This window comes from Mauremys reevesii, linkage group 6 (assembly GCF_016161935.1).
Source record: "Mauremys reevesii isolate NIE-2019 linkage group 6, ASM1616193v1, whole genome shotgun sequence".
In the NCBI taxonomy this organism is placed as follows: Eukaryota; Metazoa; Chordata; order Testudines; family Geoemydidae; genus Mauremys; species Mauremys reevesii.
Genome location: NC_052628.1, coordinates 5851199 through 7004631, shown reverse-complemented (window position 1 = coordinate 7004631; position 1153433 = coordinate 5851199). Strand labels below are relative to the sequence as shown.

The 1153433-nt window shown below is 44.7% G+C and overlaps 1 protein-coding gene and 4 long non-coding RNA genes across 15 annotated transcripts; 2 read left to right on the top strand and 3 right to left on the bottom strand.

The window, feature by feature from the left end:
• Positions 1–37399: 37399 nt before the first annotated feature.
• LOC120407581 lies at positions 37400–45208 on the bottom strand. Its single transcript, XR_005600120.1, has 3 exons — positions 45048–45208; positions 42339–42391; positions 37400–37632 (listed from the first exon to the last, which is right to left on the bottom strand). It is a non-coding gene; the product is annotated as an uncharacterized LOC120407581 (long non-coding RNA).
• A 229621-nt stretch (positions 45209–274829) lies between these two features.
• CELF4 (CUGBP Elav-like family member 4) lies at positions 274830–1136143 on the top strand. Of its 10 annotated transcripts, none has more exons than XM_039544851.1 (13): positions 274830–275209; positions 375567–375649; positions 728134–728182; positions 971907–972032; positions 985723–985802; positions 1003843–1003986; positions 1025192–1025339; positions 1037960–1038109; positions 1054875–1054937; positions 1058021–1058101; positions 1065337–1065420; positions 1104745–1104911; positions 1134501–1136143. In XM_039544851.1, exons 1-12 carry the CDS (start codon positions 274849–274851, stop codon positions 1104870–1104872), a joined length of 1497 nt encoding a protein of 498 aa, XP_039400785.1. In that variant the 5' UTR covers positions 274830–274848; the 3' UTR covers positions 1104873–1104911; positions 1134501–1136143. The 10 variants fall into 10 exon arrangements, with proteins under 10 accessions (XP_039400785.1, XP_039400781.1, XP_039400784.1 ...); XM_039544847.1 differs by having other exon boundaries at positions 1065337–1065480; XM_039544850.1 differs by having other exon boundaries at positions 1054875–1054940.
• Positions 326506–339506, bottom strand: LOC120408188. The gene is made up of 3 exons (XR_005600493.1): positions 339326–339506; positions 327219–327400; positions 326506–326616 (listed from the first exon to the last, which is right to left on the bottom strand). It is a non-coding gene; the product is annotated as an uncharacterized LOC120408188 (long non-coding RNA).
• LOC120408189 lies at positions 875441–910082 on the bottom strand. Its single transcript, XR_005600494.1, has 3 exons — positions 909997–910082; positions 876618–876767; positions 875441–875686 (listed from the first exon to the last, which is right to left on the bottom strand). It is a non-coding gene; the product is annotated as an uncharacterized LOC120408189 (long non-coding RNA).
• LOC120408187 lies at positions 877921–914084 on the top strand. Of its 2 annotated transcripts, XR_005600492.1 has the most exons (4): positions 877921–878028; positions 906660–906897; positions 909041–909082; positions 913976–914063. It is a non-coding gene; the product is annotated as an uncharacterized LOC120408187 (long non-coding RNA). The 2 variants fall into 2 exon arrangements; XR_005600491.1 differs by lacking the exon at positions 909041–909082 and having other exon boundaries at positions 913976–914084.
• Positions 1136144–1153433: the final 17290 nt, after the last annotated feature.

The window sequence follows — 1153433 nt, the reverse complement described above, 5'->3', positions numbered from 1 at the left end:
TGCACCAGTATTTTCTGTAGCTTGTTTTCACTTTCTGGGACCCCTGTGATATCTACAGCAATGCCCTGGCACTATGGAAGTATGTATCTGAGATTTGGGGTGCAGTCATGGGGGTTTGAGAAACGTTGCAAAAACTTACATCTCATGCTAAAATCTGGAGGTTTCTGAGTACACGAGGCTGCAAGAGATAGTTGAGAGACAGTTTAAACCCAGTCCAATTTTTTTTCTCAATTTTTGATGAAATTTCAAATACAAAAATTGACAAATTGGCACAAATTTTTAATAGTCAGGGACGTGGTGGATTCAGTTTCCCTTGATGTCATCAGATCAAGATGGATACCTTTCTGGAAGCTGCTGTTTAGCCAAACACAAACACAAGTTATTGAGCTCAATACAGGGGTAATGAGATTAAACATAATGGCCTGTTATGGAGGTCAGACGAGGTGTTCTAAAGGTCCCTTCTGGCCTTAAACTCTATGAATCCATGAATATGCGACTGTGTTAGTATTTGTAAAGAATTGTGATTGAAGACTTTGAGTAAGTTAGAATCCCGCTATTGATTTCGCATCATAGACTTATACACACTAACGCTCCAGCCCCTCATTGTGCACATAGTCTGTATGAAACATGATCATGTGCCTGTCTCTCTTCCTCCTTGACCACTCGATTGTTTCATCCACCCATTCCGACTTGTCTTTAACTGAGATGGTCAGCCATAGTGGGCAGGAATGTCTTCCATTATGCATATACACAGCACCTAACACAATGGGGCTCTGGCCTGAATAGTGTTTCTAGGTGCTACTGTAGTACAAATAATAGTAATAAGTAAAATGAGTCAGATTATATTTTCTGGGGAAAACAAAGAGAGGGTTCCCTCCCCCCAATTTTTCAAATAAAAAAATGCACAGATGTTTGAAATCCAAAAATATTATGAGCTGGGTGAAACCTTGTTACGGGTTAAGTCAAACTGATGTGTGAATGTGCCCTTCATTTAAGATAGTTGTAAGAAACACATAAGGAGCACACATAACACAAGTGGACCACACTTCTAACAAGCCTAATAGAATCTGCCCAGAAACTAGCCCCGGGTTGAGGGAGGAGTTTCACTGTGTATTGTGACCAGGGGTCGTGTGTGGATGGGTGTGTGTATGAAAGAGAGAGAGCGCGCACAAACTGAGAACAGACAAGAACAGAAAGAGAATCAAAGGCAACAAGGCAAGGAAGCCAAGTGATAGTCTGTGAGCACTGTGTGACTCTTAAAAGAGCTGGAGAGAAAGCTGTTGGGTCTGAAGTTGGCTAAAGAGGCTTGAGGCTACACAGTAAGAAAATTCTTCTTTTGTGTTTGGTTCCTCCTGTGTTCGGAGAAGCAGGACTTTCTACCTTCCTTGTAAATCAGCAAGGTTGCATCAAAGAAAATACCAGACTCTGTCTATTGCTGCTTCCACTTTGCCCATACCAAGGTCCCCGAACTTTGACTAGCCACTCAGGTCAAAAAGGGGCGACAATATTCAGTCATTCAATTCATTCATTTCAGTTTTGCCAAACTGCAAATGGTTTGATTTTCAATGTATACATATAATGTTTTCGGTGTCTTCACTGGAAAATCTTAACATTTCTAATTTTCCTTGAAACATTCTGAGCAAACAGATTTTTTCCAAACATTTTGCACAAAACATACTGGCAGTCTTTCATCCTGTTCTGCCATAGTGTATTGCTATGGACACAGTCTTGTTTCCCAGTAGTTCCTGTCTTCGGGACCATCTGTCCCTGTCTTCATATCATCCACCCTCAGGGTTAAAACATCTGACTTTGAAGCCACTCAGATACCACTCTGATGGGCGAACTTATGAAAACCTAGATTGATAGTTAGACTGATAATTTGTAATGCCAGAAGGACCATTACATCATCTGGTCTGACCTCCTGTATAGTACAGGCCAGAGAATATTACTAGATGGATAGATAGATAGATAGAGGGGGTGTATGGGGATGGATGGATAGATAGATAGATAGATAGATAGATAGATAGATAGATAGATAGATAGAGGGGGTGTATGGGGATAGATAGATAGATAGATAGATAGATAGATAGATAGATAGATAGATCTCTGTAGAGCACATTGCGTTATCAGAACGAACATTTTAATTACCTTTTCCTATTCACAGGGGATAGAATTCATACCTGAGCTACCTACGGGTCACTAGGCACTCTATTTCCAGAGGCAGTTAAATCTTCTACAAGTACTGTAGGCCAGTGCACCTCTAATTGGCGAATGCATTGCGTCTGTGTCATATGCATACATTATCATCTTACAGAAATTAACTGGGGAATTTGGATTGAAGGAACTGAGTCTTTCTGTTAAGTGGAAAAAATACTGTATAATTAATATTAAAGGCAATAACAATGCACAAAGTAGGCTTCTTATCCTTGAAATTTCAGTGACTGGAAAAATTAGCCTCCTGTTTCCTTTTTTTTTTTTTTAATTATAACTTGCCGAGGCACTAGATAATACCCTTTAATCTCTTTTAATAACTACCCTATACCAGATTCCTCTAAGCATCCCTTTGCACAGCAGCCACAAATCCAAGAATGAATTGCTCTTAAGATTGACTGACTGACTCTGATCTCTGCTGATTTACTGAGCCATGGTTCATTCCTGCAGCTCGAAAGATTCAGGATAAACTGAAGGAGGGGGGAAGAAAAAGACTTTATAGACCAGCCACGTGTATTCAACCTAAATGGCTAAGCCATGTGACTTGATGATAGAACTTGAGGCAGTCAACTGAACTGAGATTCAAATTGACCTTGAAATTTCCAGATTTAGCAGAAACATGGTTTTGTACGTCCATGGAGAAGAAGAAGGGGAGCTATAGACGAGAGAACAATAAATGGACTGACTTGACAGCCTTGCTGTACAGCTGGTTGTGTTTTACCTCCCCAAGTTTCCATGGAGGGTTTGACTGGTAACAGTAATTGTCTTCACTTCCTGTCCTAAATCATCAGAACATGTTACTGAGCACTGTTAAAGGGCTGTCAAATTCCACTCCAAAGGAGTTGCTTTCTTGTAGTACTTGAAGTGATTCCTGCTGGTTAAGACTCTTACTATTCAATGGGCTATTATATATATTGTGATTTTTATTGTACATTTGCACAGCTTTATTTTGACTACCGTGCATTGGAATCTAGCGTTCCTCATTCTCCAGTATTTCCATACTGCTGACATCTCCTCTATCTAACTCTCAAATTCTAAGAATACATTTGAATGATTAAAGATGCCTTGATTCCTTGATAATAACAGAGTGGCATTAAAAGTGTTGCGTGCAGATCAAAATGTCAAATGTTGACTTTCTGACGTTAGTGCTGAGAGACAAAATGAATCACCACCTACTTCGCATACTGGTGCAATTTTGCAAATTTTTTCACATAAAACGAAAGGTCAGTTTCATTTGCAAACAGGTACACTAGTCATGACTTAGCCTTAGCCATCGACTTCAGTGGGAGGTTCCTTACCCAAGACTCAGTAAACACAGATTATACCAAGTAAGGTAAAAATATAACATAAAACCCACCCTGCAGAAAGATCATGGAACTAACATGATTGCAAACCATCACATTGTGCACTCGGCTTTTCTGTGATAGCCCTTCTCACTACTCTTTGTCTGCCTTGCCTATTTAGAGCATAAGCTCTTACAAGCAGAGACTGTCTACTATTGTGTTCGCAATGTTCCTAGAAGACTGGGTCCCCATGCTTCATTGGCCCCTGTGTGCTATCAAAAAACAAATAATAATAATAATGATTGATGACCTCAAGATTAGGCCTGATGTCTGGAAATGATATTGTACGGCCATAGCTTCCAAATGAGAGCTGAACGTTAGGGAAATGGCAACCGTCCCTAGAAAATAGCAGCTTATTACTCATGAAAGAAGGCAGAGCAGATAGGAGGGCTGCATTGGCAATGTTCCTAAGCTTCTCAAAGAAGATACGATAGGTCTGACAGCCAAAATCGAGATGAGGCCAGGTCTATAATACAGTCCCAGAAGACTCAATTGGATGGGACCTAGGTCTGAGAATAACCCAAGAACAACTACAGGACCAATTTACGACAAAAGATATTTTGCCCAAGGATAGGATATGTGTCCAGACATTGAAAAGAGGAAATGCAACTAGTCACAAATAGGCTCTGCAAGGAATATACGTTTCAAGGTAGCTATATCATAGAACCATAGAAATGCAGAGATCTCAAGATGTCATTTTGTCTCACGCCTTGTGCTGAGGCAGGACTAAGTATCCCGGAGCCATCCCTGACAGCTGTTTGTCCCTGATGGGTGATATTGTATGTAGAAAAAGGAGAAAGATTTGGAGGTGCAAGTTGCTTAGTAAATGAAGAGAGTTTTTTACAGAAGTGTAGGAGAATCTCAGTGTTCTGAGGTTTAGGATTAATTCATATTCACATGAAGGCAACCCTTTTTGCTCTGCAGTATTGGGCTGGAAATCTCCAAAAACAGACAGTTTTATTTTACATCAATCAATTCTGTCTCTTTTCCTAGCTGTAGACAGGATGTGGGAAAATATCATCAAATCATTTCAGACCTTGAACAATATTTGGTTTAAATTTACTTCAAAAATGACGAAGGTCCAGGTGTGGGTAGAGATGGGCTGTTCAAATCAATAATGTCCACCGGATAGTCCTGCATGAGGTGGTGTCATGAAATTAGTCTAAGCTGAAGTCCAATTTGACAACTAGAAGGAAATTGAATGACTCAGATAATTGAGATAGGAACATTTTGAGGATGGAGAGAGAGTGTGATCCAGTGGATAGAATTCTGGACCAGGAGACCTGGGTTCTCAGCTGGTCAGCTCTACCACTGATCAGCTGTGTGACCTTGGGCAAATTGCTGCACCTCTTTTTGCCCCTGTTCCTCTTATGTTTGTCTGTCTTGTGTATTTAGATTGACATCTTTTCAGGGACTGTCTCACACTATATCTTGGTACAGTGCTTTGTACCATGGCACCATCGTCTTGGTTTGGGGGCCCGAGAAATCACTGAAATTCAGCTAACACTAAGAGGAAAGAAGACTTAAACCTCAGCCGTGCAGAGTGAAATCGGCAAGTGCAGTACTCTCCATTGCAATGCTTGACTGCCTTATTATTAATTAACAAACAGCAGTGCTACATTTCTTCTTTCTTTTCCCTCCTTGAGATGAGTTGCAGCATCAAGTCAGCTCCTGCTGACAACACTTTTTAATTTCATGGTATAAATTGGGATTTTTACGCTTGTTAGCAATAAATAAACAAAGACTTTCTGAATGATTAAAATGGAGTTTCTGAAGGAAAGAGCAATAAATAATTAGACTTCTCTATCAGTAATTGTTATTGGTGGTTTGAGTAAAAATATATTTCTGGCCTATTGAATTTCTAACGTGCAGTGTCAGAGCATCATAATACAATGTCTTCAAGCAGATTTATTTTAGTTGATTTGTTCCCAGCCACCAGATGGAGTCTCCCATCAAGTTTGAAATACCAGTATGTGGTTGGCAATGCTCATCCATCAAACTTCTGATACTGGGTATCTGTGATCCCTATCTTTAACTATATTAATTAATTATTAATTATTAATTATTATTATTTAGTATTATTTTATTCATTGTCCGTACTGCAATAGTGCCTAGAAGCTTCAGCTGTGCCCCAGAACCCCATTGTGCTAGGGGCTGTACAAACACAGAAGAACAATCGCTTCTAAGAGCTTGCAGCATAAGTAAAAAATTCCAGCCAATTGATTGATTATGAGCCTCTGTGGTTGGCTGTAGGGGATCACTGCTGCTTCTCTCCATTCTGTTGTACGTGCTAATTGGCAATAGATTTGTAATCATATGACTGGGGTTTGGTTCCACTGTAGGGCAGAGCACACCAACTGGAACGGGAGAAGATGGTCATAGTCTGGTATAGCTGATGACTTAGTCTGATAAGCATGGAAAGTTACTTAGCGTGTTGGGAACCACTGGGTGATTGCTTGAACTCTAAAGGCCAAACACTGCTCTCAGTTGCCCGCGTGTCCATATGGAGAAACTCTGATAGATTCCCATGAAAAGAAGTAAATCTTTACACTAGAAACTGATCCAAACCACAAAAGTTGGACAAAGTTCTGAACTGCCCCAGAGTTCAGTGGATTGAGACCCAGGCTTTCAGATCAGTCCATTACTGAGAGAAGACAGCGCCCAACCTCAGATTCGCCTCTGAATTTCACTGATGTTGAAAGGTGCATGGATCTGGAGGTTTAGTTTAGGCCTCTCTCCTGTGTACCATTTGTAGGCAACCAGTGGAGTTCAGTGTTTCAGGAGACAGACAAACACTGGAGCTGGACTTTTTAGAAAGGCCACTTCTATGGTGAATGATTAAAAAAACCTGTGTAGTGATGTTAGCTACTGCTAGCTAGTTATATTGGTAATCTATGTTATTTACAACACCTTAGTACCTGAATGCCTCATACTCTTCACTGTATATATTTGTATAGCACTCCTGTGAGGTAGGGCAGTGCTATTAATCCCATTTTACAGTTGGGAAGCTGAGGGAGAAAGAAACTAACGACTTGACCAATCTGGGTAGGGGCAGTGCAGAGTTTCCCTCTCACCCCACCTCCCACAGAGACTCTGATTGGCAGAGGGAAGAAGAGGCTGGCCCCTCTCCTCCATTTTAATTCTATTATGGATGCAAGATGGCTACAAGTGCTTGGGATGGCTGCAAGCGATTGTCTATGGAAAGCCCAAGCCCCATTAGACTAGACAGGCATAACTCTGGAAGAGAGACAAGTGACGGGCAATGGGAGGACTGGGCCCCTTTGGCCAGTGAGGGTGTCACCCCAAAACAACAGCAAGGTATTAACTGTGACCTAGGTGGATGCTGAACCAATGATTACCAGAGGGATGGGCACTGGGTGGAAGCCCCTGCTTGGAAGTGGGAGTTTTGGTTGGAGCAGCAGCACTCAGGCTGGAGGAGGAGAGAGAGCCCAGCTGAGGACAGCCAGCACAGCCAGGCAGACTGACCACAGCTAGCCCAGGTCCAAGCAGCAGAACCAAGGAGCCACATCCCGAGCTTGTGGCACACCCAGAACTCACCGAGGCTGGGGACGTGGAGCAGAAAGCGGGGAAGCTGGACTGCTAGGGACTCAGTTCAGGCTAGAGAGCACTGGCTTGTCTAGCCAGGCGTGCAGTACTTGGTGCGTTGTATTACTGGGGTGTGTCTGGGGGATTGCCCCTTGCAGGACCAGGGCCTGTTGTAAGTCGCAGTAGGGCTCTGCCACTGGGGTTTCTCTGGTAATGATAGGTAGAAGTCTTGTCCTATTGCTAAGTGTGGTGTCTGTACCTTCTCTTCCCCAAAAGGGGACTGGTGTGCAGTCAGCGCTTGGAGCCCTGGGATTCAGGTTCACCAATCCATAGGGGCCCCCTCCTCACATCTATGACAGAGCAGGTGTTTGAACCTGGGCTCCCCCCAGGTTCTAGGTTAGTGCCCTACCCCCTGTACCATCCTACCTCTCTCTGTCACTGAACCTCATGCTTCAAAGGCATAAATGAATCACTTATGGGAATCAGCACGATCCTGCTCATCTTCCGCCATGCACATCATGGGAAGCATGGCACAATGGGGTAGGCGCATTATGGGAGGCTTTCATGGACCTCAGCACTCTCAGATGCTGGAAATGGGGTCCCAAAAGACACGAAGGGCCAATATTCTGAGCCAGTGTAACAGTGGCATGTGGTGACATTTTTCGGGAGACATGCAACATTTTTTTCATGACAGATAAAGAGAGATTTTTTTCTAGTGTACACATAGGAATTAATAAACCAAATACATTTGTTTTGGCAAATACTAGTAGTCACATGTGTACACCGCTTCACTGAAATGGCATTTCAGCTCTTTCCCTGTAAGTCCTCACTAATTGCAGTTTCAGTTTTACCCTTCTAGTTCTTATAATTTATGATTTTGTTGCATAGTCTTTTGCACTAAATAAATTAATGAACAAATTTCGCACTAAACTTTCCCTCTTGATGAAGGGTTCGTGCCGCTAGCTCTGTTCAATCACAGACGATTCCATTCTACACTTGCATGCCTTTTTAGTTCGCCATGCAGAAATGCATTAGATTAACTCACCGCAAGAACTTAACAATGTTTCCATATAGGTGCATTCTAATTGATCGTATCTGCATGTGGGAAGTTTCGGCAGAGGCATGGTATCAGAATGCAAAGAGCGATGTTAAACATCTATGGCGCACTTAATCTAATCATCTGCCAGAAATGTACAGAGGCATGCGTCTTATTAACAATTATTGAATCACTGTGTGATGCAGAGAGAAATGTTCCTTCTTTTTGTACAGAATTGCAAAGCCCAGTTAAAATCTTGGGTGTTCAATTCAACACTTGCATGCCGTTTTAGTGACGTTCTAGAAAATGACATCCTCCCTTTGAGGTGAGCTCGCACCTACACTGGTCACGCTGTGCAAAGGACTCCATTTTGTTTTACAAAATGGTGTCCTCCATGCACATTCGAGGGCCAGATGGAATCACCCCATGGGCTGGACATGGCCTATGGGCTGCCAGTTGGACTAGGTTTTAATTCTGGGGCCTGTAATGCATTCATTGCATACACAGAGAACATGCTCCTGGAGTGCAGCACGTCCTATTTTCTTTTGGAAGAGAGAATTTATTCTGAGTACATTTCAGAGACTTTAGGAGAGATCCCAAAGACAGCAGCATTCCTACAGAGAAAGCCACCTCAGGATAGAGGCTAATACTGTCAGACCAATCCCACACAAATGACCGTGCCTGGCTCTGCTACAGTGTACTAAACAACTGTAGAAGGTAACAAATCACCATGGTGTTTGTCAGGCCAACCCAGCTAAATCAAGTTGTCATTTATTTTTGACTTGTTCTTGCCCCAGGATCAGCAGCTGTTGCTTTCAGGTTGAGAATGGAGCAATTTGAAAGCGCAAAAGCCTATTAGAAAAAATGGCATGAAGGGTTAGTTATAGTGTTGGTGGTTGCACTTTGTCATCTGTTGTTAACCCTTTTGCCCCAGGGTGTGGGAGGCTTTCTGCATGGCTCACGGGTCACACAAACGCTCGGCTGCGAGAAAGGAGAGCCCCAAGATCAGAACGGCTATGGAGTCTTGGCCTGCCGTCCCAGGCAGCATTTTTAATGCAAGGCAATGCAGCAACAAAAGCAAAGCAGATTTGTTTCTTAAATATGGAAGTGCTAAAATGACGACTCTCAGGGAGGAAGAAATGTAGATTCATAGAAACACTTTGACATGTAGAATTGCCATAATGCATTCTTCCTTTTTGCATTCCCATAGCCACCAGGGCCCCAACCAATATCAAGACCCCATTGTGTTAGGGGCTGTGCAAACACACGGTTAGAGATAATCCCTGCTCTGAGGAGCTTATAGTCTACACAGACAAGAGGTGGGGAGGGCAAAGAGCAATGAAATGAGTTGCCCAAGGCCACACAGCAGAGTCAGAAATAGAGCCTACTGCTCTATCCACTTGACTACCCTGCTTCTCAGTATCTCATATGCTATCAAACCAGGATCCTGCTCTGGTCTCACATGATAGCAGGTGTTTCAGAAGAAGGTGAGAGTTGGGACCCAATTTTCTCTACGGTGCCCCCTTGTGGCCCATTAGGGCACAACTCACCCAGCTGCAGGTCACCACTGGTAGGAGGTCTGAGGTAACTGTGCTTCGGCCCTCCAGCCAAAGGACACTACAGTTACCCCTTCGGGGAGTTAGGGCCCCAAGGGAAATCAGGAACAAAAACAAATGGAGAAAAACACCACAGCTCAAAACCGTTTGATGACTCTTTAGTGGGACCCCATGATGCTGTTCAGGGCTTGACTCCAAACAATCCACTGATCCTGCTGGGTCGGATCATCCCTTCTAGGAGAGGCTCATCGAGCCAGCCAACTAGCTCAATCTCTGGGCAGCAATCTGGGTTCCCTCTCATCAAGAGAAGCACTGCTCTGCTCTCCTTCCTAGTCAGCCCTGACCTAGGGTAATTCTCCTTCTTTTCACACCCCTCCATGCCTGACATTTGCTGCTGGTGTGACCAGTTCAGCCCACAGGCTCTCCTTAACTCTCTCATTGCCATTGTGGGCCTATCTGCCTCATCACAAAACCATATATTGGAGAGTTATGGAATAAACATCCCAGAGTAGAAGTTTCTTCCTGACCCCTTTCAATTAGTGGTTGGCTTTTGCCATGAAGCATGTGGGTTTATATCCTTTTAAAAAAGACGTCTATCCTGTCTACTGTAACTGTGGACATTCTCATTACAGCATAAATGCTCAGTCCTAAGCAATTTGCCATAGTGACTTTTGTGGCTATGAGTTCCACTGGTTAACTTCCTAGTATGGAAGGAAGAGAAACAGGTGCTCAGCCATTTGAAGCACACCCACCTGAGAGAGGAGAGGAGGGGAGCACCCCCCCACACACACATTTGTTGCACACCTGCCGAGTTCCCACATCCTGCCAAACTCCAGGCTGAGAAGCTCCAAACTTTCCCCAGTTGGGTGGGTGGGAGTGGGCGAGGCAAGGAGGGCTGCAGGCTGTGATTGGCTGGGGGGGGGTCAGGGTGCTGAGCTTGATTGGCTGGGCTCCATCTCTTTCCTCACGAGAGTGGCGAGCGTTTACTGGGTAAAAGTCTCTCAGTGGGTTGAATTCAAACTGGCAGTGAGCAGTTTCCAAATTAAAATTTTTTGGGTGAAAACAGGACGGGTGGAAACCCTATGTAGAGCTGGTCATTGCTGGGCTGGCTGCCATCCTCAATGCTTAATAGCTAGATTGTGTCTGTGCCCTGCTTGTGTGCATTAGTGTGTGTGTGGTGCAGGGGAAGGTTCCCTGCTCTTCTTTACTCTCTGGTGTCCATGTTAGGGATGCCACCCATGTGGTTTTCACCCAGACAGTTCAGGTTTCGGCTTGTGTGTCCAGAGGCCATTTGGGGGAGCACCTGTTTCTCTTCCTCCCACACTCCCACTGTGTGTGCAAGCGGGTGGAATCTTCTTCTCTCTCCAATACTAGTGCAAATAAAGGGAGTCTCTCCCCCTATCTGGGCATCCATGCAAATGTAGGGGGATTCCTCCCTTTCACCCCAGCTGACCATGCAAAAGGGGGAGCTCCCTTTCCCTGCTCTGCAGTTCAGTGCTAATGAAGCAAACCTCCCACTCTGTGTGTGCGTGTGTTTGTGTAAATGGAGAAGTTCAAATGAGCATCTGTAAATGAAAATCCCCCTGTGTGTGTGTAAATTGTGCTTATTACCCCTAGGATATATGGGCAGATGTACCCTACCGACTGGGAGGGGAGGAGAGAAGTGAATGATGGAGGAGGGGCCATGAGGGGAAAAGGTGGAGCGGGGGGGGGCCTTGTGGGGGGAGAAGAGGGGTAGGGAGTGGGACCTCGGGGGTCTGGTTACCAACCATTAGAAAGGTGGCAATCCTAGCCCACGTGGAAAGCGCGCCATAGTCTGCTCTTGGGAGCTTCCAATGTGGGGGTTGTTAGCATACAGAAGATATGGGGGAAATGGCATCCCTCATCATTGTGTTGTATCAGGCGCTGGGCTGGTATAAACAGCATGGGCTGGTCCACACTAAGAAGCGGGGTCGAACTAGGGTACGCAAATTCAGCTACATGAATAGCGTAGCTGAATTCGAAGTACCCTAGTTCGAACTACTCACCCGTCCAGACACCGTGGAATCGAAGTCCGCGGCTCCAAGGTCGACTCCACCACTGCCGTTTGCAGTGTCCAGATGAGACACTGCTTCCGGACTATCGCTTCCGGAGTTCGCTTCCGGAGTTCGAACTATCGTGTCCAGATGAGATGCGATAGTTCGAACTCCGAGAAGTCGAACTCACCGCGTCGACCCGGCTCGTAAGTGTAGACTAGCCCCATGTGTCTATGAGGCAAGCGTGTGAGAGGACGAAGAGGAATGTTTTGCATATTGCTCATGCTTGTCAAGCTGATCTCTGTAACCGAGATGTGTATTAAGAGTGAATAAAGTGGCTCCAACTACTACACGGCTTGTTTATTCAAACATTTGTGCAAGAGCACACGTCAGAAGGGCTTACCTTAACGGCGCCAGCATGTTATTCTCCGTTAGGGGACGTGCCCTTTCCAAGAGGCTGCATGGCAGTAATCGCTAACAGTGTCAGTGTAATTACAAAATTGTCCGTGAGCAGTGGTGTGGGCCTTTCTCCAGGCCTCTCTTCTCTGCACAAACATGTCGGAATCTGCGTCTCACTCTGCAAACCTGGGACGTGGGTAGCGCCGGCTGTCCTGGTGACCAGAAGGAGAACAGGTTTCACTTTCCTTTCCCCAAGGCTCAGCTCCCCGGTGCCCTTAGCGTGACAGTCCAAGTGTCTGCCTCATCCCTTCTTTGCTCTCCTTGCAGGTGCTGTCATCTCTTTTCTCTTCTTTTTAAATCCACCCCTTACAAAGCTCCTGAGGCGGGCTGCTTTTGCTTTTAAAACACAACCAAACAAACGCATTTTGACTCATCCCTGGTATCATGAGGGCAGGAGGAGGGGGCCAAACAAGAACCCAGAACAAGCGTCATTTTGTGTCAGTGCAATTTGGAGACTGTATGAGCTGGAGTTTAGTATCAGTTGAATTCTTGGAGCTGGCATTATTATCAAGTATGAATTAGAGCCAAGAAGGCTAACGGCATGTTGGGCTGTATAAGTAGGGGCATTGCCAGCAGATCGAGGGATGTGATCATTCCCCTCTATTCGACATTGGTGAGGCCTCATTTGGAGTACTGTGTCCAGTTTTGGGCCCCACACTACAAGAAGGATGTGGAAAAATTGGAGAGAGTCCAGCGGAGGGCAACAAAAATGATTAGGGGGCTGGAGCACATGACTTATGAGGAGAGGCTGAGGGAACTGGGATTGTTTAGTCTGCAGAAGAGAAGAATGAAGGGGGATTTGATAGCTGCTTTCAACTACCTGAAAGGGGGTTCCAAAGAGGCTGGATCTAGACTGTTCTCAGTGGTACCTGATGACAGAACAAGGAGTAATGGTCTCAAGTTGCAGTGCGGGAGGTTTAGGTTGGATATTAGGAAAAGCTTTTTCACTCAGAGAGTGGTGAAGCACTGGAATGGGTTACCTAGGGAGGTGGTGGAATCTCCTTCCTTAGAGGTTTTTAAGGTCAGGCTTGACAAAACCCTGGCTGGGATGATTTAGTTGGGGATTGGTCCTGCTTTGAGCAAGGGGTTGGACTAGATGGCCTACTGAGGTCCCTTCCAACCCTGATATTCTATGATTCTATGATAGAGACCTTACAATCTCAACAAGAAAAGGGGGAGGAGAAAGGGATATACTGTGAAAGCAGAGTCACCGCTGGCAATCAACTGCCATTACTACAGTGAGCAGGGGGTTGGACTAGATGACCTCCTGAGGTCCCTTCCAACCGTGATATTCTACGATACATGCCCGTTAAGCTGCTAACTCCAGAGATGAGGGTTGATCTAAAGTTTCCCATAGCTCAGGGTTGCTGGTTCAAGCCTTTTCCACTTAAAACTTCATCATTACAAACATCTGCAATTAATAGAGCAGATAATATAAAATCCAGTCATTTTGCTATTCTTTGAAGCATTGAAACCTGTACATGAGAGGCAGGGAGTTGCAGGTCAAATGTCAAAGCAGATACCATTCCTTACTAGAGCATGTTCTATCAAGCTAAGGCAGTGCCCAACCCAAGCAGCTGCAGTGACACTCACAGCAAGGAAAATGTTGGCTTGTTAACAGCATCGCCAGAAGTGCTGGGGAAAGAAACAGAGAAACATTTCCAGATTGGGGGAGCTTCACTGCCTGTGTTGAAGCTGGATAGAAGGCAGCAGCAGAAAGAGGGCATCAGTAGACATGAACGTTGCAACTGTGGTAGCAGTGGAGGCAGACAGCAGAGGCTACAGCCCAGGGTCCTATACTGGCAGTGGCTGCAGCCATGGTAGTGGGAAAGGTAGAAGGCAGATACTGAAATCAGAGCAATCGGAGAGGCTATTGCAGCTGCATAGGCACAGGCTGTTCCCACAGCAGTAATGGAGGCTGAGTTGAGGCAGAGGCGGCTGTAATTAGAAGAACTGCAGAGGACAGTGGATTGCAGCCCTGGAGCAGGGAAAGAAGTTGCATCCATGAAGGCAGCGGAAGCAGAAGCTGCAGTGCTAGAGGCAGAAGACAGGCCATAGCCATGGGAGCAGTAACGGACGAGGCCATGAATATACATGAGGATCTCAGATATTAAAGTGATGGGGGCCATATAAGAGTCTAGACAGACACGCTGCTAAAATCTGGTACCACATCTGTGCTCATCACACTCCTTTCTACTTTTAACTTTTTCATTGCAGGGAGTCACGGGTTTTGTTTGAGGGATGAGCAAAGCTTCAGGCAGTTTTTGTTCCAAACCAACCCAATCCCTGAATATTTCTCATGCATCTCAATAGCATTTCTTTTTATTTTTCTTTCAGAGCAAGATTGCAGCTCTGTTGTGCGAAGTGCTGTGCAATAGAAGGGGTTATGGAGTTAATGTAAGGGGTATGTGGAACAGATATGCCTTGAATGATTAATAACTACTGACTCAGTTGCAGCTGAAGAAGTGAGGTTTTTTACCCACGAAAGCTTATGCCCAAATAAATCTGTTAGTCTTTAAGGTGCCACTGGACTCCTCGTTGTTTTTGCGGATACAGATGAACACGGCTACCCCCTGATACTGACTCATTCTGGCCCTCAAAAATTAAAAGAACTATTGACCTCTGTTGATCCCAGAATAGGATCCAAATATGAAAACAACAAGAAAATGGTTCACATTATGTGAGACACTTTGTCTAAGGACCCAGAGATCAGCCAACTATTGAAACTAAAATGGATGAAAAAGAGGCACATCTAGGCAAGAATCTTTCATAATATGGATAAAAGCTTTTCTCCCTCGCAACCTAGCTAGAAAGACCTCCAAGCTACCACACAAGAGTCACACCCTACTTTCCTATGCAAAGTGATCCACTGAACATTGATGGCTCAAGAAATGGGTTGGGGAATCTGCAAGCTCAAAAAACCAGCAATGTGGTTGTAAGATTGAAAGTCAAATTGGGCAAACTGTTACCCCAAGAAATCCAAGCCACATGTTTTTGCCCCAAATTATAAACTATCTATTGTTTCCTTGTAAATCTAATAAACTGTGAATAATTTGTCGTACACCCCAAATTAGAATCTGCACGTCAGTCAGATCTACATTCTTCTACATCCGGAAAATGTCTTTTGTTCCCAAGTTCTAAATAATGTGAAATGCTGATGTGCAATCAACGAATGTATGGAGTATGTCCTCCAGATTTAGAAGCCTCTAAGGATTTTGTTGATTCTCACTGTAAATAGTTGTTGCACTCTAGAAGTAAGAGAAATTGGCATAAAGAAGAAGAAATGTTAAAAAAAATATTAACCAGCATTTAACTTTGGCACATTAAGAGGAATTGCTTACAAGTGGGGCTTCCAATTGGTGGTACGGGCTAATATTGAAATGCAGGCCTTGAAATGAATCAAACCTAAAAAGCCTTCGACCACAAAAGGATTGAAAGAATTTGTCACATACTGCCGCCATCTACTGAATACCAGTGGAAGCATCAAAAAAACTGAAAAAGCTAAAGCCTAAGCACTCCCTTGGCATATGTCCAATAGGAATAAGAGGGTAGTCCGCTTTTATGAGCCCTGAAACTAGGGTATTGTAATGTATTGCAAACTCCATACTAAGCAGAGATAAGAGATAAGAGTCTTCCGGGTGACCACAAGCAATCAGGCTGACCATACCCCGACACAGCCAGTCGTGGAGACATGCACGCATGACTGTGACTAATTAAGAAAACAAGCCCAGCTATAAAGTGGGGAGAATTGAGAGGAGAAAGAGGGTAGAAAGGCCTGGGATAGAAGAAAGTCAACAGTCCCATGCTAGGCTGCCTCTAAAAAAGTGACAGGGAGACCAAAGCAAACCTGGAGTTTAAGGGCTGATAACTTAAATTGAGTCCAAGTGGTTATAGACTGGTCTAACTGTAGATGAATTGAAGGGGACCAGTTAGGAGAAAGCTGGGACTCTGCAAGGTTACACCAAGAGCAGCGGACAGTACGTAAATTGAGGTCAACGTGAGCTCAAGGGAGTTGACTGAACCCAACACAAGAAACTGCAGAATCCTAAGTGCAACTGACGTCTGGACCAGCCGCGAGGAAAGGGTTCTTCCCCCATCCCAGGGTTCAGAGGATAAGAAGAATTGGTGAGATTTCATTTAAAAGATTGTATTTCCCCTTCTATTCTTTAATATGAATAACTCTAGGTTATCTTACTGAGCCTACACTCTCTAGTGAGACCTCAAGTAACCATATTGTAGAATTTAATTCCTTTATGAATCCAAGCAAACTGAGCTAAGAGAGAGTGAAAAGAATTGTTTTAGGCAATTGCTTTTAATATTCTAAATTTGTCCCTTTTGGACCAATGTAGTCAAAGAGAAGTAACCATACTCTTCAAAGTTCCTTAAAGACAAGTGCACCCTGGGAAGGGTGATAAATATGTTAGGTGCTAAAGAATTCAGAATTGTTGATCATTAATCAAATTAAGAAGAAATTTTGTATGCAGTGTTGTTGTAGCTGTTTCAGTCCCAGGAGTTAGAGGGACAAGGTGGGTAAGGTAATATCTTTTATTGGACCAACTTTTATTGGTGAGAGAGACAAGCTTTCCACCTTACACAGGGTGACCTGAAGACGAAAGCTATATAATCTTGAAAGCGTCTCTCTCACCAACAGAAGTTGGTCCAACAGAAGAGATTACCTCACCCATAAGAAATATTGGTAATTTCCACTGTACTTTGATATAACTGCTGAGGTAAGTGTGATAAGTGCTTGCAGGAGTGGATTGTGGTGTGTGTCGTACGTACAATTGGTTGCGTCTACATTTGAGGGCTAAACTTTCAATTATCTATGAGTATGGTTCTGGATGAATTAATAAATGGTTGGTTAAGAATAGGTAAGTGTGCTGGTTTGAGAAATTCTGTTCAAGTTAAACATTGACCTGAGAAGAATCCAGCATTACACTAGCCAGCTAATGCTCCCTGGACTCGATAAAAAGGGGTTATCCTATTGGACTTCATTATGTATCGGCAAAATAATGGCCCCAAGGTAATGGACAGAACCAGGAATGGAATCCCTGATTCCAATGCAGCATACTATCCACTGGACAACATTGTCTCTCTCAGCAGGCTTCAACTCCCCTCACCCTCCTCATGTCTCCCATGTTTCACACCGGTGGTGGAGCAAAGTCATGGGTTAACCCCAGCTTGCTGGTTCTGAGATACTTTCTTTCTCTAATGCAGCATTAACAAGCCACGGTCATGCAACATAACACCTCACTCTTACAGAGCCCCTTTTCAACAGCTGATCTCAATGCACTTTACGAAGGAAGTCAGTATCCTTGTGCTCATTTTGCTGATGAGGAAACTGAGGCACAGAGCGATTAAGTCATTTGCTAAGGGCAGCAAGCGGAACCAGGAATAGAACTCAGCTCACCTGAGCCCCACTCATATTTGCTGCCATGTAATGGATAGCACATTAATCTGGAGAAACATACTACAGATTCACATAAGAAAAAAAAATGTCCTTTAAACTATTGCACATAACCCATTTTAATAGGGTAAAGTTAATGGTTATTAATTGCCCAGGTTTTCTCCTTAGAGAGTTTCATTGTCTGGGCTTTAAAATATAGAGCTTGACAAGAAAAGATGGTGGCAATACACTTGTATATCTGAAATGTAACTCGAGATCTGAGGCACGAGGAGGCCAGACTGTGCCTGGATATTCAGTGCTGTGCAAAATAATTTAGTGGCTTCGTCTACCATCTCAAGTTGGTCTTATTCACTGAGTGCTGACACTTCACCATCATTCTGCATGATTTCTGCACTGCACAGTTATGTCAAATATCACATTTCATAACATTCCTTGCAGGCAGCCATAAATGTAAGCATTTTTATCAGGTGAATGCCAGTGTACAGCAGACTCCTTACCTGCAGGAGGATTTGGGATAGTCAGGGGGGAGGTTCAAGGTTGGGTGAATCAGCCCTGGCTCACTGCAAAACAAAAGCTTATGTTTATGCTAGAGCAATGTCATTGTATCAACTCCATTTTACTCTTGCACATCTGTCTGGCCCTAAAGATGTGATCCTGGATTTTTAAAGGTAATTAGGTGTTGCTGCGCACAGTACCACAATGCCTAACTGATTTAGGAGATGTGGCTTTTCAATTGGCTTGTGAATCAGCTAGGTGTTGCAATACAATGCCTAAATACCTTTACGATTCTTAGATTAGGTGGGTGAGGTGATATCTTTTATTAGACCATAAAAAAGCAAATGCAAAAACAGAACATCCTCCCCAGAGGACTCACTATCTGTAACCCTCTTACAACTCTGTACGACTGCAGATATGCTGAACAGCTTTGCAGAAGAAGTTCAGAAAAACTGAGAAACCATCTCCTGCACCTCACATTCCAGAAGAGATCACCTCAAACAAGAAATCATCACATGCTCTCACACACTGGAAGAAAAAAAATTCAGAAAACTACCTGGATATCATGCAGGTAACCCAAAACAATATTTAGAAAAATACACCCTGAAGACAGTTACCCAACACAAAAAGTAGAAACATACTACAGAGTCACATAAGAAAAAAAAATGTCCTTTAAACTATTGCACATAACCCATTTTAATAGGGTAAAGTTAATGATTATTAATTGCTCAGGTTTTCTCCTTAGATAGTTTCATTGTCTGGGCTTTAAAATATAGAGCTTGACAAGAAAAGATGGTGGCAATACACAAAAAGTAGAAACAGCTACAACAACTTCACAATCAACAGAACACCACCTCCAGGAGAAACCATGACACCAGGACCCACCACATAGGCCATCAACAACAACCCAACATCATCCAACTATCAAGACAACCCCTAAACAGAACTGAATTATCTGTGCCCTCCAAGAGACTAAACTTCTGCACCACCACAGAACCTGATGGCCCAATAACAGATATTACCTAACCCTCCTTGTCTCCCTCATATCCTGCAACCAACACAGCTACAACAACATTTAAAAAAAAGTGGGCCTTTGTGCACTCAGTCACACCTGGTTGTACCTGGATGCACACACACACTGAGTTACTTCCTAGAGGTGTGAATCGGCAAGATGCTTAAGCACACAGTCAATGGGAGTACTTACATGCTTCCAGTTAGGCATATGTTCAAGTGCCTTGATTAATCAGGGCTACTGGCCTATTCTCATATTTCTTAGGGCTGATTTACACTGAAATTCACTTTGGCACAGCTACATCTCCCAGGGGGTGAGAAGTCCCCATCCCTGAAAGATGTAGGCCATGTCTACAGTACAAACTTATGCTGATTCAAGTTACGCTGGCATACCGCTGCCACAGTTAGTATATCACTTGTGCGTGTGTATCCTTGGCTCCTTGTGTCAGCAGTGCACGTACTCACGAGAAGTGCTTGTGTCAATACAGAGTGAGGTGCATCGTGGGTATGTATCCCAGTGCGCAACTCACCACTGTCCACTTCTTTTGGGAAGTTTTGGCAATGCAGGCATGGGGCCAAAACAAGTCATGATTGGGAGCATAGAGTCAACTTCCCAATTTGCAACTGTCTCCATCCCATAATGTTACCTGTGTCCCACAATCTTCATGCCTTTTTTTTCAAAATCCCACAAACCCACATGGCCACCATCTCTGTCAGAAGCATGGAGTCTGCACAACTCTACACTATTGTCCTGAGCATTGCAAGCACACAGTGCATGGTTTTGCAGTATCTGCAGAGCCACACGAATAACCGAATGAGTGGGGAATATGATTGTTTCTCGGAGGGCAGATTGCTGTGGAACATTGTGAGAACCGATTTGAAGTTGCTGATGGCATTTACAGAGCAGCTGCAGATGGTAGACCACCACTTCTAGGCCCAAGAAATGAGCTCTAACTGGTGGGATCACATCATAATGCAGGTTTGGGATGATGAGCAGTGGCTGCAGAACATTCAGATATGCAAGGCCACATTCCTGGATCTGTCTTCAGAGCTCACCCCTGCCAGGTATCGCAGGGACACCAAAATGAGTGCTGCACTGACAGTGGAGAAGCAAGTGGTGATCACATTGTGGAAACTTGAAATGCTGGATTTCTACAGGTCAGTTGGGAATCTATTCGGAATCAGGAAATCCATCGTGGGAACTGTTGTCCAGCAAGTGTGCTCGGTCATTAATCTCCTCCTGTTTCACAGGAGTGTGACACTCAGCGATGTCCAGGACATAGTGGATGGATCAACAGCAATGGGGTTCCTGAACTGGGTGCAGGGAGGGTGGTAACAGACAGCACGGATATCCCAGTTTTGGCACTGGAGCACCTTACCATGGATACAGCAACAGAAAGGGTTACTTTTCTATGTTTATGCAAGCGCTGTGCTTCTCTGACACCAGTGTGAGCAGGTCAGGGAAGATGCCTGATACTTGCATCTTTAAGAATGCAGAACTGTTCAGAAAGCTGTAAACAGGGACTTTCTTTCCCAACCAGCAGATTACCATTGCCAATGTTGAGATGCCAATAGCGATCCTGGCAATTTTTGAGATTCCAGTGATGATCATGGCAATTTTTAAGGCCGAGTTTGACAAAGCCCTGGCTGGGATGATTTAGTTGGGGTTGCTCCTGCTTTGAGCAGGGGGTTGGACTAGATGACCTCCTGTGGTCACTTCCAACCTTAATCTTCTATGATTCTATGGGGGATCCAGCCTATCCTTTAATCCCCTGGCTCACGATCCAAACACCAGCCACCTTGGCAGCATCAAGGAAAGATTCAACTACCAGCTCAGCAGGTGCAGAATAAGAATTGAATGTGCTTTCAGTCGTTTGAAGGGACACTGGGATTGTTTACTCAAAAGATTGGGCCTCAATGAGAAAAAATATCCCAATGGTTCTAGCTACCTGTTGTGTCCTGCATAATATCTGTGAAGCGCAAAGGGGGAAAAGTTCCCACTGGGGTGGCAGGTGGAGGTGGAGTGGCTGTCTGCTGAATTTGAATAGTTGGACACAAGAGCTAATAGAAGAGTTCAGCGCAGAGCTATATGAGTTAGGGAGGCTTTGAAAGAACATTTTAACAGTGAGCCGGAATAACGTATTGTTATAGTTTGCTTTACCTGGCACTGCTCTTTTGTGGCCCGATAAGAATTGCTTGGTGATAGCTGTATATGTTGGAATATAACATTGTCAATGCACCTATTAATTTTATTTGTGACCAATCCTATGAGGTGTGTGACACTGTGCAGTAATAGGTAACTGGTCGCTTTTAGAACTGCTGAGAACTTGGCAGCATATGTTTGGAACTAATACAGTTGAATTATGTTCCAAGGAATAGAATTTTATTTTGTAACAAAATCAGTGCAAAAAACCTCATGCAATTTTACAACAAGTACATTAAAACTTAATATATTTATAGAACAGTATTTATTAAAAGGGAAAGAACATTTGTGTCCATTTCAATTACACAAATTATTTCCATTTCTTGGAATGCTGCATTTGTTTGTTTTAAACCAATTGTTTTCAGTTTTTGATTGTTGAAAATTATTTCTTATTTTTTATTTTAAATTTTTTGACAAAAAAATAAAAGTTCTTTGAATTTTTTTTAATGCAAAAAATGTTTCCCTCAAACTTCTATGGATTTTTCCAACCAACTGTAGTTAGCAGTTTGGATGAAAAATAAGAAACACACATATATACACCCTGAATCTTCTCCCACTTTTAGACTCAACCCTTTTTTGAAATGATTTGATATTTTTCTTTTTTATTTCCCACTTTTAGTTTTTGTCAAAGATGGGATAAGAGGGGAAATATTTTGTGATATTCCTGATCAGGAGAAGTGAAAGTGTCTTAATTTTCCCAAGAAAACCTGTGAACATAAGATCTCTATCCCACTTTTAAAGGCTGGAGAAATTTGGATGGGAAATTGTAGATAAGCATCCAAGCCTTTGAATGCCTGTATAAGGAGAGGCAAAGTTCTGATTCTTTTCAGGGTCACCCAATCACTAACTCACACATACCTGTAGATACATGCATAATTCTGGACACATGCTCATAAAAATAAAAAACCTGTAGCTCAGTGTACAAGCGCACATACATGGTATGTAACAGCTGCCACTTACAGACTGTCATCACTGTTCTCATTAGAGTGCACTGGAAAAAAGTTTTCCATCCCACAAAACTTTTCAAGATTTCAAAATTTTTACCCATTCCAGACTGGAATGGAAAGTTGAAATCTCAAAATTGTTGGTGAATGGATAATCAGGGGGAAAAAATGGATTGGGGCAGTCAAAACATTTCATTGTGATGATGTTGAAATATTTTGTGTTCAACTCCTGTTTTAGTATAAATTAACTAATATTTTTTTTTAAACATAATGTCATTTTGAACCAAAATCAACAACTTTTCTTTCTAAAATATAGAAACAGGACCCTTTAGGGGCCAGGAGGCCCGGAGCTAGTGAGCCCTGATCAATTAGCCTCACCAGGCTACACTGGTATGGGGTGCTGGATTTAAGAGGGAGAAAGCTCAGCACTGGGGGTGGAAGCGGGGACAGACAGGCTGCTCCTATGTGGGTCAAGAAACCTGGCTCAGGCTAGGAACTGTCTGAAGGCCTGGCCTGCTTGGTACCTTGGGTAGGAAGGTAGATCTGACAGTAAGACAGACTGTTTCCACTGAGGCCCATATGCAAGGGAGTGAGCTGGAGGCTGAGTCCAGCAAGGCAAAGATTCTTTCATGTGGGTGTTGTTCTCAGACTTAAACTAAGGGATCTTTTACCCCAGAAGGGGTGAGAACATCAATGTGACTAGGCTAGAGAGCCAAGTCGCCTCCCTAGACCACGGGAGCCCCACTGAAGAGAGCCAGGTGGAGAGACTGCCATGATAGGTTTCACCACATCTCACACAGACATTTTGATAATTTGGAGGGGGGGTTAATTGGGAGCGTCATCGAAACCGACCCTTTCCTGTAAAGTTTTGGTTTTGCCAAATCAATATTTTCTGAGAAGAAAAACGTTTTTGTCAGAAAACCCCCAACCAGCCCTAATCCCAACCCACCGCCTTCAGCTGGTGCTCCAGTAATAGAGCTAAATGAACAATTCCATTGTTATTGATAATAGGCTGTACGTCTTCTAGTGGGCCAGCCACTAAAGGGGGACATGACACTTTGCCAATGGGTTTGCAATCACACAGGCATTGGAACAGCATTGTTTTTAAAATAATACAATGCCAGAAAACATCTTCTTGGAGAGTTGGCCATTAGAGCTGATGAGGAATTTTTCGATGAAGGGTTTCTTTATCAGAAAATGCCGATTTGTTGAAACCAGAACTTTTTGCAGAAATGCAGTGGTTTTGATAAAAGTTATATGGGGAACATTTCTCAGGTCCGAGATGGAATTTCAGGTGAAAAGGAACATGAGAAAGAGTGCCCCTCCTGCATACCCAATTGCCCAGTGGTTAGGGCACTCACTTGGGATGAAGGAGATCCAGGTTTTTTTGGATGTTTTCTACATTTTCAAATATACTGATTCCAATTACAACACAGAATTCAAAATGAACAGGGCTCACTTTATCTGCTTGATAACGATCCAAAGCAGTGTATAACAGGCAATGATCAATGATCTCTCTCCTGCCATCCATCTCCATCCTCTAACGAACACACCATTCTTACCATCCTGGCTAATAGCCATTTATGGACTTAGCCACCATGAATTTATCCAGTCCCCTTTTAAACATTGTTTAGCCTCTCTTATCTTCTCTCATATGGACCTTCTCTAAACCCCTAAATCATTTTAGTGCTCTTTTCTGATATTCTCAGTCTATTCTCTATCCCCTTTTAATGATTCCTAACATCCTGTTTGCTTTTTTCGCCTCTATCCACATTTTCATTTGTTGCCCAATTTTTGCTTTTTTTTGTGAGATCTTGTTTGTTCTCTTCACAATCTGCTTTGGTCTTAACTCTTTTCTTTAACTTAGTATGTAGTTTAGTATTTGCTGCAAAACTGTTTACACCCTTTCTCAGACCTTTCTCCAGATCATTTATGAATAAATTGAATAGGTGACCGATTTGTCACCACAAAAGCCAAAGCAGTGTAGACCGACACTTGTTCATTTTCATCATCTGAGTCAAATGCCACCAGCAGAAGGTTGATTTTCTGTTTTGGTGGTTTGGGTTCTGTAGTTTCCACATCTGAGTGTTGCTCTTTTGAGACTTATGAAAGTGTGCTCCAAACCTCGTCCCTCTCAGATTTTGGACAGCACTTCAGATTCTTAAACCTTGGGTCGAGTGCTGTAGCTATTTTTAGAAATATCACATTGGTACCTTCTTTGCATTTTGTCAAATCTGCTGTGAAATTGTCCTTACAATGAACATGTGCTGGGTCATCATCTGAGACTGCTATAACATGAAATATATGGCAGAATGTGGGTAAAACAGAACAGGAGAAATATAATTCTCCCCCAAGGAGTTCAGTCACAAATTTAATTAATGCATTATTTTTTTAATGAGTATCATCAGCATAGAAGCATGTCCTCTGGAATGGTGGCTGAAGAACAAAGGGGCAAATGAATGTTTAGCATATCTGGAACATAAATACCTTGCAACGCCGGCTACAAAATTAGCATGCAAATGACTGTTCTCACTTTCAGGTGATGTTGTAAACAAGAAGCAGGCAGCAGTATCTCCTGTAAATCTAAACATACAAACAAACTTGTCTTAGCAATTGGCTGAACAAGAAGTAGGACTGAGTGGACTTGTAGGCTCTAAAGTTTTACATTGTTTTGGTTTTGAGTGCAGTTATGTAACAAAAAAATCTACATTTGTAAGTTACATTTCACAACAAAGAGACTGTGCAACAGTACTTGTATGAGGTGAACTACAAATACTATTTCTTTTATCATTTTTACAGTGCAAATATTTGTAATAAAAATAATATAAAGTGTACACTATATACTTTGTAGTCTGTGTTGTAATAGAAATCAATATATTTGAAAATGTAGAAAAAACATCCAAAATATTTAATACATTTCATAGAATCATAGAATCTCAGGGTTGGAAGGGACCTCAGGAGGTCATCTAGTCCAACCCCATGCTCAAAGCAGGACCAAACCCAACTAAATCATCCCAGCCAGGGCTTTGTCAAGCCTGACCTTAAAAACCTCTAAGGAAGGAGATTTCACCACCTCCCTAGGTAACCCATTCCAGTTCTTCACCACCCTACTAGTGAAAAAGTTTTTCCTAATGTCCAACCTAAACCTCCCCCTCTGCAACTTGAGATCATTACTCCTTGTTCTGTCATCTTCTACCACTGAGAACAGTCTAGATCCAGCCTCTTTGGAACCCCCTTTCAGGTAGTTGAAAGCAACTATCAAATCCCCCATCATTCTTCTCTTCTGCAGACTAAATAATCCCAGTTCCCTCAGCCTCTCCTCATAAGTCATGTGCTCCAGCCCCCTAATCATTTTTGTTGCCCTCCGCTGGACTCTCTCCAATTTATCCACATCCTTCTTGTAGTGTGGGGCCCAAAACTGGACACAGTACTCCAAATGAGGCCTCACCAGTGCTGAGTAGAGGGGAATGATCACATCCCTCGATCTGCTGGAAATGCCCCTACTTATACAACCCAAAATGCCATTAGCCTTCTTGGCAACAAGGGCACACTGTTGACTCATATTCAGCTTTTCGTCCACCGTAACCCCTAGGTCCTTTTCTGCAGAACTGCTGCCCAGCCATTCGGTCCCTAGTCTGTAGCAGTGCATGGGATTCTTCCGTCCTAAGTGCAGGACTCTGCACTTGTCCTTGTTGAACCTCATCATATTTCTTTTGGCCCAATCCTCTAATTTGTCTAGGTCCCTCTGTATCCTAGCCCTACCCTCCAGCGTATCAACCACTCCTCCCAGTTTAGTGTCATTTGCAAACTTGCTAAGGGTGCAGTCCACACTATCCTCCAGATCGTTAATGAAGATATTGAATAAAACCGGCCCCAGCACCGACCCTTGGGGCACTCCACTTGATACCGGCTGCCAACTAGACATGGAACCATTGATCACTACCCGTTGAGCCCGACCATCTAGCCAGTTTTCTATCCACCTTACCGTCCATTCATCCAGCCCAGACTTCTTTAACTTGCTGGCAAGAATACTGTGGGAGACTGTATCAAAAGCTTTGCTAAAGTCCAGAAATAGCACATCCACTTCTTTCCCCTCATCCACAGAACCGGTTATCTCATCATAGAAGGCAATTAGGTTAGTCAGGCATGACTTGCCCTTGGTGAATCCATGCTGACTGTTCCTGATCACTTTCCCCTCCTTTAAGTGGTTCAGAATTGATTCCTTGAGGACCTGTTCCATGATTTTTCCAGGGACTGAGGTGAGAAAAATCAACTGGTATTCTATTGTTTAACAGTGTGACTAATCACCATAAACTTTTTAAATCATGATTAATTTTTTTGAGTTATTCATGAGTTAACTGCGATTAATCGACAGACCTAGTTTTTATTTTAATGAAAAAGTTCAATTTTGTTCTTCACTGGATCAAAAACAAATTTGGAAACTTCCATTTTTTTCATGAAATGGAATTCGCTTTAAACAGCTCTCCCTATTGACCCCAGAGCCCTTTGACTCCATTCATTCTGGAGACAAGCAGCTGTTACAATTTCCCAGAGGATCTATAGGCAGCAACTCACTCCTTGTCATGAATCACCCTAGGTGAACTGATGCAAGGGGCTCAGACACCCACATCGGCACCTCCTATTTGCAGTCCAGTGACTCTCTCTCCTCCACACCCCTAATGTTGCCCTGTGAGATATAAATATGTGACCTTATTTTGAAAGGGAAATCCTTCCTTGCTTGCAGCTCCATCACTTATGCATTATAGACTTTCTACTGAATTGCAGCATAATCTCGTAGAAATTTATTATGCATCCTGTATATAAAACAGTATGTACCCTCTACAGAGACCATCAAAAGGTAGTTAATAGAGATGTTAAATTATTATTGGTTGAAAGGCGCTGATGCCCCAGAGTAATCAGATTCCCTCTTTCTCGCGCTTGCTTCATATACTGTATGTAACATATACAATTAATAGCGCACATATATCAGTCTCTAAATATATCTCTATGAAGCCTGCTTGCATGTTAGAGAAACTGATGCATAAAACATGTGGAGTCAAGCAAAGATGTCACACTAGGGCACATTACAAGTGCTAGAAAAACAGTTGATGGATATGGTAAAGGAGGCACTGAAGAGCCCTGAAAAAAAGGTTATTTTACAGTTTCCTCCTCCCACCATTTATTTGTGCGGGAAACCAGTCGAAGAGTTGGAAGTGGCTGAGCAGGGTAAATAGTTGCATTGCAGTTTATTAATGGTCCTTTAAAGGTGTAAAAGGAGACCTGCCCCAAGCTGCCTAGACATTGGGAAGGGAAAGAGTGTGTTATTAGATTAGGCTCAAGGGTCTGATGATTAGACTAGATAAACCTCGTGGTCCATTGGACAGGGTGCTCGGCTGGAACTCAGGGAACATATATTCTCCTCTCAACTCTGTCACTGACCTGCTGTGTGACCTTGGCAAAATTACTTCATCTCTATTTTTTTCTATTCTGCTTAGATTATAAGCTCCTCCGGTCCATTACTATGTGCAACAAATAGGTCCCAAACTTGTCTGGGACTTCCACACTATTGTAATACAAGTAAATATTACTACTAATAATAATTATAACAACTCATACACATAAATAGTAACTATGGAAAGTAAAAACAAAATATCCCAGATGTAACAATGTCTGATATATTGTAGGGGCAAAATGATTCAGAGAAATCCATCCAATAGCAAATATAACATGGCAACAGGGGGAAGTGGCATAGCTGCCAGAGAAGAGAGAAAATGTCAGTGTATAAAAAGCGCTGCAAACCAGAGGAACACAACTCAGCCGCAACCACGCCCATAATCACGCACAATTCTACATGGTGCTGCGAATTCAGACTTTAGATTTCATGTATTTAGTGTTTTGTCTCCACTCTGCTTGGAGGGAAACATGACGGGGTCCATTTTTGATATGTCTCTGCCATTCTGCCGGATCCCTTTCATTCTCAGGAGACACCCACAAGAGTATGGCATTGGAGGAATCAAAGAGGAGAGTCAGGGTAATGTGCATTTTGTAAGTTGTAACATAATGTATGAAAGGAGGGTTTATGCGCATTGTGGTCTCCAGAAGCAGCCTTGGATTAGGCTTTCTTCAGGTGGAAAAACTCAGGCCAGAAGAAGCAAAACTGGTGTTAAGCAGTGGTAGGATTGGTGCAAGAGTCAACGGCAGGCCAGCTGTTTCTGTGGACAGGTCACTGGTGCCTGATCCAAGCTTTCTGAAAAGGGAAATTGTCTGTGAGAAGTTTCTTGCCCACCTGTGATCATGAGTACAGGACTCGTGTACATTAAATAAATAAACAAATTGAGACCAGACTGAGTCCCATCTAACAATGGAAGGCAAGCGCAAATGGAAAAGAAAATACATAGATGAAAATCGAGGCTTCCAACAGGAGTGGGAGAACAAGTTCTTTTCCGTTGAACGCAATAGTAAGGCCGTGTGTCTTCTTTGCCAGACGTGAATCTCTCAGTTCAAATCTTCAAACTTGCAGCGTCATTTCACTTCTAGCCATGCACATATGGATCAAGAATTCCCATGAGGATCTGAACGCCAAACTTTAAAACTGAAAACTTTGAAAAACACCGCACAGATATAGAAGCCCAGTTCTTCACCAGATTTGCCAACCAATCGCAGACTGTAGCATTAGCCTCCTATTATGTGGCCTGGCACATAGCCCATGCAAAAAAGCCCTACTCTGAAGGTGAGTTTATAAAAATATGCTTCATTGATGCGGTTTCAATCCTGTCACCAGAGAACAAGAATCTACAGAAGAAAATTTTTGGCCTGCAGCTTTCACCCCACACAACAGAACGCAGAATCTCCAACCTGAGCAGTGGCATCAAATCGCAACTGCACTCACAACTTCAGCAGTGTGAGTATTTGAGCACAACTTTGGATGAGTCGTGTGATGTACAGGATAAACATCAATTATCGGTATTTGTACAGACCGTGTCTAACGACTGTGTTGTAAGGGAAGAACTCCTTGATATCGTGCCACTAAAGGACAGAACTCGCGGACGAGATGTAAAGGAGGCATTGATGTTGTTAGTTGTGAAACATCACTTCCCTTTACCGAAGCTCGCTGCCATTGCAACAGAAGGGTCTCCGTCCATGTGGGGATCTGTGAATGGATCAGTAGGGCTTTGTACGTCTGACAAGAGCTTTCCCAAATATTGGACATTTCATTGTATTATTCATCAGGAGCAACTGGTATCTAAAAATCTCAAATTTCATCATATCATAAAACCTGTCTTGCACATTGTGAATTTCATTCACTCAAATGCACTCAATCACAGACAATTTCCAAATTGATTCAAAGAACTGGATGAAGACGACTCCCCTGCCGATTTGCCATTTCACTGTGCAGTTCAATGGCTCTCGAGTAGTAAAGTTATTTCCCGTTTTTTCAAGCTCCTGGAACCAGTGAAATTGTTTATGGAAGAGAAGCACAGAATACACCCTGAGCTTACAGATCCTGGGAGGGTTCTAGACTTGGCATTTCTTTCAGACATGCTGCTGCATTTGGATAAACTAAACGTGGACTAACAAGGAAAATTCCTGTTGCTGTCTGATCTAGTGCAAAGCATATTTGCATTCATGAACAAACTGCAGTTGTTCCACAGACAAATGCTTGAGGGACAGCTGACACACTTTCCCTCAATGTCACAACTTCCAGCCAGATCAAAAGAAGATGCAGCAGAACCCCTAAAACGGAGCACAACTAGATATGCGAGCGTGATTAAAGATCTTAAGGACAGTTTTGAGGAAAGATTCCAAGATTTGCAGTGGAAAAGACCTCAAATCAGATTTCTAATTGACCCTTTTAGTGGTGAAGCTGATTGTCTGAATCCCCCTTTAGTCACTGACGAAGCAACATCTCAGATGGAAATAGTAGAACTTTTGGAAGATGACAGATTGAAATCTGTTCAGCAGACAGAGAGGACCCTTATTTTCTATAAATCTGTACCAAAGGATAAATGCCCCAACAACAGAGGTGCAGCTCTAAAATTAATCTTGATGTTTGCCTTGACCTATCTTTGTGAGTCTGTTTTCTTGACACTCAAACATGTGAAATCCAAGCACTGATCCATTTTGACAGATAGCCACTTAAGAGAACTGCTGCATGTGAGCACAACTGAACACAAACCAAACTTCAAGGGAATTGTTGAAAGGAAAGGTTGCCAGAAGTCCGACTAGGTAAAAGGTTAAGATAAGTTGTTATTATTATCATTAACTATACATTATAAATGCATAATAAATATACATTATCAAATTATATAATGAGACTCAAAGAGCTTGGCTTGATTAGCCTAACCAAAAGAAGGCTGAGGGGAGATATGATTGCTCTCTATAAATATATCAGAGGGATAAATACCAGGGAGGGAGAGGAATTATTTAAGCCCAGTACCAATGTGGACACAAGAACAAATGGATATAAACTGGCCATCAGGAAGTTTAGACTTGAAATTAGAAGAAGATTTCTAACCATCAGAGGAATGAAGTTCTGGAACAGCCTTCCAAAGGGAGCAGTGAGGGCAAAAGACATATCTGGCTTCAAGACTAAGCTTGACAAGTTTATGGAGGGGATGGTATGATGGGATAGCCTAATTTTGGCAATTAATTGATCTTTGACTATTAGCGGTAAATATGCCCAATGGCCTATAATGGGACACTAGAAAGGGTGGGGTCTGAGTTACTACAGATAATTCTTTCCTGGGTGTCTAGCTGGTGAGTCTTGCCCACATGCTCAGGGTTTAGCTGATTGCCATATTTGGGGTCGGGAAGGATTGGCAGAGGCCCCGGGCGGGGGGGGGCGTTGTTGCCTTCCTCTGCGGCATGGGTCACTTGCTGGAGGATTCTCTGCACCTTGAAGTCTTTAAACCACAAGCTGAGGACTTCAATAGCTCAGACATAGATCAGGGGTTTGTTACAGGAGTGGGCTGGTGAGATTCTGTGGCTGTATTGTGCAGGAGGTCAGACCGGAAGATCATAATGGTCCCTTCTGACCTTAAAGTCTATGAGTCTATATACGTATATAATCATTACATAATACTGTGGCTTTTTGGCAATGTACATTGGTAAATTCTGGCTCCTTTTCAGGCTCAGGTTGGCCACCTCTACTCTATAGAGTGAGTAACACTGAACCCTGCTAACAACCAATGAGTAGGGTCATTAACCTTTTCACAAGGGCTCATTCGAATGATTTTGTCCAGGACCCCGGCACTGGTTGGAGTAATCTCTTGCAAATAGTTCCATTGACTTCAATTTAGCATCATGTCACTTTCAAAACACGCTCTGAGATTAAAGAGTTGCCAAGACTTCTGAATCATATTACAACTCTATGGGTTTTGGGTTGTTTTTTTTTTGTATATATAACATATGCTTGGTGTCTTTAAACACAATTACTTTTGTATAATAAAAGTGTTGATTTGATGATGCGACATTTTCTGCAAGTGTGTTTAACTCAGTTTATGTTTTCATAAGTTGCAATGAAACTCAATTATGTATGTGTAATAAGGCTCTTGATTGTTACACTTCTACTTTTCTGTATAATGAAGCCAGCAATTAGAATTTGGTTGCTCTATGGCTTAGGAAAACATACTTGTTTTGTAGACAAAAGACTCTTAATGAGCATGCCTTTTTTGAAAGTGTTTGAGAAAAGGTCAATAACTCAAACATATAATTAGAATTCTTTTTAAAAAAATGTTTCCAGACAATACAATATTTTTTTAGGACAAACAGTCCAGATTACATAAATGTATGCCTTAAAGTGGACACAGAAATAAATCAGAACACATTTCAGCATCAAGGTTATGCACACACAGGTTATGCTTAACTTGCACCTGTAAAATATTCATGTCTGGGTGCATGCTAAATATTGTAATGGGCCCTGAAAGGGTGTCTCCAGGAGGGGAGATTTAGGACTGATCAGAGACTGGCACTGTGGTAGACAGCTGAGTACCTCTCTCCTAGCAAATCAACCCTCTTTGCATAAGAGAGTTGATTTGCTAGGGGAGGGGTGGAACTAGTGACAGGAGTAATCTTGGAAGGTCAGAGAGGGTGGCAGAACAGAGCAGGAAAGGCAATGGGAGTTTGGCTTATCACCTGGGAGAACTGGAGTCCTGATTAGGGAAAGGTCTAAATCAGGAAGCCTCAGCTGGACGGACTGAAGAATCCTTGTTTGGGGAAGATGTAGGGTGAAATCCTGGCTCAGTGAGAAGAACAGGAGGACTTGTGGCACCTTAGAGACTAACACATTTATTTGAGCATAAGCTTTCGTGGGCTACAGCTCACTTCATCGGATGCATGCAGTGGAAAATACAGTAGGAAGATATATATATATATATAATATATATATATATACACAGAGAACATGAAACAATGGGTGTTACCATACACACTCTAGATTAACATGGCTCAGTGAGGTCAGTGATAAAACTTCCATTGATTTCAATGGGGCCAGATTACACCTGTAGGCTACATCTACACCATCAGTAAAGGGTGTGATTGCCCTGGCCGTGTACACATTCTCCTACTAGCTCTCATCAAGCCAGCACAAGCACAAATAGTAGTGGAGCTGTGGTACCTTGGGTAGCAGCACTGGTGGCACAGCTGAACCAATGCCAAGTACCTACTGACCAGTTTGAGGCAAGTTTGCACTCAACACAACTCAGCCAGAGTTCTCCTACTGCAAGCATTGCTACCATGGGTGCCCTGCCACTTATACTCATGTTCGTTCCCTGAGAGAAGGGGAATCACACTCCTAGCTTGTAGTGTAAACATATCCTTAGTTTTTAGCTGTGTTCCTCTCACTCACATCCCTGGGCCTGGAGCAATAGACTCTCAGTGTTATTCATAAAGCTGGTCAGAATATTTTCATTGAAAGAGTTTTTCTATTGGAATTTGCCATTTTGACAAATCATTTTTTTTTTTTTTACAAAATTTTATCTTGGGGGGATAAAGGAAAAATTAATTGAAACGTCCCATTTTGACATTTTCAGAATGAAAATTTTGGTTTTTTTTTTAACTTGGAAGTGACTTTGTTTTGAAAATTATTTTCTATATAAAAAAATTAAAAGACCCCAAAAGGGTTGAAATTGAAACAAAATGTTGCAGATTTATCAAAATGAAATAATGTGACCTGAAGGGTTTTTTTCATAATTTTGTTTTTTTGAACAATTTAAAATTTTGGATTTTTATTCCAAGTTGGAATGATTTATTTTTTTTAAATCTTGAAACTTTTTATGGGATGGACAGTTGGAAATTAGATTTGCTCTAGTTATTCACTATTATGTGAGTCCATTCATTGGGTTTAGGGCTCATTGAAATCTTTGCAAGAGAAGTATTTATGGTGAAAAATGGCGCTTTGTGAAAAAACATTTTTTGCCAAAAACAAAATTTCAGTGAATGCCATTGATTTTTTTCATTAAAAATGTAACTATTTTCTAACAACATTTTTATTGAAATTGTTTTTAAAGTGTTACACTTGTTTCATTAAAAAATACTTTTTCTTTCTGAAACCTGTTTTCAGTAAGTATTTTTTCAAAATAAATTTCAATAAAATCATTGGTAAAATAGATTCCCAGAACTTAATGAAAAAATGTATTTATTTAGGACCTAGTGAAATGGAAAAAACCTCACAATTTCATGTTTGAAACTTCTTTTCCCCATTTTCTGACCAGCTCTCCATTGTGTTTGTTTCTATTATTTAAGAGGAATTTATTTTTAATTATTCAATTTTATCCAAAAATATTTAAACCTAATTTTAATCTGAATAGGCAAAATGCCTCTTTTTGAAATTCCTGGGCTCATCTTTGTAATAGCGCACTATGCTGAATTTCTCTTCATAGGGGATGGTAGGATGTCACTAGAGTTGTATGACATTTTTTTGGCAAAGTCTTTTTCCAATAAAAAATGTAGATTTAGTACCACAAACACTTCTTGAATTTGTGTTAATTCTGATGAATTGTTTCAACTGGAAAAAAAAAACCTAAAAGCCAAAAAACAAAATGAAACACTTTGATTCAAAAGAACTTTTCATTTCAAAATTTCCTTCTTTTTTTTTTTTAATAAAAATGTAGAAGAAACAGTTTGAAATCAAAATGAAACATTTTGTTCGGCTCACAATGACACTTTTTTTTCAACTTTTCAATTGGCCAGAAATTTTAAAAGGATTAATTTTTTGGTTTGATTCTCCCCGCCCTTTTTTTTTTTTTTTGTAATTTCCAGTGAACTGGAAAATCTGTTATTTGCACAGCCCTAGATGTGACTTACGTATACAAATGTGAATTTTAAAACGTCTCATAGCTTCCTGAAAACTCTTTGTACTGAAAGGCTTTAAACTATAACAACTTTCATATTATATTGATGTTATTGCTTACCTTATCTATTTATTTAGATTCTATATTCACTTGCCTTACATTTTTGGTGCATTGCCGACAATCAAATTACAAATTCTAATAAGATAGAAAATACCTCCTTTAATCCATAAATCCTAAAAGACAGACCTTCTGAAGTCTTTTCTGACAAATAACACGATTAGAAAACTTGACCTATGAGGAAAAGTTACAAAAACTGGGGATCTTTAGTCTTGAGAAAAGAAGAGTGAAGGGGGATCTGATAACTGTCTTCAAATATTTTAAGGTCTGCTGTAAAAAGAAAAGGGATCAATTGTTTTCCACGTCCATGGAAGGACAAGAATTAATGGGCTTAATCTACAGCAAAGTATATTTAGGTTAGATACTAGGAAGAACTTTCTAATTATAAGGGTAGTTAAGCTGTGGAATAGGCTTCCAAGGGAGGTTGTGGAATCCCCATCACTGGAAGTTTTTAAAAACAGGTTGGCCAAACACCTGTCTGGGATGGTCTAGGTTTCCTTGGTCCTGCCTTGGTGACTTCTTGAGGTCTCTTCCAAACCTACATTTCCATGATAATGTACCTCATGTGGTCTCTCAGAATACCCCCACAGGTGGTTTACTCTTGTGAATAAAGTTACTCATGATTAAGTCTTTGCATACACAGTCTTAACTCTGCCCCAGAATGCTTATGTACTGCAACTCAGGGTGCGAACCTTAACCCCAATTCCAAACCCTTTATACTGGGCAAAGGGCCAGCACAGCATAATGGAACCTTAAAAATGTTGTATAAAGCCAAGGTGGATTCCTCCAATGCAGGCACTCCTAGGACAGACAGAAGGCCCGTCTTCTCAGCCCCCCTTGCTAGTTAGGCAGAGAGGTGTGTTGAGGACATGCCCCTGCTGCCTCCATCCCTCCTAGCATGCCATCAGAGGTGTCTCTTCATCATACAGCACCGCCGTGCTTCAGGGCGGTGCTGCAGCCCACGGAGCAGCCCCGGGAAGCTGTTGCAATTTAGATGGGCTCCTAGGTCTGTCTACATTATACAGGGTCTCTCCAACCTGGATTTGGGGGGGGACTAAAGGTGGCTTAAAACTTCCTTTGCCTCCCTGCACTGTGAGTTCTGTCCTCTGCCTTTTAGGGGTGTAGCACAGCATCTTCCCTGCAGTCACTGATTACACGATCATATACAGCTTCTCAAATACATACCATACACATAATACAGTTTCTTCTACACATGGGTACCCAAGACTGTAGAATCTAATGATCTATGTATGTCAGACCCAGGCCATGAAAGTGATCTGTATGAAAGGTACATAGTCCATAGACTTACTATGAAAGATTTACAACAGACTGTAATAGGGGGAATGTATTGATAAATACAGAGATTAGAAAGAAATTACCAGATTAATTATCAGCTACTACCATACTCTCTATGGTGCCTCAGCAATACAATTACACAGAAGCAGCTTAATACAATTAAATACTTTGTACCCAAGAAACATACATGCTTTTTATGTCATTTTATGGAAAAAAATCCATTTTCCATTTCCTTGTACTTGTACAATTAGAGATACATTGATAGTAGCATGCAAGTATAAATTCTGTACACAGATTCTCATTAAAGAGAATTCAGAACAATATATTTTTTTGAAGAAATTACATACAGTAGTTCAAAAAGGATAATATTTTATTCAGACAAGTTTGAGGGTAGAATATATATATATGTTCCTTGTTAAAATTACTCTGTTTCTGCAAAATAGTTTCTGAAATAATAAATTGCTGTTCAGAGGGGTAGCTGTCTTTAAAAAAAATCCTTTTAAATGTCCTTGGCACTTGTATACTATGCATTATTAAATTATGCACAAAAATATTACATTAAAAGAACATTATTAAGGTTGCAAAGTCAAGTACTCAAAAGCCAGAAAATACCATAATTAAGGTTGCCAGCGTGACCTTAATTGAGCCCATTTGTGTGTATATGCATTATGATATAGTCTTCAGTTACATGATCACGTATTATGCCTCCCCCACCCACATAAAATCAATGAGAGTTAGACACGTAGGCACTTTTGAAAATTCCACTAGGCATCTACCTGCATCTTTATTTTTTTAAAAATGTTTACAAATCTGACCCTAAGCACCCAAGTCCCACTGACTTTCAATGGGAGTTAGGCACCTAACCTGCTTAAGTGATTTTGTTTAAATCCTTCTAGGTCCCCAATCCTCGAAGGTATTTAGGCACATAACTCCCACTGATTTTGAACTTTTGAGGATCTGGACTTAGGTGCCTATCTGTATCTTTACTCACCTAAATATCTTTGTAAATCTGCCCCAAAGGCCCTGAATCAGCAAAGAACTTAAGCACACACTTACCTTTAAATACCATTAACATTCACTGGGACTTGAGTACATACTTGAAGTCAAATATGCGTGTAAACACTTTCCAGAATAGGGATGCTTTCCTGAGTCAGGAGTTTGCCCTAATTATCTCAATGTGTTGATAACTCTGAATACTAATGCTAAGCGGTGGAGCGGATTGAAAAATTCCCATTCTTTTTCTTTTCCCAACTGAAAATGGCTTTTCTACTAAATGGACATTTTTTTAAAAAGCCATTTTCATTCCCCAAACCTGGGTTTTCATTGAAAAACCAACCCTCCCCCTCCCACAACCCGAATATTGCATCAGCCTTTCGCACTAGTTAAAATAAATGTGTTTGAAAGTCACATCTCAGAGTTAAACCGCTGCTACTTTCTCATGCAGATAAGCCCTTAAAGTAGTTTTTGTCTGCTGCTCCGGATTCATGCATGAAAGAAGGTTGGTCTCCTGATTAATGCACCGGGTTGCACTCATGAGATCTGCGTTCAGTTCCTAACTCGACCACAGACTTCCTGTGTGGTCTTGGGCAAGTCACTTCATCTCTCTATTCCTCAGTTCTCCATCTGGGAATGGGAGTAATAATACTTGGGTGTCATGGGACGAATTGACTGGGAAGCATTCAGATGTTACAGTCAGAGGAGCCCTGTAAAAAGATACACAGGTTTACAATTTAGTTGTCCCATTAGAGTACCCTTCTTGATGGCCATCCCATGAACTGTTTTCCAACTCTTCGCACGTGTAGCCAAGTAGAAAGTGTGGGATCATCCAGTACCAGCAAACAATCCTGAATATTTAGACTGTAAGCTCTTATTTAGATGGTAAGCTCTTTGGGGCATAGATTGTCTGCTATTCTGGGTTTTGACAGCACCTACACACAATGTGGCCCCACTCTTGGTTGGTCCTGAGGCACTACTGTCATAAACACGGTTATTAATAATATGATTGCTCGGCATGACTGTCATCATCAGCTTCCTTTGCTTAAGGTATAAAAAAGAAATGAACGCCTGGGGAGAAGCTCCATTTACAGCAACATTTTACATTTTATAAGCACTTGTCCCCAAATGAATGGATAAATGACCCCCCAAAAATATGAACAAAAACTCCTAGTGCATCTGCATCTCCAGCACTGGGCTGTGTAAATTAAATAATTATACCCTCAGATAAATAAATAGTCTTCTAAATCTTATTATAACAAGTGACTGCACCATTAAGTAAAGGGCAGATGCTCCTTAAGGAATCATTTCAGGAGGGGCTGTGTCTTCTCCTATGTGTTTTATCTCTTTATCCATTAGCTGACATTACAGAGAAGGTGGTTTGTGTTTCGAGCCCTGACTTTCATTGTTAAATACTTGGCATAGCACAGAAGTGATAGGATGTATTTTTAAAAGGCTGTCTAGGGTTTTTTTAGCTTGTATCTTAGCCCTCCTGGGATATGGCTGCTCTTATGGGCCAGTTCAGCAAAGCACTTAAACATGTGCTTAACTTTAAGTGCATGCTCAAATCCTATTGAAGTCAATGGGACTGAAGCACATGTGTAAGTGCAGGGTCCTATTCAAGCCTGCAAGTTGCTGAGCATCTCCTGAGAGGTTCTGAGCACCTCAACTCCTTTTCATTTTAAGGGGAGTTAATGATGCTCAGCAGCGCACCTTGCAGAATCAAGATGGGTTGAGCTGACACAGCTCTAGAATGAAAGATCTCCATGGGAAAAAGCCCAGGGAGCTATAAGTAGCTAGGCACCCAGAAGCTGTTATTCTTTCCTCTGAAGCACCACTGACTCAATGCCCCAGCAATGAGTCAACAAAGCTTGACCCATACCCATGAAGTGAAGCTGCACCAGTTTTGCTCCATCTAAGGGTCCTGTCTGGGCGCAGAGGTGGCAAGCAGGATTAGATTGTATGTGCATTGTCACGTCTCTTAACCATGAAACTCATCTGCATAACTGACCCCAAGAGAAGCCCATCAAGAAAGGAGAGCATCGGCAGACCCGGTGGGGGGACTTGTCAAGGTTCCATGCTACCTGCCTTCAGAGTTTTATTTTTATAACTAGTATCTGGTTTTCAAGAGCGCTGAATTTATTCAGAAGAATTGTAAGGAGTGAAATCCAGTACAAAGCACTGAAAACATTTACAGTGGAAATGACCTTGGCTCACACAAGGACCAAACAGCTGCATGAGGTGTTATTTTATAATGATTTCAGACGAACATTAATGTTTAAAAGTGAATGTTAAAATGTTTAAAAGTTAGTATTTTAATGGATGTGCATGATCCTGATGATGCAGAGAAATTGGATGTGGCTTTTAAATTGCTTTGCTCGCACACCTCACATACAGAAAGCAGACAGGCAGCATAATCCTCTTTTGAGCTTTGGGTACAAAACAAATCATTATAGTTTTTCATGTATGCTAAGTTTAAACAAACACCTGTAATGCTTAGTGATTGAAGTGGCTCCATATACTATATCAGTGTCAGCTTCCCTTAAGGACTTGACGAAGTGAGCTAGTTTTGAGTGTATGGGGGAGGTCATGAATCCCCCCAATACATACTCATAGTGCATGGACTACCATGTTTTTAGTGGCATGATCCTTCCGCTATTGATATCAGTAGCAAAGCTCTCAAACTTCAGTTGTGTAAAGTCAGGGCTTAGCTGAATAACACCTCCCAGTGTGTATTTCCAGAGGGACAGGAAATTAAGAGTCTTGTTTATACAAAAATTCATGGAATCTGCAGGAGAGTGATGTGGTTTTATCAGATGATGGTGCAGAACATTGTTATCAGTAGCACTGGTTGAAAATTTTTCATCAAAAAACACTTTTGACAGAAAATGGCCTTATTCATTCCATGTAACATGTTCATGGGCTTTTTTTAAATTATTATTTTTAATTTTAAACATAAAGCCAAACAAATTGGGTTTTCATTTAATTTTTTTGTTTTTATGTTTAAAATGTCCATTTTTTTGGATTCTGCTACTGGGAAAGAAAGGGGAGGAAAATGGGTGAGAGAAAAAGAAAAAAAAAACAAATAAGTTCATATTTCAGTTTATCTCCAAACACCATGAAAAAAACATTAAAAAACCCCTAAGATTTCCCGTGGAAAACAATTGTTATTTATTACCAGCTCTAATTCTGATTATTTATGTTACTTTAGAACAGAGGCCTCTACTTAGATAGGCGGCCTATTTTGCACTAGGAACATGCAAACATAGTCTAGGAGACAGCCCCTTTTCATTCATAAATGAGCCTCGTCGCAGGCTGGCTGGCTGGCTCTTTATGGGGAATTGGTCTCAGCTTTTCCTGTAACACAGCAAGTATCTCCCAGCTGACCCTGATCAGATGGTTTCACTGCAATCATTGGACACAGCTGGGAAAGGGTCAGGAAGGCCTGCTGAGTTGGGAAGAGAGAGATCCAGGAGAGACAAGCCTGGATGTTCCCTCTCTTGGGGAAGGGCATGATAGGAGTCAGGCAGAAGGAGAACTGGGGAGAGCCCACGGGGAAGGATGTTCCCTACTGGCTTTTTCCCACTTGTTTGAGCCTCCACAGTTTCCCTACCTGGTTGATGACTCTGTTCACTGGCTAAATGCAAATTAAGCAGAGCACACATTCCTTTGTTTGCCAATTTCTGTTTGGACGGGTGTCATAAACGTACAGCTAAGGGTAACATAAAATCCCTCTTTACCCTGTAAGGGGTTAATCCCTCTTTTCCCTGTAAAGGGTTAAGAAGCTCAGGTGACCTAGCTGACACTTGACCACAAGGACCAATAAGGGAACAAGATACTTTCAAATTTGGGAGGGGCAGGCTTTGTCTGTCTGTGTGTGGGCTTTTGCCAGACACAGATCAAGGAAGCAAGCAATCCAGCTCCTACAAGGAAATGTGTTAATTTACTTTTATTTTGGCTTGTGTTTTCCTTTGCGTAAGAGGGAGGTTTATGCCTGGTTTTGCAACTTTAAGGTTTTGCCTAGAGGGGAGATCCTCTGTGTTCTTAAGTCTTTTGTTATTCTGTAAAAGCAGCAAAGAATCCTGTGGCACCTTATAGACTAACAGACATTTTAGAGCATGAGCTTTCGTGGGTGAATACCCACTTCGTCGGATGCAACAGCAAAGATTATTTATTTTTATGATTGACCCCCCCATAAGAGAGGATCACTTTTGGGTGAAACCGCTAAGTGCTAGACAAGGATAACTGAGGCGGCATCATGGTCTAATGAGTCAGATATGGTGTGGAGAGGGAGCGTGGTCCAGCACATAGGACACTGGGCCTGCCATCACCAATGATTCTGCCACTGACAAGCTGTGCCACCTCTGGCAAGTCATTTAATCTCTCTGTGCCTCTGTGTTCTTCTCCACCCTTTATCTGCCTTATCTGTTTAGACTGTTAGGTATTTGGAGTAGGGACTGTTGGTGTGTGTACAGTGCCTGGCACAATGGGCGCTGATCTCAGCTGAGGCCTATAGGTACTACGAACAGAAAAACAGTAATCATGGCTTGTTGTGTGTTTGTATTGCTCTGTGTAAACTTGGCATGCTCTAAGAGGGCTATCTAATCTACTGATAGGGATACTCTGTCACTCACCCTAGTATCTGAGCACCTGCCAAGCTGTTATTCATGTAATCAGTCCTTCCTCGTGTGAGCCGTCCCACTGAAGTAAACGGGGGGCCTCTTAAATTGCAGGATTGTGCCCCGAGTGATTTGTATGACCTGAACCTGTTCCCACTGAGGTCAATGGAAAACCTCCCATTGGCTTTGGTCAGAGCAGTATTGGTCTTGCAATAACAAAGCGCCTGCTCCTGCTCCCTTTGGACTCTGTGAAAATTCGGCCTCTCCCTGGAAATCTGGCGTGGGTGCTGCGTAACTATGGAACGTTGCCATTGTCTCAGGCACAGTATTAGGTGTGCATGAGGCAAGAGAGGGCCAACAGCTACAATGGGGTGAAGGCAACGAAGCAGTATGAGAACAAACAAAACCAGACATGCCTTAAGCAGCAACTAGAGAACTCCCCGGCCAGGAAGTTCCTATATTTATTAAGCTCCCCCTGCAACACATCCTGACTAACTGGGGGGGCCAGGAATTGTATAACCCCTCCACACAGTGGGGAAAGAAGGTTCTCTGCTAAATTATGTTTCCTCAGCCTCCTATTCCAGCCTTATACCCTATGTCATGTGGACAGATAGGTTTTAAGGCCAGAAAGGACCATTACAATCATCTGGTCCGATTTCCTGCATTACATAGGTGATAGAATTTCACCAAGTGGCTCCCTGAATCAACCTTTTGATGGAGTTAGCGTATAGTTTGTAGAAAGACAAAAGACAGATTGCGAGCAACTTAGAGGAGGAACTGGTTTCTTTGTTACTTACCTGTATAGCGCCTCATGCAATGGGATCTGATCCTTGAGTGAGGTCCCTATGCACTATCATGATAATAAATAAGAAAAATCAGTTACAACAAAAATCACTTGCCCAGATCTTCGTCTGATATAAACAGACACTGCTTCATGGACTATATGGGAGCTCCTCCAATTTACATCAGCTGAGGATCTGACTGAGTGGGAAAACAACTGTTTAGCGATTCCTGCTTTCTTCTCCTTTTATTTTGGGCTGCACTGATCAGTATCCACATTTTATCTGCTACTTTTTTATTTACCTCAGTGCTGGTAGCGTTCCCTAATTTAATGATCAAGTTGTTAAATTTTCCTGATTGGGCTGTGTCTTCCCTTGATTTAGCGACGCCTTTCTGGAGTGCAGTTGTTGCACACTTTGCTGATTGAGATGCATAATTTAATTTAATAAATGGAGCGAGTTTACTATCATTTTTGCATATTTTATTATTAGGGAAGATTCATATTTTGCAGCTCTAGCTTATTCATTCCCCTTATTTATTTATTTTTGGCAAAGCCAGCTGCGTAGACAACACTTGTTCAGCTGCAAAACTCCGCTGACCAAGCTGTGCAATTCAGGCACTGAACTTTTTAATCTTTTCCTTATTAAGGTGCATAGACTAGCAGTGGAAATTCCAGATGCTTTTACTTCAGCTGCCTGAGCTTATGTGCTAAGCTGTCGCCAAATCTGTTGAGGATATCATTTGTTTTAAGACCATTAAAGTGCATTTTCTGTAGTTTTAGCTATGATTTTAGATTCTTTGATAAAGCAAATAAAGATGCAATCAGTTGCTTTGTAAATCTCTCTATTTTGCATATAGTAAGTGGCACAAGCTCTCCATAACCAGTGGCATCAATCTTTGGAGAAACGTTTATCCTACTGTTTGAAAGAAAACCTAAGCATTTTGCTATCTGAGATTCTGAAGACACAGCAGGTTGGAAATACTCTAATTCCTGTTCAGTTTATTTTGCATAATATATTGGGGTAAGGGGAGGGGGAAACCAGCCAGAAACTGGACTAGCAAGCACAGAATGTAATAGCTATATAAACAGTGATAACAGGCAGCTCAATCAGCAAAGAATGCAGCATGATTATGTATAAAATTTTATCCACTAAAGTTCACAGCATGATCAGAAAAAGTAGGCAGCCCAATCAACAGAGCATAGAGCTCCGCTGGTGATGAATATGTTTTGAAAACTCAGCTATCCAGAGTATTCAACAGGATCAGCAAAGTTCTAAAAGGTGCACTTGGAGACTTGGTGGATACAGTTGGATAAAGGCGGTAGAATGTTACCCTGTCTGTGATGTCCTGCTTCCAACGCTATGTCCAGCACAGAACAGTCAATGGGTTCCTGTCTCAGTCATTTTGTGGATACAGTAGTAAATGCTAAGGTCGCATTCAGGGTGGAATTTTCCACCTTGCAAAATTGTTGCGGAAACTGGTTACTGCCGTTTTTCGTGCACACAAAATCCTATGTTGGGGCATACAGCTACACATGCATGAATCAGGTATCACTATTACTATTTATTATTACTACAAGCCTTTATCATCACCCGTCATATCTGAATGGCTTCCAACACATTCAAGATCTCACTAAGTGAGCCCCAGCACCCTGCTGCCTGCAACTTTATTCCTCAGCTAAGGAAATCAGGTTTTAGGTCCCAAATCAGCCAGGTGTATGCAAGCATATGCCTAATTTTAAGCCAATAGGAATATTTGCATGCTTAAAGTTAGGCACATGCTCAAGTCCCTTGCTGAATCGGGGTCTTTATTGTTTGGGAAAGCTTGGGCAGAGAGGTGAAGTCTCACAGCACCATGATCTAGAAGTGACTGGGTATGTGTCTAATGACATTTTGTTGAGGGAGCTATTTAGAGATGTGGGCCTGCTGCTAAAAATATCTGGTGAACACCCAGCTGCCCCATTTGACGGCTTCAATTGAGACCACCTTTTGGAAATGTGATTTTGTAAGGTGACACTTCTCACGCAATGAACAAGGCAACTAACTAAGGCAATGGTTCTCAAACTTGGGTCGGGACCCCATTTTAAAGGGGTCGCCAGGGCTGGCTTAGACTTGCTGGGGTCTAGGGCCAAAGCTGAAGCCTCAGGGATTCAGCCCTGGGTGGTGAGGCTCAGGTTACAGGCCCCCTGCCTGGGGTTGAAACCCTTGGGCATCGGCTTTGCCCCCCCCCCCCCCGACTTGGGGCAGTGAAGATTGGGCAGGCTCAGGCTTCAGTCTCCCCTCCTTGGATGGTGCAGTAATTCTTGTTGTCAGAAGCGGGTCATGGTACAATGAAGTTTGAGACTCCCTGAACTAAGGACTAGATTCTGTTACCTTTATTCCTGTTGGGTGGAAAAAAATACTTGCCAGCATGAATGAGGGTATCAGGATTGAACCCTGACGGAATATCAGACAAGGGCGCTAACCAAAACCCCAGCTAGAGCACCCAAAGGCAAATCTAGATCTGAATGTTGTGGTCTCTGCCCACTTCTATTAAATATCCTAAACTTGGACAATAAGCAGTGCAGTCAGATATAAATAAGAAGTGACTCAAGCTCAGAATTCAGACCAATCCTGACAGAGGCTGCCCTGCCTTTGGGATACCTGGGAGACTGGCTCACCACCAAAATGAAATGAAAGCAAAACAAATTTTCCTTGATCCTCCTCCCACTTTGTGGGCCAGCTTACCTCTATTGTATTCACTGGTTTGCATTATATTTGGCTTTTTCAGTTTTAGCAGTAATGCCAGGAACCTACAGACTTGTATCCTGGAAGACATTGGCTTCAGAAATTAGCATGATACTTTAGGCCTACAATCTTTGGCATAGATAAACTTAGGTAACCCATGAGTTTTGGGGAACTGGAAGTAGCATGTAGGAAGGAATGTTGTCCATAATGACATCAGCCAACCACAGAGACATGACCTAACACCAGCTTCTGGAAGGTTTTGGACAGAACATCCAACAGCAAGAGTCCCATGGCAACGAATTCATGTATATGACAATGGGGTGAAATCATAAATATACTACCCTATAGAAATACACCTTAATATTGGTAAGGGGAGAAAATACAAATAAGGAAGAGGTGAGAAACCTCTACTGAATATGCATTAGACATGGTAACATCAGCGTAACATATTATAAAAATGATATCCCAGCCTTTGGGCAGTAGGAGAGAGGGCCAGAATGATGGCCAATGGTGAAGATGAGGAAGATGATGGTGATGAGGAAGATAATGGCAAACATTGCGGGTTGTTCTGCAAGGGATGGTGTGACTATGAATGTTCAGACTTACTTTCTGCATTATCTCTATCTACATATGAGTTAGAGTGTGTGTAACTTTGCCAAATGTATTAATAGATTATTTATTTGTAAATATAAAAGAGTTCCTATCGTGTGAGTGTTGCAACTGTGCACATTGGGATTCCCAACTATATAATAATTTTAATAATACTGGACCTGATCTTGGAACAAGAACCTGTCAACCCTCAGAGTGATAACTGGGAATTCTTATTCATAATCTATAGATCAGGCTATAGATGAGTTAAGACTGTTTTCTGTTTGTTTACTTGCCTGTTTTAAGAAAATAAAGAGTCTTTAAGGAGATTTGGTGTGGCAGTGTGTTCTGGGAAGCTGGGGAGAAGCCCTTCTCTGTACTAGCTTCATTCTCCAGGGTGCTCGTACCAGCATTTATTATGAACAGTGCTTTTTTGCATTCACACCCGTGTGACTGTGACATAGTAAGATTGATTATAACAGGTTTTTTCTGTACTCTCGAAAACAGAAACAGTCTCGTTAGGACATCTCTTTTCATCATATTCCCGCTGTCTCTCCCACCATGTGCAATGGCCACCCTCTTGGCTGACACAGCTGGGATTGAACCAGGGACCTCTAGAACTAAGAGCATAATGTGCTACAGCATAAGTGAGAATGCCTTAGGTGAGGCTGTGATGGACTCATCACTTCTGAGCCAGGGGCATGGCAGAGGGCCTATAACACATGCCTCAACTTGGGCATACATGAAAGATTGGCAGCACTGAAAACTGAGATCTTTACTTACCTATAGACCAAGTGCCTCATGGCAGCTGCTTATGCAAAACTTTCCACCCCTTGCCTGCTAACAGGAGAGAGATTAGTTCAATGTCTGTACCCAGTGCCTCCTAGACATTTCTGCTGAGACTGTTACCAGGATGGCAAATGTGCCATATATGCCTGTCTATTAGGAAATAGACAGAGACCCCCAGCACATTTCATGTAGGCTCCTGACCAGTCAGCTGATATAGGAATGACTTTCAGAGCCCTAAAGGGTAAAAGGTCTTTATTTCCAGTCTCCAAAGCCTTCCACTCCCCTTACACCAAATAAGCTAGATGGAAGCAACTCTGAAGAGGGAAACTCTCAATGTTGCAAGTCACTGCAGCTCTGCAAGATTAGATCTTGATCTGCAAGACCAAATATTTTCCATCCAGGTTTGTGTCTGTACAGATTGTGTACTGGCCAGCTCTACCTTCCTCTCTGTGGCATGCTAAAGCTGATGGTGGCTGAAAAACGGTTGCTGGGGAGCATGTATTCTAGTACAGACTACATCATGATGGAGAAACAGAGGAAAGAAGCAGCAGAAAAGAAAGAAATTAGACATGACAGTAAGGAACAGAAAAAAATTAGCAGAGGGAATATAAAACTGTGGCTCAGCAAGTGGCGGCATGTCTGTACTTGAAAATCTGGCATGTTTGACACTCAGTGTGAAACACAATGTGTGTGCTCTCACAATATTCCTCACCTCTATCGCTCCCAAACTGATGTTGAAAACAGATGTCCCTCTAATGCAGGCAGGGTCAAAGAAGGCCAACACTCACGCTAGTAACGCCTGTTATGCATCACGGGTTACTGGGCTTGAGGCAGGAATTGCTGGGTAAAATTATATAGCTGGCACTACGCAAGAGGTCAGAGCAGAAAATCATAATGGTCCTTTCCAGCCTTAAAATCTACAGTTCTACAGATTTGCTTCTATCAAGCCAAAAGCACAATTTGCTACAATGAATTCTGAATTCAACTGACCTTGTCCACACCAGTTAAACAACCACGTTGAACACTAGCAAAGGAACAATGAGGGACTTGCTATATTTTATGGAGGATGTCAAACATGGCACCTTGTCTAAAAAAGAGACACACCGACATTTTCAAAAAACAGTTCCTAGTAACAACCTGATTTTCAAAATTCCTGAGCCTGCAGCAGCTACCACTGACTAGAAGGACTTGAAACTCTTGAAAATCAGGCCACATATTTAAATAGCTATGAACTTAGGATTCTAACTTTATACACCCGTTTTTGATTTGCTGTCAAACAGAAAGAGCACATATAGTGGGGTCCAGCAAGTGTCAGGTTGTGGGTCTGGGAACCGCAGCAAATGGGAGCTGTAGGGGTGGTGCCTGTGGACAGGGCAGCATGCAGAGCTGCCTGGCCATGCCCCCATGTAGGAGCCGGAGGAAGGACATGCCACTGCATCCGGAAGCCGCTTGAGGTAAGCGCTGCCCAGAGCATGCACCCCCAAGCCTCTCTCCGAGCCCCAACCCTGATCCCTCTCCCACACTCCAAACACTCAATCCCAGCCCAGATCACCCTTCTGCAACCCAAACCTCTCATCCCCAGCCACACCCCAGAGCCCGCACCCCCAGCCAGAACCTGCACCCCTTCCTGCACCCCAACCCCTGCCCCAGCCCTGATTCCCCTCCCACCCTCTGAACCCCTCAGTCCCAGCACAGAACTTCCTCCTACACCCCAAATGACTCATTCCCAGTCCCACCCCAGAACCCGCTCCCCCAGCCAGAGCCCTCACCCCCCTGCAGTCCCCCACGAGCCCAGAGTCCCCTCCTGCACCCTGATCTCCTCATTTCTGGCCCCACCCCAGAGCCTGTACCCCCAACCAGAGCCCTCTCCCTCACCCCACCCCCAATTTTGTGAGCATTCATGGATCGCCAAACATTTTCTATTCCCAGATGTGGCCCTTGGGCTAAAAAGTTTGCCCACCCCTGAACCAGGTGGTAGTACTGCTGAAAAGGATCTGGGTTTTATAGTGGGTCACAAATTAAATATGAGTCAACAATGTGATGAAGTTATGAAAAAGGCTAATATTCTGGGGTATATTAAGAGGAGTGTCATATGTCAGACACAGGAGGTAATTGTCCCACTCTGCTTGGCCCGGGTGAGGCCTCAGATGGAGCCCAGTATCCAATTATGGGCACCACATTTTAGGAAAGATGTGGACAAATCGTGAGACTCCATGAGGAGAGCAACAAAGATGATAAAAGATTTAGAAAACCTGACCAATGAGAAAAGGCATGTTTAGCCTTGAGAAAAGAAGAGTGAAGGGAGCCTGATAAGTCTTCACATATCTGAAGGGCTGTTATAAACAGAACAGAGCGATTGCTGTCAATGTCTACTCAAGGTAGGACAAGTAGTAATGGGCTTAATCTGCAGCAAGGAAAAAACTTCCTAACTACCGTGATGGGTTTCCCTCAGCTCCGGGGTGCCACCTGATGGGCTGGGGTACCATTGAGCCCGCCAGTTCCACCCGTCTGGGTTCCCTTACACTGCCCTGCTGAGCCAGGCCCTCAAGCCGCCTCCAGCACACACACAGGTAGGGCCACACCCGGCTGCAGAAAGAAACAGACACTGAGATCAGCTCTGTGGGGGAAGCCTCAGCTTGGGGATTGCTCAGCACTCAAGTGCATATCCCCTCTGGAGTGTAAACCCAAAATTATATTTTCTTGCACTGCACGAAAAACTGTCCAGCATAAGCTCATGAAATTCGCTCCCTCCCTCAAGGTGGAGGAAGAGATGCACAGCTCTTTCCCCCCCCCCCAGTTATGAATTGCACAAACTGGTTTAGAGAAAACAAAAACCTAGTTTATTAACTACAAAGGATAGATTTTAAGTGATAACAAATAGATCAAAGTAGATTACTGAGCAAATAAAGCAAACACACAAACTTATCTTAATACACTAAAGAAACTGGCTACAAGGACAGGTTTCAGAGTAGCAGCCGTGTTAGTCTGTATCCGCAAAAAGAACAGGAGTACTTGTGGCACCTTAAAGGCTAACAAATTTATTTTAGCATGAGCTTTCGTGAGGTGCATCCGAAGAAGTGAGCTGCAGCTCACGAAAGCTCATGCTAAAATAAATTTGTTAGTCTTTAAGGTGCCACAAGTACTCCTGTTCTTTTTGTGGCTACAAGGAGTAATTTCTTACCCTAAATGTTGTTTAATGGCAGATTGCAGAGTTTCTTGAAGACAAACTATTCTTGCTTGCAGTTTAGAACTCCAGGTTTTCCTTTCACGGGCCAGACATCTTCTAGCCTGGGTCCAGTCTTTTCTTCCCGAAATCAGTCTAAGGTGTTTTCAGCAGTCATCTTGGGTGGGGAAAAACTGACCCTCATTAACTCACTTCCTTGCCTTCAATAGGATTTACATATGTCGGGAATCCTTTGTTTCCCAGTTTGCTCCCCACTCCCTTCGTCAAAAAATATTAGTAGTCCCAGATGGAATCCAGTACCAGGTGACATGATCACATGACCCTGCAGTGTCAAAGCAGGCATAAGTCCTCAGGAAGACTTCTCAGGAAGGCGGGAGATTAGCATCTTCAAAGTCCTACTGTTCTCCCTTATGGCCAATCCAGACTGATTACATTCTGTCTGGTGGGCGTTCCCCAGATGGAAACCCAATTGTAATTGTTACATAGTCAATATTACTCACTTTCCATAAAAAAAAAAGATACATGCATATAAATAGGATAATCATAGTCAGTACATCATAACCTTTCCACTAATATCTCACATGAACCATCCTGCATCAAACATATCTTAGTTATGCCATATTCATATTATAACAATATTTTTATGAAGAATATGGGACGTCATGTCACAACTACAAGTGTAGTTAAGCTGTGGAACAGGTTTCCAAGAGAGGTTGTGGAATCCCCATCATTGGCGGTTTTTAAGTTGGGCAAACACCTATCAGGGATGGTCTAGGTTTACTTGGGCCTGCCTCAGCATGGGGGGCTGGACTTGATGACCTCTCAAGGTCCCTTCCAGCCCTACATTTTTATGATTGGTTAAGAAAGCTTAGCCACAGCCCGGATAGTGTAATAAAACTTAAGATCCCTTTGTTCCCATGAAAGCAAGTACCTTCATCTTTAGAGGTGTTTGACTTTGTATCACAGGATATTGTGATAAAACTTGGCGCTGTATAATATCAGTACAGCATATGATTAAGCACAAATTAAGAACTGGCCAACAGTGAGCTCAAAAAGCAGTTCTGAATGGTGAACCATCATCAAATGGGGGTTTGTTTCCAGTGGGGATCTAAAAGGACTGATAGTAGGCCTGACGGTATTGAACATTTTAATCAATGAGCTGGAAATAAATATCAAATCACTGCTGGTAAAATTTGTGGATGACACAAAAATTGCCAGAATGATTAATGATGAGAACAGGCAGTCACGGAAAGAGATCTGGATTGCTTGGAAAGCTAGTCACTTTCAAATGAGATGTGTTTCAATACAGCCCAATGAAAGGTCTATGAACAAAGAGTAGGATCAGGAACCTACAGCTACAGAATGAGAACTGTATCCTGGAAAGCAGTGACTCAAAAGGATTTAGGGGTCATAATAGACAATCAACTCAATATGAGATCCCTATGTGATACAGTGGTAAAAAGGAATAATGTGATCCTTGTATGTATAAACATGAGAGGTGATTTTATCTCGGCATTCACCAGTGATGAAAATGATACTAGAATGAATACTGCCTACACTTCTAGTGTCCACATTTTTTAAAAGGATGTTGAAAACTTGGAGAGGGTGCAGAAAAGAGCTACAGAAATGATTTGAGAGCAGGAGAAAATGCCTTACAGTGAGAGACTCAGAGCTCAATCTGATTTGATCATCAAAAAGAAATTGAGGGATGACTTGATTACAGTGTATAAGTACCGTCATGGGGAGAAAATACCCTGTATTAAAGGGCTCTTTAATCTAGCAGAGAATGACATAACAAGAAGCAATAGCTGGAAAGTGAAGGCAGATAACTTTAAATAGAAATAAGACACATTTTGTTTTGTTTTATTTTAAACGGTGAGGGTGATTAACCATTGGCACGAATTACGAAGGGAAGCGATGGATTCTCTATCTCTATCTCAGGAAAATATGCTTCATACAAAACACAAGTTATTGGACTCAGTACAGAGGAAACTGGGAGAAATGTAATGGCCTGTCATATAAGAAGTCAGACCAGATGTTGTAATGAATGGTCCCTTCTGGTTTTATAATGTGTATTCCAGATTATGATGGATTTCCCATAGGATTATTGGATGGAATCCTACCCTGCTTTTACTGGCAGAAGGACACTTCACAGGCTAACTTTCTTAGTTTGAGGTCCCTTTTCCCCTCCTTCTTTGCAGCCATAATGAGACACATCTAGGTGTGTGTTACCACAAGATAACTCTCATCCTGGGTCATTGAAGGCACTCCTCCTTGCCTTATTCTTCACAAATCCCCTAAGGCATGTGTTATCTCACAGCAACACATGCCTTGTCGCGTCTTAGTTCTTCACTCTGAAAAAGGAAAAACAGTATGGGAGAAAATGAAAGATATTTTCCCCATGGGTTTGTGCATGTGTGTGTGAGCGCGCTTTTTGGGGGGGAAAGCATTTGAGAGATACAGAGAATTAAGAACTGAAAGAGCACAGAGATAAAGCAAAGAAAGATGTAGGAACAGCAGCACAGCTTCGTTACATAGCAACAACACGGCTGGGATAATGGACTGTGATGAAAGAATTCCAAGAAAATTACATACACACACAAGAAAAACGATGGTAACAAAACATAGGCAGAAGAAAATAAATAAATGGTGTATAAAGAGCCAGGGTATGCAAGGAAACTAGGAAGAGGAAGTAAAAGGATTGGCAATAAATCACACAAAAGCACAACATAGTGGTGCTGTGTGTTCAAGGAGTGACTTTTTTCCCCCCTTTCATGTGTGATGTCTTAACTATTGCACTGAGGCCAGACGATGGAGCCTACAGATGTCCTACCTCATAAGTAAAAAGGAGGCCATGCAGTTAAGTACTAAATGAGAAGACTTGGAATCTGGAGGCCAATATTGGGGCTTGGGGGAGAAATGTGACTAGTGGTTTTGGGTTCCTCGTTTCTTGGCTGCCTGGTTTCTTGGTTGTCCAGCTTTAGACGTCTTAAAGGGGCCTGGTTTTCATAGGGTGGGTGTGCAACTCCCTTTTGGAGTATTTAGGTACCCGAATATCTTTGAGAATCAGAGCCCGGTTGCTTTTGAAAATATTGGCACTGGTTTTTATCTCTGACTCAGCCACCGCCTCTCTCTGAGTCGTTAGCCAAGTGACCTCACCTCTGTGTCTGAGTATCCTTGACTCTAAAAAGTAAATGATGTCATTGACTTGCCTTTGTAAAGCTCTTAGGGATGACCAACTGGTAGGTGTTATATAGTGCTTTGGAAAGGGTCATGCCTTGAGTGTAAGCAGCTAGTGGTTCAAATTTCCTCTAAACCATTGCAGGCAAAGAGACAAGAACATTGACCTTTCGAGGTCAGACTCCATGATCTGATGGCCCTGCCCGCCCTTAAAATCTATGAATGTAAGTGTGAAGTATTATTGTAGGACAATAACATTTATAAAGTGTCCTAACCAGCCGCATGCATATATACAGCTCTTTAGAATCCCTGGGTTACATGGTTCCTACCTCCAATGGTGGAGACGAGGTTTGTCCAGCCTTTGCATAGCTGCATTATGGCTTCATGGTAATTGCAGCTCCTGGAGCATTGCAGATTCTTCTCCCTGGACACAAGTGAGCAGGGAGTGGTCATGGATCAATAGGTCTTTCCTCTTTCCCCACTTGTGTGCTGCACCTCATAAAATATGTGGCACAAAGTACTTCCCTCCCTAGAGGAGCACTGGGAGCAATTGTGGGTCTAAGAGGGGACTGTGAGGCAATCCACGGGACAGAGAGTCTCCTCATCAGCCCTTTCTCAGGCATAGCCTAGCTTTTTATAGACACAGGATTCACTTAATCTACTGCTGAATACAGCCTGCTCTGGAGCACAAGGCAGCAGTGGCCCACAGCTATACACCAGTGGGGCAAAGGACTGGCCAAGAATACTGTGGGACGCCTACCACACACACTTTGATTAAAAGTGATCTAGGAGACCAAATTCATCCCTAAAAGACTGTGCCATGCCACCATGGAAGAATTTGGCCCAGGAACAATAACAATCATTCAGTGTAGACATGATGATTCAGGGTTGAAGGTCTCCTCCAATTGACCATCACACAGGAAAGTGCATGGGAATCTTTTTTTTTCTGTTGCAGCAATGTGCATGGCTGAGAAGACCCTGTTATATTCCAACTGTTATGCTTGGACCACTCAGACATTCCTCTCTAACAAGCACCATGATTCTCTAGTTACAATGGTCCTCCAGAAGAAAATGTAGCATAACACTGTGTATTCATAGAAATGTAGGACTGGAAGGGACCTTGAAAGATAATTTAGTCCCATACACCCCAAGCTGAAACAGGACCAAATAAACCTAGATCATCTCTGACAGATATTTGTCTAACCTGTTCTTTAAAAAAATCTCCAGTGAGGGGGATTCCATAACCTCACTCGGTTACCTGCTAACTGCAGACTGGAGCTTTTAAGATGTAATGTTTGTTATCCATTTGGAGACCGATGAAAAGCTCATTGAAGTCAATGAGAATCTTTTCACTGGTCTCAGTGAACTCTGGATTGGTCCCTTGCTGCAGACATATTGTCTGAATACTGGCAAAGAGGCCTGTGGCACCTTATAGACTAACAGGCGTATTGGAGCATGAGCTTTCGTGGGTGAATACCTACTTAGTCGGATATGTGTAGTGGGCTATGTAGTCTGAATATTATATGCCACATCTTCTGTATGTAGACAGCAACTGTCACGATGTCTAAATTTCAGTGCACAGTTTAGTTTTATTTTCTAGGTCTTGGTGGCATGTACAGAACTTGAAAATAATGTGTGTAGGATTCATGTGGTGCCTCCAGCAAGCATAAGTGCTACAGAGGGAATGTCATCTCGTCTGTTTCAGGCTTCTTGTGAGCTGCCATGAAAGAAAGAACTGGAAACTCAGGGGGAAAAAAAAAAAGGTTGCAATCTGGGATATTTCCTAGCATTGGTGGAAAAGATCTTGCTTTGGGCCATTGTGGACCAATAAACTGTTCATTTTTATATTGTTCTAATTAATTTAATTAAGTTAAACTTCCAAGGTGTGTTAAGAAGCAATGCCTTGGATGATTAACTGTTCCCATATCAAGGTGTTTTCACAAACACATTTACCTTGATTAGTGTACACATTATTATGTAATTAAATACCTCACACAGAGGAATTTATTAGTGCCTCCTTGTCTCCTAACAAATAAAGCAGCCCTTGAATTCTCTCTGAAAAGAAGCTTTCATAAACTAGGTGAGAAGGACAAACAGAAACTCAGAGACAAAGATAGTCATAGCATCATCATGCGCCCAGGCTCATAGTCATGTATGAAATGATGATTCTGTAGAAGCAGCAAAGAATCCAGTGGCACCTTATAGACTAACAGACATTTTGCAGCATGAGCTTTCGTGGGTGAATACCCACTTCTTCGGATGCAAGCAATGGAAATTTCCAGGGGCAGGTGTATATATATGCAAGCAAGAAGCAAGCTAGAGATAACGAGGTTCGATCAATCAGGGAGGATGAGGCCCTGATGATTCTGAGCACTCTTGACTTTGTAACATCACAAAGAATAGGAGATTCTTTCAGGGGCCTTTGACTCCTAGATAACTCTGGCTAATTAAACTCCTTTCTGCACACTTGGCTGTTAATGTCCATCCATCAGAACCTCCTGATCACCAGCTAGTCACTACAGTCTCAGAAACAATCTGGCTCAAGTACTGACTCAGCAAAGCACATAAGCACATATTTAACTTGAAGTATTCCTATTGACTTCAACAGGATTTAAGCATTTGTTCAAGTGCTTTGCTGAGTAGGGTTGGACCATGCTGCAGTGCTTTGCTGAACTGGGTCCAAAGCTAGTCCCACTGGCTTTAGCAAAGCAATGCACATGCAATTGAGAGCAGCCTTTGCCCCATCTCCATACTGTGTCTGGTATTTATTAGGCGTGACCACAGTATTTCAGCATTCTCTGCTGGGTTTGTCAGTAGATCATAAATTGCATTCACCATCTGATGAAGCAATGAGGTTTGCTTTATGCCTCATTGATCACTTTTCCAGGCATTAAAGCCTGGGATGAGCAAAACTCAGATGGTTCAGAGGTTCAGTTTGGAAACTCGACCAAACTTTATAAGAATGTATCATGAATGCCTTGTGTCTGGAATGGCTTTTGCTGGGCCATGATTTGTCATTTAGTTCCCTGTAACTAATTACTTATTCAGGGTGAGTTTGAAACACAATGGGCATGAAAGTGGTTCTAAATGGGCCTCAAATACTAATCCCTGGGTCCAATTAGGCTTGAAATTCAGCACAGTGTAATTCAAATGGACTTCAATGGGAGTTGCACCAGTTTATTCATGCAAGGTGACATTCAGTTCTGTGCAAACAGGCCACACAAGGTCCTATTAGGAAGACCTTTGAACTGTTCAGGTCTTCTGCTGGCCAATCTTCACCTCGGTAGATTTCACCCAGCCTGAATCTGACCGTATGAATCAAGAATTTCTAGTGATATTTCAGTACCCCTCATGCTTGAACAACAACAACAACCCCAACATGGGTTCTTTTCAATATGTGAGCAAGTGTGTTCGTTAATTTTTAAACTTCTCTATTTGCCCATTGTTCATCTCAAGAAGGAAAGACAACAGAATCTAGATCTACCGGGTTTAATACAGAACTCAAACAACTTTATGGAACATGGGAACAACATAGGATTTGGTAGACTGGATCAGACCAGTGTTCTTGCTGGAAGTTGCAATGTAACACTACTTTTAATCTTAGAATCCACACACAACACACAGTAACCAAGACCAGTCTCAGACCGGGTCCATTTCTCTGGTAAACCATCTCCAGTAGTAGTAAGAACCAGATGCTTCAGAGGACAATGCAAGAAACCTCTATAATCTCTATTTTGTAAAGATTGATTTAAGCCCTGAAACATAAGGTTTAATCTCTTCCAAATAAATTTTAGCATTAATTATTCTAACTCTGGACATTCTTGATATCAATAGATGTGTCCAATCCCTCTGAGTCTTACAATGTTCTCGGTCTCCCTAACATCCTGTGACAATGAGTTCCACAGTCTAGTAACACATTTTGTGAAAAGGAGTACCTTTTTACCAGGTTTGAATTTGCCACCTTTCTATTACATTCACTGTCCCTTTTCTTCTGGTGCTGGGAGAAGGGGAAAAGAGAAGCTGCTGATCTTCTCTCACATAATCTCTCTGTCCCTCAGTTCACGGTCTGCTAAAAACACTTCTTTGGTCTGTCTTGCCCAGTCTGATTTAAACTGTGTAGGGCAGGGACTCTCCTACTATGTGTCTACACAGCACCTAGCACAATAGGATCCTGACCTTAGTTCTGGCCTCTAGGTGCTACTCAAACTGTCGTGTCCTAGGCCCCTTTCCCTCTGTTATATTCCAGGGAGCACAGTGGTATATCATCAATTGCTATGTGGACTATCATTGCAGTACCAGTCTTACATGCCTTTAGGGGAAGTGAGAGAATTGATTAGGCAGGGGTATCAGTTTCTTTAATTGCCTTCCCTGTACCAGTAGGGTTCTGTGGCTCATTTCCACTCATTTCACCTCTTCCACCTTCTTCCTATTCAATTAAAACAAGACACATGGGTTTCCTGCCACTCCCTGTCCTTCCCCCACCCCCCCACAATCAATGGAGCATCAGGAGCAACTGCACTGTGAGCAGAGCCTTAGGACCTGCTGTGAATTTGCCTGCACTGTTTACCTAACCTCCAGTAACAGTTTCAGGATTTCCATTATTGCAAGAGTACCTGAACATTTCATTGAGCTAGGCACTGCATGTTATGTTCACAGCACAGACACATCAAAGTTATATAAAAACACCAAATTCTTGCTGGAAGGTTGCAATGTAACACTACTTTTAATCTTAGAATCTGTTCACATAACATACAGTAACCAAAACCAGGGAGAGACAAACAGGCTGCTCCCTAAGGCAGAGAGGCACAACTCACCCCATCTTGCTGTATGAGGACTCTTTGTACATTGACTCTGATTGCCTATTTACCTACAGAGCCCTGTGGCCTAAGAACAAGACAAGGAAAACCTCACTCTTAAAGTAATAGCTTACAATTTAGACACAGTCCTCAGTATGCCACACTATATATACACATAGTAGCATAGCCCTTGTCCTGAAGAGTTTACAGTCTAAAGAGACAAAGAGTGGGAGAGAGGAAATATTATTTATCCTCAGTTTTCAGATGGGAAACTGAGTCACACAGATATTGAGAGATTACTGAGGGCAGGTCTACACTATGGCAGGGATTGACACTCTGAGATTGAGCCACTGGCAGTCGATTTAGCGGATCTAGGAAAGACCCACCAAATTGGCTGCAGATTGCTCTCCAGTTGACCTCTGTACTTTATCCCTGATGAGAAGAGTAAGGTAAGTTGATGGGAGATTTTCTCCTGTCGACCCCCAGCGGTCGAGACCCCGCAGTAACTCGACCTAAGGTACGTCGATTCCAGCTATGTGAATAACGTAACTGGAGTTGCATAGCGTAGGTCGACTTACTGCGATAGTGTAGACATAGCCTTAGATTGTAAACTGTTTGGAACAGGAATCATCTTTTTGCTATGTTTGCACATTCCCCAGCACAATGGAGTCCTGGCCCATGACTGGAGCTTCAAGATGCAACCACAACAACCACCACCAATTAAATGCCTTGCCCAAAGTCCCACAGGAAACCCATTGGTAGAGCAAAGATTGAGCCCTGGAAATCCAAATGCCAAGCCAGAATCTTAACCACGAGACTTTCTCTTTGCAAAGATTCTGGGTTACCTAAGGCCCTATGTAAACTAGCTTGATGCTGTTTCCCCCCCCATCAACTTGTAGTGATGTATACACTTGCTTTCCCTATGTATTTACACTATTATATAGAGACATCACCTTCCCCTGTAGAGAGAATAAATTAGGTGATATTTTCTGGGATTTTGGAAAATACTCCTGAATGCCAAGTGAATCAATGTTGAAATAAGAACAAATACAGTCCTTCAAATGGGACAAGAGCTTTTCAGTACGGTGGCAGTGAGAGAGAATTATGTTTGCCTGGGGCCAGCTCCTCAGGGAGCAAAGATTGATTCTTTTATGATTGATGACTCAGTATGTGAATGCCAAGTCATCAGTTTCCTGTGTTCATGGCATTGACTGCATAAAGATAACTTTTCCCTTGTTCCTAAGCTTGGATATGGTCCTCACCTGGAGTGCAGGTACAAAATGTGAATCAGTTCCTTTAAATAAGAGACAGGTGTAAACGTGGAGTTGGAGCAAGAACCCTGCCCAGCTTTCAGGAATAGACTATATTAGAAAGAGTAAGGGGAAATGCAATGCTTAGGCCTTGGAACATCCACTAGATGCACTGAATGCAAAAAAAAATCACATCTTCAAAGGAAAGATCGCATGTCACTTGCCTATCATGGTTACATATTCTTAGTGCAAAGTAAATACATACATTTCACATTGATTTTGTTGTCTAAAGCTTTTGCCTAAGAACACTGGATGGCAATTTAATGTTCATTCCACTACAACATCATAAGCCACACAGCTCTATGATACAAAGCCGGTTAAATTGGAAAGCAAAAATATTTAGCTTTAATTCTGTTTATTTTCAAGCATCAGAAACACAATGCTCAATACAGTATAGCATTAGGGGCTTGGTTCTTCCTCCACTAAGAAAATTCCACAACTAGAAAGAGAAATTGTTATTCCACCCTCTGAAAATACCTGCCCTCATCCCTCCATCCCCCAAACCAGAACCAATAGATGGATATATGGACATCTTCTGTCTGCTAAATTTGGGACTGATCTTAAGTCCTTTCTGCATCTCCATTGGTACCATGGGCACCTAAAGCTGCTTTGTATAGTTGGATCAGTACTCCCCCAGCAGGGAGGAATACTCGCTTGGCAAATCTCTTGTCAGCTGCTCCTGCTTGTCCAGTGTACGGGACATGTCAGAGATACGGAGAGAAGGGAAGATGTGTTGGGATGCAGAGGAAGTAGAGAAGGAGTATAACGCCCCTATGGTGACCTGGGCTGGCAGAAATATTCCAATCAGCATTATATTAAAGCAGCCTGGTTGGGTGCGCTACCTTGGACTGGATGAATAGTTTGGCCTTGGTCAGCCACAAGATCAAGGGAGAGAGAGAGCATAGTGTGATAACCGGAGCTACAAATGTATCCTAATTGTGATCTCAACTGTGAAAAGGGAGTGAAAGTTCATAAGGTGTCACAGAAACCTACAACACTAAATGTTCATGGGAAAAGCCGCAAAAAGGTAGACACACCGAATTAGTCTAAACAAAAAGATCTACTCATATAACTCAAAATCAGTGTTAAGATCATGCCTGGTAAACAAGAGAAGTGGGGGACCAGAAATCAATGGACCAAGATTGATGTGTCAGATATTAGGCCTAATTGTTACAAAATAATGAGGGAGTGGGTTTTCCCACCTGCTATTCCCCTTTTGGGGACCTCAAAAAGATTTTTTGGGGGGAAAATAGACCAGCAGAAGATGCAAGGGGGAAACGTAAGTGCAACAATGGCTGACTGAAACAGCAGGAAGGGGCAAGCTTCACAATCATGACTGCCACCTCCACCATTTCCTGGGACCCTGGGATCTACTGTGACATTGTTGGGCCTTTCTTGTCCTGATACCGAGAAACGTCTTGATCAGACTGGGCCAAGAGAGGGATCCAGCTGACTTCTCCACCTCCACTGTCTACATCAGAATACTAAATGCCACCTGGGATGTGAGACTTTTTGCATGTGTCTCCCCAGCCCCAACCCCTTGGTGTACTTTTCCTTCCCCATCTTATATCTTCTCTTTCCTAACCATCACCTTTTCCCTTCTATTTAATAAGAATCTGGCTTAGCCTGCCAAGACTATGTTTCATAGCATTGCTAAGCCTGTTACCAGAGGCTGGTAAAAACAATAGCCCAACGCTGGTACAAATTTGTTAGGGCTCAGAGTGGTTGGCAAGACCAGTTGCTGTGCCTGTGTTTACTAGCAGTGAGAGCCAATACCGGAGACAGAAGCTGCTTTTTCTATCATGGGTTCTCTTTTCCCTGCCCTTTTGTATGTGTGTTTGTCATATTTTGTCTTTTAAGCAATGGGCGTGGACTTTAGCAACAACAGCAATTCCAGCCCATCTAAACGAACATTTTCTCTTGTTCCCCAAAAGGACAGTTATTGGGATCTAAAAGACTGCCAGATGGGGGAGGTTTCCTTTTATAAGCTTCCTCCAGCTAGAGGGAACAGGAAAAACAGGATGTTATTAAAAAGAAAGCACCAACACATTGCAAATGTAAAGGATTCTTTTTTTTGGTATCGTTAATATAAGCTTAAAAAATGGCTTTCTAATATGTGTTTGCAGTGGTGCTAAGCCAGCGGAGGTCTCTGTGTACCAAATCCTGAACCTTGTTGAAAACTGTTTAATGTTGCACAGTGACAGGGTCAAGTCAACACCTTTCAATCGTCAGGTGCTGTCATGGATCCACAGGATCAGTGCTACCCCCACCCCCAGCTTTGGAACAGTTTCTTGGAAGAACCCTTTTGATGTGCCAGACCCCTAATGGGTCACATTCTTCCTTCACAGTAGGCTATGCAGGCCTCACCACCTCCTGAGATTGAACCCCTGGGACTTCAGCATTCCTGCTTCACACCATGATTCTGTTCAGTCAGACAGACTCCTGGTAGAGACCTGTCCACTCTTCAGGGACTAATGCACCTCCCTGATTATTTACAGGGACACTCAAGCAGCGTCTTCAAAACAGTTGGGTTAATTAGTCGACTGGAACTTAACACAGGAAGTCAGTCGGTTAGTACAGAGAACTGAAGGTTAAAGCATAGACCAGTCTGGTCACTCCAGACCCCTAGCCAAGCTCTCATGACTCCATTTTCAGGCATCTCAGTCTGACACCCCTCAGTCAGTTCCCAGGTGAGAGCTTCCAACTTCCTCCAGAACTCACTTGTCCCTCACCTTAAAGTCCTTTGTATCCAAGCTGGGGTCTCTGCTCAGCTTCCCTGCTGAGAATGTCGATCAATGAATCATTGGAAGTTGCATTGTCTCTCTGGCTCATGTGTTGATCAGGGTCAGTTTCAGCTGGTTCCTTAATGACTCTATGCATTCCACCCAGGGACGGACGGACGCACGCACGCACACACACCTCTTAGCTGCCCCAAGAGCAAACAGTCATTTTTCCCCTACTGGATAGCAATGCACCATATATAGGAAGCTGAGGGATACATAGGATTCACAAAAAATATTAGAAAAATTCCCACTTTGTCACAAGTTCATATATTCTATCTAAATTAATACAACAGTAGTTTAGAGGCATCTTAGTCTCCCTGCCTCCTTAGTTATGCTGAATGCAATTGTGGAGCCAGCCCTTTGTAAACTGGAGTGAATAATAGATTTTTTGGTTCACCTGAAATTTTGAAAAGTCAAAATAATTCAGGGTGGGTGGAGGGATCAGTCCACACACCCCCCACCTCATTAAAATGTTCAGTGAATCAAAAACTAGGGAAAAATCATTTGGGATTGATTGAAATGTTTCATTTTGATCTTGTTTTTTGTTTTACTTTTTTTGTAAATAAAATTGAAGGACATTTTGAAGTGAAAATTTGTTTCAAACCAAAATATTTCATTTTGAAAATGTCAACATGTTTCTATTATTACTAATTATATTATATTATTATTATTATGGAACAGTTCAACAAAATTGACCCAAATTTGCAAAACATTTGGTGTTGCCAAACCTTCATTTTTCACTGAAGGAACATGTTGGCTCAAATTTCAGTCAACTCTAAATATAGCAAAAAGAGGTTTCTTGGGGAGGAGCGGGGGGTCTCTTCATTCTTAGCCAGGCCAGCTGTACAGTGAGAATGACCTTTTTGCTGATATTTTTCATCTTAGTTCAGCTATTTTTAGTCTAATTATCAGATGAATTCAAAGCTGGAACTCAAAGCATGACTCCAGCCTGCACAAAACAAAACTAAGGCAAAAGAAGATCCCCAAATCCCCAGTGCAATGAAACAAACAACCACACATATAACAATAAAGACTTTAGAAATGAGTGCTCTTCAGACTAAAGTTCTTTATCCACCTGTGAGGGTGTGTGAATGTTTGGCTCCATGTTTACTAACAATCTGTGCTTAATGTTTATCTGGTGATTCCACTTCCTTGATTAACATTTAATAATGCTGATGTCAAAAATGGTTACCTGGGAGCATTTATAATGCCAGCTTATTAATGTTACAGGAGATGCAATATTACAATCATCCTTTTAATCACATTGCATTTGTCCTACTCAAAGGCAAGGAGTTATCCCATACCTCATGCTAATATTTTTCTTCACTCAAAGATAATGCGCCATGTGCTATGAAATCTGTATAGAAATAGCTTTGGGTTATTTCTCCCTCCCTGCCCCATCCCTCCCACACTGCTTGATTTCTTTTCCTGGCTTATAAATATATGATGGCTTGTGCATTTAAGTTGCTTTCTAGATTGTTTTTAAGTGGCAAATGCTTGAGGATGAAAGGCTGAGAGGTACATAGTGTATTATCCTCCATGTCAGACTAAAAGGGGTGATACCTTTTGAAGATTCTGAAACCACTGCTAATGATTTTCCATGAACTTTTGATGTAAGGCGAGAAGAAAAAAAGATTATACTGAAGAGGGGTGATCCAGTTCAGAACACACCGCAACCAACTCTCCACAACTACACCACATCCTTGCCAAATCAACCCATTATGTAGGGTCTGAAAGTCCCCCACAAAGGATTGGAACACATGTCTTATAGTGACAGATCCACAACAAACTGCAATCAACAAACTCTCCTTAACCCACGCTGTACCCTGGCCAATTAACCCAACCCAAACTTGCCCTTCAAATTCCCAAATACTGGGAAACATGCTTTATAGTGATAGATTTAAGGAGTTCAGTTTATTTATCTTTAGCAAAAAGAAGGCTAAGGGGGGAGGGGGTGACATGATTAGTCTATAAGTACCTAATGGAGAAATATTTGATACTGGGTTCTTCAATCTATCAGACTAAGATAGAAGATCCAATGTCTGGAAGAGGAAGCTAGACAAATTCAGACTGGAAATAAGACTGCACATTTTTGACCGTAGGTTGGAGCAATTTACCAAAGATTGTGGTAGATCCTCCATCGTTGACAATGTTGGAATTAAGATTGGATGTTTTTCTGAAAGGAAATTCTCCCAGTCAAACAAGGATTATTCCTGAGAAGTTCTCTGGCCTCTGCTATACAGGAGGTCACACTAGATGATCACACTGGTCCCTTCTGGCTTTGGAATCTGAAATTGGTACATTCCTAGGGCTAGATCTTCAGCTGGTGTAAATCACTGGAGCTCTGTTACTTCAGTGGAGCTACCCTAATTTACACCACCTCAGGCTCTGTTGGAGATTTTAAAGCCATTATCATTTAGTATAATCTCTTACATAATAAAGGCCAGCAAATTCCACCCAGTGATTCGTGCAACGGAGTCAATAATTCTTCCCCTTGTACAAACATTTTGTTACCTGGTTAGGAATATTCTCATTATTTCTTATTACAACAACTCTAGTCCAAACTGGGTTAGTTGCTTTCTGGGTCAAAAGTTGCTTTTCTCACTCCTTTACCCCCGTATTGTCCACACACACACGTTCGGAGCACGGTCTTTGTTCCCTAATTGCGGCTTGTCTGAGTGGGAGCAGGGAGGTGCTCCTTGGGGCACAAACCTTGTTTTATAGCTACAGAGCTACGTAAATCAGAAATAACGTCCTAACCTATTAGTGCACTGCTAGGCTGAGACTTTGAAGGTCATCTTGTGGATTCTTCAGTTAATAGCTGTAGTTTAAGGCTGAGGTAATAGCATCATTATTATTGTTGTTATCTGACCATCCTGAAGGATCCTGAAGAACTTTACAGACATGAAGGATTATGCACAGGAATCACCCCAGTATTTAGACACATTCTCACCTAGGGTGAGCTGCAGCAGCTATTTAAGTGCACCAATTTTGGACACAAAGCAAAAAAGAAAGTCATGTGCAGTAAATAGCAGTCAGGTGCTTTAGTGATGCGGAGTGAAAAGTGAAGAGCTCCTTTAGAGGATGCCATGCACCAACCGAGGTGGCGGCATGTGAGTAGAAAGCCCCATGCACTAAGAGTTCCAAGATAAACAAAATCCCAAAAGAAGAAAATGCTTAGGATAATGGCTCTCCTATGCAGATAGATGCTCCACTGTTGTAGTTGTGTTGGTTCCAAGATATTAGAGAGACAAAGTGGTGATGTAATAGCAGCAGAAGTCGGTCCAATAAAAGATATTACCTCACCCACCTTGTCTCTCAATAGGTGCTTCCACATTCCAGAATTTCCTACTGCTTTCAGTATTTGCTAAGAGTCCTTGTCAATTTGTTGACAATTTTAATTACAACAAGGCCTGATTGTAACGACTTTACAGACTCCATTGAGTGTTTCCTTCCATTAACATCTTATCTAACTGCTGGCTGGAGTGAACTAGCATCACCTTTTACCTGCCACCATGCTTCATTCAAAATGCAGAGACCACCTCCACTTTAGCCTTGAAATATTCAAGTGGACACAGGCCTTCAAATGCTTCAGTTAACTGTCAAACAGCAAAACCAAAAGAAGAGCCACTGGTCTGCTGATCTTGAACTACTCCCATCATATAAGGCTGTTCTGGTACAGACCCTTTCTGATTTAAGTCGCGAGCTCCCTTTTAGGGATTATGATGGCATGTCTACATGGACAATTAGAGCGCAGCAAGCCAGGCTGTGAATCTACAATGAACCAACTTGCTGCACAGTAACATTCCTTATCACTGGTACAGCACACTGGTAATGCCTATGGAACTCCTTACCTGAGGAGGTTGTGAAGGCTAGGACTATAACAATGTTTAAAAGGGGACTGGATAAATTCATGGTGGCTAAGTCCATAAATGGCTATTAGCCAGGTTGGGTAAAAATGGTGTCCCTAGCCTCTGTTCGTCAGAGGATGGAGATGGACGGCAGGAGAGAGATCACTTGATCATTGCCTGTTAGGTTCACTCCCTCTGGGGCACCTGGCATTGGCCACTGTCGGTAGACAGATACTGGGCTAGATGGACCTTTAGTCTGACCCGGTACGGCCGTTCTTATGTTCTTATGTCACTTATACTATGTTCATGACCATAGCATTGTAGACCCTTCCAGTAATGCATTAAGCAACATGACTCACATCTGTCTCGTGTTTGTCCTCCCATCCACTTCCCAGGGGGAGACATGCATGTGTAGCAGAGTGTCTTGTTTTGGTGCAAGCTTTTTGTTGCTATTCACCTGTCTGCCTAGATTCACATGTAAATTATGCACTGTCTGCCAACACAACAGAAGTCCTGTTTACATACAAAGTCAACCTGAGGATGTGAAGTCCACATAAAGTAAGCACCCCAGAGAATAAACCACTGGGGACAAAGTTTGTGGTATATGTGGAAAAGGCAAAAGGACGCCTTTTTTATCCTGTACTTGAGGAAGTAATTGAGCAGTACGATTACATTTGTGAAAATAGGATCCCAACCAAGCTGGGTCAGAAGTGCTGCAAGAAGACTTTGGGTGGCATAAGACTTCTTCAGACAGGAGGGTAGCCTGTTGCATTTAATTTCTAGAAAGCGTGTTATGATTTTGTTTTATATGCAACTTTGCTGTTTCCATCATTATCCTTACTCACTATCTTGTAACTCTTAAGCTTTGATAATACTTATAGGATTGATTTCACTATAAATATATCTCAGTGCTGTGATTTTATATCGGCTCTGATCCTCAGCTGAATCAAGGTAGTGTGTGCACTGTCCCATTGGGGATAGCAAACCTGCTATTTCTGTCAGCATCCAGTGACAGGGGCTGGATATCACAGGGGAAGGCTTCCAAAGGGACTGGGATGCACCTATTGTTTACCTGCAAAGGATAGAGAGGGTTAGCATTGCCCTCAGAGGATTGTTTGGGTGGCTAACAGACTGCTGCTGGTGGTTAAGCACAAACAGTTCTTCCTCTAGCTGGAGGCAGTGGGGAACAAAGTGACTCAGTTCTGGATACTCCGAGAAGCATCACAGCCTCAAAAGCACAATCCCTCCCTGCTATTTAGAGACAGTGAAGTCTTCCCTTCTTTCTAAGTCTGACCAGCTCCATGGGCTTGTGTATGGGTGGCCATAGCCCCACCTCCTTTTCAGTTCCTGGCAGTGGATTGTATCCCAGGACTCATGGAAGGACACAGTCTCTGTTCTACCCTGAGTTCAGGGACTTACGTTCTCCCTAGCCCTTGCAATAAGATCACAAAGGGTGGGGGGAAACAAAGTGTCTTTGCTCATCCCCCATGCACCTATTCAATGGACAATCCAACTCCACTGAGTCTCTGGATATTAGGACAGCAGCATGGTCTCCTTGCAATTGAATGGGGGGTAATGTGGGGTGAGAACCTTGGAGATTTTTGGGAGGGGTGTCCCCATTGTAAGGAAATGATGCCCCAACTGTCTTTTCAGTTTGGGGACAGAATTTTAACACGGGGCTCCCATGAGGCCCTCTGAGATTCCACTGATTAAATATGATGAATTCTAGCAGGGTGAGAAATAGCCAGCCCCACACTTTAAGCAAAGTTCACCTTGCATAGTTGCACCAGCTTTTCCAGGATAGGCATTGCAATAACCACCCCTTCCATGGAGAAGCCAGAATCTGGCTCTCGGAGTTTATCAATCATAATAATTAACCTATTAAACCTAAAATAAATGCCTAGCTAACTGTGTTTAGGCCACTTCTCTGCAATTTAATTACAAAGCAAAGTTAATCAGATTTAGGAAGGCAGGAGTCTGAGCTTTTTTTCCCCTACTCTAATGATAATTTCATTTAGGTTTTTTTCACTCCTTTTTCAAAGTTAATTTAGCGCTGATAAAAAGGTACTGGGAGGACAGCATGGAGTCTGATATCCTTGATCTCTCCACAGAGCAGATCCAGCATGAGTAGGACAAACTTCCCTCACATATTTCCACCAGTGCCACCCACAATATTCTTCAATCCTGACCTAGAAGGACCAACTATACGGGCAAAGATTTTAAAGCCAGAAGGCTCCAGTATTGCCAGCTCTAGACATTCAAAAATCATGTCAGGTCCCCCAGAATCATGAGATCTTAAAAATCATGTGATTTAAAAGTATGTGGCAGCTGTTCACACCACCCTCCCCTAGGTATCTTTTCATTTCCCTTCTGGTTTTAGAACCTTTTTGTGTCACATTCTCAAGCTTTTCTCTGCAACCACAAGGGCTAGAAATGTTCCTCTTTTCTTAATGAAACTGAGAGTTTCTCCTAATCACATGCCTCCAAACCTATCCAGTATGTGATAAAGTTGATGTGATTAAAGGCTGGAGTTTTAAGAAAAAAACCCCACCCAATACCATGATAAAACCGTGAAAGTTGGCAACACTAAATCTACTTGGCTCTCCTTCCATAGCACAGGCAGTGGAATTAAACCCAGTAATCCATGCATCATGCACAGTGACTTGTGGTTGAACAAGTCCTCCATGAGTGAGGGTATCATCCAGTTATCATGGATTCTAATTCCGAGATCTCACCTTCTCTCCCCTCCCCCCCAACACACGTCATTCCAGTCCTCGAGTCATGCCAGAATGCTTCGGAAAATTGTTCCTGCACTTCATTTTAGGCCAGGGGTTCTCAAACATCGTAGCATCACGACCCCCTTCTGACAACAAAAATTACTACGACCCCTGCAGGGGGATTGAAGCCTGCGCCCGCCTGATTCCCACTGCCCAGTTTGGCGGAGCCAAAGCCTGAGCCCCACTGTCTTGGGAAGGGAAGGATTCAAAGATGATGCCCAAAGGCTTCAGCCCCAGCCAGAGGACCTGTAACCGGAGCCCCACCCCAAAGCAAGTCTACGCCAGCTCTGGCAACCCCATTAAAATGGAGTCCCAACCCACAGTTTGACAACCGCTGTTTTAGGAGATGGAACAGCATTCTGGTACTTCTGCCACTCCTGGGCCAGGCAGCTCCTTTCCCTTCTGGCTGCAGAGCATCCTCCCTGCTGGCAGGTGCTGGTGGCAGGCGGGGCTTAGTGGCAGGTCAGCAGAGAGCGCCAGGGATGCTTCAGCCAAGACTGGGTGGGGAAGTGCAGAGCCCCGAGCCAGGCAGTAAAGGGAGCCTGGTAGTGGGGATGCCTGGACAGTGAAATGTCTTGTGGGGAACAGGATTAGGGCACAAGTAGTAGGGAGGTGGGGACGGGACAGGTTCTGCAGATTCATCCCCTGCTCCCTGTGTTACCCGGGGTTCTTTCAACCCAAAGCTCTTGGTAACTTTACTCTGTGCGAGGTGGGGTCAGGAAATAAATCAGGGGAGACACGGCCATCTGACCGATCGATGGCTGGCACGAACAGGACAACGCAAGAGTGCTTTCACTCAAAGCTAAAATTTACTTAGTCTCAAGCACTTACACACATCCGCAACAAGTTAGTAAAACACCCCCAACCCTTGATAATTACCAAAGCTGAGTGTGGCTTTTGAGTGATACAGCGGCAGCCCATCTGCTGCTGGGGAACAGAAGATGCATCCAGAGGGAGAGGCCAGTCCCGAAATGAATCCCACCTGTCTCAAGCTTTTTCCCCTTATTTATACATTAGTAATTAAAGAAGCCTTGTCAAGTAAGCAGTTTCAAGCAAGAAACTCCTTTTGATTATTGATTAACCAGGTGTGGTTTTTCCAGAACTTGCAGCCTTGAGACCTCAATAGACATTCCTGGGGCATATCCTACTCTTTGAAAACGCATGTATCAGCAATTTCAACCCAATTCTTATCAGGAAGGACACAGGGTCAAGCTGCCCTTTCGGTGGCACCCAAAACCCCTCTCCCCTCCTGCCTTGGTCAAGCTGAGACTTGCTTTTAACAGCTTGCTGACTAGGCTGTCTTTAACAATAAGCCATAGTGGTTTCAGGCACTTTACTGGTTTGCCAAAGTCTCCCCGTACACCTGAGGCTTTACCCATTCCCCCCCCCCCATCATCCCCCCAGCTCTCCCCACTCCCCCCCAGGACCTCCCAATGCCCTGTATTCTGTCACTTCCTGTGTTAGAACTTCAGCACCTTCCCCAGACCTTATTCACATTGGTGCATGCCAGAGGAGAATCAGATCCTTCCGTTCCTTTCCATCCTTCCCCCCTCAGCTGGGACTGGTTGTGGGAATGCCTGCTGAGATGGCGTTTTTTCCACACCTTGGACATCTGCCTACAGGAAAGGAAAGCTCAGACCCTCCGTTCATTTCACAGAGGCTGCTGAACTCCAGTGCACTTTTTAAAGGTGATGTTTCCTGAGCACAGTGCATTTGCCTGTTGTCCCGTTCCCCCCCCGGCAGTGCCTTGAATTTGTGCAGCTTTAACAGGCTGCTTCACAACTGCTTTGATCAAACCAAATACTTTCAGCTTCCTGATTCGTGAACAAACAAGAGGCAAATAAAGCTTTCAAACACACACACACAAGCATTTCCCATTCTCCCCAGTGCATAGGGTGTGAAGGTGAGAAAACACCTCTTTCAAGCTGGCCCACATGGGGCTTTTGTTCTTCCTATTCAAGGGATCTAAACATAGAAGAAAAAAAATCTAGCGCTGGGGTGGGGGAAGGTACACTTTGGAAATCCTCTCTGAAAGGCCCTTAAAATGATATAAGAAGTTCCCATCTCAGACAAGTTGCTTTTAACACAAAGATACAACAAAGTCATTGCTGCCTTTAATCACATCAACTTTATCACATACTGGATAGGTTTGTTCAGTCTATATTGTAACACCTGGAACTTATTTAGCTAATGGATAACCTATCCACATCCACACTAAGATCCTTCACATCCAAAGCTTTCCCAGTAACAGTGGCAACGGGTGTGCATCTTTATAGCTCCTCTGAACACTGTGGATGAAAAGAAAAGGGGGGAAAAAATGAACAGCATTTTGCAGGCTGTATAGCAGAGACTTCATCTTAATGCTACATACGTGGATCCTAGATAATGCAGAAATTACAGATAAAAGAATATCCCTAAAGGTCTTTTGTAAGTAAAGCTTTTTTATTATGATATCATGGTAGGGGTCTATTTCAGACCACCAAAACAAGAAGAGGTGGATGAGCCTTTTTAAAAAAAAAAAAAAACTAACCAAATCCAAAGCATAGGACTTAGTGGTAATGGGGGACTTCAACTACCCAGACAACAGTTGGGAAAATAATTCAGCACGTCAGATTATCCAACAAATTCTTGGAATGTATTGGAGATTTTTTTTTTTATTTCAGAAGTTGGAGAAAGCTACTAGGGAGAGGCTGTTCTTAATTTGATTTTGACAAATAAGGAGGAACTGGTTGAGAATTTGAAAGTGGAAGGCAGCCTAGGTGAAAGTGACGATTAAATGGTAGAGTTCATGATTCTAAGGAATGGCAGGAGGGAAAACAGAACAATAAAGATAATGGATTTCCAGAAAGCAGACTTTAGCTAACTCATGGAGTTGGTAGGTAAGATCCCAGGGGAAGCAAGTCTAAAGGGAAGAACAGTTCGAGAGCTGGCAGTTTTTCAAAGAGACATTATTAAGGGCACAAATCCAAACTATCTCACTGCATAGGAAAGATAGAAAGTATGGCAAGAGACTACCCTGGTTTAACCAGGAGATCTTCAATGACCAGAAACTCAAAAAAAGATTCCTACAAAAAGTGGAAACTAGGTCAAATTACAAAGAATGAATATATACAAATATGTTGGGATAAAATTAGAAAGGCCAAGGAATTAAAAAAAAAAGAGATTAAACTAGCAAGAGACATAAAAGGTAACAAGAAAACATTCTACAAATGTTAGAAACAAGAGGAAGTTCAAGGACAGGGTAGGCCTGTTACTCAATGTGGGGGATGGGGGAAACAGAAAATGTAGGAATGGCAGAAGTTTTAAATGCCTCTTGTTTTTACCAAAAAAAGTTAGTAGTGATTTGACATTTAACATAGTGAATTCCAGTAAAAAATGAGGTAGGATCAGAAGCTAAAATAGGGAGGGGACAAGTTAAAAGTTATTAGGTAAGTTAGATGTCTTCAAGTCACCAGGGCCAGATGAAATACATCCTAGGATACTCAAAGAACTGACTGAGAAGATCTGAGCCGTTAGTGATTATTTTCAAAAAGTCATGGAAGATGAGAGATTCCAGAGGACTTGAAAAGAGCAAATATAGTGCCCATCAATAAAAAGGGAAATAAGGACAGCCCAGGGAATTATAGACCAGTCATTTTAACTTCAGTATCCGGAAAGATTACGGAGCAAATAATTAAGCAATGAATTGTTAAATAGCTACAAGATAATAAGGAAATAAGTAATAGTCAGCATGGATTTGTCAAGATGAAATTGTGTCAAACCAACCTATTAGCTTTCCTGAGACAGGGTGACAAGCATTGTCAATGGGGGGAAGTGGTAGATGTGGTACATCTTGGATTTAGTAAGGCTTTTGATAATGTCTCAGATTATCTTCTCATAAACAAACTAGGTAAATACAACCTAGGTGGAGCTACTATAAGGTGGGTGCATAAGTCTTTGAAAAACCATTCCCAGAGAGTAGTTATTAGTGGTTCATGTCAAGCTGGAGGACATATCCAGTGGGGTCCCGCAGGGATCAATTCTTTGTCCGGTTCTGTTCAATATCTTCATCAATAATTTAGATAATGACAGAGAGTACAATTATAAAGTCTGTGGTCAATACCAAGATTGGAAGGATTGCAAGTACTTTGGAGGATAGGATTAAAAATCAAAATGATCTGGACAAACTGGAGAAATGGTCTGAAGAAAATAGGATGAAATTCAATAAAGACAAATGCGAAGTACAATCACTTGCATGCATATAAAATGGGAAATGACTGTCTAGGAGTACTGCAGAAAGGGATCTGGGGGTCACAGTGGATCACAAGCTAAATATGAGTCAACACTTGTAACACAAAAGCAAACGTAATTCCGGGATGTATTAGCAAGAGTATTATAAGGAAGACAGGAAAAGTACAGTAATTCTTTCACTACACTAGGCACTGATTAGACCTCAGCTGGAGTATTGTGTCCAGTTCCAGGCACCACATTTCAGGAAAGATGTGGACCAACTGGAGAAAGTCAGAGAAGAGCAACAAAAATGATTAAAGGTCTCAAAAATATGACCTATGAGGGAAGATTGAAAAAAAAATTGAGTTTGTTTAGTCTGGAGATGAGATGATTGAGGAGGGACATGATAATTTTTCCCTACTCCTTGTAACAACCTTTTATGTACTTGAAAATTGTTCTCATTAACCTCTGAGGATAGGACAGGAAGCAACGGGCTTAAATTGCAGCAAGGGCAGTTTAGGTTGGACATTAGGAAAAACTTCCTAACTGTCAGGGTGGTTAAGCACTGGAATAAATTGCCTAGGGAGGTTGTGGAATCTCCATCATTGGAGATTTTAAAGAGCAGGTTAGAGAACCACCTGCCAGGGATGGTCTAGATCATACTTACTCCTGCCATGAGTGCAGGGGACTGGAGTAGATGATCTCTCAAGTGTCCTTCTTGTCCTACATTTCTGTGATTCTATATTGGAATTAGTGAAGACAGGAACATAATAGGTAAAATGAACACAAGTCTGGATATAAACAAAGGATTGGATCCTATCTTAGAGCACCTCCTCCTAATGGACCAGGTTTTGCTCTTGCTCAGCCAGCTCACTCCCTGGGGTAATTCTCTCAGAGCTCTCTCACAGAATCCAGGAGAGCTGTTTTCAGCAGGGTTAGATGTTTTAGTTTAAGCCTTCTTAACAAAACTAATCAAAACCTCAGCCTTTTCCCTCAAAAGTCTGTGCAAGCCAAGTAATCTCTTCCCCAAATCTGTCTCTCAAAGCAGTAAATTCAGAAACCCCAAATATCCTGGCTCTTACCTCAGAGCCATAGTAATAAAGCCCTTCATTCAATCTCCCTTCTGTCCACTTGGTTTCTGGTGTAATTCCTCTCTGCTGTAGCTTCCAGTAGCAATCCAATAGGAGCATGGCTCTAGGCCCCTTCTGCTTTCTGGAAGTTGTTGTAGTTAGAGTGTGTCCCTCCCTTCCCCAGGGAATTTCCTGCTACCCTATTTTATAAGAATCAGCTAATGCAGGTCCAACTCTTTTCTCAGGTGCAGGGGGTGGAGCTAATCAATCAATCAATCAATCAATCAGCCAGCCAGCTGCAGTATTTATTCCAGATTATTGTATCTATATTGTTGTAGCCATGTTGGTCCCAGGATATTACAGACACAAGGTGGGTGTGGTAATGTCGCTGATGAATAGTTTGATGAAAAATTGTTCTTGGCAACTTTTTATTTATATTTTCCTTTAAACACTAGGATTTTTGGCTGAAAATTTGATTTGGTTCCATCCAATGAAAAATCCCTTTTTTAAATGATTTTTAGCTGCAGAAATAATTTTGCCCTGAAAACTCCTGATTAAAAAAGGGAAGCATTTTGTCAAACAATTTTTTGGATCTATTCAATCAAAAATAGATACTTTGAGTGTTTTTCCAAAGGAAAATGATTTTTTAAAAAAAGACATTTACTTGGAAAATCAATTTTTAGGAGAAAATGATTCAGTCACTTTTTTTGATGAGGCTTATTATAAAAACATAGTTCTTTTAATTAAAAATGTTTTTCCAATGAGAAATAATATTATTGAAAGGGGAAAAAATCAACTTTTGGCAGGAAAAATAATCTTTTTTTGTTTGAAAAACTGATTTTCTGTGCTAAAAGAGTTTGTTGACTTTTTGATAACAAAAAATATAGTTTTGACTAAAATCTGGTTTTCTTCAAATGAAAAATCTTTTTTTCCAAGCTTTCTATTTGCACAATGATTTCTTTTAAGAAAAAAAATATTTTGATGAAATATTATTTTTCTTTGGAATAGTTTGATGAAATGGGACAAACAAATGGAATTTCCTGCAAAATAGGAATTCCTAAATTTATTTTGAAAAAGCCAAAATGACATTTTGTTTTGACGCCTAGGACTTCCAGGCACCCGGCTCCCTGTCAGCCCATCAGGTGAGCAAGCTGTCAGGAAAACAGGAGGGTTTCAAGGTTCGGTCTGAATTTCACTGAAATCAGCACGTTCCTGCAGAATGTTTTCATTGCGATGAACTGGCATTTTCTGTTGGAAAAAGGTTCCATTTGCAAATTGCCAACCATCTCCTCTCCCTATGTGCTTGTACAACATAATGAGGAGATGTTAACTGGGGCCTCTTGACCTGATCACAGTGCAAATAACTATAGCATTAGACTGTGCTGGATTTGAACCAGCCATCTAAAGGTGAAATGCTCTATAGTGCAATCATAATTTCTGGAAACCTCCATTTACCTCAGGAAGCCATTCACGGTGTTGTGCCTAAATAAAATGGTTGATATGGGATAACCCTTCCCTGAGGACTGCTCCTTGACCCATTGGGAAGATTTGTGTGTTCCAGTGACCCAAACCATCTATTCCTGGTAGGGTTGTCAAAGCCAGATAGGTCAAAGGGTAGGACACAGATGAAAAGCAGCCCACTAGCCCTCAAGGTTGGGGATTGAGTGTAATAGGCTAGCCACCTATCACCGTAAAACTTTAGGTCAGAGAGACACAACAAGGTAGCCATTCTAGCAAACAGCCATGGGTCAGCCTGCAGCAAGCCAACCTCCTGGCAACCTAATGAGCGTGGCTGGCTCTGATAGAAGCTGCCTGATTGACTCCGCCACCTGATTGGCAGGAGAAGTCATCAGGCTGCTATGTAAAGTCAGCAGCTGCACCATCCAGTGGTTGCTTAATGTATTCCTAGCCTGTAGCCACACTTGGTCCTATCCTAGCCTCTGCTGTCTCTAGCCTTGTTCTAGCCCCCATCTTCTTCCTGACTTCTGACTCCTGGCTTAGACCCTCAGCTCTGCCTTCTCACTAAAACTCCGGTTAACACTTCAGTTTGGGCTTTAGTTTCTGCCATTGGCTATGACCCTTGACTTTGCTCCTGGACTGTCCTGTCTGGAGTCATCTCTAACTGGTAGGCCAGACTTTTGCTCCAACCATTAGGCCAGACTACCCATGACTCAGTCATTGACATCAACAGCATGAAAGCCAGGCAGAGTGGAGCCTTGCTCATGCCTCAAATGATATCTGACAGAGTGGGAAGGACTCACATTCATGTATGGTGAAAAGCAGTTAACTCCCCATGTATTCTTTAGATGATCCCAACAGTAGTGTTGAAAGCAAAGTACTGTGTAGGAAATTACTCCATTTTTTTAAAATGAAAATAAGGGTCAATGAACCAGGTATGGAGGTGAAACTAAGGAAGACTTAGACCTCATTCCAGCTTCCTTAGTATATAGGCTATACCAACTTTGGAGCGGATGCTTTGCCCCTCTTCATTCCTTTTGTGCCACTCAGGCAGTGTAAAGGGAGAAGAGATACAGGCCACAACAAGCTTTCTGAGGCAACCTCTTGCAGACAGACTCCCCACCAGGCACAAAGCCAGCAGAACCAGCTCCTATTCCTTCTCCCATCAGTCCTTGGCACATGGGCTGTGGTGGAGGCAAGCTAGGCTATCCTTAGTTGATGCATTGAGACTGTTGTCAGCTGGCACAAATTAAAGTGGTTTAGGGGATGCTCTAACCTATGCCTACAGCAGCTATTGGGCAGAGAATCAGGGAACTCTAACTAGCAGCTTGATGCATTCCCTCCATCCCCTGGCGTGCCCAGTGCTGGGTGGTGTTAGGTCTATCCAATGTGTGCTAGTTTACACATCATCTCTGAGTATGGCCCAATAGTTCCTATTTCCAGACAATTCTTTTCCCTTCTCCTCCTGTTATAACCTGGGTAAGAACAGGTAGCCAAACCTACCAGCAAATATCTGCCTCTCACCGCCCCGCCCCACCCCCAGAAAATGTTGTGGTTCAGCTGCCTACATTAGGTTGGAGTGAAGACTTTCTTGATAACATTCAGCATCCTACTTGGCCATATGGAAAGAAAGCCGCCTCGAGACGACACAATGTGATAATGACTCACCGGCTGGTGCACCCCTTCATGGGATGGTTTCGTGTAGCGGGGTCTCCTCTTTAAGCACCTTCCCTGCCAACAGCTACTCCTTCTCGTGACTTGGCCCTCCACTCGGCTCACTTGCAGTCCCCTCCCTTCTGGGGTAAGCCAAGTTGTCCTTACGAGTCCAACTTCAGACTTACGAGTCCTTTGCAATCCTTGTCATTGCTGGGCCTTCCCTTTGCTCTGGGTTCTAGCCCAGAGACCCTGTAATAAACAGCTAAGGTCCATCAACTCGGACCTACCACTTCCTCCCTGGGATACTTCCTAATCTGGCCTGTCTCTGGGCCTTTCCACCAGCCTCTTCTCAGGCTCACTCTTCTGCAGATCCCAAAAGGAAATGTACCATAGTCCTAGGGAACCAAGTACCTATAAAAGTCCGGTTCCAGATCTACCTCCCACTAGGGAGGCTCTGGCATCTAGAAGTATCTGGTTCTCTTTCTGGCCCCTGCCAGGACTTCTTTCAAAGGGACAGAACAAGAGATTCCCTCCCTCTCAGTCAGCCCACGACTGAGCTGAGCTTTTCCCCTTTCAGTCCCTCCCTCTAGACTCGAGACTTCTCACAATTGAAGCAGGGCAGGGCTAACTGAGCCCACAGGCTCACATTAACTCCTTCCTGCCCAATGCAGGGTGTGTACACCCCATCACACCCATAAAGCTCATGTGATGACCACCACCTCGGATGATTCCAGGGGTAGAAACAGGCTCCTCTAGATCTAAAACACCGGTTGCTACCGCTTAAGCTAAAGAAGCAGCCACTGATACCAACCTCTGTAACATACTCACGTGCTCTTTGCGCTCAAAGGCAAGAATAATGCACACTGACCAATAGGTTACACTAGCAGATTTCACAACGTGAGGCTAGTGCATGTGAACCAGAAAGTGAAAAAAAACTACCAAGAAAAAGTGAAACTCACTCATTGCATTGTCAGTTTTAGATAAAGTAAACAAACAACAAAAATGGGGCCTGTTTTCCAAAGTCTTCATTTTCTCTTTATCTAAGATTATATTAGTTAACAGAGGGAAACTATTTACGTTTTCTAAAAAAATATATTGGGCCAGAACCTCAAAAATCAGGATAACTCAACTTAGGCCAATGAGATACCACTGACTTACCCGCCCTGAGGATTTACCATTTATATTTAACCTAACAAAAACATTGTTGCTTTATTTCCATATTCAAAGAAAAATATAATATACTGATGCAATCTTCTCTACGTTTCTCTCCTGAGAACAAACACAGTTGAAATAATGATCTTTACGATTTTCAGGGATCACAAGCCTGAGTCTAGCAGTTTGTACTGTTGTGTCCCAGGATACCCAGAGCTCCTTAGCAGACTCAGTAGTGAGGTATATAACTAGGAGCTTTATTGATCATGTCTGGCTTGCCTGAGCATTCACAAAACATTAACTAAACTCCCATAGACCTGTTCCAAAACACACTGGACTCATTGAAAAACCTTGAATGGATTTCTGGAGGGGAGTTTCTTTGGTAGCTATGAAGTCTTGCTCAGGAGCCTGGAGAAGATGTTCCCAGGAGAACATTATAGGAATAGCCTATTATTAAGGTTGCTCAACACTTCCCATTATAAGACCATGCATTCAGTTGCTTATACCGTTGCCCAACGTAAACAATTCAGGCTGAAATTTTCTGCTGCAGGCTGAAATATTTTTAGGACACTTCAGCCAAAATGGTTCTGCTGTTTCTGAGAATGAGGCAAGGCATAAATACATTGTTTTGTCCATGTTAAAAAAATTATAGAGATTTCTTTTTGAAAGCTTTAATGCTCCCATGTTTTGGAGCAGGGGCTTAAAATCTGGCAGGAGAGTGCCCTTTTGGCCAGGGATGTGTCTTTTGCTGTCCGCCTGAAAACCTGCCCAAATTTGGCCAAGTTATGAGCCTCTGAAACATCATCGTCACACACACTCAGTAGAGACTTCTTAGATTTTAGCAGCTACATTCCCTGAAGATTCTGTCCACGCTGAGCATGCGCCATCCCGGAGCTGAGCTTTACTTCTCCTGAAATTGCCACTCTGGGCTGATGCAGGGTCCGGGTCTGGGCACTTGAACTGAGAGTAGGGAGATGGTTTCCTCAGTTAGCTCTCTGCTGAGTCCAGGTGATGTAGAGAAGGAAGCTGCCTAATTCAGAAGCAGAGCGGGCAAGAGCCAGACTGGGGATGGGGAGTAGATTGGAACATGGAGAGACTGGGACTGGCTGGGCAGGAAGACTCAGACTGAACAGGAGTGGAGCAGGGGAAGGAAGGGAAGCATGAGGGAGGACAGGTCTGACAAGGAACCAGTGTGTGGGGAGAGAAATGGGACCAGTTGGGAAAAGACTCTGGGACAAAGATCTGCAGGGGGACAGTAAGATTAAATGAGGAGCCCCAGGAGGGAGGTTGGGGCTGAGTGCTAGCAGAGATGGGGAATTTAATGGTGGAGTGACTGGAGGTGGTGGGGGAATGGATGAGGAACAAGATGGGGGTGGGGAAACTGGGACTGAATGGGCAAAGAGACTGGGTCTGGGAATAGGAAGGAGAGTGGGGCTGGAACAGAGTGTCCAGAGGGGCAGATTCGGACTTGCTGGGCCAGGAGATAGGGGCTAGGATGAGAATCCTAAAAAGGAGAGGCTGTTTCTGGCTAGGTGAGGAGAATGGGACTGGGGCCAGGGATGGTGAAGCAACAAGACTGGGACAGGGTGGAGGAGAGGGGGTAGATGTAGTCGTGTTTAGGGGGAATGGGCAGAGTCTGTGCTGGCCAGAACCGAAATAGAACTCAAGATTCCTGAGTCACCCTATTCCTCTGGTGCCAGCAAATATCTGTGAAACCTACTTGCAAAGCATGTGTCTCATCCCCGCTAATGTTGGTTCAAATAAATCATGCCAACCTACTGTTGCTATCAGTTACTCTGCAAGCTAAAGTAGCAGCAATCTGTTTGGTGGATCTGTTTTTCCCACTGACCCCCCCGGCCTCATTCAATGCACAGAATAGAGCAGCCCTAGGGACAAATCAGGGCTGCACAGCGAAAGAGACTTTGGTCTGTAAGACCCCTGCTTCGTTCCTTGCAGAAGCTGGAAGGTGTGTGTGAAAGAGGCAAGGCCACAGAGTCTTGAACGAAGATGAGGGATGGCCCTCCTGATGAAGGCAATTGAATGCTGCCCTGGAGAACTGAATTCTCTCCCTGGAGTTCCTAGGTGATGCTTATCAAGACACTTTAACTAAACTGCTCACACATGGTCACTCATTTTCCATGGTTCATGTTTTTCTGGTGCCTGACTTGAGCCCTTGGGGTCTGATTTTTCAGAAGTGCTGAGCACTCACAGCTGCAACCGACATCAATGAAAGCCATGCGTTGAACATCTAAAGTGCTTTATAATCTTAAGCATTCTTTAAAATCAAGTCCGAGACGGCTTAAATTGGGCACCCAAAATTAATGGATATTCCCCAGCTGTAAAAGGGATGATACCCCTCATCCCACAGAGCTGTTGTGAGAATAAATTCATGAATGTTTGTGAAATACTCACAGAAAAACCCGGACGGAATGAATAACTCTATCTTGAGAGCAGGGTTTGACTAGTACACAGTAAATAAGACCTGGCACCACACATTGACCAATGAGGAGAACACAATATTTAATAGCTACTCACTAAGTGAGCACAGTCCATCCCGTGCACTGAATGAGGCAGGGATCCTGTGGAGAAAACAATACGTGATCATGTAATTAAATACTATATCACACAAGGAGAGGGGAACAAATTCGAGTTGCACAGGCTACCTTATTTCAGGTATTTCCTAACTTCTGTGTGCTTGACTTTTCAGCTTTCAGAATGTTCTTCTAAAAAAATGTGTGTGTGTATGATAGATGTAAATATTTTAGTCCACATGTCTTACTCTCTCTCTATATATCATATGCCAGATCCTCAGCTGGTGTAAACTAAAGTAACTCTATTGTCTTCTGTATAGCTATGTCACTCCACACCAGCTGGGGATGGTTCTATCTATATTGTCTGTCTTTTTCACTCAGACACACACTGCCATATACAGTGAATTGATATGGAGGCTGTAGCTTTCTGCTGCTATACTGGCACAACTCCACTGATAATCCCTGGCATGACTGATCCAGAACTCTTCTAGCTAAGTGGCCTGTACTCAGAGGGTTAACCTCAGTTTGAGCCATTAGTCTGCTGTCTACTATGTGACTTAATAATAAGTTCAAATTATGGAGTACAGTAAGGTCTAGTTCCATTTGCGTCAAACAGTTGACTCTAGCTATGCACAGTTCAATTACAGGATAAGAGATCCTGTAGTTAATGTTATTTTGGGAAACCAAGGAATTTTCGTGCCAAAGAATTCAGAGAGATGGATACCATGACGGACCAACTGTTTGGTACAGCTGTCTAGCTGGTCCACCACATACCCTGCAATTCAAAATCTATAGCTATGCCTATATCCCTGTCTTTACAAAGTGCTAAGCAAAAGGAAACAAAGTTGCACAGGGTTTTCAAAGGGGATGATATATTTGAAGGAGACCCTGCCTTGACACCTGATTTCGAGTGGGGCCTTCTAGAGAGCAGAGGCTCATGTTTAAAGATCCCTCTGGAGGATTTTATATGGCATTTTTCCGTTGTAGATTTCAGAGCCTGTGACAGAGCAAGGGATTTTATAGATGGGTAAAGGGACTTGCTCAATGTTATTCGAAAGGTTAGTGGCAGAATGGGGAAGAACACCCAAGTCTCTTGGCTTTTACACGATAGCCCAACACAGCCTACCAAGTCACATCACTGTGCGTACAGAGTTACAATATGTTTTCCATTCTTTCCCATGGACTAGAGAACTGTCTTAAGTATGCAACAGAGCTGTGCTGTATTGGGCTTAGAGTACAGGAGAGGCACTCAGGACTCCGGGGTTCATTTCCCAATACAGCATCCAACACTGGGAAAAGCATTTAACCTTTTATCAACTTCTGTATTCGCATACTCTAAATGATGTTATTCCACAAACATGCTGTGCAAATGAATTCATATCTGTAGAGTCCTTTGGGAACCTCTGGGTTTACTAGGCTATAGAAAGATGAAGCATTGTAATAGCTCTACCAGAGCAAAGTGAACACGGCTCAGGGATTCGAATCCAGAACTTTTAGCCTTAGAAGTGAGGTGCATTAACCACTGGATTATAGGCTTATTTTGGGCATGGTTTTCTCAGGGCTCGTCTACACTATAAGTGCTACAGCAGCACAGCTGTACAGATGTAGTGCAGACACTCTATGCAGAGAGGAGAGAGCTCTCTTGTTGGCATAATTATTCCACCTCCCCAAGCAGTGGATATCTCTCCTACCAATATAGCGCTGTCCACACTGGGGCTTAGGTCGGTGTAACTTACATCGCTCGGGGGTGGGGGAGAGGGAAGGGGCATTTCCCATCCCTGAGCGACTTAAGTTATACCGAAGTATGCACTAGTGTGTACAAGCCCTCAGTCTCTCCTGTCTGTATTAAATAATTAAATATTCTTGCACCAAAGGAGACAGATTAACTGACTCTATAGCCAGTGGTTAGGACACTCGCCTGGGAAACTCAAATTCAAGTCCCTGCTCCAATGGTTGTCCCGGGGAAGTTATGTGTTTGAGAATGGGAGGAGTAGCAGAGAGGAGACAATTTTCCTAGGAGGATGTGGTCCATCTCTAAAATGGGAACAACAGCACTTCCCTACCTGACAGGGATGCTGTGAGGTTAAACACGGTAAAAATTGTGAGGTGCTTATGTGCTACGGTAATGGGCTGAATATAGATTCTAAAGCAGGGGTTCCGAAACTGTGGTAACGTACCCCTAGGGGTATACAAGACATCTCTGGGCGGGTACATGGGAGAAATTGTATAACGGTGGATTGTATTTGTTAATTATTTTATTTATTGCATTTTCATAATAGGCTACTCAGATGAAGTTTTAAAACTTGTTAAGAATTTGTTATATAAAATAAAGTCATTAATTTACTTCAAGATGTACCAATGAGAACACCGATACACAGAGACGCTGAGTACAGAGCCCTGACCTCCAATCACCGTACTGCCCAGGCTCATTTCCCAGCGACTGCCAGTCTAACTGAGCTCAGAACGTAGGGATTTTTTTCAGTTGTATACGTAGCACTATAACTATATTTGTACGTAACAGTGAAATACGGACAGGTGGCTAAGACAGGTGGTGTACAGAAGAATACACACAGTATCATCGGTGAGAAGGGTAGGGTACATGGACAGCTGGAAGATCTGGAAGGGGTACGCAACAAGAAAAGTTTGAGAACCTCTGTTCTAAGGAGACTGTCCTCACGGAATTCAGTACATGCTGAGTTTACAAACCAAGTATGTATTTGTCTTATCTGGGGACTCATCCACCCATACCCATTTCTCAGAAACCACCAACAAAAGTGGCTCTTGTTGGCAGCCTCGGAAGCAGAGCAAAGGACTAAACAGGCCTAGGGACTAAAATACTCTGTCATCCTCCAGCTGCAGGGCTTCTGTAACAGCGCAAGGACACTGTGGGGAGGAGTGGCTGATACAGCCTCTGCTGTGCTGTTCTGGGAGCGCATAGACTGGGACAGATCCTCATCTGGCATAAATCAGTGTTGCTCCATTTGTCAGTGAGGCGATGCTGATTTACACCAGCTGAAGATCTGGCCCTGAGAATTTCAACCTGGCACCACTCGCCAGCACCAACATCTATTTTAAAACAAAAGAGTCCCGCTCCCCTCATTCCGTAATCTGTAATGCATGACTGCAGGCTGTATCCTACTCACAGTTGACCTATGGTCTGTGTCTATCCTATAGTAAATAAACTTTCTTTGTCTCCAATCCCAGGCCAGTTAATGTCAAAGAAAAACAGAATCCATTATGGTCACACTGCCCATTCAGTAGGTCTCTGCAATACACATCAAATGACCCCACCCCAAAAAATCTACTGCCTGTAATTTATTTTTGTTCCTTTTCTTAAAACAAAGGGGGGGGGGGAACAGCTGTTCACTCTCCCAAGAGCTCCATTGAAGTTATCTTCCCAAATGCATTTGATTTTCTTTTTTCAAAAATCAGTTTGAGTCTGATTGGTGTAAAGCCTGACTACCCTCCTGCCTTGTCCCTGAAGATCTCTGCTGGCGTGCTAACAAGGGGGCGAGGCACAGCTGTGCTAAGAAACTGCCAACAATTAACAAGTAATTGTTTTTAAAAAAAATCTAACTCAGCGTCGTCTTCTTTAAAACATAGACGTGGAAGATAGGAAGGTAGGAGGCCTCCTGATGCCTTTCAGGGTATGTCTACAAAGCAGCTGGGAGGTGTAATTCCTACCTTGGGTAGACAGACATGAACTCACTCTGCTTGAGCTACTATGCTAAAATTACCAGTGTGGTCACAGTGCCCGGGGCAGCGGCTTGGGATAGACAGCCAACTACGTCCCCAGGGGTTGGGGTGGGGTTGTACTTGGACAGATAGCTCGAGGCACTGCCCGTGTAGCTCCGGTTACACTGGTAATGTTACTATGCTAGATGGAGCAGCAGTAGCCCGTCTCCTACCAGACTCTTCACTCTGGTATCTGAGCAACTGAAGTTGGGTATCCGACCCAGCGTTAAAATCTTGGGGTGCAATCCTGGCCCCATTGAAACCACTGGTGAAACTCTCATTGCTTTCATTGGGGATGGCCACTTGGCAATTAGACACCCCGGGCCAGGTGACTTGGGCTTGGTCCGCGGGGCTGTTTAATTGCAGTGTGGACAAGCCAGGCCGGGATCTGGGACTCTGCAAGGTGGGAGGCTCCCAGAACTCGAGCGTCTACACTGCTATTGTGCAGTCCGAGCCCAGCGAGCCTGAGTCAGCTGGCACAGACCAGCCAGGGGTGTCTAACTGACATAAAACTCACAGGGGGAGGAGGGATAGCTCAGTGGTTTGAGCATTGCCCTGCTAAACCCAGGGTTCTGAGTTCAATCCTTGAGGGGGCCATTTAGGGATCTGGGGCAAAAATCTGCCTGGGGATTGATCCTGCTTTGAGCAGCAGATGGGACTAGATGACCTTCTGAGGTCCCTTCCAACCCTAATGTTCTTTGAATTGCAATGTAGACATACCCATTGAGACTAGGGTGACCAGATAGCAAGCATAAAAATCACAGCAGGGTAATAGGATCCTACATAGGAAAATATCAGGACATCCAGTCACCCTAATTGAGGCTCAATTTTTACCCTAGGTCTGTTGAGTGTAAGGCCAATGCTCAGTGCACTAGGTTGAAATTCTTCTGCTTATTCTCCTCTAGCCCATCAAAGAAGTGGTGAATGAGAGTGCACAAGACAGGCAATCAGTTTGGGGTGGGTGATGGGGTTTTTGAGGTTGTCAATTGTCAACAAAACTCTGTTAGATCATAAAAGATGATGATCACCTACACTGAAGCAAACAGGACATATAGGTGCCCAGCTGAGAGCTAATACCTCCCAGAACTTGATCCTTTGTTGGGGTGTCACCTCTTCACTAGTTTAGAGCCTCTGCCAGTTGTGTGAGCCTGTATTCCATGGTGCTAGAAAAGGAGGCTGGCCCAGAGTTTAAGTCACTAACCTAGGATTTGGGAGACCTGGGTCCAAGTCATTGCTCTGCTACAGACATCCTGTATGACCTTGGGCAAGTCTTTCAGTTTCTCTATGCCTTAGTTTCCCCATCTGTACAATGGGGATAATAGCAGTGCCCTACCTCTTAAGGGTGTTGTAAAGATAAATATATTAAAGACTGTGAGGTGCTCAGTGATTATGGAAATGAGGCCATATAAATATCTAAAATAGACAGATTACTTTTATTTCATTCAGCTGGCTTGTTTCTTGCCTGCCTGAACTTTTAGCTAAGATCCAGCTAGTGTCCTCTTAATAACCAATACGCTTCTATCAGGGGATTGCTTCCTGCTCAGGTCTTTTCCATCTCTTCCTGCTATCGGCCTAACTGTAATGTTCAGTGTACGTCTGTGAATGCTGATTTCCTTATCAATGGTTGGATTTGCCCAGCAAGAAGGTTTTCTCCAAGTGCTTTTCAGCAGTGCAACCCTTGCAGTCTTTACCTAAGCAGTTAATCTAGATTCCAAAACATTGGGCAGAAAAGTGGAACCCTGGCAATTCACTAGTAGACTTCTCCTGCCCCATCCCACCCCCACAAACCCTTTAGAGCAGAGGTTCTCAAACTTCACCGCGACCCGCTTCTGACAGCAAAATATACTACATGACCCCAAGAGAGGGAACCTAATCCTGAGCCTGCTTGAGCGCCACCACCCGACGTGTGGGGGCCAAAGCCTGATCCCCACCACTCTGGGCAGGGCAGGGCGGGCACAACTGAAGCCCAGGACTTTTGCCCCAGACAAAGGGCCTGTAACCTGGTCCCTGGCATCCAAGGCTTCAGCCCCAGGCAGTGGGGCTCGGGCTTTAGCTTTGGCCTAAGGCCCCAGGAAGTCTAATCCAGCCCTGGTGACCCCGTTAAAACAGGATCATGACACACTTTGGGGTCCTGACCCCTAGTTTTAGAGCTAAGTTGGCTATGGCAGCTGGAGAGCCAATCTTTCAGGTGGGAACTGCCGTATTTGAAAAGAAGTACTGTAAAGAAGGAGAAAATGCAAATTCAGGGGCTGCAGTTCTGAGGGTACATCGGATATCAGTGGCTGAATGGATTTCGGTAGCTGTGCAAAAGTTGTGCGCTCCTCGTTCAGCAGGTGGGTGAATGCAATGCTGTAATGTTTGGCTCGTGAGATCAAGACAGGAGAGCTCTCAGGCTTACATTAAGAACCTAAGGGTATAGGTGGATTAAAGACAGAACCAGATGCTGAAGAGGATTTTCAGCATTCACCTTCCAAAGTGTGCTGTGATAACAGTGTACATGACGCACCAGCAAATTGCCTCTCATATGCTTAACCCATCACTGAGTGCTACATGCTTGATAAGGAAGCTACATCAAACTCCACAAGGACTCCAGTTTATTTATAATGTTTCATCAAGGAAACCACATGAAACTCATGCAGCATCTTTCCAAGGAAGACCTGGGGCTAAAAAGACATGATCAGCATTACATACAACGCAGAAGGTTTACAAGGCAGTCTAATGGCAACAGCCGATAAAAGTGGAGTTGGATAGTGGATTGTAGTGTGAGGGGTAGAGAGGCATTTCTCCCCTCCCGCTTCATTTTTAAATTCTTTCTAAAACACTCTTGATGCCAGCAAGGAGCACACCATATGAGTGAGGGCTAGCCAGTGTGGTGCACCTCTCAGACCACTAGGTGGCAGCTGGGAGAGCGGGCAGTCACAGGGGCACCTTCTCGCTCAAATTTGGGACTGGGCCTTTAAAACTTCCTGCTTCTAAAAGAAAAAATAATAAACAAACAATGAAAAAAGAAATTGATACAAACTCCATTACAAAGGATGATGAGATGAGATTTTTTTATCAAGAAGGCAGGTGCTTCAAGAGTTATGGTCAAAATATTGAAGAACAAACCCTGTTGTTTCCTGTTGGTACGGAAAAGCAGCCACTGGTCAGGGTGATCTTCTGCCGAAGGGAAACTCAATGGGATCTTATGAATAGAGTTTGGAGTTTGCTCCAAACTTTGTGGCTAATAGTCAGCCTGAGTCAGACATTCAGTGTAATGTTGTTTCTAATATTTTTAGCACAGAATAGTAATAAGGCAGGTGCTTTTCATTAGTGTTCACAAAAGGTAAGTGACTACCAAGCCTGTTATTTCCAACAAAGTTGCCATGTGATCTGAGTTCATGTAGCACCTCAATGGCAGGACTGGATAGCAGGCTGCTGAAACCCAGGACACACATAACTGCCTCATCTATGTGTAACCCTTCTGCCAGGTGGAGCCGGCAGCAGCCAGGGCCGGGTTCAATATCTAGGGGTTCCTGTCCATTGACACAACACAGAATCGGCTCAAGCCCTCATCCAGTAACCTGGGAAATTTACACAGCACCCTTGGGAGCCTCTGAGAGGCAATACTTCCCCTCTCGCAAGCACAGAGTCTGAACATAGAAAAGAAACTTTTAATGAAAGGAGGGAAATAACCGGGCGTTAATTTGGGAAAATGCCACAAACGGGGTTCATAAAAATAAACCATGAATAAAAGATCGACCCCCAAGTAAGTTGGGCAGTGTCCTTTTCCCCTCAGGTTCTTAATTCCAGCAAACCAAAGTCCCTTTCACATGCCCATCCCTTCTCTGCACCCCACTCACAGTTGCTGTCCTTGGTCAGTGCAGACCCAGAGTTCAGAGGTGCATCTGCAGAGTTCACTTCCCACCCTGGGTGGGGTAAAGAGGTATCTAATTCACTCCACTGCTCAGGCAGTTACTCGCTGCCGCATTCTGCCAGACACCCTGCTGGCCGCTCACCAGCCGTCTGCTCACTGCTCTCGCCACACCTCTCCACCAGCTGCCCTGCTGGCTGCTCATTGCGCTGCTCCACCAGCCGCCCTGCTGGCCACTCATCGCACCTCTACGCCACACCAGCCACTCGGCACCAGCTGACTGCCAGTCACCTTGTGCTGCCACCTGCCTCTCTGTTGTGACCCCTGCACATCAGTCGCTTAGTGATTTTCAGCTCTTTGCAGGCTGGGCAGAAACACTGCCCCATCTCAGATGATTTCAGCTCTCAGCGATTTTTAGCTCTTTGCAGGCTGGGTAAAAACACAGTCCTACCACAACTGATTTCAGCTCTGATTGGGCATTTAACATAACAAAGAGGCTTCTAATAAAGCCTATTTAGTTCTATTATTTGAACAGTGGGAAGGAACAAGTTAAACCAGTCTAGGGAGAAGTCTTAGGGTGTACAGTCTGTCCCCACCCCTCATGCTTTCACAGGGCTCTGACATTCAAGTCCCTGGCTTAACGAGGTTCTTCCAGCTGAGGATGGCCCCCTCATTTGGGACAGGTTAAGCACAATCCTGCTTTCCTGTATTCCTACACTAATTACAACTTAGTAACCATATTTCACTACCCCTGCATTCAGTACTAAGGTGATTTGTACCCAGCACCAGCCAAAGTTGATCACCTAGACACTGCCGTATCTGTTGAATATGTAAGCAAAGCAGGAACAAACCATATTTACATAAACACACCCAAGTCTCTTCCCCTCCCAGCTAGCTGTCAAGGAAGCCTTTATTCAGACCCTGTTTACATATGGATAGTACAGTCTGTGCCCTACAGCTGTATGTGACCGCTGCTGTCTTGGCTGACCTTGTGGGACTGAACCTCCATAACTAAATACGAGTGGCTACAACTTGAGCTAAAGAGCCCCACCTCTGTAGCTGTCAACTCACATCCTCTGCAGGTTGGCACAGAGGGGGACCAGTCACTCTTACTCACCGGTGGGTTACAGGTACTCAGAAACTTCCTGCATCATAGCATAGTGGAGAGTTATCATGTCACCTTCTTGGTACTTTTATCTCTAACGTTGTTTCCAGGAGTGATACCCCTATGGGGACTGCACTGTACCTGAATGAGTCTTTTACACAGATCCCTTTCTCCCTCCACTGCTATCTCGTTTGTTCATTGAAGGCTTGATCCTGCCGGGTGCTGAGTGCTCTGGCCCTGATCCAGCAAAGAGCGACTACTCACGTGCTGAAAGTTAAGCCCCTGCTGAAGTGCTTTGCTGAATCAGGACCAAAGTGTGTTGATGATGCGAAATGGAGATCTGAACAGAACAGTGCTTAACTAACACAAGCAAGGGACAGAACTATTGAAATATTCTTCAGATCCCTGATCAGAATGTTGACTCAGCAGCTATTACAAAGATCTGATTGCACTCTTCTCAGCTAGGGCCATTCAGGCCCTGCCCTACCACAGCTGCTAATCTAGCTGAAGTGAATAAAATAACGGAAGCGAGTGAGGCAAATACAATCAGTGGATCTGATCCTTTTCCTACTTCTAGCACTGCACTTATGCGATTCCACTGATTTCAATTTGGTTACTACTGAGTTGCACAGGAGGAGCACCAGGCCCAAAGAGAACTGGCTTCTATTCCTCTCCCAGCCACGTACTTGATGTGTGGCCTTCGGTAACTTACTTAGCCTCCTTGTGCCTCAGCTTTCCGAGATGCAAATATTTGTGAGGCTTAGCTCATCAGGGCCAAACTCTACTCTCTCTTACAGTGGTTTCAGCGGAGTGCAGAATTTGGTCCTTGCTGACTGCAAAGTGACAGATCCTTGGACGGAAGGTGAGATAGAATCTGCAACTGCTTTAGCTTTGATCCAGCAAAATACATAGGCATAGACGTCAATGGAACTACCAATATGCTTCAAGTTAAGCATGTACTTACGTGTGTTGCTGGATGGGGAGCTTAGGTACAATATGAAGGCTGGCCTAGTGAATGTATTGTGTAGAAAGGATGTCTCTAGTTGGCATAGGAGGGGACTCAAGAAATCTACATTCAAATCCTAGTCAGCCACAGACTTTCTGTGTAACTTAGAGCAAGTTACTTAATAGAGCCTGTTCCACATGTGTAAAATTGGTACCTCTTAGGGGTGTTTCCAGGGTAAAATCCTGTAATGACTAAGGGGATATGTGCACTTTGAGCTGGGGTTGTGATTCCCAGCTCTCGGAAACATATCCCCGCTAGCTCTCATCACGATAGCTCGCTAACCACAGGGCGTAGCTGCAGCTGTGCGAGCGGCAAGCCAGACTAGTCTCCCCAAGTATGTGTCCGTGGAGGGGATCTGTCTTGGATGGGTACATAGGGTGGCCACTCCATATGCAATGTGCTAGTTGGAGGAGAGCTAGTGTGATTATGTCTCCTCGGGCTGGGAATTACATGCCCAGCTCAAAGCTCAGAGGTACCCTAAGAGGTGCTCAGGTGCACCGTGATGACAGCAACATAAGCACATAGGTAAATATCTGGTCTCTGGCTTCCTTTCGGCCCATGAGTCAATGTTATTTCCTCCCTCCCTGCACAGACACCCACCTTTTAAAGCAGAAAACTCCTGTCAACATTCCTTCATTTAGGTTTTTTTGAGTTTTTTTTTAAGTTTTTTAAATTGTAGCCTTTGTGCAAATCAAAAAAAAACCTACTCCGCATTCAATTTGTAAATTGTTTCCATTTACATCATGTTCCAAATATAATGAATGGCGCATTCTGAGTTTCAAAGACTCTGCTTTTAAATGTAATATTTTAGGTTAGTAATCAGAGTCTATTTTGAATATGTGGCGCCTACAGTACATATGAATATGCTAATCAGCTGAACTTAATAGTTCTCATTTGTATTAATGCAAATTAGGTGGCTGTTCTTTCCACCAAATATTTTCCTCGGTATTTATTGGAGAAATCGAAATCCCCCCATAATAAGGTCTAATATTTCATCTTAACACTTTAAAGGGTGTGTTTTATTTTAGCTTCATCTAATTTCATTGAACAAAATTGCATCTAACGGCAATATAAAGTTACAATTTGTTCCACATCAAATAATAAAAATCGCCATTAAATTTTACATGAATTTGACCTTTTGGTTTTTGCATTTCAATTAAACTCCTTTCATAGTGCAGTGGATATAGCCCCGTTTGTAGGTATCTGGCTGGATACTTGGCACCTCCTCCGATGTGGTATCCACCGACTTCATTGATCATTAGTCTGATCTTGCTTCTACTGAAGTTTGATGTGAGTTTTGCTGTTGACTGTAAGCAGAGCAAGTTCAGGTCCTGTATTTTTACACTTCCACATGAATGGCATCAGGCATCAGAAATGAAAACAAGTATAATTGGACAGTGCTAGAATTGCAAGACATAAACAGTCAGAATTTTAAAAGAGCTCAGCATACTGTGAATCTGAGTTACTTTAGTGCCTATCTAGGAGTCGAGCTTTTCTGAAAATCTGGCTCTTGTTGTTGGGTGCTGAGCACCCAAAAATCTGGCCTTGAACATCTTTGCAAACCTAGCCCAAGCAACCTGAGCTGGCAATTCAGGTGAGCTAGCTTTTTGAACTCCATCAGAAAGGCTAGAGCTAAGCCAGAGGACAATTCGGAAGCAGAGATGATAAAAAGACTATAAACATCTTGGGGCAGGGACTGTCTCATTGTTCTGAGTTTGTACAGCACCTAGCGCCATGGGGTCCTGGTCCATGACTGAGTCGCCTAGGTTTTGTGGTAATAATAATAATATCAACATCCAGATGGATGGCCCTGACCTCTAGTTGCTCCATGGAGGTCCCAGAGGATCACAGAAGAACCATGGGACAGATTTCCAGAAGATCTAGCCCCATGTGTTCTCTTAGAGGATGAGGCATTTCCAGCATGGGAATAATCCATGTAAAATAGGCGATAACTTGGCCCCTGGTAAGTGCCTTCTTCAGAACAAGGTTGAGCTAGCGATCCGTTGACCGTAGCACTGCCGCTAAAAGTAGGGTGACCAGATGTCCCGATTGTATAGAGACAATCCCGATTTTGGGGTCTTTTTCTTATATAGGCTTCTATTAACCCTCCCTCACCCCATCCCAATTTTTCACATTTGCTGTCTGGTCACCCTAGCTAAAAGTGGACCTGCTCTATAGCTGATAGTAGTCTCCAGGGCAGGGAAACTGGAACTTTTCTGCAGCCCTAAATGCAGTTTTAGAATAAACTGCTTAAAAAGAAGAAGAAGAGAGTTCATGCCGTTTTTTGTCAGCTTACTAAACCCTGTGCTTCCACAAAGAGCAGCCCCCAGCTCTGACCCAGAGAGCAGGCGGTTCCTGGGTATAACCAGGGGGATTGTTCTCCGGCAGAAATCTATCTCCAGCCTTCTAATGACAAATGCTTGTTTTAAAAGGGCTGGGGGCGGGACAGCTAGGAAACTGTCAGAGCAGCTCAGGATCTCCATTAGAATGCAGAGTGCTCCAGAGTAATTACAAAACAGCTGTAATGGAAAATTGGTAGTCAAACCCATTTTCCACCAACTAGAATGGTGAATGGGCTCCATTATGTTCCTAATTCTCATTAACTTAATTTGCATAGGAAACAATGAAGGAATGCCTAATGAGTTAGTCGCTCACAGCGGCTTGATACCCCTGGAGCTGGGGTTTGACCCCTAATTACAGGACAGGTGACAAAGCAGGGGGAGGTTTTTACCCTTACATGGAGGAGAGAAAAAGGTTGGCCCTGATGTTGTCACTGATGTTTCACTGGAAAGAGAGAGAGAGAAAGAGAGAGTGACTATAGGCTACTCCCTTAATGTCTCTGTGCCTTAAATCCCCATCTGTAAAAAAGGGATCATAGCACTTCCTTTCTTCATTGTCTTTGTTCAAACTGGAGGCTCTTTCAGAGAGGGTTCATCTGGTACAAGAGGGGTAGATTCTAAGAGAAGACATAACTCTCACTCCCCCGCCCCTGGGGAGGATGAGCTGTGGCTGAGTGCTACCTCCCCAAACCAGGTGAGGACAGGGGGGCTCCTTCTTATATCGGGAGGGAAGAGAAATAGTTCTGCTCCTGACACCCCTCACTACTTTAACCCCCGTCTGTGTCAATGTGTGAAGGGGTGCATGCCCTGACGCTGCTTGGGGCTGCCCCAGAGATTGGTGGCTTTGCAGGATTGAGCCAGATCTGCAAACTTCACTACCCAATGCCTGGTGTGATGCCATCAGCTGTGGTCACTCTTGCTGGGGCAGCAGTCCGCAGTAGACTATGCCTGGTTCATTATGATGATCTTGTTTCATGTCTGTACAGCGCCTAGCGTAATGGGCCCTAATCTCTGCTGGGGCTTCCGGGCAATGCTGCAATACAAATCATGTCTTTTTTTAGAATGGTTGAATGCAATGCAGGTAATTCCTTACACTGAAAATGCATCTTAATTGTGGGCTCTATTGTGCTTTTCAGGTGAAATCAGCCCTGTGCATAGAACCTGCACAGGAACTATGCTTCACTCAACACAGGATTTCACTTGTCATTACAGTTTGCTATTTGAATGACAGCTGTGTCTATAGGCTGAGATCAGGGACCTCCTGTGCTAAATGTGAAACAAACATACAGTAAGTTAAAGCCCCCGACCCAAATAGTTTACAAGCTAAATAGATAAGACAAAGACAGCATCATGATGTCCACTTCTGCAGCACAGAATGGTCAGATGGCTTCCCCAGGGTCACACAGGTAGGGTTACCATGTTTCAGGTTCATAAAAAGAGGATACTGCTGGAGAGGGGGAAAGGGAGCCTGGAGGTACAGTTTGGGGGTGCTGGAGGGGTGTGTGTACTGGGAGATATTTGGGGGTGCTGGAGGGGAAATTTGGGGGGTGCTGGAGAGGTGTATGTATACTGGGTTTTGGGGGGGGTTGGAGAGGCTTGTATACTGGGAGAGGGTATTGGGGGGTTGAGGGAGGATTTGGGGGTGCTGGAGGGTATTTGGAGATGCTGGAGGGGCCTGTGTAGTGGGATAGGGTATTTGAGGGGTATTGGAGGGGGTACCTGGAGGGTTCTGGAGGGGTCTGTATACTGGGAAGGGTTATTTGGGGGTGCTGGAGGGGTGTGTGTAGTGGGAGAGGGTATTTGGGGGGTTCTGGGGGGTGTGTGTACTGGCAGAAGTACTTGGGGTGTGTTGGAGGGGATACCTGGCATCTTTCTTGAGGTGGGATGTAGGGTCGCTCCCTGTCACTGTGGCAAGGTGGCTGGCGCAGACCCAAAACGTGGCAACAGCTGTCAGTCAGCACCCCCCTGCAGGGCTTTTCCCGTCCCCAGGAAGCCAGGACCTGGGTGGGCAGGATCTGGCAGCTGCAAGGGACCAATCAGATGCAGGAGCAAGGGAGGACCCTATCGGGGCTCTCTCAGAGATGGAATGTCTACTCCGGAATTAAAACCTGGATGTTGGCTCTTATTTGCAAAACCTGCCCCAACAGAGGGCGGAGGATCAAAAAAAGAGGCAAGGTCTGGGAAAACCTGGATGTTTGGTAACCCTGCACCCAGGAAATCTGTGGCAGAGCTAAAGAACACAGATCTCTTGCATCCAACGAAGTGTATTCACCCACGGAAGCTCATGCTGCAAAACGTCTGTTAGTCTATAAGGTGCCACAGGATTCTTTGCTGCTTTTACAGATCTCTTGGGTTCCTGATTCCAGTGCTTTCCCCCCAAAATCATCCTTCCTCTCTCTTATCTGAGATGTAAATGGTGCATGGGCCTTTTGTGACCCTCATGCTCAGGGGTGAATTTTGTTCATAAGGGAAAACCTTGGTAGAGAGCAATGCAGAGTCACCTCATTGCAAAGAGAGCTCCAGCAGGCATTGTGCTTCCAGCTCCTGCAAAAATCCTCAGTGCCCAGGAAACTCCAGCAACAGGGGCATGATTATTTGACTCAGATACAACCAAGAACAAACCCCATATTGCTACAATATTTATCCCGCAAGCTGTGTCGCTTATGACACGGACCTGAACAGAACGGCCGGTGTGAGAGTTGCAGTCTGATCCCAAACCCATCAGATACAAACACTCCCATTGATTTCAATGGGCTTTGGATCAGGCTTTTAGTCTGATAAGTGGTTGTAGCATGGATCATGTTTCTGTCTGTACAGCACTGAGTGCGCTGAGTGGACCATAGATAAGAAGGAAAATGTTGTTTCATATGACGTTAGCTTCGTATGTGTCTATGGAAAGATAACGGGTTTATCCCCTCCCTCCTGGTGGAGAAGTGCGAGCGGGGCTGGATGTGGGGCAGAGAGAGAGAAGCAGGAAGCTGGGCTGGGCAGGGCTGGATGGAGGGCGGAGAGGGTGGAGGAAGGAGGATTGGATGGAGGGCACAGAGGGAGGTGGGGAGCAGGAATGGATGTGGTATAGGGCACCTATTGATTGGGAGGCTCCATTTGCCCCACTGCGAGCCCAGTAAAAGGTTGTGGGAAGGGCCCAAGACAGATCATGGTAAGAAGTGGTCCGAGGAGGAAGCAATGGATCTGTGTAGTCAGGCCTCGTCTGTTTATTAAAGGGTCTCTGGACCAGAACGCAGAGGAGAGGGAGGGTCTGGGACTGGGTTCCTCAGCCACCCACTAAGGAAAGTGGAGCAAAAGGCACCGTAGCTACTGAACCCCCCGACCCCAGCGTCAGATCAAAGGCCCAAAGCGAGGGGGGGGGATTCTTTCTTGAACTATTGGTTTGCCCCAGAAGGGGTGGGACTATTTGTGATGTGGCTGCAGGGCCAAGTCGTAAGAATCATGCAGGGCCGGAGCAGCCGTCAGCAAGGGGCACCAAGGGAGGAGAGCCTGCTATATCATGCCCAGCCACCAGGGGACTTGGCCACAGCTGAGTGACACTCATACAGGCCACTATTAAAGCTTTAGGGGCTTTGCTGGGGAAAGACCTGAGTGGCATGAAAGGGGTTGGGCTGAGAGGATGGAGGTAGACATATCTAGCTCAAAGAGGGAGGATAATGAGAGAAGACCGCACAACATTTGGATGGACTGTTTCTTCCCACCCATACTTGATGGCTGTATCAATATCCTCCGAGGCATCCCAGGACTAATGGGGTACCTCTGTCTGAGTCCAAAGCATGCAAAGAGCTAAATCTGACCGACCGCTAGAGCCCATCAGGAGCAGGCTATGCTGCTCAGAGTGCTAACACTCCTAGCTAGCAGACTTGCTGTCACTATCACACAGCCTACTTTGAACTGATGATCCTGAGCTGAAAGGCTCTGTAGCTGCTTCCCATTATCCTGAGCCACCCAGTGACCTTTAGCAACATGAAAACTATTAATGAGCTAATAAGTTCAGTGCTATATTGACACAGAGAAAAACATCCGCTTGTGTCCATCCTAGGGTACAAGTTTTAACCCACAAAGTCAATCAAGCCCCGTAAAAGCCATTACACATTGTTGCAAATAGATATTGTCATTGTCCAGATCCTCAGCTGGTGTAAATCGGACTAACTCCATTAAAATGAATAAAGCTTTGATAAATCACTGTGCATTTGGTGTAACTTTTTAGCTTGGTCCAGTAGATAAGTCACTTAGCTGGGACTGAGGAAATCTGGATTCTCTTTCCTGCTCTTCCACTGACTAGCTATGTGACTTTGGGAAAGTCACTTCACTTCTCTTAGACAAAGCGTGGGAGGGAAAACAGTGACAGTCTTCTGGAAGCTCTCTGGGGCAAGGACTTTCTCCTGTTATGGGTTGGTACTGCACCATGTATTAAATTAATCATATCAGGGCCTCCTGGTACTTCTGCAATACAAATATAACAGCACCACCATAAAGATGGCATTTTAAAATGACATCTGTTAAGGCCAGTCTTTTCAAAAGCAGTCATCGATTGTCAGTTCCCAACCTGATAACCTTGGCCTTAATTTTCAGACACACAGAGCACTCAGAACTCCAGTAGAAGCCGATAGGTTCTGCAGGTGCTCAGAAGCACTGAAAAATCAGACCCAAGGTGTCTCATATCGGCCAACAAATATTGAGGCCCTCAAAGTCAATGGGCATTTCTTTTTTTTGAAAAAATTGGCCCAAATAAACACGGCTCCGTGTGGTTAATCATATTTGTTTAATTAAGGTAACACATCTGCGGAGTAAATAGCCTGTTCGGTCAGTAACATAACTTTGTACAAGTGCAGCGATAATTGGATAATGTAATGAAATGCATGGCGGATTTTTTTTAAAGGAAATATAATGAGATTTCATCATTTTATATGTGCAGGTAATTAGTTCTTTAGAAATAAGAGGAGAGCAAATTATCTGCAGATTTGAACTAGCAGGAATCAATTCAAATGACGCAGCTGAAGTGGTAAAAATGATCTGCTTTAAATCACTTGAAATTCAAACCAAAACCGTTCCTGGAGGAAATCAGATCAGGGACAGGAGCTGACAGGATTTGTTTTAGAAAACAGAAGCTATTAGGCCTTCAGAGAATATGGCCTTCATTTGCTTTTGCCCAAACTTCACGTAGACAAAACACCCATTGAAGTCCATGGCCCTGATTCTGCACTCACTAAAACTCCTAGCCGTACCCTGTGCCTTTCTAAATGACCTCTCTGAATCAGATTCTAGCTGCATGTGGTGACATGAATATCCTCTTGTGTGCTTAATTTGAGTGCACAGATATCTAATGTGCCTGTGTCGGTCAAGCATAGGCCTCATGCTCCCTCAGATACCTAATTGGCCATGTGCACAACCATAAAGGTGCATGCAGCTACTCGCGCCTTGCTTTGAAAGCCTACCCCTCTCTCTGCTCAGGGCGACCCAATATTTTATTGATACACTTCCACCTCTCCTCATCTTTAATATTTAAGCAGGCTCTCAAAGCAGGCAGCACACAGCTCACGGTATGCAGGTGGCCCTGCCAGCAGTATGCTGGGATAAATGCCTCCTGTGGAATTTGCATTGCTTTTGTTCTTCTCCTCTGAATTCTCACAAACAGTCCCAATTTGAAAATGCAAACAAACAAGAAGAGATCTAAACTTTCTCTGAAGGAAGCCTAACCCCCTTGAAGAAAGTTCCCCTGGGCCACTGCTGATTTGGTTTGGTTGGTTTCACTCTTATTTCTCGCTATTGTTTTCTTTCCTTTGTACTTTGATGTTTCTTTGGGGACTCAAGTTTGAAAAAAAAAAAAGAAGAACAAACACAAAGGCATTTACAATATATTTTTGCTTGGAACAGGCCTGTCAACAGAGTCAGGGGAAAACAAGGGGGATGAAGGATTAGTGAGAAAGCAGGCGAGAGGGAGGCTGGGATGCTAGCTTCCTTGAGCTAGTCTTCCCCAGGGTTTCCACTCTAGGAATGCATCTCCAAATCCATCCAGCGCTCCGGTGGAAATTCCCTGCCTGACACAGACACTCATCCGTTGTCCCATCGCCTTGAAGACCCTGCCCCTAGACAGGATAGTTCTGCCCACCACACCAGCCAGGCCCCCCAGAGGAGCAGGATTGCAAGCAGCTTGTATAACTGACTTCATTTAGGCCCATAGTGTGGTTTGAGCATAGGAGCTTCAGTGTTAAAATTTCTACTGCTTGAGCTGAAAGACTAAGGACCAGATCCTCAAAGATATTTAGACACTTAACTCCAACTGGCAACTAGACAACTAAATACCTTCGAGGAGCTGGGTCTTAGTCCTTTAGATGAAGGGCTTTCCACTCCTGGGAAGCTATATTCTGAGGTCTTCTAGCATGCAGCAAAGGGCAAAAGCAAGAATGGTCCAGCAGTTGAGGGCTACTTCAGGAAATCCAGATTCAGTTCCTTGTTCTGCATCACCTCATCAGTGGTGTAAATATTTCTAGCCCCACTGAAGTGAAAGGATTTCACTTATTGTCTTTGTGATCACATGCAACTTCTCATTTAACTATGCAAATAAGAAACTTGCTTACTGAATATGATATAAGGTGCAGCTTGGGCTGTGTGACTGTGTATTCTGATACTGTGTTCTTGCATTGCTTTACTTTGCAATTTAGGTTTGCCCTAGAATCTGCGGATCCACACTTCTGAACTGAGCTCTCGTATTGCTCTTAAATAATATTGACTGTAGCAATTGAAACAATCATCCAGGTAATTGTAAACCCCTAGCTGGTCTTTTGTGGTCCGTGAATCTGTGGACAAGACCAGTGGTAATTGTTATATCCTTGGGGCAGCCGGTGTAGGAAGCAATCACTTGAGGCCAGAGAACAGGCAGCTAACCAAAACCTCCATTTTATTTACATATATACAGAGCTCCTCAACCGGTTGAAACCGGTTGAGCTAACCCATAATAATCTAACTCAGTTGCCATAGCAACAAAACCATGACAACCAAATACACAACATATTCCTCCCCCCCTAATAAGAACATCCCCTAAATAAAACACACACTAGACTAGAGAAGGAGGGTAGACTGCCTCCATTCCCGGCTAAACCCTGGGGATTATTTTGCCCCATAACCGTGGGTTCGCCCTAGCTAAAGATCCAGCCGATGAGGAGGTCTTCTGTCTCTAGGTGGATTACGGCGAACCACTGGTGTTGTTGCACCCGAAAGCACTAGGGGCTCAGGGTCCGCAGCACGAACAGGTGAGGAGGGGGTATCAGCTCGTGCTGGGCAAAGGGGTCTCAGCCGCCGGCAGTAATGGAGAGAACAGTCAGAAACAGGTGACTCGTGATTCGATCCTCACCAGAAGAGGTGAAGTCAGACCCTCAACTGCAGATGGGTCCTGAGGACTGGCATGACCTGGCAACAGCTGATCTACATGTCGCCGCCAGGTAAGATTCTCTGCAGTCCGGACTGTGTAGGAAACAGGTCCTGTTTGAGTGATGACTGTGGCTGGAACCCATTTAGCTCTGGAAGTATAATTCCGAGCCAAAACTGGCTGTCCCGGGCTAAAGGTTCGGTCTTTTGCTCTGGGTGCCCGTCTGATGACTTGATATTGCTGCTGATGTTGCACAATTTGTCGGGGTTCAGAAGGTTTCAGCAGATCAAAGCAAGTGCGCAGCTGTCGTCCCATCATTAGAAAGGCCGGAGATGCGTGGGTCGTAGCATGAGGTGTGTTTCTGTAGGAAAGTAAAAAGGTATCCAGACGCTTTTGAATGGGTGATGTCCCTTTGCTGATTTCAAAGCGTTTTCATTGTCTGCACAAATCTTTCAGCTAATCCGTTGGTGGACGGATGATATGGTGCTGACGTGATGTGGTGTATCCCATTTGCTTTCATAAAATTTTGAAACTCCTGAGAAACGAACTGCGGTCCGTTGTCGCTCACAAGTTGTTCTGGCAGACCAAAACGACTAAAGAGTCCTCGTAGTTTTTGGATAGTACTCTCTGCAGAAGTGGACTGCATTATAGAGACTTCTGGCCATTTAGAATGGGCATCTATTGCCACCAAGAACATGCTTCCTTCAAGGGGGCAGCAAAGTCAACGTGAATACGTTGCCACGGGTTTTCAGGCCAGTCCCATGGGTGTAGGGGTGCCCACTGGGGTGCATTCCTCACACCCTGACATGACATACAAGCTTTTGCCTTCTCTTCAATAGCGCTGTCCAGTCCAGGCCACCAAAAATAGCCGTGCAATTTCCTTCATGCGCACTATTCCACAGTGACCGGAATGTAGCTGTTCTAACATCTGTGATCTCAGTGGTGGTGGAATAATGACACGTCTCCCCCACAACAAACAACCAGATTGGACCGATAACTCCGTCCGCTTGGACATGTAGGGAACAAGGTCGGATGAGACCGGAGAGGTTTGTCGAGATGTTCCATGCATCACCAGGTCCATAACGTGGGACAATACTGGGTCAACGCGAGTTGCCTTCTTTATCTGAGTAGCAGTGATGGGTGTATTCTCTACCTGTTCAAAGTAGAAGATTTCCTTGTGGGCACTATCGTGGTGTTTGACCGGCAAAGGCAACCTTGAGAGGCCATCTGCATTGCCGTGTAGAGTGGATTTCCGATATTTGATTTCATATGTGTGTGCTGAAAGTAACAATGCCCAACGTTGCATACGACTAGCAGCTAATGGGGGAATGCCTGTGTAAGGTCCAAAAATTGATGTCAGAGGTCGATGGTCTGTGAGAAGAGTAAATTTTCGCCCAAACAGGTACTGATGAAACTTCCGAATTCCAAAACAATTCCTAATGCCTCACGTTCGATTTGGGCGTAGTTAGTTTCTGCTTTGCTTAGAGTGCGTGAAGCAAAAGCAATAGGTCTCTCTTCTCCTGAAGGCATAATATGTGACACGACTGCTCCCACTCCATAAGGGAGGCATCGCAGGCCAATTGCAGTGGTAAGGATGGATCAAAGTGCGTTAGAACTTCAGAATTTAGCAATGCATCCTTAGCTTTGTTAAACGCAACATCACAGGCTTCAGTCCACTTCCAGGCCTTGTTCTGCCCAAGGAGCTCATGAAGTGGTTTTAGCAGTGTGGCTAACTGTGAGATGAACTTTCCATAATAGTTCAGGAGTCCTAGAAACGAGCGCAGCTGGCTTACATTTCGAGGTGGGGGAGCCTCCACAATAGCTTTAACTTTTGCAGGGGCCTTATGAAGACCTGCAGAATCAATGATGTGTCCCAAATATTCAACAGAGGGCTTGAAGAATTCACACTTGTCTTTGCGAACTCGTAGGTCATACTCTTCCAGTCTTTGTAGGGTAGCCTCTAAATTCTTTAAGTGATCCTCTTCATTTCTTCCAGTGACCAGGATATCATCCAGATAGCACTGAACTCCTGACAAGCCACACAAGATCTGGTCCATAGCCCTCTGGAACAGGGCGGGAGCAGATGTTATTCGAAGGGTAGCGACAGTATCGATAAAGCCCCTTATGAGTCACAATAGTCAACAGCTCTTGGGACTTTTCATCGACGTGCATCTGTAAATATGCTTGACTCAGATCAATCTTACTGAACTTTTGTCCCCAGCCAGGCCTGCGAAGAGGTCATCGATGCGGGGAAGTGGGTATTGCTCTGCACACAACACTGGGTTGACAGTGACTTTAAAATCACCGCAAATCCGGAGAGAGCCATCTTTCTTCACGATTGGAACGATAGGAGTGGCCCATGAGCTATGGGTAACTGGTATTAGGACTCCATTGGTGACCAGGCGCTCCAGGTCTGCTTCAACTTTTGACCTGATGGCATATGGCACAGTTCGGGCTTTCAGATATTTTGGTGGACTGCCAGGTTTAATGTTCAATGTCACAGTGATTCCCTTCATACTTCCCAAATCATCTCCAAAAACAGCAGAATCTTTACTTAGTATATTGGTTAGACTGGTTTCTTCTTTAGTCATCCGGTGCACTTCTGCCCAGTTCAGTTGAATCTTCCCAAGCCAAGACCTACCCATTAAGGCTGGGTAGTTACCTCTCACCACAAACAGTGGCAATTTAGCCACCTGTCCATTGAGCTCCACCTTAACATCAATAGTGCCCAGCATAGGCACAGCTTCTCCCGTATACGTCTTCAGAACAGTTTTTGTTGCCTTAAGCGGAAGATGCTGTAGCTTTTCTTTATACACAGTCTCGGAGATCAGTGAGACGGCTGCACCGGTGTCCAGTTCCATGCGTATACGTTTGCCATCCAATAACGGGGTTACCCAGTATTCATGTGAGCCCATTGCCAAAGACAAAACATGCAGTGGCACTTCCTCTTGCGATGAGGTGTCACCTTGATCATCCTGGGTCTGCTCTAGGGTATGCAGGGTTCCTCTTTTTGTCGGCCAGACCACAGGCCTCTTTTTCTTTTGTTTACAGGCACACTGAATGTGTCCCTTTTTGCCACAGTGTCGACACACCAGGTCCTTACACCAGCATTCTGATGCCTGGTGACCCGGCTTACCACAGCGGTAACATTCTTGACTCTGCACAGTTTTGTGGGTCGGTTCTTGTGACACTTTTTGCACCCTAGGGGGTGCACCGATGTATTGTGCCTCCCTTGTAGCCAGTTCCATGGAGACAGCAATATCAACAGCCTTCTGTAAGGTAAGCTGAGCCTCTGTCAGTAGGCGCTTCCGTATAGCTTCACTGTACAGGCCACACACTAACCTGTCACGCAGGGCATCATGTAACATTTCTTTAAATTCACAGTGTTCTGCTAGCTTTTTTAAAATGGCTACAAATTGTACAACTGTTTCATCTTCCTTTTGGTCTCTTTTGTGGAACCTATATCTTTCAGCAATTACCAGTGGTTTTGGGGAGAAATGAGACCCCAGGATTTCCACAATGTCACTGTAAGATTTAGTCTCAGGCTTAACAGGGTGTAGTAAGCTGCGTAGCAGAGAGTAGGTTTTAGCCCCTACAACAGTTAAGAATATTGGCACCTTCTTCGCTTCTGTAATGTCATTTGCAATACCAAAAAGCTCAAAACGCTCAGTATAAACATGCCACTGCTCTGTATTCTCATCAAAAGGCTCCAGGGACCTGGTCAGAGTAGCCATGATTTTTAGTTTCACTTTCACAGTCAGTGCAAAGAAGCAGCTTTTTTCCTTTGTTTGTTCTTTACCTTGACTTCTACTTCCTTCTGTTACTGGAGCAGCACCGGAATCCCACCCTCGTCGCCAGTGTTATATCCTTGGGGCAGCCGGTGTAGGAAGCAATCACTTGAGGCCAGAGAACAGGCAGCTAACCAAAACCTCCATTTTATTTACATATATACAGAGCTCCTCAACCGGTTGAAACCGGTTGAGCTAACCCATAATAATCTAACTCAGTTGCCATAGCAACAAAACCATGACAACCAAATACACAACAGTAATTCAGAACATAGGCGGTCTTGCTGGTTATAGGCTTGAACTATAATAAAGTTAGATCTTATTTGCTTTAGAGGTTGTGGTGACTTCTCCCTAGCTAGAAAGTCATCTCATTTAATCAGTCTAATTTGTTCTGAGTGTCCTCAGGACCAGATATTGGGCCCCATTCTCCAACTTTGTGCTACCTTGTGTCATTATTTATACCTATGCAAAGTGGATGGTGAATGCTACCAATCACTACGCTTTAGCCTCATTTTGGGCTAGATTGTGGCTCTGCCCAATACAGGGGAGACTCAGGGAGTCATGGCCTGCCAAACCACCACTTAAAGGGCTGGGGAAATAGAAGGTTCCATGAAGAAGTGGGTGGGGCATGGGTGGATGGGGCTAGGGAGTGGCTGAGTGGGAGTGGGGAGAAAAGAAGGAAACGGGAATACAGCTGGCTGGAAATTGATTGTTTTCCCCATAGAGATTTTTGACTGAAATAAAAATATATTTTTTTCTAAGAAAGCAACCATTTACTGTGAAAATTTCCATTTAATCGAAAGCCCAATTTTTCGACCAGCCCTAATAGTGAATCTCTGAGTCACAATTCCCTCCCAGGGCTCCTCCTGCAGCATTGCAGCTAGTATAATTTTTGTCTTTTGATAACACCTAGGAGTCCTGGTCCTGGTACAGGAGTCCTTCATGGTAGCCATTGTACAAACCCAGAACCGAAAGATGGTCCCTCCCCCAAAAAATTTACAATCTGCAATGCATCATTCCTTACACTGGGCACTGAGGCTCCATATAGCCCTTTCCACAGCTGCATGTGGCTACACAAAGTGTAGGTCTCCAGGCAATTAAGCCTCATGTGCATTCATCTCATTGCCCTTGGGGTTGCCATCAGTAACATTGAGAGGTTGTTTGCATGGCAACAATTGCCCATGAAAAAGCATTTTTTCCTTTTCTTTGCTTGGGCCAGAGAAGACTTGGTGATGACCCCAGTTCAGTCACAAACAAAGAAAAGAAGTAATAAACACCAAGTGATTTATTTGTGTGGACACAATGATTTGATGTTGTTCCTTGTTGACAGAATGATCTGGCCAGAATTACATTCTATTGATAAAACTGTGAAGAAATGCCATTCATCGACCACATCATGTTAGGGGTTGGGGAAAAAAGCATTTGTCCACAGAATATTATTTTTCCTGAGTTGTCAGTCGTTTCTAGGGATTTGAACAACCTCATGTTTGCAATCACACTCACTTCCACTCTATCTTCCTTTTATTCATTTAACCATTTAGTTCTTTGCCTATCAGTCTAATCTAATTTGGCCACGCATTTCTAGTATCTGGGCACCCAAGGCGGTGATTAGAGGTCTTAGAATGGTGTCACATTAACTAACAGCTGACATGATGACCTTTGCCTTATCCCAAAACATGACCTCTCTTATTAGGGGAGAAAACAATTGAGTTAACTACAAATAAAAGTCACATGCTTCTGTATTCCTGCTTTCCCCCTAAAGCTATTCCAGACCCTGCCAGAACCAGGAAGCCCTGGAGAATTTTTGGAAGAATCTGATCTTGTGAAAAGCCAGCCCAGTGAAGTTTGCCAGGATCCAAAGACGTTTGTATTAAGAAATCCCATATTTTGAATGCTTAGGCCCCTGGATCTCCAGGAAATGTAGCAGTTCCACCATTGCAATCATCAAGACCCTTGAAGATATATTAGTTGTTTTGTGAAATTATCCCAAAACTCCCCTTTCTAATGCACCAGGACCCTAGCCTGAAATAATTGTTCTGAGCTTCTGCTGCACTTGCTACCTCATTCGGAATGTGCCAGCATTCCTATTCACTTGTATGTTGCTTATGGTTACACTGCTGATGTCTAATAAAGGCTAACCTGCAAAAATATCTGCAGCACAGAGTGGTGGGGGTGGTCAAATTTCAACACTTTGGGCAATTCAGAGAAGAATTTGTAGCCAGAAATATCTGATTTATATATATATATATAGCTTCCTTGCCTCCACTTCTGCCTTGGGGGCCTGTCCATGATACTTTGGTAACATACACACGTTCACACTCACACATGATCTATCACCCTCAAGTAAGGGGCTGGGAGGGAGAGGAAAGGAGTTCTGATCTGGACCAGTCTTCACCAGAATTAGAAATTGGCTCTAGATCTAAGTAGACGGTGAAGGTTTGAAGTTTGCTTCTTATTTTTCCCCATGCTAGTGATCATTAATATGCTAGTTCCATAAAGTAACAAAAAAACCTAATATTGAATACACTGTATATACGGGTTCATTAGCCCGTTCATTTATAAGCCGACCCTCCAAAATGGATAGGTAAAAATAGCAAAAACTGCATGACCATTTCATAAGCCGACTCTATATTTTAGGGGTTGGAAAACTTTGGCTTCTGGCCCATCAGGGTAAGCAGCTGGTGGGTCTGGACGTTTTGTTTACCTGGAGTGTCTGCAGGCATAGAGCCCCTCAGCTCCCTGTGGCCGTGGTTCGCTGTTCCCAGACAATGGGAGCTGCGGGAAGGGCTCCATGCCTGCAGACACTTCAGGTAAACAAAATGACAATGTATTAGATATTAAATTCAATGATTCCATTGAGTTTAAAATCATCAAATTTTGGTGTAGACCCATTTATAAGCCGACGCCTGCTCTTTGATACATCATTTTTTTTACCGAAAATATTCGGCTTATGAATGAGTAAATACAGTAATTAAAAGAAGATGAAGTAATATTAAAGGAAAAAATGTAGTCCATAATCTAATCATTAACCTCAGTGTCCTGGCCAAATTTAAATTTGAGTGACTGCTCAATGATTTGCCTATTTATAATTTCCACTCTAGTTTTATCTGGATATTGTAGTCTTCTCTCAATAAAATACTGTGTACCATGATTTTGCAGCTGCTTGCCACCCCAAATGGGGTGCTTTGCAGTGGTGGAGGGAATTATTCTTAGTCATAGAAGGTGAAATCTTGATCCATTTGAAGTCACTGGCAGTTTTGCTATTGTTTTCACTGGGGCCAGAATTTCCCCCATAATATCTATTTTATGCTAGAGATTAGCCTGGGGCACTGAATTCAAATTCCCCTGGAGTCTGGGGGAGTTCGGGTCCAGACTGGAATCCAAATTTTGAAGCTGGTGCCTCTCTTTATAATGACTCTGTGATAAGGAGCTCAGAGGGCAGGCTAATGGTTAGTGCACAGGACTTCCTGCCCTTGCCTCTCTATAAGGGTGGTAGAGATACCCGTTCTTGACCTTAAGATGGGGATCTTCAACTTTCCAACCACTTCTGGATTTAGGCCCTTAAAGGGGTTTTGTAGGGGGACCTAGCCCCTCTGTCTCCACCAGGTCTCAGCCTGGGCCCTGTGGGAAGCGGCATCAGCAGGGACCTCCCTGCAGTGGGTCTAAGTCGCTTCCCTGGACTTCTTCCTACCTATAGAACCCTTCAGTTTGCGCTATGGCCCCTATAGTCCAAACAGTCAATAACCTTTCAACAAAAGAGTCCAAAGGAGCACGGACCTGCAAGTTCTCCATGGAGGTGATGGTTAGAGAAGGCTCTGCCTGAGGGCCTTACCCACTCTGTGGTCCCTTCTCAAGCGCCATCTTCTGCCTGGCTTCCTAGGTAGGATTGCTCTCTCCTACAGACCATCCACCACCCTTTGCCTGGGCCTCTGAGCTCCTTTTAACCCACTCCTCCAGTCAGAGCATACTCAGCAGGTCTGGAGGGGCAGGGCTACCTGGGCCCAGTATTGCCTTTTAATCTTTTCAGGCCCAGTGTGGGGCTTGTAAGTCCCATCACAGGGTCAAAATCACAGAATCTGAATATCCTGATGGTTTTGATCCAAATCTGGCCCTTCAATATTATTTATCACATAGCAAAGCATCCTAGGACACTGTACGGTCCTTAGTAACATATAATCATAAGATATTATGAATAAAAATTCCTAGTAGTGAAAACAATTGGACTGCAGTAAGTAGATTATTGAAGGAATCAGCTGATGTACCATCTCTGCAGATACCTAAGAGCATAGGGGAGTGACGTAGTAAACTGTCCTACAAGATGCAGAGTTTCAGAATGGATAAAACAAGTGGTTTAAATGCACAGAACATCACTATTCAACAATTCAGGACAGGGAATGAGGAATAATATTGTAGCCAATTAAAACTGCAGAAGGAATTTGAATGGTAGAATAAAATGACACTTGTCAGCATATGACCAAGACAAGAGAATGGAGACCCCTCTTCTTGTGAAAAGTAGAATTGGCTTTTTAATTGTTAGAAGTATCCAGGACCTTGGTTTTAAGTCTCATCTGAAGGACAGCATCCCCAAAAGAACTTTGGTCCAACATATGATGTCGGGACCTCGCTTTAAAGTGGATTGAGAGCTGAACATACTGAATGGGGGCTCAGGATGACAACTGGTTGGGACATTTCAGAAAAAAAACATGTTTTGGTCAGAAAATGTTGATTCATCAAAACCAAAATTGTTCTTGAGAAAGGGTCAATTTTGATGAATCTCCCAATTCCAGAATGTCCCAATTTTATTTTATTTTTTGGGGGGGGAGAAGCTTTTAAATTGTTGAAACATCCCATTTTTACATTTTTGAAACAAAAATTGTATGGGTTTGATTCAAAATGGCTTTTTGTTTTGAAATAGTTATTCTGAAAAGGGTTATTTTTTAAAAAGGTCAAAATTGAAATGCAAATTTTCAAAATTATCAAAATAAAACATTTCAAGTGACCCCATTTTATTTATTTATTTTTAGATTATCAGTTCATGAAAATTTGCATGATTTTGACTTTTAAGCCGTTTTAAGATGAGGAAATATGTCAAACTCTCAAAAACACTCAGAGGACATGAAACCTGACTGCTGCACTGCTCTACTCAGCAGTAGCTATTAGAAGGGAAATGGGAATCTGTTGTAATTATTGGGTCTACAAATATATCTTAATTGTGAGCCCAATTGTAAAAAAATAAGTGAAAGTTCATAAGATGTGAGAATAACCTGTAATAATAGGTGTCAATGGAAAACGGTACAAAAGACAGACAGAAAGACTGAATTAATCCCCCCCCAAAAAGGGCTACTGATATAACTCAAGTGTAACCCACACATCTCCTGGGTGTGGTGTTCTGTCCCGTCTGGTGGCACTGAGATCCCTTAGAAACAGTTAAATGAGTCTGCTCTACAGCCTAGAGAGGTAGAAGCTTATACCCTAAGCTCCAGAAGTTCCCCGGTTCGATCCTGCCTGACAATAACTGGGCTCTGTTAGTGTTACACAAGGACTGTGTTAAGATCATGCCTAGTAAAGAAGAAAAGCGAGGAACCAAAAATTGGTGAACCCAAAATCGGTGTGTCAGAAACTAGGCCTAATAGGTAGAAAAAATAATGAGGGGATGGGCTATTCTTAAAGAAAGTGACTTCCGGGGGGAAATGGCTACCGAAGTGAGCTTCACCATCATGGCTGCCACCCCTGCCATCTCCTAGGACCCCAGGCCTTCATCCTCCTGATCGTGAGAGATGTCCTGACCAGAGAAAGGGACCCAGGTGACATCCCCAATGCAACCAGCTCTGGCTGAATCCCAGACACCACCTGGGATGTCAGACTTTGTCTCTCTCTTCCCCGGCCCCCATGTGTACTTTTCTTTCCCCACCTTATGTCTGCTCCTGCGGTCTGCCTATCCCTCTCCTTTTTCCTTTTTTCTAATAAGAGTCTGGCTTAGCAGGCCAACAGTGCTGTAAACCCATGATCAGGTAGAGATAACTAAGAGCAGTGCCCTAAGCAGCCTGATGCTGGTACAAGTTTTCAAGGTCTCCGTATGGCTGATCAGACCGTGTGCTTTGCCTGTGTTTCTCCAGCTGTGAGGTTGCAAGTGTGAGTCCATGCCAGAGACAGAAGCTGAATTTTCTATCTTTGTTGTTCTTTTCTTCCCCCTTTGTGTGTGTTTGTCCTGTTTTGCCTTCTAGGAAACGGGATCAGTTTCAAACAAAAACAGTTCCAGCCCATCTCAACCCACTTCTCTTTTCCCCAAAAGGATCATTATTAACATCTTTAATGCCATCTAACAGACTGTCAAACAAGTGGAGGTAGAGAGGTTCCTTCTAAAATCTCTTTCCAGCTAATGGGAATAATGTTGATAAACTGAAAGTCTGACTTAATACTTTACATTTCAAAGGCTTTAACTCTTTTCTCTTCTTTTCTGTATCTTTAATAGAAGGTTAACATGGCGGAACTCGAGGAGCTGAGAGAGGCAGAGAGGTATGTTGATGAGGCTTTCCGGGACACTGTAGAATTGTCCCACCTCCGCTTAGACAGCTCCTGTGCTGTTGAGGAGGAAGAAGGGCCCAGGGAAGTAGAGCAGTCAATGGGAGCAGAGGGAAACCTTCCCGTAGTTGGGACCCTCCTTCCAGATGGTGCTGGGGTTGCCTCTCGCACTGAGGTTGCCTCTCTGGGGGAGGGAACTCCAGTTTCTAGGAAAAGGCAGGTGTTAGTAATGGGAGATTCGATTATTAGAAATGTAGATAGCTGGGTCTGTGATGACCGGGAGAACCGTATGGTGACTTGCCTGCCTGGTGCGAATGTTGCGGATCTCTCGAGGCATCTAGATAGACTTATGTGTAGTGCTGGGGAGGAGCCGGTGGTCGTGGTACATGTAGGTACCAATGACATAGGGAAGGGTAGGAGAGATGTCCTGGAAGCCAAATTTAGGCTGCTAGGGAAGAGACTGAAATCCAGGACGTCTATGGTGGCATTTTCAGAAATGCTCCCGGTTCCACGCGCAGGACCAGGTAGGCAGGCAGAGCTTCAGAGTCTCAATGCGTGGATGAGACGATGGTGTAGAGAGGAGGGGTTCACGTTCATTAGGAACTGGGGAAACTTCTGGGATGGGAGGAGCCTATACAGGAGAGATGGGCTACACCTAAACCAAAGTGGAACCAGACTGCTGGCACTAAACATTAAAAAGGTTGTAGAGCAGTTTTTAAACTAGGAGATGGGGGAAAGCCGACTGCTGCAGAGGAGCGGGTGGATCGGACACAGACTTCTCTTAGGGGAGAGTCTGATGATAGAGAATCTCCAGGTTATAGTCAGGAGCAGAGGAATGAGAAGTATAATGTAAGGGCCGGATCAGATAAACAGTCACATAAAAAAGAATCTGGCACATCAGAAAAAGGCAGGCTAATAAACAGGGACAAGTTTTTAAAGTGCTTGTACACAAATGCCAGAAGTCTAAATAATAAGATGGGTGAACTAGAGTGCCTTGTGATAAAGGAGGATATAGATATAATAGGCATCACAGAAACCTGGTGGACTGAGAGCAATCAATGGGACACAATCATTCCGGGGTACAAAATATATCGGAAGGACAGAACAGGCCGTGCAGGGGGAGGAGTGGCACTATATGTTAAAGAAAGTGTAGATTCAAATGAAGTAAAAATCTTAAGCGAATCCACAGGTTCCATAGAGTCTCTATGGATAGAAATTTCATGCTCTAGTAAAAATATAACAGTAGGGATCTATTATCGACCACCTGACCAGGACAGTAATAGTGATGATGAAATGCTAAGGGAAATTAGAGAGGCTATCAAAATTAAGAACCCAATAATAGTGGGGGATTTCAATTATCCCCATATTGACTGGGAACATTTCACTTCAGGACGAAATGCAGAGATAAAATTTCTCGATACTTTAAATGACTGCTTCATGGAGCAGCTGGTACAGGAACCCACAAGGGGAGAGGCGACTCTAGATTTAATCCTGAGTGGAGCGCAGGAGCTGGTCCAAGAGGTAACTATAGCAGGACCTCTTGGAAATAGTGACCATAATACAATAGCATTCAACATCCCTGTGGTGGAAAGAACATCTCAACTGCCCAACACTGTGGCTTTTAATTTCAAAAGGGGGAACTATACAAAAATGAGGGGGTTAGTTAGACAAAAGTTAAAAGGTACAGTGACTAAAGTGAAATCCCTGCAAGTTGCGTGGGCCCTTTTTAAAGACACCATAATAGAGGCCCAACTTCAATGTATACCCCAAATTAAGAAAAACAGTAAAAGAACTAAAAAGAGCCACCATGGCTTAACAACCATGTAAAAGAAGCAGTGAGAGATAAAAGACTTCCTTTAAAAGTGGAAGTCAAATCCTAGTGAGGCAAATAGAAAGGAGCACAAACACTGCCAACTTAAGTGCAAGAGTGTAATAAGAAAAGCCAAAGAGGAGTTTGAAGAACGGCTAGCCAAAAACTCCAAAGGTAATAACAAAATGTTTTTTAAGTACATCAGAAGCAGGAAGCCTGCTAAACAACCAGTGGGGCCCCTTGATGATCAAAATTCAAAAGGAGCGCTTAAAGACGATAAAGTCATTGCGGAGAAACTAAATGGATTCTTTGCTTCAGTCTTCACGGCTGAGGATGTTAGGGAGATTCCCAAACCTGAGCTGGCTTTTGTAGGTGACAAATCTGAGGAACTGTCACAGATTGAAGTGTCACTAGAGGAGGTTTTGGAATTAATTGATAAACTCAACGTTAACAAGTCACCGGGACCAGATGGCATTCACCCAAGAGTTCTGAAAGAACTCAAATGTGAAGTTGCGGAACTATTAACTAAGGTTTGTAACCTGTCCTTTAAATCGGCTTCGGTACCCAATGACTGGAAGTTAGCTAATGTAACGCCAATATTTAAAAAGGGCTCTAGGGGTGATCCCGGCAATTACAGACCGGTAAGTCTAACGTCGGTACCGGGCAAATTAGTTGAAACAATAGTAAAGAATAAAATTGTCAGACACATAGAAAAACATAAACTCTTGAGCAATAGTCAACATGGTTTCTGTAAAGGGAAATCGTGTCTTACTAATCTATTAGAGTTCTTTGAAGGGGTCAACAAACATGTGGACAAGGGGATCCGGTGGACATAGTGTACTTAGATTTCCAGAAAGCCTTTGACAAGGTCCCTCACCAAAGGCTCTTACGTAAATTAAGCTGTCATGGGATAACAGGAAAGGTCCTTTCATGGACTGAGAACTGGTTAAAGGACAGGGAACAAAGGGTAGGAATTAATGGTAAATTCTCAGAATGGAGAGGGGTAACTAGTGGTGTTCCCCAAGGGTCAGTCCTAGGACCAATCCTATTCAATTTATTCATAAATGATCTGGAGAAAGGGGTAAACAGTGAGGTGGCAAAGTTTGCAGATGATACTAAACTACTCAAGATAGTTAAGACCAAAGCAGATTGTGAAGAACTTCAAAAAGATCTCACAAAACTAAGTGATTGGGCAACAAAATGGCAAATGAAATTTAATGTGGATAAATGTAAAGTAATGCACATTGGAAAAAATAACCCCAACTATACATACAACATGATGGGGGCTAATTTAGCTACAACGAGTCAGGAAAAATATCTTGGAGTTATCGTGGATAGTTCTCTGAAGATGTCCACGCAGTGTGCAGAGGCGGTCAAAAAAGCAAACAGGATGTTAGGAATCATTAAAAAGGATAGAGAATAAGACTGAGAATATATTATTGCCCTTATATAAATCCATGGTACGCCCACATCTCGAATACTGTGTACAGATGTGGTCTCCTCACCTCAAAAAGATATTCTAGCACTAGAAAAGGTTCAGAAAGAGCAACTAAAATGATTAGGGGTTTAGAGAGGGTCCCATATGAGGAAAGATTAAAGAGGCTAGGACTCTTCAGTTTGGAAAAGAGAAGACTAAGGGGGGACATGATAGAGGTATATAAAATCATGAGTGATGTTGAGAAAGTGGATAAGGAAAAGTTATTTACTTATTCCCATAATACAAGAACTAGGGGTCACCAAATGAAATTAATAGGCAGCAGGTTTAAAACAAATAAAAGGAAGTTCTTCTTCACGCAGCGCACAGTCAACTTGTGGAACTCCTTACCTGAGGAGGTTGTGAAGGCTAGGACTATAACAATGTTTAAAAGGGGACTGGATAAATTCATGGTGGCTAAGTCCATAAATGGCTATTAGCCAGGATGGGTAAGAATGGTGTCCCTAGCCTCTGTTCGTCAGAGGATGGAGACGGATGGCAGGAGAGAGATCACTTGATCATTGCCTGTTAGATTCACTCCCTCAGGGGCACCTGGCATTGGCCACTGTCGGTAGACAGATACTGGGCTAGATGGACCTTTGGTCTGACCCGGTACGGCCTTTCTTATGTTCTTATGTTCTTATGCTTAACGGTGTGCTTGCCATGGTATCAAGCAGGCTGAGGTTTCTGTATACCAAACCTGAAACTTTGTTTAATGCTGTTTTATGTTGGACAGGGACAGGGGCTTGTTAACCCCTTTAACTCTTTGGGCCCATATATTCCATCTAAATATAACAAATGCCAAGGATGTGTCTGACAATCCAGGAATTCAAGTCAACTGAGTTCTTTTATTATCCTAGTAAATCCTTGAATCTATGCATACATTTATGCTTCTGCACTGGTCTGTAGACTATAGAACCACTGCCATGCCACTCATAGATCTGCAAAAAAAACCGCCCCTTTTTCAGTTAGTGTGCTTTTTATTAATAATTATTTGTATCTCAGTCACATGTAGAGGCCCTAACCAAAGTCAGGGCCACATGGTTCTAGGAGTAAGAATCTGCCCTTTTCCTGAAGAATTTAGAATCTAAATAGACAAGACAGAGAGACAAAGGATTATTATCCCTGTTTTACAGATGGTGAACTAAGGCACAGAGAGATTAAGTAATTTGCCTGTGGTCACGGAACTAGCTAGTGGTAGAGCTGGGCATTAAACTCAGATTTCCCGTATCTCAATTCAATGCCTTAGACAAGGGACCATCCTTCCCCCAGTGATGTGTCACACAGAAGGGGGCTCGACTGATTAAGTCCTCACAGATCCAGTAAGAGAGCAGAAAGTGATTTGATTTTGGTGGATGAGAGAGGCGTAATCTGACCCTCAGACTTCTGAGTTCCTATCTTGGCTTGGATGCTTTTATTTTTATTACAGATGCCCCCTGGGTTACGCAAACCCAACTTATGCAAATCCGCAGTTACGGAAAAAGTTCCGTAAACTAGGAATAGGAGGGTTTGGGGGTTTTTTTTGAGTAATTACTGGGTATACGTTTCCAACTTACGCAAAATTCAAGTTACGCAAGGCATTCTGGAATGGAATGCTTGCGTAAATCGGGGAGCATCTGTATTATTTGTACAGCAACACCTAAAGGTTCCAACCATATTGTGCTAGGCGCTGTACAGATATACAATAAAAGACAGTGCCTGCCCAACAGAGCTTACAACTCTACATAGACAAGGCAAACACAGCATGAGAGATGAAACTGGCAAAAGGATTTGCCTAAGGTCACATCAGTGAGAAAACTGGAAATAGAACCCCAATGTCCTGAGACCTACCCACTAGACCATGCTGTCTGCTGTTTGGTCTATACCAGGGGCAAGATCTTTTCTTCCAGCCTGTTTAATGGGACAATGCCATCCTTCCCCTCCTCCTTCCCCCCTTCTTCTTTCATTTCATATCCAATCAATATTATCTGACAACACACAGGTCAGCAACGATAGCAGTAATATCAGCAGCATGGAAATTACAAAAGAAACTATTGTTTGCCTTGAAATTAAGGGCTACTGAAATCAATAGTACATTTGAAAATTGATATCGATCACAGTATGTGTGTGTGGTGGAGGGATGCTGGGGGTTAAGTCCCCTCCCAGCTACATAATTTCTGTTTCATTTTGACAAAGCCAATGAAATCAACCTAAAAATTATACACATACAAATCTTTTTGAAGCAATTGAAAGGAAAGAAAAAAATATTGACATCTCATAATTGGATTTCCCCACTTACAACAATACCAGAGACTGTTTTTGTGATTATTTTCCAGGGTTGTTGGGTTATTGTTTTTGAAGTTTGTCTGGGTTTGCTTTATTTATGTAAAGGTTTCTACTCAACTCATATGGAGAAGAAGGGAGGAATAAAGTCTGCAAATGCCAGTCGGATCAAACAAGCCAGGAATAGTAATAGTTTTTGTTTGGCGTGTTTGAGAGCTATTGTGTGACAAATTGATTTGAAGTCATCATTTGCTTAAAAAGGCAGTAAATGAAATTTTATGAGATGGGGACAAAGTAACGACACAAAATTGCCCATCCAGAACTTCTGATGGCGATCAGTTAAATGAAATAGATTAACTGTTTTTTCCCCCTCTCCAGCAAATGTCGGCAAAAATCAGATGCAGCCAAAAATATTCTTTATCCTTGATCTTGAGTGAACCAATAGCTCATATGCTAGTGGCTAGTCATGCCAGAGTCTGATGGTTAATGACTGAGTGACTGTAAGTAGCTGAGAATACTACAAAATGCCAAACAAATAGTGTCACGGCTTTAATGCTACCTATTCTTTTATTTTAAATTTAGTGCTGGTGAAAGGTGCTGGAGTGACAGCCCTGGATACTGCAATCCTCCATCAAAAGAACAGGTATAGTCCAGGAACTTGGTTCTCCATACTGCCCCAGCATGTGCTTCATGCCCTGAAGCTATCTAAGGGTACGTCCATACTACCCGCCCGGGTCGGCGGGTAGCGATCGACTTCTCGGAGTTTGATATATCGCGTCTCATCTAGACACGATATATTGAACTCCGAACACGCTCCTGTCGACTCTGGAACTCCACCACCGCGAACGGCGGTGGCGGAGTCGATGGGGGAGCCGCGGACTTCGATCCCGCGCCGTGAGGACGGGTAAGTACTTCGAACTAAGGTACTTCGAGTTCAGCTACGCTATTCGCGTAGCTGAACTTGCGTACCTTAGTTCGAACCCCCCCCCAGTGTAGACCAGGCCTAAGGATAGTTCAGTCTCCATGTTCATTCAGTCCTTGACCTTTCCACTGGGAAGAGTGCTACACTGGGATGGTGGATTTCATGATGTGGACCATTGTTCATTAGGAACTGGACTGAAGATCGCAACTCTATCATCTACTTTCTTACATGCACAAAACAAGTCTAGCTATTTTTAGAGGCAGTGGATAGAAGCATCTGAAACAATTGGGAAGGGATGAAGGCTGTTTTCCAACTTCTTTCTTCACTCTGTTCCAAGGTAAAATGTCTGTCAAGACTGAGAGATGTTCTCAGCGATCAGTTCATAGAGTGGAAAAAAATGGGTAATATTCTTAACCACAGTAATCCCTGATTGGTTAAATACTAAGGAGCACTAAACATCAGATGATAGGTTCTTCCCAAAGGAGAATGCATTACATCCATGGTGTTCCAAGTCAGGGCATGTCTACACTTACCTCCAGAGTGATCAATCCAGCAGGGATTGATTTATCACATCTAATGAAGACGTGATAAATCGACCATCGAGCGAGAGGTGCAGGTGGAGTCGATGGGGGAGCGTCAGCAGTCAACTTACCACAGTGAAAACACCGCAGTAAGTAGATCTAAGTACTTTGACTTCAGCTACATTATTCATGTAGCTGAAGTTGCATAACTTAGATAGATCCCCCAGGGTAGACCAGGCCATAGTGTTGGCCTGATGTGGTTTGTTTGTTTTGTTTTGTTTTGTTTTGTTTTTTCCCCTAAAGTACCTTTCATGGAATGGAGTTGCTGGAACCCAGTTATTTCTCCTGCTGATTCCATCACTGCCAATTTGTTACATGACAAAAAACCCTGAAACAATGGACAATATGACTATATTTCAGGTGCCAGGCATGGCATCCAAAACTGTGTGGAGACTTATGTTCTGATTAAGAAAGAGCCTACACTCACAGGTGTTGTAGATACTATTATTTATTGATTATATAGCAGCTATCACAAGCTTTACAGCAACTTTTCCTGAACTATAAACTGCCCAAATTTGGTTCTCTGCTACATCTCAGAATTACAGATCCACAGATGGAAGGCATGGTAGAAGACTGCAAAGTTTAAAGAATATTCTTTTGAACATTTAATGTCAGCAAGATGAATCTTATCTATGCAGTGGGATAGACTGTAACGTGAGTTACAGGCTTGTTGGTCTAGAATGACACTTACCCATCTCCTACTCTCAGGCCTTCCCAACTCTCAGGCTGCTCTCCACAAGTCTTCTGCTTCCCCAGCCCTGCATTGGCTTCTATTTACCTCACAGACTCTCAAATTCCAATTCTTCATCCTTGCCTGCCAGGCTTTGCACGTATGTCATAATAGAAAGAACAGACTAGCTCCTCATCTGGTGTAAAATGTCATAGTTCCATTGAAGTAAATGGAGATCAATCAATTTACATCAGATAAAGATCTGGCCCACTAATACTAATAATAAGCTCGGAAACCTAAATTCAGACCATGGTATTAACAGAGAGGGACTGATCTGTAATTATCCTGTTTCAAACTGTATTTATATGTCATTTTAAGCCTGCTTATTTCAGCAATTCAGCATTAGGATTTTTTTTTGTATTCCTATATTCTTTTTCTACAAAGTGTTTGTGTTCACCCTTAAGTTATTTATGTATTTATTCTAGAAATCTCAGCTGAGAAGCATATGATTTTCCCTGAGGCTTCTGCTTTTTAGGCAGCATGGTCATAAATATGAAGCTGTGAATACAAGTTGCCTTCAGTCAGTCACTTGAACTGGGTTTGAAATAGGAAGTGACTTCCAAGACAACTTTTTTTTTTAATGGGGGAGTCTAAAGTTAATTCCTTAAATCCACATTTAGTCACCTATGTGCTGAATTACAGAACAGCTGATTAACCGCCAGCTCCTAATGAAGCCAGTTGGATCTGCAACTTTGAAAATCAGGCCACCGGAGGCTAATATCAGGTGCCAAGCACTGACCTAAGTGGCTGGCCCAGTCAAGGTCATTCAGCAAAGCAATGGCCCCGCTAAGATTAAAACTCTTAAACCCAGTGATTAATTCGTACCAGGGGTTGCCAGGGCTGAGATCTGGCACCTCTGGGCTTGGCAGTTCATAGCCACGGCACCTCTGGGCTTGCTGCATCACTTGTGAAAGTAAAAAAAAAACATTACTTGAGCCCCAGCATCTCTTTCATTACAAATGAAGCACTGCTTAAGCCCTAACTGCCATTTTCATACATTCTCCAGTAGAAACATTCCTGCCCTAATCAGAGGTGTAAACTCTACAAATATGCTAGTCAGTTCTGGATTTTCATACCAGTAAGATCTGATGCAACATTTGTATTCTATATATGTTGGTTTGTTATGACACATTTTACTTATCATTGTACCCAAAGAGTGGATTGGGGAAACCTAACCACTTAAGGAATCTGTCTTAATGGCATCTGAAAGAAAAAAATCAAGCAGAGTACGGCATTTGGGGTGGAAGCGAGGGTTGCCTGGATGATTAAAAGCTATGAAAATGTAATGGAACAAGATCCAACTCAATTAAAAATAATAATAATGATAAAAATAACAATTTGTGTAGGAGATGGGGAAAAAAATGTTCAGTGATGAGTGACTAGCAGAATGGAAGTACGCCCAAAGTTGTCCCATGCTAGAGCATGCCAATTTCTTGAAGATGACAGATGATAGAGTTTTCTTTTAGTGCATTCCATAGAAATGCAGTACAGCCCCTTATCCATTCTCCCAGCTGAATAATGCTCAGTAGGACATTAGTAGATTTCTCAGATATTATTCCTCTTCCCATCATTTTTCACCCTCTCCTTCTTTTCCTCTTCTCTTCTCTATCCTTTCCATCATCTGGATCACCCATCACTCCAATGTCAAAAAAACCCAACAACATATTTCCATGCCAATCTGTTGGTGGTACTGATTTTTGTGTCCATTAGAGTTAGTCGATTTTTTAATGCTGATTTTTCTATGAAAGCTTTAATCAAAATTTTGAACTTCAGCAAAAAGGAGAAAAATGTTGATGCAAATTCTGCAATGTTCCTTCTCCCCATTTTTTAGCCAGTTCTTCTCTCTATAGTTGTTGTCCTGTCACCATGGTATTTTAAGTACTGGACAACTAAGATCTGTATAGCATTGTCCATATTGGACTTCATATTAGATTTTTCTCTTCCAAGTATTAGGAATTTTTATAAAATATTTTTCTAGTTTTTATGGCTTTCATAACACATATTCCTCTCCTATGTGGTGGGAGATCTATAGGAAATAACATGTTCGGAAGCTGGCCAGGTTTGACTTAGTCTTATCTCTTTCAAGTACTCATTCCAAAGTTGGGCACGCTTGACTAAAAATGCTTCAACGCCAGTCTTCACAAGCATCACACTAGATCAGTGGTTTTCAATCTTTTCTCATTTGTGAACCCCTAAAAAAAATGACTGGAGGTGTGGACCCCTTTGGAAATCTCAGACATAGTCTGCAGACCCCCAGGGGTCTGCGGATCACCAGGTGAAAACCACTGCACTAGATCTTGGTTTTTTTTTTCAGAAATGGACAGCTCTCTCACAAAGTGGTAGATGGAGATAGTATGATTGTAGTGCACAGGAATTGGGGAAAATCCCTTTACATAGATTGGAAGCCCTCTCTGTCTCCCATTCAGAACCCTGCCACAGTAGCAGTGTGCATATATAGCTAGGCCTTTTATACTTGTACATCAATAATAAATAGGGTTACTTAGAATCCAGCTGTGCCAGTCTAGTTTCCTCATATTCTTAATGTTGTGTAGACAGCAAAGACACAACAACTGGCAATGAGGATGGAATCCTAATCCAGGAATGGAATGCACTAAACAGTGTTGTGGTACAACATGGGACTAAAAATGATCCAGTCCTGGCTGAAACGTATGACATTACAATGTGCGGATGCAGTCATGGACACAAACAATGGTGTCTAGCTTCCTTTGCTCAACAGTTAAGCATATCTCAAGATGACCCCATGTGTGGCACCAGACTGATTATTCCTGTGAAGCTCAAGTCCGACATACTCCAGTATTTACCAGAAGGCAATTTGGGAATTGTAAAAATAAAAGTCTTGGCCAGGGATTAATACACAAATAGAGGTAATGGCAAAACAATGCCAAGCTTGTCAACAAACGCAATGGTTGCCTGCCTAAACATGTTGCATCCTTGGGAGTGGCCAGCTACCCCAGGGCAGCAAATCCACATAAGCTATGCTGGACCATTTATGGGGCATAGGTTTTAGATTGCAGTAGCTACACATCACATGAGGTGGCACCGTGCTCTGGGAGTCTCCGACAAACCCATCACATACAGCCTAAGCACAGATCCCACTGCAGCTCTGTCTCTCTGCCCTTCCTCTGACATTTTTTTTTGTGTGCACCCAAATTTCTCTTTCTTTCTTTCTTTCTTTCTTTCTTTCTTTCTTTTTCCTGCCTTGGGTTGCTTGGTTGTTTCCCCCACGCCCCGCAAGATAAAGTTTTACACCTCTGTCTAACGACAAGCACTTTTGACTTATCTCTAATCTTTTCCTGGTTCAGGATTAATAGCCTAATTTGGGATCAATACGTACAGAAAGGGAAAGATATAGCGTGGGGAGGAAAAGCCAAAGGTTGGCGGAATAAAAATGAATTGATACGGATCAGTCCATATTTTATGGCTCTTAAATTGTTAAATGGCCTGAACTTTTCTGCATGAACACAACTAGTTCAGCACAGATGGTGGATGTGTTAAGACCCTTCCACCATCAGATTTTAAGTGACAATGGAACACAATTTACATCTGAAGAGTTCTAGTACTTTGTTAAAAACAATAATATCAGACATTAGAGAGACAGGTGGGTGAGGTAGTATCTTTTACTGGGCCAACTTCTGTTGGTAAGAGAGACAAGCTTTCGAGCTACACAAATCTCTTCTTCAGGACTTTCTTGAAAGCTTGTCTCTCTCATCAACAGAAGCTGGTCTAATAAAAGATATTACCTCACCCAACTTGTCTCTTTAATACCCCAGGACCAGCACAGCTACAACAACACCACCTACAACAATAGTATCAGACATGTCACATCAGCTCCTCACCATCCTCCCCTAAATGGATAAGTGGAAAAATTTATTCAGACATTCAAGCAAGTGATTCAAGCTGTAACCCCAGATGAAGAGAGCTTACAAGACAATGGTGCCAATTTTTTTATTGCCCTATAGGAATGCAACTCATGCTACCCCAAATCATGTTTATGGGGTGTAATTTAAGGTCTCACTGTGTATACAGGTAGATTGGCTTTGTATATCTATATATAGTTAGTAAACACGGTTACTTAGAATCCTGTGGTGCCAGTCTGGTTTCCCCATATCCTTAATGTTGTGTAAGGCGCAAAGACAACACAGTGATGCTGATTTTCTTTTTTTTTTAAGCATATTATAGGAATTTAGAGCTAATGCATGGAAGTGGAGGCAGTGTGGTCTAAAAGATAGTGACACACTCCGGAGATCTGGGTTCCGGTTTTGGACCGGCTGTGTGACTGTGGGCCGACCGCTCCCTCTCTGCCTCTGTTTCCCCTCCTGGTGTTGCCTATGTAGAGTTCCTCTGGGAAGGGACTGTTGTTCATTATGCATATGAACAGCACCTAGCAGAAAGGGACCCTGCTCTTGGCCTTTAGTTGCCACTGCAAAACAAATATTAATAAAAATGAAATATTTTGTTCAAAGAAGTCTATGGCAGAGCTTGGGATACAACCCAGATCTTTCGACTCCCAGTCCTGTGCAGTAACCAAAATATCATCCTTCTCCAAAGGAACAGTCAGCCATTGCTACTCTGTGCCTCTCCCAAACTCCAATAGATGATGAACTAACTCTTCATGCCTAAGTGCCAGCTACGTTCTCAGGTTCTTCATGCAGTGAACCAGCTATTGCCAAAGAAAAATGCAGGGGGAGAGAGAGAAACATATTTCTGCTGCATTATTTCCCAGTCACATAGGTAATAATAAGAACTGAAGGGAAGGGAAAGTGAAAGGTCAAGTCCCCCCCTGCCTTCACTAGCAGGACCAATTTTTGCCCCAGATCTCTAAATGGCCCCCTCAAGGATTGAACTCACAACCCTGGGTTTAGCAGGCCAATGCTCAAACCACTGAGCTATCCCTCCCCCTATATAATACATAATACAGGCAAACGAGTTTGGAAGTACTCAATAAAAGCCACTTGGATACAAACACATGAAAAAGTTGCCACACAAAGGAAGATTTTTTGCGCCCCTCTCTCTTGTCTCACCCGCAGCCTGTCTAGAGGCAGAGAGAGTGACAGTTGTAATATCCTCCCTCTGAAGTTGTCTGCCGGCCGGGGACTAATGAAAGAAATTGGGCTTGTTTCTTGGCTTCCTCAGGAGAGATCAAGGTTCCAAAAGGGAAACTGGTGATGGAGATTGTCTGAACGCTTGTGCCCTGAGCACGGATGAGTTAGTCAATGTCAAAACATGAACCTTCACTCATGAAGCATAGGTAAGCTTGTTTTGCTCCACAACAGCACACTGTGCTGGGAAAGCTCTTTCGTGTGCTTTTGATACAGGGAGGGCTGTGCTTTTGTAAACAAAAATGTCTGGAGGCAAAACTTGCCCGCCATGTGCAGAAGACATTGCCACTGTACTGGGGGAAGATGGACAATCTTGTAAATAGCACATAGGAGATGTAGGCACTAAGGGGATATGGCTTCATTTCCTGCCTCCACTACAGACTCTTTGTGTGACCTGGACCACGTCACTTAAGGTGTGAATTTCAAAAACGCTCACGACTGAGCTAACACTACTCCCACTGAAGTCAAAACTCAGTTTTCCCATTGGCAACAGTAGGAGCAGAGTAGGCCAATACTAAGAGTTTTGATCTTAATCTCTCTGTGCCTCAGTTCTCCATCTGTAAAATGAGGGAAATGATACTTCCTTTCTCCCACCCTTTGTGGGTCTTGTCTATTCAGACTGTAAGCTCTTTGGGGCACAGATTGCCTCTTGCTCTGTGTCTGTAGAGTGCCAGTCTGGACTGTGCCCTTGAGAGGCGTGTCTACACTTCATTTGTGGCACGCCTCCCAACCCAGATAGAGAGACTCACCCTAGTTTCCCTGGAGCTAGCGTGCTGACCATAGCAGGGTGGACATTGCGGTTCTGGCACAGACTCAGGCTAGTCACCCACGCTCAGATGCAGGGGGTCAGGTGAGCCGGAGGGCCTGAGCTGCAATGTCCGCAGTGCTCTTTTTAACGCACTAGCTTGAGCACAGCTGGAGCAAGTCTGTCCACACGGGCTGCGAGACTTACTCCCATCTGCAACCTAGACATACTCTATGTGCCATCATAATATATGCAATAAAATGGTGCCCCTGGCCTCTGTTTGCTGGAAGCTGGGAATGGGCGACAGGGGATGGATCACTTGATGATTCCCTGTTCTGTTCATTCCCTCTGGGGCACCTGGCTTTGGCCACTGTCGGAAGACAGGATACTGGGCTAGAGGAACCCTGGTTTGACCCAGTAGAGCTGTTCTTATGTTCTTAAAATAAATACATAACTGATAATTTGCAGAAATGAAGTCATTTGGCACCCAGAGCTCAACCCGCCCCCTTCCCGCCCAGAGAGCGGAGATATTTGATCCAGGGTTTTGGTTGGGCCCAGAGGAAAGACAGTTGTGATCCCGGCTGATTGTAAACAATTCCCACGTCGAGATTTCCATCTCATTCTATTCCCAGAAGTTGCTCAGGCTCAGCCTTTTGGATCTGGTCAGTCTCCAGTCGTGCATGGGTTATTATTCTGTAGAACATGGTCTATGTATAAAAATCACTTCCTGCATAGTGGCAGGGATGTGAAGTGTAATGAAGTGACTAGGTGGGGCTTGTGTGCACCAGTTCCTCTGCATGGACAAAATGAGAACTGCTAAGGCCAGGATACACAACCTTAACACACCTAAAACCACCTAGAAGGCTAACAGAATATTGGGCTGTATAAGTGGGGCATTGCCAGCAGATGGAGGGACATGATCATTCCCCTCTATTCGACATTGGTGAGGCCTCATTTGGAGTACTGTGCCCAGTTTTGGACCCCCACACTACAAGAAGGATGTGGAAAAATTGGAAAGAGTGCAGAGGAGGGCAACAAAAATGATGAGGGGGCTGGAGCACATGACTTATGAGGAGAGGCTGAGGGAACTGGAATTGTTTAGTCTGCAGAAGAGCAGAATAAGGGGGGATTTGATAGCTGCTTTCAACTACCTGAAAGGGGTTTCCAAAGAGGATGGATCTCGGCTTCTCTCAGTTGTACCTGATAACAGAACAATGAGTAATGGTCTCAAGTTGCAGTGGGGGAGGTTTAGGTTGGATATTAAGTAAAACTTTTTCACTAGGAGGGTGGTGAAGCACTGGAATGAGTTACCTAGGGAGGTGGTGGAATCTCCTTCCTTAGAGGCTTTTAAGGTCAGGTTTGACAAAGCCCTGTTGGGATGATTTAGTTGGGGATTGGTCCTGCTTTGAGCCGGGGGTTGGACTAGATGACCTCCTGAGATCCCTTCCAACCCTGATAGTTTATGATTCTATGATTCAGCAAACAAGGACACTCCATCAGAGAAGTAGATTGCATCATAGAATGGGCCACACAAATACCCTGAGAGAAACTGCTTTAAAACAGGACACAAAATACCCCTCCAACTGCATACGCCTAATTATCACCTACCTTCCCATACTGGAATCAAGAGAGGGTATCATTAAATAATTACAATCCATACTCGATAGGGATTACATGCTAAAATAAATCTTTCCCTAACCCCCTCTTCTGGCCTTCAAACAACTCCCAATCTCGCCAAGCTCATTATCAAAAGCAAACTCCTCACAGACCAGGACCCGCCAACTCAAAGCAGCACCGCAATTGCCATAACAACAGATGCAAAACCTGAAGACATATCTCCACTGCTACAATGATCAATACTCCCTGCAACACACCTTTCAAGAGCCTGGATCCTACACATGCCTATCAGAACATGTGGTATAGCTCATCCCGGGAAGTAAATGCCCCAATAACAACCATGTGGAAGAAACCAGACTATCACTGTGCTCGTAAATGAACTGACACAGAAAAATGATAAATGAAAAACACACCATATCACTTGCAGGTGAAAACTTTTCACAGACTGATAACTCCATATCTGACTTCTTAATCCTGGTCCTCAAAGGAAACCGGTGCAACATGTTCAACAGACACACCTAGGAACATAAATTCATAACTTTACTAGACACTAAAAATCATGGTCTTAATAAAGACACTGGATTTATGGCCTATTACAACAATCTGTAACTCACTAACTCCTGCTTATATGTCCTATGACTGCAGAGGTGTTAACTGGCCACTTCATCTTACAAGAATGGTATCTTACAATAAGTGTTAACCACTTATGCTAAACAATCCGTTTCATCTGGTATTTAGCTGTGACACTCTTAATACCTGCCCCAGACCTGAAGAAGAGCTCTGTCTAACTCGAAAGCTCATTCACTCACAGAAGTTAGTCCAATAAAAGATATTACCTCACCCACCTTGTCGTTCTAATATCTTGGGACCAACAGAGCTACAACACCACTGCCTAGATTAACTGCCTCAAACTGCTAACACAACTGCTAGGATTACGGCTACAGCTAGTCAGGAATTTTTCAGTGAAACTATTTTTGCATCGGAAAATGCAGAAATGGCTAAACCAGAACTTTTCAAAAGCTCAACTAGATGGGATTCCCGCTTCAGTTACAGGAATAGAATAGACCCAACTCACATCCTTCTAGCCATCCCAGACACTCTTGGGACCTAGCCGGGGCTCCGTTTCCCTTCCAGAAAGTGTGTCCATCTATGGAGAACTCCCTTATCTCAAATCTACACCCTGCCTCTGAGCCTTAGCCTAAAGACCATTTGCTCAGTGGCTGTTATTAAAGGACCCAGGTTTGAAGTCTTCTTTTTGCCTCAAACTGGTTTTCCCTAAACGGCCCTCCAAGGGCATGGCACTCTGATGGTGGCTCCATTGTTTGGCCGTTAGACTCATTCAGCCTTCATGGCTTGCAATCATAGGACTTGTGTCAGTGGCAGGGGCATGAACTGAAAGCAGCTGCTTCCCCAACATTGCAACACCCACCACTTCAGAAATTCTAGACATAAAACCCAGTTTGGGATGCAGGTCAATATCCACGACCCTGCACCCCTGCAATCTTCATAACCACCCTCTCTCGTGGCTGTGGAGCATCTGCTTTGATTTCAGTGGCAGACGAAGGAACTCATTGTCATCAGAAACTGATCAGCACTCTGCAGGACTGAGCTGTGGAGGACATGTCTTCTGCCAGCCCCACCAATATTAACCCTCCTGAGAAACTGACATCAGGTTAATTTCTCTCTCCGTTTATGAGCTGGTTTTGTGAGTCACCAAATGCCGTCAACCTTCATCCTCTGCATTCTCACAGGATCTGGAAGTTGAACTGAAAGCCCCATGGGACAGGGTTTGTCTCTTCTTCTGTGCTTTGTGCACGGGTGAAAGCTCTCTCATCCCTCAACTACTAATAAATAATCGTAATAATTAGTACTATTAATAATGCAAGATCTCAGAGGGTATAAACGTTGGTAAAATGGAGCATCCTCAGACTTCTGCGAGCACATAGAGGCCCCCCAAGGAAATAAAATGATCCAATCAGAGGGAAACATCTCACAGCCAGTGTAACTTTGGGAGAAACTTTATGTATCTAATCGGGTTTTGGTTCTCTCTCAGGAAACACTCATTATTGTGTATTATTGTTAGGCAGGAAGAGTGAACTCGGGGCTGATGGATGATTTTTAATTATCAAAGCCTGTGGTGACCTATGTGAGATGAGTTTGGTGGATCTCAATCAACTACTGATGGGACAGGGGTACAGAAAGAACATAATAGCACCCTGCCCCCCCCACATACACACACTTAGCACTAGTCAGCCCTCCTGTTGGCAGTCTTAGCAGAGAGACTCTGGACCGAGCAGGTCCTAAGGACTAAACTTCCCTCAGTTGCTGCCTGCATTGCACTTACTTGGGGTAAAATTCCGCCCTGTGCAAAGGGTCAGGGCAAGGACTATGCACCATCTAAGCTTGATTTCAAAGGCTTAAATGAGGCCTATGCCTTTTGCTGGCCCTTTGCACAGAGTGAACTTCATTGTCTGGGACCAGATACAAGCTTTCAGCCTTCAGGGTCAACCCAGCACCTTTCTCAAGGCACTAAAGGGAAGGAGAAGCTATACTGTGTAACCACAGAGATGAGGCCCAGTGGCTGCTGCAAGCAGTTAATACTTACGGGGCCTTTGCCCACCCCGTAGCTAGACCTGGCCTATGGACTTCTGCCAATAGGGTGAAATTCAGCTCAGTGCAGAAAAGCCACAGGAGGCCTATGCACCCCTTAAGCTCTATTTGGAGGGTGCAGTGTTAGCCCGCTGTGGGGTGGGCACTATCTTAGCCAATACTGGGGGCTTGAGCTGGGGACTTCCAGAGGGGAAACACAGGAGTTGCTCCAGCATGAGCTAAAGAACCAACTTTCTTTAGCTGGGGCTGTAACGGATTCATATCTTCTGCAGTTCAGCACACGGGAACCCTGGAACACACGCTCACCAGAAAGTTAAATCTGCCCAGCAGTGAACTTTACCACTAGGGTCCTTCACTCCCCATGCCTACCCCCCATCCTCTTCCTCTCTCCTCCACTTCCCCAGCCTGGGTAGATGGGGCTTTATTACAATATGAACTCCTGTTTGCACTGGGAAAGTGGTAACCCTGGGGCTGACTGTCAGTCTCGCAGTGGCTGGTGAGGTTTTTATGAAATTAGACATATTTGTCTTGATGTTTAGTAGAGAGCATAAAATTCAAATCTCTGTGTTTGGCATTCTGCGGGCCAGCGTTTTTAATATTCAATGACATAACTTCATTGCGGTTTTGACAACACTATATAGGAGTTGTGCTTACCATTGAAAATTAAAGCCACTGAAAGAGTTGACAACAGCAGAATTCTGAATGCTTCCAGGCTCCTGAAGTGATTGTTATTCCAGTTTGTCTAGAAGTGCTTATTGTGTTTGTAATACCGTCAGTTCCACTTAAGGGCTACTTGAAGTCAAAGCAATACAGGTAAGTACTAGAGAAACCTTTCATTCTTTCTTCCTGAACCATTTATAGCTCTGTGGCTTATTTGCATTTTTATTTTGCCTATTGTTTGATTGAGTAGATTATTTCTTGATATCTCACCAGGCTGACCATTCCTTGCTATCTACCTAGGTACTTATCTAGCTCTCAGCACCACACTATCTGAGCACCTAAGAATCATTAGAATCATAGAATATCTGGGTTGGAAGGGACCTCAGGTGGTCATCTAGTCCCACCCCCTGCTCAAAGCCCTAACTAAATCATCCCAGCCAGGGCTTTGTCAAGCCTGACCTTAAAAACCTCTAAGGAAGGAGATTCTACCACCTCTCTAGGTAACCCATTCCAATGCTTCACCACGCTTCTAGTGAAATAGTTTTTCCTAATATCCAACCTAAACTTCCCCCACTGCAACTTGAGATTAACGGATTTTTATCTTCACAAAGCCCTTTGGAGGCAGGGAACTCCTATCCCCATTTTACAGATGAGGAAATCGGTGTGTATGCACATATGAAATCTCGCTATATTGATTTCCTGAACCTATCCTCCACGGATAATGGTCATGCCACCATGCCTGAGCTGATTATGTGTATATTACACTCGGAGTCCAAACTCAGAGTTAAAAGTTAATTCAAAATATAAAAACCAAACATGTTCAGTCCCCAAATCAAGCAACACCGTAGGTCTGATTTAATATGCACAAAAAGCAAGAACCCAGAGGTCCCCCAGAACTGTAACGTCATATCTCAAAGCAAAGTTCTTTGCTGAGATCTGCCCAGCCAATCTCTGTCCTTGTTATTACTGTAGCATTGAGAGACTCCAGTAATGATTAACTGTGTTGTTAAGTGAGGAGGAGCCAGCAGGCACTTATGGTCAAAATAGAAAAAGGGTAGGAGAGGAAATAGAGGCGCAGCAATTTTTCTAAGGTCACCAGCTAAGAACTCATGTTTCCTGTTACCACGCAAGAAAGGTATCTTGGAGTCATTGTGGATAGTTCTCTGAAAACATCCACTCAATGAGCAGTGGCAGTCAAAGCGCTAACAGAACATAGGCGCCAACTCCATGAGTGCTCCAGTGATGGAGCACCCATGGAAAAAAAAATAGTGGGTGCTCAGCACCCACTGGCAGCCCCATGGGTCAGAGCCTCCCTCCCACCCAGTGCCTCCCTCCCAATGGCAGTCCTGATGATCAGCTCCTCCCCCTCCCTCCCAGCTCCTCCGGCCCGCTGTGATCAGCTGTTCTGCGGTATGCATGGGTCGCTGGAGGAGCGGGAAGGAAGAGGCGGAAGGAAGGGCGGAAAGAGGCAGGGTGGGGGTGAGGAAGTGTTATTTATTCCTTCTCATAACACAAGAACTAGGGGTCACCAAATGAAATTAATAGGCACCTGGTTTAAAATAAATAAAAGAAAATATTTCTTCACACAACACACAGCCAACCTGTGGAACTCCTTGCCAAAGGATGTTGTGAAGGTCAAGACTATAGAAGGGTTCAAAAAAGAACTAGATAAATCTAGATAAGCTAGATAATAGGTCCATCAATGGCTATTAGCCAGGATGGCCAGAGATGGTGTCCCTAGCCTCTGTTTGCCAGAAACTGGGTATAGGTGACAGAGGATGAATCACTTGATGTTTGCCCTGTTCTGTTCATTCCCTCTGAAGCACCTGTCATTGGCCACTGTCGGAAGACAGGTTATTTGGCTAGATGGATCTTTGTCCCAGTATGGCTGCTCTTATGTTTTTATGTCCAAGAGCAGAATTTTGCCACCAATTTGTAAAGAGGATTTGGTTTTAGAGCCTGATCCTGCAAACACTTGTAACCATGAGTAATTTTACTAACCACTTGAGTAACCTTATTGAAATAAATGGAACTAGCCATTAATGTAAAGTTACTTCCCTTTGTAAAAACAACGAGGAGTGTGGTGGCCTTAAGAAGTAGTTTTTTATCCATGAAAGCTTATGCCCAAATAAATCTGTTAGTCTTTAAGGTGCCACTGGACTCCTCGTTGTTTTTGTGGATACAGACTTACACGGCTACCCCTCTGATACTTGTTCCCTTTGTAAGTATTTGCAGGATCAGTACCATTGTGATCACCTCTTCACCTCTTAGACATTCTATCAGGTTGACATCCACCCCTTTGAAAAAGGCCAGAAAAAGGCCTGTGTACCAGGATTAGTTGAAACGTAATGGTGCACAGGCCTGGTGCTGGATTTCTGCTTAGATGTGAATTTCATCCTCAGTGACTATATCATATTGTATAGGTCTAAATCAAAAGGGCAGAATCTGCTCTGGTGCAGAGGTGGAAATCAGCTGCAGTGGAAAAATCCCCAGTAGTGGAACTGGGTGGAAAAGCTGACTCCTATGCCTCTCTGCTTGCAGCCCCTGGTCCAGGGGTTGGGCAGAAGGAGAAGCTGGAACTACTCCATAGAATCCACTAGGAACTTTTCTCTTACTATTGATTGTACATGGAGGGTGCTCAGAAACAACAGTGGTGGGCAGCAGTGTAAGTCTTAAGATTAGATAGATAGCTTTCTGTGCTCTGCTTATCCCCTGAAGACAAATGGTCCCTCAGGGCCCATAGCCAGGTGGCATAAAATAAAACAGTCCTTCAGATTGCTCTAACCTGCCCCAGGGCTGAGAACCACACAGCTGTATCACCTGTCTGACAGCCGCCCCACACAAAGATTCAGGCCCATACTATCTCAGTGGTGTCCTTGGACAAAGCTCTCCTTGACATCATTGAACCTTTGAAGGCTTCAGTGAGAATTTTGCCTTGAGTGAGGGCTGCAAGATGTAGCCACTTTTTGTGTGTGTGTGTGTGTTAAATAGACACAGTGAAATCAAGACCGTATGCGGCTCACAGAGATGAGATTCAAATAAGCATCACACACTGAGCAGGACAGCATGCATTTATCCCTATGAACGATGAGAGACACAAAGGATCACATGCTGAAACCAATACCTATGGGCAAAATTCTGCATTCACATCTACCTACACACGCCCTCTGCATTCATTCCAGTGTAGAGTTCACACAGGCTTCAGGCAATAAAAAATGTGCCACAACCCACCTGCAAGGCTTAGGCTAGATTGCAAGACCCTTGCTCACATTGGTTTAACTGGGGCCGCTCACCAACCTGAAGGCTGCACAATAGGAAAACAGAGGAGTTGCCATACTGGATCAAACGAGTGGTCCACCCAGTCCAGTATCCTATCACTAATAGCAACCAGATCCAGCTGCCTCAGAGGAAAAAACCTTGCAGTAATCAGTTATGATGTAACCTGCCCCCAAGGAACACACTCTCCTAGCCTCTAAGAGATGGAGGCTGGCAAATGACTATTGTAACTCTGGATATCCATATCTGGATATCCGTAAATGGCTAATTCTCCTTTGGATCTGCTAAATTATTGGCCTGAATGAGATCCTGTGGCACTAGCAATGGATTGCTGTACAGCAATCTACTACCAAGGTGTAAATAAAAACTTACACTTTTGTTGCTAGGGTTGTTGTAGCCAGGCTGGTCCCAGGATATTAAAGAGACAAGGTAGGTTAGGTAATATCCTTTATTAGTTGATCCAATAAAATATAATTACCTCACCCATCCTGTTACACATAGACCTTTGTTATTTCTAAACCATTTGACCCTACCCCTAAAAGACAAATTGCTCTCTCCTCAGTGAGGACTATCTCCATGTCAAGTTTGAGGGGGTTTCTGTTTTTTTGGGGGGGGGTGTTAGGTTTTTTTAAGGGGAGTAATTTCTGCAAAATGAAAGCCTCTGAAAGATGTCTTCAGGCACGAAAAGTACTTTCAATTCCCCACTGGCAGATATCATAACACTGGGGGGTTGAAACTTGCCACACACAAAAATCTGCTTTGGGCTGAGAGCAAGTGAATCAAATTTGAGTCACCAAAAGTGATTTCCCATTATCACTCCAGAAAGTTTAATAAGCATCTATAACTGCTGGGCCACAGTCCTAAGGGTCTTAGTTTTCACTTACACAAAATTCCCATGAAAGGCAATGGGATTCTTGCCTATGTAGAGAGTGCAATAAAGTGTTCATGACAGGGTTAACTTGAATATCCAGCATATGATGGGTGTGGAGAATCGGCTCACAGCCCAAGCACCACTTATGTCTGACTTAAGACTCCAAAATATATAAGGGTGCATAGGCCTTGCTCTGACACATCAACCTGAGTGCATTGGTAAGGCACAAAGCTCCTCCCCTTTCCCATCATGCTTTGCCAAGAGATTGGCAGCCAGGCTTTCCTTCCTCTTCTTTGTTATAAGAGTGGCTCAGATAGCATCCCACAGCTTCCTCCCATGCTCTTTCCAGTTGAGCAAGCCTGCAGTGCACTTGACTTGAAACCAACATATTAAAAGCATGGAAATTTCCCAGTTCCTTCTTCCTGGTCTTGTCATCTCCTGAAACCTAATGTGCTAGTCCTTGAGAAAAGAGGAGCTCTGAGCCATGCTCCTCTGAGACATCCAGCATTGGGACCCTAACAATCATACACAGGAAGAATAAGTTTAGCTCGTTATCAAGCATAGGCATCTGTTCCCTGACATTCTTTCCTTTTCCCCAATGACAGCTTGCCCCATCAAAAGTCCATCTTCCTCCTCCCCACACTGTGCGGCTGTGTCAGGGCCACCAAGAATCTGGCCCTGAGCAAAAAATGGTCAAAAATGTTCATATCTCAAAATTTCAGCAATTTTTTTTGTTGATATTTTGAACTTTGACCAAAAAAGGGAGGGGGGAGGATATCAGCCAAGTTTTCATGATGTTTTTACTCTATCTTTCAACTAACTTCAGGATTTGGTTCCTACTGCAGGCTTATTCATGTCAGTAACTTTTGATCCTGCAAGTCATCCCATTGGCTTCAATCGTTCCTTCAGGGATGACTCATCTGAGGCATGCAGGGGCGGACCCTATATTAGCACTAAGAAACTAATTCTGAGGTCCTTAGGTAAGAGCCCCCATTGACTTTAATGGGAGTTTTGAATGAGTAAGCGTTGAGTCAACAATGAGAGTCAATCAGAGAAATAGCCCTGTGGTGTATTGAGGGCTATGCTGGAACTGCAAGCTATCACTTTAAGATTGTTGCAGGCTACAGACCTCTTTAGTGAAACATGCCATTGGGAGCAGCAGACAGTCTGGAAAGACTTACCCTAGAACAAGGTGGGGTGAGCAGTGCCTCTTTGCCTTAGGGGGCAGCCTGTTTTGTCTCTCTCTGGTTTTAGTTACTACATGGTATTGTTCTAGAGTCTCAGGCCTGATCTACACTAGGGGTGGGGATCTATCTAAGTTTCATAACTTCAGCTACATGAATAACGTAGCTGAAGTCGACGTACTTAGATCTACTTACCGCGGTGTCTTCACTGCAGTAACTCGACGGCTGGCGCTCTCCGGTCAACTCCGCCTGCGCCTCTCGCCCTGGTGGAGTACCGGAGTCGACGGAAGAGAGGTCACTGGTCGATTTATCACGTCTAGACTAGACACAATAAATCGACCCCTGCTGGATCGATCGCAGCCTGTCGATCCAGCGGGTAATGTAGACAAGCCCTAAGAATAAGAGCAGTGTTACATTGCAACCTTTCAGCAAGATGCTTTTATCTACCATCTTTATGTAATTTGCCATGAACACAGCAAGCCCTGAGGCTTTTGGGAAGATGTGAATAGTCTCATTGATTTCAGTATGTCAAAGGGGCTACTTACATGAGTCACAATTTGCAGGATTGGGCTCATATTTTTCATTGGTGCTGGAAAAAATATCCCCACGCTAACACCAGTCTCCATGGGCTTAGTTTCCTGTACAAACTCTTGCAGGCGGACGGACATAAAGCTCACCATTCTCATACAATATTATTCAGATCATGAGGGTTTTGATGAAATTCCTGCTTTGTCCCCAGTCCATTTTATTTTTATCATGGTGATTGCTTACTAGTTTCCCTCAGATTACTTAGGAGCTCAGCATCAATAGATAGCAGTGCTAAAGGGAATAAACTTAAGTGCTTGTACATAGACCATCCATCATGGAGAGATGGGTTTGGGTATTTTTATATGATTCTCCTTGGTGGTCAGCTGAGTGTAGTTCTGTTGCTGTCAACACTGGGGGATTATAGGTGTCTCTCTGCTGCTTTCACATCGCAAAGCAGGGGGTTATTGATGGCATTTCTTTTCCTCATCTCTGAGCCTCTAAGGCTTGCAGTGCCAGGGCAGTGGTTTGTAACTTATATGGGGAAACATAAATGCATAGGAGGGCTTACTCTGTGTGACTTTGCACCCCTCTGCTGCCTCCGTTTCCCCTCCTTCCCCAGTTAATCAGACTTCACACAGTGTTTTCTCCATAGTTCTTTCCTCTTGCCAGTCTGGTTTATTAACATAAAGTTCAAAACACCACAGATCTTCCCCCTAGCTTTCATAGCTGGCTCATGCCCTTGGGGCACGAGTCTTAGTCTTGTCCCAGCTAAGGCTTTCCTCTTCTCAGGCTCCTGCTCCCTCTCACCCCAGTATTCTAGTTAAGAGCTCTGGATAGTTACTCAGCCTAGGCCTCTTCACTGGCCTTTTTCTGGCTACCGCCCTGCACTTTAATGGAGCACTCGCACCCAGGTAGAGCAGTTTGGGAACTTTTCAACCAAACTGTTTTTCATTGGAAAATGCTGATTAGTCAACCCCCCAACTTTTCCTGCAAAAGGGTCTGTTTCGATAAAACTTGTGTCAAGCAGCTTCCTCAGATCCATGGTCAAGTTTCTGAGAGAGAGCCTCTTTGGTATGGCTGATTATCATTAGAGCTTGTATAGATTGTTATAGCTGAGCTAGACAGTGGCCTCAGAGGCAGGAAACCTCAGTGAACCCAGTTCTAGTCCCTCCTCTGCTCATTCATATCATGGAATTGAATGGTAGTCTTCCATAGCCCAGCTGAGTGCTTTGGCTACTGAGGGGTGGGACTCCATCAGACCCTCCTCTTGGAGCTGTTGGATATTTTATAAATAATTAAATACTTATGGGGTCAGAGAGAAAGGTCTTGGCTTTGGCCTGGTGGGGAACAGGATTTTTTTTTTTTCAAAATTTTCCTCAGGAAAACCGTTTCCAACCCTGGAACCTCTCCTCTGACTGAATTCAGGCTGCACTCATATCCCCCAGTAATCCTGGCTCTTAGTATCATGCTCTCCATCACATGAGAGTTGTATTTATTCCTTCCACCTGCAGAGCTGGGCTAAGCCTGGCACAGATGTGGCTTGTCTCGTGTACTGTGTTCTGGGTAATACCACTAGAGGATCTAAACTGGCTCTTTATTAAAAGAACCGTTTACAGAGGTGCTGTAACTACTGCTAACATTCTAGCCATGTGCACACAGACTGATTTCCTGGTCCTCCTCCAAACTTTCTATCCTGCAACGTGTGCTTCTTCCTCTGAGTTCCATGCAGGTTGTTCCAAAGCTGATCCCAACCCCCTTCTAAATGGCCAGTTCACCCTGTAACTGCTTACAGAAAAATGCAGATTGGGAAAATCGATCTTTCCCTTATATGGGTGCACAGTTAGGGTGTGAAGGACCCCCTTTATGCAGCCTGTATAAGGACTACGCAGGATTACAGTCCATGGGGAACTCAGGGACTGCTTCCTTCCCAACGCCATTAATGGGACAGAGATGGACAAGTAGGACACAGAACTATGGATCCCCCCACCCCTAACAGAGCTGACTGACTGCATGTCAGAGGGGAATCTGCATCCCATAGGGAGGGGTCAAACCCAGAGCTAATCATAGACTCATAGAACCACACAGTCAGAAGGGACTGCGAGGTTCATAGAATCATAGAATCTCAGGGTTGGAAGGGACCTCAGGAGGTCATGTAGTCCCACCCCCCTGCTCAAAGCAGGATCAATCCCCAATCATCTAGTCTAACGCGTTGGCCACGATGCAAGATTGCTGGTGTCTAAACCATCTAGCCTCCTTTTGAGCTTCCACACCCTCCCTAGGCAGTCTGCTCCACTGTCCTACTCTTACAGTTAGGAAGTTTTTTTCCTGACTATCAAGCTTCCTCTAAAAGAAGAGGTTAGTATGAGCATGGGGGAACTGCCCTGAGTCCTAGGTTAGCGCCCGAACCACCTTTTCTCTCAGCACAACCAAACTGTGCTTGCTGTTTGTGAAACTGGAGGGCTCGTCAATTATTTTTGGTCCTCAGTTGTCAATTATTATCATTCAAAATATCCATTTAGCTCATGCTTTTGGGCATCCATACCTGGCCCTGCTTTGGGTGGTCTCTAGTCCAGAGTAAAGCAAACAATGTGACAGTATGTGTACCATGTGATGGGGATGGGAGGCATCGGCCATATGTAATAGCATCAGGTGCCAGGCAACGGCTTGAGAATTAACACTAATTCCTCTCAAAGGTTCGGCTGAGGAATTCCAAGCAAGCTCAAGAAGGGAGGGGGATGGGTGGCAGAGAGGCGAAAGGTGAGGTGTTTTGTCATTAACAATATAGCCTCACTTATCACTTACAACTGGAAGTGCAGATAGCAGTTATTACAAGATGTACCATTAGTACAAAAGCTCATTACCGTGCTGTAATCCTTGTAAGCATTTGTTACTGATACCAGTGGAGTTGGCAGCATGTTTTTTTTTTTATAACTGGCATTGAAAAGAGAGCCAGACAATCAAAGCTTGAAACATTTTCAATGAGCATCACACTTTCATCCCTGTTAAATGGGACTCTCGTAAAGTGCTTTAAGCTCAAAAAGTAGGTGTTTTCCCTCCCCCCCCAGCCCACAAAATTCTTTTATTACATCTCATAGAAAGAAGTATGTGCTAGTGAACAGCACAATTGATTTGGGTCTCTGGAGACCTTTGTTCTATTCCTGGCTCTGTTAGGTGACCCGGGACAAGTCATTTTGCCTCTCTCTGCCTCAGTTTTCCCCTCTACAAAATGGGGATAATAATCCTGGCATCCTTTGTAAAGGGCTTTGAAATCTACTGATAAAAACACTGTATAAGATCTAGGCATTAATAACAATAGAGACTGAATGGTTCTGTATTCCAAATTAGAATGATTTTACCTTTTTATCATCTATATAAATGAAAATGTAAATAATAATAAATACCTAGCTCTGTATATTTCCTGCCCAAACCTTAAAGTTTAAATTTAAACGTTGGATAAAGGACCCCGTAGATGAGTTAGTTCAAAGAGGAATTAATTCAGGGATGTTCTATTGTCTGCATTGGGTCCCTTCTTGTCAGGAACAGATGCAGCCACATCAGTAGTGGCTGTTGCAACAGGACTAGAAATGTCTCCAAAATCAGGCATTGTCATCAAGCCCCCTACAGGGACTGAATCCTAGGTGCTGCCGCATAGTTTATTCTGCTCTGCCCCCAGACCACAGGGAGCTGTCAGATAATGTCCTACCTTCCCATCACAGTTGGCTCAGTGGCTCTTTCCGCCTTATCCACCGGATACTGCAGCTCACACTCATAATTCTTATGAAACGTCCCCCTCCCCGCTATCCTTTGAATGATTCATGCTGAAGTTGGAAGGATTAAACAATATGTTATCTCATACACTGGTAATCGCTGCGGGTTAAAATCTCACCGTTTGCAAGAGAAATCTTGTTGCTTAAGTTATGCAGAGACCAGGCGCTGGAAAGCAATAGAATCTTTTTTGTAGACTTTTATCATGCCCACTCCTATAATGTATTATAAATCATTACCTTCTTAGTCAGCATCCCAGAGCCACCAGTAGTCTAAAGCATGCTTTTCTGTTCCTAAAAAATCTGTGGGTAAATTGACTGCTCAAAAAAGAGAGGGGTTGATAAGTAGCATGGATGGATGTTGCACAAGATTCCCACACACTAGGGTGACCAGATGTCCCTATTTTATAGGGACAGTCCCGATTTTTGGGTCTTTTTCTTATATAGGCTCCTATTATCCCCCACCCCCGTCCCGCTTTTTCACACGTGCTGTCTGATCACCCTACCACACACACAGCTCAGCTCTTGCACTACAGTACAAACTCCCTGTGTTCCAGTGCTGACTAGCTGTGCCCTGTCACCATGGGAGTGTTAAATTCCCTGCTATTCCAGTCTTCTTTCAGCCCCTCTCAGAAGCTTTTTCACTTGAGTTCAGACTTGCAGCACTGCATCTGATTCAAAGCCTGTTGAAGTCAACGGGAGCCTTGCCATTGACTTCAGTGAACTATGGATGAGGGCTACAGTGCTGATGCCCTGTCCAGTTTTGCCAGGGCCCCTCAATTCTGATCCACAACACTCCTTACTACTCTAGTCCTGGCTCACCAAAAAGTTCTGTCAATGACTCTCATTTCTGACTTGCAGTATCACAAGCTATTCCAGCCCTAGGAAACCTCTGCCCAGTGCTTCTGGACTCTCACCATTTCACCTTGCAATACTTGGTGTTAAAGCCCCAGCTCCTGGAGTCAGGAGAACCTCAGCTTTCATTTTAAAAGAAAATAAGTTTCTAACTCTCATGGTTATGGAGAAAAGCTTGAATGTGACCCAAGTACACTGTCAACCGGAAAGCAAAGAAAAAGAACCACATAGTTATTATTGTAAAAATATATATATAATTTTAAGAAAATCTTGGGATATTTTTTGGCCTGATGTCTGGGTTTTGAATGCTTGGAGTAGGCAATATTGTGCCAGGCTACCCCTTGCTTTTCTGGTCTTGCCACTTCAATCCAGTGCTGAGCCTGTTATGAGGTTCAAAAATCTTGGCCCAACTTTTTCAATAAACTATTTTCGCTGGTCTTTGTTGATGAAAGCCATTCCCAGGGTACAATAGACCTTGCCAAACCTACTAGAAATCTCTCAATAAATTATTCCTAGAATAGATTTTCAACAAAGGAAGCTTGGATAATCTCGGGATACAGGCTGCTTGCCTGGTCTATTAATTGTGCATGAGGTATAGCGCTCAATCAGAAATACCAATTAGCACTCTGTAGTTTGGTAGGGTCTTGCCTCATGATCAGACCCAGAAATATCAGCGTTACTTTGAGGACCCCAGTGTTTTTGAGGGAGATAATCACACTTAGGAAAGATGTTTTGCCCTCGTGATATTTTTATTAGCACAATTAGCAAAAGCACAAATTCTCCAATCCAGCAAAGTACGGAGAGAGAATACTGAATGGTCAAAACACCCAGCCTCTGAGCATCCATATACTCACACCATCCCCCGCAGAGACATTAAAAGTGGTGAGACAGGTGATCCATAAGTGGTCCTATCTCTGGCATGCCAAGAAGATCAATGGATAGCACTATTTTAGGGCTCTGTGGCTGCCATGAATATTCATAAGGATGTTCAGCCTCCTTCGTCCCTATCTAAACTTTCTCACCCTAATAAAGTTGGGGCCCTCTTTCCTTTCAGGCTAATATAACATTTACCTCAAGGTCATTATCATATACTTCAATGGGTTACCATAGCACTCTCGCGATTGAACTTCTGAGGATGTTCCTATCCTAAAAGATCCAAAACTAGCACTAATGTAGTTTGTGGTTACCTGTCAGAAGATTCGCCAGACTTGTTTCTGACAGCAGTCTGTCTTATGATACCTTATGACCAGGGCTACTCCCAGTCAGCTGCTTATGCTAAATGTGTATTAACACTTTTGGGCCTCATGCTTCAACGTTGGCTAAGCTGTTGTCTTACAGGCCTTGAACCTTGTAGGTTTCTTGACTTACTGCTTTCACTCATATCTATACCTTACTTAGCAAATACTTATACCTACAGGCGACATGTTGTTCCTCTGGTGCAAAGTCTGACTGAATCCTTATTAGGATTAATGAGGATGAGAGGGAGTTTCTTTCCACATATTTATTTTCCTGTTCCCTGCTTGTTTGCTTCAGAGAGAGCTTTACCCTGGGATGCTAAATTCAACCCTTCTGAAACCCTACTGGCTTCAAAAGAGTTGCTGACAGTTTCATTGGGGCTGAATTTGGCCTGAGGTGGCTGTCTTTGTGGCATAGGGAAATAAATAACGGGCCAGATCCTCAAGTGCACTGAAGCGAGGCTCAGCATTAACGAAGGGATAACTCTCCATGTCCTCTCTGTCCAGTGATATTTGGGATACCAGGGCACTTGCTGGGCTGCTGATTCAAGTTAGGGCAGCCTCTGGGACAGATGAGGTTAGACAGATTAGAATAGTCCTGTCTGCTCTAATTTATGCCAATCTGGCTCAGCCCATTAGGGGCCATTTTTTAATCCCAAGAGTTCCAGAAGCACAGTATTCTCTGGCCAGTCCCCAACAGGGCAGGAACCTGGGGCATAACACTACTTATGGTGGCTTTATACTCTTTAGAGGTTCCCCTGTGCCAGGCGGATCTCCATCTAGCTTGGTCAACCAGTTTTTTTGTCTCCTTTATGTCCTAAGAGACTGGGTGGGGGAGGAAGGGAGCAGGAGCCAGAGAGGAAGGATGCTCCAGTGGTAAGGGCACTAGTACAGATCTGGGTCCAATTCCATGTTCCACCAAAGTCATCCTCCGTGACCTTGGGGAATTCACTTAGCCTCCTTGTGCCTCAGTTTCCCATCTGTACTGCTCTGGCCTACCTCACAGAGGTGTTGTGAGGATAAATGCATTACAGATTGTGAGCTGCTCAAATGCTGCGGTGATGGGGGCCATCCTGTTACTAAGAGCTGTAGTCCATAGTGGGTTAGTGCCTTCTGTAATATCCTCTGGTTCTATATTCCCATCCAATGTTTCCACAGGCTTTTTTAAGAGTAGTTGCATGCAACAGCGATACTGGATTATTGTTTGTTAGGGACTGTCGTGGTGCCCTGAGGGGTCCTTTTATTTGTGCTATAGGGCATCTCGTGGATCGTTCTCATTCTGGACCATAATGCCATGACGGAAAGCTGGTTAGTTCTGTCTATCCTAAATGAACTGTGAATGAGACTCTGTATTTCACAGGGTGGCAGACGTATGGCTGAGCTGGAGAGCGCTCACGTGAGCCATCCCTTAACCGAGCCAGCCCATAAAGGAGAACCTCAGGTTAAAAAATAATAATAAAAAGTGTGTTTGCAGCCCTTCTCCTTGAGAAAGCAGCCTAGAAATGCCAGGCAACCTGATCAGTAGAGCTGAAAAGAACATGAAACTGGGCTATAAAGATCTGCTGCAGGCGCCTGGGATGGGGAACACCTAATGATTTTCCCACCACTTAATTATTATTAATTAATTATTATTTATCAAGTATTAATTATTATAACTACCATAACATCTAGGAGCCCTCACCATGGACCATAATCTCATTGTCTTAATAACATGCAATCAGACTGTTCAGATTCGCTTGTGTCCTCAAACGTCCATAGCTGGCCCTCTGCTTAGTGTGCTGGTACAGTGATATACACTGAACCTGGGAGTCAGGAGGGCCTAGCAGGAAGCACTCTGCCCTGGAGTCAGGAAATCTGCTGTGTGACATTGGGCCAGTCCTCCTACCCTTTGTCTCAGTTGTCTATATGGAGAGTAAGTGCTCAGGGCAGGGACTGTCTCTCATTGGGTGCTTGAGCCATGGGCTCTGATCTCAGCTGGCCCCTCCACGTGCTACTGTCTGCAAATAATAAGCATGTAGGTGTCATCAGTGCTACTGCAAAGTTAAGAGAAGATTGTTCCCTTTCGGCATTCCCTATTCATGCTGTTCTATTGCCACTAGATGACTATCTCGGAATACCTGTCCAATATAAGGACAGACATTGTTAGTGGTCATTTTAAGGTAGAATATCATGGACAGAGCTGCATGGAATCAGAGCTGCAAAAGAATCAGAAAGAACTGCTCCAACTGCACTACACACCAAGGAGGATCCTCCGAAATTATTTGCTGAACCCAACTGAATAAGATAAATCGGAAGGAACTGTGATCTATACACAGAGAAGGCACAAACAGTAATGTGTGAAATTCACCTAACAAAGGAGCAATTAGAAATAGTCATTCCTCACTGATTATGTAGTTCTATCTCCCCATCCCCTACTGTTTATGCTAGAAAAGAAATAGGCATATTTCTGTAGCTATCTATGTTAGGTAATTATGTGCCCCCATTCTCTGGGTATGTCACACTCTTTAATCATAGAATCATAGAATAATAGACTATCAGGGTTGGAAGAGACCTCAGGAGGTCATCTAGTCCAACCCTCTGCTCAAAGCAAGACCAATCCCCAACTAAATCAATGCGTTTATCCTCAGAACACCTCTGTGAGGTAGGGCACTGCTATATTCCCCATTGTACAGATGGTGAAAAGAGGCATAAGGGGACTCCATCACTAGCCTGGGGTCACACAGGAAGCGGGGGGAGAGGACTGAACCTCATGCTCAGATGGCCACTAGGCCATCACCTGACCATGGAAGAAAGGAGTGAGATGGCCTGATGCTATTTACCAACCAGCCATCAGCTTAGGAATGGACTTTACTGGTGCATAGACATAGGGGATCAAACCCAAAACAGAGTATGGTTGGATCAGATCCATTTCGTACAGGGACTGGTCTCTCTTATACTTCCTCAAGCTTGTCTTGCTGATAAAGTCTCACTGAACTGAAGTGCAGGGGTGGGGGTGGGGAATAGCTTTCTCTAAGAGTCTATAACCTTGAATTTCCTTGTGCGCTACCCCCCAAGGGTGGCTGCAATGAGAGCTCCAGGTTTGTGCTTCAGAAATGGCCTATGATGTATGCCAGGGAGCTTAAAGGAAAGAAAGATTATCCTGGCGATGCATTAGAATGAAAGTGTCAGACCCATGCGTTGAATATATTCTGGCACAACTATTATCCTCACTAATGATGTTTCCATGAAAACATAAAGATCAAGGAAAGAAAAAGGAATAACAACAACATCTTTCATTGTGTTGCTGCATGTCTGATAAAGTCATTAGGGAAAACAAGAAAATGGCTTTTTGATGCTGATGCTGCATAAACATGTTTTCTAGAGGAAAATGTTTTCACATTATCTTAAGAGATGGAAAAGGGGAGAGATTAAACTCCCAGGCCTCCCGTACGCCTCCTGTTTCCCCTCAACCCCCTTTACAGGGGCTGTGTGGTACTGAGAAGTGATGACAAAGGTTGAGGTCATCATCTGAAGGATGTAAACACCAAGGGGAAAAATGAATTCAGGCACCACATTCTCCAAGGGTACAAACCGACAAAGCTCCATGGAAATGAAAGGAGCGACAACAATATATACATCAGCTGTAGATCTGGTTTGTACTTGTTCAGGGTGGGCAGGAGAGGAAGGATAGTCTTGTTGTGGAATGCTGAATTGGCGCCCAAGAGATATGGGGTCAGGTCCTGCCACAGATCCCTGGCATGTCCGTTGGCAAATCACTTTAATGCTCTGTGCCACAGGTTGTCTATTTCGATGGCATGCTCTTCTATACAGGGATTGCCTCTCTCTGTGTGACGTTGCAATGCTTTCCACAATGGGCTCCTGGTCTGGCTTTAGGGATTACAGCAATGCAAATAATTAGAGCTGGTTGAAAGTTTTAGAAATTTGATATTTAAGGGGGGAGGGGATTGCTGAAAGTCAGAAGTAAACAAAAAAGGATGGGGTGTGGGGGGTGTCGAGGAAAACCAGCCCCATCACATCAACAGGATGACACAAGCCTGCAGCATCAGATAAGCTTATGTGCAATAGAAAATGCTTGCTATCTTAGCACTGTTGACCAGTTAAACTCAAAGAACTACTTTTTGGTTGAGAGAATAAGAGTGTCTGTGTATGTGTGTGTGCAAATCCGCAGAGAGTTAATCTCATTAATTTTTCACAGGGACGGAAGTTTCCTGAGCTATCTTCTCAAACGCCCATGGTCTGTGCCAAATGTACCCTCAATGCCACCTGCCTCACCAGACCTTTGAAGACACTAATTAGCTCTTCCACTTTATAGGGACTCTAGAAGCAATTTTGCTTTCCTGCTGTCCGTTTCTTTAATTCCAGCCTGCCTGTTTTTTCCCTTTCCTTTTCCTTTTTTCTCTTCAACCTCATTTCGAAGGTCTGGCAGCTCAGATCCATAATGGTCTCTCCTGCTGGATGGCATTATAATTGGGACTGCAAAGTTCTAACGGTGTCCTGGATGTGTCGTCATCAAACAGCAAAGCCCTCATTAGAGCCCAACTTGTGTGTGTGTCTTTTTTCAGTGGAACTTTTACATTAATGTCTGGTAGGCGTGTGGGAGCAAAGATCATAGGCTCTTTGTTAGTCAGCCTTTAAATAAAGGTTTTACCCACTGAAGTGAAATAGTCCACTTTGTCCCACTGTGTTTTCCATTGTAAAAGGGATGTGTCGATTTCTCTAGGCTTCAGAAGTAGTGCTTGATATGACAAGGAAGCTCTCTCCAAACTCTAATTGTCCTGAGGTTGCATTATTTATGCAGGAGAAGCATAAATGGGCTATTTTAGCATAAAGTTTTCTTCACTGAATTATCAATTTGATCCTTACACATGATAGAGCCACCTTCTCCCTGCTCACGACGGAGCTGCAGCATTTAGTCACAAGAAGTGCACTTCACTAAAAGAGGGTAGTGTAGTCTAATGGTTAGTGTGCCAGACTGGGAGGCAGAGCACCTGGTTCTATTCCAGATTCTGCTGCTGATTTGCCTGTGCAAAGCTTCTGTACCTCAATACACCTCTCAGGAAATGGTAATGGGTATATTTCCCTGCCTTACAATCGTACTGTGAGAACTAATGTTTGCACAGTGTTTTGAGATCCTTGGATAAAAGAGTCCTGTGGCACCTTATAGACTAACAGACGTATTGGAGCATGAGCTTTCATGGGTGAATACCCACTTTGTCGATGAAGTGGGTATTCACCTACGAAAGCTCATGCTCCAATACATCTGTTAGTCTATAAGGTGCCACAGGACTCTTTGCTGCTTTTACAGATCCAGACTAACACGGCTACCCCTCTGATACTTGGATAAAAGAGGCTGCATAAGTGCAAACTAAGTTACCTCTAATATTACCTTCATATTACTGAGCAAGACTGAGGAACAACCCCCTCATTGGGCCCCACAAATGATGGCACCCTCATCACTGTGATTTCCGAATAAAGATGGTAGAAAGTTTTCTGACAAAATGTTTCACCATCAGAAAACGTCAGCTCTTTAAAAGCAAAATGTTTCACAGAAATTTTGTTTCGGGGAAGGGGTGGGGGGAGATAGAACATTCCAAAATGAAACAGAATGTTTTCATTTGTCATTTCAAAATGACTTTTCATTTCATTTTCTAAAAAAATATATAAAGTAAAATGTTCAAAATCAAAACTGTTCTATCAAAATGAAAGGTTTTGTTTGACCCCAGATATTTTTTTACAGCATTTTGTTTCATGATAAATTTAGATTTTTTTTTTTCATTTTGTTTCTTTTTAGAACAGGAAAAAGTTCTGGAATTTCCTATGAAATAGGAAATCCAGTTCCCATCCAGCTCTACTAGCAAAGGCAGACCGGACAAAAATACTAGTAAATATATAATGGGGAACAATCATCTGTTTGCATGGAAATAGACAATTGTTTTGTTTTGTTTTCTTGTTTTGTGTTCCATCCCTATATTATCTGAGTGTCCAATATATAAAACAGTATAAATATTCAGCTGCTTGGTTACATGTCTGTAGTAGATGTGTAGACATCACCATTCCATGATTTAAAGGACAGCCCTATTATGTTGCGCACAGTAATTAAAATCACGCTGTATTTAGGGGCTCTCAGGCAAGACTCCTGATCTAAGTCACATCAGTCTAAATCCACAGAAGCTCCACGGAAGTCAATGGAACTACACCAATGTGAAGCGGGTGTGAGATCAGATGGTTTAGGGGTTCGAACTGGTCATCAAAGAAGATGCAAGAGAGAGTAGATGGTTCCCAAGCCCCAGTGTCAATTAAAGAAGCCTCAGAAAGGGATAGCTCTACCATGGTGCACTCAATTTGCACAGCTGCAATTGATTGCACATGGTGCAGGACAAAGGAAAATGAGGCCCTGGGTCTGTGTGAGGGCATGAGTTTCTCCCACTTTTTCCTGCAGGGCAAGATTCTGATTTCAGTTATGCTGATGTAAATCTGCCATGGAGTTACCCTGATTTACATCACTACAAATGAGATCAGATATCAAAGGAGTGAATAGAAGAAACAGAGAAAAGGGACCCAGACCTTAAGCCGGTATAGATTGGTGTAGCACCAATGGCGATACACTGATCACACCAGATAAGGCCCATTTTCTCTCTCTCTCCTGCTCATTCCCCTTTTCTATTCTTCTCTCCCTGCCATTCTTAGTCTTTCTTCACCAGTTCCATCTACACCGTTACAATTATTTGGTGCCTTCCTGCCTCTAATAATTCCAATGACGTAAACAACACCAAACATTATCACCTGTATAATGATACACCTCTACCTCGATATAACGCTGTCCTCGGGAGCCAAACAATCTTACTGCATTATAGGTGAAACCGCGTTATATCGAACTTGCTTTGATCCACCGGAGTGCGCAGTCCCCACCCCGGAGTGCTGCTTTACCACGTTATATCTGAATGTGTGTTATATCAGGTCGCATTATATCGGGTAGAGGTGTATCATTATACAGGTGATAATGTTTGGTGTTGTTTTATTTTAAGTACTGATCTGAGTGCAACTTTTAAGGGGCAGTCTTGGTGATTACACCTATGCCTGGACCCATGAAGGGAACTAACAAAAAAGAGAGAGCCAAATGTCCGCATAAAGGAGGAATAAAAATCAAGAGAGAAAATCAAATGCTGTATGTTAACACAGGGAGAAAGTCAATGAGCAAAGTGCTGAGTGTACCACTGACTAGAGTGAAAGAGATTAAAGGACAAATTCATCCCTGGCATTAGTCCAGTGGCTTCCATAGAGTTACACCAGAGATGGCTCTGGCCCTAAAAATTCACTTTCATGAAAAGAAAAGGAAGAAAAGATTCCAGGATGGGATTTTTTTTGCCACATTTGCAGTTGGGTTAAATCCCTCCCAGGAGGTTAGCTGCTGGCATTCACTGGCCATGGAGAGATGCCCATCACCATTACTGATTATCGTTGTTATTATATATTAGTTATATAAGATTTTTTCCAGTGATATCAGCACCCATCATGCCCCCAGAATGCTCAGCCCCATGGAAAATCTGGCCCTGGTTGTGGGTGCTGAGCATTTTGAAAATTCTAGCCAGAGTGCCCTAAGTGCATATGTCTAGCTATGGACTTCTGGGGCCCATTGTAATGGGGTTTATAGGCCCCACATTAAGACTGAGACAGGGGAAGGGTGGGAGCAGTACTGGGCCAGGAAAGCTCCACCCTTCAGGCACAGCCAAGCATGCTCCTGGGGAAAAACCACTATTGAGCAGCTCAGGCAAGGAGAGGAAGAGAGAATCCATTTTCTGGAGGAACACTGCTCTATAGCAAGAGGGGAAGAAGCCCCTCCGAGGAAGTCTGGCTGTGAACCTCCACCCTGCTTTTGACTTTACCTTAGTGGGAGAGAGAACTGCACACGGGGTCACCTGCATCCACCCACAGACTGTGGGGTTTTGAAGCAAAGGACTTTAACCCAACGGCAGCCATGCCCCAAACAGTGGTATCAGGTATTGTAGGAAGTGATCAAGAGATGACCCAAGTCCAGGCCATCCCAGGCTGTGACACTTTTATGCCCTGGGCTGGGACCCAATGGAGTCCCCCTAAATTACCCTACTCCTAGGCCTGGGTTTGGCAGGACAAGGGGTCACTAGTAAGGAAGCAGATCTAGCTGGGACCCCCTCCAGGAGGTCCAGCACACACTGAACTGAAAAAGAGTCTAGAGTTGGAAGCCCATATGACTAGGCCTGCTGACTAACCAAACAACCCCACTACACCCCTTTCTCAGTGACAGAGGTGCAATAAGAACACAAGAGGCAAAATCCAGACTCCACTGAAGTCAATGGAAAAAACTTCAGCGGAGCTCTGATTTCATTCAAGTTCTTACCCCCAAACAATTGACAGTCCATGGCCTGATTCTGCAAACACTTGCTGCTGGGGCTAGAGGAAGGATATCTTCCTACTGACTTCATTGTGCTTTGGATCAGGTCATAAAATGTCCTACTGATAGTACCCCCAGTGACTTCGTGAAGGCTATAGACAGAAGAAAGCACTATGTGAAAGAATGGGTTTTGCATTAGCAATAAGCAGACAAGAGCTGAGGAAGAGGTTACAGCAAAACAAGACACTGAACAAGGGGTGGTTTGTGCTTCCAGTTTGTTTCTCAACTCACCTTTTCAGCTAGCAGTTGGGAGCGGAGGATGGGATAGGGATGAATAGGCCACATGCCGCACTCAGGAGGTACCAGGAGTATTATTAATCCCCAGTTCATAACTATGAATAATTTGCCTGTTCTGGGATTGTCCCCAGATAATGAGAAGTGCTTTTGAGATTAGGAGATTAAATCCTGATTTTTATGTCGAACCCAAAGGATCCCAAAACATTAGGGAAACTGAGATACAAATGCTGGTCCCAATCCTGCATCAAGATACAGCAGTACAGACCCCTGTACTCATGAAGTGTTCCGTTCATTGCAATGGTCTGTATAGGCAGATCTCAATGTACATAGCCCCACAGAGAAAATCCTCCATGAGGCAAAGTTAAGGTTGAGAAGGTAAATATGAAAATGTCAGGAGATTCTCTGAATAGAAGCTAGACAAATCTAAACTCCCCTCCACCCCGCCTTGTTGCCATGCCAACTTTAGGACTGCATCCCATCATAGGGACTGGAGACCATCTCGCCTCCCTAGGGACCATGAGGTTTTTAGATACTTCCATCTCCTCCTCTTTGTCTTGCTTGAAAATGTATCCTCCTCATCCTGGTCAGAATTTCCCTTAAGTTAACTCAATGCAAACAATAAATTTAGTGTCTTGATATTTTAGAAAACAAAAGGACATATATTTTGCTGGGGGAAGGGGAGAGATGTGTGTGTGGGGGGGTCAGAATCCTGTAAAATAGATCAGCCAAAAATGGCACTAATATTTTGAAAAAAAAATGCAGTCCTAATAATTAATGAAGAAGAAAATATTGTACTGTGTAATATAACTGGGTGGGAGGCGGGCTGGTGAGGTAATAGGGTGATAGCTGGTGTAAATCAGTGTAGCTCCAAGGTGTTCAGATGCCATGGTGATGGGACAGTATAATAACACAGATAGATTGGATTTGATCCAAGGATGTAGCATTCTTTGAATTGCACGTTTCCCATCTCCTCACCTCTGGCTTCACTGGCATCTTTGCAGAGCTGTGTCTGTTGGGCTGCCTGCTAAAGTCTACAGATTTGACTGGCTCACTGCTCACACCTGAGCTCCGATGTGGGTTAAGTCAGGAGGGCTCTAGAGACCTTTCTATTTAGACAACCCACTTGGCAGTGGGGAAAGAGAGTGAGGTCTTCCTCTGGAGAATATCAAAACTAGGTCAGGCTGTCTGACTGAGTTAAAGGGATCATATGTTAGCACAGGTTCTTTCTTCCAGCTCTTTTCTCCTGCTCAAACCCACTACACACCAACACAAGCACCAACAACAATAATTTCAACTTCTGGCGCATCATTCATCTGAAGACTTTAATGCAATTTTCAAGCAGTAAGTAAACTTCTCAACATGCCTATTCAATACAGAGGTTAGGTCCAAGGGGACAGACTAATTTACTCACTGTGGCCCCTATATATCGCTCCAGTGATGTATAGATTCTGTACTGGAGCTGCAATGGCTATGGGGGGTTGGGGTGGGAGATAGCACTTTCTATGCTCCATCTGAGAGAAGACTTGCTGCAATCCCTTTGGAACTCAAGTCAGCTGGATTCTGGAAAGTGCTCTTTGTATTCCTGATATTGCTGCTTCTTTGCCCCAAGCAGTCAGCCAATATTTGGGGGCCTTGCAGGGTTCTTTTTGTAAGGATGAGAAATCAGCGAGAAGAGTCATTTCTATTATGAGTGTAATCTTGTTTGTTTACAACAAATGTGCACACAATCCTCTTTCCCTGAACACAGTAGGCAAAACCATCAGCAGAACATTTCCTTGTTCAGAAATCCCCAAGCCTGCCACTCCAGTGAACTCTGTGTTCAAGGCCTTGTCTACACCAGCACTTTTGTCAGTATAACTTATGTCACTTAGGGGTGTGAACCTCCCCTCCCCCTGAGTGACGTAAGTTACACCAACAGTAGTGCCGGCGAGGACAGCACTGTCTGCAGGAGAGCTTCTCCCACTGACATAGAATCATGGACATTTAGGGTTGGAAGGGACCTCAGGAGGTCATCTAGTCCCACCCCCTGCTCAAAGCAGGACCAATCCCCAACTAAATCATCCCAGCAAGGGCTTTGCCAAGCCGGGCCTCAGAAACCGCTAAGGATGGAGATTCTACCACCTCCCTAGGTGACCCATTCCAGTGCTTCACCACCCACCTGACATAGCTACTGCTGCTCGTTAGGGGTGGTGTAATTGTGTCGATGGAGAGCTCTGTCCCGTCGGCATAGCGCGGCTACACGGGAGATCTTACAGTGGCGCAGCTGCATCGATACAGCCGTGCTGCAATAAGCTTTCTCGTGTAGACGTGACTCAAGAAGCCCTTTTCTCTCTCTCTGCTTCTTCTCAGGGTGACACTCCCAGCTCCCACTTCAGGCTTTTTGCTCCAACATATACAGGTGGCAATGCAGTCTCACAGCCCTACCTCTGCAATCAGGGAAACCTCTTAGTCTACATGCCTCGGTCCTGAGCTGCCAGGTGATCTAATGCCTGGGTAGTAGCCCCACAGCCGCAAGTTATTTTTTACTACACAAAGGGGCACGATTGCTTCTTCAGAAAGAGGGGGCTTGGCACAGCAATTGGCTTTAACAAGATCTATGATTGTCGGTGGATCTAAGTCACCTGCTGGCAGCCTTTGCCAGTTTTCAGCATAGCAGTGCATATGTGGGGGCCTCTCAAGGCAGGGGGACTGCCTGGTCGGGGCAGACATTCGAGACAAGATTTTGTCCATTAGGCTCTAGCCCTTTTTGGCAACTGAAGAGCTGTGTCAACCCAGGTGGGGCAATTGGGCCTTAGTTTAGTGCATTACCTGCACAAAAGAGTGTGCATGCAACATCTACCGTCTTAGCCAGCACCACAGACCTCCAGAACAAGAAACATGAGTCTGTACAGCTTGAGTTAAAGAACAAGCTCTGTAGATGGGGCAATGAAGACTCAAATCCTCTGCGGACGGGGGAACACGTAACTGGCCAATGGGTTACACATACACTCTTCACCATGCCTACAGCATGTGCTCCTCTCTGCAGCCAGCCAGTTCGCATGGCCAGTGTGGAGAGTTGTGCTGGCTCATGTCACCCACTTCTCCCTGTCTCCAGTCCCTGTGCTCAAGGGGAAAAAAAGGACTGCAAATATCCCTGGTCCCTTGAAGCCTCCTCTACCCACCCTTTCCTGCACTCCCATGCAAGAAGCAGGCACAGATTTGTCCCTAAAGATCCACTGGCACTTTCTGGAAGAGCTGGGGTTTGCCATGTAGTTTATAGTCACCATTTCCTCACCAGTCACATGCTCTGTGCAATTTCTTGTCTGCCTGATTCCTACCCTTGCACCCCCCAAAATGGCTCCATTTCAATAGCAGAGGTGAATTAATTTTTTGCATCTGTACAGTTTGTAAAGCACTTTGGGATCATTCCCGGAGAAAGGCTCCATATAACTATATTAGCTTGTAAAGCAAACATGGAGAAATAGCCTGTTGGTCATAAACAAGCTGTCTGCAATTTGTCCTGTGCAATATATGCACTGGATCTTATTCAGAAAACAAGATATGCTTTTTGTTTTTATACTGATGGGCATCGCTCCCAGGGATTCAGTCCTAATATAAATATTGGTAATAGACATTGTATGTCACTCTTTTCAGTAATAGAGTTTGAAAAGCATATAGTGGCAGTATAAATACACATGGTATATCTGAGTACTCTATTAGTTACTGGCAGACTGGTCCCAACTGCTGCTGCTTTTATATTCTTCCACATCATCCAGCACACAGGGCATCCACCAGTTTCTACCATTTTTTTCAGTCTTGTGCTGGTCTGTTCAGGCTTCTGAGTGTCACGTTGATGGGTTTGGCATTTTTTTCTGTTGGTCGGTGTCATGTTTCTCTAGGTCATGCTCTTTATTTTTTTCCAGATGGCGTTGTCCATATTGTCATGGAAGTTGTGTCAGTGGCATCCTTAAAGCATATCCTAAATATCTTCTTCTTCTTCTTCGTACCATATTTGATGCTTTAGATTGGTTTGCTCTACTTAGAATTTCTTATGTGGCAAGAAATCCTTTCCAATGAGCTCTGAAGATCTTCCACGGGCATTTACTTTGAATTAATTGATTTTCTGATCAATCTGTTATAGATTTCCATGACTCTGCTCTACAAAGGAGAACAGACATGATGACTAAAAATTCATATCTTTGTGTCAGTGCCAGACATGCTACTTTTCCAAATCTTTTAACGTTATGTAAGCTGTTGGCAGACTTTGATATTTTTTGCTTGACATGTGGCATGGTATCACCATCCTTGCACAGCTCACTCCCTCGATAGTTTGTTTATCCATGCTTGTGGTCTCTTTGGGGACATTGGTAGCCATATATTTTGTCTTCCTCGTTAAATGAATATACTCGCTTGTTTTGCAGTATCTGCAAAATGCAAGTCTTTGCTTCTATTGAGCAATGTGTTGAACTAAGCTGGAAAAAGTCATCAGCAAAAACGAGGTAATCCAAATGTGCTCTATCATTTGCCCAGAAAATTTCTCAGTTGCCCTCTGCAGTTACTTTCCTCATGACGTAGTCAATGAGCAGGCCAAACAATAGTAGGGACATAATACACTCTTGCCTTGCTACAATTGCCACTGCAAACCATTGGCTGATGTCGTCAGCATCTCTGGGCTTGTCTACATTACCCGCAGGAAGTGTTTTCTCCAACCCCCATCGAGAACTGACAAGCCCTGAGGGGCTCTACTCATCTTTGAACTGTCAAGCTCCTGATCATGTGGACAATAGGGGCTATGGCCCAAACTGAAGGAGAGTACAAATAGGAAGTGTCTCAAGGCAGCAGATGAGGCGCTTCTGTGTCGAGGGCTCTGTCAATGCTACTCCCCAAGAGAGTCCTGGACTGGGACCCAGAGGAGAGGGAGAATCCAAGTCCCCCTATCCTTCCCAGTTGACAGCAAGGCCCCAACGCAGGCCAAGGCTGTGATGCCTTCAGTTTAAGATTAGGGGCCAGGCAGCTCTATCCCTTTTGCTTAGGAGATGTGAGACTGGAATCCAGTTGTACTAGCCACTAGGCCCCCTGGGGACTGTACCACAGGTTGGTCAAAAAAAAAAGTTCTGTCAAAATGTTTTGGGTGGAAATTTTGGTTTTCAGCTAAATGGAGGAAATACAACTAAGTGAATTTCAATTAACGGAAGAGATACAGCATGCTGGGGAAGTTGGCAGTAAGAGTATAATAAAAGAATAAATGCTAACACTATACTGATAGCTTCAACTGACTGGGGAAAGTGCCAATGGTAGAATGTTGGCATTTTCAAAGAACTGTGTAAGCGTTGAGATTGCTAATACTTGGTTTGGTTCTGTTTAAATTGTAATGCTCTTATTGGAAAGGTTTCTGGAATTTAGTAGAGTCCAAACCAACAGGGGTTTAATCTGTCTTTCTACTGTATTTATATGGGCATTATTAGCATAGTTTCTGAACATCTCAGTCCTTAATATATTTATCATAACAAAACCCCCCTGAGGGAGAGAAGGGAATTAGTCCCATTTTAGAGGAATTGAGGCACAGCGAGATGAAGTGACTTACCCAGGGTCACACAGGAAGTGCCTGGATCCCTGAATAGCACTCTAACCACATTTTTATTCCATAGAAATGTAATAGGGGTCTATAAAAAATACTCTAAACAAATTCCAAATGGAGCTGAGAATGGGTTCCTCCTCTAGATAGGACGAACCATCCCTCAGAATTCTTCCAGGTTTCTAATATTCTATTTAATGGCATAGTGGGGTCCAAAACCTATAAAACGCTCTCAGCGGCTATCAAATTCTATACAACTTTCCCATAAAGGGAGTGGAGGCTCACGTAGAAGGTTAAAGCTAGAGTGCAGTGGTCTGAAATTAAAGCTGTTGCAGGTATATAATTTAATGTGACATTAATTGGATAGTGGGGGAGCATAAATGAGAATCACAGAGTGTGTGTGCTGGAATGTTTTGTTAAAGGAGGAACCTTGCAAACGCTAACCTCGGCAACCCGAAATAAAAAAAAACAAAAAACGGTCGAGTCTCATTCCTCTGGGCAGCCGCTACTGTCAAATGAGTTGTCAAAAAGGATGAGTCTTGGCTGATGTAGATCAGCACAGCTTCAGTGATGTTACACATCGTCAATGTCGCTATACCAATTGACGCCAGCTGAGAATCTAGCCAGACTTCACCCTTAGTGGATGACTCTCAAGGTATGTCTGCACTGCACATTTAATCCAGACTCTTACCAGGGTTTTAGACCAAGCTTTCCCATCTGACATGGATTTGGAGATGCTTGAAGCCCAAGTTAGCCCACTGGAGGTGTGGCGTAAGCCTGGGGTCTGGTTTAACTTAGGATGGAACCCGTCCACCTTGTAATGAGGATGCCGACAAAATCACTCTGATGCTGATAGTCCTCCTATGTCCTTCTCACAATTCCCTCTAAAGAACAAACAAGTTCTCTCGCAATTGTCACAACTGACTAGGAAAGAATCCTAGGGAAAAAACCTGCATGATCTGCACCCATAGTTCAACTGTGCTGTAAAGACATACCCAAAGGAACTCAGCTATTGCTGTGTGAAATCCTTCGATGGTTAGCATGAGATCAGGCACTTGAAACTCTCTTCCTTGCTTACAACAAAACAGACCAATGATGCTGAGCTCCTCCTTTGCCCAAGAGGAGATGGGAGATAGGTAGCAGGGTGTGTGACTGATGTTCCCATCACAATTGCATATATCTATTTTCTAGCTGGGGAGTTTTGATCTTGGGATGGTTGCTTTGTCTGTTAACTTGGTGGTGCGTTTTATAAAAGGCTAATGGATAGAGCTCTGGGCTAGGACTCACAAGACGAGTGGGCTCTCCCACTGAGCTGCTATATGAACTTGGGCAAATCACTTCACCTAACGATGCTGCTGTTTCCCCTCACAAGCAAGCAAACCTGACAAAGACTGGAAGTTCTTTGGGGGCAGAAACGCTCTCTGACTGTGCCTTCCACAACAGAATCCTGCTGTCTTCTGGGGCCTCCATTGGGAGGAATCATGTGCCTCAAACACAAGACCGGGGGTGCCCAGGAACTGCTCAGACTGGCAGCTCACCCAGATCAGTGGAGAAGGAGGCTAGCAAAGCTCTAACTTGCAAAGGGCCCTGCCCACAATGCGGGAGAAATCCAGCCTCACCATATGGCTGTGACGCACTACCTAAGCCACAAAGAGACACAGGAAGTTGTCTGAGCAGCTACATGAATGCCTGTCTGGCTGCTACTATGAATCCTGCTTACTTGTCTGACGCGAGCCCAGCCTCCCACCCTGCTTCCTATCCTCCTTACCCCAGACCCCGATCTGTTCCCGGTTCCTGCTTTCCTGCCTCGCTCCAGGTCTCCGTTCCTATGCCCTACCTCTGATCCTGACTCCGGCTTCGACGTCTCACTCTGTTTCCAGCTCTGACCTTTGGCTGGGCTGCCGACTGTGACTCCAGCTCTGGTGCCAGGTTCCTGGCCCTAATCATTGGGCCTGACCGCCCGCAGCCTGGTGCTTACATCTGGGTACTATCATAATACAAATAATAGGGATGCCCAAAGCTTTGGAAGGATATTCTTATAGTGCAGTGTAGTAAAAATCAGACTAAAATATAAGTACATTTCTACACTATTTACATTTTCTGGGATCAGTCTCATATAATGTTGAGTTATTAATCTGATCGTGGCTAGTGTTCCATGGTGCACCATTGAATTGTATAAGGTGAAATTCTTCCATGGACTGTACACAATAGGGCTAGACTGGGTAAAAGTCAGAACAGAACTTGGCCCTATTTATATATGAGAATAAACACACACACACAGACACACACACACACACACACACACACACACAGATTTTGACTTCATCCACCCTTCTCACAATACAGATCTGTTCTAATTTTTTTTTCTCCATGCAGGGTATCACAGGCTCTGTGATTTGCTGAAAGAAAGCTGTAGAGTATGTTAATTTCTGTGGGACTTAGGCGGACTCATAACTCTTGGAGATTTATAAGAATCCAGGAAGTATCTATCTTCTGGTGATGCTTTCATTTGCGCAGTAATAAAGCTCGCCTTTCTTGTTTAATAAAAACAATGAGGAAACAAATGGGTGTGCAGGTACTGGAACTTTTGAGGAATTAATTCAAAAGCACGGAGGAATGCTTTTTATCATGCTGTAAGAACCCAAAAGGTGAAAATCACTCTTCTCTGGAGCTGTTGCCCCAGATGTTACCCCGAACGTAAGGCACGATCCTGCGAGGGTGCTGTGCAACTATTGGAAAGTACAGAATGAGTGTTCTCTTGCAGGTTGCTGAGCACTCAGCATTCCTGCAAGATGCTGAGTCATAATATAGTTGTTATGGTTAGGAAGGGCTGCATCGGCAGTGCCAGCACTGCTCCTCTCACCTCCACCTGTATCCAGACAAAGAACCTGACCATGGATGCCTCTACCCAGATCCTGGTGTGGATTTGCAGAGACTGTGGCCTGCATTTCCCACTCTCAGAGAGCCAGGCTGGGGGGACCATCCAGTGTGAAAGGTGCCTGCTGGTGGCATCTCTCAGGATGCAGGTGGGAGTGCTACAGGAGGAGGTGTATAGGCTGAGGAACATTTGTGCCCATGAGGAATTCCTCTAGAGTATTCACATGGAGACGTCCAAGGCTGAGGAAGCTGTCCAGCTAGAAAGAACTGCTTTCATGCCACTGGGGGAGGTGGATATGGCTCTGTCACAGGGAGGACACTGGCTGTTGGTTATGTCTGACAGCAGGTAGTGCTCCACCCCTACTCCCAATCCACCCACCATAGTGATGAAGAATCGTTATCCTGCCCTGGCAAACTAGGGACCCCAGTGAAGGAAGACAAGCTCTGTATTCCCAAAGCTGGGAGGATCTCAGCCACAACTCCCAGAAGGAAATGTAGGGTAGAAGTGGTTGGTGACTTTCTTCTGAGGGGGCCAGAGGAGCCCATCTGTTGGCCTGACATGGCATCCCAGGAGGTATGTTGCCTGCCAGGGGCCCATAACCAGATGTTATCAAAGGACTGTTGAGGATCATCCAGCCTTCTGATTACTACCCAATGCTCTTCATCCATGTGGGCACTAATGACACTTCAAAATCTGACCCCGAGCTGATCAGAAGTGACTACAGAGCTCTGGGAGTAAGGGTGAAGGAGTTGGGGGTGTGCTCTATGATCCTTCTCTTCAAAGGTAGGGGCCAAGGCAGAGATAGATGCATCCTGGAGATGAATGCCTGGCTGTGAGGATGGTGTTGCCAGGAGGGCTTTGGCTTCCTCGATCACTGGATGCTGTTCCAGGAAGAAGGATTGCTAAACAGAGATGGGGTCCGACTATTCAGGAAAAGGAAGAGCATATTTGGATACAAACTGGCTAACCTAGTAGGAGGGCTTTAAATTAAGTTCGAAGGGGGCAGGTGACAAAATACCACAAGTAAGTGCAAAACATGGAAACCTGGGAGAAGGGCAGAGTCTCAGGAGAGCATTGGCTGTTATAGCAGGGATAAGGGAGAGACGAGGGGTGGGGAATCAAATCAATATCTTAGATGTCAGTGAGAGAGTGCAAGAAGTGGGGAATAAGGAGGAAGAATTGAAATGCTAGTAAATAAACAAACTATTATATAGTTGGCATTATGGGTACACATGATTGGAATGTTGGTATAGAAGGGTACAGCTCTCTCGATAAGGACAGGCAGGGGAAAATGGAGGAGGTATTGCCTTCTATATTAAAAGTGCATAAACTTGGATCAAGGTTAACATGTAAATGGGAGACAGACTGGGTAAGGATAAAAGGGCTTTAAAAAGGGTGATGCTACAGACCACCTAACCGGGAAGAAGAGGTGGATGAGGCTTTTTTTAAACAACTATCAAAATCATCCAGATCACAGGACTTGGTGGTGATGGGGGACTTCAACTATCCTGACATCAGTTGGGAAAATAACACAGCAGAGCACAGATTATCCAACAAGTTCTTGGAATGTATTGGAGATGATTTTTTAGTTCAGAAGGTGGCGAAAGCTACTAGGGGAGAGCCTGTTCTTAATTTGATTTTGATAAATAAGGAGGAACTGGCTGAGAATTTGAAAGTGGAAGGCAGCTTAGGTAAAAGTGATCATGAAATGGTAAGAGTTCATGATTTTAAGGAATGGTAGGAGGGAAAATAGCACAATAAAGATAATGGATTTCCATAAGGAAGACTTTAGCAAATGCAGGAAGTTGGTAGGTAAGATCCCATGGGAAGCAAGTCTAAAGGGAAGAACAGTTCAAGAGAGTTGGCAGTTTTTCAAAGAGACATTATTAAGGCCACAAGACCAAACTATCCCACTGCGTAGGAGAGATGGAAAGTATGGCAAGAGACCACCCTGGTTTAACCAGGAGATCTTCAGTGACCTGAAAGTCAAAAAAGAGTCCTACAAAAAGTGGAAACTAGGTCAAATTACAAAGGATGAATATAAACAATTAACACAAGTATGTAGGGACAAAATTAGAAAGGCCAAGGAACAAAAAAGAGATTAAACTAGCTAGAGACTTAAACGGTAACAAGAAAATATTCTACAGATATGTTAGAAACAAAAGAAAGACCAAGGACAGAGTAGGCCTGTAACAAAATGAGGATGGGGGGAACGGACAATAACAGAAAATGTGGAAATGTCAGAAGTTTTAAATGCCAGTTTTCACTGAAAAGGTTGGTGGTGATTGGACGTCTAACATAGTGAATGCCAGTGAAAATAAGGTAAGACCAGAGGCTAAAATAGGGAAAGAACAAATTAAAAATTACTTAGACAAGTTAGATGTCTTCAAGTCACCAGGGCCGGATGAAATACATCCTGGAATCCTCAAGGAGCTGACTGAGCAGAAATCTGAGCCATTAGTGATTGCTTTCAAAAAAAGTCATGGAAGATGAGAGAAATTCCAGAGGATTCGAAAAGAGCAAATATAGTGCTTATCTATAAAAAGGGAAATAAGGACAAGCCAGGGAATTATAGACCAGTCAGCTTAACTTCGGTATCCGAAAAGATAATGGAGCAAATAATTAAGCAATGAATTTGCAAATAGCTACAAGATAATAAGGTGATAAGTAACAGTCAACATGGATTTGTCAAGAACAAATTGTGTCAAACCAATGTAATAGCTTTCTTTGACAGGGTAACAAGCCTTGTGGATAGGGCCAGGGGGAAGCTGTTGATGTGGTATACCTTGACTTTAGTAAGGCTTTTTTTACTGTCTCACATGACCAACTCATAAACAAACTATAAGTAAATACAACATAGATGGAGCTACTCTAAAGTGGGTGCACAAATGGTTGGAAAACTGTTACCAGAGATAGTTATCAATGGTTCAGTCAACCTGGAAGGGCATATTGAGAGAGGTCCTGCAGTTCTGGGTCCGATTCTGTTCAATATCTTCATCAATAATTTAGATAATGGCATAGAGAGTACACTTATAAAGTTTGCAGATGATACCATGCAGGGAGGGGTTGCACGTGCTTTGGAGGATAGGATTAAAATTCAGAATGATCCAGATAAATTGTCTGAAGAAAATAGGATCAAATTCAATAAGGACAAATGCAAAGTACTACACTTAGGAAGGAACAATCAGCTATACACGTACAAACTGGGAAATGACTGCCTAGGAAGGAGTGCAGCAGGAAAGGATCTGGGGGTCATAGTGCGTCTATATATGAGTCAACAGTGTAACATTGTTGCAAAAAAAGAAAACATCATTCTGGGCTGTATTAGCAGGAGTGTTGTAGCAAGACACAAGAAGTAATTCTGCTCTAATCCATTCTGATTAGGCCTCAAGTGGAGTATTGTTTCCAGCTCTGGGAGCCACACTTAGGATAGATGTAGACAAATTGGAGAAAGTCCAGGGAAGATTGAAAAAACTGGGTTTGTTCAGTCTGGAGAAGAGAAGACTGAGATGGGACATGATCACAGTTTTCAAGTACATAGAAGGCTGTTATAAGGAGGAGAGAAAAAAGTTATTTTCCACCTCTGAGGATAGGACTAGAAGCAATGGGCTTAAATTGCAACAAGGGCAGTTTAGGCTGGACATTAGGAAAAACTTCCTAACTGTCAGGGTGGTTAAATACTGGAATCAATTGCCCATGGACACTGTGGAAACTCCATCAATGGAGATTTTTAAGAGCAGGTTTGACAAACAAACACCTGTCAGTGATGGTCTAGATCAGTGATTCTCAAACTAGGGCCGCCACTTGTTCAGGGAAATCCCCTGGCGGGCCGGGCCGGTTTGTTTACCTGCCATGTCCGCAGGTTCGGCTGATTGCAGTTCCCATTGGCTGTGGTTCACCACTCCAGGCCAAGGGGGGCTGCAGGAAGCTTCGTTGGCCGAGGGACGTGCTGGCCACCCTTCCTGAGGATGCGGCAGGTAAACAAACCATCCTGGACTGCCAGGGGCTTTCCCTGAACAAGCAGCAGCCCTAGTTTGAGAACCACTGATCTAGATTAAATTTAGTCCTGTTCTGAGTGCGGGGGATTGGACTAGGTGACCTCATGAGGTCCCTTCCAGTTCTACGGTTATCTGCTGAGCAGCTTTCAGGATCAGGTCCCATTGCTTTACCCTGGTGTGTTAAATGTGCTTCATTATTTGTATTACTGCAGCACTGAAGGGCTTAGCTGTGCTAGATGTACACAGTCCCTGCTCTGAGAAGCTTACAATCTAAATAGGCAAGATAGACAATTCAGATTAGCAAACCACCTGTGATATATGTTAATCATGGTGTGGAATGCACTGCTTGGGGACGCTCAGATGCGCCCATGATGGGGGCAGTGTAAGATCTTCCACAGCATAGAGTACTGGAATTGGTGGGAACCTAATCCAGGTCTACTTGCTCCCGATAAACACATTTTCACCAGTTCCTTTTGCTTAGCTTCATTCCCCTGCCCCAAAATATATTTGTTTGATTGGGGACTGCTGCTGGACTGCCTTTTCCTCTAGTGAAACAAATGAAAACCCCAAAAGCAAATTTCTTGCAAATATGTCACATGACATTATTGCCGTTTAAAATTGTAATTTATGTTTTTTTCTAGAGAAAAGCGATGTTAGGGTTTTCTTTGTTTAGATTTTAAAATACACCTCTCCCCTTTCTTTAAGTGCATGTATAACTGGTCAGTGTGTGCTACAGTTCTACCCCCAGGCCTGCTCCACAGAAGATATTAGTCTGTTCCATGCCCTGGCAGCTGGCTATTCAGGTTAAGCTGTGCAAATACGTGTTTATAAGTCTCTCTGGTTCGACCCCTGGTATCAGCAAAGATGGTGGCTCTCACACACATGCAAAGTAGAGTGAGAGTGGATCTGTGCATGGATGGGAGACTTAGCTGGAAAACCAAGGGAACTATAAAAAGTGACAATGGTGGTTTAGTAGGTGTTTCTTCCCCTTCCGAGTCAGTATCAGGCTACTTCTCTAGGAGTGATGCTGTTGTGCTAAATTTCAAAGGCAACATCCTATGGTCATTAATGATTCTTTTCATCGGCAAAGGGGGATTAACCCCAGCATGCTGGCCAGATTCCAGCTTGGATCAGCACATTCTCCCTTCTGATATACACTTTGCACTTTCAGTTTGATACCATATTTCCCTTGTCCCTTTTTCAGTTTTACTCTGTGGTGTTAAACAGCTTCCCCCCTCTAGAGACATTTCAGTGATGGATGGGGTGATTCCATCATGCCTGGAGCAGAAAGGCTTTGGGATCTTTGTAAGCTAGAGTAGCTATCAGTGGCTATAGACAGGAATGACTTTACATAATAATATGCTATTTACTATGGCTGCAGTTGTGACATTTCATTGCACCCCAGGTAAGGGTCGGCCCATGTTTTCATGACCCACTAGTGATGGCGTGTTCCTGGCCCTCCACTCTGTGCCGATCCGAAGAGGAGATCAGTTGCTGCACCACCCAACTATAGAGCAGTGGCATTTTTGCAGCTTGTGCTTTTAGTTCTGAAGGTTCCCCAATTCTTTCCCTGCTCATTGGCCAAGATGGCGGCTGTCACACTTTCACGGTCCTGAGAGTACAGCAGGAACCAGGCAGTGAGTCTGGCTTCCCCCGTTTCTCTGAGTGGAAAAGCAATGTCAGCTGACCTATGCCTCAAGCTCACACAAGCCTGAGAGTTTCACCCACTTACTGGGTGTTGAGACCAATAGCCTTTCTGTAGCTAAAGCCTATCTTCTAGAAAGGCATCCAGTTTTGACCCGAAGAAAGCAGGAGCTGGAGAAGCCACCACTTCCTCGGCTAGTTTGTTCCAATGGCTAATCACCCTCACCGTAAAAAAATTGTGCCTTGGTTCTTGTTCTGCCTTTCTCTGCTAGATGGAAGGGCCCAAAAGATGCACTACTTCACCAAAGCTGCCTACGGGCTGCTTAGCAGCTGGCATCACCAGAGAATCTCTCTAGCTATCAGTTTTCAAACTTTTTTTCATTTGCAGACCCCTAGAAAATTCTGAATGGAGGTGTAGATGCCTTTGGAACTCTGAGAGATGGTCTGCAGGACCCCAGGTTAATATATGGAGATATACTTATCTCATAGAGCTGGAAAGGACCTTGAAAGGTCATCAAGTCCAGCTCCCTGCCTTCACTAGTGGGATCAAGTACTACCCCTAACAGATTTTTGCCCCAGATCCCTAAATTGCCCCCTCAAGGATTGAAATCACAACCCTGGGCTTAGCAGAACAATGCTCAAGCCACTGAGCTATCCCTCCTCCACCAATGTGCTATAGGGAAGCCCCAAAGTAGCCTATTGCAGCTGTACTCAGTATCTGCAAGACAGAGGAATTCTCTACTGGCCAGCAAAGGGGCCTTTGTGGCCCCCTTCTGCTGCTACAGTGGCATAGAGATCCTGTAGCGGGGCCTGGGATACCACCCTCCTTAAGGCTTCCATAAATGGATTTTTTCTTGCAATGACCCTGATTCAACAAACACCAATAGCCTAGCTTCTGACAGTCCTTTATTTTGGGGCTCATATGCCACAATGATGAGGATGACAGATCATAGAATCATAGACTATTAGGGTTGGCAGGGACCTCAGGTGGTCATCTAGTCCAACCCCCTGCTCAAAGAAGGACCAATCCCCAACTAAATCATCCCAGCCAGGGCTTTGTCAAGCCTGACCTTAAAAACCTCAAAGGAAGGCAATTCCACCTCCTCTCTAGGTAACCCATTCCAATGCTTCAACACCATCCTAGTGAAAAAGTTTTTCCTAATATCCAACCTAAACCTCCCCCACTTGAGACCATTATTCCTCGTTCTGTCATCTTCTACCACTGAGAACAGTCTTGATCCATCCTCTTTGGAACCCCTTTCAGGGTAGTTGAAAGCAGCTATCAAATCTCCCTTCATTCTTCTCTTCAGCAGACTAAACAATCCCAGTTCCCTCAGCCTCTCCTCATAAGTCATGTGCTCCAGCCCCCTAATCATTTTTGCTGCCGTCTGCTGGATTCTTTCCAATTTTTCCACATCCTTCTTGTAGTGTGGGGCCCAAAACTGGACACAGTACTCCAGATGAGGTCTCACCAATGCTGAATAGAGGGGAATGATCACGTCCCTCGATCTGCTGGCAATGCTCCTACTAGTACATCCCAAAATGCCATTAGCTTTCTTGGCAAGAAGGGCACACTGTTGACTCATATCCAGCTTCTCGTCCACTGTATCCCCTAGGTCCTTCTCTGTAGAACTGCTGCCCAGCCATTCGGTCCCTAGTCTGTAGCAATTCATGGGATTCTTCTGTCCAAAGTGCAGGACTCGGCACTCGTCCTTGTTGAACTTCATCAGATTTCTTTTGGCCCAATCCTCTAATTTGTCTAGGTCCATCTGTATCCTATCCCTACCTTCCAGCGTATCAACCACTCCTCCCTGTTTAGTGTCATCTGCGAACTTGCTAAGACTGCAGTCCACACCATCCTCCAGATTGTTAATGAAGATATTGAACAAAATCGGTCCCAGAACCGTCCCTTTGGACACTCCACTTGATACCAGCTGCCAACTAGACATTGAGCCACTGATCACTACCTGTTGAGCCCAGCGATCTAATCAGCTTTCTATCCACCTTATAGTCCATTTATCCAGTCCATATTTCTTTAACTTGCTGGCAAGTTTCTTGCTTGCTCGCTAGACAGAAGTTGGTTAATTAGGCCCAGTATTGAATACCAGAATGGACATGTTTCCAATAAAGGGATGGATTGGGTTCCTGGGTTCTATACTCGACTCACAGGGTGATTAAGGGTAAATGACTGAACCTCGATACTGGCCCCTATGTAAAATGGGACTCCTAATACATCCCTATCTTGGAGTGGCATAGCAAATATTAAAGGTCTTTGAAAGCTGTGGACAAAAGGTGTTCAACGCAAATGGCATGACACATACAATTAATTGGTGGCTTTCATTTTTTGCATCTTTTTTTTCCCTCTAGACTATCCGTAATGCTTACACATCATTTCCATAATAGTGCTTTTAATGATGCTTCTGAGTGGGGCACACAAAGGAATTGTTCGGCTAGGTGGAGCAAAGTGCAGTCAAGGTGGAAGTTCTATCCTCTTAAGCCTTTTGGAGCTGACACTACACTTAGCTATGGGTTAGGATATCACCTAAGTAACTGTATTACACTGAGTCTGCTTCTCCTCCTACCAATTTCACTGCTCCTGACTCTAACCTTCACTTAATAAAAATGTGTTCTAGCCACAGGCTATGGGTATTTCAGAGTCCTCGTGACTAGTAAAGCCAGGGACCTTTGCTATACAATAAAAAGGGGAGGAAATATTGTGATAAATAGCACTACCTATGATTTCTCTTCCCTCCCCAACACAACACAACTCAAATCTCTATTTTGAAAAAGAAATACCTTGTATTTTAAACCATTTGCTTCTTAAATCAAGGACACTGTTAAATATTCTTAAATAAAATACTACTTAAAATGGGTAATATTACACAAAGTGGGAGAGAGATAGCGCAGGCTCATACAGTATATCAGACAGAATTAGTTTTTCATGCTACAAGATGTAAACAAATCTATTTAATTAGAACACCTTGTTGTTATTACATCCAGAGTCATTTTTCATTAAGGCAGGGGGTGGGGGGAAACTGTCTGCAGTGTTCCACCAAAGATCTAAAACTGGGTTATTTTTAAGTTGCCTTTATTTTCTGATTTCCATGTGTATTGCTGTTGTGCCAGGAGGCCCCAAAATGCAATACGGGCTCCATTGTGCTAGGTGCTGTATATACATATAGTGAGAGACAGTCCTTATCCTGAAGACCTTACACCCTGAAGAATCAAGATAGACAGAGGCACAGGTAAGTAAAGTGGCTTGCTCAAGGTTATATAGCAGGTCAGTGGCAGAACAAGAACCAAAACCCAAGTCTCCTGACTCCCAGTCCTGTCCCCTAGCCACTAGAAAACATTGCCTCCATAGTTCTAGTGCTGTCTATAGATCGCCTATCACCTTCTTACCTGAGCATATTACAGACATTAATTTCATGAAAATATTCTGTGCTAGGGAAGTGTGGTGGGTTGCATAAACCTCACACTGGGACAGAAGGGTTAAGGAGCAGTTCTAGTCCCATGTAGTTCCATCCTTCCACACTTACAGAGCCTGCTGCAGCTAGCGGAGGAGCTTAAAGAGAGCCAGACAGCTCAAAAGGGGAGCAGACAGGATAGGAGGAGATACCTATCTTGGGAGCTCCTGAGTAAAGGTACAGCAGCAGTCTTGGCTGCAGAGGAGAGGTCTGCAAATAGTAGCTACTCCAGGACCTAGGGGTATTTTCTTAGCCCTAAGGAACCCTTCATGCGAACGTTGGGTAGATTATTTGCGAGGTTTTGACCACGTCTTGGACTAGGAGTGTAAGTGGTAGGAAGTGACCCAGGAAAGAAGCCGCAAAGTACACTGGAGTGTTTGCTACCACAGCCTCTCATAGTGCCATGGGTTGGGCCTGGTGGACTGAGCTCCCCTCCCAACTTCAACCCCTAAGAGGAGGCACAAAGCCCCTTCCCCTGGAGATAAGAGTGAGGTGGGACAGAGACATTGTAAATCCTAATGCAAGGGTGTGCAACCATAAGGCCCAGAGGTGGGCTTAGGGGGAGGGATAGCTCAGTGGTTTTAGCATTGGTCTGCTAAACACAGGGTTGTGAGTTCAATCCTTGAGGGGGCCACTTAGGGATCTGGGGCAAAAATTGGCCCTGCTAGTGAAGGCAGGGGGCTGGACTCAATGACCTTTCAAGGTCCCTTCCAGTTCTAGGAGATTGGTATATCTCCTATTATTATCTTTTATGGAGACACTGGACTCTATATATTGTGTTGGACTCTTTTCCCCCAGAACTGGGGTGCACTCAATTGCTGATCTGGCTGGGGGACCAAGTCGCTACATACTGAAAGGCACACCACCTCAGCGTCAGAGTGACGGTTGGGAAGGGTTGTCGGAGACAGGGCAGAGTTGGGACCCAGTGACCCAGCCACTAGCTGGCACCACCAGTAAGCCCAGCCTCATCACAGGAGATATTATTATCCCTGTTGAATAGAGTGAGGAAGTGACTTGCCCAGACTCACACAACAAGACTATAGCCACACCAGGAATTCAATCCAAATCTCCATACTCCCTAGTCAACTGTCTTGACCATAACACTATCCTTCCTCCATCTCCTTTAGTATCCATGAATGGTGTTCAATTAACAGTCCTGGCATGGCTTGTTAGCCACAACATGAGGAGCAGCACAAGCTTCCCCACCAATGTGCCTCAGCTTGACCTAGAAAAGCAATGTCTAGGCAATGAAAAGGGGGGATAATTCTTGATGGCCTATTTAGTTCTTGACTTCTCTCTTCCAGGATTCTAAATTCTCAGTTTGGGCTCTGCTTCTCTTTCTTGACAGCACAAGACCAGCCATTGTACAAACCGGATCATCTTGCTTGCTGATGCCTCCAAGTAAACTAAATGAGGAGTCCTTGTGTCACTTTAGAGACTAATAAATGTATTTGTGCATAAGCTTTCGTGGGCTAGAACCCACTTCATCAGATATATGAAGTAAAAGATACAGGAGCAGGTATCAATACATGAAAGGATGGGGGTTGCTTTACCAATTGTTAGGTCAGTCTAATGAGATAAAACAATTAACATCAGGATACCAAGGGAGGAAAAATAACTATTGAAGTGGTAAGAGAGTGGCCTGTTACAGACAGTTGACAAGAAGGTGGGAGTAACAGTAGGGAGAAATTAGTATTGGGGAAATTAAATTTAGGTTTTGTAATGACCCAACTACTCCCAGTCTTTACTCCAGCCTAATCTGATGGTATCTAGTGTGCAAATTAATTCCAATTCTGCAGATTCACATTGGAGTCTGTTTCTGAAGATTTTTTTTGTTGAAGAATTGCCACTTTGAGGTCTGTTATTGAGTGACCAGAAAGATTGAAGTGTTCTCCTACTGGTTTTTTAATGTTATGATTCCTGATGTCAGATTTGTGTCCATTTCTTCTTTTGCATAGAGACTGTCCAGTTTGGCCAATGTTCATGCCAAAAGGGCATTGCTGATGCATGATGGCATATATCGCTTTGGTAGAAGTGCAGGTGGATGAGCCCCAGATGATGTGGCTAATATACAATCCATTGTCTACAACCAAGCTCTAAGATACAACCGCATTTGCTCCGATCCCTCAGACAGAGACAAACATCTACAGAATCTCTATCAAGCATTCTTAAAACTGCAATACCCACCTGGTGAATTGAAGAAACAGATTGACAGAGCGAGATGGGTACCCAGAAGTCACCTACTACAGGACAGGCCCAACAAAGAAAGTAACAGACACCACTAGCCATCACCTACAGCCCCCAACTAAAACCTCTCCAGCGCATCATCAAGGCTCTACAACCTATCCTGAAGGATGATCCCTCTCTCTCACATACCTTGAGAGACAGGCCAGTCCTCGCTTACAGACAGCCTCCTAACCTGAAGCAAATACTCACCAGCAACTACACACCACACAACAAAAACACTAACCCAAGAACCAAACCCTTCTACAAACCCCGGTGCCAACTCTATCCACATATCTATTCAAGGGACATAATCATAGTACCTAAACACATCAGCCACACAGTCCAGGGCTCATTCACCTGCACATCTACCAATGTGATATATGCCATCATGTGCCAGCAATGCCCCTCTGCCATGTACATTGGCCAAACCGGACAGTCTCTATGCAAAAGAATAAATGGACACAAATCAGACATCAAGAATTATAACATTCAAAAACTAGTAGGAGAACACTTCAGTCTCTCTGGTCCCTCAATAACAGACCTCAAAGTGGCAATTCTTCAACAAAAAAACTTTAAAAACAGACTCCAACGTGAATCTGCAGAACTGGAATTAATTTGCAAACTAGATACCATCAGATTAGGCTACCACTGAAACCTGTCTCCAAGTAAACTATTACTCAGGTAAAATTAATTGAAAATCAAAGGACTATTCAACTGGCTAGATAGCATTGACACTGAGTAAAACTAGTTCGGGTTCATTCATCTCTAGCAGATATCCTGCCCTTTCTCATGAGAATGCTTGCATACAGTCTAAGTCTACAAATAGTAATAATGGGCCAGAGCTAAAGAACTTAGAAGCCTTAGTATGGTGAAATAGTGGTGGCATGTCCCACACAGGAACAGCTATTAGTACTGCTACACTTTCTCTGTAGACTAGGTTGTATCTGTTAACCTGTCTCAGCTATCCTGCATAGGTTCTAATACCCTGCTCATCATTGTAGTATCTCAGTGCCTTCCAGTAGTGCAATAAGCAACATCCCTAGCATATGTCCTGTGTGTGTGTATAGAAAGGGATCTACCCTCTTATAGGAATTTTTTTCCCATCATGCCTTTCTGTTAGCTGGCCCTTTAAATCTCACAGAGACACACGGTTGAAACCCTAAAGTGCCATATTGCACCTGACTTCTGCTCTCTTTCTTTTCTAGCTGCCGTGAATATTCTTAGCTCCTGTTGTGTTTTCTTTTCTTCTTCCTTTGCCACAGTGCACTTCCATAGGTGCCTTTAGCTCCGGGATCTTGGTGCTGATCCATCTCTGGTTTATATTTGTCAATAACAAGAATATGGACTGTAAAGTAATTCTGAGCCAAATAACAGGCAAAGCACCCTCTGTAAAACTGGCAGACCCCAGAGCACAATTCTTTTCCTGTAAGACTACGCATGAAACCTCTGTAATAAGGCAATTTGTTTAACAGAATTGCCTTGATCACTAATAGTTTTCCTAGCTGCTGTATCTTTTTATTTAAAAAAAATAGATTGAAATGAATGAATTAAGTCAAGATTTGATAGCTGGCAATAAGGAATCTTTCCAGCATCCTATTATTTAAGGGGAAAGAATGACCGTGCCATTCAAAAATAGTTTTATTTATAATGTTGTGTTTTTATGTAATGGTTCTGTTCTGTTATTGCCCAAAAAGCCTCAGTCAGGACAGGGAACCCATTGGGCCAGACTTTTGAATGTGCTTAGAACCCAGACGCTCCTGTGGGCCCCCAATCTCAGCTGAGGCATCTAGTCACTACCGTAATATGAATAATAATGACTCTGCACTGGAAATGTCTATCTGGTGTACCGATACGAGGCCTGTTTTGTATTCCTCTGGCTCTGTCATCTTCATGAGCAATGCTTAGATGCAAAACAAAGAGCTGATCATCTTATCGTAATTAAACATTAGGAATGATATTTTAAAGAATGGTGAGTGAACTTCAGTGCTCGTGAAAGTGAGGGATGAATAGCACCAGCCCAGTAAATATCCCTAGGAGGGGCTCATGCTATATCTGGACATGCTGTCAGCGGCAGGCTGGCCTTTCAAGGCTCTACCTGCAGAAGTTGTCAAGCAATAAGCAATCAGATTCTTTTCTGAACATTCATGCCCACCCCCTGCTTCTCTCTTCTGACCAGTCTTCTCTTTAGGTTGTTTCCCCTTCTTTTCCTCTAACAGTCTGTCTTCTCTTCAGGGGTCCCTTCTACTAATGGTCCTATTTAAGGGCATTTGGGAAACCTACCTCACCTCTCCAATGCCAGTGGAATCTTTTAGTCTGCTGAGTCTCACTTATGTACCCCGGGGCTTCCCAGGGATTCATTGCCCAGCTTTCAGCATGTGATCATAACATCTGGACGCTTGCCTCCACGCAGAACTGTTGACCTGGCCTGGGAGCTTCCATGCTCTGGAGTTTTGTTGTGTCTCACTGGACTGTCAATGTACGTGGGTGTATAAATAAGTGGGACGTCCCAAGGTGCTGCTATAATTTCAAGAGGCACTTTCAGCAGAGCCCAATGGAAGGATTATCTATGAATGTATAATACTTATATGGCCCTCAGCATAATAGTGCCTCATAGTCTTTGATGTATTTATCCTCACAACACCCCTCTGAGGCCAGTGAGTACTATTATCCCCATTTTACAAATGAGGAAACTGAGGCAGAGAGAGGGTCTTGGTGGAAGAGGTGCATAGAAGGGCTACTACAATAATGCCAGGAATGGAAAACCCACCTTATGAGAGGAGACTCAAAGAGCTTGGCTTGTTTAGTGAATCCTTGATAGCTCTTCTTTGAGTATGGTTTCACAACAAGTTGTGCACCCACCCAATTTATAGTAATTGCATCTAGACTACAATTCCCTAGTTTGAGTATGAGAATGACATGTGGGACTGTGTCAAAATCTTTACTAAAATCAGGATCTATCACATCTACATCTTCTCCCCTATTCACTAGGCCAGTAACCCTGTCAAAGAAGGAAACAAGGTTGGTTTGGCATGATTGTATTCACTGCTTTGCATTATATTCTGCCTTTCTTGTATTTAGCAGTAATGCAAGGAACCTACGAGCCTATATCCTGTAAGACATTAGCTTCAGCAAGTTAGCATAAAGCTGGAGGCTTATGAATTTTGGCACAGATAAATAGCCCAACAGAAACCTCAAGTATTGGGAAGCAGAAAATAGAGTGTTTAAGGTGAATTTTTGGCCACGGGAACATGAATTCAACCACAAGAGGGCCATGGCAACAAATTGACATAGATGATAATAAGTTGAGATCACTGATATACTAACTTATAGGAGCAGGACACTCCAACATTAGTAAGGAGGAAGTAGTGAGGAAATGCAAATAAGGAAGAGGGGAGAAACCCCTCTTGACTATTCATCAGACATAGTGGCATCAGCGTAACATCATATAAAAGTGGCATCCCAGCCTATGGGCAGGAGGAGAGAGATGTAGGCCTGGGGAGGTGCCAGAACGTTGGCCACTAGCGATGATGGGGAAGGTAATGGTTATGAGGAAGATGGTGGCTAACATTTCAGGTTGTTCTGCAAGGGATGACGTGAGTATATGGATGTTCAAATACATAAAAGGTTGTTACAAGGAGAAGGAAGAAAAATTGTTCTTCTTAACCTCTGAGGATAGGACAAGAAACAATGGGCTTAAGTTGCAGCAAGGGCAGTTTAAGTTGGACATTAGGAAAACTTCCTAACTGTCAGAGTGGTTAAGCACTGGAATAAATTGCCTAGGGAGGTTGTAGAATCTCCATCATTGGAGATTTCAAAGAAGAAGTTGGACAAACACCTGTCAGGGATGGTCTAGATAATACTTAGTCCTGCCTTGAGTGCAGAGGCCTGGACTAGATGACCTCTCGAGGTCCCTTCCAGTTCTATGATTCTATGTTCAGATGTATGTTCTGTAGCATCTCTACTTACCTTACTGATTTGGAGTGTTTGTCACTGGGTTCAATGTATTAAATTATTTGTAAATATAGACGTGTTCCTATAGTGTGTGTGTTGCAGCTCTGGGGTTCTCCAGTATATAATAATTTGAATAATACTGGATCCAATCTTTGGACAAGAACCTGTCAACCCTCAAAGTGATAACTGGGAATTCTTAAGTAATTAATGCAATTAATACATAATCTATAGATCAGGCTACAATATATACAATGTGAACCCTGGGCTACACTAATGTGCTACTGACTCACTAGGCTAGATTTTCCACTCGTGTGCATTGAAGAAGCTCCACTAAAGTCAATGGAACTGGGCCGATTTACATCAACTGGGAATCTGAGTATATTATTCAGGAAAAAATTATAAATATTTTTCAGCAAATGCAATTCAAGGAAGTCTGTTTTCCCAGGGGTTTTGCTTCTTTCCTTAGCCATGGCCCTGAATAATTTTTTTGTTCAAGTGGGAAATCAAAGGCCTAGATTCCAGTCCCTTACCCTTCTTTCTGTCAGAGCACACACCTCCACTGGATTTGTCTAAGGTACACCGTTCTTGTGGAACATTGGGAGCCCATCGTTAAAATCCGTCTTATTTCCAGATTTTGGTGAAAGCCTTGGGTCGATTCTTACCTAAACGAAAGTTGATTCTCCTTCTACAATGCTTGAAACATGGTGTTTGTGTTTTCCCCAATTCTCTTGGTAATCTGAGGCTGGAACATGATTGCAACCAGGAAAAAAAATGTTTAAGAATAAGAAATTAAAATCAGGTGTCTCTAGAGGCGATGAGAATTAATAGGGAAGAAGTTTGCTTAAAAGTAAACATTTCTTCTGTATCTGCAATTCATGTACTATGTGTTCTGCACAGTTTTTTTTAAAAAAAAAAGATTGTTGTTTGTATGTATTTGCACTCAAAAATTAGTACAGGATTATCTATAGCCATCTGGAAACACTATTTTCTGTTTGTCTCAAGGGTAAGGGCAGCAAACAGGTTTTCAGAAAATAAGATCTTCCTGGAATCATTGTACCTCTCTAGAATGGAATGTGACTCAAACTGTGTAAGGTTCTGAAATGTTAATAAACTCACAGATTCATAGATTTTGAGGCCCAAAAGGACCATTAGATCATCTAGTCTGACCTCCCGTATAACACAGGCCAGAGAATTTCAACCAGTTATCTCTATATTGAGCCCAATAACTTGTTTGAATAAAGCATGTAGCTATATGCTTTCTACTTCTGTGTTACAGATAGAACTGCAAGCGCAAATGCCAGCATAATGATAATAGCTGATCTGCTAAAGTTTCAAGACAATTTTTGAGATTTCAGAGGCTTGGGGAAAAGGAAGGATAATCTTGTAGTTTAGGCACTGGAGTAAGTCTCAGGAGATCTGGATTACCTTCCTAGCTCTGCCTTATGTGCACCAATGTAGATGTAACCTGTTCTGGTACTTACCCATGTATATGCACATTCATGTACCCCATACTCATTCTAAGTGTCACATATGCTGTGCTGGACACGGATACAAGCTGTATGTATGGGTATAAATGCATCTGCACTGCCACTTTTTGGTACATGTGTTTGGCGTTAGCATTTCAGGGCTGGTGTGCAAGGGTTCTGTGCATCACAGAAGACACTCTTGGAACCACCTTGCTGTGTTTTGTTAGTACTGGCCGCCACCTTCACGCATTTATCGATGTCAACTCTCACTCATCCCTCTCTCCCTCCCAACTTGGTGGAAGAAATGGAACGAGTGACTGACAATGTGTTTGTGTGTTGCAGTACGCAACCGGTGAGAATCTTGGGTGAATAGACTTGGACTTGACTCACAAGCTGAAGATTAATGACCGTGATGATGGCTGTTCCACTGCCTCACCATGACCCAGAGATGCAGGAGACTGCCAATGTTGTGACTGTATGTCCATGGGTGGATTGCCACTTCTAGACAGGAGAACCTGCACAATGAGCTGGGATCACATTGTCTTGGAAACCTGGAATTCAGACATGACAAACCCATGAAAGAAAAGCAGAAATTGGGCTTGTTTTTGGCTTACTTGACTTGTGAGTTGCTTGTTGGCTAGTTTTTGCCTTGTAGCTTGTTGCTTGTTTGGCTTCTGGCTTGTTGTTTCATTGTTTTGATTGGCTCCCAGCAAGCAGAGGTGCAGGGGGGCAAGCAGGGTCAAGGGGAAAGCAGGGACAAAGGGAGGAGTCAGTCAGGAGTGCACAGTGGGCCCACCACAGTCCCAGAGTGCACAGCGGGCGGTGGGGGGTAGGTAGCATGATATATATATATATTTAATTATGTTTAAGTGTGTGATTGGGCTGGAGGGTGCATTTATTTGAGAGGCAATGGTAACAGTTCCCAATATCTTCTTTTAAAGGCAGGCCATCAGTTGAAGAACATAACAGTTTTGAAAGTACTAGACTGGAAATGGGAAGTGACTTTCCATTCCTGTGGTGGGGAATCTGGCAATCAGTGCCAGAGAGATATGTATGTTGCTTGTCACCCTCTACATATCACTGGAGGGAGGGTTTGGTGAACTGTGGAGGAGGACCAAGCACATTTTTGCTGCCAAGAGCCTTAAGATCCAGCTGGAGTTTCTGCTGCATTGGAAATTTGCAGACACATGTTTATGAGAAGGGGAGGCAATCCAAATGGAAATGGGCTATATCCTAAGTCAGTGCACGGGACCTGCATGGAATGGGAGAAGAAAACCATTGTAAATAGCCACCAGTCCCCAAACCAGCCCCTGCAGAATCAGGAAAATTCTGGCCCCTTCATCCAATGAAGGGCAAAGAAAGGAACAGGGGAAGAGAGTCACATAGCAACTGTACTTTTTTCCATTAACTTTAAGATCAAGACCCCAAACCATTTGCCTCCCAAATGCAAAAAACCCACCCACTTTGATTTGCATAGGTTCCAGAACAGATCCACCACTCACTCCCTTTTCTCCTGGCTTCTGCAGCATGGCTTCGAATAGGGAGATCCTAGACTTCTGGGACAGGGAATGCTTGAGAAGCAAAGGCCCTTCTCCTTCCTGTACATAACCAGCCCTGATATTACCCCTTTCCCACACCTTCCGCACAGCTCCCGTTTATAAAGGTGGGCCGGTGGAGGTACCGTACTGAAAGTTTGTGATCCTGAAAGGAGCAGCAAGCAACTGTAACTTTGCAGAAGCATTAATCTAATACAAATGCCTTGTCCCCAAACCAGACCTTTCCACCCCCGCCCTTGCTGCCAGCCTGTTGGCCATCAAACACAGACTCAAGGGAAATATGATAGTTCACTGACAAGCTCTTCTGTAGTTTCTGTCGCCTATAATAAATTGCTGTGGGCTCTGTTGATGTCCAGCTTGCCAAAATAACAAGTATCGTCTTTCTTGTCCCTGGATCTGTTGGAACTCTTGGAGGGTTTTCTGTAACTCCTGTTATTCCACTATCCATCACATGAGTGCCTCCATGCTGTCCCATCCACCATGCTTTCGTGTTGTCTCTTGTCTCCAACCCTTCTCCTACACCAGAGAGTGGAAGCCCCTGGACAAGCCCCCACTTGTCACAAGGAAGGGTTCCCTCACCCAGGATTTCTTTCTGCAAGCAGTCCTCACACAGCACTCCTGGCAAGTTCAACACCTAGTGTTTTATTTACAGTGTGACTAACACAGAACAAGTTCCCCAGAGCTCAAGGTTCTGACATTCTCCCTAGTCACAAGGTGAGAGATTTCATATCCCTGAGGCGTTGGGTTTGTCTGGCCCTTCCTTCCAGCCTACCCCTCTCTTCTCTTCCTCTGCCTGTCTCTCTTCTAGCAATCCCCAGCTTAAGAGCTGAGCCACCTGGTTAATTGGTTAGTCTTTGACCAATTATCTCCCTCATTTGCCCCATGTGGAGTCACTGACCAATTTTCCAGAGTGATGGGTCAGCCTAAGGCTCCTCATTCTTTCACAAAGACCATTTGAGTGAGGGGAGGATGGCCTTAATCATAGAATATCAGGGTTGGAAGGGACCTCAGGAGGTCACCTAGTCCAACCTCCTGCTCAAAGCAGGACCAACCCCCTGACAGATTTTTGCCCCAGATCCGTAAATGGCCCCCTCAAGGACTGAACTCACAACTCTGGGTTTAGCAGGCCAATGCTCAAACCACTGAGCTATCCCTTCCCCCATTCCAGTACTGCATTTAGCCCTGGAGAAAGAGGGAGGGGATGTTAGCAGGGAAGGTGCGGATTAATTTAGCAGCCTCAGGTCCTGGTTCCTGCTGAGTCTCAGGGTCATCAAGAAGGGGCTTGCAGAGTTGACTCCTCTGGGTAGCTGTGCAGGATAACTTGCTTCTCTTCCTCTGGCTCTACCAGGGCCACCTCATCCATGTTCCCCACTCCCTCTCTGCCTTGGCCTTCATCACCAGCCTGTCAGATAAGGAGACCAGTAGGCTTGAGGAGCGGGTCGTGAGTTACCTCAGGAAAGTACTGGAAGCCCTGGAGATCATTGGGAATGGGCAACAGGGGTGGATCACTTGAGGATGACCAGTTCTGTTCATTTCCTGTGGGGCACCTGGCATTGACCATTGTTGGAAGACAGTATACTGGGCTAGATCGACCTTTGGTCTGACCCAGTATGGCTGTCTTTATGTTCTTATGCAGTCCAGATCTTTGATTCTTCCTGCAGGATTCTTCCTGCAGCTGGAGTCTTTTGCCTTCTGGTACCAGAGCTTGAGGTGCTTTATCCCTTCCCACCACTGGGCCGGAGTTCAGTGAATGTCTGCCTGTGCCATCCTCCTCAAAACTACTCAGCACAGGAACTTACACTTGATGTTGTGACAGAAGTTGTAGAGGCCAGTGTACTCCAACCACACACTGATAAGCACCCACGGCAGCCCTCAGACCATGTTCCATGTTTGTGTGTGCCTGTGAAAAGAGGGCAGTGCAAAACTGTTCTAACGGGGTCAGTGCAGCTCGCTGCTACCGGTGAAGACTGGGACCTTTTAGAGATTTGAGTAAAGGTCAGACAGGAAAGGATCAGTGTGTTGGGGGACGGGGCTGGAGGACTGTTGAACTCGGGACCTGGTACATGCCATTTAGCCCCATCCACTATACAAACTGGCATGGGTAGGGGGCCATGCCACTGCCCGAGGCATGTTGATACACACAACCCTCAGGCGTGCTAGCCTTCTTCCCCCATACACACCTTGAAACCTGTGTTTCTGGGATTTAATGTGGACAGTCAGGGGTTTGTGGCACAACCACAGGCATGGACCCATGTCCAGTCGCCCAGGTGGATGTAGCCTTGGACACCATGTGCAAGCTTGGGACAGTTGCTTAATCTGTACAGCAGTTCCCTATCTGTAAAGTGGGGATAACAATACTGTACTTCCTTCCTCTCTCACCCCTTGGCTGTCCTCCCTATTTATATTGTAAGCAATTTGGACCATCATTTCACCATGTGTTTGCACAGCATCTAGCACCATGTGAGAGTCTAGTACCATGAGCACATGCCAAGTGAACCGTGAGTAATGCCTGACCGGGGATATGGGAGGTGTTGGACTATCTGTCTGATGTGCTCCGTAAGCTGCTTGATAGGTTTGCCTTTCCCTTTGTCTCCCTTCTCCAAGAAACTTCCTCCTTCAGTGCTTTGCACGAGCAGTTGTTAGGGTTTGTATTCAGGCTGAATAGGGCAGTACAAGCACCTCTGAGGAAGAGTGAGCCCCATTGGGTACATGCCATGTCAACTGGAGTCATCACACAACTCAACCACCACATGAGAGTCTTTTGCTGGGGAAAGGATAGTATCACAGACATGGTTGGTATCTCCTGAATCATTGTATTACCCAGCCCTTTGTACCTTTTGCCTAACACAACCTAGCCGAATGCCATTTCTATACAGAGCTTAAAATCTCCTCCTGAAGAGACCATTATTGTCCCATTGGAGAGAGTCCAGCATCCAAGGAGACTGCAGTTGATAAGCTCAGTCTTTACCGCTCCACTCAAAGTGTCTGGACAGCCAGTGGGACTGACGGACGTGAGAAAGCTCCCAAAACTTGATGTTAAACCGACAGTAGCACTTGGGTCAGTGAAACTCTCAAAACCGAGAGACAGCCAAAGAAAACCAGTCAATATAGTTTGCGGATGTCTTTTATCATGGAGCTGCACAAAGTCATGACTGGAGAGAGGTGCACATTCGCTGCAGCCTAGGAATAGAGGGAGAAAGGTAAAAACAATCACACTCAGATCTCTTTACTCTTCAGTGATTGTGGGAGGCTGTCATTATATACCAAGACTTGCATTCCAGAGGGTTAGGGAGCTGGACGGGGATTTGGGGATCTATGTTCTATTCTTACCTGTGCCACTGATCTGCTATCTCACCTTGGCCAACTCATTTCCCCTTTGTTTCCCCTCCCACCCTTTATCTATTCTGCCTACTTGGATTGTAAACTTGATGGAGCAAGGACTGTCTCTCTCTGTGTGATTGTACAGCCCCTGGCACTGAAAATAATAATATCTTATTCTTCTGCAGCGCTCATATAGGATCTCTAGGTGCCAATAAGAATCTTGTAGTACAGTGTGAGATCATGGTTTTTTTTTTCAAATATTGCATAAATAGAGTCTAGCAGAATAGAATAAAATATAAAGTAAAAATAAATGGCTCAGTCAACTCATCTTTAATGCTTTGCAGCATGACATCTATTTTGTCTAATGGGATGCGACTTTCATACACCAACTGGAAATTTAAACTTGGCCACAAGTTATGATGTCCATTACAATACACTTTTATTATGTTACGCTGTATTGTTGTTGTTTCTTTAATCTATTGCTAAGACCCTAACAGTATGTCTGCGTCGATGAAAGCCATCTGTCAAAAGCACAGTGGGGACATTATTATGTAAATGTTTCTAGGTCCTCCTTTTGGGGGGAGGAATTTAATATACTGTCCTAATATTCCTGCCAGAGGGGAAAATGTTTATGAAAAATTCTTTTTTTTTCCTTGTAGGAAAAAGAGAAAGTCAAGTTGAATTTGTTGTTGGTGGTTTTTTTTTAAATCAGATCTCTCTCCCCACCCTTTGCAATAATACCTTTAAAGCTAATGATTCTTTCTAATATTATTTTTTCACAAACCAGGAGCTAGGTAGCACAGCTATCTCGTCTATATTACACTCATATTTCAATAACCTAAGTATTTTTTAGCAGGTGCCACCTTGGATTATTTCTCTATTAGATTGTGTTGTAAAATATGCAGAAAGGTCTGTAGATTTTTGGGGGGATGGAAGAGGGGAATATTTATGGCAGGCTTTAAACCACAGCCAAAATCCATACATCTAAATTTTCTTGCCTTGGAGGTTCATTGCCATTAGTTAAAAGAAGTTGTGTAGGTGCTAAAATAAAAACAGACACTGTTTAAAGGAGGTTCCTGGAGAGGCAAAACTCCTGCCCAGAGGAGCAAGGACTGCAGGATTTGTCACAATGTGATCAACAGAATCATGTGTCGCTCTCTCAAAAGGCAACTGTTCTTGATGTCATTGATCTAGTTAAGGTACTTACATGCCTCCTCCCCCTTATCATAGTATCTCAGCACCTCACCAATCTTTAATCTATTTATCCTCGCCAGACCCTTCTCAGGGAGGGCAGTGCCAATTATTATCCCTATTTTACAGGCTGGGAACCAATGCACAGAGCAATGAAGTGATTTGACCAAGGCCATTCAGAAAGCAAGGATTTGAACACTGGTCTCCTAAGTGCCCTACCCAGAAGGCCATCCTTCTGGACAATCTAGCTGCTCATTTCAGGGGAGCTGGATCAGGCTGCTAGATACCATTCACCAGCAACATTTCATCTGATCTTGCAAATCTTCACTCATTTGAATAATCCATCTTGGGGCAAGTCGAGTAACATTTGTATGTCCTACGTATGGTCATCGATTAAGTGTTATCAAGACTGAGCCCCTAGCTTAGGGTAGCTAGATTTCTGCTCCTGTCGAAGTCATGTTTGTTTTATGATTGACATCTACAGATAGCCAAAAGTGGCATTCCTGATGAAGTCATGTGGGACTGATGGTAGTGGCTGCCTACCCTCGTATTTGACTCAGCGTTAGGAAGTTATACAAATATGTGATGGGAGAGGTGCAGAGTAAATTCAAAGGGAAGTATAATAGAGGAGAAACTGGAACAGGTTCATAGGTTTGGTTTAGACCAGCACCCAAAAGTTCAGGGAGGGGAGATCTTCAATCTTCAGATTGTCAGGTGGGAAGATACTACAATATTTTGTAATTAGCAACATTGAATTTTATCTGCCATTTTGGTGCCCAGTCACCCAGTTTTGTGAGAGCCGTTGTGACTCTTTGCCCCTTATTCCATGAACAGCTCAGGTCCCAGTAAAGATCCCAGGGAACGCTGCTATTTACCTTTCTCCACTTTGAAAATTAACCATTTATTTCTACCCTTTGTTTCCTATTTTCTAATCATTTATTGATCCATGAGAGGACCTTCCTTCTTATCCAATGACAGCTGACTTTGCTTCAGAGCCTTTGGTGAGGGACCTTGTCAAAAATTTTCTAAAATCTAAGGGTAGACTATATCCACTGGATCACCCTTGTCCACATGTTTGTTGACCCCCCTCAAGGAATTCTACTAGATTTGTGAGGCATGATTTCCCTTTACAAAAGCCATGTTGACTGTTCCCCGACATATCATATTCATCTATGTGTCTGATAATTCTGTTCTTTACTATAATTTCAAATATTTTTCCTAGTACTGAGGTTGGTGTTACCAGCCTGTAATTGTCAAGATCACCTCTGAAGCCTTTTTAAAAAATCAGTGTTACATTAGCTATCATCTGGTCATCTGGTCTAGAGGCTGATTTAAGTGACAGGTAAAATGCCACAGTTCTGCAATTTCATATTTGAGTTCCTTCAGAACTCTTGGGTGAATGTCATCTGGTCCTGCTGACCTATTACTGTTTAATTTTATCAGATTGTTCCACAACTTTCTCTACTGACACCTCAATTTGGAACAGTTCCTCACATTTGTCACCTAAAAAGAATGGCTCAGGTGGGGGATTCTCCTTTATATCCTCTGCAGTGAAGCCCAATTGCAAGAATTCATCTCGCTTCGTCACAGCAGCCTGGTCTTCCTTGAGTGCTCCTTTAGCAGCTTGATCATCCAGTGGCCCCACGGATTGTTTGGGCGGCTTCCTGATTCTGATGTACTTTTAAAAATGCTGTTAGTTTTTTGTGTCTTTTGTGAGTTGCTCTTCAAATTCTTTTTTGGCCTGCCTAATTATGCTTTTACTTTTAACTTCCCACAGTTTATGCTCCTTTCTATTCTCCTCAGTAGGCTTTGACTTCCAATTTTTAAATGATGTCTATTTGCCTCTAACTGCCTCTTTTACTCTGTTGTTTAGCCATAGTGTCATTTTTGATCCTCTTACTGTTTATTATTTATGTGTTTATTATTTACATTATACATTTAGTTTGAGTCTCTATTATGTTTTTTTAACGTTTCCATGCAGCTTGCAGGCATTTCACTCTTGTTACTGTTCCTTTCAATTTCTGTTTAACTAGCTACTTCCTCAGTTTTGTGTAGTTTTCCTTTATGAAGTTAAAATGCTCTTGTGGTAGGTTTCTTTGGTATTTCACCCCCTACAAGGACATTAAATTTAATTACATTATGGTTGCTATTACTAGTGGTTTAATTATATTAACCTCTTGGACCAGATGCTATGCACCACTTAGGATGAAATCAAGAATTGCCTTTCCCCTTGTAATTTCCAAGAAGTAGTCACTTATGGTGCCTATAAATTTTATGTCTTCATCCCATCCTGAGATGACATATAAACAGTCAATATGGAGATAGTTGAAATCCCCCCTTATTATAGACTTTTCCATTTTTGTAGCCTCTCTAATCTGCCTGGGGTATTCCACAATCGCTGTCATCATCCTGGTCAGGTTTTTCACACAATGCACAGTCAAACTGTGGAATGCCTTCCCAGAGGATGTTGTGAAGGAGAAGACTGTAACAGGATTAAAAAAAAACTAGGTGGGGAGTAATAGGAGCCTATGTAAGAAAAAGACCCAGAAATCGGGACTGTCCCTATAAAATCGGGAATCTGGTCACCCTACTTGATGATAACCTGTTCTGTTCTTTCCCTCTGGGGCACCTGGCATTGGTCACTGTCGGAAGACAGAATGCTGGGCTACATGGACCTTTGGTCTGACCCAGCATGGCCATTCTTATGTTCTTATAGTCAGTAGTATATTCCTACTCTACAGTGTTATTATTCAAGCATGGAATTTCTATCGTGGAATATCTCTATCTATCTAGAGATTCTATGTTACAGTTTGATTCATTTAAGAGTTTTACTATAATTTGACTCTATGCTTTCTTTCATAATATTTCCACTCCTCCACTAGCACAACCTACTCTGTCATTCTTATATATTTTGTACCCTGGTATTACCATGTCCCAGGGATTATCCTCATTCAACCAACTTTCTGTGATGCCTATGATATCAATATCCTCATTTAATAGCAAACACTCAAATTCAGCCATCTTAGTATTTAGACTTCTAGCATTTGTATACAAGCATTTATAAAATTTGTTAATATTTAGTTGTCTGCTTTAGATTATGGTGACACCTTATGTCCCACTCAGGGTCCCATTGTGCGAGGAGCTGTACATGCACAAAGCAAGAGATATGCCCATCCCCAAAGAGTTTGCAGTCTAAATGGACAAGATGGATACTTGGGGAAGAAAGGAAGAGTGAGGTACAGAGAGATGAATGACTTGTCCACATTCATACCAGAAATCTGTGGGGTGAAGAGATGATGCAAAGAGCAGCCAGAGAAAGCCGTTTGCAGAGCATAGCAAGTCTGATTGGTCCAACAAAAGTCAGGAACTATGTTACATAGTCTTGAGAGCCATCTACTGGTACCTTTTCTATTAACTACATATTTACATATGTAAGTAAGAACACTGCTGTAACTAAGCCCAGAACTGAACCTACCTCTTCTATACCTTAGTCCAGGAACTTAGCCACAAAACCAGTGTTTCTCTCATTTAACACATCACCCTGAAACAGCCTTCAGGTGGACTTACTGCTTGTACCTGGTTTTCCACATACTGACAGCGCTTCACCAGTGCCTCACCAGTGTGATATATATATGACCGAGTGCATAAGGGCTCTAGTTTAGATTAATGAGATACCAAAGACAGAATCAGCCAATCTCTTCTCCTAGATGTTTTTCCTAGGCTCAATCAATAGCACGCCTGGCTTGAAGCATTGCATCATCAGAACAAATGTTCATTGGCTGATTGTATCATGAGTGCCTGGCACTATTTCTAGCAGCTTCCTCTGTTTTCAAACTGGCCCTGTTGGCTGTATACGGTGCCTATAACCCTACAAGGTGCTGAGCTGATGGGAGCCCTTGGCTCCCCTTGAACTTAGATAGAATCAGGGACAGCTAAATATTTTCTGGATCTGGCCCTATAACTGTCCCATGCACCTATCCTCTCTTTTCCCCCTACCCTTGGTCACCTGCTTCTTTAGGAATTTATTAGTCTTGGTAGGGGATGATCAGACATTCCTTTAATCTCCAAAGCCATATGTGACGTGGATGCCTCTGGATGGACTGGCTGTGGGGACTGAACTTTGGACTGCTGGCTAGAAAAAAATACAAAGCTTTACTGCCTGAGTTGAAATATGCCACTGCTGTTAGGACAAAGGCAATAACTGACTCATAAACTGCCACAAGGTCTATCCTCCAGTGGGGGACAGAGCCACCCCGTAAGCAGGTAAAGTAGGATTGGCAACCCCATTTTATGCCACTTGTGCTAAGCTTCAGAGAAGAAATGCATACGTCAGAGGAGAAGAGAAGGGGTGTCAGCTCTTTAGCCTGAGGCCTTTCCATTTCAACCCAAGATCCTGTTAAACCTCACAGGTAAACAGGTTGGACCTATTCAGGACTTGGGTGGGAGATTTCCAAAGATAAAAACAAAGTATTTCAGGAAGCACTGTTAGTGAATGAAAAGGTGGAGAGGGCGTTCCCTGTGAGCCATACTAAAGCATGTCAGAAAATTAATATTTTTTTCCTGAGAGTTTTGATGTTTCAATGAACACTCAGATATTGAAAATTCCAGCCCCCCAGAGAAACAAATTAATTCACAAATCCTGCCTTGGTGCCTCCTAGGGGCTGTTGTCCTGGTGCCTCATGATCCCATTCTCCTGTCGGTGGGGATCTCTGGTTGGGCTACATCCCCCAGGATGCAGCACGGTCTCCCCTCTTGGAGAGGGAGGCAATGCATCATGCGAATCTCTGACCATGGTTCATCAAGGGAAATGCAGCCTGTGGAGAAATGAGAACCTTCTGATTTGTTTTATGACAAACGTGACTCAGTTTCACCTCTCACCTTGTATGGCTACCTGTTGAGTGTGAAGAGGTAACTGAGGAGGAGTCACCTAGCATGGATGAACTATGAGGAACTAATGTCACTGAGGGTAATGAATCCAAATCCCTAGGTAGGTAAATATGCCTGGAGAAATACCGTCCCCTAGGAGGAATTACATAGACAGGTTTTGACCAGGTTCAGAGACCCAGAAAACAAAAACTGAGAGCTGTATGAAGTGATCAGCCTGAAACAGAGGCCATTGGATCCAAGAACTGTAAAAGAGACTGAGACCAAGAGGGACAGACCCTGCAGAGAGGGGTTGGAGGACTTTGAAACCTACCAGGGTCTCCCTGTGGAAAATGATAAAGCAGGAATGCATACAGGCTGGTTATTGGTTTCAGCCTGTGCATTCTCTGTAATGCTTTTGTTCTGAATAAATTGAAGGAAAAAAATGGACACCGTGTAGAATCAAGCATGTGGGTTTATTACTCACAGCGCTGGTGGAGTGTCACTTTGCTTATTAGGCTCAGAGACACTGCCAAACAATTGATTACAATGGATTATATGGAATTTTCACGGGTGGAGGGAAGTGACGGGGTGGGAGGTCCTGAGCCCCTGGAAAGGTCTAGCAGCGAGACAAGCACAGTATCCAATAGTCTAAAGATTACATAATGTCTCCGCCCATGGTTTTAGGTTAACATATGACATATTGTTAATACACAGGTGTTTTTCTTTAAACAATGTATAAAGTGTATTAGTATAAAATATATATGTTGAATTCTGATTTGGAGTTCATAGGAATGAGGTAGCCCTTCTGATTGTCCAAACAGGTACATTCCTGGGGGTTAAAGAAAAAAGACATTGAAAAGTATATGGCAATATAAATCGTGTTTCACGTTTCTCATTTGTGTTTCTAAAGGCAGACACTGGTATCTGGAGGGAGGATGTCATATCTCCTACTGACTTGCTTGAACCTCTTCCATGAACTCAAGGTTGGTATGTGGGGAGAACATGGCTATCTTTTCTTGCAGAGGAGTAGACAAAGACAGACACAGGGCCCCTTTCAATTCTTTGGTCTGTTTGCAGCTTCAGATAAGAGTGCCAATTATTGCTCCCCATCTGGCATTTTTCTGACCATGCTTATCTTAGTAAAAAGCAAGGTTGTCTCTTGTTTGTTCTGCTTCTCTTAGCTAATATTGTTCACTGTTTGCTAGGCCTCTCAGCCTCTTGACTAAACTCTGGACTTCGGGCTTGTAAAAGTTGCTGACATAGCCTGTGTCAGGATTTTACATACACAGCACATAGATTTTGGCCCTTCATAAACACTACACTTTATGAAGCTGGCTGGTCACTGGTTAACACTATCGTTCTCCTGAGAGAACAGGACAGCAGGTGCTGGTCTAGACTCAACCTTGCTAAGGTTATCACAGTGAGTTGCAGAGGCAACTGGAGCCTAAATCTCCAACCTGGAGGGAGAGGAGTTCTGGTTGCCTCACTGAGAAAGGTGACTGCTTGAGACCTGAGTGGGATGCTGGCAAAGAGGCCACAGGGGCAGTTGTCGCCGGAACTGGGACATACTCCTATCAGGAAGCCTGGCCCATAGAGGAGAATGAGCAACTGGACTACAACTCCCATGATGCATTGCAGTCCCACACCCAAATTAAATAATTTCCAGTTTCAGAGAAAATATTTCATTTTTCAGGCATTTGCTTTTCTTTTTGACAAAACAAAACAAACAAAAAACAAACTTACGACAGCAAATTCTTTTTTGTGAAAAATGTCATGTAGACGAAAACCCAATTTCCAATGGAAAATTTTGAACCAGTCCTCATCAATACCTTACCCTGTGTCCCAGCATCATGTCCTGAGACCCTGAGGTGCTTCCTTTCAGATAAGATATAAAACCAAGGCAATAATAGCACTTCCCTACCTCACAGAGGTGCTGTGAGGCGAAATACATTAAAGACTGTGAGGCTTTCAGATACTGTAGTCAGGGCCAGCTTTAGGACGTGCGGGGCCTGATTCGAAAGAGCTGCCGCTGAAATGCTTCAGCGATTGAGCTGCCGCCGAAGATAGCGGCAGCAATTCGTCAGCAGCTCAATCAGTTGCCGCTGTTTCCAGCGGCACTTTGGTGGAGGGTGTGGGGCCCCTCTTCCGGACGCTGCAGGCCCTCTTAGGCGCAGAGCCCGATTTCCAGGAATCAGGGGAATTGCCCTAAAGCCGGCCCGTGACAGGAGCTATGTAAGTACCTCAGATAGAACAAACCTGTGGTGACAATGTCCTTTGGTCTTCTCAGGATTCTGCTGTGTGTGAGGATAGCCAGACACCCCTGGGCTCCCAGTAAACCCTCTGTCATAGCAGACCTGGGTGGTGAATGATGCCTCCTATGCATCCTGTTAGACAACTTTGCTGTGTGTAAGCTATTAAAGATGCTGCAGGACAACACACAGCAGGGGGATCAGCTTTTAGTAAGGTCAGCTGTGCTCTGTGATTGGCAGGGCAGCATTTGCTGATCAATAGCTGCAAGAGATTATTGATCCTCCCACCAATCTGAACTCTTAATTACTGACATTTAAATGTCAGAAAATTTAAGATAGTTTATGTCACCTGACTTTAATTTCTTATTCCAGAAGCCTGCACTGGCAAGTTCTCATCTGGGAGGATCAAAACTTCATGCTGCTCGGCCCTGATCTCTGCTTTGCCGATGTAAATCTGGAGTAAGTCTACTGACTTCACTGCATTTTCTCTGTATTTGCACTGGTGGAATAGAGATTACAATCTGGTCCACTGTGTCCTTATACCGTGTGTCACTTAAAACTCTGGAAGAATAAAAACGAAGAGCTTTTTTTCTCCCTATTCATATTCCCTATTCATCATAAGTAAAGTCACCAGGTTTGTCTACACCAGGGGTAGGCAACCTATGGCACATGTGCCGAAGGCAGCACGCGAGCTGATTTTCAGTGGTACTTACACTGCCTGGGTCCTGGCCACCGGTCCGGGGGGTTCTGCATTTTAATTTCATTTTAAATGAAGCTTCTTAAACATTTAAAAAACCTTATTTACTTTACATACAATAATAGTTTAGCTATATATTATAGACTTATAGAAAGAGATCTTCTAAAAATGTTAAAATGTATTACTGGCACCTTAAATTAGAGTGAATAAATGAAGACCTGGCACCCCACTTCTGAAAGGTTGCCGACCCGTGGTCTACACCGTGCGGCCATGTGCACTAGAAGGGTGTGAGTTCTAAAGCATCCCAACATGTTCCACATACCTGCCCCATGCAGACCCTGCTGGCATGCACTAAAAGTTCCCTAGTGCACATTACCATAGTACTTCTGGGCTTTAGGGTTCTAAGTGAGTAAATCACTTTTGAAAATGATATTTAGGCTCTAACATGAGATGTTGCAACACTGAGCACAGCAGCACCTAAATACTTCTGAAAATTCGGGTCTAAATGACTTACCCCAGGTCACACAGGAGGTCTGTGACCAGGGGCGGCTCCAGGCACCAGCACGCCAAGCGCGTGCCTGGGGTGGCAAGCCACGGGGGGCGCTCTGCCGGTCGCCGCGAGGGCGGCAGGCAGGTTGCCTTCGGCGGCATGCCTGCGGAGGGTCTGCTGAATCCGCGGGACTGGGGTCCTCTCGCAGGCAAGCCGCTGAAGGCAGCCTGCCTGCCGTGCTTGGGGCGGCAAAATACCTAGAGCTGCCCCTGTCTGTGACAGAACTGGGAACAGATCTCAGGTGTCCTGAGTCAGAGCCTGAACCACATCTATCTTTCTTTTCTGTGTGTGTAAACTGGTGGAGTTCTTCAACGTGGCCCCACAGCAAAATCACAGCAAAAGAAGAACTGTTTCCAGGTTGCAAGAGAAAGAAACCACCACAAATTTGTTTATTAAGCTGCGAGGCAGCTCAGCAGTCTCATAATGGATTGTACTCCTCTTATACTGAGTTTAACATATCCTAGAACTACCAGAGACCCTGCTTTGAAGAGCTGAAGGCAATTAATGGGTGGAGAGGGCAGGAATACTGATTTTAATTAAAAAAAAAAGAATGTCAGTTCACAAAAATCAAATCTATTTCTGATATTTTAAATGTCCAGCTGGAAGAGGGAACCCTCAACGTGTGTGGTGGCTTAGACAGATATGGAACCAGTAAAGATATTCTTGGAAATACCATTTTTCCCCTTGTATATATGTACCTGATGCTATCTGGAGCATCCAAAAATGTGTTTGTGTATGAAGCCACCATAATAGGATTCTGTGAATTGTTCTTATCTAGGCATTATATATGCATCCAGTGGGAAAACTTTACTTAAACCAGGTACATTATCAGAAAATAACAATCTGGGGCATAAACATCCCAAGTGTGCATCTTTTTTATGAGGTTGAACAGTTCAAACAAAATGCATTTTTCCATTATTTGATTATTATATTTTTCATTATTATGATGATGTTCAGCTGCCAGTGTTGGATTTGTACATGGGCTATGTCTGTTACATTAGAGCGTTCCTCTACGCAAACAAGTATGTTCTGATAATAGTGCCCAACGGTGGAAGAAAGAAAGGGTATAAGTCAGTCACAGTGGTTCTTGGAAAGGACTGTCTCTGTTATTTACATCTCTCAGGTGAGCACTGTGGTGGTGCTGAGCTCTGGGGACAGCGAGGCCCAGTGGGGCAGCATGAACGGTGTCTTGTGGCACACAATGTCAAGAACTGAGGTGATAAAATAACTGTGAAGCTCCCACCAGTAGCAATTCCTTCTGCTAAACCCCATGGTCCTATGAGAGTAGAATTCCAAGGAAGAGGAGAAAGGGGCACCAGCCATGTGAATGTACCGAGAGCTGCAGGTTCTGGTACTGTTAAGTAACCTTTTTTTTCTCCTCTGAGGTGGCCTCCATATACTCCCTATTGTGGTGACAGGAAGATGGGCTGAGTGAGTTCTTATTAAACGAAGTGTGTAGAACTGCTCTCCCAAATCAAGCACTGGAGCTGGAAGCCAAGGTGAGAGATAGCAATTCTGTGTCCATCGTGTATAGAGAGTGGGACGCTCTCTGCATTGCTCATATGGCCCTGGATTAAGGATAGACAGACAGGAGAGCTCAACTGATGGATGTTTACAAGGAGCATGGAGTTCTCAGATTACAGAAACTGGGACCCCCTCAGTGCAGACTGGATACATCTGTGATAGCTACAGTCGAAGGAGATTGAGGGATGTGAAGTATGACAGAAGTAGAGGGGGCCATTGGACCCATCTGGCCAGGAAAATCTTGCTGTCCCGAAGGAGTTCGGCTCAGCAAATATCCACAAACCCATGGGAAGGAAAGTGTTGGCTTGTACAGAGATCAGAATCACCTTGATGAAGGATATCTTCTGGCTGAGGGTCAAGACGGATTCTCCATAGTTTATCTTTAGACCAAGGGACAGAAACAGGGCGCATATTCCCTCCATGGACTCTAAACCCTGAGATATCCATGCCCAAACCATCCAGTCTTCCAGATTTGAGTATACATGGGTTCACTAATGACTTTGAGACACAGCCACTATGTCCAAGGACTTGATAAACACGCTGGTGCTTGGATTTTGTGGTAGTTAGATGAGGTATAAAATGCTGAATAGAATAAGACACTCAGTGCTGTAGGAAGACTTTTGTCTTGTACCAGCAGAAACATGGAAGATCCAAATTCCCATACACTTCACAAACTACGCTCACGAATGATAGCAGGTGGAGACTCTGTGGCAAAGCCTCGGTCAGTACATATCTCATAGCATGTCAATGGTCTCCCTGGAATATTGCATCCATGTGCATTTATGTAGATTAACACAGATTGCTTCAAAATCCCAAAGGCATCTAAGAAGTATCTGTTGGAAATTTTGAATTAGGAGAAAATCATTGGGTTCAGAGATTCTCTGCTTTGAATGATGGATTTTTCTGTCTACAAATATTTTTCACACTTAAGTGGCAATGGATTGTGTGCCCATTTGCAATGTAATACTTAATGGAGAATAACTCAGGCAGACTCCATCAGCTGTCACACAACAGGGCTTTACAATGGCCTGATTTTCAAAGGTACCCGCACCTGTAGCTTCCATTCAAGTTGGCTGCAGTTGTGAGCATTGCATCTATGAAAATCCTGCACTAAGTACAATCACATCTAACAAAGGCCAATAGTTAGTGTATTGATGTGCATCATTTACTATCTTTTTGTTACATTTTGTTGTGTGTGTGTGTGTTCTGAAAACCATAATTGATGCATCATAATCAACCATTCCATTTCTCAGCTCTCTCTAGAGTGTGAGTCCCAGCAGGCCTTTCCCAGAGTCCAACTGGTGAATTTGTGCATTCGAGCTTCACTTCCAGCAGTTATGCCTGTAGGTAAAAAAGCTGCACAATCAAAGCAATTCTCATTCCAAGGAGTGACTACTACACAAAGGAAGGTAAGAAGGTAGGCCACTAGGAATATGTCTACACTACTGGCCAGATCGGTGGTCAGTGATCGATCCAGCAGGGATCAATTTATCATATCTAGTCTAGACACGATAAATTGACCTCAGAGCGCTCTCCTGTCAACTCCTGTACTCCATCGCCATGAGAGGCGCAGGCAGAGTCCACGGGGGAGGAGCAGCAATCGACTCACCACGGTGAAGACACCACGGTAAGTCGGTCTAAGAACGTCGACTTCAACTACAGGTTTCAGAGTAGCAGCCGTGTTAGCCTGTATCTGCAAAAAGAACAGGAGTACTTGTGGCACCTTAGAGACTAACAAATTTATTTGAGCATAAGCTTTCGTGGGCTACAGCCCAGTTCATCAGATGCATGCAGTGGAATATACAGTAGGAAGATATATATATATATATATATATACACATACACAGAGAACATGAAACAATGGTGTTACCATACACACTCTAACGAGAGTGATCAGTTAAGGTGAGCTATTACCAGCAGGAGAGAAAAAAAATTTTGTAGTAGTAACCAAAATGGTTCATTTGCAGCAGTTGACAAGAAGTTGTGAGGAACAGTGGGGGGGAATAAACATGGGGAAATAGCTTTACTTTGTATAATGACCCATCCACTCCCAGTCTTTATTTAAGCCTAATTTAATGGTGTCCATTTTGCAAATTAATTCCAATTCAGCAGTCTCTTGTTAGAGTCTCTTTTTGAAGATTTTTCTTGTAATATTGCAACTTTTAGGTCTGTAATCGGGTGACCAGGGAGATTGAAGTGTTCTCCGACTGCTTTTTGAATGTTATAATTCTTGACGTCTGATTTGTGTCCATTTATTCTTTTATGTAGAGACTGTCCGGTTTGGCCAATGTTATTCATGTAGCTGAAGTTGTGTAATTTAGATCGACCCCCCTGCCCCCGCAGTGTAGACCGGGGTAGGTTTAAAACTCCTAGAACAGTGTCATATTTGGGATGCACCGTGAAGCCAATTCATACAGACAGTTGAGCAGCACCGTATCCTCTCCACACAACAACGCAGAACACTGTACAAGCTAGGCGATAGCTGAAACCTAGTTCTTCAGGTCCCCGTGATCATCTAGTCCTGAGGCAAAGGAAAATGAAGGTCATTTATTTCTTCTTGTTGCTTTCCTTTTCGTAAGGGGAACTCTTATTCCCACACACCAATTTCAGGCACCTACCACTTTTGCCTGCCCAAAACAAGAGTTAACTTATCGTGTGGTGCTACACAGAGGTCCTGCAGTGATGGTGATACATGGTATGTATCTCTAGGCCAGGAGAGTAAAACCACCTTGAGTTTTTCCAATGAATGTTAATGAGTCAATAAAGCAGTTCTACTACCACAAGATTAGATTCTGCAACCCTTACATCTGGTGGGGTGGCATTTACTCACTCATCTCATTGATTTCAATGCCTGCCTACATGGTACTCCGCGTGAGTGAGGATTGTAGAATCTGATCCATAGACCTTGGAGCTACAGCATCCAGTGGCATTGGAACACTTTTTCAAGTGGGGGTGTTGCATGCCCCCTTACCCCTGTCTGCATCCCCCGCCGCCCCCTAGAACTGGGGACAGGAGCAGGGACCTTGCTCTGGAATGGGGGATGTAGAAGGGCAATGGGGAAGGGCAAGGTTCAGGCCACAGCTGAGGGTGGGTGCAGAGACCCGGGCGTGGGGCTGGTATCGGGGTGCAGAGACCTGGGCACAGGGCTGGCAGCTGGGGCTCCACATGCGAGGCCAGGAACAGAGCCCTAGGTGCAGGGCTGGCAGGTGGGACCTGGGTGCAGGGCCGGGAGCGGAGCCCCATGTAAATCCTGGGGGTGCTCCAGCACTCCCCACCCCCACCCCAGTTCCCACACCTATGACAGCATCTGATCTCTGGTAAAATTCCATGACGGGGAGGAGGAAGAAAAAAAAGTAAGAAAGACTCCTCCTTATTCCTGACATAATTTAAATAAAATTTATTTCACCATTATTGTTCTTATATAGCACTTTTCATCAATAGCTCTCAAAGCATTTTGCGGTCTTTAATATATTTTTCCTCACAGCACCCTGTGAAGTAACATGTAGTTGAGTTGGGGCAGTGTGGCAAATAATCAGTTGTCTTGGTTAAGGGTGGGATTTCAACTTCCTTAGGTGTTTTTGGAAGTCCCATCCTAAATGACTTTCTCAATTAAGAGACTTTAATTTTTTTCAGTCCAAAAAATAAACATATTGTTTAGAAAATACTGCCCTGAATAAAATAAACTAAAATAAAAATGAGTTTTACTGTATTTCTTCCTTTGTTTGATTTTTCTTTTCTTCCACTTATTCTTTGACAACTTCTTTATTAAAAGTCCAGAACTCAGAATTTCAGCCTGGCTAATCACCACTTAATCACTTGGCATCTGCAAAATGTATACCCCTGCTACATAGATTCTGCCCCAGACCCCATGCCATAATATGTTTCTGATTAAGCAGCAGGCATTACTGCTCCTTAGTGCTGGCAACATTGGTTTTCTGAGAGATGTCACAGAAAGGCATCCAACCTGACTGACGTTTATCTCACTTAAGTGAAGTACATTGTACAACAAAACCTTCTTAAAAAAAAACAAAAAGCAAAAAACAAAAAACTAATTTTTTGGTGGAGGGGAGATGATTTCTGTCCAACAGTCCCAATAAGGAAATTGCACTGTTTCAATTCTGTCATGAATAATAACACTTTGCACTTCCACACACAGGGCCAGATTGCTAGTGTTTATGGACCTGCAGCATTTTGACCTCTGTAATCTTGCTCAAAGCAATTCTGGATGTCATGATGCTAAAAATCATAGAATTATAGAATTGGAAGGGACCTCAAGAGGTCATCTAGTCCACTCCCCTGCACTCATGGCAGGACTAGGTATTATCTAGACCATCCCTGACAGGTGTTTGTTTAACCTGCTTTTAAAATCTCCAAGGATGGCAGCAGCTGGACAATGCTATCAGCCCCATAGACATTAGCACTTTTTCTATACTGAGGATTTTCTCCAATTCACCCATCAGTGCTATTTGGGATTTTGAGGTGCTTTACAAATATTAACTAATTAAGCCTTTGAGACAAGTAGTTACTAGTAACCATAGTTTATAGATGGGTATTGCGAGTCACAAAGAGATTATGCAACTTGTCTATAGACCTAGATGGAGAGATTAGAACACAGCCCCCCTGGATGACTATTGTGCCTTCTTTATGAGCCACTTCCTTCCTCTGTGAGTTGCAAAATCAAGTACAACACAGACTGTAGTGCAGATTTTTCATGGTCATGCTGAGATGCAGAAATTCTGCAAGCAAAGATGGATGCTTGGCATACTGATTTACAGGGCAACACCCAGAATGCTCTTCCATATGACAAGTGTGGTCATTGCCTGAGCTCTGGGAGCAAACTGAAAGTTTGGGGCATTGCTTGTGAATGCACTTAGTTATTTTCTATCTGTTTTGCAACCCCTTATTGCAGAAGGCTTTTCACGCTTTTAGCCTTCAAACTTTTATTGAGTGTGGAAGCACAGTTTATAAATAGGCTAGCTGGTTTTTTTAATGCCACTTAGATCTGGCATTACTGGAGTTTATAAACATGCTATGTTCAATTTTTATCTCTCTTTTTTTATTGGCTCAAGAAGGCAGTTTGTCTGTCAGCTACTGCTGTTTACCCAGATTGTTTTATGGTAGGTTGTGCTCAGAGACCCACTGTAGAGTAAAATAACTGTTATATAAACAATAGTGTTTTAAGCCAAATATATTTTTCCCAAAATTTGCTTATTTCATATAAAATGCAGTTTACACTTGTGGAGTGGTCCAGCATGAGGCCTGTGCACCTTTTAAAAGCCACCTACTTCCTATTTTAAGGGTGTAGGTTGGATTTTCCTGTCTATAGCTAAGGTGTAGAGGTCATATGTTTGTAAATTTCAGCCATACCAAATTAAGTGATTTCTTTCTTTGAAGAGCAGGAGACATTTGACTTAACTGTTAGCAAATAAAAAAAAAACAGCCTACAAAACTGTTCTAAGGAATTGTGTGCTAGTTGATGGAGGTAGGTATCAGATTGACAGAGCTGGATACCTAAATCTTCTCTGCACCAATAGGAAAAACAGAGTTGGAGTGACATCATGTAGTAGACGCACTGGCATTATAAACACTAATGTGTTTTAGCCTGGACATGGAGACACCAACTTCAGAGATAAGAGGAAAGTTTATCTCCCATGCCATCCTCTGCTTCAGAGACTGGTGGTTATTTCCTAATGTGGACATTTGCATGCTAGAACCTGGCCTGAAATGGTGTAACAGGGTCTGCTGCTCACCACTCAACTGTACCTCCTCATGGCTCATCTGGGGATTAGCTCCCCACTGGCCGCGCCCTGTCCTGTGGTCGCTCAGCCTGTTGCCCGAGCCCCTCACTCTGTGAGGAGCAGCACTGCCTCTCCTTCCAGCCAAGTCACAATCCTTTTCCGTGTCTGGGGTCTCATCAGAGTCTCCTCCCACAAAGTCCCAGGCAGTCTCCATATCAGCATTGACTGCACCACTCCTGCAGTGGCTGGTTGGGGAACCCAGGCCTTCCCTCTACTCCAGGTTTCAGTCCAGGGACCCTCGACCCAGCAGTTCAAGTCTATACTCCCTCACGTTTTACTGCTCCTCTCTGGGCTTCTTCCTACACTGCCTTCTTCACACGCCTACTCTCCCCCTTGTATCAGGGGGTGTGACTGCAAGCTGACCTCACTGCAGCCCCCTCTCTAGCCTCAACTCCTGGGCTTCATAGAAGCCCCTGACCAGGTGAGCTTCATTCGCAATGAGTATCGTTGCCCTTAACGATTGCTGCCTTAACCCCTTCGGTGCTGGTGTGGGATGAACACCGCATCACAGATATTTGTTTCATTTACACCACCCCGCAGCAATGACAATTTGGGCCCGACTGGTCTGGATTCCAAGTTTTTGACTCCTACGTTGGCAAGGTCACTGATTCCTTCACCAGAGCTTCCCCAATTCACATACATTATGACAAGCGCTTAAGCACGGGTTTAAATCCATCCCTCTTCAGGACAATCACCGAGCACCTGCTTGAGCGCCATTGCCCCAAGCGCAGGTAGGCACTTGTTTAAGTGCTGCCCTGAGCAGGGAGAGGGTCCTTTATTGAGTCCTAAGGGAGTGGATGGAATCCTGACCCCCTTGGAAACAAGGGCAAAACTCCCACTGACTTCATGGGGCCAGGAGTTTGCTCCATTTTTTTTTTAATAATAATTGTTCAGACCTAGGATTATTTGAGAAACAAAGTGAGTGTGGAAAGGCCCCCTCGACTCAGCCCTCTAACGCCTTAGAAATAACATGTCTATATTTACCCCATCCGTGGGCTTGTGCTAGGGATGTATTTGGCCCAGTGCTCTAATGATTAATATATATGTAGTGGAGAAGGGGAGCAAAAACCATTTTCCTTCAGAAGATGAACATACAATATTAAGGAAACTGAAAACTACATTTCTAAAATTGTTTCCATTTCAGCTTCCTCCTGACTACGGAGAATCAATACGCCAGAAGAGCATAGCCTTAAACGTTAATATTACAGAATAAAATTCATTTTTGATGGATTGATGGGCAGATTTTCTTAAGGCCAAGCCATAATGAACATAAACTTTTTCTGATACTCTCTCGCCTTTTTCCTCTCCCCCACAGAGAACTTAGTGAATAATAGGACAGCACTAGCCTGTGCACAGAACCATCTATTATTAGGCACCAAGAGGTTTTGCCAGGACTCATGCCCTCACCCCTGTATATTCACTCATAATCACAAGGGGGAATCAGAATAAGAGAAAGTGCTGTTGTTTGCTCTGCAGTCCTGGCTCCCTAGTCAATCAAGAGAGGCTTGGCTGACGCGATGCTGGCTAATAATTCCCTGGGGAATTTCGCAGCCTGAACTACACAGTCCCTAAATGTGCTGTGCTTAAAAGCAAATCCATGTACACCCTAATTTCGACATGAAGTTTTACATCATGTCACACTTGCTTTTCTTTCCGAATCAGCAATAACCAGCTAGTGCTTCACTAGTAATTCTGTTCAGACACACGGGCTGGGTTTGAAAAATAATAATTCACTCTGCCACCTCCTGCAGCTCTCCTGGCATTTGATGCTTTTATTCGCAGGAGTGGGGCATGATCCCCTTGTTCTTGTGAGCCCCAAAGTCTCATTGACTCTAATAGGAGTTATGGATGTGAAAAGCCTTCAAGATCTTCCCAGTGTCTCTGGGACTGGCTCTGAATTGTTTGCATTGGTTTTCCTCCCCCCCCCCCCGCCCCCCTTTTATAGTTAGCAAGGCCCAAATCCTGATTCCACTGATGCTGGTGACAAAACTCCCATTGAGTTCAGTGAGAGCAGGATCTGGCATACTAGGTTCGTGAGGGATGGCAGCTGATTGGTCAGCAAGATGGGCTACAATGCTATTGAAAAGGGTTGAATGGCCCACAACAGATGCTTCTGTTTTTTCTTTATTTTCTTTTCCCTGTCTTTTTTTAAATTACTTTTTCATCTTATCAATTATACATACAACACCAGGAGCCAAATTCCAATGAACCCTTGAGAAAAAAAGTCATAATGCTCCAATAAACTGCATTTGTCCAGCAAAATATTTCAAGATTTTACCTTTTTGTCTCAAATCCGAATGGGAAATTTTTCAAAATCTTGACAAGTCTCATGAGATGCGAAAACAATTTTTTGCCCAACCCTAGTTTTAACATGTCTCAGATTTATTCCACATTGGAGAGTTTTTAATACTTCTTCCAATCAGACTTACTACAACTGCTAGATTTCTTAATTCCTCAACATTTCCTTTCCTAATACCAAAGGCTCCATCGAGCAAAGTCCTTAACCTCATGCTTAATTTTAAACATGTGTAGTCCTTGAACTCAATGGTGCTGCACCGCATGGTGAAAATTGAGCATGTGCTTAAGTGTTTTGCTAAATCTGTACTGAACACCTACATCCTGCTGCATTACTTACCCTGGTGAATTCAAAAGGCAATTCTCCCCTAATACTCTCAATTTTCTCACTTTTTCTTTACCTGGTGTCCACACGTTTCCAGTCATAAAGGGATCTGGGTGGCACACAAGAAAGCTCTTTGTTGAGCCATATTTGTTTGTAGTCATACCAAGCAATACATAGATCTCAGTAGCTAAATTTCTCCCCAGGAGCATGGTATCATGCAGTTTACACCAGCATTTCTTTTTTTGTTTGTTTGCTTTAGTCGCAGCAGCAATTTTTAACAAAGCTCTTCAAGATGCATGCAAAAGAAGAAAGGGAAAAGAAAAATAGGTCCAACCACATATAAGCTTGAAAAATCTGTCCTGCACATGGGAGGGGAAGAAGAGCATGGTTCTCAGATAACCTTACAAAATCCAGGACTCATATTGCCCTTAAATAAAACCTCAAAGTCGAATCTCTTTTGACCTCATCATTTAATGGAATCTTGTTTGGTCACTAAAGAATTCAGCTGACTATCCTGAAGTCAGGCTCGATATTTTCCCTGGCATGAAGCTAATTAAAGGTCAAGGAATATTGTATGTTACACAGTTCCAGTTTGGCTAAGCCTTATGCATGATGCTTCTCTGTCTCTTTCTTGCCGACAGATACAAATCCTTTCTTAAAGCTCACTTCTTCTAGGAGGCTTCTAAAGTGCAGCCTGTTATGCATTTGAACATCAATTAATTCAAATAATTACTAAATAAAAAATGTGTTCAAGTTGCATGCATTAGCCATGCAAGTCAACATGGCCAAGTTCCTAAAAGGTATCTAGATTCCTCCAAGGGAATTAGGCACCTAAATACCTTTGAGGATATTCCCTATGTAAATATATAGGACCAGATCCTCAACTGGTGTAAAGGAACACAGTTCCATTGACTTCAGTGTAGCTGCTTCTGTTTACACCAGCTGAGGAGTTGAACTACAGTCCTCTCCTTTCTCTTTCCACTCTCCTCCTCTTCCTTCGCTGTGTTGTCCTCTCTCCATGTTTGCCAGTAGGAGGAGTTGGCAGAAAGGGAATGGTTCTGTGATTTGAGCAGAAGGAAGGGGCCCAATGAGAAGTGGGTCTCTGGCCCACAGGTGGTGGAAGGAAAGCAGCTGTGGGAGAAGTTGATAGGAGGAAGATGAGCTTGGGTTACAAACAGGAGAGACTCAAGAAAGTAGTAGTGGAATGGAGCTGGGTACATGACTCAGATTCAGAAGAAGCTTAGAGAAGGCAGCTCAGGCCCTGCAATGAGGACAAGGGGGGAGTTTCAGAGCCTGAGTCTCAGCCCCAGTGGAAACATCTACACTGCTATTTTTAGCCCTGGAAGCCTGTCTCAGTTGACTCAGCTCTCACGCTTTGGATTTTTTTTGCAGTGTGTGCCACTCACGCTCACAGAATCAGCTTCAGGCAGCTCAAGGCATGTTTTAGTAAAGACAGAAAATGGCTGAAGAGAAGGAACCAGCTGGCACACAGCACTACAGGGATGTGGAATTTTGGCTAAGTAAACCAGGCTGAACCCCTCCTCTTATGGAAAATGCTCTGGGATCGTTAATGTCCATAGATGGCCACCAAGGCCTCGGGTTTTATAGTCTCATCTGAAAAACTCAACTACAGGAAAGTGCATGGGACATACACAAACATGCAGGGCTGACACATTGGGAAAAGCTGAACCTGGGATTCCAGAGAGTCGAGATCTCTCATGCTTAAAGCTTCAGCCAGTAAGCCATGAAAACTCATCCATAGTCTGTCAGAATTTTCAGAGACTAGATTTTATTATATTTATAATTGTATTTAATTTTCTAATTCTGTTGTACAGAGAGACCTGGGAGTGAGGGGGAAGAGGATGGTGGCAGAGGGCAAAATGATTAATTACTATTAGTCTAATTTTATTTCTTTTATGATTGATTTGTTTAATGCCTATAGATGGTAATTGCATGATGGATAAAGAGAGATGACTAGCTGTGATTGGCAGGAATAAAACAGTCCTCCTGCACAGGGAAAGCAAACATTTTATTTAAGGAAATGGCAGTGAAACCCATCTTAATAAATAACTGAGCCAAGTTGACTTAAGCACTTATAATGCCACTGTCTGTGATAAGCAATGGAAACATTAATATAAAATGCTTCACCGTTAAGCGAGTACAGTCGAGTTCAGGATGATGTATTGCAGCACAGTGGGCTCTAGCATGGCATGCTTTTAAAGTGATGTTTATGATCATTATTATTTTGGTAACAATGGGGGGAAAAAGAACAGAACAGCAAAAATTGTTATCTGCTAAAAAGGAACTGCAATAGCAAGGTTTCCTGATAAGACCCTACATAAAGCTCTGGCCCCAGTGGGAGAACATCTGCGCTAAACTACAAATGCGGTAGCTACCACTGTGGTTGTTCCTAGTGCATTTCCGATCCATAGTGGACAGAGTCTCATGGGCAAATTCAGGTTAGAAATTAGAAGATTTCCAACCATTAGAGGGGTGAGGTTCTGGTACAGCTGCCTAATAGGAGCTGTGGGAGCAAACAACTTTGCTAGTTTGAAGAGAACTGGATACATTTCTGAGTGCAATTGTATGACGGTGTTGCTTGTGATAGTTGGGGGCAGGTCTCAACGGTTTATGTCTTGTGTTCCTAAAGCTCATGCTTCAGAATTTCAGCCGGCCACCAGCAGGAGTCAGGAAGGGACTTTTCTCCCAGGGTATTCTGGGAGTTATTTTTTTTTTTAAATCTCCTTCTTACGAAGCAGCAGGGATAACCATAGCTGGAGATGGGATTATGGGCGGTGATAGCCAGGGCTCTAAGGTGGCATGGACCATTCTCTCTCTCAGGTGCTTGGATGGCCGGGTCTTGCCCACATGCTCAAAGTCTAACTGATCACCATAGGTAGGGTCTGGAAGGAATTTCACCCCAGATCATATTGGCACTGACCTTGGATGGGAGGAGTTCCACTCTCCTCTGCAGTGTGTGGATGTGAGTCATTTGCCAGGATTATCTGGATCTATCTCACTGAATCCTTTCCCTGCCATTGTGGGGGCCCCAAGCACTGGTGCACCTGGGTCCCTCCTTTCTCTGCCTGTGTCACAGAACAGTCTAGTCTCATGCAGGCTGCCATATTTTGGTTCATTTCACTTGCTGGGTTTAGTGCGCGGGTGCTGGGTGGAGCTGGTGGCCCGTGATACACACAAAGTTGGACCGATGAGCTAGCAGGCCCTTCTGGCATTAAACTCTAAGATTCAGATATAAATTCCCAAGTGCTGGATCTCTGCCCAGTCTTCCTGGGCTGTAACATGGTAAATGGGGTATAACATCAGACCTCCCAACATTTCAAGTGGCTAAAGCAGGCAGCCCATCCATTCAAGTTTTGCCCTTCTGCCCCCACCCTCACCCCCCCTTCATTGATGGAGATGGAGGGGTGGATGGGCCAACTTGGATTGGGAGCTTGGAGCAGTATGCTCCTCCTCCCCCTCAATTTCAGTGCCTCTTGTCTCCTTATACTGTAACCAAAGGGAGAAGCGGGGAGAGCAACAGGCAGAGTGATTGACTGCTATGTGTTGCCAGTCATCTCCTGCAACAGCAAAGGAATTGGGTAGAGTGGCTAGAATAGCAGTAATAGGCCATGCATCATAGGAACGGGTCCTTCCGTCTCCCGTGAAGTCATGTCACAAAGTCATGCTCTGAGTAACCCAGGGAATGGGTATAATATTATGAGGAGTCACTAGACAGAGGTATCACCAAATCTTATAAGTTCTGCTTCACTGAACGTATAGGCAGCTAGATCTTGGAAGAAATGGTGTTAGCGGTGCAGATGTTATTTTTTGTTTGTTTTATGTCATTGTTTTGTAAGCTACTGGACATCACCAGTAAAGTACATTCAGTGCCTGAAATTTGTTATAGTTGTGGCCTACAGCATATGCTGATGTAAGAAAACATTACAGAGGTCCTAGGCCTCAGCAGCTGAGTCTGCATGTGGAGCACATTGCTAGACCCTGTCTCACAGGCTGGCTGGCCCTTTAAGTGGAGTTGGGTCCTCACCTGTGGTGGATTAGCTACCCCTGCCTCTCAGCTGATCCTGGTGGACTGGGGAGCAGATGGCTTGGTTCAATTATCTGACACAGCTGGGAAGGAGATGGGTGATTTTTCTAAAAGGCTGGGAGGGCTGAGTTGGGGAGGAGTGCTGCAGGAGGGAGGTTGTCCTCTGGAACTGGTCCTGAAAGGAATGGGCAGCAGGAGAGAAGAAAGTGTCTGTGGCAGGCCCTGGAGAAGTCCAACCCCCAGGCATTCAGCCTAGTGGAAGACTCAGAATAAGGATCCATCCTGAGGAGAACACATGGGGGAAAGGACTCCACGCAGGAGGCCCTGATGGTCAGTGGTTTGGGTAGGAACTGGGCCTCCAGGGAGAAAGTCCAGAGGGCCAGTACTTGGTATGAGAGTGAGGCAGAAGGGTGGTCCAGCCTTGGTGAGGAGCCCCCAGGAGCAGAGAAGCCTTTATACACAAGTGACTAAAGATCCCTGTGAGAGTTGCCAGAAACAGAGTTCTCAGTTCATTATACTTCTTTGAGAACTTTGATTTTCTAAAGGGGGTGGAACTCTGGTGTGACTTAACTAGGGGGCTGAGCTAGCACATCACTGGACCACTTTGGAGGGGGAAGATGGCCATTCTGAAGTGAAACTGAGGGAGAGTGAGTAATGCCCTGGTGGGCCACAAAGGAGTGCAGTAGAGACTGAGCCTGCCTCAGGAGGGAGGGAGCGTGCCCACAGATGACTGACCAACATAAAGGAGGGCACAACAGCCCTCAGACACCATAATTTCCAGAAACAGAGCAAATCCTGTCATTAGCGAGCCCATTCTCCTGTCAAAGGGAGTGAGCATGCAGCTATGTACTGAGCTGGGGGTAGGAGCTGCCAACAAGAAATGAAATTAATCGACCAAAAAGGCTGGATCCTGCACCTGCGGAAGTCGATGGAAGCTTTGCCACTGTCTTCCAAATCTGACCAGCTGGTTTTGGTGTCTGAGGATATTGGAGGAAGGGAGTGATTTTCAAGGGCACAAAGAGGAGTGAGGCACCCAAATCCCGTGGACTTTCAAAGAATCCTTTGAAAATCTCCTGCAGGTCCCATGTGCACTTCTCCGGGTGTATTTTCCTCGCTCTGGGGGAAAGCTCAGGAGCTCACTTTCCGTAAGCCTGCCTGTTAAACAGTAGATGTTCTGAGCTTCCCACCATTTCTCACCTCAGTTCAGTTTTCACTGGGTGGTGACTAATTAAGCTGGCAGAGGGTCTCACCAACCAGGGAATGTAAATAAAGGTCCAAACCTCAGTCCTCTAAAGGTCTTTCCTCAGGGCTTGTTTGTTAGCCACCAAACAATCGCAAAATCAAAACCAAATCAATTGGAAAATTATGGACAATATTTTCCCCAAGACTTCCACTGCTGTAGCCATTCAGAAAGGGAGAAAACACGCCCTTCCTTTTGACCAGCTTCCCCTTCCTTTTATGCTCTGCCCTGAGCAACCGCATATCCGCCAGGAACCTGTTGACCCTTTACAGGCTACAGTGCTTTTAGCTTGTCACAGAGTAAAGGAGGAAGGATTTTCAGATGGTGGGAACTGTTTAGATGTGGTATGGTGTTGGGCAGATAGAGGGAGCTGAGTTGCTGGGGAGGAAATGGGAATGTATTTCCAGACTGGTTCGGATGTGTGCACTAGTTTGCTGTCTGGCTTGGGTCTCGAGGAGGTGTGAGGAGTAGAATTAGCTTGCTAGCTTCCATGCAGACAGTCCAAACAATACGTGCCATCCAAGCCTTGTTTCAGTTCAGATCTGAAGTAAAATTGTATAGATTGTTTTGGGGAAAGAGATTAAACTGTAAATGTATATAAGTCCTTTCCTCCTGATTTGCTTATTAATTATTTTGTATTTGACTTCTACTCATTTGAATGCTGTGTTGAATGCTGATCATGCTATTATTTAACATTTACATTATGGTAACCAAAGAAGGGTGTGTAATGGTTCCAGTCCTCTTTGCCATTGTCTTTCCAGCCATGCTCTTCTTTCCATTCCAGGACTTTCAAAGAGGTGTAAACGTCCTGTTTAGATTGGATAGAGGTCTATTCAATTAACAGTGAATTAGGGCCTGCACCAAGGTAATCAAACAGCTATTAAGAGAGTTCCTCTTTGTTTATGACTGTGTCCTCTTTGCACACATGCTCCAGGACATTCAGCTTATTGTGGAGTGCTTTGCTTATTCCTCAAAATGTTTCAGTTTCACAATCAGCCAGAAAAAGCATCAGATACCAGCATTATGAGTGTCATGATCCCATTGTCACAATTCACTTTATGCCCCTCAGGTCGGTCAGGAAATTCTGCTCCCTGAGTAGCATACTTTCCAGCAATGCCATGTTGAATGATGAGATCATTCAGCGCCTACATTCACCCACAGGTTCTGGAGCAAGTGTGGAGTCTGCCTCAGAACAAAGATACAAATCTATTGCAGGGTTGTACTCACCTCACTCCTCTACAGCTGTGAGACATGGACGCTCTACTGACGCCACATCAGACAACTGGAGAGCTTCCACCTTCGCTACCTAAGACCCATATGCAACATCAAGTGGCAGGACAGGATCTCCAACACTGAAGACCTTGACAGGTACCAAATCCCTAGTAACGAAAGCATGCTCATCAGGGCTCAACTTCACTAGGTCGGACACTGGGTCAGTCCATATGTAGGCTTCCCCTATACCAAAAGCGGTGTTTTACAATCAATTGAGCATGGAAACCAACTCTAAAGGTCAACCCATCCTCAGATATGAAGACACCTTCAAGGCCAACCTCACAGCATGCGAGATAGATATTAAAACCTGGGAACTCGTTGTACTGGACACACCCAGGTGGAGAGGTCTGTGCCATGAGGCCATGCCCACTTTTAAGAAATGGTGTGTGAGGTCTTTCCAGGAGAAGAGAGCCCATCATAAGGCCAACTCCTCAAACGCTCCCCTCAACAATGACTACACTTGCAAACCCAGGATTGGACTCGCTTCCCATGTGAGAAACCATAAAAACAAATAAACCAACAACTTAGGTCAATACTAGCTGAACACTCATCCGTTGAAATGATAGGAGAATCCATCATTGTTATCCTCATCTTATTATGGCAACGTGTAAAGCCTTAATCAGGTTGGGGCTCAGTTGTACTCAATACAAACACGAGGGACCATTCTTGCCCCAGTGAATCCTAGTTGGGCACATGGGACTTCACACCCAAAGCTCATTGCACAATGAGGACCATAGTTTATTTCATGGGACATGAGGATTATCTACAGGACCAGTAAATTCCCCCCTCTGAACACTTTGGGCAAAAACTAAAAGGTACCTAGTTTGTACTCATGTAGGCCTATATTAATGTGAACTAGGCACCTTTTAATTCTCACCTGCAGTGTCTACACAAGGGAGTTACTGCACAGAATTCTAGTGTACCCTGCAATTCACACGTCCCTAATCTAAATTCTGGGGCCGTGTGGACATAGTCTTAAAGCGAAGCACCATAGGAAGATAAGAATTGCCAGACTGGGTCAGACCCATAGTCCATTTTAGCCAGTGTCTTGTCTCAGGCGGTGGCCAACACCAGAAGCTTGTGTAAGAATTCCACAGCAGAAGATGTGCAATAATCTTCTCCCCACATTAGGACTTGCCCTGATCTCTAGTAGCTAGAGATTGGCCGAAGCCTTGAAGCATTAAGTTTATTATCCCTTGAACAGTAAATGTAATGATCAATTATAATAACTGTGGATGTTCTCCTTGTGTTACCCTGGCCTCGAGCTATGTTCTTTTACCCTGTGACTCTGAGATCATTCCACAGCAGGGATAGAATGATAACAACGGCTAACCCCAGAGGAGGTAAACATGGCTGGTGGTAGTGGGAGATCTTCATTTGAGCTGGGTAACTTAGAGAAAGTGGGAATTGCATCCAAATTATTGGATCATCTTCAATCTGCAGAAAGAAGTAGGCTAAGGATTGCATGAGAACCCATGTCAGGTTGCAGTTTCCAAAGGGCCTACAGGTCTGTTGAGAATTGGCCACTTAACTCCCTTACTCTCTTCAGAGAGTTTGCCAGCCTCTAAAATCACCTTGTCTCAGACTGAGCTCCTCAGTCAGAACCCACACATAGGAGCGGGAAAATTAAAGAAAAGGCAAAGGAAGTTTTATTTTTCCCAACTCTCAGAATCAGTGTAGTTTGTTCTTGGACCTTAAGTATTAGGTTGGTTTTTATTTTGTTTGAATCAGTTAATCCAAACTTAGGGTAAGCAACCTCCCTTCAAGTTAATTCCTTAATCAACCAAATGAGTAAAACTTACAAACTGACCCTATATCTGTGGGGTCGATCAATTAAACATGTTTTGGATTATTACCTTCTTTGGAGGTGGCAGAGGGAGTGGCATGGGTTGTGGAGGATGTTCCCAGAATCCATTTTCATCAGTGGTATTTATATGACCCATCTTACCATAACATTTATCCTTACAACTTCCCCATGAAGTAGGGCAGTGCTATTATGCCCATTTTACAGATGGCAAACCGAGGCACAGAGCAATTAGTTGACTTGCCCATGTCGCTCAGGAAGTCCGAGACAAAGGAGAGCTCTGAAGATAGGTCTCCTGAGCTCCAAGTCGTACCCTAACATGCTGGGCACTGGAATATAGATACAGCACAACTTTAAACTGAGAGGCAGAAGGAGAAAAAAATTGTGTTAGAACTTTTAAATGGAAGGATGATGTGCCTCAAAATAAAGTAAAAATCTGACAACACAGAGTGCATGTTATCTGACAGTCATTATGTGTATTCCCAGCCTGCAGTAAAATGTAATTATAAATTTGAACTGAACAGATGTATTATATGGAAGTGCTTAAAAAAATTATTAGGAACAGCTTTTAAATTAGTGGTAATAAAGCGATACCTGCAGTCCCAGCTTGTTTTTCCCAAGTTCAATAGCAAAAAAAACTCTGTTTATGTTGGTTTTATTATATATATGTCCATCTGTCTATCTATATCATCTATCTCTAATTTATTTTCATGTATACCTATATATCCCTCAGTGAGTAGAAAAAAAACCTACAATTCAAAGTTCTTAAATTTGCATTCTAGATAATCACAAGGCAGGAAATCACAGTATTGTGATTACTGGCACAACTTTACTTCTGTTTGTGCATCAAAATCATGATCATATATCCCTTCTCAAATAACACAACAGAGTAATCACCAGCTGCTGGAAGTGAACCTGGCACCTCTAGAGGTAAGCATATATGCCTCTAAAACTTGAGCTAAAGGACTAATTCCCTTCAATGGGAGCTTCAATAGAATTGTAGCCTTTGTGCATGAGGCAGACAAAAGGGACATGTAACACACACTGAACTGGGAATCACAATTAGAGCTGTTGAGCGAATGGAACCATATTCTATTGGACTATGCAGTACTATGGAATTCAAAATGCTTCATGAAATTAGGTCGATTTCATTTTGGAAGAAAACTGAAAAAAAAAATATCCTTGCCACTGTCAAAATTGGACATTCTGATGACTATGGAATAAAACATTTTGAATGTTCATTTTGTAATGTCTTCGTTTTGAAACCTTTCTATTTTGGATTATAATACACAATTTTTTTTATTTTTTTTAAAGTCAGCCTAGAAAAAAAAATAAAACATTGCAACTGACACACAACAAAACAGACAGTTGAAGTATTTCTTCATGGAGAATTTTGAATTTTTTTCATTTTTGCTCTGATTCAGAATGAAGCCAAATTTTAAAATCTTGAAATCCTTTCTGAAATGAACCTCTCCCCTCTGCGTGGCTCTAGTTACAACAGCATACATTTGTTTGCTAAAACTTCACACTGATTTGTATAACACCTTATAATGATACTTGAATTGGAATTTTAAACTAATTTTATTGTCACGCTTGTTTATTTCTGCCAGTCAGTGTTACTGATCTGTCTTTGTCCAACATGAAACTACATATGCTGTATGTATCGCTCATTATTATACTTCTTATTTCTGTTATGTATAAAGTACAATTCATAAGAAAAATGTGGGGAATTATCTATGGTACTTAAGTGGCCCTCATTCCTGTAGTGTTTGAGTGCCTGACACTCTTTGTTCTTGCCACCACTTTTTGAGGTAGGGCAGCAGTAGTATCCCAGTGTTACAGAGGGGGAACTGAGGCACAGAAAGGCTAAATGACTTGCCCATGATCACTTAGGAAGTCTGCGGCAGAGCAGAGAAATTAAGTCAAGTCTTCTTAGGCTACTGCTGTAACCACTGGACAGTTCTCTAGAAGCAGAAGACCCACTGGACTTGTGGGAAGAGGACAAACTGTTCAGGGCTAGGAGTCTTGTCTCAACAAATTGACCTAGGCCAGTACTTGAGTGAAATCCAGCTACAAAACCCCAAAGTACTGCAGTGTCACAACTGGGCCAACTGTGGTGCTACAATCACTCCCGGCCTTACTCCACCAGCTGTGGCTGCCTCCTTGGAGCACGGCGACCTGTGCTGTAACCCTGGTGACAATCACCATACAATTAACTAAGGATAACAAGGCTCAGAATTTGGCTGCCTGCACCTTAAACAAGCAAACAAAATCCAAAGGCAAGCAAATCGCTGCAGCACTTGAGGGTAAGGCTCTCAGCTAGCATTTAGGTACTCCATCGCCATCCCAGGCTCACATCACACTGCCCTGAGGAGAAGCAGGCAAGCCTTCTTAACTGGTATGCTGTCCCCTGATTGGTCAGTTTCTCCTCCTGGCCCTTCTAGGCCTCTGGAGGACTAAGGGGTTTTTTTGGTTTTGTTTTGGGTTTTCTGGTCTGAGTGGGTTTTCGTTGACCAGAGAGGTGTCAGGGCAGTAACAGCTCCAGTTGGGGGCAGGTGGGGGGAGTGGCAGAGAAGGCCTGATAGACCCTATCACATGCCGAAAGGGAAGATTGAAAAACATTGGGCTTGTTTAGTCTGGAGAATAGAAGACTGAGAGGGGACATGATAACAATTTTCAAGGAAGAGGGAGAAAAATTGTTCTTCTTAACCTTTGAGGATAGGACAAGAAGCAATGGGCTTAAATTGCAGCAAAGGAGATTTAGGTTGGACATTAGAAAAAGCTTCCTAACTGTCAAGGTGGTTAAGCACTGGCATAAATTGACTAGGGAAGTTGTGGAATCTCCATCGTTGGAGATTTTTAAGAGCAGGTTGGACAAACACCTATCAGGGATGGTCTAGATAATACTTAGTCCTGCCTTGAGTGCAGAGGACTAGACTAAATGACCTCTTGAGGTCCCTTCCAGTCCTACGATTCTATGAAAATAATGTTGGTGGAACCATTTCCAGAGGGAGTAAGCCAAATCCCATGGAAGTCAATGGGAGTCTTTCAACTGACATTGGTCTATGCATTGCCCCCTTAGTAACTGAAGAGAATAAAAGTTTACTTCCCTTTCCGTGGTGCTCTGGATATGTTGTCCCTGTAAGAGAGAAAATAAAAGGTGCTTTTAAAGAGAGTCATTGTCAGAAATAAATAAGTGACATGTATTGGCATATCTAAGGAATGGCATTCAGTGGAAAAATGAGGAGATATTTATCTGATCTTTATTGCAAAGAGGGTTTATTTCCTGAGAGACTGCTTAGGAGTTAAGTGTCCATGAAACAGCCTTGGAGTAAATAAAAAGACATATTAACTGCAGCCTGGAAAGCAAAGGCTGTGTTAAGCCTGGCTGAGTTAGGGTGCTGATTTCAACATAGGGTTTGGTTTTCACTCTCTCTTAAATTGAACTTAGGGGGTGAGTTTGACGCTAATGATAGAGATATACCAGAGGCTAGGGGTAGGTGCAAACTGCACTGCTTGCTTCCTAAGGTGCACCTCTCTTCTTTAATTATTTGTAGTGCAGGTGAAAGGTGTTGAACTGGAAGCATCAGCTTCCTCACGTTTCTATTTATTTAGGGTGGAATTCACTCCACGCACCTAAAGCTCGAGTGTCCAGGTGGAACATGGGATGGTGGTGTAGGTCAGATCTAACCCTCAAATCAGGGACAGCATGAGGGATGCCCTCTCCTAACTACAGCTGGTAAACAACTGGTTGATTGGTTTTGGGTTTTTTTGGTCACTAGCAGTCCCAAAAAAACAAAAATAAGTTTGGATTTAACTGAATCTGGACATTGTGCAAAATGTTGGCAAATTTGAAAAATCGGTCGTGGGTCAAATGAAACACAATGTTTGATGTGCAACAAGACATTCTGGGGATTTCTGAGGTACATTCGCAAAATGGCCAGGAGGAGGCAGTGCTGGTTTGTAACTTTTAGCCCTCTGGTTAGGGCACTCACTCTGGCTGCCTGAAATGAAGGTTCAGTTCTCCCCTCTGCCTGCTGTGGAGAAGGGGTTTTAAATTGAGAGAATAGGGTACATTGCAGGAGAGTAGAAATGGGAGATATTGGATTTTTCAGTTCGCTCACAATTCCAAAAAATGGGGAAAAAATTATTTCAAGTCAAACTAAAATGGAAACATTTCTAAATGTTCAGTGAATCAAAAAAAGGGGGTTGTAATAAAAGATTTCATTTTGATCTTGACCCAACTCAATGTTTTGTTTGTTTTGAGTTTAGGCATTTTGACAAAAGCACAGGAGGATTAGATCCCCAAAACAGGAGTGGGAGCAGAAGCAAGCCACCTCTCTTTAGCCCAGTGGTTAGGGTACTCTTCTGAGAAGTCAGGGTTCCAGGGTGCCTGGTGCAGAGAAGAAAATTTGAACTTGGGTGGTCCATACTGCAGGAATATAGCTTAGCTACTAAGCTATACGGGATTCTCTGGGGTGGGTCTTTGTCTGAAACTCCCATGTTAAAGCTATTCTATCGTTAGGGCCCTACCAAATTCATGGCCATGAGAAAATGCATCACAGACCGTGAAATCTGGTCTCCCTCCAGGAAATCTGGTCTTTTGTGTGCTTTTACCCTATACTATACAGATTTCATAGGGGAGACCAGTGTTTCTCAAACAGGGGTCCTGACTCAAAAGGGAGTTGCAGAGGTGTGACAAGGCTATTTTAGGAGGGCCACAGTATCGCCACCCTTACTTCTGCGCTGTCTTCAGAGCTGGGCAGCCAGAGAGTGGTGGCTGTTAGCCGGGCATCCAGCTCTGAAGGCAGCGCCATGCCAGCAGCAGCGCAGAAGTAAGGGCGGCAATACCATACCATGCCATCCTTATTTCTGTGCTGCTGCCTTCAGGGCTGGGTAGCCGGAGAGTGGCAGCTACTGACTGGGGGCCCAGCTCTGCATGCAGCAGCACAGATGTAAGGGTGGCAACACCATACCGTGCCACCCTTACATCTGCGCTGCTGCTGGCAACATCTCTGCCTTCAGAGCTGGGCTCCTGGCCGTAGCTGCCCAGCTCTGAAAGCAGCGCCGCCACCAGCAGCAGCATAGAAATAAGTAACACCCCCCCCCAACACACACACAATAACCGTGTGACCCCTCCACAACTCCTTTATGGGTCAGGACCCCTATAATTATAACACCATGACATTTCAGATTTAAATAGCTGAAATCATGAAATTTATGATTTTTATAATTCTGTGACCAAGAAGTTGCCCATTATTGACCATGAATTTGGTAGGCCCTACCACTTGCACCTAAGTCTCCCACATTGTAGGTGAGTGCCCTACTTACAAAACTAGAGAGTCATCTGCATTTTTTTCCTAGCCCCTGATTCTTTGTTGCCATTCATAGTGGCAATTCATGGTGCCAGTGACTAGGCGTCTATAGCACCTCATTGCATTTGAACATCCTTAGATATATTTGCCACATCTAGACCTGATATTTCTAAAGCACCTTTCTGTCTGAAAGATTCTAAACAATCTTTATAAACTGGGGGTTTTTTGGGGGGGAGGGGAAGGGGAGCTATATACAGGAATTGTTTCACCTATCACTGAAATGTACCCACCTCTAGGGTGGGTTATAGCAGCTTTTTAACTACTCATAGCAACTTCACTCAACAATATAAAACTTGAAGTTAAACAATTGGAGTTGATATCTAGTAATTAGATACTATAAGGCCATTTGAAGCTGCAGGATTAATGTACATAGGCAGAATATAATCACCGAAACCAGACTTTGGCTGGGATCCCAGGGTTAACAACATAACCCTTGAAAAAAGATCCCTGGGACTTATGTTGACCAAAAGGGAACTATTCCACTTATTTAATGACTTGTGTATCATTAGCACTGAGATGCCCCATTTAGGATCAGGGCACTGTACAAACACCTTGTAAAATACAGTCCTTGCAACCAAAGAACTTACACCCACTCCTTGTATTAAGTTAACCTGTAACCAAGAAGTGGAGTGAATGGTGGAGGGAGGCCTGAGTCAGTCTGCGCAAATTTTCAAAAACCAGGATGGGAATGGTCAGGCCTAGTGGTCAGAGCCAGACTCAACAGTCCAGAGCAGGGGTGAAAGGAGGCCAGAGTGAGAGCAAGGCAGGAGCAGGCTAAGGCTTGGGGAGCTCTGTTGCCACTATCAGGCAGGAGAGAGTTCCAAGTCATGGGATGACCCTGAACAGACTGGGCTTCTGGTCCTACTGTGAGGTTTATATGCCTGCCCTGGTAGTCACCTGACTAGTTCCTGTCTTGGGGATTGGCTAGCGCATAGTACAGGAGTGATTCGTCACCTTACGTCTAATATGTACTCATTTCGGCAGGACTCTGCGCCACACACCTCTTGCTGCAAGAGTTGCTGGATGAGGGTCTGGTGTTAGCCCATTAAAAAGGGAGAGATTTTGACTCCAACTCAACCGAATATTTAAGCACATGATTTAATCTCCATGTAGTCAATGGGGCAGCTCACATGCTTCAAACTAGCTACAAGCTTAGATACTTGGCTGTCAGGGCCACAAAGGAAAAGTGCCTGACATCTTATAAATCTCCCTGAATCAGTAGCAACTTTTTTACTTGTGAAAGAAGATGATTTAAAATCCCAGCAAAAAAGCATCATGACTCTACCAGAGACCCCAACCTTACAGCTGCGTGGGGCTGCTGTTTTAACCAATACTGTTTCGTTCCTTTGGAATTTACTGCAGACTAGCAGTGAGAGTTCCTGATCATAATCAGTTACACGAAAAATGGTTTCTTACAAAAGAAATCACTTAAACGAAGGGAATTATAAAATCATTTTACAGTAGTCTTTGGATAATAAATTGCCGCGTCTTAAATATGAGTAGATTCTTTTATCTGAGTTTATCTTGTCGAGATGGATCAGAATGCTTTAATCAATCACTCAGCTTAGCCATAAACCGGTTCCCTCAGACATGTGTATTCTCTTAGAAATAAAGTTGTAACATTTACAAATAACAACTTATTGGGTTTCAAGGTTAGCCTGGCTCCACGTTCAATATTATCTGACATTTTATTGGCTACTGCACAAACTTTTGCCTAATGCAGTCATTTTACTTAGAAAAATTAATTGAAGGGTTGACTGTAATAAAGTAAATTTAGCGGGGGGAATAGTAGGAAGACAGAGAGAAAAATATGGTGCAGTGAAGAAATGGCTGAGGAAACAAGCTGTGGAAGGAGAGGGAGGAAAAAGGAAACACTATTAATCTAAAGGGAAGTGTCACAGGGTGAGCTGGTCTTTTAAAGGTTCAACTATGCCCTGTTTGATCAACCTTCCCAGGTGAAGGGAATAAATCCTTGGGTCACATGGTAGATGATGGCAACTCAGAGCCAGGGCAGCTGGGATGGTGAGGACACTCTGAGTCCAGAGTGTAGGCTAAAGACAGGGAGCAAGCAAAGGTGCTTTCCTTAAGCTTTGAGGCAGACAGCTGGATGTGGAGCATGGGTGCTATCATACCCCCTGGCTTGAAGGGGTTTCTATTATAGACAGGATTTACAGGGGTCACTGGCTCTCAGCACCCCCCCCCCACACACACACATTGTTCTAGCACCCCTGCCTGGGAGTGCAAGGCTGCAGGGAGCAGGCTAGAAGTCAATTTGTTGGAGGAGAGCCTCAGCAGAAGGGAATAGAAGCACTTTCTAACTCCCAGATACAGGGCCTGGGGAGTGAGCTATGCAGAGAGTAGACAGGAGACCCCCAGGTCAGGGAAAAGGACAGAGGTTATGTGGGGCGCTTGTGCTGAACTGTCTCACTGTGAAGAAATAAAATTCAGGCCCTGAAGAAAAGGGGATGCAATGTTGGGGCTACTGAGATTTCCTTGATGTGCTTGCCAGGAACTATAGGCTTGACTCCCCCCAGCTGAGCCTGGGGCTCGCTGGCTTAGCCCTCAGGCTGCTTACTGAGCTCAGCTGGGCTGGGGAAGAATTTCCTGATGCCCAGCTCACCTGACTGCAAGCAGGCAACATGTTTGCATTTAAGGTCAGGTCACCAGCAGATCTGTGTCTAGGCCTGTGGTTGCTGTCTCATCTGCCTCATTCCAGCACTGCTCCTACCTTGTTCCTGTCCTGTTCTGAATTGTTCCAGCCCTGCTCCCTTGCCTGGTTTCTGAATCCAGATCTGACTACTGGTGCTGGCTGCTGTCTTTAACCACCAGGTCAGACTGCCTATGTACCAGTTCCTGACAGCACTGGCTGGTGAGTGGGCTCATAAGGGAATACATAATAATTTAGCAAATGGGCATCAGAATAGCCAATGTTTTGACAAGGGATTAGCGATTGTGAAAGTCTCAATCTATGTGTGTCCAAGGTAAGAAACTTTAAAGGAGCCTTATTTTCAGAAACTGCTGAGCACCTGAAATAGGAGGCAATGCAAATTGCTAGCTAATTGTGGGAAATGTAGGCCTAGAACATTGATTCAAAGCTACTGACCCAACTTGGGAGCACTTAGGACACATTTGCCAATAAAGGATTCTAGAAGAAAATGAAGTACTGAGTGTTCTGAAAAGTAATGAATATGGCCAAGAGTTTCAAAAAATGGGTCCCCAAAGTTAGGCTCTTGAGCCCATATTTAGGCACCCAAGTTCCACAGGTGCCGAGTATCCTGCAGAGCTGGTCAGAAATTCCCCAGCAGAATTCTGCTTTTCTGTCAGAGACTACTGGTTTGTTGAAGTGTCTTACTGAGATGGTTTGATTTTTTTGACAAAGTTGCAAAAGAACCTTGCCTGGTTTTCTGCCAGCTTTCCCAGATGCTCAGCAACCACCTGGCAAATTGTTGGGGAGCTTGGAAGCCCAGGTTTTCCATGCTCCTAGCCCCTCTACAGCTCGCCTGACTGCATGGTCAAGCTCCTGCTCCCCATTAGCCTGCCAGGGGGACTGTTGAGGAGCTGGGTGCATGGGACCACTGGCTTCCGAGCTCTGAAGCTCCTCGATCAGCTGGGACTTGCAGATCCCAGGTTAATGGCAGTTTGGGCTTCCAGCATCCACAGCTCTGAAGCAGCCCACCTGCAGACTTCCTCTGAATTGGGGACCCCAGGGTTTCCTGGGCCTCTGGCTCCAAGGTGGAATTCCCTGGAGCCAGGGCTCAGTTTTCTTTCCCAGAGAAGTTAGACATTTTGGGGGCTTTATTCCAAAGCAGAAACAACACCAAATGTCCAAATCCTCCAAAATGAAACTTTGTGCACAGCTCTAGTCCCTGGCAGTGGGTGCTCTGAAGCCAGATTGACAGCTCCAGAAACTTAAGTCATCTCTCACAGAAAAGGTGGTGGGAGTGAAAGCTTCCTTCAAAAGGTGCTTTGCCTGACCTCCAGGAGCCAATCCCAGGCATGAGTAGAGCGGCCTCCACAGTCTATTTAATCCTTGTCCTCTTTAGTGAGACTGCCAACAAGGCAGGCGGGCAAAGGTTATGATGGACATTCTCCACTAAAATTTGAACCTGCTGATTCAGGTAGTACAAACATCTCTGGAAGATGACACTGACATTCAGTCACTGGCATCATGGACTGGCTGCAAACCAGTGACCTGTTAGTGACAGTCTTGCTCTATCATTACCAGTCCCTTGAGTCATCAGACCTTCATGCAGCATACAATTCTAGACTACATTCTGTCTTCACACAAATGTGTGGATTGGAATGAGTGTCTGCAGTGATAGCTGGATGTATCCCCGTGAGTGTAAATTTTGGCCTTTAACAAGCAGATGGTAATTAGAGATGGGTGAATAACTTTCCTTTCTTTCTTTTTCTTTTTCTTTTTCCTGACTGTTCTCAAACAAACAAATGTGTTTCAGGGTGACCACAAATGAATATTAAAAACAAACAAACAAAATAACAGTTAACTGAAAAGTTTGGGTTTTTTTTAAGAAAAAGAGTGGGAAGAAGAGGATTGAACAAAACATTTCATTTTGATTTTGAGGTTTCTTATTCTATTAATAAAATTGAAGACAATTTCAAAATAATGTGCTTTTGAACTGAAACATTTGGAAAACAATGTTATGTCTGGCGAATTTGCAAAATGCTTTGGTTGACTTGAATCTGCAGTTTTTACCAAAAAAAAGAGAGTCAATTTTCCCCCCAGCTCTAGTGGTAATATTTTTCACTTACATTCTTCCTTTTAAGGATCTCAAAGCACTTCATCAAGGCAGCTACGGTCTATTAAAGATGTGATTTTTAAAAGTTATCACCATTGACCTGGCTCCGGTCCCATTGAAATGAGGGGTAGATTTATCATTAACTTTAATGTGAGTAGAGCTAGGCCAATGATGACAGCTTTTGCCAATCCTATCCTGTGTGACTTAGTATCTATGCAATAGCTGAGCTGGGAATATAATACAGGTCTCTGGAATTCCCCCATGCCCTTGCCCACAAATCACAGATCACTACTCTCAGATACGTATACATACAAAACAAAAGATGATGTAAAGGAATGTATGAGAGAGGAAAGGAATAAAGTGAAATTAAAAGAAAGCGGCAAGAAGAAAAAGGGTTAATAAAAATCAAGATAGATAAAAGTTAACAAATCCAATGAGATGTTGCCCTGAAAAATTGCTACCTAATTTATTTAATCATTATCATTTTTTAATCTTAACTAGTAAACAAGAAAAATGAATTGCAGAACCCAGTTCTGGTGATGTTCAATTTCTATGCTGTTTGAGGTTTTGTCCCCTTTTAATTTGAGGGGTGCAGGGGACAATGGTCTTAAAGTAACACTAGTAAGCATTGCAACTTTGAAAACTCTAAGTTTATTAAAAGGAGTCTATGATGGGACTTCCTATGAGAGCAGAGACTCATAAAATATCAGGGTTGGAAGGGACCTCAGGAGGTATCTAGTCCAACCCCCCGCCCCTGCTCAAAGCAGGACCAATCCCCCAACTAAATCATCCCAGCCTGAGGATGAGTTGATGACTCAAGAGGTTCTTTCCAGTCATATGTATCAGAGAGGTAGCCATGTTAGTCTGGATCTGTAAAAGCAGCAAAGAATCCTGTGGCTCCTTATAGACTAACAGACGTTTTGGAGCATGAGCTTTCGTGGGTGAATACCCACTTCACCCTTGTATCCAACGAAGTGGGTATTCACCCACGAAAGCTCATGCTTCAAAACATCTGTTAGTCTATAAGGTGCCACAGGATTCTTTGTTGCTTTTCCAGTCATATGTTCCGCTGTGTGTGTGGTTTAGGTTATTATTGTATATTAATAGTCTTACAGTAGCACCTAGTAAAGAACCCAGATTGAGGCCTCTTTGAACTAGGCAAGAATGAAACATAGCCCCTGCCCCAAAAAACTTACAATTGAAATAGACAAGACATTCAGAGGATGAGGAGAAAGGAATATAACATACATGTAGAGTGAACAAGAATGTATGAACAATGTAGAGTGAACAATGTAGAGTGGGTAAGAATGGTGTCCCTAGCCTCTGTTTGTCAGAGGATGGAGATGGATGGCAGGAGAGAGATCACTTGATCATTGCCTGTTAGATTCACTCCCTCTGGGGCACCTGGCATTGGCCACTGTCGGTAGACAGATACTGGGCTAGATGGACCTTTGGTCTGACCCGGTACGGCCTTTCTTATGTTCTTATGTTAACAATGTGGTGACTTGTAAATGTTTTACTAGTTCCACATTTCTTTCCTAGGTGTCTAGCTGGTGGGTCTGGCCCACATGCTCAGGGTCTAACTGATCACCATATTTGGGGTCAGGAAGGAGTCTTCCCCCATGTCATATTAGCAGAGACCCTGAAGTGTGGGGCATGGGTCACTTGCTGGTTTGAACTGGAGTAAATGGTGATTCTCTGTACCTCAAAGTCTTTAAATCAAGATTTAAGGACTTCAGTAACTCAGCCAGAGGTTATGGGCTTATTGCTAGAGTGGGTAGATGAGGTTCTGGTGGTGAGACTAGGTGATCACGATTGTCCCTTCTGGCCTAAAATTGTCTGAGTCTGCCAGTTCTACATTTGTGTTTAATTTATTTTATTTTTATTTTATTTTTACTTTCTGGGTGGGAGTGTGTGTTAGATGGTGGTTAGAAAACCCAGGAAGAGAAAGGAGACATTATATGCAGTGGATTTGTTTGTGTATGTGTATTACATACACATAATATAGATGCTGCATATTAACCATGTGATAGCTCTGTAAAGTAAGAAAGGGCTTTGTCCCAGTGGTTATCATATATCTTCCATTTGAGTGGCTACACTAAAAATATAGTGATTTGTGAAAAATATTCATTGATCTCAGTGACTATTTATTCAATTGGCAATACGTACAGTTATAGGTACTACAATGGACCGAGTGGAGGAAACAGCTTTATCTTCATTCAGTGGGAACCTGCTGCTGCAGGGGTAAATACATGGGCTTTGAGTTCGAACTGTGAGGGCCAAATGTTTGCCGTTTGGTTTCATTCAGGAAATCACTGACACATCCAGGAGGGGCCAGGAAATACCAGCTGCTTCCTATGAGGCATAAATGTCCTATAAAGTGCAAGAGCCAGCTTTGCAACTTAGAGTGGAAAACACAGTTGATTCTGTGAAGCTCTTTGCACCAACTGAAGCTGCTGACTGCTGTTCCTGAGTGAAATCCTGGCCTCATTGGGTATGTCCACACAGCAAAGGAAGACCTGAAGCTGGCCGGTGCCAGCTGATGGGCTAACAGGGCTTGGGCTGCAGGGCTGTTTCGTTGCTATGTAGACTTCTGGGCTCAGGATCCTGTGTGGTGGAAGGGTCCCAGAGCTTGGGCTGCAGACCAAGCCCCGAAGTCTACACAGCAATGAAACAGCCCAAGCCCCAAGTTGGCTGTCACAGGCCAGCCACGGGTATCTAGTTGCTGTGTACACACACTCATTGCAGGCAATGGCAAAACTGTCATTGATTTCAGTAGTCAGGACTTCAGCCCAGGTGTTTGCAGCAGACAATGATGGTAATGGTTAAAAGACATTAAACAGGCATGTTTTTGCCAGCAGTGAGGTCTTGGAAACAACTGCACGTGTTGTCATTATAATCAACACGTTGGTAATGTTACACTTTTCATTTAGATTTGCAGGTGTAGCAAGAATTCAGAGCTGATTAATTTTTATTTTATTTGTATTTTTTGTAACCTATTCAATACATTTTCCATCTAAATAGATACAAGGGCAGTGAACCAAGGAAAGTTTTGGAAGTGATGTCACTGAAACTCATATATGCATAGGCAGATATACATTTTTATCTGGCCCATATTCCTATAACATATCTCTGCAAATGTCATTGCAGGATTGGTGGTGTGGGTCCTAATTCAGAAAAGCATTTAAACAATTACTTTAAGCATATGCTTAAGTCCCGCACACTTAAGTACCTTGCTGAAATGAGGCAATAGGAACTGATTCTGTAAATATTTACATATATGCTTAACTTTATGCACTGGGAGTTGTTCCAATTGACTTTAGTGGGGCTACTCATGTACACATGCATAAGTCTTTCCCGGTGAACAGGCTGTGCGTTAAAGCAACCTATATTGTTTTGTTTGATCTAATCCAATAGATCCCCCCCAGCCAAGCTAATCCATTTCTCATCCTGTCATGGCATATATATTTTTTTCTCTGATGCTTGACCAAAAGAACATGAAACTAATTCATTTCCATAACAATGATTTTCACTAAATACAAATGGTGCTTTGTTCCAGAGAGTTCAAAGCAAATACGATATTTTTTTAATGCCACAAACATTTATTCCCTCATCCTCAGAGAGACAAAAATAGGACATCCTGTCAATTAAAACACAGATTTCTCCCCTGGAATCATACGTGGCTCTCTTGTACTATCATCTGTCTATCTCCAGACTTCCCTCCAAAGATCTTAAAGCGCTGACCAACATCAGGTGGTGAGGTGTGATTACATACTGCTGATTGGCTAACAATTTGTACATGCTGTGATTTGGATTGCTCCATCTCAAGCCCAGCTCTTCCACCACTCCACTTGTTATACATTTGACACACATTTGGAGCAGGGATGCTCACATATTGTATGTTTGTGCAGGACCTAGTGCAAACTGGGCTCCAAATTTGTTGACTTTTAAGTGCCACTGCAATGTAAATGTTAAACCACAACATCCTGGTAAGGTAGGTAAGTGTTCCACCTACTTTACACCCAGCAAGTTAAAGAAGTATGGGCTGGATGAATGGACTATAACGTGGATAGAAAGCTGGCTAGATCATTGGGCTCAACAGGTAGTGATCAATGGCTCCATGTCTAGTTGGAAGCTGGTATCAAGTGGAGTGCCCCAAGCAGGGGCTCCAGGCCTCAGCATGCCAAGCACGTGCTTGGGGCGGCATGCCGCGGGGGGCACTCTGCCGGTCACCGGGAGGTGGCAGTTGGCTCCGGTGGACCTCCCGCAGGCGTGCCTGCGGAAGGTCCGCTAGTCCCGCGGCTTCAGTGGAGCATCTGCAGGCAAGAGCGCCCCCCGTGGCGTGCCGCCGTGCTTGGGGCGGCGAAATGGCTAGAGCTGCCCCTGGCCCCAAGGGTCGGACCTGGGGCTGGTTTTGTTCAATATCTTCATTAATGGTCTGGAGGATGGTGTGGACTGCACCCTTAGCAAGTTTGCATATGACACTAAACTGGGAGGAGCAGTAGATGTGCTGGAGGGTAGGGATAGGATACAGAGGGACTTAGACAAATTAGAGGATTGGACCAAAAGAAATTTGATCAGGTTCAACAAGGACAAGTGCAGAGTCCTGTACTCAGGACAGAGAAATCCCACGCACTACTACAGACTAGGGACCGAGTGGCTAGGCATCAGTTCTGCAGAAAATGACCTAGGGGTTGCAGTGGATGAGAAGCTGGATATGAGTCAACAATGTGCCCTTGTTGCCAAGAAGACTAACAGCATATTGGGCTGTATAAGTAGGAGCATTGCCATCAGCTCAAGGGACATGATCATTCCCCTCTATTCGGCATTGGTGAGGCCTCATCTGGAGTATTGTGTCCAGTTTTGGGCCCCACACTACAAGAAGGATGTGGAAAAATTGGAAAGAGTCCAGTGGAGGGCAACAAAAATGATTAGGGGGCTGGAGTACATGACTTATGAGGAGACTGGGATTGTTTAGTCTGCAGAAAAGAAGAATGAGGGGGGGGATTTGATAGCTGCTTTCAACTACCTGAAAGTGGATTCCAAAGAGGATGGATCTAGACTGTTCTCAGTGGTAGCAGATGACAGAACAAGGAGTAACGGTCTCAAGTTTCAGTGGGGGAGGTTTAGGTTGGATATTAGGAAAAACTTTTTCATTTGGAGGGTGGTGAAGCACTGGAATGGGTTACCCAGGGAGGTGGTGGAATCTCCTTCCTTGGAGGTTTTTAAGGTCAGGCTTGACAAAGCCCTGGCTGGGGTGATTATGTTGGGGATTGGTCCTGCTTTGAGCAGGAGGTTGGACTAGATGACCTCCTGAGGTCCCTTCCAACCCTGATATTCTATGATTCTACATAGAGAGAAACTGGGGTATATAGAAGTTAAGCAACGAGCCCAAGATCACCTGGGTTAGTGGCAAAAAATAAATCTCCACTCTCCTGATTCGCATTCCTCTGCTCTTGCCCTTCAGGCACAGGCCTCTATCAGACACAGGGTTCTGGGCAAGATGGATAATGGTCTGATCCCCTATGGCAGCTCTTACGTTCATCTTCCAAATCTAAGTTTCATTCTCCTGGGACAAGAGGAAAAGTGTGGATGTGATAGGATCACCAGTGTGTCCTCAGGGAATGGTTGTCCTTGTCCCAAAGACCCCAAAGAATTTCTGGAAATTTGGCAGTGTCTGCTCAAAAGTATTTCAGGGCTGCATTATGAGGAGGACACTGCCAAAGATCAGGAGTGAGTCATACAGACATATTGGTGTGGGCTCCAGATTGGACTAATAAAGAGTCATGCACGTTAAGGTGCCCCCAGTCTGTCTGAAGGAAATGCTATTGTTAGCATAAGAAATAAAAATAATATAGCACCAGGAACAGGCAAGGAAATAGAGCTGGTGGAATCTTCCCAGATTTTTAATTGGATGAAAAAAATTGTCACACATCTTATTCAAAAACTGTAAACTTGAGGGAATTTCTACCAGCTCTAGCAAGGAACTTTTTATGCATAAAGAAACAAATGGTCCCTAACAAGCTTGCAATCTCCATAAAACAAGGCACAAGTAAGAGAAGACACAGGGCAACCATTCAGCAGAGGGAGAGTACATAAGACCGACACAGAAGTAATTGCTTGAAGAGATGATTTTTGCGGAGAACAGAGAGGGGTGCTCAGCAGGTCAGGACATGGAGTTTTCATTGTATAGCTGGGCAACATTTCTGGGGCAAAACTTTTTCTCTGCAAACTGCAGATTTGGTGACACAACCATTTTATGAATTCATGTCTATTTTGCTGACTTGCTTGTTTAGGAAAAAGGCCCTGAACTATTCAAACATTTTTGTTTTGACACTTTTGAAATGAAACTTTTGACTTTTCAGCTGAACCAAATCTTTGTCTCCAATTTCCTTCCATTTTTTTTTAAGTCAACACACCACACAACCTCTTATTCACCCAGCTCGCGCTCCATGTGTAGGTGGTAACCTCATGGACTTTGCAGAGGCAAGAGGGAGAAGTCATAAGGAACAGAAAGGCAGGGAAGTAAGAGTGGAATAGGGGGAAATAAAAGCAGAGATGTAGGCAGTGGAAAGGTGTTTTTGGGATGAGGAGCTACAGGAGGTCTATGACTCCACCTGAAGGGTGGGCTGGTGTGGCCTGGAAGGGAGAGGATGAGGAAATAAGGTTTTTACTACAAGCTACTCGCATTTTTTAGCAACAAAAGTTTGACTCCGGCTGGCATAAGAAAATGAAAAAAAGTTAAAAATATGCAGGAGTATTCTTAAAAATGTTACTTTAAAAAAATGCCAATTTTTGACATTTCATCCATCTTTTATCTTTGTGGGTGTGGTTTTCAAAAAATCCCACTTTTTTTTTTTGTTTTGATGGGGAGAGGCATTTCCAACTAAAAAATTCACTGAGATAGCTAAATATGGTAAAATTTAACCGTCTTTAATTTTGAGCCTGTTTTGTGATTGCAGAGCAATAATGGGGGAACCCTCATGTTCTCTAGGGTTTTCTAGTTTTATTTTGAATATTTTGAACAGGCTCAGCAATCCCCTTCAAGACAAACAGACACAAAAGCTATAGGCCTGATTTCTCAGCTGGTCTAAATCAACATACTGATGCCGATGAAGATGTGCTGATTGACGCAGCTGAAGATCTAACCCAAGTGAAACTAGAAGCCAACCTGTCTGTGCTCCCCCACACCCCATCCTCAGTAGAATATAGAGCATAGCTCCTGTATTTTGTGGCTGAGTACTATGGTGATTGTGACAGTGCAGATTATATTGGGGAAAATAATAGGAAAGAAGGAGAGAAAGGAGATGACAACAGGCAGACAGATATGAAAACAGTGTCTCTCTACTAAGAGGCTTAATTAATGCTCAAAAAGATTTTTGAGATCCCTGGATAAAAGAGGCGGTCTGTGGCCAGAGCATTCTTTCACCTGTTTTATCATTATTACTTATTTGTATTATTGTGGCATCTAAGAACCCTAGTTTTGACCAGGGCCGCGTTATGTCAGGCGCTGTACAAATGTAGATGATCCCTGCCCAGGGCCGGCTCCAGACCCCAGCGCACCAAGAGCGCGCTTGGGGCGGCATGCCGCGGGAGGGCGGCAGGCGGCTCCGGTGGACCTCCCGCAGACATGCCTGCAGATGGTCCGCTGGTCCCGTGGCTTCGGTGGAGCATCCGCAGGCGTGCCTGCGGGAGGTCCACCGGAGCTGCGAGACTGGCGATCGCCAGAGTGCCCCCCGCGGCGTGCCGCCCTGCTTGGGGCGGCGCAATTCCTAGAGCCGCCCCTGTCCCAAAGAGCTGACCAGATAGACCAGGCAGGCACAGGTTGGGCAGAATGAACAATGTAACTGAGGCAAGTGTCTTGCTAGTTCCCTGATTTTTTTTGGTGAGGGTGAAGTGTGGTGGGAAGGGTCAGCTAAATGGGAAGCAGCCAAAAGGGACAGGGCAGTGTAGAAGAAGGTTAGAGGGACAGACATAGTGTGAATCTGGGGTGTATTAACTGAACAGCAGTTTCCTAAACATTTGAAGGAACAAAAGTTAGTTTTCATAATACTGGTGATTGTTTTCCCCCATCAAATACAATTTAAATAATAATGAAGGAGCCTTTTTTTTCCTTCCTGCAATTGTTTCTTCTTTCCGGCAACAAATATAAATGTCTCAGGGTGATAAGAAGATTGACCCCTGCGCGGTGTTTTCCTTCGTTAGAATGTTCCCCAGAATGACTTCCATGGGCGATGGGAAAGTGTAAATGAATGTTGCAGTAAGTTGGTTCCTGTAGTGGGGCCAACAACAGAGCAGGCAATCCTCTGACTGTGGAGGATGACCGTGTGTGTGAGCCATCTGGCAAAATGATTCAGTCCCCTTTGGTCTCTGTAGGGATACAGTGTGTTGGCTGATTTTTCAGGGGCCTGAATCCTACGTTTAATATGGTATCCTGAGATCAAGTGAAAAGAAAGACCCTAGCTATCCCTGAATGCCATTGAGGAAATAAAAGGAGGAAGAGGTTGGAGGTGGTATATGGAGACCTGTAGGTCCATAGTCATAATCCAACTGAAGGACAAGGTTGTACCTTTACCCACAGCAGCCTTGAGCAAGCACATGTAGCACTATGCTTCGGAGGCACCATTCCTTCCCTGCTTGCTCCAGTAGGAGGGGGATTCATTTGCTGCTGGCCTACAGCAGCTACGCTGGCCAGTGGGTGAAGATGTTGGAGGTAGGAACTCCGCCCGTTCCCTGTCCACCTGCTCTGAATGAGGTGTAAATGATCAGTCAGGGCCTTCTTATTCCAGTGCACTAGTTGCAAGCTTTAGGTAGCCCAAGCATAGGATGTAAGAGGAGTTCTTACTCCTCCTCGAATGGGCATGTAGGCTAAGTCGCTATCTAGCCCTAAGTCAAGTAATTAGAAGTCATTGCCGTATCATCCTTTTTAGGAGTTGAACTGGGGACACCAATTGGACAAAAATCACCCATCTAAAGTGGACACCTAGCCCCCTTGATGGGAGTCTCAGCAGAGGAAAAACCCAGGACCAAGAATTATAATCCTTCTCATTTTATTATTTGTATTGCAAGGGAAAAATCGTGTCTCAGGGCCATAGGGCGCTTGATGCTGTATAGAGAAGTAACAAAGAAGAGAGTCCCCGCCCCCGAGAGCTCACAGTCTAGATATCAGACAGGTGGACAAAGCAGAGGGAGAGAGGAAACAATGCCTAGAGTTCAGCAGAAAAATGGGCTTAGATAGCTGCTTGCCCAACCAATGGGGATGCAGATACCGACTCATCATCATCTGAGGCCATTTGAGCTGATGGCACGTCAGGGAAGAATCTCGTGCTGTAGATAAATAGATAAGTTCAGTTACCAGGGCTGTCAATCTGGTGCATTTCATCAACACTAAATTTACCCAAAAGAAAGAAAGGGAGGGAAAAAACCCCCACAAAATGTATTGTAGTGGGGGGTTGTTCTGTGAGAGATGGAAATGCAAGCAGCCTGAATTTAAGCCTAAAGCATATGAGATAATTTCCAGCATGAACAAACAGAAGATTTACAGCTGAGGTGCATTGTCAAAGTGACTTTACAAAAGCTTTCTCCGCCCCCCATCCCTCTCCCCCTCTCTGCAGCCTCCTTGAGATCTCATGTATCATTGTTTTGTGCACACCACTTTCCATGAGAGGAGTTTAATGGCATTATAAAAGTCACATTGTGCACAAATTGGGAACTTCAGTGCCTCAGAACTGCTCTGATGCATACACACTTTCAAAGTTTTCAAAGCAGAAATGTAGAAGGCACTTCAAGGCACAAAAACAGCCTTGGCTAAATTACTTCCTATTAGTATGTCACATATTTCTTATATACGACTGTGGTTTCATGAAGTGACAGCCGTGCTTGACAATAAAACTTTGCACTCTTTTTTATTTATATTTTTCCTGATTTTTTTTTTTATTCCTTCCTACATTATATAATGTCTGATGCTAACCCACACATATTTCTGCTACCAGTGAGACCAGTGGTGCTTGCTTTGCTTACCAATAAGCTGCGCAGTTCTCTCAACTCAACCTAAGAAATCAGATGCCTGAAATGTTAAGTAGTTATAACACTTGACAGTTATCACAGAGAGCAGAAGGAATCAAGAACAATGTAACATGCATGGAGGTTCTAACTCCCATGACCCGTTTAACGTTAAAGGTGGAGACCCCTGAGAGAAAAAAAATTTATCCAAAACCACATTTGCAGGCCTGTGTAAATTACACCTTAGATCAGTGAGTCTCAATCTTTTTCCTAACATGACCACCCCAATGCAACAGAAAAAAATTCACAACTTTTCTCCCATCTATATGGAAATAGAAGGTAGTTTTGACCCCTGAAACCTCTTTTCAATTTTCCCCGCTCCCCCCTTCATCATGATCCCAAGCTGAGAACCCATGCTTTAGTTTATTGAAAGGAAGAATCCAATTTGCTTTTCACTATCGTTTTACTTCCTGTATGTTGGCTGGACTTTGAAATTAGAATGGTCAGGTTTTACTTTGTGTTTACAGTCAGTTTCCACTTCCTGGTTCTCAGTTATGTACACAGTGCTCTATGGTTGAGTTCAAGACATTTTACGGAGGTATTTAAATTCTCAAACCCTGTGTGCTTTTAAATGCTCTCTCTCTAGCTCTGTTTCATGGAGTGGGGAAATTATTTACATTGTTAGAGAACATTTTTGTATCATACTTATATTTTGAACCTAAATTAAGGCTGAAGGGCCTATATCCTTATATGTTAGCATATAAAAAGCTAATGAGCCTATCACAAGGAAGCTATGCGTACACCATCACCCTTTCGAATAACGAGTTAAACCTAGAAATTAGCCAACTTGCAGTGGTCTAAAACTGTAAAAAAGGTACTATATTTCCAGAAAAAAAAAAGACACTTGTACAAATACTGATCTTTATCATCCTCGGAAGCTTTATTTCTCCAGGGTTTTTTTTGACAGCATATGCAATAAAGAACACAACATTTGCGACGAACATAAATTGCTAGAAGCATCCTATTATAATATGGTCGTGTCAGCTAATACAAAGTTCATGGGGGAAAAGGAATACATTCAATAACGGACATGGTGGAAAGTGTTGTTCCGAAATACCACAACTGTAAATCCTTGCTGACTTGTGTGGGTAGGTGCAGCCTGCCGTGCCTGATCCAAAGGATATAGGTCTGTTGATGCATTTCTTATATAGTCTGTCTCTTTAGCTCAATCTGTAACTCCTGACGCCTTTAGCTTTGGACATCCCTAGTTCAATTCTGGTATCAACCAAGCTGTTATAAAAGCTCTGTTTCTTTTATCCCTGAAGGCACAGATGAATCCAGCAGGACCACAATGGAACCTTTAGCTCAACCTGACCACAGCAAACGTTGTATCCAAAAGGGGAACTCCATTAGAAGGGTATAACCCATCCATAGTCTTTGAAGTCAAATCAAATTCCTCATCCTGCAAACTACACATCGCAGACCAGGGGCACCTCTGTGGCCCAGTGTTCAGTTCTGGCACATATAAGAGGAGAATCTCACCCCAGAGATTTAATTATTAAATCAAGAAAAACAGGAACATTCTCCCATGCTCTGGTTATTCTGTTTCTTTTTACTTTAGTAAATCTGTTTGTGGTGATTCCTAAACTTTCTCATCCATAATATTCAGGTTTTCATGCCATCCTTGTCACATACAATCTTCGCAACTTCCAATAACAAAGTGACTAGCAACAGTCGTTTGGTTCTTTCGTCTTCCTCCCCCTCAGGTGAAAGTTGTATAGAGGATTTATTTTTTTAATTTAAAGCACAATTTGTACACTGTGCTACATGTCTATATGAAAAAGAGTGAAGAATTGTGCCTTTGGAGATGAAGGTGGTGAGGTTTGTGATGGTCTTTAGTTCCTCCAGGAATTTGTTCCATGCTCTCGGACCGGCTCCCAAGAAAGCTGTGTCTCCTCCACCAATGAGCTTTACCCTTGTAGTGGACAATTTTACTTGCCTAAGGTGTGGAGCTGTTGACTGCAGTCCTCAACCTGAAGCTTTTGGTGATTCTTTAGGTACCTTCATCTGAAACCTTTGAGCGCCTTGAGTAGAAGGATCAAGACCTTGAACTTCACTTCATATTCTATGGGAAACTAGAGTACAGAGCGGAAGATAGGTTGGCAGGGGAATGGATGGTTTGATGGAAGTCTTTATGCAGAGGAAGTAACTGATCAAAAAGGATCTGGATTTTTGCTCTAGAAACACAGAGCTGGGTTCTGACACCCTTCCTTATGGTGCACCATCTTCCACAAAGGGGACCACTGACTCATGGAGTAAGGGACTACTCACTGTGAGTAGGGGCATCAAAATCTATGCCATGATCTCCTAGCAAAAGTGAATGGAAATAAAGCTGTCCTTAATCCATAGCACGCCATATTCCAGCACAAACAACTTCTGAATGTCATCCAGCCACATCCTTGGGCCTAGGGGAATTCAGCCCTTTGCTCTTCTAACTGCCTGGACTCTACCAATGTAGGTTTACCCTTTTAATGGTATTTCCCAGCATGCTCTTCAAGTAGCTGCTCCTTTAAATCTGGACAAGACAACTAGCTGAAGCTCTAGGGTAACCTTATTTTTGGGTTCCCTAGTGGTAGAGAGTTAGAATTATTGTAACAACCTGGATAAGTCACTCGCTCCTTTCTAGTTAGCAAGTATTTTAATCTTGTGGTTATCCTGGTTTTCCCTTTTCTCTTCTCTTATTCCTGCAGAGGTAGTACATCCTAACACAGAAATCGATGCAGGCCAGACATCCAAGTTTTACCTTTGTAAGTATTAGGTGAAGTAGCATAATCATAGTATGGAATAAGGAGTGATTTGATCAGAAAAAAGACTTATGTTGGTCATCTTAGTTATTATGGAAAAATATACCATAAACATAAAACAATAATATCAGTCTTGTTTTTATGTTCACACACACACACAAAGAAAAGGAAACAAGGTAAATTTGGGCTCGGTTTACGTAGATGGATAATAAGACTTTCAATTATTATTGCATTATTTGTAAGTACGTGGATGAAAAATCGGGTGACAATATGCAAAATATATTTTCTGCATATTATAATATTTAGTAATGTCATTTGATTTTTTATATGTTTCATTAAATTGTTTTGTGGCTTTATTATCTACCCAGATGCACAGCTCAGAAATACAATTATTCAGATTTAGAAGCAATAAAATTTGGCATGCATTTACTTGTATTCAGAATTCCTGCATGTTAAAGAGAAATTACTGCATTCTCCCCACATAGCTCTATTCTCATGCCTTTGCTGAACCATTCATTAGATGGAGCACATTATAGAAAATACACCATTTATGTTAAGGAGCCCTCTGATAACAGATGTATTTGTACAAAGCAAATATTTCAATATATCATAGCCTTTTGATCATGACTGTAATAGAGGCAAACCTATACACATTTTCTGTAATGCATATCACTGTTATATGGCTATTGAGGAAAAAAATGAGTGCTATATATTATGTGTTGTAAGGAAAGGTACCTGCAGCCATAGTTGCAGCTGTTGACAATGTTTTGAAGACATTATTGAAAGCAATACAAATTGTTCTGCTTTATAATGAATGTCTCAAATCTGCTTTTAAAAGCATGTCTCCCAGTCAAAGCACAGGGAGTTTTCTGATGGACGTCTTCAGCATGTCCTTTCAGCTGGTTCTGTGAATCAAGTTCTCAAACATGTACCCACAAAGGGGCCAATCCTGTCCCAACCCTCTGTAGTTATGACTGGTCAGTGGCAACAAGGCCCAGTGTAGGGAATGTGTATGTCCCGGGAGAGCGAAGAACATGCAGAGCTTGAACAGAGATGTAAGTGGATATATTAGCGTGGAGGACTGCACTGTGGCCAACAGATCCACACCAGGCCCTGCAGTAATGGCCACAGAATGTGGTCTGGGGGAAAAGGATCACACCTGGTGTGCAGCATCTTTGATCAAAGACCACTTGGGCAGGGATTTAGCCCCTAAATATTTGCAAGCACTCACACAAATCCTGCAAACACACAGAAGTTCCTACAGTTCACTTTTCTCCCTGCTGGCATGATCTGAGTGCATCCCACTCACTAACACATTCATCCTCGATGTATGGAGATATACCTATCTCAGAGAACTGGAAAGGACCCTGAAAGGTCATTGAGTCCAGCCCCCTGCCTTCACTACAAGTACTGATTTTGCCCCAGATCCCTAAGTGGCCTTCTCAAGGATTGAACTCACAATCCTGAGTTGAACAGCCCGATGCTCAAACCACTGAGCTATCCCTCTCCCCTCTTTACAACATCCCTGTGACATAGGGCAGTGCTACTATCCCTGTTTTACAGACAGGGATGGTGTATTTTCTATAATGTGCTCCTGAGGCACAGAGGAACTTGCCCCAATTGATCGGGGAAGTCAGTGGCAGAATTGGGGGTTGAACTCATGTGACTTGGGTACCACATTACTTCCTTAACCATAAGCCCATCTTTCCAGAAGAGTTGGCTGGGCCTAAATTCTACTCTGCTTTACACTAGTGGCATGCCACTGAATAATGCCAGTTTAAGGAAGAGCAGAATTTTGGTCTCTCCGCAACAGCATGAATTATTTAAACATGTCCTAGCAATTTCTTCAAAATGAATAATTCTTCTGCATCTGGTGTAAGTCCATTGACTTCAACAGTGTTCCTTCTTATTTACCCCAGTTTGAGGGCAGCATGTGTGGGCCTTAATATTTGAATGAACGAATGTATATGAAGTTTTGGGGTCGTCTTTTTTTTTTTTTAATAAAAAGAAAAGCTCTGAGCTCACATTCAGTAGATTCAGACTAACTTCATGTTGCAGTGTGACATTTAAACAGATTGTAGTGGAATAAGAGCTTCCAGATTTTCAATGTAAGCACTTCTCTACTGATGTATTCTGTCTTTCAGGGTCCGCAGCTGCCTTTTGAGGTAACTGTTCACCGCGTTCCATCCACCCTATTTTATTCTCCATTGGGAAAGAAATGTTAGTCATCCACCCTATCAGCTACATAAAAAATGGCTAAAATAAATACAGGGCCTAGTATATATCAGCTGGTGTTATTCCTGGTCTTAGTCAAAAGAATACCATTTCCACAAAGTTTGCTCCAACCTATGCTGTAATATTGCTTGCGTGCTGAGCAATACAGCTGGGATTTTCAAAGAGGGAGAGGGGCTTAAACACAGAGTCATGCCCCATCACTTGGAATAGAATGGGGTCTAAGAGTGCATACGGCATCTTCAGGCCTACTCACTGGTTCTTGCCCTGTGCCACGTTTGTACTCCCCCAACCCTCAAAGGGGTGGTGTGACAGTTGTAATTTAAGTGAAGACTGGCTGCCTTTCCAAAAGGCATGCATTAATTCAACCATGAGTTGTTGGGACTAGGCTGGGTGCAATTCTTTGGCCTCTGTTGTTCAAGAGGTCAGACTAGATGATCATTCTGGCCTGAAAGTGTTGGTCCAACCAGCATCATTTTCCGCATTGGAAATGACTGCTCCCCCGTTCCACTAATTGCTTCTCCACCCAAAGCCCATGGAGCCGTTGCCTCTGCTCTTCCTTTCCATGCATTTCAGAGCTTTCCCCCATGTGTTTTGCTCCTGCAGGGGTAGTAGTAGGACCCATGGATGTATCCACCCTCCCATGTGCATAGGTCTTCTATAACTGCTAGGAGGAGTCACAGATAAAAGATGCAAATGGAACCCCAAATGACCAACGGCCAAATTTTACTCTTGAGCACATGTGCAGCTACCCTTAGCTTCAGTGTGACTGCCCATGTGCATCTGATGGGAGAAAGTCTGCCCTTGGGAGGCAGAGGCAGGATGTCCTTCCTGGGGTGCTCCTACCTATCCCTTACACAGACCAATGTGAGGGAATAAGACCCCCCAGGTGTTCCCCATACCCTGCCGTGGAAGCTCCTGTCCTTGGGCTCCTGTAAAGGGAATTGACTGACTCTGGGGGCAATGACAGTATTTGGACATAGGGAGAGGGGCAAGGGGTAAATCAGGAGCTTCCTGTGTTCCTTTTTTTTATTATATTAAAAACAGCATGGATTGTATTACATAAGAATGGCCATAATGGGTCAGACCAATGGTCTAGCTCAGGGGTCAGCAACCTTTACTATCAAAAGAGCCATTTTGCCCCCTCTTCCACTCAAGAAAAATAGTCTGGAGCCGCAAAACATAACACTGCTTATAAACTTTTAAAAGTTTTAATCTTTTTTTAATTTTACCTGTTACAACAACAGAATATAACAAACAGAAGTGCAGTGTGCATGTGTAGGCCTACTTTGAAATAAATTAAACACTGAACTATGCAGGCCTTTTGAGTCCTTCATTTGTGTAAAATTAAAATAAAACGTAGCCCACTTTAATATAAAAATATATAGTTGCAGCTTAGCAGTTTTAAAAAACATAAAATTAGGAACGTTTTTGACAAGTCCATTTCAGTGTGCTCTCATCCTCTTCGGGTTTCTTTCTCGCCAGCAATCAACCAAGCACCTGAACATACAATAAAAAACTACATCAGCTCCGGGTCTGAAATAAATGTTTTTTTCTGAATAATAATAGCCTATTAAATGCTAGTGTTCTCACCTGTTTAATGTGACTTCTGTTTCTGAAGCTTGATGCTGAGCTTCCCTATGTCGGGGCTGTAAGATGTGACTTTGATCTTCACACAGGACTGTAGGCTCTCATTTGTGAGGCGGGAGCGATATTTGGACTTTATGAAGTTCATGCTCGAGAAAACTTGCTCGCATAAGTATGTTGAGCCAAAGATGGACAGGACTCCAAATGCATACTTTTTCATGTTCATATACGTGTCGGGAATGGCACTCCATGTTTCAAAAACAAGTTTGTCGGGTTTGGGGAGGTTTTCAATATCATTCCATTTGTGCTCTTTAGCGAGAGTGGCCTTCTGACGGGCGACTTCTTCGAGATCCGCTGTCAGGCTTTTGAACTTGGACACCCATAAGTCTTTATCCGCTATGTCGGCCAGTTCAATTTCAAGATCGGGCTGACTTATCCCTGTGAATGCGGATATGTTCAGCAGGGATGGGTCGATGTCCAGCAGTGTGATAGGGAAGGACAGAGTGTTTTTTTCCTTTCTGAACTCGCTGAATCTTTCTCCAAATGCAGCTTGCATTGCCATAATTGCACGGTGTAAATAATCACAATTTATGTGATTGTTCTCTTCTTTGAACTCTCTCAGGGAGGAGAAGTGAGAGAGTGTACCTCTCTGTACATCTCTGGCAAACACTGTCATCTTGCGCTCAAACGCCAGAACATCCTCCAGCAACTGCAGGTTCCCTGGAGATTTTTATTCAGCGTGTTTAAGTGACTTGTCATATCCACCATGAAATAAAACTTTTCCAGCCAATCGAGGTCTCCCAGTTTGGGATAGTTGAGGCCTTTGCTTTCCAAGAAAGTTTTCACATGTTCCAGACAAGCAGCCCCCTCCTGACAGCCACCGAACTCTGTTGTGCAGCAGGAGATCCAAATATGCGCTCTCGACTTCATCTAACCATGAACAAAACTGTCGGTTTAACCTGTTTGCAATTATTTTGTTCACTATCTTAATAACGAGGTTCATCACTTCCACACATTCAGGGGGGAATGTTTGAGCGCACAGTGCTTCTTGGTGCAAGATGCAGTGAAACATCATCAGCTCTCGATCCAGCGACTTTTGAAGTAAATTCACAAAGCCCTTCTGTGCTCCTCTCATACTGGGTGCACCATCAGTAGACACTGACACCAGGTGAGTGGTGATTTTTCCTGTGGCTTGTAGATGACTCAAATCAGCCTCTCAAATGTCCTGTCCCTTTAGCGGTATGAGTTCAATCAGTTCTTCCGCCCATCAGAGTTCACATATCTGCATAACAGTGCTGTCTGCTCAATATCGTTTACATCACTTGACTCATCACAGGCAATTGAATATGCTTGAGCTGAATTGATGTCATCAATTTGCTTACTGGTGATGTTTGTTGCCATTTTAATGGTCCTGTCCTTGACGGTCTTTGCAGAGAGAGGCATTTCTTTAATTTTCTGAATAATTTCCTGTTTGTTTTTGAATTCAGAGAATAGATGCTCTGATATTTTTATGAACGATTCTTTCATGTATTCTCCGTCTGTGAATGGCTTCCGATCTCATGAGCTGCCACAAAACTAGCAGCTGTAGTTGAGTTTGGAGAGTTGATCCACTTCTTGAAAGTATGTTTGCTTTGCTCAACTTTCCGTAGTAGTTCCGAAATCGCTCTCTTTCGCCCATCTTCAGTTGGGTACTTTTCAGAAAATGCTGAGTGCTTGTTTTGAAAATGTCTTTCAACGTTACATTTTTTGTTTGCTAATTTCTCACCACATATCAAGCACACAGGTAAGTCAGCATCGTTGGCAGTGAAGGCAAAGGAATCTGTCCATGCAGAATTAAACTCTCTATTTTCTTCTGAGATTTTTCTTTTTTGGGATGTATTCATGGTTAGCTTGAAGCCACCTGCAGGTAAAGGCAAGGGCTATAGACGTGGATGTGACGCATATTTTAATTGACAAATTATAAAAACTTTTAAAAAATTCAATGTTAAAGTATCACCTCGAACTCCAAGATAACTGTGCAACAAAATAAACAAAAATAAAATAATATATAAATAAAAATTAAATTAATAAATAACCGTTATTCTTTTTTTTTCTTTTTTTTTTCTTTTGTCAAGGCCGAAGGGAGCCACAACAAGGAGGCTGAAGAGCCGCATGCGGCTCTGGAGCCGCGGGTTGCAGACCCCTGGTCTAGCTAGGCCAGTATCTAGCCTGCTGACAGTGGCCAGTGCTGGATGCTTCAGAAAGAATGAACAGAACACATAAATTTCAGGTGATCCATCCTATCATCCAGGCCCAGCTTCTGGCAGTTGGAGGGTTAAGGATACCCAAAACATGGGGTTGCATCCCAGACCATCTTGACTAATAGCCACTGATGGACCTATTATCCGTGAATTTATTTAATTCTTTTTTAACCTAGTTACACTTTTGGTCTTCACAATATCCCCTGGCAATGAGTTCCACAGGTTGGCTGCATTGTCTGAAGTACTGCCTTATGTTTGTTTTAAACCTGCTGCCTATTAATTGCAACAGATGACCCCTAGTTCAGGTGTTCTAGCATCTACTGAAGGATGGCCTGGTAGCTGGGGCTTAATCTAGGTTTCTAGAAACCTAGGTTCATTTCCTTACTGTGCCATGGGCTCCCTGTGGGATGTTGGGAAAAAAAATGAAGAAAAAAATAAACAGGGATGAAAACTTTGCAAATACCTCCTACACAAACACACTTTTCCTCTCATTAACTCCAATTCTTTATCTGGTAAACAGTGTTACAGCAGTGTCATGGGAAGGTGGGGCTGCATACATCAGAGCATTATCCTCATTTCTTCAGGTAGGAATTCCATAGACTGTTCCACCTCGATCACTCTGCTATAGGCTCTGTCACCTGCAGCATCTGTGGAGCACAGCTGTCTTCTGTGTGGGCTAGGAATGGAGAGTCAGTCTCAACCACAAACAGGTCATAGCCTTCTCTGGCTCTTATAGACTAGAACTTTTAATTGGATCTGGAAACATATGGGAAGGCAGTGGAGAGTACACATTCCCAAGTGTGTTTTAAACTCATCAGGTCTGCTCATGTCTTGATCTAGAAGGAAGAGCCCAGATAGCTGAGGGTCAATGGTAGATTGAGGCATCTTTGTACTTTCTGGTTTGGGGGCTGTTCTGATGCTTAAATGACATAAATTATAGCAACCAGTAATTAGTTTTCAAGCACTACTGCCACTCCCAGCATGATCTGGTGCCTAGGCTTGGAAGTTGACCAGCTGAGGCCCAAAGCTGTGTGCTCAGTGGAGGAATATCCTAGTACTAAACTAATGGCCCCTATGTGCTACTGGAATTTCCTATTACTTTTTTGCAGCTGTAGATGGATTTCCCTAAAAAATAAAATACAGTTGGACTCAGAGTTCCAAATTTCTATTTTATTTCCCCCACCCTCTGGACTTTTGACATCTCTTAAAAGTTCTTCCTCGTGTGTGCAGCAAGCCAAAGTAGAGAGACAAAACAGTGACAGGGCAGCTACATTCCCCTTGTTTTATCTGCCTGCTCATGTACACAGACGTTGACTACAACTCTGTGCATCTCAGAGAGGATTGCTTTGCAGTTTCCGGAGCTACCACACTGTTATTAGCATTGAGCTTTGAAGCTTTAGAGTCCTCACAATTGCTAATGTCAAAGCACTGTGGACAGGAAACAGGGTGGCTCTGGGGATTTGGGAGCTTTGTTCTCTGAGTTCCCCGTTTGAAGCTAGTCCCTGGTAGGTAGCAACCAAACATTATTACTATTTCATAGTTGCTTGGTGCTCTACATGAACTGAGTTAGAGGTCTGAGGAGGGACATTATAGGCCTCAGATATATAAAAGATTGTTACAAAGAGGATAGAGATGAATTCTTCTCCATGTCTATCAAGAGTAGGACAAGAAGGAATCGGCTGCATTTCCAGCAATGGAGACTTAGGTTAATATTAGGAAAAAACTTTCTAACTCTATGGACTGTTAAGCACTGGAATCTCGGGAAGTTGTGGCATTCTCATCATTGGAGGTTCATAAGAACAAATTAGACAGACACCCAGGTATACCTAATCCTGCTCAGGGCCGGCTCTACTGTTTTCGCCACCCCAAGCAGCGCGCCGAATTGCCGCCGCGGACGGCGGGGGCACTCCTTGTGCTGTTAGGGTGGCATGTATGTTTCAGCTGGAAGACAGAAACTGCGCCACCACAGGCAGCTGAACATAGAAGCTGCTGCTGAATTGCCGCCGCCACGGAAACGCGCCTGCTGCCCTAACGGCACACAGACTGCCCCCGCCATCCGGTGGCAATTCGGTGCACTGCTTGGAGGCAAAAACACATGGACTGCCACCCTTTTCAGACTGCCGCCCCAAGCACCTGCTTGGAATGCTGGTGCCTGGAGCCGGCCCTGATCCTGCTTCAGCAGGGGAGTGTGGAGCTGGACTAGATGACCTCTTGAGGTCCCTTCCAGCCTTACATTCCTATGATTCTATGTCAGGACAATCGGTTGCACCAATGGGTGCTCTGTTGGCAGTCTCGTCATTTAAGACTGAGGGGCCACTGCCCAGATCTAAACTCTACTTCTTGCTCTTCTCATGTGACTTCAGGGGAAACAATCAGGGAAGGTAACAAAATCCAATGCCAGGGTACTTTTGTGCCATGAATAGAACTGGGAGAAATTTTGTTCAACTAATTCACCAAAAATGCATTTGGGGGGCACTGAAACACTTCGTGAATTTGGTGAATAATTTTGGCTGAAAAAAACCCTGAACACAAAACTTTTGGAAATGTCCTCACAGTTCATTTAGAAAGTGCCAAAATAAAGGAAATCTTTATTCAGCCATGTCCTGATTTGTGAGTGGTCAACTTGGCAGCCTTCATAATATCGTCTTAATGTAGGCTTTCCCCCCTCAAGTATAATTTCCTAAACTTATTAAAAAGTAACCTGAAATTGACAGATGTGGCATCAAATTGACACCCACTTGGGTCCTTAGCAGAGCTGGAACCTTTAGATTCACCTCAGTACAGCAGTAGTAGGTAGAGCTTATCCTTTTAGGGGATTACTGTAGGGGGATGGGATACTTTGCCAGTGGGTTTTCCATATATTTGCTGACATCAGAGCACTGGTGCGACGTATGCTCTGGTGGGCACAGACTCTTCTGCCTCTCTGCTCCCCTAAGCATAACACTTTGTGCTTCATCCCCATCTGTCCCTGTCCTGGTCCCAATCCTGCCTCTTCCCCTTCCTAAGCTCCTCACCCCAGTCTCACTCTCTTCATCTTGCAAGTCCCAGCCTCTGCTCATCCCAACTACAGTCTCCTCGCCCAACAGGTTCTGCTCTGATCCCTCCTGACTCCATGTCCTAATTCCAAGTCTCAACTCCAGTCCCAGTCTCCTTGGCCAGCATTCCCAGTCTCCAGCCTTGGCTCATAGTTATCATCTCCTTGCCCAGCCAGTCCGAGTCTCCCCACCCCACCACCCAGTCACAATTTCCCTCTCCCCTTGCCCCCTCCAGGTCCAGTCTCCCCCCATCCGAGTCTCCTTGTTCCAATCTGTTCCCACCACCCCCATAAGTTTGGCTCTTGTCCCCTCTGTATTTGAATCAGGCAGCATTCTCCTCTGTGCTGCCTGGGCCCAGGAGGCGGGTCATGGAGAGGACAGAGAGCATGTCTACACTGCAGTTAAAAACCTATGTCTGGCCCAGGCCAGCTGAGTCAGGCTAAGAGGCTTGGGCTAAGGGGCTGTTTAATTATGGTGTAGAGTTCGGGCTTGGCCTGCAGCCTGAGCTCTGGGACTTGCCCACCTCTCTGGCTCCTAGACCCCGGGCTCCAGCCCAAGCCCAAATGTCTACACCACAATTAAACAGCCCCATAGCCCAAGCCCTGCGAGCCTGAGTCAGCTGGCACAGGCCAGCTGCCAGTGTCTAATGACAATGTAGACACACCCACAGAGACAGTCCCTCAGCTTTCACTTCAGGTTTCCAGCTGCAGCATGGCCTGCAGCAGCACAGAGCTGCAATCGCAGGGAATGTCCCACTTAGCCCTGGGCTGGATGGAATCTTTGGGGAATTCAGGAGACGGTTTCCTGTGCATTCTGGCGCTGACTAAATGAACCGTTAGGGATGTGCCTTTTGCTGTCCCTGGGAAAATCTGTCCACATTTTGCCAAGTTATAAGTTTGCACATGCTCAGTAGAGACTTCTTAGATTTCCATGTCACCAATGGGCAGCCATGTAGTGCCCCGTCCAAGAAACACCGTGGAGATTAGATACCACAGGAAGTACTGCTCAAAGGATCCGGAGTGACAGTACCCTCTAGCCTTCTGATTGGCCCATGCTCACTCTTTAAAATGCGGTTGGCCCAGGCAGTTATCTGGGCAATCATGCAGACTTCTGGTTTGCTGTGATGCCAGACCTCACCTTGCTTGGTCTCTGACCCCAGTCTGACCCTGGCTCTTGCCTATTGATCCTGGCTCTAGCGATTATGCTGATCCCTGCATGCTGACTGCCACCCCATGACTGTCCTCGACTTAGTGATATCAGGGCAGCTGTGGCTGCTAGGCCAGACTGCCTACTCCCCAATCCCTTACAGAGGGGGGTGCGAACTAAAATGTTCCTAGTTCACATTAACATAGTGTGATGGAGTGAGGAGTATTAACCTGGTGGTGATGCATGGGAGTTTTACTAGTTTATTGTCTGCATTAATACTAGATGGTGGTGGGATATAAGGGTATGACTTCACTGAGGGATGATACTTGACAGCCAACATATAACTTGAGCCCAGGAGGGGATTGGGGCCAGGTGACACCTTCTGCCCAGAAAACTGGACAAAAGCTAGAGGAGGAACCGGGGGTGGGGCTAGGTGAGGCTGCTTGAGGGAGTTTCAGTTTGGATCTGGCTGTGGAAATAGAGGGAGGCCCAGAGGCTGGGTCTGGGCTCTCCCCTCCCCAAGATGGACCTGACTGAGGGGTCCTGTTTTCTGTACCTACAAGCTCTGTTTTAGACAGTGTTCCTGTCATCTAATAAACCTTCTGTTTTACTGGCTGGCTGAGAGTCATGGTGAATCACAGGAAGTGCGGGGGGGTGCAGGGCCCTGAATCCCCCACACTCCATGACACACAGACTCCTTCAAACAGGACTACATTAATGCAAACTAGGAACCTTTTAGTTTGTGCCCACACGGGGGAGTTACAGCCCTTGGGTGTGCATTGCTATTCACAGCCCTGTAGTGCAAACTGCAGGGCAGCAAAGTCATAAACTGCGTCACTCACCCACAGAGAATGGGATTTAACCCATTTTTTCTCAGTTGCTGGCTAGCACCGTAACCACTAGCACCTCTCCATCCACTAATCTACAGGTGCACTCAGACTGAGGCACCCATGCAGAGCCCAAATGCAGTCAATGGAGCTCCATGTGGATTCAGCAGTCAGCTTGCCGGTTGGACAAGGTAAGACTGGGGCCCACGGTTGCCATCTCTATCATGGGGAGGCTACTACCTCTGCACTGTAAAGACAAATATCTGCAGAGCTAGGTCTAGATTCCTGAATGTACAGCTCCAAAACGCAAGCTTCTGCTAGCTCAAGAATTAAAGGAAGGACTATGCGCTGTCACCTAAGCAAAGACCATTACGATAAATAATTAATAATAGTAAAGAATGTCTAGTCTAAGCTGCGACCAGCCAGTAGAGGGCAACATAGTCATGCGCGAATAGGTACTGCTTGATCTTGCTCCCACTGAAATCAATGGTAACATGGCTCCCAGTGACATCAGTAAGTGCAGGATTGGGCTAGTAATTTCAATTAGAATGAGACGTGTTTGAAATCCCAGAAGTTGAAATGTTTCAACCATCTTTCAGATTTCAATATTTTCGTTATTTTTAATTGACAAAACATTCAGTGTTTCCCCCCACGTTTTTGACTTTTTGAAACTTTGAACTGTTAATTTCAGAAATAGAAAAGGGATGTTTGTCCCCTCAAATGGTTAGCAAAATGTTGTTTGCTAACTACCTCTAATTGAAATCAATGCGAACACGATTGGGCCCAAATTATCCACAACAAAAATCATTAATTACTTTGTTTAATTACAATCTATGCTCCTCAAATGTAGTGCGTGAGTTTTCAAGGAGACTTAGTTGTCTGTAAAGTTTGAAGGGATAGTAACAAGCTGTTTTTTAACCAGAAAGAGACAAAGAAAGTCAAAATTTCAAATCAGGGTCATTTTCTTTAATGAATCATAGAATCATAGAATATCAGGGTTGGAAGGGACCTCAGGCGGTCATCTAGTCCAACCCCCTGCTCAAAGCATGTTACTGAAAAAATGCATTGGTGAATTTTCTTCTAATTGTATTAGAAGTTCAGAATGCTTTGAGAATAAATCTGGCATATTTTAGACCAAACAAAATTTTCAAGGCAAAATTATGCTGAAAGCGGGCTTTAAATGATTTCAGTTAAAGTTTGGTGAAACTATTGAAGATACAACTTCACTAAGAAAAATGTTTTTTTTAATCTGAACTGAAGTTAACCAACGTGTGACAACTAACAAAAGGTAAACATCTAGTGAGGAAAAGGCAGCTGGCAGTTTGAATGTGATATAGTAGGTCAAGGTAAAGACTGTGAGTAGCCTGTGCAGAATTTTATTTTTATGTTTTTATAATGTTTATGTTTATTTTTAGGCATTTTTTTCAATTTTTATCTATTTAAATTTTCACAGTTGCAGGAAATTTATGGATCAGGTCAGAAAATGGAGGGTCAGACAATTATTTAATGACTGTAGATGCTCAGTTGCAAAAAGTTGAAGCTTTATAGCTCTTAAAACACAAATTGTCAAGATCACATGTCAAAATATATAAAGTAAACACCCTTAACTCAAACTCTAATAAGTTCTCCAGCAACATTTTTCTTACTTTGCCTATCTGAAATGTAGATTATTGTGGATGGAAATATTTATTATCAGCTCATGTGTGCACAGTGAATTAGAGGTGTACTTGCATTTACAAATTCAGATTGAGTCCTTTCAGGTCTAACTAGGGGGAAACCTAGGGCTTATGTTGATCTGCCTAGAGTTGACTAGGAATTTACCTTGTTTTAGTTCTTAGCTAATGTGAGTTCAGAACACCCCTTTTCCTTCTAGTGAAGACAAGGCCTATCTCACCATAATATGCAGCCCCAGGGGATGGGAATATTGAGGAAACCAGAAGAGATAGTTGCTCTGCAACAAATGTGAAGGACATTAGCTAGTTACATGATGATCCCTTTTAGGGGGAGGGCGGTTAGAAGCTATTATTCACCAGAGTATGGGCAGGGAAAGAAAATAAAACAGCCTGTTGGAAATGATAAAATAGCCTGCTAAAGTGGAGGCCTAATTTGGAAAATATTCATAAGACTTCCTAGGCTGGGATATTTGAGACAAAAATAGCACTCTTCTCGTCAATGATGTATAAGATTGCTTTAGAGAGACAAGACAGAACATACCTAGTGAGACAGTGAGCGAAAACACTCTTAATTGTAGACGTGTTGCAATTTAGGGAGTAGCAACACTACTTGCGCTGCTGAATTGTGTATCAACACTTCCATGATCAGCACAGACCTGGCCTTTGGGGCCTGGTGAAAGTATATAGCCCCAGGTCCTCCCTGAACGGTGAGAGCTAGAAATGCCAGGGTTAATCTCAGCTTCCATTTATAAAGTAGATTTCGAGCCCTTCTTGCAAAAGTAACCTTGAAAATATACACTGACCAATGGGACTGACAATTTGTCGTCCATTTCCCCATACTCCTAAATGGTTAGGATTTCCAAAAGGGATTTGAGTCACACAAGTCCCACTAAAAGTCAATGGGATTTGTGCTTTTAAGTTCACCTAACCCCTTTTGAAAATCCTACCCAATTAGTTATTCAGAGTCTCCTCCCACATACCCCCAGAGAGAGGGAGCTGTCTGTAAATTGTCTTTGCCATGAGGCTTCTAGTTTTTGATAAGACAGCAGATCAGACTGTAAGTGTAGAAGGCAATGCCCTCTAGGCTTCTATAGACGGTACTATGGGCACCACAATCACCCCTCATTTGGCTGTTTGCAGCTAAGCCAGGTCTTCTGCTGAGCAGCCAATATGACCTCAAGCTAGAGAGACAGATAGTGATAGAGACAGCGGTCTATGGAGCTGACTGTGGCATTGGAAGCAAGTGATTTTGGCAAGCTCTGACACTGACATCTGAATTGGTCTTTGTCAAGCCATTAAACCATTCTCACTTCAGGCCCATCCAACCTCTAATGAAGTCAACAGGTATCTTTGGGAGTCAGGTTAGGCCCAGAGTTTTCCCATCTCTACAATGGCAACAATAATGGATGCCTCTGCGGGGGCAGGGTGGCGCACAGCTGTGGTGATTAACTAAATTTTGAAAATACTCAAATTCACCTTTCGTTAGCTGGAGGCTCAGCAGCTCTCAGAATCCTGCCTCATGTGTTTAATTGCCCCTTTCTTCTAGATATGAAATGAGTCAGCTGCATTCTGCTGTAACCCAGGGTCACCTTGCTAACCCTCCCCAGAATCCTTCAGCATGCTCAATGTAGGACAATGTGATCAGCTTCTGTTGTGCCTGTGGAGCAATCAGCTGGTTGGGGTCTCTGAGTCCCAACTCACTGCTCCCCAGGCTGGATCTGAGAGAGGTAGAAGTAGCCAGGGAGAGCAGATCAGGTGGTGGCAACTTAACAGCAGCAATGGGGAAAGATGAAGGGGATCAGGACTGGTCTGTTACAGAACCCCTGGGTGGGTTGCCTCAGGGGCTGGAGAGACTGGTGCTAAGCCAACCTGGTTACAGATGAGCCCCGGCTGAGGGGAATTAGGCAAATTCCCCAGAAAGAACAGAAGGTGGCTGTAGTACAGGGAATGAGAGCCAAGCTTAAGTGGTGATAAACACCAGCTGGGCAAAGCTCTGGCGACAGAGAGGGGGCAGGGCCAGGGAGCTAGCTCGCTCAGAGAGTAAGGCAAGCTCTCCAGGCAGGGAGAGACCCTGATTAAGCAGGGAAGAGCTGGAGAGACCCAGAATGGAACTTAAGAGGTTGGGTAGGATGTAGCACAGGGAAAACTATAGCACAAGGAAAGCCACAGACCTGGTTGTTCAGTTCAAGGGCTTGGGACGGAGCCCAGAGTAGAGGGTTGTATTGGGTTTCCCTACTGGCCCCAAAGAGGGCTTACAAGCCTTACAAGCTCACCAGAAGAGTTACTGAGTCCAGCGGGAGGACTACAGGCTGAGCAGAAGACAGGATAAGGCAGAGGTGGGCAAACTACGGCCCGTGGGCCACTTCCTGAGCTCCTGGCCAGGGAGGCTGGCTCCTGGCCTCTCCCCGACTGTTCCCCGTCCCCCACAGCCTCAGCTCGCTGCACCACGGGCGCACTACTCTGGGCAGCGAGGCTCTTGCAGAGCGGTGGCCTGTCCCGGTGCTCCAGGCAACACAGTAAGGAGGCAGGGAGCAGCAGGGGTTGGATAGAGGGCAGAGGAGTTCAGAGTGGTGGTCAGGGGGCAGGGATGTGGATAAAGGGCGCAGCGGTCAGAGGGCTGGGAACTGGGGGTTGAATTGGGGCAGGGGTCCCGGGGGAGCAATCAGAAAGGGGAGGTTAGAGGGGTGGTGGGGGGCCATCAGGGAACAGGGGGGTTGGATGGGGCAGGCATCCCGGGGGGGCCGTCAGGGGGCGAGAAGCAGAGGGGGTTGGATAGGGGGTGGGAACCAGGCCAGGCCAGGCCAGGCCAGGCCTGGCTGTTTGGGGAGGCACAGCCTCCCCTAACTGGCCCTCTGTACAATTTCAGAAACCCGATGTGGCCCTCAGGCCAAAACGTTTGGCCTCCCCTAGGATAAGGAGTAGCCCCAGAGAGAGGGGGAAGGATTTTGTTTGTGTTAAAATGTTTTGGGACTTTGTTTGAGTAGGGTGACCCCCGAAGGGGTGGAGCTAAGATGATGACCTGGCCGGAGGGCCGAGTCGCTGACAGGGAAAATGCCGCAGTGTTGGCGTGACCATTGTGGGGGGTGCTAGCCCAGCAAGAAAGAGCTGCCACGCCTCGCCTGGCCATGGGGGGCACCTAGCAGTGAGTGAACTCACGCTTCTTAGCGTGTGCACAACGTGTCTCAGGTGGCAAGTAACAAGGATTCATCACTGAATTTGGTCGGTTGGTTGGATCATTCGCTTCCCCAGCCTGGGCCAGGTGCTGACAAGGAGTGTGACGTGAACCCTGATCTGTGTCCCACAGTGAACTCACTGATATTGTCCAAATCACAACCCTAGCCCCCATCTTCTTCTCCCAGATTCCTCCACTCAGTCCCCTGTGTCACTGCCAGCACTCTGAAGGGACTCAAGCTACGTAGTCATACATGGACGTTTCCATGCAGGGGTCTCACCACAGAAGAAATATATTTCAAGCCCTCTCCCACAACCCTGTCAAAAATAAATCAGTGTTTTTCATTGACTGATTATTTGTATTCTTGCCTGTAGGCCCCAGCCAAGGTCCAGGCTTCATTGTGCTAGGTGCTGTACAAACACCTAGCAAGAGTGTCAGGAGTCAGGGCCTGCCACTGAGCCTGGTACCAGCTAGTTGACCTATAGCTGAGCACCCCCATTCAGCAGGCCCCCTGACTAGCTGAAAGACATCACCAGACCTGCTCTTAAGTCTGGCAGCAGCATCAGGCCAGCAGTGCTGGAACAATATTTATAGGGGGGAGGGAGTGCTGAGAGCCATTGAATCAAGCTGTAAACCCTGTATATGATGGAAACCACTTCAAGCCAGGGTGCAGCATCAGCCCCTAGTTCCAGCACTTATGCATCAGGCCTGTAGCTACACCATGCTTATGTCTGCAGCTGCGATTGCTACTCTGCTCCCAGCCTTGCTTCTGCTTTGCGGCAGTCTGCTCCAGCCCTGCTTGGTCCCTAACCCTCAGCTCTGACACCTGGCTCCTGACTTTGCTGCTCCAGCCACTAGGCTTGACTACCCACACCCTGGACCATGACAAAGAGTCCCTGTCACCAACAGCTGACACTGAATAAACGCAGAATGTAGGAATGTTTATTATCCCCATTTTATTGATGGTGAGTCGAGGCTCAGAGCAACTTGTTTGTGGTAGCTCAGGAGTTCTGCAGCAGAGCCAGGCTCTTCCGGATCCTAGGTCAGAGGCCTTAACTACACGATCATTGTTTTCCTCTTACAAACTGTACTGAGTTATGAAATGGTTAAAACGCATAGGAGACATAAGCTTCAGATGATGCTCTCCATTCCTCCCTTTTAGCTCCAGCCAGATTAATCTTGCTTTACTATGGTCATGATAACTTGCATTGATTTTATGATGTAACCAATCCATGGTTGCAAAGGCATAGAAATCCTATTGGTCAGCTAATTCAGCTTTGTGTGCCAGCCACAAGAGGGCACAGAACCACAACCGTGAAAGCAGGTCTGATTCTCCCTGGGAGGGAACAACGGCATCACACACAAGCCTGCCGCGGTGCTACAATGGCCATGTGTACAAAGGAGAATAAAGGCCCACGCCCATTACATTCGACAGCAAAACTGCTGCTGAAGTCTGCAGAGTTGGACTGAAGATGAGTTTTGCTCATTGGTCTCACTGGGAACAGGACTGAACGCTGCAACGACATGTGGCATTGACAAAATATTGTTTTTTGAATGATCTGTGGAAGTATGTTGAGCCCCTTGAGCTACACCCATTTTGTACCTGATCAACAGCCCCCTGAAGTCAAGGGGAGTCTTTCCATTAACTTCAGTGGGCTCTGGAATAGGCCGTAGGTGAACTCAAAGGACACAGCGTTCCATTGCGTTCCATATCTCTGCTTTGCAGCCAATGTTATCCCAGTCACTCAGCTATGGAAACATACCAGGCCAAATTCTTCTATGGCTGTAACTCCATGGATTTGCAGAGCATTATGCCAGCAAAGAATATGACCGACTATCACCATCATTATTCCCTTCCTCAAAGGGAAAAAAATAACTTACAAGAAATTTCCAGGACAGCTTCCCCCTACCTTCCCCACCCCCCAACACACATTTTTTTTTAGCATAGTGTAAAAATAAATAAATAATTTAACACAAACAAAACCAAGATGAACTAAGGAAGTGAAAAGACAAACAAAAAAAATTGAATTTGTATTTAAGATTGTGGCACAATTTGACTGCCAAGCCGGGATACCCTGAGTTAAGTCCAGCACTCCTTCCTTCACGCTCACCATTAGCTACTACTAGTAGTAGTAGTATCATTCATATTGGGTCAAATTTTCAAAATCATTTAAGGGCCTTAGGAACCTAAATCCCATTTTCAAAAAGAGATTTAGGGACTTAATAGTTAAGTCCAAATAATTTCCAGTGAGACTTAGACTTCTACGACTCATAGCTTCCAAGGCCAGAAGGGACCACAGTGATTGCCTAGCCTGACCTTTTCTGTAACACAGGCCATAGATCCTCCCCAAAATAATTCTTAGAGCAGAGCTTTCGGGGACGGGGGAAAATCTTGATTTACAGTGTTTGCCAGTGATGGAGAAACCACCATGATTCTTGGCAAATTGTTAATTACCTTCTCTGCTAAAAAATGATGCCTTATCTCCAGTCTGAATTTGTCTGGCTCCAACTTCCAGCCATGGGATTGTGTTATACCTGTCTCTGCTACACTGAAGAGCCCATTATCAAACATGTGTTCCCCTTGTATGTATTTATAGACTGTAATCATCACCCCTTAACCTTCTCTTTGTAAAGCTGAATAGATAGATTCAAAGAGATCATTCACTATACGGCATGTTTTCTAAGCCTTTAATTGTTCTTGTGGCTTCTCTGAACCCTCTCCAATTTATCAACATTATTTTTAAATGGTGGACACCAGAACTCAACACAGTATTCCAAGAGCAGTCATAACAGAGCCAAATACAAAGGTAAAATAACCTCTCTACTTCTACTCAAGGCTCTCCTGTTTATGTACCCAAGTTATGCCCAATTCCTAAGTCGCTTCTCAAAATGGGATCTTCCTGACACAATACAGGATTCAAGTTGCCCTAATTGTCCTGAACAGCGGGGAGAATGTCCTCACTTTTCCACTAGGAAAACCAAGAGGGTAAGAATGTAGCTTGGTTATATATGAGGATTGACCAGTGAACAAAATGTACATTGGGACTTTAGTATAGAATGCAGCTGCAAACTCAAGGAGTTGTCACAGGATGCAACAGCTGAGGAAGGCCTATTATAAAGTGATTTTTATGAAGTCTCTGCAGTAGGCCATAGAACTTTTTTTAAAAAAGAAATACAGCAAATGGGGAAATTATAATAGCAGGTTCTACATCATCAGTGATTTTTTTTTCTTTCTCATCAGCAATGAATCTGGTAGTAAAATCAGCAGAAAGGCAGTGCACAGGTCCAGTGCTGGCAAGAATAAAGTGGGCCCCAGGGAAAGTCTAAATGGACAATAACTGTAGGTTATTATATACTATGCTACAGTACAGTGGAAAGCTGGTCAGCTATTAGCAAGGTTGGAAGGACCAATCAAGAGGACAAGGATAAAGTTTAACATCTTCAAGGTACAGCTACTCGATGGCAAAACTGTGGAGCTGCGGGACGAGAACAGAGACCGAAGACATGGGCAGGGAATGGTATCCTATACCAGAAAAGGGATTCACTGCTGAGGGAGGAAGGCCACTGGAATTCTCTGAACACGTGTTTGTGAGAGGCTGAGATACTATGAGGCCATAAAAGCACCTAAATAGATAGTGTGATGGTGGATCAGAGTTTTTGCCGATGTAAATCAGCAGTAGCCCCATGGAGCTGATGGGAATGACACTGATTTGCCCCAACTGGAGATCTGGCCTATTGCTTCCCCAAAGCTTGCTATGGTAATCACAAACGAGCAGCAAACGGGGGTTGTGTGAGGTAGTTGTACCAGGGGAAGGAGGAGTACTTGCTGCTTGACGGGTAGTACATAGAGTGGTCTTTGATCCCTAATCCCTTTAGGATCCATTAAAGATTAACCAAGGGGCAGGGACAACGGGAGTTTAAAAGGCTAGCTCCAAAACAACCAGAGGAGCTAGCAAATAGGAGCCGCAAACAGGAGTGTTGGTGGGGGAGGAGAGAGAGACAGAGACAGATACACCTAAAACATTCTCTAACATAGGCCAATGACCTCTTGCCCCCCCATAAAAACCTCAAACAACAATACCAAACAAAAAAGCTGTGGGAGTAAAATCAATGCAGGCAGAAGTCCAGTAATATGGGGGCTCTTCAGATTGTTGCATTGGGTGAAGCATTTATGATTCCCTGCCTTGTGGGCAAGTGGCATCTTTGTGCATTCCGTGCAAGGAACTCCTGGCCCTCAGAGACCAAGCAGGGGCTCTGGTGATCAGAGTGGCTGAACTGGAGGAGCTAGGGGAGGCAGAGAGGTACATAGAGGAGACATACTGGGACAAAGTTGGGTGCTTCCATCCCCCATCTGACAGCCTGTGTGCTGCTGAGGAGGATGAAAGCCTCAAGGAAGGACAACATCAAACTGGAGCAGAGGGAAACAATCCCATAGTTGGGACCCTCCCTCCAAACAATGTCATAACATCCTCTCACACTGAGGATACCTCTCTGGAGGAGGAACTCCCACATATTAGGAAGAGCCAGGTTACAGTAATGAGGGGTTTGAACATTAGAAATATAGATAGCTGGGTTTGTGATGACTGGGAGAACCACGTGGTGAATTGCCTCCTGAGTGAGAAGGTTGCAGATCTCTCTCAAGACATCTAGACAGACTCATGTGCAGTGCTGGGGAGGAGCCAGTGGTCATGGTACATGTAGGTACCAATGAGATTCGGAAAGAGGTCCCAGAGGCCAAAATTAGTCTGCTAGATAAGAGATTGAAGTCCAACCTCCATGGTAGCATTCTCTGTTCCAGTTCCATGCAGAGGCCAGTTAGAGAGACTCCAGGGTCTCAAGAAGATGGTGTAAGGAAGAGGGGTTTAGGTTTATTTGGAGCGTGAAAACCTTTTGGGAAAGGAGGAGCCTAAACAGGAAGGCAAGTATCAGAGGGGTAGCCGTGTTAGTCTGGATCTGTAAAAGCAGCAAAGAGTCCTGTGGCACCTTATGGACTAACAGACGTATTGGAGCATGAGCTTTCGTGGGTGAATACCCACTTCATCATGCATCCAACGAAGTGGGTATTCACCCACAAAAGCTCATGCTCCAATACGTCTGTTAGTCCATAAGGTGCCACAGGACTCTTTGCTGCTTAAACAAGAAGGATGGACTCTACCTAAACCAAAATGGAACCAGACTGTTAGCATGCAAATTTAGAACGGTTTCAGAGGAGTTTTTAACCTAAGGGCTCATATAAAGGCAACAGGTCCAGAGAAGCACACATTTGAGACAGAGACATCCCATTGGGGAGGGTCTATTAATGGGGCTGTTGTATAGTAAAGAGGCAAAGATAGAAGTTAATAAAGTACAGGTAGGAATTGAAGAGAAACAGTCAAATGAAAGAGTCTCATCCAATTACATCACATGAGGGCAGACAACTAAAACGTGACAGATTTTGTAAGCATTGTATACAAATGCTGGAAGTTTAAACACTAAGATGGGTGAACTTGAATGCCTGGTATTAAATGAGGATATTGATATAATAGGCATAACAGAAACTTGGTGTAATGATGACAATCCAAAGGGACATTGTAATACCAGGGTACAAAGTATATAGTAATGACAGAATAGGTCGTGCTGATGGGAGAGTGGCATTACAATGTGAAAGAAAGCATAGAGTCAAATTTAGAAAAAAATCAAATTATAACATAGATCTCTATGCATAAATATGTGTATAGCACTCGGAATACACTATTGACCACCTGACCAAGATGGTGATGGGGATTTGATGGGGATTGTGAAATGCTCAAGGAGATTAGAGAGTCTAGAAAAACAGAAAACTCAGTAATAATGGGGGATTTCAGCTATCCTAATATTGACTAGGCATTGTCACCTCAGGACAGGATACAGAAGTAAAGTTTCTAGGCACCATTAATGACTGCTTCTGGGACCAGCTTGTCCTGGAACCCACAAGGTGAGAGGCACTTCTTGATTTAGTCCTAAATGGTGCATAGGATCTGGTTATAGCTAAACCAATTAGTAGTAGCGACCGTAATATAATTAATATAATTAAATTTAACATCGTTGTGGGAGGGGGGAAACACCAAAGTCCACCACAGTAGTATTTTAACTTCAGAAAGGGGAACTACACATGAAAGAGAAAGCTAATTAAACAGAATTTAAAAGGAACAGTCACAATAGTGAAATGCCTGCAAGCTGCATGGAAACTTTTTAAAAACACCATAACAGAGGCTCAAATTAAATGTATACCCCCAAATTAAAAAAAAAATAGAAAGAGGACCAAAAAAAAAATCCACCCATGGCTAATCAGAGTAAAAGAAGCAGTTAGAGGCAACAAGGCATCCTTTAAAAATTCTTAAATCAAAGCCTCCTGAGGAAAATAGAAAGTAGCATAAACTCTGGCAAGTCAAATGTAAGAGTATAATTAGGCAGGCCAAAAAAGAATTTGAAGAGCTATTATCAAAAGATCAAAAACTAACATTAAAAAAAAAGTACATCAGAAGCAGGAAACTTGCCAGATGACCAGTGGGCCACAGGATGATTGAGGTGCTAAAGGAGCACTCAAGGAAGACAAGGATATGGTGGGAAAGCTACATGAATTCTTTGCATTGATCTTCATTGCAGAGGATGTGAGGGAGAGTTCCACCCATGAGCCATTCCTTTTGGGTGACAAATCTGAGGAACTGTCCCAGAGAGAAGTGTCAATAGAGGCAGTTTTTAAACAAATTGATAAATTACCTATAAGGATTAGGCGCTTTCGCACCGCGAGGCGCAGTCTCAAGATCTATCTCTATTTCTACTTAACCCACACATAAGGCACACAATTATATAGCTAAATGCTAAAACATACGGTCTAAAAAAGAAGGTAAGTATGCGTTATAAATAATTTGTTCTCTTTCTCTGATTGGTTTATCGCTGCCTGCACGTAGTTTACGCGTTACTGTTCCAAAAAAAGCGAAAAACGTCATCAAGTCAATCGCAGCTTAGCGCTCGCCAAAAACAACAATTTTTACAGATTTTTGAACTCATGCACACACAATAAGGCGCACGGATTATAAGACGAGCCAATTTTTTTTTGAAAAAATTTAAGCTTTAGGGTGCGCCTTATAGTGCGGAAAATACGGTAAGCAGTAATAGGTCACCAGGACCAGATACTATTCACCCAAGAGTTATGAAGAAAATCAGATATGGAATTGCAGAACTATTAACTGTGGTACATAACCTATCAGTTAAATCAGCTTCTGTACCAGATGGCTGGAGAATAGCTATTGTGGCTCCAATTTAAAAAAAAAGGATCCAGATGTGATCCTGGCAATTAAAGACTAGTAGCCTAACTTTAGTACCAGGCAAATTGTTTGAAACTATAGTAAAGAACAGGATTATCAGAGACATAGATGAACATGATTTCTTGAAGAGTCAACACTGCTTTTGTAAATGGAAAATCATACCTCACCAGTCTACTAGAATTCTGTGAGAGGGAGGTCAACAAATATGTGGACAAGGATGATGCAGTGCATATAGTGTACGTGGACTTTCAGAAAGCATTTGACAAGCTCCCTCATGAAAGGCTCTGAAGCAAAGTAAGCAGTTAGGGGATAAGAGGGACGGTCCTCTTATGGGTCAGTAACTGTTAAAAGACAAAAAAACAAAGGATAGGAATAAATGGTCAGTTTGCAGAATGGAGGGAGGTAAATAGCAGTGTCCCCCTAGGTATCTGTATGGGGACCATGTTATTCAACATATTCATAAGTGAGCTGGAAAAGGGGGTAAGCTGTGAGGTGGCAAAGTCTGCAGATAATCAAGTCCAAAGCTGCAGAGTTACAAAGGGATCTCACAAAACTAGGTGACTGGGAACAAAATGGCAGATGAAATTCAATGTTGATAAATTCAAAGTAACACACATTGACAAACATAATCCCAACAATACATACAAAATGAGGAGGTCTTAATAAGCGGTTACCACTCAAGAAAAAGATCTGGGAGTCATCATGGATAGTTCTCTGAAAACATCAGCTCAACGTGCAGTGGCAGTCAAAAAAGCTAACAAATGTTAGGAACCGTTAAGAAAGGGATAGATAATAAGACAGAAAATATCACAACTCCACTATATAAACCCATGATACACCCACACCTTGAACGCTGCATTCAGTTCTGATCACCCCATCTCAGATAAGATATATTAGATTTGGAAAAGGTACAGAGAAGGGCAACAAAAATGATTAGGGATATGGAACAGCTTCCATACTAGGAGAGATTTAAAAGAATGGGAAAAGAGGCAGCTAAGAGGGGATATGATAGAGGTCTGTAAAATCCTGAATGGAGTGCAGATAGTGAATAAGGAAATGCTATTTACCCCTTCGTATATCACAAGAACCAAGAGTCACCCAATGAGATTAATAAGCAGCAGATTTAAAACAAACAAAAGTAAGTACTTCTTCACGCAATGCACAGTCAACTATGGAACTCGTTGCCAGGGGATGTTGTGAAGATGAAAACTATAACTGAATTCAAAAAATAATTAGATAATTTCATGGGGGATAGGTCCATCAGTGACTATTCAACAAGATGGTCAGGGGTAAAACCCCATACTCTGGGTGACCCTAAGCATCTGACTGCCAGATGCTGAGACTGGATGACAGGGGATGGATCACTTGATGCCTGCCCTGTTCTGCTCATTTCTTTTGAACCATCTGGCATTGGCCACTCTCAGAAGACAGCAACAAAGAGTCCTGTGGCACCTTATAGACTAACAGATATATGTTAGTCTATAAGGTGCCACAGGACTCTTTGTTGCTTTTTACAGATCCAGACTAACACGGCTACCCCTCTGATACTTGTCAGAAGACAGGATACTGGGCTAGGTGGGTCATTAAGCCAGAGTGGTCTCTTGCCATACTTCCTATCTTTCCAATGCAGTGACTTCTAATTAATATCTGTAGAGAGGTTTGAGATTCTTGGATAAATGTCCATATAAGTACCAAATCTTAGGAGGTTGAATTGTCTTTTGCCTGCTGTCAAATACAAGTAAGAAGTGGCACATGAGTGGGGGTTCGAAAGATAAGCTGGTAAAGAGACAAGATAACCAGATTAGGGCAAATAGGATATAGCTGATAATGAGAGTAATTGAGAGGCCTGAAAAGCAGACAGAGATAACAGGATTTATTGGGGATGGTAAATGTTGGTTGACAAGGTTTGGGGATACTCAGTGGGAGAGAAAAAAAAAAGCAGTCGGCAAAATAATAATCCAAGGACCTGGGAGAAGAAAGAGGAATGATTGTAAGTGAATATAACACAATAGAAAAGACAAATTACCTAGAAGTGGACTGGGAACAGGAGCAATGGATGAAATGAGATAAGGTAAAATGACAGGAGCTGAAGGTTGGGAATGAAACCGTATATATTTTCTTATCCAGGGACCTGAAGAATAAAGTCTAGATCTGTGGTGAATTCAACTCCTTTTCCTGTAAAATCTATTTTGTTGTTCCTGCTTTTATTCCTGCTAATAAATGCCAGAAATGCAACACATGCAGGCTTTACGTCTGAAGAACACGTCCAGCCTTTCAGCTATTCGGCCTGGCACCAGGGAATTCTACTTGGATCAACCATGTCCAATGGCTCCGAAAAGAGAATTACAGGTACCTCACCAATTCCAACTTAAATGCACCATGTAACTTAGGGGCTGAGAGAAGATGGCAGATGCAGTGTAAATGTGTGTGTGTATGTAGCCCACAGAAGGGAAAGCCTCATTTATCTTTATGGTGGTTGTTCAGGGTCGTCTCCCCTGGCCCCCCAGTGTGATAGTGGATCAGGAAAGACCGGCTAATATGGGACTCAATGGGAGCTTTGCTATTGACATCAACAGGTGCAGGATCAAGCCTGTGGTGAGATAGTAAATGGCCAATATTTGGGGGCTCAAAGAGATTTGGGAGGAAGGATGGTTCAATGGTTAGAGCACTGACTTGGGAGATGTGAAATCAGTTCCCCGCTCCACCACAGACTACCTGAGTGACCATGAGCCTCTCTAGGCCTCAGTTCCCCATCTGTAGAATGGGGTCACAGCACTTTCCACCCTGACAAGGGTGTCGTGAGAATAAATATATTAAAGAACTGTGGGAGGGTCCAATACTACTGTGGTGAGAGCCATGTAAGTATAGATAGACAGTGGAGGAAAAGATTTTCTACTCCCTTGTGTATGTGAGAGAGAGAGAAAGTGATGGACAGTGGATGGGGAGGGGGAGTGTTAGAGTGGATACTGGGACCATGTTCATTCTTCAAGCACAAATATACACCTGTAATCTGAGCCCTTACAGTGCATTGTGGTCCATGAATAATGAGTAGGGTATTTTGAATGGTAGAACTAATGCTGTTCTCAGGGGTGGGCAAGTTTCAGAGGCAGGACAGATATCGTGGCTGGAGAGGGACTGTGACTATAAGGGGGTGCAGGCCTAACTACACAGACGCCAGTGCAGAATGCGTTGAGAGGTGAAATACTGGGCAAATGCAAATGATCTTTGCCCCTGATTAGCCAAGGAATTGATTCCTCCTCTCTCCACAGCAGAGCAGGGGAGGCTGGGATAGTTGAGACACACAGTCAAGTTGTGCTGACCACAAATTTAAATTGGGAGACAGGGAGACCAAAAATGAGTAGAAATGTTTTCCTGATTTAAAAAAAAAAAAAAGAAATTTCCATGTAAAGGATAGTTTGTGGTCTGATTCTCCTCTCAGCTTTACACCAGCGTGTGTCTACATTAATTTCAGTGGAGTCACTCCTGATTTACACAAAGCAAGAAGAGAAGCTGGCCAATAATCACGCCTCAGAAGTGTTACAAACCTAGGCCCCAAAGTATCCACCACCAGGAAGCGAAATGTCTAAAAACAAGGGTGAAACTGACCAGGCCAGTTTAGAATAGAATCATAGAATATCAGGGTTGGAAGAGACCTCAGAAGGTCATCTAGTCCAACCCCCTGCTCAAAGCAGGACCTGTCGCCAATTAAATCATCCCAGCCGGGGCTTTGTCAAGTTTCATCATTTGTGCTCAGTGAAATGCAAAGTAAACTACTGGCACAACTCTAAGTCATCAGACTGAATCCAACGGTGGCTGCAGTGGTTTGGTGGCCTTCGGGACACAGGTCTGGTGGTCTCTGTCCAGATCCTAGTGTCCGCACTAGTAAAAGCTCTCCCCGGACTGGTACTAAATAGCATTCTTCACTGCCAGTCTCTCCACTAAAGGTGGTCTCTGCTTGTCAATGTAAATTGATGGAGACAGTTTTAGGAGGCTTGAACTACTCCTGTCATGCTGTGGGTGGCGCTAACCTGTAGCTCTCAAAGCACTAAGGAAGGTAAGTATTGTGATCCCCATTTTACAGAGCTTGAAACTGAGGCACAGAAAAGTGACCTGCTCAAGGTCATAGCCAAGAAGAGAACCCACATCCGTTAACACCGTGTGCCCAATCCGCTGGACCATGCTGCCTTTCACAAAGGAAGGACTTCAGCCCGCAGGGCTGTTCACGTGGTATATTTTACCAGCACTACAGTCACAGGAAAAAGGGTGACAGCATAAATGGTGGGAATAAAAATAAGATTTTGAAGGTTTTGCTCAGATTTAATAATCTAACGTGTTTATTAATAGGCGTGCGTGTGTGTGAGAGAGAGTCGAATACTGACAATGTCTCTTTAATTATCTAGGGAGAAGGTGTTCATTACACATACAGTAGAGGGGAACCATTCAGCAGGATGGCAATAGAAAATTTCAAGAGAAGAAAGACATGAATGGATTTTTTTATTCTTTCTTTCGTCTTCTATTATGAACCATTTCTGAAGAATCCTTTTATAGATAGATAATCACGTATGTACTTACTGGGTAACCCAGAAGGGAAGCAGGAACTGTATACACAGAAGAGAGGCACAAAATGAATGCAGCGCTGACCTAGCTCAGGGTGCAGCACCTGGGCATAGAGAAGAATTTGGTTTTATAAATTGAACTCCTTTTCATACCCAATGGGTCCCAAATGCTTTACATACAGTACAATGAGCATGGTGCTGGTAGTGCGGAGGCTGTGTAAGCAAACACAGCAGTCATTGTATGCTCAGAAATAGCTTCCATGTAGCATTATGTATTAGAATCTGCTTTAATGAGAAAGAGAGAGAATGCTGGCCTTGAGATCGACGTGAACCCTGCCTCCTTTCTGAAAGTGCCAGGGGATCCTGAACTCTCATCTGGGCTGTCACCGGAGAGGAGCACAAAGGGAATGACTCAGTGTAACAGAATCTTGTCTTTCACCCTCATTAGCAAGACACCACTGTAATCTGGCCCTGGCCTACATTCTTCCCTCCTGCTGCCTAAATAAGTCCCAGGCCTCCCTTCTGTCTAGACCAGGGATCGGCGACCTTTAGCACGCAGCCCACCAGGGTAAGCACCCTGGCGGGACAGGACGGTTTGTTTACCTGCTGTGTCCACAGGTTCAGCCAATCGTGGCTCCCACTGGCCGCAATTTATCGCTGCAGGCCAATGGGGGCTGAGGGAAATGGCACGGGCCGAGGGAACCGCAGCCAGTGGGAGCCACGATCGGCTGAACCTGCCGACATGGCAGGTAAACAAACCGTCCCGTCCCGCCAAGGAGCTTACCCTGGTGGGCCGCGGGCCAAAGATTGCCGATCTCTGGTCTGGACTGTTCCCATGCTCTACTTCCCTTATTCTTGGCTTTGGGACAATCCTATGCTCATTGGAGTCAATGGCTTTGTGTACATTGAAAGTTTTTACAAGCAAAAGTTCTGCCAGCAGAGTGCCACTGAAATAATTATTCCAGCAGAGCATGCTCACGCTCAGCTGCTTGGGCTGGGGCAGTGCGTCTGCACCTCACCAAGCTGCACCAGAAGAATCATGATGCCCTGTGTGGGTTATTTATTATCTGTATGATCGGAGTGCTTGGGCCCCGGTCCTGGCTCAAGACACCATCATAGAATCATAGAAGATTAGGGTTGGAAGAGACCTCAGGAGGTCATCTAGTCCAACCCCCTGCTGAAAGCAGGACCAACACAACCATCATGCTAGGATAGCCCCTGCCTGCCAGCTAAGTAGGCATCCCAGTGTCCTCTGCACCACGTTCAGGGGCACTACCTTCTGGGAAATTGTTGTTGTGTGTTGTGGAATGTCTGCATGCCTCTGATGGAATTGTAAGGGGCCGGGGTTTAATGCCCACAATTGCTTATGTTCTAGCCTGAAACCATCCATTCTTACACACCATTCATGAATTTACTGTGGGAGTCTTTCTACTGACTGACATAAATGTTGGATCAGCATCAGCTTCTGCTTGTCTGTACGACAGCCTTCCTTCTCTTCCTCCAGAGTCCATCTTCAATGACCACTTCTTCCGTGGATCCTTCCTCGCTTGATCTCACCTTAACCTGTCCTTGTTTGTTATGTCTGTTTTAGGCTGTCATCCTTTTAGACAGAGAACTGGTCTTACCCCATGTCTGTAACACAGCATGTTACACAGACTGGTATAAAGGATTATTAATAATAAATAACTGGCTATAATATTTTATCCATTTCTCATTCTAAGCCCTTGTGCAGCATTGCTGTGTACTGTTAAACAGATGCTCTGTGCCTCTTCAGAGGTGACTGCATTTCCATGGAGGATGAAGTGACTTTTGTATGGATAAATCAGAAAATATCAGAATGTAAAGATACTTGAGGCTGTGAAAGCTACACCATAAAGTGACCAAAAACTGTGAGTGTTGGTAGAGTTTTTAATTACATTTGGCATTTCCAAGTTTTACTGGCAAGCATCATCTGGCTGGAGTGTGATTGCACTGGCTGCACAGTGCTGGGGGAGCCGTGTAGGAAATTATAACCCCATTTCCTTCTTGCATTGATATGGTCATAAAAACAAGAAGATTTGATGAAACATTAAGAGCCTGATGTTCTCATTCAAGTCAACAGCAAGTCTCCCTTGAGTTCAATGGGAACAGAGTCACACCCTCTATTAAAAAAATGCACAGCCAGTGTTCAACCTAACTGGACCTTGGGTTGCCACCTGGGATGTAATAGATTTCCTTACAATTTGTATCACAAGTGATGCCAGAAGACAGCTTGAAGACAGCTTTCAAGACCATTATTTCCAAAATAGTTATGTTATTATCTTGTGTCTCCCAAGCCTTCCATCATAGTAGCTCAGAATATTTTACACATAACACTATATTAAGGGTGTTAATTGGGGCTGGTTGGGAATTTTCAAAAGAAAAGGGTTTGGGGTTTTTTTTGCGGGGGGCGGGGTATCTGTCCTGTCAAGAAAATGCTGACTCATCAGAACCAGAATTTTTCACAAGAAAGGACTGGTTCTGATTGCATTTTTGTTGGGAAGGGTTTGCAGGCCCAGGTTAGAATGTCTTTCTAAAAGCAGAGCAAAGCAGACCACAAAATAACCAGGTGATTAAGACTCTCACATGAGATGTGGGAAGACCCAGGTTCCAGTCTTTGGTGGTGGGCATCTTGTTACCTGGGTTCTTTCAGAACCCAAAGCAGTGGAAACTTAAGTGTTTCTCTCCAGGCAGTGTCAGGAATAAATCAATGGGAACACAGCGCTTCCATCTGATAAACGATCGATACGGGCAAGCATGCTCTTATCTAAAGCTACTATTTATGAGATATTAAGCACATACACACATATGCAATAGTTTAGGACATCCCAGATACCCACATTTTGAGATGGTTTCAAGTGATCACCAACCGGGCTTCCAGAGGCCTTCTTTCCATACAGCTGACGGGGAGTTTAAATGTCAGCTCCTTGCCTGAAGAACTGCTCCCTCAGAATGCTCCGAGGTATTTAGTTTACCTACTCGTTTATAGCTAACTCTAACAAAGCACGTAACCTATAGTGACTCTACTGAGTCACCAATTCTCCTAATTTCAACAAACTACTCATTACCTCAGAACATCTCTAGTGTTTCTAACCATAACAACACTATGTCAGGCGGCACCTAAAACAAAGGTCGCTATTCACTCACTCCCCTCCATAACTTTCGGTCCCATCCTCCCATTCTGATTAACAAACTGCAAGTATGCAGCTGTCTGACCTTGTCTCACAAAGGCCTAAGATTATTCCTAGCGATGTGATGTTTGGTTTTCAGCTGGCAGTGGCTGACTGCATACAAAATGGCTGACTTCGGTACTGTCAAGTTCTGTGGGACATGCAGAGATGTCACATTGCAGGGTAACAGTCTGTCCAATTGTATCTGTTCCGCACTGTATTAAATATTTAAATATTCATTGGGCCGGAGAGAGAGAAACAGTGTGTGTGATTGTACAGTCCTGTGGTTAGGGTTATTCTGTGGTCTTTCTCTCTCTCTGGTTCCCCCCACCTCCCCCCAAAAAATCAAAAGGTATCAGTTTGTGCCTGCTGCAGAAATGGAAAAAAATTTAATCTCAAACATTTTTGTGAGATGGGAAGACTGTTTCCTGCCCAGTTCTATTACCAATACCACTGCACTGAGTACTACTCAGTCCAGTTCACAGAGAGGGAAACTGAGGCACTGAATGCATAAGTGACCTGCCCATGGCCACCTGGTGAATCAGTGGCAGACCTGGGAATGGGAATCCAGTTCTCCTGATTCACAGCCCTGTGTTTTTGCCACATGATCTCCTTCCCTTTCGACAAAATAACAAATCCAGGTTCAGGACTTTTTTGGGGTTAGTCAGACCAAAGCAAAAAGTACCCAACCTAGGAATAATACCCAACCCAACTCACCTAGGTGCTGATTGGCAACCAATCAAAGTCAATAGAAGGACCCTCGATTGACTCCAGTGGGGTTTAGAGAGGGCCCAAGTACAACTGGCTGCTCTGTTCTGAAATAAGTGTAGGGCCTAACTAAGTTTAGGTGTTTCTGGGCCTAACTCTGAGCTGGGTTACCCAGGGGTAAACCCATTGATTATAACAGAGCTACTCCCAGGTTTAAGTAAGACAAAAATCTGTTCCTTCCAATCTAGGTTTAGAAATATGGAAAGTCAAAAGCAGCATGTGGCAAAAATATGTCCCAGACTATTAAGGCCATTCCCAGGCTATTGGGAAATAAGCGGAGACTGTTAAATTGATGAATTGGTTCATGCAGCGGCGCACTGCCCTCCCCAACCTCCCTTCCCTTATTGACTTCTGATTTTCAAAACTACAAAGTGCTATATTGCAAGAATAGCAAAATCAATGAGACACGATAACTGGGGATAATGTGGTGTATAATCTATCATTGACCGAGTCAAGCACTTTGAAAAGGGGTCGAGGGGAGCTGCACCAACTGGTTAAACTCTTTCTTTCTTTTTTTTTTAATAAAATAAAAATGTCTCGGGGAGACTTTAATAAAAAAAAACTCATTGGAAAACTTTCAACACCTGTAAACATTTGAGGGGAACTTTATGAATCAAAACAAAGGTTTGTGCCGTGAGATAAGTTCACTGAAGAGGACTGTGTGTTTTGAGGTTTGGGCTGTGTGTTTTTCCCCCGTGGTCCTAATAAAATTATAACCGGGGAAGTGACTGGCTGTGGGGTTTATTAAACAGTAGTTGTTTGGAATACAAGGGCAAATCCTCAGCTGGTGTAAGTGAGGACAGTTTACAGCTGCAGAGGATCTGCCTTCTTAGCTGCTGTAGTGTTAGCTGCAGCTGTTGTCTGCGACAAGGTTAGCTGTAAAGAGCTGTTCTCTTCAGCTTAGTGTATGCTGTAATCACAGCTGGCCTCTCTGTCCCACTCAGGAGGCACAAATGGCTGGGAACTGACCGCAGCTGCATAGAAGATTCTCCTCTCAGAGGGGAAAGGCAAGTGTGCCAGCATTGAGCCCTGCGCCTGCTCATCCTTCATCTCGGCTTATTGAGGTGAGACTGGACAGAGAGAGGCATGGTATAGGCTATGCTCTATGCACATAGAGTCCATTAAGGACCCTGTGTTCATGAGTTGGTGGCTCCTGGAAGCCTAAGCTGGCCTGAGATCGGTAACTGTCTCATGCAGGCTTTTCATATTGTGAAATTTGATTTTTAGTTTGACAGGGGAAAAAATACAAATACTCTGCCAAAGGAAATGGAGCTGCAGCTCTGAGGCAGCCCACGTAGTGGGCTGCTCCTGAACTCTGGAAGCCCTGGGGTCTGTGATGCTGAGGCAGTTTGCCTGGATGGCTACCCCAGAGCGGCACAGGTAACCTGCAGGAAAGGAGGAAGGTTTCAGAATAGGCCTGGCAGACAGGATTCCTGGGTTCTGTTGGACCTTTATTGAAATCCAACTGACTCCACAAAACAGTCTGATTCTGACAAATTGAAAAAATTGCTAAAGGGATAAAAAATGAATATTGACAGAATTTTTTTGACCAGCTCCAGTCAGACCTGAGAATCAATATGGGACTGATCCCCTGACAGTCATCCCGGCTGCACTGATCTCAGGCACAGGAGAGAAACAATCTCTTCAACTCCAAAATCAGACCCCTCTCTTGCTCCTGCAAACCCAGGCCTGATTCTTTCACATTCATGCTGAATCATACTTACATGTGCCAATTGTCCCATACAACTCAGGTCTATGCCAAGGCAGAATCACAGCATGTGCTTGTGGATAGAGCATCAGACGGGGATCCAGGAGCTCATTAGTTATGAGTCTGACACTGCAACTGACTCCATCTATGGATTTGGGGAGGATATCTGATTTCTCCATAGGCTTGACCCTTTTTGCCACTGAAATCAATAGCAGTTTTTCCAGTGATTTCAATGGGAGGACATTTAAGGCCCTGTGTCTCATTTCCCTCAGACAATGGGCTGAATTAAAGTTGTACAGGTTACCTTAATATTGGCTTTTCCTAACTTTTGAGAGCTTGATTTTACAACATTAATAATATTCTTTTAACATGGGGGGGGGGTGTCTGAGTAATTGAATGTGGTTGGGGTTTGGTTTTTTTTTAAATCATATGGCATTGCATGGTCACCCACTTGGGTCCTGGAGCCCTTAGGACTGCCTCACTGACCTCTGCCCCTTGATCCAATGGAATAACAAATACCCCTAGTAGTTTGTCATCCTCGATGCAGTCGAGCACTAGAGGGAGATGTGACACTTTGCCAGTGGGTTTCATAGATATTTGCTGACAGCAGAGGAATGGTAAGACTTAGGATTCTTCAGTTCCATACTGAGCTCTGGAGAGGAATGTGCTCTCACAGGCCCAGCCTCTCCTCAAGTAGTGACCCCTTCTGCTCTGTCCCTCCCAAACTGTCCCAGTCCTGCAACTTCCTGACGCCTGGCCCAGTGTCCTCATCTAGACGCCCTATGTTCTAATCAAGCCGCTCTCCCCTGGGCCCAGCATGCAGTTCACTGAGAATGCAGGAGAGATTCTTTCCTTGCTCTCAGCCCCTGGGCCAGGCCCTAGGCACACCTCATGGCATCCCAGATCTGTCATTGCAGGGAAAATCCTGTTCAGCCCCCGGTGGAGCATGACCAGGGACAAAATGTAATTTAGTTGCTAAAATCTAAGTCTTTACTGATCATGTGTGAACCGCAATGTTTCAATGGCTTATAAATAGGCCCAATTTGAGCAAATTTTCACAGAGGAGTCAGTAGGCACATTCCTGACACAAAGGTCACCCCCCTCTTTCTCAGAAAAAGCTGAACCATTTTTGCTGAAAGTTTCCCCCAGACTGCAGCCTGAGCGAGACACCTGGCATACAAAATGTTAGCATTTGGCAAAGCTCTAAGCAACTGGAAAAGGGCCTTATAATGGGAAGTGTTGGCCAACCTTAATAATAGGTGGTGCTCCCAGCCCTGCCTACAACAGAGAGGTAGGCTAGCTGAGGATGGAAGGGTGAAGAGCAGAACAGAATTGGTTTTGCACAGAGATATAGAAATATATCAAAGTTATCTATTAGATATATATTCACTGATGGTAAGTGGTGTCTAATTTAGTCTCTGCACTGGGGTGAAGTTTACCCTTAACTCCTTGGGGCAATGATCTGTTATATTGTCAGCACATTTTACTTCTTCCACAGCATTGCATTAGTTAATGGCACCATATACCATATATAGTCCTTCATAAGCTGATTTTTTTTGGTAAAAAAGTGAATCATCAAAGGGCGAGGGTCAGCTTATCAACGGTTTACACCAAAATTTGATGATTTTAAGCTCTATGGAATTATTGAATTGAATATCTAATACATTGTCATTTTGTTTACCTGGAGCATTCACAGGCATGGAGCCCCTGAGCGCCCAGTGGCTGCAGTTAGCTGTTCCCAGCCAATGGGGGCTGCAGGAAGTGGCGGCCAGCACGTCCTTCGGCCCGTGCCGCTTCCTGCAGTTCCCATTGGCTGAGAACGGCAAACCGCAGCCACTGTGAGCTAATGGGATCCGTGCCTGTGGACACTCAAGGTAAACAAAACATCCTGACCCACCAGCAGCTTACCCTGACAGGCCGGGAGCCAAAGTTTGCCAACCCCTTAAATATAGGGTCCGCTTATGAAAGGGTCATACAGTTCTTGCTATTTTTACTTATCCATCTTGAGGGGCCAGCTTATAAATGAACAAGCTAATGAACGAGTATATATGAGTGATTGTTCCACATGTAGAATTTGGGTTGGATATTGAGTGCCTCACTGGGAACATTTACATTCATGGTTTGGATTTGATTTGTTATAAGGAGGGGAGCCATTTCCAAATTTATTCTCTGGCTTGTGATATATAGATCAGACTAAATCATCTGATAGTTCCTTCTGGCCTTAAAATTATGACTCTGGGTCGGGGTTTGGATTTTAAACATCTGTAAAGATGGTGAGTGTTCAGGTCTGAGTGTTTGGTTTGGTCAAATAATAATAATGATGAATCATCAAGAGTAATCATGAACAGTTGGTTGTCAAACTGGGGGGATTTATTTAGTAAGGTCCCACAGAGGTCTGGCCCACAGTCAGTATTTTCATTAATGACTTGGATAATGGAGTGCAGCGTGTGCTTATGTGGATGAAACCAAGCTGGGTGGGGTTGCCAGCACTTCAGAGGGCAGCATTACAATTCAAAATGAGAATTGGTCTGAAATCAACCAAATGAAATGCAATAAAGACAAGTTCAAAGTACTGCACTTAGAAAGGAAAAACCAAATGCACCAATACACCCTGGAGAATAACGAGCTAGGCAGTAGTATTGCAGCAAAGGAGCTAGGGGTGACAGTGGATCATAAACTGAATATGAGTCAACAGTGTGATGCAGTTCCAGAAAAGACTCATATCTTCTAGGATGTAATGGCAGTGTCACATTTAAGACAAATTGGACAAACAGCTGTCATGGATGTGTGATATTCCCCTGGTGTTATCTGGACCAGTGATCTGCTAGGTAACTCCAATCCTTGACTCTGGGAGCCAGCCTTACCCTGCTCTGCTGTGAGAACCCCCACTCATGAGCCTTCCGAAGACACCCGACATGACAAGCTTTGTATTGGATACCACACATATTACAAGGATGAACATGGGGGTGCATGGTGTTCCCCCGAGGTACAGAACATCACAGGATGTTCTAGGTATACTTGGACCTGCTTCAATTGCGGGGGAGCGGAGTAAACTAGATGATTTCCTGAGGTTGCTTCCAGCCTTACATTTCTATGATTCAGTAAAAATGAATAAAAACTAAAGAACTGAAATCAATTATAGATAGCTCAGTGGTTTGAGCATTGGCCTGCTAAACCCAGGGTTGTGAGTTCAATCCTTGAGGGGGCCACTTAGGGATCTGGGGCAAAATCAGTGCTTGGTCCTGCTAGTGAAGGCAGGGGGCTGGACTTGATGACCTTCTAAAGTCCCTTCCAGTTCTAGGAGATTGGTATATCTCCAATTATTACTAGACTTCTTATGTATTTTTCTTCCCTCAGTATTACCCCTTGCCAGCATACTGTTTCAGTTTCCATACTGATAAACACAGGGAACTAGCTTTCTGTATGTCCCCTATATCAATAAGGCCCCTTTCCCACAAGAGTGTTTCCCAAATATTTAAACATACAGGAACAAGTGCTGTAAAAAGATCAGCCTGAACCAAACTCAAAAGTGCAGTTTTCCAAAGATCTGGGGATGCCGGAGCTGAGAACAGCCCAAAATTTTAAAACACTGTAATGAGACTAAGGGCACGTCTACACTTACCTCTGGAGCTATCGATTCAGCGGGGGTTGATTTATCACGTCTAGTGAAGACACGATAAATCGACCACCGAGCGCTCTCCCATCGACTCCGGTACTCTGCCCGAGCGAGAAGCACAGGCGGAGTCGCCGACTGACGACACCTCAGTAAGTAGATCTAAGCACGTCAACTTTAGCTACGCTATTCATATAGCTGAAGTTGCGTAACTTAGATCAATTTCCTCCCCCCCCCCCCCAGTGTAGACCAGGCCTAAGACTCTACTCTCTCCCAACATGCGCACACACACAGTTATAGCAGCTAGACAGTCTCCTGCCCCTGCTTAATAGGAGTGTGATATTTCCCTGACCATATGCTTGGGTGAGAATCCTCAATGGTCTATTACATTGCTCCTGTGGTCTTGACCATTTTGTAAATCCATGCATTACACCTTTTCTTTGCTTACCAGTCTCCATCTGCCTTCAAAAGACTCACCCAAAGATCATTCACATTTCTTATGTTGGAGAGGAATGGACAGGATCTCTGGGGAGTGAAAAGTAAAGATATAAGGCTTGATCCAAAGTCCATTAAAGTCAAAGGGAAGATTCTTACGAGTTTCAAAGGGCTTTGGATCAGGCCCATAAATATTAGGAGGGATTGGGCCAGAACTCATTTGTAATACTGGATAAACTAATGCAGTTGTCAGACAGTGTGGTGTTAAGTCTAATGATAGATGATCAGGGAAACAAATTTAAAAAAGCAAATGGTTTAACTTTTCTTTAACAATGCAACTAGATTTTAAAATGAAACTCAGTTTGTAGGATACATTTTTGAAGCTTGGCTGTAGCTTCTCTTTTCATCTCTGTATACAGTATTTATATACACACAAACATGCACTTTCAACACTTAGTAATCTGCCATACAACTGCACTAGAATGAGGATATATGAAGCCAATGGTGTTAACATCCATCTTTACATGATATCACAACCCACAAGCAGAAGAGCAAAGCAGAAACATGAATGGGTCTTGCAAGGTGAGCATTGAACTCATGCAAATATACCCGCTATTGAGGTTGTGCTCATTACATTGATAAAGGAATGTCAGAGGCAGACGGCCTAGTAGCTGAAGCAATGCATGGGATATTGGGAAGTCCTGAGTATTCACAGTGGCTCTTCTGCTTCACCTCTTGAGCCAACATTTTCAAAAGTGTCCACTGATCTTTGGAGGACACCTTGAGACATTTAGGGTCTAACTTTTAAAGCTATTGAATACCAAGACCATTGACATTATAACCTAATTTAAGTGGGCATCCAAAAATGGACTCATTCTCAAGCAGTGAAATGTGTCCCTTTTCCTCATCCCAGTCTCAGTCTCTCCCCCATTCACAGTCAGTGTCCTTGCCCAGCCAGTCTCAGTTCTCCCCTTTCTGGATTTAATTTCTGGTGGCCAGACCTGGACTCTGATATGTCCTTCTGCAGTCCAGAGCTCTTCTTGCTAGGATTGTTCTGCTTATCCCCAGTGTGGATTGTGCCTAGTGTGGATGGAATATTTGGGGAATGTAGCTGCTGAAATGGATTTACACAGGGAAACAAAAGGCACATCCTTGACACAAAGGCCTCTGCCCTGCCAAATGTCAGTTTCCAGCCCCAAAGCATAGAGGCACTAGAACTTTTCAAAAAGCAAGGTTGCCACATTTTTTTTAACATGAGCAAAACAACACATTTTTCCATAGCCTTATTCTCATAAATAGCTCAACAATTTTACTGCAAATTAAAGAAAAAAATCACCTGAGGCAGATACCCACCATGGAAGATTTCAAACCAAGCGGTTAAAGTATGACGAAATTATTATAAGTAACTGAAAACAGGGTCTTATAATGGGCAATAACATGCAACCTTAATAGCAGGCTCCTACTACACTAATTTCCCTACTTCACTGAGGTACTGTGAGCATTAATTTGCTAAAGATTGCACACTGATTTGGTGATGAAAAGTGCAGTAGGAATGTGAAGTATCATTGTTCTTCCAATGCAGCCTTGCCTGCTTTCATTACTGATTATGTACAGAGAAATTGTGGCAGAACATATGATGGAAAAGGAATGAGGAGATAATCTACTTGATAGCCACTTTCAAAGGGCTAAAACAACATGTTTACAGTGGATACAGCATAGATAATGGGAATACCTGGGAGATGGTTGTTAATAGAATTCACTGAGTGGAATTTAGTTTGTGTGTGTGTGTGCGCGTGTGTGTAAACAAATGCCTATGCGGATGCACACACACACACACACACACACACACACACACACACACACAGTTTTCAACCACTAATAAGAGATTAACACAGTTTTATCGCCTAAAAATCACCATTCCTAGTTTAATAAGAAAAGGCTGAGCTAAGAAATGCTCCCTTTGATTGTGATGAGCATTTTTGCTGCCTGCCTTTGGACTGAGCCCTATCCAAAGTCCGTTCAGCCACAGATATTTCTTGTTCCTCCCCTCAGCCACTCTATGCTATCCTTACTACTGCAGAAAAGCACTGATTCCCGTATTCATTCAGGGCTCCGCCTTGCAAACGCTCATGTGAGTAATCCTTCCTCACATGAATAATCTGTCTGATCTCAATGGACCACTCCCAAGAATGCAGATTACTGCCATGAGTAATGGGTTTCATGACGGGGCCCATAACCAGGTGCACGCATTCTTGCCTGACTTAAGAAGACACAAGCTCTTCTCATTTTGTTGCATGTATCAAGGGCCCAGATGCAGCTAGCATTGATTTTATTTTAATGAGAATACGGCTGGACATTCCTTACCAAGTGTAGTGAATGTATTCCCACTTAGTTTGGTAGACACTGCAGGACTGGGACCTTCCATAATAACTGGGGGTGTATAGGTTTGGTCTGAGATTTGAACTTGATTTTTTTTTAAATGATCTCACAGTTTGTTTGGAAATAGATCAGGAAAATAATCAAGTAAACAATCCGTGAATATGTGTATTGAATTATCAGCCCAGATCTCTAGCTGGGTGAAGACTTATTTTTTTTTAAATATGTGTATTTTTGAAATGATTTATCTGACATTGTTAAATTTGTCAGATAAATTATTTGACAAATACCAGTTCTATTTATAAATCCTCCCTTCATTAACCCTTAATTGCTATTCATTTATTTCTTCTCTACCTGCTTGTGTGAGTTTTTATATGGGATACAGGTGGTGGGGACTGGGATTTTACCTTTTCTTCGTCAGATGTTGTTCTATGATAACATGTTCACTTCAAGGGCCTGATCTAGTCCTCCCTCCCCACAAAGTCAATGGACTTCATGAATATTAGGATTATCCTTGGCTCCCCACCACACAATGTACTTTAAGGCTTAATGCTGGAAAAATACTTATGTGTGTCGGTACCTTTACTTATCTGAGTAATGTTATTACCATTAATGGGTCTTCTCATGTGATTAAAGTGCCATCCTGGCCCAAGAGTTTGCAGAATTGAGCCCATTGAAAGGAAAATAAAAAATGAAGTAGCATTCCCAAACAAAGGCTTGATCCTGCAAACCTTTTGCACACATGAGTAATGCTCACCCATGCGAGTGGTTCCATTGATTTTGCTTCTCCACTGACTTCAGTGGCATTGCATTATGGGTCAGATTCGGTCACCCTTCGGTTGAGCAGAGCCTTACTCTATGAGGAACCATATTGAAACAAATGGGGCTACTTGCCGAGTAAGATGCTACTGACCAGGAGAAAGGGGGGACAACTGGACCATAGATGTTTGTTTGAAAGTAGACAGTAGAAACTTTAATAATAAGTAATAATACTTGGATTTAGTTTTTATTTATTCCTGTTATTTCTATGTTCTGAGCAGGAACTGCTTTCCCCTCCCTATGAGCAATAGTAGCTTGTTATTGAAGACTGTAGTCAGACCAAACTCTCATGGACTGCAGAGGTAATTTTGCCTGGTTAAGGGCTAGAGAAGCAGGATTACCTGGGAATAGTTCTCACCTAGGCTCAGTCTATACCTACTTTTTGCCTCCCTTTAACTATAATGGTTTAAAAACCAATGCAGTTAAAGTAATACAACCCTTTATACTGTTGTATAAAGGTGCTTATGGGGGTATTGATTATTTCCAAACATTTAATATGCTATATTGCTATAAGCACCTTTTAACCGGTATATTGGCAGCAACAGCATTTTAGGATACCATAGTATCTGAACAGAAGGAGGGTTTATCACTATATATCTGCTTCTAAGCCACGACAGGTATAGACATACAAAAACTGTGTGTGAACCAGCCCTAGGTAGAAAACTGTCAAAGGGACACCCTGGCTAAGCAGTAAGATTATTCTTTCCACCAGCCTGTTGTTTATTTGTTTGTTTGTTTTAAATTGACATGCATTTGGAATAGCAGTTGTATGCACAGGGGTTTGCCACATGTAAAATGTGTTAACAGATCTGTCCCTTTTGAACAGGTCACTGTTGGAATCTGTGTCACCTTTTGAGTTCGGTGAATGTTTGTTCTTTTAACAAGGCTTAACAAGTATTAATTCAAAGGGCCTTCCTGGCTCCTTGGCATATATTTGATTTAAATCACAGTCTTTCCCCAGATCTCTTCCTTCAGGTATTCTTTTCAGTGAGCTCTTCTGTGTGGTTATACATAGCCTCAGATATGGGCCCCAGTCAGCATTTGAAGGCAAGCAGTGCTTAATTTGTAATGAAAAAGGTGCCAGGGCTCAAGCAATTTTTTTTTACATTCATAACTGATGCAGCAAGCGCAGGGGCTATGAACTGCCAAGCCCAGAGGTGCTGGGGCTATGAACTGCTGAGCCTAGAGGTGTCAGAGCTCAGTGCTGGCACAAATTAAACACGGAAGGTGAGTAATTCAACAGAAATGAAGATGGCGGGAGGAGGATTCTTAGCCCGGTCAGTTTCCCAAAGTGTTGGATGCAGCACTTGTGTACACATTGCATTTTGTTGTGAAATTCTCTAGGAAAGGAACGCAAACTTTCACTCACACACACACACACACACACACAAATAGCACTACATAATTTAAGTGAGGCACTAAAATAGGATGCCATCCGTCAGAGCTTTGGAGTTCTCTGAAAGAAAGCTCCTTCTCATGACCAGAGTGAGATATTTAAAGAGCAATAAAGAGAAGGACCTGGCACTGGCAGGGCTTTGTAATGTTACCGGGAGAAGGATGATACAAGGGAAAGGCTATCCAATGCTGCTCCCACCCTCTCCTGCACCTGCTACCCACGGAGAGGTGCTTGTGTGGACAATGCATTGGCATGTTGACCAGCTGAAGAGCTGAGTGTAGGAGCAAGCAGGATTTCAGGGGATTTTAGGAAGAAAGGAACTGATCCCTCCCTACCCCCCAAGTGAATAAGAGCTGAGGCTAAGCCCAGCTTCACTACTCATTGGCTGGCCCTGAGTTTAGTTTATTTGCAGAAAAATTCTGACCGGATCCTGCAACCTTTTTCCCAATCCCAAATCGAGGGGATCGCCCAGGAATGCAGGATCGGGCCCCTTGCTCTCACCCCCAGGGCGGGCTATGCAGCCTCGGCTCATTGAATGCATCAAAGGAACCTAAGGACTGTTTAATTTAACGTTGTTGGTTTTTCCCTCCTGCCTTTAATAAAAAAAAAAAAGTTTAACCAAAAAAAATCCCTCTACCACACTGGGAGACCAGCTCGGTCAATAGCCGTTTAGAAACGCGAATTTTTTTTAAAGGAATAGCCTTCTTACTGCTCTCCCTTCCGCTTACAATAACACGTGTTACACACACACACCCGCACACACACCCCTCCAGAGACCCTGTCTCCAGACTGGAGCTGATGCACAATGCGGTTGCCTAACTGCTGTGGTTTTCTGTGCCCCTCACTGTTGCTCCCTGAAATGATGGGGTGGCGGGGAGGGGGGAGATAATGTAAAACCATGACAGCTCCCTCCTCTGCTTCAAATTTGAGTCAAGGCAAGATGAAGATTAGATGACTGATGAATCGATTTATGGCCCCGTTCTGAGAGGAACGAATAATAGTTTTGAGTGTGTACACACACAGAGAGAGACAGAGAGAGAGAGACACACACACAGAGAGAGAGCGAGAGAGCGAGATACACACACACAGAGAGAGAAACACACAGAGACACAGAGAGAGCGAGACACAAAGAGAGAGAGAGAGAAACACACAGAGAGAGAGAGCGAGAGAGAGACACACACACACAGAGAAACACACAGAGACACAGAGAGAGCAAGAGAGACACAAAGAGAGAGAGAGAGAGAAACACACACAGAGAGAGCGAGAGACACACACAGAGAGAGCGAGAGAGAGACACACAGAGACACAGAGAGAGAGAGAGAGAGAGTGCGAGACAGAAACAGAGAGAAACACACACAAACACAGAGAGAGAGCGAGACATAAACACAGAGAGTCAGAGAGAGAGACAGACAGACAGAAACACGCACAGAGAAACACATACACAGAGAGACACACACAGAGAGAGAAAGAAACACACACAGAGAGAGAAAGAAACAGAGAGAGGGAGAGAGAAACAGAGAGAGAGAGAGAGAGAGAGAAACACACACACACACAGAGAGAGAGAAACACACATAGAGAGAGAGAGAGAGAGAGAGAGATTAGCCAAGAAGGTGCTTTTCTTTTTCGGGCCAGGTAACTTGAAGTCTGCAAAGCAGCTTTCATCTCTCCTCCTAATGTTTCCCTTTCTGTGCTGCTAGCAGCCCCCCCCCCCAAGCAAGCCTCAACAGATTTCACTGGAGTCTAAGAAAAAATGCTTTGAACGCTGGTAATACCCTTATTTAAACAAAACAAAACAAAAACCCTTCTGCTTATGGGGGTTTGGTCTTTTTTTCCCCCTCCGAACGACAGGAAATGAGATCGTATTTATTTAATAGAGTCCAATTTAATTGTCTATAATGCATTGCTCGGACAAGCATCTCTCAGCCCTGATGAGAACAAAATACGTTTAATGTTTCCATCGCAGAGCTAGAGACAGACTAGTCTGATGGCTTGGGAGCCGAACAAGGAAATCTTATCTCAGCCGTCTCTTCCCCGGCACATCCACTCCCTTACAGCCCACTCCCGGCACGGATTGTATGTAAAATCAGTATCCTCCTCCTCAACAGTCCTAACGCTTTCCCCTTCCTCTCCCGAGATCTACAGGAATACACTCCCCCCTTCCCGGCTTGGTGGCATAATTACATAACTAAAGAGCAAGCCGGGTATTATTATTTTTTTTCAGCTGCAACAAGATCAGGCAGAGTAAGAGAGAGAAATTATCCAGCCACTACAGTAAGAGCAGCCTGTGATGCTGAGGCTTCCTCCTGCTCTGAACTGCTTTTATGATCAATTTCATCATCATCATCATCATCATATTTAATAGAAGAATAAAGCCAGAACACCTGGGGTCCCCCTCCCCCCGCACCTCAAATAAAAGGCAGTTTTCCGGGTGATGATTGAGATTAAAACACGACAGCGATTGATCGAAAGGCTTTGCAAAGGAAAAGGGAGGGGGGGAATCATCATCATTGCTCCTAAAAATGCAATCGCTCCCCTTTGCTCACTTGGCACAATAGAAATTGACTCTCTCTCTCCAATAGCCATGCGCCTAATGCTATTTATAGCCAGGGGCTGGGTTGGAAGGTACCATTGAGCTTCTCCCAGGCAGGCAGACGGGGGGGAAGGTGGTGGGGGGGGGTTGGTTGGATGGGAGGAGGGGGTTTAGCCAGGGTATTGGCAAAAACAGATCCCCCCCAGTCCCTACCCTGCTCATCCACACGCGCACCACCCCCTAGTCTGGCTGGGAATTTGAACCGCTCCAGCCTGTTTAAACGGAAAGGACACAGATCCTCAATGTAAAAAAAAAAAAAAAAAAAAAAAAGGCAGCCAGCCCAGAGCCGGGGAGCGAGGCGGAGAGGGAGGAGTGTGTGTGTGAGTGTGTATGTATGTGTGTGTGAACGCGGGAGAGAGAGCGAGAGAAGAGAAGCGAGGGTGGGGGGAACAGGGAAAGAAGATTTTCTCTATGTATATAAAGATGGCCACGTTAGCAAACGGCCAAGCAGACAATAGCAGCCTGAGTAGCAATCACACCAACCCCAGCACCAACGGGCACATGAACGGATTAACCCACAGTCCCGGAAACCCGGCCACCATCCCCATGAAGGACCACGATGCCATTAAGCTCTTCATTGGGCAGATCCCCCGCAACTTGGACGAGAAGGACCTCAAGCCGCTCTTCGAGGAGTTCGGCAAGATCTACGAACTGACGGTGCTGAAGGACAGGTTCACCGGCATGCACAAAGGTGAGCTCCCCGCCAACTTTCCCGGGGAGTTTGGGGGGGCGCAGGGGCCGCCAGAAGGAAAGAGAAGCAGAGAGGGAGAAAAAGGGGGTGGCGGGGGGGGGACACACACATCGCACGCGGGTTATTTATTTTTTGTTCCTGCTTTTGCTTTTGCTTTCCGCTGCGATGCAATCACTTGAGCCCGCCGGGGTTGGCCAGAGGCAGCTGTCCACAGACCGGTGGTGCTGAAAAGACGGAGAGGGCTTATTTATTTCTCTTTCGTGGCGGCACATTTCCACACACGGAGGGGTGTATTCGACAGCGATTCCTTAGGAGAGATCCGGGATCTTAAAATAAAGGGATGGGGGAGGTTGAGTTCTTTTTTTTTAAGGGTGGGAGAGAAAAAAAAACAATAAAAGAAATCGCAGGCAGGGTCCTAGACAATTGCAAAGTAGACAGCAGCGGAGCTCATTAAAAAGGAGCATCCCGAGCAAACACAGCATGCACACACCGAGACACTTTCCTTAGCGCGGATGGTCAATTCCCCGCGCACGCTGGACGAGATCAGGAACTTTGGGGATTTTATGTGAACGGTCTGGAGCCGCCTTCATGTAGGGTTTTCTTCCGCCCTCCTCCCCCCGGTCTTAGTTGTAGCGGCCGAGTGGGGTCTGCAAATGTTTCATCCCCCGGGCTGGGATGCTCGGATGTGTAGCTGAGATTAGCAGGAGTTTAGTGCTTGCCACCCGATGGATCGCCAGGCACGAAAGTAGGACTAAACTGAGTAACTTGGAGGTAATTTACATAGAAGACCCGCTTACAAACAGGATGCGTTGGTAGCCCAAATGAACGACCTTCTTAACTCCTGATATTATTAATAATAATTATTATTATTGTTTATTAATGATTATTTAGTTTATGGAGTATTGCTTTTAAAAGAAGACGCAGCCTCGATCAAACAGAGCACAAATACGACTCTGTGGTCACTTTAGATCCAGGGCTGGAGGAAGTCAGATTTATGAAATTAGGGGGTTAAATATCAACTTCTGTTAACCCAGCAGACTCTTAGTGGACAGGGTCGCAGGGAACAATTTCATTGGGTTCATATCTATTCAGCTTGCTTGAGGAGTTGTAAATCTTAAAGTTAACGGCATGTTTAGCAGTCAGCTCTCTCCCACCCCCCGCAAAGAATGCAAATATAATCCTATATCCAAGAAAGCAGTATCTAGAGCAAAGAGATTGAGGAGTGCATATAAATTACAGGGTATTTTCCCTCTCCCCAAATAATCAGTATAACCTAGGAGCTTTTTCACCTTTCAGTCAAGCTTCCTAGAAACCACATCAAGGTTAGTGTTTGATGTTTATCGTTTAAACAAGTCGCCAATAAAAATAAGCACCAGGAAGGCGAGGTCCTAGGAGATTGTTTCCAGCAGATGAGGGGTAGTTCCAGTGGGCGGTGTGAGTGAATGATGCGGGTTTCTTTCTTAAGAAAGCGGAAACAATAATAATGAATAATACAAACTTTACCACATAGCTTCGCCTGGATGCAAAACCCAGGCTACCAGGGCATGTGGCGATGGGATCTGGCCAGAGGTTTCTTCTTGTATTTAGTCTGTAATTATTTCTAGCTCTGGGCAAACTTTAATGCCTTCCTATTTTATATAATATGTATCTCGCCCTGTGGATCAGCCATGGTCCGCAGAGATGTGTGTTTGTGAGCACACGCATAGAGAGAGCGAGCACTTCTCTTGCTGCCTGAATAATCTGGAGCAAATAGTCCTGAAATAAGCAAGCCGCCTGACTTCATTTTCCCCCAACTCCAGCTGAAGCTGCCACCTAGGATGGGGAATCGGTCAGGGTGGATCAGACCCGGCTGCTCTAGAAACCAAGCAGATTTTCAGCCTCTTCGAACTTCTGCACTTCGGAGTGTGTGTGTGTGTGTGTGTGTGTGTTGGGGTGGGGGGAATGCTGATGGTTATTGTCAGGGAGCGGGGCTGGGCGCCGAGATGCCAGCGTTTGAGAGATCGGTTTTCTGTAGTCCGTCCGAGAAGTGTTGAACTCCTTTCGGGTGACGCTGCTGATTTATTAGCTAATCCTGATCAAAATGTGCCTCTGGCTACCTGAAAAAAAATTACTTTCTTGCCACGGGTGATTAATTACTATTAAGTCAAAAAGCATGGCGGGGCTTTGAAAAATTAGGATTGGGTTTTGCTTCTAGGTTTTTGTATTTCTTTCTCACTCCCTCGCCCCCTTTTATTTTCTTCTCATCTAAGTCAGCAACATAAAGTTGACTATTAACTCAGATCCCCCTTTGTGTTCTTGGCATGGTTGAAGAATGGCATAAAGATCCTCTAACTTAGATCCAAGAGCATAGGGTGACGGTATAAAAACCCCAGACGCTTTCCACAACTGCTGCATAAGAGTGTGCATGAATTGATCTCTCACCCTTAGTAGATTTCACGCGCAGACCTAGCCATGGGGGTATCCCAGTGAAGGATGTCAAGGGTTAATGGTAGCTCTGGTTTATTCAACCGTGTGGAAAGCGATCCCTTTAATAAATAAATTGGATTATTTAAAACAAACAAACAAACAAAAAAAACCCAAGAACCCGTAGAGTAAAAACATGGAGACCAGTCATCTCAGGTGTAAATCCACTGAAATGAATGGAGTGGAGGTGTGATTCTCAGCAACAGTAAAGAGATCTCTGTAGGGTATTTCTGGATGACAGGGGAAATTGAGAAGAATAGATCTAAAGGTAAAGTCAGAGATTTGCACCCCCCCCCTCAAAAAATCCACCTCAAAAGCTTATGAGCTCCCAGGCTCTGTCACAGTGATTCAGCCTCTGACATCCAGCCCAGATACTTGAAAGAAATACATTTGTTTTGCAGGCATGTGTGTGTAAGTGTAAGGATCGCCTTATCCCTGCACAGAAAGGCTTTCATGGCATGATCTTAACCCCTACGTCCCCTCCATCCCCCAATCCCCCCTTGCCCGCCCTCCCCAATGGGGCAGGAGCACACATTCATATCCTCTGCTACTTTATTGTGTTGTTGGGAGAGGTTTGTGCGGTTGTTTCGCCAGCAGAAATCTAGGCAGCTTTGACCCACCCACACTGATATATACACACACAAAGAGAGAGAGAGAGTCAACTAATCACAGTTGAACAATTTAGCAAGCCATCCATTCATAACTTCCCCCCCCCTCTTGTCTAGTAGCAGAGTATGCTTAAAGGTTGAGTTACTGGGAGACATAAAGGTTAGTGCTCTCAGGACAGCCATATTACAATGCATTATTTGAAGTCATTTAAGACCAATTTTAGTGGTATTTAGTATAATATTTATGAATTAATGTAATCAAAATATAGAACTGTCCCAACAGACTGAAGCAGCCTTTCCTACCGATGCATACTTGTACCCAAAGCCTGGAGTGGGTTTTAATTCGAAGCACAGAGGCCTGCATAATATTCTATTTACGAAGTCAGAATAGATCTGTGTATCCCACTCTCAACTGCGATTCAGTGAAACACAGGCAGGTTAGTGCACTTAAAGAGAGAGGCTGTGGGGGCTGGTAGGTACAGCATTGTCCTGAAAGCTACAATGTCCTCTCAAATCGCCTCTGAAAAAAAAAAAAAAAGAACTCAGATAAAACCACCGTGGCAGTCACATTGTTAGGATGATGTACTCAAATGACCCAAATCTTACTCAACAAATCAGGAAAGGCAGCTAGCAAGATGCAGTACCAAAATAACAGTTTATTTCCCCTGTTTGCTATACCCTCTTCTCAAAAGCATGACTAATTTTGGAATTTCCGACACCTGGGGTAAAGGTACGTAAGGCTTATTTATATTCTCCCATGAGAGAGAGAGAGAGAGAGATTGCTCAGCATGATGTTAGTTTTTAGGATACCTCAGAAATTCAAAATAATAACAATGACTATTAAATTAAAAGGCACGATAGACAGATAGATTATAAAGATTTTGGGGAATGAGCATTTAGTCAAAAAGGAACACAACTAAATACAGGTGCTGAATAAACACTTCCATAATTGAAACATAAGGTTTGCCCGGTTGACCACAATGCACGTAGTATTTAGTGCGGTAGTAAAGCAGACAAGTTTTAGGGAGGAGAATGCACAAATAAACTGGAACAAAAGAGTGGAGGCTTTATGCCTGCTGTCTGAAGAACAATCCCTGAAAACAGGCGAAAGACAATTGGCTAGCTTGAGCTAAGAGAGGAAAACAAAACAAGCAAAAGACAGACGAACAAAAAACCTCAAACAAGCCTCTATACATTAACAACACCCCATATAGATGTATCTAGATCTAAGTACATTTTATGTCAAACAAATAGCCCAGGTTGCTAGATTTTAAGTCTTTTTTTTTCCAGTGGCCTGGACATGAATTCTGGTTTTGTAGAGCATCTGCACCCGGTCCTGTTATGGTTGTTACCGTTGCGTCAGCATTTCCAATACAACCGCCAATTTTCAGGGGTCTCTCACTTGGCTGCTAAGTTTTGCACTTAGCTGCAAACTTGTTTTCCTCTCCATTCCCTTATCAAATGAAATAATAATAATTAACATAACATGCTTAGTTTATAGTTATATAACTGGGGGTGGGGTGGGTGAGAAGAAAAAAATTTGTAGTTCAAGGTGCTTTTTTTTTTTTTGCATTTCTACAGATTAAACCTACATTTCACATATATTTATAAACTGACATTCTTCATAACACATATTACTAGGAAGAAAAAGTTTTTTAATGCACTGACTTATTTTTAAAGTGAGGCCAACAGAGTAACATATATGGGCATCATGAAAGGAAGGCCGTAAAGGCTGTAATCGCTTCCAAATACGTGAAGGATTATTGAGCGTGGTCATTGGAGGAACTGACCAGAAATGACAGTCCTGACGGTAGAAAACACTAGAAACATTGTCGCAGTGAGGACCAAGCCTGTGATCCATCTAGTCCACTCTACGGTCTCTGACAGTGGCCAGTGCCAGATGCTTCAGAGGCAGGTGCAGGGCACCCCGTGGGGGATGATTCAAACTGGATATTAGCAGAGTCAGGCAGGCAATGGAACAGTCTTGTTAGGGAAGTTGACAGAGTCACGGGGAATTTTGCCTAAGTGAAGAGGGAGTAAAGCAGCAGGAGCTGCGTCGCATTCAACAGGAATTTGGATGCAACCCTTCGAGAGGGAGGGTGGATTTAGGAACTTCTGTGTGTGTTGTAGGTGGGCTCAGGGTGAAGGGGCTGAAAGATCGAGAAAGGGCCCTTCTGGCCTTGAGAGCTGCAAATATGCAGCAACCTTTTTCAGCCAGGCGTAAGAGGGTTTTTTATCATGAGTACCGTATGCGCATGCAGGCCCGCCGCATTGACCTGGCAGACCATGACGACTCTGAAGGAGCTGTTACGGTCCCTCACGTCAATCGAGTGTGACTAACGGAGGGTTTATGCGACAGACAGTTATGGTTTCAAAGGAGAAATGATTGGGGGAGATGATATCTGCATTGGGAAAAAAAACCCCAACAATTCCAGCAACTTAAATATGTCTTGGCTGTAAAGTTACAGTAATAGTCCAGAACAGCAGAAGGCCACGAATTTCATAGTGGCTCACCTGCCAACTCCTTTGTATTCATGCCCTACAATACTTTGTCACTGTGTTTATCCAAAGCAGGTGAACATGAGCTAAGCTGAGCACAGTCCTCACAGAGAACAGGACGATGAATCTAAGCATCCTCCTCTCTTTAGTACCAAGGCCTGGCCCTCTCCTCCCACCATGGAAGTCAATAGGAGTTTTACCATCTGCTTCAGTGGGAGCAGGATTGGGCCCCAGGTTTGCATGCAGTCAGGTACCTCCGCACATGAGCCTGCGCTAGCTGTATGGGCCGCATGATTTTTAAAAGCTGTGGGTGGTGGATTTACATCGTAAACCACAATATCTCCGGTCGATGTTATCAGCTGTCCTACACTTCCAGGGCTGAGCTTGTCTCTTTTCCTCAATTCCCTTCAATGGAACAAAGTAATACTCAAAGGGAGAAGGGAAACCAACTGGAGAAACAACTCCTATTACAAGTCTCTTCCCTCCTTTCTCACTCACTGACGCCACAGGGAGTTGGGCCAGAGATAGTTGTGAAGGACTGAGCCTTATCTATTAAAAACTGCAGTGGGGATGGGGAGGGGAAGGAATCATGGCAGGTAGAAACCCCACCCTAGCTCTGTGGACTGAGCTGTGGTCTGTATAATAGGGATCTTTTTCTTCCTGAGGCCGCTGTGGCATAACTGAGATCTCATGATCTCAGGGAATTATATTCTGCACGCTCGGTGCTGCAATACTTGGTGTGAGCTGAAGTCAGGGTGTCATCGTGGGATTTGCGTTTGTTTGCTTTTGTCACTTTGAGCCCCAGCCCGGATGCAACATGCAGGTGAATGCAGCTTTTAATACGCATTCATTAGACACAACTGACATCTTCTCTAAGGAAGAGAAGGCTTATTATTGTGGCTGCTTAACATAAAGATGGATGGGAACACTAAGCCGCTCAAATAAAGTGCCTGACCATATGCAGTGGCTAAAAATAAATAATACACAGGCATCTATTCCATGGAAATGAATGGAAAGACATATAGATATAGACATTGTGTTAAGTTTGTCAAGCAGGAGCAGCCAAAAATATTGATCAAGGCAAGGGGAAAAAATTGATAATGAACTGGACTCCAACAAGATTTTAATTGACAGTGACTTCCATGAGCCAGCTTTGGACAGTGTATATAAACTGACCACAATGGAACTTTATTGCAAGGCACTCGCCTTTAATTAATTGTCACCTTTGTTAAGACTGGCTACAGATCAAAGGTTTAAAGATACTTAACAGGTTCTTAGTAACAAACCCTTAACATGCATTAGAAATATCCGACAGCTGAGCCAATGAGGCATACAGATTTCGATCTCCCTCGCCCTTATCTGTTTATTTCTCCCTCCTTTATTCGAACAGGGTCAATCATTGCTTAACATTAACCATTTCATAGGACGGGAATGTTGTTGATGCTCTTGTCACTGGGAGTCTGTTGTTGTCCGGAGAGATGAGCTGTAAAGATATAAGTTAGAGTATTTTGCAGATAGTGGATCACACCAATGTGCATTGCAGATAGACAGACAGACAGACATTTTCTCTTTTGCTTATGGCACACAATCCCTTTTTTCCTTCACTGCTGTTTAAATCTATAATTCTGTTCTTTAACTCTGGAAAACATAATGGGATATCATTTGTATAGAAGGTGCTGTACTGAATAGAATTGTCTATATAATGTTTATAGAGAGAAATATACTAGTTCATATATATACACACACATATGTCTCTCTATATATACACAATCATACATACATATTCATGAAAACACACGTTCAGTATACACATGGATAAGTATTTATATGTGTGTGTGTACAATATGCACATAGTTGCATATCTCTCTAAATATTTTACTTCTCAAATGTAACATTACAGAAAGCTTATTCTTAGGTGAAAGTGACAGGTGACTTGACTTCTGGAATCAGTATATGAAGAGTTGACTGTGATATGAAGCTGTTTGTTCATTGTGCTAATTTAATGATACGGTCACACCTAATTAATCCATGTCTTGTTTATGCGTAGCGTGTCTGGGTCTCAAAAATATTTAAAGATAACCAGGCTGAACGTGTGGCTCCTAACATGAGTTTTCTTCAGACAGAAGAAAAATGGAGCTTTGCAGACAATGTTGGTCTGATTAGAACTGACTGCATACTTGGACAGTTTCTAATACAAATATATACACATATAGTGCACACACAGAGTATGCATGCACATGTACGTAAAGGACAGACTTCTCTTTGCACATAGTTCCTCTTCGTTTCAATCTCTAAGGGTAGATTCACGTCATACAATAGGCATCACTCACTGCAAACACACAAATATCTTTGTTGGAGTCGACAGCTTCTTGCAGGTAGATGAATAAAGCAGCATCAGCCTAATAATATCCCTATAAAACAGTGCTTCCTTACCAGGATCCAGAGGGATGAAGGGTTTCAAAAGATCAAAATATATATCACAGAATGCTTGTAGAGCTCCCATGATTATGTTTCCTTTACATAACGTTCTAATTCACCATTTGATTAATTCTAAGGGGACCAGTGTTTTAGGAGGAGCGGGAAGAGCATTACTTTACTATCCTAAGATGCTTGAGGCTGAGTGAAAATCACACCTAAATTATATGTAGCAATACAGTAATGAGCTTATCAATACTTCTTTAAGGAAACTGACAGCCTTATAGGAGAGATTCCGTTCTCTGAGCAAAGGTCACAATGTAGATATTCTTCATTAATAATATCGATAGCTTGGTTGACCAATCTAACCAGAGACTGTATAAAGTAACTGCTGTAACAGTCAGGGGAGGAGGACAATGCAGAATTTACAAAATTGTCCTGTAATGTTAATAACATTGATTGATTCTAATAATATACTAAGGTACAGATGTTTTGAAGCACTTCTTTGAAACATTGCATGCGAGACAGATCCCATTCCTGGGCAGATTGAGTTGGCTTGAAACTCTTTGAAAGCTAACACAGTGAAAACTCTGCTTCACTGCCTATTAATAGCAGGGCTCATCTCTTCCCCGTTATTCAGAGAAAGGAATTTTCACCCTGTCCAAACAGAAAGTAACCCACTTCTCTGCTATCACACATCTATCTGTATCTTTCTTTCACATAAGATCTTTGCATGACTGTATCACAGTAGCAAGGGGATCAGAAACATTAGAAAGAGCAAAACCTCTTTGGGCCACCTAGTCTAGCCCTTACCAGTGAAGGATTGATCCCTAAGAGCAATTTTGCTTTGTTATCCTATGTGGTGATGCAGAAAAAAAGTGTCTGGTTATTTTCTTGTTATTTTACTTTATTTTTTTCTTATTTTTAAAATATTCTAATTTAATTATTGTGAAAAGAATCAAGGGGGAAGGAATGTTCTCTCTCTCTCTCTCTCTCTCTCTCTCTCTCTTTACAAAGCAGAAAAGGGCCTGATCCCAATCCCATTGAAATCAACAGAAAGACCCCCCCCCCATTTCAAGGGGCTTTGGATCAGGCCTCAAGTTAGAAACAATTTTGCAGGATACTGCTCATGAGACAGGAACTCCCAGTAATATGGAATCTGACTGCCTTAAGATTGTTAATCGTATAAATCTAGACACGCAGACCGGCTTGCTTCAGAATCTCCTAACTACTCCCTCTTCAGCTATATGCTGTCTTACCTAGGTTTGCTTGTTCATTCACTCAGTTATACCATTCAGCTCGAAGTGTCTCATTCCAGTCGCCGTACGGTAGTTTCAGAGTGGCTTTGCCTTGCATTATTCCTTGTTTCAGTTTAAAGGGCAAGAATTTTCCTTTTGCAGGGGTTTAATTGCTTTTGAAAGCTATTTATTTGATCACATTCAGTCTTCCATAATACATGGATCAGGGGTCTGATTTTTCACTCTCTTCTGTCACACGTGCAGTTCCTCATTTATGCAACCCCCTCCCTACATCAGAATGTTTTTGCGTTTTGTTTTTTTAAAAGAAGACGAAGAAATGTAGGTCTCATTCAATAGGCTGGCAGTAAAAAATAAAATAAAAAAAGTACTTTGGTAGGAAAGGGAAGCTAAACGCCCTTGCAAAAGTCTTTAGAAGACATTATTATTACATCGTTGTTTGTTGCAAGAGATGGTACATAACTGATTTAGAGGCCCAGCAAATAAGTATCTTACAAATGATTTCATTCCAAGTCCATCATGAGCATAAGGGATAAAAAAAACAAAACAACCCAAACCAACCAACCCATCAATACATTGCCGGGGAATTTGCACATAAAGATGTTGCTGGAGATAATGGTGATATAGTGGTGACCGTTTTTACTTTCTACTCGTGGGGATACTAAAAGTTAATGCCATATTAAACAAAACAAAGGAAAACATTGGTGTTCATTCTTTACTATTCACTACTGGCTAATACATGGCAGGGCTGCCCTCTTCAAAATGTTGCCAGTGCTTTCTGTTGTTTTCCAGCTAGGGACCGAGTATGATCTAGAGGTTATGGGCTCACAATGGGCAACCAGAACTCCTGGGTTCTAATCTTAGCTTTGAGAAAGACTCACCAGTACATCCTGAGCAGGTCGTTAAACTCCGAGGCCTGATCCAAAGCTGTGGAAAGACTTCACTGGGTTTTGGATCATAGCCTTAGCTTCTTCATCTGTCAAATGGGAAGGATCGGACTGCTGAGGGATGCTGGGGTGTGATGTGTGGCTTAATCAGGACTGGTAAATGATTGTGAGGCTCTTAGATGAAAGATGCAAAATCAGGGCAAATTATTGGGAGCAGAGGAAACGCCCACACCCGAGTTCAGGCTTTCAAACGTGGGGACGGGAGGAAGAAATGGTTCTCAAACGTTTTGTCTGAGCGTCTGTTTGGGCCTGCTGAAGCCAATGGGAGATTTGCCATTAATTTCAGCAGGAAGCAGGAGCAGGCCCTTTCTTCGTAATGTCGGTGCCTACAGAGAAGTCCTCATTCACTAACTCCGGATCTTGAATGGAATATTTTAAAAGGAATCATATAGGAGCTATGTATTGTCATTATTATTGCTCCTTAGGGAACTGTCCGGCTCCGGGCTTTGGGAAAGGGCTATGCCAGGCCTTTCTACTCTATGGGCTTGGTGCAACACCTGTTGATTTCAATGAGCTTTGGATCAGGCTTAGGCCACTGGGTCCATAGCGAGCATGGGTCAGTGGTGACAGAAAGTTGCTCCCGTCTGATGGCTCCTCAGTGGTTTAGGTTAATAATGTTGGTGCTCTCTGTCCATTGGCTAGGACATGACCCAAAGCCCATTGAAGTCAACGGGAATTCTCCCACCTGGCTTCAGTGGGCTTTGGATCAGGTGCCTAGAGAACAGAGGTCCACTTCACAAAACACTACCACCACTATGGGCATGAGAGGACAGGAAAGGAGGCCATGGAGTGTGAACTCCCATTATCCTTCCATGGCAGAGTGGTCCAGTGCAGGGGCAGGGTGGAGGGGGCTTTCGGGGGTTCGCTATGTGGATAAACAGAGCGTTCCAGTGGCCAGTCTGTCAAATCAGCCTGAAACTCATTTGAAAATCATTTCAGTGAAAAGGGGTTTTTCAGGGTATCTCCAACACTAACCAGCTGGCAACCAATAGTAGCAAATAAAACAGGCGGGTTTGGGTTTGGTTTGGTTTTGGGGTGGGATTTCTTTTATTTTTACTTTTTGTTGTTGTTACTACATCAATAGCATGTTTATCATTTCTCATCGTTTGGACAGCCCAATGCAGAGGAAGTGGGGTTGGTGGAAGGGTGGCTCTGAATCGCGGGTGGCATAAACCCGCCCGTCCTGCTTTTTCAGCCTCTGCTTGCTGGCAGTCAGGATGGTCCGCTTTTGTTGCTGATATTCTGCCGAAGGTGGGAAGGCAGGTTTTGTGTGTGTGTGTGTGCAACATGATGTTGTCTGACGGCCTGAAATCCAACTTAGTCTCCGTTTCGCAGGCCCTGGGGCAGCAGGGAAAGTCGGGGTTTAATTATTTATATATTTGCTTAGCTTTACCAGCAGCATGAAGGGGAAGAATGGCGGGTTCTTGTTTGAAAAGAGGGGCTCTGTGTTCTCTCCAGTCTGGTCTCCCCAGCAGTGACCACTCGCTCCTGACCGGTTTATAGGTGGGGGGCTGTGAAGGTGCTGATAGAATTTGGACTCAATATGACTATTCAGAAAAGGATTCATCCCTGCACCCTCCCTTCCCCCCCCCCCCATGCTCTCCCAACTTAGAGCCAGTGGCAGGATTCCTGGCAGCAAGTTTATCATTCAAACAACGAGCAACTGGCGCAGTGACCCTGCTATGCTAGAGAACGAGTTTTCATTGCTGGGCGAGCCGCTCGCTCCCTCTCAGACTCAGGCCTACGCTTTCCCTTTCCAAGTTCAGTTCCCAGGCTCTTCCTCACCAGGTTTGGGTCCAAGGCCTGGCTCTTTAAGCTTCGTCCTCAGACCCAGTCTTTGCCCCCCAAGTGCCAGCTCTCGCTCCAGGAGCTCAGTTCTCCGGCTCGCTCTGCCGAACTCCAGGCTCAATTTCCCAGGGCCCCACGCTTGCCTCTGAGACCCAGTTCTCATAGCTACCTGCTCGTTGTCCCTTCCCAGGCCTGTGCTCCCCTTTCCCAGGCTCTCATTGTCCTGACCAGATTCCTAGCTCCCCACTGCGGCTGCCCAGGTTCCCTGATCCATGCTAAGGTCTCGCCTCGTGCTCTTGTCAGCCGCTGCGCATGCTCCGTGTCCATTCCTTGGATCTCCAGTTTAACCCCCATCATTCGAGCCTTGCTTCTCTGCCCTCCACCAAACAGGCAGGGCTGGACGCGTGCTCAGTATTTGTGCAGAAGACATGCCACTCTGGCCAGGTGAAGTAAAAGCCATGGCAAGCATTAGAAAGGATCAGACTCTGTCCATCCTAGGGTGACCAGATGTCCCGATTTTATAGGGACAGTCCCAATATTTGGGGCTTTTTCTTATATATGCTCCTATTACCCCCCACCCCCGTCCCAATTTTTCACACTTGCTGTCTGGTCACTCTAGTCCATCCAAGCCAAAGAAAACAGTCTCAATGAAGGAGGGAAGGGGTGTAGAGAGAGGATCAAGGCTCTGTGTCCTCCTTTGAAGATCAAAACACAATACAATATATCAAAGGCTATATCATTTCACCATTTTTTTAGTCAAATCAACACCAGATTTCTCCCACCAGAGCAATGATCCCTCATGTATTTTCCACAGGATTATGTTTTCCCTGCAGGGCAAGAATGCTGCTTCTTACAAGCAGATTTTCCTGTAGTTCTGAAGCTTTTTCATATCTTAAATCCTTTATTTCCCCTCCTCGCCCCCCCCCCCGAAATAAACAAAGAAAATGTCTCAGAGAAGGGATGCAGCATAGTCTGAGATGATGGGGACTGGGAGCCAGGAAAGCTGCGTTCTGTTCCCAGCTAGCATCCTGTGTCATCTTGAGCACAGTCTTTAAACCAATCTGCGCCTCAATTTCTCTGTGTGTAAGAAAGAGAACCATGATGCTCAGCTTTGCACCGATCTTTGTGTGGAAAGCATCTGTCTGGGTTCAAAGTGTTTATTATTAGTAGTAGGTCTGGCTTATGTCTGTGCTGAAGGACTGGGCATTTCTTGATCTAGCAGGCCGGTGCACAGAACACCGAAGCTAAAATCACCTTTCTTACTATCCACTCTGAAAGCATCAGTGGCTGTTTCATAAGCCATGGCAGTCAATGCGCTCCGATCCTCAGCTCTGCTTGCTGTTTTCTGCCACCCTTATCTATGTTCCCTTGCTTGCCCATCCCCTGCCCCTGCCAGCATGGGTAGTTTGTAAAATTGCTGGCTGTGTGCATATGTGTGTGTATTTGTGTGGGCAGTCGCACAAACATCTCCAAGCTGCCGAGCAAGGTGTGGAGCATGTTGTAATGCAAAGGAGAATGCAAACCACAGGCAAAAAGTACAGAGAGGAGGAGAGGAAAAATACTTAGAGCCAGGGAAGGTTGTGTGTTTGGAAGGAGGGGGATTTCTCCCCCATTACTAATAAATCACTGCCCCACCTTTGTCTGGGGCAAATGAATACGTTTCCTGGTGTGTTGCTTGTTTGTTTTCGTAGAGGCCGGCTGAAAACACAGAGCAATTGAAAGGAATCCAGAAACATTTAGCAGCTTCTTTAGAGAGGGCAAAATTCAAGTTGCATGCACAAGGCAGCGCTAGTCAGAGGATGGCTATTACTTATGCTTGGCTTTACTACCAGGGAAAGTGTCGGATCATCTATTCAGATCAGGATAGTCAGCTATGCCAAAGGTTTAATCAAATATTAAACATGGTCAGTAAACTTGAACCAACGTTGGATGTGCAGCGGCACCGCTCTCTTTCAAGCAAGCACTCTGGAGGAGAAAGTTTTCTCTCGTCGCCATCCGACTGGGGTTTGCTGCGGGCAAAGGGAGCTTGTTTTAGACATGCACACATCTATCTATCTATCTCCTTGTGAGTCTGTGTGCATAAGGTATATTCCTAAATGTGAGATATATGCCCATACATACACATGCAGAAAGAAATAGTGTGTGTATATGTGTTATGCACAAACACATAGGTAGATAGAAGTGTGTGTATATATTCTATATATACACATATTTACCTACAGGTGTACGTATACACACACAAATCTACCCATATCCTGTGTGAGTGTGTATGTGTACATATGGATGGTATATATATGTTCCGACATTTATTTATTCTGATTGAAGGGGTACTCTGGGATGGAGTGCTTTGCAGGGAGTTATGGTTTATGACTTTCCGTCTCCCTTCTATTATTCATTCTCTCTGATTTTTATCTAATCTCTCTCTGATTGTCCTGGTGCTGCTTAATAGCCAAAGTGAATTTTTATTACATCATCAATATAATCTCCAGATAATCAGCATCTGTGTGCGCTGCAGTGTACCCGTTAGCTTTTCATCTGTGTTCATAAATAATAAGAATGATAATTTGGGCCTTTTTTTGTTTTGGTTTTTGGTATCAGGCTAAGAGCTCCAGATGTACTGCTTCACTCCAAACAGGTTGTTGTTGCAATTTTATAACCCACTATGTCAGATCAGCCTGACTATTTCCCAGATTAATTTTTTGGTGCCTAACGTTTAAATCACAGGTGAATTTATACGTGTATTTTCCATGCAATAGAGATCTATGTTAATTGAACTAGAGCATTACGCTGTAAATACACACATGGATCCATTCATATACAATTTGTTCATCACAAGAATGTGCTGAACTGTGTGTGTGCACACACACACACACACACACACACACACACAATCTAATCTATAGCTTTCTAGAGTACACTTGTACCTATCCCTTGTCTTTGATTTGGTAACCTCTAGTTGTGGAGACTGGGAGGCAGGATTCCTCGGTTCTATTCGTGTTTTTTTTCACTAGCTGGCTGTGTAACATTCATCAAGTCACCAAGTGGTGAGAGTTTTGCAGGTCAAGTCCTTAAAATTCTTTCTACTTCAGTTTCCACCTCTGGAGCCTGAGTTCCAAATAAATGATCAATGCAAAGTAATGCACATTGGAAAGCATAATGCCAGCTGTCCATATAAAACGAGGGGGTCTACATTAGATGCTACCTCTCAAGAAAGAGATCTTGGAGTCATCCTGGATAGTTCTGTGAAAACATCTGCTCAGTGTGCAGCAACAGTCAAAAAAGCCAACAGAATGTTAGGAACCTTTAGGGAAGGGCTAGAAAATAGGACAGCAAATATCATAATGCCACTATATAAATCCATGGTTCACCCACACCTTGAATACTGCAGGCAGTTCTGGTTGCCCCATCTCAAAAAAAGACATTAGAATTGAGAAAAGTACAGAGAAGGGCAACAAAAATGATTAGGGGTATGGAACAGCTTCCATATGAGGAGAAAATGAATAAGGAAGTGATATTCACCCATTCATGTAACACCCAGTGAAAATAGGCAGCAGGTTTGAAACAAACATAAGAAAGTATTTCTTCACACAACGCAGATTCAACCTGTGGAACTCATTGCCAGGGGATGTTGTGAAGGCCAAAAGCACAACTGTGTTAAAAAAGAATTAGATATGTTCCTGGAGGCTAGGTCCATCAATGGCTATTAGCGAAGATGGTCAAAGATGCAACCCCATGCTCTGGGGGTCCCTAAACCTCCCACTGACAGAACAATTTATAGACATATCAATCCCTGCTTTCTCCTGAGAGCACACTTATTCTTCAAAGCCCGACAGTGATAACGCATACAAGTTAAATACTGTATTTAATTGGCATCCTGGTTCTTTAAGACTGGACATTCATCCAGCACATAAACTGTAATACCTGTGACTGAACCAACGGGGCTGGGATTGGTTCTTCTGTGTTTGCCCTGCACTGAACATGAGCACAGAGCCAGAGCTCAATCAACTAAAATACAATCAAGAAATACAAATTACATACACCTGTGCACACACGGAGTACTTTCAGATCAATGTCCTATACACCAGTGTACCCAGGGGGATGGATACTTGTCTCTTTAAGATGAAATGGAGTTGTAGCACATTGGCCTCCATCCAGCAAAGCACATGCTTAATTTAGTCATGTGAGTAGCCGCTCTGAAATCAGGGGGTGTTTTGCTGGATCAGAGACCTTGAGGCCTACCTAAGGTATCTAAGGAAGATCTAAACTAGTAGAAGTTTTCTGAGATCTGGTGAGAAAGCATCAGAAACGATGCACTTTAGACTGCAAGCTATTGGGATTGTAAAGGAAGGCCTCAGCACTGGGACTGCGTGATATGGCTCATCCTACAGTCTCCACAGTGCTTCCTACCTCTTAATAGACCTTCTTTCTGGTTTCCTTAGAGAGAGTGACAGGTCAGAGCAGATCGGGCAGCGGTTTTGGTTCCTGCAAAAATGTGGCAATGAAAACAACAAAACAGTTGTCAGTCTCATCCAAAGTTTTCATTTTGTCAACCAACGCCCCTCCCCAAAGTCCATCAAAATCAGACATTTTATCTGGAAGAAAAAGCCCTGTATCATAGAGGGAAGAAACATTTTTGCATTATAAAATTTTGACCAGTTCTATTGAAGATTAAATAACCTCCCCCCATTCTCCTCCTCCTCCTTCTGCCCACAAAAATCCTTAAATAGAGACTCAGTCCTGTAATTGGGGGGAGTTAGAGGGGCTCAGCACCTTTCAGGCCTGGCCCTTGGCTCCCCGTAGCGCAGGAGAGGGACTCTCTGCATTCCACCTGAGCGAGGATGACACACTGTATAACGTCTCCCAGCTGATTTGCATGTCTTTCTGACTTGTTTGCTTTTTAATTTATTGCATGTGTATTGCCATGGTTTATTTATTTATCCCCCCAACCAACCATCCCCGAATCTACCAGCTAAATCCCCTGGGGTGGTACGAATGCAGCCTCATCCTTGACAAAAATCTACCTTGAAGAATGAAGAGCATTCCCTGTTTGTAACTGGAAGACATGAAAAAGAACGCCTCACTTATCTGAATTTGCTGTTCATCCAAGCATTGTTTATGGAGATTTACAATACCTCGCCTCTGCAAAGAGCTCCATTGCGCAGCGAGCGCTAGGGGATTTTAGGTGGCGGTATTAGCCGTGGTATTAAAAATGCATTGGAAGGCACGAGGTGGGAGATTAGTTGGATAGAAAGACCCATGAATGAAGGGTTAATTACATTCAAAGAGGCCATAGTAGGGAGCAGAAGAGGCAATAGGTTTCTTTTCTTCAAAATTTACTAAATAGCTGGAAACATGGTTTAATGAATTTTAATGGGATCATTCTGAATCCCATGCATATTGCATCTGCTGACTGTAGGAAGTCAAGGTATTGTTGAAGGGAACGATATTGCCCTACTTTAGGTTTCACAGTTTGGTTTTTTTTTTTAAATCCCACAACAAGCATTTTATTCAGAAAATATACATTTCTATACTGATTAAAAAAATGCCCTTGCAAATGGAAAATCTTTCACTGTCTGGGAGTCCACAATACCATAGATTATTCTACTGTTCCATAGCGCATGTGCTTTACATTTATTGAATCAAAAAGTGCCATCAAGATAAAGGTGCCTTTAGCATCTCTCCCTACTCAGGAGCCCTCTGTCAGGAGTTCCGCTCTCGGTTACATCGTGTAAATCCGGGGTAACTGATGTCTTCTGGGATTAGACTCATGCAAATGAGAGCAGAATCGGCCCCCTTCTGGGGGGGATGGAAAGAGAGAGATGGAAGATAGTTCGCTTTTATTGAAAACGGAGGTTGTCTGGGCCAGCATCGGGAGCTGCCGTTCATTTCCATGAGGGCTCCGGCAGGGGCATCGAGAAGACAAGCTGACTCCGGTCCAACACAGCCAACACGATTGTACTATAGGGAGAGCATCTGATGTAGCAGCTCGTCGTGAACATTGACGGGTTCAGCTTTGTAGTGCCCATTTGAGGTAAGTCAGTAGCACCCTCCCCCCTTTGACACAGAGGGAAACTGAGGCAGGAAAGTTAAAATGACTCGCTCTGGGGTGCATCAGCGTCAGGGTCAAAGCACAGATTACAACTCAGGAGCATCTGGCTTCCAGTCCTAACTATTTGTCTGTTTCAGATACAACTAGGCTGCCCATTCCCCTGGTATCTGGGCACCAACCTGTGTTCTGCACATAAGGCAGGACACCATCTCAAATAGCCACAATTTCTGTTCACTACAGGGCCAGTCCTGAACGGCTGAGACCCCTCATCTCCCATTGAGGTCCTAGTTTCTATTCCCACTGGAGTTGATGGGGATCAGCACCTTTCACGATTGAGCCCTTTACAGTCAGGGCTTGTCTACACAAAAGATACACCGCTTTAACTGGATCAGTATCATTAAAGTGATATGGAGCCCTAGTGTGCATGCAGTTTTACTGGCATACAGGTGCTTATAGTGGTCTAGCTTATTCCCATAGGGAAGGGACATGAAACTGGTATAATTGCATACTGGTCTAACTATTTTGATTTTAAAAAATCACACCCCTAACTGATATAGTTATACTGGATCAAAAACTGTCTGTAGATGAAAAGTCCCAGAGCCTCTTGAGATACGTGACCAAAAACTTCTGAAGAACAGAGCCTGCCTCATGCTGCAAAGCTGGGATCTAGATGTGGGTTCACGCTGCTTGCGAAGACCGGCAGGCTTGTTTGGATCTGGGATTTCGGTTTGGCATATTATGGAGACAGGGGCCAGCTACCAAATTCAGATTTGGATCTTCTTCCCCGGTGTTCAGGGTGCGCAGATCCATGTTGCTTTTTTCAGACTTGTCTACTTACAAGCAGGCAGCAGAGTGCTTGTTTTAATGGCACCAATATGTTACCCAGGCAGCTAAATGCCAGACAAAATGCCAAACATGTTACCCTAAATGCCAGCGTTCCGGGACCTGAAATCAAACCGAAATACTTTGTCATCAAAGTGATCCTTCACCAGGCCGTTTACTTTGTCTATATTGTCTTAATTCAGCCGGAAGGAACCCCTGTCCCTTTACGTTTTCCCCAGATAGATGCTCCTCTTAAGACATTATTAGCTTGCCAGCAGGGTGCTTCCACACTGGCCACAGCTGTTCTGAAGCTGTCAGCGTTCTCCAGTAAAGTGTTAAACAATACTTCAGATGAGATCAGGTTGTTGTTTCTCCCCCCAGCCCACCCCCCAGATGCTGCAGCAAGTGTTTTATGTTTTCTGTGTGCTAAAATTACACAAAGACAATACTTTTTTCTCCTCATGCTCATTTCTGGGGGACTGTTCTCTCCTGGGGAGGAAAAATCAGACAATTGGGCTTCTACAGAATCAGAAAGAATTGTGAGTCTTATGAGAAACTGCCTTTTCTGACAGATTGTTCTGTTCATATCAGATGAGCATCCCAACTTACTGGTGCTTAGGCAACCCCTGACCCATCTGGGGACCCTTATGGAATTTCTCCCATCACTAGTTTCTTCTATTTTACCCACTCCTCTCTACATTCCCAGTGCTGCAGCAATGTACCCTCAGGAGCTGCAAGTCAGCAGATGTGCGTTCTATTCCTAGCCCTGCCTCTGGTTCACTATGTCAGCCTGGGGCACGTCACTTCCAGAGAAAGTTTTCAGATGTGGCCACTAAATTTTTTGGTGCCTCTGTGTTTTGGATGCCTAGCTTGAGATGGGTAGGCATCTCCAGTTAGGCTCTCAAAATGAACAGACACTTTTGCAAATTTGCCTGGTTTAAAAAAAAAATCATTCTGTGCCTCAGTTTCCCTCTCTGCAAAATGGGGACAATCATACTTCCTCCTTTGTAAAGAGGCCATGGGGGTTTTTCACCTTCCTCTGCAACATAGGGCCCGGGTCACTTTCTGGAGGATTCTCTGCACCCTGAAGTCTTTAAACCACAAGTTGAGGACTTCAATAGCTCAGACATAGGTTGGGGTTTGTTACAGGAGTGGGTGGGTGAGATTATGTGGCCTGCATTGTGCAGGAGGTCGGACTAGACGATCATAATGGTTCCTTCTGACCTTAAAGTCTATGAGTGCTGAGCTCCTCTAGGTGTGCTAGGAGTTATATTACTATACCATCCAAGCACAGGGAACAGACGTGTCTTCTCAGTACTGTAGATATTGAATGAATAGATATTCCCTAGTATCCAGAACTGGTCCTGGGCTGTTGCATCAAGAGGAGGACTGGTCTAGCTTGGAGAATGACCTGTGAAATCACCAAACTCCTTTCCTATTTCAGTCTTATGCTGGGGATAACGATTGAACAACTGATGCCTGAGAATAAACTTTTCTCCTAGGATGTCTATTTGAGCACTGACCCTGTTATTAATCAGCCTGGATTTGCTATAGGAAGGACAAAGGTCAGCACAGCTTGACTCGCTGTGTCTCTCCGACACACCAGATACAATGCTGCCACATTGTGGCTTGTTCCTATCGGTTCTGCCGCACACGATGCACACACCTTATGCTTGCCTCCTGGAATGGAGCATTTTCACTGTCTCTCCAGGGAGGATGCGTCGCTTGATGACTCACACGCCTCTCATTTGCACACACCACCCAGCCTGATGTTTTTGCACACACGCCAACAAAAAGACCCTGCACCAATGACTGTAAATTACAAACAGGTTGCATGTTTCAAGAGCTTTTTTTAAGCATGTCTGTTTGGGCTTCATCCAAAGTCAAATAGAATTGTGTGTGATCGGGGCAGGCAGGATTTGACTTCGGTCAGTTTCAGATACAAAGCCGCTCATTGTAACCGTTAATGCCGCTTGGGACTCAATCCTCCAAACTCCTATTCAGGTAAGGAGTTGCTTTCAAGGGGTCTACATGTCCAACGAAATGCTCGCTGGATCAGGCCTCTGGCCTTCCTAAAAAAATCAACCTCTTGTCTCTTAATCTACTGCCATGTTCCCAATTTTTTCTCCTTCCCTTCCCCACTTCCTTCCTTCCTCTGAAAAATCCCAGAGCAGGGCAGGAAATTAAACCTCTCCATAAAGAAGCTTTGGTGTCACACTGGCTTGTCATTCATTTATTGTACAGTGGTTATTTTGTGGGGGAGGATGGAGAGGGCTGGGCAGGGAGAAGAAAGTTACTTTATTAATTTTGTAGGAATCTTTTTTTCCCCCGTTGCACACAAGGAAGTTCCATGTCAGATGAGCCTTTAAGCAACCGGCCGCGCTCACATGAAATAAACGTGTCGGGTGGGAACTGCTACCATCTGTCTGTTTATCATCAACATCATAGCTTCCACCTCGTATTAATATCCTCATTGTGCTGCCTCAGGGCTGGTTCTGGGTGCCCATTACTGGGGGGCCAGGAGGGTATTCTGCAGGGCCTGCATGTCACTATTTTAGAAAACAACCTTCCAGGGGTTCAGGGGCTAGTTAGATCCCTGGAAAATCTTGGATTTTAAGAGTTTAGAAAAGTAACATTTGGCTACTGTGTCAGTATTTTGTCATTGTCACGTCCACTGCTTAACACTGGATAACTCTGTACATATTTTGGCCTTTCTTACAATAATCGGGGGCATCTTGAAGATCATTTGACGAGGCGATGTCCCTTTTGTCCCCTTCCCTACTAGCGCTGGGCCTATGTCTGATGTTACCAACTGCTAGGTGCGCTGGAGGCTGCTCTAAATCTAGGGAGTAAATGAATGAGCTGTCCAGGAAGGCTGTCTCCAAGCCACGCAGAGCCATTCCCTCGGCTGCTCAAAGCTTTCTCGCTTTGCCAGGCCAGAGACATTCCACTACAGCCTGGATGTCTCTGTTCCCTGCTTATTTTCAGATCCTCGGTGTTCTCTGCTGGGAATCCATTTGCCTGTATGTATTGAAATATCTGACGAGTCTGACCTTTTGGGAAACTGCATCCCACTGAGCTCACGGCTACGCTACAGGGCCTGTGCTGGCGTATCTGTGTAGACACAGACTATGCTGACAGAAGGCGCTCTTCTGCTGGTACAGTAATGCCACCTCCGCAAAGGATGTTAGCTAAGCGGACAGCAGCACTTGTCTGTCAGGTGTGTCTACCCTGAGGGTTTTGTCAGCACAGCTGCATTGGGTAGGGGGTGTGATTTTTTCACATTCCTACCTGACATAGCTATGCCAGCACAATTTTGCAGTATACAGAGCCACTGTGCAGTGCGGATTAGTGTGCTTTTAAAAATCCCATGCATATTGAGGCCAGGTAATATTTCAGAGGTGAATACCCCACCAGCTCCTGACAGAGTCAACCAAGAAGACCCCGATACTCCTATATAGGGCTGTCTTGCCATTCTTGGAGCACGGCTATAGGCTCAGTTTTGGGCTGTTACACATTCATGCTCATGAGAGGTGTCACTTGACAGCCTCACTGGCCTCTGACTAGCGGACCACTGCCAGAATCAACACAAGCGCCTCACATCGTGCACTGCAATCAGGTCTGTGGTGTGGACACTTGGGCTGAGAGCCAACAAGTCACTTCACACAGGTCACCAAACAACCATCAGGTCATAACAACTTTGGGTAGGTGATGAATGGGACCGGAGTTTATCCAGTTCTTGAATAGAGGCTCTCTATCTCAGCACTAATCACATGAGCTGTCCCGTCTCGGCTGCTGCTTGGTTTCCTGTCCTGCATTGCATAAAACCACATGAAGCACCTCTCACCATGAGATCTTCTGGAGCGATTTTGATAGCTTTGGAATTATTAATGCTCTTATGAAAGAAAGACAGGAGAAAAAACCAGAAGAGAAGAAGTGTGGTTCAGTAATTAGCTCAGAGGAATGGGGACTCAGACTCCAATCCAGGAAAGCCCACAGTGGGGAGGACAGAATAAAAAAAGTCACTTTACCTGACTGGAACACCAGTGTCATTCTGCCAACCTGCCCATTCAGGCCCATGCAAATAACACAGAAAAACGACTGACGAAAGCCATGATCCTGCAAACATGCATGTGCTTGACTGTCGGCCAATTGATGTCATTTGTGTATATCGATGATTGCCCCAGCAGAGTGTGAATACACAGGGGGAAAGGTGAGACATGATACACACAGTGCTGTCACGCATACAAGATAAACATTCTCAAAATATTAGAGACTTTTTTTCCTTCTCTTTCTTTATTATAACAGGCCAGATCCTCAGCGGGTGGGACTTGGGAGTGCTCCATTGAGTGGAGCTACAGTGATTTTCATCAGCTGACAATCTAGCCAACTGCATGTAGGTGTAGCTCGTAACAACAGGAGGCACAAATGTGACTTTGAAGTTGATGATGTCCCTTCATCACCAACTCTTGTTAATTAAAGGCCAAAATATGAACCCTTTACGCCTACTGATCAGCCGCTACTCACAGGAGTAGCCCCATTGAAGTCAATTTCCATGAATAACTGCAAGTAAACTGTTCACAATCTGACCCTACCTATCCTATGGTTGCAGTGCACTTGAAGTAGACATGAAAAACAAGTTTGCTCCGGCATCATTGGTTTCAGCGTAGCGAACAATATGTGCATCATACTTACTTTATCATGAATGGCAACGTAAACGAGAGAAGGCATAATATTCGCATACAGTGGTTTTTACTGCTTGGGTTAAGACTGCATTTTTCAGAGTCAATTTTCTAGTTGGAGAATGCACCATTACACATTATGAAGAATTATTATTTAGGGGCAGTCTTAACTGGGATTTCTAAACTATTGTACATTTGACTTTCTTAGCTATAACTCTTTCTTAACAACTGTTGTTGTTGTTGTTGTTGTTTCCCAGGTGAGGAATGACTTGTTGATATGCAGCAAATAGTAATAAAGTGTGATTTCCATCCAGTTACAGATATTGGAGCAAAGTGCACGTAATGGATGTATTTTTACATTGTAGAGGTTACATCTGTGTACAAAAACAAAGCCATTTTGGCAGTTACATTACAGATTAAGGGCTGGATTTTGCACCAGCTAAATCAATGGGACTTTTGCCACTGATTTCAGTCAGAGTAGCATTGGGAGCTGAATTGCCATTGTAATGAGTAACTAAGGAATAAATATTGACATAACTAGGTCAATAATGGTGGTGTCTTTTAAGTGCTAAAACTGTGCATTATAACAATAGTGGGTTTTTTCATGCTCATTGTCACTGCAGCTGTAGCTGTAGCTGTAGCTACGGTACCATGAAAGTATAATAATTTATTCCCATTGTTTGTTACAGTAGCGCCTGCAGGTCACAACCAAGATCAGGGCCTCGTTGTGCCAGGGGCTGTACGTGCATATAATAAGAAAGAGTTCCTGCCCCAGAGAATGTACAATCTAAATAGACAAGCCATAAAAAGGATGGGAGGGGAAACAAAGCCATGAAGAGACATGCCCAAGGTCACAAGATAGCTCAGTGACAGAGATGGGACTAGAACGTAATGTTTGCTAACTCCCAGTCCAGAGCCTTAGCCAGAGGGAAATGAGGAGTTATATAACAGTTACCCTCACTCCCCCCATGCCCAAAAATGAATAGAAATCATGGAAAATCTAACTAGAAAGGCTTAAGCAAACTCCCAGGAAGGAAAGTCAGCATAATTTAGGGAAAGGGATTTGTTCTCACAAAAGGGTATTCTTGGTTAAAGCAGCAGCCAGGAATGCTGGGATATGCCTCCAAGAGACACACGCTGGCATGGACCAGAAATGGAGCCATCCCCACATGAACAGAGAGAGAGAGTTGTGCTCTGCCTCCGTGTGATACGTGAAATGTGTAAGTGGTTATGGTCCCTGGAGGCACTCGGGCATATTACTATATATAGGACTGTTCCCAGATTACAGTACATCTTCTCATGGCTGTAGCATTATCAGAGTACAGGGATTTTTAAACCAGCCCACTCCAAGCTATTTTCCTTTGTTCACTATGTAGCCAAGTGTTAATCATTGCATGGAAATGAGATAAAAATCCACGGTGGAAGTAATCAAAGGCAAAACGTGTATATAAATAGAGAGGTTTCTGGGAACTAACCACTGTGTTTTGTTTTTCAAAGCATCATAGTAAAATTATATCTACTTTGAAGAGGGTTAGTTCACCAAAACTCCGTATTTAACTGGTAGTGGATAGAAATAGGTGCTGGTCATCCAATGAACTCTATGGGGCTAACCCATTGACTTTAGTGAGGCTCTATGGTAATGCAATAAAATACCAGTGGTTAGCCCGTGTCAGCTGACTTGGCCTGCGGGGCTGGGGCTGCAGGGCTAAAAAATTGCACTGGAGACATTTGGGCCCAGGCTGGAACCCGGGCTCTGGGACCCTGCAAGGACAGAGGGTCCGAAAGCCTGGGCTCCAGCCCAAACCCAAATGTCTACAGTGCAATTTTATAGCCTCACAGCCCGAGCCCTGCAAGCTTGAGTCAGCCGATGTGGGCCAGCCACTGGTGTTTCATTGCAGTGTAAACATACCCTTAGCGACCCCAGCTTAGGGGCTGGCTGGCTAGCTCAGGAGGTACCTGGGTCAATTCCAGGTATTGGCCAAGATGGCAGCTATCACCCTTGAAGAATGGCAAACAGGAAATTGGCCCTTGCCTGTCAGCGTGTGGACAAAGAACGAGCATTTATAAATGTTTCTTTGGGGGACTGATTCTGCAAGGATGCAGAGAGCCTTCTGGGTATACTTACACCTGCCTCAGGGCGCGGAGGGGTAGGGTAGGACTAGATGACTTATTGTGGTTCCTTCCAGACTTCCATTTCTATGATTTTATTATTCTGGTAGGTACTGATTTTCATCTTCTTTTGACCTGTAGGGAAGTTGATGTGCCTGGGTTTATTCTCCCTCGTCTTTACATCTGCAATTGATTTCACACGGTACTAGTTCCAAATATTTCCCCCCTATACATTAGTTGTTTTTTAATGGCTTCCTTCCTTTTCATTATTTTTGTCCAACAGCTATTTGTTCGGTAATCTCCCCTTAGGGATTAGCACACTAATAGGCAGTCAACAGAACAAGAAAGAAAGAAACTTAAAGGATGAATACTTGGGAGAAGAGCATTAATCTTTTCATGTCCTGATTCTAGTCTGGTATATTTGCTATATATATGTCGATTCTACCTGACACATCTACAGCATCATTCAAGGAAAGATTTCGGAGTGCTTTGTAAGCATTAAGGGCACATCTACACTTACAACGCTGCAGGGCACAGCTGTATCCATCCAGCTGTGCTACTGCAGTGAGTGTAGTGAAGACGTTCTAGTCCGACAGGACAGAGCTCTCCTCTCGACATAAAAAAACCACGCCCACGAGCGGCGCAAGCTAATTCTGCATACCAGCGCTTATGTCGGTGTCATTTATATCCCTCGGAGGGGTGGGGGTGGAAGTGGGGAATGGTTATTCACACTCCTGAGCGATCTAATTTTTGCTGCCATAGGTAGTAGTGTAGATGTAACCTCAGTCTCCCAATGTTCATGTGAGTTAGAGAAGTAGGATCATCCCTATTTTGCTGATGGGCAAATGAAGGTAAGGCGAGGTTGACTTTTGCAAGGTTGTTCAATGATTCAGTGACAGAGCTGTTCTGACCATTCCACCCACCCCTTTACATCTGTGGCCCCAATCCTGAAAACACTCACTTATACATGTGTTTAGTTTTAACCACATTAATGCTTCCATTAAACTCAATGGGTCTGCTTCCGTGTTGGACTTAAGCACATGTGTAAAAGTTGGCAGGATTGAGGTCTATATTGCTATACTGTTGTTGTTTTGTCCTCCTCAATTTGGACTGGATAAAATACCATCAGATAATCATGCTCTAGTGTCTGAAAAGCAGGGGACGTGCAAATGCACAAGGGAATTCAAGAAAACAAGATGGCTGACAACAGACACCTCAGATTGTGGAGGTTTTTCCAAAAAATACACCTCTGCTGCTCTTTTGAAGAAAGTTTACTTTTACATATATGGTCCTTAGTCAGGTTTTATGCTTTTCACTCAGTTCTTTCCCAGAAAAACTATCTATCTAATTTGTCATTTAGGAGTGTATTAAAAGCTTTTGTAAAAGACGTTTTTCCTGAAAATTGCTACAACACATTTTGGTAGGAATCTGTTAAAAGCATTCTTCCGCCCTGCCCTCTCGTGACTGCGTATTAAACACTTTTTCAGACTAATTCTTCTCACTTCTACCAAGCAGACAATGGAACTACTCATATGGATACAATTAAGCACAAGGAAAAACAGCTCAATAATTGTATTTGAAAAACCTTGCATGCTGTTAATATTCTTAAATAACTAATGCCTGTGAATAAATTTACAAAAAGTTGTGCATGCCTTTAGCAGTGTTTTAAAATACCCACAAAACACAGGAGTGTATGAAAGCAAATAATTTTAAAGTCCCTAAAATGATCACACAATCTGTCTTCAGTTAGGCCCTGATTCTGAGCAATTAAAGTCAATAGGAGGGTTTTTTATTGACTTCAGTGTGCATATAATCAAGTCCTTACTTGTGTGGAAGCTCAATTAATTCAAATGGGCTGCATGGGTGTAACTCAGGGCAGAATTTGTGCTCCAATATAATTCTGATTATAATACTCCTTAGTAGACCTAGTTGGGATTTCTTTACTGAAGATTTTTTCACCAAAAAAATTCAGTTCATTGAAGCAGAAACTGTTCATGAAACAGGGTCAGTTTGGACATATCTCCTGACAAAAATGTTTTGGAAGAGAAAGTTTTGAAATTATGAAAATGTCCTGTTGTCACAGTTTCAAACTGATTTTTTGTCGAAACTACCTTTGTTTTGAATTTTTAGTACATCTAGACTAAAGAAAGGTTAAAAAAAAAGAAAGAAAAAGGTCAACATGGAAACAAAATGTTTCCAAATTATTTCAACAAAAAAGTCTTCTGTTGACCTGAGCCAAATGATTGTTTTGGTTTCTCAGTTTGTGAACATTTTTGAGATTTTTGACTTTTTGTCCTGATTCCGAAAAGGAATTTCTGTTGAAATCGCTACAGTTCTCACAGGATGGGAAAATTGTGCCCAGCCTTACATCTTGGTACAGGAAATGCCTGTCAGATGCACTACCCAGAATCCTTCTCAGGAATGTAAGTGTGTTTGTGTTTGGACACAGAAAATAAAACAAGGTGGATTATTAGCAGCAAATCTCAAGGTACCCAATTTACTATTGGTAATGATCTGGGACTCCTCCTCAGGTCTCATGGTAGCACCTTGCTATGTTAGATACATAAAGCAGAGGGTGCTAGTATTATTATTCAAAAGGCCATAGAGTTGCTAGATTTGCTCCGGAAAGGTGTATGTGGGTTGCAGGAAACTGCAGTTCAAAGGTTTAATAATACAGTATTACTAGCCCCTCCCCCCCAAGCATTCAAAAATTGTGAATCAGACTGCGCCAAAATCATGAGTTTAAAAAAAATAACTTTGGGGGGTCTTTTTTTTTGCCTTCTGGAGTTCGATCCTTTAGGGTTCATGTTTTCCAGCTTTTCTAAGCCAGCACAAGAGCTAGAAAATTACTGTTTTTCATGAAAGCTGAAATTCTCACACATTCACATGCTCCCAAGAACTGGAGCTACCCTAAACCACACCATATTACACGAGACTCCCAGTTGGATCCCAAGAGTTGGAAATACTGGTGAAGGAACAGCAAAAGGAGCCGATTATTTGTTCAATGTATGGAGGTATTCTGAAGCTGACCTCTCATGATTTCACTGCCTCTCTCCTGATTTATTTGCTCTTTATCTTAAAGCCTCAGCTCCTGGAGTCATGTGACTATGAATCTCAGCTTTTTTTTTTTTTAAGTAATTTTCTAGCCTTCACACTTGTGGAGAAAAGCTTGAGAACACTCCTCCTAAAGGCTTGAGAAAGCAGAAGGTAAATAAAAAGAACCCCAAATGTAGTTATTAAAAAACCCCTCATGAATGTGAAGCCAGACTCAGGATTTTGGTTCCCAGAATGATGATTTTTGAGCAGCTGGAGTTGGTAATAGTGCCATCTACCCCCCTACAGGTAAAGAGAAATATGACATATGCAGCTCCTTGGAGACCTTTAGCAGCTGGAGCTGTGTGAAATGTCTGCCACACAAATAAAACTGATGTATAACTCACCCTGGTTTCATGTTACCTCAGCGACTGGCAACTCAGGCCCAGGTTAGTTTTAAAGCCCATCCATTCCTTCAGCTGAGCCCAGACCCTCGTTCAAATGAAACTGTCCTGATGTTTGGTTTTACATGATGTAAAACTTGGGGTCTTGCAGAGAGCTGACAGTGATGGTTCCGTCTGAGAGCAGCTATCAAGGCTCATGTCTCCATTTTATTTGGATTTTTAGAAAAGTTCCTATTCACCGCTCGCCGGGGGAAATGTGCTGCTGTGTAGGGAGCCCCTTCAGGCTAAGTGGAGTATCGGCTTTGTCCAGGCTTCACCGCTAGGCGATTAACAACAACCAATCTTTTCAATACAGCAACAGCCAGCTATTTACTCTGCTCATGCTAACAGCCTGTCAGGAATGATCAATCCCTATCCCTGCCTTCCGGAACCCGCCTCCCTCTTGAAAGCCTGGGAAAGAAGACAGGCCACACCGCATGACCAGAAGGGCAACAAACTTTGGTCTTGCTCCGGGGCAGATTTAAAGACAAAATGCCCCATGGGGCAAATGAAGGGGTAGAGCCCAGAGCCCAGGATTTGGGGTAGGCAGTAGGAGGCAATGAAATAAATCCTGCCCTTGAATTGGTGCAGCATTTCTTACTCCCTTTTTGTTTGTTATTTCTACCTTTTGCCCCTTCAAGCTCTCACTTTTATTGTTCTATTCCCTCCTGTTCTTCTACTATTTTCTCCCTTTATGTACCACTTCCCAGCTAGGTCGCTGGACAGGAATCCTGAGTTCTAGTCCCATCTCTGCTACTAGCTTGGCTGGTGGGCTTGGGCAAGTCACGGCACTGCTCTGTGCCTCAGTTTCCCCATCTGTAAAATGGCAATAATGATCCTGGTCTCTTTTGTAAAGCACTTTGAGATCTAATCTAGCTCCACAAACACACACCGGACCTAGTCCTACAGTCATTCTGCACACGGGGTTTCCCACTGAAGCTACACAAGGTGTTGCATTTGGAAGGACTGCAGGATAGGCTAGTAGCTTGAGGGGCAGGGATAGCTCAGTGGTTTGAGCATGTTACCTGGGGTTCTTTCAACCCAAAGCTCTTGGTAACTTTTACTCTGTGTGAGGAGGTGTCAGGAAATAAATCAGGGGAGACACGGCCGTCCGACCGATCGATGGCTGGCACAAACAGGACAACGCAAGAGTGCTTTCACTTAAAGCTAAACTTTACTTAGTCTCAAGCACTTACACACATCCGCAACAAGTTAGTAAAACACCCCCAACCCTTGATAATTACCAAAACTGAGTGTGGCTTTCGAGTGATACAGCAGCAGCCCGTCTGCCGCTGGGGAACAGAAGATGCATCCAGAGGGAGAGGCCAGTCCCGAAACGAGTCCCACCTGTCTCAAGCTTTTTCCCCTTATTTATACATTAGTAATTAAAGAAGCCTTGTCAAGTAAGCAGTTTCAAGCAAGAGGTTCCTTCTGATTATTGATTAACCAGGTGTGGGTTTTTCCAGAACTTGCAGCCTTGAGACCTCAATAGACATTCCTGGGGCATATCCTACTCTTTGAAAACGCATGTATCAGCAATTTCAACCCAATTCTGATCAGGAAGGACGCGGGGTCAAGCTGCCCTTTCAGTGGCACCCAAAACCCCCCTCCCCTCCTGCCTTGGTCAAGCTGAGACTTGCTTTTAACAGCTTGCTGACTAGGCTGTCTTTAACAATAAGCCATAGTGGTTTCAGGCACTTTACTGGTTTGCCAAAGTCTCCCCGTACAAGCCTTGGCCTGTTAAACCCACAGTTGTAAGCTCAATCCCTGAGGGGCCGTTTAGGGATCTGGGGCAAAAATCTGTCTGGGGATTGGTCCTGCTTTGAGTAGGGGGTGGGACTAGATGACCTCCTGAGGTCCCTTCCAACCCTGATATTCTATGATTCTAAGTGCCCTGCATGTAATACACAGAGGCCTGATCCAAAACCCCTTGAAGACAGTGGGAATCTTTCTACTGGGTTTGGGCTCAGGCCAACACTGAGCAATTGAAAAGACATTTCTTCATCACTATCTCTATGGTCCTCTTAAAGCTACAAAAGGAGTCAGTTTCCCACCCTGTACCTGGGGTTGCTGTAATATTATGACTGTCTTATTTATGCCCATCAAAGGCACCCAGGGAAAGTTATGGGCTAGTTTAGGGTTTATATTCAAACCATTCTTCATCCCCAGTCCCCCCCACCACATTGCCTCTTCCCCATCCCCCCCCAGAATACATTTGCATCCTTTAAATGATCTTGTTTATTCTACATGTTGGAATATAGTTATCTGAATATTAATTATGGCTTTAGTGAAGTTCATCGGTTGAATGCAGGAATTGAGAATTCTTCCTCAGTTGCAGCCACCTGCTTAGATTTCTGTGTTTATCTGCTTCACTGAGTTTAAATCAGTTTCTGTAAGTGAAAGTCTGTTGCTTTGAGCAGATGTTAATGCTCAGAAATAGTGTACAGTCTGCTATTAGCATATGTACCGTAATGCTAATAAATAGAGGCATGTAGCACCCTTGAAGGTGATTCTGATTTCGATAACTCTCCCCTCCCTCCACTCAACCCGCCTCCCTTTGGAGAACCTTTGGATTACGTGATGACTGTGAGTAAGCGACCCTTCCTCACCCCGGCGCCCACCCCTGGCGAGACTTTAGGAAATGGTCTGGTCTGTTTATACTACAGTGGGATGATTAATGATATTGTATATTGTAACTAAATTGTACTGCTATTATCATCAGGTCACTGCTGACAACTAGATATATCATCTCTGGGGTTTATATACAGATAACAAATTTAACTATGTGAATAAGTGAAGGCTCTCTGGTCTGCTAACGCTAATGCAAATGTTTCCACCTACTGGACGTCAGTAATGCACCGTAGATGGGGATTTCATTACAGCGGCTGTGATTGGGTTCCCACAGCCAGAGTGGCTGGGGCATCGGTGGTATTCCTATGATCATCTTTGGTTTTGGGTACTGCTACACGACAAGAGCTAAGCTGCATGTATCAGAGGGGTAGCCGTGTTAGTCTGGATCTGTAAAAGCGGCAAAGAGTTCTGCAGCACCTTATAGACTAACAAACATATTGGAACATGAGCTTTCGTGGGTGAATACCCACTTCGTCGGATGCATGTAGTGTAGACGCTTACTACAGCGATGGAGGGGGTTTCCCATCACTGTAGGAAATCCACCTCCTTGAGAGGCGGTTGCTAAGTCAACAGAAGAGTTAGTCTGTCAGTCTAGCTGTGTCTGCAGCGAGAGAAAGGTTGACCTAACTACAGCACCCAGAATGTGAGATTTTTCAGAGCCCTGAGTGATGTAGCTAAGTCAGCCTACATTTTAGGTGTAGACCAGGCCGTTGGTTTTGTTTTCCCCCAAGGATTTGGAATAATCCATCTCTGAAAATAGACAATTGTTTAGAATAAAAGGGACACAGAGAACAGCCTTCTGCCAAATCTCAAATTAAAATGACTGGGTTTTTGATAAGGTCTGGTTACTGTATTTCTAGCCTGACCTCCCTGTATACCTTCTGCCTTTTAGGGTAGGTCATGAAGCAGATCCACCAAAAGAAAATCTGTCTTCATGTTTTGTTCAGCCCAGTCAGAGTGGGGACGGTTGAAAACCTCAGGAGAAAGCCAGGTCCTTTGAGATTCCTCGCCTCATTTCTAGAGACCAGTGCTGCAAACCTTACTCCCGCAAGTAGTCGTTCACGTGAGTCTTCCCCCCGCCTTCAACTGGAAGACTTGCACGAGTAAGGACTAGTCGTGTAAGGAAGGATTTGCAATATCAGGCCTAAAGATTAGTTGGGAAAGCTTTGGCTAAGCAATAATTCACACTGAATGGAGCCTCTGCCCTTTTTGCTACTCATCCATCTGCCAACTGACACCTGCCATGCTAGGTTTCAGCCTAGAAATTAATTACTACTGTTAATATCTAGGAGCATCTTTGGGCCAGACTCTGTCCTCATATGCACCAATATAAATCACGAGCATCTGCAGCCAACTCACTGGTATTACACCAGTGTAATCAGAATCAGGTGTGTGACTTACAAATAATGGGCGTGATTCTCCTCTCCTGCTGGTGTAAACCTGTGCTGACACAGGTCTAGGGAAGTGGAAGAGCAGGTTCAGGCTCATTAATTAATACTCACAGCAGCCTTGTGAAATACATTGGCTGCTATTAAAAGTCAATGTTTACCCACAATCCTCCCACCACAGTACAATACTGGAGATATTGCAGTATTTCCCTCATACTTAGAAAAGGAAATAACGGGTCCCAGATACTGTGATGCAATAGCTATTGGCTTTCTCGTGGCAATCACTGTAGGAACGTATTCATCCCATTTTCCACATAGGAAAAGTGAGGCAGAAAACAAGTGATTTCCCCAAGAAGAAAGTGGAAGCAATTCGGTGTCAGAACTGTGGCGTTCCCAGCATGCAGTTCAGTGATCAGACCATACCTTTGCCAGATAATTATATTAGCTCTGATACACCATGCTGCCCATCTTAAAGACACAGTTACATTAATTCTGCCAGCAGGAGATTTCACAATAGTCAGGATTTAAATCAATGGGAATTAGACACCTAAACACCCCTGAGGGCCTGGGCCCAGAGTGTGAAAGCTGCTCCAAAGCCAGGGTGGCAAACCAGTTCTAATGGTGTAAGAAACTGACCTGGCCCAGCTCAGTCCAAACTGGTTTCTCAAAAAATTAGAAAGCTTTGTAAAATCTCAGCCTTCACAGGACTCTGCCATCTGAATGCTGGGGCCTGATCTAACTGAGCTTCTTGATATCGCCTCATCACTAACCATCACACCAGCCCGCCTGATCATTTAACTTGACAGCATGCACCTTATATCCAGGATATCCATCATCAAGACAGCTCTTGAGCATCTGATCAGAAGCAACAGGCAACTGGTATCTGCGGGGCTTAAAACAAAGAGGAAAGCTGTCCTCTTTTTAAAACCAGCCCATTCAACAATTTAGGAGTCATAAAATATGGACTGATCCGTATCAATTCATTTATATTCCACCGACCTTTGGCTCTTCCTCCTCACGCTCTATCTTTCCCTTTCTGTACATATTGATCCCACACTAGGCTATTAATCCTGACCCAGGAAAAGATTAGAGATAAGTCAAAAAGTGCTTGTCGTTAGACAGAGGTGTAAAACTTTATCTTGCGGGGCGTGGGGGAAACAACCAAGCAACCCAAGGCAGGAAAGAAAGAAAGAAAGATTTAGAGACAGTGCAAATGAGATTTGGGTGCACACAAAAAAAAATGGCAGAGGAAGGGCAGAGAGACAGAGCTGCAGTGGGATCTGTGCTTAGGCTGCATGTGATGGGTTTGTCGGAGACTCCCAGAGCATGGTGCCACCTCCTGTGATGTGTAGCTTTAATGAAAGATGAGGGGGAGGAAAAAGCAGCTGAGACTCGCCGTCTCTTCCTCAGTCTTCCTTTGCAGGGACCTATGGGCCATAACTCTTCCAGGGCAAATAACAAGCGTTTCCCATCCAAATGTAAGCACATTGGCACTTAATCCTATTTTATAAAGGTTATAGTTTTACATAAATCACTCGCTCTAAATGCACTTTAGTCATCCGCCTCGCGTTAAGTTTCTCTTTAAGCCTAACCAGGCAAGGAAGATTTTTCCCACTGGCCCTTTGGACATGACCCCGCTGAGATTGAACTACCCCCGGCCCCTGCTAATATCCCGGGAGGAATTCACACTGATGCCAGAGGCTAAGCAGATTCCCTCGCTGGGGTGGGGGAATTAACTTCATCCTTCCCCCATCTCAGTCAGGTCCAACAACCACCAGCTTGATTGCCTTAAGGGGCCTTTACGTGTCTCATTCTGGCCTCCGTCGTTAATATTGTGTTGAGGGAGGTGTGATGAAGCCACACACTCTTTCCTTGACTAGCAGAATACAGCCCTTATGGGGCGTGCAAGGAGCCCCTGTAAGCCGAAGGATCAGGCACCAAAAGGGTTGTGCAGCTCTGGACGTGGTAGTTCTGGGAAATCGTAAAGCAGTGGGGCACTCCACTATGGCTGCTTTTGGTTTCTTAATTAGTCTGTCACGCATCCCCAGCGGAGAAAGCAGAGACTCCAGTGCAAACACTGAAGTCTCACATTATAACTTGGAACAAGAGAATGAATTTAAATACCACACCACCACCACAAGAGAAGGGAATAAAAGCCATGTGCTATGCAGGGAGCAGCAGAGGGTTGGATAAAGCCTGGAGCGGGATCCAAGGAGCAGGGATTTTTTATTGAGGATGGACACAGAGGCTTAGCACACAGCCACACCCTGTTAGGAGTGCACAGCAGGATGCTGTCACAGGCAAGTGAGGATAATGCGAAGTTTAAATTCCCATGAGTGGTACAACTCGGCGCTTTGCAAGCTGCCTCCTCTCCTGTTCCTGGTGCTCTTGGGCAGTCAAGGGCTACGAGAAAGCTATTCCAAAGGCCATGCTTGCTTCCTACAGGCTCAGACACCCTCCGGTGCAGGTGAATATACCAGGCGAGGTGGTGAATCTGATGAAATAAGAGTTTTTCTTCTCACTGGGGATAGAAGGGGGAGGTATAGAGCTGCAGGACATTTTTGGGACCAAACTTTTTTTTTTCCCCACCAAAAAATGCAGATTCGGGTCAACCAAATTTGTGTCGAATTCGCCAAATTGTTTGAGTTAAAAAAAAAAATCCAGACAAGCCAAAATGATGACATTTTCAAGATGAAACATTTTGACACCAAATGACTGCTTGTTTCAAGTTTTCCAATTTCATTATTTTTTTCTGGAAAAAAAAGACTTAAAAAACCCCCTTAAAACCAAAATAAAACATTTTGTTTGACCCAAAAATGTTTTTCTGTTCAGCGACAAAACCGAAACAATGGTTATTCACACAGCTGTATGGAGGGGTAATGCCAGATGGAAATAGGGTAAATCCTTTCCATGCAAGGCTTTCTAGTCGTCCCTTCCGTCTCCACGGCAGGACATGCTGTTTCTGATTGTTGTCAGGAAATACAGCACACTGAATGGAGGATGTTTTCTGCTGTTGCACTGGCACAGTGATGGGTGGTCTTGTGATGTGAGCACTGGACTGTTCACAAAGAGAGGTGACGTCTGTTCCTCCCTTCAGTGCTGGCATGCTGAGGGATGCTGGACAAGCCACATCACTTCTTTGTGCCTCAATTTCCCCTCCCACCTCTTGCCTATTTAGACTGGAAGCTGTATGGGGGAGGGACTGTCTCTGTGTTTGTAAGTACCTAGCATGATGAGGCCGAAATCTTGACTGGGTTTTCTAGGCACTACTGCAACATAAATAATAGTCTTAGTGTCCAACGGTAGGGGTGAACCAAACTCAGAACATTTTCTCCCCATTCCTTCTGACCTTGAGTGGGTCAGCTAGGGTCCAAACCACCTCGCTCTGTGTTTTTGCAAAACCCAGCCGAAAAGGTCTTCCAGACTGAACCCCAAATACCGCTGCCTCAGGCTCTGGCTGCCTGGAATGTCCAGATATGCTCTGCCCTGCTGCTTGTTTTAATTGTTGTGCTGACTCTGTGTTTCTCAGCTCTAAAATGGGAAGCAATGGGGACAAAATGCTGCAAGGGAAAAATGGCCTCTTGATATTGGCATCCTGGCAGCAAAGAGGAAAAACGAGGAGATTCCCATTCAGACTTTCCAGAATTAATAGGTTTGACATAAGCTTCTGGGGCCTATTTCAGAGCCAGTCCAAGCAGACAGAGCCCCATTGAGGTCAGCAATGTTTCAACTCTTTACATCAAGTCTGTGTTTGGCCTTGGACTTTTGGAATATTACCTGAACAGCATTGTCTGGCATCACCAATACACTCTCCACCTTGAGGGACCCAGGACAGTAACAGAACAGAGATGATGAAAGTCACTCCAGTGCAAATGGGCAGTTTAAGTGCTATGTGCCACTTAAGTCCCTGAAAATAGACACTGTGTAGGGGAAGTAGTTTTGTCTAGTGGATAGAGCACTAGGCTAGAACCCCAAAGAGTTAGGCTCAATTCCTATTGGTAGCTTGTGTGAGCTTGGGCAAGTAACTTCATCAGCTCCATGCCTCAGTTTTCCTATCTGTGAAATGGGCATAATGATACTGACCTCCTTATAAAGTGCCGTGAGATTTAGACTTTTTTCCACAAGGTGACTTTGGCACCTAAGACCTCTTAATTTAAATTAAAGTTAGGAATGTGAATACTTTTGAGGATCTAGGCCCTACTATATGAAGCACAGTGAGATTTCCTGATCAAAAGAGCTGTATAAGAGCACAGTATTATTTTTAGCCTTTATAGAGGTGTGACTTGATTTCAGTCTCTAAGGGTCTACATGGGGAACAAATATTTAATAGTGTGCTCTCAATCGAGCAGAGAAAGGTACAAAGTGATCCAATGGCTGGAAGTTGAAGCTAGACAGATTCAGACAGGAAATAAGTGGTACATTTTTGACAGTGAGGGTAATTAACCAGGAGAACAGTTTACCAAAGGTCATGGTCCATCACTGCTCTAGGAATTATTTCAGGGAATTCTCTGGCCTGTGTCATACAGAATTTTATGTGTCATAAAATTGAAGCCAAATTCAAAATGTAAAATGTAAATTTGTTTCAAGTCAAAAAATAATATTTTTAATGTATTTTTGTTGTATTTTTAAATGTATTTCTGTCTGACACAGGCCTATTATTTTTAAGAAGGTTAAAAAACTCAAAACCAGAATATTTCATCTGACTTTTTTTTTCAACTTTTTTGGTTCAGTGGAAAGTTGACCCAAAACATTTTTGCCTGTTTTTTTTGTTTGTTTTTGTGATTAATCAGGTAACTGAAAAAAAATCAGTTCTTTGCATAGCTCTACTCTGAAGTCCTAAGCTCCTAACCACCTTCCTCTCTAACATACATTGGAAAGAAACCATTGTGACAATTTGCTCCTGGGTCGAATTTGCAATGAGACGGAAAAGAAAAGAAATTTCCTTGCACAAAGAGAAGCAAAATGAATTAAAACGGTTGCTTGGCTCAAAGCCCTGATTTCAGAATCAAGACATTAGAGACAGCAATAGCCATGGCTTGTTTCCCTTGCCAATGCAGAATCGCCGAAACACTGGTTGGGTTTCTCTTTGGTGCACATTGTTTATTTTGGGATCTGTAGTAGTTGTCTGGTCAAATCAGTCGCATGTGCTCAGTGGTGTATGCAGTTACCCAGATTGTTCCAATGAGCCATCCCTCCATGCTAAGCACATCCACATCAGCAAGTCAGCTGCTTTCTTTCAGCTATGCCCGTGATTCCTAACCAGCCACCCTTTGCACACATATACACGCGCACAGAAGGGATACAGAAATACATTTACATTTTAAAGTCTCTTCCTCTAGGGTTTCTTGTTAAAGCTACGATGGAAATAAAGTTGTGCTAGGTCATGGAAGCACACAGCCTGTGCTTTCTTTAACAGAAAGAGTGAATGCTGTCTTTTTGACAGGGGAGGGATAGCTCAGTGGTTTGAGCATTAGCCTGCTAAACGCAGGGTTGTGAGCTCAATCCATGATGGGATTTAGTGATCTGGGGCAAAAATCTGTCTGGGGTTTGGTCCTGCTTTGAGCAGGGGGTTGGATTAGATGACCTTCTAAGATCCCTTCCAACCCTAATATTCTATGAAATGGAAACTTCCAGCTTGGCCTTGAAGTTATTCCAAGCACTCTAAACAGGAGTGAGACACTACCTTAAACAAATAACTGATTGAGATCTAAGAAAGAATGAACAGCAAACAGGATTTCCCCTGTCTTAATAGTGTTTCAATGCAGGTTTGGATCTAATTTTCAAACATATGCATGGTAGATTGCTCACGCAAAAAAGCATGCACAGTTGCCATGATTGTGCATGCCGGCTGGGGTTTTGTACATGCAAATGAACAAGTGATTATGTGATCAATGACAAGCCAATTCCAAGCTCACATACCCAATGTGAGTGCACGGTCATGGTAACCGCACACACCAGTTTAGGGTTACCAGAGAGCAAGTGTGAAAAATCAGGACAGGGGGTGGGAGAGTAATAGGCACCCATAGAAGGCAAAGCCTCAAATATCAGGACTGTCCCTATGAAATTGGGACATCTGGTCACCCTACACCAGTTAGGCATGCGGCTGGGCACACTTTGGGCACAGGCAGGCGCATGCAGTTTTGAAAATGCAGCACGGGAAATGCAACTCAGTATCTGAATGTTTGAGACAGGCAGGAGGCTTTTAGTGTGGCTGAAAGATAAGTCACAGCTGGCGTAGTTCTCACTGCGTCAAGCCTGCTTTGTGCCACTCCACTGGCCCAAAACAGCACTAAAGCTGGCATAACCAGTTCCCGCTTCAACACATAGCTCCATCTGGGATGGAGGTATAAAGTCACTGTGCAGCAACTGCATTGGAGGCCTGGCCAAAGCAACCCCTTCTGCTTATATCTATCCCTTTGGGCTGTTGGCAGCTGACTGGGCATATCCATGGCACGTAGACAGCCCAGGGCTGGGACTGAGGAATGCATGCTAGTATAATCTCTTTACCATCCCAGCTATGCCAACCACCGCTCAGGTGCAACCAAGGATGGGACCATTTTATTTTTTAATAACTGGTTAACTTCATTTCACTTGCTGGAGCATATCAATAAAATGACAGCTCTCACGGAGCTTTTAGGTGTATCAAAAGTAGCCGGCAGAAGACAGTGGGGTAGGGTTAAGATTGGAGATTTAATTGCACATACTGCAGGGATTTAGAAAGTAATATGCTTTTCATAATAGCGCAGGACCTGGTCTTGCAATGAGCTCTTTGAAAACAGACTCCTGGAACTACTCAGAGCCCCCAGTGACGCTGAAGTGGCTTCCCATGGATGCAGCAGCTCAGTGCAGGATTTGGGCTCAATTTCCCCACCTTGCATTTATAAAGCTACCTACTCAAGTGGTATAAATTAGTGTCACTTCGCTGAAGTCAATGGAGCTGCACAGATTCATAGCAGTTGAAGATCTGGCCATATAGTGTATTTTATTACTAGACAGACTATTAAGTGTCTGTTTACACAGACTAAAGAAGATACACTAAAAGAAAGTTAATGTTACTATGAGAACAATAGCTTTTCTACTTCCTGACTTTTATCAGTTTAAATTTATAACTTGATTACATTTAATTTCCTTGATTTTCCCCTCTAAGATAAGGAGAAAGGCTCAGATCTTCAAAGATATGTAATTTCCACTTATTTCGGTGGAAGTTAGGAGCCTAAATTCCTTTGACCATCTGGCTCAAATTGCCTCTGCTTAATAAAGTTAGTCCACTTAAAGACGAGGCAGGTTTCAAAGTTTGCATTTCATTGAGATGAAAGAGGCAGAGGAGATATAAACATCCCTTTGCTCTGGCTGTTTGGTGAGCAGCGACCTGGGCTAATGGGGCAGAAACATGCTGGCTTGAAATGCAACAACTCTCTGTACATAGTGGAAAGATCCTTCTATTTTTTAAGATTTACAATCTGAAGCAGTTTTATAAAGCTGTGAAATCCCGAACATTGTAGTGGCACCGAATCACCATGTGTGCAGGGGATCTTTGGACCAAGATATCAAAGCAGCAATTTGTATTTCATTTAGACATTGACAATCTTCGCCACACAGAGTGTCCCAGCTGTACCAGGCAGGCTAGGTCAGGCAAATGAGAAGTTCTCACACCCACTTTGGGGATATAACACATGGGATGAGGCATCATTAGATACTGCTAAGAATCTTAGCCCATGCCTACTGAGCATGCTCAGGATCATTTTTTTTACAGGCTTATGAGTTGTTTATAAATGTCTCCATAGAAAACAAGCTCCTAGGCCAGAGCAGTTATATTTTCAGCTATAACTGACAAGTGCAAGATTGGAAGCAGCATATAATCAACACCTTCCTTTGCAACTACTTAATTTCCACTAAATCTTACCTAGCTACAGCTGCCCCTTTATAGGACCTTTTTCCCAGCATGCTTTTCTGGGGATGGCCCTTTATATTCGGCAGAGAGCGCTGGCTGCAGCCCTAAGGGCCTAGTTTGCAAATGGTGGTTGCTTCCTGCATCTCTCTGTCCTAGCTGGTGAGTAATCGTAACTTCTGTAATGTTTCTTCTCCTTGAGGTGGATTCCATGTGCTAAAAGGAAGCAAGGTCCAGATCTACAAAGGTAGACTGAAATCAGTAGAAGTTAGCAGACTAAATACCTTTGTGATTCTGGGCCCAAATTGTCTCTTTCTCCTTCTTTAAAGCTTCATAGTTTGGTTTCTCTTCCATATGCATCTGAAGGGATTTTCCTGAAACGGCACCAGACCCCAGATTCACTTCTGACCTGAGATTAAGCCTGGGCAATTTCAAGTGGATAGGAGAATTGTTCAGAAAGCTGCAAACATGTAAAAAACTGAAGTCCTGTTCTCCCACAGCAGGATACAAATAACGCTCATTAGTAAAGTGTTAGAATACACTGAACCCTGAACCTGCAGACACTTACATGGACTTAATTTTAGATTGTAAGTGCTTTAGGACTGGGACTGTGTCATACTAAGTGTTTGTACAGCTCCTGGCACAGTGATCTCAACTGGGGAGTTTTTTGATCCCCATAATAAAATAGGACTCTGCATGTGTAAATGTCAGCATATGCACCTATCTTTGCAGTATTGGTGCTTCGGATAGATATATTCCTTTCTGTCCTACAGTTCTTGAGCACTGTTCTTTCATTGTAGCATGGTAATAAACCTCACTGGAAAAAAAAACAGAGCATCAGCATTTGATAGGTGGGTAGTAAGATATGCAAACATAACAGTAAATATTTATTTAGGTTTCTGAGCTACTCTGATGAATGGCTGTATTTTTCCTTTAAAAGTTCCAAGTACTTTTTAATGGCAATTAATGGGTCTGTATGGCATGATTGTTTGATTTATTGTTCTCTCCTTTGCTGCTCACAGTTGCACAGAAACTGGAAACTCTGTCATTTCTTTCCCCCTTTGCAATGTCCCAATTTTGCAACTACATAGAGCTGGTTTCCCTTGTCTGTTTCTTGGGCTGTGCAAACCAACTTGTCTCTGTTCTGTTTATTTTCTTGCATTTATTTACCACCATCACAATCTCCAACTGGGGAAAATAGGCCCTGATCCTGCAAACACTTAAATGAGTTCTTTAACTTTAAGCACATGAGGGGGATTGGTCCGGCTTTGAGCAGGGGGTGGGACTAGATGACCTCCTGAGGTCCCGTCCAACTCTGATATTCTATGATTCTGTGGTAGCCCATTGAAGTCAATGGGGCTACTCTAGAGCTGAATGTTAAGTGTGTGCCTAAGTGTTTGCAGGAGCTGGGCCTTAGGTGGCTAGCTGACTCTAGCTGCCAGAGATGACTAGCTTGGTTTGCAGTGTCAAGAGGGCTGTTCTTGGACTTCAGTATAATTTGCAGTGGTCCAATTTGTCCATGTAGGCCCTACATAAACAGAGGTGATACATTTCTTCCTTTCTTTCTTTTTTAAATGTCTTTGTGCTATGTGGATTGAAAACGAATAGATGGTTCCAGTGTAAAGTATGCGCCAGATGTTAGGTGTGTAGAACTGAGAGACTCAACGCTAATGGGATGCAGCAGCCCTGTGAACTGGAGATGGCGGAAATGGTAAAAGCCTTCCTTTGCTTTAGGGCTTGTGCTCTGTGGTCAGTTGTAGTGACTGCAGGTCATCCCACCCCCTGCTGTGGCCCTGAATACACATTTCCAGATCTGGGTAATCCTGTTCTATGCAGAGACCACTTTAAGTCCACAGAAAGGTCCCTCCAACGTGTCTTAGGTACTTCTGTGGCTCCTGTTACTGTAGTATCTGAGCACACTCTTTAAAGTATTTAGCCTCACAACACCCCTGGGAAAAGGTCAGGCTGTGCTGTTATTCCCATGGTAGAAAAGGGGGACTGAGGCAGAGAGAGGCTAAGTGACTTGGCCAAGGTTGTGGAGGAAGACTGTGACAGAGCAAGGAATTGCACCCAGGTCTCCCAAATCTCAGGCTAAAACCTTCCCCCTGTTTGAGATATAGGGATTTATAACAGAGCCCAACCCTGGGACTGTACTTTGTAGCTGTAAAGAGTGGAGCAGCCGCAAATCCGTCTGATCTCAGTGGCAGCTCAGCGAACTCAGGGCTTCACAGAATCAGGGCCGCACAAAGGGGCTGATTATGCAGCCCCAGGGGATTCTCATCTCTTTCTGAATCTGACAGGAATCCAGGGGTGAGGGTGCTCAGCACCTGGCAGGAGCGGGCCCAGATTGAGGATTGCATATGGAAAGCTGGGTTGGGGGGATTATGCCTATCAAAGGAGCAGCCTGAACAATCAATGCCAAGGGACAATCTCACACACAGGCTCTCTCCCTCGTTCACCCGCTGACAGTCCTGATTCAAAGAAACGCAAACAGATGGGAAAATACGATTACTTGCAGAGTCACCAGAAATCCAAACAATATTCCATCATGGGTGCTAGGCCAGAGCGCTAATTCATCGCGTGCACCGTGTTATTGGAAGTGGCCCGGCACGCTAGCAAGGCAATAGATCATGATAAAAAATGTAAGTGCTCCGTTATCACCGGGTTAACGTGCTTTGCTATGCAACCCTGCCGGCTGGACAGAAACATCCTTACATAATGACACACAAATCGGAAGGGGGAGGGAGGGAAGGGAACCCAGTCATTTGCTCCAAGAAGCAAAACCAAATCTTCCTAGCATTTTGTGTGTGTGTGTGTCACACACACACTTATTTATAGATATATAGATAGATATATATCTACATATGTTAACATATATATACATCTATATATGTTAACCACTACATATATAGGAAGAAACCCCAGGGAACTCAAGACTAGAAAGCAAAGATGTTAAAGAGTCATTAGCTTTTTGCTATTCTTCCCAGTTCATCTGCATGATTAGGAGTGTTGATAACCATGAAATTCACCAGATATTTGCTATTGTTTCATTTCTCAAGAGCTGACAAGGCTGTTCAGATCCGGATAATCAGGATGCACTTTGTTGATAATGTGGATGAATCAAAAGCCATCTTCCTGGCTGGCAGATGGGCTCTCGCAGGCGGAGAGGGAGAGAGAGGGGGGGACGGACAAACTGTGTGTGAGAGAGCTGGAGAGCATGGGGGGGTGGACTGAGAGAGCGCGAAACGGTGCATCATACACAGTGTGTGTGAGAGAAGGCACTGCACGGTGACAGTGAGCATCACGCACAGCCTGCGACGTGCAGAGCATGACACGGTTTGAGAGAGTGTCGTACCCAGCGCACGTGGGAGTGCGGGACCAGGTGTGAGAGAGACTCAGGCTGAAGGTGGTGCCATGGGGGGGTGAGACACACATCAGTGTGGCACCTGGGATGGATGTGGGTCAGAGGGCATAACCCTGGTGCCTGGTATATATGCGGGAGAGAGTGTGTGTCATGCTCAGCTGTGTGGTTGAGAGGGAAAAGGCCTGACTGTGCGTATGAGCATGTGAATATGGTGCCCAGAGAGAGGCAGTCATGCAAACAGAAACAAACACAGGGAGGCCCCCCTCCATCTGTTGTTCTTGCACTTCTCTCCCCTCCTCTTCCCAAGTGTCCCCTCCCACACCCCGCTAGTTGTCGGGGTGGTGGGGAGAGACCCACCTCCGCTCCGCAAGCCAGGAGTGCCATGTCATGGTTCTCTCTTGCCTTGCGGAAGGCATTTGCCTGGGTATTTTTAGCAGGTCCTTTGCGTTCTAAATGCTGCAGGCTTAGCGCTGCCGGGTACGCTCGGTATAATTTACCTTCGGTGTAACAAGAAATAGGAGCTGACTCAGGGATTAAGGCACATCAAGTCAACACAAATAAAAAGTCGGGGAGGATTAGTCAGAGATGAATGCAACACACGGGCTGGGTGTTAACTGCGAGGGAAGAAGACACCTGTTCTCTCTCCTCTGGCTAGTAGTTGGGCAGCATGCACCATATATGCCGTGGTGTTATGAGGGTGCCATTCCCTAGAGCGATGGCAGCTTCTTAAGACACCCAGCTAGAGGATTCTGCATCTCACTGCCCCCTTCACGCCAGTGATCGCTCGAGCTGTGCATTCCCCTCTCCAACCCAATGGAGAGTTGAGAGGGGGAATGGTGGTCCGTCTGGAGAGGGGGAAGCCATCCTGCCCCACTGAGTAGCAACCATAAGTTCCTCCAAGTGTAGCCCACTGGTCTATGTGTGTTGTGTCCCCCTGTGTACCTCATCCTGTGACGTGAGTCCATGACGCCACCTGGCTCGTTAGCTCAAGCGGTAGATTGGTTTTAGTGCTGGAGGCATTGAATGGGCGGGGGTATGTCTGCACTGGAATCTGAGGTGCGATGGTAGCAGGTGTAGACATACCCATGCCAGCTTTACCCACGGCTAGTGAGATTCTGCATCAAGCATGTGGAGGAAGATGCAGGAGAGGAAGCATGGTCTAGTGGTTAAGGCGCTGCGCTAACAGGGGATCTGCATTCAATTTCCAGTTCTAACTCAAACCTCTTTGACAAATCACTGTGTGTCCCTGTGTCTCAGCTCCCCAGCTATAACAAGGGGCTAATAATGCTTCCTTCCGTCACACCCTTTGTCTGCCTTGCTGGTTTAGATGATCAGCCCTTCGGGGCAGAGATGGGCTTTTAGCAGGTGTTTATGCAGCACCTCACGCAGTGGGGCTGCTGTCTTGTTTGGAGCAGCTCGGTGCTGCCGTAATACCAACGCTATGTGCACTACCAATAACAGGACAGACTTTTCAACATGGGGGTGCTCGACCCAGATGGAAGATATTTGGAGCTGTGGGTCTTGTGCTACTGTGAACATCGCGATTTTTAGGGCCTGACTTTCAGCCCCCTCCACACACACTCCTCCCGTTTGAGGAGGCTGAAGCAGGTGGCCTGATTGCGGCCGCCTTTGGGCTGTAGAGAGGCGATGACAGAAATAAAGATGGCTCAGCGTTGTTGACCTTCCACCTCTGTTCTGCCTACACTTCGGCCTTGTCAGGAGTAAATGGCCATAATGGGCCATGATACAATACATGTGATAGCCTCTGGTCAGTGTCCCAGGAATTATGTCCTCAATGAAAATGGCTCTTTTCATTTTTTTCCTTTCAACCTTCTACATCCACTGTCAAAAGGATGCAAGGATGAACTGAGAAAGAAAGCCAGTACTGCTGCCTCAATTCCTCTTTGCATCAACCCTGCTGGAGAGACCGGTGTAAGTGCTATTGTCTAATCCCCACCTGGGCTGCGATTTGGACCGGAGGAAAAATAGCTGGTGATGACTTTCTGTTAAATCATGTTCAGGTCTGACCCTGCCCCACCTCCTAGCTAATTCCATTCCGTCCCCAATGCAGGGAATCCAGGCTAACCTCCCACTCTGTTTTATGTAACGTCAATTCACTAGAATGGGTTTTTAACTTAAAAATGGGTGAAGTTGGTGCATAGGACTGGAGAGTTTTATTTATATATTTATTCATCCTTATGTATGTATTCAGTGTTTTTGGAAAGCACCAGATTCAGAGGCAGTTTGATTCAGGAGGCAGGACAGAGGCAGGATCTCTGCTTTCGATTCCCAGCCGTGCCATTGACCTGCTACACAATGTTGGTTAACACATCCCATCTCTCTGCTTCTATTGCCTCTCCCATTCTTTGTCTGTCTTGTCTATTTAAAGTGCAAGCTTTCAAGGGCAGGGACGGTCGCTCACTAAGTCTTTGTACAGTACCTGGCACAATGGGGCCTTGATATCGATGGTAGCCGGTAGATGCTCCTGTAATCCAAATAAGAAATAATCATAAATTTGAAATCAACTGGCTACACAAAAAACCAGCAGCAGAAGCAGTGGCTATATGAGCTTCTCCATGCTTCTGTTTCTTCCCAAAATATAGTTCAACCAGAGCGGTGTGCTAGGGGCCAATATGGTCTCCAAGGCACAGGAATAGGGGTCTGGAGTTTTATAGGGTCATGAGGTCCTCAGTTCTATGGCTGTCTCAGACAGTGATATACACATGTTAAACATTATGTGGGTGAGTAGTCCGGCGCAGAAGTCTCTGTAGGATGATACAAGTCACTTGTCTGATGTAGTGTAAGGTATATGGTTAGGTATTATTTAGAGTAAATTTGGGCCTGGAGTTCCCAGGCAGGATCAAGGCCCCCTTTATGCTAGGTGCAGTACAAACACATAGTGAGAGTGCCTGTCCTGATGAGATGGTTGAGAAAGAATGGTAAGTGACATGCTGGAGGTCACGCAGTGGGACAGTGGCAGAGCTGGTAATAGGACCCAGGGCTTCTGACTCTCAGCCCAGTGTTCCAGCCACTTAGGGGGTGTCTACAGAGTGAGCGGCAGCCCATGACAGTGAGTCTCAGAGCTCAGGCCCCTGGGGACTCACGTGACAGTGCTAAAAACTGGAGCTCGGGATCTGAAACCCACCACCCTCTCTAGGCTTCAGAGCCTGAGCTCCGGCCCAAGCTACGATGACTACACAGCTATTTGAGTGCTGTAGTGTGAGCCCTGTGATCTGATCCTGAGTCTGCCAATCCAAGCTTTGAAATTTACTGCCTGCCACTCAGTCTGTAGATACACTGTGTCCCACGTTGTTTAATTATACACACCCAAGCGCGCACACAAATACAAACCGTTCCCATCCACTTGCTCCTTCCTCTTGTCATTAGAGCTCTGTGAATAACCAATTTCTCACTTTGATGGCTAACCGAAAAATTGGGTGGGAGAGGGGGAATTGTTGTGGGTTAATCCAAAGTGGAATTTTTTTTGAATGTTTTGGCAAAATAAAAAAGTCAACGATATTTTATTTTGGGTTGAAAAACATGTTTTTGACCAGAAATTAAGTATTTTTAAATTTTCACCTTTTTTAAATAAAATCAAGGTAAAAGTTGAAATAGAAAGAGATTTTGAATAGAAAAATTGAAATGTTTCAGAGTGGTAGTCGTGTTAATCTGTATCAGGAAAAAGAACAGGAGGACTTGTGGCACCTTAGAGACTAACACATTTCTTTAAGCATAAGCTTTCGTGGGCTAAAACCCACTTCATCGGATGCATGCAGTGGAAAATACAGTCGGAAGATATATACACACACACAGAGAACATGAAAAAATGAGTGTTGCCATACCAACTATACCGAATGTAATCAGTTAAGGTGGGCTATTGTTTCACTTAGAAAATGTTGAAACAGAAGGTTTTGACTTTTTCAGTTTCTTGTTGTTTTTTTTTTTCCTGGCCAAAACAATTTGATGAATTTGACACAAATTTGCAAAATGGTTCAGTTGACCTGAATCTGGATTTTTTTTTGGTGAAAAACAGTTTTGTCTGAAAAACTTCACCTAGCTTTACTTGTCATGGGTGCTGGTGTTCCCAACAGTCAGCTGGGTTGAAGTGAGGGAACACAGAGATGACCTTTTTGGGTAGATTATTTGGCACAGTCCACAGTCAGTTCATTGTCTGTCCTTGTTTTGACAATATTTAACTAAGGGAAAAGTCTTCACCAATTCTACAGGCTGCATCCTCCGTTGGTATATCTCAAGGTAGCTCCATTGAAGCCAGTGAAGTTATGCCAATTTACACCTGCTGAGGGTGTGCCCTTTGTGAGTATTTCCAATGTTAAATTCCTGCTAGGAAAAGAAGGGGGGGCAGGAAAGGAGTGCATTTATTTCCTTTACTTATAGTACCATGAAGAGGAGATGGGGGGGGGTGGTGCTTGGGCATGGAATATGAAACCAATATCATGGCATCTGAAGACTAAACCAATGAAAATCTCAGTCACACAAAATGCTTGATATCTGATCTTTCATTGTAAATGTCATATGAAGAAAGGATCTCTCTGATATTTCAAGGAGCAGCAAAGTCTGTGATGACATGCCAGTATCAAGATTTGCATATTTATTATAGATAAGCTGTCAAAATATATGTTGTCAATTTCACCTTATACTCAGAATTTAATGATGCACATAAAGGACAGAAAATCTTTAATATTAATATTAATATGATTTTAGATTATAAGACTTCATTGTGGATATCAATCACCCAATCCTTAAGGACATGTCCCTCGGGTTGATATAGTTTATAGACAATGAATGTAATCCATTCTGTATGATCTATTACAGGGGGTGGAGGTTAGACGAGGGTGTGGGAAAGTAGGGGAGACCATTACTACACTTCTTCACATATTAACTTCTGCCAGAGCTTAATCCTTGGTGAACTCTGGCATCTGAGAACTTGTTTGTAAGTGGCACTGCTTAGACTCTCACTTCACTGATGGATGTACATTGTCATGTCAATGTTTGCATAAGCAGCTTGTGTTTTATCAACAAGAAATGCTGTAGCAGAACAATTTCAATCCCACCTGCTGTATAATAGCATCATGGAGGTGAGTATAGCAACCTCCATGCACTTGAAGGGTGTAAATACCGAGGAGGAGGGAAAATGTGTAGAGAGCCCCGGTGATTGATATGACTAGAAGTGTAGCAGGATGCAAATGAGCCCAGGAAAACAGCCTGGAATCAAGGAAAGTTTCCTAAACTTGAGATGTATTAGGCAGCGGAATAATATCCCCAGGGAGAGTGAGGCGAATGCTTGTAGAGTGGCTCCTTTATTACAGAACTGGGCCAAGTGCCGGAGAATGTTCTGCAGGTGCACCTCACTGACCTAGGCAAGAAACAAAGGGCTTCATTCTCCCACTGCACTGGATCTTGGCCCGTCCTTTTCATCTGTACAAAGGGCAATCAAATCAGCATTTTACACTCACTCAGCACAAGTGTAGACCATGACACAAGGCACCCAGCACTGGTAAGTCAGGTCCTAGATGGTTCTTCTCTGACTCTTACGTCTATCATAGTTAACTTCAGCTATTACAGGGGAGTTTATAGTCAGACTAGGAAGGATGGTTTTGTGGATTAAGCACTGGGCTGCGATTTAGGAGATCTGGGTGCAGTTTCCAGCTCTCCTACAATCTTTCTGTGAGACCACAGTCAAGTCGCTTAATCATTTTCAGTGCCTCAGTTACCCATCTGTTAAAATGGGCATAATGATACTTCCTTTCTGCCACCTTTGCTCTGCCCTATCTATTTAGACAGTAAACTGTTTGGAGGCGGGGACTGTCTTTTAATAGGTGTTCATACAGTACCTAGCACAAAGGGGTGCCCACCTTGGTTGGGCCCTCTAGGTGCTATCAAAATAAAAATAATTTCTTCATTGATGCCTGCTCCGACACTCACTTCCTACATGGCCTTGGGTGAGTCACTTTACTTCTTGTTGCCTGTTTTACCTCCCACCCTTTGTATTGTCCGTATAGATTGTAAACTCTTTGGGGAAGGCATTCTCTCTCACTATGTGTTTGTGCAGCGCCTAGCACGATGGGGCTGTGATCTCAGTTGGAGGCCTCCAAGTGCTACCATAATGCCACTACCACAGCAGAACAGCGTCATTGTCAGGCATGTGGGAAAACATCTAAAAGGTCTTCTCGTTACAGCTCATGGCAACAGATGTGCATGAGAGCACTTTATAATACCAGAAATAGACAGGCTGGGGAGCTCTTATAAATATATAACAAATGAAAGTCAGAGCAGGGAGAGCCCAGACTCTCAGCAATGAAATCATGAAGACTGGATCAATGTAGTTAGTTACTGCTGGAGTTTATATACATACATACTTTTCTTATCTATGAAAAAGACAAAGTCAGAACAGGCTCAATAAATCAAAAAGTGGGAAGGGGGGAGGGAAACGAAAGAACTGTACCGGCACTGCTTCAACAATCTCCCTTCACTGTGACTTTTAACAGAGCCGAATTGGTGTGGATTTTGTATTAGCGGCTCAGATGGTGGGGCGGGGGGAGGAATCGCCTTCCATCTTATTTATATCCATAAGCTGATGGATGAACACCTTGAACGTTTTTTCATTCTGGTAAGATTATGAAGCATTTCCTGGATCTCTTTGCACAATGGCAAAACACTGAATCAGGAGAATTCTTTATCTGATGCCCATGCTGTGAAATTGACCAAAAAACCCCTAACCCATTTATGAATCTTATCTATCCCCCCACCCTTGTTAACATATCTAGGGCAATTGTTCCCTTGCATACCTGTCTCTCATCTGTTTCCTGTAGTTGTCTTGGTTAGTAATATAAGCAATGAAGTAAGCCTGGCAAACTGTTCCTTCCCTTGCACGTTTGGTCCTAGTTGTATCTGTTTATCTCTTGTCTCCAATATCTGCCTCTGTCTATTAGTGTGTCCTCTTTCCCATGTTTTATCCGTTAATACCTCCTGTTCAGCTGAGGATAAACTCAGTAATAATTGCACTATAAAATGAAGAGTACACTACATGTCTCTTATTGCTCAGGGGTCTGTTAATTGGAATTTATAAAGTTCAATAAACTGTAATCCAATAAGACCTAAACTCTTATTCATTTATCTTAGAGGTAATATCCATGCTGCCAGCAGTACACTGGGAGAGCTGAGACATGAGCACTCACATGCAGAATATGTGTGTATTCTGCAGCCTCACAGTAGGTACCTGTGTTTCTGACTACCTGCGGCCATGCCAGCTTGTCAAAGCTAAGCAGCATTGGGCTGGGTCAGTGCCTGCATGGGAGACTTGTAAGGAATGCTGTGGGAAGTAGTGGTGGTGATGGAAAAGATAGCACTTTTCCCTCCATATCCCAGCGTGGCACTCGCTGGTGCAGTGCTCCTGGAAGTGCCCTTCTCTGGGTGATATGTTAAACAAGGCCATGCCAATCAATGGCCACTAAAGAAGCGATGGCACTTTGTCTCAGAGTGTTAGTCCTGAACGAATTCCATCTCATGTTTTTAGATGTTGCCTACCTAAATTCCCCTGGCTGGGTCAGTGGGATAAGACTATTCAGATCCTGGACTAAAATACTTTATTATTTGTGCTGGGTACCATTGCCGTGTTTCAACTCATGAATGCCCACAATTCAGTGACGGGTGGAGTCATCCATTTGTACTTCAGTTTTGTTCCTGTGGGATCTTTCAAGTTGAAGGCTGCTATACAGATGTTATCCGCTGTCCTTGCAGTACATTGCATTTTACAGATGGTCTATGAGTCCAAAAGTCACTGGCGTGCTGCTTGAGAAAGAAAGAAAGAAAAGCAGTGGTGGTGTACTCCTAGCTTATATTATATTTCAAGTCCTTAAAATAAACAGCCTCCAGTTGTCTGATATAGGGGCAGATTGAATGCCATGTATTTCAGTATCAAACAATTACGCATTATGTAACATGATCTTGGCTGCAATTTCACCCAATGTGTATCAGTGGTAATGCAGCTTAGACAGCAATGTATCAAGCAGACAAGCTAAATAGACAGTATGATAACCACTTATTGGATTACTGTATATGTTTGGAAATAGGAATTTTGGATCCCAATCCTTTTTTTTTCTCCAAGAAGCCCCTGAAGTTACAGGTAGATCCATGGGTATGGTATCCAGCTAACTAGCTACAATCCTTGTCCAGTTTTGAAGAGAAATATGATTATGAATGTCAAGCTGATTGTTTTATTGAAAACAAAATTGTCATGCATGTGTTTCATTTTCAAATAGTATATTTGAGGTTTAGTCAAAACAAATTTGGAAAAAAAAAGTAATTGAAAATGAAAAGTTGGTGTTTCATCTTAATTTACATGAAGGGGTAAAAATCATTTCCCAACCAGAGCTATGTGAATGCCTGGGGCATGCAGTACAACGTACCTTTGCATTTAATTTGTAGTTATTGTAGGTCCTACTTTTCTTGTTAGTTGTTTTTTTATTAGTGTGGGGGTGAACCTCGAGAGAGGCTGAAGCATGAAGTTTCAACACAGTCTTTACTCAAGTGAAAATCCAGTAGAGTCAATGGGATCAATGTCTCAGCAGAGACCGTGAGAGTACAGTACGTCTACACTGGAAAACAAAAAAACAAATAAAAACCAAGTGTGTTCTTAACTCAGGTTACCTAACTCGAGTTAAAATAGCAGTGAAGACACGACCGCTTGGCTTTTAACTTGGGTTAGCAGCTAGATTTCAAGCTTCTAGGGCAACCTGGGGTTGACTTGAGCTGCTAACCTGGGTTAAAAGCGGAGTTTCTATGTTTTCACTGCTATTTTAACTCAAGTTGGCAAAGCCGTGTTAAGAACTCAGTTTTTTTCCCCAGTGGGCCAAAAGAAATCTGACGAGGTTCAACAAGGACAAGTGCAGAGTCCTGCACTTAGGACGGAAGAATCCCATTCACTGTTACAGACTAGGGACCGAATGGCGAGGAAGCAGTTCTGCAGAAAAGGACCTAGGGGTTACAGTGGATGAGAAGCTGGATATGAGTCAGCAGTGGGCCCTTGTTGCCAAGAAGGCTAATAGCATTTTGGGCTGTATAAGTAGGGGCATTGCCAGCAGATCAAGGGACGTGATCATTCCCCTCTATTCAACATTGGTGAGGCCCATCTGGAGTATTGTGTCCAGTTTTGGGCCCCACACTACAAGAAGGATGTGGAGAAATTGGAGAGAGTCTAGCAGAGGGCAACAAAAATGATTAGGGGGCTGGCGCACATGACTTATGAGGAGAGGCTGAGGGAACTGGGATTGTTTAGTCTGCAGAAGAGAAGAGCGAGGGGGGATTTGATAGCTGCTTTCAGCTACCTGAAAGTGGGTTCCAAAGAGGGTAGATCCAGACTGTTCTCAGTGGTAGCAGATAACAGAACAAGGAGCAATGGTCTCAAGTTGCAGTGGAGGAGGTTTAGGTTGGATATTAGGAAAAACTTTTTCACTAGGAGGGTGGTGAAGCACTGGAATGGGTTACCTAGGGAGCTGGTGGAATCTCCTTCCTTAGAGGTTTTTAAGGTCAGGCTTGACAAAGCCCTGGCTGGGATGATTTAGTTGGGATTGGTCCTGCTTTGAGCAGGGGGTGGGACTAGATACCTCCTGAGGTCCCTTCCAACCCTGATATTCTATGATTCTATAATCCTGAGTGAGAATTTAAGATTTCTGACCAAGATTTGGATTAGTATTGACTGTCTAAGGGTATGTTTACACAGCAAAAACAACAACAAATAACCAGCAACATCAAAAAACTGAAAGAAAAAAAAACATGGCAGCAAGTCTCAGCGCCTGGGACAAATGATTCAGGTTCATGGTACAGAGATAAAAAGCAGCAGTGTAGACGTTCCCACTTGGGCCTCTGAAACCCAACTCAGCCGGAGAGGAAAATCTATATTGCTGTTTTTAGCCCCATAACGCAAGCCCGAGCCACTTGACCCATAGTCTGAGCCTTGCTGTTGCAGGCTTTTTTTTTTTTGGCTGTGTAGACATACCCTAAGGTGTGTAAAATGGTTTGGGAATTTTAAGAGAACGGATGGTCTTCTGATTGACACTGACTCACTTACTGGATTGAGACTCTGGAGATTTGTACAGTGTTCAGTTACTATTGTCTCAGGTCCCAAAGAAGTGGTTAATTGGTAGTTCAGTAATTAGAATGCAACTAATATCTTTTGGTTCCAGTGATACCTGCTGGTATCTTGCCGTGGGATGGTATCCAGATGCAATGTGAAAATCTAGAATCCTTTTCACAGAGTTACCCATGCAATTCTGAACCTCAGAGTGAACTTAATTTGGGCATGTTTCGGATGGGTTCTTATTTCACGTCAGCTGACTTGTCAATGTCTACTCTTTATTCAAGGTAGGTGAAGACTGCAGTATAAATGATTAAGATCCAGGATGGCAAATGCTGTAAAGTAACCAATGGTGCCATGAGATAAGGCAGTATATATGTAGCTCCTGCCCCCTGCCTCATGGGTAATGGAAAGCCAAATACCTAAGAAAACTGGACACTTTAATTAAACCACCCCAGGTTGTCCATCAAGTAGAGTATCAACTCTAGTAATATCTTCAATGCCTTCTGCTGCTGCATTGCAGTATTGGACTTCAGAACAGCCTAACCTCTCAACAAGGCCCCGATTCAGGAAAATCCTTCATGATGTTCTTGGTTTCCACTGACTGAGATTTAAGCATGTGCCTGAAGTGAAGCACGTGCTTATGTGCTGTGCTGAATAGGGATGGTTTCCTAAGCTGGAGCGGGGCTTAGTTCTGTCCTTGTTTACAATGAGGTTAGTGAGATTGCATGCGGGTAAATGAAGGCTGATTGGAACCTCTTTTGTCAAATAATGCACCACGCTTGTTTGGAAATACTTATCACCGAATGTGACAATGTCTTAAATAACACAATGCAATTAATTCGCTATTATTATTATTAATTTTATTTATTCCTTGCATAGCACCCATAGTGTGATAGGCGATTCTCAATCAGATAAGGTCAGTTGTTAACATATTTAAATCACTTAGAAGATGGGGGGGGGGAAGTGCTATGTGAGTGCTAAGTAGTAATATAATCTGACATTTCCAGGATTCCTTTCATCTGGAAGGATCTAAAATATATACCAGATAAATTCACCTAGTACTGAAATGCATCTACCTCTGGGGTGGAAAGTAGCAGCTCTTTAACAATGCATTGTGACACACTCATTAGTTTAGTGCTGGGAATAAAGATGAATGCCAGACCGGATTGAAAATGCAGTGGGAATAAATTATTATTTAATATTTGGCATCGCTGTATGAATATTAGTATTTCAGTAATACCTATAGGCTCCAGTTTCTGATTGGGGCCCCACTGTGCTAGGCCCTAGACACACATGAGATGCTGTACAAATATGAATAGATAAAAGGTATAAAGTGAGGCCTTCGGGGTTAATAAGCTACTATTGCAAAGAATGCAATGGGATCTTTGATGGCAGAGGCAATCTGGACCTCTGGGTTTTACATCTCATCTGAAAGGAGTAGAGGCCAAGATACTAAAAAAAAAAAAAAAACCAGGTACCTAAAGTTAGACTCTTAGGTCTATATTTAGGCATTTCAATATGAAGCACCCAGCAACTCCCATTAAAATCAATAGGGACGTCTCATTGCTCAGCAGTTTTGAAAATCATGCTGCTTATTTTTTCTGTTGAAGCATTGATTTCTAGTTCCGCGGTGTGTCACGGTAAGATGTGTGTCGGTTAGGGTCACATAGGGCTTTGTGTTTTAAGTAGGAGAGTTCTCTCCCTTTTTTTCCTTAGTGTGTAGTGGTTCATTTTTCTTCCCTTTTTTTCCTCTTTGAGTTGCAATCCTGTGTTGCTGGTGGAGTGGGTAGGAATTGCTTTGCTGCTCTGCTGTGAACTCTATGGAAGTCTTTTATAGCACTGTTAATGTCATTTGCTGTTTGGTCATAGTATTTAGAAACATATTCATTAGATTTTTCAATGACTGCTGTTTGATGGTCTTTCTTGTATTGTCCCTCTGGATCTTGTGTCCAGATATGTGTCTTGGGTAATGTTTAGAGATTTTTAATAGTGCAGTGGCATTTGCTGTTCACTGAAACACAAGATAAGTTGGCTATGGTCTGGTAAGTAAACTAACTATTAGTTAGGGCTGGGTGGAAAATAGTAAGTATTTTCAGTGAAAATTTTTGCAAGAAACAAAACAAAAAATTACACCATTAAATGATTTTCTTGGAATGTTGAGTTTTTCAATAAAGCAAATATGTTCATTTCAATTTGAACCAAAACCAGCAGTTGTTCAGTTTTCATATTTATTTTTTACACAAAGCTGAAACATATTGATCAAAATGTTTTTTTTTTCCACAGAGAAAAAATGTGTTGGTCAAAAAGCTTTTTTTCCCCTCCAAAAAATGATTTGTCAACGTTTTTGGATCGGTTTTACAAGAGCATTTTTCAGTGAAATCTAGGTTCAGTATGCAACAGTCCGTCATCCAGTCACCCTTTGCGTAGTTATGCGTAAACCAGCCTAAGGACTCTTTTCCCACTGAGAATGTATATCCCAAGGCTTTTGTACCGACTTAGTATCATCTTTCCATTTGAGTTGAGGATGATGATGATGTCAAAGCTGTGGCTCTGCTTTTGTGGTCTACGTCATCGCCATAGTATGTTTATTTCTGTCAGTGGGGATGAAGTCTGGTTCTCACCCTGTGTGGGCCTTCGTCTTCATGAGTAAGAATTCTACTCGGTTCTTGAAAGCTGTTGATTTCTGACTGGATGCTTGGGAAATAATCTTGGTCAGAATAGCAGAATAGGTGGGTGGTGTATTGAGAGCACAATGGTACACGTCAGAGTGCAGGTGTAGGATGTCTCTGAATATTTTGACTCGCAGGTGTTTTTGGCCTTTCTTTGCAGGACCAATGTGTTTTGCAAAATCCTTGAGAGAAATTAAAGAACACCAAAGTATTGACACTTTACTGTCTCTTTAGTGACCTAGTAGCCCCACTGAGGCAATATGGCAGGGCACCTCTGCCTTACCGGTGCTTCATATAATATGATCATGTCACATCATGATATTTTCTGAACAAAGTCTGAAATTTGGGGCTTGTTTCCAAAGACTGAGGAGAATAAACCTTGTGTGGTCCAGCTGTGTTAGAATAAAAGAGGTCATGTTCCTAATGTTATAAATACTGATTTCTGGTATGTCCAGAATTCAGATTTGGGAGTTACCTATCTGTTACATTTAGTAGCTTTTTCACATTCGTCATGTTGTCCGCCTGTTGATCTGTGTAAATTGGGCGGTGTGTCTCTCTCTGCTTTCATAGGCAACGAACCGTCACTGATGGTGGGGCTGGGGTGATGTTCTGGAACCAATAGTTCTGGTGTTTTTCTGTGTAGGTGACATTCTGCTAGGGGTTCTTGAGACCTTCTGTTCACTTGGGTGGGTGGGTGGTGTGATTGGCTTGCTGTCCAGGGTTATGTCTTTGATTCGAGTAGTGAATATTCCTACTCCTGAGTTGTTCAGATGTATCTTATCACAGAGGTGATGGTCTGGGAGGTATTTCATTGACGTGCAAACCGTGTGCCCACTGTTCAGTATGGAGCAGCTATTTTGTGAATGATCCCCTTTTATAATTGCAAGCAGTTTTTCTTCTGGTTAGGAGAGAATCTGTCTGTTATAATTTAATTGGCTGGATGCTGCACAAAGGGGAAACAGGAGAGGAAAGACATTATTCAAATTCTTTCTCCTGCCACCAACCAGGTTTAGTGGGACAGGTGTTTTAAGCTGTTGTCAGCGGGATTAAACTAGGTATTTTAATAGCTCTTTCCCATGTCATTTTCCAGTCGTCTTTTTCTCTGATTCCTTTCTGAAGCTCCCTCTAGTGTCTCTAAGTATGTATTGCATCTGCTCTCTCCTGTTCTGCTTAGTTAACGTTTGCTACAATGGAACAGCATGTAAATGGAGTTTAAACTTCATGGGGTTCAGTTACTGGAAGAAATTCCAATGGGTTGATTTCTGAGCATTCTGTGAATATACTTTCCCCTCCCAGTTCTGCACACCTGCATGAGTCGCACCCTATATATACCCAGATAATCTGCAACTCAAATCTCTTTTGTGTATCTGGAACAAATTATGCTGGCCCTTTGCCATGCAATGAAATCACACAGTTTTGCATTACACTCTCCGAAGCCTTAATTAGTGAAGAAGGCAGCTGTATTCGCTCAAAAATACAGCTATACAAACTGCTGCATGATGGTATGAAAGAAAACATGCCAATGTTTATCTCTGCACTTCCAAGGCTCACGGAGTTGACGTGCAGGTAATTTGGGCTGGAACTGGTTACCTTTGGGCTGTACATTTTCTCCCAATGATAAGAATAGGTGAAATGTTTTTTGTTTGTTTTTTTAAACCAACTGTCTGTAGTACATTCAGATGATTAGAATGAAATGTATTTATGTGGAAATGGCATGTTCTTTTCTATCCTATCTAGTTACCCCTATGGCCCTTATCACTACAGAAGTTAGTCAGAAATCATTTTATTTTCAAAGTGGGGGACAACCCAAGATTTTGTATTTGGCCAAACATTTCCTTCTAAGGTTTTTTGTTTTGTTTTGTTTTTTAATGAAAATATGAAAACCGGTTTTTGGGGGGGGCGGGAGGTTGGTCTTGGCTGGGAAACCCCCAGAATAAAAGGTTCAAAGATGAGCAAAGCAGTGAAGCTGGTACAAGACAGAAAGCGGTGGAAAGACTTAATTTGGCTGCATCGTTGCTGCTGAGCTGATGCACAGGAATAAAAAACAGTAAGTTTTGGAGGGTTGTTGAAAATTTGAAACCCAGCTCTCTTTGGTTTTGGCTGGAAAATGTTTGGTTTTCAGATGTGGAAAACTGTGGTGGGTGGAAATTGGTTTTATCATGAAAACCTAAGAAAACTTGGAGGAAAATGGACATTTTCCAGGAGGATTTTTTTTTAAAGCCACTTTTCATAAAAAAACAAACAAAAAAGTGCATCATCACTTTTTGCAATAGGACATTTCAACCCTTTCTGTGTCTGAGCAGCTCACAGACATGGATGGATTTTTATCCTCACAAAACTGCTGTGAGGAGGGAAAGTTTTATCCCCATTTTACAGACGGAGAGGTGATAAAGCAAGTTGGGTCACACAAGAAGATTGCGGCTGGGGCAGGAACTGAACCCAGTTCTGCTGCATCCCCGATCAGTGCGGGATCCATTACAGTATCCATTTAGTATGGAGGTAGCATTGCCTACTGGATTGAGCACTGGAGGGAAACCAGGAGCTCTGGGTTCTATTACCAATGTTGTCACTTCTTGCTAGGTTACCTTGGTCAAGTTACTTCCCCTCTCTATGCCTCATTTTCACCATCTGTAAAACGAAGATGATGATATTGACCTCATTTGTAAGGTGCTTTGAGATCCGCTGATGAAGAGCACTATATAAAAGTGAAGTATTTATTTACATTGTTCTTCCATCCTACCATCCCCATAAATTGCCTTCTACATGCATTTGATTAGTGTAAGAGAGGAATTGGTTAGGGTGATCCATAAATGAGAGGAAATCAAGGCAATGAAAATTTAGACTGAATATTAGTGGTGGTCTTGTGGGGGGCGAGGGGGGAAGGGGATTACCTAGTGATGAAATCTGTGCAATGCTTTCTCATGGACAGTGCCGAAAGATCAGTGGAAAGGGCTGGAGCTAGTTTAAATTTTTGAAAAGTTTGAATTTCCCCCAAATAATTAGGGGGAAACATTGACAATATTTGTAACCAACTATAGAGCTGGCTGTCATTTTGAAATTCTGTTCAGGGAAAAAATATGACTATTTTATGGAAAAACAGCATGAAATTTAGGGTGGTGGGTGAAATTTGTGAAACTTCTCTCACTTCTTTTTTCTGACCAGCTTTAGAGCAGTTGCATGTTTTCATCAATATCCTTCCTCATACACCCACTGTGAAGTAATGTTACCCATAATCAGTTTCCGGCTCTTTTAGATGGTCTCTGTCTATTCCTTTACAACGTCCTGACTCAAGCATGGACTTCCTTTTGATGGGGACCCTCCAGGTTGAGGCAGGGAGTCCTAGGGTATGTCCCTGTTGCAGTGTTAACTCGGCTGATTAGCACTCACGTTTGAGGACCTGGGTTCATAGAGTCATAGATTCCAAGGCCAGAAGGGACCATTCTGATCATCTCGTCTGACCACCTGTATAGCCCTGGCCAGAGACCTGCCCCACAATAATGCCTAGAGAAGCTCTTTTAAGAAAAAAAAAATCCAGTCTTGATTTAAAAATGGAGAACCCACTATGATCCTTGGTAAATTGTTCTAGTAGTTAATTACCCTCACTGCCAATAATTTACGCCTTATTTCCAGTCTGAATTTGTCTAGCTTCAGCATCCATTCATTGGCTCATGTTACAACTTTCTCTGCTGGATCGAAGAGCCTGTGATCAAACATTTGTTCCCCGGCTAGCTACTTATAAACTGTCATCAAATCACCCCACAGCCTTCTCTTTCTTAAACTAAATACATGGAGCTCCTTGAGTCTATCACCAGAAGGCGTGTTTTTCTAATCCTAGTCAGCGTGTGAGCAGCCAGACTGCAAAGCCCTATCTGAGTTACTGGATCCTCCCTGGTGCCATGCCCATTGGTGTGTCACTAGGACTTCTGGGGCTCTGTCCCATGTTCTCTGTGCTAAAGTCAGCTGAGCTGCTCTGTGATTCTTTCCCAGTGGATTGTGTGGGTACCTGTCTGTTCTTCTGGGCGCACAGGTGGAATTGTGGGAAAGCATTGGAGGACCCATCAGCAGCTCAGGATTTAGCCTACATCCGCACTGTAAAGCGGGTGGGTTACCAGCCTGGGAGAAAGCCTCACTCGACTTCAGTCTGTAGCCCCAGATGGATCAGCGAGCCTGAGTTAAATGCTCCATTAAACTTGGGTGAGAGCGTTTTGTGTGTGGAAGGGAGAAAAAACCTCTGACCTGGGTTTGGAGGTGTTTTAAGCCTGGCCTAGATGACCTGCCTGGAGGTGTGGGTAAGAACCCAGGCTCCTCTTTAACTTGGGTTGGAATTTCACTTTGCAGTGAGAGCACAAGTTAGATCACTCAAAAGCTGATAGTCCTCTGATATCCTTCCCACTGTTTCCCTCGAAGACAGTCCAAGCTCTCCTGTAGTTGATGTAAATAACTGGGAACGAATCCTAGAGTGTCTCAGCACAAAGAACCATGGGGTAGGCTCCCAGGTGTGTGCGGAAACACAGGAATGCGGGTAGGACTTTGCAGTGTGGCTATTCAAACCCAGGCGAGGCTAAACCAACCGCTGATCACCAGAGTTAACAACTTTAATGCTACTGCCTAGAATGTTGATTTGCTGAGAGACTCAGGGTTTAACCTACACAGTTTAAAAACCGATGTAATTAACTCACTGTACCCACCTCCTGTGCATACACGTCTATTGATTTCAATTGACTGAAGTAAGCTAGTCCAAAATAAACTCTTTAAAATCAATAGAAGTGTGTCCTTATGAGGGGATTGCACCTATTTAGATCATTGCGCAAACTCTGTGTAGACCAGCCCTGACTAGTTATGGGTGCATCTGCTCTAAGAAAAAAAGGTGTGTTCTGGCCTCATGTTAGCGAACACATGGTAATTAACACTAGGAGCTTGTCTGCATGTCCACCACTACAGGGCTGCTATAGTCCGTTAGTGATGGCACTAATGTGCCGACAGAAGAGCCTCTGCCATTGGCGTAGTTATTTTTTGGGAACTGCCAGCGAACTGAAAAAGAGAGACAAGGTGGGTGAGGTAACGTCTTTAATTGGACCAACTTCGGCTGGCAGAAGTGACGTGTTTTCGAGCTCTTTCACCAACGGAAGTTGGTCCAATAAAAGATGGACCCACTTTGTCTCTCTCATATCCTGGAACCAGCCTGGCTACAACCACACTGCAGTGAACTGAAAAATCAGTTATCCACGCTGTTCTGCTCAGAACAACTGGGTTCTATTCCTGGCTGTGCCACCAGCCTCCTGGGTGTGATCTTGGGCAAGTCACTTCTCCCCTCTGGGTCTCTATTTCTTCACTTGTAAAATAGAGACCATGATGCCGACCTCCTTTGTAAAATGGTTTGAGAGCTGCTGATGAAAAGTGCTGTATAATAAGCAGGTATTAGTGTTATGGTAGCTTGCTCTATGAGTGCCTAGACTGTATCTATTCTCTGGAGAAATACGACACCATTCTCCCGGGCTGTCAATCCAACCTCTGTCACTTGTCAGGAGCACTAAACTCCGAAGTAAAATTTAAGACTTTTTTTTCAAAAAATGTAAATGTGCAATGGTCAAAGGCAGCGAGGTGGGTGAGACAGGAGAAACATCTTCTGTGGTGAAAAGATCTTTGGATGAGCTGTACAGACCACATCTCTGCAGTTTCGTGACTGATCTAATTGCTTTGCATACAGATGAAAACCTCCAGTTCTCCAACAATAAGAATTCACAGCGAGAGAGGCCGCAAAATGCAGCTGTAATGTCTGTGTTTTTTGAGTTCTAGAAGATGGAAATTTGTAAACATCTCTAAAATTAGAGCTCAGCGTTGGAACAATGAATGCATCGTGAGGGCTAAGAAAGATATTTCTGATGTCTTTTTCTCTGGACCGTAACATAGAAAATTTATTTATATGCTTTTAAAAGGCACTTTCTTTGTTTCCACATGGTCCAATTAAACAGAACTGAACAGCTTTTTTAAGTGAAATAAAAATCACGGGGCAATGGTTTACAATCCCAAACCTGGGACTGAGGGTAGACACACATTTATCACCTTGGGCTGAGATTAAAAATATTGCCCACTTCAACCATAGGATCGTAAAGGAAATAATCGTTAACTCCCCCAGTAGCTCTTTAGGGTACTGCGAAGGAATTCTGCAAATAGATTAAATATCAAATCCATACAATCGTGATTTAGGCTTGAATCGGTGTTGTCCAATAGCCTCTTTGTGGCTGCTAGTCCCCTCTCAACCACATCAGGCCCCACGGTGCAGGGCGCATTCTGGGATAGGTTGGGGCAGATCAGGGACGGGGGAGACATGACCAGGATACTCCTGTGATCTTGCAGCCCCATGATGAGCCACTGAGGCCATTGCAGCAGAGGGGGCAAGATAGGGCAGGCCTCCGAAATTGAATAGGAGTCGTGCAAGCCACGTCCCCTGTTTCTTGATGAAAGTGTCTGTGCTGAAGCCAGGGGCCAAGTGATCAGAAAGCATCTAAACCCATGACCCAGGGGTGATGTACCAAGTTTTGGCCAGCCCAGCTCAGAGATGAAACCTAGGGCAGGTTGAAAAATCGCCAGTGGTATAGTTTTTTCCATTGGAAAATGCTGATTTGAGGGAATTGAAATGTTCCTGCCAGCTTTCCCACCTCCCCTGTTGCCCAGCTCCGTAGCCGCCCAGCTGGTAGAGATTTGGGGAGTCAAGTTAAAACACCACTGCCTGGGATGGAGTGGCTTGGAGGAGCTGGGGAATGTCTAAGCTGCTACTGAGGAGAAGGTACTCCCACTGGGACAGAGAGTGAAAGGTCACAGAGCTGGAGAGATGCTGCCTGCCCTTTGCCCTTTGCAGATGGGAAAATGTAATGTGTTATACAGGGGAGCCACTGATGGTCTGTGGAGCCTTTTAGAGCTCTAGGTGAGTAGCTAGAATCCAGCTGCAGTGAATTCGTGTCTTACCGTGCGATGACTGGTCAGAGGCCTACGTGGAGTTTGGTGGGTCTCCGTCTGGAATCTAGTGGATGAGATGTCCAGGCCACACAGCCAGCCACTCACCTTTCACCATAACAGGCTGTCAAGCACTTGCCTGTGTTCCTTTGACAGCCAAACAAAGCATGTAGGTGGGAACTTGTGCACTTTTTAGTCCTGGTCTTTCCCTCCCTCCCCCCCAATGTCCCTGCTTTGTTGCTATGGAGATGGTAATTACTCCAGGAGGTTTCTAGAATCTGATGAAGCTCCCCTTAGTCTCACCTCCCACCTGCGGAGATGCTGATATTGAGCTAAGGGTCAAGTTCTCATCTGAATGTTTTCCTCTGCAGAATGACACATTTTCCCCTTCTAAGGGGGAAGGTGGCAGCAGCACAGAAAACATTTTGTCAGATTACCTACAAAACCAGGGCTGGGAGACTTACATTCTGTTTCCTTCCTGGTACATAGGAGCTGGATGGAAACGAGAAGCCTGAGAAGTCACCTTTTAGTCAGAGGCAGAACGTTTGTTTTTTTCTGACTGGATTTTCTGGGTTTTCTCAGAGCGTCTCACTCTCATCATTTTCTTATTTGGTCCCCAGCCTCCTGCCTATATTTAAAAGCTGGGAGGCTGCGATTTTTATTGACGTTAGTCAACTCCCTAATAAGAGCCCACAGAATCTCGTTTGTGCTGGTGGAAGAAAACTCTGTGGTGCCCTGAGGAAGAAGTTGGAAGGAGAAATGTTGTTAGAACAGTTAAAATAAGAGCCTAGGACATGGGGCTCTGAGTTCACTCCCACTCCCTGCCCACTGACAGATTTAACAAACTGTGGCCACATATGTACAGACACCATGGCCCTCAGTGGGGCTTGAACCCAGGGCCTTTGGTGACAAAAGGGCAGGCCTCACCCAGGAGGAAGGCTGGTCTAGTGGACTGAGATTCAGGTGGCCAGGTTCTATGCCTCACTTAGCCACAGATTTTCTGAGTAACCTTTGATATGTCGCTTAATATACCCTATGCCTGTATCACCAGTCCACCCATCCTGCAACATACCTGCAGCCTCTCAGGGGAGGGGAACACAGAAGCAAGCAAGTGGCAAAACTTTCAGAAGGAAAAGCTCCAGTGAACATGCCTTCATCCAAACCTCCGCCTGTGCTCCGGGTTCTGGCTTGAGCAAGAGCTGAGGTCGACTGGGTTCTCTTCAGATTGGAAAGTGGCAAGTATCATTTATAAAGGCTTAGTGTTCAGTTACGTGTAAAGTGATGGAAGGTGTGGTGGATCGCTGCATTGGTGCACTTGCACCTCCGTCCCATATCTATGCAAGTTCATGTCCAGTTTGAAGCCAGCCCTGAAAAGATAAATAATAAGAACAGCATTGCCAGTGTCAGACCATGCCATGAGGTTCTGCTCTGGGCACCTTTCAGATTTTCTCAGAAGAGCACAGAGATGTAATTAGACAGGGAGTGATCTTTGAGGAAATGCTTGGCTTTCATAATAGCCAGACATTTCTCTGGCACCTTTGATCCCAAAGTGCATTACAAAACCATATGTATACACAAAGGAAATTTCTGGCCCACTACTGACATTCAGCCACCTCTGGGGTGATGGGCTATAGCTGTTTAGCAGCAAACCGCAACATTACCCAGCAGTTTGGAAAGAGCACTGAAAAGGGGTGCTGTATCCAATTGAAACCACAGGAGGAATTTAGGTAGGCAAACTCAAATTAGAATTTGGCTGGGTTATCTAGACTAATGTCCTTTATTCTTGAGAAAATATCCTTTATTATTGTAGGGGTGCCCAGATTGTCCTAAGCACTTTCTTCCCAAACACGTAATTTAAAGAGCATATAGATTTAAAGACCTAGGCAGGATGGGGTAAAGAGATCTATCGTACGTGCAAAATTTCCTTGAGATGGTGATTTCAAGATTTAAGTATGGGACTGTTTTAATTACCAAAGCAGAGGGCATAAAATAGCTATGGATGAGACGCAAAAGATCCAAGCAAGCCATGGAATTGATTAAGAGACTGCTCTCAAACAAGCCCATCATGAACGATGCAGGTAACTGATCATTTTAGCAATCAATGAAGTTTAAAAAAGTTGTACAATCCCCCCCACAACTGCCCATTTATGGGGAAGTTATTTCCCATAATCCCCTTTCAGTCCCAGTATCTAGTTCCTATTGTTTAGCATGAAACACAAAACTGCACCGCCCAGGATTGTCTTCCTTTTCGGCATCCTACATTCAGATACAGTTCAACTCTTCAAACCACGTATTTCCAAGGTGAATGCTTCCCTGATTGTATAGCCACCTTCAGCGGTATCAGTGCCAGCTAGACTTCCCAAGGTGGTGCATATATACTTAGACCCATCAATCCACCCACTTTGCACCTTGCCTATTTAATTTGATATCTGTGCAAAGAGGTGTTGAATAAAGTCCAAGATCTTTACTTGGTATCACAACCTGGTTTGAGTATATATGAGTGAGTCACCTTTAGGTCTATCTGCCCAATCCAGCAGCTTTTGGACTGTGGTACGTGAACCATTGGTGGTCAGCAGAGAACTGGCTGGTCACATGGTGTTGGCTTTTCCTCCTTGTTTTCAGCTATGAAAAGAAACTGTGAAAATACAGAAATACTTCCCCCGTGTTTCTCTTCCATGTGAGCAGTTGCTGCAGTTGCCTCAGGAAAACTAGAACACTGTGAAGGAGTTGGGGGGAGATGGTCCATACCATTCCCTTGTGGACACCTCCACGCCCATTCACAGACACCATTAAGACAGTTTTTGCTACCAAAAAGCTTCAGAAGCCCTGATGTAATCTATCCAAGTTCTTATACAATGCCCTTCATTGTAGTACCCGAGCATCAGCCAAGACTGCAAGTTCTCTTCTGTTGGACGTCTGTGTCGCACATGATTCCTCTTTGCCATGCCTCGTGGATGTGGTTACCACACTTGCTGACAGAATGATGGTGCCTCTCGGCATTTGTGGTCATGCATGATTACAAGATATTTCACCTCCCAGCTTGTCAAGTTCACGATCTATAGCCCTCACAGCCATCCTTCAGCGCAGGCTACACATTTGGCTTCGTGGGCTACTGGGGAGCACCAACTGTCCAGTGCAAGCTCTGTCTGTCACTAGCCAACCCCTTATCTCCTTCTCCTCCAGATTCGAGAAGGTGAGAGAACTCTGCGGGATCTTCCCCTCTGGCAGTGCAAATAAAATGCAGCTCAGCAAATGGTTGTCTTTGTACCACAGTGGAGAAGTGCCCAGGAGGTGTCTGATCATGAGCAATGTCATAAAAATGTGTAGGCATTGTATGCTGGGCTGGGGGAGGGTTGACTTCATAACCGTGCTGCAGGAATACATCTAATTAATACACACAGTAGTGTGTCTATGCACTGCTGACTTCTGTTGGATAGAAGCAGACATCCTCCGCAAGGATTTTGGTAGGGTAGGAAGCAGGCCCAGTGGATAGGGCAGTGACAAGACCTGTGGTCAATTCCTAGCTCAGCTCCAGACCTGCTAGGTGACTTTTAGCAAGTCGTTTAATCTAGAGCAGTGGCCAGAGCACTGGACTGGGACTCTGGGGACTTGGGATCTATTCCAGTCTGCCACAGGCCAGCTGGGTGATCTTGGGCAAGTCACTTCGCCTCTTTGTGCCTCAGTTTCCCCATCTGTAAAATGGGGAAATAGTATCTTCTTTGTAAAGTCCTTTGAGATCTACTAATGAAAAGCACTCTGTAAGTGCTCGGTATTATGACCCTGTGCCTCAGTTCCCCTTCTGTACAATGCAGGCAATAATGACCTACTTTGCAGGGGGGCTCTGAGGATAAAATCTATTAAAGATTGTGAGCTGCTCGGGTACTCTGGTAATGAAGGCCTTATATGTACATAGATGTTTCATAGTATCGCTAATGGAGAGCCTCCAAGTGGTAGAGTCCTGTGCTTTAGAAGCAGGAGGATATTAATTTGGTCCCAACTATTTGTGACTGGCTACAGTGTCCAGCAGAGCAACAGTTGTGGAGGCCTAACTTGCTAAGGGTTTGGTAGAACACTTACATAGTGCTTCTGCAAAGAAATAGCCCTCAATGGTAAGTAATAGTAGGGAACGGGAAACTGGGGCAGAAAGGTTGTGATTCACCCAAGGACACTGAAATCAGTCGGCAACAGAGCTGGGATTTGGGTTTTCAGACTGCCATTCCAGCACTATGAAAGCTCTCCCTCTCCCCAAACACGGGGCAAAGTCATTGGACTGGATCCCGTGTTAAACTCTGCTGCTTGACAAAGCGTGATCCTGGCGTTTCCACAGAGCCATGGGGCTCTGCAACAGCAGGCTGCTGTGCAGTAAATTCATTGTGTATTGTGCAGGGGACCATTAGTTAGCTTATTATTAATACATGTGTGGGCTTTAATATACCAGTGTTGTATCTGTCAGCATCTCTACCAGGTTTGCTTTTGTCCTTTGTGTTTTCCCCAAACAAGCTTATACAATTAGTTTCTTCTTGTTTCCTAAATTATTTTTGCTGCTCCTAATTATTTCACACTCCATATAAAAGAGTTATTGGGGTAGATAATGGGAGGCGAGGGATCACATTGCCAGAGCATTGCAGGCAGCGGGATGGCAAGGCAACTTTGATTTGTTTTATTTATTTATTTGCTCAGCAGTGTTAAGAAGAACTGAAGACACCTAGGGATCAGGGGAAGCTTCGATCCAGCTCTGGTGGATCATAATTTGGGGGTCTTACAAATGGAATAGAGAGCAGTTTGGCCCTGCCACCCATTTCACCCAAGAAAGAGGCGTGCTTAGACCAGCATGTAATAGAGTTCATTCCCAGATCCTCAGATGAATGCTCCTGTCTAGAAGAGCAGAGTAATACTATCCTCATTTGTGTTTCTAGCCTATAGCTCCCATTCCCACCTCTTTCTGTCCCCTCCTTTGGATGCATGGGATTAACTTCTTCTAAAACATCAGTTATGGTTTTGCACGTGTCTGGGGAGGAGACTGGACTTGTACTTTTGGAGCTGAAGATCACCCGCTCTCCTCCCCATGCCTTGTATATCTGGCTGGCTGAAGACCGTGGGGGGCATGTGTGCGAGATACCATCCTGCATTGTTACAGCAGGCTCCCATTCCCTGGCCATTGCGAAAAGAATCTGCCCTTCACGTGCTGCGTTTGGCCCAGCAGTCTCGTAGGGCCTAGATCCTTCTGAGGTCCCTGTGGGTCCAGTATGAGTTCACGGGCTCTATCCACCTACCTGGCCTGGTACTTTCATAGAATCATAGAATCTCATGGTTGGAAGGGACCTCAGGAGGTCATCTAGTCCAACCCCCTGCTCAAAGCAGGACCAAACCCAACTAAATCATCCCAGCCAGGGCTTTGTCAAGCCTGACCTTAAAAACCTCTAAGGAAGGAGATTCCACCACCTCCCTAGGGAACCCATTCCAGTGCTTCACCACCCTACTAGTGAAAAAGTTTTTCCTAATGTCCAACCTAAACCTCCCCCTCTGCAACTTGAGACCATTACTCCTTGTTCTGTCATCTTCTACCACTGAGAACAGTCTAGATCCATCCTCTTTGGAACCCCCTTTCAGGTAGTTGAAAGCAGCTATCAAATCCCCCCTCATTCTTCTCTTCTGCAGACTAAACAATCCCAGTTCCCTCAGCCTCTCCTCATAAGTCATGTGCTCCAGCCCCCTAATCATTTTTGTTGCCCTCCGCTGGACTCTCTCCAATTTGTCCACATCCTTCTTGTAGTGTGGGCCCCAAAACTGGGCACAGTGCTCCAGATGAGGCCTCACCAGTGCTGAGTAGAGGGGAATGATCACATCCTTCGATCTGCTGGAAATGCCCCTACTTATACAACCCAACATGCCATTAGCCTTCTTGGCAACAAGGGCACACTGTTGACTCCTGTGTGTGTAAACCTTCCTGTCCTGTCCATGGTAGGGTTACTCACTGGAAAAATTACTGCGGTATTACAGCAGCAGCTGGACTTGTGCCAAACTGCTAGTGTAAGCAGGACTCCGATGTATTTACTACTGTGTCATGCTCAGATGGTCGTGGTCAAGCGCTTGAGCACTGGCTGCTCGCACTGTGTTGCTGCGCTTCTGCTGGCATTTGCTGTAGTTCAGGTACTAATCTTTCTAGCATATACAAGGCCATAGAGTGTAACCAGGAGCAGGCTCCCCCTTCCCAGGTGAGGGCAGATCAGTTTGCTTGTCGCAAAGACCACTGGGGTTATAGAGGTTCTTTCTGGCTTAAGGTTCCAGCTGCTCCCAGGGGATTATTCCCATCTGTGTAAGACCCGCCTCTGTTTGTGACATTCTGACTGTCTTTCCCAGCAATGATTGGCGTGTCGTCAGGGTCGTGGCTGGTATGAATGGGCTTGTGGTTAAGTACCAGGCCAAAGAGAAGAACTGGGTTCAACTCCCGGCTCTGCCGTAGACGTCCTCAGCTGCCTTATGCAATTCATGTATCCCTCCAAGTCTCAGTTTCCCCATCTGCAAAATAGAGGCGCTGTGAGGCCGAATCAATTAATTTTCCTACGGTGCTTTGAGATCCTTGGACAGAAGGTGCTATCTCTGAGTGCAAAGTACTGTTATTCATCACAAGCAGCAAGAGCGGCTTCACCCTCATCTACAGCAAAGGTCAAAAACTTGCTGTGTTGGAGGGAGTTCAGAGAAGGGCAACCAAAATAATGAAGAGCTGGAGAAGACTGATTTTATAATGAATGGATAGGCAGAGCTGGGCCATGCAGTGACAAAAGGGTAGTTTGAGATGAACAAAGATATGGTCGCTATTTTAGTATTTGAAGGGTGTAAATACTGAGAAAGGAAAGGATTTGCTTATATTGTTCAATACGGGAGTGGGCTGAAATTAGACAAAGGAGAACTTGGGCTGAATAAAAGCTTCCTAATGGCATGGTCTGTGGAATAGCCTCCCAAGGGAAAGCTCTCTCTCTCTCTCGGGATGCTTATTACTACACTGTTCTAAGCACTGGTGAAAGGACTGCACTGAAATGGATTGCATGACCCAGCGGGCCTTTTCCATCTCCAGCTGCATTGATTCTACGATCCCCAGTAGTGAACAAACACATACTGAGCAGGGGAAAGGGAAAACCGCAGAAAATATATGAAAAAGCATCCAAAATTCCTCTAAATAGAACATTTGTCAGTTTTCCATGAGGCACCGGTGGGTCTTTAAGCTCTTCCCGGCTTTGAACAAATTGAGAATGAGTGCAGTGTGTGTGTGTATATTTGTTCTGTTTCTTTGGGGTGAGTTGGGGAAAGGAGGAGGGGCAGGGGAAGACTCCTCCATTTGGCGCATGTTCCATTACAAACTTCTTGGGAATAGATCAAATTAATGAAAGGAAAAAATGGGGCTTTGACAGTGTGTTTGGTTTTACGGGACTGTATTGTTTTATGGTGTTTTATGAGAAGCACTTATACGACTCTTTAAGTGAGAGATTATTGTGCCTTTTATAAAAACTAAGAGAAAACTCACTTCTCTGTCTTTTTCTTTCTCTTGCTAAGTAGACGCTATGGTTGTCTGCGGTCATCATTTCCCAGTAGAAATGTTACGTTCTGGAGCACTGCCTGGAATGGCGTCAGAGCATAGATTTCACAGGCAAAAGACCAAACAAACAAAAAAGCAAAAACCCAACACAACAGTTATTAGGGAGGAGATGAACTAATCGTTTCCCAAACATCACCCCAACATTGTGCTTTAAATCCTGAGGACCCCGTCAAATTCCATTCTACTATATCGCTCTGACACTAATTCTGGTCACTTCTTTAGCCCTGTAGGATCTCAAAGAGCTTTGCAAGCATTAATTGAGTATCACGACACATGCCCCTTTTTTGGTAGGTGTAATGTAACATAAATTCTTATTTTACAGATAGGTAAACTGAGGCACAGAGGGGACAAGGTCAACATTTTCAGACATTGCCATTGATTTGGGGGTGTCCTATTTAAAATGCTTAAGAGCTGATTTTAAGTGCTTCTGAGTACCTTCAACTCTAACCAAAGTCCATGGGAGCTTCATGTGCCCACTGTGTCACTTTATAGCTGCTAGTGTCCTAGACCCTTGTAACTGAGGCTAGGGAGTAATAAAGAAACAATGTTTGGTGTCTTGGCAGATGAGGTTCTTCTGTCTAGAGCAGGGCAGGGATCTGATTTTCCATTTATTCTGGTTTTTTTTTTTTTTCCATTGCCAAATGGAATAGAAAAAAATTCAAAATTTTCCATGAAATAATATTCTCCTGTCCCCCCAAAAGTGTTTTGGGTTGATGAAAACATTTAATTGTGATTAAAATCAAAACATTTCATGCTGACTTTGATTGTCTTTATTTTTTTTTAAAAGTATATAAAAACAAAAAAATTAATTTCCCAAAGTCCCTTTGAAACAGAAAATCAAAAGTTTTCATTCTGAAAATGTTGAAGGGGGACATTTTAATGCTTTATTTTGTTTTTTTCAGCACAAAACTTTACCAAAATGACACGTTTTTCAAATTTTCAGAAAAAAAAACTTTTTTTTTTTTGGCTCTCTCCCTCAAAATAAGTTTAATTGAAAAATTCCCAACCAGCTCTACTCCTGTTCATAGACAAGGGAATTCCATCCAGCCTCACCCTGCTGGGCCTCTCTGTACCATTGGATATCGGTGATCATCAAATACATTTGTCCAGCCTCCAAAAATTTGCTTGTGTGAACACACATGCCTTAAAATGGCTCAAACCAAACACCAAGGGTGGTGATGATTATGGTGGCTCTTCCACCGCCAAAGACCCACCTGTGGAGGGCCACAAGGGTCAGTCTTTCCCATGTATTGTTCGACATCTATGTGAAACTGTTGGGAGAGCTTGTGAGACCCCAGGTGTGCAAGCAGTCTGTAGTGGGCACCAAGCCTCTATAGCTCATAGATACCCACTGGAAACAGCACATCACTCTGCTCTCTCAGTTCCTACTCACAATCAGCACCTGTGGAAAGAGCTGGCTGAACTGCTGGTAGGAAGAGGGAAGTGCATTTTGGAGATGGATCTGAGGGAGAATAGGTGGATAAGCAAGTTGCTTTCAACAGCAGCAAAGTCCTGACCTACAACATGACAGCCCTGCCCTGGCCTCAAGTTCTGTCAGTGCACCTCAGTCCTGGACTGCAACACGTCTTGCTGCTTCATTCCCATACCCTCATGTAGCTCCGCCAGTGCACTTCAGTCCTGATCGACAATGCCACCTGTTATGCCAATGTTAGTTCTTTCAAATTACAGCCAGTGCCCTTTACACCCAATTGTATCTTGGTATCTAAGGTCCCCAGTTACCAGAGTATCTGAGCACCTCTCAGTCCTTCATGTATCCTCATAACAGCCATGTGAGGTTGGGCTGTGCCGTTCTCCCCCATTTTACTGGTGGGGAACAGAGACCCAGAGAGGATAAGGGACTTGCCAAGGACAGGAAGTCTGTGGTGGTGCTGAGAATTGAACACAAGTTTCCCAAGCTCTAGGTGCCATCCCTAAATATGGGACCAGCCTTCCAATGGTGTCAGTGATTTCGTGATGTGGGCAAATGTTCACTAGATCCATCCAACCCATCTATACTTCTGACCTAAGGCATCCTGGAGGGGGAAAACTGCAGCAGATTAACCCCTGAAGTACCTCTCCACCCTCCCGTTTGCCTCTAATATTTTGTTGTTAATGGATTAAACTAAAAGGGATTAGCCATTTCAATTTCTGTTCTGCTGCTTTCTGCATTTAACAAGCTCCCTGTAAGTGATGAATTATTGACTATTTAAATGGGAATCCAAACAGTCTGAAAGAGGAAGACTGCCTTATCACTAGCAATGCTAAATCTTGGGCTATAGGTCGAGATATTCTTTTCTCTTTTCAGTTAACCAGCAGGGTGCCGGTCTCCGAGCGCACACCTGCTAACCCAGCACCTCAGGCTTTTGTCTGGCTGGTGTCTAATGGTCCCAGAGGGTTAAATGTTGTTAAGCGTGTGCAATTTAACCTATATTATTGATATTGGGTTCAGACCAAAGTGTCTGCAAAGTGGCTTAAACAGAAGAGTTCATTATAGAATAAAGCACATTGGCAGGAGGCCAGTTCCACCTGCCCTTAAAATTGTTCCTATTTTTTTCTTTTTTTAAAAAATTGCGTAGATTTAAATATAAAGTCTACAGCCTTTGGGGCTCAGGGATCTTCCCAATGAAAACAGACGGGGTCTCTCCAGGTGCCCTAGGGAGAGAGGGGCTGGAGCAGCAAGGGAGGGCAGGGTCTTGGAGCATCATCAGTGCTGGATAGTCGCCTAGGAGAGGGCCAGTAGTGCAACAGGGCTGGAAGCTCCACTGGGGCTGGAGAAGTGTCAATAGCAGCTGTGGATTGCTATGGGGTAGCGGTAGGAGAGATCTGCAAGTGGGGGCACCCTCATGGCAGCCTCGCGAAGAGGAAGGAGTAACCTTCAACTCGTGCCCCATAAGTGACTCATGTTCAATCGGGATAGGTCAATCCAACATGGGGCAAGGATGGGCGAGGAGGATAAAACAGGCAGGGGCTGATTCTGCAGCATGCTAAGTTCCGTCAACTTGAGAGGAAGGAGAGTTTTGTAGAGAAGGCCCTGGACTGGGATGCAGGAAGCCTGTCTTTACCACAGACTCCCAGCAAGACCTTGGACAAATGGCCAGAAGGGACCTTCATGATCATCTAGCCTGACCTCCTGCCCATCGCAGGCCACAGAACCTCACCCACCCACTCCTGTAATAGACCCAGAATCTCTAGCTGCATTACTGAAGTCCTCAAATCATGATTGAAAGACTTCAAGTAGCAGAGTCTCAACCATTTACTCAAGTTTAAACCAGGAAGTGAACTATGCCCCATGCTGCAGAGGAAAGTGAAAAACCCCTCTGCCAATCTGATGTGGGAGATTGGGGAAGAGCACATCAGTATTTCATGTCAATGTCTTGTTTTACTTTCTGACGGCCTTGTAAAAGGAATGGTGCATATACACATGCCTGAGACGTTAGATGGTTTTATAAGCCTCATTCATTCTGAGCATTGGTTGAAGTAAGGTGTTTGGGGGCAGGAATGTGAGGAGAGAGTGTGTGTGTGTGTCAGAAGCAGAGCTATGAGACAGCTGTTTAGGTAGAAGTTTGATTAACTCTTTAGAGTATTAGTCTTTAGTAATAATAATTTAATAACACCTGCCTCTTATATAATGGGAACCATTGTCATCTATCATAGACCCTAAGTATTTGAATTCTTCCCCTCTTTCAAGTTCTTTGCGTGTGATATCCTTTATGGTCTGTCCTCCTGCCTTAGTTGTCTTATCTTCAGTCAAAAGAAATAGCCAGCATTCACTCTAAGCCCAGTCCACTCAGAGCTATGTTGCCACTGTTCAAAGCTCTTTTGCAGGATCCTGCAGTCTTCCACACACATTAGTGAATGGCATGTTCCCTGATTGCTCCCTTCATATAGTCTCACTTATCACATCCATGATAACCACAAACAAAAAGGGGCTCAGCCCTCTGACTCCCGATGAAGGCCAGTGTTTACTGGATGGTGTAGCAAGGCGGGATAGTTTTATTGGCAGGACTTTGGAATGGCTGGATTTCATGTGTGGCAAAGCCACTCTTGAGTTACAAAAATAACCCCAAACGAACACCGTGTGATCGCATATTCCACAAGCAACAAAATCTATTACAGGACAATATTTAAAAAGGTTTTATATTTTTTTTAGTTTAAAAATGTTATGGTATTTTTGCATATTAATTGGCGGACCCCATTGGGTTAGGTGCTGTACAAAAACCTAGGCCAGGTCTACCCTACAAACTTACATCAGTGTAACTATGTCTCACTGGGGTGTGGGTTTTTCACACCCCTGAGCAACATAGTCATATTGACCAGTGGCATCACAACAGGAGGGGCCAGGGCTCTCCCACTTTTTGCCAGGGTGGACCCTGTCCCTTTCCTTCCTCCTCTCCCTGAGGCACCACCCCCTTGGCGAGGCCAGTGTGGAGCCCAGCTTGGGAGCCTGGGCAGCTGTAGGCGCAGGCCCTCCACCAGCCCGCAGGGGACCCAAGCACCCCTTGGGCGATATCCCTGTCCCCTGGGCTCTCCGCCCGGCCAAGGGCAGGTGGAGGGGCCGTGACTCCGTGCTGGCTCCCGCCAGCTGCCTGCTAAAAGAAGTTGGGGAGGGGGAGGGGGAGGAATTCAGGTGCATCCATAATTATTTTCTTTTCAATTTGTTTAGCAAACTGGAAACATCAAAAAATTGTTTCAGATCAAAGGGAATGTTCTGTTTGACCCAAAATAAAATGTTTTGTTTGTTTTAGATTTTGTTTTACCTTTTTGGAAAATGAACTTGCAGTAAGATTTGAAATGAAAAGTCACTTTGAATTAAAACATCAAAATGTTTTGTTTTGATTTGTTTGGAATTTTCTTTAACCAAAACCACTTGTCAAATTCAACATGAATATGTGAAATATTTTGCTTGACCTGAAATCCACATTTTGGGACACACACAAAAAAGAGGGTTTGTCTGAAAAATTATTGCCCAACTCTATGTACAATTTAACCACATGAGACAGACAAAGGGAAGGATGAGGAAAGGGAGCCCCAGAGAGGTGAAGTGTGTTGCCTGCTCAGCAGGTTAGTGACAGAGCTAGATTAGAACCCACATCTAGTGCAGTCCCTTAGCCACTGGACCACACACAATGCTCTTGCTATGAGAAGTCTAAACCTTCAGATCTCAGAGGGAGATTAAAAATCATCATAAACATTTAGACACCTGTGAAGCTAAGGTAGAAGAGCTGTTCCGCAGGGGAAAATGTCATGATTTGGAGGGTCTGATATCTGCTGCTATTTTGCTGAAGACATTTGTGTGTGTTTTGAAGGCTGGAATGCCAAAATGTGACCCTTGGTCGACTCCATGATTTTGCACTTTGCAGACTATCCCCATCTTGCTAGCAACGGCACCAAGGAAACAACAAAAGAAGAGGACAACTGCATGTGTAGTGTTTTCTGGTGGGAAATGGCAGATTGAACTTATTCTGAGTGAATTTCTCCGCATTGCAGGAGGGGGAAAAATTCTCAGGCTTTTCAGGCAAATGCCATTTAGTACCAGGATAGATATGCTATGCACAGTTACCTTTCCTGGGCAGTGGGCATAGCAGAGTGGTAGAACATTCTTCAGTGGGATCTCCATGGAGGTTTCTGATTCTGCCAGCAGTGCTCCGCTGCTGCAAACTACAATAATGCTGCAGCATGCTTCTGAGCATGGCCATGAAGCACAGGGGAGATCGGAAAAACATGGGCACGAATAATATATGCAGCATGGGTGTGAGCCAGGGAGCAAAGCACAGGAAGAGGTGGGGTAATGTGGGAACTCGTGTGATGGGAGCAAATCTCCGGGTAAGACAGAGCAGGATGTTTGCTCCCATAATGGTGTTGGGCAGGCCTGCGTTGGAAGCAGAGTGCTGCAAGATAAGCCCACCTGGGCTTTGGGATTAACTCTTTCCTTTCATTCTCCATCACAACCATCTCATCTTCTTGCCTCACTCAAGTCTAACAATGAGCAACTGGCCACGAGAGTCAAAAGTCAGTGCTCGCCTTCCTGGAGGGAGATATGTGAGCATGCCTGCCCGATGATCGAGAGCCCTGACTGACAATTCCTGTGCCCCACAACATGGCTGCCCTTCTCCTCTGCCGCTGACTCCAGTCCACATGCTCTGGACATGTAGCATCAGGCAGGTTTTTCAATTGGAGGGTTTACTCCAGCCACCGCCAGACGTATAGCTGAAACAAGAGTGGGTGGCAGGCTGGTAGCATGGCAGAGGGCTGCGTTTCGCCATTCTCTTCCTAACGCAGAGTGGCTATAGTTTAAAAAAAGAGAGAGATGAAGAGTCTTAAAAGCAAAGTAATGTTGCCACTAAGCATGAGGGGTAATGATATGCAAACGAAGGACAGGCAATACAATTGCTGGAGTAGCCATTTGGTCAGGATGACCCTTACGTTAAGGAATTGGCCTTTAAGACTTAACCTGAAGAAAATAAATCTAATTGATGGATTGGGGGGGGGAGTGAAGCAAGGTTTGAAAATATGTTTAAATAAAGTCAAAAAGATTTGCTTTTTGTCTGTTTGTAAGCAGTGGGGGAGGGGAGGAGAGGGCAGGGTTTGTTCAGAGACATGGTGCTTGAAGGAAAGCCTGGCTTGGAGCTCTGGAAAGGAAGGAGAAAAGGGGGCAGTGTGGTGTGTTGGGCCAGATGGTATAAGACTAGTCCCGAGCCGCGGTGATTGACATCAAGTGCACTTGCTGTTCCTAAACTCTTGTCTGTCTTGGGCCTGTTTGACAGCTGAGCAAGGGGCCAGAGAGAAATTAATCTGCTGTAAATGAACCTAAATGGATTGCAGGGTGCTGTTTGTGACAAGAGTAAGTGGCGGAGGAGTTCAGCATGCAAAGGGCTGTAATTTAGGCCACACTGGGTCATTCATCTTCCCCACATAAAATGAGAGGAACCTGATCCTGCTGTCGAAACAAGGAGAGCCAGGTGGGGGAAGGGTGTTTTTAGCAATGTAACACCAGGGCAGCCGCCTTTGGAATAACTAACTAGTAAAGTGCCATTCGTGCCCCTGCCAAAGGAAAGGAAAGGGAAGAATTAAAAAAAAAAAAAAAAGTTAATGGTTGCAATTCTGGTGGTTTCAGTCCTAATTTAACCCTGGTGACCTGCTGCCTGGCTCCAAACGAGATTGAAAATGTTGCATTCAACTGATGCTGGAGCGGCAGTTAATTCTGAGGTGGATGAGACAGCATGATCTAGTGGACTGTGTTCTCGAGGGGAGTCAGGACACCTGGGTTCTGCTCCGAGCTCAGCAAGTCCACTTGGGCAAGTCGCTCCATCTCCCTGTGGCCCTTCCCATGCTTTGTCTGTTTAGGTTGGAAACTCTTTGGGCCAGAGGCTGGCTGTCACTTGTGCGTGTACTGCACCTTGTACAGAGGGAGCTCAATTTCGGTTGGGGCCCCTCGGTTACAATCTTAAAAGTAAGGTGCTTTCATGAGGTATCCAGATCTAGCTCCCTGCCTAGATGCTTACAACGATCCCCACTGCTGTTGTAGCTGAGCCAAAACATGTATACATAAATGAATTGATATCTCAGTGCTTAGATATTCTAGTGATGGATGCTATAGAAGAACCTAAATGTAGACAGAGGGGCTTGAATTAATGTCTCACTGGTGCCTATCAATAGCCAATGGCTGCTGCTGACATGGAGTGTCTCAGTGGGCTAACAGTGAAGTCTTTAAGTAAAAACAATTATTGAATGTATAATGTCTAAGTCCATTAGTCGTGTCCTAGTATTGACTGATGTTAAATTAAAAAGCATGTCCTTATTGCTCTCTCCTGTCATGGATCTGCCAGGAAAGGTCAGTCAAGAAGTATAACTGAACCGTAGACTCATGCACCCATAGCTACGGCAGCAGGAATGGGGCCACCAAGGAGGAGAACCAGGCTTTGGGGAAAGTCCAAATGCAAGTTTCATGTCTGTCCCCTAACCTGTAACCAGTGAACCACACCCCCCCATCCAGTCACTGCCAGCTAGTCTGGATCCAGTTCTGCAAACACCAGAGCTTGGTGCTGTGAGATGGGACATTGGTAAAAATTTTTCCAAAGTGCGTAAATGACCTAGGAGCCTAAGGATACGTCTACACAGCAAAAGCTCTGCTCAGGCTAGCCTGAATCCAGCTAGTGTGGGCACCAGTGCAGTGTGGGTTTCAGAACTGGCCAGCTGGACTTGAACAACCTGAACTGCGCTGTCTCCACTGCTATTGTTACCTGCACTGGTTGGATGGAATCTAGTTCAGATAAGCTACTGCTTCCACATACCCTAAGTGCCAATGGGACTTGGACTCCTCAGTGAATTAGATGCTTTTGAGATTTTTAACCAATATGTCTACCTGCCAGTAAGGCATGAAACAGAGATTTGGCTTTTTAGGGCTTTTGCACAAACTTTCCCTCTGGGTTTGATTTGTGTGAGGTTCATACTCCTGTGTGCCCCCCCCCCAATTTCCTTTGCACTTTTAGGTCCGCTCAGCCACAGAATTGAAACCGCTGTGTCTCGCGTGGTATCTTGGTGGAAAACAGATTTGGGGTCAGGAAGGAATTTTCCCCCAGGTCAGGTTGGCAGAGATGGGGGCGGGGGAGGGCCTCATCTTCCTCTGCAGCCTGGGGCACGGGTCACTAGAGTAAATGGTGGATTCTCTATAACTTGAAGTCTTTAATTCAGTATTCGAGAACTTCGGTAATTCAGCCAGAGGTTAGGGGCCTACGACAGGCGTGGGTGGGTGAGTTTTTGTGGCCTGCGATGTGCAGGAGGTCAGACTAGATGATCATGCTGGTCTCTTCTGGCCTTAGAGTCTAAGAGACCTGGGGTTTTCTGCTGAGTAAGTGCTGCTCATGCATTCTGAAAATGCTGGGGGCAGCCGCCCTCCCCCACCCCGGAAAACAAAACAGTCCTACAGCCAGGATTTCACTAGCTGTAAGTTGATTGTTTTGGCTATTTTCCTTTTCCCCGCAGCATTTTTCCATTGTCCCTTCCAGCGCATCTGCATTCCCTCTAGAGATGGGCCTGAATCAAACCCCTGCCTCCAAACAACCCTCAACTTTTGGAAAAGTTTGGCTTCCAAGCTGAACTTTGTGATTTAGATCCACCTCTGGTTCTTTTTCCTCCATCTTCCCTTGTGTGCCTGCTGCATTCCTCAGAGGAAAACGCGCCAAACTGCAAAGCTGAGACTATCGTCTTTCCATAACGTTGATGCCCTGGAGGATTGTCTACCAGGCTGCGTCCCATAACAGCTTGTCACTGTGTAGCTCCTTTCCTCCCAAAAGATCCCAAAGCACTTTATGAACTGATTTGGGAGGAAGGAAAATGTGCTGCCTATAGTAGGGGTAGGCAACCTATGGCACGCATGCCGAAGGCGGCACGTGAGCTGATTTTCAGTGGCACTCACACTGCCCAGGTTCTGGCCACCAGTCCGGGGGTCTCTGCATTTAATTTTAAATGAAGCTTCTTAAACATTTTTAAAACTTTATTTAATTTACATACAACAATAGTTTAGTTATAGAAAGAGACCTTCTAAAAACGTTAAAATGTATTACTGGCATGCGGAATCTTAAATTAGAGTTAATAACTGAAGACTCGGCACCCCACTTCTGAAAGGTTGCCAACCCCTGGTCTATAATTTGGGAACAGCCAAAACAGGCTCTGTACTGGCATGGAGTCAGAATCTAGATTAAATAACCCTGAGCGACTAACCACAGAAGAGGTGTAGAGAAAACAGATGGTTTTGTGGCTAAGCCACTGAGTTGCAACTCGAGACGATCTGGGTAGTTCCCCATCTGCAAAATGGGAATAATAGCACTGCCTTACCTCACAGGGGTGTCGTGAGGATAAGTACGCTCACGCTTGTGAGACACTCAGCTGTTACGGTAACGGAGCCATGTTAAGTACCTTACATTCTTCTCACTTTTTGTCTGCTCTCATCTATCTAGAATGTAAACGGGGTAGGGACTGTCACTTACTGTATGTGTATGGTGTGTCCATGTATAGAGGCCCTGGTCTTCATTGGAGACCCTCTAGACACACTACCATAATACAAATAAATGAAAATAATATACAGACTACCATTAGGCAATCCTTCCACTGGGCAGGTTTTGAGTTTGCAAAAGCCGAGTGGTCAGGGTTTGGCTGTGCGAAATCAGGAGTGGTTTGGTCCAGGTTCAGTGTTATCCAAAGACCAGGGTTCAGATTAAGGCTTGATACATATTACATACAGTTGTCTCTTCACCCCCCACGGTAGCCCAGCCAATAGAGTTGGTTGAAATTTTTAGTGGAGAAAATATTTCCACCTAAAAATATGGTTTTGTCAAAACCGATTTGGGCAAGAAAATGTCAATTCCATCAAAAAGAAAAAAAATCAATTTACCTGCAAGAAATGTCAAAGCAAATATATATTTTTGAGTCAACATTTTGAAACAAAACAATTTGTTTCATTTTGACATAAAAAGGCATGTAATTTTTACTCTTTGGCTTAAAATCCGCCAAATAAAATGATGGTTTATGTCAATATGAAGCAATGATTTTCATTTCAAGCAACAATTTTGAAATTTTTCATTTTGACATTTCCAATTTGAAACTTTAAAGAAAAATTTTGGTCCTGCAAAATATTCTGACTTTCTGTTCTAATTTGGAATGTCAGTATTTCTCACAGGATGAAATATCCATTTTCCAAACAGCTCTAGCAGCCAACTCGGAGTTGGAATGTGGCAGATTCTTTCAGTGTCCTGCTCTATTAGTACAGGAAGTGGAGAGCAACATATCAAATTGAAACTATATGAATTTAGGTAGGTAGGAATCTGGGACTGGACCATGGGATAGATTACTCTAAATTGATCTGTTTTGTTCATTCCCTCTGAAGCATCTGGCTCTGGCCATGGTCAGAAGACAGGATATTGGGCTAAATGGGCCATTGGTCTGATCCTGTATAGCTGTTCTTTTGTTCTTATGGATACAATTGTCAGAGATGGAATTGGAGCAGAGCCCTGTGATAAACTAACCCTTCAGCTTTCCCGATCTTCTCTTGGCACATGTCAAAAAACAATGTTGTGGGATCTTTAATGACTACACTTGGAGAAGTTAGATCCTTGGTTTTATGTCCCAATGTGGAGTAGCACATCTTGTAGCATAGTGCTCCCAGTAGTAGCTCGCCTTTTGAGTCATCAACACCTCATGGCTGTTGCTTGAATGTCGCTCATCTAAATGATTTAGTTGGGGGTTGGTCCTGCTTTGAGCAGGGAGTTGGACTAGATGACCTCCTGAGGTCCCTTCCGATCCTGATAGTCTGTGATTCTATGATACGATTCTAAATGCTGCTCTGGCCTAACCATGCTTGGCTTGTGAAAATGACCCAAACGTGGACTAAGAAGGAATGGTTGGACGTGGTTTTATGCTGCTTGCTGCTGTGGAAGTAAGAGTGACGAGACGCACTGATGGTATGTTACCCTTCCAGGTTGGGAATCGGAACTGAGTGTCGACATTGTGTGAGTGGAGTTCTTCTGAGGACATAGAATTTTGCCAGTTCTCTCAGAAGCAAAGGGGTATTTACGCAAAAACTGCTACGGCCTTAGACATGGTAATGCACGGCAGAAGCCAGGCTTTGGGAATACTTGCTGCATCACAGAGGAGAAATGGGGGGAGATGGAATTTCAAAGGAATTATCTGAAGCAGACACCCCAAAATGAGTGTGTGGTAGGGCCACCACCGAAGAGAGCTCATCTGTTGGACTGACTTGTGCATGAGGGCATTTATTGTGCCACTGTGTTGTGATATGATGTGCTTGTGTTGTAACACAATGTGCTGATGGGCCCTGGAAATTGTTTCTTGACCCTTCAGTGGCCAGCAAATTAGATATTTAGACTGTTGGATAATAGAGTGGATGAAGGTTCAAAAAGTGGATAGCCTCATCTGCTATTTTGGACATGAAGCTGCTGTAAGATTGATCCTTGAGGTCTCCACCTCTGGTTAAGTATCAGAGGGGTAGCCGTGTTAGTCTGTATCCACAAAAACAATGAGGAGTCTGGTGGCACCTTAAAGACTAACAGATTTATTTGGGCGTAAGCTTTCATGGGTAAAAGACCCTTCTTCAGATCTGGTTAAGAGTCTTTGAAAATACCAAGTACTAGTGTGCAATCCAGTGATGCCTAAAGGTAGGGGGAAATGGCCAGGGATGAAAATCCTCTCTGGCAATAGGATGGTTTAGCCATGTCTACAGGAGGAGATCTCTTCAGCAGGAGATGTCCCCATCGAGGGCCTGGGAACCTTCCTCCATCTGCAAGTTGGATGCTCTCCTCGTAACAGTAGAAACACGATCTCTTGCAACTAAATGAAATGGCAATACAAATAAAATGAATAATGTTTGGTTCCTGTCAGAAATGGCACCAGTTGTATTAAGAGATTGGCAGGCAAGGCTGTGAAAAGAGGATCAGGGAGTAATCGGTAAGTGACTGGGAGATTTAGAAAGAAGGGGAGGTGTTGAGAGACAAAGCAATACTTTTTGCTTCTAGTGCAGGAGATATCTTCATTATTTGTAATAGTGCCTTATGGCCCTAGTCATTGATCAAGGCCAGTTGTGCTAGGCGCTGTACAAAAACACAACAAAGAGAGAGTCTGTTGAATGAGGCTGGGATCCTGTGGGGGGAAGATAGTATGTGATCATGTAATTGAAGACGATTATAATTTACATACACAAAGGGCTAAAGTGAGGGTGAATTGGCAACATTTATACAGATGCTCCCCGGGTTACACAAACCCGACTTACGCAAATCCGCACTTATGGAAAAAGTTCTGTAAGCTTTTTTTTTTTTTTTTTTCATAATTGTCAGATTGTCGGGTATAAGTTCCTGACTTAAGTAAAATTTGACTTACGCAAGGCATTCCAGAATGGAACACTTGCGTAAGTCAGGGAGCGTCTGTACTGGCATTTCCTAACTTCTGAGTGTTTGACTTTGCAATCTTAACTTACTTTTATGATTTGTTTTAGATGTAATTTCCTAATTTAAAAAGGAAAAAAAACTGGAAAAGCAGAAATTCTATCATGTGGAATTTTATTGACACCGCTCCTGCCCCCAGCATGGGTCATCGGAACGGTTCAGACTAGAGCTGGTCTGAAGTTCCAGGACAGAATGTTTTTCCATCAGAGAATACCAGTTCATCAAAATCTAACACTACCTCTACATTACACACCGGTGGTGGTGGCATGTAGGGTTCGTGTATCTACACACTGCAGTGAAAAGCAGGCTGCGTCCACACTGTGGCACATAGCTACATGTGTCAGTGAAAGGGTCTGGAAGAGGGGAGACAGCAGGGGAGGTCCTCAGCAGTTCCCTTAGGCCAGAGCCTTTCACTGCAGCTAAGCAAGGCTCTGGCCAGGGGTGGGGAGGAAGTGGGGAAAGGTGGTGCCTTTCCCAGCTGCTTCCCACCTCCCAGAGACTTTCCCAGCAGCCGGAGTCTTTCCCTGCGGTGGAGAGAGGAAGCGAAACACTACACTGCTAAAAACAGCAGGGTAACTGGAGAGGGTGAATAGACACACCCTCCAGGCATGTCTTTATTCTCCTAAATTGTGCCCTACTGGCTACACTGCTTTTTATGCCTGAGTTATGGGGGCTACCCAAGTATGTACGCTATGTGCCGCCTAAAGAAGCCTGCAGTGTGGATGTATCCTCAGTGTTCTGCGGGGCCAGTTTTCTTATGACAAAGAAACCTCCATGCTTTCCTGCCAGTTTGCCCACTGAGCTTCTCAGTAGCCCACCTAAGCTTCCAAGGTGCCAGCCTAGCTGGGGTTTCCAGGATCTGGGCTCATCTCCAGCCTACCAGGTGGGACGAGGAAGCGCCTGGAAGACATGAGAGCATGGGGTCCCAGCTCTGCGGCAAACCACCGGGGGAACTGGCCCTGGGCCAGGCACTTGAGGGCTGCCAGGGTAGCTTGGAGCTGGGGCTCCATTCCCTTTCACAGAGAAGATGGCAAAGTTTGATTTGGGTTCCACATTGGAACTGATGATATGAACCTGAATAGAATCCTTAAGGGGGGGGCGTGGAAGCTCCCTGTGAATGGAGGATGGAGGGATACAAGAGGTACCAAGAGGAGCTATTAAGACTAGGGAGGGGAGGGGAGGGGCTTCCTCATAGTTTTGACTGCCATTCCCACTTCTTCTGTGGTTGGTGCCCTGCCCCCATCCTATCCCCTGGACTGAAGGATTTGTGCTGACTCCTTGCCCAGATGCCAGTGCCCTGTACCCCACCCTACCACAGCAACTCACAGACATGCTCCTACCCCTCCTTCACGCCAGGTGTCTCCACTGGGACCACTGCAAAGCAAATGTGAGCTGGGCCAGGGAGTCCCACCTGCTTCCCAATGGCCAGCCCTATCCCATGTGCTGCAGTGAACATAAGAATGGCCGTGGTGGGTCGGACCAATGGCTCCTGTATCCTGTCTTCGTACAGCAGCCAAAGCTAGGTGCCTCAGAGGGAATGAACAGCACAGGCAACCACTGAGTGATCCATCCCCTCTTGTCCACTTCCAGCTTCTGCCAGTCAGAGGCTAGGGACACTCAGAGCATCAGGTTGCATCCCTGACATCTTGCCTAATAGCCATTGATGGACCTATCCTCCAGGAACTTAGCTAGTTCTTTTTCAAACCCAGTTATTCTTTTAGCCTTCACATCTGCTGACAACAAGTTCCAAAGGTTGATTGTGTGTTGTGTGAAGAAACACTTCCTTTTTTTGTTCTAAACTGCCTGCCTATTAATTTCATTTAGTGACCCCTAGTTCTTGTGTTATGTGAGGGAGTAAATTACACTTTCACTTTCTTCACACCAGTCAAGATTTTATAGACCTCTATCATATCCCCTCTTAGTTGTCTCTTTTCCAAGCTGGAAAATCCCAATCTTTTAAATCTCTCCTTGCATGGAAGCTGTTTCATACCCCTAATCGTTTTTGTTGCCCTTCTCTGTACTGTTTCCAATTCTAATATATCTTATCTGAGATGGGGTGATCAGAACTGCATGCAGCGTTCAAGGTGTGGGTGTATCATGGGTTTATATGGTGGCATTATGATATTTTCTGTCTTATTATCTATCCCTTTGCTTATGGTTCTTAACATTCTGTTAGCTTTTTTGACTGTCACTGCACACTGAGTGAATGTTTTCAGAGAACTATCTACAATGACTCCAAGATCTTTCTTGAGTGGTAACAGCTAATTTAAAGCCCATCATTTTGTACGTATAGTCGGGATTATGTTTTTCCAATGTGCATTACTTCGCATTTACCAACATCCAATTTCATTTGCCGTTTTGTTGCCCAGTCACCCAGTTTTGTGAGATCCCTTTGTAAATCTTTGCAGTCTGCTTTGGACTTAACTATCTTCAGTAATTTTGTATCATCTGCAAATTTTTCAATATCACTGTTTACACCTGTTTCCAGATCATTTGTGAGTATGTTGGACAGCACTGGTCTCAGTACAGATCCACCAGGGAGCCACTATTTACCTCTCTCCAGTCTAAAAACGGATCATTTATTTTTACCATTTGTTTTCTGTCTTTTAAACAGTTACCGATCCATAAAAGGACCTTCCCTCTTATTCCATGACTTCTTACTTTGCTTAAGAGCCTTTGTGAGGGACATTATCAAAAGCTTTCTGAAAGTCCAAATACACTATATCCACTGGATCCCCCTTGTCCACATGTTTGTTGACCCCCTCAAAGAATTCTAATTGGTCCAGCCCCTCCTCCTCTCCCTCTCTCATTTCTGTCTCTCCGTCTCCATGAGTGTGGAACCATAGCTGGGTCCCACTCTTGCCTTGATGAGATGACATAGATCCTCCCTCCAAAAAATATTTCCGTTGTGCCCTATCCCCTGCTTAAAATGCTATGCATAACTGGCTGTTTCTCAGAATCACTATCAATATCCTTACCAAAAAGCTTTGGATTGATTAAGGTTAAATTCAGAGAAGCACCTGAACGTATTTCTATGACTCAACCTAACCATTTGAGATGCAGTTTTTGCTAGTTGCAGATCACTATCATGGCCCAGAATTCTTATCTTGTTTGTTCTAAACAGGCTAAGCTCTGCTCTCCTACTTTCTGACGTCAGCTGGGGTTCTCCAGTGAATTTCAGCCTCTGTCACTCAGCAGCTGTTTGCTATTTTTATCCTCACCAATGGAACAAAATAAAAGAAAACTGCATCATTAATGTGTGTTTGTTTATGTTTCCAAGCATTCACTAGCCAGTGATTCAGGCATTTGTTCATTTTAGAGATGGAAGGATAAGACCTGCTAGGTCATTCTGTCCGTCTCCAAGCCAGTAAAATATTGTTCCCTGTGGTAGGCTTATCATTGCTTTGTCCGGTCCAATTTTGAATGACTCAAGCAAAAGGGTTTCCACCAGACCTATTGGGAAGACTAACCACATTCCTATAGATCTCAGCCATTAAGAAATATTTGCTGGCATTCAGCCTATAGCTTTATTTATTTGCTTTCATGCCCTTCTTCCTAGTTTATGTCCCCTTGGACCACCCTGAATGACAGTGAAGGAGGAGAAAACATGACCAATCAGGATGCCTTATTAGCCATTCTGGTGCACTAGTGAGATTATCCTAACATGTCAGCCATGTCATTGAAATCACTTCCTGTCTGCTGGAATCAATCTCAGTCAGAAAAGGACTCAATGGCCAGCTGCCTGAGTATGACGATACCAGAAATGGAGTAGAAGATTGACCAGTCAGCCTTTGATGGATTGTCACTTAAGATCTCTTTCCGCTCCAGTCACTTGACGCGGTGATTGTTCAGAGGAGGGCTGTTCTTTTTAGAGAGGTGCTTTTGTATTTAAAGTCAAAATGTCTCTCTGTTTGGATGGAGGAGTGTGTTGAAGTTGCAGCAAGAGGGAATCATGAAAATCAGACATGGGTAAAGGACGATTAGGTCACTAGGTCCAGCGTCAGCCTGTGCAGGATTGCTCTCTGCCTTATAGACCCCATGGCTTGGCATAGTGCCGTTTTCAGTGTCCCTGGGAATGGAACATCCATTCCTTCCCTTATTGATTCATTGACTTTAAGGTTGGGAGGGGCCATTATGGGAATCTAGTCGGATGTCCTACATGGGTCACAAAGTTTCACCCAGTAATTCCTGCATGGAGCCCAATAACTGAAGCCTGAACAACGTAGGTTCTGAATCAGGGAGGTCATGACCCCCAGCGAGGTTGGGAATAGGTTCAGACAGTTGCCACCATGCTCCCTTTTATATGGCTAGAGGGCAGAGAGCCCTTTCTCTTCCTGTAGTAAATATGGGGTTGTAGCGGGGTAGACACCTGCTCCTGCCCTGAGGGGCTTAGAACAGTCCAGGAGAGGGCTGGGGGTGGGGCAAGAAGCCTGGGCTGACTGGGGAAAGCAGGCTCAGCTGTGGCCATGCCCCAATCAGGCCCAGCTGGCCCCTATCAGAGGCTGTGAGCCAGAAGCCCAGACAATCTCCCTCTGCTTGGAGAGGGAGAAGGGCCTGGCTGCAGGGACCTAAGCAAGACACCTAGATTGGGAGCAGGGCTGGGAAAGGGCCAGAGGAGCTGGGAGCTCCGGCCTGGAAAGCCCCAGGCCGCAGGCCTGACTGTAAGCCGAATAGGTTCAGGGTTGCAACGGGGCAGCCCATGGGGAGGCAGAGGCAGCAGGTCCAAACCCCTTTGCCTGTGATGAGTGGCTGATACTGCAGTCTGCCCCAGTGAACAGGGGCTAGATGGAGACTGGGCAGTAGCCAAGACTGAAGTGAAGTGGGGATAGTGGGAGGGAGAGACCCAGAACTGTGGGGGTACTGCCAGGGTGCAGCACCCACTAAAAGGGGCACTGGGGTCCTGGAAGGGACACGGGGGGCCAGCAGTGGCGACGAGACACCGGACTGAAGAGGGCGCTCCGGAGGCTGGATGCTAATTCCCGAGGACAACCAGCAGGAGGTGCCGCAGGGGTGAGTCTGCGCATCTCTACAGGGGTCATGATACCGGAAAATTGAGAACTATTGAACTAGGGGATATTATTTAGAAAGACATCCAGCCGTGATGTAAAGACTCCATGGGATGAGAAATTTCCTTTGTAAGACTCTTCTACTGTTATAATTGCTTATTATGGCCCTAGAGGCCCTGATCAGGAAATAGGGCTACATTGTGCTATATACCATACAAATGTACACACATCCAGCATGATCACTGCCTCCAAAAGATTAAAGACTCAACAGAGAGAGAACAGCTTACATCAAAAAACAGACACTGAAACCACCACTTCATAGAAGCTAGGCTAGGAAGCTTTGCTGATGTTCAGCCTAAATATTCATTTGTTGAATTTCACGTCATTACTCTAATTATTATTCCCTAGAACCACCCCAAACAATTCCTCTCCATATGTGGTGTTTGCACCCTTCAAAGCTTTGTAGCTGGCTAGCATCTATCCCCCTGAGTCATCATTTAGCCACGTTAGATGTGTTTAGTTCTATTGACCTTACTTATAATTGGAAAAGGTGCAGAGAAGGGCAACAAAATGATCAGGGGTATGGAACAGATTAAAAAGACTGGGACTGTTCAGTTTAGGAAAGAGACGAGGAAGGGTTGATATGAGGGAGTTTATAGAATCATGAATGGAATGGAGAAATTGAATAGGGAAGTGTTCGTTACCTCTTCATATAACACCAGAAGTGGGGGTCACCTGTTGAAATGAATAGGCAGCCGGTTTAAAACAAACAAAAGGCAGTACTTCACAACATCCACAGTCAACCGGTGGAAGCCATTGCCACGGGATGCTGCGAAGGTCAAAAGTAGAACAGGATTCAAAAAGGAATTGGATACGTTCATGAGGGATAGGTCCATCAGTGGCTATTAGGAAAGACTGTCAGGGATGCCGCCCATGCTCTCGGTGTCCCTAAATCTCCGACGACTAGAAGCTGGGACTGGGTGACGGGCTGGCTCACCCAGTAGTTGCCCTGTTCTGTTCATTCCCTCCAAAGCGTCTGGCAGGGGCCACTCTCAGAGACAGAATAGTGAGTTAAATGGGCCATTGGACTGGCCCAGTGTGGTGGTTCTTATGTAGAAATCAGTCCTTCCGGCCCGCTAACCAAGTTTATTGCTCTTCTCTACAGTCCCTTTTTCCCCCCAATGTCTTTCTGGTGCCCAGGTGCTCAGAACTGAAGGCTGCCCCTGCTCCATGATGTGATGCCTCTTTCTAGACTCCCCCACACCCTCACGACTACATTTGCAAGATCATGCTGGGCTACTGTCACCTATAGGTGTCTTTTGGCATTACTGCTTTTCAAGTTCCTTCCTCCCATTGAATTTCCAGATGTTTTATCCTTGGGTATTTCCTGTCTGTATTTCTAACCTCTCTAAGGGCTGAATCCTTTAAGGTGCTGAGAGCTGTCAGCCCCCCACCCTATAGCTTAAAGGCGCTGAATATGTTGCTGCAGTGCTCAGCCCCTTACAGGATACAGCCTGTGGTTCCTTTGCAACACTGGGGTTTGCAACACCACCCAGCTTTGTCTCATCTGCGTATCTCATTAATGTGCTATTTAATCCCTGTCCCAGATCATGAATGTTAAATAAGAGCAGATCTATTGCCCCACTAGCTACCTTTCCCACCTCGATGCATTGCCATTTATCACAGGTAGTCCTCCAGCCAGAGCATGTGCAACTCTTCTCAGCAGCCAACCCAGTTTGTTTTGTTTTGCGCTGTATCAAATGCTTGACTACAGTCTAGCTGCGTCCCATGTACTCCATTCCGTTCATTCACTAATTTCATAATTCAATAAAAAATAAGCGCCATTCAGATCTCTCCATAACATTCAAAAACCAGTAGGAGAACACTTCAGTCTCTCTGGTCACTCAATAACAGACCTAAAAGTGGCAATTCTTCAAAACAAGACAAAAACAAAAAACCAACAACTTCAAAAACAGACTCCAACGTGAAGCTGCAGATCTGGAATTAATTTGGAAACTGGATACCACCAGATTAGGCCTGAATAAAGACTAGGAGTGGTTGGGTGATTACAAAACCTAAACTTAATTTTCCCAATACTAATTTCTCCCTACTGTTACTCACACCTTTTTGTCAACTGTCTGTAATGGGCCACTCTTACTACTTCAAAAGTTATTTCTCCTCCCTTGGTATCCTACTGTTAATTGATTTATCTCGTTAGACTGACCTCACACTTGGTAAAGCAACCCCTATCCCTTCATGTAGTTATACCTGCAAACTACTGTTATCTTTGCTCTTGGTTTGGGGACTAAAATGCCAGGCTAGGAGGAAGCCAGATGTGGCAGAGAGGGATTAAAGTTTTGGTGGTGTTTAGAAAGGGCCATTTGATTTGGGCTGTTTGAAAAGGCAGCTGGAGGACCCAAGAGATGGAAAGTGCCAATTTTTTGAACTCCAAGTCACTGATAATGAGACTGCTGATGGATTATTTGAGAATTCTGGAAACCTAGGAAGCAAAATTGGAAAGAGTCCCTGAAAAGCAAGTGGGACTGATGATCAGTAATAAGGGGGAGAGGAGGGGAAAAACAGTTTGAGAAGCATCTAGGAATGTTTCAGAATCCACCGAGTGATTCATATGCCACTAACAGCCGAGAGGACTCCAAAGGCAGGACCCAGAACAGACGGTTCAGAGCCTAATTAATTTGTGCACACACTTAGAAAAGGATTTAACACATGATGAGCTGAACAGAGATGGATGAGACACAAAGGTGTAGCTGGAAGCAGGAGTACAAAAATCTGCAAGCAAAGCTCTTGCAGAGCAGTTCTTACCCCACTAGAAGCAGGAAGTACTGTTGATAGCATGGAAGACACTCTCCTTGTGAGGTTTCAGGCCAAATTTCTCAGGCTGGCAGTATAAATAATAACTTTTGCATATACATCTGGGCAATTGGATGCTTCTTCAAAGTGAAGCCAAACTGATGCTAAGGCAGTTCACTTATTACTGATCAGAGTACAACTTCATTATTAAGAGAGGAGCCGCTCATTGGGGCTACCGATAGAAGTTAGGTGTTGCTGAACCTGAGGAAGGATTTTGCATGATTGCACTTTGTCTATTAATGTGTAATTTAAAGGACAATACGTGCAATGTTAGGTGAGTTAATGATCTCATAGAAATGTTAACTTTTGTGTTTTCTGACTCTTTGATTCTTAATTTGGTGCATTAATGTAAATTTTGGCGTGTGTGTGTGTATAAATGTAAAATAATATATATACCATATATACTTGTTCATTAGCCCATTCATTTATAAGATGGTTAGGTAAAAATAGCAAAAACTGTATGACCCTTTCGTAAGCCGACCCTATATTATTTAAGGGGTTGGCAAACTTTGGCTCCTGGCTCATCAGGGTAAGCTGCTGGTGGGTCAGGACGTTTTGTTTACCTTGGAGCATCTGCAGGCATGGAGTCCCTCAGTTCCCTGTGGCCGCAGTTTGCCAGGAACAGCGAACTGTGGCCACAGGGAGCTGAGGGGGCTCCATGCCTGCAGATGCTCCAGGTAAACAAAATGACAATGTATTAGATATTCAATTCAATGATTCCATAGAGTTTAAAATCATCAAATTTTGGTGTAGACCCATTTATAAGCTGACCTCCACTCTTTGATGCGTCACTTTTTTACCAAAAATATTATTATATCGAAATGCTAGCCTTCTAAGACTCGATGGCAAATAATTTCAAGAGGAAAAAATCATCATTCCACATAACAGGGCCTTTTAAATCTGCCTTGTGAGGAATCTGACAGAGAAGATGATGTCCAAGAAGATTTATATGCCTGTATTTCCTCCAAACAGTTAGCGCTCAGTGGTTGTGGCGGGGTGGAAATAGGCAGAGGAGGTGACAGATAAAGCAATTAGATACGTTATTTCCGATCCCAGGAACACTCCGGTGATCAACGCTTGGAGGATACACTCTAGACTGAGCAAATTAGAATAGTTTTAAACACAGAGACAAAGATCCAGGATAGCTCAGAGGAAAAAAGGTCCTTTCTCTCTTTGCATTCCCAGACTGGAGGCATCATCTGAGGCATCAACTTTGATAAGTTACCTAACTGGTAAAATCTTTTTTCTCTGTGTTAGGTAATAAGGTAATAATTGGAGATATACCAATCGCCTAGAACTGGAAGGGACCTTGAAAGGTCATTGAGTCCAGCCCCCTGCCTTCACTAGCAGGACCAATTTTTGCCCCAGATCCCTAAGTGGCCCCCTCAAGGATTGAACTCACAACCCTGGGTTTAGCAGGCCAATGCTCAAACCACTGCTAGTTGAAATCTATTTATTTTTTGACAGAGGAAGGACTGGGCACTAGCCTGGATTTTGGGATTCCTGGATCAAGTCCCTGCTCCTCCACAGAATCTGAGTGTAACCTTGAGCAAGTCATTTAGTCTCTCTAGGCCTCAGTTCCCCATCTGTCCAATGGACATAATAACACTGCCCTGCCTCTCCAGTGTGCTGCGAGGAAGATAAAAGATTGCAAGGTGCCCAGATACTATGGGGCCATTTTAAGTACCTAAGGGTACGTCTTCACTACCCGCCATATCGGTGGGTAGCGATCGATTTCTCGGAGTTCGATATATCGCGTCTCATCTAGATGCAATATATCGAACTCCGAACGCATACCCGTCGACTCCGGAACTCCACCACCGCGAATGGCGGTGGCGGAGTCGACGGGGGAGCCACGGACGTTGATCCCGCACCGTGAGGACGGGTAAGTAATTCGAACTAAGGTACTTCGACTTCAGCTACGCTATTTGTGTAGCTGAAGTGGCGTACCTTAGATCGACCCCCCCCCCCAGTATAGACCAGGCCTTTGACAGATAGACTTTTCCTTATTTTCTTCTTTGTACAGCACCTGCCATGATAAGGCTCTGATTCTTGCTTGGGGCCTGTAGGAGATATCAATATATGCATCAAATAGGGACACTCAGGGATGCTTGAGTAATGTGTTTTTATTATTATTATTATTATTTATTTTATTATTTAAATAGAAACATGACAACTTTAGTGTGTGTGTGTGTATATATATACACACACACAAATAATTTATGCAGTTTTCACAAACTGATATAGGACATAAATAGGTTACATTTGTGCCCCTCCCTTTGATATGAAATCCTTGAAGAAGCAGTGCAAACAGCATATGCTTCAGGAGAAATTAATCAGCCTCAAATACAATGATGCATCACAGGAAAAGGTCTGACCTGATGGAAACTGCTTCAGCAAGTCTGCTGGTTAGTCGGCCTAGGTCGGTGCTGCTTTTAAAAGTTCTGTTAATAAGATTTTTCCCTTACCGAGGCTCCAGTTCTGATCTGAGTTAATCTGAAGTAACCCCAGAAAGGTGAAAATGGTGGTTTTGGTTTAACATTGATGTAACTGAGATCAGAATCAGACCCATAGAATCTCAGGTGTGAGGCAAGATATTATGAACTCAGTTACACCAGCATATCTTCGGAGTAATGGCACTGACTTCTATGGGGCTTCTCTGGATTTACACTGGTGTCGCTGAGATCAGAATCTGTTTTTTAGTGTCGTGATTTTCATCTGAGGATCTTAAAGCCCCTCACAGTACCAGTGTACACACGGAAGCACAGAACGATTAAGGGCCTGAGCCAAAGCCCACTGAAGTCAATGAGCGTCTTTCCACTGGCTGGGAGCCACACATTAAGTGACTTGTTCACAGGCACACAGCAAATAAGTAGAAGAGCTGTGATGCTGGGTTGTGTTCTAGCCACTAGGCAGCACTTCCTCATCCAGAAATAAAGGTGTGACAAGCATGTATATAGCATCAGGTGTATAGTTACAAGCATGTTCTGTATGAGGTTATGTACAGAGAGAGAAAATCATATAAGATGTCATCAAACATACATCAGGCAAAGAAACGGTGTGGAGTTGCTAAGTGCTTGTCCTTTGGTTTAAACAGTGGGCAAAGGAGAGAGACTGTGCCAGGATACTTGTGGCTCTTTGCCAAAATAAAGCAAGAAAGGGGGGAAAAAAGCCCTTAATTACAACTATTAATAGTTGGCCAGTATGCGTCATCTTCATCCCGCAGATATATCACTGCATTATTACTAGAGGTCCAGATAATGCATAATCCCTGGGGTGGCTGAAGAAGAACAGAGAAAATAGAAAAGAGATCCCTGCCTATATATAGCTGAACACTACTGGCTATGTGAGCAAACTAATTCAGTTCAGTCCGTGGCGAGATGTCAGGCAAAATGGATTTAGATTCTGTGGGCCAGATTCTGATTTCAGTGACACAGGCATAAATCAAGCATAATTCAGGTGGAGGGTAACTCTGGGTTTCCATGGACATCATTCAGATCAGAATCTGTGCCCATGACCGTGTTTCACCCTCAATTTCTGCAAATTCTTCAGGGAATTTATTATAGGGTTGGAGTCACCATCACTGCCACTATTATCTACATATATTCCATGCAATTATTATTTTATTGAATTCTCTGGAGGTAAAATTAAAATAGAGCTTTTCTTTTTCCATCTCCACTTCTGTTTTTGTTTCCCCTTCTCTTTAACAACCCAGTCTCCCAGGAGAACACTTGATACAACCTCATGGTTCCCAGAGACTGCAGTTCAATAGACTGAGTTAATTAACATCTGGGAGTTTCCAGATGTTTATGTACTATCCCAAAGAGCTGGCCATTGGTAGCAAATGAAAAGCCAGAAAAAGGTGATCCAAACAGAGCATCCTTCAGTTAATTCATATCTGCCTGGAAAATTCAGCATGGTCCAGAGAAACTAAATTCAAATTAGGAATAACTAAGAAAAAACCCTTCATTATCAACAAATAGTCAAATTTTTTTCAGACCCAGATATAATTCTTATGCACTGTAGTTATGTATTCTCATTGTCACCCATACAGTTAGCTGACAGAAAAAGGCACAGCCTTCAGCCTTCCTTTGTTTATAAGATGTGCTTCAAAAATACCATTAAGTGAGGCTGCTGGATGGCTCAAGTGGTGTTATAGGGTATGAAGCCTTTATCTATAAGTCAGGTACACGTCCAGCCCAGGTTGCTGAAGGCAAGTTGTTCTGTGAAGTAAGTTGTTGAGTAGAGTGGCTCCAGAACTTTTCATCAAAATGATTTTTCCGCAGAATGTAGTTTCTGCAAAATTGAAATTTTCCTATGGAAAATTTTGTTTTTGTCTTTTCTTCAATTTTTCTGTCTGGAAAAAAAATGTTTAGCTTCAGAAACATTTGTTGAACTGAACCTTAATGTTTCATTTTGAATCAGTTCAACATTAGACCACACCTGCCTATGTTTCCACAACATTTCATATGTGTTTGACTATCTAATGTTGCCGTTGTCGCCGATGGGCTGTACTCTTTGGCCAGACTACATGGGTGTATTCACATGACTGTGAGTGCATTGTGGGAGACGTAGTCTGGCCAAGAAGCAAAACCCATAGGAGAGAATGGTGGTAAGAGACACCAGAACCGCAACTCCCCTGAGGCGACACAGTGCCATTGGTAGATGTCGTGTGATGTTGAACTGATTGTTCTGACATTTCTGGTTTGACATTTTTCATAGCTTTTAATTCCATGAAAAAAATATTTTGGTATTTCATCCCAATTTGGGATGAAAACAAATGTTGAGATGTCAAAATTACCTCTAAGTGGGAAATTCCTTTTTTGCGCATCTCTACTTTTGAATCTCAGTCTAGTTCCTTAACACATTTAAAAAATGTCCTCACAATTGGCACAGATTTAGAAGCCAAGGCCTACAGACAGAGTGGGATGACTCCTTCAACTTCGAGTCAGGTTTGTGGCACATTGGCAACCAGTATGGGGAAGTTTGCATTGCTGCTGCCTGCTCTCTTTCATTGTTTGGTGGGAATGGGATAACCCTCTCTGGTGCTGTTAATCTGGCAACACTAAATTCACTTAAATATTTGTTTCTGAAAAAGGTACCACTGAGGCTGTGCCATCAGTTTCCCTAATGAGAGGCTGTCGACATAAATTATAACTCTCAGGCACGCTGCGTATTATGGAGTGTACTGAAAAGTTACTTCAACAAAAGTCTTTTTTTTGTTTTTTGTTTTGCCTGAAACATTCGTTCCCTTTCTTCCCTGGTGCCGCGCCATGTGCGAGTCACTGATTAAATTTCCTCCTTCCATTTCAAAATCTTTATGCCCTGACTGCCTTGTTTGGGGAGCCGGTGACATTTTGATGCCCTCTGTTATATACAGCATACCTGGGAGTTCTTTGCAATTCCAGCGCAGGCACATACAGCTGTGGAAGGGATTTCATTTTGGTTGCTTCCTCCTGATAACTCATCCCATCCTGGCTGGATCTCTGAAGGAAACGCTGCTTTTATAATGAAAGGAGGAGCCTTCTGCCTGAGATATCTGAATTATGGCCACAGTGTGGCCAGCATTGCAGGGCTTCATTATTCTAAGCTGTCGTCATGGCCATCACAATAAGAGGAAATATATAACTACCATTATGGGAGCTTTACACTCTATAGTTTATCTCTATAACAGTGTGCTATCATGTGCCTAATTAGACTGTATCAACTGGTCCAGTTCTGCTACCAAAGGGAGATTTTCTTATTGTGTCTGGTCAGAGAGCTCTCTGCTTATGATTTATCACTGAAATTAAATTTAGGCATTGTTTCCCATTTGATTATCAAGCTACAAGCGACTTTTAAAAACCCTTTTCAATCCATTAACCCCCCACTCTCCACCCGTGAGCCTTCACTGCCACTGTCCCCACTCCTCCCCATGCAAAAATAAATAAAATTACACACACACACGCGCGCACACACACAGAGCCACTGAAAGTTGAAAGAAGAATTGAATGGTACCAATTAGAGAGAATAAAATCATTGCTGCTCAGAGCTGCTTACCTCACTGTTGATTTGCTTCTGATGTGCACAGTCACTGATGCATGATACATGTGAACAGTCGGAATATACTAAAAGGAGCCACCCCCCCCCCCCACACACACATTAGATCAGATGATCCAGCTGGTCTTTTCCATCTCCTGATTCTAATGATCATCCTGTTTGTGGGAGGTAGTGGGGTGAGTCCTACAAGAAAATACTTAGAAAAGTACCTTTTAACTTATTCCATCCTCTAACCCAGTGGTTCTCAACCCGTGGCCCAGGGGATGCTTGCAGCCAATTAGCACACAGCTGCAACCCATGTGACATCCTCAGGGTCATACGGGTAGTATTGGATGCGGCGCACATAATATATCATGGGTCACATATGCAGCCCGCAATAGTAAGTAGGTTGAGAGTCTCTGCTCTAACGTATTCTACTTAGAACTTCTTAAAAGAGAGAAGTGACCTATTTTATTTCTTCTGGGTTAGCACCTAAGGACCCCAGTCAAAGATCAGGGCCCCGTAGTGTTAAACACCACACAAATAATACAAAGGCAATTTGTGTCCCGGGGAGCTCACAATCTAAGATTTAAACAAAGTGTGAGAGGTGAATAAACAAAGAAAGAGGAGCTGGTGGGTCTATGTGTACTTAATCCTTCCTCAGCACAGGGGGATAGACAAAATGGGCTCTTTAGGGTCCTTCCAGCCCTATATTTATGTGATTCTAAGGCAAGGTAATGGAACACAAATAGACAGTTGTTGAGGAGACTCCCTTTTCCTTCTTCCCAGCTTTGGAAGAAGCTCACGGTTTGATGAGCAAACCATCTAAAGCTTGACTGGTCAGATATCTCCAGTCAAAGAAGCTGTGTGTGCGTGTGGGCGGGGGGAGACAGGTTGTAGTTGTTTTGTAGTAACTTGCTGGGAAAGTGACCTGTGCATAATAAGCAGTTCTTGTGCCGCAGTGACTCCAGTAAGGGGGAATAATCAGGTCACATCGCATGCACAACTAGGGTATTGCAACATTGGCCTGTTGTGTAATGAGGTTTTTTACTTTCCTTTACCATTCTACCATGGCAGGCAATGGCCCTTGCAGTTGATAGGCTGTCCTACTAGATGGACCAATGATCTGATTGACTGTGGCAGCTCTGAATTTCTAATGATTTCTAAAGTGATATGATGTTTGGATTGTTCATCTGGGCCTCAGTGTGATTTCCTTCATGTGCCTGGCTTTGAGCAGGCAGGGAGTGCAAGGTGGTTATTCTCCAGTGTGAATGCAAATGGGGTGCTACGCGGGGATGCGAGTCAGGTTAAGTGCTATGTGTCATCCTCTGCAGTTGGAAATCCCAAGTCCTTGTGCTCTCCTTACTCTGGGGGTGTGGTACAAAAGGGGAGCATGAGGATTTAATCATGGTCCTCAGTGTGCTGAGGAGATCTTGGTTCCACACTCCACTCCTTGTCCGCATTGCTGCAATTGGGTAGGAATAAAATGTCAGTCCCATATCAACAGCCTCATTAGTGCGGGAGTGGGTTCCTCTCTGCTCCCCATCCTGCTCTGCGCTTTTTACCCAGCACTGATAAATGCAGTGAGGCAGAATCACCCTCCGATGAGCACACACTGGACAGTTTCCTGTTATCACGAAAGCCTGGGGAAAGGGATTCATTCTATTCTTGGGAGAGTATCCCACTAGGGAAAGGGAGTTTGCAGCTCCCTCGCTGGAAAAGGAAGAAGCTTAGCATTGTTCTGCATCCTGCTCCTAAGCTGACCCGCACTGAAGCTCTGTACTTAACGCAGGGTTGTCTTTCATTTGCAGGCTGTGCCTTCCTAACATACTGCGAAAGGGAGTCTGCCCTGAAGGCCCAGAGCGCGCTGCATGAACAGAAGACACTGCCAGGGGTGAGTCCAGATTGCTGTTTTCATCTGCACTGGGTTGTATATTGCATTCCCATTTGGGGGTAGGATGATTAATGACTGTTGTTGCTCGGATGAGTCCATATTTGCATCAAGCTAATAAAATCAAGGTGCCACAATCCAGCTTAGACGTTTCCAGACATACCAAACCCCAGCTGCTTGTTATACCCAGAAACCCGCAATGGAATATAACCCATTTGGGGCTGGATTCTGCCACCCTTTGAGAAAGGAGCTTTAGGGCTGTGCCTTCTGATTGGTACATGGACGTGTGTATGAGGTAACACCTCCACTTCCCCCCCCCTCAACAAAGCAAGTCATGACGGCAAAAAGAAACGGATTGAATTATTGAGTTATCTCAGACTGAAAACATATTCCTGATGACAAAGTGGTTTGACTCAATTGCTTTAGTATTCAAGCAGCTGTAGCAGATTGGAAAGGCAGTGAGACAAGGAGAAAAAAGAGAGAGAGAGAAGAGAAGAACATGAGATAATGAGGAAAATTATTCACATGAGCAAGATCTAAGGTTCAGACAACACAAGCAGAACTAAAAATAGAAACATCACTCTGAGGGGAAGACCTGCCCCGCAGGGACGGATTGAGACAGGTCCTTGGGTTTCTCAGGCCAGTGATAAGGGTGGGCGGTGGGAGACATGGGTGTAGTTGATGTACAGGGACAGGAAGCAACACAGTACAGATCTGATTGCAGCTGGAGGGAGCATCTCTGCCTGCTCTGTCTCATGTGGATAAAGGATCAAGGACTCAGGAGGGAGAGGGAGATGCGTCCATAAAAGTTAGGGGGGCAAAGGGTGTGTGTGGAATGAAAAGGCTGTGAGGAAAGGTTTGCCCATAAGTCTATACACGCAGAGTTTTGAACAAGGCCCTGCATGACTTTAAATCTACCCCTGTATGCAAGTTGGGAGTTGCTATCACTATACTCAAGTTACTCTCAACTGCTGAGAAATTGTTGCGTCTCCTGATATTCCCATGGTCCTATATCAGTCTCTGCTTACTTATCTTTTCATCCCCTTAAGATGCCTACGCACTTACACATTTGGTGTGATCTTTGTCATAAAGGGCATGCTTTGTTCACCAAGAATACCTTCATACCTGGTGACAGCTCCACCAAACTAGTTCTTCTAAAAAATATGAGTGGCTCTGGTTGCATTGTTGCTACTAAGGGGTGATTCCTTCCTGTTTGTTTGGTTTTTTTTAAATCCAGGCCCTCTCTGTGCCTGGGCTGCCAACTAAAGAGTGGGTGTGCACACACTAACAAAAGGCAGATACTTAGCATAGGGATGTTTCAAATAACAGCTTCTTAGTTTATATTTTATTGAGCACGTTTTAGAGGCATACGCCTGTGAAAACACAAGGATTTTCAAACCCAAATCCATAATTAAGTGGCTAAATGGGGGCTCTGATTCTCAAAAATGTTATTTAGTGGAGCCGTTCACTAGGAGTTGTTGGAGACTCAGGAATAGAAAAGCAGCCTACTTCACTCAGGCCCAGACTCATGTCATTCCCATGAGATCAAAGTCATGGCTCAGTGAGGCTGGTGTAAAACTGGAATAACTCTGCTGAAGTCCATGAGAGTTGCTGGGTGCTCGGCGTTTTGAAAATCAGGTAAAAAATGATTTGCCTAAATATGGAGTTTGAGAACCTTATTTTAGACACCCAGATTTGTAGTGGCCAAGGTATATGTCTGTCTGTTTTTATAAACAACATAGCTCTGAGGGTGAAATCCTGGCCCCATTGAAGTCAATGGCAAAGCTTGTGTTGACTGCAACAGGGGTAGGAGTTTACCCTTAAGGTTTTATATCTGACTTTTTTATCAATTCAAATTCTGACCTCATTTGCAATACTCTAACTACATTGACTTCAGAAGAGTTATTCATGTTTAACACTGGCTGTAACAGTGAGCAGAATCTGACCCAGAGGGCAATGATGACGGCTCTGTGCTGAAATAAGTGACCAGAATTTCAAATATACTGAGCCCTTTGGCTTAATGCGAATTAGTCCTCTCAGGATCAAGCCCTTCTTTCTCCCACCTGACCTGGCTGCAGACACCTTTCCATCAAGTTCCCGAACTCATCCTCTAGGCGATGTTTCTCTAGTTTGTTTCAGGGAACCAGCCTTTTTGATAAGCTCTCATGCCTGGGTATTGTTTTATGGCTCCTATGCAAGTAGCAGGGGAGTATTTATGACATATCTAACTGTGCTTGATGACATGCACCGGCAATATCAAGCATAGTTCATCACCATAAAATAAGAAGCACCCTTAGGTCAAGGGTCTAAGTCCTCTCTCACATGAGTTCACAAACAATATATATATATATAACACATCCCCTTCACCTGCTAGTTTCTGTGACACAAACAATACTACTGAGGAAGCATGAAAATAATTAACAAGCCAGGTATAGAAAGAGGAAAGTAATACATACAGTAGATCACTGAATCGAGGCTTCCCCCCAGTAAATTATACAGTACTTGCCCTTGTATTACTACTGCATGCATATTTGCTATTATAAAACACAGAACTGAGTCATTTGTAATAATATGCACATAAATGCAAATGTATGGAAATGATGAGACACCAGTATTTTGTGCATAGATCCAAGCTTCTGCCTCTCAGCTATGTATCACTGTGTTTTTAGTGGAGTGGTTACATGCACATATTTTACAGTAATTACTTTCTGGATATGCTTTGTAAGATGACAGAAATATGTTTCACATATTTTCTTGTTAGATGTGAGATATAAAGTCATCTTGTGGAATAATCAAAACACTTCTAAGCAGGTGTGTGTTGATTAATAAAGTCTTTATGGTACTACTTTTAGGGGAGAATTGTGATAAATATTTTGCAGGAAGTTGAACGTAATGTAAAATATCAAATTGCTTGTTGAATCTTCTTCAGCCGACTGCTTGGGACTGTTTGAAAGTGTCTCCTGCCTAAAGTGGAAGGACTGGGTGTGCGTGCGTGTGTGCATTAGAACACTATTGTGAGTGCCAGGCGATTCAAATTCTAACATTTACTTGTGATTGTTTATTTTACATATAATAGAATAGCTGAATGATGAAGTATATTAGTTCTTTAATAATTTATAGAAATGCTTTGATGTTGCAGTAATTACATTAAAGGTCACATATCAAAGGTAATTTGGGTGAGCAGCTGTGATGGTTTCTCAGAAGCAATCAATATTGCTGTCCGTGGTGCTGATTTCACCAAGGGGACTGCCAGATTAAAGGAGGCTTATTACCAGCCAGACAGACACAAGGGAAATCAAGAACAGATTGGAGAGATGCACTATTCTCTTTCCCCACCTATAATTAACACTGTTCACCATAATCTGTGCTAATCCTTCATGCTGGGAAAACCACTGGCATTTTTAGACATCTCAAAGGCAAATTAGGCAAGGCGGGGTGTTTTAATGGGAGGGGGATGGGAGAGAGTACAAAAAAAGTAAAAGTTGATTCCCCTTTGGGAATTCTGAGCCTGGTAAATCTCCCCATGATGAAAGTGCAATATCAGAAATGCAGTCCATAATCTAGGAGAAAGCAAAAATATGACCCCAACAATGACAGTGCAGGGGACATGAGAATTATGTCCCTGCCCGTTCGGTTTAATATTATTTATTGGCCCCACAAAGCTCCATAAGAAATGAAATCAGGGAAATAAAATTGTTTTAAGTGTAGTCATTTTGATTACAAATTATAGTGAAGCCAACTTTTCCCCCCTTTCTTTCTTTCTGAGGCTAACGTCAGAGGATAATGCTGAGAAATGTAATTAGGCTATCGAGATCGACTTTTATTTATGACACAAATAAACTGAGCTCATGTATGATAAGCACAGTCACATTTTTTCTCTGTTTCTTTGTGGTCTCTCAGACACAGGGACTGAATGGGCTGTTGGTTGCAAGGTGCTGCCTGTTTTGTATAAAATCAGAACTCACCAGCACGGCTCCAAAGAATAAAAATGAGTAGCTGGCAAACTGTTAACCTCCGAAATTTTAGCTGCCTTTCCAGACTTTGAAATCCGTCAAAAATTATTTTGTCGTCTTATTGAGAGGGGGGAAATAGTACTACAGCTGTATCATATTTCTCAGCAAGCTACAGAATTACTATTTGCTAGTGGCACCCAATATCTCTTATGCTGCCCAAACCAACATATGCCACCCTGTATTACATCTAATTGAGTGTTTCTGTAAAAGAAAAGGAGTGTAAATATGTGTTGCAATAATATCAGCAAACAGGAGGGATGTCTAGGTGCTCTGAAGCTCCTTTAAAATTGGAAGGAAACAACAGCTATTGAATCCATAGGCCTGGTTCCTCTTTCATAATTTCCTAAAATTCTCATGCGTGTTACCAATCATGCCTTGATGAAATGCATGTGCATGTTGCCAATCACGGCTCAGTGAAACTCATCATGTATAAGGAGTGAAATTCAGCCCTTAGTTACTGAAATCCTCACAACAGGGCTTATGCGAGACTCAAGTGGTGCGTAGACCTCACAAGGGCCCTGTGCACAGGGCATGAATTTCACCCAGTCTAGTAGGCTGTGCTGTAATTTTACAATATTAATTCACTTTTTAACGCTTCAGTGGGTTTCCTAGAAGCTTATTAGGAAACCATAAAGTCACATATTGCCCTGCATACTGCGTTAAGCCAAAAGCTGGATTTAGATCCCCCCCCACACCCCCTCCGAAAAGTTTTCACTACCAATGTAAATTGTAATTTGGTCAGCAGTGGCAGGCTGGAAGGAGTCCATTGATTAAAGTAGCCCTCTGAACATACAAGCTGCTCACCATGCCCTTTAGATTGTGAAAGAAAACAAATTTAATTGTTCCCCTGGGAGAAACATGCCTGTTTCCAAAGTTAAAAAATGAAGATGAAAAGGAGCAAAAACAGATTTGAGGGAAGAGACTTGCAAACACTGAGCCTGTAGAAATTCTCCTTGAAATCTTTGGGCATCCACGTCATGGTTAAAAAAGATTCTTCCCCTCCCTCCCCCAGGCTGATCAGAAAGTCAAAGGCTTTTTGGATCTTACTTCAGGGAAAGGAGAGATGTGGGGGGAGTAAAGCCACTTTCCATTTACTAAAAACCCCTGTAGTTTGGCAGTGCTGTGCTATTCACCAGATGAGATGAAACACCTGGGTCCTATCTGCTTTGTAAACATTAAAGTTCCATTTCACTAGTTAAAGATTGGCTTCTGCAGCCCCACTCCTGCAACCACAGGAATACAAAGTAAACTCACTCTCTATGTTCCAGTCCAAAGAGCTTTGGAGGAAAAGGCTACAGTGTAAGTGTTGTGTCAGAACCAGTGTGTTTGTGTGCTGCCATCTCACCTCAGACCAGCACACTCATTGCATCTGTAGCTTCCGAATAGCTCCCTTTTAGATTTGCAAAATTCGAGAAATGAGATCTTGCTTGTCTTTGAGCTTTAGAGGAAATTAATATATACAAGAATATATAACTATATATATATATATAGTTATATATTATTACATATGTGTTATATATAATACACACACATACAATTTATATATATTATATTATACACACACACATATATCTACATGAAAATTAAAATTAAATTCCAAAGATTGTATTATCTCTTTTTTTTTTAATTTGACACCTTTTCATTTGGATCTCAAAGGACAATTGCTGAGCAATTCAACAAAAGCTGTTGGACCTTCATTTGCTTTATGTGTTACTCAATGACAACTTTTCTCTTTCTGACATGTATGCCATAGGAGGATCAATCTAATTTTATGTACAACTGTAAAGATGAATGATAAGTAGAAAGGATTCAGGCAAGTACAAGCTGAATAAATTATAAAGGGCAAATGATGACAAGGCTGGGGATCCCAGGAGACAGTGATATGATAACAGAAACTAAAGGCGAATTCATGATGGATGTAGTTAGCATGTACTGAGGCTGTTAATTCTTCAGGGTAGTTTTACAACTTCTTGTGATTGGAGCAATCAAAGTATTTCATTTTAAAGAGATGCTATATATTTTCACTTGTCTGCTGTGCATATTTGTATGTATGGCCTCATTTATATGCATAACCGTAAACTCCCATAGGCTAGTCAAGCTTACCTCCCATCAAAGGGTCCCTATTCTCCAAACCATAATGCCACTGTTTATGCATAAATAAATAGATAATGTGTAACAATTTGAGGCCAAAACTGGATCTCAGCAAAAACATTTCCATTTTCTTAGCGGCACAGCAATCATCAGCTCGGGGACTCATCCAGTGAGAGGTTGGGTGCCCTCAGCTTCTGTCAAAGCCAGGCCTGGAGATTGAGTTAGGCTCTTAGATCCCTGATTAGGGTATGTGTGACACACACACACACACACGACTTTACGATAGGTCATATTTTGGGCTTAAGCTACTGAAAGAGAAGCTGATGCAACATCTAAGGTTGGAAACAAATCTGACCTCTTGGCTGCATTCCATACATGCTCTTATTTTACATCATCGTTTATTATTATTAAGGGAATTAACATGAAAATGCTTTTTTCACTCTAAAAAGTTTTCTCATTTCGATGAGCTACCTTCACCCTGGCCTATGTTTGTACCCACCAAGGCCTTGATTCTCTCCTCACTTGCACCGGTGTAAATCAGCAGTAATCTGAATGAGAGATCAGTGGAGCTACACGGTGTGAGAAAGAGGGAAATCAGCCCTGTATCTGTTGCTGTTAAAACGATGGTGAACCAGAGACCAAGACTTGCAGTGGGGACATAAAGCCTTACTAAGAATTCTACAACCAGGAGGTCTGATCCTGCAAAATGCTGAGCATCCTCAAGACCTGCTGGGCCATATCATGCGGTCCTTACACTTTAATCAGGCAAGCTCCAGTTGAAGATCATGGGAGCTGAGGTATCTTGGGGAAGTTGATATGCACCTTTCAGGGTCAGGCCTTTACTCAATAATGGGCCCATAACCCTAAGGCTGCCAATTGCAATACCCTAGAGTTTTAGCCATGACTCTTCTGTGGAGCATGCATTTTTCAAGGGAAAAGCAGGACCATCTGTATTAGTAAGCAATCATGCAATCATCTCTCACTAATAAAGAACGAGGGAGGAAAAATGCAGAGAACCTTGGATATTTTTCTCTCCCTGTGTATCTAGACAGATAGACAGGTAATTCTGAGTAGCTGGAGGCATAGAGCCAAAATTGGCGGTCATTATTTTATTCTTAGGGTGAAATTTTCAAAAGCACCTATGTGACTTAGTCCCATTTTCAAAGGTGAACGTTGGAGTTTCAGTGAGACTTAAGTTACTTTTGAAAATGGGATTTAGGTTCCTAAATCACTTACGCCTTTTGAAAATTTTACCCTTAGGGCTTGTCTACACTTGAAATCCTGCAGTGGGTGCAGCTGTAATGCTCCAGTGAAGGCATTACCTATGTCAACAGGAGTGGTTCTCCCATCGGTATAGGTATGCCCACCTCCCCAAAAGGAAGTAGCTTGGTGTATCGGACAATTTTCCCATTGACTTAGCACCGTCTACACTGAGGGTTAGGTCAATTTAACTGCATGCTCAGGTGTGGCTTTTTCACACTCCTGAGCAACATAGTTATAATTTCGTAGGCTAGCCCAGGCCTTTGTCTTTACTCTGGCAAAATCCCATTGGTGTAAACAGGTTCAAGGGAGTAACTTATTTTGTATTAAACACTCTCCCATCTGAGGCTGCAATTCAGCAAGGAGTTAAACGTGTGACTGGCTTTGAGCATTGGAGCAGTACCTTTGAAGTCAATGGAATTACTCAGGTGCTCAAAGATAGGCATGTGTTTAAATACTTTGCTGAATCGGGGCCTTTTAGTGCTAATAGATAGTGTAATCTCCCATCATAGTCCTCTGGTTCAAAACAACTTCTAATGTGACTTGGCATAACATGACCTATATAATATCTATACTTAACTTCAGAGGCTCTTTTCTTCTTTTGGTGGGGGTGGGGGAGGAGAGGTGGGGAATGACTGGACTTGGATCTGTGCTATCAGTTCATGCAAGTAGGTATCCGAAGTGACTTTGTTCTGCTGAGTAGCTGCAGTGCAAACCTTAAAGTGGCACTGCATGTACGAGCGGCTGCACTTGGCAGATTCCCAGCAATGTCAAAGCTTTCTGATTAGTTTCTGTAAGTACAAGGACAAAATTAAGCCTAACCTATTTTTCAAAGAAGAAATGTGCCTTTTTCTCTTTAATGGAAACGTGCTTGTATCTTGTTTCCCATACTTCCCCCCTCCCCCTTTAAAAGTCTAGTCTTATTAATGTATATTTTAAAAAGCATTTTTGAACTCGGGTGAATTTTTTTGCGTTGAATTCTGACCTTGGATACACACTCCAAATCAGCTCCTTGGTGGTATGGGAATGAAGTCAAATTCCTTCCTTTCCCCATTATGCATGGGAAGCTAAACCCCCATAAGCCTTTGCTGCTTCTGTCTGCTTTCCACCACTGTTAATTTGTTCTTCAGCATGCCACCTGGATGGTGGTGGTGCATATTTGTTTCCTGGCCAGGCACTGGCAAAACAAATTTTGTCCAGCTGTAACGAAGCTCTTCCAAGCTGATGCTCAGGTTGTTGCTTAACTCGCGTATTGATGTGCTGGGTTTATTTATGCCTTGCTCTGTGCATGGCTTGGTCAACTCTGCTCTGCAGCTATGAAACCATTTCTGGTAAATTGGTGTATTTTAAAACATGTTGGGATCAGCTTCTGATGTCCCTTACACTGCCCCAGTTTGTTCAATGGAATCATTCCTGACTTACATTAGTATAAGCGAGATTGGAATCAGGTAAATTCTTCGTACTTTTTTGTTGTTGTTGTTGTTAAAGTAACTTTGTTGAGTAACAATAGCCCCAAAATTTAGGGTTTAGTATGTAGATAGTATTTCACAAAAACTAATATCAGTAGAGTTTTTAAATGTTAGATTAAAAAAAACGAACAAAAAGGTCTCAATTATATCATTGTAAAACTGGCATGAGATCAGAATCAGGGCCATTGATACTTATATGTATATAGACAGACACATCTGTCTATCTAATATTCACAAACTACTCACCTTTTCTTTTAAGCCACTTCCTAACTATCCCTTCCCCACCGATCCTTTGTTGTTTGCTGTTGAGTTGTCCTCTCCAACCCCCATCCCTGCCAATGATGTCAGCCTTCTTCAACCATTTGTTACATTTCCCTGCTTCCCTTTTGCACTTTCTCCCATACTGGCCTTATAGGAGCTCCCCAACATCCACAGGGGCCACTTCAGTGTCCTCCTTCACAACTCCTCCTTAATGCTCACCTTTGGACACTGGCTAAGCACCTGGCAGTCTGTGACCATTGCTCGCCTGGCTAGCCAGCATTTTCACATCCTTTCCATATGCTCCCTTCTCCCCCGATCTGTTTGTTATATTCGCTGGTTGTCTCTTCTCTTATACTTAGATTATAATTTGTCGGGGTAGGGACCATTTTGTTGCAAGTTTGTGTAGTACCTTGCACGGTGATCCATGATTGTGATCCATAGACATTACTGTAAAATAAATAATATACAATGAGATAAATCATATATAATGAGGGAAACTGGAAAGTTCCACCCTGCAATCCAAATCTGAACATCTTCAAAGGGATCTTTCAAATCTGGAGCTTTGGTTTGGGTCCCTCTGTATTTCTGGTATTAAGCTTTAAACATTTTCCCTCAGTGCTGTGAACCCAAACACCAGAGACTAGAGCTAATGCCTTCGAAGTGAGTCTGTCCAACCTCATCCCATTGTCCCTGTTGAGTGAAGTGCAACAGTTAAACAAACTCAGATCGGGTATATTTACAATTATTTCAGTTTGGATAATCTAATGTGATGTTCATTATGCAGCTAAGAAATATGGTTTTCAATAGAGTGGGCCTAATTCTGCGCTCTGTTTATTTGATGTAAACCCAGAGACATTTCATTGCCTTAAGTCAGATTTACATCGCTGTAACTCCGGTCAGAATCAGATAGGCTTATCCTGGCAGTGTCCCTTTAAGATGCCCTGAAAAGCCACCTTCCTTCAGTAGGGCTTGCACTTTAGAGATTCAGCTAGGGGAACTGGAAAGTCATTTATTTCTTCTCCTGTACAAGGCTGTGCTGTTGAACATACTTGCTTTGGGGAATCCATTGCTGTTTGAGCATCTCTTTACTCTCCAGCACGGAAAGCCTGACTGACAACTCAAGTTACTCCCTGGGTCTTGGCCTTGCTGCTGATTCTCTGGACAGCACTCCAGTCAGACTCCCTCATAATACCCGTCTTTCCCATTCTTAGCAGCTCAGGGCCACATTCTTGCTCTCAGTGGACACTGATGTAAACCCAGAATGATCCCAGTGGATTTACACAAGTGCTGCCGAAACTGGAATTTGTCTTTTTGTTTTAAAGCTCCATAGCTTTCATTTATCTTTGTTTCTTCTCTTTCTTTGCAATATGCACTCTGTTTCCCTCCTCCCCTCCACAGACCCCCACAGAAACGCGCTGTATTGTCGGGCAATCTTCACCAACGTAATCACATTTGGGCCCAGTGTTTTTCCTACAGACCCTGGAGTGCGCAGTGCTTAGGCCTCCATTATTAGTTTACACAATAAATGAAGCCCATTAGAAGAGGATAATCAGGGCTCCGAGAAGGCCACCTCACTCGTTATCCGAGGAGGTTATGTTAAGCCTCTGTAGTTATTAATCAAACTTTCCCTTGCAGATAGCTGAAGATTAAGAGCCACATTTATCCTCTTTATTCCTCATTCTTTTGCATTGATGTGCAAACACTCTTTATTATCGTTACTTTTATTATTATTCACGGCCTGGCCAGTTGGCCACAACTGCTTCTCTGGCGTCCTTTGAAGTCTAGGCCTATCCAGAATGGTGTGGTGATAGAGTCGAGCCACTGGAGGGCTCTCCGGTTAGATTCTGGATGGAATTACTGGGTGTCCTAGAAAGTCTCTGCTGGCCATGCCTGCATTGCTATATCTTACCCAGAAGGCATCTCTCCTGAGTCGAAGCCCATTTTATTTGGTGAATGAGATTCAGAGCTAGTGTAAAATGGCTGCAACTCCCCCCACATCAGTTACACCCACTGACACCAGATCTGAATTTGGCCCCCAGGCTGGGAGGAGGCATTGCTGCTCTACCTTGTCCTGCCCTTAGGGACCTGCTCGATGACTCCTTTTGGGCACAAGATTTAGGGAATAAAAGCTCCTGGTTGTGAATAAAATCTGATCCTTGTTGGGTCCTCCCAGCAGGGCCGAAGGAGGATGACTAACAAATCGAGCTGGTTAGAAAATGGGAAGCATTTTTTTGTGAACATTTTCAAAAGAAACTGTCTCAGCCATGTCACTTGTGGAATTTGTGCATCCTCTTAAGTTGCCTCCTTGGGTAGGTTCCAAGTTCCGCCCTAGGGCAAAACATGGGGAAGGGAAAGTGTGGTAGTAAACCACTGGCCAATCCAGCCTGAGAGAAAGGATGGTCTTGTGGGCTAAGGCAGTGGCTCTCAGCCTTTTCAGACCACTGTACCCCTTTCAGGAGTCTGGTTTGTTTTGCGTACCCCCAAGTTTCACTTCATTTAAAAACTATTTGCTTACAAAATCAGACACAAAATACAAAAGTGTCCCAGCACACTATTACTGAAAAATTGGTGACTTTCTCATTTTACCATATACAGGAGCACCTCACTTAACATTGTAGTTATGTTCCTGAAAAATGCAACTTTAAGCAAAACAATGTTAAGCTAATCCAATTTACCCATAACAATTAATGTAAATGAGGGGGTTAGGTTCCAGGGAAATTTTTTTCACCAGACAAAAGACCACACACACACACACACACACACACACACACACACACACACAAACTAACTAAGTTTTAAACAAACAATTTAATACTGGTACACAGTGATGATGTTTGTGAAGCTTGGTTGAGGTGGAGGAGTCAGAGGGTGGGATATTTCCCAGGGAATGCCTTACTGCTAAATGAACTAGCAATTGACTGAGCCCTCATGGGTTAACTCTCACAACACTGTACAAGGCAGCAGGAAAGGAGAGAGGGCAGACAGACACACACCCTGTGTGAGAGAGAAAATATGCACATTTCCCTTTAAATAGCTGACCCCAAGCTTCAGTACACTGCCTTGTTAATTAAATCAGCTTGCTGAGACCTGAGACCCGCAGCTACTGCCTAGAAGCTCCCTCCCTTGGTCGTGTGTCCGCCCTGCTCTATGGAAGATGGGGTAAGGGGGCACAGGAGCAGGGGGTAGGGGGAGACATCCTGACATTAGCCTCCCTCCCCCCATACAGCAAGCAGGAGTCTCTGGGAGCAGCTCCAAGGCAGAGGGCAGGAGCAGCACATGGCAGTGGGTGGAGGGACCACTGCTGCACAGGGAATTTAGGGGAGTGGGGAGCTGATAGGGGGGCTGCTGGTCCACCCTGGTTCCAACCACCCACCAGCTGGCTGCAACGGGCTGCTCTTCCTGCAAGCAGCAGACAAAACAGGCGGCTGCCAGAGGACTTAGAAGGGAGCATTTCACAACTTTAAACGAGCATGTTCCCTAATTGGTCAGCAACTTAACGTCAAAACAATGTTAACTGGGACGACTTTAAGTGAGGAGTTCCTGTAATTATAAAATAAATCAATTGGAATATAAATATTGTACTTGCATTTCAGTGAATAGTGTATAGAGTTTGTACTGATATCACTAGTGCTTTTTATCTAGCCTGTTGTAAAAGTAAGCAAATAATTGGATGAGTTGTTGTACCCCCAGAAGAGCTCAATGTACCCCCAGGGGTATGTGTACCCAGGGTTGAAAATCACTGGGCTAAGGCACTAAACTACCACTAGGAGAGCTGGGTTCAATTCCTGCCACAGATGTCCTGTATGACGGTGGGCAAGTCATTTCATCTCTCTGTGCCTTGGTTCCCTGACTGTAAAATGGGGATATATATAATCTTCCTTCCTTGCACCCTTTGTCTGCCATGTTGATTTTGGTTGTAGTCCTTCAGGGCCAGGACTGTCTCTCACTCTGTGTTTGTACAACACCTAGAATGGACGGACCATGATCTCAGTTGAGGTTTCTAGACGATATCATGGTATAAAAAAAATAAAAATGGTTGGTGGGGTGCACCTTTCCCTGAACATAAGGTGAAGTCTCAGGGTGATGTTTGCCTTTCAGAAAGGAGCTCTGTCTCCTTTCCCTTCCCCATGACAGATCTGAAAATAAATAAGGTAAGAGTGACATTCTTAGTATTACTTTAAAAAAAAAGAGAGAAGGAGAATTTCTTGTAGACTCCTACTACACTTCCATACACTGTATTTGACATCTGTAATAAAACTCGGGTCAGATATATCTTTCAATAAAAAGAGGCATCCCACAAACAACTCTGCACCAGTACTAGGGTCATGTCAAGAATAATAAAGAGAACTATTGTCACTGCATTCAGCCTCCTGCTTTGTACTGTCCCCCCCACCCCTCCCTTTCTGCTCCTCTCCCAGACATAATGCAAGATGTTTATCGGGTTCTTCTGCATCTTGCCAAGGGGCAGGGAGCGGAGGCTGGTTAGCAGCAGTGAGGGCTTGTCAATGTCGTTCTGCTTGCTACCTTCTTCTTCAGCAGCCCCAGGTGAAGAAAAATATGGGGAGGTGGATTGCTTTGTTGGGTCACCTCTGTCCTTTCTCCCTGTTTGGCTGGACGGTTGTGGGGGGGAGGAGGGCATCTTCCAGGTGGAATCTGGCTTCTCCTAACGTTGCTCTCTCTAGAGATGCTATGTTTTTGTTTTCTGTGATTGAATTTGACAGTGATGGGGTAACATGGCATTATCCTGTACTAGGAATAATGTGAACAGGGGCTACTCTGCCAATCTGTCTCGCTCCTGACCACGTTTCTTGCCATTCCAGCCCTGTGGCCCTTTACGCAGATCTGCCAATTCAACTTGATCCTGACCTGCTACACTCCCTGCTATTCCAGTCTCGTGGCCTGGCTTACATTATTTATTATTACTGTGCATTATTTGTATTGCATTAGCATTAAGTAGCAGGGCCCCGTTGTGCTAAACACTGTAAGCACACACCGCACAAAGACAGCCGACTTAGCTCTTTTCTGCATAACGCCTCGGTGGCAGACGTGCATGCTGCTCTGCCCAGGCACCTCTGACCTGGCCTGCACGCTCTCTGCTATTCTCCGCACGCTCTTTGCGCTGCACACATCTAGCAACGCCCTGCCTTTACCCCACACGCCGGTACTCTCGTTTTGGAACTCTGCCCGCAGCAATGCCAGTGCACCTGAGTCCTGAACTTCGGCTCCCTTTGCTAATCAATACCTTTTGCTATTCTGGTCCTTGAGTGTGTCTCGAGCATAGGCTTTCAATCACACCAAGTTCTGTATTGTGTGATCTAGACAAATGGAAGCTGGGAGGGGGAGACCAGCAAACTCATTTTCACTTGTGATCCAAGGCAGGCTTTGAAGCCAGGTTACCATAGGTGAAGGGCTCATGCTCTCGCTTCCTTAACGTCTGCCAAGTAGCTTCTGCTGCTGCTTATTGAATCTTCCCTGTCCTGAGTGATTGTATTTTTTTTTTTGCTGTAGGTGAAAAATTGACATCACGTCCCGTCAGGGTTGCAGTACTTGCTCTCCTCCGTCTGAAACACGGTTATACTTGCTGGCTCACACATCCAGAATTCAGCCGCTTCCGTTTGATGCCTCACACCTGTATATATTTTTTCCCCTTTTCCTTTCAATTTCCAAAGCCTAGTGACATTTGTTGCTGTATTTCAGGTGCTGGCGCAGATCAAAGTCCTCACAGGATCAAACAATCTGCCGTGTGCAATCCATACGGTAACAAACAAGGTCTTTCACTGACAGAAACGCACTGCTCTGCTGCATTTTCAGCAGCCTATCAGGCTTGACTCAGAGGAAGCTTTTGATTCCACAAGGAAACTTTCTCTCTCGCCCTCCCCTTCAGAGAAGGCAGAGGATGCTCTCTTTGGATGCAGGGAACAGGGAGAATACTTTTTTGCTCAGTGACTTTGGAGAGAGACTTTTGTTAATACAGCCGTGCAACTGGTTTGCGCAGAAGCTGTGGACATTATTTTATAGAGGATGGGGAGGGGAAGTGTATCTAGTAGTTAGGAGCAGGAGACTAGGAGTCCAGTATCTTGCCTTCTGTTCTCAGCTGCTGCGATGGTTTGTTCTGTGAGCTTGGTCCATGTCACTTCTTATCTCGTTTCCTCCATTTCCCTATCTAGAAAATGGATCCTGAGCTGGATTGAACTGGATCCTGAGCTAGGCAGGCAGAGTAGCCTTTGTCAGCTCAGAGGGGGAATGGGCGGGGCCAGGATTTGAACCTGGGATCTGCGCCTGGCAGAACAGAGCTGGCTAAGAAACAAGTTTTTGTTTGATTTGCAACTCTTTTCTCTATTTTACTCCCTCCTTCCTTATATTTACCACGGAAGAAATTTTAAAAAGGAAAAAAAATGAGTGAGATTCCCTCCCCCAGTATTTCAAACCAAAAATGTCATTTGTTCATTATTTTGTCAAAATTTTTTTGCCAAATGCTAATTTTTTGTGTGTGCCTCTTCATGTGCATACGCACAAAGATTAGCATTAAACCCCCTATATTCATCATAAAAATTGTGACCAGCTTTCTTGTTGACAACTAAGTGCAGCCATGTTACAATTTAATAGACGAGGCCTTAAGTCTATTGTTCCTGAACCTATGCTGATTTATACTGATATACTTCAAGTGACTATTGAGATCACTTATGTTGCTTGAGTTTATCGCTGGTGTAGGTGAAATCGAAGTCAAGTACATTACTTCTAGAAGGAAAATTAGAGATAAAAATGCACCCCCAATCCCCACTCCTGCAGTGTTTGGTTATGTGTTCAAGGAACTAGAGTTTTTGGTGGAAGAGTCTTGTGAATTTCATTTCCGTATCAGCTCTAGTATTCACAGGTATTTGACACCTTGTCTTTGAAGGTGGAAAAATAAGGCTCAAAACTCATGCTATCTATCACATTGGCCATATGGTCAGCAGATTTGGGGAGACAGTACCATTTCCCATTGGCGTTGCTAACACCCATGGATCACTCTGTTGAGATCTTGTCCCCGTGCTCTCTTCTGCAAGGTTCCATGCAGAGTAAATAACTCCCCTTCTGCCTGCTAGATAATATTTATTCTCTTTCATTTTGACTAAAGGGAAGAAGAGCGGTTTTCTGCATTAATGGATCTTCAATATTTCTAGGCTCCGAGTCTCATAATCAACATTCGCTCATCTTCTGACGGGTAGCGGGGGAGGGATGCTGTCCTCAACTGATTTTAATTCCTTCAATTCATTCAGGCCCTTATTTTTCCAGGAAACTTCACTGGGGATTAAATTTATCTTCCCCAAGAAGGCCCCCTCCTCCCATTGCAAGAAGCTGAGGCAGGAACAGTCGCAAATTATGATAAAAATCATTAAAATAATTGTGCATTAGTGCCCTTGGCTCAAGGAGACCAAACTTCCACTGGGGAATAAATTGGTTAAATTAAATGAATCTTGATAGTGACTTTGGCATGGGAGACTGCATGTGGTAGGCAGGAGATTGAGGGGAGATTTGACAGCAGATGAGCCCCAAAAAGTTTATCAAGATTTAAAAAATGCTTTGTAAGCCATTCATTGGAAAACTCTTTCAGATAATAATATCAGACAGTTGTCGAGCATCAAATGGTCACAGTTAGAGCTGGTCAAAACCCAGGAAACCAGTTTTATAAGAAATCCCATTATTGTTAATGTTTCACAGGGATAGAAATGAACCTTTTTTTTCCTCATGACACTTCAATCACCTTTTTGTTGTTCTTGTTAAAATGTGTATCAAAGTTGTGTTCCAAAGCATATTTGGCCAGCTCCAATCAAAAGATGCTGTCTAAATTATGACCCAGATTCTCTGAGCCAGCTGAGCAGTGCTTGGTACCCATTCAGAGAGGCCGAATGAGATCTCACCTACACCTCTTCATGCAAAGCCTTTGTGTTTGGTAGAGGTCTCCTATCCATGTGGTGAAGCTCAATGCTGCCTAGCTGGTGAGATTTGATGACTTAATGGCATGAAGCAGTGTGGGTGCATGGATGGAAAACAAGCTTTTTCTCGAGCTTGGATCAAAACAGAATTTCAGAGAGGGAGCAGTTCCTCCTGAAACAAGGTGAAGTGTATCCTCAAGAGTTTTGTATAGTAGCTCTGTAGATTAGTCATTTAGAAAAGGCTCTTTTTAGTGCAGAAAAATCATCTTAGTCACTACCAGAAAAAAAATAAAGGATAGTTTGGGCTTTTGACAGTAGGAAAGAGAGTTGGTAAGAAGTTGACAGTGTGTGGAAGAGACAGCTTGCACCAGGCAGTCAGGGCTCACTACTCCCTGATGGAATGGGATTTTCAAAAGTGCCCCCTTCCAGGCAAACTAAATAGTGGTCAGCTTGTCAAAAGTGCTCCATCCCCAGCTGCTCCCATTGTGACAACATGCGGAGCTGTTTTGAAATCCTGGCCACTCACTTTGAGGCCTGGATGGGAGGAACAGAGCTCTTCTGAAAATCTGGCCCGTGCTGTCCCTGGGAGTGTGGCCTAGTAGATAGCATGCAGTTCTGACACTCAGAAGAGTTGGGCTCTACTCCTGGATCAGCCAATGGGTGACCTTGGGTAAGTCATTTCATTTTCTGTGCCTTAATTTCCCTATCTTTAAATGGGGATAATGGTACTTACCACCCTTTGCAAAGCTATCTAAGAGCTAGATATTGTTATTAGTGATTTAAAAAAAAATCACTATCACCATGCACAAGAAGGCTCATGCATTCTGCTTTGCCACTCCACGGTGGTCAGATGCTGCTACAGTAAACTGAGCAAACACCAATCGACTTCCACCCCTTTCTTTTTAAAACACCAAATAATATATCTAAAAAGCTAATTTGTCACAGCCAGATCTGAAGTGTAGGATATTCATGGGAACAAGCCAAAGGCCTTCACCCTGGCTTTCCAGCCTACTTTGATGCAATTCTAATCTGATTATTAAACTTGTAGCAGGCACCATGCCGGCAGAAACTGTTTTTTACTGGGGGATTTGCTTTTTGGTTGATGTATGTGTTCCCTGTCATAAATACTCACCTGAGAAGCAAAGGTTATTTGGTGGCTGCTTAGCTGCTTCACTTTATGAAATGAAACTCGGCCAGGGAGTGGGATCAGCAGCAGAAGAATACAGGGGGTTGTACAATAGGAGGATCAGTTGGCTAGGATTGAAACAGTCCTGATGTTTTCTGTCTGGTTATTTTCTCTGTTTCCCTAAGTGCTTTTAGCTCTAATAAAAGGTGTTGGCTTCACAGGCCCAGAAACGGGAAGTACTAAGTTTATTCACAGGAGAGGCATGGTCCTGGCTGGTGGCAGTAGGAGCTACTATCCACAATACCTTGGCCCTATTCTGAAGCAGCCCAACTCTGAGAAATAAGAGTTGATTTCCCCAGGCCCATTCAATCCTTGTCTCTCTGATACAGGAGATCAAACTAGTTCTAATTATGTCTTCTGGCCTCAAACCCTGTGATTCTATGCTGTGGATGCATGCTCACTAGGATCTGGACATAGGGTGCCAGATTATATCACTAATGCCACCAGACAGCTTTCAGATAGGGAAGATATTAGGGCATATTTGCCCAGAGCTAGAATTCTCTACCCTATCTTACTCATTATCAGTGCCAGTGCTGATGAGGAAGTTGCCAGCTAACTTAATTTTACCCTATGTCAAATTCTTCTCTGTTACAGGGGGACAATTGTCATAGACTTCAGCATGCATGTGACTGAAGAGGAGACTTAGGCCATTAATTTACGGCACTGACTCCCAGCATTATTATACTGTGATTACATATGTGACCCACTCTGCATTTATGAGACCGGCAGATTAGTTTCGGTTCCTTGGCCAAGTTAGGACAAAAAAGTGGCTTTTAAAACAGAGACATAGTGAACTTTGTAGGTGGAGCTAATTGAAAACATTTTGACATCACTTTTTTCCCCCATTAAAAAAAATGCTGCTTTGTGGAAAACGAAATGTTTCTTAAAATCATGTTGGTTCCAATGAAATTTTTATCAGGAAGTTTTCTCCCCAGGATGACATTTTCCATCCAAATGAGGGAGAACCTCTCTACTGCCTGATTTGGAGTGCGCTGGGATGAAAAACTCAGCTTTGAATCAGGCAGAGTGGGGACTTTCTAGGCATTGTCCTGTCCACTAGGCTACAGAGGAAGTCCCCTATACTTTTTCTCTGTTTCCATTGAAAAACAATAAAAATAGAAAAGTCTCATTTTTGGAACGAAAACAAATTTTGAAACCTCATTCCTTTGTAAAGCAAAACTTTTGCTTTCCAGCCAGCCTTATTTACAGGGAGATGTCTGTTGTCTATCAGATTGGGGCTAGTATGCCAATTACATTGTACTAATGTGGTTTGCTCATGTGCCATATACATGAGCTGTTCAACGTTAGGCGAAAAGCACAAAGAATCTAGCTGTCCTTCCATGACTCTAGGTTGGGAACACTGCTGTTAATGGATATCTGGCAATAACCAGCTGCTAAACCTAAACCTCTCTTCTCTGTGGTCTAAGTGGGCCATATATGGCTTTCAAGCTACACGGGAAACTCCCTCTTATTTGAAGTGAAGGCTGTGTTTAACTCTAGAAGAAGAAAGTAGAATCCTATTTCACACTTCTCAGTATAGGATGATCTTTATATTAGAGCTGAATCTGCCCCCTAATGAAATTAGAAACCAGAAGTAAATTCACTGATTGCAGTGAAGTTCCACCAGTGTAAAACGGCTCAGAATCAGATCCTCATGCTATTAGCCTATATACTCTGAGGACTTAATATTACGATGCTCACGTGTGCTCCTCACTCTCTTTATTAAACTATTTATCTGAGAGAACTTCATAATTTCTTTTAGGATAAACTGGAGATAATACAATGTGCTTGTTTTAATTTGCAAGGTTAACTGATCTAATTATCTGTGTGTGTTTATTTAAATCCTTTCGAGTACTATGCAATTGCAGGTGGCTGCTTCGTATTCCACCAACAGGAAATCTCTCAAAATGAGATGATATAGCTCAGCGGGTCTTCTCATATAGAGGATTTTCTAATAATGTATGAATTTATTAACAGCCAAAGATAAATAGAGGGTTTATTTACATTAAACAAATTCATGAGGAACTCCCCCACCCCCCAACCATAGCCTTACACTGATGTTATAAGAATTATCCCAATGTAATAGAAAACTTGTAGTTAAGCCATGGGGGTTTGGTTCCCAGCTCTGCCATAGACTGTCTATGTGATGTTGGGCAAGTCACTTAATCTCGCTAGGTAAATTTTTCCTAAGTGACTTAGGGTTGGTTTCCATCCAAAATGTTTTACTGGTGTAGCTATGTCATTTGGGGTGGGAGTTTTTACTAACATAGTTATACTGGTGAAAGCTCTAGAGTGGATAATTCAGTTATACCAGTGTGGCTTGTTTTACCTCCCCAACAGGAATAAGATATTCCCATAGGAGAACTTTTGTACCAGTTTAACTGCATCCAAAACGGGGGAATCAGCTACTTTAACTATACCAGTATAGTTAAAGCAGGAAAACTTTCTTATGTAGACAGGCCTTAGCAACCAAAGTCCCCTTTTCAAAAGGAGCCCAAGTGTATTTGAAAGTGAACAGGACTTAGGTTTATAAGTGCTTAAATCACTTTTGAAAAGGGAACTTTAGTATTTTGGAAAACATTGCCTCTCTGCCTCTGTTCCTCATACATACAGTGGAGCTAGCCGGGGTTACAGTGTGGTGTAATGGCAGAGCACTAGGATCCAGAAAAGCTTGGTTCTGTTCTTGGTTCTGCTACTGCTGGGTTACCCTGGGCAAGTCACTCCACCTCTCTGTAAAATGGGGATAATTATACCGACATGACAATTATAAAGCTCTTTGAGATCCACCGATGAGGAGCACTGTATAAGAGCAAGGTATTCAGGGCCAGCTCCAGCGTTTTTGCCGCCTCAAGCGGTGGGAAAAAAAAAGAAGCTGCGATTGGTGGTACTTCGGCGGCAGCTCTACTGCTGCCGCCTCATTGTTCGGTGGCAATTCAGCAGCAGGTCCTTCCCTCCGAGAGGGACTGAGGGACCCACTGCCAAAGAGCACTGGTGCCTGGAGCCGGCTCTGTAGGTGGTGGTGGTATTATTATTATTATATTAATATTGTTTCTCCCACCGTTGTCAGTCTTGTCTAAAGAACTTGTGGTCCATCTTTAACTATGTTTGCATAATACTTAGCACTGTCGGTGCTTCTAGGTGCTTCCATAATAAAATGACGATAATTTCAGAGGTTTCTTGGATAAACCTGAATCTGCTGTTTTATTGAAGGTATCCAGCACCTTGTGCTTATGTGAGATGATGAATAACTTTTACAAGGGAGCTGTATGTTTGTGTATATGTAACTAACTGGTTAATGGACAAGGAGCTGGTAGGTGGTATTCAAGACTGTGTAGCACGGACTTTGGGTTTGGTAGGGCCAATAAAACTTGTTGTGTCGCTGCAAATGGCTTCCTCTAGGCAACACTTTGTTAGCTCTTAATTCTGACCATATTAATGGGCTAATACATTTCCCTATTAGCACAAAACTGTTGTTTGCAAAGCAAACAGAATCATGTGCTCCTGTTTTCTGAATGCAGGTTGGCTCAGTGGCCAGAGACATTCATCTTATCTTTTGGGAGCTTACTTCTCCTTGGAAAAGCTGATATCTCACTTCCCTTAAGCACCTGCCAGTGATAAATAGAAGAGAGAGACAGGTGTTAATCTCTTCTGATCTGCCACTCCCCCAGGGAAAGAAGCTTCTTGATCCTGGCTGTGATCTGAAGGCGATCACCCTAAAATGAGATGAAACATCAGTGAATATTTGAAGGCAAAGTGATCTGTTTGGCTGTGCAATTCTCTTTTAGGGGACGTGGCAGCCATTTAAACCTAGATTGGACAGAAGAATGACACAGATGCTGCAAAGTACAATCCTGCTTTTGCCACGGTGTGAAATACCTTTGGTTTCAATGGAAGTTCAGGCTTACTTTGCTGATCCTGCTTACTCTTCAGCCACCCTTTGATATGCTGTCAAATGCAGAGCCAGCCCCTGAAGTCTTCACTCCGGTGACGCACAGTGGTTACTTGAGCAAAACTCCAACGAGCGAGCCAAATCTAAATAAGGATGTCAGAGCTTTGGCCTAACATATTTATTCACCTGAGTCCCAGGGAGAATTCCAGTCTTAATACTAAAATACAAATATGAGCATTTCACCTGTTGTCCTGTGCACTGACAAAGTTAATTGCCTAATCTCAAAGCCAAGTGCCCTATAGTTTTAAGAGGCTTATGCATCCGACTAATTAAGCACTGCCAATTTGGTAGCTAGCAGTTTTCTGCATTTAACAGTCATTGATCTGGGGACTGTTCTGAGTGGTATTTCCATTTAGCTGTAAGCCAGTTGCTCAGGGTGTATGGAGTTGTGAAGAGGTGCAGAAACCAAGTGCAGATTGGACATCTTTGTGGGGACATGGTTCTCCAAACCCTGGCCTTAATGACTAGAGAGCTGAATGCACGCACTTGGTGCATGGAGCACCATTACCTGCCATGGGACACTGTTCTGGCAGAAGTGCATTGTGGGAAGTGCTAGTACCATAAACGAGCGATAGCAATAGTACATCAAAGGGAAGCTAATTAGTGGGGCAGGATGGTCCCTTCAGCATACAAGGGAATCTGGGTTTAAAATGTCTCAGATGGGTGGGGAGGGGGTACCCTATAATGAGCTAGTTATAAAGTTTAGCAGTACAGAGATACATGAGTTGCACAGTCACCTTGCCTGGGTATCCCTCTGAAACCTGGGCAGCATGCTGGTGGACCAGGGCTAGGCTAAATTCTGTCCTAGGTGTGCATCCATAGCTCATAACATCAGTGGGAAGCATACACTTGCCTGAACTGAAATCAGTGCCGCTTAAAAATTGTTTCTTTGTGGAGTTCTCGACACAGAGGGGTGCTATTTCCCAGAAGCAACAATTTGCAACAAAGATACTATAGAAATGGATGTTCCCCTGGCTGGTTAAGGTGAGCTAGATAAAGAAAATGACCGTCTGCCTCCTGTGGGTTTCCAAACTAGCCTAGAGTTACAGATAACTGAAGGAACCACTTTTACCCATCTCCAATATTAACCAGTTTGATATTAGATACTGTACTAGAGAGGCTCTAGTTGTGTTGGTCATATCATTATTAGCCCTAGTTTTGGGTTGGAGGCTTTAATATAATGTTTTTGAACCTTGTGTGGGGCTGAGAAAAGCAGAATCTTAAGATACTTTAATTAATAGGGGATTTAGCTAGAACACCATCACTGAGCAGGTAAAGAACATCACTGAATCATGATGAAAAGTTAGCAAGCCTGGACTGATTAATAGTGTCAGATGGAAATGGAACAAAGTTCTATGGTTACAACATAAAATCAACATAAAAGTTCTTTGGACTGGGCTGTTTGTCTCATCCAAACCTGGGGCTAGTGATGGGGCTTGAATTGGAGCTTCAGACTTCAGTCCTCTGGGACTCTAGAAAAGTTCAAATTTGGATCCAAACCTGAACTTTTCTGCTCACATCCTTTGCCGTGATTTCTAAATTATGGATCCCAGGAGATGGTTCTTGATGGTTCAGCCCTTCTTAGCACAACCCCTTCTCTACCTGAAGTACAAAGTAAGACAAAAGAGATGTGATCCACCCCCCAGGAAACCAGAAGAAATGTTTTGCACAAACCCTTGAAAATTGCAGGCCTAGTGTTAAGTGATGAGCACTCATAGAATCATAGAATCTCAGGGTTGGAAGGGGAGGGAGGGAGTCAAGTAGTCCAACCCCCAAACCTCAACCAAACCCAAACAAAACATAATCAATCCAGCCAGGCTCCTCCCAGCCTGACCTTAAAAACCTAAAAGGAAGGGATTCCACTACCTCCCAGGGTAATCCCCCCAGTTTTCACCACCACTCTAGTGAAAAAGTTTTTCCTAATATCCAACCTAAACCTCCCCCTCTGCAACTTGAGACCATTACTCCTTGTTACTCCCAGCTCCTGTTCTACTCAGTCGGATACTCAGTAGCACTGATAATCAAACCCTGAAATTAAGATTAATGGAACCATTTCCCGATGGCTATGCAAGTCAGTCAGGCTGGCTCTCAACTGAATGTTTATGTAAACTCAAGAACAGGCCAGGAATGAATTAGGAAAGTTGATTTTTGTTAAAATTCCAGGGGAAAAATAAAGAAAAATCTTCTTTTTGACAAATCTGTTGTGGTTTCTTAAATCAGAAATGTGCTCACTGGGTTTCTGGGCTCTTCTAGCCTGAGACTGTGTGCACAGCTCTACCTGTGCACGGAAATAGAATAATGAAATATGGTAGGGTTTTCGTAGCTTGTGGGTTTTAATAGGACAGGTGCTGCATGAATTAGGGAAGCAACGAAGAAAGGAGACTGGCTCCTGGAGTTAGCTCTTCAGAGGCGGAGAGGGAAGGGGGGTGTGTGTGTGTGAGAGAGAGAAAGAGAGAGAGCTGTTCAGTAACCAGCAGTGAAAGGAAGAATCAAGAGCTCCATTGCATAATAACAGGGAGTCACTGAGCCTGCTTGAGCTGAACAGGAGACAGCATGAGGAGAAAAGTTCACTGGCTGCTTAATTGCAGGGGGTGCGCTTGTCCCACTGTGTACACAAACCCTTGTCAATAGTGCTGTGGTGCTGCCTGTTAATTAATGATTTACTTACACTGACCCTTGACCCTGAGGCAAATAAAGGGGATTTGTTTTGCTTCTATTAACTCCTCCGCTCACTCAGCAGAGGCCCTGCAGTCTCCAGGTTTCCCAGCATTGCCTGGCCAGCTGGGAAGCTGGGTGTGTCCTTCCTGCCAGGTTCTGGTGCGGTGTGGATTAGTTTAATCGAGTTTCTCCTGATTTACACCGGTGTAAGTGGGCAACAGGCTCAGGCCCAACATCCCCTCACCCTGGCTGGACTCCATGGATCGCAGGGGAGTCAGTGTACAGGAGATCAGAATCAAGCCCCTTGTGTGTGCACATTTCTAATGATCTCTTCACATCTTGTATCGATTGAATCCCAATGCCCCCAGTTCTGCCTTCCGTGAAAGCATGGCCCAGTGGTTAGGGTGTTAGCCTGGGGCTCTGGAGACATGGGTACAGATCCCTGCTTTGCCTGGAACTCCCCCCAGTGAAGACCAGGCCTTAGTCTCCGTGTGCCTCACATCCCCCTCTGGGGAAAGCAGCACTTCCATGCCTCCGAGGGGGCGTGCGAGGATACATACATTAGTGATGGTGAGGTGCTCAGGTACTATGGAAAAAGGGATCATATAAGTAACTTAAATAGCTCACACATAGGTGTTAGTTGGATTCTTCAGTTTTTGTTTTTTGTTTTAATGTTGTTGCTTTGGGCATTACATGTGGAAATGCCAGATGTAGTTAAATCAGTGTGGAGGCGCTTCTCAGTAGTAACATTGCTTTCTCATGGGGCGTCTTGGTCTGTTTCAATTTCTCATTAACAGATACAGGATGACTCAGAGTGGATTGAAAGGCAGATGGACTCCTCTCTATCTGAGGATTACATTGTTATTAAAGTGGCTGGCAGTTACGTTGGTGGAAGGGTCACCGGCTAGTGCTCTAATCAATAGAACAATGCTTTTTATGTAAGATTTACTCCCAATCTGTTTCAGTTTTGCAAAGAATGTTCGTATACCAATCGATAATGAGCTGTGATGACAAATGAGCTCGTTTCAGTGGAGTTTGGTGTCATTAAAACCATTAAAAATGTTGTTTTTATAGCTTTTTTTTAAAGATGGAATCTTTTTGATGAGCAAATTTGGTGCTGGAATTGCAAACCCTGAAGAACAAGGGCAAGATTCTGATCTCACCCTGGTCGACCTGGAGTGACGTAGTTGAATTCAGTGACAAGTTTCAGCTCAAGAGCCGATTGAATTTAAGGCTTTTTATGCCCAGAAGCCGGTTTATTGCAGGTGTTGATCTGGAAAGCTTCCTCAGCATTGCTCACTCCTTGACCCTACAGCTGCTCAAAACATTTTTGTTCAAACATTTTTTTTTTCAACAAGAAAATTACCTTTTTCTCTAAAAGAAAGTTGTCACTGAAAATAAAGCCTTGGTTTTTCATTTCTTTTGAATTGTTTTGCATTTTTAGCCAGAATTTTTGGTTTATGGTTTTCAAAACTTGAAAATCCTTTAGCTTTTTTTTTTTCCCCAGAGGGTGGGGTGTCAAAAATGGAAAATTTAGACAAAATGGAAAATAAAATTATTTTCATAGAATCGTAAAGAAATTTATCATAGTCATAGAAGGGACCACTAGATGATCTAGTCTGACCTGTGTATCATAGGCCACCAACAACACCCAGCCATCCACATATGAACACAATAACCAGAATGAGACCGAAGTATTACAGCCCTCAGGAGACTAAGTTGTTGTGTGCCACAGGTGGAGAACAGGGAGGGAGGGAAGTGCACCAGTGCATGAGGCCCCTGTAGTGGCAGGGAGTGTCTTGAGTGGGTGGGTGAGATTCTGTGGCTGCATTGTGCAGGAGGTCAGACTAGATGACCATAATGGTCCCTTCTGACCTTAAGTCTATGAATCTATGAGTGGAAAATACCCAGATGACAAAGTCTACTTGACCTTTTTTTGGAAGGACCCTTCTATGAATGAGAAAGGAGTTCAGCTTCAACGTCAACCTCTGAGACTTAGGAACATGGGAATTGGCATGTTAGGCTGGATGAGACAAACAGCGCACCTAGTCTAGCAGCCTGTTTCAGAAAGAGGCCAGTGCCAGACACTCCTAAGGCAAGTGTAAAACCCTCGGAAAGAACAACTGTGCAACAAGATGCCCAGCGGGGTAGGAGATGGAGAGGAGTGGAGTTTCTAATCCCGGGCAGTTAATCTGGTCCAGCTCCCATTAAAGCTAATGGAACGTTTTCTATTGACTTCAATGAACGTTTGGACCTTGGGCAGCTTGGCTTGTGTCTTGGAGCATGAGGTGGAAATTAAGTTGGTTGGGTTGGCAAAGGTGTAGGGAAGCAATCACTTGAGGCCAGAGAGCAGGCAAAACCAAAAACCTATTTTTATTTACAGATATACAGAGAGCTGCCTCAGCCGGTTGAAACCGGTTGAGCTAACCCATAATAATCTAACTCAGTTGCCATAGCAACAACAACCATGACAACCAAATACACAACAGAAATCTCCCTTAATATTTTGTCCTGGGCGTAGTGTAAATTGAAAACAGTCTTTTTATTCAAGTGCATGTCTGTCTAGGGCTTGATTCCATCCTGCACCCAAGCTCTGAGAGTGGTGGGGTTATCAGGGAGCCGATTGTCCTATAGGAAGGTCTGTGTCAGACCAATGTAAGTTAGAGGTTACTCTAGCTTCCACCATTGGTGTGTGATCCTTAAGGGACGATACACTGGCTGAAGATCAGTGTAGCAGTGCTCCTGGCTTGTCCCCAAGTTGGGATTGGGGCTGGCGGAGGGGGCAGCTTTCTGTCAGTTCAGAATTCCCCTCTACCAGGGGAATTCTAAGTTGGCCAGTGTCATAAACAGTTAGTTAAGGGTTAAGGTCTTTTTTACCTGTAAAGGGTTAACAAGCAGTACCTGATGAACACCTGACCAGAGGACCAATCAGGGACAAAATAATTTCAAATCTCTGTGGAGGGAAGTTTTTTTTTCTGTGTTCTTTGTTTTGAGGAGAGTCTCTCTTGGGAGCTAAGGGAGTCCAGACATCTTAATCAAGTCCTCCCAGGTTTCTGCAGTATTTTTCATCTATTCAGTCTAGTGAGTATTAGAAAGGCGTACTAGTATTATAAGTTTATTTCTACATTTGCAATTGTGTGTTTTGCTGAAGGAATCTCTTTATTTCTATTGCTGTTACTTTGCTTTTACTGAGAAAAAAAGGGGGAGGGGGAATTCTCTCCAGGTTTATAGGTTAGACTCTGTGTATTGTTCCATCCTGGTATTACAGAGATAGTGTACTTTCTTTTTGTTCTTTTAATAAACTCTTTTCTTTTTAGGACTTGATTGATTCTTCTCTTGTTTGCATTTTCAAGGGAAGGGGAGGGGGAGGTGAGTCCCTCTTTGTGTTGAGTCAAAAATTTGACTCGGTGTGTATCTCTCCGGAGCAGGCTGGAGAGAGGGAAGGGGTGGGGAGGGGAACTGGCTGTTTCTCTCTCTCTGGTGAGATTCAAGGGGTTTGAATCTGGGTTCCCCAGGGGAAGTTTGAGGGACAGGCAGTGTGTTACCCACTTTAAACTTAACTGGTGGCAGCAGAACCAGATCTAAACTAAGATTAGTTTAAAGGAGCCCATGCAGGTCCCCATCTTGAAACCCAAAAGCTCCAAGTGGCGGAGAAGACCTATGACAGCCAGTTACTGCCACTTGCCCCCACATTTGAGACTCTGACCCATAATAATACTAGATAATACTTAGTCCTGCCATGAGTGCAGGGGATTGGGCTAAATGACCGTTCGAGGTCCCTTCCAGTCCTATGATTCTATAATCAGATCCTAACCAAAGTAGGATCGGATAACTTGGTGAAGAGGGGAAAGGTATCTGCTATCAGATGCTTGTTGCTTCCATTTCTGACATCAAAATACATGATGTATTTGCTGCCTACAACGGACAATTATCTCCAGCTCCAATTCTGAGCATCCCCGGATGCACAGACTAACTTACCTCACCTTTTGGAACACTGCCAGTCAATCTAATGCTGACTGGAGCAGAACTGTGTTTATGGATTGTTAGATTCCTTAATATCCTAATAATTCCCTTTCTTGGGCCAGCAGCAGTGTGGCTTCTTGCTATACCAGTAAGCAATATCAGCCCATTCCCAGTGAGTCCAGATCATGGAGTGATACAGCATGGCAGGGAGCCAGCGTCAACTTTTGTCAGCAACAGGCAAAGTGGCTGCAGAGCCGTAGTCCAAATTCTTCTCCGACAAACCTGGGAAATATTTTGAAATGTAGCTTTCCCTTTTCTCCCCCAAACCTGCCATCTGTGATGTTACTTTTGAATTTACTGAATCTGATTGAAGGGGAGGAAATGAAGAAACCTTGAAAAATAAATATCCCCTAGCAATCAGCTTCCTTTTTCTTTCTTTTTTTATCCCCTTCTCCCCTGTCCTCAAATCCTGTTCCCAGCTATATGTTGTGCAACCACGTGTGTGTCTATGGGCAGGACTGGATCTCTTCAGGTCAATGCCAGTACACAGACAGGAAGGGATATGCCACATCTCCTGTCGTTACTGCATATTTAGGGTGTTACCCAGGCTGACCTGGATGCTTTCCAGATGTGCAAGAAGAGGATGGTCCCTGCTCTAAGGTGCTCAGAGTGTAGGGACAGAGAAGTAGGCAGAGGATGGGGGAACAGAATAGGCAATTGATGTATTAGTTGTATTGTCTTAGTGCCTAGCAGCCCCAGCCATGGAGCAGGACCCCGTTGTGCTAGGCATGGTACAAATACAGAACAATAAAAGGGTCCCGGCCCCAATTTAAGTCCCAAGGTACCATGCTTCCCTGTAGCCAGCATGGGTGAAATGGGTCTGTAAGAGGAGCTTGCATGTGGAAAGGGCAGAAACCTGGTGAATAAGCTCAGGGGCGTCGTACCATGCATTGATGTTTGCTGACGGAAAAGCTCTATATAAGATTCATAAATTCTAAGGCCAGAAGGGATCACTGTGATCATCTAGTCTGACATCCTGTATGACTCAGGCCCTAGAACTGCTCCAAAGTAATTCCCAGAGCAGATATTTCAGAAAAAAACATCCAATCCTGATTTTAAAGTGGTCAATGATAGAGAATCCACCGCAGCACTGGGTAAGTTGTTCCAATTGTTAATTACTATCAGCATTAAAATTATGTGCCTTAATTCCAACTGAATTTGTCTAGCTTCAACTTCCAGCCAGTGGACTGTGTTAGATTAAACTGCCCATTATTACATATTTGTTCCCCATGTAGGTACAGACTGCACCCTTTTCCTTGTTAGGCTAAGCAGTTTGAGCTCCTCGAGTCTCTCACCATAAAGCAGGTTTTCTAATCCTTGAATCATTGTTGTGGCTCTTCTCCGAACCTTCTCTAATTTTTCCACGTTTCTCAACGGTGGACACCAAAACGGACACAGGATTCCAGCAGTGATTGAACCAGTGCCAAATACAGAGGTTAAATAACCTCTTTGCTCCTACTTAAGATTCCCTGTTTGTGTATCCAAGAATTGCATTGGCCCTCCTTGCGACAGCGGCGTCACATCGGGAGCTCATGTTCAGCTGATTATCCACCGCAATGAATCCCCATATATTTTTCAGAGTTGCTGCTTCCCAGGATAGAGTCCCCCATCATGTAAATGTAACCTACATTCTTTGTTCCTTTTTGTACGCTATTGGTTCCTATTTAGCCATATTAAAACCCACACTGTTTGCTTGCACACAGTTTACCAAGCAATCCAGATTGCTCTGTATCCGTGACCTGTCATTTTCATTATTTACCACTCCCCCTATTTATTTATTTTTTGTCTTCTGCAAACTTGATCAGTGATGATTGTATGGATTCTTTCAGATCATTAGTAAAAATGTTAAATAGCATAGGGCCTAGAACAGATCTCTGAGGGACCCCACAGGAAACGCATCCACTTGATGATAATTCCCTGTTATAATGACAATTTGAAACCTATCAATTAGCCAGCTTTTAATCCATTTAATATGTGCCATATTGATTTTTATATTCTATTTTTAATCAAAATGTACAGCAGCAAATCAAACACCTTCCAGAAGCCTAAGTATATTGCATCAACACTATTACCTTTATCAACCAAACTTGTAATTTCATCCAAAAAAAATTCTCAAATTAAGTTTGACTATTTTCCATAAACTCATGTTGATTGGCATTAATTATATTCTCTTTTGTTCTGTATTAATTGAGTCCCATATAAGGTGTGCCTGGAATCGATGTCAGACTGACAGACCTATAATTCCTGAGTCATCCTGTTTATATTTTTAAAATATTGGAACAACATTAGCTTTCTTCTAGTCTTCCAGAACTTCCCTGGTGTTGCAAGACTTATTGAAAATCAACATTAGTGGTCCAGAGATCTCCTCAGCCTTCTCTTTTAAAACTCTTGGATGAAAGTTACACAGACCTGGTGCTTTAAAAATGTCTAAATTTAGTAGCTGCTGTTTAACATCCTCTAGAGATAGTAGTGGAAAGAGTTTTATCATATAAGATGTGACTACATTGTCTGTTTGCTTTCAAAATATAGAACAAAAATATTTATTGAACATGTATGCCTTTTCTGCATTATTACTGATAATTCTACCATTTCCATTTACTAGTGGAACAATACCATTGTTTGGATTCTTTTTGTTCCTAATATACTTTAAAACAAACAAACAAAAAAAGCCCTCCTTCTAATTGTCCTTAACTTACCTGGCCATACATTTCCGTTTAGCGTCCCCTGTAATTTTCTACAATTCCTAGCTTCAGATTTATATTCATTACTATCAATTTCCCCTTTCTTCCATTTGTTATATGTGTTGTTTTTTATTTTATTTTGTATAGCAGCCTTCACTTCCCTTCTAAACCAGGTCTTTTTTTTTTTTAATAAGAGCTAGGTATTGTATATTACACAGGGGAGAAGGAAGCACAGAGGTGATTGTGGAAAATACTGACAGACGGATTTCACAGTGGTAGCAAGGCAAAATTAACTTTCACCTGAGCCACCATTCCAAAGTGCCTCCCAAGAACTGAAGGCTATAGATGAAGGCTGATTCTGTTCCGGCATCTAGGATTGATGCTTTGTTTCTGCTAAAGCACAGCCTCGTTTCAGCTGCCGTGACATTGCTGTCATGCAGGCGAGGTTAACTCCACCATGTGTGGGGTGGTTTCCTTGCTGCCATTTCATTTAGATCTTTCTTCTTGTTTTGTAATTTCATAACCTCGGCAACAAACTTCTCCCCACCACTCCCCCGTTACCCGTAGTGGTTTATGAGTTCTGTGCTCTGCAGTCTATTAAGGTTCAGTTCCCGGCCAGTAAAAATGAGGAATTAGCTCCTGCCATTCCACAAAAGGCGTTTTAATGCACTCGGCCGCCTGGAAGCCGAAACGCAATAGTTCTGTATCGCTGGTAGTTGTGTAACATAAAGCCTTAATAAAGGTTTATAAGGGAAGGCTGTGAAATGGAGGGGACTCAGCTGTGCAGCTGTGATGGGGAGTCAAACAAAAGAGAATGTGTTGGTGGAGGAGGGCAAATAATTGTATTCCATTGAGATGTCCGTTGTTCCAACGACTCTCTTAAGGCCTGGTCCTCTGGTTTGCAAGGCAAAACTTCTATCAACTTCAAGCCCCTCCATAGGGCTTCAGGATAAAGCTTGTGGAATGTCATGCTACATTAATATGAATGTCTTTTGACAGGGGCTTCTTACACACGGAGGGAAACTGCTGTATGTAGTGTCCTGAAGCATTCGTCTGTTCCTCTGCTGCCCGTTGTAAGGGTCATCTGTGTTTCATGAAGGCATCATCACCCCTGCACTCCATCGCCTTCTGCTGCAACACCGACAGACCCCGGCCGTCGGCGGGCGGGATTGAACCTGGGGCCTCTGGCGCTTTGTGCATGAGTCTCTACTGCATGAGCTAAAAACCATATGCCAGATAGCTAAGGCTGTAGAGCAGACTCATTAATCTCTCTCTAAGGCTATGTCTACGCTATCACAGTAAGTCGACCTACGCTACGCAACTCCAGCTACATGAATAACATAGCTGGAGTCGACGTACCTTAAGTTGAGTTACTGCGGGGGGGTCGCCGGGAGAAAAGCTAACGTCGCCTTAACTTACTCTTCTCGTCGGGAGTAGAGTACAGGGCTTGACTGGAGAGCGATCTGTAGTCGATTTAGCAGGTCATTACTAGTACTGCCAAATCAACTGCCGGCGGATCGATCTCAGAACGTCGATCCCTGCGATAGTATAGACCTACCCTCAGTGGTCTCGGTGCCTCTAGCTGGGACGTAACACCACACCCTGAAGGTGTGTGGGTTACACAGCCTCTCTGGAAGCAGGATTACATTCTGGGGTTAGGGCCAGGCCTGACCAATGTCGTTTTGGATATGTCTACACTGCAATCAGGGCAGCATATGTAGGTGATCCCCGCTAGATCATGAAAAAGAGCAGCATGAATGGTGGCACTGTTAGCCACCTGCGTATGTACTGAGGAAGCTAGCCCATGTGACCCTGACTACACAACTATTTTTAGTGAGCTAGTACAATCAAAGCTAACTGGAGTATGTTGACGTGCTGCAATCATGCCTCTTGGTAGCAGCGTAGACATACCCTTAACTGGTCACTTGGAATAATTAGATTTTGCAGAAATTTCAACTTTCATTTTTTAAAAAATCAAAAAGTAGCTGGTCTAATTTTTTTTTTACCAGTCGCTTTTTTTGCCTAAAAATGAAGTTTTTGTTTTTCTACATTTTCCACATATTCAATGAAAAAAAATTGCTGCTTCAATTTTCAGGTTTTTGGTTTTTTTGTTTCTGCCTCCCTCCCTTTTCCCACTCCCATTTTTTCACTAGAAAAATGGTGGCGTGGGAGGATTTTTTCAGTATTTTTTAATGCTCTTTTTTTTTTAAATCTGTGGAACAAAAATTGGTTAGAATTTTTTTAATGAAAAATCTTTTCCATTTTTCAATCCCCTCCAACTAAAATGAGTTTCTAGCTAGAGATGTAAAGACAACATTGAGCATGTAACCAGAATGTAAGTGTTCTAGAGATCTCTGCCTGTGTCTGCAGAGAGCCTGAAACAGCGACTCTGGGAAGTGAGAGTTTTGAAACCTCCATTAATCTCATTTGTTCACTGTAAACCCTAATGTTGACATGGGGAAGTCAGCGTTAACTCTTTCATTGCTGCTTTCCCCAATATGGGGAAGAGGGAGAAAGGGGTCTCTAAACATCTCTCACTCCATTATTGACTTGCTAGTATGCCATGATTATCTTGTCATCCATTTGTGCCATAAAAAACAACATCGCACACAAAGAACATTGAACATGGTCAAGGTCAACCTCCAGTCTTGTAATGGTGCCCTCAACACCTGGGAGCTCTTAACCTGTGACAAGATCTGATGGCAGCAGCTCTGACATCTTGGACTGAAAGATTTTGAGAGCTTGTGGATTGTTGTAGTCCGGGAGAGATGTGCAAGATGTAAAGCTAAAAGCAGTGCATGTTCATCTACAATTGTCTCAACTGTGGCACTTGCGGATAGGACTGGAGGTCCAAAATTGGTCCCTGGTCTCCCAATAAGTGACCATAGCCCATCTGTCAAATTCAAAAGGAGACTCCATGGGTGTTAGGAGGATAAATACATTAAAGACTGCAAGACACTCAGATGCTATGGTAATGGGTGTCCTATAAGTAAGAAGTTGCAAATGCTACCGACCCAAATGCCAGCAGGAAGAAAACTTTAGCATTGGAAGTAAATCATCAGGGGAAAGAAAAGTGCTTGAAAGAATACCCTGAACAAATTAAATCTCGGGGCCTAAAGACAAAAGGAGGGGAAATTAATTTTATACAGATATGAAATACTCTGAATCAGATAAGTCTTGTCATTAGAAAAGGCACTAAGCAGCAAACGTCTCAGTAATACTGCCAGTTCTGTGCTGCTCTTGGAACCTCTAAATACATTAAATCCATAAAACTAAATGAAAGCAGCTGCAGTTTTATAGAAATAAAAGGCTCTCATATTAAAAAGCTGAAAGCTTATGAAATGAAAGAAATAATAATAATAAAATTAGAGGGAGGGAGTGGGGAGGATAGTAGCACATGGAAACAGGCTGCCAGGAAAGGCATCATGCAAAAGACTCTCCATCAATATGTGTGTAAGGCCTAGGGATTCGAAGCACAAATCTTACCCTCTGCTTCCCAGTACTTTGTTTGTTGCAGAGGATCAGGACCGAAGGTGAAACTGAAGATGGGAAATGATTGCAGATAAAAAAGAACCATTTTAATTTGTAGACAAGTTTGCTTTGATGAGGAACCTGAGTCTCAGATGTTACAGTGGCACTCGGAGGCCCTGGCCATGATTGGCTGGACAATCACATACTGATAGCCCCTGCCCCGGAGAGCTTATTGTCCGAATACATGACAGACAAAGGGATGGGATAAAGGGAAGCAATACAGATCAGGGACCAGTGGCAGAGAAGATCACACAGGGAGTCTGTGGGAATTGAACCCAGATCTCCTATTGCCCACTCCTACCCGTGTCACAAACTTAGTGTAGACATGCTTCAGTTTGCATCGCTGCAAGGTGGAGGGTGGTAATAGCCACATCTCAGGGATACCACTGAGGCATTACTAACTCAGTGTTGCCAAGTGCTTTGAGATCCGGGCATGAAAGGTGCTGAGTAAGTGCCAAGTGCATGCACGCAGCCACGTCTGAGCCATTTAAGCAAAGCAGAAACTGACAGCGGTTGATGCTTCCTGTGCTTTGATTTTTCTACCCTCTCCTTGATTAAGGAATAATGGCCCAGACACTTGGAGATGGATGGATGTCTCATTACAATGCGGCTGGACAGTCTGTGGCTCTTATATCCTCAACCCAGGCATTCCTTTCCTTTCTCCACCATAGGCCTCGAGTTCTGAGCACCCTTGCTACGGCATTACCTATATTTCAAAGGGAAACAGGTCTTTAGATTACAAAGCAGCCTGGTCTGTTTTCTTAGCTGTGCTATTGCCTATGAATAGGTCTTTTCATGTGCTGTTTGGAGGGGTGTGTGTGTGTGTGTTTGTTTTTGTTTCCTGATCACAACTCTAACGGGTTTGTCTGGAGGCAAGGCAGATATATTTTTTTTCAGCTAAAAGAGAGTAGTGTGTGTGTGTCTGATAGAGACAGAAGTCCCCCTCCCCCATATATTTCCCAAGTAACTCTCCATGGCACTACTTTTTTCACCTATTCAGGAAACTTGTGTACAAACCAGAGAAATTAAATCAGTGTTATTAATGAAATCCTCTCTAGAAAAGGGTCCACCCCCAGATTAAGAAAAATAAAGAACCTAACAAACAGGAAAAGCCACCGCCTGTCTCATTGCTCAGAGAGAGAATTAATTTCTGCAGACTTAGAAAACTAAATAAAAATATTTGCTTTAAATGCCAAAGTTTTGCATTACTGCATCACCTGCAGCTTTCAGCCCAAGGGGATTTTGCCATTCTCATCCATAGTGGACAGAAAAGGCTTACACTCTCTCCGCCTTCTCCAGCAACCTGTCAGTCAAAATAAGCAAACAGTCGAAAACAAAATTCTTTCTTTTATGAAGGACCAATTCTCATTTTTATTTGTCACTCTCCCTCAAACTGCCACCCATCAAAAATATAAGGAGATAAATATATAAGCCAAAATCACCGTGAGCAATCAAAGATGGCAAAACTTCCAGAACACACACACACGAAAGCAGCTGCATTTAAACAGGATGTAGGGGCTAGTATTGCAGATTATGTATTCCTTATGCCACCCGATCTTAAACCAAACTTTGCACCCTCGATAATCTGTATGTCATTCCCTGATAACCAGAAACTTCTATGCTTAAACTCTGTACCATCCACTTTTTCTTAACATCATCTTAATAAATTTTTTAGACCAGATCTCTTGGGTTTTCTTCCTGGCTCTGTCTCTCCACCTGCATGAATGGACAGACAGAAAAATTTACCTACCTCTCAGGAGTGTTAATGAAAGTTAGTAAAATGCTTTGAGATCCCTGACTCAAATTCCAGATAGGCTGAAATATGAACCATTAGAAACTCATTTTGGTGCCCTGTTTGTTCCTGTATTTATCTTACCATTGCCTTGTTCTACTCATTGTGGTCAATTAGGGTCTGAAACGTTTTTGATTTGCTGTATGGATGCAAAGGTGGAGTGAAGTTGTGCGATTATTTTTACTTTCTCTAATTCCTCTTACTTTGCTCTAAGAAAACTCCAAGAGGGCAAGTATTCTAGTCCAGCAACACAGCGCTTGTCAAGTGTTACCATGGCAACCTGGGTGTAATTAAGGCCTGCTTCAGCTGCTAACAGCTGTGTGCATTTTATCTGCTGTGGATATATGTTTGTGTGAATCTATATCTCTGCATATATCCCTATATCTAAAATTGCTGCTTCTCTATATCAGTAGATATATAGATGCAGTCATTTTCAGAGTTCGTCCTGTTATAGGAGTGACCGTGAAGGCACCAGAGTTCTTAATCACCTCTCCTCTTCTGTAACTATGAAGTGTGAAGAAATGCACATAGCCAGAGAAGGAGCCCTCTTCAGGGGTTCGAGTTCAAACACCTCTTTGAATTGCTCTTAGCCCCTGCAAGCTTCCTTCCCATTAAGAATGGCAAATAGAAGGCTCTAGGGAATGTGTAGAGTTCTGAAATACGTCACTTAACTTCTTTGTGTCTTCCGATGGCATCCCCATGCTGAAAAAACCCTCCATCCAACAGCCCCCCACCCACTTGGCTCATGTACTTGAAATGTGTAAGGTATGTGAGTTGTGGTTGATCTTGTAACAACACCCTCCTGGGAAGGTCACCTGTGAGGACTGAGGCTGGGACCTCTGGTTTTAAAAGAAGAGCCTCTGCTAAAGAACCAGAACCCTCACTTGACAGGTACTAGCACCGCTAAACCATTATATGTGGTCTAGCCACTAGAAGGGAACCAAAGACGTACATTGTGTTAGTGTGGGTTACACAAATGCATCCGACAAAGTGGGTATTCACCCACGAAAGCTCATGCTCCAATATGTCTGTTAGTCTATAAGGTGCCACAAGACTCTTTGAGGCTTTTACAGATCCAGAATAACACAGTTACACAAATGTCACTTAACTGGCAACTGTCTTGTTTTTTTAATGATTGCGGTGAAAGGAAATACACTGGCCACTACTTTGATTCTTAGTGATCAGAATTTTTGTGTGTGGGCATATATAATGTGTGTCTCTCGACATATATGTGTGTATATTTGGCATGAGCACACACAAATATAGACACATACCATTTCTAGCACAAGGTGTTAACTTTTCTTTGAGCGCGGGGTAATGCAGCGAAGCTCAGAAAGCAAAATCGTTAATATCTATTCTCATTGTATAGTTGTTCAAAGCAGCATAGATTATTAGGGTTCTGGTATGAACCAGCACTCAAGATCTTAAGCCTCTGATCTGTGTGAAAGGGAAAGCCAAGGAGGGAATGGAGTTAAGAGCAGCTCTTGGGGAAGATGACTCACAAAGGGAATACCGTGCAATCAAGGCAATGATGTTGTTCCAAAGAAACTTAGCTGTAGATAGACCTTTTACAGGTCAGATTTTTTTTTAAATGGCCTCTAGGTTTGCACCTGCAATAATTTGTACGCATATGCACATTCAGGCAGTGTTTCTGTGTGCCAGTTGGATTGCTAGATATGTAACAACCAAAATGCATGCAGGCCTAAAGGGCTATATTTTGAAAGATGTTTCTACATGGTCTTCCTTCCTGTCAGTCTATGTCATGTGTGCAAAATCACCTGTTTTGACTCATGCACTCTTACCTCCTATTTGTGCAAGAAAGCCTGTAAATTCTATATTTGCACAAGCAAGAGTGTGTGCACAAACAAAAGCCATGGTTTGAAAAATTGACCCTATGTGGGAATGAGTGTTTTCCAGTAGTTAGAGAATGGAGGGCGGGAGACATGAGATCTCTTCTCAGCTCTGCTTCTGACTGCATTTCTTTCCAGGAGCAAGTCACTTAACCTTAGTTGGCAGTTCTGTAATATGGTATTTTCTTTAGAGCCATATTGTGAGGCCTCAGTTACATTTGCATAGCACTTTGAGATCTTCAGTTGAAAGATATATTTGTGCTGATTGTTGCCATCGATCTCTGATAGGCATTTGGCTAAGGAAAACTGCAGTGCACACTTGGTGACACATTTTGAATGACAGTGCAGCAAGTGCCAGAATTAATTCACAGGCAACTATTGCAACCCAGAGGCCAGGCTGTATATTATTTTGAGGGCTGAAGGAATCTGGGGAGAAACAGTACTTGGAGATATTTGTGACAAGGGAATCATTTTTTGTGGGGAGAGGATTTAACGTGTTATTATTATTATTATAGACTTGGATCTGGAATTCCATGGAACAGTATTAAAAATTAAGGGTGATTAAAAATGAGGAAACATGGTGAACACTCCTTTTGAAAAAAAAGGGTCCTTTTTATGGGTGAAAACACTGATTGTTTTTTTTTTTTTATTTATTCATTTATGTCTTTTTACCAGGTCTATAGCTGGTCAGAAAATGAGAATTTATTTTTTTGCCTAAATAGATGTGAAAAATTTGTCCTTTTCTGTCCAAATATTTTGAAATTCAAGAATGTTTGAAACTAAAAATGCTTTTTAGTCTGAAGGACTATCAACACTTTAAAGGCTCATGCAGTCACAATATTCCAGGTGTACTTAACATGAATCTCTAATTCCAGTAGTATATAATTTGTTCACTGGGATTATTTAGTCTGAAAAAGAGAAGAATGAGGCTGGATTTGATAGCTGCTTTCAACTACCTGAAAGAGGGTTCCAAAGAGGCTGGAGCTCGGCTGTTCTCAGTGGTTCCAGATGACAGAACAAGGAGCAACGGTCTCAAGTTGCAGTGGGGGAGGTTTAGGTTGGATATTAGGAAAAACTTTTTCACTAGGAGGGTGGTGAAGCACTGGAATGGGTTACCTAGGGAAGTTGTGGAATCTCCTTCCTTAGAGGTTTTATAAGGTCAGGCTTGACAAAGCCCTGGCTGGGATGATTTAGTTGGGGATTGGCCCTGCTTTGAGCAGGGGATTGGACTAGATGACCTCCTGAGGTCCCTTCCAACCCTGATCTCCTATGATTCACTGGTAAAATCCTCTCAGAATCAAAGTGGGATAATGGAAATAAAAAATAACCAGGGTACTCAGAAGGATAGAATATTGAGGTCAGAATTCTAGTGAGCTGTGAGAGTTCGAATCATTTGGGTTGGGACTGTAATGGATTTAACTATGTAGCTGTTTCACTATTTGTCTTCTATATGTTGCATATTTAAATCTCTCAGGACTGTGATAACTATAGACCAGGGTTGCCATTTTGTCTACTGTTCTTTGCAGACTCTCCCAGAGGAAAATTCACCCACTGTGCTCTCAAGGAGACCTTTCTTGTTTTGTTGTTCTAATCTACAACTCATGCCATCTGAAAAGACATGCTTGCTCATCATGTGTAGGGAAACATAACAGGGGAGCAAGACCAATATTTGCAGGACCAGTAGATTTATCCAAACATTGTACCTGGAAAAAGTGATCAGAAAGAAAATAAATGAGACTTTTTAGAAGGTAGGAGTGCTGTGTGTGATTAGGAAAGGGTAGGTGGGAAAAAGGAATTCACAGACCCAGAGTTCAGACAATTACAGGCTCTGGGATGGCGTACAGATTCAGCAGCTTAAAAGTTCCATTTGGCTGTGAGTAGATGCCAAGGAACATCTACCAATCAAACAGACTCCAGTCCTCTTTAACACAAGATTTGCTTTAATTATGAAAAGTATATAATAATTCCTCATCACACTCTAATCCCTAACCAAACTTCTCCTTAGCCTCTCTTATCCAGTAACTAGTCTACCTTAACTGATATAAATCCACATATCCATATCAAACATATTCATGAACCTCTCTCTATATATGTAAAATCTTTTAAGTGTAGGTTTAAGCTAATGGCTATGTGTCTGTTATTTAATACTCAGCCTTTCTTGTGCTGCTCCCATTGTAACCTGACACAGATGCCTCAGTCCCTTACAATCAGGGACTGTCTCTCTGCAGTGTTTCATGAATCCATGCCAGCCCATAAATCTCAGATTAGTGTGGAGGTGTTTGGTGCAACTGTGCTTTGCTCACCCTCCTTGGTCCCTTGCTGAAGAAGCTTTAGGTTGGCTGCGAGGGATCAGGAGTTTTGATGTTGGTTTTCCTGTCTGTACACTTTGCTAATTAGAATATCAAAACTGGTAGCAAATCTTCAGGCATCAACCCTGCTTTGCATCAATTAAAAACATCAAAAACAAAGTCTCTCCTGGTTCCTCTTCTTGCCACTTGATCTCTTACTCCACTAGATGCTGTAACTCTTTTCCTAGTTCTGACTCCTAATTCCCGTGTTCCTTCTTTTCTTTTGGATTCTCCCCTCCCCCAGGTCTCCCCTAACCTTTTTTTCCCCTTTCCTTTCTTTCACTCTTCCCTAGCGGGGAACATACCCTTGCTGAGTTTTGTCACCTAAGATAAATGGTAGGGTAAGATTCTTGAACTAAAACTGCCTTTGTATCTAATTCAGCCCTGGTTTATTTTTAAGACCCATTTCTATAACACACTTCTTTTCAAATCACTTTATAATGGTGGGTAAATATCTTCATTCCCAGTTTACAGATGGTGAATTGAACCATACAGCAGTTTGGTAACCTCTCCAAGGTCACACAGCAAGTCAGCAGCAGAGCAAGGAACAGAACCCAGGTCTCGTGATTCCTAGTCTTGCATCTAAGCTTGTTGGATAAATCACTATTATTTAGACTTTGGATCAAAACCAAACCCTAAATCTAAATTTGGAGGAGGATCAGCTAGAGAGCTAAACTTTTTGGTCTAGACCTACCTCTTTTTGTCTACTTTGTATAAATGCCATGGGGACACATTGCACTTGGGAAAAGACAGGAATCCAGCTCTATGTTGTGTACAGGCCAACTTAGATGAATACTGTCAAAGTGCATGAAAGCAGCTCAGGCACAAGAAGGTATGCTCTTTGAGGAATTAATATGAGTGTCTCTTTGTAATCCCATGGGCCATTTGGCATTAAGATTCTGAAAAAAATAGCAAAAAAAAAGGGAGTACTTGTGGCACCTTAAAGACTAACAAATTTATTTAAGCATGAGCTTTCGTGAGCTACAGCTCACTTCTTCGGATGCATAGAATGGAACACACAGACAGGGGATATTTATACATACAGAGAACATGAAAAGATGGAAATATGCATACCAACAGGCAGAGTCTAATCAATTGAGATGAGCTATCGTTAGTAGCTCATTTGATTAGACTCTGCCTGTTGGTATGCATACTTCCACCTTTTCATGTTCTCTGTATGTATAAATATCCCCTGTCTGTGTGTTCCATTCTATGCATCCGAAGAAGTGAGCTGTAGCTCACGAAAGCTCATGCTTAAATAAATTTGTTAGTCTTTAAGGTGCCACAAGTACTCCTTTTTTTTTTGCGGATACAGACTAACACGGCTGCTAGTCTGAAACCTGAAAAAAATAGGACAGTCATATACAGAAGTATCTCCTACTTTGACCACATCACTAATGAAGAGGTCCGTAACATCATCACCCAATGCCCTGGGTCATATGAAGACCTCCTGATGACCGTGAAGAAGCACAAGCTGAGGTGGTATATCAATGTAACAAGATCATCTGGCCCTATCCAAGATCATCCTCCAGGGGACAGTACAGGGGAAGAGAAGAGGTAGACTGAAGAAGAGATGGATTGACGACATAAATTTGTTGACAGGAATGGACTTTGCGGAGACTCAAGCACTGACACACAATCATCGAGGGTGGAGACAATTGGTTGATTGCTCATCAATGATGGTGCCCCAACGACCAATGGGAGTGATAATGAGTATACTGAAGATACTTCAATATTTATGTAAATCCCCATCTACACCCACAATTTACTGATTATTTTTGTTTGGATTAGTGAAAAAGGGCATTGCATAGATTTTAAGGTCAAAAGGGACTATAGTGCTCATCTAATCTGACCTCCCCTATCAAAGGAATTATTTGGGGGAAGTTCTCCAACCTGTGTTACACAGGTGGTCAGATTACATTATCACAATGGTCCCTTTCTGCCTTGGAATCTATGAATCACACAGGCCATAAGATTTCCCTGAATTAATTCCTGTTTGAACTAGACCAATATCTTTCAGGAAAAAAACATCCAATCTGGATCTAAAAATTAATGGTGATGGAGAATCCACCACAAACCTTGGTAAATTGTTCCAGTGTTTAATGACCATTGGAATTACAATTTTAATGTCATATATTTAGAAGAACAGTAATGCACATATGTTCTATTGTAGACCTAAATGACCCTGTCTTAGTCAGCTGAACCCTGCTGAGTAGTCTAAATCCAAAAATAAACCAAATGAACAGGCTCTTGTGTTTGTGTGTGTGTATCACTGCCACCTCTTGGATGGAAGAAGAATTTCTAAACTATCTTGCACAAGTGAGGTATTGTTAATTAATATTCTTCTTTGGCCTGGGGACTCTTGGTGCTGGTGTAAAAAAAAAAAAATTCACCGCAGAGTAAGTACAAGTCACTTCTTACCCCTGTGTAACACATCTAGCCCTTGTTGTGTGTGTTGCCTTTCCTCGATCCACGGAGCCCAGCAATTGAACTCGAGCTGTGAAGGCTCACAAAGTACCTGATTCAGTGCCTAACATTGGCCAAAATGGTGGCTGTCATATCTACACTAGTGTCAGAACATCCCTGTAGAAGAGCTGTTGGCATAATAGGGGAAAGGGGACTGGTGGGGTAAAGAACAGAGACGTACCATTTTTGTTCCTAAATTAACCATCTTGAGATTTCTGACCAGACTACAGGTAACATAAAGGACCGACTGATAATATCTTGACTAGAGTTTAGGCCTCTACTGTGCTGAGACCGCTGTCTATCATGCTGACCGAGCCTGTTTTATTGTTTCTTGTATTCCCCTCTTGGTCTGTCTGTATCCGTTTCCTATTATCTTATGCTTAGGATTGTAAGATCTTTGTCCTTGTCTTTTTATTTATTTATTTCCCCTCTTTGTCCTGAAGGTCCTACTATGCTCAGTTTGACCTCAGTCCCCGGGAAGCCAAGGGAAGAATTCAGCCTCCATTCCAAGGGGATTTTAGCCTGTAAAGCGGGAAGGTGGGAGGGAGGGAAAGGGTTGGAAAAACATTCTGCTTGGGATATTAACACTCCCCAAAGCATTCTGTAGTGCTGCACTGTGTGCAAGTCCCAGACATCTCTTCCTTTACTTTCCTCCTCCTTTTTTCCCTGGCAGCTAATTGCCTCATTAATGTAAACACTATCCCTCCATCCAGCCAATTAACTTGCTAATTTTTAAGCTAACAAAAAAAAAGTTAGCTTGAGAGAAGGTAAAAATTATAATTGGTTGCATGTTCAGGTTTTTCTTCAGCCTTTTTGGGGGATCAGACATGCCTTTTTGGTGTTGGCTGCCTGCATCAGGTGAGCTGAAAGGGGTTGTGGTGTGGAACGGAAATTCTGTGTTTTTATACATCCCGTCTTCCCCTTCTGCACTATATGGAGTGAACAGGTGCCTCAAAATCACAGATTTACATGGCATTTGCAGTATTCCCTGTGAACACAGTCTTAGCAACAGGAGACTGGGCTGGGAGTCTGGCTTTGGGTTAGGGGGAGGGATCCCTCCTCTCACTCAATGACTGAGCTTTGGGCAAGCCAGGTGCTCTAGCAAGGAAGGCCCTTCCATTCAAATGGGTCTGTGTGGCACAAAAGGGTCACCGTGCAGCTATCAATCAGGCTCTGTCATACAAAGAGACTTGTCTTTATAACCACTGAGCAGTCGACATGCATTGGACTCCCTACGTGCTTCTAACAGGTCCCTCCAGATGTGCTCATTTGAGCTGAATCCATTAATTACATATAAGGGTGACTGAACCTCCTGGAGAATGAGGGTTTACAAATCTCTCATGCCACCTTTTGGACTTGCAGAATGAGTTGGCGTTTGGGAACTGTTAGAGTGGTGTTTGCTCCTTTTCCCCAGGACTGGCAGTTGACATGACAAGTGAAAAGTCAAGGGTGGCAGGTTCACCTACAATTTAGGCTGGCACTACAAGTTTTTTCTCTCCTGCTGTTAATAGCTCATCTTAATTAATTAGCCTCCTAGAATCGATAGGGCAACTCCCACCTTTTCAGGTTCTCTGTAGGTATATCTATCTCCTCACTATATGTTCCATTCTATGCATCCAATGATTTCAGCTGTAGCCCATGAAAGCTTATGCTCAAATAAATTTGTTAGTCTCTAAGGTGCCACAAGTACTCCTGTTCTTTTTGCAGGTACAGACTAACACGCCTGCTACTCTGACACCTATATAAAGTATGTAGACTATATTTATTTTTTCATTTGAATTTTTTACTTCCTTTCTCTGTACTCTTTCTTCTCCCCAGTCTCTCTGTCTCGTTGATTTTTCCTCTGACCTCTTTCTCAATTGGCTTTTTGTTTCCCTCACTGCTCCTTTTTCTTTGCAATTCCTCCAAAGCATATGGCAAACCCAATAACACTGACACCACAGTGGAGTTTTTAACCCAGTATGTTTGAGTGGGCTTGAAATTAAGCGCCATGGGGCAGCCATTCTTCATTCTGTGTGCAGGCCTGAAGGAGGAGACCTAAGTAACTGAGGTATGAGCTCATCTCTAGGTTTCTTAAGGTTCACCCTCCTTGTCCCCCTTGCCTGGCAGTAGACGGTTGCCTTTAACTTCACCCTCTGGAATCATATCTCAGTTTAGAAGTATATGTGTACTCTGTGGCTTGCAGGTCGGTTCAATGAATCAGAGCCACCAAAGGAGTTAAAAACTGCTAGGTACTTTTATTCTCTCCTGAAAAGAATTGAAGTCCATAGGATTTAATGAAGAGTGAGCACATGGGCTTGGAAATAAAACAAATTTACCTGAGTCTTCTGTTAACACCTCTGCCCTTTCACCTGTTTTGATGAGAAGATGGAGAACGTTGTGACCTCATGCTAAGAACTGACCTTCCATTTAGGCAGGAAGCAAGGTCCAGTGCTTAGGGCCCTAGCCTAGGACTGGGGAAACATGGGTTCAATTCCCTGCTCTGCTGCAGGTTTCCCATGCAGCCTTGGGCATGTCACTTAAAGTGGAAATTTGTAAAGGTATTTAAGCACCTAAAGTTGCAGATAGGCACCTAGTGGGATGGCTTTTAAAAATCCACCTAGGTGCCTATCTACACCGTTAGGTACCTAAATGCCTTAAAAAAACTGGTCTTTAATTTCTTTGTGCCTCAGTTCCCCATATGTAAAATGGAGATCGTAGCACTCCTCTAGCTCACAGGGCTGCCATGAGGGTAAATGCAGGAAAGGTTGTGAGGCACTCAGATACTACAGTACTGGGGCAGGCAGGCCATTCGTCCAGCTTTAAGCCGGACAGTCCTGTTTTTCTACATTTATCCCCCGTCTGGTACTGAGACAAAACCTGTTGGGTTTGGTCCTGCTTTGAGCAGGGGGTTGGACTAGATACCTCCTGAGGTCCCTTCCAACCCTGATATTCTATGATTCTATGATCAGATGGGCAGGCCCCAAAGTACCGGTGTCCTGGGGAGGTGCGAGTGCCCACCTATGTGGGGGCTAGATATGTACTGGTAGCTAGATCGAGTGCAAAGTGCTCTTAGTAAGCCCCATCCCTTGTGTGACCCACTCAGCCCCAGTGTCCCCTGGCATTTTTGGCAGGTGACCAGGGAGTCATGCCTAGAGTGTGACATTCTAAAGGGGCGGCAGTGGGTCTTAGTACACCTGCCGTCTCCAGCTAGGCAGGAAGGCCAAGGACCTTCTCAAGCGACAGAAGGGAGGGCAGAGTTCTGCCCAGTAGGATCCCCCCTCCAGAGGCCTGGATAGATCAGATATACTTTTGGGTGCCCGTCCGGACTGAAGCTGTGTCCCTTTGGAGCATTCGGCCACGGCTGTACTTAACAGATCACAGTCATGCCTCTGTACTCGCTACACAGGGTGGAAGTCAAATACATGCTGCATGCTTCAGTGCCCCTCAAACACTTGTTTAGCATCTTAACTTTATTTCTTGGTTTCCATTTCTCCAGAACACACAGGGTTTGATGTTTTCATTGTTATACACAAGAGCATAATTTTTTTCCCTTGTACCCTCTGGCTGTTGCACCACTGTTACAAGATTCCTCCTAGGAACAGCAAGGCTGAGACATTCCTCTTTATTATGTGCGCTCTCTTGCTCTCTTTTCCCCCTCCTCCCCTAGTTCCCCGTGCCTCTTTGGTTCCAATTAACCTCGCTTCTCTAATTAGCATCCCGATCTGGTGCATTGAGACAAAGAAGGGAACCAGAAAGCCACGACAGAACCTCTGATGACACCAAAAGAGCACCGTGGCTCTGAGAAGCTGGCCTCTCCCAAGCTGGAGTTCGTTGAGTGACTCTTAATGAGAAGAAGAATCAGGAGAGTCAGTGTAATGGAGGGGTCATACTAGGTATCATTGCTTGGGAGGAATACCTTGTTTTGGACTAAGGCTGGTACCGAGGGCATTCCCCCTCAGCTTCTATTTAGGGTGGCCCTGAACAGCTCACCATCTTCCATCTACTTGTATACCCATGCCCCCTGTGAGGTAGGAAATACTGTTAGACCCATTTTACCCATAGTTTCTCTGTGCCTCAGTTCCCCATGGGACATTCCCTAGCTCACAGAGGAAGTCTGTAGTGGAGTAAGGAAGTGACTCCTAGTTTCCTCCCTGTCTTCTGGGGGTGAGAGTGGACTCAAGTAGAGCTGTGGAAAGTAAAGTTGTTATTTTGAGGCATCACGCCTGAGAATTTTCACTGCGTAGATGTGTGCTTTGTGACCAGTGCGCTGCATGGTGTGAGTGACACTCGGGTGGTGTTACAATGTATTTGCCTCTGGTGGAATGCCTATGTAATGGGCAGTGCCAATCAAATGAGTTCCCGGGGCAAGCTGTGGTAGCAGATAGCAGCGGAGAGAAGGGGAACGGGTCGTGCACGTCTCAGAATGAAGAAATGGGGGAAAGCCAGCAATGGTGGTGTAGCTACGGTGGGTGAGTAAGAGAGCAACGGTTTCAGTTTCCTTTTGCTAAGCCAGTGTCCGTGGTGGAGTGAAATGTGATATGGCCTGGGGGAAGGACCCAGTCCTGCGTCTAGGGGGCAGAAATGACAAAACTTCCATTGACTTCCATAGTTGTGTGCTCCAGCTCATTAATTAGAATCCTCTTCAGGTCACAGGCCTAGTCCTGCTCCCATTGGTGTCAATAGGAGCACTGCCCTAGAGATCAGTGGGGGGGCAACGCAGGCCCTTGTATTTTCACAGTATGCTAATGAATACTTTTTGCAGCCCGTCTAATCTTCACCTTTCCCCATTGTGATATCCCAGCTGAACTTGCTTCACTGTGGGGTGCAACCTGGGGATTCTATTTCACTTCTAGATACACGTATTATTTCATTTCAGTCCAAAGACAACAGGCCAATTACTGAAGTCCTTTCTCAGCCATTATTCAGGCAAAACACCCATTAGAGCCAACAGAAGTTACTGGGTTTTTCCACTCCTCCCACCCCCAGTAATATCTGGATCAAACTATCAGGACTTGGCTGGATATATTCAAGTCACTATGGCTAATTTTGCAGAGCTCTCTTGGGTTAATAGGGAAAATTAGTCTGTTGGTTCTACAGGAGGATAAAATAGTGAATGGGGAATCTAGTAGCTGAGGTGGTCATCTGTGTCAAGGTGTGCTTGGAGCTGCGGAGAGGGGGATGGTCTGACTCTGGCACTGGCTTCCTGACTCTCTGCTCTTTTGCAGTTCTAGTCCTGATGTAGGGGGACTGGGGCACATGACTTACAAGGAGAGGCTGCGGGAACTGGGGTTATTTAGTCTGCAGAAGAGAAGAGTGAGGGGGGATTTGATAGCAACCATCAACTACCTGAAGGGCAGTTCCAAAGAGGATGGAGCTCGACTGTTTTCAGTGGTGGCAGATGACAGAACAAGGAGTAATGGTCTCAAGTTACAGTGTGGGAGGTCTAGGTTGGATATTAGGAAACACTATTTCACTAGGAGGGTGGTGAAGCACTGGAATGGGTTACCTTGGGAGGTGGTGGAATCTCCCTCCTTAGAGGCCTTTAAGGTCAGGCTTGACAAAGCCCTGGCTGGGATGATTTAGTTGGGATTGGTCCTGCTTTGAGCAAGGGTTTGGACTAGATGATTCTGAGGTCTCTTCCAACCCTAATCTTCTATGATTCTATGTAGCTTAGAGTAGTGGCTTTCAACCTGTGGTTTGCGGACCCCTGGGGGTCTGCAGACTGTGTCTAAGAGGTCTGAGAAGGTGTCATTACCATAAAACAGTGGTTTTCAACATGTGGTCCATGGAACCCTGAGGGTCCACAGACTATGTCTAAGATTTCCAAAGAGATCTGCACCTCCACTGGAAATTTTTAGGGGTCCACAAATAAATAAAAAGGTTGAAAACCAGTAGCTTAGAGCGACCCTTGGCTGCTGTAACCTGTATCAGCTGTCAGTCTTTCAGATGAGAATCACAAAAGCACATGGATGCTATGGCCATGCCTAGGGCCCACCCTCTGCACTGGAGACAAGGACTGCAGTGGTGCAGAACCCACCTTTATACCCACTATGAGTTTCCTTCGTGCCAGAGGAATTTCCATCCAGACAGTAATTTTCATCCCTGGCTGGTATCAGTCCCTTTGCACTGCCTGAATGATGAAGTGGCTGGATCAGGGAAGAGCATCTGGCCCAGTAAGGACATATTAATGTACATTATGAAATATTCTCCTCAACATGCTCCCATATGGTCTAACCCAACAAGGAAATGCTTCTGTTTTCTCCCTCTGTCTCTGTTCGTGTTGCTAGATCGGATCTCAAATCTTTAATTCTATTCAGATGTTTTTTTCCTCTGAGAAGACAAGACATGAAATTGTTCTGCCAATAATATGAAAGGATGTAGCCAATAGGTAAAGTACCTGGAGATTTATCACATTACTGAAGAAGTTAATAATTACAGCAATATTAATTTCATTGCTCAGCCATTACTCCTCACAACCCAAAAATAAACAGATCTTTCCACCTGCAAATAAGCACCTCATTTTAATCTGTCAGGAATACAGTTTTGTTGCTTTTGGTATATTCTTTTAAATGCCGAAACAACAACAAAAATAAAAATACCCCCCTTTAATTGTATAGATTTCAGACCTAAATCTTTGATCATATTATTAGCTGCTGGGGTTTGTTTCTTCCTCACTTTTCTTCTGTCATTCTCTCTTCACTCCCCGTAGCTTGCCTTCTTTTTTCCTGCTAGGATGCTCTCCGCATAGACAGCTCTGTGTTAGCCCCTGGATTTCAAACCCTGGAAGGGTTTTATTAATAGCAGCAGTAAAGTTGCCTCACCATGGTGGCTCTAGCCACAATTGATTAGAAAACTCTGCTGGGAAACCTGCAAGGGACACCTTGGGGTCTAATGTACTTGCATCTAATTGGCAAATCTGTTCGGGCCCCCGTGTTAATATAAAACTGTTTTGTTAGTTGTAAAGTAGGTATAAAGTACTGCTAATAATGGCTTCAAAACTGAGCTCAGATGGGCCTCGGTGGTCACTGAAAAATAGAAATTCAATGCTGTCTTAAAGCTTCCATGCTTTTAATGAGTAAAATTGTATTAATGTTTCCATAAGTAGGTTCCCAAAATATCTCTGTTTCCATAAGGGAAAGTATGACATTTTTGAATGAATTGAATGCATTTAGGGTTGGGGAAAGGGGCTCCTTTGAAAGCAATGGAGATAAGCCAGAGTTTATTGAATGTTTGAGCCAGAGTTTATTGAAGTCAGCAAAAAGACTCAAGTTGATTTGACTGGGACCCTACAGAAGAGCTACAGCACAGGCAGTAACACTGAGTTTCACCAGCGCTGTTCAGCCAATGTGCCCTAAACTTTTCTGCAGAAACGCTTGGTGCTGAGATCTGCAAAAGGTTACGCTAAAAAAAAAATAATGCAAAAATGTATATCACGTCTGTCAGGCCATTTTGCACCATTCAAACTTGACTTGCCCGAGAATTGTTTTGTTTTTTTTTCACATTGGAAAAATGCCCAAATTCCAAATTTTCAGTGTAGACTTGTGAATTTTGAATGCCAAAACCATCTTCTTGTCAGGATTGGGGTAATTGGTGGGGGGGGGGTTGAAAAAATGGTTTCATTTTCACTGGGAAAATTGGTCCTATTTGTGAAAGCAACGTGGCAAAATATTCCACAAAATGGACCCATTTTGAATCTTTGTAAAAAAAAAAATGCGAAAAACCTTGCACTTCAAATCATTGTTTCCTCTTGTGGACATTTCACACTCCTCTACTTAAGTAAATAAGAGAGATATCAGCCTCCTTTGGCTGAAACTCTCAGTTGTGGGAATAGTTCTTGTATGAAGGACACTGGTCCTCTGTGAACTGGGAATTCAACATACAGCATAGCCATGCTGTGATATGTTGGCATGTGCATTGGAAGTAACTTCTTGCTTTGGTTGAAATGATGGAACATCTAGATTTAAGAGAACAAACCAAGACAGAAAGAGAGAGGCAAGGTGGAGAAGAATTAAGCAAGAAACAATAGGAAGGGTAATGGACCATTATCTATTTTTTGTAATGTTTCTGTTATTTTTGGGTGTGTCTGTCTGTAGTGGATACCGTCTATTGGCTTCTGTGACGGGGTGTACAAAACCCAAACTGGGAAGGGGAAGCGGTTAAGGAAGAGCTCTGGGCCCAGGTGGCAATGCCTGCACAGGCTGGAGGAAGAGCTTTGAAAGGGGAACAGAGTAGCTCAGCAGCTGGAAGACAGTATTGGTGAGCTGACCTGTGCTCAGAGCTCCTGGGAAGAACATCCACAGGAGCATTTGCTGCCTGAGGCCTGGCTATAGTGACCTGACCAAGCCAACAAAGAAGGGACCCGTGATTCTCTGAAGGTAGAGAGTTTATCTTGGTTTTTAACTCTTTACTTTACCCTGTGGAAGAGAGGAGACTGGTAGGAAGAGATCCAGGGAGGTGGCCTCATTGTACTCCAGGGTGCAGGACTTAGCTGCCTACCATTGGGCCATGGATTGGAGCCAGGTGGAAAGAGTGGGCCTGGATTCTCCTACCTCCCCTTAAAGAGAGACAACAACAGAATCCTATCCCACATGCAGGGAACCTAGTTGGGGGTGACACCAAAGATACAGGGCTCCAGATCACTAAACCCCCTGACCCAACAGGTAAGTCCTGTGCCCCTCACTTGATCCCAAAGACTTCCGCGTTATGGGACTCTCTATATATACCCAGAAAGGGGAGCCTGGCCAGAGAGCTTGTGTCAGTGAATGGACAGACCACTGCAGGGCAGAGTGGTACTCTGAAAGGGGAATGCCCAGGAGGAAGACAACCTGCCTCACCCCACCCAACCACCAGGCAGCATTGGCAGAGAGTGTTCCCCTTCCCAGCCTCATTTCCCCCAAGAAAGCCATGTAAATTCATTCCGTTGTATCACCATGAAAGCATAAGAAGACAGTTTGAATTTCTTTTTCAATGGCAGAAATCAGCACTGTTGCTTTTGTTTATGTGGTGCATGTAGATCTTCTCACATCTGACAGGTGCGCCTCTCCAGGGACCTTTTTGTTAGCATGGAATTCTCTCTCCCAACCATAGCGAAGCAAAATACGATGACCTGATTAGCATGAGGACTGCTGATTCGCCAGGTGGGAAATGAGAGAAGATTGCCTATTTGCTAATGTCAGGCATCAGTTCAAGGTAACTGTTGACCCTTGGTCAGGTCTCAAGGAATGAAGTTAAGTGGTACTTTGGTCATTCTGCCTTGACAGAGGAGACAAAAAATGATTACAAACCATACTTAGTAAAACAAAACACCCTCCCACCCAGAGACAATTGGTAGTGAGGCTCTCCAGTGTTTGAAAAATATCTTCATCCATCTTTTTGACTTTCTGCTTAAAACACTAACCTAATCCTAACCTAATCCCTTTCAATTTTTGAGGAGAATTGCAGAGTGAAGAAAAACAAAAGCATGCAACCGAAAGCTTTATGCTAACAGCTGGGTAAAAAAAATGTATAAATTACACTGCCAACAGTCTCTACTGATGTCAAGTCACTCTTTCCCCAATAAAATCACGTGAAAGGTGTTTCATTTATAGGAGAAATTAATTGCTGTCTGTATGATTGAGCTGTGTGAAAAATCCATTGTGTGTGTCCCATGTCTTTTTTTTCCTCCAGTTGGGTACAATACCACTTGTTTATGATGAACAAAAATTCCCTGGGTTTAGAGATATGGATCACTTGATGATTACCTGTTCTGTTCATTCCCTCTGAAGCACCAGGCATTGGCCACTGTCAGAAGACAGGATAATGGGCTAGATGGACCATTGGTCTGACCCAGTATGGCTGTTCTTATGTTTATATGTTCTTATTGGCAATAAAAATGTTGCATTGAACCTATCAAATCTTGCATGATGTTTGCGCTTATTTTAATGATTTGGTATGTCTGGATATTCATTTAAGCCTCCAATCCAGGAAAGTTCTTCACCATGTGCTTGAGTCGCATTGACGTCAATGCATGTATTGAATTGGTTTCCTGAATTGGGGCCATAATGCATCATTGGTGCCCAGAGTGGGTGAGCACCTAAGGGCTAGATCCAAAGCCCATTGAAATCAATTGGGATTTTTCGATTCATGTCAGTGGATTTGGATCCAAGCCCCCTGAGTCTTCATTCACCCAAAAAATGTTGGTAGATCTTTTAAAGCTGTAGAGAACCTTATTGCTATGAATTAATATGATGGAAAATAATTCTCTAAGGAGAGAGTTTGTTGCCCAGGTAGATTTTCTTTTTCAACTCAAGAGGTTTTTTTGGTTCTGCAAACAAATGTTTCATTCTCTGGCCAGTTCACATTCCAGAAACCCACCAAACCAGCTGGCACTGTTGGCAGTTTCCGCAAAGGGATAGAGAGTTTGAATGGACCAGGGAGAATGTATGGTCTGGGCCACCCCTTCCCAAAGAAACACCTGCAGAAAGGGGGTAGGGAAGGCAAGCTCTGTGAGGTTCCCTTTGTGGCGTTTCTCCTGGGCGGAGGCAAGGGCATCCTGAGGTTTGGACTAAGCTGTCTCAAACCCCAGCATTTGTTCATATGGAGGATTTGTGCCTTTTCACCCTATAATTCATTGCTAGGGCAACTTTGCAGGGCCTCCATGGGGTCCTCCCTTAAACACAGGGTATGCTCACTTCACAGAGGGGGACTCTACTGCCTCATGTTCTGACCCTGTTGTGGAAGTAGGAACGTAAACCAGGCCCTGTTTGATTGACTATGTTCTTTCACTAAACTTGCTGGGGAGTGAAGCCTCTGTTTCCAGGTGGACGATAGAAACTGATTGTCTATTAAGAGCTCCATTGGTGGGAACGCTACTCCCCTGCCTTCTGACAATGGACTTCAGTAACTGACAGGCAATTAGCAGGAGCAGCTGTTCATACCAACAGGCCTATGTCCAGTTTTTCCCTCCTCACCTGTTACACTCCTTGGTAACCAAGAAGGATGACACGCCAGAGTGCAGGCCACTTTGTGTCTTGTTCTTGGTCTCTTCCCCCATCATTCAACATTGTTCCCAGTCCCCAGGATCCTTTGATCTGTACCTGGCTGTGTTTAAGGCCGAGTCCCGAGCAACTAAAGTTAATGGGAGTTTTACTCCTGGCTTCAGAGGCACCAGGACTGGCCCTTATATTAAACTCCATGCTATGGCATCTGAACATGTGTTGGGCTGTTCCTCTGCATCTGGTAATTAAAAGCCTCAGCGTGCAATGTAAGCAGTGTGATCTTTTAATCCTTAGAGTGTGAGCAGCAACTCAGTGGCTGTCTACGTGTGGGAGTGTGTTGGGGGGGGAGAATGCAGAATGGGGGTGGGCTTGAAATACCCCATTGGGGTCATTCTGGATTTCTTTATTCTAGATCAACATGCTTTGGAAATATTAGAAATAACATATTGGCTGTTTCACTGAATGTTAAGACTATTTCAAAAACACAAAGAGGAAAAGCTAACATTTAAATGATGATTGTATCTACATTAGAAAGATGAAATCCCAGGCACTTCTCTTTATTTATCCTGGCTTGTTGCCTTGTAGAACTGAAGTCAGTAGGTAACTCAGTCTATTAGATTGTAAAATGACTATTTTACTGTAGTGCCTAGAGGTTCGGACTGAGATCAGGTCCCCATTAGGCTCGGTGCTGTGCCAGCACATGTTAAGAGACAGTCCTTGCCCTGGAGAGCTGGCAGTGTAAATGGATAAGACAGACAAAGGGAGGGAGGCGAAACAGAAGCACCAAGAGGCGAAGTGGCTTGCCCAAGTCACACGACAGGTCAGCAGTCGCACCATGTGTCCTGAGCCCCAGTCCCGTGATCTGTCCATTGCCTCTGGAAGTCACTGTCCATTGGCATGATTTAAGCTCTCTGATCCCAGAGTGGCTAGTGCAGTATAAACTAGTTAGGATTTAGGCTTACGCTTTGTATAGAAGGTGCTACCCTGGTCCTGCCAGTTGCTCCATGTGCAGCCCCCTTGGTAGCCCCGGAAAATCGAATCTACACAACTAATGAAGAGACTATATTGGAAACTCTGTATAGAAATGTAGACAAGAGTCTAAAACCATCATTAAATCAGGGGCAAAAGCTGGAGATGAGCCAGAGATCGGCGCACCTGTCTGCTTCTCTCACTACACGGCACCTTTGCAGCTGCACAATATTGTTTTTCCCAGTAATTCCTAGTAAACCTGATAACAGAGTAAATGAAATTATGCACATGCTACAGTTACTCCTCTGGCCCCTCTGCACAGACAATGTGATTCAGTGTCATGATTAGATGTGCGCTCACTAGAAATAATAAAGGAGCTGTGTTTGCTTTATCTCTTCATCCCACCTTTGCTGGAAACCAACAAACAGCCGCTACGTTGGGGGCGGGGGGAGACAGTGAATGTGGAGGTGGAAAAACCTGCCTTCCGGAATGAGAGCTGAGCACATTTATTTTAAAGAAAATAATCTTCCATGTTTGGTATTCGGTTAGCCCTGGTCTACACTGGGGGGTCGGGGTGGGGATCGATCTAAGTTATGCAACTTCAGCTCCGTAAATAATGTAGCTGAAGTCGACGTACTTAGATCGATTTACCGTGGTGTCTTCACCACAGTGAGTCGACTGCGGCCGCTCCCCCGTCAACTCCGCCCGCACCTCTCGCGGCGGTGGAGTACAGAAGTCGAAGGAAGAGTGCTCGGGGGTCGATTTATCAAGTCTAGACTAGACGCAATAAATCGATCCCCACTGGATCGATTGCTGCCCACCAAACCGGAGGGTAGTGAAGACATACCCTTAGAGTGCCTTTAACCCCTTGCTTGCCAGGCCCAAAACAAGTCAGGTCAGTATCATCAAACTATATTTTCCAGCGTTGTCAGAGCTAGGTTGGTCTTGGGATATTAGAGAGACCAGGTGGGTGTTGGACCAACTTTTGTTGGTGAGAGAGACAAGCTTTTGAGCTTACGTGGAGCTCTGTTCTTCAGGACTTGAACCAAGCTTTCCTACATCCCAGGGCAGTGCTTGAATCCCAAGACCATTCTTCTAACCCGTAGTTTTGTTTCAGTACCAACGTAGGGGATCTCAGTCCAACCCTAGAGGGCTTGGTGTCCATCTGGCTGAATTATCAGCCTGTTTGGCACCATGTGGCCCTGTCTCAGCAGCTAGTGAATGGCTATGCTACCTGCAATAGAAGGAGATTCTTCTGCAGATCAAGTGGTCGGGGGCAAGCTTTTGGATCAGGCAGTTCTAAGCTCTGTGCCCAATATCGCTCTGAAGTCCTGAGTGGCCATAGTTTGCCACAGAGTTAACGACAACAGGGAACTTTCTAGGCAGCTGTGGATTTCGTTACACTGTGTGGGAAATCACAATGTTTTACCCAAAGGCTTCTATTGAGGGTGGACAAGTATATATTTTTTTTCCTGTCCACTGTATGAAAAATAGAGTGATTTATGCTTTCAGTTTGGTGAGAAACACCGATGGGCCCAATTCCTCCCTCCTGTATCTTCACTGAGACTAGGGACTGGTTTGACCTAACAGAGTTAAGCCTTGTTTGGCATGGTAGGTGTGTATGCTCCACTTTGAACTAACTACTCATTGCATATGGCCAGAGGCTGTTCCATCTTGAAAGTAGGGAAGTTTTGAGCATAGGGCCATACTCTGCCCTTGCTTCAGTGATGCATCGACTCCTCTTGTTGCCCTGTGCCTAGACTAACAGTGTTGCTCCCCATCCTTCTTTACTTAAGGGCAGGAAGTTTTGGCCTTTCTGACTGCCTAGAATATTGGCATTGGGTGTGACCAACAGACAAAGCTTCAAGTATTCACGAATGGGCTCTGGACCCAGAGAGTTAAATGATTAAAGTGAGTCATGGAGAAATACACTAATAAAAAACAAAATCAAAATAGAAATATTATCTCAGAAACTAGCTCTGAATCCCTTCTTTCTTTCTTACCCTGGACCATTGGATGATAATCCTCATTTCTAGTCATCACAGGCCTTTTTCCATCTGACTCACAGGCTACTTAATATATTACTACCTCACTTATATCATTCTCAGTGAGGCTGCATGGTTGTAGTTGAAGGCCTAATATGATGATGATTAGCCAAGGTTTTCAAAAGTGACTAGCTGTCTTGAATGCTAAAATGTATAGATGCCTAGCGAGAGATACCTTCAAAGGGCCAGATTTTCAAAAGGTGGTTGCTAAGCACTTTCTGAAAAACAGGCTCCTTAAAGGTGCATCAAGTTGGGCCTTCAAACATTGAGTCTCTTGTCACATTTGCAAATCTTCATCATAGCACTAGAGTGTACCATCTAAGCCACCATTCTAGGGATCAGAACTGGGCCATATGCAAGCAGAGCACCATTCACTTCAATAGAGTTCCACATGGATTGATTACATAGAGTATCTTGTAATCAACCAGCCGCATGGGTGGAATTACAAGATCATAGTCTAAATTAACATGACATATGACAAAGGATGTGGACAAAGACAGGGATAAGTGAGGTGGCAGGAGGCTGAAGGCTACAGCAACAGCAACAAGATTCTGTGGCTGCCAGTGCACACATTTTGAAACCAGATTCATTGTTTTATTTTTCTTCCTTCTTTCCTCCTCTTTGTTTTCCTTCTGTCTTTATTCTCACACTCAGAATGTTGCCTAGTTTAAAGGGCAGGAACATTTTATTTGATCTACTGAACAAAAAAAAAAATCCAGCAATAAGTGCAGTATGTATTCAGCAAGCAAGATAAGGGCTACAGTGGGAAGGTTGCATATATTGTTTGATTTCAGAAATCTTCCCCTTGAAAAGCCCAGAATCAAACTTTTTATTATTATTGGACAATCAGCTGGTGAAAAGTGGAAATATCACTTGGAGGAAAAATTGGAGAGACTGCAAATAAAGCATATTCAGGGTAAGGACAACAGTCTTACACATTCATAGTAATCTGGAAGTGTCCCATGTGGCATTACAAACATTACCAAAGGGTTTATAAACTTGGATGCTGCGAGCTATTCTATATACACAAGCTGCATGCCCACAGAGCCATTGAAGTCAGCACGGTTCCCCGCAGGTGCAAAGGCCAACTGCATGGGATGGCCTGCAGCGTCAGAAGTTTTGGGTGAAATATTGGACCCATTGGAGTTAATGGGAGCTTTGCCACTGATTCTGGTGGGTCTGGGATTTCACCCTTAGGGTACGTCTACACAGGGATAAAAGCCCCGCCGTATGGCCATGGCTGGCCTGGGTCAGCTGACTTGGGCTTGCAGGGCTCCGGTTGCAGTGCAAAAAATTGTTGTGTAGACATTTGGGCTCAGGCTGGAGCCTGCACTATTGGGCCCTCCACCCTCATGGGGTCCCAGTGCTCCAGCTCCAGTCTGAGCACAAACACCTATGTAACCCACATTCCTCCTGGATGTGGTGCTCTGTCCCTTCTAGTGGCACTGAGACCACTTAGAGATTAATGAGTCTGCTACAGCCTTAGCTAAGAGCTCTGTTGCTTTTAGCTCATGCAGTAGAGGCTCATGCACTAAGCTCCAGAGGCCCCAGGTTCAATCCCGCCCGCTGACAATGGGGGTATGTTGATGTTTCACCTACACAGCAATTTTTCAATCCCGGAACCCAAGTCAGCTGACCTGGGTTAGCCGTGGGTGGTTTATTCCAGTGTAGACATACCCTTAGAGTATAACCCTGGAGTGGAACATGGCAGCTGTGTTAACAGCACCAGCAACATGACACAACAGTGTAGGCCAGAACAGTGTGACCCCAGCTGGAGCTGGAAGAGAGGGAACGTTAAGGGACGCAGAAAATAATTACCCTTCAAGGGGACAGACTTGCAGATAAAGGTTCTCTGCATCCAAAGTGCCTCTCCACCGTCCGGACAATAAATGAGCCTTTCTGCAGGCATCACTCATCTCCTGCACATCCCCAGCCTTAACAGGGAAAAGATCTGCTGATCCAGACTGAGTGGAAGATGCCCTTCATTGTTCCTGTAGCACAGCTGCCAGGATATCACTACCTTCAACAGAGCCATCCATCCAACCCTTACTGGTAAATTGGAGTGCACATCACATGTTCTCTCAGTCTAATGATGATATAAGGGAATAGTATCTGTTGGTTGCCTTTGTAGCAGCTGCAGGCAGCCTGAGCTATTCCGCAGAAGAGAGAAAAAAGTTTCAGAAGCTCACTAGCTATTGTCAATCACAGATGAACTGTCTCCTCTATTGGCTTAAAAAAAAATCCACAGAGCCAAATTCCGATCTTAGTTATACTAGTGTTAATCAGGTGCAAATCCATTCAGTTTGATGGAGTTACCTTTTTTGCATTGCTGTAACTGAGATCAGAATCTGACCCCATTTCTCTGGAGATCCCCTTTCTCCTTCAGTTTTTACCCATGAATGCAGCAAGAGAAGTGGCATTGCATTGCTACAAAAAAAAAAAAAGTAGCATTACAGATTCTGCTCCTATCAAAGTCAATGGGAGTTTTGCTGTTGGCTCCAATGGAGCAGGATTCTAGTCTTGCTCTCAGAAAATCAGCCTTTAAAGCAGAAAAAGTGACAAAAGGTGTGTGCTGATTTCTTGTCTCATCAATGCATGCCATCTAGAGAAAAAATAATATCTGAAGTATGGAAATGAATGACATTTTCAAATGCAGTTCTTTAAATAGACATTTTGTTCTGATTTCAAAAGAACATTGTTATGCGTTAAGGAAACCACAATTCATTAGTAAAAATGTCTTTACTAAGGTGCAAGAACTCGTGTAAGATAAACAATGCACAGCCATTGTACAGAGTCCCCGGTTAATATCATATTAACAATTGATTGAGTCTCTGTTTTATTTTATTGTTGTCCTATTAATTATTGCCTATTTCATCTGAAGCATCTTTCTAACTATTGTTCCTAAATAGATAATTTCTGATGTTGACGTCATTGGCCATCTTGTTAGGGACAATCAAATAACAACAAATCAAAATAGTTATTTTTGTAATAATTAATGAGTGTTTTATTGAGCTTTATTGGCCATAAAATAAATATGCAGGACCAAATTCTGCTCAAAGGTGCACCAGTGAAAATCAGGTGCAACTCGACTTAAGTGACTCCTGATTTAGGTCCCAATCCCACCTACCCTTATTAATATGAATAGCCCTATTAACTTCAGTGGAACTGTCCATGTGTCCATGTAGAACTGGGGTTTGACACTTGTCTAACTGAAGGCAGAACCACTCTCCTTAACATAATATCCAAATATTTAACCTAATCTGGCACACGGAGCTCAATAAAGTCAGTGGAGCTATACCCGTTTACACCAGCTGAGGATCTGCACCATAATATCTCAATAAAACCAAGACACCACAAAATAAATTTAAAAACATACGAAATAACGTGTTTAATACTTGCTACTTAAATAACATGCCATACGTTTTTAATTCAATTTATACAAGATACTGTATACATTTATACTTTTTAAGGACAATGCAGAGAATTGATTTCACTGTCGTCAAAGCCAAAAACTGTCTCAGGCATAACTTCCATCGTTGTTATCATCATGTAAGATTTAGTTAGTTAGTTATAGAGTTTTGTCTAAACAAGCATTGCTGAATTAGACCAGTATCCTATAATGGGTATTAGTTTCAATTTAGATGAACATCTGTACAAATAGCTGACCTGTTCTGAATTAGGTCCCAGGAGATTAGAGAGAGAAGGTGGATGAGGTAATATCTTTTATTGGCCCAACTTCTATCAGTGAAAGAGACAAGCTTTCAAGCTTACACAGAGCTCTTCTTCAGGTCCTTCACCAACAGAAGTAGGGCTAATAAAAGATACTACCTCCGTCACCTTGTCTGTTTAAAAATATCACTCCGATGCACCAGACTCGATGCAAAAATGTTTTAAAAATTGTTTCAAAATGATTCACAGGGCAGCAATGACACTCCAAGGAAATTAGGAGAAAAATGTAAATCTTATTTTTTGCAATTTTGTGTGGAAATGAAATTGGCTTTTCTGCAGACATTTCGTCTCAATCTCCCTCTTTCCTTTGTAGTCCATTTTAATTTACTGCCTTGCTTTTCTTTGTCCCCACCCTTCAGAAAATAATCCAGAGGATGTTCCATCGCTGAAGGGAAATCTTTTGGGGGTGACACTATGCTAATGCCAAATAAATAACACAATCAAACCCAAACTCGTTAGTGGGTAGGTCACCCAGCCAACCCTTTTAAGACTCTTCCCGATGCTAAAGGGAAAAAAAATATGAATCAACAGGCAGGACAGGGGGACCTTGTTGTTGCTGAATGACACATCCTGGGAGTGAATTGTCCTCATTAGCATAGTGTCACCCATTTGTTTTCCTTTGTTGAAGGAAAGGACTTCAGATGACCTTCTTGAAAGTTAGTTTAGAAGTCCTCTTTGCTAGTCTTGAGAAGCTGGTTTACCTCTCTGTTTCTGTAGCTCAACTGCATGTTTTTTTTTAAAGGGCAACAGTAAATGCTCCTTGAAAAGCAACCTCCTGATGTTTATTGGCTTCTTATTCTATCCTGTTTAGATTCTTATATCAGTCCCGAGCTATGATATTCTAGTCAGGTTCCTATACAGTGTGCTTCACTGCTGAATCTGAGCAGCCATCTGTCACATTTTTCCCCTCCTATTTTTCTCCCTCAGGTGTGTTGCCTCTTGTTATTCCTCATAAAAATGAAACAGGACTTGTTTGAATAGAAGGTGAAGTGGTATTTTACTTTAAGGACAGTATAGTATTGCACATCTCAAATTCTCACAGAACATGTCCACAGCCAGGGTTGGACATCTCATGAGGATAGACTTTTGTTATGGTTTCCCATTGTCTCCTGGAAATGCCTTACAAAATACCCTGTCTTAATGGGGTTTGGGCTCCAGTTCTAATGGAAAACAGGAAGCTCAGACTCGTGTGTGCAGTTAAAACAACAAACAACAAGGGAAGAAAGTTTAATTGACTTCAAGATTCAAAGTTGAGGGTTGGTTGGAGATTTTGAGGCAAAGGTCTTAGGTTGGTCCTCATCTAAACTCAACATGTGTGTTCTCACTGATGGCAATAGTTCTAAAGTTAAAAGTACATAAAGCAAGAGTAGGACTGTTTAATCTAATTTTATCGATCTGTGTGTCCAGGAGATAGGAGGACAACGTGTGTGTCTAGTAATATTACAATTGTAGTTGAGGAAGGGAAGATATATTTTTCTCTCTCTCAAGTGTTTAGGAGAAGAAATAGATTAATGGGGTGGAAGATATTGAGGTCATTATAATATGGGTTGTTCATCTTAGGTTTTTTATGCATGAGGAGGCCAGTACATTTACTATAAAAAAAACAACAACTTCATTCTAAACACTGTAAAATATCCAGAGTTTGAGAGAGGTGCTAATAGAATGAAATAACTAATAAATAAAAATCAATAACCAGAGTGCTAGTGTAACCCACATACCTCCTGGGTGTGGTGTTCTGTCCCCTCTAGTGACACTGTCATAAACAGATAGTTAAGGGTTAATGTCTCTTTTACCTGTAAAGGGTTAAGAAGCTCAGTAAACCTGGCTGACACCTGACCAGAGGACCAATGGGGGACAAGATACTTTCAAATCTTGGGGGAGGGAAGTCTTTGTTTTGTACTCTTTGTTTTGGGGGTTGTTCGTTCTCGGGACTGAGAGGGATCAGACGTCAATCCAGGCTCTCCAACTCTTTCTGAATCAGTCTCTCATGTTTCAAATTTCTAAGTAACTAACCAGGAAAGGCGTGTTAGTCTTATTTTTGTTTTCTCAACCTGTAAATGTTTCTTTTTGCTGGAAGGACTTTTACCTGTTTGCTGTAACTTTGAATCTGAGGCTAGAGGGGGTTTTCTCTGGGCTATATAAATTTAAGTACCCTGTAAAGCATTTTCCATCCTGATTTTACAGAGATGATTTTTACCTTTCTTTTTCTTTAATTAAAAGCTTTCTTTTTAAGAACCTGATTGATTTTTCTTTGTTTTAAGATCCAGGGAATTGGGTCTGGACTCACCAGGAGTTGGTGGGGGAAAGGAGGGGGGATGGTTAATTTCCCCTTGTGATAAGATCTAAGGGGTTTGGATCTGTGTTCCCCAGGGAAGGTTTTGGGGGGACAGAAAGTGTGCCAGACACTGACTTCTGGCTGGTGGCAGCTTTACCAGATCTAAGCTAGTCAATTAAGCTTAGAAGTGTCCATGCAGGTCCCCACATTTGTACTCTAAAGTTCAAAGTGGGGAAGGAAACCTTGACAGACACCGAGATCACTTACAGGTTAATGAGTCTGCTACAGCCTTAGCCAAGAGCTGTGTGGCTTTTAGCTCATGCAGTAGAGGCTCATGCACTAAGCTCCAGAGGCCCCAGGATCCATCCTGCACGCCGATGACTGGCGTCTGTCGACGTTACACTAGTATTTGGAGGGTGCATAAAGGTGGAATTTGTTAGGGTCGTCTTAAACATTATAACTAGGAATGATGGGTGGAACTATGCTAAGGGATATTTAACTAGCAGGGAGAAAGTATCCTATCATAAAAATTCTTAGGCTATAGCTAGAGTGGTGGAAGTCCCCTTGCTTTGAACTATAAGTACCTACAGAAGCAGAAGATATTTGGTATTAGGGGCTCTTTAATCTAGCTGACAAATGCATAACAAGATCAATGGCTGGAAGTTGAAGTTAGAAAAAAATTAAACTGGAGAGCACATGAAACTTTCAGCCTTAATGGTAACTAACTTTTGAAACAGCTTACCAAGGCATGTGATAAATTCTCCATTGCTTGCAGTCTTTAAATTTGATATCTTTCTAAAAGATACGCTCTAGATCAACCTCAATTTCTTGGGCTCAATACTGGTCACTTAGGAAGTAGGAAAGAATACGTTTCTCTACTGCAGGAATTACTGGGTGACATTTTATGGCCTTTGGTATAGAAGGAGTGTAGCCTAGATGATCGTAGGGTCCCTTCTGGTCTTGAAATCTGGAAGTTGATGACTAGACAAAGCACTGGGGGATAACGCTGTGATGGAATCTTTCAGTACTGACCAAATGGGATGAACTAGATGATCTAATAGACCTTCTTAATCACTAATGTCTACTTGGTTATGGTCATCAAGGCTATCCCGCTATGGTCACAGAGTAACCTTTCCAGTGGACATGCTTTGCAATGAAGCACAGCTCCCAAAGCAAAAGGAAGCGTGGTGTTCACTCTGTTTTGAAATACACCTTAGCATTGCTCTGCACCCAGATATCTAACCTTAACACCAAGTGTTTGCAATTAGATGGCCGTATTGCAGAAGCTCAGCGGTTCCTTGAATCTGCAGCAGGAAATGGCTATGCTGTGATGGAATGGATTATCCTCCGTAGGAGAGCTCCCAGACTCGGTGACATGCTAACTTCATTCTCTGTTTTACAGCTGGCATACAGAAAAACCATGCCTGATTTCAACAGAGAGATGGCTGTTTGACTCTCGGTGCAGCCTGCATTGTGGCAAAGTGTTTGTCCTTATTCCCTTCCTTTCCTCTTATAATGATGCATCTCGCTGGGTAGGTTCGTTAATTTGGGTAGGGAGCTTGCCTGCCTGGGTGTTTGTAATGAGCCTTGGCTTAATGAGGCCAGCAGATTTGCCTCATCTGTAAAGAAAGAATGGAAGTGTTTAGTATGTGATAAATACATGCAGCTTTGTGGACAGAAAGGAGGAGTGAGGGAAAAGCAGCCATTTTGTAATCCATGGCAAGGGGTAGCATCCAGCAGGCATATTAGCATCACTGCACTCCCATGACCAGCCCTTTATTATCTGTGTTATGGTAATGCCTGGAGAGGCAGGATGGACCAATGGTTAGGACACTGTCCCGGGACTTATAATTCCCTACTCCAGGACAGACTTCCTGTATGGCCTTGGGCCAGTCACTCACTGTGCCTTAGTTTTCTGTCTATAAAATGTGCCTCAGTTTCCCATCTGTGCTATAAGGATAATAACAATACCCTGCCTCACAGGATGATAAATATTTTAAAGATGGTGAGGCGCTCAGATACAACGGGGATGGGGCCTATGTAAACACTTCTGATTACCATATCACAGCTGAGTTTAAGACAAAGCCAGGAGTAGAATCCAATTGCTCCAGTGCCATTTCCTTTTGACTAGAACCTTCTGCTTCCCTCACTGCTCTGCTGGGGCAATGCTTATTTGCAGAAGGATTAGGAGGCCAACTCTATTCTGGAACTCACTTGGAGATCCTTTATCGCTCAGGCATGGGCCTAGTCCCGCAAGGTGTTGAGTGCTTTCCTCTCTCACGGTCTTCACTGGGATTTCAGTGTGCTCAGCACCTCACAGGATCCAGCTCATATCTGGGCCTCTGCCTACACATTCCTTAAAGGGGGATACTACTTGCCACCCACCCCCCAGACTTAATGAAGTGAGAGAATTCAAGCGCCTCTCATGAAAGACACTGCACAGAGTAAGTGCCATTCTGTACCTCTCAAGAGGTGGAAGATATTCTGTACCTCTCAAGAGGTGGAAGGTAATCCACTGAAGACCACGTTAAACTCCGATTGATTTCAGTGGGAGGAGGGAGGCCCAGAGGGAAAATGCCAAGGGGCCTAGTCAATGTTGGGTTCATGTAAGCTTTGATCCTTCACCAGAATTAAAGATTCCTCTATTCCTTAGTCATTTAGGCCTTCCAGCAGAGAAATGGAAGGAGAAGGGGAAAAAAAAAAACCCATGGAACATGTAAGGTAAAATTAATTAAGTATGCTGCTGGCGGTGTGCTGCTACCCTCAGTGGAAAGCTCACTGCTTAGAGCCATAGAACGATCAGGCAATGAAAAGTAAAATAAAATAAAATAAGCTTTAGATTTACGATTCCCCCTCTCATGTGTTCTCACCCTGGTTCATATGGATTAGGACTTAAGTTCAAACATTCCCTGTGGAAACTGGGGCTTGCTGACTCAGAGCAAACAGCATTAGAAATACAGGTTAAGCAAACTCAGAACTATTCAGGTTCAATTCAAGTTTCAGCCAGAGTTTGGTTGGAGTGTGTGTGGGTGCAATTTTTGACTCTGCTGCAGCAGCATTAATAGGCTAAATGGAAGTCCAGGGTGCCCTGCGGTGGACAATTTTTTCTAGCCCTTGCACTTGGAGAGGGGACATCTTAGTCCTGAGGTTTGCAACTTTCTTATAACTCTTTCCCCAGCCCCACCCACCCCAAACAACGGGACCCTTACCTCTGGCATGATTCTTGCTACCCTTTAAATTATGATATATTTGAGGACAATTTAGGAACCTGGAAAATGCCCCCACCCCGACAAGTGAACTGCCTGGAAAAATAAGGGAGAAATAGAGGGAGTCGATGAGTGTTTTGACCCCTGCAGAATTCAGCCCATTCATTATAATTAGTAATACTAATACTTCGCACTTTCATAAAACTACTCAGGTGAGCTATTCAAAGCCACAAATGGCAAGTTCCCCTTGAATGTTAATGTGAGTGGGACATCGGGCTGCCATTTGAATCTCTGGTCTCCATCATTAACAACAATTTATTTATCATGGTTGTGCCTAGACATCAGGATGGGGACTCCACCCTATTAGTCAGAATACAACACACAGGGAAAGACAGTCCCTGCCCTGAAGATCTTACAGTCTAAATAGGCAGACGGAGGGAATCAAGCTTTTACTTGTTCCGAGTCACAGATGAATGGTAGAGGAAACTAGAACCCAGGGTGCGTAACTTCTAGGCCAGCATTCTGCTCACTATACTATGGTACCTCTTCACCAATCATGCAAGCGGCTGGCCAGCCTGGTATCTATTATATTGAATGAAGGTGCCATCTAGGTACATTAGCTCATCTGTAGGCAATATACAAGTTCCAGGGTGGGCATTTCAGAGCTGCCTGTGAGTTTCAGGTGCACAGTTATATTGATCGTAGCCCTAATCTTAGAAGAGAGGACTCAGTGAAAAGCAGGGCGGATCTTTTGTTCAGGTTAGCGTTTTGCTTCAGTGCCTTCTCGAGATGGGCCTGAACCAATGCACCAGATCCAAGAGCCTGTGAACACCAAGGAAGTTGGGACCTAGAATTGAACTCCACATCTGGCTCCTGTCTCTGCAATGAGCTGAACCCATCCCTGCTCTCCAACCAAAGTTTGGGAAGGCCTCTTCCCAGATCTCTATCCAATCGTGGGCCTATCTCTGGCAACTTTCATATTCCAGAGGGTAATGCAGTAGCTCTCATGTTTCATAAAACCCTACTTTATTTTAGATTGAACTGTCCATTCAACCGTACTGTAAATGGCCGGGTATTCAACGGAACGCTATTCAGCTCTGGAAACCACACAGGGTGGCTTTGGTAGAACCAAGACATGAAGAAGCGGTTTCCTCACCCACACAACCTGCATGCATTGGGGTCATTAAACAGGAGTTTCTTTCCATGGTTTTGCTCCTCTGTAGAGAGTCATCTGATTTCTGCTTTGGGAAATGCATTACAGATGCTGAGAGAGAACTCACTTGCAGGTTGCTTTGCACAGTGTATCAGGATTTTACTCTATCAAAGAGATTTATTTCTGTGTCTTTGGACCTGCTCTAATCCATGGACCTGGTTCTCATCTAACTTCTATATTGGTGTAACTCCATTGACCTGACAAGAACTACTCCAGGTTCGTACCACTGTAAGCAAGATTAGAATCAGGACCTCTGAACTGACAGCTGTCTCCCATCTGTCCGTCTTTGGAGCCAAATGGGATCAGATCCTGATCTCAGTAATACCAGGGTCAGTCTGGAGTAACTCCATTAATGACAGGCTGTTGAATCTGCATATTGAGAGAGAGTGAATTCCAGTTGTGTGAAAGTGAGGGGACTCACTAGAAGGTGTGGAGGGTCAATCACGTGTCCAGGGTGAGGAATGGTCCTTCAGAGGTTCAGCTAGCCTGTTCTTAGGGTTCAGCAGCTCAGTTTCTTCAAGTGGCTGGTTTGCAAGGAGTTACAGAAACTAGGCCGAAATGATTGATTGTGTGTGGATGGGTATAAATCCACCACATCCACTGGAGCAGGTCCTGAAAGGGAAATTACCTTATGCTGCCCTTGCACTAGATCCCTAAATACTTCCCCCATCCCAGTATAACACAACTGTAAAAACTCCTGTGCATCCAAGACCTTCCCTGGCTATGCAAGTTGATTTGCCCCTAAATAATATTTGTTTATATGAGTCTTTGCACCCACTGACTGAGTGCATGGAATCCCTGCCCCAAAGAGCTTCACTGCTAAGACAATGGTCAGGATGCCTGGGGTTCTGTTCCTGGTAATGCCTCCAGACTGTTCCATGACCTTAAGCAAGTTTCTTAATATCTCTGTGCCTCAGATTCCCCATCTGTAAAATGGGGATAATGTTACTTCTTTTCCTGTGTAATCTGCTTCGAGAACTATGGATGTAAAACACTGTATAAGACCAGAGTAGTAGTAGTAAAACCTGAATGGTTTTGAAGCAATACACCCAAGAACCATATAGACAAATCCATAGTGGAAAGTGTGGAAGTAGGCAAAAATTTTCAGGTGACTTTTTTTGTGGAGGGGCAAAAAATGCAGATTCAATGACACCAACACATTTTGCAGCTTTGTGTTGTTTTTGCTGGATTGTTTCAGTTGGGAAAAAAAAACTAAAAAAAAAATCCAGAAAAATCTAAACATGTTGTGACATTTTTCCAGTGAAGTGTTTCGATTTTTCAGTTCAACGTTTCCTTGATATTTACTTTTAAAGAATCCAAAACATTAAAAAATGGTGAAAACCAAACCAAAACATTTCTATATTGTCAAAACAGAATATTTTGTTCCACCTCAAACTGTTTTTTCCTTCTTTTCAATTTGCTGAAAAATTGAAAATTGTTGTTTGACCCCAAACAATTTTTGTGTGTTTGCTAGTGATCTGACACATCTATTATTTGCACAGCTCCAGGTATGTCTGGATTGTAGCTGAGTTGGAAAGGGGAGTATTAATGAGTCATTTGAAGGATGCGAGAAAGGGACTTAGTCCCAAATTGAAGTTACACCATCGTGAGCATAAGAGTTGTCTTGAATTGAATGACAGAATTGTGGGTGTGTTTATTTGAAGAAGTAAATGTAGAACATCTGTTAGACTAGTGTATTTAATCCTTCTGGGAGTGGCTTTGAAAATGTACCTCTAGGTGTCTGAGTTTTTTCAGGTTGCCAGCTAAAGATGAAAAGAAATGCAAACACACCTACACAATTACACATGCCTATCAGGCTGCGTTATCACAGGCTTCTAGTGGCATGCACAGATCGTAAGATTTTTCTCATGGCTTATGTCACCAGCAATCTCCAGTAAAAATCTGGCATTTTATCGTACATTTGGTTCTTGTTATGCCGTAGCTAATTAGACAGCAGATCCAAGTATCGAACACGTATTCTTTCACTAGCTATCTGAAATTAAAGCTAATCATAAAGACATTACAGCGCATATAGAGATTTCCTTTATTACAGCATTAATGTGACCTTATGTAGTGCACCCCATCTGATTAGCATGCAATACCTTGGAGCAAATCAGTTAACACTCATGCATCTACTAATGTGTCAAAGCAATACCATGCGTCCCCTAAATGATGCACAATAAATATTCCATTCCACCTTTTCCAGCATCCGGCTTCCTTGGTAGGATGCATCCATAAATCGACGTGGGCACCCTGCTGATGCAATGCTGTGATGCCATAGCACAAATCAGAAGTTCCTTGCCTGATTAAGACCTAGGGGGTCAGATCCTCAGCTAGTGTAAACTGACATGGTTCCAGTAGCTTCCAGGGCCAGATCCTCAGCTGGAGTTATTCAGCTTTAATGGATCTCTGGGTTTTTACCCGAGCTGAGAAGCTGACATTTTCCATATAATGAATGTGTGTGTGTGTGTGTGTAATATAAATAGGTTATGATTATTAAAGTCACATTAAAGCTACAATAAAGGAAATATCTACTTTTTTTTTTTGGAAAGTGCCTGTCAATTTAGGAACTCGGTTTTCAGTGGGGCGTGTGCTGATAAATCCATTGGGTGCATTCTGATGATCTTTAATTTATGTATGTCCATATATGTGTGTATAGGGGGGTGACTTCCTTGCCCCAAATACCTTTCCAATCAAATAGCCTGATTCTGATTTCTGTCACACCAGTGTAAATCCAGCAATACCCTTCTGAAGCCAAGTTAAGCATGTCATAAGAACATAAGACTGGTCATACTGGATCAGAACAAAGGTCCATCAAACCCAGTATCCTGTCTTCTGACAGTGGCCAATTCCAGGTGCCCCAGAAGGAATGAACAGAACGGAATCATCGAGTGATCCATCCCCTGTCGCCATTCCCAGCTTCTGGCAAAGTGTCCTTAAGTGCTTTGCTCAATCAGGGCCGAAGAAAGGATGTGCATGCTAGAGCCATCTCTTTACTCTTCCCAATATCCATTGTCAGGGCAGGACCATAAATTCAAGGTAGAAATCCCAGCTGTGTGCTGTGTTAGGATCCACCGTTTGCTCTGAAGTTTTTCAGGAGATTTCATTGTGACATTGATAGCCGTTTTATGGCTTGGTAAATTTGAGGTTTGCTAGTGACACGGTGGCTGGGATCTCACCCACTAGATTTAGACTGCCCTTCCTTCCTCCTCCTGGAGTAGAACAGTTATAGTATAATTCTGTACCTCAATTATTTATTATTATCTATTTTTCATTATCCCCTTATTTATAATTTAATTCTCTAACCCTGTGATGCAATTCGGAACCTCCATTATTAATTTCGTGAAACACTGGAGATAGATTTGCAGGCAGGGAGAAGCATTATATAAAATAAAGTATTTTTTTATTGTTATGAGAGAAAAGAAAACCAGTGACACCTGGCTTTTTATTAAGAAATTCAGGGATTTTCAGACATGCTGCATACCCAAAACCACTGAACAATCTGAAAAAAAGGGCTAAATTTGTAAATGTCCTTTATCTTTCTATGAATTTGTACATACTTCAGTATTTTAGCAACTCCTAATCATCATTGGATTTTATCCTCACAACCCCCCTGTGTGATAGGGCATTATTAGCCTCACTTTACAGATGGGGAAACTGAGGCACTAGATAGCTTGAATGACTTTTCCTCGGTTACATTGGAAGTCTCCATTTGAGCCTAGGATTGAGCTCAGGTCTTCTGAGTCCTAAACTAGTGCACTGTCCACCAGACCAATCTCCTTGCAGCTTGTCTATTTGACAGCAGCTGCCATTGTTCTGGATTTTCCAGGTTCTGAGTGCTTTTGCCAATCTGGTCTCTTGATTTCAGTCCAAAATAAGAGCTAAGCACTTTGAAAGACTGTTCCTCTATTCTCAAGATGTGCCAATGCTCCCAAACCCTAAGGGCATTCAGTTACAGTTGTGAGTTTGGAATATCCTCTTTCTATATGGACCAGACCAAAACCCCTGAGACTAAGTGAATTTCACAGCTGGATGCTGTGGGCCTGACTTTTCTCACCCTGGAGCAAATCAGAAGTAAGCCTCCTGAAGCCGATGGAGTTAGACAGTGAAAACAAAATCACCACCAGGACTTGATTCTCTTATGGGCTAAATGAACAAAAACAACAAAACAGGTCTGAACACTGCATCCTTTGAGATTTGGGTATGTTGGTGCCTCTTGCTTGATCATTCCAGATCCTCCTATAAAATAGCTACAGTGGGTAGCCAGGCTTTTCTCCACAGGTCCTAGCTGCGTATTTTAAGTGGCTTAATGCACTAGGGTTTGTTTTGTTTTTATATCTGGCTACTAACTCTGGAGGGGTTGGTTGTGCGCTCCTGCCAGCTTTTTGAGAACAGAGGGGTCCAGCGGCAGGCAATGCCCCCCGAATTAGCAGTAACCGCTGCTCTATTCTGATCCTGTGGAGAAATATAAAAGGGAGTGGGGGAATGGGAACTGACTACCTGTTTTGGTTTATGAAATGGCTCAATTGTGTCTGAGGTTACGTCTTCACTGCAGAGTTAACTGTTGTCCTCGACCCTCATTTCCATCCACACAACCCTCTCAGCTGACTTTTGTGAATCTTTAAATCCAGGCTATCTGGCTCAGCATGGGGCGTGGGCTAGAGCCAGGGTGCCACGTTCACTTGGGCTGGAAACCCACCCACTTTGCAGTGAAGATGCAGGCTAAATCGCTCAGGTGCTGATGATTCTCTAGTGCCATCCCACAATTTTCCCAGGACAGATGAGGTTTCCTCCAGTTAATTGGGAAAGAATCATAGAGCAGCTCAGGTGAATGCAGCACAAAGAACCCTGGGATGTGCCCCCCATGACTCCTAGCGACACACACGGGGGAGCAAGCGCAGCACCAGTGTGGACCCAGTAACTCAGGTAAGGCTTTGCTCAGGTCTGGCTGCTGATCACCTGGGCCAGCTCTGCAGTGAAGATGTGGACTCAGAATAGCACTCTAACTTAGCACTCTGCAAAGCACTTTGCAGCCGTGACAGTTTCCCATGATCCCCACTGCGTATAGACGGGAGTCCGTGTGGACAGCTTGGCCTCTGTGCATGCTGCCCCCTCACAAAGGCAGTCAGAACCAGTATTCGAACTCAGAGAGCTCCTGGCTCCCAGCCCTACCGTCTGACCGCTAGAGAACCCTTCTCTCAGAGTCATGGTAACAGACTTATTGCAGCTGTTCGCTTTATGTCAGAGAGAGCGTCTTATAAAGGGAGAGCTCATCTTGCCATGAGAGCATGGTGCTCCCTTTGCTGCTTGACTGTCCTCACGTCCAGAGCTGACGCAGATGTCGGGGTTATTCCATTCTGGGAAGTCATCTGTCCGTCTTCATCGAGGGCAGCTGTGTGGCATTCAAACAAAAACATTAGTCTCCTCCGCGGTGCTAAGTTGGGAAGATCTCTGCCAGCCAGCCTGTTGTCCGGGAGAATGACAGTAAATGCTATAGCGGCCTGCTTGAGGGGGGGAAGGGGGCAGAGATAGAAGGGTGAGGATGGAGAGCAGTATATTGAAGGTGGGGGGTGAAAGAAGCAGATCTGTTTGTCTGATGAAGAGACAGATCTGAGCTCCTCTTGACTTCCCTGCATTTTTGTCTTCTAACCGTGTCTTTCATCCAGCAAGCACAGGGTTAGGGCTGTCATGCTCTCTTTGAGTTGCAGATCCATCTAGAAATGTTTAGTATGTGGCACAGACTTACGGAAGGCAGCAGATGAGCTGATGCCGGCACATACTTCTCCTCAAGTCATGATATAAAACACACACACAGCATTCCTTGGGCTCATCAACCCCCTCTGTATATTACAACGTACAGCGGAGAGTGTGTGTTGTGTGTTTACTTCATTGTGCGGGGAAAATAGAGAACAGAAAACACTTTTTTTATAGAAGGTTGTAAACTGAAATGTATTCAAGAGACTAGTGTATTTCCCAAGAGCTATTTCAGGTGCTTTCTCTCTCCTTTTAGTCAGGCACAAATATTTTAATTGTGGTCCCTTTTACTTTTTAAATTTGAAGTAAGACGATTTGGTGGCAGACCCAGATCTGGCTGCTCAGTTCACGTGATCGTTCCCCTCTATTTGGCACTGGTGAGGCCTTATCTGGGGTATTGTGTCCAGTTTTGGGGCCCCCACTACAAGAAGGATATGGAAAAATTGGAAAGAGTCCAGCGGAGGGCAACAAAAATGATTAGGGGGCTGGAGCACATGACTTATGAGGAGAGGCTGAGGGAACTGGGATTATTTAGTCTGCAGAAGAGAAGGGTGAGGGGGGATTTGATAGCTGCTTTCAACTACCTGAAAGGGGGTTCCAAAGAGGATGGATCTAGACTGTTCTCAGTGGTGGCAGACGACAGAACAAGGAACAATGGTCTCAAGTTGCAATGGGAGAGGTCTAGGTTGGATATTAGGAAACACTATTTCACTAGGAGGGTGGTGAAGCACTGGAATGGGTTACCTAAGGAGGTGGTGGAACCTCCATCCATAGAGGTTTTTAAGGTCAGGCTTGACAAAGCCCTGGCTGGGATGATTTAGTTGGGGATTGGTCCTTCTTTGAGCAGGGGGTTGGACTAGATACCTCCTGAGGTCCCTTCCAACCCTGATAGTCTATTCTATCTCTGCTTACATGAGACCCGATAGAAAGGGTCTCAGAGAGATCAATAGAATTTAGCAGCGTAGTTCATGGAATTGGTAAGCTCACTCTGCGAAGCACTATTATAAAAGTGCTATTGGTTATGGCTGAGATTTTCAAAGCCTGTGACATCTCAGCCCATTGGTCATATTTCCAATATGAAATTTAGAGGTGTCTTTACACTCAACATTGCAATGTGCACACTGCAATGCTGGGACATAATGAGGGGTTTGGGTTCTGATTTATTTGTATATGAATCCTCAGCAGGAGGCGGCAGCGTGGTCTAGTGGTTATATCAAGGGACTGGCACTCAAGACCTGGATTCTAGTCGCAGTTGTGTCACTGGATTGGTAGGTGTCTCTGGGCAATTTACTCCTCATGCCGCCGCTGACCTGTTCTGCGAAATGAAGATAATGTACCAACGTTCACTTTTGTGAAGCACTTAAAGATCTACAGAAGGGCAAAGACTTGTAGAAAGGTGAAGTCTTATTAAAGTCATGGGGGGAAATGAGAAAGAATGGCTTTTTATAATGCCATCACTAAGATCCCCCAAGAGATGGGACTGCTGTGATAAGCACTAACCAAGCTGTTTCACTGGCCGGGTTGGTGCAGCAGGCCCGGGTACCAGCTGAACCAAACCCAAGTGTGAGTGTATTAAGCTAATAGGCAGCTCCTCTCTGAGCTCCCCTGTCCTGTACCGCTTCCCTGGCTCATACAGTAGACACAGAGAGCGAAATAGACTAGCCTCGTGCTTGGGATTTTATGATGGAGCGTAAATCAGGTCTGCCTGTACTTGACCAAGGTTGAAACCCACAGTGCTGCATGGTAATTAGATTTTTAAAAGATTTTTTTCCTCTGGTTTATTTATATAGCAGTAATTACCTCCAGCACACAGTCGGAGTGACTGCTTGTCTTTCACAACCACACTTTTACCCTTTCATTTGACTGTCCTGGGCTTCTGTGGTTAATACAGAGATTCGTTCATTATACCCTGGCCCTCATCCCTGCCGGTCCTTGCATCGTCGCACAGCAGGATTGGGGCACGCCAGCTTCAGCGTGAGTGGAGGTTATAAGCCAGGCTGAGCCCTGGGAGTTAGCCCTCTGCACTCTCCCCCCCCTTCTGTGCCCACTCCCTTAGTCTGAGCGCAGGGTATAGCGACAGGGCCGGCTGGGGGCTGTTTGTGAGGCGCTCAGCTCCCTGCTCCCCTCTTTCACCCTGTTCCTGTCACCAGGCAGGAGTAATTAGGCAGTGGCACCGCAGCACAGAAGAGCCAGGTTCCCCACCCAACACTCCACACCAGAGAGGTGTGAGAGGGAGGGATAGCTCAGTGGTTTGAGCATTGGCCTGCTAAACCCAGGGTTGTGGGTTCAATCCTGGAGGAGGCCATTTAGGGATCTGGGGCAAAAATCTGTCAGGGACAGTATTTGGTCCTCCGGTGAAGGCAGGGGACTGGACTCAATGACCTTTCAAGGTCCCTTCCAGTTCTATGAGATAGGTACACCTCTGACCCAATATAACATAATTTGGATGTAAAGCAGTGCACCAGCGGGGCAGCTGCACAGTCCGGTAGATCAAAACAAGTTCAATATAACAATTTCCCCCAAAATGCAGGAAGATTTTTTGGCTCCTGAGGACAGCGTTATATCGAGGTAGAGGTGTATATCTCCATATATTTATATTTATTTACTGCTAAAGGTTGAGAGGCTTCAGCTAACATTTTCATCTTGCTCCCGCTTGTCTTGGGACACCTTTCTTGTAAAGATCCCCTTGTGCTGAAATGGTTTGGGGTTACTCCAGTCTTACTCTAGTGAGGCCTAAGCATCTTCCCTGTGCCCGCCTTCAACTCTGGCAGTAGCTCCTTAGCTCTGTCTCTCTCTGAGATATTTATCTGGCTCCCATCACTATAGCATCTGAGCACCTCACAACACCCCTGGGATGTAGAGCAGGACTATTATTCCCATTGTACAGATGGGAAACTGAGGCACGGAGCGACTAAGTGACTTGCCCCAGGTCACACGGGAAGTCGGAAGCCAGCTGCACTGCATTCCAGGCTGGCACCCTCACCACCACTGGGCCATCTTTCCTTTGAGGGTCAGAGAAACAATCAGCGGCTTCCACACTCTAGCAGAAACATCATCTTGATCTCAGGGGGCAACTGGAACTAGAAGCCGCTGCCGCCCCTTTAAGTATTCCAGGTTCTGGGTGCCTCTCAGTTCAGGTACTCAGCACGGAGCAAGATTTACCCTCTTACCCCTCAGGTTTGGAATTACTCTGGGGCTTGCCAAGGGATGAGATATACAGTTAAAGGGACAGGCTCAGAGGTGAAATGGAGCAGCATCCGTGGCAGGGAGCAGGGGAACAGAAAGGCAGCAGGCTCCATGTGCAGCAGGCACCGTGTCATGTCCGTGCAGCCAGATGAATAAATAGGTGTCTCCTTGCAGCGAGACTGAGATGAACAAGAGGCATTAAACCTTCCCTGGCCGCCCCAAAAGCAAACACCATTGGCGAGTCAATAAATGGTGGAGTTCATAAAGTGGCATTTACCTTCCCGGCGCCGGCTGCAATAAATTCCGATCAGGCGCTCGCTGACTGTCTCGGCTCAGCGGGGCTTTGGTTTCCTTTCGAGCCCCCTGGGTCCTGCTCATCCCTCTCCCACAGGGCCGCTTCGTGGGACAGTCCAGCTGAGGCCCAGCCAGTGTCAGCTTGTCAGTGCATGCTGGGATGCGTTCTCGTAGAGGGGGGAGCCACACGCTAGGTCCATCTCCACCTGCTGCTGGCCGCTGCATCGAATGTGCAGATCGGGCACACCTCTGAGTCCCTGCTCTCGCCCGCTGCAGGTACATCTGTTAGCATGTTTTTCAGACTAGCGTCTAAAGCAGAGGTCCCCAAACTTTGGGCCACGCCCCCTAGGGGGCCACTGAGCAAAGTTCGGGGAGGTGCAGCTGGGGCCGGGCCAGCCCCCGTGCGGGGCACCACCCAGCTCCGTTCCCAACCCCAGGTGCCAGCCCCGTGCTTGGGGCTCCACTCCTGTCACCCCACAGCCTAGCCTCCCCTCCCTCCCCCGCATCCTCCCCACCCCGAAGCTGCAGTCCTGCTCCTGGACCTGGTTCCGGTAGGTGGGGAGGGCAAGGTAAAAATTTTGGGGACCACTGGTTTCAGGTAACAAGGTGCTGACATTAGTAAGAGACAGTCCCTGCCATGAAGATATTGCAATGGTCTGACAGGGAAAAGATGGAAGAAAACATGCTTTAGCTTTATTTTGCAGATGGGAAACTGAGGCACTGAGATGAAGTGATTTGTCTGAGGTCACACAGGTAGCTTGTGGCAAAGCTGGACAGTGCTCCTGAGTCCCATGCCGGTGTTTTATCTACCAGACCATCCTTCCCTGCATTCGTCTCCTGTATTCAGACTTTCCCCTTGCTCTGTGCTATCCCATTTTTCAAATGTATTAATGTTATTTAAAAGCTGCTGGTGTGGTTAACTCATTTGCCTCCTCCAGCGCTGCCAGGATAAGATTTCTCTCTTTCCATTGTGTTTGTAACCTTCAAACACTCATAGGGGACTCTCCATCTCCACTAAGCAATGTTAACCCAAACAGCTTGTGCTTAATTCTTCTCCTGTCGCTCTCTCCAGCTACCTTACGTTTTATTTCCCTTCTCTGAATTCCCTCCACTGTGCAGAACATCATCTGGTACCCAGGTGTCCAGCATGCTCCTTAGTAAGCATGTGTGCATAGCACCCATTAGCATCAATGGGGAGTTACTGATGCATGCGGAGAGGCTAATGTGTATGTGTAATGCAGCCTCCTACTGGATAGAATCAGAGGTGCTCAGGTGTGTCTCCTAGGCCCTGTAATGTAATAGGGCATGGAGGTTGTTTTTGAAGCAAGAGTCAAGTTCCAACCCCACTGTTGCTGTGAACAAAATGAGCCCCAGAACACATCACGGATTGGTTTTGATACTGCCGTTCTGGCAGTGAATTCTGGGCTGCATGCAGTTTGCAGGAGGCAAAGGTGGGGAGAAGGGTATTTTTTTTAATTAAGGTGTTTATTAATGTTCACTGTTTAATCTAAAACATCACAAATGAAAAAAATATATATAAACTTAAAATGGCCATGTACAACTTACAGCAGAGCATCTACGTACACACACCGAATGCATTTACAACAACCACAGATGGAGATTTTATGTTTCCTTCCCAACTCCAGTATAAAGAGATTTCCATGCCATGTTCATTCCTTTTTGTCTTAGAGCCATGCACATCTTTTAGTGGTACACAAACCAGGGTCAATCGCTTTCTCCTACCAAGCCGTATCCTAAACATCAGAAGCAAACCTCTTCAGGCTGGTTCTCTTTCTGAGAGAGGAAGGAAGCATTTTATTTCTCCATTTTCCTAGCCTGCTTCCTTCTTCCAAAGTTTGAGATACCAAAATACCACGAGAAAAGGCAGTCACTGGAATAAGGTAATACTGGGCATCTCTTGAGAGAGGTATCAGAGGGGTAGCCGTGTTAGTCTGAATCTGTAAAAGCAGCAGAGTCCTGTGGCACCTTATAAACTAACAGACGTATTGGAGCGTGAGCTTTCATGGGTGAATACCCACTTTGTCGGATGCATGTCATGCCATGCCATGTCTCAAGTAGACCCTAGCTCCCTTCACATCCCTGCGAGCCATGATTGTCCCTAATTCTCTCCCCTCTCACCCTGCCACTCCGCCAGTCACCGACCTGTCCCAATTAGCCAGAGGAGGCGAATCTCTTGTGACAAATGAACAGCCGAGTCGCACCTCCACACCCGTCCTGGCAAGTCTGCGTCTGGCATGATAGGGTCTCATAGGACACGCCGAGTTGGAGTGATGGCAAAATGTACAGATCCTCCCCCACTCACGCTCACTCAGACACAGTTCCTTATTAGGTCATCGAGTCCATCTTGCTGCCAGTGCTGCGTTTCCCTACAGTATGTCGTTTTCTCAGGCTTTGTCCAGTTTCTCATCCACTCGACCCAAATGCACCTTGCCAGCAGCATCTTTGTTCTTCAGCCTCAGTTCCTTTTTTCCCCAGCTCGCGCGCGCTCGTATCTTTTTTTTCTTTTTCATCCATTTTTTTCTTCCCCTCCCCAGGAATTTTAATATGACAAAGCCCTGGATGGGATGATTTAGTTGGGAATTGGTCCTGCTTTGAGCAGGGGGTTGGACTAGATGACCTCCTGAGGCCCCTTCCAACCCTGATATTTTATGATTCTATAGCCTGTGCTCATATACAGCTTTCATCCTGAATGGGGCTGGATCCAAAGCACCCTGCCCCCACACCTCCCACCCACTCAGCTGCCTAGACAGTAATGTGGTGCATCATGCCTTGTCTTGAAATGTCCTGCAACAAGACAGAATTACTGCTCTGCATCACTATCACTATGTAGCACAAGGCAAAGCTGACCCTTCACCTCCTGGGCTGGGGCAGATCGGCCCCTCTCCATAACACACCCACTGCCCCCTCTCTGGAAGCGTAAGATGAGCCTTCCCTGAGGTTGATAGAAAACCCTGCTTCATGGATTAAGACCCAAAGGTCCTAAGTGAATTAAAATGCTGGGTCTGAGCTCATTCACTCGTGGTGAGAGATTCCAGAGGACAAAAGCCTCTCTAGGTTTTTTTTCATACAGTTCAGCACAATTCGGGGCTTCTGCTCTGAACAAAAGAGACATGTGGCTGAAGGGAAATGATAGGTTTTCTTCCCTCTGCTTTAAGTGTGGAGGAGAGGACACTGCTGGGATGGGAGAGGAGTCTCTGTTGCACCTGGACTGTGTCTACAGAGGGGGCCCAACCTTTCCAGTGCCCTCCTGTCACTTGCATTTAAAACAGATGATTCTCACATTGTTCCTAAACTGGCAATGCTAATCTGAGGTGGCTCTCAAAGCTTGAGACTCCCATGAGGGATAGAAATGTTTATCCAGCCCAGTCTCAACGTTCTGGTCTCCCCTGCCTCCTAGCTAGTGTCAGCCAAGTTGGCAAGATCTCAGCCTATCAAATACTCTAAGCAAGCTGCAGCTTTGCCATCTTCATGAGATTTAGGGTCAGGCTTCAGCGATGGAGGTTATGTAGGGGTTTTTTGGGTTTGTTTTTGTCCTTTTAGGCTTGTGTAAGCCACATTTTCCACGAAGAGCTTCTCCTTCCTCATGGAGCTGCGTTATTTGATGATCGGATAGCGTCTCTCTGGTCTATGGAGGAGTTAATCGTATGGCTAAAGATTGTGTGTGGTGGGACTATTTCAGTTTCTAAAGCATGGAGTGACACTCTTGAGAACAACTTCCAAGAACTGCCCTCCCCCTTCCAAAAAGCGTCCCAAAGAGCAAGTGAGCTGGAGATACTGACAGAACAATGACATGTTCATAGGACAAACCGTAGAGAAATATCTGGGGATACCCTGAAGAGGAAGTTATGATGGAGTTGCATACACTAGCAGTGGGCTGGACTCGATGACCCAGAAGGTCCCTTCGAGTCCTCTCTTATGTTCCTAAGAAAGCTGGTCTAGTGGTTAAGTCCCTGGACTGAGACGCAGGAGATCAGTTGCTAGCTGTGCCACAGCCTCCCTGAGTGACCTTGGGAAAATCATGTGATCTTTCAGTGCTACCATTCTCCATGTGTAAAACAGGGCCGTTAAGACCCCCTTTTTCCCATCTGTTGCTCTTCTTCTCTACTGAGATTGCAGGCTCTTGGGAGCAATGCCTGTGTGTGCGTGTGTGTGTGTACAGAACTCTGTGTGTGCGGGTGTGTACAGAACCTAACACGATGGGTTGGTTGAGGTCTCTAGGCACTACCTAATCCCAGCCATAAATAACTTGCTGCACTCGTGCGCTGAGCCCAGCCAGTAGCATCTTTATAATCGCCGTCTTTTCCCCCTCACTGACTTTCCTGGAAAGGACAATGTCAAGATAAAACATCAAATATTTACTCCCGTGGGCGTGCACACAAATCTGTCCTGTGTTACATCTAACCCCTCCGATTATTAATTTGGACATGATTTCAATCATCTAATTGACCTCTCGCCATTGACGCTGTTTACGTTTGTTCTAGGCCTGCTCTCAGCTTGGGCAGTGAGAGTTGGGGGTGGGAGAGGAGGCACTTCTGATCATCATCCGTTCGCCCTTTGGGCCTCTTCTACTGTTGTATTTTGTGTCTCCAGCCTTAGAGGACTGCAGATTTTTTTTAAGATGGATTAATGATTTAGGGCCCGACCTTTTAAATGTTACTGACTGAGGGGCTTGCTTCCATGAGTCATTCTATGGAAACCATCCAGCAGTAAGCACTATATTTGGTGGAAAGTGTTTGTAGCATTGGGCTCTTAAAGCCTCATTGGAATCTCAATGAGGTCAATAAGAAGGCTCCTAATGACTTCAATGGGCTTTGAATACTTTCTGTGGAAGAGCCGTATTCTGATCTCCATTCCAGAATAACTCCTTACTTGAATGGAGTCACTCCAGGTGTTTGCCAGTGCAGCTGAGATCAGAATCTGGCCCTAAATGTCAGAGGGCTTGGCTACACTTGCAGGTGTGCAGCGCTGGGAGTTACAGCTGTCTTGTACAGCTGTGTATGGAAAGCGCTGGAGTGTGGCCACACTGACAGCTACCAGCGCTGCAGTGTGGCCACATTTGCAGCATTTGCAGCGGTGTTGGGAGTGGTGCATTATGGGCAGCTATCCCAGCATTCAAGTGGCTGCAACGTGCTTTTCAAAAGAGGGGCGTGGGATGGAGTGTGACAGGGAGCGTGGGGGAGAGAGAGAGAGTGGATTTTTGGAGCCAACACTGTGTCAGCTCCCTGCCTTGCAAATTCTGACTATTACCCCGACCCCTCATTCACTCTTAAATGCAAATAGCCTGCAGACCAGATAAGCAGCTGCTCCGACGGACTCCCTTTCCCCCCTCTGTCCCACCCCACCGTGCTGTTTCTCTCCTCAAGCAAACACTAGCTGTGGACATTCATCCCCCTGCCTGCCTCATTCACAGCAAACAGGAGCTGTGTTTGTTTTTTAGATAAGCAGCTCCGGGAGCCCCGAGTTCACAACAAAACAAAGAGAGTTCTTTAGTTAAAAGCATTATGGGAAAATTCCGGAGGTCAGTTACAGCGTAGTAAGATTAATCACTGTTTACACTGGCACCCCAGCGCTGCAGTCGTTATTCCCCAGGCCGAGGTGGAGTACAGCCAGCGCTGTAGCCAGGGAGATACAGCGCTGTATGTGCCTTGCAAGTGTGGACCGTGAGTGAGTTGCAGCGCTGTAAAGCCACCACCAGCGCTGCAACTCTTCAGTGTAGCCAAGCCCAGAGTTGCAATACTTTACCTACACCTCCTGCAAATGCCCCCATGAATCCCATGGAGGTCAGTGCAGTCTCTCATTGGCAGTTCCACACAATTTGCTCTATAGAGTCTTCAGAAGAAACCCAAAATAATCCAATGTCCTTTCTACTCTGCATGGAACCCAAGCATTTTGCCTGCAAGAAGTGTGTCCTGATGTCCCTTCATCACGATTTCCTTTGCTGCAGCCTCCTCTAGCATGGTGTGCACCTGTTGTCTGCCTGCCACTCCAGAAATAACTGCAGTACATGTCTGCTGTTTGCATGTGCACCTGTGAGATGCATGGTGCTATGGAAACCAAAGATGAAGATAGTATTGCTAAATTGCAAACCAAAAATAAATGTTCTTTTCCTGATCTCGTCAGAACAACTCTGTCTTTGCAAAACCAGAGAAGCTTAAGATCCTGATTTTCAAAAGTAACTAATGATTTTGGGTGCCCAACTTGAACCACTTGAAAGTGCAGAGCACCCATGGTCTGAAAATCAGGCTCTATTAAGGCATCTCAGATCGAGTACCCAAAACCAATAGTCACTTTGAGAACCTTGGCCTGGGTCTGAAGCCTAAACTTGCATTCTCTTTCGAAGCAAACCCTAGTGCCAGTGACACTACCTCATGGGGCTTTAAAGAAACAGAGGGGTGGAGCATCCCCAGCTGGAGTTTTCCTCTGCTGACATTGCCCAGGGCCCACAGCAATTCACTCCTGGGCGCTGGATCGTGAAAGCTAGATTTTCTCCAGGCAAAGCCAATAATCTCCCATGGTTACCGCAGCTCAGAGAGGTGGATTGCTTAGGAGCAGAATTTGTACTTTATAACCTCCAAACATGCGTGGGAGGCAGTTACACTGCCAGATGGAGAGCTTTGGGCGGGTTATGCCCTCCTGGAGTTCCAGGAAGTACATGCACCAAAAGGTCCTTAGGATGGTGCAGCATGCTCATATCTCTGCAGCTGGACAGTGCTGCTGACTGGCTCAAAGGAGGGGCAGGACCATGGTCTCATCCTCTTTGAGGTGGCTTGTATGTCTGCCACCATCTTGGCCAACTCAAGGGATTGAATCAGGGACTGCGAGCTAAAAGCATGTGCTGCTACAGCTGGAGCTGTAGGGCCCAATTCTGCAGCTGGGGGCTGTAACACACCCCTGTCCCCTGTGGATTGGGGGGAGAAGGCAGTGGGGTGCATTTGTTCTCCTGGAGGTGCTAGGAGAGATTGTGATTATGCCTAGTCCTTGCTGGGAGGTAGATTCCTCCTTGCAGTCTCCCATCTGCCACATGTAGGGACAATGCACAATCTAGTCCTTAACCACAATATATTTCACTTACAGTCGTCGTGATTGAAACGGTGACACCTTCACCCTCTGCCTAAGGAATGTTGATATTCATGCTATTCTCTGTACTTTACTCAGAGAACATGACTGTGATTTTAACAGCTTGTAAACAGTTAATGGAAAGATTTTAATGAGTGACCAGCATACTCCTTTTAACTGGAGAGCTCAGTATTGTTCCTGGAACAATGTGGGCGGCATAATCCCCATTTTACAAAATTTGTCCAAGACGCCATTTAATGAATCAGTGGCAGAAGTGAGGTTAGAACCCAGGCCTCCAGATTCCTAGCCCTGTGATCTAACCACTAGACAGGAAAATACACAATGGTTCAGTGCATGAGGAGCTCCAGTGCAAGCAGCAGAAGATTTGGGACCAGTAAACCTACCTTCAGTTCCTATCTTTGCCACTGATCCACTGTGTGACCTCAAGCAAATCGCTTAACCTCTCCATGCCTCAATGTCTCCATCTGTAAAATGGACATAATCACGCTTTTAACCCATTTTTGTAGTGTGCTTTGAGATTTACTCACAGGCGAGCTAAGTCTCTCCATTTGTGAGGACAGGGTGGGACAAGTAAAATAGTGTTTATTGTCCCGATTCTTTTTATATAACCCACGTCTGATCCAATTTGACTTGTGATATCCCAAACAACCTTCTGGATGCAGAGCCACTGTGTTTCGGTGGCCCGGAGTTCATGGTTTCCAAAGGGCTGGGCATTGGGGAAATATCTTTTCGAAAATTAATCTTTGCTGAACTGCTTAATAAAATGGAGAGCTACCCTCTCCCCCACCATTAGTATTTGGAGTGAAGGGAACAAGAGTATAATACAGGGCTAGCAGAAAGCAGAGAGTTAAAAATGCAGTCAGCAAATGGTGAGAAGAGCTCACCGAAGAGTTAAGTGACAGAGCCTTATTCACTCATATGAATTAATAATTGATTCAGTAACAAATCACTAATGTTGCAGTAGTCATGGTGAATAAGATAATAAATGTGTCCTGTCCAGGGAATGCAATGTTGTTAGAATTCAGCTGAAATTATTCATAAATGTGCTACTTTTCCTCATCTCCAACTACTGCTAGTTTAGCTTTTCTGTTTAATCTTCCTAAGCTGTCACATTAGATGGTGGAGCCAGTCACATTCATATACAGAGGAATATTAAGGGGAACTGCAGAGACATTATGTCAAATTTCCATAGATAATAGACACAAATTGGGAAACAAAGTGCCTCCATCCCTTCTCCCACTTCCCTTCTGGCTTAAGTAAAACACACACACACACACACACACACACTCTCTCTCTCTCTTAAAAAAACCTGCAGATACCCAGAAGAATGTCTCATCCCTTTTGGTACCCCTGTCCACACACAAGACTTGATGGAAAGGATATTAAACTCAATGCGGCGGTGTTTCCATTGACTTCAGTAGACTTTGGATCAGATCTATAGGCCAGAATCAATGGGAGTCTTTCTAGTGTCTTCAATGGTTGTTGGATCAAGCCTGTAGAGTGGTATTGACCCATGTATAAATCCTATGCACCGCTGTTATCCCTGAGGTTCACCAAGGGGAACATGGATGCTAGATGGGAGGCCTGGTGCAGTATCTATGAGGAAAAGCAGCGGCAGAAGTCTGGAGAACATGTAGGTTGTATAGGCAGGGAATTATTGAACAGCCAGTAATTAAACACTAGAGAGGGCCAGAGGAAGATGGTGGATTGTTGGAAAGGATAGAAGAGTATTGAAAGCCTGGGATACCAGGGAAATACTGGGCACTAAAATGTCATTAATCTATCAGAGAAAAGCATCACAAGAACTAGTGGCTTTAATAGTAAAGGTGATTAGCCTTTGGAACAACCTACCAAAGTGAGTGGTGGAGTCTCCATCTCTTTGTGTCTTCAGACCAATCCTGGATGTGCTTCTGGGAGATGTACTTTATTGGTGAAATTCTATGGCCTGGGTTCTGCAGGAGATCAGATTGGATGATCTAATGATCCCTTTTGGCCTTAAAATCTCGGATGAAGGTGACTGAGGAACAATAGTGGATGAAAGCAGAATGGAAAAGGGCTGGTGAACCTAGGGAAGCAGTCAGAATCGCCATAGGGATTAAACCGAGTCAGTGGGGAAGCCAAGAAAGAATCAAGGGCAGGTGAAAAATGATGGGTTAGAAACCAAGAGGGCAGGTGGGCTACCTGAGGGAAAGGTAGAATGAAAGGAAGCTGCCTCAGCCTGGACTTCTAAGGAAGAAGGATACTGAGCTGGGGAAGCAACATCCCTCCTCTGTCTAGGGTTGGATTGAGAAGGTTGAAGGGGCTGGGGGCTTTCTCACCCTGAGCCAGACAGCAGCTTAATTCCAGAGGTGTGGGCCCACACACACACTTCCAGTATTCAGTAGAGGACTCGTTACAAACAGGGGATGTCACACTGAGGGAGGGGGCATGCGTTTATACCAAGATTGAGGGCTTTTGCAGCCCTCCCCAACTCTCTAGTCTTAGAAATAGTCATACTTTCCACTGTTCTAGTGATTTCCTCCAAGGATCTCAAAGCCCTTTACAAACATGATGCATGGGTGTTCCCATGATGTTCATAGAGACTCACCTCACCCACCCACTGAAATGCAGCCTTCTCTGGGGTGGAACACTGCAGCTACTTAACAGCCTGCAGTCCAATATTTAAGCCTAGGAAGTGGAGAAGAACGCTGCAGCCAATTGAAACTGCAGGGAGAGTTTAGCCAAGAAGTACATAATTTCCTGAGCTGGAATTTGGCCCAGATAGCATTGTCACGCCTTCATTCTTAAGAAAGGAGCCATGGGGTCTGCAGTGGTCACAAAGGATTGGGACTTTGGCTTTCTCTCCTATCCTGAAGGTCCTGGTGTCTGGAATGTAACACCTAAGCCCGGTGTTGTGAAGAAGAACAGCTCCTTTGTAATCATAGTAGAGAAGCCTGCCATCCCTGCCTCCATCTGAATAATCCACTCAACTTGCTGGGGGGAGCAAGGGGATGGCATGTTTCTCTGATGGGCAATGATGTCAGGTTGCTTCCACATGGGAAGGCACATGCAGCAGGGCTGCCTTAATCTGCTCCTCCTAAAGGCTCTGTGTTTACTCACACTCCACTGCCTACTTCCCCTCTGTGTAAATAAAACACACCTCCCTTGGACAGTTCAGGACCAGGAGGTTGGGGAAAAGAAAAATGCAGCATGTTAAAGAGACCATGCTCCTTCCCTTTGCTCCCCCACTTTTATTATTTGGCAATGGTCATTCTCTACTGATGAGGATGCAAGGTCCCTTTAAGTGAATCCTGAGCCCTTATTCCTATAAGGAAGGGAACAGATACAGTGGAAGTTAAATGGGAGGAAAGTGCATGGATGGAGCCTTAGGCTGGTCATCTGGCACTGTCCACTCCTCCTGGGTCTCCACCACCCTGCTCCCACTTTCTCCCCATATGCACACACTCCTCTTTTATTCTCAGTAAGTTATTAAAAACATGGCCATCACTGGCTCCCAGGGTCAATATGTTGTTTTTAAATTTAAACATGAATTTCCATTTCATTGAGCCTTCAGGCCTAATGAGATGTGCTTTGACAGGAGCAGCTAGCTGGAAAAGGCATGATTGAGGAGCAAGCCAATAATATTAACGCACAGCAGAGTGTGCACACAGAACGCCGGAGCCACGAGCCTTTATTCGCTCCTATCCGGGGCTCCGGCAGGCAAGGGTTTGTGCTGCAGGCCCTGCAGTGAAATGTCAAATGCATTTAACCATCTGTGAGCTCTGCTAGGCCTCGCCCAGTGTGGAGTGTCTACAAGAAATGCCTCTGGATCGGGATGGGGAAAGAAGGCAGGGAGGATTCTGGGAATGGTTCTGCCCAGCTTACAGCGGTGTTCTGAGGCTGGACACATTACTGGTTTGGAAGTGATCCGATCCTATGGCTGTGGGGCTATAAAAATATCTAGATCAGTGGTTCTTAACCTGTGGTCCATGGCCCCCTGGGGGTCTGCAGGCCACCTCTGCGAAAAACTTGGACTGAAAACAGACTCAGACTCAGAATTCAACTACATTTACAAACAATAGGTTTTCAATGGGGTCTGCACCTCCATTCAAAAATGTTTAGGGGTCCACTGATCTAGATGATAATAGTACCCAGCTCATATGTCGCACTTCGCCTGCTAGGTGAGGGATCTGTGCCCCAGTCCCGTAGGGAACTCCAAAGCAGCTGTAAGAACAGCAGAGCTCTGAAAGGGATTTTGAAAAGTATGAGAGGTCACAAGCGACTCAGGCGAGTTCAACCTGAAATGTTGTACATGTTAGAGAGTGTCATGGGGATGCAGACTGGGCCTGGCTAAACCGGGGGCTTGAAGTCCCTTCTGGAAGGATCCATCCTCTCCTTAGGTCTAAGGTGTTACGAAGCGGCCCATGTTTCTGAGGATACATCTAGACTACCCGCCGTATCGGTGGGTAGCGATCGATTTCTCGAGGATCGATATATCGTGTCTCATCTAGACGCGATATATCGATCCCCGAAAGTGCTCCCGTGGACTCCGGAACTCCACCAGTGTGAACGGTGGTAGCGGAGTCGACAGGGGGAGCCGCGGACGTCGATCCCGCACCGTGAGGACGAGAGATAAGTCGATCTAAGATACTTCAACTTCAGCTACGCTATTCACGTAGACCAGCCCTGAGTCTTTGCAGCTGAAAGGCACTGCCATGATACTGACAGAGGGATTTCAGGAGGGGCGCAGATGATTGCTTGCAAATTGAGAGGTCTGTCCACATTAGGGCCGGTCGGATGTTTTCTGTTAAAACTGCTTGCTGATGGAAAATTGAGGTTCCAACAACATGAACGTGTTTGAAGAAAGTGCTTGTTTATTAAATACCAATTTATTATCAAAACTCAAAAAAAAAAAAAAAAAAGGGGGTGAGAACCAAACATTTTCAATTTGTGTGCAAAAAAGTTTTGGATTTTAAAACAATAGTCAAAAAGTTCCAGGGGAAAATGTCAGAGAAAACTATTTCCTTTTCACGTTTTTTGAGGGAGAGGAAATTACAACCATCTCTAATCCAAACCTCCTGAGGCTGCAAGCCCTGTAGAAAATGACTCTCTTGTGCCATTTGTGGTCTTTCTTGCTCCTGGTTGGGCCAGGACTATAATACGAGAATAGCCTTCCTCACAGTATTTCAGTGCTTTTGCTCCAGGCTGGAATCCTGAAGGGCAAATTCAGCATCAGAAAAAAATAATAAATACATCAGCCTAATAGTAAAATTGAAAACTACATCAGAATGATAGTGACTAACAAAGAGTGCTGAACATTCAGAACTTTTGAAACGGGCTAGTTATGGAGCTAGGCAACGCTTTGGGGGAATCCTTGGGAATTTTTTTTTCTGGAACTGTTTGCTCTGGGTCTCGACCCAGCAAGCACTCAATCGCATGAATAACATCGCCCATGTGAGTAACCTCTTTGAGCTCAATGAGTGAAGCATGTGCAGAAGTGCTTGCGGGAGCCAGCCATTCTTCTGAGCTGGTGTTTGGGACCACGGCTGGTAACATATTGTACTGATGAAGCTGCACATCATATCACGAGGCTGGACTCTATGACCTTCCAGTCATGTGTTGCTAGGTATTGTGAGCCAGGGGGTTCTATGCTAGTGCTGCTTAATTTTCAGAGTAAAGACCATACACTGGATGCTCACGGTAGAGCCATCCCTGTTCTGTTATATCCCATTCAGGTTCCTCTGTCACACCCGTAAGGGAGCCCTACAGACTTTGTTGTGCACCCCTGGACTTTAAAATGTGACACGGAGCTTTCAGATTCCAAGCAACCACCCCGCTGTGCTTTTTCCACACCTTCCCGCCGAGGTTCTCCAGAGCACTTTTATAGCTAGGAAGTAATTAAGCCTGACAGCTCCTCTGTGGAGGCCACGTATTCAGCATTGCTGACTCTCGCGATTTGTTCACAAGTCTAGTGATATTTGATGTTTTCCTTAAAGCTCCAACCCCTGGAATTTTGTGATTTATTTAAAACAAACAAAAAAAGTGTCTAGGCTTCACGATTGCAAAGCTGACTGAAAATGTGAACCTGCCAGGCTCAAAAGCCGGAAGGCAACTAAAAGGAACTTAAGACAATATTAAAAGTTTGGCTGAAAAATCATGAATCTTGTCATTTTTGGGGGGTGGCTCACGCAAGATGTGTAAATGCTTGGGGTTGAGAGGGCTAGGGATTTTAATTCTCATTTTACACATAGAAAACCAGAGAGGCCTAGATGTTAAAGACTTTACCCAAGTTCATGCCAACCATCAGTGGTAGAGCCAGGAATTGGAACTCAGGTGTCCAAGCTTCCAGTTCCTTGTTTTCGCTGCTAGACGAACCGCCCTCCCAGTGGAAGAGACGTGAGCCAGGCATCCTGGTGGAGATGCAGTGGTTTGCTGCTTTCACAGGTAGAACATTTTCCATAAGCTCAGTTTCATGAGTCAGCGTTTCTGAGGGCAGTAACTTACAGTAATATACAGCGAGCGAACGCTGAGTTTGCTCGGGTAAATTTGGTTCTAAAGTGAGTGATGTGCTTTGTGGCAATCAGGCACAGTTGTGATTTGAACACTTTAAAACCTGTGAAATATGTTCTCCGTCGGTTGGGGCTGGCTCGATTGTTTTCCCCCGTAGCTTTAGCTGTCTTTAAAGACAGGATCCTTTATGAGGCGTTCTCTACTGTCACTACAGAAGAGCAAATAGCGAATGTGGTGGTGGTGGGCGAATACAAATCTCCCAGTTTTATTGATTTTGGGGAATTGCAAAGGGAAGCTTGGAGACCTGTGTGTAGAGGGTGTGGGTAAATCGGATTGAAGTACAGCCTGGCCATGCAGTTTTTTTCCAGCGTGCTTTTCTGTTCAGCAGAATCTTGGAGAAGACTCAAACTTTTTCATGTTCCCTGCGAATTGGAGGCTTAGATCTCTGACCTTTTAAAAATCCATTTAGAATCTCATCTTTCAGAGATTTAAACAAAAGATTTTGACCTCGAGGGCTCTCCTTTTACACTTGATGAGAAAGAGAGGCTAGGAAAGAGGGTACGGCAGAAAGAAAGGAGACAGAAATTGAACGGCTGAAATCAGGCGGTAATTTTCCAGGCAGGAGGAGAGAGAGGAAAGAAGGAGCCTGAAGGGCTATGTGCATTGTGTCTTTAAATGAGTAGTGAGAAGTCGGGCTGGGAAAGATGCTAGGAAGAAGCTCTGCTGGGAAGCAAAGGGAGAGGCAGAGTAGCTTTAGAGATAACGCTGTTATCCTCATTCAAATAAAGCTGCCTGTTCAGTGGTAGAGGAGAGGGATTCTTCCCGTTTTTCCTTCCCATTGGTCCCCCAGCCAGCTGCTTCCATGCATTTTGAACACATTAAATAGAAATGCTACCGTAATAGCCCAATGCGTCTTAGAGAGGCGAGTCCTGGAAGGTGCTGGTTGCCACCATCTCCCACAAAGTGCCATGCCATTCTGCACCGCTCTGCTTCAGGCTCCATAGCAAAGTGAGTTCCTGTCTACAATGTTAGAGTTGGCTGAAAACGAGTATTTTGACACCCCGCTCAAGACACCTTTTTTAACCAGATGGAATTTACTGCAATATAATATCTAATTTTGTCTAAATGTTTTGGGATTTCAGCAAAAACCCCGGACCTCAAACTTTTTTGGGGGGAAGGGGGGGCATGGATGGCTGACAACCCCAAAATCTTGGGAAAATCAAAAAATGGTGGTGGGGGGGAAATGTTTTCTTTGAAATTATTGATGAGAAATCAGTACATTTCCCAACTGGCTCTGAGTGGAGTTTCACCACAACAAGGAGAGGGGATAATAGCAATCCCCTCAGCCCAGGAATGCTGACAGGCCCTCTCTTCTGGTGGGAGGAAGCAAAAACAGCTGTAATTAATGGAAGGAACATCTGTCAAGCCAGATTGCCAGTGAGAAACAACCATTGCAAGCTGGAGAGCTCAGGATTCTCTACTGCCCCTCTTCCTCTGCTCAACTAGACATTAAGCGATGTGCTCAAGGCCAGACAGGAAGCCAGTGGCTTACCAGATTGGAAGTCAGAGGTTCTTGCCTCTCAGCCTCTTGTTCAGGTCTTGTTACCTCATGTGACCAACATTTTTCCAACGTCAGTAAACACTTGGGTTGATTCACATCTGGGGAGGAGGTTTGGTGAGGGAGGAAGATCCTTCTGAATGTAAAAGCACTTTCTCCACCCTTAATCTGAGCTCTTCTTTGAGCTGAGTTTTAGGTCAATCATTGGCTCACTGTAAATAATAATGGAGTACGTAACCTGCACTATATCTCAGAAAAATATCAACTCCCAGAATCGAGCAGCTTACAGTTCAAAGACCCTAGTCCTGATGTGAACAGATGCTGTCTGGGATGCATCAGAGGAGGTAGGCTCTGCAGTGTTTTTGGAGGAAGTAAGGGTGAGGATTTGGCATATAAGCGGGAAGGTGTTCTGAGCGACACAATAAAAGGCATGAGGTTTGGCGGCAAAAGGCATAATCAAAAGGGGAGCCCGGGCTGACAGACAGAACTAGGGTGAGTTGGAGGAGGTGGAGAGCGGTGTAGGCTGGGGGAAGCTTATGGTGAGCTTTGCAAGTGGAGAGCAGAACGTTGAGTGCAGTGGGGAAGCTATATGTGATCACAAACCATCCCCTCTTTGCAGAGGTTAAAAACAACATTACAGCGCACTTCTAAGCCTTGCTAAGCTTCCCTCTTCGCCCCTTCCCTTCCTCGTGGTCTGGTTTGAAAAGCTGTGTAGCCCCGTGCAGTTTAGGCTCCAAATAATAGCTTAAGTGTGCGGCGAAAGGAGCAGATTTCACACGTAAGAAAAGCAGGACAACATTCCATCTGGGAGGCAGAGATGGGCGTCCCTGAAGGATCTGCGGAGGTGTGTTTAAAACAAAAATAACAAGGGAGGTTAAAGGAAAGCAGCAGTGATTAGATATAAGGGGCCAGATCCTCACTGGTGTAGTCCAGCATAGCGCCATTGAAGTCACTGGAGTGATGCTGAGTTATATACATCTGAAGATCTATCCCAACGGTTTATATGACCTTCACCTGGTGAAATTGAGGCCAAATGCAGTCTGAATAGCCAGCAGAACCACCTGCCAGCTAGATATTCTGTTAGAAAGCTTTGCATTTCTATAATACTGTCCAGCTGAAGATCTCAAAGCACTTTATAAACATTAAGCCTGCAACTTTTTAAGGGAGACAAGCACCAACTCAATGGGAATTGGCAGTCTAACTCCTTTAGGCTCCCTTAAAAATGTCAACTTTAATGTACTAAGCCTCAAAACACCCAGTAAGTATTATTCTCCCCTCCATACTGAGCTACAGAAGGACGATGGGACTTGTTGGAAGATCATGGAGGGAGTCTGTGGCAGAGCAGAGCTTTTGTCTTTGGGCACCTGATTGTGTCCTTTAACCGCTAGGTTCTCTCTCTCTCTCTCTCTCTCTCTCTCTGCTGCTGCTGTGTGGGGTAGTCTCCTAAAAGAAGTGATGGAAACCACAGTCTGGGGGATGCACAAATAGATTGTACAAGATAATGGAGGGATTTGGAGGTGGGGGATACCCTGGGGATTGGTGGAAACAGACTAGAGGACCAAATTCATCTTTTCTGTGACTCTCGTCCGTGATAGAATCCCTAGGGATTACGCAAGTAGACGTGTGGATCCCAGGGTGGTTGGGTGGCCGATGAATACAGTTGTCACCGTCCCCATAACCATCTGTGACCCTGGAGTTTGTGAGCGTGTCAGCTGCCATTTGGGACATAGGAGAGGCACTGTGATTTAGTGGATAGAGCACTGGACAGTGACTCAGGAGACCCAGGTTCTGCTCCCAGTTCTGCTACTGACCTGGGGTGATCTTTGGAAAATCATGTAACCATTCTGTGCCTCAGTTTCCCCAATCTGTAGAGTGGTGATCATGATCCTGACCACTTTTGTTTCAAGCGCTATGAGATCTGCCTTGGATGCACGAGAGAGGCAGCCAGGTTTTGAAATGATCGTTTTATGTGTTCAGAAGACTCCTTTAACCCGTGCTCCTGCGTCGGTGTGACTGCAGCTAGTTTCTTCTGTAGGAGACAGGCAGTTGTGTTGGAAGGAGAAAGTCCTGCCATTTCTTCCTCCATCCGCTCTCCCAAGCCCCCAGCCCTGAATCGATCCTATTATATCAAAGGATGCGTGAGGCATAGGCACAGTGCTACCCCCAGATGAGACAGGAGGCTGGCGGAGAGCAGGGACTTTCCTCCACCTGGCCCCAGCCTCACTCACCAACACAGCTCCTTCTGCACGTGGCTTGTTCTCCGGCTAGCCCTCCCAGCAGGCCCGTGGACTGCGAGGTATCGTCACGGCAATGCCCTTCACACAGCATAGGCTGAAAGCGGGCCAATAGGCTAGGACCCCCATGTTCAGAAAGGGAGCTTGTCGTGAACACGAAAGGGAGCTTGTCGTGAACACGAAATGAAAGCAGACACCCGCTTCATTTTCATTTCAGAGGGTTTTTTCCTCTCCCACCCACCCCGCTCTTTTCTTTTGGCTGAATAAAAGGTTTGGAGCAATCTGTTAGTGCCAGTTGCTAGCACCCACAACGCAGACTGTCTGCTCAGATCCCGGAGTGGTACAGTCACTGTTCTTTATCACCTGCCTCCTGGTTTATTCCAGGAAGGGGTCTTCTGCTGCTGCTACGTTTTGGGGTGGTGTTCGTTTTCCAGGCCGGGGCAGGGGAGGAATCTCAGCCAAGCTGTTGGCTCAAGATTTGGAAGAAGAAAGGGCAGGAAAACTCCTATCCCTCTCTTTTTCCCCCATCTCCATCCTGTGTTTATTCTTGTCTGTCCCTCTGTGCCTGTTTGTCTGTCTTCTCGCTGTAAAGGTCAGCCCACCATCCTGGGTGATGAGAGAGGAGTTAGGGATCTATGGTGAATGGATACTCACCACACTCTGATCCTCATATGTTTGTCTGTCAAGGGATGCAGGTTCCCAGAGGCTGCTCCTAATGATGTAAATCTACTGGAAATGAGCCCTTTAGCAAGGGCTGTTTGATTCTCCTGGTCCTGGTTAGTCCACTGGGATGCCATCCCTGCAAATGTAAGGCCCTCTGGGTAGCAAAGACGTGGTTGCACAACAGGCAGTGTAATGTAACATGCTTGTAAAATATGTCGTGTCTCCCTCTAGTGGTTGGTCCACATAGAGGATAACAGCCTACTACCGCTACCCTCTAGTGGGTTAGACCTGTGGCTCAATTGGCAGAGGTCTGGGCTTTGGTGCTGAAGGGACTTCACCACTAGTTGTTGTGGTATTCTGTCTTTTATCAACTAAGAGCCAGTGTCTAGAAGTTGACATGAGCACATGAATGGCAAGGGATGGAGTTCTGCATGGTAGAGAGCAGTAGCGTTCAATCCTGTGAAGGCGAATACCGTAAACTTGTTTAGCTCTGGCTTCTGACACAGGAACTTCCCCCGTTTTGTGGGATTTTTCTTGCTGAATGTGCCTGCCACCTGCTCCAGCCCTGTAGGGGGAGGGGATAGCGGCAGAGGGAAAACAGATGATATTCCTTATTTTCTCCTGCAGGTCCCAAACAGTATGTAACTGAGCCTCACAACCCACCTCTGAAGGAAACAAGTATCATGATGTGGTTGCTTTGGATATGGAAACTATAGCAGAGAGAGGTGAAATGGTTTGCCCCAAGTCACGCAGTGACAGAGTCAGGAAAGGATCCCAGGAATCCCTCATGCTGTTCCCCAGCTCAAACCACTAGACAACTTGCTCTCCTCACCACTCTGTGTAACTTTGAGAGGAGGGGTCCTTCTCTGCCCCAAAATGTAGGAATGTCCGACATGCTTTCAGTTTTACTCTGTAAAACAAATTTCCAAAGCCGGGGCTGGCTGGTAGCTCCTCTTTTGACTCCTTGGGATTTACTGTTCTTCCCCTTCATATTTAATTGTGTCTGTGAAGAACCAACATATCATATGGAGGGCAAATAAAATCCAGAAAGACCTGTTGCAGGATGGGCTCATAAACCAAACATCACTGCTGGAAAAAGCAGAGGAAGAAAAAGGCTTGTGTTTTTGTTCTTTCTTGTGCAATTAAAGAAAAAAGCTTTCAAACAGCTGTAAATCCAACTCTAGCACACTTTGTAGGGATGAGAAATAACTACACTGCTGATTGCACCTGTGTGACGGTGCAGCCCGTGGGAGGCAGCTGAGGTCACTCAATCAGGGTGAACTGCAAACCAAACGGGGCAGATAAACCCCAAACGCTGGTGGTTATTCCAATACTTAGATTTACCAACCAGCACAAAACAGCTTCTTCAGTACCTCACTGGTCACTTAGAAGTCCAAACCACTCAGTTCCCTTAAAGTACCCAGCCTTAGGCCTCCATCCAGACACACCTGTCAGCTATGATGACGATTTCTGAGAATCTTACTTCATCATATAAAAGAAAAGGCTCTTCCAATCCCAAAGGATCAGCCACATACCCAGGTCCAATTATAACTTAGATCTTACCCAAAATACATGCTTATAGCCAATTCTTATTAACTAAGCTAAAATTTATTAAAAAAGAAAAGAGAGTGAGTGTTGGTTAAAAGATCAATATACAGACAGACTTGAATTCAATTCTTGAGGTTCAGATACATAGTAGAGATGAGCTTGTAGTTGCCAAAAGTCCTTTTAGAAATAGTTCATAGGTTATAGTCCAATGTCCATATTCAGGGTGGCTCCAGTCAATGACTGGGGATCTCAATCCTTATGGCTTAAGGTTTCCCCCTCTTGAAACCCAAAGCAGATCTGAGATGAAGTAGGATCGTGTCCCAGGCTTCTTATACATTTCCAGCAGCCTTTCGGCCTGAGAAAACAATAGGCTTAACTAACTCCTTCTCCCAAATCTCCTGGCAATTAGCACAGAGTAATTTATCCATTAAACAGTTCAGATACAGGTTACCACAACCTTCAAAGAGACACATAGACAATAACACTATTTCACTCAAGTATTATTATAAATGTTAATATTCCTTTTTTGATCTTTGAATTAAAACTATAGCAATAGACAAGACTTGTTTGCTTACATCACATGACCTGAGCAAACATCTCCCCTTCTACCTCTAACAATGCAGACTTGCATTTTAAAGCTCTGTTCATTTACATATCTTTCTAACCAGTCCTTAAGGTTCACCCATGGGTCAGGTCAGTCGGTGAGGTGAGTTAATAAACTCTTTCTGGCCCTGTCACCTTTTAATGAGATATTATACTCATAACGTCACAACCTGTTGTTTGGACAGCCTGGGAGAAGCCAGCATCCGAATTGCCAAGAAAAGCTTTGCACTTCTGTCACGCCTGCATACCAGGATCTCGGCACTTTACGCATGGTAGTGAACGCAGTCCGGAACACCCCAGGAGGCAGGGTAGTTCAGTAACCTAGGACTCATTTGTCACTACCCTGCTGCGAGCCCCAGCCTACAGAACTAGTAGGTCTCGAATACACATCCCCTGGCTACAGAAAGAGAGCCTGACAGCTAGACTTGGTTGGGAAATGATTTACCTCTTTCCTCCATGAAAAAATGTTGACAAAACTGCACTTTGTTTTTCATTTTCATCCACTTATTTTGAGTTTGTGTTGAAAACCTAAATGGTTTCAATTGCTGAAAACTGAAAAAAGTTTGTTTGCTCTTATGAAAACCTGAAAGATTTTGATTAAAATGGTTTGATAACAAATTTCCAGGTAGTCAAAAAGCCATTTTCCATTGAAAAAAATGTTTTGATGGGAAATTTTCAACCAGCTCAACTGAAACCTACTTGGAGAATCTTCAGTCAATGTCAGCAGTATGAAGTCTGTGACACACAGCTGATCAATTCTAATTCTGTGTTCAGATCTTGCACTGCTTTGCCGGGAAGATGTCAGCAAATTGAAGAGTTCACATAAGAGCAACAAATATGATGTAGGGCTGGAGAGGACTGATTTATGAGGAGAGATTAAAAGAACAAAATATGTATAGCTTGGCCAAAATATGGTTAAAGAGGAGAGGATATTTATATACACATATTCTACAAGAGCATAAATTCCAAGGAAGGAAATGAGCCACTCATACTGGTACAAGGGGAGATTTACAAGGACTTGTTGTAGGTAATTAAACAAAGGAAAATTTCAGTTGAACCTCAAGAGAACTTTGCTAAGGGGTAAGATAATGAAAATAAATAATTACCCCATAACATGTTCAAAGTGCTGTAATAAACAGAAGCTAACTAATCTTCACACACAACATTTCTGGGTAGTTAGGGCAATGTTCTTGTTAATTTTACCATCTGCAAAAGGGAATAAAGTCACAGACAGCCTGATTTTTCTCTTGCTTATGTTGGTTTCAGTAGGGTATCTCCTGAATTATAAGCAAAAGGAGAATCGGGCCCGTTAAGGGGCTTGTCCAACGTTAACTACCATGGGACGCTTTCTGCTCCCTTTGACCCTTGTCTTCACTAGAAAATCAAGTTTGACTTGATTTTTATCACCCGAGTTCACCGAAGTGATGATGCCTGGTCAGTGCAGAGAAGGACGAGTTGTCTTCTGCATCGTGTCAGCTAGTCATGGGTGAACCTTATTGGGAACACCGTTTCACCATGAGTAGTTCACCTAATGACTGGTCCATTTCTGCACAGACTGGTCAGTTGAGAAGAACATTCGGTCACCTGACTCAGTTGTGACCAATCAAACTCTGTGACATTTCCGAGGGAAGGTAAGCCCATTGCCGCTAAAGGGGCCGATTTTCTCCTTCTTTGCAGCTTGTGCTCAGTCACCTGCTCTGCAAGGTAAGGATGAGATACTGCCATTCAACTTTGCAAGGCATGAGCGATGTTACCAGGCATGTGGTGAATCATTTTCCTCAGCAGTTTTACAGTAAGCCAGGAGCAAATCTGGGTTTAGAGACCCTGATTTGTAGCACAGTGACCAATTCAATGCACCACTCTGCCTCCCACTCCATTGGGCTGTCGGCTTGTCTTTAAGGGAAGAGGCAGAAGTCTTGTTGCTTGGGACACCTAATTCCCTAGTAGCCTCGACAGAACCCTAGCAAACAGCTTGTAAGGAACAATCCCATATCAACCTAGTGGGACTGGACAAGGTGAGCCAATACTAGGTGTTTTCCATCTCTGGATACGTCTACACTGAAGCTCGAGAGTTAATTTCCAGTTTGTGTTGGATGGACGTGCGCTAGCTTTGCTCAAATTGGCACACTAAAAATAGCAGTGGAACTGTGGATGACAGCACAGGGTAGCCTCCCTTGCCCCACCAGTATACACCTAGCATCTTGGACAGAATTGCATTCATGTGGGTAGCCTAAGCTTCTGCCCATGTCACTGTGGTTACCCTGCTAGCATGCATACCTGTGCTGGAAATTATACCTTCCAGTTTCACTGCAGACATAGCCGCTAACATCTATGAACCTCATCCAATTCCGAATCAAGTCAAGAGGAGTCTTTTAGTTGACTTGATCAGGCCAGGAACCTCTGCGATCCTTCTCGCTGTGTCTGGAAAGCGTTTCACACCAGTCAAGAGGAAATCAGTCTCTTTTATGCCATGCATGGTGTCTTGGACAAAAAGTATCATCAGACGTGTAAATGAAAATTTCATAAGCGGTTTATAAAAAAAAAGGGGGGGGGAAATCCCTTCAAATCAATGCAAAAATATTCCACCGTGGAGTAATTTTGATTATTAAAAAAAAAAAAGGAGGTTGCCTGAAATAAGCAAAATTTCAGGCTAATGGGAATCTCATTCATTATTAATCCACTTCTTATCTGAAATGTACAAAAAAATGGAATCTAATATGGCGTATGTATGTTGTTGTCTTAGTGAAGAGACAGGGGGCAAAGGCCTGCAATTTCACTTAATATATTAAATCCAACTGTAGGCTTTGAGCCAGATTAATAACTCTAGCGAGCTAGAAAATCCCAATATATATTTTTTCTAGCTCCATGCATGATGTGGCTTGATTCATAAGCAGCCCCACTGCTGGGCTTTATTAAATACAAATAAAATATCTCTTCTATTGCAAAAGCCCACAAGGTGACAGAAAGAGGGGAGGGGAGAGGGTCTGTCTTTGCTAGCTAGGATATATTTTCTTTGGTTTCTTTCTCCCACCCTTCTCCTCCAAAAATATGTATATATACTCAGACATAATAATGTGTGTGCAATTTTTTCCTGATGACCGAGGAGTACTCGTGAAAAGGGATCTGGGATCTTCTTACCCTCAAGTGGTCATGTCTCAATTTTATAGCTCGATCAAAAGAAAACACCTTCAGTAGCACAATGATCCATAGCACCAGACTGGGTAGTTGGTTGGTTGCTGATGCCAGTGGGCTACAGAATGTCATGAGATTGGCTTAAAAATCCCAGGATTAAAAATAAGAACACTAAACTTTAGATCCCTTTTCCTTCAGGGTTCTGTGCCTTCAAAGGTACACTCAGCTCATGTTTTCAGGCATTTGTCCGGTTTTTCGGCCTTCCAGGATTAGGGCTTTTTGAAAAGCCCCAAATATTGTGAAACCATGATAAGGATCCCCAGAGTGGGCAGCACTGGTGGTGTTTACAAATTATGGAAGGCAGTCCTGTTTAGGGCGTCACTTAAACAGATGCTTTATGTAAAGTTAAGTGTGTGCTTAAGTGCTTTGCTGAACTAGGGCCTCCATGGGCACCATACGCAGAAAGTTATTGGACTCAGTACAGGAGTAACTGGATGAAATTCTATGGGCTGTGACATACAGGAAGCGAGACTAGGTGATTTAATGGTTGCTTCAGGCCTTCAAGTGTCTAAATCTATGCAGATATACCATGTTGGGGTCTGAGCTCCTGAACAGAGCTAGGTCTGTGGTGAGTACTTGGATGGGGAACCACCAAAGAGAAGTAGAAATGCCCAACTTCTGCAAGAAGGTGGTGTCATATTCCAGGCTGCTCAGCCCTTAATTATATTACAGTAGCATTTAGCGGCCCGGCTTCAGCCAGGTGCGGGAACCTACTGTGCTAGGGACTGTACAAACACATAGTAAGAGATGTTTCCTGCTCCAAAGAGCTTATAATCAAACAGACAAGACCGACGAAGGGAGGTGTTATCACCATTCTGCAGCTGGAGAAGTGAGGTGTGCAAAAACCAAAGTCCCACAAGAAATTAAGTGAGCCCTGCCATTTACAGCGTGTCTCGGGGATGGTGCTAAGTCAAAGTAAGGCTCTTGCCATGTTCTGATCTTTGTGTTCAAAGCCAGTGGCTCGATTAAAAAAAACCAAACAAAAGGATCAATTTCATTTCATCTACATCTCCTAAGAAAATTGAGTTTGAATTCTACTGGGAAAAGGTAGAGTAACCTCGCAGAGGTAGTACACCCAGTGGCTTTTATCTTGGGTGACTGAAAAGATGTATAGAGTACTTTTATTATATGAAAAAAAGAAAGCAAGCTAGGACTGCAGATTATCAGATATTAGACAGAAAAAAAAATAGGAGAGTAGTGAGGTTTTGTTGTTGTTGGCTTTTTTTAAATTGTGTGTGGAAGTTATTTAAAAAACACATTAGTTGCTTGATGGATTTTTCCACTCACTCTTGGAGTGGGTCCAGGGATTCCAATCCGGAGTGCACTGAGCTGATGGAAATTATGTGTGAAAGGACTGAGGAAATGGATGTGATGCAGGAGGAAGGAATGTTTTCAGTTTGTGCCCGCCAGACGCATTTTCATGTTTCAGGCTGGGGGTTGCCCGTCGAGATGATCTATATCGTCGCTGCGTCTGTCTCATCCTCCTGGCAACAAGTGAGAGTATAAGGAGTGTCAGGTGTCTGTGGAGATGAACAGGGAAATGGGGCCAGGCTTACAGCAGGGTCTAAAATGGACGTGGAATGCAGGGTAGTTAGTTATTTGTATTATGAGAGCGCTGAGAGGCCCAGATCAGGGATCGAGCCCAATTGCGCTAGCTGCTGTACGCACATAACAAATTGATGATCCCTGCCTCCAAAGGGCCTATGTCCAAGCATGTGATGGGAGGCAACAGGTGGATACAATGAATGAAGGGAGCACATTGTCAGCCTATTACAATTGGGTTGGTAAGGAGCAGTGTTAACACACCAGCTGCCTAGTGATTGTTGCATGGTTTGTAGATGTCATGACTAAGGTGAGTTTCAAGGAGGGAATTTAGGGAAGATGCTATACCAACCTGCTACAGCCTCTGTCACATGCTCAGTAAGCTCAGGTGTTGGAATATTAGAAACACCTGCAAGATATATAGGGGGTCGAAACATCATCTTTGGCAAGATATTTGTCTGGACTAGACTTCAGGGAGTTCTCCCAAACCTACCTCAGTCCAATAATCATCATCATCATCATCATCATAAGGAAAGGTTCAGTGATTTTAAGGCCACAAGGGATCATGGATCTTCTCCAGAGAGGGGAGAATTTCATGCAGAGATTCCTGCATTGAGCCCCAATACTATGTGGTTGAGCAAGAGCAGATCTCTTCTCAATTTAAAAAGTGATGGAGAATCTGAGCTGGTGTCTTTAGTTTGTAGGGTTTATGTACGTCTGTGTGTCATATAACATATACAGTGTGTTTTTCATTAAGTCTGCTAAGAAGGACACTTTGAAAAGCTCAGGCTTTCTAAACGTGGTCATGTATACTGCAGAGGCAGCAACTGAAAGCTAATTTGAAAAATTCATGCTGGACAGTGGGACAAGATATGCCCTTTAAATGATGGTCAGTGACCTGTGAAGAATTTCCTGAGTGCAGGGGGACTCAGTGGAATTGTTTTATGCCTAGGAGTGTGTGGCTCAGCAATTCCTTTTGGAGTGGTAGTAAGGGGTATATTGCTTTCCTTTGATTCCTACTGTAAGGGATGGTTCTAGACCCAAAAATATAGTTTTGTAAAAAATCTAAGTTCAATAGAAACATTCCTTTGACTTATAAGAAAAATCCTGTTTGACTTGGCACATTCCCTGGCACTGTTTGTAACTCAACCATTGGAACTTCCTTCTTTGGGTCCCTCCGTATGGGACACCTCTTCCAAAGGCCTGCAAATGCCAGAAGTTAACCGATTGAGGAAGGGATGGTCTTGTGGTTATGGCACTAGCATTCATGAGAACTAGGTTCAATTTTTGGCTTTGCCATGGACTCCCTCTGGGGCCTTCAGCAACTGACATCCCTGAGTTCATCAGTACCCCTTCTGAAAACAAACGGGAGCAACATTTGCTTTCTCCCACCTTTTGTCTATCTTGTCTGTTCAGATTGTAATATCTGGTGTAGACTGTCTCTAGGAGTGTGTGTGCAGTGCCTAGCACAATGAAGCACTGAACTTCTTTGGGTGCTACTGTAATATAAATAATACATTGAAAAGCACAAGAGCAAACATAACCCAAAGAGGGGGAAAGCACAGAAGTAATGGTATTAACAAAACATGAGGTCTTCTTCCCCATTAATCCACGCATGGCTTTTCCTCGCATCAGATTCCCCTTTCTTAATTTGTACCTTGTCTATTTGGATGGCAAGTTCTCTGCTCACAGGACACCATTGCAGGTGTTTATTCATAAATAAACAACAACAATGATTGTGCTAGGGGTCTAGCACTTTGAAGTTAAATTGATGAAAAGCAAAAGTGAAATTGATCAGTCTGTTTTCCTGGTGCAAGGGGGAAGAACTGAAAGTTGGGGGGTATTGACAATATGGAGGAGCAGCATAATATCAGACAAGGAGATCTGGATGATCTTGAAAGCTGGAGTAATAGAAATGAGATTAAATTTAATAGTGCAAATTGCAAGGTCAGGCATTTAGGGACTAACAACAAGAATTTTTGCTATAAGCTGGGACGTATCAGTTGGAAATAACAGAGGAGGAGAAAGACCTGTGTTTACTGGCTGATCACAGGCTGACTAGGAGCTGCCAATGTGATGCGGCTGTGAAAAAGGCTAATGCAATCCTAGGATGCATCAGGTGAGGATGCATCCAGTAGAGAGAGGACGTGTCATTGCTCTTGTACAAGGCACTTGTGGGACCTCACCTGGAATATTGTATGCAATTCTGGTCTCCCATGTTCAAGAAAGATGAATACAAACTGGAACAGGTGAGGAGAAGGGCTATTAGGATATCAGTGAAAGGGAGAATTTACCTTATGAAAGGAAAATCAAGGAGTTTGCTTGGTTAACCTAATAAAACGAAAGCTGAGGAGAGCTAGGATTGCCCTCTATAAATATATCAGAAGGATAAACACCAGGGAGAGAGAGAAGTTATTTAAGTTAAGGGCCAATGTCGGCACAAGAACAAATGGATATAAACTGGCCATCAACAAGTTTAGGCTGGAAATTAGTTGAAGGTTTATAACCGTCATAGAGGTGAAGTTCTGGAACAGCCTTCCTAGGGGAGTAGTGTGGGCAAAAAACCTAACTTGTTTCAAGACTAAGCTTGATAAGTTTGTAATGGGGATGGTATGATGAGGTTGCCTACAATGGCATATGCCCCATCCACAAGTGTTGTTAGCAAATATCTTCAATGGCCGGAAACAGGACACTGCACGAGGAGGGGCTCTGAGTTACTACAGAGAATTCTTTCCCAGGTGTTTGGCTGGTGGGTCTGGCCTACATGCTCAGAGTCTATCTTATCACTATATTTGGGGTTGGGAAGGAATTTTCCCACCGGTCATACACAGAGACCCTGGGCGGGGTTCACCTTTCTCTTCAGCATGGCGTGTGGGTCACTTGCTGGTTTGATTTAGAGTAAACGGTGGATTCTCTGTCACCTGAAGTCTTTAAATCATGATTTGAGGACTTCAGTAACTCAGCCACAAGTTATGGCCTATTATAGGAGTGCGTGAGTGAGGTTCTGTGGCCTCCAATGTGCAGGAGGTTGGACTAGATGATCATCATGGTCTCTTCTGGCCTTAAAGTCTGAGTCTGTGAAGCAAACAGTATTAATGGAAAAGTGAATTATATTTTTAACATTCTTTCAGTTTTAATAATAATAGTTCTTATCTAGCACTTTTCATCCATATATCTTAAAGCACTTTACGAGGAGGTTGGTATTATTATCCCCATTTTACAGATGGGGACATTGAGGCACAAAGAGGGGACGTGACTTGCCCAAGGACACCAAACGGACCAATGGTAGAACAGAGACTAGAACCCCAGCCTCCGGAGTCTACATTTGTGCTCTATCTACTACACCGCACTGCCTCTCTAATAGCCTGTGATGTGTGTAGACACTGTACTTCAGTAATGGGAGGCTTTTACCTGACAACAGCCCTTTTAAATAACAGGTTACAGCTCATGAACTAGTTGTCAGTTCCGTGCTTGTTTTGTTTCTTTGGGTAAACTAAACATGTCCTTGTGCATAATTTCCCCTTTTGGGGGAGGGGGTCTTTCAACCAAATAAAACAGTGGAGCCCACTTTCAGTTCGAGTTGAATGCTGCTTTAAAATCAAAACCCCAGCTCCACATTTGGAAAAAAAAACCGTACCCAGACTGAAACCATTCTGAGTATCTCACTCTTCAGGGCTCTGAGTTGTGTGGAAAGGCACGACTGCCCCTTGAACTCTCGGGACAATTCTCATCCCAATCTCAATCTGAACTCTGGTTGCCAGGCCCAGCTCTGCTTTTTACCATTTGTAAAGCCATCATCTACTTAGAGGAGGAAGGAGGAGCAAGAACCAATGGCTGAAACCAGACAAATTCCAATTAGAAATTAGGCACAAAGGTTTAATGGTGAGAGTGATGAACCAAGGGAAGTGATGGATTCTCCATGTCTTGGTGGCTTCTAATCCGGACCGGATGCCTTTCTGGGCTGTGTTTTAGCCACACACAAGTTATTGGGCTCAATGCAAGGGTAACTGGGTGAAATGCAATAGCCTGTGTTATATGGAAGGACGGGCAGACTAGGTGATCTACTGATCTTTTTCTGGCCCTAAACTCTTTGAATCTATAAATCATATCTTCTTTTAAATCCTGCTTTAAAACTTACCTCTTCCCAAAGGACTTTTCGTTTGTGATAAAAATCGAGATTTTGTCTTTTCATTCTGATTTGGAATGAGAAAAGTTTTTGAAATCTTACCGATTCCCCCAAGATGGAAAAATCATTTCCTGCCCAGCTCTAGTTCCCCTCCCCTTCTCTCAAAATTCCATCCCTTGCCCGTCTGAAGCACCCTTTGTCCTTCCACTCTTCTCCAGACTAAATCCCAGGTTACCCTGTGGAACTCATTACCACATGATATCACCTGTGGCCAAGGACTTAGCAGGATTCAACACAAGCCTTTATATAAATAACAAAACTATACAGAGATAGAATGGTAAATATTAAATATAGAGCAGAAACAAAGACTTTAGGAAAGGATCTAAACTTGCATGCTTCAGGGCATATGTCAACCTGTATCTTTTAGGGGTTAGGAGGAAATTTTCCATGGAAACAGATTATCCCATCACTGCCTACTGCCAAGTTTCTTGTACATTCATCTGAAGCAGTTTGGACTGACCAGAGACAGGATACTGAACTAGATGGACCATGGGTCTGATCCATTTTGGCAATTTCCATGTTCCCAGAGAGGGTATACAATTGTTTTAGGTTAGGTGATGTTGAGGCTATCCTAGTTTTGAAATAAATATCAGCCTTTTAGGCCTTGATATTTACCAGGAGGGGGAAAAAATAATGAACCTCTCATAAATAATTCAGGCTTCTCCATCTGTGAAAATGTTGGGTTTGGCTTGATTTCTCTCATAAACAAAGATAATCATCTGCTCTGGAAAATAAAATCAGTAGAATCTGGGTTGTGGAGGAGGAGGAGGATGTTTCCCCAAGATATGATTTTATTTCACCAGTCCAGAGTTAAAAAGCCCATAAACTCTCCCGTACATCAGTTAAACTCACTACTCTGCATCCCTGTCCTTTAGAAATGAAAGTAGCTTCAGGCTGCTATCCTGAAACACAGGTAAACATGAAGAGACTTGCTCAGACCTGCCAAGCTCTGCCTCATCGGAGCCAAATCCCATCGGCAGCATTTGTCGGATGCTGGTAGCTGATCAAAAAAAAAGGAGGCACCTGGCTTCGAGGTATGAGATGGAGCTTTGAAGCATCACAAAAACAACTCCTCTTCTGGCTTCATATAAGAATTACTGGGTGAATGTTGTATGGCTTCTACTGTCCAGGCGGGCCGAGAAGATAATGGTCCCTTTTGGCCTTAAAACCCATTGATGGAAGGTTTTGCCTGATGTGAAGATTTACATTGGAAGTGAACTGGGGTTTCTTTGAAAGCCTTTTGTGTGTAGATTGCAGGGGAGGGAGAGGGTTAGGGGAGAAAGGAGCTTTCAGGGATGTTATAGCCTTCAAAGCTATCGGGAGGCTGGGATCTAAGCAAAGCTGTTTTTATACACTCACCTGAAATCATGAATGCACCTGGCCCAGCTGCATCATTTCATGATGGCTGGGGCAGGGGGCTGGGCTGGGCTGAGAGTGATGTGAAGTGGATTTGAATCCTGGTTTGGTGTGTGACCTTGGACAAATTACTTGCTATCTCTGGGTCTCAGTTTCTCCATCTATGAAATGGGGACCATGATGCTCAGCTATCTCAAAAGGGCTTTGTGTGACCTTTGTAAAGTTTTCTATAAATGTTAGGCGGCAGCAGCAGAGGTAGGAACAGAATATAGAAATCCTGGGCTACCACTCCCATGTTTATGCTTCTAGACCATGCCTGGTCTAAGAGACATTCCTGTGCCACAGACTTCCAAACTGTGGAAGGTTTGGCAGGCTTTAAAAGCCCTTTGGAAGTTTTAAACAAGCTGCAGCTCTAGTTTAGTAAGTTATAGATCAAGTTAAAAAAGAACCTACCAACTGCTCTGACGGGATGGGTGAAAAACACTTCTGCTGCTAGTAAGTATTTAAAAACAAAGTACCCAATTTCCTTCTCCCTCAGCTTGCTCCTTTGATCACAATGAGATCTACTGAACAAGCCAAATATGATCACATTGGATTAACGTATCCAGGAGATTTCTATGAGGTCAAATATGCTGTTTGTTTGTTTTTGCCAGTCTCCTAAAACTCCAAATATGTTCATGAGATTTTGCTCAAATAGGCCTGTTTGAATATACCTCTGACCATGCAAACTTTTAGCCCAAAAGGAATTTCTTTCTCAAAGTTAGGAGCCCCTGAAAAAGTCGGTTTATAATGGAAACCTCATTATAACCTTAACTATAATCCGCTCCATCGTGCTTACTATAGTATCTAAATCATAGAATCATAGAATTCAAGATCAGAAGGGACCATTATGATCATCTAGTCTGACCTCCTGCAAGATGCAGGCCACATAAGCCGATCCACCCACTCCTTTAGCAAGCGACCCCTGCCCCATGCTTCGGAGGAAGGCGAAAAACCTCCAGGGCCACTGCCAATCTTCCCTGGAGGAAAATTCCTTCCTGACCCCAAATATGGCGGTCAGCTGAACCCCGAGCATGCGGGCAAGACTCTCCAGCCATACCCTCTGGAAAAAGGTTAAGAATATCATATCATTGACCCATTGTACTATTTACCAGTGTGGCACTTAATTGACCTATTGACTAAGCCCGTTATCCTATCATACCATCTCCTCCATAAACTTATCTAGCTTAATCTTAAAGTCATGGAGGTCCTTCGCCCCCACTGTTTCCCTCGGTAGGCTGTTCCAGTATTGCACTCCCCTGATGGTTAGAAACCTTCGTCTAATTTCAAGCCTAAATTTCCTGACTGACAATTTATATCCGTTTGTCCTCGTGTCCACATTAGCACTGAGCTGAAATAATTCCTCTCCTTCCCTGGTATTTATCCCTCTGATATATTTAAAGAGTGCAATCATATCTCCTCTTATCCTTCTTTTGGTTAAGGAAAACAAACCGAGCTCCTCAAGTCTCCTTTCATACGACAGGCCTTCCATTCCTCGGATCATTCTAGTGGCCCTTCTTTGTACCCGTTCCAGTTTGAATTCATCCTTCTTAAACATGGGAGACCAAAACTGCACACAATACTCCAAATGAGGTCTCACCAACGCCTTATATGACGGGACTAGCACCTCCTTATCCCTACTAGAAATACCTCGCCTAATGCTTCCCAAGACCGCATTAGCTTTTTTAACGGCCACATCACATTGCCTACTCATAGTCATCCTACGATCAACCAGGACTCCTAGGTCCTTCTCCTCCTCCGTTACTTCCAACTGGTGCGTCCCCGGCTTATAACTAAAATTCTTGTTAGTCATCCCTAAATGCATAACCTTACACTTCTCACTATTGAATTTCATCCTGTTACTAATACTCCAGTTTACAAGGTCATCCAAATCTCCCTGGAGGATATCCCGATCCTTTTCCGAATTGGCAATACCTCCCAACTTGGTGTCATCCGCAAACTTTATCAGCCCACTCCTACTCTTGGTTCCCAGGTCAGCAATAAATAGATTGAATAAAATTGGACCCAAAACCGAACCTTGAGGAACTCCACTGGTAACCCCCCTCCAACCTGACAGTTCCCCCTTCAATACTACCCTCTGCAGTCTCCCCTTTAACCAGCTCCTTATCCACCTCTGGATTTTCATTTCGATCCCCATCTTTTCCAATTTAACCAGTAATTCTTCATGCGGTACCGTATCAAACGCCTTACTGAAATCCAGATATATTAGATCCACCGCATTTCCCTTGTCTAAAAAATCTGTTACTTTCTCAAAGAAGGAGATCAGGTTGGTTTGGCACGATCTACCTTTCGTAAATCCATGCTGTAATCTATCCCAGTTGCCATCGGCCTCATGCTCCGGAACCACTCTCTCTTTTAAGATTTTTTCCATGATTTTGCATACTACAGATGTTAAACTAACAGGCCTGTAGTTACCCGGGTCACTTTTTTTCCCCTTCTTGAATATAGGAACTACATTAGCTAATCTCCAGTCAAACGGTACAATCCCCGAATTTAGAGATTTATTAAAATTTATCGCTAACGGGCTAGCAATATCACTCGCCAATTCCCTTAATATTCTAGGATGAAGATTATCCGGGGCCCCCGATTTACTTCCGTTAAGCTGTTCAAGTTTGGCTTCTACCTTAGATACCGTAATGTCTACCCCCATCTCTTCATTCCCATCGGTCCCTCTACCACTATTCCTTAGCCCTTCATTAGCCTCATTAAAGACCGAGGCAAAATCATATGTAGCTACAGTATATAACTGGCTCTGTCCTGTCTAACTACTCACCCACCCAGCTCTTTCTCTCTTTCACATTTGTTCTTTCACTAGTTGCGATTAAATGCTGGGGCAATTAGTTGATGACAAGGAAGATCCCATTACGAATTCTTGAAAATTAAGCAAAATTCAAGACTTGCTGACTCGGTGCACTTTTGCTGGATTCAAGTCCAAGAGATGGCTGCATTATCATCTGAAACATATTGGGATTCTGACAAGTTTCAGATGACCTGCTTGTGGAAATCTCCTCAGAAAGTTGTGCTGAGTTGATATTGTTTCCTTAGAGAAAGTAACCAAGTTACTTGTTTCTGAGAGGTTTCAGAGTAGCAGCCGTGTTAGTCTGTATCCGCAAAAAAACCAGGAGTATTTGTGGCAAAGTACTCCTGTTTTTTTTGTTTCTGAGACTGTTTCAATCTCTCCTTTGAAGAAACCGTTTCAGCATAAAATGGACAAGGAATGATTGTTCAGTGCTGTTCCGCTGGTGGCTAGTTCCTGGAAATCTATTCCTGGGGTCATAGTATGCTAGAGAAATGTGGTTTGATTGCTTTCCACTGGGACAGTCAAAGGAATGAGATGTGTATAGCATCATGCCACCCCAAAGAGCAAAGTAATGAGTATTCCAACTAGTCCAATGTGTGGTGTTAACCTGGTCCTGGAGATGCACCAACTGATGAGGCTCCGAGAGCAATGGAAAGAGGAGGTAGTGTTGGGCGGGGTCAGGGAGGGAAGATCTGGTTTTCAGGTTTTGACAGGTCTGCCTGGTCTTCAGGTTAGTCTCCGCACCCCTCTTCTGGTCTGTGGAGTTGCCATGCAAGCTTATGGAGCTGGGGTATCATAAGAGGAAAGCATTTGTATCACGTGGGTTGTTAGAGAAACAAGCCTGATTGATTTCCCCCAGGGGGATCAGTGAGTTCAGAAGCTTTCAAGCCCGCATTTGAAGGATTTCCACCCCCATATTCCCTGCAATCTGAACAGCATTTCACAGAGCGCTGCGCAGAATTTGCAGAAGACAGAGCTGGGGGAGAACTTATTTGGGTCATCCCATTTGGGCAGGCCAGGATTGTTCACTACACCATATTCTACATAGGGTGACCAGACAGCAAATGTGAAAAATTGGGACAGGTGGTGGGGGGTAATAGAAGCTCATAAAAGACAAAAAAACAAAAATCGGGACTGTCCCTATAAAATCGGGACATCTGGTCACCCTAATTCTACAGCAGGAGGAATGGTGTATTGTACCAAGCAATACCCACCTCTCCTCTCACGTACCAAAGGCTGACATTGCAGGGAAGGAGAATAGAAAAAGAAAATATCCTCCTGGGGAGAAAACATGCTCCTCCTTGCAGTTCTTCCTATCTCCGATTTTAGTTGATCTTTAGGAGAGTTGATGCACTGCAAGGCAGTTGGGGAATGGTCTATCCAGCCGAGAACTGCCTGTAAAACAACCCTTTCACAGGGATCAGCCTATTTTTAGGTCGTTGGCGTCTGAGTTCTGGAGAGCAGGGGTATGTGTGTGTGAGAGAGAGATGGTTATGAAAGCCTTGGCTCCGACCTCCTCAATTTCAGCAGGTTATTGTCTTAAATAGAACATCCAGCTTGCAATTCCCTGTTTGATCCTTTGAAACTCTGGCTCAGCCACCTGATATATAATTTTCATTCCCCCCTTCATGTGCCCCCCCCCCCCAACACTCTAACACATTATAGCAGGAACTAATTTTGTCTGGACTATTATTAGATCATGAGATCAGGGCAACATAGAGGTCGTAAAATGTTTCATTCTCTCTGAATGGCTATCGTGCCCCTATCAGGTACCATAACGTTAGGTTTGCTTATTGTGCAGATTGCTTGAGTTGCAAATTGCACATTATCCAGCTTAAACACCTGGCATTTACATTCATTATAACCCCAACGCCCCCCCCCCTTTATGGCCTCCCTCGAGGGCCTTCCAATTGGTCAGGAGCGCAAATGAATGTTTTATGATTATGATGACTAATGTGAGGGGCTCTGGAGAAAGAGAGGCCGAGAGAGGACTTCATGGAACACTTGGACATGACATCCCTGTATGCCAGAGAAGTGGATGTTTCAGTCGTGACTTTGATTATTTAGCATTCATCATTAAACCAAATAAGGAAGGCTTTAATTATAGAACAAGGGGGCATGCCCCAGTTGAAGGAAGGAGTGGTTTTGTGGACTGCAGGTTGGGAATTATGGGATGCATCCCCCGCTCTGTCACTGATTCACTGAATGACCTCAGGCAAGTCCATCACTCCATGACTCAGTTTTCCCATCTGTAATGCGATACCAGCCTGCCTTAAACAGAGAGACAAGGTGGGGGAGGTAATATAGTTTATTGGACCAACTTCTGTTGGGGAGAGAAACAAGCTTTCGAGCTAAAGCAGGATGAATTTATTATGGGGAGGGAGAGCTTAGAGGTTATCCCACTGGTAACCTTAGAAATACACCGATTTTTAGCTACACTTTATTTGGTCTTTCAAAAGAGATAAGGCCAGATTTTTAAAGGTATTTAAGCACATAACTCCCATTGATTTCAGTGAGAGCTAGTCACCTGACTAAAGACTAAGGGCCAGGTTTTAAATGTATTTAGGTTCTTAACTTCCTTTGAAATAATGGGAGGTAGGCACCTAAATCACTTTTAAAGCCTGGCCCTTAAGTCTGTTTGGGGGAGGCTTGGCCTGGAGATAAACCAGACGATGAACCTTGGGTGTGCAGCGGGGTCTGGAGTTCAGATTTTGTTATTAATGTTACAGTAACACCTCAAGGCCCTGCCTGAGAGCTGGGCCCGTTGTGCTAGGAGCTGTCCGACCCCAGAGTGAAAGGTAGTCCCTGCCCCAGAGGGTTACAATGTAAACGGACCAACAGAGAATGGATAAGAGGGGGAATAGAGGCACAGCCGGGTCACGTGGAATGCAGATCCTACCCCTGAAAACAGAGCAAGCCTTGAATGTTCCTGATCATTCAGACCTGACTACTGCAATGTGGGGCCCATCTTTATTCAGAGCCCAGTAAGCTCTGGTCACTGAAATCCGTGGCTGTACCTAGAGCCCACTGAAGTGAATGGTACAATTCCCATTGGCTTGGTTGGGAAGGAGGGGGACCCATAGTTGCTGCTCCTGAGGTAGACTGAAAGGGCCAGAGCCTCAGCTGGTGTAAATCAGCATAGTCCCACTGAATTGAATAGAAGAGGACCTATTTATACCAGCTGGGGATCTGACCCAATGAGCTGAACCACATTTTTGAACGGTATCTGTGCATGTGGTGGGGTGAGGGGTGCGTTAGTTTGATCGGTGTATGTGTCAGGCTGTATTGTTTTGATGTATGGAGTTGGGTAGTGTGTTATCTAGGAGGGGGTAGGGGTGGTGTTAGTGTGTTATTTTTGGGTAGATGTTGAAGTGAGGGATGTATTATTCTAGTGTGTATGTGTGATGGGATGGGGGGTATGATTGTGGAGGGGGGTGTATAGGGGTGAGGGTGTGATTTTGAAGTGTGTGGTTGTGTGTTGGGGTGGGGGGTGAGCTTGTGTAGAGTGTGCACGATTTTGGGGTGTGTACATGCATGTATGTGTTGGGATAGGGGTTTGCTATTTTGGTGTGCATGTATTTAAGAAAAAAAAGTGAATTCTCTTCCTTAACTGGACAGAAGCCAGAGTGGCAGAGCAGGCTCTCTCTGCTGGGAATACCACCCAATAAAAAGCTTTCATTAATGCGCATTACTCCCAAAAGACCCATTCCTCACACACTGACAGAGAGCGGAGGACACAGCTAGGAACCAGGAAGCTGCAAGCTAAACATTAACAGTCATATATGCCCTAGATCTTGAGTCCTTTGGCATCTGGTGTGTTTTACTGTCTCCTTCCTTGTATTTGAATTACCTTGTCTTCTCTCCATGGCAGCCTGTCCAGCTCTAGCTTCAGAGAAGGAGCATCACAGGAATTTAGCTACTTGGCTTCGCTACCATGCCCTTCAGCCAAAACCTCTCACCGTTTCCACCAACCTAATTCCAGCATGCCTAAGAGTTATTTTATGATGGGGGAGCTGGGCTTAGGACAAGTTTGACGTTCTTTTGATTCCTTAACAGGAACAGGGAGAGCAAGGGTATGGTTTTGCCAGTGGTTTCATTCAGGCCAGGACTCCATTTCTGGCATTGAGCTCAGATGCCGCCTCCTCCAGTCCCATGACTAGAGGAAGAGATTGAGAAGAGGGTCTTCCTATTAGGCCTGAACTCAGGATTGGCAGACCAAATAGGTGCCCCTAAGCAGCCTCTAACTTTGCTTGGGTTTTTTTTCAACCATTCCAGGTATCGCTAATGCTGTGTTTTCCCTTGGGATGCACATGGAGATCATAAGAACAGCCATGCTGCGTCAGACCAATGGCCCATCTAGCCCAGTATCCTGTCTTCCAACAGTGGCCAATGCTAGGTGCCCCAGAGGGAATGAATAGAACAGGTACTCATCAAATGATCCATCCCCTGTCTCCCATTCCCACCTTCTGGCAGACAGAGGCTTGGGACATCATCCTTGCCCATCTTGGCTAATAGCCATTGACGGACCTATCCTCCATGAACTTATATAGTTCTTTTTTAACCTTGTTATTGTCTTGGCCTTCACAACATCCTCTGGCAAGGAGTTCCACAGGTTGACTGTGTGTTGTGTGAAAAAATACTTAATTTTGTTTGTTTTAAAACCTCCTGCCTATCATTCCAGGATACCCTGAGAAGATAAAGATACACAAATGAGATGCTGCCTCTCCAGAGATTGTTTCCTGGCTTAAATAATTTTAATTAGTAAATACATAAATGAGACTGAAAATTGTCCAAAAGAGAGAGGCTGAGGCACTGAGATATTTTTAACTCCTGCTTGCCTTATTTTTTGTTTTGTTTCATTCTCTCTAAACATTTTGCTTGTCCTGGGTGGTTTTCCTTTGTCTCATTCTGGACTAATGAGATGCTCCAGTGGTAGATGACTGAGGCAAGGGTGAGGACAGGTTGGCTGATGGCTATGGAAGCAGGAAGGGGAGAAGGTATACACCATTTTTGCTGAAAAAAGTCTATTTAGGAAATAATCAGGTGGTTAGGAAAGAAAATTAAGCTTTTGAATACAGTCTTCTGATGTGCACATCGTATCTATCTATCTATCTATCTATCTATCTATCTATCTATCTATCTATCCTGCAATACTACTCTATTTATTATGTATCATTTGTATTACATTCATGCCTAGAGGCCAGGGTCCCAGGGTGCTAGGCTCCATACAAACATGTAAGAAAAGGTTGGTCCCTTCCTCAAAGAATTTACAATCTAAGTGTAAGACTATAGACAAGAGGTGGATACAACACAAGGAAACAATGTAAGGATGATGGTTGGCATACACAATGCACAGTCAACCTCTGGAACTTGTTGCCTGGGGATGTTGTGAAGGCCAAATGTATAACTGGGTTCAAAAACTAATTGGATTACTTCATGGAGGATAGGTCCATCAATGTCTATTAGTCAGGATGATCAGGAATACCACCCATGCTCTGGGTGTCCCTAAACCTCTAACTGCTGGGACTAGATTGCCCTGTTCTGTTCATTCTGTCTGAAGCATCTGGCATTGGCCACTGTCAAAAGACAGGATATGGGCTAGATGGACCTTTGATCTGACCCAATATGACCATTCTTATGTTATGTCAAAACAGTGACCATAGAAAGTCAGCTCCCTAACCATAGTCAAGTCCATTTTGTAGGCATCACAGCAGAAGAAAAGTTTTAAAGAAGACAATGGGTTGGCTTTGAAGATCGCCTGCCCAGTACGGACTATAGAATTTATAAAGACGAGGTGGGTGAGGTAATATCTTTTATTGGATCACCTTCTGTTGGTGAGAGAGACAAGCTTTTGAGCCACACAGAACTCTCCTTCAGGTCTGGGAAAGGTACTGCCAGCATCACAGCAACATGCGCGGTGGAACAGATCGTTTAGTATAAGTAGTTAGCACATATTGTAAGGGACCATTGCATTTTGCTGTGACCCTGGAAGTACTTTTCCCAGACTTGAAGCAGAGCTCTGTGCGTCTCAAAAGCTTGTCTCTCACATCAACGGAAGCTGGTCCAATAAAAGATATTACCTCATCCGCCTTGTGTCTCTCATATCCTGGGACTGACACAGCTACAACTACACTGCATACATAGAATTTATGTCAGTTATGATACCCTGGATTGAGTCATCTGCTGGGACTGAACCCAAGACCTTTATGTCTAAAAACATAAATATCAGTTGCTTGAGCTAAGGAATTAAGTTCATTAGCTGCAGGCAACAATAGACTCACCAACCTCTTTTTGTGGGCTAGCCAGCAGACGCAGTGGAAGCCCTACACTGAGTTAACGTGGGCCGCCTGTGTATTGCAGATGGTTGAAATTATTCACATTTTGATTTTTCAGCAAGAAAGAAAAATAAAATTTTGACTAAAAAACAAATACCATCTTAGGGCTGGTCCACACTAAGAAGCGGGGTCGAACTAGGGTACGCAAATTCAGCTACATGAATAGCGTAGCTGAATTCGAAGTACCCTAGTTCGACCTACTCACCCGTCCAGATGGGAACTGGTTGGCTCCTCTGCGACTCCTCCGCCCGCCGCTTGCAGTGTGGAGTGGTGGAGTACCGATCGCGCGCGGAGTTCGAAAAACTATTGCCCAGAGATTACGCGCGTAGTTCAACTCCGAGAAGTCGAACTCACCGCGTTGACCCGGCTGGTAAGTGTAGACTAGCCCTTAGACTCCTAAAGGCCTAACAGGATGGATTTATAGGCAATGCGCGGTGGCTGGAAGTTTATCTGTCAGTCCTATAGACTATGGGAGAGATTAAACCCCTAGATTTTAAAATGTACAGGATTTATTAGAAAAGAATATCCATTTCAGGGGTGCTTTGAACCATCCTAAAGAATCCTACAGTTGATTATAATTGTTCGTTCAATCCTGTACATGAGTGTGTGTGTATATATATCATCTGTGTCTATACATCCATATTGTGCGTGTTTGTATAAAATAAAGTGTGTGTATGACAAAGAGACCTAGATTTTGGTAGATCTACTGGTTTGAACATTATTACCCATTCTGGAGGAATTCCAGAGGAACATAGGAATTGTTAGTTTACTTTTCTGCCTCCATTACCGGATGCCACAGAAGAACTACTAAAATCCACATAAATAACAGTTATGGAATAACCTGTCAAGTTTTTTTCCTAAGCATTGCCATTCATTACTGACGTATACCTTGAAGCATGGGGGTTATTTCCCTAGCAATTTTTATTCTACTTAGCGTAACTCTGTATGTTTTCATTATGCATATGAATGTCTTCTCCTTTTTGGAATTGTGCTGATGTCGTGGCTTTGATGGTACCTTGTGGCAATCAGTTGCACAGGTTAATATATGCACAAAATATGCAATTTTTTTGGCAATTTTAAATGTGTTCTTTAAATTTATAGGGACTATATCTCAAGCTGGTAATAGCTTTTAAAAATGAGGGAAACTTTTCAGATATTTCCACTGTACATGTGTGCATATGTGTTTGGCCATATATTCCCTAGATATATTTAATCCTGCTCAGTGCAGGGGAGTGGATTAGATGATCTCTTGAGGTCCCTTCCAAGCCCACACTGCTAAAATTCTATGACATGTATGTTTATACATAATATGCACCGTCTAGCACTAAAAGTCTTAACAAGATACTGTAGCTGGAAGCTGAAGCTCAACAAATTCAGACTAGAAATAAGGTGAAAATTAGTCATTAACCATTGGAGCAACTTGCCTTGATACCTAGTGGATTCTCCATCACTTGAAGTCTTTAAATGAAAACTGGATGTTTTTCTAAGAGAGATGCTCTATGGGCTTAATGCAGAAACTGCTGGGTGAGGTTCTCTGGCCTGTGTTAAGTAGGAGGTCAGACTAGATGATCATAATGGTCCTTTCTGGCCCTAAAAACTGTGAATCTATGTTCCTGTCAGCCACATACAGGGCTGGAAGGATTTTTTGTTGTTGTTGTTGTTAATGTTGACAGATCATAGAATCATAGAATCATAGAATCTCAGGGTTGGAAGGGACCTCAGGAGGTCATCTAGTCCAACCCCCTGCTCAAAGCAGGACCAAACCCAACTAAATCATCCCAGCCAGGGCTTTGTCAAGCCTGACCTTAAAAACCTCTAAGGAAGGAGATTCCACTACCTCCCTAGGTAACCCATTCCAGTTCTTCACCACCCTACTAGTGAAAATTGAGACCATTACTCCTTGTTCTGTCATCTTCTACCACTGAGAACAGTCTAGATCCATCCTTGGAACCCCTTCAGGTAGTTGAAAGCAGCCAGCCCCTAATCATTTTGCTGGACTCTCCAATTAATCCACATCCTCTGGACACAGTACTCCAAATGAGGCCTCACCAGTGCTGAGTAGAGGGGAATGATCACATCCCTTGATCTGCTGGAAATGCCCCTACTTATACAACCCAAAATGCCATTAGCCTTCTTGGCAATGGCATTTTGATGTTTTGATGTTACTGGCCTAGTGGATTGGGGGGAGGCTGTAGATGTGCCATATCATGATTTTAGCAAGGCTGTTGACAAAGTCTCACATGACAGTCTTGTAAGAAAATTAGGGAAATGTATTCTAGGTGACATTAGTATCAATTGGATGCAAAACTGGTTGAAAGACTGTACTCAAAATAGTTTTCAATGGTTTGCTATCAAACTGGGAGGAGATATCTAGTGGGTCCTGTGGGTATCAGTCCTGGGTCCAGTAGTAGTCAACGGATTTATGGATGACTTGGATAACGGAGTGGAGGTTATGCTTATAAAATTTGTGGATGACACCAAGCTGGGAAGGGTTGCTAGCACTTTGGAGGACAGGATTAGAATTCAAAACAACTTTGACAAATTGGAGAATTGGTGCAAAATCAAACAAGATGAAACTTAGTAAAGACAAGCACAAAGTACTACACTTAAGAAAAAAATCAACTGCACAACTACAAAATGGGGAATAACTGGCTAGCCAGGGGGATATAGGGGATCACAAATTGCATGAGATTCAGCAATAGGATGCAGTTGTAAAAAAGGCTAATATCATTTTGTCCAAAGAGATGGACACATTGGAGAGAGTCCAGAGGAGAGCAACAAAAATGATTAAAAGTTTTGAAAACCTGATCTCTGAAGAAAGGTTTGGGGAAAAAAACCCAAAACCTGGACATGTTGGGGATTGGTCCTGCTTTGAGCAGGGGGTTGGACTAGGTGACCTCCTGAGGTCCCTTCCAACCCTGATATTCTATGATTCTATGTTTAATCTTGAGAAAAAAAAGACAGAGGGGGGGCCCTGATAGTCTTTAAATGTGTTAAGGGCTGTTATAAAGAAGTCTGGTGATTGTTCCCCATGTGTGCTGAAGGTAGGACAAGGAATAATGGGCTTAATCTGCAGCAAGCGAGATTTAGGTTAGATATTAGGAAAAACTTCCTAATTCTAAGGATCATTAAGCACTGGAATAAGCTTCCAATGGAGGTTGCATAATCCCTGTCATTAGACGTTTTTGAAGAACAGGTTAGATAAACATCTCTCATGGATGGTCTGTGTATACTTGGTACTTCCTCAGTGCAGGGGACTGGAGTAGATGACCTCTTGAGGTTCCTTCCTGCCCTATGTTTCTATGATTCTATCTTTATTTCTAGTTCTAAATTGCTGTGGGGTTTGTATCCCAATTGTTAGTGGCTCAGTTGTTGTTGTTGTTGTTTTTTAATAGTGCAGAGTATTTTAATTTTTTTTTAAATGGGGTCTTGAATCACGATTTAATGATTACAGCAGTTGCAATTCAGGATTGAGTCCCCTTGTGAAGTGTAATAGGGATGTACCCAATAATATTTTATTAAAATTTAAGTGTGTCCATTAGAAAATCCTATAGAATCGAAAAGCAAAACCAGATCCTTTCTGTAGGTTTTTTGAAACCACCTTATAGAATTGTATAAAATAGATTCTGATCTCGACTGAGTTTTGTTAGATAGTTCTAAAGAATTATAGAGAGATTATTTTGTCCTATAAAATAATATAGGATTTTCCCACAAGGGTAAGAAATGAGCCAGATCCTCAACTGGTGATGATTTTTATAATAGAGCTACTCCAATATACACTGGCTGAGGATCTGGCCCATAATATCTCATCATAATTGATACTAGCAATTTCCTATTAATTTCCTGCTAGATTTGTCAGCCCCAGGGCACCCTTCTTAGCTACAAGTTGGGTGCTTCTCTGAACCCAGCTCTCTTTTGAGGCTAGCTCCCCGTTAGCCATAATCCTTTTCCCCCAGCACCCGTCTGCGCTCCCATATAGTGACCGAAAACATCTAAGCTTGTGTGAAACAGCAGCAGCACTGCAATGCTGCCGCTCATAAAACTTCTTTCAAACCTGGCAAATGAAGCACTTAATTTCCCTGTCCCGAGTCACATCCTTAAATTGATGTTGACGGATTTGCTCCTGGCTGGTGTGTGTAAAAGCCCAAAGAGGTCCCCAGAACCGCTCGAATTAGCTCTTTCCTTTGACATTTTAGCATATGGGCCTGATCCCCAGCTGGTATAAATCAGCCATGTGCCAGTGAAGTCAGTGGAGTGGTGCCAGTTTACACCGGCTAAGGAACAAGGTTTTTTGGGGGGTCGCGGGAAATGATGGGACTCAGCCATTCTATGAACGTGCATCCTAATTCTTTTCTCCCTCTACCTTCTGATTTCCTCCTACCACCCCAAAAGCCTGTCTGTGGTCTCCACTGCCCCCCACTCCTTCCCCAACCCAGTCAGAGTGTGCGTCTGCAAAAGTTCCGCAATAATTAGTGCCGACCTCTGGCTGCTCACTTCTCGCTCCGAATCCTGGTTGTCAGCTCCACCTGTCAGAGGGCTGCGAGGAAATGAAGCATTTGGAGGCACGGAGACGTGGGAAGGAGGAGGAGAGATGTCCCCGCGCTACAAAGCACATTGCTATTAAAGTGTCAGTTTTTTGGTTTACTGTTGCAGTTTGTGTGAAGAGTTTATGGATCAGCAGATAACAGTAATTATCACACAGACTTTTCAGCTAAAGTCTAATCTAACCTTTTATAGTTTTGTACCACTAGGCCTTTTTTTATTTTATTTATTTTTTTTGTAAGGCTAATCTGGTTACTGTCCTCCCTCCCTCCGGCCACTAAATCATCAAAGCAGACATCAGACATCTTCTTGCAAAAAAAGATGCATAGATTAATTGAGAGAGGGGGCGGGCAATGAGGTTTTACTAATCAGGGGAATTTATTGTGGTGAAACCCAGGGATACATTAGCAGTGCTAGAAAGAAAAAGGGAGCTTGGATGAGCTGAGAGGCCATCAGCAGACCAGAAGCATGGGACCTGTGCAGAAGAATATATAGAACCGTGTTTAGCTTTTGCATACACCAGTCCTGATTAACCACAACTTTGTTAAAGTCAGTGGAGTTCCTCTGGATTTGAGGGCAGAATTGGAGGCTGTCTCTAGAGTACTCTTTGAACCACAGTGGAAAATTAGGGGAAAAAATTAGTTCCCATCATCGTTAGAAGTGTCTGGGAAAAAATGGATTTCTTTTTAAAGAAAGAAAAGAAAAAAAATATGCCTTTTGGACCAAAATGAAAATGTTTATGCAACATTGTTATTTTGGTCAAAATATAGTTTTTCTATGAAACTAATAGATTTTTTAAAACATGTCCTTTCGATTTAGTGGGGAAACATCGTCATCATTTATTTCTGTTACCGTAGAATTTAGTCTGTGTGCTACGTGCTGTGCAAACAGAAAAAAAAAAGATGATCCCTGCCCCAAAGTGTTTACAATCATTCTCATTTGATATTTTTAATCAGAGGGTGGGGAAAGAAGATGCACAGAATTTGAACATTTTATTTTAGATATGCTAAATATATTTTTTTTACAGATGGGAAACTGAGGCAGAGACCTACTGAATGATTTGCTCATGGGCTTACAAGTAGTCTCTGGTAAACCAGGGAATTGAACTTGGGGATTCTGTGTTTCAGACAATCATCCTGGCCTTAGAACCATCTTTCCTCTCAACCCTTATGCTATTGGATGATTTTTTCCCTATAGCTTATTTTCTAGTGCTTTATCCAGGCCTCCCTTAAATGACTAACGTGTTGGGGCTTTTGGCACTTCCCCAAGAGAGATTTTTAGCTAAATCAGCTTCATCATTAGGTACTCTAGGGCCTAACACCTAGGTACCTCTGAACCGGCTTCAAAAGATTTGTCAGTCCTGATGAGAATTTTGCAATCTCAAGATGCTTGGAGGCGCTTTGAATCCCTTGTGTGATGCGGGAAACCCCCACATTTATGCTGTCAAATTGCAAAGAGTGGCCACTACCTCTGTACACTAAAGAGGGGATCCTGCTATAGTCCATTGTGTTGGGGTGGCTTAGGGTACATGGGCTTTTTGGTTTCCAAGGGAATATTAAAATTTGGTAGAAGGCTTCAGGATGTGATGGAAAGACAGGTCTGAGAAAAAGATGGGTTCCCTGGAATTAGAGCAAAATAGCCCCCTCAACTGTCCCATCCCGTCCCTCCCCCCCCCCACACACATACCAAATTTAGTCTGAACCCAAACTGACCCTTGTTTGGAGCGCAAGCAGCATGTTTTCATTATTATTTCATTTCCCTTCTCACTTTGCCTCTGTGCTTCCTGGTTCCTGAAGCAGATGTGCTAAAATACTGTGACAAATGTTCTTCTGGTGGTTTTTGGCCTCACTAGAAGCAGGCAGTGCTGATAAGTTCCAAGAAGCCTTTTTTTTTTTCATGAGAAATCCATCCTAACTTAGCAAATCCAAAAGGTTTGATGACTATAAGCACACAGCATTCCCACAGTGCACCCATGTGCTGAATGTTGTCTAAACAGAACCTCTTCCTGGGGTTTTCCATGGTTTTTAAATTAAAAACAAAAAAAAGATAAAGAATAATAAGAAAAAGAAACTACAGCTTGAGCTGCTTCCTAAGGCTGGTTGTTTCAAGTGTTTCTCCCTGTTGGACCACTGGTATCCCTGTCCTGAGTTCCTTCTTCCTTCAGAGAGACATTTAACTCCTTGTTTGTATCTAAGAGGTCCCAGCTGGTCTCTCTGATAGGGTGAGTTGGCAGCGTCCTATAACCTGACCCAGTTGGGATAATTCCAAACTTTGGGAGGTTTGTCTTTCGTGATATATCTACGCACACATGCCATGGTCCTGAATAAGAGCTTTGTGGGAATTGGCATTGTGTCTTTCCTGAATAGTTGGTGGATAATATTTAGCTCCTGCATTCACATTGAATTTTAATGTCCTTCTGCTATGTAATCAATACACGTGTTGCATCTGGTGACCTTGGGCCATGGTCAATTTGGGTAGGAGGAGAGTGGGGGAAACCAGTTTGGAACTGATCAGTTATTATCTCTTGATAGAGAAAAACTGAGTTAATGAATTATGCCAAAAGAATTGAGAGACTGAGGGAGTCTCGTGTGACAGCAAGGGAGACTTTCTTAGCTAATACTTTCCATCTGCACCAGTCAGAAATAAATCTCTTTGCCATCCCCATCCCCCCGTCCCCAAATACTGGGACTGAGGTTGCTTAGAGGAGAAACTAAAGCCAAACTAAAGTGTTATTAAGACATCTGTGTGTCTAATGAAAAGTTACTAGGCAGGAGAGAGGCACAAATCATTATGAATCAATTTAACCCTGGCCAAAACTGTGCAGCGTAATTCATACTGGAGTTTGAGTTAAACAGTGGCATTTTAAATATAGTGGTGTGTCAGGGCTGTCTCCTGACGGGGCTGGCCTATAAGGCATTACAATATTTCATCTGCCAGTCCAAAATGCACTTAGAGCAGAGGAGCCACACAGTGTCTGGCTCCATATATTCATATTTACCATCGATGACTGGTGGTGGTGGTGATATTTTTTACTCCTCCTGAAACTTTGTTTCTGTTAATGACAGAGGGAACGTCTCACGGGGCTTGTGTCACTGGTGTATGAGGAGTTAGAATCCCAGTAGGGTTAGATGAGTCTTTCAGCCTTCTAAGTTAGGCATTCCATGTGGTTTACTCTATGGGTGCTTTTAGCCATGGCCTCAAATCCCAAAGAGGCAGGATGGTTAGGGTACTAGTGTAGAACTGGAGTGACCTGAGTTTAAGTCCCTGCTCTGCCACAGACTTCCTGTGTGACCTTGGCCAAGTCAGCCTCTCTGTGCCTCGGTTCCCCATCTGTACAATGGGGATAATAGCACCGCCTTACCTCACAGGGGGGTTGTGAGGATAACTGCATTAAAAGTGTGAGTTGCTCAGATAATGGGGACAGATAAGTATCTCAGACAGCTTCTTTCTATTACCCAAGGGTACCGTAGATTCCCTCCCCTCAGCAATTTGCATAATGGTCCTGATTTGCCTTGGTGTCCTTAGCCAAATTTCCACTGCCCTAGAGGTGACTGCACTCCAGTGGGTATTTTGTATCTGTGCAGCCTTGGAGACTTAAAATACCACCTGTCCCGCATGTAGGAAGAGTTCTATTTTTTGCAGGAACTCAGTGTCATTCAACGGATTTTTCCTGGCAGGGCAGAAAACACACAAATGAACATGGCTGCTGGGACTGCAGTGTATGTGGCATGCTGGGATGGAAAGCACAGTGGGTACAATTCATCTTTGTGCATAAAGCCAACATGAGGGCTGTGCACCACCTATCTCCCACTCCAAACCTGTTTTAAGGGAAATTTCAGTAGTGCATAGGCAGGCGTTTGGCTGGCTCTCTGCACAGGCATGAAATTCACCCTATATGAATGTAAGGTGCTTCATGTGTGAATGCAAAATTTTATTTGACTCAAGGCATGCTGCCTGTGCTGTATCTGGAGCTAGTCCTTCAGAAACTTGTGGTTCAGCAAAAGCCCTAATGTTCTATCTGAAGGGACACAGAACCCAGCTCCGCCTAACCTAAAACCACAAGCCAACATCAGCAGTGGCAAAAGGGAAAAGCCACAACCCACTTCATCCTGGCGTTTGAGGTCTGGACCAACCGGCCCAGGATTTAATACAGTCAGACTGGTATTTGGGCAGTCCCGGTCAATGGAAAAAGCCAAGTTGCTATTTTTGTTTTGGTCTGAATCAGAGAAATAGTAATGTTTCCAACCTCCCATTAACCTGGAGGATTTTTCTTATTACCTCAGCTTCGGAAATATTTGTATACTGGAAAATATGCCATTTCTCCCAGACAGCACTTTGTGGTTCTAAAATTATTTCTCTGCCTCAAACTTTGAGATCGTGTTTTCATATTAAGCCCTTACACCTCCTTTCTTTGGCCCTCATTTGTCTTCAGTGTTAAGGTCAGACCTTCTCAGTTACCCGAAAATATTATTTTGTTTAAATTGCTTCCCTAAAACTACTTCCATCTTCTTTTCTCCTGAAACTGGAAGGAAATTGCTTTAGCATTTTAGCAAGGACATGTGATTGCTTGCATTGCAAAGGCCAGCGCATTGTCTTCTCTACTGAACTCCAGTCTACCTATCCAGTGAGGACCTTGCTGCTGCCAGTCTGTTTATTGCTGAATTGGACAACGTAACCAAATTCAGCAGCTAGTTTGACTATGAGAAAAAGCCAATGAGCGAAAAATAGGCCTTTTGAGTTTGGTTGTAAATTGATTCTAAGTCTTGCTGTGGAAATTGCAGCTGGGTCTTTGACATGTAGGGTAAAATTCACTCCTCTGGAGGGATTCCAGGACATGGCCTATGCACCACTTAAGGCCTTTAGAGACTGCTATGATGTCCAGCTCCTTTAAATGGTTGAGCACTCTGTCCTCAGTGCAGATCCTCAGTTCCATTTGTTCCTGTTTGTTGCCAGAACAATGCCACCACAGCAAGCAAACAGCTGTGTTTAAATCAGTTCCCCCTGTGTCTGGCTCTTTCACTTTTGCGTGGAAATATAGCAGCCTTGCCTTGGGCTTCTCTGCGCAGAGGTGAATTGCTCACAGAGTGAATACAAACTGTTAAATGTTTTAGCTCTAGTAATACTTTGCACTTACACTGCACCTTTCATGCATGGATTTGAAAGCCCTTTGCGAGCATTGAAGCTGCACAGCTGTCCTTGTGGGTAAGCAGTATCATTTACAGCTAGGCAAGACTAAGCTACAGAGAGGTTAAGGTGTCAACCCTGGGTGCTTAAAGACAGATTCATAAAATCATATTTAGACACCAAAATAAGTGGCCTCATATTTGAGATTTCAGACCTCCCAAAACCCAGGAGATTCATTTAGCTCCCTGACTTTCCAAACATTCAAGGTTGAATATTTTAGCCTCAAGTAACTTGACAAAGGTCACACTACATGTCATTAGCAGAACCAGGAACAGAACCTAGGAGTCCTGAAACCCGGTCCGGATACCCACTCCCCTGCACTAAGCACATTCTCTCTCCTCCATTAATAAACCTGTGCATGACTGTTGACAGTATTGGCATGTTAAAAGGCACAGACGTTTGCAGTTATTACTGAATTTGACCAACAGCAAAAGTTCACGGTGAACCCCCAGAATTAATAAGGTCATTTTTCCATATTTGTTTCTCTCAACATTTTATATTGAGCGATTGGAGGTGGTGGTTGTTTTTTCCACTGTAGATGTGAAAGCAGTTTTGTGGTCATAGCAAAGAACTGCCATTGGCCATTTTTGCCAGGGGGAAGCTGCAGAGAGATGAAACATTTTTCAACCGTAATGTGGCCTCTAGATTCCAAACCAGGGCTGAAGAGTGCTGGCAGGGTGCAGTGTGATGGGGAAGCTTGAGGTGGAACTGCCCATGTTATTCCAGCTCAGCAGATAAATGGTGGATAACTAGAGGACTTTCAGACCCCACGTCTGTCAAGCTGGTGTTTCATGGAGACTCAATTCACTTAACTAACTAAAAAAAGGGAAACACCTGCTTAATTCCTCACCCATATATATTTTGTAACAACAGCACCCACCAGCGAGAGGTTTTCCATCTCTCCACACCCATTGATTAGTGTGGATTGTCAAGACATCCTGACGGTCTTCACTGTGTTGCTTCAAGAACCATCAGAGGTGACGTTATATTGATTAATTCAGTAAAGCTTCTCTTGCAAAGAGGTGCATCCCCTTTCAAATTACCCCAGTTCCTTCATGCACATTTCCATGGAAGGGACGGTGTCGGTTAGATGTTCTTGTCTGTCTGGGACTCTGTCCTGTTCCAGCAGAATCATATTTCTGAAAGGCAGGCACTCACATGTAACTGTTCTCTCTCTGAGGTAGAGAGAACAATGCTCTGCTTACGGAGCCCTCGAGAATGGAACAAAGAAAGTACGAGAGGGAGAGAAGTATTTATCTTAGGGTTCTGGAACATAGTCCTGGAATGAAAAGGACTTCTTAGCTCAACTAGTCCATCTTCTGACATGTGCAGGACTATTGCCTGCAATATACAGTTCTGTCAAGTGCTTTGTATGGAGTATTCTTCAAATGACCTCTTCAGTACTTACCACTGGCAAGCACAGGGGTCTCTGGAGCACAGGTCTTGATTCTGCCATTGTCTGTTTGAGGACTTGAGCAAGTCATTGGAGCTAGAGAGGACGCTTGGTTTTATGGTTCACACACTGCATTTTAGGACTCAGTAGATCTAGGGCTCTTCCACTGACATCCTGTGACCTTGGGCAAATCATTTAATCACTTTCTGCCTCAGTTTCTCCCATCTGTAAAGTGAGGATACTATCACTCCTACTTGTCTTGCACTCAATAGTCTTGTCTTTTTGGACTATAAGACCTTTGACTTCATTGGAGCTATGCTGATTTACACCAGCTGAGACTTGGCCCTGAAAGCCTATCTGACTGTACTACAAGCCTGGTGCCCAGTCCTATGAGGTGGGTTGTGCCCTCAAGTCTCATTGAAGTTATTGGGAAGTTGAGGGTGATCAGAATCTTCTGAGGAACTGGCCCCTTGTGAGGTTGGCCCATCTCTGCTGAGGCTAGCTAGTTGTTTTGCCAAAGCCCCACACTGTGCCTGGCTCCTGTCTAACGAGACGGCAGAGTGTGATGCTTATGAGATGAATTGAAAGAAGAGGAAGAGCAAAGGAATCTGCAGGAGGGAAATTTCACAGCAGCTTAAAAAATACATTTGAAATGTAATGAAATGTCTCTTTGGACTCCAAAAAAAGGCTGCTGCATTGTCTTGTTCACAGTTTGAGAGCATTGCTGAATATAGCTGTGGGAAGCTCTCTCCATCTTCTCTAGCACAGGTGTGACTATCAGAACCTTCTGAACTTCTGAGTGGAGCTTTGATCCTCTCCAGCTTTGCCCCAATCCTGAGTTGTAAACAAAGAAAGGCAGTGGAGAGGAGATTACCTGGCAGATCTCTGGTGACATGATGGATGCCCATTGCCGAGGCAGGGTTAATTGCCATGATGACAGCGCTTCCCAAGCGTTCTTCCTTTCTCCGTTAGCCCCCTTGCTGCATGTGTTGTGTTGATCTAATTTGTTCAACTGAGTGGCTAAACAAATAACTGCAAACCCACTGCTTATTCAGACGTGCGGCAAAGGGGGCAGCTCACGGAAATTATATTTCCTTGAATGTCTGATGATGAACAGGTTGTGGAAGAAAGGACTGGGCAGGGAGCAAGAGAGGTGAGGTAAAAGAAAGGGAACTTTATCAATGGTACCTGACTATTACTGTGTCCTCTGGCAATAACCCAGGTCATGGTGAATTCTGTTATTCACAGAGTCGTGCTATGCAATGACATAGGAATTCAACTACAACTGATCCTCTGTTAATGTCCCCAAAGTGCACAGGAGCCACTGGCTGAAGGAGAAGAGTGAATTTCTACCCCATGGATGGGAGTTTGTATTTACTTCTTACAGGCAGCTCGTGCAACCGGATCTGCGCGGGCAAACCCCTGAGCCCACGCTCAGCCTTAGTGTAGTCAGATGCAGGGTTTGGCCCTTGATTTTTATCTTGTGGCGTAGTAATTCCACCCATATTAGGTATTAAGCACTCAGTGAATCCCATCTCACAGTTTTCATTGCTTGACTTCCACCTCAGTTTGCATAAGCCACTAAATATCCCTCAGGTAGGAAGGCCCAGGTGTCACTACCAAGTTGGGCTGGGCTTGAATTTGGGAGATTCCAGTGAAAGGCTCTGTTGCCCCTCGTTGTTGTTGTTAAGTATTTGTGGTAACTCCTATGACGTGCTAGGTATTTTCCAGGCAGAATAGGAACTCCCCAAAGCACCTGCAGTCTCAATCCAGACAATGGGAGTTTGGACAGATGGGATACGACTTATGAGTAGTCAAGGTGGTGTTTGGTCAGGCCTTGGCAACATAAGGTCCTGTAGTCTCCCCTCCCCCCTGCCCACCCCTTTAATGTGTTTGTTATTCTTCAGGATAAAGTCAGTGGGGTTCCCTGTAGGGAGCATGGGAGAGGTTGGTTTTCAGGAAGGACTTAAATGCTGAGAGGGTAGGGAAGGGCATGCATTCCATGTGGGCCTGTGTGGAGGAAGGCATGGAGACATTTACAGGGCATTGAAGTTGGCATCTTCCATGATACTCCACCAGGTCCCTGGCATTTCCACACACCCACGTGTCAGGTGGCCAGCCTCTTTCCATTCAAATTCTGCCTCAGCACCCATTTCCGCCTTGAGCGCTAAGCACCATCGCCCAGCCGAATGAGTCTCCTGGTGCATTTGCGGGTCTTTTGTGCATTTACGTGTCTTATTGCAGGAGTCAGCATGGCTAGGGTATTTTACAAAGGGTCAGAGTTCTGTTCCCACATCTGCCACTGACCTGCTGTGTGACCCCGGACCCACTTCTCCTCTCACCCTTGGTCTGTTTAGTCTGTAAACTCTTTGTGGCAGGGACTGTCTCCTACTATGTGTTTGTACAATTGGGCCCTGATGTTTACTGAGATTTCAAAGTACTACTGTAATGCAAACTAATATTTGGGTAGTGTATTTAGGGCCTGATCCTGCAAGGTGCTGAGCATTCTCATCTCCCATAGAGCACTGAATGGGGTCATCACTAGAGCGGGGCAGAAAATATTTTTTCCTGTCCCATAAGAGGGTTTGAGACTTTGAACATTTTCCTGTGCCAAACTGGACCAATGGCTGAAATCGCAATTTTTTTAGCAAACTGATGATAAAAAAAAAAAAAAAAATCTTGGAGCAGGTCAGTTTAAATATTTCATTTTGATTTTGACCTTATTAGGTTTTTTTAAAGCTTTTAGTTTATATTAACTTAAATTTCACAATGGAAAGTCTCTTCAAACCAAATAAACAAGGGTTTTTTTATTTCAAAAATGTCAAAATAGGATATTTGCCCAATTTTGAAACTTTTTTTCAAAACATTTTTGAATCGAGAGGTTTGTCAAAGCCAACACTTTCAATTTTGGTTTTGACGAATTGGTTTGCCTTTTTTAATGTTTATTTATTATTATTTTTGGACAAAACACGTTTTGTTGGAAAATCCCCAATTAGCTCTATTCATCATCTCTCAGGACCAGGCACCTTGACTGGTGAGTTCTTTGGAGCAGGCACTCTTTGTCCTCAGGGACCTGAACTCCAATACACGATGTTGCCAATAACCAAGTAATGATATGATGGATGAAATTCACCCCCACCCTGAGGGCCAACAGGCTCCACTTAAACACTCCAAATAGTACTGGCATACATAGACGCTAAGGGTGTATCTACACTGCAATGAGAGGTGTGCTCTGGAGACACACACCAAGCTAGCTTTGATGTACATTGGAACCTCTGAGTCACGAACACCAAAGCTAAGAACTGACCAGTCAACCACACGCCTCAGAAGAACACAATCAGGCAGCAGCAGAGATGAAAAAAACACAAACAAATACACTACAGCCCTTTGTTAAATGTAAACAACTGAAAAATAAAGGTAAAAATTTTAAAAAAAAAGATAAAGTAAGGTAACTTTTGCTGTGTTAGTTTCATTTAAATTAAGAGGGTAAAAGCAGCATTTTTCTTCTGGATAGTAAAGTTTCAAAGCTATATTAAGTCAATGTTCAGTTGGAAACTTTTGAAAGAACAACCATAATGTTTTGTTCAGAGTTATGAATGTTTCAGAATCACGAACAACCTCCATTCCCGAGGGGTTCATAACTCTCAGGTTCTAGTGTAATAAGCAAATAATAATCAGTGAAATCGCAGTGGCGTGGGCTTGCCACTAGCGTACAAACCGAGGATCCCGGCAGGCTTTTACAGTTGTGTTGCCCTGACTTCACTGCTATTGTTATTGGCGTTAGCTAGATCAAAACTGGCTTGGATAATTCTATGCACGTTCCAGGCACACTTCTGATTGCAATGCAGATACGCCCTAATCTTGTGCTGGCCAGCTGAACGGCCATTGATTTCACCCTTAGGTGATTTCATTTTGTAATGGAAACTTCTGTAGAAAACGTTCTCGCTCCAGGAAACAATTTTGTAACCCACCTCTGCGTTGCCACCCCGAGCCGGAGAAATGACTGATCTGAGTGCGAAGGAAATCCTCAGAAGCCAGGAACCACAATCTGCTGAAGTGTATAAAAATATGGGCATCAAATTGTGTCCACACCTGGAATCAGTGGAGTTAGACCCAGTTTACCCAAGAACAGAATCAGCCCGGGTGTCATTCGCCGTGTAACTTGATTGCCACTTTTTTTCTGTTAGATTTGCAATCTAGTTTCACAAGCTGTCTGCTTGGCTCTAGTGGGTATGGAGGGATATATCTCAGGTGATAGTTCAGTAGGCTGAGAAGCTGCCTTCGTTTTCTCTGAACTCCATCCACTTCTTTGTTCCATAGCACGTTTTCCCTTCACCCTTTCCATCCGACTCATCTTCAGACATTCCTGGCACTCTGAGCGAAAGATCCTCTCTGTAGGGCAAAAAATCCTTTAAAAATTTCCCCGTCTCTTCCCCCCCTTCCTCTCTACTCGCTGTGGGATACTGCCTTCTCCTGCTTAATACAGACAGACCTGTGACTAGCGACCAAAACATCAACACACTGAGCTCAGAGCCGCAGGCTGTTTTTCTTACTGTTGCTAGAGAACACAGCCCCCACTAGCTCTGCCCTGAAGCTCTTCTACCCGGGAACTGAATTCTGGTTCCTTCTTCCTTCTCCTCCCTTTCCTTCTTATTTTATAATTATATTTATTTGAAATTGAATTTTAAAGGTTCAGTCCCTAAAGGCAGCGAGATGTAATTTCTGGTGGATATTAAAACTGTATAAAACCGCTCATATATCCCCCATGAAAAACAGCTGGTACTCAGAGGGAGACTGACTCTTACCTTCTTGCCAGCTATGCCAAAAAAAAATCTATTCTATTTTTCTTTACAAAATAAAATAGGAATTATATAATGCACAAGTGACCGTTACTAGTGGGCTATAAACTGGAGGTCGGGCCAGAACCTTATCTGGTGTTATTTATCATAGCTCCCTTGATTTCAGTGACACTCAGACCAGTTTACACCAATTGAGGATCTGGCCTGGAACGTCTCGAGTTCTTGCTGCTGTTTGTACTGCCGTGAGATCCCGAAGACGATCAGGGCCCCTTTGTGCTAGTGTTACAATCTAAGGTCCAGATTCAGATCCCTTTACTCTCCTTGAGTGTCTTAGCTCTCAAATAGAGCCACTGAAATCAATGGGGTAGGAGGGCTAGTTAGTGGAGGAAGGCTGGCCTAGCAGATAGGTGCTTGGACTCGGATTCGGAAGATCTAAATTCAATTCCAGGCTCAACCACAAGACTCCCTGTGTGACCTTAGTCAAATCACTTGATCTACTGGGTGCCTCCGTTGTCTACCTATAAAGCAGAGATAATAATACTCCCTTTCTTTGATGCCATCCCTATTTCAGGCCAAACTTTGCCATGCCTACATACTTAGGTTACTTTCATTGCTGTCGTACCTGGGTGCGGCACTGCTATTGAAGGGCTTTATCCTCACAGCCTCAAGAGGAGGCACATCAAGTTTAAGAGACTTCCCCAAGGTCTCACAGGGAGTCAGTGGCAAAGCCAGAATTGAGCACAGAACTTCTGGGTTCTTACTAAGTGCCTGGAGCCACCTGACTCTTTTGATATATCCAGGACAGTGTTCTCCGAATACATAGCTACAGAAACTGATTGCCACAAAGCAACAAAAAACTCCCTCTAGACTCTCCACCTCTTTTCGTTCTCCTCAGGAAATCTAGCCCCGACTGACGGAACTAAACGTGAACCTGGTCCTGTCTGTGTATGAGGACGTGAGAGCTACAGGGAGGGGGAAATTCCTAGGAATGGGATGTGCTGGGCTCTGAGCCTGATCAGTAATTTGTTGGCTGCTATTTGGAAATATCCTGTGAGGGGAAATCGTCCTTTATTCTTTTTAATCGTGCCAGCAAATCTGCTGATCCAGAGAACAGACAGTGCACCAAGGAATTTTATCTCAAGCTCCCGGTGCGGAGAAGGAAATATTCAAGACTCTTTCTCCACCCCCACTCCCACCCTCACCCTCCCACTCTGGGCTGATTTGTTCCAGGAGGTGTTCCCCGAGTCATTCATTTTCCTCTCCCCACAGCCCCTCTCCACCTGACAGATCACCCCTGCATTCTGCCATGTGTCCTTAGAATCATAGAATCAGAATATCAGGGTTGGAAGGGACCTCAGGAGGTATCTAGTCCAACCCCCTGCTCAAAGCAGGGCCAATCCCCAACTAAATCATCCCAGCCAGGGCTTTGTCAAGCCTGACCATAAAAACCTCTAAGGAAGGAGATTCCACCACCTCCCCAGGTGACCCATTCCAGTGCTTCACCATCCTTCTAGTGAAAAAAGTTTTTCCTAATATCCAACCTAAACCTGCCCCACTGCAACTTGAAACCATTGCTCCTTGTCCTTCCGCGTGCCTGAGCCCTTCACTCTTGCATGGCGCTGTTGTGACATTAATTATTCCATCCAGCTCTGCCATGGGGTCAGCAGGATCAGCCCTGTTGAAGAGATGGGGAAACTGAAAGACAGAGAGGGAAGAAGCCGCATAGTCCAGTGGGTCAGGGACTCAGGAGATCTAGGTTCTATTCCCTACACTCCCACCAATTTCATGTGGGACCTTGGGCGAGTCCCTTACCCTTTGTCTGCCTCGTCTCATTAGGCTGTAATCTCCTCGGGGCTGGACTGTCCTTTGGGAGCTATTGTCACAGCACAAGCCTCAATCTCAGGTGTGGCCTGTGTGTAATGCTGCCTAGTCGGTGACTCGCACAGCAAGGACGTGGGAGTTCCTGCCTCCCAGTCCTGTGCTCATACCAATTGGCAACACGTCCCTGTCTGGACTGGGAGTGCCGGGGCCTGGGGGTGAGCTGAGGCTGAGTGTTCAAGCTCCGCTTCCTGGCCCGATTGTCCAGCTGTGGCTGCCGTATCATGGATCCCAAGTTGCCTCTCTTTCATTCCATCATTTGCCTATACAGGTGACTCTGTTTTTTCTCCGTTTGACGTAACCGTGGTAGCCTGAATCCACTTCATGCAGCGCTCAGGTGATACGTCGCCCCTAACCCGGCATGGCTTAACCAGCAGCCTGTGATGTCCTACAGTTTAGAGGTCCTGATTTCCACCCCACATCCACCCTTTGTCTTCAGGACTGGAGAGGGAGATAAGTAGTATGATTCCTCTGCTCTCACCTCCACAGCTGAGCAGTGAGAACAGCCGAGGAAGCAACCACAAGTTCCCAGCGGGATAGAATACCTGGCCGAATTCTTATCTGAGCCTTACTTTGTCCTTAGACCTCACTCTCAGCTCCTCTTTTTCTCTGTTCCCTGGACCCACAAACACGAAATGTTCCCAGAGTAAGGAGGGGTGTGTGGGGGGAGGAGGGGGGTTGTCAGCACCTCATCCCACGCCACCCCCAAAATCAGCATGCTTCTTTCTTCCCTTTGATTTGTTAACCAAGTTAAGCAGTAAATTAAAGCCGATCTTGCATTTCCAGGAGATCTTGTCGGGATGCAGAGCTTAGAGGGATATAAAGAAGCTCAAGTTGGCTGAACCCTGCAGCCCCCTGATAGATAATGTTTGATTACCTTTATTTCACCAGAGCTGGTCTGTTTATCTTGTAGTTCATGGGGGTTTCGTGGGCTCCCTCTGGTGGCTAATAAACCACATGAGTTAGAGGAGAGGAAAAACTAAACGAAACCATTTGAAGGCTCTGTGTGGTAGGGGTATGTGCATAGGGTCTGGTGTCTGTGTTGCACATGTTTGTGTTAATTTGTGTCTGTTTCTCTTTTGATTAGTCCTGGATGCTTTTAGGTTGAAATAATGGGAGGACCTGCTCTGCTCAAGGTGTTTCGGTATCATGATTTTATACCACTCCCAAGGCGTGAAAGAAACAAGCAAACTGAACAACACACACATACAGCGTCATGCCCAGATATTTGCCTCATTCCCACTCTTTGTGGATCCCGACTGTGCAATCGGGTTGTGGGGGAGTTAGAAGAACACTTACGTATTGCTCACCTTCATAGTGCTGGGGAACGGACACACTCTACGTTTTAAGGTTCAAATCCACGTTCTGAGTAGCTGAGGTGATGGCAGTGGGATTCCTCTCGCTGGTGTGTATTGGCAAATACATTCTTGTCATTTCATTGCGTTTCTAAACAACCCTGCCCAAACCTGCTCCAATCAGAACATGTGGCTTGTGTGGGTTGCATTTCCCTGGGGAGGTTCTACTTTGATTTTTGGTTTTTTTTTTAAGATAAAAGTTTTGCTGGGTTAGTTTTTCTTGAAACTTGGTCTATGTGTTTTTTTGTTTGTTTGTTTGTTTTCCTCAAAACTTGACCGTGGGTGGCCTAATGGTCTGGTCTTGCTTTACAGTGCCAAAGGTTCAAATCCCAAAGCAGCCCTGGTGGCACATATGAAAAATCATGGGACTGTTAGCCTTTGGTATACAGAAGTCGAAACTAGATGATTTAATGGTACCTTATGTCCTTAAAAATCTATTAATTTGACTCAAATCCACTGAGAGCTCCCTGTTTCAGGAGGGATTAAAGGAAACCTGCATATTGATGGAGAAATGTCCAGTCTTTTTCACTTTGCACCTGCAGCAGTAGAGACCTGAGTTCCTGGGCCTCTGAGTGTGTGTTTTGTGCCTGAATTCAGTTACAATTGGCCAGCAATAGAGAGGGCAAATTGGATCTATCAAAAGAGAGGCTGCCCTGAGGAAAACTGACCCCCTAATGTCAAATTCAGGCAGACGTATGTCTGTGCGTGCCAATGAAACAGCACAAACCAATGCAGCAGTTGCAGGAGCATGCAGAGGAACTGGGATACCATAATGTGGTTCTCTTGCAAATCCATCGTGATCCCTGTCTGCAGCATCACAACAAGAATGATGGAGGGATGTGGCGAGTGGATCTGGGGGTGTGGTCTGCATATTAATATACACATGCAAATAATGTACCCTCAGCAGACAGCAACAGTCCCAGCCAAGCCATTGTCTAGTGCACTTTAATATGTTTATACTGAGAGGAGAAGACACTATCCAAAGGGGGTATCTTTCTGGCTATTCATAGCCTGAATACCAGCACATGTAATATTGCTTTTGTAGCAGTTTCATGTGCTCATTTGGAGGAGATGAGAATTCCTTCTGTTAGACAAAATAGCCAGTTTCATCCCAGGAAGCCTGATCCTATCAATGGGTGTTACTCTTCATGTCCTTTGATGTGTGAAGGACAGAAGGATCACGCCCACACATATGTGCATTGATAGTCTTTATTTATGTTATTTTCTTGCATGCTGAAGTTTGCTAGGTGCATCCCAGAAGACCTGGGAAGACACAGCCATGGCTCAAAAGAAGTTACAATCTAACGGGCCCAAATCTGCCGCTGTTACACTTGAGTATTGGTTACAGGTGGTCCCATCGGAACAGATCCCTCAGCTGGCATAAATCAGCTGCATTGAAACTGATTGCACTCTGCTGATTTGCACTAGCTGAGGATCTGGCCAATTTCATTGGAGTCTACTCATTGATTGCCCAATCCAGTGCCTCTGAAGTTAGTGGGAGTCTTTCCATTGACTTCAATGGGATGTGAGTTAAGTGCTAGGTCAGGTACAACTCATCAAGCATCAGGGTTGGAAGCATCTAGCTCAAAGTCAGGTCCCACCCATGTGACTGTGGGTCGTGGGATCATGCCCTCAGTTAATAAGGATGATCTTGCATTCCCCTCTACGGTCGCAGTAAGTCGTGCCAAAAGGTGTCTTCGATGGGAGAGAAACAAGTCAAGGACATAATCAAATGCGGGGCAGGGGAGGGGAATGAGGCGTCAGTCTGTGATCTTGAGACAGAGAAATGCATTTCTGTTTAAGCCAGAGCACACAATTAAAGTGTCAGAGTCAGCTGGAATGCTGCTAGCAGCGGCTCCTGGTATCTGGCCACTTTGTGGATTGCTAATAGTCTACGCAGTGTGCTGTTTACCAACTACAGTGAGACCTCACTCACCAAAGAGGAGGAGGGGGACAGGAGCAGGGGAGCAAACTCAGTGCCCTGGACCTAACAGCTGCATAACAATTGTCAAAATATACGGAAATGCCGAAATTGCACATGCAGATGCAATCCCTGGGAGCCAGTGTGTGGAGCACCCCCGTGCCATACAGAACAGCTCCCCTCTCCACCCCGCTGCCTGCTCCACCACAGACCTCAGCTGGTGAATTTTAAAAAATCCGCTGTGTTCGGAGAGGAAGACGTGAGGGGATTTTTCTTCCTTTCTTTTGCCTTGCCTTTCCTTTGAATGCAGCGAAAAGGCCGGCTCCATAGTCAGAGTAGAGACCTTACAACATAACGTGTGTCTGTGAATATATTCCTTCGTGTTCTTTTCTGTGCGCTAGATCCAAGACATCCCGGCTGTAGAGGAACAGGGAGAGGGTGCAAGCAGGAATAAGGAACTCCCCTCCCTCATTCAGATTGCAAAAATTCTGGGCAAAATCCCAGTTGCCGTGGTCGGGGGCACTGGGCTCCTACTGAGACAGTCCCCTGGGACATGGGAAGGGATGCAGAGAAACGTATGGCTTAGTTCAACCGTAAACTGTTGGGCTTGATGCAGGAATCACCGTGTCTGTGCCAGGCAGATGATCAGAGTAGCTGATTGTAAGTGGTCCCTTCTGGTCTTAAAAATCAAGGAAGTAGAGAACACCGGGATGCCTAGATGTTAGAGCTTGGGAATGCTCTTGCCAAACGGCGAGGGCACGATTTGGTTTCTCTGCAGAAGGCTGCTATGAACATTCTGTTCCAGATGCTGATCACATGGTTTGCACCCCTCCAAGTGTCACTTTCAGTTTGGGGGTTCAAATGAACCTCCCCCCACCCAAATTCAGCTAAATAGTCAGATTTTCACCTGGTTTAATCATGCAACCATCAGTCAGGGCAGCTTCACTGGAAACATTCCCACCTCTTTCAGCAGGGCCTGGTGTTTGCAGTCTGCAACAAAATCCCCAAACCGGGTGCATCTGGCATCGGCTCAGGTTTCATTGGGAACATGTCATCTACCTCTGCACCTGGCGCCAGATTAAAAAAGATATTTAGGCACCTAAAGATGAATGTCAATGGGAGTTAGGTGCCTAACTCATTTAGGCATGTTTTAAAATCCCACTATGCCCTTATCTGCATCTTTAGTTACCTTTCTAAATCAGGCCTTTAGTATCCATCCCACCCACCTTCAGCTGAGACAGGATTTTCCCCCGCAGTCTGTTTTCCAGCCTAGGAATAAATGTCTCAAATAATGGAGTTAACACATTAAAGGACATGCTGTCTGGCTCAAACCAATGGTCCATGAGGGTCTGATCTCTTGCCTTTGCATCAAACAATACTTGATGTTCAGGAAGACCTTAAATAAATCCCATAATGCACCTTGGCAGGGAGAGAGAAAACAGGAAGTCTTTCTTGACCTCTCTGCGGTGGGGGAAGAAGGAAGGAAGGAACATTCAATAGAGCTGTTTGCAAAATGTTCAGCGAACCTCTTTTTAGACGGTCCAAAATGCTGTTTTGTTGGGAAGGATTCTCTGTTCCAGGATGTGGGGGTGGAAGGCAGGAGTGTTCACCCTGGAATAGCCAACAGCCTGCTAGTTAGGGGACAGACCTAGGAGACCGAACACCCAGGTTTGAGCGTCAGGTCTGACACTAACGGAGCAGACACTTGAACTGGTGTCTTCCACGTTCCAGGTCTGTGCCCTAAGCACCACATGACTGGCTCTGCCACAGTGGGGAACATCTCATGTGTTTTTTTTCTGAACACTTTTGAATGGTCTCATTTTCATTCCAATGAGGAATGAAACCAAATTTCCAAACCTCCTCATTTATTTTTTTTTGGGCCAGCCCTGCACAACTCTCTCCTAATACATGCATGCAAATGCAAGCACGTTCACCCACTGCAGAATCCTTCTCATACATGTACGCCCATGTGTCGACATGTCTGCACTTACATGCTGTCCATTCCTCTAACAGTTTCTCCCCACCACACACACACACACACACTCTACCGAAATCCGCCTCTGAAACAGTCAGCGTAAGGTGACTTTTTCTTGCCATCTGGGTGTTCAGTGGCACAGATCCCTGGTCTGCCTACGTACGCATGTTCCCCCCTCTCCCCCAAAGCTGGCAGCTAAAACAAAGGCAAAGCTTCAAAAGCACAGTGTCAGCTGCCTGTGTCAGTGTGGGTTGAAAGTACAGATCACAGCGAGCTCATCTCCCAGTAGGAGAAGGGGACTTGCATTTCAATAAATTTACATACTACAGAAGAGTGCAGAATAGATGGCTTTGGGGAACTCTCTGCATAGTTGGTTGAGCCCTTGACTCTCACAGGAATGGTTTGATGCCACCTGCTCTAACACTGTCATGCTCTCCACGTCTTCTTAATTCAAAACCCGCGTCTCTAGTTCGCTTCATTGTGTGGTTAAGTTTTCTCCTAGATTGAATGAAAGGTGCCGGATTAACAGATCTCACGAATCGAGAATTTAATTTCTCACAGAACAGGTATAGCACAGGCAGTAGCAGTGGTAACTTCACCTGTGTTGCCACTAACATGCCTTGGTCTTGATGTAGAGGGAATCCAGCTAGGAAGTGTGATGCTAATCCAGCCTCCATGCCCTTTTGATCCTTGTCTTTTCTCCTGCTCGGAGCCTGTGGAAATGTTCCCAACTGATACAAAAATTCCTGGGGGTTACTGAAATCAATATTTTTGGTGTCAATTTTGATGAAAAATTGTCTGATTTTTCAATGGGAACATTTGAGACAAAACATTTTTGTTCGAAGTTAAGATTTCCACATTTTGAACGTTGACATTGTGAAAAGGAACATTTTCTTTTGATCAAAAAAGGTGGGTTGCAATTTTCCTTTCGACATTTCAAATTGAAATTTTTCAGAACTTTTCATTCCATGAAAATGTTCAATATTGCAAATGTTTGCCCCATTTGAGAATGGAAACAGATGTAGAAATATCAGAATGGCCTGCAGGACAGAAATTCCAGTTTCCAGATGGCTCTACTCCAGATTAAGTGATGTGTTGTCTAGAAACTTAAAAAAGCTTGTCATTGATACAAATCCCAGCAGTAGTGAAATAAAACGGGTGCCATCCAGTTGATTGTTTGCTATAACTTATGGATAGATCTGTATGATTCCCAGCTGGTGGTTTTCTGCATCACAGTTTTAATGGCATTCTGAGATGAGGCCAAGGATTGGTGGAGGCACAGGATCGGAATGACTGTCTCATAACCAGTGGTAACTTCTCCATGATGCTGCTAAGGCAGTTTGGTGGGATGGAGAGGTATCCTTTCCTGTGGACAAAGACAGGACTTTATTCCCTAGAACAGTCCATGTGGTGCTTTACGATAGGAGTAAAAGGATGCTCCAGTGTTTAGGGCACTAGCTTAGGTTATAGAAGACCTGGCTCCAAATCCCTGTGCCACCACAGACATTCTGTGTGGCTTTGGGCATGTCAATTAGCCTCTCTGTGCCTCAATTCTCCATCTATAAAATGGGGATCAAAGCACTTACAATGGGGGGATTGTCCAGGTATAATACTTTAAGAGTGAGAGGTTCACAGGTAGTACAGCGATGGTGGCCACATAAGCACCAAAGATAGATAAAATGGAGATGGTGAAGGATCAGCTGAAATACACCAGCAAGCAAAAATCGTGACCCGCTACTTGGGAATTTTTCCTCCGTGCTGCAGGGTGCTGAGAAATACAGCTCGCACGCAGTCCATGAAAGGCCAAAGGCTTGAGCAAAAGGCTCCAAACAGGGTCATTTTAGCACTTCCTGACAGAGGCACGTTCATTTAATGCAGAGAGGGAACAGCAGAGCAGCGGTGACATTAAGAAAGAAACATTGTAATCTATTACAAGGCTGGGCCTCCATTGATCAGTATGGCAAAGTCAATAATAGCTTCTGATTCGAGCATATTAGGCGGACTGTCAGATTCATGTTTATTGGAAGTTTTTACAGATAAGTGAAGCATGTGACTCGAAGGAAAGGGACTGTGGAGTTGAAAATCCCGGGTGGAGGGGTGATTTCTTCCTACAGTCACATCTGGAGTGCTACACTTTGGAGAGCTTTTCCAGGAGGAAAGGACCCTTTTGTATAGATATTGAAATGCAGATAAATTGTGTCTCTTGCTAGAACAACATCTATGAGGCTCAGAGTCATGAAGGATGCAAGGGTGAGCAAGGATGGTTTTGTGCAGTTTGTTGCCAATTCTTGTGATTTTATCAGACGTTGTACAATATTAGGAGTGTTTTCTTAAATCCCCACCTCCTGGAGCCAATGGATTTCATGAGAATCTGAGTTTTCTCCTTAGAAAAGGTACATTTCTAGCCCTTGTGTTTGTGGCCAGCAATCATACAAACTTCACTCAAGCGCACCTGAAAGGTTCAGAAACCAGCAGGCAAAGAAAAAGTACCCATTCATTCTTTTTTTAAAAAATCATGATTTTTTGAGGTCTAATTCATGATTTTGAACTCTTGGCGTTGAGGAGGCCACTTAGGGATCTGGGGCAAAAATTGGTCCTGCCAGTGAAGGCAGGGGGCTGGACTCAATGACCTTTTGAGGTCCCTTCCAGTTCTAGGAGATTGGTATATCTCCAATTATTATTATTAAACCGTACTGGAGTCGGGATATTGGGTTGAGCAGAGAGGCTTCTGGAAGGATAACTCCATTGATACTTGAGGGGCAGATGGATATTACAGTGATGGAGAGACACAGAACTGCCTAGATCAAAATACAGTATGTGGCTGGTGCTATACTACCAACGTCTTTCCTACCAAGCATATCCCCAAGTAGTTCCTGGAGTTTAGTAACTCAGGGTGCACAGTGAATAAATAGAGATAGAGGAAATGATGGTACATACAAAGTAGGGGAAAAAAGAGATGTTTCCAGATGGGATAGAAAGTCATTGTGGTGGAGAGAAAAAAAACAGGGATGTGAAGAGATGCAGAAGAGACGGGTCTTTAAGGATCAGTGGCAAGTTTGTGCTGGAAGCAGGAGGAGAAGGAAGACCAATGTCGGAGGAATACTGAGTGATAAGAGAGAGCTGAGATGATGGACTGGGAAGTGTCCCTAGAAGGTTTTAAAAATTGTGGAGGGTGATTCTGAACTGGCTCCTGCGTGACGGGAGCATCAGTGGAGCTGCTGTAGCACTGGAGTGATGGGGCCATGCTTCATTCTACTAAAGTGCAGCTACAGAGGGATGTACAAGAAAAAGTGACTCAGGTCCTTATCTGATCCTCCTTTGAGATGTGTTTTGTTCCCTTTTAGATATTCGGTGAATCTGATACATTCTAAATGTCTTTGGATTTTTCTGGGCTTTTCTCCATCTGCCCACTGACGCTTTGCCCTGACGTTCCCCTTGCATCAACCCTTTGTTGCCTGCGGTTGGATTTGTGTGACATTGCTAGGGCCAAACTTGTGGGGCATGATGTCAGAGGATGACTCAAAAGGAGGGATGCAAAGAAAATTATTAGTGAAATGATATTTCCAATGGGATTTATGTGTAATGTAGAGTCACGGAGCTTTAAAACGTCACTTCTCTGGCATGGTATTTCCTTCCCTGCAGTGAAGATTCCATTCGATTTCAGCATTTGGATGCTACATTAATAGGAACGTAGATAGACTGAATAGACTGTAAAAACAAGGTGCACCCTTCCTATAGGAAGCAGTTATGTTGAGATTCCAGGACCGTACAGAAAATAATATTTTCTAGGTCTTCCATTCCTCAATTCATCGAGGTTGCCTGTCCCAGTCCAGTCCGGTTGACTGGAAGCTGAGAACCATCTGGTGGCATCTCGGTAGCTTTTGTGAAACAAACCAAGTGATATTAGTCCAATAATGTCCGCATCACAATAAACAGCCCCACACCTGGCCCCTAATTGAAAATCTAAGCTGAGAAGGCCCAGGCCGGACTGAGCCTGCAACGACTATTATCCTCTCACCACTAACAGTGGGTTCCTGCATGACAGGGTTCAGATGTAACCCACTGATCTGTACGTATGGCACATCCCCCTCTGTGCCTGATTCACACAGGCTATGAATCTGCAGTAGGGCTCAGTTGCTGATCCTGGTTCTCTACCTCAAGCTGAAGAGGCAGATGGTTTTAGTTCTGGAGCTCTCTGGTTCAGGCTTCATTGTTGGCCAGGACTGTGGTCATCCCATTGGCAAGGCGGCATGGAGAAGCTTTTGCTGCATGTGTTCCGTTTGTTACTGAGGCTGCCATCCTAGCACCATTCTCCAGCAATAAATGAGCTAACAAACCTTTTTTAACACAGAGAAGTGTCTAAGTTTCTGGCCTGCTAAATGCGTGGGCTGAAGAATGGAGAGAACAAATTCAGAACCTTGCAATATATGACAGTCGCCCCAAAACATTTACACCCCAATATTAGAGATTATCTTCCACCCAAACTCCAGGCCTGATCCTGAATTATGATCTGAATATCATGACCCAGATACGCTAGTGTAAACCTGTGTAGCTCCCCTGTAGCCAATGGAGCAATGCCTTCACACCAGCTGAGAATCTGGCCCCTTGTTTCTTTCATGAGCCAAACCAAACTTCCCCAAACTTGAGGGTTCAAATTTGGCTCTGAATCCAAAAATCTTCCTGTATTCTGGAGGGGATGTTTCAGCTGTATGTAGATATTCAGTCCAGATTCAAATCTGAGCTGTGAAATAGGATCTGGATCGGGGTTGTTTGGGTTGAATGCACCTCTACCTAATATTTGAAGAAGAAAGTAAGTTTAAATGTTCCAAATAGTTCCTGTGATATTGTTCTTGTTTGATTTTGTAACTCGTGCGTAGCCCTTTCTCTCTCTGTCGTTCACATCCTCCTGCACACACAATCAATGGCATTTTCAGGAACATTTTGGTTGTCTTTAGCATCTGAGCATCTCATAACAAGGTCTCAGACTGTGGGAAGGAGGGTGAAAGAGCGAGAGTTTGGCCAGGGTAACTAACTCTCTCTATAATGAGCCCCTTGCAAATTCTCCTTGCATACTTACAGACACCCCCGCAGTTACTTAAATGGGTCTTATTGGTCACCGGGTCTGGAGGTCACCCAACAGAATGGGTTTGTTAAAAATAGGAATGAGGGTTCAAGACATGGGGTCAAGAGAGATTAATTGAAAAATCTTCTGCAGGCCCGACATCATCTGTGGAATCTGCAGTGCCCAGACACTTCCAGCTGCTCCTGGGTTCCTTGCGAATGTAAATGAATGGCTCTCTTTGTGACAGCTTGGTGGTTTCTGGTCTGGGTTTTCTTTTCCTTTGTCCTTTTTTTTTTCTACAGCAGAATGGAGGGTGGTGGAGTGACAAGTGTTGAGTGTGTGGGTGTGTGTCCATCCTACTACCCATTTTGCAGGTGGCCGTGCATTCAAAGCAGGGTCGCATGGTATCAAAGCACAACACAACCACTTACAGCGATGCAAAGTTGTAGCTGCTGATAGGTGCTGAGCTGGCTTTCTACAAGCCATGATGAATATAATTGCTGGGAATTCACCTTGGGCACGGCTGTGCAAGCAAACAGCCAGCCTCATCTTGGGAGGTTCTCCTCCATATGAGCAATCCGAGTTCCAATGGCCCCTGAAGAATCTAACTGGGGCTAGTTATCTGGTGGTGCCTAGAGGCAAACGAGATCAAGGCCCCATTGTGCTAGGTGCTGTACAAATGCATAGTATTTGTCTCTGTCCCAGTGTTCTTATGGTTTAAATAAGCAAGAAAGACAAAGGGGGTCTTATCATCTCTGTTGGACACATTTAACGGACCGATGAAGTGACTTGCCCAAGATCACACAGCCGGTCTGTGGCAGAGCTGGGAACTGAACTGAGACCTCTTGAGTGCTAGTCTAGTGCCTTAATGACCATCCAGCCTTCTTCATGGCACAGACGCTGGGCCATGCCACTTGGGGAGTATTGAGCTGGGTGTATATGATTTGGCTCCGGGCTCATCTCTGCTATTGGGGTGAAAATGTGGGCAAACGTATATATACACTGGGGTCCCATATGCAAGAGTATGAATTTATTCTCTCCCCTTTCTTCAGCATGTGCGTTTGGCAGGACAGGAACTTCCATATCAACAGTGTCATTAATTCAAAGCCTCTATCAGTCCAGGGCACGGAGCTAAGCCCCAACGTTTAGCCGCCTGCTCCATCCCCAATCTCCGGGGCTGCTGCAGCAGATCATTTATTTATTAAAAAAATTATTAGGCGTTGAGGACCTAAAATTGTTGCTGCCTGCACAGCTCTAAAAATAATATAAATCGGTACCCGGGGACCACTTTGATTTCGGCTGCATGAGGAAGTTTAGCAACAAAAGAGAAAGGAGAGGCCGTGTCGGCGCATAGATCTCCATAACTAGGATGCTGTGTCTGCAGCCTCCCGGAAAGTTTAGAAACCTATTTGAAAGTTTAGTTCTCATTGTACCACTCTGGCTGTTTCCTTGGTGTAAGCATCTCTGCCTTACTACAGCTCCTACCCAGCAATCTCTCTTTGGCTACTTAGTGTCGTGTCGTCACAAGGACTATGCCAAAGGGGCGGTAAGGTGGTAATGATTGGTGAGTGGTTCCATCTTGCTCCGCTGGAAGAGCAGTGATACTATGGAAGCCGCTGTGGTCTGAGTACTGGGGGCCGGGAGTTTGAATTCTGACCTGAACTCTGGAACTCACCCCTCTTATCTTGGGATTTTAGCCCAGTGAAAGCAGCCGGTCTGTGTGCACCACCACCAGCAGGGCAGTATATCAGCTGGGAAGGATGTGATGTGGCCATCAGAGCAGTTGCACCAGACAGTGGTCTAAGGGTTTGGTGGAGAGGCTAAGAGAGGGGAGTGGTTTGGAGAAAAGCAGGTGTGGTTGGGATCTAGCGAGTTAGGAAGAGCCCAGATGCATCTGGACTTGACCCTTCAAGTGTTGGGAAATTTGCCTGTGACCATTGAAGCCCACTCAGCAATGTGATAGGTTGAAAATTTGGGGGGGTTTACGGACACCTTTTCTGGGGTATAAATACATGTTTGGAATTATTTGGTGCCTGCTCTTTCTGCTCACAGGCTGGTTTCCTCCGTTCTGTCTGTAGAATGCGTCCGGGACATCTTCATCTTCAATCTAAATTCCTTGAGTCCAGGGATGAGCCTAACCCTCTGTGGCTTTGCGTTCGGCATTTACTATAATGGCCAAGACTTCAACCAAGAGTCTCATGGTCCTTGGACAGCTGCTGTAACAGCTGAATCAAGAGACTATGATGGTAACGCTTAACTCTTATATACCATCTAGCCAGTTGCCAGTGAACTTTACAAAGGAGGTTAAGTAGCGTCATCTTCATATTAGAGTTGGGGAAATTGAAGCCCAGAGCGGTGACGTGATTTTCCCAGGATCGCACAGCCGGATAGTACCAGAGCTAGAGACAAAATCAAGGCCCTCCCGACTCCCAGTTATGTGTCCTATCTACAAGCCAACGCTTTTCTGCACTGACCTAGAGAGCAAGCCTCTGGCTCAGCTGCTCCGGGAGGTGCCAAGAGTTGTCTAAGCAGGAAGTCACTCTTCTTGCATATCTTATCATGCCTCCTTGAGCATCCCCCTTTGTCCTTTTCCATTCAAATGGAGATACTGTAAATCTGTTTAAGTAACATGATAATGACCGACAGAATGGTTATGATGTCACTAAAATGAGCTATATATAACCAACCTAGTGTATTAGCGGGAGCAGACGAGACAAGGAGATGGGTGAGGAGAAGGGGGGTGGAGTGCTTTGAGTTAAATACAGATGTTTATTAACTACCAACTCTGAGGCAGTACTTAAGGGAAAACAGCTCAAGGGGCCACTGGCTCCGTTGCAGCAATACCCCCCCCCTTTTTTTTTTTTTGCTGATGTATAAGAAGTTTAATTTTAATATTGAAGGGTTTTTTTTTTCAGTCTAGGCACAAGGGGCCTAAGCTGTCTGATCGGTTTCACTGACATAGCACAATGGAGATGCTGCTCAGAGATATTAAAGCCTGGTATTATCAGCTCAGTGGTGTAATATTATTTTCATCTCATCCTCAATAGATTGTCCCTGCAGTGACATGCTGCCAAAGTTAAATGAATGAACGGACCCAGAGAGACTCCCTGAACGCCGGGCTAGGGGAATGAAATAAATAAAGGAGAGAGAGAGAGCACCAATGTCAAACGCTAACAGGCACACAGGACGCGGGAGGTTGTTGGCTCTCTCCTCTTGGCCCTTCACAGGTGCCACAGTAAGTCAATAGGAGGTGGGTTTGTGGCTTTGGCCAGGCCAGAGCTAAATTGCCCCAGAACTGGCAGGATAGTGCTGTTAGCTGGGTGAACTAGCGAGTAAACAACATGGCACTAATAGGCCACCCACTGCTGTAAATTATCACTTCAGTGTGTCCTTACGTGGTTGCCAGGAGAATGGCCCTCAGAAAAGAATCCTGTGGAGCTGTAACATAATGACGCAAGCGAAGGAAGTAGAAGATGGACTTGTTAAGGCACTGGACTGGAACTCAGAAGACTTGGCTTCAGCTCCTGGCTCTGCCATAGGAATCCCACGTGACCTTGGGGGGGAGACAAAGGGTATGTCTACACTGCAAATGGAGGTGAGACTGCAGCATGTGTGGACGTACCCGAGCTAGCTTTGATCTAGCCAGCTTCAATAACTACAACAGTGATGCTACAATAACATGGATAGTGCACACCTGGGACCCTGGGTATATGCTCAAGTAGCTAGTCCGTGCTGCCATGGTTTCACTGCTATTATAAGTGGAGTGAGCTAGATCAAAGCTAGCTCAGGTAAGTCTACACATGCTGTAGTCACACCTCTGCTTGTTTCATAGATGTATTCTTAATCTCCCTGTTCCTCAGTTCGTCACCTGCAAAATGGGGCTAATACTATTTACCTCCCTTGCAGGGTAGTTGTGGTGAGACTAAATTTATTAATGTTTATGAGGCACACAGATGACACTCTGGCGGGGCCCATATGGATCTATAAACAGACAGATATCGTTACTCTGTCCAACTTCAGTGGGAGTTTTTTGCTGTGTAGGTACTGAGTTAAACACTGAGGAAGGACCTCTAGGTTTGCCCCTATAGCAAAAGTACTGGAAATTGCAATGTTTTGGTCCATTGCTGCTATATACTACTTTGACCTTTTTAAAAGACCAACTCTATAGGCAACTGATTTTGCTGAGCCTGTAGGTGGTCCCTTAAGACAAGCTTTACTTACATACTTGATTACTCATTGTGATGAATCTAACCCAGGGACACTCATTTCAAAGTGCTTCCAGATTCTTCTCATCGGCCCCTTTCTCAAACACTGAGCACCTCCTGCAGCCCATTAGAGAGGGCTGTCCCCATTTCAGATTTCATCAGTCCCAGCTGAACTAAGCAAACTAGCCTCTTTTTCCTTTCAGTTGCATAGTCCAAGCTGTGTGCCTGCTGCTCTCAGTTGGAGGAATCATCTGCCTGAAGATTCCAGCCTCATTGCTACAGCCAGAACCTGGCAGGCATAACTCATTAAAGATGCAGCTAACAAAACCCAGACCCAGAGAGGTGCTTGTTTGGTGTTTCATCCATTGCAAACAGGTCTTGCACCTCATCAGCCAGGCAGGAAAACCAGCAGAGAAAGGGCCCACTTACCTAATTAAGTCTTCATGAGCCACACTACAGGCTGCAAACAACAATCTGCTGTTCTGACAGTCCATCCCAAACAAAAAGCAAAACAAAGAAAAACCCTTGAACTCTTCCTTCCTGCACTCTGGCTTCTTTAGAAACAATTCAAATTCATATTATTCATTGGTATCTCAGCTGTAGAACCAATACATAGCTCAGACTGTGCCCACGGTCCCATGAGAAACGGGTCTCTATTTCGCTTTCATGTGGCAATGACTGATATCATGCGATAGCTACCACCGTGCTCCAGACAGAGCAGTGACATCAGCAGACCCATCCTCTTTGCTGCCTTGTGAGTGATGCTCTTGGAGGGCCTGTTGGGTAAATTCTCTTTGCTTCTGGGAGTGGGCATTGATTAAGTTCCCTCTTGAGCTCAGGGTATTTGAGGCAGGATGGAGGCCAGTCTTTCAAATGCACGAGTCTCTCCAAAAACTCTCCAAAGATGACCTATAAGCCGGTACTCGTAGATGTTAGTATATTTTTGGGTCAACTAATATCTGCCCTGTCCTTGCCAGTGCACCCCCCAAATGCTTTTTGGAGTTAGATAATGTCGTTACTGTGCTAAATAATACATAACAGCACAGGGAGACAGAGCTCAAGGTACATGGGACGGGAGGAGGGGCAGATGTTTTTAGATGAGATTTGAAAAGTGAGGCAGAATCAATGTGGTACGGAAATAGTAAGAGGCTGTTTCAGGGGGGAGGGGCTGCAGATAGAAAAGGTCTAATCCCAAGACTGGCCAGAGTCTATTAAAGGACACACTGGAGCCTAGTTCCGTAAAGGGGCAGTCTTTTCATTATGTGCATACAGTCCCTAGCACAATGGGACTCTGATCCCTGATGGAGGCCTCGAGGTGCTACCATAACACAACTAAATAATAATGAGCAGAAATCCATGAAGTTGGTTGAGTCCAGGGGTGATCCTAAATAGAAGGAGGGTAATGCTGATCTTTAGCAACCCACCAGGCAGCCAAGGTATGAGCTACACCCAGGAGAAGTTATAGAGACAAGGGGGGTGAGGCAACTTCTTTTATTGGACTGACGTCTGTTGAGGAGAGAGTCAAGCTTATACAGAGCTCTTCTTTAAATCCGTGTACGATCAAAAGCTTGTCCTCTAACCAGCAGAAGTTGGTCCAATAAAAGATATCACCTTATGCCTCTTGTCTCTCTGCTATCCTAGGCTACAACAACACTGCATACAGAAGACCGTAGTAAGGGAATAGTGCTCATTAGGTCTGCAAAGCAATTTGATCAACCCAGTGTTCAAATGGGACACTTGACACAAGCCTGTATTACAGGCTTTAGATATCTATAGATATAGACAGCCAGCAGCTATTTGGTAAGATTAGCAATTCAAAGGCCCAGACAGATCTCATGGAAAGCATGAGGAACATGGAATCTTTTTCTGATAAATTCATACTTCTGCCCCCTCCAAATTACCCTGACATCACTTTATCACTTGTTCAAAAGAAGGGATAGCTTGAAGAGGCTGACCCGCCTTGTGATGTGTGTATGCTAGTAATCTGGATGGCATATTTTTGCCATCTCCTACACTCTCTCGTTCCTGCCCCATCCCCTCCAAAGAGGAGAAAAAGTGAGAAGGCCTTATAGAATTTAAAAGAGCAATGCTAATTTTTAGGTAGGATTTTTATTGTTTAGTTTTGTGTGGTTTGGTTTGGTTTTTGGTTTTTTTAACCAACCCGTAGAATTTGATAGAAAATTATTCTTCTGATATAAAATTCCATAGGAGAGATTAAAAATAAACTGTCTAGACGGGTTCTCCTTCTCTATTAAAGTTGTTAGTAATTTAAATGTAATTTGTATAGAACCCTATTGTTCTCATCACAGTTAAACTCTGTAGGACTCTTCCACATGGAAACCAGACAAATCCAGCATTTTAAACCCTGGAGCATATGGAGAGGTTCTTGCCAATGAGAACTATTTTTGTTTCACTGATTCTTGTCCTAAAATAATAGCATCTGTGTGATTCAGTTTGGTTTCCATTGGCTACGGCAGAATTAATGCAGGCCTTGGAAGAGGTAAGGGAGAAGTAGGGAGGTAAACGGGGATGTAATAGAATCATTGGCTGGTCCCAATCTCCAAAAGTGCCCACCCCACAATGTTTTGGCGGCAGCCGGCTTCTTTCAAACCACTCTAGAAGATTTTGTCAGGGATCTCTCGTCCATTGGATTCTTAATGGAGTAATAATGCTTAGCTTTTTGTAGCACTTGTTCAAAGCTCTCTGCAGGGATTAACTGATCCTCATGAGTCAGAACACCCCAAGAATGTAGTTTAGTAACTACTATTATCCCCATTTCGCAGATGAGGAAACTGCGACAGGAAAGCAAAATGACTTGTGCAAGGCCTCACAGCAAGTGAGTGGCAGGGCTGGGGATAGGACACTCAGCCTGTTAATAGCCAATCCAACGCACAGTCCTCCAGGCAGGGGTTCTCAACCTGGGATTTATGAGACCAACAGGTGTCAATAGGTTGCGACTCCACCACTGTCTCCATATTGCTAAATGGGAGAGGGATCCTGGCAGGATGGGAGGGACTGTCTTGATGTGTGAATGGTTGAGGCCGGCTGCTCCAGACCTTGCTGTCCATAAATAGCCCAGAGGCAGACACGCCTAAGGGGATGGTGGGATTCAGAGGAGGTGCAAAGCACACAGTGTAGGAGGAGAATTGTGATGTGCAGAAAGACGCTTGTTGAGAGGGCGGGTGGGTGGTATCGATGGTGGTTAGAACAGATGCTGCTGTTTTGTTGATCATCTGGTAGGGTTGATCTGGACCTCTCTGCCCTCGTTGTCTTCATTCTCATTCAGACCAGGAAGCAGCCACCCCCCTTTCACCGAAGACATTTCCTGAGCTTGCTAATCCTCCATGAAAGCAAGTGGGGTCACTCTCCACCTTTTTTCCTCATCTCGACAAGGCTTGTCCCCTAGAGAGCCAAGAAGAAAGGCACTTTCTTGTTGTCATCTGTGCAATTATCGGCTTTGAACAAGATGGCAATTTGTTGTTGTTGTTGATTTCCTTTGTTATGCAAATATGCCAGCTCATTCTCCGAGCGCTTTTTTTTCCCCCTCACGCAGCATAAAAAGGAATATTACACATTTAATTTCATGTTATCGTTTGTTTCCCTCTGAGATTTCCTCCAGCCATTTTTCGGTCTCCTTCAGGCCAGTGGGAGCTGAGCAACGGTATTTTGAATTCTGACTTTGTCACTTCTATTTACTTTTTATCATAAAGGGGTATTGTCAATAGGTCTTATGTGGCTCCTATAAAACCCATTTAGGAATTTAAACCACCACTAAAGCACAGAATTTATGCTCCTTTTATGATTTACGAGTCTAGTTTCTTAAACTCTACTTTTAATAGTCTAGGCATTTATATTCAAGGCAATCAGCTAACATTCTGCAGGAGCCTTAAAGTTACCAGTGCAAAAGTAAAGAGAATAAAAAGAGTATAATTGAGAGACATGGGCCTAAGCCACAACCTTCAGAATAGGGACTTCTCCAGAGTTTTGTGGTACTGTGGTCTCTCGCTTGGTTTATTGTCCACATCTCAAATGGTCCCAGGTCCCAAGGCACCCAGGAATCTTAACCCTTCTCTTTCCTTGTGAGTCCACAAAACTGAGCTGGAAATGGATTGAGAACAGGCTTTCTTATGATTTCTGCTCTTTTCAGCTTCCAGCCAAGTGTTAAATGCAGTAGGACCAGTCTTCGTACTGGCATAATAAACAAATAAAAGAAAAAGAAGAAAGGAAATCAAGGGGAAAAAATAAATCACTTAGGCACTATGATAACCTAGAAAAACATAAAACAGACATTTTTCTGAACCTCAGGACAGGTTTTGAGTGTGATGGAGCAGCATTCTCATTTTATCTGACCCATAACCTAGGTCCTAGTGGGTACAGACTCATACATTTATTGTGGTGGAAGGGGATCCAAAGGAGCTCAGCTTAATTCAGTTCCCTCTTTTATTATAGATCGAGGCCAGATTCCGCTTTCCGTTACACCAGCATAAATCTGATGTTGTTTCATTGGGTCAGTAGAGTTATTCTGGATGTAAACTGACACAACAGCAGAATCTGGTCCACTGCATAAAAATCATGCACCCAAAGGGTTACATATTCCTCAACATTGCTCCCATGGCCAAACTCCTATGGTCTAACATTGGCAATACACAGAGGCAACCTGGCAGATCACGCGGGACAAATGGGACCCAAAGACTTAAATCATAGCACATACATTCCTGCCTGAGCACAGCTGCAGGGCGTTTAGCTCTATCGTGGTCCTCATACAGGCCTCATCCCAGGACTATAGATGAAAGCACAGGGTAGGTTAAGTATCAGAGGGGTAGCCGTGTTAGTCTGGTTCTGTAGAAGCAGCAAAGAATCCTGTGGCACCTTATAGACTAACAGATGTTTTGCAGCATGAGCTTTCGTGGGTGAATACCCACTTCTTCGGATGCAAGCAGTGGAAATTTCCAGGGGCAGGTAACTTGCCCGGCATCAGACATAAAACTGGTGGCAGAGCTGGGAATTAAATGTAGGCCTGGTCCAGTGCCCTATCTGCTAGACCATCCTTCTGACCTGTAATTTGCCATGTTGGCAACATTAGCCTGCTCAAGCTGCCCGTTCATAATCAAGTGAAAGGTCACTGCAACGTGCTTCATTGCACAACAACTCCGGGGCTTGTGATAAGTTGCCCATGCAGCTGTCATGTGAGTAGAGTCTAGGTGCCCTTGTGCTATTTACTGTTCATTGTGCCATTCACCGTGTCTGTTGTTCTTAGCAGTGAGCAATACAATCTGTAGGGAAATGAATATATTGTTTTGTTTAGATCCTTTAATCCCTTTGTTTGCACTGTGTGTCCTTTTAACTGTGTGTTGCTGGGTTTATTTGACCGTCTGCTCTGGACAAAAGTTACCGTAATGTGAAGGTTTACCGGGGTCTGTGCCTACGGATCTGTTAAACCTGTGAATTCTAAAATGAGGAAGGCTTTGATGCCTCCTCAGTGCTAGGAGGTAGGGATGGGCCCAGGCCAGAACTTAGCATCTTGGGAAGTTCAGAGCTGGCTCCAAATATTGCAGCTGCCCCCATCTCCGTGTAAGCGCCTGATTCAAAACTCCAGTTATGACCAAACCCAAGGGGAAGTTTGGATCTAAACTGGGCACTGTGGGTTTGTCTCTAGTTGGGCATAGAGTGATTCTTAGTGTTTCAGGGAAGTGACATGAAAATCAGATCCACCTGAGACCTGCAGTTGTGGTCACCTTCTACCATCACAAGCTCAGGCTTTTTGTGTTTTCCACCCCGTCACATATGCCCCCAGGAGATTTCACAATCTGACCTTCAGCTGGCCAGGATAAACAAGCAACGTCGCCAGAAGACCGTGCCCAGCTTGTCCCTAGTGTGAATCCATTGATCTCAGTGTCTCCACTCGATTAACGTCATTGCGCTTACACCGGGTACGGCTTTGGGTCAGTGTGTGCAAAGTGGGACCAGGAATTCTAACCATTCCTGTCTGTGCCTTTAAAGGAGTCAAGCCATTCTCTAGATCTCAGGTCCCCTAGTATGGGGACTGTGCTGGTTCTTTCTAGTACTTTTAATGAATAAACAGAGGTGTAAGTCCAGGATTTGCCTTCACTTCCAGCTCTGTGCACAGTACACACATGGCCAGTGCTGCTTACCAAAAATAGGTCACAAATGCCAGTGCATGTACAACAATGAGGCTGTTGTTTGCCATATCCAGGGCTCCCCTGGTGAATCCCTAATTCAGATCTTGCACCGCCAACCACAAGCACTACAGAGAAATGCCTTCACCAGGGACTAGCCATTGCCTTCCCTCCAGAGTCAGTATCATTTAGGTTCTGAGGCCTTCACCAGCTAGTTTTCCAAGAGTGGTGCAGATCATCCTTGTCTCTTGGAAGCTCCGATGAGAAGCAGCAACTGCAGCTTACAGGGGAGGGGCAGCTTTCCTCTTACAACGTTCAGAATTATAAACCAAGCCGCATTTGTAATGCCACTGACTCACCTGGGGTAGACAGGGATCAAAAGCAAATGAGCAGCTAATATCCATGTGGTATTTCCTGAGCAGGAAGCCATTTAGATCACATTAGTTTCTGACATATTGAAAGTAATAAAAAAAAAAAAAAGTTGAATTTTCTTAGCTCTGTGAGACACACAAGTGCATGGTGAGCCAGAGATTTGCGTTGCGAGGAGGAGAGCACAAGTGAGGTCTCAGTCTGAAACTAGGTGACATCAGTGCAAGATATGTACTTGAGGGTGCTGGCTGTTACTTTAGGTAGCTCCCTTCTGCTGACCTCTACCTCCACAGGGTGGACAATTGAAATTCCTCCTGAGAGGCAACATCATGAGTGGAAGACGACACCCTCTGGTCTCATGGCTTTACAGAACTCATTAGAGGTTTCTGGAGCCCTTTCTGCCTGAGACACCTCTCAGCTGGGGCAATTAAACACTGCCGCACTCACACAATTGTGATAGCAAATCCATTGGAAACCATGTCTGAATCCTCGTGAATTGATTCTCTCATTGCAACTTCTTGAACTGTAGTCCGGAGAGGCAGGGAGAAAGAGAGACATATTGTTTTCCATTTACCTGTGGGATAAATGGCCAAGACCTCTGAGAGCTATGGTCCTTTGGTTAAGACATTGGACTGGACCTCAGGAGACCTCTTCAATTCCTGGCTCTCCCATGGGCTGCCTAAGTGGCCTTGGACACATCGCTCGGTTTCTCTGTACCTGGGTTCCCCATCTATAAAACTGAGATAACACTTTCTTTCTTCTAGCTTTATTTCTATTTATATTGGAAGCCTTTCAGAGGAGGAGCTCTCTCTTGCTATGTGTGCTTTGGGCCCCTGAACTTGGCTGGGGAATTATGCAAATGCGTAATAATAGTAACTGGTCAGCATGCAGCACCCCCTAGTGCTTTGATTGTTAAGTTGTTGGGGTGAAGCTTGATGAGCTTGTGCCTCTGATGTTTACATTGTTAGAAAGTGATGTGCCACAGCACAATAATATTGCATTGTAACGTGGCAAGACAATATCATGTGACTGCGGTGGGCGGGTTTGGTCCTGCGTGACAAGCCTTTTTAGGCGAAAACATTACTTCTAGTTTGTAATTAAACTCTCATAAGGATTGTGGAGACATGGCACCCGAGTCTGCCCCCAGTTGCTTTGAACCAGTTAAAAATCCCAGTAGATCTTAACCGCGAAAACCGAGTGAACCAGATACATCTTTGACTTCCTGAGGTCCCTTCCAACCCTGATATTCTGTGATTCTGTGATCTTCACTCTGCAAAATGGCATTCAGCAAAGAGCTATCCTGACATGGAGCATCACTGAAGAAGACCTTTCCTAGTCTCATTGCTCTACAGAGCTCCTCAGAGTTTTCTGGAGCCCTTGCTGGCTTAAGGCATGTGCTGCCATCCACGGTGTGATTGCAGCATGCATAGACGTTGCAGAACTAGCTTTGGTCTAGCTAGCTCAGATAACAGCAGTGAAGCTGCAGCAGCATGGACTAGCTAATTGAGGGTTCTGGGCAGGCTTGGTCAGCCTGTGCTGCTGTGGTTTCACTGCTATTGTCATTGGAGCTAGCTAGATCAAAGTTAGCTCGAGTATGTCTACACATAGTCTATGACTCTATCAGGGTTGGACGGGACCTCAGGAGGTCATCTAGTCCCACCCCCTGCTCAAAGCAGGACCAATCCCCAGCTAAATCACATCTCTCACTGCAGTGTCAACATACACTTAGAAACATCTAAGCTGGGACAAAGAGACACTAACACGGTCCAATCCCTGTGGTGGCTAATTCATTGTAAACCAGAGCTGAGCCTTCCTTCATTGACTTTCTCCATGCAACTTCTTCCTGGCCATAAGCTGAGTGAGGTGCAAAGGTGCAACAGCAAAGTTAGGACTTAGTAGTTCCGGTTCCTTGGCCCTGGCCAAGCATTGCATTTTGCTGACTCAAACACTGCTATTTTCAGGGTTTTATGAACAGACTCAAATTCACTTGTAATGAACCATGTGCTAATGCCCTAGTCTATTTCCCCCCTTCTCTTCACATTAATTTCCGAAAAAGCATGTCTGATTTTGTAATGAGCTACACAACTGTCTCTCAATTAAACCAAATTTTACTGCTCCTCAGTTGAGGTTGAGTGGCGTGATGGCTTGATTTTAATGAAGGACCAGCACACTATAAAATCTACAATAAATTCTTCACCAGTTTCATAAAACCCTGGTTCCCAAACTGCTATCTGTGAAGGAGTTGCTGCCACAGAGCTCTTAAGGGTGTTAACGAAGCTGCATAGGCCTGTTGAAACAAAACCAGTCTTGAGGTTGTAGAGATTTGGGATTTCCAAGCAGGGGCAGCTCTAGGGATTTTGCCGCCCCAAGCACGGCAGGCAGGCTGCCTTCGGTGGCTTGCCTGCAGAACAGTCCGCTGGTCCCACGGCTTCGGCAGACCCTCCGCAGGCAAGCCGCCGAAGGCAGCCTGCCTGCCGCCCTCGTGGCAACCGGCAGAGCTCCCCCCGCAGCTTGCTGCCGCAAGCACGCGCTTGGCCTGCTGGGGCCTGGAGCCGCCCCTGTTTCCAAGCCAAGCATGAGGGTCACCTTTTAATCACAACACATGTCTAACCTCTGCCATTGTTCTCGGGGCTTATCTTTTGTCTGAGGCTGTATCTTCCTCATTTTATACAATCGTGTGCCCGGGTGAATGCCTATGAATATGCAAGTAGCTGGCTGGTGTAGAAAGGAGATTGGTTTAACTACATGACAGGTCTGCCATAAATATGGAAGTGGAGGTCTCAAGAATCCTGCAGTAGGAGCTACTTTGTTTAAGGAGATGTCTGAATGCAAAAATCAAAACTGTATTTCTAACTTTTTTTGAGTCTCATCCACCTATATTAACATTGCTTCAGAGCATTCTACTGTCCACATCCGTCCAGTCATTCTCTGTGTCTTACCCAAACAGATCATTCCCTCTCCTAAATCTCTCTCTGTAGTGATCTCTCCGTAGGTACAAGGGGCCTCTCCTCATTTTATTCCCAACTGCGCTGTGTTCCTTTCTGGTTCCATTAGGGGATCCCAATATCTCATCACTTCATAGGGCCAGTTATAATCATCTCGTCTGACCTCCTCTATAACACAGGCCAGAGAATTTCACCCAGTGACTCCTTCATTTGTCCTCACTGCATCCAGTCCCCATGGAGCCCTCTGTAAAGTTGGCTGAGCATTTAGGCATTGCGACAGTGGCACCAAGTGATGACAATTAAAGGCTCCTTTCTGTCCTCCTCTTTCCAGAAAAATCTCTCCTGCTTCCATTATACCTGAACTGGGTAACAAAAGTCACCCTCCTCCGTGAGTCACAAAACCCTCTGAACTTTCCTGGGTAGGATCAAAACGTGTTGGGGTGTTTGATCCTCTCCCAGCACATCATGGATATTTTGTATCTTTGGGACCTTCATGCCTATTGGCCATGAGTGTTTCAGAGACTCCCCCAGCAGCTTATGTATGTTCCATCTCTGTTAATACTAGGCAAGCCCAAACTTTTCTCCTTCCTTCCCCTTCTCTTATTCTCTCTCTCCTAATATGAAGCAACCATTGCTATGCTTTAAATCAAAGAAACTGACAGCAGGCGCCATGCATGCTGTCGTAAAATGCCATAAATCATGGTGAGGAGCCATCCCGGGTCAAGCCAAGATGTTCTGAATTGTGAAATCGTCCCGAAGCACTGCTGACCATTACTCATCCATCACGTGGTGGCAGCGGCAGGGTGAATGTCACATGGCTGAATGTCACATGGCTGTCATGGCTCCGAATCTTAAATTCACTGGAAAAAAAAAATCCTCCAGGAACCCTGGGAGAGTAGAAAAGCCTTGTGCTGGAGATGTAAATGCAAGCAAACACAGGCTGGAAACCAAGGCTTGGAGCAAAGCATGAGACTTTGGAAGTAGTAGGAACCCAGAAACCAGTGGGATCAAGTGGACCCGGGGCTTACTGAGTTAGCCTCTGAGCTGGGAAGGAGTCACAACCTCCTTCTCTCTAGGTGAAACACAGGGGGCTAGTGAAACCCCCAAACTGGGGGGCCATGGGATGGTAAAAGTACAATCTGAGAAGACTGTAGCTACCTGCTGCCCCGTGAAGTGAACCCCCACTGGGTTGCCAGGGCTGTTAGCTGGTGCAGTGAGGTGGGGACCACGTTCCTTTCTACAACCACCCTCAGTGAATTCCTGACAGTGCTGCATGATATGAGAGCTAATGGCGTCTGTTCTTAGCTCACCATGGTTTTTCCAATGCATTTGAGGTCATTCAGGTTGTCCTGACCCTTCAGCCTTGGGGTTCTCTCCAGACTGGGACAGGGACTAGGTCCTTCTGAGTTTAGGTATCTTATTTAAGGAACTCCTTCTCTGTAACACCCTCTGTGGCCATCTAGGCACTGTTTAAGGCCTTTTTATTCATGCCAGAGCCTCTTTGGTCACTTGGCCTCCCTGAAATCACTGGTTCTTCCTTTTAGAAAGAATTTCTTCTGCCCAAGTTTTGTTGGAGCAGCTGGTCTTTTGCTTTAATTATTTTAATGTCGTGTGGCGTGTTTGTTGCTTAGAGTTGGCCCCTTTAGAGAATGATGTATACAGTGCAGGGAGAGAGTCTGCAGAGAAATTATTCATTGCACAAGTGGATACGAGATTCCAAGCACTCACCCAAGGGAGCTGGCAATGTGACAATTTTCACTTCCTTTATGGCCATAAAGAAGGCATCAGCCTCTCTGTACAGTAAAGGCTAGAGGAACTGTGACTTTCTGACGCCCTTCTTCTCTTGACTAGTCAAATAACCAGTGGAAGATGATCTTCAAAACAGAAGAAGCAAAGTGGTTTATAAGCAAAACACATAATTTAAGGGGAAAATGAAAAAGTTGTAAAATCTTCCTAAGCTCTTCTTTGCCTCTCGCCTGGAAAGGTACAGAGGGAGAGAGAAGCACTAGTGGCTGAATCTTAAATAATGCAGAGGATTGGGGTGAACAAAGTATCTCAGAGCTTCTTAATTGCTTGGATTTGCACAGCTGGCCTGGAGATCTCACCAGGGTTTCTGGTGAGATTTCCCGTATTTCAAACTTCTAGCCAGGTTGTATCAATATTGTTGCACTTCTCATTCAGGATGGAGCCAGGGGGTGCGAAGATGGCTGTGAAAACAAAACATAATGTGGTGCCGCAGATTTGACTGGGAAACCAAACTCCTTCAGATATAAACACACAAGTTTTGGGCTCCCTGTGAGTTTGAAGGGAAGGTTCTGGCTGGTGGTTCTTCAATCTGAACTGTTTTTCATCATCCTTGGGTATTTCTGTTCACTGCCGATGCCTGTTGATCTTTCTCCCTTCTCATTTGGGGCCAGTTCTTCAGCTGCGCCGGTATCATGTGCTGTACAGCTGAGGAAGCAATAGAGGGAGGACAAAGGTATTTTTAGGTCACCTTTACACCTCTCCCCTGTCCTGGAGCATTAAAAAGCTTGTTCAGCCTCTGGGGTAACCTAAAGCCAGCCCTAACAGCATGTGGGTATTGCTGGAGCCCCTCAGAACACCGGTCATAACCCCTTTCCTCTGATCTCATCCCTGATGAACTCCCTACACAGCGAGCCACAAGGAAGGCCCATTACTCTGGTTTTACACCACCCAGGGATTCATTTACACCAGGGAGTCGTCAAGTAGCTGGTTCCACTGCCTTTCCAGCTGCTTTGCATCAACAAAACAATGCAGTGCATCGAGAGAGGGGCCAAGTGACCTTTAAGGGACCCTGATCTGCAGTGGCTTTGGGTGTAACTCCCACAGGAGCTCGGCTCCGGAATCAAGCTACGCACAGTTAGAGGGGTACAAGAATGAGCCTTTTGAAGGAGGGGACTTTGACACTGGGATAAGCCTGAAATAAAGTGTATGTTTATATTAGAGATTGTCCTAAAGCAAAACCCTGAGCCGGAGCACTCCCTGAGGTTTGTAAACGTTCCTCCCAAGATCCAAATTTTGCAGCTAAAGTCCATCACTACAAGCAAATCTTTTTGGCCATTAAATGCACTAGTCTCAGTGAGAGCATTTATGCTAAGCATGTGAAAGTTGGGCAAACTTATATTTAAATCTGTTAGGCCAGGGTCTGGCCTCAGTTACCCAGGGTTAACGTAGACTAAACTTCTCTGAAACCAATGGGATTGCACCAGATTAATGCCAATGTAACTTTGATGAGCATCTGGCCCAGCAAATTGCGTTTTGCTTAGGCTGGAAGTCCCTCTTACACCAACACAGCAATAACTTCTCAAGGAGAAGCCCTGGTTAACTCAGCATTTCTAGAGAAGGCTTGCAACTCTTCAAAGGAAATTCTGATCGGAAACTCAAGCTATGTCTACACTAGAGATCTTACAGAGGCACCCCCGTACTGATGCAACTGTGCTTCTGTATGATCTCTCGTGTAGCCACTTTATGCCGACAGAGAGCTCTCCCACTGACATAATCAAGCCACCCCTAATGAGCGGCAGGAGAAGCTCTCCTGCCGATCTAACACTGTACTACCACTTGTGCTGGCGAAACTTATGTCACTTGGGGGGGGGGCTGTGTTTTTTCACACCCCTGAGCGACATAAGTTTTGCTGCCATAAGTGGTAGCATAGACATGGCTTCAGGTTTAGAATGAGGAGTCCTTGTGGGACCTTAGAGACTAACACATGTATTTGGGCATAAGCTTTTGTGGGCTATAACCCACTTCACCAGATTTATGGAGTGGAAAATACAGTAAGCAGGTATAAATATGCAGCACATGAAAAGATGGGAGTTGCCTTATCAAGTGGGAGGTCAGTGCTAATGAGGCCAATTCAATCAGGGTGGATGTGGCCCATTCCCAACAGTTGACAAGAAGGTGTGAGTATCAACAGGGGGGAAATTACTTTTTGTAGTGCCCCAACCACTCCCAGTCTTTATTCAGGACTAATTTGATGGTGTGAAGTTTGCAAATTAATTTGAATTCTGCAGTTTCTCGTTGAAGTCTGTTTTTGAAGTTTTTTTGTTGAAGAAAGACCACTTTTAAGTCTGTTATTGAGTGTCCAGGGAGATCGAAGTGCTCTCCTACTGGTTTTTGAATGTTACAATTCGTGATGTCAGATTTGTGTCAATTTATTCTTTTGCGTAGAGACTGTCTGGTTTGGCCAATGTACATGGCAGAGGGGCATTGCTGGCACATGATGGCATATATCACATCGGTAGATGTGCAGGTGAACAAGCGCCTGATGGTGTGGCTGATGTGGTTAGGTCCTATGATGGTGTCTCTTGAATAGATATGCAGGCAGAGTTGGCACCGGGGTTTGTTGCAAGGATTGGTTCCTGGGTTAGGGTTTCTGTGGTGTGGTATGCAGTTGCTGGTGAGTATTTGCTTCAGATTGGGGGACTGTCCATAAGCGAGGACTGAGTTAGAGTCCCTATTGCCCTGCAGCTTGGGTAACTATTTACCCGTATGCAGAGCAGGGTCTTTAAAAGGCCTCCTCTCCGCTTTGGCAGTGTTTGACACTCATCTTGCAGTGGGGCAAATGAAGAGAGGAAAGGCAGTGGAGTATCATGCCCTGAGCTCGTTAAGGGGCAAATCCTGAGGTCTTTATTCAGTCAGTACCCAGGCAAAATTCCTATTTACCTTGTTGGCTGACTCATTGACTTCAGTAGACATTTGCCTGAATACGGTCTGAGTTCAGGAAATGGCCCTAGAATAACGCCCCCACTCCCCCCGAAAAAAAAATTACAAACAAAACCCCTCAACCCTTAAAACAATCTCCTTTATGAGGAAGAAAGTCCCAAGGTAGCCAGAAGCACCCCTTTCCATCCTCATAATGCCTGAATGTTTTCTGACAGCTGACAAACTAAAAAAGACGGGGCTGTCAAAAGCAAAGAATGGGTCTCCTCCTTTTGGCTGGTGTCCCTCTGCTCTATTCAATTAGGATTGATCAAGTTGTGTCAAAGGTCCCTCCTGTGTTTCAGTGGTCACCAGGAGCTTTCATGATGACTAATGACAGGCAAGCCTTTAAAAGAAAGGGGAAAAATACCAAGGGCTATATAGGGTTTTGTTTTTTTTTCTTTTTCCCCTTATGTTCCCACCAGGTGCGTTAACTTTATAACTCACCAAATGAAATTCATTCATCAGTATCACTTCAACTCTCTTTTCCTCCCAACCTCCATCGCTCAATCTAGGAGCAAAATAGTTGCAAGCAGCAAAACCTTCCCTTTTTCTGCAGACAGTCTGGAGATAGTAGCACCTAGGTGCAGATATAGGTGGGGAAGGGGAAATGAGCAGGATTGGCCCAGAGCAACAGAAGACACTCTTGGGGTCTCGCCTAGATTTGACGTCTGATGGACTGGCTCAATACCCCCTTCTGGTTCCAGAAAAGATATGGGCAACTCATCACCTGGCCTCTCTTCTGGCAAGTCATGGCCTCATCCAGACAAGTCTTGAAGAGAAGCTTCATGTCCAGCCTAATTGTATAATGATAAAGTGCTGGGTATCCCTCTCCCTTCAAGGCATAAGCCATCTGCTAACTATTGGGAGTTAGAAAGAAACTTTCCCTGGGGGTAGATTATCCCCCCCTGCATAGTTTCTTACATCTTCCTCTGATGCAGCTGGTATTGGCCACTGGAAAGGATACAGGATTCAGTGAATCACTGGCCTGATTCATTATGGCAATTCCTATGTTTCTATGTGTCTGCTCAATCCTGAGGTCAGGCCTGCTCTGTGATGGGCAAAACTTAAAGGGTTCCTGAACCCTAAAAGTTCGATTGAATCAGCAGCCAAAAGCTCGGATCTGGACTACCCCCGAAGTATGCCTGGATGTTGGGGCATCCATGGGATGGGTTCAGGAATCTCTCTAGAACAGCCTGTTCTCTGAGAACTTTGTCACCTGATTTTGTCTGGTCTGGGTGGGATGAAAAGCAGAACTTGAAACTTTTGAGGTTCGAGATCTGTCAAAATGTGCATTCTGAACTGTTGTGTGGTGGGGACTGGGGAATTCTAATGCTTAGCTCTTAATGCTTTTCAGTAGTAGATCTCAAAGTGCTTTACAAATAGGGTCAGTATTATTATCTCTGTTTTATGGATGGGGAAACTGAGTCATGGAGCCATGAAGTGATTCCCCAGTGCTACCCCCAGCAGGCCAAGAACAGTCCTGGGACTAGAACCCAGATTTCCTGAGTCCCAGTCTAAGACTCTATCCACTAGGAATCACTGTCTCCTGCTGGAATTGCTAGACTGGAGCAAACCCAAAGGCCCATTTAATCCAGTATCCTGTCTCTGACAGCGGCCAGTGCCAGATGCTTCCGAGGAAGGTGTAAGAATCCTGCAGCAGGCAGATTTGGAGGTTCTTTATTGTATTCATCTCATCATCCTAGAAGCAGGACAAGAATTTCCACACTTTCAAACAGGAATTAGTTACGTGCAGAGCTCAGGTGTCTATCTAGTTCTAAACACATTTTCTGGACTTACAGTGTCCCTTGAAAATTAGTCATTTCCTTTAGGAGAGGAGGGTTTAGAGCAGCTTGAAAAGATTCTGTAAATCCCTAATATTTAAAAAGAGAGAGAGAAGCTCTGGAGGTTTGTTTGTTTGGGGGGTGAGGGAGGGTAGAGAGAGGTTGGTTTATTTTTTTGCAAGACCTCAAAATACCACCACGTTCTCCCAACCCTAATTCTTATTCTGACTGGGTCTCTCCTGCATGTATCTTTTGAATACTTGGCAATTTCTGCCTGACCAGGATGCCCAGTTTAAGAATGAACTGTCAGCTCCGGCACTCAAGAGAACGTCAATCACTGTGTGCTAGAGATGAACCTTAACGAAAACCACAGATCTGAGCACCCCCCTGAACTTTGAAGAGTTCAAAATCTGGAACCAATATTTGTGTCTTGAGCCCTCTCCCTGCTATAAATGAGAAAATAAGCTAGTGAGGCCCTTGATGCAGTTTATTTTTAAGCTGTATGAGGATCGGAACCTGAGCTTATGTGAAACTCAGCTGTTTCATTTCACAGGGGGTGACACCACCTGGCTTTAGCTGTCAGTTTCAGGCTCAAACAAGCCAACAAAACTCCAAAGCAATACTTAGTTGAAACCAGCAAGTTACACCTGAGTTCACATAGCTCTGTTCATAAACAGGAAGCAGATTTCCAAAGACACAAAGTTAGATTCCCCAGTGGAATCAATGGAAATTGGGCACCTAATTCTCATTTGTGTCTTTGAAAATCTCCCCTTCGATGCAAAAGTCCCTGAGTGGTGGGACCTTATGACTGCAATGCATGCGATAACGACATGAGGGGAAAACACATGGTAGCATGGAGCAGAGTGAAGATTGTAAAGCTACAGCATCCGGTTATGAAACACCAACACATTGCATTTATTCAGAGCCTGAACACTGAAGGATCTCAAAGCACTTTAAACCCACTGGTGCATTAATCCTCACACAGGCCTTGATGCTATGATTTATTATGCACGTTTTACACATCAATAAACTGAGGCATAGAGCGGCTACGCGAGTTAGTCAAAGTCACACAGTGAACCAGGAATAGATCCAAGCGATTTTGATTCCCAGTCAGCAGCCACTGTCTCTATGGTGACAGGCGCTACATAATTACTTAGATAGATACTTGGCTGTTCCTAAAAACCCCAACCAAGATGAGGACCCCCTGATGCTAAGTGTTATATCTACACATAGTAAGGGACAGACCTTATAATCTACATAGACCGTATAGACAAAGGAGGGGAGAACATACCAGGTCCTAAAAGGCTCTTCAATCTAGCAAAAACAACGAGGAGTCCTTGTGGCACCTTAGAGACTAAAACCCACTTCATCAGATGCATGGAGCGAAAAATACAGTAAGCAGCATATATATTACAGCACATGAAAAGATGGGAGTTGCCTTACCAAGTGGGAGGGTCGGTGCTAACCAGGCCAATTCAATCAAGGTGGAAGTGGCCTATTCTCAACAGTTGACAAGAAGGGGTGAATATCAACAGAGGGAAAAATTACTTTTTGTAAAAACACACATAGCTAGAACCAATGCTGGAAGCCGAAGCCAGACAAATTTAAATCAGAAATAAGGCACAGATTTTGAGCAGTGATGATGATGAACTATTGGAACAAATTACCAAGGGGTGTGGTGGATTCCCCAGCTCTGGATGTGTTACGATCCTGGCTAGATGTCTTTCAGGAATAAACACAAGTTGTTGGGCACAGTATAGGGGTAACTGGGTGATATTCTATGGCTTTGTGATATGCAGGAGGTCAGACTTGAAGATGTAATGGTCCCAGAATGTATGAATCCGTGAATGAATGAAGTGACTTGATGGGATAGAGCCTTGTTCTTCTGCCTCTCAGTTCAACGTCCTAGACACTAGACCAACCCACACATCATCCCTTCTCATTTGTAATTTAAGATGATCTATTTTGTACTAAGAATATGTTTAGGGCCATGTTCCTGTGAGACTTTTATATGGGAATCTGGAGAGATTAATGTCCATCTGTGGTGTGTACTGTCAAGCAACTCTGGAGCTTAGCTTTCCAGAAAAAGCTCCATTGCTTTTATGGCAGATAAGACTTTCACTGGGCAAAACCTTTTCTGTTTCTAAGTGCCTGGGATTTGCACTTTGAAAACCGTCAAATGTCACTGAAATGTACATCAGAAAACCGTGCAGATCTGTTAAGATTTCTAATCTTTGTTGGAGGAAATCAACTTTTCAGCACCTACAGAGAAACTAATTCCTGTCTCCTCTCCACTGTACAGTCTGATTTTGTGAAAGGAAACGCTCCAAGTCGTTGCTATTTAATGGCAAATTGATTTGGAGTAACAGTAGCACTAGTTCTGAAGTCATTAAGCGAGGCTCCATCATTCCATCTTGCACAGACGAACTGTAAATAAATGGATGGAGCTGTCACTGCTGATGGGGGGGGACACATGGTTGTCAATGAGACCCCTGCCCATTTCCTTCCCACCTTTCCTTTTGAAACTAATAGTCGTTGCTTTTCATCCAATCGGTTGCTTTTAATCCAATAGTTGGAGGTTTGGAGGTGTAAGTTTTAGTGGATCAAAAAGCCAGCAGAGACAGGGAGAAAGAAGAATAGCACAATACCATATCAACCTTTTAATATGTATTGCCGTAGCGGGTGGAGGAGAGTTCAAACATGGTGAGACTTTTAGCAGCCCCTGGCGTGAGAGACTCGGCCTGAAAGAAAGAAAACAGAGAAGCGTTGTTTGGGCACATGATGCCCATTGTGGTCCGGATTGTCTCAGCACCAGTGGTATTGATCTCTAGGTTCAGGTAGGCTTCAAATGACCATGTCTTCCCCCATCATGATATCCCATTCATTGAAAGCAGCTGGAGATTGTTCTCTCTCTTCCTGAATCGTGGTACTGCTACCACTGTAGGTCACCAAATACACACTCCGACTAAGGGATTACAGGCAACCTTCCTGATAGATTTGTGCCTATGTTTAGATGACTCCCTGCTGCTGGCATGGGGGAGGAGGGAAGGTGGTGTGGTCATTTTGCTAGCTGCAGAGATGGTGTGAATTGGATACAGAATCTGCTGATACCAAGTATCAGAGGGGTAACCGTGTTAGTCTGTATCCAAGACTAATAGATTTATTTGGGCATAAGGTTTCGTGAGTGGAAAAACCCACTTCTTCACATGCATCTGAAGAAGTGAGGTTTTTTACCCACGAAAGCTTATGCCCAAATAAATCTGTTAGGGCTGGTCTACACTGGGGGTGTGGGAATCGATCTAAGATACGCAACTTCAGCTACACTATTCGCGTAGCTGAAGTCGAAGTATCTTAGTTCAACTTACCTGGCCGTCCTCAGGGCGGCAAGTCAACTTCCGTGGCTCCCCTGTCAACTCCGCTTACTCCTCCTGCCGAGGTGGAGTATGGACGTCGATTCGGGGATCGATTTATCGCGTCTAGACAAGACACAATAAATTGATCCCTGATAGATCGATTACTACCCACCAATCTGGTGGGTAGTATAGACGTGGCCTTAGTCTTTAAGGTGCCACCGGACTTCTCATTGTTTTTGAGTATCTGCTGGGTCACCCAGTCAATCCAGAGCATGCTGCTGGTGGTTGCTGTTTGTTTGTGATGTGCTAACACTGTGCTTGGTGCTGTACAATGCACATAATAAGGTAACTCTTACCCTGGGGAGCTGATAGTCTATCAGACAAATACTAGGACTCATTGAGAGACCCAGAGGAAAGTGCTGGCCTAAGTGGATCTTTATTATCCAAAGTGAAACAAATTGGTGCGTCTTGGTCTACATCTGCTGGTTATATAGACAAAAGGCTGATTGCTTTACTTGGCTGCCCAGGAGGGAGTCTGAGGAGCAGGGTCCCCAAGGACAGTGTGGACCCCACCTACTAACCCCACTGAAGGAGGGAATGGTTCCTTGTTTGTTGCATTAACTCACAAGCAGCCTAGAATTTTGCAATCTTTTCTGTTTTTGTCCCTTGCAAATTTCTTATAGTCTCTTGCATGAGAAAACTGCACAGGATTTCACGGATGCCATATACGCCTACTTTCTGTACGGCTCTTGCTTATCGCCTGACTTGGGCTACTTCAATGTATTTATCCCAGTAGATTCTTTTCTTTTTTTTAAACACCCCCTTTATACATTCTTTATTACAGCATGATCCCGTTAGAGTTGCAAATTCCTCCATTCCCTTCTTAGTCAATTCAGCTCTTGTCAAGGGGATGAACTACTTTCTTCTTCAAGAAGATCAGATTATGATGGATGAAATATAGGGGATAATTAAATTAGCAGCGTAATGGCAGTGTAAACCTCAATTAGAAAAATATTTCCATTGTAGTAAAGTTGGCCATAAATTTTAGAAATCATCCGTTTTTGTGGCCTTATAATTCTCAGCCTGTGGAATGCCTATCACTCAATGTTCATGCTTGTGGTTTTGTGGGTGAAAGAATGTTTCCATTGCTAGGAGAACTAATAGGAAAAAATACTCCTCACCTAACCAAGAGATTTGATATTACAGTCAACTAAAGTGAAAGGATACAGACTTTATTCTGCCCTCATTCACACTTATCTGATCCTATTAAAGTCAATATGGTTGTTTTGGTGTAATTGAGGGTGGAGCATTATCCTATATACAGTACCTATCTTTCCTACAGCCCATCTGCATAATCTCCATTAGATTAAACCAGGTCTATGCACATCACAAAAACAGAGAATAAAGCAGAGATGGGCAATTTTTGAAAGATTCAGCCTGCATAAGCATTCACCTTCTTCAGATCCCTGCTCTGAAAACCACGTAACAGGCTTTTCCATGAGGATTCCAGTATTTTCTGTCTTCGGCTGGGCTGGAACTAAGTACATGAGTGAACTTTTCTGGTGGTGGGCTGAGGTTTCCACTGCCAACTTCAGCTAAAATCAGGAAGTCAAGACATGTATGGAAAAAATTGCAAAGAAACTTGACCTCTGGAAAATGAGTAGATGAAGGCTTGAGTCTGCTCTTACCACATCTAAGTAATGTAATGCTCCCCAAGAATAATACCCCTTAACTTTCAGTGGATATGATAGGCTTTGTACAGGACCTTAGAAACATGCACTGAGGCATTGAGAAAACGCACCAACTTTGGGGGAAACATTTGCACTACTCAGCCATGAATGGTTATAGGAATCCCTGGTGTTCACTGAGAATTCAGTAGGCTGGCTTCTGTGGTCACAAAGGGTCTGTCTACACTGCAATATAAGCCCAGGGTTCGAACTCAGGATCAAGTCCAACTCCCCTTCTGTCTACACACAAATTCACTAACCCAGGCTCGGACTCAGGGTCCCAGGACCTCTCAGGGGTGGGGGGTCCAAGCCTGAGTCAAGCCAGGACCCAGGGTTTAAGCCCTATTGCTTTGCAGTGTAGACCTGGCCCCACTAGCCTCAAGCTCTGGGAGTCTGCCAAAAGTATCCCACAATCACGTGGCCCAACTTTCTTTGCCTTCTGGACAGTGATGTTTGGGGGACAGTCAACTTTTCCCACACTGCAGCACAAACAAAGGGTTAGAGCAGCGACATTTTGGGAGGGCATGAGGACGTCTAGGATATGTATGGTTGGATGTGGGCTGCATCATCCAGAGTAGAAACGGAAGCCCCTGGTTGGGACCCAGGATTCAACAATTCCTAACCTGGGGTTACAAATGAGTGTAAATGCTCAAGCCCTAGGTTAACAAACCAGGGTCTGCTCACTCAAGTTCTGCAATGCTGGGCTTACATTGCAGTGTGGACATCCCCAAAGTGGGCTTTTTCAGATTACCCTGTCTTCCTTTTGCGAGCACCAAGGTTCCCTTTCCATCTCCGGCAGCAAGAGCTCAGACCTGAACTCTTGTGCAACAGCGAAGGGCACCAACCCACGGTCATTGAGCTGTGACGGCAAACTTCTAAAAAACTGTCCCATGAAGAGCTGCATTCCTCTTGGCTAGGAACAATCAAGCCACAGGTCATTGAAATCTCAGTACATGGAATACCAGCTCTGGAGGGTTTAGGATTTTTTTGCTTTCAAATCCATGGAGGACAAGCCATGCAATAATGATGCTTTGCACCTGTTGGCCATCTGGGGTCACAAAGTGCTTCGTAAATGTGCTGACGCTGCTGTGGAATGAAGTATTATCATCAATATTTTGCAGAAGGGGAACTTAAGCAAAGGGAGGGTGCATGACTCAAGTAGGTCCCACAGCCTGGGGTCAGCAGCAGATCCAAGGGTCCTGAGCCCCAGTCCTGTGCTTTAGCCATTAGACACCACTCCTTCGTTATGTATCATGGGACGTTCTACAGTGGGAAGAAGCAGGTGAATGGGAGCCTCTGCCCTTTCTCACATGAGCTCAGTGGTGAGATACCTGTTAATTTCATAGGGGGAGATCTCAGAAAAGATTCTGAGTCAATGGCCGAAAAAGACCATCTAGTCTGACCTCCTGCAAAACACAGGCCAGAGAACTTCCCCGAAAGGACTCCCTGACCCTTTGTGCCATCCCTGCAGCCTGTGTGATCATACACTGTATGGCCTGGCATTGCTGGGGATAAGTGTCGCACGTTCCTCTTATTAGTGTTTGTTATCATAACTGCTCATCGTATTGCCCATTATGCTAATGAATTAGAACAACAGCCCTAAATGTTTGTTGTTATATAAATGCTCATTAGTCTCCGAGAGGGGCTCAGTGCAACATGAAGGTTGAGGATCTCAATTGCAGGAATGTTACCAATTAAGCCCTATATGAACGTGCAATTAGATCGGATGGCATGCTTGATTTACATTGCTTTATGGCTAAGCAGGAGAAGCAGCGTTGCACTGGCGAAGAGCGACCTGCTCTCCGCTCACCCCATCCACCATAGCCAGTGCTACCGTGACCGGGTGGGCAGATGGAAAACAGGCAACGTTAGCAAGGCTGTGGTTCAGCTGCTTGAATTCTCCAGCCGCTGAGACTGAAGCAGCGCTACGGTGAGTACACGGTGTGGGGTATTTGAGCTGCTGCTCCGAACTCCTGCTCCTGAGTCTTCCACTATGGAGCAGCCCTGGCCCCTCTTCTCTGTGTCCATCTGTCCACCTCTCTCTCTTTGGCTCTGTGTGATGCCTCTCCTCAGGGCTGCAGGCCTGGCAGGTCCACCCCCACATGCCTTGACCCACCACGACAGCTGGAAAATGAGACCCGCCCAGCGATGGTTCAGTTTACAGCCAAATCTGCATCCTCCTCCTTGTTTGTTCACTTGAGGGAATCTCATTCCCTCTTCCCCTGTAACAGGGGCCTCTCAGGAGGAGCTCTCCCCTTCGGCAGGATTTCAGGGACACCGAGGCAAACGGGCATTCTACAGCCATGAACACACCCCAGTGGTTCACTCTACTCCCATCCGCCTTTTGGTCCTCATTTCCACATAGTGCAATGAGGGCCCGAGTAGGCTGGGGCCTTTAGGCTCTGTCAGAATATAAACAACAACAGAGAGACTATTGGATCAGAGAATGTGTTGCTGTATTTTAGACGCTCGGCTCTAAGCACTACCACTTACAGAGTTGTACTACAGTACGGGCAGCTACAACTGATAGAGGTTTCCATTACAAGGTATTGTTAGATTTTTGGATAGGAGATTCAAATTCCTTCCCCTATCTTTAAACTAACAGGATGATCTATGTTACACTCTTGTTCTGGACTTTCTTCTCAGATTACCATTGTACTGCCCCCACCGGGATTTCTTTTTCCAATGCAAAAGTTTTGACATCTCTGCTGAAATAACAAAAGCTCAGAAAGCTAGATGGAGAGGAGTATAGTGGCTCCTGGAGAAACAAAGGCATAAAATAGCTTGGAGATGAGTTAAAGGCTTTAAAAGATCTGTCTGAGTGAAATGCACAGTATGACGGTCTCCAATGAAAGGGAGTAGTGGGGGTAGTCAGACATCAGAAGCAGCCTCTTTTGTTTTGAAGAAAATATTCTTAAGAAAAGCTGTCTGGGAAGGACGGGGGGAGAAACTCAGCAGGAAGAGTAAAAAGGGAAGAGTTGTAGAGAGGGAAAGAGAGAGAGAGACCTATGCAAGCACGTGTGTGTTTGAGAGTCTCGTCCAATGTGGTGCATGGTTGGTTGCATCCCAAAGGGTAGGTCTATACTTACCCGCCGGGTCGACACGTAGAGTTCGACTTCTCGGAGTTCGAACTATCGCGTCTAATCTAGACGCGATAGTTCGAACTCCGAACGCGCTCCCGTCGACTCCGGAACTCCACCACCGCGAACGGCGGGGGCGGAGTCGACGGGGGAGCCACGGATTTCGATCCCGCGGCGTCTGGACAGGTAGGCAGTTCGAACTAAGGTAGTTCGACTTCAGCTACGCTATTCGCGTAGCTGAAGTCGTGTACCTTAGTTCGACACCCCTCCCCCAGTGTAGACCAGGCCTAAGTGTGGGACAGAGAAAGAGGGACACACACAGCTTGTGGTCAGGCAACAGTGCAAAGTTTACCTGTATATGGTGCCAATAACATGTTTGCTGCACCGATGGTTTGTCAAGAGACAGACCCCTACCTACCTACCTACCTACCTACCTACCAATCTTTCTTTCTTTCTTGTCAATGAAAGATGCAGAATCTTCAGTCCTAGAGGCTGATATCCCCTCTCCATCAAACAAGCATAGCATGGACAACAAGGACAAGTGCAGAGTCCTGCACTTAGGACGGAAGAATCCCATGCACTGCTACAGACTAGGGACCGAATGGCTGGGCAGCAGTTCTGCAGAAAAGGACCTAGGGGTTACGGTGGACGAAAAGCTGAATATGAGTCAACAGTGTGCCCTTGTTGCCAAAAAGGCTAATGGCATTTTGGGTTGTATAAGTAGGGGCATTTCCAGCAGATCGAGGGATGTGATCATTCCCCTCTACTCAGCACTGGTGAAGCCTCATTTGGAGTACTGTGTCCAGTTTTGGGCCCCACACTACAAGAAGGATGTGGATAAATTGGAGAGAGTCCAGCGGAGGGCAACAAAAATGATTAGGGGGCTGGAGCACATGACTTATGAGGAAAGGCTGAGGGAACTGGGATTGTTTAGCCTGCAGAAGAGAAGAATGAGGGGGGATTTGATAGCTGCTTTCAACTACCTGAAAGGGGGTTCCAAAGAGGATGGATCTAGACTGTTCTCAGTGGTAGAAGATGACAGAACAAGGAGTAATGGTCTCAAGTTGCAGAGGGGGAGGTTTAGGTTGGATATTAGGAAAAACTTTTTCACTAGTAGGGTGGTGAAGCACTGGAATGGGTTACCTAGGGAGGTTGTGGAATCTCCTTCCTTAGAGGTTTTTAAGGTCAGGCTTGACAAAGCCCTGGCTGGGATGATTTAGTTGGGTTTGATCCTGCTTTGAGCAGGGGGTTGGACTAGATGACCTCCTGAGGTCCCTTCCAACCCTGAGATTCTATGATTCTATGGACAGTAACCATGCCAAGCTTCCCATGCTGCCCTGGGCATTGTCTCAATCCTGTCTTGGTGGGGCCACGTGTAACACGGACAGTATATCAATCTGCTTCTCCACGCCAATTCACCCCATCTCTGCTGTGACTCCCAACAGGTTGCCAGTTACTTAGAACTGTTGTGGGTGGTTGGGGCGTGCAGTCCGCTCTCCGCTAGGAACTGCACTGAGACCCACCATCTCATTCTGGATAGGCCACCTGAACAGCCGTCAGGTCCCTTGCCGTATTTACCGATCTAGGCTGCAGTTGAACCAGTGACGGACAGGTGAAAGGTTCAACAGGAAGTCTGAAGTATCTCAAGTTGAACACCCGTTGTCCCTGGCCCACTTGCTGTGTTTCATGTGGTTCTTTTCTCCTAGATTTTATAGAGTTAAGGCCACCATTAGGTCATCTACTCTGACATCTTGTGTAACACAGGCCATTAAATTTCACCCAGTCACCCCTGTGGGGAGCCCAGTAACTTGGGTTAGGCCCAAGCATTTCAATCCTCAAGAGACTACGCTCTTGTGTGCCACAGGCAGAGAACAGGAGAAACAGGGGTGCAAGAAGAAAAGAGTGGACATGCCACCTTCTTCCTCAGCACAAACGCTATACATGGATGATGGGGGAGGATTGGGTGGTTATTAGTGAGGATGCCTCTTCTTTTTTTTTTTTTTTTCCTGTGGATTAATTAAAAAAGAACTCTCCCTTTCGGTGCTGTGGCTACTGGGTAGTCTGTGCTGCTAGCCCTGCATGCCTTGCTGTCTCTTGATGGAATGAGAGGAGGAGGAGAGGATTCTAACGCAGGCTGTTGAGACGGGAATTGGTTCTGCAGCACTATGGGAGAACCCTGGCCATTCTGATTTTTCATATTTGTCCGAGAATGCCGTTCCACCGCGTCTCGGCTTTAACCTTCAGTTTAAAAGACAGGGGTGTGGGGGGAGAATAAAGATGTTTAATGGCTAATTTTGCTACAGTGATCTTCATAAGCATAAACTCTGTGGAGGTCATTTACTGTTAGGCAGGTTTTAAATCAAAGTTCTGTCGCCTGCACTTCTGCATGCGGATGAGGGAGGAGGAAAGCGTAACCAAACGGCGCCCTCTAGTGCATACTGTGGGAATCACAACAAGCTCTGCAAAAGAGTCAGGAAAATTGTCATGTCCAAGACCACTAGGATCTTGGAATAAGTACGCTGTGGCCAATATTTCGAAAGTGGTCTGATTTCAATACTGGCTGCTCACCAGGAGACACCTTGGGCCAGGTTTTTTTTCCCCTAAAGTGCTGAGTCTTGTTGTCTTGATTTGGCGTTGTGCATCTCCCAGCACTTTGGAAAAGCCCAGGCCTGAGGTGTCAAGGGTTCAGAATCAATGACTGGGCTGTAGGCATCTCCATCCTTTTCGGTGACCCTGGTGCAGAGACAGCCAAAATGCTGCTGCTGCTGCCATTCCGGGATGAGAGAGTCCAATAGAGACATGTCCGTCATCACTCCTGACTTGGCTGAAACTTGTTGGTATTTGAAAAGTTTGGTTAACTTCAGGGAGGGGAAGGGGGAAAGTTATTTTTCATTTTCACATGTACCTTCAGGTCTGATTTCTTCGTGATACTGGTGCAAGAAGGGGAGAGAATTAGTAGAAAACACCAGAGGTCGGCTTGCTGTATTTCCAGCTGTTCTGCAAATATCGCAAGACATGGGATTGCTATGATTTCATGTCTTGTAGGAGGTTTGCATCATTTGGGCTACAGAGGGACCCAAACTGGAACTTTGAGTCCAAACCTATTGGGACCATGCAGCATTCAGATTTGGATCCTCTGAATCCACTTATACCATTCTAGTTCTTGGTCCGATCTCAAACTGGAAAGCTCCAATTTCTTCTGGTTCTGAATCAGATGCATGAGACCCCCAGTATGTCATGAGAATAGCTTGCTAGAGTTTGGTGCTGTCTAATCCAAATCCTTCCTCTCATTCAACCTTGAAACCAGTTCCTGAATCCCACCTTGACCTTAATTCAGATCCAAATCCTACCTCCTTGCCACATTTTTATTAAGGTCGCACCTCCAGGACTTCGGGTGCAGATGTTAGCTGGGCCAAACTGCAAGATACTCTCTCTCCTGTAATCGCAATTGAAGTGATTGGCTAATGCATCAGGGGCAGAGGAGGAGAACAGTCAAAAAGCGGGTTAAGTGATTTTGTTTAATTCAGCCTAAAGACAGCGTAATAGCAGACAAGCTCATCATCATAAAGAGTTCTTATTAAATTGAAAGTGTACAGCGTAATTAACTCTGCTCTTGGCGTTTGTACGTTTCCCTTTGCCTTCACTAGGTTTCCTGAGCTTGCCCACCATTTGGTACTTAAGATGTTAAATGATGATTTAGACGATTTAGTTAAAAGGTGACGTTAAAAAAAATCTCCTCTTGCACACTCATGCTCTCACACACAGTCTGTTGCACAATCTTTAAGTGAAACTCACATCAACCATAAAGCTGGGCATCTTTTGAGGTTCTTGGTTCACAAGCTATTAGCCAAAGGATATGACTCAGACCACATCACTGGAGGACAAGGACATTATATTGGCAGCATCACTAGTGCTGCTCCTTTAAATCCTCCCGTCTGTACATTACACTTTCAGCTAATCTCTTCTCTGTTTGTTTTTCGAACATGGTCCTTTCATGTCCTACTCAGCACTCCATCTGACCAACCTACTCTTCCCCTCCCCCTCTTCCAAAGAAACCAGCGCATTCCGATCGAACCAGATTGACAGCTGTGTGACAGATGGATGGACAGAAAGCTGGATCGGACCAAACTCGTTCACACTTTAGAAATTGACAATGTGACCAAAGTAGCAGAACGGGGAGAGAGAGATTGGCAAATGGAATAAATGGTCCCTGGAAAGTTTGCGATTAATCTTTGCACTGTCAAGTAATGGCCTGATAATGCAGGAATTTAATGGGAATGATTTCTACTAGTTCACAGGCATCCATTAGTGTGGAGTAAGGCAGGAGACAGTAATGGGCATTGTTCCTTTCTTTGCAAATTGGGAGCGTGTTGTTTAAGGTGCACCAACTTCCTCCTTATTCTTTCCTCCCACATGACAGGTTCACACCTCCCAGCTCGAACTGATCATAAGGGATACCACTCATTAGAGACTCAAGTTCCCTTCTCCCAAAGCACTACCACATAAACCTGCTTTTGGGCCCATTAAAAAATTCTCCTGTCCAGCACTATCTATACAAAAAAATAGGAACTTAGTGTTATCCACTGGAGTTCACCCTAAAAGAAAGGATGACTTTTAAAGGGTCAGCAGCACTCTCTTCTGCTGTCCCATTGCTGGTAATGGGTGTGAAACGTTTGGGGGTTTGATTTGCATCCTTCCCTGAACTCTCCAAAATCCATTGGTTCTAGTATAGTTGAGCTGAAAAACTCATGCGAGCAGATTGTCTCATGAAATACTTCCTGCCTCCAGACCCTGAATTTCTTAACAAAAGGAGAGTTTATAAAACCCATCAAGAAAACCTGATCTTGTGATGTATCTAGCCTGACCAAATGAGTCCTGAGATACATTTGACCTTTGGGGAAATTTATTCAGAACCTCCCAAACGTATAAGATTCTCCCCTGGCTACTCAAAGTGCAGTTAATTGCTATGTAGACCATGATGCATGTGATCCGGTGTTGCCTCCCCCTCAGTTAAAAGTGCCATGAAAGAAGGAGAGGGAGAAGCATTCTCGATGATAGTCTCAGGTAGCAGCATCTAAATGGCAGAACTGGTGGAATTAGTAGGCGTTTTAAAACCAGTGTTTGTCATATCTGTGGAGTCTTGTCTAGTATTTAGAGGAGAGGACAGGGACCAGGGCTTACACTTTCCAAAGTGGCTAATGATTAAGGGTGCCCGACTTGAATTGCCTGATTTTCAGAAAGTGCTGAGCACCCACGTTCTGAAAACAACCCTTGATATGTCTCAGGCTTGGCATCCAAAATCACTGGTCACTTTAAGGCTCAAGATTCTCTGCTACTGACCTTTGCCAAGTCATGTAAATACTCTGTGTGTCAGTTTTCCCAGCCATAACATGGGGATAATGCGACAACAGGGTAATTGTGAAGGTTACGTTATGTTCAACAAGGGTTTTGGAGACCTTTGGGTGAAAGGAGCTACAGCAAATGCAAAGGCCAGGCATCGGAAAGAACTAGAGTTGGTTGAAAATAAGAATTTCCATCCTGTGGGAAGTTCCAATATTTTGATAATCGTCCTGAATCGGTACAAAAAGCCTAAATACCATTTCCCCCCCCAGAATGCAAGTTGGGAGTTGTAGTTCAAGTGCCTCCTACTTCCAGATTAATGTTGAACTGATCAAAAATGAAACATTTCCTTTCAGTTTCCCCAACAGAAAATTGAAAATTTTCAGCCAAATTGAAATTTTCCCATTGAAAATTTTGATTTTGCAAAAACCACATTTTCCATGGGGAGGGGGGGGAACATGACGGAAAACTCCTGACCCATTCGAGAGACACTCTTTACTCGTTGGCAAATGGACTCTCCCCTCTAATCTCTTTAGGAATCTCTGTCACGCACATTCGTTCGGAGAGACAGCCCTATTAGAATTGTCCATTCCCTGAGATTTATCCATTCCCTGTGTGAAAAGGAGGACAGAATTTGGAGGGTGGATTTTGTGCATTGCCACAGCTGAGAACCAGGACTCTTGAGGTCTGCAGAAAAGAGATCCACACAAAGTCCTCCCGCGGCTAACCTGGTGTTAGGAGCCATGCTGGGCTTGTCTCAGATCGAAGGCCCTGATTTGCATACCTTGTATTCAAGGGTTTTGCATAAAGAGCCGAAAGTGTCAGGTCGCTCAGTGGTTAGTTTCCAGTGCTGGAGCAAGTCATTGTGCTTTTTGCTCTGTATGTCCCGTCTCTTGCTGAGGGGCTGATTGCAAAGCATGCTGGGATGGAGAGGAAGAGGAGGAAGGAGATGGTTAGTGCAAAATCAGGAGTGAAGCGATGAGCAGAAGTGATGCATTGGCGGAGCGCTGCGTGTTGTAATACCAGCCTGGTACAGACTGAAGCACCCCAGGACTAAATGACGCTAAATGATTGAGTCACCTTCATGTCAGCAGGAAGGGGGGCTGACTGGGGAGGGTGGAGGGGCTGGGAGAGGGTAGCCCAGTGCTCAGTCACATCAGTGCAGCTGCCGTGCTGGGGGAGGGAGGAAGGAAGCTCATTATGACTGATAAATAGAGGGCTCCCGTCGTCAGCAATGTCATTGCGTTCACCTTTTTCACGGTCCCCTCTTTCCAGCTGTGTAATTAATTAATGGATTGGAAGTGCTTCGTTTTCAGTGATCTACAGGTTGACCTTGCACCTTCCTCGGCTTGTCTGCGATTGTTATCAAGAGGCCCAGCTTGAAGTGTCTTGTCCCGCTTTCCACCTCGGCACCCTGCCCCGGAGATGGAGAGAATGGGCTGGATTCTTCATTGCCCTGTGACTTGTGCAGCCCTGTTGCAGAGTGGCTGTAAGCTACCAGTCCGATTGACTTTGCACTGATGTCTGTATCGACCCAAGGTGCAGGGGGGTGGATAAGCTGGCCCTGTATGGGCAGAGAACAACATGAGGATGACTCTCAGATTGCTTACTTGGCTGGATGAAGCTTACTTCCAAGCTACTTTCTCCATTGCCGCAGTATAGTTTTCCCTGCAACTCATGCACACACCCACATAATCACTGGAGTGAAAGGGTGATCCAGAGGTGGAAGAATTGCCTTGTGGGTTAGGCACTGGCCTGGGACTCAGGGACCTGGGTTTACTCCCACCTCTACTACAGACTTACTCTGTGATCCTGGCCTCAGTTTCCCCACCTGTAAAATGGGGGGAAACAATATTTCTCTGCCTCCCAGAATAAACTCGTTGATGACGGATACTGTTGGGATGGGGCTACATAAATACTTAGAGAAAATTGTAGCTATTTAACAGAATTCCAGGTAGTCCTGGAGAGTGCAAACCCCCAGCCAGGAGGTAGAGCCCTGTACAGGATTGTTCTTCAATCCCACTCCCACCTGCTCCTGCTAATATGGCAGTGGGTCCAATGGGACCCACAGGATCCCAGTCCCATGCAGGGCTCTGCCAGGAGTGGCTTAATGGCATCAGGCAGCTTTGCAAAATTCTCATCCACTCACCACCCTTTGTAATCAGTAAATAAAATATCATTTTTTTTTTTACAATCGACATAGGTAAAGGGCTGGGGACACAAACGTGGTGGCCTGGCTGGGAAATCTCCATGACAATTTTGAAGCCAGGCTTAGAACATTGAGAAAAACAAGATAGAAACTGTTCTTTTGCCTCTGGTTCGCTGGTCTGAATCTGACACAAGTCAGTAGAGACCAGAACTGCACGTTGGCTGCTGAGCTTTTTTGAAAATCTGACCTGACCATAAGTGTCACAATGGGAGCTGCTGGGTGCTGGGAGCTTTTGACAAACCAGCCACAATCTAGATGCCCAAATGGAAGCGGAGCAATTTTGGAAAATCTGTCCCCCAGGTTGGGGGTGGTGAGCACATGAAAACCTGACCTTTGTTGTCTCCAGTCTTGTCTGTGAGGCTGCTAGAACAAGCTCTACATACAAAAATTCCCAGCACCAACTACCCCAAGGCTGCCAGATGCCTGAATAAAATGACATAAACAAACTACAGCCCAGGCCTGCAACCAACCCTTCCTTGCACAAGGGATCCAGGAATAGGAAGCCAGATTTTCAATCCAGGGCTCATCTCTAACGATTGGGGTTAACTTTTCAAAAGGCTTCAGTTGTCATTTAGCCCCTGAAATAAAGGCCAGATTTTCAAGAAGGGGAGCAGCTGTCCCTGGGAAATGGCCGGGTTCTCTAAAGACCGCAGACTGTGTTCTCTGTGGCCTAACCGGAACCTAAGATCTATGGAGAATCCAGCCCCTCAGGCGATTCTGACCATAGCAAGAACCAATCAGCCTAGAAAAGGGAAGCAACCGAAACGCCAAAGCCCGTTTCAGAGAGTGATTTCCTTCTGGTTCTGTCTTAGCGGCTTGCAATTACGGAGCTCAGGTATCTTGAGGGAAAGCATTTGACAGACACAATCTCTCCCTCCCCCTCTTTCCATTCAGTCTCCTTGCGCGGTTCTTCACAGCCCCGTTAGATACGTTCTTATTCCTCCGCTCCAAATCCACATCAGCATTTCAGATCAAACTTTGGGCCACCGTCGTGGCAGCCTTTAAAGGGATGTGGCACGCTGTTCCTTCATCTCCTCTCCTCCTCTGGAGAGCAAAGGCAAACCAGAAGAAGGATATTAATGTGCAAATTAGCGCAACCTGACTGGCTCCAGATTGCTACTTAGAATTTGCATATTAATAAATGTTTTTTGTGACAGCATTTAGCAAATCAAGAAAGGCAGAGATTTAAAAAAAAAGACAACAAGATTTTTAAGCTTTTCCCTTATATTTCCCTCTGTTCCCACTCCCACCTGCCCAAATCTATCCATATCTGCTTATACCATATCCATATGTGCTTAAGCTGCATATGTATAGGTCAATGAATGTAAATCTGCCCAGCGCTTGACAGATGTGAGCATTTGCAGAACAGCCCTGCATGAAGACGGACAAAGAGCTCTGTGCTGGCAGGAGTTCAGCAGATTTGATTTTGTGTGAGTGCATTTGAGTGAGGGGTGTGTGTGTGGAGGGAGGGGGTGTATAGGAACCGGACATTTTCCCCCCCTCTTTCAAATCTTTTCCAATAGGCGCCTTTATCCTGTTCAACTGAATAAACTGGGACTCTTGGAACTGTGATCTTGACAGACGTGAGCCTTTTCCGAGCTGCGCTGGAAAACGGGAGATAGTGTAAACCTCCAGGGCATTTGGGCTTAGCAGAGCCAGTGAAAAGGGTTATTTCCCAGTGTGCTGGATAATGCATTCCTCTGAATTCCTTACTTCTCCTTTTCTGTCTTTCTCTTTTCCTCCTTTTTCTTCAGATGCATAGAGTGTCAAATGCAGATGGCCTTCCAGGCTCTTCGCCATCCCGGGAAAGTTGTGATCAAAACCTTTCCCAGCTGATGGACTTTCTAACTGCCTCACGGGCACGTGGTCAGAAAATGAAAAAGTCAGATACATAAACAGGGCAACTCATACATAACCGCCGCACTAAGGATATATTCCCCTTCTCGGTTAATTACTTGTCACATCTGTCTTGGGGGAGAGCAGGCTGGCTGATCGCCAGACGCTTTTATTTCAGGAATCTCTGCCGTGCATGTTCGTTCAGAAGGACTCAGCCCTAGGAGATTTGTCTTCCCGATTAACTTTCATGTATCTGTGATTTAAAAACAACAGCAGCTAAGAAACAACTTGGAATTCTCTCCCGTTCCCCTAATGCAAACCACTAGAGCCCTCACTGCCTCCTGCACATTGCAGGTGCTTTTATCTGGAGATTCAGGTGTTTACCTGGTCTCAGAGATGCCAGGTACCCACAGCTCCAGCGGAAGCCGATGGGAGCAGTGAGTGCTCTCTGCACCGTTGCAAATCCAGCTGCGGATGTCTCCACTAAGAAACTGAATACAAATGACAAGCCCCTTTTGGAATTTGTTCCCCCATCCCACTTGTCTCAGGTTGGTGCGATCAGTCAGGATTTGTATCACCATTTAGCACCAGAGGATATCACTGAGCAGCATTCTCAGGTCCTCACGCTCTCTGATTCTCCTCAGCGCCTCGCTGGTGGCACTGGCGTGTAGAAGGGGAGGAGATTGGCTGAGATACGTTATTCAATGAGCCACAATAGGATGGAACCGTTTTTAACCCCAGGTCACTGTTTGGAATCAAGAACAAGCTGGACCTAAACTGCAGAGTTTGGGTCGGGATCCCAACTGCTCCAAATCTCCGGGGGGTGTTAATGTGGAAATTGTGGTTCAACTTATTACACCAATAGGAGGCATCCATGGGCTGAGCCACTACGAAGGTCAGGGGGACTTGCGGCCTACATTTTGATGCAAACCCATCTCTAAGTGCTGATCAAAAGTTGTTCGGTGTCCCACGTGGAATAAATGTGGTGCTCTCAGTCCATTTCCCAGGGAACTGGGGGAGGGATAGCTCAGTGGTTTGAGCATTGGCCTGCTAAACCCAGGGTTGTGAGTTCAGGCAGGGGCTGGACTCGATGACCTTTCAAGGTTCCTTCCAGTTCTAGGAGATTGGTATATCTCCAATTATTACCTTTAAAAACTTTCCCAGTGTCACAGCCAGCGTTGTAACAATGGGCACTAATCGAGGATGTGGTTGGCAGCGCCAGGCATCACTGAGACTCTGTTACATGGACCATTCACTCCGAAATGCCCATTCCACCGTAAAATTGGTCCATCAAGCCACGGCTGAGACGGGCACAGCCCATGGGCAGCTCTTGCTGCCGGTGTACAAATCCTGTGAATAAATGGCTGCCATTGGTCTCCAGGGCTGTCAGTCTGGCTTCATCTTTCACCACCACCCTAAAATCATTGTTTAAAAAGTGCTATGCAGGGGAGCGGGAAAGCCACAACCCCCCATGATTTCTCAACCAAAAAAATCTCTCTGCATATGAAACGCTGCAGTGGGGGCTCAAGACCAGCTTCCACCTATTGTGGGGATTTAATTAGGGGTTGGGCACTGACCCATTCACTAACTTGGAGCCAGATCATGCCCCATAGATCCATATGATGGGTGGAACCATGTCCCCTGGCCCTAGAAACCTTATGGTGGATCTACATGTGTGTAAGAAGTGGGCAAGCAGTGAAACTGGCAAGGACACAAGCATTCTCTCTCTCCAAGGTCATAGAATCATAGAATCTCAGGGTTGGAAGGGACCTCAGGAGGTCATCTAGTCCAACCCCCTGGTCCTCATGTGGCCTGTCTTATCGGTGGCGTATTGAAAACTGCATTAAAATATGAAGCTATCGCTTAATCTGTCAGGGGTTCCCTGGTGCGGCATTTAGGCTAGGGAACTCTGCAGTGAAGCCTGAGATCTGTGTCTTTCAGCAGGCAGTCTGCAAAGAGGCAGCCTCGAGTAAGGTGGGATGAGTTGTGTTTCTCTGTGTTAGGGCACAGCCTGCTTGGTGTGGCTCTTAGGGACTGGGCCGTGGATGGTCTGACCTAGAGGTCAGAGCTGGAGCCAGCAGCTGGGACATGGAGCCGAGGGTCAGAACCAGAGTCAGAGGCTGGATGCCAGGGCCAAGGGTCAGGACTGAAGTTGGAGGCAGGGGTCAGGAACCAGGACCAGGCAGGGGAGCAGGGCTCAGGAGTCAGGCAAACAGGCCGGGTCTGATGTAACAGCCAGCAGCTCACCCACTTTTATGGACAACTTCCTGTGTCTCTTTCTGGCTTAAATTGCGCAGCCGGACCAATCAATGGGGCCGGGCGCTGCTCCGGCGTGGGGCTGGGGTTTCATAACCCACTCAGCTCACTCCATACTAGACAGCAGCTGGAACAGAACGGTAGCCTGCAGACACAGGTTAAAGACCTGTGGATCCTCACCGTGTCCCTTCTTTGGGGGTTTTGCATGTTAGGACTGTGAATTAGTTCCATTGCAACCTCCCAGTAAGAGTATTTTCACCTGACTTCCCTGTGCGTATGCCGTGATCGTAATACTCACCATCTGCCGTGTGTTGATCCTCCCAACTCCCCTGGCATAGGGGTCTATTATCCCCATTTGACAGATGACACACAGAGAGACTAACTGAGCTGCCCAAGATCGCGCAAGGAATTGAACTGAGGTCTTCCGGGTCTTCAGCTACTTAGACCCTCCTTCCTCCAAGCAACCTATAGGAAATCTGTAATAACACTGAATAGAGAGTGAGGCTACGTTTACACTACAGCTTATGATGTCCTAACCTATGTCACTCAAGGGTATGAATAAACCACGCCCCAAGCGACATACATTATGCCAGCATAAGCACTTGTGTGCACAATGCTACATCAGTGGGAGAACTTCTCGGCTTCTGTCACTCGCGGGGGTGGGTTTTTTATGCTGACAGGAGAGCTCTCTGCCATCAGCATGCAGCATCTTCACCACACACGCTGCAGCGTTGTACCTGTAGACATGGCCTGGGAGTGTAAACAGCAACCACGGGGATGGTGCTACTTTCCAGGAGGTTCCTAGAAGAGAGAACCTCATTTTCTTGCGGACACTGAGGGCAGGAGGGACAGAGAGGAGTTAGCTGGCCCTTGGGTAAGCATTAGTGCAGCGTGTCTTTTCTCTTCCTCCACTAACAAAACAGAGATTTAAAAGAAGCACAGCGGAAGCACAGACACCACTGGGGCCATACATCAGTGAGTTTGCTGGCAAGAGCGAAGCCGCCGTGTCTCTGCAATGTTTGTGTCAGGATTATCTGACTCCCAGTCAAGCTGCAAACAAGCCTGATGTCTTCTGTCAATAGCAGCGCGTGAGCTGAGAATCACAATTTCTTCTGAAAGGAAGTTTGGGAGCTTGTCCAGTAAAAGAAGGGATGGGGAGGCTGAATTCATAGACTCATTGAAGTTGGGGAATGGGACAGCCTAAACTATGATCCAATCCTAGTGCCTATCCCTGGGGCCAATGCAAGATTGTCCCCTAACATCCATTTTCTAGTGCTCTGTTCAGTCTAATTTTTAATGTCCCAACTGAAGGAGCATCCATGATGTTCCTTGGGAGGCTATTTACAACCGGATTCATCTCACTGTCTATATTTTACCTTTCTTAATTTCATCCCATTACTTCCAGTTATGGTCCCACATTAGCCTAATTGATTCTATAGCCGCTCAGTTCTGAGCATCTCCTTGAGAGACAGCTTTTGATGTCAGTATGTGCGATGACACTGCTTCCATCCTAGGATCTGAGGCATTTCCCCCTGCTTGAGAGGCAGATCTGTAGCATTGTCCCCAAGTAGAGCAGTCGAATTGCTGCTGCCCACTTCTCATCTTCTTCCCCATTGTTGGAGTATCCCCAGATGGTGTTGAAGTCACCTATAATGACAGCCTAGGGAGGTTGTGGAATCTCCATCATTGGAGATTTTTTAAGAGCAGGTTAGACAAACACCTGTCAGGGATGGTCTAGATCATAGAATCATAGTATATCAGGGTTGGAAGGGACCTCAGGAGGTCATCTAGTCCAACCCCGTGCTCAAAGCAGGACCAATCCACAACTAAATCAAGATAATACTTAGTCCTGCCGTGAGTGCAGGGGACTGGACTAGATGATCCCTCGAGGCTCCTTCCAGTTCTGCGATTCTATAATAAGGCAGTTTTTCCTGGCAGGGAAAAGTTGGTTGGCCGTGCAAACTGTTCACCCAGTGGTTTGTAAACAGAAACTACTACTATTTGAGTTCAACCATTCTAAGTTCCATTGCACCAGGGTGTTTCACAGCAGTGTTTTTCACCAGTCTTTTGTCACATACAAGTGTCATGCAGCCATAGATATTACTTTTAATGTCTGCAACAATATGCACGTGCTAGAGATGTTTGGTGCTGTTCTCTCTGCATGTGTCCATTGAAAGCACATGATGTCTGCTTTCATGCCAGATAGACTGTCCATCTTCTTTGCAGAAAATCCCTCCACAATGAAACTAACGATTTTTAGTGCCATCTTTGGCTGAGCCCCTTAAAGGGGCTCTTTATGTCAACATCTATGTCTGTCTTCTGTTGCGGTCTTGGTGTGTATTGTCAGATTTGTCCTGTCCCATGGCTAGGTACAATGGCAGATTAACAAGGGTCACACCAGGAATGAATCTGACACAACCCTGATGAACAACTTCAAGGACAAATGTTCCTTCCAATGTGCATGGTGGAACAAAGGGTATAAACCCAACCTAGTCTCTGTCACCTCTGAAAATGCAGGCAGCTTCAGAAGGGAGGTCATGGCAGTAATCCCAAGATCACAGCATTGACCACTATCGGAAGACAGGATATTGGGCTTGACAGACCTTTGTTCTGACTCAGTATGGCCGTTCTTATGTTCTTATAGACAGTATAAAGGACCAGAAGCGAATAGGGTGCAACCCAGTCTTGCATTGGGCTTACTTTTTGAAGCTGACATTGCCTGGCAAACTCATGCCTCGTTCGCCCCCTGCACATATCCCTCAGCTGGAGGGGAGATGGAGTAGGCTACCATGGACCGTGGTTATGTTTGCAGTGCATCCCATTGGGGAACGTTCTGCCTGGATATGCTGAAAGCAGGATTCAAGCAACTAAAGTCCCTCACAGCAAGAGCTTGTGGTTTCTATCTCTGCGCGGCAGGGCCTGAGCTCTCTTATTTGTTATGTCATGTCTTCTGAGTTGTCCTGCCTGCAGAAGGTTCTTGATGAGAGAAGAGAAGCTCTCTGTATTCATTAATTCATTTTTTTCTTTTGCTGTGATTTAATGCATGATTACAGTGGGGGCAAATGAGGAAACCAGCAAGGACGATCTATCGCTACAGCAACAGTACAAACCCGCAGTCACCATCTTCCCAACTTCCCTCCTCCCACCCCCACCCAGTGTGCATCTCTCTCTTGCCTCTCTCTAGTGTTCGTCAATAAATATTCAATTAATGTTTTCATATGATAAAGATCTATGGGTGCCAGATAAGCACATCCTAGCAGGATGAATGGTGCTGCTCAGTCTTGCGGCTAATTCTATGCAGATGCAGAAAGTCTGCTGGAAGTGACTTTACAAAATGGAGTGTTCGGGGATCCCTGTTTTATTTTTTAATGCAGATGAGACTTTAAAAGCCTCTATTTTCGACAATTAATTTTATGTACTATTCTTCTCAATTATTTATGTTCCCTGGATGATAAATGTGCAGGAGGGGTGGGGGGGGAAAGCAGGTCTTTTCCTCTTTATTTATTAATTTTAGACCCGACTCATGTGGTAAGCGGATTAAAGCCCTCTATCAAGTGGCAGGAGATTGGTTTATTACCAACATGGTTCAGTGGATAGAGAGCAAGATGGGCAGATTGAGTTCTAGTCCTAGCTTTGTCACTGATTTCTTGTGTGTCCTTTGGCAAACCACTTAATTCCTTGCATCTCGCTTTCCCTGCCTGCAGGATGAGAATGCTTATTTGCCTTAGAGAAATGCAGATGAAAAATTCACATGGGCCCAAGTTCTCTGCCTCCAGCTCACCTGTCTTGAGTTAAGTGTGGTTTCACCCACTTGTATCAGCCCACGTAGAAGCAGCATTCACCATTCTCACAGACTGTGCAGCCAGCCAGCTGACCGATCGGCTAGAAAAAAAGCAATTTATTTTTAAGTGTGTGCATGGGGGTGGAGAGTGTTAAATTTCATGCCGCTTTGGTGTTGCCCTGAAATGCACCCCATGAGAAGAACCAACTTTCCCAGTAACTCTGAGCCAGCCTAAATCAGTGAGTACTTGACACCAAAGCTGGGTGAATATTTTTTGGCTGAAAACTTTTAAAATTTTTTGCAAAACATGCAAATTCAGTTCAGCTGCAACATTTTGCAAATTTGTGTCAAATTTACCAAATTGCTTCAACTGGAAAAAGCCCCAAAAATTCTGAAAAAAAAATAATTTTAAGATTTGAAAAAAAACCTTTTTGTTTCAAATTTTCATTCCATTTTATTTCAAGAAATATATTTTTTTAAGAAACAGTCTCATATCAAAACAGAAACATGAAGTGTTTCATTCAATTCAGAGCAATTTTTTTTCAACTTCCCGGGGGTCTGAGAATTTAAAAAAAAAATCATTTTGGGTTGATCCAAAATAATTTTCAAAAGATTTTTTGGGACTGCCAGTGGACCAAAAAAACAGTTATTCGTATAACTCTCCTTGAAACCACTTGAGGAAGTCTGACCCCCTGGGATTTCCATCCCACTGCTGAGACTTTTGGAGATGAAACTGGGATGGGTCCTTGGGGCCTTTGAGAAATTGATTCTAAAGATGGATTGTAACTTCCTTGGTCTGCCATAAACATTTGACTGTAAAAGTCACAAGAACAGGCTTGTTTGGCTGGAAATATCAAAAGAACAGCCACCACGGTTAAGATATGTCGGCGTTGCCGATCCCTGCTGGGAAAAGGAAGGTCGGAGGGATGTACAAGTGAAAAAATAATGAAAGGATGGGAAGGGAGGCAAAATATCAGCTTGGGTTTGAAGTTTGATGGGTTCTTATAGCTTCGTAAGGCTAGTAAGGACTGTTGGGATCATCTGATCTGACTTTATGCATAATACAGGCCATCACATTTTATCCCAGCATTCCTGCCTCAAGCCAATAACTTGAGGTTGAAGGAGAGCATCTTGTTTTCTCCCAGCTGGTTTGCTGAGCCCTACTTTGCTTTCTTAGGAATCCTGTGGCCAGAAGGAATGTGTGAACCTGCTGAGTACAGCAACAAGCTGTAGTGTGGACACACAGAATCTTTTCTATAAATGGCAAAAGGTTTCTTTCAGCCCCTAATTTGCAGTGTCAGAGTAACCCATTATCAAGACGATTAAATTTAAAGAGACTGCAGTAAATGCTAGCGTACAGAAGACATCAAGAATCATTAAAATGTAATTGGAAGCAAAGCTTAATGAGGTAAAAGGAAAAAAATACCCAGCATCCTTTTAGGTTCCTTTCCTCCCTTCCCCTACTCACTTTGTCTGAGCTAGCAGCTACTGTATTAAACAATAATCATACTCATAATTTGTAAGACCATTTGATTAGCTGTTCTTTGCAACGGCTGGAAAGCCTACCAAGACTCGGGGAAGTTTTGATGTGAGGGGTCAACAACACCCACAGACTGTAAAGGCCAAGTGTGAATTCCCTGCCTTAATCCAGTCTCAGAGTTTACCATTGGAGGTGACCAGGTCTCCCTTTGTTCATCCAGAGTTGACACATGGAACAAGATGAAAACAGCTTCCTTCAGCAGCTTTGCGCTGGTGGCGAGACTGTGCCAGGCTTGGAAGAGTAAATTCCTCTGTTCCCCTCTGCTGAGAAACTCAAACACAACGAGGGCAAAAACCACAAAGCAGAGAGGCCCGTAGGCTGGCAGAATCCGCTTGTACCTCAGGGCCAAGGAAGTAATAGCCGGGTCTCTGTTAGAAATGTGGTTGGTAAATGTAATGTTTACAGAATAGGTAATGGCTCAATAAGCAGGTGGGCTGGCTTCCCAGATCCTTGAGGGATGTTCACTGCAGAGCATCTGCAGCTTGGTTGATACCACTGTGATGTGAACTGCTGGCGCTCCTTGGAGAGGGAGCTGTTCTGTTCATTTCTCTGGTGGGGAGTTTGACGAGACCAAGCTTGGATTCAACTTCTGTTTTGCCTGAGTCACTAGACCGTGTTGGGGGAGGGTCGGGGAAAGGTACATACCATTAAGTCTGAGCACTCCATGCTCTCAGCCACATACTGCTATGCAGAGCTGCATCTTTCAGGTGTGCAGAGTTGTTCTCATTAAAGACCCAGGCAGAGCTAGGCAAAAATTAATTACCAAACCCTGTCAAAGGCTCTGGTCTTGCTGGAGACTCCATGCTCAGCCCAGATGCACTCAGGATGGCCAATCTGTACCAGCCTTGAGCAAAAGTGGGACAGATTCCTGGTGTTGTTTCAAAACTAAGGTTACAGATTGGGTCTCAATCTGTATCTTCCCAATGAGCAGACCAAACCCAGGCTCAAAACATGCCTTGAATTTTGACTTCAAAATCAAGATCTGAATCCAAATGATCCCAAACTTCAGAATGTTCAGATTCATCCTATTGCATAGTCTTGAGATGCAAATGCAGAGCGGAACCTACTAAGATAAGGTTCAGATCCATCCCCAGTGAAAACCATGCAAAGCTCATGGCTTTGCCACAAAATGAAGTCAAATATGGCAGTTTTGAGTGAGACTGGTTTTAGTGTGTGGTCTGGTAGCTAGGGCATTAGTCTGGAGCTGAAGAGAGCTGGGTTCTAATCTTGTCTTGGACTGTGACCTTTGGTGATCATTCTGGGTAAAATTTTCAAAAGCACCTAAGTGACTTAGGAGCCCAAATCCTATTCTCAGAAATGATTCAGGCACTTTGCAGCCCAAGTCTTATGGGAAGTCAATGGGGCTTAGGCTCTGAAACATCTAAGGGTATGTCTACACTGCAAAAAAACCCAGAGCAGTGAGTCTCAGAGCCAGGGTCTACAGATGGGCTGGTGGTGTGGGGCTGAAAATAGCAGTGTGGGAGGGGCTCAGAGCCCAAACGGGAACATCTACTCTGCTATTTTCATCCGTGTAGCACAAGCCCAAGTCTGTAGAACCAGGCTCTGAGACTCGCTGTTGCAGACCTTTGTTTGCAGTCTTGATGTACTCCCTGTCCTTTTTAAAAATTGGACTTAGGCAATTTATCCTTCACCTCTCTGTGGCTCGTTTTCCCCTGCCACTCTCTGGCTGTCTTGTCTATTTAGGTTTTAAGCTCCCCGGCGCAGGCACTGTTTCTTACTATGGGTTTGTCCAGTGCCTAACACAACGGGGCCCTGATCTCAGTCGAGACGCTCTATGCATTCCCATAATACAAATAATAATAGAAAAGGGATCTGGACAAATCATTTTCCAAAGAACTGCTGTTCTCATGTATAAAGCAGATGTGCCTGACATGGAGGAATTCTGGGATACCTACTGATCATAGAATATCAGGGTTGGAAGGGACCTCAGAAGGTCATCTAGTCCCACCCCCTGCTCAAAGCAGGACCAATCCCCAGACAGACTTTTGCCCCAAATGGCCCCTCAAGGATTGAGCTCACAACCCTGGGTTTAGCAGGTCAATGCTCAAACCACTGAGCTATCCCTCCCCCTTTTTAAAGAACCACAAGTTCCTCTGTAGTTGACAGGATTCAAATCTGTGCAGGGGGCCCCAATTGATCTCTAGTCCAGCACCGTAACCACTTGGCTACAACTACTCCCCAATAGTTCCCTTTGTTTCCTTTTTCCATGTTTTTTTTTAATGCAAGTGGAATCTGAGTTTCATTCGATATGGGGAATGATTAGTGGAGTACAATCTGCAACAGCTGGCCACGTAGAAGCCTCTAGTAGGCCGCAATGAGACCAAAACAGGTCAATTTCACAAGCTTAAAAAGAATCACTGCTGTCCTTAGCAGAGGCCAAGGATTTGAACAGGCTTGGAGGCTGAAATCTTCTCTCACCTTTAGAGTGGATCCCATTGGCAAGGGGGCGAGTTCTCCTGTTCTGTGGATAGACACAAAATTCCAGACTCCACAGGTGCTAAACCAGCCCCCTCTCCATATTCCCGTTAAAGAAAGGAAATAACGATCAAGTTTAAAGGGCCGTGGTATTTAGAATTTAGTATCCAATTTTCCAGATGCACCAAGAAGAAATGACTCCCTTCTAGGTATAGGAAATCTAGACTGCAATTTTAGTTAGAGAAGTGACTAAGAATAACCCTTTCCGATCTCTACCTGTCTGAGTCACATCTGAGCACTTTACTGACCCAAGAAAGTTTTTACGGCTGTCAGCTCCGCAGCGCCAACATAGCAACAGGAGAGTGAGGTGGGTTCTTTTTAGCTTGCTCCTTTAGCGGCAGCCTTGTCAGCTGCCCTGTCATTGCAGGATCTTTCTTATTAGTGTGATGGAGAAGCCAGAAGAGAGAGAGACTCCCCCCCACCCCCAGATTCCAGGTTGAACTTGTGATGCCAACCCTTGATTCATCAATAACCGAGCTGCTTTGATAAGAACTATGTTGAGTGCAAACACCATTTCTCACTAACAGAAGTCATGGGGCTAACGTTCTGTGCCAGCATTTTGAAGATTTAGGGTTTATCATCTCTTTCGATATAGTTTCATGGGGGTAACTGAAGACAGAATCAGACTATTACTGTATGGATTTGAGATCTTTAATGTCTCTGTTAGCTTCTGTACTGTGAGGCTTTTGTTTCTTCTGAATGTTTTGATTATTTATCCTCAATCATCTCCAGCTTTACTGGGAAATTCTCCCTCTGATGGGTACTCTGCTGAAATCAGTGGAATTGTACAGTATTAGAGCTGGTCAGATGTTGTTTCTTGTTTTTCTCGCAGAAAAAAAGTTCAGACTTTTTCTTTTAAAAAAATACTTCTTTTTTTTTGGTAGAGGGTTGTATAGAAACATTTCGAGGTTTTCTGTTCTTTTGACAAAAAATGAACAATATTGAGGAAAGTGTGATCATTTAATTGAAACCGCAATTTTCAATCAGGAGGAAAAATGTGGATGAAAAGTTTTTGACCAAACCCTACACAGAAGCCGGCATAGAGTTAAGCCCTGTAGATCTATACATTGGAACCCCATGAGGGCAAAGTATCAGGGGGTAGCCATGTTAGCCTGTAGCCACAAAACCAACGAGGAGTCCGGCGGCACCTTAAAGACTAACAGATTTATTTGGGCATAAGCTTTTGTGGGCAAAGTCATTTTCTCCTTAGTACCTAGGATCAGGATTTCATTGCAACTGGACAATGCTTTGAAATGACTTTCTACGAGCAGCAATTCCCTACAAGCAGCTTCCATTGCCTGTAAACCGTATTTATGTTTAAAAGCCGCCAGAGAAGCACTGACTCTGATGAAGGTACAGTCTCGGCCCTCAGAAGCTGGCAATCTAAACAGAAGTTGTATTGTCCCATCTGGAGCACCGGGCAGACCTTATGGAAGAATTTAGGGGAGAAGTGTGTCAGGGGCGGGGGGAGGCAAGGCTAGCAGTTAGGCATCAAAAAAGAAGGACAATAAAAACTCTGTAGACACATTATCATAGAAATAGGTTGCCCTGCAGCTGCTCCACTCTAGGTATATTAACAGCTCTGGGATTCCAAGAAACTACTGGACAAGAATAAACTTATAGTTGGCAGAATGACCGCAATGGACTTTTTCATTAACGACGGTCTCGCAAAGAAAGGGCTTGCTCAGGCGGAACAATTAAAAAGCACGGGGCTGCAATCAAAGGCGATTGAGATTCCCATTCTCTCTTTCTTAGCGGGCTCTTTCTCCCTTGCTGCCTCTTTTCCCACTCTCTTGTGCTGGTGGTGGTGGTGTTTTAATGCGAGGGCTTCCCGGGGGCCGGCGTTAAATCTTCCTCTGAATTAGCATCCCCATTCCCCAGGGAGGGCAGCGGCGGTGATGACTAAGGGAAAGGGTGATAAATGTTAACAGAAACACTTTTGCAGAGTGCTGATGTTGTGTTTTTAAAACGCGCACCTGCACAAAAGATGCAGAGCGAGGGAAATCGCTCCATCTTTATTGGAGACAAACGCACACGGAGACACGGACATTACAGGGATGACCCAGTGTAGCTTCGCCGGGGAGTTGCATGGAAAGCCACGGGGAAAGGAACTGAATGAGTTAGAGAGGAAGATCGGTCTGTGGTTAAGACACTCGAATGGCTTCAATTTCCAGCTCTGCCACATGTCTCCTGTGTGACCTTGGGCAAGTCACTTAGGCCCAAATATTTAAAAGTATTTAGGTGCCTACTTCCTATTGAAATCAATGGGAGTCAGGCACCTAAATATCTTTAAAAATCTGGGCCTCTGTCTCTCTGTGTCTCAGTTCTCCATCCCTGCTGGGGATAAACATTTGGGAGGCAGGGATTCTCTTTTCCTGCTCCCGTGTACAGCACCAGCACAATGGTCCCTTGATCTCTACTGTAATAAAAATGATAAATACTAGCAATATAGCCAAATGTGGGTTTGTCTACAGGTTGCATTGGTCTGCACAAGCTGAGGTGTAAATTTTAATGCACAGCCACATGGGATGCACCAAGGGGTGTGTCTACACTGCACACTAAGCGCGGGTCTGTGCAGGATCAGGGCTTGTGGGCTTGGTGTTCCCATGGCTGTGTTTGAGCATCCACACTGCAACGGAAACAGGTTTACAGTCACTGGACCGGGTCTCACAGCCGTCTTAGCAGATCCAGTTTGTGATACTCAGCCCTTCTGACTTGGGGATGCAGCTTGACCTGTATTCATGCTGCAAAATGATGGAGCTTGGGCCTGAGTCACAGTGGGACGAGGCTCTGATCCACCCCTGCTAGCAGAGTCCTAGGACCCAGCTGCTGAGTGCTTGCTGACCTGAGTCAGACTGACTCGTGTGTGGATGGAACCGGGGCTTGGGCTCAAGCCTGAGTCAGACCCTGAGCTTAGTGTTCATTGTGGGCCCTGCTGGTGTGCATGAATGTGGCACTATTTGAAATGGGACTACAGTAATGGGCGCTAGGGAACTTCCAGTGCACGCCTGCAGTTGGTGTCCACCCCTGCTGGTGTGGAATATGGTGCCAGGCAGAGACGCGCCTAGTTTGGATGCTAGGCCAATGCTGGAGTGTGAAGCCGGATCGGAGCTGAAATTATGTGCAAGTGGATCTTGTCATCCGGCAGACATCCTGAATGGTGGAAATCTCATGAGATCAGCTCTTCCCAGGAGCTTTCCAGAATGTTGGGCTGAAATCTCCTGAAAATCCAGCTGTGTTCTCATGCACAGCCAAAGCAGAGCTGGGCTAGGGGCTCCTTCCATTTCTGGATGAAACTTGACATGAAAAACAGTGTCTGGGGACAGGTCAGTGTCTGAGGACTCAGATCCCGCCGTCCCTCCTCTCCACCTCCCCTGAAATCCAAAGGGGGTGGAGTCGGGAGTTCGGCGTTTGGCTTGTCTCTAGTGATAATGCAGAATATGTAAAAGGTTGCCCTGAAACTGACACATCATTTCCCTTTGCTCCGCCTCTTCCTGGGTCTGGCTTTTAATGGTCGTCCACGACAAGGCCTTTCTCTGGCATTGTTTCTTGGGTGTCTTTATTCATTTATTAAATCTTGACGATGAGATCTTACGTTCTTTCATCCGTCGGGGATCCCAAAGTGCTGTACAAGGTATAGGCTACACGGTCCCCTCCAGGTGCTGCCTGGCTTCGTGGGGCGGGCCTGAGGAGATGCACAAGGAAGTGGGGCAGCTGTAGCTGACTCAGCTAGAATTCCTTTGGGGGGCTCCCCAGGGAGTGTGATGATAGCTCTGCCACCCTTTAAATGGGTACCGCATGCAGGGCCGGCTCCAGACCCCAGCGCGCCAAGCACATGCTTGGGGCGGCATGCCGCGGGGGGCGCTCTGCCTGTCGCCGGGAGGGCGGCAGGCGGCTCCGGTGGACCTCCCGCAGGCGTGCCTGTGGATGCTCCACCGGAGCCGCGGGACCAGCAGACCCTCCGCAGGCACGTCTGCAGGAGGTCCACCGGAGCCGCGGGACCGGCGACCGCCAGAGCGCCCCCCGCGGTGTGCCGCCGTGCTTGGGGCGGCGAAATAGCTAGAGCCACCCCTGACCGCATGTGCTCCCCCACTGTATCTGACCTCTGTTTTGCTGCCTCGCTTGGAGTGGGGCAGAGGCACTGGCCCCTGGTCCAAAAGGAAAGTACTGTTAACCCTCCCCTCCTCTTTACAACGGGCTGTGGTTTTATGATGACGACAATGGTACAATGAGAGGAAAGACAACAGCGTGTTGTATTAATAGAGGCGGGCTCAAGTGCCAAATTGGGCTCTGGCTCTAGATGTCTGGCTCTTGATTTAGTTGGGGATTGGTCCTGCTTTGAGCAGTGGGTGGGACTAGATGACCTCCTGAGGTCCCTTCCAACCCTGATAGTCTATGATTCTGTGTTCTCAAGTCCAGGGCTGTTTGTTATCTGATGTGTTGGCTCTGCCCAAAAGGCAGGACCCATTTGCAAATTTGGGATGCAAGTTCAGATCTGAAACCCCCTCCCCCTCCCCCTCCTCCTCCCCCCCACCCCCACAATAGTTTTGACGTGTGCAGCTCACGGAGCTTGCTTCACGCCCCTCGGTGGTTGCATGTACATAGATCCCACCCTCTGAAGATCTCAAAATGCTTTGCAAGGGTGAGGCAGTATTCATCGTCTTCCAGGTATTGAGAGGTAAACCTCCTGCTGTAGGCTTTCATAGCACGAGAAGCCAGGTCACCTGACCCCTGGCTGCCACCAACAGACCAAGCTGCTGCCGACGTGCTGGCACAGCCTTATAACACACAACTCCGAAGAAGTTGCAACCCTCTGCAAACTGCAGTGCACTGAGCCAGCAAAGCCACGGACTTCATCCAGAGAGGAAGGGAGGGGCCGAGGCAGAGAGACGGAGTCAGATGCAATGTTTAATTAGGATGCTAATTTCATGACATCATGCCTCTTGGCCTTTATTCCATTAATGAAGCTGAAAGTAGGCCACAAACTACAGGGATTTACTCTTCCCTGTTGGGACCGTGTTATATTTGTCTGTCTGCTTGCATGGAAAATGCAGCATCATTCCCAGTTGTTAAGTTATTCCATAAACATTCACCATCCACTCTCCTCTTCCTGTAGCCTCATTTATACTGCATGCTTAATGCCCTGTATAATTTGGCTTTCTTTGCATACTGATGTGAGGATAGAGAGAGATTTTTAAAGAGAGATGGGCAAAGTGAGTTCATGCACAGCCACCCCTGAGTATGTCTCTATGGGTTAAACTCACGGTGTAAGGCCTGGATCCCAGGTTACTGCGAGCTCCTTAAATAGAAGCATTGAATCAGGATAACGGGGAATTAATGTTAGCTTGATAGATTATATCTGCACTGTGAGATGAGTACTGAGATTCTTTTAACTCAGACCTTACTTGGACCAAACTTCCATGAAAATAAATGGGAACTTTTTCTGGGTAAGGACTGATTAATAATAGCGCTTATATAACAAATTTCATCCGTCGCTCTCAATGTGTTTTACAAAGGAGGTAGCATTGTCCTCGTTTGGCAGATGGGGAAACTGAGGCAGAGAGGGATGAAGGGACTTGCCCAAGGTCACCTAATAGATCAGTGTGAGATGAATAAACAGAGGCCTCCTCCAGTGCTCTAACCACTAGGCAGCAGTGCTTCTGCACTGCATTGCTGTCTCCTCACAATGAGGCTGAGCTGAATACCCCTGGATGGGTCATCTGCAGCTAGCATTGAGCCTGGAAAGTCCTGGGTCTAAAAGCATGAATCTCTAATGCTTGAGCTAAAATGTCCCAGCTGTGTGAACTCAAAGCCGCTGGCGGACTCAGAAATGTGGTCCAGCCATTAAACCAGGACCTAGAGCCACACTGTGTAAGCGTGTAGGACAGCTAGTCATTTAAAGCAGAGCTCAGGGCTCTTGTGGTGTCTTCATAGATGTTAAGGTCAGGGGCATCACTATGATGATCTAGTCTGATCTCCTCCATAACACAAACCAGAGAATTTCACCCAGCCATGGAAGGGATTGTTGTTCATTAACACTAGAACTGAGCAAATGTTATTTTGGTGACTTTTCTTTTGGCTTCTTTTAATAGGCTTTTAAGTTCATTCTGTCTCCCATGTTAATAACCCTTTTATGTTCCCGTTCCATGAACCTTTATGCCCTTGGGGATTACTGGCAGGAATATTCACAGAAAGCAAATTGCAAAGCCACGTGCCTGACCATTTGTGGAAACTGACTTGGAGATTCTCATGCAAAAATGTGTGCCACTCACCCAACCCGAGCGCAGAAACAATACCATGTGACTTAATGTGACCAGTCACAATGTAGTTTGAATTTCAAATATTTGCCATCCGTCCATAGGGTGAAGAATTTGAAAATTGGTCAACTAGATGTTGACGTTCTTCCACACCTGCACACTCAGAGACTGCAGCTAGTGTATGCAAAACGTGGTCAGGGCCGGCTCTACTGGTTTTCCCGCCCCAAGCAGCGCGCCGAATTGCCGCTGCGGAGGGCGGGGGCAGTCCGTGTGCCGTTAGGGTGGCTCGTGTGTTTCCGCGGTGGCGGCAATTCAGCGGCAGCTTCTATCTTCAGCCAGCTGAACAGGACAGGTGAACATAGAAGCTGACGCCGAATTGCACCGCCACGGAAACGTGCGAGCCGCCCTAACGGCACATGGACTGTCCCCGCCGTCCGCTGCGGCAATTCGGCGCGCTGCTTGGGGGCAAAAACACAGGGACTGCTGCCCCTTGCAGATTGCCACCCCAACCACCTGCTTGGGATGCTGGTGCCTGGAGCCGGCCCTGAATGTGGTGATACTTCTCACCTAGCGTATGCTATACTTGTGCTCCAGAGATTCTACATACTTCCAGCAGGCTTCTCAATGCAATTCAAGGCATTGGTTTAGATCTCTAGATCCCTTTATGGTTTGGGGTTTGTGTATCTTAGAGCTGGCCCCCTTCTCTACAGACCTCGCTCTGATAGTTGGGCTCAGCTGGGACGTTTGGGCTAGCAGCCCCGAGGTCGGTATGCAGGAGTCAGGGGTAAAGGCTTTGACTCAGGAAATCACCGTGCCCCTTAGGCCAACAGAGGCCGTGTATGCAGGGGCGGCTCCAGGCCCCAGCATGCCAAGTGCGTGCTTGGGACGGCATGCCGCGGGGGGCGCTGTGCTGGTCGCCGGGAGGTCGGCAAGCAGGCTGCCTTCGGCGGCATGCCTGCGGAGGGTCCGCTGGTCCCACGGCTCCGGTGGACCTCCCACTGGTGGAGACGCGGGACCAGTGGACGCCTGTGGGAGGTCCACCAGAGCCGCGGGACCGGGCGACCGGCATGGGGCGGCGAAATGTCTAGAGCCGCCCCTGCGTGTATGCAAATGTAGGTGCTGCTGAAGAAGGTATCTGTTTGGTCACACTTTTACCGGGGAGGTTGTACGAGGGATGGCGGGAAGCTTTCATTGGTTTGGTGGGGAAGGGGGAGTTGTTTTGTTTGCAAGAGCTAATGCAGTTTTAACTGATGGCTGGAACGACCAGCAAAGTGTCTGCAGGTCGAAACTAAAATCCCAAACCTCTTGTGTTGGGCTAGTTTGGGGGAAGCAGCACAGGGTTTTCTCCTGCCCCCTTTCACCCGTGTTCTCGCAGGGCCCGTCTAGCTCTCTGTGTGCTCCTGAGAGCCCGGAGTAATGTTTATGTGGCTTGTCTACTCTAATAACTCCTCCGGTCGGAGAGGCACCCAGCCCCGTCCTTGTCAGCACTCGCCCCTGCTTAGAGGCGTGGGAACTAGGGGCATGGGGGGGTGCTGCAGTAACCCCAGGTTTTGCACAGGGTCCCGGCCCCGCACCCAGGGGCTCTGCTGCCGGCCCTGCACCCGGTGTCCTGGCTGCCAGCCTTGGCCTCAGGCTCCCACCCGCCCCCAGCTCTGGCCACAGCCTCGGACACCTCGCCCCTGCCCACGTCCCCCCCTCCTGGAGCCACAAGCCTGCTCCTGGCCCCAGCTCTAGGGAGTGGAGGGGGCACGGACTGGGGGGGGACGTGCAGCTCAGCACCCCCACTCTGAAAACTGTTCCAGCGCCACTGTCCCTGCTCCCTTTCTCTGCATGGGGCACCCCATCTCCCTCTCACATCCAGGCAGGAATGGCCTTCTGCCCCACAGCCGTTCACTGGGCTGAGCCGTCACGCGGGCGCCTCTGTCTAGCAGCGGGGGTCAACAAGCCAGCCCTTGTGTGTTGTTTTATAAATACGTCCTCCAGTCACTGGGTCAGCAGCATAAAGACGGGAGCCTGACAAGTGCTTAGCAGACGCCCTGACATCCGGAATCGGGTCTCTGCGAGAGGCTCCTCTCAGCCACGGCAGCACATACTGTTCTAATGGGGCTGTGCCAAGTGACTTCTGGGTCAGTGCTGATCTTTGGAAATAAGTCTCAGTGGGGGATTGATGACAGAGCTCCTCTGACCTGAGGGAAATCGGCAGGAGGAAAGCTCCAGAGGGGAGACGGTGGTGGGGAGGGGAGACGCTGGCAGACATGAATATCAAACCCTCTTGAGCCACAGAGTGTCGAGAAGTTCAGGAGCCTTTAAACTCTCCTCACGGGCTGTTTTCCAGGGAAGGAAAACAGCTTTAATCTGCGAGAAGAATCCCAATTTGTGTTTGAAAGCATATGTTTGCGTTGGGAATCAAGCAGCCGGCTCTGCGGTGCTTAACTAGTAGGTCAATGGGGCGGCCTGGGAATTCAGCTCTGCCGTCAGTGCGGAGAGTTTATCTGCACAGACTTATGCTGTCATGGCAGTCACCAGGAGTGGCATTTGCGCCGGGGAAGGAGCTGGGAATGCGGGTGCTCTTAAGAAAGCCTACAAAGCCCCTTTCCGAAGGCAGACGGGCTCTCAGGAAGCATTAGGGGCCTGACTGACCATCACTTTGTGCTCTCGTGCTGGTGCAAATTCAAATGCTTCCATAAGGATTTGGTGGCATTTTAGATCTGCTTTGCACTGGCAGAATCAGCTACACTAAGGGCTGGACAACAATGAATGAAACCCTACACCTCTGCCACTGCTGAAGGCAGGATCCATAGACTGGTGACCCTATCGTCTATTTTGTTACGGCGGAGCCTATGGTTTTGATGCGGGCCTGATCCTGTAATGTGCTGAATACCCTTAGCTCGCACTGACTTCAGCGGGAGCGTAGGGATGGGATGGGATCCTGTGTGTTATGGTGACCGTTTACCAGTAACCAATTACTTGCTTTGCATCTCACTGATTTTTACTCTGATTAAGAAAAAGCAAGAAATCAAGAAAGAACCAATGTAAGGCCTTGTCCACATGAGAAAGTAGCACTGCTTTAAACCTAAGCTATGAACTCAAACTGGTTCAGTTAAATTGATGCAATTGTGCCATGTAGATGAGACCAAGTCCCAAGGAGAAAAATCATAGTGTGTTTGTTACTCAGTCATTACCAGACATCTAGAACTGATGCTCAGAAATCCACTCCACACCCTGCTCTGAAACATCGTACATTTAAAGGTGCAGTACACAGGAAACAGAATCAGAACATGCCCCTGCACTTACATTGAGTAGGTCACACCTCCTGCCGCTACCACTTTCTGACTACTATTGGTAGAGCAATTGGTTATTTGTTCTTTATCTCATCTCTCTACACAAAACAAAGCCGAAGGGGATTACTGTTTGCCATATGCAGATGGGGAAAGGGCATCCAGCCCTTTGGACATTTCAGATCCAATCCACCTCTGACACCCCATTCTTTCCTTTTCCCTCATGTAAAGGGATGCTGTGGAAACTCCAGTAGAGTGATGTCTCCTGGATGGAGGGAGACTTTAGATCTGCTCACCTTCTTCTCAGATTTTCTTAATATATGGAGATATACCTATCTCACAGAACTGGAAGGGACGTTGAGTCCAGCCCCCTGCCTTCACTAGCAGGACCAAGTACTGATTTTGCCCCAGATCCCTAAGTGGCCCCCTCAACGACTGAACTCTCAATCCTGGATTTAGCAGGCCAATGCTCAAACCACTGAGCGATCCCTCCTCCCCTCATAGCACTGGAAGAGGGGGGAACCTAAAAGAGGGAGAGGGGAGTTGACCATCTGAGAGCGGGTTGGATGTTCTCTGGTGGAGTGCGTAATTTGTATGATGGGACCTCCCTGAGGAGATCAGGTCAGGTGCGTGTATTCATTTCAGCCAGGATTCTAGCTCAGCTGGCTGGAGGCTGGAGAGTTCGAGTTAATCTGCTAAATCTCCCGAGGTTGGTTTTAAAGAGCCTAGGCCAAGTCCCACAATCCCATGGGGAGCAGCTAGGTGACAGCAAGGGGCAGAGGTGTTAGTATATATATATTTGGTGAGTCATTTGGAGTTTTGTGTGCAGTTTTTTTGGTCTCCCATGTTTAAGAAGGATGAATTCAAAAAAAACGGCGGTAGAAAGAAGACTAGAATGAGGAATGGAAAAATGAAAGGATGTCTGAGGAATGGAGTTTGTGAGACTTCAGTTTGTTTTCCTTAACCAAAAGAAGGATAAGAGGAGAATATATTTGAGGGATAAATAATAGGGAAGGATAAATAATAGGAAGGAGAGGAGGCTAATCAGGACACTAATGTATGTGGAGGACAAACGGATATCAATAAATTGTCAGGAAATGAAATTTAGGCTTTAAATTAGACGAAGTTTTCTACCAGAGGAGTGCAATTCACAGGAAACAGTGGAACAGGGGAACGAGAGGGAGGGAGACCTGACTTTAATAAGATAAGCTTAAGAAGGATGTGGATGATAGGATATGATGTTTAACAATAAGTCAATAGGTCAATAACGTGCCACAATGGTAATTGGTAGTAAAAAGGGTAGTATGGTACAAAGTACAAAAGGGGAAAGTGATGGGGTGGTCTGGCTCTGGAGAGTCTTCTGCGTTCAGATGCTCTGTATTTGGGGTTGGGATTTTGGGGTTTTTTCTCCAGGGTAGGCAGTGGTACCCCCTGAGGTTTTTTTTTTTCAAGCATGGGGGGGGGGGGGCGCTTGCTGGTGATTATCTGCTACTTATCTGCTTAAATCATGATTTGGAGCATTCAACAGCAGAGTCAAGGGAGAGAATTAGTTCAGGAGTGGGTGGATCGGCTTATGTGGCCTGCATCTTGCAGGAGGTCAGACTAGATGATCATAATGGTCCCTTCTGATCTTGAATTCTATGATTCTATGAATTCCAAACCTCTAAAGTCCAGTCATGTTTCCTACTGAGCTTATTAATGGATGTTGGGAGTTGTTTGTGTTCAGCATTATGAAGAATAGAGTGAGACATAATCTGTTCCTCCTTCTTACTGCATCCAGTAATGGGGGAACAAGGGAAGACTTGATGAAATTAATGGCTGGTAAAAGTAGAACAGGGGTAGGCAACCTTTCTGAAGTGCTGTGCCGAGTCTTCATTTATTCACTCTGATTTAAGGTTTCGCGTGCCAGTAATACATTTTAACGTTTTTAGAAGGTCTCTTTCTATAAGTCTATAATATATAACTGAACGATTGTTGTATGTAAAGTAAATAAGGTTTTTAAAATGTTTAAGAAGCTTCATTTAAAATGAAATTAAAATGCAGAGCCCCCCGGACCGGTGGCCAGGACCCGGGCAGTGTGAATGCCACTGAAAATCAGCTCGCGTGCCGCCTTTGGCATGCGTGCCATAGGTTGCCTACCCCTGAGGTAGAATGAATGAAAAGATACACTACGCCATGTGCCAGTGCCCTGTGGGATTCACAGCCACAGGAGGTCATTGAGGGAAAAACTGTGGCTGGATTATTAAAACAGGTTAGATAATTTTAGTACCATCAATAACATGTACAGTTATATAAAATGAGATGATGAGGCTAATCAAATTTCATGCTTCAGGGCACAAGCTGATTGCCTTCAGGGGTCAGGAAGACCATTCTTTTCCTCATGCACAGCACTGTACACTTGGCTAAATGCTGTGTGTAGGGTTTTTTCACCTTTCTCTGAAGCATCAGAGCACTGACAACTGGTGGGGCAGGCTTCCAGATCTTGAGGGAGCAGGGGTCTAATGAGGCAGAAGAGAAAGAAGCAGAACTCAAGCCTTCTGATTAGAGCTGGGTGAGAAATGGGTTTCCGATCCCCCCAGAATTGTGAAGATTTCAAAACCTTTTCCTATTCCAACTCAGGATGAAATGCTCAAAAGCTTTCACAAACCAAAAATCTGAAATAAATATGGAATGGGTCGCTCCAAACCTTTCATTCTGAAATATTTCTTTTTTGATTTTGACCACTTATTGATACACCTCTACCCCGATATAACGCCACCCGATATAACACGAATTCGGATATAATGCGGTAAAGCAGTGCTCTGGGGGGACGGGGCTGTGCGCTCTGGCAGATCAAATCAAGTTTGATATAACGCAGTTTCACCTATAACGCGGTAAGATTTTTTGGCTCCCGAGGACAGCGTTATATCGAGGTAGAGGTGTATATATTTTACTAAATATTGACTTTCATTTAAAAAAGAATAGCCCTTTGGAACCGATAGAAATTTTCATTTAAAAAATGTTGAAATGGGATGTTTTGACCATTTTAAAACTTGTTGTCCCCATAATTATTTCCAAACTGGAAATCAGGTGAAACTGTCCCTATCTTGAGAAGTTTCATTTTTGACAAACTGGCATTTTCGGACCTGAAAAGTTGTGTCGAGAGATTCCCAACCAGCTCAGTTTCTGCTGCTTATTACTGCTCCTCATTCTGAAGAGCAACCTTTCTTGAGCCTAATGATGAGTACTGGTCTGCTGCCTCTGCTTTAAAAGCAGAAATGGGCTGGAGAAGAGAAAAATCGGGATAACTTTTTAAGTGAGTTTGGATTTATTACTTTGATCCAGACTATTTCTGCTTGTAGGCTACAGAAGGAGCATCCTTAATTGTGCCACTGCCAGGGATGACACACCCATCTCTCTCTCCCCCTCAGATGGTCTTTCCTCATCCCCTACCTGTTAAGTGTCAGGAGTCAGGGGCTGCAGCGGAGTTGGTGTCCAGACACCCTAACAAGTGCAGCTGGTGTATAGTCACTTGCCTGATTGGAGGGAAGAGGCAGCAGACCAGCTCTGAAGCCCCATAGCAGCAGTTGCTCAAATGCTCAAAGCATTTGCCCATGGCTCCAATTGCTCCTGTGCTTTGCTTGTTCCCAGCCTTGCTCCTGCATTGGCCTCACTCCAGGTAACCTGGCTCTGATCCTCCACTCCAATTCCTGGCTTGTGACTCCATATCTGGCCCTTGGCTCTGGTATCTGGCCTCTGATCCTGGGTTCCGATCCGTGATGATTGACTCCCGCTCTAACCACTGGGATGACCAGCCACATCCTGGTCTCTGACACTGGGACCTGATAATTTCCCCCTGTCCTATGGTAGCCTATCATCCACACCGCTAACACCTCCATTTGAATTTGCCCTCGTTTCCCGTTCTCCCCCCAGAAGCATGCATGGTACGACGACGAGACAGACATGTTCCTCCCCTCTCTCGCCTCTGGAATCTGTATCAAACTCAGACAAATTGGGAAGCTCCGTGGAGACCTGTGCTTGATGTCGCAGAACAACCTGTGGTGTGCGCTTTGAAAGGCACAAACTGGGAGTGACCTCTTCACCGGCGGAGCCTTTTACTGAACCTCTCTTTATTAATGTAGACAGATGCAGAACGCCCCTTCCAATACTCTTTCTACCCGAATGCACGGGAAATCCCCAGTGATTTTTGTGACCCCGCTGGGGGCCACAGAGATTTCTGTCTTGCAATTAGCTGCTATAATACTTTGGAAAAAAATATTGTGGAGGTGGGTTTTTGGGGGGGTAAGGTTCCCTTCCTTAATTAATCCCTGCTTCCTTCCCCTTCCTTGGACTCCTCCGCACTCCCTCGCCACCATTTGCATGGCCCCATGCCCGCTTGTCTGGCAGTGCAGCACTGCGTCGAGTGCCCACATTGTAAATTCAGGCAGCGGTGTGGGACACTGCGTACTGAGAAAAGGGGTTGGAGGTGTCACCTCTCAGTGTATCACTTCTTCAGTCAGACAGTTCCATGGGGTGCATCTTTATTCTTTTTATCCAGCTCCCAGGCAAAGCTAGGATTGTCCCCCCAGTCTAAGAGCCGATGGGCCGACCCGCCACACTGAAGTTCTTAGTGCGTGCGTGTTCCTAAGACGTATGTTTGCCCAACGTGGCTCGATGAGTCATTCCCGCTTGGGGCTGGGAAAGGGCGAGAGGGACCCTTCTGCTGTCTGGTTAGATACATGTATGGCCCCCGACCTCAGGATAGTGGTACCCAAGCACCTCACAGACATCCCTGAATAGCTCCTCCCTGTGCCCCTATGATCATCCCCATTTTAAAGACGAACTGAGGCAATGTGACTTGCCCAAAATTGTAGGAAATGTGTGACAGGCCCAGGAACCCCAAACCATAGCTTAAGCACAAAGGCTCCAATAGACCAGGGAATATCCTTCATTTAATAATACCTAGCTCTTGTCCATTAATGCTTTGTCCATTAATGCAATTTCCAAAGCTCTCTCACCAACAGAAGTTGGTTCAATAAAAGCAATTATGGTATGTCATCCACCTTGTAGCTTTTTATCTGTACATCTCAAAGTGCTTCACAAAGGTGGACAGTATCATTATCCCTTTTTACAGCTGGGGAAACTGAGGCACAAAGAGGGGACGTGACTTGCCCAAGGGTGCCCAGCAGCCAAGCTGGGAATAGGCCCATAGTCTCCTGAATCCCAGTCTAGAGCTCAAACCACTAGGCCACACTATCTCCACTTATTACATTGGCTGCTTTGTCCATTAATGCAATTTCCCAAGTCATCCAATCAGGGTTTTGTCAACTCCAGCAGGCAGGGGCAAAGATAAACACCAAGAGACTTGGCTGGCACCCCTGAATGTATTGGGGTTCACTCTGAGGGCAACCATGCCTTGAAACTATTTTCAGAAGGATCATCTCTGGAGAAGCAGTGATCCTGAGGCATGAGCTCAGGAAACTAGTTTCAGACCATGCCGTAGTGTCATTCCTCGAAGCACCACACTCAGGCCAGACTGAGGTGGCTGTTTGGAGAAATGATCAAACAAATAGTTGGTGCACGCTCCGCCCACTAGCCAAGAGCTCATTCTAAAGGAGTAGACCGCATCACAATAGACAGACACTTTATAAGCCTTGTGTAGACTGAGGACTTGCCCCAATCAGTCATCGGTGTAACTGCATCATTGCAACCCTAGGTAGAAAGGCAGCACCGCTCTTTGCATTGGTGGTGCTCACTCCCATTTTCAGCTCCACCAGTTCAAATTGCAGCGTAGCCTGTCTACACCAGGGATTTGCAGCTATGGTGGTGGTTGTAGGGCTGGTATCCACATCTAGACATGTACCAGCAAGGGCTCTTTTCTTTTCTTGGAAAACTATCAAGATGTTCTCTGGAAGATTAATACCTTCTTCTGCTCCCGTCCTCCCCTCTTTACATTTTTATCGCTCTGGATGGCCCAGCCTTTCCCTCTTAACGCTGTGCTCGATGGTGATATAAAACCCAGACGGAAGCGCAGAAGGCAGCAGCCAGGTTAGAATTTAGGTTATGTCCTCTGAGTTCTTTCTCGAAATACTGCAGGCTTACTTTGTTGTTGGAGCATCTCCCAAATTTATTATAATGCCTTCTATTAAACAACAAGTTATTTATGTATTTATGATTTGTATTTTATGCATATATAAAGAGAGAGCGATTTCTTTGTCTCAGAATCAACCATGCTCGTATGCCTGAGTTGGTGTGTGTGTGTGTGTGTGTGTGTGTGTGTGTTTACCGTCCCTCTTTATGAGCAATTATCAGTAGACTGAGTTTTCTCTCTTTTTTCAGAGGGTGGCCTCACGAAAGATGGGTAGGGTGAAAATGGGTGCAATGCAGTAAACCTGGAATCGATGCAAGGAACCCAGAAGGTTTGCTATACCCTTGCCTCATTAAGAACTCCATATCTGCTCACTGACTAACCTTGCAAATCAGTTCATGCTCAGTAAAGGAAATTGATTACTTTCCATTGCAATTAACATCTGGTCCTGGGTCAGATCATTAGGATAATTTGTTATAGAAAAAAAAACCAAGGGAGCTAGCTACAGGGTAATAAAGTTTCTTCTGGACCCAATTAAAGATGCACTCTGTGGCTTGTTCTGCGGGACTTTAGCCGTCTCTTGGGGATTCTTCAGGGTAAAAGAGAAACATAAGGTGTGGTGGGTGTGGTGTAGATGCTATGTGAGTAATGTACCCCTGATGGCAGGAAGTGATCATTCTCAGCTCGGTATTCCTGGTTGCTTTCTGGATTTCTGGTGTGATGTATGGAATCTGTTTGGTGAGGAACAAGGAGATGAAGGGATGGTGGTGACAGGGTGAACCTTAGTGGGGAGACAGGCCGATATTTTGTTTGGATCCATTCCCAGAAGAAGATTCACGTTGCATTTCGCATTCTGATTGTCTCCGAAACTTGAAGCGAAACTCAGCCAAATCAACAGAGTTTAGCCGGGTTCGAAATGGAATGATGAATCCGTCCCTTTAAACAAGCTGGGCCCGAGTCTCAGATTTGTAGCATGACCAGCCAAAACAACTAAACACAGCCAAGCCTCTGCACATTGTCTTTGCAAACAGGTTTGTATGGTGTCAGGGAAAGCCTCTTTAGGAACTCTGCTGTAGGTGGAAATAGAGACCATAGTGTTTGTGTGCTTAACCACAAATCATATTGCTACAAATCCATGGCTGCCTAGCGCTTCATGAGTATGGGTATCCTGCATTCTGTGGCCGCGTAGAATTTCATGGTGACAGCAAGGAAAGAAATTGGATCTTCCTGCTCCACAAAGACAGGCCCCTGCTTCACAAACATAGGCCCCTAGCATTTGAGCTCAAGGAGAATCACCTTTAGCAGTAGAGGGTCTATGAAACACAGTTGGACAGTTCTGATTCCTTTCAGTTGCGGGCAGCCTCACACATCCACACTTCCCAGTCTATTATAATATGTTTCCAGTTAGGAAATACCATGTTCAACTATAATTAGGTCTCTGACATACACCATGCTTAAACTAAGGATGAGCAAACAGGCACAAGTAAAATAAGAGCTGTTTCTCTCCAAACTTTTGTCCAAATCGCGAACAAAACTTTGTTGGCTGTTTTGGGAAAAAAGCAGTTAACTCCACCTTCCCCTGCCCCAACTATGACTATATTTCATTTTCATGCAAAAACAACGAGGAGTCCAGTGGCACCGCAAAGACTAACTGATTTATTTGGGCATAAGCTTTCGCGGGTAAAAACGCCACTTCTTCAGATGCATGGAGTGAAAATTAGTGATACAAGCATAAATATATACTGGCACATGAAGAGAAGGGAATTACCTTACAAGGGGAGAACCAGTATTGACAAGGCCAATTCAGTCAGGATGGATTTGGTCTGCTCCCAATAATTGATGAGGAGGTGTCAATACCAAGAGAGGGAAAATTGCTTTTGTAGTGAGCCAGCCATTCCCAGTCCTTATTCAAGCCATCAGTATTAGAAATGCTGGGATAATGTGAGGTCCCCATCATACTCCCAGCCTGATTGGAATCAGGAAGCTCTGCACAACTCTTCAGATATTTAACCCAATTTTGTAGACTTAATAGTTTGGATAAACTTTGCATAATCATCCAAGTTTCTGGGTGATCACTCAAACCTAAAGCCAGGACCTTTTGAGGTTTACTCATTGTGCACTCTAATCTCTTTGCTTTGGCAACAAGAGGGGCCCTACCGGGAGTTTGCAGAGGACTTTGGGCTAGCTCTATGCATAGGCGTAAATTTCACCCTCAAAGAATTTGATTTATATGGCTGCAAATCCATAAACCCACTGGTTCCAGTATTCTTTTGTTCCATGTAGTCACGTCAGTGGAGGTTGGAAACAGCGCATACATTTTCTAGCGATGGAGAAACGTCAGGTAGTTCTGGATAAGTTTGATTCTTATGAAAGTTGCACCTACCTCGGAGCTGGAAACCTCCTCACAGCAGGGAAGTTTGGACCTGGATCCAAACTTCACAGCTGGCCGCTATTTTTATCACAGATCTGAAATCTGGAGGGCGCTGGAAGCAGATTTCAAGATCCAACTTTGGATCTGAATTGTGCAGTTTGACCACTGCTTTGTTCGGAATGAACGTGAAGCTATACACTGTGCTGAAATCAGGCCATGCCTCCCAGGGCAAGGCCCTGCTTGTTCAATGTTAAGGGTCCACAGTATTTCTCATGAAGGTTGCCTACATTCAGTGGAATATTATATGCAGTAGCAGCCGCTGTGTCCTAAGCACTTTCCAAACAAGGCGTTGGGTTCATTCTTCTGAGGAGCTCTCCATATAGGGACAGACAAGCAGACAGGCTAAAGGAAAGGGAAAACAACAGGCATCATATGTCAAAGTCAGCAGAAGGCACTGTAAGCACAATGGCAGAAGTGTTGAGAGGGATTTAAATGCCGCTAGGGTAGGGGACTGGGGAATGAGAAAAAGGTGACTGTATCATGCAGCGGACAGGGTGCAACATTTAAGAAGGCATAGAAGTAGCGTGGTGGTCCATGAGGCCTCCAGAATAAATAAAAGTAGCCCTCTAGTAAATGCCTGCACTCGTTGTGGTCCTAATTAATAGGATCTCAGCCGTTCTTCTGACTCTTGGGGTGCTCTGAGAGAGTCCTTTTCCTTGCTGTTTTCTGATGCTATTTCCTTTTAAAGAAAGGTCCATTTAATATTTTTTTTAAGTAGTTGGAATTAATTCTTGTCAAGGCCAACAGCTGTTTTGTAAGATTGCTTCTAAATTGGTAATTAATTAACCTATTACCGAAGCAGGAGGGGAGCCCTGTTTGTCGAGAAGTTAGAGCTGATATGTAATATGTGGGGGGGGGTTATATCAGGACCTTGGCTCCACTCTTCGATCACTTTGGATGTTACCTAACTATGCATTATATTTGAACATGAATCACAGCTCCTTGGTCTTTATATTTCCTAAGCCAGAGCTTGACACAGGGAACTATGGGTAGATCTCATTTATTATTGCTTAATTAAAGGCTCCATGCACAAAGAGATGCCTCTCACTTCACTTTAGCTAGCCAGCATGATCATAATTGTACTGATGTCGGGGCCAGCTTTCTAAGTAGCTAATGGAAGACACTGTGAGGAAGATCTCAGCTATTCTGCTGGGAATTCTGCACAACAAAAGTCACATTCATAATTTTAATTAAGAAATGGGATTTTTTTCCATTGGGCTGCACGGGAGGGTTTGTTTGTTTTCCTGGTAAAGTGCCAGTCCCGAGCATTACAAGGTTGCAACAGGAAGATGCAGGGACAGACCGTCCACTAGGATTTGATGAAGGGGGTATGGTGGCCTAGTGGAGTGAAAACAGGACAGCTAAGTTCTGACTGAGGAATCTTTACAACTGGTGATGATACAAGAGGCAGGTAACATACAACGTGTCCTGGGGGCATTTGCTGGGGTTAGCAGTTAGGAAAAACATTCTTCTAGACTTGAACAAATTTGACCTGGAGTTGTCGAGAGAGTGAGCGAGTAAAATATCAAAACCCCACGATGGCATTTTAGACTGAGTGGCTTTCCTGACCGCAAGTGCATCTTAAGGAAGCGTCCTGCATTTCCGGGATGTGGTCAATTCTGCCTGATGCAGAGCTGCACTGCGCAATAGCTGGCTGAAACACGCCTCTTCTGCTTTTGTTTGTTGGCTTCCACTGAGCAGTTTGCGCAGAGCGAAGAGCAGCTCGCATTGTCGAACCCGTGCTAGGCTAGCTGTACTCCAGCTGGCTTGCTGAAGACAGAAGTGAGGTGTTGGCAGTGCAGGCACTACCTGACCCACCCTGGATACAGACTCACTCGTGAAACAGACACTGAACAAGCACTGCGGTATCCTGGCTTGGATTTTTAGCAAGCTAGCTAGACTACAGCTAGTGTGGGTCCGTCTCCATGAGCTGCCATTCCCACCCCTGGCTGCAGTGTGGAGAGACAGAACAGGAGTGCACAGGAACGTTGCCACTATTTCAAAGAAGTTAGAAATTGCCGATGTGCAAATAACGAGAGGCCGATTATCCCCAAGGAAAAAGGGAGTGGGGTTTGATGAATAGTAAACAAAAGTTGCTTCCTACCTGGGAATACTGCTGAATGCTCCGGTTCCCTTTAGACACAATTATTGTAGCTAGATGCTCCGAACAAGATCGGGGCCACATTGTGCTTGGCGCTGTACAAAGTGTAGCGGGAACATCTACACTGCAGTAGTATCGCCAGGGCAGGGCAACCTGAGTACATATGTAGGATTGCGGCCACACTTCTATTCTTAGCAGGTCTACCCAACGTAGGATTACGCCTTCCAGCTGCAGGGTAGACCTACCCTGCATGAGAAAGGCCCTGCCACAAGAGCTCACTGTTTAACTAGACAAAGGGTGGGATGGGAACAAAAACGTGATACTTACAAACGTGTAAAAAAGTCCAGCAGGGCAGACAGGAAGGTAGGATTTGGTCTTCGAATTCAATTTATGTTGCTACATGAGTTTCCCCCATCTCCAGATCCTTGGATGGCGGATATTGTTCTCATTTATACTGGTGTAAACCCATTGTCTGTGGTAGGGCAGCGAAGGCCAGTGATGCATCCTCCCGAAAGGCCAAAGTTGTTCTGAGCTCATTCTGGAGGGGTGCAGGAGATATGAGTCACTGCTAAGACTAGAGTGAGAGTCTGTCTGACTTCTGAAACGAAAAGCTCTTCTGTTGCTGCGGGAGAGATGAGGTTGCTCTCCAGCTTCTCCGGCCGGCCGCTGAACCTGTAGATTATATTAAATTAACCCCTTCCTTATAGCAGGTAACCATTTCACCCAACCCAGAACCTCTGCTTCAGTTTTAAATCCCGGCACTGAAATTTAGGAGTCCTATTTCTCTATTTTCAAAGTGATGACATACAAGGTAGAGCCTAAATAATTAAACTTAACCTCAGAGAGCTTAGGACTCTTTTCACAGTGACTGGAAGGTAAATGAAGAGGAGAATGTCTTCAAACCAGGAAGTGGCCTATAAACTTGTATTTCAAAATGGGAGTTTGGTTTGAATATGAAAGAGCTTAAGAAAAAATGGAAAGAAGAAGAGATGCAAATTGACTTAAATTTAATTACACCTGTGAAATTATATAGTTCTAAACTTGTGTGTAACCAAACTCTGTCTACACTATGGGGTTGTCCCGGCACAGCTACATTGGAGTTACCAGATAGTGTAGATGTAGCCTATAGTGATGGAAGCAGTTTATGTACTGCTGTAGGAGCACCACCTCCCCGAGTGACAGTGGCTAGATTGATGGAAGTATTTTCTGTTGCCCTAGCTGTATCTGCACCATGGGATAGATCAGCATAGCTAGAGTGCTCAAGAAGTATGGATTTTTCACATCCCTGAGAGTGCCATAATTATGTTGCCATCACTTTAAGTGTAGGCTGTAGACTTCACTAGACCTGCTAAATCGACCCCCGGTGGCTCGATCGCCGCAGTGTCGATCCATGGTAAGTGGAGACAAGCCCTCAGGTGAAGTGACAATTTCCACTCAGTCCCAGCATGTGAATGGGACTGACTCTGGCTTTACATGTGTGTAACTCAGATATCTCCACATAGTCCAGAAGAGCTACAGATTTGCGCTAATGCGACAGATCAAAATGGTGTGTATGTTCCTTTAAGCCGGGCTCAGTTAGAAATGACATCATCCACTGTGCCACATTTAAAGGGACACTGGCATGTTTCGCAAGCCCAACATGTGACTCAGTTTTGTTCTTTGTCAAATCCATCCAACTCATTCTTTCTGTGGATGTTTTTCGGTTCAAAGCAAATAACTGGTTTTTGTTGGGAAGTAAATAAACCACCAAACACTGGAAGCCCGTCACATACGAGCAACCCTAAATTAACAAAACAGAGCATGCAGCCCACTGCCCCTTTGTAGCCCTCGCTGGTAAAGTGCTCTATGCATCTCAGGGCTTGTGAACAACCCTACAAAAACAAAACCGTGCTTGCCACTTAGCACTCATAAGCAGCCAGTGCTAATAAACCAGAGCATGTCGTGTAGTGCCTGTGAGCAACCCTGCAATAACAAACCAGTGGGTAAAGCCCAGGACGCAAGAGCAACCCTGCAATAATAAATCACTTGGTGTTACCCGCATAAACGACTGCACTAAGAAAACCAGGGCATGCCTTCTGGTCCCCGTCACCAGCTCTACAGTCAGGAACCAGCGTGCACTCTGATTCCCCAGAAAACTAGGACTAGAAGGGAGATCCTGGATCATTGAGTCCAGCCCACTGCTACTGCTGGCAACCTCATCATATAATCCCATTGCTAAAGCTGTTAAGCTCCATCTTAACCCTACAATAACAAACTGGAGCGTGCAATCCAGTGCACCCTACAATAACAAACCTGCTTGTGCACAGTTGAAAGGGGGGGACATCTCACTGAGGGAACTGGTTTTCATTTCAAGAGGGCAATTATAAGCTGTCACTTAGAAAATTCTGAAGTTTTTTAGCATTAACCAAAGCCACACAGTGTAAGTCAGGACTTCAGTAGGCAGCTTCCCAGTGCTGACTGCCCAGGGAGCATATTGACCCGCTATCCTGATTCCGTTTTAATCAGAGTATTAAGCTTTAAGTGAGTCTGGCATACTTAAGCTACACCTACATTGGCCAACATTCTGTCTGTTTCATTTTCTGAAACTCGGGATAACTAACTTTATGATAGTGATGCTGAGTAGCCATTAATTCTCATTTCTTTCAGCTATTCCTCAACTCCAGCTTATGAGTTCTTCAATAAAAATCTCCCAAAGTTACCTTGGCGACTCATACGTTTGCCAAGCTGACAGATTTATGACAGTTACATATATAAATATTTATATGCTGCGGCAATGCAATTTTTAAGAGCAGATATACACACTCACACGGAGCCTCTTCAACTGAGGCTCTTGCACGCCTTTTAACGTATTCAAACACAAGTCCATGTCCGTGCACACGCGTGTGCGCTCACACACACTCTTGCGCTTTAACATACACATGCAGACTGTTAAACACACATTACACATATATTACACATTCACATGCACCAGACCCACAGAGAGAGACACCCAAGCCATAACTCACATACATGCAACTTTAAGACGCACATCTAGACTCTCAAATGAACCAGCACAAACATCACCTCCCACAAACATACGCACGCAGTCAGGCCAGAACACAGACACGCTCTGAAGCAAGCATGTACACACCTTTATAATCCCAGTAACACATGCTGCCTTCCACAAAGACCGTCCAATAATCTAGCACAGGGGTCAGTAACCTTTCAGAAGTGGTGTGCCGAGTCTTCATTTATTCACGCTAATTTAAGGTTTCGCGTGCCAGTATTACATTTTAACATTTGTAGAAGATCTCTTTCTATAAGTCTATAATATATAACTAAACTATTGTTGTATGTAAAGTAAATAAGGTTTTTAAAATGTTTAAAAAGCTTCATTTAAAATTGAATGAAAATGCAGAGCCCCCCCCCGACTGGTGGCCAGGACCCGGGCAGTGTGAGTGCCACTGAAAATCAGCTCGCGTGCCGCCTTCGGCACTTGTGCCATAGGTTGCCTACCCCTGATCTAGCACATACAAGCAGACCTTTATGTCTACAATGAACACACACACACTCAGTCAGACAAGCCATTGCTTACATACGCACATTCTCATGCAATCTCTCAAGCAAGCTAGAATCACTCCCACACTCACGCAAGGCAGGATTGAGTCATACCTCATACAGTCAGATACAGATTTTTATTAATCACATACAGGCAAACTTACAAACGCACATGGACAGATTCTCACACAAGACGAGATAGTTTCTCTGCCCTCGCCCTTCCTCTCCCCACCACACACACACACACACAGCCCTACTTCCTCTCTTTCGATTTTACTTTTCCCCTTTTGTAGCATCGGCCCAGACTGATGACCAGTGCAAATACTTGGCCTATAAATTCTGCTGATGAGTTCAGCTGTTTTGTTGTCTGGCAGAATAGATGGCAATGATACAAAGTCCAAAGGGAAGGAGAAGTGGGGGCAGGGGGTCATTTATATGTTAACGACAGGAGCAATTTATTGGAGGCGCATGGATCTTTTATTTTCCCGAGGCCCAGGACGTGCTTTCTCAGCAGTCATTAACCCAAACCACGCTTGTAAGGCACACATACCGCTAGCTCTCTTTCCTCTGGTTTTGTTTGAAAGTCTAAAAATAAAATCATTCTTTTGGCCTTAAAAATAGAACTGAGATGAAATCTTCTCCTCCACCCCCCTCCTGCTAGCGGATGCCTTCGCCTTCCGTGTTGATGGGGAGTCTCGGTGTCTGTTTAGATTTTGTGTGTGTGCGTTAATAAAACATCACAAGGAAGTTGTGGGAAAGAGACCAAAAACCTCAGCTGTGACAACAAAGTGCTTTTCCGTTCCACACTTGCCACTTGAATTCACTGCGGATCTTCCTGATCTTGACGCGCGCTGGCTTGAACAGCATACATGGAGGAAAGACAGCAGCAAAGAGGTCATGTGAGCACGTAGGGTGTATTTTTTCTCCAGTGAAAGGACCGATGTGATGTAGGAATCCCATCCTACCTGTTGCCAAGCCAAATTCTTGCCACTAGGATGACCAGATATCCTGATTTTACAGGGACAGTCCTGATATTTGGGGCTTTTTCTTATATAGAGGCCTCTAACCCCCCACCCCCATCCCGATTTTTCACACTTGCTATCTGGTCACCCTAGTTGCCACATCCCTAAATGATGCCTGATCATCCAGGAAGCTGCATGCAACTGGAGTGTTGAGGTGAGAGTCAGGAAGTTCTGAGTTCTAATCCGAGTTTTGCCACAGACTCAAGAGGTGGCCAGGGTAAGTTACTTATGGCGAAGTCTCCCCAAGTGGCTTCTGATTTTAGGTGCCTCCGTTTGGAAGTGCTTTGACCTGACACACCAAGTGTTGGATTTTGGGAGGTGATGAGCATCCCGAACTCCAAACAAAAGTCAGTGCAGATTGCGGCTTCTGAAAATTCAGATCCAGCATGGATTGAGTGGGGTAGCCACAGCCCCAGGCTCTCTTGAAAATGTTGGCTTTAACTTTTCAGGCTGTTTTCCCATCTATACAAGGGGAATACACCCCACACCTCCTTCCCAGAGGCTGTGTGAGGAGTTCGTTAATGTGTGTGCAGCCCTGTGAACATGGAAAGTCCAAAGTGGTGTTATTTATTTACTGTTGTTACGAGTCATGATGTCTGGGGAATCCCTCGAGAACATCAGAACCAGTCCAGTTCTCTGGCTGGTCTTTGAACCTGAGTCAAACCTTCTTTAAGACTGACAATATCTGGATATTTTTGCAACCTTTCATTCTCACCTGCCTATGCATTTCTGGGCTATTAAAGGATCGGGAAGTGTTGTATAATCTGAGCTCTTGTATAATCTGTATTTCTACCCTACTTGGAAGCGGGAGGTACCATGGAATTCTTACGAGAGTTTCATGCCACTATTGCAAACTCAGCAGATTGAACAAGTGCCGGATCTAAACCTTTAAAGAGTTTGATGTTCAACCCTCACTGATTTTTGGTTGCTTAGGTTCGGGTTCAGAGCCCTTTGAAGTCAATAGAAAGGCTTCTGTTGACTTTAGTGAGCATTGGACCACGCCTTATTGTGTACAACCCTCCAGCTATCTGATCTGTCTATCTAATTACAGCTAGTTGTAACACTACATCTCTTTCCTTATTTCCCTCTCCCTTTTCCATTAGAGATGACCCGATAGATCACTCATCTTTTCTATTATTGCAATATTATGTAGCATATTTTTACTCTAAATGATCACAAGAACCTTCAATCGTTTTAATTTTTTTTCTCTCTGTTAAGAAGAAAGGGGTCTCATAAAGAGACAGAAAATTTAGCCTGTCTGGCATCTGAATTATCAAAGTCTATTCAGGTTTAGGTTTTTGTTTCAGATCATTATGGATCTGGAGGCTAACTTTACCAAAGTTCTGGGCACGGGCTGGATCTAGGGATCTGATTTAGGCCCATCTCGAAGAGAGGAATCTGGTGGACCCAGAGTCTTTCTAGTGGCTGCAAGCCTGAGAGTAAAGCTGGGTTTGGCATTATATTAAGTGTGCCATTCTCTTCGGAGCGTCCACATTTGAAGTCAATTTCTAGGTATTAAAAATGAGGATGCGCCATAAATGTCCGTCTGTGCTTCTTGAGTGTGAAGTTAAAGAAGGGGAGGGATAGCTCAGTGGTTTGAGCATTGGCCTGCTACACCCAGGGTTGTGAGTTCAATCCTTGAGGAGGCCACTCAGGGAGCTGGAGCAAAAATTGGTCCTGCTAGTAAAGGCAGGGGGCTGGACTCAATGACCTTTCAAGGTCCCTTCCAGTTCTAGGAGATTGGTATATCTCCAATTATTACCTAAGTAAAATAAATTTGCTGAGTAAGCTTTCTTGCGCCTCTTTTCCTTTCTTCAAAATAGTGGGTCTTCAAATACACTGACAACCACGTTCAAAGAATCTGTGTGTGTGTGTGTGTGTGTGTAGCCATTTTGAAGTAGGAACAGAAGTGAGTAGAATCCTTTAGGAATTTACTGCAACTCAGTAATGGATTTTGCTTGTTTTCAGGCCTAGTTTTAAAATGTCTTGTAAAAAAAATATCCCCAATGCATACTGTGTAGGAATTAATGTGGAGCTGGAGGAAAATTACTCTGCCTCTTATGCATTAAAAATTCCCAGTGACAGGAGGCTCAAAACATTGCAAAAATGTGTTCTCTCTCTCTCTAATATTTTAGCAGCTCAGTGTAATTCTTGATTATTGTGGCTTTTGATATATTGGAAAGGGGACCTTGAGTATGGGATAAGTGCTCCTCGTATGGCTGTAAGATATGCAGCCCAGAACACACAATGTTATATAAGTATAACAGAGTCTGCTGCTTAGAAACCTCAGGCCAAAGCAGACCTAGCACTGGGCTGGGTTAAGCCAGATTCAAGCCCTATAGCAGGTGGGCACAATTCCCTGGTGTAGGCTCACTGGTACCAATATGTAGGGTTGCCAGCTTTCTAATCGCAAAAAAACGGACACGCCTGCTTGCCCCTTCCCTGAGGTCCCACCCCCGCTCACTCCATCCCCCCGCCCTCCATTGCTCACTCTTCCCCACCCTCATTTTCAATGGGCTGGGGTAGGGGCTTGGGGTGTGGGCTCCAGCTGGGGGTGAGGGCTCTGGGGTGGGGCCGGAGATGGGGGCTTTGGGTACAGCAGTGGGCTCCGGGCTGGAGCAGAGGGTTCGGAGTGCGGGATGGGGCTCAGGGATGGGACAGGGGGTTGGGTGTGGGATCAGGTGCAGGGTGCGGGCTCTGGGAGGGAGTTAGAGTGTGGGAGGGGGCTCCAACCTGGGGCAGAAGGTTGGGGGCAGGAGGGGTGTGGGCTCTGATTGGGGGTGCAGGCTCTGGGGAGGGGCTGGGGATGAAGGGTTTGGGGTGGAGGAGGGGCTCAGGGATGGGGCAGGGGTTGGGGGCAGCAGGGGTGGGGCTCTGGCTGAGGGTGCAGTCTCTGGGGTGGGGCTGGGGATGAAGGGTTTGGGGTGGAGGAGGGGGCTCAGGGATGGGGCAGGGGGTTGGGGCATGGGAAGGGGTGCAGAGTGCAGGGTCCGGGAGGGAATTTGGGTGCAGGAGGGGGCTCAGGGCTGGGGCAGGGGGTTGGGGGCTCTGGCTGGGGGTGCAGGCTCTGGGATGGGGCTGGGGATGAATGGTTTGGGGTGGAGGAGGGGGCTCAGGGCTGGGGCAGGGGGTTGGGGTGCAGGGGGTGTATGGGCTCTGGGAGGGAGTTAGGGTGCAGGAGGATTTTTGACCTGGGGCAGTGGGTTGGGGTGCAGGAGGGGATGAGAGCTCTGGCTGGTCACCTCAGTGCTCTGTGCCTCGGTTTCCCCATCTGTAAAATGGGCATAATGATCCTTGTCTTCCTTGTAAAGTACTTTGCAATCTACTGATAACTTCCTTTCTTTGTCCCATCCCAGGCTTGTGGAACACTGGACACTTACACTAACCTTTAAATTTCCACACACTCTGTGGGGGGAAGCAGAATAGAATTTCCCCCCTTCCTTGCTTGTGCTCGCTCCGAGTTCTTCATGCAGCAGTAAGACACCTACTGGCAATGCAGCGGTTGTGTTAGGAAAACACAGCGGCAGCTTTATGATGCAGCAGGAAATTATGTTCAGGGTGGGACTATGACTAAGAGAAATGTGATTAAGTTAAGCAAAGAAAAAAATTAGGCTGACTACCAAGAGAAATTTCTTCCTCATATTGAGAACAGTTACTCTGTGAATGTCAATGGCCATTCGGAAGGCAGTGGTGGAACCGCATTACTTGTGGTATTTAAAACAAGAGGGAGAAAATATGCTTTCAGTGCTGTGTCCTGTACCTTCAAATATACCACAATTGTGCACTGATATGAACTGGATATTGGAATTGGAACGGGCCAGATTTACAAAGCAGTTTGCCGCAGGAGTGCTAGTGCAAAATACAGTGTGATTGCACTAATTTGCATACCCAGTTACTATAGTTGGGGCTAGGAACTGGTTGCACAAATAGCTGATTGGTATTTACCCTGCAGAGTTACCTGCTTTGTTAACTGCATGTGCAAATTAGGTGTGCAACAGTGCTCCTGTTTCGTGTAATTGTGCCTATAAATTGCCTGGAAATCTGTCCCCAAAGATCTCTCCCATCTCTAGAGTAGATCATTCCATTTGCTGAGTAATAGATCACCTAGCGTTGGACAATAAAACCAGCTTGGTTTTGAGAGGAAATATCAATTAAATGGGTAAATAAAGTGCTGCTAAGGATGGGGGTTTTTTGTTTGTTTGTTTTTCACCTAAATCTGTGTAACCACCAGAGCGGAAAACCTGGAATTTGTTTAGGGTCTTTCTCAGGCTGTGAATGATAATTAGTTCCTTCAGTCACACTCTTTCTTGCTGTTCAAAAGAAAATTTCCCTTATAGTTTTTAGTATAATGTATTAGTAGTATTAGGAAAATAGACACCTGAGTCAAATTCGGCTCTCCCTTCAAACAGTGAAATTCCCATTGAATTCCATAGGATAAAGGTTTAGCTGTGGCCAGAATCTGCCTTTATGTGAATGCCTGAGCAGAAAAAGGATGGTCGACGGGATCCCCAAACTAGCTTCGTATCTGAGGGAAATAGCATAGTCCAATGATTACATTCCAGGCTGAGGATTCAGAAGGTCAGTGTTTCCAGTCCCAGCTCTGCCCATGATTTGCGTGACAAAAATAGATAGGTCTCACTTTACAAAGTGCTTTACAAAGGAGGTAGCATTATCCCCATTTCACAGATGGGGAAACTGAGGCACTGCAAAGTGAAGGGACTTGCCTGAGGTCACCCAGCAGGCCAGTGTCAGAGCCGGGAATAGTATGTGGATCTCCTGAGGCCAGTGCTCATTCTGCTATGCCACTCTGCCTCCCTTAGGAAAGTTACTTCCCCTCTTTGCACCTCTGTTTCCCCACCTGTAAAATGTGTCTAATGATTTTTCCTTTGTAAAGTGCATTGAGACCTATGGATCAAAAGGCCTATATATATACTATCACAATCACATTTGTTTATCCTTTGTGTTCGCACAGCACCTCACCCAACAAGTGCTCTGATTTGAGTGCTAGAGCGATACAAAGAATGATGCTGTCTTCTTCCAGCAGAATCTTGAGAGAAGGGGACTGTGCCTAAAACAAGAGTGGGGGTGGGGGTGGGGGGAGGAGAGAAAATCTTTTAAAGGTGGCAACACATCAAAGGTTTGATTCTAGTTTACAAACGCACACCCTGCCTGCCAGATGCAATCAGCTCCATCCACTTCCCTTCCAGCCCATGGAAAACTGTCTGTACAAACGATCTCTAATGTCCTTACCGGAACTTTACAGCTTTACGGGAGAGAAAGAGAGAGCATTTCTTGCTTTCTGAGGGCTCAGATCCATCTCAGAATCTGCGGGTGTGGGCTGGGTGGGTGGACCTGTTGGTATTGAAATACCTGATGCATTAGTGTGTCACCTTAGCTCCCCTTTGCTCTCCTTCGGGGGAGATTCCAGCAGCGAGGAGCAGCTGGATGGGACGGGCGTTCTCTCCCATTCAGCTCCCCCCTGGCTTCAGAAGGGAGTTGATTCTCATTTGGATGCCTGAATGGACACCCAGTGAGTGTCTTGTAATTGCACCACTTAGATCTTCTCTGGCAAGCCCAGACACGAAGCTTTCAACCCAGTTCCTTGGGGGCCAGCCTGGGAGGAGCTAATACGGTCTATTTTTGGACCCGTAATCCACGTACTGGACTTTCAGATCAGGTGTCGGCGGCTTTGAGAGAGTCCTGAGAAAACTCCATGGAAACATTTTGTAAGGGAGATTCCAGACAGCTTGGTATGGTGGGCCTGATTCTGGCCTTGTTACACCATTGACCTTCATCAGCCCGGTTCTTGGTTCCTCCATTCCTGTGCTTGGGACAGGGACGAGGGGGAGGGCAGGATTTCAGCCACCTTTGTGTTCCCTGAGTTCGGAGTCTGGGTATTTTACAGACACCTCGGGTCTGCTCTAACTTGTGCTCTGCTTCCTACGCCCCCCAGGGCAGCAGAGAAATAGCTGTAGAGCAGAACAGTCTGGTCAGGCCCCCAGTGCCCCCTGCTGTACCCCTACCCTGGGGGATGGGGGCAGGGCTGATGTAAATCCCGGACACTGGGGAGCTATTCCTGGGCGGATGTTTCCACTCAGTTTAAGGCCCCTTTGTGCTCTCGAAGTGGCATTAAAAGGCCTGAGTGTCACTAATAATTGAGCCCAGTCGATTCACTTCAGTGTACCTGAGATCAGAATCTGCCTACGTATCTACAGAATGGGACCTGATTTGGTAGAGAGCCATTCGAATGCGCCATACTTTGTACAGGGCCTTGCACTAATACAGCACCCGCAAATAATTAACCGAGTTCAAACGTCTGCAGAGTCAAGTGTCAATTTCCTTCTGCTGCTGCTGTTAAACCTGGTGGGCGGAACAGAGGACCCAGCCCCAGGAACACTTGCTCCCGCCCCACTGCCTACTTGTCTATTGTTTGAGAGGTGTGTGCAAGAGTGAAAAGAGCATATTGGTCAGGGGAGGTTTTAGAAGACAGTCTCTGAGAACAAGGGAGGGGGGAGATCTGCTGCGGAGGAGAAGGCTCTCTCACCATCGGTGCCGGCGGAGAGCTGGACTTAGACTCATAGACTTTAAGGTCAGAAGGGACCATTATGATCATCTAGTCTGACCTCCTTCACAATGCAGGCCACAGAATCTCACCCATCCACTTCTATAACAAACCCCTAGCCTATGTCTGAGTTATTGAAGTCCCCAAATTGCGGTTTGAAGACCTCAAGCTGCAGAGAATCCTCCAGCAAGTGGCCCGTGCCCCATGCTGCAGAGGAAGGCGAAAAACCTCCAGGGCCTCTGCCAATCTACCCTGGAGGAAAATTCCTTCCCGACCCCAAATATGGCAATCAGTTAAACCCTGAGCATGTGGGCAAGACTCACCAGCCAGCACCCAGGAAAGAATTCTCCGTAGTAACTCAGATCCCATCCCATCTAACATCCCATCACAGACCACTGGGCACACTTACCAGACCACTGGGCATACTTACTTGGTGCTAGAGGAGAAGGAGGAGCGATGGTAGAAATAAGCAGCAGCAGGCTGGTGGCAAATGTGGAATGCAAAACAGCCCCATCCTGAGATCTGAAGAGGGGAGTCAGTGGGGGTGGCTGATGGGGACGAGCCTTGTACTTTTCAGAGGACGTAGACAAAGGCAGGGCAGCCAGTTTTTAGGCAAGGGGAAGGACTAGACCAGGAGCAGAGCTGGGCCTGAACTTCCCCTCTTCTTCCCACTCCCAGCCTGGGAGGAGCACATCATTTCAGCACCCGCCTGGCTCCTGGCTACAAAAGAGGCATCAACTCCACAGTCTCTTTAAGTATCGCGTAAGGGTGGTAGGGCACTGCAATGGGACTCAGGAGAGCGCCACTCAGTTCAGAGCTCTGCCACTGGCCTGCTATGTCACCTTCGGCAAGTCACTTCCCGCCTTATGCCTCGGTTTTCTTGTCTGTTAAAGGGGGTGATGGCATTGAGCGCCGTCATAAAGTTTTGTGATCTAGATTGAAAAGTGCCGTGATAGTGTAACCCACGTACCTACTGGGTGTGGTGTCCTGTCCCCTCTAGTGGCACTGAGACCACTTAAAGAGAGAGAGAAAATGAGTCTGCTCTACAGCCTTATCTAACAGCCAGTTGGCTTTTAGCTCATGCAGTAGAGACTCGTGCACTAAGCTCCAGAGGCCCCAGGTTCAATCCCGCCCACCAATGGCTGGGGTCTGTCGGCATTACAACAGCATTAACTCCTGCCTTCCAGGTGCACATCTTTGGGCCCAACCCTGAGAAATGAACCCTGGGTGAAGAAGAGAAAGGAAGCAGCAACCCAACCAAACCTAGGCTGCCTCCTAAGGTGCTTGACCGCCCAGGAACAGCTAGTAAAGTGTGGAAAGCATCATTATGATTATAATTAGCAGTTGCCGGGGGAACGTGGAACAATGAGATTAGATCTTGGCAGGAAAGTGACAGCTTTTCAATTCCCCTTTAAGGAACTTTAGACGCTTTGCCCTGCATTCCGCTCGGAAGAAAGCGCTAGTGTTAACTTCCATAGTCTGTCTTGGTCTCACTTACTCCTGCATTAGTATGTGCTGCAGTAATAACCGTAATCATTCTCAAAGGCCAAGTCATCAGACGACAGTTTTCCAGAGAGAGAGAGACCGGAGAAAGGAAGTGCCTTGATCTCCTGCTTAAGATAATGCCATACCTGGCAAACACATCCCTTGATCACATCAAAGGGGTTCATTCGGGTAAAATTACAAAGGCATGAAAATGAGCAGGGACCCCTTTGAAGTCAAGACAATTGGCGTCATCTTGCTGGTCATTTCTTATGGAAGTGACTCCATCTTTATTAATAATAAAATGGAGCACTTGGATGGTTCCTTTCATCATGAAAGTGGCACTTAAACAGTAACTGATGCATTCAGCACCCCTATGAGGTCAGTCAGTAGCATTATCCCTACTTTAAAGATGGGGAAACTGAGGAAGGGAAGTTATGTAACTTGCCCCAGGCCACAGAGCAAGTCAGTATCGGAGATGTAATTAGAAATATCGGTGCAGATCCTCCCCTGGTGTAAATTGTCATTGTTCCACAACAGAGATGTGCCCCTAGGTGTTCTTGGCTTCCAGTCCTGTGTTTTAACCACTAGGCAAATGTGCTTTTTAGTCTCCTACGTATTCCTTCCTGGAGGAGGGGAGGATGATTGTAATGTGGTCTGTAACAGAGCAGGTTGGAATATTTTTGTCAAAACAGTTTTGTACCAGAAAATGCCATTTCGATGAAGCCAAAATTTTCCATGAAAGCATATTGATTTCCACAGCATTTGGGTTAGGGGGCAAAAAAATGAAAAATGGTTTTAAAAAATGGTGAAACTTCCCATGTCGGCATTTTCGGAACGAAACATTTTGATTTTTCATTTTGAAATGTATTTTATGTTAAAAATCAAAAAGCTCAAAAAAAAACCATTGTTGATTAACCCCAAACAATTTTTTTCCCCAAAGTTTTGTTTTTATGACAAATTTCAAAGTTTTGGCTTTTTGTCCCGGTTCAGGTTAGGCTTTACAAAGGAGTCCCAAACTCAGGAGGGTTGTCAAGGGTATGATGCCAAATTTAAAAAAAACATGCTCAGAGCACTCAGAATACAAAGTTCTGTATGACTCTCCCCAGGAGTTCCCTGCTTTAAACTCCTTCCGAGACAAGAACCCAGTTATCCTTCCTCCCAGTCCTTTCCTGCTCTCGCCACTAGACCCCACTCCTTTCTAAAGCTACGAGTAGAACCCAGGCGTCCTGACTACCAGCCCAACCTGCTCTAAGCACTAGAGAACACTTCCTTCCAGAATTAGCAATTCACTCTAGGAAGCCCTGATTCCCGGTTTCCCTGCCTAAGCGTGAAACTAAACTGCCTTCCTTCATCCTGACTCCCACTCCCCCCCACACACACACTCTAAATCTGACCCCACACATTCTAGTTTTCCCCTCTTAGTGCCAGGTATAATTATATCCCTGATAGAAGGCTACTGAACAAGGTTACCAGTCCATAGGCTGGGTTCTAGCAAAAATGTGCCACCCACCAATGAAGTGGGTTTGAATTGTCATGAGCACCGACTGGAACGTAGGTGGACAATCACACAGGACAATTAAGTTAAGTCCAACAGAAAACAGCGCACATGCTGATGTAGTATATATTGGAAGATAGATGAACTTTACCATTTCATCTGAGCATTGTATGCTACAGTAAATATCAGAGGTAATGATATTGACTTTAAGGTTTTACAGCTCCAAATGTCACTTCTGCTCTATCTAGAACTCCTTTTGATTTGATTTACATTTCCCCCTCCATCCCCGCCTCTTACGCTGAGAGCTGCAGAAAGAGGCTGCTGGAAAGCGGGTCTCTCTCTCTTGTTGGTTTTCATGTCACTGATCCCTGGCCCAGGCTTCAGAACTAACTCGCTGGCCCTTTGTCTCCTGCTTTCATTCTGATTGTAAATAACCCTGCTCCAGGCTTGGGGTGGGTCAAAGGGATCAAGTAGCAGCAGCCTGCAAAGGGAGGTCAGTTGCTAAAAGTTGCTGTGCAGAAAGATCAAAAAAGCGCTAGCAACAATTTCAGCCAACCGACACCAGCCCAAGGAATTGGAAAGGCTCATAAGCATAACATTTATACCGTTCTCCCAAGCCCTTGCCAAGTAATCTGCATGGTGCCCTGATGGCATAGGCAGCATGGTATCTGTTTGGCTATAGGTGGGTCAGAACTGAACCCACTGACTTCAATGTTCCTGTGTTATGAAGTTGGCTCCTTCCTCTATAATGGGCTGAACTGAAACCCTGGATTTGAACAATCCCAGATCTTTAGAAAGTTTGGGCTAGGTCTATCATTTAGACTGGCGCTGAATAGGAATAGGAAATGGTTTTGCCATCCCGGGAGAGTTTTGGAGATTTTGACATTTTCCCCCATCCCAGAATGGGATAGAAAGTTAATATTGAAAATGTTCACTGGCCGATAATCCAGTACTTGAATAAGTAAATAATAAACAAAGGGGAAAGGATGAGGCCAGCCAAAACATTTTGCTCTGATTCGGACCATTTGGAATTGTTTGAATGTTTTCTTTAGTATAACTTAACAAAGTTTTCAAAACAAAAAGTCATTGCGAATCAAAAAGCAGAACTGTTTTTTGTTTTGAATGTGTCAAAACGAGACATTGACAATTTTGAAACCGTTTCTTCACAAAAGGTTGCAAAACAGGAGGGTTGAAAAAACCAGTTTCATGCCAACCGTTTTGGTTTGGACAAATCAACATTTTCCAGATAAAAATAAACATCAGTAAAATCCCAGCCAGATCTAGCTCAGACCTATCTCTACATCCAGGAAGGCTGCAGACCTGGCCCTTTAAAATGTGTCATAGTCCCTATGAAAGGAGGTGTCTTTTTTCCTTTCTTTATTGTAAGTGTTGCTGAATGAAAGTCACTCTCCAGAGCAGAAGGAATTTGAAAGGGCCTGTTCTGTAAGGCAGAGAATTTAATTTACTAGCTCACGATCAAACAAAGAATCAATGACAGAGCCAGGTGTAGAAGTCTGGAGACTCCAGCTCTCAAGCCATTAAAGGGGAGGGTTCAAAGAGGGAAGATATGAGGACTCATTTAGCTCAGAATCACGAAGTTGAGAACAAAATTAATCAATGAAACAAAGGAGGTCTTTTAAAAGTATATTAAGAACAAAAATAATCCTGACAATGGTATTGGTCCATTGGTAGATAAAAATGGAATATTATTAATAATAATAATAGAAAAAGCAGAAGTGTTTGATAAATATTTCTGTTCTGTATTTGGGGGGAAAAAACAGATGATGGAGTCTCATAACACTTTTTCCATTTCACTAGTATCTCAGGAAGCTGTAAAACAGCAGCTACTAAAGTTCAGCATTTTTAAATTAGTAGGTCTAGATACCTTGCATCCAAGAGTTTTAAAAGAGCTGGCTAAGGAGATAGCTGAACTGCTAATGTCAATTTTCAAGGAGTCTTGGACCACTAGGGAAGTTCTAGAAGATTGGAAGAAAGTTAATGCTGTGCCACTATTTAAAAAGGGTAAATGGGATGAACTGAGTAATTATAGTCCTGTCAGGCTGACATCAATCTCAGCAAGATAATGGAGCGGCTGATAGTGTACTTGAATAATAAGAATTAAAGTAGGGTAATATAATTAATGCCAATCAACATGGGTTTATGGTAAATAGATGCTGTCAAACTAATTTGCTATATTTTTTATGAGATTACAAGCTTTGTTGTTAAAGGTAATAATGTTGATATAATACACTTAGAGTTCTGTAAGATGTTTGACTTGGTGCTGCATGACATTTTGATTTAAAAAACTATAATGATATAAAATTAACGTGGCATGCAGTAAGTGGATCGAAAGCTGGCTAACTGATAGATCTCAAAATGTAATTGCAAATGGGGAATCATCATTGATCCGGTGTGTTTCAGTGGGGTACCCCAAGGATCTGTTCTTGGCCCTACACTAATTAACATTTTTACCAATGACGTTGAAGACAACATAAAATCACCCCTGAAAAAATCTGCATATGATGCACAGACTGGGGGAGTGGTAAATAACAAAGAGGATGGGCCAATGATTCAGAGCGATCCAGATAACATGGCAAACTGGGGACAAGCAAGCAACATGCATTTTAATATGGCTAAATATAAATGTATACATCTAGGAGCAAAGAATACAGGCCATACTTTCAGGGCAGGGTACTATATCCTGGGAAGCAGTGACTCTGAAAAAGATTTGGGAGTCATGATGGAAAGTTAGGGGAATATGAGTTCCCTGTAGGAGTAGGGAGGTTATCTTACCTCTGTATATTCAGCACTGGATATTGGAGACCACTGCTGGAATACTGGGTCCAGTTCTGGTGCCCAGAATTCAAGCAGGATGTTGAGAAATGGGAGGGGAATCAGAGAAGAGACACAAGAATGATAAAAGGATTAGAAAACCTGCCTTATCATGAGAGACTCAAAGAGCACAGGTTTCAGAGTAGCAGCCGTGTTAGTCTGTATCCGCACAATCTATTTAGCCTAACAAAGAGAATGTTAAGGGGTGACTTGATCACTGTCTATAAGTGCCTACCTAGAGAACAAATATTTAATAATGGACTCTAGTCTAGCAGGGAAGGTCTAGCAGCATGATCCCATGGCTGGAAGTTGAAGCTAGATCAATTCAGATGCAAATAAGCCATACATTTTTAATGGTGAGATTAATTAACCATTGGAACAATTTAGCAAGGGACATGGTGGATTCTTCATTACTGACCATTTTAAAATCAAGATTGGATGTTCTACACACACACACTCTTTATAAGGACTAAGGTACTTAAACACACATGGAACTTTAAGAATGTGAATAATCTCATTGACTTCAATGGGAGTGTCCATGTTCTTTGAGGACCCATGTGTACAAGTACTTTGCTGAATCAGGATCTCAATAAAAGGTCTTTGTTTGGCTGAGAGATGACTAAGGGGCTGAGAATTAAATACACCATGTGAGGAGTATGGGCATCAATGATGGAGGGGACTTCTTTAATGCAGGGCTGCCCAGAGGATTCAGGGGGCCTGGGGCAAAGCAATTTTGGGGGCCATTTCCATAAAAAAAAGTTGCAATACTATAGAATACTATATTCTCATGGGGGCCCCTGCAGGGCCTGGGGCAAATTGCCCCACTTGCTTTCCCCCCACCCCTCCCCCGGGCAGCCCTGCTTTAACGTGATCTATGGGGACATGTCTAAGAGGAATGGGATACAATTAAACAAAGGAAATATTAAGATGAAGATCAGCAATAAAGAGCTACTTGTTACTGAAGTATATAAGACCATGGAACAATCTCCCAATTGTGGAAGAGCCACAGCTTGGTCTATTCACAAGTATATTAGACAAAACAGTAAAAAAATATACAGGGAGGAAAGTTCAGGCATTGGTGAGAAAAATGACTGGATAACATGCAAAAATAGATCATTTTTGTTTCTTATTTCTGATCCTGTCAACTACTGTCATATAAATCTAACTTCTATCAAAGTCAAATAATGGAATATAAAGAGAGACAAAATCCCTAAACTTCTAGTGGTCAATAGAATTATGAGCCATCAACAGGATGGTCTTAACCACGATCCGATAAGTGGATGAAGGAATGCAGGAAATGAGATTTGAGTAAAGAATTTGATGTGCGGTGTCTCAAAATCTTTCCCTCAAAAGGACATTTAAATTGACTTAGATACTGTCACTTCCATTGAAGGACCAGAAACAAAGGTAATGATCAACCACTGAGTATCCAACTGAGAGGAAGTGTCTACAGAAAGACTGCAGTGATCTTATCTGTCTTCATGTCTTCATCCATGATGTGGAAGAGGGAGTAAACAGACTGGTTATGACATTTGTACTTGATACTATTGATAGTTGATACTACTAGAAAACACTATTTCACTAGTAGGGTGGTGAAGCACTGGAATGGGTTACCTTGGGAGGTGGTGGAATCTCCTTCCTTAGAGGTTTTAAGGTCAGGCTTGACAAAGCCCTGGCTGGGATGATTTAGTTGGGGATTGGTCCTGCTTTGAGCAGGGGGTTGGACTAGGTAACCTCCTGAGGTCCCTTCCAACCCTGATATTCTATGATTCTATACTAAATTAAGCAGAGTTCTGAACACTTGCTAAGACAGGATCTAGCACACAGGAACCTAGAAAGATTATTATAATGGCAGAGCATTTCTTTAAGGGCAGGTTATTTCATAACTGTCCATTCCTTGCATCTTCTGGTACTGGACACATCTGGTGTCAGCAGAATGCAGCAGATTAGAAGGGCCACTGTTCTAATCCAGTATGGTAATTCCTATGTTGCTATTATAATGGAGGAGAGGAGGCACTAAGAGATTTGATCATTTGCCAAAAGTGCCACAGTGAGCCCATGACAGAGTTGGGAATTAAAGGCCTGATTCTCATTTCCACTGAAATTCCTTTACCACAGTGTAAAGGGGCCTTAATGTGGGTGTCAGTCACACTACATTTTAAGGCCCCTCTCCACTATTAGGATGGTGTAAATGTACCAAAGTTTAAATGAGAATCTGGCCCATTATCTCAGAGTCCTGACCACCAGTCCCTTGCTTTACCCAGGAGACAACACTTCTGTTACTAGGGTCCCTTGAACAGTAATTAACATACTTGGCAAGGAAAGGCATAAAGAATAAGAGACGTTTAATTGAGATTTTGTTTTTCATTCAGATGTATTGTGGAGCTTCCCTATACGCAAGTCTCACTTTCAGCCTGGATCTCCACAGATTGTCGCCTACTGTAATTTATCATTACACCCCTGAACCTGCTGCCCTATTGATAACCCAGCGCCGCCTCACGCAGAGTTTGTGGGAGTTACACGGGCCTATTGTAGCCTCAAGTCTGGGGTAATTATTTCCGATCAGAACACGGATGCCTCCCAGAGCTGACGTTTAACAGCATATGCTAAAGTTGTGCTTTAAAGGTGATGTAAGTAATACACACAGAATATCCTGTAGATGCTGGAACTGGGAGAAGACCAAGATGTAACCTTCAATCTAATTGCTTGGTGTGTGGATTGTCTGATTATTTCGGTGTGGGGGGAAGGAGGAACAGAGCAGTTCCCTACCTCACCACCCGACCCTGAGAACCAAGCAGCTTAAACCTATTCAAAATCAAAGTTACTCTAAAAAGGAAGGATGGTCTTGTGGTTAAGGCATTGGGTTCTGACTCGGGAGACCTGGGTTTAATTCCTTTGCGTGCTACAAGCACCCAATGTGTCCTCCTTGTACCTCAGTTCCCCATCGGTAAAACAACAACCACCCCTGTCTCCCAGCCTTTGTCTGTGAATTCTCTGGGGGTGGAGACTCTCCCTTACTATATGTCTGCACGGTGCCAAGCACAATGGGTGCTGATTGTTCGCGGGGCCTTTGTTTGCCACCATATAAATATAGTTTCCTTAGGAACAGCTTAGGTTCTATTTAAAGACTAAACAAATGCCACATGTTCCTCCTCTGGATTCGGACTCTGTTTCAAACATAGAGCGACCTGGCAGACTGCAGCCTCCGCTGGTCTATGCTGCCCCAAAGGGACGGGGATGGGGGAATGCGTTTTAATTTACTCAGACCTGCCCTCCTTTGTTGTGTTGTGCTGCAGCACTAGCCATTTCCCGGCTTCGGTGGTCCATGCCGGATTCAGCCAGAGGGGGAGGCCAGGTCACTGCAAAGACCTGGCCTGTCGGGACACTGTGTTTAATTACACACCCATTTACTGCCACGCGTCAGGAGGCAGGGAGCTTGTCCCATGGAAAGGTCGCGCTTTGTGTGGTGACTTTACCCACATTGCGCAAGGAGGAACGGAAGCGAATAATATAATGAATATACGGCCAGACCCCGGCATGCACAGTGCATTCGTGTGCTTGGTTCATCTGAACTGTAACTCCTTCCCTGGCCTTTCCAGAGAGACGGGGCAGAAATGAATGCTCTTCCATGTCAATGGAAGGGCCATTGTATTTTGCTTCTCTGGTGAATGGTATAGTTTCAATTCATGTTGTTGCACAGCAGGGGACTCAAAAAAATGCATAAACCACAAAAGGCAATGGATGGATGCTTATCCAGTGGTTACCCAAACTCAACCGAGCATCTTTCGTCAGGTTGGAATTCTAATGGCCAATATTTCTTGCTTATGGATTGATTGGAAATCTTTCTGTCTTTGGGTTTTCTATGGGTGTCCATCCCCACAATACCTGAACAAGTCCCACGTTAAAAGGCCTTTTGTAGAGCAGGCTAAAAAACTTTCAACAAACCCCTCCCCCCGCTTTGGAAAATTCCATTTCACGGAAACCAAAACATTTAGTGGAAACATGTCCGTTGCAACAACATTTCCTTTGGGAAGTTTTCTCAGGTCTAATGTGGAATTGGCTAGACAGACCAACAGACCCACCCACCACAGTACAGCCTGGTGGTGAGGGCATTACCCTGGGATGGAGTAGACCCAGGTTCGGCTCATTCCACATCAGAGTGGAAATAAATTCCAAAACCTTGAAATCTTTCACAAAATGGAGATGTTGTTTTCCAGCCAGCCCCAGTCTTTGGATCTTCTGCAGCAATAAGAAGCTGTGCTTGGGGTGGTTTTTTGTTTGTTTGTTTTTGGTTTCTATTGGGAGGGGACAACTGTTCTTGCTATTATTATTTATTAGTATTGCAGTAGTACCTAGAGGCCACAATCAAGACCGTGGCCCCATTATGTCCATTGTGTGCCAGTCACTGTGTTATGTTAACCAAATGTCATCAAACCTAAAAGTTTAGATTTGTTTCCAGTCTGAAGGTTTGGGGCTATTTTTCCCATTCCCAATTAATCACAGAATTTGGTGCCATTCGTTGGAAGGTTGGCCTTATGGGTTACTCTTCTGTAATCAACTCGGTCTGTTCTGGTAGGTTAAAACAAAGTTACTATGTTGCATACCCGCTCTGTATCAATTTCGCGCTATCACACCTGCTGTGACACTGTAAGGAAATCCAGCTGTCTGCCACAGATAGATCAAATGACCATTCGGGACCAGCAGAGAGAGAGAGAGAGTGTGTGTGTGTGTGTGTGTGAGAGAGAGAGAGAGAGAAAATTGAGAAAGAGGCTTAGGCTGAATCGCAGGAAGAATTCCCGATCATTGGAGTCAATTTGACTCTGAAACCATCTCCCAAGGAAAGTATCAAAGCTCTATCGCTTGACTCACTGTAGAACTATAGAGGACCCCAAGCTGGAAAATACACAGTAGCGAACATTGTGTACTAGGAAAGGGCTGGACTAGCTAACTTAGCAGGTATCTGCTGTCTCTTATTTCTGTGATTCTTTATGACTTGATTTACTTGACCTTACAAGGTCTGTGGGATGCTTAGTACCTTCACTGAATCAGTGGCAGTTATATGGATGTTCAGCATCACACAGTCTTAAATGACATCATTTTATATTGCCCTGCAGAGTGCTGCTAATGTACGGTTTGATCATTAAAATGGCATGTGTCTGTTCTGTGGTGGTGGAGAAGTGTGAATGGAACACCCGCCTCTGTTGAAGATGCTGGTTTATGATCAAATTATTAGTTGTAGCATGTCGAGGCTCTGGTTCTGGGTCAAGGGCCATTGTGCCGGGGCTGTAGTTTCTTTCCCCAGAAGCTAACAATCTCAGACTCCAGTCCTGCAAACACTATGGTACGTACAGGGGACTTATCACCAGAGTACCTGAGCACCTCACAATCTTTAAATATATTTATCCTCACCACGCCCCTATGCAGGGCTGTGCTATTATTCCTTTTTACATGGGGAACCGAGGCACGGAGAGACTACGTGGCTTGTATAAGGTCACATGGGAAGTCTCTGATGGAGCTGGGAATTGGACCCCAGTTCCCCAAGTCCTACATTAGTGCTTTGACCATGAGAACACCCTTCCTTTGTTACTAATCTGCTCAACTGTACTGCCAGGAGTGGTCCCAGTGATGTCCCACTGGGGCCTAACTAATAAATCCTTTTCTATTTATCTTACATGGTCATCTTTTGGAGGTAGGGACTTTGTTTTCCTGCATATTTGTACAGCACCTAGCGCAATGGAGCCTCTACCCTGCCCGGGGCTTCTGGGAGTCACCAGAATATAAATTATGCAGCTCAAGGCCATCTCTAGTTACCTGGGTTATCCCTGTGGATATAGACACTGATTCATAACAAATCTAGGTTTAACTTCTACCTTTCTTATAGGCGTATGTCTATCCTTAATCTGTTCTGCACTACAGGGGAGTTTGACACAGCACACAGAACAGTGGACCTGTTAGAATCTAAAATCCTGGCTTAGTCTGGATTCTGCTCCCCTTATTTCCATTTTCTCCTGCCTTCCCCCACCTCCAGGGTTAGCATGTTCTAAAGCCAGTGTTAAAGTAGAGTATGTCTAAATGCGGACGTCTGTGTGGCTTCAATGACGTGCTCTGAACTGAGGGTTCACTGACACTTTGATTGTCTGTCAAAGTGCTTTCAGGGGAGAGGTTAGGATCGGGAACCTTCTTGAACTAGTGTTTGGTAGTGCTTGGCGATCTCAGATGAAAGACCGTAACGATCAATGTAGAGTTCTTATAACTATGATTAGCCTTTTTAAAATGTCATCTTCTCTTATTATGAAGGGTAACAATTCATTAAAATTAAACGGTAACATAGGTCTATTTTATTCTCTCTCTCTCTCTCTCACACACACACATATACACACACACACACACACACACTCACTTACCATGGGGTAGATTGTAATTCTACAATCTGCTCTGAGTAAGGGACAGAGCATAACTGCACTGATCTAGGAGCAGATCAGAAGCACAGTTCTTTCTTACCTCTCCCATAACTCTGTGGAGAGAGTAAATTACTTCGCTCCTTAATATTTGTCCGGTTGGCCACTTTGGCTTCTTTCCATCCCTCTTCACCCCTTCCTTATCCAGATACTTGCAATAACGATTATCAGGTGAGCAGCCCCTGCTCTCCCTTCCATGCTTCAAATCACAATCTCCACAAGAGAGTAAAGGGCAGCCTTCCTGACTGCGTAAGGACTGGGACTTCCTAGTCCCTTGTGCGTATGTGTGTATATATGAACACACACACATATATATGTTAATGACAATTTCATTCTGTGCACTGCTAGCTGATGCATAGAGATCTATCTTCTCTTTGGTTCATGAGTTTGGAATAAAGGCATTGAGAGATCACAGGTTCCTTATCCCGTTTCTAAGACAGACTCTGAAGGTTAAAAAGAAATGTATCAAAGGAGCTGAAAGAAACACACACACAAAATGTTCCTCCAGCACTAAAAGTCAAAGCTGAATTCGATATTCAGAACTTTTTTTTTTAACTGAAACCTCCAATAATTGCCTCACGTTTGTGGGAATGTAAATTACTCTTTTTTGGTCTCTATATGGGTAGCAAGGAGATGAATAGGAGTCTAAATTGGTTTTGCTTCCTGTTCCCTGTAGTGGATGCAGGATTAGTCCACTGTGCCTCTTTGCCCTTCCATTTCCTTGAAGACATGGGAAACCTTCATTTTGCCAGTAGTTACTTACTCATTAAAATGAATCTAACAAGCCAGATTGTAGCAGGCATTTGAAAACCTGCTATCTGTCAAGAATTTTAAATTTAAAATTAACATTGAGTCCTCCTTTAAGACAAAAACCTTGACCTTAAGTTGCGTAGTGATTGGCAAGCGCTCCCCATCCCCTGACTCGATTAACATTTAAATGCCATTTTGTGTGAATATGAGTGGTGCCTTTGGAACAAACAAATTACTAATGTCTTCCTGCAGGAATGGAGCATCAGAAGTGCCTTATTAATTTGATGCCTAATTGAAAATCCTTCCCTTATTCCTGGGAGGTCAAAGGGGGCTGTGGGGTGTGCGTGGGTGGGTGGAGAGATTGGGAAGTGGTAACTCATGGCCCTTACAGGTGATATCACAATTAAGACAAGCTTCCTTTATTTTATTTCAGGGTCAATGATACAGGAGTGAGTGGGAGGGAAAGGTATTGTTAAAGGGATGAGTGTGCCTAGGAAAGAAAAATGTTTAGGATTTGCACTTCTAGAGAACCTTCTATGAAGCAAAACTTGAGTAGTAATCTGCAAACGTTAATTAAGCCTCATGGCATGATGTACAGTAGATTCACAGAATCCAGATGGGTAAACTGAGGCATTAAGTAAATTTCCTGTTCACGCACCAGATCAGCGCCAGAGTCAGGAACAGAACCCAGGAGTCCTCAGCCATCAGGGACCATGCAGAAAGCATCATGGTCGCCAAGGAGAGCAATGTATTTGTATCTGAATTTGGAAACAGTTAAGATTCAGATCAAAATTTGGATCCAAACTTCCCCCCTCGGCCCAGTCTTTCATTACGAACCCTCCACTCAAATGTGGCTATTTCACCAGGCCCCAGCCCAGCACGTGATAGATAGTGCCTGATCAAACAAAGCACTTGATCATGTGCATAATTCTAAGCCCGTGAGTAATCCTGCTGATTTCATTTGAGCTATTACTGCTGAAAGTTCTGCATGTGCTTAAATGCTTTGCCATATCAGGGCCTTTATATAAATAAAGAAAGAAATCCAGTTCATTTAGTGGAAATAATAATCCCCAAATCTCCATGATCATCACGAACCCGAACCCCAAATAGTGAAAAGATAGCATTAATTAGTAATGGCTGAACCTTCAAAATGTCTGTATGTTCAAGCTTGATACATTTCTGATGAGTTTATAGGAGGGGGTTGCTTGTGAAAGCAGGAAAGCTAGACTCAGTGGCTGAGGGCGTCCCTCCCAGTCCTCCGTTCTTACGTTTGGGTCCGAGACGTGTCCACAATAATGTTATGAGTTTAGCGTGAAAGCTTTTATCCTTGCCCCAAAGAGTTCACGATCTAAACTGACAAGACAGACAAAGTGGTTAAGCCTCCAATTCTGCAAACGCTTATGCATGTGCTTCAACGAAGTATCGTTGGAGTCCATGCAAAAGCCAAACATATGCATAGAGTTTGCAAGATCAGGACGAAAGCGTTTCCCAGGGTTAAACAGAAGTGTAACAGAACCCAGATTTTCTAAATCCTCATCCTCATCCTTTTCCAAAGCCGTCCCCCCCGCCCCCCAAACAATGATGCTAATGCACTTGTATCTTCTTTCCTAATGTGTTTCTTTTACATCCCCACCATTTGGGGGAATAGTATTCAGTGTATCGTGCAGTTTTGAGCCCGTGGAGACCCTTGAACTTCAAGGATGTTTGAAATCCCGAACCAGATCTGAGTTTTACAGGCAAACCCATCTCTAATATTTCCCTGCTTTGCGTCCCAGGGAGAGATCTTGGCAGGGGAGAGGATAAAAGAGAATGCTTTGCCAACCAAGGCATTTCTCAGCCAGCACTAATTGTGCAAATGGGGAGGAATTTGTAAGTTGCAAAGGTGCTGCTCAGAGAACAGCAGAATTTTCTGCTATATCTGATAAATAAATATGAATATGCAAATTACAAATGGGCTTCTTTCCTCCCCCCTGGATAATGCCCACTGTCTCCTTCAAATTATGTCAATTTGACATTGCACATTTTACACAGCGGAATCCTTATACACTGGACCCAGGACTTGTGTTCAGAGCAGGGTTGTTTTTTGTTTTTTTTACTGTCTCGTTAATTCTGTGTATGGTTGTTGCTCAGTCACTTTACAAAGTTACAATATTCAGTTTCTGAGCAAAGGTTGATGAGATGTATTATGTTTTCAGCTACTCCATTGTCTCGCCTCTTCCAAGTGGGTTTCCCAATAGCTATTTCTCTCCCTCCCCTTCCTGCTGGGAGTGGACAGTGGGCATTCCCCTCTCTTAGAAACACTGTCTGGCAGAGCACGCTTACGTTCTGTGTTGCACTTGCTCTGCCTTAGGATTCCTCTTCTTCAGACCTTTACGTTACAGCCTGAGGAAAGGCTGCTTCTGACCCAGACGCAAGCACACAGCTTGCAGGGAACTCTGTGCTTGCAAGAGTTCCAGCTCAGTGGGACTAAAAGGTTCGGGTCTCTTGGGTGGCTCTGCAGACTTTGGTCTCTCTAAGGCAGCGTTTCTCAAACTTTAGCAACCCGAGGACCCCCATTTTATTTTATTTTTTCACGGACCCTCCAGCCCCCTGCTCAGCCCCAGCCCCCGCTCCACTTCTTCCCCGGCTTTTTCTGCCCCTTTGCCCGAGCGTGCCCCAGCTGTTCTGCGGTGTGCAGGAGGCCCTGGGAGGGAGGGAGGGGGAAGAGTTGATCAGTGGGGCTGGCAGCCCTGGACATGACTTGCGGACCCCCTGGAGTACCCTTGTGGGCCCCCATTTGAGAAACCCTGATCTAAGGTATTTGTATGGTCTCCCTCACTGTACTATATGAGCTCTTGACCGTCTAGAAATGTATTTATCCTCACACACCCCTGTGGGGGAGGGCAGTGTACTCTCTCCATTTGCAGCTGGGGAACCGAGGCACAGATGTTTAAAGGCATTTAGGTCCTAACTGCCACGGGTTGCATGGAATTAGGTGCCTATATACCTTTAAACACACTTCCGTGATCACACAGGCCAGCTATGGGAACCAAGCCCAGGTATCCCGGGTTAGTCCCTTAACCACTTTTCCTCAGCACTTTTAGGTGTTCAGCTGAATCGAATCCAGGGTTCAAGCCTGTCCCTGGCTGCCCATCACAAAGGCAATAGTGCCTTTCAGTCTATTTATGTTGGAGTCATGTGTGTGACATCTGTGTGTTATCGACGCCGACCTGGAACACATGATGGGGGAAGATGGTGTAAGGGTTTAATCTGCATACGTTTGGTATGTGCACCTTCATCACAACGTGCTGAATGAAGTATTCATTTCTGAATATACTGGCAGTTAGCCCACCAGCAATTATATTACTCTCTTGTGATCTCAGCCTTGTTTTTTCCATCTAGAGGACATGGATCAGTGGGCAGAGTGCAGGTGACGTGGTCAAAGGCACATGATAGATGCAATTTATCACACCATTCTGCTGTTTATCATGTGGGGCTGCAATTTATCACGTCACCACCATAAATCTATACACAAACATCCACACACTCGGGGTAATAAGGTCAGAAACCTGAAAAGCATGTTCGTTTTTTGTTCGGGTGTTTGAGTTGGATATACACATATATACACATATACTTCCTGCCAAGTAATGTTGACTTAACCTTTTAAGCAAAATCCAAACATAAGGAGATTCCTTTATTTCTAAGCCGGATGATCTCGAATAATGATCATTTTGTGGGAGGCAGGGGGCTTGCAATAAGTAAAAGTCCGATACCATAGCTAAATCGGTATCCATGCATGGGAGAACTCCATGATCTCAACATCACTGAAGACAGAGCTGGAAAGGACAATCTAGCTCATGAGCCTGCCAATGCAAGAGCATCCTCTGATGTACATTTTCCGTTGTTCTGTATGATCTAATATTCAAAGCAATGAAGTTTTCCCATTTCCTTTGGTAGGTACTAGCTAATGTATTTTTCTTCTTAGAAAAATTCTCCCTGATATTAAGCCTACAATTTACTTTGCTTATTTCCATATAGATATAACATGATCAGCATGTGGACATTTTGTACAAGAGCTGAGGGCAAATTCTACTCTACATAAAATTATCCTCCTGTATCATTCTTACCTAATAGTAATGGGTCCTTTAGCACATCCATAACTTCCATCAGCTTTCTACCTTTCATGGAGGTTTAGGTTGGATATTAGGAAAAACTTTTTCACTAGGGGGGTGGTGAAGCACTGGAATGGGTTACTTAGGGAGGTGGTGGACTCTCCATCCTTAGAGGTTTTTAAGGTCAGGCTTGACAAAGCCCTGGCTGGGATGATTTAATTGGGGATATGTCCTGCTTTGAGTAGGGGGTTGGACTAAATGACCTCCTGAGGTCCCTTCCAATGCTGATATTCTATGATTCTATGAATCTGCCATAGCTAAAAGTGGGGAGGAGGGTAGACCATATCCCACTAATGTGAATGTGGAGTTACACTGTTGACTTGGTTGGAGTTACTTCAGATTCACACCAAGGGAATGGGACCATATTGGCCCCATGCTGTGACACAGGAGATCATACAGGAAAATATAATGCTAACTAGAAAAGTGTACATATTTTCCATATATTTTTTAAACTTTTTATGTGTGTGTGTTGGATTGGAGTTTTTTTAAGGGTAATTTTTTAGGGTTTTTGACAAAAAGTAAACATTTGTCAGTAAAATTATTCAGCATTTAGTTTTTGAAAATAAATATATTGAAATGTTTTGTTTTTCAAAACAAACAGAATGTTGGGTTTCAGTTTTTACCAAATAAAGGGAATTTTGAATGAAACAAAAATAAAATCCATGAAATGTTCATTTAGGGGGGAAAAAAAGGCTGTTTTTTATCGAAAGCCAGTTTTGATGGAAAATTTTCAAACAGCTCTAGGAAAAATGAGGGGCCTTACAAGATTCTGTAGGATTCCTTCAAAACAGCATTGCTGGAACCTCTGGTTCATGCTTCTGCATTTTTGAGGTTTCTAATTCATGAAAACAGAACAAGAACCTCTGGTTGTCCAGGGACAGAGGAAACATTTTGGGGCACGTCACATAACGGAGAGCAAAGGTTTGTGGGTGCTCATGTTGGGATCCAGGGAAAGCGTGGGGTCAGTGAGGGATTTCAAAATGTTTGCTTTTATTTAATCACACACCCAGCATCCTTCACGGTGCTTCAAAAAGCTTTCCATACAAACCAAATAAAATGCATGATAAAATATGGACTCACAACAAAAATTCAAATAACCATCCCGGTACAAGCCCATAAATAAAGATCTAGCTAGTGAGACACCTGCAAAATACATTTTCAAAAGGCTTTTAAACTGATTAAGGGAGCCTACTTCATGTATATTGAAATTGTACTGGTACATTTTCCTACACAGAGCAGCCAGCCGGCCAAGGAAGAGTAAGTAAATGGTAGTCCAGACTATTAGTTTGCAAGAACTATAAAACAAGATCTTGTAACAGGTTGCTCCAAGAAATAAGTCATTGTTAAATCTTAGAGGGAAGGTTTGGGGAGGGGGGTTGCTTGTTTATCTTTTTTTTAATAAAACAAAGCGTTACAAGCCTCAGCAATAGACCATCCATCTATACCGTGAAAAAGCAACATTGTCATTTCAAACTTCTGCTGTGTGCTTCACTTCAGCAGCCTAGCTTATGTAATAGAGCTGGGAAGAATCTGGTGTCTTCTACAAGCCAGGCAGAAAAAATATGGGACGACTTTCACAAGAAACATTCCGGAGGGAAATCCCTGGTCTGTATCTCCGTTCACATGTAAATTTGCAGTTTGAATTACCCCTAAATCTCAGGCAGTCTAGTTTGGGATCTGGATAGCTGAAATCCCAAATCTGAGCATTTGGGGTTTTCTTTGTGATCTAAGCCATGTCCTTCCCCATTATTGTAATATTGAGGGGCTAGATGGTAGTTCTGCACTCCATCCTGAGTCAGGAGGAACATGAGGGTGGGCTGCCCCAGGAGCAGACCGTGCTTTAGAGAATCAGGCTACGTCTACACTACCCGCCGTATCGGCGGGTAGCGATCGATTTTTCAGGGATCGATATATCGCGTCTCATCTAGACGCGATATATCGATCCCCGAACGCGCTTCTATCGATTCCGGAACTCCACCGCCCCGAACGGCGGTGGCGTCGTCGATATGGAGAGCCCCGGACATCGATCCCGCGCCGTGAGGACGGGTAAGTTATCGATATAAGATACTTCGACTTCAGCTACGTTATTCACATAGCTGAAGTTGCGTATCTTATATCGATTTTTCTCATTTTTACATTCTTTCTCCTTTTGTGGGAAGCAATTTACTCTCCTCCTTGTGCACTTGGCCTGCCACTCAAGCTGCCAGATGAGGGAGCAGAGCCAGTGTTTTACAACGCTCTGTCCTGCCCCAGTCTGGGAATTTGGGGAAAGGAGCCCTGCACTCCCTGTTCAGCAGGTGGAGTTATAATCTGAGCACACCTGAGCAGGGGGCTAAGGGGAGCTGTATTCCTTTATGCAGCCAAGTAAAGCCTTCGACAGTGTAGGTCCACGCGACCCAGTAGTGATGAGACCTTTAGATCTGACACTCGAATCCAGGGTTTAGCTTTGGGCTCTACCACACGGGCCTGCAGATCTTCTTTTGAAAAAAATGCACCCCAGTTTGAGTTATGGATTTAGATAATACAAGGAGCAAAACGTGATTTTTGCTATTTATTTAGGGCGAGGTTGCGTGCAGCCCAGCCCTGAATGAAGGGCAGTGGGTAGCTTGGAGAGGCACAGCTCCTGCCATGGCTACCTGGTTGTTCAAAAGGCGTATATACATGGAGGGTTGTCTACACTGCAACTGAACACCCGCACCTGGCCTGTGTCAGCTGATGCAGACTCTCAAGGCTCAGTCTGCGGGGCTATAAAACTGCAGTGTAGACACCCAAGCTCGGGCTGGAGCCAGGGCTCTGGGACCCTGCAAGGGGGGAGTGTCTCCGAGCTGAGGCTCCAACCGGAGCCTGAATGTCTGCACTTAGCCTGCAGCCGGAGCATGAATCAGCTGATCCGGGCCAGCCACAGCTGTGCTGCAGGTCCTTTATCCCTGTGTAGACATACCCTTGGGGGGCGGGAGGAATCTGTTTGTTGGGTTTATGTTCCCCTGCGGGATGAGAAATTTCCCAAGTCGCTGCATCATTTGGTCAAGAGAGACAGATATCATTCCCGTTCTTTTTTCTCTGCACCCTGCTCTCCCATTAGCCAATCCAATTATAGAAAATCAAATAACTTGCTAGAGCCGGCCAAATTCAATTACACAGGTACTTCTGGGCAGATTTTGGCAGTGACTAGTTTGCTGGCTTTACCCAGGCTTTTGTCCTTAATAGAATGCTCTCGCTTATTCGGTAGATCTTGTTAAAACAAAACCACACATAGGTAAGTAGAGAAGAACTGTGGTTCAGAGACCTGTTGGATGTAAAGTATTCAACTCCCTCCTAATGCCTTCATGCCAGTATGGAGAGGTACTAAACGCCCCCTCTCTCCCCACACACACTTTTATGACTGCCTAGGAAATACAACCTCCAAAAGCTGGGACTTAGCATGCTAACATTATAAGAAGAGCCTAATGGAAAACAGGTTTTTTTCCCCCATGGAAAACAATGACTTTTGGGTGAAATATCAAAAAGAGAAGTATTACAATTGAAAACTGAAAGATTCTTATTCGGAAATGCCTCTGTGGTGCCTCATGGGTGTTGTAGTCCAGGTGCTGCATGCTCTGTGCTCAGACTAGTTACTTATGATGCATCATAGCTTCCTGGTGAAGGGCAGTGGTGTATCATGGGAGTTGAAGTCCATCTGGGGAACACAGCCCATAGAGGACTATGGGAACATGATGCAACCAAACTACAATTCCCAGGGGGTGCCTCGGTGGCATACCTGAATTACCATATTTCTATTTTTGGTTGACAGACATTCCAAGTCAAAATTTCCCATGGAAAAATGCTTTTTCGGGAAAACAACATCAAAATCCAGTGATGTATTATACCCATTTTACAGAAGGGCAAACCAAGGCCTAGAGAGGTTAAATGTCTTGCCCACGGCCACATGTTGACTCAGTGCCAGAGTTGGGAATGCCATATGATAGTTCTGATTCTTCATCTCTTGCACCAGTCACTAAATACCCCATTGCATGGATCTGATGCAGTGCAAACAGCAAATGAAGAAACAGAAATCATGAAGCCTCTCTATCTATCTTATCTATCTATCCCCAGACACCCCCTCTGTCTGTCTGTCACACCTAAACTAGGGGGGGAAGGGATAGCTCAGTGGTTTGAGCATTGACCTGCTAAACCCAGGGTTGTGAGTTCAATCCTTGAAGAACCCAATTTGGGGCAAAAATCTGTCTGGGGATTGGTCCTGCTTTAAGAAGCAGGTTGGACTAGATGATCTCCTGAGGTCCCTTCCAACCCTGATTATAAAAAAGAACCAACATAATCTGAACCTCCCTGCAGTTATCATAGAATATCAGGGTTGGAAGGAACTTCAGGAGGTATCTAGTCCAACCCCCTGCTCAAAGCAGGACCAATTCCCAACTAAATCATCCCAGCCAGGGCTTTGTCAAGCCTGACCTTAAAAACCTCTAAGGAAGGAGATTCCTCCACCTCCCCAGGTAACCCATTCCAGTGCTTCACCACCCTCCTAGTGAAATAGTGTTTCCTGATATCCAACCTAGACCTCCCCCACTGCAACTTGAGACCATTGCTCCTTGTTCTGTCATCTGGTACCGCTGAGAACAGTTGTGGAAGTTTTACCAGCGTTCTGTGCTCCCTTAGGCCTGAGGTTGTATTCGTGACCTGGTACAACTTATCCAGTAAAAGGGGAAAGCAATTTGCATTGGAAATGAGCCGGAACTGGAATCTTTCTTTCTCCACATGGATAATGCCTGTTCCTCATCCTCCTAATAAACCCCTACACCATTCAAACAAGACATAAAACTGATGTCCCAGCCACTCGTCATTAAAGAAGCTTTGGTTACATAATACATCTAAGAAGCAGGGAGTTAGCCTCCATGCCCTGGGCAATAACTAGAACTATTTGTGAAAATTGGTGCGGGGATCCAGTTTTTCCTTGAAATATATGGCAAGAGATGAGGAGTTTCCAGTCTGTTTTGGTCATTACATTCTGCCTACTAAAAATGTGACACCTCCCTTTACCTTACTTTCAATTGCTTATGGCATTTGTCTTCACTTTTCCTAAATGTTTGTGCCGTGTTGCTGTTGATCAGTTCCCATGTTCTGCCCCAGGTGTGAATACACTTTGATCCTAATGTAGCCTTATCTAGACCAAGAACTGAGCAGAATCCAGGGGTGGGGTGAGGGAAAGAATAGGTTAGACCTTTATTGGGTTACAAGAACATCCAGAGTTACAGTAATAAGAATTAAAAAAAAAATCAGCTCTTTGCAAGGGGTATAAGCTTTCCTGCTTCAGCACATAGAGCTGGGGTTTAAGAAGATGATGCCCTATGAGTATGTTATCTCAGATCTTCCAACTTGAAGGGTGTCTTGCAAATTCCAGAGAATGAGCTGGTAGGTTACTGGACTAGACAAACTGCTGGTCTAATCCAATATCCATCTATCTATCTAATGCATTTTTCAAATGCTTCTCGCATCTGGTAGTCATATGCATAAAGTCCTGGAAAAAGTGCCAATCCCATTTTAAAGGATCCTTCCATCCTTTGGAATCGTCTCGAATGAAAAGCGCTATATTACTATGACATTGTCATATCCACTGTGCTGCCCTGCACAGCTCTGCTCATTCAAAAGCTCAACTGCCCTGCCAGGGCTAAGGCTGGCAGAGAATTATTAATTTCAGCATTTTTCTTGTATTTTGGGAGAGCGTCCTCACTCAGGGAAAGTTTGTCTGAGGAAGCTGCAAGGTGGGAATGAGCGGCAGCTTGTATTTCAGTGTTAGAAAGTCAAGATGAGCCATCTGTGAACAAAGGAGACTCTAGACAAGCTGCTTGAGGACACTGCAGACAGCGGTTGAGCGATCATTCCTTGGACACAAGATATAGAGGCTAGCCCGTGACTCGTGCAGCCGAATATAAATCACGCCACTTTTTTTCCCTCCCACCAGTCAAACAGTCAGTGTTTTAAAGAAGACTTTGTCATATTTAATAGTGCTGTCAACCTTGCAGTTTTGCTGGCCTGTTAATAAGAAGTCCCAAAATGACATGTTTAACCACTCTCCTCCTGGAGCTGAGCTAAGCAATACAAATCCGAAGCGCTACCATAGGCAGGACAGAGGCTGAAATTAATGCCGATGGAATGTTGAAACAATGGGCTAAAATCATCCCCGGGCTAAGGCCAGTGTCTCACGCGATGCTGTTGGAGAACCATAAAAGTACCTAGGCTGACTGCAGTGGAGTTCCAAGGGGCCCATCGTGTGCTGAAATTGATTATGAAGCACACCCTGGGCCAAGGCAATGCCTTATGGCTCACATCACCGTAGTAGGGGAGTGGGCAGAGTTGACATTAACGATTCTTCCAAGGGCAGGGTGGGGGGAGCTTTTGGGAGGCACAGCTTGATTTTTTTTTCTCCAGCTTACTCTGTGACCTGAAATCGGGTTTCCTGCTTTCCCTTAGAGCCCTAACCATCCCAGTGCCACTATCTATATCCTAAGCAGTGCCACATTCTTTTCACAACCCTCAGGTTAGGTGAATTAGCCATGAGCTCCATCGATGCATGAAGTGGGGAAGAGGGGATGTAGATACAAGCCCATAGAGTAAAGGAGCCCCTGAGCTCAGTACTGTAATACAAGAATTTAATCATTACAATTTAAAACCTTCTATTTACTGTGTCTGCTTATTACAGAAACATTTACTAGACTCAAACCTGGTAGTTGGCAGCAGGGTCCAGTGATCATAGCAGTAGTAATAGTCAACCTTTCTGGGAGTGCCCCAAAAGCTTCAACTGGGATTGGTGTCCCATTGTGCTTGGTACTGTACGGTCATCAAAAAAATCTCCTGCTCTGAAGAGTTTACAATTTAAAGACACCCACAAAGGGAGGGTAGGCAAGAGGGTACGACACACAAGCAAATGAATATGGTGATGGAGTAGCTCAGCTTTGGAAGGTACGGATGTTATAATTGGGTTTTGTTTGTTGATTTTATTGGAGGCAGAGGTAGGGACTAGGATGAAGAAGGGAAGAGTAACAATTACAGCTTGTCACCTGCTTAACTAGGATTGGCAGGCTGGGTTCTGTTGACACCATGGCAGAGTCATCGAGTTTAAAGCCAGGAGGGACTCCCAGATCATCCAGTCTGACTGTGTGTATCACAGGCCGCCAGCACCCACACCCGAAACCCAACAACCAAAAAGAGATGAGAATATTACTGCCCACTTGACGCTAGACTATTAGGTGCCACAGGTAGAGAAGAGGAGGGGTCGAGATGTACCAATGCCTGAGGCCCAGGGGACAGAGGGTGGGGGGAGGGAATTGGCTCCCTTGATAGACAGTCTATGTTGTTGCGATCCATTGGCCCATTTAAGCACAGGAATAGATCAGTGATGAGCAAAGTTGATATGGTAGCTCAGGCCATCTCTCATAAAGGAAAGGGAGGAAATCTGTCTGTCTGTCTGTCCATCAGTCATACACGGTCATCACAGATACAGCATATTTCCCTGCTGTAGCAGCTCATCAAAACAGATGATTTGCATAACTGGAATCCTCCTCCCATCTTGCGGGGAATGGCCATAGTAGCAACAGATGACTGGACTTTATATATATATATATTAAGAAGCAGCAGCAAAGAATTGGAGATATTTGCAGTCGTGTGTGTGTGTGAGAGAGAGAGAGAGATTTCTCTCAGCACACTAGACCATCCTGCAGAAAAATCAGAAGCAAACTCACAACCGGTTGGAGTGAGGGTGGGTTTTTGTTTGTTTGCTTGGTTGTCGTGTGTGTGTGTGTGTGTGTGTGTGTGTGTGTGTTGTGGTTTTGCTTTATTTAAAACTGCTCACACTCCTGCAGCAGCGTTTCCTTCTTCAAACTCTCTCTTCTGCTTCAGCCTTTTGATCCAGGTCATTTCATCTCATGTGAAGAAGTGGGGTTGTCAAGACTATTTGGAAATCAGCCCGTTTGGGGGATGACGGATCCCTACCTGATTGATTTGTGGGGTTCCCCCCACCTATGCTGGTTTTATTTTTTATTCATGGAGGCGCTGAATTTGTTAATTATTCATGCAAAGTGGCACCATTTGCACCACTGAAGTTTGGCTCGTCTGTCATATAAAAAGACGCACGTGGCTCAAATAGATGTGATGCACCTTGCAACTGAAACTTGCCATCTGAGTCCGAAATAGACCTTTCCACCCCATGGTCTGAAGAAGAAAGAATTGGTTTCCCCACTCTGTAAAGTGACAGCAGCCCAAAATATCAATAGTAAGTGTTCATGTGACTCAACGAGTGCCTGATCCAACATACATTGAATGCAATAGGAGTCTTTTTGTTGATTTTAATGGGCATTTCATCAAACCCCTAAGTACGCAGGATTTGTCATATTGGTTTAGACCATTTATCATCTGCCCCAACATCTTCCTTTCAGTAGTGGCAAATAACAACAGAAGATGAAATATCTCATAATGCAGCCAAGTATTTTCATAATGCTATGTGACAATGTGGTGGGGTGGAATTTCTGCCTGACCCACACAAGCAATTACATTTCTGCCCAGAAGCATGAGATTTTGATTACTTTTATCACAGCCCACAGAGTGGTTTTTGCTGCAAAATATCTGCTGAGTTATGTTGTGAAACATTTAACTTAATATGCACGAGGCACAATGTGTCTGCATTAGCGTCACAACTGAAACCTTAACCTTTGCATTTCCTGGCATGTTGTAGCTTCGGATTTGCAACATTAACATTGCATTAACGTAGGGCTCCGCATTTAATATGGATATGCAGTCGTTTGTAAATCAGTTTGCAAAGCACTTTGGGATCCTTCTGGCTGAAAGGCACTATATGAATGTCAGTCATTATTACTATCATTATTATCATTATAAGTTCATGAGGAGACAAACAGCTACATTAGAATAACATCGGGAGTAAAATTTCAAAGCAGTGAACAGGGATTTAGCTGTGCACAGGGGTACATGAATGCCCGGTAAATGGAGGTAAACACGGGTTAACCAGCATGCACCACTTTGGAAACAAATGCTTCAGGGTCTGATCCAGACCTATTTAAAAAACCAGAGATCAAGTTCAGAACTAAGACTTCAGTCCTTAACATGCACCCCCTGAGCAATGTGCTACAGCCGCTCTTATATGCATGAGAGTCGCCCATTGGCCAAACAGGATGAGTTAAGCATGGACCGACACCCTCAAGTTCTGACCTTCCTTGTATGTAGCTACCTTTTCGCCTTAACGATCACAATTTAATGACGCACTCTTTCTCTCATTTAGCAATGCTAAAAGCAAAGAGATTTTCTAAAATCAGGCGCAGGCACACACATTGAAAAACACAATTATAAAGTAATTGACTGAAAAAGTAAGTTGTCGTTAGCTAGTTTCATGACTGAAATAGAAATTATTGTAAACGGCAAAGATTACCTACCTGTAGAAACTTGGATCGAGAGCGCCGGTTTTATAACATTTCACACAGCATACTCTCAATAGGCATATATTTAGTCACTTGTGCACGCTCATGTAGGAAAATAAATATAAAAATGGTGCTTGAATACATATGCATGGCTTACAGTATGTGTGCCCAGATACTTTTATACAAGCTACTTGGCTAAACGATGTTTTTAGTTAGTCATAATCTAGCAGTCTGCACATAGGACCTGATAGTGGGAATTCCTGCATTCTAATCCCAGTTCTTCTGTGTCCTCTCTGGCCCAGAGCAAGTCACAAAGGCCAATGCTTTCAGGAGTGATCTCACATTTTGGGTGCCGAGTTTAATACACCGTGGGCCTGATTTTCAGAGTGGCTGAGCATCTGCAACTCCAAGTGAAGTGTAATGGGAACACTGCATGCTCAGCACCTCTGAAAAATCAGGTCCAAAGCATCTCAAATTGAACATTAAAAATTGACGATCAGGACCAAAGTAGACAACCTATAATCAAAGGACCAAATGGGGTGGATCAAAGCAACAAGGTCACGTTTGAAAATGTGGGCCTAATTAACCTATCTGTGTCTTGGTTTTCCCATCTGTAAAATGGGTTAATAACAGTCCCTGGTTTGCAGAGAAATTAGTTAATATATACATCATTGTTTTAAATAAAGAAAAGCACTGTAGAAATGCAAAGTAATTATTGAGGATGCTTTGACAGATTCATGTTGATAGACAACTGTATATGGAAATCCAGCTGCAAATCCTAAATGCACCAATTGAGCAATAACATACTTCTGTAGTAAGCTTTCTGGATTAAGAGACCAAAAGGGATTTGGATTTGGAATAGAACAAGCCCCTCCAAGTTCCCTGTCGGCCATGTATTCCCATTATAATCCTGCTATCTTTACTGTATTTTCATGTTGAGCTTGAAAAACAACATTCATTTTCCTGTCTGTCTGAGGATCCCTCAGCTGCATTGTGCTTGATTATAATTCAGACATTAATTGAGGAACAGGGGGATGAGTCGCTGTTTCTTGCAGTGGCATTTCTACTGGGGACTTTCTGACAAGGAGATGACAATGGAATGCTCACACTCACGTTGTCCCAGCTTTCTCATGGGGTGTCCTCCTTAAACAATCCCATGATGCATTAGGTTTTCTCATCACTTACTGTGTTTCACTCAGCCAACAGCCCCATTCCCAAGTAAATTATGACAGGTCGGCAGGTGGGATGTCTCCGATGTGTTCTCCTTTCCATGCTCCCGCTTATTCATGGGAGGTCTTCCCCAAATCCATTAGTAAGCCCTCGCTTAATTAGATCTCTCTAGACCCACTTCTGCTATGATGACCATAAACCAACCCAGTCAATTAATATTGGCTTCCAAGGTAGATGAGGTTAGTTGGTGCTTACTTTTTTATTAAATAAAACTTGTATATTTGATTGCATTCTGCTCCCTTCACCCATCATGTCACTTGTCTTTTTAGACTGTAAAATCTTTGGGACTGTGATTACATTTATGTTTGTACTGCCCCTAGCACAATGGGACCCTACTCCCCCCCGCTTCTCCAAGCCTGTTTTTCTTCTTGTATGCAGACATCACCGCGTAATGTCCCCGGCCCGTAACCATAGGATAGCCTCTGTAGTGATCCCTCACTCTCACAGATCTTGGGAGACAGGCCAGTCCTCGCTTATAGACAGCCTCCCAACCTGAAGCAAATACTCACCAGCAACCTCACACCATACAACATAAACACTAACCCAGGAACCTATCCTTGCAACAAAGCCCGATGCCAGCTCTGTCCACATATCCATTCAAGTGACACCATCATAGGACCTAATCACATCAGCCACGCCATCAGGGGCTCGTACACCTGCACATCTACCAACGTGATATATGCCATCATGTGCCAGCAATGCCCCTCTGCCATGTACATTGGCCAAACCGGACAGCCTCTACGCAAAAGAATAAATGGACACAAATCTGTCATCAGGAATCATAACATTCAAAAACCTGTGGGAGAACACTTCAGCCTCTCTAACCACTCAGTGACAGACTTGAAGGTGGCAGTTTTGCAACAAAAAAACTTCAAAAACAAACTCCAAAGAGAAACTGCTGAACTCGAATTAATATGCAAATTAGATACAATTAACACTGGCCTAAACAGAGACTGGGAATGGTTGGGTCATTACACTAATTGAATCTATTTCCCTATGTTAAGTTCTCCTCACACCTTCTATGGGCCATCTTAATTATCACTTCAAAAAGTTTTTTTTCCTCCTGCTGATGATAGCTCATCTCAATTGATTAGACTTTTCCTGTTGGTATGCATACTTCCACCTTTTCATGTTCTCTGTATTCGAGTTCTCGCTTTTTTTTTTTTGTTTGCAAAAAGCAAAAACAAAATTAATTTACTTACTTAAAGTGAGAGAGAGAGAGAGAGAGGGAGTGGGTTACCCTGTCTTGTCCGGACGGATCTCTCTCAATTAGTAAACAATTCATAACAAATCTTTATACCTCTAGCAGACAATGGTGTAAGTAATCTTGGATTGAAGATAAACATTTGCATTTGTTTATACATAAGCCTATTCGCTATCTTATTTGTCTGCAATACTAGAACAGAAAACAAGACTGCAATTCACAAGGTCGTAATGACTCTTCACACAATTCTCTTTGTACCACATACCTTACAGCATGCAGGGTCACGTTAACTTCTAACATACATTAAGATCCCTTCAAACCTATATTAATTAATTCTTGGCCTCCACAGTATGTATAAATATCTCCTGTCTGTATGTTCCATTCTATGCATCCGAAGAAGTAAGCTGTAGCTCACGAAAGCTCATGCTAAAATAAATTTGTTAGTCTTTAAAGTGCCACAAGTACTCCTGTTCCTCTGTAGTAAGGAAGGCTAGGCATTGTAAACCATCCTCCAGATGGCAAGTTAAGCACTCTTCCATTACATAACTTATCGTCTGAAATGCTGCTTCTGCTGTTTTCCCTTATCTTCCAGATTCAGTTCTAGAGCATCACTTTTAGAAAGACACCCAGTCTTGATTCAAAGACTTCAAGTCATAGAAGTTCCTTCTTCCTGTGTTTTTTTTTGTGTGCCTTATTTCTAGTCTGAGTTTGTCTAGTTTGAGCCATGGGGTCCTGTTCTGCCTTTGCTTCCTATACTAAAGAACCCTCTGCTATCATAATTCTTCTCTCCATTGAGGTTATACACTGTGATCAAGACATCTCTTAACTTTCTCTTTGACAAGCTTCCTAAGTCTTTCTCTGTGAGACAGGCCTCAAATCATTCTTGTAGCTCTCTTCTGAACGTTCCAATTTTTCAACATCCTTTCTGAAGTATGGACACCAGCACTCAGACAAACCCTTCTGTGATGAGATGTCTACCCCACATAGGATTGGAAGGAGGTTAAGATGGCCTGGCAGGCTGCACCTGGGGGAGGAGCCAGGGAGCAGAGAACTAACTGGAAGCATGTACAGCTCTGCAGGAACAAGCAGGGTGTGTATGAAGCAAGGTAGCTGGCAATAGACTGGGGCTGTTTGGAAAGGCTTCAGGAATGCAGGCAGCAGTTACTCCCTTGGAAAAGGGAGGAGGGTTTGAGAGCTGGTGCACCCAGAGAGAGAAGGAGAACCAGGTGTGGTAGGAAGCAGTCCAGGGAAGCAGCAGTGAGGGAAAGCCCAGAATTGCTGAGTTGAGGGTCCCTGGACTGGATCCTGGAATAGAGGGCAGGCCCGTGTTCCACGGGCAGCCACTCAAGGAGTGGTATCATGGGGCAGTGAGAGGGAAGACTGCCTAGGACTGCTAGGGAGGAAGGGACTTTGCGACCTGGAAGTGGGGAGACCAATGAGTGACCCAGTCGGAGGGCTGAGTCAGAAAGAGGGCGCTGTGGTTCCTGGAGCCAGAGGGGGACCGCAGACCAGAGAGAGAGAATGATGGCATGCAAGGCGTGGACATGGGGGCAGTGAACTCAAGAGCTAATCCCCAGAGTGACCAGGAGGAGACGCCAGACCCGTGATGAGTGGTGCACCCTGTGACACCCACATTTCTATGATTCTATGAACGGGACATCCCTGTTCCTCTAACAATCTCACTAATGCTGTATATATAGGTATAGGCATATATACCACCTCTTCACTACGCGACATTCCCCTGCTTATACGTCCCAGGGCAGCGTTGGCCCTCTGAGCCATAACGTTGCACTGGGAGCTCATGTTCGGTCAGTTATCCACTATGGCCCTGATGTCCTTTTCCGAGTCCTTGTTCCCCCCCCCCCCCCCCGTAAGTGTGATCTGAAGTCTTTGTGCATTTTGTTGTTTTTGGGTTTTGATTTCCTGGTCTCTGAGTCTCATTCTCCTCACTTCATTCACGTGTGCAGCTGGGATGGAAAAGCCTTATAGAAGAGGAGGTATTTCAAAGAGAAAGAGGGTGGAGGCAGATTAAAGATATTCCAGGCCCAGTTGCCTATGGGGGAGAAAGCATGTATTTTGGGCCGGGGGAAAGAAGGAGTGAAAAAGAAAAAAATCTATGAGCAGTTGGCAGGAGCTAAATCAACTGGGGCCTTGAAGCCAAGGACAATGCCGTATTTTGTAGCTATAAAACTAGTGGCAGTCCCAGGTTTAGTTTTTTGCTTTAACAGCAACATTAATACTGGCAGAGATCAATGCTTAGATTAGGGATGTCCAAGTCAATGTGCTTTTAAGCAAATTATTTCCACCGGCACTGTCCCTCCCATAATCTGTACCATGAACCGCTGGTGGTGTCTGCAGCTCCATCAGATGATGCCTCCTCCAGGGTTCTGTCTCTTTAATTTAGTCATCTTAACATAAACCGCACTTCGACAGGAAGCAAGAATACCAGGTCAACAGAACCATCCAATGATGTCTCATGCATCCCGGGGACTGCCAGAAGGAAGAGGTTTCTTTTATTGTACTGTTTATGAGAAATATTTGCACGTCTTCTTTTTTTTTAAACTCCTCTGTCACTTTGATTTGATCTGCTGTTTTCTTTGTCATCATGATGATACTGCTGCCCAGGAGAACCATACATAAATAAATAAGCCCCACCATAAACACCCCGCCACTGCTACCGGTGTATCATGTTATGCAGCCAAATCAATCAGCCAGTGACTGTTGTTAGCGGCTCCATGATACGAGGAGACACTGCTTCAGACGATGATCTTGCTGCTTAGAGGGGCCTCGGATCTTACAGCCCTCAGGATCCACTTTGCAAAAGTGCCTCCAGTTGGAATGTGGTGAGAATCACGCTGAATCAGACTCGTCTCAAAGCGGCCCAAAAAATTGTCATGGAAATGTCCATAATGGACCTGATCCAAAGCATGCTGAAGTCAATGGAAGGGTTCCCACTGACTTCGGATCTAGCCCATAGTGAAGATTATTATAATATCACCTACTATATCTAGACATATCTTCATTTGCCTATTTTATATTGCTACATATTCCAGACAGAGATCCTCCTTGATTTTGATCCCTATTAGAAATCAGAAGTCCTTCTCATTGGCTTCTATTGGTTATTAAGCTTTGGACTCACCTGATTGATGGATTGGCTGACTGACATCCCAGAAACATCTTGTGGAGGTTTGAGCAGATGTGATGAAGAGTGATAGTTCTTCTCTGGACAGATGTGGTGAGACCAGAGCTAGAATGCGGTGTGTAACTATGGGGACATTTGGTATCGGAAAAATGTTAATAAGAGCTGGTGGAAAAAATTAGGCAAAACTTTTTTTTTTCTCAAATGAAAAATTCCATCTCTTCAAAATAAAAACATTTCCAAGAAGCGTATCGATTCTGATGAAGATTTCATTTGGAAGTTTCCTCAGGTCCTGGATAAAATTTCTGGTCAAAGCCAGGAAGCAGTCAGAGACATGTAGAAGAGCTTAGCAGTTAGGCTGTTCACATGGCATGTACAAGACCCAGGTTCAATTCCCTTTGTGGTTCAGATCAGGGACTTGAATCTTTGTCTCCAACATCCCTGCAGAAAACCCTAAACACTTGGTTATTGTAGGGTGTCTCTCTCAGTTTTGGAAGGGTTTTCATTGTGCATCAAATCAGAAGCAAATTTAGAAACCTCGGTCTTTTCATGGAACGGGATTGTTGTTTTCGACCAACCCCGGTATTGACAAACTGGACAGAATTCACAGAAGAGTAAGAAAAAAGACTTGATTTAAAGAGAGCAAAACAAAAAACAAGCTTGCCTTTAATGTATGCTGGTGCTGAAAACACCAGGAACCAGAGAATATGATGGGGGTGACCAAAGGGACCATTTAGAAATGGCTCTATTTGGTGCTTAAGTACAGCAGCAATGAGTGTTATGTGGAACCTTAAGACAAATGGGATGTAGGGACTTCCTAATGGTGAGATTTATTTCCTTGTGGAATAGTCTCCCAAAGGAAAATGATGGAAACTCAGTCCCTTGGGTCATTTATTAGTGTGCATTTGGCATGAGGATGAACAGTGTGTCCTAGTAGGGCTTCTCTATCTCTGATGTTGATGAATTCTAGGATCTCCAGGGAACAAGTGCAAACTCTTTTTTTCCAACACCTTTCCCTGTAGAGACATGACACAGAGGAGCAGAATGCTCCCCTGCAAACCCTTTGTTCTGCTGGGCCATCAGCAATGCTAGCCTTTTTACAAAAGCCAGACGGGGGAGCGGGGGAGAGAAAGTCTTTGGGCTTTGGTTTAATTCAGAGCACCTGCTGTCTTCCTGGGTGCCAGAATTGTATAGCCTTGTTGGGAGCCAAGATGTAATAGCCTTGTGTGTGATAAATAGCAGCACTAAACGTGCTACAGCAAAGCTTTTCTGTACTATAATAATTGTAGGTGCTGACTTGGTGCAATATATCTTCGCCAGCATGTAGTGATAGCATAAATAGCTGTTTTTAACTATGGGATCAGGACAAGCTAATGCAGTGATTGAGGGAACGTATCCTGCTAAGTGTAGTCTGATTTTGACGTGCCTCCTTTCCATCCTAGCTGTGCTGTGGGCATGACTGATGAATTCCTACTCCATCAATGTCAGAATGTTGCAACGGGTAATGTGGGGGCAGATTCTTAATTGTCATAGTTCTGCTGAAATCGAAAGGGTTAGGACAATTTACCCAAGTTGAGGATCTGCCACAACTTCATCAGGCAAGTCACCAAAGAAAGGGGAGAAGACAAGCCTGGGAAATCAAATGGTTCGGAGGTTTGTTGACCGGCTACAAAGACACAATTGTCTAGGTCATCAGTTCTGACTCATTGCCATCTGGTGGCTGTTCAATGGCCCCTAGCAATGGTGATCACAGTCCGGTTCCTATGAGATGTCAATACCACCTCAAAACTCCAGCATAATTGGCCTTGTTAATAGTCTTTGCAGAGAAGCTGCGGCTGAAGGGGCCACAGAATCTAAGGTAATCTTAACAACTCTTTCCCTCTAGAGATGTTCCCTTGGACGGGTATGACAGAGTTTGTGCTGTCACTGCCTTTCCTCTCCATTTGAATACATTTGTTCTGAACAGACTGAAAAGGTGGCCTGGTAAACGTGGTATTTTGGTACATTGTGGTACCACCCCGATACTTCAGCTGAGGAGTGGTAGAGTAATTCCAGGCGGGAAATCAGTGAATTTAGGAGCACGGTTAAGGGCAGAAGCTTCCTTCCCAACACTATTTTAGGGATTAAGGGGAAAATACTCCTCTTCCAAAACTGTTGAGTTTAAAATGGAGTCAGCTTCATATATGAGAGCATGGTTATTAATTATTTATTTGACGGTTGCACCTGTAGGCCCCAGCTGAAATCAAGGCCCTCTCCTGCTAGGCACCGTAGAAACACATTAACAGGCCCTGCCCTCAGAGAACTTACAATCAAAATAGACAAAGGGTAGGATGCAAAGCAGAGGCACAAGAACCCACTTCCCTTGACTCTAATGTTGATGGCCTATTCGCTGAACCGCACGGCCTATTTAGAAAGGAGCCTATTTGTATTTCTGTGTCTCTCTCTCCCTTTGGCTCAGTTGGCTTTCTGCATACCTTATCCATTTCCTAACCAGCAGAGGAAGACATGGATGCAGCCAGGGGCGGCGCTATGTATTTTGCCGCCCCAAGCACAGCAGTCAGGCGGCTTTTGGTGGCATCCCTGCGGGAGGTCCGCCGGTCCCACGCCTTTGGCACACCCGCTGCCGAATTGCCGCCGAAGCCACAGGACCGGCGGACCACCCGCAGGCATGCCGCCGAAGGCAGCCTGACTGCCGCCCTCACAGCGACCGGCAGGCCACCCCCCGTGGCTTCCTGCCCCTGGCTGCAGCTTGCAATCTAAGCACTGTAGTTCTTTTGCAAAAGACTCTTTGCGCTTGAGGTGTTTGATGACAATCCTGCCATAAAGACCCCGTATCTGCATATTAGCCATATCCGACAATGGGTCGATGGCGTGTGCCATCAAGACTTGATGTATTTCGCTTCAAGGGTTTAATTAACATGACGAAACACACACACACACAATGCTGACACCAAGAAAAAAGCCAGAAGAACTGAGCCTGCATTAGGTCAGATTAGGGTGAGCACCAGAGGACCTGGTTCTGTCATCAGGAAAATATTCAAACGCAAGTAGAGAGGGGGGATTATATTCCACTAGGAAATATAGTCCTGGAATTTTAAATGTCTCCCTGTTCTATGCTGGATTCTTGCTCTTTTGGTGGGTTCCATTGAGGACTATTGGGGGGGAAAAATCCCACTCACCTAGAGCTGCAGGAATATGGAGCCTGGAGAGATGTGTGTTTATGTGAGAGGCCCAAGTCCCTTCCTCTTTGTGACATCATTTTCCTTTTGTGAACTGAACCAGGGCTCGGCAGGTCCGAGGGCTGCCCTTGGCATGAAGGGGATTGTGAAAGGCATCAGTGAAACACACACAGCATAGAACTGACCTGATCTGGAGGATGCAAGAAAATCAGGAGTGTGGGAGAAAAAAAAGGCAGATCTCACAAGTTCAACTTAATTGTGCTGCACCCTAGAAGTTCTGCAAATCCTAAAGTGTCTCTTTTGCCTTTGCCCAAATACAATCATCCCAAGGGTAAAATATGTGCTACCCCTTTCTGTAAACTGTCCTACAGAAACCTTTCCAGGCAAAGGCCCTGATTCAGCATAGCACTTAAGTGCATGTTGCCTCAATGGGACTTAAGCATCTGCTTAAGTGCTTTGCTGTGTAGGGACTGGATAATTATTTATTATTATTTATGCTTAATGCTTTGCTGAACTGGGGCCAAAAGCCACAGCTAAAATTGGCCTTTGCACCATTCCCACCCTCTTTGCTCCCCTCTTTGAGGAGAGAACATCGAGGACTAACTGGGAAGTTTTAAATAATATAAACTTTTTTTTCCTAAAACAAAAAAAGTAAATTAATTGCAAATCATTCTATTGTCTGAGCAATAGGATATGGTTGCACAGTGCACAACCCAAAAAGGTGAGGAAATCTATACATTCCAGGTGCAAGATTAGCTCAGTCATACTGCACAGCCCGTCTAGTATACGCTACGCACATTGCAACATAAACAGTGATATTTTAAACTGCATGTTTAAGCCCAAATCCTGTTGAAGTTTAGTATGCAAGGAATCATACTGACTGCAGTGAAATTACTCACATTGGGAAAGTGGGCAGGATGAGGCCCTTAATTGTATAAACAGGATTAGAAAATCTGACCATACGATATTTTTGAAAATGGTCAACACCCAGCATCTTGCATTGTCAAAATCCAGCCACTTGCGTTAGGCGTGTTCATGGGTGCAGCAGGTTTCAAATATGGCTTTACCGGTGCCTCAAGCCTGAGTTAATGTCACTGTCGAACTTTATTTTTCCATTGTTTGTTTTTGTTATGCTGTGCAACAAGACTGGATTTTCTTTCTAAATGACACGCTATGGCTCAAACACAAGTTAAAGACTTGATGTAGAAATTAGTGGGTCAGATTCTCTAGCCTATTCTACACAGAAGGTCAGACTAGAGAATCTAATAGTCCTTTCTGGTTTGAAATCTATTAATCTATTGACACTCCATTAAAATAGTTTACATTTACAACATACATACATATATGAGTTTATGTATATTGCTATATATGTACGTGTGTGCATGTCTGAAATATATATTTGTATAGCTATTTTTATGGGTGCGTATATATTATATATAGGTGTGTATATTAGTGCTGGGAAAACAATTTCCAAAAAACAGATATTTTTTTTTTGGCTGAAAAATGCATTTTCCAGGGCTCTGGAACTATTTGAATTTGACAAATAGTTTCATTTGAAAAAAAAATCCAAAAAAGTTGAAATATTTCAAGTTTTAATTTCAAAACAGCATTTCTTTTTCAAATTTGGCCAAACTAAACAAACAAAAACAAAAATCCAACACACAAAAATGGTTAATAAAAAAATCAAATAAAAAAAACCTCAGAAAACCTCAAAGATAAATTTGTTTTGAGTTGACCTGAAATGTTTTGGAAGATTAGAAATGAAACTTTCTCAATTTATTCGCTTTGATGAACAAGTAAAAAAAAATTGTTTAAAATCAAACCATATTTTACCCGGATTTTTTGGTTCAGCCTGAATAAATAAATCCATTGAATAAAAAAATCCATTATTTGCTCAGCTGTAGCATATGTATGTGTCTATGCACATGCACACACACACGCACAAATGCATGTTGTGTGTGTTTGATTGTATATAATATAATTTACAAATGCCCCTTCTAAATTGAGAAATATAGTGGAGCAGCACTGTATAAGCAGATTGCATTGAGAGCAAGTGACCAAAATATGCTGCAAACAAACTGCCACATGCTTAAAATATTTCTAGAGCATGAACAAATCTCTGAGTAAATGGGCTTTATTTACACAGTGTCTCCACTTCATATACATGAGTTCAGTGGCTCTCGGCATGGGTCTGGTTTTCTCTTTCCAAGGCTAGCTAACTGCAGGTGTTCAGAAATCACAGATTTCTGTTTATTCACAAGCTCGAAAGAAAATGTTGGAAAACAGAAGCTGTTTCTGGCTGTGGATGGTCTCTCTGGTTGTTTGTGTTTTTGAATATCTCCCCACCTCCCTTTTTGTTGGCAGTGAAATCTTGAAACACACAGGCAAAAAAAAATGCTGGAAATCAGCAATTGGGCCCTTTCTCTCTGAATTTCACATGCTGATGCAGTTCTGTGTTAGCCAAAAATAGCATCAACAACAACAACAAAAGAAGAAGAAGAGAAAAATGTTTAATGCAAATCACTTGCCAGTGATTTTTTCCCCCCAACGCAATAGCATTTACTCGATACTGTAGTGCAGCTGGCTGTTGATCCCCCGTGGAGAACTCTGACTAAGGTACCATTTAGAAACAATTTGGCTGATCCATCATATAGATTTCTGGCAATCTTGTGCCTTGTTTCTTCTTTACTAAGAAATTGTGATGGATGCACCTCAGATTCAGAGATTCACCACTAGAAAGCATCTACTGGGGCTTATCTGAGGCTTAGACCCCTTTAGCCTTTGGGTGCCCATCCCAAACTAGACACCCTGCAGTGGCCAAAGTGCCAACATCCAAAGCTTAGACATTCTGCAGAAAAGCTTGGCTCCACTGAAGTAAATGGCAAAAAATCCCATACTTCAGTGGACCAGCATTTCACCCCCTGTATTTGGTTCTATCCATCCACTGGATGGTTATGCTAAGCTTAGCCAGCCTGTGAAAATATCCATCTACCTATCATGTTCTCTCAGTGTCAGATTCAATCCAGTGCTGTGCCCAACTGTCCCGCTCTCCAATCCACCATTGACTGCTCAGTTGTCCACTATTGAAAGTATCTCATTTCTCATATATCTTAAATGTCTATGATTCTATTGTAAGTCGCTTTCCCCACTCTCATCACTCACATATTTATCTTCTGCACCTGAGAACTTTGAGGACGGATTGTGAGGTGCACTCGCTTCTGTGCTAAACCCAGGCACTTCCTCCTTGATTTTTTTCTGGTGCTTAATTAGGCTAGTGCACACTGAAGTCTGCAGCTCACAACTCCAAGAAGCAGCCTTAGAGTGTGAGGCAGATGTGGTTGCCCAAAACTTATTTAGAAAAGATGCGGACAGGGAGTCTGATGTCACCAAAGAGGATCACAATGAGTGACAGGAAAGTCAGGATGGATGGGGCAGAAGCAATCAGATTTCAGTGGATGCTTAAATGCTTTCCTGAATTAGGATCTTTATTCGCACTAGAGATGGGCCTGGACCAGCATCCCTGAGCCAAATGCCCTTGGTCTTTGGGAAAGTTCAGCTCCATACCCGTGGCTTTGTGGGATCAGATGCATGTCTGCCTTGCATATCATGTTACAAGACATGGATCTTTGTAAGTGCTTTACAAGGGAAGGACTCAGTGGTGGCAGATGACATAACAAGGAGTAATGGTCTCAAGTTGCAGTGGGGGAGGTCTAGGTTGGATATCAGGAAACACTATTTCACTAGGAGGGTGGTGAAGCACTGGAATGGGTTACCTAGGGAGGTGGTGGAATCTCCATCCTTAGAGGTTTTTAAGGTCCAGTTTGACAAAGCCCTGGCTGGGATGATTTGGTCGGGGTTGGTCCTGCTTTGAGCAGGGGGTTGGCCTAGCTGACCTCCTGAAGTCTCTTCCAACCCTAAACTTCTATGATTCTATGACTCATTAACCCCATATGCAGATGTGAAAATGGAGGCACGGAGAGGTGAAGTGGCTTCCATACTGTGCTGTTAATATTGCAAATCTGATGTACCAGTTGCAAAGCAAGGGACACAACGCAGCTGAATGCTCTAATCACTCCACCACTCTGCCTCCCAGGTAGCCTTCTATGTGGACTGTGTCCCCAAATGCTTTAAGGAGATCAATAAAATGAGACAGCAGATTACAAATTAAATTCCAGCCTGCAAGAATGGTTCCTTGTCAGAATGGGCTTCATACTCTTCTACTGGGTGACAGGTGCTCTTTATTTGGGCAAAGTCTCGCCTGTTCTCTAGCGTACCTTATTACTATGAAACGTATGCCTAGAGGGCCTTGTTATTAGGAAGCTAACCTGTCACTTGGCAGCCAAAGACGTTTCTCTGGTGACGTGTTTTACCACAGTAGCAAAGAAGGTTGCAGTGCAGTGCAGCTGTCTCAAGGTGAAGATCCAGACAAGGAAGATGTAGGGAAGTAAATCAGTATTGCCATTGATATGGGGAGGCAGCAAGCTGTACATTACCTTTATATCGCTCTCCTTATTATACACCCCAGTAGCTCTCCCAATTAGTCCCAAGGTCACCCCGCAGTACAGACATCCTGTCTGACCTTAGACAAGTGACCTAATGTCTCTGCACTTCAGGTCCCCCCTCTGCAAATGGGACCTTTTAATTTTCAGAAACATCCCTGTTTCCTTTATCTATTTACACCTTCCACTTCAGGCTGAGATCTCATCTTGCCTCTTAGCGGCTGGTCTTTGCTTGGATAGGAGACCTCCAAGGAAGATTCAGACGCTGTACGAAGTGTTGTTGGTGATTCAGTCGGAAGCGCTCTTCTAACTGAGCCGGTTTTCCATCTCAATACAAGAGGAGAGAGCTGAGTGGCTAAAGATTGTGTTTTAGATAAGACATGAAACCTGGTGATGTTGACTCAAGTGGTCATAAAATATCCTATGACACTTTGTGCAACAGTAAGTATATCAACCCAGGGTCCTGGCAATAGCCTAACTCAGATCATTGCATTCTGCTTACCTAAAGATCCCTTTACAGAGGTCGTATAGTTAATTATATGTTTCTTGTGCAAGCAAAGTAGATGGTCTTATGGTGAATAGGAATCAGGAGACTGGTTCTAGTCCTGGCCAAACCACAGATTTAATGTGTGACGTTGAACAAATTTCTTTCTTGTGTTAATTTTCCCCTGCAAAGAGGCCCAGCAACACTTTCCTCCCTCACAGGGGTGTTATGAGGTTAAATTCATTAGTGTGCATTAAATACATTAAAATTCAATTGATGGGAAGTATCACAGGAAGTGACAGAATGGTTTTCATCATCCTAAAAAGCAGTGTGTTGCTGACAGACAACATCAGCTGTTTTCCACCCGAGAAGTAGCTGCATTTCATTGGTTGGTTCATAATCCTATATCTGCACTCTATAAAATACTTTGGACTAATTCAAAAAGAAGCCAGACTGGACAAAGCTCTGGAGAGTATACTGTAGGGAATGATCCTGCATTGGACAGTTTGGATGACCTGTGCTGGCAGATAACTCTAGCTCTGTTTCTCTGAAGCTGTGAAAAGGATGTATGTAAAAAAGTATGTGATTGTCATTCTCTCTCTGTCTGTTACAGTGAGCGGAAAGAGGTGCCCAGAAAAGTTCATGGATCTGATCCAAAGTCAATTGGGAGTCTTTCCGCTGCAAGTCATAGAATCATAGAATATCAGGGTTGGAAGAGACCTCAGGAGGTATCTAGTCCAACCCCCTGCTCAAAGCAGGACCAACCCCAACTAACTTCAATGGACTTTGGATCAGGCCTCATTGATGCAACGTTTATCTCTGAGATTTGTTCTTCTCCTCTTTCTCATCCTAATTCATGACTGTACAAGATTTACTATTTTTTTTTATTATTGTTGTTTTCTGTTAACTTATTGGTCAGCGATAACCCACATGATAAATTCCAAACATAAACCACGCCAAACTCCACAAACACAATGGATCACCGCTTGGGACAAATGAAAAACAGAGAGCTGTTACTTAGCGGTGGCGAGTGTCTCCCTAGCAATCCAAAGCTCTGGCCCGATGGCCTTTGGCTTTACAATATCTATGGTAAAAAATAGATCCTTTGAAAAGCACGGGGCAGGGGGTATGAGGGAATTGCATTTACTCAGGGTCGTAAATGATGTTTAGTGCCACAATGTAACCGTAATGAAAATATTCCGAGTATAATTGAAGTTTACTAGGCACCTAGAAAATATCCTGCTTTTTCCTGTCACAAAGCACTAGGAGATGAGCAGCAGCCAGTTAGATTCCTGGGCTGCCTGCACATTTCTAATGCATCATCATTTTTGCATAGTCCCTTTGATACTCTCAGTTGTAGATGTGAGTGATTCTGTCCACGCTGCAGTTGTGAGGTGCAGGGCTGCACAAGTATGCACTCAGGGGCCTGGGAGAGTGGGGCTGGCCAATGCAGCCTCCAGTGCTGCTGTAGCTTCACTGCTCTTGTTACTTGAGCTACATCAAAGCTAGCTTGAGTACATCTGCCCGTGCTGTCTGCAGTCACACATCTCCAATCCAAGCTATACCATCTAAGTGCCTGACTCCTCCAAAGTTGCAAGCAGCTGGCTGCAGAAGGGTTAACTGCTGGCCTCCGTGACCTGTCCCACTGGCCACCAGCGGAAACAGCACAAGCATCCACAATGAGGGAAAAGCAGAGCGATCCAAAGTGCTTTAGGGCGGGGGGGACATGGAGAAGGAGGAGCCACCTCTGGAAAGGGCAAAGTAAAGCAGAACCAATTCAGCGAGGCTTGTTTGATGCTATTCTTTGCCAACCTTTCCTTAATTATTTTGCTGTTCTACAATGGCAAGTGAGTTATGGCTTTTTCTAGAACTTTTGTGTCCTTTCTCTGCTGCGGGGGTGTGTCTGTGTTTTAAAGAAGAATGAATTGAGACCAACCAGTGCTGCCTTGCCCAAAGCAGAATTTATGATGGCTTGCTGGTAGAGATAGAAATGGGAGGGCACGGGGAGGGTAGCAGGGCGGGAGGGGGCCAAAGATAGCATGCTTTGGTGTCCAGACTGTTTCAGCTATATCATAAACGGAGGGATTTACTACATGTTCTTTGTGTCAGGCTGTCCCATGGGTTGCATCCTTCCCACCTGTCAGGATCATATATTCCCTACGTGTTTTATTTTATTCCAGCGCAATCTGTCACCTGCTCCAAAATACATGCATGCTTGTGGGCTGCATTCTTCGAGGGCTTGGGTATGGTTAAACAATATGCTTCCCCCGTCCTTATTCTGAGGAGGTAGTTTGTGTTCTGTTATGAAGAAGGATAGTCTAGTGGTTAGGGTGCTGATGTGAGATTTATGAGATTTGGATTCAATTCCCTACTCCACTACCGACTTCCAGTGTGACCCTGGGCAAATCACTTAGCCTCTGTGTACTGCAGCTCCTCATCCGTACAAAGGGATACAAACATTTCCTTTATCTCCCAGGGAATGTTTGAGGATAAATGCATTGAAATGCACTATAAGGTGCTCAGATTCAACAATAACGGGGCCTTAGGTACATAAGAAGGACCATACTGGGTCAGACCAATGGTCCATCCAGCCCAGTATCCTGTGTTTCGACAGTGGCCAATGCCAGGTGCTTCAGAGGGAATGAACAGGACAGGTTATCATCAAGTGATCCATGCCCCATCACCCATTCCCAGCTTCTGGCAAATAGAGGCTAGGAAGACTTCAGAGCATGGTTTTGCATCCCTGCCCATCCTGGCTAATAGCCATTGGCTCCTCCATGAACTTATCTAGTTCTTTTTTGAATCTTGTTATAGTCTTGGCCTTCACAACGTCCTCTGGCAAAGAGTTCCACAGGTTGATGTTGTGTGAAGAAATACTTCCTTTTATTTGTTTTAAACCTGCTGCCTGTCTTTTTATACTCAGAAAGAGAAGTCCCCTCAAATGCCACCCTCCAGAGAGAGACAGTTAATTTTACAGCTTGGGTAGTGACCACTGGCTTCCCTCGAAATCCATTCACTGACCTAATCACACCCAATATTTTACACCCATAAACATATTCACACTCTGTGCTCAGTAGGGCAAAGTTTCTTTGGAAATAATGTTCTCCTCCTGCCCTCTTTAGCTACTACTTTCTTGCTACCCATTGTAGGAGCCACATGGCCTCTGGGATGCTGCTTTCTAGATATGACTCTGAAAATCAAGAATTGACTCAGTAAGCATCAGTATCCACTGATCGGTCAGTAAACATCAAAGACAATCAATGAACTAAAATCTCAGTTCATAGAGGTGTTTTGACTCTCAGTAGATACTGCCCTCTCTATGTGAAGAGTAAGAAGCCCCTGTGCTCCTGGATTTTTATCTGGTTTCCAGGTATTATTATTGTTTTGTGTTCCTGTAGACCCCACACCAAGATCAGGGCCCATTGTATGTACATGTAAGAGATTATTGTTTAAATCGATAGGACAGAGGCAAGGGAAACAAATGAATTGATTTACCCAAAGTCACGCAGCAGATGAGTGGCAGGACTGTGTGTATAACCCACACCTTCTAAATTCCAGCCTGGTAGCCTAGCTCCCAGATCACACTGGCTCCCAGATAGTTACTAACTCCTGCTTCCTGGAAAGGAAAATAACAGAGGACAAAATATGACCGAAAAGGAGGGCTGAGCTGTCCTTTGTAGGGTGGGTAGGGTATGTTCATCAGATCCCAGGGAACACTGACTTTAGTTTTGTTTAGCATCACATTTTATTTCTATGAAAAAAATAAATAAGCAGGTGATGAATTTCGCTTTCCCATAGAATAAAAATGCCAGCACTTGTTGAGCTGCATCTTCATTGCTGCCTTGAGGGTATTTGATTTCATGAATCTGATTAAATTATTTGGCTCTGAGTATTTCTTTAATATTGTGTTATAAAATATATTTCTAGTGGCTTCAGTGGTGAAAGCGCTTGCTGTACTTTCTTTAAAGCTTGCCTCTTGGGGCTGGGGGAAGAGCCCTTATTAAAGAGTTCAGTGTTAAAAGCCTATTGCTGCCAGAGAATTACTCTGAAACAACGGAAACACACACATATACTTTTCATAATGATTATAGAGACCTGCATACCAGTGCCTTTCAGGGTTAGAAAGGGTCATCAGTAGCGTTGATCGGGAATTTCACGGTGAAATATTTTTCAATTGGAAAATGGCGATTTATTGAAACCAAAACTTTTTGCAGGAACATACCTGGTTCGATGCAACTTTCATTGGGAAAGGCTTCCCAGGTCCAGTATGGATTTTCTGGTGAAGGCCTCAGAAAGAGAATAGTATTCACCCCAAAACAGACAATAGCCTTATGGGTTAGGCACGCGTTTAGGTTGTGGGTAATGCAGGTTCAAGTCCCTGCTCTGTCTGATTCAGGCTAGCAAGCTGAGACTCAGTTGCCCCATTAAGAACTGCTCTACTTGATAAGCCCATTGAGTCCAGCAGCCTGTCTCTGACAGTGGTCAGTACCAGAGCTTCAGGGGGAGAGTCCAGGGTAGCTAGAGTGATCCACCCCTGTATTCTCCTTCTGTCAATCAGAGGTTTATGGTCACCCTGAGCATGAAGTTGCATCCCTGACCACCTTGGCTAACACCACTGATGGATCTATGCACCATGAACCTGCCTAGTTCTTTTTTGAACCCAGTTATACCTTCAGCAATCACAACATCCCATGATAATGAGTTCCACAGGTGAATTGTGCATTGTGTGGAAAAAGTTCTTCTTGTGCGTTAAACCTATTACCCATCAATTTCATTTAGTGACTCCCTGGTTTTTGTGTTGTGGGAAAAAGTAAATAAAACTTCTTTATTCACGTTTTCCTTATAGACCTTTATCATATTCTCCCCCCGTCATCTGTTGTTGTTTTTTAAGTTGAATAACGCTCATCTTTTTTGTCTCTCCTTATATGGGAGCCATTCCATATCCTTGATCATCTTTGTTGCCCTTCTCTGAACCTGTTCCAATTCCGCTCTATCCTTATAGAGAAGGGGCGACCAGAACTGGACACCATATTCAAGGCGTTGGTGCACCATCAGTTTAAATAGTGGCATTAGTGGTTTTTCTTCTCTTATTTTCTATTCCTTTCCCAATAGTTCTTAGCATTCTGTTAGCCTTGTTGACCACTGCTGCATATTGAGATGAAATTTGCAGAGAACTGGCCATGGTGACTCCAACATCTGTTTCTTATGTGGTAACACAGAGATGGGCAAAGTACAGCCCATGGGACCCTCCTGCCCAGCCCCTGAGCTCCTGGCCCAGAAGACTCGCCCCCTCCCCCGCAGCCTGAGTTCGTCATGCCACCGGCACAATGCTCTGGGTGGTGGGGCAGCGAGCTCCTGGGGCAGCGCAGCTGCACCCGGTGCTCTGTGCTGCGCGGTGGCGTGGCTGGCTCCAGCCGGGCAGCACGGCTGTAGTGTCGCCAGCCACCAGGGCTCCAGGAAGCGCGATAAAGGGGAGCAGGGAGGGTTGGACAGAGGGCAGGGGAGTTTGCGGGGTGGTCAGGGTCAGGGGGTGTGGATAGGGGGCAGTCAGAGGGCAGGGAACAGGGGGATTGAATGGGGGCAGGGGTCCCGGGGAGGCAGTCAGGAAGGAGCGGGGGGGTTGGATGGGGTGGCAGGGGGCAGTCAGGGGTGGGGTTCTGGGGCGGTCAGAGGGCAGGAACAGGGGATTGAATGGGGGCAGGGGTCCCGGGAAGGCATTCAGGAAGGAGGGGGGGGTTGGATGGGGTGGCAGGGGGCAGTCAGGAGTGGGGGTTCTGGGGGCAGTCAGAGGGCAGGGAACAGGGGGATTGAATGGGGGCAGGGGTCCCGGGAGGCAGTCAGGAAGGAGGGGGTTGGATGGGGTGGCAGGAGGCAGTCAGGGGTGGGGTTCTGGGGCGGTCAGAGGGCAGGGAACAGGGGGATTGAATGGGGGCAGGGGTCCCGGGGAGGCAGTCAGGAAGGAGGGGGGGAGGGTTGGATGGGGTGGAGGGTCCGGGGGCAGTGAGGGGACAGAGAGCAGGGGCGGGTGGATGGGGCAGGAGTCCCGGAGGGGGCCATCAGGGGGCAAGAAGCAGGTGGGGTCGGGTAGAGGGCGAGGTCCGGACCACGCCTGGCTGTTTGGGGAGGCACAGCCTCCTCTAACCAGCCCTCCATACAATTTCGGAAACCTGATGCGGCCCTCAGGCCAAAAAGTTTGCCCGCCCCTGTGGTAACAGCTAATTTAGAACCCATCATTATATTTGTGGAGTTGGGATTATTTTTTCCAAAGTGCTTTACCTTGCACTTATCGGTGTTGAATTTCATTTGCCTTTTTTTTTTTGTCCAGTTCATCCAGTTTTGTGACTCTTTGCAGGCAGCTTTTTACTTAACTGTCTTGAATAATTTCATATCATCTGCAAACTTTGTCACTTCACTATTCACTCTCTTTTCCAGATCCTTAATGAATATGTTGAACAGCACAGGTCCCAGTGCAGATCCTTGGGGGACCCTGTTGTTTACCTCTCTCCATTGTGAAAACTGACCATTTCCTTTGGTTCCTTCTTTTAATCAGTTACTGAGCCACAAGAGAACCTTCCCTCTTTATCATTGTTTACTTTCTTTAAGAGCCTGTGGTGAGGGACCTTGTCAAAGGTCCCACATGAGTGTTCTAACCACTGGTCTAATCTGGATGGATGAGTCTCTCTCATCATCTCCTTCCCTCCCCTTCCCACCATGAAAAGCTTCAAAAGGTCTCTGTTTTATCCTGATGCAGAATGAGAAAATATTTGAAATCCCAAATTTTTTTCACAGGATGGGAAAACCATTTCCTGCCCAGCTTTCTCACCATCGGCGATTTCATCAATAACAAACCCCTACCTGCGAAGGTTTAGCATATGATCTGATCTGATCATAGCCAATCTCAGAGTGGGTCTGATTTAAATCCATCTTCTCCAATATCCCGTAGTGACAAATACCTAGAATTTGGTCTCAGTTGAAACTTTATTATGCATATTATGGTAGGACCTAGAGGCCTGAGCTGAGCTCAGGGCCTCGTTGTGCTAAACAGTGTGTAGACACATAGGAGGAGAGAACCCTTGCCCCATGGGCCCAACAGTCTTAATAACAAGACAGAGAAAGGATGAGAAGGGAAGCAGAAGCACAGAGAAATAAAGTGATTTGCCAAAGGTCACGTGACAGACGAATGGCAAAACTGAACATAAAACCCAAGTCCCTTGGGTCATATGACTTCTCATTTAGGGCTCTCTATTTTTAATACGAAATCAACACTCGTAGCCCTCTGTATTTATGTGGCTCCTTCCAGTACTTATGAAGCTGTCCTGGAAGACTTGAGGGTAGGATATTCAGAATTGCCTAAGTGACTTAGGAACACAGATCTCATCAAAAGGCCCCAAGACTTGTGCTTCTAGGTCACTCAGGCACTTTTGCAACTTCCACCACAAATCCCTAGTGATGGCCACCGAACAGGTGACGCATGAGCAGAGACTGTTCTGGCAACAGGCTAGATCAAGGTACAGCATTGTCCTTCCATGACCCGAAGCCCACCAGAGTCAATGAAAAGGCTCCAGCGGGCTTTAGATCCGCCCCGGTGCCTCTTTCTGAAAAGCCAGGCCACACCCTCTAGAGCGACACCCACGCTGTTAGCGAGGGGTGTGATTCCCTTGCTTGTGTACACATCGTGGTAGGTGATGAGAACTAGCACGAGTTTAAATAGCAGTGGAGCTGCAGCGAGGCCAAGTACCAACCCGCCTGAACCCTAGGGGTGCGTAGCTGTGCCCCCACTCTTGCAGCCTGTGTTATTGTGGCTGTGCTGCTATTTATGCGTGTGCTAGCTCCCACTACAAGCAGGGAATCACACCCCCTACCTCGTGGTGTAGACATAGCCTCTAAAAGGTCCGCCTAGGGTGACCAGATGTCCCGATTTTATAGGGACAGCCCCAATTTTTGGGTCTTTTTCTTATATAGGATCCTATTACCCCCCACCCCTTATCCCGATTTTTCACATTTGCTGTCTGGTCACCCTAGGTCCGCCCATAATACTTCTGTCTTTGGGGGAAAGAGAAAAAGGCAGCTGTCTCTCTAACACATTTCATCCTTGGTCAGGAAGTGGTCCTCCTTCTGTCTGGGCACGTGTTGAAGCTCTTTCTTGCTTGTCAAGTCTTGCAGGTAACTCAAACTGTATCACTTCTCCAAGAGTGATACATAATGGGTATAAAGGTATACAATAATCGTTAGGAGCGACTCAGCCGTCTGCTGCCGGTTTGCAAGATAAATGACGTTAATCAACAGGATGCCTTCAGAACTTTTGGTGAATCATTTGTTATGCTAATTGGGCCACTTAAAGTAAACTGTCAATGAGCAGAAATCTTTGACAGTTTGGAGGAGATGATGGGCTAATTATTCAGCATATGCCAGCACCTCTCCCCTTTCCCAATTTTGATAATATAATATTAATGAGAGGAGATAATGGTAATCGCCTGACCAGACCCCAAAATATAGGGAAAGGTAGCAAAAGATAGAACCAGTTGTGGAGCTGAAGTTTCTCACTGTGACAGGTGCAACACCCCAATTGAGAAGGTCGATCACACAGAGATCTTGCAAGAATTTTGTTGTATCCCTTAGGTTACTGGGACCTTTTTAATTAATACAAGAAAATCCAATATCTGCTCTTGGTTATATATGCAAATTGAGAGCAACTCTAGTGACTTCAGTCAAGGTACTCTGAATTCATACTAGTAAAACTGAAATCAGAATTTGGCTCTGAGCTTTGGTATTAACATACAGATCAAATCGGTCGATTGGATACACCCTCTGCCTGAAACGAACTACAACTTCTAAAGTTCCTAGATTGCATGAGGGGCTCATTGAAAAACCTGGGCAGGATTATGGAAGGGACTATGTTTTGGTCTGAAGCATAGAATGGATCTTTCTAGGATATGACATCTCTCCCTGCCTGTTTATTTAAGAAGCACATGATTAGTTATATTACTTAACAGTGGTGCCACTTGTGCTCTTGAAACCATGCCAGTGATGAAGAGACCATCTGCTCTTGGGAGTGTCCAGTGCAGCAGACTATAAGGGTTTTTAGTCTTATGACACGCCATGAAATTACTGCTATTTATTTACAGTTACACCTTGTACGTAGTAGGCCTTACCAACGGAGCCCTGTGGAATTGACCAACTTATACTCCGCCAGGATTTGCGTGCAGAATTTGTCATATTTGGAGGTGTTCCCTATCTTGTTTCCAGGTTGGGCTATTTGCCTTAGATAAAACAAAAACATTCACTCCGCGCATGAACTGAATTGAACCCTGAACTTTGATTGGGTTTGCAAAAGTGAGTAGAACTTTTTTTTTTAATTCAAGTTTTTAAATTTCAAGCACCTTTCTCCATCCCATTTTTTTCAGTCAGGACACGAATTAGAAATCCTAAAATAATGAGACAGAGACTGTTCTTCACTTCCTGTCGTAAACTGTTCTGTGCAAGGTTAGGAACCAATCTTGCTCCCATTCATTTCAATTAGAGCAGTTTAACTTCACTCTGAAGCAGTTGCATTTTGGTGGGGAATGAGAACTGATTCCAATATTATAGCAAGTGTCAGTAGCAATCACTATTGCAGAGGTTGAATTCTAGCGTCCATCATACAATCTCCCTTTTACGCTTACCCAAAACTTTCTCAATTTTCCTTTTTACTGAATATTTCCATTCTTGGTGTCCTCCAGGAGGATTGAGCAAATTCTGGTCTGCCACATTTGAACTATGCAAGTCCTGGGAAGAAAACAAGACACTCTTCTCCAATGTTACATATTTGCAAAACAATCTGAAGAGTTTCTAAGGTGCCACAAGGACTTGTCATTGTTTTTGCTGGTACAGACTAACACGGCTACCACTCTGAAACCTGTTGCTTTTAGGTTATACACTGCAGTCCCCGGGTGTGATTTCAGTTTGCGTGGACATACCTGAGCTAGTTTTCATCTCGTTAGCTCGGGTACTGATAGCCATGAAGCTGCAGCAGCTTGCGCTTCGGTGTGGGCGAATATCCAGAATAATTCCCCAGAGTTCCTTGTGGGCTTCTTCAGCCTGTTCTGAAGCCCATGCTGCTGCTTCAACTTTGCTGCTACTGGTCCCTGAGTGTGATGGAGCACAGGACTCGCTGCCATGGTGCCTCCTGCTGGCTGTTCTGGAATTAGCTCAAGTCCTCCTGCAGGGCGCCCTCCTCCGGTGGTGTCTCGTGCACCGTTACTCCCGCTTTGCTGTCTCCACCACTCTGGGACCGGCATCAAAGCCCGGACCGCGATGTTCTCTTTTGAGCACAGCCAGAGGGCTGTGCCCCGCACTGCTGTCTCCCCCGCTTTTGGAGGAACCAATAGTCTTTAGTCCAGCCACTCATCTCAATGGACTGCTGCAGTGACCAGTCTAGTCCCTTGCTCCAGGGCAAACTGCAGTCTGTGTTGGCCACTTCTCTCAGAGCAAGTGCGGGTAGCCCTAGCATTTTATCTGCCTTTCCTCCAGGGCCTCGGTCTGGCAGCGATCAGCCAGAAGCTCCTTCTGCTCTGCTACCCCACTCCATACTGCTCTAGCTCTGGTGCTTCTAGGCAGCTAGTCCTTCTCCTTAGCAGGCCAGGAAGAGACTGCCCTCTGCTCTGTTGAGCAGCCCTTTATATATGGCCCCTGCTGTCCCTGATTGGCCACTGCAACAAGCCACCTCCCGATTGGCTCGCTTAGTAAGCTGTCCTCTAATTGGAGGGTTCTGCGCAGGCTCCCTCTGGCCTGCTTTAACCCTTCCTCTTCCTGGTGTGGGGCAACCACCTCACTACACTGAGCTAGCTAGATGAAAGCAGGAGCTGCCATTGCTCCCCGTGGTTGCAGTTTAGACATATCTTTAGAAGAGACACTTGTGGAACTGGTTTCAGTTTGAGCTCTGTGAAACTTTTGTAGCAAAACCAGGGTTCAGATTTTGTCACAAACTTGCAAATCGGGCCAGCATCGCCAGAAGTTCCATGGAGGCTTCCTTTGCCGCTGGACTTGAAAGAGCCTGTGGCATGAACTTTGATGGAACGTGGGCTGATGTGATTTTGGGTCAACACCAGGCATAACTCAGCACTGGGGGTGGGATGGAGAAAATCCACGTGCAATGAAAACAGAAATAAGGGTTTGCATCAATGCTTGTGAGCCTGTTAGTCCCTCCCCAGATTAGCCCAGGTCTAGTTTCTGCTGCGCCCTGCTCATTGTCAGAAAACTAACCTGTTATTCAATTGCATAAGAAAGCCTTTGTCCTAGGTCCCAACCAGCTGGTTTAGAGACAGCCGGATCTTCCTGCTGCGGCCAGTCTGGGAAGCTCAACGTGTTTGGCCAATAAACATGCAGAAACTGTAAACTACAATCAGATAAAGAGAGAGCGTGATTTGAAAACGTTGATTGAACAAAATACCACCTTGTACACCGGCTGTCAATTAGAAAGGGGACTGGGCAGGGGAGCTGAATATTGAGGAGGCCGTTGGATTTTCAAGCACAGGCAGCTGCAGAATGTAGTAATGTTGCCAGAATCTCCAGACCAGCAAGTAGCCCATGAGCTCTGCCTTGAATAAAATCACCTTGTGTACCCACACTCCAAGAAGGATGTGGAAAAATTGGAGAGAGTCCAGCGGAGGGCAACAAAAATGATTAGGGGGCTGGAGCACATGACTTATGAGGAGAGGCTGAGAGAACTGGGATTGGTTAGTCTGTAGAAGAGAAGAATGAGGGGGGATTTGATAGCTGCTTTCAACTACCTGAAAGGGGGTTCGGTTCCAAAGAGGATGGATCTAGACTGTTCTCAGTGGTGGCAGATGACAGAACAAGGAGCAATGGTTTCAAGTTGCAGTGGGGGAGGTTTAGGTTGGACATTAGGAAAAACTTTTTCACTAGGAGGGTGGTGAAGCACTGGATTGAGTTACCTAGGGAGGTGGTGGAATCTCCTTCCTTAGAGGTTTTTAAGGTCAGGCTTGGCAAAGCCCTGGCTGGGATGATTCAGTTGGGGATTGGTCCTGCTTTGAGCAGGGGATTGGACTAGATGACCTCCTGAGGTCCCTTCCAACCCTGATATTCTATGATTCTATGAACTCTTTAAATTGGTTAAAAAAACTGAGTGGGCTTGGGGGAAGGACAATACGAAAAGGGATGATTTCAGACCCAAGGCTAATCCTCTTTGCTGTGTAACTCACTTGCCGATGTCAATCTGTTATAGTCCATCATGGTAGAGGCTGCTTCTTTAGTTCAAGCTCTACAGCTTCGTGCAATTAGCTGTGGAGGTCCTCAGCTGAGTCTCTGATGGCAGTCAAAATGGCATCCATCACATAAGTGGAGGCTTGGCTGGGTTTCAAATTGATATAGACCTCAGGTGCTTAGGGTAAGCTTCCTTTGTCCAGCGGAAGCATGGAAGCCACTGGTCAGTGAGCGTTACAGATACCCCTTTGATCAATAGAGGATGTGAGTCTGTGTAGATTTAGCTCTGGAGATACCCAGTTCAATCTCTGATGTATAGGCCAAAATGGTAGCCATCACAAGAGTAATGTCAAAGTGTCCTGGCATACTCAGGTCCTCTGTGAAATGGATGGTAGCTTAACAGCATCATTCAGTGCTGTTTCCTTAGGTGGATCTGACTTGGGAACCTGTATTTGATCTGGTACAAAGAGAGATCCTAATCCAAACTTTTTTGAACTACTGCAAAAAAGTTGTTTCACGACTGAGGCGGAACCAGTTCTTACTATAACTGACCTGTTTGATGCGTCCATACTCAAAACTGCCGGTCACAACTTTTATTTTGTAAGCAAACTTCCCATATTCAGGGTCTTTGGTTGATTCATGTTTGCCGGAGGGGAAATGAAAATGTACAAGGTAGGGTTTTCTTGATGTTTTCACGTGGCGCAAAGATTTTAGAGTCAAACACTGGAGACAAAAGAGGTTGGAATGTCTGTGTGTTGTGGGATATCGGTCTAGGGATATTTTCCCAGTACACGTCTTTACCTGGATTCCCTTTAATCTCCAGACTGATGACATATCAATTAGAGATGGTGCCTTTAACTTTGAATGAGTTTGGAATCCAAATCCAGATTTCACCACTAACCCTTACCTCTGTAACAGCCCAAATCAACACCCTCCCAAGCTTTGTGGGGGGAGAAGGAGAGGGGACTTGAAATCCAGAGCCCAGTTTTGCAGCCCTGCCTTGTCTTTGTTTCCTGTGCTGGTTGCAAGCTACTGGGCTCCCTTCCAAACAGACTGTTTGCATTCGGGGTAGTTTCTCTCGATCCAGATTAAAATTCCAGACAGTTTGCTTCATTCCTATAGACCATAACCCCGAACGGGGCTTAGTAAACCTTTTACACAGAATGTAGATTCCTGAGATCTGAGTAACAAATTGGAACCAGATTTATTTATGAGGTGCTCACATGCACACGCAAAGATACATGTGAGCACTCATACACCCACATATATACACACTCATAGCCCCGCAAACATGCCCCCATGAATTCGCGCACACTGACCTGTTCACTCGACCTCCACCTATGCAATGCACATATCAAGTAAACAATTACACACACACACACACCTGTCATAAGGCAACTGAAATGCCAGCTGCCTTTGAAGTTTCCCAAAGAGCAGGCAAACGAGTCAACAGTGCTGGCCAAGATCACATCATTAATCATCTATTAGCCGAGCTTGTGTGCTCCTGTCACCTGTCACTTCGTAATGCATGCAAATCACTCCAAGAGTAACATTTCCAGCCTGACATTTCCAGGGCCAAAACTGGGATCAATCCGGTCTTTGTGTTAGAGACGAAAAGGAAGCAAAGGAACAAGCACAGAGAATGCTGGCGAGCGGCTGAGAAAATAAAGGAGGAAATAGTAAAATGACCGGTAAAAGTCCATGAGGGTTGCATAGAGAATGTTAGGGATGCTTCTTTGTTTTTAAGTCCTCCTATAACATTTGTTAAGAATTAGATCCCTGCTGTAGAAAAATATATTCCTGTTACGTTTTTTTTTAAATGGTGTGAGTGTGTTTCTGTTAAATTGTATTTTATTATTTATTATTTGTATTGCCATAGTGGCCCTGCTTTGAGCAGGGGGTTGGACTAGATGACCTCCTGAGGTCTCTTCTGACCCTAGTATGCTGATTCTATGATTCTAAAAGCTTCAGACCTGGACCAGGACCGCATTTAGTTAGGTGCTGCACAAACACAGAACAAAAAGAACGAGGAGTACTTGTGTTAGTCTCTAAGGTGCCACACGGACTCCTCGTTCTTTTTGCTGATACAGACTAACACGGCCACCACTCTGAAAGCAGGACAAAAAGACTACCCCTGCCCAGAGACTTACCAGTATAAGACAAGAGACTAGAGATGGATAGGCAGACAGACAGATGGAGAAGTACGAGGAGACAGTAGTGGTCAGCAGCAAAGCTCCAGCAGCCCAACTGGACCATTCCATATATTCTGTTGGATTTTACAGGGATGTCTATTGCACCCAAACAAATTCTATAGAAGCCGAATGATTTTTCCTCTCACCTTAGATTCTATAGGACTTTTCCAGTAGACAAAGAAATTATAAGAAAACCAACCCCATGTACTGCTTGGTATTTCCCAGTCTGCAATGGAAACGATCCCTTTAAGGAAAACAAAGGCAGGAAGATTAGAAGAGGGTCACATCTCTCCGTCCATCCATCGGTTTACATCCATCACTGTATTATCTGAACATCCCCCATGGACGTAAGGATTGCATGGCAGGGTTCTAGTGGAATTTATACATCTTATGCTCACTTTCCTTCCCAGTTGTAGAGCGGCTCTGCATGGGGTGTGTTGGGATAGGAAGTATCATTTATGTTTTCTTCCACCCCATCTCTTTTTTCTTCTTCCTGCTTTTTCTCTCCTCCCACTTCCTGCCCACTATTCCCTTCCCTTCCTTTGGACCCCAATTCATCAACGCTTTATGCCCATGTTTACGTCCATCTCTAGTAAAGTGGTTAAGTCCATACGTAAATCCAATTGAAGTCAGTGGAATTTAGGCACGTGCCGGAAGTTGAACAGGTGATTGCTGAAGGGGTAATTTGGTTCTGCTGGAAAGGTTCCTCAACAGGGAGAGGGATTATGCCCATGCAACCCTACGGGGTGGAAGGGGGGTCACTGTCTGTAAATGAAGGTAGGATTTTACCCCAGTTACACTGGAAGAGAGAGAATATTGAGGAATCAGGGGCTGCTGCAGACAATCAGCACAAGATTTCGATTCCTGGCAGTCCTTTCAATGGAAGGAGAGGGTAGAAATAGCCTTTCAGATTCTCTTCCCCACCCCCCTCGCTTATAATGCAGAGATGAATCAGCTTTATTCCTTAATTCCTTTGCTGTTCGGGTGTCTGAAATGGGTTAGGTCTGGATAGGGATTAACCCTGACAGATCCCATCTCTGGATTTCAAATTAAGGCTGGGATAGAAGTGGGGGAAGGGAGTCATTCCACCAGTCAATCCACAGGCTATTTATTTTTCAGAAGAATTTGATTATTATTTATTTATATAAACAAACTCTAGATCATGGAGGCAATTAACCCTGCTTCCAATTTGGGAGCCCTCATGATATTATCTATCTGGGAGAGCTTAGCAGCTGCATTCAAGCTACATGGAGAGGCAGATAATGTCTGCTTTAAATCTCAAGTTTTTCCCCCTTCAAGGGGTCTGAACTTAGTCTTTGCCGAGTAGTAAATCCTACCTTGGAGTGTAGAGTTTGCAAAGGAAAAAATGTGTCCTTGTAACCCGGGTCCTGTTCTGAGATGTGGGTCATGAGCATCTAGAATTTAAAAAACCATTAAGACATCCTGGATGAAAATTAAATCTTGTACCGGACCAGAAAGAGAGAGAGAGACGAAAAGAAGACCTGGAGAAAAGACCAGGAAAAGAAAAAGGAGAGAGAGCAGAGACAGAGAGGGGAAGAAGAATGATAAGAGAAAATGGGAGGACGCTAAAAGGAGAAAGAAAGGGAGGAATGAAGATGAGAAAGAGAAGGAAGGAAGGATGCCTGGATGTGCTTATTTTTCTAGAACAGGCCATTTCTAACAGAAAGATGAGAGAGACTTTTTGTGGTGTTGTCCTTACGTGAGTTCCACCACCAGCCAGCATCTCATTTTCTGACAGGTAAATAAGACTAGCTAATTGGTCCCTGGTTTAAGAATGGGATAGCGAGCAGAGCCTGTGCCTTATGAATTGGGATCTTGTCCAATTTCTGGTCCTAGCAGATGTGATCTCTTCAGGGTTCCACTGTAATGATAAATTGAAACATCTGAATGTTGCGTTCCCAAGTCCCAGCGCCTGGTTTTGTGAGTGGAGAAAGAGGATCTGATCAAGTTTCCTTCCGAAATGACAAATTGTGATTTCCAAAAACATGATTTAGTCCATTTGCAAGCCTAACAGGCGCAGAAGCCTGGGGAGGGGAGGGCGAAAGGGGGTTGTACCAAGGTCACCAGCTCCTGAAGGACTCAACTCTGGAAGTCGTGCTCTCCTCCCTGCATAACATCTGAGCGCACCTCGAGTCAGAAACACTTTAAATCAAGGTGACACTTACAAACACTTTATTAATAATTAATACGTGATTAATGAAAATTGCTTTTTAGCAGATAAGTTGCTCTAAGACACATTAGAGCATGTTTTAGGGTGACGTGGATAAATATTTGCATGCACTCTACTTTATAAATGCTTAGTAATGGACTCTCAACTTTCAGGTGCCTCAGCGTCTTTTATCCCCACGCAGGTGAGCGAGGCATCTTATCATCATTTATTTTCAGAATCCATTTCTATTAGCCACATCTTCATTATTATTAAGAAAATATTTGCACGTGTTGCCCTTAATCCCGGGTCTTGGCTGAGTACTGGAAAGGAAGAGAGGAAAACGAGGAAAGAGATCTGTGCCTGCTTACCTCTTTTTATCTTAGAATCGGGGGGGACCAGATTCTCAGCTGTTGTAAATGATCAGATCTCCATGGATTACACTGATTTACACCAGCTGAGATTCTGGCCTGGGCAGCTTGGCCCCTCTGTGAGTTTTGTCTCATGGGGCAGGGAGGACGATCTATAATAGAAACTTTTGATGGCTACCCTAGTGAACAGCTCACAATCACTGGATCCTTACCACCCCTGTGGGAGGAAGGGTAGTGCTTGTATCCACATTGCAGAGAGCAGAAACTGAGGCACAGAGAGATTTAGGGTATATATAAGCTGGATGCTTCATTTCTGATGGCCCTAACATGCTAAAAAGAGCAATGTAGCTGCAGCAGGATATCCGAGCCACCCGAAGTATGATCCTATCTGAAACCCTAGGTACATACTCAGGGCAGCAAGCCTGTCCCAGCCCGGATGCACTACTATTTTTAGCACACTAGTTGGATCAGAGCTAGTGTGAATATTTCTACTCAAGCTGGAAATTACACCTCCAGCTGCAGTGAAGACGTGCCCTCAAATGACTTGTCTGTGATCAGCGTAGGAATCTGAACCTGGGTTTTCTAAGTCACAGGCCAGCACCCTGACCACTGAACTAGCCCATTTTGTGGCTGAGGGGTGCACTGAATTTCTCTGGGGGGGGGGGGGTGAGGGAGGAGATGCCAACTATAGTTTGTACCAGGAACAAACGGCCATCGGATCAGCATGGTGCAGGGATAGCAAGGGCATGGGGGGTGGTATAGGAAATACATTATTGTAGGATTCCCCAAGGTTGGCTAACGATCCCATGGCTGGTTAACTTCAGTTTAGGGCCACAATTGGATGAGAGCACAATGCAAAATCTCAGCATTGCAGGAGAGGACCATGAGCTGAGGTTTTCAAATCAGACTAGGGTATTTAGACACACATTCACCATTAAACCAAATGGAAGATGTATGTCTAAATCCCCTGGCTTGACCGGACCATCTCAATGTATTCATAACTATTTTATTTGACACTGGGAGGGGCAAGCGACATAAACTCCATCCACTTACCCAGGAAAGCTTAAGAGAAAAAAAGAAAAGACTAATCATTTTGTAGACACCTGCCCGTGTGTCTGAATGTTGTGCAGAGCTCTGTGAAAAGGGAACTGTGTGCGTCATGGAAATTCTGTGACTCTTGGATTGAACTTGCTTTGACTGTCTTGATGCCCATTTTGCATTCACTTTCCATGGCTATTGCAGTGAACGTGCTAGCCGTCAGGAGCAGTCACAGAAATAGTGAACGATTATGGAATATACACAGATCGGTGAATTTTTGAATTCCTAATCACGAGCATTCACACTGGAAACACGACTTCAGAGCTTGCGCTCATTCAGTCAGGGAACAGAAACAATTGATCTATGTAGATATTTGCATGGCTCTCCTCCTCATGCTATGTGAGTGTCTCACCATCATGATTAAATATATCCTCTCAACACCCACCTCTCCCCCCGGGAAGGAGGGAAATATTTCCATTGCAAAGAGGCAGGACTAAGCTTACGGCAAGATTAGATGCCTTGACCAAGGTCACACATGGATTACGTGGCTGAGCTGGAAATCAAACCTGGGTCTGATCCCCAATCCATCTTTCCAACCAAATACTACTAGAATAGCATAAATCTTGGGTTCGATCAACACTAGCCAATGCAACTTGAAGTTGGGACATGGGATCCTCTGAAGGCCAGAAATCATTCCCATATATTGCTCAGTGCATAATTTCAAATAATAATACATTTGGGAGAATTAGAAGCTGCTCAAGGATGATTCATGAATAACATATGGATATATTTAAAAGCAGCAGAATATTCCAATAAATGATTCTCTGGATGATTTGTTCAGTTTGAATACCTGCCAGCCTTCTGAACCAGCATCATGGAAGGCAGTGTGTCTTAGTGGATAGAGCACTGGACTGGGTCTCAGGAGAACTCGGTTCTATTGTCTGCCACTGGCTTGCTGGATGACCTTGGGCAAGTCACTTACCTCAATGCCACCCCCTCCCCTCCGGTGCACAAAATCACAATAATGACACTGATCACCTTTGCAAGTGGTTTGAGATCTACTGAGGAAAAGTGCTATGTAAAACTAGGTGGTGGCAATTTTTGGGTGTGGGCCCTCGCCCAAAATGTAAAACGGCATAAATGAAGCTCAAATTACAAGGGTCAACAATAAAATTCAAAAGTGAAGAAAGTCAGTTGAAAGTCAGTAGCAAGACTTATATATTATTGCTATTGTTTTGTTGCACTTATTGTGATGAAGTTAATGTGAATACTTAATCTTTTCCCTGTTCTGATGTGTGGGTGCAAAAAGTTGTGGGAAGATGCCAGGTGGCAAGAGTTGTGGTGAGCCTGGAAGAGGAGAGAGAGAAGAGAGAGTCAGAAGAGAGAGGGAGGAGCTGGCTGGGGCTGGGTGGTGGGAATGGGCCAGACCCCAGAGATAGGGCTGACCCCCTGGGTTCTGTTAGACCTTCTAGGGGTCTTCTGTTTTCTGTACCAACAAGCTCTGTTTAAACTGTGTAGACTTCACTCATAGACTCATAGACTTTTAAGGACAGAAGGACCATTATGATCATCTAGTCTGACCTCCTGCACAACCCACCCCACACTGTAACAAACCTCCAACCCTAACAAACCTAAACCTCCAACCTTTAGTTTCTAGTCCTCAAATCGTCAAGAAAAGACCTCAAGGTGAGAAGAGAATCCTCCAAGGTGCAGAGAAGCCCCCCACCAGTGCAGCTGAGGCAACAAACCTCCAGGACCTCTGCCAATCTGCCCTGCCAGAAAATTCCCCCCACCCTGAAAATATGAGGATGTGTTAAGCCAGCACCACCAAGAGCCCCAAGGGCCAAGACTCACCATCTCTCCCCTCTCATTTGGCTCCATTACCTCTATTCCCCATATTTTACGCATTGGCCATTGTCTTGTCTGTCTGTCTCTGTGTCTGCGGGAGCTGGAGATCTAGCTCTGTTGGTTGCCCCAGGGGGGCAGCAGGACCAACCTGGCCCGCCTGTGCATGATGTGGAAGGATGTGCTGATGGATCTGAGAAGGTGACCCAGGAAAGCTGAAGCAGCTCTGTCTGGAGACAGGATGGTGGAGAGAGTGAGAGGAGAGACAGAGCTCTTTGAGAGTTTGTATGGAGTTGTTCCTCAGCATCACCTCATCCATTCCCACCTTCTCCACTTTCCACACACCCACACCTCCTCAGGCTCCTGTCTCCTCTTTCCTCTCTGCCCAGAGGCCAGGCCTTTCTGTTTTTTCCCACCTTCAGTTTGGCACACCTTTGCAAACCACTTGAAAATGAGAAATGAAGAAATGAAAAAAAAGGAAATGGAATGAGGTTTTTGAAAAATTGAGGAAGGCTGGGCAGGTGGTGGGGCTGGGGGTGGAGAGGGGAGAGGGGGGGCAAAGCGCTGCAACTCTCTGCTGCATGGAGCCAGACACGCGCTGGAGTGAGTGAGGGCAGCAGTTTGGGGGGAGGAGTAGGGGGGGGGGAAGGGGGGGCAGTCAGGGGACAGGGGGGGGGGGGGGGGGGGGGGGAGGAGGGGGGGGCAGGGGACAGGGGGCAAATTGGATAGGCATGGGAGTCAGGAGGGAGAGGAGGGGAGGAGGGGGGGGGGGGGGGGGGGGGGGGAGTTGGGTGGAGGGGGGGGGGGGGGGGGAAGGGGACAAGAGGAGGGAGAGAGGGGGGGGGGGCTGGGGGGGGGGGGGGGGGCGGGGGTGTGGGCTGCGGGGGGGGGGGTGGGTGGGGGTGGGGGGGGTGGGGTGGGGGGGGGGGGGGGGGGGGGGGGGGGGGGGGGGGGGGGGGGGGCCACGGGGCCAGGGGGGGGATTCAAAGGGCTCTGGGGGGCGGCTCTGGGCTGGAGGCTGATCCCTAAGCTCCCAGCCGCCGCCGAGAGTCGGGGCCTGCGTCTGCCGGCGGGGTGGGGGCGCGTGGGCTGGGAAGGGGGAAAAATAAAGGGAAAAATGAAATTTTAGCACTGGAATTGCTACTTTACAGCAGCAGCCATTTTTTTTTTTTTTTTGAAAAAGGAAGACATTATATTTGCAAGCAAATTTAGAAAGAAAAAAGAAGGAACAAAAGAATAATAAAAGGCCTCAACTTTTCCTCATTATGGAGGACAGTCTTTATAATATGCATCAGATATCCTCCAATCACACAAGCTGAAAATTGTTCCACTTTACTGCCCAATCACTGTTTTGTGCAATTCAAAGAACCTGCTGAACCCACCACAGGAACCGCGAAGGGCACTGTGGTGGGAGCTGGGGAGGTGTGGGGGGGGTGGTGGGGGGGCAGGGGGGAGCAGGGGGGTGGAGGGGCAGGGAGGGTGGAGGGGGGAGGAGGGGAAGGGGGGCGTGTGGGTGGGGGGGGTGGGGGTGTGGGGGGGGAGCCCAGGACAGGGGCAGGGAGGGGGGGGGGAGAGCCCAGGGCTGGGAAGGACCTAACAAAACCCCCAGCTGGCCCCCCTGCCCACCCCTGTCTCCATGTGTCCTGTGTGTGTCTGTCTCTCTCTGCTCCCCCTGTCTGTCTGTCTGTCCTGGTGCTGTGCTGTCTCCATCATCCCTCCATCCATCTGTCCCTGGCTGTCTGTCTGTCCAGTCTGTGTGGCTGTCGTGTGTGTGTCATCATCTGTCATCCCTGGCTGTGTGTGTCTGTCTGTCAACCCTGTGTGGTGTGTGTGTGTGTGGTGTGTCGCCCCCCCCTGCCCTGTGTGTGTCTGTGTGCTGCCCCTGCTGCCCACCGGCTGTCTTCGGCTGACGACAGAGACAGCTGCTGCTCTGCTGCTGCTGCTGAGCTGCGAGCTGTGTGGCCCTCCTCCTCCCACCTCCCTGCTGGCAGGGGGCGGGCAGCTCCGGCCCGCCCGGCAGCTGGCATTGGCTGGGCAGGGGTCCCCAGGGGCCAAGCCCAGCCCACCCGCCCCGGGGAGCACAGGGCCTGGGGCCCAAACATTGGTGGAGCTGGGCCCACCCTCGGGATTATTGGTGGGGCCTGGGCTCCACGGGCCCATAGAACTCGCCGCCTATGGGTGGTGGTGTCATCCCCTGTGCATAGTGGGTGTAAAATGCTACACCAAAAAATACACCGCACAAACAAACAGTCACACAAATCCAGACATACCCCCATGCTGCCTGTGCAGTGTATGTGGCAGGTGTATGATTCTGGGGTTTGCTTTTGTGTATGAATTGTGGAGAGCAAGTGCTGTTCAGGTGACAGCAGTCAGCTTTCGAGTTCTCTTACTGCTCAGTCATGCCACCACTACAAACACTGTGTGATCCTCTTCCAGTAGAGTGGGCATCACATGTTCCCTCTCTGAGTGACTTCTGCAAGGGGCTGGGTCGGGTTGATCTCTGCTGCTTTGTCCAACACCACCTGAACACCGGCCACTGAACAATTCTCTTTGAGATGCGCTGGGGCAGGGATGTAATGTCAAAGGAAACAGAGCCCCGGGTGATTACAAATAGATTATGAAATACAGGATCCCCTTGCCTCTTTGGTATTTAGCTATTTCTAAATAAACAAGTCATCTTTAATGCTGTGTCTTTTCTTAAAAATGATCTCTGCTGACCAACCTACTTATATGGCCACTCTGCCCTTATATCAAAGTCATCCCCAGTATTTAAAGGTAAAAATGACAGTAACAATCTCTCTACTTCTCAGACTGTAAGAAGAGAAGTCTGGTGAGCTTCTAGGTTTTGTCATGGTGGGATGTGTGTGTGTGTGTGTTGGGGGGGGAGTGATACTTGTGTTAGTGAGAGGATGGCCCAGTGGTTATGATGCTAGTCTGGGACTCTAGACATCTGGATTCAATTCCAAACTCTTCTACAGACGTTCTGTGTGACCATGTGTCTGTTTCCCCCTCTGGAATGTGGGGAATAATAGAACTGTTTCATCTCCTAGGTGAAGATTGGGGGTGCTCAGATGCTAGGATAGGGGGAGACACATAAGTGCTTTAGATAGAGTGGCCATGTCTTTGTGGAGTGACAGGGGGCGGTTCTCTAGCTCTTTCTCTGTGAAGGATTTATTGAGGGAAAGCTACGCCCAGACGTCAGTTTTGCATTTAGTCATAAGCATGCTGAGAGGAGCAGAGAAAAGGACACCGAAAAGGCTACGTGGTTTCATAACAGGGTAGCGTCTAAGATGCCACAAAGAGCCCAGTGTGTCCAAAAAGGACAAGTATGGACACCTGAGCACGCTTTACTGCCCACGGAAAACAAATAGAAATGCACGCCACACACACACACACACACACACACTATGTTTAGGGACATGGGCATGCATTTTCCAGTGCTAGAGGGGTGTAGAGTGTGAAAAATTGGCTATGCTGTTGTGAATAAGTCTTTCTCTCCCCTCTCGACCTCTCTTTCCTTGTCAGTTCTTTTGTATGGCAGTGGGAAATGCCATTTCCTTGCAGGATCACGCTCTCTCTTTCTCTCTGTCTATCCCCATACACCCCCTCTATCTATCTATCTATCGATGTGGGGCAGAGCTCAGTGAGCCATCTTAGATGAGACTATGCGAGAGCCACTCTGATGTAGGGACAAGGGAAGGCACTGTGGGGCCTAGAGGGAGGCGCTGTGGTGTGGAGCCAGAGGGAGGCGCTGTGGTACGGGTCAGCAGGGCACTGTGGTACCATGGGAAGCCGGGCTTAGTCTGAAATGTTCTCTAGTGATATTCCGCTTATTGCAGGCTTTTCTACTGCCCCATCATAGACTGTTCATAATGGCTGCTCCTGTTATAATTAAACTCTTCTTTTAATGAGATACTAAATCCAGCCTACAAGGAAGGCTCAATGAGGATTTTTATCTGTGCCAGGAGACATTTGCACCCTCATCTTCCCCTGTCTCCCGCCCCCTCCTGAAGCCTTGGTGTGGGGTGTCTTTCACTAGCCTTCAGTGTCTTCACAGGGAGACTTAATCTGCATCTCCTATGATTAGTTAGATGTATTTTTAGCCTAGTGGAATCAGGGAAGGATGAATGAGGATGGGAAGGGGGTCATTTCTATGGCTGGCGAGGATGTGCTATCCTGATAATCGCCAAAAAGGAGCTGATGGCCAGATCTGTGAGTGGACATAACCCTTTTGTGGACTTCCCCATGAGGATCTTCAAGTGCTTTTCAGACAACAGGGCCTCCCCCTGTTATGGCTTTGGAAAGCCAGTATTCTGCTGCAGGCCATGCCAGCGGGCAGCTCCCATGGAGGGACCTATGACAGATGGAGTCCCTCCGGGGATGCTGGAGGAGCGTGCACAGGATGGCGATCAGCAGGAGGTGCTCCCCCTTGTCCCAGCCTCATCCCTGCTCCACTCGCACTGCAGGCATGAATAATCCCCAGACGCTGGCAAACAAGGGACTGCATCCCCAGCTGGTGTAAATCAGCATAGCTTCGTTGGGGTGCTGCTATTTGACACCAGCTGAGGATTTGGCCCAGAGAGTGAGTTCTAATCCCATCTGTGTCGGTGACTCACCTTAGCTAGAGCCTCGGATCCCCATGTGTGAAACCTGCCTCACCCGACAGCTGTGGGGATTCTCAAGGGTCTGGGCAGCACTTCGAAGAGGCAGGGCACTGTATATTAGTGTGAATAATTCTTCTTACATGACAAGCCCTGCCAGGGAAATTAACTAAGGGTAACAGTTTTAAAAATCCCATTTTCAAAAGTGACCTGGGCACTTAGGAGTCTAAGTCTCACTGAAAGTCAGTGAAACCCAGGTTCAGAAAAATCTGCTTTCAAATAGGTTACCACGGAAACCATTCTTTTAGTATTAGGGAACATTTTCCAAAAGCATCTTAGTGACTCAGGAGACAGAAATTCTACTCCAGTAGACTATGGGGTAATCACCCAAGGGAAAAGATAGCAGTTCTGTTGTTTCAAACTAGGCAGTAGACGTTATACAGATGGAAACAAGCCTAGGCAGGCTTAAGGGGGAGAAATGTGTGATGAAATGGTGGGGTTTTGTCCTGAGTCTTTAGCACCTTCCAACAATGGGCTCAGACCTGGAGCTTGTACTGAGTGCAACATCAAGAGGTCAGGGGGATTGTCTGGGTGTAACTAGGAGAAGAATTAGATCTCTGGTCTCAGGTGGGAAATCAGTGGGAGTTTTGCCTGAGCAAGGAGTTGCTCAGGACAACTTTATAAATGTTAATGTATTAAGACTTCACAACTTCTCCCAGCTCTGGGAGGTGATCGTTATTATTCTCGCTTTACAGGATGAGAAACTGAGGCTCAGAGAAACTAAGGCCCAAAATGTCAACCTTGGATGTTTAAAATTATCCCCGTAAATCCAAAATGAATCTCTCAATAAGGCCTACTTTTGATGGTTTCTGAACATCTCCCATTGCTTTTGAAATGTTGGCCTGTGCAATTGCGCAGGTATATGGCGGAGTACTTAATCAAAAGTACTTAATCATTTTGGATGCCTCCGTTTTTGGAGGCCCAGACTGAGGCAATTTAGAGAGGACCCAAATTTCAGAGAACGGGTGCTCCGCCCTTTTCTGAAAATCAAGACCCTTTTGGGTACCTCGTGTTGGGCACCCACAAGCAAGTCCTTTTTGAAAATGTAGGCCTAGCATTGCTGACTCCCACAACTCAGGCCTGTCCATTGCACCACAATCCCTCATGACGATGCCCACTCTGGGTCTATGATTAAGCCCACATGTCACCTCCAGCCCCCAAGAATGATCTTCATTTAACCATCATAATTTTGTGGCACAGTTTTACCACCTCAGTAATGAAATTCAGGCACCCCGTGCTCCCCAAATGTTTTCATCAGTGGACACGCTTGTCTGTCATTTACACCCCTCTCCCAAAACTGCCTCCTCGCATGGCTGTGTGTGTTCTCTGTCAAGTTCAAGCTGAATTTCAAGCTCCAAGGCCTGGCTCCAATGTTTCGGTTCTTCAGCTATGTGCTACATCTGGAGTGTTTGCACAAGCAGTGCATCATGGAGAGGGAAAGGGGAGGGGGGTTGTCAGCAAAAGGCCCCATGCTAATCTTCTCCTTCAAGATGGGGCCCTTTCGGAAACCTGTTTTAATATTCATGGTCTTTAGGTAAATAGTCTCTGAGTTAGGCTGTCAGTTTCTGCAAATGTGCCTGTCTCGCTGAGCTACTGCACATTTATCAGTGAGTAAACAGTGACAGGAGTAGGGGGATTAGGGAATTAAATTAGTGTGTAACCACTCTCCTTCTCAAGTTTTTGGCATTGCCTTGTGTGTATTTTGTTCCAAGAAGTTTAGAAAAATATCGCTCTCTCGCTCACTCACACACACGCGCGCACACGCTTGAAATCTCTGGTCTCCTTTTCTCTCCTTTCTAAGGATGTGATCTCATCCAAATGAGATCATTACAATCAGAATCAAGGAAGCAATAGATAAGGCCTGGGAGAAACTTGCAGATGCCAACCCAGGTCTTCTGTCTCCCTCCTGATCCTTTGAAGATTCTCCAGCTGGGTTTCCCAACTAATCTACACTTTTCCAGTGGGCTGAGCTATCACTTCCCTTCTGTGCCAGTTTTTTCTTTTCCTTCCCCTTCCACTTCCCATGGGGCATAGATTCTGCCATCTGCCTGGCAATGATCAGGTTGCAAGCCTGGCAGTGCCAGTTCCTTACTGTATTTGTTACCATACCCTGACACACATCCACAACACTCCATGGTCCCCTCGGTTCTTATTCAAAAGAAGGTGACACTTTAGGCAACTTTTGGAGCTAAACCCATGATAATTGTAAATCACCCCAATTAGATCTGGATGTGGCTAGGTTCCATCTTTCATCATTCAACACCACGGACAGTCTGTGTGCGCCAGCTGTAGCTTTTTGGTTGTTCAGCACCATGGACAGAGCATGCCTCACTTGTCCTGCAGTAGGATTTCACATGCAGAGAGCATAAAATGGGGCAAGTGGAAAGAACATTACCGTAACTCTATCTTAGCTTAGTATTTCTCAGCCTGTGCTAAGCCAATCCACTGGCTTGTATGCTACTACAGATGGATTAGCAGCACCTTTCTGTCTCTCCAGCCTACAGGGTTTGACTTGTATGTGCTGCTGCTGTTTTCCAGTGCTCTATCCCCTCAGCCTCATTACCATCACCGGGTCCTGCAGAACTGTGCAGACCACTCCCACCAACCTCTGTAACTCTCTCTGGGTTCTCAGTGTCTCACGCTCCAACCTTAGGGGATGAACCTCCTGAGGGTACTGCTCAAAACTAGGTCTAAAGTCCAAGTCAACAGGAGTAGGTCCAGTAATAGTCACTACATAGGGTAGTGTTTGCAAAGTCTGGACTCCACTTGTTTTCAGGAGCTGGAGTATTTTAAGGTCTCCTAGTGGGCATGGGTAGCAGATCAGACTATTCAATTATCCCTCCCCTGGTTGGTTGCAGGCATGGAGGCAGCAGAGGTCTCCATGTGTCCCCTGAACTTCCTTGCAGGGATGACATGGTGGGAACTCTGCCCACTGCACCATCCTGCCCAGAAGACATAGGAACCAGGGCAACTCTTAAGGATAATGGTGTGGGAGGATCCCATAACAAGTTGTGGGGAATGGGTATCTGGGGGGTATCAGGAGTAGGGGGTATTTATGAACTCCAAGCTGGATAATGTGCTGTGAAACCCACCGAAACCAAGTGTTGGCCAGTGCTGTTCAGCTCTGATTTCCAGATGCTTGTGGGAAAAGAAGAATACCATACAATCAAAAATGCCACTTTATGCCCCCACAAACTCCCATTACATTGTATTCACATTTTAGGAGCGAATGCATTAGGGATTTCCATAGAAGGTGAAAAATGAAGCAACCACCCTGGAGCAACTGCTAGGGCTGAACAAATCGCCGTGCAAAAGCTAAAGCTGCTGCTGCCGATGTGGTGTAAAGTCCTCTTAGCCATGCACTGTGCTCCCTGCCTAGCCTGCCTTCCTCCCCATGGCACATCTCAACTCAGCAAACGCACATAGATGCCACCCAGCTGGGAAAGGAGCCAGAGCACATGCTCCCATGAAAAGGCCGACAGGTTCAGTGGCCCCTGTTCCCAGGGATGTGTTCAAAAGGAAAGTCCAAAACAGCTCATACAAACCCAGTCCCTTTTCCTTCTTCCCTGTCGTCCCTTTTCCTTCTTCCCTGTCCTCCCCTCCCATGTTGGGTGGAATAATCAGGCTTCCCGAGACGTTTCTGTTCCCTGTTTAGTTTGTGTTTTATGGCACATTCTTTATTGTCGCCAGAGCTGTGTGCGTCTCTGTAACTGTCCTGTAGACTGGTAGCATTTCCCATGCAGGTGGGATTATTTTATTTGGTTGTTTGGCCGGGGAGGGTGTGAGGATCTTTTCACAGAAGCTCAACGGCGAGCCCCACTTTGCAGCCCCGCAGAGCAGTAAAGGGGCGTAAGGAGACTGCCTGGGGCGCTGGGGGAAATCAAGTGCCAATGGTGCTACTGCTGTTGCCATGCAGAGGGTTTGGGAGTAGGAGATTCTGTTTTCACACACACAGGCTTTCCCTGTGTAGAGACACATTCAGCAGGAGGGCAGAGTTTGTCCTGGCCTCCCTCTGGACACATGTTCCCTGGGGAAGGATGTTTGGATTCCAGAACCTGCAGATCCCCTGAGCTAAGACCGTGTGAGGGGAGCCATGCTGCCCATGCCTGCCACGGGCTCCCTGCCCTTAGGCAGTTTCTTAGTGCAGTGGAGTGAGGAGAGGTAACATACATTAATGATCACATGGTCAGAGTTAAACCGTGTCCCTGAAGGGCTTGGAGGAGCATGATGCTGCTGGCAACAGCCATCTCCAGCAGCGGGGCATCTTTTGCTGGGCCAGGGTAGAACAGGGGACCATGTATCCCCAGCTCTCCTCTCCATCCTGCCACTGTGATCTGCCGGTCTTCTCTCAGAAGGTGTCAATGGCTCTTTGAAGGTTAATTACAGCTGGGCTGGAGACCAGACACTAACAACCGAACCAAACCACCCACGTGCAGTGCTGTGACCCGAACAATAATGCGGGATGACGCTGGAGCTCAGGGATTGCTCTTAATGGGATGTACTGGAGAGAAAACAGACCACTGGCCTAATCAGCGCTATGATGAAGGGCTTTCTTTGCTTCCAGCAATGTAATATTGTAGCCTAACGCACGCAGGATGAATCAGCCACCTCCTGTATGTTTGGAGCCAGGTGTGTGTGAGGAGCAGAAGCACCCGTTTCAAACTAAACTGCAGTGGGTTTTGTGGTTGGAGCTGGGTGAGGAGAGCCCGGTGCCTCTCCTGGAAATGGCACTTCTGTGGTTTATGTCAGGAGGAGCAATGCTGCATAATGCATTATGGGCCCGGCTGCTTCTTATTTAGAGATCATGAGCTAATGAAGGCCCAATAGAGATATTGATGCGGCTGCTAAAATTTCAGCTATGGATTGCAACTTACTAAACAGAGCAGAGGCGCTAGGGAGAAAGGGACGGTTTAACTCCTTCCTGCCACCCCAGCCACACATCCACAGAGCCAAAAATGAGCTAAGCAGAGGGTTCACTGCCTGGGACATTGCAAAGACACTAAAAGAATGCCCTGGGTTCTGGATTTCTAATTTCATTGTAAGTGTCCTATATTGGTCTTGATGAAATCAAACCTTTTACCACATAGACAGGCCTTGATCCTACAACTGAATCTCCTGTAACTAGACCATTGAAGGAGGTGAAGACTATGAGCTTGCGTCACTGCACGAGTGAGTTGCTGCACTGCAGCTAACCTAGGAGTAGAGCGGGGCAACTTTTTTTCCTGCAAATAGTACATTTGCCAAAACTGGCGTTTTCCAGGGCCCTGAAACGATTCACAAATTTGGGTTGAATTCAGTGGCTAGTTTCAGCCAGGAAAAAGCCTGAAAACAAACATTTTGGAAATGTGCACACGGTTTTATTGAGAAAATGTTGTTCTCAGGTGGATACTTTGTGTTGGAAATGTCATTGTGAAGGGATTTTTGAACCATTTTGTCCAACCCAAGCGAAAATGTTCCCGTTTTGCCTTTCATCGAGGAAAAAAAACAGAAAAAAGAAAGAAAGAAGTTTGGGTTCCAAATGATCGCCTGCCCTTGGATTTTTTAGTTCAGTCATTGAACCAAAAAAAGCATTTGTTCTCTCAGCTCTGTGAGGCAGCGAGAGTGGATTTGGGGTACATCTACACCACAAATGAAGGCTACTTCTACACATGGAGCTAGGGGTCCGATTCCCCGATCACATGGACACACACACCCCCAGCTCTGATTGAGCTAGCTCATAGCATAGTGATGTTGCCATGGTAGCACAGGCAGAGACCAGTGGTGGTACAGGTTAGCCACCTTGAGTACAACCCTGTCTGGGTGGTGTGGGTACGTGCCCAGGGCGGCCAGCCCATGCCCCTCCTCAATGCTGCCTGTTACTGCAGCTGCACGATTGTTCCTAGCATAATGGCCCGATGAGAGCTAGCATGGACTCCTCACACCCCCAGCTCCAAACGTAGATGTAGCTTTAGGTATAACAATAGCATGGACAGGCATATTCACGCTACCTATAATCTAGCTAGTGTGGGTAATGGCAGTGAAGACGCGGTGGCACAGGACTCAGCCTAGGCTAGCCACCCAAGTGCAAGCCCGACAGGGACCCTGGGTTCGTACTCAGGTTGCTGGCCCGTGCCAGGATCCATTCTGCTGTGTCTTCACTGCTATTGTTACCCACGCTAGGTAGATTAAAGCTAGCATGCCTGCAACGCAAGCACCCCTTCACACGCAAGGCAGTTATACCTGAGAGTACGTCCAGACTACCCGCCGGATCGGTGGGTACCGATCGATCTATCGGGGATCGATATATCGCGTCTCATCTAGATGTGATATATTGATCCCCAAACACACTCCCGTTGACTCCGGAACTCCACCAGGGCTAGCGGCGGAAGCGGAGTCGACAGGGGAGCCACGGCCGTCGATCCCGCACCGTGAGGACGGGAGGTGAGTCGAAATAAGATATGTCGACTTCAGCCACGCTATTCCCGTAGCTGAAATTGTGTGTCTTACATCGACCCCCACCCCCAGTATAGACCAGGCCTGAGTGTGACCACGCTGTGACACAACCCTGGAGCCACACAGAGTGGCTGGGTTAGCAGACTGATTGGATTAGCAGTTGATGAGTTGGAACTCAAATTGCTGCATTCCCATTGTTCAAACACAGCCACCCCCTACAGCCCGAGACACATGAGCCAGTCAGCGCGAGCTTAAAGCACCACGTAACTTGAGCTGGAGAGTTGTGTGTGTGGATGGGTGTCGGGTTAGGGGCAACACCCAAGTTATAGCTCAAGCTAATGATGCAGTGAAAGTAAACCCTTCATGTGGGGGCAGGGGGGCTTAGTAAGCACAAATCAGGGTTTTGCATACATTGCCCAGAGTTCTAGGGTTTCGGGAACCTTTTCTGTTTTTTTCTCAAAAACCAGATGGAGTTTGCCAACCTTTCTTTCCTGCAATTTAGCTCATTCTGAGGTTGCTGAAATTGAAAAATATGTTTCCCCAGCTAAAGAGGGAACTCTGTGTGCTGTATGTGGATTGGCAGAAACCCCTACCTCTTCATATAATTTATAGACACCAAGCGCTGGTAATTGGTAGGCTAGATAAGATTTGGATGGATGGATAGGTAAGTACTGTGGGGTTTTTTTCATTAGGATTTTTCTCTCTCCTCTCTGGCACCTTTCACAGTCTCTGTTTTTCACCCTGTTGTTTTTGTCTCTCTTCTCTGTTCCTTTGTTCACTGCCTCTCTGAATCGGAACATGAACTCGATAACATGAGAGTTGAAATTTTTGAGTCCGTGATGTTCTGGTGACTCTGAAATTAGGCAGAAGAATTTCCCCCGCCAGCTCAGCTCATGAATAGGTCTTGCAGATTTCATCGGATAACAAGCCATAAAGCTTTCTTCCCCCGGAATCGTCCTGACTCAGAATTTGTAGGAGACGGGGCTGCTTTCGCCTGTGTTGTTCCTGTTACAGCATCGTCACTACAGAGATAAAACACAGAGTTACAATGCAAGGAGCATGTTCTTTTACTGCAAGGCATAGTCTGACAAGTGGCCGTATAATGACAATCGGCACCTAGACACCTGGAGCTTAAGGTGCCTTGATACCATGGTGATCACAGGGAGCACTAACAACAGGCAGAAGGCTGGAGCGGGCTGGAACCCTTCTGACTGTGCTAATTCCTGTGACTGTGCTTGGAAAAAAAACATGCTCTCACCCTACTTCTCAGCTGGGATGGAACAGGCAGGGGCTGGAGTGAGGGGCTCCCCTGGATATGGGATGGAGAGTGACTTGGGGCACAGCCCGGAGTAATGGATGAGGGGTAAATAGCACTATCCCAGGAGCAGTCCCAGTTCTTTCTCTGCTTCCTCCTTGGTCCAAGGAATGGCGGGGGGAGGTGGTAATTCGCTCCTGGTTTATTCCTGTGGCAGATGATGATGCACTCCCCTGCCCTCCTCTGATGGCTCAGCAACCAAGGTCAGTGAGTTCAGGGTTGGAGCTGAGCCAAGACACCACCCACCTGCTGTGGAGAGGGAGTCAGTGGGCACCCATCACACACTCACTCCATCATGCCTGAGCCCAAGATCCAGGTAGCCCATGCAGAGGTGTAGTGACAGGTTCTTCCTCCCATGCCTGGACGCCTATCCCAACTCATAGGCTAACTCTAAGTCTGCCATCCTCTTACAAAGCATGGGCCCTGTCCTGCAACCCTCCCTTAGTCATCTGCACTCCACCTAGCCCAACCGGCTTCAGCAGCACACCTGGAGTGAGTGAGGATTACTCATGCAAGCAAGGACTGCGGGGGAAGAGATCAGCACCCCAAACACCGACTAGCAGCCCAGGAGGAATTGCCCCTAATTAACCTGGCATGGCACTTGAAGCAGCACAGTACATTTTGCAACTTCTTTTTTTTTATTCATATTCATTTGAAAATTCCAAATTTCCTTCTCTAATCATGGGCTATTAGTGTGAGGATTGGATCGCATCAGGGGTTGGGGGTAGGGGCGACAAGAAAAGGCCGGGGTTGAACATAAACAAAGTGGGTCCTGTTTCTGAAGCACTATTTGCCCAGATTAATACAATTTATGAAATAACAACCCCTGCAGTGCCTTTGTCCCAGCAAACATTTGCTTTGTGGATTAAGCCTCGTTTCATTTTATTTTTCCATTTCATTTCTTTCCCCGACCCGTCTTCGAGCCCCATGGGCTGCAGACGGACATGGGGAACCTCCGCCATCCCTCCTCACTGAAGTGGAACGGTGAGAATTGCATTTCTTTCATTCTCCTCCTGCTGTCCTGAAGGGAGGGGGTGGACCACAGGGTCTTCCTCGCTGAGCAGAGCAGTCATTCTAACACCCCATCTCATTCCACTGCCTGCGATAAATTGTGTTCAGGGTGAGGAGAATTTGAAGTTATAGCCCCCAAAGTCTCTCTCTCCCCCTTCCCCTCCATTCTCTTTTAAGTATTATTTTTAATATCACTAGGACACAATATGGGAATTTCATCCCAGGTATCAGCTTCAGGAGCTAGCTGAAACTATAAGAATATCCATAGTCAACCATCTCCTTAGGGAATCAATGCCTTAAGAACATAAGAATGGCCATACTGAGTCAGACCAAAGGTCCATCCAGCCCAGTATCCTGTCTACCGACAGTGGCCAATGCCAGGTGCCCCAGAGGAAGTGCTTGCCTTTTTTTTTTGTTTCTGTTTCCTTTCCTTTCCTACAATATTTTTTAGTGTTACAAGAGAGGTTCTGGTTTTATTCTGGACTTCTGGTCTTGTACAAGAAATCTATCTGTCCTTTAGTCTAATATAATCTAATCTCCCTACCCACCTACCCTTCTCTCTCGCTCTCTCTCTTATATCCATTTGGGTGCCTAGGCTCTGAATATATCATTTAAGTGCAGTCACTATCACTGTCCAAGAACAGGATATTTTCTCCATCTTCCTACCCCCCTCTCTACACGACTTCTTTAAGGAAGGGGATAATCTTGCTGACCGTTCCTTAGCCGCCTTTATCTTGCAAAGAGCTGGGCCTTTTCTTGTGCTCTGAAAGAGTGGGGGTGGGGGGTAGGGGACACAAACTCGATCTGGTCTCCTGTGGTAGGGAATTTACATCCCAGGACTGTGGTAGGATCTTCCCCCACCCTCCCTGCATTTAAATCTCTGGATTCCAGAAGGGATAGTCCTTTCTAGTGGCACGGCTTTATTTGTCGCTTGGGGTAGGCACGGGGCTGATTATGTTTCATTCAAATAAGCATCACTTAGTGGAACTGTCCTCACAAGTGCATTCCACTGTCGAGCAGTCCCTGTACTGCTGAATCCGAGACAGGCTGTCACAGGCAGCAAGCCGTGGATTTCACTCCCGCCGTTAGGATGTAGATCAGAACAAGTAAACCCTGATCTGTGCGTCGTGCTATAAAGGCCGTCAGGGCGCTGACAATGTGGCAGTTAAGCAGTGTGGCAATTAGGAGGGCTTAATTTCTGCCCCATTAATTCCCATCTCCCCGCAGTGACGAAGTTTACATAATAGCGCCAGGCTGTGAAGGGTTTATTTTTTCAATCTGCATTGTTTCTAACAACGTAACCAGGTAAATGCCTTGATGGAGTCGACCACATAGCCAAGGTAGCATTACTAATTTGATTATGTCGCTGTGACATTATTAACCCACTCAACCATCCTTTGGATGCTTGGCTGCACCCTGAATTATATAGTATGTTTCCTTCCTCACACCTATCTCAGGATTTTCCATCTGTCTAATCTGTCCTCCTCTAGTACTACAGTATTCCACAACAATCGCCTGCAATACTCTGCCTTCCGACCAGCTGGCTAAGTGTCTTTCCATCTCTCTCTCTCTAGTCAAGTCACACACCTCACAATGGTACGATTTGTGTTCTTTGCTTTTTGGATCGCTCAAGGGAAGTGTTAGAAGCTTCTTGCCCAACACCCACTAAGGTCTACCAAGCAATCATTTCACTGTGACTATGCCACCCTACCTTTGCTGATTTGCTCTGTCTGTCGCTCATCGTTACATTATTATTACTTCTTATTATTTAGGGATGGTACTGTAGGTGCGGTACTGTATGTGGGGATGGTACTGTAGGTGCGGTCGGTACTGTATGTGGGGATGGTACTGTAGGTGCGGTACTGTATGTGGGGATGGTACTGTAGGTGCGGTACTGTATTTGGGGATGGCACTGTAGGTGCGGCACTGTATTTGGGGATGGTACTGTAGGTGTGGTACTCTATTTAGGGATGGTACTGTTGTTTTTCCTAGTACCTAGGAGCCCCATGGACCTAGGCCCCATTGCGATGGGTACGGTAGAAACACAAAACAGAAAGATGGACCCTGCCTCAAGGAGCTTGCAATCAAAATGTAAGACAAGAGACAACAGGCGCTGGAATAATGTGTATAGTGGGGGCGCTCAGAGCCATTAAACCAAACTGTAAACCCTGTCTATGATGGAAACCACTTCAAGCCAGGGGGTGTGGCAGCACCCCCGGCCCCCCTAATTCCAGAACCTATGACAACATATCGAGACACACAGAGGGGTACAAGGAATCAGTGACACAACAGTCAGTGGTCTCAGCGGCCTAATCATAGTCACGTTTATTGCAATGATTTTAAGTGTTCTTGGAGAAGGGCAGCTTTTTACTTGAAGGTGTGTACAGCTCCTAGCACAGTGGGGTGCTGATCCTTTATTGGGCCCTGTAAGTGCTACCACAATACAAAGAATACATAATAATATTAAAATGATACAGCACTGGAAACTATCTGATAGGGAGCAATCTTGGGGGCATGGATGAAGTGACTTAATAGGTCTTTTCCATTTCAAAAACCTATGATTCTCTAATTCCATTATACTAAGCTAATAATAATAATAATAAATTAATAAAGATGGCTTCTTCCACACACACCTTGCAATGACCAACACAAAATAAGTAGCACATTAGCAGTTTTTCATGTCTTTGTTCAGTAGCAACCCACAAGGAGCGGCTCAGATGATTAGAAAGAGAAAAGATGCGTACGTTTAAGAGAGAGATGGTGATCCGCAGCCTTTATTTCAAAGCAATCGGATTCTAAAGTGCACTTGGTCTGTGTTTTGTCTCATTTGCAGGAAGCCGAGGAATCAGTCTTGATTCATTCCCTGCACTAGTTTGTAACAATGTGAGGTGTTAAATAAAGAGGCCTGATTATACTATTTACCAAAATGCACCAGCATATGTCACATTTCAGTAGTGGCCCAGTGATGTTGGTGAGTGCAGCCGGCTCTTCAGAGCTTCAGGGAAAGTCAAGTAGGGGGTTGATTTTTCCTTATTTTTTTCCCCTTTAGGCCATTAGTTGCCATAACAACCGAATGCATTTTGTTGTTGTTTTTCCTCACTGTCGCAGTGTCCCATGATTTTGCAAATAGAGTGCTTAAAAAAACCGTAGCCTGCCCCACAATCACTGCAACATGTGCACAAGCATACACACCACGGACACTTGGAAAAAACACACACACACGTTGACACACACATGCCCCCCACCATGTCACAGACACAGGCACACGGCTTACCACACAAAAGATTGAAACACCGATGCACCCCACCCCATCACAGGCCCAGATACCACCCCACCACAGACACACACAGAGTACACACATCTGCCCTGACACACACGGCCAACCACAACACAGGAACACTTACATATTTGTGAGTCACCACACGAGAGACAAAATAATACATTGTACACGTTCCTAAACCACAGTACACGACACACAGCTTTCCACTGACAGTTTGGTTACTAGATCCCTTCCCCACCCTCACACAGACACACTTACACACAGTACTTGTTGCACACACCTGTATTATACACATGAACTATACACCCCTGCCATTTACACTAACACACCACATACACACACAACTTACCACATGCAGGGCTTAACTATCCCATGCATGTGTATACATTACACACCTGATCCACTCATCAGGTGGCAGCTGCATGACACCCACACACATATAATAAGCTTATATGCAACATACACAAAGAAGGAAAGAAGAAGAGGGATGGATTTAAAGAAAACAAAGCTCAAGATGAAACAGTGTGTTCCCTCTTCAGTGTCCTGATGGGCTCTGAAATCTTGGAAATGTTAAATAACAGTTAACAGGTGAGACCATCAACCGATGTACTGAAATCTGCTCCAAAGCACCTGTCCCCTTTGCTAGGGAGCACAAATCAGCTTCTAGGGTTCTCTCCTTTATTCTTGGGGGGTGAAAAAAAAATTACAGCACAGGCTCTGAGTTTAATTGCTCTATAATGCCATCTTGTGGCTTCTAGACTCATGCATCTAATCTTTCCCTCTTTGTCACATTACTCTCCAAATGAGGCAATTATCATGCAATCTGCACAGGAAAGAAATCAGAGAAGGAGCAGAGCGAGGGGGATATCGGAGGAGGGGTGGAGTTTCTCCTTAGCTGCCATTGCTAAGCTCTGGATAGGTGCTGGCAATGACATGCATCTACTGGGCTTCACCAGCCACAAAGCAGAGCTTACCAGAGCTGGGCAGGAAACAGCTTTCCCATCCCCTGAACAGTTTTGAAAATTTGAAAAAAGAAATTCCCATCCCAAATTGGGATGAAAAGTCCAAATCTTGAGAATTTTCACAAACTGAAAATCTCCCCCCCTCCCCAAAAAAAATTGGGTTCATTATTGAAAAGTTTTGTTTTGTTTCAGAATGAAATATTTCTATTTTGGTTTTTGTTTACTTATAATTAGCTTAAATTTCAAAAGTCATTCCGAACCAGTAAACTGTATTTTTTTCACTTTCAAAATATCAAAACACCTACCTGTTTTGACAATTTTGAACCCTTTTTTCTTTCCCTACACTTTTTTGAGTCCAAAAACGTGTCAAAATCAGCCTTTTTCCACGATGTTTCAGTTTTGATGGCTTGGCATCTTCTGATGAAGAAAACAGTTTTGTTGGAAAAATTCCTGTCCAGTTCTAGTACCAGCCTCATCAGACCCTCCAAAAGAAATTGTGGGGTCATCAGGAATCCAACCCCAGACACATGAGTTTGTGGTTGTATTTTATGAAAGATCAGGCCTTGGAATATTATCTGCTTTCTGGCAGTGGATTAGCTCTCATGTCAGATGAAAAAGCAGAGCAATTGTTTTCTACGGGCTTGTCTATGAGAGAGTGATTTCATGGCACACCACGGTGTGAATCTACAGCACACCAGCTTCCAGTGCAGAAACATCCCATGTGGACACTGCTACAGCGCAGCGAAAGTGCCGTTTCGCATACTACTACTTCTTGAAAATGCACTATGCTAAGCTGAGCTGGAGCAGTGTCCACACGGAATGTCAGTGCACGCCAAGCTGGTGCACTCTAGATTCACACCCTGGCTGTGTAGACATGGCCTCAGGAATTGAAGAGGTAGCAACCTGATTCTGGTTTCACTCGCACTGCTATAGATCAGGAGCAGCTCAGTTGAAGCCAGTGTGATGTCACCTGTGTAACCCAGGTGGCAGTGAGAGGTGAACCAGGCTCAGAATCTCCTGGCCCTTTGTTGTAGGTAGAGCCGTGCGAATAATGGATTGTGGTTGTTTGTATTTCACATAGGTTCAGACTCAGATCCCCAGGATCCACACCTGCCCCTCTCCTTTCTGCAGAGGGTCAGCTCCAAAACTAGAAGCCCCCCCACTCTACCCATTTCCCATTTGGAAGTGACTGAGATCTCACAAGAAAAGCTTTTCTCATGAGATGTCAGCTGAGTCTCATGAGCACAGCTGACCTGCTGAGATGTCTCCTATCTGAGCTGGTGGGACTCTTGAAAGACACCGTTCAGGGCCAAAACCTTGTGAGAACAGTTTGGGAAGAATCCTCGGTCCTCATTCATCCTCAGCGCTGAACCCCAGCTAACCTAAGTCTATATCTCTAATTAATAATAATACATTAAATCATTAAATAAAAATGATGCAACTAGGAAGTATAAATAAACAAACAGGACCCAGTCATGCAGTCCTTACTCAGGCAGGACTCCCATCCAAATCACTGGGGTACACTCAGCTCTCCATTACACCAGCAGATGCTCAAAGATACTCTAATAACTTCAGTGGAGTGGCTCTGGGTTTAACCACTGGAGCTGTGAGCAGAGTCTATCCTTCAGGAAGGGCTGCAGGAATGGGCCCAGAGGTGATCAGCCAGAAGCATAGGACCGACCCAAAGCCAGTTGAAGTCCATTGACCTCAGCTGGCTCTGGACCATGTCGTTGTTCCACATATCAGCAAACGCTGTTGAATGAAAGAAATGCAACTGATTGCACTGGGAAGCACACAGGGAGGTTCCAGGTGTCGCCCCGACCCTGATGCAAGTGGATGCAATGTAGCCCAGGTCCACGCTTAAAGAAACACACCTTTTTGTCGTTGTTCAACAGAAAGCAATGAAATATTTTGGAGGCATCAAATGTGTCTCGAATGAGGAACATAGCTCATTTGTCCACTTTGCATCGTAATCAAACATACCCAGCCACTGACCATTTTTTAGAGCAGTTTTGTTTTCTCCATGGGTAGAAACCTGGCATGAGCAGCAAATTACCTGTGAATTACCTGCCCAGTGGCCAAGAAGCCTATTTACCACCTGTACCTAAATTCGTTGCGGGGAATTCGGCACCTCTCCAGTGAGAACAAACATCAAGGACAAAATCATTTATAGGGGATTGCTAGTCATAGCTGTCCTGCTCTCTTGTTTGCAGTGGGAGATTATACGGCGGGGAAACCAAACACAGGCTGCGAAGCAATAGGGCATGTTAGCAGCAGCGGCAACAGAAGAAAGTTTTTAGTGCGTCTTGTGTCGAGCTTGGTGTGGCATTTATTGGCAGCCTGTTCAGTCCCTTGAATGAAATGCAGAAGAACCCAAAACACTCTTAAAAAGAAGAAAAAGAACCTTGACGCTAGGGACAAAGGCAGAGGGGTAGGACAAAAAATGATGCAGGTAAGGGATGACTCAACTAGACAGGACCAGTCAGAGACCTAAACCTCTTCGTGTCAGTAAGGAAATGCTGGGATGGGCAGAGCTCTGCCCTTTACTGCCCCGTTGTCATTAGCCAGCCACACAGCCATGCACTTAAACACACTCAGAATGCGGGCGTGCCTAGACGCGTGCACGCCCCCAAGGGATTCAAAACCCAGCATCGCCAGCCAGTTCAGATCCTGGTTGACAACCCAAACCTTTGTTTTACCATGGGCCGAATCCAACCCCCCTGAACTGAGATTGAGTGCAATGAATTGGTGGGTGTGCCTGCCTATGGGCACTTGATGCCTCCGGCTGGATGGTTTCAGAATGGCTACATTGTGTCATAGCCCCTCTATTGACTATGGAGATCCTCCTTCTCCTAAAAAGTTAGGGACTTGTGCTTCTAAAGCAGAGGTGTCTGAGCTGTATCCCTGCTGCCCCTGGGATGTTTCATGTGTATGAAAGAGCAGCAGCCACGAAGTCCGGCATGGCCACATATTTCTTATGATACAATATTTCTTAATTTTTTGTACTGTGTCTTTCCCCATCTAGTCTATTTTATACTACAATAGGATGCCCTCCAAAGTCACTTAATGACACAGCTCTGCTTCACATAAAATCCTCTAGGAAACCCTGTATCCCAAAGTACAGCCCACAGATAAAATTGATGCTAGTGTGGAATCCAAAAGAAATAAGTGCGGGGGAAGGGGGAAAAGGGAGGTTTCCCAAGGGGGGCTGAAATGAGCTGGAGACCATCGTTCTCCCTTTGCCTTGCCTTTCTGTGGTCATTTGCCCCCGTGCAAAGCAGGTCTAAACGGCAGGCTTTGTAGGCGCTTACATCCACTCTGCCCATGGGGGAGTAACCTAATGCGATGGTGTCAAGTATCAGAGGGGTAGCCGTGTTAGTCTGGTTCTGTAGAAGCAGCAAAGAATCCTGTGGCACCTTATAGACTAACAGATGTTTTGTAGCATGAGCTTTCGTGGGTGAACACCCACTTCTTCAGATGCAAGCAGTGTTTGCATCCGAAGAAGTGGGTGTTCACCCACGAAAGCTCATGCTACAAAACATCTGTTAGTCTATAAGGTGCCACAGGATTCTTTGCTGCTTCTAATGCGATGGAAACACTGATCGGGGGAGCTGAGAAGCTGGAGGGGTCGAAGTCTGCAGCCACAGAGCTGGCACTAGCTGCAAAGGAGGGGAAAAAAATTGGAGATATACTAATCTCCTAGAACTGGAAGGGCCCTCAAAAGGTCATTGAGTCCAGCCCCCTGCCTTCACTAGCAGGACTAAGTACTGATTTTTGCCCCAGATCCCTAAGTGGCCCCCTCAAGGATTGAACTCACAACTCTGGGTTGAGCGGGCCAATGCTCAAACCACTGAGCTATCCCTCCCCCAAGAGGATGTGGAAGGATGGAGAGGAAGGCGATGCTGAGGGAGTGGGGAGGAAAATGGAGAAGGTAGGGACAAGATGCAGACGATGGTCCAGGGAGGGTTTGCAAACAAGCCAGGGGTTTTTTCACTGGATCCAGCAAAGAACAGGGAGCACAGCAGCTACCGCTAGGGGAAGGCAGGGTTACAAGAAGCAGGCGTGGGAATAGGAGAAGGCAGCTGAGATGAAGAGGAGAAGCAGGAAGGGTTGGTAATTGTCAGGAGCGGTCTAAGGAGACAGCGAGCTGGTTACAGGCAACAGAGGAGAGGTGGGATTGATTGAGCTGTGTTCAAAAGGGGGCAATCAATGCAAGAGAAAGAAGTGCATCTGTCCAAGTCTCACCATCTGCCGTCATCACGCCTGCCACAGTGGCATGGGGAGAATGAGTTAAACAGGCCGAATATGGAGAAAGGAGGAGACTATATCGATTCAGTCCCCTGGAGTGGCTGTCCTGTGGCCTCTCCTCCTCCTTCCCACCCTGTCCCGGGTCCAGAATTCACTGAGTATGGCACAGGAATGCTCTCACTCCATCGCCCAAGATGACATGCTAGGGGGTTAAGTATCAGGGGTAGCCGTGTTAGTCTGTATCCACAAAAACAAGGAGTCTGGTGGCACCTTAAAGACTAACAGATTTATTTGGGCATAAGCTTTCTTCAGATGCATGGAGTGAAAGTTACAGATGCAGGCATTGTACAGTGACACATGAAGAGAAGGGAGTACCTCACTTGTGAGTACCTGACTTGTGTACTCTCTTCATGTGTCATTATATAATGCCTGTATCTGTAACTTTCACTCCACGCATCTGAAGAAGTGAGGGATTTTACCCACGAAAGCTTATGCCCAAATAAATATTAGTCTTTAAGGTGCCACCGGACTCCTTGTTGTTTTTATGCTGGGGGTTGTGCTGCTGAGGAGAGGGGAATCCATGACTCAGACACATGCAACTGTAGAGCTGCATGTGTTCATGCGTGTATGGTACATGTGCTTGTCCTCAGATAGCTCCAAGCCTCCTTAGAGACATACACTGCTGGCTGGATCCAGCAAACAAATACTCTGCTGTGCTCTGCTACCCCTCCCTCTCTCTTTATTCTTTCACTTGCTGCTTTTCTCGGATTTTGGTCTCTTCTTTTGCTTTCTCTTTCCTCTCTCTTCCCTTAATCCATCCTTTCTTCTGGTCTTTTTTCTTTTGTTCTGCTTTGTGTCCTCCCCCCGCTGAGTTTGTTTGTTCATTTTTCTTTTCTTTCATTCATTCATTCTTCTCTCTTCTCCTGTATTTGTTTAGAGCAAATTTTCAAATCTATAAACCCATTACAGCAAAGAGCCGGTGCGCCGAGCCTGCAGATGTGGCCGGTCTCAGAGTCCAATAACAGCACTTATTTGGAAATAAACATTATCAGTAATGTGGAAATGGGTTGGCTTGAGGGTAAAATTTATCATCATTACCCTAATATCATCTCAAGCCTCAGCTGGAGCAGCAGCTAAAGAAGACACCAAGGCTTAATTCAGTCAGTGCGGGGAAAGAGACAGAGGATGGGAAGTATGATTTATGACAGAAATCAATGCAATCATAATACTTTATGCTTGTAAAATTGGGCTGTTCCAACAGCGTTCGTGGATCGCGTAGGTGACTTTCCACCAAAAAATTGTGGCAAGATATGGGGGGGGGGCCCTGCAGTGAGATTGGGCCCCAATTTGGGAGGTGGATGGGGGCACATTTTGGTTGCTGTGGCCTGTCTACCCTCAGGTCCCTGCAGGGTGACATCATGCATGTCTTGAAGTCTGAGTCTACAGGACAATTTGGGAATGTTCTCCTGCCCGCTGCTGAACGATGGTGGAACAGTAAGAGAGGGAAGGAAGAGAGAGGATAGGAAAGCCAAAATTGGTTGCAGTGAGAAGAGCAAGTTCCTGCAGGGAGCAGTATTCCCAGTGGAAAGGTGAAAGAAACAATGGAAGTGGTTCTCTTCTAATTGACTCAGGTTTAAATCTTGAGTATCGCACTGAAGTCAGTGGAGTTATACCAGTTAAGATTCGAATTCGCCCATCATTCTAATTTAGTGATGGGCAAACATCAGAAGGCTGGGAGGTTTGGGTTCTGGTCCCTGAAAGCTGAGATGTTCTTCTAATGTAACAGGATCTCTGGTCCTGCAAAATCGGGCTGCTTGCACTAGCAAAAGTGCGAAGCCCATGCATGCATGATGCAAGACTCCATGCACAGATTGATCATTTGAGCTTTCATGCAAGAAGCATGACTTTTGACGTTTCTCTTCTATTTTTCATGCATGATCCTTGACGCACACAGATGTGTATCTTGCACTTCTGCTGGTATGGATGGGAATGTCACCACAGTTCTTCCTATAGCTGACGAGGGAGGAGATGCTGGCAAATACCCTTCCATATGGTGCAGTCTCTCTTAGGGGAAATGAAGAAGAATATTTAGTTATTATTTGTATCACACCACAGCATGTGAGGTACTTTAAAGACAGAGCTTGTGATTCAATGAAGGGCAGGAAGGGGAATTAGCTCATTCAAACATAGAAATGGCCAAAAAATTATCACAGAGACTTTTTTTTATTAAAAAAGTCTTTTCAAGCTGAAAATATTTTCACTGGAAATTTTTTGTCTCCTTTGAAATTGTCTGATTGTCCAATGAAAAAATCAAAATCTGAAAACTGAAAACCAGTTTTGAGTTTTGTCTTTTCATAAAAAAACAAACAAAAACATCATAGGATGATTTGGGGAAGGGGTCTTTTCAAATTTCCAGGGGAAAAGGGCATTTTTCAACCAGCTCCATCTAAACGTCAAAATAATTTTTTAAAAAAATTAGTTTGGTCCAGTTGGAGTTTTGGGCAACAGCATGTGAGGGGAATAATGAGTGAGAAGATAATTCACACAGAATCAGGTCACTAAACTCAAACCTCTTAATAAAAATCACCTCCATTTTCTTATAGCCACATGTAGGGTTAGGTTGAAAAGCCACATATTGAGAACTGCTTGATTATGTCAATTGCCTTTTGCTCTTCCATGGCTGGGTAAGGCAGGATACCCATATACATTCTTCCTTTCCACTATAAGACAGGACTGTCTTGCTATATGGATTCATATACAACGTTCAACCAACACCTTAGGATTTGAGCTCCAAGCCCATGTGGATCAATGTGCTCTAATACATTCCTTGAGTCATAGATTTTAAGGTCAGTAGGGACCATTATGATCATCTCGTCTGACCTCCGGCATAAAATGGGCCATACAACCGCACCCAGTAATTTCTGCATCAAATCTATAGGGACCTAAGAAGAAGAGAGCTCCCCAAGCAATTATAAAGTAGATACACAAAGATGTCTCTCACTTTCTCTCCCCCCTCCCTACCAGTCTTCATGGACTGGATTTGAGGTGTGTGTTTTCAGTTGCCCTTGGACAAAAAAGGAGAGAAATATCTTGGGAAAGAGTGATTACGTGGCTGCTGTAGTACAGGGCAGGTAGTTCAGAAGCAAGTGGGGTTATTTTCATGTTGTTCTGCCTGAATCTGAATTCATCTGAATGGCTGTGTCAAAAGCCCCAGTCTGCTTTCATGCTGGATGGCTTTTCAGCAGTACATGATGCAGCCGAGTGATCAGCCTGGGGACTATAGTGTAAAGAACAATCCAGCGCAGGCAGGATGGACCAGATGGAATTGAGCAAGTCTCCTCTTCTCACTCCATCCGTGAATAACTCCACCTGGATTGCATTGTTTCCACCAATGCTTCCAGCTTAGAACTAGCAGAGCAGAAAATATCTGTGAGATGCTTTTGCCCCCGTCCTCATGTTAGGCCGGGGGGGGCCCAAAGGGAGAGGCTCCCCTTGTCTCAGTGGGATCTCAGAACGTTCAGCAACTTGCTGGGTTGGGCCGTCATGATGGGGCTTCCCAAGAAGGGAGGAGCAGTGCTCAAAAATGTACAACGGAGCCTGTGCTAGTCGTGCAAGGGGGGGGCTTATCTCCAAGGTCTTTGTGTTCAGCTAGCAGGAATGCCCCTTGCTGCAATACTCAACTTATAAAGGATCCCTACATTGCGCTAGCTGCAAGGATGGTTAAAGAGGTAAAAGAAAGGGGGAGATGCCACATCATTCCTCTCCACTGTATCCCCCAGGTCCTCACAGGACAGTGATGGATGAGGCTCAGTGATTGTGAAAAACCTGTTTCCCTCTCTGATTTGGCATTTTCACCTGAATTCTGCAGGAGGTGGGTCTTGGTCAGTCATTGGGTCTTTCTCTTTAGGACTCTCTGTGATCTCATGTCAGGGGCTGGGTGGCATTTTCAGTCCTCCAAAGCTTCCTCTCCCCTCGCTCCCCAATACACACAAGACTCTCCCTCCCCCCAAAAATAAAATCCCAGCCACCACCACAAGAGAATACCTGGAAAATTCAAAGCAATTTGGCCCAACTTTGTAGAGGTCTATGATTAATGTAGACCCTGACGATAGATACGTCGCTTCCCCTCCCCTTCCTTTATTCTAACCGTCTTTATTTACTTTGAGTGCTGTGATGAAGCGGGTATTTTGATATATTCATTGTATTTGGAAAAATTAATAAACAATATCAATGGAATAAAAACAAAGCACCCATTTCCCAGAGAGATTTCCTCTGTGCACTTGGATGTTGCTTAGACTTGCCAGATGCATTCACAAACGGCGCCGTCACCGTAAGGAACTCCAGCACCGTGTCACCGTTCTGTCAGTCAGCTTGCATCTAGAAAAGTTTAACAGCGGCTCCGGGCAGGCTGGGGAGAAAGAGGTCTAATGAACAAATCCAGAATGAAAAGTCTCAGACGCTGGGGATGCACACCACACCCATACATCCATGTACCATTTGCCACACCACATGCAACCCAAAACTACCTCACCTAGAAGGCAAACAAGTACATATTCCCCAGACACGTCACCACGTTTAAACACCACACAAATGTACAAACCCCACATACAAACACACATGCCTGCAACCTCAGTCCTCCCGTCATGCACACTTGTGTGTGCACACACACAAGTTACCAAAAGTTCCTTAGCAGGGGGAAAAAAATCCTATTATATAGCCTGACTGATGCTAACTTTTTAAGTACAGTCCATAGCTGCCACTTGAGAGCTCAGGGAATAGGCCTCTGTGGATCTAATAGTTAATCAGCAATGCATGGACAGGGGATGAAAACCTCTGCTGTTAAGGATCAAATCTCAGCAGTAACTTCTTAATTTAGCAAGAGAAATATTCCAGGCAGCTGAATGGCATTTCATTTACTGTCCTGTAACTTTACATTGACTGAACAGCCATTGTGAGTCTTACTTGCTCTATGGTACCTTTGCCATGAGTTGGTTTGATTCAGGTTCAGAAGGAACCACATGTTTGTAATCCACGTGAGGGGTATGAAACATCAGATTCTCTCTGCCGGTGGTCTTGAGAGCTGTCTCTTGTTGTTCAGACAGCTGGTGATTCGTGATATTATTTCTTATGTGTATTACCGTAGCATCCAGGACCTTGTGGTCTAGGCACCGCACAAACAAAGAACAAAAAGACACCGTTCCTTCCCCTTAGAGTTTACCATCTAAGTATAAGATGAGACAACAGATGGATGCAGACAGTCAGATAGTATTGGTCAGTGTGATAGACGGGGGTCTCTGCACACCAGCAGCCCAGTTATTGTCAAGTTGTGGGGTTTTTTGGTAGGCATCATGGCAAAGGAAAGTTTTGAGAAGGGTTTTGAAGATAGATAATGAGGTAGCTTTGCTGATGTTTATGAGGAGCACCTCCCAAGTGGAGGAGCAGCATTCACAAAGTGGCACCAGCAGAAACACTTTCAATATTGCCAGACTGGGAGACTGCATGGCCGGGAAATTGGTACTGGGTTTCTGAGCCTTTCACTTTTAGGTCACCAGTTTTCTTCCAAGAGGACAGACTCTAATTCAACAAAACAATTGGGCATATTGCAGGAATTTACCGTGGAAGGTCTCTGACCTGTGTTGTGCAGACTAGATGATCATAATGGTCCCTTCTGCCTGAAAAGATGTGAATCCAGCCAGGTTGATAAGCCACTGCCATCCAATTGCTCTTTGTTCCTATATGTCAAATTAACCAATGGTTTCAACCTGGTTCCTAGTTATCAAGTGTCCACAGCACAAAACCACCACCACAAGTGGCACCGATTGGTGACTCTTCTTGGCATCTCAGCAAAAAGGTGAAGCCAAAGCAGCCATGAAAGCCAGACTATTGTTCCATAGTTGGAGGTTAATGTTGAGATCTGCCAACAAGGAGAAGTCTGGGGAGACTTGTAGCGTCTGCTGATTAATAGAGGCCTTCAGTCTCCAGTGCTATCAATCCAGCACCTTTCACTAATAAGAAAGTCATTACAACCGTACCCAATAAATCCAGGTTATTAATTGCTGGCTCCTATTCAGCATGTGGCACAAAGATTTTAAAAGTTGTTTTCAAGCAACTGGGGCCTGTCTGATCTACCGCATCTATGCCAACATAGTCCATAGACCAAACATACACAGACAGGAGGATTTGTTCTGCCCTGTGTAGGAACGTTCTGAGCAATGTTAGCTAAACCAGCGGAAACCCTCTCTTGTTGGCGTACATCTGTGATGCCCTCAAGACAAGGTGGCCTCTGATTTGCAATCTCCCAGTGCCACCTTTGTTTTCGCAGGGACCAATTGGGGAGCAGGCCGTGATTGTGACATGGCCAAAGAGCGTGATGAGGGACAACCTTGTATTTTTTTTTCTTTTTCAAATGCTTGAAGCTTAAGATGTTATCTGCAGGCTACGTTGTGTGCCATTTTTAAAGACAGTGCTCTTAATAAACACCGACAGCAAATCAGGACAAGAACAGACGCAAGTTGTTTCAGGCGACTTCCGTCAAGCGAACGGTAATGCAACAGGATTAGTGGCAATCCTCTCCATATTGCAGGGAGCAAGTCGCCCGCAGATGAAGTGCTCCAGGCATTGCAGAGGGTCCTTCATAGTCCAGAGCAGACATGCGGAATGCAACATTATCAACAGCTTTCCTTCTGCCCATCCATCTCCAGCCGAGGGTTCGGTGGCGGTGGTGGCATGCAGTTGATTTTCATTCTGGAGGCATCTAAATGAGCCCAAAGCTGAGTGGTTCCTTCCCCAAGCTGCACCACTCACCTCCTTTATTCTTCCAATGAAACTGGACGCGCCTTTAATGTTGGAAGAACTAATAGTGCACCGGTGGGCAGGCAACGTTTTGAGCCAGTGAGCCATTAACATCATCAGTCCCATCAAGTGCAATCAAGTCAAGGTGCGACGCAGACTTAAAAGGGCAGGAGATACTGTCCCTGTAGACAACACGTTTAATTATATCGGCGCAACCGCTGAAACTGTCAGCTCCGATCATAGCCCCTCTTCCCCGGCGCTGTTATTCTGACAGGCGTGGCTGCTGCTTGCTGCCCATGGTTCATCTCCCCTCCCTGTTAGAGGGAATGGCTGTACGGCTCTGGTCTGGGACAACTATTCCGGGTAACGTCAGCCCTCCTCCCCTGCAGACTTACACTCCAAAATTGGACCAGTTTGGACCGGCAGCGCTGAAATGGCATCCGGGCCTGGCCAGGAGTTCTTTATCCCAGTCTGCCAGAACAAACCCATTTATGGTGTAGGCTGGCTCGGCCCCAGAGCTGGGGATTGCAAAAATGGCTTAAAGGCACCACTGCTCCCCTCCTCCTGAACTGCGCTGGATGCTCCTGGGCCACAGCTAAGGATCCAGTGTTCACAGCCTGACTGGGAAATGCAACATCTTGAGCAAAAGCCTCTCCCTGTGATACTTCCAGTCAGTGTTGTCGACTCCAGTGACTGGGGCACTAACCTGAGAGTCAGGAACCCTGGGTTCTATTCCCAGCTCCGCCACTGGCCTGCCAGGTGACCTTGGGCAAGTCACTTCCCCTCTTTTTCTCCTCATCCCTTATCTATTTGGACTGTAGACTCTTTGGGCCCATGTCCCCAGTATGTTGCAGTATAGGCACGGATGGGGGAGGGAAGGGGATGGCAGCACAGTGCCTAGCATAATGGGTCCTTGATTCCAGTTGAAGTATTTTGATCCTACCGTGATAATCATAATAGCATGGCAGGGGTTTCTCTTCCCTTCAGTCTGCTGTGTGTCTCCACGAGCTTTGGCATTCTTCACCAGCCAGGCACAGTGCCAGCAGGAGCAGTGCAATCTTGACCTACACCCCCTCTGCCTGACAGTCCCAGATCCAGGCACATGAGTCCTGACCCCATCCGTTTTTAGCCAGTGCTCCCCAATTCTGACCTACGTCCTCCCCTGCTATTCCAGTCACAACTCCGCCAAAGTGCTTCAGTCCAGACTTGTAGTAGCCCTCGCTCTATTCCTTCCCCAGACCCTCTCCCGGCTCTGCCAGGAGTCTCTTGGAAGAAGTGCATGGTGCTCCTTCTAATGCTTTTCATCTCTCCAGCTGGTTCTCTCAGCAGAACCCAGCTGATTAAATTCCTCAAAGGAGCTGGTTTTTCATACATGCTGCAGTCTCCTCATAAACTTGGGGCAGTCGGTGTGAGGACAGCTTTTTAAAGCTGTATGGCAGGCCGCTGGCCTGATTATGAGTTTCATGCAGCAGTCGGTCACCTCCCAAGGTCGTCATCTCCTCCCCACTCCAGCCTGAACCCACAGCTCAGAAGGAAAGGAAGCCAGTGTGGAGCCATCTCCCAAAGCAAACAAACCTCCAGCAAGAACAAAAGGATCCACATGAAATCTCCAGCTTTTCTCCCTGGCTTGTTCTCATTTCAGGCCCTGCTTTAGCTTTCCCTGAGTTTCTCTTTGCTCTGTCAATGAAAACGCTGCATTAAACAGGAGTCTGAAATAGGCTTTCTCCTCCATGCTGTTTTTATGAAGTGTATAAAATAACTTAATCAGACACATACCGAGAATCACACACGCACACCTGAGATGAAAGTGCCTCATGTTCATAAAGAAAGATATAGTGCTAGTGGCATTTCACACTGAGGTACCCTGGGACCATCACATGTCTTGATGAGACCAAGAGAGCTCAATAGACTTTCCAAACCTAATTAGTACTTAATGATCTGGAGAGACACGGATGTCCATCACCTCTGCTTCAGCCCCTCCGTTCTTCCTCAAATTCTTAATTAACCTTTAAGGATATGATGTGCTGATGAGTTTCCTAGGATATCTCATTGATTTCTTTCACTCACACCCGCTTGCGCACACACACATAAAAGAGTGTCTTGTAAAACTCACAGCCCTGGTGCATTCCATGCAAAGGCCCTGCTGATCAATGTTTATTAATGAAGCGGTACCTCGAAAATTGTTAATTGATGGCCATGTACAGAACGCTGTCTGGAATTTAACCTTATTCATCATTTAAGTATGTTGGAGGCTAGAGCGTGATGTTAATTAATAGCTCAAGAACAAAGTTGGATTGTTCCGCTGTGGATTTGGGGGAGAAAAATCGTAGGAGCGAAGGCAAAAAAAAAAAAGGGGGGGGTGATTAAATTAAAAAAGAGAACAAAAAAGTAAGAGAAAATAGAGCCCAAGTCAGTGTTGTTTTCAAGACGACTCACTTTGTGCTGATAATGAAATAAAAATGTGCTCGTGAGCTTATGTAATATTTTACTATCGTGTCATATTTAATCAACTCTGAGTTTTAACAAGCCAAGAAGAAGGTGTGGGGGGGGGAGTTGCTAGGAATGGAGTGAAAACAGATTAATAAGTTTTGAAAAGTTAATAGCCAAGTTTTCAGATTAAAAAAAAATCAATGTTGGTAGCTGAATTCACCAGGGGGAAGATGACAAATGGAGAATGCCTTACTTAAAGTTCATTTAATAACAATCTAAATACGTGGCGGCAATGTAGGATGTGAGGTGAACAGCTGCATTTTTCTGGGGTTTCTTGCATTCTCTCTCTATTTCCAGTGGTTGTTTGTTCTAAGAGCTAGATCCTCAGACCTCTCTAGGTCATTTAATCCATTACCATAGTATCACCCAATTTCTAATGTATTTATCCTCAGAAGGGGCCCTATCCCCATTGTACAGACGGAGAACTGAGGCACAGAAAGGCTACATGATGTGGCTCACGGACTGATTTTGTTCTGTGCTTGTACAATGAGGTCCTGGTCCAGGCCTGGGGTTTCCACTGCTGACACTACGATGAGACAAATAAGAAGTAATGGTCTTCATGTCGCCCCAATGCAGCAGCCCGTCCCTATGCAGCAAAGCACTTCTGCAGGTGCTTAAATCCCATTCACTTCAATGGGACCTAAGCACCTGAACTTAAGCGTGTGCTTAAGTGCTTTGTTAAACGGGGATGGAATTAAGCACATGCTGAGGTGGAGCCGTGGGGAACACAGTAGGAAATCAAGCCCTGAGAAAAACCTGTGTGTTCTGCTGAGCAGTTCCTGAGAGGGACTGAATGCCGTCAACGCTCCGTACTGCACTGGCAATTGACTGCATTCGGCACCTCGCAGGATCTGGTTCTTACTTGGACACATGCTGCACAAGGCACAACTCTCCAGGTGTTTGGAGCTGCAGAAGCTTTGTCAGTGAGGAGATCAGCATAGGGAGGCTTTATGAAAGCAGGGGAGAGAAGGCAATTGTACGTGGCACATGGTGGAGGACGGCTGGTCCTGTGGTTAAGGCACTGGACTGGGACTCAGGAGAACTGGATTCACTTTCCATTGCTGCTAGTAACCCACAAGGCAAGTCATTTAAACACTCTGTGCCTCAGTTTCCCTCTTTGCAAAGTAGGCATAATAGTGCTTCCCCACTGGACAGGGAGGGTAAATGCATGACTGCCTGTGATGTGCTCCGCTACTGCAGTGGTGGGAGCCAGATAAGAACCTAGGTAGGAAGGAGTAAGAAATGGGAAGCTTTTCCCAGTAGAGGGTACAGAAGAGAGAAGGGGATAAAGGGAACAGTAAGGAAAGGTAATATGGAGGAGTACAGGGAATGGCAGGGGAGCAAAGGACTGGAAGGACCCCCTGGGCCATCGAGCTATTGCAAGGGGTGTCAGGTGAGATGAGAAAGCAGACATGTGGACAGGGATTGTGCTGTCCAGAGTTCTGACAGGAAGGAAAAGGAGCTTAGAACTGCACCTCTAGTTTGAATTACATTCAGAATTATGATGTCAGCAAATTCTTGCCTGTTAACCTATTGGTGACTGTGCAGTCCATATATAATGCACCCCTGGTTATTTGCAGGTTTGCTGGAGTTATCCAAAGCTTCTAGACAATCTGAATATGCTCAGAGTCCCGCATTCGGTAGCCCAGGCTTTGCATCTGGGGCTTGGTCCCCTGCTATCACACTGGCAGGCTTTTGCATCGGGGAATCCAGTACACGGAATTTAAAAGCCAAACATCTAACTGAAAGCTCCTTTCACTTCCACTGCATGGGACAACTGCAGCTGCAGCATCTGACAGCAGCTAAACAAATTGGAGACAAGCTGTTTCCAGGCAGTGTTCCCTTCCCCTGCCTCCTATTATGGTCCCAACAGAGTAGGACACGGAGCTCAGACTCTGAGCTCCATATTGTTTCTTAACCATTAGCATGCTGGTCTATTTCAGCCAACACAATATTTAGGAAGAGGTGTGTATTGCATGGCTCCTGGGCATTAGGGGTTAATTTGCATTTATTTATTTATTGAATGAGCTTGGTGGCATGAAGGTGATCAATGTTATGGAGGTGATCAATGTTAGGCAGGTTTTCACTCTGGAAAGATTCACATCTGTAAAAAGAAGCATTGGAATATTACAGTCTAGGACTTGGGCTTCTGAATCGCCCAGGGCAATGCAGAGCAATGAGTGAGAGGCTGGTAGCTAAGTGACTACGCCCTGAGTGGCAGCTCATGTCCAGCCATTAAAATCTGTTTGAGTAAAATAACACGTTGACTTTGTCCGGGGGGATTCGCTTGTAGTCTGTTCTGAAAGAGCCGCAGGGTCTGTAGCCGCAAGAGGTGTTAGGAGAGTGCTCTGCAAGAGCGATGTCTGTATATAGGTTGATCATTAATAGATGATGTGCCAGTAGATGGCGCTCAAAAATCTGCAGCATTTCCCATAGGTGTTCTAGCACCAGGGCTGTTGCGCTCTGAGAATGGCTTCCATTGCCCAGCTCTTTATGGGGTGTGCTTAGCAAGCAGCAGCATGGCCTAAAGGATAGAGCACTGGCTGGGGAGTCGGGAGATGTGGGTTCAATTCCTGGCTCTGCCACTGAGCTGCTGTGTGACTCTGAACAAGTCATGTCACCTCTCTGTGCCTCTATTCCCACCACACACACGACTGTATGTTCAGTGGGGCAGGGCCTGTCTCTTGTGGTGTGTGGAGACACCTAGCACAATGGGGACCTGATCTTGGTTATCTTATCCACCACTGTCATGCAAATCATAGTAATGCAGAAGGGATGCCAGTGACAATGCCCCGTGTAGGACGGTTCTTGGTGGGGGCCCAGGCACTGCCCACATCTGGGGATGTGGGATTCTAACCTGCGCTCTCCTAGCCTCAGTGCAAAAGGGCAGCCTGTGAGTGTCTTGAAGTCAATGGGCATGCCTCACAGGAGGGACCACTTAGAGCTAGGTTCTCTCCTATGCCTAGGATAGGTCCAGGGCCTCCTGGGAGAGCAAGTGGGGCAATTTGTCCCGGGCCCTGCAGGTACGCCTTGGCCTGGCGGCTGTCTGGGTCTTCGGCCGGCATTTTGGCGGTGACGGTCCCTTCAGTGCTGCCGAATACACAGAGTGACTGAAGGGCCCCCTGCCGCCGAAATGCCCCGCGAGCCCTGGCCCAGCGGCGGTCCAGGTCTTTGGCAGCATTTCGGCAGCGGGGGGCCCTTCAGTTGCTCCGTGTATTCGGCAGCACTGAAGGGCCCCCCGCCGCCGAAATGGCTCCAAAGACGTAGAGCGACTGAACGGCCCCCCGCTGCCGAAATGCCGCTGAAGACATGGAGCGACTGAACGGCCCCCCGCCGCTGAAATGCCGCCGAAGACCCAGACCACCACCGGGTGAGTACAAGCACTGCAGCTCCCCCGCTTTGCCCCAGGCCCCGTTTCCTCTGGGCAGCCCTGCATAGGTCAATGCAAGAGAGGAGAAAAAGCAGGAAGGAACAGATCCAACGTACTGATGCTTGAAGCAATTTAGCCCACTCTGCCATGCCCCAAAACACCCACTTCTTCCCCTTTGCATTGGGGCCAGGACCAGGACATCTGCATCCGCAGGGAGTCCCCCTCTGATGGGGAAATTCCTTTCTGCTCAGTTGCAACCAAATTCCAGGCCTCTTTCTACTGGAGTGGCTCAAAGAGGCCAGAATCTGATCCGAGAATCTGTCCCTTCAAGGAGCCATTCTCAATCATTCTGCCCGGCCATGTGGCAACCTGTGACTTCCCCTCCTCCCCTTCTTTCCTTTCCCCATTCCTTAGTACCTGTCCCATTCCTGCTACCCTCTCACCCCACCGCCATCCCTAGTAAGCACATTGCTACAGCCAGCACCACCATGTCCATTGGCCATCTACTATATCCCCACCCACAAACCACAGTCTGTCCTTCTGTCCTTCAGGCCCCAGCTCAGCAAACCAACCGTATTCAGCCAGTCAAGCATGTGCTTCAGTGGTTTGCTGAATCAGGGTCATAGGCTGTAAGTTATGTGGGGCAAGGGCTGTCTCCGCACCTGTGGTTTACGTAGAGCCTTGCACGCTAGGGATCAGACTGTGATTAATAATTGTGATACTAACAGAGCGTATGCTGTATCCTTAGAAAGAGCAGCATTAAGGAGCTGGTTAATGATAATGCAGAAGGGGGTCTCTTCTCGATCTTCCTGTGACTAAGCTAAAGGCTGCTGGCTTGTAGGAGCCCAAAATGGATGTTGATTCAATCCCCTGTCCTCGTCTCAGGGCTCTTCTGGAACCAGAGCATTTGTTGAAATGGAATAGAACAGTCATTACAAATGCTAGTCATTAACGGTATGAACTTCGGTAGCCATTCAACAATGTCATTCCCCAAGCACTGACTGTTGGGTTTTAATGACATTGTTCTATTAAAGCTGTTCGAATCCACCACTTGAGAGCCGCCTGGCTGCTGTTGTCAAAAAAATAATAATACTTTGACCTTGATGTCCTCGTCCATCTCTCCGTCCTAGTCCTGTTTGGAGGCAATTGCTGATACAGTAGACGTCCTGTATATAGGCTGCCACTCCTCCTCCTGCTTGCAGCAGTTAGGGGAACAATATAGCCTCACTGGGTTTTGCCATCTCCTGTAAGGGACCACAGATAGGGTTGCCAACCCTCCAGGATTGGCCGGGAGTCTCCAGGAATTAAAAATGAATCTTTAATTTTAAATGATCTGATGTGATTAAATCTCCAGGAATACATCCAACCAAAATTGGCAACCCTACCACCAGATCATCTAGTCTGGCCGTCTGTAGGTCATAGGCCACTAATCACCCCACACCAAGCCCATCAACCAAAATTGGATCAAAATATTGCAGCCCTCAGGAGACTAAACTGTTGTCTGTGACCAGGGGCGGCTCTAGGTATTTTGCCGCCCCAAGCACGGCAGGCAGGCTGCCTTCAGTGGCTTGCCTGCGGGAGGTCCCCAGTCCCGCGGATTTGGCGGCATGCCTGCGGGAGGTCCGCCGAAGCCGGGGGAGCAGCGGACCCTCTGCAGGCATGCCGCCGAAAGCAACCTGCCCGCCGCCCTCACAGCAACCGGCAGAGCACCCTCTGTGGCTTTCCGCCCCAGGCACGCACTTGGCGTGCTGGTGCCTGGAGCCGCCCCTGTCTGTGACTGGCAGAAAACAGGAGGGACTGAGGTTTCACCAATGCCTGAGTCCCCTGCAATGGCAGGGAATTGATTCAGTGAGATAAGGCCAGATGATCCCAGCAGGTGAGCCAGGCTACAGAAGAAGGTGAAAAAACCCAAGTTCTCTGCCCTTCTAACCAAGGAGGACAATTCCTTCCTGCTCCTGACCAAGGTGATGAGTTAGATACTGAGGGCCATGAACCAGACCTGCTGGCCAAGTAGCTGAAAAAGAATTCTCCCTGGCCCATCCGATGGGTTTGTGGGCAAAATCAGTCATACTTGTAGCTACCCACTCCCCATCTACCATTTCATTACCTAGAGCAAATGCATCTACACCACTAGAATAATGAAATGGTCCAAATCTCACTCCCATTGGTATCTGGCTGCCAAGCATGGGACCTATAAGTCTCAGCATTGACCCAGCAGGACCGTGTTCTCTCCTCCACCCTCAGGGGACTTATAACCCCTTCTCCCACTCCCCACTCACTGGTAAGGAAAGAGAAATGGATAGCTCTTAAGGAGGCAAGGGATCCGTTCATCCCAGTCTCCCCTGGTGGTGAGTTCCATACCCACAAACTCTTCAGGGTTTCATCCGGGGTTCTGGGGGCTGCCTCATACTGTTGATTATAGTATTCTAGGGGTGGCTTGGGGCAGAAGGTGATGCTTTAAGCAGATTGGTCCTACCTCTTCAGGAGGGCTTTAGAATTGAGGACCAAGTCCTTAATCAGTGCCTAGGTCCAGTGTGAATGGGAGGTCAGCCTGAGTAAGGAAGGACTTATTCCAATAATATCTATTAATCGGGGCTTGAAACTCAACAGTAGCATAAAGGCAGAGTATTTGGTTTTGTAAAAAAAAAAAAAAGTGTAAGTTATTCCACCTAGAACTGATTTTTTCCATGGAAATTTTTGACAAAAAAGATATTTTTTTTCAAATTTTTCCATGGACTATTTTTACTTTCCAGTGAAAAATCAAAATGGATATTTCAGTTTGGAAATACCACCCTAGTGTCTCATGGGCATTGCAGTTTGGAATATTCATGCTCCCATTGTCCTCCGTTAGCTGGGCTCCTTGAGTGGACTGTGTCTCCGTGATGCATCATGGTCTCCCTTTTTGGGGAAGGCAGACTGTTCATCATGGGAGACTCTGGGCATGATGTAGCCTGGGAGATGTAGTACAGCTCATGAAGGAGAATGGAAATGTGAAGATCCAGAACTGAACCTCCTTTGAGGCACCCAGGTGGAACATATCACTGGAAATATTTCGATTTGGGGGCATTTGATTTTTAACCCAAAAAACCCCACCTGTTTCCCCCCCCTAGAAAGCAGACACTTTTTGCCCCCCACAAAAAAATCATTTAGTCAAAAATTCAGTTTTCTGCCAAAAAACTATTCCAGTGGAAAATGTATGAACCGTCCTAACTCTAGTGCTCATGACTGAAGTTACTGATTAGTAAGAAAATAGGTACAGCTGCAAGGTAACCTTCCCTCAGAGTGTCCCACTGCTCCTCAAGAAGGACTGTCTCATTAGCAACAAGCAAGGCTCTAAGACAGGGGTTCAGTACCCAAACTGAGCCATTGCATGCTGGGGTTTTGCATTTAATCTCCAGCCTCAGCCAGGCTTTCATTCCTGAGCCTCTAGTCCCACCCCCATATATGTCTCTTCTGAAACTTGATCCTCTTTCTCCAGTTCCACCTTTTGTACTACAAGGTATCATCAAACCGCCTCGCAGCTGAGGCTACCAAGAAAGGGACATTTGTTACCAGTGAAGATATTGGGTTTTGTAAAGTGAACACCTACCTCAGCAAACTCTGGACTGAGTCTCACCAACTCAATTCACACACAGACTCACATGAGCACTAGAAGAAGGTAATAATTTTTCACCAATTCCAACCAGCATCCTACCACCCTGTCACTCCTGTTGTTATCCTCTTGGCAAGCCAATCCGTTACAGTTTCAAGACCTGTCTCTAGTGTGTTCCTAACCACTCGTTTGTGTCAGGGGCTGGAAAGCACCCTTGTTCACACATGTCAAAACCAGCAACTTCATCCGTTGAACTGTTGCAGACTTTTCCCCCCTGCCTGCAAATGGAGATGTACTGTGCAAGTGAAAGCCGAAAGCTCCTCCACTGCATGTAAAAGAGTTGGGATAAAATATCCACTGAAGCATATATTTTATGTATTTTCTTTTACTTTAGCTGTCATCCAGAATGTGGTGAGTGATACTGTTAGGATGGACTCATAATGATCTTCCATTTACATAGCACTCTCCATCCAGAAGGACCCCACTCCAAAGTACTTTGTAACTTCAATAGCTGAGCGTTCAAACTCTATATATCACCTGTATCTATCCATCCGTTCGTATCTATCGCGAGCTTTAGAGCACTGTCCTTACTGCTGATGAGCAGCTAACTCTGAGCTGGGACATAGCAGGTGTTTAACAGCACACATCAGTGCTAACTAACAGCATCATAAATCATTTCCCCACTTTGACTGATGTGAGAGCTCTTTGAGGTAGGGATTTGTATTGTTTACTATGCCCATGTACAATACCTAACACAATGGGGCACTGATCTTGGTTGGGACTTTGATATGATCCCGTAATATAAATAAATAATAGCCAGAGGATTGGTTTCCCAGTGGTGATGATAAACAACGGGGAGTCACTTGACATGGGTTCTGAATCCGCCTTTGCCATTGACTAGCTATGTGTCATTGGGTAAGTAACTGGGCTGCCTTTTTCATTTGTTTGTTTGTATTGTAGTAGTTCCTAGACACCCCAGTCAGGGAATCAGGGCCCCATTGTGCTAGGCATTGTATACACACATAACAACGAAATGGTGTGACAGTGTACTCCATAAGGCTTTATGGGGTGGGGGTACTCATAAATGTATGTATGATATAACTGGAATAGGGTTTTGCTGCATATGCCATGTAACATATCTATGTAACGGTTATGTTCATCCTAGTTGTATGTAGGCACCATTTGTGTGCTCAAAGTTATGAACATTGGCTGTATAATTGCTTGATTTCTAAGTAGCCTTAGTTAAAACATTTGGTCACTCCTTGGGAGAAGAATGTGCTCAATCAGGAAGCATTTAATAGACAAAAGAGCTTGGAAGACTCCAATCCACATAAGAAGTCTACCTGAGGACATTCAAGGTAGCATGTGGGTAAAGGCTGCTCCCTGCAAGTCCTGAGTCATGCATGGGCAGGTGACTTGCCCATGTGATTCCAAATCTCCATTTGGTGACTGAATTCTACACAGGGTGAGGAGGGGGGTCTCCACCCACAAGAGAGAGTCTATTTAAATCCCTGGGAGACCCCTCCAAGGTGTCTTCAGCTGGCTAAAGAAGGAGCCTCTCCACCCCCACACCCAGGATACTTAAAGGAAACTGGAACAAAGGACAGTAACTACAGGGTGTGTGTGAGTGATTGCTGGACCCAGGCTAAAAGGAGATTAGCCTGTAAAAGGGAGCATTCTGGAACTGATGAGGATCCTATCTGTATCTAGTTTGATTAGACATAGATTTGCGCATTTTATTTTATTTTGCTTGGTAAGTTACTTTGTTCTGTCTGTTACTTCCTGGAACCACTTAAATCCTACTTTCTGTATTCAATAAAATCACTTTTTACTTATTAGTTAACTCAGAGTATGTATTAATACCTGGGGGAGCAAACAGCTGTGCATATCGCTCTATCAGTGTTATAGAGTGCGAACAATTTATGAGTTTACCCTGTATAAGCTCTATACAGGGTAAAACAGATTTATTTGGGTTTAGACCCCATTGGGAGTTGGGCATCTGGGTGCTAAAGACAAGCATACTTCTGTGAGCTGTTTTCAGGTAAACCTGCAGCTTTGGGGCAGGTAATTCGGACTCTGGGTCTTTGTTGAAGTAGACAAGAATGTCTGGCTCAGCAAGACAGGGTTCTGGAGTCCTGAGCTGGCAGGGGAAACAGGGATAGAAGTAGTCTTGGCACATCGGTTGGCAGCTCCCAAGGGGGTTCCTGTGATGCAACCCGTCACAGATGGTACTTGAGCTGACTAGCTTACCATCTAAGTATGTGACAAGAGACAACAAGTAGATGTTTACAGTGTTGTGGTAGCCATGTTGGTCCCAGGATGTTAGAGAAATAAGGTGGATGAAGTAATATTTTGCATTGGACCAACTTCTGTTGATGGGAGAGACCAGGTTTTGAGCGACACAGAGCTCTTCTTCAGATCTGGGCCTCAAGATCTTTGTGTCGTTCGAAAGCTAGTCCCTCTCACCAACAGAACTTGGTCCAGTGAAAAATATTACCTCATCCACCTTGTTTCTCTAACAGGCAGATATAACAGACAGACAGAAGGAGCACAAGGTGACAAGGGGCTAGATAGTGCCCCACCGGTCTGGCTACCTTAGTGTGAACTAGGGGCTGTCTCACAACTAAGAAAAAAAATCGATATAAGATCAGCTCACTCAGTGAGGTGCGTAAGCTGAAGAAGTAAGTATATATATATAATAACTTACCCTCCTCACGATCGCGCGGGATCCGGCTCTCTCCTCCCACGCCGCCGCCGCCACCGTCGGGGAGGCAGTGGAGTTCGAGCGTAGAAGGGAGCGATGATATGATATCGTCTAGAGATGATAGCGATATATCGATCCCGAAAATATCGCTACTACCCCACCGGCGCGGCGGGTGTAGACGTAGCCAGGAACTCCTTAGTTCATGCTCACAGCATCATAATGGGCAATTACCCCACTATTCACAACCACATAGTTCTAAATGCAGGGCAATCAGACCATTATGAACAGTGTGATAAGCATCAGTCTTCCACCTCTCCTTGGTAAGATAGGGGTATTAGCACTTGATCACCCTTCCTAGCATCTGAAAATCCTTAAATGAAGCATGCTATGCAGGTGAGATTTTAGGCAGGTAACCTGAAGTTGGAATTTACATAGACCAGCTCCTACTCCTTGATAATGAGCTAGAAGATCTTTAATGACCCTGTGTTGTAAGGACTACAGCTGGGTGAATCATCGGTGTTTAAGTTCACTGGCAATTCTGAAAAGTCAAAACGAAATGGTTTCAGGGTGAACTGAAAACACTTTTTTATGATTTTTTTTGGCAAATTGAAAAGAAAAAAAATAGCTTCGGGTCAATCAAAACATTTTTATTTTGAGCATTTTAAAACATGATTTAAAAAAAATATTAAAGGGAATTTTTAAATGAAAAGTCATTTTGAACTGAAAAGTATAAACATTTCATTTCAAAAAGGTCAAAACAAAACATTTTGAGTCCCCCCGTCTCCCTCAACTGACACCAGTTTAGCAAAACTGACATGAATTTGTGAAACGTTTTGGTGCGGTGAATCTACATTTTTTGCTCAACAAAAATGTTTTGGATGAAAAATTTCACCAGCTGTAGCCTGGGCTACGATTTTCCCTCTCATCCATAAGATACAGCAAGTCAGAAATGTCTTGTCTCTGATCCGTAAATGACACACCACTCCAAATCCATCCAACCTGCCCCTTTTGAAAAACAAACAAACAAACAAACCCTAAAATAAAAGATGCATTATTAGTAATAATTACCATATGATTTGCTGTTATTGTGCAGTATGTTTTGGAACAGATGGAAATCCAATCAGCTTATTTATTCCTTCAGCCATTAGATGAAACATTCATTTCAGGGCCGCTCTTTGCCTAGGCTGAATAGGTTGTGATAAAGAAATATTTTCATGGGACTTTGTGTTTGAGATGGTTTGTCACATAACTTTTTTTTCCTCCTCCTCATGAAAGGACATTGCTGGCTGCTAAGCAACAGAGTAGCTGTGTTTTCTATCCAGGGACAACAGTCCTCATCAGACAGGCTTTCAGCTGAGAGTAATTCTATTAATTAGGGCTGCTGCAAACTTCCCCCTTCAGCTTTCCCCTCCCCTTCTTTCTTCTGTTGCAGCTATTACTATTTTTAATTAATGTGCCAAAATGTTGGCTCCTAACTACAGCAGGAAGTGAGAAAGACAAAAGAGTAGCAGTGGGGAAAGGGGAGAGGGTCACCTGCCAAAGAGGTGATTTGTTTGGCTAACTCTTTAAGAGAAAGGCAGATTTGTCTGTCACTTTCCTTCAGGATAGTTGCTCCTAACCTGGGGAGGGAGCCAGGGATGCTTTTCTATGGAGCCATGGCTATGGTGCTAGCAATAGACAGACCCACTGCGAATCTGAGAGCATGGCTACACTTGCAGATGTAGAGTGTGAGTCAATTTAAAACTGATTTTTTTATTTTTTTTTTGTCTTTTGGTGTCAGACTTTTGTTGAAAATCTGAGAATTAAAAACAAACAAAAAAACCCAGAAATTTACCCAAAAAATTATTAGCATTTTTCAAACAGCTCTAGTTCTTAACTCCCATTCATGTGCATTAGATAATGCCTTCTTTTTAAATGGGATCCACTTATTTTATTTTCAGATGAGGGAAATAAGCATAATGAACAGATAATCAAAATATCTTGGTCCAATCTTTTGCCACATATTTAGCGAGAAACCCATTCCCTACCGAGCAGTGTCAGTCAAGTAGTAAAGGCCTATGTTTTTAGGGTGACCAGACAGCAAATGTGAAAAATCGGGACGGGGGTGGGGGTAATAGCCTATATAAGAAAAAGACCCCAAAAATCGGGACTGTCCCTATAAAATCGGGACATCTGGTCACCCTATATGCTTTTCCTAATTAAGCTAACAGGTTCTAACCCTGCTAACAATCTATGATGGGACTCATTATATTTTCATGAGAATTTTTCACCCTCCCTCTTCCAGCTCCATTATTCATCAACTTTCTGATTTTTACTCTCTTGTTTTCATTCCAGATTTTGCCTTATTTCCTCTCTCGGCAATTTTTTTTCTGCAGTCTCTTCTAAGTGTAACAGGAACACAATTGTGTTTGGGTCAAACTTTCAAATCCACGGTGCTCAAGCAGATTTTCAATAAATCTAGATGTGTTCTACACACACACACATACACACACTATTCCCTCAATGCAATATGGATCTCCAGAACTAGCACCATTAACTACCATAAACCAGTTTAATCTCAATCCCTAATCACAAAGCAAACTTCTTTCTGGTGAGTTGGCAGTGGCTGGCCTGTTATCTTAGCGGTGAGGTAAATAAAGATTCATGGGGCCCTTATATATGCCACACACAAGCCTTCCTGTTATTGATGTGTGACTTACAGGGCTGTCTAGCAGTGAAAAAGTCATGGTGATGATAAGCTCACCTCTGCTTCAGTAATTCCTAGCTGGTTCATTAGTGTGCATCCCTGGCTGGAATTCTATTTTTGATTGTGGCTGGTTGAATCATATCACCAACCCCCTAAACAAGAGAGAGGGACAGAGGGGGATGACCATATACAGCCACTTTCTCTTTCTGTCTAGTTGTTTTTCATGGACAAACTCCCCCCTGCTGCCATCTCTGTTTTGATTTTGGGTTAATAAGTGGGCTGATTTTTATCAGATCAAGGCAGATGACAGGGGTTAAAAAACAAAGGAAGAATTATCAGAAGCAGTAAGTTTTGTCATTTAGAAGGAGACTTGACTATGGAGAAGGGGGAGGCAGGTGGGAGGTGTAAGTCAGGAAACCAGATTGGTTGGCCGAGAGCTCCACTTACTGGTACCTGGTTTGCGCTATAGGAAGGAAGGGATGTGTGAAGAGGACAGAACAGAGCAGAGCAACATCCCCAAATACACTTAAAATAAAAAATGAAGCTCAGAAAAGCTTCCTCCTTATTCATAAGCTAATTGTGTGCTGCCATTCGTTACTGAGTGCTAGCAGTGTTCTCTGTGCTCTACAAAATGCAGAGGAAGTTACCTGGCTGCATATATGGAGGATCTGGGGTAATGATGCCATCTCGTGCAGTGGACTTCACACTGTCACTGCTAGCTCTCTAGGCACTGTCTGCCTGCATTGGGGCGGAGGTATTTGAGACGACCCTGAATTCGTAAACATTTACCCCTGTGCTCCACTTCGCACACATGAGTAGTTCACTTCAGTTCAATGTGTGTCAGGGTCTGCAGGGTTGGAGCTTATGGTGTATGTCTGCATTGCAAAAAAAAAATGTGTCTTTAACTGGTGTTAGCTATTATCCCTCATAAGCTAATTTGGCTTCAAATAGCAGTGAAGATGCTGCAACTTGGCTTTTGACTCTGATTTGCAGCTCGAGTTCAACCCCAACCATAGCCTGGATGAGAGTTTTAGCTGGGTGGATGGATAGGACAGGTCATATCTTAGCCATGTTGTGCAGAAAGAAGCTGCAGGACTTAGACACAGCCTGGCTGTGAGGATCTAGCAAGAGGTCCCAGGTTACGGGGAGCTGAGTCGCAGGTAGAATCATGGTATTGTCCACAGTGATTGAGAAAGGAGATGAGGGGGAGGACTTGGGGGCAGGGGGGAAGATTAAGAGCTCTGTTTTATCCACCTTGAGTGTGAGCTGATGGCTAGACACACTTCCTAGTTCTATCCAGAAGCAGAAGTGCTAGAATTCGACAGGGTGTGGGGGGAGCGCTTGTGAATTCTGAAAGCTTACAATTAAAACCAAAAAATTTGCTGTTTTATCCCAGTTTGCAATAGACTCAAAGGTATAAACTTAAAGTTCAACCTGAACTCCTCCAAAGCCAAAATATAGTTGTAAGAGTCATAAAACTTTCATGGCCATAATTCTTCCCCGTCTCTATGCAGTCTGGATGTGATAGGACTAAAGAACTGCCAATCACTAGCATTAAAAAATCGAGTTGGACTCCAAAAATCATAATATTGGTTTAAAACTCATGAGAGTTTACAATATAGTAAATCTGGAGAGTCTTTTTATTTGCCTTTTCATTTTTAAGCCTTTAGGAGCGGGGGCTTATTTTCTAACTTTTATCTGCAACTATGAGGGCTAGAAACCTATTCCTTTTTTTTAACTGAGATTTTCATCACATGACTCCAGGAGCTGATCCTTTAAGAAACACCAAATAATGGGTTAGTGGTGCAGTTCTTCCCAGGACACTTCTAGCCCTTTCTCTCTTTAGGGCAGTGAGACAAGTTAAGGCCAGTTTGTCACCTGGAATTGATTATGGGTTTGGGGTTTTTTTGTTTTGTTTTTTGTTTTTTGTCACTTTGGGCTTGTCTAGAGTACTGAGCCTTTGCCAGTATATCTGTGCCGGCAGAGCACCCTAGTGGAGATGCACTGTAAGCTGCCAGAAGGAGTTCTACTGGCATAGCTTCACCACCTTCCCAAATCACGTTAGCGAAGCCACCAGAAGTACTCTTCCATCTGCATCTTTGTGTCTACACTAGGGGTTTTGCCAACATAGATATGTCGGCTAGGGGGTGTGATTTTTTTTCCGGCAAACTTTGTAGTGTAGGCTAAGCCTTTGTGTCCAAACCTCACCCCCAACCCCCCAGCATGTACTTTGTGGAGCTGCTGTTAATCTTTCATGAGAGATTATATAAAACAGACACTCAATGAACCAGATGACGTTTATTGGGAATATGATGGCAATGTCTTAAAAGGCAATAAACTGAAGAAGCTCTGAACTGTTATTCCCAGCCTATAGTTGTAATAAGTGCTCTGTGCATTGAGGAAAGATACCATGTAGTAATCAGCTTGCACACTAATGCAAGTCTTAAGAAAAGTACATTTAAAACCACAGCTGTTACTATTGTTGTTTTAAAGCAATTTCCTTTTGTAAATCACGTCTGAGTTACACCGACAATGGCCAGAACTAGCCACTGAAACCCTTTGTGTGCCAGAGCTGGGGCATTATGTTTGCAGGCTGTGAATTTTATGTTATACACCTTTGGAATGATTTATTAATCATTAGTATTGCTTCTATTAGGGCAGCCCAAGCTGAAATCAGGCTTCTTTTCTGGTCGAGGCCTTAGAGAGAGATGATCCTGAAGAGTTTACAATTAGAGCTAGTCGGGAATCTTCCATCAAAATATTGTTTCGATGGAAAATGTGGTTTCCACAAAACTGAAATTTTCTGCAGGAAAATTTTTCATTTTTGTCAACCATTTTCGATTTGCCATTGGGAAACTGACACTAAAGAGTTTAGTTTCTGGTCAGGTTACCCCAAATTGAAACATTTCAGTTGGCTGAAACGTTTTGTTTTGAGTTAGTTCAACATTAATCTGTCTCTGCCGCATCTGCTGTATCTACCCCCATCCCTGGACGGTGGTGGGGGTTTTTCTTTTCATTACTTTCTCTCCTGTCATTAGTTTTATTCTGGGATATATGGCTTCCCCCTTCATCTGACGTGGGAAGCCTGTTTTTGGTATCAATCCAGAACTCAAATAACTGAATTGTTATGATGCCTCATGGGGGGTTGTAGTTCTCCCTGTTCTCTCCTATTGGCTGGGCTCCCTGGCTGAACTACATTTCCCATGTTACACCATGGCCTCCCCTCAGGCTGAACTACCATAGCACATCTTTGGAGTCGCAACACTGCAGTGCATCCTGGGAGATAGAATCTAGTCAAGTTGCCTGGTCCATAGAGGAGAAAACATGAACTCAGTTTTCCCTGTCTGTAAAATAGGCCTGTGCCATATGAACAGTTAAGACCCTCACCTGGGCATTATTCATTAACTCTGAGATCCTTAAATACGTGGATGCCGTCTCAGTGCAACATGTCATTATTACAACTGTCCTTAGCAGGACAAAGCACCTTTCTGGGGCAATAAAGAGTGTGAAGTCCTAAAGAGCGCTAAGTAAAGAACTTGCCTGACACTGGCTTTGTCTCTGCTGGGCAGCCGCTGCTGAGAGCCAGCATTTCCCTGTTTGCACAGGTGGAGAACTGAGGAACAGCCAGTTTAAGTGCCTTGCCCACGGTCATACAGGGAGTCTGTAGCAGAGCTGCCTGCTGAATTCTGACCTCCAGAATCCCTATCCAGTGCTTTAATCACAGTGCTATCCTTTCTTCCATGCAGAGTTGCAAGGGCAATACACGTGCCATGCTGATCCAGCCATCCATAGGGCAGTGGCAGAGTTAGAGCCCTGTTGCTGGGCCTCTATTTTTCCTGCTGGGCAGTGGCTTTCCATTGCACAATCCAAGGCACGGTTTACGGCTTTGCTCAGGTGGCTGCTGCTGCTGAGTTATGCAGAATTCCAGTGTGCTTCTGTGTGTTCGGTTCCATTTAATGGCTCTGGGGGACCCCAAACTCGGAGGGTGGATGAGTTAGTGCAGGAAGTTTTTTTTTTCCTGTTACCAAGCAAGCACTGTCTTCCTCCCTCAATGAAACCTTGCAGAGGGAAGTCCTGGGCATTGGGTTCCTAATGATGATACCTTTTGTCTCTTGTGGACTGTCTGTGACTGAATAGCATGTACCTGCCCAAACAAAAGGAGATCAGACACATACTAGCTATACTATCCTCTCCATCCCTATAGGTAATGGCATATGAGCTAGAGGTGTTATTGGGGATGGGGCAGATAGATCCTGCCTTGTTCCATCAGCATCACCAGAGCTCTCTGACTATTTGATTAGACCGTACGCTCTTCAGGACAGGCGGTGTATCAGATTACATGTATGTACAGCACCCAGCACTTTGGGTCCCCAATTCGGGTGTGCAATAGCCATTGTTCCACAAGAGCTAGCAGCCCTGGCCATCCTCAAGCTGCAGTAGCCTCCCAAGCTATGCTGAAGGGGCGAGTGGCAGGGATGTCTAGTGATTAGTGCGGGTAACTGAACCACAGAACACCCGCTTCCGTTTGCCAGCTTTACCTCTCCCCTGCTGTGTGAATTTGAATCATTTAGTCTTGTTGTGCCTCGGTTTCCTTTTCTGTAAAACTGGCCTGTGCTATATAGTTACCACCATCACCTGGGCTTTATTACTTAACTCTGAAATCCGTAAACATTATCATTACCAGATTGTGCAACGTGTCATTATCACAACCATTTCTTAGCAGAACGTAGCACATTCCCAGGGCAATGAAGAGTGGGACACCCTAGTAAGTGCTAAGTATGGTCTTTGCTTGGCACTGGCTTTGTCACTGTTGGGCAGCCACTGCTGAGGGCCGGTGTCACCCTAGTAGAACTCCTGTCCGATGGGCAAGCCTTGTCAATCCATCATTTGTCCCAGTGTATTCTTGGGAGTTTTCCCATTCAGGCTAAATCAGGCCATCTTAATTGCAAGCTTAACACCCTGCATATTATCCATCCCCTTCCAATGTGATTTATCTTGATTAAATGCTAATTTGTAACTCATACTACATACGACAAAGTTACTTACTACCGAGGCACCTTGGTGACAATGCTGTGTTTGGACAGAGGAGGAGGAAGTGATATGCATGCAGATAGTATTTTACCTGTGTGTACGTATCAGACTAATGGGTGAGATTTTCAAACATGTTCAGCATAGGCCTAAGTTTGATCCCACTGAAGTCAATGGGAAATTGCCATTAACTCCAATAAGAGCAGAGGTCCAGATCCCCAAAAGTATTTAAGTGCCTAACTGTCGTAATTAATGGAAGTCAAGTGCCTAAATACTTTGAGGATCGAGGCCTCAGTGAAAATCAAACCCTGTATAAGATATTAGCTATATCGATGGCCTGATTTTCAGAGGCGGTATGGCTGCTCAGCACCTCTGAAAATAGGGCAAGTGTGTGTGTATATACAATGCAATATAATGCCAAGTGTGTGTGTAGTATAATGTATATAATAAAAGCTTTTTATTATATACAGTATTTTGTAAACAAGAACTTGATCCTATAGCACACTTCCCCTCAAGGATCTTAAAGCAGACCTGAGTGGGAAAAGGTTTTTTCAAGCCCATGCGAATTTTTTAGATTTCAATTTTTTTTCTTGTTTTCAATGAGGATGAAACCTCATAGTCTCAAAAAGAAATTGCTAACCAAAAATCTCCAAAACATGCGGATTGGGTCAATTGAAACATTTTGTTTTGATAATTTGACATTTTTTATTCATTGAATTTTATAATAAATTAACTTAAATTTCTAAATGAAAAGTTGTTTCAAACAAACAAAAATGCCTTTTTCCTTTAGCAAATGTCAAAACAGGGGAATTGTGACAATTTCAAAACTTTTTTGAAAAAAAGTTTTGAAATGAGAAATTTGTTGAAACCAACCATTTCCAGAGAACCATTTTGTTTTCAACAAAACAGCATTTTCTGAGGAGAAAACACTTCATCAGAAAATTCCCAACCCACTGTATCTTTAAGCACTTCCAGATATATATTAATGAAGTCTTGCAATCCCTGTGAGGGAGATGAATATTATTTTTATTCCCATTTTACAGAGGGATAGCGAGCAAGTTCTCAGAGTAAGCAAGTAATAAACCCAAGGATGAAACCCAGGAGCCCTGATTCTCAGTACACTGCTCTAACCATTAGCCCATACTTCCGCTCAATGACATACAAGACTGTTGTGTATTACTGGTATGTTCTCCTTTGGACTCTTTTGATAAGCTTCCTAGTTAATGGGAAATGCTCCTTTTTACTTGAGGATCTAATGACAGTGGTGAGGATTGGTTGGGGGTGGGAGGTTCGAGGCGAGTTAATTAATTTCAGGTTTTTTAATCTCTTTTCTTTTGTACAAAACCATAAAACAAAAATTCTGTGTTAGCCACATGTACCTCCAGTAATCGAAAGAGAGGCAAGGATCTGACTAATAGATATTACGTTCCATTATATGGTCTTGAAGTCAATAAACATTAGGTTACCTTCATGCAGTGAAAAAAGACCAGATTTATTAAAAAATCTTATCTGGAGGGTTTGCATTTCAATAGGATGTGAATTTGCATATTTTAACAATAACCTCCCATCATTCTGTCTGATCTGTGCTCAGTTGGCCATACAGATCACTTTATCTTGAATAGATTATCACTGGTTTAATAAACCCTTCATAATATGCAGGTATAACAATGGTACTTCATTGGATAAAGGAGGTATTAAAGTTCTTTTTCTGGAAATAGGGGTGGCCCAGCTAGTGATTAACTTTATACCTTTGTACATTCTTGTGCTGAATACACGATTAAAGGCGAGCGTTCCCATTCCCATTCAAAACCCACTGGCTCTTCAGAACTCCTTTTAACTCCTTATTGCCCACAGTGGCTAAAGAGACCAGACGGAACGCAGGAACTGATCAAGCCAAGTCTGACATGGCAGTAGCCAATAGCTGATGCTGCAGAAGAAGGCAACATCTCTCTCCCCTCTTCTTGATCTCATTCATGTAGTGAATTGTGCAGTGCTACTGCATGGAGAGTGGATTGGAATCCTACCTAGTTCCCCATGAGGGGTAATATCTAATGCTCTTCCCAGCAGAGGGTGGAAAGGTTTTCTTGCAGATGACTCAGTGGGTTTGTTGGTTACTGTTCCTTCAGATATTTAACCACACGGTTATATTTTTTGTTCCTCACTCACTTTTGTTTCTATGAGAGGTTCCATTTTCCAGTGACTGTAGATTATAAGAGATGAGATGAGCTATGCTTCCCCTAATGATAATCCTACTCAGCTACCATAACTTCTTGATCTCTTTCTTCCTTTCTCTGGACAAGCTGTGTTCGTGCTTGCTTTTCCAAAGCTCCCTTCATGAACTGTTCGCTCCTTGAAGACCAGCTGACCGATGTACTGCGTGACATAAGGAATAATTGAATAATAATAAGTGAATAACTGAAAGTTATTGGCATACAATAACCTGGTATTATTGACTATAAATGGTTTGGTTAAACACACACACAGCATCTCAAGTGAATGAACTGAATCTTGAATTCCCATTGTCAAGCATCAGTCAGATGGGGAGATGGGCATTATGCCCAGGTGGGGCGTTTTAGAGTTCATCAAGGCAACATTTGTGTTGATGCCCAGGTAAGGTTTTTTTGGGGAAATAAGCAAACTATTTGGAGTAAGTGGCCTGAACCTTTAGCCGGCAGCCTATGTGAGCTCAAGCCTTCTCTAAACTTTGGAAGAGCTCATCGAGTCATAGATTTGTAAGGCCACAGGGAACCATTGTGATCATCTAATCTGACTTCCTATTTCACACACGCCATAGAACCATGAATTCCTTCATCTGGTCCAATAAGTGGTAGTCGAATTTAGAGTGTCTTTTAGAAAAAGATCCAAACTTGACCCCTTTACCCCTGTTATTTTTCATGTCAGCTCAGCCAGCTCATCACTTCCTGGTTCCACTCACAAGTGGAAATGCTGCCTTCACCTTTCTGGAAGCAGGAAATACCGGTTCCCATGCCAAAAGCCTTTTCTCATCATATAGCCAGTGTAAGGCCCGTATCCCCTGATTGGATCTGCTAACATGGGCATCCATAGATCCAGGTGGAACCCTGGTGACTGATTATTTCAGTGGCGCTCTGCACAGGTGCGTTGGTCGGGGCTAGTAAGCTTGGCTGGTTTAGATAAGCATCCAAATGCGTAGCTCTTCAGCTGAGCCGGACTTCTGAATTCAAGATGAGCCCAACCACAAATCCAGGTGCTATATGCCCCCATCCTTTGGCAGCTGGAACCTTTGGGTCCATCTTTCAACAGATCTGAACTTTGCAGCTTGGGCTCATTGCTATTCATCTATCAGCACTCGACAAATAGCGGTACGGCCTCTCATTCGCTTGTATTTGTTTGCTCTAAATCAGGCACAACGCTAGGTTAGGTATGTCTGGCTTCTTTCTAGCAGCATTCAGCATCTGTTCCAGCTGCTGTGGAGCCCAGTGGAGAGTGTTGACATAGAGTTCAATGGCTGCCTAACCTCAGGGATATCACAGGACTGGTGCTTCTAAAATGTCCGAGCTTCCATTGGTGCTGGGCCATGGATACTGAAGAAGGTAAAGTACCCATGAATATGGCATTTATACAACAGAGATTGGGTGCTGCGCAAGAAGGCTACAGGCCTCTCTCCAATGCACACTGAAGTCAGCAGCTGTCTTTGCACTGACCTCAGTGGATGTTAGAACAGGCCCATAGTTCTTGAGCCACCATCAGTGTCCACATTCATTGCAGAAAGATGATGTGTTATTTCTCTGGTGTTAGGTTTCTTTTCCCCTTCAAGTGCCAGAGAGAAACCCCAGACATAGGGTCAGTTGCAAGGAACTTCTCTGGCTTTTCTGACTATAGTAGGTGATAACCTTTACATGGTAGCTTCCTTTGTTCTGAGGAATTGCAGGGCACTGTGGGCAGTGCAGTGGCTGGTGTGTATATAATACGCTCCTCAGTCCAGTCCATCATATCCAACTACAGCTGTAGGTGACACACATTCCCCAAATGAATCCTCACTTAATCCTTTCTTCCACTCTGTACAATGGACTCTCATACTGGCATTATCTGCGTCTAGATACCTTGGATTTATCGCGCTTCTAATTAATATCAATTCCCCTTTGCACACACCCCATTTAATCAAAACCTTGCTTGTTTAAGCAGTCTGTTTTATTACATTACCAACCTATGGAACCATTAACTCACTTAGAAGAAGCAACTCTGTAGTCTTAAACACCTGAGGTGTAATATTCCAGCAGTATACGTTATGCAGAGTATGTTACATTATAACAACACTCAGTGCTTATATAGCGCTTGACAACTTCAAAATCCTATACAAATGCTGTCGAACTAATCCTTGCAACACCCCTGTGAGGTAAGGATTAGTATCCCCAGTTTACAGCTGGGGAAATTGAGGCAGGGAGGTGACTTTATAGCCCAGATTTAAAAATAAAACAGACCATGGCCAGATTTTTAAATACTTAAAACCCACAGGCAGGGGCAAATTTTCAAAAGATTTCAGGTAAACTAGAACCAGATTTTAAGGAGTGCTCAGAACTGAGCAACTCCCACTCAGCACGCTGAGCTTTTCTTAAAATCTGGCCACATGTTTTGGTCCCTAAATGGGAACTAAACTTATAGAATTCTCATAGAATCAAGCAACTGGTGCCTCATGTTGGGTGCCCATAAATGGCTCTTTTAACAATTCGGGCCTAACCCTTCTACCTCAATTTCTCTCATTGGTAGAATAGTGATAAACATCCTTCCCACAAGGCTTGCAGGGTTTAATTGGTTACTATTTGAAAAGCCCTCTTATAAATGCTAAATATTATTGTTAAAAGTATTTTGGTAACAAAAAATAACTGTCTGGAATGCCATAGTCCATTACCAAGCCTTATGCTGATCTGTCTCCATCAAATTAGTGTAACTTAGCAACACTGAGTTCACTTCTTTTGTTTGTTTCCTGGGCAAATAAGGCACCGCGAACAACTATGGCAGTGACTACATAATATTAAAACAAGGAGAGAGGATATCATAAAATATCACATTTACTTTCATTTGCAGCATCTGGCTTTTAGGCTCCTACCAAATTTTAGCATCAGTGAGTTGATGTCAAGTAGATTGGACCCTACATTTAGGGGGAGTTGATTTAAAAACAAACAAATGTATTTTATCAAACAATATGAGTCAAAATATTTCCATACTATTGGTTTTTTTATCTTCAGTGAAAACAGGTTTTGGGGCAAGTTTAAACATTTTCTTGAGCAGTCAGAGCCCATAAACTCTAGGATCTTGTGAGGTCAGACACAGGAAATGGAAAATGAAACTGGCCAGCCTAGACTCCCTGTCCAAGCTAAGCAAAGTCCAAAGAGGAAACAAACCACATAAAGAGTGAAAAGCTAATTAGATTTTCAGAATTAATTTTACCAACTCCAAGCATGCAAAACTCACAGAAGTGTCTTAAAAATCAGGGGAATTTTAAAATATAAACTTTGAGGGTCTTTTATTTGCCTTGTGGGGTTGAATTTGTGTGTCACAATAAAATCATAAGAGTTGGCAGCACTGAAAATGCTAATAAATATGCCCTGGTCAGGACAGCTTTTAAATACACATCAACCCCTGTTAATTATTCAAGAGCTTGACAAGCATTGTTGGCTAAAAGGAGGTGGTCTCCGAAAATATAATTGTACTCAGTGAGTCTGGTTCTGATCTCTTTCATCCCAATTTTAACCGAGCTACCCCTAAAAAAGGTAATAATTGGAGATATACCAATCTCCTAGAACTGGAAGGGACCTTGAAAGGTCATTGAGTCCAGCCCCCTGCCTTCACTAGCAGGACCAATTTTTTTGCCCCAGATCCCTAAGTGGCCCCCTCAAGGATTGAACTCACAACCCTGGGTTTAGTAGGCCAATGCTCAAACCACTGAGCTATCCCGCCTCCCTAAATAATTTAGGGATTGTGAGGGTTGTGAGTTCAATCCTTGAGGGGGCCACTTAGGGATCTGGGGCAAAAATTGGTCCTGCTAGTGAAGGCAGGGGCTGGACTCGATGACCTTTCAAGGTCCCTTCCAGTTCTAGGAGATTGGTATATCTCCAATTATTACCCCTAATCTACATTGGCATATGTAGAATCAGGCCCAGATTTTCAAAAGCACACAGTGTACTAAGCTGCTTTGAAAATCTCACTGTATGTTTGGGATTCACTGGGATTGAGACAGAGGTCATTTTAAAAGAGTGAGCTCTTGCATAGGGTTTCCTGTAAATGGTGGTTATCCTGCCAGCACCTCTTTCAAACATCACGCTGTGTGTTTTTCATCAAGCCATCTTTGCTGCTGTTTAGAATAAATGTTGCTGTTCTGTGGGCTTCATTCACCCCTATGCTGGTTCAGACTCATTGACTTCAGCTGGAGTTACTTCTGGTTCATGTGAGAGGAGAATCAGACCCTGTGAGTTCAGACATGTACCATTAAAAGGTTAATGGCTGATACTGCCTGAAAGTTTATTGCTGAACTTCTACTGTCTCTGATCTTCGATCAAATGCTATGGCAAAATATACATATATATGCTGCCAATGAGTTTTCTCTTCTTGATGAGATCTCGCCCATTCATTTACCCCAGCATTACTCTGGGGCATCACTGGAGATGAAAATGTTACACAAGCAAGCTAATGGTTTGAGCCAGTGACCTAGTGAAAAGCCAGTGGGAGTTAGGGAGAAGGGAGTAAATAACTCTGAGCTCTCGGCTGTGATGCTAGGGTGTCTGGTGGATTCCGGCCATTAGCCGACGTGGACAGGTGAACCTTTACACCAAATCAATCATCGTATTTATTCTAATTGTGTCGTAATAGTCCCCCAGGAGCTCAGTTCAAATGAGCTTGACATTATTAAAATTTTAATGCCCAGTTTTCATAGCTGAATGAATATTTAAAGGGTATGTCCTGGGTTTAAGTTATGATGATGAAGAAATTAATGGAATGTCTTGTTTAATGCATTGGTACATGTTGATGCAAGGGGGAAAAAAACGTGGTGTTCAGAAAAAAGAAAGAAAGCCAATGTTTGGGTATAATTAGACAGAAGAGGGAAACATCAGGGATGCATTAATCTTGGGGATAAGAGCATGCTGGATGGCTCTCAGCGGAGTTCCTACAGGAAATATTTCTTATTTGGGGGGTGGAGGCGGGGGAATGGGGCGTGGCCTCAAACCAGCAGCAGAGCCAGCCCTGCAAATGACAGATCAGAAAAAAAATCCCCATTAGCCTTGAAATATCGTCCTATCTGTCCATTTGTTTGGCACAACAAAATCTTTAGCCTGCAACAGTAAACCCTTTGCTGTCTGTGGCAGGATCGAAGAGCCTCCTTTGTTCCTCAACCAGGTGTTTGTTTACTCAGATCAGCTTCGAAGGATGGTATAATCTGTCGGGGGTACTCATCACTGTAGTCATTCTGGTATTGTTCATTATCAAAACATAGGACCTGATGTTACACAGTGGTGCAAATGGGGAATAGCTCCTTGCAGATCAATGGGTCTGATCCTCAGTTGATGTAAATCGACATCACTCTATTGACTTTACTGGAACTGTACCAGTCTACCCTAGCTGAAGATTAGGCCTAGCATCGACTGAGATCAGGATAGATGTTCTTTTACACTGGACTTTGCAGAGCTTTTTAAAACCTTCCACCCTTACTCCCTCGCCAACTGAAGAAAGAAGCACTTGGGTTGCTTTGGTAACATTCATTTGACAAAGGCTCTTATAATTATATAAAAGTAGATGCAAACATTACCTGGTGGGTGAGAGTGGGCCATTCTCTGGACACGTGATGGGTTTCAATAAGCCCTTCCATCCTGCAAGAGATGAGGAAATTTGAGTTAGTGCTCAGAGTCCTTCCACTAAAGGGATACCATCAAGAGCGGATAATTTATAAGAATAAGATTTTCTTGTTTTACTGCTCACACCTTCAGTAATCAGAGGCCCGATGCTGTGCTTTGCCAAGGGGTTTGTCTATGTGCAGTTCCACTGGTTTAATTTAAGGTGTGATTTGAAATCGCAGAGTAACAGGCTGTGAGGAGGCTTATTTCAGTTCAAACCAGGCCTATTTCAGTTTAGCTGACGTCAGTTAGGCCTTGTGCACATGAGAAAGTTCCCCAGGTTTAACTAAAGGTGTGGTTTTAAGTGTGGCTTTGTACTGGTACAGCTTGCATCTACTTCTTGTTCTGTGGGTGGGAATTACTGGAATGCAGTGTGCCCAGCCATGCCATCTATGCCAGGAGGTGGCATACATCAGCCAAGGATTCCTTTGTGTCATGGGAATGGTCACCTGCCCACTTGTGGTGCCCCCTCTTCTGGCCTTCAAACAACCACCCACCCTGGCCAAGCTCATTCTCAGAAGCAAGCACCCCGCACACCAGGACACAACAACTCAAAGCAGCACCAGACCCGGCCAGAACCACAGATGCAAAACCTGCAGACATCTCTCCACTGCTATGGTGATCAATTTCCACTGCAACACACCTTTCAAGATCCATGAATCTTACACATGCCTCTCACAAAATGTGATGTGCCTCATCCGGTGCGTTAAATGCCTCAACAGCAACTATGTGGGTGAAACCAGACACTCGTTATGCTCCCGAATGAAAGACAAAAACATCTTCGCACCCATGGGCAACTAGTTTTCACGAAACAATCACTCCATATCTGACCTGACAGTCCTCATCCTCAAAGAAAACGTACACAACACCTGGCGAGCCTGGGAGTTTCAATTCGTAGCTCTGCTAGACACTAAAAACCATGGACTACCATGGACTCAACAGAGATATTGGCTGGATGACTCGTAATAACACTCTGTAACCCACTAACCCTCCTATGTCTTATGACTGCAGAGGTGTTAATTGGCCACTTCATCTTAAATGGTCTCCTAGAACATGTGCCTTTACCCTCATGTTAAACAGTCTGTCCCACCTTGTAATTAGCTCTGACACTCTGCTTACCTTTTCCAGACCTGAAGCAGAGCTCCTTGTAGCTCGAACGCTTGTCTCGTTCACCAACAGAAGTTGGTCCAATAAAAGATATTACCTTCCCCACCGTGGTTCGCTCACTTATGGTCCGTTGGCATTGCAGCCGAGCGTGTGAATGGCAGCTCCCGTAGACGTACCTGTGCTAGCTGTACTCTAGCTAGCTTGCTAAAAATAGAAGTGAGGATGGGGTGACGTGGGCATCAGCACCCAAACCTGTCTGATGCCCCTGGGTATGTACTCACTTGTGCACCACAGTGTCTTCCCCTCTCTTCTGACTATGGCCAACATGAGTACATCTACACAAGCTGCCATTCACCACCATCCCTGCCCCCTTAGGGTGGCCTTACGTCCCCTTTGTTCTGCCAGAGCGGTGCAAAGGGGACTTTGCAGGACCAATGACCTGGCCCATTATCTTCTAGCTGTAAATCGAGCAAAGATGGGTCCAGGTTATGCTTGGCCCTGCAGAGGGGCACGACGCGGCAGAAGTAAGAGAATGCAAACATGCTTAGGGCAATGGCACTACCAGCAATGTTAGCCTCCCAAAAGAGAGTGGGAAGGGACAGGAGGAGTCGCAGGGCATGGCTTGCAATGGAGTTGTCCTGGCATAAAGGAGAGCACATCTTGCAAATGGGACACAGGCATAGAATGCGCTCCAAGAAGGATGTTCTCCAATCGGAGAACAGAATTTTACCTGCTGAGTCTGGCACTGGGTGAAATTGACTAAATAATTTACACTACTCAAATTGCATGGCTGATTGTTAAGCAGTGTGGCCGTGCAAAATACTTACATGTGGGCGAGGGGTGTGCCAGTGGTTCTGCACAGGGTCACAGGTGCAAACTATGGATCTGAATAGAATAGCATAGAACACAATTGCCATTTAACTGCAGTACAGTTGGAATCCTAAAACTAATTGGATTTTGTAATTGACCATTAAGAGCCTGATCCTGCAGTCCCTGACTCTGCCGGAGTAGCTTCATCGGCCTCCAAGGGACTGCTGGCATGAGAGCGCGTTTTCAGGCGTAGCCCGCAAGTCATTTGTGCCAGGTAACTGCACAGTGCTGTGAGGCTGTTTCACAGAATGAGCTGATCCTTGGCTCTTTCAGAGGCGGATTTGCATATAAACTAGCGGCGTGTTCGGTGACCAGCTCTTGCAAAGCAAAGCTGGCGATGTCCCTCTCGCTCTGAAAAATCGGACTTTATTGTTCCAGGCCTGCGGCGATACAGGGCTTAATCCTGCCAGGCACTGAGCGCTCCAGTGAGGTGCTGAAAGCCTTCCAATGCCCATTGGCTTCATTTAGGTGCTGATGCGCTCAATGGTTGAGCCCCGGCAGCTTAACATTCCAAGGAGCAAATCGTAGCATGTTTTGAATTGTAAAGACTTTATATTGGTATGAACCAGATCAGCAAGTGCTTCCAACCCAGCCCAAAACACTTCTCAGCTGAGAAGTTGGGGATTTCAAGCCAAAGGTTTCTGTGCATGAACCCGCACTGAACCTAAAGCCCCTCTAGGTTCATCTATATATACAAGACAGGTGGGAAGATGAATCGATAGTTAGATGGATGGATTATAATGTGTTTTATATGATATATAGAAAATACTCTTGGAGTGCAGGGATGGCCAGTAGCAATCATTCTCGGAGGTAGGCGCCAGAGCAGTGAGTGATTTGTAAAGGTCAAACCCTTCAAGATATTTTTTTTCATATCTCATGCAATCCCATTTCAGATCTTCTCATCTATTTGTGTACACGGCTCTGACACACGTCTCATCTGGGAGGGGGAGAATGGAATTAAGAGTCCATGCTAGACAGATAAGGTTTGGGCTAGAATAATCTCAGAAACATTCTTCATTACCAGCACTTACCCCCTGGATGCTGCCATGGTGTTTTCCATAACTTTTTTATCACGTTGCCTTTCACTGTTGTTTAATTAACTGGGGCAGCTCGAACTGTTTTACTCAAGCGAGTATCCGCACACTCGCCAGTTTGTCATAAGGCTGCTGATGCAGTCAGGCCAATTTCTTCCAGTACCGTTGGAGTTGTTATTTTTTTCACTGAGTTGTAGCTAAAAGATCAGAATGTTGAGGGTCAGATCCCAGCTGGTGGAAATCAATGTAGCTCTGACGATTTTAAGAGAGCAACAGCAATTCACACCTGCTGAAGATCTGATCCTAAATCTGGTTTCGGTAAAAGGATAAAAGGGTTGGCTTGAATCTGCTGGCACTGACAGCAGGTTCACACTACTGTAATTCTAGTCACGTCAGTGGAGTTACTAGTGTAAGTCAGAATCAGGCCCAGTACTTTGCAATCAGATATGAAATATAGTAAAATAGTAAGTTAATTTCCAGTCCTTTCCAACCTTGACATTAATATAGTTTACATTGGTGCCTTTAATCCTGAAAGATCACACAGTAGCTATGGGCCCAAAGCTACAAACACTTAGCAATGTGAGTAACATTGCTCACCTGAGTAGCTTTGTTGATTTTAATGAGACTATCCATGGGAGTAAAGTTACTCACATATACAAGTGCAACGTTGGTCCCTGAATCCCCAAATGCTTTGCAGGCTATGGGCTCGCTCGCTAATCCTTAGAGGTGCTGAGCACGCTGGCCCAGATCCAGCAAAGCACTTAGGCACGTGCTTAACTTTAAGCACATGAGTAGTCCCCTGGGCTTCATTCCTGCTGATCGCTGGAGAGCTGCCATTTGCCCACTAGTGAAATGAAGCCGACTCTGTGGGGTGATGTAGTCATGGTTGAATTGCACCCACCAGCACCATACAACCCTTTGGAACAGGAAGTGAAGGTGAATAATGCAGCTGGTGGAAACGCAGGGTAGTTACCCAAACATTGGAATTGGTCTTTGGCTCTCAGTTAACACCCCAGTTCTTGCAAAATGCCGCGAGACCTTTAATAACCACAAGTGATTTTTATAGTAATGACACCGACCTCTTATATAGCCATTTTCTTCAGTAGATCTCAAAGCGCTTCACAATCATTATTATATTTCTCCTTGCAACACCCCTGCGAGGTAGGGCTGTGCCATTATCCCCATTTTGCAGATGGGGCACTGAGGCACAAAGAGACTAAGTGACTTGCCCGTGGTCACACAGAAAGTCTGTGGCAGAACATGGAATTCAACCTGGGCCTCACTATTAGCAATGAACATACACCCATAAAGCATCTGACAATACATTGTTTCCAAAGGCAAGTGCCTCTTGCCTTATTAACGGCTGGGGCATTGGTTCAGTGCTGTCTAAGAAGGCAGAGGGCTACCTGCTGACCCATCAACTCCACTTCATACAGCACGAGAGTGCGTCTGGAGGTCTCTTGAAAAGCCAGGATCCAGAGCCCACTGGAATCAATGGGAATCTTTCCATCAATTTCAGTGGGCTCAGGATCAGATACCAAGCACTGACCTGGCTTGACCCTACTCTGCTGTGGGGTCCATGCTGTTTGCTGTGCAACTTTCTGCCTCAGTCTGTCTGTCTTGTACCCTCCCGATTCGTCTTTACCATGACATTGTGCGTTCACATAACTCCAAGTCTCCATTCGATGGAGACCTCAAGCTGCAAGTTCTCCTAATTGTTCCCCAGTCAGAAGTGGTTGGAGAGGACAGAGCTAGCTGTATTGAGGTGATCTATTGTGTGTTAACTGAGGCAATGTTGGGGGAATTGAGGCTTTGCTTGTACTTGAGCAGGGAAAGCTGCTAATTTCCACTTTGTGAATCTACTTCAGGGATGGAAATGACTAGTTGTTCACAACTCTCAGAAGGGTAGCTGTGTTCATCTGTAGCCACAAAAACAACAAGGAGTCCAGTGGCACCTTAAAGACTAACAGATTTATTTGGGCATAAGCTTTCGTGGGTAAAAAAAACCCTAGTTCTTCAGATGCACGGAGTGAAAATTACAGATGCAGGCTTGTTACTTGTTCACAGGAAACTATAATAATTATTATAAATTATTATAATCATCATCATTACCTCTTATATAGCACTTTTCAACAGCAGATCTCAAAGGGCTGTTCCATGGAGGTTAGTAGCATTATACCCATTTTACGTTTAGAGACACTGAGGCACAGAGCAGTAAGAAGTGACTTGCCCAGCAGACTAGTTGGAGAACTGGGAGTTTCCTGAGCCCCAGGTTAGTACTCTGCCAACTAGGACACACTGCCTTCCTCTAAGCCTAACGGGATGTAGAGAATGAAGGCTTTTCCTCCTCCTAGGTTTAAAAGTGAAGCTTTGGGCAGAAAAGTGACCAGATAGAAACGGCACCTTCTTACTTGGCCGATCCACTCTCCCTTTGCCTTCAAAGCTCTAACTAGTGTCTATAAATCTTTGATTGATTTTGAAGCTCAAAAGGGACCCCTGAGATCATCTGCTCTGATGTCCTGCACAATTCAGGCCATAGGATTCCACCCAGAGATTTCTGCATTGAGTCCAACAACTTGCCCCTATACTGCTAGTTATCAGGCTGGCTGCAGCCCAGCTCTGGGTGAGGGAGCTGGATTCTATCCTGGCTTGTGCATCATCAACATAATTATTAATCAAATTCCAATAATCTTCTTGTCTTCCCCTTCCTTTCCTGGCGCTTGTCACTCTCGCTCTTTGCGTCCTGTCTCAAATCAGTTTGCCAGCTGCTTGGGGCAGGGTCTGAATTTTTTTCTGTTGTGTCTGTACAGCACCTTGCACAATGGAGCCTCCGTCCCAACTGAGGCCTCTGGACACCATGGCAATAGAAATACGAATGAATGAGGCTGGGGAAGAAGACAGTGGAAGAGACAGAGAGGGAAAGAGAAAATGGAGAGAGATGGAGTCAGTGAGAAATCAGCTGTCTCTCTTTTCCACCTTCCATTCCCAGGCGATCCTTCTACCTGCTCTAAATTAATTTCAAAGCCAGAGGGAGCAGAAAGGGGAGTGGGATGGGGGAAAGAACCTTAAAAAAAAAATCACAATGCAGAGAAGCGTCTGTCCCCTGTCTAATTCCTGCGCTGGCCTGTAGCCGATGGTGCTGTGAAATATACAGCAGCAAGCTCTGACATTTCATTTCTGCAGAGAATTGAAAAAGGGCTTGCTGTAATTCATCGCTTCTTGTAACTCAAACCCTTTCTGACAGGAGTACCTGCACTGTCTTTTAACAGTGGCACCGCTGCTGCTGTAATTGGACATGAAAAATGATGTCGTGTTTGTACGTGCGGGGAAGATTCAGCTGGGGGCTGGGTGGGGCGAGTTGTGGGCTAAAGTGGGATGGCGGTTCTGGCTGGTATTTAAGGTGTCAGTATTAGCAGTGCGGGGGATGGGGATGGCTGGGGGGCATCCGCCTGTGGACCCAGATATGCAGAAGTGTTAGTAGCACCTGCAGTGCAATCTCTCAGGTGGGGCTGAAGCTGCAAGGTGCAAAGGATCATGGGAGACAGAAAGCTTTACTCCGAGTTGTACCATGGGAGGTTATTTGTATGAGCAAGGTAAAAACTCCCAAATCACCCGTCTGCCTGTTTACATGTTTTATTTATTAGAGGGCCCGATGTTCCCCTCCTGTAATGGAGCCAGATCAAATGGGCATGGGAATCGGAAAACAGCAGCACCCACAGAAGTCCCAACTCAGGTGGGGAAACTGAGGCCCGGGGCGCTGACGTGACTTGCCTGAGGACGGGGCAGAGCTGGGAATACGCCTTGGGTCTCCTGCCTGGAGAAAGTGTTAGGAATAAAGCCTGCAATAACGAGGATTGCATGGTGTGAGATATGTCGGCCTGTACTATGCAAGTGTTCAGGTGCAATGTTTCTGGATGAGGAAAGATGGCCCAGTGGTTAGAGCGATCGCTTCAGGCCTGGGTTCAATTCTCTTTCCTCCCACAGACTTCTTGTTCGACCTTAGGCAAGTCACTTAGTGTCTCTGCACCGCAGTCCCCACCTACAACAAAGCCCTGTCATGACAGCCCCGCAGAGTGGGAGCCCAGAGCAGCCAGTGTGGTCAGACTAGGCGATCGCTAGGGTCCCTTCTGGCCTTACACTCGATGCATCTGTGGAAGGGGCATAAAAGCCCTGCCCTCATTCACAGGGATTGGGCGAGGAGAAGTACACTGAAGATTGCGAGACACGCAGATGCTGCTTATTTGGGGCCATATAAGTACCCCAAACAGGTGGATTGTAAGAGGTCCTTTCTCAATGAATCGGATCAAAGGGAGCTATTCTGTCTTTGAAACATGTCGCTGAATGAGTTTGGGATAAATCCATGTGTTTACTAGTCTGTGGTGAGTTCACTCGTGAGATTAAATCATTTCTTTCACTAGTGTCAGCCCAACAAGGATCATCTAGAATAAAGAGCCACAAACATTGCGGTAAACTAACGCATGGGCAAAGGCGAATTGGACTAGTAGTATGAATAGGTCATTCCCATCCCTAATTCTTGTGGTCCAGTGATTCTATAAATGCTGCTGCTCTGTGTTATTAGAACATATGAACGGCCACACTGGGTCAGACCAATGGTCCATCTAGCCCAGGATCCTGTCTTCTGACAGTGGCTGGTGCCAGATGCTTCAGAGGGAATGAACAGAACAGAGCAATTTAGATCCATCCTCTGTCATCTAGCTTCCTCATTTTATGTAGTTCCCTTTTTGAAGTTAAATGCTACTGTGATGGGTTTCTTTGGTATTCTTTCCCCCCCCCCCCGCCCCGAGATGTTACATTTAATTACGTCCTGGTCACTAGTACTGAACAGTTCAGCTGTATCACCTCTTGGACCAGATCCTGTGCTCCACTTAGGACTAAATCAAGAATTGTCCCTCCCCTTATGTGTTCCAGGACTCGCTGCTCCAAGGAACAGTCATTTATGGTGTCTAGACATTGTATCTCTGCATCCCGTCCTCAGGTGACATGTACCCAGTCAATATGAGGCTGTTGAAATCTCCCATTATTGTGTTTTCTGCCTTGGTGGCCTCTCTAATCTCCCCAAGCATTTCACAATCACTGTCACCATCCTGGTGAGGTGGTTGGTAGTATTCCTGCTACTATACACCGATTGTTCAGGCATGAAATTTCCATCCATTGAGGTTCTGTGGTACAATTGGAGTAATCAGTATGCTTCCTTTCACATACAGCGCCACTCCCCAACAAGTGCAACCTACTCTGTCATCCCCCTATAGTTGGTACCCTAGTATTATCGTCCCCATGGATTAGCCTCATTCCACCAAGTTTACATAATGCCTTTTCTATCAGTATCCTCATTTCATGCCAGGCACTCTAGTTCATCCATCTTAGTGTTTAGACTTCTAGTGTTTGTATATAAGCACTTGTACATCTTGTCAATGTTCAGCTGTTTGCCTTTGTGTGTTATACTTAAATGGGACTTTTACATTTGATTGTTCCTCACTAGCTCCTATCAGTTCTTTACCAACTTCTTTCCTTTAGTCAGTAAAGGCAACTGTTAATTGGATTAACAACATTACGGTTTCATTTTCTCCTGTGCTGGAGGTTTCTTTTCCTGCTCAGCACCACGATCCCTCTGCTGTTCACATGGCGAATCCCAGTTGAAATCTCATGTTTGATTAGGAGACAAAATTCCCCTGCCACTGTGCCCACTTCTGGCGCAGATCGGTTAGGAAGCAAGTTGCATCTCAAAGGACTTTTGCCTTGGAGGTGGGCGTTATCAGTAAACACAGTAGCAACTGCCCAGGATGTTCTGGGGCAGATGGAGGGGGGTGAAATGGAACCTGAATCTCATCTGTATCTTTGAAGGGAAATGTGACGGGCTAGTGAGCTGTCCATGGAAAACTCTCTGGGTAACTCATCTGTGCTGTCGGATGGCTTCTGGCAGTCCCGTGGTTACATGAATGCTGTAGTGATGTCCTGCTGGCGCTTTATTCCTACATCCAATTTTACACTGATTATGCCTGGGCATCATTCCATTAACTTCAGTGGAGTTACTCCCCGCTCACGCTAGTATAAGTGGGTGGAAAACCAGACCCATTTGGAACCTGTTGGATTCAGATCTCAGCTGGAGGTTCTCAGCTCATGCCCGTCTCTGTCATAGGCTAAATGGAAATGTCCGATCTGATCATCTACAAACTTTGGAGAATCTCAGATCCAGGCTTCGAGGCACATTGTCTCTCCAGCTGTAACCCGAGTACACTGGGATGTGAGCTTAGAGGGCCACAAGATCTCCCCTGAAAAGCAGCCCACAAGTTCCAGGCCCATGGTCCCCTCTGCACATGGAGTGAAGCCACTTGACCCCCATGGGAGATGCTTCAGGAGGGCCCCCCAGGGTGACCTGGGGGGATGGGAGTCAAAGGACCCAGGCTGCCACCCCTGGATCCCAACCCCTCCCAGTGCTCGGGGGGAGGCAGCTGATTATAAGTTAATAAAGCTAATTTAATATACTCTTCCCCTTCCATTCCATGGGCTCTCCTCCTTTAGAGGGCTCATTGGACAGCTGTTTCTTATACCCCATGTGCTAGCTGTGAGTGGACTCCATGTTTCTAAAACTAAACTGGCTCTCTAGTAAAACAGCTCATGGCAGAGGTGCTGCAGCTGCAGCTAGCATTCCAGCCATGTGCACACAGACTGGCTTCCTGGGGCCCCCTCCAAACTCTTCCCTCCTGCAACCTGTGCTCCTTCCTCTGAGTTCATTGCAGGTTGTTACAACACAGAGAGCCATGGAAGTATATCTCCTGAAGGCACCATGCTTTCCAGGGGTCAACAAAGCCAACCAATAGGTGCAGAGACAAGGGGTCTCCATGAAGATGCCTCTTGCCACCGGCAGACCCCCTCTGAGATCCCTGGATTAGGATCTGCATCCTGGCTTCCTCCCTAGAAAAGCCTGTCTGCATCTCTCTCCCCAGATAGACGCTGCATAGGAAACTCTGAGTGGTGCAGCTCTCTGAATTCCCTTTCCTCTAGGTAGGTTATTCCCCCATTAGGGAAGAGCCCCTCTGCCTGTATCTCCCCTCCTCTTTCCCTAAGCTGCCTCCCTGCTCCCAGACTTTCTCCACGAGAAGAAAGTTTTATGGATGGAGAGAGGAAACTCAATTATTTCCCTCTCAATGTGTCTCCCTATAATTGGTGTCTTTCATGTCAAGATGATCTCAATTTGTATTATGGGCTCCATGCACACAGCACTTTCTCTTTGGTCTATAAAGAAATTGTCAAGTGCATAAATCATAGTGCACATTAAATTACACTAGCCTTTTACTTATTAATTTCCCCAGTTTTTTCCCCTCCACTGGATGCTTCTTCCCTCTCTCTTTCTCTCCTATGCTCACCGCCTCTTCTCTCTCCCTTCCTTCCCCCCTCTCTCCATCCCGTCTGATTGCCCATTTTCAGAAAGTAGTGACCAGTGGGGTCAGTTTCCTTCGCCATTGTCCGGGACTCTGGCTACTTCCCTACACCCCTTGCAGTTGATCACATCAGACCCTTCTCCCAGAGCGATAGGAAGGAGTTTTCACTCCAGCTGTCATGGCTCTCTGAGAGCCCACAGTTGACTTGACAGGTGTCTTTACGTTGATTTCAATGGACTTTGGATCAGCCCCCACTGATGTTCGATCAGGTCTTCCTCCAGTGGCTAGCCGCACCGACCGCAACAACTTACTCCCCTTAAAGCCAGGCTTGTACAGCTGACGTAGTAGAGGCCTGTGATTTGGCGGTTGAAGATCCTGGGCTAAGTCCCAGCTCATGTGTCAGTATATAGACGTGGCCAAGGTTACTCGCAGCTCCAAAACCAGAGAATGGAGAATGACCGAGTAAACCCCCCATGGCCAAATTCTGCTGCTAGTTTTGCTGGTTCAAATCCCCTGACTTCACTGGCCTTGCGTGGGCATAAGAGTGGGCAGATATTGTCCTCTAGGGTCTGGAGGCACTGAGCTGCAAGACAGACCTCTCTTGTGTTGAATGTGAGTGTGATAATAACTGTAGTCTCTTTATGTCTAAGTACATTTCCCCCTCGAGACAACAATGCAGCAGGATCCTCTAGGCCCTCCATCATGTTAACCTACTTGTCAGCCACTTTGATAGCTTTTTAATACTAAATATGTTTGCGGAGCAATTAGAATAAATCTAGACAGTTATGAAATACTTTCCGAAAGCGGGGGAATGGGGCCAACTTTGCTGTTCAACCGAGATTAACCAAAAATAACGGGGGAGGGAATCAACCCTGCTGGACCGCAGAGTAAAAGGAGACCAGGGCGGGTTAGAGGAAAGGGCTATGGAGGTCCTAAATATATAACTACTCAAGTCACTGGTGGGTGGAGTGACAAGAATGGGGAGCGCTAGCCATATAAGATACAAACAAAGGCGCATGCTGTATGTCCCTCTTACAAGGTCAGATGATTTAGCATTAACCTGTTTGATGCTAGCATTCTCTCTCTCTCTCTGTGTGCCACAGTCTGTGCAAGAGAGGAAGGGAGTAGCAGTGGCTGTTCTTTGCAGCAGAGCCTTTAGGAGGAGTTCTCCCTGGGAGCAAAAAGCGACAATAGCAGTCCTGCTACTATCACAGCAGGTTCTTCTCTGGGCCTGCCTGGGGACCTCTGCTGGCCAGGTGCAGGGTGTGCAGGGCTCACCTCCGCCCTCCTTGGGCCTCCACCAGCACTGCACCCCTCAGCCACATGGTTGTTGGCCCCTGGTCGGGAAATAAGGGGGCGAGGGTTCCTTGCTCCATGTCCCCACCCACCCCTATTACTTCCTTCTCTTAACTGTTCTGCATTCTTGTTGCCTGCTCTTAAATAGCTACTGTGTTCTGCACATGCAGAAAACCCTGCTGCTAAAAGGTGCACGCTAAAAACCCAGCGGCACAAGTAGGGGATCTGTGGGCTCCATTGTTAATTGCGCTTCTCTCTTTGTTTTTCCTTGCAGATGAACAGACCAATCCAGGTGAAGCCAGCGGACAGCGAAAGCCGAGGAGGTAGTTGACTACATTGCTCTCAGCCACTGCGCTAAGTTTAATTGTTGTCTCTGGCTTCTCTCAGGCAATGCGCTGATCAATTAGCAGCGTAATCACTGCCAAAGAAATTCCCTCTGCAGCAAAGATTCTCTTTATTAAATCTCCTTTCCTTCGTCTCACTTTCCTCATATTCAATTATTATTTGATTTTAAAAGGCAGGCAGGTGCCAGCGATTGCCTGGGAAACAAATAACTGCCTTGTTAAGAAATGAAGCATCAGGCACTGACTTGTCAAAGTTTAACGGCATTGACAGCACCTTGTCTCTTGCAGACCATGTGCCGCCAGTAGGCCAAACGGCAGTGATGGTTCAGTTGGGTTAGAACTTGGGGGTAGGGCGGGGTGTTTTACTGTGTCTCCAGCCCTTATGTTTCACTGCGGTGACTAAACGTGAATTGAAGCTTCTCTGCCTTTGGAGAAAGCAAACTTGTTCTAGGATATTTCCTGCACCTGTACCCGTATAGCCCGATGAACATACCATATTAACTAGATTCTCATCTCAGCGACACGAGTTACTCTGGCTTTGCACACAACTGAGATCAGAATCTGCACCCCGCACCCCCGTATCCATATGCCTAGAGAGACAGATGTTGAAGCCCCTTATTTAGAGACCACTCAATGGGTCACCCCAAGTGGGCTGCCTCCATTAGGTGGTTTTCAAACAAAATTGTGTTGGAAAGCGTGGAGATGCTTCACTGGGCTTCCCTGAAACAGGACGTTGTCTGTCAGATGTGGTCCCTATACTGGAGGTTTATGTAGGCCAAGGACTCTGTTATCCAGTATAATTTATTTATCAGATTCTATGGTGTGGCTACATCTCTATGTTTCTATCTACATGGTGGTTTCTTCATACTCCAGTGAAATCCTTTCCTATTCCTTTGATTGAACTAAGAGGTTGGTATTGTTGATCACACTACCAATAAGTGTGTCCAGGACAGCTTGCACAGTGCGTGCTCGTGATTATAGAATCAGTATCAGTGTCTGAACAGGCCAGAGTTTTCTGTTAATAATAATCTGGTTCTTCTCTGGGTAAAAACTCTTTGGGCCTTTTTTCATTAATGAGAATTGCATCTTTCTATGGGCAACGGCTGAATTATCCAACAACAGTTGTCTTGAGTGAATGAAGCAAATCACAGTAAAAGAACAGAGGTTGTATTCTTTTTAGTCAAAAGATTGGGAGATCCAGTGGTTTGATCAAATATAACCAGCGGCTGAATTCAATTGGAAGGTATAGATGAAGACTTGGCATTATGAAAGGGTGGAACTGGTGCGTTGACAGAGATTCCATAAGGTTGGTTATTAGGTGTAATTGTGTAGGACGGGGGTCTCTGGAATAGCTCCTCTACTATGTAATCAAATTCAGGGATCAACCTTGCACTATTGAAGTCTGAGGGGCTACTCATATGAACAAAGCAAGATTTGGGAATGGCATGTTCCGATGGTATCGATTAGGAATGATCATGTCATGTTTCCTTCATTCAGCAAAGGCAAATTTAAAAGCCATGGCTCAGATCCTCAGCTAGTGTAGCACAATGGAATTCCATGGTTTTCAACGGAGACATGTCGATTTATGCCCCAGCTGATGATCTGGTTGCCCAGGGCACTTGTTAAATGATGACCCCATAGGTCTGCCTCGCAGACAGCTGGGGCCAGACGCACATACCGGCAGAGCCCAAGATGACAGCATGCATGAAGGGGTGGTCTTTTGTCTGCTTAATTAGACACACCAACAAACAATAATTAGGCCAGCCAGTTTGCTTAGTGCCTCCAAATCACTCCCTTTTATGCAGATCGCTAATAGCAGACACGTGCCTGGCTTTCTAGAATGGGTTTTAAGCCTCTCTTGCCAGCAGCTGCTTTCAGGAAGGTGGGTTTGAACTGCAAAGCGCATCGGTGGCTGTTTAAATCATCTTTCCCCAGCACACCGACACTCGCCTCCCCGCTGTATTTTAGCTAATTATCTCCCCTTTCCCACCCACTATCCTTGTTTATTGCGTCTCTCTGCCAGGATCATAAGACGAGGCCCAAGCGTTTGGCATTAAAATGAAAGCCACGTTGTCCCAATTCCCCACGGAGGAGCTGCTTCTGGGCTAGGGAAGTTGCAGGGCAGCATGACTCAAGGGCAACTATGGGAAAAAAGAACAATTGGCACCCAGGGGAGGCATTGTGTGAAAACTTACCCTCCTCGGGAGCCCACTGGTTAAAGCAGGCCCAGCAAGCAGAATGCTAAAGAGGAGGCCCTGTATCTTAGGAGCACATCAAAAGACATCATTAGGGCTGCAAGATAAAGGTCAACTTCAACAACAAAAAGAACAGGAGTACTTGTGGCACCTTAAAGACTAACAAATTTGTTAGTCTTTAAGGTGCCACAAATACTCCTGTTCTTTTTGCGGATACAGACTAACACGGCTGCTACTCTGAAACCCTTCAACAACAAAGAAACTTAAGTTGTAGCTATTATGCACAGCACGTGTGTCCTATTTGAGGAGGAGGGACTGGCTCTAACCCACAGCTGTATATCAAAAGCCCCTGGCTTTCCCAAAGTCCACCAGATACAGGACGCTCCCTCTTCCCCTGCCTCTGGGGAAGTGTTTGGTGCCCTGTCACAGCATTACAGGGAGAACTAAGTGTTGTTTTACCAGGTAGTTGAAGGCGATCCCTGTGAAATGAGATCTTGTCCTTTGTAGTGATGGACACACAAGTTCAGATCAAATAAGAAGCCCCAGATTTCCCCCAAACCTTCACCCCAAAATTGAAACAAATCTGAACCCAGAATCTGCTCTGAGAGAGGAAGACGTCTGGTTCGTAGCGTACTGCATCCGTTTTGCATTTTTCATTCCAACCTCTGTGCCTCTTTGTTTCGTGTTCCTTTATTTGGCTGTGTTCAAAAAAAACTCCCACTAAAATATTTGGTTTGGAAGATCACAGCACTTTTCAGTACTATTTGTTATTTTCATTAGCCTAAGTGCCCATTGAATTAGAAATACATGAGTTTTTTAAATTCTATTTTTCTGGGGAAAGCAATGGTTTACATTACAGGGGGAAAGTGTTTTGCAAATTTCACTGAGTTTTAAGAAATTCCCGCCATTCAGAATTTAACAGAGAGTGGAATCCTTTCTATAGAATTCTTAATGAGGGGTCAAATAACTAATTGAAAGGTTATCATTTTTATTACATTCTCTATCAGGTTTTATCCAGGGTAAAATCAATAGATCTCTGTAGGAAATTAGTCGGGCTAGACATTATTGTAAAAACTTAGCACAAAACTCTGGTTTCATAGAAGTCAATTGCAAAACTCACCTTTACAGCCGTGATGTCATGATTTCACCCCTATAGTAGAGATTGTAATAGGAGATCATCACCATAGCTTAAGTAATTCTCCAGAGAAAAAGTATAATTACTTGCTAAGTTCTGTCATTGTGAAAACATCCCTATTGAAGTGTTAGCATTTTCTATTCATTTCTATGGGACTTTTCTGTTAAGACAGGAGATTGTGGCTCAAGTGGCAAAGTTAACCAGAGTTTTCCAAATCTCAGGAAAGGTTTTAGGTTTGGTAAGTGATTTGGGGCAAACATTTTGAATCAGTTCTTATTGTATCCTGACCATCCCCCCCCCCATCTCTAGCACTGACTAGACACTTTGGCTGCAGCATTTGCTGTTAACTTGGAATAAACCCAGCCTCTAGATTCCCCTGGCTTGTATTGGGCAAAAGATTTTTAAACACAAAGGATTCTTCTTCCACTCCAGTTGTTCTGTTAGTGAGGTTTAGATGGATTGTTCCCTCCCAGAGCTAACAGAGAAGATCCATATAGGAAGATGTGCTAAGAGATAGATACACAATGGGATACACTGACCCAATGTTAATCTCTGAATGAAAAGACCCTGGGAGTGAAGTCAGGAGATCTCCCGGGCCTTATGTAAGATTCACAGGAAATTGCTAGACTAAACAAAACGAAAAGCATGTTAAATAAAGTCCAAAGGTGGCTGAGAGTTGAAAGGTAGCAATGCCCTGCAGAGAGGGATTAGAGGGTTTTGCAAGAGTCTCCATTTAATTCCATTACAGTGTTTTCTGCACGCAAGGCATCACAGAACAAACACCCCTCTCTCTCTCTCCTAGATGAAAGATGTGATGGCAGCTGCTGTAAAGTTTTGTTTGTCATGAATTTCCAATGACTTGCATGATTTCATTATTTGGGGAGGCAAATGCCCCTCTAATCAGAATGGTTTCCCTGTAAACAGCGGCTGGAAAATAGAGGGCGGGGGGTAGATTCCTTTCCATAAACTAGTTTTGAAGCAGCCTGGTTATGAACTATTTAGTTTTCCTTATACTTGGCTCTGATTCATCCTAGTTCTTGGGTGAGATGTCTTTACAGCTACCCACGTTCGTTCAAGGTAAGCAGTACAGTTTTGAGCATGCAGGTGGAATATTACCGTAACGTTGAAGAATAATTTGCACTTGTCCGTGCAATTTCACCCATGGATCTCAAAGCGCTCGGCAAAACTTATGGACCTGATTGCCCCGTGCTATGGGAAACCCGGTGAAATGGGGGATAAAGGAGAGGAAATCTCAGGGCAAATCTTCTGTTCTGTTGAGGGTGGGTGGTGCCTATGTGCATCTTCCCACTGGACTTCCTTAAAGAGAAGCCACCTTGCAAACTGGGTAGGAGGCTGTGGAAGTGTCAGCACTGTCCCATAATGCCAGTGGACACAGAGGGACAAGCCTTCCAATTCTGGCACTTGGTCTACAGACTCCTTTCCTAGTCTGACCACTCCCTCCTCTCGCACTGATCCCCAGACTCACGCAGAGCCATCTGGGGGAAGAGAGGAAGCTCTGATGCGGGAGCCAGCTACGCCCCCTTCTCATGCATGCATGCTGAGGGAGATCCATGCTGAGCAGATCTCATGACACCCCCATGAGCTCAGTAAGAGTCATCACAGTCCTTTTACACCTAGAGAAACTGAGGCACAGTGTGACTTGCCTATGGTCATCCAGTGAGTTAGGGCCTCCCTGTCTCTTGCTCTAACCACTAGACATGACTTTCATTGAGGACCAATATTACCATCAGCTTTGTACATGTATAAAGAACTGGTAATAGCTCCGGGGCTGGTAATCAGGACTCCTGGGTTCCACGCCTGCTTTTGCCACCCACTTGCTGTCTGACCTTGGACATGTAACATCCCTGGGCCTCAATGTGCCCTGGATCCTCATCACAGGCTATATCAATTTAAACAAAAGCTAATTGACTCTCTTACGCTCACTGCTTTGAAAGATGATTTCCAGCTCTTTGCAAACGACATCTACTTTTTCCCATATATCTCCTCCTCCTGACATTTGCCCCAAACAAGACTTTCTTACAGGAGGAAGCAAAAAAAAAAAAAGAAAAGTCCAAACCCAAACATCTATTAATTGCTGTCAAAGTTCCTCCCCCACTCTGAACTTTAGCATACAGATGTGGGGATCTGCATGGACACTTCTAAGCTTAATTACTAGCTTAGATCTGGTAACACTGCCATCATCCAGAAATTTCAGTGTCTGGATCACTTTCTGTTCCCCCAAAACCTTCCCCTCCCTGGGCAGCCTTGAGAGGCTTTTTCACCAAGTTCCTGGTGAACACCAATCCAACCCCTTGGATCTTAACACAGGGAGAATTTAACCATCCCTCCCTCCTTTCCCCCACCAATTCCTGGTGAGTCCAGATCCAATCCCCTTGGATCTTAACACAAGGGAAAAAAATCAATCAGGTTCTTAAAAAGAAAGCTTTTAATTAAAGAAAGAAAGGTAACAATTATCTCTGTAAAATCAGGATGGAAAATACTTTACAGGGTAATCAGATTCCTATAGCCCAGAGGAACCCCCTCTAGCCTTAGGTTCAAAGTTACAGCAAACAGAGGTAAAATCCTCTCAGCAAAAAGGAACATTTACAAGTTGAGAAAACAAAAATAAGACTAACACACCTTGCCTGGCTATTACTTACAAGTTTGAAACATGAGAGACTGATTCAGAAAGATTTGGAGAGCCTGGATTGATGTCTGGTCCCTCTTAGTCCCGAGAGCGAACAACCCCCAAACAAAGAGCACAAACAAAAGACTTCCCTCCACCAAAATTTGAAAGTATCTTGTCCCCTTATTAGTCCTCTGGTCAGGTGTCAGCCAGGTTTACTGAGCTTCTTAACCCTTTACAGGTAAAAGAGACATTAACCCTTAACTATCTGTTTATGACAATTGCATATTCAATATTAAACAATAGCATGGTGCTGAGTTGCAGTATCACTGCATAATGGGGAGAAAACAAGACAAAGAAAAGGCTATTTAAAAATAATCTAATAAGCTGCTTAAAGAAATCCAGTGGGATGAAGGGAGAAGATAAAATAATGAGTCACAGGGGAAAAGGAGCCTGATACTAGGCTCTGGGTGCAATTGCATAGGCAACAATTTGGTCTCTAGTATAGGGCATGGGCCAAACCCCATTTGCAGGGTGGGGACAGTGGAGACAGCACTAATGGGGATTGTGGCAGTGCAGAGGTGTCACTCTGCAGAGAGTTTAAACCAAGGTCTCGGCCCTCAGTGTTTGGCTGCTGTTGAGTGCTGTGACGGGCCATCGAGTTTTTCAGCCACATTATCCCATAGTGAGAGAGGCTAAGTGACTCCCCCCAGGCTCTGTGGACACTGCAGTTGGGAGGTGTGAGGACATAGCGTGTAGACACACCCAAACTAGTTTGATTTAGTGAGATCAAAGCTAGCTCAATTAACAACAGTAGTGAAACTGCGGCGGCATGTGTCTATGTACCCACAACCCTGAGTGAGCGGGGCTAGCCCATGCTGCCGTGGTTTCACTGCTATTGCTACTAGATCAGAATTAGCTGGAGATATGTCTACATGTGCCGCAATCAGTCCTCCCAGTTGCAATGTAGACATAGCCAAAGGTAGAACCAGGATTAGACCCTAGATTGCTTGATCATGCCACTAAAAATGACTGAACCTTCTGGATCTGAAATTCACTGAATTCAAAGGGAATCTTTCCTTTGATGTCATTGAGCTATGGAGGAGACTCGCTTTGCCTAAGAGAAGTTAGAGATTCTGTGGTATTTTCCCTGTAGAGTTAGGATAACCCAGCATCCCATTTTGCACAGAAATTGTTTCTAGTGGCACGTGGCTTTCCGTGGGACTTTGATTAAGGTCCCTGGGCAACAAACATCTCCCTTCTTGCTGTAGAAACCTAAGAGTAGGTCCTCATGCCTGAGAGGGAGCTATTGCTAAACACACAGGACCGAATTCTCAAAACCGGGATAAACACAAGAGCAAACAGGTACCTGTGTATGCATATTATTCAGCTGGCTCAGGATGCCTCTGGATGATTCTTTTCGGTGCCTCCACAGTCACCTCTCTGCTAGTTAAAACATAAGAACGGCTGTACTGGGTCAGACCAAAGATCCATCTAGCCCAGTATCCTGTCTACCGACAGTGGCCAATGCCAGGTGTCCCAGAGGGAGTGAACCTAACAGGCAATGATCAAGTGATCTCTCTCCTGCCATCCATCTCCACCCTCTGACAAACAGAGGCTAGGGGCACCATTCCTTACCCATCCTGGCTAATAGCCATTAATGGACTTAACCTCCATGAATTTATCTAGTTCTCTTTTAAACGCTGTTATAGTCCCAGCCAGGGCCGGCTCCAGACCCCAGCGCGCCAAGCGCGCGCTTGGGGCAGCGTCCTGCGGGAGGGCGGCAGGCGGCTCCGGTGGACCTCCCGCTGACGTGCCTGCGGAGGGGCCGCTGGTCCCGCGGCTTCGGTGGAGCATCCGCAGGCATGCCTGCGGGAGGTCCACCGGTGCCGTGGGACCGGCGACCACCAGAGCGCGCCCCGCCCTGCTTGGGGTGAAGCAAATCCTAGAGCCGCCCCTGGTCCTAGCCTTCACAACCTCCTCAATGTCACATGCGTGTCTGAGATAGTGGGCCCTGAAAAGCTTTATATGCAGAGCTCTTATATTTTGATGCAGTTTGGATTATTGTAATGGTCAGTGCATTGCATTCCACCCTCACCTATCAAGCTATGTCTTGGGGACACAGCAGTTTTGTTCATATGGGGGCATTCTGTCACCACGGAAATTGATAGATCGATTCCTACCAATGGTAACAGGTTTCAGAGTTGTAGCTGTGTTAGTCTGTATCAGAAAAAACAATGAGGAGTACTTGTGGCACCTTAGAGACCAACAAATTTATTTGGGCATAGGCTTTTGTGGGCTGTATTTTTCACTCCATGCATTTGATGAAGTGGGTTTTAGCCCACAAAAGCTTATGCCCAAATAAATGTGTTAGTCTCTAAGGGCAGGTCCATACTCACCGCGTGGGTCGATGCGGTGAGTTCGACTTCTCCGAGTTCGAACTATCGCGTCTAATCAAGACGCGATAGTTCGAACTCCCCGCGCGCTCCGGTCGCCTCCGGAACTCCACCACCGCGAACGGCGGTGGCGGAGTCAACCTTGGAGCCGCGGAGTTCGACCCCGCCGCGTCTGGATGGGTAAGTCAGTTGAACTAGGGTACTTCGAGTTCAGCTACGCTATTCGCGTAGCTGAACTTGCGTACCCTAGTTCGACCCCCACCCTTAGTGTAGACCAGGCCTAAAGTGCCACAAGAACTCCTCGTTGTTTTTACCAATGGTGACTGAATCAGACCCATAGCACATACATTTCTGTACATTAAAGTTGTGTGTACTAAGGAGTGTATTTTTTAACCAAATGTTAAAGGAATAAAGGAATAAAAACATTTTTCATGAATTTTAAGTAGCTTTATAAGAGGGCACATAGGGTATGTCTACATTGCAATTATACACCCGTGGCTGGCCCATGTCAGCTGAGGGGCTCCGGCTAAGGGACTGTTTAACTGCAGTGTAGACGTTTGAGATCGATCTGCAGCCCAAACTCTGGGACCCTCCCACCTCCCAGGGTCTTAGAGCCTCAGTTCCAGCCCATGCCTGAACATCTAGACTGCAATTAAAAAGCCTCCCTTAACCTGAGCCCTGTGAGCTCGAGTCAGCTGGCACGGGTCAGCAGTGGGTTTTTAATTGCAGTGTAGACATACCCTCAGTCTGCATAAGAGAACTTATGGAGGCAGCATGGTCCAGGGTATTACATGCTCAAGAGACCAGGATCCTATTCCTGGCTCTGCCACTGACTTGCTGAGTGACCTTCAGCAAGTCACGTAACCTCCTACCCTGTGGATTTCTTGTCTACTTTTATTATAATGTTTTGATGGGTAGGGACTGCCTCATACTTCATGGATGCATAGCTCCCAGCACCATGGGGTTGGCGGAAGCATTTAGATGTTACCATAATACAAATAATATTGAAAATAATGGTCATGGGACTAGGATTTAGGGACTGTGAATGTCCAGCTTTTCAGATGTGTGGAGCAATGCGGCCCAGCAATTCATACAGTGACATTTGAGGCCTTTTAAACAATAGGACAATAACAAACTACCGAGGGTGGCGAAAACAAAGGTTCAAGTGAAAAAAAATGTAACCTTATAAAATTCCACCTCTGTAAACACAACTCAACACCACAGTTGAACTTGGGGACACATTACAATCCTGGTAACTTTGTAATGTAAAGGTTGCTTGTCAATGAGTTATTATACGGCATTAATAATGCATTTATAGACATGTTCCACAATTAATTTGCAAAGTATTTATGGCACAGAACAGTTAGAATGCATTAGTATAATCACTCCGAGTGCATTGGCTTTATTGCAAGGGCTTTGCTCATCATTCTAATTGGCTTGTTATTACACAGAGATGTAATAACCCCTCTCTGCATAGTTGTTTATAGCACATCAATAGCAAATGCATTCCCTTTATTGGAAGTGATGTGTGTTTTATTATAATATAGCCAAATAAGTGCAATCCTTGTAGATGAATGAGGTTGCTAATGAATTGGCTCCCTAAACAGTTGAAAAAGCAAACCTGTTATTATATATTTTGCTATCTGAGGTATAATTGTAGTTATGGTTACAGCAGTCTTCCTTTAAAAATGAAAAGGCACAATGGAGGGTGTTGTTTTTTTTTTCTTTTCAGTGCTCAAGAGAGAGGGTTTGTTTGGCTCTTCCTTGTAATTTACAAATACAAGACTAGGGTTGAAATTTTCAAAGCATCTTCATAGGAACTGGGTCATTTAGGCATATATGTATATCTACCATTAATGTATTCTTTTATACCTGCACAAGAGGTGGTGATCCACAGTAAGAGATAGAATCCAGGCTCTCTAATCTCCAAAATACAACTTTGACACTTGAGCTGAAGGCAAATCTCTGTTAGCTTTAGTAGCGTTGGGGCTCATAGCCTTTGTGGTTCACCAGCCACTAGGAGGTGATACAACCACGAACACTACAGCAGACCTGACATTCCACTTAATAAGGGGCAGAAATGCAGATACACACTTCCTGTTATACTTTCTCACATACAGTCTCTTTCATTACCATGGTATAAACCACAACTGTAGAACTAGTAGAAAAATGCTATACATTTTCCATTAACAAAAATGAATTACATGAAAACTTCTGCAGTATTTTTTGATTTGTCAACTAAATGAAAACTGAAACATTCAGTTTTCTGTTTTGAAAACTGAAAAAAATCTGAAAAAAAATTGTTTTTTCATGAATCAGTTTCAGTTTTATTTTTTCATCAAAAAACTGGAAAATGTTTACTTTGAACATCTTCTGCAAGAATTTTTTTTACAGTTTAAGAAAAAAGCCATTTTTCATCCACAAAATATTTTGGTAAATATAATTTTCACCAGCAGCATGAAGCTATCATCTCCAATGGGTGGTCATATTAAAACTTTTGAAAACAAAGTTCAGAAAAGAGAGGGTTTTTTTTAAAAAAACTTTTTAAAAGATGACCAAATGTTGTTTTACTTTTGTATATTATTTATTTTGGGGGTAGCTTTTTAAAGTAAATCTTTAATTTACCTGAGAGTTAATTTCTTTTTTTCTGAGCATGAATATGGAATACGTAGCACTCTCCCCTCTAGACATGAGCTGAATACATTAATTAAAACAGGAACAATTTGGAAACAGTAGCATATTCACTGAAAAAGTCAGCTTTTTGCGCTGAAGGATTTTTAGGTAATGAATGCCCCATATTTGCCCTCAGAGGCTATGTTCATGCCTAACCCATTCACTAATCAATGTGGATAATATTGTTGAACTCTGCAAAGCAAACTTTGTGCACCATCTTGGAGAACAAACCAGTTTGATGGTGGGCTGATTTCTTGTAGATGACACAGCAGAGGGTGTGGTGTGGTTCTATGCATGCAAATCCAAAGGTAACGCAAGCAGTTCCATCATCTGGTTTTTCTCCCAAGAAGATATCTTAGCTCTCAAAATGACAATCCATTTTTGACTTTGGATCCATGTTTTTAAAAAGTACCCACTAAGCGAAGCATTAATTATGGGTTTCTAATTCCTTCAGGAAGCTCTAGTGAAGCACTCATGCTTCTCTCTCACAGTTGATAGCACCAGGCCCCCACAACTGAATTATAGCCCCTGTCATTCATAGCTGCTTGGTTTTGACTCTACATGTAATCCATGTTTCCTCCTTGGCATATATATGGCTTCCCCTAACTCATCAGGGAAACTGACCTTATCTAGGTACAGAACCTTTGTCAGTATAGCTTTGCCAGCAGAGCCCCCTAGTGGCCATGCCGTGTAAGCTGACAGTAGCAGTTCTGTTGCCATAGCTACACCACCTCTTCAGTCGGCCTAGTTGTGTCCACAATAGGGGTTCTGCTGGTATCACTATGTTGGAGAAGGTGTGTGGGTTTTTTCCCAACACAGCAAAATGTTGTAGTGCAGTCTGCGCCTCAGATCCAGTATCTGACTAAGCTAAGTAGCCAGCACTTTGTGCATGCTCTGGAAGCACCAGCCTGTTCCTTGCTAGGTAGGTTTGACAATCATGTGAGTTTAACATGGACATCGTTAAAGAAGGGCCTGAACCCAGATCCCAAGTCTGAAAGTAACACCCTGGCTTAGCACACACGGTTATGTCTCCCTCTAGTGTCTTGCTCCTACAACTCTAAAAGTCTGATGCTCACTGCTAATAAAGTTAAAGTCAAGTACTAAGGAGCATGTGCTTTTCGACCCTGATTCAGTAAGGTACTTAAGCCCGGGCCTGCCTTTAAGCACCTGAGTAGTCTCACTGAAGTCAATGGGACCACTCACATGCTTACAGTTAGGCTCGTGCCTAAGAACTTTGCAGAAGTGGGGCCTTGATGAGGAGGACTTGGGTCCTCTCCATGGTGACAGCTTGTCGTGCCTGGTCACAAGTCTGTTAGATGGAAACCAGGGAGATGTGCATGCTTGAACCTGGATGGTGCTGTGATTTCCATGCTTCTGTCTTCCAGTGCAGCTGAGCTGTGGGAAGGACCCAGAATTGTTTTACTGAGCCTTAAATAAACATAACCTTGTAGAATCTGGCACTTTACAGATATTCAAGCCTTCATTCAAGCTATGTATAGACAGTTCTGAAATTCAGGCCATTGTACCAGGTGCTGAGCTCTTCCTGGAGCCATTTGCTTGGGGGCAAACCCTTCACTTTCCTGGGTAATCCACATTCTTTTTTAAAAGTGCATTTTAATATGGTGCAGACACCAGGAAATATCTGAACAGTACTTGGTGCCCTCTGTTGTTTGCAAAGAGATTTAGAATTGAGCCATTTAAAATAAGACTGTCTCAGTCCTGCAATCTTAAAGCGGGCTAAACTGTCATTGATTTGAGTGAGGGTTTTACTGTGTGATGACTGAAGAGTCTTTCCCCTTCGCTACAAATGACAGATACCTGTTCAGATCCTAGATTACAGGATCAGGGTTTATAACAAATTTTGAGACTCACAAGGTGCCATAGGGCAAAAATACTCCCCCTCCCATGGTCTGCACTGCAGATCTCAGTTGCTCTATAATCTGCAGAGTGTACGTGAACTCATTTTGGGGCAGATTTTTAGAATTTATCCCTCCTAGCTCCTTGATAAATTGGATAGCTTTATGAGCCACATGTGTTACTTTTACCCAAAGACAGTCTGGGCTTTACAGATCCCTAATGCACTGGGAATCATGAAACTGGGTTCTTATTCCTGCTTCTGTCACAGGCCTGCTGGGTGCCTCTGGACAAGGGACTTCTTTCTGTGCCTCAGTATCCCCACCTGTAGAATGAAGGTAATGATACTGATCTGTGTGAAGTGCTTTGAGATCTGCAGATGGTCCACAGCTTTAAAAAGCAGGTAGGGAATAAGTTAGGTTAGCCTTAACTAAGGGGTGATCTTACCCGTTCTTACTGCCAATTAAATTCATTGAGTATCATTAGAGACATTGAGTTCTTGACGCAAAGAATCACATGTTGTTTATAAGAAATGCTCAGCCATGTTACTTACAAAGCACCTTGCATTATCCAAGCTGAAAAAATCATAATAATCATATTTATTTTCACTGTCAATGCTTTTGTTTAGTGTTGTGTAATTTTTGCATCCCATTCAGCTTGAGCAATGAAAGTAAACTGGTCAGTTTCCCTTTAAAGTCAGTTGCAATTTCTATTTTTTTTTTCTGTTCCATTATTTTTAATGTCTTACACCGCGTTGTCACGTTGGAAATGTAAAATCACAGTAAGTCCAGTGGGAGCTGCTGCTGGCATAGCTGAGACTAGAATATAGCCCAGTGGAACTACTCAGATAAGTAAAGTTACTCACGTGCATCAGGACTGAGCCCTTAGTGGGGTTTTTTTTGTAGCGCTGAATGGTTTTTGTAGGAATGCACGACCTGCACAGTTCCTCCTGCCCATGAAAATGTTGTCTAACAGGTAATTAATTCCCCAAATCTTTATTTTATCCATCTCATGAGTCACTGAAGAATGGCCAGATGCATTGATTATAAACCACAAACACTGAAGCTTGCAAGTAGCCATTCAATTAAGTTGAAATTACGCTGCCACAATGTAAGACACATTTGATTTGTTTCTCCTGATGCTCATTATTTTATTTTATTTTAAGTATGGATAACAAGGACAAGGGGTGGGAGACCAGCCCAGGTATCCCAGCCAGATGGAATGAAAATGATGTGATTTAAATAAGGCCTCATTAGAGATGGGTCTAAACCAGGCTACTATCCCCATGCTCTGCATCAGAATTATTGTTCGATATTATTTGTATTGCAGTAATGCCTAGCAGCCCCAGACATGGAGCAGGACCCTGTTGTGCAAGGCTCTGTACAGATACAGAACAAAAAGATGGTCTTTGCCTTAAAGAGTTTACAATCTAAGCCTAAGAAAAGAAACAATAGGTGGAGACGGACAGATGAGGGAACACAAGGAGACAGTGAGTCAGGAACGGTCAGTGGGAGAGGCAGTGGTCTCAACACACCATGTACCTAGCCTTTGTCATGTTTGTGTACGTGTCATGGCAAAGGAGGGTTTTAAGAAGGGCTGTGAAGGAGGATACTGAGGCAGTGTAGTGGATATTTACAGGGAGCTCCACTCAAGTGTGAGGACTGAAGCAGCTTGGGCGAAGGCACAAAATACAAGAACACCTTAGAACTATGGCGAAGTTCAAATCTTGATCCAAATGTGGTTGTTTTCTCCATGTCTGTGATGACCTGAATTTATCCCTTTCCCCTGGAATATTTGGCTTGAGATCTTGAACTAAATCTGGGATCAAGGACCTGTCTCTAGACATTATAGGAAACCAGATTTTTGATTAGGGAGGATCGAGAGATGGTTTGGCTCAGGCAAGAACTGATTGGGAACTTCTACCACCAGCAGGCCGGAACAAATGTGTTTCTTGAAGTTCAAAGCAGTTTGGTTTCCTCCACATTTGTGTTCACGTGACTCTGTGCTTTCTGCTCTTGGCCAGTACTATAAGTGGATGGAATCTCCATCCTTAGAGGTTTTTAAGGCCGGCTTGACAAAGCGTTGGCTGGGATGATTTAGTTGGGATTGGTCCTGCTTTGAGCAGGAGGTTGGACTAGATGACCTCCTGAAGTCTCTTCCAACCCTAATCGTCTATGATTCTAAATGGAAGGGCCAGAACATTGCTATTCTCTGGACTGGAGGAACACAAAATTCCTAATTAATAGCTTTTAAGGCGAGAAGGAATCTGTAGATCAGTGTTTCTCAACTGGTCCCTGAGATCTCCCTGAGACAGTTTAGGAAGGCAGCAAGCTGGTTCCTGGTATCAAAAATGTTAAGAAACACTGTTGTAGATCATCTAGTCAGACTTCCTGCATTACATAGTCAAATTTGCATTTGCATAAAGAAATCTAGTTAGAAATCTACTCTTCTGAGGTTTCCTGCTCAACTAGGAGATCACATAGTTTGAAATAAGTTTGGATAAACTTCAGCTAAAGTTTGGTTGCTTCTCTGAACCATCTCTCGAAAGCTTTTCCTCACACTCATCGCACCTAGCACACATTTTGATTAACCACAAGCCATTTTAGTGATGAAAGCTGAATAACAAGTAGAGCCGGTAGCACTTTTTCCCTCCAAATCTTTATTTTGGTCAAAATTTATCCAGGTTTTCATAAAACAAACAAACAAAAAAAGCCCAGAAAGTGAAAACAGGAATATGTTTTCAGTGAAAATTGTGAGTTTCCAGTGTAAATATTCAGGTTTGGGGTTCAGCCATCATTCAAAATGTTTGGTCTTCAGTTTTCAAAAACTGAACATTTTATCAAAAAGGGTTCTCAAAAACAAACATTATTTTATCAGTTTCAGTTTTTAATCAAATAAGCAAAGGGGAAATTTAGAACCCAACATTTTCCAGAAGTTCCTGTGAAAAATAATTGGTATTTTTCTACCAGCCCTAAAAATAATCCTTTGTCCTTCCCATCTGATGATCTCAAAGGGCTTTACAGACACTGGTGAATTAAATCAACAATATGCTTATATGCTAGGGAAGGGAAGTATTATTCCCATTTTATAGATAGGAAAAGTAAGGCACAAACATATTAAGGGACTTCTCTATGGTTACACAGGACGCCTGTGGGCAGAGCAGAAAATACAACCCAGATCTCGTCTCCCACTCTTGTGCCGTAAACACAGAACCATTCTTTTGTCCCCTCCCTTCCCCTCCATAGAATGGCACTGTTACTATATTAAGAGAACTGACACCTTCTTGACACCACCAGAGCATTTAAAATTGGTGAACAGACAATGTAGGGGCAATTCTATTTGCTAAGCAAACCAGCGGGTCTTTTTGATCTCTAATTTCTATGATTCTTCTGACTCCAGCCATAGAAAGTGATGGAAATGTATGAATAATGGCTGACATGCTCCACCACTATAAATGATCTTGGCTTTGTAGCGCTATAGCGGGTCAACACAGATGAAGAATAGGGCTAGGTAGCAGTAGGGGTATCCGGTGTGGGCGGCTGTGTTAAAGCTAACCTGGACAAAGCACCAGAAAATGTACTGTAGGGGAATAATCCTGGGCTGGGATACGGGGACAGACCGAGGATGATTTTTCCATGTCTAATATCTGTGATTTTTATGAATTTCCATGAATACAGCAACTCCACTGAACCCTGATCTCTATATCTGCATGCATCCGTTTACACAGTTTGTTCTGCGTCCTCAAAAGCTAACGACACAGATGTGCTCACCCTCACTCCACTTGCCAATGATAACATCTGGGCAGTGCTTTTCCTGCCTCCCAGACAGTTCATTTACAAACTCAGCTGAGACAGGTGTGCTGTCTCCATCACTTCCCACTGCAATTTCTGGCCAAGGTTAGCCTGGGCCCACAGAGGCAAAAAGGAACCATGATGAAGAAATCCTGCATCGCATTGAGCTCTACCTGACCATCTAACCAGGAAAGGCTTCATTTCTCAGACATTAGTAACACATTGACCTTTAACAACATCACAAGCCTTCACTCTCTTTAAAGCATTATATTTTTCCTTGGGGAAAAAGCACGTCGCTAAGGGTTGACATCAGCAGTGGCTCATAAGGCTGGCTATGCTATTCAATTGCCCTGACTGATTTAGGATCCATTTATGTCTAGTCTTTTTAAAAAAAAAATCTCAAATCTAAAAAAAAGAAGTGACCAGGCTGGCAGTGACATGTGATTAACAGATTGCACCTTTAGAAAGGAGTGAGCAGAAGGGGATTAGCTTTGCAGCCTATTATTTATTAATTAAAGGCAGACACCTTATTTATATCAATGCTGATGACATTAATCCATGCCCGTGCTTTGGGAGTGCATTATCCATCCGGTCTCCTAGCGTCGTCATGATTTTGATTAAGCTGTTGCATGACTTGGTGCTATTCTTACCTTTCTACCTCACCTTCTCTTCACTATGATTCACAAAGGAGGATGGCCTAGTGTTTTGAGAACTTACCTTGGACTTTACCTCATGCTTCTTGTGTGACTGAGAAAGGGGAAACTTCCCTACCTCACAGGGGTGTTGTCAGGATAAGGACTCTGAGATGCTGTGGAAATGGGAGCCATCTAAGTACCTTAGACAGACAAGAGCTACCAATACTTATCCCTGTCCACTTCTCTACTTTGTATACAGATGAGGTAGCCTCCCTGATTCATGGCAGATGGCTCTATCAGAGATGTACCCAAAATCCATTTCATCCAGGACATGGAAACCCAGCTCAGGATTCATAAGAATAGTAATTTTTGGCTTGCGTGCCAAGAAACACGCTAGGCAGCTCAGAAACCATGTCAAAATGCACTTCCTGGCCTGTGATCTAAATCGAACCCAATGCAACAAGCGTGAGTCACAAGCAATCAAATGGAGAGAGGAGGAGAGGAGGGACCAGAGAAATTGACCCAATTTGGCCAAGAACCCAACCCGTCGGTGTGAATGTGCCTTGTGTTGGGTTTGTTGGTGGTATGAGCTCAGAGAGATCTCAGAGACCCAGAGACACAACAATTGTTGATTGATGCTCATCCACCATCCTTTAGCTTAGAAAAAAAGGAGTAAGTGTGGCAAGTTTATTAGGGGTGAGCATCAATATTTATACACAGAAGTAAACAAAGTGATTAACAGATCATAATGGTCATGCATAATCAATCAAGATTCTACAGGATAAAACAGGAGGATGACTGACTACTTATGGCTACTTATTGGGAGGGGGGAGGTGTCAGGAGTAGTTCGCAGGTCAGAGCTTTTGATTAAAAGTTTCAGACAGAGACATGTAGTCTGAGTTAAGTTTCAGTTCATAAAGAGTTCAGACTCAACATTGGGACGCGTTGGGACATTGGTGAAGGACCGTGTGTCACTAGTGTCTGCAGAATGATGCATGGGGATTACTGCAATAGCAGGAGGCTGGACTTGATGGCCCAGCAGCTCCCTTCCCGTTCTATGTACTTATGAAGCATTTTCTGTACATTCGTACAGCACCGAGTGCAATAGTGCTCTGGTGCTAGTTGGGGACTCTAGGCGCGATTGTAATACACATAATAACAATAAGGGGGAAAAGAAGGGAAAGAGAACAATATTACAGCCAAATCCTTGTTGTCTTATCAAGTGACTCAGAAGGCATGGATGCAGCTTGATGGGTCTGTTAGAAGAGGGACGGGTCTATTGAAAACGGATCCACAAAACTTGGATTTGGTTCTGAGCTGGGACTTTGGACACCCCAAGTTTCAGAGACCTGAGATTTTGGTTCAGCGTGTATAAAACAAGAACCAGCAAACTGGCCATAGAGCATGTGGTACTTATGGGCTGCTATTCGAATGTGACTGCACCTCATTATGTATGTTGGTTAGAAATTCCTGGAATAATGGAGATTTATTATTGTTGTTGTTGTTGCTCCTATCCAGGTCTGATGCTCAGGTATAATAGAAAAAGTGGCTGCTTTTTTCTCCAAAGCCATTTCATCCATCCCCGATTCTATTGTACTATAATTATGTAAAGAACTTGAGATGGGACACAGCTGCCAATTTAGGATCCAGGCCTGGCTGCAAACTTTCCCCAAGTTTGAGGATGTTTAGATCTGGCCTTTTCTTTCAGTCAGTTGTAAAATGGGAAATGGAGGTCATGAGCAATTTCTCAGTATTCAGAGGCTATTCAGATCAAAAAATTTCTTTCTAGCCCTTCTCTAGTCAACACGTTGGTTTCTGAAGATTAAAAGAACGAGTCATTTTCCTTGGCATATTCTTCCCTGGATATGGAATGTTTTGATACTATGGTAACGCTGCAGTACAAATACTGTATTGTGTTGTATTAATGGATTGATACGCCAATGTAGCTACCATTAGCATCAGTATCCCTTGATGAATAGGAAGGGGAATGCAGATGCCAAGGTGTGCACATTTCTGTTTCTTGGATGTTTGTTAGTTAAGGGCTTTTATAAACAATTATGATTGAAAATCCATTGCTGTAGTTTGTAAATAAGAGAGAAATAAAATAGCTCACGGGCTTTGCTGTAATTAACTTTGTTCCCACTGTTTATTAGTGAAAAGACAGGATGCTAAAATGTACTGGCTCTAAACACAACCCACATTGTGATAAGCTGGTCCTTCTAATTCACTGGTGTGGCCTATTAGCCAATTGCATCCTGCAGATTTCTAAGAGTTCCCTTATCTATAGTGTACAGACACAACCCACGGAGAGCCAGATTTTCCTCTGCATCTGAGCCACAGTCATTGCAGAGCAGGCGAGTGTCAACAAGATGGCTATGGGTCCTTGATCCTGGTCTATGCTGGCTCTAGCCCCAGGATGAGTTAGAGCAGCCTTGGGATTGCTCTAACATATGTTAGGTTGGTGATCAGCAGGTTTAACTGAGTTGCCACACAACCTCATCCTGCCTTAATAGTTCCCTTTGCTAGGGAGGGAGGTGTTTGCACAGGAGGCAGCTCTGTTGGCTTTATGTCAACACATAATTCCCAATTGCTGAATGGAATTTTCTGGGGCTAGTTACAGTCAGATCATAACATAAGAACAGCCGCACTGAGTCCATCTAGCCCAGTATCCGGTCTTCCAACAGTGGCCAATGCCAGGTGCCCCAGAGAGAGTGAACCTAACAGGTCATCATCAGGTGATCCATCCCCTGTCACGCCTTCCCAGCTTCAGGGAATGAGAATCTTGCCATGCAGACTACAGACCATGTTTCATGTTGATCCAACCATCATTGTATTAGACATTGTAGCCTGCAGTCTGCATGGGCTGTACATTTGTATCGAAGATGGAAGCTGCTGCCATTTGCCAGTTAAATGCTGCGAAAGGAAGTCATGCCAAGTTGGACAAACTATGGGCACCCTGATAGCTCAGTGGTTTGAGCATTGGCCTGCTAACCCCAGGGTTGTGAGTTCAATCCTGGAGGTGGCCACTTAGAGATCTGGGACAAAAATCAGTACTTGGTCCTGCTAGTGAAGGCAGGGGGCTGGACTCAATGACCTTTCAAGGTCCCTTCCAGTTCTAGGAGATAGGTATATCTCCAATTATTTATTTATAACCACAGTGATGAGTGTACTATACACGCCTAGATGGATTAGATTGGACCCGGGGTTCTCAAACCATGGAACACTTGCTGGTGACCAGCAGAGAGCCCTGTGACCATCTGGTCATGGCTCGTCATCCTTCCATGACAAATAGCTAAACTACATTCAATAGTCTCCTAACGCAGTGGTCCCCAACCTTTTCGTCTGGTGGGCGCCAGACAAAGGACCGTGGCGGCAGTGGAGCATCTCGATGACGCTGGCTAGGCACCGCATTGGGGACCCCTGTAATTACCCAGGGAACATTTTGTGATCACAAATGGCAGGGGGAAGTACTCAGCATGCCCATGAATGGAATGGGTACAGAGATGAACTGAAAACAATCTTGGCACATGAAACCATTGAGAGTCAATGTAGAGCCTCCCAGTGACTTTAATGGGGGCTGGATCTGGCCCCCTACTGAAGATTTGCTTTGGAGAAACACAACGAAAGGACCCTTCAAATATCCATCAGCGTGATACAGATTTGCTTATAGTCACTTTGCCGGGTGTCAAGCCAAATGTTTAAAAAGCCTGAGGCACCGTCTGCAATGTGAAACCACCGAAACAACACAAAGGGATTCAAAATGGTTACAAAGTGAGCAAACGGGAAGATTTATTCTAGGCAGTTTTTCCGGGCACAAAGGCTGTCACGCGTGCCTTAGTAGGGCCAGCTGAGATGTACAGACAATCAGCACGTTTTACCGTTGAATGTATCCATTCGTTTCACCGGGGAACCTGCCGCCTGCTAATTTATTTGGAGCTGAGATGTGAGCTGAGGCAGATGACCCTCTGAAAGCATGGCCAATGCATACGCAAACCAGGAGTCATTTTGGTGACTCAGTGTTAACAAGACTGTCTGAAGAATTAGCCCAGGGCTGCGGAGGGCTGAGTGCAGGCGTTACAAAAGGAATCCACCCTGCCCGTTCCTTTGAGAGAGATGCTACTTGTTTATTTTAAATTTTGAAGTCATGGTGATCTCCACAGCGAGAGACTCCCAGCTTCAAATGTTAAACCGTAGCGGCAAACCCGACCTTCCGATCCCTTGCCGGGCCCCTGGCAAAGGGCAGAAGAGAGGCTGATTTCATACAATGCATCTGGTCTGGTGTACAATATAGAAAACCAGGGTCTTTCTACCATCACAGCGGTGCGCCACTGGTTCAGAAGGGTCACAAATATTTTTTTAAATGGCCTGTAAAAGGAGACTAGCCCAACCCGACCTTTGTGGGGTTTTATTTGGAATGAGCTGCATGCTGAGCATTTTACTGTGCATTTCCAGGGCTGCAGTTAGGATAGAATATAACTGATCAGCTAGCCATGACACTGCCATATGGGAGATGATAATACCTAGCACTTATCCAGCATATGTCATTGGTAGATCTCAAACTGCCTTATAAAGGAGGATCACTATCATTATCCCCCATTTTAGAGATGGGAAAACTGAGGCACAAAGACTTGCCCACAGTCAGTCAGAAGCTAGTAGCAGATCAGGACTAGAACCCAGGTCTTTTGAGTCTCAGGTCATTGCTTTAGCCACTAGGACATGCTGCCTTTGACTTCCAGTGCCGCTCAATTGTAGTCCTTTCTCCCCTGCCCCTGGGCTTGTGGTTCTAATAGGAACATGGCAAAGAGAGCGCACTCAGCCTCTCTTCGTGCATTAGAATATGCCTCATATTGCTCAGTAGCTGCTCCTTTGGACGAACAGGGAACAGCTCTGATGGGCGCAGAAAGGTGTCCCATCTAGCCTGACCTCTTCTGACCTTTAGGACATTGTCACTGTGGCAGAGGAACACTTCTCCGCTGCCTCTGCTAGGGAAAAGACCTCCTTATAATGTTGAACAGGCGCTGGCCCCAATCCTGACCTCCATGCCAACTCTGTGCGACGAGACGCTGTCGCTGCTAGCCAGTCAGTTACATTCTCTCCTAAAGAGGGACTGGGAGTGGCTGGCTCATTACGAAAGCAGCTTTGCCTCTCCTGGCATTGACACCTCCTCATCTATTATTGGGAGTGGACCACATCCACCCTGATCCAATTGGCCCTGTCAACACTGGTTCTTCACTTGTGAGGTAACTCCTTTCTCTTCGTGTGTCAGTATAACAGTGCCTGCATCTGTCATTTTCACTCCATGCATCTGAAGAAGTGGGTTTTTTACCCACAAAACTTATGCCTAAATAAATGTTAGGCTTTAAGGTGCAACCGGACTCCTTGTTGTTTTTTAGGATACAGACTAACACGGCTACCCCCGATACTATTCTCTCCTAAATGCTGCCGTGGAAATGCCTCATAAAACGCTTACAGCTGCCTGGTGGTCACAGAAGTCTCAGCATTAGCTCAGGCCAGCTCAGATCCCACAAACAAACGTTGGGTCGGGATATCGTCCTTTCAAAGCTCCTTTGAAGGCTTGGGTTTTCCTTTTTACCTCCAGCACCAAAATGCCAGCAAGCCTCAGAACAGAGAATACCCCTGCAGCGCAAACACACCCTTGCGCCTTGAAGCCTCAGCCTTGTCCGTTACAATGAAGGGCATGCTTAGGAAAAGCACTTTTCCGCTTCTAGGCCTTTGCTATCAACACCCTGGGCAGTGATGACATCAGCTCAGCAGGGCCAGTTTTTGGAAGGGAGTCCTGTAAATTTAAACCAATGAAAACTGAAAAAAATTCTTAAAAATAAAGCAGTATTAATCTGGTGCTCTGCCATGTCAGATGTCATTGGAGTATTACTTCCACATGGTGCTAGGGGGTGTTGGGCCAGCAGAGGTGCTGACTATCTGGTGCAACATCCCACCTGTGAAGATCCAATGGCACTTTTTGAGTAGAGCTGGTTAATCCTGATGCCAGGGCAGAATCCCACTGTCAGTTTCCTTCTGATTTCTCGTCGTTTTAACTGGATATTGGACTAAAGTCTCAGCTGTTGTAAATAGACTCATCTCCAGTGGCTTTGACAGCGCCTCACCCATCAGGGAATTTGGCCCACTTGTTTTCTTCTTCACTTCCTGTCCAGAACCAAGGGGAAGTGTCGCTGCATACCGTGGGTGAAGAGATGAATCTGTTGGAGGGTGGAAGTGATATCTATAGCGTGCGTAAAGTGCGTTTGGAGCCTGGAGTATGAAAGGTGCTACTAACTATAAGATATTCATCTTTATGTCATGTTATCAGCAGTGCTTTGCAGTGAATAGAAAAAGTTGGCCTCCTTAATTACTATATAAGCCAGTGCTAAGATATCTTCATTCTATTCACATGATCCAGCATCTACCATGAAACTTCATACTCCAACTGGCCTTTTGCCATGGTAGTTCAGAGGCTTGTCATGTGGAACCAGAGCATTTCTGCCATTATTCTAAGACTGTGGGCAGCACGTTCTGAAGTGGCTTTTAAAAATCCAAATACGTGGCAGTATCTCTAGACATAAGAGGAATGGAGTTTCATCTTTAATTCTGAAATCCCTTTGCTGTTCCGCACAGAAGTCAAATCCTGTGCGTGGGTGTGGGTGTGTACAGTGTAGGGTTTCATATATGGGCGAAGCTTTCTGTCAGAGCTCTTTGATAGAGAGCTGATATACCTTGGCTACAAACCTCAGAGAATCAGTGGAGTTAAAAAAAACAAACAAAAAAACCCTATTCTTTCAAGGACGGCATGGAATGACAACTGGAATACGCCCACCAATTGGCACCGATGCTACTGCAGCCAGTATTTCAGAGAGTGGCTTCTAGAAACCAAGGTCAAGTCAGTGTTATTGCTTTTCATGGATATCAGAAAATGTTAGGGTTTTTTTACTCTTTATTTCTTTCGGGTATTTTTTAAAAATACCTGCGGTTACAGTTTGGAATCTCACTATGAGCTGTTCTGAATAAAAAGTCAGTTTTATTCCCCTCGTCATATAAAACCCATATTGTGTGTGTGTGTGTGTGTGTTCTCGACCTCCACACTTCTGTGCTGCTGTTAAAAAATCAATGGCAATTTTTCCAGATTCCTATTTCCAACTTACTGGTTAATCCAGCTTTCTTTCTTTCTTTCTTTCTTTCTTTCTTTCTTTCTTTCTTTCTTTCTTTCTTTCTTTCTTTCTTTCAACTGTCATCTAGACACTATTATATCAAGCAAGTGAAGGAACAGTCAGGTTTTGTTGTTCTCAGTTAAATTAACGTATCTAACCAATAAGTTTTAAAAAGTCATTCTGGATTTACCCTAGGGTAAATGAGAGCAGAATCTAGTATAAAGGCTCCAGCCAGAGAAGTTTACTTATGTAAGACCTCTGGCCTGAAGCTGTAGAGGTCAAGGAGCTTGCTACTGTCATCTGTTCATGAACCAGGAAAAAAAAAAAGACAGAAGTTCCATAGGGGAAGGAGATCTCTGCTATCATCTATAAGTGAAATGGCTAAAGAGAGAGTTCATTTGCATAAGCTTTCTATCCAGAAATCCCCCAGGTGACATTCTGGGGAGTCACCAGAACTCCAAACTGCTGAGGGTAGTGGAACTGAACTAAAAATGGAAGCAGGGAAAAGGGTTTCCTCTGTTGTGTCAAGAAACATAGCCCTAGTGGCAGGGACTCTGCTCAAGGGTCTTATATGCCATCAATCCCTCTCCACTGAAGACCTTGCAAAGAGATGATGATGAAAAAGTGAGTCTAGGATGAGAGATGACACAGAGATCCCTGTCTGGATCGTTCTGCAGCACACAGAGACATGTAGTGATTTAATTATATACTACAAGTGAACATATCATTGCCAGGGTATTGCCAAACGATCTGGTAGAACCTGCTCTAGGAAGAGGTTCCTTTCCCCCAAATAGCCGGGGTTGTGCTAGTGTGTAAAGGGGAGAGTCAGACCCCGAGAGACACATTAGTCAGTGAAATGGCTTCATAGGAGAAGGGATGGAACCCCTAGTGTTCGAGTCATTTAAAAATTGGACGATGCACTGCAAAATATCGTGGATAATTTTGCACTGGCCTAGAAGAGTGAGCATATGGACTAGATGAACTAATGTGTCTTTTCTATCTCTAATTGCTTTCATTCCATGAAAGAAAATGGGATAAGGCCAGTGCAGCAGGAGAGCTGGGAAACCCACTGACGGGGAGGGTTAACACTTGTCATTCTTAATCATACTGTTAGAATCCTCTGACACTTGGGCTATAAAGGATACCGACACAGATAGCTCGTGTGAGTCTATTTCTCCCCGTTGGCACAATCTCTTTATGACTTTTTGTGTTAATTAGCTCTCCTGCTCCACTCAGCAGAGCTAAATCTGTGATGATTGTCATCGAAGGAGCAGAGACTGGCCCCAGTGACTTTGCTGTTCTTCAAAAGACTCTGGCTTTCTAGGCAGCAGCCTTCTAGTTATCCTTGGGCAAACGGAGGCTGCACTGCACACGGGACAGAAGGATTCTCTCTTTGGACTACTTGTGGCACCTTAGAGACTAACAAATTTGTTTAGTCTCTAAGGTGCCACAAGTACTCCTGTTCTTTTTATGGATACAGACTAACACGGCTGCTACTCTGAAACCTGTCTCTTTGGGCCGGAGCTCGAAAGTGCTGAATACAACAGAAACTGATTGAATAAGGGCCTCTGCCTCTGTATGTTGAAGTATGAAAAGTTGGCCCAATATTTATAATAATCCAAATAGGTAAATAAAATGAACACTATAAAAATAGACAGGACAGGGGTCAGTTATTTCCAGTGCTGTTCCAGCTCTTCAGGCCACTAAGCACAAGAGCAATGAGCTTAAACTAGGGCTTTCAAGTGATTAAAAAAATTAATTGCGATTAATTGTGCAGTTAAAAAAATTAATGGCAATTAACCGCACTGTTAAACAATAATAGAATACCATTTATTTAAATATTTTGGATGTTTTCTACATTTTCAAATATATTGATTTAAATTACAACACAGAATTCAAAGTGTACTGTGCTCACTTTATATTTATTTTTATTACAAATATTCACACTGTAAAAAAACAAAAGAAATAGTATTTTTCAATTCACCTAATACAAGTACTGCAGTGTGATCTCTTTATCATGAAAGTTGAACTTACACATGTAGAATTATATTTAAAAATAACTGCATTCAAAAATAAAACAATGTAAAACTTTAGCGCCTACAAGTCTACTCAGTCCTATTTCTCGTTAAGCCGGTCACTCAGACAAACAAGTTTGTTTACATTTGCAGGAGATAATGCTGCCCGCTTCTAATTTACAATGTCCTCTGAAAGCGAGAACAAGCGTTCGCATGACACTGTTGTAGCCGGAGTCGCAAGATATTTACATGTCAGATATGCTAAAGATTCATATGTCCCTTCATGCTTCAACCACCATTCCAGAGGACATGTGTCCATGCTGATGATGGGTTCTGCTCAATAATAGTGCAAACTGACTTATGTTCATTTTCATCATCTGAGTCAGATGCCATCAGCAGAAGGTTGATTTTCTTTTTTGGTGGTTTGGGTTATGTAGTTTCTGCATCGGAGTGTTGCTCTTTTAAGACTTCTGAAAGCGTACTCCATTGGTACCTTCTTTGTGTTTTGTGAAATCTGCAGTGAAAGTGTTCTTAAAATGCACAACATGTGCTGGGTCATCATCCGAGACTTCTATAACATGGAATATATGACAGAATGCAGGTAAAACAGAGCAGGAGACATAAAATTCTCCCTGAAGGAGTTCAGTCACAAATTTAAATAAAGCATTTTTTTTAATGAATGTGATCAGCATGGAAACATATCCTCTGGAATGGTGACTGAAGCATGAAGGATCATACGAATGTTTAGCATATCTGGCACGTAAATACCTTACAATGCTGGCTACAAAAGTCCCATGCGAACGCCCGTTCTTGCTTTCCAGTGACATTGTAATAAGAAGCGTTCAGCATTATTTCCTGTAAATGTAAACAAATTTGTTTGTCTTAGTGATTGGCTGAACAAGAAGTAGGACTGAGTGGACTTGTAGGTCTAAAGTTTTGCATTGTTTTGTTTTTGAGTGCAGTTATGTAACAAAAACGTGTACATTTGTAAGTTGCACTTTCTAAATAAAGAGATTGAACTACAGTACTTGTTTGAGGTGTATTGAAAAATACTATTTCTTTTATCATTTTTACAGTGCAAATATTTGTAATAAAAAATAATATAAAGTGAGCAGCGTACACTTTGTATTCTGTGTTGTAATTGAAATCAATGTATTTGAAAATGTAGAAAAACATCCAAAAATATTTAATAAATTTCAATTGGTAGTCTATTGTTTAACAGTGCGATGAAAACTGAGATTAATCACGATTAATTTTTTAATCACAATTAATTTTTTTTAGTTAATCATGTGAGTTAGCTGTGATTAATCAACAGCCCTAGGTTAAACCATAGCAAAATTCAGGGTAACTATTTAGAAAAAAAATGTTATCGCTGTTAGAAGAATATGTGCAACAAGACAAGCTCCCTTGGAGAAATGTGGAATCACTTTCTCTGACAATACTCTATTTTGGATTGGACAGCTATACATCATGGCTATGTAGACATATAGAAATTAATACCAACATAATAGGATCACGGGTCCTGGCCTTTTAACATATTCCTAAGGAAGATGTTACTTTCCTAAGGAAACCGTGTCATTTTTCATTGAAAAATTTAAAAAATGTCACCCCACACCCATTTTTATCGTCTTTTCTAAACTTGTTATGAAATATACACCTCTACCCCGATATAACGCGACCCGATATAACACGAATTCGGATATAATGCGGAAAAGCAGCGCTCCGGGGGGCAGGGCTGTGCATTCTGATGGAGCAAAGCAAGTTCGATAAAACGCGGTTTCACCTCTAACGCAGTAAGATTTTTTGGCTCCCGAGGACAGCATTATATCAGGGTGGAGGTGTACTTCCCTTTTGTTGAGTAGCTCTGGAAAGCACTTCTGCAAATCTCTGGGTCAAAGGAGTTCACATAGAGTCACAATGGGAGGCTGTGGTGGAACAAGGAAGTGAACCCAGGTCCTCAGTCCAGTCCAGTCCTTACCCAAAAACGCATCCCTGCTCACTAACAAGTCTATTATGAAACCACAGGGCTCAGTTTACCTTGCTTTAACTACGCTTTTAAAAAAGAAAGAAGTCATAATGATATAATGAAGTAACAGCCACAATAAAACTATAAGCAGAGAATAAAAACAACCTACAGCAACTTCTCCCAGTCCCAAACCAACCCTATTACAAGGAAATGGGACACTCAGGCAAAGATTATTAAAAAATAATCCATTGTGTAATAATGACAAACGTTTCACACCTCACGTGGCAGGAGTAATGCATCCCATTGATTCCTCCAAGGCAATTTACAATTAAACACTGATTTGCAAAAAATAAATAAATAAAAGTGGAATTCATTGTGCCCCCTTACATTGGCGAATCAAAGCAATTGGAGCGGAATTGAGAATAATTACCAGATGTGTTGCTTTGTGCTCAAACCGGCGCCGGTTATTTACAACCGCCAATGATGTTCCTTATTTATTCCTCCTACTGGCCTAATGTCTGTTGCTTTTCAGTTTTCTGTTATTTAATCATCACCATCCAAAAAAAAGGAGTCTCCCTTTTTTTTGGAGGGAGAGTGGGGAAAGCAATGTTTTTTAAGCCCAAACGTAGCCCATCGCTCCATAGTGACATGTTATTTTGGGGCACATCTCACAATATCAATATGAGCATTGCCTTCAATTTATTGGCCTTTTACACATGTGCAATCGATTTGACGCTCTTTTAACTCCCCGTACAATGAATATATGTTTTCCCCTTTCCTCTTGTGCATCTCTTCTGTGGCAGATATTTCTGGATGGAAATTGACCTGCTGTCTTAAGCATGAAGAGGGTTTGACACTCCCAGGGGGGACCCAGAACGGTCATAAAGTTGCAGCGCATGTAGCCGTGTACAAACACAAAGAAGAGTTTCCAGGTGAAAGGACCCATGGAGGCTGAGTTTTTTGGTTGGGTTTTTCTTTTCAGTCCCATTTGTAATCAGAGTGCTCTCTGCTTTCACTGGAGAAAAGGACGAAGGGGGGAATATTACCAGAGGAACTGCTTTTAGAAGTGGGATAGACATATTAGGATGTCTAACCCGTCCCCTAGACTAGTATATTATATTGTGTATTTTAGTGTTTAAATGTGCCACCCAGTGGAACTTCCACTACTTTCCTTATTGCATGTGCTGGTAAATCTCACTGTTGAAAAGTTTTTCCTGATATCCATCCTAAGGAACAGAGGAGGAGATATAGTGATTTACATCAGCTGAGGATCTGGCTCTTTAATTTTCTGCCTCTTTCAGTGTCATCCCAATACTCCTAGTTGTGACCTCCTTGGACCACCCTAAACAATTCCTCTCACTTCTTGGTATTGCTCCCTTCAAAGATTTGCCATCAGTTCTTTTTACCATTCTGTGCTGATTACTATACCGAAGGGAAAAGATCCTCATGCCGTAATGTCCTGAGTGAAGATGCCAAGTGGGAAAGAGATGGAAGATCAGGAGTATGGATGAGACGGGGACACGGAACATGAAGCTTTTCGAGATGAAATGTGTGCACCTCTTCTTCCTGGAGACTCAGTCAAAAGCAATGTACCCAACCCCACAAAATGGGCCAGCTCTCCCCCTCCCCCAGCTTGTGTAAATTGGCATATTGACCTCAGTGGCGCCACACCGCATTATACTGGCTAAGCATCTGACCCATCTCTCGGGAATGATGGTATCACGGCAGCCAGCGAATCTGCACGTACGTAGCATTAGGGGAAGAAACCAAAAATTCTGGCCCCTGTGAAGTCAGTGGATGCTTTGCCACTGCCTACAATGGAGCTAGGATCTCACCGAACTCAGGGAGAATCTTGGAGAGAGTTAGGGGTTACAAGCCAACTACTGGAGGGTGACATAGCAACACATGCTTGAGCAGCTCGCACGTACTCCAATACATGACTGCACTGCGGTTGGATTTCTTAAGAGCTGAAGGCCCTCCATGCCTCACTGGATCAGTGCCCTTTGCCAGTCTGTTACACACACGTGCAGGGAGAAATGCTGTGCAGATGATGCCTAACAACTGCAGCACAGCTTTCAGCAAACACACAGCATACAACTCCCGGAATACCTCAGGCCCAACTCACCACCATGTTCCCGCAACAAACTAGGCTGCTCAGCTCCTTCTACCACTTAAATCGCTTGTTTCATTCATTCTGCTCTTTCAGTATTAGGCGTTTCATGACAGTAAACAGGCTGGCTTCCTGGTCACTCAGTAAGAAAGGTATCCTGGGCGGGGCAGAGTTTATTCGGGGCATAGTGGTTATTATCTCCTAAAAGGGAACAGTTCTCAAGTTATCTGCATATCTCTAGGAGTTATTCTCCATTTGTCCCAGACATTAAAAATCCCATGCTTCTTTTCATAAGTGTGTTAACCACACTGTCTTGGCCAAACCCTAATTCCATTCACTGCATGCTCCCACCTCAATTTACCCTTTGTGTTTTCAGTTGGAGAGAGCATTTATTTATTTCAAATCCTCAATCGGTGTGTAGAAGTACGGCAGTGTGTTGTTAAACAGGTGGCCCCGCTCCACTCCAGAGATGGCTGCATTTCCATGGTGGACAAGTGATTCTTAGCTCTCCAGTCCACAGTGCCATGCATTGGAGTTGGAGGACAGAAGTGGTGTTATTTTGCTGGTTAATTATTTGCACATTCGGTCAAGCGACCTTCACTATTTTTAGTTACTCATCAAAACCAAAAACTGAAATGAAATGGACTGGAATGGAAAGGTGGTCTCTGGGTCACTCTCCGGATTCTGTTTCACAAGATGCAATCTTCCTCGATTTCCAAAACCAATTTTCTCCCATCATCTTATAAAAGCAGAGGTCATCCTGTGAAATGTGATATCTCTCCAGCATTTATAAAGGAATGGGGCCTTCCCCAGGAAAAAAGGGTTCATTAAATTATACAGCTGATCAGATTGCTGAAGCCTTGATTGGCTGACAGCCAAAGCCAAGAAATCCATGGGGAAGGGGTGAGCGCCACTACTGAAATAATACTCTGTAACGTCTGGGGCTGAGAGAGGGCATTTCAATCACAATGTGATCTGATGGTAACAGGATTCTGAGATGTGGGGTGTGTGGGTGCGTTATTTTTTCATCAGGGGGAACAGGAGAAAGGAAACATTCAGCACGCTAGCCCTGAATTTCCTTATTTTGCACCCGTTCCAGGCAGTGATGAGCTCCCAAAATCCTAATAACCGGTTCACTACTGGGTCTTCGGCGGCGAGGGGTCTTCACTCGCTCTGGGTTTTTGGTGGCACTTCGGCAGCGGGTCCTTCAGTGCTGCCCGAAGACCCAGAGTGAGTGAAGGACCCGCTGCCAAAGTGCCGACAACGACCCACTAGGGAACCGCCCGGTGAGTACAATCCCCACATGCCTTCCCAACTGCCTGTCCTCCCCCCCACGTCCTGCCCCCAACTGCCCCCCTCAGAACCTGCAACCCAACCCCCCCTGCTCCTTGTCCACTGACTACCCCCTCCTGAGACCCCCCCTGCTCCTTGTCCCTGGCCACCCCCTTCTGAGACCCCCGCACCCCTAACTGCCCCCCAGGACCCCACCCCCTACCCAACTTGCCCCGCTCCCTGACCCCTGACTGCCTCAACCCCATCCACCATCACCACCCCAACAGACCCCCGGGACTCCCATGCCTACCCAACCCGCCCCGTCCCCTGACCGCCCCCCCAGAACCTCTGTCCTCTCCAACCACTCCCTGCCCCTTATCCAACCCCTCCTCCCAGTCCCGTCCTGGCCCCCTTACCATGCTGCTCAGGGCAGCGGGTATGGATGCCGTGCGGCCGGCTGGAGCTCACAGCCCCACCCCCTTACCATGCTACTCAAACCTCTGCAAGAGTGGGGGAAGGCGAGGGAGGGGCCGGGGGAGCCTCCCCATCCAAGAGCTCAGGCGAGTCAGACAGGACAGTCCCGCGGGCCTTTAACAACTGGTTCTAAACCAGCTTCTAAATTTAACAACCGGTTCGCATGAACCGGTGCGAACCGGCTCCAGCTCACCACTGGTTCCGGGGCACCACTTCATCATTAATCATCACTCACAGTATTATTTAATGATATACCTTTGCACTTTCATAACTCCTTCCTACCCCGACATGATCCCAAAGCACTTTGCAAACTACTTCCGAATTGCAGCCTGTTATGAGGTGGAACACAGCAGCTGTGTGAAACATTTGCAAAAGAAAGTAAAGTCCGTTGAGTACTGTTTCAAACCCCAATTGCAGACAAGGTCCACGATCTGGACCAAAAGGCAAGGGCACTGGGCTTTAGGGACAAGCTACGACTTTCCTATGATTTCTAGGGAGAGATTTTAAATTTTGGGTTGGAGCCACGTAAAATGTGGTAGTTTCACTTGGTTTCATGTTCTGCCCCCAGATCAGGCAAAGCTTGGTGACTTTGATGCATACGTTTTGCTTTGGGACTGTGGGTTCATGAAACCCCAAGCTCAGTATGGGGAGCATGTGTGAGTGGGAGTCGAAGATTGAACCATTGCTGCCTAGCCCACTGGGACCCAAACCTGCTGTTTCCCGTAGCTTCAGGGCCAGATTCTGGAAACACTTAAATACGTGGATAACTTGACTAATGCAAACATAACCATTGGCGTCAATGGGGCTACACACATGAGTAAAGTTAAGTACGTGCACACGCATGTGAGGCCTTAGCAGTAATTTGCTCCTGGCACTGAGGGGAGCACCCCAACAGATGCATCAGCACTAGGCTCATTCTCCAAGCCCATGCAGGTCTGGTTTCAAACCTTTCCCTTCTACTCTCGATTGGGTAGGCTTGGCAGAATTTTATGATCTTTTATCATTCGAATGGATAATACTGCTTTATTTTTAAGAGTTTTTTTCAGTTTTCATTGGTTTAAATTTTCAGTTTCAGAAATTATGGGGGGCATCAGACATGGGGGAATCACACAATAATTATTTAACGACCACAGACGTTGAGATCCAAAAAGGCAAAGCTTTATAATTGATAAAACACAAATTGTCAACATCACGTCAAAACATGTATTCTTAAATCAGACTCTCATAAGTTCTCAAGCAGCATTTTTCTTAGTTTGCCTATCTACAATTTTCCATTATCATCCATGGGAATATTTTTTTCATCGGTTTGTATGTGTGCAGTGAAATCGCTGTTTACCGACATTCAGCAATACAAATCTAACCCTTCCAAGCCTATAAACAGGCCATTCCCCTGCGGGGTTGATTTTGCCTATTTGATAAAAAGTGAGAATAAATCCAGGTTTGGGGAATCTGAAACCTCATACCGGTGTAGCTTAGTATCCAAGTGCAGCATCTCGGTGCTTGGAGAAAGAATCTAATGTACTCTGGGTAGCATACACATATATTAAGCATTAAGTAGCTATATAAAGGATTAATATAGCAGTTCTATATCCCAAATGAGCCTATACCCTTATTATAATCCTGTTCACATATGCTGAGTATCCCAAAACACCTGGCAGTAGCTGAAGTAAGCTTCGGTTTAAGTAGATAGGAAAACTGTCGTATCTGGACATAATTGTATCCTCATAGCAACAGAAAAAGAGTTACTCTTGCAATCCTGTTTATTCGAGTACAGGCATAGGACGTGTCTTCATGCCTCTTAGTATCTGGAATTCATGTACCCAGAGTTAAGATAAGGAAAAGAACAAGAAGTTAGGGAACTGGGACAAATTGATGGGTTGGATTTTAGTGCCGTGTAAAGAGATGCGTAACTTGTAATCGTACCAATAATACCGGCTGAAATGTGTAACGGGGAGCACAGCTCCTGCATGAGGTGAATGTAATGGGACTGCTTGTAGGAGACGGGTATTGAATAGAACCCTTTCCCTGCACCGTATTAATGAACGTGACGGACGTTGGTTATTTGGCCTCTTGAGTATATTTCATAACAAACCAAAGTGTGGTCAAGCAATTGATTATACTATTTATCAGCAACTTTCTCATGAGATTCCCTACCCTGAGTGAAAGCAGGAAGTTTCTAGGGCAACCTAGACTCAGAGACTCTCATTCCAGTTCTGCAGATCCCAGAGGTTTGGCTATTTCAGATGAACAGCCTAACGTTTGGCTGCTTATATGAAGCAAACCCCTGGTACTGCATCCATTTTCCCTTCCTCTTGGGCTGTCGTGGCAGTTGGCTTTGGCAAGGAGCTGGCTGAATAATCTCATAGTTCTCATCCTTCTCTGCCTGCCACGACTTTAGGGTAGAATGACTTTATGAAACTAGCCAGTTTGAAATTACTCACACGTTTGGGAGAAGGGGTCTTGAGTCTCACTTTCTTTAATCATCTCCAGAGATACAGCCTCTTGGAAAGGTGGGGGAAAAGCCCCCACTAGCTTACACATGCACTGACATTTTCTGCCCAGTTCACTCTGTGACAGCGGACATGGGCTGAAGGACACTATTTCAACAGCTAAAACAAGGACTTGCTGAAGTGCAATTTATATTCCTTTGTTTTGATTCTGCTAATCCGTTTAAACCAGTGTCTTGAGCTTCCACTTTATAAATGTCCTGGCGAGCGGAGCACAGATAGTGACTCACCTCCATCAGGAATAGCAAGAGCAACCGTGCGCATTTTGTTCTGCGTTGCTTTTTTCCCTTTATGTTTTTCGTGGGACGTTGTAGGCTGTGCTGTGTTTGTTACCCTCAACAGGAAGAGTTCAGAAAGGGCATCTGACCTTACAAAGGGCACTGGGCTTTCCACCCAAAGAACTTAAATTCCTTCACAAAAATTGTGCAGAATCTTCCAAACTTGCACACCTAAATTCCTTCCAAACTTGCACATCCATATCTAGGCACTTCAGTCAATGCTGGGATACCTATAGGTGCTGAGAACCTATAGGACACTTGCTGAGTGGGTGTTGCATCCCTCCCCTAGTGGCTGGTTTACTGAGGATAACAGTCTCTTGCTGCTACCAGCCGGTGGAGTTACCCTTCTAGGTCAAGGAGTAGAAGTCGGCGCTACAGGCCCAAGGTTCAAACCTAATGACGACTTGGTGTGGGAGGTTGTTATTCACCCACAGATCCTGTTGACTTCAGGCTCTCTCTCTCATTAGTTTAAATGGGAGCAGTGGGTGTCAGCGTTTGAGTCAGGCCATTCACTCTGGTGCTTACGTATGTATTTAGGCCCCTAACTTTAAGCAACCAAGTTTGAAAACATTAGCGGAATGAATTAAACTTCATTAACCAATGAATTCATCATTTACAGGTGGGAAACTGAGGCACAGAAAGGCTAACTGGCCTAAGATGGCATTTGCGGCATCCTTACTGGGAATGAGAAGCAGTTGTATCGCCTTATCTCCATGACCTATCCAGGACTCTCCCTAGCTGGGTTACTGGTCATGGCTAATTGTGCCAGACACATCCCTGAGCTAGGTGAGTGGAGAACTCTAAACTCAGTCTCTGAATAGCCGAGCATAAACATGCAGTTCCAGATTGGGTGTGGGTTTGGGAATCTTGTTCCTGCATCCACCCTGTTGAGTAACTCAAGTCACACACCCGTCTCCTGCTCTTCAGGCAGTTGGGAGAATATTGATTGTGGAAAACAAGAGTTAATCTGGAGAGACAGACAAACACATACAAATAAAGTGCATTTGAGTTTAAAAAGAAAAAGTTAGCATCCTCCCATTGAACTATTGACAAGGCTGTCACAAATAGCTCCTTGTCTCACTGTAAATAAACAAGCTTAGTGCTGTTATTTTAGAATAAAAGGCCAGAATAGGTTTTGTATTGACTTTCTAATCCCCACTCCAGAGCTGAAAGAAGAAAATTAAAGATAATAAAGTAAAAGTGCAAACCATAAAAGCGGACACAGCCGGCGCATGGTAAACCGCAAGCCCTGGTCCTCTCTGGTCAGCGCTGGGAGCCAGTAGCATAATGTGGCAAAGGTTAGCATCGGAAATAAGAATTTGAGGCTGCCAGTGAATCCCAGTCTATATTTGGAATGACGACAGCCTCAGGATGATACCACCTCAGTCGGGGATGATTCAAAGCTCAGTGCTCATGTCCTGTCCTCGCCGAGTGCACTTGACAGCTGGATGGTGTTAGTAGCTGTTTAAAGGGATGTTGTTGACTTAGTTTAAGATCCACAGCCCATGGGGTGTACCTCTTGTTGTAGTAAATTGGGCCTTTCCTGCCTTCCCCAAGCGTCCACCTCGGGCAGAGGTGTAGCTAGCAGTGTGAGGTCTGTGCAGTGCCCATGTCTATCTCCATATAATGGCACCAGGTCTGGTCCCAAACTCTCCTTGTTTCTCTTCCCAAAGAGTGCATCCTCTGGCTCTGCTGCAATCAATCTACTTGCTGGCTGGCTCTTGGCCAAAAGACACCCCCTCCTTAAGGTGAATTAGCAAGCCACCCAGCTGTATTTATACGCCTCTCCCAAAAGTTCTTCCTCCAGCATCTTCTAAATGCCTCTCAGGCACTTTCAGGGCCCTTGGTTTCCTTCTAGTGACCTCACTAGAAAGGCCTACTAGTTCCTTCCAAGCTTGTCCCACACTGAGGAAAGGAAGCTGCTAATATCTTGTCCCATTTCCCAGCTTGCTTACCCCTGTGTTACCATGCCCAGGCACTTGGAGCCTTTCAATCCAGACTCAGTTCCATCTCTTTTACTGCACATTGGAGAGACAGGTCCCTCCATTTAAGCAGGATGTGTTCAGCGTAATGTCAGCTCGTGGGGTAAGTAAGTGCTGGCACAGTGGTGAGTACCACAAAGAATAGGTTCCCCCACCCAGGAAAGGCACCTCATATTGAAATCTGCAAATCAGATGCATGGAGAGATTGTGTTTTAGAGCATCTTTAAAAAATAAATAGTGATGAGTAGGGACAGAAAAGAAGGTGGGTGCTTGGTGCACTAGGATCAGGAGAGACTTCCAGGAAACAAAGAGCATCATGGCCATAATTCCAGGCAGGCACCTGAGGACAGAATGTGGCTTAACATCTCTGAAAAGCCACCTCTCACCAGTGCTGTAGTACTTTAATAGTTGGTCAAAATAAGTTGCATTGGTGTATGTGCAAAAAGATGCATAGATTATAAGGCTGGAAGGAACCACTGTGACCATCTAGTCTGACCTCCTGAAGTATACATCTATACTCGATAAAGGTAACTGTTTGACCTGATATTTTCAAAGGCACCTCTGAGACTTAGGCACCCCACTCCTGTTGAAAGTACATGGGATTTGGGCAGCTCATTCCCTTAAACTCCCAGGCTTCATGTATCTATATTGTTGGTAGACCGGACACACGTGCCCTGACTGTGACATTGCCTATGAAGCAATGTAAGCCCATTATCCCTGCAGCACTGGGCTAAAAGTGCTAAATCATATCAACAAAGGATTATCTGAGGACAGTAATAATAATAATAAACCAAAAGGCGGGGGATTGGAACCGTTCACAGCAGGTCATTTTTCCTGGCCTGAAATCACACGCCAGGGTTGATAAGATGGGTACTTGAAAGAGTATTGATTTGACTCTTTTAGTTTACACTTAAGGCTTAATGAGCTTCTTGCTTCTGGCCTGCCTTTTGTACTCAGCCCCCATCATGTGTAGTTACTACCAGTTTGCAAGTCCAAGACATTTTGTCCCAAGTCCCGTGACTACTTGGAATGGTATTTGCTTCCCAGTAGGAGGCAAGGGCGGTTGTTTGGGCTTTTTTTGCCCCTCTCCCTTCTCCAGGTTGGTCTTATTCCCTCCACCAAACGTGGATCTTTGAAATTAAGCTCAGTGAAATTCCTCTAAAAGAGATTTTGTATTGTTTTTATTTGATCAAAAGTAAAATATAAATTAGTCTTGTGGCTTCCATGTTCACATGTAATACACACGCCCATGGAAATATTTGGCATTATTATTTGTGTTCTAGTATCACTAGAGGCTGAAACTGAGGTTGGGGAGCCATTGTGCTAGGTGCTGCATATATGCATAGTGAGAGATAGCTCCTGTTCCTTTGAAAACAAAAGTAGAGAGATGTGAAGTGACTTGCCCAGGAACATAATGTAGATCAGTGGCAGGGTCACAAAAAGAATCCTCAGTCTCCATCTAGTGCACTATTCACTAGATCACACTTCCTCCCTTAAGAACAAAAGAATGGCCAGACTGGGTCAGACCAAAGGTCCATCCAGCCCAGTATCCTGTCTGCCGACAGTGGCCAATGCCAGGTGCCCCAGAGGGAATGAACCTAACAGGTAATGATCAAGTGACCTTAGCACAAATAAATCTAAAAATATATTATTTTAATCAGCCTCATGGACTAGCTTTCTTACCAACCACTTTCTTTCCAACCAGTGGCAAAGCGTGCACCAATACTTGTTCTTCAAGCTTCTATGACTGATACCTGGAGTTTCCTACCCATAACCCAACCCCTTCAATGCATTTTTATTTTGTATAACATCTGTTATATAAACTGAATCCCCCAAATCCTAGGATTAAACTAGAAAAGATGAGATCCAAAAACAGATGGAAATTTGACCACGTTGAGAGCTCAGGTAGGCCCTTCATCTGCATCTGGTTCCACACTGTCCCAGAGTTCAGGATTTGGGCCTCACAGACATATATATATATAGGCTCCTATTACTCCCCACCCCAGTCCCGATTTTCCATACTTGCTGTCTGGTCACCCTAACCACTCCTAATGCACCAACGTTCACTGCACGCATAGGCCAGGCCACCCCTCGCACTGGACCAATACAGCCCCTCAGGCACGAAACATGGTGAATTTACACTGCAGAGCCTTCGCTCTGACAGTCTGGGCTCCTGATGGCACCAGATCCCTGAATGCTTTTGAAGTTTCGCTGTCCCCTCCTCACTCCAACCACTAAATCTCTACCTCCTGCGTTTGTTTAATCAGTCGGATGGGGTGATTAAAAGCCAGGATAAAGGACAAGGTTGTTCTGCCTTAAAAAAAAAAAAAGTTTCTAATAGCCTGAGTTAGAAGGGGTGAGGTTAGTGGAATGTTTCAATTTCTGTGTGAAGTCAAGTGTCTCTTTTGGGTAAGAAGATATCCGCAAATGCTATTTTAAAACAAAATATTACTAATTGAACTGGCCTCCTCTTGTCATCAGTATTTGACGTATGAATTGGAGTAAAATCTTGATCAGACTGTCTGTAAGGAGAAAGCACAAGGAGCTGAGATTTTAAATACCCAATGAGTTTTTTATCAGTGCAAAGCCATCTTCTCTAAAAAGCAGTGATGTGCTTTATCTGCCTCACATCGCCGTCTGTCCTTTCCAGAACAGGTGGTTATCAGGAGGAATTTTATTCCGGACTCCTGTTTTGATAACACTTAAAACTATTAAAAAAGAATCCCAAACGAGGAGAGCTGCTAAGTAAGTGATTAACCACTTACGAAGGGTTAATCTGTGGCTGGCTGGGTTACGGAGGAGCTCCACTGACATAAGCTCTTTAGAAGCAGGCTGTGCTGAGATGCTGTGGCATTTGCACATTCATTGACATCAGACAAACAGTCCATGAGCCCCAGATATTTAAAATCTTTGTGAGCCCTTGTCTGAGAATGGAATGTTCTGGAGCTGCAAAGCATGAAAGCGTTGCTAGTAATAATTCATGTCAACAGCAATATACTGGAGGCTAAAGTCTTGAAACAGGATTTGGCCAGGTGTGTGCGTGGGGGTGGGGGGCAGGAATGTGGAATTTTTGTCGCTATACAATAAACTCCCATTTATCCAAAACCCTAGTATCCGAACCTCTGCATTAGCCAAAGCCTTCCTTGTCCCCCAGCATGAGATAGCTACATGCCCTCTGCAGCATGTGTCTCATGCTGGGAAGTGGGGAGCAAGGATGTCATCTGGATCATGCAGAGGCTAGCATAATAGAGCAGAGACCCCCCAGCCTGGACTGCGAGGAGGAGGCAAGCCCCTGGCTGTGTGGCAGGCCACCCTGCCGCTGTCTGGCTCGTGTAGCAGCACAGGGAGCCCGCTGTCACGGGAGCAAGCAGGACCGGAGTGAGGATGGCTGTGACAGCCAGGCTGCCCAGGGCTCCTCGCCGGCCAGCGCAAGGTGCAGGGAACGCTGCGGCCTTGGCAGGGCAAAGCAGAGTCCTGGCTGAGGGTCTCTGCTCTGCCCCACCAGGACCAGGGTCTCCTCTCTGCACTTTGCGCTGCCGCAGGAATGAGCGAGCGGGGCTGAGCAGAGACGGGGCTGCGAGGCGGAGGAGGCTGAACCCCTGCCATGGAGGAGACCATCCCAGTGCTGAATGGCTCCCGCTCTCCTGATTATCCAAACTCCCGATTATCCGAATAAAATCCTGCTATTCGGATAATGGGGAGTGCACCGTATGTGTATTTACCTGTACGTATATACACACAGACATCTATTACACAAACAGAGATAAATAATCATATGCATACATGTATATGTACATACACACACACACTTGCACACACACAATAAGTGAGTCTGTCTCTCCTTGCAGCAAGAATTGCTCAGTTCCAGACACTCCCTGGTGGCTTTTCAGACCCCAGCTGAATATCTGCAATTTTGTATGCAAAATGGAAACTTGGCGCAGTCCAAGTCTTCAGATCCAGGCAGTGGTGCCGGCCTGCAGCCGCTTCTCTGGTTGGGAGAAGAAAGGCCTGTAGGCATCACGGCAGCATGGAAAGTGGCTACATCGAAATACTTCAGCACATGATTTCTTTCCCCTGACATTGATTCAAATCTCCTCTAAACCTCAGAAGTATTAATACGGTTAGTGGGCTTGTGTGTGTGCCGCATGTGGGTGCCACCAGATTTGATTCCTTCTCACAATTGACTGGTAAATAATTTAGCACCAGTTTTGCTTTGAATGGGATTGGAAAGAACCACACTGAAAACACCTAGTCTGCTTACGGCTTCCAGGAGGGGCCTGCTTTCTCGCTCCCTCTTTCATGGGCTGGGGAAGATTTTAAACAGGGAAGGGAGTGGGTGTGTGTTTGTGCAAACCGCAAGGCCTGGTGGAAGCTGCCCTTTGACGTGCAGCAATTTCATACCCTCTCTGCTCTTCAAAAGGACACTTTTTATAACCTGAGAAAGGATCTTCGTGTGGGGTGGGAAATGACTGGAGGCCAGGAAGCATGGACAGTATACAATCTCCTTCATGGGCCTGAGTGGGAATGGGGCTAGAATAAGAATTTACCCCAAATCAGACCCCCCTCCCCACCATTTCAAATCTATCAGAATAAAATTGTGTATTTATTTATTTCCAGCATTGCAGGTCTCTGCACTTGTTGGGTTCAGCCAGATCCGGAGACAGCAAGAAAAGGCATTTTTTTCTGTGGGGTCGGGACCAGTATGGGATACACAAAGAGGAAGCCAGAACTTCGGCCAACTGGGTGGGATATGGGTCCAAGCTTTAAGATGGGTCTTTGAATGGGACCAGAATTCTGACCCTTTGGAGGTTCATATGCTGCTGGTCATATGGGGTCTGTTGTTAGCTTCTCCAGTGTAGATTTATGCAGCTAGGGTAATATAGGGATGAAATTGATCAAGACGCAGATGGCAAGCACCAGGTCATGTGCACTATGAGTTCCATCGTAAGGTTTAGGAGCTTCATAAACCACATGCTGGCCCTCTGCACAGGGATCAGTTTCACCCACCAAAGAAACGTTAGTGGTCAAACCACCCGACTGAGAATCTGCAGCTCTGGATTCTGTTCCCGGCTTTGCTGAGCTTGGGCTGAGCACTGAGCCATCCTGAGACCATTTCCCCAGCTGTGAAATGGTTCTTGTGAGAGTTAACAACCTCGCGGGAGAAGGGGGTGGGGTTGGCAGGCTCAATTCAGCAGTGTCTGTAACAGCACTTTGGGATCGTCAGAGGGAAGGTGCTATGGGCACAGGGTTGCCAACTCTGTAGTATTTAAAAACCGGACACTCCAGCAGGAGTGCTGGAACCTCCCAACCCCGCCTCTGCCCCGTCTCTTCCCCCGTCACTCTGCCCCCTGTTTGCTCCTTTTCCCTCCTGCCCCTTTCACTTGCTGCTCCCCCCGCCCCAGGACAGGAGGGACTTGCCTGTGGAACCGGGGCTGAGATCTGCAGCTGCCTGACGCAGGTAGGAGGTGGCTCTGGCTCTGTAGGAGCTGGCACGGGTGATGACCTGGTGCCTCCCCGCCCCGAGCAACTGGACTTTTAGTGTCTAGTCAGTAAATCAGGTCCCCTTTTTGACCAGACTTTCCAGTTGAAAACCGGGCACCTAGCCACCTTCTGTGAGCAGACCCCAGGTCAGTCAGGACTGGAGCTCTTTCTCAAGGAGATGCACTTGAATAGATCGAACAGAAGTTATGGGCTTGATACAGAAATTACTCAGTGAAGTTCTGCGATCTGGGTGATTCCAGAGGTCAGACTAGATTATCACAATGGTCCTTTTTGGCCTTAAATCATGAATCAGTGCATGGCACCTGCTGTGCCTGGCCTTTCAAATGCACTGCATGGCTAGACTGTATTATCTTTGCTCTGCTGGGGTGGTGTCATTTCCTATTATTAGAATTCAATTCTATGTTTGTAGTCCTATAAGAGGAAACCAACGTATGCCCTGTGAGGGCCTGGCACCATACAAGATGTATGTCATGGTGTAACGCTTTTAATTTCATTGCTCTCCTTGCCCTTTGCACTCCTGTAGCACCTTTCAAGAGAGGCTGTCCAGGTGTTTTATAGACATGAATGCATTAAAGATTCATGGTCCCCTGTGACACAATGCCCATTTCACGGAAGGGTAAAACAAAGCACAGATCAGGGCAAAAAGTTCACACTTAGGAACCTAAAGATAGGCCCCTACATCAATATTTAGGTATCTAAGTAAGGGTGCTGACACTTAAGGTAGGACAAGAAAGATTTTAAGGCTTGCCTGGGAGCAAGACTTCCACATGCTTTGCAGTTAAGCTAAAGATGTCTAACGAAGAATGGAATTGTAATGTGCAGTGACCCTTAATGTGAGTACCGAGTCCAGGCATGCAGGGCTTGGAGGGAGTAAAACATGCTAATGAACAACATTTGAGAAACCTGTAGAAATGACCTCAAATAGCTTTTCCACACACAATAACATCACCATTTTAAGGTTCACTAACTCAAGACCCTCCAGGGAAGAAGCAAAAGTTGGATGTTCTACTGGGAAACTGGGAATCTACCTTTCCAGTTATGTACTCCCTGATCCCTCTCTTATCCCTGCAGGGTCTCAAGGTGGTATTATGATTGTAGGACCTTAAACCCATCAATGGTCCTGAGCAGAATGTTGTCCATCCTGCATTTCACACCAAAGTTATTTCAATGGAATTAGAGGAATTGCAGAAACACTTCTCTGACGACTGGTTATTTATTTATTTATTAAAAGGCGGCTAGTCAAGGCTGCTAAGGAGGGTCGGAGGTTTGAAAGTGTCCAGGTGAAAGGGGACTATTCAGGCATAGGGTAGGTGAGATGTACGAAGTATATAATTTATCATGTCCGTGTAATTTCTCACACGGCTGGGTTCAAATCTGAATACAGCTCTGTATTCAGGTTCTCAATGCCTGGGTATGTTACAACCTCAAGGTTTGGTTTGGGATTATTTTTTTTCTGGGTTGTGTGTATGGGTTTGAGAGAGAGACAGACTTGGGAACACACACCTGTTCAACTGTCCAGAAATGGGTGCAATTTATGGGCAGGTCTACACTAAAAGTGGTACATCAATGCAGCTGTGCCACTGTAGTGCATCTTGCCACTGTAGTGCATCTGGTGAAGACACTCTGTGCCAACGGGAGAGCACTCTCCCGTCAGCATAATTACTCCACCTCCTCGAGCGGCGGAAGCTGTGTCAGCAAGAGAGTGTCTCCCCCCGACAGAGCAGCAGTGTGGACAGTGCTTAGGTTCCTGTAACTTCTGTCGCTCAGGGGGTGTCTTTTTCATACTCCTGAGTGACGTAAGTTAGATCGACTTAAGCAGTAGTGTAGGACTGCCCTGAAATACTCACAGTAAGTCGAATCTCTTGCCATCTAGGTACTTAGATGCCCCTATCTGTCTCCATAGTAGCCAAGTACCTATAAGAGTTCATGAACTCAACTGGCCAGATTCAAACTTGGTGTAAGTGAGAGACAATGGAGCGGCACTTACATTTGATCCTTTGGATAAAGCACTGGGCTGGGACTCAGAAGCTTTGGGTACTATTCCTGGCTCTGGCATTGGCAGGCTGCATGACCTCAATCAAGTTCTTCACTGCTCTGTGCCTGTGTCTTGTCAATTTAGACTGAATCTGCATTACAGCAGGAACTATCCCTCTCTGTATGTACAGCACCTAACACAAAGAGGCGCCGATCCTGTGCTGTAACTGTAATAATAATGTGTATGATAGCAAGAGGATTAATGAGATGCAAAAGGAAGGATCCCACCATTAAAGTCTCAGGGAGGTTGCTGGATGGGGCTTAACCCCAGTCTCCTGCAAGGCTTACAAATGCACCCAATTACTCATACCTGCATCTGTAGCTAACTGGCTCCTAGCCAAAGGCGATGGAACTAAGCCCTAACAAGCAGACTAAAGAAGTTCAGTTTGGGGAGATACTGCAGAGGAAACAGGTCTCTGTGACTGTGAGAAGCCCAGGGTTAGGGTAAGAGACAGAGCGAAGGGGGGCAGCGCACTACAGGGGCAGCATAGGGGAAGCCCCGAGATAGGGTTTTGCAAGTACAAGGAGAGGACTTGTACTTGTACGGCTTGACAGAGCCTTGGCTGGGATGATTTAGTTGGTATTGGTCCTGCTTTGAGCAGGGAGTTGGACTAGATGACTCCTGAGGTCTCTTCCAACCCTGAGATTCTATGATTCTATGACTTCAGTAGCCCAAAGGGGCAGCCGAATTATGCAGACTCATTTGGATTGTTCATCATACCACAAACTTTGTGACTTGGCTGGAGGGCTGAGCTACAGAAGACCTGGAGCCAGAGGCAGCCACCCAGCAGAAGGCACTGAAGCCGAAGGTACCGGCAACGTTAGGCCTGGCCACAAGGGGACACTCCCGGGTGAGAGTGCCCTGCCATAGTGGCTCTTGAAAGCTTGAAAGAAAACTCAACACACAACTTCAGGCAGCGCCCCAGCTCTGCGGTGCACTGAAATCCCTCCAAAGAAGCCAGCCGGCCTGAACGCTAAAATATCAGCTCACCAACTGGAGTCACCAAAGAGAGCGAATGAAACGAGCGCTCTGCAGAACGAAGAGAAAGGAGAAGAGGGAAGCAAAATTCATGGATGAAGGCCTTATAAATGTCCCTGGCTTGGGAGCAAAGGTTTACCAGCCACATGTAGAAGATTGCACTTGGTGCACCATGGTGCTGATGTTGGAAATTACAGCTCTGGAGCCTTCTCAAACCGGTCCCTGTGTTTGCTTTTTCAATCAGCAAATGTCAGGTTGTCTCTTTCTATCTCTGCATTCGGCTGTGCCAGAGCTTAAATGAGACCTCAGAGAGAGCAGTGCTCCAGACCTTTGAAACTGTTCATCTCTCACGCCCCTACCACTATTAACTATCAATTCCCCCCCCCTCCATTTTTCCCCCAGTAATTCCCACCCACCCTCTTTTTTTTTTTTAATACATCCAGTAAGTCAATCAGTTTCAAATTATTGGTCCCAGAGACAGATGTTTGGTGAGTCATTTAGCTGCACGAAGTTCTTCAGACAGTTTGCTTTTCCACCTCCTGTTCGGTTAAAGGATCTTTTGAGGCTTATTTTTCCTTTTCAAAATGTCTTTAACTGCCGAGCGCTCACTCCCACTGGGCAGACTAATGATGTTGGACACAATATGTGTGAACATCTCTTTAGAGGCTATCTCCCGTCGGCAACATTCTTGCCTATAAAATCATTGTTTATTTAGTCCTTAGGCCCAGGAACCATCTGCAGTCCCCTTGGCTCCTGTTGTTTTTAAAGTCCTATTAAGTTTCTCCCCTTCTCCTCAGAGCATTATTTTATTTCTAAACAGCCACAGACAACTTCCTGTCAACGCAGCTTCTGCTAGGCAAATTAGAGATGACAGTTTCATTCTTTTGACTGTGGCAGGCTTGCCTCCGATGTTATTTAATGTGAAAACAACTGTTATTTATTTTAAAAATAAAATAAAAAGAAGAAGAACTGGGAGGATAGCCCAGGGACCTTACGTTAAGAAGCCCACGCAACGTTAAAGCATGAAGGGTTGGAAGGACCTACTTTATGGCCATGACAGAAGACAATCAATGAATGGTCACTCTGTGTCATTCCCAATCTGTCTTCCTCTGACAGGGGCTGAACATTGGGGTGGGGGGGTTTGCTTTTTTTCCCCGCCCCTTTTTCTGTTGAATATGCATGTACCGAATTCACAGCACCACATCAAGGTGGGAAACAGATTGTGCCATGGTTTATGCCAGCATAAATCTGGAGTGAATCTGTTTATTCCCGTGGAGTTACTCTGAATTGACGTTGGTATAACTGAGGTCAGAATGCAGTCCCGTTCAGGGGCTCCTGCAATGTGAAGCAGCCAGAACGCCAGTTTAACTGGCCTCCATGGAATTCCCTGGCACAACGGGAAGCTCCTGGTAGCCCAGAGATGACATAAAGGCTTGCAACCCTGCAGCTCCACCTGAGAGGAGAATGCCACAGCATCCCTGGGCTGTGGCTATTCTCTGCTGCTGGAACAGCCTCTTGAGACGATGGGAAACTGGGCACGACTTTACCAGGAACCAGAGCAGTCCCTGGCCAGTGCTAACATACAAGGGCCGCAAAGGTAACCTGCCACCACCTTTGCCCTTCCCAGGCCTCCTGACCTGCACCGTGGCCCCAGGCAGGCCTGAGTGAAGGCAGAGATGCCCGGGGACCCCAGTTATTCTCCCCACAGGGCTCTCAGCCAGCACCAAGCACTGGAGCCATGAGGGAGTCAGAGCCCTGCCAGCCTCTGAGACACCTCCCACCACTGTGAAACGGGACCCCCTGGGGATCCGGGTTTGGCAGCTGGGTCTGGATGGGCCCAGTGCAGCGTTCTCCGTGTCTGGCTGGGGGAGGAGGGAAAGGGTGCCGCTTGCTGCAGGTGTTCTCTTCCGCTGCATCCCCCTGGGCTGGGCAGAGGTGGAGGAGCCAGTCCCAGCCTGGAAGCCATGATGTCCATGGGGGAGAGGAGGCTGGGCAGCGCTGCAGAGAGGTTTAGTGCTTTGTCCCACCAGGTTCCAGGACACTTAAGTATGTCTAGACTGCACACCAAGCCCAGGCTCTGACTCTGGTTTGAGCCCAAGCCCCCTACCGTGCACACACAAAACAGTCTGACTCGGGTCAGCAAGCACTCGGGATCTGGGTTTTTAGGGCCCTGCTACGTGGGTCAGAGCCGAGTCCCACCACGACTTTGGTCCAAGCCCTGTCATTTTGTAGTGTGGACACAGCTCAAGCCACAGACCTGAGTCAGAGGGTCGGCTTAGTGCAGTATGGACGCGTTAGCACGGCTGTGAGACCCGGGTTTACAATGCAGTGTCGATGTTCACACATGGGTTTGGAAACACCAAGCCCATGAACCCAGATCCCACAGACCCAGATTTACAATGCAGTGTAGACACATCCGTGGAGGCCTCATCCCCAACTTGGCTGCAGCTCCCAAGCTCTCCCGCTGAGCAAAGGAAACTGGGGAAGATCAACCCTCTGTCTTTTCCCAGGGCCCATGCTTCCCCCACTTTTTTTTTTAATTCTGAGAGATGGTCCCCACTGCCCAGTCTTCTGGAAAGCATTCAGGCCCGGTGTATGCTTGGCGCTCACAAACGACAGTCATTAAAATCCACTGAACGCAATGAGCATCTGGGCTGGAGGTGCTTATCTGAAAGCACGTGCAAGAGAATATTGTCACCGCTCAGGCCGCTCCACTTCCAAGGGGAGACAGGAATGACAGGCAGGCAGAGGCCAAGATTCAGAGACCTGGTTTCTCTTCTTGGCTCTGCCATTGACCTTCGGTGTGACTGTGAGCATTGCCCTTCTGTGTGCACCTCTTTCTCCTCCCACCCTGTGCCTAGCAAAACGGGGTCCTGATCTCAGATGGGGCCTGTAGATGCTGTTGTGTTACTATAACAACCTGTGCATAGTGAAAGAGACCCAGTGTGCTCCCATCAGATACTGACAAGGGGTGTTAAAATATATATTGGAGGCTGAAATATTGTCTGATATCAGCAAAATTGAATTTCACAGAGGGGATACAGAGTGCATTAACAAAACCCGGTAAAGGGGCAGAGGTCATGCCTTGGGAAAGCTTTCTTCTGGGTGCAACAGCATATAGGAAAGAATTTGGTGACCCTCCCAAATCAATATCCAAACTTTTTGCATTTCTGTGTGAGCTTCTTTAGCAGCTCCGAGCACAGGGAAGGACTGTGGGAACAGAAAGGCAATGGGCAGAGAGGAAGGGTGGTTAATTGAGCGGGGTGAATAATTTCAGTTCATTGACAGTTTCAAAAAGTAAAACTAAAGAATTGTTTTGGGTCAGACTGAAAATGAACATTTTGAAATGTTTGGTGAGTCAGAAAGTTGAAAAAAGTTGTTTTGGTTGGAATTATACGTTTCATTTTGACAAAATGCAAACACTTTGGTTTGATTTCAAACATTTCAAAACGGTTTGGGATCTTTTTTTAAATACAAAAATTAAAGGCAACTTTGAAACAAAAAGTCATTTCAAATCAACAACTGAGATATTTTCACTCTTTCAGGGTGTGTTTTCCCCCTGTAATGAGCAATTTGACAAAACAAAACAAATTTGCAAAATGTTTCTCTGTCGTCGATTTTGGCATTTTTCAATAAACAAAGTTTTGGATGAAAAATTTCACCCAGCACTAGTGGTTAAGACTGAGGACTGGGAATCAGAAAATCTGGATTCTAGGCTTGGGTTTTTGACACAAGGCCTGAATAGAATAGAAGAAGCAACCTGTATGATCTTAGGCAAGTCACTTACCCTCTCTGTGCCTCTGTTTCCCCACCTGTAAACTGGCCATAACAACACTTCCCTAACTCACAGAGGTGTTCTGGGGCTTAATTTATTAATGTTTGTTAAGCCTTTTCAGATCTTGGGTGGAAGACAGTTATCAAGTGGAAAGTACATTTTTATGAATTCTAGGAAGAAAAAAACCACTTTGGAATAAGCTTGTGGCAGTTAAACACCCAAGTGGCAGGACATGAGGGTAAGGCTTTGTAACTTTAACTGTACCCTCTTCTTAGTATGCATCACAATGAAGAGTTTAGAGCAGATCCTCAGCTGGTGTAAATCGGTGTAGTCCCACTGAAGTTGAAAAGAAATTATATTGCATTGTACTGTATTATCGGAGCAACAGTACAATTAAAGGACATGGAAGGCGATGCAGATAAATACCAGCTGGGGAGCTGACCCCAGACAGTCTCTTAGATAATACAGTATAACTTCATATAATTGTCTCTACAAACTTTGATGCCTTCTGTACTTACATTATTTTACTGTGGTATTCGTCCAGTTGGTTGTCATTAACTTAGACAGTTTATCTTCTTCCTATGGTTGTATTTTAATAATCTGGGCTGCTACCATGTAGGTTGTGTTTACTGTTTTAACTAGCAGGGCAACTTTACTTAGGGAAATATGTCAGCTCCATTACTTCAAAGTTCATATAGCTGCACATTTAGGTGGCCTATGTACACCTGTAAATTTTCAGTATCATTTTATGTTGCTGTTCTACGTAATCTGTTGTGCGCTGTTCTATTCTGTATAGGGTCTTACAGCATCCTCATTACTGTAGTATCTGAGCACCATCCAGTAGTTTATTAAGTGACATGACTAACTTCAGTCATGTATGATTCATTCTCTCCTCTTTGGGGGAAGAATTGTGTGCGCCGTGGAGCGTTTGGGGAGGGTTTTGTTTTGCACACGCTGCTCTGTGTTTATATTAAAGAAGGCGGGTTGGAGAAGTGTTGGAATGGAAGGTGGTGAGGTTTGTGATGCTCCCTGGTTCCAGCCAGGGGAGTGTTCCACAGACCCAGACGATCCCCAGAGAAAGCCCCAGCTCCTCTTATGAACTTTAGTTGCTACAGAGTTTGACAAGGTGATTCAGAGCCTCTAACTCGACCGGAGGAAAGCACCTGCTCCCATAGATCACAGGAGATCTGCAGGGCAGTCATCTATGCCAAACGCACGCTGGCCAAGGAGTACAGGAGCCAGGCTCCTCTCCTGTGCTTCTTAGCAGACCTGGAGACTCCTGGCCCAGTCGGGCAGCCCAGAAACGGAAGGAGCTTTGGGTGAGATGAAGGGGAGCCACTGGAACTGAAACCAGATTGCTGTGGGAAACTTTAGGCACCAAGATGCTAAGAATGGGCCCATCACATTCAGTATTTTCAGTAGACCAGTTGTAAATCATGTAGGGGCACTGCAATTTTTATTATCAGAGTATCCACAGGCCTCAGCTGATATCAGGGCCTTCTTATGCTAAGGGCTCTACACACGCATACGGAAAGAGAGTTCTTGCCCTGAAGAGCTTACAATTAGAAGGGCAAATAATGGACTTTTTTTTTTTTTGGCTCACTAGCTGTTCTGAAAAAAATCATTAAAAAAATAGCATTTGCTGTCTAAGCCGACAAAAATTAGGAGGGGAAGTAGAGGTGAAGCAAGATACCAACGCAGGTCAGTGGCAAAGGTGAGAAGATAGGACTTTGGACTCCTTAGCCAGCGCCTGTAGCTCGTATACCATACGGCCTCTCCGGCAGTTCTGACAGGCAAGCTGCCTGATGCAGGTGTGTTTTTTTCTTATCTGTTCATGCACTACATAGCCTCAGCCCGTGCTGGACAGGCTGTCGAGAAGAATCTGCCTGTTGGGGCCCAAAAGCGTCATCCTTTGGGGTAATGCTTCGCTTCTGTGTTTCCTTTTTTACAGCCCACATTTGGTAATAGACAAAGCTGTATCCTCTTTGGTTATTGAAAAACCATTGCTGTGCTACTGAGGGGAGGGGTACTGCTTCGCTTACTCATTTTGCATAACCTTGACACGAATAATCCCATTGAAGTTAAGTGTGTTTTTAAGAGGGCTCTACATGTGGACAGGATAGGGGCCTTGCGCATTAGATCAGGATATACAAAGCTGTGTGGCAGAGATAGGGAGAGGAGATACAGTGGGGCAGGAGGGGGCATTTTCATCATGAAATTGCACAGTGAATCAGAGTTGCATCAAAAATAAGATCATTTTTCTTTAGGGTGCCTCCCAGAAGAGTGGGGTACAGTGGATAGGGTGCTAGTCTAGGACATGGGAGACCTGGGTTAAATCCTCTGCTTTCCCATCAGCTCCTTGTGGAACCTTGGTCAACCTCACTGTGCCTCAGTTCCCCATCTGTAAAATGGGGATAATTAGCCTTACCTCACAGGAGCCAGGATAAACCCATTAAAATTGTGAGGTTGTCAGCTACTACGGTAACAGGGGACAAGTATGTATCTAAGAGAGAGCAATGCTACATTTTTTTAAGCAGTGGATGCGGTACTTGCCATTGGGCAGGGCGCCCTGTGGGGACATTGCACTGCAAAGTGGTGTCGTGCTGATGGGATCAGTGAAGTGAGACTGTTCCACCAGGCCGCCGACTGGTTGGCGTGCCCTCGAACAAGCTTCCCTGGATGTGAAAGATGCTTCCATGCACCACAACCAGTTGTTTCTTTTATACAGAGTGCGTGGGGGGAGGAGGGGGAAATTACTTTGAGCCAGCACAATTGAACCGAGACAGTATTTGGATGTGACTGCAATTAAAACAGAAGGTCTTGTAGATGTAGGAAAGAAATTCCAGCTCACGGAGTCCATGGAGAATGCAGCATTTTGTATCCACAGAGGCAGGCGTACATTATAAATACATCTGTAGCTACTGGGATAGGTGTGAAAATGTAATTAACTAAAAACCTGTGGAGTTTAAATGGACTTTTAGTTGTTTCTTTTTTTTTCTTTCTTTTTTTTTTTCTCTAAACATCCCTCTCCCTCCCTATTAAGTTAAGTTTAGACTTGTGGTTCTTCCAACTCCCACTGGCACAGTGTAATTTAGCAAAGGTTGTTCCAGTAGAATTTGAAATTAATAATTTCAAATAGGCAAATCAATGATATTTAAAAGCTCCCTCTTGTGTGTTTGCACAACCTGCACAGGTATAAAAGCTAATCACTTCTTGCCAGGGAAGAACATTTCTCATAGGTTTTAAGTAGAGCTTGGCAGATTTGGGGTGGAGGGGAGCATCAGGTTTCATTTGAAGTAGATGCGTGTGATTTAATAGTTCTCATTAATTTAGGGCCCATGAAAAGTAACGATCTGTTTAACCAGAGAGAGGAATCGGCAACCCTCTCAAGAGGTCTCGTGCTTTTGTGTAACTATGACAACACCCTCGATTAGAGTAGAGGGGCCTGAAAGGAAATGCAGTCAGCGGAGGGTGAAAAGGGGCATGGTCAATAAGAAGGATCGAAAGGAGAGTGCCAGTGGGAGGGCCAGTGCAGTGAAAGGTGCTGGACTGGCTGTTGGGTAGGGTGACAGTCTCTGTTTATCCACCAAGCAGGTAGAATGTGTACAGCAGCACTGTAGGTTTCCTTCACACTGTCCTTGCCCACCATCCCCCACCCATGACCCACCTTGAAGGGCTCAGGGAGCAGTTCAGTCTCGGTGGCCTTTCTCCTGCCAACAGCAGCACCCAGAGATGAGATGGCGGCATGTGGTAGATTGCCAGCCATTGGAAACTGACCGGAGAGCATCCCCTCATTCCCAGCATGCCACTGTACACCCTTCAGATAATAATGGCTTTTGGTTTCTAACCACATGGGTCCCATTCTTGCAAACACATGTCCGGATGGGCAATTTTGTGCATATGAGAAGCCCCATTGAAGTCAATGGGACTGCTGATGTGTATAAAGTTACCAGCTGGCATAGTTACCCCATGGCTGGGCTGGATTGAAAAAACTTACCTAGGGCAACAAGCCTCCATAGACCCTTGCCAATTCCTTTAGCCATCCAGTGGAAACCAATATGCATTGACACAAATAAAAGGCCCAGATCCTTAGCTGGTGTAAATCGACAGACTATCCCTTGACTTCAGGGAAGCTCTGCCAATTTAAACTAGCTGAGGGATTTGGCCCCAAACCCCTGTGTGTGTGGTGTCATCAAATCTTTGTTTCATTTTATTTTTTAAATAAGCAAACTAGGAAATGGCTGTTTGGAATTTCTGCAGAAGACACAATCCTTGCACCTTTCAGTTGGCCCTCATTTGGGGTCTGATCCTGCACCCACTGAAATCTTGACTTCTGTGGGTCCAGGTTTAACCCTCTAGATCTATAATAAATTCCATCCCAAAGAGGCCTTGGTGTTATCTCGCTTTAAAACCACTGTCAAGTACAGTAGACCCGATTTACAGTGACTTTGGCTGAAAGTTACTTCTGTGCTTCGTCGTGTGAATATTTTAGTTCCACTTTTCATCCTCCATCCAGCAGAGCACATTGACGTCAACGTGACTACTCATGTGCTCGAAGCTGTGGTTAAAGTGCTTTGCTGGATTGGCGCCATACGAGAGCCACTGACATTGGTTTTGGGCCTCATTGGAGCCTCTGTTTATAGTATTGATGTTTTCTTTTTTCTGTGGAAAGGAATGACTTTTGCTACAGAAGGGTTCCATTCATCCTAACATCAGGAATATGGGGTAATTAAAAATGTTAGTCCTGCTAGAAAAGTGGGGACTCCTTTACCATTCTCACTTTTTTGCAATATTCTTTTTCTAGCGTCCTTCATTTTGGATCACACATCCCCTCTTTTGGACCTTTGGAACTATAACGGGATTCTTGATCACCAAGACAAAGTATATTCGTAGTCTTTTGTTTTGATGGTTTGTAAGCAGTTCCAGAGGCTGGCTCTGATGTCTGGAACAGAGCATAAGAACTAGAACAGTCACTATGCTCCACAAAGTCCATTCTCCCAATATTGTCCAGGACTAAATGCTTCAAGAAGATGGAAGAAACCTTCAGAGGGTAACTTGCTCAGAGGAGGAGTTTCTTCCTAGCCCCCTTAGTTAGTGGCTGGTTTCTATTGTGTGGCTTGAGGGTTTCTTTCCTAAATCCTGCTGAGCTCTTGGCCTCAATTTCTTGTGGCAATGAGTTCCACAACTTGATTGTGCAGCAGGTAAAAAGGTATTCTGCCAGAAACTACAGGGCACCATTTATTTGCTAGATGAGTATTTTTTCCCCTGTGCTTCTGCATGAAAAGATCCTGTTCAGCCAGCCCTGCCTTATCAGTAGAAGAAAGGACAGCTGTTTGTGCTGCAATACTCTTTCAAAAAAGTTCCAAGAAGGAGGAAGTCTCTGACATTTGTATTCTCCTTGCAGCATCTCTTAATAATTTAATTCCCATTAGAAGTGCCTGTGTTGTAGGGGGAAAAGATTTATAGAGAGATTTCACTCCAGGTTGGGTTTTTGTCTTTCTGTGTTTTCTTGGCATTTATCATGCATGTTTTAATTTGGATCTGAGTCTTTCTACCATCTGGTCATTATTGCAAAGAAATATTAATTTTCTCTGAGTGACATGGGCTTCATTCATCATGGAACTAGCTGATTGCCCCTTGATTTTTTTTCCTTTACTTGAAATGAAGTCTAAAGTTACTTAGCACTGAGTGGAAGGAACATGGTTCAGTGAAGTTTCCGAAGTTAATAGCATCCAGTACTTGAGCTTTGCAAAAATGGTAGCCCTGATCTTTTCACTAGCTCTGGGTGGAGAGATCCCTGTGCCTGCACACAGCTGCTCCTGCAGCACCAGTTGCAGCATTGAGGAGTGAAGCAAACAGAAAGGGCTAGAGATCATCTAATGATCAAATTCACTTTCCAATATTTAGCCACAAAATGCTGCCAAAGGCCAAATGAAACCCAGAGGATCAAGCCAAATGCTGTTCTCACCTGCACCTGCTTAAACCAACAGGGGAACAGAAGTTGGCCCAGAGAGCTGTATGAAAATTCCCGGCAGCTGGTGTTTGTTGCACAAATGAACCATCCTACAAGCCCCCCATCCTTGAATTTAGTGGGAGTTCATCATTCAGGGTCAAGCCAGGACCTTTGGGGTAAATTAGATGGCATTGCTCTCTGACCGTTTTAGCCCAGTCCCCTTCTCTACATAAGAACATAAGAACGGCTGTACCGGGTCAGACCAAAGGTCCATCTAGCCCAGTATCTGTCTACCAACAGTGGCCAATGCCAGGTGCCCCAAAGGGAGTGAACCTAACAGGCAATGATCAAGTGATCTCTCTCCTGCCATCCATCTCCATCCTCTGACGAACAGAGGCTAGGGACACCATTCTTACCCATCCTGGCTAATAGCCATTTATGGACTTAGCCATAATTAATTTATCCAGTCCCCTTTTAAACATTGTTATAGTCCTGGCCTTCACAACCTCCTCAGGTAAGGAGTTCCACAAGTTGACTGTGCGCTGCGTGAAGAAGAACTTCCTTTTATTTGTTTTAAACCTGCTACCTATTAATTTCATTTGGTGACCCCTAGTTCTTGTATTATGGGAATAAGTAAATAACTTTTCCTTATCCACTTTCTCAACATCACTCATGATTTTATATACCTCTATCATATCCCCCCTTAGTCTTCTCTTTTCCAAGCTGAAGAGTCCTAGCCTCTTTAATCTTTCCTCGTATGGGACCCTCTCCAAACCCCTAATCATTTTAGTTGCCCTTTTCTGAACCTTTTCTAGATATTTTCTAGAATATCTTTTTTGAGGTGAGGAGACCACATCTGTACAGTGTATTCAAGATGTGGGCATACCATGGATTTATATAGGGGCAATAATATATTCTCAGTCTTATTCTCTATCCCCTTTTTAATGATTCCTAACATCCTGTTTGCTTTTTTGACCGCCTCTATATAAGAACCTTTGTTTTATGCACGCTGTTACCCAGACGGTGCTAGAGAGTCGAGAATGGGTGTGGGGGTCAGAACTACCCTTAGGACCATGGGATGTGTGCAGCTGCACAGGAATACATCTTTTGTATCCCTCATCATCAAATTGCTTTCAGCTGCTCTCTTCTCCCAAGGTGATTATTCCAAATCCTTGGACAAAGTTGTTTCTGCTTGACAGTTCTATGGACTGATCCATTTGGCAGGGTTATGCCCGTTGTTTGCAGGCAATCCTTGCGACACCAGGGAAAGGGAAAAAAGATTCCGTGGTGTGTCAGTGCAATGAACGTTGGATGCAGATGGAGGGCCAGCTTCAGAAGTCCTTCATAAGATGGTACAAGTTTCACCAGTGGTTCTCAACCAGGGGTACAAAGAGGTTTTCCAGGGGGGTACATCAGCTCATCTAGATATTTGCCTAATTTTACAACAGGCTACATAAAAAGCACGAGCAAAGCCAGTACAAGCTAAAATGTCATACAGACAAAAGCTTGTTTACACTGCTCTGTATGCTATACACTGAAATGTAAGTACAATATTTATTTATTTATAATGCTGTGGTAAAAATGTGTGATTGATTTTGTGAGCAAGTAGTTTTTAATGGAGGTGAATCTTGGGGGTACGCAAGGCAAACCGGATTCCTAAAAGGGGTACAGTAGTCTGGAAAGATTGAGAGCCACTGAGTTAAATCACCAGCCTAGACCCTCTTCCATTCATGCAGAGTCCCTTGACCTCCTTACACCCTCATTGTTGATATATCAGGGAGGCTACTCTCACTTAGACTCTCTTATCTATCAGCAGAGCAGTAGCAGGTAGATCTGGGGGAAGCCAAGTGAAAGCAAAGGGGCAGGGCTTGACCTACAGTACTGTATATATCACCTCTGAATTTGGTTCTTGACCTCAGGCTTCTTAGCTGGGGTTAAAGATGGAGAGAGGTAGACTTTTGCCTTCACCAGCAGGAGTCACTGTGGCCATGGCAATGTGCTTATACAGTCTGGTGCACTCCCGTATTGAGCAAACAGAGAGGATGACATAACAACTCGGTTCATTTCTGAGCTTCAGTTCCAGTGCCGTTTTTGAAGTCAGAAAGCCCATTCTTCTTCCAGCACGGCAAAGGTTTTGGAAGAGATAGAGTAAGAGAGAGAATGCGTGTCTCTTTGCTGAAAGGGAATGCTAAGTACTCTTTGGTGGAGAGTTCAAAATATAGAAGCAGCTTAAGGAATTGATTGTCGATCAGAAATTACCTCCACACCAATCCCTCCTCACAAAACCCTTGAGCTGGAGTTTCCTCTCATTCACAGTGGTTCTACCTCAGTGTAATTGCAAGTCAGTGGAGCCACTCCTGATTTACGCTAATGTAAGGAGGACCAGAACCAGGGCCTTGGGTTTTTTGACATCCAAGCAAAGGGAAGAGCACCAGAATCATCCAGTGCAGCAGCTGACAGAGAGCTGGGGGGGAGGGATAGCTCAGTGGTTTGAGCATTGGCCTGCTAAACCCAGGGTTGTGAGTTCAATCCTTGAGGGGGCCATCTAGGGAACTGGGGTAAAAATCTGTCTGGGGATTGGCCCTGCTTTGAGCAGGGGGTTGGACTAGATGACCTCTTGAGGTCCCTTCCAACCCTGATATTCTGTGAGAGAGAAGAGGCTGGACAGTAAAAGTAGAGGAAGCCTCAGATGTTGACAGTGTGTAAGGAAAGGCTGCCTTTCCTCTTTAATGAGGTTTTTCTGGAATTCATTTCATGACAGTGTCTGCCTGAAGAACATCTGCTCCCTCAAATCCAGCCCTACCACTGGAATAAATTATCAATATCTGGCAGCAGCCCATTATTAATGGCTGGAATTTTATAAGATTCTCCAGTTTAATAATCCCGAAGCTAGCGGCTAGCATTCCTCAAAGGAAGCCATGTATTTGTCCCATCTATTTGTTTATTATTATTATTATTCTTTTCTGTTTTCTCTTCAGATCTGAGTATCATCACATGATTTTGCCATGGCTCCAGAAAAAAAAAAGCCATTAGTATCCTATAAATCAAAAAGAAAAATTACATCCTCAAACTTAAAAGACTCCCCTGAGTGTTTTGCTATTATTACCTGTGCAAGGTTGCACATGTGGTTTCAGAAACATCTTCTTCCATCAGGAATCATCAGGTAGCAAGATTGCTCACTTCCATGCAGGAGACAAGTTTTATTAACTTCCTTTTCAGCATATACCCTCATAGTTAATGATGCAGCACACCTTTGAGGTGTCTTAATGTAGGCCGTTTATCAAAAACTGCAACTGCGTATAAATAGGACTATGTTCTTTCAATATGATAAATCCCAGCCAGTGTTGGGATGTTCTACATCTCTCTCTTACGTATAGTAGCTTCCTCTAATTGCACAGTTTGACTTTCATAGCAAGTTCTGACAAATGCCCTTCCACTATAGGTCCCCTCCCCTATGCATATACGCACACATATGCACAAGAGAAAAGTAAGTGCTAATTATGTCCTTGTTAATTCTCAAGTTCAACACTCCATCACTGTTCAGCAAACCTTGTAAGCATGTTCTAAAGTCCCATTGTATTCAACAGAACTTAAGCGGGTTCTTAAAGTTAAGCACATGCTTTAAATGTTTTCCTGAATTTGGGCCTATGGACTCGATTAAAGTAAGGCAAAACTCCCATCAGTACGTATGGTATAGCATACGCCCCTCAGGGCCTTTATTCCACCTGAGTACCATTTATGTGTAGAGCTGGTCAGGAATTTTTCAATGAAACATTTTTCACCCCAAAAATGCCAGTTGTTCCAAGCCAAAACTGTTTATGCATTAGCAGCAGGTTAGATGAAACACCCTACTTGAAAAATTGTTCTTAAGTAATAGTTTTGAGAGTATCAAAATGTCCCGTGTCAACAGAGTTGAACCAGAAAGCTTCCTATGTTTAAGTCAAAATGAAATTTAGAAATTTTAGTAAATTTACTCTAAAAATAAGTTTAAAAAGAAAGTGGGGAGAGGAGGTCAAAATCAAAATGAAACATTTTGGAATTATCAGAATGAAACATTTTGATTGACCCAAACCAAAATATCATTTATTTTTTTAATTTTCAGCTTGTGAAAATAGGAGACATTGACTTTTTTTTATCTGAGATGGGAAAAAATTCTTATGGGATGGAAAAAGGTTTCCCACCCAGCCCTGCTTATGTATCAAGCCCTTTGTCTTGAATGGGACTGTTCAGCTCAGTAAGTGTATTTCAAGCAGAGATGGGGTGGTTACATTGGGCCCTTAAGACTGGATTGGAGACAGCAGAAAGCCCCTCTGATCAAAGTCGGCTTTGGATCAGGCCCTGAGGAAATGCAAAGTTTCCTTGTTCCCCAGGAAAAAGAAATCATGTCAGGAAATACGGTTGCTAACTAAACCCACTGATTTCCCATTGTCACTCTTGTGATTTGTTAAGCATTGGAAAGATGCTTGGTGCTGTATGAAATACACAATGAAGACAGTCGTTGCAAGGGGCTATCTAAGGCCTTGATCCTTCAGTCAGATCCATGCAGACAGGAAAGTCAGTGGGGGGCCTTCACTGTAAGGAGCCATGGATGCGGAGGCAATTGCAGGACTGGCCCCTTAGAGCTTACCATCTCAGCAAGGTAGATACAGAGTGCACAGGACACATCAACAAATAAATCTGTTAGTCTTTAAGGTGCCACCAGACTTCTCGTTGTTTTAACAGGACACACTGGGAAGCCCAGAGGAGAGGGTTGTGATGGGTTGCCCCCTCCCCCGCCCCGGGGTGCCACTACGGTACCACTGAGCCCATCTCTTCCACCAGCCTGGGCTCCCTTATACTGTCCCACTGAGCCAAATCCTCAAGCCTCCTCCAGCCCACACCTTCTTTGTGTGGCTGGACAGGAATTATGTGCTTAAAGTTGAGCATGCACTTAAGGCTGGGATTTCCAACAAAGCCTAACAGAGATAAGTGCCAATCTCCCATTGGACTTCAACAGGAATGGGATGCTTAATTCTTCTGGGTTTCTTTGAAAAATTCCTGGCTAACTGCTTTGTAGAATCATGGCCAATATAATGAAAGAAAAGCACAAGAATGGGGTCACTAGTTATACCAAGAAAAGTCTTGACTAAATTTAGTTTAAGGCTGCACTGATTTTTAGGATAATACTGTTAAATCCTTGATGAATCTCTTAGGATCTGATCCAAAGTTGAATGAAATCTATGGAAAGGCTTACATGGCTCTGGCTCAAGTCCTTACCAAAGTGAAATGCGTTAAAAATATCATAACCAAAAGATTCCTGAAGTGGTCTGTGAAACAACCAATGAATTCTGAGCTCTGCTGTAGGAATTCAGCCCTTCATTAAAAAAAAAGTACACAGAATGTTCAAGTGATATCAAAACTGAAATTAACAGGAGTTCTGAAAAATTCCCCAAGCTGTACATGGGTAAGATTTTTTTTTTACAGGGGAGAGGATGTTCTCTGTGTGCTATTTATTCCATGCTAAATTTAACACATCTTGAGAATGAAGCAGTTTGTTAGAATACAAGTTTCTCTTTCTTTCTTTCTTTCTTTCTTTCTTTCTTTCTTTCTTTCTTTCACCAACTTAGGAGGCTTTAGTGTAAAAATGGCTCGTAGGAATACCACAGTTTTATTTATGGTAAATTTATAATAAGGATGTTCTTTGTCAATGTCTGAGAGATTTATTTATTGTATCTCACTTTTGAAACTGCTGATATTGATTGTTTCAAGAGATTGCCTTAAAGGAAGAGGGGAAAAAAACCAAACAAACCAAGAATGAAAAGAAATGCCCATGCTGTTATCAATTACTTCATAATGAGATGTGAGTGGAGAATTTTAAACATTATTCCTAGCATTACTGTGGAATAAACAATATATTTACTGGAAATTATACTCCAGTGATGAATGGTATGGTTTCAAATGTAGTCTGCACTAATGGGGAGTCTCTCGAAATGGCTAAAGCACACATTCCAAACCACGTTTTTTTTTAAATGAAAACCGAATTCGCTGTTTATGCCACAGACTGAAATTAATGAATCGCCTTTGCAGGTATGAAACAAGAAAAATCCCAAACCCTCCAAAAATATTTCAAGCATAACATTATTTGCTGTCATTTTGTCCCATCGCCTCCCACTCGATCCCCTTTTCAGTCTTTGGCTTTCGATGCCCCTGATCTTCCTACAATGTGGGTTCTGTGGAAATTATTCTGACATTAGCTTTCCCTTCATTCATTCACCCACCCACACCCCCACACTCTCTCCCCCCTCCAACACACACCCTCATGTAGAATAGGGAATTGAACATTAGTCACAGCAGTTTCTAGCAATGACAGACAGTAATTTACCATTTTATTGTGATTCAGTGCCTTGGACAGAGGCACACATTGCCTGTCATGCTGTGTTCATCACCGACTGTGGGAACAAGCATTGCTGTCAAATAGTAGAGCCCATATAATGAGGACACCTAGGTATAACATAAAAGATTCACAGGCAAAGGACTTCTTTTGTAGGGCTTAAAACCTCTAAAGCAGTATGAGCTTGTTAGAGAATGAAAAACTTTAGAAGTGATGCAGTCAGATATTTTTGTCTTACATCTATTTCGTGTACCAGTAATGGTATCAATAGAACAATATGTAAAGCTTTGTATGGAAAAGACTAAGTGATCTATTTGCATTATCTAGTTGTGTTGCAGAGAAAAGCTAAAATGGTGTTGGGATGACAGGGGAGAGGAAACCCTTCTACCTATCAGCAACGCTGTTGGATCATCTCTAATGAGATTTTGGATTATTTTCATTTGTCTTCATTTCTAGCCAGCATGGCTCTGCAGGGCATTATTTTATGAAGAGAAATCTAGAGGTGGGCCAGCAGGTTATTTCATGCCCTTCATGCCACAAACAGCTGTCATGGGGAAGAAAATTGACACCCGAGTTCAGATTAATCCTCCCATCAAACTTAATTGGAAATAATGGACCTGATCCTCAATTGGTGTAAACTGACATAGAACTATTATCTTCAATGATGCTAAACCAATTTATATCCAGTGAGGATCTAGCCCACTATATATTGTATACACATATTTCAACTTCAGATCTATCTATCTATCTATCTATCTATCTATCTATCTATCTATCTATCTATCTATCATCCCTATAGGTATCTAAGTGTACCACAGTATCTGAGTTCACCCTCTAAAATATTTTCTCTTCAATGTTAGGGTTCTTTTAGGAATGTAGCCTGCATTCAGTAAAGGTCTGAAGACTAAACACAAGGAAAGATTTGAGAGCATACATGAAAAAACTCATCTAATCTGCCAACACTGGCCAAACCTCTCACATTGTTCATGGAATTCAGACAGCAGCGCTGCTATGAAGGAGCTGCGATCTGCTAGCACATTCTGGCTGTTGAGCTGTAAAATGTAGAGACAAAGCTTTACTTGGCTTCAAATTCCTGGTCCATTGCTGGCACACAATCTAGCTTTCAAAGTGTAGTAGGGCTTACCCAGACCATTTGCAACCAGAGACACAGTTCATCCTGTTAGGGCTTATCAGCATGGGATTGCAGACTGGCATGATATAACTCTGTGTGTGTGTGTGTGTGTGTGTGTGTGTGTGTGTGTGTGTGTGTGTGTGTGAATGCATGCATATAGGTCATACTCGTGTGTGTGTGTGTGAGGGAGGAGGATAGACATAAATGACCTAACAGGTCTTTTCCATCTCAAATTTCCATGGTAAAAACACATATATAATAAATGTCTCTAGGCTCTATGAATAAACCATTGCACAGTTTTCACTGACCAAACAAAGTGGAAAGACCCCAGTGTATGCTACATATAACCTTTCCCAAACCTTTTGGTTTCTCGCCAGAAATCAGAGCATTTACACAATATCATGTGGTAAAGAACAGTGCTTTTAGTGCCTGCCATTTCAGCACCATGGACAGCAGAACTGCATTATTAGGTGGCTGAAAGTATTTCTGGATGGAAGTTATACCACATGCTTTTATGCTTCCCGATTTGCACAATAATGTAAGTATGCACAAGATCATCTGTTTATTATATCAACATTTATGCAGTCTTAGACATAGTGATATAGAAATCTGTCTCCCAACACAGTTTGACATCTCATTTGCAGGCAAGGTTATGTTTTCTTTTAAGAGGAGTTGGAAACACAAGCCAGTTAATGGTCCCAATGTAAATTTAAAGAAGTGAATGTTCTAATAAATGTGACTGAAATTTATTTGGAAGCTGAGGAGCTTATTTAGAATCATAGAATATCAGGGTTGGAGGGGACCTCAGGAGGTCATCTAGTCCCACCCCCTGCTCAAAGCAGGACCAATCCCCAGACAGATTTTTCACCCCAGTTTCCTAAATGGCCCCCTCAAGGATTGAGTTCACAACCTTGGGTTTAGGAGGCTAATGCTCAAACCACTGAGCTATCCCTCCTAATATTTGAATATTAGTGAAGCTAAATGGATTGATTGAGTTAGTTTGAGGAAGTGTGAGACACAACTGCAACCCTTCAGCTACTCTTATTACACATTCATTTACCTTACTAGAAACTGTTACTGCCTGATGGTTGGCGTTTAAGATACACAGTTAGCAATATTTTGCTTTATCATTACTTGAACGTATTAAACAGTAATTTTGTTAATTTCTCTCCCTATCTTTTCCACACATAAGAAAGAAAGAAAAAACAATATGTGAAATTGAAAAATGGTGCTCACTGAGGGGTTTAAAGACACTGAAATTTGAAATATATAGTTAAAGGTCAATTTCAACAGTAATTATGTTATAATGGTTAAGCTCTTTGAGAATGCGAAACATAAGATTAATATGTTACCAGATGGAAAGTGGCAGAAGCCTCCATCTTTGTGTGTGTGTGCGCGCACGCCATAGTGTTTGTAAGCGAAACTTCAGAGCACCCATCATTGTATCAGAACAGTTTTCACAAGTCCAGAGGCGATCTGCTATCCTTTACACAGGGATAGAACTTCCACTGATATCAATGGGTGTGTGCATTAAGTATGCTCTAGTGTTGTTAGCCTAGGATAGGGATTTCATGATTGTTGTTATTTTTTTTTAATATGATTACTTTGAATGACAGAACTCTTAGAGGCTTCACTGAAGACCATGTGCTAGGTACTGTAGGGACACAAAGTAAGGCCAATGGGACTACTCATGCTTAAAGTTAAACAAATGCTTACGTGCTTTGCCAGATCAGACCTATGCAGACAAGACAAAGGGAGGAGTATTGTCACCATTTTACAGATGGGAACAGAGGTGTAGTGAGATTAAATTACTTGCTCAAGGTCACATGGGGAGTCTGTGGAAGAGCGGGAAACTGATCGTGAATGTTTTGATTCTCAGTCCGGATCCTTAACCACAAGATCATCCTTTATCTATTGGTTTTATTTCCAGCTCAGCCAAGGTCTCATGGGCCCCTCAAAATGTCATTTAACCTTTCTGTGCCACAGTTTACCCATCCATAAAACTGAAGATAATACTATTGCTCTGCTCCCTCATCTGGGTGTTTTAAGGCTGAATTAATGTTTTCAAAGTGCCTTTTGATCCTTAGATAAAAATCACTGGGTGACTGGCTGCTATAATCTTTCTTCTCGTATGAAGTCCAGCGTGTGACATAAACCCACCGCCCAAATGAGATTATTTAGAAGATGTAGGTGGGGATTTTCAGCAGCACCCAATGATGATAGGCACTATCATCCAGTCAAAGTTCTTAACTCCTTTAGGTTCCTTTGAGAAGCCCAACAGCACCGCACGAGACAGTTCCCATCTTGAGCATTTAGCCTGTGCTATCACTGTAATGGATTCTGTAAGATACCTGGCCACAAGGGCCAATCCAAAGTACAATAATAAACCAAAACATTATGTTTATTTAGAAAATATCATCACTTCCCATACTATCTCACCAATATTGTACCTATACTATTCATTAAATGTCTGCAACTGAAATCATTTATAATAGAGATGCAAGAACTCAATAGACTATTAGTGAAGTCAGCGTGTTTCATTCCAGAAGGATTAGACAAAGACTTATTACCTTATGAAAGTCTTAAACAGTTGCTGGCTTAGAAATTTTTCTTGCCAGGATGGCTGTACAGTGCTAATGAACATGTTATACAGTATAGATTATGAGAAGAAGTACAGTTCTTCTCCACTCTTTTCTGACATATTTCCCATACAAATTAGAATAAAAGCTCTTACTTGTATCCTAATGAAATAATAATACACAACTTCGCAATGATCTCCCCAAACCTCACATTAGACAAATTCTAGCTACTTGTCCCATTGGGTTTTCAGCTGAATTTAGTGCTGATGAAAACTGCTGGATGTATAGCCAATGATCTGGATTCTCAGCTGACATAAATCAGTGTAGCTCCATTGACTTCAATGGACCGTTTCCACTGACAATCCGGCACCATCTCTGTTAATATCCATAGAACAGGTCACTGCAAGCTTTCCCCTGACTCCTCCAACTACATGCCTCAACCGCACACTGGAGGGATCCGCCCATTGGGGTTGGACAAATCATCAGTTCCATGGGCCCTTCACAACTTGGCCTCTCAACTATGATAGCCAACAAGGGCTGAAGCTGTTGCCAATGACCTTAGTAATGTGGACACCATTTTCACTGGTACCCTGGCTAAGACGGCCGGCACATCCCACACAGGCTACCAAATAGACACCAGGTAGTGACAACTTTTGGTCACTGCCAACTTCAGTTTCTTTCTCTCTTTGAAGGCCTTCTGGGAAGCATTCCTGCCTCCTGATTTCTCCTCCTTCCACACCTTTCTCAAGGCCATATATCAGGGCTATTATTCTTTATCCAACAGATTGAAGGGAGCTTCCTTCAGAACCCATCAACTTTGCTGCTAAATTGGCCAGAAGGGTCTCATCAGAACAAGGTCTGCCTTTTAGCTACTGCTACTGCCAGTAGCTAAGGAATCTGCCCTCCATTTTCCCCAGGTCCTGTTATTTTGTTGTGGTGGTTTTAATAAGCATCATAGCAGGGCATTGCCTCTCCACCATCTCCCGTTCAGATTCAAAGGGTCTCCCTGTGTTGTGCATTAAAGGTTTGCAGCCACAGGGTGAGCCCAAAGCTGGGTCATATGTTTTGTTATGACATTCCCACCACTTCAATTTTGTTTACAAGGGGCAAATGGTAAATCATCTTCTTGAGAGTTAATGGAGCATTTCTGCAGCAAGGGAGGGAAAAGAGTGAGAGAGTTTAAAAAGTGTCTTCTTATCTTAGCCAGTTGAAATTCTCCTTCCACTCAGTTACCTGGCATTCTTCATTGTCTTGCCTTTATTCCTCCAGCTCCATTGGTATTTCATTTTATTGGATCATTTGTGCTTTTGCTAGTTCAATTTCGGATCCAGGCTTCTGCTTATTACAATGTTTTGCACTTCTCTATGTGCACCTATGAGCTCTTTACAGACATTAAATAACTAAGCCTCACAGCACCCATGTGGTTTTAGGTCATCTGAGGCACAGGGTGGCCAAGTGGTTGCATGTCAACTCAGTACCAGGCATAGAACCCAGGAGTCCTGACTTTCAGTTCCCTGCGCTAAACCTTTGACTCCACTGAATCACCTGCCAGGTGGAAGAGCACTGAAGTAGAGTGTTTATAATCTAATCTCATTTCATTTAATCTAACACTAGTCATCCGTAGCTTCTCCCAGGTTAATACACTGCTTTAGTGAGCTCCCCAGTAGACTTCATGGAGTCTTCTGCTCTTTATCTTTCCCTGTTTCTAGGAATTGCTGTTTGGTGGACTCAGAGGATGGAAGTGGGTTGCAGAGGTTGTAGATGTCATTCTGACAATGATGGAAAAGGGCTCTTTCATTTCACTTGCAAGGACCCTTTGTCCAGGCGCTGGTTTAATGGGTAACATTTGGGATGCTCTCCGACTGGTGCTGAACAACGGAGCTCAGCACTCTTTTCCTTTGCTGCACTTTGAGGTTATAGACCCAGAGGGGCACCTGTGTCCAGCGGATGATCAGCATTAGTCATTCTCTGCCCATAGGTTCCAGCAGAACCTCTTTTCCCAAAATAAAAAAAAAACGGGTGGAGAATTACTGTGTGTGGACATCACTCCTGTCTAGAGCTGTATGTGAGATAAGATGCTTAATCACGCTGGTTCTCACTCACAATGTTGAACTGCTTTCCAGATCAGCATCAGCAAGCAATTTCCCCCCCATGGACTCTGGGTTTCTTAAACCTTCCTTTGACACTATGAGCAGGGCTAATGTATTGGGATTAGCTGCATATATGCCGTATCCCTATCTATTTTAGGTATTTACATGACCCCCGATACTGTGGTATCTGTGCACCTCACAGCCTCAAATGTGTTTATCCTCAGGAAGTGCTATTCTCTCCATTTTCAGGATGAGGAACAGAGAAACTAAGGATATGTCTACACAGCACTCTAAGCCCAGGCTCTGACTCAGGTTTTAGCTGAAGCCGCACATCTGTCCACACACAAATCAGTCTGCAGCAGGTCAGCAAGGACTCAAGACCTGGGTCCTAGGACCCTGCTAATGGGTTGGGTCACAGCCTGAGCCCTGCTGAGACTTGGGTCCAAGCCCTGTCATTTGGCAGTGTGGACACATGGCAAGCTGCAGACCTGAGGCAGAATCTTTGCATAGCACGATATGGACGTGTTAGCGCAGCTGTAAGACCTGGGTCTAGAAAATGTAAACCCAGGTTTTTGATACAGTGTGAGTTCGATCAAGCATGGGCGTGGTAACCCTGAGCCCAGAAGACCTCGTCCGACTTACCTGGGCTTAGGCTGTGTCTGCACTGCACACTGTATGACTTCTCCAAGGAAGTCTGTGGCAGAGCAAAGGGTTGAAGCCAGATTTCTCAAATCACAGGACCATCCTTCATGGTGATTTCTTGGGATTGCAGGGGGGCAGTGATTAATGCATCTCAGACCATCCCAGATTTGTTTCTATATTATCCATTTGCCTCCAATTTCTGTCCTTTCCCCTTCAGCTCCTCACCTAATTAATAAGTGTATCATCCTCTCCGATGGCCGCTAAGTGTGTTCAAACTGTCAGTGGGTTTTTTTAATTTTTTTTTGGCATGGTTAAAGGTCTACTCTTCCAAACAATAAAAGATAAATAAAATCAACCCAGACAAGGTTATTTCACATCCCTCATTTCCAACACACTTTTTTAAAGCCCTAAGATGCTTGATCATGTTTTTCTCTCTTCCTTCTCTCACCGTTAACAAAAATAAAATACATTGTCGAATCAAGATAAAGCCATCAAAGAACTAACTAAACATGATTAGAAAGGACCTCTCCTTAATGGGAAAAAAATCATGATTTAGACCTGGCTGCTTTCCAGATATCCCTGTGCAATCAACCAAAGAAACACATTTTAGAAAACAGAATTGTAAAAGTAACTTTGAAAAATTGGTTGCCATAGAAACAGATCTGTAAATACTTAACTGCAAACATTAAGTGACACAGTGATATTCCAGAACCCAGAATGCCTTAAAAGGATGTTAAATTTTACCCGGCTCTTTAAATAATCAACTCGGCTGTGCTTTGATTTTTTTTTTCTTTTTTTGTCTTTTCACACCATTCAGTACAATCGCATCCCTGTTCTCAGGCGTATGTGATAATAGAAATGCCAGAACTGTTTTATAAGAGAGAGACCTGATCTTTTATAGCATGGGGGAGCACCGAGTGTGGGCTAAATGCAACCTGTGAAGTCTGAAAAATATAACCTAGTCACCCTCTCTCCCTGTAGCTGCAGGATCAGGAGAAAGCTTGATTGACTGTGGCTTTTCATTGCAAGTAACACCCAAACCACCAGCAATTTCTTGTCAGCTGCCATGGACAAATCAGGTTTGAGGCAATAATAAGGTGTGATGGGGTGCACCAGGCATTTGCTGCTCCCTGGTAGAGGCCCCACTGCCTTGGCACCCCCCGCCCTATGAAGCTCTCCTTTTGAAAGAGAAGAGCAGTGAGCTCAGACCAAGCAAGGGCTGCCAGCATCAGCTGCCCTTCTCTTCCAGGACAGCTTCATAGGGTGGGGTGCACCAAGGCAGCATATCCTCCAGTAGGGGGCAGCAAATGCCCGCTGCATCCCATCACGTAGGGTTATGGGCCATTGGAAATTAAACAACTGTGCGCATTTGTATGGGTCCCAATCCGGATACTCTGTGTTAACGGGGTCCTTGCACGGCCTATATTCTCATTGGCTTCCATGTTAATTTAATCTGCGATAATGATGGAGCAAGGCCCAGTGCGAGGATTTGGGCCAGACACATTGAATGCATCTCCTCAGGCCTCCAGTACGGCCCTTGGTGTCAGAGCGTTTGGGTACCTCTGTAGGCCCAGTACTGGCGTCCTCCTTCAGGCACAACCGTTACTGAGTGGATGTGGAGTGGTACATCCAGAGAGCTGCACTGGCTTTTGATAAAATGGGCGGAGCTCAAGGTGCTGGTGTTAGCCCCCAAAAGTGTAAGTCGTGCAGGACATGGCTACCCAAAAGATACTTCTCTCCCCAGGTGGCATAGCCACAGCTGTGATCAGCAAAGACACTTGAGATGGTGTCCCCACTGGATACAAGTGTGCTGCCTGCAGGGCCTTATCTGGGAGGAGTCCTTGATTCTGGAATTCTCATCCATCCCTGCACTGCCAAGAGTCCAGATTTGCTAACCTTCTGGGCACACTGCAAACACACACATTTTTTCCCAGGCATTAAGGGAGGCTGAGATGGCCATAGGCAGAGGGGTGGGAGTGTGAAGGCTAGTTTAGGTGATATGGTGATCAGCTCCACCTTGTGCATGTCATCGGGAATTGCTGTGGTTAAATATCTAATCCCATAACTGCACCAAAATAGTGGTGTCCATCAAACTGCCTTCAGCATCTTCCTCGCCTTGAATCTTACTAATGTGGATTTTGCCACAGATTGAACTCATCATGTAACTGAGCTGTCTGGAGGTTGTTACTTCATTTGCAGGGGCCTTTGGAGAAGGACAGGTATTCTTGAATGGTGTCTAGAGGCGCTTGTGCAAAGGGGGATGATCGTTCCATTGGAATCTCTGCTGTGAACCAGTGCTCGGATTTGCACCGCGAATCCCTGCTGCTGAGCAATGACCTGCTTGTTTTCATCGGATTGGTGGGTTTTGAGGTTTTCTCTTCCCTGTGGGCTGGCTGTGTTATCCCACTGAAAGCTGAGCAGTATTATCCTTTAAGCTGATTTTTCTGCCCAGCTTAGGAAGAGAAGGGAAGAGGGGGAAAAAAGTAGTAGAAGCCAGGGAGGCAAAGGGGAAGAGGAGGGTAAAAGAAGAAATAGAATAATAGTCCCCCTGATCTCTAGAGTTATCATCTGTGACTTACACATTCTATTCTGCAAAAGTCCAGCCAGGTGCAAGAAATTCTATTCTCTCTCTCTAGTCTTTGGGGTTACTGGACTGAGCAGAAAAACATAGATAGAGGGATAAACTGAGCCTTAGATAAGTTAGCGATCAATTTTTTTAAGAGGCACATTTATCTGGGATGGCTGAAAAGTTCTAAGCATCAGTGCTCCTTCCCCCATCTCTCTCTCTCTCTCTCTCTCTCACACACACACACACACACACACACACATACACACACACACACAGAGCATGGAAGCTGTTATATGACTGGGCACCCTTTGACAGAACTCTGTCTGATCTGAAGGAATGCATTCTTTATCCCTTTAAGCGGCTTGGGAAATAGACAAGTATATAGTGAGAGTAAGGAGGGAAAATCATCCCCACATACACACAAACATACTACCCTTTTATTATTATGACAGGCAGATCAAGTGTAGGGGGTATGGGCTGAGGAGGTAGATATCATTTATGAAATCAAGTGTTGTCATCCTTGGTGTGGTGGTGATGTGTGTGTGGTAGGGGTTGGTATAGCATGTCAGTTCACTTTATCACAGCCCGGGCTCTCGCCTTGTCACTCGGCACTTGCCATGAATCTAAAAAGAGGCTGGCCTTAATAACTTCACACAAGTACTGCATTGCCAGTGACTTTAGAGACGGGTGACAGCAAGCAAGGAATTATAATGAGTTGCTGCAAATGCCTTCTTCGCACAAATTACAGCTATTTTCCTCTGAGCCCATGTGCCTTGCAACACTTGTGGTATTTCAGTTCAGGAGCTGACGGGATGAAAGAAAAAGCCACTGTGCTCTGGCTCTGCATCCTTCTCCCTGTTTTGTCAATCAGAGAACTGATTTTCCTAGTGGGAACAATATACATTCAACCAAGAATGTATCTGGCTTCTCTGCAACTTGGGGAAGAGAGAGAAAGAAAGAGGTGTTGATGGGCACCCTGGTCTCTCTAAAACTCTTTCTTTTTTCCCCCCAACATATGTCTAGCCATTTCCATCTCCAGGTAGAATGTAGACCCCATTGTTTGCTTCAAGGGTTACTTTTAAAGTTAGTGAAGCTTCATCGTCCATGGGGTCTCTCAGGAGAAGTTAACCAAAGCTTCTTCCAAAGTATACGTGACTGGGCAGAATGCCCACAAGTCCTATTTAAATGCAGTCTAGCTGAAGTATGGTTGCCCTCCATACACTACCTGTGGCATGAGGACAAGGTTGATCCACTTGTATGCTTTTAGGTTACTGTTTAATTCAACCCATGAGCCATTTAAGTTCAAGGAGGAGTTCATATCTCAAGCCAAGTGTAAGCAAATAGGTTGGTCATGTGATGGTGTTCATGTTCGAGCAAATCAGCAGTGGTCGTGATAGCCTCATGACAAGTTGCCAATGTGTAGTTCTCATAGTGGTGCTGCTGGGTAAGGGGAGAAAGTGCCATAACTTCTGTCAATTACATTGAACATGCCTCTGTGGATACTTTCTCATAAAAAGAACTTCCCACCATTGATGTGAGATTAATCTGGTGGTCTTGTTTGAGCTAGCCTATCCTGCAGATTGCAGCTGGATCCAGCTGACAATTCTTGCCTCTTAGACATATGGTATTTCAAACAATAGGATAGGTATAATAAATAGTGCCAGTGTATTGAGATCAGCACAATGTGAATGGAGAACTAATGCTGTAACTTCAAGTTCTATGAAGTACACTTTTTGCTCTTCACCATGGGCCTGATCCAAAGTCTCCTGAAGTAAATGGGGAGACTCCCTTTGACTTCAGTGGCTTTTACATCAATCTCCATATGGGCAAGAGGCTCATCCAGTGTTTGTCACATGAATCAAGGGATCAGGAGTTCTAATCCCAGTCTCTGATATTGACTTGTTGTGTGACTCTGACAACATAGCTGTCCCTCAGTTTGACCATCTGTACGATGGGGACAGTCTTACACACCTGCCTTAAATAGTCTATTCCACATTGGTGTTTTAAAACCCTATCAATGTTAGTTCTCTCTCTGTTTGTTTATTGAGCAGCTCTCATCTGTCAGGATCAACTAAAAGAGTTGGTAACATAAGGTGGAATGACTTCAGTTGTAATGGGGTTGTTCTTAAATGAGAGGAAGAATGCTTGTGTATTTTAGGTCCTGGTTAAATCAGGTGATCTGGGTTGTATTCCTGTTGGTGCCACAGGTATCTTTGTGACTGTGGGTAAATCCCTCTGCTTTAGTTTCCCCATTTGGAAATGGGGCAGTACTTCCCTACTTCTGAGGGGGGCTGTGAGGTGAAAATGACTGATGTTTAGAAAGTGATCTGAGATGTAAGGCACCATAGAAGTGCAAGGTATTATTAAAGTGGAGGAATGCTCAGAAAAGGAATGAAGAACAGTACATTCTTACTCAACACAGTCTGATCCCTGTGCATCTTGGTGTCACAGCTGATTATTTACTGGTGGGAAAAGGTTGTTATCCCTGTTAGCACTGCAGAGTCAATGCAGCTAAATGGGCATGGCCACACTTCCAATTTAGTCAGTTACAAAATATGAATTACAAGTAGTTTCAGGCACTATGCCTGCCCTTGAGTCTCTCTGCTGACTTTTGTTGTCCTACAAGCACATTTTCCTAACATTTTCATGTTTTTTCTCCACTGTCGCCACGTGAAAAACTGACAGAAGTATGGTTGTTAAATTTGATGCTTTCCCTTTAAGAAAAATGGAAGTGGATTCCATTCTGCTGAGCGCAACATCAACACAATAATCAGGAAAGTTCCCAACACAGCACCTTTATTATTACAGATGATATAAAAGGCAGCAAGAGCCCAGGTTAGCCCAGATCAGAGGTGGGTTTTGCAGGGTTGGCAGTTAGAAAAATCACCATTGACTCACTGTAACTAAGAAGACCACAATTTCACTGTAATAGAGGCACTTTTCTGGCCGTTATTGCACATCGGGCCAAATTCAGAGGTGAATCTAAGACCTTGTCCCCAAGAAACTTGCACTGGTTAGTTAGACTGGTTTAGTTAAACCAGTGCAAACCCCTCCCCAGACACTCTTATTGCCATGTGAGTGGCTTAGTTCCGTTTAGCTTAAATCTGTTCCTAAATAACATAAGCTAAACGGAAATCAGAGCATCCACAAGACCCTTTGCTTTGTTTTGACTCAATCCATTTTTAATAGAGCTGAGCTACAATACAAATTTCAAGCCAATATTTCAACATTTATTTTTTTTATCATGAATCAGAAGTTAAAAGTCAAAATATGGAAACTTTTCATAGAAAGAAAAAGTTCCAAAAAATGTCGATTCGGAAATGTTTTAAACATTTCATTTTGATATTTTCCAGTTGAGCCAAAAATGTTTAATCATTCCCAATTGAACCATTTAATTTGACATTAAACAAAAACTGCCTGATTATAGAATCATAGAACTGGAAGGGACCTCGAGAGGTCTTCTAGTCCAATCCCCTGCACTCATGGCAGGACTAAGTATTATCTAGACCAGCCCTGACAAGTGTTTGTCTAACCTGCTCTTAAAAATCTCCAATGATGGAGATTCCACAACCTCCTAGGCAACTTATTCCAGTGCTTAACCCCCCTGACAGGAAGTTTTTCATAATGTCCAATCTATCACAGTGCTTCAGATGCACTTCGGGCAGGAAGCCCAGCCTATAGAAAAGAATGTGGGCATAATGCAGCTCAACTATAACTCCCATGAGAAATGAAAGATAACAATGAATTTTTTGTGGGAAAATTTCATTTTCATTGAAAATTTTAATTTTTGATGAAATTTTGAAATGGAAAGTTTTGACCAAAAGTGTCCATTTTTTAAAATATATTCATACTTTTCAAACTGTAGGAAAAATGTAAAGGGGAATGGGGTCCTTCGCAGCAAAACAAGACTATTTTTGAAGTTAAAAACAAAGTATTTTGTGCAACTTTTTGGACAAAACAAAACTTCTTTTGTGAAAAGTATATGCCTTTTTTCAACCAGCTCTACGATTATGCTTCCATTCAAAAGCTGCTGTCTGTTTTGTCCAGCCTGTGTTACATTATGAGCGGTGCCTGGCAGGGAGCATGACTTATTTAGTGCTACTGAATTTATTATTATTATTAATTAAATGCTGAAATAATTATTAATGCAGTCTTCAGGCTGGAGTGAATTCAATGTCTAGCTGCTCTGGTTAGTTGGGTTAGAGTCCCTGTATAAATCTTGTAAAAAACTCATTTAGAATTCAGAAATAGCTTTTGGGGTGAGGTGGGAAAAAGGAAGGAAGGGGAGTAGACCACCTCACTCCACACGAATCAAGTGCAGATGAGAACAGAGATGACGGTGCTTTCCCAAAACTGTCCCTTCTCAGTTGCATATGTAAATTACACACAATCAGCTGGCCTTGAAATGCATTAGTCACCCCTGAACTTCATTTCACATTCCACTTCAGGAAAAACAGAGAGGCTAAACTTTATGAGTGGGGAGTCCTTGAATCCCTCTCAGAAGAGGAACCCCAGCTGTTTAGCTTAGCAGGACCTGATTTCTTGAGCATGAAGAACCTTTCTCCATCCTTCCTTTCTCCCTTCCTCCCCGTTCATTTTCCTTTGCTGACCCAGGGCTCTGGTGATGCACTGGCGGAGAAGTGACAATGGTCCCAAACTGGTAGTCATGGCTTGGGGATGGGGGGTATACAGTTCCTGATTTCTGTTACAGGCTGGCTCCATCTAGACTTCAAAGCAAACCCTAGCAGCAGTGTAGGGGAGCTGGCTGAGGGAGTGGGGGAAAAAAGGGGGGGTGCACAGTTTCAGGGAATGTGGGTGTAATGGTAGGGGTGTGTTGTGACTCAGAAGAGTTACATGGTAGATCTGCCGGGGGAGGGCTGATCGTGGAGGTGAGTTGTGTGTGGGGAAGGCTGTGGGATGTGTCTGTGTGTTTTAAGGAGGAGCATGCAGATGACTTGTGTGAGGTGTCTAGAGCGAGAGATGTGGTGTCTGAGGGGCTGTGTGGCAAAGGAAGATGTTGGGAGGGAGGAGTAGGTAGTGTGTATGTTTATATGGGTGTGTCTGGGGAGAGGTGTGTGTGTAAAGGGTTGATGTGGGAAGGTGTCGTCTGAATAGGAGCGGGATGTTGGAAGGAGCATGAGTCTGGTGGCATGAGGTGCAGGTGGTGTGTGAGTGTGTCTATGTCTGTGTCTAAGCAACATCTCGAATAGGTGTGAGTGAGTCCCCTGTACACCCTCAGTTCCTGCCCCATCCCCAATACCCTATTGGCAGTGGGTGAACATGCTCTGAGGCAGTTAGATGGTGCACTCCAACCTTGGGTGAAAACCGCCCAGAGCTAAGCTCTGGTCAGGCTCGGCTTTGAGAGGGAAAGGCACCTGTGGGGGATGGGGACTGGGTAGCTACCAAAATGCCCACCCTCATGCCGCAGGGCAAGGCCAAGAAATAGCGAAAGCAGAGTTCTTTGATTCTGTGCTAATTTGACAGTGCAGCGGCTTCAGCCCAGTACAGCAGAGCCCATACTTGATGTCACAGATATGAATTCAGGGATTTTCCTTCTCGGAGAGCAAAAAGGAAGGAAACAAGAAAGACTTTGGTGACATCTAACCTCCCGCTCCCTAAAGAGCAGAGGGAGAGAGTTGTCAGATGCAAGGAGGTCAAGGACCCTCAGACTGCTCCCACCCTCCCCTTGGAGAATGTCTCACTCCAGCTTGTGTTTTGTACAGAACAAAGAGACCTTGCTGTAAAGAAAACCCATTAAATTCTCGCTGTAGTGGATTTATAACACTTTGATTTACCAGCAATGATAATAGCTTCTGGTCCATATTGATGCCATTGTTAGCTAACAGCAAAGGGATCATGCTTCAAGGCATAAACTGTTCATTCATGGGGCCAGGAGGGAATTTCTAGCTACATTTATATATAGCTTTGTGCAACTGGCCAGATTATAGGGGTAGGGAGTTGTCCAGACAGGATGTCAGACATGCTGGACCAATGTCATCTGATCTGGCACTGCAAATCCTATTCTCTTATTTTACTACTGACATCTCTTTCACTGCAATAGACTGGGGCACTGAGCTAGCAACCTAAAACAAACCTCTGGGATAAAATGCCCTGTCCATTTAATTGTAATATCTTTTCTCGCTTGATGGACTGTATCTCACCCTAGTAGAGGGCCAGACAGAGTGGGCCAGATTCTAATTGCATTTAGGCTGGTGTAAATCCAGGCTCAGTAATGGAATTAGTTCAGATTTTACACCAGTGGGCGACAGTAGACTCCGGCCCAATACGTCTTTTTCATCTTTAGCTATTATGTTACTACAAAGCCATATTTGCAGCATGCTGTGAGATATGCTCAGTGGGCTACATCTGGATGTTTTTTGTTTTTTTTCTCCTGAGCTCCTACAGACAATGCAAAGGGGTCGATTATTATGGGGGTGTGTCTTTGATGTCAAAGATAAACCACCATAACTAGGGTACTGAAACCTAGTTACGCTTACCCGTTTTGGTTTGCAGCTTGGTATCGTATTGGCTTCAACGTCTCGTATCCCGCAGCACATTGAGGTAGCTTTAGAATAGGCTAGCTCTAAAAAGAAAAAAAAATAAATGCTCCCTCCGCTACCTCATCCCTTGCATGAATGCTTCTCAGATTGGAAGTGGCAGATGGCAGTGAAATGAATGGATTTGACATTGAAGTAGTCTGTCTTTTTTCCAAGAGGAGCTCAGGGAATGCAAAGTCCCAATGATGGTATTCAAGTCTGGCCTGCAGAGATCCTCCTGCAACTGGACATGATACCTTTTGGCTCTGATTGAGTGGAGTATGGACTGGGGCAGAGCACGGATCTGGGGGTTATAGGGGATCACATACTAAGTATGAGCCAACAGTGTAACACTGTTGCAAAAAAAGCAAATGTAATTCTGGGATGTATTAGTAGGAGTGTTGTAAGCTAGAGAGGAGAAACATAGAATTCAACTACCTGAAAGGGGGTTCCAGAGAGGATGGAGCTCGACTGTTCTCAGTGGTGGCAGATGACAGAACAAGGAGCAATGGTCTCAAGTTACAGTGTGGGAGGTCTAGGTCGGATATTAGGAAACACTATTTCACTAGGAGGGTGGTGAAGCACTGGAATGGGTTACCTAGGGAGGTGGTGGAATCTCCTTTCTTAGAGGTTTTTAAGGTCCGGCTTGACAAAGCCCTGGCTGGGATGATTTAGTTGTTGTTGGTCCTGCCTTGAGCAGGGGATTGGATAAGATGATCTCCTGAGGTCTCTTCCAAAAAATGATTAGGGGGCTGGAGCACATGATTTATGAGGAGAGGCTGAGGGAACTGGGATTGTTTAATCTGCAGAAGAGAAGAATGACGGGGGATTTGATAGCTGTTTTCAACTACCTAAAAGGGGGTTCCAAAGAGGATGGATCTTGACTGTTCTCAGTGGTCCCTGATGACAGAACAAGGAGTAACAGTCTCAAGTTTCAGTGTGGGAGGTTTAGGTTGGATATTAGGAAAAACTTTTTCACTAGGAGGGTGGTGATGCACTGGAATGGGTTACCTTGGGCGGTGGTAGAATCTCCTTCCTTAGAAGTTTTTAAGGGCAGGCTTGACAAAGCCCTGGCTGGGATGATTTAGTTGGGGATTGGTCCTGCTTTGAGGAGGGGGTTGGACTAGCTGACCTCCTGATATTCTTTCAACCCTGATATTCTATTATTCTAACCCTAATCTTCTCTGATTTTAAAAATCATGAGATTTTAAAAAAGAATAAATTTGGATTTCATTGTCTTTGCATCTTGGTTTTTGAGCCATCGGGGTGCACTCAGTTCACATTTTCAATATTATCTCTGCACACCACAGCGCACCAACTTTTTTTTTCCTTCTTTAACTGAAAGCTGGGATTCTCACCCATAATGGCAGTGCTCCACAAGATGGCATAACTCCCCAATAGCCAGAGACTCATGATGAGGTCATCAGGGTTACACCACCATCCGTACCTACTGTTTTGTTGGCTTCTTTGAAACAAACAGGAAGATTTAAAAAAAAAAAAATAAAGTCAGAGGAGATGCAAAAATGAACCAATCACTGCAAAAGGGAAAAATAGAGAGAACTGGAGAACAGTGTCAGAGATCACGTGGGAACAAGAGGTGGTCTGGTCTGCGCAAGTAGCCATGGAAGATTTTTGTAGAACATATCACCCGATGATCAGTTTTGTCACTCCAGTTGCTCTCAGAGGTCAGGTCTTGCAGCATAAAAGCTCCTGGAGCTCAGCTTTGGGGTCAGGAATAGTCACAAAGAGATGAGCGTGACTTCAGGTAGCTTTACACAACATGTAAAACTTATTTCGTTGGCATTCTAAGTAGCATGAAAAGTAGCAGCAGCTGAATGAACCCTGTGCTCTTCCCAAACAGAAGGACTTTTTCATTTACAAGAGTGAGAAAGACGGTAAGGGAGAAAAGCCAAAGCCTGCGGGGCCCTGAAGTAAAGAACCATCCTAAAGGGCCCCATGGCTTAAGAAAGACCTTTTGAATGATCAATTCCCTGACGTTGTTCATTGATTTTTTTCCCTGGTTCTCCCTTATCTTTCCTTCCCTGTTGATATCTCTTTAATTGATTCCTGATTACAGATTACACAAGTTACAAACTCTTATTTGTTGAACAATGGAGCAGGCGTCCTCCCTGCCGCCCCGGGAAATGCATGCCAGTCTTGATAATTTAAGACGGTTCCAAATGAACAAGCCATCGAGAGCTTAAGATGATACTCGTGATAATTAGTTAAAAAAAAAAAAGGAGTCTGTACAGATGTCTTCTCCCAGAAAATACCTTGTTTACATTCCCCTTCCTTTATAGTCCTACGAAACCCTGTATCCTGTAAGAATTACAATACCGTTGAAGTTGCAACTGAGTTCAGAATGTGCTTTTTGGACTCATTATCAACTCCAGCTCTGTTTGCAATGCTTAGCACATAAATTATTTAAATTAAACTAACTGCATAAATTATTCAATTTTTTTTTCTTATCTCCAACAGACACCACAGAAAATTCAGTACTAGCCAGGTTATGCCTCACTGCCAGTGCAAGTCTGGTCAGAGAGGAGCTCCAGATATATCCCAGGAACCTATAAAACATTACCCCATTAAATGCCAAATATTCTTCCTTTGGATGCACGCGATTCTGCTCTCACATGTAGGGGAAATCAGGAGTGACTCCACTGAAGTTGATGGAGTTATAATGGTGTAAGTGAGATCATACACAGGATGATTAACTTAGAACCTTTGCCAAATTACCCCATTAAATGCCAAATATGCTTCCTTTGGATGCATCCACTGAAATCACTTGGAATCCCAGGCCAGGCATCTGACAGCAGAGTTTATTCCCACGTAGCGAATGAGCCAGAGAAGAATTTCAGGGATTCTTTCTAGCATCCTAGCTCCATTGTCACTTGACCTGTGTAAGCTGACAATGGTAAAGGTTGATCCCCAGGTCTTTGCTGGAGGAGATATTACTAGGAGCACAAGCAAGGCCTGTTCTCTATTGGCTTCTTCCTCATCATCAGTTGCCTTTCCAGCCCTCGGATCTGAAGGCACCTTTATGGAAGTGCCTGATTGTGACTGGGAGAGATCGGTTCAAAGACATGTGCAAGCAGAATTTTCATTTCGGTGCTATTGAACCGTTGTCGATTACTCTTAGTACCTGAAACCGTTTCTTTCTTCAAGAGAAAAATGTTGCCACATGGTTTTTAATTTCATATAAGAACATCAGAATAGCCATGCTGAATGAGACCATCTAGCCCAGTGGCCTGTTCCAGGTGCTTTAGAGGGAATTAACAGAACAGGGCAATTTATCAAGTGCTCCATCCCCTGTGGTCCAGTCCTATGTTTTGAACTTCTTTAATATCATAAATAAAACAGTCTTCTGGTCTCCTGATCATGTCTTTGTTTACTTCCATTGTTTGTGAAGTGCCCAAAATAGGTCTCATTTAGAACTCTTGCCAGACTCAGCCATCAGGCCACGCCTTCTTTACGTTCTTGATGGCATTGTTTTGACATTGGGGAAGCAATTAAGTTTGCAGTTCTTCAGGCTCACCCTAGGTCATCCATACAAGCCCAGGGAAAGCTAACAAATAAGGGAGGCAAAATCAGAACTCGGTGTTTCCGTGTTGTTATAGTTATCAGGAACAGATACTAATCCGGGGTAAAGAGAGAACAAAGTATCTGGGTAGTAAGTGAATGCACACAGTGTAGTTTGCAGGATAAAAGGAGTGTGAAAAAGGTTATTATGACCTAATGGAGAAAGAGGTCACAGTTCAGGTGATTTAAACCAGACAATGTGAACAGCGTGGCCAGTTCTCTCAATTTTTTTGAAAGTCTTGCAATAGTTGATGCTTTTTTCTGATAGTCCCAGCTCCTGGAATCATGTGAATATGTGAGAACATTCTTTTTTTTTTTAAGTAAGTTTCCAGGCCTCATGTTTGTGGTGAAAAGCTAGAAAACGTGAACCTATAAATCTCAAACAGCAGAAGGCAAATCAAACAACCCAAAATTTATTGTTTTTTTAAAAATCTGATGATTTTTAAGCCATTTCTATGATTTTGCGGTTGGGGCTGACTCCTATTTTTTAACATTGTGAGGTTGGCAATAACATGAGATGGTGCAAGCTATGTTGTTATAATCATTAAGAATGGATGCTGGATCCTGTTTTCTTCCTAGACCACGAGCAGAGTGTGTGTGTGTGTGTGTGTGAGGGATAAGGCTATACTTCCACTGGCTTTCACACTGGCCTGTATTGGACAGATAAACATAGTCACCCTGGTGGTATTGTATTTACTTCTTCCTTATTTACTTTGTTTCTTTTATTTCACTTTAGGGGACCAAGCTGAAATTGACATTTTTTCCCTTCACAAGCCGCCTCCTCTCTCAATGCTGGGTCTCTGGGCGCTCAGTTAAGCCAGACAGTGGAATGGACTGGCTGTAAATAGAGTGTTGATAAATTGGGTAGATAACGCAGCCTTGGTCTGGCTTACCCCAGTGCACAGAGTAATAAAAAGGCTCTTCCGCCTCTGAAAGGTCATCGTATTGACAAGGGGAACGATCATGAGGATGTGTCTTTTGCAAGATGCCTGTCACCAAACACTGCTTACCCGGGAGGTCTGAAGTGAATGTTCTGGACATCACATTCATGCCTCCTGCTCCCTGCCCCTGCCCCCTTGGGTGCCTTGATTTAACTGCTGCTAAGGCCTGTCCATGCTGCTGAGACTCCCTGGCATAAGAGAAGCCTGAGTAACGATGCAGCCACTCTCTGACCTGATAAAAAGTCTCCTGAGCAGCTTGAGTTGAAACTGAAATCAGCCCAGGCTGGAGGTGTTTTTCTGGGTCAAACTGAGAATCAGGGCATAACGGTGCTGAGTTCTGAGTCCTCCTTTTGGACCCTGTTCAGTGAATACTGAATTAGCCGCTGCCTCGTTCTGCTTGGCTCGGAAGCTGTTGTGGGAATCAAGAGAAGGCATGGGACTGCCAAGGGCGCATGACTCTGCCTGACTTTTTTAGACCTCAGAGGCAGGGCAAGAAGTCTAAGAGATGGTAAATAATCCTCCCTACAGGCATACTCACCGAATGCTTTTACGTATACGTTCATTGCATATGGGACATCAGGTGACAAAAGCCTCCTGCGCTGCCCCATTCACTTGATGCATCACCTTGGAGGTGCCAATCTGTTAATGGAACATCAAAACTTAGAAGAATATTACAACTTGTTTCTGCCACACAGAAGACATGGCAGAAACCAGCAGCAGAGGGATTAGCCTAAACAAGTAATTAGAGAGGCCTCCACGTTCCAGAATCCCTGCCCCATTGCCTCTTCTAAGCAATTAAAGAAGACACATGATATCATATGAACTGCCGAGCTAGTGAAGGGCAGGACACCAGGGGCGGGAGGGAGGATGGCTGGGCGGGGCGGGTTGGAAGTTTCCCAAAATAAAAGGCTGATTTTAAAATCCGTCAAGCCTTGCCTAGACTTGAATTTTAATTCTTGATGTGACACTTGTTAATTGATTGCCAGTTACCACGTGTTACACCAAGAGTGACAATTCAAGTTTCGACAAGGCCTAAATGAAAATGTGGGTGTGACTTCTCTCTGCTAAATTAAGTGACAGATCATCCTTTGGAATTAGAGGGGTAGCGTGGGACTGAACAGAAAACCAGGGTATGAACTAACCCTGGGGTGACGCCATGGCTGGTTGGTTAGCAGCAACCTCTCCCACAAAGAGGTTAAAGGACGGTGACCGATCTGTCCGTCTGCTTATCTGTATGATGCCCACAAGTTAGAGAATATGAGAACAAGGAGCACGTCAAGAATTCCAGTTAAGTAATGTCCTTATTGCATGCCCTGGCAATACTGCACAAGTCTAAAATGCTGACGCTTTGGATGGGGTATCAGTGTATTGTCGCAATTTCTCTCTGAGTTGCTGGGTTGATTAGCTGTAATGCTAGTTTCATAGCTGTTAACAGCAGCGGTGTTGGCCTGTTACCAACAAAACTGTAAAGCTCTCTGATGATTTCTTGATAAATCAAGGGGGGATTCTGGGAACGTTACTGCTTCACATTAAGAACTGGCATGTGCTGGATCATCAGTTCAGCGCCTTGCGTTGTTTTCTGTAGCTCCAAATTTGAACTGACACAGATTTGGAAACCTCTGCTAGATGGGAATTGCAGGGAGCCTGCCTGAAATGAAATGGTTTGTTGTATTTAATGCGGAAATGGGATGCCTTGGGATGGTGAGAACATGCTGGCTGTGGGGGGCTCCAAGCAAGCACGATTGCCCTAGGCGGAGGCGATCTATGCATTTATGCTACTGCTGGAAGGTGCTGTCACAAATCCCAGGTCTTCAGCCTTTGCCTTGGCCAGTGCCCCACAGAGTCTCTGACGACAAGCTCATTATGTGGCAAGATTTATGCTCCTTACAAGATGCTGATCCCCGTCCAGTTCTGACTTGGCTCAGCCAGCGTGTGCCATCTGGTTGGAATCTCTCTCCAGGCCCACAACAGAGCCTTTCCTGAAGTCTACAGAGCCCCACAGTGATGGAGCCCGGCATTGCCGGCAGACATTTCATAACAGCCAGCCAGGAGAGAAAGCAACCATGGTGCTATTTGCTCTGTGCGCTGAAGTGAGGCGAGAATCCAGGTCAGTCGAGGCCTCTAGGCACTACTGTAATACAAAGAATGGCTCGGCACATCCCCTCAGCAGCCTCCCCAGCCACAGAATAACAGCTGCCTTCTCTCAGAAGATCCTCAGGTTGGGTTGCAGTGGAAACACCACTTGCCCTCCTCCTAGAGTAAGAATTCCCCCCACCCCCACTCAGCGACCTAGCCCATGAGTTCCCCATAAGTAAATGATTTCACTTAAGCTTTCCAGGAGTCACCGAGCTCTAAATGACTATGGGAAGAAAGGTAATAGGGCCCTCAGCTCCTGACCCTCACCTCAGCCTTGTCCAGTGGGCAGGCCTGGGTAATGCATTCGGCTCCTGTTGCAAAGCTAGTCGGGGTTATAACCATGATTTTCATAATTGGGTTTTAACATACATAGAAACCACCCAGCAGTGATAATAGCTTTGCACCAGAAGTGCCTTAAGATGGAGGAGAACAGCTCCTCTGAAGTGTTAAGAATCCCAGCACATTTATCTTAATAACTTTTATTACAGCCTGCCAGTTTAAACCTAATGACTAATTTATTGTATAAAATACCAGCAATATATTTTTTGATTTTGCTAATTAATTATCTCAGACAAAGGTGATATTTATAAAACTGCCCAGAAATGGTATGTGCATTAAAATTGCCTTGCAGCAGGAGATGAAATTATTACTAATATGGGATCAAATTATTACTGTATTGACTTAGTTACTTTATTACTTTGTAATGGATTTCTTCATTATTTTCCCCAGGATTGGAGCATTCGTGATTGCATTAAAGTCTGTTAATCTATGCAAATATCATTAAGAGCTACTAATAACCACGGCAACTTTCCTCAATTTCAAGGAATGTACTAAGTACTTTCTACGCGCATTGTTATGTTCTGTTAGTGTGATGAGATTAGCTCAGCGTCTGAATCCTTGGGACAGTGGGTAGGTCCAAATTCCTTATGAGGATGTTATCCTTTGAGGGTTGGTTAATTAGGGAGGAAGGGTGGTCTTGTGGTTCAGATGCTGGTATGGGATGCAGCAGATTGGGGCTTAATTTGTGGCTTCCTCTGTGTGACCTGGGACAAGCTAAATTTTCAAAAGTGGTCACTGATTTTGAATGGCCAACTTGATACACTTGTGTCAAGTATCAGAGGGGTAGCCGTGTTAGTCTGGATCTGTAAAAGCAACAAAGATTTGAAGAAAGAAGGTATTCATTCACAAAGCAAGCTGCTGCAAAACGTCTGTTAGTCTATAAGGTGCCACAGGATTCTTTGTTGTTGATACACTTGGGTGCTCCATTCCAGAGATGCTGAGAAACCCCGGTCATGAATGCTTGACAGAACAAGCCCAGAGTGTCTCACTTTGGGCACCTAAAATCAGTGGCCACTTTTGAAAATGTTGGCCTTCATCTCTCTGTGCCTTGGTTCCCCATCTGTGAAATGGGTCTAATTAAACCTCCCTCCTTCACAGAGGGCTTTGTGGGGATATACACTTCGGAGGTGCTTGTATATTATAGCAGTAGGGTCATAGAGACAAAAAAGGTTGGGGGTGAACCTATATGGTTAAATTATTATCTTCACCCAAAACACAGACTCAAGTCTGAAACTTTGTGGAGGTTTTTTTATTTATATATCTATATAATGTTACTTTTTAAAAAATCTCATTCTTTAGCACTTTTGGATTTGTCCAGGAACAGAAAGAGAAGCATTAAAATGCCACAGGAAAGGTTAGAATCATAGAATATTAGGGTTGGAAGGGACCTCAGGAGGTCATGTAGTCCAATCCCCTGCTCAAAGCAGGACCAACACTAGGTAAATCATCCCAGTCTCAGGAGAATTTCAAGGCTGAACAAAAAAATCCCCAGAAAGGGTTGGAATTCTCACTAAGAAAACCTATTTTCATCAGATCTCCAGAGCAAACCTGAGAACAAAGGATCTTTACTTGAGATTCAAGATAAAAACCCATCTAGTTTTTTTCTGTTTCAAATTCAGAAGAGGGGGGCAGCACATGAAATCAGTGTTATTTGATGGTCATTTGCTCACCAACCTGTATTTTTATAAGAAACAGGATACTGGACAAGATGGACCATGATCTTCCCCAGTATGGCAGCTCTTATGTTCTTATATTAAATTGGGTGATGGGTCGCCTCTGTCCAGTTTGCAGAGAAATCTTCATACCACAAAAAGCCACCTTCATTGACATCTTCAATAGCAGGCCAAGAACTGAATGAGCATGAAGACTCAGGGTTTAGAGATACTAGTGAGGACAGTGAATGAGAGAAGCTTGAACTAATACTAGCAATGCTGTGCACGTTGTCTGGGTACAGGACTCCAATTTCTATCTGCCAAATTTCACCAACACTAAATCCCCTAAGATTGATAGATAGCTAGAGGTATGGGTAGAGAGACAAAAATAGTATCTATCTAGCTATCTGTCTGTCTGTCTATCTATCTATCTATCTATCTATCTATCTATCTCTATTATTTGAGATTAGTCTAATTTCTGGTTTCCAGTATTTAGAGAACAAAGTTATAGACAACTTTGTAGCTAGACACACACAAATAAGAGAAAACCAGACAAAATGGAAAATTGTTCAAATGGATGTAATTGTATCTGAAATGGAATTCTGCACCCTTGCTCACATCTATCTAGAGGGTTCGGGTCTCCCTGTCTTTTATTTATGATCTAGATCAATCATTTATTCTAGAGCTACGCAATCCAGAATGCACATTTCAGCTATCAAAGCTGCCTGATCATTGCTACATTATTGCTCTTTATCTCTGCAATGTTACATGCTCCCAAAGAGCCACCATGTCATTCCTGAGTGGCACCTGCCGCCTAATATTCAAATTGACCTTAAAAAAATTGATTAGGTCCAATTATGAGAACAACCTGAACTCTGGGTGCCCTTGTTTTCTCTGTCAGTGTACGCACCAAAGCCGAGAGGTAGGCAGGCTTTGAAAATGCTAAAGGCTTCAGTTTTTGACGGAAAACCGTGTTCTGAACTATAAACAGTCACGGCAGGGTTGAGGTGCTGACGAGCGATTCCACAGCTTCGGGGGGTTACTGAAATTTTTATTGTATTTTTTTTTTGTGTTAGCAATGAATATATCTTTCCAAAGTCTGTATAAAAACCAACTGGTGTGAAATTCAGAGCTGCTGCGGCATCAGAACAAGCCGGCACCGGCAATGGAGTTGGATTAGCCATTTGCACCTCTGTAAATGGATTAACAAAATGTGATTGTTTGGTGTTTGGCTGTCAATCTGCATTTGGCTCCGAGAGGGTAATTTTAACTCGCAACGTGTTAAAAAGTAATTCCATAGATTGCGGCAGTCTTGGACCCTGTGAAACTTTCTGATTTTGCTGATGAGCTGACCTTGTTTTGTTATAGAAAACACTCCCTGAACAGTGCTTTGGAAGCAAAAGCGTCGTTCTAATAGTGGGTCCTTCTAATAGTGGGTAGAGGAGAAACCTGTCTTTTGGAAGATGAATGGCTATCATTCAGGATTACAAACAGGGGGAAGATGTTGACAATAAATTACAATAGTTGGTCCAAGTTGTTATTTATTATTTATATTACCATAGCACTGAAGAGCTCTAGCCCAGAACCCCAGTGTGTTAGGTGCCGTGAACGAAAAGATGGCTTATAATTTATGATGCTGATACCGAGAGTTTATATCTCTGTTGTTATCCTCAAAACACTTTACAAAAATATCAACTAATTAATTTTTTGCATTTATAGGGGCTCTCTTATCCAAAGATCTCCAAGCACTTTGCACAAACAATTAATTATGTGCCCCTCCCATCTTATTCTTCCATTTTATAGATGGGGAAAATTGGGAGGGGTTAGGGTTAATTGTGTGGGAAAGTGCTTTGAGATCCTAGGATGATAGAGCCCCTATAAATGCAAAGTATTGGTTAATTGAGGTTAAGAGGGTCAGTTCCCTTCTCCACCACAGACTTCCTGTGTGACCTTGGGTATGTCACTTAACCTTTCTGTGCTTCAGTTCCCCATCTGTCCAATGGGGTAACAGCACTGCCCTGCCTCACAGTCGTGTTGGGAGGATAAATGCATTAGAAATTGTGAAGTGCTTTGATAACTGCTGGTGAAAACTGGTATTAGAGCTAGGTATTGTTATTAAGGGGTATATTCATGATATCATGGTGCGTCAGCTGCAGACCCAGGAGGGGAAAAAAACAGGACTCCAACCTCCCTGTGTATTGATCTATCTATTTACCTATCTTATGGTTTTTCATAGCACCCATCACTGTCATAGCTAGGTGCTCTGTCTCCTAGACAGCACTTCCTTTTCTGCCGCGAGGGAAAGACGGTTCAGTTGATAGGTGCAGCCATTTCTTTGCTATATGACAGGGGTGACCAGGTTGTGGCTTGAAAGCTGCATGGGGCTCTTTTATCGATAAAGTGTGGCTCGTGGAGCCCCCAATACCCCTCACTCTCCACCTACCAGACTGCGGGGAGCTCGGGACCTCTGCCTTGCAGCAGGGTGGTGGGGTAGGGGCTCCTGCCAGGGCTTGGGGTTTCGGCAGGAGTGGGGCTGGAGCCCCGAGCCTCAGCAGATGCCTCCTACGGGGCTGAAGCCCCAAGCCTCGGCTCTTGAACTTCTGAAGATTGTCATACGCGGCTCCAAGGGTAGGTCAGTTTGCCCACACCTGCTATATGTTTGCAAGCCAGGGCTTCAATCCTGCAATCAGATTGGCCAGTGCTGGCCCCTGCACTCTTTGACTTCAACAGGGCTTCTCATGGGCCCGGGGGAGGCGGCGGGGAGCGGCACAGGCGCAGGAGTGGCTCCAACTACAGGATGAGATCCAGGGAAGGGCTTTGCAAGCCAGAAGACTTTGCCTACCAATCCATATTGACTGCAAAGTCCCACCGCCTGCTGCTTAACAGGAGAGTTGATGGTGCTTCTGCTGTTCATTCAGTGTAGGGTACCAAGTATCAACGCGGGGTAGTAAATAGAGAACATGCATATTCCTTTCTATAAAAGCACGGGACACTTGGAGCCCCATGCTCCGAGTGTCCCTAGCCTCTGTTTGCCAGGGGCTGGATCACTCGATAATTGCCCTGTTCTGTTCATTCCCTCTGAAGCACCTGCACTGGCCACTGTTGGAAGACAGGATCCTGGTCTAGATGGACCACTGGTGTGACCCAGTATGGCCTTTCTTATGTTCTTAAAACAGTTAATTGGCGTCCATCGTCCATTGGCATTGAAAAGTGCCAATGACCTAGAGAACAAACACATTTCAATGATCTACAAGGAAATCACCTGATTTGGGGCCATCTCAGCCCCTTTGCCATCAGGGGCAGGAGGGATAGACACTGCATGTGGTAGCATCTCCGTCATCCCCAGGCATTACAGTAAGGAGGAGTGGGGAGAAGCACAGGTCTCAAGCAGTGCTGTCCCACAGCTCCATTTCTCCTGTGGAGAGAGCGCTCCCTCCTCTTCCAATCTCCTTCCTCCAGTTATCCTACCTCATCTGACTCAGAGGACACCATACAATACAATAATGTGTGAAGGGTGCAGCTGTTCTGTGTAGCGCCACCTCTAGCCCCTGAGATTTTAATTCAGGGCTTTGCTGTGTTTAAGGTCTTCCACACTTGGGAGTTGGGGAAAACATTTAACCCCAAATTAGGGGCCACCCAGGGCTTCTGGTAAAGTGTGACGTCTAGGCACCAGGTGACCTTTTGGGCATAACGGGTCTGTCCTCATGCAGAGTTTACATCTAACCTGTGGTTTTAAACCAGTTTAGTTAATCTGCTGCAAAAGGCGGCGGAGACACTCACACCAGTTTAAACCTGGCTTATTTTGCTTTACCTGCAGTCGATTCGGAGTAGGTTCAAACTAAACCAAAGGCCTGGGCTACGCTAGCGGGGGGGGGGGGGAGTTGAACTAAGATACGCGGAGCTGAAGTCAAAGTATCTTAGTTTGACTTACCTGGCCGTCCTCACAGTGGCGAGTCAACTGCCGTGGCTCCCCCATCGACTCTGCTTACTCCTCCTGCCGAGGTGGAGTACAGGCGTCGATTAGCAGATCGATTTATCGCGTCCAGGTGAGACGCAATAAATCAATCCCCGATACATCAAACACTACCCACCAATCCCAGCAGGTAGTATAGACGTACCCAAAGTAAGTGTCTGCACAGGGGTTTGCAGAGGTTTCACTAACCCGATTTAACTGAACCAGTTACATTAAACTGAGTGCAAGTCAGTGCATAGACGAGGCCTGATTTTCTTATGCTGATACCTGTTCAGTCACCTCAATTCCAAGCATGGAGGCTGAGCCAGATCCTCAATGGGTATAAATCGGCGTATCTCCATTTGAAGTCAGTGGAGCTACACTAATTTACACCAGCTGAGGACTTGGCTGGGTTGTGCTCGGTGGTGATCTGCTTTGCTGAATCCCTTGCCTGGAATGTACACATGGCTTAACTTCATGCCAGACTTCTTTGCATTGTATGAATACTAATTGCGCTTCTAGGCAGAAACTTATATTAAAATTAATACATAATATAAAAAAATACAGAGATAATTGAACTGACCCAAAATAACCTCTCTCCTTCTGTCTTGAGCACTGGCGTTTTAGCACAAATCTCTTTTACTGCAGTGGCTTATGTTGTGCCACAAGCAAATGCAAAGAGCAATTAAACATTTAACATGATTGTAAGGAAAAGAGAAAAGCTGCTGTTTAAGTGCATCAAGGAAAAAAGAGAACCAGCCCACAGGATCTAATGACAGACCGAGGGAAATCATGCTAGGGATGGATCAGTTCAGTTCAAGAGCTTTGTTTACCCAGGATCTGGTAAAACATTTTGAAAAGCAAAATATTCGCTTTGCTGAGCTTCTTAACAGGATTTTCAAACAATCCTAATGTCATGAAGCTGCCGGGTGGATGCAGATGCTGCTTCTGGAGACCAAACAATGTGAGTTTCACACTTCCTTTGTGCTCCTTACTGTAGAGGGTTACCTGGAGACATTTGAAATCCGCCTCTGAAAGAACTTACGCTTTCATAAGCTCCGGTTACCCCTTAAGAAAAAAAATCTTCAGTCCATAGCAATTCTTTAATGAAATTCTTTTTCCTTCTCTCTGTCTGCTTTCTTTCCTTCCTGACACATGATTTCGCCTCCATTTAAAAGAAATAAATAACCCAACCCGTGAGTGATTTCAATGAGCACAAATGTTTACAGCAAAAACAAATTGTGGCATGTTGCTTTTCTTTCTTTCTTTCTTTCTTTCTTTCTTTCTTTCTTTCTTTCTTTCTTTCTTTCTTTCTTCACTATGTTTACACTATCAGAGAGGTAGCCGTGTTAGTCTGGTTCTGTAAAAGCAGCAAAGAATCCAGTTTACACTGCAGATCCTGCCACCATAGCTATGTTGGGCAGGGGTGTGAAGAGGTGTGATCCCTGACTGACATATGCGTCTTGACAGAAACCCCCCGGTATAGACACGGTTATACTAGTAACACTGCACTGTTACTGGTATAACTTGTTTCTCTCTTTGCAGGTGGGTTTCAGAAGACTGCTGCAAAGCACAGCTTTGCCAGGATAGCTGCAACTGAGTGCTCTGCCAGTATATTATGCCAGTTTTTCTGGATGGTACAGGGGTCCTATGCAGACATAGCCTGAGAGTGATAGATGTAAGCTTAGATAGACAGATTGTATTTCTTTACTGAGGCTTGTTCAGAATCTCTGGACAATCAGCTGTTACTATCCCCCACAAGCCTTTAAGGTCTTTAAAAATCATTTTTCTTTGCACGTCACTTTTAAACCTCATGTATCAACTTATCATCAACTAATTCCTTACCAATTTAAGCCAGATTTAAATTGATTGAAGAGCATCCACACAGGGCTTTGCATAGGTTTAATTATATTATTATTACTATTTTATTACCGTAGTTCCTAGGAGCCCTATGCATAGGCCAGAACCCGTTTGTGCCAGGCACTATACAACACAGAACAGAAAGACGGTCCCTGCCCCGAAGAGTTTGCAGTCAAGTATGTGACAGGAGATGACAGATGGATAGAGACAGACCAGGGAGGACAAGGAACCAATGAGGCACTGTTGGTCAGCGTGGCTGGCCGTTGTCACATTGATTCAAACCCACAGCTTTAGCTAAGCTGGTGCATCTTTTGTGCGCAGACGAATCCCAAAGTAGAATGGTGACATCACAAGAGTACAAGTTGAGTGACTGAGTGGGACAGAGCTTCTGAGACAGGTGGCCCCAAATTCTTTGTGTCTTACAAATACCTATTGACTTCACTGGCTAACAAGCATTTTGGAGACAGGGAGCCTTCATTTTAAAATTGCAGCGCTTCCAACCCCATAAAAAAAAAGGCGCGGTAGCTCACAATATACATTTTCTGAAACCATTTTCTCGCAGAACCAAGACACGGGCAGCGGGTGAATCCCCCACGTGGCCCTACCCCTTCTGCACAAGGCCCTGCCCCACCTGCTGGAGCCCTGAGTCTCCTCCAACCCCCCGTTGCCGGAGGAGCCCCAGCCCACTGGCCTCAGCCGTGCCTTGCAGGCCCCAGCGCTGAACTGCTGGCCGGCCCCAGCACCGGGCCGAGCTGCTGGCCCCAGATCACCCCGGGCTAGCCCAGTCGCCGCCCCGCTCACCAGTAGGCCCAAGCTCCAGGCCGCCGGCTGGAGCTGAGCACCTGAAGGCTTCAGAGGAGAGGGGGAGGGAGGGTGGGGCCTGGGGCCAGTATATGGACCGGTCCATGGCCTGGGTTAGAGGACGCTTAACCTGCCCTGGCCATTGATAGCCGCCGCCCATGGCCCCAGAGTGAGAAACAGTTCCTGCCATGAACAACATACAGTCTAACCAGACAAAGGATGGGAGGAAAAATGACAGCTCAGCAGGTCAGATCCAATAAGAGAATTCAGCTCTCCTGAGGTCCAGTCCAGCCCCCTATCGATAGGCCACGCTGCCTCCACTACAATACAACGGAGCAAAATCTAGGCAGAGTCCCATTTTCCTTAAAAATTCCTTCACAGGCCACCTTTAAGGACCAAGGTCTCTAATGTTTGCTCAAATCTTATTTAGACAGAACTCCCGCTGAAATCAATGGGAAATGTGTCCATATAAGAACTGTTGGCATTCATAACAACAGAACCCATACAGGCCGATGGCACAATTAGTCTCTCAATTTGCCGGCTAGTGTTTATTCTTAGACTGCAATATCAGACACAAAGCTGCATTTTGTCTGCTAGATTGTGCCACTAATACAATAAGGGTCTAATATATTAATGAATAAGGATCTGTAATATGCTAATATTTCTGCATCGCATTAATATTCTATTAGACTAATGCATTATTATGCTAATACGGTCTATTAAAAATGCAAAATATAATTATGCTCTCGGTATGGATCTTGTACTGAAATCCCATTCTTGCCCTAGCCCACATTTATTTGTGTGTGTGTGTGTGTGTGTGTGTGTATTCCTCGAAATTGTTTTAGCTGCTGTGAAAAGCTCTGGAGTATTCACTGGACATGGACACCTGATACTTTCCACACTATGGACCAAACCCAGACAACGCCACTCCATTGTCCACGTGAAATGGGTTAAGTGAGCCCAGTGGATAAGTGCCCCATCTCTTAAAGTCTTAGGGGCCCACTGCTATTCCACTTAAGACCCAGACCCTGCACTTCCTTGCATGCAAAAGGAGTTTTGCCATTGACTTTGATGGGCACAAAGTCACCAGCCAAACTTCCACTGACCAAAGTCAGTACAGCATTGGCCCCATACCTATTAATGCTAATTGATCCCCCTGCTGGCAGGTGCAACAGGGAGGACAAGGATTGAACTGGACACATGGCTAGAACCACCCTCTCACTCTTAGCCCTGGTCTACACTGGGGGGGTGGATCGATCTAAGTTACGCAACTTCAGCTACGTACTTAGATCGACTTACCATGGTGTCTTCATCATGGTGAGTCGACTGCTGCCGCTCCCCCATCGACTCTGCCTGTGCCTCTCGCGGCGCTGGAGTACAGGAGTCGACGGGAGAGCACTCGGGTTGATTTATCGTGGCTAGACTAGACATGATAAATCAATCCCCGCTGGATCGATCGCTGCCCGCTGATCCGGCGGGTAGTGTAGCCATACCCTTAGAGGTGGAAGGTTGCGGCCCATTGGCAGTATCCCCTTGCGCTAGCCATACTGCCCTTACTCAATGGATAAACAGAGCTTCAGCCTCCGGGGTTGTCAGTCCATGTCTTTGATAAGCAATAAAAATTTAAATATGGGGGGGAGTCCAAGAGAATTTCAAACCCACACAAATGGCCAGGGGATGAAGCCAGAACAGTCCAGTGCCAGTTAACCTTCTTGGTTCAGATCCTCAGCAGGGGTAAATTGTCCTGAGTGCCGTTGATTTCAGTGGTGGTGTGCCAGCTGAGTCCCGGCCCCCTTGATCCTGCAGCCCTCATCTCCCACTGATGTCAAGAGGAGTGAAGGGCACTCAGCACCTTGCAGGATTGAGCCCTCACCAAATCCTGCGAGGTCATTCGCAAAGTGCCTCCCGCCCTTACGCACACCCCTGTGAGCTCCTGAATAACGGAGTCTGAATGAGAGGTCTTTACATTGCAGCTAAATGTGCACTTGATTGCTTTTAGATGGGCCAATTAAGAATGAAAAGAGAAAGTGAACAGCATGGTTTAAAAAAAAATAGCCTGGTCTGCCAAGTTTATGAGCAGGGCCTCAAAACGAATGTTGAATATTCCCCTTTTGACGCTCAGAAAACGTTTGCAGGTGGGAGGCCTAGGTGTTTTTTTGTGCTCTACCCATCATCCTGACTTTGCACCTTGGTCTTGTTTCTGTGTATTGTGGTCGTAGGACACCAGTTGTTTGGCTGGTAGAGTGCCGTACTTAACAAGTGACTCCGTTTATGAGATGACATGGAATTTGGGCTCAAAATGTCTCCACTGATGGTGATCGTGCACAATGTTTTATTAAAGGAGCTAGTTACTCATGTAGATTTGGGGGCTTGCTTCATATTCAAAGAGCAAAGGAGACAGAGCTGCATAAAACTTCCATTAATGACACCAGGGACCAGATGAAACTTGCCATATTTCTGTTTTCATTATAAAACTGGAATTTGGGCCTTGCTTATTAAGGTTTGTGAATCTGATGCCCCTCGGAAAGTTTCAGGCAACCAGGGGCGGCTCTAGACATTTCACCTACCCAAGCATGGCGGCATGCTGCGGGGGGCGCTCTGCCGGTCGCCGGTCCCGCGGCTCCGGTGGACCTCCCCCAGGCGTGCCTGCGGAGGGTCTACTGGTCCCGGGGCTCCACCGAAGCCACGGGACCAGCGGACCCTCCGCAGGTACGCCTGCGGGAGGTCCACCGGAGCAGCGGGACCAGCGGACCCTCCGCAGGCATGCCACCGAAGGCACCCTGCCTGCCGCCCTCCCGGCAACCAGCAGAGCGCCCCCCGCGGCATGCCACCCCAAGCACGCGCTTGACGTGCTGGGGCCTGGAGCCGCCCCTGCAGGCAACGCTGGTGAAACGTACTGATTTTCTGAATCGGTGTGTGAGTGACATCATCCGCCAGTGGCTGTCCCACAGAAAAGATAAAGAAATGTTAGTACAGTACCTACAGACGAGCTCCTTGAATTGAACTAGTAGAAGCCTGGGATTTGAGAATTGACGAACAAGAGTCCCAGAGCACCAGTTCCCCATGGGGTGGGTCGTGATTGTTACATTCATTCTCTTTGTTATCTGTGCAATGTGGATTTGCCAGATCAGGCTGAGTCCTAAGTGAGTCTGCAGCCATGTTTCAAGCAGAGTTGTCCAAAATCTGAAATGTTCATTTCAGGGAATTTCATGGGAACATTTCTGTTATTTCCCTTCAATGGAACGTCCAGTTTAACCCAACCCCAAATTATGTGTATATATATATATTTACAAAATGGCACTGAAATGGCTATTTGCTCAGAGAAAATGTGAGCCTTTGACTTTCCTTCTCATTTTAATGAAGAGTTTGCTTTGCTCTGAAACAAGTCTCTTTTTTTAATTCCAAAAATGTGAAATTAGTGATGTATTTTTCACAGAAAGGAGCCCACTTTTGAATGTGCAAAACCCCTAGATTTTCCAATAGCACTTGGCTTTCAAACAGCCCTTTAGCAAACTCTATTGGTATTTAAAAAGAAATCCACAGCCTTGTAGTGTAAAGTTTCCCATTGAAATGGTGGACTGAACCTCGGTGTAAATCAGATTAGCACCATTGAAGTTCAGTGGAGCTGGGTGAATTTACATCAGTTGGGGATCTAGCCCCAAATCTGCATTAAAAATGAGAGAAAGCTTTTCCTGGGCTTGCTTGCTTTTGGAAAGATAACGCTTTTCACAGCAGTGCTGTTGCCCAGCAGGTTGTTTTTCTTATGTAACGGCACTGTTAGCAAAGCACAGAGACCAGAAAAGATGAGGAAGCTAATGCAAAGGGAAAGGTTCAGGGTGCTGAATTGAGCAATCTCCCCATAACACTAGACTGTGCTGTTATTGAATAAGTCCATGCAAATAAAGGGAAATCTGTCCTCGGGTTTCTGTAGAGACTCTCAGATTCCATTTGCATGGAATGAAGGTTTGAAAAATAAAGATGAGGCTGATTTCATTTTTAGACCAGCCATGCAAACTACTACCCACCCAGTCATCTCGGCAATAAACTCTTTTGATGGGCAAGCAAAATATGTCCTTGTTTTATTCAAAAGCATCAGAGTCAGAGATGGGTGAGCGGACTTTGTGCCTGGGCTGGTAAAATAACAGGACGATTTTATAACACTGCTTGCTTGCCCCTGCTTGCTTTCCACTTGAGCCACCTATAGACGGTGTGTGCTTTTTGCAAGTACGGGTGGGAAAAGATTGGCCAGCTCAGATTAACTCCTTCCAAGCTACTGCATTTGTGGCATTGTATGTTTAGTGCCCAGGGCTCCTTTGGTGATCTAGACATATGAAACGTAACCAGTAATGATGCTGTCGATCACAAATGATTATTATTTCTCACAGGAGCTCCGCTCCATTCAGTATAATGGAGCTAGGGGTGCCTGTCTTGTTTTGCTATGATTTGCAGTGGCATTCTGCTTCCTCTCTTTTGGTACCCTGTGCTATATCTTGATGTACTTTCTGTCCTCGCCTGCTACTCTGGGTTCTGACGTGACATCCTGTGTGAACTCTCATGCCATCTTGTCCCAGAGCATGATGGGAGACGGACACAGCTACCCCTACCTGCCTCGGGGTTCAGTTATGAACATGCCACAGCTCTTTCCCATCTGTTTAAGTGAGGATTTTACGTTGTTGAGGTTTGCTGTGAGACTTCGTATCCCTTCAGAAGTGCCTGGGCTAGAACGTAGCAGACGCACCCATCATCTGGGCAATAGAAATGCTTGGGTCATGTTATGATCTTTTGTCTTAAAGTCTGAGGCAAGTGAGTCTGATTTCCCTGGCAGGGACTATCCCCACTGTAGTATGCTGCAAGCACTGTGATCAGGAGAAATCTGGCCTTCAGGCAACTTCCTGTTGTTATTATTGATCTATTCATTTATTCATCTATCTTTGTTTGGCTTGTTGCATGCCAATGATGGGCTTAATGCCATGAGCAAGGCACAAGGGGAAGACAGTCAGTGGCCCAAAGAATTTAAAGCCCAATCCAAAAGCTCTTGTGAAATATACTGTGCTCCCTGTGACAATCTGAGTTTGCTGCTGCATCCCCCTTTCAACCGAGGGTGTGAAAAGACATAACCTCCGTGCGATGAAGAAAGCTGGATTTGTAATTACAGGGCATCTTGGGAAAGCTTCACAGACCACAATTCCCTCCCCATAACGCTCTGTCTTTTCATGGAGAAGCACTTTTCATCTCTTTCTCTCGCTTGTTCTTTCTTCCTCCTCTGCCCGAGTGCAGGCATGTGTAAAAAAATCAGGCAAAGAAGGACGCATAGATCTCTTCAGGCAAACAAAGAACTGGAGATTAATTAAAAACAAAAGGCAGAATCGCAAACTGCTATCCTGACACACAGGCATACCCCTTTCTCCCCACGGGTTCATGTATGAGTGAAGCTAGCCAGGGCCAGCGTGGCGCAAAAGGCTTCAGAGGAGAAAGTGTTTTGCAGTCTGAAAGAAAGACGGACGGACGGACAGACGGTTGGTGTAATCCTATCAGCAGTTTTGACTAAACCTGTTGCTTCCTAATTAGTTTTTATTCATCTTTAATTTAACGGGTCTTCTTTCCCAAGTGAGGGTAAAGGTTTGTGTTCCTGAGGCTGGGATGGCACCTGGGGGTGGAGACAGAGCAATATGGCATAGACCAGGGATTACTGAGCAGGGTCCCTCCTTGTCTTGATGTTCCTTTGTCCATCACACGTTGTCCCTCTTCCTTTCTTTCCTGCTGTCTAAACGGGTTGCCAACATCTTTCTCATTCTGTTCTTTCTATTCTTTCATTCATTTACTGATCTTTCTCTGCTCTTCTCTGTCTCTTTCTTACTCTCCACCTCCTTCGGTTTCCTTTCTTCTCTCATTTACATGCTCTTTCTTTCTGTCCCTCCTGCTTTTACCCATTGCCTTCTTTCTCTCTTCCATCCTCTGTGGATCGCCCTACCATGCAAGAAGCTGACCCAGACCATATCTGTCTGGTGAGGGAGCAGTTGGCACCATCAGCATTGTGTAGGGGGGAGACTCAAACCCTCTGACAACCTTGCCAAGGTCCATCCCAGAGTGCAATGGAGTGGTGCTGGCCACTGGGACGTGCACAAGAAGCACTTTTAAACAGGAAGAAAGATTAGGGGCCAAAAAATGATCACTGGGAAATGAGAGTCTCAGCAACAGGAGTAAACCACCTGCTCAGCTGGCCTTTATCTCTTGGCCCCAATCCATCTGATATCACTCCGACCACAGTATTATTCAAAGGGAAAGATCACAGGGCGGCTATGGGGTAACGTGTGCTTTTCTGCAGCCAGGCAGTAGTGGAGAAATTGTTCCATCTTGTAGGCAGTATTTATCAGTGCTTCAAAACCCCCGCGCAATCCCTCCTGGTTGTGACAAGTGTCTCTCCGCTGAGTTTCTTATTACAAACCCAGCTCAAGGCAGAAGATCCTTAGAACCAGCGTCTCCATTCCAGGTAGCTGAAGTTTTATCCCTCTGCTCAGATCACCCATACACCACCCGCCCATTAGAGGAGTTAACTTCTAATGAAATATTTTGCACATCCCTACTGCTGCATTACATCCCACTAGCCATGCCTTGACAGGCTGCATCAGTCAATAACGATGCAATATTAAAGGGTAATGACACAGCCACGCGGAGTAATGAGAGAAAGCAATTTCTCTCACTATTTAGCCATTTACCGATCGATTGGATTTGAAGCCGTCAAGTCGAAAACACGGGGAGTGGGCTGAGACCGAGCAGGGCCGACGCTCATCCCTGTAATGCCGTGCGTTCTGCTCGGCTGGCTGACGAAAACAGTATAAGCAAACACACTGCGTTAAATACCACTCAGAGTCTGAAGACAGATGAGGGCAGATGGAAAAACTTGGAGTGAGGACTATGGGGATGGTGAAGAATCTGGGGTAATGGGCCAGTGGGTAGGAGAAGGAGGAAATAAGGCAGAAGCGCTGACTTTCTGAGGTTCCGGGGGGGGGCTGCTCTGCCCCCACTCCACCCCTTCCCCCAAGCCTCCACCCCCACCCGCTTCTTCCCACCCCCTGCTTTGCCTCCACCCCCCACCTCTTCCTGCCTCTGCTCCTCACCTCTTCCCCCAGCACCTCCTGCACACCACTGAACAGCTCATCCCCGGTAGGTGGAAAGCGCTGGGAGGGATGGAGAGGAGCTGATGGGCGGGGCCCACCAATAGGTAGGAGGTGTTGAGGAGGGAGCTGATTGGCAGAGCTGCCAATGGGTGCTGACCACGCACTATTTTTTTTGTGGGTGCTCCAGCCCCGGAGCATCCATGGAGTCGGCACCTATGAAATAAGGTAGATTTCACTCCAGTCCACAAAGATGGGCCAGCCGAGGAAAACCACTGTGAGATTTCTTTCTGTGGTGTAACTAATGTTGTCGCATCCATTTAAATAATTGACCACAGCAGAAATAAAAAGGAAGTTCCACCCCGTGCGTCGAAAGTCCTTCTCTCCTCCGTGGATCTCAAAGCACTTTGCCAACATTCATTAAATCTCACCAGCCACCCCGTGCATAGATAAGCGCTGTCTGTCCGAATTTTACAGAGAGAGAAACGGAGGCACAGAGCAAACGTAAGTGATTTGCCCAGGAACAGAGTCCTAACCAGGAGACTGTATTGCCTTCTGTGACTGGAAGCAGCAATCTTCACACTCCGAATGTGAACGCTTCACCATTTGGAAAGCAGCGGGGCCTTGGGGCGAGAGGACTAAACGGGGGTTCATGAGACCTAAATGCTGTCGCTGGCTCTGCTGTTGGGTGACCTGGGGCAAGTTGCTGCACTGATCTGTTCCTCAGTTTCCCCATCTGTAAAACGGGGATAATGCGTCTTCCCTTGTAAAGTGCGGTGAGACCTACTGATGACAAGTGCAATATAAGAACTGGTGCTTATTATTATTGGAGGTGTTTGGATCTGGGGAAACTGGGTCAATCCATCATAAAAGAAAGACGTCACTGGCAATATGTGTATCTGGCGGATTATTATATTGTTATTTTTTTTACCTCTGTTTGTTAAGCACGGACATGCCCAGCCTGTATATAAGCACACACAGCCAAGTACAGTCTCTCCCTGAGACACTTGCAGTTGAAATGATCTGGCTTCGTATTTTGAATCCACCCAGAATTTGGGTCTGGGGGTTTCAGGCTGAAAGAGAGCCCCCAAGATGGAAAATGGTTTGAAATGGAAATATAGAGGTAAAGGATGTAGGGGAGGGCAGGAATGGGGGGGGACACCAGAGCAGGCCCAGTGCAAAGTGTCAAACCGTGACAGTTCCAGAAGGCACAGAGCACCATTGCTAAATGGAATGAGTGGCACTCGGCAGGGGGCGAGACGGCAGGAGGGTTAGTGGGATGCTGGAGATTAGGAACAGATGAGTGGTCCAGGAGGAAGTAGAGTGGCAACAGGGGAGTGAAACGCGAGAGCATGGGGAGAAGGAAGGGAAAACGCCTGTTTGTTTTTATTTTATTTTCTCTGAGCTGATTATAGGAGTAATCCAGCGACTGCCGAGTGTAAATCCTGCACAAGTGGCAGAGATTATTGCAGCTGGAAGGTTTCTGATCTATTTTAACCTCTTGGTTTCACTTCAGCTGCAGAAGGAAAGCTGCCCAGAAAGGACCTTCCCAAAGCCTTTGAAGTCAGTGGGACTCTTTCCACTGATTTCAGTGAGCTATGGGTCAGGTCCTAGCTGTGCAGCATCTGCAGAGGCAGATGGCCTGACCGTCTGGCCTCTCTGGAATGGCAGTCACTTCCTCTGACCTCCCATCACACGAGATGTTAGGACACCTCCTTAACAAACCAACCCCCTAGGCTGACTGTCGTGCCATTGCGGGTGGTGGGGAGCATCCCTGTATGTCAGCTCCCAGTGGAGCCAATGGAAAGATTCCCTTGCTTTGGGTGGGAGTTGGATGGGGCCCTTATGGGAATGCATGACCTGTTTATGGTGATCCTCCACGCAGGCCAGACCAGCTGTTCAGGACCTCCGTTCAGCTGACCGTAAGCCTCAGTCACCTTGGGTATCTCGTCACTGCAGAGTTAGCCCGGGTGTTGCCCCTAACCGCTCTCCTGTCTACACACAAAAACTTCTGATCCACATTTGGTGGCGCTTTCAGACCTGGCTAGCTAGCCCGGCGGGGAGTATAGGTTAGAGCCCCAGCTCTCCTTTCCCTCAGGCTGATGCCCATCTATTTTGCAATGAGGACACAGGCTAAACCACCTGCATGCTGATAATCCTCCAGTGCCGTCCCACAATTCCCCCCATCTGTGCCCAGAAAGGCCGACAAAGTTCTCCCACAATTCCATGGGAAACCATCCTAGAGCGGCTGAGCTGAGCGCAGCATAAAGAACCATGGGATGTTCCCTCAGAAGCACCAGCACCACACACACAGGACTGCAGCACCAGTGAGGACACACTAAACTCAGGTAGGGCTTAGCTCAAACCTAGACTGGGCTAACCTGCGTGCCAATCACCTGCACTAACTCTTCAGTGAAGACGGACCCCTGGAGACTAGATTATTCTATTGCTCTCTTCTTGGGGTTACATCGCAAAACCATCCTAGTGCAAAATGGTCACCTAGTGCATGGCATTTCATTCCAGAAGAACACACCACCAGCTCTTATGTCATCCACACCGGCTACCCCTGTTGGTTTATGGGAAGAGTTTTCGAGCATTGGTTTTAACTCCTACGGTCAGATGTGTTTTAAACCTATAAAGCAGGAGTGGCCAACCTGAGCCTGAGAGGGAACAGAATTTACCAATGTGCATTTCTAAAGAGCCACAGTAATATGTCAACAGCCCCACCGATCAGCGCCTCCTGCCCACCACAATCAGCTGTTTCACAGCATGCAGGAGGCTCTGGGAGGGGGAGGGAGAAGCGAGGGCACGGCAGGCTCGGGGGAAGTGGCAGCCCATTTAGGAGCAGATCCTCAGCCGGTGGAAATTGTCAAACTCCACTCGACTCAAAAGTGCTATTACAGTTCACACCAGCTGAGGGTCTGTCTCCGGACCCCTCTGAGCTTCAGTGTCCCATCTGTAAAATGGAAGAAATAATGCTTGATTGTGAACTCTTTGGGGACAGGGACTGTCCCTTAGTATATGTGAAGCACCTGGCACCCTGGTCATAGATATGATCAGTATGATGGTGCATCCAGGTACCACCATTATATTGATCACATGGCAGAACCTGTCCAGGATAATTTCACCTCCGGGCTGAGTGAGATGGGAAATGGAACAAAGAGCCCCAAAGTGATATTTAAATTGCTTTCATTTCTTAATCACTGGAGGGGTTATTAGCAGCACAGATAAGGAAAATTTAAAATGTAATATTTTTGGCTCCTTTTCAGACTTCCCTGTATGTCTCAGGCATTTGAGCATCACCAATATATCTTAGGCTGAAGCAAAGCATTCAACCAAGTTACACACTGAATAGGACAAATTCTGCTCTTTTTTATTTTTCTTTATTTATTTTGCTCTGGGCAGACTTTTTAGTCCTGTAAATGGATTTCCTTTACCTGCTAATGGTGCTTGTAATCATTCTCCCTTCCCCCGCTCCCCACTCTGCTGTTTCTCTCAATACATTGGGAGCTTCCTTTCTTTTTTTTGCAGCCCTAGATTGTCTCCTTGAGAGCTAAGGACAAACTGGCAATAATTTATGTTATACCGCGATATGAAAAAAATACATTACACTATAAATTATAATATGAAGGGTGAAATGCCAGGAAATATGCCAAATGCTGGTGGAAATCCCATTAGACAACAGAGTTCTATTGCAGAAGCATTCCCCACAGAAATCGTCGGGGGCTTGCATAAAGCTGTTGGGTGGAGGGGGGAGAATATAATGTAACAGATAAAATGTATAATCAGTCAACTGGAGATATGAAATTTTTACAAATGCCTAAAAAGAAAGGTGACTTCCATTTAGAGCTACAGCAATTTCAGATTTGGTCACTTGGGATATTTTAATGCCGGCTCCAACTTGAATGGGAAAAAAAAGTCCGCAATGTAAAGGCAGGGGGAAGCGAATGTTGCATACGGAACTGGATGGCCTCTGAGATTTCATCCTGATGGGAGATTCCATTGCCACCTGCGTGGCTGTCTTGCACGACCCAACCCATTGCTTCAGGGCCTAAAGCAATGGCAAGCTTGGTGGATCCTACATGAGAACAGGGGCCGGGGGATGGGAGGCATTGCATAGGAAAATGCCACAAACTGGTTCAAAATGTGTCCCAGCTGTAAAGCTTGGGTTAAGATCTTGGTATGTGTGGAGCCAAAAATTTGGCTTGGATCATTTTAGAAAGAAGAGCCCAATGGGAAGCTTGGGTCTAAATAGGAACTTTTTGGATGGGCTTGAGCTGATGTTTCGTCATCAGTATTTTTTATTAATTTCCCAGTGGTGCCCACAGTTAATTTAATTCACTTGTATAAAAGTCTGCACCTGCTGTTCCCTTTCACCCAACCTCTGGCCGCCTGTCTGTCCTTATTTCTGAGCTCCTTGTGTAATGTCTACGCTGCAGCTAGGAGAGTGCGTCCCAGCCTGGCTTGGCAGACGCATTCTGTTTCCACTGGAGCTAGCGCACTGAAAACAGCCGTGTGGACATTAAGACACAGGTGGAAGTTTGGGCTAGTCACCTGAGTACAGGCCCAGCCGACCCCTCGGTCTGAGCTCAGGTAGCTAGTCCGAGATACCACGCGTGCTGCTCATGCTGTAAAATCCACACCGCTATTTTTAGCACGCTAGCTTAAGTCTGTGTAGCCAGAATGTGTGCTCCCAGCTGCAGTGTAGGCACACCCTGAATGTCTGGAAGCATCCAGGGCATTATAGGTGCTACCATAAGCTAAGAATAAGTCATAGTAATAAAACAGCAACCGCAATGTGCATGGAGAATTCCAAACACAAAAGAAGCATGAACCCTCCTCTAAGGAGCTCACAGTCTGAAAACAAACAAAACAATAAGCCAAAAGAGAAGAGGTAGAACAACTGACAGATGTCAGACATGTAAATTCTACTCAAGTTTACCCCTCACGTATAACTTTGTCAGTAAGCAAGTTTCTCATTGATACCACAACTAAGATGAAATATTCACCCAAAACTTTACCCCAGTCCAATCTAAGTTTACTGGAGAAGATGGGACCAGTTCTGGATATAGCTGTTTTATTTATTTGTATTATGTTAAATTATGCAACAGACTGGATCCTGTGTAAGAGAGAGCATTCTCCTGATGGACTCAGAATGAGACCATTTCTATTTTCCCTTAAATAAATAATTGTGTGTGTATGTATAATTTTTGCTACCAAAAAAAAAATCCCCAAAAACCCAGTCAAGGGGGGAGAAAAGCAGCTTTGAGCACCTTATTGAACTGACCTACAGAAAAAGCTATGGAGCTTCAAGCCCAAACAAGTCCTCGATAAGATGTGAAATGCAATGGAAAAATCATTTAGCGAGAACAACAGAGAAGCTGATTTTGCTCTAGTTTTACAGGCTGGTTCAATAAAGGTGCCTGAACTCTCCTTTCTATGTAATTCTAAAGAAGGGTCATTTAATAAATACATATATCTGGAGGAATAAAAACAGAACAAACTTAAAACAAAGATCGTAGTTCATGTTCAGCATTCCAGATCTATCTATCTATCTATCTATCTATCTATCTATCTATCTATCTATCTATCTATCTATCTATCTATCCTTCCCACCCACATATTTGCTTTCTTATTCTCTTTCTAGTGGTGTATATAATGAATAATAATGGCAAAAAATATGGAATCAGAGAGAAAAGAGACACATTCAAGACACTGCTTACACTCTCTCTTTCTGTTTTTTTTCTCCTTGAGCTCCTGTTATTCCCATACTGTATGTGTTTCTAACTTGGTCCTCATAATTTTATGGGATGATCATGTATGGTACAAACACATCTGTGCAAGCATCATATGCTCTTTTCTGTCAGTGTGTTTAGACCATATCCAGGACACATTCCAAGGTCACTTTTGGATTTATACTGGCTTCACTGTGTTTTACGCATCTCTGTTTCTTACCCATGGGTCAACTAATGACAGAACCCGGAAGAGGGAGGGGAAGTCACAGGACCAATGGCCTACTTTCACCATGGTTTTACGTCACTACAATTCCACTGACTTCACTGGAGTTATTCCTGATTTACACTGGTGTCAGAGCAGAATCAGCCTCTGGGGGTATGTCTACATGGTAATCGGAAGTGGGATTGTAGCTTGGACCCCAGTGAAAGCTAGTAACACCAGGATTCCAGACCGGCTTGTACAGCCTGCACTGAAGCCTGTGCCACCAGGCCTTCTCTGCTATTTGTAGTCATACTCGCTAAATTAAAGCTAGCACAATTTTGCCTACCTGAGCTGCAGTCCCACCTCCAAGTGCAGGGTAGCCTCTCAGTTTCCCCACTCTACAATTAAAAGTCGGGATAGCAGTTTGAGACGCTCAGGTGGAAGGCACCACAAAAGTGCAAAGTATCATTTTCATGCAAGCCGGAGGAAGGTACTGTAGGAATGGGTACACAATAAATAAGATAAATAGAGCACCGGGACATAGATTGTAAGATGTATGGCACAAGGCCTGTATCTTCTGGGTGTTGGCACAACAGTGGAGCCTTGGATTATGGATGATTCCTCCGAGTGCTACAATAGAAAGACATGAATACTTTCTTCTCCTTATGTGGCATCTCCATTACCGGAGTTTTGCAACCATGACCGGAGGTTTGCAACTGTGCAATCCTCAGCTAACTACTACTTCTGATCCACCCGGGATACCCCGTCATTCATCCAAGATCATCTTTTTCTGCCCACAACTTTCCCTTCCAGTGTCCGTGAACATGCGTTGCTCACTGAATCTCTTAAAATGTGCCCTGCACGTGCAATCTTTCCTTTCATACGATCTCTGACTATCATTTGCTGAGTTCCAGTCACCTCCAGTACTTATTTCTTGGTTACATGATCTATCCATAGTATTTGCAGAATTCTTCTATACTTTCTTTGAGAGTAATTGGGGGTAAGATACTGGCCTGAGGTCCATTCCCAGCTCTGCCAGATGCTGGGACTGGACAACAGGATGGATCCCTCGATATTTGCCCTGTTCTGTTCATTCCCTCTGAAGCATCTGCCATTGGCCACTGTCAGAAAAACAAGATCCTGGGTTAGATGGACCATTGGTCTGACCCAGTGTGCTCATTCTGATGTTCACTGAGTGACCTTGGGTTGCTTTGGGCCTGGTTTTCAAAAGTGCATTAGGTGATGAGTTCTTATGAAAATCTGCCTGTGATGGCTGAGAACTTGAAAATCTGGTCCTTGACCTCTTAGTGCCTCAGTTTCTCATCCGTATAATGGGAGGATAACATTTCCCTGTCTGGTCTATTTACATTAAAAGTAGTTAGTGGGAAGTTTGTCTCATACTTATGGCTCCGTACTGTGCTTAGCATAATGGGACCCTGATTTTAACTGGTGCTTCTAACGGTTAATGTAATGCACATAATAATAACAATGCACTGTAGTATATCAGAATAGGGTAGCATCACTTTTAAACAGTTTGTGAACCCTCTCGTAGCGCTCACTGTGTTCTATGAGTCAGAAGCCAACAGAAACCAGTGAGAGCAGCAATATATATGTAGCTAGGCATGGAGTGATTTTGTATATTTAGTAACATGGTTATTTGGGACCCAGCTGTGCTCCTGTCGGTTTTTTCGTGTTATTTGGTATGTAAAGACCAAAAGGCACCACACTAGAGAGAGGGTATTTTTGTTTTCTCTTCCTAAAAGTGAATTTCAGGGCAGGAATTTCACTGGCAGAGAAAAGAAGGGTTAATAGGAAACTTTTCCGTGTGCGAGAGAGCGGAATAAGCTTTCGTTCTCCCTGTAGCGAAGCAGGGGAGAAAAGCCTTTTTTCCCTTCAAATGCAGCCTGGCTCAAAGAAACGGGAAGAATATATCTTCTTTTTTTTTTATGTTTTTCCAAATATCACTCCTGCTTGTCACAATATTTATAAAAACCCTCTTGCTATCGCAAGCTCCGCAGCCTTTGGCTCAGACTCCTGCTTATGCAAAACAGGGTCATAAACATGTCACTGTGTATTTGATAAATCCATCTTCCTCTTGTCATTGTCACCGAGAAGCTGAGATGACAGGAGATTACGCCGTCAAATCGCCGTGGAAACGCCTGCAGAGTTTATGAATTTTCATAGGCTATAAGTCCTCTGTAATGGAAAGTGGCGCCCAGAAAAAAGCTTACTGTTTTTAAAGATGTGTGTGTGTGTGTGTGTGTGTGTGTGTGTGTGTGTGTGTACGCGTGCCACAGGCATACGGTGGCTACATTGTCTTCAGTGGAATTATACCAATTTACACCAGCTGAGGATCTGGACTTAAATGTGTGTGTGCACATACATGCATAGGCCCAATTCTCATGTACACTAAGGCCCCTTTATACCATTCTAACAGGATAAAGGGACCATTCAATGAGTGTAAATGCCTTTTTAGTGTACATTTATTGATCTAACATGCATTTCCTGAGCATTCTCCATATACAATTTTGAAATGCTTGTAAGTTAGTTAAATCAACCCTCTCCTCTGCTCCTTTGTTTTTGGCTACCAAAGGCACTAGCTAGGCCTCAGTGAGAAATATATCCATGCCAAGTTTCAAAGAGCAGTTGTGTAGTGTATTTAACACGTGTTAAAACTGTAGACTGTCCCATTACATTTCAGGGTGTTTTCCTGGTCCTGCTTGCAGACTAGGGGTCTAGGGGAAATGTGTGATCTGGGCCAAGCAACCATCAGTCAGTAGACAGCCAGCCTATTGTAAGGTGAAGTGAGTTGTGCTTCTCTCTGTCTTAGAGAGCAGCCTGCTTTGTCTCTCACTGTTTTGGGGTTCTTGTGTGTTATCATTCTGAATGCTAAGAAATAAAGTTGTGTTACGCTGGAAGCTTCCGACAAGAGTATTTATGTATTTATCAAACTTATTTGTGCGAATGCAGTGAAAATAACAAGTTGTTTTCTCTGTATCCATGTCTAAAAATAATGGTTAGCAGTTTTCAAATAACCCCTCATTATACTCGAAACAACCACCACCCTTGGAGAGAACCTATGAGCTCAATCCTGCAAGATGCTGAACACTACATGTTCTCTTCATTTAAATTGATGAGAGTCAAAGGTGGTCAGCACTGAAGCTGGTCAGGAATTTTTCAATGAAACATTTTTTCCTGGAAAATGCCCATTTGTCCAGACCAAAGCTTTGAGTGGGAAAGTCTCTGTTTCAACAAATTTTCAATGTGGATTCCTCCCCCGCCCACCCAAAAAAAAATTCAAAATGTTTTGTTTCAGCATTTTTTAAATGAAAATTTCTGTTTTTTCCAATTCAAAATGATTTTTTGTTTTGAAACTTAAATTATATTAAAAAAGTAAAATGATTGAAATCAAAATGAAATGTTTTAAAATTTTTGGAAAAAAATGTTTCAATTGATTCAAGCCTCAAAAAATTCAGATTTTCAGTTCACAAAAATGTTTGTCGCCATTTGGGGCAAGAACATTTTCTGAAATCTCAAAAGAAATTTGCAGTATGGGAAAACTGTTTCTCACCCAGCTCTACTCAGTACCGCACTGAAATACTCAGGACCTTTCAGGATCGAGCTCCAAGCATGGAAAATAATTACGCAAAACATGACTGTTTGGAATGTTTTGTATGTATCAGACCAGGGAGTTAGAATGGAAACTGTTCTAAGTCTTAACAGAGCTAGTAGGCTATAAATATACATGGGTGTAATTTTTACAAGTGCCTATGTGATGTAGGAGTACAGCTTTGACTTCCAGTTAGCATTGTGCTCCTAAGTCACTATGGCCCTGTCTACTCATAAAAGTTGTGTTGCCTTACCAGGCATAGTTAAAGCAGTACAACCCCTAGGGTAGACGTAGTTATACCAGTATAAATGTGCTTAATATGCTGTAGCTTATTCCCATAAGTGATGGGAAATAAGTTGTACCAGTATAAGGAACTTTGATACCCATGTAACAATATTGGTGCATTATATATAAGGCACCTATATAACTATATTATCCAAAAAATCACATTCCTAACCAACGCAGTTACCCTGGTATAAGAAAAGTGTGCGAAGACCGTGCTGTAGGCATTTTAAAATATCCTATGTGTGTCTCCACATACACACACATACACCTTAAAAAGGGAGCGTAAAGTGAAAGTTAGACGTCAGGCTTGAATATAGCAGCTAGTACGGTTCTTACAGGTTCTGTATGTGTGTGCGTGTTTGTATTTTTAAGCAATGCTGTGTTCAAAGAAACCAGACGTCAATGCAGTGGCAGTGTTTAACCAAGCGATCTCATGAGGGGGTCAGTTTCAAGCCCCCCGTCAGTTTTTATGGCCCTCTTCTGCTGTCTCCCCTCAAATCAGAGCACTGTTTATTATTTCTCTGCTCTCCTTTTGTTCTTTCCCCCATATTTAATTTGAAGCCAGCTCCCTGTTATCGAACTGAAAGTGAAGCTGACTGTAATTATATGAGTCTTCAGCCACCTAGTTATCAAAACTCAGGGTATGTCTACATTGCAATAAAAGCCCCGTGGCACAGCCGTGGCTGGTCCGGGGCAGCTGACTTGGGCTTGCGGGTCTCAGGCTGCGGGGCTGAAAAATGCAGTGTAGCCAGTCGGGTTCGGGAGTGGAACCAGGCTCTGAAACCCCCGTGAAGCAGGGGGACTCTCAAAGCCCAGGCTCCAGCCTGAGCCCAAACATTTAGCCCTGCAGCCCAAGGCCTGCGAAGCTGAGTCAGCTGCCCCAGGCTCTGAGACTCAGTGCCATGGGTGATTTACTGCAGTGTAGACACCTCCTCAGAGACCCTATCAGGCTGTCGCAAACAGGCAGTGAAGGGATGTAAAGCTAGCTGCGTGTGTGTGTGCGTGCGGAGACTTATCCAGTTAGGACCAGTTTGCCAGGTCCTGAATTCTAGTGACCCAGTTTGCGCATATAATAGTAGCCAGGGTCAGTGCTAGATGTGCCAGAGATTGTATTACCAATAGCTGGGTGCCTATGCCTGTAGGACTAATTTAGTACAAGTCTGCCATAGATCTGTACTCAGGGCAGCTAGCCCCTGCCACCACACATTGCAGCCCATGCTCCCGTACCCACACTATATTTAGGGCAGTAGTTCAGTGACAGGTAGTATGAGTGTGTCTGCCCAAGCCGGGAATCATACCCATAGCCCCAGGTGTAGCCATTGCCTTTGAGCACAGAAGGAATTTTCTGAGCGTTTACAAGGACAACAGTTAATTAGGTTGAGTTTAAATTAATTTAAAACGGTCTTTTAAGAAATGTAGTGGCTGTGCTCGCCTTTCCTTTGTCCCAAATGATCGTAATAACAGAGTAATACAGACTTCAAACTTTCCATATAGTTAACATTAATTTCCTTCGTGTGCATAGGCTGCACGTGAAGAAGTTAGGATATAATTAAGCTAACTTATTAACCATTGTTATATCTAATTGCCATGATTATATAAGCTACAAACGTGAGGTCAACAGCTCATTTAACTCTTAAGTAGGGTTGTGGTGACATCGGAGGTAACTCTACAAACCATAATCTTTCCTCTAAAGCTAATTTGCATGCAACAGTTCAAATGACTGTAATGCCTTGATAGTATGAGATAGACTGGACATGTGTCAAGAGTTCTCATTGGTACATTACCTGATCCAACATCACTGCTCTTTAAACACTGCTGGGCTGCCTGTTAGCTTGGCCATCAGTCCCCATACTGTTGCTGCCTCAGCTCCACTGTGCATTGAGGTAGCATTACCAGAAAAGCTAAGACAAGAGTGTCTTAAAGCAGAAAGACACTGGGGTTCATGGACTGGACTCTCCCTACCCTTTACGTAACACTGGTCTCACAACCATCGCTCTCCAAATCAATCAATCAACTGCAAATTAAGGACCAGTTTTACCAGGACAGGTCAGCTTCTTTGCACTACTCCGATAATGAAAAGCAGCTGTAAACCCAGCCTAAAGGGGCAGGGCCGGCTCCAGGCACCAGCTTATCAAGCAGGTGCTTGGGGCGGCCACTCTGGAGCAGGGCGGCACTTCCAGGTGTTCGGCGGCAGGTCCCTCACTTCCGCTCGGAGCGAAGGACCTCCCGCTGAATTGCCGCAGATCGCGATTGCAGGTTTTTTGTGTTTTTTTTGGCAGCTTGGGGCGGCAAAACCCCTGGAGCTGGCCCTGTAAAGGGGTGGTGTACTCTAGCTGCTTTGTGGTGATCTGGTGTACCAGCGAATTTGTCCTGAATAGGTGAAATCATTGGCAAAACTCACCTGGGCTTCAATAGAGCCAGGATTTCACCCTGCATAGCTTCAAAACATTAGAAATGGTGTACAGGAGCATTCTCTTTAAGTTTCTTGATAGGTGTTAATGGGCAAAAAAATTACTTTAAAAAACAAAGAAGGAAATTCCAAGACAAAACAAATTTGTTAAAGAGGAGAGTCTATATCAGTAACTTCATGGTAAAAACATTGCAGGAATGTTGTCAGTATTCCAAACCCAAACATTACATATCCGGGACTAGATCACAAGTGATCCCTTCTAATCTTGGAATTTATGAATCTATTAAATTCAAAGTTACAATTACACTTAAAAGAAATTCAAACATGTTAAGACATAGAAATACTTAGCTAAGGTACCCAAACAACATTAACACTGCCTTGTAACTCAAACAACCTTAGTTTTGTCTCATGGTGTCACCACGAGGGGCAAAATGATGTGGAAAAAGAAAACAAATATATTTTTAAGAATTAGTTTAATCTAATCTGGGATTACACACATTCCACATATTGTAATCCTACAGTTATTGTGCATTGTCATTATCGAAAATTAATATTGTTTGGCACCTTTAATGTGCACGTCCAATTGAGTTATAACATCCCTGTAATGATTTTAACCTTTGTTCCTGATAGGTTTTCTCACCTTTAACTCCATTTTAAAGCTCTCTGTGTGTGCCATTCTTTGTTGCATGCTGTGAATTGTTAGACAGTTGCTGATATCCACCTGTGAGGTAGCTGTATGTCAGTGGTGAGGCAGTGATGTCATGTTTACCCACTTCTGAAATGCAGCTATCTCTGGGGCGACAACCAGCTTTTTAACACCACACAGCAAGGAAGAATAGCTTCCCCAACTGAAACTGAGTCCCAGTTATCTCGGCCAGGGGAAGGGGGAAGCAAACACCATGAATTATAGATGGCAACCTGTCTGTGTTTTATCATCACACATACACAGCCAGAGTAGATTCATCCCTCTTGTCCCTCCCATTGTGGCATCCGCTTCATTGTACATTCATTTCCACTGTGCCTCTCCCTTCGTATATTTTACATGCAGGGCCTGTCTCAATTGTATATTCAGGCTCTGTTTTTAGGAGATCCATCCATGGGCTCAGCTGTTCCACAAACAGATCTAATAGCAGTAGTGTGCTCAGATGTGCATGATGGGTAATAGCAGAGCAGATTGAGCTATATTGTCCCGGGAGTTCATATATTTTTATACACTCATAGGGTACACATCATCCTGCTATGATAATGAGGCTAAGTCAGGCATCTCGGGAATGCAATAAGAGGGATTACAATACTGTTCCTTAACTCATTTTCAGTACACTTTTTTCTTTCTTTCTTTTAACCAGGCTAATCAGTGACACAATCTACTTTGCAAATTGTGCCTTCCATTCCCCCCTCCCCATTCACTGCTCTCCCTCCTTCCCAAGACACACGTTCACAGAGATAAAACTAAGGAGTGTGTTAAGCATCAAGGAAAGTTAAGGACATGCATTTCAGGAGCAACATTCACATTCATAGCAACTGAAGTTTAAAAATGGCAAGGTTAATCATTTTTTCTCCCAAAGCCGTGTCACGTTATCAAGTGAAATAAAACTGACAAAGAATGTCAGATGCGAGCAGAAGGCTTTCTTGTTTCCTGCTTTACTATTAACCTTCTCCTTTCTTTTTCCTCCGGTGCTAGAAAATGAGTGTCAAATTCTGCCCTCAGATGCATCCATGAGGCTGCCAACCATTTCAGCAGAAGCTGTGCATGCTCATCTGGAGAGAGAATTTGGGTTTTTATGTTTGTTTCACATTTTGCACCTGAAAGAAGAAAGATAACACTAGTTTTCTCCCTCCAATCTGCATCCATTTAATGACACTATGGCAGTATTATATGAGAACATAAGAATGGCCCTATTGGGTCAAACCAAGGGTCCATCTAGCTCAGTGTCCTGTCTTCCAACAGTGGCCAGTGCCAGGTGCCCCAGAAGGAATGAACAGAACAGGTCATCATCAAGTGATCTATCCGCTGTCGCTCATTCCCAGCTTCTGTGGGAATTCTTCAAGTGTTCAAATATCAGGAGTCAGGCTGCATAGGTTCATAAGACTGGCTTAAAAATCATGAGGTATTTTTAAATAATATGTTTGGGATTCTTTTTTATTTGCCTTCTGTTTTTCTAAACACTTCCGACCACCAGCAGGCTTCACATTTTCAAATGTTCTCTGCAATTATGAGGGCTAGTAACTTACTCAGAAAAAAAAAAAAAGAAACTGAGATTCTCACATAATCACATGACTCTGGGAGCTGGGGCTGTAAGAAATAACACCAAATATTATGAGACATGGTTTAAGAGAGTTGGCCAGTGGACAATCGGCAGCATACTTCCTGATGTCTGATTTAATATTACATTCATGTAGCGTCTTACACATGGAAGATTCCTATAGTGTATTGGGATTGTATAGAAAGGGATAAGTTTTCCCAACTCTGAAATACAACCACCCTGAGAGAGTAGCCAGCAGCAATTTTAATGATTCACAACAACACTAGGCAACAGTCTCTAATCAGCTGATGTAGATCGGTGTAGCTGCATTGAACATACTAGAACAATACTGATCTACACCAGCTGAGGATTTAGCCCAGGGACATTACTGTGTCTGGTTGAAACTAAATTCATAAATTCATATGAATTCCTGCTTTGAATTTGAGTTTCTTTAATACTAATATCGATGAAGGACTAGAAAATGTGTTGTAAGGCAAAATCATCATAATATTGATTGTCTTCAAAAGCGTGTTGTGAAGCTTCATGTGGTCATATCTGTAATGCAGTGGAAGGCACTTAGTTATTATACAAGTGCAAGGCTGAAAAGAATCCTCAGTTCATACAAAGGGCCAAGAAAACTGTGTCTTGGTCTAGATTAGACATTGGTACAGGGTTCAGGATCGAAGCTGAACCTGGATTTAAGGAAAGGGTTTCACGGCAGGGTTTGGCATCACTGAAATCTTAAAGTTGCAGAGATCTCTCGAGATCATGGTGGCAACTTCCTGAGATCAGCTCTTATCAGATTTATGCCACCTTGGGGCAAACTGGAACCAGAATATAGTCCTCTTGGTCATTTTTGTTTCTCTGATTCATATATTTTAGGCCCCATCTTAGGCTCTGGGTGCTTTGTTCTACCATTGACCCAAACCATAAGGGTGAGTATGGCTCAGGGTATGTGAATGCAAATTCCCTTCCACCCCACTCACCGCAAAATGTAGTTTGTTTCACTAGCAGTAAGTGAAGGGGCAGGCCAGCCAGAGTTGTAGGAAAGAGATCTTTATTAAGAATGGTGAGAGGCCAATGTTACATGTTACATGGAATAAGACAGAACCCTGGCTTGCGGATCTGAGCCCCTGGCACTACACAAAACTAACCCCCTCCTTAAACCTGACCCTCTTTCCCCAGTTCCACTCATCAAGCTGCACAGTTCAGATTTGCAGTTCCAGATTGGCACCTGATTTGGCTCTCTATAGTCAGGGTGAGTCTGTCTCACCCACCTCTAGGTATTTAGACTTCTTGTATCTGCTGGCTGTGGATTTCCATTTGGTCTGATGCGGCAAAGATTGATGTGCATTCTGTACAGCTTCAGTACTTTCCCCTGACTGCTAATGCCTCAGCTACAGCACGGCGGCATGGGGATGAATTAAAGCACCCGTTACGCTAACTTGTTTTTCTTTTTTGTAAGATCATCCGACTTCATTTACTAAATCAGAAGTGACAGGCAGGGATTGCATCATGGGTTTATTCACTCGCTCCCTTCCTTTCGGAATGTTTGGTTGTGCTGAACGGAGACCACATTAGCTAGATCCCCTTCCCCTATGACTCCAAACCCTCCAAGCAAATAACTGGGCCCTTTTCAAACACGCCATGGAAATGGCAGGGTTCAAAAGAGAAATGATGTATTATAGCTGCAGGACCTGTTGACTGGGTTTGAGATGGGAGAGGAGGGTGGAGGGTGCAGGATATTTGCAGTGTTACTGAAGAGGCCATTAGCAGGATAATCATGTGGGGCATCCCCCCACCCCCCGAAGTGCTAGTGACTGTATACCCTCTGGGTACAGTAGTTGACACACAATTGACTCTGACCCCCAAAGACACACTCGGGATTTTATTGCTCATTACGCTCTCTAAAATGCCCCTAGGGCCAATGTCACAGGATGGGAAAGCAATGAAAGCCCTCATCTGGTTACATCCTCACCACCCCAGAAGACAGTCCTAAATTGGGGAGGAGCCCAGAAGTTATGGGATGACATTTTGATGATGGGAAATGATTTGAGTTATACTTTGGGTGGGGGGAGCTGAATATTAAGAGCAGAGCCGGTCCCCAGTATCCAAATTCAGATACAGATTTTGAAACCCAACAGCTGCACAGAAGCTGGGTTTCGGTTCAGACTTTGGTAGAGGGAGGAGCTGACCCTGGACTGGGGGTCTGTGTTCTGAAGTGTAGGCTCATCTCTAACCAAGCCCACCAAGTGTGAACAGCATCTGGATCTGAATATCGGGCTGTTTCTCAGTCCCTGGTGAAAGGATATTATAAAGAGAGCAATTCATGGGTCATTGGTCTTAGAACAGGGCAGGGATACATGCACATTCAGAATCAGAGAAAACTTTGTCACCGTAACAGCAATCCCAGCAATGGAATAAAATGCCCAGGGAAGTGGTAGAATCACAGTCAGTGGAGGTGTTCAAGGCTGGCCAAGGCACCAATTTATCAGAAGAGGTTTGAGGATAATGACGTAAATTATGCCACTGCATAGAGGAAGGGCTATAGGCTAGATGCTGTACTAGCAGATCCATCTTACTTGATAAGCCTCTAACTTTGCCTAATCCCCTCCCAGACACAGGTCTCCCTGCCTCCTTGTGCATCTGTCCATAGCCAAAAAACTCTGAATTTACTACAAGGGGAAAAAAATGGCACCCAAGTGCCATTAATAGGATCTATGGCAGCGTTCTGTAATACATCAGTCCTACTTATAACATAATAGCCATATAACTCATACAAGACTCCGGCTCATGTGAAGCATGGAGGTCTACATTACGCAGGGGAGGAATAAGCAACACAGTCACATATCCTGTAGCTGGACAAGATTACAACACAAGCAGCAAGCTTGTCATGCCTTAACTGCTAAAGGAAAGTGCAGGGTGGGTGAGGTAATATCTTTTATTGGACCAACTTCTGATGGTGAAAGAGAAGCTTTCGAGCTACACAGAGCTCTTCTTCAGGGAAGTACAAGGCACAGAAAGAGTTCAATATGTGTGTTTTATGAAAGATGGGCCATATTCTTCATAGGAGATCTTCAGAGATTCTGTAAGTGTGTGTGTGTGTAACTGGCAATCATTGTTGCCCCGAATATGGTCCCATCAAGTGAAGGGAGAGGTGAATGGAGCCAGATCCTCAACTGGTGTAAATTGGCACAGTTTTACTGAACTCAGTGGAGCTCTGCTATGAAGTTGAAAACCACATTCTATAAAACCCGCTAAGTATAATTAACAGTTACCGGTCTACACCACGATATTCAAATCTGGATCAATGGTTGGACTTCCCCATAGCTCGGAAGGCTTTCAGATTAGGGATTCTGCTTCCCAGCAGTATAGAGATAGGTATAAACCTTGGAGTTTGAATTAATATCTTGTCCAGCTTGATGAGTTTGGATTCAGGGTTCTATTTCATGTCACTTATAGAGCTGGGACCAAGTTGTAAAGTTTGGGTCAGGATCTGGAAACAAATTTAATGCCCTCAATTGTTGGGTCCAGCATTCAAGTTTGAGTCTGATTATCATTGTTGCTGTTGTTCTTATTATTGTTATATTTGAGTAATTACTTTGGGCCAGGCTGCCCCTCCCCACTTAGTCACACTCCTGTGGAGTTACTCATTACAGGAAAGTCAATGGAACCAGCTGCTTAGTTAAGTACTCACCAGTGTGAGTGAGGGGTTCATAGTCTGGCCCTTTATTTGTAAGAGTTGAATTCAGAGTCTTTTGTTTCTTCTGTCAAAGGTGATTGACCTTCTAAAACTTGGCCCTCAGTTCAGACATGCTGCAAGAGTCACGGAGGTTTAGTGTCTGGACTCTTAGATTCACAGATTATAAGGCCAGAAGGAACCACCATGGTCACCTTGCCTGGCCTCCTGTGTAACTCTAGCCATAGAATTCCCTGAGTTAATTCCTTATTCAAATCCAATAGCTGGAGTTGAAATGGAGCAGATCTGTTAGAACAACATCTATTCTTGATTTTAAAATTTCCAGTAATGGAAAACCCACCACAGCTCTTGGTAAGTTGTTTCATTGGTTAATGACCCTCTCTGTTAAACAGTGGGTTCCTTATTTCTAGCCTGAATTTGTCTAGCTTCAACTTTCAGCCATTGGAATCCTGTTATATAGCTTTGTCTGCTAGATTGAAGAGCCCATTATCAAATATTAGTCCCCCCTGTAGGTACTTATAGACTAAACCATCCTTTAACTTTCTCTTTGATAAGTGAAATACATTAAGCTCCATGAGTCTCTCGCTATAAGGCAGGTTTTCCAATCTTTTAATCGTTCTCATGGCTCTTCTCTGACCCATTTCCAATTTTTCAATCTTTCTTGAAGTTTGAACACCAGAACTTGACACAGTATTCCAGCAGCAGTTGCACCATTGCCAGATACAAATGTAATATAACTTCCCTAATCCTGCTCACCTAAACTCTGAACGCTGGAGATCTCATGAGCAGGTTGCCACTTGAGTTTTCTGGTAATCCCTGCTTCCAGGTTCAATAGAGGTAACTGGGTTAAATTCTCTGGTCTGAGCTATACAGGAGGTCAGATCAAATAATCTAATGGCCCCTTCTCACCTTGGAATCTGTGAAATGCCCTGAGCCATTTCCCCCCAGGTTTAGGCATCTTTCACTCTGGTCCAAGGCTGGATCCAAGAAGCACAGAAGTGCGCAAAAACAATAAATAATTGTTTAAACAAAGGATCGGAACATTTGGAAAGGTTTAGTTCTAGCTTTCACTGAATACTCAAAGGTGTAAAAGGAGCATGGCATGGATTCTAGTCTATAACCATGTCGGGTACCACTGAATATTCAGAGCGCGCTCAGATGATGTGCAGAGTGGTAGTTGCCATGGGTACTCTTGATTCTATTCAATATCTTCATGAACAATTTGGATAATGGCATAGCCATAGAGAGTACACTGATAAAGTTTGCAGATGATAAAGGCAGGGAGGGGTTGCAAGCATTTTGGAGGACAGGATTAGAATTCAAAATGATCTTGACAAAGTGGAGAAATGGTCTGAAATAAATAGAATGAAATTCAATAAGGACAAATGCAAAGTACTACACTTAGGCAGGAACAATCAATTACACATTGCACTCATACAAAATGGGAAATGACTGCCTAGGAAGGAGTACCCCAGAAAAGGATCTAGGGGGTGATGGTGGATCACAAACTAAATATGAGTCAACAGTGTAATACTGTTGCAAAAAAAAGTGATCATTCTGGGATGTGTTGGTCGGAGTGTTGTAAGCAAGGGCTTGTCTTCACTACCAGGGTAAATCGACCTAAGTTACTCTACTCCAGCTATGTGAATAATGTAGCTGGAGCTGACGTAGCTTAGGTCGACTTACCCCGGTGTCTTCACTGTGCTGCGTCGACAGGAGATGCTCTCTGGTCGATTTACCTTACTCTTCTCAGGGAGCTGGAGTACCAGAGTCAACTGGAGAGCGCTCTGCTGTCGATTTAGAGGGTCTTCACTAGATGATCTGGTAGTGAAGACAAGCCCTAAGACATGAGAAGTAATTCTTCCACTCTAATTAGCACTGATAAGGCCTCAACTGGAGTGCTGTGTCCAGTTCTGGGCACTACACTTTGGGAAATATGTGGACAAATTGGGGAAAGTCCAGAGAAGAGCAACACAAATTATTAAAGTGCTAGAAAACATGACCTACCAGGAAAGATTGAAAAAATTGAGTTTGCTTAGTCTGAAGAAGAGAAGACCGAGGCGGGACATGATAACAGTCTTCAAGTACATAAAGGTTGCTGTAAAGAGGGTGATAAATTGTTATCCTTGTCCACTGAGGGCAGGATAGGAAAAAATGAGCTTAACTTGCAGCAAGGGAGATTTAGTTCAGACATTACGAAAAGCTTCCTAACTGTAAGGGTAATTAAACACTGGAACAAATTATCTAGGGAAGTTGTGGGATCTCCATCATTGGAGGTTTTAAAAACAGGTGTGACAAACACCCGTCAAAGATGGTCTAGATAATACTTAGTCCTACCTCTGTGTAGGGGACTGAATTAGATGACTTATCAAGGTCGCTTCCGGTTCTACATTTCTAAGATTTCTATGACCCTTGTGTACAGTGTGTGCATTCACATGCAGAGGAGTTAAAGAGTCCACTGCAGAATCACCCTCTGCAGCCAGTCCATATGAATGAATACGTAGGAAAAAATGTTCAGTCTCTCTTATTGTTGTATACGCCCAACCTGAAATGTGGAGGGGAAAAATATCTTTAGGATATTGCGGAGAGAAATGAAGGAGAAAAAAGCCCAGGAAGTATGCTGTTCAGTTACACTGTAGGAGATGGGTGGATGGGAGGGGATGGGGGAGAAAGGAGGGGTCATGGTTATCAGGGGATAATTGCACCCATAGGGAAATTAGGAGGTACAAGGAGCCGCAGATCTCCTTTGCTCTCCCAGGAGAGCGATTAATTGGTGATAACTACACCCCTGCAGTTGCCTTATTGCCATTATGAAATCCTTAGTTTTTTTATTTATAAATGAAATATTTAAGTGCCTGACTTTGATCGCCAGGATCTGCTAGTTAGTGCCGGCTTCAGCCACGAGGTGCTGAGATTAAAGATTAATCAAAGGCAGAGGATTAGCCCGCCCCTTTGGAAGGCGGAGTGGCCAATCACGGAGCTGCTCCCAAGACCTGGGTGTGTCGCTCTTTGCTTAGCTTGCCTGGGTTGTCTTGTGGATTTAGTCTCACTCCGTTGCCCTATAGCTTGCCTACACACCTTCCTGGGTGGCCTGCACAGGCGTAAGAGCATGATTCTGGTATGAAACAAACTGCTGGAGTGGAGGGAAACTGCACTGCTTTGAACTGAAGTTAGCATACGGGTGTTGATGCAGTGTTACCCAGTGGTTGGATGTATAGACCATACTTCATATTTGTATATTTAGAACCCAGCACAAGCTCTTATAAATGCAGGGAAAGGTTATCTATGTAAAAATGGGCCCAGGATTATTTTAGGGCCTGATCCAGTCCCCCCTGAGGTGAGTGGAAAGACTCCCGTTTTCTTCAAAGTGTTTAGGATCAGACCCTTCGTAAACAACCTCTTGAAGCCTTGCAGCTACAGTACACGCAGTACCAGACTGGTCCTCGATGAGATGCTCATTTTCTTTCTCTTATGAAAGAAGACTGGTCCAAAAGACTCCAGCTTGCAATAGCTGTGGATAGGTTGAGATCCACTGATTAGTGCCGTGAGTTTTCGTCAGGACTCCTATTTCCCGTTCAGATGCTGACTTGATGGGCCACCTCATGCAAATCCCTTGAGACCAGTTTTTCAAAGGTAGCTAGGCATGTAAAGATGGAGATAGGTGCCTTGTGGGATTTTCAGATCTGCACCTGTTGGCACCTAAATCCCTTTGAAAATCCAGCTCTTAGCCTCTGTTTGCCCATCTCTAAAATGGGAATGATGACAATCCCCAAGAGCACAGGGTGGGAGTTTGAGGCTTAGGCCAAGATTTCCAAAAGTGATGAGTGATTTGGGGTGTCAAGTTTGAGATGCTGTAAAGGGGCCTGCTTCTCTGAAGGAGAGATCTCGTCACGTCAAGAGACCCGAGCCCCTTCATGGCATCTCAAGTGGGGCGTATGAAATCACTTGCCACTTTTGAGCATCTCGGCTCGTCATTTCCTTGCTGATTGCAAAAGTATTCTGAGATGCCCAGAAAGAAGGTGCTATAAGAAAGCAAATGATCATTATTGGCCGCTCCCTCTGCAAACCAGTTAGCTCTCCGTTCGGCTTAATGGGAACTGTCAAGAGATGCAACAAACAATGTAGGGAAAGGAGCTGCTTTGGAAACATACAAGTTCATTCCAATGAGCTCTCTATCTCTCTCCTGCCTGGATTTCCCTCCCTGCACCTCTGATGCTCACTTTGGAAGGCAGGTAAATGCATTCGCTCCTTGCCCTGCTACACGTGCGTTGGGAGCTTTGTTTGGGTTCTGTTTAATCACAAGTGTATTTTCTCTCTTTCCTGATGCCAAAAGAAAATAATCAACCGGGGCTAGGAAAGACTTGAAATCTTGTGGTGTCTGGTTAGATAAGGTTTCCTTCTCCCTTGCTCTTTCTCCCTTACTCTCTTTCTCCTATGATACAGTTAAGAAGCCTAATAACCTCTTTTCCCTGCCAGATACCATCATGCAATTGGAAATACTATTGTTTTCTTTAGGCAGATGGTGATCCTGGTCCTTTAATCCTCTCTCTAAACTCATTAGAAAACCTGGCCTCAGCTCAAGCCTTAGAAAGAAAAAAAGCACACAGAGAGAGAGGGAGATGGATACCAAGGTGATGAGGCTGATATAGGATCCTGAATAGGAACTCTATTATTCTCTATTTGTTTTTGTAACTGGCATTTTTCACTCTGAGGTCTGCATCCTTTCCCGCTGCTAGTCAGCTCTCACTGTCCTTTGTTTAAATATATACGTGTGGGTGGGTGCATGTAATCAAAGGCATCTCTGCTTGTTTCACACTCTGCCTGGCATGTCATAACAGCCCAGTACGGGACTGGCTAGAGTCAAAGCCCGTGCTCCTAGGATCTGGCTTTGCTGTACGTTGATAAGGGCTGCACTGCGTGTCTCTCTCTGTGCAGTGTGAAGGGCTCTGCAGGGTGGTTCCAAGTAGGATGAATTACAGAAGGGTGATGGGAGGCACTTGCTCAGCATTTATCACCCTGGCTGCAAGCCACCCACCCACGCTTGGCAGCACCGCAAAAAGGGGCCATAGACCCACAGGCCAGTACAGGGACAGTCCTAGTATGTATCAGAGCTGTAGTCATGGCCCTATGCCACCTCCCGATGTAGGGGGCATGTATGGGGCGTGTCCAGGTGTGATTGGTCTGGCGCCGTGCGCTGGCTTTTCTTGACTGCTGGAGCAGCCCTTCATGGCCATAGGCAGCCAGACACAAGTTCTTGTGGTCCTGAGGTTACTGCAATCTGTGTCAGGGTCAAATCAGTCCCCAGCTAGCCCCAGAATAGGAGAGAGACAAAGATGCTTGGATGTGCCCAAGAGGCAGGTACTGTAACACCAGAGCACTCCCAACCCTGGATATAGCCCGTGAGTCATGGCCGGCGATTTCATTCCAATTCTCAGATGGGGCATCATTTGCTCTGGAGCAAGGGGGGCAGTTGCACCCCACTGAAGACCTTGGTTTGCCCCCCCAGCCGCCCGCAGACTTTTCATGGGTCTAATTTCCCTACTTCCCACCTCCACCCCACCGTGACTTTTCAGGCTATGATATAATCACATTCAACATTCTATATTCTGACTCAACTTTGCCCCCCTTGTCCTCAGATCTAACAGTTTGTGTAACTTCAGTAGGTCAAAAGTTTAGGGGCGTTGAGTCTCCCAAGCCCTCTTGTTAAGGAAGGGGTGTCTCAGAGAGAACCAGCTGCTTTGTAGGCAGTACTTATGCAGCTCCACAGTACCCCTCGTTCACAGCCTGATCCAGTAAGGCACTGAGCACCCTCACTTCCCATCAGTACCAGAGGGAGTTGAGGGTTTGCCACTCCCTGTAGGAGCTGACCCATTGGGAGTCTTGCCTGAGCAAGGACTATAGCATTGGGTTGGTAGTGGACCGTCATTTTGTGCAATTGAGTCGAATACTGTGACTGGGCTTTTTAAATGGACTGTATAATTTTATGACTGTGGCAAATAATTGGGAATGAATAATTCATCCGAGGGGTTTTGATTCTTTTCAGGCTTGCTGAATATCCATGAGCAAATCCTGATTTCCTCTGGTTTATTTATTATTTGAATTTATTTGATACATTTCCCCCTCACTCCCTCATATTTTTTCACTCCATTGATTGATCGGAGACAGTTCTGTGAGAGAGTTCAATAGCCAGCATTCAAAATCTCTAGTAGTAGCAGTATATCAGAGATGGATGGGCCAGTATTTAGGCCACTAGACTAGGCCTTGGAAGACCTGGGTTCAAGTCCCTGCTCTGCCACAGACTTCCTATGCTATCTTGGGCAAGTCACTTAGCTGCTCTGTGCCTCAGTTCCCCTTCTATACAATTGGGCTAACTGCCCTGCCTCCCAGGGTGTTGAGAGGATGAATGCATTAAAGAGTATGAGGTGCTCCAATGCTGTGGTAATGGGTGGGATCATATCAGTTCCTTAGGTTATTAGGGTAGTGTGGAGGAGCACCATTCAGGACCCCATTGTGCTGGTGGCTGTCCAGACAGGTAATAAAGAAGACAGTCCTTTCCACAGAGAGTGTACACAAACGGGATGGATAAAATAACTCAATGAACAAAGTTTAGGAGGAAAATGGAATCTTGTGTCCTCACTTCCCTTGCCAACGCCAGACAGCAGTGATTTGCAGGCATCAAAGCAGAGGTAGGTTTTAATTCAGGCTCTGTTGCATAAGTAGGCTATCTGCAGAGGTCGGGGGGGATTTTAATTCCCTTGTGTGCAGCACTATCAAATTGACTAGGTAGTTTCCACTGTCACAGCCAGGATATCTTACTTGATGGACCAAAGGTCTGAGCCACTGCAGTAAATCCTCTCTTCCTTCACCGACACATTTGGCTTTGCATCTTTATGAAGGGCAGATTTATGAACAGACGGTCTTAAAATTCGACCTGCCGTACTGGGGGAAGTTCTACTTTGTAAGCTGGGTGCCATTGAATAACACTGAGTTCATGCCAGAAGACATTCCTTTCCTGCAGGGTAACTGCATGGTAAGTAGGGTGGTATTTTCAATAGAGCTGAGCCGTGGCCTAATTCTGCCCTGACTGAAGTCAATGGGAGTGTTAACCATTCACTCCAAGGGGAGCAGATTTCGGTTAACGTGGGGAAATCCTGCTGTAAAGGCCCCAAGGCTGTAAGGTCGTCTCTATCTCTGAGTCCTGCTTAGGGTGACCAGACGCCCTGTTTTTAAAGGGACAATCCCGTTTTTTGGAACTTTTTCTTATATAGGCGCCTATTACCCCCCCCACCCCCTGTCCTGTTTTTTCACAGTTCCTATCTGGTAACCCTAGTCCTGCTAGAAATGAATGATTCTAAAGCTACAGAATATCCAAGCTGAAGGGGAGAGAGATTAAGCATTTTACTATTGTGTGCAGGAGGGAGAGGATATTTTGGAGAAGTAAAACAAGGGGGTGAAAACACCAATCATACTATCAGGGCCGATGCAGCCCATTAGGTGACCTAGGCAGTCACCTAGGGCACTAGCATTTGAGGGGGCGGCATTTCGGGTCCTTCGGCGGTGACGGCGGCTACCCCGGTCGTCGTTGGCATTTAGGCGGAGGGACCTGGGGTAGGGGGGCGTGGGGAGGGCCGCCTGCAGCAAGTAACGGGGGCGCGGCACGCAGGGGAACTGCTCCCCACCCCAGCTCACCTCTGCTCCGCCTCCTCCCCTGAGCACGCCGCCCCGCTCTGCTTCTCTCCCTCCCAGGCTTGCGGGGCCAATCAGCTGATTGGCCCCGCAAGCCTGGGAGGCGGGAGAAGTGGAGCGGCGATGGCGTGCTCGGGGAGGAGGCGGAGCAGAGGTGAGCTGGGGCGGGGAGCTGCCGCACAGCTCCCTGGGCCAGGGGGAAGCTGCCGCGGGGGGAGGGCCTCAGGGCGGAGGGAGGGGAGCGGGCGCAGGGGGGGCGCCTTAGGGTGCGGAGGGCGGAGAGCTGCCGCAGGGCTCGGGGGCAGGGCGCAAGGTGGAAGTTTCTTCTAGGGCGCGAAACATCCTTGCACCCGCCCTGCATACTATTCTTCCTTCTCTGCCCTGCAGTATGGGATAGGGATAGGGGGAGATCTGGAAATATCCAGTCTTCAGTCAGCCTTCAGAATCTTCTCATAAGACCAATGAGCTGAGTTCAGTGAGCTCAAACTCAATGTGTTTTATGAGCTCTTCCCTCGTCTTTCTGAACATCTGCTCCATTTTCCTTTAAGATCTCAGTATCCTAGGATAACTCAGATATCCCTGTCTCACCTCCCACCCACCCCCAACCATGAAACATCTCTCTTGTTATCCAAGCCATACATATTTCTACCCATAATGCTTACTGCTATACTCAGCCACCCAATCAACCTCCAGTCAGAGAAGGTGCTTTTCTTCAAGGCTGGTGTTTTTATTTACAAGGCTGTCTCAATTCAGGCGAAAGTGTTTGCAGCACTCAGCACTGTTCAAATTACTTTCAAAAATGTAATTTTTGCAGATCCCTGTACCCAAAAAGTCACTGTCAGTTGCATGTTCTTGCTCACTGTCTCAGGAAGAGATGGACAGTAACCAGAACCCTGTGCAAATTCACAGGGAATAAATTGTGGTGATAAAAAAGAGATTTTCAGAGGCCAATGTTTTGATGATTTGGTGATACCCTCTAGGGAAAAGGGATGAACTAGATGGCCTAATAATGGAGCCAGTCAGGAATCTTCTGACAATGTTTTTTCATCAGAAAATGCTGATTTATTGAAAACAAAACTGTTTGCAAGGAAGTGTTGGTTTGGATGAACCTCCCAATTTGAAAATTTTTTTGACAAAAATGTTTTGAAATTGTCAAAGCATCCCGTTTTGACATTTTAAAAATGAACATTTTAATTTTCTCATTCAAAATAACTTTTTGTTTTAAATTGTAGGTAGATTATTCTAAATAACAATAACAAGGGTTAACAAATTACAAAGATCAAAATCAAAGCAAACTCATTTGAAATTATCAAAACAGAACTTTTTGATTGACCCAATCCAAGAAGTTTTCGACTTATCAGTTCATGAGCATTTACAAGATTTCAACTTGTTCTGATTTGAGAGAGAAAATTTCCCACACAGCTTTATCTAATGCGTCTTTTTCATGCCTAATGTCTATGGATCTATTTGGCAGTTCTCAGTAAAACCCCATAGCATGATCAGATCACTGATATTTAGAATACTTCCTATGATCCGCCCCTTTGATGGATATTCTGCTTTCCCAGGTGATAAAAGTTTTCATTGAATGAATGACTTAGCAGTTTCATTGAAAAAAAAGTCATGTGCTGAAAAATGCCTTTTCAAGTACATCTAGCTGTTTTCTACTAGCAAATGTTTACATTAAAATGGTGGGCTTCTATTGTGGAACATAAGTGAAAATGACAAAAGCATGTCCTGTGTATGAGAATTGTGCTTGGGGAACTGCAACAGCTAAATATGGAGCTGGACCACTGTAGGACAAAGCCCCTGTGCTCTTGCTTGACTTATGATCATGGCAAGCGGGAGGCTTTTAGATGTAACATAGAGAACAACATAGGAAACATCTGCCCATCTTCCTCACTCAAAGACCCTACAGTCCAATCTTTCTCCTCCTCCAGTCAGTGCTGAGCCTGTGATCTGAGCTGCCAGTGAGTCTTGATGTATTCTCTCTTACCCCTCAGTGAAGAGCCTCTGGCCAGTTAAAAAATAAAGACATTTCTCATTTACAACGTAGCAGTTAAATTGCGGACAGGGAACAATAGAGTCCTTGGCAAATGCTGGCACTAAACTTTTAGATCAGGATAACTAATTTTATGATAAAACACGTTTGCCCTTCTCCATGAGCATGCCAGGCGTTGAGTGGATCATGCCACCTCTTGGGTGTTGAGTGCCTTCAACTCCCATGGAAGTCAATAGCAGTCAAAGACACTCAGCACCTTGCAGGAAGCTCTGAAGACTTCACAGGATCATGCCCCCTAAGAGAGACATAAGTAAATCTCCTTGCTTTGAATCATCAGGTAGTGATATGCCAGAGGCAGGATATGCTGTGTTTGATGACCAAAGGGTCGGAACCAGCAGATCCTTCTCTTTGTTCCTCTCTCTGACTTTAATAAGAAATTTTGTAGTACCATTATCCAGGCCTCTCAACCTGCTGTGGCCCAAAAATGGGACATAGTATGTGATAGAGACTTAAAATGAGGGGGGCACACTCAAAAATTATTCATGCAAGAAATTTAAAATTCCTGTGGGTTTCCTTCCTCTAGCATAAGTCACTCTCCCTGTAGCCTCAACTCCATGATGCTGCATTTCTCTTGTCAATAATTTTGAACAATAAAAGTGTGTGTGGAGGGGCGGTGTTAAAATTTGTGTAGAACATAGGTTACTCTGAGACAGAAAAATGAATGTTATCTTTCAAAATGAAGGACAGTTGAGATCCGTGCCACTAGCTATGTCCCTAGCAACCTCAGCCTCCCATAATTTTTACAAGTGCAAGGTCATGCATTTAGGGATTAATAACAAGAATTTTTGTTATAAGCTGGGGACTCATCAGTTGGAAATAACAAAGGAGGAGAAGGACCTCGGAATATTGGTTGATCACAGGATGACTATAAGCCGCCAATATGATATTGCCATGAAGAAAGCTAATGCAGTCTTGGGATGCATCAGGTAAGGCATTTCCAGTAGAGATAAGGAGGCATTGGTACCGTTATACGAGGCACTGGTGAGACCTCATCTGGAATGCTGTGTGCAGTTCTGGTCTCCCATGTTTAAGAAGGATGAATTCAAACTGGAACAGGTACAGAGAAGGCCTACTAGGATGATCCGAGAAATGGAAAACCTGTCTTATGAAAGGAGACTCAAAAAGCCTGGCTTGTTTAGCCTAACCAAAGAAGGCTGAGGGGAGATATGATTGCTCTATATAAATATATCAGAGGGATAAATACCAAGGAGGGAGAGGAATTATTTAAGTTCAGTATCAATGTGGACACAAGAACAAATGGATATAAACTGGCCATCAGGAAGTTTAGACTTGAAATTCGATGAAGGTTTCTAGCCATCAGAGGAGTGAAGTTATTTAGTTGGGTTTGGTCCTGCTTTGAGCAGGGGGTTGGACTAGATGACCTCCTGAGGTCCCTTCCAACCCTGATATTCTATGATTCTATGATTCTAAGTTCTGGAACAGCCTTCCAAAGGGAGCAGTGAGGGCAAAAGACATATCTGGCTTCAAGACTAAGCTTGATAAGTTTATGGAGGGGATGGTATGATGGGATAGCCTAATTTTGGCAATTAATTGATCTTTGACTATTAGCGGTAAATATGCCCAATGGCCTGTGATGGGATGTTAGATAGGGTGGAATGAGTTACTACAGAGAAGTCTTTCCTGGGTGTCTGGCTGGTGAGTCTTGCCCACATGCTCAGGGTTTAGCTGATCACCATATTTGGGGTCAGGAATGAATTTTCCTCCAGGGTAGGTTGGCAGAGGCCCTGGGCTTTTTTTTGCCTTCCTCTGCAGCATGGGGCACGGGTGACTTGCTGGACGATTCTCTGCACCTTGAAGTCTTTAAACCATGATTTGAGGACTTCAATAGCTCAGACATAGGTTAGGGGTTTATTACAGGAGTGGGTGGGTGAGATTCTGTGGCTGCGTTGTGCAGGAGGTCAGACTAGATGATCATAATGGTTCCTTCTGACCTTAAAGTCTATGACTCTAATAATAACCCCCTTTGACTTTTCTTATAAAAAAGCGACCACCTCTCTTGGGGACTTGGAATCGTGGTGGTCTATTTAACCACAAGTAAATTACTAAATAAAAAAAACCTCTTCTCCTCTGAGTTGCTCGGGTCTGTCAAATGTTGGGTTTTCTGGATGAAAATTGTGGGTGTGTGTATATATATACACACGTGCGTGCACACTATTTAAAAAAAAAAAAGGAAGAAGCAGCATAACGTTGGCCATGCTCCAAATCATGTTGAACATGCCACCTGGAAGAAACAGAGACATCTGGAAAATCATTCCACAATCTCTGAGGAAATTACAGGAGAAATACAGGATGATTGGAAGACCAGCCCTTTGTGGAACCCTTTCTTTATCAGCCAATTTCACTTTAAATTCGTTTTTTCATTGTTTTTTTCCTAAGTAGCATATGTTCAGGACTTTAATAAGAACTCTTTGGGTTCTGGGGGTTTGTTTATTTATTTTCTTTGCAAAGGGGAAAAGTTTTGAAGGAAATGAGAGAATGCCAGGCAGAAAAAACCCCAGAAGAAATATCCTATAGTGCTATAGCTAGACAGAGAGAGAGAGAGAGAGAGAGAGAGTACTTCAGGATATTTCTTCCGATTTTTTTTATTATGTGACATTCTCTCATTTTACAGATATCTGTATATATGAAAATCATAGACCAGATTGTTCCCTCATGCCACATAGCGATACAGGGCGATGAGGCTCTCCCCACTGCATGGCTGCATAAGACCAACCTGGACTGCAGCAGCTCTGGGCACAGCAGAAGGGCTACTTGGCTGATACTCCCCACTGCAAGCAAGTGAGCAGGGACAAGATGGGGAGTAGGCAGAGATATGCTAGGTAGGAACCTGTCAGTAGAACCATGGCTCCTGTCTCTTGCAAAAGGCTGGCTATCCAGGGCTGTGTGGGGCTAGTGGGAAAGCAGACCTCTGGAGGAAGTGGGCTTTGGCTGGATGCCTCATACTCAGGGCTATTCTGTTCTGTTTGGGTTCTTATGCTGTGCCCATCCCCACTGCATCTGAGCTCCTAGAGCCTCAGTGTAGCCCTCTATCATTGCTTTTGGGAAAGGAAAGCAAGATCGAGATACTTACATGATAGGCCCTGATCTTTCTGTCATGCCAGCAGAAATCTGGAATAACTCCCCTAGAGTGAATGGTGTAACAGTGAGAGCAGAGCAGGCCCTGTAGTGTCATCCAAATGCAGTGCTCTTTGATGGTTGGTTTTCTTAGTTGAGGGACTGGGTGCAGCAGTGTGGGTGGTGGTGGTGGGGAGATGGATATTTTCCCTGGTTCGTAAACATCTTGAGCTTTTGGAAGCTTTTCAGCAGATCCTATTCTGGCAGAGTATTTATGAGCCAGCCACCTGCATCTGTTTTCTTTGTTTATTAGAGTAAGCTCCAAAGATGAGAAGATACAGGTGGAAGCTTAAAGCCCCCCTTCCTGCCCGCCTCCCCTTGTGTGTTTTAATCCTAATCTGTATCAACAAAGATGAGTCGCTTCTTTAACACACACACAAAATGATATTGACACTGAGGAGAAACGATGAGCTTGGATTCCATAATCAATCGCTGAGAAATTCATTAGCGCCAGCACAGACCTTATGAGCAGGAGGAGCCATCCCCACGGCCCTGCCTGATTCAGACGAGCTTCATGAACAGCCGTTCTCTTCCATTACACAGGGCTCTTTGCTTTGCCTAGGAACATACCATTATATGCCTCTGCCTCAAGGAAGAAAAAACCCAGGGGCTCAAAGTCTGAAAATTTCTCTTCACTGCTTACTGCCTTTCTCCCATTGTCTTTCAGCTGAGACATAAACCAGACATCCTGACCACTCTGTGGTCATTAAAGATCCCATGGCCTTTTTCATGAAGGTGTAGCTTCAACCTCCTGCCATTGGCTTGTGTTATAACCTTTCTCTGGTAGACTGAAAAACTTATTGTTAAATATTTGTTGCCCATGTAGATACTGATTGACTGTAACAGGAGTGAAAGTAACTTAAAAGTCTTACTGGTACGGGGGCCTGGCTCTGGGCCCCTGGAAGGGGCAGGGCATCGGGCAGAAGGGGCGGGGCTGAGGGCCAGCCTCCCCCAGCCAGCTCTTCAGCACCACCCGGGGCTCCGGCGGCGATTTAAAGGGCCCGGGGCCCCGGCTGCTGCTGCTGTGGTAGTGGCGGGAGCCCTGGGCCCTTTTAAATCACCGGGCCCCACAGCAGCTTCCCCTTCCCCCCACCTCCCGCAGCGGCCCGGGGGGTGGGGCTAAAGGGTCAGCAACATTAAAGTGCTGTTGTGGCTGCAGCAGCGCTTCAGCATCGGCTGTGTGCGGGCCCGTACCGGCGGCCAGTTCTTACCGGTACGCCGTACCAGCCCACTTTCACCTCTGGGCTGTAATCAAGTCCCCCTTAACCGTCTCTTTGTTAAGCTCAATAGATTGAACTCCTTACGTCTATCACGATAAGGTATGTTTTCTAAGCCTTTAAGCATTCTCGTGTGTCTTCTCTGAACCCGCTCCAGTTTCTTAATACCCCTCTTGAATTGTGGACACCAAAACCGAACACAGTATTTCAGCAGTGATAACAGCAGTGCCAAATATAGAGGTAAAATAACCTCTCCACTCCTATTGGAGATTCCTCTGTTTATGCATCCCAGGATGCACAGGGCTCTCGGCCCCCCGCGGCGCCGCGCGCAGCGCGCCCCGCGCCGCCCGCCCGGTCCCCTCCCTCCTCCGCTCCTTCTCTCCGGGAGGGGGGGCCCGGGGGGGGCCCGCCGCGCCGCATGCGGCATGCCTGCGGCAGGTCCACGGGAGAGCCGGACGGACCTGCTGCATGCCTGGGCGGGAGAGCAACCGGAGAGCGGGGCGGGACCGCCCCCGCGCGCGGGCGCGCAGGCGCAGGTCTCCCCCCTCCCCCGCTCCTGTGACAGGCATGGGCATGCGCCCAATGACCCCCCCCCCAGCGCCCGCCAGCGGGCGCTTGGCCCGCTGGTGCCTAGAGCCGCCCCTGCCAGGATGACATTAACTCTTTTGAGCATGGCATCACATTGGGAACTCATCATTCTTAGGAATCTCTTCAACTCTAAGTTCTACAAAATAGCATTGGGGTGCCTTCACCACGCACACAGTTTTTCGGGAGTATCTTTTGCCTACATTAAGCATCGAGGTCTAATCTGAGATACATTTGAATTTGTTTCTGTGCAGCTCCTTTCCTTAAAGTATCTCAAAGCTCTATATAAAGTCTGGCTGCTGGACAGGCGGTGACTAGGTTGGGAAAATATGCCAATCACTATATGCTGAAACATTTGTCTACACACCACCTTGAACACTGGAAGCTGCTTTACTGAACTAGGGAATAATGACTGGGACAATAGGGCTCTGAGTCCTTTTGAAAAGTGCCGTGGGACGTTTTATCTTCCAGCTGGAGAGCCTACAGAGACAAGCAGAAGGATACTGGCTTGCCTTTGGTCTGAGCCCATTTAACATAATTCTGGCCACCAAGGTACTAATTCCTTTTGATAAAGCTCTTTTCTTCTCTTCCTCTTCCTTGACCTTGCCATTCAGCTCCCTGTGAAGTAATGTGAAAGCATCTGTTGTCTCTTTTGTTTAATTTGTAAATATGCTCCCAGAGGGATGGAAAAGCACATGTAAGGCTGAGAGTCTACCACAATGTCGGTCATCAGAACCTAAGTCATAAACGCCTGTTCATGCCCTGTGGGAAAGGCCCTTCATCCTTAGAGAAATGTACCCACTGTACATCAGTTGGCCTGTGGCCAAACCTAGAGAAAAAATTGGCTTATGACATTTCTCCAGATGTGGAGAGTGTGTGTGTGTTTCCTGCGATGCCCATGGCAATCCAGCCACAGTGGGCCCAGTGTATCTCCACATAGCTTGAATGAGGTCAGGAGAGTTACAGCGGGGACAAATTTGACTCAGTACATTTTACATGAGATAGGCATCTCATGTGTATCTAATCTATTTGCTCAGGTCTTTGCAGATGAATAATGTATGCAATTGATAATATTGAGCCAGATCCTGAGGTTATTGTTTGGTTTTTTTTACTCAGTTCTTGCAGAGGCAAAATTCTCTCTAATTTAAAAGGGAGTTTTGCCCAAGTGAGAAAATAAAAAGTCAACTCAAAGTAAAGTAAAAAAAAAAGAAAAGAAAAAAAACCAACAGCAACAACAGTGCAAGAAAAGTTAAAGAGTGTAATAAAAAAAGGAAAAAGAAGCCCAAAAAGCCAAAAACTCCAAAAAAAAAAAAAAATGTTTTTTAATACACAGGAACAGCAGAAAGCCACAAACAACCCATGGGACGATGAAAAAAAAAAAAAAAAAGGAAATAAGATAAATAAAAAATGGAGAAACTAAAATGGATTCTTTTGCTTCAGTCTTCACGGCTGAGGATGTTAGGAGATTCCCAAACCTGAGCTGAGCTTTTGTGGTGACAAATCTGAGGAACTGTCACAGATTGAAGTCAGTCTAGAGGAGTTTTTGAATTAATTGATAAACTAAACATTAACAAACAACACCCAGACCAGATGGCATTCACACCAGAGTTCTGAAAGAACTCAAATGGAATGTGAAGAAACTATTAACAAGGTTTGTAAACCTGTCCTAAATTTCGCTTCGTACCCATGAATGAAGTTTAGCTAATGTAACGCCAATATTTAAAAGGGCTCTAGGGGTGATCCTGGTAATTACAGACGGTAAGTCTGAATAAAACATAGAAAAAAACAAAAAAAAATTGAGCAATAGTCAACATGGTTTCTGTAAGGGGAAATCAATACTAAATCTCTATTATTATCTTTGAAGAGGTCAACAACAAGTGATGACAGGGGGGGGATCGAGAGATAGTGTGTACTTAGATTCCAGAAAGCCTGACAAAGGTCCCCTCACCAAAGGCTCTACGTAAAATGTAATTGTCATGATAAAAGGAAAAGGTCCTTTTCATGGATTGAGAACTGGTTAAAGGACAGGAACAAGGGGTAGGAATTAATGGTAAATTCTCAGAATGGAGGAGGGTAACTAGGTGTTCCCCAAGGGTCAGTCCTAGGACCAATCCTATTCAATTGGGTAAACAGTGAGGTGGCAAAGTTTGCAGATGACACTAAACTACTCAAAAAATAACCCCAACTATACATACACATGGGGGGGGGCTTTAAGCTACAACGAGTCAAAAAAAGATCTTGGGAGTTATCGTGGATAGTCTCTGAAGAGATGCACGCAGTGTGCAGAGCGCGTCAAAAAGCAATATATTTATTATATATATATAATCCATGTACGCCCACATCTACTACTACTGTGATGTGATGGTCTCTCAAAAAAAAAAAAGATATTTCTACACTAAAAAAGGTAAAGAAAAAGAAAAACTAAAATGATTAGGGGTTTAGAGAGGGTCCTATATGAAAGAAGAAAAAAGAGGCTAGACTTCAGTTTGAAAAAGAGAGAGACTAGGGGGACACAGGGTCAAAAAAAAAAAAAAAATTAAAAGGCAAAAAAAAAAAAAAAAAAGGAAGTTCTTCTTTCAGTCAACGTGTGGTCAACTTGAACTCTGGAGGTTGAGAAGGCTGTGAAGACTATAACAAATAATGTTTAAAAGGGGACTGGATATTCATGGTGGCTAAGTCCATAAATGGCTATTAGCAGGATGGGTAAGAATGGTGTCCCTAGCCTCTGTCTGTCAGAGGATGAGAGAGATCACTTGATCATTGCCTGTTAGTTTCTCCTCAGGGCACACTGGCATTGGCCACTGTCGTAGACAGATACTGGGGCTATGGGACCTTTGGTCTTACCTGCACGGCCTTTCTTATGTTCTTAAGTAAAAGGGAGTTTTGCCTTGAGTAAAGGCCTCACAATTTGACCCATTATTATTAATTGTCATTCAGCCAGATCCTGAGAAGCTAGCACCCCCAAAATCCCACTGACTTCAGCAGCAATTGCAGATTCTCAGCACCTTTCAGGATTTAGCCCACAACTTCTCTCTCCCTGCTGAAGAGATGGCTCATCCAGCGACTGTGTAACTTGTGACTCAACTTCTCTGCTCTCTGCGTGCCTTCAAGCCTAACAAAAAAAAACACACAAAAAAAGCAAGTCTTCAGCTGGCAGTGCATAGACACTGAAACTATGGGAGCATGTGACGGAGTGTATTATATTGCCTGCGTCACCACTCACCAGCAGAATTCCAGATCCAGGGTCTTCCCTGCTAGTGGTAGCCTAAGAGGCAGAGAGAGCAGAGTTTGCTTTTCAACTCTTAGGCTGAGTGTGAGGCATTAGAAGTTAGACAACAAGTCTAAAATGACCCTATTTCTTTGCAAGTCATCAGTAGGAAATCAATGTAGAACCTCAGAGATATTTTTCTGGCTATACCAGACTTTATTAGGAACACTTAGCACTGATAGGTCTTTACACACAGTGAGTTCCTCCCAGGTACAACGTTTTTATGTCAATCGGGTTGTGGGGATAACGTGGTCCCTTCGTTAATTAACCCTCACGCCACCATTTTGAGTCAGGTATTATATTATTATTCCTATTTTGCGGACGGGGAAGCGGAGTCAAAGAGATGTGAAGCAACTTGCCCAAGGTCAGACAGCAGCCTTGTGGCGGGAGCTGGTCTTCGAACTCTGGAGTTCTAGCCCCAAACTCAATCCATTCGATCCCCTTGCCTCTGACTTTCATTACCCATCTCTCTCCCAAAATATGTCACCTGCCAATCTCCCTGTGCCAGTGTAAACTGGGGCATCACTACTGACTTCAGAGGAGCTACACTGAACTACCCCAGCTGAATGTTGTGGCATGAAACCTCCATGTCCTCTCATGCCAGCAACACATGGAAATTGTGCCACAATGTTCGGCCCTTCTATGAATGCATTGATAGACCAAGATAAAGATTCCATTATGTCCTACTTCTCTAAATGGGCTGAGTGACCTAACGGAGGTTAATCCTTATTCCCTGTTTAACAACATTGTAGAATGATCCAGGAGGCTTCAAACGCCCCTGATTCTTCTTGATAGTAATTTCTGAACCCCTCTGAATTCTTCCAGCTGGCTTTGTGCATGGCTATTTACACTTTACTTCTACCCTCCTCCACCCCCAACGCCCCTGGCCCCTGCCTCTGCCTTGCCAAGAATTTTCTCCACTGTTATTATTTGTGAAGCATGAAGAGAGTGATGACAAGCGAGGGATGTCATTAAACCATGCCGAGAGGAGATGTCATCCTCCATGCAAACATCTTCCTGACACTCCACTTTCAAACGATTTCAAAAACTGCACTCAGATGATTTCAGGTTGGGTAGGCCTGTCAGTTCTGATGGGGCCCAAGCGTGTTCCTGGGTGCAGGAGACAGCTCCGTTGCTCTTCATCTGGCTGCTACATGCATACACACACACACACACTCACTCACTCACTCACAACCACACCTGATTATTTCCGTGCCAGCCCAAGACAGATATCCTTGAAACGAGGTTGGGAGACTCAAACTTTAGCTGGGAGTGAAAGCTTTAACATTTAGAGGTTTCTTATGTAATGCAAATGAACCAGAGAAGTGGAAGGCATCCCAAATGCCACTCAATGCATTTATAAAAAGATAAGGTGAATGTGTCCTATGCTACCATATCAATTCATTACCAAGTGTCAAGTAAGAGCCTGGAAGCTTGATTGGTTGATGAAATCACATGACCTAAGTGTTATCTTGCAAGAACACATGAAATTATTAAGCCTGAGCAGCCAGAATGTATAAATATACTGACAATTTCTGCTAATAACCAATCAAAGTCCAGGATTTCTTTGTTTTCCTTTATAATAAAAGCATTTTTATCTAATTTCTAATTCAAGGGATTTTGCCACTTAATATATTTATATTATTTACTCCAATATCTATTTGAAGTGCTTTGTTTATGTATTATTCATTTGATCTTTGTTTTCAGTCTCCATTGTTAACCTCAAATGCAATTTTAATAGCCTCCAGGTCAGAGATCAGGGAAGCAGGCACTTTGATGCTGTGTTAATTCACTGACAAAAGGACGTGAAGTTTGCATGAATAAGGAAGCTTTTAAAAACACAATTTCAAATCAGCACCCCCAGGACTGAGCTGCATAAGAGCTGGTGTATGCAAAAATGTAATGTAGACAAAAAATTCCCTAATGCTTTTGAACAGCATTGGAGAAGAAAATGTATTGATATTGATAGCCTATGCCTAGGGCATGAGCCAGCATCCACTGAGATCCGTGGAAAGATTCCCAGTGACTTCAGTGGGCATCAGATAAGGTATTTCGGGCACGTTCCATTTGAGAATCTCAACAGGACTATTTCCATGAGTAAAGGTAAGCAGTGCATAGATGCTTGTAGGATCATGGACTTGATAAGTACATGGGACACTGGGCACTACAATGGGTATTTTCTACCAGGCTTCTCTGGTACATTGAGCAGTGCAGGATAACCAGGACCTTATGCAAGGTTTATGTAACACGTAGCTTTTGTGTGTCCTGTCAGGTTCATCACATGATGATAACCTTGTTCTGTGACCAACTAATGGATTTACTGCAAAATCAGAGACCTAGGGGTTTGGTGCGGATGGAAAGGACCCAGGTTCAGTCCCCACAACAGATATTTTATTTTATTTTATTTTAGCTAGATTCACCTAGTATGTTTTGCAGCAGTTGAGGAGTTTAAAAAGGTGTAGGGATTTTTATTTCAGCCTTGTAAAATCCTTGTGGATGTTACTGGTGTTTCTAGATAACAGCACAGCTGCAGCTCTCTTACCAATGAAGAAATATGCTTGGCCATGAGGAAAGCTCATGTAGTCTGTGTAGGAGGGAGTAATGCGGCAAACAATGCTAACTTGAGCGTACAACTGCTGCCCATTGGGAAGTTGGCCTGGGCAGTTAGTGGAAGTATAAAGTGATCAAAGGAGAAGAGCGTTGAAAGTGACAAGCAGCAGATGTAAATAGAGTTAATTTTGTGTGATAACTCACAAAATTCCATTTTAATGAATGTCGCTCTCTGTTCTCCATGAGATGAGGCACTGCTAAATGAGAGAGAGTGAGATGGAGGGTCCAAAAATAGCGAGGTGAAGACAGAGGCTGCTGAGAAGCAGCAGCCGCAGCAATCACACAGAGCATATTTATATCAACAGACCCATGAGCTAACCATCCAACATCAGGTTACACAGGTGACTGGCATTCCAATAATACCTAAGATACTTGTGGAAGTCTGTACAGAATTTTTTTAAAAAAGGAAGGACATGAGAAGTAAATTATGGGTCTCACATTTCAAAAAGAACCCTAGCAGAGGCCAGGTGAAATAAATAGATTTATGGTGCTGGTACGTAACAGTGGGTACCACAGTGGCTTGCTTTCTTCTTTTCTTTCTTTCTCCTTTTCCTGCCCCTGCTTCTCTCTCTTGTATCTATTCCCCTTCAGTTCAAAAATTCAGTCTTTTCATTAGCTTGGAACCAAAACTTCAGTGGAGAGGGTGTGTATTTTCCCTAAATTAATCACTGGCACAGGACTAGGGTTATACTTCAGATGACACTGTTTATCATAAGTTTTTCTGTCTGGTGGCATAAAACTTTCCTCGGGAAAATCCCTGGCGGTTTTTGTGATTATTCTCTGCTCAGAAGTGAATTGTTCTCAGAAATTTGAAGTATATCTATTGAGTTGTTTTGGAGTTTCTCATTGAACTCAAACTGTGGATTCCTGTGTCTTCAGAGCCAAAGGTCCAGACTTCTGTTCCCTTTGCTGTATATGTGCAGCCTGGCTGATGGTTATCTCTGTTTAAGTCTGTGACCAGCGATTCATTACCTACCTGAAAGAGAAATAGGAATGTAGGAAACCCATGGTCCAGCTATTCCAGTATCCCATCTTTGAGAATAGTCAGTTTCAGATCCTTCAGAGGTCCATAGATAACTTTGAAACAACATGTCTCTGGGGGGAAGTATCTTACTGACCCTATTGGAGAATTCTGGCTAAAAAATATGAATTATATTCAAGCCATGTTGCGTAAACATCAAGAGATATTGCTTAAATATCCATAATTGGCTGCCAGCTGGTTTAACTTAGTGCAGAGACCCACAAAGAGGCAATAAGTAGCTGAAGTTTGTCTCCATTGACTTCTGGAGTTAAGGTCTTCTGAACAGATGGACAAAGCTCAAAAGGCTTAGGGGAGAGAGGGTGCAGAAACAATCTATTTGTATTCAGACACCCTCAGACTACAGAATCTGAATTCAAACCTGGATAGCAACGCCCATCCTGGGTTCAGAATTCAAGTCCTGTTCAGATAACCATATAGAGGTTTAGAAGTGAAATCCAGGCCCTATCCAAGTCAAAAGGAGTTTTTCCATTGACTTCACTGAGACCTGGACTTCCCACAGATGTATAGCTAAACTACTGTATTAGAAATCTTTCAAATTGGGATGGAAACAATGTGAGAAATAGCTTCTTCACTAGATTTCCGATACTTCCTGTCCCATTAGCAAAAACATGGGAAGATTTTCTCATGCAACAGTGGTCACCATCCCAGAGTCATCTTTTGTCTGCAGTGGTATCTGAAATTACCACGCTTTCCCCCCACCTATAGTTAGGACAGGAGGAGTCTGTGTCCTATACAGGCAAATGTCATATTAAGGGAATCTGATGTATCTCAGCTATTTTAGTTCCAGTGGTGGTATGAAATTTCAGAACCTCAAGAAAATATCTGGTTCTGAAAATGTGTAGGGAGCAGAACTGGTCAGAAAATGGTGGTGGAGGGTGTGAAACATCAACAATTTTGGAGTAAAGCAGACACTTCCCTCAAAAAAAATTATTGTCAAAAACCTAATGTTCCATTACAAAAAATTAAAAGTTCACTCAGTCCTAGGAGGAGAGGTTAGATTATTTTAATGGGTTCAGTCAACCCTCTAGTTGTGGCCAGTCATCAATTCTATTAACAGGAGTGAGACACATTCTTCTGCAAGATGAAAGGAAAAAGGGAAATCAGCAGATTTTTGAGGCACTGAATGAATGGGTAGCTTCTTCCCTTCCCCCTGTATCTGCCCCTTGCCCAGGTTTGAAAAGTGTGACTGCATGTAGTGAAGGTATCCTGCTGAGTTGGAAGGGAGATGCAGGAGGGGGAAGGAGAAACAGAAAGAAAAAGAAAATTCCACTTGATTAGCCTGTTAGCGCTGGTTGGATGTGACAACTCTTTGAATATGGATGAAGCCTACAAGAGGGATGATCTGCCAGCAGTAGTTTTTACCAAGGAAGTAAGTGATACGGGAGGTTAAAGGTCACCTGCCTTGCAGGCTAATGAAGGAATTCTAGGAGACAGAGCATTTCCATCTGATTAATACAAGGCTGTAATTCATGCCCTTCCCACCCTCACATCTTAACCATTCTCATTTTCAAAATCAGACCGAGGCCCTGGTTGTTATTGCAAGTGGGATGTGAATGAGAACATCCTAAGAAGAGATTCTCCCTTTGTAGGTATTATTTTGCCCAGTAACTTGTGCCACTTTTACCCTCCAGCACAGAGTCTGAAGGAAAAACAACCCAACATCTCCTGTCCCTGCGGACACTCTTCCAATTGTGCTGTTCGTTCAAGGTCAGCTCTGATTTTCAGCATGTCAGGGAAATAAATGTTGTTGTGGTTAGAATGGGTTGATCAAACAGGCACGTATAAGCATACATCTGCAGAGGGGGGCAGCAGGAAATGCTTTATCCTTAAAGGTAAAGATGGGTTGGTGAACACACAGAAAATAACCCAAGAATTCTCGGTACACTCTCTGTAGACAGGGACCACTGGGAGCATGCCGTCAGGAAGGCAGGTTCTATGTTGAGCATGGTGTATCGTGTTTGCTATTGAACAGCTCATCAAGAGGACAGTCATCTAGTCCAGTCTCCTGCACTCATGGTTGCCCTTTAGGACTCCATCCTGCTCCCATTGAAGTCAATGAAGGCAAGAATGGCTCTCTAATTGGCAGTATGGGCAGAGGCTTGAAAGCAGAACCAGAGGGTAGGGAGTGGCAGTTTGGGGTCTGCCGACTGATGGCCAGACACTAGAGTGGAATGGAACATGTGACAGTATACCCCATCCAGTAGGCAATATCGGCCCCACCCTGCAATCTTTTAGACAGACACAACTCCCACTGAAGTTGGTGCACAACAGCAAAATGAGGCCTGGAGCACAAGCGTGTGACTGCACATTAGTGAATCTAAGAGCTGAACTGGTGACCCAATGGAGCATGGACATCAGGACTTTCCGCTGAGCCAAAAGGGACTTAGCCTGTCTCAGCTGGAAATCACTCTTTGTAAGAGCAGACCCTCGGTTGGTGTAAATCGGTGCAATTCCACTGACTTCAATGGACCTACATGTAGTATCTAGGTGAAGATCAGGTCCAGATATTTTACAGCAGGGCCAAAGGCTTTGACTGACTTCTGTGCAGTAAGTATGAGTATTTACCCAGCATTTCTGAATGTGATACAGATACAATCAATGAGGGGCTATGAAGGGTGGAATTTGGTGAATGAGTCTGATGAGCATGAGCCTGCAATGAAATCCATGCAGCAATATATTTCGACTGGAGATGAGGATAAAGTGTTTTCCCCTGTACTGAAACAGAGAGATGCTGGAACTTTTCCAGTGTTGAGCTATCGCTCAAAAACTTTGCTAGACCATCAATTGAAACTGCACAACTGAGAAAAGATGCATACACTGAGCACAGTAGTCCCAGGGTGACAACTGCACATGGATAGTTAAGGGGTTGTAGTGATGTGATGCATCTATCCCAGGGTGCTGTGGATAAAGCGTTCTTCCCCGGCTCCCTTTGAAAGGGGAAGAAAGATGCCTAAAATTCCTTATCCTAGCCAAAGTTGACTGAAAGGAGCTCTGTGCTTTTCTGCTGAAACTGGGTATAATTTAGTCTCCTTGTATAACATTTTATCTGGCCTGCACTTTCAAAGATACTGTAGCAGAATTTATTAACAGAATTTACACTCCACTGGCGTGAAGACTTTACTCACCATCTGATAAAGGCAAAAGCTGGAACAGGGTTATATACTAGCTTTTTAATTGATTTGATCTTTTGTATTTTTAACCCCTTTTCAGTGTGTGTGCTTATGTAAGTAAACATGTGGCTATGCATACCGCAATTGTTCTAATTTATCACTGTATTTCAAGGGCCTGATTATTAAAAAAAAAATCAGGTGTACAATTGTGTGTAGAAAAACTGTGCTCACAATTGCACATCTAATTGGAGGTGACATGATTCTGTGTGCAAAGTGGGAATTTGCATGTTTAAATTTTAATGACAATGGTTTAAATTTGTGTGTACAGTCGAAGTCCTCTGCTTGCAGAAATTACATGTGCAATGTGCTGCCGTGGACCTAACACTTAGAAAATCAGGTCCTAATTTCCTGTGTAGTGTCCCGAGAACTTTGAGGAAAGAACTTTACAAAACAATTGGTATTATTAATACCAAAACCAAATCCAAATCCCTAGATCTCAAACATTCTAGGACACTGGGATTCTGGCATGAAGTACTGAACCCATTTTTGTTTTTACTTGTGTATGTGCGTAATATGTAGACACAGACACAGGACTAGATTCTGCCACCCTTTCTTACATTGAGTAGTACCTTACCCTGTAAATGGTTCTATTGAAATCAATGGGCTCGCCTAATAACTAAAGTACTGCTCAGTAGATGAGTATGGGTATCAGAATGTGGTCCGTGGGTTTTCAAATGTGCTCAGCACCTACAGCTCCCACTGAAGTCAATGAAAGTTGTGGATGCTCAGCACCTTTTAAAACTAGGCATGTCGATTGATCAGGCATGTAGGTAGATGATAGATGGACATGCATAAGATGAAGAACACTATGAACAGTTCTATTTATCAGTTTCTTTCCACATACAAGCCTACAATTTGTCATAACAGATGGGACCAATGATCCATCCAATCCAGTATCTTGCCTCCAGCAGTGGTCTGTGCCTGGTGCTTAAGAGGAATGAGAGAACCCACCCATATAGCACCTGGACAACTGTGCAGTAATGAAGCTGGGCGGGGAATTCCATCCCAGACCCGGCGGTGGTCCTCTCATGTCCTGAGGGGAAGAACACCTGGGCCTGGCTCTCGGCTGGTGTAAATCATCGTGTTCCATTGAAGTCAATGTAGTAATGTTGATTTACACCAGCCGAGGATTCGTCCCTCTTTTAGTTTTTAGGGAGCATAAACTGCAGGACATCCTTGGTCTGTAATGCAGAATGAGGCCCTGCTCCTCACCCCAGCACATCCAGAGCAAACTTGTTTGTCTTGATGACTCATAACCAAACCCTTTGATCTCCACACAGTTGTGAAGGGAGGCAGGGACACGGCGAGTCAGTTCTCTTGGATTAGGCAGAGGGTCGAATGCTTTACATTTGGATTTTCTCGGCTATTGCCTCAGACTCCTAAATTGGCTCTTTCTTTGGAAGACAAGCTGGCCATTCAGTGGTTCAATTCCACGGCTCCATAGTGCTTTCACATGAAGGCATTTCCGCACCGCACATTCCATTCCCCAAGACGCTCTTGAGCCCCAGCGTTGGGGATTTGCATCTGTAACAAGGACAGCGAGAAGGAGACAGCCAGGCTAAGCTTTTGTAGCTGTCACCGGTGCTGTATTTGTTGACCCTCACCTGCGTAGCAATGCAGCCTGAGACGAAACAAAAGTGCTTTCCTCTTGACAACCTGTCCCCTCCCCCTTGCTCCCCTTATTCTAGCCGGGAAATCAAAGCCATGCTCTCCCACTGTTCGCGATACAAATCCTAGATTAGATAACCACAACCAAAAAATATTTAACAGCGCTAGGGCTGGGGATGGATCAGCATCTGCTTTAATTAAAAATCTACTTCCATTGATTTTTTTTTAAAGGAACACATTTGAAAGAAAATGATTCCCCCCGCCCCAGTTCATTGCATGGCATGTGTGTGTGGGCTCTTAGCTCCAAATAAGCCTTTGATCATCTGATTGCTGTCTAGGAAAATAAAATAATTGACTAGGTTTTGTCTTTTTGCAAACATGGGAGTTGGGAGGAGGGCTGGACTTCTGGGCGACAAAGCACAAGAGAAACGTCAGAAAAACGAGGGGAGGGCGAGAGAGAGGAGAAAATAAATACAAAATCACAGCTGGTGAAAAAACCAGACTATCGGTGCCCACAGGCTGTAAGGACCAAGTGCACAGGCCCAAGCCTGGGGAAAAAATACCGTACAAGCTGCTCCCAGCCATACTGAATTCCCCTCCGGACATGTGTAACAATTACAAGCATTTTACCCTATTAAAATTGCACTAAAGCACATGCACACTCCCGCGAACTAGTATTCACCAGGAGCGTGCACTTCTCCTCTTCTCCAGTGGTAGAATAATATACAGTGCAATACAGAAAGAGAAGGATGGCCCAGTGGGCTCAAGTCCCTCCTCTGCCACAGGCTTCCGACGTGACCGCAGAAATGACTTGGATTCTCGGTGCCTCAGTTCCCCGTCAGTAAAATGGAGATAACAGAACTGTCCTCTTCACAGGGGCATTGTGAGGTTCTCAGGTACTCTTATAACGGGGCCCAGATATGTAGCTATGATTGATAGCATGCGCTGGATATTCAGCTGGTGTCATTTGCTGTACATCGGTTGACTTAAACGGTGCTATGCTGATTTGCACCTGCTGAGGACCTGGCCCTCTAGATTATAAGTAATTAAACTTTCAGACACCCTGAGAAGTATTGCAGATGGTGACACTGAGGCAAAGAAAATCACCTTTCCAGGCCATAGAGAACTAGGTCAGAACGAGGCCCAGAGCCCAATTCAGAAATGCACTTAACCATGTACTGAAATCTTACCATGTGCTTAAGACCCAATTGATATCAATGGGACTCATGAATGTGCTTGCATACTTTGCTAAGTAAAGATGGACTAAGCATATACTTCAAGGCTTTCCTGAATCAGAGATTAAGTATTCACAGGGTTCAGTCCACCGTATCACGTTTCCTCTATCACCCACTATTCCATGAGAGAAAGACATCTATCGCCTTAGTTTCACCTTGTGCATGTCAGCGCAGGGTAATTTAGCAGCAGCCAGGAGAGGTCAGGAAATGTCTCTCTCAAACGATGCTTTTAGTAAAACTCTGTGATTAGGTCCTGTAAGCTCACGTAAACAGCAGCCCAAAGCCTCTCATCTTTGCCCAGGCACAACTCTCATTGATCTCGACAGAGGTTTTGCCTGGGGTAAAAGGGAGGTGCCTCTTCACAGCTCAGCCCCTTTCTCTATCATGAAACAAACCCGACACCTCAGGTGTGAATACCCACGAGCCTTTGGGGAAGCTTGGATCCAGGGGGGAGGGATAGCTCAGTGGTTTGAGCATTGGCCTACTAAACCAGGGTTGTGACTTCAATCCTTGAGGAGGCCACTTAGGGATCTGGGGCAAAAATTGGTCCTGCTAGTGAAGGCAGCAGGCTGGACTCAATGACCTTTCAAGGTCCCTTCCAGCTCTAGGAGATTGGTATGTCTCCTTTTATTACCAGATCCAAATCCAAACTTTGCAGCTCAGAAAAGCCTCCTTCTAGAAAGGTGCAGACTTCACAGTTTGTGATATAAGCTGCAAATGAGGATGAACAAGGAAATTCAAAATGTTGTTGTTTGTATCCTCGATGTGTCTCCCAGAATAGCTTGTGCTCCAGGAATGGAGCTGGAGGTAGCCAAAGAGAGACAGCCACCTGTGGAAGAGGCTGACCACCTCTTATCCTCCAAGAAGATGGTCTCCCAGAAGTTATGGAGTCTTCCCAGCTGGCTATCTCTTCAGACAACCAGCCCTTTGCTGCTAGCTATGCCTTGGGTATGGAATTTTGGAGCATGGGCTGTCCTGGGTGGCATCTATTCACTCATGTCAGCTGCGCATTGACCTATATACGTACACATGGTTTTATATCAGAATTCCCAATAGCTCATGGTTTAAGGGTGAAATCCAATTTGGTAGTTTCAGGATGAGTTTTGCTTTGAGTTTGGGGGGGTCAATTAAAAAACCCAGTTCCAAGCTAATCTTGTTAACCCCTATCAATGAAACTCTGTGAAAATTGTTTCATGATCCCTGTCAAACCAAATCTGGCATTCCCACCACTTGATCACTCTTTGCAATAGTTCAGTCGGTGCACTCTGTTCTATTCTATAATTGGTTCTTATACCACACTCACCATTGTTGTATCACAGTACCTTCCAGTAGTGCATTGAGTGATGTGACTAGCATCTTCAGATGAGTAAATAGTGTCTGCCCCTGTACAGTTAGCGTTCTGAAGAGGAAAAGAAGTTGCAAAACCAGAGACAAATCAACACAATGTTGTGGCTTTCAAGAAAAAGTGTTTTCATTCTCTCCAACAAATTAGTTTTTTAATTAAAAAAGGTAATTTTTGCAATGAAAAAGCAGCCAAACTCCTTGGGATGAATTAATGAAAATTCACAGTATTTGAATAAGGGTCGGAATCTGAGGTGTGCTGTGTCCTAGGACACCATGAGGTTTGATGTTATCCACTACAGCTTGTTAAAAATAATCAGAATTGCTTGAAAATGTTTAACTGGCTTTTTTGAAATTTTGAAAAATTTTGAAAAATGTCAACAGCTCTGGGGTAAACTTTCCAAAAGTGCTTAAGTGACCTAAGCACCTGTGACCCACTTTCATAAGTCACTTTGATGCTTAGATACCTAAGTCCAGTGGGTCTGAGGCTCCTAAATTACTTAGGTACTTTTGAAAGTTTTATCTTTAACTCTCCACTATTTACACCTCTTCCCGTCTGTATAATTTCCTTCTAAATAAGGCTGCTCCACTTTCTGGATAGCTGTGTGAAGGAGATGCGTTCAGTTCCCACATATATGCCTGGAATCCTTCTCACCAGTTGGACAGTGCTTTGGAAGAGGTGATGCAATTGATCTGGGGTAGACTTGAGATCTGGAAGCAGCTGCTGCACCTGGCTGAGCAGAAACAGGGATAGTTGTTGTTGTTGTTGTTTTTTTTAAATGGGGGCCAGATGTTGTGAAACAGCCCCAGAGAGCACCTCCCTCTGCTGTGATGTCTATACATCACTCCTGTCTGGCATTGGTTAGGCCAGAGATGAACTCTGTCTTCTGCATTTCTGCCAAATGTTGTTCATTTTGTTGTTTTGTGCTCCTAATCCACTCCCATTGGATTTGTTTGTTTCATGCACCTGATGCATCCTGTAATGTGCATTGTGAGTTCTCTGGGGCAGTGACTGTCTACACAGTGCCCCGATCCTTCATTGGGGCCAGTATCTGCTACTGCTGTAGAAACCATATTAATATCGGGGTCTAATCCAAAGCTCACTGAAGGCAGTTAGATCTCTTTCATGGACTCCAGGGGCTTTGGAACAGGCTTTCAGGGAACAGCCAGCCACATTTGTGATGTCCACAGAAGTCTTAAGTCTATTCTTAGAGGTGATGTCATAGGTGGAACCCCCGAGAAGTTGTATTTGCTGGTGGACAGAGCAGCATTTTGTCCCAGCTCATATTTGCACATTCTTCTGAAGGCATCTTTTTTAAAAGGTAAATTTACACAAAGCCAAAGCTGGTAGTTGGGGAGAGATTGAGGGGACAGCTTGTTTAAAGAAGCAATTTGGACATAAGCATTGATGGAAAATGAATGTATACCTTCAGTGCTGGAAACAACAGTATGTATGTGTTAAATTTATTTCCTACTACTGAATGGATGGGTGGATGGGTGCTATCAGTTTGAATCTGTCCAGGTCAATAGTAACCAATGGCCATTTAGCAGCCTATGTCAGATGTGTTAGTGAGCATAGTCCATTTCCTATTGGCTACGTGTCAACATCACAAATACCCACCGACCATGAAGCTAATGGTCTGCACTCAAAGAGACTGAGCTTACCTGCCACGCCCATCCCAAGTGGCACATTGACAAAGGGTAGCATTGAGGATTCTTATGTTGCTGCTCCCAGTGCCGTATCTGTTCTATGGGTTAGTAGAGGACTTTGGTCTTCAGGATTGTCAATCTAGGCGTTTTCAAGAGCCCCAGTCTCTGAAGGGACACAAAGATATATCACAGGGATGAAGCAGAGAGGGGAAAAAAGACATCTTTACTTGTGAGATATTAAAACCTTTAGTTTCCCAATTCAGAATCCCCAGCAACACCTTTGGAACATTTTGTGACTCATCGCAAGAATTTTGCCATCAGAATAATTTATTCTCTCACTCCCGCTATGGGGGCTTCTTGTTAACTAGTAACACGAAAGCAGCCAAAGTTTAGTTTAGCAACCAGAGCGAGGAAATCCGTCCTTTGTGATGCTGCCTCTCTACTGGTTCATTACCTCCCCTTTTTAGCCGGCTAGCACATCCATGCGTGAGCGCACGTGTGTGCCATCTGTGTTAATACATATGTATGTGTATTTTTACATATCAGTTCTATAGGGCTCAGCAACATCAAAAGGAACCTGGATAATCAGAGCAGAAGATAGAAAAGATCAAACAGAATATCTTTTAAACAGATCTGAGAAGCTTAATTTTCATCCAATGTTACTGCAGGAGCTTTTCCTTCTCCCCCCCCCCCTTAACTTCCATGAGTTTCTTTGATCTGTTTTGATGTCTTTTTCAGCTCCTCTTTCAAAAATAATTCTTTTAAAATATTTTTTCCCCTTTCCTTTCCCCCAAAGTCATGAAGGCTTCCACGGGTAAGAAACTATCTGTATGCAATACCTCAGCCCCCTCCCCCAATACCTTCATACTCCCTGTTCAGCTGAGAACCTTTGACTTCGGGGGATCTGGATGAAATAAAGAGGGCACCAAATGCAATGTTATTGCCTTCATGTCTGGGATTTTCCTCTTCGTCACTGTGGAGTCCTCTTCAGCTTTTGTACACGGCTTCGTTTGAGGTGATTGTTCTTCTGTCAGCCATTAAACTATTTGTTTCACAAATAGACACAGGGCAGGTTTGATTTTAAACCTTAGTCGCCTTTTCTCATTGATCACAAGGAGGGAGTCGGCATCGGGAGACCTGGGTTTGATTCTGCTGCTGCCTCGCCATGTCCCCTAACCTCTCTGTGTCTCCATTTCTCCCTTTTTACACCTGGTAAATTTACGCTGTCTTGGGTGACATTCAGAGGGCCCCCCAGAAGACTCTGTGCACTGTTTGCACCACACTTCCAGTCCTGAGGCCTTAAAATACCTTCTGTGCTGCAGGAAGGAAGGGTTCTTCTTTTTACAGGGAATCAGTGTAACTCAAGGGAAGTCAGCCTCTAGGGCAGGAAAGCTCGGGCCAGAATTGTAAAGGCTCCAGTCCCATGGTAAGGTTCTAAGTAGGGTTAAGTTGTGGGTGGGGCCTTGTGCATCAGGGCTGAATTTCAGCTGACGTGGAAATGGGTTTTCATCACACATTTGTTCTCCTCGGGCTGGGAAACAGCCCGTCTGACAGCATCCTGGCCCTTCCCTCTGCCCTTCTGGGGTTTTAAGAGGGTTCAGGATTGTGGATGGAACGGTGCCCATTAACCCACGCTGACTCGACTCCAGAACCAGTCTCCTTTACCCCAGATGTCAGCAGTCACTGCAGTCACCCTCTGCCGACCCTGCTGTGCCACCCCATCCCCTCACTCTTCTGCCCTGGCCTTAGTCCATCCATTACACTTGGTTAGAGCGGGGAGAGTGAACTGACATTCATGCTCCTTTCTCCCATCAAAACCAGTTTTAAAGAGACACAACTATATGGATGGCAGCAGGTCGGATTCCACTGGGAAGTACCAAAGCCTGTAAATCCCCCTCCTCCCCCATTCTCTCCTCCCACGTCTCCCGGTTGCGAACTGTGGTTTAAACCTGCTTTTACTATCATCATCGTAAAAGGCAGCGGGCTTGCAAGAGCCTCTCTGCCTGCAAAAAGCAGGTCTGCAGCACCACAAGGCACATTCTCTGCAGTATACAGCAGCTGCAAGAGAAAGCTAAACAAAATCGATTGGGCAAAATTGGGTTGAATTTATGTGGTGGTTTGTTAGAGGGCATGACAGTCAGCTGGGGACTGAGTAGAGGATGCCAGAATCATTTTCCTCTGGCCCTCGAGTGGGCTCCAGGCATGGTCTGATGGACTGCAAGGCTCTTGTTTCCTCCATTAAGCTCCCTCCGCACTCCTCCATCTTCCCCTCTCCAATCGAGTAGCGCCTTAGCAATTTTAACTCTGGCCCTGTGTTCCCAATTAATATGATTTCAGCCTCCCTGAGTATTCTCGGAGCTGAGATAAAATGTGGGAAGTGTAAATACCGTATACACAGACACACAGTACTCACAAGAGTGGCTAGTCTTTGATGCCACGGTTCTAGCAGCAAGTCGGTGAGTTTGTAGGTAATAAAGAGGAGAAAAACTGAACTATTAAAGCACAAGTTTTTCACAAAACTGAAACTGCCCTGCAGATTGCAGATCTATTTTCAGTCATTCCAACGCCAACCAAAACACTACTAATAATAATTGCAGTTCTCAGGCTTTTCAAGTAATTTTTCATCCAGCAGCCTCCTACGAAGTACAAAGCCATCTCACGCCTGTCAGCCCAGCTGGGCTGTGCTCAGTCCGAGACACGGGGTGCCGGAAATTTAATCCTGAATTTCCCAAATCTAATCGAAATGGCACAAGCCATGATTAATAATTCACCACTTTATTACTGATCCGATGCCTTGGACTATCACAGTGCCTGAATAATTGATTCGCCAAGAGGGGCGATATATCCTTTCCTAAAGTGGGGAAAGTTTGACCGGAGAGTTGCCGAGTAAAGCTGTCTAAATGCTTTTAAATAGTTTGAGCCTACATTTCTGGCATTCAGTCCGTTTCTGAGGACAATCCAGGAAGAGGGAGCCAGAGAAGTTTTATACCCACCCACCGCAGTACATGTGGAATAAGGACAGAAACATACCTAGAGAGAAAGCTTTATATTTAAACACTGCCGCACATGTAGTATAGCTATTGAAATGTACATCAAAAGAAAAATTTACACTCAACCCCAGCTGTACTAATAGAAGAGGGAGGGAAGGAAAGGCAGAAAACAAAGACAATAAACAGAAAGAGAGACAGCAAAAGAAAGTTGTCTATCCTAGAATCATAGAATATCAGGGTTGGAAGAGACCTCAGGAGGTCATCTAGTCCATCCCCTGCTCAAAGCAGGACCAACACCGACTAAATCATGCCAGCCAGGGCTTTGTCAAGCCAGGCCTTAAAAACCTCTAAGGATGGAGATTCCATCACCTCCCTAGGTAACCCATTCCAGTGCTTCACCACCCTCCTAGTGAAATAGTGTTTCCTAATATCCAACCTAGACCTCCCCCGCTGTAACCCCCACTCCTACCACAAGAGTATGGATATGTGTTGATGTAGGGTCCAGTCAAACTACTGCTAAAGTTAACTGAAAACATTTGATTGATACTAACAGGAGTTGGCTCCCCTCCAATCCCACAGGGTACCAATAATTCCCATTGACTTCAGTGGGGCATGTCTACACGTCAAGCTGGAGGCATAATTCCAGCTTGAAGAGACATACCCACACTCGCTCTGCTCAAACTAGCATGCTAAAAATAGAGCGTAGCTGTAGTGATGCAAGCAATGGGAGGGGCTAGTCACCCAATTACAATCCTGTCTGAGACGTTGGGTACATAGTCAAGAGGCTAGCCCCGCCCACTGCTCACATCATTGCAGCCACACTCTATTTTTAGCATGCCAGCCGGCTCGAGCACAGCTGGCATGGGTATGTCTGCTCAAGCTGGAATTCATACCTCCAGCTCAAAGTGTAGACATACCCTGAGAGATCCTGAGAGAGGGGGAAGAGTTGGGCTCTGTGGCTTTTATTCCAAGGGAGCCATGGAAATGCTTTGTTTCTGGCTTTGACTCATGAGCATCCCTGCTTCCCTGAGTCTTACTTAGAGTTTGGAAAATCAAAGCAAAACGCTAAGTTTTTCCTTGTCTCAGGCTGCAAAATAGACACGAGTCTGTTCTGCAAAGTTCAGGTCCCAATCCTAAAGTCCCCAAAGTTCAGAGGAATGTTTGGATGAGAGATGGGCAGTTCAGACCATTGTGGAGTCCATGGAACCAGATCCGAACCTTAGAGTTTAAGGTCAGAAGGAACCATCAGCTCATCTAGTCTGACTTGCTGTATATCACAGGCCACTAAATCCTACACCTGTAAGGTGTTTGGATCCAGGATTTCAGGCTGGACAAGAAGCAATGGGCTTAAATTGCGGCAAGGGCGGTTTAGGTTGGACATTAGGAAAAACTTCCTAACTGCCAGGGTGGTTAAGTGCTGGAATAAATTGCCTCAGGAGGTTGTGGAATCTCCATCATTGGGGATTTTTAAGAGCAGGTTAGACAAACAACTGTTGGGGATGGTCTAGATAATACTTAGTCCTGCCATGAATGCAGGGGACTGGCCTAGAAGACCCCTCAAAGTCCCTTCCAGTCCTACACTTCTTTGATTGTATGAAAAATCTTCCTAGTTTTGCATGATTTTCTACCAGAACCATAATTCTCCTTTGTGTGTCATTTCATCTCTCTATGCTTCACTTCCTCTATCTGTAAAGGGGTGCCAAGAACTATAAATATTATCATCATCTGAATGTGGGGATGGATTTATGATACCCCCCACAAATATATTTTTGCAGCATTAATGGAAGCTTAGCCATGTCATTTTAATGGAAACCATGACACTAATAACACAAGCAATGCTTTGAAAATTATACAGGAGGGCTAACATTTCTTAAATCCTTTAACTTCTGCCAAATGTGCGATATGGACACAGGTTAACCAGCAATCAGTCTAGTTCCTGTCTAGTTCTGAAAAGTTTCATGGGACATGGAGACAACTTCTGCAGATTTTACACATCCAACACCTGGAATTTGTCAGGGAAAAACCACACCTCTGAGGCTACCCAGAAACCATGCTTTTTTCACTAGTGTCCAGTTTGTTTAAATATGATTGACTGTACCCATACGATAGCAGCAAAGCAGTTAAGAGGTTAACATAATTGGAGTGGGTTTATTTATTTATTTACTTTACTTTGGGTGGTTAAATAGAAAGCAAGCCTTACTGCCTTATTACTATCATTGTGCTGAGATATTACATTAAAGGAGTTCAGGGTTTCAAATTGAATGTCAAATATAATATCGCACTGGAAGCTTGAAGTGTGCAGCTGAGCTGCTCAGCTCCGGAGGGTTCAGGCAGTTAATGTGACTGTCCAATAGCATGCAAACCAAGCGATCTCCAATTCAGCCCAGTGAGTTTTCTAAACTTACGAGGGGGGGAAGAGAAGAACTGATGGCTGTTAGGCAGCTGAGGACGTAGAAAAAGGGAGTTCAGTGTAACAAATTGATTGTAGAGAAATTGATCGGAGTAGTCTATCGCTTCAGCAGCCAATCATAACTAATCAACCCTTTGTCACTTCAGACTGCAGCAAACATTGCTGAGGGGTGGGGGAAGAGAGAGAATATCTTTCATTTTCTTTGGTGGAAAAGTTCTTTGGTGGAAAAGAGCCGTGGGAGTTGCCTTTGGAGTAGATAAGACGTGATCATGATTTACCTTGAATTCTTCATTATTTTCCTCTTCTGGCCTGATTTTTTCCCCTCAGTAAACACCTGATAGAGTATCTCAGATGAAAGGAAAGGTCCCTGACTCAATTACTTCCAAAGGATGCTACAGGGTAGGACCAAATTTCAGTGTGTTTTTCACTTCATAGAATATCAGGGTTGGAAGGGACCTCAGAAGGTCATCTAGTCCAGCCCCCTGCTCACAGCAGGGCCAATCCCCAGACAGATTTTTGTCCCAGATCCCTAAATGGCCCCCTCAAGGATTGAACTCACAACCCTGGATTTAGCAGGCCAATGCTCAAACCACTGAACTATCCCCCGAAAGAGCCTGTGAGTGACCTCCAGATGAGACCAGTTTGGCTCAGTGTAAAGAGTATTTATAACAAGGCACTCAAGAGTTAACCCTTCATTCTTCTGATTTTTCCAAGGTTCTGGGTGGGGGAAAACTAGGTGATATTCAGCTCCCATAACTCCATTGACTTCAGCAGAGTTGTGTCCATTTTTATCAAAGTCGAATTTGTGCTTAGCTCTCCAGCAAGACACAAACACAATCATGCCTCAAATGGCAGGATAGGGTTGTCAACTTGACCCATGCTGCTGTTCACCACAAACCCTGCTCTCAGGTTGCCCTTGAATTGTAGATCACAGGTTCAGAACATGTCTGCTCCTCTTGTGGCCAGTGGGGTGAAAAGGGAGTCACATGTTCTCAGATCTCTCAAGTACCCTTAGCTTATGTGATAAATCCTGGCTTACCAAGAGGTCCCCAGTCCAAGTCTCAGCTGCAGGGGCGGCTCTAGGCACCAGCGGGCCAAGCGCCCGCTTGGGGCGGCATCCTGGGGAGGGCGTCATTTGGCTCCGGTGGAGCTCCCGCCAGCATGCCTGCGGCAGGTCCACCGGAGCCCGGGAGGCGCGGACCGGCCGCAGTCAGGCCGGCGGCGGGTCCCGTCTTCCCGCGGCTCCGGTTGAGCTTCCGCAGGCATGACTGCGGCAGGTCCGCTCGTCCCGGGCTCCGGTGGACCTGCCGCAGGCATGCCGGCGGGAGCTCCACCGGAGCCAAATGCCGCCCTCCCCAGGATGCCGGAGCCGCGGGAAGAGGGGACCCGCCGCGGGACTGGGGAAGGGCGGCGCAGCGCTCCGCGCTGCTTGGGGCAGCCTACTTTGTAGAGCCGCCCCTGCTCAGCTGAGGCTAATGTGGAAGACATATGCTGAAAAGTGAGTCCAGCCACCAATTGGAGTTGAGGTCTAAAGAGATTTCCCGTGTCTGGCCACCGGCTGGCAAACAGAACATCACAGACATCTTCCAATTCACCAGCTCACTCATGGTACGCCTCCTCCCCAAGGCCACAATTCAGCAGATCATTTGAGTGCATACTGAGGTACAGCAAAGCACTTACACATGTTGTTAAGTCACATGTACTTAAGTGCTTCACTGTATGGGTATGGACTGCCAAATCAGGCCCATACTGGGACAAATGACAATGGAATCACTGAAAGAGAATCCTGGAATTCAAGAAGGTGTTTTTCTGTGTAAGTAAGACAGGAGTGTGTTCAAAGCAGGTGGATAAAAATACAACCCAGTGATATAATTAAACGATTTCCAATGGGCAGCTCATTGGGTGTGACAGGAACGCCATGAAACAGCTCCGGAAATACGTCTTTTGTTCTTCTACCTCAACCATGTCCTTGCAGGTCAATGAAGGAAGGTGGCAACTTTAGCTGATGCCGTGTTTGCTTACTGTGTTGCATGTTATGCTGGAAACAAATTAAAAACAAAAAAACAACCCAGTAGGGTTAAGTTTGCATTTTATAGCCCTGTTGGGAAATAACATGGCAGGAGCAGCTCACTCATCTACAGATGCATTATATTTCGTGACAAACAATGGTGCGTTCAGAACATCCATCAATCATAGAGATAATTTTCCATCTCATCAATTATGCAAATTAAACCACAAAAACTATGTTCAAATCACGGTAAGGCCCTGACATAAACCCAGGAAAGCGAGGCAACTCAGAGTTCAGTTTGAAATCTCATCTTCTCTCCCTGCGCCGTGGTGTGCACTGGTATTGCAGTAGATGTGGCATGCATGGGCCACCATGACCAATCTGTGGTCACAGTCCTGCACCCACACTGGTTTTCAGCAAAATTGCACACAAAGCAAACTGCATGCACAGTGACACAGGGAACACAACTGAAGGTGTTTTGCTCCAAAACCTCCACCAACTGAAATTCTCCATTCACTGCCAATAGTAGCATTAGGCCTTTTATCTTTTTGGTAGGCCAGAGATTAATATAATTGCAAACATTTTGGCAGATGCATAGCAGAAGGCATAGTCCAGCTTATACAAAGGTCAGCTAATACTTCTAGCTCCCTCTGGCTAATGACCAGTGGACAGTCTCATTCTTTCAGAAAGTCCTCTACAACAGCTGGACGCAATGGTGTGAATTAAATAGTTCAGAACGCAGAGGTCAAGATGACAGGAAGGTCTATGGGCAAGATAAGGGTTGGGATTTCAGGATTTTGGATCACTTTTGCTATCAAAGCCATTGGCTTCTAACCATTAATATGTAGTCATGGTAAAACCCATTCAAGATATAATCCATTTGTCTTCAGATTATAAACCAATCACTAATTGATGGGGTTAGCATGAAACTTCTCCATATGCATAAATATCCACTTCTGGTTTCTCGCACCTTTCTCTGAAGTATCTCGTCTGGTCACTGTCAGAGACAGGATATTCGACTAGCAGGAGCAGGAACCTGCTCCAATATGGCAATTCCTATTTTCGTATACAGTTTTGCTCAGTGATACTTGAAAAGTATCCTAGTATTTGCAGGAATTTGTCAATTCGGTCACTGGCAGAATGCAGTCATTTCAACCAGCAAGTACAGTTTTTCACAGCAAAAATCGGCAGAGGCTGAAATTTCACCCAGTGAAAAAGGAAGTTTATTGACAGAAAGAAACAAATATTTTCCATTAGCCAATGGGATAGGCAGCTTTTCACTTAAGATACAGGATTTCAAGAGAACAATTTTCCCTTTGCTAAAATCTATCTGTCTATCTATCTATCTTGTAGAATTTAGGCACCATGTAACAGGAACAATATAGATATATAGAGAGATATCCGTAAAGATTGTTTACACACACCCACACACCACAAAACTGACTTTCATCTGATTTACTACCAGTGGCACTGTTTCTCTACTGCTTTGATCACAAGTGGGTTGATTGTTCTTCCTGTCAGTTTGGTGGCCAAGCCTAAAAGTCTGGTACATGACCACAGGCTGTTAAGTGTAAGAGAAGAACCATGGTGCATTGAAACATGTCAATGAAGAAGTATTCTAGAGATAATTGACCGGTGCATTTATGTATTGCAATCGCTATCACAGTGCGGTCACAGCAACCCCCTGCAAATAAAGTAAAATGAATTGTATAAATAAATCTAGTACATTAACTCAATGTGAGGATGGCAAGCGCCGAGATCGCCAGTGTAACATACTACTGAAAGTGACCGGACATTCTGTAGTCAGTGTAACATGGTGATGAAGGTAACAAAAACTGTTTATTCCATACAATGAGTGAACATCAATAGGAAATATGGGAAGTTCAAGCCACATCCTACTTACCTTACCCATGCCACTTAACTAGGACTGCTTCTGCTAGGCAAGCCAGGCTGAACCCAAAATAGATAGATTCCTCTACATACTAACATATTAGATACATTATAGAGAGCTTTAAAAACAGAATCGATCTATCCTATATCTGTCTATTAGAGTTGATCGAATAATGTGAATCAAACTCACAATGCAATGGTTTTGGTACATGAATCATTTGCAAAGCAGTCCCATTAACTGTGAATGCATCCTGTGTCCATGAGCATTTGCAGAATAGTTCAAGTGAATTTTATTTTCCCTTCACTAAATCCTTGGCTCTTTGCAAACTGTCTGTCTTAGCCATTGACTTTGCAAACGGTCCATCTTAGCCATTGAGTAGCTATTAGTTGTGGTGCGTGATTGGCCACATGGTATTGGTTTTGCTCCCTGGTGCAGGATCCATACTTTTTAACAGGAGACTATTGAATGATGCGTATTTCAATATGTATTCTTGAAATTTGCAGGGGGATTTGTTAAAATTTCCACCCAAACCATGTGAGAATCCCAGTATGCTCAAATAACAAATAGCACACGCCCTGAATAGGCCTTCGGTAATTCAGTTGTGAATGTTATTTATATTATCTTAGTTCCTCGGAGCCCTACTCATGGACTGGCACAACACAAACATGGAACAAAAGACAGACCCTGCCCCAAAGAGCTTACAGTCTAAGTACAAGACACAAGCGACGGATACAGACAGACAGGGGAGTACAAGGCAAGTCACAGGAACTTGTACTATTGGTGGGTAATGTTTTGCTGTTAATGGCCTCGAGAGTAGTCCTTGTCACATGCACAACAGAGTAGCATGCAGTCAAAGTTCTGCGTGACATTCAACAGTCAAGGCTTTGACCATCCCTTAGGGTATGTCTGCGTTTATGGGGGTGTGTAGAGTACAGACACTGCACACTCAGCAAGCATGGATAAAAATAGCAGTGTACATGGCAAATAGAGTAATGTTCCCTACACCTCTGACCCCTAGGGTATATACCCTATACAGGCTCTCCGCACACCCAAGCCGTGCCTCCCATGTCTACACCGTTACTTTTAGCAGTGTAGCCTCCCTGCTACTGGAGCCTTTCCCCGCCACCCACCGGAAAAACTCCAGTAGCATGGAAAGGCTCTGGCAGGAAGAGGCAGTGTGGAAAGGGTCCGGAGCTTTCCCCCTCTGCTCCCTGCCAGCGGAGCCTTTCGCCATTGCCTCCCCCCTACCAGAGCCTTTCCCCTCTCTGCCACGTGACAAGCGTGGATGCAGCCTGCCATTCATCGCGGCGTGTAGCAACATGGGTAGCGCCAGTTCTCGACACATCGCTGTAAGGGTCCACGTAGCCTTAGCCGGGTATGTACGTGGGGAGGTGGGAACAAAGAGCTTTCCTGCTCCTGGCATGGCCTTCACAGAGCCAGTCACAATTGCAGACCTTGTACAGCATCCCCGAGGAGGAGGAGGAGGAAGGACTGTGGTCCAGTACTGCCCACTGGACCAGCCTGCTGCAGCATCCTAGAGGGAGTCTACGAGGAATACAATCCTTCCCTGATCTACCCTCTGGGGCGAGGTAGCTACTCATCACCTCACAAGGTGTGTGACAAGCACTTGGCTCCAACTAGAGAGAGGATAATGTTCAAACTGTCATCAAAGTGTCTCTCCCCTACAAGTGACACCTTCAAGTCAGGAACGGGGTGGGAAGCTGGAAAGCGTCCACTGCTGCTGGTGGTGCATTACTCTAGCATTTTCCTTCAGTCCGGCACCATTCAGTAGGGTCCTGCACTCCCCCAGCAGTGAAGACTCCCTTTGGTTTGGAGAGCAAGGGGTAGTTTAAAGAAAAATGTCTCGCCATGACCTCTTGTGCTCATCTCAGCTCCCATCAGTAAGGCATTTTATCATCAATCAGTGGCCCACCATCTCAATAGTTGTGATGATTGTCTATCCAACAGAAATATTGTCTAGACCCAAAAGGTGCCAAGACTTGAACAGCGAGGAGTCAGACAGAACATGGCATTCAATGAAAACAGCCAACCCAGAATGGTTTGCTAGGGCTGCATTCACATTTCATGGCTGTTAGGCTGGCCCATGGACATCACACTGGGCTCTTGATTTTCAGAGGGGGACCAAATGTCTTTGAAAAAAAGTATTCCTCTGTCCCTGCTACTCCTACTCCTACTCCTTCTCTCCTCCCATTTTCTTCTGTCCTCAAGAGAGGTTTTCTCTCAGACCCATGTGGACTCTGGTCTCCTGATCTACTTGTATGTCAAGATCGCTCAGCAGAACATGTGCCTGGAGAGAGAACAGACGATGAGAGCTGAGATTCGTTGTGCAGATCGGAGGAGATTTTTACCATCTGAAAGATGCTGCATTAATAGCATGGGAATAGACAACACTTAATGCTTGCATTAGCAAAGTCCTGCTTCTCCCTGCAATCCGTTCCCCCTTTGCCTTCTGCTAACAGCAGTGTGCGGTCAGCAAGATGTCACTGCTCCCCAGCAGTGATGGGGTTCCTCAAGGTTTGGCCTGCTACATGGAAATGGCTGTTACTCTGCTGCTTATTTAATGTGTACATGCAGCTGTAGCAACCTGTTCTGTGTTGGGGGTTATGCCACAGTCTGGATTGCAGGAAGTCTGGCTGCTGTTGAACTGGAAGAGAGACATTTGAGTTCCTCACTTCTTTCCACCTTTGATCCAAAGGGTCTCCACTGCTGTTGGTGGGCGCTGTACTGTGATTTGGGTTTGCGCCCAGCTTATTGGGGACATCCAGGCATCAGGATCTGCATGGCAGCATGCACAGGTATCTTTTGTGTCAGGGAAATTGCTTATGTTCTTTACCTACAGCATTGCTACCCCAGCACCTGTGGTTTGATCATTGGCTAGCCTCCCACTGACTTAAGTGGGCTTTGGGTCAGGCCTCAGATGCACAGCCTGAGCCCTGGCCAGGATCCCAGCTTTTGCATAGCCTCTGGGATGCGACAGCCCCACATGATGAGGTTAGAAAGATAACCGCTTGTGAAGTGATTTGGGGCCGGCTCCGGCTAGTTCCCAGTTGACAAGGGTCCAAAACAAAAGAACCACCACTCGTTGGCAGCTTTGCCTGCAGTCCCAATGCAGTGGCTAAGGTGTGAATGGCCACGCAGAAAGATGATGATCCTTCATGTTTGGAAGTGAACCTTCCAGGCCCAGATCAGTCGATCTGTCTATCTAACTGTCCATCGAGGCTCATATATTTCTCCCCTCAGCATAGCACCCTGAGGCACATTGTTTGAGCAATGTGAGGACGTTCTCTCTGCCTCAGCAGAAAATGGCAGTCATCAGTCTCGTTCACGAGCCGTAACCTCAGACACATGCAAAAATTAAACAGGAAGGGAAGTTGGTTGCTGCATAAATATCCCAGAAATACTGGAGGACCAGTGAAGTTTAGCTAGTAGGCCATAAAAGGGACATTTACAGCCTTTCCATTCTCCCTCTTCATACACCGCTTGGTACTTTCAACTGCTTGTTTTAATTAGGCAAAAGCTTTATTTGGGCTGTTTCCAGGCTGTGAAAATCCTGCCTGGAGTTCATTTAATGCAAGAGGCAGAATTGTTTCCATGGGACACATTGATTAAAAAGCATTAGTTCCCCCTTCCTTCCCTTTTCTCATACACATTCCTCCCATTTAAAAGTGATATTCTTCTTAATGACTTCCCCCCATAGATTCATAGATTTTAAGGTCAGAAGAAATGATTCGGATCATCTAGTCTCACCTGCTGAGGGACACAGGCCATAGAATCTCACCCAGTGAGTGCTGTGTCAAGCCGAATTCCTTGTGCTGGAGCTAGAGCGTATCTTTTCTAAAGTCATCCAAAGTCATCCAAACATCTTCCCTAGGCAGCGCAAAGGGTCAAATTACCCCTGGCTTTAAATCCACTGATGTCACTGGTCTGACAGCTTGGTGGAATTTGCGAAACTGGCCAAAGCAGGTTTGGTAGAGGAACAGAAAAACTCAGTCGATGAAGCTGTGGTTAATGCACCAGACTTTGGATTCAGAGGTAGATGGGTTCCATCTTCTAGTTTTCTAGGCCATTTTTAATATTAACACTGCCACTGAGATTAACATCTTTCAGCCCATTGCATCTGTCAGGTACCAATGATGCAGCCGTACAAGCTGGACTCCTGATGGGTAGATATAATATACTAAAGGATCAAGGCTAGTTTTTCTTTCTCCTCTTTCCAATATTAGATGAATAATTCCCCATCAAAAAACCCAACGTGCTTCGTTGATAGCAGCCAAATACACGGCTTCACATGCCTGAGTTATGTCCGAAGGGATGTAGGAGAGCAGAGGGAATAAAGATATAGTCTTTCACAGAATCTCAGCTTCCCTGCTTTTCTAGAATCCCATAAATCTGCTTGTCTCTGTCTTGGTTTATTTAGAGATTATTGCTCTGATGACACGTGCAGCTTGCCAGACCCAACTGCGTTAAATTCACCCCGCGGCTCTGCTCCGTTGTCACTCTTTTTGCTTGGCTTTATAGTACTCACTACAATGGCAGCAGATATGGCTCGAGAGTTCAGGGTTTTTTAATCAATTTATGGCCCCGATGTTAAGATCTAAAATTCAGATGTATGCGGACGTAATCTACAGAAATGTAATTTGTCGAAAGTTCATTTCTAAGCCCTCTTGCGAGGCGCGCAAGGAGGAGATGAAGCAGCTGGTAGCAAGGCCTGTAGGCGGCTCAGATTAAAAGGAAAAGATGTCGATCTTATTTTGTTCTGGTTTAGTTTTGAGGGTTGCTTTGCACACCACTCCTTATGCTGGGGTCAGTTGTAGCACTTGAATGTAAAAGTGGCAGTGGTTTCAAGTTTAACATCCCCCTGCAAGAGGCAACAGGCCATAGAACTGTTAAGTGTTGGTGCATCTATATATTGGTGTGGTGAGGCCATACTTAGAAGACTATATTTTTGTCTGGGCATCTGGAAGCAACTCAGCGAAAAGCAGCAAACATCATCAAAGGGAAAGAGTAGGAAGGATGCAAAGACTTAAGTGTTTATCACTTGAGCAAACAATGACTAATGCGGGCACATGATAAGTGTCCAAGTATTTCAAGGGTATATAAATCGAAGGTGTAACATTATTAAGGGACCAGCAGACTATAATAAGGAGAAATCAGAAAGCAAAGGAAACTTTAGGATAAGTATCAGGAAAGGTGAGATCTTTCTGATGATAGTAGAATGATCCTTCAAATGATGTGGCAGAAACCCCATTGATTGTGTTCTCTGATTTAAAACATGGCTGGACAAAAACCCCAGCTAATTTCCTTGAAGAATAATCTTGCATTGCAGTTTCAGGTGGGACTAGTAATTCTATTGGGTTTTAGGAATGGATCGAGGGGGTGGACAGCAGGAATAACAGTGGTTTAGTTTGGACTTCACTGTATGCTCTGTTTTGCATGACACCAACAGCTTGTATTTAGTGACGATGTGATTTTAATTTAAGCCTTGCATAGCCCTGGTGGAGGAGGCAGCCTGCCATTGTCTGTTCTGTCCCCTGCAGTCCAAAACCCCATCTTCCAAAAGGGAAGATAACCTGGGGTCTCTGCAGCTCCAGTGTGCCTCCTAACATAGCAGCTGCTTCACACATACTGTGCTCTTATGAAACCACAGCTGGTCTGAGCAAAGGCTGCTGGCATGGCTGGGTCATAGATTCATAGATTCTAGGACTGGAAGGGACCTCAAGAGGTCATCGAGTCCAGTCCCCTGCCCTCATGGCAGGACCAAATACTGTCTAGACCATCCCGGATAGACATTTATCTAACCTACTCTTAAATATCTCCAGAGATGGAGATTCCATCACTTGCCATGGAACATGGAAAATATCTCCAGAGATGGAGAATCATCACTTGCCATGGAACAAATCAGTGTTTTTGAGCAGTGTTAAGGAAAAAAGAAAACATGTGTGACACTGATGAAGCAATAATGATAATGCACTTCCCCTAACACCGTTCGCTCAAGGATCTCAAAGCACTTGGCAAATATTAAAGCACCACAGTCTGACATTATACATACTGCACACTTGATGGGCTTTGATAATATGTGCTGCCAGGACTTGTCTTGTGTATTGCGTACCATGGATCCAATTGTTGTTATTGTAATTGCAGCTGCCCCTCCTCCCATTGTGCTAAGTTCTGTACACTCAAAACAATAGTCCCCGATCCAAAGCCTTGCAAATAATTTATATGGTGAGACAGGAAGCACAAAGTTGTGAGATGATTCTGATCAGCATGATAAGCAGCATACAAAATATGCTTTAATCAGACACAAGGTATTAAACTCAGTGCAGGAGTAACTGGGTAAAATCTACTGGCCTGTGATATAGAGGAAGTCAGACTAGATGATCTAATGGTCCCTTCTGGCCTTAAACTCTATGAATCTATGAAAAGCAGCAGTCACATCATATTAGCTGCCTAACCATTAGAGTGAGTGACTGAGTGAGTGTGTATGTGTGTGTGTGTGACTCATTTCTATGTCCCCTCTCCTTAGTGGATGGTATTTGCTTTCCTCAAAGCCGTCGCTGGATATTGTATCAATCCATATTATGTAGACATCATTGAGAGAGGCATAACGAGAAGCAATGGCTTGAATCTTAAAAAAGAAACATTTTGGTTAGACATTAGTTTAAAAAAAAATCTTAATGGTAAGACCAATTAGGCATCAGAATGATCTGTTTAAGGGGGTGGTTGAGGTGCTGTCACTAGAGGTGTTTTCAAAGGACATTTTAAAAAGTACTTGTGGGAGAAGTATAAAAGAAAATCCTACTTGCCACCCAGGTATTTTATAGATACACACACATATATACATAATACATACACATGAGCTATATGATTATGTATAGCCCTAGAGATGTTTTCAGTCTCCCGTTGTCTGGCCATTTCAGAGATCTTTTATGCTGCATGAAAATTTACGTTAATGTACTTTGCATTGAGTATACACTGCATTGTATTTGACTTGTTTGACGTGAGTCATTGGCCATGAGTGAGGTCTCATTTCTTGGGAGACAGGGTGAGTGGGGGTAAATGGATCAGCAGGCTGGAGACAGAATGTCTGTATTAGCTAAGCTAAGGGAGAACACCCAGGGAATAATTGACAATGGACAAGATAACAATAGGTAAGAGAAGCCTGGAACGTAAGATGAGGTAACGAGTAAGTCGTGGATGGACAGTACGTGCTGTACTGGGATTGGTTCCTACAAAGTGACAAAGCCAATCCCAAAATGTGTGATGCAATGTATAGTAAATGCAGTGTAATATGTAAACGAATATAAAAGAAGAGGTTTGCTGTGTAACTTTGGATGTGAGGTACACCCTATACCCATCCCCTAGGCTTGAGTCTGATCAACTCAGCATAGCTTTGCTTTATGCCAAATAAAGCAACCTGTGTGACAAGATTGGACTTGAACTGAGTTCTTGGAGAACCAAGTGGAAGAGATCTCAGGGGAACCCCAACACATTCTTAGTGATAGAGTTGTAGGGCCCAGTCCTTCAACCCTTGTTCGCTTGAGTACTGCAACAGTCTCATTAAAATGAATAGTAAGCAAGGACTACTTGTGTGAGCGCATGAGTATATTGAAAGCCGAGACTATTATATTTCATTTCCTAGGGAAACTCTGCTGTACTAAATTTTGAGCAAGTTCTTCTTTCTGAAATAGTTGCAAACAAACATGACTTCTCCATTCATCAGCTGCTGGTAGGCCATTGCTAACTGAGGGTTTGTCTACCCCACAGTTGGAAGATGTGATTGCAGCATGGGCTGGCAAATCCTCTCTAGCTTTAATCTAGCTAGCACAGCTGACAAGATGACATAGATCCCAGCACGGGCTAAAAGAAATAAAGTACATACCCAGGGTTTCAACTGGGCTTGTATAGCCTGCACTGAAGCCCATGCTGGCATGTCTTCATTGCTATTTTGTCACACCTCCAACTGCAGCGCAAGACTGCAAGATGTTGAGTTCTCTAGTCCCTGATCCATCAAAGCTCTTAAGCCCATGCTTAACTTTGAATGTGAGTTCTCCCATTGACTTCAAAGTGAAAGTAACCTTTTGTTTTATCAGGCCCTAATTCATTAATCAAGATGTGGCTAAACGAAGATGTCAAGTCCAATTGTATCCCAAATCTTTTGGCTTCTGGAATTTCCCCACTTGCTCCACACATATCAGTCCAGGAAGGAAGATATTTTTCATATCAAAATTGCTATTCATAGGAGCCATCATTAAACCTCAGGCACTGTTACCTCTGGAGTTGTTGGCTAAGCCCAAAATAGATTGGTTTGTCTATGGCTCGGTATTTGGGTCTTACTCCTATGACAAGATGGTTGGAGGAACAGGATAGATGGGTCCAAGTTACAGTGATTGGGTGTGGATATGAATTGCTTTTTGTCTTGCCCGTCTTCAATAGACAGGAGAGAGAAAGGTACAATGGGACATTCATTGTGAAAGCAGGCAGGATTTTCAACAACACTCAGCAATGCTGGCCTAACTCTGCTCCCGTTGACGTTAACAAGAGTTTTACTATTGACTTCAAAGGGATCAGCGTCAGGGTTTTGAAAATCCCACTCAGTGATAGCATTGAAAGGACAGATCACAGAGAAGATGGAGACAGAGACAAACATTGGCCTATCTACCATTGCCTCTCCCAAGCAAAATCAACCTCTTTCCCAGGACACTAGATGGACAATGCAGATGCTAATCCCCTTCCTAGTCATATTTCCCAACAAGCCAGTCCCAGAATGTAGGAGGAGTCTGAGGCCAGGATCTGACAAGCTGTTTTACTTTGACTTTCTTGGAATGGGGGAAAAGAACAAGCCAAAAATATCTGGATGATGGCCACTGGCACTCAGCTTTCTGCTCTCTCTCTCTCTCTCTTCCTTTTGGAATATAAAATTGATTCACACAGAAATAGCTGCCACTGGATGAGAGAAAAAACCTATATATGTTTTTGCTTTGCAATGAGAGCGAGTGGAATTAGCAGGATCTGAATCTCCTTCCCCTGTTGGCAGGAACAATGGGGGGACATTTTATAGCCTGCACTTTTTCTTTCCATACATTTTTGATCAATGAATTCAGAGTTAGTGGAAAGTGTTGGACTGACAGTCCCGGAGACAGAAGACCTTTACTGAGCTACAGCCTGGGCAGTGGCAGTGCAAGCTCCCCCATGCTGCTGCCTGTCACCCTAACTTTGACAATCTCCTCTGGATAAGTAAATTTTCTGGCCATTCAGCCCTTGGCCTCTACACTGAGAATGTCCATTATGATGATGGGTCTTTTGGGAATGTGGTTTCATCTAAGAGCTGAATTCTTCTTGCGGAGACATTTACACAGCCCCACTGGACTGAAGTCAGTAAGTTAGTGTATGTTTGTCATTAGTCCATTATTCCCATTCCCTCTATTACAAGCTCCCTATGCACTGTCAAAGGAGGTCAGAGTAGACCCACGTTGTTCTCTGTGCTCTCCTGCATGGAGGTAGCTGGCAGGGTTTGGCACTGCCTTGTGCAGCTGTCACCTGCCTAATTAACTAGGTGACATTATGGAAAATGCATTTTTAAATAGCACAAAATTGGCTCTTTAAAAGAGCTTCGCTCCATGGAACATGTCGGCTGCGCCGGTGTAAATCCAGAGGAACACTGCTGAGGTCAGTGGGGTTGCTCTGCATTTCCACTGGTGCACCTAAGCTCAGAATTTGGCTCTGAGGTGACATATGAGAAGCTGTGGATGGGGTTTTAGTGTCTTTATAGCCTCATATATGAGCTTAGATACTCTGGCGACAGGCACCATAGATAGAAATGTGTAGGACAGATGGAGAGATTTCACTCTGTCTCTGTTACTCCATCTGTAAAACCTGGAGGAAGAAAATATTGCCCTTCCTCGACGGGTGTTGTGAGGATAATTTAATGTTTGTGAGACACTCACGTGCTGTATCGACAGAGCCAAGCAATTGTATAGATCGATACCTCGATATGATGGACAAAGATGACCATTGACTAGGGTCTGACTACGCTGCAACTGGGAGGTGTGATTGCAGTACATGTAGACAGACTCAAGCTGGCTTTGATCTAGCTAGATTAAAGCTGGCTTGAGTAACAATAGCAGTGAAGCTATGGCAGCATGGAAGGCTGCACAGGCTAGCTCCGGCTGTCCGGGACCCTGGGGATATATCCAAGCAGCTGCTAGCTCATTTATGTCTACATATGCTGCAATTACTTCTCCCATTTACAGTGTAGACATACCAGTAGTGTTATTGTAATGGTTAGGGCCTGATAGGATGTTTGCATCAAAATGTGACATTACAGTCTCAAGCTGCTGCAGCCTACCTCTCAGGTCCAAGAGACTACAGCTCAGAAGACACTGACCCTGTTTAGATCACACTGTGCTTCGTACAGGCTCAACTCTTGTTTTTTCCTTTTTCTTCCTCTCCCAAATTCAGATGACGAAAGCCAAACTAAGAAAACATCACAAAACTCCCCAAAGCTTTGCAACACCTTTAACAGTTCACCTCCGATTAAATGCATCTTTCCAGCATACAGTCTGGTGTTTCATTGGCAATTGCCCCATAGTTAAATAAACTAAAATTATTCCTCCTGTTCTTCTCCTGCCTGGCTCTGTAGGACATAGAGGTCCTTCGCTGCTCTCACAATTTGCACCTACCTCTTTCTGCCAGAGGCATATTTTTCCCAGAGATGGTAATTCAAATGGAAATCTCTTAAATCCTGCTCAGTACTATCCCTCCTTCATTTCCTTGGTCAGCCGTGACATCAGACACCATAAAGGATGTCCTATCAGGAGATGCTTAGCTGGTCTGTCTTCCGTCATCCTAAACACCTATCTGCCTACTGAAATTGTTGGGATTTTCCCTTCTTGGTTCTTCATAGATCTCCTGCAGTTCCTTATTAGATGATCTTCTCCACACATCATTCTGCTTTACTGGCCCCAAAATTCATCTCAGCACTTTTTTTGGAGGTATTTTGCTGTCTTTCTTCTTTTCATTCCAGCGCTTCTCAAAGAGTTTTACAAAGCCAGTTCCCTGGTTTTATTCTGTTCTTATTCAGGCAAAACTCTGACTGACTGCAATGGGATTTTTGCCTGAGTTAGGTCTTCTCCAAAATATGACCCTATGTATCTACAGAATTTACGTCATTCCATACTCAGAGGTGATTTCTTCTGGGTTGAAATGCATCAGCAGTTTAAGTGAGCATGGCAATGCTACACATCAGGTCAAGGACCTGATATAATGTCCGCTGAAGTCAATGGCGATATTCCCATTGACTTCACTAGGCAATAGATTTATCCCTTGGACAGGAAGTGAAGAACACTGAAGTGGGCAAGTCTCTCCAACCAGACTAATTACATTCTTTTAGGCTATGTTATGTTGGCTGACAATCCACCAACCTTGAAGACCAATCAGAAGGCCTTTAGTCATTCAGCCATCCATCTGCTTCCTTGTGAACTTACTCTTTCACGTTGGGGGTCTCTCTTGAGTAGGGCTGGTAGAAAAGTTTCAAAATTTGGATGAAATTTTTCATCAGCATTTTGAATTTTAAAGAAAAAAAAGTTGATGACATTTTGGAGGAAACGTTCACAAAAATGTTGACCCTTTTTTAACCAGCTATGTGCTTGGGCTGAGAAAAAAAGCAGGCCCGTGAAGAGTTAACTTTTATCCTCCCATCTTTCCATCCCACGCACCCAGTTCAAGTCTCTCTGTGCACACAAGCAGTCGGTGGGAAAACAAATGTTATTGTTGTAAACCAGCATCAGACATAAGAAGAAGCTGCAAGAAAAAAAGGGAAGGGGTCCTGAATTAATCCTGTTTCCCGCTTCCCTTTAGTGTTCTTTGTTTTTTCCAAATAATATCTTTTTAAAATGCTAATGCAACAAGTTTCCTCTACCGCCCGTGCTGATGGAAACAATGGCTTGACCCTAACGTGCAAATCAGCTTCTTTTGGAAGGGAAAGAGAATTTTTAAAAGGATATCTCCCTGCACAGTGTGTTCCCATGAGTCTCCTGGGATGGTTGCTTAATTGACATGTCTCTCTGTCTTCAAGGGTCTGTGTCAATTCAGAAGATACTGTACTGAATAGTGTGTGTATAATATACACATCCACAGAGACTGAGAGAGGGGATGTGACGGGGCAGATGGATAGACAGACAAGATTAAGTGAAATTCTTTTTTCTGTTCTTTTCTTTGCTATTCTAACCCATTCCACTCACAGATAAGAAGATACCCTACACCTTGTGCAGGTGTTGGCAGGGGTGTCTCTCCACTGGCCCCAATAAGAGATGACACATTTTCTGTCTCGTGCATGTTTTCTCAAGGGCCAATATGGCTACAAATGTTTCCTGCTGTCGCACTGACTCAAACTGTCACCCTCCTCGGCTCGGAAATGCAAATCATTCCAAACCCAAGAGCTGACTTGTCACTCTCCTGATATACTGGGGAGCAAATGACATGGACATCTGCATCCTTGCCTGCTGCTGCCTCTGCCACCATTTGCTGGGCGGGGGAAGAGGGGGGAATATAGAATATAGATCTTGTTTATAGTTCTCCTCCTCACCATTTTTTCATCCTGTGGCTTTGGCACGTCTGTAGAATCTCTGAACTCTGTGGTTACTGGTCGCATTGAGCAAACTTCAAACAAAGCAAACTTCATCCAGATGTTCAGATGCTTTCGCTGAACTAGACACAGGCCCGAGCTGCAAAGTTGGGATGCAGCGCTCACCTCTTCTACAGTTCAGGGGAGGTTACATCCAGGATTTTGGTGCTGTCCAGTGTGGACAGAGGGGCCAACCATGAAACTCAAATTCGGATTCACAGTTAGGTCATAGTTGGAACCAAAATGCACAGAAAGCTAGAACCTCATGCTAATAAGGTGTCTAGCTGTGTCCTCCTCCCTTAGGTGTTGCTCTTGCTGCTAGGAAAATGTAACAGGTTGGCAAGTTCTCATTAAAGCAGGGTTGAGATTGCCCCGATACTTCCCATTCAGCTCATCTTTCTTTACCCTCCACTTGTATACAGAACATTCCACAGGTCTACTGGACAAGATCAGTGATGGACAGGTGAGAACTATGGTACAAATGGAGGAACCAGGACTAAATTCCTTGGAAACAAATATAAGTGATGACGGGTAAGATGTCCCCCGAGCCATCAGGTATTCACCACCGCTGGGAAATGAGACTCGAAGGACCAGTGTGGTTTGTTCTCGTAGACATTGCTTGACATTCCAAAGACATTTCCTGTTGCATCGACATGAAATTCTTTCCATGTGAAATGGAATATTGGGGCCAGGGGTCCTAGCCAGCCTTAGCAATGGCAGATATCCAGTACTGATATCTATTGAACTATAGGGTATATTTCTTGCTGAAAGTTGATTTGGAAATCAAGAAAATCTTAGGTCTAATTTTAGGTCTATGATGTGTATGGAAGTGCCAAATCCTGGCTTTTCCATGGCACAGTTTCACAAGCTCTGAGCCAGTCAGATCTCATCAGCTTAAGCAATGTCAAGTCAGGCCAGGCCTGGAATGGGAGAGTTGCAGGGGAAAACTAGGTTGCTGCTGAAACCTGTGTTGGTGATTCATTAGTCACCTCTGGGGTACTCAGCTAGTGCTCCAGTGGTGTTAGGAGGCGCTGTGCAGCTGGAGATGCTATCTCTCCGATGAGATGTAAAACAGAAGTCCTGACTCTGTGTGTGCATTAAAAAAATACCGTTACAGTTCCACATCAGTTGTTTGGTTTTTTTACAGTACTGGCTATAATCCAATTTGAGCCATTATGTTCTGTCAACCCAAGTTCCAGTTGGATGCACATACTGTCCTAATCTGTGGTGCAGTGATACTGTGCACTGCCAACACTGTTGGTCTTGTTATACCCCAGAGGCAGCTGCACTTCAGAACATAACATAAGAATAGCCATACTGGGTCAGTCCAATGGTCCAGTCGCCTGTCTTCTAATGGTGGCCAGTGCCAGGTGCTTCAGAGGGAATGGCCAGAACCAGGCAATTATCGAATGCTCAGGGATTCCTCAGTATATAATGTGTACAAACAGCAAGTAAAGGCTGTAAAGGTCTGTGGAGACAATACCAATGTATATTCATCATGATTAACGATCACTCCCAATGGCACATTAACTTGGAATAGTTTGATTTCAAACAGCTAAAACTTTCCCCCTCCTCTGCTTACAGCCAAGGCCCCATGTGTAGTAGAACCATTCCAGTTCTGTTACCTAGGGTCCCCACACCAGCTGTGCGCTGGGCAACCCTGCTCCAAGGGGGCTCCCGGCACTTCCCCATGGGGTTTGAGAGGCAGAACCAGGGATGTGTAGTGGCAGGTTCAGGCATCTTTCTTGACATCAACCCCTTGGCCATTTACCCCGCATAGAGCAAGGAGACACAACAGCACTAAGACACTACCGCAGCCTCGATACCTGCTTCCCTGCAATCTAAACCAGCGTGGGGAGCGAGTGTGTCTTCGTCTCCCTGTAGTGGCTGGTCTACAGCGATTTTAGGAGGGCATGGTGCTGCAGGGGAAGTTGCGGAGGCTTGCGCTGTTAATAATATAGGTCCCAAGTTCAGACTCGATTATTGTCCCAAGCATGGGGTGAATTGCCCCAGCAGGTCTGGATTTGTGCCTTCCCTGCCTCTGCAGAATCCTGTGTTTGTTGCAGAGAGTGGGAGCGGGCCGTCCAATCCAGCATTCTGAGACACCAGCCAAAGAGTTACTTTACATTGCAAAGCTCTTCCTCTCAAGCACCAAGCCACTGATGGGAAGATCTCGATGTTTATTCATCAGAATCACTGTAGATATTTTCTTCAGAGGGAGACTCAGGACTTTAAGCAAAAACCATCCATCATGACTGGGAAGAGTGTGGGGGAGCTCTTCACCTTCATGGATTTTTCCCCCTCCCTCCATCTCACCTTATTCACGTTTAAATGGATAGAAATTCATCTTTCTCTCCGAAGAGCCAGTTGGCTGCAAAGCTCTCCGTGCTTAACCAAGCCGCTCGTGTTGGGAGCATTTTTCAGGCTCTGTCTCTCCCATCCCCCAGGGCCCCCGACTGACATCTCTTCTCATTTTTATGTTTGACACCTCAAAAACCAGCCTAAACGAATGGGCCCTATTTGTAAAAGAAAAGCAACTTTTCTCAATGCCAAAACCGACTTCTCGCCAGGAGAGAAATGAATCCCTCACAAAACTTTCTTTCCCACCACTTTCTGAGGGAGGGCTGTATGGCAACTACCGTATTAGTATGTGGGGATGTTTACACGGATGTATAGATAAATGGGCATGGGTCGATACGTGGGTGTGCCCAGCTTGTATTATGTTTAATGGCGCTTCCCTTTGCAGACTGCAAAGGAAGGGATGCAACTTGTAAAAGTGGTCAGCTTTGAAGTGACACTGTGTGATGTGCGTATTGCAAACATAATGTGTGTTTGACACCGCCCCCTATTGGAGGGGGAAAGAGCTGCTCAGCTGCATGTCATAGAATCTAGTCTGCTAACAGTCAGTGGAGGTTGTGACCAGGAACAAGGGACAGAGTTGTATACAAGTGAGGTTTCTCCTTAGGTCCAGCTTTAATCACTTCAGCTTTAATCTCATATAGCTACAGATCTTTCCTATTAAAAGAGAAATCCTCCATTACCAGATCTGACCTGTCTGCAGCAGTGTTCTGGGTTGCAGCAGAACCTGTCTGCAGCATTGTGCTGCATTGCTATCCTGGTCCCACCCTCATCTCAAGCGCGCACACACCCAGGCCTCCGGGCTGGCAGTTTGCACTTAGCACCTATGTCATTCTGTAGCTGACTGCTTCGCAGACTGACATCAGTGGGTTAGGAGCGGGAGAAACCAACATGTGGCAGTGGTAAAGAATCACAGACAGAGTTCTTCTCTTCTCACACTGAACAAGGAGCTTTATTAGCGTGCGGAAACCAGTGTGATTGTCAGGGCCGCCCCGAGGGGGGGGCAAGTGGGGCAGTTTGCCCCGGGCTCCGCAGGGGCCCCCGCGAGCATGGCTGAGGCTCCCTCCCCGGCCCTGTCTGCTCCCCTCCCCTCTCCTGGAGCCTCGGCCCATCCAGCAACATCCCGGACAGCTCCGGCGGGGCCTGAGCTCGGCGTGGAGCTCCCAGCCCCGCCCCCGACCACGCGGCTCTGTGTGGGGAGGGGCTCTGGCCCCGCCCCCTGACCACGCGGCTCTGAGCGGGGAGGGGCTCGGGCCCCGCCCCCTGACCACGCGGCTCTGAGCGGGAAGGGGCTCAGGCCCCGCCCCCTGACCACGCGGCTCTGAGTGGGGTGGGGCTCGGGCTCCGCCCCCTGACCACGTGGCTCTGAGCGGGAAGGGGCTCGGGCCCCGCCGGAGACACGCTGCCTCTGTCGAGCGAAGCTCCTCGATGCGCTGAGGCTCCGGGTGAGAGGGCGGACTGGCTAAGGGGCAGGGAGTCCCGGGGACAGGGAGGGGGCAGAGGTTGGGGGCGGTCAGGGGCAGGGAATGGGGTTGGATTGTGGGCATTCTGGGGGTCTGTCAGGACTCAGCGGGGGTGGATAGGGTCGGGGTGGTGGTGGGGGTGTCTGGGGACGGTGGGGACAAGGAGCAGGATGGGTCGGGGATTCTGAGGGGGACAGTCAGGGGACAGGAAGTGGGTGGGGGTCGGATAGGGGCAGAGCCAGGCTGTTTGGGAGGCACAGCCTGCCCTACCCTAAAGCTCATTCAGCAGTTTGAGGCTTGCAGAAGAGCCAAACTGTTAGCTTTTCCATTAGGGCTCCCATCCCTTTCACTTCTCAAATGCCAAATTATAGTGTATATGTAATTTCAGTGCCATAGGGAGATTCATGTCAGGGGAGGGGAGCTTCATTTAAAATTAGTCACTGGGGGAGGGATCACATGAGAAGAGCAATATCCTACACCACCTATCTCCTTCCCTTCTACCAAGGGAGACCCCCCCCCTACATTCCCTGAGGCTCCAGAGGGGTTAATTCAGTGGTTCTCAAACTTTTGTCCTGGTGACCTCTTTCACATAGCAAACCTCTGAGTGCGACCCCCCCCCCATATAAATTAAAAACACTTGTTTATATATTTAACACTATTATAAATGCTGGAGGCAAAGCGGGGTTTGAGGTGGAGGCTGTGAGCTCGCAGCCCCCAGTAATAACCTTGTGACCCCCTGAGGGGTCCCGACCCCCAGTTTGAGAACCCCTGGATTAATTGAATTTTAGCACCCTGTGTCCATTCACATGCATGTGCTATTTTGAGCATTTCAGTTTTCACAGCATAGGCTCATCCCAGATTCTGGAACAAGCTCAAATGCTTAGTTCGTGGAGTATGTACATAAGCTATACTAAAGACAAACCCACAGTAACTGTCTCCAGTTTGTGAGGGACCCCATGGAGCCAAACTCTAGGAAACAGCTAAATGCATGGAGATTAAATCCATTAATGGCTATTAGCCAGGATGGGTAAGGAATGGTGTCCCTATCCTCTGTCAGAGGGTGGAGATGGATGGCAGGAGAGAGATCACTTGATCATTACCTGTTAGGTTTACTCCCTCTGGGGCACTTGGCATTGGCCATTGTCGGTAGACAGATACTGGGGTGGATGGACCTTTGGTTTGACCCACTATGGCTGTTCTTATATTCTAACCTAAATGAACCCAAAGTTATGGAGACAGATATGAGTCAAGGAAGCCAGCAGAGTATCAGAAACCTGGAAGAATCTCTGCCTGGATGGGCTCAGGTGTTTGGTCACAAGCTGAGGTGGTTCAAAAAGTTTTGGATTTTTTTTTAAGCAGAATTTTTTTATTGTTTCTTTAAACAGTCAAACACAGCAAGCAGCAGATATTTGGCCACACACTTCTGAAACCCCAAACCATATTCAGGTTTTGACAGACTAATTTCAGCTTTTCAATTAAAAAAAACCACAACAAATTTTGAAGGAAAGCAGACGTTGTCCATGATTTTTTTCTGCTTTTTAAAAACCCCTAGTTTTCGATCCAGAAACAGTTTTGACGGCACATATTTGTCCAACCCTTTTAATGAGCTTTAGTGCCGTTTAGCACTAGCTGATGCTGAGAACCAGTGATACCTTGTAAAGAAGTTTTCTCAAAACTGGGTTTGTGCCGAGATGCGGAAGGTTTATTTTTCCCAGGGCCACCCATGGGGGGGGAGCAAGTGGGACAATTTGCGCCGGGCCCCGCAGGGGCCCCCACGAGAATATAGTATTGTAATTTTTTTTTATGGAAGGGGCCCCTGAAATTGCTTTGCCCCAGGCCCCCTGAATCCTCTGGGCGGCCCTGGTGATTGTTAAAGCTACTCTGTCTCGCTCTCTTTGCTTCGCTCGGTTAGAACCTTCCCCAGGCAGCTTCCTGCTTTGCAGTTTTAAAGAGATCATAGGCATCTCCTCACGCACACAGCCAAGAGACCTGATCTCTGTACCTTGTAGTAAACTCTCCAGGGCAGGGCTTGTCTCCAGCGCAATGGGCCCTGATTCTGGCCTTTGGGTGTTACAAGAAGTAGGAGGAGTTCAATGATGGGAATATACATGAACCCCAACAAACTAATGAGCTATTCTGTCTGTTGTAATCCATTCTTCCCAATAGATAAGTGGGCAGGAGAGCTCAGAGGAGATAATCAACTGATTCTTCTTCATACATGGTGATGAGCATGGTATAAAAGGGATGGGTTGGTTTTCTCGTAGAATCATACTTTAGGAGGAATCAGCCATTAACACTTCCTTATTCCATACACCCCTCCCTTTTCATGTAACTATTCAGGGTAAGATTTTCAGAGGCACAATGGGAAGTTGATCCTCGACCTCCGCTTTAGCTTTTATTAAAACACAATTGCTTTTGTTTCCTCCCGTTCAGTTTGACCGTTGAACCCTCAGCCTCCAAACCGCTGACCGTCCCTTTGAATTGCAGGCGGATAGAAAATGAAGACAGTCGGGTTTTTTTTTTTTTAAAACCAGCTATTACCCCGAACAATTTGTGGCCTCGGGGTCTATGTGTTGCCACTGGACAATATTCAGAGGTAGCTTTTAGAGGTAGCTGGAACAGAGACGTTTCAGTTTGCAGAGATTCGTGTGAACAAGTTTCGCTGATGTGTTTCTTCTTCAGTCTCCGATTCGCCTGTGCATCTGCTGGGATGAGTTGCTGAGGCTGGAGCGGCGACGTTCAGCACCAGTTGGCTTTTCTAGTTCATGACAGAGGGTTTCTAAATCAGTCAGTCATTCATTTACCCAGGGTTGCTCCCGATGAGCTGTTTGCACACATCACCAGAAAGAGACAAACCGATCTATTAGAATAAAATGCTATCATTCTCCAAAGACAGCGAGACGCAATAACAACTCATCTTCTGTCTTTTTAATCTCAAATGGTGGCAACAAATGAAGCTTCCAACTTTGTAGAAGGCCGTTTTCAGAGATACCGTGTAACAGCTCAATCCCCAACTTGTTGGAATGGACTATAGCACATAAACAGGGGCTTGTGGCCATTAAAAATACCATAGCACTTTGGGGAACTGTAAGAGAGTTAGCTCCCGTGTCCTGGCCAAATTCCAGTTTGATGAGTCTATCCTGCCAGCCTATATTTCCCTTTTTGTCATGTGGCCATGGCAACTGGATACAGAATCCTGCCTTGCTTGTTGCCCTAAGCTCTCATGTCTTGTTAGTGTGAGGTGGTAAACAGCTGCCACAATCCACCCCAGAAGTGGCTGAATTTTAGTGGTGGGTAATTAATTCTAAAAGAAAGACAGTCAGGCAGTTGGACAGTATGCCGGCAGCTACGTAAATCATCTGCCCCACCTCTCCCTAATGCAGTATTGCACATTTACAAAGGTCACCACTGCAAAGCAAGCAGGTGCCATGTGGTACCTCAGACATGGCAAATATGTAGAAACACTGGGGAATCTCAGCTCTCACTGTTAAAAGTGAAGGTCTTAATAATAGTGCATTTTGTGGAATCTTACACATTCCTCTGATGCATTAATTTCTGCTAGAGATATAAGAATACTGTACTCGAAGGGCCATTGTTCTGCTGATATTCTAGCTTCATATACAAAACAAATCTTTGAGGCTTGCGTCTCACTACTTATCCGTGCTAACATGACATGAACCCACTTAACAGTAGAGAGGATCCCAGAACAAAATCCCAAATCCCCAAACCCTCTGGACTCTGAGGGTGCTCAGATGTGTTTCCAGATCTGAAGTTCGGAAGCGGTGCATTTCTTTATAATGGGCTGAACAAAAAACCTAAACCCAAACACACTCCAAATTCTGGGGGGAAGGGAGGCATTCAAAATCTGGATTTGCATCCAGATTTAAACACTATGGCTGGACCTCCCCACCCCCTTTACTCAACTCTTCGATGAGTATGGAGCGTAGCGGAGACAATGCAGAAAGCTGAGTGAGGAGAATGTTTCACCAGAGCTCCCTTCTATTTTAGAGCTGAATGTGAGGGACAGATCCGCAGCTGGTATAAATCGGCATTCTTGGGTGACAGTCCTTTGTACCAGCTGAGGCTCTGGCTGTGACTCTCTCTATAACTGCTTGGCAGTTTAATAAGCTGAGCCTCTGACCTGGGCGTAGCTTGCATTTGCAGTACTAATCCATACTCGTTCATGTGGGCCTTTTAACATCAAAGAGATGTGCATACAAACAGCCCTGTGGAATGCCCAAGCTGCACTATGTAAATGCTGTAAACTGAGAGCAAATGTCTTTGTTAAGTCCAGGAGGAAGTGCAAGAAAATCCTATTTGCTGACGTGCAAAAGGCTTTGTAAGCCAGAGCCCTCAGCCTGAAATCGCTTGATTTGTGGATCCTTGCGATTAAGTTGAACTGAATGACATGCAAAGCTGGCAATTGAGATAAAGAATAACTCCAGGCCAGGGAATGGAGGCCACTAAGATCTGAAAACAAAGGCTGCTAATCTTGCGCTCATCATCTTTGAACAGCTAATGCTAAAGTCCAGGTAAGACTTAGTCGATACCTTCTGATTGCTGGACTCCATGTTGTCTTTTGTCTCTGTGGCTCGCAGCCTGCCCCTCCTCCAGCATTCCCCTCCGTGATCCATTTCTGTCCCCTTAGGCTTAGAGAGAGTGTTTCAGCCCAGCAGAGTGGTTTTGCCTGTACAGGAATTGCTTAGATAGGTAGAGAATTCCTTTCGAACCGCTGAGAGTTTCCTGGTGGATCCCACTAGAGAGGGTTGTCTCCTCATGTCTCCTCTGCCCTGGGTTGAACCCAGAAGGATTCAAAACTCACATTGCACTTCGGCTGCAAAAAGTCTGGAGTTGCCTGCCCAAACCACGAGATGGCTGCGCCCAAAGGAAAGGCCCTATCACAGTTGGGCCGACACAGCAGCCATGTTCACCTCTCCAGCAAAGGATTGTGCTTGTGGCTAAGTTGCTAGACTGGGAGTTCGGAGAAATGGATTTCATTCCTGATTGTGTGGTCTTGGGCGAGCTGCTTAATCTCTTTTTTCAATTCCCAACCTGTAGGGTGGGAATAATAATACTTACTTTCTCCCACCATTTATCTTTCTTGTCTATTTAGACTGTAAGCTATTCGGGGTAGGGGCTATCTCCCACTGTGTCTTTGGATTGCCCTTAGTGCAATGGGGCCCTGAATTCGGTAAAAGGTCCCATCTAAGTCATCATCAGCTTGGGTAGGATTGTCCCCTACAGACCAAGAGCTTTGTTCAGATTCCCATATTGTGCATTCAGAAGCACACACTTTGCTAGGCAAGCAGGCAATGCTGGCTTACACCCATGACTCATGCCGGAAGTTGTGTCCACGGTCATTCCCTCTGCTCAGGTTGCATCAAGTTTCAGGGCAGTGGCCAAAGCTTGCAGTGTTTTAAAGCAAAGCATCAGGACTGGCCAGTTTCCAAAGGACTGGAGAAGCACATGGAGGTAAGGAAGGAGGAGTCTATCTGAGCCTACCTTGCTGCCTCCTCAGCCATAAAGCCCCGTTTCTTCAACTTGCATCCTCCAACTGCAACCTTTTGCCTGGCATCAGGAATAAACAGGGGAGGGCATCTCTGAGCCATCTCGGTAGCCAAGGCAGAACCAGTATGGAGCCCAGAGACGCACCATGCTAAAAGGCATGTAGGACACTGTGGAGAGTCCACCCAAAGAACTGGGCCCCACAGTGAGCTCTTCAGGGGGCTGCGTGAGGAAGTGGAGATGGGGAAGTTAAGGACATCTAAGAATTAAGAGCTGGAACCTTAGCAGTATTTCCATTGTTGCCTGTCCTCAGCTGACCCATAGAAAAGAGTTGGTAATCATCAGCCTGTCCCCTGAGCATTGGGTATATCAGGCTTTCAGTAAAACCCTTGATGGTCAAACCACTTGCCAGCCTCATACTCGTGCATCCCTGTAGGAAAACATGGGAAGCCCAAGACCCCATTTCTAGTCGTCCACTGAGAACGCAAGGCAGTTTTAGAACTGAAGTGACCACAGGGGAGGTGGCCTCCGGCTGGCATAGCCTTTCTCCCTCAGTACCAACATGTAGGTCTGTGTGGTATGGGTAGTGGTGCCATGTGACTTTGCAGGGAGTCGTGGGTGGACTGTGCTGCCTTTAAGTGGCATCTGAGGAGTTTGAAATGTTCAGATGTTGCATGTTTCAAATTGTTCCAGGATTGCAAGTTTGGCATGTTAAGGATCAGTGGGAGATTTCTCTGGGGATTTGGAGCAATTGAAAAGATCGACTTCCCCTCGATAGACAAGTTTTAATAAGGCTGAAAATAAAATGCGCTCTCTCTCTCTCTCTCTCTCTCTGCCTTTTACGGAGAGAGATCCAAAGCGCCCCCCTGTAGTTTCAATAATTCAAACTTCAGCTTTATTCCGCCAAATCGGCCTGAAATTCACCGGCAAAAGTTCACGAGGCTAAATGGAATTCAGAGCAGACTCCTCCTGTTTCCAAACTCATGTATAATGCAGCAAGGGGACTTTGCTCAAAGGCAGCTGCAGCTGGGACCTTCCAAAAGGGAAGAGCAATGGCCAGGGGAAAACTGACAGTGCAGCAAAGAGAGGCTGGGGTAGGAGGGAACAGAACACAGACGCCAAAGTTTACTTTTTATTTATTATTATTATTATTATTATCCATTTGTGTAGGGTCGTGTTAGAAGCCTCAGTCATGATCAGGACCCCATTGTGGTAAGCGTTGTGCAGACTCAGACTGAAAGACAGTCCATATCCCCAAGAGCTGACAGTCGAAACTAGGGATGGGAAAACTACAGCCCGCGGGCCGCGTCCAGCCTGTCCGACGCTTTTATCTGGCCCTCAAGCTCCGGCCGGGGAGCAGGGTCGGGGGCTTGCCCCGCTCCGGCGCTCCGGCCGGGGAGCGGGGTCGGGGGCTTGCCCCGCTCCACCCGCCCAGCACTCCCCAGCCCCCGACTCACAATTCCCTTGATGGGCACCATCTTCCGGCACGCAGAGCCACACTGTGCAGGCGCGACTTCACTGCGCTGTTTCTAGGATCGGGACCCCGCCCAGAGGCAGCAGCCCCACCCCCCCTACGCGGCAGCCACGCCCAATCCCCTCCCAGTCTCCTACGGCCCCACCTTCGAGAGCCTGGAAGCCACCCAGGGGCCGCACCCGTCCCAGCTAGGGTGCCTTTGCCCGTGGCAGGGCCGAGTACGGCTGTCTTGGTGTCACTGCCGGCAGGGCCCCTAAGAGTCCCCAGTACCGCCACTGTAGAGCTCAACCCCACACACACCACACCCTATGAGTCTCCCCACCTCAGTAGCATCCCTTATAGAGCCCCCCGCCCCATGCTACACCCCATAGAATCCCCCCCCACCGAGCATTCATGGCCCGCCATACAATTTCCATACCCAGATGCGGCCCTCAGGCCAAAAAGTTTGCCCAACCCAGTCTAAATCAATTGGTAACATGGGAACAGAGGCACAGGGAGGGGAAGTGACACGCTAAAGATAACAGTCAGTCTAGAGAGAATCAACACTTCTTGCAGCCCTCTCAGCAAACATTTCACACCAGCAAGGTATCCTCCAGACTCACTTAAACTTCCTTAGAGTCCTCCAGACTTACTTAGACTCTCACCCACTTACCAACATGTCACTTACACGCCCTCCAACACAGCTACACCACTGCAAACTCCAGCCATCCATATCTGGTCCAGATTCTGTAGTCCCACTGTAACTCAGGCAGAATGCCAAGCGGTTTCACTGGGATTTTGACCTGAGAAAGGACGGGGTAAGGACTGTGGGATTTGTCCCTCTGGAATCTGCAAATCATGAAGACATTCATAATATAAATTATTATGGCCAGATCCTGCCCAATCACCTTCCTACTCACTATGGTCCCTTTGCACCACTGCACAACACTGCCAAAAATGGAGGGTGTTGCCAGAACATGACAACTACGTTAGTACTTCTATAGCAGGAGCAGTGCGTGCATTTAAGGTCTGATCGAAATTATAGCAGGAGACCGTCCTATGATTTCATGCTCCCAGTGGGAATCTTTCTACTGACTTCGGGGGGTATTGGGTCAGACTCATAGAGCTTAGAACATACCTGACAGGATGCTGCTGTTGTGTGCAACAACACATCAGCAGCCTCCATATAATATTCGTCACACTTTACAGCCCCACGTACAGCTATACCCATCCTCTCTTATCTACTGGCCCATTTGTCTTAGGAGTCAGACACTAACAAACACTAGGTTGTTATTGATTCACTACTGAACATGTTGAATTGTTAAACCTATTCATGAATTCCACTACTGATCTGAGATTTCAAACAGCTTTTCTTTCTTTCTTTCTTTCTTTCTTTCTTTCTTTCTTTCTTTCTTTCAGTGGTGTCATTTTTTTTAAGCATTTGATTTCATCTTTCAGTTTTCTGGAACAAAAGTAGCTCAAAAGCATTGAATGCCCATTTCTAAATGATAACTGCTTAGAGAGAAATGATATCTGTTATTTGAAGGATCCCGAAGAACCTTATTACACAGATAAATATTTTGTTAAAGAAAGAAAGAAAGAAAGAAAGAAAGATAATGTTGCAAAGTCGGGGTGGAAAAATTAGGCAATGCCAGAATTAAGGTGACTCAGGCAATTTTGCCCAGTTGTATGTATGAATGTGTTATGATACAGTCTTTAATTACATGGCCACATAACATTTTCCCATACTGATTAGACTATTGGTTACAGACAACAAGGCAAGCACCAAGATTTGGCACATTCATTGTCTCAAACTGGGCACCCAAAACCAGTGATCAACGTTTGAAAATCTTGCTGGATTACATGGTCTGCTGGTGGCAGGCTTCAGTATTAGAACCTATAGAAATGCAGCTTGTGGGGGGGTTTTCCCCGCCCATTCTTTGAGGTAGGCAGTGTGTTGTCATTGTAGTATTGGTCTAGGGTCTCAAGCACTAATCACATTTGCGAGTTCGGTAAGTAGGTTGGGGTTGGCGAATGAGAGAATATGTTTAGCAATATAAGGCGGCTGAACAGCGAAGACAACATGGCAGAGTTCGTTTTAATGTAAACTTGTGAGAACCCAGAATGCTTCATTTATGCTTCTTCATGGAACATTCTCTGTGTGTGTGTGTGTGTCTCTCTCTCTATTTCCTGCAACATTTGCTGCATTACAGTTAATGGAATTTATGAGAACGACTTGTAATTCTCCAAAACTGCCGTGTGCGGTCATTTTAGCTGGCACAATGTGAATTATGCAATAACCCATTGCCTTAATTAAAACAAATTGCGTTTACTGTATCAGTCTGTACTATAAATCACTCCCCAGGGCCCCTCTTCTAGGTTTCTACGTGGCCTGTTCTTGAGAAATGTTGACAGCAGCCTCCATTACCACAAACATTTTTGAGCATTTTTTTTAATCTCCTTCCCCGCTTTACAATCTTTGAGCTCCCTGCCCTGATATACAAAACAAATCCCATCCAAGGGGTAGCAGCAGAGTGGCGTGAAATAGATAAAATGCACCATTCCCCTTTACTCTCCTTTTTCTTGTAACACGCACGTCTGTAGAGTGTCACGATGGGGAGGCAAAGTTTATTAATTGCAGTAATGATAACAATAAAAGGACAAACAGAAACCTGTGGACTAATTGTTTTCAACCCAAGCTAGGAGGTACCAGGGATTCCTCACACCAGACACCATAATTAGAATGGACAACAAGACAACTAGATGATTAGTCCTTTGTGTAGATCCTGTTTAATAAAGAGAATGACCACTGGGTATTTATATTCATTTGAACTCAGAGCCTCTTAAAAGGAAGCGTTAAATACACCATATCGTACTACAGGATGGAGTAAGCTGGCATCTAATTTAGAACCTAATCCAAAGCCCACTGAAGTTAGTAGAAAGACTTTCTGTACTTCACTCACTGGGATTTGGAAAAGCCCCTTATGACCCCAGTTCAGCAAACACCTCTGTTCAGCCAAGCATTTCAGTTCCACAGATTTAAAATGAAAAATGTACACCTCTCTACTGTATTTTCCACTCCGTGCATCTGATGAAGTGGGTTTTAGCCCACAAAAGCTTATGCCCAAATAAATGTGTTCGTCTCTAAGGTGCCACAAGCACTCCTCGTTCTTTTTGCACATTCTTAGGTGATTTGTTGAAGAGGGATATAGTTAAGTGCATGTTCAAGTACCTTGCTTAGGGTGACCATATTTTCCCAAAGGGAAAATGGGACCCCCTGGGCCGGCCTGAACCACACCCCCTCCCCCTTCACACACACAGCCAGCCCAAGTACGGTTGCCAATTTTGGTTGGATGTGTTCCTGGAGGTTTCATCACAGGACATAATATTTAATTAAAGATTAATCTGTAATTCCTAGAGACTCCAGGACAATTCTGGAGAGTTGCCAAACCTAGGCCCAAGCCCTCCCTGCCTTCCGCTGGCTCAGAGCTGGACTGAGGTCCTCCTTCCCTCAGGGCTGGCCCCAGCCCCCCCACCATCCCGCCGTGTGGGGGGCTGGTCCTCAAAGCCCTCCCGCTGCCCCCGTGACCCTCCCTCCCTCCATCCTACATGGCCCTCTTTCCCCCCTGCACACAGGGCTGGTCCTCCGAGTCCCCCTGCTCGTCTGCGGGGCTAGTCATCTGAGCCCCCTGCCCGTGCGTGGGGCCTCCCGAGGTCCTCCTCTCTCTTCTGCACATGGGGTGGGCCGGCTGGCCAGAGCCGCTCTCCCTAGCCCTCCCTCCAGCACAGGGCTGGCGCTGCCACTCGCTCCTCCCCCTGCATGTTCCTCCGTGCCCGCTAGGGGTCCCACCCTACCCCATCAGCTGGCAAGAGCAAATTTTTGTCAAAAAAGTCAGGACGGCCAGGACAGGACCTTAAAAAAAGGCCCTGTCCTGCCTAAAATGGGACATCTGGTCACCCTAACCTTGCTGAACTCAGGCCTTGATCCCCAGTATGTAGGTTTAGGGCTTCATCCTTGTCTCATTTATGCTGTTGTAAATCAGGAGGGGCCTCCACTGAATGCAGCATAAAACTAAAGGCGTGTCTATGTGGAGGTTTCATGCACAGCAAGCCGGGCTGTGAATCTGTAGCACACCAGCAGATCCTGCTTCCGCACACTGAAGGTCTGCAGTGCACTTTGGTGTATTTGCTTTTCACCCAGCAAAGAACTTTTAGTGTCCGCATAGCCGGTTAGCGCATGGCAATCTAGATTACAGAGGCTTGCCACGCATTAGCTCTCCGTGTAGACAAAGCCCTTAGGATGGGCTAAAGAAAATCCATTCAGAAGTTTCAAGGGAATGTGCAACATCTTTTGAAGGATCCACTTAACTCTAGCCATTATTTTGGAGGCTGAATGTTTTACAAAAGTTTATGAGCCAAGGTGATCATTTTGTGTCTTAAAGGATTTGGCAACTCAAGTTACTTGAAAGTGTCTGAAACCTTGTCATCAATAACCTAAGCAGCAGGGTCACTGAACATAAAATCAGCCCCTAGCGCCTGATTGAAAGTCCACTGAAGCTAACAGAAAGAGATCCAATCAATGGGCTTTGCATCAGGCTCATAGAGACTAACCTAAACTGAATTAATCTGCATGTTTATTTTCCTCTTGATAGGTACAAAATCATAAACCAGACAGGATTTTCGGCCGGCATGATAATGCCTGCACACTTGTTGTGAAGATTAACTGGCTTAACTACTGAGATGATAAACATGTCAATATGTGTTTTCTTTGCTTAAAAATTAAATGAAGAGGTGATTGGAAATGTCATAGTTTCAGCTATTCCTGTAGTCAATCAGCCAAAATAAACTGGGTGATTATTAGTATTGAATATATTATTTGAAAGCAGACAAGCTGAAAAACTCTGAAACATGTTTAGTACATTTCAAAAATATCTGTATTACTTTTGCCTACATATTTGATTATTCTTGTGTTGTACTTGATTACTTAGTTTGTTAAATACCAAAAAAAAAAAATACATTGGTTGATGCAGTATTACGGATGGAATTTTAAGTGCAGAAAAGTCAGGAAATTCAAAGCAACAGAGCCAACAGCAAGTGTGACGTGTTTGCACATTCATATCTCGAAGGATATTTTCCATCTCTGACTAATATGATCCCATTGTGCAGGGCCAGTCTGTTGGTTCCCATCATGTCTAACGTTTTCATTTCTTAACCAATTTGTATGACATTTAGCAGGCATATCTCACTGAGGCCTGTGTACATGGTAAGCACACAGTTTTCCATCCAAACAATGTTTGAATGATCTGAGCATGAAAATAAGCAGCTGATTCTCTTTTTAATGGCAAAACCCCAGTGGTTTTTCAAACTCAGAGAACTCAAAAATGGTCAAAGAGATTATCTTCCAACTTTCCAAATAAATTCACTTTTGGACTGTGAATAAGAAAGCGTGAGAAAATTTCAACCCCCAAAGGTAATTTTGGGGGAAAGTGATAAACCACTGAAAATAGCCGCGGATAATGAAAGTGTCATCTCAACCATAAAAGGTACCTCAATGCACTGAACAGCCACTGGAAAACATGATTGAAAGGGAGTTTAGAGATATTGCTAATGGCTTCAACATAAGGAGTGTGGCTATAAAAGATGAGAGGATGCCTGGCTAAAACTGCCCACTGCAAATCTTTGAAAAGCATCTAACTATCCAGGCATGCAGGAAATGTGTGATTGCTACCCAGACTGCCCATGCAAATCTGCTAAGACAGAGAGACCTTCAAATACTTCAGGATTTTACTTCCTTTGACCATAGAGCAGTTTTTTCAGGTTGGAGAAGCATTGTGTCCGATGCACGTGGGGAGGGGGTGTTGGCTAGTAGTTTGAGTAGGAGACTTGATTTCTGGGAGCCAGGACCACTGGGTACTATCCCTGGTTCTGAAGGATAATGTGATTTACAGGGACTAGGAGTCAGGACTCCTGGATTCTATTCCAGGCTCTACAGCTGACTTTCTGTGTTACTGTAGGCAAGACTCTTTGCATCTCAATCTACCCTTTTCTAAAATGGGTATAAATAATGCTATACCCGACTTAGCTGAGGTATTTTGTGGCTTAATTAACATTTGTGAAATACTCACAGAACCTCTGAAAGACACTGCATAATTGTAAGGTAACAATGGCAGCTGCACAAAATGACTTGCGTCTGTTTTACAATATCTGCCCCTTATGACATGTGCAGGGAGAGGAATGGGAGTCATTTTATTCAGGGCCAGTCCAGAAGCTTTCCTTGAGCACGTTTAGTTAGCACTAGAGAGGCTAAGTTCTGATCTGGAGCTACCTTTTGAATGTCTTACGGTTCAGAGGATGTTCCAGCCATGTGATAATGGGAGACTATCACAGAAAGAGTGGCTTTCTTCTACCTCTCTCCAAGGAGCTTTATTAAAATAAGAATAATATGGAAAACAGTCTGATTCCTAAAGCTACTCTCTCTGCTTCACTGTAGAACTTCTCCCTAGGACCTTTCTCAGCCTCTCCTCCTCACTGGCTGCTTTCTATAGATTTAAAGAAACAGTACATACATCCCTGTTTTGGATTTGCAAACCCTACCCAAAGTTGGTCAAATCTGGGAGTTTGGATGGGTTCAGCACTATCTAATAGTAGCCTGAGAAACACTCTTCTTCCTGAGCATGTTTCTTAAATATCGTCATGCAGAACCAATCCCGTCCTGTGCTCAGACTCCTGTGATCATGCAGTCAGTATGGCCAGTCTCAAGCATTCAAAACTCATGAGCCAGACCTCAGAAAATCATGTTTGTTTGTGTTTTAACAATGGATTTTGGGGGAGGAGAGGTATCTGTTTTCTGCTTTCAGAGCCTTTAGGGCATCCTTGGGTCATGTTTACAACCTTTCCTCTGGCAACCGCTAGGGCTAGAAACCTATATTTCTTTTTACTGAGAGCTGAGATTCTCATGTAATCCTATGACTCCAGGAGCTGGGACTTTAAGAAACATCAAATATCACAAGGCATTTGATTAAACCGTGAGAGCCAACAACACTGTGTATTTCATGCATCCCCATCAAATGCTCTACCCAGCTATACCACTCATTTTGGTGCTGGGCTTTGTGAGGAGGCAGGGCGTAACACACACTACTGTGGTTGGTGTGTTCCATTGGCTGGCTTAGGCAGCTCCGCATCTAGTGTGCTGGCTTTTGTGACTTGCAGGCTAAGGCACCTATCGCTCACCATTCGTTGTAGCCGAGGCACCTAACTTGGGCTTTGTGAATCACTGTGGTTTTCTAGGCGCCTAAAGGTTAGGTGTTCTGACCCTCAGCATCACAATGCCCAACTCCCTTTGTGCATCCAGGCCTAGAGAGATAGGTAACAGAGGAGATGCATAGGAAGCATGTGGCAGACTTTTATTTCACACCCTCTCTTCCTTGTTTCCCATAAGCATCCCCCGGGGACTTCCACTTTGCTAATGCTCCAGCACCCGGAACTCAATCCACTTTCAAAGACTGTCCTGCTGCCATCGTGACTTACCCCATGTTCGCAAGCAGCTCTCATGGGGTGCAGGTGGGAGACTACTGAGCGCATAGAATTCCACGCCAAGAAATAAGTGGTGTTAACCACCAGAGAGACTCTAGTTGTGGATTTTCTGATAACAGCTCAACTTAAGGTCAGTCCTTAACAAAAATAAACTGGAAGAAATCGATCTGACTCATTTGCTTTACTGCTCCCACAATTTCTGATTCTTGAGCTCGCACCCCACGACTGCCTCCCTTTCCTCTCATGCTCTCCTTCCTGTGATCTGATAATGTCACTAATGGGAAGATGCTGTATAAGGTATTATTCCCTGATTGGATTCAGAGCAAGGGGAGTTCTTTTCTTGCTAAAAAGAAAGTCTCAGAATAAAGTAGAAAAGGTTCTTTAGGCACAGGGAGTGTTAAGCTACTGGTTAGCGCAGGACACCAAGGGTTCTGGAATCCTATTCCCACTGATCTGGAGCATATGATAATAATTAATTGCTGGCTTCTGTATAATACTTCTTCATCGGTAGATCACATAATACCTACCTAAGATGGGCGTTGGAAGAACTGTTGAGTCTTTATCAAGTGAAGCAACTTTACCAAGGGTTGTGGTGCATTCTCCATAACTGGCAGATATGCTGTATTTAGCAAATGTCTAACTTAACACAGATGCTGAATTATTTTGGGGAAGTCCTATGGGCTGTTATAGACTAGATGATCACACTGGTCCCTTCTGGCCTTGGAATCTGTGAGTCTATGGTTTGACCAGCTAGATGAAACACACTTGCTAGGGGCAAAGGGTTGATCTGAAAGATCAGGAAAAAAAGTCTGGTATGATTTGAACCAGAAACAAATGTTTACATTGAATTGAAAAACACAGAAAAAGTAATAGTTACTAATCAACCTAAGTGGATTGAGTCAACTCAAAATGATTTTGGGGGGGGGTTCAACTTGTTTTGAGTCAAACAAAATGATTCCATTGACTCAAAACATTTTTTTTTCATTTCGTGTTGGCTGTTTAAGATGCATTTTACTCTTTTTCTGTTATTTGTTTCAATTGGCCTAATTTGAATAAGCGTCTTGAATAAAAAAATTGAAACGCAACATTTTGGCCCTTTCAGAAAACAAACATTTCCAACTGAAACTAATTGCCAAATTTAACCCAAATGCAGCTAATAATATTGGTCCCCGAAAAATGCATTTTTGGGGCAAAAAACATAATTAGTTGCAAAAGTTTTGCCCAGCTCTACCAACAGCCTTTCCTCAATTACTGTTAAGGGGTAAAAAGAACAGAAACAGCTTTGACAGGCTCCAGGCAAACTCACGTCCCTCTGCTTAAAGCAGGGCAAGGTGTAAAAGCAGAGGAAACAATAGCTGCTCTTTCTTTGCTGATTGTCAGTCAAGGTGAAGAGGGGAGTAAGCAAGCCATGACCACATTAAAGGTGAGAGCCAGGGCTGCAGCTCAGTGGCACTGTGGAATGATCGAGGGCTTGATTCACCCACCAAGTTCTATGGGTGACTATTAAAGCCAGCACAAGCGATCCGCACTGAATCCCCTGCACACCAAAGGGAAAATAAAGGCCACTGAGGATTCACGGGAAACCTCTTGAGTGCAGACATGCTGAGTGTTTATTCTAAAGATGAGTCTGAGCCTCAAACTTCAGATCTAGGTGGACGTATAAACTTTCCCAAAGTGCAGCTCTGCTGAGCTGCTGGAGTTCTGTTGTGGATTATCTCCAGCTTCCATCATCAAGACTCTATCGTTCTCTTTCCATTGTTCTTTATTACCAGGGAAAGAGAATCTCATGACACAGGAATCTTTGACATGGAAGGTCCATTTATTATTATTTATATTTAGATAGAGGCCCCAACCAAGATCAGGGCCCATTGTGCTAGGAGCTGTACATACACATATAAGAGAGAGTCCTGTCCCCAAAGGACCTACAATCTAAATAGATAAGGCAGACAAAGGGTGGGAGAAAGGAAGGGCAAGGGATCATCTTGTGATCTGTGTTTGCACAAGTCCTAGCACAACGGGGTCTGGTCCATGACTATGTCTCCTAGGTGCTACGGTAATATAAATAATTAATAATAATAATAAATACTGTCCCCAATTTACAAGAGAGAGATATTAAGCAACTTTCCAGGACCACAGAGTCTATGGAAGGACAGAGAGTTGAGCCTACATTTCCTGAGAGCCAGTTCCAGAGATTACTCTTCCATTGGCTTCTACTGCCTCGTCCACTCCATGCAGCCATAACTGCCTCTTTGTATCACAGTGATTCGCACAGCAGCCAGTTTTGACATCACAAACAGGATTACAGCTCCTGGCCAAGGTCAAGCAGCAGGGGCAGTGTGAACTGATGTGGGTGGCCAAGATCCAGTTTTCTAGCAGGTGTCTATGATACTGCTGATAAAAAACAGTGGAACTGGAATCAAAGCTAGAAATACGGGACCGAACTCTGCTCCTGCTGAGAAGCCGCAACCCACACTGCAGTCAGCAGAAGTGGTATTTCTAGTGGGCCAAATTTGACCCATTTTACAACAGAATTGTCTTGAAATAGAAAGTCTGGCAAAGTTTCTTGGGTTTTGTAATGAGCCATCAGTAGATTTTATAAATTTCCCCACCAAAATCTGGGTCTATGAGATCTTTCTTTTTCTGTCTCTCATCTGCCAGCTAGACACAGCACAAGCTGGTATATTCAGCAAGTGAGATGTCCAGAAGGTGTCCCCTGGACCTCTTCTGATCTGAGAAGCAGCTTCTCTTTTCTCATACTCTCATGTCTAATAACTCTCAGCCTCCTGTCCACACTAGGTACAATTCAGCACGACGTGAGCGTAGCTGAATGAAGTACCCAGTTGTCTCACTACTCCCCCATCCAGGCGCGCGGAGAATCAAAATCCGCGTCATCAAAACTCCCGCTCCGCCCGTGTGTGTGGTGTGGTACGGATCGAACCGCGGCGCTTGAGTCGAACTATCGCCGGCCCAGAGATTAGGCGCGATTAGTCGACTCCGAAGTCGAACTCACCGCGTCAACCCGGCTGGTAAGTGTAGACCAGCATCTCTCAGATGTGACCCTCAACCTCTTCACAGCTCTCTCTGTCTCTGAGATGTCCAGAGATCATCCCCTCACTTCCTTCTGGAGGGTCCTTATTCTGAAGATGATATGCTTGTATCAGCCCCAGTTTCATGTCTCTGTCTTCGCCCATCATATTACTGCGTTGAAGGGGACAGTAGGAGTTTAGATGGTGTCTTCCACTGACACACAGACTCATCGCCTCACTATTTGGGGAATGGCAGCCGTGCACTGTTCATGGAAAGGGAGCCTCAAATGACTGACTAAAAATTGGAGGTGACCTAGATGTACGACTTACTGCCCAGGAACAATGTGACAAACTTCATCTTTCTTTACTGCCAACCTCTGACGTTAGGGAGGGTTATTAGCTGAAGGAATAACAGTTGTATGAAGCGGCCTGTGTGCTTTTTTTTTTTTTTTTTTGGTATTCTTATTCTTTCTTTCCGACTTAGTCTGACTGAATTTCAGGGCTCACACGCATGGAACACCATAGGGGAGAGATTGCCTTCTACTCTGGCTAGTACACAGTGCCCATAATTTTATTCTGGATTAGGAAAGTCGGTGCTTAAAATGTAAAGTGGTCAGGGAGGAGGAATGCCATATTTTAGGAAAGTCCAGCAGGAGATTCCTTTCTGCTACATTTAACTTTAGACTCTCTCTCTCACACACACACACACACACACACACACACACACACACACACACACACACACACACACACACACACACACACTCCCCCTCTCCTTCCCCCAACATGGGTTAAAACCAATCTGCTCTATCCTGGCAATATTTCAAGCAGAGCATAGTAAAATATTCAACTCGCAGGCTAGATGAATTTACAGCAGGGGACAAAGGCTATAAACTATAGGAAATTGAGATTAAGCCCAGGGAAGTCAATGGGTCTGTCTACACTGCAATTAAAGACCCGCAGCTGGCCAGTACCAGCTAACTCGCGCACACGCTCCAGGACCCTGTGAGGTGGGTTTGAGAAATACACCCTCTGAGGGAGACCGGCCCAGTGATCTATGAGCACACGCAGGCTAATGTACTGAGGGAAGGCATCACAAAAGCAGTTACATGTAGAGGCACTTCCATGCACAGGCTGGCCCGTAAAGTTGTGCTTCTTCCTTCCAAAGCTGATGAAGTTTTCCCAACATGTAAGAGCAGCATTAAAGGTGAGGATTTATTTGTGAGCAGATTCATAGCAAGAGCCTTGATTTTGGCTTAATGGAAAATTGACCTGCGTAGTTCAGAGAGACCCACAAAGGCCTACATTATTATCCACACTGCACTCATGCAAAAAACATACAATAATTAATCAGCGACCGCATAGGATCTCATAGTTGTTGCTATATCACGAGCCATGCTACCCTGAACTTCACAGCAACAGCAGGAATAGAACCTCCCACCCACACAGCACAGCCTCCCTGCCACTTGAGCTTAAGGAAAATCTCCATTAGACAATAGCAATATAGATCCCATGACACACACAGTTGAACAGTTTATATTCCATGCAGTAGAGTGGTGCACATACATACTAGGTCTGGTCCCGATTGGGACCTCTGACAGTATTGTTATTAGAGCTGGGTGAATAAATGAGTTTTGGTTCCGTGGCCAAACCAAAAACCAAAATTCATGTCGGGACGAGCCAAAACAAAAGTGTTTCGACTTTTTCAACGAACCTGAATTGGTTGCCGCCGATTGAATTGCGGAGTAGGCAGCGGAGTAGGCAGCATAGCACATCCCTCTCCTGCTTCTCGGTCACACACAGAATTGACATTTACCAGCAGTGACAAGCCCAGTCACGTGCCACCGACACGACCATGCTGAAAGCTGGCAAACCAGACACGCTATTAGCAACTTCAGCATTCCAAAAGAAAGCCCCAGAGACGAATGACAAGTAACGGCTGTGACTCATGCCAAATGTGTGTGATTTAGGAAATCTGTGCTGCGGGCTGGCTCTGCTGAATGGAGAGTCTGACAAAAGGTAGGCAGAGAGGCATGCAGCCATATCAATGGATGGATGGGTAGGACACAGAAGACATCTTAGAGCAGTGGTCCCCAAACTGTGGGGCATGTATCCCTGCAGGGGTGTGGAGGAAAGTTTGGGCGGGCACGTAGGGCCCAGATCAGCCCCCATGGTTGAACCATCCAGCCCCAGTCTGCCCCCTGCTCTGCTCCTGGCCTCGGCTCTGATCATGATCCCAGCCCCAGCTCCAGCTGCAGCTCTGGCTTTAGCCCCAACCACAGCCCGGTTCCCGGTCACAGCCCCACTCCCAGGCCCAGCTCCCCACCGCGGCTCTGGCCCTGGCTCCCAACCACAGCTTCCAGGGGGGACGCAGCCGAGGTAAGGGGGGGAGGGTGCGAGCGAAAAAGTTTGGGAATCACTGTCTTCAAGAGTCAGTGTGTGTAAGCAATCATGCCACTGCAGTCTTGCCCAGTCACTGCTAGCAAGAGAGAATGCTGCCCGCTTCTTCTTTACAAATGTCACCTGAAAGTGAGAACAGGCGTTCGCATGGCACTGTTGTAGCTAGCGGAGCAAGATAATTACATGCCAGATGCGCTAAAGTTTCATATGTCCCTTCATCTTCAACCACCATTCCAGAGGACATACATCCATGCTGACGATGGGTTCTGCTCCATAACAATCCAAAGCAGTGCACACCAACGCATGTTCACTTTCATCATCTGAGTCAGATGCCACCGGCAGAAGGTTGATTTTCCTTTTTGGTGGTTCGGATTCTGTAGTTTCCGCATCAGAATGTTGCTCTCTTAAAATTTTTGAAAGCATGCTACACGCCTTGTCCCTCTCAGATTATGGAAGGCACTTCGGATTCTTAAACCTTGGGTCAAGTGCTGTAGCTATCTTTAGAAATCTCACACTAGTACCTTCTTTGCATTTTGTCAAATCTGAAGTGAACGTTTTCTTAAAATGAACAACATGTGCTGGGTCATCATCCGATACTGCTATAACATGAATATATGTCAGAATGCAGGTAAAACAGAGCAGGAGATATACTACTTTCCTGCAAGGAGTTCAGTCAAAATTTAATTAATGCATTCTTTTTTAATGAGCATCATCAGCATGGAAGCATGTCCTCCGGAATGGTGGCCAAAGCATGAAGGGGCATATGAATGTTTAGCATATCTGGCACGTAAATACCTTGCAATGCTGGCTACAAAAGTGCTATATGAACTCCTGTTCTCACTTTCTGGTGACATTGTAAATAAAAAGTGGGCAGCATTATCTCCCATAAATGTAAACAAACTTGTTTGTCTTAGCGATTGGCTGAATAAGAAGTAGGACTGAGTGGACTTGTAGGCTCTAAAGTTTTACATTGCTTTGTTTTTGAGTGCAGTTATGTAACAAAAAAAATCTACATTTGTAATTTGCACTATCACGATAAAGAGATTGCATTATAGTACCTGTATGAGGTGAATTGAAAAATACTATTTCTTTTGATTATCATTTTTACAGTGCAAATATTTGTCATAAAATAATAATATAAAGTGAGCACTGTACCCTTTGTATTCTGTGTTGTAATTTAAATCAATATATTTGAAAATGTAGAAAAACATCCAAAAATATGTAATAAATTTCAATTGGTATTCTATCTTTTAACAGTGCGATTAAAGCTGCGATTAATCGTGATAATTTTTTTTGAGTTAATTGCATGAGTTAACTGCAATTAATTGACAGCCCTAATTTAAACCTTTTCCAGGTGCCCTGTTTGAGGACACGGGTGCTCATAGTCAGCCAAGTGTCACCAACACAGCTTTCTAGACTTTCAAATAGACTTTACAGGATAATCCCCAAGTACCTCTCACTCTGGCTGCTTTTAGCAGGGATTCAAATTTTTTCTCAGTGCTACTGTTCCTCTGCCTCTGCCTCCGTCTCAGCAGTTATGCCCCCACCTCACTGTAGTATAATCTCTTGGGCCTAATTTTCCATACCAGCCCATCTCTTTTAGGACACTCAATGCTATTATGCAGTAAGCAACACTTTCTAACAATGACCTATTGATTATATGCTTCATTAACAATGATGAAATCCCTATGAGAGGTTTATTATTCATGTATTGTATTTTATTATTTCATTGTATCATTAATAATTACCTCTACGCTTCATTTCGGCATCACTCACTTTTCTTGAAAGGAATGACGGGTCTCATTCCAAAGGTTCATGAACAATGTCAGCAAAGAGGTTCCTTTCAGCTTGAAGATAAAATAGTAGTCCAGCGTCATAAAATCATCATTGTAAAATGTGGGGAAAGTGGCTGTTGATTCTGTAAACACTCTGGTTCTACAAACACTGTGTAGCTTTACTCACCTGTGTAAATTTATTCACACAAGTAGTCCCATTGGGGTTAACAGTGAGTAGTGTTACACATATACTCCAGGATCAGGGCCTAAATCAAGGACTCATGTTTTTCCTAAGCCTCTGCCCTTCAAGTGCCTGCACAGACAAGAGCATCCAGATACCAGCTGAACATGAGCTCCCAATATGACGCTGTTGCCAAAAGAGCTAAAGCCATATGCATAAAGAGGAGAATCTCAGGTAGGAGTAAAGAGGTTATTTTACCTCTTTATTTGTCATTGGTGCAACCGTGGCTGGAATGCATCCAGTTCTGGTGCCTACAGTTCAAAAAGGATGGTGGTAAATTAGAGAGGGTTCAGAGAAGAGCAACAAGAATTAATAAAGGATTAGAAAACCTGCCTTATAGTGATAGACGCAAAGCGCTCGATCTATTGAGCTAAACAAAGAGAAGGTAACTGATTTGGTGGATGGGGGAATGCGGCGGACATAATATATCTGGACTTCAACAAGGCTTTTGACACAGTCCCACATGACATTCTGATAAGTAGGCTGGAGAAATGTGGGCTCGATAGAACTACCATGAAGTGGATACATAATTGGTTAAAAAATCTCAAAGAGTAACTATTAATGGAATGATGTCCAATTGGAGGGATGTTTCATGTGGGGTTCCACAGGGATCTGTTTGGGGTCTGGTGTTATTTAACATCTTTATTAATTACCTGGATGTAGGAATAGAGAGCATACTGATCAAGTTTGCAGACGAGACAAAGCTGGAGGAGTGGCCAACACTTTGGAGGATAGAGCTAAAATTCAGAGGGATCTTGATAAATTGGAGAACGGGGCTATAGATAACTAAATGAAATTCAGCAAAGACAAACGGAAGGTGCCATGCTTAGGGAAGGAAAACCAATTGCACAAATGCAGAATGAGGGAAAACTAGCTTGGCAGCAGCAGCACTGCCAAGAAAGGATCTGGAAGTTGTGGTGGATCACAACGTCAACATGAGTCAGCAATGCGATGCTATTACAAAAAAAACCAAAAGCAATTTTAGGTTGCATTAACAAAGGTGATAGTACCATTCTACTCAGTGCTGGTTAGGCTTCAGCTGCAGTACTCTGTCCAGTTTTGGTCACCAATGTATAGAAAGATGTAGACACACTGGAAGGGACCCAGAGGCGAGCGACAATGGAATGCAGCCATATGAGCAAGGCTGGAGGAACTGGATATGTTTACTTTGGAAAAGAGGAGAGGGACATGATAGCAGTCTTCAAATATTTGAAAGGCTGCCATACAAAAGATGGAGGGAAGTTGTTCTCTTTTGCCACAAAGGGCAGGACAAGAGGCAATGGGTTCAAACTACAGCAGAGCAGATTTAGATTAATTCTCAGGAAAAACTTCCTAACAGTAAGAATGGTAGGACAATGGAACAGACTGCCTAGGGAGATTGTGGAAGCTCCTTCAACTGGAGGTTTTCAAATGGAGGCTGGATAACCATCTGTCTTGGATGATTTAGACACAAGAAATCTTGCATCTTGGCAGAAGGTTAGACTAAATGCCCTTTGCGGTCCCTTCTAACCTTATGATTCTATGATTCTAAGGTTAAGAGGTGACTTGATTACAGTCTATAAATAGCTACATAGGGAACAATATTTAATAATGGGCTCTTCAGTCTAGCGGAGAAAGGTATAATATGATCCAGTTGCTGGAAGTTGAAGCTAGACAAATTCAGACTGGAAATACGGCATAAATTTTTAATGATGAGAGTAATTAATCATTGGAACAATTCACCAAGGGTTGTGGAAGGTTCTCCATCACTGACAATTTTTAAACCAAGATTGGGTGGTTTTTTTGAAAGGTCTGCTCTGGGAATTAGTTTGGGGAACTTCTATGGCCTGTGTTATGCAGGAGGTCGGACCAGATGATCACAAATGATCCCTTCTGGCTTTGGAATGTATGAACCTGTGAGCCATGGAAGATCCAACTCTCTTGGGTAATATTTGTTAAGAGTTCCCTTTACTTACTGGGGAATAAAACAAATCTAACTACATGGGAAAGACTGACAATAGTCACTGAAACCTAGTTATCAGGCCTTCGGTGATAATCCTGGTGTTTCTGGTTGAGAAAAGGCTTTAGACAGCACTGGGTTGTGTGTAGTGGGCAGGTGTGAATTATGTTCATGAGAATTTAGCCCTACATCCACAAAAGTGTTTAGGCTGCTAGCTTCTATTGATTTCAGCGGATCAGGGCCTTAGCGCTAGTGACAAGACTCAGATTGGCAATCGTGAAGACTGACGGCCATTCCAAAGAATAGCCCCACTTAATCACAATGGACCCATAGGACAGAGAACAAGGCCAAGCTATCTCTTCTCTGCTGCTTTGGTGGGATACAGGGCGAGAGTTAGTCAAAGTATCTCCAGTGTAAATGACTGAGGGATTGCACTTGTATTCCAGTTAAAGTGAATCTCTGCATGCAGGGAAAACAAAAGACATACCTGGTCCCATGCACATACTATATCAAGTAGGGCCTGCGGCAAATGGAGGTTACAAGGAAAGTGCACTACGGGACAGAACCTTGTACACGGAGAGGGTGTAAATCATGAGACCCTTGGTTACCTACTCCCTTCTACACAAGAACACAAGGTGAAGGAGATGTGTGGTACAAGCAGAGGATGGGATCACCTGAAGACATGTGCTAAGTGTGTTATGTCAGTGGTTCTCAACCAGAGGTACACATACCCTTGGGGATATGCAGGGGTCTTCCATGGGGTACATCAACTCATCTAGATATTTGCCTAGTTTTACAACAGGCTACATAAAAAGCACTGTTAAGTCAGTACACACTAAAATTTCATACAATGACTTGTTGCTCTATATATTATACGCTGAAATGTAAATACAATATTTATATTCCAATTGATTTATTTTATAAATATATGATAATGGGAAAATAAGTATTTTTTCAGTGATAGTGTGCTATGAGACTTTTGTATTTTCATGTCTGATTTTGTAAGCAAGTCGTTTTTAAGTGAGGTGAAACTCGAGGGTACGCAAAACAAATCAGGCTGGACAGATTGAGAGCCACCATGTTACATCAAGCATCTGCTTTCCCTGTACCCCATGTCCTCTCTCCACTCTAGTTGGACCTAATCCAAAGCCTAATCAAGTCAATGGGAGTCATTCCGTTGACTTCACTCATCTGTGATCAGGACCTTTGTGCTTATACATGGAACTCAACACACTCGCACGCCAAAGGATCAAGTCATGTGTGTGTATTGAGCAGTGGTTCTCAATCTGCGGCCCACAGGCCGCTTGCAGCCCAATTAACGCACAGCTGCGGCTCATGTGACATCCTCAGGGCCATACAGGTAGTATATATCTTGTGTGGATGCAGCTCACATGACTCTCAGAGAGCTGCATATGCAGCCCACAATGGTAAATAGGTTGAAAACCACTGGTATAAAGGGAGAGAAAAAGAGAATGTGCAAATGTGTGTGTATGTATAGATTGGTGGATGGATATATAATTTATACAGTACCATAACTACAAATACTAACCTTTTTTTTCTCTCTCTCCCACCCCCATGTACCCTAAGTATGAATAATGCAAAGATATAGTGAGCTTCATTTTTATGGACACGGTTGATATCAGCAGTTAGGAATAATGGTTGTCTAATTGTAGTGCTTTATTGTATTCTGTGTCAAAGCGTGGGCGAGTAATTGCAATCATCAAAACCCTTTCAGAGTGTGTGCAAGACCCTGACCCTTGATCACCTGCCATCAAACCTATCTTATCCGCCATACACAAGCATTTTCTGGGCAGAGGAACTGGCTGAATGTTTTTTCAAGGTTGGGGCTGGAGTGTGGGGGGCGTTTTTATGTAGAGATGTGCCACACAATCGCTTTCCTGAGAGCTAATTTTGGTGCCAGACACACAAAAAAAAATTATACAAAATAACATGTTAACCAGCAACTGAAGAAAAAAATATAATTGATTCTCATGGGCTGCTGAGTGTTACAATTTGAATGTCTTTCCATTAAAATCCTTGTAAGAGACACGGGAAGGAAGAAAGAAAAACTGCGGTGGGATGGAAATCAGGTTTTTTTCAACTGCTACTGTTGAGATGAAGGAGAAGATCATTTCAGAGTGCGAGCAGGATTGATAATCCTATTTCTATTTTTATATATTAATATAAGCACCTTGACTCACTGAGTGCTTACGGAATAATACAAACTGACTGTTAGCTCAGGTGTTTTGAGTGGGGTTCGCTGAGGAATCCAGGATATGCCTTAAGAAAATAGTTGCTTTGTTTCTTGTATTGCTCTGAATTCTCAGCCTGACAGTGTCTGAGTGGACCTGTGTTTACACTCCCTCAGTCCTGTTAATGTCGGTATGTAAGTGCTAACTGTATATATCTGTCTAGAAGAGAGGGAGAATGGTGGTGATGTGGTGGGCAAGCTTTAGCAATGCATCAGAGAGGACCTGCGCAACTCACTCATGGCTGCACCTTTCGGGAGTAATGCAACCATCCCCACTTAGCAATAAATCTATTGATACAGAGCATTATCTATGTTGTCCATAGAGGCAGATCAGAGGGTGTGTGGATGTGTAGTTAGACAGGCCCAAGCTGGGACTTTGGGTCCTGATTTAAACTCTTGCAAAGCCTGGACTTGGGCTTTTGTTTAGGTCAGATTTTATCACATGCTACCGTAGAAGAATATGGTGGCATTAAAGACCCACAAGTGGACCACCCCACCCCAGATTCAACATCTGCCTTTCTTTTGCATTTGCTTAAAGAAATGCCTGATGTTCACGGCTGGCAAATGCAGGTGGGCCAGGACATATGTGATGTTCAGATTTTTGTAATGAGGAGCTCTGTTAGACTGTATAATTAGTCTCTCAAGGGAAGTGGTAGAAGCCCTATCATGTGCTTGAAATCAAGCAAAAAGCAATTTAGGCTGGGATATTGGGAATAATGTCCTAATGGGGAAATCTATCAGACTGTGGAAGAGTATCCCAAGGGAAGTGGCAGTAACTCCATTATTTGAATTACTTAAAATGAGAATGGACAAAACACTTATGAATGCTCAGTAGGAAACAATCCTACCTTGGCAGGGAGAGGACTGCATATCCTAATAGTTCTTTTCCATCTCTGGTGTCTATGATTTACTTTGACACTTCTCTCCCATAACCCAGCCTCCTCCCCACGCTGAATCTGACACCTTTTCTATCTTTGTGCATTAAAAAGAAGAATATAGATGCATTTTACAAGGCCTCAGCATAATGCTATAGAGAGATGCCATCACAGGGAAGTGGCTGCAAAATGCCAGATTGAAAACGCATAGACAGTCCAGATTTCCCGAGGGAAACTTAGCACAGCCACTGAGGGTGTCAGCTAGCCAGGCATCTGTGGGGTAGTGAGTCAGCATGGGGCTGAGAAGCGGGAGATCAGAGTTCTAGTCTTGATTCTGCCACTGCCAGGGATGGAATATGCCAACTGTGTTCTCAGGAAGAGCAGCTCTTGGTTTGTAATCCGGTCACTCACCATCTTCCTAAAACGCCCCGTCTGCATGTATCCAGCATGCTGCCAGAAGACTTGTGCCTTCACTATTTTTCCTACCCTACCCCCATGGACTAGGACCTCATTGTGCCAGGCGCTGTACAAACACAACAAAAAAGCCCCCACCACAAAGCGCTCGCCCTTTATATAGACCAGAGACACCAGATGGATGCAGACAGATGGGGGAGTGCAAGGAAACAATGAGCCAATATCGGTCAGCACAATCAGTGGTCCCAGTACACCATTAGCCAAAGCGTCGCCATGTTGTATGTTGGCAGCATGGCAAAGGAGAGTTTCTGAAGGAGGCTAATGAGAGAGATTTGTGGATGTTTGCCGGGGCGCGCTTCAGAAGTGCAAGCGAGCCACAGGGGAGGAAGCGGGTGCTCGGAGCTGGCACCATGCACGGGTCAGAGGTGGGCGTTGACACTCTGACAGTGAATGAGAGACAACAGGTGGGGATAGGTTGTGGAGGGCCTTTCTGAGCTCCTGTCTGGACACTGAACCACGACAGCGACCGCTCTGGGTTATAAAATCATGCTGGCTGTTACCAGCATCCCCAGGTAGGGAAGGTCTCCCCTTGGCTGTTTGTTTCCCTCTCCATGCCATCAGATGGGACCCAGCCTATTGAAAACTCAACCCCTCCGAGCTCCCTGAAACAGCAGCAGCTGGAAAGGAAATAACAGTAAAATTCTATGGCTGTAATAAAACGCATTAGCCATCTGAACACTCGTTTCAATCAAATAATGCAGCCCATTCATATTTAAACAGGAAATATTGTTTAATGTTTATGGTAATGATCAAATCAAATTTTAAAAATTAAACATGGAATTAAACATTAAAGCAAGGGTCCAACATTTGGCACGTGGGCAGCCAATGCCAACAGGCCCGCACCGGGCTGCGGGAGCTGAGGCCTGCAATGATTGGTGGCTGGCAACATATCTAATCTGACCGCTTTGTCATCCATCACTGCAGTGTATCTGGGGATCTACAGGACAGGGGCATGGGGGGTCGGGGTAGAGGCTTTTGGTATTGCAAAAACTGAACAGTCAGAGTAGCCAAGGCTGGGCAATGGGTCGACAGTTATCCAGAGCCATGGTGGTCCCTCTGAGCCAACCTTCCTGACCTGTGCCTACGCTCCTGGGCAGAGATGAAGGAAAGCAATGGTGAAGCCCTGGGATGTGTGATGTATGGAGGGATGGCAGCCCAAAATATTTCTGAGGTGGAAGATGCATTAAAATTTGGAAGCAGCTAAATGGGATATGTCTTTTGTCTTAATGAAAGGCAGCAGCGAGTGTCTTTAGTTATCAAAATACAGGGAACTCCCACTTCTTGAAAAGTCAAAGTGGGGGGGAAACTCTCTCTTTCATAATGTTTGGGGCCAGAAGGGACAATCATATCATCTAGTCTGACCTCCTGTATGTCACAGGCCATTACATTTCATTAGGGTGACCAGATAGCATATGTGAAAAATCAGGATGGGGGTGGCGGTAATAGGCGTTTATATAAGAAAAAGCCCTGAATATCAGGACTGTCCCTATAAAATCAGGACATCTGGTCACCCTAAATTTCACCCAGATTACCCCTATGTTGAGCCCAAGGACTTGGTTAAACTAAAGCATTTTAGTCCTCAGGAAAACAAACTGTTGTGTGCCACAGGCAGACAACAGGAGACTGAAGTGCCACCAATCCCCGAGTCCCTTGCAATGGCAGGGAATTGATAAGGTAGGTTATGTCCAGATGATCCTAGCAAGCAACCCATGCCCTATGCTGCAAAGGAAGGCAAAAAACCTCCAAGGTCCCTACCAATCTGATTTGGGGGTGGAGGGGATTCTTTCCTGAGCTTAAATCTGGAGATCATTTAGACCCTGAGCACATGAGACAGACACACCAACCACGCTACTGAGAAAGAGGATTCTCTGTACTACTTCAGAGCACTGGTCCACCCCAACCGGTAATCCGTTTCTGGGCATGGCTATCTCTGGTGCTCTGGGGAAGGTGAACTCCTCTGCAAGCCCCAAATCACAAATATTCATCAGGGAAAAAATGACTTCCTGACTCTTGCAGGAAACTGGGGCCATTTCTTTAAGCTGTGTTGACCTCAATGAAGCTATGCTAATTTACACCATTAGTGGATTTGGCCAAGAGATTTTCCAGGTACTTAAACCCTTGTGATGTTCACCCAATCATTGTTTATAAGAAAGATGAGCTGGAGCCAGGGCCAGTGCAACCATTTAGGCGACCTAGGCAGTCGCCTAGGGCACTAGGATTTGGGGGGCGGCATTTTCTTCGGCAGCGACCGTGGCGGCCGGATCTTCGGCCGCCCTGGTCGCTGCCAACATTTAGGCGGAAGGAGCTGGGGCAGGGGAGCGCGGGGAGGGCCGCCTGCAGCAAGTAAGGGGGTGAGCGGCATGCAGGGGAACTCCCCGCCCCAGCTCACCCCTGCTCCGCCTCCACCCCGAGCACGCCGTCACTGCTTCACTTCTCCCACCTCCCAGGCTTGCAGCACCAATCAGCTTAGGCGCCAGAAGCCTGGGAAGCGGGAGAAGTGAAGCAGCCATGACATGCTTGGGGTGGAGGCGGAGCAGGGGTGAGCTGGGGCAGGGGGGTGCCTCAGGATGGGGGGGGAACTGCCGCAGGGGGGGTGCCTCAGGGCGGAGGGGGGGAGCTGCCGTGGCGGGAGTGCCTCAGGGTGGGGGCTCAGGGACTGGGGAGGGCGCAAGGTGGAAGTTTTGCCTAGGGCATGAAACATCCTTGCAGTGGCCCTGGCTGGAGCTGCAGCCTATGAGCTTGTAGCTGAACTTCCCCAGGGTTCTGAGATGCTTGGGTCCAAGTCATATTGCAGGTGGAAGCTCTGGGGACAGAATGGAGTCACCCATTTGGCATTTGTTAAAGATACGAGGACTAACACCCTGATGCTTGCCTTAGGTTCCACCATCTGGCATGATCACAAGCACTCAGAGCCTGGGGTTTATACCAGGCTAAATTCTGATCTCATGTCAGTGTGAAACCAGACTCAGAGGGCTTCCTCCTTCTTTCACTTACACCAATGTAAATCTGGAGTGACTCCATTGACACGAGACCTGGTTATCCTCCCATTGCACCTAAGCAACGTCACTTGAAGTCAGTGGAGTTCCTCCAGGTTTACATTTCTATATGTAATGTTGGAATCAGGCCCAAGTTTGCACCAGCATGAGATGAGAATTTAGCTTACCCCTGATTATGCTGTATGTCCATGTCTAGGACCTCATCACTGGGCAGCATTGGTCATCTCCCAGAGGCATGTACAAATGCACCAGTACTAGCAGCCTGTCCAGGCGGGCTGCCCTTTGCTCAAATAATTTGATCTTTCCAGAGATCATGTTGCTGGTGGATATTAATTTAAAATTAGCAATGCTTCGGCACTCCACCAAATTATGTTTTGATCTTAAAAACTCTCCCCAAAAAGTAGAACCAGTTCTTTCCTCTGTTATAGTCTGCCTGCCTGCCTGGGCTTATGGTTGAAGCAGCACACACAGAAACTCTTTCCTTTTTCTTTTTTCTGTATTTTTCCCCCAACAAGACAGAATAAATTAGCTGGGAGACTACAGCAAAATGGTGAGATTTATCTTAACCTGTGGCTACCGCGCTCATCCTTGTACCATGCACTTTAAATTGGATTGGGATCCTGTAAGAGGCTGTCAAGGATTTCGTTTGTTCTGCTTGACATACAGATGTACAATTGGTAAAACTGCATCTTATCTTAGTAATTGTCTACAGTGCTAAGTCTGTACCTAGTTATTGACTTCAAAAGTCAGGTTTCATCTGTGCTGCTCCTTGATCCCACATCATCCCACCAGCCCCAGTGCTATAGCCACATCTTTCAGTTCACCTCCCTTTGCTGACCCATCCCCCCATGCTTAAATGTTTAGTTTGTGCTTGGATTTTTTTAAATCGAATCCATTTATTTTATTACACATTTACTTATTTATTCTGTTGGGTGATTGTTTTAACTGATTTCTTTGTGGTGCTGCTGCAGTTCAATGTAGGATTTGGTTTGTCTGGAAGATCTGTCTCGAGCGTTAGAACGGCCTACCATTGTCTGAAATTTGCTAGAAAATAAATGAAATGGGATTTTCTTTTAATTTTATTTTGGGAGCCAAAATAAATAAATATAGGGCTAGGATATTAATCTACTTTAAAAGGTTGCTGTATAAAATATACAAAGAATGAAATTCCTATCTATGTACTTATCTAATTTATAAAACGTCATAGTAGCGCAGCATCTTTTAATATATGTATAGGCTAACAATGGTGAACCTCAACATTTTTCACTCAGATGCTTATCTGAAGTCTTGACATTCTTTAGTATTCAAACATGGGCTGTGAGTAGAACGGGTCAGAAAATGGTGTTTTTTTTCCCACAGAAAATTTAGGAGAAAACAAACACATACATTTTCAGAAGAAAAGTTTTGAGGTTTTGGTCAAAAAAATCAAACTTTTCTGTGAAAAGCAGATACTTTCCATGAAATATTTAGCTTAATCTAAAACCCAATTTTCTGTTGAAAATCAGTTTTGATGACAATTTTTGGACCAGCCATAGCTGAGTCTCCTGAGAAGAGACTAGGACGGGTATTTTGGGGACTTCCTTCTCTTCTGGTACTTCTTTTCAGATAGGCTGGGAACACCACAAGAACCAACTTATTCAAAGTATTGCCACTTTTCTGTTCCTTGTTCCCTTTGGAAATGGGGCAAGCAAAGCCCCATGGATGTGAAAAATAATGAAAAACATTTCAAGAATCTTGAAAAAAAGGTTTGATTTGCATTTACGTTGAGTCTTGGGAAGAAGTTTGCAGCATTTCTCTTCTTCCTTATTTGAAGTGGTTCGGGTGTCTTGGGGACGAACTATAAACTAAAATGTAAAGTGTCTGACAGAATACAGTGGCTGTAGGGATCTGTGGTGGGCCCAGTCCTGCTCCTACTGAACCCACCAGCAAAACTCCTTTTGGAGTTTAATGGAAGCAGAATTGTACCCTTTATATCCTTCAGAAACAGCAGCGAAAGATACTTAGCCATCCAACTGGTTTCTCAGTAGAGTTATGCAGGACCCAGTCCGCTTGCCATTGAAGACATTGGCAAACCTACCATTGAGTTCAATGAAATCAGGATATAACAAAAATTAAGAAATTACTTGTATATGTATTTATCCTAAAGACAAGAAAAGTCATTTCACCTCTAGGGACATATTATAAGTTGTGCTGACAGCCCATAACAGTGTTGAAAAGAACCTTGGGGGTTGGATCCATTATCAACCAATCAAAGGTTAAGATTACACTTAAAGGGGCTTGATATGATAGCTCCATTATTCATGCCCAGAACGATTGGACACCATGGACCATGGCATTGGCTGGAATGGCAGGATGGAGCCATAATTCCATTCAAAATGCTGAAAGATATGGCTAAGACACCAGCCCTATTTTAGCAAAAAAGTCCAGTGGCATCTTTGATGGCTATAAATGGTCAGCCTCTCTGATTTTGTCTCATCCAAAACAGAGCATCTCTGAAACACATACTATAGGTGGTCTGTGTGCTTCCTGTACTGTATTTGTTCTGATCTATCACTAGGAAAGTGATGCTGTCTTTTCAGGGTTAAATAGATCTTTTCCCATGGTCAGATTTCAGATTATCACCATTTGTCCTAAAATGAAATGACGCTAAAGTGGTTGGAAGGATCTGCACAGCTACAGAACCAAATGCCTGGTACATAAAGGTGGTAATTGGAATATGATGCAGGTCTGGGGTTGTCTGCTCGAACAAGAGTTGTGTTTGTGTGTCAAGTTTACCTCTGTGCTTTTTCTCAGAGGCAGTCTTACATCAGGGCTTTCTGGGAAATACAATATGGCTTTTGTTGTTTGCAATTTATTTTTTATTTTTGCATTTTTTTTTATTCTTTGTGGGCCCCCTGGGTTCCTATAACAATGTGGCAAGCAACACAGATCCGCACTGTAGCACTGTTTTCCCTTTGCAAGTAAATCCATGCAAATACCGCAAATCCACCTCCGGGCATTGGCAGCTTTCTAACCTAAGGAAGAAATGGCAGGAAAGGAACTTCATTATGCTGCAAACGGTGCTGCTGGAGATCTCTTGCTTGACTTTTGAAGATATATGTTTCCCTTCACTCGGCTTCTTTCCCTCACCCCACCTTTAGAGATACGTGCAAAAAGGTAACTGAGCACAAAGGGCATGTGCTCCATGCAGGGACCCTGAATGAGTCAATACCTCAGAGGGACAGAGTACAGGAGGGAGATAAGGGACAAGTTCTGCTTTCAGATGTTCATGCACATCTGTTATTGGCTTCGGTAGGGGTCTCTCTGAAAGTGCCTCTGAGAGCTGAATTTGAAAATGTCTATATTTAAAAAGGACCATTTCTGGAACTACAGCGGTCCTGGAGTTACACAACTTTAAGGGAGCTGGATGGGTATAACCCAAGGCCGGGTCTGGCCCCTCAGTGCCTGTCACAGTCTCTCTGTGTCTGTCCCTCGATTCCAGCCACATTCGAGTAGACTTTGTAACTATAAGGGAGAGTGCAGGAGTCATTGCAGAAGACGGAGATTAAGACCTGAAAGAGGCACCCCTCAAGGGTCTCTTCTCTTTGCCCCAGCAAGCCTAAATCAAAAGACAAATTCTGCCCTCAGTACAACCCCACGGACTTCCAAACGAAGGGCCAATGAAGAATGTCGACACCAGATGTCCCAATTTTATAGGGACAGACACGATTTTGGGGTCTTTTTCTTATATAGGCTCCTATTACCCCCCACCCCGTCCCGATTTTTCACATTTGCTGTCTGGTCACCCTAGTGGGGTTGTATGGGCATAACTGAGAACAGAATTGGCCTATTGTGATCTCCAGGCATCCAATCCACCTGTGAACTAGGGCTGAGCCGTTGGGCTGGGGTGAAATAAGAACTGACTCGTCGCCTGAAATGAACCTGTAAGGTTCTGAAAGTTTCCATTATCTTTGAGTTTGTTTAGTGGAATTCATGTTCACCACTGTCCTTCCTGTTCTCAGCCAAGGGAGGACGCAGCGGTACCAGCGTTATTCTCATACAGCCTGAAAAGCCCATTGAAGACAACAGATTAGGCCCACAGTATTTCCAACCTGCCCTGATGGGGATACACTGTGTATCTCCTGAGACAGCCTGAACTCGTGGGCTTCCCTGACAGAATTCCAGCTCCAGCAGGACTAACCATAGAGCCTAGGTCACATTTCCCAGCTGAAGTCTACCCAGGCCAAGTTAATGGCAGAATTGGGGGGTCTTAGTCAGTATCCTCCTTGGTTAAAATACCCTAGTGAACCCCAAGGGAGCAAAACAAATAGGAAGGAAGGAAGATTTATTAAATACAAATGAAAAAATCAGGACATAATGTTAAAGAATTGTCTGAAACTCATGTATACAGATACCATGCTGATTGTACTTGGTATAAGTATTAGAATAGGATAGAATAGAAACTGGAATCATCTGAGTAGTTAATTTAAATAAAAAAATAAATAAAAATAATTTAATTCAAATTGATAGTGTCCCTTTAAATCTTTACATACTATAGTGATGTGTAGGCATGCTAGAAAACACTGAGAGAAAGAGAGAGAGAGAGAGAGAGAGATGTTCGTAAAATACTTTGAGATCCTCAGATGAAAGGTACCACCATATAAACATGATGCTTTATTATTCCGTTGGGGGGCGGTGGGGAGGCAGGCATTCCTCATGAAACTCTCAGCTCTGATAATACAAGCTACTCTACTGTACATAAACATTTCCTCTGAATATTGCCCATGTTTGTCAGATGTCATTCCCTATTGTTCATTGCCATTTACATGTTGGCAAGTTGACTTTTACGAAGGTAAGAGTAGGTTAAAGATTTCAGATTTAATACCAGAGGCGGCTCCCCCCCTCACTCCAGGCTCAGCTTTCTCAATTTCATCCTGCGCTGACATTATATCAAACTGTGTTTCTACCCAGTGGGGACAGCCTCAGATTATTTACAAAATACAACACAGACGTCAGACTAAATGAAGACGAAAGATGTGCAGGCAGCGTGATTGCTGTCTGCACCTTTCTAAGAACTGCTGATTAAGGAAACACTCCTTTTAATCTTAGCCATGAGAATTAGATACTAGTGATATGATCTGACCTGACAACTAACAACATCTATTGATCAGATTCCTCCAGTAATAACAATGCTAATACCAATTAACAATTAATAACAAATAATAGTGTGCACATACATCATGTCATCTATTCAAGGAGTTCAAAATCCTTTATAAAAATTCATTAATTAGGCCCCAACCCACTCCATTCCTCATTGTGCAGCTTACTTTTAGATTTTACGAAGGGACTGTTGTCTGGGGGATTAGACCAGGGGAGTGGCAGTCAGGACAGCTGGGTTCTCATCCCACCACTGCATTGATTCACTAGGTGAACACAGGGAAATGTTTTCCCTGCTCTGTGACTTAGAGCTGTCCTGTCTGTAAAATGGGCATAATGATACTTACACTTAGAAGTGATTTTGGAACGTTTTTGGCAACAGAGCCTTTCGCCGGAAAAAGCTGTTTTGAAGACACTATAATGCTTTGTGAATTCCTATTGAATTTGATTCAATTTCCCACAAAAGAAAAACTTACTGAAATGGGGGAAAAATGGAAGTTCCATTGCATAGGAAATTTTGAAGATATTTGTTTTTGTTCTGAGTCACAACTGAAATGTTGAAATTTCCCGTGAAATGGAAATTCTGTATTTCAACCCGTGCTATGAACAGTACCCGTCTCAAAGAGTTGTGAGGCATAATTAACCTGTATATATATTTACAAAGTGTTTGGAGCTTATCAGGTGGCAGCTTCTGTATCAGTGAAAAGTATTATTACCATCAAGTAGGCTGATGTTGAAAACTCCAGAGCTGCAGAATTATCTAGAATGTCACCATGTTTAGAATCATTCAGCCCTCAAGCTAGGAATTTTCTTTGTAGGCTAACAGCAGAATACAGCATTAAGAGTAGAATAATTTGCCATTAATATTTCGTTCTGATTAGCTTTGCCTCATTTTTCTCCTTATGCATTACCTGCAAGCAGACTGGAGTGTTCTCAAATGTATTAATGTTCAGATGTTTATTATTTGATGCATGTTGGGGTGGAGGACAATTTTTTTTAAACCTCTATAGATTTTATCTTGCATAAAGGACCATAGTTATCTGCTGTTGGCTACTCAAGCTGTGTTGGCTCACAGTGATCAGTTAGTTAAGACACAAACTATTTTATCTGTACCCTGACTTAGTGAACGCGCAAGCAACCACCTCCAGCCAGAAGACATATACAGGCAAATGTAGGCCCGATCCTGCAAATGATTACACATGCGCTTTAGCTTTACGCATTGTGGGTAGTTCCTTTGAAGTCAACGGTGTAAATCAGCTGAAGATTGCTGCCAAGAATGGAACCTTGAAATTCCCTTTCTGTGAACATTCATGCCAGTAAAACACCATCACATGAATGTTTGCCGGTAGTGAACCCAAACAGACTGTGATATAATAACGATACCCAGTTTTATATAGCACATTGCATCTATAGATCTCAAAACACATTATAAAGCAGGTCAGTAGTATTATCCCATTTTACAGATGGAGAATCTGAGGCACAGAGAGATGAAGTGACTTGTCCATGGTCACCCAGTGGTGGAGCCAAAAATAGAACCCATCTCTACTGAGTCCCAGTTCAGTATACGATCCTCTAAGCCAGATCTCTTTCTAAAGCCTTGAAATATTCAACCAAGTATCCATACGTCATTTTTTGACCCATATACTCACCTCTGCTTAAGAGGCTGGATCCCATCCTGGTGACGCTTCTTGCCCTGGCAGGAGAAGTAATCCTGCAATGAAGCAGCAAATGGTTCATTTGTGGGCTAAATCTAATTTCATGTAGAAGATGAATATTGACCTATTTGAAATCAGAAAGGCTCACAAGTTCTCACTGTTTGTATCCCGTTGCACCCACATGGCTCCTGCAAGCCAACATTAACTAATCTAGTCTAACAATGGGAGCTTCACAGTATTTGTACTAGCTTCAAAGAATCACAAGAGTTAGAGATGGAAAACATTATTAGCAGCCTATCCAATCCATCTCTCTGGTGATGTAGGGTTGTTCCTTACTGTACATTGTTGAGTGTAGTCATGTCTAATTCTAAAAGTCTCAGACAATGGGGCTGCCACCTCTTCCTTTCTGAGACAATTCCATAGTGTAACACATCTCGCTGTCAGGAACTCTTTCAGCCTAAGTTTTTCCTTTGTTAAGTTCATCCCATGATCCCTAACTGTAGACATATGACTGACACCAGTCAATTCCTCCACCTCCTTGGTGCTTGTACCATTCAGGTAGCTGCAGAGGGTTACCACATTCCTACCTGGATGCTTCTTTACTACAGTTCTTATTCTTTATAATTGTTCTTCCCAATCACTTATTGGTACTTTTATTATACATATATTTCTGCGCACACATGTACATGACACGTATATATTGTGACAAAGTTCCTCCTCTACCTTGGTGGGTCCTGCGCTTATTGGCGGATTTCCTCACCTCAGTGATCTTCCCCTCTGGTGGAACCCACAGTCTGGGTCAACTCCTCCTGTGTCTGATCAGGAGTTGGGAGGTTTGGGGGGAACCCGCGCCCACCCTCTACTCCGGGTTCCAGCCCAGGGCCTTGTGGATCGCAGCTGTCTAGAGTGCCTCCTGTAACAGCTGCATGACAGCTACAACTCCCTGGGCTACTTCCCCATGGCCTCCTCCCAACACCTTCTTTATCCTCACCACAGGACCTTCCTCCTGGTGTCTGATAATGCTTGTACTTCTCAATCCTCCAGCAGCACAGCCTCTCCTTCTCCCTCTCCCTCTCACTCTCAGCTCCTTGCGCCTCTTGCTCCCAGCTCCTCACACCCAAATCTCACTGACTAACTGGGAGGCTTTTAACTAGTTCCAGCCAGCCCTTGATTGGCTTCAGGTGGCCCAATCAATGTAGCTATCTCCACTGCCTTCTAGAAAGATCTTAATTGGCCCCAGGTGTCTTGATTCACCTGGAGCAACTGCCATTTGGTTACCATGGTACTAGGGATTTGGTTAGCCTGGGGCTAACATACCTGTTCCTTACTACTTCACTGTAGCCATCTGGCCTTGCCCCATCACAATATGTATAATATATACATCTATGAAAGCATGGAATGCATGTGTGTAGTGTGTGAGTTTATGCACGTACACACACACAGGGCCATAAACTCTATTGACTTTCAATGGAATTTCATCAATGTACACCAGCTGAGCATCTGGCCCATTATATCTATACACACATATATACAGAGAGAGAGAGAGAGAGAATTTACGTTGGGGACTAGGTGGAAAGAATTCTCTTGGTTCTCTCTAGACATCTGATGGTCCTTAAGGCAGTTGTCATCGTGCATTAATTTGCCTCAGCTCATTCCTTGTTGTCTTAAATGCCATATTACAAAATGTTACGAGGCCCCCTGTCTCTTGGCATACCCACATTTCACCTGGGCATGTAGGGAAGCATGCCATGATCCATCCTGACAGACGTCAACAAGCATCTCATCAGGGGCTCAGCTGTGTCACCCCCAATGCTATTGCATGGCAAGATCACTCCTTGTCTACATTACACTCTTTCCTGCCCTTGGGGCGGGGGGGGGGGGATGGGCAGGGCTATGCTAATCGGTTCTGACCCTCCGAGATCTGGGGGGGAAATCACCATCATGTCGCACAATGTGCCAGATCTGTCAAATCTAAACCCAAACGCTGCAACGTACTTAATTCCTTCCAGTGCACTTACAGGATGGCAGAAGTCTTGGGGTGGGTCTTCCTCAGACTGTATCTTGGACCAACTGGGATAGATTTGTAACCCTGCAGTGAGTGGCAAATTTCAGCTTATTTCTAATGAGAGTATTTTCAATATGATTGCTGTTGGTTTTCTTTAAAAAAACAAACAAACCTTTTCCTTCTGGTCCATGCTGTGCCATTTCTTTCTATTCCATTCAGTGTGACATTTTGGGATATGCAGCTGTGTTTTTACTGGAGGCATCAGAGTGTTCCACATATTCTGGGAACACTGAGCAGCGCTAGGGGTGCAGTCTACTTGGGTGCACCTGGACTGTTCAGCAGTCCTGCAGGAGCATAATACCTACATACACCTGGAGAACTCAGCAGCTCTGCAGGTGAATTCTACACAGATGCACCCAGAATGCTCAGCAGTTCTGCGGACTAGGGCTGTCAAGCAATTAAAAAAAATAATTGTGATTAATCGCACTTGTTAAACAATAATAGAATATCAGTTATTTAAATATTTTGGGTGTTTTCTACATTTTCAAATATATCAATTTCAATTACTACACAGACTACAAAGTGTACAATGCTTACTTTATATTTATTTTTGATTACATGTATTTGCACTGTAAAAAAACAAAAGAAATAGTATTTTTCAATTCACCTAATACAAGTACTGTAGTGTGATCTCTTTATCATGAAAGTTGAACTTACACATGTAGAATTATGTACAAAATAACTGCATTAAAAAATAAAACAATGTAAAATTTTAGAGCCTGCAAGTCCACTCAGTCCTACTTCTTGTTCAGCCAATCATTCAGATAAACAAGTTTGTTTATATTTTCAGGAGATAATGCTGCTGGCTTCTTGTTTATAATGTCACCTGAAAGTGAGAACAGGAATTTACATGGCACTTTTGTAGCCGGCGTTGCAAGATATTTACATGCCAGATGTGCCAAAGATTCATATGTCCCTTCATTCTCCAACCACCATTCCAGGGGACATGCGTCCATGCTGATGACAGGTTCTGCTCGATAACAATCCAAAGCAGTGTGGACCGATGCATGTTCATTTTCATTATTTGAGTCAGATGCCACCAGCAGAAGGTCGATTTTCTTTTTTGGTGGTTCGGGTTCTGTGGTTTCCACATCGGAGTTGCTCTTTTAAGTTTTCATCCCTCAGATTTTGGAAGGATTCTTAAACCTTGGGTCGAGTGCTGTAGCTATCTTTAGATATCGCACATTGGTACCTTCTTTGAGTTTTGTCAAATCTTCAGTGAAACTGTTCTTAAAACAAACATGTGCTGGGTCATCATCCAAGACTGCTATAACATGAAATATATGGCAGAATATGAGTAAAACAGAGCAAAAGGCATACAATCCTCCCCCAAGGAGTTCAGCCACAAATTTAATTAATGCATGTTTTTTTTTAACGCATGTCATCAGTATGGAAGCATGTCCTCTGGAATGGTGACTGAAGCATGAAGAGGCATATGAATGTTTAGCATATCTGACATGTAAATACCTTGTAATGCCAGCTACAAAAGTGTCATGTAAATGCCTGTTCTCATTTTCTGGTGACATTGTAAATAAAAAGAGGGCAGCATTATCTCCCCTAAATGTAAACAAACTTGTTTGTCTTAGTGACTGGCTGAACAAGAAGTAGGACTAAGTGGACTTGTAGGCTCTGAAGATTTACATTATTTTGTTTTTGAGTGCAGTTCTGTAACAAAAAAAATCTACATTTGTAAGTTGCACATTCACTACAAAGAAATTGCACTACGGTACTTGTATGAGGTGAATTGAAAAATACTATTTCTTTTGTTTATCATTTTTACAGTGCAAATATTTGTAATAAAAAATAATATACACTTTGATTTCAATTACAACACAGAATACAATGTATATGAAAATGTAGGAAAAACATCAAAAATATTTAATACATTTCAATTGGTATTCTATTGTTTAACAGGGGGATTAAAACTGCAATTATTTGTGATTAATTTTTTTTATCACGATTAATTTTTTTTAGTTAATCGCATGAGTTAACTACGATGAATCGACAGCCCTACTGCAGACATGTTCTGTCTAGGTGCCCCAGGAATTCTTATGTGAACCACATGGCTCAGAAAGGAAAATGAAAACTCAAATCTTTGAAACATTTACGATATTTTACATTGGTGGAGGTGAATTCCCCGCATTGTCAGCAGCATACCAAATATAGGTGGAAGTATTCGCTCTTTTTTAGGACTTGCTGTTAGTCATCAAAATAGATACAATGTCTAAAAGTTCACATTCCAAATCAAAGAGCAATCAGAGAACCCAGGTTGTCTGAAATCATTAACACACCTATGAAGCATCAGTTCAAGATGTCCCACCCATACCGACAATCCCAGCTTTCTAAGTAGCTGCAGGATATACTGCTATGAATTAGGCATGAGTGAACTGTCAAACCTGTCTGGATAAATTCAGAGTTGATATGAACCTTCACCTGAAACTCAAGCTGAACCTTTCCTGAGGTTTGAAAGAGTTCTGATGGCACTTCCCTTACAATAACCACTTTCCGTTTACTTCTGTATCTGCACTTCCTGCTTCCAGCCAGCAGTATATTGTGTAAGAGGCTCTTTACATAATAATTTCAGGAAAAATCTTGCGGTAGCAAGATTTCCACCTCTGTTTTGCATACTTTGCTAGTTATGGTAATTTGGCCTCACTCTTAATTGCTTATCTGAACCCGAATCTCCAGCTCTCCATTACTATCATCACCATGGATGATGTGTAAATTAATGTGGACCAATATGGTGCCAACACCATATCCTAGATGCTGTCTGGTCTCATCTAAACCTTAGGAGAGAGGAACTGTACGAGCCTGTTCCTGTCTATGTTGCCCCAGTATCTACAGCCCAAAATCGTTCTGGTGCACTGGAAAAGCAGGAGTGAGAAAAGCAGAACAGGTCTCATCTGCCAACCGCTGCATTCAGTTCTTTCTTTCTTTCTACTTTTGTGCCAGTTCTTTGGCTGCTCTAGTGAATTTGCATGAAACGCTTTGTTTGTTTCCTCTTGACTCTTGGAGAAGTGCAGCTTGGGAGGTCCTCCTGCTCACCTGGGGCATTGCCCTCTTCCTTGCTTGACTGGACCGAGATCAAAACACTTTGCAGTCGGGTAATGTAATTAGGTCCCTTTTCAAACCATGTGTGTTCTGTTGGACTGTGGGAAAACTTTGCAAGAAAAATGGTGGTGGCCCCATTACCTGAGACAGTTAAGACTCTACTGGATGAAACACTGGAGCAGAGGAATTGCCAGAGTGGATCAGACCTGTGCTCCATCTAATCCAGTTACTTGTCTCTGACAGTAGCCAGTACCAAATGCTTTGGAGGAAGGTGCAAGAAATCCAGCAGCAGGCAATGAGGGAATAACCTGACCATAAAAGAATCTCCTTGCTAGGCTCCATTAATTACAGATTGGTTTTTGTCCTGATGCAACAGGATTTATATCTCTTCCCAAACGCGTATCCTTTTATCACTGAGTATTGTAATTTTGGTTGTCCTCGTTATCCATCTAACTTCCTGGTCCTTTTTTAAATCAGATCCTGTAGGAAGCCATCACACACAGGGTCCCGGGGGGACTGATTTAGATTTATCAGGAGTTTTGCATTCCTATGTTCCATGAGTCTATTGGAGCAAATGGGGGTCGGTTTTTGTGATATGATTAACGAAAGGCACCAGAGTAAATAGTGCCAGATTGCCTTTGAGCAGCCTGGATTTACACACACACATTCAAGAGCTTCAGTGCTGGGAGAGAGAAGAGCTGTCATGGCTATGTCATGGTGAAGGCATCCCATCAGCTGGAGGGGGAGCTTCCCTGGGACTAGGCTTGTAAATCAGACAGATGACTGACAGGGGTTAAAAGCTTCCTGCTTGCTTTCCCGCATTGCCTCCTGCGTGGTGAAGAGAACCCTGTCCCTCACGCAGAAGGTGTTCTGAGATTTCAAAGCATTTTGATGGAAACGGCGTACTGACTACACTGGGCTATCGTGGCCTTTGGCAGCAACGTCCAGCTGAGCCTCACTCCCCACGTCCTCGGCTGATCAGACTGAGCATAAAGCAGGTTCAGTCTTAAAGGACCATCTGCTAAAAATACCCAAAGTCCCCATTAGTTGACATCACAATGGTGAGAGGTGTCAGATGGAGCCCGGGGCCTCTGCTTAGTCACAGAACAGCCTACCCCAGCCCTGACTATGGGGTGAAAGAGAGCTCAGTTCCCTTGACCCATCCCATCTTTGGCTTCTCAGCTGAAGTCTGCAACAAGGCAGCCCCTCTGTGCTGACTTGGGTGGTGTCTTCTGCAACGGGCACACCTGTCCACTTGGAACTGGACTGAAACCTCTCATTCTTATCCAGTAGGCCACACTGCCGTAATAGTAATAAGAGGGTTGGATTTTCAAAGAAGCCAAAGGCAGTTAGGATCACAAAGTCCCACTGAAAGTCACTCGTGTTCCTAAGTCACTTAGGCACTTTTGAAAATTACAGAGAATCACAGAATCACAGAATTCAAGATCAGAAGGGACCATTATGATCATCTAGTCTGACCTCCTGCAAGATGCAGGCCACATAAGCCGATCCACCCACTCCTTAGCAAGCGACCCCTGCCCCATGCTTCGGAGGAAGGCGAAAAACCTCCAGGGCCACTGCCAATCTTCCCTGGAGGAAAATTCCTTCCCGACCCCAAATATGGCGGTCAGCTGAACCCCGAGCATGCGGGCAAGACTCTCCAGCCATACCCTCTGGAAAAAGGTTAAGAATATCATATCATTGACCCCTTGTACTATTTACCAGTGTGGCACTTAATTGACCTATTGACTAAGCCCGTTATCCTATCATACCATCTCCTCCATAAACTTATCTAGCTTAATCTTAAAGTCATGGATGTCCTTCGCCCCCACTGTTTCCCTCGGTAGGCTGTTCCAGTATTGCACTCCCCTGATGGTTAGAAACCTTCGTCTAATTTCAAGCCTAAATTTCCTGACTGACAATTTATATCCATTTGTCCTCGTGTCCACATTAGCATCCTTCATTCCACCCTTCATTAATAATAAAGGCTGGGATTTTCAAAGGTGCCTAGGAGAGTTAGATGACCAACTTCTATTGACACTGGGCACATCATTCCCTTATTGTTCCTGTGGAAATTGTAAGCATTAACAACAATTTTGTTCACTGCTGGCCTGGCTGGCTTTTAATCAGTTTGGTATCCAGATGGGATAAAACTTTGTTCCCTTCGCCGCTTCGCTCCTGGCAGCACCCTGATCCTGCATATCTCCAGGGGTAGAACAATCCCCAGACTGGATCAGGCCCATTATCCAGCTAGTGCAGTATCCTGCACACAAATGCCTAGCATCAGCTGCTTCAGAGCAAAATGCAAGAAACCTCCCCGTGGGTCAGACATGGAATAACCTGCCCTCACGAAGGTCTCATGGGTGCACTGATCCACAAACAGCTATCACAGTGATGAGCGTGGTATAAACGCCTAGATAGGGAGATCAAACCCCATTCCCGATCCCCTGAGCTTTCCATTTTCCCAGCTTCATTATTTAAATGTCTCTATGTCTGAAAATAATTGCTCCGAAGGAACGGCCTTGAAATAACTTTGTTTCTCCACGAACATGGCCTGATTCCCTTTATCAGATAAGCAGTAAATTAACGGCAGCATGGGCTAGCCACCAAGTCCAGTTGGGAGCCTCCGGTCTAAATGTTCCATTAACGATTGCCATTTCCGAGGCGGGGGTGGCACAGCTTCGTTTTGTCGCTCTGTCTCCAGTAACTGCGGGCCGAGCTTCGCTAGCTAATGATGCATTTGCCAGGGGAATACAGGTGCCGCTCAATAGCGCGTGACCTAATGTTGAGTATGACCCGTTGAGTGTGATTAAATGGGTTTCACTTGGCTACAACACAACATTAGAAACATTTTCACACTTTGCAAGGCAAAACATTCAATTAAGGGAGCAGAAACAGGAGATGAATAAACATTATATTTCCATGTTTTATTGGACTGACTCATTCAATTGGTTCCCTCTAATAAGTAAGATCCGGCCAGACTCAACAGGTCCCAGCACTGATTTTCTTTTATTACTGTAGAGCTGGGTTGTTGTGGGTTTTTTTTTTAACCTTTCCATTTATTTAAAATGCTCTGGATTTCGGATTCAATTTCTCTGCTTCCTATTTATTATTGTTTCCTTGAAATAGGAACTTCAAGTACGTTGATAAATGGATTGAAAGGTTGTCTCGTTTCACTGTCGCATCTGCTGCTGTGCCCTTTGCAGCAAAGCTCTTTTGTAATCCTAAAGCACTGGATTGCAGTAGATATTAATCAGACTAAAGAGCTGGGACACAGAGGAGGACATAACAGATTACAGATATTCCAAATGTGGGGTCACCAATGAGGCAGTTTAGGGGTGCTACCAGCGGATGCGGCTAGTAGTAATGAGCTGCTATAAAGACATGGGGAAATTAGGCTGAATATCAGACATTTCTTCCTGTCTGTGAGATCTGTTGAATTAGAAAGTGCTCCCCCTAAGGATTCATAGATTCTAAAGCCAGAAGGGACCATTGTGACCATCAAGCATGACCTCCTGTAGAACACAGGCCAGAGAACTTTCCTGAATTAATTCCTGTTAGAACTAGAGCAGATCTTTTAGAGAAACATCCAGCCTTGATTCAACAATCTCCAGTGATGGAGAATCCATCACAACCCTTGGTAAATTGTTCCAGTGGTTAATTACTCTCACTGTTAAAAACTTGCCCCTTATTTCCTCTCTGAATTTGTCTAGCTTCACCTTCCCGCCATTGATTCTAGTTAGACTTTTTGCTGCTAGACTGAAGAGCTCAAACCATATTACTGGGGATATTTAATACTCACATGGACAATGCACTGTAGGGAACAATCTTGCACTGGCAGGGAAATGGACTAGATAAATCACAGCTAAAAGATCTTTCCCATATCTAATCTCTGTGGTTCCCTACTCCACATGCAAGACCAGTAGATCAGGGGTTCCGTCCTGTGACTTGCAGACCTCCCTCAATTCCTTGTGAACTCAGCAGGACTTGAGACTGTTCAGCACATGGCATCTCCTGAAGTCAAGACTCTTCTCTCTTTTTCCAGTGGTGGGAGCATATTGTTGTCACAGATGTCTGTGCCACAGAATGATCAATCCTCTACTAACCCACTAACTAGCTACAGCAAACGACAACTATGAATAGCCCTGTTTAATACATCGCTACAAATATTCACTGGTGATAATTTTTTTATTTGAAGACGATCGTTGCTGTGCTTGATGCGTCACAGAGCCAGGAGCAAGAAACAGCCCCTCCCCAATGCAGTTTACACCCTAAAGAGCTGAGGTGAAACCCTGGCCCCATTGAAGTCAATGGGAATTTTGCCATTCACCTGAATAGAACCAGGATTTCATGCCTGATCCTTCTCCCATTCAGCTCAATGGCAAAAATTGCCATTGGCTTAAGTAAAGCAGGATTCTACCCTAAAGCCCGAACCCTGCAAAAAGTCATGCTCAGGCTTATGAGATTGGGGCCCAAAGGCGTAACTGGATGACTTTTTGCAAGTGTAACTCTGCGAAGTGGGGCTGCTTTCACCCAGTATCTTTCTGGGCATGGCCCCTTTTCAGGCTGAGCCCCCTCGGAAGATGTCCAAAGATCCTGCCAACTAGCGCTGTGCTGCAATCCAGCGTTGCGCCTGGTGCAGCATCATCTGGGGTCCTTGACAATCCTGTCATTCCTGTCCCGGCCTTACCACAGAGAGCACCACTGTGCCGCTCACATGGACGCACCACTGAAAAGCTGAGGTAATCTGAAAGTGAGCAGGGCATGACCTGCTAGTTGTCTAACTCCATAATCAGGAGCTGGCAGAGATTTGCAAGGAATTGCTTTCTCAAAGTATCTCTACCAGCACTGCCCCTTCTACCCCACTGTGAACGTCTCCTGCACTGAGAGTAAAGACATTACAAATGGCTCAAATGTGAGATTATCTGAGGCTTGCCCCCTTGCGCAGCTCCATAAAGGCTGCTACAAAACAGGTTTCCTCTGGTTTGTGTCTCATCACTCCCAGGCACCGCGTCGTCGTATCAAATGAGAAAATGGCTTCCATTTCCAGTTCTCTGACCACTGCAGCCTTCCCAGACATAAACGTGCCTCTGGAATTCTCTTTCAAAGGAGCGCCTCACACAGCACCTGGGATTTGCCAATGCTTCCTGGGGTCCTACAGCATTGTGACCTGCAGGATGAACTCAAAATACTATTAATAGCTTCTGTTTATGTGAGTTCCTTTCAGTCTGAAAGTCCCAGAAGCATCTGTCACATTTTACAAACCACACATGTAGCAAACCCTTGGCCACCAAGGAATTTCACAGCTGTGTGCTACACCGGTTGCAACTTCATAGCAACAGCAGGGACAGAACTCAGATCTTCCTGCCCCAAAAGCACAAGTCCCTTTACTGCTTAAGCTAAAGGAGAATCTCCATTAGAGCTTTCCTGTGTAGGTTCTATGACACACCATTGAGCCATTTGAGACTATCCAGAAGAGGGCAGCAGAGCACATGCTTGCTAGCCAGAGCATTACTTATAACATATAAACTCCTGTATCCTGGGAGCATTTCACCCAGCACCAAAACACGGCCATTATTTAGATGGATCATGGCAGCTGTTCAATAAGACCCAGTAATGCTACAAAATAGCTCAGATTAATACTGTATCCAGCTAAAACTGCACAAAAGGAATTTCAGGAAGGCCAAATCACCCTGTTGGCATTTGGTCAAGCACTTGGGCTACCACCATTTGTCTGTCTGTCTAGTCATCAGTCCATCCAGGCGTTTATATCATACGTCTCACCATAAACAGCATTTGAACACCCCTACTCTTTGGAAAAGTGCAATGGGTCTTTGACCACATGCATTCAGGACCTTGAATTTTCACTTCATTTAAAAGACAGGCTCTGTTCTGTGTAGTGTCATATACAGCCCCCACCACCCTGGCACTGGTGCCCACTACTTGCCCATGACCTGCTATTTTCTCTTCTGCCAAATGCCCCATCTGGAAGGACCAACTTGGAAAAACCGTCTCCTGGCATAACAGATAACCAAGTCCCACCCTGGGGCTTTGCTTGCCTGGCTTGGGGGATGATGCCCAAACTCTGAGAATGAAAGTTGGAATGGGAGTTTCACTGCTCAGGGTTATGGAGAGATAGCCGTGGGGCGGGATCTAGCACTGTGCCTCACTTCCACTACGCAAGACGAGAGAGGGAAAGAAACAGATCCCCGACGGCCCATTAATTTAAATCTAGGCCCAGGAAGAAGTCAACGAACTGTAATTTATGAGGTGTCAAAGCCTGAAAAATTCCTTCTGACACTGTGTTTTCAGTTATTACAATCTGTCTTGCAAAGCAACACCACGATTCTGTTCGGGAGCCTTGCAGCGAGCAGCACAATAGCAGAGGGCAGCAGGGGCTTTCTGACTGTCTTTTTTCCCCTCTTCGCTCCCCACTCCTCTCAATCATTCCATCTTCCCCACCCCATGCGGCTGCGGGGAGGAAAACCAGTCCCACGAGCTGCTTAGCATTCTTGTGAGGCACTCAGCACCGGGCAGGATCGGGCTGTGTCAGGATGAACGGATGATGTGAATGGAGACGAGACGGTGAACCTTGAACTCCACTAAACTGTGTTAAATACCCAGGAAAGGGGGAGAAGTCGCTCTGTGTCATGTTAAATACTTTGGTTGGTTCATGCTACCCATACTGGACACTCACCGCTGTGGCAGCGTACCTCATTGATGGCACTGTTTCGATCCATGCAACATCTATTTGATGAGGTTCAGCTACCCCTTGGTTCTAGCTGATGACCCTCTCCTCCCGCTTTGTCCCCTTGGTCTGCTGCAAAACAAATCAGAGCATCTGCTGGCTCCTAGGGGCCTTCACTGAGAGAAGCACGTGCTTTCCTATTTCTGATCATTTCTCTTCTCTGTTAAACTCTTCTACCAGTTTGTTCTGCAGACAGCAGCTCCGGGTTCTCGGGGGATGAAATTAACCAGCATTAAGATCTCAGGATCTGGCTCTGATTTAGGGTGCTGCATTTTGGGATAGGGGGTGCCATTTTGATGGTGAATCTTAAGGATAGCCTGTCGGCCCCCGCCTAGTGTCCCACTGGCTGCCATGGGTCCCTGACCTGCTGTGGAGCAGCATCAGGGCTGTTCTCCAGTCTCGCTTAATGAGGGGTAATCATGCCGCTGCCAAGTCAAGCTTGAACTGAAAATGTTTCGGCTGCCTCAATCCAACTCCGAGTTCATGCCGAGTCCAACTCGTTTTCTAATCACTTGGGGGAGGGGGAGTTCTCTAAAAACAAATGTCATTTAGCCCTTTATTGCCAAAGCTTTATTTTCCTTACACGCACAATTGCTCTGTAATTTTGGCGGTTGTTGGAGTGGGGTTTGTCCTAGTCTTGATTTCTTTCTTACAGCCCATAAACCTGTTTACTGTCTATTCACTGCACCACACACTTTGCACTGCATTCAGGTAGTCCCAGCCTGGCACAGCATGCACGCACAGGCATATATATTCCCCTCCCATACAAATCTCAGCCTAGGCTGAACCCTGAGCCCCAGAGCCCCATTTTTGTTTAACTGACCAACCCTGCACTTCATGCAATCGACTGAGGCCAGATGCAGACAGGCCAAAAGCCACCACATACTCCATCACCTCACGGAATGTCAGAAATCTCAGGCAAAACCACGTTCCCGTGGGAATTCCAGAGCAACTGATTTCCGCGATCCAAGTATGTCCCAAAAAGTGTCAAATAAGCAGCTGAAATGTTGGCAGTTTGTATGCAGCCTGCAGTTAGAGTAATTCTTTCCATACTGCATGTTGGCCCTCAAGGGATGTTTACAGTTAGGATGGCATCTAGCACAGGTATCAATAGCAGTGTAGATGGTGAGGTGCGGCTTAGACAAGAACACTAGAGTGATCTACATGCCTGAACTCCAGAGTATATACCCAGCCAGAATGGTGGGCTACATCCTGGAAAGGAGTGACTCTGCAAAGTATTAGGGGACAAAGTGGACAAGCAGCTGAGCATGAGCTCCTGAACATAAGTACCATCATGGGGAGAACATACCAGGAACTATAATCTAGCATAGAAAGGCACAACAAGAGCCATTGCCTGGAAACTGAAGCCAGACAAATTCAAATTAGAAATTAGGCACAATTGGAACAAACTACCAAGGGAAGTGTTGGATTCACCTTCTTTTGATGTCTTCAGATCAAGACTGGATCCTTTGCCAGAGAATGTTGTGAAGGCCAAGATTATAAGAGGGTTCAAAAAAAGAACTAGATAAATTCATGGAGGTTAGGTCTATCAATGGCTATTAGCCAGGATGGGCAGGGATGGTGTCTCTAGCCTCTGTTTGCCAGAAGCTGGGAATGGGTGACAGGGGATGGATCACTTGATTCCCTGCTCTGTTCATTCCCTCTGGGGCACCTGGCACTTGCCACTGTTGGAAGACAGGATACTGGGCTAGATGGACCTTTGGTCTGACCCACTATGGCCATTCTTATGACTCCTTTCTGGAAGGTCTGCTTCAGTCAAAGAGGTTATTGGGTTCAGTACAGGGATAACTGGGGGAAATGTAATGGCCTGTGATATACAGGGGGTCAGACTAGATGGTCTAATGATCCATGTAGGCCTTAAAATCTATTAGTCCTTATCAGTTTTTATGGGCGATGCTCATTTTTACCTGCCTCCTGATATGGCAGATCAGTAGAGAGGGTCTTTCCCAGAGGGAGCGTGCCAAGACCATGGCCTGGCTCTCTGCGTCAGTGTCACCACTCGCTGTCCCGTTTCACGAAGAGACACACGCTGCTGCCATGAGCACAAAGAAGAGTCAGTTACAATCTACACATCTCTCAAACTGCCCAGGACCAAAAAGGCCCAAAAGGTGGGAAATGGGGAAAATAATAGCACAGAAAAGAGGCTCTGTGGATTGGGAAGCTCTGGCAGATAGAAACAGGCAGTTTCAGATTCTGATCTGGGGCAGGCAAAAAAAGTAACTTTGATCAGACACCTCCCGGAGGCAGGGTGAATGTGGTTGTTTTTACACTTGCTGGTCTGGTTGGGGACCTATTGGGGGAGGAAATAATTTCACCAGTATAGGGCCACATCCCCAGAAGGTAATATTGGTGCTTCTCCGATTTGCACCGACAGAGTATCTAACCTATTGACTTCAGTGGAGCTCCACTGATTTACACCAGCTGAGGATCTGGCCCATTGATGTCAATGGAGTGCCACTGATTTACACCAACTGGGGAGCTGGTCCATTTCCTTCAATGGGAACTATACCAATTTATACCCATTGAGGGTTTGGCCCATTGGCTATTAGATCAATTTCAGCATTTCTAGAGTGAATAATTTGCCATAGTAAACACCAGATACCAGCATGTTCCCACGGGAGGGGGGGCAAGAGGGTTAAAATGGGAGATCTCTGCTTGTAACAAGGGCAGAATGAGAAGTATACATGCAGGCCACATGGAGCAAATCAGCAGAGAATAGGAGAGCGAAATTCCTCCCTAACACACACAGTCACATCCTGCTGCGACAATGGTAGCTGCTGCTAATGCAGTTGATAACAGGAGATTCGTTCTGCAGGTTCCCTGGGACCCAACTGTAAAATTAAATTTGGCCTTTGAGGATGAGATCTGATGTCAGGGCATCCTCTCCTCATCCGAACATTTGCACTGCTCTTATGACTTCAGCGCCTTCTTCTGAGCCTGAGCCTGTGAGATGCTGAGCTCCCGCCACCTGCTTTCTGTCCTTTCTGTCAGGGGTCCCTCTCCCTGCGATTGCTGCAAGAAAACGCAACCTAATTCCTTGCTCCCAGCTCTTCTTTTCTCCTATGCATGTCACCAGTCAGGCACACTATACAAAACCTGAGCATATGAGCCGCACTAGGGGGCGCTGTCCTGATGGAGCATAGTTTATTCAGATTCCAAGACCAGAAGGGACCAATGTGATCATCTAATCTGACCTATATACCTAATCTACACAGGCCATAGAACTTCCCCCAAATAATTCCTAGAGCGGATCTTTCCTGTGCTCCCCGGATCTTAGGCTCACCGGGGGATTAGTGGAGACCTTTGAAAATTAAAATCTATCCCACTCCATAGAGCTGGTCCAAAAAGGGATTGTTCATCTCACCAAGGAATTGTGAGACTTTGACATTTTTCACGAAACAAACATTTTAAAAAGTAGTTTCATGTCAATTGAACTGTTTCGTTTAGATTTTAACTTTTAATGTAAAATAAAGTAACTTGGGAAAAAGAAGTCATTTGCAAACCAAACGTTCAAAGCTTTTTTGTTCCAAAAATGTGAAACCAGGACATGTTGACACTGTCGGGATTTTTGTTTGTTTTCAGTTTTTGTTCCCTACACAAAATTGGATCAAAACCGCTATGCTGCAGCAAAAAGAAAGAAAGAAAGAAAGACAGTTTTGTCAAAACAGCATTTTCCAACAGAAAACAGTTTTGACCAATATTTTCCGACCACTTAGACATTAACTAACGATGTGCCCATAGACGTCTTTTTTTGTAGAGCACTCTCGTAACAGCTCTTTCTTCTCCCTCACAAAACTGGCCTGTGAAAATCTGCACACTCGGCTATCAGGAACAGCAGCACCCGGGCTAAGCTGTCTTGGCAGCGAGAGGCCTGTTTATGAACTCTTCTTTACTGCCAGACTAGCACCCCGCTCATCTTCACCTTTCTTAAAGGTTAACCTCATTTCCCTCTATTAGTTGGTTTTAGCGAATGCCATTCGGCGCGGCAGTTAGAGAGCTCTGTCAGCGGCTGGAAATGACAGTGGCATTTAAAGCTGGTTGGGGAGGGGAGAAGAAGGAAATCATCTTTAATAAAATGGTCGCGGGGTGAGGGGGATGCTAAGTAGCATCAAAGAAATCTTGCCTTTCCTAGCCAAAAAAAAAAAAAAAGTACAGTGGGAAAGGTCTGCCCTGATTTTAGGATCACTTCCAATCCTGGTGGGGTGTGGAATGGGCACAGCAGGCTCTCAGAGACATTGGCCTGATCCAAAATCCACTGCAGTATGTATGTGTTTCCACTGACTTCAGTTGGTTTTGGATGAGGGCCCCATGTGTGATTTCACTATAGGGGGATTCCATTGTGTCTGTGTGTGTGATTTCTATACATAGAATATAACAGGGTTCAAAAAAGAGCTAGATAACTTCATGGAGGATAGGTCCGTCAATGGCTATTAGCCAGGATGGGCAGGGATGGTGTCCCTGGCCTCTGTTTGCCAGAAGCTGGGACTGGGTGACGGGATGGATCACTTGATGATTCCCTGCTCTGTTCATTCCCTCTGGGGCACCTGGCATTGGCTGCTGTCAGAAGACAGGATGCTGGGCTAGATGGACCTTTGGTCTGACCCAGAATGGCTGCTCTTATGTTCTTATGTTTTCGCTCTCATTAAAATCCCACGATGCCGTCCCTGGCTTATGATGCCTAGCTAGTTGTACTTGTGTTTGAGGGTCCAAAGCCTTTTATTCTTGCTTTGGGTTCATTTGTTTGTGACATTTGTGAAGCTAAATAATGACAGCTGGCTGGGTGGGTGCTTGGGGTTGATCCAGCCTCCCGGACCTGAGGCACCGAGGGTAAGAATAGAGCTGTTATTCTGTCTGGTTCCTTAACACATTAACAAAGTCCATGAAAGAGACAAGCACACGCCCCACTCCAGAACCCGTGCACCATTGCTCGTAGGGGGGAAAAAGCCCCCTGCCATCCTTCCCCTCACTGCTCTGTGACCTCAACAAACACCCCTGGCATAGGTGCAATAGAGCATTCTGCAGGAGGGAGGCAATCAGAGTGGTGAAGGGTGCAGAGACGCAGTATCAGCTACAATTAATATACCAAATAGCAACACATGTAAGCTAAGAGTCTAATCCATAGCACATGGGAGCTAGTGGGAGTCTTTCCATTGACTTCAGTGCATTTTGGATCCAGCCCTGAGTCCCTGGTGTTATTTCAAGTACTGGTATAACGTCCCTTGGATAGAACGTTGCTTTTCATATGTACTCTCTGGGTATGTGGATATGTTGGGCCAGGTTCTTCCTTCATGCCATCCCATTTATTTCGTGGGTCATTTGCAGAGTTGGTCCAAACATTTTTTACAAAACGGTTTTCCATCAGAAAGAAAGAAAGACCCGAAGAAAGACCTGTGTGGCTCGGGAGCTTCTCTCTTTCACCAACAAAGTTGGTCTGATGACAGATATTACCTCATCCACCTTGTCTTTCTATTATATGGCCACAGCACTGTAAACTTCCATCAGAAAATGCACTTTCATCAAAATCTAAACATATTTGTGGGAACATGTGGATTTCCACGAAACTTCTGCCAGAAAAAAAAATCAAAATAAATAATTTTGACTTTCTCATTTTGTTTTGAAAATGTCAAAATATTTTGTTTTCATGAGGTAAAACTGTTTAGTGTCGACTTTATTGTTTCGATTCATTTAGTTCTGACTTTATTATTATACTAAAATATGAATTTTAATCATATGTTATATATTTATTGTTATATATTACGTTTAATAGTTTACATTATATTACCATGTTTCTAGGTTAACAAAAATAAATGGTTTTGCCTTGTTGAAACAAAATGCGTTGACACTCTTGAAATGAAATGATTCAACATTATCAAAAGAAAACATTACTGATGTTTCCAAATTGAAATCTTCTGGAATTTCTATGCCACAATAAATGTTGTAAATTTGATGTTTTGTTCCCATTCAGAGTGAAAACAAATTTAGAAATGTTGGAATTTCCCATGGAACAGAAATTCTGTTTTCTGACCAGCTGTAGGTATTTGATTGCACCAGTGTAACCGAGGGCAACAAAAGCAAGGGATGCAGGGTGAAAAATGGACAGCGAGGCAGTAGACAGATAGTTTAGATTATGTAAGAAGCAAACCAATATAGTGTTAGGAAGGAGGCTAGCAGCCCAAGTCTGGCCTCATTTACAAATAGACAATTCCAATGGATTTCCAAGAGCTGAGAGGAAGAATGGGTGAGACATTGGACCAGTTCTCTGGATTCTGTTCCCAGCTTTGCCACTGACCTGTTGTGTTACCAGGTCTTTTAATCTCCCTTTGTGTCAGCTCCCCATCTATAAAATGGGGGTGAAAATAAAACTTCTTTTGTGTGTCTTGTTTCTACTTACAGTGCAAGCTCTTTGGAGCAGCATCTGTCTCTCTCTGTGGGCTTGTCTACACTACCACATGGGGTCGATCTAAGATACGGAACTTCAGCTGCATGAATAGCATAGCTGAAGTCGTCGTACTTAGATCTACTTACCGCGGTGTCTCCACTGCAGTAAGTCGACAGCTGGCACTCTCCCATCAACTGCGCTTGCACTTCTCATTCTGGTGGAGTACCAGGGTCAACGGGAGAGCGCTCAGTGGTCGATTTATCGTGTCTAGACTAGATGCGATAAATCGACCCCCACTGGATCGATCGCTGCCCGCCGATCTGGCGGGTAGTGTAGACAAGCCCTATCTGTATGTACAGAGCCTAGCACAATGGAGGCCTGATCTCAGTTGGTCCATCTAGGTGCTACCTTGATACAAATAATGCTGATAACTTTAGTAGGAGTTGCACTTTTGTTTGTGAAATCAGCGCTGGGTCCTCAGCCATTTTATGCAGGAAAGATGTTACTTAAAATGATGAGATGTGCTGCTGTGTTTGTTTTGTTTTCTTCTTTTCCTTCTTCTCCTTCTTCTTCTTTGTTTGTAGATGTAGCGAGAGAGAGGAAGCCGGCGAGTTTATGAAAGCGAGGGAGAAAGGAGTTGAGGCATTTTCTGGAGCTCTTTAATGACATTCTGTATAATTTGAAAGTGGCGGGGGGAGAAAAAGGGAATTAGCAAAAAAACTGGCAAAAGAAAAGTGGAATGTGGAGAGAAGCGTGTGGATGAATTTTAATGCAATCAGAAAGCTGTAATAATGGTAATAAAGGAATATATTCAGACGTCAAGAGAGGGAGAAGGGAACAGGACCCGCGACGCCAGAATTTAAATTAGACATAGGCGTATAATTCTCTTTTTTTTCCTCCCCTTTCTTCAAATGAAGGAAATGGAATTTTTAAGCACGGCGAAAGAGGGATTAACAATTGGCAGGTTTTCAGCCCTTTGTCTTTTGGCGAATCCCATTTAATCACCGTCTTTAATATTAAGGAGGCTGCAGCCAGGCAGGGCTGTCTCAGGCTTGGGGAAAAAGGGATGATATACAGAGGAAAAGAGAGATAACACTTAGGTTCAGGCGATTGTGAGGAAGTGTTTCAATTACCTCCACTGAAGTCTTTAAAAACTGAAGTTTAATTTGATCTGAAATGCCGTCACAGCTCCTGCAAGAGAAAATATGTCCTTCCCCCCGCCAGCTTTCTACATCCATGCTGTTACAGCAATTCAAGGCTTGAGTGGTGCAATGGTTTAATATCCTGGCTCTTAGGCTTCTGGAGAGGGTTTCAAACCCTACAGGTTACCTGAGAGATGAGTTTAGAGATTTAAACTTATTTTCTTGACCTACCAGCCTTCACACCACTGACCCTGCAAAGTTTGTCAAGAATCTTTTAAGATTTGCACTGAACAAGCGTGAAAACTGAACTGCCCTGTAGGCTCAGTCCATGCTACATCAGTGCAGAAGAGTGTAAGAATTAAAATGTGCTAAATTCATCGCATCCAAGTTCTATATCAGAACTGGATCACAGGAGCAGAACTCAGTGTTTGAGCTCTCTCTCCAAGCTGCACTTACGTGGACTGATGCAGTCCAGAGGTAACTGGATCCGATGTTAATTTCATAGTTAAAGCTGTGATGGCTTTATCTCTCTGATTGGGAAATCTGCTCTGTTATATTTGGGATTGGTGAACAGATTCCGATAAATAAAAATACTGACCCCACAACTTTTTTAGAGAGTCATAAAAAGTTCAGTAGTGAGAAAAATATATCTACTTGCACACATCACTTCTACAGTGTTCACACCTCTTTTTGTGTTTGCTTCCCATGAATAGTCTAGTGAACTGGTTTACCAGCGGGGATGGTCATGGAATAGTGAATTGTAGGCAAATACTGCTGACTATTCAAAAAATGAAAATTGGTTTTAAAAATCAGAAACCTGATTCAAAGTGTGATGGTGGGAAGAAAAACAGGCCGCATGATCTGCCCATTGAATCGAAAATCAGATCAGATTTTAAATACTCACCATAAAGCTACACACCAAGAGCCATTCACAGAAATTTTCTAGCGAAGAATTTCAGATAATGAATAAACTGGGGAGAATCCTGATTTGTTTGTGGACAATTCAGACAAGGGAAAACTGTGTTGTACTCTATTGTGAAGGAACCGATGGGGAATAGGATTGAAATTCATCTTAGAAAATATTTGTTGTGAACTATTTTTCCCAGCTCTATACTGAACACCCGGATGGCGATAAAGAAACCTGTCATTTAAAACGTAAGTGTGGAATTGCCCCTCTTTGCTGCCCTAAAGCCGTGGTTCAACTAGCCAGAACGGCTGGTATTTGCCTTGAAGCTATAACTAGAGCTGGGCAAAATTTGTCGGAAAAATAGTTTATTTGCTAAAAAATGCAGTTTCAACCTGAAACTATCTGCGAATTTGACATGAATAGTTTCGGCCGTTCACAAAATGGCCAGAGGAGGAAGTGCCGGGGTGTCTTTCTGCTTCTTCTCTCCCCACCCAAGAATCTTTAGCCCAATGCTTAGGGAACTCACCAGGGATGTGGGAAACTAAGTTCAAATCCCTGCTCTGGATCAGACCTGAACTGGGCTTTTTTGATTCAGTAAAAAATGCCCCCAAACATTCAGATATGGTTCAACTTGAACTAATGTTTTTCTCTGATTTTTCAGGGCTGCCACCAAACTGAGAAGTCAGTTATCCCCCCAGCTCTGTTTAGTACCTTAGGACAGGGGAGTTGATAGTCCTGTTAAAAGGATATTTCAGTGATTGCAGGAGTGATGAAAACTGCTAGGTCTGAAAGCTCTGGAGGTCAAAGACTTCTCTTGATCCCTAAAAATGGCAGAGTGTAGCCCGGTGAGAGCACTTCTAGGCGTGAGAGCGGAACTCTTTCTCCATTGCCCACCCAATCCGTGTCCCTCTCTTGTGACACTTCCAAGAAAGGCACCACCTAAGGTCAGCAGTGGCAGAGTTGCTTTGGGAGACAGACATCTGCCGAACAGGAGGTGAACTGAAACTACCTCTTGTTTCGCCTAGGCCAGACTTGTGATAAGCACTGAGATGGTCCAGTGGGGGCCATGGTGGGTTAAACTTACTGTGGGCAAGGAAAGGGTTATTGACATTAAAGCGACTAATTAGATTACCAATTCCAGGCATGCAATTAAAATAGCACTGTGATGTACTAGTGAGGGGTCATATTGATATGATCCAAGTGCTGAAAGAAATGACAGCCGTATTCCCAGGGCAGAGCAGGATTGCTGGGGAGATTGTCGGCTGTGTTTATTACAGACGGGTGGGGGGGCTGATTTCACGAGGCTGTTTCTGATGAAGGTTGCTCAGAGATGAGAAGCTGCACCTCTAACATAGCCTGCCCAGAGGATGATAAGGAGTGATCAAATGGCTGTTACTAGAGGACAAACTGGAACCTCACCCAGCCCCCTAAGTCCTGAAGGTCCCCGAACTTAAATTCCCAGTTCCAAAATCACTTGCTAGGTTTTGGACTGAAGTGAATACAAAGCTAGGGCCTGTTTTGCAGTTTGGCTTGAACTCATGATCTTGCCCAGAGGAACACACTTGAGTTTTGGCTTGGGACTGATCCATCTTCCATTGCAGTCACTGGGTGTTTTTCCATCATCAGCATTGGGCGCTGGATCAAGTCTTTAGCACCAGATTGTGACACCCTTACTCACACAGCAGTGCCGTACTCCAAAGTAGCTCCGCTGACTAAAGCGGGTACTGAAGGTGAGCTATTGGGGTGAGTTACTTGTCAATATGGGTAAGGGTATCATAGCTGTGATGGGGTTGGGTCACAGAGACCCCCTTGGCACTGTCACCTGATGTGCTGAAACTACCTCTGAGCTTGTTTTCTTTGCCAGCTTGGGGCTCCAGAACCCTGTCTTGCTGAGCCAGCCATGCCAGCCTGCTGCAACACAGATCCAGGGTCTGAACCACACCCCCAGAGCTGCAGACTAAACTGAAAACAGCTCAGCAAGTGCTCCTGACTCCAGCACCCAGCTCCCAATGGGATCCAAACCCCAACTAAATCTGGTTTACTCTATATAAAACTTAAACAGGGTAAACTCGTAAATTGTCTGCCCTCTCTAACACTGATAGAGAGATGTGCACAGCTGTTTGCTCCCCCAGGTATTAATCACTTACTTTGGGTTAATAAATGAACAAACGTGATTTTATTAAGTATAAAAAGTAGGATTTAAGTGGTTTCATGTAATAACAAACAGCACAAAGTAAGTTACCAAGCAAAATAAAACAAAACACACAAGTCTAAGCCTAATACATTAAGAAACTGATTACAGATAAAATCTCACCCTCAGAGATGTTTCAATAAGCTTCTTTCACTAGAATTCTTCCTAGTCTGGGCCCAATCCATTCCCCAGTACAGTCCTTGTTAGTTCCAGCAGGCATCTTAGGTGGAAACTAGGGGTTTTCTCACAACTGGAAACTCCCTTTGTTCTGTTCCACCCCCTTTTATAGCTTTGGCACAAGGCAGGAATCCTTTGTCTCTCTCTGGGTCCCCATCCCTCCTTCTAACTGAAAAAGCACCAAGTTTAAGATGGATTCCAGTATCATGTGACATGTTCACATATGCTGCGAGACTTCATTACTCCCTGGCTGGCACACACATATACAGGAAGGCTTACAAGTAAATAGAATCATTTACAACCAATTGTCCTGGTTAATGGGAGCCATCAAGATTCTAAACCACCATTAATGGCCCACACCTTGCATAACTACAGTAGGACCTCCAAATTACATTTCATATTCCTAATTTCAGATACAAGAATGATACATTCATACAAATAGGATGAACACACTCAGTAGATTATAGGCTTTGTAATGATACCTTACAAGAGACCTTTTGCATAAAGCATATTCCAGTTACATCATATTCACACTTATAAACATATTTTTAGAAAGCATATGGAGTGCAACGTCACAATAGCCTGCTCTGAGTGATCCAGGCCTTGACCTCAAGGCGAGATCACTGTGTTTGCAGTTATCCTTGTGTACCACTGGTAGGCTGCGGATAGTGAAGGATGCAGAAGCACAACCACTGAAAGACCTTTTCCCAAGAGTCATGCTGAAGTCAGTACTTGGTCCCAGCCCTCTCAGGGGAGTTAATCACCTTTGAGAAGCTGGGCTTTGCTGCCTATTATTCAACAAGGCTTTACACGAGGAGCCAGAGTCTTCCTTGACTCACCTCTGCTATCATCCTTTGACTCCGCTGGGGTAGCATGTGTCATTGAAAGCTTTAATAACAGCATGGAGCTCTGAGGGCTTTGTCAGTGCTGTTGTTGTTGCTCCATAGGTGCCCATGATCTTTACAGAAAGAGATGGGTCTCTTTGCCCCAGGAGCAAGGACATGAATAGATCCTCAGCACGTCCCTGTCAGCCTGGCTGAAGCACCGCCATCTTCATTTTACAATGGGGAAACAGAGCCTATCTCTTTTATTCCATTGCTTGTAGGGTGCTTAGCAGAATGGGGCCCTGATCCTTGACTGGGGTCCCTCAGTGGTACTGTAAGAGTAATGGTAAATAGCTCACCAAAAGACCATCCCTCCTCCTTCATAAGAATAATGAAACACACAGCGGTTACGTGAATTTGCCTGATAGCACACAGCAAGTCTGCGGCAAAACTCAGGATAGAACCCTGACTCCCCGACCTAAAAGAAGAGAAGGGAGTTCATAGGCTCAGGTGAAGATGAGAGGCATTTCATTTCTTGTTTCTTTCCTTTGGCATCTCCGATGGTGATTACTTTATAGGAACTCTCTGACTTTGTACAGCATGGCCAGGATCCCTTTAAAATTCAGGACTTGGAGTGCATAGTACAGTTTAAAAAAAACTTGCAAAAGAAGTTTTTCAAGGGGGTAACTGGGGAGTAGCGTGCTTACAGGAAGATGGATCTACCCTGCCCTCCATGGGAGAATTAAAGCCCACACCTAGGCTTATGCTCATTTGCAGTTGTCCCCATCACACAGCTGTTCGGATTTGCTGGTATTTTCTCTAGCCCAGGTGTTTCTGAAGCTTCTGTCTCCAGCACCAGGAGACTGGCATCTGTGCAATCATAACTCCTAATGTATGGGATATAAAGAATCTGTTAAACAGAACAAAAAAGGGAGAAAGGGGAGAGTTACACCCAAGGAAACTGCTCCAGCTGAGATGTGATTAGGGCTCCCAAAAGCCACCGGTTGTGATGAGCAGGTGAACTCAGCAAACATTTTGAAGCCTGCAGCAGAATTAGCCCCTGAGGATGTGTTGTTTGAAGGGGGCTATGCAGGAGGAGGATAGATTTTGTTCTTGTTGTTTTGAGTTAAGTTGTTGGGGGCGATTGGGGTTTTCTGTCCTAATTTCCAAAACCGCTCCATTTTACAAGGTTCATGTGTTTTTCAGCAAGGTACCACGGAGAAGTTAATTAGCTAATTTACAATTAGCTACCACAGAATTCGTAATTGCTTCCCCTGTGGAAAGGGACATAATCATCATCACGCAGCCGTAGGACTGCTGTGAAAATGGCAGTAGGAGCATGCGGCTCGGACCACAGGAAATGCCCTGCTTTTAGCCTACTGAGCTGCCTGATTAGCAAATGTGAGGAGGGGGAGAGTTGTAGGGGGGAGCAGAGACTCAGGATGAGGGATGTAGCCTGAGCCGGCAAATTGAGATTCAGACCTGGAGCTGGTTCCAAACTTCCCCAGAGTTCAGTAGCTCAGATCTGGAGTTTCCTCTCTATGCTTTGGATATTAGGAAAAACTTTTTCACTCAGAGAGTGGTGATGCACTGGAATGGGTTACCTAGGGAGGTGGTGGAATCTCCTTCCTTAGAGGTTTTTAAGGTCAGGATTGACAAAGCCCTGGCTGGGATGATTTAGTTGGGTTTGGTCCTGCTTTGAGCAGGGGGTTGGACTAGATGACCTCCTGAGGTCCCTTCCAACCCTGATATTTGATGAGTCTATGATTCTAAGGTAGACACTGCCTCTGTTCTGAAAGCTAACACAGCTTGAGGGCTGTTTTTGCTTCCTGTGATGTAATCCAGAGATTCCCAAACTGGCATGTGGGTCACCCATGATCTGCGGGGAACTTTGCAGCGAGCTGGCTGGTCACATGACACTAGCTTCCCCCCCACACACACACACCCGCCCTTCCAGCTGCTGCCATTGGCCTGTAGACTGCTCACTGCAGAGAAGAACTTGGAGGCCTGTGCAACCCTCTGGGAACAAAGAGGAGAAAATGGCCCTTGGTGCCTGTGTTAGCGGCTGCTGAGGAGAGCAAAACAGGAGCTGACTTCCCAGGACACACTGAATGCAGCAGGGCCTCTCCTCGCTGCCGAGTGCACAGCCTGCTGCAGTGGGTAGCAGATAGCCAGGGAGAGCCACTCTATCTCTTGCGCCCTCTCTGCTCATTGTGACACACCAAGTTTAACAGGTGGTCATCATCTGTTTAGCTAAGCATGGGTGCAGGAGTGTCTTTCCATGGTGCTGGAGGACACAGGCTCACACACCCTGCAGATAGATCTGAGCTCTGAAGCCAGTCACTAGTTGTATGTGCAATCCCTGTCACAACTGGTAACATTTGGAAGCAGAAAAGAATAGTAGTGAGACAAACAGGGATGAATAATACTAATAAGGAATTAATTAATATGTGAATTCATTGCTAAAATGAAGGTATGCAGCAGGCTGAGGCCTAAATGTTAGAAAGTCAGCAGTTGCCTTATCGCATTTCCTCATGCATTTGCCTTTGGCAGGATCTGAAAAGGTGTATATTGTGCCTGCCTATAGAATGTACACACATCTGGATTGTGCCTGCTATTGCATACACACACATCTGTATTGTATCTGACCACCGACTGTACACACATCTGTATTGTACCTGCCTATAGAATACACGCTCATAATCTATCCACTTATATCATATGCCACGGCAATGAGCTTGTTACACAGATACACAAACTCATAGCTTTTAAGGCCCAAAGGCATGGTTGTGATCATCTCTGTCTTCCTACATGACACAGGCCACAGAAGACAGCCAGATCTCTTTCTGTATTATGGAGGTACTAGTTGCAACGTCACAGATATGTTCGGAGTCTGTTTTTCTGCTAGAGCAGGGATTCAACCTCTTTGTTTAGTATGAAGAATGCATACAGAGAGAGAGAGCTAGCTACACATATATGTGTGTGTGACCCTGATTTTTCCCCTAGGCCCTTCACAGTCTCGGCGAGTATCATACACATCCTTTGCCCTGCAGAGGGTCAGGCATCCTGCATCTCATTGTCCCTTCTGTCTCTTGAATTTGCACTTCCCCTCACTTGACACTCGGTGTACAACATTCTATTATTGCACCTCTCTTGCCTGCCGTCTCCTTCCCTAGGCCCGTCTGACACCTCTGCCTTACGCTTATCACGGAAACATAACATTTAAATACAAATAGAACAGGGAATAATTTAACCCCTATTCACACCAAGGGAGGTGCCAGGCCTTCATATAAACACAGTCCGGGAGATTTATAGACACCATATATTTAGCTAACAAGATACATTTCTTCACCCGTGTGGCTTGTAGCCAGTGCCACTGACTCAAGCGAGCCCTAGCAGGGTTGGCAGAGGAGCCTGCGGGTGGGAACCCTTGTTACATTGTAATATCAGAGGTGTCATTAAGGGTACATCTTCTATATTATTTTTTTGGTTTCGTTTCTCCAGCTTTTGATGTCCCAGCAGAGACCCAGGTACCTTGCACTGTTGCTGGAATGGATGGGAAATGTAGGCTACATACGGTTACTCTACAGAGAGGCCTTGTGGTTAATTTATATTTTAATTTATTTGTCATGTTTATTACTGTAATGCCTAGGGACCAACCAAGATTGGGGCCCCATTGTGCTAGGTGCTGTACGAACACAAATCCCTAGACAGTCCCTGCCCCAAAGACTTACAATCTAAATAGGCAAGGCAGACACAGAATAGGGGAAAGGACGAATCAACACGCTAGCTGCAGCTGGTCGAGTAGAGCAATCAATGTGGTGGCTGAAAATGACCTCTTAGGGAAGAGTGTTAGATAGAAGGGGATCAGCAAAGGCAGGGGTCGGCAGCCTTTCAGAAGTGCTGTGCCGAGTCTTCATTTATTCACTCTAATTTAAGGTTTCGTGTGCCGGTCATACATTTTAACATTTTTACAAGGTCTCTTTCTATACGTCTATAATATATAACTAAACTATTGTTGCATGTAAAGTAAATAAGGTTTTTAAAATGTTTAAGAAGCTTCATTTAAAATTAAATTAAAATGCAGAGTCCCCAGACTGCTGGCCAGGACCCAGGCAGTGTGAGTGCCACTGAAAATCAGCTCGAGTGCCGCCTTCGGCACGTGTGCCATAGGTTGCCTACCCCTGAGCTAAGCAGAAAGACAAAGGGAAGGGAGAGGGGTAAGGGTGACATAAAACAAGCAAAAAGAGGGAGGGAGGAATGTCTGAGAGTCAGGCGTAGAATGAGGCTGAGGTAATGAGACTGCAAGACTGAGGGCAGGAAAAGGAGGCTGGAGCAAACAGCCAATCAGCACTGGGCGGAGAAATCACAGTCAAAATTGTAGAAAATATTACCAATGTCCATCAGTGCCAGCTTTATTTCTGTTGAGGGCACCTAAGAAGGAAAGGAACCAGCTTGACTCTCAGATTCCAAGTTCGGGTTTTTTCTACTGGCAGCTTTTACTCATAAACTGAGCTTAATTGATCTGAAATCACTGAGACATAATAACCGTGGGGCTCAGTGGAGCTGTTTGTAGGGAGTCACTTTTCAGAGCATAACACCCTCCCCCTTTCTCCAGCTCTGTCAATCGGGATGATGATATCTATCTTCTTCAAAGGGCTGTTCTGAGAATGACCTAGCCCATGGTTGCAAAGCGCTCTGAATGGGACAAGTTCAGAGTTTGGGGTATTCTGACCCAGAGTCTTGCATGGTCCAGTCCAGAAACAGATGCCAGCATGGAACTGAGATGCAAGTTTGGAAACTAACACACACACAATGTTCCGGAATGGTTTGATCCGGGGGATTGTCCATGCCCAGACTTGAACGTTTGATGTCTCTCCCTTTCTGTTAAACTTCCACTGTGCAGACATTGCCTTTCACTTTGCAGCTGCAAAATCAGTGTGCTCTGCATGATGGGACAGGAACCCAGTGCAGTGAGTCTCATAACAGGCTGCTCTGGAAGCGTCGCCGATAGAGAGAGTATATAGCGTACATTCATCCCCGTGCACAACACACCGTGTCCAATGCAATCCTTCTCCATTTTGCTCTGGTGGCCTAATGGCCTTACTCATGCTCTCTCAGACATATTTGATGAAGTTGAGCCGAGTTACCGTGGCGCTCGGCATGTCAGCCTTTTGTTTGGGACTTGACAAAGCATCTGGGGGCACTGGTGGTGGGAAAGGTTCAGTGTAAGCTCATTAGTGGATTATGGTGCTGTAATTTCAGTCGCATGCAAATGAATACAGGTGCACGTCGAGATCGGGAACCCACTGAATGTTCCCAGCTGCTGCCGTGTACCTCCGCTCTTCCCATTCTGTGCACGGGATACATTATTATAACGTCGCAATGAGCTTTCTTGCAGGTCTGGAATGCAAAGACTGCCTGGGAGCCGTTGGTTGTTAAAGCGACTCATATCACCAGCCATTTGTGTGAACATTTAGGTGTCTGAGACAGCAGTTGCCATAAATAACGGTTATAAAAAACACTAGGCAAAGATTTTCAAAAGTGATTTGCAGTGCCCAAATTGGAGCCACCTTAAAGGGGCCAGATTTTCAGCGGGGCGGGTGCTCAGCCCTTTCTGAAAATCAGGCCATGTTAAGGTGGGTCGACGGGCCCCAAAGTCACAAGCCACTTTTGAAAATCTTGGCCCTAAAGCCATGGGTAAGTGAGCAGAGGGTCTCAGTCCAGTGGCTGGTGGTCACGTGGCCATCTGGTGGACATGTCACAAAACTGGCGGTGATGGGCACCTTTTGCTTGCAGTCTTCAGTGAGACGCAGATGACTGAATGTTGGGGAAAAGGGAGTAAAACCAAAAAATTAAAGGTTTGTGTAACATACCTAGATTTATGCTTTGCATAAACTAAACTAGGCAAGGCAGTATCAGGCCAGGTCCACACTAGGAACTTTTGCTAGTATTATAACATTGATTAGGAGTGTGAATTTTGTCTGACACATCGATACCAGTAAAAACCCTAGAGCAGACACAGTTATACCAGCATAAAAGTGTTTTTCTTGGTAAAAGTGCTTTCCTAGGGAGGCAGTATAGGCTTTACTGGGAAGGTTTGCTTGCATACCCATACCAGTGTAGTTATACCAGCAAGTTTTCTTCCAGTGGAGACTTGGCTTCAGTTGTGCTCAAAGGTCTTTCTTTCCCCTGCACCTCACCTCCATCTGGGGCAGCCAACCCTCCTTCTCCAAACCAGTTTTCCCCAGACCCTTACACACACAGTAGGGTTTTGGACTTACTGCTTTCTCTAAGACTGTCTAGCCAAGGCCTAAAAAGATGCTTCATTGAGGATATGACTAGCGTTAATAGCTACCTTTCAAAAGTTTAACACCCCATCACAGAGATTCCATTGAACAGAGCAATTTGCCCATGGAGTATAGTGGTTTCTGATGGGCCATACATATTGTATCTCCAAGAAGATGGTTTCATCTGTTGTGGGGGAGACTTTTCTACAGTTAGATGTGACCAAGGAAGATGCTGGAAGCTCCTCGGACTCATAGAGCTATAGAGAACATTTATAATATTTAGTCCATTCCTTGCCAATGGAGTATTAAATGACTCAATTACTTGAAAAAATATTCTAAACAAAGCACTGAAAAATGTACAGTGGGGAAGTCTGACACTGCACTAAACAATCTTCCTAGCTCCTATTTCCAGGGTTCACAGTAGATCTGGTTAAGACAGTCATCAAAGCTATCACTTTCCTTATGCATTCCTCTAGAAAACAAGCCTTCGCGCTGTCCATTACTTTAGCTACTTCAGTTGAGATGGGGGAAAAGAAAGCGTGGGGATAACCCAGTGTGTTGTGTTCCTACTATTTCAGCACTGGCTACACAGCTAAAGGTGATGTAAAGGTTGGTCATCTTCCTACTCTAGCCATCTGTGCATTTTGTATACACAGAGTGCTCTTGGTTCATCCGGATCACCCTAACGGGGTAGGGGTAGGGTTCTAATGCACTGCATGAAAAATTACTTTTAGCTCCATTTCTAAGGCAATTTGCTAATTTACAGATGACCCTTGGGTATGTGAACATTGATCAAACCAGTTTAAGTGGAGCAGTTTGCCTAAATCACCACTTTCTCAATGAGTAAAACTGGTGCAAATCACCCATGTTCTCAGCCAGAAAAGGGGTTTTGTAAATGGGCATTCTGGTCAGGTTCAGGTTATTAACATGCACATTTAAAAAAAAGTCAAAGTATTTATTTATTTACTAACATGCATTTATTCAAATTGGTTGCATCTGTTCTGTAAACTGCTTGGAGAAAAAAACCCATCTTGGTTCACACACATTTACATAGTATTTAATGAATGATGAGTTACACATTTATGAAGCATGTGTAAATGGCCTATTTACATACACAATGTACACCATGTAAATTTCCTTTTTTCCCCTTCATGCAGTGATATTGTCTAGTGCGGCCAGTCACAATGCTATGAATAGAAATCCATTCTAACAGTGGATCCAGTGCCCACTCAAGTCCATGAGTGTCTTTCTGCTGACTTTGGTGGCCATTGGATTGGGCCCTGTCTTTGGGTGCTTTGTCAAAGTTTGTTCCTTTTAACAGCCGGGTCTACATTAGGAGTTGTTTACTGATATAGGTATAACAGTATAGTATAACGACAAAATGTTTTTAGTGTGGACACTGCTTATCCTGGCAAAGCTGGGTTGTCACTGTTTATTCATATTCCACACCCAAGCTATACCAGTAAAAGTGCAGTTCTTCCAATATAACTGCGTCTACACTAGGGGGCTCTGCAGGCACAGCTGTGTTGATCAGGGATCAGACCTTTTCACACCCCTGATTGACATGCCTGTAGTGTAAACATTGCCTTATCGTAAGCCCAAAGGTAAATACAATGCTTGCCATTAAAAAACCAACATCTACCAACAGAGCACAGTGGTATCAGATGCTAGCGGGTCTCCCATTAGTTGAAATAGGATGGACCTGTCCTATCTCAGATACTTGTATTAGTAAATTTTGCCTTTAAATGGTGACCACTGCAAGTTTGGGCAAAATCCATTCAGTTGGCTTCAATCAGCTGACCTCCAAAAATAGTCTGAATACATATTTGTCTGTGTGTATATGTAGAGATCTGTGTGGGTACATAAATGTGTTTATATGTATAATGTGTATGTGAGCGTTTATATATATTTATATAAGACCAAAACTTTCATTTACAAGTCAGGGCTTCCATTTCGTTTAATTACTTCCCTCGCTGCTTTAAATCAAAGACCAATTCAAAACAGAGCTGCTTCTGTTAAACTTAATTATTTTCTCCTGCAGCTTATAGGGTAAAGTGGTGGCTACTAAAAAGGGCACTTCCTAATTGAAGGTTGGTTCTAAATGCCATCCTTGTATGTATTCCCTTTGAATGGCAGTCTGGAAAATACCAGTGTTTTATTTCCGGGGACTCGCCTGCAAAGACTGAGCAGAGAGAACTGACTCATGAGGCTTGGGGCATCAATTTTCAGAGGTGACTAATTGGTTTTAGGTGCTTCGGTTTTCCAGGGCTCAACGTGATACTTGGCACTTTCTGAAAACCAGACCCCTTTAAGGCATTTCCAGCTTGGCATCCAAAATCCGTAGCCACTTCTGAAAATTTTTGCCTTGGTGGGGAGGGGAGAGGGGCGTCTCCCTCCCACCTCTTTCTTTTGCATGTTGTGTGGAGTCATATTGGCTTTCGCACTCCTCCTGAATATGGTAAGCATCTCTTTATTTTGTTCCAGAAGACAGAAAACTCTTTGTGGGGATGCTCAACAAGCAGCAGTCAGAAGACGACGTGCGCAGGCTATTCGAGGCGTTCGGGAACATTGAGGAGTGCACGATCCTCCGGGGACCCGATGGCAACAGCAAAGGTAAGACGGCTCGTGATGCACGGTGCGTGGCCCCTCCAGCCAGTCCCAACCTCTGTACAACAGTATCCATTAGACCAAGGTGACTCGGTGGCTAGATGAATGTCGCTCCTTGGATTGGTTAGGGCCAAACTTTCAAATTCAGGTCCCTAAGGAGTGGGTCAGACTCTCTGCTGCTGTAAAAGGGCCGAGGTCCATTGAAGAACATATGTACCAGCCGAGATTGGCCCAGTCTCTGCAGGATATGTGTGCCTGAGCACAAAGGGCCAGTTGCATGCATAAAATACATGCCCACAAATGATGATGTGCCTACACTTCTTTGCCTGCATACCAGCTTGCCATGCATCACTACCCACCTTGTAAGTGCATGCTTTGTGGGCACCACCTAAGTACTTATTTTTGAAAATGTGCCCACCCATATCCCGTAAAGTTTGCTTCCATAATCCACCCTGAGGCAATCAAGAGCCACATTTTCCTTTGTCTGCGTTTGAGTGTCTTCAGGTGAAATGTGCTCATTCATTCTCTTAACAGAACCAAGTGTTCCACTTGCCATCTTCAGCCACTAGCTCTTCCCAAGTCCCAATGATTTTATTATGTGTATTACAGGCCCCAATCCATATTGAGACCCCATTATTCTGGGTGATGTACAAACAATAAGAGAAAGTCTCTCTCCTATACAGCTAATAGTTAAAGAGACCAGACAAAGAATGGGAGGGGAAAAAAAGAAGTCCATGGAGAGAAAAGGCCCCTCTAAGCCCACACAGCTGCCCAGCAACAGAGCCAAGAATGGAAGCCAGAGCCCCTTTCTCTTCCCTCTCACCACCAACACAAGAGTTCCTCTTCATTATCATGTGTAATTCTCACTGTGGCCACTCCAGGCTATCAATACTCCCACCAATACTACAGGAATAGTGTTTTAGGGTTTGCTGCTGCACCCAATGAAGTCAATGGGAGTTTGACCATTTCCATTGGGAGCATAAGCAAAAGTAACGAAACACCAAAAGAAAGGCCATTTTTGTAGCATGTTCAGCAGAGCTGGTCAGAAAATCCCCATTATTCTTCATGAAAAACATGTTTTTAAAATGGTTCTTTTCCCCTACATTTCTAAAGAAATCAAAAACGGAAAAGATGTCAATTTTCACAAAAGAGGTTTGGTTAAAATGTTAAATTTGGGGGTGTCACTCTTGGCTGGCCCTTTAATGGGAAATGGGTCTCAGCCTCATCTGCGAGACAATTAACTCCTCTACCCAGGTGGGGAATATAAAGACGGGTCATGTGATTCCATCAGGCTTCCTGGATAAATAAGGGAGAGGCCTGGGAGAGGGAGCGAGAAAGGTCAGCAAAGGTCTGGAGAAGGTTGCTGAGGGCTGCAGAGAGCACCCTGAAATAGCCAGGACCAAGCATGGAGCAGATGTGCACCTGCTGGTCTCTGAGCCAGAGAGAGCTGGGGAAGGCTGAGTCAAAAGAGCAGAGCAGCCGAAGAGGTTTGCCTGCTGGTCTCTCTGAATGATAGAGAAGACTCGAGAAGAGTTTTGGATCCTTTTCTTGGGAAAGGAAGGACTCCAGGTAGGTAGGCCTGTGGGTGGCTGCTTGGAGAGCAGGGAAGGACTCCAGCTAGAAATGGTTGGGACTGGCTGCTTGATGAAGAGCAGACTGGACCCGAAGAAAAGCTAGAGCTGTGAATGAACTGTTGTGTTGTGGGTCGATGGACTTTACTGTGGAATTTTGAGCCTTGTTTCAACTTGTTCATTATTAGACCAGCCCCAAACAGGGGTGTTATTAGCCAGGGGAAAGCCTTTGTGGATTAGTTCCAGGAACCTCAGAGGGAAACTGAGGCAAAGCCGCCCTTGGCCACAAAGAGGCAGCCTGGAGACAGATTCAGTTACAGAGGGAAATAAAATTTCAAAACCCAAAATCTTTTACTCAAAAAATTGGGGGGAGAGTGCTTGCTTGTGCCCTGCACTCCCCTGAGAAAAGCCAGGTAATTTTGACCAAAATAAAAATTGTCTATGATCAAAAAGCCAAATGTTTCAACTAGCTGTAATATGCAGACCAGTATTGCAGGTTCCAGGAAGCATGCTGACTTCTGAGTATGGAGATGAACTTCTGAACTTGTTTCCTTATTTGATTTTTGGACATTTAAAAATAAAATTTACTCCACCATTAGCAGAGTCTAAAATCAGTGAAGCCAGCAGTGTCCAAGGAGGCAGACGGGTGCAGCTGAACCGAGAAACCAGATTTCTCAACTCCCTGTACTGTGCTTTTCCTCACTGGAAATGGTAGAAGCCCCATCACTTAAAGATGGCCTGGGCAAGATGGTGAAGAATGTATAGGACAAAGGAAATGATCTTGCATTTTTCCCCAGAAGAATGGACTGGATAATCACATGGACCTAACTTTCGCAGCAAGGCATAACGGGTGTGCACAATGCAAAGACCCACAATTGCATACAAATAGGAACCTGCACTTGTAAGATAGGTAAATACACACAGAAGGGCCATTTTGCACGTGCATATACCCACTAGCTTGCACAAACTGCAGGGAAATAAATGCACATACGTTTTTGAGTGTGCACCTGTCGCGCCCTGATTTAAACTGTGTGCCTCGTCCGTATTTGCCATCCCCAATTTAAAAGCTCTTATATCGGGTTTCACAGACAAATACTTAAAATTTGAAAATTGGTCTTATTGGATTGACTAGCCAGTTGTTGGCCCTTGAGACAGTACTTATCACCTGGACGCGTGGAGCTGGGGGAGTTCTGTCCTTGAAGCATGGCACATCACAGCCTTTTTTCCAGCATCAGCATTTCAACAAGAATTTTCCATCTAATATCAGGGTCATTCTTCCAACCATTTCCTAGAAAAGTATCTTCAATTTAAACAGGAAGCCCTTCTCTCTTGACAGTGAAATGCATCCATTAAATATTGATCGGCATGTAATATTTCATCAAATGTGCTGGCGTCTGTGAAGAAGACACCAGTCCTGTTGTTGCAGTTCATATGTCACCAGATATTTTGACATGTGACAACATTGACGGGCATATTTCTGCAACACGAAGACAGAGGATCCTAACCACAGTGACATATTTGAGAAAGACACTGCTATGCCTATAAAGTCACTCTCAGCCAGCAAAAATTCTTCATCTTCAGACAGACCTCAGCTTGTCAAGGTGGTAGGAAACAGCTAGGGGAAAGGGAGTGTACTATCCGATATACTCTCTGCTCTGGGGGTGAGTGTCTGGGAAAGTCTAACACCAAGAGCAGAAATTGGATGCTAACGCCGTGCAGGGAGGTAGCAGTCACAGCAGAATGGGAGGGTTGTTCCACACCAGAGGATCTCAGCTTTCTCCCAGCCACTATTCCTTCCAAGCCACCTACTTTTTAAGGGTTTGATCCAATGCACATTGAAATTAATGGGATACTATCCACTGATCTGAATGTCTGTTGACTCCAGCTCTTATTCCATAGGGCTCACTTTTCAGCTTTTTCACAGTCCCATGTGATGCATCATTGCTCCCCCTGTTACTCATTAAGTATTAGCCTGATGGTAGCTAGAGAAGAAGACACACACACACTCACAAATGCCAGCCTGTGTCTTGATGTACTTTTTCCACCCCTTTTTCCACCCCACTGTGAGCTGGAGAGGTTTGCCTGTAGGTTACAGCTTCATCTCCTGAACGGCTGGGACTTAAGAACATAATAGCTGCCATAATGAGTCAGACTAATGGTCCATCTAGCCCAGTGTCCTGTCTCCCACAAAGGCCAGTACCAGAGCTTCCAGGGGAATGTACAGAACAGGGCAATATTGGAGAGATCCATCCCATCTTCCCCTCCTGGGTTCTGGCAGTTAGAGGTTTGAGGTCACCCCAAGCATGGTTTTGCATCCCTTCCCATCCAGGCTAATAGCCATTGATGGATCTATCCTCCATGAATTTACCTAGTTCTTTTTTGGAACTCAGTTATATTTTCGGCCATCACAACATGCCGTGGCAATGAGTTCCCTGGATTAATTTTGTGTTGTGCGATAAAATATTTCCTTGGTCTCCCTCTGTCCTTGTAGCTCCTCCTTCTGTTCTGTTTGATCCTGCTGTTGCTCCATCGCTGTAAAGCCAATTAAACGAGTGTAGTGCCGGTGAATGGGGCTGGACTGACAGAACACTAATCTCCCCCACTGCACGCCCACCTCCCTGCCATTCTGCCAGTATCTTCCCAGAGAGGGCCAGTCTCTAGGGCAGTGGTTCTTAACCTTTACTGCAGCCTGCACCCCTTTGGTTCTCAAAATACATTTTCACGCCCCTTATCAAAAATCGTTGAAGTAGGTCAGTTCTTTAAACCTAGATATATCGTAACTATCGAATGAAAGAGAGATAATTATATATTTATTTTAATTTTGCAGTAAAATTAAGAATACATGAAAAATTACACACTTTTTATAAGTTTACCGGCTCAGTGACTCTTCTGCTGTTGCTTTTGTTCAATGATGTTCAAATAACGAGGCACTTTTTTTGAAATAACCACAAGCATGTCATCGCTCACATTTAGGCAGCTTCTGGCCTTTGTTTTGATGTGTAAGAGTGATGAAAATCCTATCTCACACAAGTATGTAGTTGCAAATGGCACCAGTTGTAGAAATGGTGCTACGTGAGCACCCCAGACATTCTCAAGTGTCATGGTCTCAAACTCCATTCGGATACGGCCATTGGCTCATAATTCAATGAGATCATCTTTCATCAAATCACTATCGCTGTTGGAATCCAGGTCAAAAGGAAATGGATCCAGTCTGCTGTGGAAGTAAACTGTAGCCGACGCGCTAATAGTTAGCAGCTAACTGAATTCAAACAAAGCCGCGACGCTACCGCATCATCATCTGCGCATGCGTCAAGAAATACCCCGCAACGTGGTGATACCCTGTATTTTCTAGTGAGATAATTTCACTACAATTAGCTTAAAAACTTGAAAATAAATTTTTTTGTTTGTATATTACAGTAATAGTTAAAAAATGTATAATGTTAATAGATACACAGGTTTGATGAAACAAAGTAGTTGTACTTATGTGCCTGTGCTTAATTTGTGTTTTTGATGATTTACCTTCTAAAAAATCTGGCATGTCTCGCACCCCCAGAAAGGGCATCTCGCACCCCCGGGGTGGGGGTGCACCCCAGGTTAAGAACCACTGCTCTAGGGGTTAGAGGTAATTCAGTCCAGCCATGGGTTGTGGATGTTTGTCCATTAGAATTAACTTGAGACCTATCAATTTATTTCTCAGAGTTCGCCAAACGGCAGTCAGATGGCCACGAGCCCCCAGCATTTTAGGCTCCTGTTTAGAAATCCATCTCTAACCAGGAATGCACTTAAATACGTGAGGTCAGATTTTTAAAGGTGTTTAGGGGCTTAACTCCTATTGAAATCAATGAGAGTTGGGCACCTAAATACCTTTAAAAAATCTGGCCCCATGGTTAACTTTAAGCGCTTGCTTAAGCACATTGGCAAGAACAAGAGGCACCAGACTCCTAAAGGTCCTAATGAAAAAAGAAGTGATGAGCCTGTCTCTTCTAGCCTTTTTCTGTGTGTATGAAGTGAATCACTTCATTTGAGGAAGAAACAAGAACGTTCTCACCCTTTCTCTCAGTTGCTCCCCATTCCTAGTCCTGCTTCATGGAGCAGCTGGTACGGGAACCCACAAGGGGAGAGGCAACTCTAGATTTAATCCTGAATGGACCGCAGGAGCTGGTCCAAGAGGTAACTATAGCAGGACCACTTGGAAATAGTGACCATAATACAATAGCATTCAACATCCCTGTGGTGGGAAGAACACCTCAGCTGCCCAACACTGTGGCATTTAATTTCAAAAGGGGGAACTATACAAAAATGAGGGGGTTAGTTAGACAAAAGTTAAAAGGTACAGTGACTAAAGTGAAATCCCTGCAAGTTGCATGGGCCCTTTTTAAAGACACCATAATAGAGGCCCAACTTCAATGTATACCCCAAATTAAGAAACACAGTAAAAGAACTAAAAAAGAGCCACTGTGGCTTAACAACCATGTAAAAGAAGCAGTGAGAGATAAAAAGACTTCTTTTAAAAAGTGAAAGTCAAATCCTAGTGAGGCAAATAGAAAGGAGCACAAACACTGCAACTTAAGTGCAAGAGTGTAATAAGAAAAGCCAAAGAGGAGTTTGAAGAACGGCTAGCCAAAAACTCCAAAGGTAATAACAAAATGTTTTTTAAGTACATCAGAAGCAGGAAGCCTGCTAAACAACCAGTGGGGCCCCTTGACGATCGAAATACAAAAGGAGCGCTTAAAGACGATAAAGTCATTGCGGAGAAACTAAATGGATTCTTTGCTTCAGTCTTCACGGCTGAGGATGTTAGGGAGATTCCCAAACCTGAGCTGGCTTTTGTAGGTGACAAATCTGAGGAACTGTCACAGATTGAAGTGTCACTAGAGGAGGTTTTGGAATTAATTGATAAACTCGACATTAACAAGTCACCAGAACCAGATGGTATCACCCAAGAGTTCTGAAAGAACTCAAATATGAAGTTGCGGAACTATTAACTAAGGTTTGTAACTTGTCCTTTAAATCGGCATCGGTACCCAATGACTGGAAGTTAGCTAATGTAATGCCAATATTTAAAAAGGGCTCTATAATATTTAAAAAGGGCTCTAGAGGTGATCCCGGCAATTACAGACCGGTAAGTCTAACCTCGGTACCAGGCAAATTAGTCGAAACAATAGTTAAGAATAAAATTGTCAGACATACAGAAAAACATAAACTGTTGAGCAATAGTCAACATGGTTTCTGTAAAGGGAAATCGTGTCTTACTAATATATTAGAGTTCTTTGAAGGGGTCAACAAACATGTGGACAAGGGGGATCCGGTGGACATAGTGTACTTAGATTTCCAGAAAGCCTTTGACAAGGTCCCTCACCAAAGGCTCTTACGTAAATTAAGCTGTCATGGGATAAAAGGGAAGGGTCTTTCATGGATTGAGAACTGGTTAAAGGACAGGAAACAAAGGGTAGGAATTAATGGTAAATTCTCAGAATGGAGAGGGGTAACTAGTGGTGTTCCCCAAGGGTCAGTCCTAGGACCAATCCTATTCAATTTATTCATAAATGATCTGGAGAAAGGGGTAAACAGTGAGGTGGCAAAGTTTGCAGATGATACTAAACTACTCAAGATAGTTAAGACCAAAGCAGATTGTGAAGAACTTCAAAAAGATCTCACAAAACTAAGTGATTGGGCAACAAAATGGCAAATGAAATTTAATGTGGATAAATGTAAAGTAATGCACATTGGAAAAAATAACCCCAACTATACATACAACATGATGGGGGCTAATTTAGCTACAACGAGTCAGGAAAAAGATCTTGGAGTCATCGTGGATAGTTCTCTGAAGATGTCCATGCAGTGTGCAAAGGCGGTCAAAAAAGCAAACAGGATGTTAGGAATCATTAAAAAGGGGATAGAGAATAAGACTGAGAATATATTATTGCCCTTATATAAATCCATGGTACGCCCACATCTCAAATACTGTGTACAGATGTGGTCTCCTCACCTCAAAAAAGATATTCTAGCACTAGAAAAGGTTCAGAAAAGGGCAACTAAAATGATTAGGGGTTTGGAGAGGGTCCCATATGAGGAAAGATTAAAGAGGCTAGGACTCTTCAGCTTGGAAAAGAGAAGACTAAGGGGGGATATGATAGAGGTATATAAAATCATGAGTGATGTTGAGAAAGTGGATAAGGAAAAGTTATTTACTTATTCCCATAATACAAGAACTAGGGGTCACCAAATGAAATTAATAGGCAGCAGGTTTAAAACAAATAAAAGGAAGTTCTTCTTCACGCAGCGCACAGTCAACTTGTGGAACTCCTTACCTGAGGAGGTTGTGAAGGCTAGGACTATAACAATGTTTAAAAGGGGACTGGATAAATTCATGGTGGCTAAGTCCATAAATGGCTATTAGCTAGGATGGGTAAGAATGGTGTCCCTAGCCTCTGTTCGTCAGAGGATGGAGATGGATGGCAGGAGAGAGATCACTTGATCTTTGCCTGTTGGGTTCACTCCCTCTGGGGCACCTGGCATTGGCCACTGTCGGTAGACAGATACTGGGCTAGATGGACCCTTGGTCTGACCCGGTACGGCCGTTCTTATGTTCTTATGGAGACTCACCTGGCATAATAAGAACAGCAGGAAGACTGAGGCGGATTCTCTCATACATAGCTTTTCTGCCCTTAACCACAGCGACATTCCAATATTTTAATCATATAAGACCATAGAATTGGGGTGGGGGGTGGTGAGGGGGAAGACAGAGTAAATATATATCTGAGAGTGTTGCCAGCTCTCATAATTTGAGTCTTGGAAAGTTTGGTGCTTCTCTTAAAGTCCTGGCTCCTAGAGTCGTGAGGATCTCCACTTTCGCTTTTTTTAAAAGCAAGTTTGTTTCTGGTCCTCACAATTACAGGGAAAGGCTGGAAAACATGACTCAGCTGTAATCTAGATGCTCAAAACCCAGAAAGCAAAAAAGAACCGCACATTTATTATTTTTAAATACTATGATTTTAGCCAGTCTTATGAATTTTTAGGGACGATTCATGAGTTTTTCAAATGTGTGGGATTGGCAGTACTGCACTGACTTGTGATAGATACCCCCTTCCTGAGAAAGTGCCACAGGTTTTCAATGTCTCATGAAATGTCAGAACTAATCAATAATATGTGATTACATCACCCTCTCATGGCTGGAGGTCCACAAAGCACAGAACACGAATACAGCTGAAATAATTTCCCGTTTGCTCAGACAGTGGGAGCCTGTGGTTGCAGAATGGAAGGTTCCTTCTAAGTTCTTTCCCTCCTGATGATGTCCAAGCGGCCATGCGACGTGGTATGTCTGATGTCTGCAAAGTTAATTACACATGGTGATCACTGGTGACAAATATCCAAAGAATGCCAAACAGCAGAACTGGTTGGACATTTTCATAAGTTTGAAATAAATTGGCTTGAAATTCTGCAAGTCAAAATTTTTGTTTCCATTTTTTTGACCCACTGTAGTTGACAGTCTGTATATGGCAGAAGTTTTTAGGGTGAGTTAGTTGAGGAACTTGGCGATGAAATGGAACAAAGAGGAAATTTCTTCTGGAAGTCAGGAAAACACTTCCTGGCAATAAGGTCAATGAGGAAAGTCCTCTGAAGAAAGCACTAGAAGCCCCACTGGCGGAGCTATTGAAATCTGGGACAGAGGCAGCCTACGAGGCTATACAGTAAGGCATGTAGTAGTTTCTTGTGATAATAGGGGACTGAACTCAGGCCTTTGTCTCTGCATCATAACACCCTTGTGAGGCAGGGTAGTGCTGTCACCCCCATTTTACAGATGAGGAACTGAGGAAGAGAGAAGCTAAGTGACATGCCCATGGTCACACAGGGAGTCTGGCCAGAGCAGGGGATTGAACCCAGGTATCCCAAGAATGACAGTGCTTTTCTTCAGTGCACGGTTTGTTTTGCTGACAGACAGAAAATGAGTGCTTTCTTGTCTATTGCTTTAGTAAACAGAGTTGGTTAGTGTAGGTGAAGAAAGCTGAAAAATCACCTCAGTCACTGCACGCTTGGAGACCCCAAAGGACAAGGCCAGCGAAGTGCCGACAATCCCATTGATCAGTTTTTTACGGGGGGTTGACAAATACAGCCGCTCAAAATTTTCTGAATTTCAGTTTTCTAATTCGATTTTTCATTGAAGTTTTGACCAAAACAGAAAGTTTGGGAGTCCTTTTTCACATAAATATTCATGGACAAACTCCACCCTGTTATATGACCCGCTCTAGTGGCAGCTGAAAAATTTGAAATTTCAATGAAAAATGTCATCAACATTTTGAATTTCAATAAGGAAAAAATGGGAATATATTTTTCAACTAACTATGTTATATAAAGTGGGGAGGAAAAGCCAGCCGGACTGGAAGGGGATAGACTTAGCTAACCTGGAAGGGTGCCACCCCTACTGATCGTATGAGGTTAAACACCATTAATTGGAAAAAACAGTTGGGATAAGGGAAAGCAGGGAATTCGAGTGCCCCTCTGCACTCACCCAAAGCTGTCAAGCATAAAAGATAACCACAAAGGAATCAAACCTCAGTAATAATAAAGGCAATAATCACTGAGACCTGTCAGCAGCTGGTTCCAAGGAGGATACAGCCCTAGAGACTTAGTCTCTCCTGCTCTCTCTCTCTTTTTACAACCTGAACTTGAGTGGCAGCTCCATATTGCTAACCAGTTTAATTATTAGCACGAGTGAGCTGAAGTCTCAGCCTTGCTTTTCAAAAAGCTATTCGGGATCAATACTGAGCCTTGACAGAGTTAATATTACCAGGTTCCATTTGCGGGTGCTATTTACGGAAGCTCCTGATTTGCACACACAGAGCAGCCAGCCAACAGGGAAGCGAAGGGTGGCTGTCTTATCTTATGAGACAGTTAGATGTAGGGAAGAGCTAGCAGGAACTCCAGGTAAGCTGCTACTCCCCATGCCAGCTGCCAATGTGGCACATCTCCCTGGAAGAACTAATTATTTCAGGGCACAATCATTCTCACAGTGTTTTCTTCTTCTACGGCCTTGTCTAGAGTAGGATTTTGGCCATGTCTACCCTAGGGAAAAACGGGGCTAGACAAGGCAGCTGTAGTTTTAACACATGTTAGCAGGTCAAGGTCATCAAGAGAGCCGGGCCTCCATCTCAACCAGCTCAGCACATGTCAAAGAATACACGGCCCTGATCACGCTAGACTTGTGGTTAGCGCATGTGAGCTAAAACATGCCAACATGCCTTCTAGCCTAGCCCAGGCAAGGCCTCACAGCAGAATGTCAATGTGCACAGTGAACTCTTAATGTGCAGTAGCAGGATCCACATGGACAGTTCTGTGCAGTGAGCTAGTGTGCCAGAGATTTACACCCCCCCTTGCTGCATACTAAGGGTACATCTATACCCATAGTGTTCGATGTATCGGGGATCGATTGATCGCGTCTCGTCTGGACGCAATCAGTCGATCCGCTAATCGACGCCCGTACTCCACCTCGGCAGGAGGAGTAAGCGGAGTTGATGGGGGAGCCGCCGCAGTCAACTCGCCGCCGTGAGGACAGCCAGGCAAGTCGAACTAAGATACTACGCTATTTGCGTAGCTGAAGTTACGTATTTTAGTTCAAAACCCTCCCACCCCCCAGTGTAGACCAGCCCTTACTAACAGACAAGGCCTAAGAGTAGACGGATGAGCTTGTCATTAAGGCATTTGGCTCAGACTCAGGAGATCTGGCTTCAGTTTATCACTGTGTGACCTTGAGCGTGACCCTTAATTTCTCTGGGCCTCAGGGTCCCATCTGTAAACAATATTTGTAAATGCAGTTGATGATCCTGCCTTTCTCCCACCTGTTGCTTGTCCCATCTATTTAGAGTGCACCCCTTCGGGGGAGGGACTGAGTCTTCCTAGGTGTTAGTACAGTGTCTAGCAATCATCTCATTGGCCCTGATCTTCTCTGGACTCTCGAGGTGCTACGGGAAGACAAATAATCAATACGCTGGGCCTTTTTCTTCATTCCATTTTTATGCATTTAATCATCTTATTTATTTGATTTTATGTTTTTAAACACCACCACATATAAGGTCTATTGTGTTGTTGCATTTTTTTGCACACTGCATATTTCACCCCATTTGGCAAAGAGCATATAATATCCTCCCCCCCCCCAATTCCTGCATGTTGTTCCATTTCTTCCCCACTAGCATATCAGGGTGAGCTGTCCCAGCAGAGACCTCCAGTGGTGATACCCATGGGACGTGCTGCTGCTGCTGCTGTCACCCATCTGACGATGCCTATAGTGTACTTTTGGCTTTGGCTGTTTTTCTATTCTAGTCTAGTCTAGTCTAGTCTATGCAGTTTCTTATACTGCTTAGATATTAGGAACCAAATCCTCAGCTGGATTAAATCAGTGTAGCCCCTGCTGAGTAGCTGGCCCTACATTTTCAAGTGTTTAATGGTATTGGGTGCCTCTGTTTGAGGGACTTGCAGAGGATCTCAACACCTTTGAGGGAGACCTTGATTTTTCAGGAAGTGATAAACTAAAAACTAGGCACCTTTTAAGACGTTTGGGCACCTGAATTTGCAGGCAGCAAATTTCAAAAGCGCCTTCGGTGCCTAACTCTTATTTATTTCAATGGGAGGCGGGTGCAGAGTTGCTTTTTGAAAATTCATGTAGACGTCTATCTGCATTCCAGGTGCCTAACTACCACTGGTCCTTTGTCCAGAGCAAGAATTTCAGCTAACCCTTACCTCAAAACCCAACAGGGAATGACGGTGGCACAGGGGTTGTGTTGACACCCTGTGGGTTGAACAGGGTAAATTCCATCTCCTCCAACCCGTGCATAGCTCCCACTGATTGAGGCTTTATGCAGAGAGGGTGGATTTCACTCCAAGAGACAAAGGAACACAGTTTGATAGCTGCAGCCAAAGTTCGGGGCTATTGGACCTGGAAAGCTTTTGTATGCTTGCTAATCATCCTCTTTTTAGAGGCAGAAAGTGCAAAAGAATCTCTGCAAATACTTAAACACCCTGATTCTGGATTATCTCTGATTAGTGAAAAGGAAGGTGAAGTATCTCAGGAGTCCAGGAATGCGGGTCTGTGATTATTTGATAATCGATCCTTATTGTTTCCAGCTGAGGTTTATCTATCTCACTTTCTCATGATGGTCTCCCCTTAGCCCCTTATAAGTTAGATCCCTCTAATAACAATTGCTACACTTCCCCGAGAGGCAGTCTGAGCTTTTCGGGGGAAATGTACAGGTTCCCAATTACATTTTAGGGTTGGGCTTGTTTCCCCCTCCCCCCCCCAAAAAAACAGTGTTTTTAACTCCCGTGCTTTCAATAGCCTTGTTTGTAATCCTCAGGGGTAGGTGTGGGAGGATAGCCAGGTAGTATGAGAAAGGGCTGAAAGCCAGGACTTCTGGGGGTTTTCTCACCTCGGCCACTGCTTATGTGAAAGTCAGCACATCTCTTATCTTCTTCTGTGTCAGTTCAAATAGTTATAGTGAGACCTTCTCTATACTGATGATGGGAGACTCCCTGCCCCTGACACACGGCTTACTCCTGGGTAAAGTTATGATATGGTGCTCATCACACTAAAACCTGATGTGCCTACATACAAATTCACCACTCAGCCCCCAAACCTGGCTAGAAGAGGCTAAGAGAAATGACCTCTGAATGCCTAAATGTAACCCCCAGACCTGTGTGTGTTGTGTGTCCTTGCTGTGTCTGACACAGAGGGGATATGACTCGGTTGCAGCCCACAGCTCCAAGGAATGGCTCTCCAGCTCAAGTTGTCATGACACTTGCTGTTTAGAGCTGGAAGTCCATGGTTCTATAGCTGGCCTTGGCCAAGGTGGTGGCCGTTCCATAAATACAATTCCTGTTCTCACCTCTCGTGCCAAAAGCCATCACGGCAAGCTCTTTGGGGCAGAGATGAGCCCTTGTGGACTGTAATGGGTGTTTCCCATCTGTGGCACTCTACAAATAGCAAATAATTTATGTAGCTAGGAGAGCCATGTGGGTTTTCAATAGACTAAATCCCTCTCACGTGGCTGGCTGCGGTTGCCCATGTTAGCCTCCTGCTGCTTTCGGATCTCTGTTTTTAAAAACCCTTCTCTTTCCTCTCCCTCCTCTTGCAGGGTGTGCATTTGTGAAATACTCCTCGCATGCAGAGGCCCAAGCAGCCATCAACGCCTTGCATGGCAGCCAGACAATGCCGGTGAGTAGCAGGCTAATGGAGGAGAACGCCTTGTGGGTCTATTCTGCCCACGCTGCCCAGAGGCCTGATGAAGGGGTGAGGGGAGGAAGGGCTGATGATTTATTAGTGCTTTCTGAATCTTCTTCCAGGAAAAATGGATAGCAGCTGAGGCGTGTGGGGCCTCGGGTTTGTTTAGCTACTCAATTAAAAGGCCAGGGTGGCACTGTATCGTTTCACATACATGTGAGCTGAAGAGGCGCAGTGTCCCGTGACCAGTAATGATAGAGTTTTGATTGTCTGCAAAGACACACAGTCACAAATGTTGTACCAGCTGGGCCAGATTTATCCCTGGGGTAACCCCACTGGTTGCACAGGGATGATTCAGGCTTGTTGCCAGTGTTTAAATGCTTTTTCTTTGCCAAGGAATAACGGTCTGTATGGGAACAATGAGGAACCTTTTTGGTGTTCAGCAGAGAAAAGCACACAAATATGATGGAAGCAGACTTTAGAGCCAAGCAGTACTGTGATTTGCACCTCCGTGCAACCACCGAAAAGTGCAAAATGCAGTTCTTATCCTCATCTGTACAGCTTAGAATTAAAAAAGCTGTGAAGATATTTAGAGAGTCTTCCTGGCCATCAACCTCAGATCATTCCATTTGGACAAATGCCCGGTAGGGTTGAGGTTCAAGCCTGATATTTGGGGAAAATTTGGAAGGCTTATTTTGCTCGTTCTCTCTCTCTCTCTCTCTCTCTCTCTCTCTCTCATACACACACACACACACACATCTGCCTTACACAGAGGAGGATGCACAATTTAGTAACCTTAGGGAGAGATAATGTGTCCTAACATTTTTTGCTTTATTGTTATTGGTTTGTGACTTTTATTACTCATCACCAGGAGGTTAAATACTACAAGGATAAAAAAGTATGTTGACAAGTTGGAAAGGGTTCAGGAAAGAGCGACAAGAATGATTTGAGGTCTAGAAAACCTGCCTTAGAATAAGAGTCTTGAAAAGCTCGATCTCTTTTGTCTATCCAAGAGAATGTTAAGAAGTGGCTGGATCATGGTCTACAAGTATCTACGAGGAGAGAAGATTTTAGATAGTAGAGAGCTCTTTCATGTAGTAGACAAAGGCAGAACAAGATCCGATAGCTGGAGGCTGAAGCTCGACAACTTCAGAAAAGAAATTAAGTGCACATTTTTAACAGTGAGGGTAATTAATCATTGGAACAACTTGCCAGGGATGTGGTGGATTCTCCATCATTTGAAGTCTTTAAATCAAGATTGGCCATCTCTTTCTAAAAGCCCTGCTATAGCTCAACCAAAAGTTATGGGCTTGATGAAAGAACCACTGGATGAAATTCTTTGATCTGTGTTATGCAGAAGGTCAGACTAGTTGATCATAATGGCCCCTTCTGGCCTTAAAATCTACGAATCTCTCAAGATAGCACTCCTCCACCCCAGTCAGGGATCAGGGCCTCACCGGGCTCGGAATTGTACAGACATGTAGCAAAGAGGCAGTCCCCAAGGGATTTACAATCTTTGTTAAAGACAAGATGCGAGAGGTGGGCGGGGGGAACCACAGATGAGGGCTGGGGGAAAGGAGGAGGGTGAAGTAAGGGTAATACGAACAAGTTGTCATGTAGACGAGCTGTGCACAAAATATAGTTCACCACCAGTCCAACTGTTATCCTGCCATCTTCCTTTTTCCTCACCATCCCTCACCACTCAGATCTATCTCCTGTGCAGTGGGGTCAGAATTTGCACTGAATGGCTCCTCTGCCACCCCAGTGAATCAGCTGAGTTTCTCAGGGTGAAGGGCAGTGCAGAATTTGGACCGTTGCCTCAATCGTTTTTCCTGTTCGCTTATACCGGATGGTTATTACCATTTCTGTTAACTACTCGTGCCTGAAATATCCTTGAATAACCAAACCTGTGGCTACGTAGAAGGCATCATAACTTTAGCTTGACTGTCCAATGCCTTGCATCCACAAGGACTCCAAAGTGCTTTGTAAGTCCCACAAGCAAACGCACAATCCCACAGGACCAAGCCTACAAGCAACCTCAGCACCCTTCCATTTCAATTGGGTTGAAGGACACTCGATGTCTTTCAGGATTGGGCCATAGAGAGAGAGCGAATACAGCCACCTCAGGGGTAGAACGTAGCAGCTGTTGAACGGCACACAGCAATACTACACTGAAAAATTGGACAGGAAGTGGAGACGTATACTGCAACCTCTTGAAAGGGGAGGAAAAATTAGCATTTATTATTTGTATGGCATTGTTGGGGAGTGAGGATAATGTGTTTTTCAGGCAAATGAGAACATAAGGGTTCGATCCTGGCCCCATTGTAGTCCATGGGAGTTTTGCCATTGATTTCAGTGGATGCAGGATTTCACCCCACTAAGCTTAGTCAGAATGAGATGGGTAACACAATGAGAAAGGAAAGCGGACCACGGGGGAAGGTGAACAGAGAGCAAAGGGTCAGCAGAAAGCATTCCTGGGAGAACGATATGGATCAAAGACCAGATCCCCAGCTGGTGTTAATGAGCATAGATCCCTTGGAGACAGCTCATCTGTTTTCTTGCTGTGTCCTGTTTTTTCTCGGAATCTTTCTTTTGAGGTAGGAAGCAAGGAACAATACATTTCCAAATGATCAGACTGCAATTTGACCAGCGCCACAGAACTATCACTCCTGCTCTTACCAAAGGTGCAGAATAGTCATTAATGACCCAAACGGCTAGGGCCTTGGGCCTGGTTTTTTGCGAGAGCAGTACCAATTAAACTAATCATCTGCGTAATGGCTGCAGGTCCAGTTGTGACGCTCTGCTTGGGACACTCAGAACCATCAGCCTCTGTGCTACCCCTCTGCCTCAGCACCATTAGCACCAGGCCAGCTTGTCCGGCTGCAATGCCAACTCAAAGTTGTCCCTGCGGTTCAGCCAGTTTAAATGGCTCTTGCCTCATCCTCGTGTACAACCAACGGTGCATCCATCATCATTCTTGTCAGGTCTCGAGCCATTCATTCTTGCAGCAGGCTCCTGTTTCTCCACAGCTGCCAGGATTATTGCTCCGCTGTGACTTCCTGTTCACACAACATATGCTACCAAATAGTTTCAAAAAGCAACTTTCTTTTGTGAAAGTTTTTTTTTAAAACCCTTTCCTCGGATAGATGCCTGGCTGCCATTCATCACACACCCTGTACCTCTGCAAGAATTTGTTTTCTTCCTTAGAGAGACCAGCAACAGTGCAAGCAATGGTGGTACAAAAGAGCCATTCTTTGTTCCAAAGCAGCTGATCAGGGCATTACTGCCCATAAGTCCTTTGCTTCTGTATTAGGTCAACTGTTTCATCCACAGCTGTTGACTGATGGTGTTTTTACGGCCTCTTTTACTTTAGTATCTAAGCACCTCACAATCTTTTCCTGAGTTTATTTTACTGACTCTAAATCCTTTCATTCTATATGAGGCCAACAGTTTCATCCACATTTCTCTGTCTGTGGTACTTATATGGCCCCCTTTAGCCTGGGTTCCATGGCTCCTGTCACTCTGTCCTTTCCTGGTTCTCCTCCTACCTCTCTGCTTGCTCCCTCAGCATCCCTTCAGAGGATGTACAGAGAACAAGTGACATGCTCAAGGTCACACAGTTAGTTTTTTTTTTTACTATACTATTAAAACCAGAGTGTCTAGGAGCCCCAGTCTCAGCCTCATTGTGCTAGGTGCTGTACAAAGACAGAACAAAAAGACAGTCCCTGCCCCAAGGAGCTTAGAAGGAGAGAAAAAATTGGCTTTTCAGCTACGCTTTGAGGAAAGTGTCTCCTCTCCACAGAAGCAGTCAACTTTTCCTGGCAAAGCTGACAATGGAATTGTTTAAAGCTTGAAAACTTTTGAGTTTGGGGGGGTGTTGACAGAGTCATTTTTTTTCTGCTGAAAATAAAAGCAGTTTTCAACCAGCTTTAGTCAGCACCCTGTCTTCCTCCAGATCCTTTCTCAATATCCCCTCTCTCCCAGGAAGGCAATGGGAAATTCCCAGTTGCTTATGACTAGTTTGACAGCCAGTTGAGACTTCTGCAATGGGTTTTATTTACTTGAGTTTTTTAAACAACCAGAAAAGTATTGATTCAGCACCGTCAGCCATGTGTCCTATTGCTCTTTACCCCAGCCATGACCCTGAAAATTCTGAGGTCTTCCTAGCTTTCACTGAATTTAATAGCCCAGAGAAGCAGCTGTTTTGCTGCCTGCACTCAAGGTGGAAATTCTCTCTTCAGGCTGGAACAGATTTTGTCATTCACTAGATTGGTGGGACGAAAACTCTGGATCGGATCACATAGGTCACTGGATCGGAGTTACTAAAATATTTATTAGCGTAACAAACAAATTCATGCTGCACCTGGGGCCATCCTGGTTGTCATGCTCCTGCAGTCAGTAGCCACCTGGCACTTGATGGTCAGAGTGGCGATAAAACTCAGATCCCCACTCCCAAGCACAGGTCCCTACCATGTAAACTCCTGGAGACGCTGCATTAACATGTCGGAGCTGACGACACACAGCTGAGTGATTCTGCATCCAACCAGTAGAGGGCAGTGATACCAAAAAATACTAACCTGCAAGCTACAGTATTAGCACTATTGTTTTTTATTATTATTATTATACATTCCTATAGTGCAGATAACCTGTACAGTGCTTTACAAAGCATAGGCTGAGACAGTTCCTTTACAGTGTGGTGGGGAGGAGAGGGGGACAGACAGCTGTTGTCATTCCACCATAGCATAGCAGAGGAACATTCAGCCAAGTTTGGGATGGGGGTAAATGCAGAGACAGACTACAGGAGAGGTGGAAGGAAAGTGGGAGGAGATGGGCAAGTAGAGGGAGGAGAGGAAACAAGCTACTGTGGTCCTGATGAAGTTGTATCTTGCGCAACTCGCATGCACAGTGATGGGGAAGCTACTTTTATTGTGCCAAAGTGCTGGGTAGGCAGAAGCTCCCCAGGAGGAGGAGCGTGGTGGCTGCGGTGAGCAGAGGCCCACAATGCCATACATCAGCTGAGGTATTTTTAACAATTATTTTGATATAAACAGCTCTGAACTTGAGAAGCTCCATGTAAATGGGAAGCAGTGGGGCTTGTAATTAGGTTTGTGTACACTTTCATAAATTGCTGGGAAACATCAAAGCCGTGATAGAAGGCTGTGGTGCACTTTATTTCTTTCTTCTGTTCTTCTGTTAATTGAACGGTTGATGTGTGGATAGGAAGTGCTGGCTTCATGGAGTACTATTTACAGACCCGCTGACAGCTGCACTGTGAAAATTAACAGGAACAGAGCAGCCTCTGTCACAGCTTTTCCCATAAGGGACTTACTTCAAATTGGATCATTTCTTTCATAGGAGAAACTTTCCTTGTCTCTTCCCTCCCCAGCCCCGCCCCTCCACACACACACACACACACACACACACACACACACACACACACACACTCCACTTCTCATTGCGGGATCCTGGCAGCTACCTGGTTTTTAATTTTTTTAAAGGCAGTTGTGTCATTTTCTGCAAAGTTGGGGAGCATATGACCCAAACCCAAATCCTGCCATATTCCAGTCATGCCAGGAAGACTCACCCGTGGGAAGTCAGCAGAGCTCCTCACTTGAGTAGGTTTGGCAGGTGTGGGTCCCAAGTGCATGCGGCCTCAAGGGATGTGGCCTGCTCCTTTAGATGCCGAGAGATGTTCTGACTTGAGTGGGAGCAGGGTTGGATTCACCCTAGCAGATTCCTTCTCCACAACTAGGCTCTGATGGTTTCTACTGACTGTTTGTATTGCAGTAGCCACAAGAGGCCTCAGCTAAGCTGCTGCCTCTTTGTGCTGGGCACTGGGTAGACACCATAAAAGAGAGCCCCTGTCCCCTAAGCTTACAGGCTAAAAGGCAAGACATAGCATGTAGGTGAAACAAACAGGTGGGCGGGAGGATGGCAGTGAGAACAGCATGGTTTGACCTAGAGGAACATTGTGCACAATTCACAGATGTAATAAGCCAATCGATAGAAATGGTCACAGCAGCTGCACACCCTAGCCCCAGCAGAGAAGAGTTAACTCAAGGACCCTTAAATGTCTAAAATATTACAGTTAACAACACAGTGAGGGTGATTAGAAAGAAATCATGGCATTAACAAGAGACAAGTTGAATGGTACCACCCTTCCACCCCCTCGCCTTCCAGTGCTTATGTGCATATGTCATCTCTCTGGATTGCAAGCTCTTCAGGGCTGGCATTTTGTCGTTACCCCTGTCAGTAGAGGACTTAGTGGGCTGCTGGTGCCGGATGAGTAAATCATCAGCATCATCAAGTGTTTCAAGGGAACCATTTGCACTTCATATTCTTTGTTGAATGCCAACAGTGGGCTTGGCACTGTGCTGTCCCAAAGAGTTTGGGGCTAAATCCACAAAGGGACTTAGGTGCGTCAGAATTCAGCATCATAGCCCCTTGCAGCCTTGTGGAATCCACAGCTCTGAGTGAGGCACCTAAGAATGGGAGCCGCAAAAGCCAGCGTGCAGAGAGGGGAGCCACCTAAGCTAGTCAATGGGAGATGCTGAAGACAGGGGTGTGGCCTCAGCCCCACCTCTCTCCAGGAGTGAGGCACCTATCTCCAGTTGGGATTCTCAGCCAGGAATTGTGGGTAGGCACCTAAGCCATTTTTTTGCAAGAAAGGTGGTAGCACATGCCTAACTCCAAACAAAAAGGGAGAGAGAAGGAGGTGGGCCTCTGCCTTGTACCCTTTAGTCCAGTGGTTAGGGTATTTACCCGTGGATTTAGGAGACCCTGGTTCAATTCTCCTCTGTATCTGATGTAGAGAAGGGATTTGAACTTGGATTTCCCATCTCTCAGTAGTTGACCAAGCCACTGGACTATTGGGTATTTGGGAGGAGTTGGTCTCATTTTCTCACTCTCAAACTCCTGAGAAATCTTTCCCAATTGAAGTTTTGTCGAAACTGATATGTTCCCACAAAAAGTTTCCGTTTTGAAGAATCGGCGTTTTCCTACAATAGCATTTGGTCGAAAATCCCATCCAAAGACTCATGTGTTCCCCAGTCTCTGTTTGCTATCAAAACCTAAAACTTAGGGGTCAGTTTTTCCTCAGTCACCAGTTCCCCCAAGAGGGGATACACCTTCAGAGTTTGGCCCACCCCACTCCTGCCACCACCACCACTTGTTTCACTTCCTTAGCCAGAGGTTCCAGTAGCCCCTGGCAATAATATCCCTTATGTCCTGCAATAAAATAAAATAAAATCCCAGGGCAACGTTCCCTTCCTTCCCCATTGTTTCATAAATGAACTAATAAATCAGATGTTTCTAGGCCCCGGAATAGAATGCCAGGCAGCCCGGCTGCCTGACAGGGGGTATGAATCATACCGGCACCGAAGATGGCCTTTTGGGGCCGAAGCACTCAACTGAGCTGCATTTCCTCTCTAGTCACATCTCCGTAGCAGTGCAGGCATCTGGCAGGACAGCTAAGAGGCCCAGGGGAGTTGATAGGCTTCAGTTGCCGTCTTTCTCTCTCTTTCTTCCCTTCAAACTGTTCTGCGCTGCAGAATTCATTACCTCCAAATGGGCTAAGAGGGATAAGCGATAGTGAGCCTCACATCTTTGCTTTAGACAAAAGGAGCTAATTGGCGCTATAATGTCCTTTTGTGGCTCCAAAGGGAGGAAGGAACTAAATCAACAACAGGAGGAGGTTGCCGGAGGGTTGGGGAAGAAAGACGCGGCAGCGGAACGTTGTAGAGGTCTCAATGCCATCAGAAGCATCCCCCACAGGGTATTCCACGCTCAACGCCTGTCTCTTTTGGATGAAATTAGAACCTAGGAGGCCTAAAATAATTTCCAAGCACTGACCTTTCCTGAGGGACCACAGCCATTTATAAACCTATGGTCCTGGAGACAAACATTCCCTCTCTCACAGGGGGATTTCTAGCCCAATAGAGGGAATTCCATTGGATAACACAGAGATCCTGTATTAAGAACACCTTCTTCCTGTAGAAGAGGAGGAATTATAGTCCCAGGACTGGATCTTTATCACTTTGATGGTTTTCTTGTCCTTTCTTGCACCTCTTTCTCACTAGGATCGTGCTCCAAAGCCCAGTGAAGTCAGTGGGACCTTTCCATGGGCTTTTGACCAGGTTTGAATCACTCGAGATGCTTCCACCTATTTTCCTTGAATCCCTGTCTTCCAGCCAGCTCACCCTTAAAGCACGATATCGTCACTGGATGGAACGAAGAAGTTCCCATGAAGTCTCTTCAGGAATGAACGAACCCCTTTCCCATAGCCTACACAGATACTCCTCAGGAATCTGCATGTGTTTACTCATTCCAGAACAGCCTTTAGTTGTAGGTGACTTGATTGGTTTCGGCCAAAGCGGTCAAATGGTGACCAAGATTGTTTTTAAAGGTCAAGATCATAATACCAACTTTCAGATGAGATATTAAGCCGAGACCTTTGCAATTTGTGGTTGTGAAAGATCCCACAGTATTTTTGGCAAAATTAGATTTATTAACCCAGGTGTCCCAGCCAAATGCCAATGAGTAATTACATTCTGGGTTCCTAAAATCCCCTGGCAGTTTCAATCAGATATAATATTCTGCTTCATTTCCTGCCCTAAACTCTTGCATGGTGCTGTGGTACACGGTTCAACAGTTGCCATGTTTCACTCATAGATTCCAAGGCCAGAAGGGACCAGCGTGATTATCTAGTCTGACCTTCTGTATAGCCCAGGCTAGAGACCTGCCCCCAAAATAATTCCTAGAGCAGGTGTTTTAGAAAAACATTCAATCTTGATTTAAAAATTGTCAGTGATGGAGAATCCACCACAACCCTGGGTAAATTGTTCCAATTGTTAATTACTCTCCCCATTAAAAATGTATGCCTCATTCCCGTTGGTTTCAGTCCAAATGGAAGCGGATTCTTTGGCATATAAAGGGCCAGATCCTCAGCTAATATAAATCAGCATCACTCCATTGAAGTAAATGGAGCTACACTTGAGATGGAACGTGCTGTGTAAGTCCAAAGACTTATTATTATTTAGGCTTTCATAGTGAAATGTGTTAATACAGAATGGCTACAGTATCAAAGTGATTTGTAACATGCTTTAATGGGCAGTATATTTCTAACTAAATAATATTATTGCAGTATTCCTTAGCCTGTGCACTATTCCAATTTTAAAACAAGCTATTTAAAAATTGTATATCTCCCTAATTTGCTGGCCCTTCTTTAACTTTTGTTTCTTTTTAAAATCATTCCAGTCTAGTCTACTGAAGTTCTTAAACCAAACCATCACTTTGATATCTGAGCAGAAGTATCATCCCAGGAGTAGGGTGCTGGAGTGATCTAGGGTCTATTCCCAGCTGAGCTTTTGACCTGCTGTTTACATTTAGACAATTCACTTCTCCTATCAGTGACTATGTCCCCTTACATTTTTTGTCCATCTTGCCTATTTAGATTGTAGGTCAGGGACTGTCTCTACTATGTGTTTGTACCATGCCTAGTGCAAAGGGTCCTGATCTTAGCTGGGTCTCCCATAAAATAAATAATTGAGCTGCTCATGAAAAATGGTTTTTTCACAGTAACAAGGTTTATTTTCAGACAATATCCATTTTCCAAAAAAAAGGTTCATTGAAAAAATAAAACATTAAAAAAAAACCCTAACAAAAAGAAAAAATGTTTGGGGGGTTTCAGTTTTTCTATGAAAACCCAATAAAATTAAATGAAAACCTTTTTTTTTCTTTTTTGTCAAAATTTTTCATGGAAAAAAATACATTTTGACCATTACTAAACAATAACAATCACCTTCAAGTAGTGCAGGAAGCGCTGGGAATAGCTCTGGCGTGTGTGAATTTATTATAAATAGATTGAACCACAAAATCCAGCTCTGGATTGGGATCCAGCCTTTCCCACAGTGTTGAGTTATTTGGACTTGGGGTTTTGATTCGGGGGCCTTTTCTAATATCTGAGGTATGTATCTACTTATTCCTTTTTAAAATCAGGTGCAGTTTCTCCACTAGTTAATACTTCAGTTACCCTGCAGGAAGCAATTACTTTAGCTCAGAGTGATACCAACTCACACTTGTGTGGGGGAGTAAGACCTAAATCAAGCATCTACTCCAAATAAATTACAACTCAGGAGACCTGTAGATGGAAGTACCTGCAGCTACTATCTCTGCTTAGACATTCCCTTACCAAGGGAGTAGCATTATCAAAGGCCTCTGTCGCTCAAGTGCTGGATGAATGTCTCCTATCTCCTTCCGTCTCTGTCACCCACGGCTTGAGCGTGTCTAAACTGGCTCTCAGGACTCTAAAGTTAAATCGCTCCTTGTGGCTGCCTTCCCACTCATCTTTCAGATGAGACATGAAATTGAAGCCCTGAGTATGAAAAAAAATGGCATATTTCACAAGAGCAGGGTAGTTCATCCTGATGTCCTGGCCTAATTCCAGCTTGTGTAATTACATTCTGCCTATCTAACGTTCCCTGTCCTCAGCAAGGTCTAATTGGGTACACTGTTCTTTTTCACTTCCTGTCCTAAACTTCAAGGATACCCAAGTTTCTTTACAAACTGGGGCCAGATCCTCAGCTGATGTTATACAGCACCCTTGATTTCAGTGGAGCTACACAGATTTACATCAGCCGATGTAGCTCTGTTTTCAGTCTTGGCAACTAGCTTCTCCCATTGATGCTCAGTGCCTAACTTCAGCCATGCTGATTTGGAAATATTGCCCTTCATGGCTTGCCCAAGGGCACCTATCCAAATCAGTTTCACAGCTGGGAATAAAACTGCAGGCCAAGATTTTCAAACGTGGGCACCTAAATTCATATTGTGGCATCTAAATAAGTAGCCTGATTTTCAAAAGTCCTGAACACCCAGCAGTTTCCACTGACGTAGGTGCCTTGATATGGACACAAGGCTGTGATTTCAAAAGGACCCTAATTGAACTTGGGCACCTAAATCTCTTGGACACGTTTAAATCCCAGCCTCGCAGCCTAACTTTCAGCAGCCAAAAACTTTTGACTCCCCAGCCCTTGATCTACCCAGTGAGCTGACCCCACTCATACCAGATATAGGCCCCAATTCGGCAAAGCACTGTCACTCATGCTTAACTCCAGTGGGGCCACTCAGATAATTAACATTAAGCATGTGCTTAAATGCTTGGCTGAATCAGGGCTGTAATTCATGAGTTGATAAAAATAATCTAAATATTTCTAGGGCGAGTTGCCTCACTGAGCCCAGAGGTCCTTATACTTATAGGCCCCACTAAATATATATATATACGGCATTGTACTTCGCAGTGACATAATTTATCAAGACTTTTTCATTGAAAATTGTGCTAGAAGACATAGGTTTACCTGGGGTAGTACAGTATTATTTAGTCTTCTGTAAAGTTTATGCTTAATTTGTGTATACGCTCCATTTGAAGGGCCATAACTAATGGGAAGCACTCCAGACATCCAGGGAAAAGATTTGTTTTCGTGCCCTTTTAATGAAATATCAATGGATGGATATTTTATTTTTAGTTGAATATGAAATTTCACAAGCGACCTGTCAAGCACCCGTTTTCAAGTATGACTTTATTTCACACGTCAAGACAGGCTGGGAAATTAGTTTTTTCCCACAGAGGACTCTGATTAGGGATTACAAAGTGAGTGTAGTGGAGGGGTATTTTTACCTCCATTTTTTCTTTCCCTCAGAGCACCAGGCTGCAGAATGTCTGCCGGTGCTGACTAAGGGGAGTAATATATTACCAGCTGCACCAGAGGAACAAACAAGGATAGTCATGTTAAGTAGACTTGCCAGCCTAGGAGCGAATGGGAAATAATATCTACCTCTTATATAGTGCTTCTCGGCAGTAGATCTCATAGCACTTAATAAAGGAGGTCAGGAAGAAAGGAGATGAGCTCCAATTTTAGCCAGCTTGTTGCAAAGGAATTATATGGCACTGCCTCATGTTCATTAAGGGCCTGATTCAAAACCAGTGGAAGTCAGTGACTTCCATGAGATTTGGATGAGGCCCACATGTGGTCCTTCGTGGTCCAACATTCTCCTCTCCGAACGGCACTAGGACGCACCTATAATAATGCTTTGTGTGGAATAATCAGACAGGGAGATGAGGAGGTCAGGCTAGATCTTCATCATGGTCCTTCTGGCTTTAAAAGCAATGAATCCATGAGATGGAGACATAAATAACCCTTCTCCATCCATGGTGTGCAGCAGCTTTCACCCATGGATCTCAAAGCACTTTTCACAGATTAGTGATTTAAGCCTCATAACACCCTGTGGGCTCAGGAAGTACTGAGGGGGCCCAATCCCATGGAGTCCAATGGGAGCCTGTCCGTAGATAACAGTAGGCAGGGGGCCAATTCTATTATCCTCATTTTGCAGAAGACTAAGGCCAGATTCTCAGCTGGTAGCTACACCAGTTTACACCAACTCGGGTTTTAACTGCCTTGGGAAGTGATATATATTTCACACGAACGCCCTACATAATTCCCCACCCATGTCCATTGGGAATCTGGCCCATTTAATCATAGAATCACTTGAGAATCACCTGTTCTGTTCATTCCCTCTGGGGCACCTGGCATTGGCAACTGTCAGAAGACAGAATATTGGGCTAGATGGACCTTTGGTCTGACCCAGTAGGGCCATTCTTATGTTCTTATGTTCTTAAGATTAGGGTTGGAAGAGACCTCAGGAGATCATCTAGTCCAACCCTCTGCTCAGAGCAGGACCAACCCCAACTAAATCAATGGCCTTTAATTTAATGACCTTCATGATCCCACATGATGAATTAGTGGCAGATGCTGGAGATGAAGTGTGGTCTTATGCTTAGTGTATGAGCCTGTAATTTAGAATAGCTGCGTTCAATTCCTGATTCTGCCACACATAAACTGTAGGTGGTCCAGTTATTCTGAGCCTCAGTTCCTTAGCTATAAAATGGAGATAACAACAGTGACTCTCAGTTCTCTCTCTGTCTTATTGGGGTCTTTTTTAATGTAAACTCTGAAGGGCAGGGGCTGTCTCTTGCTGGTGCACATACAGCATCTAGCGCACTGGGGTGCTGATGTCATTTGAGGCTTCTAAGCACTACTTGTAATACTGCTACTAATAATGTCACCCAGGAATCCAGACTTCCAGGCCTTTGCTCTAACCACTTGTCCAACACCCTCCCTTTCACACAGTAGCCATCTATTACTTGTGACACAGTGGGATCCTTGTGGAAAATTCCCATGGGCATTAATTTTGTTCTTCTGAGGATTAAAGGCAAAATCTAGCTGTGGTGGAGGAAAACATCTGCCAACTAACCATCCGTTGCTGTCAAGGTCTTACCTGCCTTGGCAAGCATTAGATATGTCAGATGAAGGCCTCATTTTTCCGCGCCAGCCCCATCAATTCACAACGACACTCAGTTCTCAGAATTAACAGAATTCTAAATGTCTGAATAAACAGAGGTGTAGATGCCAAGTTACTCTGTGTTGCAAATGAAGCAACAACCATGGAGGATAAGTCTCCTTTACATTGCATGGCATTTTTTCCTGATAATCCTCAGATTAAAGCCCTGTTTGATTCCACCACTATGTTTGTTCAGCACTGCATGTGAAGAGTTGCACCAGTTGCAGTGCACAGCGATCAATTTGATTGGTCCTATAAAACCAACTGTACTGCATATTGGTGAGCGCCATCTACTGGCACTTTATCTATTAACTATATTTGCATATATACTGTATATATTTGCATATATACAGACATCTCTGTTTCATAGAGCAATCTTGTAACATGCTTCTTCTGTTTGGCGGCAGCCAGTAGACGTCCTTCTTCCTCCTCCTTCAAAATTTGGATAACATTTACTATACCAAATCCCCCACTCAGGGCCAGCTTTAGGCCAATTCCACCAATTCCCCCAAATCGGGCCCCGCGCCTAAGAGGGCCCTGCGCCCAGTGGCAGGGCCGCCGGGGAGGTGGGGGGCAAGTGGCTGAGAATCCCTTCCCTGGCTAGAGGCTCCTTTTTAATTTTTACTCACCTAGCAGTGGTCCGGGTCTTCGGCGGCACTTCGGGGGTGGGTCCTTCACTCACTCTGGGTCTTCAGCAGCACTTCGGCAGCAGGTCCTTCAGTGCCGCGGAAGACCCGGAGCAAGTGAAGGACTCACCGCCGAAGACTAGGAGCGCCGCCCGGTGAGTACAAGTGCCACGTGTTTTTTTAAAGTGGTTTTTTTTTTTAGTTATCCCTGCTGGGGCACCGTCAAAACTGTTCGAATTGGGCCCCACACTTGCTAAAGCCGGCCCTGCGGCCCCACTATTTGTAGATTGGCATGTTTCTACCTCTGTATTATGGTAGTACCTAAAACACAGTGAGACAGTCCCAAAGGCTGAACAGACAAGACAAGCAAAGGACTGGAGGTGGGGAAAAAGGTGTCCGGAGAGGTGAAGTGACTTGCTCAAGGTCTCATCCTGGCTCCTGCTTCTTCCCAGCTTAGTGGGTCGGCGGCCCCGGCTCAGGGGAGGCGGGGGCGCCCCCCCGCGCCGGCACAGCGGCAAGGGTCGGTCTTTCCTCGGGCTTTCCTGGGGCGGCGCTGCGGCTCAGGGGGGCTCAGTGGCTGCAGCGACCAGAGCCCCGGACCGGGGGCGACTGCGGGCGGCCGGCCGTGGTCCGCCGCCCTGACCTGCCGCAGTCATGCCTGCGGAGGCCAGCCAGCGCGGGACGCGCTCCCGCCTCGGCACTCCTGCCCGGCAGGTTCCTCGTCCCGGGCTCCGGTGACCTGCCTGCGCATGCCTGCGGGGAGAGGAGCTCAACGGGAGGGAAGGAAACACTCCAGGGGCCCCGGAAAACACTCGTGGGGGCCCCTGCGGGACGCGGGGCCTGGGGCAAATTGCCCCTCTTGCCCCCCCCTCTGGGCGGCCCTGAGCTTAGTACCCTCTCCACTAGACCACTCTGCGTCTTTGAAACACCTCCCAGGAGATGACAATAATTCCCTCTACTCAGCTTCAAAATCTTGCGTCCTTTAAACTGTGTTCCTCCTTGGCTAACCCAGCTCTGCCGTGTTAGGCTTCAAAGCTGCACTGAGCCACCCAGTCTACCCTGGCCCAAAGCCTCTCTCCAGCACGGCTGCAAATAGGTTCAGATCATTAGATCCAGGTTACCAAACAGCCTCTTGGATCAGGGTTAATTAAATGAGTGTTGAAATCTAATTAAGGACTGGTCTGGGCGATAATTAGCAGGAAATGTATGCATTAAAATATTCATTTGTCGATGAGCTGCAATTAAGAATGTGATTTGGGGAAGGATCAATAGCTACATCATGTGATTAAAAAAAAATGAGAAGTTGCCCAGCCTTGAGCAGAAACCCTGGTGAATGTGGATTTTATTCCACTTTGCTCTCTTAATAACTCCTGGATCCCACTCTACATCCTTGAATAGGGCATTCATCTCTCCCTCCCTTTGTTTTGCTAAGCCATTTGTTTCACTCCCTTGTTCTTCACCACATTGTTCAAGCGGGTTATAGATTTATTAGAAAGAGGGAGAGAGAGAGAGAGTGACAGGTCAAAAAGAAAGATTCCTCACCAATGAAAATCGCTTCCTGTGCTGCTAATCCAGGGGAACATCGCTCATTGTGTGGCCTCAGACTGTTTCTTTACCGAGTTAATTCCTCAGCTCTTTATTCCTTATGAGGATCTGCAGAAGGTGCTGCATATGCATATGCTGGGACTCCTACAGACTTATCTATTATTGTTATTATTAATTTATTTGTATTATCGTCGTGCCCAGGAGTCATAGACCAGGACTCTGTGGTGCTAGGCATTGTATGTGCATTAAAGTATTTTATTAAGATATTCCTAACTAGCAGCAAAGCACTCTGCCTTCAATGGAATGGATATTATTCCCCAATTGAGGGGGAGGGGCGGAATGAAAGCCAGTTAATTATACTCCCCGTCTCCGTAAGGGTGCATCTATACTGGAACAATTAGTGCCCATGTTGCAGCAATAGCCAGCAACAGTGCAACTGTTCTGGTGCTAAACTGAGGCCACAGCGTGGCTCCCACTGGAGCGGTTCAGACATTTCCGGATGGAATGGTTTTCTCTGGCTAAAGACTGATTTGATGAAACTGACCTTTCCATGGGAATGGGTCCATTTGGATGGAAACCGGGCAGGTGGCCCATGGAGACCTGCCTGGTTTCCTGACAGCTCACCCGCCTTCCCAGGCTCCCAGGCTGGCTCGGCAGCAGCTGGGCTCTCCAGACAGAAGGCTGTCCAGGCTGCCAAACGGCCCGACTCCTTGGACAGCTGGCTCCCCAGTTACCTGGGCTGCCTGAATCCTTGGGGAAATTCTGCTTTGCTTCACCCATAACTAGATTTTTTTAACCTTTCTTTCCCACAAAACAGCCCAAGCCGGGATGAATATTTTTTCAAAATTTTCCATGGGAGGGAAATGGGACCACCTGGGCATCTGCAGCAATGCTGCGTTGCTAGCGGAGACAGGGGCCCGAGCAGGTTGGCATTGCTGCTACCGTAGATATCGCTGCAGATTGCTGGCTGTTGCTGGCTCAAGTGTCAAGGTCAATGAAAGCCAGGCTCTTGTCCCACTGAGCCTAAGACACAAGAGTGAGTGAGAGGCAGACCCGTGCGCCTTGTCCCATTTCACAGCTGATTGCTACCTACCAGTCACCTGCTAGGGTGATCTGGGTTTCCTCATTTGGATAGAAGATCAAGGCCTTAGAAGTGAGAAGAAAACATGGTTCCATCATGGGAGCAAGTGAAAGAAAGTCTAGCTGCATGATTAGTTTGAGTTTGCATGTGTTAAAAAGGCATATTAATTACCAGCTGTAGTTATGACTCAAATATTACATGTGCTTACCAGAAAATCCCATATGTTAACCGCACTGTGGTTCTGTTACAATGTGCATGAAAAATATCAGTGTGCCTACCATGTCCTCTCTCCTAAGTGGGAAATAAGCCCAACTAGGTGAGATTTTCCAAAGTGCTCAGAGTTGGTTTATCTCTGCTCTTACTGAAAACTTCCCCTGGGGTCAGCGGGAGCAGAAAGAGAGAGCAACTCTGAGTGTTTTGGAAAATCCTTACCCAACAACAATCAAGTCAGTGTCTCTTCAATTTGAACCCAAGTGGGTTCAAAGTTTGGCACAAAGAGTTTGCCCATCCCTAATTATTTCATTTCCACTGTCATTAGAGCATGCCATCTGCGCCAGCTTACACAAAAGGGCAGTGATCTTGTTTTCCTTGCTGAGAAATTCCAGTGCTCCAAATGAGTAGAGCTTTCCTAACTGCAGCTAACAAACTCTGCATTCACAGCAGGGCTCATCTTCCCGTGACCGCTCCTGAGGTCACCTCTCAACTTCGTACAGTTCTCGAGATAGAGGAGGAAACTCTGATCCACGTATCTCCACTTCCCCTTCCCTGACTTAGCTGGAGATGCTGCAGGATGCTTAAACATCTTCAGAGTGTGGGGGGCTAAGTTCTGGAGCCAAAGATGACCAGTGTGTTCTCACCAGACACAAGCATGAAAATAGTGAGTGCCGGGGAGGCAGGGGTCCCACAGGCAGGATCTGACAGGGATAGAACTAACCCATTGCACTGTCCAAAAAATAAATCAGGCCAAATGGAGTGCAGAAGTTACTAGCTTGCAGTGCAATGGCACCAGCTCTCAGTTTAAATCCCTAACAGACCAGCAGTTTTGCTAGGTGGAAAAGAACAAGGCCCACCTCTTTGCAGAGGGAATTTAAACCAAAGCAAAGAAAGGAGGAGCTTGGAGAAGAATGAGAGTTGGCCAGATGGCCCACTCACCCCACCCTCGTGGTACAGATTCCTTTTCCTCTTTGCTGCTGCTCTCTCCAGCCTGCCGCAGGCTGAGAACAGTGTGGAATTTAAAGATCACGGGAGGATGCCCAGGGTTGTCTTCAAAGCCCAATGGAGCCGAATCTCAGCCAGTCTCTGGTATATGTGTGGATGCAGATTGGTCCCACTGGGCACTAATGGGAAAATACCCCGGTTGAGTTCTCTCTTTTTATTTCCCTACCTCCAGGGGGCCTCCTCGAGCCTGGTGGTGAAGTTTGCAGACACGGACAAGGAGCGTACAATGAGGCGCATGCAGCAAATGGCAGGACAGATGGGCATGTTCAACCCCATGGCTATCCAGTTTGGAGCGTACGGCGCCTACGCACAGGCAGTAAGTATAGGTACTGTTCTCTGCATTTTAAGGAGCATTGCGTTGCCAGACCCCAGCCAGCCGATGGCACAGCACACAGGGAGGAAAGGAAAGGACGACTGCATGATTCCTTCATTAAACCAGCTCTGCAGAGATATATCAGAGACGAGTCTGAGCCACTAAGCCACTCAGCTTGCTGTAGGCTGGGATATTTCCCGGACAGCGCAGAAGGCAAAACAGAGGCGTCCAGTTATGACCAAACCATAGCCACGCATCCAGCCACCACTAAACTATGATCAGTTGGTCCAAACCATAACCCCCAAAGCCAGACCCCACCAAGCATCAAGGATTTGGATAAAATGGGACCCGAATCCAGTTCCACACCAGTTTTTAGTTTTCTGTCACCAACATCCAACCCCAGATTGGTTTCAGGAAATGGAAACCATCCTGGTTTAGCCCTCTGGCCTTCCCAGCCTCTCACCCCTAAACTGCATCGGAATGGCCGGTAAGATGGCTCTCAAATCTATTCAGCCAGGCCCATATTTTCAACACACTGTGAGCCCCCATATTCAGGAACCCCAAATCAGTGGTCAGTGTAGAAAACGGCAGCCTTTGTCTTTGCATCTTCAGGGTCGTCAAAAGATGCCGGGTAACACACACATGTACACGCGCAGACTCACACGTGGTCCCTGCCCCAAGGAGCTTGAATCTGGGTCACAAAGAGGCAAAACAGTTGAGACGCATCTACACAGGAACACAGGCGCTGCCCTGCTGAATTGGACTCATTGTCCATCTAGTCCAGTATCGCATCGCTGAGAGTGGCTGTTACCAAATGCTTCAGAGGAAGGTGTAAGAACCCTGCTGTAGGCAGATGTAAAAGTGACTGGTGATTCTGGGTGCCTCGACATTGGGTGAACCCAGGCACGACGTGTAGACACAACAGCACAATCCCACTAGCCACATAGCTGGCCCTCAGTGCCATTGCATGGGAGCACCTCACAGTCGTTAATGGCTTTGATCCTTACATTCTGTGAGGTGGGGTGAGGCTACTCTTTCCATTTTCTAGATGGGAACTTGAGGCAGATGTGCCCAAGGTTATATCCGGAGGCTGTTGCTGAGCCAGCAGTTGAAATCAGGTGTATTTGTGTACTACTCTGGTACCCCGTTCACTAACTGAATGCCCTGGAGAATCATGCATACCCCGGTCAATCTCAAATCGCCTGCTCCTTCGAGGAACGCCCTCCCCAGCATGCATGGAGCTATGAGTTTGTGAGGACACATCCTATCATGTACTTCTGGACCAGATATGGATTGGCTACAGAGCTTGCTTTAGGATCATCATAAGATCCTTTAATAAAGTATTTTACACAGTGCCACCTCGTGGCAGAACACTATAATACAGTTTAGCGTTCCATCACATCTCCCCGTTTTACGTTCTACTTTCCTTCCATTTACAATATTTATATGATCATGCTATCATTGAAGTTCAGTATGTATCAGTGTATTAAGTGTCTCTGAATCATACTGGCTTTCTAATTACACATCCCAAACACATAACAACTTGGTCATCTGGCTGTGCATTAGTTGCAACGACTGGGTGTAGTCAGTCTGGAATCCCTGAGTCGTCTTCTTGGTCTGCATCTGACATTAGTAGCATTTGCTCCGTTGATCCTTCTTTCTGATGAACAAACTGTAGATGTTGATGGTTTCTGTTGAATTCTCCACTGTCGGTCTCAGTCACATATGATCTGGGTACTGAATTCCTTTTCTTTATGACAGCTGGAGTTGTCTATCCTTTTTCTCCATCCATTTGACATGTACACGGTCACCAGATTTTAGACCCAACAGTTCTCTGAGTGATGTCTGTTGTAAAAGTGTTCATACTCTTTTAGCTTTTTTGGCTGCATTCTGAATGTCTGGCCACTTTGGAGATAGATTCTTTTCCAAAGCTGCAATGGTAGTTCTGAGCTGTCTTCCCATCAAGAGTTGTTTAGAACTATATTCATTAGCTTGTATTGGTGCTGATCTGTAACTGAGAAAAGCAAAGAATGGATTTTCCTGCTGTAAGATTTTCTTGGCTGTCTGGATAGCTCTTTCAGCCTCTTCATTAACTTGTGGGTTATGTGGGCTGCTAGGAATATGATCAAAATCATATTTCATTCAGAATGACTTAAATTCTGCTGCAGTAAATTGTGGTCTGTTGTCTGTCACTAGTTGGTCTGAAATATTGAAATGAGCAAAAGTGAACTTGAGTTTCTCAATTACACTTCAACATGTTATGTCTTCCAAGCACATTATTTCTATACACCTGGAAAAACAGTCCATTGTGACTAGGTAATGATGTCCTCTGAATTTGCATAAAACTGCAGCTTGTCTCTTCCAAGGTCTGTCTGGTAGAGGTGTTGTTATTAAAGTTACTTCGTGTTGTGTTGGTCTGTTAGTTCTGCAATGTTCACATGCAGATATTTACTCTTTATGTCCTTGCTGACGCCCGACCACCGCACTGACTGGTTGGCCCCTTCACCGCATTTAGTTAAGCCCTTAATGTCTTTCATGGAAGAGATTTAGGATTTCTCCTCTCATTTCATTTGGAATTATGATGCAGTTGCCTTTAATCATGAGTCCATCTGAATTGCTTAATTTTTCATGCACCACAAAATAGTGTCCTGTCACTTCCTTAGTGTCTATTAAATACCTGGGCCAGCCACCCCAATGTAACTTAGACATTCCTGAAGTTGTATGTTTGTCGAGATTGCTTTTTGTAGCTGGTGTAATCTCTGGGCTGTGTGTGTCCACAGCATCCCACATATGCTTTTATGTCGTCTTGGAGCTCCTAGGTAATTGAGTGTGATGTTGGGCTCCATGACACAGTGCCTGCTACTACTACATTTTCCCCTGGAACATGTTTAGTAATTGGGTTAGTCACATTAACCTTAACAATAGATGTTGGCATCTCTGCATTGCTTGATCCAGGTCTTTTCCACTGATGAGGGTTACAAGCCGTTTATGGTCTATTACCAGTGTAAATGGATCCAGTCCACCCAGATAGTGGTAAAAGTTCTCACGTGCCCAGACATTTGCCAAGCACTCCTTTTCACCATGTGCACGTCATTTTTCTGCTTCAGTGAATGTACGAGAGCAAAATGCAGCTGGCTTCCACTCGGAGCCATGTTGTTGCAACAATCCATCACCCAGGCTATAGCTGCTTGCTCCATGTTGACCTTTGGAGGTTTGTTCACATTGTCGTATTTCAGAACTGGTGCTGTTGAGGTCATTTCCTTTACCTTTAGAACTTAAGAACGGCCATACTGGGTCAGACCAAAGGTCCATCAAGTCCAGCATCCGGTCTACTGACAGTGGCCAGTGCCAGGTGCCCCAGAGGGAATGAACAGATGGGCTATCATCAAGTGATCCAAGCCCTGCCACACAATCCCAGCTTCTGGCAAGCAGAGGCTAGGGACACCATCCCTGCCCACCCTGGCTAATAGCCATTGGTGGCCCTATCTTCCATGAATCTATCTAGCTCCCTTTTGATCCCTGTTATAGTACTGGCCTTCACAACACCCTCTGGCAAGGAGTTCCATAGGTTGACAGTGCATTGCATGAAAAAATACTTTCTTGTGTTTATTTTAAACCTGCTATTTACCTATTAATTTCATTCAGTGGCCCCTTGTTCTTGTATTACAAGAAGGAGTAAATAACACTTCTTTATTTACTTTCTCTATACCACTCATGATTTTATAGACCTCTGTCATATCACCCCTTACTTGCCTCTTTTCAAGCTGAAAAGTCCCAGTCTTATTAATCTCTCCTCATACGGAAGCCGTTCTATACCCTTAATATTTTTATTGCCCTTTTCTGAACTTTTTCCAACATCTGCACGCAGTATTCAAGATGTGGGCATACCATGGATTTATATAGAGGCAATATGATATTTTCTGTCTTATGATCTATCCCTTTCTGGATGATTCCGAACATTATTCTGATCACTTTTTTGACTGCCGCTGCACATTGAGTGGATGATTTCAGAGAACTATCCACAATGACTCCAAGATCTCTTTCCTGAGTGGTAACAGCTAATTTAGACCCCATCATTGTATATGTATAGTTGGGATTATGTTTTCCAATGTGCATTATTTTGCATTTATCAACATTAAATTTCATCTGCCATTTTGTTGCCCAGTCACCCAGTTTTGTGAGATCCTTTTATAGCTCTTCACAGTCTGCCTGGGACTTAACTATCTTTAGAAGTTTTGTATCATCTGCAAATTTTGCCACCTCACTGTTTACCCCTTTTTCCAGATCGTTTATGAATATGTTAAATAGGACTGGGCCCAGTACAGACCCCTGGGGGACACCACTATTTACCTCTCTCCATTCTGAAAACTGATCATTTATTCCTACTCTTTAGTTCCTTTTACCCAGTTACCAATCCATGAGAGAACCTTCCCTTTTATCCCATGACTGCTTATTTTGCTTAAGAGCCTTTGGTGAGGGACCTTGTCAAAGGCTTTCTGAAAATCTAAATACACTATATCCACTGGATCTCCTTTGTCAGCATGCTTGTTGACCCCCTCAAAGAAGTCTAGTAGATTGATGAGGCATGATTTCCCTTTACAAAAACCATGTTGACTATTTCCCAACAAATTATGTTCATCTATGTGTCTGACAATTTTGTTCTTTATGATAGTTTCAACCAATTTTCCCGGTACTGAAGTGAGGCTTACTGGCCTGTAGTTGCCAGGGTCACCTCTGGAGCCCTTTTTAAAAATTGGCATCACATTAGCTATCCTCCAGTCATTTGGTACAGAAGCTGGTTTAAATGATAGGTTACAGATGACAGTTAGTAGTCCTGCAATTTCTCATTTGAGTTCCTTCAGAACTCTTGGGTGAATACCATCAGGTCCTGGAGACTTATTACTGTTTAGTTTATCAATTTGTTCCAAAACCTCTTCTAATGACACCTCAGTTTGAGACAGTTCCTCAGATCTGTCACCCCAAGAGAATGGCTCAGGTTTGGGAATCTCCCTCACATCCTCAACAGTGAAGAGAGATGCAAAGAATTCGTTTAGTTTCTCTGCAATGGCCTTATTGTCTTTGAGTGCTCCTTTAGCATCTCGATCGTCCAATGGCCCCACTGGTTGTTTAGCAGGCTTTCTGCTTCTGATGTATTTAAAAAAAATTTTTGCTATTACTTTTGGAGTCTTTGGCTAGCTGTTCTTCAAATTCATTTTTGGTCTTTCTAATTATATTTTGTACTTCCTTTGCCAGAGTTTATGCTCTTTTCTATTTTCCTCATTAGGATTTATCATCCACTTTTTAAAGGATGCCTTTTTGCCTCTCACTGCTTCTTTTACTTTGTTGTTTAACCACAGTGGCTCTTTTTTGGTTCTCTTACTATGTTTTTTAAATTGGGTTATACAGTTAAATTGAGCCTCTATTATGGTGTCTTTAAAAAGTTTCCACGCACCTTGCAGGGATTTCACTTTTGGTACTGTACCTTTTACTGTGCCTTTCTGAAGGCAATGTCTTGATTTGGCCTCCATAGCCAAGATGTTTTGGACATTAACAGTTCATTCAGCGGTTTTCTCACTGTGGAAAGGTCTTGTAGGTATCGACCAAGATAATTTACCTTCCCCAGCATACATCTCTGTTCTTGTACATTAGTTGGTACATTCAATTCTCAAATTGCTTGTACTTTCTCAGGGCTAGGACTGATTCCATCTTTGTTTATTGTCTCTCCCAAAAAATCAATTTGGGGTAGGTGGAAAACGCATTTTTCCTCGTGTTGCTTCAATCCAGAATGACTGATTAGGCTTAGGACTTCGTTGAGGGTTTTCTTGTGTTCTTCCATTGAAGATCCATATATCAGAATATTGTCCATGAAAACTACAACTCCATCTGTGTTTGTTAACAATACTGCCATCCTTCTTTGGAAATTTTCAGGCGCATTAGCAAACCCAAATGGTAATCTTCAAAAGCAAAACCTCTCCAGGGGTGTGATAAATATAGTCAGTTTAGCACTTTCTTTGGCTAAAACAATTTGCCAGAATCCACTTGAGTCATCCAGCTTGGAGAATATTGTACTTCCTTTCACTTTAGAAAGGAAATCATCTGGAGTTGGGAGGATATATTTTTCTCTCACAAGTGTTTCATTAAGTCTTTTAAGATCCACACATATTTGTATTTTCCCATTTTTCGTTTTCACCAGTATCACTGGGGCACACCATGCTGTGGGCGTTGAGATTTTCTCAAATATGTCAATCCCATTACATTCTCCTAAACTCAGTTTCCACTTTGTGAAGTAATGGGATAAGAATCCTGCGAGGTGTATGTATGCGGTATGGTTCAGCATTGTCTATTAAGGTGATTTGTACTGGATCTCCTTTCAAAAGTCCTATTTCACCCAATATTCCATTGAGTTCTTCCACTTTTCTCACCAGACCCATCATGGCTACCACACTGTGTCTGAGGAGGCTGTTGATCTGTGGTCCTTTCATCACACGCACTCTGGATGCAAAGCTTTTGTCTTTGTAAGTTGTTTCTGTGGTGAACTGGCCCATGCAGTTCAGAATCCCTCCAGGAATAGTCAAAGCTGTGTCAGGTGACTTCAGTGCTGGGAGAGGTTGAAGATGATTGTAAGTCCCTTCTGAGATGACTGTGATGTCAGCTCCTGTCTCAATTTTAAAGTCAATAGTCTTACCATGCACAGTCAATTTCACTCTCCAGGCAGGCTCTATGTCATCACAAGTGATAGATCCCAGAAAAAAATGGGTCTTGATTGTAATTTGAGTTAACTCCCTGCCTGCTTTGGTGCGGCAAACAACTGCAAAATGTCCATATTCCATGCATTAGTTATGCTGTGTGCCTCTGGCTGAACATGCATCATCTCTTGGGATAGGACTTTTTCCACACCTTGTGCGTGTAGGCTGGAATTTGTCCCTCTTAGCCTGAGAGTTCTCTCTCCTTGCCTCGGGATTTTATGATAATGACTTTTAACATTCAAGTGTCTGTTTACAGTTTCTAAGCTGTATTCAGGTTTTTCAAGTGTGTCAAGTTGCTGGTGTTGCTGTCTCACTAGTCAGACTGCTTTGTACACTGTATACCCATGGCTGGGGTTAAATCTCTCTTCAGTTGTAGCTGCTGTGAATGGGTTTGTCTGGGTTATTTGGGTTTGTCTGTTGACCCAATAACCAGTCTGTCACTGCTATTTTCATGTTTTGCATTCCCAAAATCACAGTTTTCCGCTAATGTATGTAGTATTCTTATAAAACATTCTACTTTACCCCCTGGTTATTGAATTCTCTGGTGGAAACATGCTCTTTCTTAAACTACATTTCTCCAAGGTATAAGGTATGCATCAAACATAGCCAGAACCCTTTCATAGTTATCTTTGTTCCTATCTATAGTAAAGTCAAAGGATTTAAAGATATGCTCTGCTTGCTTCCCCATAGCATAAATTAAAGAAGATACCTGTATATCCACAGTTTCTTTGTGCAACTTGGTAGCAATGTGAAATCCTGCAAAGTACTGTTTCCAGTCTGTCCACGCCGAAGCTTTATCTAAGCTGAAATTCTCTGGGGCATTGAAGAATGACATGTTAATGAGATCTTGCAACCTTTGTTACTTTCTTTATTCCTTCTGTTTCTGTTCTTAGGCCGGGTCAACACCCCTGAGCAATGCAATTAGACCAATCTAACCCCCTGGTGTAGACAGTGCTATAGCATAGTTACCACCTCTCACGGTGGTGAATTAACTATGCCGCCGGGAGAAGGTGTCCCATTGGTGTAGGAGCGTCTTCAGTGAAGCACTACTGTGTCACAGCTGCACCAGTGCAGATGTGCTGCTACAATGTTTTAAGTGTAGACCTGCCCTTAGTTTATTCCTGACACAATGTCATGTACTTCTGTATCAGATATGGAATGGTTACAGCACTTGCTTGTACAGACCAGATACATTCATCATAAGATCCTTTAGTGCTCTGCCAGGTAGGGTTAAGGTTAGCTTTAAATAAGGTATTTTACATACAGTGAGACCTAAGGGCAGAATAGTATAATACAGTTTAGCATTCTATAAACATCCTGGGAGCCCCAAGAAATTACCCCCCTCGCCCCAGAACCACACAGCTGCGCTTTTTCATTCCTTCCCCATCAAGCAAGCTCATCTTTTTTTCCCAGCCTCCTGTTTGTTTTACTCCCTAGTTGATAGGAGAGGAGCCCTCAGCCACCCTTCCCAACACCTCTCCCCATGTGATGAATGCCTGGCTGCGTTTATCCAGCCTCCCCAGCAGTCAGCAGGGGAGCAGGCTGACACTCCATGCTGCCAGTCCACAGGGAGGTCAAGCTGCACCCAGCACCTCAAGGGCATCCCAGCTGGGGGATGCTGCCTTAATGCCCCCTTGTGTAGAGGTATCAACTGTGGAACATGCAGGACCACAAGAACTGTGGGCCAGGGAGGAGCATCTCTAAGAGCTGACAGGCAGAGAGATTCAATTGTTACTTCCCAAGCAGAAATCCTGCAAGGAAAGTCAAAGCGGAACCTATTCTCTGCTCTCCCTGTTTACACACGTTTTCTTTCTTTCTTTCTTTCTTTCTTAATACCCACACTTTCTTTCTCTCCCTCTCTGAAAACATTCCAATGCCTTGTATTGCACAAAACACGCCAAGCAGGAGTGCGGCCAGTTTGGGAGGTGCCCACTCTGCTGCACCGACCCTCTAGACCAAATCCTGCTGTAACTCTATTGACTGCAGCAGCAGTGGAGTCTATATTTACACCAGTGTCAGTGTAACTGATGAGTTCCATGGTCCTGGGGTCACGCTAAATTTGCCCTGCCATAGCTGTAAAGGCACTGACTGCAGTGGTGATTGAATCCCTCCGGATTTACACCGATGTTACTGACAGCAGCAGATTCTGGCCCTTTACTTTTAACTGCAAAAGTTCCCCTAACTCTGTGTTCCCCTGTAGTAAGCAAAGGAAATCAGGGTGGGAAGATGCTAGAGTGAGGATTCATCTCTGAAGAAAGAGGAAGAACCATTACTGAGCCTGCTCCTGCTTCCAGTGACCCCAGTGGGTATTTTTCCATCTACTTTAGTGGAAGTCGGATTTGGTCCCACCATCTTTGGCTGATAAATATGTTAATGGAGGTGGGGATAAGTTTTAGAACTCAAGCCCTCTGATATGACAGGCTGGTGACACCAATTACCCTGGAGACTTCAGAGCTGTCTAAGTGACGGGATCACATTTCTGTGCGGCGTCTGCATATCCAAGCCGGGCTCGGAGCCTGTCTCTTAATCAGCTGAGGTATCTGTGCCTCTTCCTATCTGTTTCATCTCCGAATCGCACACAAAAGAAAGGGAGTGAAGCGCTCAGGCTGTGCGGTGTCCCGTCGGTCCCGGTTAATCCACCTTGGACTGCCAGCTCTTAGATACCAGGGTGATTGGCACCTTAGAAATACCAGAGAGAGATGAAGAGAAGGATAAAGAAAAAAGCGGGGGGAGGCATTTTCTTTTGACATGAAGATGCAATGTACATTTAAGAGCTCAGCCTGCTGCCTGGATGTAAGGCCCCAGCTAAAGGGAGAAGAAGCTTGGCCTAAAGTGTCCAGCTCTCAGGGGACAGGGGTTCATTCTCCAGCTCTGCCACCAACTCCCTGTGTGACCTTCGGCACATCACTTAATCTCCCTCTATTCCTCATTTCCCCCCTCTACAAAATGGCGATAATCCTTATTCAGACCGAAAGGTCCCTGAGGTAGGGACAGTGCAGTGGGGCCGCCATCTTGGTTGGGACCTCAAGATGCTACCATTAAACAGACAATATGAATGGCTCAATGACTAATACCCAGCTAGAGCATGACCTACATAAGGGTCTCGACACAGCCTTGCCTCCTAGCTATTCCATTGCAGGTCTGTTTTGGCCTGTGCATGCTCCAATTCATGCAGCAGTCCTACACCTCTACACTGTCTCCTGGCCGCCCATCCCCTGGCTGATCAGAGAGAAGGCAGAGAAACAGGGCCAATCCCTCAGCCCCACCCTTTCCCACTGGCAGTGTCCAACCCCCATAGCGAACCCAGGGCCTCATTCTGCACTGTTGAAGTCAATGGGAGATTTTCCACTGGCTTCAAGGGAGTTGGCTTAAGCCCCTACGGAGAGTCTTCTGAAGGGTCAGAGGAAGTGGGACACATTATTGAGCCAACATGCCTCCTTTCTATGCCCTCTGGGCTGGGACGTGAAGGTTCAAGCTCTCTTCTACACCTGGCCTTTGCATCTCAGCCCACGTGGGGCACCAGGCATGCGCATGACAGTGGATCTGGCCCTCATGACATAGATGTTGCCGCTGTCACTCAAGAGGCAGAAGGTTGTATCAGCCCCTCTTTGCTCTCAATATAGTGAGAGCCAAGTTTCACAGCTTGATAAAATCTCTTATTCCAGAGACCTAAGGGGTGTTTGTCTCTCAACTGAATCTTCTCACCCCACTTAACCCCCCTCCCACAAATTAATGGGAAATTATTTATTTTATGTAATACACTCGGAAGCATATATAACAAGCAGCATCTAAGCCATGTGTGATAAAAACCAGCACAGAATATTAAACTCACTACTAGAGATCAGGTCCAGGCAAGCCACCGTAACAAAGTTTGTTTAGCTCCTATGTTTCTTCATGAAGAGGCAACTGAGTCCTTAGCGATCCCCTTATATTGCTGCCGCCCGCCAGGCAGAATGGAAATCATTTGAGGGTAAACCAGAGGAGGTAGGAAAATACAGACAAGAAAAGCAAGCCACAAGGAAGGAGCCCCTGGAAAGTAACAGCCATGGAATACATTATTTAAGATGAGATCAAAGCCATCTATCAAGTTTGCATAAAAACGACATGCGAGTGTTAGCCACGGTGTCCTGGCTTAATTCCAGATGGGGGTAGTAACTAGATTCTGCAGCACAAAGCGTGGGATTGCAGGCCAAGGAAGGGGCTGGGGGTTAGGAGGGGTACTTTGACTTTGCTGTTTGGCCTTGGGTGAGTCATTTACTGTCAGTGACTCACCGTTCCCCTGGCTGTGCTATGGCGATAATAATGGCAATTATTGAATTGCAACAAATCTCTGGTCACCCAGGACTACCTGGATCTCGACAGGCTGTGGGCAGTGCAGTGTTAGGGCAGAAGCAGAGCTGGAACTTTTATCCCTTTGCTCTAGAAGCTCCATCCCGACCCAGTTGATCTGCAGGAGAATCATGGTTAAGGGTGTCGGATCCATGACATGAACTAGGTGAATAACGAGGGGCAAATTACTCCACCAAGAGTAGATTTTGTGAAATTATTCAAGCACAATATTCACTCATTATCCTGCTAGCTCTATGGAATAGGGGGAAATTCTCTAATATATATATATATATATATATATATCACAAAAATGAGTCAAATTATTTGATTAATTTTATTTGTCCAGAGTTGCCCATGTCGCACAGTTCTGCTGTTCTGATTCCCTCCAGCAGGGGGTGCCGATCTTTAGCCATAAACATAGCTAGATCCTGATATTACTGCCTCCCTGGCTCTCCCATAGGGGGCGCTGTGTGGATTAATTAGCGAAGTGTTTGGTAGCGCTTTGGAGGTGGAAAGCACTAGCTGGTATTATTGTTAGCAAAAGAATAAGGGGACAAAGCAAGCAAAATGTTAGGCTGTGCAAAGACTGGGATAGACAATAATATGTTTATTTCATGAGCCTGTGCTATGTTTTTCTATAGCACCCTTCCCTCAGTCAATTCCCGCGTTGGCTAGGAAGGACTTTTTGTGTGACCTTGGGCCAGGCATTCATCTTCTCTGTGTCTCGGTTCCCAATCTGGAAAACAGGAATAATATACTTCCTTTCTCTCACTCTTTGTCTCTCTTGTCTGTTTTGTAAGCTCTTTGGGTCAGGCACTGTCTCTCACCATGGGCTTATCCAGTGCTTAGCATAATAAAGCCCTGATCTCAGCTCCGGCCTGTAGGTGCTATTGTAATACAAATAATAGTACTCACACAGACTCAGCCATATTTACACAGTGCATTAGTGAGGGGTTCTGTGCACGCCCTACTAGAACCCTGGCGAACTGTTAGCAGAATGTATTACAAAATCCAGCTGGCATCTGCAAAATACATCTTTTAACTCAGACAAATCGCAAGCAATTTTCACCAGAACACCTGAAAGGTGCATCTGCAACCAAAGGAATCTCTCGCTGTCCAATTTCAAGTGTCTCCCATCTACCACTGTCAAGCTAGGGGAGTTCAAAATAAGTTGTGAGTCATTATTGCATAGAATCATAGGACTGGAAGGGACCTCGAGAGGTCATCTAGTCCAGTCCCCTGCACTCATGGCAGGACTAAGTATTATCTAGACCATCCCTGACAGGTGTTTGTCCAACCTACTCTTAAAAGTCTCCAATGATGGTCATTCCACAACCTCCCTGGGCAATTTATTCCAGTGCTTAACCACCCTGACAGGTAGTTTTTCCTAATGCCCAACCTAAACCTCCCTTGCTCCAATTTTAGCCCATTGCTTCTTGTCCTATACTCAAAGGTTTAGAAGAACAATTTTTCTCCTTCCTCCTTGTAACAGCCTTTTATGTAGTTGAAAACTGTTATCATGTCCCCTCTCAATCTTCTCTTCTCCAGAATAAACAAACCCAATTTTTTCAATCTTCCCTCACAGGGAAGAGTGTATATATATTCCACAGAATGGAAGAGTGTATTATTGTTGCCTCTTTCTCTCTTGAAAATGTCTGAACCATCCTGGTATATGCAGTGTTGTGGTACCTGTGTCGGGCCCAGGATATTAGAGAGACAAGGTGAGTGAAGTAATATCTTTTATTGGGCCAACTTCTGTTGGTGAGAGGATATTACCTCACCTGCTTTGTCCCTCTCAACCATTTTGGCTTAGACTTACTTGGAAATTGTGCTACTGGGTGGAGAACAAATCTGCCCACAGCCAGGAAAGTAAAAAACAAAAAGTTATAAACAAGTGACTAGAAGAGAAAATTCTGTTGCTCCTCCTCTGTAAGGGTTGCTTCACCCATAATAATTCACTGGGCAGAGGAATGGTTTCAACCAGCGTATGATGTCGCCATTGCTGAACTGGAACCACAGAAGCTGTTTAACAGCAGCCAGTCATACTACACAACGGCTTAGGACAGGAAGTGAAGAGTGAAGTGAATCATGCAGGAAATTCAACTTAATTATTATTATTATTTAGTTGCATGTTCATAGTGCCTAGGAGCTCCAGTCATGGCCCAGGCCCTGTTGTTCCAGGTGCTGTACAAACAGATAACAAAAAGAGAGCCCCTGCCCCAAAGAGCTTACAGTCTACGTGTAAGACAGGAGACAGCTGATGGATACATACAGACAGCAGAATGCAAGGAAACAACAAGCCGATATTGGTCAGCATGGTAGATAGTTGTCTCAGCACACCAGCAACCTGGCCATTGTCAAGCTTTCTGTAGGCATCAGAGCAAAGGAGAGTTTTGAGGCGGGGTTTGAAGGAGGACAAGGACTTTGTTTTGCGGCTGTTGATGGGGAGTTTCTCCCATGAGAAGCAGCGTGGGGGAGCTTTCCTGGGTCTGCTCGCTGCTGGCTGTAGTATTTTTGATGCCCAAAGCAAACTGGCGTGAAGTGGTCTGTATAAGGTTGAACTCTAGAGCTGTGGGCTTGAGTGAAACGAAGTGGAAGCAAAGCCTCCTGGGAGACTCTGCATTTCAGCTCTATCCAGAAGAGACATTCTGCCCTCATTTAGGAGCCAGGCCCAAATGCTTCATGTCTGACTGCAAGGGCCCTCTCCCCTGCCACTGAAGTCAGTGGGTGATGAGGCATGCTCGGCCCCTTGAGGAACCTTCAGTGGGTTCACAGGATCAGCGGTTTCAGAGGAAAGGATGGGTGGCCGGTCTCCACTGCCCAACCATCTACCTCCCTTCCCCCACCATCCATCTCCCTTGCCCCACCCCATCCCAATCACTTTGCTTTCCTCCGGGCAGGTATTTGCCACCAACCCTTCCCCGTGGTTCATTTCTGTGTAAGCGACTCTTTAGCAGATCCTCCTGCTCAGGGACTGGGAGCTAGGGCTCAGCAGATAGGAGATAGCTCAGCAGATGTTCTCCATGGGCATACACCAGCCAGGAACCATCCGCCGGTCGCCATAACCCCAGGCTTTGAATACTGACAATGACAGGGCTGGGAGAGGAGGGAATTGTCTATCAAATAAGGATAGAGTCATAGACTTTAAGGTCAGAAGGGACCATTATAATCATCTAGTCTGACCTCCTGCACAATGCAAGACACAGAATCTCACCCACCCACTCCTGTAATAAACCCCTGGTCTATGTCTGAGCTATTGAAGTCCTCAAATCATGGTTTAAAGACTTCAAGGTGCAGAGAATCCTCCAGCAAATGACCCGTGCCCCACGCTGCAGAGGAAGGCGAAAAAAACCCAGGGCCTCTGCCAATCTGCCCGGAAGGAAAATTCCCTTCCGACCCCAAATATGGCGATCAGCTAAATCCTGAGCATGTGGGCAAGACTCACCAGCCAGACACCCAGGAAAGAATTCTCTGTAGTAACTCAGTTCCCATCCCATCTAACATCCCATCACAGGCCATTGGGCATATTTACCGCTAATAGTCAAAGATCAATTAATTGCCAAAATTAGGCTATCCCACATACCATCCCCTCCATAAACTTGTCAAGCTTAGTCTTGAAGCCAGATATGTCTTTTGCCCCCACTGCTCCCCTTGGAAGGTTGTGCCAGAACTTCACTCCTCTGATGGTTAGAAACCTTCATCTAATTTCAAGTCTAAACTTCCTGATGGCCAGTTTATATCCATTTGTTCTTGTGTCCACATTGGTACTGAGCTTAAAAATTCCTCTCCCTCCCTGGTATTTATCCCTCTGATATATTTATAAAGAGCCATCATATCTCCCCTCAGCCTTCTTTTGGTTAGACTAAACAAGCCAGGCTCTTTGAGGCTCCTTTCATAAGACAGGTTTTCCATTTCTTGGATCATCCTAGTAGCCCTTCTCTGTACCTGTTCCAGTTTGAATTCATCCTTCTTAAACATGGGAAACCAGAACTGCACACAGCATTCCAGATGAGGTCTCACCAGTGCCTTGTATAACGGTACTAACACCTCCTTATCTCTACTGGAAATAGGATGGGATAAAGCTCCTTAATTGCTCAGGCAGAGATTGTTCCAAGGAAGGAACAATAGAAAAAAGAAATGCCTCCTTTGGCCAAGAAAGGAAAAAGCTCACTCACACATTGGGCTTCTTTTAAATGAAAGGAGGGTGGATGGGACATTTGTCTTCAGGAGGTGGCTGGGAAGGAGTGGGAAGACTTATTTGAATGCCCCAGGCAACGCTCCAGGGATTTTATAAGACAGACTGATGACCCTTGCAGCACTTGCCCTCCTTTCATAAATCTCCCTTGACTCACCATAGGGGAGGGGACATGGGTCTATTCTGTTCGCTTGTTTCAAGGTTACCGAGTTCCCTTTCCAATGGTATAGTTTTACTCTTACAGTGCTGTGACTTTCTAAGAAAGCCTCCATTGCCATAGGATCAGAGCTGCTCCGAGATTTTCCGACAGAAAAGGCAGATTCATCGAATTCAAAATGCGACAAAGAGTCCTGTGGCACCTTATAGACTAACAGACGTATTGGAGCATGAGCTTTCGTGGGTGAACACCCACTTCGTCAGACACATGTGGCGGAAATTTCCAGAGGCAGGTATAAATATGCAGGCAGGAATCAGTTTAGAGATAACGAGGTTAGTTCAATCAGGGAGGATGAGGCCCTGTTCTAGCAGCTGAGGTGTGAACACCAAGGGAGGAGAAACTGGTTCTGTAGTTGGCAAGCCATTCACAGTCTTTGTTTAATCCTGAGCTGATGGTGTCAAATTTGCAAATGAACTGAAGTTCAGCAGTTTCTCTTTGGAGTCTGGTCCTGATGGTTTTTTTTGCTGCAGGATGGCCACCTTTAAATCTGCTATTGTGTGTCCAGGGAGGTTGAAGTGTTCTCCTACAGGTTTTTGTATATTTCCATTCCTAATATCTGACTTGTGTCCATTTATCCTTTTACGTAGGGATTGTCCAGTTTGGCTGATGTACATTTCGATTTTTTCTTCTGACATGGAACTTTTTTTTCCTCCAAAATTTCTCAGGAAGGAACATTCCCACTGTCCACATGTTCTAATCTGAGCGTGTGACGCTCTTCAGTGCATTTCTCCCCACAACCACCCTTCTGAGGTAGAGCAGTGCTATGATCTCCATTGTACAGGTGGGGAACTAAGGCACAGATAGACTTGGGTCTAGTCTGCACTTACAAATTAGACCAACCTAGCTATGTCACTCTCCGCCTGAGCGCTGTAGTCAGGGCTACCCATGTAGCCGCAGCTAGGTCGACAGAAGAATTCTTTCGTTGACTTAGCTACTGCCTCTCGGAGAGGTGGATTACCTACCTCAACGGAAAAAACCCTTCCATCAATATTGGCCATGTCTGCACAGCTGCAGAGCCCAAGATCAACCCTTGTACCGTAGCCATGTCCTAAGTGACTTGCTCAAGGCCACCTAGGCAGTCTGTGGCAGAGCAGAACCTTGAACACAGCCCTTCTGAGTGCTAGACTAGTGCTCTAACTCCCGGGCCACCCTTCCTGTCTAAATGTAAGTTAAATGTAACCTACTCTCTTCCCAGCCTACTCCACTCCCACTACCAGCCGTACAGGCAATTTTACATGGCCATTCCACTGAAATCAGTGGGACTTTAGGATGTCTACAGTGCATTCAACCATCATCGGCAGGTTAGGAGCAGCCTCGGTTTTTGCACGAACACAGAGAGGAAAATGCCATGTGTGTCTCTGGACAGATGTAACAGATGGAATAATGACAGTATGTTGCAAAACTCTGCATGCCTCAACCCCGGGCTGTATCAGGCCACCACTTCATGTGCATTTCCCACTGCATACTCGTTGACAGACCAAGATTCTGTTCCAAGCGCGAGTCGGCAGATCATTTTGAACACCCGATATGTCTGAAACAATTGCAAACAGCTCCCAGATGTGTCATGAGCAGGACAAGACGTTACATCATCCAGTCAGTTAAATGCTACACACAATTTTCTGGGCTCTGATAATTAATGTGCAGCATGCATAATAGAGATTGTCTTTGGAACAGCATGACTATTAATTGTATTATGGTATCAGTGAGTTACCCCAGCCAAGATCAGGGCCCCATTGTGTATAGTCCTTGGCCTGAAAGTCGTACAGTCTAGATAATAAGAAAAGGAAGAATTATCATTCCCATTTTACATGTGGGGAACCACTGCCCAAAGAAATTAAATGACTTGACCAAGGTTATCCATGGTGTCTGTAGCAGAGTTCCAGTGAGAGCACAACTGCAGAATCACAGTCCAGTGTCTTAACTACTGTTATAAGCAAATGTTATGCTATCCCCATCATAAGTCACGAGTAGTGTCTGAACCAGAAACCCTTCAGCACGAAAACACAAAGCTGTATCACTTGAGCAGAAGGATTAGCTCCAGTAGCTGAAACCAGTAGTAGACTGTTAGCCTCTCTGCAGACTAACCACCATAAACTCTTTACAAGCAGATCACAAAAGTGTTTCCATCTCTGACATACTTTGGAGGAATAAGAGGAAAGTCTAACTCAGTCAGCCTAGACTCAGCTCCCTCCCAGCCCTTGAAGCACTCCTTACCTCTGAGAAATACTAATTTGATCAGCAGTATTAAGCAGATCCTGGACCTCAGCCATCACTTACATAACCAGCCATGGAGCAAGCTCTGTCCTCAGCCAGCCAGAAGTATAAATATCTGGCACAGGAAATGAGCTATGAGTCAGTAGACACCCAAAGGTAGAGTCAATCCCTGTTTAAAGATGGATGCATTCCCTCTCCCTTCCTCACTTTATTGGAATACTTAATAAAATCACCTGCTCAGTACCTGATCTGGAGAATAAATCCAATTGATGCCTACTAACAAATTTGCTCCTTAAAGGGGACCGGCATTGTGCTGTAATATAAAAAGCTCATCTAATCACTCCATCAGTAATTACAAAGAAGAGTAAATCACTAATTAAAATGTGAAAGTGTCTTACGCAGTATATAATAAGGAAGGGTAATTAACAGTCAAAAGGGAAGCCTCCACCTTGGCACTGAGATGCTGTGTGTTAAGATGCAAGAAATAATAATATTCAGGTTCTTTACAACATTTTTAATCCATAGATCTCAGGCACTTTTACCAAGGAAGGCAAATATTATTATCCCCATTTTACAGCAGGGGAAACTAAGGCACAGAGAATTGAAATGGCTTGCCAAGGTCACACAGCACATCAGTAGCAGAGCTGAGACTGTCTAGCTCCTAGGTCACTGTTTGTCCATTGGTCCAGACTGCCTCTGCGTTTGAATGCCTGGGGAGGACGCTTGAAGCATTGTAAAGTGGTTGCTATTTTTTTTTTATGTTTGTGGTTAATTTAGCAGCGACTTAACTGTTAAATTTAACCAGTAAACAACAATAAACCTTCCCTTGCAATGGCTTTGAAAGTGTCCTTCCGTTCTTATGCTGAGATGCATGGCTGCCATGCTAACCTACATCATCAGGCTGTCATGTTCTGATGGAGAAGGCAACAAAATATCAGCTTGAGTCAGTAGCGCCCCCCACGGCTCTGGAGTGAGTGAAGCGGCAAGAGACATTTCTTAATGCAAGAGGTGCTGGCTTTGCCCTGCCCTGCGCCTTGTGTTCTCATTTACATCTGTGAAGAGAGAAAGTAAAATGCTGCCCAATGAAAATTCTCCTCTTACTCGCCTGAACGGGAGCATTTGACATGCATTTTGCACTCCTGCTGCATGAGAGTTCGTGAACAGCAGAAGTGGAGAACCAGCTCATTGCGAGAAGCAATGACTAGACCTGGTTGGGAACTGGAATTTCTGACATTTTGGGGGCAAAAATCATTCTGAATCAGAACGAAAAGGTAAAATTTTCCATGAAATGAAAATTTAAAAAAAAACTGATTTGGGACCATTGAAGCATTTCATTTTGTTTAGACTTCTATATTATACAAAAACATTAAATAATGTTACCTAGGTAACATTAACTATAATGCACATCATAGACTATTAAATTAACAATTTGCTATAGCATAGAAGTCTAAACAAAATGAATCAAAATGATAAAGCCAAAGGAAACATTTAGACACTGTCGAAACTAAATATTTTGACTTTGGCCTATCAGAAATTCATCTAAATTGACACGTTCCCATGATACATTTCAATTTCAATTAGACTGAATTTTTCAATGGAAAACTGTCCATCACAAAATTATTGATCAAGTAAAATGATGATTATGTAGAGTCTTAGCATTAGAGACAGAGCGAGAGATGTCCTATGACATGTAAATTAATCACTGCAGTATCAGAGGGGTAGCCGTGTTAGTCTGGTTCTGTAGAAGCAGCAAAGAATCCTGTGGCACCTTATAGACTAACAGATGTTTTGCAGCATGAGCTTTCGTGGGTGAATACCCACTTCTTCGGATGCAAGCAGTGGAAATTTCCAGGGGCAGGTGTGTATATATAAGCAAGCAAGAAGCAAGCTAGAGATAACGAGGTTAGATCAATCAGGGAGGATGGGGCCCTGTTCCAGCAGCTGAGGTGTGAAAACCAAGGGAGGAGAAACTGGTTCTGTAATTGGCAAGCCATTCACAGTCTTTGTTTAGTCCTAAACTGATGGTGTTAAATTGCAGATGAACTGGAGCTCAGCAGTTTCTCTTTGGAGTCTGGTCCTAAAGTTTTTTTGCTGTAGGATGGCCACCTTAAAATCTGCTATTGTGTGGCCAGGGAGGTTGAAGTGTTCTCCTACAGGTTTTTGTATATTGCCATTCCTAATGTCTGATTTGTGTCCATTTATCCTTTTCCTTAGAGACTGTCCAGTTTGGCCGATGTACATAGCAGAGCGGCATTGCTGGCATATGATGGCATATATTACATTGGTGGACGTGCAGGTGAATGAACCGGTGATGGTGTGGCTGATCTGGTTAGGTCCTGTGATGGTGTTGCTGGTGTAGATATGTGGGCAGAGTTGGCATCGAGGTTTGTTGCATGGGTTGGTTCCTGAGCTAGAGTTACTATGGTGCGGTGTGCAGTTGCTGGTGAGAATATGCTTCAGGTTGGCAGGTTGTCTGTGGGCGAGGACTGGCCTGCCACCCAAGGCCTGTGAAAGTGTGGGATCATTGTCCAGGATGGGTTGTAGATCCCTGATGATGCATTGGAGGGGTTTGAGCTGGGGACTGTATGTGATGGCCAGTGGAGTCCTGTTGGTTTCTTTCTTGGGCTTGTCTTGCAGTAGGAGGCTTCTGGGTACACATCTGGCTCTGTTGATCTGTTTCCTTATTTCCTTATTTCCTCGTGTGGGTACTGTAATCACTGCAGGTTTCCTTTAAAATGACCAGCCCATGCTCGCAGAGTGACTGAGTGGTGGAGCGGAGACTGGAGTACTTGACTCCTCATCCTGTGGTTTTCCTAGGACAGCGCTTCTCAAACTGTGGGCCGGGAAACCAAAGTGGGTCGCGACTCCATTTTAATGGGGTCGCCAGGGCTGGTGTTAGACTGGCCAAAGCCTAAGCCCCACCGCCTGGGCTCAGGCTTCAGCTTCAGCCCAGGGTGGCGGGGCTCAGGTTACAGGCCTCATGCCTGGGGGTGAAGCCCTTCGGCTTTGGCCCCTCCACCCGGAGCAGCGAGGCTTGGGTGGGCTCACGCTTCAGTTCCCCCTCCGGGGGTTGTGTAGTAATTTTTGTTGTCAGAACAGGGTCGCAGTGCAATGAAGTTTGAGAACCCCTGTCCTAGGCCATGCATGTATTAACTTCAGTGACTTAAGACCAATGAAAATCACCCCATCTCACGCATATAGCAAGGTGTGGCCGATCCAGAGCCCACAGATACTGATTGAAGACCTGCAAATTGGGCTGTCTGGTAGGTTGCCAGTGGCTTTTTCTGGCTTTGGACAAAACAAAGTCTAGCACAGAACCACGCTGGCAACAGAGAGAAGCCGCCCCCTTAGACCATGGGCTGCATTACAGAGCTCCACGGGTAGCACTGCCCCTATGGACAGCAGCATCGCTGCCTCTGGTGACCGCTCTGTGACCGCAGCGTCTCCTCTCCGGAGTTGCCCTGCTGGTGAATGCGTGATATTTTTTCCCTGTTCTCTTTGTTCCAGCTGATGCAGCAGCAGGCGGCTATCATGGCATCCGTGGCGCAAGGGGGCTACCTGAATCCCATGGCAGCCTTCGCCGCAGCCCAGATGCAGCAGATGGCAGCGCTGAACATGAACGGCCTTGCTGCTGCTCCCATGACACCAACCTCAGGTAAGGAGCCCGCAGGGCAGCAAGGGGGAGTCGGACGCAGAGGGCTAGGGAGGGAGTTTCCCAGGCAGAGGTAGTTGTGCTAGAGAGCAGAGAAAGGGGGGAATGTCACAGGGGGCTCCCAGAGGGTAGCAGGAAAACACAGAAAGGCATTCTTCATGGATTGTCCTGTCATCTGCAGGGAGTCACCTCGCTCAGGCCAACCTAAATCTGAGGGCAGTGAGGGGGAACCCGGGTGAGATTGGGTGGCAGAGGTCCCAGATCTGGAGTCGCAGTCAATTCTGAACTTGCCCAAAGTTTTGCGCACCCTCTCGTGTGGTGTTCCAGTCTGAGACGGTCTAGAGAGAGACCGGAGCCGTGGTGTTTGGTTCTGGAGCTGAACCAATCCAGGGAGAGAGGGGGGGCTTCGGTTTGAGGCCCTTCTCTGCCAGCAAAGTCCACGCCGTCCTTTGTCGTGCCATAGGCAAGGAGCCATCCTCTTGCTCCCCCGAAGCCGCAGCTTCACTTTTAAGATGTCAGGGAAGAGCTGCAGCAGGAACCCTGCTACTGTGACTGCTGGAAACACAACAGGATGCATTTGGCTTGGCCTAGCGAAAACCATAAGCAGTGCCAGCACGTGGGGTAGACTGGAGCAAACCAGAGAAAACACCCCCCGGTACCCCACATCCCCTGCTCCTCTATGCTCCAGGAGAACGGATGAGTGGAAAAATATGCCAGAGGGTGGCACTGATTTGCAGGGGAGGCCTGACAACAGAGGGGATAACACCACAAGGAAGCATGATCTTCCACACCAGCAGAGCCTGTAGGAGCAGACACCTCGGCCCCCAGCACCTCACCCGCACCCCTCTGTGGGGTTTTTTGATATCCTGGCCTTAATGGTGAGAAAAGCCTTGAATGCAGCAGGCCAGATCCTGAGCAGCACTAGGCGCTTTTCATTTCCATTGACTTTAGCAGGCGCTGTGGGTGGTCAGTGCCTCTCGGAGGCAGGTCGCGTGTTTAGATGCTTGTAGCTGAGCTTGACAATATCGGCCTCAATCTGGCCTTTCTGTGCCTCAGTTCCCCGGTAGTGTGAATGGGGATAAGACTCAGTGTGGCTTGTCGGGGGCGTTGTGAGTCTGGATGTGTGTTTGTAAAGGGCATCGGGGGAGAGATGCTAATGGTAGCACAGTGTGATAGGGCAAAGGAAGAAAGGGAGGAAATTGAAGAACAAAGAACCATCCGCTACTGTCCATTTCAGAGCAGGGGCCAGACTGGAGCAGGAGGGAGGGGCTTGGCCAAGAGCAGAGAGGCCAGGTGACATCATCACAAAATAATAACTGCTGCAGTGACATCAGACCAGGACACGTGCAGGTTACAGCCGCAAGGCAGGGTTATCAGGGAGGAACTGGGAACAAACGATGCTCAGTAGAGAGCTCACAGTTCCTGCTGTAGGCATCTCTGTTATTTGGCAGATCACTGGGCTGTAGGAGTGCAGGGCTCTCCTGGCCTTCAGCACACACACATTTTAACAAAGAGCATTCCTGCCCCCAGGCCCTTCGGCCAGCAACATTACACTGAAGCACTGCTGGCTGCCCAGCAAAGAGAACGAGAGCTCTCTGGCTCAGGGGAACAAGCCAAGTGCTGTGAGTTGTGTAAGGAGGGGTGGTGAGCAGGAAGGGGAGATGATGGGCATGAGCCACTTTGTGTTGAGCGCAGCCGCCTTATTTAGAGGGTGTTGGGGAATATGTGTACGATTTGGTCCTAGATTTCACACACTCAGTGGTGTGAGATTGCTCCCCTGCGGAGGTTGGTGAGGCTCATCTCTGGTCAAACTTTTCCCGTTTAAAGTGCTGAGCAAATATTAGTCAATCTGGTCTCACGACTGCTGTGGAAGGGAGGGGAAACTGAGGCAGGGGGATTAAGGAGGTATATGGAGGCTTTCAGCTGCTGCCCATGTTGAGTGAGGAGTGTGCAGGGGTGCAGCTGCAGAAGGCTGATACCTAGCAGGAAGTCTGGCTAAGGCGGCCACAGTTCTTCTGAGAAGCACATGGCAGAGCAGCCTGGAGGCTGTTCTAAGTTACACCTGCTGCGAGTACAACAGTGGAGGATTACTAGGGCACAGTGGAATCCCAGCCATGACCCTCTTTTCTTGGCCACATGGCATATGATACTTATACCCACTCTGTGTCACCAGAGAATCTAGACCTCAGATAGATGTGAGATATAGGTGTATGGATGGTCCATGGGAAGCCAGTGGAGAGTTATTCACACTCCCTTTCCATTACCACTGACTATTCATTGTCATTCATAGTAGCAAGTCATAGTCATTCATGATGACAGTGAATAGCCATTGAGACCAGGGAAAAGGGTGAGAATGACTCTATAGCCTAGTAGTTAGGACACTCCCTTGAGAGGGAGTGGCTTGAGTTCAAGTCCCTGCGCCAATGACTTATTATACAAAGTGGAACAACTTTAACAGGAGACACTGGGATATGCAGCTATGGGTTTTCACATCACCCAGGGTGTAGGGCATGCGCCTACAATTTTCGGAGACCCACATTAGAATCCCTTCTCTACATCAGGTAGAGGGGAGAATTGAACTCAGATCTCCCAAATCCTGGATGAGGGCCTACCCAGTGGGCTAAGGCTCCTAAGGGCGATGGCATCACCACCACCACTGGTTGGTTTGTGAAGCTAGCCATCCTTTGCTTTTGTCACACTGGCTGAAATCAAAATGACATTTATAAAGTCGAGTCAAAAGAAAATCTTTCGTTTCAACCTGACCCAGACTTCCTTTGTTTTTTTTTACTTTTCCATTTGATGAAAATTTTCAAAAAGTTTCATGTTTGTTTCAACCCCCAAAATGGAATTAAAAAAAAAAGTTGGAATTGCCAGTGAATCAACAAATCTATTATTCACCCAACTCCATTTGACAGGACCCACTATGTTCCCAGCAATACCATGTGTGCACTTGTTAAGCCCGTTCTTGCATCTTTTTTAATTTGACTTCACAATCATCCTCTTCATTTTTTAAAATGTCCTATGAACCTGACTCCAACCTATCTTCCAGAGTTTGGGCTGAATTAGGTGTGTGAAATGCATTTGAGGGAAGGGGCTGCAAAAAGGTGTCAGGTAGGACTTGTGTACACGGTGGTTTTAAAATGGGTCAGATTGAGTTAATCTGGTTTGAACATGCTTGCATGCACACAACACAACCCACCACTGTGCACTAACTCCACATTTACACGGAACTCAGACTCACTTCTGAGTCTGGCATTTTGCCTCTGCTCACCACTCTGCCACCTCCACTGGCTTTTCCTTTGTCTTGGGCCAACATTGTCCTTTAGTTTAGTTTAGCACCTACCCCACCCTGGTATTTACCCGGCGTGTATTTATAGAGGGCAATCAGACCCCCTCTCAGTCTTCTTTTTGCTACAAGCCCTGGTCTTTGTCTTCTCTTGTCAGATAGGCCTTCCATTGCCCTGGTTTTCCTATTAGTCCTTCTCTGCACCTGTTCCAGTCTGAATTTGACTTCCCAGACATCTCCAGTGGAGATCAATATCTGTCATAGTCTCCATTTGCCTCCTCGCAGGCTGTCATTGTCCAGAATAGATCTGGTTGGCAAACAGTAATGACATTCCCTGGAAAGTTTGGAGAGAAGTGACACCCGTTTTTTTAGGTCTGTAATTTTCCGGGTTTTTCACTGAAATTACAATTTTCATTTTTGTTCAACTTGATTTGAATCAAAACAAAAAATGTGGTTTTTTTGGTTTCCACTCCCTTCATTCCCCTTTTTTCCTCTGGAAAGAAGGCAAGGGAAAGGAAACTGAAACCCGAACATCTTTCATTTAGATTTGAATCAAAACTATTTTTTTTTTCATTTTGATGAAAAATGTGATCATTCTGAACTCTACCCTGGTGGAGAGGAAGGATTGTCTAGTGGCTAGGGCACTACCATAGGACTTGAGAAACCAGGGGCCAATTCCTTGCTCTACCACAGGCTTCCTGTGTGAACTTGGTCAAGTCACTTAGTCTCTCTGTGCCTCAGTTTCCAATCTGTACTATGGTCACACTAGCACTGTCCTCCTGTTAGGAGTACTGTGAATACATTAAAGATTGAGCGGTGCTCAGATACTATGGTAATGGCAGCCAGATAAGTATCTAGATAGACCCAAAAAAATGCTCAGAGATTTTCATATAATTTGAAAAGCCCCTTTTAAATGTAAACTTTTGACCATCTATAGTTATAACAGGACTAGCCAGAGGCACCTTAGCTTATTAGATCCTCTGGTTCATGGGGGCATCATCCTTGGACGGCATTTACTCTGCCAGATCTGTCATACCGGCCTAATGTACCCACAGCAATCACGGTCTTGGGAGCATGAGGTCTGACTTGTTCACTGAGAGCTCCAGCTCGTATTAGCAAAAGTGCCTTATGTTTTCAAAGTACCAATACCCTTCAGCTCCCATTGACTTCAGTGGGAACTGCAGGTGCTGTTTGAAATCCGGGCCGAAGCACAATATCGGTTTAATGTTCTCCATAGTTCTCCTGAAGAGGTAGGTGATGGGGACAGGTGGAAGGAGGTGAGATAATGAATGCAGTATTGTCTGGTGTCCTGCATCTGGCCTGCCTGGTTTTGCTCATGGCCAAAGTACACAGAGCACCCCCCAAGAGAGGGAATCTTGGCTTGTGAATTGTGGTGGCCAAGAGGGTTGATAGACCCTTCCATTTCCAGTAACTCAGACACCAGGAGTGACCTGCAAACCATTGTATCAATTCCCCCAGAGTCATCGTCAAGGCACCAAGCAACCCAGCGCTGCCCTGAAAGCGCTGCACAAAGGATTCTGGGATGCGCCCAATTCTGAATGACCGATTGGCACTGGAAAGGCTGGGAAGCCCAGCCATGATCTATGACAGTCTCACTGTGTGAATGCAAAGGAAAAGCAGTAAAGCTGGGACTGTCGGTGGGCGAGCTAGGGTTGAGAATGACATGGGGTGACAAGGCCCTGACCCGGCCTCAAAGAAGCAGCCGGTCACAGGGTGAACTGGCCCTTCAAGAGACATGAGGGCTCAGCTGCACCTGTGCCAGTTTGGGCCTGCCTCTCCCAATGGAGGCAATGAGCAAAGTCACCTAATGAGGAGTCAAGTGACCTGTAGCCAGGCCAGCCTGCTGGGGGATAAAATTGGGAAAAGAAGAGAGGGAGCTGGAGGCTAAGGGTGGTTGGTGAGCCTGTGCCCCCTTCCTGGCTGGAGCAGGAAGGGACATGCTGTTTAAGACCTAAGCCTGGGTGTGCTGTCTTGGAAGTGCGGTGGCAAGGAGAAGACAAGGTACCCAAGAAGGGTAGATCTTTGGGGCTTAGCGGAGAGCTAAGTCGCCTTAGCATGTGTCTGCTGAACTCCCTGGGCCTGTGAGAATCCACTGCCACAAACCCTAACATCTCCTTGCAGCTGCAGCTGGGGACAATGTCAGCGGTTATTGATTCAGCCAAGGGCCTTCTCACCTATCTCTCCCCTTGCTTCTCTTGTTATAGAAAAACAAATCTCATTCCAAGCTGACTTACAGAAAGCCAAGGAAATGCTTGACTTGGAAATCTTACCCCATACATTTCAAAATATGTGTTTACACAATGGTAAATATATAAACAACAAGTCAATGGAGCTACTGCAAAACCAAATAGAAAAGTGGCTTAATTATATCTGCACCCTTTAAACCCGCTGCTGACAAGATTATCATATTTGCATTAGCTAGATTTGTTTTGTGTTGTGGGAGCGGAGAGAGCGTCAAACAGCAAACGCCTGGAATTCAAATGCTCTCAGGGCCTGAAAAGCACTGAATCCATCCAGTGTGGTGCTTGGTGGCCCTGACACAAAAGAGCACAAGCTCTTTTGCATATAAATAAGGCTTGAAACTGAATGAGGACTGCAACTTAGTTGTGTAAATACCAATATAACAGCCAAATGCTTTGGCTGCCATGATATACAGTGTATGAAATATATCCCTGCACCACTTCTGTGCAAGCATCTGTAATACAGTGTACCCTTGGGAAGACATTTCCAACTCTAGGGCCTAGTCCACTATGGCGTTACTGCAATTTCACACTGATTATGTATCTCCGTTCATGAAAACCCTATACAGCCATTCATAGAATCATAGCAATGGAGGGTTGGAAGGGACCTCAAGAGGTCATCAAGTCCAGCCCCTTGTGCTGAGGCAAGACCAAGTAAACCTAGACCATCCCATGAAAATATCCATTCATGAATAGCCAATTAATATTCATTTACGACAAGCCTAGCGTTGGAAATGTCCCCACCCAGTAACGCAGCATTGCGTAACAGGCCACAAAACTTGCTAGGAAGAAATGTAGAGGATGACTTTCACATCCAAGCCACCACATCCAGGAGGTACTGCAGACCCAACATGCGTTATCGGTGCAGCTGGGCTGCTGTTATTAGGAGAAGAATGGGGATTCTGCTTCAGGGAGGATTTTGAAATGATAATATTTTATTTTCTTTCTGATTTGTAACAACCTGTCCCATCCCACCCACAAATTTTGAAACAGAAACCTGGAGAAAAATGGTTTTGAAAAACCGAAAGATTTTATTTTGATAAATTCGAAGCAAAATTCTACTGGGTGGGCTAATGGGGAGCTGGATCTTCAGGCTATAGGCAGCCCGGGGAACAGTTGTATCAATTTAGATGGAATAAATTAGCCCAGAGACTCAAAGGTGTTAACATGACTCTGAAGCTGCCCAACATTAAATAGTTTTAAACAAGATTTGGAGTTTGGTACACAAAGACCTCAGCCTGCTTAGTACTATGGCAAACACATCATTAAACAGCCTTTTAGCTTTTTCTTAAAGATACAGAAAAGAAGGGGAAACAGTTAATGCATTTGAAATATAAAGCATTAAGTAAGGCTTTCTTTTTAACACCATCCCTTGTTCCCTTTCTCTTTAGCCGGAGTTAGTCTATAAAGGCAAAAGCTCTTGTTTGACAGTCTGTTAGATGTTTGCGGTGTTGTTGTAGCCATGTTGGTCCCAGGATATTAGAGAGACAAGGTGGATGAGGTAATATCTTCTATTGGACCAACTTCTGTTGGCGAGAGAGACAAGTTTTTGAGCGGGGTCGGCTCCAGGGTTTTTGTCGCCGCAAGCGGCGGAAACTAAAAAAAAGCCGCGATCGGCGGCAGCTCCACCGCGCCGCTTTCTTCTTCGGCAGCAATTCGGTGGCAGGTCCTTCCCTCTGAATTGCCGCCGAAGAGCCCAACATGCCACCCCCTTCCCCTTGGCTGCCCCAAGCACCTGCTTGCTGGGCTGGTGCCTGGAGCCGGCCCTGCTTTTGAGCTACACAGGAACCTGCTCGGAAGCACGTCTCTTTCATCAACAGAAGCTGGTCCAATAAAAGAGATCACCTCCCCAACCTCGTCTGTCTCATCTCTTAGAGGATAATACCTGTCCTTTTGGGCAAAAAGGGAAAAGGTTAGTTGAGATGGGCTGGAGCTATGTTGTAACTGCCGCTGTTCAATCCCGTTTCCAAGAAGACAAAGCAAGACAAACGCACGCAAAAGGGAAAAGAAGAGAATAGCAAAGAGAGAAAATGCACCTTCTGTCTCTGGTGTTGGCTTTCATTTGCAACGTCACTGCTGGAAAACACAAGCACACCACATGGTCTTATCAGCCACTCAGAGTCCTGGCAAACTTGTACCAGCAGCAGGCTTAGGACATTCCATTTAACTTCCTCTTCCTGGTCACAGGCTTACAGCAGGGTTGCAAAATCTACAGTCTTGACCAGCTAAGCCAGATTCTTATTAGCGAGAGGGCAAAGGAGGCTAGGAAAGAGAAGAAATAAGGAAAACAACACACGGAAAGTGGGGGTGAGAAAGTCTCATGTACCAGGTGGTGTTCAGGAATCAACTGGAGCCGGTGGAGGTGGTGATGCCATCTGGGTCCCTCTCTCTGGCCTAGTCTGGTCAGGTCCATTTTCAGGATTAGGATGAAGAAGGATGGGGGTCCCAGGAGATGGTGGGGATGGCAGCCAGAACATTTCCAACCCGCTCTAATTATCATCATTTATTATCTGCATTAGACTTCTCAACTGAGCTCAAGGTCTCATTGTTCTAGGTGCTGTGTAGACACATAGTCCTGACCCCACACAGGTTGCTGTCTGAATAGGCAAGACAGACAAAGGCTGGGAGGGAAAACAGAGACGTACATCTATCCATCTACTGCCATATGTGCCCCTCCATCTAGTTTTCTGTCTGTCAATGGTACTGCTAATGTGGCTACTGTAACCCACGCACCTCCTGGGTGTGGTGCTCTGGGCCCTCGGGTGGTACCAAGACCACTTAGAGAGAGATTAAGGAGTCTGCTACAGGCTTAGCTAACAGCCATGTGGCCTTTAGCTCATGCAGAAGAGCAGGGTTTCTCAAACAGGGGTCGCTGCTTCTGTAGGGAAAGCTCCTGGCGGGCCGGGCCGGTGTGTTTACCTGCCCCGTCCACAGGTCCGGCCGATCACGGCTCCCCCTGGCCACAGATCGCTGCTTCGGGCCAATGGGAGCAGCTGGAAGTGGCGCAAGCCGAGGGACTTACTGCCCACCACTTCCAGCAACTCCCATTGGCCCGGAGCAGCGATCCGTGGCCAGTGGGAGCCACGATCGGCCAGACCTGCGGACGGGCAGGTAAATACACCGGCCCGGCCTGGCCCGGCCCGGCCCAGCCCGCCAGGGGCTTTCCCTGCAGAAGCAGCATCCCCAGTTTGAGAAACCTTGCAGTAGAGGCTCATGCATTTAGCTCCAGAGCTCCCAGGTTCGATCCCACCCACCGACAACTGAGGTCTGTCAGTGTTATACTAGCATGGTAGATAACTAGATAGCAGTGCTCCATCTTGATCCTTGTGGCCTTGGACTTACAGGCCACACCTTGATCACCCTGCTGTACAGAATTTGCCATTTATTCCTCCCCGCCCCCCAACCTTTCTACGGTTTGCTCTATGCGAGTTTCGCGTCTCTCACCATCTGTATAATCGCATTAAAATATTTCCACATATAGGACCAAATCCTCCGCTGGTTTAAAGTGGTTTCCTTCCACTCGCTTCAGCGGCGCTACGCCGACTTACTCCAGCTCGGGATCCGGCCCCCACTGGGTTTATGCAAAGGAAAATTAAAGAATTGAGGGAAATAAACCTCAACCAAAAAAAATCCTCACTGCAATTTTAAGTAAAGAAATCGCATTTCCTATGCAAATAGAGGAGAGATCAGGAAAAGCGACTGAAATGCTAACTAGGCTCTGTGACATTCAGACTGATGATGTGTGCAAAGGGTATTGCCCTTGAACCTCAGGATGTCACCTCTTGTTCCCTGGGCCCCGCATACTGCATAGAGGGAATTTCTTCAGGCCAGCGACATCTGAAGCAAAGGGGAAGAAGCAACGTGTCTGTTCTGGGCAGCGGGAAGGCACTGAAATAGCATCCACTGTGATATAGTAAAAGCGGAGTGTCTGTGTAACCTTTGAAGAGTTCACTTCATTTCCCATCTCCAGTGCCTTAAAAAAAACCCCAACTCCCATAGAAAGTCGCTGGAGACCCAGAGTTCAGTCTCTATGGATTTTCAGCAAGGATTGCACAGGGTCAGCCTCCCCACATTCAAGTCCCAGAAGGAACTAAAGACATGAATTTAATTAAATAACTTTATAAAATCTTATAATAAAGAAACAAATAATAATCTAATTTTTACAGCTTGACATGACGCACAGACATTACCTTCACAGTTATAAACATAAATAAAGGAAACAAATTAAAATCTGAACAGTTCAGTCCCCACAGAAATACAATAAGAAGAAACTGAGAGTTCCCAAAAGCTTAGATTTTGTCGTCTCGGTTAGAGTCTTTGATCACCAAATCTATGCAGTCTGCTGAGTCTAAAACAACATCTTCCCTCCATTTGCTTGTTGGAATCTTCAGCTGAAATTCATGCAGACTCTTCCTCTGCTGAAATCACTGCTAGCCAGCCAGCTAACTAATTAACCAATCACTCTTGCCCCGGGAAATATTTTGAAAATACCTGCCACCCGGACAAGCTGATCCCTTCCAAAAGCAAAAAGAAAATTGCTTTTCAGAAATATTTGTAATGAGCCACCTCTGGCAGGGGTGTGATGATGTCTCTGAGGATGTCTCTGTCAGAAGCAGGGAGCCCATCCCAACTTTCACCACACTTTGGTGGTGGAATTGTACCTAAGGTCTCCTGAGAACATGCAAGGAGCCTCCGTCAGAGTATGGCTGCTGGGTGGATGGTTATCACTTAGCTAGGTATTGCTATTGGAGATCAGCTTCCCATAGGCAGGGTTCTCTAGTGATTACGGTCCTGGATTGCAGCTCTGGGGAGATGAGTGCTGTTCCTGTCTCTGCTGCATGACCGTGGGCAAGTCGTGTTGTCGCTCTGTGCCTTAGTTTCCCCTCTCACCCTTTGTCTATTTATTTTGTAAAATCTTTGGGTCTTCTTACTATGTGTCTATGCCATGACTAGCACCACTGGGCGCTGGTCTCAGATCAGACCTCTAAGCATTGCCTTAATAAAATACCATGATAATAAATTCAGACGTGATGTGTGAGGCAGAGGGAACTAGACTCAATTATACTCTGTTAGCCTTACTTATTCCCACCTACTGCTGTGTAAGAATGTCTACATTGGTGCAAATTCCATGTGGTGCATGAGTTAGAGCCTCTTACATGCCATTAGAGTCAATGGCCTAATTCAGATATAATATATTTAATAAAAAAATATATGCTCTAGTTCAAAAGGAAGCAGTTTGGGGAAGTTCTATGGCACGTGCTATACAGGAGGTCAGACATGATAATCTAATAATCCCTCCTGGCCTTGGAATCTATACAAAGGGAGGGGTGAATGACACATTAAGTGGGTACGCAGTATAGCAGTAGCCATGTCGGTCCCAGGATATTCGAGAGACAAGGTGGGTGAGGGAATATCTTTTATTGGACCAACTTCTGTTGGTGAAAACAACGAGGAGTCCTTGTGGCACCTTAGAGACTAACACATTTATTTGGGCATAAGCTGTCGTGGGCTAGAACCCCCTTCATCGTCTGCATGCAGTGGAAAGTACAGGAGCAGGTATCAATACATGAAAGGATGGGGGTTGCTTTACCAAGTGTTAGGTCAGTCTTATGAGATAAATCAATTAACAGCAGGATACCAAGGGAGGAAAAAAAACTTTTGAAGTGGTAAGAGAGTGGCCCATTACAGACAGTTGACAAGAAGGTGTGAGTAACAGTAGGGAGATATTAGTATTGGGAAATTAAATTTAGGTTTTGTAATGACCCAACCACTCCCAGTCTTTATTCAGGCCTAATCTGGTGGTATCCAGTTTGCAAATTAATTTCAGTTCTGCAGCTTCACGTTGTTATTGAGTGACCAGGGAGCCTGAAGAGTTCTCCTACTGGTTTTTGAATGTTTTGATTCCTGATGTCAGATTTGTGTCCATTTATTCTTTTGTGTAGAGACTGTCTGGTTTGGCCAATGTACATGGCAGAGAGCGAGACAAGCTTTCAAGCCACACAGAGCTCTTTTTCAGAGGTAAAAGATATTACCTCACCCACCTGGTCACATTAAGTGGGTGTGAGTCTTGCTAAGTCTGGAAGGCATCTGCTGGAGTAATTTACATGTTGGGGGGGCTGCTGAGATTTAAACTCCCCCTAGACTTCCTTAGGTCCTGTCTCCATTAGCAAAACTTAATCTGGTGCAAATACACTGATGCACTAATGTCAAGAAGAGATGAGAACCATGCATCTTATTCTGTTAAATTATGAGATTAAATCTTAGCAGTGCTGAATTTGTTTTACAGAGGTGCCACATATCCACATTGGGCTCATCACTGGTACACCTATTTCTCTAATGTAGGCATCATGCAAGACTCACCCCTGAATTTAGCCATTGGTCTGTCTGCCGCTCTCAGTGCAGCCAGAACTGCAAGGTGCATAGCAGGGTTGGGTGAAACTGCACCAATGAAATGCTGTCCTTGTGGGGGTAACTGTTATAATGCTACAAACTGTAGCTGTTCTTTTTTCCTTCTTGGACTAGCCATCTACCCAGCGTGTTCTGAAACTGGAGAGCCTACTAGTTCAAAGGCAGGTCATATGATAGCCATGCCCATAGGCCAGTCATTGGATTCCATAAGATCAGAAGGCTGACATCTCCAAGATTAAACCAAAATGACATGAGTTGCTCTATGAAGGTGAGACCCAGAATTCTCCTCTGAGGCCAAACAATGGTTAGAAAAAAATGCCTTGATAGTTTGCCAATAAATTAGGCCAGACCTTAGCATCATTGGAGCTATGCCAGTTGACACCAGCTGAGGATCTAGTTTAAAGGTTGTGATCACTGGAGGAAAAGCCCACTCCTGGGGTTAAACAAGCTCGGGCAAACCTTTCTCATGTTAATCGCTCCCCAACATGAGCAACTGTTGCACAGACTCCCCATTGCATTGTGAGACAATTTTGACCTTTATTAATTTTGCTATCTATAGGCGTCCCTCTGGTGTTCGTCACCGTAGTATCTGGGTTTGCTGTGTGTGGTCACCACCTGTGGAATTCATCATCCTAAGGCTGTTTTTTCTGTTTACTTCCTTCCTGTAGGTGGGAGCACACCTCCTGGCATCACTGCACCGGCTGTGCCTAGCATCCCGTCCCCAATCGGGGTGAATGGTTTCACTGGCCTCCCACCGCAGGCTAATGGGCAGCCCACCGCAGAAGCTGTGTTCGCTAATGGCATCCACCCTTACCCAGGTAAGCCAAACCATCCCGATTCTCAGACCCAGTTGGTTTCCGTCCTGTTAAGACGCTCCAGTCCTGAGAACTTTATCTGATACGTCCTCTCTCTCTGAGCGACGATATCCTGCTCCAGTGTGTTTCTCTCTGCCATGGGAGCTACCTTGTAGCTGGACACTAAGGTCAGGAGACCTTACCTGGTGAGCCGGCCCCAGGCACGTGTGTCCACCCTGCACATATGTGTGGCCAGGTCAAGCTGAAACCAACATGGTGCACGTGTGGTAGTTCTCCCAGGTGCACCAAAAGGGGGCTTGTTCCTGGCTGATCTTGTAGGAGCTGTGCTGAGCCTAGCTCAGCTGAAGGTCATCAGCTACATCTCTTACCACACCCACTTCTGGATCTCCTCCCTGAATTCAGTTATGGGCAGAAGAGTGACAGTGGAAGGAGGACACTGTAGGAGTCTGTCTTGATGGGATGGGGTGTGATCAGCACTCAGCTAGCCTGCCCTATCCATCTTGTGTTGAAACCCATGTGCTGTAGCAGTGGCCTACACAAGGCCTTTCACTTGGTGGATCAGTGCCGTTCACTGATCCACCAGCGGTATCCCTGCTCAACTCACTTAACAGCCCTGGAGACAGAAATCCTTTATGTATCCACAGAACAGGTCCAGCGCCACACCACAAATATGCCTCAACCCTGCACTGCAGAAACCGCCCTTAGGGTTGAGGCATTAGACCAGTTTCCATAGGCATTCAGCATATGGCCTGTGTGCTATGGCTGGCACAAAGGGCGCCAGATGTGAGGTGGTGTTTTACTAGGCACATCCAAGCCAAGGATGCAGCAACATCTCACGAGGCCCACCTGTGCACCTAGATTTCTCTGAGGTGCGGTTATCTCGGCATAACCATCCATTCCTCTTCAAGCTGCATATTTCTTGCCATTTTATACACAATAAAAAAAAGATTTAAATAAATGTTACTAATTAACGCTAAGCACCAGCTGGTGTAGGAATGTTTTACCTTGCAGTGTGTGGCGATGAATGTATCCCGTTAGAAAGTTGAACACTGAGTCAGTACTTCAGCCAATGAGTTTGCCTCATGTGATGCAAAAAGCACTCCTTCCATTTTGGCGATTCCCTTGGACTAGGTGAGCTTATCCTTGCAGGGAACTTTACCAATGTGCTGGAGAGAGGAGAAGACTTAGGTGATATAAGCAGAGCTGAGCAAATAATCAGTTATTTCAGTTCGGTGGCTGAACTGAAAAATCCAAAAAATGTTTTTATTTGGGGTCAAATGAAAACATTTGGGGCTTCATTTTGTTCCTTTTTCTGGTTTTTCTATCTCACACACACACTCTTTTTGTTGTTGTTTTTTGGCTTTCTCAAATCTAGCTAAATGTCAAAAGAAAATGTCATTTTGAAATAGTTTGGTGAGGTGATCTAGCTATCTAACTGCTCATTTTAGCTAGTCTGTGTATTTATGTAGTCCCGTCACTGTCATGTCTGGAGCAGTTGAAACCTTTCTGTACGCACGTACATGAAATCTGTCTGCCTCCAGATCTCGTTCCCAACTCCAGTCTCAGCCCAAGCCCCAGGAAAGGTTCTAAAGGTCTCCAAGCTCGGTTATGGTTTTGATGTGAGACTGGGTAAAAGTTGGTGGCATCTGTCCAATTTTGTGTAAGTTTGGGGGCTTATTCAAACCCTCAAACTGAAGCTCAAGGTATGTGAATCCAGGCAAAGGGAATGTTTGCACAAACACCTAAGATCTGAGGCAGTGCACGCCACTCACTTTTAGTTACGATTCCTAGTAGTACTGGGTGAAATTCACCTTCGTTTAACTTCAATAATTGGACTAATGATTTGATTAGGCCTTTTGAGTTATTAATACTAAGGGGTCCAACCTACCACCATTCCCCATGTTAGTCCAACTGGACTAACTGGACTAACAAGGAAGGTTTTCAGGATCAGGCCCTTGTGATCAACCCTAGCAGAACTGCTTCATGGCGGGTTTTTATTAATATTGTTTTATTCCCTGGTAAGAATTCCTTTCAAATCAGAATCTTTACTGTTTGCCTAGCCCAGGCCTCTAGCTACCTAGAGAAATAGATTTCTAATTTATTTTACCTGGGAAAACCCAGGGCTTACATTAAGGGAAAATAGTTTTCTGGAACTCAGCCAAGTTTCACAAAATCCAAAGCTTAAAGCTAGATCTAGCCAGGAATTTTTCGACAAAACGTTTTGCATCAGAAAATGCATTTATCAAAACCGAAATGTTTCACAGAAACATATCAGTGTCTGTGAAACTTTCATTGGGAAGGCTTTCTCAGCTCCAGGTTGGAATTTCTGGTCAAATCAGGAGACAGCAAGCAAGAGAGAGTTATTTTCTGTTTGTTTGTTTGTTTTTTACTAAAATATTTCAAAAGGGTCTCAGTTTTCATTCCAATGGGGAAAGAAATCACATTCCACAACCTGCACATTTTTCACAAAACTGACTTCTTGTTTTCCCACCAGCCCTATTTAAAAGATGAAAATATTTTCGGCTGGAGATATTGTAGAAACCAAAATTGCTCCCAGGCTGGCCAATCCCAGCTAGTGAGGAGCGACATGCAAACAATATGATTTGGAAAAACTTTGATCACTATCTGTGCTCTGTGGATCTCTTTGCTATGGAAATTGCAGCATATTACCAATCAGCCTTTGCCTAACCCTGCTCTCACTGAAGTCAATCAGACGTTTCTCCAGAGATCTCAATGGGTCAAATCCTAGCCTACTGTTTCAGTGGTTCTTGTCCCAGCTTGAGATGGCCCAGAGAACAAGCCTGGATCCGAGCGTTCCCAAAATAGGATTGATTTATTTTATTGTGTGTATCGCTTCCAACTTCCTTTCTGTACCTGTCTCAGGCTCTGTGCAATTTCCAAAACTTTAGTCATTGCCATGAGGTATTATTGAGGCCAAGAGCTTAGCAGGACTCAAAAGAGGATTAGACACTTATATGGATAATGAGAACAGCTACGGTTATATTAGACTGGATAAAAACGTATGAAGGACACAAACCCTCATGCTAGAAGCCAAATGCCTAGGTTAGGAAGAAATTTTCAGTGTTCAGCAGTTTATTCTATCATTGTCCATTAAGAGATAACTTGCACCCTCCTCTGAAATATCTGATATTGGCATTGTGGTTCTATGGTTCCATATACAACAATTGTAATAACATTTTAAAACAGCGTATGTAACCACCTCTACACCCATAGATTGCACAGGAAACAAACACAATCTCCCCTGATACGTATGTTCACAGCCCCAAACAACATCTCCCCTCCCAGCTTTCACCAGCCTCTGGTTTACAGTATAAGTCTGGCACAAAAATGTCCAGGAACATTTATTATTATTTATTTATTTAGCAGCATATATAGCACTTTGTGACCCAATTCAGCTCTCAGTTACTCTTCTGTAAACGCTGAACAATTCCGTTGTGGGTTTATACCATTGTAACATCTGGCAGAATTTGACCCACTGCCTTCCCTGCATGAAAGTAGCAAAACAGAGAACAACCGCTATCTTTAGATACATATGGTCCGGAGTGTCAGAATCAATGTAAATTCCATTAATCATGAAGCCTATCTATCTATCTATCCCCAGACACCCCCTCTATCTATCTATCTATCCCCAGACACCCCCTCTATCTATCTATCCATCCATCCCCAGACACCCTCTCTCTCTATCTATCCCCAGACACCCGCTCTATCTATCTATCCATCCATCCCCAGCCACCCCCTCTATCTATCTATCCCCAGACACCCCCTCTATCTATCTATCTATCTATCCCCAGACACCCCCTCTATCTATCTATCCATCCATCCCCAGCCACCCCCTCTATCTATCTATCCCCAGACACCCCCTCTATCTATCTATCTATCCCCAGACACCCCCCATCTATCTATCCATCCATCCCCAGACACCCCCTCTATCTATCTATCCCCAGACACCCCCTCTATCTATCCATCCATCCCCAGACACCCCCTCTATCTATTTATCTATCTATCCCCAGACACCCCCTCTATCTATCCATCCATCCCCAGACACCCCCTCTATCTATCTGTCTGTCACACATAAACTAGGGGGAGGGGTAGCTCAGTGGTTTGAGCATTCACTTGCTAAACCTAGAGTGGTGAGTTCAATTGAGGGGGTTGTTTAGGGATTTGGGGCAAAAATCTGTCTGGGGATCAGTCCTGCATTGAAGAGGGGGTTGGACTAGATACCTCCTGAGGTCCCTTCCAACCCTGATAGTCTATGATTCCACCAAAAAACCACTGTCTTTGAAACACAAAGGCATCATGTAATTCCCTTCCTTTTATTTTTCATTGGATTTTTTTCTGTTCATTTTTATTAAATAAAAACTTAAAAACAAAACCCGGGGAGTGCAGTCACAGTAGGTGCAGCCCACACATCTAAAAAGAAAACCTCTTTCTTTTTCTCTCTCCTCCCTTGCTCCTTTTTACCATTCTTTCCTCCCGGGCAGGCAGAGGACAGAAACCCAGTATCATTCAAGTTCAGGTCGAACTTTTGAACCCATCGTGTTTGAGATGGTTTTGAAATTAGGCAGCATGAGTGCACCTATCCCTGCTTGTCAAGGGTGTATTCTCAGCCTCCGTGCCTGCAGCTGCACTGCACTGTGCTGTTGTGACCTACCAACGGATCCCATGCAATACCGCTGCAGATCTGTCAGCTGCAGGCAAGCTTGCCCTGCTCTTACACCTGCCACGCCTGGCCAGAATTCACTGTTCTGAGATTCTCTCACAGTTAGGGATTCCATCCAGGGAACTAATATTTTCCTTCCTTTTACGCTAACCTCAGGCCATTTGGGGAGTTGTGCTAGTTTATCTGACAGCCCTTTGGCCTTTCGGCATCTCAGTTCAGAGCGCCACTGAACACGGCGGTGTGTCATAACATATAGCAGGAGCAAAAGCCTAATCCTTTTTGCCACAACGTTGTGAGCAACGTCACAGCAACCGCAGCGTGCTCACCGGCTCCGGGTTAACAGTGGTGACAGGGACTGCAGTCGGCTGGCAAGGCCTTACCAGCTGAGATGAGAGCTGAGGGCTCAATGCTTCATTTACAGGCGCGTAAGAAATGTAATGAGAAAGATACTGACCACTTTATGGGCTAGATTCTGTTCTCCGTTGCACCACTAACAGCCTGTGACCCTAGTGGAATTACTCTGGATTTATACCTTGTAATGGACAGCAGAAGTTGGCCTCGGGTAGTGACCATTAATCCCTTTCCTCTGTTACTAATAGCTCTGCTGTATACAGTAAATCCAGACAGGTCACGTTCTGTCACTAGTTCTCATGCACAAATATGGTGTCACTTTGGAAAATGGGACCGAGGCTCCTGACTCACATAGCTGCTTTGGAAAATTTTATCACAGGCCTCTTGCCCTGCATCTTAGTGATCAAGTTGCTGCCTGCCCCCTTTTTGGGCTAGATAGTGTTTATACTCAAGGACAATATGGGGGGGGACGACCAGGGGGGACCCATGAATTATTCAAATGAGCCCTTCAAACCTACTTTAGGCAGCCATTCTGATACATTGCTACTGAACCACATAGATGGTTACACTACAGCTGAATGGATGACAGTGGGGCTAGAAATCAGGCACTTTGTCTCTCAAAACCCATGCTTTCCCCATATGAGGCAAAGGAGAGTCTCCATGCGTGAGGTTTGGGGGTTCACCCAGGCCTGTAAGGGGGTCAGTCGCCATCTGCCTTGTAACCCTGGGTGTCTTGTAGCTCTGCAGCTTTGGTCCAGAGCTCTGACCCCAGCAGTCTGCCAGCAACCCACAAGCCTCACCCTGGCTTTGCCCAACCTGGTTACTCCTGGCAGGCTGCTCCTAGTACCCTTCCAGCTCTGAATCCACCCCAAAAGTGTCCTACTGCAGGGACCAGGCCCTCTCACTGGGCCCTCACAGAGAAAGTTGCTGCCTCTCCACAGGGCCGGCTTTAGACCGATTCCCTGGAATCGGGCCCCACGCCTAAGAGGGCCCCATGCCTGCGCCTAAGAGGGCCCCGCTCCGGGGGGTCTTCGGTGACAGGGGTCCTTCGGTGCCACGGAAGCCCCGGAGCGGACCCCCCACTGCCAAAGTGCCACCGAAGCCCCGGACCGCCTCTGGGTATTTGAATTGGGCCCTGCGGCTCATAAAGCCAGCCCTGCCTCTCCAGAGACAGTAAAACATTCCAACCCATCGGCTTCCTGGAAGGACACACAGGTTACTCAACTTACCCAGCACTGGTGATTTCTAATGAAAGCAATACAAGTTTATTGACAAAAGAGCATGGATTAAGTGATACCAGGTAAAAGGGCTAACGGTAGAGATGGTTACAAATACATGAAAACACGCCCCCTAAAAGTCTAAAACATAATCTAGCAAGATAGAGGCTTTGTTCAAGATGGTTTCTCTCACCCACAGTATCCTTTCTGGCTTTTTACTGACCAGGACCCATCACAGTGATCAAATCACTTGGTTTCTTTGTCTCCTTAAAGTGTAGGAAAAAGATGACATCTCCCTCCGGCCCTTATATTCCCAAAGGAATTATCATTGTCCTAAAAGTCAGGAAGGCCTCCTGGGTCTTCAGTCTCCCGTCTCTCAGTTGGCTGCAGGAGCCATGTTAATTCGTTGTCTTTCGAGTGCATTCTCAGGATAGCCCCCTCTGCTTTAGCTTGATGGCTTTGTTTACTGCTAATATGTAAATTGAAGGAAACCCCCATTCCTTTGTCTAAGACAAACCTGTTTATCCCCTTTATCTAGGCTAGGCTATCTGGTCTTAAACACATTCTAGTAACAACACAGAGATCAGAGGGGTAGCTGTGTTAGTCTGTATCCACCAAAACAATGAGGAGTCCGGAGGCACCTTAAAGACTAACAGATATATTTGGGCATAAGCTTTTGTGGGTTTGATGCCATGCTGGAAGTTGAAAACAGACAGATTTAGACTGGAAATAAGGCCTACATTTTTGCCAGAGGGGGTAATTAACCTTGGAACCATTTACCAAGGGTCATGGTGGATTCTCCATGACTGACACATTTTGAAACAGGATTGGATGTTTTTTCTAAAAGATCTGCTCTGGGAATTATTTTGGGGAAGTTCTATGGCCTGTGTTATATAGGAGGCCAGATGATCCCAGTGATCCCTTCTGGCCTCGGAATCTGTCAATCTATGAATGCATGAAAGCCGCATGGCAGAATGAAATCAACATAAAAAGCTTTGAGGGCAAGCCTTGGAGGGGTGGGATTAAACACACAGGCAAGATGGTCACCAGCTACATGGGACACCCTGTGGCATGGGGAAAAAAGCATGGAGATTCAGCGTGTGACTCCAGCGGGATTTCTTTGGGGGCATGTTGTGAACCTGGCAGGATCACCATGCAGGGAAAGGATGTCAAAGCTTGTACCCTTCACGGTTCCTTCACCCACACAGTTGATAAGAGGGCACTTTTAAACCTTTCCCAGGAGAATGCAGCCCAAATCTGCTCACACTGCCAAAATTGTCACCCAAGATCATCTTGTACCTTGGCTACAGCCACACATATCCACCCTCATATCTCACTGCCAGGTTGATTCCCCGCTGTGCTCTGCCTAGGGTGTCAGCCTGGCTCGCTTGATTCTCTCCTTTTCCACTGGGTTCTCTGGCATTCTCTCCTACCCCACCTCTTACACTTGGGAAAAGCTCCCAGTCAGAATCTGGAAAAAGCCCTCACCTTGTCCTCCTTCCAGTTCCTCGTCAGCACTCTCCTCTGCAGGAAACTGCAGCCTAATAATGGTTAGGCAGGTGGCAAGCTGGGCTCACTGCGCCTGATTGGTTCAGATCTGCCCCCATCCTGGGATGTCTCTGACCCTGTCTCTCCCGCCCTGTGGCCAGGCCTGCTCAGTGTCTCTCATCCGCCAGTCGAGGCGTGTCTTTTAGACTCCTCAGGGATGTCAGCACACCCAGTAGTAGTGGGACCAGATGTCCCCATTTTATAGGGACAGTCCCGGTTTTGGGGTCTTTTTCTTATATAGGCTCCTATTACCCCCCGCCACCGTCCCGATTTTTCACACTTGCTGTCTGGTCACCCTAGCCAGTAGCCGCCTGCCGCAGTGGGTTTCCGAGCCCAGGTCGACTCGCGGGGACTCATGCGAAAAACAGCTGCATGGACAGTGCTTTTAAGTTGTGTCTCAGGCTGAATGTGGGGCTCTGAAGCACCCCCCTCTCCCCCTTCGCCTTCAGAACCCGAGCTCCAGCCCGAGCCACACTGTCATTTTTAGCCTTGTAGCGCTAGCCCCGCCTACCCAAATCTGTCGACCCACGGTCGGAGGCTCCTGCCGCGGGCTGGGTAGACAGACCCTGTAGGGCTGAGACTGCCATTTGCTCTCTATTTGCACAGCACCTAGCACAACAGGGACTCAAACTGGCTAGCCTCTGGGCGCTACCACAATAGATGTATATTTTAAATAAATAATAATATATCAGGAGACTTGGGCTCTGTCCCTGGCTTTGCTATTGACCTGCTGCGTGACCTTGGGCACGTCACTTCAACTGTCCATGCCTCTGTTTCCCCTGTGTCTGTGTAGCGTGGGGCTCATGGTGTGTTTGAAAAGCGGGGCCCTGATCTCAGTTGGGGCACACAGGCTTTGCCATAAGTCAAACAGCGAGTAAAGATAAGAATTCCCAGAGACAAGTTATTAATTTAGAGCAGGTGGGGGCCTCTTCCCCCTTCGTTTTTCTATGCTGAACATACATGAACATACTCTGAACTTGCCATGTGACTAGTGACAGGGATTCTCAGCCCTGCAGGAGAGAAGACAAAAGAACAGGTCCCCTGGGTCTCATGAGGAGTTTTGTGGTATAGAGGGCATGGAGGATGGGATAGCATGCCTTTGACAGCACGGCATCCTGCCCCGTAAGGCGAAACAAGACCAGAGAGCACAGGATCAGTCACTGTTTTCTGCCGGATCAGCACATTCTTTCTGTTATTGCAGTTATTGTTGTGTCTGAATACCTAATTAATTACAACAGTAAACGCTGGCTTCTTTAATCACAGCATCAGCTGTCCTAATCAATCTTAATAATATGGAATCCGTACTATGGCACCCATGAATTTTAATCTACATAAATTTCTTAAGACCTCTCGCAAGCTTGTTGTACGAAATGATATAATTATGGATATAGATTAGGGCTGTAGAGAGTGATTTAAATTGGATTTAAGGAGAAGGTGACTAGAGTCCTCCCACTCGTTTATTTATTTATTTATTTTGATCCTGACCTTGCAGAGGGTTTTCTTTTTGTGATTATTTTATTTCCTTCTAAACTGAAAAGCGGGTAACTGTGTGGCCTGCTCTTCTGACCCTACCCGCATGCTTCACCATACTCAACCCCAAATACACACTTTCAGGAGCCACCCCTCTAGAACCCTGTGAGAGGTGACACTGTCTTAGCTCCGCTCGCTGAGTTGACAAGTTTCGACAAGGCTGTACGAAAGGTCCCAAAGCCGCAGACGGAGGCAATAGCACCTCATAATAGAGATAAGGAATGAGAGTGCAAAGCACAGAAAAACAGACTGAATTAAATGAATTCCTGGTGCTTGACTGTTGTTGGCCATTTTGAGGCAGAGAACGGCGAGATCAGAGAAAGTTGCCCTAGGGCCATGGAAGTGAAATCACTGGCTCTGTTAGGGCAACCTAACAGGGTGCTCAGCAATACAACTGGGGGAATTTTTTTTTTTTTTGGAGAAATAGTAAATTCATTGAAAAATGAATTTTTGGGGGCAGAAAAACTATTCAGCAGTTCAGGTCAAATTCAGCAAATAGTTTCAGACAAAAACAGAACAGGATTTTTTTTTTTAAGTCAAAATGATTCATTTTAGCCCCATTGAAATTAAACATTTTGACTTTTCGTTTGGCAAGGGCATTTCATATAGCTATGTAGCTAATTTATAACAATCCCCCAAAAAAGTATGGGAAAAAACCCAAAAAAATCTCAAAATGAAACAAAGGGGGGGGGATCATTTGGGGTGAAACAAAATGTTTCATTCCACTCAAAACCATTTTTTTTTTCATTTTGGGGGAAAACAAAAAAAACCTCAGTTTCATTTTGAACTAAACCAATTTTTTTTTCTTCAGATATTTCAATTCAGTCCCTGAACTGAAAAATCAGTTCTTTGCTGAGTTCTGCTCCGCACCTCACAGGAGCAAAGACCTCGCTTAAATCAAACTGAATGGATTTCAGCAATAACATTTGCTTGGCCGCCTGTATGCTGCATGTGTTTAAACCTGAGCTGGGACAGTGAAACTACAATACTCTGGATACTTTGGACCTCAGGGCCCAATCCAAATCCCACCGAAGATGGGAGCTGGGGAGACTCCTATTGACTTCAATGGGAGCTGGATCAGGCCCTAATCTTCATCATCTCATCTACCCCAGTGTAACTCTATTGACTTCAGTTCAGCTCCTGCTGATTTACCCTGATATATAAGAGAGCAGAATCCAGCCCTTTTTGTATGTAGTCGGTTTCACCTTTTGGTTACCCAGACACTGGCTAACTTGCAGCTGTTGTGTTTGAGTTACTGATGTCCCGGGAGGAATGGGATATTTATTACATCTTTTTCAAAGCACTATTTTCACTGAATTTCTTTTTTAAAAAACATTTTAGATTCTGTAACCATCATCCCCGAATGTTCCTAGGGAAGCTAAATATTGGGTCTAAAAGCAGCTGGGTGTCCCTTTAAAAAGCAGATAAACGTTACACTGGTATGAAAGCTTCCTGGCCTTTATTTTAAAGTGCTGGGATTTCATGCTGACTTTGGGAAGTCATCCTTGGGGTTTTTTTGGCATTGGGCAGAGGATTCAGAAAGTGACATTAACGGATCTACTTCTTTGAAGGACTTGGGAGTCGTTTCTTGATTTCTGCCTAATGAATAAGTGCTGCCTTCGTTAAATTTATATTTATGGTCGTAAAGTAGGTCATTGGCTTGCTTTATGTCTCCAGGTTTATGGAAGGTTATCTGCTGTGGTCACCTTGTGTCATCTTGGCCAGGGTCATCTTGCAAAGAGATGATTGTATCTGAGCAGGACTTTTCCCGTAGAGATATGGAAATGATCAAATTAATATCGAGGCAATCTTCTTCCCGCAGTCTCTTGTCCAGGGATAAGGCTCTTGCCCTAAGCTGCCAGCCAAAGTTACTACTAACATCTGTTTGCACAGTGCACCTTTCTCTTGCATTGACTGGGCCGGATCCTCAGCCGCTGTACATCAGCGTAGCTCTAGAGGCTTCAGCAGAGCTAAAGCGACCTCCGCCAGCAATCTAGCCTTTTGAGATCAGCTGTAAACAGTAGCCTCTCTCCTGTTCTGACACCATCTTCCAGATCCTCAGCGTGTAAGTGACACCACTTTAGTTGCCCTGGCACATCGGCAGAATGGGTGTAAGAGCCATGCGAGTCTGACAGCAAGGGAGTTTGTTTGCAAGGGTGTCTACCTTACACTTTTGTGTGCAACATCTCTGAATTTGGCCTCTCATTTTCCAGTGCTGTCAGTCCAACGCCTTGCACCAGGCTCACTTCAGCTTAAGTTTGGTTTTAAAGGAGAAGCTAGCGCTACAGAAAAGAGAAGAGGGTCATGCAGAAAGGGGAGGGGAAATGCCACGAATTACCACAGCTGAACCCTGCCAGTACGAAAGGATGCTGGATGCCCTGGTACTAGCCCCTGTAAAATGTGGATCATGTGTTAATGGGCATGTATGTGGTGAGTGATCAAACAAATCCCTGCACCCGCTTCTATGTTAGGACACAGGGAATTAATTCAGACATCCCCTTCACTTTGAATTTTAACTAGAGATATGAACCCCAGCCAAAACCCAGGATCCAAACACAACCAAACTCTGGGAAAGTTTGGATCTGGATCTCAACTGTGTCGCTCGGGCCCATCTTAAATCCTAACTCCTGTTTCATTTCACTTATAGGTAAATTGAGATACAAGCTGGCTGCAACACACATTAACACAGCATGGCTCTGTCTCCCTCTAGTGCCTAGTCTGTGCTGAGAGCTTTATGAATCTGCTACAGCTTTTGAGCTAAGGAAGCTGAGTCCTTTAGCTCAAGCAGCAGAAGCTTTCAGATCCACCAGTCAGAGGTTCAACCCCACAGATTAGGATTCAGCAAGGGGAATCATTACACTCCCGATCTTCAGCCTCATCATCTTTTGGTCTGGGCAAGGAATGAGGTACAGAATGAAGCTGGTTTTATGGTTCCCAGAGCCCCAAGCTTTGCTAGTGTGGAGATACAGGGCATTGGTTCTCACCGTGAAACCACTCTCTGCCTGGCAGGTCCGTACAGAATGGTTGGAGATGAGCTTATGCCCAGGTGCCGGCAGTAAGGCGAAAGCATTAGACTCCTGTATCTTCCGTCCCTGTCAGTAATGTTCCAGGGCCTGATCCAAAGCCTGCTGAAATCGATAGGGAAACTTCCCATGGGCCAGGGGGAATTCTCCACGTGATCCGTGGAGAGATCAGCATCAAGTGAGAAACCCACAGCTTTACGGTTAGATAACGCCCATGTGACAAGTCTCCTAAAGGCAGAGGGAAATTACAAGCTCTAAAAGCTTTGCGTGGGCAGGCCCAGAGCTACATTTAGGGGCCTGTTGTTCCAAACCCTTTAAATAAAACATGTAGCTGTTTTTTAATATTTAATCTTAAAAGGTTAAAAGTAAGTTAAAATTAAATTTCCTAAGTGGATTGCCTTGGCCCTGATGATGAGAATGTGGCTTATCGGCTAGGTGGGCTTCCCACGGATGCTGGAGACAGACCAAGGGACCTAGGAGTCCGGAAACCTGTTTCTGTTCCTAGCTCTGCCTCTGAGCGGTTGTGTGGTAGTGGACAAAGTCTGATTGTCAGAGATGAGGATGAGATTCCGTAAGGCTGCCAGAGTTTGTCATCTCTGCAAGAGCCAGTCATCATGAGCCTCTCTGTGCCTTAGTACGTTTATAAAAGGAGGCTCCAGATTAGAGTAGGGCAGAGAAAGATAATTCCATAGAGCTGAGGATTTAGGTAGCTCGAAATCTGGTTTTGTTCCGATTAGGAACGAAAACTACAAATTTCAAAGTTCTCCGTGAAAGGGGATGGAGATGTAGGGTCCCTGGCCAGCTGCCCTGGATCCACAGACCCTGGAAGCTCTGGTGTCCCCAACACAGGGAAGCCCATATAAACGGAAGCCTATGCCCCCCAGCAGCCTGCTGGGCAAGACGGCAGGTTGTATCAGAGCTTTGCCTGGTGTCTGAAGGAATGTTGTCAGAACTGAACCATCTCTGCAAAGTGTTTCTATTTTGATTCATTAGCAAATTCCGACAAAAAAAAATGTTTCTCTGGAATGTTTCCAGCTAGCTGTACTCCAAATATTTATCCAGCACACAGAAGGGGAGACGGGGTTGTAATTGGCACCTTGAGATCATCTGGTGGTCACAAGGCTTTGTTATTACTGGGAGGTTTCACCTAGCACTCAAGGTGTGGACTAAACTATATTTGGAAGGGGAAATGAATGTTATGATAACACAGCACTTACCCATTTTACGTATAGATAAACTCAGGCATGTATAAGTTAAGGGTACTTCTGCACTGCACCGCTAGCCTGGGTGATCGAAACCTGCAGCTGAGCACTCAGGTTAACTTAGCCCAGGTGTGAGCATCCCCACAGCTAGGCATAGCCCCACAACTGTGTCCTCTGTACTCGCCCAGGGCATACCAGGGGGCATAGCCCTGGGTTCTTTACGCTGAAACACTCTGGGATTCTTTCCCAGGCAATTCTGTCAATTACAGGAGAGCTTGTCTGTTCCCTCAGGGGGAATTGTGGGAAGGCAGTGGAGGACCATCAGCACTGGCGTGATCTTGCCTGTGTCCTCACTGCAGAATGGGATGGTTCCAGCCCAAGCTAAAGCACAGCTCGGGCTTTAACCCTACCTTCAGCCGTGTAGTTGAGCATGGGGTCAAAGCACAAACTAGCATGTTCTTGAAGGTTGTGTGTGGATGGTAGGAGGGTTGGGCAAAACCATGTGTAGAAGCATAGTCTAAGACTACAGTGCACTGTATGCACTTACTGCGATGTAAGCCCTGGATTTGAATTTAGCCTCAAGCCTAACCCCCATTCTGTCTACACACAAATCATGCTAACCTGGGGCTTGGACTCAGGGTCCCAAGGGCCCCACGGGCCTGAGCCTGAGTCAATCGGGGATCCAGGGTTCCAGCCCTATTGCTTTGCAGTGTAGACACAGCCCCACTGGACTCATGCTCTGGGAGTCCACCTAAAGAATCCCACAGGCCGACTTTCTTTGTCCTCTGGACAGTCAAGTTTGGTGGGCAGTCAAGAAGTTTTCCTACACTGCACCACGAACAAAGGGCTGAAGTGGCCACATTTTGGGAGGGCGCGAGGAAGTCTGCTACATGGATGGTTGGAGTTGGGCCCCCATAATGCACTGTAGACACTGGAGTCCCCAGTTGGGACCCAGGGTTCAGCAATTCCTAAGATGGGGTTATAAATGAGTGTAGATGCTCAAGCCCTAGGTTATCAAACCTGGGTCTACTAACTCAAGCTATGCTAACCCTGGCCTTACATCTCAGTGTAGACCCATCCTAGAAACTTGTCCTCAGTCAGTCTGTGGCAAAGCTGGCTCCCGTAAATCTTGACACCGGTCCCTGCTCTAAGCCATTACTCACATGACCCATTCTTGCAGCCCAACCAGTCAAAGAAATCCTTCAAACTCACTCTGAGAGCTGGCCAGAGTCAGTTTCTACCCTCTAAGATATGTGCAACTTGCCTCTGCCCTTGTCCCAAGCCCTGGTGAGGCGAGTCAAATAGAAAGACCTCCATTATGGTTAATATTGTTCTTCGACACTTTGGCTCAAATCAGATGGCAAGGGCGACACACGGGGCAGCTTCAGCACTCTCCTAAAATTCAGTGGGCCGATAAGAGCCGGCCCGTACTCCTCCCTATCACACATTCAGTGTCTCTCCTTAGCCTTAGCAAGGGCAACCAGACTTTCTTGCGAGACCTCCACGTCGACTGCGCCATCTGAGCCCTTGCCTGCAGCCACACCTCCATTCTCAGCGAAAGGAGACAGGGGAGGGGGGAAGTCGCTGCTCCCTAAGGGATTGTCTTAAAAGTACAAAGCCTGGAGGGGCCACATAAATGTAGAATTGTGCAGCACCAATAAATACAAATTAAACTCATAACAAGAAGTGAAATATTAGGGCCAAGGTGACATTTGGACTGGAGGTTCAGTCAAGCTTTGCTTTAAATATTTTATGGCTGCAGATAAAGAAAGAGCTTATCCAACATTTTTTTTCATCAACCAGAGGGGAAAGGGAGGGAAAAAAAAAACCTACCAGCTCTGGCTGTACTTGAACTAAACTTCAAAGTTTCACAAAAACAAACACTTTTAGGAGAGCGTGAGGGAGGTTTGTGTAGAAAGAAAATGCCCTTTGAAGCCAGGAAGGGGACTAGTTGGCTTACCCAGAGATTGGCTGCTTCCTCTCCTAAAACTGTTCGCCAGCCTTGCTGTGCCTTTTGAAATAGCCACCGTATTCTGCCACAGAGGTGGTTGCATTTCCGCAGCGGGTTAAGCAAAATTTTGTAAAGGGCGCTGGGAGGCTTCAGAGAGCAAATGAGTTTTTGTTTCTCTCTGCTCCCTATCTGTCCGTGTCCAGCAGTTATCTCTTGTTCTATGCTAAGATTATAAGCTTGTTGGGGCAGGGACTTTTTGTGCTGTGCTTGTACAGCTCCTGGCACAGTGAGGTCCTGAGGTGCTAAATAACACAAATAAATAGTAGTAATAAGAAGCTGGCTAAATGGTACAGTTAGAGAAGGGCACAAATTCCAGGACTCGAAATTTGTCTCCCAAGTTTGGGATTGGTTCAGGGCTATCTCGAGTGCTGACTATTAGAAGGAAAATAATGACGTGTCCCCCAAATCCAGGCTCTTCCTTTCTCCCACGTACAGCTCCTCACCCTGACACGTGCATTGTATGTAAGAAAAAGTAGAGACTCATCAAGTCCTTGGTTCTTGTCTCAGTGCATGACCCCCCTACCCCCCGGGTGTCTGTCTTGTGACCCTTATGGTTGAGTAACATTAAAGCTAGAGGCCACAAATTAAGGAGAGGCCTGGTTGTGAAAGGATTCTCTTCCTTTCTTTGTTTTTTCTTTTATTATTGTGCCTCTCTCCACTTCCGGGAGAGGAATGAGAAGGGGGATGTAGAGGGGACTGTAGAAAGGTTTGTCTCTTGAGGATCAGGGACTGGGGCTGAGCCTAAGAACCATTGATGTGTGCAGCGTTGCTGCGAACGAGATACATCGTGTGTACCTGCGCGTACCTGGAGTCACGTTTTGCCAGGCAGCACAAGGTAGAAGTCCCAAAATCCCACAAGATGTGTTCTCATGGTAGGAATGGATAAATAGCAGAACTCTCTGGAGAAACGTCTCTTATGAAAAGTCCATCCCACTTTCAGGACCAAAAGCAATTTAGCTCTGTTTCGTTTCAGACCCCCATTCCCTTTCCCCCCACGAAAGGCTGACAAAACCCTTTTTCTTTCATGAGTAGGTAAAACAAATGTGGTGCAATTTGTTGTGTGGGATGCACATGCCGCACCTGTTCTGTGGGTTTCTCTCTCCTGGTTCATCCGTCCCGCACCCAAAACACTTGAGCAGAGAGAAAGCCAGTGTGAACGTGATATTTTAATGCCTTTATTCTCTCTCTCTCTTCTGTCTCCACAGCACAGAGCCCCACTGCAGCAGACCCCTTGCAACAAGCCTACGCTGGAGTGCAGCAGTACGCAGGTCGTTAGTATTAACACTTTCTCCCAATAAACCTTTCACGTCCCCAAAGCTTTTAACCTCTGAACATGCCTGAGGGGTGCAGGGAGCCATTCCCAGGGGCAGCACCAGGCTGGGGCAGAGGGGTCTGAGATTGCATCCTCCCAAAACAAAACATACAGGCCTAGCTTCACTTCTACGGCCCAATCCAGCTCCCCTCGAAAGGCCAGGAAAGACTTCTGTTGACTTCAGTGAGAGACGGATCAGGTCCTTACATTAGTGTGGTGGAATCATTGCAGATTTACACTGCTGTTAGCGAGAAGATAATCAGGCGTGTAAGCCCCTCCGCTTCCCACTTTCTGTGGTCACTGTGCAAATTTCTCCCTTGTGTCACGGCCGGAAGAGGATGCTAATGGCAGAGCCCCACACAACCTCTCCCAGCCTTTCCCCCGCTGAGAAATTGGTTTACATTTCCCAGCAGCTTCCCAACAAGGCCAGCCTCTGCTCCCCGTCACACCAGTGTCAATGCAGAGTCACTCCTTTGAAACTGATGGACTGACACCAGCCGGGATGACTGGGCGCAGAGCGTGTTCAACATCCCCTCATGAGGTGACCCAAGCTAACACCATGAGGAAGCCGCAACCCCGAAGTCATTATTTCCTGTGGTAACTAGGGCAGCCGCGGGCTCCCGCTGAGGAATGGCTATTATCTCATGTCAGGGCTGTATCTGGGAACTTAATTTAATTCTCCATGTAAAGCTTCATTTGCTGGTGTTTTAGTTATTATCATTTATTGCTCGTCAAGTTTGATGGATGGGCGGCAGCTCAACCCTTTGAGCTGTTAATTAACCCCTATGCACACACGTATACCCTTTCCCCCTCTCTCTGGGACTCAGGCAGCCCTTACGCTGTGTTTCCAAGAGCCAGGCATGTAATCCTCTGACTGTAGTGCCAAATGGCTCCCCTTGCCCTCTCGGGGGGGAGCTGAGCGTGGCAAAATTGTTCCTTGGCTAGGCACTGCTTCCACACTGTGGAGCTAGAGGGGAGTAGGTGTGAGCTAGTCTTCTGTCTGAGCGTGTAAAAGGATCTGAGTGAGTGTGCGAGAGACCATCTGGGGGTGGGGTGAGTGTGTAGCGGCATGAGAGTCAATGTGCTGGGCTAGTGAATGTGTTTGTGTGAAAAAGCCGGGGGAGGGGGAGTGTCTGCATGTGTGTGAGTCAATGCATGAGTCTCTCTCTTTGTAGAACGGGTGTTTGAGTGGCCCCATCCTGCCACCTTTATGCCCTTAGAATGCCAAGGGGAGTTTGGGGAATGCAGCATCAGCCAGTCCATGAGGCTTAGCCAGACGGGGGCCCCATCACCATGGCAGCGTAATGTGCGAAAGGACAAAATGAGGCCCCAAAAGCCTGAGCAGTGGTTGCGCTGTGTGAGGTCAGTCTGGGCTCCCAGCAGGAGGGACCTCTTTGTGTCCGAACCTTTCCCTGGCTGAGCTGCTCTCGTCTGCTTAGGCAACAAACCCCATCCTGCAATCACCTTCCCTGTGTTAGGAAGCCCACAGCCCCAGATACTCACCCCAGATCCTCCCCATAAGTGTCTGAACCAACCCCTTCCCTTTCAGTGGCTGGAGTCTACTGATCAGATGGTAGGAAGAGCTTGAAGTGATGAGATAACATGGCAGACAATATAGGGCACATTCTTCAAAGTCCCATAGCCAATCTGCCTCCTCACTGCCAGGAATCCAACAAATCCATGTGATAGGTTCAGGCTCCTTTTCCAAGCTACTCCTCATGGGCCAGTCTCAAACAGCTTGTCCTCGACCCATCCATTCTCTCTCGCGTGCAGAGCATGTCATGGCAAAGGAACAGTAGATGAGGGCATGCCTGTTGTCTGGGCAACCGGGATTTACATCCCCCCATCCTGGACTGGAAACTCAAAGTAAAATATAGGGAGAGCAAAGCAGAACTTTGTGGTGGTAGATGTCAGCCACCGGAACCAGCTGTAGTGGAGATGGGTCATATCAGGAGGGCAGGCCAGGTAGAGAGAAGATGGGGCTGACTCCTGCTAAGAATCCCGACCTGTCTCCACCTCCTGATGTCTAGAAGTTGTCCCTCCTCCCCAGCCTAGCGTTCTCCAGCTGGTCCCCTGCCATCCAACCCTAGAAAATCCTCTGCTACATGGCACTATCTACCTGAAATTCACTTCCTGTCGCTTAAAACGGTGTTTTGGTTAATATCATTAACAACTGATTCCTTCAGGCTTTAACAATGAAATGGGATCCATCCTTGATGCTTCTTAATATACATCCCCCTCTGCAGTGCCCCAATGTGGGGCAATTTCTTCTTTCATATCTGCCCCACAGACACACACACACACACATGTGCACACAGCTCCTGATGGAGTCAGCAGGCTCAGTGTAGGTCAGAATTCAGAGGCATCTTCATGTGTATCTTGTCCCACTGTCCAGGGATCTAAGGTGTCAAACATGGGCTGTAGTGCAAGATTGTCCCATCCATGTGATCCCACAGGAGACACCTCGAGTTTAGCCTGTTTGTGCTTTAGTCTCTCCATCTGGAAAATGAGAGGACACACAATACCTACCGGTGCTTGAGTCAGGATGAATTAGCTCATGTTTGTAATGTGCGTTAGGACCATCACGTTAAAGGTGCTGCAGAAGTGCCTCGTTTTCTTGTGAGCTCTTCAGAGCAGGTTGTTTTGAGACTCTCTGTTGTAAATCCAGAACTTCACCAGTCCACTCCTGAATCAGACAAGTGGCCGGATCTCTAACTGGGGGAGCTCCATTGACCTTTACAGGGTTCCACCTGTTTATACAAGCTGAGGATCTGGCCTGAAGTGTTTCAGTTGATTAAGTCCAAGTGACTGTCAGTGCCCAAAGCAAAGGACTCCCAGACCTGCCAAAGCCTGACATTTTAACCTGCCCTGTGATATCACTGCCATTTGGGTACGTGCTTCTCCCCCATATGGCTATTGCAGCCAAAGTGAATGGGCTGAGCATAAATACAGCTTGGTGTGGTTATTGGGATGAAAGGTCTTGACTCCCCATTGCTGAAATCTTTCGATCTTTCTTCTCTCCCCTTCTTTCTCCTATAGCTGCTTATCCTGCTGCTTATGGCCAGATTAGCCAAGCGTTTCCACAGCCGCCTCCCATGATCCCACAGCAACAGAGAGAAGGTAAGTAAGCAGGCTGTTCCCTGTTCCATACCTAGCAAGTCACCCCTATTGCATTGTGTTCCACCAACCCCCCAGTTACATAGAGCCCAGAAAATGCCTCATCACTTTGAACCCTCTCCTCATCCACTCTCCATCTGTTGTGTAACATCATCAGGCGTTACTGGTAACCTATGGAAATGTTCACACTTGTGGGATACGTGCTTAGGTCCTGTCTGGGCTGCAGCCACTAGAGGGCAGCATAATGCATAAGGTTTGATTACGTTGCGTACAGCAGAGGCCGGCAGTGGCGGGTCGAGAAAAGTGTTCCTTGAAAAGTCCCGTTTCATCCAAATAAAAAACACATCATGGGAATGTGCCAATTCTGACAAAATTTGAAACATTTCATTTCAATAGTGTCAAAACATTTGGTGTCAATGATATCGTTCTGCTTCATTCCGTGTCAACGTGCATTCTGCATTAAAATGTTAATTTTAATCTTTCATTTTATATATTACATTTAACATTGTCTATAATATACACCAGTAAATATTTTAACGTAATATGAAAGTCAAGACAAAACGAATCGAAATGACAATATCAAAATGAAACATTTTGATGGTCCCAAATGTAAGTTCTTTGGCATTTTCATTTCAAGAGAACATTTAACATGGATGCATTTTGGGGGAGCGTTGCAATCAGGCAGTTCTGAACTCTGTGCAATTTCCACTGCTGCATGCCCTACAAGTGGAATTTATATGACAAGAGGAGGTTTCCATACTGAAGAAAATATTGGCATATAATATGGAATCCGTTCATCTCCCACTACGTCCTATTGCTTTCCCTTTTGCCTGGATCATGGATATTTCTGCTTAAAGTGCATTGATGGTTATAACAGTGACTGTGTATAAATGTCAGCATCTCTACTCCCTGAGGGGTTGATTCGCCTCTCACTTACGCAGAGGTAAACTAAGAACTTTGAAGTCCCTGGAGTTACGCCAATGTGAGATCAGAATCACACCCTCTGTGTCTTTGAGTCACGTCGGCTCATTTAGGCTTTAGTACAGCAGAGCCAGGGCAGCTACGGGAGAGTGAACTTGATTCTGTCCTGCTTTGTAAAATATCATTAACACTGCCAGGAAAGAGTTAGTCATTGAACTGACTTGCAACCTCACTGAATTGAATAGGAACGACTGGGATGTAAGGTCTTAGATAGTATTCATAGAATCATAGACATAAAGGGCTGGAAGGGACTTCAAGACAGGTCCAGCTCCAGGCACCAGCTGAGCAAGCTCGTGCTTGGGGCGGCAGATTCTACGAGGCGGCTTCCGCCCAATGCTAGGGCGGCACAGCTGCTTTTTTTTCGGTTCACCGCTCTGGCCGCCCTGTAGGAGGCGGTGGTGCGGAGGAGGGGAGCGCCCTGCTGGGAGTCGGCTGCGCGCTCCGGCTGCCCCAGCCGGTGCCAGATCTGCAGCAAGCCTGGCAGCCCGTGTCCTTCCCTCCCCGCTGGCCGGAGCGGCGCGGAGCCTGCCAAGCAGGCAGCGTGGCGGTCGGGGCTGCGGGGTGAGTGCCCCGCTGAAGCCCTGGATCCTCCTCTTCCCTCTCTCCCCCCCGCTCCCTTCCCCTCCCCTCCACTAGCCGGGGCATGTCTGCAGCACAGGGAGTCCCCCTGCACCCTGGCTCTGACTGTGCCGCAGGGTTTTTTTGTTTTGTTTTTTTCCTCCTGCTTTGCCGCTCCGGCCGCGCCTTTTTTCCCCCTGTTTTGCTGCTTCAGCCACGCCGCAGGGGGTTTTTTGGTTTGGCTTTTTTCACTGCTTTGCCGCTCCGGCCACGCCTTTTTTTTTTCTTTTCCCCTGCTTTGCCACTCTGGCCGCACTGCAGGGGGGGATTGGTTTTTTTTCCTGCTTTGCCGCTCCGGCCGCACTGCAGGGGGGGATTGTTTTTTTTTCCTGCTTTGCCGCTCCGGCCACACTGCAGGGTTTTTTTGTTGTTGTTTTTTTGCCTGGGGCAGCAAAAAAGCCAGAGGAATGACAGGAAATCCACAGCCTCCCTTGGAAGCTTATTCCAGAGCTTAACTACGCTTACCATTAGAAAGTTTTCTTAATGTTTAACCTAAATCTCGCTCGCTGCAGATTAAGCCCATTACTTCTTGTCCTACCTTCAGTGGACACGAAGAACAATTAATCACCGTCCTCTTTATAACAGCCCTGAACAGATTTGAAGACTGTTATCAGATTGTCCCCTCCGTCTGCTTTTCTCAAGACTAAACATACCCAGTTTTTTTAACTTTTCCTCATAGATCAGGTTTTCTAAACCTTTTATTATTTTTGTTGCCCTCTTCTGGACTCTCTCCAAATTATCCACATCTTTCCTAGCAGCCCAGAGCTAGACACAGCACTCCAGCTGAGACCTCATCAGTGCTGAGTGGAGCCGGACAATTACCTCCCATGACTTACGTACGACACTCCTGTTAATACACCCAGAATGATATTCGTCTTTCTTGCAACCCATTGTTGGCTCCTGTGCAATTTGTATTCTACTGTCTCCCTCAAGCCCTTTTCAGCAGTGCTACTGCCTAGCCAGTTGTTCCCCATTTTGCATCTGTGCACTTGTTTTTTCCTTCCTAAGTGTAATACTTTGCACTTATGTTTACTGAATTTCATCTTGTTGATTTCAGACTAATCATCCAATTTGTCGAGGTAATTTTGAATTCTAATCCTGTCCTCCAAAGTAATTGCAACCCATCCCATCTTGGTATCATCTGCAAATGTTACAAGCATACTCTTCAAGCCATTATCCAAGTCATTAATGAAAATATTGGCTAGTACAGGACCCAGGAGGGACCCCTGCGGGATTCCATCAGATTTACCCTCGCAGTATGACAGTGAGTCATTGACAGCTACTCTGTGGCCCTAAACTCTCAGTGCAACTACACAGGTCTCCAGGTACACAACAACCCAGTGTCTCTCCGCACTAGTTCTCCACTGAATACAAAGTCCATCTCAAGCTCTTTGTCCTGATATTCAAAGCTCTCCATGAGAGTGGCCTTAACGAATGGAGAGATCTCCAATCTCTCTCTCTCTCTTTCTCCATGGCCCTGATTTCCCATGGCAGCTACCTTCCATAGAAACCATGAAACTCTTGACTAGTAAGAAGGAAACTCATGATTATGGGAGATACAACTTCCCAAGTGGCTGGGCCTAGACTTTGGAACTCATTGCCACAAGAGATGAGAAAGACCATGGGCTTAACAGCATTCAGAAATAAACATATAACTCATTTCTTTGATTTAGCTTGTTCTCAGTACGTTCCTCTCTCTCTCTCTCTCTCTCTCTCACACACACACACACACACACACACACACACTTCGGTTTTACTCCTGCAGATAAGGCAAAGGAGAGAGGGGTTGTTTTGTTATCTCTTTAACAACAAGGGGGCGGTTAACTACTACTTGTGATGGAAGACATATAGATAAATGGGTAGATAGACAGACAGGCGGATAAAAAATGGCTTTTCACCTGAATTCTGATTGCCACATCGTTATTGCTGGTGATGGTATAACAAGCCAAACGATCCCAGCTGAATTTTTTTCAGTTTGCAGGGCTGGCAATTAGAAAAGACTCTTTTGACTTGAGAACTGGGCAAATTGGAGTTGAATCACTGAGATAGAATCAGTGAGGGCAGGGGACTGGACTAGAAGACTTCTCAAGGTCCCTTCCAGTCCTATGATTCTATGTGGACCTCCACAGTGTCACAGTCACAGTCGCAGTTCAGAACATGGCTGCACTTTAAGCAGGGGTTTTGCTTTCTTCCATCTTCTTCTTTTGTGCTTGATCCCACAGTAGAATCAGACAATGCCGATTTCAGGCCTAACTTACAAAGGTTTCCACACCATGGGTCCAACTTTCAAACTTGGGGAAGTTTAATATTCAGGACCACATTCCCTGTTTCTACCAACTATTTCAAAGACTTCATAGGTTTCGCTAGGTACATCCCAGGTCAGATTACAACAGGATAGGATTCCCGTTCAGGTACAATATATCCAAGACTTCAGGAAATGCATCAGTCCATATCTCTCTCCTGAGAGGTCTCACCCACCTCTAGCAGGTACCCAAGAGGTCTGTCTTCATCTCATGCTTTGGCAACATTTATATCCTGAGCAAATAAAGCTCAAAAAAATCCGATTCAGTTTAAACCAAAATAATTTTTTAAAATGTTTTCATCAAATAAAATAATATATATTTCCAGTGGGCTGAAACATGTCACGTTGAACTGAAATGAGTTTTCATTTTTGTTTTTGTTTTTTTAGGTTTTTAAATTGATTTCAAGTTGACATTTTTGGTTGACTCCAAATGAATTTTTTTTGTTGTTCTTCATTTTGATTCAGCCATTTTGGGTGTTTTTTACCCTCTTTTTGGGGCATGCATGGGCTTTTTAAAATTGGTCATATTTGAAACCAAAATGACGTTTCGAAACAAAAAGTTAAAACGAAATGTTTCAAAACGAAAAACTTAAAACGTGGTTTTGACTCTTTCAAAAAACAAATTTCAACCAAAGCTATTTGTCAAATGTGACCCAGTTTCAAGCCTTAAAAAATGCATTTTTCAACAAAACTGAATTGAATTTTTTTTTTTTTTTTTGGTTTGTTGCCCACCTCTACAATAAAGTCTCATTGAACTGAACTGAATTGCATCTCTCTTTCCTGGAGATTGAACAGCAGTCACTACAGAAGGGAGGGGATAACCCTGAAGAAGGGACAGATGTAGGGTAAATCTTTGTATGAATTAGGGTGGCCACTCAGGTTCAAAAGTAATTTAGCTAAGCAGACGACCGGGTGCCTAATTAGTTAATTACCCTGGTGCACTGGCATCCCCCCATATGGAATAAACTCTGCAGCAACCTCGCCACCTCTAGGAAATGCACGAAATGCAAAGGATCAGCTGTTCCTTCCTGACAGTCCTTTTAGCAAATTAGTGGGGAAAATTGTGCTTAGCAAATATTCATTAGGGCTTCATTTTCCATTAATCCAAAAGGAAATGTGGAGAGCCTGTGACTTCAATCATGCTGAGGCCCAGGAATTTTAATGAGCTTTAAATGGGCATCTGTCAGAATCCTGACTTCACCGTACTTATCCTGCCAGCCAGGGGAATGAGTAATGGCCAATAAAAGGTGGGAGCGCCTAGGCGAACTCCCCTCCCTAACAGGAAAGGCAAAGTTGTAATTTGCTGTGTTATGACACTATAATTATGCCCTGATGAAGAAAGTGAGAGCATTAAAATCCTTTTCTTTCCCCACTTGCACTGTGCTCCAGCAATAAATGACAGAAGCCCTGCTTTGCTGGGTCAGATAGGTGTATAGCGGTGGTAAAGGGAGACACACGGATCTTCCCCCTCACCCTTTGTGTCTTTCTCACAATCAGGATTGAGAGCACAGCTGGGTGCTAGGTGAGCATCCCCAAAAGCATGCAAAGGAATTGGCCCTCCCATACACTGGTTAGCAAAACTGAACTACCTTTGGGGTTAAGGTCAAAAGTATAACTGGGTTCAAATAAGAACTAGATAAGTTCATGGAGGATAGGTCCATCAATAGCTTTAGCAGATGGTCAGGGATGCAACCCCGTGCTCTTGTTGTCCTTAAACTTCTGATTGCCAGAAGCTGGGCCTGGACAACAGGAGATGGATCACTCAGTTATTGCCCTGTTATGGTCATTCCCTCTGAAGCACCTGGCATTGGCCACTGTTGGAAGACAGAATACAGGGCTAGATGAACAATTGGTCTGACCCGATATGGCTGTTCTTATGTTCTTAAGAGTAGAACAGGGCAGAAACAAGAAATTCCATTTCATGGAGGAGTTTGGGATTGCGACATTTTAGTTCCGAATCAGGACGAAACCTGAACATTTCAAAATGATTCACGAAAGAAAATACCAAAATACTCAATTCATTTGAGATCCATTGAAACTTTCCATTTTGACAAAACTGAAAAGTCTTGATCGATCCAAAATGAAATTTTCTGTTTCATTTCCATTTTGATTTCTTTAATTCTATCATATAAATAACAATACATTACATAACTTGAAATGAAAAGTCATTTTGAAGAGAAAAATCAAAATGTTTCATTCCAAAAATGTCAAAAACATGAAGTTTCGACACTGTTGGAGCTTTTCCACCCCCACCCCTCCTTTTTTTCTGAAACAAAATTTCAGCAAAATCGAAGTGATTTGTCAAAGCATTTTCATTTTGACCGAACTGCGTTTTTCCAATGGAAAACTGCTCTATCACTATTTTCCCAAGCAGCTCCATGTTAGAGTCTACTGCATGCTGCAAAAGGCTGCCGGAATTCTTGTTCTAGCATCTACTGCAGCCCCAGGAAGAGAATGGCAGGTCCCTGCCTGGAACCAATGTGTAGAATATGAATTTCTGTATTGGGCGGGGGGGTCATTCTTCAGGGTGGGCTTCAGAGTTTCAGCCTTGGCCAGGTTCTGTCTGAGTTTGGGCAGAGAGTCAGGTGGCTGGATATAGAATTCCATGTGTTTGTGTGTCTGTTCCCACTCATCATCACCGATCGCCTCAATAGCTGTTTGAGAACGATGACTAACCTTCCGCCTATGAACACCAGGGAGGGAGGGAGGGGGACCATTCAGAGTGGTCCAAAGAGATGGATGCAGGCGAGGAGGTAAAACTAAGATGAATGAGAATGAATGAAGCAAAGTAAAATTCTGAACGGAATACCAGGAAAAGCTTCTTTCTTTCCATCTCCATACATGCCACTCTGTCTAGCTACCTAGCTATCAGTTCTGTGCTAATGCCATGGCTGTAGTATTTGATCACCTGGCAGGTTGCTTAGATTGGCATAGCAAGGTCCCCGTGGGGTCTCCTGGTCTCCTCCCTTCTCTGGTCATAAAAATCTTGGCTTTGGGTGAGGGTTTTTTTGGAGGGAGGGTAGGCAGCTGTTGTAAATATCACTTTGGTCATTTGGTGGGTCAGAGCCTGGATTAGCCAAAACACCTGTGGAAGTTGATCCCCACTGCCAGATCCCCTCTGCTGAGGAAGTCTAGTGGCAAGATCTTAGCAGTCTGCCAAAGGAAGTGGTAGAAGCATTTAAAACATAGACTGTACAGAAGTACTGCTAGAGAATATGCTGCTGTGGAGCATTCCACCCCAGCAGAGGGTAGGTGAGAGGCGAGAGAGAGGCGTGTCCAGTCCAGGTACTCTTTATTCAGATCTCCTCCCTTCTTCTCTTTCCCATCTCACCTGCAGGACCAGAGGGCTGTAACCTGTTTATCTACCATCTGCCCCAGGAGTTTGGGGATGCTGAGCTGATGCAGATGTTCCTGCCTTTCGGTAATGTCATCTCCTCGAAAGTGTTTGTGGATCGGGCGACAAACCAAAGTAAATGCTTTGGTGGGTAAAGATAACAAAACAATTAGATTCATCCAGGAAAGGGCTTTCTCTGAACACTTTGCCTTTCGAACTGCTTTCTCTTTGCTTACGTTTTTTGATTTCTCGATTTACTCCTGTCGATACTATTTTCTCCCTTTCCCCTCCCCTTAATCGTCTCATGCTCAGAACTGTGTGCACGGCTCAGAGACAAAGGTTTGGAAGGTGGCTAGCAGGTGGATGCTTTGGCTGCTGGCTACAGGGGAGAAAAATCCCATCCACCGGGTGGCATCGGGATAAAAAACAAGCGTTTGGAGAGAAGCTGGTGGGGTCGGGGGATGGGTTTGTGGCAGCGGGGTTGGTTGTGGGAGAAAGTACAGTGCCTTAGGGGGAGGAAAATCAGGCACTGGGGGGAAAGAAAGGCTCTCTGGGCCAGATCCCCGGCTGGTGTAATGCATTAGACTGTGGGGGAGCCATGCTTATTTCTCTTAGCTAAAGATCTGACCTTCTGAGTGTAAGCCACTAAGAGAGGTCTGCTTCAGGGATCTGCCAACAGGCAGACATGTGATATCTGTTTGAATTCTCTGCAGGATCTCCCCTCCCCATCTCAAATTGTTATCATGCTGCTGTAAATGTCACACTCCAGTGCTGTTGTGGGGCAGAGAGGGACCCTGTCCACGTTCATCCATGTACCTCTCCTCACCAGTTCCCCTCCCTCCGAACCACAGTTTCCAGGGGTGGTGGGTGTCTCTCGGGGTGCATGTTCTCTCTGATGTCCCCGCGCTCACCACTGGTATCTGCCATGTGGTTCCCTGCTGTCCCTTGCTCTTTGTCCCTTTGAGAGGTGCAATGGGGCAAACTATTTTTTTTAATTGCCCTGACTCAGAGGATTCTCTGCCTGCCGCTGGTCTGGAGCCAGCTTCTGGGGGATCCTTTCACATGTCAGATTTTATTTTCTTTTGGTTTTGATGCTGCTGTCAATCTCCACACCATGCCTCCCTTGCCCGTTCCCTCCCTTGTCTCCTCCACCTTTCCCCCTCAGACAATCCTGCCAACTTCTCTTGGCCGGTTTCCCACTGGAAATCAGCGCCATGGTGATAGCAGTCAGCTGGCTTGGACTGACTAGCTACCAGGAGTTCGTGGCCCCAACATCCGCTGGTCTATACAGTTCTTCCTGGCCATCCAGAGAGCATCTGAATGTGACTTTGGACAGACCATTGAGCACCTCATAATGGCAGGGAACGTAGTGTTCATCTCAGCCAGCAGTTGTTAGCTTCACGCCCTTCTGCTCTCATGAACTCTTGGGCACGGAGCGTGGAGAGGCCCAGTATGAGGATTCATCTTGGGGGATTTCAAATAAGCATTACACTTGTGACTCAGTCCCAGTTCCTTCTCGTTTCACAGCCCCAGTGGTGTCCTGCCCAAATGGGAGGACCAGCCTACTTCTAGGAGTCAACGATAGATAACGCGCTGATGGTATCCATCGCATGGGACAGTCAAGTTGGAGCCTCTGGCAGTGAGATGGCTGTCTCCATGCTCTTCTATATAGAGAAATAATGGACCTGGTTCTCCTCCTACTGACAGAAGTGTAGAGCAGAGGGAACTCAGTTGATGTTAATGGAAATGTGGCAGTGGAGTAAGTGAGATGAGAATCAGGCCCAGTGAGGTGGGAGAATCATCGAGGGGTCTAGAGTGCAGGGTTCAGATTTCTCTCTGTTCTCTTCTCATCTCTAACCAGTCCTGGCACTGTGATTTAGTCACTAACCTGTAACATGGGGATAGTCACACACACCTAGCTCATGTGACGTTATTCACTGACATTTATGCAGTGCTTGGAGATCGCTGGATGAAAAAGATGATCGCTGCAATGTAATAGGAGGAGAATGCAAATATTTATTTACTGTATGTTATAGAGAGAATGAAACCTAAAACCACAACCCACTTAGCAATCCACTGGCGCAGTAACCACCAAAATACTTGTGGGTAACGAGGTTCTCCCAGCCTATAAGTAAAAAGGTTCCAATCAGGTATTTAGTCCCCAAGTCCAGCAAAAAACAAGGAGAGAAGCTTGGTAACTTCATTTAGGCTCTCAGGACCCGATTCTCAGCTCCAGACAATGCGGGGACCCTTGGCATAAGTTAGAACATCCTCTCTGAATTAAGCTTGGCTGCTTAGGTAGCCAAGAGGGGCCATTCTAGTAGCCAGTGATAGCCAAAACAGAGGGATTTTCACCATTTCCTGCGCCTTGCCCCTGAGCCCCAGAACTAGGGGTATGGCGGTGGCATACAGCAGTTGCATTTGGTCTGTACCACACAAAGTTTGCCCCTACATATCGGGAATTTCCAGCTTGCCAAATCTGCCAGTTTTACAGCAATGCAAAAGTCCAGAGAATCGGGTCCTCAGTCTATTTGCTGCTTTCAGTGGACCTAGAGCTGGACCACGTTTTTCATGCAACATTTTTTTTTCAACGGAACATTGCTTTTCCTACAGGAAATGTCCAATTTTGACTATATTTGATTGAAAAATTCATGGTTTTCTGACAGAACATTTCACTTTTCAGATCACAAAAGCAAAACAAATCAACGTATGCATTTTGTTTTGCTTGTTTTTCCCAACAAAAGCCCCAAAACTTTGGTTGAAAAAAATTCATCTAAGTGTTGTCATGGGAACAAAACCCACTTCCCAAACAGCCCTGCTTAGCACTTACTTACTGGGAGCTGGCCCTTTTGCTGTTTTTACATATGGTGAGTACACAGCAAGTCACCAAGCCTTTTCTCCTTTAATTCCCCCTCTTATGGGCCTTGGGGGAGGAAAGACGCCCTGCCGGGTCTCCTGAAACCACCTGCAGTGATGGAGAAAATCTTCGTAGCCACACGAGACACAGTGAATTAGGCCCGTGGCATCAAACCTTTGGTCTTCACCTTTTGGGACTGAAAGTTTTGAATTCTCCAACTTGTTGCCTAGAGCAGCTGAAGGCAGTTGCAGTATCTGATTTGTCCAGTGACGACAGCACAGGGTGTGCAAGGTACTTTTGTGCATGTCATGAAGAACAGGGCATCAGTTGCCACCCTTTCTGCTGATTTCCTGGCCTAGCACCCAAATGAGAGAGAGAGCAAGAAAACAATGTGCTGCCTGTAGAGTCATGCTCAGAAAAGAGCAGGTTATGGTCTTGAGGCTTTTCACATTCACCATTCAGAAATGGCCTCTAAATTTAACAGCACATCTAGGTGATAAGGGATGTAGGAAACAACAGCCACCATGGCTGGGGTGTTCAGAGTCCACCCCTGCTGCAGGCTTCATGCAGGCCAAGTTTTTTTGGTTTTGGTTTTTGGTTCTTCTTGCTACACCCAGCTCTGGAGGCCAGAGGTCACTGTGCTAAGGAGAGGGATAGGTTTACCTTAAAGTTATACACACGTACAGGGCAATTTCATTACAGCCCAACTGCATGAAAGACTCAACAGCCCCATCCCAGATCCTCCTGTGCTGTACCCATAGGACATGATATCAGGGCAGTTTACTTGGAAAGCTAGTAGTGAAAATTTGCCTTAGATCATCTACCCTGATCCTTTTGATAGTATGTGAACACAATGTGTAGAAAGAGAGCAACAAAATCAACCTGCATAGGTACGCCTGGATGAAAGAAGCAATGTGGAGAAACATCCCTGGAGCAAGTTGTCAGCCCGCTAACATTTGCGAGGTGGGTAGTGATAAAGAGGGGTGTACAGCAGCGAATGTTACCAAGACGGTAAATCAGGCACTAACTGGAAAGGGATTTCTTTGATTTCCTTTGTTGCTGTAGGGTGGGAAAGAATGTTAATCTTTTGTGGGAGCCAGTGGTATACAGGTGAGGAAAACTGCAGCATGAAGAGTGCTGGTCAGAAACAGTTGGTGCATGGTGATAAATACCTAGTACCCCCCACACTGTCTTTGCAAGATGGAGAATTTGCTTCCATGCTCATAGTGTTGCCAAACCTGGTGATTTAATTGTGAGTCTCAGAATATTGGGTGATTTTCTTAAAGTTCCAGCTCCTGGAGGCATGTGATTAGGAATGTCTCCACTTCCTTTTTTTTAAAGTAAGTTTTTGTCCTCATCGTTGCAGAGAAAAGCTTGAAAACATGACCACAGCAGACATAATAAAAAAATAATTCAAAAGTTATTTTTAAAAGTCTCATGATTTTAAGCAAACCTCTTGATTTTTGAATGTTTGCAGTTGACAGTTCTGCTGGTCTCTGATTTGCAGTTTGTTGTTACACAGATATGGGAGTAGTGAGTATTTAGATATGATAATTAGAAATGGTTGAAAAATGACAATTATTTTGCACTGAATTTTTTTTGTTTTTCATACTTCCTGAGAATTTTTTTTTTTTTACTTTTTCATAAAACAAAAAACAAAACATTTTTGGTTTTCAAAAACTGTTTCCAAAGAAAGAAAGAAAGAAAGAAAGAAAGATCCTTTTTAGGTTAAATAAAATTTTGGTTTTCGGTAAACATCTTTGATTTTTTGATGCCAAAAACTGATTTTTTTTAATTAAAATCAAACTGAAAAATTAAAATTTCCATTGAATTTGCATGCTGATATGTTGATTTATCTCCATATGTCAGCAACAGCCACGCCATGCCCCGTTTTTTAGCCTGTGTTTTTACAAGCCGTAGAGTGGCTGTGGAGAGGGTTTAACTTTATAGTTCAGGATGCTATGCCTAGCACTCAACCTTTCTCCCATAGTATCCACTTGCATTGGATTGCAGCAGCTTTGTGCTCTTTACCATGCACCCTGCAAAAACAGGCCTGCTCAAATCTCAGTTGTGTTTTTCCAGCAGGACTCTAGAGTTCTATATGGGATCATTCATCCATCTCTTTTTACCTTGCCCCTCCATACTTCTTATGGTGCAATGAACAAGAAGAGACCTTTCCCTGTGAATGAAGAGGTTCTCATATCTCCACTTATAAAAAAAAATGATTCTGCTGGGACCAGATCAAACAAATAATAATAAATACTCAGTGCTTATATGACATAAGAACATAAGAACATAAGAAAGGCCGTACCGGGTCAGACCAAAGGTCCATCTAGCCCAGTATCTGTCTACCGACAGTGGCCAATGCCAGGTGCCCCAGAGGGAGTGAATCTAACAGGCAATGATCAAGTGATTTCTCTCCTGCCATCCATCTCCATCCTCTGACAAACAGAGGCTAGGGGCACCACTCTTACCCATTCTGGCTAATAGCCATTTATGGACTTAGCCACCATGAATTTATCCAGTCCCCTTTTAAACATTGTTATAGTCCTAGCCTTCACAACCTCCTCAGGTAAGGAGTTCCACAAGTTGACTGTGCGCTGCGTGAAGAAGAACTTCCTTTTATTTGTTTTAAACCTGCTGCCTATTAATTTCATTTGGTGACCCCTAGTTCTTGTATTATGGGAATAAGTAAATAACTTTTCCTTATCCACTTTCTCAACAAAAATGTCATTCCTCAATCTGGTCAAAAAAATTGAAATTGAGACCAATGGGTTTGTTTTTTTAATTTATTTTATTTTGCATGAAAAAATGTCCTGCTTAACCAGTTTATAGAATGGTTAAATTTATCAAAAAAACAAAATTGTGATTACATGTTTTATGAAAAGTTTAAAAAAAAAGCAACATTTTTTTTCATTTCTCAACCAGTTCTAGTTATTGTTGCTGTAAGGTCATTCAGTATTTTTCACAAGGTTTGGCATAGAAGAGGCAAATCTGTCATCATCTCTATGATTATTATATGTATGTTGCAGTATACAGATGCGCAGTGATGCGCAGGACGTAAATGAACTGAACAAAGAGCAGACATCCTGCCCCGAGTAGCTTAGAACTTCACAGAGCACTGCGCAGCAGGAGGGATATAAGGTGGAAGGAGATCCCCGTGATGGCTGAAATGCTGCATGCAACATTTGAGACATCAGGAGCTTCTTTTTTTTTCAAGGGCAATTGGTGAAAATTAGTTGAGAGGCTGATCCGAGTGTTAGATGTGGGCTGGCAGAAGGGACAATGTTGGGAATAGGGAGAGGAGACAAAGTGAGAAGTAGGGATCATTTATCAAACAACTGAAATGCATCTTAGCAGATCAGAGGTGAGCCAAGATTTGTTCAGCCCATTGGATCTTTTTCTAAAAGCTGTGCATTAGTTCAAAGAAGAATTAATTCAGGGAAGTCCTAGGGCTTGTGTTATAGAAGAGGTCAGACTAGGTGATCACAGTGGACCCGTCTGGCCTTATACTCTATGAATAAGAAACACTAGACAGCAGTTTACATCTTTTTCATAGATTCACCGAAGCTAGCAAAGAGTCCTGTGGCACCTTATAGACTAACAGACAGGACTCTTTGCTGCTTTTACAGATCCAGACTAACACGGCTACCCCTCTGATACTTGTCACCGAAGCTAGAGATTGACCCCCTTAGGTTACCTCCCCTGTCACCCAGGGTAACCAGTGCACAATGTACATTCCTCAGTACTTAGGCCTGAATGCACAACGTTCCCGTTTCAGGACCATGGTGGTGCACAAAACTCCCACTGAAATCCTGTAGGTGCCTAAACTCAATTGCCACCTACGTTTTTGCAGTAAAAGTTCCCTAGGCACCTAAGTTTCTGTTTCTGAGCATGCCCACAGCAGCATCCTTGTCGATATCCAGGGGCCTAACTCCCACCTAAGAGCAATTCACAAACCAGGGGGAAATAGACATTGAGCTGCTTACCAAGTCGGGCCCCTCAGGTGAGGTCCCACAAAACAGCTGGGGCGAATTACAGGGGAAGGAGGAGGACTTCCCTTATATAAACTTCCCTCTAGGGTGACCAGATGACCCGATTTTATAGGGACAGTCCCGATTTTGGGGTCTTTTTCTTATATAGGCTCCTATTACCCTTTAGCCCCATCCTGATTTTTCACACTTGCTATCTGGTCACCCCACTTCCCTTATAAAATTTGCAGATGATATCAGGCAGTGGGGATTGCAAGCGCTTTGGAGGACAGGATTAGAACTCAAAATGATCTTGACAACCTGGAGAAATGGTCTGAAATAAATAGGAGGAATTCAATACGGACAAATGCAAAGTACTCCACTTAGGAAGGAACAATCAATTGCACAAATACAAAATGGGAAATGAGTGTCTAGGAAGGAGTATTGCCGAAAAGGATCAGGGTATCATAGTGGATCATAAACGAAATGACTCAAGAGTGTGACACTGTTTCAAAAAATGCAAACATCATTCTGGGCTGGATTAGCAGGAGTGTTGTAAGCAAGACACGAGAAATAATTCTTCCGCTCTACGCCGCGCTGATAAATCCTCATCTGGAATATTGTGTCCACTTCTGGGCACCACACTTTGGAAAAGATGTGGACAAATTGGAGTCCAGAGGAGAGAAACAAAAATGATTAAAGATCTAAATTGAAAAAATTGTTGTTTTTTTTTAGTCTGAAGAAGAGAAGACTGAGGGCACTACAGGACTGTGCCACCAATCCCTCTCTCTCTCCCTCCTCTCGAAAGCGCGGCGCGCTGCTTCTCTCTTCTCGTACAGCGGGTAGGTGACAGCACAGACAGCACTGCAGCATGGAGCGCGCTGCCGATCATCGCTGCACTTATGGCCGTTGTCAACTCCTTATCGTCCATCGCTTCCTCTTCACAGTGCAGAGCTGAGCTGACCGGCCGGGCGGGGCCGCAGCACACGGTGAGGAGTGAGAGACGAGACCTCAGCAGCAGGCGGCCCGGGCAGTGAGATCATGGCAATGGGTGGGGTTCATGGTGTGTGTGGAGGCGATTCTCTGGGCGGAAACAAGCACAGACTGGTGTGACCCCGCATAGTGCTGCAGTCTGGATGACACAGAGTGGCTGCGTAAACTTCAGGACCACAAAATAACGGTTGGGGATGTGCAGATGCCTACAGTGATCAAAACTAAGACATGTTTTAGTAATTAATAATAAATCTTTCGTTGACTTTTCATTTCCTGGATGAGGTCTATTTACAGAACAACAGAAAGTCTTCTGACACCAGGAGGCGGTTGAGTGATTTCCTTGAACACATACATGTTTGCCAAACAGTAAACACAGTCTAGTCAGTTTCAGTGAACAAGACAGCTGCTCTCTCTGAGCTTTTTGAAATATCCCCAGAGACTATTTGCTCATTGCTGTGTGTGTAGACCTGCTGTTTGTTTAGTTTTCATTTTAAAAAATGTTTATAGTATTTCTATTTTTTTATATAATCCCTGTTTCTAAAAAAATAAATTCATGGCTTTAGACCAGGCCTGAGGGGGGCATGATAGCAGTCTTCAAGTATGTAAAAGGCTGTTATAACGAGGAGCGTGATAAATTGTTCTTCTTATCCACTGAGCTCAGGACAAGAAGTAATGGGCTTAAATTGCAGCAAGGGAGATTTAGGTTAGACCTGAGGAAAAACTTCCTAACTGTCAGGGTGGTTAAACACTGGAACAAATTACCTAGGGGAGGTTGTCGAATCTCCATCATTGGAGGTTTTAAAGAACAGGTTAGACAAACACCTGTCAAGGATGATCTAGATTGTATGTAGTCCTGCCTCAGAGCAGGGAACTGGATTAGATGACCTACAGAGTTCACTTCCAATCCTACATTTCTATAACATTTAGCCTAGTGGTTAGTTTATTCACTTTGGATGTGAAAGACCCCTGGTTCAAATGCCCCCTCCACCTAAGCAGGAAAAAGGGATTTGAACAGGGATCGGCTATATTTCAGGTGAGTGCCTAACCCTGAGCTATTGGATATTCTGATTTGGGAGGGCCTTTCTCAATCTCTCCTGATGAAGCTCTTCCATTGTGGATAAATAGAGTCATTGGAGCGGGCTGGGGGGGGAGAAGGATGCTGGGGTCTCTCATATCAATATGCATTTTAATAAATGTAAATGTATACATTGAGGAACAAAGACTGTAGGCCACACTTACAGGTTGGGGACTCTATCCGGGGAAGCAGTGACTCTGAAAAAGCTTTGGGGGTCATGTCATGGAGTTTCAGAGTAGCAGCCATGTTAGTCTGTATCTGCAAAAAGAACAGGAGTACTCGTGAGGTGCCACAAGAACTCCTGTTCGTTATGTCATGGAGTGTAAGGCCAGAAGGGACCAGCAGCTCACCGAGTGTGACCTCTTGCATATCACAGGCCACCAACCCCACCCGGCACCGACGCACTAAACCCAGCAACCAAAGGTGGCTAATCAGTTGTGGTGGACAATCAGCTGAACATGAACTCCCAGGGTGATGCTACGGGCAAAAGGGCTAATGCAAATCCTTGGATGCTTAAAGAGGGAAATCTCAAGTAGAAGTAGATAGGTTATTTGACCTCTATACTTGGCACTTGTGCTGGCATCCTGTGTCCAGCTCTGGTGCCTACAATTCAAGAAGGATGTTAATAAATTGGAGAGGTTCAGAGAAGAGCCACAAGAATGATTAAAGGATTAGAAAACAAACCTTTATAGTGATAGACTCAAGGAGCGCCATCTATTGAGCTTAACAAAGAGAGGGGTAAGGGGTGACTTGATTATAATCGATAATCAGGGCCGGCTCCAGGCACCAGCATCCCAAGCAGGTGCTTGGGGCAGCAATCTGCAAGGGGCGGCAGTCCCTGTGTTTTTGCCGCCCCAAGCAGTGCGCCGAATTGCCGCCGCAGACAGCGAGGGCAGTCCGTGTGCCATTAGGGCAGCACGCGCATTTCCACGGCAGAAGCAATTCAGTGGCAGCTTCTATGTTCAGCTGCCTGCGGCGGCAATTCAGCAGCTTCTGTCTTCCAGCTGAAGACAGAAGCTGCCGCCGAATTGCCGCCGCCGCGCAAACGCGCGTGCTGCCCTAACAGCACACAGACTGCCCCCGCCATCTGCCATGAGAGAATCCTATGTGAAACCTCAGTTTATAAATTATTTATAAGTGTAGAATCATAGGACTGGAAGGGACCTTGAGCGGCCATCTAGTCCAGTCCTCTGCACTCAGGGCAGGACTAAGTATTATCTAGACCATCCCTGATAGGTGTTTGTCTAACCTGCTCTTAAAAATCCCCAATGATGGAGATTCCACAACCTCCCTGGGCAATTTATTCCCGTGCTTAACTACCCTGACAGTTAGGAAGTTTTTCCTAATGTCCAACCTAAACCTTCCTTGCTGCAATTTAAGCCCATTGCTTCTTGTCCTATCCTCAGAGGTTAAGAAAAACTATTTTTCTCCTTCCTCCTTGTAACAACCTTTTATGTACTTGAAAATTGTCAACAGGTCCCCTCTCAGTCTTCTCTTTTCCAGACTAAACAAACCCAGTTTTTTTAATCTTCTCTCATAGGTCATGTTTTCTAGACCTTGAATCCTTTTTGTTGCTCTTCTCTGGACTTTCTCCAATTTGTCCACATCTTTCCTGAAATGTGGCGCCTAGAAATGGACACAATACTCCAGTTGAGGCCTAATCAGTGCGGAGTAGAGCGGAAGAATTACTTCTCGTGTCTTGTTTACAACACTCCTGCTAACACATCCCAGAATGATGTTCGCTTTTTTTGCAACAGTGTTACGCTAGTGACTCATATTTAGTTTATGGTCCACTATGACCCCCAGATCCCTTTCTGCAGTGCTCCTTCCTAGGCAGTCATTTCCCATTTTGTGTGTGTGCAACTGATTGTTCTTTCCTAAGTGGAGCACTTTGCGTTTGTCCTTATTGAATTTCATCCTATTTACTTCAGACCATTGCTCCAGTTTGTCCAGATCATTTTGAATTCTAATCCTGTCCTCCAAAGTACTTGCAACCCCTCCCAGCTTGGTATCGTCCACAAACTTTATAAGTGCACTCTCTAAGCCATTATCTAAATCAGGGGTGGGCAAACTTTTTGGCCTGAGGGCCGCATTGGGTTTCGTAAATTGTATGGAGGGCTGGTTAGGGGAGGGGGTCGTGGCCCGGCCCCCACCTCCTATCTGCCCCTCAGGACTCCTGCCCCATCCAACCCCCCCTGTTCCCTGATGGCCCCTCTGGGACCCCTGCCCCATCCACACACACCCATTCCCTGTCCCCTGAGCACCCCCAGACCCTCGCCACCCCATCCAAACCCTCCTCTAATTCCTGACAGCCCCACCGGGACCTCTGCCCCATCCAACCACCCCTTCTCCCTGTCCCCTAACTTCCCCCAGAACCCCTGCCCCTTACTGCTCCCTGCCATCCCAGCCAACCCCCCCTTCCTGACTGCCCCCCAGGACCCCTGCCCCCATTCAACCCCCTGTTCCCCCCGACCCTTACCCACATCCCCGACCCCTGACCACCACCCCAAACTCCCCTGCCCTCTATCCAACCTCCCCTGATCCCTGCCCCCTTACCGCACTGCCTGAAGCACTGGTGGGACTAGATGACCTCCTGAGGTCCCTTCCAACCCTGGTAGTCTATGATTCTATGACATTTGGGGGCATGATGCTGAGGGGAGCGGTCAATGGAGACAGATTTGCCTGAGGAGAGGGAAGCCACACCTGGGAAACTAGAAGTTGCTGAAGCAGTAGGGCCACCATCAGCAACTATTAGAATGGCCAATGTGAAGAGCTACTGGTTTGTCTGGGTCTGGGGACATCAACAGCTAGAAAAACCGCAATGCTGTTGGACTCGGGATCTGAGATAAGTCTGATCCATGGGAACACCCAGTGCTGAAGGGAAGAAAATTTGTACTCCAGGAGTTAAATTAGTGACTATTAATAATCAGCCACTGCTGATATCAGGAGAAACCCAACTCTCTCTGAATTTGGAGTCTCTGAATCCTAAAAGGATTTTTTGTTGTGCTGACCAATATTTCTAGTGATGTTGTACTGGGAGTGCATTTCATTTGAGAGCATCACAAGAAGTCCTGGGATGTCATGATGGGGCGTGTGCCCCACACTGGCCCATACGGGGTTATTAGAGCCCTCGGGAGGCTGCACAGGAGGCAGCCAATTAGAGAGGGGCTGCGAGGAGCAGCCAATCAGAGCGGGAATGGTCCATATAAGAAGGGCTACAGAGCAGAGCAGCTTCAGTCACTCCCCTCCCACCTGCCGCCTGCACTTGCCACTGAGGAAGTGGCTGGACTAAGGGACTGTGACATTCCCCCAGAAGCGGGGAGCACAGAGTACAGCACAGATGGAGGGTTGTGTCACTGCAGTCCTGGGAACCACATGGCTCCTAGAGCAGAAGTGACGGCAGCAAGGCACCACCAAAAGAGGATGCACTGGCAAGATGAGCTAATTCCCATGACAGGCAGCAGGTGGCACCAGAGTGATGCGTTCCACCCTGTCACAGGTGTCAGTAGAACACACTTGTCCCTGGACAATATTCAGATACCCCTGCAGGAGGTGAGTAGGAGGAAGTGTGGACTCTGGGGAGCAACTTTTGCGGCCTTAGAGGTGTCTCCGCCATGCCTTCAGGATGACAGAGATGAACTGCTCCTGGTGGTCTCTCAGAGTAAATTTGTGGTGAAGCCGGGTCATCATGCAATAATAACCCTAAGGATAAAGGACTGCTGTGGTGAACCTATAGAAGTGTTTGGGGCTACAAATATGCAGTCAGGATGGCTGTGTAGCAGAACTCTGTTTCAAGCTGGACCAAAGAAGGAGTTCTGGAGTAAGACCAATTAATGTGACTGACCAGGAAGTTCAATTAGTGAAAGATCAGACCATGGGGAGAGTGTAACTGGTGTCTCAAAGCCTTTCAGAGGGGCAGAGATCAAGAGCTGTGAAGCAGCCCAATCAGTAAAAGAGCTGGGAATTGACTTGACAGAAGCAGCCACAGAAGTCAATTAAAGTAAGCAATTAGAACAGCCGCTCTTCCAGGAATAATGACGAGCTTGGCAGATCTGATGGGGTGCAACATCAGATTGTGTTTAGGCCAGAGAGTGTTCCTGTGAGGTAGCCCCCACATTGGATTCCCCGGTGTACCAGGCCACAGTGAAAGAGAAGCTAAATTTGCATGCTGGAGGATAGCCTGACAGTTGTAACTGTGAAAAAGCCAAATGGAGACTTGAGGATATGCACTGACCACAGGAGACTTAATACACAGATGGTTCCAGATAGCTACCCACATCTGCACATAGCAGACCCACTGGATAAAATGTTAGGAGAAAAATATTTTAGTAGTTTTGATGTGATATCTGGATACCATCAGATTAAACTGACACTTGAGGATGAAGAAAAAACTGCCTTTGTGACACCCGAACTGTTTCAATTCTGCACAATGTCTTTGGATGCATGGAGGTGCCAGGCATGTTTCAGAGGGTAGTAAATCACCGAAACCAAATTTTGGTAATTGAAGACATCCCCACATCTTTAGATGACTTAATTTGTGTCCATAAAACACAGGAGGAACCTCTAGTAGGAGTGGAAAGGGTTCTAAAGCTTTTTAAGAAGTCAGGATTTAAATGTGCAGGAAACCAATGTCAGTTTGCAAGGAGTCGCATCACTTTCCTTGGACATATAGTCAGTGAGAACGGGTTGGAACTGAATGTTATAAAGGACTGGAAGTTTCCTACAGACTTGAAGGACATACAGTGGTTTGTAGTCCACTGCAGAGTCTTCAAGAAATTTGTAAAAAAAAAAAAAAAAAAAAAAGTTTTATCTGGACAGAGAAATACTAGAAAGCATTTGAGTCACTGAAGGAAGGACTTCTTCAGTATGCTGTGCTTAAATTCCCAGATGTGCCCTAGCCATTCATGATAACCTGTGATGCCTCAAAAGCTGCTATCAAATTTGCACTGGAACAAATTGATGAGCTTGGTAGGTGCAGACTGGAAGCTTGTGGAGGTCACCGGTTATATAAGAGGGAAATCAAGTATTCAGCTGCAGAACTGGAGTGCCTGGCTATCGCAGAGGCCTTGAGGCCTATCATCCCTAGTTACTAGGTACAGAATTCACAGTGTACACAGATCACAGTGCCGTGTAATGGCTCCTTATGAAGCACCACCCAGAAGGACACCTGGGGAAGTGGATTTGCAAACTGTCTGAATAAACGTTCACCAGTCACCATAAGCCTGGCAAGCAAAGTGTGGTTGTGGATGCTCTCAGCTGGGTGAGGGCAGTGAGAATAGACTCAGCCTGCTCTTGTGAGAACAACTGGCAAGAACAGTCCAAGGAACCTGAGTTGTGTTCAGGGTGGCAACAGATCTACTGAAGGAGATCCACACTGGGGAGATGCAACACAGTTCAGGAACAATTATCCATTGATCTGACTGCCAACTTGCTAGTGTATGAAAGTAACAGGATTGTCTTGCCAGCAAGATTATATCGAATGGCACTGGAGTGTCTTCATGATAACAAAGTGGCAGACTACCAGGGAAGACACCGAGCTGGGTATCTGACAGGTGTTTTTGATTGGGCATGACTGCAGAAGTTAAGGACTGGATTCTTTACTGTCTTACCCGTCAAGAAAGGAAACTGCCAGCAAGAAGAGGAACTCTTTTAGGGGAAATGCCCAACCCAGTAAACCCTGGGAATTCATACAGATTCACTTGGAATGTCCACTTCCAGAAACATCAGCTAGAAATCAGTATTTCATGGTAGTGTATAACGACATCTCAAAATATGTGGCGGCACAACCATTGAAGGATAAAAAGACTGGCTACACTGATTAAACATCTTGTGTGTGTGTATTATGATACAGCCCTTAATTCCATGATGACATGCTATTTGTTGCACAGAACTCCTGCCTCCTTCAGTGCACAGACAAGGAGGTTACAGTAACAAAATTGAGAGATGGTCATGTTCTAGATGAATGTTTTAGCAGTGGAGACTGTGAAAAACAGATAGATTTTGGCAATATTAATGAGGAAGACATGACAATGGATACAGATGGATCAGCAAAGAAAGCATTAGTATTTTGGGGTGTAAAATAAGACACGGACAAATGAGGAACATATGAACTGCCATAGCAGGTCCAACCAGGGATCCATCTAGTCCAGTAGCCTGCCTCTGATAATGGCCCACACTGGACACTCCAGCCCATAGAGGAACTACCTTCCTAATGCCTTTCTTTTATTATCTATTTGTATTTCTGTAGTGCCTAGGAGTCCCATTCATGGCCCAGGACCTCACCGTGCTAGGTGCTGTACAAACACAGGACAAAAAGACAGTCCCTGCCCCAAAGAAGTTAGGTGTAGACTTGTGCTCTGAAATATGAGGGTTTATCTCTGTCGATTTTTATTCGATTCTATATATCGATGGAGTCTGTTATTATCCATAGGAATGGCTAATGCTGTTTTGAATCCTAAACTCAATATCCTGTGGCAATGAGTTTTGTGGGTTTGATAATGCATTGTGAAAGTTTCCTAGATTGTAAAGGGACCATTATGACCATCTAGTCTGACCCTCTGTAAAACACAGGCCTGAAAATCTCACCAAGTGATTCCTGTGAGTAGCCCCTCTTCTGGTCGAACTGAAGCATATAATTTACAGAGACATCCAGTCTTCATTTGGTGGAATCCATCACATCCCTTGGTAATCTGTTTCAGTGGTTAGTCATCCTCACTGCTAAACATCTGCATCTTATTTCCAATTTGAAATTTGGTGGCTTCCATTTCCACACATTGGATCTTATTATGCCCTTGTCTGTTAGATTCAAAAGCCCCTAAGTGATGTAGGAACCTTAGTCCTCTTGTCAAAAGTGAACTCAAGTCTCATTGAAAGTCAATGAACTGTAGGCTCCAGGGCCCTAAGTTGCTTTTGAAAATGGGCTCACGTCACATAGGTGCATTTGAAAATTTTACCGCATATCTACACCATCTCTAGATAGGTAAAGCTCCTTTAGTTTATCATTTTAAGGCATGTTTTCCATGCCATGAATCATCCTTGTAGCTTTTCTTTGAACCCCTTCCCTGAAACTGTGGGAGCTGATAAGGAGAGGAGAGGATGGGATTGCAGATGGAAATCCAATTTCTGGAGCAGGAGAGGAGGATGAAGAGCCATCAATGGAAATATGGAAGGACCAAGACAGCGAGGTGGGAGGCACACCAGGAGCACACCGAATCATGGATGCCAAAAGAGGAGAGTATCAGAGGGGTAGCTGTGTTAGTCTGGTTCTGTAGAAGCAGCAAAGAGTCCTGTGGCACCTTATAGACTAACAGACGTTTTGCAGCATGAGCTTTCGTGGGTGAATACCCACTTCTTCGGATGCAAGCCAAAAGAGGAGAGAAAGCGAAGGAGATGAGACTGATTGGCTATATTGAAGGTACTAGAGAAAACAAGGAGAGTAAGAACAGTGATGTGCTGCTTTGCTGTATCTAGGAAAATCACATCTGTCATTGGTGACTGGTGAGGACAGTTATGGAGGAGTGGAGGTGGTGCACGCCAGATTGCAGGGGATCAAGGAAAGAGCGGGAGAAGGGAGTGGACAGCATTCTGGAATACCTGGGAGAAAAGGGAAGGCAGCAAGATGATAAGCAGACAAGAGGGGGTGGCTCAAGAGATACTGGAGCAGGGTTGTGAGCAGACAGAAAGTAGCCAGAGGAAAGAGATCAGTTAAAGATAAAGGAGAGAAAGGGAGTTAAAGGTGAGAACAAGAGGCTCTGGATCCCAGGGGACAGTTTGAAGGGTGCTAAGTGCTAGTATATTATTTAAGAGCAGGTTAGTCAATCACCTGTCAGGGATGGTCTAGGTAATACTTAGGCCTGCCCTGAGTGCAGGGGACTGGGCTAGATGACCTCTCGAGAGCCCTTCCAGTTCTATGATTCTATGATTCAGTGGTTCTATTTACAAAATGTTATTGCAGCGTTGTGGGCTGGAACCAGGGCTGGAACAGCAGGGGGAGATGCAGGGCATGGCTGAGATGTATTGGCAAAGTTTCAGCGGGGGAATTGGAGAGGCCAGAACCAAAATAGCAGTGAGTGCAGCATATCAAGATGGGGGGTGCACAAGCAGAACTATGTGGGGGCCCAGAACGGGGGCATTGTAAGTCAGGACTGACGCACATTGGCAGAGCTCCATGAGACCTAGGACTGGAACAACAGGGGCAGAGCTGCGTGGAAAAATTTTGCTCAGCACCTGTTTGCACTGTGCTGCCACCCAGGCCTCCATTTAAGCAGAATCCAGCTCTGCCTGCACATACTGACAAAGGAAATTGAGAGCTGGCACAGGCAGTGCGGTCTAGGGGAATGGCGATTTCTCATCCCCCCTCCCACACTGGCTTGGGTGAGTCACTTCATCTCTCCTCAGATCCCGCACATGTGAAACAACCCCCACACACACACGCTCTTATTAAGCTTATCATACTTTACCTTGCTTTCAGATTTCATTGGTAAAGTCCCAACCCACCCCTTTCACCCCTTCTCTCTTTAGCCCAAACCTCCCAGTGTCAGCAGACTGGGCTTTGGCTGCACAGGTGATCCAAGTTCAGGTCCTGACCAGACTCCCAGACCAACAGGGAATCAGAGTGCCTATGGGCAGGGACCTAATGAAGGTGGAGACCCAGGGACCCCAACCAACCCCTGCTTTGCCACAGACTGATGCCACTACAAATTCATGGTCCTGATCTCTCTGGCGGGAGAAGTGGGGAGAGAGGTCCCAGACCCAGCTCCTTGCATCCCAAAACCCTGGGCCACCATCTCCTCATGCTGTCTCCTCCACCTCTTCCGCTTCTGGAAGGAGAGGTGGCAGCTGGCAAGGACACATTTGAAAAGGTGAAGGGGCGGGGGGGGGCAAGGCAGCTCCATACGCACACAGATGCCTCTCAGAATATAACACATGCATAAAGCAGGATCCCACCAACAGGGAAATTGGGAATGAAGCACATGCTGTGACCTCAGCTACTTGGCAGGTCACCTCCTTAGGAAAATTCTCATTGTGCCCCTGCCTGTGGGCTTACATTTTTAAGCACCCACTCCTCCAGAGCATGTTGGAGTTTGAACCTCCAACCTGAGATGCTTCAGGCCTGATTTTCAGGGATGCTGAGCACCCACTGCTCCAGCTGACATTAGCATGAGTTGCAAGCGCCAAGCGCCTCTGCAGATCAGCTTCTCAGCATCTCAAGTCAGATCCCCAAAATCAAGACACCTAGAATGACAGGACACATCCGAAAATGTAGGCCGGGGAGTCAGCAGACAGCCCCTCTGAGCAAGGTGCACCCCATGTGACGCCCTGGCCAGATGGAAGAATGTCACGGATGCTCAGAGGAAGGGTGCCCAGGAGACCTATTTTATGGAAGGCAGTAAACAAGGTGAGGCAGGAACAGAATGCTCTGAGAGGAGCTCGGGGACCTGCCCAAGGGAAAGGAAGGGAAAGGAAGGATTCTGATGTCATGTGGGCTGCAGCAGGTGACACAAGCCTGTGGAAATGCAGCACCAGCAGCTTTGAAGGGGATCTTGCAGGTCAGAGCTGAGGAGAATTTTTTTGTCACCCACTCAAAATTTGAATTCAGGTTCCATCACAGAGCACTGGGTTGTGGTGTGCTTAGAACGCCCTCCAGCTGATAGGGAGTGGACTGTGTGAATGAGAGAGTCGCACGGAAAACGTATTGTACCCCACTGACATCCCCAGCCATTGCAGTTGGTCAGGGGAGGTTTTGGAAGGAGGGGGCGGTTAGGGAGAGGAGCAGTAGAAGTGTTAGGGCTGTGAGCCACTTTTCATTTACAAACTATAATTAATGTGATGTTTAGATTAATTTCTGATGCACTCTCAAAGGTGCACTGAAAGCATTTTTCCTTTATTATAATGTTGATTGCTTATTGGGGAGATAAATCTAACTGTCAGTTATGCACTGACTTACCAAAACTTTCAGACCAAGCAAGCATGTATGCACAAGGAACAGCTGTTTGCAGCTCCCCAGTTAAAGGGACAGCTCTATCTTTCCACAATAACTCCTATTAAGGAAAATCTATGCACTATAAGCCGTGACTTTTTCTTTCTTGTGTAGTTTAAGAATCTATTAAAAGAGAATATACAACAATCTGTTTCTCTTTGTCTGTTTCTATCTCTGTCAAGACAGACAAATGACAGACACGTTAATCTATATGGAAAATCCATATACAAAATAACTGTAGATGCCATTTATATATTTGTGCACACAGAGATACATACACATGTATATACACACATACCTTAAAAATGTTTTCACTTAATATATTATTACACTAAGGCAGTGGTTCTCAAGCAGGGGTACGTAGAGGTCTTCCAGGGGGTACATCAACTCATCTAGATAGTTGACTAGTTTTACAAGGGGCGACATAAAAAGCAGTAGCAAAGTCAGAACAAACTAAAATTTCATACAGACAATGACTTGTTTATACTGCTCTCTATACTATACACTGAAATGTAAGTACAATATTTATATTCCATGCATCCGACAAAGTGGGTATTCACCCACGAAAGCTCATGCGCCAATACATCTGTTAGTCTATAAGGTGCCACAGGACTCTTTGCTGATTTAACAGATCCAGACTAACACGGCTACCCCTCTGATACTATATTCCAATTGTTTTATTTTATAATTATATGGTAGAAATGAGAAAGTCAGCAATTTCCCAGTAATAATGTGCTGTGACACTTTTGTATTTTTATATCTGATTTTTGTAAGCAAGTAGTTTTTAAGTGAGATGAAACTTGGGGGTATGCAGGACAAATCAGACTCCTGAAAGGGGTACAGTAGTCTGGATAGATTGAGAGCCACTGCACTAGGGGACTCATTGCCACATGGTAACTTTGGAGCCACAAGAATTCAGGGAGAGTGAAAAGGTCATTTATGTGGATAACAAAAATTCCAGTGTTAGAACAACTAATGTAAAAAAGAGGTTTTCCCACAGAACCCCCATTTCATCCCATGCACAGGAGGGTTGGTGCTCAGTTAATGAGCAGTTATTCAATACTTGGTTTTATCCTTATTGTTCACTGTGGGGCCCTCGGCCTCATTAACTGCCCACTATTCAAACCCTGCTCTGAAGACAAAACTCTTAATGTCCTCATGGGCTTTTCTGTGGCCCCCATCCGTACAGGATCTGATTGCTTCATGGACATTAATGAATGTATCTCCACAGCACCTCTGTGAAGCGAGGGGATTTCCTCCTCTTTTTACACACGAGGAACTGAGGCACAGGGACATTAAAGTAAAAAAATATCCACCAATTTTGAATGCCCAATTCCGGGTGCCTAAGGCCTCATTTTTCAGAGTCTTTAGCATTCTATAGCACTTCATGTGCTCAAAGCACAGTTTCCATTGACTTCAGTTGCAGTTGTGAATGCTCAGCACATCTGCAAAGGTTGGGCACTCAGAAAATGAGGAACTAAATGATTAGCGACAACCTGTGAAAAGTTTGGTTTAAGTGGCTTACCCAGAATCACACAGGAACTCTGCCAGAGGCAAGGATAGATTCCAGTTCTCCAGGGTGACAGAGCCTTGAGACCTTTTCTCTTCCTGCAGTCCCGTGTCTCATTCACTACACATCTTCCAACTTCCTACCGACCGGAGTCTTCTCCACTACACAATCCTAATTCACTCACAGAGCTGCTCCTTTGTGGGCCCTGAATGAATCAAAACTAATATGTGATAATGTAATTAAACACCGTATCATACTGCATACAAAGGAGGGAACCAAACCTTAACTCTGGCATTTCCTGAATTTGGAGTGCATGACTTTGCAACCTTACTGTTCTTTGCATGTGGTGGGGGGGGGGGGGTGAGTTCTTAGGTTTTTTAAAAAGTAAACTGAAAAAAAAACAGAAACTCCATCATGGGGCATCCTATTGACACCTGCGGCAGGGCAGACTAGGTCTGAAGGCCCCCTGGGCCTGCATCACCCTGCCCCAGAATAGAACCGTGAAAAGTCCTCCTAGCACTAGAGTATTTTGCTGCAGCCTTGTTCTCAGAATGTGAGTGTTTTAGTGGAAGGCTGTTACCTCGCAATTGTGACTAGTGGCTATAGCCATAAGTTAAAGTCATTATTGCCTACTGGCCAGCAGGGCCGGTGCAAGGATGTTTCACGTCCTAGGCGAAACATCCACCTTGCGACCTGCCCCACCTCCTGCGCCCCCATCCTGAGGCACCCCCTTCCCCGCGGCAGCTCCCCCCCCCCTCCGCCAATCAAGCCTGGGAGGCGGGAGAAGTGAAGCAGCCATGGCGTGCTTGGGGAGGAGGTGGGGCAGGGGTGAGCTGGGGCAGGGAGTTCCCCTGCATGCCGCTCACCCCCTTACTTGCTGCAGGCAGCCCTCCCCTGCCCCAGTTCCATCCGCCTAAATGCCAGCGGCAACCGGGGTGGCCGCAGATCCGGCCGCCACGGTCGCTGCCAAAGAAAATGCCGCCCCTCAAATCCTAGCACCCTAGACGACTGCCTAGGTTGCCTAAATGGTTGCACCAGCCCTGCTGGCCAGTATTTCTCCGTATACAGTTAGGGCTAGATCCTCAACTGGTGTAAATTGGCCTAGCACGACTGAAGACAATAGAACTATACTGTCTTGCATCAACTGAGGATCTGGCCTGTAGAACCTTAGCCCAGGTGTGTTTATCATTACAAAAGGAGAGAGGAAAGAGGACCCTGTTTCTCTCACCTGCTCGCCAGTCAATAGCTGCCGCAACTGACTAGCTCTGGGACAATAGGACTAATCTAAGTTTTGGTCAAGTGATCCTGATTTGACTAATCAGATCATGTGCGGGTGCATTTACATGGGTGATAATTATTAGTCATGTTGTGGATGAAGTTCCCTAGAACCCCATATACCATTCTGCCACCCAGTTCCAGAGGGCGTTAGGGGACTTTCGGTGCCTCTTATGGAATCCCCCTACGAGGTCATCTCCATCCCGTCCCCTTGGATCAGAATCTCTATGCTATACTATCAATAGACACAGTACGTTCCTTGGCTACTAAGTATCAACATTTTGAGCAAAGGGAGCATCCTATAATTCCCTTTGCCCAGTGGTATTTCCGCTGTCCTTGGCTCTGGGTCTAAGAAAATATTTATGTTTAAAAGGCACAACAAACGAACATATTCCCAGTCTGTCACCGATGACCTGACCCAAAGCCCACTGCAACGGATAGATGCCCATTGACTGCAATGGGCTTTTAGGCAGGTCCTGGGCTCACGGTCACCACTGGTATTCAGGCTTTATCACACAGGAGACATTTGTGGACAGCACATGATTGTCTGATCCATGTATGTGTATCCGCAGCTATGTCATGACATAAGAGAAGTTAAGCTTCAGTTGACGTTCACTATGGAAGAAGTAAACAGGTCATTTTTCTGTCCATTGCAGCTCTTTGAGAGCACAGGGGTATCAATCAGCACTAAAAGGATGGAATCTAACTACAGCAGGTTGGATCAGGGATCGGTGTGGATTATTTGGGGACTTTTCCATTTGGGGTTCTGTTTGTTCCCCTCTTCCCATCTTTCCCATTGGTACTAAATGAAGTTCAGTGCCAATAGAGAACCTCTTGATCCCAAAACCAATCATTTTTAATTTTTTAATGGTTCATTACATGTTACAGGGATTTTTATTCTCATCAATTACACCGTTAGCATTAATTGCTGTGTTTCACACAGTGACCTACATGTAGAATTATTTATTGGGCTGGAAAGTTTCACCAAAAGCTATTAATCAATATTTCTAGCTTCTGAGAAGAAACTTTTCGACTACCCCTCACAAGCAACTTCGAGTCTTTTAATCCATTTATTAAGAGATGCCCCAACCTGGCAGTAATGAAGCACAAGGCACTAGGATAACAATGGGGAGCTTTCAGATAGCCAGTGATCAGCATCTAGTGTAGCAGTATGATGGGAATTTGTTTATTTTTCACTGGCTTTTTAATGCCCACAAACTATTTAAGAGTCTGTCTGGAGCATTAAGGGAGCCAGTGAAAACTAGACACCATTTTTAAACCTAGGCCTTACTGCATCCTTAGTTCATGTTTTCTTGCTTTTGTTTATTAATTCATTTTATTTATTAATCAGGAAGCAATGCCCCATGACGGGGAAAGGAGTCGAGGAAAGCTGGCTGTATTTTAAAGAAACCTTATTGACGTTGCAGGAACAAACCATCCCGATGTGTAGGAAGAAAAGTAAATACGGCAGGCGACCAGCTTGGCTCAACAGTGAAATCCTTGCTCGTCTCAAACACAAAAAAACAGCTTACAAGAAGTGGAAGATTGGACAAATAACCAGGGAGGGGTATAAAAGTATTGCTCAGGCATGCAGGAGTGAAATTAGGAAGGCCAAATCACACTTGGAGTTGCAGCTAGCTGGAGATGTTAGGAGTAACAAGAAGGGTTTCTTCAGGTATGTTAGCAACAAGAAGAAAGTCAAGGAAAGTGTGGGTCCCTTGCTGAATGAGGGAGGGAACCTAGTGACAGAGGATGTGGAGAAAGCTAGTGTACTCAATGCTTTTTTTGCCTCTGTCTTCACAGACAAGGTCAGCTCCCAGACAGCTGCACTCTGCAGCACGGTATGGGGAGGAGGTGACCAGCTCTCTGTGGGGAAAGAAGTAGTTCGGGACTATTTAGAAAAGCTGGACGAGCACAAGTCCATGGGGCCGGATGCGCTGCATCCAAGGGTGCTAAAGGAGTTGGCCGATGAGATTGCAGAGCCATTGCCCATTATCTTTGAAAAATCATGGCGATCGGGGGAGGTCCCGGATGACTGGAAAAAGGATAATGTAGTGCCCATCTTTAAAAAAGGGAAGAAGGAAGATCCAGGGAACTACAGGCCAGTCAGTCTCACCTCAGTCCCTGGAAAAATCATGGAACAGGTCCTCAAGGAATCAATTCTGAACCACTTAAAGGAGGGGAAAGTGATCAGGAACAGTCAGCATGGATTCACCAAGGGCAAGTCATGCCTGACTAACCTAATTGCCTTCTATGATGAGATAACCGGCTCTGTGGATGAGGGGAAAGCAGTGGATGTGCTATTTCTGGACTTTAGCAAAGCTTTTGATACAGTTTCCCACAGTATTCTTGCCAGCAAGTTAAATAAGTATGGGCTGGATGAATGGACGGTAAGGTGGATAGAAAACTGGCTAGATGGTCGGGCTCAACGGGTAGTGATCAATGGTTCCATGTCTAGTTGGCATCCGGTATCAAGTGGAGTGCCCCAAGGGTCGGTGCTGAGGCCGGTTTTGTTCAACATCTTCATTAACGATCTGGAGGATGGTGTGGACTGCACCCTTAGCAAGTTTGCTGATGACACAAAACTGGGAGGAGTGGTTGATACGCTGGAGGGTAAGGATAGGATACAGAGGGACCTAGACAAATTAGAGGATTGGGCCAAAAGAAATATGATGAGGTTCAACAAGGACAAGTGCAGAGTCCTGCACTTAGGACGGAAGAATCCCATGCACTGCTACAGACTAGGGACCGAATGGCTGGGCAGCAGTTCTGCAGAAAAGGACCTAGGGGTTATGGTGGACGAAAAGCTGAATATGAGTCAACAGTGTGCCCTTGTTGCCAAAAAGGCTAATGGCATTTTGGGTTGTATAAGTAGGGGCATTTCCAGCAGATCGAGGGATGTGATCATTCCCCTCTACTCAGCACTGGTGAGGCCTCATTTGGAGTACTGTGTCCAGTTTTGGGCCCCACACTACAAGAAGGATGTGGATAAATTGGAGAGAGTCCAGCGGAGGGCAACAAAAATTATTAGGGGGCTAGAGCACATGACTTATGAGGAGAGGCTGAGGGAACTGGGATTGTTTAGTCTGCAGAAGAGAAGAATGAGGGGGGATTTGATAGCTGCTTTCAACTACCTGAAAGGGGGTTCCAAAGAGGATGGATCTAGACTGTTCTCAGTGGTAGAAGATGACAGAACAAGGAGTAATGGTCTCAAGTTGCAGAGGGGGAGGTTTAGGTTGGATATTAGGAAAAACTTTTTCACTAGTAGGGTGGTGAAGAACTGGAATGGGTTACCTAGGGAGGTGGTGGAATCTCCTTCCTTAGAGGTTTTTAAGGTCAGGCTTGACAAAGCCCTGGCTGGGATGATTTAGTTGGGTTTGGTCCTGCTTTGAGCAGGGGGTTGGACTAGATGACCTCCTGAGGTCCCTTCCAACCCTGAGATTCTATGATTCTATGACCCCTTGGTATCTTCTTGCACTTTTGGGTGCACCATTATTATGATTTGGTGCATTGGGTCCAGTACTGGCCATTGACAGAGACAATATAGATGGCCTATTGATCTGTTTGGACATGGAAATGATGATGATCTTATTTAGACTCTTCTCCAATTATCCAGAAATCCAGTAGCACTGGTGAGAAACTAACAGTGGCATAGATGAAGCTAGGAGTTTGATCAGGAGGCTGAAGACAGGTGGTGGGAGTTACAGAAGCTTATTGGCATCTTGATAATATTACGCTACTCCTACAAAGCAAACTCAGCCATGGATTTGGCAAAGCCCTTATGCACAGCCTTAATTTTAAGCATGTGCTTACATGCCATTTGCATTAAAGTTAGCCTTGTGCCAAAATGCTGTGCTGAATAAGGGTGGATTCATGCACATTTTGAGCAATTTATTGAATCACAGCCTCAAGCACTAGCCACAGCTCGTGAAAAGACCCATAGAAGAGCCATGCTTTCAGATGGCAAGTCAAACTCCCTCTGTTGATCTTAGTATAGACTGATATGAGTATAAACTTGGACCTCCACAGGAACCACCAAGCTCCTCTCTTGTGAGCATAAATGATTCCTGATTGGTGAGTTTTCTCAAAGAAGGGCACTAGACATCAGCTATCTTGGGCATGCTGAACCATGTGATGCTCCATGTTCAATGCAAACATGCATATTAGTCAGGGGTAGGGGGAACGTTGGTAATCTGAACACCACAGCTAGGATGAGACCTCTTTGTTATAATCATCCATATCAGATTTCTAGTTCTTCCGTTTCTTGTTATATTCAAGATGATCCTGACCAAGAACCCTCTATCCAAACTTCACAGCTGAGGGCTTGCTCTGTAATCTGAACATGCCCAAATTTAGTGAATGTTCAGGTTCTGATCCAATGTTGAATCCAAATCTTAAGACTTGTACATGAGTCTGAATGGCTTCTCCTACTTGCCAAGCTGTCAGTTCCAACATAGCAGAGTTTGTCCTGAAAGAGAAGACTAAGATGCTGTAGGAGGAAAAATTCCTCCTCACTTGTGCCATCAAAATTCAGGTCATCTGCCTCAAGCAGGGTTCTCTAACTTCTTCCTAAGAGGACCACTTCTTAGAGAGAGTGTCTGGTGAACATCTACTCTGTACGGACCACTTCCCCTCTATTTTGTGATCACACTGTGTCCATGTGGCAACCAGAGCAATTGCTGACATGGGAAAGTGACATTAGGAAGATGTTCATCCAATTTTAGCTGCCCCCTTGTGCACTAAGCATTTTGACCTTTTGAAGAAAGTTAATCATACTGTCTATTTTTACTCTTCATTCAGTCTCCCCTTTCTATCTGTCTCAGCTTCTACAAGATGAAAAGCCGTTATCATGTGACAAGCCAGCTCTCTCAGTGGTCCCCAGCCCACACATTAGGACTTTCTGTTCTGAGGCAGTGACATCAGTTGTCAGTGACACCCTGAATACTACACCAACTTATGCCACATCGATAGGCAAGAGCTATTATGCTAGATACCTCCGTGACCATGTGCTGTATCTGATTGAATGATAGACAGGCAGATAGACTGAGTGTCAGGGCAAAGGGGACTGTTTTGATCATTGAGTCTGACAAAAGAACTCAATAGGCCAAAAAAATCAATATTTTCTATATCCGGCCCATAACCTCTGTTTGAGCCATAGCATACCTTTTAGAAAGACACAGACTTCAAGTGACGGAGATGCCACCTCATCCCGAAAGAAGTTGTTCCAATGGATAATTACCCTCACGGTTATGAAATTGTGCCTCATTTGTAGTCCACATTTGTCTGACTTCAGCTTCCAAGCATTGGAGTAGGCTTCCACTATTAGAAATCTCTTCCCCGTGTAGGTGCTTGTAGATTGTGGGCAAGTCCCACTTAACCTTTCCATGGATAAAATAAATAGATTGTGCATCTTACCTCTTTTTCAGAGTCACTGCTTTCCTGGATACAGTCCCTCACTTTATAAGTATGACCAATGCTCTTTGTTCCTAGATGTATGACCTTGAATTTGGCTGTGTTCAAATGCATATTGTTCAAATGGCACATACCTTACCAAGCGATCCAGATTGGCCTTTATAGCTCACCTGTCCCCATCATTATTTACCACGCCGCCAATTTTTGTGTCATCTGCAAATTTTACCAGCATTGATTTTATATTTTTTCCAGATCATTGATAAAGGTATTGAATAGCATTGGACCTAGAATAGATCCTTTCAGGACCCTACTACAAATACCCTTATTGGATGGCAATTCCTCATTTATAATTACTTTTTGTGGTCTCTCGGTTAACTGGGTTTTAATAAGAAGAACATAAGAATGGCCATACTAGGTCAGAGCAAGTGTCCATCTAGTTCAGTATCCTGTCTTTCAACAGTGGGTGGTGCCAGATGCTTCAGAGGGAAGAACAGAACATGGTAATTATTGATTGATCCATCCCCTGCTGTCCAATACCAGCTTCTGGCAGTCAGAAGTTTAAGGACACCCATAACATGGGTTTTGTCCCTGACCATCTTGGCCAATAGCCATTGATGGACCTATCCTCCAGGAACTTATCTAGTTCTTTTGTTAATCCTGTTAACACTTTTGGCCTTCACAACATCCCATGGCAATGAGTTCTGCAGGTTGACTGTGTGTTGTGTCTACTGCCTGTTAATTTAATTGGGTGACTCCTGGTTCTTGTGTTATGTGAAAGAGTAAATAATGCTTCCCTAGTCACTTTCTCCACACCATTCGTGACTTTATAGACCTCTATCATATGCCCTGTTAGCATATAGGATTGTCTGTCAGCTTGTGATAGAATTTTGGGTTTGACTTTTTGATACTTTATATCTTATACCAGGGGTCGGCAATCTTTCAGAAGTGGTATGCCGAGTCTTCATTTATTCACTCTAATTTAAGGTTTTGCGTGCCAGTAATATATTTTAATGTTTTTAGAATGCCTAAATCCTTTGTGCATTCAGGCCTTAGTCCAGTCACATGTGTCCGTTCTCAAGTGATGGGGACCGCTACTGCTTTCCCTAGGATGTAGGTAGGGATTATTAAATAGAGCAAGATGGATACCCCCATCACAAAAAGCTTGCAGTCTAGCAAGAGAAAGGATAGTTTAGTGCAGGGGTTGGCAACCTTTCAGAAGTGCTGTGCCGAGTTTTTATTTATTCACTCTAATTTAAGGATTTGCGTGCCAGTAATACATTTTAACGTTTTTAGAAGGTCTCTTTCTATAAGTCTATAATATATAACTAAACTATTGTTGTATTTAAAGTAAATAAAGTTTTTAAATTGTTTAAGAAGCTTCATTTAAAATTAAATTAAACAGCAGAGTCCCCCAGACTGGTGGCCAGGACCCGGACAGTGTGCGTGCCACTAAAACTCAGTTCACGTGCCATAGGTTGCCTACCCATGTCTTATACTAATATGTGTGAATAACAATGAACAAAGACACTGCGTGTTGCATTTCCCACAACCAGATGAGGCTTTCCATACAATGGGAAGAGATATGAGATAGACCAGTTAAAGTGTTACTGGGCATAGTGGGAATGTAATAGATGAGCGCGAACTCAACTCCTTATCTGAAAGGAAGGTCAGGCAACCAATTTGGAGGGGCAAGGTGGGGGTGGGTTGGGGGGGAAGTAAAACACTAGAAGACCAGAGAAATGCCTGCCCCTGACCAGAGCACAACCTCACTCCTTACCCCACCCATCCCAAAAGAGTTGGGATGAAGACCCCAATTCATGACCCTCCAGAATGGAACATGACCATACGTTATACGGGGTGTGACTAGGGGCGTGCATTGCAGGGATATTTGGGCCTGTTAAGGAGGAGGAATGGGAGTGGGAAGAGGAATGATAATGGGAATGGGAAAATGGAGGACTGGGAATAGGGACACAGGCAAGGCTCTGCAGCGTCAGAGCTGGGAAGGTGGACAAGGGTAAATGCTCTGCAGCATCAGAGCTGGGAACAGAACACTGGGAAGACGGGGCTCCACTGGTGTGCGGAGCTAGGGGGTTGGCGTATGGAACTGTAGTTGGGAGAAGGGAAGGTGAAAACTCTATCGGCGTATAAAGATAAGCCCGACTGGTGTGAAGATCTTCAGAATATGTTTGCTTGGACCTAAACCCCAATAAACATCGCAGTGCCTGCACTTTGGACTTCTGGCCTTTTGCTCTCTGTCTGCATGACAAGTACCAGGGGAGAGCATGAAGGGAAAACCCTCTAACATGCCCCGTTAGTTGTCTCTTTAATATAGGCTGCATTGACTTTCTATAGTGCTCTTTTTTATCAGAGTGTCATGTGGGACTAATGCCTTACAGAAGTCTACGTGTATTATGTCAATACAGTTACCTTTATCAACCAGACTTGTGATCTCATGAAAAAAAATCGAGTTTGTTTGACAAGACCCGTTTTCCATAAAGCTGTGTTGATTGGCATTAATTATGCTATTATCTCTTCATTCTTTACTGACTGCATTCCATACCAGCCTTTACATAACATTGCCCCACATCACTGTCCAACTAACCAGCCTATAGTTTCCTACGTCATCCTGTTATTCTTTTTCAATCTTGGCACAACGTTAGCTTTTTCTCAGTCCTCGGAAACTTCCCCAGTGTACCAAGATTTGTTAAAAATCAAAGTTAATGGTTCAGAGAACTCCTTGGCCACTTCTTTTAATACTCTTGGATGAAAATGCGCTGGTCCTGCAGATTTAAACATGTTTAACTTTAATCGTTGCTGTACATCCTCCCTAGTAACTGATGGAATAGAGATGTATTTTATTATCACTTTAAGATATGAATACATCATCCTGCTTCTTTCCAAATGCAGAGCAGAAATGTTTCTTACCTATATATCTATTGCACCAAGAGATGGTAAAACTCCAGCACAAGGTTAAATATTCCAAAAGTCATCCAACTCCATTAGACACTGGAAAATAGCCGAAATGATGTCCTTGGTCTTCAGACATACTCCATTACTGAGGATTTCAGTAGCCATAAATCACATTATAATACAATGCCTTCAAATACACATGTACATTATAGAGCTACTTTCATACAAAGTGTATCCTGAAATTCTTTACAGTGCTAAAAAATTGCAAGACGGCAACTGGTGCATGGTTTAAGGAACATGGCCGGGTAAAGACCTTGCAGAATAATTAAATGAAACCCTCCATTCATCGATAGGACTAATTAACGAGGGCAGAGGGAAATTAAGGGGCATCAGTAAATAGAAGAGATGAGAAAGGAAAGGGGCTGAGGTAATGCGGAGGCAGAGGGGACAGGCTGCAGAGGGGCAGGCTCCGACACTGACACGAGAAGCTGTTTTGAGGCAGACTATTTCTTCCCCCCACAGAAAATTCTTCCCACTTTGGTGCCTCACAATTTGGTGGCTTTAGCAAGCAAAGTGAGGCACGTTCTGAGACAGACCAAGGGCAAAGCGACGCACTTTTTCCCCAGCAGGTGGGCCAGCAGCCAGACAATTGCAGGTTATTATTCTTCATTATTATTTACTTTTTGTAAAGAGCTGTCAGCACGTTAGGAGCAGTATATCTTCACTCAGGGCACATTGTCCCCTAAGCAGGGTTTTCTCATGCAGGGCACGGGGAACTCCCTGAGTTTGTACTGCAGGGAGAGCCCACCTAATGATTCTGTGGGCAGGCAAGGATTGATGTGCTCTCCCCCTGGGGAACGGGGAGGGTTTATCCCCCTAAACCCATGGATCTCCTGAAATCCAGGTGGACTTGCAGAGATGCAGCAGAGGGCCAGTGATGGAAGGATGGGCCAGTGATTGGAGTGTTACCCTGGTTCATTTCCCTGCTTTGCCACAGACTTCCTGTGTGACCTTGGGCAAGTCACTTAGTTGCTCTCTGAACCCTCAGTTCCTCATACGTAACATGAGGATAACCGTACTTTCCTCCTTCACGGGGGTGCTGTGTGGATAATACAATGACAATTGTGAGGTTCTCAGATACTAGAGTAATGGGGGCCATATAAGGACTTAAGATAGGTAGGGTACCCTGCTACCTGTGCCAGCCCCTACAGTGCAGGAGATATGCTTCTCTGGGTCTCCCCTTCGCTGAGTGGTGGGGAGCTGGCTCTAGTTAACACTGGCACAGTCAGCATGACATTGGTTATTGTGTTTTTAAAAGTGAGCGCCTAATTTTCATGTGCCATTACCACCACAGCATGCACAAGTCAGGCAGTTGCTCATGTAAATGGGCAGTTATGTGTCCAATAGGTCACTTGCGTGTGCAATATACACAAATCATGCAGTCAGTGATGTTAACTGCATGTGCAAATAAAGCACCCAATTACATGCACATTTTTGCCTGCAGTTTTAAAAGTCCTTGTGCAGCTGGCTCAATCCACCCTCCACCTGGGTCAGGGAAAGGTACGCAGTAGCCAGTAGCCATGCACTGTCCTTAACCCTCCCTCATTTTTACATCTAGTTTCCTTGACCCCTGACCTGTTATTTTCTCAGAGCAAATCTAGACACATGGAATGGCAGCCTATATATATCTTGCCTTATTATTCTTAATTAATTATCAATAAATAACATTCAGCCATACCTTTTGGATGGTACACAATAGACCCTAAATAACACACAGGCCTAATTTTTTAAAAGTGACTAGTGATTTTCATTGCCTCATTTTGCTGCATGCCCAGCTTAAGAGACGAAAAAATGGCCTGATTTTTCAATGACTCAGCATCTTTGTGAAAATCAGGGGCCTGTCAGGTGTCTTAAGCTGAGCACCCGAAATCACGCATCACTTCTGAAATCTGGGCCACTGTAAAGAGGTTACAGTCTGGTCAGATGCAGAACATGAAGACAACAAATGAAAGGGAGAAAGGAAGAAAGAAGCAAAAGGGAAGAACCACAAAAATCAAAAACAAAAAATTATGTGACTATCTGGGTTTTTTTTCCTAAACAAAAGTACTTGTCTGGACTGTGGTAGTCATTCTGTGCTGATGAAATATACAACAGTTGGACCTCATGATTCAGCCGTGTGAGTTGAAGCTGCAAGGTTTCTGAGTGTGGGTTTCCTGTGAGTATTCCATTAGAAGGACAATAGATGTGCATCTGCTCAGTGGCAGAGAGAGTGGTGGTTTGCTCAGCTAGGATTGATGTAGAACACTGTTTGAACAGTCCTGACTATGGTAGCTCTGTGCTTTTAGTCATCTAGATGATGCCGTCCATTTAGCACTGATGGAAGGAATTTAGCATGGGACTCTCCAACAAGCTATTGGATTTTGTGGACAGCATGCAGTTACTTGATCATTTTCTATTGACCGACAGAGGAGCTTTGAGCTGATTGGTTATGGGATGCATGATCAGGAGACCTGGGTTGTGTTCCTGGTTCTGTCACTGGCCTGCCGTATGCTGTTGGGCAAGTCACTGCCACTGTGTTCCAGTCTGTCTTGTCTATTTAGACTGTAAGCCCTTGGGGGCAGGAACGGTTTATGATTACGGGTATGTACAGCACCCCACAGAGTGAGGCCCTGCTCTCAGTTGGGGTATCTAGGTGCTACTGTGATAAATATCCAATCCCACACTTTCCTCAACTGCCAGAGTTGCTTCCCACTTCCATTGAGGCTGCTACCTCCTCACCTGCGAATCAAACATATTATTAGGGAGAGGGAACAAAAGAGGACAACGGGTTCCAGTTCCCATTTACTTCTGACAACCACCTACAATAAGTTAACAGCCGCTGGCGTGGCTGTCAGAAAAGTGTGTGGGATGAATTATCTACATACTGGGCATTATTTCAACCCAAATAGCTTCTGACTTTAGCTGGACTCAGCCGGTTCAAGTTAGCCACTGATGTCACATGAGAAAAGTCAGAACATACTCAACAGGGGACTGGAGTGAAGAGAAGTGTCACCAAGATCAGTCTGAAGCTGTGGGCCACCCCATAACAAAACAGGGACACTCCTTGGGAAAGAAAGAACATGGAGCTGGAGAACAGGAGGGTTACATTTTTTCCCCATGCACAAAGTGCAGCCAGATGCTTTCAGTCTAAAACCACTTTGATCTGAGGCTAAAGGCTGCTGCCTCTGTCTCTGCACACAGAGTTCTTAAAAATGCTTGGTTGTGATACATGGAAAACAAAGGGATGTAAATCGAATTGGGGTCACTATTTTTTTATAGTGACTCGTTCATGGTTTGGTTTTTAAAGCACTTTTAACCATGAGATAAACAATTTCTTAGACACAAGATGTTCTTCTGACAGAGAACAGCTAAGGGCTGCTGCTTTCCGGCCCCCATCCCAACAGTACATTGTGATTAAGCTTTCTCCAGAGGTCATCCCAGCACCAAGAAATTAAGGACAACAGAATATTTCCCGAGCCGCCCAGACATGGATTAGATTCTTGGCAGTGCCCAGCTCAGTGGTAGTATGTGCAGAACTTGCATCTGCTGATGGAAGATGCTTACAGCGCTGGGAAGGAAAAAAGGACAAACACTGGTCATTGGCTCATCGGTATGACAAACCCAGGAATAACAGTAAATGAAGATGGAAAAGGCCTGCTAAAAAATCCAGTCCATTCCTCAGCCAGTGTAGCACAAGCCCTGGCAGTATGTTTCCTTCACAACTTTGGTTCTCACTTTAGCTTCCTGTTTCTCTTTGCTGGAAATATTAAGGTAACACAATCATGCTCCAGAAATCACTTGAGTTCCTGCCTACAGAGTGCGAGAAAGTGAAGGTCTTAAGGGAGCGGCCATCCCTGGAGTGATACGCTTACAAAGAACTGCAGAAACCTCCTGGAAGTTATCCATGCTGAATGAATCCGCTCTGCTGAGAGAGTGGATATGTTCTGTATTTTTCTTTCCCACTCAGCTCATTAAAGCGAATTCAGTGTGGTTGACAAGAGTGCCAAGCCCGAGAGACTGAAGTCCTCTCTTAGCCACACAACAGACACAGCTTGAGCAATGAGAAGTACACGCCCTCACCCACCCACACTCCCTCTGCCACCCCAAATGTCACCCTGACGATGTTACAACTATGTCCTGGAAGGTTCATCTGTAGGCATGAGTTTGGTCACTCTCCATATCCATTCCACCCTCAGCTTCTCTGCTGAGATCTCTAGCAATGGGACTGGTTTGGGTTTCGGCCTATCTCTAATAGCAACTGAGCGATGTCTCATTGTTTGCATGGCAACATACATGTTGGACTTGATCCTGCCATGTGCAGTCACTAACAGGGGCGGCTCCAGGCACCAGCATGCCAAGCGCCTGCCTGGGGCGGCAAGCCACGGGGGGCGCTCTGCCGGTCACCGCGAGGGCAGCAGGCAGGTTGCCTTCGGCGGCATGCCTGCGGAGGAGCCGCTGGTCCCGTGGCTTCGGCGGACCTCCCGCAGGCATGCCGCCGAATCCGCTGGACCGGGGACCTCCCGCAGGCAAGCCGCTGAAGGTAGCCTGCCTGCCGTGCTTGGGGCGGCAAAATACCTAGAGCCACCCCTGGTCACTAAGCCTGGTGCTGAGCAGGAAGCCCGGAGGATCACGTGCTGAAGAGAGCCTGCTGCAATGGCCGCCATGGTATTCCAGACTAGTAGAAGGAGTGAAACCTAGGAGTGGCCATAGGTAGGCAAGAGGCTCATTTGCGGGTTGACAATTATGCCTGAGGCTGTATCTCCTCACACCACCCATTCTCCTTGCACCCTGCCACTAAGGGAGTGGGCACACAAGACTTTGAGACTTACCATACAACCACTGAGGACTAGGCTGAATGCTTAGCCTAACTCATCCCCACACATGGCCACCATCCACTCTGGTGCTTGTCAGCACCTTGCAAGGACCTGCAGGATCAAAGCTGAAATTTTTGGGGGTGCCAAGCAGCCTTCAAGTACACCTCTGACGTAGACATGTGATCTGCTCTTCCCCATTCTCCCCACTCCCCATCTGGGGTGGTTTAAATGGAAGAGCAGTCAGGAAGCAACCTTCTTAGCACCTCACGGTGAGGCAACCCATCCAAGACCATGTTTCTGTGGTGGGAAAGGCATGCTGTGCCCTGAGAGCGCCTAAGAGTCACAGCTTTCTGCAGCCTGAAGCAGCAGCCAGGGGAAGAAATGGGGGACTGGGAAAATCCAGCTCCCCATTATTCTGTCCTTGTTGCTGCCCACTGTTCATGTCACAGTCAGGGCGGGAGAGGTGGGTCAGGAGAAGCCCTGGACTTTGTAGTTGACAACTTTTTGGAAGTGCAGTGCAAAACTGGGAGGCATGGATGAGCATTCACATCACACTCCCCATCAGTACCCAGTCTGGGCCGGGCTAATGATCCAACCAGCGGATCAAATTCAGTGATGAATCCTGGTCACGTGTCACTTGAGGCACCTTGCACATATGCTAAGAAGAAGTGCAGAACAAGGGAGATTAAACGCCCCAAGCTGCAGTCCTAGCAAATTTTTTGATCCTTCACTACCTTGGTAAACCATATATGAGAGCAGCCTTTTTACATAATCCCTGAAAAAAAACATAAAATAGATTTATCACAAAATCCTGTCCTCCTACCAACCATCTACGGACTGGTACATATATTTCTCTGATTATTAATTAACTGATGCATTGAAACTGCTTTAAGCTTTTTAATCTCTCCCTCTCTTTCTTTGTCCTTCAAGAGTGGAGACCACAATGCAGGGGAGATGTTAAAAATAGGGGATGTTACCAGAATGGGTGGTGCATTAAAGTTGTGCTTTAAAGTCAATAGCAGAAGAGCCCGGAATTAAAGACATTCAGTAAAATGTTTAAGTTGTATTTTTGTGCCAAATTCTCCTCTTAGTGATGCCAGTATAAAACTGGAGTAGATCTGCTGAAGTCGGTGGAGTGACTCTGGATTCACCCTTGAATAACGGAGAGCAAAATGTTGCTCATTGTCATTATCCTGCTTGCAAAGTCTCCTTAGAAGAAAAATGGCACGGGTGGCAGTTATCTAATCCACTAGCAGGCATCTGACCTGAAAAGAGAAAAGGATTTGACACTGTAGTCACTGCTGTCTAACAATCGATTGCCTAGCACTGTGGCATCTCAGTTTTCAGGTTGAACCAGAGCATCTCTGCTATTTGGAGTCTGGGTAACTGGCTTACCAGCTTGCAAAGCATCCCCCAGGAATATTACAGGGTGTGTAGAGCTGAGTGTATCAGAGCCTCCAAGGCACATCAGGCCACTCACGGCCAAAACGATCACCTTCAGACTGGAGACGCTGGCTCTCTGCTCCTGGGAAATACCACACCAGCTGCTGCCTAGCAGAGCATTTTTCGCGCCATGATGAAAGAAGTCTGAAAAAAGGACATTCTAAAGAACCTAAGCCTGGCCCAGGGTACATACCCAATACCAAAGAACATCCAGGTACCTCTCCCTGCTTTTCTTCCCTAAGCTCTCTGTGCAACATGGTGGGTGACCACCTTTTCTATCATCTTTGGAAGTGCCACCTGTTATAGTTTGGTATTCCGTGGGGTGTTGCACAGAACAGTCACCCTTAGATGTCTCCAGTAAAAGCTATGGCTTAGTAGCACTATCATAAGTCTTTGAGCTTGTCCAGAATAGAAAAACTGTCAGTGGAGTAACTAAATCAGTGTCGTTACTCCAGTGTAAAGCCCTAACATAGATGTACTGGTACAAAACAAATCCCACTAAATCCCACTGCCTCTGTAGAAAAGCAGCTCAATAGAGCATCTTGCTGACACGCAGCTGGAGTTTCTTGTCTTTGAGAGTTTAAGTTCCCACCTGTGGCGCCACCTTCAGGAGTGCCCAACCAGACATCCACTAATTAGCACCCTTGTAACATCATGATGTAAGTCCTAGACAGATGGGTCCTGGGCTGTGGAAACGGTGGGCACGCAGTATTTTGCAAGGGAGACAGCTGGGGAGATGGAACCCCACATTCAGAGGCAGGTCAACACATGACTGTTGGTAATTACCCAGCTGAAACCAGCCCATCTCTGAAGGAGGCATGTTTTTCTCATGTCTGGAGTAAGAGCATTGAGAGTCTAGAAGAGAGTTAGGGGGCGAAACAGCTCTTATTAAGAGCTGCATTCAAAGACATGGGCCAGGTGAATAGCAATTTCAACTTATGGATCTTGGGAAATACACCCACTGGAGCTCCCAGGGCCTGCTCCTGCTCCACTGAAGTCCATGGGAGCTTTGCTAGCTCCTTCATTGGCAGCAGGATCAGGGCCCTATTGAGTGACAAGTCAGTCAACCAATCAAACACAACCTAGGATCATCACGTTATCAGACCTCTTATTGGCTGATCCATGAGCCCAGGGGCAGGCTAATTATCTAACAACATCCAAGATCTGATTGACTCTTTCATGAGTTTCACCTACCATTGCGCTCCAGTTTTCTGCCAAGAAAATGAGACCTAGCATGCGGGGCAAGCAAAGGTCTTTGCTCTCATCTTCCCCACTGCAATACCAGAACCCCCCTCATCTGTGCTGTGTTCTAAGGACAACTCCACAAAGACCTGATTACTGACTTCGGTGCAGGGGAAGAGAGCCCAGGTTACTTCCATGTGCTGACCCAGCATTACCACTTGAAGATGTGACTACCACACTCACTTAGGATATCGTCTCACCTTGATGTCACCCGTAACTTCATTTCCCGGCCTCTTCATTTCCCGGCATTAACAGCCAAAGGCAGAGCGTGCAGGTTTAAGACTGGTTTGTGTGTGTGCATCTGTATGTGATTCGTGAAAGAACTCAGTCCTGTAGTATGTGAGACTTGCTGATAACCTGGGATTAGATCAGAGATGAGACACTGATGAGGACTCTGAGCATATGGAGGTGCAGGGCTGCGAACCAAGTTCCATTCCATTGTCAGGGGCAGGCGTGTGTCTGTCAGAAGGGCTCACCCTTAGCTTTTGGGGGTTCTAAAACTGCCTCTTTGCTCACCCTGTTTGTCAGCAGCCCCTGGACTCCGAGGGATGGTAGTGCTGCCAGAGCCCTGTGTAGGAGGATGACCACAGAGGGCTAAAAGGTTTTGTCTGAAGCACAGGCTGTTGTTCCACAGCATCCATGCACAGACCCAAGGGAGGTGGTCATCATGTGAGGATGCTCACTGCTGGAGCATGAGGGGCATTTCTTGCATGTTGTGGTGGCCTCATGCTTCTCTGAACACTACAGTCACCAGCTAAATGCACACTCGGAAGGGAGGGCACAACTCCCAGCAATCTTCAGAAGCATGGGTTTCTATTGCTAGATCTAAAGTAGGACCCCAAGTAGTAGCTAATCCCGTTAGCATCCGTGTCGTTATAATGGCCTCCAGCCATTGGGGGCGAGGCCACGATGACAAGTTCCGCTCGCCACCATTAAAAAATAATGCATAAGACTCAGTTCCAAGTATGCAAACTAAGCCGGCTTCTCCAGCACACCATGGACTTGTGCTAGCGGCAGCTCCACTCGGACTCTGTCTCAACATGCTGGGAACTGACCTGCCCTCGCTCGTCTGGTCCCAAAGTGGTCCCCTTAGCCCCTTATAATTGTCCTATTTACATGTCCAGTCACTAAGGGTGATCCCATCCCAGCGAGCTCTACATGCCTGCTCGCAAAGCGCAGTGCTGTCTAGATGCCATGCAAAGTAACCCGAGCTCTGCATGTAACCCCCATTAGGGAAGTGGGAGTGTTTGCCTCCCTCAAAGGTGTGAATAAGAGTCTGCTACTGCTAGCAGTTAATGGAGCTGCTCCTTCACTTCAAGTGGTAACTGTTCAAGTTTTTAGTGCTGATGGTCTAGGGTATGAGCCAGCTCAGGTTGGCCTGGGAAGGTCATTGGGTTTCCCCCATATTTAATTTGACATTATAAGCAAGTCGTTATGGATATATCACGTTCCCTCATTCATAAATGCAACGGGGAGAGGAGAAGGCGCTGCAGAGAAGATAAGAGGGAAACATCAAGGGTGGTAGAAGCAGATTTACCCCAGCCTTGGGAGAGAGACACACAGAATAAGCGCCTTGAAAACGACTCATAACAAGTGCCAACTCGCAGTTAGAGCTGGCCTGGCCTCAGAGCTGCGTGCATTAATGCTGAGGTGCAAACACTCAGGACCCTGGACGTTGTGTGGTGTAATGTCTGGAACTGCTTTCGGCTCCGACACTGTGATCTGTAACAACCCACCCCATTGGCAACCATCTTCCCCTCACCCTCCCTCCCACCCACCTCCCCAAGCCTTTCCTCGCCCCCACCCCATGTTCATTCTAAGTGGTCTTGCATGTAGTTCTGCAGCCCCCTTCAGTTCGTTAAACCCCCTGCCTTGCCTCGTGTTTTAACAGGGTTTGTGAGTTTTGACAACCCCGCCAGTGCCCAGGCTGCCATCCAGGCTATGAATGGTTTCCAGATTGGCATGAAGAGGCTGAAGGTGCAGCTGAAGAGGCCGAAGGATGCTAACCGCCCTTACTGAAGAGTCGTGGGAACCGCTGGATACACATGACTAGCACAGGTAACTGCACAGGCAAGGGGACGTCACTTGTTGTCGTACAGAGTCTGTGTTGTGGACCCTAAAGATTAGTTCTGCGATTCTCTGGCTTCTATCTTTTCCACTAGATCTCTGGCTAGAGCCACACCACCACACACACACACAGACACACACACACAAAATAGGAACTGGTTGTGTGCGCACTTTGGTAGAAAGAGAGGCAGAAAGAGGCGAAATGTGGGAAGGGTCACGTGACTGTGATGAGTCTTCCTGACCACTAGGGAGGATAGCAGTTGTTCCGGTCACCTGCTCAGCCATAGAAAGGATTCTGAGGCCAAAGAAGACCAGTAATTAAGAGTTGGGAATCAGGCTGCAGCTTAATTCCAGGCAGTTGGACCAGTCCGGCGTATAGAGCAGTAGCTCCGTATTACAAATGTTCCAAATCATTCTTCATATGGTATAATTCATACCCAGTTTCATCTCAGCATGACAAGTTCCTGTAAATAGGTCTCCTTGACACCTAAATATCCCCTAATATTAACTAAACTAGAGAAATGGATAAAGGAATTCATGCTCATGTCCTCACTCAGCTTCTGTTAATTCCTTACTCAGATAAAACTCCCACTGAAGCCAACAGGAGCTTTGCTGGAGTGAGGACTTGGTTAAAAACGGAATAATGACCTCAAGCTTAGCCTCATGGACAGTAAATTGTTTGCTGTTGGGAGGCAGCAAACTTGGTACTCTAAGGGAATTTCTAAGTACATACAGCAGTGCCCAAAATATCAGCACAACTCACTTGTTTTGGTGGAATTTAAGCCTGCCCCTTGCAGCAAAATGGAGTCTAGGCTTTGGGTAAACTTTTCAAAAGATCCTAAGTGTCCCATTTTCAAAAGTCATGTAGGGTATGTCTACATTGCATCGTAAACATGGATCGATGGGACCCAGGCTAGTGGACTGTCCTCTTCCAAGCCTGCACGTGGTCATCCGCTTTGCATTGTAAACTTGGATTTACAACAGCTGGACCCGGGGGTCTCACAGCCATGTTAACACCTCCACACTGCCCTAAGCAGACCTTCTGGCTTGAGCTGTGTCCACTCAGGCATGGACCTAAGTCACAGCAGGACTTGGGTTCTGAACCACCCCCTCAGTGGAGGTTATATGACTTGGGTCCTGAGTGCTTGCTGACCTGAGTTAGACTGATTTGTGTGTGTATGGATGCAGGGCTTGGGTTCACAGTTAGAACACAGGCTTAGGTTTCATCTACACAGGGATAAAAAAAAACCGGCTGGCCTGGGTCAGCTGACATGGGGATTGGGCTGTGGGGCTAAAAATTGCTGTGTAGACATTCAGGCTCGGCCTGGAGACTGAGCTCTGGGACCCTGTGAGAGTGGGGAGTCCCAGAGCTTGGGATCCAGCCTGAGCCCAGATGTCTGCCCAGCAATTTTTAGCCTCACAGCCCAATCCCCATGAGCCTGAGTCAGCTGATCTGAGTCAATGGTGGCCATGCTGCAGGGCTCTTATCCCTGTATCACCATACCCCAGTGTGCAGTGTAGCTATACCCATAGGTGCTGAGAATTTTCAGTGGGATGGAGGCTTCTAAGACCAAGACCCTCCAGGGTATTTAGGCACCTAATTCCCATTGATTTATTTCAGTGGGAGTTAAGCACCTAAATACGGGAGGATCTGGGCCATATGTGGTTTTTGAAAATGGGAAGTAGGATCCTAAGTCACTTAGGTGCTTTTGAAAATTTATACATTTCTGTCCCTGCAACAGCTGGTTCTCGTCTCCAACGCAAAGTGATGCCATTACTACACTAATAGTGCCCTACCATTTAGCTACCGAAGATGAAACGCATGCTGATAGGTGGTGCAGAAGCAGCCAGCCTGGTGCTGCATTGGTAGAACACTGGTATTTCTGATGGTGACTGCATAGCATGGTGGCATTAAGACATCACTGATGATAGTTCAGCTCCTATCTTCAAAGGCCAGAGGCATCCCTTTCCAAAAAGGGCATGGCATGGTGTATGGTTTGGCAAGTTACAGTGTGACAGCACACGGTAAGATAGAAACCATTGTCCTCGATCTGGTGAGTGGATATTGCTCTTCTTCCTGATGACCGTCCATATCTCCACTCAGCCCCCATCCCGCTGGTCCCAAAATGTTATGCATTGGCTGGTTTCCCAGTTCCTAGGAAAATATATATGGATGCGTGGTTTATTATGGAGATGGGGTAGCCAGCCATTCCATAGTTAAAGCTATATGCAAGTTCTGTTAGAAGGCCAGTACCAGAGATGTACCTGGACTGCAAAGATTCATTTTGGATTTCCAAACTTTTCCAACATTTGGGGGTTGGGGGATCTAAGATTTTGATTCAGGCCATCACAGAATTAGGGGTCATCCATCATTTGCCCAGATTTGACCTTCCCCAACCTTCCAGGGTGTTCTAGTCCCAGGTTCCCATCTTTTATTGATAGGTAGAGTATCACTGAAAGTACCCGATTCTAATCTTCGCAGCAAAACTCTGTTCCCTCTAGAATCAATGCACTGGAGGCAAGACATGAAGTGGATTAAGGAACTCCCTCTCCACAAATGCATTAGTTGAACATGTTAATTTCACACAGGTCATTTGAATCTCTCCGGGCGATAATGGCTCAAGAAAGATGCAGTCTCAGTAATCTAGGATGTCCTTTGTATACGATTATACAAAGATGATTGCCAAAGTATTCTTCCACCCTTTTTAAAATACCTTTTCTTTTCCTTGCTTATGACAAGGCCTCTTGGAAGCTTGAAACTGAAATATGTTTCCATATCCAAATGCTTTTTTGCTTCATCATCCTGTGCACATGCTGGCTTCTTATTGCAGGTGCTGGAGGCATGCAGGCTAATTTCTTAACACAGTACACCCGTGCTCCTAAGAGATTTTCCGTTGCATCTAAGAGATTTAGGAGTGCAAATGCTGCTGAGTTTTGAAAATCTCACCCTGAATACTGAGCGCTGCACACTGACTTAGAATTGTGGGGTAGCTCTGAGTGCTGAGCTGTACACACTTCTTTGTTGTTATAGGTGAATCATGAGCCCTGGGCTGTACACGCTGGCTTGTTATTGTAGGGTGGCTCTTAAGCACGGGGCTGCACACACTGGTTTGTCGTGATAAGGCTAATCATGAGTGCTGAGCTGCATACACTGACTTATTATAAGAGGGCTGCTCCTGGGTATGGCAAGTGGTTTTTACTAATAAATTATACAAAAAGTAATTGTCTGGTCATGAGAAACAAGCTAGTGTCAGAAATCTGCTTGTCCTTCAGAGCTTATTTTCTGCCCTGGCTTCTGTGGAGCAGAAGCAACTATTCTGCACAGAGTATTCTAATTGTTGAGTACCTTAGCCTCCCACGCAGTCCAGGTTTTAACTGAGCTTCTCTCAGGTTTTTCAGTAAAACAGAGTCAGCTGTTAGAATCATAGAATCATGGAATATCAGGGTTGGGAGGGACCTCAGGAGGTATCTAGTCCAACCCCCTGCTCAAAGCAGGACCAATCCCCAACTAAATCATCCCAGCCAGGGCTTGGTCAAGCCTGACCTTAAAAACCTCTAAGGATGGAGATTCCACCACCTCCCTCGGTACCCATTCCAGTGCCATCCAATCTGCTCCACCCTCTGCCTATAGTGCCTGTAATTATAGGGGGGGTGCCCAGCACAGTGGGGTCCTCATCCTGATTGGATGCCTCCTAAATAAACAAACAACCATTATTTTCTAATTGCCTCATTCCTTGGTGTAAACGTTGACAGAGCTGAGGGCCAGCTCCCTTGTAGCAGGAGAAGTTTGCGCTGGCACAATTTAGGTGTAAAATTGCAAGTGTAACAGAAAGAAAAGCAGGTGCAGATATGAGTGACTTGCGCCTGTGTCTGCCTCCTATGCAGCTGTGGCTGAATTGCAGGTGGGCACAGGTGGAAAGGAAGGCTGCCTTTCTGAGCACAGGGCCCCTTGTGATCATTGAAGAAGTGCATCTTGGGGAGGGGTTGGAATGAAATGAAGGTGGTAGTCTGGCAAGCTAGAATGGGGAAGACCAGGAGGTTTCGTGGAGATTCAGCAGCATTCAGATCCTGTTTTCGGCCCATCTCTGCTACAGCGGGAATAAGAGATACCATCAGTTAAGCATACTCATTGGAGGTCGATCCGTACGTAGAAACAAGATTCCTAAAGAGATCCATGATGGGGACCAAAAGCCAGGGAGGCAAAGCTAGATAGATACTGCAAAGTTGTGAGGTAACCAACACACTGAACTGACAGAACGTTATATAATAGCCTGGGTAACGGGTTTTTTCAGACTCAGTTCATTAAGATACTTAATTTTACACCTAGCTTTAAGCACATAAGTCAGCTCATTGACTTCAGTGCAGCTACACGTGCTGTAAATTGGGCATGTGCTTAAGAACCTTTCTGAATTGGCGCCTTTCCAGGGGAAACATTTGTTTTATTGGACTCCTTTATGAAATTAGGAGGTTGCTAGCAGACATGTGAGCTAAATCCAGCCTGATTGCATAACACAAGAATCTTTTCTTTTTTCCCCCTCCCCTCCAAAAAAAAATCCTCTCTTTCATTCTGGATTCATGTTTTATCTAATCTCCCTTTTATGACCCAATTTGGTTTAGGCCACATTGATTTAAAGTCCTTGGTTTTCCTCACTAATGCTCTAAAGTAGCCGTCAAACACTAAAAAAAAAAAAAATTGCTGTGATGTGGCAGATAAAATCACAAACTGCAGTGAGCAAAACCCAGGAGGATTCATATGGCAGAATACTTCCAAAATGGCTGCCTTCTGTTCTCTCGTTTCTTTCTAATTACAAAAGGGTGTACCAAGAGGAAGGGGGGAAAGAAAGCAAAAGAAATAAAAGAGGATCATTTGAGGCCAAAATCAATATATTCTATTACAAATCTCCCCTTAGGAATGGGAGGCTGAGATACTTTATGTGTCTGTCAGATAGTAAATGCATGAAATAATGAAAAAAATAAGTAGTAGAATCTGCTACTCACATGGATGCCCATTCTTAGGTGCACCAGTGTACTGTAGATTACCGCAAAATTATAGGTGCAAATTACAGTACCTAAGGGACAAGTGTATGAGCCAGAATATAACTCTACATAGCCACTGCTGGCACATTGCTAACAGTGAGAGCAGTGTCTGCTCCATATTATCCAGCCACGGACATGTGGACACAGACTAGCCTCACCTGCACCTCCCATTGCCCTAGCCCTGCCATAGTATAAACTGGACACTAGGAAGTTTAGACTTGAAATTAGACGAAGGTTTCTAACCATTAGAGGAGTGAAGTTCTGGAACAGCCTTCCAAGGGGAGCAGTGGGAGCAAAAGACATATCTGGCTTTAAGACTAAGCTTGATAAGTTTATGGAAGGGATGGTATGATGGGATAGCCTAATTTTGGCAATTAATTTTGGCAATTGATCTTTGATTATCAGCAGGTAAGTATACCCAGTGGTCTGTGATGGGATGTTAGATGGGGTGGGATCTGAGTTACTGCAGAGAATTCTTTCCAGGGTGCTGGCTGGTGAGTCTTGCCCACATGCTCAGGGTTTAACTGATCGCCATATTTGGGGTCAAGAAGGAATTTTCCTCCAGGGCAGATTGGCACCTTCCTCTGCAGCGTGGGGCATGAGTCACTTGCTGGAGGATTCTCTGCAGCTTGAGGTCTTCAAACCACGATTTGAAGACTTCAGTAACTCAGACATAGGTTAGGGGTTTGTTATAGAAGTGGATGGGTAGGATTCTGTGGCCTGCGTTGTGCAGGAGGTCAGACTAGATTATCATAATGGTCCCTTCTGACCTTAGAGTCTATGAGTCTATAGTAAGTTAGGAGAAATAGTAACAGTTCAACACTGCCTAGAGGCCTGATCCTCAAGGTTACCATTGCTCATAATTGTATCACAAATCTCACAATATTTGATGTTAGGTAAAGCCCCAGCTCTGGGAGTCCTGTGATTATATGAGAAACTCCATTTTGGGGGATGGAGATTGTTCATTTGTTTGTTTGTTTGTGTGTTGGGGGGGGTTGTATTGTTTTTAAGTACATTTCTAGCCCTCATAGTTGCAGAGAAAAGCTAGGAAACTTGAGCAGAGTGTACCCTACAGGCTTAGAAACCTGAAGGCAAATAAAAAGTACTCAAAATGTGTCATTGTAAAAAAAATCTTATGATTTTTGAGGCCTGAGTTGCAATTTTTAATCACTTGAAGTTGGCAATACAGGAGTCCCCAACTGAGATCAGGGCCCAGTTGTGCTAGGCTCTGTACAAATACATAGTAAGAGACCATTCCTGCCCCTAAGAGCTTACAGTCTAAATAGACAAGACAGACAAAGGGTGGGGAGAAAGGAAGTCTTGATATCCCCCGTATTATACCCATCACACTACAAGGTGAACCCATCAGACCTGCCATGTCTCCTTTGTATGGACAGGGACCGTCTCACTTAATTCACAGGCAGTTTTTAAAGTACAGCATCTCCCGCTTGTGAAGCAGGATTTTGCTCTCTGTTTTTTTTTCTATGGGATATTTTATATGTCACCAAGCTCTGGGTTTTTTGTAAGTCTCCCTCATGCATACAGCCCTAGTGTAGCAGCCCTGTCGGGTCACTAGTGATGATACTGAGCTCTGTTTAAAGAGCTAACATGCAGCCATTTTACCTCAAGTCCCAAATAAGACCAGGGTTGGTTAATTGGTGCATAGGACTCATGCTGGCCCTCTGTGCGGGGGTGAATTTCACCCTAACTCAGCAAAGCAGTTACCCAGAGCCGTACATATGACTGGAGAACCTGCCCATTACCACAGCGTGGCTTCATTGTGGTGATTAATCATCAGCAAAGTGTTATTGACCATCTTGTAGCCTCCTCTGCTGGGAATATTATTAACGCCCAAGATGAAAAGGGTTTGATTAGAGTGGGCCAGCCAGGAGAACGCAGTGAAACTGAGCAAAAGTAAGTGTAGATGGAGTAGCAAGAAAAAACTTACTGATGCTGATACTGTGTTGGCAGTGGAGTAGTCTCCAGAGGGAAGTGAAGAAGAACCCCGTCAGCAAAGCATTGGCAAATGCACTGTTGGGATCATTCTGCCCCGTCTGATATACCAGGGGAAATACAGATGGCTGGGACAGTTCAGACTCGCAAACTGTCTAGTTTGATGCTTGTGGTCAGAGCTAGGCAGAAAAGGGGGGCATTTTGCAGGAAATTTCAACTTTTTATCAAAAAACCAACACACACACACCCCAACAAAATATTTTGGTGTCCAGACAAAACTGTTCAGTTTTCACTTCTCCAGGGAAAAACAAACAGATTGAGGAAAGCAGACGCTATCTGCAGAAATGTTTGTTTACTCAAAAACCCAATTTTTCCATTGAAAAAAAGTTTTGATGGAAATTTTTTGACCAGCTCTGTTTATCACTTCAGATTACTTCAGTTGTAAAGAGGAGAGTGATAAATTGTTCTTCTTAACCCCTGAGGACATGCTAAGAAGCAATGGCTTTAAATTGCGACAAGGGCGATTTAGGTTAGACATTAGGAAAACTTCCTAACTGTCAGGATAGTTAAGCACCAGAACAAATTACCTAGGGAGGTTGTGGAATCTCCATCATTGGAGGTTTTTAAGAGCAGGTTGGACAAACACCTGTAAGGGATGGTCTAAATAATATTAAATCCTGCCTCAGTGCTGGCGACTGGATCAGATGACCTCTCGAGTTTCCTTCCAGTCCTACGATTCTATGATTCCATGAAATTGCAGTTTTGACTGAATTTTCATTTGTCCAATCTACCTTTAAATGTCCCAAGTGATGAGGCTTGTACCACTTCCTTTAAGAGAGTATTCCACACTCTTATTGATTCTACTGTTGTTTGTTAGGATGTTAATCGTGATAATCCACCTAAATGTTCCTTAGTACAATCTAATCCCATTACTTGTAGTTATACCTGCTAGGCCCATAATAACCAATTCCTTTCCCTCCTGTACAGACTGTTATCTTATCCATCCCTTAGTCATCATTTAAGATTTGCCTAAATTACATAAAGTTGCACTGGTGTGATTATGTTGATGCAATAACTCCAATCTTAACGCAGTTGAGCAAAGCTTATTTCAGTGAAGCTTCATTCGGAAAGGCCTAACATTGGACATTGGAAAAACCTTAGATCAATGAAAATGTTTCCAGGAATTCCTTCCTTTTTCTAATTCCAGCGATGGCTGGGATTAAACATTCCCTCCCAGTGTGTTTGCAAGCCAGGCTTTGTGTTAACACATGAGAGCCTGAAAGTGAAATTGACTAAGAGGGACTAATTCTCTCTGTTTTAATTATCTCAGGTGCTAGTAAAACTGGTAAAGAAATATGTTTTCTTTTTTGGCCTATCATTTTTTAACCCAACTGTCCTTTCAAATTACTAATCACTTTATTATTTTAAAATACTAATTTCTGTTTTGCAAGCTGCAAATTCAATACCAATCTTATACTAAAATTGGCACACAATATAATGCACTGATGGAAAGCTACAATAAATAATTGCTGCATTCGCTCAAAAATTACAATCAGTAATTACAGCATCAAAGCTAAATTCCATTCAGCAATATTTGGAACTGGTTCCTCTTAAAAACAGGGCAGCTATTCAGAAGCATTGCTGTGTTTGCACCTAAATGAGCCCAGGTAGGTTGCTAAAGCATCTATGTTGTTTGTCTTGGGAGTGCTACAACAACATAAAGCAATACAACAAACATTTTATTTTATAGAGAGTTCCTCATTAAAAACTGTGTCTTTCAATGTGTCCATATTAGATAATACAGAGGTAAACAATAGATATGAAAGCAGCTTCCCAGTTCTCACCCTCATGTAATCCAGTTGGCACTGATACACTGAAATAACCTCTCTGAGGCTCGTTAGTACATTTCACAACTGGTCACCCCAAGCGAAATTGGGCAAGGGTCTTGCTATAGACATGAATACCTCTTAACAAACGTTCAAGAACAGCCACAAAACCCCAATGGTGGTGGCTCTCCAAGGGGGTTTAGTCACAGCCAAGAGACTGAGGAAATTCTCATATGGGCCAAAACTTGTAACATTGCCTCTGATTGGAGGGATCGTCTGCATGAATTGAACTCAGAGCCACTAGATCTAAAAAACATGAGCTTCTACTGCCTCAGATCAGATCCACTAGCTTGAAGGCAGAAGTAAATTCCTATGTGGTCCAGCCACTAGAGGGCATAAGCATGAAAAGGGGGGTCAATTTATGAATTTGCCAGGGTGCCCATTAGATTTTAAAGCTGAAATCTAACAACCTAGGCTTGCTGATCTATAACAAAATCTAATAGGATAGCCCCTTTTTATTGAGTCCAGGAAGCATCCGCTTATTAGTCTAACACTGGGTTCTTTCCAGATCATCTTTCACCCTGAACAGTATTGCTCAAATCAGGACACTTGCTTATTCTTAACCAACCAACAATTTATTAATTCACCCAGAACCACATTAACAAATAATCAACAGACAAACATTAAGTGACGCCCTGCATGACTGATTAGTCTAGGATTATGCAATGATCAGGTCCAGAAAAAGTTACTGACTGTATCAGTGCTTACATTCAAGAAGGCTGCTGAAGTGGCGGTTGCGATGGAGACCACAGAGAAGGATTCTCTGGAATTTAGTGTGAACTGAATTTACCTGCTACATCAATGAGACAGAAGACCATGGAAATGTGGGGAATTTCTATGTGGCTGTTGTGTGCAAACTACACACTCTGAGGAGAATCGCTGGGCATGTCAGATTATTTGAAGAAAGTGCCCGAAGAAAGGACACGTCACCATGACCTGTCACACAGTTCAGCAACCAGCAACATGGAATAACCATATATCCAAGACAACACCTGTGATGACTGAACCTAAGAAAGGATCAAAGTCAGGAATTCATAATGTGGGAAAGTACAAGTGCTCTAGTGACACTGACCAAGTCAAAAGAACGAGGAGTACTTGTGGCACCTTAGAGACTAACAAATTTATTTGAGCATAAGCTTTCGTGAAAGCTAATGTTCAAATAAATTTGTTAGTCTCTAAGGTGCCACAAGTACTCCTCATTCTTTTTGCTGATATAGACTAACACGGCTACCACTCTGAAAATTCACCAAGTCCTAACACTACACATGTTATCAGAAGCTGGAGTCAGAGATAGCATCTGGGCTATACCCATGATCGAAGAATGTCCTGCAAGCATGAAGCTTGATACTGGAGCTGCTGGTTCACTGATTTCTGCATCTACCTATCACTAGACTTTGTCACAAGTTCACCTAGAAGGAATCGTCACAGTTTTGAAGACTTATACCGAAGAAAAGTTAGTCCCAAAAGGAATACTGCAGGTGAAAGTTCAACTAGATGGACAGTCAGTTGTTTTACCCTTGCATATGATTGAAGGGAAGTATCCACTATTATTTGGCAGATCTTAGCCTGAGAAGGTCAAGGTGAACTGGACCTAGATCAAGGCAATCATGAAAGCACTGCCAACTCTTCAAGAAATACTGTACATCCAAAGTTTTTGAAAAAGGATATGAACAGATGAGCAACATGTCAGCAAAACCCACTGTTCTCTGACAGCCAGCCAAAGTATTGCAAACCCAGAGTTGTGCCTTATGCTCTGAAGCCTCTGGTGGAAGCTGCTTTCGACCTCTTAGGGTAGGTCTACACTTACCGCGCGGGTCGACGCGGTGAGTTCGAACTCCTCGCGCGCTCCGGTCGACTCCGGAACTCCACCACTGCAAATGGCGGTGGCGGAGTCGACCTTGGAGCCGCGGACTTCGATCCCGCGGCGTCGGGGTGGATAAGTAGTTCGAACTAGGGTACTTCGAGTTCAGCTACGCTATTCGCGTAGCTGAACTTGCGTACCCTAGTTCGACCCCCGCCCTTAGTGTAGACCAGGCCTTAGTGAACATTGGAGTCTTGTCACTGGGTTCACACAGTGAGTGGGCTATACACATCGTACCAGTGATCAAGAAGGATGAGTCATTCCGAAATTGTGGAGATTTAAAGTGACACTGAATCCAGTTTTATGTGCAGATCAGAATCCACCACCTAATATTGAAGATTTGTTTGCTATTCTTTGTTGTGGACAGTGTTCCAGTAAAGTGGATTTGCTCAATGCATACCTACAAATGGAGATTGATTCAGCATCTCACAAATATCTCAAATCAACAGACAAAAAGGCGTATTTTGTTTCAACAGGTTGCCTTTCAGTATTGCATCAGCACCTGCCATGTTCCGGAAAGTCATGGGTGAGATTCTGAAGGGACTGAATGGAGTTCAAAGTGCAATTTGGATGACATCCTTGCTAAAGGGAATGATCAAGAGGATCATCTTCAAAATTTGTATCCTGTCTTGCAGCATTTGGAAGTCCATAGACAGAGTACGTCAGACAAATGTGACATTTTTCAAACTTTTAGTTGAACACCTTGTACATGTAATGGATGCCTTGAGTTTAAGAAAATCACCAGAGAAAGAGAAGGTTGTTCTTTAAGTGCCATCACCAGATACATTCATTCTTAGGACTACTTAACTACTATTGTGATTTTCTGCCTAATCTGGTGACGGTATTGGCACCTTTACATGAACGCCTACAAGCAAAGAAAAAATGGAAATGGACTGAAGAGCAAGGCTGGATTGCCATTTAGGTACAGTAAGCACGTGCCTAGGGGCACCTAAAAGTTAAAAGTGGCTTAAATGTTTTCATTTTTTTACAGAAAACACAAAGGTCAACTGTAGGTGGGGGCACTAAAGTTGATGTGCCTTGGTGTAAATCCAGTTGCTAAAGTTGCTGTGTAAGGTGTAAATCTAGCCCTGCTGAAGAGTGTGAGTGTACATTTAAGGAAGCCATAATAATATGGAGATATACCAATTTCCTAGAACTGGAAGGGATCTTGAAAGGTCATTGAGTTGAGTCCAGTCCCCTGCCTTCACTAGCAGGACCAATTTTTGGCCCAGATCCCTAAGTGGCTTTCTCAAGGATTGAACTCACCATCTTGGGTTTAGTGGGCCAATGCTCAAACCACTGAGCTATCCCTCCCCCCAAGAAACTGTTAACATCAGCTGAAGTTCTTATGCATGTTGATGCTTCTCTACCGTTTGAATTGGCTTGTGGTGCTTCACCATATGGAGTGGGTGTGATTCTTTCCCACATTTTTTCTAATGACATGGAGAAATCAATTGCCTTTACATCATGAACACTCACTATTCCAGAGAAGAACTATGCACAAATAGAGCAAGAAGCTGTCTCAGCATTAGCTTCAGAATTTGGAAGTTGCATAGCTATCTGTGTGGTAGACATTTTACCTTGCTGATGGAGCATCGTCCATTACTTTCAATTTTTGAACCGAAATGTGGAATTTCATCATTAGCTGCTGCTCATATGCAACAATGGGCACCGCTATTTTCAGCTCATTCCTATACTCTTCAGTTCCATAAAAGGATTCAGCATGGGAATGTTTATGGGCTTTCATGCCGACCATGGTAAAGTTCTCGTTGACCCAAAGAAACTTCAGAAAAAGTGTTCTATCTCAATTTGATGGGTAGGTTACCCATCACTAGTACTGACATCAACAATGAAACTACTATGTATGATGTACTTTCTCTTGTGAAGGGGATGGTACTACAGAGTACAGTGTTGGATCAAAAATCCCCAGTTTACACAATTAATGTCATGTCAACATGAATTATCAGTGAATCGCGGTTGCATCTTATGGGGAATGTGAGTGATCATTCCAAAATCACTTCAATCTCAGGTTTTCGAAGCTCTTCACTAAGGTCATCTTGGCATTATGCCAATGAAGGTCATAGCCCAGAGTCATGTCTGGTAGCTGGAGATTGACAAAGAGACTGAGAGGAAGGTGAAGTGCTATGCTACATGTCAGCAAATTCAGCATGATCATAGCCCAGCTCAGGGTCGTGGCCTCAGTCTCCTTAGACACATATTCATTTGGACTTTGCTGGACCTTTGGAAGGTTATATGTTTTTGGTCATAGTCAAAATGGCCAGAAGTTTTCAGAATGACTTCTACTACAGCTACTACTGGACATCTTCAGACCTTGTTTGGCCAGTTTGGCTTACTGTTACAGTTGGTGAGTGACAATGGACCTCAACTGTGTTCTGAAGAATTGTAGAGGGTCCTAGCTTCAAATGGAATTCAGCACATATGCTCAGCTCCTTTCCATCCTGCTGCAAACAGACTAGTGGAATTCTTTGTACAAACACTTAAACATGCCTTAAAAGTTAACAAGTCTAGTCTGAGTCATCAGCAGAAATTGGACAATTTCTTGCTTGTCTACACAAACACACCACATACTACCATCTAAGAGTCACCTGCAACTCTTTTCTTGGAGCAATCTTTGTGTACCTGTTGAAACCTGCTACACATGATGTTGCTTCATGGGTAGCCAAATCCTAAGCTATGCAAACTGATTGTCAACATGAGACTCGTCATCGTTCTTTTCAAGTTGGAGACTTAGTGTGGACTCGTAGATATCGTTGTGGAGTAAACTGGGTACCTGGAAAACTTGTAAAATGAACAGGACCTGGTACTTTCTGGAAATAACATATGGACTAGTTGCAGCCTCAACTAGTACCAGATTCTGGAGATGTTCCAGTAGGACTTTCTGTTCCTCCAATTGAGCCTCCTTCCATTACAACTCCTAATTTTGATGAGTTTGTGGAAGAAACATTGGTATCAGATCCAGTTAATTCTATACCAGCTCCAGCTGATTTCTTGCCACCAACTTGTCCTGTTGTTCATAACACTGTTGCACCACCATCACCATATTTAGCCCAAAAGAATGAGAAAATCAGTTGTGTGCCTGAAATTAAAAATTGTTTAGTTAGTGAGTTGCTATTCCAGGGCAGAATAATACCTTGCAATTTAAGAGTCTGCAGTAGTCCACGCAACTTTCAGTTGGGTTATATAGTGTTCCATGTTAGCCATGTAAACGATAATGTATATGTGTTTGGAAAGTTTTTTAAAGTAAGGTTTAGGAATATGATGTCCTGTCCCTTTAAAAGTTTGAGCCCCTCCCCAGTGCAAAGCCTCACTTTCATGTTAGTGTTGCAGCTGGAACAATAAATCCACCACAGCAGACAGCTGTATGTCTATCAGTTCCCTCTGCCTGTCTATCTCCTTCTCTGCTGGTTCCAGAAATATAACAGTATCTCCATCACAAACATTATTTTTGTCAGCTAACGTGTGATATTGACAATACATGCCAAGGTCAGGGCACTGTGCGCTGATCCTAAAGAAAAGTGAGTTAGCAGGGGCAGTAATGCGGACAACCCGAAACTCATAATAAAGTCAACGTTTAAAGGATTCCAGGTCCACTTGTGACTTACATCGCTCCGGTCAATTCACAGCACATTTTGGCAGGCTGAAAATGGCCAGATCTTATTATGGCCGTCAGGAAGTTCTTCAGAGTTACTGCAGAACCAGACTGTGAAACAGTATATGGTGGGTGCTAGGAGAGCCCTGCGTGGGACTATTTTTTAAATTCTGTCCCTGTCCCACCTGCTCCCGCGTTGTTTCTTGCACTTTTATCCCTCTCCGAGCCACAAAAATCAGAGATCCCACCAATCCCACAAGACAGAAAAATTCCCCCATGCTACTAAAAAAATACCACAGTCAGTTAATATATTATATATATAAACAGAATTCAGACACAATTTTACCACAAATCTTGTTAAATCATGTAAAAATGTTTTAACTCCTGTTATAATAGACATTAAATCTCTTTCTATCCCTTGCTTACACTTAAGTATTAAAAATAGCTACTTGACATTGCTGAAATTCTAGGGGGGGAGATAACTCAGTGGTTTGAGCAGTGGGTTTCTAAACCCAGTATTGTAAGTTCAATCCTTAAGGGGGCCATTTAGGGATCTGGGGCAAAAATCTGTCTGGGGATTGATCCTGCTTTGAGCAAGGGGTTGGACTAGATGACCTCCTGAGGTCCCTTCCAACCCTGATATTCTATGAAGACAAGCAATTTAGCATTTTCCTGCAAATTACTGCAGTCTGGTGGTTTTGCCCACTGATCCTACCTGCAACAATGTACATTTTACCCAGTCCCACTATTATGGCAGTGGGTCCTGCCAGACCCACAGGTCTCAGTCCCACTGCAGAGCTGTAGTTGCTAGTGCTTAAAAAGTAGCTACAAAGGAAAGGAGGGTAACAAACTCCATGAAATTTACTCTGCTCTGGGAACTGGCAAGAATCTTAATAAGATGATGCAGCGAAGCCTCCACCAACATGAGCATCTTCAACTGATGCCCTTATGGTTTTAGAAGGCACATACAATCAGCTGCACTAGAACCGTTTCTCATTTGCACAGTGGCTTCCAGTGGTATATCAAATGCAATAATTGCATATTTGAATTATTCATGAGGGTGGTAACTTTGGCAGGTTACAAGTGAATATCAATATTCCAGGCTCTGAAGTATTTGATTCAGCTGTAGCACACACCTGAAGACTTCAGGTGTGAACAGGGTCTCCCAGATATCATTCCTCCTATAGTTGGGGAAAAGGTAGCTTTTATTTCAAGTGGTTAGAATCATAGAATCATAGAATCTTAGGGTTGGAAGGGACCTCAGGAGGTCATCTAGTCCAACCCCCTGCTCAAAGCAGGACCAATCCCCAGATTTTTACCCCAGTTCCCCAAATGGCCCCCTCAAGGATTGAACTCCCCCTAAAAAAAAAAAAGGGAGGGACCTTGAAAGGTCATTGAGTCCAGCCCCCTGCCTTTACTAGCAGGACCAATTTTTGCCCCAGATCCCTAAGTGGCCTCCTCAAGGATTGAACTCACCACTCTGGGTTTAGTAGGCCAATGCTCAAACCACTGAGCTATCCCTCCCCCCAGGGTTGGAAGGGACCTCAGGAGGTATCTAGTCCCACCCCCTGCTCTGTTCGTATACTCAGCAGAGCTTCACCCAACCCTCCTGTAAGACTGGATCAAACAGTAAACAAGAGGGGGGAACTGGAATGGCAGCTGTTAAGTAGTTCCCAACTGAGCAGCACAATGAATAAAAGCAGAGTGCACGTGCCCCGGAAAGTTACTAGCCATTTCAATAATGGAACCATCTCCTCAGCTAGAGTAAATTGGCAGCTCCACTAAGTCAATGGGGGGGTGAAGTCAATGGAGCTACACCAGTTGAGGCCCAGTTTGGCCCAATTATCATTTCAATTCTAAATTACGCCAAAGGGCATTTTAGTTATTTACTAAAGTTCACTGGGATGTAACATCAGGGTTCTGGCCATTCTATGGGCTTTCCAAAGACGTCTCTGCATTGACATTTTTACATCCCAATGGATTCTTGCGATTAAGTGAAACACATTTTTAACAGAGCTGAGATACCCATTTCTGAAGTGTGAGCTCAGTCCTTGCTCATCCCTGGAGCTGCTCCAGACACTCAGGTGGCAATTGCTGGAAATCAGGTTCCCTGTTCATTGCTGGGGCGGGGTTCCCCCTCCTATTGCGAGTATAGACCCAAACCAATAATATTAGAGATCTTCCCCACCACACACATGACATAAACTCACCACAGGGCCTGGCAAAGTTGTGGTGGCCATTTACCAGCTACCTTGTGTTTTACCCCAGCAATGAAAAACAAATGATATTTAAATCGCTCATTAAAAAAAAGCCTTCTCCCATAGTGAGTTCAGGCACAGAATTTTTCAAGGCTGTCCCACCCTTACTAAAAGCACTACAGCAATAATGTGATCACTGCTGTGATCTTTAAGGCCTGATTCATTGCCCAGTTAAGCCAACAGACATCATGTCATTGAGTTCAGTGAGTTTTGGATCAGGTCATCAGATGATGGCTGTAGAATTCTGTAAAAAAAAACAAAACCTTTTTTAAAAGGCTGCATTCCCCCCCAAAAGAAAGAGACTAAGCTATTCCTGATTTTTAAGCACTGTCAAACAGAGTGGGCCAGATTGTTTTGTAGCCCATGCAAACCATGGGCTGTAAGTCAGCTAAAATTTAACTCAGGTTGCTGGATAAAACTTTTTTTTCACCCGTCTCTGAGGAAGCGCTCCACTCATTTTCAAACTTTGCATTTCATTGTTGTCTGTGAAATACAATAAGTATGTGCTTTTCATGCTTTGTTTTCTCCTCTGTGCTTCCTCCTTGCGTGTCACACGTTGCTGTTTCATAGCGGACTGTATGTTGGGGTGGGAGGAAGCTGGGGGGGAAAAGCCTTTTTTTCCCCCTTTTTCTTCAAATGTTTTGGAAATTAGCTTTTGGGGAGTAAATTCTTGAAATGTCTGTAACATTCCAAACAGGGTTCCTATTATATGATGGAGGTTGCCTGTGCTAGCAGGGAACTAGACTCTATAACCAGGAGGGCCCTTCCATTTCTGTAGTCAAATCTAGGGATTTTAATTTCTTTTGGTTTGGCTTTAGAGCCTTTTATCAGAGGGGTAGCCATGTTAGTCTGGATCTGTAAAAGCAGCATAGAGTCCTGTGGCACCTTATAGACTAACAGACGTATTGGAGCATGAGCTTTCGTGGGTGAATAGCCACTTCGTCAGATGCATGCTCATGCTCCAATACGTCTGTTAATCTATAAGGTGCCACAGGACTCTTTGCTGCTTTTAGAGCCTTTGTAATTGAGCATCCTTGAGATTTATTTTTTTTAAGTTCCTCTTTTGAAAGTTTGGTGACACCACGCTTGTATGTGGTACCTTTCCTCTCTCAAGACTGCTCAACTTAATTATATTGTGGTCACTGTTACATAGGCACTCCACTGTGGTGACTTCTTGAACCAACTCCTGTGTGTAACTGAGAACTAAACTGAGGAGAATCTCTCCACCCGTGTGCACTAGAATTTGCTGGTCTGAATAGCAACCATTGAAGGTGTCAGTATATGTTGGGCCAGATCATCAACGAGTATAAATCAGCCCTTAATGGAGCTATGCTGATTTACACCAGCTGATTACCTGGCCCGGTGTATTTCTAAACCTTTCCTGTTGCATCATTTGACCCGTTTATATGCAGGTAGTTGAAGTCACACATGGTTATGCGTTAGTATACCTTATTGCCTGTCTGATTTCTGTCAACATGCATGATACATCCTTTGGTGGATTGGAGACTGGTAATGTAACCCCACTGGCTTGTTTGTTCTTTATAAATTGGGTTGTGTGTTTAGATTAGATAGATAGATAGATAGATAGATAGATAGATAGATAGATAGATAGATAGATAGATCCCTGAACATAAACCATTATTCTAAAGTTTAAAAAGTTCTTAGCACTAAAATCCTGAAACAAAGGCTGGGAGCATCTCCATGTGGAAGATTTCAGAGGGATTTTATCTCTGTTTCCTTTTATTAAAATAGCACCGAACGCCTTTACAACATGTAGCTGTTGTAAACAATGTCCCTTTACCTTCACCAATTAATTTGACCAGGAATAGGGGAGACGTAAGGCCACTCACCAAATAAGCTTGCCTGTCTTCTCTGGGGTCAGTGTGAAGGAGAATGGGAGGGGGGATATTTATTTTGATTGCTTTGTTACACATTAGAATAAGTGCTATTTGCAGTGACAAAGGAGAAGACTAATCTGGTTGACTGTGCGTCTGTTAAGCACACGAAAGACAGTGATGATGCATGTCCCCCTGCTGAACCCCGGGGTGAGCCAGGCATTTACTCTCCATCTAAACAATCAGGAACAAAATGAGTTGTGTGCCTTTATTATTATTTTTACCTGAGATAGCAGAAAGGAAGCGATAGCAACACCATGATGCCACCTCGAATGCAGGCAACAAAGCTGCCGCCGAACGAGCACCAACTGAGTATGGTCACGACCGGAGGCAAGGCATCCGTGTTTGTTTGTGTTGTGTTCCACAGAGTGGCAGGGATCCGTTCCCTATCAGAATAATCCAATTGACCAAAATGATTCATATTAGCGAGCCCATCTGTCTGAGGCCAGAGCAGAACCCCGGTGTTAGTTTAATAAATGACGTTCATTAAACGCAGCTGAAAATATAATCTGCAGAGACTGATGGGGTGAACAGAGCAAAGAATGAGCAAAAGGAGTTAGCAATTATCAGATGTCATTTGTTCTCCTGGTACAGTGGAATTGGGGCTTGTTTGCTGAAATCTTAATTTCATTTAGCTGAGGCGGAATCCATCAGAGAGGCACAGGCTGCCGCTCTGACTGCTGTTTCTCAGGCCCCAGTGGAGAACAGGGCATTTTTCTTTTTTCTAATTTCAGAAAGATGACCTCCAGGTTAGGATGGACAGAAGAGGGCTGTTTGAAGATGCAAGCTACATCTTCACTGCAGAGTCAACCCAGGCGCTTAGCCAGGTTTTAGCCCAGACCCCCTCCCGTCCACGCACAAAAACCTGTGACTTGAGATTAGAGATGCCTTAAACCCTGGCTAGCTTATCAGGCTGGAGATATGGGTTAGAACCCAGGCTCTGCTTTCACACGGGCAAGAACTTACCCATTTTGCAGTGAGAACACAGGCTAAATCACTCAGTCTTCCAACGCCTTCCCACAGTTCCCCCCACTCGATGGACAAGTTCGCTCACAATTGAGAGCATTGACTGGGAAAGAAGCCTAGAGCGTCTCAGCATGAAAAACTGTGGGATATGCCCCCAAATACACATGGAGGAGAGCAGAAATAGTGAGGACACAGTAATGCAGGTAGGGCTTTGCTGGAGGGACAGTCACTCCCAGGCTAGGCTACCCCAGGTGCCAGACCCATGACTAACAATGCAGGGGAGCCATATCCTCACAACCGTGAAATCCAGACAAAGATCCCAAGATCTGGACAGATGGATTAAATGAATGGTCTCTCTGCCACTAAAAATCTGCTTAGCAACGTTGCATGTGCTAAAGCACAGATAGCAGGGCCAATGCATTATCATGGAGACTCTAGTCCGCTCCTGCAGCTCAGTAACCAGCCTTCATGGGTAGGTAGAACCTGATTCCTTGTCAATCGTTTACATCAATGCAAAGTGGGTGTGAAAGGCTCCCATTCTGACTTGGTCATGTTGCAGATGCACTTGCATTGGTCCAAACTCTGAGCAGGACAATGGCTACTCCAGCCTATAATGTTCACCATTCAGGTGGCATCAGAAGTTATTTATCCTCTCAGCACCTTGGCCCTCCCTCTTTACCTCTCCGGGATACCTGTGCACAGCAGGATTCCGATTTGCACACAGAGCTTGGGGTGCAAATCCTTGACCTCGTCTCAGCTGTGGGTCAAGGGACAAGTTTTCGGCCCTTTTCTGGGTCATGAACCCAAACAGATTGAGAGCCATTTCTCTAAGCAAGTGGAGAGATGGAGGCAGCTGAAGCTGTCGGGCCGGCCCTGAAGGAAGGTGGTGCATATTTGGCAAGTAACTTAACATTCTCGCCCATAACCTTTCTCTGAAATGGCGAAACCCGATGCTCTTAGCGGAGACCAACGCCTCACCCACTGCTGGCCAGCTGGAGGTGAGCTTTCCAGGAGGACGGATGGGCCACACTTGAGCATGCCCATAGCTCTTTGAATGTTCTTCGGTGTGTTCTAGAGAAGTGCAGTGCAGGCTTTTATAGAGGAAGGAGGAGCCGATGACTGCCTTGCGGTAGGTCTAGCAATGGAGCAAATAAGCTTGTACGCCATCAGTGAGGCTCTTTGTTCTGCAGCTTGTCCCTGTAACAGTAGCAGGAGAGCACTCCCAAATTCCCCAGGAATGGCTGAGGAGCCTTGCAGGCGCAAGCCCTTTCCAAGACCAGTCAGTTCTCTGACACAAGCGGTTCCTGTCTGAGTGTAGATGAAATTCGTTGTGGTGACAAAGAAGTAAAATTGTACCTCTGTACAGTTACTGTGGGACTTCATCCGCAGTAGCCGATAAGCTCACAGACCCATGGAGTGATTTCACTCTCTGGGAACTTCACTAGACAGTGAAAGTGCATGAGAAGCACACAACCACCAGCCTTGGGAAAACACATAGTCCGCGGCTCACGGGATAAGTATAGAGTTAGGCCCAGATCCTCTTTGGGTGCCTAATGCCCATTGAAATCAATGGGTGTTAGGTGCCTACCTAGCTTTACAACTCTAGTTTCTTTCGGCCTCAAAATAGTAGCACCGTCATACCTCACTGGTGGGGCTTTGGGGTTTTGTTTTCTTGTGTTTTTAACCCCAAAATGAATACCGCTTAGTAATTAACAGGACTGTGAATGCTTAATGAGCCATCTCACGCTTTCATCAATTTGAAATATTTGGGGCACTAATTTTCACCTTACTGCTTGTAGCTGGAGGTGCCTTCCGGTCTTAGAGCAATTAAAATGAAGAAGGAAATATTTTTAGGTAATTGCACTGCGCCCCTTGAAGGTAAATTGAAGCTGCAGGCAGAAAAATAAAATATCAGATGCCGTAATGGGGTGTTGCAAGCAGGTGCATATTCCTGGCTCTGTGATGGTTCGGGGGGGGAGGGAGGGGACTGCTCAACTGACCAAACCTGGATAGCTCAGGTTTGGGTGCTCAGGAAGTCCCCATGTCCTGGGAAAGATTCCCTTGTGTCTCACAGACAAGAGAGTCTGTGTGTACTGGACTGGGCTGATAGGGCAGGTAACTAGGCATTATGTGGTCCGTTCCTAGCCCTGCCACTGGCCGATCTTGGCAAAGTCACTCAGATGACAGTCCATTGTTCCCTGTTCAGAGAGTCCTGGATGAGTGAAGAGCAAAGTGTCACCCCCAAGGAAGGCAAGGCCATTATTAATGGGCCTGTTCCTGCTCCCTGACTCCAGCGCTAGCAGGACTGGGTCCATTTGTGCCCCGTTGAAGTCAATGGGAGTTTTGACATTCACATGGGAAGAGGCTTGGTCCCATACCTGCTCCCATTGGAGTCAATGGAATCCCTTCCCTCTGCACTCAACCCTACCGTCCCTCAGCCCCAGGGCAGAGGCCCTGTAAAGCCCCGAGTCCGCAAGGACGGCCCAGGCAAAAGGCCATTGTGCATGGATACTGCATAGGAGAGCTTGGGAGGAGAGGCACAAGGTCGGGGGCAGCTGTGTAGGTTTAAGGCAGGAACTGCAGACAAAGCTGCTGCTCTTCTTCATTGTGGACTTGGCCATCCAACGCTGTGCGTAGACCCACCAGCAACACCCATGACACGTCCACATGTCCCTTCCACTACCTCAGCAGTGTGAGCCACACAGATCTCCTCCCCTGCAAGCTTGGCGGATGGGGGTCCCCTTGTGTAAATCACTTCCCCTGTCACGCCTGGCAAGCTGCTTTGGGCCATTGTATTCCATGTAACTGAACGAGCGCCAGAGTGCCCCAGCTCGTCCATGGACCACACCCGTGGCCACACACCCCTAGCTGGGGTTCCTGCGGTCAGCGAACGGATCTGTATCAAGTGCCTTGAAATCCTCGGAGTGGTAAAGCTGGGGGTTGCGGCATCTCTGCCTCTCCCTTAGCAACGACAATAGACTATTAAAGCATCAGGATTTGCAGCATTTCGTGTCAATCCAGAACAAACAAATCGAGAGCAGGTGCTGAGCCGCACGTCCAGCTTCCCAATTAGAACTGCTTTCCAAGCGTGTGCAGCTTTTTTAAATTAAAATGTTGTCATGGTGCTTGGGAGCTAATGAACTCCCCGATGCCACCTTGATCTACCACCCCGGCATAATAAAGAACCCTTATTAGGTGTGGCAGAGCAGCTTCTACATTTCATCTCCTGCCTAGCACTCAGCAGCCATGAAGGGAGGCGTTGCTCTGGGACCAAATGCTCTGTTTGCCGTGAGACACAAAAGCAGGACCCTTTCTACCCGTCCCCGCCAGGCTACCCGGGGGGACGTTCAAGATCTGTGTCACTTTGCAAAAAGAGGAGCTGTCCCAGCCCACATGACTAAGGCTGGGTGAGGCCAGCTGCTGAGTGCTGCCTGCTTCCCAGTCCCTCCAGTACCATTCACCTAGGCAGTCCAGGCAGCCGCTGCACTGCCTTTTGCCTGTACGGTCACTGCTGACATGCTGGCGCATGCAATTGCGACAGTCTCTGTGGGCCATGCGTAAGTAGCATCTGTGGGGCACTTGGGGAAACCATGAGTGAGGAAACATGCACTGCCTTCCACACCGACTGATTTTGCATGAGATGAGGAATGCTGGCTGTGGGCCGGGACGTTGTTCCCACTGCTGGGCTGTTCCACAGGGGAGTGACTGGGGTACGTGGCACTCCTAAGCACCTGCTTCCTCATCTGGCAGTGCCCCCCCGTGGCATGACACTCATACATTGGACAGGCCTGTCGGGCCTGCATGGAGCTTAGCTGAGGGCTCTCACAGCCAGCCTTCTTCAGCCTGTCCTGGCTCTGCATTCAGGAGACTGTAGCCCTATTGGGGGAGGGTGTACATAGATAATTTGCATACATGTGCATATAAATGTACACACACACACACCATCTTTACTGTAGCCTTGTCCTTAATTTGTTAAAAATGAATCTTATGTCCAAAAAAACACTATTGTGTTTTTAAATAACAAAGCTCTCACCTTGCACACAAGACCAGGTGAGGCGCTAACATCCATTATTGTCGGGTGGAAATGGCCAGTCGCCATGAAATGGTGACCCAGGACTTAACACTGGGATTGGGACCCCTCTGCCACACCGGCCTACCCCCAATCAGACACACCTGCTCTGGCCCACGCTGTGCTATGGCCATTCAAGAGCTTGTGGCAAGCGTGTAACACCTCAGCTGCTTTGCTGGTGGCAAGCCAGGGAGTAGAGCACAGCTAGCCTGGTCAAGGCGAGGTTGGGGGATGGGAGGGTGACGATAGGGCACCAGCACTAGAAAGAAACAGCCCGGGAGAGCGAAATTGCTACAGGAAATCAGAGAAAAGACTCAGCCCAGGTGAGGACTCAGCCCAGGTGAGATTCTCCCAGCGCAGAGGGCATGCACCATGTCAGTGGGAAACTGGACTTTTAAACCCCCTTTCTGCCCCACCCCCCACCCCCGCCCTGCTGCCCCTGTGATCTGCTGCAGAAACACCCACTCGGATCTCAAGTCTACCCTAGCCATCACCTCTCTCTGGGCAGGGACCTACCCTCCAATGACAGTGCTGTGCCAGGGCCCATCCAGCTCTTCCAAAGCAGCACATATGTATTCAAGGATATCAAGGAAGCATGTAAAACACTAACGGGGTCTAAATGCTCCTTGAGCCCTCATACCAGAAGTTGTCCGTCATTCCTATGGGAATCCTGATCGGTTCTAGTCCTTCCAACCCTCCTGTAGGGTTGGGTCCCCCCAGGACCAAAGGTAAGGGCCATTTGCTGTATCAAAAGGAAGCTGTGGTAACTCCTTCATGGAGTAGAACTCAACCCCCTAACCCACAATGCTACACAGAACATTCCCACATACAGTACAACGTGGCCTCCAAAGATACCGCCTGGGGTTGGAATCGCTGTCACACCGTCTTGTGCTGGGCATGAATTTCACCTAATAGTGCGGCTGTGGGCAATAAAGCGTAGCCAGTGGCCACCCTCGAAAGTTCGCCAGTCGTGCCTTTAATGTGCTGTGTCCTCTCCCGCAGCAGAGTCCAGGCAATACCGGGGGGAAGCTGCCATAACAAAGAGACCTGGAAATGTTTTTAGGGTCACCGCTGTAATCACGCACAGTCCAGCTGTGGCTCAGGGCCCTGATTAAAGACATCCTCGTAACTAGGGACTCAACAGTCGATGAGAATATTGCCAAAGGGCTGCTGTAAAAGACTTCACAGTAGAGGCTTGGCAGGTGTGAGATTACAGGGCATCGTTGGCCTTAGCCTGTTCCATGGAGGCACACTCCGGCTCGGCGTTCTAGCGCTCAGAGATGCGTTGCACCATCACTCCTTGTAGCCAGTCTCCAAGGACGCAAGGCTTTTTAACTATGTCTCACAAGTCCCAAAGGCCCCATTTCCGTATCAGGCTGTATCCCTGTCTTCATAACCCTAACATCTTTATTCATGAATGGGATGGCTGATCTCTGAGCCATACCCAATGCTTCTATCTGCTCCCAGAGAAGTGAACTGCTTATTAAATAGATTTGGTTGATTTTTATTTGAATGCATTTGTTTGTTTTTTCAGTGAGTTTTAATCATTTATACATGTATAGGTGTGTGTATACATATATATGTATAGGTATGTGTATATATATATATGTATATATTTGTTGTCACATTCACAATGTCTGAAATTTTAGTCTAAAGGCAGAGGTACTGTGCTTGCCATTCCAAAGTTGACACACAGTTGCTGCCTATTCCATGCATTAGGGTAGGTTGGTGAGGTCATGTGGGGCCCAGGTTACTAGAGAGACAACATGGGAGAGGTACTAGCTTTTAGTGGCTCAACTTCTGTTGGTAAACGAGACAAGCTTTTGAGCATACACAGAGCTTGTCTTCGGGTCTGGCACTCCGCGTACCTATCCCAGACCTGAAGAAGCACCATGTATAAGCTCGAATGCTTGGCTCTTTCACCAACAGACACTGGGCCAATAAAAGATATTACCTCACCCACCAGGTCTCGCTGTGTATCAGGGGAAACTTCTCAGCTAACATGCTGGACTAGAGTAGCCCTGCAAAGAGGGCAGGCCAATCCCAGGCGTTGACCGGCTTCTCAGAGTCCTGATCCAGCCTCTGCTGCTGCGTGTGGGGTGTGTTGGGTCAGCCTTTCCCCTCTGCTCCAGCTTAGCCACAAGGGTATGTCTTCACTACCCGCCGGGTCGGCAGGCAGCGATCGATCCAGCGGGGATCAATTTATCGTGTCTAGTCTAGACACAATAAATTGACCCCCGAGCGCTCTCCTGGCGACTCCTGTACTCCAGGACTGCGAGAGGCGCAGGCGATGGGGGAGCGGCAGCAGTCGACTCACCGCAGTGAAGACACCACAGTAAGTCGATCTAAGTACGTTGACTTCAGCTACGTTATTCACGGAGCTGAAGTTGCGTAAGTTAGATCGATCCTCCCTCCTCCCCAGTGTAGACCAGGGCTAAGCCTCAGTTCAGCACCCCTGACCTTGCAGTACCTGCTCTCCCCTACTGGTGTTACTCACAATACAGGTGCAACCCCTAAGAGATATGGTGCCTCCTTACAGCTTTCTATTCTGCTGCACGTCTATCAGAATTCACCAGCTGGCCCAGTGCGACTAGCGCTGACTTTTCAATGGTGACTATGGAGCGTGAGATCCAGCAGCCATACTACAATCCTCTCAGGGTGAGGTCTCATGCACCAGCACTAACGGGAGGTTTATTATAGTGCTACACTCTCTTTCTGTAGCAGAAACAGAGCTGAAACACAATCCTGTCTGGGTGCACACATTCACCTCTGTACCAGGCATCATCCAAACACAAGTTCAGATTCAAATTTTGAGGATGCAAGATCCAGGGGTTTGGTCGGCCGATGGTAGAGACACAGACTAGGTAAATCCAGTGTAACAGCAGCAGTCCATGCAGTTACTCCAGATTTACCTTGCTGTAAAAGAGAGCAAAGTCCGGCTGCTGGAGCCAAATCCAGAGTTCGGATCCTGGGTTTTGTTCAGGGCTATCTCTCTGCTGGATAACAAATCCTGCCCCTGGCTAGCGCACACAGTTTGACTTTGAACAAAAGCCAATGGAAAGAAGCCTCTCTGGCCTGCTTGCATGACTTCAGAACTAGAGTCTAACACAATGTCCTTGTGACAAACCAATGTGCAGTGAAATTTCAGTGATGTGCAGTGACTTTTCAGGACTAGGCATGCTGGTGAGAAATCAACCCGCCGATGGGCTGGGAAGCAAACACCTGAAGTACAGTAGTTCTAGCTGTTGGCTGAGCCCAGTACTTTATGTTTCATTGTGTGCAGTGACTTTTAGGGCCTTGATCCTTGCAGTGCTCATTCAGGCAAAACTCCCAGAGCAAGTTAAAGGCAGTTTTGCCTGGTGAGGACTGCACGGTCAGGAGGATATGGGCAGTCCAGGAGCATTTTGCCTGAGGGAGGATGGGGGATCAGGCCTGTAGGTAGAATTTTGGATTTTTTTAGGCCATATCAAAACAACAGGGAAGTAAATTCACATACCACACCAGCTGGGCTGCTGTTCTGAGCGTCTCATCCTACGAGCCTTTAAAGGGACAGACACTAGTTACTTTTTCTCAATAACCAAAGCAGTGCCTCTTCTTTTACTCCAGCACTCCTTCAGCTTTTCAGATGCAAACAGAGCAGCTGAGAACCTGATCCAGAGCCCATTGAAGTCAACAGAAAGGCTCCAATGTTCTTTGAATCAACCCCTTACTGAAGAGCCACCTCCCAGGAGTTTGCGGGGAGGGGTGGCATGGGGAAAGAACAAAACCACTGCGGTTGGCAGCAAATGTATTTTCCAGACGCAAACCGATCTGTGTGTGCTCTCATCCATTCAGTGCATGCTCTCCTCAGCAGCCACTGCATAACATTTTGTTACTGTTCACTGTTGTTCATGTGTCCACATAAACTGTGTGTAGTATGTCTTTGTCCCCTGCTAGGCCTCCGCCATGATGTTTTTTTTCTCTTTCGTTCGTTTCATTTTCCTTCTTCTTTCGTTTTTATTGTTTAATTGCAAGTATTTTCACTAGAGCTTTTTGACTGATGCTGTTTGGTACTTTTTATTATTATTACTATTATTATTTTTATATATATCTTCTTCCCCCACCTTTCCCTTTTTCCACACTATATATAAATATATATATATATAAAAAAAATCTTTTCTTCTTTTGTCATTCAATCAAATTCCAACAAAACCAACCAAGAGCCAGTCAAATCCACCACAGTCTCGAGCTGAGCTAGGAAAAAAGTTCACGTAATGACATGAAAGTGGAGAATACAGTCCCCCAGTCCGTAAGTTCAAATCAACTCGAAGTTGAAAGTGTGACATGATGGCGTCATGTAACAAGCTAAGAATTGGTTGCATGACATGCCGTCAAGTTTCGTGCAGGTGCCGTGATTGAAGCATTTTTCTTGGATGTTGTATCAGTTGATGATTGGCCAGTCATGATCACATGTGCCTTTTTTGACTTTGTGCTGCCACAATTTTTTGCTGTGCTCATTTTCGTTTTGTTTGGTGCTTGCAGTGGTTTCTTTATTTGTCGTTTAATTTCTCGTCAGCGTTTTATGCTTCTTTAGATGTCACATAGAAGGGAAAAAAAAGATGGATTCCTAATTCTTTAGAAAATGGGATTGTTATAACTGTACAAATATTTTACAAAAAAAATGAAAATAGAAAATGCGTGGTTGATTTTTTTGCACTTGAAAAATATTGTGATTTTATTTATTTTTTTCCGGAGAATTGGGGGCCTTTTTCAATTGATGCTTTTTTTTTTCCCTTAGGATATTTCAAATCACTCTCCAAAATTAAAAAAAAAGGAATAATAGTAACAGTAGTTTAAAAACTATACCTATCCAAACAAAACGCAACCCAGAGAAAAGCCTGCGGCCTCTTGTGTGCCTTTTCAAGAATTCCTAATTCTAAGGTTCCACATTACAGCCACTCCTGACAAATTATTTGTTTGGGGTAAGGGAGGGATTGTTTTGAGGGGAAAAAAATAATCCTGATCAAAAAGCAAAATGCATCTTTTTGTTTACAACTGAAAAAGGGTCCTTGACGAGTGTTTTTTTATTTTTTTTATTCTATTATTCTTATTATTTTTGGTGTTGTAATTGTTTAGACTGCTGTGTACGGTTTGCTGTTTGTTGAACCAACAGTGTGAAAAACCTGCCAGCATGGATTGATATTCCGCATGACACTTTTCCACCAGAGTGGACCTTTTGCAGTTTCTAAGTTTCTTGATGTAATAAATCACCGAGTGTATAAGAAGAACCTGCTTGCTAGAAAGAGATAAGAGCTAATCCGTAATGATTAAGCATCCTACTTAAATGTCAAGTCGAGTCGGATCATGATTAAATTTTTTTAAATAACTTTTTTATTTAAGAAATGTTAGCTTTACTAGTTTTTTCAAAAAGTTCATTCCAACTGATTTTTTTTCTTTTACCTCCCATGAATTGCCTGTTCAAAGTGTTACTTTCTGACATTCACAAAGGAATATACATTAATGGCAACTATTTCTCCACGGAAAGTCCATATATCGTCCTATACAGCACACGGTTAAAATTTAGAGCAATTTTTCCTAGAGGCTTCACACGCTAGAAAGTCCAGCCAAGCAAGATTGTGATCTGGCTTTTTCTTTTAAGTGCCACTTTACAAAGTATATATCTGCACATAGATATAGATGTGAGTATATATATTTATATGGATATAGATCACTATTATTAAAAATGCAGAAGGAGCCATTGTATTTTTCTTTATCATGATCTTGACTGCCTGGCTCGCTTTGGGTCTGAGCCAATTCCCAGTGAAGTCCATGAGAATTTTGCATTGACTTTAGTGGGAGCACACCTCAAAAACCAACTCCAGAGCAAGAGTTCAGTTCTGTTTCCATTGACTCTGAGAACAAAACACATTCACTTTCAACGGGAGCAGGTCTAGGCCCAAAAGAACAGGCTTTTTTATGTGTTTATTTTTTTTAAAAAAGGGCCTTTTTTATTCGTTTACTTCGCCTTTTTAGTTTAATTTGCAATGATCTTCTTCATTTTTTTAGGGCAGCAGCTGAATGGGCCACACTTAGAAAAATATATATATATATATTTTAAAAAAACAGGAACTGTTGGATTACACCTTTGACATATCAGCAAATATCAATCAAGCTGAAGACTTCAGACTTATTCTCTCTTTGATTGTTTAGACTGTAACATTTCTTCAAGAAAAGTATCATGTCTGCTGACTTCGAAGGACACGGGCTGGAAACAAACAAAAATTAATAAATAAATCAAAACAGGAACAAGATCAACCAGGATTTCTGAAGAGACATTGATATCACCACAGCGGCTTTTCTCCAAACAGGAAATGCAAACCTGGATACGGACAAAGGAGTGCCTGTTTGCCACCAAGGATGCGGCTACCATGCTGACCCCATGGTAATGGTCACTGAGCATCTTTATCTGTCATTCCTTAGCTATATAGGGACCAAAGGACAAAACTTTTTATCGCAGACTTGTAGCTGTATGTAAAATATGGAAGTTCTTTGCTTTTCTCTGAGCTGTTCCTAAAACAGTTTTTGAGAGCAATTATATGAAATATGTAAAAATTAAAAAAAAATGCTTAAATGCTTTTAAAATGGCAAGATAATAGTTCTTTGATACTTTGGGAGGTTCTTTGGTTATACATTAATTAGAATCTATGAAACTTTCATATGGTTTTCTGTATAATACGTAAGGATCGCGCTGCTCAAAGCAGGTAAGATGATGTCTGTGAAAAGCAAAAAAAAGTAAAGGAAATAAATAAAAAGGCATAGCCAAGAGAAAAGAAAGATGGTTGACAGTAAAAAAACAAAAACAAAAAAGGTTTGTAAATGCTTCTAACTCTCCCTGTTTAAAATCCTAATAGTTGTACAGAATTTAAAAAAAGAAAAAACCTTTAAAATACCTATATAATAGAAAAAAAATTAGACAACAAAAAGCAAAAAAAAAATACTACATAGAGGTTAGCGTTAATGCTAAAAACAAAGATGTTGTAGAATTGTAATTTTTGTAGAGTTTAGACTGAGCATAAATTCCTACTCTCTGCCAATTGCTGTTGGATGCTGTTATTTATCGAGGAGAAAAAGAAGAGAAATGGCTATTTTGGCAGCTTTTTTAACTGCAAGCATTCCAGCTATTAACAAAAATAAACAAACGAAACTCGATTCTTGTAGACAATGCAAACGGGAAACAAAACAGCTGTCTTTTTATCAGATGTAGTTCTAACTTGAACAACAAAACACAGCTATACGCTTCATGTCTTCATGATCTGCTGTCCGCAAATTCCCATCATCCTATGCTTCAGTAGCTTCCATATTTGCTCTAGAAACCTTCAGAGCAAGGGGTTAGCCTAGAACCTTAATCTTAAAAAAGAAAAATAATATAAAAAAAAATAAAAATAAAAAATAACATAAAAAAACAATCTCTTTGAAGAATTTCTGAAACTGTTTACAAGGAATTTTGAAAAACAGGGGGATGTTTAAAAAAAAAGATGCTGGCTCTGTTTTTCTGTAAATAAATTTGCATATTTTGTAGGACTTTTAATTGTAATGATAGAGAAAAAAACAAGGAAAACTATTTAATGAAAGCACGATATTTATCTTTGGTAAATGACTTTAGAGCAGTTAAAAAATAAGACATTGCTTTAAAAAACTGAATCAGAAAAAACAATGAATTATTTAAAAACACATATATTTTAAAGTATATCATATTTATTATAATTTATTTCCACTGTATTCAGACTTGATTTGCATCATTCTCGCTCGTTTTAGTTGAACTAAGAAGAGTGTGATGATTATTTCTGATTCTTCATTTGAATCTTACTTTGTTTTAATTGGTTTTGGGTTGGTTTTTGTTTGTTTTTTAAATAACAATGTTATTGTTATCTTGGCTTTTTTTTAACACCTTATTGGGTCTGATCTTACTGCCCTTACTCTGGCAAAACTCCCATTGGGTGACAGCGGGTGTTTCATCTGAGTAAGGACAGCAGAAACGAGCCCACAGCCAGGACGTACAGATGTGTAATGCAGCTGCAGTTCCATACAACTGCTCTTTCACTCTCAATTCCCTAAAACTCCTTGTAATCTTCTGTAATTATTGAATGACGCTTTCCAGCTTAGCCCTAAATAAAGCACAGTTTAAAAAAAAAGCCATGTTCTTTACTTCTTGATGGCTTTCCTTAATGTGTTTGCTTTGAGAACAAAATGAATCTATTTCGACTTTTTCATTAATATACATTGTTTGAGTATCAGAACAAATCCCTTTGTTATATAAAACATATCTCATTGGGTTGAATTAATGACATGGTTTCATTTAATGTCTGCTTGATATTCCACAGTGGTTTACCTTAAACCTGGTAGGTTAGAACATCAAATAATGGTACATACAAATTAGAGGCATCGCCGTTCCTATTTGAAGCCTGTTGTTTGATTCACACTTATGGTTTTTTCATGCTGATGAGGACAGGGGCTAAAGCTCAGGACTTTGCTCCTTTTGCTGCCTTGGGATAACGGTGTGAAACTTACCAGGCTCTGGGAATGAGGCTCAGTTTTTCTCAGAGCAGCCCTCACGTCTCTGCTTTTGAATGATTTTTAATGCTAGTTGCAGACCAGCACACGGCAGAGTCTCGGGAAATCTGCATTCTTTTCCCGGCTCTCCCAGCGGCCTGTGGAGTTGGACAAGTTGCACCCTGATGGCTCCATTTATAAATGGGACTCGTGCGGCTTACCCAGGCTTTGTGCTCTATGGCGGCAATGAGAATGTGTAAGTAGAAAGTGGTGTTTTTCGCCACTAATAGCTATTGATGGGGTCCAGTTATTTACAGGAAAGAAACAAATGAAACTGGAGGGAGATGAGAGATCTATTCAGGGATGTGGAAAGGGTTGGTTATTTTCTCCTCAGATGAAGATGAATGCACAGCACATTAGAACACACACAGGTTCCAGCTCTGCCTCCTGGTGCAGAGGACTTGCTACGACAGGCTGGGTCGGGGTAATGAGCTATGAAGCCTTTCACCACCCTGATCACTGGCGCAAAACCAATTCAGGTGGGAAGTACGTGGGTGGGACTCAGTCTCTAGTGAGACAGTGGCTGCATTAGAGAGCCCATCAGTGCAACCGGCAAGCCTGACACAGAGAGAGAGAGAGAAGATCCCAGCCTGGGCTCAATGGTATAAGTCCTTGTGTGATGGCCTCCAGAGCCAAGGCTCTGCAACTGAGGCGGTGACAATTCATATCCTCTGTGGCTCGGCTCAGAGTGGGACCTGTAAGACACACTCACCAGTAGGTGACACTTGCTTGTGAGTGGCCCTAGTGCAAGACACTCAAGGAAGGGCCCCTTGGCAATCAGCTTCTTCTCCCTCTTCCTGCTTAAAGGCCTGCACCCGGTTGTCTTCACTGCTGCACAGCTGTGAGGATGCAGATGGTAAATGGAAGCAGGTTCCTATCCATAATCAGCAGCTGGCCGCCTCGCCTTCAGACACTGACCAGTCTGAGAATGGAAGGGGGGAATCGCACGGTCTCTGAAACATGCTATTATCAAACGCGGGGAAACTTTAGTTCAGCTGGTGAGCCCTGGAACAACAAAGGAGGAGCTACAGATCATTGCCCCTCTTCCATCCCTTTTTCCCCAGGGGAGGGATAGCCAGGGACGGCTCCAGGCACCAGCCAAGCAAGCTCGCGCTTGGGGTGGCAGATTCTAAGGAGCGGCTTCCGCCCAATCCTAGGGTGGCACGGACGCCCTTTTTTTTTTTTTTGGTTTGCCGCTCTGGCCGCCCTGTAGGGGGCGGTGGCACGGAGGAGGGGAGCGCCCTGCTGGGAGCCAGCTGTGCGCTCCATCTGCAGCAAGCCCGGCAGCCCATGTCCTTCCCTCCCCGCCAACCGGAGCGGCACAGAGCCCGCCCGGCAGGCGGCACGGCAGGAGGGGGCCGAGTGGTGAGCGCCCTGGCTGAAGGAAGCCCTGGCCACCCCCCTTCTCTCTCTCCCTCCTGCTCCCTCCCCCTCCCCCCTGCTAGCCGGGGCACATCTGCAGCGCAGGGAGTTCCGCTAGCCGAAAGTTTGCACCCTGGCTCCGGATGCCCTGCAGGTTTATTTATTTAATTTTTTTTGCTTCGCCGCTCCAGCCGCCCCGCAGGTGTGGGTTTTTTTGTTTTTGGGGGTTTTTTTTGCTTGCTTGGGGCAGCAAAAAAGCCAGCGCTGGCCCTGGGGATAGCTCAGTGGTTTGAGCATTGGCCTGCTAAACCCAGGGTTGTGAGTTCAATCCTTGAAGGGTCTATTGAGGGATCTGGGGCAAAAATCTGTCTGGGGATTGGTCCTACTTTGAGCAGGAGGTTGGACTAGATGATCTCCTGAGGTCCCTTCCAACCCTGATGTTCCATGATCTTTCCAATGCTATGGATCACCTCTGCCCCCAACCCCACCTCTCTGACTTCCCAGTCTCCTACTCCCTCTTACCTGCGCACGAACACACCCCTCATGTCACTTGGACCCCCTTTGGGTGCTGCATGTTATAATTATATAACAGCTCCATCCAAGTCACTCAGTCTCTTTATCCCAGAGGTGGACAAACTACAGCCTACGGGCCGGATCAGGCCTGCCAGCCATTTTAATCCGGCCCTCGAGCTCCCACTTGGAAGTGGTGTCTGGGGCTTGCCGTGCTCCAGCTGGGGAGCAGGGTTGGGGGGGCGCGCCACGCAGTTCCCAGAAGCAGCAGCATGGCCCCGCTTCAGCTCCTACACATAGGGGCGGCCAGGGGGCTCCGCTCTGCATGCTGCACCTGCCCCAAGCACTGCCCCCGGGAACCACAGCCAATGGGAGCTGCAGGGGCGGTGTCTGCGGAAGGGGCAGCGTGCAGAGTCACCTGGCCGCACCGCCGCACAGGAGCCCAAGAAGAGACATGCCACTGCTTCCAGAGACGCTTGAGGTAAGCGCTGTCCAGAGCCTGCACCCCCAAGCCTCTCCCCATGCCCCAACCCCCTGCCCCAGCCCTGAGCCCCCCTCGCCCTCCAAACCCCTCGATCCCAGACCGAAGCACCCTCCTACACCCCACACCTCTCATCCCCAGTCCCACCCCAGAGCCCACAACCCCAGCTAGATCCTGCACCCCTTCCCGCACCCCAACCCCCGCCCCAGCCCTGATTCCCTTCCCGCCCTCTGAACCCCTCGATCCCAGCCCAGAGCACCCTCCTACACCCCAAACTACTCATTCCCAGCCCCACCCCAGAGCCCACACCCCCAGCCGGAGACCTCACCCCCCACACACACACCCTAGTCCCCTGCCCCAGCCCAGAGCCCCCTTCCACACCCTGAACTCCTCTTTTCTGGCCCCTCCCTGGAGCCCGCACCCCCAACCAGAGCCCTCACCCCCTCCCACACGCCAACCCCAACTTTGTGAGCATTCATGGCCCGCCATACAATTTCTATTCCCCGATGTGGCCTTCGGGCCAAAAAGTTTGTCCACCCCTGGTCTAACCCACAACAAGAATTGGCCTTTGGGACAAAGTGAGTAAATTCATTGTCATTTGGGTGTGAAACGACCTCTGATTCCTGTGTCCTGTCTGAGGCATACCGCAAAGAGCGGGAGGAAGATTGATCACCGCTAGAGATGGAGAAGTTGGGCAATGGACCAGAGCCATAAAACAATACCAAGACCACTCACTTTGATGGCCCAGACTGAAACTCTGGAAGACACTTGACAGAGATGTAACTGAGACGATGACTATGTTAATGGAATCATGTCCAGAATGGTCATGAAGGAAGGGCTTCTTTGGCGAGAGAAATGGGGGCGGGGGGAGTAAGGAGGGCAGCAGGAAGACAGGCTGAGACTGACCAGGAGAGACCTTTACATTTTTGCAGGGCAGGTGAGTCGGTTCCGTTCTTGTCCTGCAGTTGAAGAGAACACGGCCCATCTAAGATAGCGTGGAGGGAAGCACCAAAATAGCTACATGTTTCTTGGGTCAACTGCTTTTTTTTCTCTCTATGCTTTCTACATCTACTAAATAAAACTTGTTGTCAACTGCTCGTTGCTTAGAGAATCAACACAGGGATCATCAGAAAGGGTCCTGTACGTGAAAAGGAGTCTGTTCACTTAAGGCAGCATAATCTGATCTCGGCCTAAGAGCAGGAGAATCACAGGATTCCACTGCAGTGAAAGGTGAGTGGCAAAAGGTCCCTGCACCTGCATGGATCTGAGAGACCAAGAGAGAATACAGAGGCCTAGCTTGACTGTAAGAGTGTCACACGCTTCAAACATTCACGTTAATAAAGCAACAGGGAGCATACAACGAGCCTAGAGGGTCCAAACTTATGTTCTGCGGAGAGCTGGCTGGCACATGGTGCTAGCTCCTTCTCCTTAGGTGCAGCTGCTAAATCACACTGAAAGAAGCGAAGAATGCCCTAACTGCATGCCGAATGTTACTTGTCCAAGTGAGCACTTGCTAAAGTTGCTAGCTGCTTGTAAATGAAAGGGGAAGTGATCTTGGCCAGGGAGGTGTCCATGAGATGAGCTGTCTCTTAAGATGTGGTCTGTGCCATGAACAAGCCTACGCTCTGGTACCTCACACTGTGAGACTGCGTCACCTCGCCAGAGCTCTGTAGGCAGGCAGAATGTCATTCCCTCCCACGCTGGAATTTGGGAAGGACGGCAAACATTCCCACAGGACGTTTAATAACCACTGCAACTCCTGACAGCACACGCTGGCTACATACTGTGTCCGAGGGAAGAACGGCACTTACTCATCCATCATCTCTAACATCACTGCCTCTCCCACCTGACTCCCATCACAAGTCTCCCAACCCTGCTCAGCACGAGCTATGACAAGATCACACACTAAGGTGCTGTTGTGCTGGTAGCTTTGGCACTGCACTGCTTTTCTGGCCATCCCAGCTAACAGCACCGCCGAATCCAGGTTACCCTTTTCATAGCGGCTTCCTATTATTGGCCATCCTTAAGCATTTGCAAACCAGAAAACAAATTCAGCTGACAGGGACCAAAACCAAGAAAGCATGAGCATAAAGTAGATGGCAGCACTCAGTGAATCACAGCACACGCTCCTGGGTTTGAAAGGATTGTCAGAAAGCACCTTGTATCTAGTTCCTCCTAATGGCTCCTAAAGAAAAGGTCACCTGTATCCAATTCTAGCAAAGGGACACTACAGGGAGCCAATGAGCATGGTGGCACTGGGGCAGCATCTGAGTTACCATTAACAACAAGCTAGTGGTTGGTTTTTTTCCAAATCAAGACCTTGGGAGCCACCAACATCTGAGGAGTAAAACTGTTACTGTGTCACTCCACTGACAGTGTAGATGGTCACTAGGAACCAAACTCAGCCCCAGTCTAACTCCATGTTGCGACCCTTGGGGTCTATTTTCCCATCGTTCCTGGCAGTCGGGACAGGATTGCCTCTATTGGCTCCTGGGGGCCGAGTAGAGCTCTCCAAATAATGGATTTTTCAGTGTACTGGCAAGTCCCAAAAACTGGAGGGGCGGGAAAGGGAATTGCTTCAAATCAAATCAAAACCGCCCCTTTTTTTTTTTAAATTTTCATCAAAACAAATTATCTGAGGGTCAAACAAAATGTTTCGTTTCAATTTAGACCATTTTTAAATGCTTGGGGATTTTTTAAAAATAAAATCAAAAGGAAATTTTGAAACAAAAAAGTCATTTTGAATGGAAAAATTGAAACATTTCATTCAGAAAATATGAAAATGAAAAGTTTCCATTTTTTAAAAAGTTTTTTATTCTTTATTTATTTATTTAAACAATTCAGCAAACTGAGACAAATTCACAAAAATGTTTTGGTGTTGCCAAATTTGCACTTTTCACCCAAAAATATTTCATATGAAGAATTTCTAGCCCTGCACACTTCTCAAAATCAAGGTAAATATGAATTTAAGCGGCTAACTTGGGTACTGTTTCATCTCGTTTCATATTGATAGTGTTCAGATTTAATCTACGTCACCCAGAAAGTCGCCTTGTTCTGCATTCTTTCCTGTGAAAGCCAAGCTATACTGTTCACGGAGAAAAAGCCCAAAGACTCAGAGAGGGTCAGGTTTTAGAATCACCTGTCCATATTGGATTGCATTTGCGGAAATGGTATCGGGACACAAAGCCTTTCCCCAATAGGTCACAGTTTTGCTTCTAACCCAAGTTGGTAGTGATGAAGTTGTCATCTGATTGCACTTAGGTAAATGGCTGTACATGCAATCATTTGACGGTCTCACTATAGTTCCTCGGGCAGAGGGATCCTTATAACAAATGGATGAGCCCATTTGGCCCCCTTGTTGATACTGTAAACGGAGACACTGAGGAATGAGTGAGACCTTGAGAGAACGTCTCAACTCCCAGAGATAATCCATCAGGGCTGGATTATATTAGTTTGGGAATATTAGGCAACTTTACATGGCCCCTGCTGGGCCTATTCCCTGGCTATATAGAAGACCATAGCTTCATTGAAACTAGACTGGAGGACTCTCAATCTGGCCACTTTCACTAGTACGACACTGCACTCTAAAAAAGGAAATGAGAGATCATGATCGATAAGGCAAAATTTGCCTAAAAGACAGACAAGCAGTGGTTGGTATGTGATCATGAGAATTCCTGCTGATGAGAACGGAAATCATTCCAAACAAGGACTTCAAGAACATTATGTGTGCAAGTGCATGACTAAATTGTACAGCGCGTCAGAGTGATTGATGTGCAAACCAAGTAAGTGTGAAGATGGAATGGATAGCTGTGTATGCAAAACAGGCAACCAAGCTCATAAATGACCTCAATTGGCCGTTGCACAGTTACTCAATTTACATGGTAACTACAAGTGCAAATTAAGTGTGTGCCTGTACATCTAACATTTTTCAATTGCTGGCTCTTAGTAAGTATCTTTCTTAACAATTAAAGGTGGGATTTTTAAGAGAGCTCCGCATTGGTCTAATTCTGTACCCAAGAAGTCAATGGGAGTTTTACGATTGTCTTCAGTGGGCACTAGTGAAACGCTAACCCACAAACTCGGCACTCCCATAATTTCCTTCCTCCCAAAAGGTCCTTTAAATCCTGGAAACAGACATCTCAGTGCATCAGGGAAGGCAGAATACATGCCCATCCTTTACCGAAGAACACCATGCATGGTATGACACGTTGTAATAGACAATCAGCCATGTTCTATCATTCTTCTGTGTGAAATCCCCTTCAACCTCTCACTTTATCAGACATATTGTTAGTTCCTCCTTCGGCAATAAGATCAACTGAAGCCTCCACATTTTTCTTCCAACAGTTACCGTACATTATTTATGAGCCTAGAAAATAATCCTGCTTTGTCTTCTAACCCTAGTTTTGCATATATACATGTGTTTTTCCATGGCGACCCGTGTGAATTCTTCAGCTCAAATATGCATTCGTTAGAAAAACATTTCAGGGTGGGGTTTTTTTTCTCTCCTCTTTATCTATTCATTTGAATATATTGTAAACTTGATTAATGTTGCCTCCTAATCTCTTTTTTCTAGAGAGAACACCTGGAGCTCCTTTAACCCAACTCTAATACAGGGAGGAAAAACTAAGCTTCAGTTTCATGCCTTCTTCTCTCTCACTTTTTCCCTCTCCCAAGCTATTGCTCTCTTCTTGAAGAGAAAGGACACATGTGTAATATTTATGCTGAGGGGCCAACCAAAGATGTGGATGCCTTCTATACCCCTTTGATTTTCTTATGCACCCCAGTAACCTACTTCCTTGCCATCCTCTATATGATGGGAATAGCTGGGTAGATTTATTATGGCAATTCTTCTGCTTATTTTCACAATATGTTTTTTCAGTCTCCCACCCTTCTTACCTACAGTTCTGCCAACATGCATCATTCATTTAATACCATTGAGTGGCCACATTAAATCCTCTTTCGTCCATGCCTTATTTTTTTCAAGCCATTTCTTTCCATACCTAGGGGAACTCGTGGAGGTAAATGAAGTCTGAGCCAATGTTCCTGGACTCTCTTCTCGTGCCTCCATCCAAATCCTTCCATGGGGCATCAATCATCTTTGAACTAGAAGATTCTTCTCATTGTAATTACACTAATCTCTCCATAATTTCACTGTCATTAACTGCAATCGAGTTTCTTTCTCTGCAGATGCTGGAACTGGAGAGTTACCGAGCCACATACCATCTTGAGAAAAGCATGTGTTCTATTGCTGAGTTTCTGGGTCCTGTCCCCACCTGTGCCTTGGGTCACTTCAACATCCCCATCTATAAAATGAGAAAAATGATGCTTACCTACCTCCTGGGAGGTTTTGAGGCTTAGGGGAGAAGTTTTTCTAAGGCTCAAAAGGAAATTAGGTTCCCAACTCCCATCCCTTTGTGCCTTTCAAATCTTGCCCTGCGTAGTTTTAAGAACCTTAAGTGAAAGATGCTAATGTATGTGCAAAATAAATTATTGGTTGCTACATCAAATCTGTGGATGTCACTATATTGCACCCCAGAGCTACACAGAGCTTCGAAGTGACAGCAGGTCTTCCTGCTTCAAAATCACAGGCCCCCTGTTACTTGGCCTACAGGAGAAAGAGCTGTTAGCAGTATCGGTAGCACAACACACACACTTGAGCAGTTCTGAGTCAGTCCAGCAGAGGGAAGTTTTGCACATGCATGCTAGCCGGTTCACTAGCTACTGCCCTCATTCGGCAATTCTCACCCGCTCGTGCCTGTGGTCAGACTCATGGCACATGGGGTCCCAGCACTAACGGTCACCGTTAAGATAAGCAGGGGAACTCTAGACTAGCGGTCACAACACCCTGAATTGTAAGTGCTAATATGCCTCAGAACCTCTGGCTGCAAGGCAACAAGCAACACGGTGGGGCTCAACCTGCACGCTTGAGCACAACATCCCAGGCAAGGCCTGTGAAATGGAAAACGTGAAGGACAATCAGCGCCTTCCTGGATGAAAACAGACCTAAACACAAATCTGACCCACCTTCAGGAGATGACACATGACCTATTTCCCCCAGCTCCACTTGGGCTTCATTTACACGAGCAGCTGATTCCCAGCTCGCGCACATATGCTCGAGCCTCGCACTAGCGTTTACCGAGCTAGTGCACTAAAAATCATAGTGTCGCCGCGGTAGCTTGGGCAGCCGTGAGCAGAGGCATGGGCTAGCCTCCCTGCGTCTAAGCCCACCTGTTGCCCCCTGGGTATGTAGATGGCATAACTGCTCTGACTCCTGCAGGTACACGACTAGCACTTTGCTTGCTGATTAAGAAAACATTTATGCCAATATTTCTGCTGATGGCCATTTCTCTCGCCAATTTCACTTCCTGAGAACACTAACGTTTCCCCTCTGCGTGCTATTGGACTCACTACATGCCGACAGAGGTTGAATAAGATGGTGCCTGCACACTCCGTTACAAAGTACTGACACTTACTAAATTATGCTGTTAAATACTGTAGTACAGCTATAAAATATACTGAAGGGCCATGGAAAGCTGCCAGCCCTTTTCTGAGAAAGACAGAGCACTTTTTGGAACCTTGCCTGTGGCCCATAATTTTCACTTCCTCCCGCTGTGGTGCGAACCGACAAGAAAGGACTTGTAAAGTCAAATTTAAAGAGCGGGGCTAAGGTTAAGTTGCTGGTTTCAGGCTGTCGATAGTAACGTCTGGCCTACTTGAGCGTCTCAGGAGGCGCTGAGATCCCACCATCCAACACACCATTATTACTATTATGTACTGGAGCTCATCAAAAAAATGGAATTTCTGGCTCTTGGGAAGTTCCAATATTACCATTAGTTTTTATCCAAAATTAGGACAAAAACTTTTCATGGGACAAAAATTTCCAAAAAAGTTCAATAGGGAAATGTCAAAACTTTTCATGCAACACAGTATCTCAGCCAGAGGCAGGGGCGGCTCTAGATATTTTGCCGCCCCAAGCACGGTGGGCAGGCTGCCTTCAGCGGCTTGCCTGCGGGAGGTCCCTGATCCCGCGGATTCGGCGGCAGCCTGTGGGAGGTCTGCCGAAGCCACGGGACCAGCAGACCCTCCGCAGGCATGCCGCCAAAGGCAACCTGCCTGACGCCCTCACAGCAACCAGAAGAGCGCCCCCCCATGGCTTGCCGCCCCAGGCATGCGCTTGGCATGCTGGTACCTGGAGCCGCCCCTGGCCAGAGGGAAGACTGCAGTGTGTCTTGGTAGATGTCATCCAGCCAAGGAGCCTGGTGCTTAAGGGAGAATGGAGGCATGAGATACCCAAACTACAACTCCCATGAGGCCTTGCAGCAGCTCAGATGGAGTCAAATGGAAGTCAAAAGACCTGAAACAAAATGTTTCGCTTCAGGGCAACCTGACCCAAAATAAAATATTTTTATTTCAATTTGCTCAATGGAAAATCAGTTTTGGGGGGCAAAGTCGACTTTTTTCCTCTGGAAAACTTAGACAGAAACTTCCCAACCAGCTCTGGTATTTCTTACTTGTGTTGCAGTAACATCTAGAAGTCCCAGCTCATGGATCAGGACCGTATTGTGCCAAGCGCTGTACAAAGATAAAACAAAAAGTTTGTCCCTGCTCCAGTGAGCTCACAATCTAGGCATGAGACAAGAGACAACAGGTGGCTACAGACAGGGGTAGTACAAGGATACAACGAGACAGTATCAGTCAACACAATAGTCAGTGGGCTCAGAATACCAGCGGCCTAATCATGGTCAGGTTTCGAGATGAATATGAAGTTCCCAGTGGAGTGGGGATAAGCAAGGTGAACGGACATAAAGGGATGTGGATGAAGTGGCGTGGGGATCTTGAAACAGCTAACGCTATTCACGCCCTTGTGCATCACCCAGCAGTTTGCCGACCTGGGGTGTGACTGTTCCCTGCCTCAACAAGCAGACAGTCTAAGCACAAGACCAGACCTGAGACTTTACTTCAGGGAAGGGCTGGTAAGAGGAGATGAAGGGTTTGGTGAACAAGGTACACAGGAGAGAGGGTTTAAATGAGGAATGTGAAGGGGGGACAGTGCTGGAGAGGAAATGGGATCGTCCCAGTGCAGAAGGCGGCATGAGGGTGCGAGGTAGGGACGCCAAAGGACTGGGAGGAGGCACTGAAGGCAGAGATATGGGCAGTGGTGATGTCACATTTGAATTTGAAGCTGAGGATAAGGTGCTTGAATTTCACGTGGGCCAAGACAAACAGGGATTGGTGGAGGGCCTGCGGGGTAACCTGCTGAGAATGACCCAGGAGAGGCAGAGTATTGTGGCCAGGCTGGCCGAGGGAAACGTAAGATAAGGAGGAGGGCAGAAAGGCAATGGGCACTAGATGGCCGAGTCGTGGAGTTTTACCAGCAGGAGCAGAAGGGGAAGGGCGGGGACAGAGCTGAGCTGTCTGCAGGCAGCAGCCTGATACCTTCCCAGTAGGGGGCGCCAAGAGGCTGCTTCCTCCCTCCCTGGGCCTCACTTCTGCTCAGCAGCTGGTCAGCAGGTGCAGGGACGGTGGTGGGGGGGGAGAATGATGAGGTGCACCAAGCAACCGCAGCCCCACCTCTGCTACCCACACCGCCGCATGCCTCCCTCCCCGCCCCGCCTGAGAACTCCAGCGAGAGGGGAGTACGTTTCCTTTTGAGCGGCCGCTGCACATTCCCACTCTGGTGAGCAATACCCCTCCCTGTAGGTGGTCGGGCAAGGAGGCCTAGTTAAATAGAGATTGCCAGGCTGTGTCACCAAATTGTGCGTCTGCTCTGCATCCCACATCGAACCATAATCCCCCAATGCTTGGCTAGTGCTGGTCAGCTGTAGCGCTCAAAGCCCTTTGCAAAGGAGAGCAGTGTCATTTTACAGATAGGGAAACTGAGGCACAGAGAGGCGCTGCAACTTGCTCAAGGTCACAGAGCAGCAGAGCCGGGAAGTGAACCTTAGTTCCCTGCACCCAGGCTACTTGGCCCCCCCGAAGGAACGCTTGTTTTGTGAAACTATAACAGCGCTTGCTTACAGTCTAACGGAGCAAGACAAAGGGTGGAAGAAAAGAAGGCTCATTGTCCTTACTGTATGGCTGAGGAACTGAGACAGAGAAATAAGTGACTTTCCCAAGGTCATGCAGGGAGCCGTGGCAGGAAGTGAACCCTACACTCCTAGGCCCGAGTCCAGTTTACTCTCCTACTAGATGTAGGCTCAAGATGCAAAGTTGACATCTGGAGCTGAACTTCCCCGAAGCTGACAGGCTCAGAATCAAGCATCAACTTATTGCTCTACACGTTGCAGCCGGGTCTTTCATTCAACGGGCTCCCAATCACAGCAGAAGAGAGAGTCTCTGCCCCCAACAGACGGCAGGCAGTGGAAATGGAGACAGCATACGAACAAGGAGGAAGGCTGGTCTTGCAGACGAGGCACTGGCCTGGAACTGAGTAGAATTCTCAGGTTCGAGCTGATGCTGATCAAATTACAGACTTCAATTGGTGGTCACGGTAAAACTGATTTGCTTGTAAAACTGAACTGATTTGCTTCAGACTTAGGCCTGTCCTACACTTAAAACTTAGAGCGACCTAGCTACATTGTTCAGGGCACCCTGACCTAATCCTGGTGTAGATGCAGCTAGGCCAGGGGTAGGCAACCTATGGCACGCGGGCCGAAGGCGGCACACAAGCTGATTTTCAGTGGCACTCGCACTGCTCGGGTCCTGGCCACCAGTCCAGGAGGGGTTCTGCATTTTAATTTTATTTTAAATGAAGCTTCTTAAACATTTTAAAAACCTTATTTACTTTACATACAATAATAGTTTGGTTATATATTATAGACTTATAGAAAGACACCTTCTAAAAACATTAAAATGTGTTACTGGCACATGAAACCTTAAATTAGAGTGAATAAATGAAGACTCGGCACAGCACTTCTGAAATGTTGCAGTATCCTGAGCTAGGCCAATGGAAAAATTCTTCTATCAACCTGGCTACTATCTCTCAGAGAAGTGGTTTACCTACCCCTATAGAAAACCCCCTTCTGTTACGGCAGCAGGGCCGGTGCAACCATTTAGGCGACCTAGGCGGTCGCCTAGGGTGCTAGGATCTGGGGGGCGGCATTTTCTTCGGCAGCGACCACGGTGGCCGGATCTTCGGCCGCCCTGGTCGCCGCCGGCATTTAGGCGGAGGGAGCTGGGGCAGGGGAGCGCGGGGAGGGCCGCCTGCAGCAGGTAAAGGGGGGCTGGCACACAGGGAAATTCCCCGCCCCAGCTCACCCCTGCCCCGCCTCCTCCCCAAGCACGCCGTGGCTGCTTCACTTCTCCCGCCTCCCAGGCTTGCAGTGCCTAAGCTGATTGACGCTGCAAGCCTGGGAGGCGGGAGAAGTGAAGCGGCGACGGCGTGCTTGGGGTGCTCGTGCGCAGAGCAGGGGTGAGCTGGGGCGGGGGTTGCCTCAGGGTGGGGATGGGGAGCTGCCGTGGGGGGGCACCTCGGCAGAGTGGGGGAGCTGCCACAGGGTGGGGGAGCGCCTCAGGGTGGGGGCTCGGGGATGGGGGAGGACACAAGGTGGAAGTTTCGCCTAGGGCGCGAAACATCCTTGCACCGGTGCTGTACGGCAGGAAGCGTTTACATTATGGTACTACATCACGGTTGTGCCGTTGTAGCACAGAGACCTTGCCTTAGACTTTCTTGTAGCACTCAGTGAGATTTAAAAACCACACTAAGCGTGAAGACTGTACATTTTGTGCTTAATTGACGATTTGCTAGACCAGTGTTTCTCAACCTTTTTTGATACCAGGGTATACTTTGTCAGGGAGATCTCAGGGACTGGCACTGGTCCCCAGACCGGTCATTGAGAATCACTGTGCCAGACTGTCTAAAAATCCCAGTTATTAAATATATCCCGCACCAAGCACAAGGGGACAGATTTAAGGTCCAAAGCTCAGATAGTTACATATTCCACTCTGAGCTGAGAACAAGCATGTAAAATGTTAGTCCAATTTGTTGGCCAAAGTTATGAGGGCTTGAAAAAGGAAAAGTGCAATTCAACCTTTATCATAGCACATGACGCTATGCACATTATAACTCATCCGTTCAAGTATTCTATTTTATAGCCTGGATTTCTTACAAAGGTCATCAGCTCACTGGAGTTCTCCCGACAATGACAGCCGAATAACAAACGTTAAAGGAGTTGATTGTACGTTAAGAATGTAACAACAGACACACAAGGACCTTATAGCAAAAAGAGAACTCCCGATTTAGGACTACCGGGTGTATGAGATTTAAAAGAACTAAACTCTAAAAGATGCAGACAGCAGCTTTTCGGGGTCCTTAACCTTGATGAATAAATGAATAAAATCCCTTTCAAAATTGCAGTGTTTCTTTCAAGTGATTTCCAGCATGTTAATGATCAAGAGAAGCAGAGAAAATTACCGGGAAAGGAGATGACTTTCCTCAGTATCGCTCTCACCACGGAGACTGCCAGACAGACCTGAGCTGTAAGCACATAATATGCAAGCAACATATGATGGAGTAAGGGGAGATCAGAGGTTTTTTAGCTGTCCATGGTACATTTTGAACACAGGTAAATTGACAGAGCAACTCTGGAATGTTACCAAATTAGAGCTTTGGCTGCAGATCTGGAGCCTTATACAGAGCTCATCACCACAGTATCCTGTGTGATGGAGCAAGGCCGGATGGCTACAAGAAAGTACTGAGGAGCAGGTATGTTAGCTCCAGGCTAAGCAAATCCCTAGTACCATGGGAACCAAAATGGCAGTTGCTCCAGGCTAATCAAGGCACCTGGGGCCAATTAAGAACTTTCTAGAAGGCACCGGAGAGAGCTACATTGATTGGAGCACCTGCAGCCAATCAGAACAGGCTAATCAAGGCACCTGGTATAAAAAGGGGAGCTCACTCCAGTCTAGGGAGGAGGAGCCAGAGGAAAGAAGTGCGCATGAGGAGCTGGGAGCAAGAGACACAAGGAACTAAGAACTGAGAGGGGGTACTACTGGAGGATTGAGGAAACACCATACAATCAAGCAGCATCAGACACCAGGAGGATCCTGTGGTGAGGATAAAGAAGGTGTTTGAAGGAGGCTATGGGGAAGTAGCCCAGGGAGCTGTAGCGGTCAAGCAGCGGTTACAAGTAGCACTATAGAGACTGCTGCAATTCACAGGGCCTTGGGCTGGAACCCGGAGTAGAGGGCGGGCCCGGGTTCCCCCCTAGCCCCGCTACTCCTAATCAGACATAGGAGTAGTTGATCCAGACTATGGGTTTCATCCAAGGGGAAAACCACTGAGGGGAAGAAATCCGCCAATAAGCGCAGGACCTACTAGAGGAGAGGAGGAACTTTGCCACACCTAGCTACCTCACAACCACAGATGGATCATCCCTGTGAGGCGGGGGGATGGGAGGTTATCCTCATTTTACAGATGGAGAACTGACAAACCGAGTGATTACGGGTAACATTTTCAAAAGTGTCTAAGTGATTTAGGAGCCTAGGTCTTATTAACTTTCAGTAAGACTTACACCTTGTCTACACTACATAGTTTTGTCAGCATAACTTAGCTTTCATTGACAAAACAGTGGAGATGTACCTTCTGAAACACTCCTCCTGCCGATGTAATTCCACTGCTACGCTGAAAAAATAAAACCACCTCGACGAGAGACATACAGCTTTTTGCGATGTAGTTAGAGTGACGCAGCGACAGTGTAGACAGTGTTTGCTTATGTCGCCCTAATTGGCTTCCAGGAGGTGTCCCACAATGCCCATCATGACCGCTCTGGTCAGCAGTTTGAACTCCGCTGCTCTGCAGGTACATAGGTATGCGCTGTGGTTAGATGCTGATAGATGTTTGGCTGCGTGTGTGTGTTCCCTCTGTGTGCCGCCCCAGCCCTGTGCAGACAGCTGGCACAGCAGACCTCGAGAGAACCGCCCAATGACCACAAGATCCGTTAAGGAACTCAGGCGGGCTCAGGCTTTGGTCCCCCGATGGGGTCATGTAGTAATTTTTGTTGTGAGAAGGAGGTCATATGCAATGAAGTTTGAGAACCCCTGGCCTAGGAGGTGCCTGGCTTAGGCACTGCCTGCCATGCACATTTTAGAACGTATTTCCAGCAGACACCTAGAATTCTTTATACATCATCCGTACATACATCATCCAAAAATGTTAATGTCCAGCGTGTTACCAGTTTTACAGTCTTCAAATGTGTTAAGAACTTCTATAAAGAGGACTGTGGCCAATTGTTTTCCCTGTCTGCTGAAGGTAGGACAAGGAGTAATGAGCTTAACCTGCAGCAAAGGAGATTTAGGGTAGATATTAGGAAAAGTTTTGTAAAAAACTATAAGGGTGGTTAAGCTCTGGAATAGGCTTCCAAGGCAGGTTGGGGATTCCTCGCCATTGGAGGTTTCTAAGAACAAGTGGGACAAACACCAGTCAGGAATGGTCTAGATTTATGTGGTCCTGCCTCAGTGCAGAGGCTGGACTTGATGACTTCTCAATATCCCTTCCAGCCTGACGTTTCTATGAACACTGTCAGAATTATTTCTTCCCGTTTTCTTCCAGAACAAAATTCCAGCGAAATCAACCCGATTTCACTCAGCATTTCAATTTCAACCGAACCACATTGTCTGACAGTGTAGAGTTCTGTCCAAGTTTCTCCGAGCAGCTCTGCTCACCGACCAATTCAATGGCTGCTCCATGCATGAGGGCACTATGGAAGAAAGCATGGAGATGTCTGCAGGAGAAGTCAAGCAGTCAAGCAGCTGGCCCAGGCTGCAACCACTGGGAGCAGAAGGGGTGGAGGGTGTGACTCGATAAGAGAGAAGAATAAGTAGGGAGCAGCGGAGTTGTACAAGGCCCTGAAGACAAGACAGTCGTTTTTCTTATTTCTCTGCCATCACAGGTACCATCTATGCTTGGATTATTTTGGACTCTCAACTCTGCTCCATTCACGCACTCCGCCTTCCAGCCTCTTCCTTTCTACTATCCTACAGCATCATTACACCAACCTCTTCCCCTCCCTCCATCCCACCCCCATCACCTCTTTCAA

Excerpts from the sequence above, each read along its gene's own strand:
- CELF4 (XM_039544842.1), top strand. The coding sequence starts at position 274,849 with ATGTATGTGTGTGTGAACGCGGGAGAGAGAGCGAGAGAAGAGAAGCGA. Across the intron at positions 1,025,340-1,037,959 it reads TCCCATGACACCAACCTCAG|GTGGGAGCACACCTCCTGGC; the intron begins GTAAGGAGCCCG and ends TCCTTCCTGTAG. Across the intron at positions 1,054,941-1,058,020 it reads AGTGCAGCAGTACGCAGGTC|CTGCTTATCCTGCTGCTTAT; the intron begins GTTAGTATTAAC and ends TTTCTCCTATAG.